This window comes from Podarcis erhardii (genome assembly GCF_964252035.2).
Source record: "Podarcis erhardii genome assembly, chromosome: 1".
NCBI lineage: Eukaryota > Metazoa > Chordata > Lepidosauria > Squamata > Lacertidae > Podarcis > Podarcis erhardii.
In genome coordinates, this window is record NC_138497.1 from 100,285,568 (window position 1) to 101,439,000 (window position 1,153,433).

At 40.8% G+C, this 1,153,433-nt stretch overlaps 1 protein-coding gene and 3 long non-coding RNA genes across 6 annotated transcripts; 3 read left to right on the forward strand and 1 right to left on the reverse strand.

The window, feature by feature from the left end:
- The first annotated feature begins 48,646 nt into the window (after positions 1-48,646).
- On the forward strand, positions 48,647-218,308 carry LOC309348824. The gene is made up of 4 exons (XR_014159561.1): positions 48,647-48,714; positions 50,592-50,643; positions 163,739-163,813; positions 218,226-218,308. It is a non-coding gene; the product is annotated as an uncharacterized lncRNA (long non-coding RNA).
- On the reverse strand, positions 166,508-944,831 carry LRP1B (LDL receptor related protein 1B). Of its 3 annotated transcripts, XM_081869914.1 has the most exons (92): positions 944,183-944,831; positions 731,261-731,380; positions 586,712-586,849; positions 488,735-488,854; positions 487,218-487,346; positions 478,642-478,899; positions 463,322-463,484; positions 410,709-410,931; positions 407,670-407,841; positions 400,350-400,493; positions 398,083-398,319; positions 392,958-393,138; positions 384,787-385,006; positions 382,668-382,857; positions 376,142-376,264; positions 374,947-375,087; positions 368,871-368,996; positions 367,351-367,467; positions 359,164-359,244; positions 357,797-357,964; positions 351,502-351,684; positions 343,491-343,691; positions 342,330-342,575; positions 340,243-340,440; positions 337,950-338,154; positions 336,288-336,452; positions 334,818-335,062; positions 332,753-332,884; positions 331,519-331,746; positions 329,044-329,218; positions 328,039-328,133; positions 320,828-320,977; positions 303,312-303,452; positions 297,936-298,061; positions 295,634-295,765; positions 294,729-294,863; positions 292,323-292,452; positions 291,446-291,572; positions 291,149-291,300; positions 290,724-290,848; positions 278,742-279,113; positions 271,310-271,499; positions 270,759-270,963; positions 269,748-269,940; positions 267,728-267,853; positions 264,819-264,947; positions 264,512-264,631; positions 261,883-261,996; positions 261,506-261,655; positions 260,977-261,099; positions 259,324-259,443; positions 258,592-258,720; positions 258,323-258,445; positions 256,419-256,559; positions 254,882-255,069; positions 253,264-253,447; positions 251,797-251,882; positions 250,016-250,138; positions 246,971-247,152; positions 244,939-245,138; positions 239,295-239,483; positions 238,122-238,270; positions 237,347-237,440; positions 233,954-234,070; positions 232,153-232,272; positions 231,763-231,882; positions 230,306-230,422; positions 228,384-228,490; positions 226,708-226,837; positions 226,421-226,527; positions 225,346-225,478; positions 223,031-223,153; positions 219,586-219,708; positions 218,215-218,352; positions 216,455-216,589; positions 214,338-214,457; positions 212,809-213,050; positions 210,180-210,403; positions 208,813-208,919; positions 205,886-206,002; positions 203,121-203,294; positions 200,056-200,181; positions 199,165-199,329; positions 196,850-197,011; positions 194,172-194,346; positions 193,365-193,469; positions 192,858-192,971; positions 183,016-183,092; positions 180,756-180,846; positions 179,061-179,199; positions 171,526-171,624; positions 166,508-168,173 (listed from the first exon to the last, which is right to left on the reverse strand). In XM_081869914.1, the coding sequence occupies exons 1-92, from the start codon at positions 944,265-944,267 to the stop codon at positions 168,033-168,035; spliced, it is 13,905 nt and encodes a 4,634-aa protein (XP_081726040.1). In that variant the 5' UTR covers positions 944,268-944,831; the 3' UTR covers positions 166,508-168,032. The 3 variants fall into 3 exon arrangements, with proteins under 3 accessions (XP_081726040.1, XP_081726041.1, XP_081726042.1); XM_081869915.1 differs by lacking the exon at positions 731,261-731,380; XM_081869916.1 differs by lacking the exon at positions 192,858-192,971.
- Positions 503,528-506,867, forward strand: LOC309348689. Its single transcript, XR_014159513.1, has 6 exons — positions 503,528-503,719; positions 503,761-503,871; positions 505,051-505,225; positions 505,614-505,769; positions 506,005-506,143; positions 506,502-506,867. It is a non-coding gene; the product is annotated as an uncharacterized lncRNA (long non-coding RNA).
- LOC309348946 lies at positions 731,818-739,349 on the forward strand. The gene is made up of 3 exons (XR_014159593.1): positions 731,818-731,904; positions 737,421-737,678; positions 739,171-739,349. It is a non-coding gene; the product is annotated as an uncharacterized lncRNA (long non-coding RNA).
- Positions 944,832-1,153,433: the final 208,602 nt, after the last annotated feature.

Here is a 1,153,433-nt window from a genome sequence, read left to right on the forward strand (position 1 = left end):
CTGCAAGCAAATGGAAGAATTAACAAAAAGGTGGCGGAAGGACAGACACCGGAGCAAAACATAATTGTCTCTTACACTGTGCTGAAAACCAAACCATTTGAATACAATATCACATGATATGGTTCAAATAATTCTGATTAGCAAACTCTATTAGAGAACACAATTTTGTTATCACGCAGAGGGAAATGCAAAAGCTACAGTCCCTCAGCTCCCGCAAATCAGTTCGTTGAAGCAAATGGTGCTGCGCTGATTTACAACTGTTGGGGATGTGGCCCATTAGGTTTTGTGGAATCCTCTTTTTAGCAATTCTGCAATTTGATGTCTATTACAAGGTCCATGGAGTTGGCTTTAGGCATTGAAAGAAATGAGAAATACCTTGCCTATAGAGGCAGCTTTCTGGGGGTATGGGAATTGGAAGAGGGAAGATTGTTCATTTCTGCTTCAGATCTGAGAAGAATATAACTACATTTCTAAGAAGACGAGAGATGCATTATGTGTTCCTAGGTCTCTTCTGCTGTATCCATTCACCTATGCTCCATTTGATAAGTAATCTTGCTGACCGCTGCTAATGGGAACATAATAGTGGACCAGATGGACTTTGGTTTTTCTCTACCTATGAGAATGGTCTCAACACATCTTTCTCCAGAATATTGTTTTATCTGATCAAACCATTACCAAGAGAGATATGTCAAATCCTACCTGCTTTATTGTATGCAGAGATTTAGTACATCTCCACTATAGCAAAACCTGCACCACTTGTTTACTCTCAGTGTCTGCTGAACTGTGAATGCCGGAACACAGGACCCCTGACAGAGAAAGGAGATGAAGTAAGATGGAGTCAGCTGGGGTTGCCGCAGTGCATTTTACTTCAACCTTCTCTCACAGCTGGAGTTATCTTTCCACCTACTTGAAGCAATTCAAACCACATAATGCAAGGAGAAATTTGTGCACCCAAGATAAATTGGATTGACAAAACTATCAGGGATGAGGAACTTGTCATTATATGAAAATGACTTTGGGTTTCATTTTGTTGTCTGGAGATAAGTTTGTATAGGGCAGCCCCCATGGTCCTGTTCCAGTCCTGCAGAGGAGCGCTTGGGGAAAGGCAGTTGTCACAACACCATGGACAGCTCCTAGCAAACAACAAGTGGGATGAGGCCTGTCCTCTGGTCCACTTATCCTAGGCTCTGCCCCTACCCCTTAGGGAACTAGAATCTCTTATAGGAGCAACCCTCTGAAGTGAAGATTGCCTTCACTCCATGGCTTCCTGCCTGGTGTGCTCCTTGTGCTGTTCAACTGGCAAGGCAAAGTGGGAGGCACTCAGTTCTTCAGGGGAAAGTGCCAATGAGGTTTCCTCAGGCCCTGATACTGTTCAGTGAACTCCTGCTTGCCAGGCATGGGGGTGAGCCATTGAACTTCATGTTACAGCCTCCACATATATAGTTTAGTATCCTCAGACCCTGAACTAACCTCACCTTCCCTAGCTGGCTATTGATTTTACCCCTATTCCAGTTATGCATTGCTTGAGCAACAGGGTCTTCATGAGCACTCTAAGGAGTTCAACGTGGTGTACAAGGCTTTCTTCAACTTGTTTTATGCTCACAACAACCCTGTGAGGTAGATTAGTCTGAGATACAGTGACTAGTCCAAGTTCACACAACGAGCTTTTATTCAATTCAACCCAGGTCATCATCTAACGCTAATCATTACATTACACTGGGATTTTTTGTCTTCTTTGAATAAAAAAAAAAGAATATAACTTGACTGTTGTTACATTCCTCTCTTAAAGTTGACTTCTTATTTCTCTCTAGGCCACTTGATTTTTAAAGAGACTGAGCTCTCCCAAGCCCCCTTTGTGAGCACTGTTGCATGCAACACTGAAATCATATGCACAGAATGGAATGTTGCGGGGGGGGGGGAGGTCATGTGACCTTAAATAGTTTGGATGCTTCCACAATATCTGAAGCTCAGGCAACCTTAATTGTTAGTGCTTTAGTTGACTATCAATCTTTAATCAAAACTTACTGAGGTTGTATTTTGAGAGTAACACATAAAATTCTCTCTCTTTAAAGAAAGAGTTTCAGATAGTCATGTGTCCTTCAATATGGGTCAGACGATAAAAAGAGGTGCTAAATGAAACTAGATCATGTCTTTTAAATCACTTGTCCCTTTTCTGTAACTGTTCTATGGCTTGATGCTGACCAAACAGGCCTCCCCCCCCCCCCGCACTGCTTCTGCTTGGCAAACATCCTTTCCAGAGGAAAGGCATTGCACAGCAAGCTTTATGGATATCAGCTTGTGAAAAAAGAAGTTTACAATGGATTTGCTGACAGACCTTCAACTATTATAGACCTAGTCAACCAGCTATAATAAAGGGATTTATCTTGGATTAGAGTCCCTGGAATTAATCATTAATTGGATTAATGAACAGCAATTCATCATGCATGCCAAGCTTTGCCTTCTTCTGACTTCTTGCTCCAATCCCCTTGTAAAAATTTATCAAGGGGAACCCCTCTGCTTGCATAAAGTTCATGAACAAGTCTAAGAGATCTGTAATTTTGTCTTCAGTGGAAATGCCCAAAGTCATTACAATTCCTTCTGTTTCTTTTGATTTCCCCTCCCCCGGCCCCTGGTTATCTTATTATAATTTCCTTTTACTTACATTGGCTGATTACTCTTATTTCAAAAAGGGAAGTTGCAAAATTATCTTCATTATTACATTTTCCAAAGTACAAAACGAGGGTGATTGGATTGTGGATAATTTTAATGTTTTTTTTAAATAGGAAACTCGGTCATATGTTTAAAAATGCTAAGTCAGGAGTGGGGATGCCAGGGGCCAAATGCATACATCTAAGTGGGTGGCACTGTGGTTTAAACCACTGTGCTGCTTGGGCTTGCCGATCATAAGGTCAGCGGTTCGAATCCCTGCAATGGGGTGAGCTCCCGTTGTTTGGTCCCAGCTCCTACCAACCTAGCAGTTCAAAAGCACACAGTGCAAGTAGATAAATAGGTACCGCTGCGGTGGGAAGGTAAATGGTGTTTCCGTGCACTGCTCTGACTTCGCCAGAAGTGGCTTAGTCATGCTGGCCACATGACCTGGAAAAACTGCCTGTGGACAAACACCGGCTCCCTCAGCCTGTAAAGCGAGATGAGCGCTGCAACCCCAGGGGATGTGCTGAGTCCCCCACATCACTGGGGAGTCCCGGCATGCGTCATAACCGCAGTCAGCCAATCCGGTTGGCTGGGGGGCATGGCTAGCTGCATTTAAGTGGCCACACGACTGGGAGCTCTTTCTTCTGCTCCCAGCTTCCACAGATCTCCCGCCCTCCCGTCCTTTCTTCTTGCGTCTATCACCTGACCTTGTTTGACCTTTGGTTGGTCGCCTGTTGAAGGGGCCTGGTAGGAATTTTTCCACTTGGCAGATTGGCACCACCCACTTGGTTTTCACCTACCTCATAGCAAATTATCACAACTTTGTAAGGTTTGGCGGTTAGGCATTGGAAAAGCTTGGTTTATGGGAGGAGAGGTTGTAGCCATCACCTACCCCTCCCCTTTAAGGGTATTCTGTTAAAGGAATCTGGGGGTCGTGGTTCCTGTCCGAAGCCCGGGTGGAGGCTAGGCTAGGGCCATGGCACAACCTGTCTGGTGACCTTGGGGGGAGATCTGAGTTGATGTACATCAACAAGGCTCCCCCTACAGGTGGTTAACCCTTGTGATACTTCCTGCATGGCGGGCAGGAGTCAGATATAGTCAGTTCGGGTCCAATGCCTAAAGCCAATACCACTCACATTCTGTAACCAATAAAAGCTATGGCCTTTTTCCAGCCCATTAACCTAAAATAGTTGTGTCCACGTATTTTATTCATCAAGGGAGGGGGTGTGGGGCCTTGACATGCAATTTAAACTGGCTGCTATGTTTTGGTTCTTGTATTATTTTAAGAAGTCCAACTTAGGCAGGTTTGCCTTTAAATGTGAACTGAATCTAATTTATTCCTGGATAGCTCAGCAGGTGCTGCCAAGGTTGCAGGTTTGATCCCTGTATGGGACAGCTGCTTTTTCCTGCATTGCAGGGGGTTGGACTAGATTATACTCAGGGCCCTTCCAACTCAACAATTCTATGATTCTACCCCCCAGTCTTTGCCCTTGCTTAGGGCAAAGACATGCTTTTAACAGATCTCCTTCACTAGATATGGGCAAAGGCACCCATAGTCCCTATTAAGTTTGTTTTTTTTAAAAAAACAACTGCTATACATCCAGGTTGGAACTTTTGGTGAGGAGGTTACTGTAGAAAGAAGTTTGCCTCCAGGTCGACTGAGGAATGGAGATATCTAGCAAAGCTCCAGCAAGAGCCTATTGGCTGTGTGAGCAGTCTTGTTTTCTAAACAGTCTTTCCTTAACTCTTTCTACCCAGCTAGATGGGTAGGTGGGAAAGGCAGAGGAATGCAACCAGTTAGCATTAAGTCAGGAAACCAAATTCAAACTTAATAGCAAACTCAATCCACAAATCAACTTCAAATCAGGTTTTCAGTTTGATGGCCCTAAAGAAACAAATTAGTTGGCTGGGGCAGCTTTAGACATACAGACAATTCATACTTAAGCTAAACAAACCATGTTTTTGCATTGCATCTGAACCTAGTCAAAATGTGTTTAAAATATTGGTGCAATCTAGCTAAAAGACCACAACTTTCAAGTCCTTTCAGTTTCAATGGTGCTCCAAAGTGCTTCTGTTTGGTTGGAACATGCCCTGGGTAATTAGCATTGATAACCCCTAATAAGAAAATACATCTTACACTTCAGGGTCCCTTCCAACTCTACAATTCTATGATTCTGTGATTCAATACAGTTTCAATTCTCTTGCCATAGCTTGCTGAAGATGATACATGATAAGAAATAATACAAGAATTGTTTGCAACTTTTCCCTTGGTTAAGCAATTTACACCTTCAAAGGGAGCCATTCGCTGACTATGAAACTGTCAAATGAAGGGATTCCAAAATAGCACCAATGGTGCTATTTAGCTTTTCGAAGGCTGAAAAATAAAATTGCAGGAAGTTTAATCCTTCTAGAGTTGCTAATCATTTTCTCTCAATACCCATAGCAGTTAGAAATGCTTATAATGCCTCCGTTAACAGCAGGTCAGAATTAGAAAGGCAAATAATATCTAAAACTTCAAAGTTACTTCATTGTAGATCTTCCTAATGCATATGCACAGGGTTTCAACTTGAAATCAAAGAAGATGTTAGCATGAAAAACTATGTAAATCATTAAGGCTGCAATCCTGCACATAGGCTGCTTAAATCCCATTCACTTTAATGGTACTTAAGCTGCCTAAATATGTGTAGGTTTGTAGCCTAAATCCTCTTTCTCTCCTAAAAGAAGATTAAAAGGAAAATGCATAAACCAGTATTTCCAGGGGAGACAGACAGTCCCATCAAAGTAAGCACACCTTACTAGGTCAGCATTATTTATCTATGTTTATCTTTGGTTCGTTTTCCTTCGCTTTTGAACCACATTACGCCCATAATACAATTCTGTGATGTCACAAAATACCTAAAGCACAATTATAATCTACATAGTTGTGTGTCTAATGCCTCCATTCCTAGTAAGTTAAGAGGAACCCTGCTGAAGCAGGGCCCTTCCAGTCCACTGTCCTCTTTCTTATAATCACCAGCCCATGCAAGGATGGCTGGACCACGCAGCACTGGGATTCAGGTCAAGGCATCTTTGCATTTGCCCTATCTTAGTTACATAGACATCTCAGAACAACTAAAAAAGCTGAATGATGTGTGGACAGCCCAGTATAAACTCACCACTAATACCATATGATTACATCAATGACATGCTGCAGAATACACCTGCCTCCTCATCAGTGTGGAGGGGCCCGATTTAATTTGGGGGGACAGGAGTGTTGCATACCCTTATGTTATCAAATTCTGCCAAAAGTCACAGCTGCAGTTGCTGCTTAGGTATAATATGAAGAATGTTGAAAGAAGAAAGAGAGTTTATAGAGTTAGCCAGGGGCATTCACATGAAGGGGACCAAGATATGTTATATGGCATCTTATGCCTGTACAATCATTGCGATTCAAAAAAAAGGTTGGTGGGGCTACCATGAGGGTCGATCTGGCCTAAAGCTCTAGCCCCCCCCCCAATCCAAAGAAAATGCTATGGGGAAAAGGCGAAGAACTTGGACACGAGAATGAAACAAGATTAGTAGACTAGTAAATGAGTCAAGGAGTTGCCACGCATTAGAGTACATGGATGCAATACTCAGGACCTATTGTGTGTTGAGGTGTCAGGTAGAATACTCAAAGAAACTCTAGACTCCAAGCTAGAGCCAGTAGCTCTATGGGGAATCTAACTACAGGCATACCTCAGAGATACTGCAGGTTCAGATCCAGACCACTGCAATCAAGTGAATATTGCAATAAAGTGGGTCACACATTTTTATTTTGATTTTGTTTCCCAGTGCATAAAAAAGTTATGTTTAAACTATACTGTAGTCTATTATGCCAGGCGACTCTGGCTGCAGGGGTGGGAGGGGGAAAACCTGGCTCTTGCCTTAGCCTACTCCACTCCTGTGGCCAGAAGAGAGGCAGCAGCCAGAGTGGGGCCTTCCTTCCCCTGGACGCTGCTGGGCTGCCTGCAGTTGCACCCATGTCCTTGTAAGAAGCAATGCCTGTAAAGCTCAATAAAGTGAGGCACAAGTCTTCCCTCCACTCTACTACCAGTGAATGCTCTGCACTGTCCCCAAATCTGTGAGGCTTGGGGGGGGGGCGGACCCAGAACAGATTGGGAGGGCACAGCAGGAGAGGGGATAAGTCTTATTGCACAAGCGGAAGTTGTTCTGCCCATGCAATGAGTTACTTGGCACTGTTTGGATATAACCCATGTTGCTGATTGCCATGGATGCGGTCTGAGGAGTGTATGTTCTGGATGATGATACCCTGTGCTTTGGGCAATCATAAAGTGAAAGAGGCAGTGTTGTGTGTTCCAGAGCCATATGATCACTACAGATCTAGACAGTTTTAGAAACCCTCAGGAATGAGTTCACAGGATCGGTTCCATATAACTGCTTCTAATATATTAATGGCTATGTTTAAAGTAGATTTTGATTTTATTTTCCCCTTCCTTGCATTACCATTGACATTAGCAGAGGCAAAGTTAGGCCAGTGCTGAGCACTTCTGCAAATCCCTTAAGCTTCTTAGCTGAACCATTGTAGAGCTCTCTTTTAACACTGCTCATGCTAATGTGAGTTAGATGTGTTTTCCCGGTCCCTGTGGAGGCATCAAACTGTCTTTAATTGAGTTTAGAAAACCATGTTTTCTATCCTGGGCATGGCCCCCAAAAGCTCTGCCCAGATAAAATGGAACAGAATGAATTTCGAAACAACTCAGATGGAATGGTTAAAGAAACATTTATTGAGGTGGACAAAAGCCATATCATCCATCAGAAACAACACATAGCTTTGGCGAGTGCATTTGCTGAATAGTGCACTCACCATTTAACAATGGAAGCACCTTACCCCAGGGAATTATTTCTGCACAATTGTGTGGCTCAGGTAGAGATTCTCTGGCTGTGATTCCTCAACAAGATAAATAATGGCATGTGCTTCGCAGAACTGTGAATGCAATGGCAGTAAAGAAAGAAAAGTTTATTACATATAATTGCTTGTTCTGTTTATGCGACTTCCATAGGAGTTGGACAAGCAATTTAGTTTACAGAGATTTATAATGGTTTTCATGAAGATGTATGAAACTAAAAAGCTGTGAGCTTTTCCCAACCACCTATAAATCATTTTACACATTTAATTTCTCCTGGTTGTGTGTTTATATATGTATGTATATAAAAAATTAAGGCTGGCTTTCTGAACTGGCAGATACTTTGGGATTTCTTTTCCCCACTCTGCATTAGTACAGCCTCCCTTCATTCAAATCGTAATATACATTACAACTGTTTAATGCAGGGTTAATGGATGTTATCATTACATTTATTGGAACCCCCCACGCCGAAAATAATATATTACAGGTAGGTGCACAGAGGCATTATATATTTGGCTACTGAATGATAGTAATCATTATGGAAGAAAAATGAAACCAACAACTACATAATGATACATAAACAGGATTCCCTGTGTCTCCTAAGTAGCCCCAGAACTCCTCTAATGATCTGGGTCAATTTCCTATCTTCCAACATTACCCAGCTGAAAACAGGGACACTTTTATGTATGGTTTGCCACTAAGCCCCTATCCTATTTCTTGGCAGTGGCAGAATCTGCATCTGCTGCTGCTGAAGGGAACAAAAACAAAGAAATGTACTGCTAGCTGACAGTGGGGAGACCAGCATTAGGAAAACAAGCCATGCAGAGTCCAGTGCAGGTGGTCATTGTCAGTTGCACTCTGTGACTTCTGTTTTTGAGACATGCTTGGGAATCTTCATGGGGGTCTTTCAGAGAACTCAAAGAGCATCAGTGGTGCATCCTATTGGGAAAGGTAAAGAGCAAGGGAATCTGGTTGCCTTCTCAGTCACTGCCTCAAGGTGCCTGGGGCATCTTAAAAGTGGTGGTTCCAATAGCTCCCCTCATCCCCTGTCTTTCCCATCACAACAGGAAAGATAAGAGGCCATAGAAGCTGGCTCTTTGCTTCTATTAATCTGCATCATCAGATTTGGGTGGCTGTCCTCCCGGCCACCTCCTCTGCTCTCCTGCTGCAGTGGACAGGGATGTGTGGCTCCTGTGTTTGCGGTTTATTCTTGGGTATTGTCAGTGTACAGTTCTCTGAAGCATTTGTATTCAGGCTCAAACTGAATGCCCGTCATGAAGTGCTATGCATGGTGTTGCCAAGGTGAGTGAGTCTGTTGTCCCCCATTGGTTATGCGCAAATTGCTTTTTCTGTTACTGATAATTTGGACTGCATTTTACAAAAGACTTCACACATCCTGGGTTAGTTGGTAGTGAGAATGTAGCAAAGGAAAATTTGAAAGTGTTTTCTTAGCTGGAAAAAAGAAAGGAAGAACTCATTCTGAACCAATGTCACTAGTATACAGTTGTGGTGGATTAGCAATATTGCATTATGGATCTGTGAGTAAGTATGTGTGTCTGCATGTGTGTGTGTACATAATCTTTTTGGCCCCTATAGTGCCATTGAAATTCTGTCAGTGAAAGATGTAAATAGGGATAGGAGAGCTAGCAGATTTCTGGGCTGTGCATTTCACAGCTAGCTGTACTTATAAGCATTGCACTTTCCAACATAAAAACAGTCAAGTACAATATTACTCATTCAAATAGTCTGGAGTGGGTGGGGGGAGAGAACAAACCATTTCGGCTTTGTACATATGAACAAAGGCAAAACAGCAGCACATCATTATAGACTATTTGGGTAGTGGTGGGAAAGCGGCTGCTGATTTGGGTAGCCAGACTTTGGAGCGGACGTTGGAGAAAGCTGTACCTGCTTTTTCAGAAGCTGTAGGAAAAGCAACAAAGGAACTTGCAGTGCCTCGACAAGTAACACATTTATTATGGCACAATTTCTTATGGTCTAGAGTTCACTGAATCAGATGCATGGTGTGTCACCTAAATTGGATGGTATACACACACACACACACACACACACACACACACACACACACACGGTTGAAGAGGGGTAATTTAGAGGAGTCGGGTTAAAGTAAAACAAAATGAAGAAACAAACAAAAAACCAGTCAGTAATAAAGACATAGAACTTACTGAGGGTGGAGACGGGGAGGGTATGGGATGGTGAAAGTTTGGATACGATATTCCAGAGCATATATAGATTTGTGCCTGGGGAACAGTGTTAGGTGCTGTGAAGTTCCTGTCAGGGCCTTCTTAGCTATCTCCACCCCATCCTTTGGGCTGAACAGGGAAGGGTCAGTGAGTAAGCAAGAGGCTTTTCCTGACTGACAGATGCAGGTCATGCGAAGTCAGGTAGGCGGAACTGCTTTCATCCCTCTATCCTGCTAATTTAGTCCTCTTACCTTGCACTATTCCCGTCCTAAGTCTCCATCCCAAATCCTGTTTATTAGGCAGCAATGCAGTCAGTTAAAAGCCAGATAAGCCCAACAAGCATAAGGATGGGCCCCTCCCTTTCCTTTTCCCTTTGTACATGGATCCTACATACCCTCCAACATTCCACATGACACCCACACCATACAATTAAAGCACTCTTACACCACTCTAAGAGTCATGACTTCCCTCAAAGAATCCTGGGAATTGTAGTTTGAGTATATTTCAAGCACCATTAACAGAGTCGACAGTGGATTTCATGCTCTTTATTCAGCTCATCGTGGTGAGGAGGAATGGAAGTTCCCCCAGAATGTCTGCTTTATATACATGATTTACACAATGGGCCCCACGTGATTGGCTAATTCCGGGGTTCTCCTGTAGGCCAATCAGGTTGCGGATTCACTTCCACCTGGAGCTGGATTGGGTGGCTACTGTGGACCAATCAGGCTGCTCCATTCTGGATCCTATTGTTCTGGGACCAATCAGACTGCTGCATTCTGAATCCTATTGTTCTAGGACCAATCAGACTGCTGTATTTTGGATCCTATTCAACTCAGTACATAACAGTGCTAATAGTTTAAAGGAGGTGCTTAACAAACTACAGTTCCCGTGATTCATTGGAGAAAGCTTTGACTCTTCCTTAAGGTGGCATAAGAATGTTTTTAAATGTGTGGTGTGGGTGTGAAATTTATTTGATCTGTCCTCATGTTGTTTTCTGGGCAGAAATAATAGCAATTAGGATGGTGAATAAGTAACATGCATTTCCAAGCTCTGGTTGTAATTAATTTGAAGGAGTGTTTATATAGGTAGAAGATTGTGCACATTGTTCTCCATGTCAGACGCACACAGATTGATTAATTAATTAAACAGTGTCTTTTAAAAAAAAATCACTTCTGTTTGTGAGAGTTTGTCTGTATTTTGGTCCAGAACTTTTATACTTAAATTGGACAATTTTGCTTCTTTGCATTTTGTTTGGTAATTAGGAAGAGCATTGTAGCTTGAGCTTTTCAGTGACCTCTCTTTAAGATTCTGTTTGAATCATAGTTAATTTGTTAATCATAATTAGGGACGTGCTGGGATTAAGACATCCACGCTCCATGTATGTTTTTGCAAAATATACAGAATGTATTAAGAGACATGCTTAGCACAGTTATTGGAGATGCATAAACAGCCTTCTTATACCTTTGGTTCCAGTTCACAAGGTCACAAATATAGAATTTATGTGTACTGTACATGGTGTAATCCTCCACTAGTGTAATCTGTGTATTGGATAGCATGCCGTCATCCACACATATCCTTGATCCTTGTGAACTTCCCACCTTTAAAGGGGGGGGGGGGTTTACAATGGCAATATTGGCATCCTGGACAAATTAATGATGCCATTTCTTCTGGTGGCAGCACAATTGGTAATCACAACAAAATTGGAAATCTGAGGAAGAGGGGTCTGGATGAAGAATCATAGAACTGAATCATAAAATCATAGCATTGGCAGGGACCCTAAGGGGCATCTAATCCAAACTCCTTTTGCCCAACGTGGGTCTTGAACCCACAACCTTGAAATTAAGAGTTTCAGGCTCTACTGACTGAGCTATAAGAAGCCACCAAAGGTAAAACACACTGTTGCAAACAGCTCTAGCTCAAGAAACTGTTGGAACAAATTCTAGCAATGAAATGCATGTCTGATTTATTATTTATTATTAGAGATTTATTATGGCTGCATTCAGACAGCACCCTATTCTATTTTCCTGATGTTTCCTTGACTGTTAATTTCCACATTTTATGTGATCTTTCACACAAATAAAAGCCACTTCTGGAAATCTAATTGAATCCAGTAGATGTTTAGCACTCATCACCATGAATTGTTTCCAGTAAAATCCATTTCTAAGCCCGTTAACTCAGAAAATCATGAGAGTTTTGCATTGTAATATCTTGTGAGAAAATTGGGAGTGATATCCTGGCATACAGTTCTTTTCCAACATTTAAAAATGAGTGCAACATGGTAGTGTATTGATCAGAAAGGAAACATTCCACAATGGAACAGGTACTGCAGTGTAAAAGGACATCAGAAATGAATGCAACCTGTATGGTTGGAGTCTAGCAACAACCTACTCATTCTATCCAATTAGCATGGCTAGGAATAACAACGTAGGTTTTCAGTCCTTATTTAGAAAGCCTTGCCCTATTCAATTCCACACTAGTTCTCTATATGGCATACAGTATTTCCAAGAACTAGCAACAGTAAACAAATTATGTGTTCCCATACTGTTTTACATGGCAGTTAAGAAGTCCAATGTCTTTCCATTACTGCTGCAATATTTACCTGTTGGGACATTCAGGTGAAAAATATATTTTTGCTCTGTGCTTAAAATGGCACAATTGTAGAGTATCAACTTGCATTTTAAAGCCATAAATCCACAAAATTACATTATGCTTATAGTTGTCATCAAAATATAAAAGGGAGCATTAATCTTCCAGAATTTAATTTTGCCTGAATTTTAATTCCTCTCTTTATTACCAAGGGGATTTATAGATTTTCACAAAGTTTATGCTTGAGTAAATGGTATGCTACAGTACTAAAGTAATTTTCTAGCTGATAGTTTCAGCATTGTCCTCTTATTTTCTATTAATTTACATACAACTATTATACTGATTCATTTCTCAACTCAGCATAAGTGTTATGCTTGCAATATTTCCACACTTGGCTGATCTCTCCAACCAGACATGCCTTTGCCGAGGGAGAAGGTTGGATATTTCCTTCTGCACTTCTTCCTACTTTCTCCATTTCCATCTTTGTTGGGTGTAATTTGCATAGAGGCAGCTAGCCTTGTTCCAAGGGGGAAATGCTTGTGTTGTTTATTTAAAACTGTACAGGTTGCAGTTTTGCTCAATGGTCCATGGTGACTAACAGATAAAATTACAACTAAAATGCAACAGTAGAAACAAACTAGCAGTACCAAAGCAAATCAAAGGCCAGTAAAAGAGATGCCCAAGCAACAATAATCACCTAAGCTCAAAAGCCTGGCAAAGCAGCAGCTTCCTAACAGCCAAACATGCAGTGCACAAGGACTAGGTAAACTTTCATGGGGAGAGAATTTCATAACGTGGCCACTTTGGAAAAGGCCTTGTCTTGAATCACAACCAGCTGCACGTCTAATGGTGGTGGCATCCAAAGCAAGATCTCCTTAGAAGACCTCAACAGATGGACAGGCTCATGCAGGAGAAACCAGCCCTTTAGGTCCTCTGGGACCACACCATATAGAGCTGAAGTGGGCAACAGCTTTTTTCTGCCAAGAGCTGCATTCTCTCAGGGTTTATTTGTCAGGGACCGCATGCCAGAAGTGTTTGGAAGCAGAACTGATGATGGTTGGAGCCAGAATCAGAAGTTTTATGGATTAACTCATCTAGAACAAACACCTTCTTCACCCTGGCTCCCTCAGCTTAGAATTCCAGTGCAGGTCTACTCAAAAGTAAGCCATGCTGTGTTTGATAGGGTTACTCTCAAATAAGTATACAGAGCATTTTATTTTTTAGTCCAACAGATCAATAAGCTTCAGTTGTGGAAAGCAAGTGAAAGTAATTCCTTCTGACTTAAGTATTCTCCATGCACAGACCCTGAGCAATTTCTTTTTATCAGATAAAATACTATACATCCCAACTGTTCTGGAACTACATACATATAGGAGGGAAATGATTTAAAAGGCCACTGGAAGCCAGTGCTGGTTAAGCAACAGTGGGATAGCATGATGTAAATAATGAGCTGGTGGCACTGTGGTCTAGACCACTGAGACTCGGGCTTGCCGATTGGCAAGTCAGTGGTTCGAATCCACACAACAGTGGTGAGCTCCCATTGCTGTGTCCCAGCTTCTGCCAACCTAGCAGTTCAAAAGCATACCAGTGCAAGTAGATAAATAGGTACTGGTATGGCGGGAAGGTAAATGGCATTTCCGTGTGCTCTGGCTTCCATCACAGTGTTCCATTGCACCAGAAATGGAAAGCTGCCTGTGGATAAATGGCAGCTTCCTCATCCTGAAGGGAGATGAGTGCTGCACCCCATAGTCACCTTTGACTGGACTTAACCATCCAGGGGTCCTTTACCTTTACCTTTTTACCTGATACCCTCCTGGGCAGGCTGAAGTGCTTTCCATGAGGCAGAGTGCTGAATATGAAAAGAGAACTCTTGAGGGGAAGTCAGTTTGCCTAAAGAATATATCTGGAGAAACTTCCACCTCAGCAGAGAGCCCAGCTGAATTTTCAGAGCAAAATCTGAACCTGAAGGATCTGGTTTGTCTTGACTGGTCAGTTTCATCTTATATTCTTAGGTGGTGTATACATGGCACTATTCAGAAAGAGTGTGTCTATAGTTTTATGGCCCTTCTGAGACCTGTAACACTCCAGAATGCTGGTGGGAGAATCCACAAATGCCGTCTGCATGCATAGAAGACTGGACATCTACTTGATGTCCTGGGTTTCTACAAGCAGAAGGTTTTGGTCACGAGAAAGTCATACCTCCTTTCTGAAGTGGCACAGCCCCAGAAGGATGCCTCTTCCACATGCCTCTTCCAAATGCAAGGACTATTTCTTTGGAAATGCAGGGCATTATCCAACTAACCAGATATGCTAGCACAAGAATCCTTAGCTGTGCAGTGGAAATTCCCCACCATCTCATCTACCACACATGCACTGCCTGCCAGATAAAACTGCTTTGGAGGGTTGGGGGGAAAACCCCAGAACAGATTTAGGGGTTCCATTGTTGTATTTGTAGAGTGAGCAGAAGGCAGGGAAGTTGCATTGTGCAGTTAAAAGTACTTACGCTAGCATAACTATGGAACCCCACTCAAATGATGCAACCATATTTAGAGAGCACTCAGAACTGTCATAGTTGAATCCGGTTGAAGAAATAATAGTGGTTTGTTGAGTGTCATCTTTTCTAAAACACACATCCTGATGGAAGAAGTATGGAAAGGTTTAAGCAAAGATATATTCATTTAGACTTCTCCTTTAGCAGTCTTTGTTGGAAGGCAATGAATAACTTATAAATATTTAAATATAGAAATATGACACAGCTATGTTAATTTAACTCATAAATATTCTATGGACTCCCTAAGATTGCATATTGTTTTGCTTTGCAGCTTCCTTACTTGTACAATCTATTTTTAGGATTCAATTATCATATCAGGAACAGCATCATTTTCAATGAGCACACACAATTTCACCTATGATCAGAATTTAGCCAGGTGAGATTATTTAACATCCCACCACCACCCACATTTCAGTTGTACTAATTAATAGATTGCTAAAAGTAAAAACATTGTGGTGCTTCATGTGGAGCTGCCAGCTCATGGGAGCAGATATGTTAGCCTGAACCCATTACCTTAATTGTTATCAAACCATTTAAGTACAGTGGTACCTCTGGTTACGAACTTAATTCGTTCCGGAGGTCCATTTTTAACCTGAAACCGTTCTTAACCTGAGGTACCACTTTAGCTAATGGGGCCTCCCGCTGCCGCCGCGCTGCCACCACGCGATTTCTGTTCTCATCCTGGGGCAAAGTGCTTAACCCAAGGTACTTAAAATGGAATACACAAGACGAAACGGTTAAATCAGCTATGATAAAGTGGGCACAGGACATTGGGTATAATATCATGTTTGAGGACTGGGAAAGGTTGTGGACCACTGGGCTGAACTTCACTGCATGTAATGCTTTGAAGGAAAATGTAATGAAAATGATATATAGATGGTACATGACCCCAGTTAAACTTGCCAAGATATACCATTTGTCTGATAATAAATGTTGGAAATGTAAAGAAAATGAAGGAACATTCTTTCACCTCTGGTGGACTTGCCCTAGGGTGAAGGCCTTCTGGGAAATGATATATAATGAGCTGAAAAAGGTATTTAAGTATACCTTCACCAAGAAACCAGAGGCCTTCCTTCTGGGCATTGTCGGCCAGAAGGTGTTAAAGAAGGACCGAACATTTTTCATGTATGCAACAACGGCAGCAAGGATACTCATCGCTAAGAATTGGAAAACTCAAGAACTACCCACACTGGAAGAGTGGCAGATGCAACTGATGGACTATATGGAACTAGCAGAGATGACTGGCAGAATCCGAGACCTGGGAGAGGAGAGGGTTGAAGAAGATTGGAAGAAATTCAAGATTTATTTTAAAAAAACACTGTAATTTGGTTGAATGTTAAGAAAGGATGCTAGATCATAAATAATTGTGCACCACTAAATTAGAAAGAATTAAGATGATAAGTAAATTTGAGAAAAAATTATAAACCTTTTGGAGAATTTATAGATTATATTTAAATGAATTTGACACAAGAGTGTAAACAAGATGATAAATTGCTGGCAAGAATTGACAATGATGCAAATGGGAGCGGGAGGCGTGAGGGAGTCCAAGGATGTTATGAAAAGATGTTATGATATTTGTTATACTGTTCTTTATTTTTGCATTTATGTTTAAAAACCCAAATAAAATATATTAAAAAAAAAAGAAAACACAAAAACCCAAGGTACTACTTCTGGGTTAGTGGAGTCTGTAACTTGAGGTGTTTGTAACCTGAGGTACCACTGTACTGTATTTAGTTTTGAATTATCTGGCATTTTTTAAATGTTTTGCAAAAACTCAGTGTAAGAAAATAATTTCATGAACAGCTGTAAAAAGAAAAAAAGCAGTGCTTAGAACCAGGTACAAAGACAATTACGTGAACCAGGAAGTGAAAATGAACTTGAGCCCAAAACTGGCTTAGAGGGTTTATGACACACACACCCCGCCCTAGGAACTGTAACTGAACCATGATTTAAATTCCCTGGCTTATCTTGAAAAGAACACACACACACACCAGTCATGATGGATGTGTTCTACCTCCAGTATTTGTTGCAGTATGCCTCATCTTACCACCTGCTGGAGAGGGTGTTGTTATAAGCTTCCTATAGGCATCTGGTGGACCTTTGGTCTGATACAGCATAGCCCTGCTTTGTTCAAAAGCAAAAGTTCAGGAGTTTCTTTTGTGAGTGATAAGGTGAGGGCCTCACTTCCTCTTCCGAGTAACCATAGAGAGGAAGGCAAAAGATAGTATTTTTGTAAGGTAACTGTTGCAGGAGATGAGAGGAGTAGCAGGAATCATCCTGGGATTGAGGGATCATTATTCTGTTTGCTGCAGGTATTTTGTACCACAAATACAAAGTTCATATGAATACACAGATAAAGCTAAGCTAAAAGTTTGAAATTTCTAGAGGCTGTGCTATATCAACATGAGAATGAGAAAGAATTCTCTGCATCTATGCTATGATAAACTAAAAAGCCTAAAACACTTTACACCTCTCTCGTGTGAAGATGCACTACCTGTCTTTGATCATTTTGTGCTGCGACGCTGTGCAGATTTAGTTAACGAAGTTGAAATTGCTTCTGAATAGACATGCTTATGATCCAGATGCAAGCTGGCCTAGAGGATATCCTTTCTGAGATGAAGAAACCACAGTATCAGTATTATACATGTGGCTAAAGCACACACACTGATACAATTCCATTTACACTTGCCAGAAATCAGAAATACCTGAAATGAAACTAAAATGATGTTTTCTTTTCCTGCCATGCTAGCTGATTTAGAAATAATATTGTAGGACTGAAATTTATTCCGGCTGCACAGCTGTCAAGGAATTCTTTTTATATATAATTACAATGATACATACAAAGGAAGTAGCCACATAATTCTATGCATGTCTACTCAGAAGTAACTCCAACTGAGTTCAGTAAGGCTTGCTTCAAGGTAAGTATCATAGGTTTGCAACCTAAATCATATTAATTCCAAAATAAAAATAAAATAAAAAGAAGAACCAATTCTTAATGTTAATGTATGTATGTGCAATAATAAAAAGAGGAGTAAAATCCAGGCAACACATTTCAAAGCAAATCTAACAATGGGTTTTGTTGCTTCCTTTCTTTTCTTTTTAACATGATGTTGGTATAATGCGCTAACAATTATTGAGGATGTTGCATTGTGTTTAGAAATTGCTCCTTTAAAAATACATTTTTCTCAAATTATTTATAATAGTGTCATATTTCACACTGCAATTGTAAACTGTGCACACTAATCATTCTCTATAAAATGCATTTGGATATATAAAATCAGTTAGATTTTCACAGTTGTGTCTGGACTGGAACCAAACCAAATAGGAATGAACAGGAACTAAACCCATATTTCTAACGGGGCAGCTCTCTAAAGTGAATACAACAGTGCAACCTCATCTTGTTCACTGCACTTAGCAAAGAAATCAAAGAAGTCACGTTGATCCATAAAAACTTCAAACCATAATTGGATAATACCTTTATGAGGACCAACAAAAAAGTTACAAAAATGTGGCAAGCTTTTGAGTTCTCCAGACCTCTTCATCATGCAAGATGTTACACAAATCAAGGAATGGTGGGACAAGGGGACAAGGATATGCAAAAAAAAATAAAAAAAAATGGGCAAATGTTGTAGTCAAGAAGTCAGGTTGTAAGCTAAAGAAAGTATTTTTCAACTGTGGACTTTGAAAAATGGTGGCTTGTTCACACAGCCATAATTGCCAGATGTTTTGGTAGGATGTCCAAAACTCATAGGAGATACAGAAATAGATGGAAATGAGATTTGTTGGGGGGGGGATGGTTGTGGCTAATGCCATTATGGCTTCCATAGACCACCTAGTTCTCTTAAATTCCTTCCATGGTGGGAAGCCCGTATATACGTACCATTAGTATATACATACCATTAGATCAAGCCCGTATATACATACCATTAGTGCAGTTTTGTTGCCTAGTGTAACAGGTGAAGAGGACTCAAGAAATAGTCCTGAGTCAAAAAAAGAATAACCCAAGGAAAGCCTGTGGGTATTGCTGCCTATCTTCTACCCCATATGTTGAGAAACTTTCCCCTTTGCTTGGAATAATTATTCCAAGACCTAGAGAGATTTCCAAAAAGCTTCTCCATCCTTCATATTTTCTTCAGGCATGCTAAATAAATAATAATCCATTGCAATTTGCTACTGCATTCATGTGGTGATCTTTCACCCAAATGCTTTACTGTCCAGAAACACATTGCACCTTCCATCCCATTCATGCTTTACTAATTTTTTGAAAAGGTTAATACAGGTGGGCTTTTTCCCCGCTTTAATAGCTACTTGATCATTGCTGAAGTCAAGCTGTATGCATTAGTCATGCAGACTAAAGAATATATCTAAATGTCGTATCCAATTATAAAGAGAGTTTTTCTTAAACTGGGATATCTATATTAGCACAGCTGGGATTGAGCAGACATGTTTATTAGGGGAAAGGGCACTGGGTTCAATGAGTTTTGGGTGTCTGCCAATCCTGAGGTAGTTGACTAGATGCTCGCCATCTGGTCAGTCAGTTATTTTGCTTGTATAACCCATCCCGATAATGCATGGTAGCGACACACCATTGCTATTTTTTCCTCTGAGCGTGGTGCTCTCGCTAAATTACATTGCGTGCTGGGAAAACACAAGCATGTCATGAACAAAGGCACTACGACTTCTAGTTTCCAGATAGAACATCTTTCCTTCCCCTGAAGGTATCAATATGAACGGAGCTGTCCTGGTTTGGCAAACTTGTTGCACAAATGCATGGAAACAAAAATACAATGCACGCAGGGCCAATGTCACGTCAATGTCATGATCTTATGAGTGGAAATACTAATGGAAGCCTGAGACTACACACACTGTCAGGTTGTAATTCACCATTTTCAAATTGCACAATAGAACAGGCATGGGAAACCCTAGTCCCAGGAATGAATGAGGTTGTCCAAGTCTCTTTATCTGGTTTTCCTCAGGCCACAGCCCTCAGTGGCCTTGCTTCACAACTTCTTGAGTATTTTCATGTGGCAGGAATGTATCATTGAACTCTGATAATGCCCCTTGCTTGCCTGGATGTAAATGAGGGTGTGGATGTATGTAGAAAGTAGCTTAGCATGTGAAGGTAAAATGTACATTGATTGTTCCACCCACTTTTACCTTTGGTCCCATCCACCAATGGCGTGTAGCTGTCGGAAGGTTGCCCAGGACGGGAAGAAGCCCTTAGGTTGAAAAGGTTCCCCCACTCCACTGGTAGAATGTGGCACCCATCACTATGAGTTCACAGATTTTGATCTTGGGATTGGGTGTTCCTAGAACGCATATGTCTGAATTGTAATAGTTTCCTCTCTTTGATGCCTCAAACTCAACTATCAATGGAATATATAAGAAATATACAGTCCTTTTTCTCCTACTAGAAAGGGAACATCCCTAAAATAAACACTTCTGGTTTACATTCAGAAATAACACCATTTTTGAATATTATTCAGAGAACTTCTGAACATCCTCAAAGCAATAAAAAGCTTTAAAATGAGACCGAAAATTGGTAGTCTAGAAAATGGCATTTTAGAAATGGTAATGTCTATTCCACTCTTCCATTACTGGCAAAAATTGAGCTTGACATTTGGCGATATTGAAATATATTTAAACGTTCTTCTGAATCAGGTATGGAGTTAAATAAATGATGTGCTTAACATCATACCCCACCCCCCAAAAAGAGTGCCGCTCCTGCCTCTGTTTTCCACTATGTTATGATTCTGAAATTAGGTAATTTATATATAGATAGGTATTCAGTGAAGCAACATGCTAGCTTTGTGATTATTTCCTAAACACTGAGGTTAAGCAGCATTCTGTATAGCTGCTCAAAGAATCAACATTTCCCCTACCATCTCCCACCCAATCCCTTTATCAAGCTGTTGTTTCTTTTATCTGTTGCTGATTGAGTTTTTTATCCTTTCTTGGTCACATGGCTGATCTAAGCCAAACAAGGTATGGTGTAAAAAGAATGATCTTACAATCCAATGCAGCCAATATGGCTATGTGTTAATGTCATTAAGGGTGACTGAGACCAAACAATGATGAGGGCAATGTTCCTTGGATCAGTCACAAGGAATATCCCAACCATTGTACATCTACAATACTCAATGTATATGCCATCTTCCTTCCAAGGAGCTCAAGGTGACATACATGGTTGTCCATCCTACCCATTTTTTTTTCTTCACAACATTGTGAGTTTGGCTAGGTTGACCGACAGTGACTGGCCCAAGGTCACCCAGTGAACTTCACCACTGAGTGCTGATTGGAGATTTGAACTCTAGTCCCCCAGGTCTTCCCAGCCTGACTCTGCAATATTGCTTAGGTAACTATTCAAGCAACAATAAAAAGAAATGAGTTCTGGATTTGAATAAAATTGTGAAACATTAAATTCTGTACTAAGCGCCTCATTAAAATGTCTACATTTACAGTCGAAACAAAATTAAAAAATTCCTTCCAGTAGCACCTTAGAGACCAACTAAGTTTGTAATTGGTATAGGCTTTTGTGTGCATGCACACTTCTTCAGAAACACTGAAACAGAAGTCACCAGACCCTTATATATAGTGAGAGGGTGGGGAGGGGTGTTACTCAGAAGAGTGGTGGGAATGGGTGATTGGCTGAAAAGTGTGGTAAACCTGTTGACAACTGTTATCATGTATAATGAGATAAAGCTATTTTTAGCCATCTCACCCCTTGCTTTTTCCTGTAAGACCAATTGCAGTCATTAACAGTCATCAACATGAGTGGAGAGTGAAGAGCTGGACTCTAGTCTGATAATTATGTTATCAATGGTGTTTTTGTTTGTTTGTTTGTTTGTTTGTTTGTTTGTTACTATTTATTATCAGTGTCGTCATTAGACATAAAGCACTGTCAAAAAATTGACACTTTTTCCAGCATGCATAATAATGCATTGCAAACAAAATAAGCACCATAGTTACATAAATAACCAGTAAAAAGCTAACACTAGATGTTCCAGAAATGCATATTCTTATTAAAATATAATTGAACTTCCTCATTAGAAAAAACCCCTCTACAAATGTTAATACACTTAAAATATTGCTCAGGTAGCTATTCAAGCTAGAGTAATAGAAATGTGGTTTGCATCTGAAAATAGCTGTGCTTAGCATATGGGAGCATATTTTTAAATGAGGTCAGAGAGATCCGTATCAAATAAAATTGTGAAACATGTAATTATATACCAACTGCATCATTAAAATGTCTACATTTACTCAGTTTCTCAGGCAATGGTGTGGCACAAAGTACAATTAGATAGATATAATTGTGTTATGTTCAAAAGTGTCCCTTTAAGTATAACTGTAGCATGGTTTCCATTGTTATCTTTTCCCCCTTGTTAAACATTTTAATTATGTTTTAAGGCAGCACAGAAACAACCAATAGGAAACAGATGGCCAGTCATGATATATTTTCTGTTAACCCAGTCCTACCCACCTGTAAATCCTGCATTAGCCAGTATCTTTGGGTTGAATCCAAAGGGATTTCTACTCACATTTACACACTTGGGTAGATTATGAATTATTTTTGCTGATTCTTCCATTCAGTGGCGGCTTCCTGCAAATATATCCACTTTGCTACTGATGATCCTTCTACTTTCAGGGTAGAGTTTTCAAGAGGTCAGAGAAAGGGGGGAGAAAACTGATCTGTTGGTTCCAACTCTGCTGAGTAGAGACGAACAGCAGTAGGGATGTATGAATCTGTCAATTTCCATTTCTCATTTTTCCAGACTTGTCACATTTCCCCAGCATTGTTTTGTTTTTGTAAAAAAGGAAATTTGCATAAAAAATATTCAGCATTTTCTGTGTGCATTATTTCCCATAATATAATGCATTTGAATAGTCTTTTTCACCAACGTATGTGTCTTTATTCACACTTTCCCCAATATGTGTATTTTTGCACACTTTTTTGTGTTGAGAAACTGACTTGCAAGATTCGCAGAAGTGTGAATTTCAAAGGATAGCTAAATTTAACTTTATATTTTGTTTCACAAAGTGTGAATTAGATAGGTTTGTATTAAAATGCAAACTGAAATTCTTCCCCGTCCCTAATTACCATATACTCCAATAGAGGTAAGACATAGCTTAACTGATAGAAAGGAAAAGGAGAAGGAAACGTGAAATATTGATAGCAGCCTGGACAACTCAGTTGGTTAGAGATTGGTGCTGATGTTGCCAAGGCTGCAGGTTCAATCCCCATACAGTTGCATACTCTTGCACCCCCTAGTCCAAGGGGGTTGGACTAGATGATCCTCAGGCCCCCTTCCAGCTCTACAATTCTATGATGCCTAAGAATTGGTCAAAATTGCATAACCCCCACCCCATTCCATATTTTAGGTCAACTCACATATAATATAGACTACACCTATTGCGACCATTCTTAGGCATTTTATTTAATCTATGAGAGAAGTAAGGTGCCATCAGAACATAAATCAATGTTGATTTTATTTGAAATTAACACAGCCAGATGATGCTGGACCTTTAGTTAAAATCTGAACCCAAACTGCTTTTGAAATACTTACATTAGTCATTTTTTACCAATGTAAAGTTACATTACATTAAGTATTCTATTATTATTATTATTATTATTATTATTATTATTATTATTATTATTATATTTATACCACACCCATCTGGCCGGGCCTCCCCAGCCCCACTCAGGGCAGCTTCCAACAAAATATTAAAATACAAGGGACTTCCGGGTTGACGCCTCAGGGAATGGCTGAGCTCCTCCGATTGGGAGGAACTTACTCCGTGAAAAACAGGGTCTGACCGCCACGGCGAAGGCGGAGACCCACTGAAATCACAGGTGGAAGAAGCCTGTGAACCTGGGATCGGCTGGCACCCTTTGCGCCTCCCCTACTCATGGGGAAACCCTGTTTAGGGGATCTGGAGCGACGTGGGGTGAGCGGCGCGGTGCTCTGAATCAACTGCTTCTTTCACGGAGTGAAGCCGCATTGCTGTTGCTGGAGAGCGCTGACTTTTTCCTGTGGACAATTGGATTTTAAACAACTACCCGTGAGTAGAACAGAAAATTGGATTTTTAAGTACCTTAATTTGGCGCCAAAGCGGGAAGGTCATAAACAGGAAGTCCGCCTTCCGCTTTTGTAAATAGACTGAAGCAAAGACGTTACAAGCTAAAGTCCTTGAAAGCTTTTGATAAAGGATTAAAATGATGGATTGATATTTTATGGATTTAGCAGAAATGTTATAAGGAGTTAAACACATACAAGTATTTTAGTTTTAATGTTAAAATAAGGTTAAAGGGGGGGGGAGAGAAAAATTGGTGAAAGGAGGGAAAGTAAAGTTACATTATATTGAGATAAATTACAGAACAAAAATTGGAAAAGATGGAAAGGATTTGCTGAAATAGATTATTGAATTAGTATACAAAAAAGGGAGGTGTGAGGAGGTCAAGGAAATAAGCGAATGAAAAATAAGTTGGGAAGATTAGTTGTGGGTTTTTTTCTCTTTCTCTTGTTGTGATGTGTTGTTTTGTTTTTGTTTGGTGTTATTGTTTTTACTTTTGTTTTTTGTAACCCTTGAAAATTTTAATAAATATTATCTTTAAAAAAACAACAAAATATTAAAATACAGTAATGCATCAAACATTAAAAGCTTCCCTAAACAGGGCTGCCTTCAGATGTCTTCTAAAAGTCTGGTGGTTGTTTTTCTCTTTCACATCTGGTGGGAGGGCGTTCCACAGGGCGGGCGCCACTACCGAAAAGGCCCTCTGCCTGGTTCCCTTTAACGTGGCTTCTCGCAGTGAAGGAACCGCCAGAAGGCCCTCGGTACTGGACCTCAGTGTCCAGGTAGAACACTGGGGATATAATGGACCTTCAGGTATACTGGACCGAGGCCGTTTAGGGCTTTAAAGGTCAGCACCAACACTTTGAATTGTGCTCAGAAACACAATTGAACTATAACGAATAGGAATACCATTTGAACACTCCTTGTTGGCCTGGTGTTAATTAAGATTGTTTCAAATTTGGTCAAAGTGACCTTTGTGACTCCCTTTTCTGGTAAAAGTTGAAACAATGCCTCTTAGTTGCAAATACTGGAACTATTTCGATTTATCATTATTCATTCAGTGTCTTTGCTCATCTAAAACTATCAGTTTCCTCTCAATTATGTCCATGAATCTTCCTAACTCATGAATAATCCAAGTATATTTTTTTCCAGACAAGGCAAAGCTTTGTTTAAATACAAAGTTGGCTAATGACGTTTCAAGATTCAACCCCCCCCCCCATTTATCTTAGAAGATAATGTTGCTAATATATTCATGGATTACTGCATAGATTTAGGCTAGTTTTAAATGATTTTCTGTTGAATCAAGATGACTTCGAACATTAATGCTAGGAAGAATTCTTGCTCTAACAGGCATTGTGGTTATTTCTTATGCATAATTTTAAGCAACTGGCATTCCATATCATTGGGGGCTCCTGTATTATTCAGTGTCGTGTTTGATTGGCCTCCACATTCAAATGTGAAAAGGTATCCAGTCCTTTGAAAAGACCTCCCCCACCCCCAAAAAAGAAGCTAACTTCTAACCCTTGTGCTTGCAAAGACATACATGCACAATGGTACTCTGACCTCTAAAGAGGGATGAAAGCATATCCTGCTCTTCCTTCAAGGAGCTCAGAACAACACAGTATCACTGGAGGGCAGGTTGAAAGATAGCATCGTGCTCTGGGCCACTTAACAAGCTTTATAGGTCAGTCTATGAAGTGTTCACATCTAAACCCTGCACTTTATTGACTGTATCACGTTTATTATTTTTGCTGGATTTGATCCAGAGTGGAACTCTGCTCAAAAGACACAGGACAGAAAAGGGGATGTGCTTTTTTTCTTATTCCTTTTTCCAACTGCAGCCTCCTGAAAGACTGATCTGGAAGGTTGGGACCGTTGGAAAAACACTGGGACCTAATTTGAATAATAGAATGTCTGGCATCTGGTGGGCGGAGCTTTTGTGTTGTGCTCTGGAATCAGCCCCTCCCTTTGGGTGTTCAGTTAAGTTCAGTTTGAACAGGCATCCCCAAACTCGGCCATCCAGATGTTTTGGGACAACTCCCATCATCCCTAGCTAACAGGACCAGTGGTCAGGGATGATGGGAATTGTAGTCCCAAAACAGCTAGAGGGCCGAGTTTGGGGATGCCTGAGTTAGAGAGACCAACTGTCATTCTTGCCTCATGAGGTTGCTTTAGTTTCTCTCAGACAGTATGTTATTGTGTTACAGTTTTCTTTGTTATTAAAGCTTTGTTTGACACATACACAAGCCGCTTACATTGCTGAAAGAAAAGAAACTCTGCTGAAGAATGGTGGAATATCCTAAACTTGGGTGAGTGAGGGCATATTCCCAGTCTGACAGGAGAACTGATTTTTTTTTTTAAATCACCTCCATCAACCACAACAGGGACACCCTCCCAAAAAGCATGGAGGGAGGATCTGGGAATACTACCTTTCTCCTTCCTCCAGCAGGTGCCTCCATTGCATCCCAATCTCTTCCTTCTGTGTAAAGCAGCTGGAGGACAAGGAAGAGGAGAGAGAGAATGAAAAAAGAGCTGTGAGCAGAGGGAGGCTTTTCCCATCCTTTGGACACCCTGAGAAACTCAACAAACCTGCTGCACCTGGAACTGAGTGTGGAGGGTGCAGCTGAATGGGACACAGCTGTGGGCAGCCTGAGCAAATGCCATCCACCTGGGGCCTGCCCATAAACAGCAAGTCTAGAGGGAGAGACTAGAGTAATGTCTGCTGTTTCCAGGAGCTCCTCTCATGGTAAGACTGTTGTGCATGAGCTGAGAGTTTGTTGGACCCTGAGTGAAAACCCAGAGGCTGTGAGGGAGGTTGTGTCAGAAGGAAAAGGATCTTGATTTTTTAAAAAATTGGGTTTTATAAACATGAAAAATATTATACAAACAAGTATATCAAGCTTTCTCATGCCATTTGTGTATCACAAAAATAGCATAATAAATGTGGGAAAATATTTACAACATATGTTTCATTATTAGTGGTCAGTGTACAAGTTCTTGGTTCATGAATTGGTTTAAACAATTAGGAAGGGAAAGAGGGGGAAATGGTGTGTGGAGTGGTGTGGTTATGCTTCCATTATTCTACTTAGTGTGTGAGAGGGGTTCTGTTGGTGTTACTTGTATGGGCTCTCTTACTATTCTCTTGTTGTATTTCCCTGGTGGTGAGAGAGGTTGGGGGTGGTTTAGAGTGTGGTTGGTTGTCTTTGGTTAGCTGTAGGGTGAACTGTTTTCATGTGTGAGTGTGGATTTTTGAATCAGGTTAGCCAGATTGATTTGTATGCTGTTGGCAGTTTCTTGTTGTGGTCATGTTGGGCTGATTGCTATAATTAGTAACTTTGCACTGACGCAACATTTTTATATGTAACTGTGTATTTTTGTGATACTTGTTTGCACAGATACTTTAAATATATTAAGCGGTATAGCAATTAAATAATCAAATGAAAACCAAGGGCAAGCCTGAACTCAAAGCTTTGTTTTTACTGGTATCAGAGACCACTGCCACAAACATGTGATTAAGTAAACAAAAGCCCTTCCCACTAGGGTTTAGTAGGTTTGCATGGCTATAGATGTATTCTTTGACTCAGTAACATGCAGATGAGGGCAATGGATTTCAGTGGAGTGTACAGAAGTACAGCAGCATGAAGGATTGGAGTCTTACTTGGGTTTTTCATGCTATCTGAACTGATTTACATCTCCAGGGTAATAATAGTCATGTCCCAGCCAAAATTCTAAAGAACGGCAATTACAAGATAAATAGTGCAGTGCCTGCTACCGTTCACCTCGCAGGGTCATTTATAATGAAGCACTGGAATCCTCAAGAGGGATTACCAGGGAGCTGAACCAGTATTTAATGCCTCGCATCTTGAAAAATATATTGTCCAAAAGACCATGTGATTGCCATTAAAACAATCCCTTTGGACTGTTTGATTTAAGAAGCTGGTGGCAGGAGGAAAATTCTAAGCAGATGCAACTAGAACGCAAGGTTAACAACAGAGTGCCTAGCCATAAAAAAAAATCCTTCTTTAACAAAATGTAAGCACACCAACAGAGAGACACATCTTTATTGCTACTCCACAACATAACCAACTTTGGAAGCATGTATGCATGCACATACACACTCCAAGGCAAAGTCAGCTTACATGTGTTTTATAACATGGTGAAAGCAGTAACAACTCCTCCGCGACTAAGGTTACTTCATATGCCAAGTACTGTTGAGTACTTCAAGTGTCAGCGAAATGGCAAGTTCATTTGTCTTCTTGAATGCAGATCTTAAAATAGAGAAAGATCTTTGCTCTGTAAATGCAAAATGATAATTGAGCTGCAAATCTCAATGGCCGATTAAAATACAGAGGAGGAAAGTGGTGGCAGAGGTGCTGGCTAATTAGTCACCCCAAATTTCAGAGAGTTACCAGTTGTGACACTACTAGATCAGCCTCTGGATGAGGAGTCCTACCATGAAATCATATGAGAAAGTGTTTTATTTCTAAGCAAGTGTTTTATTTCTAAGCTTGGTTGCAACAGCTTTGAGGACATATGGAGTCCACAGTAATTCAACCACCTGTTGTGATTCTTTGCACATTTTCTAGTTGAGTGTCTCAATCTGGCCATCTTTTCTCAAGCCCAGAAACTCCTGTGTACAGACTGAATCCACCTGCATCTATGGTGTCTGCATAAATTTTCATGAAGAAAGTTGATTTTTATGTCCCTTCCTTTTCACAACCCAATTTTCTCTCTCCATTTTGAGTTATAGGGAGAGCCAGAGACACACAACCAAAGCAGACCCATGTGTCTATATAAGGGCAAATGGGTTTCTGGGTTTGGATCCTGCTGTTTACTTGTTTGAGGCAGATTATCCAGAAATGGAAACAATGCTCAACATGGAGATAATATTATTTTGTTCTTTTTAAAACAACTTTTCTTCTCTTTACTTTTTAAGGTTTTCCATGGTTTGCTTCTCCCTAGCATTCATTTTCTCCATCCCTCTGCCATTACTCTTATTTAGGAATGGATAAAATGGTCAATTTCAGTTTCTCATTTTTCCCCCCAATCTTAAATTCACTTTGTCATCATCATCTTGCCTTTTTTTTTTAAAAGGACCCTCCTAAAAAATTGTCTGCATTTTAATGAACATTTCTCCCAATATGCACATTTTTGCAAATGGCTCCCCCAAATAGAATGCATTTTTGTATGTCCTTTTCATGATACCATGGGTTTTTATGGGCACTCCTGTACACATTTTTTTTGGCTAGAAAACTGAACTGCAAAAATTGAGAAGTGTGAATTTTAAAGGAGAGCTGTGCTTTGGTTCGTATACTATTTTGAAAAGTTTGAAATGAATAGGTGCACATCAGTGGTGTGCGGTGAATTTTTTTGTAGGGGAACAGTTAAAGGCAGTGGTGCCAGCTTGTAAAGGCAATGGAGGGGGGGCGACTTCATGCACATGTCTTCCTGAAGCCATGTGTGTGAACATCGTGCCTCCCTCTCTAAGCTGGACAGAAGTTTCCCAGGCTTTGGGAAGGAAGTGCCGGAGAACATTCAGGGGACTAGCCTGGTCCTCTTACTTTTACTGGTCCTGGAAATCCCTGTTTTGCTTTGTTTCAAAACTTTGCCAACATATCAGTCCCCTTTCCTTTTACTCTTTTCTGTTGACCCCACTTTCCTTTTCATGTCCACTATTCTTCTGTTTATATCTCAATTGAATTGCAAGCCAGGAAACTTGTCATTTCATGTGTGTGCGCAGTGGCTCATATATTTTAGACCCTCTAGTTAAATGGTAAAGAAAAAAAGGGAAGTTGTGAATCATTTATAATTTTTCTGACTAGTATATAGCCACAACAAAGCAAGGTCAAAGAAGCAAAAGGGAAAGCATATTTTAAAAGGCTTCATCAATTAAACCAGAACATTGCTATTTGTGCTAAAGAAGAAGGAATAAAACTGCATAAGGTCATCATAATTACCAGGGAGCCTCCTTTTGTTTCATCAAATTCAAAGGCACAGTTTTGTCCCGGGTCATCTTCTTAATTTTACAGTGGCACAGAACTATCTACAATTATTCCAAAATACCTTCCTTGATTAGCTAGTAGTAAGTAATTCAGTAGTCAGTGGGTTGCTCAAGATGTGTTCCTTTTTCGAAGTGGAAGTTCAGTATAACTTAACTGTTAAAGAAACTCAGTGTTCCAAATAATATTGTCATGCATCTGTGGCCGAAGTACATGTGACACTAATTACGTATCTTAAGTTGTATGTTTGTCCAGATGCAAATTGATCGGGCTACTGAAGCTACAGAGGGTGGAGGAATTTAACCCGTTCATCCTCTATCACGGTCCAGATGAAAATTGCCCTTCCAAAATGGCTATTTGCATGAGAGGAAAGATTCCATTAGTGCAACACTGGAGGGGGAGGGATTTTTCTGTGTGTCACCTTTTCTCTTTCCACCACCTCCCCATCACTCCAGAACCTAATTGAGCTCTACTGAGCCTGCTATTTGCATTTGAAAAAGGATCCACACAATATAACATTTAGTGTGTGCAGTTTGGCCCCGACAAATTCAAATGAAGACAGTAAAGGAGAAATATAGAAGCTGCCTTAGTTCTCTGGGAAGGAAGAGAGAAATGCACACATTAAGGCACACACAGATGGATGGTACCTCCCCCTACCCCTTTGCTTCACACCGAATAGATCCCTATAGTTTCAGATAGCAAATGTATTGTAAAAAGCAAGCACATGTCAAATTATTTTCAGCATCTTAGGGGCTGAAGAAGACTAACTTTTTACTAGTTAGGATGGGGTAGCTATAGAGATTTTATTTGAGTAAAAAGAACAAGGTTGATTTAACAAGAATGAGGAATTCTGTTGAAATTCTCTCTGAAACTTCTAGCACCTCCCCGATTTATTTAAACTGTTTGGGCTTTGCAAGGCCATTTTAGTGGAAAGGGATGTGGGATAGCAACTATCTATCCATATGCTTCTTTTTATCCCATGCAAGCTGTAAGTAGAGATGCCATATTGGAGGGACATATGCACAACTTCCCTCTTGCTACATTGCTACTGAAGCTCTGCAACTTGAGCTTCCTTAAAAATGCATAGTTGAAATTATTATTATACTGTACAGTGCTTATATCCCACCTTTCATCAAGAGCATGAGATGGCATACAAGGTTCTCCTCCTCACCTTTTTATCCTCACAATAACTCCTGTGAGGTAGATTAGGCAGAGAGAGAGCGACTAGCTCAAAATCAGCCAGAGAATTGAAGACAGAATTGAATCCTTGACACCCAGCTCCTAGTTCAATCCACTAACTAACAGCTACACCTCACTGTCTCTCACATTGAAGATAATTAAAGTAAAATATAATTACAGAGGAATAGAGGAGGTGATGATCTTGTAAATACGTTTGAACCAAGCTAATTTATAGGTCAAAATGTGCACTTTGAATTGTACCCTGAAGGCTGCAAGCCTACAAGATGCCACATAAGCAGGGAAGCATGAAGTTAAGACAAAATGCTCGCTATTGCACTCCATGCAAGTGGAATATGGGGGGGGGGAGTGCTACTGGGAGCCTATCCTGAGCCATCACAACAAAATTAGATAGGAATAATAAGAAATGAATATTCAACCAAAATAATAAATGAAGAAAGCGACTGAATGGCTGATTTTCAAGTAATGAGCATAGTCAATTTCCTCACATTTTATACAGCACAAAACAAGTTTCCATCAGGAAAGTCACAAGGCATATCCCTTTCCAGATGTTTTATTGAATTATTTAAATACATGAGTCTATTAGCACCAATTCATGTCAGCGCTACACTTCAGGTGTGAAACGATCTTAAACGAATATCAGATAAAGGATGGACCTGTTGCAGCAATAGATTTACTGTTATGGATTTAAGAGGTCTCCACTGTATTCACATTACTTTATTGCCATTTAGTGCACTCTAATTAAAAATAAAAAGACTTCTCCTTGCCTTCCCCCCCTCTTGTGCATTTCTGGAGTGATTTAGCTTTAAAGCGAAAGAGCAAATGACAGATCACAGGAAAATGTTAAACTATAAATCACCTACTTCTCTGGACACACTGACTATTTATGAGGTTGGAGGGTGAATTCTAGTTAAGTTTCCAGGCATTTGGATACATTAATTCACCTGCGTCACTGTATCCACCATGCACCATACTTCTGTGGATGTTAGTTACTGCCTTACTGAAAACCTGCCAAACATTTAGCAGGTCCTTGCCCGTTCCAACTGAGCCATGTTGCAGCCTGGCAGAATGACTGCAGTGGGACACTGAAACATGCAATGCATAGAGGTATCAGTTCATGTTGCTAGCAATGACCACTGGTCATTGTAAGGGAAGAACAGACAGGAGGACAAATCAAGTTTATCCCTATTTTAGAGGTGTTTTGGTTAGAGGTGGGCTCTAGCTTTTTCGGGGGGGGGGAGAGGGGGACAAAAAGAAGCCGGCTGTAAAGTCAAGGGAGAATGAGAGAAATACTGCCAAGATTTCAGGGAGGAAGGAGTTTCTTTGGCTTACCTTCCATCAAGGGCAGAGAACCTCAGGCCTAGGGGCTGAATGTGACCCTTCAGGTCTCAACAGGATTCCCATCACACCTCTTCCCCAGGCCCACTGCCTGTTCCCAGCTACACCTATAAGCAGCCTTGCTTCACAATCTCCTTGACTGTTTATGCCTGACTAAAATAGGTCTTTTAATTCCAATAACTGCTTGCCTGGATGAAGAATAGTGAAGGGTGTGTGTGTGTGAGGGTGTGTGTGTGTGTGTGTGTGTGTGTGTGTGTAGAAGCTAGCATAGCGTACATGAAACAGTTACATTCATTGTTCTTCCCACTTTTGTCTCTGGCTCCACACACCTCTGACATATGGCTCCCGAAAGGTTGCTCAGAAGGTACTGCACCCCTCAGGCTGAAAAAAGTTAACCACCCCCGCTTTACATAGAGTCGTAGAGTTGCAAAGTACCCCGAGGGTTGTCTAGTCCAATGTCCTGCAATGCAGGAATCCATAACTAAAACATCCATGACAGATGGCCTTCCAACCTCTGCTTAAAAACCTCCAAGGAAGAAGAGTCCACAACCTCCTGAGGGAGTCCATTCCACTGTTGAACAGCTTTTACTGTCAGAAAGTTCTTCCTGATGTTTAGTCGCAATCTCCGTTCTTGTAACTTGAATGCATTGATTCAAGTCTTACCTTCCAGAACTTGCTCCATCTTCCACATGACAGGCCTTTAGATATCTGAAGATGGCTATTATATCTCCCCTCAGTGTCCTCTTTTCCAAATGTCTCAAACATTCCTCATAAAGCAGATTAAGGCTCCACCCAATTGTGCTGATGCTGGTGTAGCATGGCTCACCCTGTCGCAGGGATTCAAACCGTTGACCTTCCAATCGGCAAGCCCTAGGCTCCGTGGTTTAACCCACAGCGCCAGCCCTGAAAGCAAATCCCAGTAACCTCTGAAGCAGTTAGATTTAGTAAATGTAAATAGGCTTTAATAATAATTAATGAATAGGATCAATATCCAACAATCAATGTTTATTTTGCTTAATAAGTGGGGTCACAGTCTTTTAATCTTACTTTCCCATTCTACACTGCTATTTGTGCAGAGCTAGACATGTTTTTAAAAAAGTTAAAATAAGTGATCTCTCAAACGATGTGCAGAGCAGCATAATGTTCTGGACAACAGTTATTTTATCCTATGTTTATTATGTTAATTTGCTGCAGATTTTCAGTATATCTGTAGCAAAGTGGATCATTATAAGAGCCTCTGCTCATCATGGAAAACATTTCTGTTTGTTTTTCATTATCTCTTTCTTGTAGCAGCTGATTTTTCAATATTCATAAAAATAAAAGGTCCATTGTGCAGTGTATTATACACTCCTGCCAGAATCTGCTTAGTTTCCCCTCTGAAAGCTGAGCGAATCCTGCTTAGCATTATATGGCTGTCCTTAGCTCTCTTTTTAGCGGTGGCTGCCAAACCATTTGGAATTACTTGCTGTCTTTGTAACTTACACAAATGCCTGCTGGGGACTGAGATTAATACCAATTCACAGTGTATAACCTTTCCCACCTGCTCTCACTTTTACTATTAGGATTGCCTTTTCCTGGGAGGAACAGTAAAAGAGGGTGATTTCCTTGTTAAAGGTTGTCCTGGTTAAAGGATATTCTTTCAGCACCATTCCATAGTTTCTTGTTTTCTTTCTCTCCTTTGTTGATCCAGCTGTCTTTACAAGTTCCAAGTGTTGCCTTGTTAGATTAAAGCAAGGGGGGGGGGGACCTAAATGCAAGCATCCCTGCAAGTGTTGCCAGCTCTCATTCACTCTGACTTGAGCAAGCCTATGCCTAGAGATACCCACCATGAATTGGGCCGAAAAGGTGGCTTGAGAATAGCCTGTTTTCCGTGGAGTATAAAGAGAGGAAAAATTTCCACTAGTCATTAATTGTCCCTTCTAAGATCTTATGCACCACTCTTCAGCTCCTCCTATTCAGGAACTGTGACAGGTGTTTAATAATGAATAGTGAAGTGTTAAATTGTATGTATATGAAGTCATTTTTCCTGATCACCGAAATTTTTCCCAAAAAACCCTTTAGCAGCTGCACGTTAAATTCTGCAGGTTATGCCGCCAGAAAAGAATAATTCCTAACCCATAGAGCCATTCATGTATCAATTTAAATGCATTTGTCTGTGTGATGGAATAAAGCAGCTACTCTGTGAATGAAAAGCAGAGGAAAAGAATAATTCATCTAACCTTCACAATGGAAGAAAGTGGATGAGAATATGGTAATTGTCTCAATGAAGTTTGACTGGGGCTCTAGTTTCATTACTCATGGAGGAAGCTGTGATTTCTTTTATAAATATAATCGTTTAGAACCGTTCTTTTCTTCTTTCGGTTAAGCAAATAATAAAGTGCTTTAAGGAACTTTATGACAGTTTTGTTTTCATAGATGATGGGAGAGAATCAGGGAAGCATGTGCTTTCTTTCTAGGAAAACGAGGGGTCAAATCTAAAAACTACATTCCACCCCCTAATCAGATAATGATTGGGTCTTTCCTAGGCCTGCTCACAAGATATAGGTGTGGTTATTGAAATGCATGGAATGGAGGGCAGGATTGCATCCACACATCCTGCTCCCAACCTCTGTACATGCAGCTGCAGGTACAGACAGAGGCTGGATCTAGACACATCAAAGAAGTGCTTCAGTTAAACGCGTTGTCAACTTTGTATGAAAAATCAGATTGGCAAAAACGGAACTCCACAGCGCCATCTGGTGTCACAATGTTAGAATGCATATACAACACATATAAAGTGCTTTTTCTTTGCCAATGTAGTTGAGTCCAGAGCCTGTGCATGTGTGAACATGCTTGCAATTGGGAATGCTGCCATTTTTAGTATTCCCTTTTGCCTGCAGGCTGTGTTCACACTAGCTAGCGTGATCTTGCTGCAATCTCCTACTCTACACGCTCAGAAAACATATCTCTTGTGAGCAGGGCTTCTCTAGTTACACAGCAGCTGGTTTAATATGTTATTTATTTATTTGGTAAAATTTACACACCGCTTGAGTGTAAAAACAAAAAAATCCTCAAAGCAGTTTATAAAAAGATAACAATGAAATAGAGAAAAATTAACAACCATACTGTAAACATACAACAATTAAAATGTTAAAACAGATTAAAATTAGCATAACTTTCTAAACATATGGGTAGATGTTATAGAGAAATAAGCTGAGTGTCACCAGCATACTGATGGCGCTCCAAAACTCCTAATGTCCACTCCCAACAGATGCCAAGGACCACTTTATTCTTATTCCATATTTTTTTCAGGGTTAAAATCACATGAGCAGAAATGAGCCTTGGTGACCTCTTGCACAAAGTACACATTGAAGGCTACATGTCAAGCAGATCCAGGGATGTTATGTGGCAGAGGCAGCTTGTCTTGTTTTGCCACCGAGGCAAAACAGGAAGGAGCTGTCATTTGCCTGCTCCCTCTTGCCACTGCCACTGCAGCCTCGCTTGCCACAATCTCATGAGGCTTTCATGAGATCTCCCCAAAACCCAACAGAACCAATTCTCCTTGCTTCTCTGGCGGCAGCCAAAGGGCTTTGGTTTTTGCTTTCTTCCTGTTCCTTTTGTACAGAGGCTTAGATTTTCCATTTTCTCACTGAATCTTCATCTCCCCCCCCTCCCATTTGTAAAGCTTATCTAATCAGTTTTTATAATCGTGCCATCTGAACCAGGAGCGGGGGTGGTTTCCACAATAAAATGGTGAGGCGGGGAGACCATGCCATTATTCCTATCCAGGCTGGGAATCCTTGTGGCTTCTTATTGTAAAAGGAAAAAAGAGTTTCCCTCACAAAAAATTGATGTCACATCTAGCATGACCCTTGACAATGCTGCTTTAAGTGCATATATTGAAGCTTGCTCCATTTTCTTTGTTCCTGCATAGATAGGTACCTTCCCTTTGTTCTTCACTTGGAAATAACACTGGACAAAAATGAAACGTACACTGAAGAAAGGCCTGAGGATAGCATGTCCTCAGCCCAGAACAAATGGAGGAAATTTCTCAATAAAACTATCATAATTTGCTTTATAACAGAGTTTCCAGACTGGCTTTCTGGCTTGGCTTCTCTCTCATTCCTTTCCCTTAACTTTCTTTTTCTTGGTTTAAAACAAACAAACCCAAAACCAAGCAATGTCTCAAATCTACTTACAGCTTGTTATCTGACTGGCTGAAGTCCTTACTCTAGGATAGTGCTATTACAGTTCCAATTTCATTAGACCACTCCTCTTCTCCAGTGGGTGGCACTGCGGACGTGCATCTGGGACCTCCCAGTGACCCGGCAGTGGGCAGAGGGAATGCTGCCCATGTCATTAAGACTCCCAGCTGAGTCACGCCCCCCGGCCAACCAATCAGGTTAGCCAGGGGGCGTGGTCAATGCTGTTTAAACTGCAGCGCAGCTGAGGGCAACCTCCATTTGCCTTCTTGTTGGAGCTCTTTGCTGTAGTCATCGCCTTTGTTCACTGCTCTCAAGCAGCCACTTTGCCCAGGCTCCATCAGCTACAAGGCAGTTATAATCCCCGCGCCCACGAGATCAACTGTGAAGCAGCTCCTCTGTCCTCGCATTTGTCTTATCGGAGAGCTTGTGTACTAGCAAAGCACAGCATAGTCAAGGGCTGGAGAGTGCCATTAAAGTTCCAATATCATTAACAGATTTTCTGCAGTTCTTGAATATAGATCGTTTGAGCACTGTGCTTTAAGAATAGCTACCCAACTTTAAGCATTCACTTTATACATGAAAGAGAATGTGCCTTTTGCAATATTTGCACACATACATTTCCCACCACTCCAAAGCGGGGGGGGGGGGGATGCATTTTCTATAATTTGAGTCAGTATCATTATTATTATAAAGACAAGATGGGGGTACTGCAGTAGCCATAGCAACAGAATCAGGGGAAGGAAGAAGAGAATGGCTAAGATCTCTCTCTGTGTGTGTCAGGGCTTTTTTCAGCTGGAACTCACTGGAACTCAGTTCCAGCACCTCTCAGGTGGCCACCATTACTATTATAAGACAACAAGGGGGATGTTCATGGTGAGTTCCAGCACTTCTTTTTCTAGTGTATGTGTGTGTAGACAGACAGAGGGGAAGAGAGAGAGGTGTATGAGAGAGGATACGATATTAGAAAAGCCACCCAGACAATTCTAAAACAGCAAGTAATATAATGTGTTGGTCAATTATTGCTCATATCTCATTTTTATAGTAATTTTGATCCAGAGTTGCACTAAGTGACATAACAAAGGATGCCCCCGTAGGCAGAGGCCGGAGGCAATTTTCACCAATTCCTTATTCTTGCTGGATTCCCCTATGCCCCCCTGTCTGCTCCCAGAAATTGAATGACCCTCAGAACACCACAGGTGATTATACTAGGCAGGGTCAGTCCACCCATGAGACAAGGTGAGGCGCTCACTTCAGGAGGCAGGATCCATAGTGGCAGCAAATCTGGCCTACAAAGGAATGCATCACCAGCTGCTGTTGCCACAGTTGGCAATAATGGGGACCAGATCTGCTGCCTCCTCAACAGCCCCCTGCCCAATGCTGCCTCCACAGCAGCCTCTTGGTGAATAGGAGGCACTGCTGGTACCCTCCTGGGGAAGAAATAGTGGAGGCTGCCCTCTGGGATCTCTCTTCAAGTATCCCTGCTGCTGAGGAAACATTTCTAGAATTGTGCTGTTGTTAAGCATGTCACAGCAAAAGAAACAGAGCAGTATGAAGTTGTGATGACATCAGGTTTGTATACCACATTCAAAAAAGTAAAAACGCTAATTAATTCAAGCTATCTGCTTTGTGTATATAAAGCCTTTAAAAAGGCCAGGCATGGGACCCTAATTAAAATCTATTAAAAACAGTAAAAAATATAGGAAACAATTATGACAACATACTAATATATTTTCAAGAGAGCTGAAACTAACAGAAGCTTTAGGTGCGTAATACTTCTTTGTCTATCGGTGAAAACCACCCTCAGTTAACGCCTTTTGTTTTAAGAACAACTAGAATGAAAATGCTAGACTTCCATGCAGCACATTCTGATCAATGAGCCAAATAATGAAATTCTATTAGCCTTATATAGTAGCAATAACAGAGGGGCCGAGCAATCTATTTTTTTTTTATAATATTTTTATTAAGTTTATGAAATACAGAAAAAAGAAATAAAGACAGAAATAGAAAAATACAGTAGAGAAATTTCAAATTTCCATAATCCTTTTTTCCAGCACATCTATTGGACTTCCCCACTTCCTCCAAACCCTGCATTCTCTGTAATACAAAATATCAGCAATTTGTTAACTTATTTCAAAGCTTATTGTATCTTTCATTTTATCATGTTGCCTAATTTCAAAACTATTGTAACCCAAATCTTATATGTTTTAGCTTAAACATAATAAAGTTATTTCATCATTCCACCTTTGACTTCTTGTACCTTAATTTCCATTTCATTAATTTACCGATGCTGAAGCAAGAATTTCTAAAAAGTGCATTTTTTAACATTCATACAACTTGTAATGTTTTTTCAAATAGTCTTTAAATTTTTCCCAGTCCTCCTCGATTGTTTCTTCTCCCAAGTCTCGGATTCTGCCAGTCATTTCAGCCAGTTCCATATAGTCCATCAACTGCGTCTGCCATTCCTCCAGCGTGGGTAAATCTTGTGTCTTCCAATGCTTAGCAATCAGGATCCTTGCTGCTGTGGTAGCATACATAAAAAAGTTCTATCTTTCTTAAGTACTCTCTGGTCCACAATGCCCAGAAGAAAGGCCTCCAGTTTCTTAGGTAAGGTAAATCTAAGTACCTTTTTTAGTTCATTATGAATCATCTCCCAAAAGGCCTTCACTTTCGGGCAAGTCCACCAGAGGTGAAAGAATGTCCCTTCCGCCTCTTTACATTTCCAACATTTATTGTCAGACAGGTGATATATCTTAGCAAGTTTGACTGGGGTCATGTACCACCGGTATATCATTTTCATAATATTTTCCTTCAAGGCACTACATGCCGTAAATTTCATTCCGGTGTTCCATAACCTTTCCCAGTCTTCAAACATAATGTTGTGCCCCAAGTCCTGTGCCCATTTTATCATGGCGGATTTGACTGTCTCGTCCTGTGTATTCCATTTAAGCAGCAAATTATACATTCTCGAAAGTAATTTACTTTTTGGCTCTAACAGTTCTGTCTCTAGTTTCGATTTTTCCACCTGGAATCCAACCTTTTTATCCACTTTAAAAACCTCCTGGATTTGAGCATAGTGCAACCAATCTCGCACCTTGTTTTTCAATTTTTCCAAGCTCAGCAACCTCCAATTGTCTCCAATTTTTTCAATTATTTCCCAATATTTAGGCCAGTAGGCTTCCATGTTAAGTCTCTTACGTGCCTTGGCCTCTACCGGTGAGAGCCACCTCGGAGTCTTACTCTCCAATAAGTCCTTATATTTTGTCCAGACCATCAAAATTGCTCTTCTGACAATATGGTTTTTAAACAGGGGCCGAGCAATCTAAAACCTGGCTGGGCAGTGGCAGGGACAGTCCCATCATTTGTACCAGCCAGAGAAGCAGAGGGTAGAAAAAAGGCAGCTGTGAACTATGTCAGCCTGGAGTTGGCATGCCGACTGGGCCTGTACAGGGCCTGATGCTGTCAAGTGAAAGCAGTGGGGTTGGCTTGGGATCCAGCAGATCCCAGGCTGGCTTTGCCCCTTTTTCTGGTTCTTTCCAAAGGCTACCACAAGCAAAATGTGCACCAGCTGTACTTCTGCCGCTACCTGCAGTGAGCAGGAATTACTCCATTAGTATTTACTGTACTAAGTGACGCGGGTGGCGCTGTGGGTTAAACCACAGAGCCTAGGACTTGCCGATCAGAAGGTCGGTGGTTCGAATCCCCGCAATGGGGTGAGCTCCTGTTGCTCGGTCCCTGCTCCTGCCAACCTAGCAGTTTGAAAGCACATCTAAGTGCAAGTAGATAAATAGGTACTGCTCTAGGGGGGAGGGAAACGGCATTTCCATGTGCTGCTCTGGTTCGCCAGAAGTGGCTTAGTCATGCTGGCCACATGACCCGGAAGCTGTACACCGGCTCCCTCGGCGAATAAAACAAGATGAGCGCCGCAACCCCAGAGTCGGTCATGACTGGATCTAATGGTCAGGGGTCCCTTTACCTTTACCTATTTACTGTACTATATTACTAATTCAATAACCAAGCAGTCTGGTCAAAGAGGGACAGATCACTGTGTCCCTCAACTGTTTGGCAGAAGGTGAGGAGGTTCAATGCTAGTAGCCTCTTAGCAGGCTAATACAAACGTTTGCAGGTTCTGTTGCTCAGCCAAGAACCTCCTGCTCCACAACTGGTCTTTCAAGCAGGGCACTTCCTAATCAACAACTTGAATTGGAATTTGAGGCCTCTGTAGGTAAGTGCCTCCACTTCTGCTCACCATCCTGCCCTCTCATCATGCTCTCTTGCCTTTCACCCAGCTTCCTTTTATCTCCCACCACCAAAGAGGTAAAGCTAGGCTAGAGATCTGCTTCTCCAGATGTTGCTGAAGTTTACTGTAAAGGAAAGGAAATTCTCCAGTAAAGGAAATTGGAGAAAAACGTTTACCTTGTGGTAGGTCACAAGAGATGGTTGAACAAATTCCAACTGGACTCATAGTTTCACTGGAACCAAGTGTTAAAAAACTTCAACAAGTTAAAAGTTTATCTACAGTAGTCTTTATTTTAAGTGGTTTGGTCCTTTGGGTTTTGAAAAAGAAATCTCCGTATGTAATACAATTGCCAAATGTTGCTCTTAAGAAAATAGCAATTGGTTCAATTTAGCAGTAGGAAGTGTGGCTAATGTGCACCTCACCTTCTGCTACAGTCGAAGCAAACAGGGCAGTGATTCCAAATGGCTCTTTGATTAATGAGCATAAAAACGTCATGATTCCTTTACTTGGGTGAACAGCTTTAGTGAAAACAGCAGTCCGCAGGACCTCAAAAGCAGCTGGATTTCATTGATTAAGAATGAAATAATAAAGTATTAATTTTACTAAACACAAATCCATCAAATAGCAGATCCCTAATGATGGGGGCAGGAGATGTTGGGAATCTGCATCTGGTTTTTCAACTGCTAACATAATTTACAACCGCATAATTTATATTAGAAAAATGATATTCAGAGTAGCTATCAAAGATAAACATATATTGCAGAAGGGTTCTTCCTTCTATTTTGGAAGGTTTGACTATTATTTGGGCAATGAAACGACGACAGAATGGTCATCAATGTTTCGGAAGGTGGACATGAAAGACCAGCAAAGAAGACCAGAAGGGAAATAATATTTGTCTCAATATGTCTGATCATTGCATTCAGTGGAAAAATTAAGCCACATTTATAATGAGGTAAATGTTTTCCTGTAACTTCAGATAAATAAGCTTGTCTTATTGGATAAGTGTTAGCCAAATTTATGGACAACTGTAAAAAAACCCCATATTTTAGATTCCAGGTGAAGAGGCAGTCCTGATATTTCACACTTTAATCCAACCTCTTAAATGTACACTTGACTAACGAGGCTCAGTATATCAACCGAATGGGCATGGGGGGGTGGGGAGAGAGAGAGACTCATACATCAGAAATTGCCATGAGTTTTCCTATTCAATATGTATATACATTTTCAAAATACAAAGAGCAAAGAAAGCCATATTTGTCAGGGGCAGTCGGGTGGGAGATGAGCTATTTATAAAGCAAGAATCTGCACACAGGACAGGAAAACTAACGAGTGTTTGTTTACGTGAAGGTTCAAGCAGCTTCACTTGGGTTCTCAGCTCCAAAGTAGAGGATATACAAATACAGTATGTCTCTGGCAACTCAATTCCTAACTGCAAACAACAGGGAAGAATAAGGACCCACCCTCTGCCTGCGTAAAAACTCTCTCTCTCCCTGGCCCACCCCAGCCTCTACCTGCATCCCATGATAACTCTCCCTCTCGGCTCTCCTCCTCCCACTGAGTCCACCCTCTGCCTGCACATTTTTGAGAAGAAGCACAAATATGTGAAAAAAGGTGTCCCGTTTAAAGTCCACACAGGACAGGGGACACTTTTCTCAAAAAAAAAAAAAAAAAAAAAAAGGATGATCACATTTTTCTAGGGATAAGTGGCAACCCTAGCTATGGATCATCTACTTAGAATAATTCAGACCCTTAATCAGCATTTATACTTGGTTTTAATATTTCAGGCCTTAAATGGTCTTAAATAAATGATAGGAGGTGACTATAGTGCTGGATTATGAACCTGTCATTTCCCACATTTATATTTATGCTAGAAGCTAGAATGGTTTTTTCTTTTTATCTAGACTGATGCCCAAGTGATGCTGTCATTACCTTTTGTCCTGGTATAAAAATGCTGCATATTTATCAAAAGCAGGCACCACAAGGAATATATGTAGATAGATACACACATACAGATAGACAGAGATACACAGACAAACAAAATCAGAGGGTGAAATAGAGCAAAGTTTCTTTAAAAAACACTCCCTCCCCCAGCAGCAGTTTGTTCTTTTTAAGAGCAAATGGAACTGCAGACATTAAAATTAAATCAGAGCAATTTCATGAAAGGAACAAAAAATGTCAAGACCAGTGAAACACATGCATAACTACATAATGAAGAATCCAAAAAGGAAAATTGGCTAGGGAAAAAAGAACATATGTGAGAAAAGACTATTCTTGAAGTCTACTGTGCAGTAACTATCTCAAAGCCTTAAAAATATATGAAATGAATTATCACCCTCTACTCACTTCATACCACTTATAATGAACATCAGGGAAGGGCTTTTTCTAATGCAAGAAAATTCTATCCATCCATCCCTATTATGAGGCTCATTCATCTGAGGTAAAAATCATTTTCATTTCTGTTTTGAGAGCTTCATAGGGGAGGATTGCTTATTCATTTAAAGCAGATTCAAAGAATATCCTATATGTTATAGTACAGTGGTACCTCGGGTTACATACGCTTCAGGTTACATACGCTTCAGGTTACAGACTCTGCTAACCCAGAAATAGTGCTTCAGGTTAAGAACTTTGCTTCAGGATGAGAACAGAAATCGTGCTCCGGTGGCGCGGCAGCAGCAGGAGGCCCCATTACCTAAAGTGGTGCTTCAGGTTAAGAACAGTTTCAGGTTAAGAACGGACCTCCGGAATGAATTAAGTACTTAACCCGAGGTACCACTGTAGTTCGTGACAAATTTTAGAACTGGGGCAGTTTCGAAATCACAGGTACAATATGAGTGCCCCTAAACCACAGTTGGGCCAGGTTAGTCAAGACGTTGTCACTAGGCAGCTGTTCCTACAACTGCCTGGCCTTTTCAAACAAACCTAACTTTTGAAGGGCAGGGAGATGGCCAGCAGAAAAGAGCTTGTAGGCCTCATTCCTAAGGCCTGTGTACTCCGAGGGTTTTGTTTTGTTTTGTTTTGTTTGTTTACTGGGATACATGGAAATGTAGTTAAGTCACATCCCTATCCACTGCACAGACTTTAAGAATGAAACATACAAGGCCAATAAATGTCATGAGCCAGCCTTGTCCACCACCAGTCCCCCGCTCCCTGGCCAAGATCAGCCTCCTTGGGAAGGCTGAGACTGGATGAGGGCAACCACCCTTGCAGACCCTCCAAGTGTCACTATTTTCCAGGACATGGCTGGATCTACAGAAGCCATCCCAGTTTCTGATTTGATATTGGAATGTCCCGCTTTTCCTTTGGACGTCCCTATTATCGGAGAAATGTTGGAGGGTAATTGAGTTATGCGACCCCTGAGCCAAGAAGATAAGTAACTATACAACCTTTAAAGGTAAAGGGACCCCTGACAATTAAGTCCAGTGGTGAATGACTCTGGAGTTGCAGCGCTCATCTTGCTATATAGGCTGAGGGAGCCAGTGTTTGTCTGCTTCCACAGACAGTTTTTCCGGGTCATGAGCAGCGCACGGAAATGCCGTTTACCTTCCCGCTGGAGTGGTACCTATTTATCTACTTGCATTGCGTGCTATCAAACTGCTAGGTTGGCAGGAACAGGGACCGGACAACGGGAACTCACCCTGTCATGGGGATTCAAACTGCCAACCTTTCGATTGGCAAGCCCAAGCTGCACAGTAGTTTAACCCACAGCGCCACCTGCCAACCTTTGGAAGACATCTAAAGGCAGCCCTGTATAGGGAAGTTTTTTAAATGTTTTATTATGTTTTTATATATGTCGGAAGCCACCCAGAGTGGCTGGGGTAACCCAGTCAGATGGACAGGGTATAAATAATAAAAATTATTATGAAATAGGACGTCCCTATTTTCATTGGAAAAAATGTTGGAGCGTATGTGATGATGAATCACAGTAAATCATAATAATGCCCTCACCCATGTGTGAATTTCAGTGCCAAAAGCTGAACATTTCCTCCCCCCGTCCCCGTCCCCCCGGATTCATAGACATTATGCACAAGACATCTCTAGTCAATGAATCTTCAGTCAGATCTAGTTCAACCAAGATGTAGCATGAATATTAAGACAAGAGATGGATGAGGTTTGCCTTCCTCATGGAATTGCTGAGTTTATTTGTCCCCATCCACGCATGCACCCCCCAAAAAAAAACTCCCACTGCAGTAGCCTTTGGAAAATACGCAACTCTCGGTGACTACCAGCTCTTTTTGCACACTTAAAGAGGAAGGGATGGGGGGGGGATCTCTTCTTCCCTTTTTAATGCCACCGCTGCTGTTGTCCAAGTCCAATAAGCAGGTGTTTTCAAGAGAAGGACCAGTTCCAGACACATCATGTATTCAGTCTCTTCTGATGCCCTAACCCCATAATGCATATCAACTAGATAGATCCACACATTTGGGGAAATGGGGCATCTGAAAACAACTCCAGCCTCAGATTACTCTGGCAGAGGATGAGTAAATCACAGATTATTCAGAATGTGATCTTATACAGATTCCCTATAGAAAATAATTCTTGATGGTGTGGGCTTATTGACGCTGCTGTGCTGTTCTTATAAATTAGACCAGGTGAAAAACATTGGGGCTATTTCACCTCTGAGGCAAGTTGACATGATTCAGTGGAGCTCCAAATTACAGCAATGAAAAGTGATTCCACATGTGTAACTTTCAGGTTAAATTTACAATGCTATAAAGGAGATTTTTAATAATATAAATAAACTTAAATCCCTCAACCTGCTGTTTTTTGGCCAGGGGGAATGAAGCCCAATTCCTTTTCAATGCCATCCAGAGTACATAGCCCCTCAGCAAAGGCACTCTGGGTAACTTTAAACTTTTTTTTATCTTTTGAAGTATTTGAGTCTGTTCCTAAAATGTTTAGATAATTTATCACCATCTTCACTTGGGAGAGATACTGCCTAAGAAAAACTGAGGAGAAGCCAAGAGGGATTGTTGAATCTCTCAAAACTAGCATTTAGCAGAGAACTGCTAAAGAATTTACAGTCAAGATGGATTGGCAAAAACTTTCCTCCATTCAGGCAGGCATGAGTTGAATTGGTTCCATGTGCTTATTTTTTGGTAACTGCATTTCTAGATACCATGTCAGTGAGAAGCACCTGCTTGTCTTGACCACCCAGAGCAACCCAGAAGAAATCCAGTATCATCTAATTTGTCCAGTAACCTAGATCAGATGGGGGAAATAGCTGCAAATTACCAGCATGGAGGGACTTACTTTGCATTGTTCAATATCAGTTACCTCTCTACACAACAGCAAGTATACTACTCCCCCCCCCCCCCGATATATATAATTTACAGGGGTAGCCAATGTGGTATCATGCCTGTGTTGTTGGACTACATATCCCATTATTCCTGATCAACGGCCATGGGGACTGGGGCTGCCAGGAGTTGGAGGAAGATTCCCTACCCCTTCTATTTAGCAATTATGTAAGGGAAGAGGAAGAGACTCCTACTAACAATAGAAGAAGAATGACTGCCATGTCCTATGGAGGAAGGAGAAAACCATATCCTTTAAGTATAGATGGGATGGGGAGAGCACAAAAAATACAAGCATTGAATTTAAATGACAGATAAACCCATAGCATGCTCCCAAGGTGGTTGGAATGGCATAGAGGTTTCTGTTCATGTATATGACGGAAGGCAAGGTATCTATTAGTGTTCTAAGTAGATGAGTGTTAGAAATGTGGCCAAATTCTTAGGAGTGTCCTGGATACAGGCTGTTTGTACAAAGTGCTCTTTTCTGTGCAAAGTACCCTTTCACCTTGTTTATCATTACTAGAATTCCTCATCCTGAGCTCTAAGTTTGCATGGCATAGGGACAGAGAGCTATAGATGTATGCTGCAAACCCCATCAACTTAGTATTGGTCTTCTTGTGTGAGGTTCATATAGTGGTGGTGCTGTACTGTGACTGGATCTCAACATACACCGTGTTCCATGCTCTCTAGTGACAATGTGGGCAGTTGAAGGAAAGTAAAGGAAATTACTTGGACCAGTAATTACTTGGATCCGTCAAATCTTTTATCTCATCAGCTGACAGAACCTGATCATAGTATTCTGTCCTTAGAACAAAATCCTAAATACAACCCTCAGAATGAAACTTATTATTAGTAAAGATGTATAGGATTCTGCTGTACCAGAAGGATGTTTCATAGGCCACAGTATGCTAGATCAATGGAAAAAGAAATGTGTGCTATTTAAACACTTTTATTATCATTCAGCCATTATCTCACTGATGTGTCATGGAGCTGGATGAGAATTTAGATTCAGCTCCTACCTTTTAGTAAAACCTGCAGTTTCAGTAACTTTACCATTATCTTTGTTAAAGCTCTGGCATCTTCCAGGTAAGTATTTCATAGAATCATAGAATCATAGAGTTGGAAGAGACCACAAGGGCCATCGAGTCCAACCCCCTGCCAAGCAGGAAACACCATCAGAGCACTCCTGACATATGGTTGTCAAGCCCCTGCTTAAAGACCTCCAAAGAAGGAGACTCCACCACACTCCTTGGCAGCAAATTCCACTGTCGAACAGCTCTTACTGTCAGGAAGTTCTTCCTAATGTTTAGGTGGAATCTTCTTTCTTGTAGTTTGGATCCATTGCTCTGTGTCCGCTTCTCTGGAGCAGCAGAAAACAACATTTCTCCCTCCTCTATGTGACATCCTTTTGTATATTTGAACATGGCTATCATATCACCCCTTAACCTCCTCTTCTCGAGGCTAAACATGCCCAGCTCCCTTAGCTGTTCCTCATAAGGCATCGTTTCCAGGCCTTTGACCATTTTGGTTGCCCCCCTCTGGACACGTTCCAGTTTGTCAGTGTCCTTCTTGAACTGTAGTGCCCAGAACTGGACACAGTACTCCAGGTGAGGTCTGACCAGAGCAGAATACAGTGGCACTATTACTTCCCTTGATCTAGATGCTATACTCCTATTGATGCAGCCCAGAATTGCATTGGCTTTTTTAGCTGCCGCGTCACACTGTTGGCTTATGTCAAGTTTTTGGTCAACCAAGACTCCTAGAGCCTTTTCACATGTACTGCTCTCAAGCCAGGTGTCACCCATCTTGTATTTGTGCCTCTCATTTTTTTTGCCCAAGTGCAATACTTTACATTTCTCCCTGTTAAAATTCATCTTGTTTGTTTTGGCCCAGTTCTCTAATCTGTCAAGGTCGTTTTGAAGTGTGATCCTGTCCTCTGGGGTGTTAGCCACCCCTCCCAGTTTGGTGTCATCTGCAAATTTGATCAGGATGCCCTTGAGTTCATCATCCAAGTCGCTGATAAAGATGTTGAATAAGACCGGGCCCAAGACAGAACCCTGTGGCACCCCATTAGTCACTCTTCTCCAGGATGAAGAGGAACCATTGATGAGCACCCTTTGGGTTCGGTCAGTCAGCCAGTTACAAATCCACTGAGTGGTAGCATAGTCAAGACCGCATTTTACCAGCTTCTTTACAAGAATATCATGGGGCACCTTGTCAAATCCCTTGCTGAAATCAAGGCAATTTCCTATTGCCTTGATTATCTATTCCTTGCAATTTCCTATTGCAACCATTTCCCTTCCCAGTAAATCTATATACAGTTCAAAATGGCTGATGCATTTGCAGTTTTATAGAGGTCTTTCTAATTATCTAATTTTTCTTTTGTCGTTTCTCACCCCTGGTAACACTTCTGAGGTTTATCTGTTCAATTTCATGATTTCTTTTTTCACAGAAAAGAAATTAAGGCCTGAGCTTGCCTTTAATGAGGGCAATGAAGACAAATGGATGGCAAATAATATGGTAAGAACAATTTCCTAATAAATATAATTTATAGATAGAAAGGATGGAGTCGCCTCCTTAAAAAATACACCTTCATTCTGTTACTTCTATTTTAAGACTTCACGGGAAAAGAATATTGTAAATCCATGTGCTAGGAGGCCTTGGATAATCATTTATTTTCTTTGGATAAGAGAAATCTTAACTGCAGCCGAAGTGAGTAATCCTCCTCCTCCCTAAACCTTTTATTTTAGTATACTTCTGTAGTATTCAGTGGGGGCTACCCTGGGTCAAGTGACCTAACAATTGCAGAACAATGTTTTACTCATTGAAAATTGTTTTTAGATTGGTAAGAGAGCTCCTGCTTTATCTACTCTACAATCTCTGGACGTTAGAAGGAATGGGAGATGGCATAGGGGAGAAACACAGTGCTTGGCCCTGTTTTCTTGGCTTAATAGCAAACTGCCAATAGAAAATAGAGCATACAGAGTTACCTAGACCTATGGCATGGCATGGGACGAGTTGCAGATTAAAATAGATGGATGCCTCACTGCCCACCATCTCTTAATAGTTGGCATTCTTCTTGCTCAGTCCAGACCATTAGGTGGTAATATGGGAGGAACTTGAAACTTCTCAAACCTTTTAACCAATGTACCAGAGACTCTTCATTTTTAGTTAAACATCCCCATGTGTAGTTTAGTTAGTACTTTAGTACTTTAGTTAACCCAGGGATAGGGACTCCCCTCCCCATTGGTCACACTGCACTGATGCAAGCTAAAGTCCAACACCTGGAGGTCCCCAGATTCTTCTCCTCTGATATAGACATTGATGACCCTATGGAGTCAACTTGAATCTCCAATGGACACTTGCATGGTGACTTTAGTTTTCAGCTGTCACAATTTCACAAACGTTAATTAGGAAGTATTACTTTAGCACAGGTTTTGAAACAGTCCTGGTCTCTGCTTGCTCTGTTCTCTGAATAACTCACATTTTGAAAAGTACCTAAATACTGTACTTTATGCAAGGAAACAAATGCAGAATGCAGAAGCTAAAATGCATAACTAAAGGATTTGCTTTGGGGTAGGATTTCCAAAAGCAGGAAATACTTATAGACCACCAGAAAGCTCTGCTAAAAGTGTCCTTTAAAGCATACATGGCTTAAGAAAATTTAAAATTGGGAGTGGGAAGCATTAAGAGCATTTGGCATCACAGATTTCTGGATAGCACACAAATCTAAGTTCCTAGTTTCAGAATAATCATGAGCATGCACTGCATTAGTTGTGACCGCCCTGAAATCAAAGCATTAGTTTTGACCTGCTCGTTAATTATAAATGCGGGTCATGCCACATATTGTTTATTGACCTCCTCAGAATCAATGTAACGTAAAAGTAAAGGTACCCCTGCCCGTACGGGCCAGTCTTGACAGACTCTAGGGTTGTGCGCTCATCTCACTCTAGAGGCCAGGAGTCAGCGCTGTCCGCAGACACTTCCGGGTCACGTGGCCAGCGTGACGAAGCTGCTCCGGCAAACCGGCACCAGAGCAGCACACGGAAACGCCGTTTACCTTCCTGCTATAAAGCGGTACCCATTTATCTACTTGCACTTTGACATGCTTTCGAACTGCTAGGTGGGCAGGAGCTGGGACCGAACGACGGGAGCTCACCCCGCCGCGGGGATTCGAACTGCCGACCATGGCAAGTCCTAGGCGCTGAGGTTTTACCCACAGCACCACCCGCGTCCCAATGTAACGTAGATCATACTAATTCAAGGAATCCAGACGGATGCAGCATGCGTGCCCATTGTCTTACCGAGGTGGAGGGTGGCTAGGTGTATTACTTTCTTTTGTGAAATGCTTGCCTGTTCTTATTACTGTAAAATATTGCTTTCGTCTTTTTCTTTAGAAGCCCTCTCCCCAGGGCCATGAGATCTAAGAAGATACTTGATGTGAGGGAGGTAAGTGTGGGTTTTATTTTTCCTCAGAGCAATGCTCATTTAGAATTCACAGGAAGAACTCAAGGAGATATTTGCAACTTTTCCCCATCACACAAAGTTAATTTAATTTACTAGGAGTTTGATTTTCATGGCAAGGTACTGAGACACCTGGCATGGTTCTTTCTGTGATTTAAATTGTATCCACTGGTTCACATGCTATTATTTGCTTTGCTAGTCGTCTTGGTTCACCTACCATATCATGCAACAAAGGGCAATACCTTCCATGCCTTTAAAAATTCCCAGGAATAATTAACCTCCCAAGTAGTCCTGTATGCTCGTCAGAGAAGAGTCGTTAAAAAAAGGAAGAAACAAAGGAGGCCTATAATTAAACTTCACTGAAGGACATTCCTGATATTTTCTGAGCTTCTCTGGGTGCTTTTTGTCAGGCTTTGTCTGTTGCTTTCAGGTTTAGGCAGAACGGAACGGAACATTCACATTGATTTCCAAGCTGTCCCCATTGTCAGGGCTTCGCAGACAAAATGTACATGAGCTGTATTCAACCAACTCAACCTTTCTCTCTGCTCCACACAGCCGCCATATGGTGTGACACTTCATCATAACTGCAAAGCTTGTTGTTCCAGGGCAAAAGCCGGGAAAACTTGTTTAGGGAATAATACGTTATGAGAGCCAGTGTGGTGTAGTGGTTAAGAGCAGTGGACTTGTAATCTGGTGAACCGGATTCGCGTCTCCGCTCCTCCACATGCATCTGCTGGGTGAACTTGGGCTAGTCACACTTCTCTGAAGTCTCTCAGCCTCACTCACCTCACAGAGTGTTTGTTGTGGGGAAGGAAGGGAAAGGAGAATGTTAGCCGCTTTGAGACTCCTTAGGGTAGTGATAAAGCGGGATATCAAATCCAAACTCCTCCTCTTATTACTGGTTGGATATTATGGCCCTAAAGTCGGACTGTGATTGTTCATACTGATAGATTATACTATTCTATTGATTATACTATTCTACTGGATTTCTCCCTGATTTGGATATTATTATTATTTATTAGATTTGTATACCATTCTTCATTTGACAGTCACAAAATACGTACAGTAATAAAACAGAAAGAAATTAACAACCCCCCCTCCCCACAAACACATTTAAAATGCCATAGGACATTTTAAATGGCCAAACTTGGCCCTCCAGCTGTTTTTGGACTACAACTCCCACCATCCCTAGCTAACAGGTCAGGGATGATGGGGATTGTAGTCCAAAAACAGCTGGAGGGCCAGGTTTGGCTGCCACTGCCATAGGATGTTAATCAGCCAAAGGCCTAGTTATAGGGAAATGTTTTCACCTGGTGCCTAAACTTATTTAATGAAGGCAACAAATGCGTTCTCATGTTGCCACCCTTTGGACCTCTTCTGGAGGAGGCACACAAAGAAGGTCCACAGATGATGGTTGCAGGGTCCAAGCTGGTTCATATGGGGAGAGGCGGTCCTTGAGGTATTGTAGTCCTGAGCCGTTTAAGTATTAATAGGTTAAAACCAGCACTTTGAATTGGGCCTGGAAACTAATTGGTAGGCAATGCAGTCCAGCCAGAACTGATGTAATATGCTGTCTTGCCTCAGTGAGCAATCTGGCCACTGAATTCTGTACCAACCAGCTTATGTTTATGAAGTATCTTCAGAGGCAGCCCTACATATAATGTGCTGCAATGATCTATGCTTGAGTCAATGAGTTATAGATCTGAGTTAGTTATACCCACTGACTGACTATGATTCAAGAAGATTTTTGTGTTACCAGATTTCTTTTCAGTTGACTAGGCTCACAACAGCAAGTGCTAAGAATTGGTGGAGAATTTTGGATCTAGAATTACAAGATTCTAAGATACGATATTTAAGAAAATGCATTCACCTGAAGCATCAGGTAGAATGTTATCCAAGATGTACATAAATCCTTAAGGTTATAACACATGATCTAGAGGGGGGGGGTTAGAGCAAGGGCCATGCTCCCTTAATGGAAACTTTCTGGGGTTAGCACACCTGTGGTGCTGGGTACCAAAAGCAAAATTTGGTGATGTGACAGGTGTGATTCTTACCTTTGTACATTCCAGTCAGTCAAAATTCAAGGGTTTCTACACACATACGCACCACATACACATTTTTCCATATTTCATCCAGGCAAGGAAGAAGCATGACCATACTTCAGTGACGCATTCCAGCCATGCAAAAGCACCTGAGGAAGGCTGATGAGGGGTTGAGGCCTGGGAAGAGTCTCTGGTGGTATATAGAGAGATCTAGTTATTGCCTGTGGGCTGGGAGTTCCATACCCCTGAATTGAGGAAACCTCGGGGGTTTTGACTGTGACATTAACAGAGAGCTGATAAAACAGGCATATTAACTAAATACAGGTGTAAGTGACTGTATTACATTTAAGCCACTGGGGGGTTTGCATGAATATTTGCTTATTTTCCTGTATGGTGCTTTCTAGCACACAAAGATGTGTTCATATAAGAGAAGGCGGATGCATCTCTTTTTAGTATAACACTTCTTGCATGCCAAGTCAGCCAAAAACACCTCCTTGGCTGTTTTTCACAGGTGTTCTAAAAGGAGATGTTTTACTAAAAATATACATCATCATTGCCCTGGGCATGTATGCCTTTCCGTATGAGATAGAAAGTAAGCTATGCATGAGTGAAGCTTTTGGGAAAGAAGGGCAGTATCAGAAGATCACTTTTCATGAGATTGAGCTTGATGCTATGTTTGAGAGGAATAAGGTAATTTGTACTGGGACAATCATGTATATTTCTCAGGATGAGGTTTGCATAATTGATTCATGTTGAGAAAATAGACATAATCATAACTGCCTAACCGATTCTTGTTGGTAGTTGCATGGAGAGCAGTAGCAACAATGTCTATAGAGAAGTACCAAATCCTATGACTAAGGGGGGCATGACAGAGATGTTTAAGATTATTCATGGTGTGGATAGAAAGGAGTTTTTCCCTCCACTCTCATAGTACTAGAACCTTGGCCCAATCAATGAACCCAAATGTTGGAAGATTCAGGACAGACCAAAGAGAGTACACTTTTCACACAGTGCTTAGTCCAACTATGGAATTCTCTCACACAGAAGTAATGATGGCTGCCAGTATAAATGGCTTTAAAAGAGGATTAGACAAATTCATGGAGTCAAAGACTACCAATGATTGTCAGAGGAAGTATGCCTCTGTATACTGCTGGGAATGGCAAGAAGGGAGAATGCTGTTGGGTTTTTTTGCAGGTCCTGCTTATAGGTTTCTCCTAGGCATCCAATTGTCCTCTTATGTTCAGATTTGGATGTTATGGATTTGGAATTTTATTTGCAGAAAGAAAGAGGTGACTGAGAAGGAGGCATCGTTCTGGAAATTTGGGAACAGGGGTCTTTTATTTAAAAAAGAATGGAGAAGTGAAGGGTTGCAGCTTTCTGTTTGATACTGTTGTGGGCATATTTTGGTCAGCGAAACAAGAATGGGCACTTATGCCTGGATGCAAGACACTGAGGAAATAGAAAAGAGTCAAAATTGTACAGGAGACTCTGATAGATATATCATCTTACCCTCTGGGCCATTGGAGAGATAAATCTGAAATTTATTCATAATCAAAGCAGTTCTGTAAGGAAATAAATGGGTACAAAAAGAAATAGCCTTAACAAAAACAACAACGAGTCAGTAAACACAGAAATTAAGGAAATAACAGATTGCACATTTTATTCATTTATATTAAAGGCCAATCTTAAAAGGAATACCTAGCAAGACCATTAACGATGCAGAACCCTCATTCTGTAATTTTATAGACCCCAAATCATTGCAGCCACTTTTGCTCCATACAGACAGACTTTAATTTCCAAGCATTCAGAGTGTACTGCTTGTACATTTTCAAGTGTTTATATGTTAGGAAACCTCATTGTATTCTAAATTGTACACATGTATGGAACCCAGGTGTGCTTGTTGTTGTGATTTTATAAATATGTGGGGGGGGGGAGAAGTACTTGGAGAAGTTGCAGTTCTAGATCCAAAATAACTAGCACACCTGGGGTCTATACATATGTGAACAATTGGGAGATTGCCACTAACGTTGTGATGCATCTTTAAAAATGCACATATAAAAATATATAAAATCCAACTCATAAGTTTTCCTTAGTGGTAAAATGTACAGTGCTAATGCATAGCCGCTCCAATGAACTATTTTAGTGACAGTCTATAATAACTGATAAAATCAAATATGAAAAATTCATACATGCAACCATTACTGCACCTCACCTTTTTTCATTCAGAAGCTGGACACAAAATCTGCCCCCCCCCAAAAAAAAGTTTTGTAAGGGAGGAGGATAAAAACTACAGTTTTGGTGGTCTAAAACACAGGGATAGCATCACTTTAAGAAAGCATGGATTGGGAAGGTTGTGGGACTTCCTAATCCTAATTAAGGCTGATACAACTAGATAAATGGAACCTCTTGTGTACCAAACAGAAGAACTTGCAGTGCAAACACTTCCTTTACTATCCCAGGGATGGCCTTATTACATGTTGTCCCTGTTGCAAGACAGAAAATAGTAACTCTGTAGAAACCACAAAATTAATGTATCATCATTGTTTCCATTTACAAGCTCCTTCATTTTTTTTCCTTCAAGACCATAATTTTAGCACTTAAATCTTTGGCTACTTTCCTTTAGAGAAATCCCTGGACATACACACTGAAAATGTAATCCTAAGCATTTGTATTGCAGCCAAGAGAACAGGTCATTTTACTTAAGTCTAAAAATTCATCCTTTAGTCTCCTGGTGTGCATGGATTTTGCAGCACATTAGTTAAAGTCACATATTTTTCAGAGACAAAAAAATAACAGCTTGTTCTTAAACCACAGCACATTATGGGTTCTTTTAAATAGCAAGAAATATGTGGTTTGATTCATACACAGTTATTTTTTGCAGCTTTGCCAGCATAAAACACTTGAGCATGCATCTGCTAGCAAACATTTTGATCTGTTGTAAAAGACAATCAATGAAATGAGTGTCAGAACATTGTTTCCATATTGCTCCCTAGATTACCATACCCACTGGCCAAATATTACAGCCCAAGCGTGGGTGTAATTTTATTTTATTTTAAATGCATTTCACAAAAGTGCAGAAAGTTTGGCTCTTTAATGATCTTGCAAAAGTTGTGACATTTCCAAACTGGCTGGTTTTATGAGCAACTACTGTATTGAGGTATTTAGTGTGTGGCAGCCCCGCCCCCCAAAACCCCCACCTTTCTTGGGCCAATAATTACATTATTAGGTACATGAATGAAACAAGTTGTATCTGTTGGGGGAATTGTGCCCATGATTTCACACTCTGCCTGAGCTGTTGCCCCTTTCTAACCCCTCAGGAATGGGGTAACTGAAACCAGTCCTTTTTTTTCCCTTTAAAAAAAATGTTTAGGGGTACTCTCATTTTCCTACTCATATTGAAATACTGCCCCAAACTTAGATTCACAAAATGTTTATGGGTATGCATACCCCTGAGTTTCCCCCAGAAAAAAACCACACTGACTGAAACCATTAAATTGGTAGCACTTGTTGGAAATCATTTTCCTGCATTGTAAAATATCCACTTCAGGATCCCACCACTTCATCTTGCAGCACTGAATTGCAACAGTTCCATGATTGGGTATGAACTATGTGGAATTATGTCTTTGTCTTATTGGTCTCTTCTGAGTACGGTGCAGGAACATTCCTACCTCTGCAGCTCTAATGGGCCAGAATGGGCAGGGGATCAGGTACAGCATTTTGTTGATACTGGTACCCTGACAACCTGGTAAACACTTTTCTGAGTTGCTGTTCCAGTACTGGATTTCATAGGACTGGCCTGTAAGCCAGCCTAACGGTAAATTGCATTGTCTTACAATCTGCTTTCTAGTATCATCACTGCTTCATGAATCTTCAGTACTCGTTTCTTTTTCACCCCCAATCATAAGAGATCCAGCTGTCCCTGGAATTTTTCCATTCAAATTGAGTCAGATCCTTGCCATTGTCAATATGTACTTTTGTGAAGGTTTGGAAGAGATTCCTTAAGTGGAATTGGAGGTTTCTAATTTGTATTTTTATATGGCTCATTGTTATGCTAATGAAATCACAATGAAACAGCACCAGATGCAGTTTTACTGCCATGTACATGGTTCCTATTTCAAGAATATCCCATTGTGCTGAGTGGCTAATTGACTTACAATATGACTGATGAGTGCAGTATGCTTTAGACTCATTTCCAGCAGTTTCAGCTGTTATCACACCATATTTATAGATATTCTGGAAATGTATAGGAAGAAATGCCTGCTGAATTATTAGTAGTCTCCTGCCTATTGTGGTAGTCAATAGAGAGTATAGGGACATAGGAGGTTGCCTTATAGCAAGTCAGACCATTGGTCCATCTAGATCAGTATTGTCTACTCTGACTGTCAGCAGCCCTCTAGCATTTCAGACAGGAGGCATTCCCAATCCTACATTGAGATGCTGGGGATTAAACATAGAATCATAGACTTGTAGAGTTGGACCCTGATCGTCATCTAGTCGAACCCCCAGAAATCTCAAGCATGAAAAACTGGTGGCCATCCAATTTCAACTTGGAAAACCACCACTGAAAGAGAGTCCTCCACCACCTGAGGGAGTCTGTTCCACTGTTGAACAGCTGTTACCATCAGAAAGTTTCCTTAATCAGTATGAGGGTGTGTTGTTGAGTGTTGTGCATAGAGTGGGGGGAAAGCACTTTCAGTCTCACACGTATTTCCACATTGTTGATCACTATTCCTTTGAAAGGGGGGAAAAACAGTAAGTAAAAGGAAGCAAGTGAACATGACCCTCATATTGTCTTTTATATGAGAAAAAAATTCCATACAGTCCCTTTGATTACTCCCTAATAAATCATTGCTCACTTCCATTCCTTCTCCTGCTAGCATGTTAAAACTACAGCAAATCACTGATCTTGCAAGACAAACAATGTGCCATCCATTTTAGAAACTATTATCCTTTGCTGTTGACGAAAGAGTGCCTTTTGTGTCTGGCTTTTGGAAACCAAGCTACATTGATATGCAATTCATAGAAGTTCAATTATGCCTCTGATGAAAACAATTACAGCTGGAATTTAAAAGTACAGATTAAAAGGTTTGAATACTTGGCAAAAGTGATTTTAAGAAATATTAAAAGTAAATGGCTTTTTAATTCTATGAATTCATCAATTTGTAAGTTAATGAAATTAATGAAGCAAGAAATGAAATGGAAATTCTAGAAGTTTGCAGGCCTGTACTTAGTTTTCTGTCTATGCAAAGTCCTAGAATAGGCATTTACCACCACTAAGAGCTAAAGGTAATGAATAGCTTCATTTGAACACTAATTCAATTATACAACTCTCTTCCCTCCCCTTTCCCATCCACCAAATAATTTACAAATGTCTGAAGCTGACGATGGATGGACTTTCTTTTTTGACCAGCAGAAATCTGGGAACAAACACAATGGCCCTGATCCAGCAAAAGTCCCACTGAAAGCAATGGAGAAAAGGGAGTTTAGACTAACTTCTATTCTAGTGGTTTTAGTGGGAATTCACTCACAGTTAAGTTTAGTTGGATTGGCACAACCATAAATATAAAGGCTGTAATACATAGGTTGAAACTACAGAACTATTGCTAAGGCTTCTGTATGGGTCCACACATTCCCTCCTTACTCTGAATAACAATATTAACTAAGTTTTGTGCTTTTTCCTTCATATTGCAATGACTATACTGAGAGGTGACACTTTCTACATTATGGAGTGTGAACAGTAACACAATATCCAGAGAAAAGATTTCTTGCCGCATTTTTATTAGGAAGTGGGGAGTGATGAAGAGAGGTCCAAAGGCATTTGCTATAATTTCTTATTCTTTTCAACTTAGTTGCCAAAGGGAAATTTCAAGAAAGAACAAGAAATAAACTACAAACAGAACCTCAGATTCATAAAGCCTTGAAGTTGGGGCTTTATTTTTTCTTAATTTTGTTCTGATACACAATGTATCCATTTTGTGAATCTAGCCATCATCCACCACTCACAACCACCCTAACCCTAACCCTGCTGAGTAATAAAATTAAACTTTATATGAGGGGACAACTTTTCAAGTTTGCAGTGGGCTAACTGTACATGGGCCTATGTATGATGCAGCCAGTAGTACTTGCCATTTTTCACTGCCGTGCCTAGATCCTGAACCTGACGAGATTTAGATTTCTAAAGCTGGGTAAAATTGCTACTTTGCCTGAAACAAAACACTATTCTAGTTTCAAAGAATATTTCTGTGATGATCTTTCAGATTTTCACATTAAAGGAATGTGTTGATCTTTGATGCCTTTGACCATGTTCAGTTTGAAGCAGTCTTCATCCATTTCAAATAATTACAAAAACTGTAATATCTCTTTGTGATATTTTCTTTTTTTTATTTAAACATTGAAGTCATACATTGTGTCTGACTAGTGCATGACCTAATCTGTGTCTTGCATCTCTGGTTCTCATGTTATTGTTGTTGCTATTATAACTGTATCTCTCTCTATAGCTTTTCATTCGTATGCCGCATTATCTTGGCAGCAGCAAAGTAATCTCTGTTTTAATCATATAATTAATCTACAAGAAAATGTTGTTCTGCATCATCAAAAACTGATAAATATGTATTATAAAGGGTGTGAGCCGTGGTGTTAAAGTAAATGGAACCTGCACACAATAACTTGATTAATCATTTTTCTCTCTTTGGTGAATCTTAAAATCGAGTTACTTTTGAAAGAATTTAACCTTGATAGAGAAAATTCTTCTGTAATATTAGTTAAAATGCTGTAATAAATGTATTCTATGAGGTTGGATCAAGGGTTCCATAGGATTGTGGTGGGACACTCTGGAACCGGGTAAAGGCTTGCAAGATGAAAACAATTACAACCGTAGTCATAAGGAATAAATAGAACATCAGAAAATACACAACCAAACTGAACAATTTCCACATAAATCATAATAAGATTGAAAAGAAAGATACAAAAAAATAATATAAAAAACACCTACAACAACTCCTCCCCCACAACCAAAAACAGTAATAAGCATCTGATTAGTAGTCAGGCAATGAGCAGTCTATTTAATATTTTTAAAGTAATTTTTGTTGTGGTAATTAGGAACTTAAGAAGCCAAGATATAACGATACAGTACAGAAAATATTTTTCCGAATCTTAAATCAAAGATATTTTTAAACTGTAATTATTATCACTACCAACTTTTTTGACATGCACTTGCATTTCTCAACCCCATACAAGTTTTCTTTAAGTATTGCAATTAGCTAAGCTTGAATATAAAACTAATTGTGCTGAAATGGTAAAGAATTTTGTGTTTAACTTCCACTTGATTTTTTTAAAAAATAAAATAAAAAATGTTTTTAAACAATTTATGGAGTTTTCAAGAAAATATTACATCATTCCAAGTAATTTGGTATATGTATAGCATACATTTCATGCTTTGTTCCCTCATATAAAATTATTCTTTAAAATGTGCAGGTAGTATTAGACAGCTGAAGTCAACTCATTTTCATGTTAACCAAAAATGACTCTATAAATTGTTGAAACCAAACAAACTTTTTCTGGTTTGTTGTGAGAGCAATAGGAAAGGGGATTGCCACTATGACAGGGAAATAAGGAGATAAGACAGAAATTTGAGTGAAAGTGGGTTGGGTTTATTTAATGAAATATTCAGTGAGGTGCGGCTAGTGTAGGAAGTGGTGAAGAGAGTGGTGATGACAGTGCAGGATGCTTAAAAATGTATAACTGTGGTGAGCCAACCCTGCTAAGGGAGGGGGTGGTATTGTTTATCTGCTCCTCCCCTTAAACCCCACCTTCTTAGATGAGCAGGAAGGCCTCCCTGATTAACTTTTGCAAGAGTCCCACAACACTGGACAGGCTGATACAAGTTGACCTCAAAAGTGCACCCTGCCTTGCTAGGGAGTCTCTCAGTCCGGAAGGCAAATTTTGAGATTATTAGACACTTTTAAGGTAGAAGAGGTAAATTACTACACCCTACCTCCTAAATGTGACCAAATTAATTTAACAGCTCCCACTCATCAACCTATTAATTTAACAGCTCCCACTCACCAATCTATATTTATCAAGATAGAGGACTTAAAACAAAACACGGACTAGGCAGAACACACACAATTTGTCAGCTGAGCCAACATGATAACAGGCCAGGAACTCCTACTCATCCCCACATGATGCCAAGCAGAGGAGCTTTTTACTCAAAGAGCTTGCACCTCTTAACAGCTATCCTGTTTGAATCTGAATATAGATAGATATAAAAAGATACAAGCTCCCTAAGGAATATTAGTTGCAAAATCTTTTGTCCACTTCTAATCCTCTTTCTAGGAAGCTACCCGAAACCTTTTTCACTAGTGAAGTGATGCTCAGAAATCTGAATTGCAACTTACCGTATTTTTCCATCTATAAGTCACCCCCATGTATAAGACTATTTTGGGGGACTCAGATTTAAGAAAACGGGGTGAGGCACTATCCATGTATAAGACACCCCCTAATTTTTGACATCATTTTTTAGGGAAAAAACCTAGTCTAATACACAGAAAAATACAGTAATTGTCTCTGTTCAGTAAGTCTCAACATTTAAGATTGCATTCCTGTAGCCAGTTACCTGACTGTAAGTAAGCCCCAGTGAACTCAATGGGACTTAACTCTTCAGTAGGCACAAATAGCACGTTTAGCCTTCCACAGAAGAGTCATATATTGTTTCCAGCTCCTTCAAAAAATCAGTATGGAACCAGCCTGAAATATTTCATGCAGTCTTATCAAGAAACATTTTTTCTTCCTTCACTGAAGGTTTTGCCCACTTAGAAGACTTTGGACTCATCTTTATTATTATTTTTTTCTAAATTCAATGAAAATACTATAGTTAAAATGTGTAACATGTGTAGCTTTAAGTCAGTCCTCAAGGAAGCCAGCATTCCCTTTCCAATTAAAATACGGCTCTGGAAGTGAGAGAGCATATTGAAGTGAATTTTAGTTCCATATAATGAAAGCTATAATAATCTTTGTTTCTGAAAAGGAAGCCACAGTGATTAAATATGTAATCATTATAACAGCATGATCTTAAACACTGAATAAAATACCAGCTGGACCCACCTCAGGTGCCTAATTCTTGTGGAGAATGAGAGCCCAGTGAACAATTTAATTTCAAAATTAATAGGTGGTTAGTAAGCTAGGGACGAGAGCATATAAAGCATTGTACATCAACGAAAAGATAGAGGGGAGATGCCCCAAGTTTGAGTCCATAATCTACGTAATTTAGGTATGAATGGATTTGTTCACACATAGCAAAATGCAGATTACGGTATGCATAAGACTGTGGTAAATAGGAATATAAACAAAGTATTGGGTAAGACAAGGTTAGATTTGCTTAATTAGACCAAATTCTTTTTTGAAAAAGGTAAAGCATTTCCCAAAGTGATGGTATTATAACTCACATTAGTGACAGCAAAAACAGATGTAGTTTTTGTTTCATAATCACTTAATAGAATAATAGAAAGCAAACTTACAGTCATTCCCTTTTAAAAGGGCAGACAGCTTAGTAAAATATTTGGAAATATTTTGTTGTTATTAATTGGTGCTTCATAAGGCAGTATAGAATCAGGACAACATGGGGAGGTGTTTGCAGACCCCAGACTGTATTTGGACCCGAAAGACCAAAGAAAAGTGTGGGTGCATAGAGAGGAAGTTTTAAGCAAGCATAATTTGTGGTGTTGCACAGCACCATAAATGATCATAGGGCACATCTGTAAAGGCATCAACCTTTAGCCTCGTTCAGGGAGCTTGAAGCAACATAAAATAGCTTTTTAACTGTACAGTGGTACCTCAGGTTACAGATGCTTCAGGTTACAGATGCTGCTAACCCAGAAATAGTACCTCGGGTTAAGAACTTTGCTTCGGGATGAGAACAGAAATCGTGCAGCGGCAGCAAGAGGCCCAATTAGCTAAAATCGTACTTCAGGTTAAGAACAGACCTCCGGAACGAATTAAGTTCTTAACCCAAGGTACCACTGTAGTCTTACTGGCAGGTTTTTTGATCGTTGGAATTTTATGGCTTTCGAAAAGGAAATATATTAAGATGCTATAGTCTTCAAACACAGGTGTTTCTGCATCTCAGACCAGTGTGTGTGTGTGTGTGTGAGAGAGAGAGAGAGAGCGCGCGCGCGAGCGAGCGAGCGCAGCAGTGGTCGGCAGGGTGGCAGAGGAAGGGCAGCATTCCCAACACAGCTGGCTTCCCAACACAGAAATCACAGCCCTTTGCTCTGCCCCTCTCGGTAAGCAGCAGCAGTGCTCACCTTGGAAAGCCACATGGACAACACCACCCTACTTATACTACCCTGCAAACAACTACTGTGTTGCAGGATGTGTTTGTGTTGGGGTGTGGAGGTGCATTCACTTCATGCAGCTACAATTGTGCTTCAAGACCCCCAACCACCACCCCCCCCAAAAATCAAGACACAGTGACATGGGATTTTAGTTTAAGTTACTGGGCAAAATTTAGGCCACAGCTTGATTGAATACAGAATGTGAGTGGTATTGGCTTAGGCATTGGAGGCATCATCCAAACTATATCAGACTCCCACCCACATCATGGGGAATCTGATAAAAGGGTGAAACACCGCCAGAGGGAGCCCCACCGATGTGAACCGACTTGATTTCATCCCTTGTGCCCCCGTGGGGTCCTGGTATGGCCCTAGCCTCTACCACTGGGTTTCGGACAAGACCCAGGCCAACTCCTGATTCCTTCAACAGAATACCCTTGAGCTTGGAGGGGCAGGTGATGGCAGCACCTCCCCTCCCCACACATTGCTGATCGAATGCCTAACCGCCAAACCTTACAACGTTGTGACGATTGTTACGTGGTAGGCGAAAACCAAACGGCTCTGCCAATCTGCCAGATGGAAAAATTCCTACCAGGCCCCAATTGCAAAACTGGTGACCAACAACGTCTATAGCAAGGCCAATGCACCAGATAAGGGGGGGGGGGTGATCCACTTTGCAAAGGCAAAGAGGTCCAGCAAACATCACACAGGGATTAAATAATATTTTGCGGCCACCCCCCAAGCCAAGCCATTGGCTTTAGGGACCAAGTGACCACGAAACGACAAACCAGAGTGGTGCAGGGCATAGCCCTACCCACACCAGGAGGTGGGAGATGCCTGGGGGCCTGAGCGCAATGCGTACCCTCCTTGAAGAGGATCTGATTTCCCATACTGGTTTAACATTCTATACCTCTTGACAAGGCACTCTGGCACCTGTAGCTGTGAGGGGAAGAGGGGTCACTTAACTCTCATAACTCTTAACAAACTGCAGGTCCCACAGCTCTTTGTGGAAAGCCATGACTGTTAAAATGGAATTATAATGCTTTAAATCTGTGTATGTCCCCATCCCCCATCCCACTCTTCTCAGGCTAGAAGCAGCAGGAAGCTTGCTCTTTGCTGTTTGCTATTACCTCCCAGGAAGCACAACCCACTGAGACTGTATCTACTAATAGATTTTTTTTCCATATTATGATATCCATTCTCTTTTAATGGAATGAAACTGAACATTACACAATCTTTAGGGTGTTCAGGCCTTCTAATAACTTGCCCATTTCAACTGTGTGGGGGTTCAGCGATGGCATCCTTCAACTGCCATTCTTTGGTCTCTCTCCTTCCCTGTCCAACAATCTGCCATGGATAGGACAGATTGCTGTTGCCACAGGTCTGAACTGACTGCTTGAAGAGGGCTTTTGAAATTAGGCCAAGAGCCATTTGAAATTAGGCTGAGGGCTGCATGTGGCCCACCTCTGATCCAGACCAACAAAAAATAAGTTGCCCTTTAAAGCTCTGGCAATACCATTTCACAGAATAATTCCATCCACCACAGTAAAGGGAAGTGTGTAACAAACTAGAAGCATGAATTCTTCAGTTTCTCACAGCGAAATAAATACCCAGTTGTCCAGTTTATATTATTTTTATCTGAAAGTTTTCTGTAGTTAATAGTTGTCGTTTTGTGGTAGTGGTTGTTTTTTTTTTTAGTAGCTTGGTTAAATTCTAAGCTTCATTGACTTATCTGATTCCTTCCATTTTTCAGAAATTATTTCTTCTGGGCATATTCTTTTCTGAACATGGTTTACTGCCTGCTCAGACACACACTCCATTGCTTCTAATCAATTCTGACTATCCTTGTATGATATTTGTATGGAGCGCTGTCAGCTAAAAAGTAGCTGAAGCAGAAGACCTATTTCTTCACAATGGAATGCTAGAAAACTCATCCCTTTGACTCCCCAAATGCATTTGAAGGTAGACAAATACAGTACTGTACAATGGATTTTCAGTGATGCCTGCTACGGCATGCATACCTATCTGGTATATCAAAAGATTTTAAGCTGAAAATCTTCACCAAACTGAGTGGTGTGTCTGCACGACATGCACACATTAATTCACTCACACTGTAAACTGTTTTTCCTTCAGGGGGAAAAATGGTCTGAGATTATGTTAGGTGAGTAAACATGTTTAGCTCTAGGTCAGGCATTGTAACAATAATAACATCAGTAAATTATTTCTAGCCCAGTCTCTGTCACGTATTCTTGCTAAGAAACTTGTTGGCAAACATGATCCTTTCTTACGCTTCAAGAAACTGAACTCTGTTTGGCTAATTTGCATTGTGTTGTCACGTGTTTCCTGCTTTCCTGTGTGGTGAGTAATTTACAGAGTTGTTGCTGTTTGAATTTGGCGTCCTAACCTTTGGATGAGAATAGAGACGGACTGATAATTTCTACTGTTGACCCACTTTGGAACCATTTGGGGGAGGCAAAAGGGGGTTCAAATCTACTCACTATGTCCACATCTAGGCTATTCTTAATGGTTGCTCTGGTGGCGACTGCTGGTTGATAGACATCATTTGCTACTCTAAATTGCCTCTGTAAGTGACAGTACATTATGATATGGCTTCAGTCCCAAGGCTATTCTGGGGATAGTGGGGGAGCAAGAACCCACCTGGAATGCCTTTCTGAACAAGTCTTGGTGCTGATGTAGCTGTCAAGAATTCTGCTCAATATTGATCCAGAGCAGATTCCATTGTATAGTTAGCAGAGTAAAATAAATGTAGCACATTGCAGGATTCCAAAAAAAATAGACCAGAGGCAATTAATATTTCATCCAGCAGAGCTTTACTGCTACTGAAGGTAAATGAGCATTAACGGTCACAAATCCATACCTTCAGGATTGGCACTGTCCATAAGAAATCCAGTTGCAGCAGTCTTAACTTAAACTTACAATAACTTACAATAGGAGTAAACCTTAACACTAAGCATACCATGTACAGAACACACCACAAGGAAAGAGAGATAGAAACTGAAACTCAGGCTGCTTCTGACCTATTAATGTAGTCAGCATGACTTTGAGTGAAAGAGATAACAGAACCAGCTTAAACCAGCTGTTCAGCTTCTCTGAAGGAATAACCCAAACATCAGGAACCTTCTGCCTGTTTCTAGGCAGAATAGAAACTTGCTTGTCTGTAGAAACTTCCAGCTTGCACTAGCTTGTATCACACAGAGAAGCTTCCAGAACCCTCTTGAATCAATAAAATAGGAAAGATCCTATTCTATTCTAAATAGGAGAGCTACATTTCAGCTAAGCCCTAGATGGGAGAGCAATAGAGACTTGTCATTTCAAAAATATTTATGCTCTCTCTTTGTAGAGATCCAGTGGAATAGTGACACTTTCTTCAGGATCTGATGCATCTTATTTCAGATTCCTCGCTATTCCCTAATTATTGGCAGCCATCAGCCAGCCATTGTGGGCTGTTAACTAGCATTCTGTCTCATAAAGGAATTGTAAGGCAGAAACCACAATAGCATAGTTTGCCAGTAAAGTTTAAAACTCTGCTGCTATATTATCTCTTCTCCCTGAAGACATAACCCAAGATAAACAACTTTACCTTCACTACTAGCCAGCCTAAGGATTTTATTTCTCCAGTTACTTTTATCCCTTTCTCTCTGTTTTGTTTTCTTTGCACATTTGCATGTGAAATGAGAAAATTTTGCATTAGCTTGGCAAACTAGCTCCTTGGGACATTTATACCTTGTACTTGGCACTGTGCTGTTGAAGCCTATAGACCATCCACATGATGAGCTATTCAATGCATGTCTACCAATTTTAAGATTGCTTCTTAACATCTGTTCAGAATTTGTTCATCCTGATGGCCCAGACATCCTTTGTGCTTGGCTGAACATGGTAACTTATGATTACTCCATTTATGCCAGTTAAAAATCTAAACAAGTGCATCAGTGTGCACTCTGGTTTGTTTGCCTTTATGAATATATTGAGTTTAACTTTTTGGTGCCTTTGGGGGTTTCTGTCTGAAATGCAAGAAACTCTTTTAGACAACAGCTACAGCATTATCATATGGGAAGCAAACAAGTGTTCTCCCAAGTCTGTCAACCTCCCCTCCAACTTTCTGTTATTACATTATTACCTATCACTTCAAGTTAACGCTGGTGCTACATGTAAAAAGGCACTTTATTGCTAGATTAGATTAGGGTGCCCATATGTACTACTTTCCAGAGGTCAGTTGAAGGGCTTTCCAGTCCGAATCCAGTTTAAAGATGAAGGCCTATATAAAAGTGGAAAGGAGGGGCCTTGAAATTGCCCATCCATACTCAGCATTCCCTGAGCAGGCACTCAGGCCCCACTATGATCATAATCTTCCCCACTATGGTGAGACATATTGTATATCACTTTAAATTATAGTCACTGCCCCACAAGCATTGCGTGTCTCTGCCTTATCGATGGGCTCAATATGCTCCCAACTCACCAGAGTCCCCAAGGAAGCAGCACAAAACAGTTTGTGGCACTGCACAAACACCCCACTTGTTAAATTTCCTCAGTCCTTCCCCTTTCCTGCTGGTCTAGTAGGGGAGATGGTGGCTTAACAATCAGCCCCTCTCCCCATGGAGCTCTGGGAATTATAGGGGCTTTCCTAACAGCTAACTACAGCTCCCAGGATGCTCTGGGGGAGGCCATGATTGTTTAAAGTGGGATGGTACTGCTTTAAATGTGTACTGCAGATGGGGGGGTCTTACTAGGCTGGCTCTGTCAGCTGTGATAGAAAGAGCAGCACTATATGAAAAGACAGAAGTGGGTGACTGTATACTTGAGAGAAAGGATATATACATTAAGATTGATGTGTTGATGCTTATTATATTCAATCTTATATGAGATTATGAGGTTTTTTCTCCTTTATCTGTCTTTCCCTTTTCTTTTATTCTTTCTTTCTCTGTTAAATATGTTATAAAATTAAAAATAATTTTCAAAAAATAATCATCAACCCAAACAAAAGACCTCTGAGCTGATGTTGGGAGGAAGCCATCGATGCAATGCAATGCATTCCTTCCATGGCAAACAGCAGCATCTGAAGAATGATTTTTCACCAGGATTGCAATTGTGGAGAGGCGGATTAAAGGTTTGTCCCCCTTCCCACTTGATTTGCTCCCAGTGGCTGCTGTCTTCATTTTTTTTAACAACACTGTGAACATTACAAATACATATTTAATGTCATGTCCAGCTTGGCTGTCAGTTTGTAGCAAAGGTCTATCTAATCAAACTACCCCATTCCATCCCTGCCCAGTCTAAAGCCAGAATTGCTTTGAGAAATTGCTAAATTGAACTCACTTGTGTGAAAATGCAAATTATGCAGTGCATTTTTTAGCCTTCCAAAGTTGTAAACTGAAAAGTTAAACTGGAAAGTTGGGTCTCTCTCTCTCTCTCTCTCTCTCTCTCTCTCTCTCTGTGTGTGTGTGTGTGTGTGTGAGAGAGAGAGAGAGAGAGAGAGAGAGAGAGAAACGGTAGCCTTTCTGTCTCTCTGCTTCAATCATACCCCTTCTTTATTTTTCAATAGCAGCAGTGCTTTATGACACAGTGATTCATGCCATCCTCACTACTGAGTTCAAGCTGCTTCACAGCAGTTTTCAGCAATGCAAAATGAAATATAAGTGGTAATTTCAGACAGTAGGGAATGGTTCATTCAGGATCTCGGGTAAGCAGGTGTGACCTAGGCAGGCCTACATGATAAACTAAACATTTTGTCTGGGAGTAGTCTTAAGCCTTTGCTCTGAATCTTCAGACAGTTTGTACCAAACAATTATATCCTAATTAAACACTGAAATGCTTCTTTCTTACCAGCAAACCCTTACACAAATTCTTCCTGTACCCTATTAAGGTCTTTTCCTAGTGCCAGAGCAGCACTGCCAAAAGCTGCTTCTGCCTTGGCAAGGGGATGGGTGAGGTCTGGCTCCCAGCAGTAGAAGCTGAATCTGGGATCCCAGCATTCGGTTTTATATATTGATGGTGCTGTGCAGAGGGGCATAGAATTAGACTCCTACTTTCATAGACTCCAATGGAAAAAGGGCAGCTTAAATGTAAGGATGTCACTTTTAGTGATTCATGGCTCTCATTGTACATTCTCAGCTGCCGTCTCATCAGAGATGCTTTCCTCTTAAGAGATTTAGCCGCTTACATGCTTTGCTTTATATACAGACCTTGAACATCAGGTACCTCAGGTTAAGTACTTAATTTGTTCCAGAGGTCCGTTCTTAACCTGAAACTGTTCTTAACCTGAAGCACCGCTTTAGCTAATGGGGCCTCCTGCTGCTGCTGCGCCGCTGGAGCACAATTTCTGTTCTCATCCTGAAGCAAAGTTCTAAACCTGAAGCACTATTTCTGGGTTAGCAGAGTCTGTAACCTGAAGCGTATGTAACCTGAAGCGTATGTAACCCGAGGTACCACTGTAATGCAATCTGATGGTGAATTTTACCAAATATTGTTATAATGATAAAAGTCACAAAGTTGTATATCCAAATTGCATATAATGCAGTGCACTAATACAGTGGATAATGCCTTGACCTAAGAAGCAAACAGAGCCAGACTTTCATGCACACTTTCATTTCTATGATTCAGACTGGGTATTGAAGAGCTATGTATCAACATTGCAAAGTATGACAAGTCATCCAGTGGGAGTGTATAAGTCCCATCTACAAGAACATAGGAAGCTGCCTTTTATTGAATCAGACCATTGATTCATCTAGCTCATAAGAATAATAATTTATTATTTATACCCCGCCCATCTGGCTGGGCTTCCCCAGCCACTCTGGGTGGCTCAGTATTGTCTACACTGACTGGTAGTGACTTTCCAGGCTTTGGAGACAGAAGTATTTTCCAGATCTTCCTGGAGATATCTGCAGAAGCTCTTCTACTGAGCTAAGGCCCTTCCATATTGAAATGTGGATAGAATGGATAAGAATGCACATTGCTGCCTATGACTTGGACCACTAATCATGCACAACACCTTGTTTTGTGTAAGTACAGCTGGACTGGAGCCAGTAAATATATTCTAATATCACAGCACTTGAAAAAAGACATTTAAGACAACATAAAGGAAAGGGGGATATAAAAGATGTAGATTTCAGCATCTTACAAGTGTATTGTGCTTGTGCTTTTATACTTCTTTATCATCTGCAGGATGATTGTTAACAAAGGCTTTCCCTAGTAGCTTGTAAGCAAAATGAAAGAGAAGATTTAATATGGATAATATGAAGCTCTTACCTATGTGCCAGAAAGCAGCTGATAAGGGTTTTTCTTTGTGAAGTGCTGTTTATATTCACAGGTGAGAGAGTACAGGCCATTTCTTCTGAGGACAGATTCATCTTTGTAGATAGAATCACAGAATTGTAGAGTTAAAAGGCACCCCCAAGGGTCATCTAGTCCAGCCTCCTGCAATGCAGGAATCTCAGCTAAACAATTCATGAAAGATGGCCATCCAACCTCTGCTTACAAACCTCCAAGGAAGGAGAGTCCACCACCTCCCAAGGGAGTCTGTTCCATTGGTGAACTGCTCTAACTTCAGAAAGTTCTTTCTGATGGTTAATCAGAATCTCTTCTGCTGTCACTTGAATCCATTGGTTCAGGCCCTATCCTCCAGAGCAGGAGAAAACAAGCTTGCTCCATCTTACATGTGACAGCCCTTTAGAAATGTGCTAATTTTTTATTTTACTTTGGATGCCAGACACTGACAAAGATCCAAAGGGGACCCTTCTCCCCCCCCCCCCGAAGTTAGCTTCTACAGGTAAACCACTCCTGAAGCTTTAATTCTGAAGTGGCTTGCTGGACATCATGGGTGAAAAGGACTGCCTTGGAAAGAGAGTCTTCAAGAGTCCAAGGTCCCCCGTTCCCATTATGGTTAGGAAATACTTTTTCTATGAATCTTAGCATAAAACAATTGCTAACTTTTAGTTGGACCCAGCATCCCAGAGCAGCAGCAGAATACAGGAGCAGCTCATCGTTGTTGCTGCAGAGGCAATCTCAGCCCTCCAGATGTTTTGGGACTACAACTCCCGTCATCCCTAGCTAACAGGACCAGTGGTCAGGGATGATGGGGGTTGTAGTCCCAAAACATCTGGAGGTCCAAGTTTGCCAATGACTGTCTAGCCTGAAACAGGATGGAGGAGAGTAGTCGTAGTCATCACTCAAACACTTCATGTCTCAATGAGCCATCAAAGAGCAGAATATTCACATCATCGGACATCACCTCAACAAACACAATATTTTTTCAGCTGAGTTAACATTTTCAGCTGTAAGTCATAAAATGATGACAAATCCTGATGTAGTGATTAGAGTCTCTGACTAAGGCTGATTGAAATCCCCACTCAGCTGTGAAATTTGCTGGGTGATTGGGCCAGTCATTGTTTGTCAGCCTAACCTACCTCATAGGGTTGTTGTGGGGATAAAATAAAGGGTGGGAAAGCCATATATTATTATAAGCTACCCTGAGTTTCTTTGAGGAAATGTGGGATAAAGATGTAATCTAAAAATAAGGTGATGTACATGCAGTGTATTCCCCCCCCCCGGCAGTATGCTGTGATATGGAGTATCTTGTGGGTGGGGGTGGTATCTTTTAAGATATGAGTACTAACACCTCATTTTAAAAAGCACTTTGTACATGTATGTATAAATTAGCCTATCACCATTTTGTATCTTTTAAGCACCTCTACATATCACAATTAATTACCACACAAAAGAAAAACAGGTATAAAGACGTATATATTTTCCAAGCTCCAAAACCTGAGATAAAGCAACGGCCAAACAGTAGTCAAATAAAACCATTCACATGTAATGTATCTGCCAAGCGGTAGTTGTCAAAAACTCAAAAAGAGAAATTTGAACTGCCTTGTGGTAAGTTTTGTTTACCAAACACCGCACCCAGCCCCATAGCCTCCAAAATAATATTATTCTTTTCTAAAATTGTCATTTATTCTGTCTACTCTGATTGCAAAATCTTTTAAAGTACGTTAGTAAACTGAAACATTGAAAGCAGACACAAAATCTAATTATCCATTGTTTCAAAATACCATATGTTTCTTTTAACATCAAACAATGAAGTAGAACACATGCATATTTCAAAGAAGTCTTTGATAGTAATGGATAAGGAGAAAAGGCATTATCTTGGCCTATATACGGCACGTATGTTAAAATTTTTATTGAATGCTTTTATCTTGGCCAAATGTTTTACTTTTCCTCATACAAAAGGGTAAAAGAAAGCAGGCAATGTGGCTTGTCGCTTCTATGGTAGACATAATTTTGGATCCAGTTATGATCCTGGAGACTATTTTTGGCATGTTGATCCTTCTTACAAAATGGCCAGATGTTCTTACCGACAGTATGAAGGGGCAGGGGAGACGTTGAAATAAAACATATATTGATAGCATCAGGGATAACCCAATTCTTTCTGAGTAGCGTAATCATTCCAAAATGCAAATGAAAGCAATTGCTTTTAATGCTGGAAGAAAAACGTATCTGCTGGTTGTTGTTTTTAACCAGCTGGAAAAAGGAATAATTCCAATCACAGCATACAACCAAAGTATACCCTTCTTCACATTCAAGTAAATAGATCTTGAATAAGAATTTAAATGTCAGTAAGAGGGGTCTAAAGAATCCTTTGCCAAAATAAGCCAAAAGATTGCCCATGTGGCTCTGGGAAAACAATAATTGCACAGGAGAGAGGAGAGGTAACGTGTACACTCACTCCGGCCCTGCCTTTGTCAAACATGTTGTCCCTTCCCAAAGCCTGTTGAGAGGTTGAGAGCACATCTGCAGTAGAGCTGCCTACTGAACCCATAGAAGCTGTCCCTGTGAGCTGGAGCCCTGAACAGCGGTGGGGATAAACATGCACGTCTCCTCTATCACTCAGTTTCTCCTCTATCGCACCATTGTAGCACTTACATTTGACTAATGTCAGCTTATGGAAGTGAGAGCTGAATCGCCAAAGAATTGATGGTTTTGAATTATGGTGCTGGGGGAGACCCATGGACTGCAAGAAAATCAAACCTATCCATTCTTAAGGAAATCAGCCCTGAGTGCTCACTGAAAGGACAGATCCTGAAGCTGAGGCTCCAATACTTTGGCCACATCATGAGAAGAGATGACTCCCTGGAAAAGATCCTGATGTTGGGAAAGATGGAGGGCACAAGGAGAAGGGGACGACGGAGGACGAGATGGTTGGATAGTGTTGTCGAAGCTACCAGCATGAGTTTGACCAAACTGTGGGAGGCAGTGGAAGACAGGAGTGCCTGGCGTGCTCTGGTCCATGGGGTCACGAAGAGTCGGACACGACTAAACGACTAAACAACAATGTCAGCTTCTGGTGCTCTTTGGCTACTTGTTGTTCCTAAGAACACCACACCAGCTGCATCACTAACATGCCATTCTGTGTGGGATAAAAGCGAGAGAGGATTTTGCAGTTTCCAAACTCTTTTCTTTTCTTCTACTTCCTCTGTTGTTGTTATTCTTTGTAGATTTGTTCATTCTTTTTATTGCATTGTGAAAAATTTCAATAAACCTTTTTTAAAACAAAAAATATGCCATTGGGTCTCTTCCAAGCATGCTGGGATTTTACAATGTAACAGACCATAGTTTTTTGTACGCTACTTCTCCAACCACACTGAACAATCAAAACTGAAGCCATTTAACAGTATTGTAGGATACTCATGAAATGAAATACAACTCAATTTGTACTACTGGTGCAGTAATCCTCCAGTTTCTAGTGTTTGCACTCTGTAGGTTCAGTGTTGTACACAGTTACCTGGGAGTAAATCACTGAACTCAGTGAGATTTGCCTTTGAGTAGGCATGCTAAGGCTTGCACTGCAAAATACCCCAAGACATCATGGTAATTATGTGCCGTTTCAGTTCACACTACTGAACTCTATGTGCCTAAATCCCCTTCTGTGCTTGAGTTTGTCCTTCCTGCTGTGCAATTAAATGCCATTCGAATCCTGATATCATCGTAGCAGATTGAGCTTGCCCTCGTGATCTTTTGCCATGGTCCAATCAAGAGAGAATAATAGATTTTCAATGTAGGGTTAGCCCAACTTAATCTCTGTTATATGTTTCCTACCTGCAAATAGAGAATAGAACAGTTAGAGTTCAAGAGCTCCCCTACATAACTATAATTATATTAAGTAGAATTATTATTCCTGTGTAGGCTAAAACTCAACCTTAATGATAGCCTCTGTATTATCATTAGTAGGTGTTTTCTTCATGATCCTGTTTTTGAACACTGTTTTCCCTGACTCATCCTACCAGCAAAGGAAAATGAGAGCTAACCTTCAATGCCTCAGGGGGACAAAAATCCCCTGTCAACCAAAACAACTGTTGTTTAAGACAAAGGAAAAGTAAGGTGTTGCTACATCTGCCTCCTCCTCTGTGGGAGATAAGCACACATATCCCACAGAGCTCTCCGCCCTGAATAGTCCAACATTATTTTTTGTTCTATTTTTAAAGTAATGTTCTGTGCACAGGTGAGTCTCATGCTGGGATTCTGATGGATTTAAGGTCTTAGTATGCAGATTAGTATGGAAATGGGGAAAGGAGGCGGGAGGAATATGCATTGTTTTCCACACTGCAGAAGTCTACTCACATCGGGGGCTTTTTCAAATTAGCATTGTTTTGAGATTACTTTCCACTAACACAGCTGAAAAGTTCATACAACAGCAACACTTCATATCTCTGAGTAAAACAGATGCTTGACAGTGCAACCCTGAGTGTGCTTACCATACCCACACCAGTGGTATAGGACTGTAGCAGTGGTGGGCTAGGAAAGGAATATTGTTTTTCCTTGGTTCATTTTGGTTTTTGAAATATATTTTGTTATTCATTCATAAAAATGACATTCATTTCTTTAGAAAGCCATTAAGATCACATGCATTTCTTTACTTACATGTCATATTGTTGGTTCCTTTATTTTAAGTAGCAACAAAACTGGTTTCAACAGCTCCCTACTGGTAGCCATTGTTCTATTTTCAGAGAGTGTTGTGTGGTTCTGAGGCATTCTTGGTTCATGGGGAGGCATAGCTCAGTGGTAGAGCATCTGCTTTGCACACAGATGAGGTTTAATATCCAGCCTAAAAACCTAGGACAGGCATAGGCAAACTCAGCCCTCCAGATGTTTTGGGACTACAACTCCCATCATCCCTAGCTAAGAGGACCAGTGGTCAGGGGTGATGGGAATTGTAATCTCAAAACATCTTTGTTTTGTACGATTCCTTGCAAATGAAAGTGTTAAATGTTCGGAAAAAGTCAGGAGGCCTGGGCAGGCCGGGTCATTTTCTTATATACCTGCTGGGATTGACAAGGCATCTGACCCTACCTGAATCTCATAGCTCTCCTGTAGCTGCCTGTGATTAGTTATCAGTAACTCTTTGGGGGGGGGAAGCATTACACGTCATGTGCATGGATGTTGCTGAACCAATTAACCAACTAGAAGGATTACTGTTAATAGCACCAGTTTTCCTATAACTTGATATTGCTGGATAGTTTTGATGAACTGCAAAAGCATTTTTAGTTTGCTTTCTGTTTCCACCCTGGAACTTTTCTTTATTAGTGCCACTTTGTTTTGTATGATTTTTCTGCTTGTATATGTTGATAATATAATTTATGTGCCCATTGTATGCCTCGCTCTTCCCACACCTGCTCTCTTTTGGCCTGTATTTTGGAGCTTTATAATTTAGGAAGACTTTGGAAGAACTGGTTGACAAGTCTTATCAGTTGCTGACATATGAGAAGATTTTATTTGCTGCTATTCTGTTCTTCTGATGCACCAGGGTTTACACCAGAGTAATAGAGTTGGCCAGGATGCCAGAAGGGATACAATTTATGAGCTTTCTCCATTATCTGCACAGCAGGGGGTGTTCAGTCAACAGTGCAAAGGCTGAGCTGAAGTATTCCCTGCTGGTTACCTGCTTTCAGAAATAGGAGTCGCTGTTTGGTAGTGCCCAATTGGTTAGCTGTCAGATTCTAGAGCTCCCTATTGGTGGCTCTTAGGTAATTCATAAAATACAGAGTCTATTCATAAAACACAGTATTCATTCATAAAGCAGTAACATAAATCTTCATTGCTACATATTGGGTTTATACAATATTTCAGTGGTCGAACATACAAGCTTATGGCCATTCTGTAGTGTAGTACTTATGCAACTGTGAATAAAAGGTGGCTGGGCTCATTGTCTCGGGGTTGGGGGGAGAGGCGACAAAACTGATTTGATTAGTGCCACTTTATTTTGTACGATTCCTTGCAAATGAAGGTGTTAAATGTTCAGAAAAAGTCAGAAGCCCAAGGCAGTATAAGTTCCTCAACTAAGTTTGTTCAACATTTGTCAGTGACAACAGCTCACTCATAGAGAACTAAACTGACTGGACAACACAATAATGAACCTGAGCATGAACTTTGACAGTTGACAGTTGAAAATGCATGCCCTTACTTGCCATTAGAAAGTTCGTCTACTAACGCTTATACGATTGGTTAGAACGCGCCTTGTAACATAAGATGTGTTAAACCCAATACATAACATGGACTGCAAGAAGATAAACCTATCCATTCTGAAGGAAATCAGCCCTGAATGCTCACTGGAAGGACGGAACCTGAAGCTGAGGCTCCAATACTTTGGCCAACTCATGAGAAGAGAAGACTCCCCGGAAAAGACCCTGATGTTGGGAAAGATGGAGGGCACAAGGAGAAGGGGACGACAGAGGACGAGATGGTTGGACAGTGTTCTCGAAGCTACCAGCATGAGTTTGACCAAACTGCAGGAGGCAGTGGAAGACAGGAGTGCCTGGCATGGCGTCACAAAGAGTCGGACATGACTAAATGACTAAACAACAACAAATGTACATATGCTTCATTTCAAAAAGCAACAGTGTTTTCCCCCCAAACAGTTCCAAGAAACAGCAAATTTCATTTCTGGTTTTCAACACACAACGTGAGGTGTTGAAAGACTTGGTGATGCTACCTTTGGATGTCAGCCTCAGATTAGAATGTGATGAAAGAGGACATACAGCATTACTGGACAGTAAAATGCCTCCAGCCGCAAGCAAACCTGTCCTTGTTAATTTTATCTCAAACCCATTAGTGATTTGTCACTGCCTCTGAATTCTTCAATCCATTTTCTCTATAAAAATGTCGAGCTGTCTCTTAAATTCATTTATGCCATTGGCTTTTATGACCTTCCTTGAGATCTTACTTTTTGTTATTTCCCATCTTGTATGAAATAGGTCTGCCTGAGTGAATTCCCGGGTTGCTCTTAATTTTCTATTTTTGGCTCTGAGGCTGTATGTCCCCTAGTTACTAAATTCCTTACCAACAGGAACATTTTGTGCAATTAATTAATTTTTTTGACCCAGTCTATTATCAATTAATTGGCCAAAATACCTATAAAATTAACCTCAGCTCAGTCCACATCTGGCAGCTTAAAAAAATAGATATTACGTGCAGAAAATTATGAAAAGTTGCAGAAATTAGGAAGGGATTGTTCACATAGGGAGTACACACAAACTGTTCTCATCCCAACACTTCTTCTTTGGTGATCACTTGTAGCCGAGTAAGATTGTCTTCCATAAACACGGTTTTAACAGTGAGTCTGTAAGTGACTGTGGAGGCCAATTCTGGATCCACACGTCCTTCCACAGTGGGGAAATTGGTTTCTGGGTGGGAGTTGATCACGGTGTGGATTTGCCAAGCATGCCTTCCTCTTAGCACATTTCTCCCTTGTGTCCTGAGTCTGAGTGTCTTCAAAGCCCATGACACCTTTGCTAAAGGCTGTTCTCCACCTGGAGCACTCGCAGGCCAGTGTTTCCCAGTTGTCAGTGTTTATACTACATTTTTTAAGATTTGCCTTGAGACAGTCTTTAAACCTCTTTTGTTGACCACCAGCATTACGCTTTCCATTTTTAAGTTCAGAATAAAGTAGTAGAAGATGATCATTAGGTAGATTATTCAGGACTTTAATCCATGTCCCTGGAAAATATGCTTATGGTAGCTGGGAGTTGGACAATCAATCTCTGAAACTCTGGACAGTCCCTTGTGGCCTTTGCTTGATTTTGGCTATGGTAAAATAAGGCATACAAATGTATATAATCCTTGGAAACAAGTTCCATTCAAATCAATGTGACTTTACTTCCATGTAAATTAAAGCATCATGTTGGCAGCCACAAATCATGATATAGTTTAAATGCAACAAAGCTTACCCAAAAGAAGCCAGATAAAACAGTTTATGTTCCAGTTCTGTTTTCATAATATATTGAAAAACAGACTTGCCTATTCAAAATTAGGCTTCATAGAATCTAGAGTTGGAAGGGACCCAAGGGTCATCTAGTCCAACCCCCTGCAGTGCAGAAATCTCAGCTAAAGCATCCATGACAGATGGCCATCCAACCTCTGTTTAAAAAGACTTCCAGGTTGGCGCCATCGCTGAATGGCAGACTCCCTCCGAGCTCCGGAGGGAGCCTGCTCGGCAGGGGCTGGGTTCTACCGCGCCGGTGACGCGGGGACCCTCAAAAACCATGGGCGCTGAAACCCATGGGCATGGTGACTCGGCGGGCACCGTTTGCGCCCCCCGACCCGCGAAGGAGCCTTTTTAAAGGCTGCGGAGCGGGTGACGGGGTGGTGGTGCTATGAGTCCTCCGCTTCCCCTGCTGAGCGAAGCCGCATGCCATTCGACGGAGAGCGCTGACTTCTTCCATTGAAAATTTGGACTTAAAAGAATAACCCGTGAGTAATTGGAACTTGGATTAAAAAGGGGAATTTAAAAAAAAAAAAAAATTGGAGCGAGCAGGGGAGGTGCAAAAAGGAAGTCAGCCTCCCCCCTGTTGTAGAGGAGTTAAAGCAAAGGATTTGACAACTAAGATCGAGTGCAACCTTATTTTGATAAAGTCATTAATTTCGCGATGGAAAATTACAAGACTGGGCTGGAGGAGAAAAGTGGAACGTGTGAGCTAAAACATAACCCCCCCGGGAACCGGGAGCGATCCGTGAGAGCACCGGGAGAGGAGAAATAGAGGTTTTGACAGCTGTCAAAGGAGCTGTCAAAGCGGAAGAACAAAAAGAGAACTTTGTTACGAGGACTTTGCTGGTTACATTTGTTATAAATTGGATATAAATTGTTTAAAACAAGGAATAATAAGTTACTTTGACTGTTGGGTGTGATCTGGAAGGAAACTGAGTTACTATAATCCCTCTAGAGGAGCTGTGGGACGCTACAAGTATTGCTGGCATGGAATTTGAATAGGACTTTTTTCTCCTGGGAAACTGCAGAAATGGAACACTATTTTGTCTACAGAGGTCTATACACTAAAGGAGACAATAGAATTACCTATTGAAGAATGGAAGGGACTTGACCTAATGTTTTGTTCCTGAATAACAAAGCCTCTGCAGAGGAATTAGAAGCTTTTGGAATTAGAACATTTGTGCAGGAGAGCAGGGAAAAAAAGGAGGAGAGAGGTCAACAAGAACAACAAGAATAACAAGAACTGGACAAAGTTGGAAGTGGGAACATTTGGGACATCCAGATTTGAAAGGCCTAAAGAAATAAAATTGGAGTTTTTACTCTTAAATACAAAGATCTGGATGGAAAAAATGGACCTTTTTGGAGACAGACTCCTTCCAAGATTGGACATTCAAAACTAAAGATGACCAAAAGATGGTAAAGACTTTTAAAAAGACGGCAAAGTGGACTGGCGAAGGACTATGGCTTAGATGTGGGAGCTCCAGGATGACAGTAGACATTGATGGACATTGGGAACGCAACCGGGGAAGGGGGGAGGGAAATTTGGAATCCAAAGGGTGTTAAATTACATTTTATTCTTTTTTCTATTTTTTTTTATTCTAATCTGTATTGTATATTAAAGAGGGGAACTCGTGGAAGGGAACAGGTCGATTTTAGAGGATGGGAAAATATTTTTAAATTGGGTCAATGATAATAATTTTAAAACTTGGGGTAAGAATTTGTTGAATTTATTTGAAAGAATTGGAATACAAGAGGGGGAGGGGAGGGGAAGTCCTGGAAAGATGCCAATGAAAATAAGGTTTTAAATTTGGATGTTTTTCTTTTTCTGTTATATTTGAAAATCTTTAATAAATATTATTATTAATAATAAAAAACAACCTCTGTTTAAAAACCTCCAAGGAAGGAGAGGCCACCACTTCTCATGGGAGTCTGTTCCACTGCTGAACAGCTCTTACTGTCAGAAAGTTTTTTTGAATGTTTAGTCGGAATCTCCTTTCTTGCAACTTGAAGCCATTGGTTTGAGTCTTACCCTCCAGAGCAGGAGAAGACAATCATGCTCTCTCCCCCATGTGACAGCCCTTAAAATATTTGAGGATGGTTATCATATCCCCGCTCAGTCTCTTCTTTTCCAGGCTAAACATGCCCACCTCCTTGAAGCACTCCTCATAAGGCTTCGTTTCCAGGCCCTTGATCATCCTGGTTGCCCTCCTCTGCACACTTTCCAGCTTGTAAACATCCTTCTTAAATTGTAGTGCCCAAGTGTGGTCTGACTAAGGCAGAATAGAGTGGTACGATTCCTTCCCTTGATCTGGACACTATACTTCTGTTGACGCAGCCTAGAATAGCATCACACGGTTGACTCATGTTAAGCATGTGATCCACCAGGACCCCTAGATCTTTTTCACATGTACTACTAGTAAGCCTGGTGCCCCCCCCCCATATTTGTGAATCTGGTTCTTCCTGCCTAAGGGCAAAAACTTACATTTGTCCTTACTGAAATTCATTTTGTTAGCTTCAGCCCAGTTCTCCAATCTCTTAAGGTCAATTTGAATTCTGATTCTGCCTTCTGTGGCATTGGCTACCCCTCCCAGTTTGGTGTAATCTGCAAATTTGATGAACATCCCCTCAACTCCTTCATCTAAGTCATTTCTAAAGACGTTGAACAACAACAGGCCTGGGACAGAACCCTGTGGCACCCCACTTGTCAATTTTTCCGGAATGATGAGGGACCATTAATGAGTACACTTTGGGTTCGGTCAGTCAACCAGCTACAAATCCACCTAACAGTTACCTCGTTCAACCTACATTTTACCACCTTCCTCACAAGAATATCATCAAATGCCTTACTGAAGTCAAGATACACTATATCCACAGCATTCCCCTGATCCACCAGGTTTGTAATTCCATCAAAAAAAGAAATCAGATTGGTCTGGCATGACTTACTTTTAAGAAACCCATGCTGGTCTTAGGAATCACAGCATCTTTTTCTAAATGATCACAGACCAACTGTTGAATTATCTGTTCTAGGACCTTCCCTGGTATCAATGTCAAGCTTGGTAGTTACCTGGGTCTTCCTTTCCCCCCTCTTTGAAGATGGAGACAACATTTGCCCACCTCTAGTCTGTAGGGACTACCAGAGCCTAGGACTTGCTGATCAGAAGGTTGGCAGTTCAAATCCCCACGATGGGGTGAGCTCTCGTTGCTCGGTCCCTGCTCCTGCCAGCCTAGCAGTTCCAAAGCACATCAAAGTGCCAGTAGATAAATAGGTACCACTCCGGCAGGAAGGTAAACGGCGTTTCCGTGTGCTGCTCTGGTTCGCCGGAAGTGGCTTAGTCATGCTGGCCACATGACCTGGAAGCTGTACGCCGGTTCCCTTGGCCAATAAAGCGAGATGAGTGCTGCAACCCCAGAGTCGGCCGCGACTGGACCTAATGGTCAGGGGTCCCTTTACCTTTACCTTAGTCTGTAGGGACCTCACCTATTCTCCAAGAATTCATGCCCATGCCCATGCATTTACCCACAGGAATTTCCCTGTAGAGTCAGGTTCACAAGCATATGACCAAGTACATCAGTGTGCATACAAATTCTATTTATTTGGTGATTCCATACCTCACTTTTTGATTGACATCCTCAAAGCAACTCACAGTGTTTATAAAATACTTGGATACAGAATATCCCACCCCTGTACAACTACACCCAAGAAAGAATGGCATTCCTCTCAGGGTGAAGCAGGAATCCAATGTCTTCCTTAACTGCCTCCCCTCCAACTACTTTTCCTCAGACCAGTTGGCGGTAGGTGCTTCCATGGTTTTCTAGATTTGACCAGATATAACACTTTCATTTCCCTTTTGTAGTTAAAACTTTGACACCTTGGGTTTGTCTTGGAAGTCCCATACTATCGTTTCCTACCGTACAGTAAAAATGTATCCTACCACATACATTCTAGAAAGTTGCTTGCTGTTTTATCATGGTGCAACGTGCAAACCAATGGCCCGTGCATTAGAGAGGCCTTTTAAGTGCAACTGTAAATAAATTTCTGTGCTTACAAAGAAGCAAACATAAATAAAGTTCAAAGGCAAAACACTCTGAGACATAAATCAGGCTTTGAGTTCACTTTCTAATATATATATTTACATAGGTAAATGAATAAAGAAGAATGAAATTAAATACAACACTCCACTGCTAATAGTGTCAGGCAAATAATAAATTTACAAAACTAATCTGTTCTACACAAGCTGAGCTAATGAGTGTCATATGGGTCACATCCTCAAATTGCAAATAAATGCTATCATTTATCAAACTAACGTGTTATTCAATAAATCTTCACCGCCACTCTTTGTACTTATCTACTGTATCATTTCATATTTATTTCTGATTTAAGAAACTGTTTCCCGTGTCTGACCTCATATAATGGAAAACTACAGAAATCAGACAGTAGCTAATTCAAGAGCCGTATAATTTAGAGCTAAACAGAGTCAGAGACCACTGTTGACATGCTCCTCTTTCACTGCACTGTGTATCCTGAGCACAGATATTAACAACTGTTTGTGTTTCGGTGAGAATGCAAAACAGTGTGGCTTTTGAAAGACTTCAGAATGCACCAAGTTCATGCAGGGATATTAGAAACTTTTGGAGAAAGAACATTTCTGTGGGAGAACAGAGAAACAAAAAGGAGGAGAATGGCCGACAAGAATAAGGAAATAACAAGAACTGGACAGAAATGGGAAAGGGGATATTTGGGATATCCAGATTTGACAAGCTTATGGATTTAAAATTGGAGTTTCTACTCCTGGATATAAAAATCTGGATAGAAGAAATGGACCCTCTTCTCGTTAGACTTCTTTTAGGATTGGACATTCGTAATTTAATGATTGGACATTCGCAATTAATAAGACTGGCAAAGAATCAGAGGGATGTGGGTTTAACGCAATGTGGGAACTCCAGGAAGATATTAGAGATGGAGGGCTAGGAGGAACGTAACAGGGAAAAAGGGGAGGGAAAGTTGGAATCCAAAGGTTGTAAAATTATTATTTAATTCTATGTTGTTGTTGTTGTTTTTTTGTATTATGTTTGAAAGGGGGAAACTCGTGGAAGGGAATAGATCGATCTTAGGGGGATGGGAATTACGCTAAACTGGGTAATGGAGGATGATTGCAATTTGGGGATAAGAATTTGTTGAACCTAATTGTTTATTTGGAAGATTTGGAATACATGAGGGGGTGGGGAGGGGAAGTCCTAGTTATTGGAAAAAGTTTATAAATTGGATTTAATTTGTTTTAATTTGGAAAACCTTAATAAAAATTATTTAAAAAAAAAAAAAAACAGAATGCACCAAGTTCAAATATGAAGGACTGTCACTCTTAGTGGATTTTCCCTTCACCTGATGAGTGGGGTTAAGGAGATGTGGGGCAATATTAATTTCCATCATTACACATACATTTCATTGAGTGAGCTGTTATTTTTAAATCATAAGCCACATTGAGCAGAGGCAGGAAGTGAAAACAAATAAAGGCTCTATTAATGCAAGTTTGAGATAAAAGAGCCAATGTCAAAGGCTTGGGATCCCTAGATGTTTGCCTCAGGCAGCGCTTTGCAGAAGGGTGGTGCTTGGCAGTGATTAGGGTATTCAAATGGCAGAAAATTTCAAGGCATATGAATGTTAATTTAGTCTGTGTCTCAAACTGCAGCTAAAAATCCTCTCACCATCTGCAGCTTGCGCTAGGAAGTGGTGTGGAGGGTTAGTTGAAAGCAGAAGTTTCATTAATGCTCTCTTGAATCAGGGGTTAAGCGTGGAAAGGAAAACCTCTTTTTCCATGTGTGAGTCAGCTACTGAGTGAGATTCTACTCTTCTTGGGAAGGGTTCCAAACACAAAGCCCCAGCTGTTGGGTTGGAAAGGGGAGCTGTATGTGCAGGACCTGTTTGTGCATAAGTTCCCTTTCCAACTGCTTCCTTAGCTGGATTGCGGCTGATTTGTGAGAATGCATATAGGACAGGTAGTCAACAAGGTGTTGTTGCAGGTGTTGTTGGACTGCAAGTCCCATTATCCTTGGTTATTGACCATACTAGCTCAGGCTGGTGGGAGTCCAAAAACATCTGCAAGGCATCATGTTGACTACCCTTGGCATATATATATCATAGGAGGGGAACAGGATCTGGCTGGTTGGCCAGATCCTGGACTCCCTTACCACCTGTGGGCCACTTTGACAGGTCAGTATGACCACCCATCTGTCAACAACAGCATCATCACATCAGGTGACCCAACTTCAAAGAATAGAATTGGGAGTGCACTCTAAGTGAGCTCCTGTTAATTTCCTTTCTTCTTTTGCAGCCCTACGTGGGTTTGCACCATCACCACCAAGGCAAAATATGGCTCTCTGTAGCCAATCCCAGCAGCAGTTGCAGTCAGCATTTATCAGCTGACCAATGCTGACTGCGGTCCTTGCTTTTTGCAAGAAAAGGTGCCAAATACAAGCTCCAGTTTGCAAAGGAATAATTTGGACTGCAATCTGGAGTGCACTTTTAGGCTCCCTGGTAATTCAAATCCCCAAAATGCAAGAAGAAACTTGCACAATTTCATAGCGATCCCCAGAATCAGTTCATACATCCATTAACTCAAGTACATGGTTGCATGAGTCTTACTTTATCTAACTGCATATGGGAGGGAGTGAACAGAAAAGGCGGAAAACTGTACCACATGTTCATTGGAAGATTATGCCCTCGTCCTGCTTACTTTCTTTTTACAGTTGTAAGGGGTGGGGGGAGCACTGAAAGACAAGGTCTTTTTTCAGAAGTGACATTGTCTGTGCTCCTGTGGTGAGATGGGGTTAATTACAGCTACAATCTTAGACAGGAATTCATCCATCCTGTAGCCATAAGGGACAGAATGCTGTAACATCTTGCCTTCAAACATCATTCTCCCTTTCTCCCCCACCCCTCTTAGATATATTTGATTTATGTTGAACCTGCTTCTCAGTGCTTGCGCTATTGTGGAAACAGATAAGAAGTTGTTTCTGAAATCCACATGCCTCAACACTTAACTCACTTAAAATCATGGCCTTTCTGTACCCTTCTAAAGTAGTGCCCAAGGGGCCCATTGCAAAAGGAAAGGGGGGGGGGCAAACACCTCTGCTCAAACCCTGAAATACTTCTGCAGATTCTTACTTGGGGTGCTCTGGCAAACTGCCTTAAAGAAGCTACCGAAGCCTTCAGAAACACCATGTGTTGGGTGAAATTGCTGGCAGCTCTTGCATGACCACCATGGAAATTCTTGTCCGTACCTTTAAGGCATTGGTGATGGTGGTAGTAGGTTCTGCCATCAGAGCTGTGCAAGTGCATTGCTGGGGTCTTGGTTGTTGCCCCTGGTGACATTAACAGCTCAAGTAACTGTCCAGTTGGCATCTGTGTACTTGCACAGTGATGGTTGCAGCATCCCCTTTAGGACCATGAAATTCCTACTTCTAGTGCAATAACTCCTGGAAGTAAGCAGACTTCCTCATTGGCTGACTACCTCATTGGCCAATGTTCCCTATAAACTATTAGGAACAAAAAAATTGTCATCCCTTCCAAAACAAAGCTATACGCTATCACATGCAAGTCACATTTGGGTGCATTGTTGGTTTGTTTTGTTTGTTTGTTTAAATTCTTCTTGATTAAGACATTGAATAAGGTCTAAAGCATGGAATCCGTTCTTTCCACTCACAAATATCAGTTAAACTTCTAACTGTTCTGCTAACGTATTGCTCTGTGTACAGCTTTGTGCTAGCTGGCAGGGAACCATCCCTGAAGAAAACTGGGGTGCCCTAGGCCTAGAAGAAGCCAATATGTACTTGGAAGTACCCCAAGTTTTCTGAACATCTGGCTCTAATAGAACTGTTCTATGGTGACAGTAATATATTTTCAGCTAAGACCCTCTGAGGACCAACTGCATGTGTCAACATCTGTGTAGCACCTTGTAATAGCATTCTGCAATGTCACCTTCCTGAACGAACTCTTCTCATTACAACAACATATCACAACCTTTGCTCAGAGAAATGTGAGAGGCTGGTGACCAGTCCTAGGTGGTTCCTTAAATGCAGATAATGCTTTTGGCCAATGGCAATAGGATTAAAGGGTAAAAGGGTTTAAGAGTATGGAGATATGTTGACAGAATATTATTTTTTAAGGAATGTATTCACTTGTATTCCAACAAAGAACAGAGTAGGTTTGCAGGCTAAGGGTATTGGGTCTAGCTTTCCCATACTCATGCTGTTACTTGTAATTGACTTAGAATCCCTGCAAGAGAATTGCCATTTTGACTTTTATATTTGACAGCTGAAATCTCAGTTTGGCTTTTGCATGGCTTGAATGCAGCTTAATCTACAAAAGTAAGAGCCACACACCCATGACTCTGCCCACTTTTGCCCCGGCTGCCCTTACCACTGACTAGCATGTGGGCCTTGAAAGGCTTCCCAGGAGGGAATGCATACCTTGGGCCAAAAAAGGTTTCCCATCCCTATCCTAGCACAAGGATACATTTAAGAGCCTGCTGAAATTCTTCTCTGGTAGTCCAAAGTGGGACTTATCCCCTGAAAGACTTGATTTGTGTCTATTTGGTTATGTATCAGACGGATTCTTGACAGGTCAACAACCCTTCCAAATCCTGATTAGACCTAAGACTGCAATCCTATGCACATTTACCAGGGAATAATCCCTATTAAGCATAATAGGACTTACCTCCAAGTAAAGATGTATAGGCTGTTGAGATACTTCAGATGAGAGTGTCTTGCTTTGCTGTTATGGTAATGATGTATTTTAATGTTTCCCTTTAAATATAAAAACCTACCAGCGTATGTGTGTCTTACAAATCATTTGCATATAGTTTATGTCACTGAAACTCCACAATGCATAGCCAAATTGCTAAAAATGTATTTACCTGATATTAACTGTTGTGTTTCCTACTGCAAATGCCTTACATATGTTTAGTCAGCTATTTCTAATATGGCATGCACCATTAAAGATCAAGTAAATGTGTTTGCCGCAGCTGCCTGTTTAAACTGGCCTAATATACCATTTATAATAAGCAAGATGTACACAAGCATTGTAAGCTATTTTATAAATCATCGTTATTAAAATACATGGGCTGCAATCCAGAGAAACAGAGCAATGTATTCTGTGGTGCTTTCTACGAGCTGCCTATGACTGACTGAACATGCTGGCGACAAAATTCAGCAGGGTTGTCAAATACAGTTTTCAGTGCATGTAGCATCAAGAGTTGCTGACAGAAAAGCAAACAAGTGGTGTGTGTGTGAGAGAGAGAGAAAGAGAGAGAAGGCCTATTGTAAAGGAGGATTTAAATGCTAAATCATAGCCAAACTCTTAAATTGAAACAGATGGCTTTTCAGTGTTGTTTGCATACTTTTACTGATCTGGACTGTAAATGCAGTGCTGTAAAGCACTTTTTAAGATACAATTTTTTTTTATGAACACTGTTACAACATAATTTTTCTGCACGCGTACCTCTGTAGCGACTTCATTAATAGATTATCTGAAACCCTGTTTTGATGCCTATGCAGAAGGTAAATGGGAAGGTGCAATACAGAAAGGGTGAATGGATAGAATAATTAGGAAGGAGATGGGTGCACAATGAATGAAGTAAACCAGTTGTCTTTCAGCACTAAAGTAGATACACTTCACTTTTTACAGCATATAAATAATGAACCTGTTAATTCCCATATTGGCTGTTCAAGGAAGCCGCATGCTTCAGACTTCCCTACTGACTGTCTTGAGTGTTAAGATCGGCAGAAGGAGCTCTTTCTATAGTTTGGTCTCCCTCGTAAGCTTGGGCATTAGGAGTCTGGGAGAGGACCTTCTCTGTGGCAGCCTTTAAGCTGTGGAATTCCCTCCCCGCAAAAATGCATCTGGTACCTTCATTGCACAGCTTTTGTCATACTTCTAGGACTCACCCTATTCTTTTGGTTTTAAATTACTTTTTAATATTGTAGGGTGTTCTGTTCTGTTTTGTTTTGCTTTGCTTTGCTTTTTTGCTTTGCTGGTTGTTGTTTTCTGTAACCTGTCCTGGGATCGCCCTGGTGAAGGGCAGGTAAGAAATCTAAAAATAATAATAATACCAGCAGCAGGTTTGTTTCCATCATGTTCACTCAGTTTGAAAGAGAACTTGAAAAAGAAACCGACCCTGTTTGAATATGCTCTCAAGAAGCAGGAGAGATGTAACCCACTGAACTTCATTATCTTCTTTGCACATTGATAGATCACAATTAAACTATAATATCCCCATTTCTGATAATTCTGCATTTAATGTTCAAATAACAGCTCTATCCAGCTTCAGAAGGAAAGAAAGAAGGAATATACAAAAGAAACTGCAATGTGACATCTGAAGATGGGCCCCTAGAAAATTATGCTTTGCCAATTTGTTTTTAATGTTGAAAGTCATGAAAAGAATCTTTCCCTTGTTTGGGTGCAGCAAAGTTGTTCTTGCCAAAATGCCCAGTGGGCAAGAGTGTTACCTATGTATTGAGACCTTGACCAACATCAGAAATTATTGTGGGTGAATTGCTTCTATCCAAACATTTGGTCCAATTGCTACATAACTGAACAAGATATGAACCTGCCTTATACTGAATCAGATCAATTTTCCATCTAGGCCAGTATTCTCTACCAGCAAACATTTCCCTGGGTCTGTCTGAGGTCTTTTCTACCGTAATGCCATGTTTCACCCCATTTGGAGAAATTTCCATGCCCCCAGTATCCAGAGAACACAAAGGCTGAAATCCTAAAATGGGTGGGGGACTGAAGGTGGCTGGACTGCTTTATCCAAAACTCTATCAGGCTCTTAATGTTAGGATTGAATGTAAGGCTTCCACACTGTCACTAAAAGACAATCTGCTTGTTGTAGAATAACCAGCAGGGGCTCCCAGGAGGATCTCAAGATCAGCCTGATCTGTATCTGTGACTGCTAGGTTCCCTGTTCCCAAGTTGTTTGAGGCATTAAATGCCAGCCGCAAAACATTGGGCTTGGCTCATAGGTAATAGGCCACAATGCTGAACTTTCAACACTGGTGTAAAATTGCATGTCCCACTAAGCATCCTAGCAGATGCATTTTGTAGTAACTGTAGTTTCCAAACTAGCCACAAGGGTGGCACAAGTGCAGCCCCACATATAACATATTATAGTAGTCTAATAATAAGTGTAGCAATGACTAGACCACCATGGCAAGGCCAACCCTGTCCAGGAATAGTCATAACCAGTGATAGTGCTATTTTTCTAGAAAAAGGGGTGCCGGAACTCACCGTGAATGCCTCCCTCATTCTCTTAACATGGCAATGGTGCCCACTGAGTTATGCTGAGTTTCAGCTGGAAAAAGCCGTGGTAGTGATTGATCTAAGAGCATCCTTAAACCATCCAACTGCTCTTTCAGAGGGACTGCAAGACCACCCAGCTCAGTTCTCAGACCTGCCATTATCAAAGTTGCTGTGTGTGCAGAATAAGGTTCAATTTGTGCAACAGAACTTAAAGCCCTCTCTTCCCTGCCCTATGCCCACCTGCAGCCTCTAAATGTGCTCTGGAAGATTAGGTGAACCCCCAGAACATGTTTAAAGGGTACAGGGGAGGAGAGGGTGGAAAACCTCATCTTGCAAATGGACTTCATCCCCCACCACCACTTAGCACATTAAATTCAACCCATTGTTTTATTTCCAAAAAGCCAGGGAGCTGCTGCAGAAGTTTGGATTTGTTCATTACTAACTTCAAGAGACTAACCTGACAGATAAATAGCTGTGTTAAGAACAAGGGGTAAAATAGACAGAGGCTGGCAAACTGCAAGAATGAATCAAACTTTAAATGAATCTGACTTATTTTATCATATCTTCTGTGAGATATAGGAAACAATCAACTCAAGGTCATGAAGTAAAATAATTGAGGCAGCAGGTTGCAGAGAGTGCAAAAAAAATCTTACAACAGAGCAGCAAAGGGCACTATCTGAAGCCAAAGTGCATAGCATTAAAGGCTGGCCCCGTTATTTTGACTGAGGCAGAAAATCCCTCTGTGTGAGTAAAAATACAACAAGAAATCAAATTACTAAGCATTTGCTACCCTTTCACAACACCCAAAATCAACTGCCTGAGGCAGCTCTGCCTAATAGCAGAGCCAGGACCATAATAAGAGTACATGACTGCAGAGTTTTCTGGGGCATGAGTGGTATTACAATCCTATTCCCTTCCCCCACTAAAAATTGCAATACTGACACCCAGCATCTCTTAACTGGAAATATCAGGGATTGATCCTGGGATCTTGAGAGGCTAAAGCACATCTGCAGGTTGCAAAACTGATGCAAGATGACTTGACATCCTAATTCTCCACCACTGTAAGATACAAAAACCGTAGTGGCCATTGGTGCTATTGCTTCATGGCTAGGGAAAGAGATCTCTTAAAGCAGAGGGAGATGGTGGGTGTTGGAAAAGATATTCCCAGTCCTCTCAAAGAAGTAAAGGGGCAGAGTTTGTGCCCCATCCTAATGCTCACACAGGGCCCTCTGAACACAGTGTTGTATTGGCTAGAAGCAGATTTGCCCATGCCATGCAAAGCAAGTGTTGATGGAGCTATTCAGCACTCTGTGCCCTCCATGATTTATATGTGGTTCAAAGTGTGAGATGCACTAAGAAAAAGCCAGTGTGAGCTCATCTAGTGCCAGATAACTGGAGCATTTGGTTCCCCTTTGTCCCGTTCCCATTTCCATAGCATGAATGGGGTGCCAGTTTAGTGGCAGGTCCAACCCTGAACCGCAGAACTCCTCCAAACAACCTATTTATTGAGCAATCATCCTGATATACTTGCAGAAGGCTTACGCAGAGGTTAGACTATGTCTGGCCTTCACTGGGCATTCATTCTGATTTGTTTATGGGACAGTTACACAACGGTGAACATTCATCTGGATTTGCTTGCGGTGTGTTTATATGACTTCCCATTAAACATTTATTCATCCCACATTTTTCAGTGTCACTTCCTTAACCACAAAAAGTCTGGGTGTTTGTTTTTAATATAAAAAGTAGATTTGCTGCACTAGGGAAACAGTGCTTTAATCCACTTTGAAGGCACAAACCTAAATTTCACAAAATAGGGACAGCCTGAAGGCACCTCTTTCCTAAAAGGATTTATCCGAACCTAGCTCCGCTCTCCTGCTTCCCTGGACTTGACTGCAGGTTCTTATTCCAAGTGCCAGTTAGTCTTTGTTTCCAGTTCCGCAGCACAGCAACCATTTTTGCAGCTGTTTTCCTGAATCCTTCATAATGCCTTCCGTAGTTCACAACACATGCCCGTTGCTAACAATAGGTAAAAATCTACAAATGAAAGGGAAGGATGCCAGCCGTAGCCAGTCAGGCACCCGCTCTGTTTGGCATAACATTTATGAATTACTGCCAGCCTTTTTTAAAATTCAATATGCCAACCTGTTAAGTATGCAGTTTTGCCAGGCCTTTTCATTCAGAGCATACGATCTCCTCCCTAGATACGGGATTCTACTTCTGTCAGACTTTGCAGCTAAATTGGATACAAGGTTACCCAGATAATTAATCACACTCAGTGCTTATTGTGCATCATCCTTATTACGATGTGTGGGCAGATTTTGCACAGCTTGTATTTTGCTCCTATCTGATTGTGTGAAAGCAGCCAGTTATCTCTCCTCCCATATAATCAGCTCATCAGCACCTCCAGCTTTCTTTCTCTCTTTATCCTTTTAAGAAATGTGAAACATTGCTGGAGATAAAACGAAAGAGAGCTGTCAGGGAACAGGTCTCTAAAGAGCATTAAATAATGTTTCCGATTACACAACCTCAGTTACCACTGCGTGGCATTGTGCAGTTAACAGCCACCCAATATTTCGCTTTTCTTCCAGGTAGAAAATAGCGACACATTATTGTATTGTAACATTTTTGATTGTCACATCTTAGTCAGCCACATGCTCCCCTCAGTTATAATCAGACAATTACAGTGGAGTTAATAGAAGCCATGAGAAAAGAATTTGACACAATAACACAGAACCTGAATGTATGCAACCAATACGTGGTTATATGTTTGTGGCAGAATAGCTATATACCTTTGAGTGTGATCCAGTCATTTATGGAATATTAATTGCTCAAATGTTAAAAATATGGTTAAAAAAGAGAGGGATCTATCTTTGCTTTTTCACATTGTTTTTTGACTTTTGTTTTTGGTGTTTTATCTCGTTTTTATCTTACTGTTCACCAATTTAATAGAAACTTAGAACTGTAGAGCTTGAAGGGACCCTGAGGATCATCTAGTCCAACCCACTGCAATGCAGGAATATGCAGCTGTCCCATACAGGAATCCAAACTTCAACCTTGGCGTATTCAGCACCACACTCTAACTAACTTAGCTATCCACCTGATAGCTTCTGGCTGTGATGCAGTTTATAAAGCTGTAAAAGAAATAGAATAATAACGGAATGCTGTCCATATCTTTGGGGTTCTATTTTTAAATGTTGCTGTTGTTGCTTCTCCTCTAGACATATTTGTCCCAAAGACTGATGTGCTCCATTCTCCTTCTGCATGTATCGCCTCCTTTATTCTCTGTTGTGTGCTTTAATCATAGAGTAGCATTGCATCTTTATCAGCCACGGTGAATACAATCAAGCCCTGGTTGCAGATTCTGATTAGGAGGTTTATGTTAACTGTGGTTAGCAGCAATGGAGGCATTTATATTTGCCTGCTTGTTTAGCACATTTATATCCCTGTCCTTTAGCCAAAAGGGCTCTCTTGAGTGGCTTACAAAGCGTAGTATTAAGATAGTCCTTGCCCTCAGGATCGCAATCTAAAAAGACATGACCACACAAGGAAAAAGGATTAGGAAAAGCATAGCACTATGCCATGGTTAAGCAAACCTGGAAAGGTTTATCAGGTGTGTTGTCTCTGGGAGGCTCGAAAGGTGTTGCCCAGACTGCCTTTGTTACAGCTGTGGATGCCCATCCACCTTCTGAGCCTACAGAAACAGAGAGAGCAGAAGGAACTCACTTCACCACCAACTATTCTCTGCTACCTCCTCCATGTCCATGTTTCCTCTGGTGTCCAGCAGCACAGGTCTCATGTTGTGGTCTGCTCAGCTGCACCCTTGGCTCAGTCCTTTGCTGTTGAGGGAAAGCTTTCAGCCAACTCTGCTTCTGGGCTCTTGGTCTTGTCTGCTTCACCACAAGGCTCTTGTGGCTGTACCCTTGCACCACAGCAGAATCTGTACTGTCCTAAGTTTGCATCTTCCTCCAGCTCTTCCCACCCTTCCCTTGTCTCTGTCCTCTCTTCTGCTGCAATATAATGAAGCTGCATATACATTTTACCAGCTGCATCCTTGGAAGCTCACAACCATTATGCTTCCCAAAAGCTTATTTGCATGAAAGAGGAGGAAAGGGGGGCAGGGATATTATGAAGGGGAAGCCCAAGGGCCCCCGTGTTCCATATATATATATGGTTTTTGCTTGGCCAAACTCTCCTGTCCCTTCTCCCTTTTTTATTTATTTTTTAATTAACTTTGCATACATGATTGCTGGGCATGCTACAAAGTGCAGTTGCTGGGGAGATCTCAACCACCCATCATTCTAATTGACTCAGACGTCTCAAATTCCATCTAAACTTATAAATTACCATGTGAAAATTCTTGCAAATTTTTGAGATGGACCTATGCTGAGTCTTCTTTTAGTTTTCAAAATGTTCCTTTGAAGGTAAAATAAGAATCTGGTAAGAAATAGGAACTAAAATAAAGAAAACTGTACCAAAAAAAAAAGAGGGTTATGCACTGAGTCTTTTAAGTACCCAGCAATACCTGGGGGTGGTGGGGTGGGGAGTGTGGAAGGCATGTTCTCAAAACGTTGCAAACCCATGAATGTCACCTTGAGTTTCACAGAGGAACAATGAGATATAAATGTAGTCAGTCGGTCAGTCAGTCTCATAAGCACTGATCAGAGAATGGGAACACTGTGTCTGATATCTGGCCTTTGAAATGAACTATCCAGTCAAAATTTAACATAGTGTTCTTGTTTTAAAAAAACAATATTCAGAGGGAAGTGAACATCATGTTCAATCACAGAGGCGATCACAGACAGTCTTTCTTTGTCTTTTTTTCCTCCTAGGTTTGTGGCTTTAAGCTTCCTCTGAAGCACAGAGGCACAAGATCCAGAATTGTGAGAGAGAGAGCTGGGCTAGAGGCAGGAAGCAGGCAGAAGCCAGAAAGGGAGGGCCATGCTTAATTTCTGCTTGAATCTATTGGGGAAGCCTCTGGGGTGTTAATGCTGTGAACTCTTCCATTGAAGGCTCAGGTTGTCTATATGTGTAAATGAACCATATATGATAAAAACACTACAGTCTCCACTGCCCCACATTCCAAGGAAACTGAACCTTGGTTAAGCAGCTGGGACCCCTGGAATCTCATACCTGTTGGGGATTGGAGTGGCGTGCAACAATATCAATACAGTCTCACAGTAAGATATCATCATTGTTTTCCTCTTTGCACCTCCTGCACAATTTCTGTTGATCCAAATTTTCCCTACACTGTTTAACCTCCAGTTAGAGCTGAATCACTCTAAAATGCCTTCCCATTAATGTACTCAGTATTAAAATATGCAAAATAAATAGACACTGGGTGTATTGTTCTGTAGTACAATACAATTTTACTACACTGAAATTCCCCAAGAGCAAAATATTATCTGTGATTAGGGCATAACATACTCTAACCATTATAACATCTGTTACAAACCGGCAATATTCCAGTTATTTCAAGAGCATTTTGACTTTGAACATTGGGCTTCTCCCACAAAGGATGTTACCCTTATTTGTTAATATCATGCAAGTTGGTTTTATAAAAGATACATTGGATACATAAAAACAAATTCATTTTCCTCCTTAAAATTCATGGTGAGAACAAAATTATGGTAATGGAAACTTTCTTCTTTGAAAAGACACACATGTGGAAGTGAAGATTTCCACCGTCACCAAAACTGACATATTAGTAATTTTCAAAAAGGAGAGGCAGTGTGATGTAGAGGTTAGAGTGGTGGACTATGCCTTGGGGGGCGAGAGTTCAAATCCTCACTGGGTCATTAAGATCACTGGGTGACCTTGGGCCCGTCACTGCCTAACCTACCTCACAGGGATGTTGTAAGGATTAAAGGAGGAATGGGTGAACCATGAACTTTGAACTCCTTGGAGAAAAAGGTGGGGTATAAATGTAATCAATCAAATGTATTAAAATATTTCTAACCATTCATGTCCACATGGAAATGCACAATTATACTATTCCCCCCACCAAGTATGTGCTTGTTTGCAATCACATTCTCTGAGCCAAGTCATAATTAGCCCAAATTTGTTCTTTTATAGGCCAGGTTAAAGCAATTATTTGAATATACTAGAAAATGAATGGTTTACAGTGAGCTCAGAAGAAAATCAAACACAGAGAGGTCTTAAACTCTAATTTCCCCCATTACTGCCAATATCCCTTGCTGCCCTGGGCAGTGAGATATAAGTTGAAATGATGATGATGATGATGATGATCTCTCTCTCTCTCTCTCTCTCTCTGTAGCTAGGTAGGTTTATGCATAGTATACACACTTAAGTGGGAATTCATTAAAAGGGTTACTTCTGAATAGACATACATAGGACTGCATTGTAATTCATAGAATCATAAAATTGTAGAGTTGGAAGTGACCACTATGATCATCCAGTCCAACCCCCCTGCAATGCAGGAATCTTTTGCCCAACGTGGGGCTTGAACCCACAACTCTGAGATTAAGAGTCTCATGATCTGTCACCTGAGCTATCCCAGAGCTGTGTTCTCCATAAACCTTCCATATCTTGCATTATGCTGTGGAACCTTGAAAGCCCGAAAGGCTTAGCTCAAAAGTTAACATACAAAATGGAGTTTTACAAACTGAATTTTGCTCATAAAATTCTTATCAATGGAAGTAATTGAGGAAGACCACTATAACATCCCTTGAGCTTTGAAGGTCTGCATTCCAACTTTTAAAATTAATGAAAGTCATTCCATGAATAAAGATACTGCCTTATTGCAAGGAAATTAATTCAGCAGCGAGGAAGCTGTTTTCTCATCTTCCCTTTAAAGTTACACAAATGTGAGTTCTTAACTAATTAAGCATCTAGTAAGAAAGAGAGGACAGAAGAAAGGTCACTGTGGTAGAAGCTGGCACAGTTTGTTTCCCTCAAGAAAGATTATGGGATTGCTACAGTTGAAACTGTTTGAGATTATACTTGATAATTTGTAATTAACTCTCCAGGGTATTGTGAGACCCAGTTAATAAATACTTGAAACACGCTTGGGGATCATTGGAAGAAAGGTGCTACGGGGATGCAAAAGGTCATTACTCTGCTTACCAGTTGTTTCCTCCCATTACAGAAGAATGCAGGGAAACCTCTGGATTTCTTGACACTTTGCAAACAGAAATCTGCAAAACCCTTGCAGATGTAAATTATCTCTTCCAGAGGGAGTTTGCATGTGTTTACATTGAGTATTACAAGTGTAATTCCTTCTATAGGTAAACAGTAATTGTTTTAATAATATTCACACTAATGTTGGTTAAGCTCTTTGCCGGTAGATAAGAGAGCCACAAAAAAGAGTAAAATTATAAATACCAATGTTGTTACCCATTAACAAGATTTTCAGGTTTCTGCCAAAGGCAAAGAATGCCAATCACACGTTTCCATTTATGAGCATACCGTGCAATTTTTATTCTAAACAGTCTGCGAGGCATTTTAAACAGTCAAATAATAATCGAAAGCTCAGGACTAATTTGCATAGCTGCTGGGCTAATGGAGGGGGCTGGTTTCCAGACTCACAGTGAACTGTCATTTAGTGGCAAGGCACTTTACACAGGCTTACCTGGAACCAGAAGCCCAAATTACAACTATGGGAGTTGCAGGAGGACCACTGACCTCCATCTCCTATCACATCTCAGTTGCATGTAACTGAAAAAAAGATGAAAAGATAAATGACAGGACAAATATATAACTCTTACTGGCATCTGAGGGCAGTCCTGTTTAGGGAAGCTTTTAATATTGGATGAATTATTGTATTTTAATATTTTGCTGGAAACCGCTCAGAGTGGGGTATAAGTAATTTATTATTATTATTATTATTATTATTATTATTATTATTATTATTATTATTATATTTCCCTACCCTGCAGCAGGGGTCAAAACAGTTACATGATGGCATTTTGTGGTTCACCTTTTGTCGGCCCTGTGTGTGTTTAATAAAATAATGTGTTTCTGGGTCAAGAGAATATTTCCTATTATGGCCCTTAGCACTGCAGGTCACTAATAGCTCAGAAGAGAGCAGGGAGGCACAATCCAGTAGGAGATTTTTTTTTCTGTGCACATCTCACTGAAATGAATGGGAGCTACCCCAGAGGACTTTTCCACTCTTGTGTAGCTGTCATTGTTCCAGTGGGGCATGCACAGGATATTGCCCCCATCATCATTATCACTATGTTTAGGACAGAGAGAAGCGAGCTTTTGGCTAGATCTCCTACCCAAATAGCTCACTTACTTTTTTATGAGCCCAGTTACAATTAAAAAGAAAGGAAAAAAGTTGCTCCTAATTATGCTGTTTAAAATTAGAAGTATCACACCAGCTGGGAAACATAAAAGAGAGCATTTACAACATTATTTAAAACACAGCAGCAAAAGAATAGAAGCCACATTGCCTATAAACCATTGGCAGAAAGAAAACAATTCTCAGACACTAACTACACAGGAAGCTACTTGTCCCTTGGCTGTATCAGCCTTTCATAAAGCCACTTCCGGGCCTGCCCCAGGAGGTGGGGTTGCGGGCTTCACGCCCACCCACGCGAGCGGGGGCTGCCTTCAGCCCCCGCGAGAGCAGGGGAATCCCCGTCTGGCCCGCCCCCCCAGCTGGCCAATCAGCTGGGCGGCGGGGGGCGTGGCTTGCCCTATTTATTGCCGGCGCGGAGGGGGCTCGCCCTCTTTTCGCCGGCTCGCCCCCACGTTTCTGGTTTGTATCGGGTTTGTCTGTGGTTACCTCGTGTTGGTTGCTGGCTTTTGATTTGTGTTTTGCAGGATCGTTTTGCGGGATCGTTTTCCTGTTTGCCTTCGTGTGCCTTTGTGTGCTGCCGCTTCGGAGCGGAGCTAGTTCTTCTTCCAGAGCCGCTGCACTTCTTTCTGGAGCATTTAGGACGCGAGTGCACTTTTGCGATCAGCTGACTGGCGGTCTCCCTGCCTCGCCGGCGCTCTGCCTCCCTCTCCTCCCTTCGGCTGCAGAGCAGTGCGCCCTTCCGTCCTTCCTCCAGATCGCGCAGCCGGCTTCCCGTGTTTGCTCCCACGGATCGGGCCAGGCTTTGGGGCTACCCAGCCACGCACGCATCGCAGCTGGGTGATTTTCTGCGCACCCAAAAGCCGCAGCGCTACTCGGCTTCGCATACATCCCGCCGGCCAGCTGGTCGCTTCCGGAACAGCCTTCCCCCACCCCCGGGACTTTCCCCCTCAGGTGGGTTTCAGGTAATTGTTATTTGATTCCGTTGAGGGCTCAGCGGCTGTTCACCGGAGTGCGTGGGTTCCCTGCTTGGGGGGTGGCTGTTCTCCTACGCTTCTCCCTGCTGTTGCTTTGTGTCACCCCGCAGTTGCTCCTGTTATCCTCAGTGCCTTTGGAAGTTTCTCTCAGCGCGCTTGTACTCGGCCCACCGGCTTCTTGTATTGTAGGAGCTGTTGTTTTTAACGGAGAGGTTGTGTGGCGTCGCTAAGCAACAGGATAGCTTGCGGCAGCCATTTTGGGTAACCACGTGGTCTTGCGGCGGCAGCCATTTTAGGTGAGGCACGCCACGTGGGAACTAGCTTTTATACAACACAACAGCGGAGGCTTGAGGCGCTGCTTGGTATCAGAGCCTAGGTACCCCCCCCCTCCTTCCCGCTTTCATCGGCGGTAAAATTCACTTTTAGCAGCATTTTCACAGGCATCAGGGGTCAGCCAATAGGGTGACTTCAAGTGGTAGCGGATTTAATTGCATAGTTATACTTTGGAAATATAATTAATCAACAGACCCAACAGGAATATAATTTTTCAACAGAAGAATTGATTAAATAGTATTTGGCAATCTATACACAAAGCACCTCACCCCCCTCGCATTGGACAATTCAGTTGTCTTTCCTTTGTTGCTTTATTATCTGGTCTAATTGCGGGTAATACTGTGAATTATTTCTGGATTACTCTAATTTTTAGGTTATTGGTATTGCTGTGGTTGGCCTGGACTGGCTGTAATTTGGTATTCTTGCTTTGATTTTAATTTAATTTCAACCTACTTCATTTACCTGGATTTATTTCGTTGAATTTGATCTAAGCTTGCTTGTTCTTACGTTGCTGATATCACTTTAATTAAAGTGCTTTCTTTGGTTGGAGTATAAGTAATTCAAAGGCTTTATGCGGCAAGGAGCTAATTTAATTAGCATTTGAATAATTCAGAGCTAATTTAAAAGCTTGTCTAGACCTGATATACTTTATAAGCGATTTAAGGTGCTTGCTTTGATACGTGTAATTAATTTAAGTGCTTCATTTGGCAATAAAGCATCAGTGTGCCTTCTCTCATTTAGATAGTAATTTACATAGTAATTTCATTTAGATAGTAATTTAAATAATTCAGAGCTAAGTTTAAGGTTAACTAGGCTTGATCTGCCTTGCAAACTACTGTAAGGGTATAACTCAACTTTCCTACCTTCCTTCCTTCCTTCCTTTCTTCCTTGAGTGCTAATTGGTTAATCGGTTAAATAAAATAATAGAGAATAATATAAAATAAATTAAATTATATATATTTTAAAAAAAAAAAAAAAAAAAAAAAAAAAGCCCGTCCAGTGCAGTCAATACTGAACTATAGTACAGGCCTCTGCTTGTGACTTACGCATAACCAATAAGCTTTTTGCCTCTGATTGGGTAATCCAAGGCGCTGAGTGAAGACATGTCGGCACAAGGTAATCAGGTAAATGACGTGGTACCTGGGGGGAACCAAGGGAACCAGGGGGAGTCTCAACCATTTATTATTCCCAGTAACCCTCAGGCTTTGGCCCAGTTCTTCTCTGCCTTTCAGGATTTCTATAAACAAAGGTCCGCAGGCCAAGCGGCACCCGCGCCAGTGGCAGCTACTACAACGACAATCACAACAGCGCCAACGGCGGTGGCACCGGTACTCATATCGCCAATGTCAGCGGCAGTGGGGTCGTCGGCGCCGCTTGCGTTCTCCCAGGATTACATCGAAGATTCTCAGCTTAGTGAGGTGGTACTCCCTGGCACTTCTGCATCCACGGTGGCAGTGTTGGCTGCGGCAAAAAAGTCTGCAGGACGGTTTAAGAAAAGCACTGGCTCTCAGCCGGCTTCCTCAGCCAAGCCAAGGGGAGGCCAGAGGGGGGCCGGGAAGGGCAAGGCTAGCGCCCAGAGCTCTAAGGCTACTAACCCAAAAAAGGTCCCAGGTGTACCTAGTCTCTTGCAGGTCCCGCCCCCGCAGATGGCGCCAGCCGAGGGCGCATCAGAATCATCGTCAGAGGAGGAGATACGCGATCAACAGGCAGTAATGGCGAATAGCGTGCCGGAGCAGGCCCCTCCTGAGGTCCCGTCGGGGAAGAGGAAGGAGAAAAGGAAACACACGTCCAAGAAGAGCAAGAAGAGCAGGCGGTCGGAATCCGAGGAGGACTCAGGTACTTCTTCCTCATCCGATTCTGATAGCGATGCTCCTAAGGAGGAGTATTGGGGCCACGGGGAGGATTGCGTGGGTCTTCCTGCTTGGGCACATGAAAGGAGGGCCAACTCCTATCGTAAGGCCTTCAATGGGACCCTCGAGTGGAAAAATGGTGCTCTAGTGCCTGATGTCAAAATCTCCACTCACTTGTCCACAGATGTCATTATAGGTAATCATTTATCACAAAGAAAGAGGGATAAAATCCTCAACGGGGACTATATTGACGTATTCAGGTTGCTGCCCCCGGCTAAGGTAATGGGTAAAGGAGAAAAGAGGCGCAGTCACGGGAAACGTAGGTACAGAGGACCGAGGGTCGAGCGTACCTTTGATAATTGGCTCAGTGGGTTCCAGGTCTTCATGGGTGTCGTCAGCGCTGCTTATCCTAAACGGGCGATGCACTTAATTGCGTACCTGTCTCACGTTAGGAGGGCACGGGAGTTAGCCGGTGATGTTGCTGCTTTTAATTATGATGAGGATTTTCGTAGAAATGCTTCATTGTTACCCTCCACGCGCTGGGACCAGAGGGACCAAAACATTTGGTCCGACCATGTGGGCCCCTTCGTCGAAAAGAGGCACCAGGACTCATCAAGATCCTGGAAGACCGCTACGAGGCAGAAGCATTTATGCTGGGAATTTAATAAAGGGGTTTGTACGAGGCCGGTCTGTAAGTACAGCCATGAATGTGAAAGATGCATGGGCAACCACCCAGCCACCGCCTGCATGAAAGGGAGGCAGTCCTTTCGGGGTGGTAGGGGTTCCTACAACCAAGGACCCAGAGGTGGCCATGGAGCCTCTCTCGCACCTCAAGGGAACAGGCAGTAACCTCAAGCTGACCCTGGCCTATTCTCCCATCAAGTTGAACCCTTTGAAAGACCTTTTAGATCTCTACCCCAACAGGCCAGCAGCAGGGTACTTATGGGAGGGCTTTAGTACTGGTTTCAGAATTCCGGTTGCATTTCCACCCAATGCGTGCGATCCCCCTAATCAGAAATCAGTTAGGGAGATGCCGGAGATTGCCCGTAAGAAAATTAGCAAAGAAATAAAAGCAGGTAGGGTAGCCGGCCCCTTTTTAGCTCCTCCAATCATTGGCCTTCATGTATCACCTTTGGGCATAGTCCCCAAGAAGGCGCCGGGCGAGTTTCGCATGATTCACAACCTTTCCTATCCAAAGGGAGGGTCCGTCAATGATGCGATACCGCAGGAGCTTTGTACAGTGAGATACGCCACCTTTGACCAAGCCGTCAAAGTCGTTCGCAAATTTGGAAGGGGCGCGTGGCTGGCAAAATGTGACATCGAATCAGCCTTTAGGCTCCTGCCAGTGCACCCGGAGGATTTCCGGTGGCTGGGATTCAAATTTGAGGGGGCTTATTTCATTGACAAAGCTATGCCCATGGGTTGCTCAGTGGCCTGCGCAGCCTTTGAGGCATTCAGTACCTTCCTGGACTGGGCCCTTCGCTTTAGAACTGGCTCCGAGGGCGTGTCTCACTACTTGGATGACTTTATCCTCGTGGCTGAGAACAGGCATAAGTGTGCTGATCTCCTCAAAGCTTTCACATCATTGGCAGGAGAGCTAGGAGTTCCCCTAGCCGACGACAAAACAGAGGGCCCAGCAACAACCATGGTCTACTTAGGCATCGAGTTGGACACTGTAGCGCAGACCTCAAAACTCCCCAGAGAGAAACTGGTGGCACTTGGTGACCTCATTCGGCAACTCCTCCCCCTTAAGAAAGTTACTCTTAGGCAGATACAATCACTTCTTGGTCACCTGAATTTCGCTTGCCGCGTAGTTTCTCCTGGCCGTCCTTTCTGTAGTCGCCTCGCGAAGCTATCGGCAGGCTTGCGTTCCCCTCATCATAGGGTCCGGCTTTCTAGGGAAGTAAAATCTGACCTACAAGTTTGGTTGAAGTTCCTCGAGAACTACAACGGTATTTCCCTATGGCAGGAGAACTTGTCACTGCAGGTGGACTTTCAAGTGCATTCGGATGCATCAGGCTCCCTTGGGTTTGGCGTTTACTTTAAAGGGCAATGGTGTGCCCAGCGTTGGCCTGAGGCCTGGAGGGGAGGGCCCATTACCAGAGACCTAACCTTCCTAGAATTTTTCCCGATTGTAGTGGCGGTCCACTTATGGTCAGAGGTTTTCAGCAACCATAGGGTTTGCTTCCACACCGACAACCAGGCGGTAGTAGCAGTCCTCACTAGGCAGGCCGCGCATTCCCCTAGAGTTGGTGCCCTTCTCCGTTCCTTTGTTCTCCGCTGTTTAGAACTTAATATCCACTTTTCCGCCAAATTTGTGCCTGGTGTTAACAATGATATCGCGGATGCCCTATCTCGTTTTCAGATGGACCGCTTCCGCTCGTTAGCACCGGATGCTCGGTTACTACCTCAGCCCTTCCCGGAACAGCTGTGGAGCCTTGGGGACCAGAATCCTGGGAGCCAGAAGTGATTCAGGGAGTATTAGCTTCACTGGCGCCCTCCACATTGAGATCTTATAAGAAGGCGTGGTCGGATTTCTTAAAGTTCCGGGCAAAATCCAGCGCCACCAGGAGCAATGCCCCTCCCGTTAGGTCTGAGGTCCTGTCCTATTTAGTCCACTTGAAACGCCTGGGGCGTGCCCCAAAAACCCTCAACCTGCAGGCCGCAGCAATTTCTTTCTTTTGCAAAACGTTGTTTTCATCAGATCCGTGCGCTGAATTTGTCATACGGAAGTTCCTAGAAGGTTGGCGTAGACTGCAGCCCCCAGCCCGGGACTCGAGGAGGCCCATTTCTTTTGACATACTTTCTCAGATCCATAAAAGGTTGAGAATGGTTTGTTGGTCAAAGTATGAGGCACGCTTGTTCTCAGCAGCATACTCCATAGCCTTTTTCGGGGCGATGCGTGTGGGTGAGGTGGTTTTCGAGGAGGGTCAGCTTGGCACCTCCCGGGGCTTACTGTTGAGTGACATCACACTTTCACGTGAAGATTTGGTTGTTCGGATCCGAAATTCCAAGACAGACCAGTTCGGGAGGGGTGCTCTGGTCCGGCTACCGGCAACAGGGGAACTAGGCCCGTGTCCGGTAAAGGACACCAGGCGCTTCTTATCTATGAGATCTAACATGGCGGGGCCTCTTTTGATCCATGCGGACGGCGTACCCCTGACGCGGCACCAGTTCACTAGGGTCATGCGCTTAACACTTAAAGCATGTGGCCTCCCACCAGCGGATTTCGCCGCGCACTCCTTTAGGATTGGAGCGGCCACCACGGCAATGCACCTGGGCCTTACAGTCGAGAGGATTAGGGAGCTAGGCCGCTGGAAATCGGACGCATACAAACGCTACCTAAGAAATAATTTATGATTTCCCAGCCAGGGGTCACTTACCACGGCCTGTTTTCTTTCTCGATTTCTTGCAGGAAATATGGGGGTGCGCGTCTGGATAATCGGCCACAGCATCGTGCATTGGGCCAGGGTCCACGCCATCAACTCCGGTCTTGGGCCGCGACTGGGCTTGCCTGATGGCATCACTTTATCCTGGGTTTCTCGGAGGGGAATGCGCTGGGCTGAGATGTTGCCCGCATTCAAGACCAGAGTCGCTAGAGAGGGCCCCCCAGATGCGTTACTTATACAATTGGGTGAAAACGACCTAGCCTATAGAAAGGCGGTCGACTTGCAGTGGAGCATCTTCGGTGACTTGGAGGAGCTTAAGGCTACTTACCCAAATCTCACAATCATTTGGGCCTCCTTGATGGAAAGGCGGGTTTGGAGAGATAGCAGGTGCCCGATGGCCATAAATAGGGCGAGGAAAGCCGTGGATCGGGCGGTGGCGCGTAGAGTGGCAGCCCTGGGGGGAAAGGTCATACGACACCCGGGCATTCGTTTCAATTGTGAGGCCCTCTACCGGTTGGATGGCGTGCATCTGTCTGATGCAGGAAATGATATATGGCTTGAGGATATAGCTATGGGGATTAGGGATTGGTTTCAGGTATGAGAGGATTGGCGGCGAGCGTTGCTCGTGTGGCGGTAGGCATTGGTTAGAAGGGGTTAAGACGATGTGGGGGGGGGGAGGAACGCCATCACCTCCCCCCAGCGAGCGAAGGGTGGTCCGTTAAAGGACCCCGGGGGGCGTGGCCCTGTCCGAAGCCTATGGAGGTGTGGGCCAAAGGCACGCCCCAGAGCGGTGACCCGGGGGAGCTCCTAGTCGACGTGCCTCGCGGGAGTCTCCCCTGATATAAGGTTAACCCTTCCCCGTGTCTCCAGCAAATGGGCTGGAGCCGGATAGCCGTTAGGACCAATGCCTATGCCAATGCCTCTCATTCCTGAATTCAATAAAGTTGTGGCCTAATTCGCCCAATTAACCTTACAAACGGTGTCCTGAGTCTTTATTTATCCTGGTGGGGGCGGGAACTCGCCACGCAAAGCCACTTCCGGGCCTGCCCCAGGAGGTGGGGTTGCGGGCTTCACGCCCACCCACGCGAGCGGGGGCTGCCTTCAGCCCCCGCGAGAGCAGGGGAATCCCCGTCTGGCCCGCCCCCCCAGCTGGCCAATCAGCTGGGCGGCGGGGGGCGTGGCTTGCCCTATTTATTGCCGGCGCGGAGGGGGCTCGCCCTCTTTTCGCCGGCTCGCCCCCACGTTTCTCCCACCCTCCCTCCCTTTAAGTAGGTTTAGGCTTAGGCACTCCTTTGACATTGCTATGGACTTCGGTCTGTCGCCGCAAGGGGCATGGTAGGAATTTTTCCCAATTGGCGATTTCGGGCCTTTTGGTTTTTCGCCTACCTCGTAGCAACTCGTCACAACTTCTCGGCATTGGCGGTAGGCATTGGTTAGAAGGGGTTAAGACGATGTGGGGGGGGGGAGGAACGCCATCACCTCCCCCCAGCGAGCGAAGGGTGGTCCGTTAAAGGACCCCGGGGGGCGTGGCCCTGTCCGAAGCCTATGGAGGTGTGGGCCAAAGGCACGCCCCAGAGCGGTGACCCGGGGGAGCTCCTAGTCGACGTGCCTCGCGGGAGTCTCCCCTGATATAAGGTTAACCCTTCCCCGTGTCTCCAGCAAATGGGCTGGAGCCGGATAGCCGTTAGGACCAATGCCTATGCCAATGCCTCTCATTCCTGAATTCAATAAAGTTGTGGCCTAATTCGCCCAATTAACCTTACAAACGGTGTCCTGAGTCTTTATTTATCCTGGTGGGGGCGGGAACTCGCCACGCAATAAAAGCCTGAGCTGATATCCTTCCCTATGTGGGCCATGGCAGACAAAGCCCAGTGGCTTAACCTACTCTCCAATTACAGGTGATGGTGGTGGACTTGTACATGCCTCCTATAGTCCATTCATTTCTTCCCCTCTCCCTTGAGTGCAAAAACTTGGGTAATTTTATGGAGCACAAGAAGCATGGTGGATGGTTCTATGGGCATTGATGGACAACCCCCTAAGTTTATCTTGAGATGGGACAGTGAAAACAGCATAGACTTCACTGGAGCATTTCCTAAATATCTCAACAGCATCTCAGAAATTGTTCTTCAGGGCAGCTATGTCCATATGTGGAATGCCAGGCACCTCAGAAACTAAACGTTCCAGGGTCTTTGAACCCAGTTCTCCTAGGCACCTGACATCCATATTATGGCACAGACACCCCAGAGAACTATGGCTTTTAGGCTGTTTGGGGCTTTGAATGCTGCTGTGCCAGCAATCTAGGTACCAGGAAAGGAAGACATCATTAAGACTTTCTGCAGATGTCTCTGTGCTACCTTGCAGCAATGAGGAAGTATAAATGAGGAGTTGGGGTACTTATGGGAGCAGGAACTGATGGGACCTAGCAAATGTTTTATGAACCCAGCCTCAAAACTTCATTTGAAATGGGAATTTCTCAAAACAGCTAGGACGGAGGAAGAGAGATTTGTAAGACCGCCATTGTGAGAACCAAAATCCCCCCTCAACTTTTCCACTCTGTTTCTGGATTCCAAAATGCCAGCTACTTATTGTTCTTAGATCCTCAAGCGTGCAATGTTATAGAGTCTTACTCAGGCTTTATAGGACAAAATATGGCACACCGAGCTCCCTTAATGTATTAATATCCCCCTGTGCTCAAGGCAGACTGACTAGAAATATGAGCAGCTCATTTATTTGAGGACTACGGGATTATATTGGTTTGCAAAGCAAGGAGCTATTAATTTCTGGCCATACTCACGCATTCTATTGTGGTGAATAAGATGCCTCCACAGGGTTGACCAGATTTAGTTCAAGACCTATATATCAAGCAGCAGAAAGACAGCTCCAATAAAAGATGTTTTAAAAGGTGAACACTGTTCTCCTTAATCAATAGACTAAATCAAGGTTCATTATGCTCCATCCATTTGTTGCACTGCTTTAAACACAGAATTAATTAAGATTCCTGAAAGCGTTGCCTAGGCTTGCTACAGAGGTAGCAACAGTGCTTTGCTTCAGTTCTGCCTTTCCTGTGGAGTCCAAGTACTGCAGAGAAAACTTTATTTGAGCGTCTGAAGATGATATAATTGCTATACATGCTAGGGGTGTGATCCTTTCCTACATGGCTAGAGCAATCTCCACAGAGTTCAACGGAGCTGTATTTTCACATCTTCCCAAGCATGGATAAATGCGAGGCAGAGTACCAAAGCAGGCTGAGGAAAGGGAGAGGCATTATATGTAGACAGAATCATAATCTGGCCACATAAAAAAGGAATTGTATCAAAGAAGAACAGATCTGAAATGAGTTAACTATTACTGCAAGAGGAGCTATTCAGCGAAGCAATGTTTTCTAATATCTGCGTAACAGTTCAACTCTTTCCTTTAAGGACACTGGCGCTATAGATAAACCAATGTCCCACACCATCTCTTTTGCTTCCAGAAAATCTTTAGGGCTATCCATGTACAAAGGTGTGTGAGGACCAGTTTATACATTTATTAGATGGTGAAGTGGAATTAATCGGTACACAATACAATCAAAATACAGGTCAAGCAAAAGTGTGGATGAGCCCAAATTTGTTGTTCTGGTAAGGTATGTTTCTAGCAAACTGCTAGAAACTGCAGTACTAACACTGAAGTCCTTTGTGACAGACAAATGGCCTGAGAAAAAATGGCTCATTGAAAGGAACGACTCCTTTTGGTTTCAGTAAAGGTCACTTCACACAGCCGATAGGCTTTCCACTTCTCCATGTTTCCTGACATGCCCTGTACATGTTTGCATACACATTTTTCTAGTATTATGAATGTTTCCTTTTCAAATATTATGGTGTTCACCACAAAGACATGCAATGGAAAAATAAGGGTGAGGCAGCCAACAGATACATGATCAGTTCACATGACCACCAGGTGTGCAGTTGTCCCATGCAGTGAGTTGCAGTACTACAGACTGGAGCATCTCTCTGGGTAGTGGAGTATTCTCAGGCTCCTGGGCATAGCCAGGATTTGTGGGAAGGGCAGGACTTTTGTTGGGTGGGACAGAACCAATATGATTGGTCAGTTAAGTACTTGATGGGGGGCAGCTTCCCTCTCCCGCCTCCCCCCTTGGCTACGCCCATGTTCAGGCTCCAGGTAGGCTTTGCCCATGGAATATGCCACTGGATTCTTGCAGAAAAAAGGTTCCTGTTTGGATGGACACTTTTGACTGAGCATCAACCATTTTTCTGGTTCTAGTGTGCTCTGCTTCCCTAGCACAGTTCCCAGCTCCTGGATCCCCCATAACAGTTTCCCTATGAATCAAACCTGACAGTGTGTTTGCCACTGGATTTCTGCTTAAAATTGATGGTTCCCTTGGCTTTCTGTCCAAGCTTGAGCTGATTGCACGCTGATATTTCCATATGCTCAGCCTTTTCACAAGCCGCTGCTAACCACCCAAAGTGTGGGCTAGAAGTGGGTATCTGAACAGCAAGTTCCTGTGTGTGGTGACACCAACAGATAATTGCCCCAAGAGGAGAGGTGATTCATGCAGGCATTTCAGTTGCCAGCCACTGGGTTGTATGAATCAGCTGACACTTTTAGCCTCAGAAACCTGGCCTTTTAACATGCTTTTCATTGCGGCTGTAGAACTTGAGCCCATTTATGTTCACTGAGGATATTTTCAGATGGTTTTCTCCTTAAGAGCTCCTTCAATAGCTTTCCCCTTAACAATGGCTCCCCCCCCCAAAAAAAAAGTTTTCAGAAGGTGTTGTGTGATTGTGGTGAAAAGTCCCCCCAGCTGAGCTTTTATACCCACATTAAAGACACACATCTTGCATCCTACCAGTGCAATTGCTAGAAAGGCTTGTATAACAAAAGCCCCTTTCAAACACATTAGCAATATAATCCAAGGACTGGTTTTTGACTTGCTGTTGATGTGTTTTCTTCTTTCCCTTGATTTATGTTAGCAGCAGGTCACAAACACAACATTGGTACTAACAGAAAGCAACTGGGATGAATAAAATGTGGGATGAATGAGACAAAGGCCAGGGCATATTGAAGGGCTTCTTGAAAAAATGAGCGACATTTTCTCAGCCTAAAATACCTAGGAATCCAAATACAACAGGTTCTCTTGTGGCCATAACCATGTGAAAAACATGACCCTATCAACCCAGCAACAGCACTTCAAATGGCCAAAAGGAAGAAAAGGAAAGACTTAAGAGTGTGGAATCAGCACAGTAAAGCAACAACAATGCTGTCAGAAGGGGGTGTGTGGGAAGGGCCATTGTTAGCAGCCTAGGAAGCTTCCTTAAACCAAGTCAAACCAACTGGCTCAGTATGGCAGGGGCTGGCAGGGGCTCTCCAGAGTTGCAGGAAGGAACATTCCTAGCCCTAGCTGGAGATCCTGGGGACTGAAATGGGGACTTCGCATACAAATAATGTGCTTTGCTACTGAGCCTTTCTCCTTGAATACATAACATAATTAATATACAAATCACTTTCTAAGTGTTGCACTTTGTCCAGCTCCTCACATATTTCTGGCCAGATGTGACAAGCACTTTAGTGATGTAAGCTTCCTGCAAAGGGGGGGGGAGGTGCAAGTCTTATCCATTTCACTATTTTCATGTGTTTACAAGCAGCAGGGCCCCCTCTAAGTCATAGGAGCCAACTCCAAGGGGCCAAAGTCCATTAGCCCTCCATAAAATATTTGAGGGGACTGGGACCCCCAAAGTTATTGGGCACTGCCATTCAAATGGTGTGTGTGTGCCGTATATTGTGATCGATTATGCAGGATGGGCCTTACCTGCCTCCCTCCCATTTTATTCAAGCTGGCACCCCTGCTCTCTCAGTCATACTTTCTCACCATGGTTTCCAGATGCAAACACACCTTGTCACATATGTCCTCTGGTGGACTGTGCACCATTTTTCAATGTGAAAGTGATATATTTGAAGAAGCTAATTGTTCATCTGGGCCCTTATATTTATGTAAATGTGTTGTTTTGCCAAGTGTTACACAGTCTGAAAACCCCAAGATCGGGAGTTCGTCATCTTGTAGCTGTTTGTTTCATAATTAGATAACAAATTGCAATCAGTCTGAGACCACTTAAAATGTTCTCTGTCCCTTTTCCCCCAAGATTCTGATTTGTTTGATATTAGAGCGTGTGCATCTTTGCACAGCTGATTTGGAATTGTGGTGTGGCATAGGAAATCATGCAGTGTTCTCTTTCATTCTTGCTATGCATGTCACAGTAAGGAAGTGGTTTAAAAGCTATAGAGAGACACACACACCCCTCCCTTGCTGGGTCCAAAGGCCTAGGAAAAATAACTCCCAAAGATGCCTTTTGATCATGATAGACGAAATGCCTTGTCTGATGAGTAAAGACTACCCATACCCAACACAGAAGAAGGAAATCAATTCAAAAGACCTGTTGCAAGCAGGTTCTGAGTATTTAGGGCTGGGTAAATCAAATAGTAAGAAGAGGTTAAAAAAACAAAACATACTGTCGCAAGCACATTGTTTGCTGTATTCGTCAACCTCCATCTTCAAGGCCTTTAGGAAAGCAAAAACAAATGTTGAATGACAAGAAAAGGCCAATAATGTCTGTAGACCTAGCAGGCTAACACAGAAAGGCACCCTAGAACAAGAGACTAAATGTTAACACTTCCTTCAGGTACGATTGCTAACACAAAGAACAAATATTATTAGGAGCAAATGTTAAAGTATTCCAAGCTCAGCATTTTAGTCTGCAAAGCTCAGCCTATCTTTGGTGAATAATGCTCGTAAATACATCTAAAGGGGAGACAATCATGAGAAAAGAGATTATATTCAGAGACACAGCTTCAAAACTACATTTATTATTAATTCAATGGAGCCCCTCTCTTGAATTATTATGCACTTTTCATTTCAGATGCTCCTCTAAAGCAGTATCATTGGCAAGACTAAGAACGCAGTTCCACTTCTCATTTAGTACGAAGGCATGAAAAATACACTTTGCATAACTTGATATATTCAGTCTTTTTTTTTTTCTAGCCAAAGAAACAGGTCTGTTTCATTGCTGTACTTGTTTTGACCCAGACTATACTGTATAAGGTACCCTTCTTGCAAATGTTTTCCTTTTAATTTTAGTGTGGTAGCACATGAGAACAATGTGTGTACGAAGTTGTAGCCTTTAATTGAAATTAAAGGTAAAATCTCATATGAGAATTGTGTCCACCTCAGAACACAAACAGGATTTGGGTTTAGAGTGAATGACTTCATTAAAACTAATCAGGATTGCTACTATTTTGCATTTTGCCTGAGTCTGCATCCGTATTTCCCTTGCTAGTGTTTTCTAATTTCACCAAAAGAAAGGGGGAGAAAGTGTGCTATGTTCAGGTGTTTTTTGCACTGCAGTTTTGTCTGATTCTGCACTGCATCATTTTCCATATCTTCCAAAGAACATAATGTTATTTCTGCAATCTAACATTAGATTAACATGGCTGGACAAAAGAAGCAATTATGAATAGAGCAAGCAAACATCCCTGAAATTTCTTAATATTGAAAATGTCAGTGAGAGAGAGAGAGAGCTCATCAAAGTCTGACTTCGCAATCCTCTAGTCAAATGGTTGAATTTAATCTGGGAGGAAGAATTATTAATATTCCTTAGCGTCATTAACCTTGTTCAGTAATAAGCTCAGTCAGTGCTTCTGATATTGAATGAGGCTACACAGAATGGATTAATTTGCAGAACATCACTGAATATTCAAATTTTGTCTGTTTTCATTTTCAGTCCATTCTGAATGGAGGCACCAAAGATGATCCCAGTGGTGTCTTTGGGAGCACAACAACTAGAGGTATCCCCACCATCAGTCCTCACTGCAGGCTATTGCCACCAATTCCCTAACTTACTAATGCAAGGGAATGTGAAGGGATTGTGAAAACAATTGGAACCACTGGAGAAACTCCCTCCAAAAGCAAATATTAACATGAGAAGAGGGATTCCTTTCAGGACTGCATTCTCTGATTACATTAATTATCCCCCCCCCCCCCAATAATATGCTATTTGCATTTTTTTTTTAAAAAAAACAACAACTCCTGTTTATTAGTTGCAATATGCATTTAACATCACACCTACTTTGGCCCTTAGGCTTCAAGACTAGTGGTGGTCAGGTAATGAGGAAGCACAGGGAAATGTAGTTTATATGCCTTCCATTCTGGAGTATGTAAACTGCATTATGTGTTCAGCCATATCCAGGGCATGAGGAAACACAGGAATTACATTTCCATGTTTTTCAGCCTATTCAGATACTGCTATATGGACATGAACGCTGACGCCTTTTAGTTGCTGGAAGCTTTCCCCACCAATCACCTCACCCTGACAGGCAGGCCCAAATGATTGTCTCATTTGGAAAGTCATGTTTGTCTTATTTGAGAAGTTCTTCACATTGTGGTATTTAGGGTTTTTTCCCCAGTGCAGATAATAATTCCACCATGTGAAATGACTGGCATATGTTTAAGTGTTGTAATACTACAAATGAAACATGAAACAAAATGTTGCCAGTATGGACTGCTCCAGTTCAAGTTTCCAGTCAGCCAGCCACGTTCTCTTTCAAGATACTCCCTTACATCCCCACCCCTGGTTTCCACTCTTTGCTCCCAAGAGTCATCATTCTGTGTCCACTGAGCATACTTAGTCCTCATTGGATTATTTTGGGTTTCCACATATACGCACACAATCCCCTCCAATCCTGGGGTACCCCAAAGCTTATGAGCACCTCTCCCTTGCGCATGGATGGTTTCATTATGGGTACATAAGTACCTGCACTCTAAGAAAGTGTTATAAGTTTATCAGGTTTGTAAGTCATGCATCTTTTGACTGAACTGTAATGAATGTGCAAAGCACACAGAAACTCCCCCAAGAATGAGCTTATTCTATCAATGTGTATGTAGATTCTCCACAACTGCAGTCAGGGCCGGCCCTAATATTGGGCAGAGTAAGTCAAGTCTCAGGCAGTAGATGCTGAGGGGCAGGGAATCATGGTGAGGTGCTGGGGGACAGAACTGTGCATGCTGCCCTGCAGTGCTGGTTGTCTTGGGCTCACACATCCTGGAACAAGCATAGACCACTTCTGATAGCCATTCATCACAAGGAAATGTATCTCAAATAGACTACCTGAAGAGCTAACTGCTTAATGACAATTCTCTAAAGTACACAGCATTATATTTAAGACTTAGAGGTGACCTTTGCTCAAGTGCCAGTGAAGCAGCTGCCTTCAAAGTGCCCCTGCACCTGTGTCCAACCTCCACCCCCAGTGTGAAATTGCTGCATCACACCACTGGGATTTTAAGTAGCTTTGACAAGGTGAGTTAATGTGTCAGTGCTAACATTCTGCATCAGGCTCTTTTCTACGTGGCTTTCATTCTGTTTTTCCCCTGTAGGGGCTAAGAATGTGAGTCAAGCAGATCCAGGTTTCTCAGCCATAGACTCACACTGGTCTTAGGCAAGTTGGGATGCAAGCAGGATCAGTTCACATCTGCAATATGTGAATGATAATAATAGCTTTATTCAGGGATTCACTGGATGGGCTAAAAGTGAATAGAGAGAAAGTGTACCGAGCACCTAATTCCCTGACACAGGAACTAATCATCCACAGCATCATCTTAGCAGGATACAGTGTCAGATGATGATGATGATGATTGCATTTATTACCTGCCCTTCACCAGCAGGTCCCAGTGTGGGTTGCAACAATTTAAAATTCAGAATTATTAGCTCCTGCCCAGCCCTTCACTACTTCAAGACACTGCTCCAACACCTTCACAGCCTCTCCTGATTCAAATGGGCATCTCCCAATGGTTTCTTATCAGGGCCAGCCCAGTACATTTTGCTGCTAGAGACTAAAAATATAATATAATATAATAAAATGATGCTGTCCCCTTCCCCCACCTCTTGCACCATAGCCCTCCTCCGCAGCTGCCACAGCCTCCTCCACAACCCCACCTCCTCTGCAGCCACTGCAGTCTCCTTCACTGCCACCTGAGACAACTGGAGGCAGCTCAGGGAAGCCTCAGTGCACTGAATATGACAGGAAAGTAAAATGAGGTTAGTGAGGAGCAGGTGGCAGTGGACAGCATGCTTCTCAGAGGCTGGATCTGCTGCCTTTACCAGCAGCTGTCCTGGGGCAATGGCCTCACCTAGCCTCATGGGCAGACATGTTAAACAGCATAGAAGATAAAAGGTACCCACAGCTCAAAAGCCACAAGGCCAAGCAACAATCTCTGAGAGCTCCTTTTTAGCCATGATCCTTTAGGTAGGAGCATAACCACTGTAACACAGTGCCTTCAGACTCCATCCCTCTAAATTGTTCCATAAGTACATCATGGCCAATGATGGCAAAACCCACTGTCTCTTTTGCAATAGAGGTCATCAGTCTAGGCATCCAAGATGGTTTCAATGCCAATCTTGGGCCTGAAGCCCAACTAGATATAGATATGGGATCTGAAAACATTGGACAGACCCCTAGTCATATCCTGCTGAACTTTCTGAGGTTGCAACACAGCCTTGGCATTGTCCTGAAACATATATATTGTCCCCGTTGCCACGCAATGCTCAGTCACTATTTTGAATAGCGTACTATGTCTTTGCAGCTTGGTTAGTTCAAAAAATTGATTTTTTTCCCAATGAATATGCAGGAGGCAAGTCTATTCAGATTACTCTGTAAAACACTGTGTGCTTAGTCAATTTTTGTTATTGATTGCACTGTGTTTAGTTTAATGTGTCAAGCCTTTGAGTATTACAACTTACTTCACGGTTCATTCTTTATGCCTGTGGAAATCCTTCTTTTTTAATTGCAAAATAAAAAAAGCCTGCTTTATAGTGCAGCATGAATACAGATAGATCCTAGCTGCAAACTTTGGATACAAATCTGGATTTATGATCCAGTGCTGGAGGGGAGTTTCATGTAAGTCCAGAGGTTTCATTCAAATTTCCTACTGTTTATACTGGTTGGAAGGTGGAGAATATCTCTGTATGAAACATTTAATCTTGGTTTGTGAAGGAATCAGGGGGAGGGGAGCATTGTCTACAATCCTATGTGCAATGTTTTGTGGAAGCCAAATGGACTTACTTCCAAATCAAGGTGTCAGACTTGCAGTGCCCCTTTGCAAATAGTTCTACTGAAATTTATTTTCACAAAATTTAGATTGATAGCCTTGTCCGGGAGTGGCATTACTTACTGGACTCTGACATTACACTGACCAAGATCTATTGAAATGGATGTTGCTTGCATAGCAACACTGAGCTGTGGATTAGAGCATTTACACTTTTACATTCTTCTGAAGATTACCTCTGTAGCAGCTTGAAGCTTGAACAACTGAGGTTTATTTCTAACCAGACTCACAGATCACTCTCTGACCTTTACCTTAAACAATATCCCCACGGGTGGGCTTTGACCTTAACCATGTTTCAGACGATGTAGTGTGGCAAAAGACATGAGTCTTTGTAAACGCTGGCATACTAAGGTGCATCTGAAGCACAGGAGTGGGCTTGCTTCAGGAGCAAAATACCTGTGTTTCATGCCTTATGTCTGATCATTTGGAGTCTCTTCAAAGCACTAAAGGGAATAAGAGATGAAATTATTGGGGAGGGGGGAACCCTCTTCCTCCATTTCATGGCTGTCCATGCAGCATCCCTCATTGAATCTCTTAATTGGTTTCCTGTCCACTCCCCATATCCAGTGCAAAGATTTGGTCCCTATCGTCAAAACCCTCTTTGTTATCTTTCTGACCTCATAGCTCATGCTCAGTGCTGGATTACCAAATAGGCCAGTCTATGGCCCCATGCCTTTTAGGGCCTCCACAACAACGGATCAAAATAATATTAATTTGATGTTGAAAGAAACTCACAATCAAGCTTTCTTAGTTCAATGTTATCCCACTAGAAAGCATGCACAAGACCCCCCCCCCCCCGATTTAGACTGCTTATGGCCTCCACAGGGTTTAATCCAGTACTGCTCATGCTTACTTAAACTATTCTTCCCCCACCCCACTTTTGCTACCCTGGAACTCCCAGAATATGTCAAGGAAAGGAAAATCTGTGGACCTTCAGATGCTAATAGACTCTAGTTCCCATCAGTCCCAGTCAGAGGAGTTGGGAATTGCAGTCCAGCAACATCTGGAAGACCACAGATTCTATATCCCTGAACTATGTGATGCTTCTTCTCTCTCTTCTAGCAAATTCCCCTTCCAGACCCACTTTCTCCAGAATGCCTTGGTTTATTTCCTTATTCCTCATCCCTTTACATAAATCAAGCTGAAATACATGTAGCTGAGCACATATTCTTCCACGTTGACTCTTCCCTCCTCTTCTTCCCCTGCTCCTTTGAGCACTAACAATTCATATTCTAACTTGCATTAGGTGTTTAATAAAAACCATAGGTGTGAATAAAATACACAGTATTCTGAATGTGACTGAGTGAGCCAATGAACAAATTTAGCCTTGTTGACGGTGGCAGTTATCTAAAAGTTTGCACTGAGCCACACAAAATGCACCTTGATGTGTTTTGCACCGAATTTTCTCATGTAAAGGCATAGCAGAAGACAGTTAACTTGTTTCAGATTGTATGCAACATGAGAGTGATTTTGAACCAGCTGCCAATGCCAGGGCAGTTGTTGCAGAACACAGTACTGCCGGGGAGCAGGGGTGGGGGCGGGGAGAGGAAGAGAATGACACCTGGATATTTATCAGCTAGCTTCCCAAAAATGCTCTCAAGTGTCAAATACAACTTGTATTCTCCTCTGGAAATCTTTTCTGGTTGGAAGGATTTCTTCATTCCAGAAAAAGCTGTGACCTCCTCTTGAGTGCAGTCAGCAGTGCCAATTATATTGGGTAACCCAACTGAGCAGAAACAAACCTTGACTTTCTTACTCTTTCTGTCAAGGCTTGTGCACTGAGCAGAAACTGGATTACATATTGATTTAGGGCATCTTCTCATCCAGGCATGTGTATTCATACTGAAGTGGTTGCCTGAATATTACTGGGCCTCAAGCCTGACAAATTGAAGTAAACTATTAGTTTCAGGATGCAAAACAACACACACATAAAGTCTTGCTGTCAGGCACACCGTGTTCGCAATTTAGTCTTCTCAGAGAAGCTTCCCATTCATGTCAGAGCTTGGTTCTACCAGGACCAATGTTGTCAGCCTGCAGGGCTTAGGGAGGCAAGTGTCCCAACCCTCAGACTTCAAAATGAGAGATAGGGGGGGTTGTTGTTCAAGTGCCCGAGAAAGTAGTTCGAGAAAGTACATGGTTTAAAAGACAAGTATTCTTTTCCCTCTCGCTGAAACAGAATCCTGATGTGCATGAGCCAATGGTTGTGGCCAATTGCTATGCTCACAGCAATAATCTGATACCAAGAAGATCAGCTAAAACTCTCCACATGCCTCAAGACCATGTGTGTATGTTAACCTTGCTCTCAGTAACTACTGTGGCAACACTCAGTGCCTTTTTAGGTTAAGTGTGAACTGGGTATCATTTACCAGGGGAATCCGCAGTGATTCCCGCCAAAGATGCTCCTCAGAATGTTTGCTGTAGAAGTGAATTCCCCCACATGTGACCAATATTATGATCCCATTTACTTAATAAAACCCTCAAAGTTCAATGCCCCCACCCCCTATTCGGGGTTAGTTAGAAGGACAGATCTTAAATTTAGAGTTGAGTTGCAGTGATGTGGGCAGGAAGCAAAACAGCAAGCAGGGAGAGCCATGTTGGATCTCTGCTTGAATCCAAGGCTGCAGCTATGGGAGAAACAGGACCCTTTTGGGGTGCTGATGCTATGCCTTCCTCCATTGTAGGTTCAGGGTGTATATAAGTGTAAATAAACCATATATCATAAAAACAACACGGTTTCTGCTATGCCTCAATTCCAAAAGGAAACACAGACCCTGGGTAAGCACCTGGAACCCCTGGAGTGGCATGCAATACTGTATTAATATAAGCATATTTTGATACAGTTATAAGCACTAGTGTATGTGCTACTTTTGGAAATCTGGAATGTATATAACATGTAAAATTGTGCATATTTTTAACAAAAAATTAAGTCACAGAATGGGAAATAAACCTCTCATGGATTTTTGAGATGGGCATTTTAATGCATCAAAATAGACAGGAGACTAAAAAAAACAAGACATGGGGAACGTTCACATGAATTTGGTTCAAAAGAGCTGTAAATAAGCAAATTATGGGTGTGTGTGTAATATATTCAGAATATATATTTATATTAAAAAATTCCCATATAAAAATATAGGGATCTGAATCCCTATATTTGTTGACAACCTAAATAATAAAGCATAACCCAGTAGTCATATTAGCAGTGTTACTGCCTGCTTTCTGCCGTGTATTCCTGTGGGCAATATATTTGCTCATATTTGAGATTGGGGAGCAGTTCTAACCAAGTAGCACTTCATCTGACCATATCATCTTAGGTTACTGGTAAGATTTTATCTCAAGGGATCAGTCTGCATGCTGTGCTGGCACATTTGTGTCAATGGAAGGCTTTTGAAGGAAATATAATGTGTGAGAAGGGATGATCTATGAATAACATGGCTCCCATGAATCCAGGTGCAGCAGTGGTGACATCCATGTCATCAGAAACTACCCCAGCCCTACATGCTGTAATCTGTCCTTAATGTTTCTAGTGTATTTTTTTTCCAATGGACAAAATGTTCTCACTTCACCCTTCTTCTATAGCAGGAGTGAAAAAATACATTTTTATTCCTACTCCCCATCTGCTGTAAAGAGTAATTTACCTGTAGGAGTAACACCAGTTCTTTATACGCCAATGATTTCTTAATTTATAAACCAATCAGTTATGCACATTTCCCCATGAGGACCTCACATGTCAGGATATATTTTAACAGTTTATAAGCACTTCTAAATTAGATTAGCAATATAGTAAGTAATAACGATCAAGGCTTGGGTCTTTTCCTAGGTATTAATGGCCAGCTGGGGAAAACTGATAGAGGCCAGGAAGTAACCAGAGATGCTGTTATCATTTTATTAGAGATTTGTTTGTTTGCTTTCAATTATAGGCAAAATGCATGTTCCTTTGATGCAGTGCAGCATGGCAGCATAGGAATAAAGTCACTCAGCAGAACAAGAATATTTCAACTCACAATTGCAGGAAATAATATTTCACTGTGTTTGCACCTGATTAGATTTGAGTGGGATTTATTTCAGATACATACACTGAGGACTTTTGCTTGTTTATTCATTTCTAACATCTATATCCAAGCTTTCCTCCAAGGAGCTCAAGGTGGCAAGCACAGTTCTTCCTCCTTCCTCATTTGATCCTCACAACAACCCTGTGAGGTATGTTAAGATGTATTACTATGACTGGTCAAAGGTCACCTTGTGAGCTCCATGGTTGAGTGAGGATTTGAACTCTGGCCTCCAAGGTCCTAGTCCAACAATCTAACCACTACACAACACTGACTCGCTCTTCAGTCCAGAGAATGGCATGTGTGACATTGTTGACATGGGCTGCCATATGTCCAGATTTTCCCGGATACATTACCGATTACCGCGCAGACACTGCTTGCGGCTGCAGTATTCCGGATATGTCTGGGAACGCCCGGATGTATGGCAGCCCTAGATGTAATTGAAATCAATGGGATTTGGTCATACTGGTATTCTGAAATCCCATTCAAATTAATGGGATTACTAAATTAACCGACCAGCCCTAAAGTGGTGCTTGATTGTGGTTTTTATTATTTTGGCCTCTGAACATACTGGGACTTCTTGTTGTAAGGGGGGAAAAGTGAATATGAGAATTAACCTCTGCAGCATCAGCCTTCATAGCAGACTGCAGTCATAGCATGCATGTTGCTGTCATGAAGGGTTTTGAGCAGAGATGAACAAATGGTTTTCAGCAGTGTTAATCTCCATGAAATGTAGCTGATCTGAATGAGTTAGATTTCGAATGTGACATGATTGCAGTTTTTGAGTGTCATGGCAATTGTCTCGTGGATTCTGCCATTAAAAGAAACCCAGAAAAGAATGAAGGAGTGGAATGATGAACAAATAAATGAATGACAAATTGAAATATACTTCATATTTTCAGTCAGATCATGTCTTGCCATACCACTGTGTTACAACCAAGGCCCAGTTCACACATGCATATAGACCATTTAATTGCTTACCAATGCACTGTTTGGTATGTGATGACGGGCAGTTCAATGGATGAATTGATGAATGATTGAATGGGCTGTGTTATGTACAGTATTGAGAGCAACACTAGCAGCGGAGCCAACTCCTAGGGTCCAAGGTCTCTCCAGCCCCCCAATAAAATATTTGAGGGGGCCACGCCTGCAAAGTTGATGGGCATTGCCATTTAAATGGTGTGTATGCACCTTGTCTTGTGATCAGTTATGTGGAGTGGGGCTTACCTCCCCCCCCCCCATATTTTATTCAAGTTGACACCCCTGGATAATATGAATATTTTATGGGTGTAAGGATTTGCTAACTACTGCCTCAAGTGGCAAGTGGTGTCTCTACAGCTTCAGTGAAGAACAATCAGGACTGGCTCTACCTCCACTAGCCACTGATTTCTCCTGGGCAGAAAGGTGTATAAGAGGCTTCCTGTCACAATGAGACCTTTCGTCTTCCTGCACTCTAGTGTGCTCTTGAAGTCTTGGTTATTCCTCTATCTTGCTTCCTCGTTTGTCCTTTGGCTCCATCTTGCTCATTGGTTCTGACCACTGAACTTTCTCACAGTTCCTGCTTCTCGGTTCTGGATTCACTCCAGACTGCAGTTCACAGCCCTGTCTTGACATTCAGGCACACAAACAATCACTTAATGTTGCAGTCAGAAATGGAATAAAATATGTATGTGTGAGCCAGCTCTATGAATGAACAGGATTTAATACGGAGCCAACTTCAAATGAGGCAAATGCAAACCATGTTGTGGTGGAATAAATCTGTTGGTATTCACTTTTAGTCATCTATCATTTGACTTGTCTTTCCCCTCTATCCCCAAGTTTGCATATATGAAATTGGTCCTTTGTGCTTATCGTGGGCTGGTCTCACAGCAGCTGAATTTTAGTATATTTGCTGAAGCTATCGTTAATGACACTTCTAGCGAGGAGCATGTCTATACATGCAACAATTTTTGCAGACCTTGGCATGAACTATGAATTGTGTGGAACCATAAGTACAGGGCACAGTTGTTTACTGAGGTGGGAAACCTTGTTTATCTAAACCCATCTTTTGAAACTGTCTCAAGGCTCTAGTCATTCTGTGGCAGCCATCCATATACTGATGACATGGGCTGTATAACAGCTATCACTGTTATAGATGCCCAGCTGTAGTTTACAGACACAATTGCATAACGTGTAGTAAACCTAGCCTACACAAAGCACAACCCCAGCCAACATGACAATAGTCAAGGATGATGGGTGTTGTAGTCCAGCAACATCTGCAAGACATCCTGTTGTGTACACCAGACAGTGTACACAATGCTGAACTAGTTGGACCAGTGGTTTGACTCAGTATAGGGCACTTTCCTGTAGTGGCAGAGAAAGGGGGGTGCGGTCTGCACCGGGTGTTATCATTGAGGGGGGGTGAAAAAAATGAGGTTTTTTTTAAATTGGGCTCACAAAACTTTTTAGGAGTGACATGGTGGCTAAGGCGCTGCAGGTTCTGCACGGCCTGAAACGGCAGCGTGGGACTTGTGTCTGCCTACGGCCTCTCCCTCAGCTGCCCTACAGCTGAGGGGGAGGCAGCGGAGAGGCTCCAAGTGGCGAAGAGGCTCACCCCCCCATGGGATTTCCCTGTCCCCGGCTGCAGGACATGCCCCCCGCACCAGGCACCCGAGCGGTTAGCTACGCCGCTGCCTTCCTGTGTTGCTATAGATACTGTTGGCAGTGCTTCTGAATAGGGGACAGGAATTAAAGGGCAATAATGGCTCAGTTTCATACTGCTGCTCTGTGCCTTTGAATGGGGGAAATTATGTGCAACTATGAACAAGCCTACACAGGTGATGCCCAACAATGAATTGGATCTGCTTTGTGATAATCTGCTTTTAGCTGCCCTGAACGTGAAATTCAAACATGAAGGACCTTGGATCTCTCTCTCTCTCTCTCTCTCTCTCTCTCTCTCTCTCTCTCTCTCACACACACACACACACACACAGAGAGAGAGAGAGAGAGAGAGAGAGAGATTTTTTCATGTTATCAGATCAAGCAGCAGAATGTTGAAATGCTGGGAGCCACCAGCATTCTGAGCATTATTCGCTACTAACTGCTGTTAGTTGCTTCCTGTAGCATAACTTTTAACAGCATGAGGACCACTCTTTCTCAATGCATGACTGCCACTTGTCCAGTAGGTGTTCTTGTCAGTCATTCATTGGTTTGACTTGAGTGGATAACTGTGGAAATAGAAAGGCAGCAATTATAACTAAGCACACAGCCCTGTGCTATAAGAAAAGAAAAAAAAAGGTCTTGTGCAACTTATATTTTACTCATTACAACCCTGACATCTAGTCATCTGGCTCAACAATTTGTGTGACATGGGTTAGCTGAGAGTGGAAAGAGGGGCTGGAAAAGGAAACAGGCTCTGTCGTGTACCAAAAGCTTATGAAATGTTGATCTGGTGTGAATACAATGAAATTTGTATGTAGTGTAATTATTCCAGATGTGTGTATCCAGTGATTGATGTTCATGGTACTGTCAGCAAGTAACATATCTCAGGTCAGATCCATTAGGGAGCTGTGGTTTTTTATACAAGATACATATGACTGTATAAGGACGCGGGTGGCGCTGTGGGTAAAACCTCAGTGCCTAGGACTTGCTGATCGTATGGTCGGCGGTTCAAATCCCCGTGGCGGGGTGAGCTCCCGTCATTCGGTCCCAGCTCCTGCCCACCTAGCAGTTTGAAAGCCCCCCTAAGTGCAAGTAGATAAATAGGGACCGCTTTCTAGCTGGAAGGTAACAGCGTTTCCGTGCGCTGCGCTGGTGCTGGCTCGCCAGAGCAGCTTCGTCACGCTGGCCACGTGACCCGGAAGTGCCTTCGGACAGTGCTGGCTCCCGGCCTCTTAAGCAAGATGAGCACGCAACCCCAGAGTCGGACACGACTGGCCCGTACGGGCAGGGGTACCTTTACCTTTACCTTACATATGACTGTACCTATAAAGCAGAATCAAAAATGAGACATTGAAAGCTATAGTAAGATGGAACTGGTTGATGATCAAGTTATAGAGTTGGAAGTATGCTTGTCCAAGCCTTATGCTCGATGCTGGATCCACAATGCAAATGGCAACTCCAGCATACCTGAGAAATGGCTATCCAGTCTCTGCTTTTGGAAGAAGAGGCTATTATAGCTTGAGGTTCCACTGTTGAACAACTCTATTAGGAAGTTTCTCCTAGTTTATTTATTTTATTTCATAAAATTTAGGCACTGCTTGATTGTTTTTTGGGGAAGAACCTCAAAGCAGTTAACAACAACAACAAACAATGTTTAGGTGAAAACTGCATCTCTGCAATTTTTACCAATTGATTCTATTCTGGCACTGTGGAATAAACAACAAGGCTGATCCATATTCTGTGTCACAGTCCTTTCGATATTTGAGGAGAATGCCCCTGCTTAATCTTCTTTTCTCCAGGCAAATACATTTGGCATTCAGCGGTTCTGAGCCCAGAACCAAGAGAAGTGAATGATCTAAATGACATTTATTGGTAATTCCACAGGGTGCAACTAAGAAGGGCTTAAAAACATACAACTACAATCAATATCCAGGGTTTGTTGCCACAAAGTGCCCTATCTTCCTGTAATATGGGGACTAATGGCAAGAAAACCAAAGTGGACTTTACAAGGCCTTGCAGTTAGTAAGAGACACACTGCGAGCTTGGAAGGATATTCACCATCTATTATGCAATGGATAATATGCTTGCTTCATTTGAATGTGTTTTCTATATCTGTTGGTACATTTGAAGGGCATCTGGTAATCCACATATGTAAATTAAGATAGATGTGTTGATGTTTATTGTATTGCAAATGTGTGATCAGTTTTCTTCTCCTTTTTGTGTTGTAATTTTTCCATTTCTTGAATAAGTCTGCAATATATCTATAGATGGATAGATGATAGATAGATAGATAGATAGATAGATAGATAGATAGATAGATAGATACTGGAAAAAGGATAACCTGAGAGATGGACAAAGGACTCCTTACCTCCCACTGGACAGCCAGTGTGGTGTAGTGGTTAAGAGCGGTAGTCTCGTAATCTGGTGAACCTGGTTCGCGTCTCCGCTCCTCCACATGCAGCTGCTGGGTGACCTTGGGCCAGTCACACTTCTTTGAAGTCTCTCAGCCCCACTCACCTCACAGAGTGTTTGTTGTGGGGGAGGAAGGGAAAGGAGAATGTTAGCCCCTTTGAGACTCCTTAAAGGGAGTGAAAGGCAGGATATCAAATCCAAACTCTTCTTTTTCTTCTTCTTCTCCCTCTTAATACAGTGTCTTCTATGTGCCGCTTGGGAGAAAGCAGCTGAGGAGCACATTAGTGGTCTCTCTTTTTCCGTGTGTGTGTGTGTGTGTGTGTGTGTGTGTGTGTGTGTGTGTGTGGCTTGGGTTTAAGGATACAGTGGAACATCTGGAAAGCCTTTAGGAACCAATTTATGTTTTAAGACTCCAGTTGCCTATCCCTACTTTCTGAGTGAATATGGAATATAAATGTCCAAGCAAGGAAGTAGCAATTCTTAACTGTAATTTGAAAACATTTACTTAAACAATGAAGTTCTTAAAAGGAAGCAGCAATCTTATTCATTCCTGCCCACCACCAAAACCAAGAGAAAGCCCCCTTTCAGTTTGTTACTTAATTCATCCCGCTTATTAATACTCTCTCTCTCTCTATATATATATATATTACTTAGATTCTTTGATTCAGTACATATATATTTTACCAAGAATTCTCTGAAATGACTTGACAATTCGGATTGGAATAGTATTTATTCAGTATGGACCCTGCCTCTGAAAATAAATTCAACCTTCCGTCCACTGACATCAGCAGTTTGGCGTATTACTTCAATTATGAACACATTAGAAGGATGAAAGGATTGCAGTTCTGTTAGAGGAGCACAGGAGAGGTGTAGCCCACTTTAATTTTATAAGTAATGAGCCTGGAGGTTGTTGTTTTACCAGATCAGGCAGTGTGCTGCCTTTAAGCAAAAGTAAATATGCCAGACATAATTATTACAAATCCCCCAAAGCCTTCCTTACAAATTAGTTTTTGAGAAAGCAATTTTAAAAATGTCTGTCCCCACCTACTTTCTCACAGGATCATCCTTTAATGTTCTTGCCATTATTGGGATTCTGATTCCTATGTGTTTGATACAGCCTGTTCTAATAGACAAGCCGCACGCTGAAGCTCTGAATTTTCCAACACGTAAGCTCAGTTTGTTCATGAAACATGGTGAAGCCGCAGCTGTAGGGTGGTAAAGTTTTAAAGCCAGTGATTTCACCCCCAGCTGTACCATCACCGTGCCTATTCCTTTAATGATCCACATCATCCTCTTTCAGTAGGAATAGGAAAAAATGTCTGCAGGTTAGTAGTTTAGTCATGTTCATTAAGCAAAGTTTGAAAATTCCTGTAGGAAAGAAGCCAATCCACTCTGGAGTGATTTCCCCTATTGCAGTATGAGGCAGTGATATGCTTGATGCCAGCGGTGGAGCAAGCCGATCGGGCACCTGGGGCAGTGCGCATGCCCTGCGCCCGGGGTGGGGCCAGCCATCCACAGGGCACTGTGGGACCTCCAAGGAGTCTGCCTGCCTCTTCCCACTCAGCCGCCCTACAGCTGAAGGGGAGGAAATGGGAGGGCTGTTTGGGGCAGTCTGGAGCCTGCGGGCACTCAAACCACCGTGTTACTCCCAGGAGAGACTCGTGGCTTGGGCGCGCTGCAGGCCCCACGGTGAGTGCCGCCCACCATTTTGTCACCCCCCTCCGTGGGGACACCCGGGGCAGCCCGCACCTACCACACCTCCCTTGCTACACCCCTGCTTGATGCATGTTGACAGGCAAGGCACTCACAGCAGGGATAGGCAATGTGGTGCCCTCCAGATCATGTCAGCTGTCCCAGACTTACAGGAATGGTTACCAAGCTCAGGAATCAGCTTCTTGTTGCAGTGCAGTAGACATAATAAGACTTGTTGTCTTGGTAAGACTTGCATTTCATGCAGGCTTTTTTTTGGTTAATGTTTTTGTTTGGCAGTATTTGTCTCCAATGCTTATTTGCATTGTTTATGAGTTTATTGATTTTATATATTTTTGAATCCTCCCTGGAACTCTTCATCTGAGAATCTGATGCTCTCTCAACATCCCGGGCTAGCAATAAGTAATGTGAACATAAACAGGTAGCAAGGAGGGCACAAATACTTATTGGGAAAGGTGCAGGAAGGCATTTTCTCAGTCCCATTGATGATGCCATTGTGTGAGGTGACAGGCGATTCATAATTAATCAATTTCAGAATTATTTCAGAATCAGATTTATTTATCATTTGTCACTTTTTAAAAAATCTGTCCAGGGTCTCCCACCTCTAAATCAAACACAGACCACTAGCTCCAATGCGAGAGATTTTTCTGCTAACTTTCTTCACCCACAACCCACAAATAAAGTGTAACACTGAGACTGCAGTGATTGTTTCTGGAATAGTTTTACAGCTGCGACTTCCCCATCATCAGAAAACCAAGTAAAAAGAAAAAGGAAAGAGGAGTGTTTCCACTTTCTATAAACAACTATTACTACCCTTCCCCCAACATCTCACATCAATCACAAGAGTCTGAAGCCAGTATTTCAAAGAATGCATTAAAGCTACATACACACAAAATTTTATTTTAGAATCAGTAGAAACTAAGTACTACTTTTTTCTACATAGTCCACACACAATCTATAAGTATTTGTTTTATTTTCTCTTCTTTTTTTGCCCCGAAAAGTGCTTGTTGAGAAATTGGCTTCATTTTGAAAACAAAAGTTCATTGCAGATTGATTCTGCATTACCCTGTAGTGTGCCAGTTTGAAGACAGATTTAGGTGGTCCAGGCAAAAAGGTAAAGGAACCCCAGACAGTTAAGTCCAGTCAAAGGCGACTATGGGATTGCAGCGCTCATCTCGCTTTCAGGCTGAGGGAGCTGCTGTATGTCCACAGACAGCTTTCCAGGTCATGTGGCCAGCATGATTAAGCCACTTCTGGCACAACAGGACACTGTGACAAAAGCCAGAGCTCACCGAAACGCCGTTTACCTTCCCGCCGGAGCAGTACCTATTTATCTACTTGTACTTTGCTGTGCTTTCAAACTGTTAGGTTGGCAGGAGCTGGGACAGAGCAACGGGAGCTCACCCCGTCGCAGGAATTCGCACCAACAACCTTCTGGTCGGTGCTGTGGTCTAAACCAGTGAGCATCTTGGGCCTGCCAGTAAGAAGGTTGGCAGACATATGCAGTGAGGAAAAGGTGTGGATAACCTAATCAAGGGAAGAGTTTTCAAATGTAGATCAACACTTGCTATCAGCAGGACCTAGAATCATTCTAGCTCAAAAGCAGCATGTTGATGATAAACGTGGACAATTCCGAATTGAGGAAAACTACAATTTTTGTGTGTGCTGCAAATGGGTGAGTGTGTATGAAGCCTGATACTTTGGAGACACTGACAAAGCCCAAGACGGCTATAGCCCTCAATGTACTGAAGGTGAAATTAATAACGAATAATGGAAACTTTGCACATATCTTGATGGAGTTTCTCTTCTCCTGTGTGCACCCTAGAAATTTTAATGTGCAGATTCTTTCATTCAGCACTGGAGAATTTTCAGCTTAAAATACATAGGAGATCAGAAGGAACGTGAAAGCAGGCAGACAAGAAAAGTGCAAAACAGCGAGAGCTATTCTGCAAGGCTATAATGACCTTTTAGTGTTCCTGAAATTCCTATGCTGTGATGTTTCATATTGAAGGCTGCCAAACAGATGGCGCTGTTATGCAGTCTCAAAAACAATACAGCACATACACCTTAGGGAAAATCCTGAATTTCAGATGAAACGCTACAGGTTAGCTATGATCAATTGCACTCAACAGTAGAGGCTCGTTTTTGTGTTTTTACAATCCGGGAGATTTCAAAGACACAGATCTAAATCATCTGCATTTTTTGGCCACATCTGGCTAGAGATGATATGAGCATATCTTTTTAACATTTTTTACTGTGAATTGGAAAGTAAGTACCTCTCTTAGTACTGTCCTTATAAAAATGCTATGTGTGATGTGTAAGTGAGGCCAATTAAATCCAATGAAGTTCCTAAAGACACAGTTCCAGAATTCAATTACTGGTTGAGATAGTCATATTAATGAATTCAGATTTTTCATTTGGAAGCTAAAAAGAGAAGGGAGAAATCCCATTTTCAGTTTTATTTGGAGACTGAACCTCTAAAGCAGAAGTATTTGAGTTGATTTTCGTGGGGAGCAAAAAGCAGCAAACTTCACCTGCTGTCAATCCAACAATGAGCACTGCTATGCAATGCCAATCACTTTGTGCCCATAGAAAATGAGAACCGTTTTATCTGAAAAACAACTCTCCTCTTTCAACTTGATCTCCTTGAATATTCCACTATTTCCAATCCAGCAAAATAAAATAGAAAGGGATAGCATGCATTTTGGCATCATCCTCTAATTATGCTACATCCCCCTGTGGAACTATACGAGGAGAGGGGATTCACACCCAAAGTTGTGCATGATTATTTAAGCTTTGTGGGGACAAAAGGTCCGAATCACATTGAAAGCAACAGAGATCATATGTCTTCTAAAGAACCATATGAGCAGTCATTATTGTGTTTTCATCCCTAACACCCTAAGGATATGATAGCAGCTAAGCAGCAGAATAAGATGACAACTGACTTTTGTAAACTGCTCTGAGAACCTTTTCGGCAAAAGGGTGGGGTATTAATGCTCTTCATAATGAGATAAAATAATAAATGCTGTGTGTGTCTATGGTAATATTAATGTTGCTGGTTTCCAGCTGAAGTGGTTGCAATGTTCTTTCACATGCATGTTCCTAAAATGAACTCCACTTCATCTGTCAAATGTTCACAGTGGATTGGATCCAGACTAACACGTCAAGTTTCAGGTCCCTGTCTTAACAGTACACTGTTGCATACACTGCACAGGGTTAGGAAAGCAGCACAGTGAACCAGTCAAAGGCCTCACTTCTGTGGCCCCCCAGTTGGCAATTTACAATTTAAACAGACCAAGTGCATACTATGCAATGAGTACAAAGGATAAAACACCATGGCTAAACATATACAAGTTAGAAGCTCACGACAGAATAACCTCTGCAAACAATACCTCTGTCTGAGGCATAATCACAAATCTTGTCAGATGAAACAAATGATGGCTGATAAAGAATGCCAAGATTGTTAAAACATTTATATATATATATATATATATATGCTTTCGTAGATTTTCACGGGTACAGGAATGCAGGTTTTGGTGTCCTCGGGTGTCTTCCCGTGTAAAAGTTGGGGTGTCTAGGCGACGTTTCGACGAGGTCTCACTCGTCATCTTCAGGCTGGTGCTTTCGGCTTCTTGTTACTGGAACAGAGCAGGATCTCAGTGTTTGAGTTCCTATAAATACTGTAGAGGGGGTGTGGTGTATAGCCTCCAATGTTCTGGGCAGAGAGGAAGTTCCCAGGCTAGTGTGCCTTTTCTTCTTTTGTTCCTTAATTACTTGAGAGATATCTTGAGTGATTTCTTGAGTGATATCCTGAGTACCACTTAGGTGGGTCATTAGGTGTGGATTAGTTGTTAAAGTCTTTGTGTCTTGACCTCTTGAACTTTGTGAAGAGTTTTCCTGAGAAGATGGCTGTACTGTACTTAGTTGTGCTCTGGCTTGGCTTCGTGTATAGGGGCGAGCTGTGGTTTTGTGGCTTGTGTCAGCCAGATCTGTGTAGGGATTGCAGGGGGGTGCAGCATCCGGAGGTGCCACCATGGATTGGCTACTGGATGGTGTCTGTAATTCATCTGTGGAGAGGGTCTGGGTTTGGGTCTGGTGTGGTTGATTGGTGTTGGCGTTCTGTGTGCCTCTGGATCTGGTGTCAGTTTTTGTGGGGAGGGCTAATTTCCAGATGTCTGGCAAGCGGGATGTGTCGTCACGCTTGTTCATGTTGTGAGGGTGTTTCTCTATCTCGATGGCTTCCATGATTATTCTCTTGTGGTGATGTTCCGTGTTAAAGAGCAATTTGGAATCTGCAAAATTAATTTCGTGTCCTGTTTCTTTCATGTGTTGGAAAAGAGAGGAAGAAAAAACTTCCTCTCTTTTCCAACACATGAAAGAAACAGGACACGAAATTAATTTTGCAGATTCCAAATTGCTCTTTAACACGGAACATCACCACAAGAGAATAATCATGGAAGCCATCGAGATAGAGAAACACCCTCACAACATGAACAAGCGTGACGACACATCCCGCTTGCCAGACATCTGGAAATTAGCCCTCCCCACAAAAACTGACACCAGATCCAGAGGCACACAGAACGCCAACACCAATCAACCACACCAGACCCAAACCCAGACCCTCTCCACAGATGAATTACAGACACCATCCAGTAGCCAATCCATGGTGGCACCTCCGGATGCTGCACCCCCCTGCAATCCCTACACAGATCTGGCTGACACAAGCCACAAAACCACAGCTCGCCCCTATACACGAAGCCAAGCCAGAGCACAACTAAGTACAGTACAGCCATCTTCTCAGGAAAACTCTTCACAAAGTTCAAGAGGTCAAGACACAAAGACTTTAACAACTAATCCACACCTAATGACCCACCTAAGTGGTACTCAGGATATCACTCAAGAAATCACTCAAGATATCTCTCAAGTAATTAAGGAACAAAAGAAGAAAAGGCACACTAGCCTGGGAACTTCCTCTCTGCCCAGAACATTGGAGGCTATACACCACACCCCCTCTACAGTATTTATAGGAACTCAAACACTGAGATCCTGCTCTGTTCCAGTAACAAGAAGCCGAAAGCACCAGCCTGAAGATGACGAGTGAGACCTCGTCGAAACGTCGCCTAGACACCCCAACTTTTACACGGGAAGACACCCGAGGACACCAAAACCTGCATATATATATAAATATATATATATATATATATATATATATATATATATATATATATATATTTTAAAGGTCAGAGGCGGGAAGGACTTTGCATGGTACTGAAAGGATTGTAAAGTGAGTGCCTGGTAAGCCACCATGGGAAGGACATTCCACAGGCAGCAGCCACTGCTGACCTCCCCCCATTGCCATCCTCCAAAATTTTACAGGAGGGTGGTGCTCTGAGGTGGGTCTCCAAGGAACCTTAAGGTTCTAATAGGCTCATTGGTTCAACTAAGTAACCGCAATCCAATACATGTTGATTCAGAAGTACCACTGTATCCATTGAAATCTGTTCCTAAGTAACTGTGTATAGAATTGCAGCTTTAGTTTAGCTCCAGCCCAGAAGAGTAGGCCCCCTAATCATGTACTTAAAAGGGATTACAAGAGCATCCAAGGCATTAGTATTTAGAGACATTCCTGGAAGTATGTCCAGCTTCATAAATATCATGGGAAATGAAGTGTAGGCAAGATCATTGCAGAATTTAGCATTTATTGCTCCCTTCTAAGAGCTGCTCCCTTCTAAAAGTCTGCAGGCATTTATCTTAGCATTCTTTCCTTGCGAATTCTGACAATGACTCCTGGAATGAATTCACCCAAAATATCCAGCTCCCTTCTTTGAATTATTGCGATTACTAATTTGATTTAAAAGAGGCAATTTTCTTCGACAAGGCCAATCTGTATTTAAGGGAGGATGGAATATAGTATTATTATTCCTTCTGCTATCAATAAAAAAGGACCAAAGGCACCCTTGCAATTTCCCCCTTAAACGATCACTCCAACATGAAGAAGTAATTTAGTATAACATAATGATTAAAGACCCACAGATGACAGCATCATAAGAAAGCTATAGAGCCCTATGACTTGGAGTATTTTTCTGGCTTACTGCCTATCCTCTCTTACAAGGGATTGTGATTGTGAGTGTTGGAATGAATTCACCCAAAATGACCTCTAGAGAAGAAGTCCCATTTTGCAAGAATGCTTTGAAATCAAGTGTTATTGCTGCATTTTTTTTTTTAAAGAAACTAATGTAACTTTTTAAAAAATCATATTGGTGAAGAGATAGTAGATAGGCTATGGGCAAATTATCATCATATTTTGTACGTCAGATGGTCTCATATTAGAAATAAATTTAAAGAAACCAGGATGATAAGAACAACAGAGAGTGACAGGCCTGCCTTGCACAAAGAAATGTAAGCTGAGGAGATAGGCACAGTGCTTTTTTTCTGGGGGGGGGGGACGCATACCCCTAAACATTTTGTGAATCTAAATTTGGCCTCACTGAGGGGCAGTATTTCAATATGGATAGGCATAAGAACAAATGAGAGGTGTAATGGATAGAGTCCCAGAAAACAGCTAGGGAGCCCTTTCTTCTTCAGACCCCACTCAGCAGTGAAGCCCACTTCATGAATATGAGTCAATCACCATTTCTCAACATAAGCTGTCCTAACAATCTCACAAGGTTACTGTGAAGACAACATGGCTGGAGGAAAGTACAATGTGTGCTATCTGCCCTGACCTACATAGAGGAAAAGCAGGATAGAAATGCAATCCATAAATAAAACACCCAAACCAATTCAGACTGGAAGGGAACACGTTCTTACTCCAGTCTAGCTAAGGAAAACTGCATGTATAACTAATAGAAATTATATGAAATCTCAGATTGAAGTGTGTAATATCCCTAAGATCCAGAACAAGACCCTGGGCCCTGGAGGTAACTGGGTAAGCCACCATCATTAGGTGTCTAGTGGCTCAGCCTGTGCATTTGGCTCACCACAAACTCACCCAGAGTAAACTGCTGCCACCACCCATAGAGCAGCAGGGCTCTCCTTAAATATGTTTCACCATGCAGATAAAGACCAAAATCTGGGGTGACAGAGGTGCCAACTTGAATAAATATTGTGGGGGCCCAGCTAAGCCCCATCTTGCATAATCAATCACATGAGGCAATGCGTACAAACTATTTGAATGGGAATGCCCACCAACTTTGTGGGGGCCCAGTCCCCTCAAATATTTTATTGTGGGGCCCAAAGCCCCTACAATCCCTAGGAGTTGGCTCCTATCTGGGGTGAGATTTATTTCCCTGGACTCCAAGCATACACCTCACGGATTCAAGCCAGCTATTGAATTTGTTTGGGACATGTAACCAGGAAATGTAATCATTTAATAAAATAGAGGAAACATATATCCAATGTGGATCAGAACTGTTTCGTTTCCAGTGCGTAGGAAACAGATAGACAGGATGTCCCCATATTTAACAATGTGATTCTTGTACCTTCACTCTAAATTGCTACAAGAACAGTTGTATCACCTGATCTGCAGTTTGTACAGAGCCAGATAGAGAAGAATGCTTACAGAAAAGAATGTTTGGGGCATTGAGAGAAAAAGCACAGTGATATTGTCAGCTGTCATATGTCGTACACCTCCTGTCTGAAGAAAGCAAAAAACAGAGGTGTATGCAGTGATCCTGCCTGTATGAAATGAATGGATAACCCACAGGCTTCTTCTCCAACCTGCTATCCTCCAGATCTATTCATTCAGTCCATGGCCACTAGCCATGCTGGCTGGGGCTGATAGGAGTTGTGGTCTAAAAACATCTGGAGCTGATAGGAGTTACAGTAAATTGCACATATATAGGTAGCAGTGGATGTCATGGTGGATCTGTGCTGCTCACCTGACCTCCCTCCACCTGAGTCACTACAGCATACCTGGATGGAAAGGGCAGTGTTGCAGAGCCATCATTCTGGGGGTGTTTGCACCATGTCAGCTTTGCTGCTGCTGAGCTCCCCCCCCCCTCAATCCTGATATGCTGCACTCAGGCAGGCAGAGGTCATGCGAATGGCACGGACCCACCATGCCAATTGCTGCTGCATATAGGAGCTTCATTTTTTTTTTCCTACGGGGAAATGCTTTCGATGTAGGAAATACAGATGGCATCAATCGCCCTCGGTCTGTGAACTGCAGGAAATCTAACCATTTCTCTGAACCAGTCAACTTTTGGAGAGGCTTTCATCTTCCCACTTGCAAGGATTTATGGCAGCGTTACACGCAGTAATAAAGACATGTAGTCATTATTAGAAGCCTGTGTTAGATAATCTGGTTGCTTAGGTTATTGGGCAGTTTAGCCTGCCAAAAATGATGCATGAATTGATATAGCATCCACAAAAAGTAGAATTTAGATAATTTTAGTAAAAAACAAACAAAAACCCCCTCATTAAAGAAAGGTCCAAAAGACTTTAGAATTAGCCTAGCAACCATCTTCTTCTTATTCTTTTTGCACAATGGCAACTTTCATTTGAAGATATCAGAATGAAAATTATCAGGTTTCCATTATCACTTTTAACAAGAATAAGATTATCTCCCTTGTTTTTTTGCCTTTAGAGAGAAGCTAAGAAAGGAAAATGTTTTAATGGCTTGAGTGTTACAGATTTTGCTGTATTTGGTGGGAGTGTGGTGATACTTTGCATAGGTGGCTGGGTCTGATAGCTGACAACTTACCCTAGTGACTGGCTCTGGGCTCTGGGCACAAGGAAATCAGTTACATCATGGTTGTCAGGGCTTTGCCAAGACAAAATGAGTGAACTTAAGACAGCTCACTACACCTGCACAGGAGGACAAAATTGTAATTGCACTTACCCAAGTTACTGGTTCCCAAATAGCATTTTGTTTGTCAGCCGTAACTCTTTCCATCTTCATACATGGGATCATGCTCAATGTGTGTGTTGTGCAGCCCAGAAGAAGATGATTGTAAAACAGATTAATGTTATTTTCCTTTTGCCACCAAATAATGCTGGCTAGTTAGAAATGGTCTGGCACATTTCAGCTTTGAAAAGGTGCACAGATATATTAAAAGAGAGAGAGAGAGAAATAAATACTGCCCTAAGTAAAATAGTTCTACCATATGCCAACAAAGCTAACTAGCCAGCAGGCACTCTGAAAGCTTTGCTCATAAGAAACCTTGATTGTAATGCTTTTTGTCCATTAGTCATTTGGCGTGGATGCTTTAATCAGAAATATGCCATTCTGTTCATCACTTTGTATGCAATATGACCACTTTTCTTTAGCTATTTCCTGTGCGTTTCCTGAAGGATAATTGTGTCACAGCAATGTGGTTTAGGGTACATGCATGTATCATATCTATTGAGACACTCTGGATGACTTTGCTGTCACCTGGAATTCCATCTTGGTTGGATGGTTGCGGTGCTACAAATCCAAAATCCATGTATCAGTTGCTGCTTTGACAGAACAACTGAGCAACAAGTAAAATGTACCCCAAACACCAGCCAGGTACATGTTTGTTTTTCAAAAATTGGATGTCTACACCACAAAGAGAGAAAGCGAAGAGAATAGATTGTGGGGTCATTTCAGGTCTATGTGATTGAAAGGCTAACAACAACAACAACAAAATCATTGCGTGAGAAAGATTCAAGGCAGGTTTGGGAGACCTGCTTTGGAATACATCCAAAATTAATATTAAAAGATTCCAATTTCCTAAATAGGACAAGCAAGTCAGTCTCCCTACACCAGGCTTCCTCAAACTCGGCCCTCCAGATGTTTTTGGCCTACAACTCCCATGATCCCTAGCCAGCAGGACCAGTGGTCAGGGATGATGGGAATTGTAGTCTCAAAACATCTGGGGGCTGAGTTTGAGGAAGCCTACTCTACACAAAAGAATAATTCTGACATAAAAAATGTCCCAATGGCTGAGTCACTGACGCTTATTGGTTTCATGGTACTGATCTCCCTGCCTCTGCCTCTCCCATTAAGCAGCAGCGACTCAGCTGTTGGGAGGTCAGGTGAGCACCACTGACCCAACACACTGTCCACTAATGGTCACTATGCTGCTTTCGCATGCATTTAAATTTTCAATGAATTGTCACAGACTGAACTTTGCACATTTCGTTACTATTTAATCTCTGCTACCATTTTCCCCGTCTACCTGGCAACTGGGGATCAGACGTCATGAGGTTACAGTTTTATAGCAGATATATCAGTGTTCCTTAGGAATAGTTGTGCATGATGTGTGTGATGAAACCTCAAAATCCTTCTCTAAATGTGGGCCTCTGGTTTCTTTATTCGATCTTTTATGATGCTACTTCTGTAAAATATTTTCTGGACAGAAAGTTGCTATATAAAGCTTAAAAAAATTAATTACTTTTGACACAGAACATCTCTTTTCAGAATAAAAAATGGCACCTTTTAATATCCTGCAATGTTAGCTTTCTCAATCTGTCATGCTTCTCCCGACCTGCCAGAAAACCTGCTAATTGTGTCCTTAAAACCTTTATTTGTCTAACTTAATATGTATTGTCCTAATGCAGCAGCAGAGAGGAACAATAAAAAGAATGTTAGATTTAATTTGCAAATAATGGTACTTTTGATACTGAGCACAAAAGCTATGTTCTAAATCTAAATCTCTGTTTTCCAATGGAATATTGGACTCTAATCAATTAAGCAGTCAAATATTGTCCCCTGACGAGTCAATTGATTGCCTGTTATTTGACCACAGTCAGATAATATTTCATGAAGCCAGGGAATGCCTTTGTTGACAGCCTGTTATTTTTTTTATTGCAGTTATATTTTTATTGCAGCATCTCACTATCAATTCCCCAAATTATCCTATTAATAATAGACCTCCTTTCTTCGTTTTATTTTGGAAAACCTCATTTCAGTTTGGTTTCTGCTGTCATCATTTGTTTCTTTTCTCTCTCTATGTTAATAATATATAGAACGGGACACAGTAGTCTAAACCACTAAGCCTTTTGGGCTTGCTGATCGTAAGGTCAGTGGTTCAAAATGTATGACAGGGTGAGCTCCCGTTGCTCTGTCCCAGCTTCTGCCAACCTAGCAATTCAAAAGCATACCAGTGCAAGTAGATGAATAGGGGAAGGTAAATGGCATTTCTGTGCGCTCTGGCCTTAGTCATGGTGTTGCTCCAGAAGCAGTTTAGTCATGCTGGCCGCATGACCCGGAAAACTGTCTGTGGACAAATGCCGGCTCCCTTGGCCAGAAAATAGAGATGAGCACCCCACCCCATTTTCAAATTTGAAAGAACTTAACCATCCATCCAGGGCTGTCTTTACCCGGGGGTGCAAGGGGTGCGGGGCACCTGGGAGCCAAATTCTGGGGGGCGCTAGGCACCCGCCGCTGAAGCTGCCTAAGCTCTTAACCTGTTATGAAATAATAAATAATTTTGATCAAGCTAGAAAAACAAAATACATATATACCTAGGTATTACCAAAATGTATACCTACTGTTTCACTTAAAGACTTTCGACTTTGTGCACTCATTTACCAAAGATGCGCTGTGCCAGCGGCAGTGCTTATCATTCACAATGGCACATTTTAATTTCATCACTTACAGTTCAAATTCGTTTAGAGAAATACTTAAGTATACAATATACTTAAGTATAAGTGTATTGTAAATAAATGAGCAAATAAAAAAAATGTTTCTTTTTCCTCCCTTCTTTCGTAAACAAGAGATTAGGCGTAAGCGTGGTGTCTGACATAAGCATAATAAAAGTTAATTTGGAGGCTAAACTAAATTTGGGAGCGCTGGGCGGATCTTTACACCCTGGTGGCAAAGATCTAAATGCTAAAGACAGCCCTGCATCCACCCAGAGGAATATATAGAACATTTAAATATTGTTAAGTCTACAAATGACAATTAAGAGAGACAGAGAATTGTTGGTGTAATTCCTACCCGTAAAAGTTCTCATTCCTTTTACTTGGCCTTGGCAGTTTTTATTTGAAAAGCAAGGTTTGGAATTTCCACCCCCTTTTGAGTAATAGAACCGTAAGCCAAACTATATTATATTTCCTGACCATCATTTTTCACAAGTATCCTTTGCATCAGCATTTCTCTCATGCTAAACCAGCTCCTTTCGCACAAGAAGCCCTGAAAAGGTTGGCACCTCCAATCTGCAGAGGAGGACACACACATTATGCTCTCAAGCTTCGAAATTTTTATGTTATTTTTTTTAGCTCTTTTCCAAGTTCTTCTGTATTGACCCTTGACTCTGGTGTCACTTAAAATGACTATTGAAACAGTGATGGATATTATACAGACTCTGTAAAATCCCTTGCAATTACTGCAGAAATTGTCCAGAGGGGTAGGCTAGGCTAGGTTAGGATATAACTACAGAAAACACAGCTATGGCCGGGGGTTGTGGGCCGAGAGAAATGTTAAGGTGGACACAAAGGTATTTCTTTTCATTTCTCCAAACTTTGTCGCTCACACATTTGTTGCCCGAGCTCAAAATGAAATAATTGGATTCAAAGGTCAGGTCATACAAATGGCTTCTCACATTGTTTTTTGGGATACTGAAATCAGTCACTAGTCTGGAATCTGGCATCTTTATACGGCCCTTGGTTCCAAAGCATCAGAACTTTCAAGACCCTACCCCACCCTAGTTCCTGGCTTTGTAAAAGGAAACGCCAGCAAATACTTAAAATTTATCAGTGGCTGCTCCAGAGTTTGAGGCCGGTAACCAGAGAAATGGTATAATTCCTGTCCCAGTAATGTAGATTTCTGTTCTCCACATTATTCATCTTTTAAAACCATTATGATGCAAAGGGTAACAGGTGGCTGGAGAGGTTCATTTTTTTCATCTGACTAGTAGCTCATTAGCAAACAAAATAGGCTTTCTGTTCCCACCACTATGCTGAGATAGCTCTGTTAGTAGAGCATAAGACTCATGATACAATTAATCTCAGGTTTGTGAGTTTGAGCCCCACGTTGGGCATAAGATTCCTGCATTGTGCGGGGTTGGACTAGATTACTCTTGTGGTTCCAGCTCTTCAAAAGTGGCATTTTATTCCTTTCCTTCACAGTTTTTATTTAATTCTCTATTGGCTTATTTTCTACTTGACTATAAGTGAGTGACATTCATTCCTGTACAGCTTTTTGCGATGCACTGTGCAATGTGGATCATGAAAGGAGCAAGCCAGAAAAAGGGACCGAGTATTTTGACTCCCACATTATGGGAAATTATAGTTAGTATGATTGAAAGTGATGCATGGATATTCCACATATACGACTACAAACAGATGCCATGCTCCCACATATATTTTCCCTGTAGCGTTTAATCTCACCTAATTTAGTATAGTGTTTTTTAAAAAAAGAGGCAACATTCACCATTCTCTTCAGAGAGTTCTTTCACAGCCCAACCCAGTTCACAGTATGAACATTGCCTCAACTGTCAACAGCTATGTTTTCCATCTGTTAATTATTTACTCTTATTTTTGGCACTGCACTTTCCACTACGCTATAATTAATTTTCTTGTTTCTTGCTTGCTTCTCATAAATATTTGTCCCTTTGGAATATTCTTCATAAATATAAGCGGTGAACTGAATCAAATGTGCAGGCTCTCACACCACTGTATGACCTCAAAATGCCTACAGGAGACTTCTGTAGAATCTAACCTCATGTTTCCTCTCCTGGACACATACGGTCTCCCAGGGCCAGCAAAATGCCTACATGGACCGCTGTCAAAAAAGTGTGGGGTTATATCATCCAATGAGAGGGTTGCATCCGTTAGTTAGTGAATCCAGACCAGTTCTCTGCATGCAACTGCCTCACCACCACATGGGACAGATTTAAGAATTATGTAGCATCACAATAAAGAGGGATGAGTATTGCTAGCATGCTGGTCTAACCATGTGGGAGGAAATTGCCTGCATTGCTAAGATTCACCATGAGGCAGCAGCAGCTATGCTGCTCCAAATAATGTGTGAAATGCCTGATCAATAGCTGGAGACTATCCTCTTCCCTCTCAACAGCGACCTTAAATGAAGTCAAGTTTAAGAGGGGGATGTTATACAACCTTTTAGCACTATAACTTTGGAACAGCAGCTTTTTCAAAATACGAAGCTCTCAGCCATGTGAAATGAAACATGAATTTTCACACATCAGTATTCTAATATAAAAGCTTCAATGCAAATGACTGCCCTGAAGAGCCTTCCATGGATTTGGGGCATTTTCTTAAGGATTTAACTTTCATTAGAGAACTATCTTGGAAACTTGAGATAGATATAATCCTGGTCTCATGATTCAAAGTCCTCCCAGTGACATCCTATCCATTTTTGGAGGCTGACACTTATACAGATAAGAAGTGCGTTGCTAATCAGCATGAGTCTGCGATAATGTATAAATAAAATGGAATTGGCATAATGAAATTTCAAACCCCTAGGAGAAGGAAAATGGATATAGCTTCTTTTTAAACATTCTTTGCCTAGAACAGAATAGGATTTGCTTATACGCAATGTAAGAAATTAAAGTGGGAATCCTGTTTAGAGCTATCATAAGAGCTATTAACTCAAATCTTAGCATTTGGTGGTACCTGACTTTTTGAAATTGCTTGAATGGTATTGGTAAGCAAATGCAAAGTAACCAAAGAAGTCAAATTGTATGCTGAAGTCTATGAGACTAATTTTTCAGCAGAGTCTGCAAATGTGGCACAGACACACTAGAAATATGTAATAGCCACTAAAGTATATATCCAAAATAGACTGCCAACTAAGGGAACCACAGGTATAACTTTTGAATTTTGGCATGGAAGAGTACCAATGTCACACACAGTACATGTGTTTGGCAATACAGTGGTACCTCGGGTTACATACGCTTCAGGTTACATACGCTTCAGGTTACAGACTCCGCTAACACAGAAATATTACCTCAGGTTAAGAACTTTGCTTCTGGATGAGAACATAAATCGTGCTCCGGCGGCGTGGCGGCAGGCCCCATTAGCTAAAGTGGTGCTTCAGGTTAAGAACAGTTTCAGGTTAAGAACAGACCTCCAGAACGAATTAAGTTCTTAACCCGAGGTACCACTGTACTGCCTATGCCTATGTACCCAAGGAGAGTAGGCACAAGTTAGATTCCGGAGCAAAAGACTAGTATGATTGGCTATGCTCCAGGGAGTAAAGGATACAGAGTAATGGACTTGAATACTAGGAAAGTCAGAACAAGACATGTGGTTCATTTTGATGAACACATGAAAACTGATATGAGAGGAACAGTGATAAACTTTTCTGATCAGAGGAAGAAACACAAAGCAACATTAACTTTCTTGAATTGATGTATGACAGTCCAGATCTGCCTTCTACTGTCACCCACCTAGCACAGATGCTGAACAGGAAAGAGAAGCAGAGAAGCAGATTGCAAGAAGCAGCACAGTCAGAGGAGAGGAGGCTGATGATGAGATGCCTGTGTTAGATGGTGCATCGACACATAGGAAAACAGGGCTCTCCAAAGAACAGAATTAGAATTTTAATCTATGCTTACTGGTATAGTTAGTCCTTAACAGAAGCCAGAAGGCATAGTATCTAACTAAGTCCCCCCCCCGCTTCACTTTCTTTGACACTTTCTACAGCAGTGAATCTTGTTTTGTCCATGACGACATTAATAATATGTAAGGAAGCACCAATCATTAAGTTATGTGGAGTGAGAGAAACACCGAACAGGATTGCTATTGTCATAATAATGATGACCCTCTTTGGAATGCTTGGAGAAATGGATCGTATAGTAACCTATGCAAACTTTTGACAATGTCATTGCCACAATGGATACCTAGTATACACAACAAATGACGTGATTTACCTATTTATAGCTTTGTGGCACCCAACTGTCTTTGCTGAGTCCATGAGGGCCTAGGCATATGACAAGTTTTACAATCCAGTTTCATAAATTTTGTTTATTTCAATGGATTTAATTCCTCCTGAGTAACAGAGACTAAATCACCTGAAACCCTTGTTTCAGTCTGTAACTGCCTGATTTGTGGATTTCATTTTTTAAAAAAACTTCATTTTACAATTTGCTGATGCCCAGAGTTTTAGCATTCTTTTTCCATGCAACTTTTGTGGCTGTAGCAATTATTAATATGTTATTAAATTTCTTCTCCAGTAGCTGAGGAGGCATTAATTTTTAAAATGGGCATTTTCATGAAGGTGATTTGAAGGTTCCATCCATGCCATTCAGACATGACAGTGGCTCATTAATACCAATCTATCTGCCTAATGTTGTTTCAGTAAACAGGACTTTGAGGTTCTCTGTTTTTATTGTTTTCTGCTGTCATTTTGTCATTTTGTTTTCTTTTTCCCACTCAAGCCACATCATTATTTGGAATGCACAAATTCGTTAACAGTACTTTCCTTTCAGGGAGAGATGAAGCCCCAAACGATATATGGATGACTTTCTTTAGGACTTCACAGGATATCTTTGGAAAAGTCATTTTCCAGTAGCCATGCTCCAGCAGTGGGAAATCTCCAACCCAGGGACCAAATTAGGTCTGGCAAGGGTTCTACGTTGGCCCATGAGGCTGTTTATGAGGTAGGAAAAGATGCAGGGCATTCTGATTTGCTACTAATTTGGATAATTCTGTCCTTGTTTTGGTAGCTAGAACCAAAATCTTGTAGCTGGCTCTCCAATGAGAGGGGATGTCATTGGCAACCCTGAATAGCAGCAGAGAAGCAATATTGTTAGATAACCTCCAGCGCTCACCACCAATTCATTAGATAGAAATGAGCTGGCATAAGTTGGATGTAAGGTAGTCACTTAAATTTTAATAATAATAATAATAATAATAATAATAATAATAATAGTTGTTGTTGTTGTTGTTGTTGTTGTTGTTGTTGTTGTTGTTGTTGTTGTTGTTATTTCTACCCTGCCCGTCTGCTTGGGTTTCCCCAGCCACTCTGGGTGGCTTTCAACAGAACATTAAAAACAAAATAAAACTTCAGACATAGAAACTTCCCTAAACAGGGCTTGATAAGTCAGTCATGTTTAGAAAAGCTGATTCCTTAACTTGTGTCTTTGCAATACATTTTAAATACAGTGGTACCTCTGTTGTGAACGGGATCTGTTCTGGCGGCCTGTTCACAACCTGAACAGAGCACAACCCACGTCTGTGCGTGCGCAGGTCGCGATTCACCACTTCTGCGTATGCGGGTGACATCATTTATCGCATCTGCACATGCGCAAGCAGCGAAACCCGGAAGTAACCCATTCCGTTACTTCTGGGTCACCGCGGGACGCTCAACCTGAAGCAAATGTAACATGAGGAATGACTGTACATTTGCAAGAAGACACCATGGGCAACCATTTATGTGCTTTATGAAAATCTGGAGAAATAGCCCCTGGCATGTCACAAGGGAGTGACAAAGCTTGCTCCTTAGAGCAGGGGTCAGCAAGTTAAGGCCCATGGGCTGGAAGCAGGCCATGGAGGCTGTTTAACTGGCCCCCGAACCACCCCTGAACCAAGCCGCCCACTTGGCGAGTCCCCACGCACTGCACTAAACTGGCACAGCGCGGCACGGGGACTCTCTTCCGTGGCTTCGGAAATTGCTTCTGCGCATGCCCAGATGCCGGAAATCACTTCTGTGCAGGTGCGAGTTTCGGCACTGGGCATGTGCAGAAGCAATTTCCGGTGCCGTGGACATATGCAGACACAATTTCCAGTGTCGCACTGTGCTGGTCCGGCCCATGAAGGATTTCCGCTGGAGTGATCCGGCCCATGCCCGGTAAGCCTTGCTGACCCCTTCCTTAGAGGGACGGCAGCTTCAGTAGCACTTCAGAGTCAGTCTCTTTTGGCAGAGATTTGCTGATCTGCTGCAGGGACTTCAGATCATACATTTGCCAGATGTGGTTAAGATTAAAAAGTACATTTCTCCCATTGCTAGTAGGAAGTGTGTGTGTGTGTGTGTGTGTGTGTGTGTGTGTGTGTGTGTGTGAGAGAGAGAGAGAGAGAGAGAGAGAGAGAGAGAGAGACTGATTTGGGCCCATGTTGGATGGAGCAAAGGCTTAAAGCCTCCCTCTTTTCTGTACATCACAATCTCAACCTAGGTCTCCCCCCCCCACTTGTTTTTTAAACAGCTATGCAAAGTCATGCTATGGGGCAACTGCCATGTCTCCAGTTTGGCCCTCAGTGGAATTTGAGTCTTGTTTAGTAGGATGCGGCCCAATAGAAAAACATTTTAATGATTTTATTTATTATTCACTTTCCAAAATGCAAACAGTTTAAGAGAAAGCTAACACAAACAAACACTGTTAAGTAGCTGAAGGCTTACCAGTGCAGAGGGCAGGAAGAACTTAGAACTCTGCATGAAGCATCATTATCCTGGAATAATAGTTGATGCAGGGAGAACTGTGAAATGGGATGCTGGTTTGATTTTGTGTAATTCAGTCCCAAGAAAAACAACAGGAAGGGTCTGACAGAAATGAAGGAAGGCAGAATGCAATTTGGTCTTTGATGTGTAAACAGATTTAGTACAACAAAGATCAATGAGGAAACCCTCCAAAGGAATATGTATTTTAATGAATTATCATATTTCACGATTATTATTTTTTTAAAAATAAATAAATAAATTTCAATTTCAATTATAGACCAGTTTACAAACAGTACTGTGCCTCTTGGGGAAAGCATATGGCAATCAAAACTTCAATCAAAGTCCTGCCAAGTCTCTCATAAAAAAATAAATAGCCATAAGCCAGAGTGTTATTGTCCTTTTAACGTTAGTTGAATGCCTATAATTCTTCTCATGTCCGCCCCCGCTGTCAGCTTTGTGACATTATCAGCCTCTGTTTCACACTCCTCCCCTTGAAGATAGAAGATTAGCTCATATAGAAAATGTTGGCGTGTTCTGGAGTATTATTTTGAGATGGGCTGATGGTTTATTTTAAAAAAAACACAATAAAAATTATACTATGAAGAGGAAGGAGGGAAATGGATGTATCTTTTAAGAAAACTGAGTACAGCTGCAGTGAGGCAGCATTCCTCGCCAATTATACCCAGAAGTATAATTTAATGGGGCTTACTCCCAGGTAAGTGAAGTTAGGAATGTACCTTAAACTGTTTCTACAAGTAAATAGTACAAGAGCAGGGCTACTTGCAATCTTCCCAGAATGCTCCTGTTCACCACACGGACATCACTCCCTGCCTGTAGAACGCAAAAGTACTTTGGGATAGTGTCACATGATTTCACTAAAGATGATCCTCCACATATGGGGGTGGGAGATGGGAAATCTATATAGTATTCAAAGGTCATGCAATGCATCTGCATGGGGAAATGATCTGTAAATCATACTTTTTCTTATACATTGCACACTTGGCAAGCCATCAGTAATTTCCAGCCAGTGTTCCTGTGTTAGTAGCTGTGCTTTTGATTAAAAGTGTCTGTATCTGAGAAGCTGCATGGCCATGCTGACAGAACAGCAATTTAGAAACCTTGTACTCCAGCTTCAAAATTTGCAGTTTTTGCTCAGAAGTCTTGTACTGAGGAGGGGGGAAGTTCCCTTACACACACACACACATACACTTACACAGAGCTACCGTCGGTATAAGTGCTGCGTGTGCAGAGTCAACCCTAGTGGTAGTAAGAACATACATTGGGAAAAAATACATTGTACTCATTCAACCAGCACTTTCCAACTCATAAGTTGCCTCCAGACCAACACTATTTTGCAGGATGGATTCAAGCACATTGAGGTTTGTGCAAGTGTTCTGTTGACTTAGCACAACAAAGCCACTTTTCTTGCAGTTTGGAAAATGACAGGGAAATTCATTGAAAAGGATCAGATGAACGTATTATTAATGGAAAGACATGGAGATATCCCACAGACAAATCAGACCAAAATGCTCAATAAAGACCAAGCCTAGTCTAATCTCTGGATATGCTTTCTACAAGCAAAATAGAATGAACACACAATAAACATGTCACCCGGAGGAGCTCAGTTTTGCTTCTTGTATCAGCAACTGTGATAGCAATTACTACCTTATTGCCTTCCACAAAATCAGAATTAGAGCCGCACAGATCAAGCCTGAATACTTCATTCAGAAAACTCAAGTCTCATTTAGAGATCCTTGAATCATCCATCTATCTTGAACCTTGTTTGATTGGCAACGTTGCTCCTTGTGGTGAACCAGAGAATGACTGACACCGTCCTCTTGGTCAGTACAGTGGTACATCGGGTTAAGAACTTAATTCATTCTGGAGGTCCGTTCTTAACCTGAAACTGTTCTTAACCTGAAGACCACTTTAGCTAATGGGGCCTCCTGCTGCTGCCATGCTGCCACCGCATAATTTCTGTTCTCATCCTGAAGCAAAGTTCTTAACCCGAGGTACTATTTCTGGGTTAGCGGAGTCTGTAACCTGAAGCGTCTGTAACCCGAGGTACCACTGTATCAATTTAGGCACTGCCATGGGAGGAGGGGGAAATAGAAACCCACTGAATTGCTTTGCCTACTCTTTTGCCTCTGTCTTCCTAACTAGCAGTAGTGCAGGAGAGAATGCAATTCTCTGCCAGGTGTTCTGGCTGCTAGTTTGCTTACCAGATGCAGGTGAGGTAATCACTAATTGATCTAGGAACAAGTGGCTCACTCCCTCTGCTGATCAAGTCCTTGGTACATTCGCCCTCAGTTCCAGTGGGTTAAGACAGCTTCCTAAAGGCAGTTTGTGGTCAAACAGAAGGTATAAAGGGGTCAAATTACTTCCTTCTAATCCACCTGCTAAGTACAGCCTAAGTGGAAGGGAGTCTGGATGACAGCCATAGAGGGAAATATCTCAGCCCTTGAGAAGGTAAATATCTTACACTGAAATTCCTGTGAAACTTTTTCACTCTATTACAGCTGCAATTAAAAGCTCCCCTCTTTAGCTCACTGTCTTCTAATGTGATGCATTCTGGAGTAATTCAGGTTCTCCAAAGTTTGAATGCAAAAGGAATAGTACCTCACTAAAAGAATACTTATATTCTAGACTAAATATAGAGCAAAAAGTGATGATATTGAGGATAGGTGAACTTACCTTCCTCTACTTTCTCTTTCACCTCCTTTTCTTCCTTTCACCAGTTCTATTTATGTGTTACTCATGTGTAGGGCATGAGTGTAAAGTTGGGCTGAACATTTTGCCCTTCTGTAATGTTGCATTTCCATAATAATTGTTCTTTGTTGTCACATGTGGATTGTGCTCACCTGTCAGCCATTTTTCTTTGTTGCATATATGGGAAAGTCACACATATTCCAAAGTTCCTCCCCAGTTCTCCTTAGACTACTTTAGGCATTACAAGCCTAATAACAGGTACCTGAAACAACTGCATATTATTTTTATTATTTTTATTATATGTGATCCTCAAGGCAGTGGCCTCAGAAGCACCATTCACACCGATGGTGCTTAATAATAATCATACTCAAAGCAACAATAATATGTTGTAATACAGCATAAGACCAATTTTATTGGGCCATTGGTTAACACTCCTGATTTTGGTTCTCCTGTTGTGTGACTTTTAGAAGTGGAACCTGCATCTCTCACATTGCCACGCTGTATCTCGCTGCAGCTCAGATTCCTGCACCTTGTAGTGAGGAAGGCACCCAACTTCCTCTTCCAGTTATTACAGCAGAAGTGCAAAGAGTAGGCGTAGCTCTGGAAGCTGAGACCCACTAACCCAGGCACAGCCCGCCAGCTATTTCTTGCAACATGCTTGAAACTTTTCCTCTCTGCAATCTTGTCAGGGAACAAAAATAACAAGTTTATTGAGCCTTGTGGACTGCATTCATCTTGATGAGTCACACAGTGCTCCGGTCTGTGCTATTGCCACTTCTCTGTAATGTGCAATGCAGTCCTTAGAAGTAATACATGTTGGTTTCATGGGCACTTTATCGTTCTATGAGACCAAAGCAGAAACAACTGCCTGTGCCATTTTTAAAAATAGAATTTTGACACTTGCGTTGCTGGATTAGCCATTAAAAAAAAAATCCACTGAATAAGTGGAGATCAAGCTTGGCAGTAAGTCATTTTCTTTTCTGAAATGAAGCAATAATTCTTCTTAGTCTCACCACTTGAAGTGTCGTGCAAAATATTGCAGATATTAATGGGTTAAGCCAAACTAGGGTGGGGAAGCAATAACCCCATGCATACTTTTCTATGAAGTGCAGCTGGAAGGATGGCACAAAGAAGAGAGCAGCTGAAGGCATAAAACATGGTGCAATTCATGAAATAGTAGGATGTTTGTTCTCACAGCAGTTTCTTGAAGCACTAGGCTGCAGGTAAGATAGATGTGTTGTAAAAGCAAATGAGAAAGATCAGAAGCTGGGGCTGCTGACCTCTGTGGTGGGTGGAGGAGGCCAAGCTGAGGAAGACTTAGCAAAAACAAGATTTCCAATAGCCTAAATCTTAGGGAATGACAGGTTGTTGGATTAAAGAAAGCCAAAACCACAAGAACACCCCCACCGAAGTCAATTAGTGAGCATATGTCCTCCTAGAGGTGAAGCAGTTTCACACAGAGTTTGTGAAATTACTAATAACATCAGAAGGCTAAGCCTGAAGAAATTAGTTCTTTTCTAGGTATGATTGCTCCTGTCCCAATTAATGCCTGAGGTTCGGACTGCAGGAGAGAGTGAGCGAGCTTGTATGTTGCATAGATCGTGCGGCAAAGTGTATTGACCCTTAATGAGGCCAAGTGTGTGGTCCAGAGTGAAGGGAGTTAGCAGCGCGTGAGAGGAACACATTATTGTCAAAGAGATATAATCAGATTATTGATCCATGAAGTCAAGGAAGGCAAAAAAAAAAAAAGCAACAAAATTTGTTTCCAATGTTGGCAAGATTAATTACTTAGGGTCAGGTTGGCTACAACGCAAAGCAGTACTGTTTTGTGTATGTGGGAGAGGAACATATGCACAGCTACTTCACTTGCTATTTCTGGCAGATCCTGCCAAAGAGACAAACTGTTAAAGAGATGGCTCGGGAAGTACCGTGGTAGAAGTAGTCATTCATAGAATCATAGAATAGAATCATAGAATCATAGAGTTGGAAGAGACCACAAGGGCCATCGAGTCCAACCCCCTGCCAAGCAGGAAACACCATCAGAGCACTCCTAACATATGGTTGTCAAGCCTCTGCTTAAAGACCTCCAAAGAAGGAGACTCCACCACACTCCTTGGCAGCAAATTCCACTGTCGAACAGCTCTTACTGTCAGGAAGTTCTTCCTAATGTTTAGGTGGAATCTTCTTTCTTGTAGTTTGGAGCCATTGCTCCGTGTCCGCTTCTCTGGAGCAGCAGAAAACAACCTTTCTCCCTCCTCTATGTGACATCCTTTTATATATTTGAACATGGCTATCATATCATCCCTTAACCTCCTCTGCTCCAGGCTAAACATGCCCAGCTCCCTTAGCCGTTCTTCATAAGGTATTGTTTCCAGGCCTTTGACCATTTTGGTTGCCCTCCTCTGGACACGTTCCAGTTTGTCAGTGTCCTTCTTGAACTGTGGTGCCCAGAACTGGACACAGTACTCCAGGTGAGGTCTGACCAGAGCAGAATACAGTGGCACTATTACTTCCCTTGATCTAGATGCTATACTCCTATTGATGCAGCCCAGAATTGCATTGGCTTTTTTAGCTGCCGCGTCACACTGTTGGCTCATGTCAAGTTTGTGGTCAACCAAGACTCCTAGATCATACTCCTAGATCATTCATACTAACTAAATTCCAGGCTAGATTACTGTAGCATTCTCCACCTTTGAAGACAGCTCAGGCGCTTCAGTTAGTTCAGAATGCAGCTGTGTTAATTGGAGCAAGCACATAACCCTTCCTATATGCTCTGCAATGATAACCATATTGTTTCAAAGTGCAGCTTTAATCATTAAAAATCCTAAACAATCTAGACCAGAGTGTCTTAAACATAAACTTCACCATATGGATGTGTCTGGCCTGGCCTCCAAGAACTGCCTCAGAGGCTTTGCTCTAGCCCAGGCATAGGCAAACTTGGCCTTCAAATGTTTTGGGACTACAGTTCCCATCATCCATGACCACTGGTCCTGTTAGCTAGGGATGATGGGAGTTGTAGTCCCAAAACAGCTGGAGGGCTGAGTTTGCCTATGCCTGCTCTAGCCTTACCCCCGTTCTCTACTCAGTTGCCCTGAGATGTTAACAATGTAATAAGTGCCGTGCTGGGTTACGCCTAGCTGCACATAGTATAAGGTTTTGTTCTCACAATGGCCAACCCAAAGCCATGAATGCAATAGCATTCTGCCTAATAATGCTCCATAGTAACTGGTATTCAAAGGCATACCACCACTTTGGATAGCCTTATCGCTCATGAAATTGTCCAAACATTTCTTATGCTATCCCAGGTTGATAGTCAATTACTATACCTTGTGGCAGTGAGTATTTGTAGTTTATCTATGTGCTTTGTGGAGAAGCGTATCCTGAATATGTCAGCATTCAGCTTCATTGAGTGACCGTAGATTCTAATATTTGGAACTAATAGACTTTAATTCCCATGGAAAATCTTTCCTTCCGGTTCCAAGCTCCACTGGTCAGTCACAATGGAGCTTCCCATCTCTACCCTTCATTCTTAGTGACATATGTTTTGCTCTTGCAGACTTGTTTCCTCCCCCAAAGCACAGGGATTGGAGGGCTGTGCTAAAACGATTCCATCTGATCATACATAAAACCTCTCAGAGTTCCCCTTCCCCATCTGTAAGTTTTCCGCAAGCAGGAGACGTGCATTTGCAAAGCTACTCCTCCTTGCCTCCCTCCCCCGGCTGTGCTATTTTGCTAATACAATATGCTTAGATACAACCTAACCATTAGTAGACGCTTGTATGTAGCATTTCTGAGATGTCTGGACCTCAAAGTGCTTCAGAGGACCCTGGTTTGAATTGTGCGTTGTCATACAATTCCTTACAAGGTACCCTGCTTCATTTCTCAGTTCAAATCTGATGTACATTCCTATACTTTTATGACTTACCTAATATTCTAATGCAGTCTAATCCATTTGCCTTCTGCAGTAAGTTTTTACTCTACATTAAAAAAAAAACTGAATATATACAGTAGATATAGTTCTCTGGGTAAATCCTTTCTTTTCCTGCTCATGCTTAATGAACCTGGGAAAATGTGAGGTGAAGTATGCATTCAAGATACATGACTAAAAGAACATTAATCAGGCATCATAGTGCATGAATAGGTATGACTGCTCCAGAAATATTGTGAGATAATGAAACTCTCCAAAAAGAGAAACCCATTCGTCATATATTTTGTAGTGTATTAGAATGGATTTTCTATAATTCTTAGGATTGTTAAAGGATATTTCAGGAGTATTTATGTAAATGAATTGTTTACACATTGAAATGGACTGTAGTCAACAAAAAATTATAACATAATAACTGCTTTAGTCTTTAATGGGCTTTCAAGGCTCATTGGTGTTTTTGCTTAATGCAATACAGGCCTATTGTCACCTGTCAGATTTTGAAATATTTGGATTTTCAATTGCCTTAGCAGAGACCATGTCATTTTGGGTGGACTGTGCAAGCTAAATAATAGTTGTAATAGGTTGTCTAGTTAGCTAAAAGCCACCTACAATTTCCCAACTGCAAGTTCTCTCTGTCTCAAGAAATAGAAATGCAGGACAGTTTAATAAAGAGCTAGTCCCACATCATTACATGTCACCAAATTTCAGAATCATACTAGTTCCTTCAAAAACTTGCATAAGCATAATCAGAATATATATTTTTAACAGTGCCAAGCTCTTGCTGCCAGCAAGCTTCAGGCAGTAAATTTATTGTTTACCAGAACTTTGCTATTGCTTTCAGTTGTCAACTGTGTTTAAAAGTGTTGTCTTCCCTCTCTGAATAATGAGAAGAAGAAAATACAGGGCTAGGGATTCTAGATAGACATGAATATGGAGCAGCCTAATTTCTACATGATATTCTCTCTTTCAAAACCCTGACCCCTGGAAGCCTGCACAAAATGTGTTAGAAAATAGAAAGGTTTATATAAAAAATATCCACAGGCAGAATCTTAAGTCTATAAAGGTGTTGGCTCCCACCCTCATGAGTACAAAAATCCAGAGAGCTGAAGTAACAATATTATCATGCAACACCTTTATACTTGTGAAGATAGAAAGATGCTTTATACCGAGCCAGATCACTGGTGCTGCTAATTCAATACTGTCTGACATGACTGGCATGGCTGTCCTGCGTTTCAGGTGAGGGTCTTCTTTGCCAGTCTTACTTTAATTTCTGACATTTTCAAGAGAAGATTGTGCTGTTTTAAGTTTGTGACGTTTCCAGCTGGTGAAAAGGTGTCGATGAATATAATTTTAGGTTTCGTTTTTAAAAAACCTTACTTTCTTTAACATTGTACAATTATGATACAATGGTACCTTGGTTCTCAAACTTAATCCATTCCAGGAGTCCGTTCAACTCCTGAAATCATTCAAAAACCAAGGTGCGGCTTCCGATTGGCTGTGGGAGCTTCCTGCAGTCGAGCGGAAGCTGCATCGGATGTTTGGCTTCCGAAAAGCATTCGCAAACTGGAACATTTACCTCCGGGTTTGCGGTGTTTGGGAGCCAAAGCGTACACGTGCCAAGGCGTTCGAGAACCAAGGTACGACTGTAGATGGTTGGGTTTTTTGGGTTTTTGTGTGTGTGTTTTTAATGATTGCATTTTTTATGGGATTTTAGATTTTTATACTTTGATACTGGAAAACAAGATGCAACAGAACTTGGCTTTGAGAACCAGCATTTTAGAATTGGCTCTAAAATACTTTGAGCAATTGCACAATTTTGCATCTAAATAGATATTGCGTCTTACATAATCTAGCTTTGGTGCTTTCTCGGTAGTTTGCATTGCTAGCAAGCCCCTGATTAAAAAATGAATGTCCAGGTTTTCTGTTGGAACTTGGCTTTGTTTCGCAGTACGAATTTTTATCTAAAATTTAATTTTATTATGCCTGCTCATTGAAATTAAATTGCTTTTGGAGTGGCTCATCTTGGGAAAATACAAATGTAGCATTGTTTCTCCTTGATCAGATTTCATGATAATGATCAAATACCTCAGTCACACACATTGTTATAACTCAGCCCTTGAAATGTTGTTAAGCAATGCTTTCCATTAGGTTCAAATTGATGATAGGCCACTATATATGAAAAACATGCAACTTCTCGCCCTAGCATCAAAATTCCTTGCTGACAACACAAAAACATCCAAGCTCAGATTTTTATATATATAAAAAAATCGGAAATAAATGAAACTGATTAACTGTTGAGTGCTACATAGGCTACAGCTAATTAAAGAGGCTTCACTGATGTTTGTGCAGATATGCATGCTTATTACATCTAAAACCTATTATTTCCAAGGCTGGGAGGGCAGCTTACTTCAGTAGCATAACTTGATAACAGCACAGTATTCTTATTTTGCTGACTGAAGATGGCCATTCCACAGCCATTCCTTCATAAATGTTTTGGGACCTAGGAAATTGTAATTTGTATTGCCCAGTTGTTAAAATCCCTATTTGAGGGCATGGGGCTTGAGGAGGTCGTGGCAGTTGCCCTCAATTTGTTTTTGAATGAAATAGAAAGGATCACCTAAATTAATTTAAGTCCAGGTTTAGTGTGGGTTTGGGCACTAAGACCCTATGTATGAGCTTTGTTGAGGGGGGAGAGGTGGAGTGTGATTCTGTTAATTCTTCTTGATCTCTCCACAGCTTTTGATACCATAGTATCTTGCAAGATTAACTCTGTAGAATGGGAGTTAGGGGCACTCATGAGTCCAATCAGCAGAAGCCTTGTGCAAGGATTTTTACTTGCACTATGGCCCCCCCCCCTCATTCCCCCCATGCCCCGTGAAACTGGCTTGCAGTGGTCAGAAGAATCCATGGAACAGTGCAGAACAGGGAGACAAGAGGGTGAAATGCTTGCCCTGATGAGACGATCACCTTAATGTGACATTGGATCCCTCCCAGTGCTGCTTTCAGATAATAGCATGGGTGATTTTTGCTTGACTCCATTGCATTGTGCTGTAGAGTCCTGCAAAGTTCCATCTTATCCCCCATGCTGTTAAACATACGTACCACATGGTGAGATCATCAGAGGTTTTGGAGTGTGGTGTTTTTCTCTATATATCATCTAAGTCAAGTGAGGCTGTGCAGGTGATAGCTTGCAGTCTGTGTAGATTACAACTGAATTTGTGTAGATTACAACTGTGCAGATTACAGTTTGTGTAGATTATCACTGTGTAGCGACAACTGTATTTAATGTGGCTTGGGTGAGGACAAGCAAACTAAAGCCAAACAAAGCCAGATAAGATAGAGGTGCTGTTGGTAAATGGTTCCTTTGTCTGGGAATTAGGTGAGCAATCTGGTCTACATGGGGTTGCATTCCCCAAGGGAACGCAAATGTGTAGAGACCCATTGCAGCTTTGGGGTTGGTTTGCCTCCTACCACAACTCCTGGACTGTGATAGTATTGCCGCTATGATGCATTCTCAGGTTAAACTTTTGATTTGATTACTCACATGTGTAGTATGTGGAACTGCCGTTGAAAACTATTCGGAAGCTTCAGTTACTGCAGAATGCAATTGCCAGAACTTCAGCTGGCACAGCCCAATGGAATAATTTTACACATTCAATCTGAATGACGTACATTGGATGTCTATTGGCTTCTGAGCCTAATGCAAAGTGCCTCTTCTTCCAGGCTTAGTTATACAGCCTGGGACCAAAAACATGAAGCGATTATTGCGTTTCCTTCCTCTAACCTTAATCTTAGGATCTTCCAAGGGGGGTAGCTCTTCCCTTGCCCTGGGAAGTTTGTTACATGACAAGGGAATCTTCTCTGTGGTGGCACCATATCTCTAGAATCCCTTTTCTATAGGAGTACAGTGGACAGTCGGGTTGCGAATGTGATCCGTGTGGAAGGCACATTCGCAACCCACAGCGCCGTGTCTGTGCACGCGCGGGTTGCGATTTGGCGTTTCTGCACAAAGCGCAATTTAGTACTTCTGTGCATGCATGATCGCTGAAACCCAGAAGTAACCCATTCCGGTACTTCCGGGTTTTGGCGCGTCCGTAACCCGAAAAAACACAACCTGAAGCATCTGTAACCCGAGGTATGACTGTACTGTTAATACCAACGTCAACATTTATTTATTTATTCCTTTAATTTTATTGTATTTTATTGAGGTATTTTTTGTTTATTCGTCCCTTTTATATTCCACATTGATATCTTTGGAGATGGATGGCAGCAAAAGGCTTTAAATATTATAATAATTGTAATATTTGTACCCCGCCCATCTGACTGGGTTAAATATAACATGAATGATGCTGGGGGAAATAGCTTCCTCTTCTATTAGTGATGCCTTTGCTGAATCAAAAGCAATTCCACGAGTGCAAGGGCACCAGTTGGTTCCACCTACTTTACTGCAGCACATTCAAATGAGCTACAAGGCCAGAAGATTGTTGCTGTCAGCCATTCACACTGAAATACACTGAACTGTAATTTGTATTTTACGTACAGTTCTTCACAAAGCATGACAATACTTTTGAACTGTCACTGAGTAACTAAGGGACTGCATTTGGCTCAGTCTCTCACTGTGTTCTAGTGACCTTGCATACTTAATCATAATTGAGAGTCAAGTGACTTTTATGGGACATGAATTTTAATTAGGCTTCACATTAACAGTGAAGGTACTTTGTCTAGAATTCCTCTGATTGTGATAATTAATTGGCTGTCAGGAGTCAGCCTCCTGTCTTCCAGAATCCGTTGAACAGCATATTTTCAAATATTTATGAAGATGTTTTAGTGTGTATCATAGAAAATTTCATTATCATTATAATTACATTTGGAAATAGGACAATTTTCTATTGTCAGATAAACCTTGGGAGATAACCCTTATATATACCCAGTTGAGCACTCAGCATGTGAGGGGTTCCTGCAGATACCAACTCATCAGAAGATCTGTTCTGCACAATATAGGAACCAGGCCTTTACTATGTACTATGGCCTTGCAGCACCTACACTTTGGAATCCCCTCCTGTTAAATATTAGACAGAAACTGGCTCTGTTGTCTTTTGGCATCTAAGACCTCCTTCTTCCAACAAGCCCTTTACATGGAGATATTTCCCAGTCTGCATTTGTATTGGATTGTTTTTAAAATATATTTTTTAATTGTTTTAGTGCCCCACACCTGTTCTAACCTGAAGCAGAAACAAAATCTGAGAATCCAAGGCAAATACTCAAAGGAGACACAGAGAGAGCAAGCAGCTTTATTTGTCTTTTGTTGGAGCCCAAGGCAGCTGGCTTTTCTCTGTCAAATTCCACTTACACACACGGCATGAAGCCATATGGTCAGTGCTCTCAGGGGGGTAGTAATATTTGGAGTCTAGCACCAACACACACATGAACCCATTCAAGAAGTGTATTAAGAATATAAGGCAGGTGGGCAAAAGAAAGAGGCAAAATGGAGCTTTTATAGAAAATAAAGAAAACAATTTAAGTCTACCCTATTGTAATTACTGAAGAGCGGGCTTCTGGTCTTGTGGATAACATTGCAGTGTTGATAGATGAAAGTTGAAGGACAAAGGCTGTTGGCAACAGTAATCTTCTAAAGGCACATTCCTGGTGGCCTTTGACGGACAGCTGGCTCTTAACTAGCCACTCACAAGACAGTCATGATCATCAGGAAGAGGTGCTTTAAATATTTGGACATTGGGAGAAGAGCTATTGCCTGGAGCTATTTCTCCTATCCTTGCTAGATGCAGCCCATTCCTCACTTAGTGTGTTCAAGGGATATGTGTGTCTTCCATTATACATAATGGGAGGTTAGGTAGACTGGGTAATCTTAACAGGACAGGCTGACAGTAGGGCATGGAGCCATGAGCTGGGGGGTCTATATGGTTGACCATGCCTGTGGAGAAGGGGGAGTTAAGGGATTCAGTGAGTTCTCTAAAAATACTGTTCTGGGATGGTCTGTTCTGTTCATATTGTTTTTTCTGTCATGTTTTAAAGATCTCCCTCAGCTTTATGGTTGCCAGACAGTAAGGTAAAGGGTAAAGGGGACCCCAGATCATTAGGTCCAGTCGTGACTGACTCTGGGGTTGCGGTGCTCATCTCGCTTTACTGGCCGAGGGAGCCGACGTTTGTCTGCAGACAGCTTCCGGGTCATGTGGCCAGCATGACTAAGCCGCTTCTGGCGAACCAAAGCAGCTTACAGAAATGCTGATTTGAACCACCGACCTTCTGATCGGCAAGTCCTAGGCTCAGTGGTTTAACCCACAGCGCCACCCGCATCATACTAAATTAAAACTCACGCTGCAGTGGGTGCACCTCTAGCATGCTTCAAACAAGAGAGTTTGTTTATTTAAACCACCTGAAAATATGTTTAAGAAGGATCCCAGTGTATAATATTTTTATTAATACTGCAACTTCCAAACTAGGTATACAGGAGTGGGGGAGATTCCTCAGTTCATAGGTAATCTACCCACTGAAGGAAGTTGGTGACTGATATGTTCCTTGGCCCTACAGTGTGAGCGGAAGAGAAAGTTATCGGAGAAGTGGCAAAAATTACTCTTATGGCAAACGTTTTCCCCTCCTCTGTTGTTGTTGTTTAGTCGTTTAGTCATGTCCGACTCTTCGTGACCCAATGGACCAGAGCACGCCAGGCACTCCTGTCTTCCACTGCCTCCCGCAGTTTGGTCAGACTCATATTTGTGGCTTCGAGAACACTGTCCAACCATCTCGTCCTCTGTCGTCCCCTTCTCCTTGTGCCCTCCATCTTTCCCAGCATCAAGGTCTTTTCCAGGGAGTCTTCTCTTCTCATGAGGTGGCCAAAGTATTGGAGCCTCAGCTTCAGGATCTGTCCTTCCAGTGACCACTCAGGGCTGATTTCCTTCAGAATGAATGTGTTTGATCGTCTTGCAGTCCATGGGACTCTCAAGAGTCTCCTCCAGCACCATAATTCAAAAGCATCAATTCTTCGGCGATCAGCCTTCTTTATGGTCCAGCTCTCACTTCCATACATCACTACTGGGAAAACCATGGCTTTAACTATACGGACCTTTGTTGGCAAGGTGATGTCTCTGCTTTTTAAGATGCTGTCTAGGTTTGCCATCGCCTTTCTCCCAAGGAGCAGGCGTCTTTTAATTTCGTGACTGCTGTCACCATCTGCAGTGATCATGGAGCCCAAGAAAGCAAAATCTCTCACTGCCTCCATTTCTTCCCCTTCTATTTGCCAGGAGGTGATGGGCCCAGTGGCCATGATCTTCGTTTTTTTGATGTTGAGCTTCAGACCACATTTTGCGCTCTCCTCTTTCACCCTCATTAAAAGGTTCTTTAATTCCTCCTCACTTTCTGCCATCAAGGTTGTGTCATCTGCATATCTAAGGTTGTTGGTATTTCTTCCGGCGATCTTAATTCCGGTTTGGGATTCATCCAGCTCAGCCTTTCGCATGATGAATTCTGCATATAAGTTAAATAAGCAGGGAGACAATATACAGCCTTGCCGTACTCCTTCCCCAATTTTGAACCAATCAGTTGTTCCATATCCAGTTCTAACTGTAGCTTCTTGTCCCACATAGAGATTTCTCAGGAGACAGATGAGGTGATCAGGCACTCCCATTTCTTTAAGAACTTGCCATAGTTTGCTGTGGTCGACACAGTCAAAGGCTTTTGCATAGTCAATGAAGCAGAAGTAGATGTCTTTCTGGAACTCTCTAGCTTTCTCCATAATCCAGCGCATGTTTGCAATTTGGTCTCTGGTTCTTCTGGGAGTTCTTGGTCCACATACTGCTTAAGCCTGCCTTGTAGAATTTTAAGCATAACCTTGCTAGCGTGTGAAATGAGTGCAATTGTGCGGTAGTTTGAGCATTCTTTGACACTGCCCTTCTTGGGGATTGGGATGTAGACTGATCTTCTCCAATCCTCTGGCCACTGCTGAGTTTTCCAAATTTGCTGGCATATTGAGTGTAGCACCTTAACAGCATCATCTTTTAATATTTTAAATAGTTCAGCTGGAATATCATCACTTCCACTGGCCTTATTATTTGCAGTGCTTTCTAAGGCCCATTTGACTTCACTCTCCAGGATGTCTGGCTCAAGGTCAGCAACCACACTACCTGGGGTATACAAGACATCCATTTATTTCTGGTATAGTTCCTCTGTGTATTCTTGCCACCTCTTCTTGATGTCTTCTGCTTCTGTTAGGTCCTTTCCACTTTTGTCTTTTATTATGGTAATCTTTGTACGAAATGTTCCTTTCATATCTCCAATTTTCTTGAACAGATCTCTGGTTTTTCCCATTCTATTGTTTTCCTCTATTTCTTTGCATTGCTCGTTTAAGGCCTTCTTGTCTCTCCTTGCTATTTTTTGGAAATCTGCATTCAATTTCCTGTATCTTTCACTATCTCCCTTGCATTTTGCTTGCCTTCTCTCCCCCGCTACTTGTAAGGCCTCGTTGGACAGCCACTTTGCTTTCTTGCATTTCCTTTTCATTGGGATGGTTTTAGTTGCTGCCTCCTGTATAATGTTACGAGCCTCCATCCATAGTTATTCAGGCACTCTGTCCACCAAATCTAAATCCTTAAACCTGTTCCTCACTTCCACTGTGTATTCATAAGGGATTTGACTTAGATTGTATCTTACCAGCCCAGTGGTTTTTCCTACTTTCTTCAGTTTGAGCTTGAATTTTGCTATAAGAAGCTGATGATCTGAGCCACAGTCAGCTCCAGATCTTGTTTTTGCTGACTGTATAGAGCTTCTCCATCTTTGGCTGCAGAGAATATAATCAATCTGATTTCGATGCTGCCCATCTGGTGATGTCCATGTGTAGAGTCGTCTCTTGTGTTGTTGGAAAAGAGTGTTTGTGATGACCAGCTTGTTCTCTTGGCAGAACTCTATTAGCCTTTGCCCTGCTTCGTTTTGAACTCCAAGGCCAAACTTGCCAGTTGTTCCTTTTATCTCTTGACTCCCTACTTTAGCATTTCAATCCCCTATAATGAGAAGAACATCCTTCTTTGGTGTCATTTCTATAAGGTGTTGTAAGTCTTCATAGAATTGCTCAATTTCAGTTTCTTCAGCACCAGTAGTTGGTGCATAAACTTGGATTACTGTGATGTTAAAAGGTCTGCCTTGGATTTGTATCGAGATCATTCTATCATTTTTGAGATTGCATCCCAGTACAGCTTTTGCCACTCTCTTGTTGACTATGAGGGCCACTCCATTTCTTTTACGTGATTCTTGCCCACAGTAGTAGATATGATGGTCATTCGAACTGAATTCACCCATTCCTGTCCATTTTAGTTCACTGATGCTCAGGATGTCAATATTTATTCTTGCCATCTCATTTTTGTTTTTGTTTTTTTTTTTTATAATAATTTTTATTGATTTTACAACATAAAGAAAAAAACAAAACAAACATAATGCGACTTCCCCAAACCTCCCCTTCACTGCATCCAAATTTCAAAATTTTTAGCAATTCTTCATCCCATTTTTATATTTAATTCTCTTTAAAAAGAGTTTCTGCTTTATAAATTTCGATTTATAGCTGTAATTCTTAGTGTCCAATCCCCTGACATCTTAACATTCCGAAATTTTACAACAATTTTTAAGATAGATTTTAAATTTTTTCCAGTCCTCCTCCACTGTCTCTTTCTTCTGGTCACGGATTCTGCCGGTCATCTCTGCCAGTCCCATAAATTCAGTCACCTTGGTCTGCCATTCTTCCAGAGTAGGTAGTTCTTTAGTCTTCCAATACTTCGCCAAAAGGATTCTTGCTGCTGTTGTTGCGTACATAAAAAAGGTCCTATCTTTCTTTGGTACCAATTGGCCGACCATGCCCAAGAGAAAAGCCTCCGGTTTCTTTACAAATGTCCACTTAAGGATTTTCTTAATTTCATTATAGATCATTTCCCAGTAGGCCTTAATCTTTGGGCAGGTCCACCAAAGGTGATAAAAAGTTCCTTCACATTCATTACACTTCCAGCAATTGTTATTGGGCAAATGATATATCTTTGCAAGCTTGACTGGGGTCATGTACCACCTATAGATCATTTTCATTATGTTCTCTTTCAGGGCACTACATGCCGTAAATTTAATACCTGTGGTCCATAACTGCTCCCAGTCAGCAAACATAATATCATGACCAATATCTTGTGCCCACTTAATCATGGCTGATTTAACCGTTTCATCTTGTGTGTTCCATTTTAGCAGCAGATTATACATTCTAGACAAATTCTTAGTATTGGGTTCTAGCAATTCTGTTTCTAACTTTGACCTCTCCTTCTGAAATCCTAGTTTTCTGTCCTGCTTAAAAGTTTCATTAATCTGGTAATAATGTAACCAGTCTCGGACTTTAGGTTTCAATTTCTCAAAACTCTGTAGTTTCAGCTTCTTGCCATCTCATTTTTGACCACATCCAACTTACCCAGGTTCATGGTTCTTACATTCCAGGTTCCTATGCAATATTTTTCTTTACAGAATTGGACTTTCCTTTCGCTTCCAGGCATATCCGCAACTGAGCGTCCTTTCAGCTTTGGCCCAGCCGCTTCATCAGCTCTGAATCTACTTGTACTTGTCCTCCGCTCTTCCTCAGTAGCATGTTGGACGCCTTCCGACCTGAGGGGCTCATCTTCCAGCGTCATAACTTTCATATGCCTGTTGTCTTTGTCCATGGAGTTTACTTGGCAGGGATACTGGAGTGGCTTGCCGGTTCCTGCTCCAGGTGGATCACGTTTGGTCAAAACTCTCCACTATGACCTGTCCATCTTGGGTGGCCCTGCACGGCATAGCTCATAGCTTCTCTGAGTTATTCAAGCCCCTTCGCCACGGCAAGGCAGTGATCCATGAAGGGGTTTCCCCTCCTCACCTGGAGATAAATGGTATCCCCGTTATCTTTTTGGCTGTAGATAAACTGATCAGATCTGTATTGCAAACATCTCTGTCCATTTAGATTGTGCTTAGGTCAACTTTGAAGATAGGGTGTTTACTTTAAAAGTTAAAAATGACTGCATACAAAGATGCATTGAAAGAAATGAAAGAGCATAATGTAGGCTGTATTTTCAACCTGCTCTATAGGAAGGAGAGTGTTATTACCCACATTAATTTTTACATTTTCCTATGCATATCATTTTGTAACCTGTCTTGTCCTTTGTTACTGTTTTTAGTATGTTCTTCAATTTGGTGTATAGAAATTGCACCCTTTAAACTGTTTATTAAAAATGCAAATCCACCCTCTATAAAAGTAAAGTTTAAGAAAATTAGCCTCAGTTGATGAATTCTCAGCTGTTGAAGCACCATGGCAATCTCAGCAGAAAAGCCTCATGGTGTTGCTTTTTGTCTTTTAGGTTTGCTTTCTGCGGTGTGCTTTCATGCTCCTAAATAGTAATTCAAAGTTCATGAGGCAACAGTTTTATCCTGAGAGGAGCTTAGCCTTCTTTGGCAAGCTGAATTTCTTGTTTTCATTCAGAGTGGATAGCATGTCCTTTATCGCAGCTGATCTCAAAAACATGAAAGGTTGTGTCTGGTGCCTTGCAGGGTACTTTAGATTTCCTTATCATTATAAGTCACCTTATGCTGCCTTTCCCCCTTTTCTTCTAAGCCACTATATTCCAAGATGAAAGAAAGAGGTGATAGGAACTCAGAGCAACAAACTTTCATTCCAATCCTTCTATGGAAAGTGTTTAGTTCTCTTTTTCTTTCTCTTCCAAAGACTACTACATAATGCAGACACTACTTACCTCTTTTCAGATTAATATGTTGGAATATAAGAAAACAATGCTCTAACATGGCACTAATATGGCTTGCCTTCTTTTTATAGGCAATGGCCTTAACATGATCACTATATTCCAATGTAGTTTTGAAATTCATGATGTTCTGTCACTTGTGTTATCTCAGCGTTTTTTCATTCATCTTAACTATCAGTTTTCTCTTGATATATTCCACTTGCTCAAAGCTACTAGTGAAAAATGCTGGCGGAATTAAAATAACAATGAAGGATTGAATCAAAATAGAAATAGATCAGCAACTTTCTAACATGAACGTTGGTGATAGTAATTTTTTTTAAAAAATGGGCTTGAGGGGTGTTAGGATTTTGTTTAGTTGTCTAGTTTTATTTTGTTAGGCATTTATGGAAAACAATAAAAATACTTAGCAAAGTAAAAATAAAAAATCCTGAGCTTCTGGTTTCTTCTCATGTTATAAAAATGTACTTCAAAGAAGGCTACTTTTAAATTGTAATTACTATAATTACACTATATTATTATACAGCTTCTTGTTTTCTTCATAATGTCAGTGCAGTACTGGACATTTCTAGTACACTATCACTGGGCACAAATGTGTGTAATTTCAGGCCTAATAAAAACTATCCCCTAATCATTTTTAAACTTTCCTCCCCTACCAATTGTTTTTACAGAGTAGAAGAAAACTCAGATAGGAGGAAATCAGTGGGTGAGGCACTGGCAGCGCAATTTGGTAGATGCGAAAACTGGTAAGTACCCAAGCTTTCTCTGAGACTCTTCCATGTTGTTTTGCAGTCCCCCCCCTTGACAATGCTTGAGGAAATGGGTTTGCTGATGTCACACATAATTCTGCCCTCAAATACCATGCCACCAAGTTCTTAATTTTTCTATCCACGTTTCTGATCTTAAACCAAAGGCAGGAATCGACTTCATGACAGGAGAGAGAGAGAGAGACGATAAACTGTTGCCTGTTTATCTGTGAGATCACCAAGTCTGAGCCCCCCCTCTCACTCTCCCCACACTCTGACAACTAAGTTTCTATGCTCTCTGTGTCTCATCTTCTTGCTTGGAGTCTGCATCACTGTGACTTGGTTCCATCTCTGCATCTCCAGAAAAGAATTCCCGGGTGGGAGATGTGTGTGTTTTTCCTACTAGTCTCTGGGTTTGAGAGGTTTGCATGCACTCAAATGGTGTATTGCAACTGGTTTGTGGCTGTTAGTGTTCATTTTGATGCCCAAAGCAGGCTTTTTGAGAAAAGTATGGTACATCTGTTGAATATCTTCTTCTACTGCCGCTGTTAAAAGTACAGGAACTTGGTGCAGAGAATAGGTTGCAACCATACTTGTTCCCCACAAAATGTACAATCTGAAAAACCTTTCTAGACTGCTTGGTTGGAGCAGGATTGTATACTGCCCAGTGAATTTTGGATGAAGGGCAGTATACAAATTTAATAAGTAATAATAGTTGTCATTTTAAAAAAAAACCTTGGCTCTAAACCCAGGAGAAAACTAATATGGGAAAATATGCATTGTGTTGGGTTGTTATGAGATAAAAAGAATGTATTGTTACTATATGATCGATTACCTTGTGGTTACTAACATAATCCTATGCATTTTACGCAGAAGTAGGATTCACTTTGAGTGTGCATAGACTAGCAGTGCTCTGCCTCCCTTTCTTTCTGCCTCTGCCTACCATCTGCTCTACCCTTTGTCCCACTGGCCAGTGCTGGAAACAGAGCAGGAGCGCCAGCAGCTCTCTGGGAGGTTATTTGAAAGCACAGTAAGAGAGGGACGTGGGTGGCGCTGTGGGTTAAACCACAGAGCATAGGGCTTGCTGATCAGAAGGTCGGTGGTTCGAATCCCGCAACGGGGTGAACTCCCGTTGCTCGGTCTCTGCTCCTGCCAACCTAGCAGTTCAAAAGCACATCATACTGCAAGTAGATAAATAGGTACCGCTCCGGCGGGAAGGTAAACGGCGTTTCCGTGTGCTGCTCTGGTTCGCCAGAAGCGACTTAGTCATGCTGGCCACATGACATGACTGGAAGCTGTCTGCGGACAAACGGCGGCTCCCTCGGCCCATAGAGCGAGATGAGCGCCGCAACCCCAGAGTCGGTCACGACTGGACCTAATGGTCAGGGGTACCTTTACCTTTACCTTTAAGAGAGATTAGTTAAAATGTAGGCCACAGATTAGGAAGGATGAACAGGACCAAGTAGCTTCTAGGGTAGTTGAATAGCAGCATCACAAGACTATGAGAAAAGCTAGCCTAGCATTCTGTTCTTACAGGACCTGTTCTTACAATACCAGCTGCCGATGGGATGGCTACAAGCAGAACCTGAGTGCGAAAGCACTCTCCTCACTTGTGACCCCCAGCAACTGGTATTCAGAGGCGTACTGCCTCCCAGCAATGAGGAAGAATTTAGTCAGCATAGCCAGCATCAGCTAGGAGGCCCTCACAGCCTTATCACTCCTCTTTTCAAGCCATCTATGTTAGTGGCCATCATTATTTCTTGTCAGAGCAAATTTCATATAGTGTCAAGGTAGGTTTCCTTCAGAATTAGTGGACCTTCCCAAATGATGATAATTAACAGGAGTACCTGTTTTGGCAAAATAAGCAAACATTGATGGACTTTGAGGAGCAAATTGGTAAAATTGTATGTATCGGCAAACCTACCATAACATTACTTTCGATGGGTCTTCTGTGAGTAGGACTTAATTGGCTATAGTCCACTGACTTGAACACTGAACATGTTTGTTTGTCACTGGTTGGACAGAGAATCCTGTGCACAAATAGATTTTTGTGCATTATTCTTCAGACTGACCCAGCAACTAGAACCACGTGTACTAGCCATTTAAAAACCTGTGAAATCTGTCGTTCATTATTCAGAAGGGCGAGTAGGGAGACTGGATTCAGCTTCCTCCCATGCAACTTTTTCACTGTCAACCATCTGACTAGTGAAATTTCAGCTTTTTAAAAAAGGCTTTGTGTTTGCAGTTTGGTTACTTTGTCTGTCTTTGTCATGGATCAGAGCCACCATGTTTATTTACCAACTTTTACTCTTCTTAAACAGAAGAAGTAGAGTTTGACATTTTGTACAACTTTGTGTTGAGGGCAAAATATGACATAAAAATTGAAGGTTTGACATTTTGCTTCCCACATTTAGTATAACAGATCTTTGTTTCTTGAGTTGACATTGCTCAAGAAATATATTTTTGAATGTATTTACAAACTCCTCAACAGGGTAGTTAGAGTGTTAGAGTTTCATTTGAGTAAATAGAAGTCAACATTTTTGTGAAGTATGTAGGACTTCATTTTATAAAAAAACATAGGCAAAATGACTTTTTTTAACCAAATGAAATACATTATTCTATTAAAAATAGTTTTAACCAATACTCAAAAAGGGTTGCGATATGTAACATTGTTCAAGCACAACTGCACTAGTATTACATGAATCAAGTTCTTTTTAATAAAGGCCTCAACATGGCAAAGTTTAGAAATAGGTAGTATGCATGCACATAATACAACAAAATCTTTTATAAAACAGCTGTATTTTTTTTTTTTGCAGTGTTCGTACAAAGGGAAAAAAGAGCCACCACAAACATATTTAATCTGTTAGATTAATATCTCATGACAGCTAAAAAATCAGTAATGTGTAGCAGAAGAACAAAAGCCCCCACCCCCATTCTTTGTGTACAGGTGTGTGAAATCTTTTGTGCCTTTAAAGTTATGTATAAAATATTTCAAGGACTGTTTTTTTCTTAACAACCTAGAGAAATTGCACTACGTATTTCTGTCACAATTAAAAAAAGGCAAATTGTATTGATTTTTCTTTTCTTTTATTCTTCATAACAACATAAAATAAGCTAATACTGTACCAGAGAAAGTGCTGGAAACTCATTACATTGAACGCTCTCCACCTACTACTGAGAATGTGATTTTGAGGTTTGTTGAAGAAATTTTAAAAATAATCCACAGCAGCTTTTAAACAGATACAAAATGATGAAGACTGGGTTGATTTAATATTTTTAGGCAAGTATGGGTTCTCCCCACTCTTCCCTTTAAGAATTCTCTTATTGATGTGTGTGCTTATGGCTTTTTGCTCTCCTTACACCACGGGGGAATTCATCATACACAAATAATGCATATGGCTGAGTAAATAAATATATAATATGTGTGTAGGCGATGCCCTCTTGTGCTCCAGGTAAGCTACTGTATACAGGACTGCAGAATAGGCCTTAGCACACATCAATTAAGGTCTTTCCACTTGCAAGTCGTATATCACTAAGTTCTATACGGTTTTACTAAATACGAAGGTTTTTTACATGGTATATATGTTTAGTATAGCTTGGACGACCACTGAATCTCCAAAACGGAAAAATCTGTGTTCATGCAGACCATTAGATGTTCTCTATAGTACTCATAACTTCTCGGCAACCTAAAGCTAACTGTAAAAGGAAGTTATGCTTTATTTGTGAAAGTAGGTTTCCTAAAATTTTAACAATCTGAAGTGAATTTTTAATGGGCACAAAGAGAGTAGACCATCCATACTTCCACCATTTAAAAGATAAACAAATTCACACACTGTACTACAGCCTTCAGACCATATAATGGAAAAGTGCAGATATCATCTTCATTAAGTAAAACCAAAGGAAAAGGCTCATACAAAATAGATTGCTCATATTCACACTACAAAGGATTTTTTTTTAATTTGTAACAAATTCAATGTGTGTTATATCAGCAGCATTGTTGTAAATTTTACTGTAGTGCAGATTTTTTTTTCATAAAAATACCATACAAATGGTCAGTCAAGTCATCAGCAAAAGAAAAACCCAGAAAACCACCAACCAAACAGAAAAAAAAAAATCCAGAGGTAATGCTGATGCTAAAACAATTATAATACTGTTGGTACATAGAAAAGTAATCATTATATTTTATACATTTATACAGTATACAAAAGGTTACAATGGATTATGCCACAGTCTCCCTTATGCCAATATCTATTTTCTTTGGAAGGAGTTCTTTCCTCTCATCAACACTGGCTAAGGAGTTTCGACAATTTTGCCCATCCATGTACAATTTTGCATACACTGGATTGGAGTAGTTTGTTGGCTGAAAAGAGATAAATATGTGATAAGAATAGCTCAAGCACAAAAATCAATAAACCTCTCAGTTTAATACATCATACAACGTGCACACATAGGAACAAATTGGGACATGATTATTCATTACCTTGGCTCACGTAAATAATAAAGAGTTGTTAAATAACTAATGGGACATGCTTTTAATACAACTGATGACATGCAACATGAGGGGAAACAGGGCTTTTTCTCAGGGGGTACTCAAGAGTATGCAGTACCGGCTCTTCTTTTTGTTAAAAAGTGTGGCACTTACTGTAACAACTTCATGGTGAGTACCGACGCCTATTTTTCAAGGGGGGAAAAACACTGAGGGGAAATCAAGTTTATTGGAAATATGGGAGGGGAGCATATGAAAACTATGCCAATTCATTTCTCAGTTTCTTATATTTTCATATGATCCTCTTATGGAGAATATGAATAGCAGTTACCCTTGGAATGACCACAACTCTCAAGGGATACTGCTGCAGAAATGCTTACAAACTTCATAGTATGTTAGGATACCTTCTCTTCAGCCCAGCTGCCACCGCAATATTTTGATTTAAAAGTTAGTAAAGGGCAGGGTGCTTTAGTGACAATAATAGGTGCCTCTCCAGCCTGGACGTTGATCTAAGTCAATGAATAGTGTTTTAAAAGCCTGCCTTCTTACTGTGTACAGACACATATATTCGCATGTGCGCAGTCCATTTGGATACATGTACCACAGGCACATGAAGTGACTCTCAAGTTCTCCACTTGTATGAGGACAGCTGATGGAGAAACTCATATGCACATGTTGTGCTTGTGCATGGAAGGTGTAGGAGAAGTTTCAAGGGGCAACTAGATCAGACTTAAATAAACTCTTTTCCTAAGTTCTAAATATCCTACTCATATACTTCAGTATTTCACTTGGTAATTGTACTGAATATAAAAGCAACCACATCATTCAGACCACCTCGACATTGAGCCCATAGGACAGATCTAGTCATTAGACTTTGTTATGGTTTAATTATGAGCATTTTTGCAAGATGCCTTTTTTCTATAGTAATGTCTTTATAGCTTCTGTATCATTTTATTTACAAAAAAAGAATATGCTTGAAGCATGCATAAAAATATTAGATAATTTTCATCATTAGTATATGGTTAAAGGAAAGTTCTGGATATTGTTAAGGCTGCAACCTTATGCATACCTAATTGATACTAGACTTAGTAGAATTATTGTTGAGTAAACACACATAGCATTGGGCTGAATGTTGTGTGATATAACCATAGCCTATGCAATTGGCTTGAGCTCCATTTTTCATGGCCAGATAAGCTCACAATTAAAGCCCTATAAAAGCCCAGTGAATGGGTCTGTCCAGTCTGCTTGTCTCATGCTGTATATTGTAAAAAAAAAAAAAAAAAGTGATAGCCAACTCTACAACGTCCTATGAACGTTTTGGTGCAATACATGCAAAATGATATCCAGTTGTGGAAACCACATTACAAATGAGTGTAAATGATTTCATATAAATGCATGCATCCTTGCATATGAATATGATCATTAATAATAATGTCACTGATGTTTAAGAAAGCTTAAAGGTCTTTGATTCATTACTCATTTATTATGGGTCGGAGTCAGCCTTGACTTGTGGACATAAAGGCTTGTTCTGTCCACGGAAACCTTCTGATCTATGAAGAGGAGTGGCAGGGGGAGGTTAATTTTTCCAATTTCCCTCTCACTTTGCTGCCAGCAGTGCCGCCACCCCCCCCCCACTGTTCTGGAGGGTCCCCAACCCTCGGGAAGAGTGTGGGAGAGAATTGGCAAAATTCACCTTCCTTCACTACTTAACTGGAGCATACTCTGAGTGGAATGCCACTTGGAATATTCTAACCGGCAGGGAGCAAAGTCTGGATCCAGTCCAGCAGATGAAATTTAGAGAACGTTGGGAACATTGTTGTCCAACTACCTACTAATTTTAAAGCCTTTTAAGTTTACCACTAACTTTATTTCGGTTCTGTGCCTTGTGCTCATAAACTTGTTCCACTGCCCTAAAATCTGTTACACAATCCCGCGCACCATCAGGTACAGAGAACGCATCTAACTGGGCATGTCATTTTGCTTATTAAGACACTAAATATTGTGTAATGTTACTGTCACATTATTTTGAGCAGCCTATAATATTCCAGATAAACCATTTGTCTGATGTAGGGTATTAATATAAAGTGGCTAGTTGAGCCTAATTTTAATGAAAAAATTATTACAATTTATTTCCCAGAGAAATAGTTTGTCATAAATTTGTGCATTTTTTCCTCCTGTCTGTTTCTTTTAGTGTGATAAAAGGTTTTCACTTAGTTATGCTCACTTACTATCTTGCCTGAAGTTTCTCTTAGAATTACTAGCTAAAAGGTGCAAACACTGATTTCTGTGAAAACAGATGTCAAAGCATCACCTTCGACACTACTGTCTAAATATGACTGAATATTTGAAATTATTTCTTAGCTGGACCTGGCTGCACCATAATGGGGTAGAGCTATTCAATTTGAAGTTTTCAAGATGGCGCTGATGACAACATAGTGTCCAGTTACTTTTGAGGATTATAACTCTTCTTCAGAGCTGGCTACCACATCATCTGTGGAAGACAGTTTTGGACAATTTCTCTTTGAAAGACCTGAAGAAGTATTATAATACTCAAAGTTCATTAGGTAATAAATTTGCTTATGCTCATCTTGGAGGTCTCTTTTTCATTTGGTTACTTACTGCTTTGGCTGCCTTTCCTTCTTTTCTTTTTTTTACTGTAATGTCTGTTTTAATTTTTCTGAAGGAGCAAACAATCCGTATGCTGCCCTGATGCTACACAGCAAAACATGACTTATCTATGAATAAGTTTCTTTCTTATCATTGCTTTATTTCCAGGGCCAAACTAGATGTGACATGAACTGTGTCAATACAATTAATGTGCATGTATCTAAATAGCAGGATTGTGAGGGTGGGTGGGGAGCAGAATTTAAATTCTTTATCTGCCTGCCACAAAATCACCTCTTTGAAGCTGCTACTTGTGTTTCTAAGGGAGCTCCCATTTGCAGCTGTATATCTATCCCCACAGGGACCCCAGGCTTCCCTGCAGCTGTTATTCACATAATAAATGTGCACATTAATTGCATTTTCACTTTTAACATCAGGTCTAGATTCATTTATACTGTTTCATATCATATTGTATGGCTATTTTTAAATACACCATTCATTTAAATACTTGTTTGCATATCAGTGCTACTTTTATCAGTTGTAAACTCATACAGATCATTTCTAACTCTTGAGTAAGGGGCTATGGTAGAATGAGCATGGAAAATGAATGGCAGTTTCTCACCCCTGCTGTTAAAGGTCCTTTCAGGTCAGAGTTTAAGTAGATTGGCGGTGCTGTGTGGGGAAGCTTGAAGACTGTGGACCCTCCCCCTATATACCTGGCCTGCATTTAAATACAGCAATTTTTTGCATTTAGTTCTTGTTTTTAAAATATTGCATTTTCCTTCTACACTTTGAAATAGTATTGAACAAGCAATGAGTAAAATTACATACTTGAACTTTATCTTTTTTCAAAAATATTTTTTTAATGCATACAAGTTTTAAAAATACTTTCATTAGTACAGGAAGCATTTCTGTTCTAAAGTAATCTTCATTTTTTCAAATGGCCCTAGGAGCTAGCCCTAATTTTTTGTATATATATGTGATTAATTGACTAGGACACACTTGGCCATTTCTGAAAACTATTCATAATCCAGCTACTCCTCTGTCATAGGGCAACTGTATACATCATAGTATTGAAATAATTCTTCAAGGTCTTGTACAGATGATGGTGATTTGGAACAACAGGAGTGTTTCCTTTTAAGTGCTGGGGAGATTCTTTGAAAGCTTAGCAAAACTACTTTGCTAGTGTTAGGTTTGCAACTGGGGGGGGGGCTGTTCGTTTGGCACGTAACAAAGAGATTGAACAGAATTTTTATGTGCCTCAAAATGCTTCACATGTACAAGATGAAAGAAGCCTCTCCCCATGTTAAAAAAGGATATCACAGATTTGGAAAAGGTACAGGAAAGTAAAGCGAAAACCATTAAGGGTTACTGCACATTCCATACAAAGAATCACTTCAGTATATAGGTCTTTTTAGTCTAGAAAAAAAACAATTAAGGATTGATAAATTGCATCTAGGGATAGAAATCCCTTTCGCATAATGCCAGAACATTTGATTGGCATTCTTTTTAAAAAACAACGTTCATTGACACTGAGATGTGCAGATGGCTGCTATCTCTGTTGAATTTCAAAAGAATAAGATCTGTTTTTCATGAATGGATCAAATACTGGTTGTCGGCATTAAATAAATGGAACCTCTATGTCTCTGAGGAGCAGATTTTGATGCCTTCATTCCATATGTGATTTTTCTAGATACACTGCTAGAAACAGAACGCTGGGCCAGATAAGCCATTAACTCTGACCCATCCAAGCAGTGATAATAATTAAAATAATTTAAATCCCTATAAAGTTCCAGGCGGTTCTTAAGTTTTTACACTGTTTGCTCACTATCTTGCTATCGCTCCAGCATCACCATTGAATAATGAACAATTTGGGAATGGTACAATGGTCATTATGTAAAATAAGTCATTGAGCAGTCTCAGGCATGAGATATTTTGTAGCAGCGGGAAAGAGAGTGTTTTCCCATCACAGGTCTTCAAAATTAATTAGGTAAAAGCATATGGTTAGTGCAGATTTCAAATACCTGGCGGGGATAAGAAAGTATTACGGTTTTTCAGTTGAAAATAATCAATATATATTAGGAACAACTCACAATTCTTACAGTGTATAATACTGAGCTGGTTTCACACATGAATGTTTGCATTTGTGACTTTATAGATTAAGCATTCTGGAAATAATGGGTTGGATTCAAATGAGTCTTTCCATTTCAGAAGAGGCCCTGATCAGTAAGAGTGGTGGAGGCTGGTCCACAGCCCTCCCACTGAAAATGTCACGTAATTAAAAATCCCTTCTCAAAATCTTGAAGCCACACATTCTGTTCTTATTATTTCTACCTTGCTCTTCTATAAGTTTGTCAGTGGACTTCTGAAATGAAACGTTAGGGCACTGTTCCTATCTGGCTATGACTCCACATACTTCCTCAAATCTGGAAGATATTCTCCTAAACCTCAGACATAACATAGGTTAATTATGATTAGTATGGTGTAATGAGCTTTTGCACATGATCAGAGATTATTGCTTCACATTTTCAGGACTGATCCATGCATTGCAAATATGTTCTGATTTGTTCTAATGGCTCAAATGAAACTGTCCGTCCCCCCCTGACGGTTGGAATACTTTTGGGGTTTTTTGTTTTAATTTAGAGAAGTATATTTTGGATTATAAATAGTTAAATTGATTTTGGGGAGAGGAAACCTGTATAAGCAAGTTTTCCCGGCATTTAAAAAGTTTTTATGTGTTTTGTTTTCTGGCAGTGGATGTATAGGTGTAAACAATACATAAATTCACAAATTTAGTCATGTGATACGGCTTAATTTCTAAGTAAGAGGTGCGGAGTCAATCTTGTCTGAAAATGCTACTTAGACCCTCTTACATGGAAACGCTTTCCCTGTCCAAAGATGTGCAGAGAAAAAAGAGACAGTGTCAGTCTTTACACATATAATGGCAAGCTTCTTAAATAAGTGCTGTCAAAATCCTATTGTGATGAAAGAGGAAGTTAAAAAATTCAGCCCTACCAAGTCAAAAAGCTACCAGCCTGAAATATACTCAGAGTTGCAAAGTGATTTCATGCTCTTTATTCAGCTCATAGTGGTGAGGAGGAATGAATGAATGTCCCCTCAAAGTATCTGCTTTATATACATTATTTACACAATGGGCTGCACATGATTGGCTAATTCCGGAACTCTACTGTAAGCCAATCAGGTTGTGGATTCACTTCTATCTGGAGCATGATTGGGTGGTTCCTGCCAACCAATCATACTGCTGCATTGTTCTAGGACCAATCAGACTGCTGCAGTTTGGATCCTAAGTTCCAGTCCTGCCCGGGAGGTCGCATTCATAGTCCTCAAGGTACACCGGCGGTCTACATGTGCGTTGCGGCCTGGGGTGTTCCCTGGTCCGGGGTTCAGGTTCTGGCTCGTGTTCCAAGGATGCTGGCTGTGATGGGGCTGTTTGGTCTGGCGCAACCGGCTCGCTCAGTCGTGATTCTGGTTCCGGTGTCCTTTCGGCCTCGCGGGTCCTCTCTGTATTTACTGATTCTGCCTCTCCTGCTGGCCCCTCCAGCTCTATGGGCCTCACTGCCCCACTGTTCCCTTGGGACTCCCCTGACCTGTCCTCCTCCTGGTTTTCTCCTGGGAATTGTCGCCGTATCTGGTCGCAGTGGCAGCGCCAGCATTGCCCCCCATCCGTTAGCACCTCGTATGACACGGGGCCAGTGGCCCTGGTGACTGTGGTGGGTACCCATGCTGGGCCTGCCCCAAAATTCTTTGCGTACACTGGGTCCTGGGCCTCGAAGGTCTGGGGGTTCCTGCCTTCCCCCACCACCACCTCATCCTGTGCTCTATCGGGGTGAAGGCGGTCTAATCTGATTGCAAGGCGCCGACCCATTAGTAGTTCAGCGGGGCTCCGGCCAGTCATTGAGCTGGGGGTGCTGTGCTGTGCTAGAAGGAATGTGGCAAGGCGGTACTCCCAATCCCCTTGCGTCATGCGGTGAGAGGGTGCCCTTGATGGTCCGCACCATGCGTTCTGCTTGGCCATTGGTGGCAGGGTGGAATGGCGCCGAACAGATGTGGCAGATGGCGTTCTGCGCTGTGAAGGTTTGGAATTCTCCTGATGTAAATGCAGTCCCGTTGTCTGAGACGAGAATGTCAGGGAGCCCGTGGGTTGCAAACAGCCTGCGTAGTACCCAGATGGCTGCGAACGTAGAAGTGGACGGTACCAGTGCGACTTCCAGCCATTTGGTGTAGGAGTCCACCACTATGAAGAATGTTTCCCCCTGAAAGGGGCCAGCAAAGTCCACATGCAGGCGTGACCATGGTGCTCAGGCGGACTCCCAGGACTGGACTGGGGCCCTTGGGGGATCTGGGTGGGATTCTTGGCAGGCCTGGCAGTGTTTGACCCAGGCCTCTATCTCTCCGTCGATCCCCGGCCACCACACATAACTCCTGGCAAGGGCCTTCATTCTTACTACCCCTGGGTGTGTCTTGTGTAGGGCTGTGAGGACCCTTTTGCGGAGGGGCTGCGGAACAATGACCCTGCTTCCCCATAACAGGCACCCCTTGTGGGCTGATAGTTCATGTTTGTGGGTTGTGTAGCTGGCAAATTCTGGCCCGGGGCTGCTGTTGGGCCATCCCCTCCACACCCAGTCCAGGACCCGGGAGATGATCCTATCTTTCTTGGAATGGTGTGCAACTTCTTGTGCCTGAAAGGGGCGGTCGGGAAGCAGCTCCAGGCTCATAACCTCTTGTGCAGGTGCTGGGTCAGGGCCTGTTTCCAGTAGTGGTAGCCTGCTGAGGGCGTCCGCATGGCCCATCGCCTTCCCAGGGCGGTGAATCAGTGCATAATGGTAGCTGGCAAGGAAAATTGACCACCTGAGGATGCGAGGAGATAGCACTTGGGGGGTCTGCTTTTCAGGGGTAAACAAGCCAAGCAACAGCTTGTGGTCAGTCACCACGGTGAAGGGCCGCCCATACAAGAAAAATGGAATTTTTTTACTCCCTTCACGATTGCCAGACCCTCCTTGTCGATTTGCGAGTAGTTCCGCTCGGTTGCGTTGAGTGTCTGGGGAAAGTATGCCACCGGTACCTCTCTTCCATCCGGGAGTTGGTGTCCCAGGACAGCGCCAATGCCATAGGGTGAGGCGTCGCATGCTAGCACCAATGGCAGCCTCTCGTTGAAGTGTGCCAAGACAGAGTTTGAGACAAGCAAGTCCTTGACTGCCTGGAATGCAGCCTCCTGGCGCTGGCCCCACACCCAAGGGGCCCGCTTGTCCAGGAGTCTGTGTAGGGGCTCCGCTACCGCCGCCTTGTGGGGAAGGAAGGAATGGTAAAAGTTCAATTGTCCCAGAAGGCCTGAAGTTCAGTCTTGTTCTTGGGCGCTGGGGCATCACAAATGGCCCGTACCTTGTCCCCAGTCGGGTGGACCCCTTCTGCGTCCACCATAAATCCCAGAAAGTCCACCTGAGGCGCTCCTAGTAGACATTTTTCCCGCTTCACCTTGAGACCCGCCGTCTGGAAACGGTGCAGAACGGTGCGGAGGCGGTCCTCAAACTCCTCTGGTGTGGGCCCGGCAATCAACACATCATCGAAGAAGGGGGTGATGCCAGGAATCCCTTTGAGGAGAGAGTCCATTAGATTCTGGAATATGCCTGGTGCCACACTGACACCGAATTGCAGCCGCTTTACCCTGAATGCTCCTCTGTGCGTCACAATCGTCTGTGCCTCTGCTGTGGCCTCATCTACTGGCAGCTGTTGATATGCTTGGGCCAAATCCAGCTTGCCAAAAATTTTCGACTCAGCCAGGGTGGCAAGGACATGGCTAACCACTGGCACTGGGTATGCATGGGCTGTGAGGGCCTTGTTTATGGTACATTTGTAGTCTGCACAGATGCGGACTGATCCATTAGGCTTGACGGGTCTGACGATTGGGGTTTCCCAGGGGGCATTAGGCACTGGCTCCAGCACTCCTTGCTCCACGAGCCGGTCCAATTCCTTGTCTATACGGGGTTTCAGGGCGAACGGGACCCGGCGGGCCTTGAGCCTGACTGGTCGTACTGCGGGGTCAAGCTGTAGAGCAATGGGGGGAGCCCGTATACTGTCCCAATTTCCCATCAAAACCCCCTGGAAATTCCTTGCAAATTGCGTCCACGTTCACTTGTAAGCTAGTGTGGTTCACCCCGGTGATGGCTAGCCCCAGTGGTCCAAACCATGCCAATCCCAGTAAGCTAATGTAGGGGCCCTTGACCACAAGCAAGTCCAGTTGCCACGTCTGTCCTCAGTATTGCACCCTGAAGGTCCCCACGCCCATTGTGGGGACCTTACGTTTCTGGAAGTCCCGGAGGGTGAATGGGGCCGGCCTGAGTTTGGGACCCCCAGTAGGACACAGTTCCCTTAAGGTCCTTGCCAAGATTATGGATAGAGTTGAACCTGTGCCAAGCTCCATGCGGCATGGGGCCCCCTCTATCTGTACCTCTACATAAATTTTCTCTACGTTGGGGTGGGGCAACTGGTATACCTGGAAGTCTGTGAGCTCCGTCGAGTTGCCTTGGTGCGTTGGGCCCCGGGACCTGGGGCTCTTGGATTGATCATCTGATGTCTGGCATCGGGTGGGCCGAGCCCGACACACCCGGGCGATGTGTCCCGATTTTCTGCACTGCCTGCACTCTGCGTTGCGGAAACGGCAGGTCCTCGTGACTTTCCCCGCAGCTTGCGCAATTCCCTCCTTCTCATCGAGGCAGCTGTGGTATGTGGGCTGCTTGAGTGCGCTGCAGTACTCGGTGCACCTCCTCCCTGTCGGATCCTGAGTCGTCGGTGAGGTCTTCGTGGTGGACCCTCGGTTGGGACGGGAGGCTCGACCGTGGCTCTTGCGTCGACCTCTCGGCAGCTTCCGTTGCCAGGGCCTCCCCCAGAGCGACCTGGAACGTTAGGTCCTTCTTAGCGTAGAGGCGTCGTTGCAGCTTCTCATCCTTCAGGCCACCGACGAGGCGGTCACGAAGCATGTTCTCCAGCTCTGAGAAGTTGCAGAACCGGGCGGCTTGGCGGAGAGAGGTCACAAACCCAGTTATGGTTTCCCCAGGGGTTTGCCGCTTTGCGTAGAAGGCATTTCGACGAGCCACCACTGAGGGCTGCAGGGAAAAGTGCCCCTTCAGCTGTTCCATTATTGTTTTGTATGGAACAGTAGTGACGTCTTCAGGCGCAAGGAGAGCCTGGGCGATTTCAAACTTCTCCTCTCCGCAGACGCTGAAGAATATCGCCTTCTTCTTGGCGACTTCTTCGTCGGTGACCCCTTTAGCTTCTAGGAGGAAGGTGAAATGGGAGGCGTACGGTTCCCAGTCTCCAGATGCTGGGTTGAACGGCGAGAAGCTGCTGTCGGTTGCCATTCTGAGTTCCTTGTGTCCCGGAGCTGAAGCCTGGATACATGGTGCGAGGCAGCGGTGCGGCAGTTGGCAGTGCTGCGGTGCTGTGTGTGGCAGTCAGCTCAGCAGGATCCCACCTTCGTCGCCAGTGAAATATACTCAGAATCGCAAAGTGATTTCATGCTCTTTATTCAGCTCATAGTGGTGAGGAGGAATGAATGAATGTCCCCTCAAAGTATCTGCTTTATATACATTATTTACACAATGGGCTGCACATGATTGGCTAATTCCGGAACTCTACTGTAAGCCAATCAGGTTGTGGATTCACTTCTATCTGGAGCATGATTGGGTGGTTCCTGCCAACCAATCATACTGCTGCATTGTTTTAGGACCAATCGGACTGCTGCATTCTGAATCCTATTGTTCTAGGACCAATCAGACTGCTGCATTTTGGATCCTATTGTTCTAGGACCAATCAGACTGCTGCAGTTTGGATCCTATTCAACTCAGTACATAACACAGCCACTACTGAATAAAGGGAGGCATTTTCACCAATTTTATTTTTCCCCACTTCCAGAGAGCTTTGGAACACTCTGAAATAGTGTGGGAAGTACTTAGGAGGGCTGTAGGGGAGAAGAGAAATTTGCAAAAATTGACCCCTTCCTTGCATATTAGCTGGAGCCTTAACTGGATCAGAGCTTCTTTTTGCAAATGGAAGAATACCTTTGGATCCTACCCAATGACAATATTTTGCTATTATTTAAAACATAATTATTTGAATTAGGAAACAAATATTTGATTTTACCTTTTCTGGATTTAATGTAAAATCTGAAAGACCTCTTTCGTTGTGATTATGGCCCACCTCATACATATTATACGATGGATTTCCAATCTCTACATTGATTCCTCCATTTATAATTGGTTGTCGTCGGATTGTTTTTGCCCTAAAATATATCACAAGGGAAAGAGTGAACAAATTAATCTCTGCATTGGGTTGTGTGTATGTGTGTATAAAAAAATCTGTGAAAAGAAGGAAGTGATTTTCAGGGTGGGGGAGAGATTGCCTTGCCAGATTAATTTTCAATGTTTCCAAGGGGAGTGGGAAGCTTTTCCTCTGCAAACACACCCCTTCTGCAACTATCCCTTGAGAGTTCTCTTCTTAGTTTCTTACTGTTCTTTCACTAAACTCTCTCCTTGGAAAACATTATTAATTCCTATGACTTTCAGTACCTCTTATATGTTGCCCCGTTACCTCTACAGATACCCCACAGCTTTCCAGTCTCTCTGTCTGCCAATTGCTCTATTTGTTTCTGGGAGGGGAGTTTTTGTTTTGTTTTTACTATTTATGTTGTGTTCTCATTTTGTATTTTTTGTGTGAATCGCCCTGTGATCTTCGGATGAAGGGCAGAATACAACAACTACTACTACTGCTGCTCCACTATGTTGTCTAATTGCAATATCAAGGTCAGCAAGTCTAAGCCAGAATCAGTTCTCTTTCCTCCCAAGTCTTCCTTTCTTTAGCCTATGTCCGATCTCCTTGGTAAATAGGTTTCACGTCTCTTCTTTGTACGCTATATCCAGTTATTTGCCAAGTTTTAATGCCCTTCTTGCATACCTAAGTGCACCACTACCGAAAAGGCCCTCTGCCACATTCAGATGGTATGACAATTATCTGAACCCGGCAGAGGGCCTTTCAGTGGTGGTGCCCACTCTGTGGAATGCTCTCCCATCAGATGTTAAGGAGTTGAGTAATTATATAACATTTAGGAAACATCTAAAGGCAGTCCTGTATAGGGAAGCTTTTTAAGGTTTAATGTTTTACTGTGTTTTTTTATATGCTGGAAGCTGCCCAGAGTGGCTGGGGCAATATAAATAATTTGTACCCCACCCATCTGGCTGGGTACAAATAAATTGTTGCTGTTGCTGTTGTTGTTAGTAGTAGCAGCAGTAGTAGCAGCAGTAGATTCCCCACTTCACTAGCTGTCCCTTTGTGTACCCAGCCTAAATATATTGTCCTTACCTATCGTATCTGTTGGTCTTGATTTGTTGATGCCCATGCCGTCCGCTCCACTAGCTCTCTCTTACTGCCTTAAACAGTCACGTCCATTCTCCCTTCTTTTTGCTTTGTTTTACTTTTGCCATGAACATGTAGCTGGTGTCATTTTGTTCCTTTCCTTCAAGGCTCCTCTGAAAATGTGCCTTTTCTATGTGGCCTTTGACTCATCTTCTTAATCCTAGTTCCCGACTATGATCAAGCTTTAAGTAAGTGTATCAGATTTGCTCAAATTCATCAAGCCCTACCATTGACTCTCCCACCTCTGTTCCTGTTATATTCCCCATTGGTATTTCATATTGCAAATTCTTTGGAATATCTGCACACAGTGCCATGCAGAGATAGGATTGGACTGAAATTACACAACCATCATCACCATTCAAGGTTGGTTGTCCTTAGAACTTATCCAGTAAATTGCTTCTTTTTCCTTCGGCAGAAATTTCTTACCTTCGCTTTCTTTTACAAAGTAGCAAACCTATTACCAAAGTAGTAATCAAGGTCACCAAGAGGACGAGTGGAACGATGATTGCAATGCTTCCTGCAACAAATAACAGAAACAGGTTTGACTACCGATAATTTAACACTTGGCAAGGAAACTTTGATAATACCTCAGTAAGCAGAGTGGCATGCAGCTTTGATTGTAATGTAGATCAGGTTTTCACAAATAGATAAGGTAAGGTAGGGATGGAATACTGGAAGCTGTTAAATGTTTTTGTGTCACCTGAAACCTGAGTTGTAGTTTCTTTCCTCCCAAAAAGCTGTGAGCCAAGAACCAACCTTGGTTACAGCTTGTGGATTTGTTTGGAGAAAAACAAACCATCAGCTCTGGTTTTGACATGATACTAAGCAGGAGCATATCTTAGCTCCCAGCAGTGTGGAAGCAGCCTGAACAGGGAAAAGCATTTACAGTAGCACACATTATGTTCACCTTTTAAACTATAGTTCAGTTTAACTGCATTTCAAACTAACGTCTGAACCAGGTCACTGACTGACCTAGAGTTATTTATTATATTCCAGTGTTCTGATTCTAAAATATTCTACTGAGAAGTATCTTTGGGTTCTCTACATGACAAGATGAAAAGTCTAAATTCCTTCTACTATTAAGTTCCAGCAGTTGGCCTGCCTTTCTCAAAGTCCTTTCTCAAAGCTGACATTTTACTTAAGTCATTCGTTGAACTATTTAATTTCTCTTTATTAGCCATTTCACTGCCACCTGACAGTAATACTCCAGTCCCTCTTTGTGTATCAGTCTGTCACCAGTCTCCTAGATAGCTCATTTGGTTAGAGTGTGGTGCTGATGATGCCAAGGTTGCAGGTTTGATCACCATGTGAGGCAGCTGCATATTCCTGCATTGCAAGAGGCTGGACTAGATGATCCTCATGGTCTCTTCCAACTCTACAATTCTTTTATTCTATCCCAGTTTCAGCTTGTTAAAGTAGATTACAAGCTTTCTGGATAGTGATCATGACACCATACCATATGGTTAAAGTTTGTAACCAAATACTACTCTGCCAAGCACAGGACATGCCAAACATTTTTATTTGCTGAAACATTACATTTGACTTCTCAAATGTAATGATCTAGGGACCAAACTTAACTTTTTCTTAACTACTTATTAACCACCGACTTGTCTAAATAGGTATCTAACCCAGTTAGAGAGTATACATATGCAAAGACATGTTTCTGCATATGTATATCTTACTTGATGAGCACAAACAGGTCCTGCCCGGTTATCCTCTTGGACACAATAGCCCAGATTGTGTGCAAGAAACACTTAATTCTTTTTAAAAGTGAATTTTCTTAGTTACATAACTAACTTTGATTTGGTGCACTTTCTTTTCTGTCAAGTGCTTTTTCAAAACCTAGTTTTCCATTAATTTCGATTTATTCTGCAATTCTCCTAACTGAAACCAAACTTTATCCATCACTTGTAAACTTTCCTCCTATTGTCTTCTTATGGCCCAAACTAGATGTCATGCTTCTTAGTTCACAAATTACCTGCCACTGTGGGGACCTTGATTGGGATTCAGGCATGGAGGGGTAGCAGAGCTTTAACCTTTACCCTTATTTGATCCTGATTGAGATCATTACCCCTTCCCTAATACTGCAAATGGCATGGCAAGGGAGAATAATCTTCCATTTGATTAAATGGTCCAATGTAAATTGCAGATGCAGGGCCCCCTATCCATATCAGGACTGCGTCGGTGTAAAGAATTAACCTCCCCCTTTCCAGTGTTCCATTCCAAATTGTGAGCTTCCATGCTGTCAATTTGTGAAAGAAAATGTTTGCAAAGGCAAACTACATAATAAACATTTCACATAGTTAGGCTCTAACAGCTGCCCTATACTTTTCATATCAGAGCGACCCACATGTCCACAGGAATGGTCAATTATCATCATCGTTTTATTTGTATGCTGTCTTTCCAAAGTTAAAACCATGCCCAAGGCAGCTTACAACATGACAAGATTTACATTACAAACATAACAAAAGTAGTCATAAACAATAAAGAAAATATCAAAAAATACACAACTGAATTGAACAATTTCCACTTAAATCATAAGATCTAAAAAATAAAGATACAATAAATTAATGTCAATAACAGTAGCAAAATGCCCATTCCAATAACTTCCACTGCTATCAAAAAATGCTTTGTTCCTTAAATAACGGCTTAAATTATATTAACATTGTTATTCAAAAAAACTTACTTGTACTGATATTGTCAGATTTGCTGCTTTTAGGAGCTGGCCTCTCACACTGTGTACCAGACCAGTTGGTGGAGCATCTAAAACAACCCAATTAAGATAATAAAATCAATTCACACCTACAAATTATACAAAAATATATTAAATAGACATAGCCCACATTAATGACCAAAAAATCATATTCTAGAGTAAACACAATTTGTCTCCAGTAAGGTGTAATGATGCTACCATTTTCATTTCTTCAATATTTATCAAAATATATAATAAAATTTATAAAATTGTTAAGTGGTAATACAACAATGCTAGTTTGTACTGTTAACCTTGGGTATCAAAACCTGCAATGAAAGTCACAGATAATAACTAAATATAAAGTCTCTTGTTAGTAGAGACTGATGACATTAAACATTCACAAACTGGGAAGTCTCATTTTTACTTACAAAACTGTTTTCATTTTATTATTCTCTCCTGTGTCTTTTGCAAAATGTCTTAACCTAAAATGTATTGACTTTAGACTAATAGAAGCACCAAAATAGGAATCCTAGACATATAAGTAGCAATTATTTCTGTTCCTGAGCAATAATTGTGCTTTTTATGAACAGGCCACAAGTAGAAATGAAAAGCTATTAAAAATGGAATATTCTGAAATGAGTTACTTGTTATCCATTAAGCTTGGGTGATACCTGGGCTGCATTATTTTAATTGGCTGATTTTCATGGGTAGTCAACCTGGTGCCCCCTCCAGCTGTTTTTGGGCTACAGCTCTCAACCTTTGGACATAATGGCAGGGGTTGCTGAGCTTTGGAGTCCAACAACATCTGGAAAACACCATGTTTGATACTCCTGCATTAATTGATTGCGGGTGGGGGTGGAATGGTTTCCAGAGAAGCAATGTCAAATGAGATCACTCTGTTAAAACTAATTCTACCTCAGAGATGTCTGTCAATGGGGGGGGGGAAGCATCTAGGAAGATGCCTGAAGGAGACTGAAATAGAGTTATACCTGGTTTCTGATAATGTAGGCACACAAAAATTGTCTGCTTTATATCATGCCAGATATAAATTTTATGAGACAGTGCTGAGGAGCAAACTAGTTAACTATTCTTGTCAACTGATTGAAAGGAGTAAAAAAGAAGGCAATCCTGTAACAAAGCCTTAAACTTTTCTACATCTCATGGATGGAAGACAGGTATTCTATCTACCAGTACTTGAGCCCCCTTTTCATCATAAAGGCAAGAGTAAAGCAGGACATTTTAATGTTCATCTTCTTAAGATGAGAAAAATTGATTGGCATGTTGTATGGTGTAGATATAGCCACCATAATATTTCATTAGATGAAATATATATTGGTGGTATTTATTGTTATTAATTTGTTAATTTTGCTTATCTAAGGAAAAGTACACTTCTAGCTTTTGTTCTAGTAAAATCTGTCTACAGACTGATTACACACACACACACACAACACACACACACACATTTCCTCAGGCAAGGAGGTTCATTAACGCTGAAATAGAATTTGTAGCGATGTAATGTTCAAGTCAATTAGCCTGTTCTTTGCACACTGTGAACCACACACACTTGATCAATTCAGCATAAAAAAGTATTAAAAGCAACTCTATTTTCATACTTGTATGAAAGTTACCTTTAAGTCAAGAAGAAATCATCAAAGTTAAATTTAAGCTAATAGTACAAGTGTTTGCTATCATCTGTCTTAATGTTTGCTGCCATCTGTCCTGTATATGTTTGTATCTCCATCCCAAACATGTTAACTATTGGAAAAACTTGTCTTAGTTTCACATCTGCTTATATCCTATATAGAGAAATGCAATTAATCTATGGTTTCTAAGTATCTTGCTAATAGCAGCAGACTGTTGGAAAAGAGACTGGGTTTATGCAGGCTCCGCCCTTGCCTGCAGTTGCCATGCAACCCCAGGAAGGTTCTGCATGACCGAAAGGATGTGGCAATCTGTTATATGGCTTCACTGAATGTGTGTGCATGCATACACGCACACACACACACACACACACACATGCATGCATCTGGGGAGAGGGGTAGCACCACTATTCAATTTTTCAGGTTTATAAAGCAGCCCTAACTTACCTGCAAATGGGATCCTCTTTAACGAGGGTCCTGGTTGCGCACGGGCCCCTGAGAGGACCCCCACCAGGATGAAGGCGCTGAGCATGGCCCAGACCTTGTCTGTATGGCCCCACCATCACACCAGGCCGTTTGAGCCAATCAGTGCAGTTGGCGTGATTGGTGGAGGCCTATAAAAGCGGCAGCGCGATGTGGCTGAGGCACTTGCTTCACGTTGCCGAACACCCGCCCCCCCATCCCTATTTGTAGGTGTTTCTGCTTTGGCCTTGCTTCGGATATTGGTTGGTTGCCTACTTTGGAGCAGGGGCTGGGTAGGAATGTTTCCATTTGGCAAATTGGCAGTGTCCACTTGGTTTTCGCCTACCACCTTAGCAATCGTCACAACTGTGTAAGGTTTGGCGGTTAGGCATTGGCTTAATGAAGTGTGTGGTAGGGGAGGTGTGGCCATCACCTGCCCCTCCATGAATAAGGGTAAAGGAATCTGGGGGTCCTGGATCGTGTCCGAAGTCCACTTGAGTGGCTAGGGCCATGCCAGGACCACAGGAACCCCGGGGTGAGCTTCATTGGTCTTCATCGATGTTGCTCCCTCGTTTGGCGTTTTTATCCTTTCAGACTCCCTGCTGGGAGGGCAGGAGTCAGTGATAGTTTGTCAGTGCCTAGCGCAATATTGCTCACTTTGCTGTAACTGATATAGTTGTGGACGAAATTTTGCTCATTAATTTAACAATTGACACTGACTACGTGTCAGTGTGAAGTTATTTACTTGCGGAAGGGCTTGGGGGCCTCGGGGCGCAATAGACCATCAGACAGAAACTATGGTTTTTGGAAGCATACTTTGGTATAAGAGAGTTGAGAAGATAAAAAGTTAAATATAGTAAAAGTTTGGATACATTCCAGGGAAGAAATATGAAAGTGTTTATATGCAGTGAGTATCTGGCCCTATTTCTGAAAATACAAATTTTTAAAATTCTTTACATATTTGTAGCTTATATGGGACAGTTTACATGTTACTTATGCTTGATGGCAACAGATTCATTGCTATGGAGCAACACACATAAATAACTTGCTACTTTCTTTAAATTGTGCTGGCTATAAGTCATAATACCACAACTAATTTAGCACTGATGTATGTGATACAGTGCTTCCTGATTTTAAGTTCTAAACTTATTTCTGTAATATTTGTACACTTAACTGAAAATCTACAAAGTTATATTTCTTGCTTTAAAAATCCGTAAAGTACAGTGCAGCAAATATCACTATGGTTTACAATAACACTTAGATTTCACAGGTGATAAATAAAACACCATTTGTAATAGCATACTACATGTGCTAAGTCCACACGTGATGACAACACAAAACAGAAAAGCAGAAAATCATACTATGTAGCCTAAATTAACACTGAAAAATAATAATTAAAGCCAGAGTAGCTATTTATTATTATAATTAGCAGACTATGTTCCTGGTGCTAGCAATACTCATTTCAACACCTTTGAATGGTGTAGACTGCAAATACTCAAAAACAGGGGGAATGACATATTGTTGAATGGTGGCAGTAGAAGAAATATGTCCATCTATCTGTGGATGTGCTGTAAATCACAGAACCTTATTTTGGAGAAAAATCTTTCATATGTCAAATCTTAGTACCTTAACTTTGAAACAGTGAAATCGGGTGGCTGGTTATAAATTATTATTGAATTATTATTATAAATGATGAACACATTGGGCACAAATCTAGCTGAGGCTAACATTTCTATCTCCTATTAATTACCATAGGATCTCTACACATATCATAACTATTCTTTAAAGTGCTTAATGGTAGCTGGATTGGTTGCGAGTTTGGTTCTGGGGCCAATACAAGGTGCTCATATTACTGTTTAAAGCCCTAAACAAATTAGGCCCAAAATATCCGAAATACCAGATCGTTCCCTGCAGACACTCTTGTGGGTTAAGATCAATAGAGGGGCCCTACTCTGTATTATTATTATTATTATTATTATTATTATTATTATTTCTTCAACTTAATCCCTGCCTGAAGGAGTCCATCTACAACAAAACCAATTTTAAGCCCACTGCCCTCAGTAGTGTTTGTTTTTTAAAGGGTGCAGGGGTTTGCGTGGCCAGGTGAAGACAACAGCTGTGGCAGTTGTGGCATTCCCTCCCTATGGAGGTACATCTGGCACCTTCATTATATAAGGAGGAAGACATCTGCTCTTTCCTTAAGCACAATCATTTATGCTTGCTAGACAGTAAAGTCCCCTTTTTGTCCTCCTGCATGCTGTTCTGGGGGTTCTCTTGACCCTCCAGAATGGATCTGGGGGAGGTGTGGAGGAACACAAGGAGAACTCCTGTTGTACTAGTGGGATCTCTTGCACTGGCTTCTCCTAGTGTGAAGGATTGGTTGGGCCAAATATACCTTTGTATGCTGAAGACACATCTCTCTACTCTGGCCTTTGACTCTTCAGACATATATTTTAGTACCCACCATATTCCTCTGTCTATAATTATTTTTGAACTATTATTTTTTTTAAAAAATATTGAATTATAAATTGCTGTAACCAACCCTGTAATGGTGAAGTATGGATAAGATTAATAATTAATTGTGCTTTCCTCTTCTCAAAATCTGCATTAGAGGGTAAAATGTTGAGAACTTTGTGCATAAAGCCCTTGCTTTACTTTTTCATGAACAATAGTTCTCACACAGCAATCTACACTTGTCCTAAATCTTTCATTCCTCCACTGTTAATGAAGACTTCATATATGTAATAAAATCTAAAATTCTCAAATAAAGTATATTAGAATTGTTGGTTGTGGTTTAGGCCACTTTCTGTAATCAGACGACTAGTTGCAACGAAGGGTTCCTTGTAATGGTACTATCCTTGCCTTGTATTTCCCTCACAATGTTACTTCCAACACTTTTCTGTAGGATTTCCCAATCCTCCAGAGCAGAGTTTTAGAGGGTACAGGGGGTGGTAAGAAGAGGAAATTTGCAAAAACTCGCCTGCAATAATAAAGTGCAGATCTGACCACTGTAAAGGTTCCTTTTTTTCAAACAAAAGAAGCTTCCTCTGCAAGCGAACTTTTTGAATCCAACCTGTTATTTACATACTGCAATCACATGATTAGAGCATTTTATCCTTAGATTAATTTTCTGAAATATATTCATAGATTCACTTGAGTCAGTGCTTACAGAAACAGAGTTTTGTGATTGGTGTTATCTGAAAAGATTCTGCAGAATTAATGCTGAAAAAAGGTGTGTGCCAATTCTAGACTAAAAATTGTACATTTTAAAGGGCCTGATTTTGAAGAAAAAAATCAAAATATTTTTGATAATATTGTTTAATTTTAAAATGTTCTTATAAACTTGTTATGGTTCAGTATGCTGAAGAGTAGCATTTTTCAAAAGAATCCATTGACTGTGAAACGGTTAAGAAAATGTTAGTGATTGTTGTTGTATTATACAGTTCTGTCCTCACTTGACAGAGGTGTAGATGAATGCATATGGATGTTTCATATCATTCATAAAATTTCAATTGACTGATGAGAACAATGGCTTTCTACAAGAGCCATATCCATTTTTAAGGGTAAACATTCAATCATTCAATCCACATTGTAGGCTGAAGCACTGACGGCATTTTGCCATTCTGCAGTGTACTTAAGTAAAGTGGCATTCATAAAAGGAGTGTTTTGCGTATATTTGTGATTCACTGATATCTGAGCAATCTACTGATTTAGCGTGCTCTCCTTCCTGGAGAGCATGTGTTGCGGTGGGGTCTGGCACGCCACCCCCTTGTTGCTGGGCGGGATCCTTTGGATAGCCATTAGCAAGGATTGGGTAGTTTCCTGTTACTAGGGAAATTTTGATGTTGCCAATTAAAGGGAAGGGCTAAAAGGTTTTAAATGAAGATGCGCAGCACTGACTGTTCTCTTTGCTGCGTGCATCGGAACACCTGCCCACCCTCCCCAGGTATTGGTCTTTGCATTGACCTTGCTAAGCCTGTCATGGGGTCGCCTGCTTTTGGAGCAGGGGCCTGGTAGGAATTTTGTCCAGTTGGCTGATTGGCTGGTGCCATCTGGTTTTTGCCTACTGCGTAGCAAATCGTCACAATTTGTAAGGTTGCCGTTAGGCATTGGTTAAAAAATTGGTTGGTGGAGGGGTATGGATTGGTGGTGCCTGCCCCTCCAATGCTGCTGCTGCAAGGGAATTCCATTAAAGAAATCTAGGGGTTTGCCATCCTTTCGTCCAAATCCCTGGTTGGGGCTTGGGCTGCGCGAGCCGCTGGGAGCATGTGGGAAGAGGTGAGGGTCTGGTGCCCGGCTCCATGCTCTCCCCAATATTGTTTTCCCCGACTGGCTTTTGCTGGAATCCTGAAGTCACTCCTGTCCCAATGGCGGTGACAGATAGTCGGAACCAATGCCTAAGCAACCACTCACTTTTATGTATTTTAATAAATTTGTGGCCAAAATTATGCCAAAAACCTTAAACAAAAATTATGTGTGAATTGTGATTTATTTAGGGGTGGCTTGTGGGACCTCGACACGCAAAGTGGGGCAGTCCTGTACATATCCACTGAACAGCAGGTCCCAATGAGTTCAGTCTAAGATAATTAAGATAACGCCCAAGATCATTTTCTGTTTTTGATTACATTAGGTAACTAATGCGTCTTGGTTGGTCTTCAACCTTTCTGCACATTTGAGTAGAGTAGATTTATATCTTCAGGATGATATGGCTTAGGACAAATGAAATGAGCTGGTTAATGTAAAATGATGATGATGCTTCAGGAAGCAATTACAGTGTTTATAAGGGAGACAGAAAGAGTGGGCTGTTTTGGATCTGTGTGCCTTGGATTTATTTGGGCAGCCACGTATGTTTAGATGAACCATATTAGAGAACCTTTTTGTTGTTTTTAGATTCAAAGAGGAAGTATAACTCAATATTGCCAGTTTACATATCATTTTATAAAGAACAGATAATGAAAGACAACATTCTATGAGATTCAATAATAAACCTCTTAACTCATCTAAGGGCAGTGCCTTTATTAGGCCAAAATGTCGCAGAGTAGTGTGCAAGCTTATGAGTTTTCCAGAAATCTTCATCAGGCTAGAGTAACAACTCAAGAGGGCTGGGGGATGGGTAAGTGGCTGGTGATAGAGCCATGGATCTCAGACTGTGGTTTGGTAAATCTTAAGACAGAATGTGAGAAGAGGCAGCAGACATTATTCTGTGATATTTCAGCTGGCCTAATAATGGTATAGCCTTAAGATTCAGCCTTAAATTCAGCATTGCTACCTTTTTGTGTGACTTGAAAAATATCAAATTTAAGCCGTGGAATCCTAAACTGTGATCTTATATAACCTTTGCAGTTCTATTCTTTGACTGAATACTCCTTCCATTTTCTAGGAAAGGTGCCCGATTTGGTTTAAAGTTACTTTTAAAATTATCTTATTAAGACCTGCTGCGTTGGGGAGGGATCTATCTATCCGTGTATGTGACCTCCAGCTTTTAGGAATATATTCCTTGCTTATATCCCTTAAAACTTCCCAAACTCTGTCATGCTTATGCTTTGCGTCACGGCAAAATACTAGGAGCTACTGCAAATAAAATAGGGGTGAACAGCCTAGAGCTCAGGAACTGAAAGTAGCCCTCCATACCTTTTTGCCTGGCCACACCACTTCCTCAGGACATGCCCCTCACCCCAGTTCTGCTCCACATCCTCCTTGAGTCTGTTTGGCTGTGTGGAATGCATCCTTGAATTGGAATAATGCTTCCTGCCTGGTAGGGCTGGGTGATATATCAATATATTGTCCCAAACCAGTTTGAAGTCCACGCCATGATATTCTTTGATCTAGCAGTATATCATGAATATCACATTGTGTGTGCTATGCAAAAGTCACAATGTGGGAAAAACTATGAGATTTTGATTCCTGCAGCCCCTGTTAACTCTGTTTGCTCAGCTCTTCCCTGCCTCTTGCAGCAGGGAGAGAATCACAAGAGCAGGCACCAGCAAAAATTAGGATGTGGGGGGGGGGGAACCATTAAGCCTGCCAATGCCCCTACAAAGTTTCAGACATTGTGATATATCAGTATATCACGATGTTCAAAAACCAAATATCGCCCAGCCCTACTGCCTGGTTCATATATCTCTAGACAGAGTGTAGGGTTTGTGTAGCTGGAATGCAGCCTGCCGCTGAAAGGTAAGAGTTGCATTCAAGGTTTCACCCTCTTTGACCCCATCCACCACTGGCATGTGGTCTCTGGAAAGTTTCCCTACAAGAGAATGTGGCCCACAGGTTGAAAAGGTTCCTGAAATAAAACAATAGTATCACTCTTGATAAAGTATTCTATATAGTGGGCTTTATTTATTTTATAATAACTTTAAATGAGTTAAGAACAGTCAACAACCACAAAGGTTACAATCCTACACACACTTGACTAGGAGTATGTCCCATTGAACTCTGTGGGCTTATTTTTGAGTAGATGTGTATAGGATTGCACTGTAAGTGCACTTGACATAAGCAAATATTGCAAATAAAATAGCGAATGGGTACACAAAATCTGAGTACACAAAATACTCTGGCAGGAAAAACTCAAAGGAAAAGTAAGATTTATGCTGGGGGATACATTACATAGCACACCCTAGATGCCAAACATGTCTTAAATAATGTCTAGTTCACATCTTAAAAACAGAACCTTTTTCTTCCTAAACCTCCCTCTTCACTGATAGTCTGTACACAAAGGAGATCCATATTTAAAGAAGGAAAGAGAAACTTGACATGCCATACTTCCAGCATGCTACTAGCAGAACGTATGAACTGCGAAAAATTAAAATGGCCAACTAGAGAACTGTATATTTGTAGCAGCAGCTTTAAATTGCATATGCTCTATTTTAAGACTGCTAAATGTATGGATTGGCACAAGCACATTGTGTGTAAGGTTCTCCATGCTCCTCAGGCAATCCAAATGGGAAGCAGCTTTCAAACATTAGGGAACCAAAGTGGCCCCACCATAATAAAAGGTTGCTTTCAGTGATATGGGGCAGCCCTAAATTATGCCCACAAAACACAGTGTATGTTTATGCTTATTTCTATAAGCATACTTAATTGAGTGTGGGATTGCACCTAATCTCAGTAGAAATGAGAGTTTCAAATTCAAGATAATTCATTTTCCTGTTGCACAAGACAAGTGTAGCTTCATATCTGAATTGTGATTAAAAGTTGGCAATAAATGAAGATAAATTGTACATAGTAAAGAGATAAGGCAGATCTAATTTGTTGTTGTTTGGAGTAATTGCTTTAAAAATTCTTTTCTATTACATTGATTAAGATGTTTATCACTTCCAACAGCTGACAAACTGTCTGCTTTCCTTGTTCAATTAATCTGTACATTGTAGAATTAAAGGGTAAGGTTTTAGAATATCAAACTATGTATTTATGTGTAGCTTGGCATTTTTATAAACTTCAAGCTATTTAAATATAGACTTATTTATGAACCTCCTGACATGTCACCTTATTGTCATTATGTAGATAAATAGTAGTATAATATCCTGTCCTAATAATATAGCAATAGAATATCTGACACTATTTGAATACACTCATTAGCAAGACTACACAAAAGCTGCATTTTATTGCACAAATGAACCCTGAGATTAAGTATAAATTGTGAAATGTATATGGATGTGCATGATGTGAACCAATGAACTGTGGCCTGAAATGATGTCACAAAATGCGCAGCATTAAGTGGAAGGTTAAACCTACTTGCATCTCGGTTCATTAAACGCAGTTAAAGTGCAAATTCCCTCATTCTGACAGTAGTAATCACAAGGGTTCACTTTCTGGTCACAGCGCTGACTTTTAAATCCCACAGAGCATCTGCAGAATTTCAGTAAAATACAGCTAAATAAATAAATATTCTGCCTTTTTTTGCCGAACATATTTTAAATGCATAGATAGTAGATAGATAGATATACACATTTGATGCTAAAACGTACAAGGAGAAAATATGCTCAGCATATCTATCTATGCACTAATTCAAGTGGGTACAAAGAGCAGTTATAACATATACTATGTAATTAAAGATGCCAATCACCCCTCTATCATTTCCAGTTAAAACTCTGAAAACTGTCAAAAACCAAAAAAGAGAGACCTGGATCAGCAAAAAATTCATTACCACCACACTTGGTAAGAAAATAAGATAAAATGGCACAAGGAATTGATTGGGTGTAAAAATGTTCTAATGATTGTCAGATACAGGAGCATACTCACAGACAGACGGGTATGTTTGTCTCTGGATCCAACTGACATATACCACCATTGTAGCAATAACCATCACATAATTGACAACTGGATGCAATCTTTCCATTTGTGCAGCTATAGGGGAAACATCATTACTGTTAGATACACTATTACTGTTGAATGCAGATTCTAGAAACCAAAGTCACTACCAACCCATGTTGTTTACATTGTCAGTTATTTGATTGTACAAGGTTGAAAAAAAGATAATGCATAGGAAGGTCAGAAGCCCTTGGATAATAAATAAATATCCAAAGATAAGCAAATTGTTCATATCTGGATGGTCCTGACAGTTCCATAGTAAAACACATGCCAATTATCCTAATTGTGTGATATGAAAACAGCAGACTGACTTACTCATGCCCAGGTCCTTATTCTGAGATGAATGATTGAAGAATGTGAATTTATATCCAGGTAATAATCAGAAGTCACTGATTAATATGCTACATTTTTAGCAGGGAAGTGGAAGGTACTAATGATTTTCATCCCTCCCATTCACACAGACACACACACATAATTTCCTGGGATATTTGTTCTTTTTGCCTTCTGGCTTGTTTTGAATCTCTGTGCTGATTGGAACAATTAGTATATATGTGCATTTTAAAATCTCATATATATGGCACCAACTCAAGTTCAAGTACATTTGAACCACAGACTTGATACACAAGTAGTCAGTCATACTGTGTGCCACTATTTTGATACATGTTGATTAACTGTGCATGCATTGCCCTGTTAAAATATTTCCCTCCTATTTAACTATTTATCATAATGTAGACTTACTTGCACATTATGTCATCGCTTTCCTTGTCCAGAATGCACTGCCCTCCATGGCATTTTATACATTTGTCTGTTTCACACTTTGGACCTTCATATCGTAGAGGACAGACACATTCTACATTGCCATCATCAGCAATGGTGCAGGATTCAGAATTAACACAATAATGATGGCAAACATCTGCAACGAATGAACATTTTATATACTACAAGTAATAAAAATAGGATACCGTATATTGTTAAACACAGCATCTTAATAGATTGATTATACCAACAGCTTCTCTCGCAACACAAGGCAGTTGAATAAGTTAGCCAATGGTCTTTTTTCATTTATGACAAATAAGTCTTACCACTATTCCCTGAGTAAGCATTCAGTTTGGCTCACTGTGGTTGGCATGACCACAGAGTTCCATTGGAACTGCCTTTTCTATTACCTTTTTACCTTTTGGGCAGATGTGACAGGAATCACTAGGAAGACCAACTATTTGATTCTCAGAAGATTGCTAAATGCACAGACCCTGTGTCTTCAATCTATAGATTTGGGTTTTCTTTGGACAAACATGGGTATCACTTAGGTGTCAAGTAAAGTTGTCTTCCATTAAGCTCCCCACTTATATACCTCATCAAACCCCTCCTTAATACAGGCCCATCCATAGAATTTGAAAACCCACTTAATATCTACCCATATTTTTGGCTGTGTTTGGCTAGTTGACACAGCTCCAACGATTTCCTCTACCTTCCACACTACTCTCAAGGATTGCCCTAACATTTTCCATTGCTACAGGATCAGCTATCAAGAGCTAGAATAGGGAAACTTTGCTTACATGGCAGTCGTCTTGGGTTTTAAAAACACAAGGCTATGCTCAAACCACTTTGCTTTCTCTTATAGACATTCACTGTCTGTGAATGTGTTTATTATAATTGCTGTCCTGCATATATAATATATGGCAAATTTACATTGGTTACTGTGCAATTAGTTTGTATGGACTTTCTCTTATAAGTATTCATGCTTTTGTGTTAGTCTGTGAGAGTGTGTAGGTAAGGGGTGGCGTAGGTACACATTTAGGACAATGTACAGTGGTTTCTACACACAAGCTGAGGGATTGTGACTGGCCCAAGGTCACTCAGTGAGCAGAAATTTGAACCCTCGCCTCCCATCCTCACTGTATACCACACTGACACTCTCAAAATTTTGATTTAAAATTTCACTCCACTCCTGTTTAAGGGCTAATACTACTGGCCTGCATTACAAGATTATTGTAAAATTACTCCAACAATGCATGAGGAACATACTAAGGCCATAATGATGTTGTAAGTGTTGTTTATTATACTGTAATGAATAAGTGATAAGCTACATAAGCCTATTTGGAGGTAATTGTTCTCTACTATAAGCCACAAAGTCTAATATATATCTAGGCAGCAACTGTTTACAATAAATAATTCTCAAATCCTTGGAAGTTTTAAATAAATAACACCCCTTCCTTCTCCTTACTTTTATTTGCTCATTAATGGATTTAGTTTATCTGAAATATGCTGTTATTTTAGACTATGTCAGCAGACATTCAAATCTGATAATCAACACACAGTGTAGCGAGTACCCTTAAATTTACATTTAAATGAATTCTTTTTTAAAAAATGATGTTTGCAGAAGCAGTCAACCAGAAACAATTTGTCTGGCTTTTGAGTAAGCCTAAAGTAAATATTTTTTTTTCTTAATCTGTGTGTCTGTCTGCATTGATTTATGTACTATATTGTTTTCAAATACCCAACTGAAGTTATTTTAGGATCCATAGAGTTTATTCAATACCAAGAAGAACAGAATCACCATTATTGCTGGGGGGTTTTCATTAAAAGCTTTGTATTTTTTTAATAGTCTGCCTACTATAAATGTGCTCAATGAAAATTCTATTTAAGATGCACGTGATTTTCTTTCTTTTGCTGTTTGACAGATCTTGTTGTACAAATGAAATACTTTAGTATAATATAATAATTCATTGTATCAGAACTGTTCCAAGGTTTTCTTCTGGCTCTTCCAATTTTACAGTATTTGTAAGAAAAATTTAAATACTTCATGGCTCTGAATCTTTTTATTAGTTTACAACTTAGTTTTTGCGCTTTTTATTAATGGTGCATGTTGTGATTTAAATATGGGCATAGCCAGGATTTTTGTTGGAGGGGGCAGAACCTCAAATTTGTATTGATTTTGATTGATTTAGGTGGGCAGCTGTCCCCCCTAAATTATGGCTGTAACGAGTTACATGCCATGATGCGGATACAATTAAAAATATAAATAAGAGCCTCCTCTTTGAAGGTTATGAAAACAATGCAAGGCACAGAAAGCACTTTCTCAGAGGGTGGCTCAAAAAACTCTGGAATGCTCTGTCCAGTGTGTGTTCATTCCTGCTTATTTTAGAAAGCTTTGTAAAGCTGGTTTCAGCAGGCCTTTCGGGAGCTTTAAAATTGCACACAATAGCACTGGCTGCTATTTTGATTGTCTGATTAGGGTTACTTTTATTACAACATAAATTTTAATTATACAGTTTTATTTTGCATGTTGGCTGCCCTGAAGTGTCTGGAAGAAGCTGTCATTTTTAAAATAAAAAAAATGCAGTTGCTGCAGGTTGCTATTTGTGTTTTAAACTTGCAAAGCTTTAAGTTTCCTGCCTTATATTGATAATACTTACAATATTGGCATCTGTCACCAGTATATTCAGGCTGACAATGGCAACGGGGCTGATTTCCAGCAGTGACAGTGCAGGTCCCCCCATTTTGGCAAAAATTATCACAAACTGTTTTGTTGCAGTTTGGACCTGTAAACCCCACTGTACAGCTGCATGTAGGCCTTCCTAGAAGACATAAATTGAATTTGTAAAACTAAGTATGCATTTTTGACTGAAAAATATATAAGTGCAGTTAAGAAAAAAAAAGTATGTTACAGACCAATTATCATTCATGCCACGTACAACTAAACATTTTATAATTACTACTCAAATAAAGGAAATTTAAATTTAATAACATTAGCAGAAAGAACAACAGCAGATCCATAAGTGAAATGAGGAACAATAAGTGATTTTGGCCCCTGTTTCTGTTACACAAATATAAAATTCTAAATTTTCTTCTTGAATTCAATTAACATTTAAGGGTTATGAAGTATGGTTTTGTGTGTGTGTTTGCTGAACAGAATGCACAGGGCCTCAATGAGGCACTTCTTGATTAGGGATCTAGTGCCTTAAATGACAGCCAATTCATTTTAAATGTGCGCTTCATTATTACAAAATAAGCAGCTGGAACTATGATACAATGTTGTAGTATCCCTACCCCCTAAGAGAGGACCTATGGCCCACAGGTCTAATGAGGCACACTGGGCACACTCACTAAATTACTCTGGTGGTATCACCAACCACAATACTGTAGAGGAGTCTGCGCCTTTTGGCACTTCTAGCTTGGTGGACTCAATGCCCTATTTGACTCAGTGATTGTTTATATTCTTTCCTTTCTACCGAGTTTCCATTTATGCCCACTCTGTCAATGATGTCATCCAAGACCAAGGTCTCCATTTCATCCATCTTAGTATAGAGGCTTCTAGCATTAGCATATACAGACTTATAAACATTGTCTCCCTTCAAGGGATAAAAACGAGAGCTTTCTATAGAAATAAGTGGAGACTTGTGCTGCAGTTTGGATTGGGAATCAGTGAGTCCGCCATTCCCTCACAAAAAGCCTTCTGCAAAATGTGAGGTTCCCCTGAGCCTCCTTCAGCATCATGGGTGTTTCTGTTTTGGGCACACAGGTGTGGCACTCTCAGCTGATAAGTGGTAACAAAATATAAGATTCTAGCTTCAACATTCAATCCTATGCATGTGCACTTAGGAGTAAGTCCCAGTCAGTTCAATGGTACTTACTCCAAGGTAACTTTGAGCTTATGCTTCTCTGTGATCCCCTTTCCCTCTCAGCTCCTCATACTACAACTGACTCCATTTAATAGATCTCTGTCCTTTGAGGGATTTACATGTCTATGGGTTACCAAGGAGAGTAGGAGGCAGGACAGTCAGCTTCTGCCCTCCCCCTATTTGTTACAAATATGTGGATCTAATCCTATATGTTAATCAGTTCAATAAATTCATTTCTGCTGTTGTATTTTGGACACTAATTCTTGAAAAAGTAAAGTACATTTTTCATAAACTTTTGCTATTGTTAGTATTGCAGCTTTAGGTTTTAATTATGTTTGTCAGAGCTACGCTTTTAATTAACAGATGACATTTTCTCCGGTCACTTATAATAGTTCAATACAACTGTCACAAATTTATACATTTTAATTAAAACTGCCCCAAACTCTACTTACATGTTGTCCGCAGAGGAGTTTACCAAAGGGCTTAACTGTAAGTAAACCACTAATGAATAAATCTAAGAGTTGCCGATGAGATTTGTTTAACAAATTAACATTTGTTTCCAGATAATGAAGATCTATAATTTACAAGATTGTGTAGCACAATTTTACCCCCCAGCACACTATGAATATTAACTTGCAATTTGCCTAATTGTTTACTTGTTGTTATACCAAGTAATATGTCTGATCCACTGATCGACAGCTGCAGTATCATTTGTAGACCTCCCTGTTCTACCTGACAAGAAGTGGGAAAGGGCCCCTGAATTGCATTCCTGTCTCCAAAGGGGAGACCCTTTTTAAGTGAGCCTTGCTGCCGGTTTTGGATGCTCTATACTCTATCCGCAACATTTTTTTCTTGGGGTGCATTGGAAGAATCCATAGATATGGAAGCTATTCCTGTGCATGTATATTCTTTTATCAGGATTATATTCCTGTATAATGCATGTGCATTTGGACATTTGATTTTAATATATTTTTAGTATGTATCTGAATCAGAATGCATGGCACAGCAACAACAGTAATAATAATATAACTTCAAAATTGTGTATTATATCAAACTACTGAAACTTTTAAAAAAACAACCTTTCACTGAAAAATGGTATAAATACTCACCAAGGACAGAAGCTACACAGGTTCCTCCATTTTGGCAATAGTTGTTACAGTGGTTAGTTTCACATCTTTCCCCTGAATAACTTGGCCAACAGTAACATCTTTGATCACCCTTTTCATTAATAACACACCTTCCTCCATTTTCACAAGTCAGCTTACATGTATCATCTGTACTTAAAGCATAAACATGCAGATCAAATTCCTATAAATGTTAATCCAGGCATTGAAAGAAAATGAATGCTAGAATGGTGTGAATCATGTGAGCTATAAGCATTTCAGAAACCTTGCAAAAATGTGCATATTTGCCTTTACAAATAATGTATGTCAGCTACTTTTCACCTTGGCAAAAATATGCATTGATGCAACAGGAATGTTTTTGTACATTAGTGCCTCCTAGCACGGTTACATTTCCATATCCATAACATGATATGGCTGTAGGAAATAATAATATTTCTTGCTCTGATCTATTATACGACGACTGAAATGAATGTGCAATCTCAGATTTTAGCAGAGAAGCACAAGTCAGAGTTAACACTTCTCAATTCTCCATGCATTTCATGCAATTTAGTAAGTTTTTTTTTCCTGAAGTTGTTACAGTTTTTGAAATGTTACAGTTTTTCAAAACTCATCCATTAGTTCAGGCACAGGCAAACTCAGCCCTCAGATGTTTTGGGACCAGTGGTCAGGGATGATGGGAGTTGTAGTCCCAAAACATCTGGAGGGCCAAGTTTGCCTATGCCTGCATTAGTTCTTAGACCTTTATATACAAAACCATAGGAACTGAAATTCTGCAAGGTTCTCCTGTTGGCAATTTGCCAAAAAGGAGACAAACAAGTTAGCAGCTGTACATTCATAATCTTATTCACCTTTTCTTGAGTAAATTATAATACCCACCTAAAATGCTCAAATCACTGCATGTTCCATTAAACAATGACTTTCCTTCAGGACATACACAAGCGGCACCTGAAGGGTTGAGTAAACAGAGGAACTCGCAGGTAAACTCCAAACAAGGATTGAGTGCTGTTTGAAGAGGGAGGAAAATCAGAAAGGCATAAATGGATTATTTCTGAAATAAAGAATAAACAAATATGCCAAGGCCTTAAATTAATTAAGAGTCATGCCCTGAACAAATCTCTATGAATCAACTTGTGCTTTATATAATTAGCAATGCATTTAATTCCAGAAATAGTATTTTTGTCAGTGAATATTTTCTAAAGCAATCTGCTGTTGTATTACTATTTTAATAAGTATTAATAACAGTCATCAACTAATTAAGATTAATGTTCCTTTAAAATTCTGTGATGCAGATACTCCGATACAGAAAAATGACAGGTTGGAGAATTTTCTACTTAGAAAACAATCCAGTCAAAATAATTTTTAAGTGTATTGATTTCAACAGGAGGCATTAAAGCACATGACCGACAACACAATCATATACCTGTCTCTCCATATTAAGTTCAATGGGACTTGCTTCTGAGTTGAGATGTTTAAGACTGCATTGTATCTCTCTTAATTATATAACTGGGCAACTATTGCATAAATGAAAACAAAGCTGAGGCCCCTAAACCTTGAGCTGTGGTCACATTTCAGCTGCATGCGCTGTGGTACTGAGGTAGCTTCGGTATTTTGCTGCATATATTTACTTACTTGTAGCATCATCCTAGACCCTTTCTCCTAATGCTTTAATATCTGTATGTTCCTCCTTTTGTGCACTCATCTCCATAGTTATCATGTGGTAAAGGTAAAGGGTAAAGGGACCCCTGACCATTAGGTCCAGTCGTGACTGACTCTGGGGTTGTGGCGACCATCTCGCTTTATTGGCAGAGGGAGCCCAGCGTACAGCTTCCGGGTCATGTGGCCAGCATGACTAAGCCGCTTCTGGCGAACCAGAGCAGCACACAGAAACGCCTTTTGCCTGCCTGCCGGAGCAGTACCTCTTTATCTGCTTGCACTTTGACGTGCTTTCGAACTGCTAAGTTGGCAGGAGCCGGGACCGAGCAACAGGAGCTCACCCTGTCGCAGGGATTCAAACCACTGACCTTCTGATCAGCAAGTCCTAGGCTCTGTGATTTAACCCACAGCGCCACCCGCGTCTATCATGCGGTAGGCCATATAAATATCTTAAGCTCTCCAACTGGGTTCTTTGCTTACAGAAGTAACTGCATCCAGTTTGAGAAGAATAATTTATATTTATTCCTCAGTTCAATAGGTGTGTATCAATCACTCTATCTGTTACGTTTCAAGCACTTAGAAATATATTTATAATTAACTAAGAGTATGTTTTAAGACCCTAAATTGTGTATTATCTCTGCTTAATCAAGATCTAAAAGTCCCAGTAGACTTTCCATAATAAAAAGAACACTAAACCTAAGTGCTTTGGCTAGGTATCAAAATGGGCAATTAGTTTTCCCAACTTAAAATTCTTCTTTCAATATAACTTTTGGGAGTAATCTTCTTCACTTTATATGATATGCTTGTGGTAAAATAAAAAAATGATGTATTCTTATGTCTGAAGTATTTATACAGAATAGTTTTTTTTTTAGTTAACGGTGCTTTGTAAAATGAAAGACTTTTTAATTTAAAAGACAATTTATTTTTAAAATATTTCAACAATTTTACTTGGAAAATACAATACAGTCAGTTCAAAGATAAGTTTATCTTAATTAATTTTTTTCCGCAGACATACCTGGCAACCGAATTATGACTATTACAAGATAACAAAGCCAATTAATTAGCAACATTAAAAGTGCACACCCAACTCTTTGCTAAATATCAATGCTCGATGGGGAGACCCAAAATCAGACAAACTGCATTGAGGAAAGAAGGCAGTTGGTCTATTATTGCAAGTGTACTGGTTACCTTTGGGTTTTCTCTCTCCATGAAATGCTTTCTATCCCCCCCCTTCTCTTCCCCTTTTTCTCATCAACCACAACACACTTGGCTACCAGTATCAGTTAAATAGCAATCTGCACCACGCAAAGGTAGAACCAGTAGATCCACTTATCCCCAGGATGCCAGAAAATCTCACTTGAGCACACGTTGCCAGCATGCATAACACCTATGAAGTTGCATGTTCAGACCCAGAAACCTCCCTTCTAAATAAAGACACATTTGACTCAAATTTTAGTTTTGGTTTTTGGCAGAATTTAGGCCACAACTTTATTGATTACAGAAAAGTGAGTGGTTGCATAGGCTCTGGTTCGACTAGCTCCCTACACCCTTGCAGGTAGCGCTGACTCAGAGCTCTAAAATGGGTCAGCCAAGGGTGAATACCTGAGGCAGGTGAAAAGCCTGGGAGCAGACTCTGTTCACTCCCCAGATGCTCCCCTGGACTCAGGCACAGGCACAACCCTGTTTCAGGGGTTGACCAAACCAAGTTGAGTCCCTGGATTCCTTTAACGGAATACCCTTCACATAGGGATGGCGAGACCATTCTCCCATTCCTATCACCTGAACCAGTGCCTATCCGCAACCTTACAAGTTGTGACGATTTGCTGCACGACAGGTGAAACCAAACAGCCAATCAGTCAAGTAGAGAAAATTTCTGCTGTGCCCCTGCGATTGACCTTGCTATGACAGATGACACAAGACGGCATAGCAAGGTCAATCGCAAAAGGCCCTAAAATTAGGGAGAGGTGGGCAGGTGTTCCGAAGCACAAGCCGAAAGAGGAAGTTCTGGGTCACGTGCATGGGTTTATATAGGTCCCTCAATCCGTTTAGACTGCAACCCCATTGGCCAGCTTGAAACCCAGCATCGAGGAACCTACCAACTGGGTGCTGTGGCTATCCAATAGACCCACCCACAACCAAGAGGTCAGTCTCCAGATCTCACCGCAACATGTGCCCTCTTTCAGGGAGGACACGATCTATCACTTGTTCATATATATATTCCATATACGATGTCTTAAATTTATAAAGATCTTAAAATATTGTATTGAAAAGTAACAAAATATACTCACAGTATGTTTGTTTGTAGCGATGTGAAATCAAGGCACTTTTTGTCTTATCTGTCTCTGTATTTAGATATTCTACAGCACCGTGACCAAATTTTTGTACTCTAAATGCACCATTTTTAGGTCCTGCTCCATATATATAATCTTCAAAAATATCAATTCTATGGGGATGGAGTAATCCTTGAAGAAGAAAAAATGTGTACATGTCAATTTAGATGCTATCATTTGGTAACAACATATTACTAGTTGATATAAGCAGAATTTGGAGTGCTCAAGCAATGAAGGATTTACATGATTTCTCTGCTAGAGATAGTCACCCATCAATCTGCTGCAGGATTCTGGAGGAATGTATCAGGAGACAAAAACTGATTACAGTGGTACCTCTAGTTACGAACTTAATTTGTTCCGGAGGTCCGTTCTTAACCCAAAACTGTTCTTAACTAATTGCTAATGGGGCCTCTTGCTGCCGCTGTGCCGCCGGCACACGATTTCCATTCTCATCCTGGGGCAAAGTTCTCAACTCAAGGTAACTCTTTCAGGTTAGCGAAGTTTGTAACCTGAAGCATTTGTAACCTGAGGCGTTTGTAACTCGAGGTACCACTGTATTTGGAGTGCATCACAGCCCTCATCAGAGAGTGCTTTCTTTGCCACTGTTAGGTTTGGCACAGATCTGGTGGATGGTTGAGCTTCTGGGAGGACCACTGTCCTTTGGGCAGGGGGACCAAGAAGTGTAGTATAGAATCATAGAATCATAGAGTTGGAAGAGACCACAAGGGCCATCGAGTCCAACCCCCTGCCAAGCAGGAAACACCACCAGAGCACTCCTGACATATGGTTGTCAAGCCTCTGCTTAAAGACCTCCAAAGAAGGAGACTCCACCACACTCCTTGGCAGCAAATTCCACTGTCGAACAGCTCTTACTGTCAGGAAGTTCTTCCTAATGTTTAGGTGGAATCTTCTTTCTTGTAGTTTGGAACCATTGCTCCGTGTCCGCTTCTCTGGAGCAGCAGAAAACAACCTTTCTCCCTCCTCTATGTGACATCCTTTTATATATTTGAACATGGCTATCATATCACCCCTTAACCTCCTCTTCTCCAGGCTAAACATGCCCAGCTCCCTTAGCCGTTCCTCATAAGGCATCGTTTCCAGGCCTTTGACCATTTTGGTTGCCCTCCTCTGGACACGTTCCAGTTTGTCAGTGTCCTTCTTGAACTGTGGTGCCCAGAACTGGACACAGTACTCCAGGTGAGGTCTGACCAGAGCAGAATACAGTGGCACTATTACTTCCCTTGATCTAGATGCTATACTCCTATTGATGCAGCCCAGAATTGCATTGGCTTTTTTAGCTGCCACGTCACACTGTTGGCTCATGTCAAGTTTGTGGTCAACCAAGACTCCTAGATCCTTTTCACATGTACTGCTCTCAAGCCAGGTGTCACCCATCTTGTATTTGTGCCTCTCATTTTTTTTGCCCAAGTGCAATACTTTACATTTCTCCCTGTTAAAATTCATCTTGTTTGTTTTGGCCCAGTTCTCTAATCGGTCAAGGTCGTTTTGAAGTGTGATCCTGTCCTCTGGGGTGTTAGCCACCCCTCCCAGTTTGGTGTCATCTGCAAATTTGATCAGGATGCCCTTGAGTCCATCATCCAAGTCGTTGATAAAGATGTTGAATAAGACCGGGCCCAAGACAGAACCCTGTGGCACCCCACTAGTCACTCTTCTCCAGGATGAAAAGGAACCATTGATGAGCACCCTTTGGGTTCAGTCAGTCAGCCAGTTACAAATCCACTGAGTGGTAGCATAGTCAAGACCGCATTTTACCAGCTTCTTTACAAGAATATCATGGGGCACCTTGTCAAATGCCTTGCTGAAATCAAGGTAGGCTACATCCACTGCGTTCCCAGTACTCATCCACTAGTACTCAAGGCTAAGGCTGCTAAGGACTTGTAAAGATAGGTAGTGGGCATTCTAGGGACTGTTCCTCTGAGATGTCCCCTTCACTCCATTTCTCTTCTTCCAGGTCTGCCAATTAGAATAGGTCTGTGCCAGGAGAAGGCAGGGTGAGTGGGATTTGGGGATTCCCTACAGCCCTGTCTCTTCGAAGTCAGAATAGATCAGGGAAAGGAGGAGGCCTGGCATCTCTAGCTTAGCCCCTGAGGGGCGTCTTAGATCTAAACAGTTTGTACTGAAGGAGCAGCAGAGGAGCCCATCTCCCTTGCAAAGTGACTGCTTTGTTCAGGCAGGAGCAAAAAACTGATCGGGAGCTTCCCACTTTCCCAGGGAGTTTCTTTTTCTCCCTCATGACCAGAGCCACAGCCCAACCCCGTTATGCCAGGAGTAGATGTTCAAGTGTTATGTTCTAATAGTTTCAAAGACTCATAGATGTACAAATACCCAATAATATCCTGTTCATATCACAAGCCTTGCACTAAAGAAAAATTTACTTTAGCCTAACTTTGTTTTTCTAAATTATAATTTGAAAACTTGTTTTTCAAGCACAACGACCAAATGCTGCAGACTTATCTATAAAACTAAACATATTTGCATGGTGTAGTTCAAGAAAAGAATCTGATTTACTGCCTGTAGAATATACTGTAAATTACTTTAGGGCAGAATCCACTGGATCCCATTTTGTGCTGCCGTAGATTGCAATAACTGTTTCCAAGATGGTAAATAGTTTTTAAAAGATGAAATAAACTTTAAAGCAGCATTTTGATATATGTTGTGATTCAGTTTAGGGTCTGTGGCCACTTGATTCAAACTATACATACCTTGCTTACTGGTCACACATATGACCAAATCAGATCCATCAAAAAGGACACTTCCAATTACAGATAATTCAAAATCAGCCCAGAACAAGCGCTGACTGAAGAGATCAACTACAAGACCTGCAAAAAACAACATTTTTGTCAAAATAATTCTCTTGAAAAATAGTAAGAAAAGAAAAATAGCACATACTTGCTACATAGCGACAACACAAAGGGCAAACACCATTTTAGAAGTTTGCTTATAAGGTTAGGTTTTTTTATATATATATAAGCATGTGTCAGTAATAGTTAACTAAATTTTACACAGAGTAGAGCCATTGAAATTAATGGAGCTAACTTATCCATGTTCATTAATTTCAGTGGGCCCACTTTGTGCAAAACTTCATTGAATACTATCCAGTATTTTTACTCTGTGTCAGTCCTCATATCCAGTGCTGCGTAACACCATAAAGTGGGATCCAAAGAAGATCCAAACTACCTTTTGTATAACTTTTCAGCACAGGCTATGTGCGATTGAACAAAAATTCCTGGAACCAACTTTAGTTAATAAACTAGCTGAATCTTTTTGCATTATAACCTACTGTCTGTTTGAAACAGATCATTTAAACTGCTAAGCAATGCTGATTTCACTTATTCAGCTATAACCATCCTGGAATTGGTATATATTCTCTGGATTTGGCTTGTGACTATAATGGGTATGACAACCATCTAGTGCAGACTTTGGTCAAACTTTGATAGAATGACATGCAAAGAACTGCAGTAGGAAGGTCTCAATCATTTCATCCATGCAATATGCTGCTGGTTGCTTACTGTGTGATCTCATACATGTCATTGAGTTCAATGGGACTCACTCCCAGTTAAATGTATAGAGGATTACAGTTCTAGGTTTATAAATGAGTATTGGAAGATACACTTTCTTTGACAGCAATAAGTACTCTAATTGCTGCATTGCTGATCCATCCACGATAAGAGCCCTTACATGGCCAGGTAAGAACAGTAGTAATCAATACTATTGACAATTCTACCACAGAAGAACAGGTACAAGAAGCATATCACATTATTTGGGCCTATTTTAATCTGGCTTATTCCAAGTTTTGGCACTGAACTATGTCTTATAGTAGAAGAAGTGACGGAGTGGGACCTTGCTCATTCTACTTGATCTTTCATTGGCTTTCAGTACCATCAGCCCTTCTTCACCAACTCTCTGACGTGGAGGCACATTAACACAGTGGTTCCACTCTTTCCTATGGGACTGGTTCCAGAAAATAGCACTGACTGACCACTTGAAAGTTGTGGAGCATGGTCCCTCAAAGATCTAGTCCCCCATGTTAGTTAATATATATATGAAACTGTTGGAAGTGGTCATAAAGAGATTTGGTGTGAGCTGTCACCAGTACATATGCTGATGACACCCAGCTGTATCTACTGGAATAATGTGAAACTCTGCAGGTGCTTAATTGGTGCTTGGAGGCTGAATGAGGGCTAATAAACAGAATCCTTGATTCTTCCAACTCCCTCTATGCTATCCTGTCTGCAACTCGAGATTCACCAGGGAGACCATTTATTCCATCATCTAACAAATACGGTCTCTTAATAAGGCCTTTTTGGTGTTTGCACTCAGATTGTGGAGCACACTTCCCCATAGATTACAGCGGTGCCAGCATTAGCTAGTTTTTGGTGTCAGGTGGAAATATTTATTTTGGGCTTTTAAATAAACAACATTGGTCTTTGTATCAGAGTGTGACAACTAGGGGATCATGTATATTATTTTACATAGTGATGCGCTTGCTGTGTATTTTATGTTTGATTTTATGTTGCTGTATTTTTGTCTTGTTGTGTGACCTGCCCTGAGATCATCTATTGATGAAAGTTAGGAATCAGTTAATTAAAGAACATTCCCTTTCCCCCTTCTTGTTTTTTTCATTGGCTTGCTGCACTGCAGAGCTAAGGTCCCTTTGGATACTGCAAACCTCTATATATAATTCACACACAAAAAAATATTGATGAGAAGCTACCTCTATTATTAATGTGTGTCTGCTAACATAGTGTTGATCCTATGCACATTTCTTCACAGTTTATAAATATTAGCATTTCTAAGACTGGGGTGGAGAACTTTTGTCCCTCCAGATGTTGCTGGACTGCAATTCCTGCTGTCCCTGACCATTGGCCAGGCACACTAGGGGTGATGGGGGCTGTAGTCAAACAATATCTGGAGGTCCACAGCTTCCAAGAGCAATGATGATCTGTGCCTTATCAGCCTGTAGGCAATGACATTACAGTGAAATCTAATAGGCCATGGTTTAGTAAGGAATGATTAAATGATTACTTTGATGATCTGAGTCATGTTAAGAGCTGCAGATGGTAAAAACATTTGAACCATAAAATGGTTTAATTTCTTGCTGCTGCTGTAACAATTTGACATTTTATAAGAATGAAAGGGTTTTTTATTATTTCTACTTAGGTAATAAGCGTAAATCAAATACTGCAAGTTATATATAGCAACAAAAGATCTTCTGAAAGTACAAAATTGATCTTCCACCTGGAGAAAAAGAGGAAATTGTGAAAGGCTTAATTCTGGATAGGTGAAAGAGATACATATCTGCAGCCTCAGAAAATGACAGGGGGACAAAAGGAAAGGAATGATGCCATCCGGTGCAGCATACAGTGGTCTGCTGAATGGGACGTAATGCAGAATCAGCACCTTCACCACCTCTGAATGAACTACAGAATGTCTTAATTATTCTTAGCTGAATTAGAATGCATTAAACGTAATTCTAATTCGGGTCAGAATATTTAAAATATATCAACCATTTTTAACTCACGTAGTACATGTATCCTTGTGACAGATTAAAAAATCATTTAACACATATCGAGTCTTTGGAAAAGAATTTACATTAAGGGAGGGTATAATAAATAAATGTTTTCTGTACCTGTTGGTCTTTGCAAATTTTTTTGTACTAATATCCTCCTCAAGGTCCCATCCATTGCTGCTTCTTCTATGTGAGAATGGTCTCCAATTACTGTCCAGTACATCATGCTGGAAAGACCAAATACGAAATCACTTTCGACTGACAAGCGTACATAATGCCAAACAGAAGAGGATGCCAACTGAACTTTGTCACCATCTTCTATTGGTTTCAACTAAGAATGCAAACATTTTCTTTTGAACATCAACTCCAGTGGATCAGAATAACATCCTATATGCCAAACATTAAATGCAGATGCCCTAGCGTTTACCTTAATCATGTAAAGGCATCTTGCACCCTATAAATATAAGGACCCAAACCTGTACAAGCAGGCATTCTATGGCAGCAGTAAAGAGTATAGAGAGTGAGTTGGCTCAGCACTGTGCAAAGTATATCTCATATTGGCACAAATACATTATATCTAGAGACCCACTGGATGTTGTTTGCCAGTGAGTAGCTTTGATCATTCATGGTGATGTCTCTGCCACCATATTGTGACACTGCCTGGCAATGACACAAGTGATCCTTACCCTGCAATTGCCATTCGGTGGTGACCTCTTAATACATAGTGTGTTCCCTTGTTCACTACTGTGTTTACTCCTGAGCTGCCATCATTTAACGGTTTCCTTGGCTAAGATCACCAATTTGTTGCTGAGGCATGCTTTGTTTTTCCAGGTACATTCCAGTTTGGTTGAATTAATCACATTCTCTGTTATTCTAACTTCGAGGGATGGGGTTCTGTTAAATAAATGTGCATGATTCCTGTGTGCATATTCTCTTCTTGCCTCTGGCCGGGATCCAAAGATCCATCCTACATGTTCCATATTTTCAACTGGGCTTTGGGTTGCTGTTTCTTAAACAGCACTACCCAGTATGATACAGGGAGTCTGCTGTTCAACAACAACAACAAAAACCCTGTAAAATAATTCTATTAAACCTTTGAGCTAGTCTGAAGTACGTAAGTTCTCTGGAGCCACACTTCTGTCACTAGAATTGTGTCTGTTTTTAAAAGTGAGGTTCAAAAAACTTTTTTAAACTTCATTTAAAGCTTGAGTAGGACCTATGTGACTCAGGTGAACCACTTAACATATTATTCACACAGGCTGTTGTGTACAGGATATGTCTTAGCATTGGCTGAATATGTAGCTTAGAATGTGGGCGAAATATGTGTAACAATTATTTTCTAATTCTGAACAAAAGTCATCCAAGACACAGAAACCACACTGAATGATTTAGTAAGATTAATTTCCTAAAGCCAACGATAACATGTACAAAGTTAGGTTTTAAACTCATAGAACAAAAATAGATCAAAGGTCTTCTTAACAACCTACCCTTTGGGAGGATTTACTGCAATTGCATATGGTTCTCCTGCCATATTTGTAAGGAGCCTTGTGCAGTTTGGTCCATTTATCTGTCCTACATTGATGGAATATCTTAAACTTGTCCAGTGAGTTGTATAATAGCTGAACCAGTGCATTCTAGAATGATCAGTCCAGTAAATATTTCCAGCTATCCAGTCAACAGCAATATCTCTAGGCCTTTTGAATTCAGGACACTAGGAAAAAACACATCAGATTTTAAATTTAAAATGGCATATATTTCTCATATTTTAAAACTAATATTTTAGTACTGAGTTCAAATGAACGTTTGAAATAAAGAATTGAAAAGGCGTTAATTTCAATAGCCTGCAATATCATACAATTAAACATGGAAAGATCAGTATTAACAAACATCTTCTGAGGTTTAACATCAGCAGTCACCAAAGCTGCTCCACTTTTTTTTTTTTTTTTTTGAAAGTTCCATATGACAATAAATTGCTGTAGGGAAAATATGAATAATAGGTAGGAGGGTTGCCAGATGGTTGCTTTGTGATATGTCACAATCGGCAAGCTTTCCATCCCACAGCACAACAGGTAGCTATTTAGGCACCTGTGCTTTGTGGTGTCCGGAAAACATTCATTATGGATTTTGCTAATAACTGTAAATGAATAATTGGCAGCTGCATGAGGTACCATGCAGCAGCAATGAAGCAGTCGGGAGGTGGAACCCAACTGACAATGAAAGCAAGACAGACAACAAGTAGCCCAAAAGTGGGATGATGGAGGAAAAGTCTAGCGAAATCTCCAGGTGATGGAAGAGCAAATGGGATGCAGCAGCTCTGTATGCAAAAGCATAGAAGAGGAGGTAGCAGTCCCAGGACGATCATGTTTGCTCAGCTCACTAAGTTTAGACACTACCAGACAAGCAGTTCAGGAGCCCAGTTTTTCATTGTAGGGAGCATAATTGGTAAAGAACATTCCTTGAAACTGGAGATCGTTCTATATCAAGCCTGCACATTTCGTGGTCCAGCAAATGGTTTTTAGCCTACTGGTGCTATATTTTGATCTGTCAAAATTCTTAACAATTTTCTTTTTGCAATTCAGCCAAGTAGAAAAAAAAGATATTTTATTTATCAAGCTCCTGATGGTTGTATAAAGCACAGGGTAGACGTGCTTTATCTGATGATCAGACCCCGAACTAAGTATTCTTGTTTATAGCCCTGACCCTTCCCCTAGAATGTTTCCCTCTCAATTTTTCAGGTATACCACTGCTAGTGAGCGTATTATATTGTTTCAAAAATGAAGAAAAAACCAACAAAAAACCAACCAGAATAATATCTTTGCATTCAAAGTGATATATTGTACACAGAAAACATTTAAAGAAATACTTTTCATAAACTACAAGGTCAGTTCAATCTCCAGGTAATATGATAAGGACTGCATGGGGAAATGTGTGTGTGTGTGTGTGTGTGTGTGTGTGTGTGTGTATACACACCCAGACACCCACCCTTAATCCTTGAAAAATGAGAAAACTACCCTCCCTATTTAAATTGAGTATTAAAGAAAAACTCACAATATCATCATAACAGTGTTGCTTTGAGATCATCACATGGGCAATGACTTTATCTAAAGAATTGGGCTTCTGCGGTATTCCAGGCTTTTGCATTAGACAATCTGAGTTCTTCTGTTACTCATAAATGCCTTCAATTATTTGCATAAGACACATCGATCTGATATATGATAGTAACAAAGACCTAATGGTATTATTGTTTGGTGCAACAGTTTCCAAAATACACGGACCAAAATTGAGTTTGAATTTAGAGGACTAGCCATAAAAAATGCAAATTGGATTAACAATTTCCAAACATATTTGAACACACTTCAATAGCAGCAAGTCTTTGTTCAATAACTACAAATAAATATAAAAAAAATAGGCCTGGATCCTCTTAACTCTATTCCTTGCCACCTTGATGACCTCGATGTGCTTTTCTCCAACCACCAATACACTGTGCTTTTTCTCTCTACTGCTAACCCCGCCGTCCCCTGCTGCTTCTTTGCTCTGATTTACCCAGGATCTATGCTGCTTTGCAACACAGAAGCAGGTCACTGGGCTTTTGTTTTGCTTGCATGTAACATTTAGTTAATTTTTTAAAAATTCTCATAGATTCCCCTGAAGTCTTAAGCTGAATGACTGAAGTCTGTCAGCTGAAATAACCTGAGGGAGGTATTGTGATTGACAACATGCTTTATTTATGTTTGAAGTTTTATTAGTCTCTTTATTTGAATTATTTATATGCCACCCTGGGAAGGCAGCACAAGTGAAAAGGCGCTTTCTATGGTCACAACCCACCTAACTTCAAAACGTAGAGGGATTCAGTGGAGGATCTGTGAAGATTATCATAACATTCAGCTGGTTCATGTCAGAGGAGGCAGTCCTTTATGTTCAGAATGAAAAACAAACCCCAGCAGGAGCCCCCTTCGTATTATTACTAACCTAGGCTAATTTGAATAGTAGGTAATCAATCTTGATTAATGGGGACTTTTTATATTTCAAAATTACCACATGTAGTATACAAAAACCAAGGGGGAAAATCCAGTTCCAAATTAAAAATGAGCAAAAATATATGCTTAGTTTACTTACTATCACACCATTACTGCTTTGTCTCCTTTCTCCCTCATGGATCTTTGTATAGAAAATGCCTCCTGGATTAAATTGAGTACTCCAAATTATAATTTCCCCTTGATAATATAGATCCATTCCAGTTATTCTTGAATTATGTTCAATGTGTGCAATCTGTTGATGAACATCACTGTAGTTGAATGGATATACAAAACCCAGGATATCAGTGTCATTAGCAATGTAGAGAACTTGATCTTCAGAGCCTGGAGATTATTGTAATGAAATACAAAAATAAAGTAAATTTCAACTACTAAGAAGTAATGTGCTTCATGTATGTTAAATTTTCATATTTATTTGGATACTCTTGTTGCCATCCACACCCCACTTAGCTTTGGATACTTTTAAACCCCACTGAAGTCAATGGGGCAGTTTCAAAATAATTCCAGAGGTAAGTGTAGTGTGGAATGAAACCTTATAAACGTATGGCCTTCCTACAAATAAAATATAATCTAATTTTAGCAACAAGTGTCTCATATGTAGGTATATTGAGTAACCTCCCCAGGATTATTGTTATGTGGGACTTCAACATTCAAGCCAAAACTGCCTTATCACAGTTGGCTAAGAATTTCATGACCACTGTGACAACCATGGGTCTTTCCCTATACATTACTAGCCCTACATACAAAGCAAGTGTTTGTCTTAGAGGAAAGTATATTTATACTCTTTTCATGGTCAGACCATTTTCAGGTGAGTTTTGTCTTACTGTGGCTACTTCTCTCTGTGGAGGTGTTAGGCCCATTATGATGGCCCACTTCCAGAGATTTGTGGAAGCTGATCAGTTCTTAAATGATCTTGGAGAGTTCCCAGTTAATACGACTGGTGCTCCTGTGGAAGCCCTAGTCTCAGTATAGAATGGTGAGATAGAGAAGGTGGTGTCCTTGCTGTATCAATGACTTTTGAGGCTATCAACCACAGTGTACTTCTGAGGTGGAAGTTTATCTCTTCTTAAACTGCATATTATGTGACTTGGCATTCTGCACTTCAGTAGCAACAGTTCAAGGCTTTTCAATCTGGAATATGATACTAAGAAAAAGCTGTTTCCATAAATGCCTCTCTTTTCAAGCGTAAGAGATGCAAGCACAAAGCTGTAATTATCTCTTCACTTAGGGTGTTATTCTTTTCGGCATGTATCAGAGATATAAATAGCAACACATAAAAGCAATGCACTTGGACTGCAGAATAGGATGTACACCTCGCACAAGCCGTTCATTCAGCATGGAGCCAGGTTTTAAGCAACTTGAGATATGCAGAACTGGGAGGGCTTGGTAAGGATATTGGAGGTTGCAGAGACTTCCCATTGACTAGACTGTCCTGATGCACTGTTTCCATATGCATGGGGGGGGGGAGTGGGGGTAGGGACGGGGAGAAGAGAAAGAATTCTCTGTTGAGTTGTACAGGGATTCATTTGCTCATGAGCACTGTGGACTTTTGTGGGAAAGGATCATGTCCAATATGTCAACTAGTATATTCAATTTGTTTTGTCATCTTACCTTTTGCAATGCAGCTGCTGTTTCTTTCCTTATAATTTTTTTCACAAGTACATTTGTATGATCCTTTCACATTGATACAAAGTTGGGAGCAGATGCCAAATATTGCACATTCATTGATATCTAGAAAAGAAAAGCCTTTATCATTTCTTTTTCAGTTCATTGTAAAAAGTCATGACAGATAACCATAAAATTGCAACTAAGATTTTTAAAAGCCCAAAGCAATTCAACGGTTAAAAAAAGAAAAGAAAATAGCTATTAGCTCAGTCTACAGGTTTAACCTTAGACTCCTAGACTAAGCAAAAGATGCTCAGATTTGAGTTCTGGCATATTATTCTAGCTATTGAAAAGAGTTTAAGCAGTCAAGATGGGCAGTTGGCAACTTATAGGCAGTCCCTTCAGGACACCAAGTGTGAGATTGTTCAAAACCAATCCAAAGAATCTGTTAAAACTGAGTCTTCTGTAGTACAAAGTGTATAAATCAGCAATTCCAAGCTTAAATAATATGCATGGTTATATCTCAGAAGAAAAACAACCAGCAGTTTTGTCATGCTTTTTGCACAGAATGGCTTGATCTTCAAGTGAAGGCTGCTTAAATGCTAGAGGCTATTCTCCATTCAGGCTGTTGGATGGCATGTTGTAAATGCAGCAACAACGGAAAAGAAAGGTTTCTTTGGTACAACAGTCTATGCTGCAAGTAGATAGCTCTCCTATAGGAATTAACTGCCTTGATTTTAGCTAATTTCACTAGCTCTTCTAGATCAGATATCCTGTGAACACAGTCTGCAGTTATATTTTGTATTTTCATAAAACATACAAATCCGAAAACATGCTGGATTTTACAACTTGAAAAAAAAAATCCATTGCCATCAAAGAACTGTCTACCTTATGTAAAATGGTTCAATGACAAAAGTAGGAAGATGTTAGACAACAGAGATAAATTGGGGAAGAAAGTTGGGCTGTAAGTGAGTAGGAGCAACTTTGAAAGATGCCTTTCTCTCTAGCTTTCTTTCGCTTGGTCTCTGCTTTATTTCTGTTGCCTTCCATTGGGACTTTTATTCATTTGTTTATTTAATTTATTTATCTATTGCAACATTCTTTTATCCTACCTTTAAAACTAGAGCAAAACCCCTTCATCTGTTTGCTGCCTGATCTGCACCCTTACATCGTGCTATAGTCACATAATGAATGGAGTTCCTTTTTATTTACTTTGGACTGTCCCTCCTTCCCCCATGTTGAATTACGATGACCCAAATAAAATGCCAGACTTAGGTGTTCTCCTTAACTGCTTTTATTCATAAACCTATAGTTCCAGAGTTTATAAGCTTGGAAAAAATAAATTGCTTTCCTTGATGAGAAGAGTGTTGGTTGAGGTATGCAAATAAATGTGAGGTATAAATGCTATGGGGCTGCTGTCACAAAGGCATCCTGTGGGAAATGTGACACAAGGAAGGATGTGCAGTTGGGGAGTTACCCTCCTACGTGAAAGCAAGCCCCAATCTACCTCTCTCATTCACTTTTCTGATGGTACCTCACTTGCCCACACACCAGATCAGTTAAGGAGCACGAGACAGACTAATGCTGGTAGTCTCATAGATTCTGGGAATCCCTGCAATTAAGCACCTTCATTTCTGGAAAATTTGTGGTATTATTTATTTAAATCTGTATCTGTTAAGGGATGGGGACACATAACAAAGACAGCCAAAATCTTAAGAATTTTGCATGAGCTTAAAAACACAAAAAATTTTATTATGAATGGTTAACTTCCTAGTTCAAAACAAAAGGTTTTGTTGTCATTAATTTCAGACCCCCAAAGTAGACATCTCATAAGCATACTTGATTGTTATTTGTCAGCTGCTTCAGATTCATTGGAAATATATAACTTTGGACCTTTTAATTATTGGATTTCTTTTTTTTATCTGTTTTTATACTACTACTTTACTGGTTTTTGTGTTGTAGCTCTGTTTCTATTATACTGTTTTCAATTCATGTTTTTGTATACCACTTGGGGATTTTTAAATACTAAGTGGTTTAGAATGCTTTAGAATACGTAAAACAAAAATAATTGAAGGCCATCCTTCAATTATTGAAGGATTCCAAAGCAGTTTCTACACAAATACCTTCACATTGCCAGTTCCTTCTGTTCCTTTGAAATCCAGGCTTACACTGACAGAAAAGAGGTGTTTTCGTTTTATTACAATATGCATCATCACCACAAGGGTTCACATTGTTTTCGCAGCTATATTCAGTTAAGCCTAAAAAGGAAATAACAAAAGATGCAAAATCAAATGGATTTTAGTTTATTTCCGTGTTTGTTACAAAACATCCATAGCCAGTGTCTGATGAAGAATTTTGTCTCCAAAGAAAGTCAGCTTTAATTTTTGTTTTGAAGTTAGTTAGTCCTGATATTGTATATAGATGTATATACTGTAATGCCATGTTTCCAATCCTTCATGGTTTGCAGCATCAGGAATGAGAGCCATGCTCCAACCCCTTCCTTTCCCATAATCAGCTTGGTTATTACTTCCTTTGATAAAGCCATTTTTGAGTGAGCCCTCAAAACCAAGTTCAGTTTGTATTCTACATACATACATAAATTTATTTTTATACTGCCTTTCCATAGCTAAAACCATGCTCAAAGAGGTTTACAATGTGAAAAAATACATAATTGCAAACAATCAACAAACACCCCAGTCCAATGAGGTGCATCAGGGTTTGGAGCTGGAGTCAGTGAGGGCCCTGCCCTCCCAGGCCAGGTGGGAAAAGACCTGCAAAGCATGGAGAAGGTCTTCCAGGACTCACAGCCAAGCTCGTGTAAGCATGTTTTCCCCATCTCTTACTGCCCAGGAGCAATTAAAAATACATCCCTTCTAGAAAAAGCGTCACAATATTTTCCACTACAGTTTTATTTAAATAGGTTTATTAGTAGGAAAAAAAGCAAACAAGAGATAGTGTCCAAGATGAACTTTGTAGAGCCAGTGTGGTGTAATGGTTAGAGTGTTGGACTATGACCTGGGAGACCAGGGTTCGAATCCCCACTCAGCCTTGAAGCTCACTGGGTGAATTTGAGCCAGTCACCATTTCTTAGCCTAACCTACCTCACATGGCTGTTGTGAGGAGGAAACAGGGAGGAGAACTGTGTACACTACCTTGAGCTCCTTGGAAGATAAAGATGGTATGTAAATGTAATAAATAAATAAATTTCTCTCAAGGCTAAATGCAATAATGGCTCTTCCACACTCCTACTCATCCTGTTCCTAGAAAGCACAGAACTGAGAGATATGCTGCTTCTCCCATAGCTTTCCCTGGGAAATCTGCTCCTTTCTGATGAATCAGAGCAAGCATTAATCTGAGGAAAACCCAATTGATGTTTGCTCCAATTCAGCGGTAAAGAGTGGATTTTCCTGAGTGAAAGTGGCAGGACGAGCAGCAAGGGAAGTGGGGGTGAGCCCTGTCAATGTATCTCATTCCCTTAAGACTGCTTCAGATTGCAGATTGGAAACTGTATTTGCAAAAGGGAAGTGAGTTCTTTAAATCATTTTAATATAGATATTTATGTATTCCCCACATTTTTAACATACAATGCACTTTACGATCCTGATCAGCTAATAAATTAACAGGAGGAAGCAATGTCAACTTTGGCTCAGTGGCCACTTTCACATGTAAGCCAAACTCTGGTTTACTGGCACCATGTGAATGTACAGGCCCTTGGGTAAGGTCACAGATGGTGTGCTCCTCTCCTAGCCGAGTTAGATACTGTTTGGTTCATGCTAATTTAAATTCTACAAGATTACACATAACAGGTTCTATGTAATATAAAAACATGTTCTTTTTTATTACTCTGAGAATGGCAAGCTTTCAACTTCTAAATCAAACTTACTTGTTTTACAGCCTTGCTCATCGGAACCATCACCACAGTCATCAAACTGATCACACTCCAGTTCCACAGGTACACACCGCTTATTGCTACAAGCAAATTCATCCTTTTTACAAGGCCTTGCCTTATATGTAGTTTTGTCTGCAAAATGTTACAAGAGAGCAATCAGATTTTTCTCCCTTTGATATTATTATCATTAATGGCACAAGTGCATTTAACAATGAAACATTACCAATAAAAAAAATACTGTTTCCTGGATATGTAGAAACCTACTATATACTTACAGCAGCCCATGAAACATGACAATCAGAAGATTTCCATTTCTCCCACGGGAGAATTCAACATCCCAGGATGCACATGTGCATGCTACAATTGCCCAGAGAAATACATATTTCACACAACGGTGTCTGCACTTGCTGCTTCAAGAGGCGGCAAGAAAACACAAAACTGAGATGGAGCAGTCTGAGTTGGCATACACTCCCCTACCTCATTTTCTTGTTTTCCACTTGGGAGAATAGCTTGGCCCTCATTGTCAGGTTGTTTTCACTGAGTATCATGTGAAGCAAGGAGTGGAAAAAGGAAGATAGAATATGCTGGTCCAGCCTATGGTCCTCCTGTGCTATGCCTACAAACAGCTTTGAGTACCACTGCACTGTGTACAATATATAGGACACGAGACAGAAACTAGCAAAGGAGTGGTGGCTGTCATTACCACGCTGATGCTTTAGCTGCAGTCAGTTCTGCTACTCATTCCTTTAATTTCAGTTCTCTATTCCACTGTGAGTCAAGGCCTCACTCAATGAACCAGACATGACTTGGACAGTACAGACTTTGGTACTTATCAGGACAAAATGATCACAATGATCCTATGAAGTCCAGGTGATTGTGTCAAAGACTTGGACTTTATGGGATATCCTTAACACGTAAGAGATGTTAGCATTTCACTGAATACAGTTGTTAGCCTTAGGATTATATATTGTGACTGCCCTGCTACCTACTTAGTCTGCATACGTAGCTCAGTTGGTAGAGCACGAGACTTTTAATCTAGGGGTCATTGGGCAAAGATTCTTGCATTGCAGGAAGCTGGAGAGGATGATCCTTATGGTCCCTTCCAACTCTGATTCTATGAATATCATCCAATTAACTGCTAATGGTCCCATACAGCTTGTCCCATTACTTAAGAACATGCTCTCACCCTGTAGGCCACCGAACCTATCAAGGACAGAACACAACATCTGTGCAGTGTTGATGACAAGATATAATCCACACATTTTAGTATAGGTGCTGCCGAAGCGAGCACATAATCCACACATTTTATAAATAAAATGAGAACTTTGGTCTTATGATAATCCAAAAGGGGGAAAAAATACCCACCACAATGGTCTTCATCTGAGTCATCACCACAATCATCAATCCCATTACAAATCTGCTCACGTCTCAGACAGACTCGGTTATTTCTGCATCGGTAAGGCCTTGTTGGGGGACATGGAAATTTTACTGTGAAAAAGGGAGAGAGAGAACTAATATTATAATGCTCATTATGTATGGAATGTATCCGCTTTGAATAGAGAGGTAAGTGATTACATGCCAGATATAACCTTGGATTGTATCCAGTGGTCCATGTGTGTAGTTCTGCTGTTGCAACGGGAGTTCCATTTGCACACTTCTACCCCACCCCTTGCTCAGGAAGTTTCCCCTTTCCTCCTACTCACCCTGGGGTGGGTTAGATGGGACAGGAGAGGAAGCAAAAACTCAGCTGTGGACACAGAAGTCTGTTGTACCAGTAGATTTAAGGGATTCAGCCCCTTAAACATTTAACCAGGCCTTTACTTTATGTATATACAGTGGTGCCTTGAGTTACAAAGGCCTCAGGTTACAAACGCTTCAGGTTACAAACTCTGCTAACTTGGAAGAGTTACCTCGAGTTGAGAACTTTGCCCCAGGATGAGAACGGAAATTGTGTGCCAGCGGCACAGCGGCAGAAGGAGGGCCCATTAGCAAATGCACGCCTCAGGTTAAGAACAGTTTCAGGTTAAGAACGGACCTCCAGAACAAATTAAGTTCATAACTGGAGGTACCACTGTATTATGACTTTAAAGCTGCAAGATTTAGAAGAGAAAGTATTGCTGAAATGTTCTCACTTCAATGCTAGCTCAGCTATCAAGAAAATCCTCTTGGAACGTTTGGAGGGACCATGCAACACTACTGTGTTTTAACTTGCTTCTTTCCAATGTAGTATTTGCAATGTTTACTATAAAGACATGGGCTGCATACACGCTATACCTTTAAAGCACCTTCGAAACACATACTTCCCCTCAAATAATTCTGGGCTCTTCTATTTACCCCTCACAGAGTTACAATTCCCAGCAGATCACAGAATTCTTTAAGAAGGAAAATGTGCTTTGAATGTGCTTCAGCAATATTGGGTGGAATTCAACATAGCGCTAAGTGGGGTATGCATGCGGAGAACAGGGTCACACAATGGGAATTTTCTACTGCTCCTGCTGCACACCCCCTAAGCCATTTTTAGAGAGTGGGGTGTTGGGATTACACTCTGGGCTATCTGCAGCCACTCCAGATCTCCGAGCGTCCTCCGGTGAGCATAGCTCTGGAAAAGGCACCCTCCTCTTCTCCAGGGCACTCCAGTGACTTAAACCAACTTGATTTATGCATACTAGCCTTCTCTTGACACAGCAAAAGAAAGAGGCATCATAGTTCTAAACTACTATTTATTTACGCTATATTACACAGACACAGAATCTTTTTTTTTTTTTTTTAAATAATATTTATTAAAGTTTTCCAATTAATTACAAATTAATAAAACATCCAATTTCAAATCTTTTTCCAATTACATCCTTTCAGGACTTCCCCTTCCCTCCCCCCCTTGTATTCCAAATCTCTCAAATGATCTCAACAAGTTCTTCTCCTCAATTCAAACTTGTTATCCTTAACCCAAATTTTTTTTTTTTTAAAAAAAAACATTATTTTCCATTCCCCTAAAATCGGCTTATTCCCACCACGAGTTCCCCACTTTAGAATACCATGTAGATGTATATAGCCTAAATAAAACATAGTTTACGCCTTTAAGGATTCCACATTTCCCACCCCCCCTTTTCCCGGTTGCGTTCCCAATGTTCCTCAATGTCCGATATTTCCACGTCTCTCTAAATCATAGTCCTTTGCTAGTCCTCTTTAGTTTCGAATGTCCAATCATGGAAGGATTCTGTCTCAAAGAGAGGCCCATTTTTTCCATCCAGATTTTTATATCCAGGAGTGAAAAACTCCAAATTATAATCCTTAAGCTTGTCAAATCTGGATGTCCCAAATGTCCCCACTTTTGACTTGGTCCAATTCTTGTTATTTTGTTGTTCTTATTGATCACACTCCTCTTTCTATTTCTTTCTGTCCCTGTTTTCCTGCACAAATGTCCTAATTCCAAAAGTTAGTTCCTTTACAGAGGCTTGTTATTCAGAAACAAAACATTACGTCAAGTTCCTTTCATTCCACAACAGATGATTCCATTGTCTTCTTCGGTGCAGTGGCCTCTGTAGTCATAATAATGTTCCATTTCTGCAGTTTCCCAGGAGATAAACAGTTCAGTTCCAATTTCCAGCTAAAACTTGTAATATCCCTCGGCTCCTCTAGGTGGATTGCAAAAACTGAGTTCTCTTCCAGATCGCATCCATTAGCCCTAGTAACTTTGTAATCCTTATTTAAAACAATTTGTATCCAATTTATAACAAATATAACCAGCAAAGTCCTTGTAACATAGTCTCTATCTTATTTTCCGCTTTGACAGCTCTTTGACAGCTGTCAAAACTTGCCTTTCTCCTCTCCAAACTCCGTCATCGATCGCTCCCGGGGTTCCAGGGGGGGTTGTTTTTAAGTCCGAATTCTACTTTCCTCCTCCAGCTCAATCTCATATTCTTCACTCGTGAGGTTAAAAACTTGCCAAAATGATGTTACTCCGATCTTAGTTATCAGATCCTTTGCTTTGACCCTTCTACAATGGAGGGGGTGGCTGACTTCCTTTTTTGCGCCTCCCCCGCTCGCTCCGAAATTTTTAAAATTTTTGTCCCTCTTTTTAGTCCAAGTTCCAATTACTTACAGGTTGTTCTTTTAGGTCCGAATTTTCAAAGGAAGAAGCCAGCGCTCTCCGCCGAATGGCATGCGGCTTCGCACGGCAGGGATAGCAGAGGACTCAAAACACCACGCTTCTCCCCGGCACCCGATCCGTAGCCTTTAAAGAGGCTCCTTCACGAGTCGGGAGGGCGCTAACGGTGTCAGCCGAGTCTCCATGTCCACGGCCCCCGTGGCCGTGGTTTTTAAGGGTCCCCGCATCGCCGGTGCGGTAGGACCCAGCCCCTGCCGTGCAGGCTCCCTCCGGAGCTCGGAGGGAGTCCGCCATTCGGCGATGGCGCCGACCCGGAAGTCCCAGACACAGAATCATGACGCTCTTTCTCAACCAGCTCTGAGAGAGAACAGGCAAAAGTGAAAGCACATCACATAATACATACAGACTATATCTGGTTCTCATGCTTCCTCTGAGACAGACTGTGTGATTTTCACTAATCACAAAATTCAGCCTCAGAGGAGTGAAGTTGCTAACATGGGGATGGTTTGGGGGGGGTTACCATTGTGCAAGCAGACCTTGTTCTATGCACTCAACAACTTAGTTGAATCCTGCCCACAATGTGTACACAGTCATTAATACGTATGAAAACAAAACAAAACAAAACAAGTGACCAAGCAAAACACAAAACCGAGCAGTCGAAAGGTAGTCAAATCAACAAACCATACTGTAGGAAATGAAACTTACCACATATTTCAGGGAGTTCATCAGAGTTATCTCCACAGTCATCTTCTCCATCACAAACCCAAAAATGCAGTTTACAGAGTGAATTGTTGCAAAGAAACTCATCCGATCTACATATATTCCCCCCTGAAAAACACGGAAAAACCAAAATAGTTTATACATATATTTTTATGCTTTAATTGGGTGTATAATGTGTCTGTTATTTTTCTATAGGGGAGCTGTTATCTTGTTGTTTGTTTGTGCATTTGGGGACAGATGTATTGCTGTATGCCAGAGTCCTTTCTAATTCCTGGATCAAATAAGGATTCAATTGCTGGACTAGTCAGACAAGTTTCTTGGTAACAACCCCTAAATATGGGTTGTTAAGGTAACAGAAATTGGCTCTGTGCCAGAGGACAAATGAGTGGGCTCCCCTCCCTCACCTGGCTGTTACTGTGAAGGACAGGCCGGAGATATGCATGTGAGCTGGAAGCTAGAAGCAGGCAGCAGCCTGGGCAGCTGACAGACGAAGCCATGCCTGATTTCTGCTCGGATCCTAGGCTGTGGATATGGGAGAAGCAAGATCTTCTGGAGGTGTTAATGCTGTGACTCCCTCCATTGTAGGCTCAGATTGTATATATGTTTAAATAAACCGTATGTAATAAAGACACCACAGTCTCCGCTGTCCCTCATGCCAAGGAAAATGAGCCCTGGTAAGTGCCTGGACCCGCTGGAATTTTACACTGCTTGGAGATTGGGGTGGTGTGCATTGATGATGATGATGATGATGATGATTATCATCATCATCATCATCATCATCATCACCATCATCATCATCATCATACCACCCTATACCTGGAGGTCTCAGGGCGGTTCATAGAATAGAATAAAATAAAAATAAAAACAACAACCCAATAACCCCACCCCATATATATGATTTGGCGTTGTGTTTTAATCCATGGACTTGATTGATTGATTGCTGCTGCTGATTGGAAGTGGAAGTGACATCCGTAGGGCAACAATTCTCAGCACCCAGTAGGATCGACCATTTACCACTCCTCCTATAAACCAACTCAGAACAATGTTGTGTTATCTGACGTAGAATAACTGCACAGGCACTTCAGACACCATTTGGGTGAAAAGTGCTCTCGCACTACCACCGTAGTCAGTGGATAAGCACAATGTGTTACAATAACTTTAAAGGCTAAAGAAAAAGAAGAATCTGTGCCATTTGCTGCTACATTTAGCTGTTAACCCTCAATTCCTCCCAGAAAACCCATTAAATAAATTTTATCTGCCCCCACAGTTGAAAAAGACAAAGTCTCCCTCTCTACTTGACACTTGCAAATGGGCTAGTGAACTGAGATGGGCATTTTATTTAAATCCTATTTTGAAGCACGTCATTTAGATAAAGTAGCCTATTTTCAATATGGTTTTATTTTGGTCATTTCCTAAATCTGATTTGCCTAAAATAATATGCTTTTTTCTAAAATGAAAAATGAACTTAATAGAGGAAACAGTGTTTTTCTTCAGAATTATAGATCTCAAAAAATAGGTGGGCTTAATGCAAACACAGAAGGATTGATAAAAAAACAAATCCAAAAATCAGCAGATAGTTTAATTATATTATAAATACAGCCTTCACAGAGCACACACTTCAGAGATGGAAATTGGGATTATTCCTGTGATTGCCTAGGTTTAGGATGAGCTAGATTTGTGAAAAGGCAGCCTCAATGAGATAATATTGCTCTATATTTTAAGGGATTACTACAAGTCATAATTCTTTTTTTTTTTTTTTAGGATATGGCTTTTCTGAACAAAATAGTGACAGTTACAAAAATGCCAAGTTGTGCTAACGGCCAAGGAAAAAGGTCTATTCTATTGAACAAAATGTGACATTCTGCAGGTTAAGGTAAAGGGGGTGGGAATATCGTCAACCACCTCTGTTGCTACCAGCTTTTTCTCTTTTTGTGCAAGTTATAGCACTTGAACATTTGGACAGCAACCTGAAAAGAGTTGAAGGCTGCAGTCATAAGGCCAAGTTGCAAGCTCCCCTTCAGTTCAATGGAGGTTTTGCCAATAGAACAAATGTAGTTCTATTGTAGATTTCCCCCCCCCCCCATGGTGATCTCTTACTCAGAGGCAGCCTCTTTTCCTTGTACATTCTTAAAGCAAAAATAAAAAATAAAAAGGGCAAATTAAAATTACTTTGTTTGTATTAAGTCTTATGCAACACAATTTTACCCATATCTACTCTGAATCAAATCACATTGAGTTCAATGGATATTATTATTATTAGTTATTAAATCAAAAGTGGGGAAGAACATAATGACTCTCACCTCTGTCACAATGTTGTTCATCACTGCTATCCACACAGTCTTGGATTCCATCACAAAGCCATCTGATAGGGATACAGTGGGCCTTATTTTTACATCGGAACTGATCTTCCTTACATTCTGTTACACAATCCATCTGTTTAAATACATTTATATGTGGCAGTATTTATAAACAAAAGCAACAGAGTTATAGACAGATCAAGTAGAATTCGGCAAAGGTGGGTCATTTTTCTCTTACTGACAGAAAAGTTACAATTAACACTGAATAAAAATAACTACAAATGCAAACAACACCATTTTGAGTTATAAAGGAGGGGGCATGACATCGACACCTTTGCCCTAAAATCACTCCTTAGCATCCAAAGTTACAGAAGTAGAAGAAGTGTGATTGTGCACTGGGCTTTTCCACCTCTCCAGCTTTCAATCAAGACTTTTTGTGAGTATAGAAAGTTGGGACCTGGGAAAGAGTGCAGGGGCTGGAGGAGGAAGTGGTATAAAAAGAAATGAAGGAGGGATCTATGTTGTGTGACTGGAAGTGCCCTTGCAGAAGCACAAAACATTTTTGGATACTGCTCAATAACTACCACCCAGCCCACGGAGCGCCACTGTTCTTATGAAATTCCCCATATTTATTTCTTTATGGATTTATAACTTGCTTTTTGACCAAAGCCATCAAAGTGGGTCACAATGTGAAAATGTAAGGATTAAATTGTTTTTAAATGCAACAATTAAAACAGCAAACCTGGGCGTACTCAAGTACGGTAGCTGTCTGATCTTTCAAGTTCCTCAGACAAGAAACAGATCTGGTGAACCTCTGACATGAGGTAATTCCAGAATTTGGGGGCCAGAACTGAAAGGACCTTACAGCTATGCCAATCAACTACTCCATTATTGGGATTCAACTACTCCATTATTGGGGAAAAATAGAAAAGCCCAGCAATGACTGAGTTGTTTGCTTTTCTGTACAAGGAAACCTCTGGGGTAGAATGAAATTCCACAATATTTGTGACTTTAAATTCAAAATTCTAAATTTGCTAGCCAAAACTTTAGAGCAGGTCAAGACTAATTAACTGCGTACCTCATCAGAGCCGTCAGGACAGTCATATTCTCCATTACATCTGAAAGATGCTGAGATACACCCTCCACTGGCACAGACATACTCACTCGAAGAGCAGGTTGGAGATGCTATTTCGGAAATATATTTAGCATTAGAGAAAGGCAGTGCACTGTAAGCTTGGTATTTGGTAAAATCTGTATTTCTACAGAGTGGCATGTTTGGTAAGGGCAAAATATATTACTAACAGTGTTTTTCATTGCAGTTAATAATTCTCTTATCCCCCACCCCACCCCCCGATAAAGATTTACCTGGTTCACAATTTTTCTCATCTTCCCCAAGAATGCAGTCATCGTGTCCATCACATTTCCACTTTGAGGAAATGCACTGACCATTGGAGCATTGAAACTGGTCTTTTAAGCAGCCAGAATCACAGTATCTCTGTCATAAACAAAATAACGCAACCAATTGAAGTAATATACAATACAAAGTGCAAAAAGAAGATTATGCCTGGAAACGAACAGCATTTGTGAATTCTCCAGTAATAAAATAATCATTTCCAAAGTTATACAAAAGTAGCAGAAGTTATAAAATGGAATAGTAATCACAACTAGATAGCGGGTATAGTAATTTGATTGAGTGATAGTCATGGACATGGCCACCTCAAATATGGTGACATTCTTCTTAAAAGTACATTCAGAATTATCACTTCAAATATGGGCTAAAAATAGGGATATATGAAACCTTTCTTATTATTTTCTGTGATATTTCCACCTCATGGAAAATTGAGACCATGTGGCAGGGCACATATTACAACAGCAGCCAGATTTTTGCAAGGTTAGAATTTTCAGAACTCTTGATAATTTGTTTGGAAAAAACTTTTAACGATGTAAATGGGAGCGGGAGACGTGAGGGAGCCCAAAGAAGTGATGAAATTATGTCTGTGATAGAAGTAAGACTGTTTATTATTTGTGCATTTATATTTAAAAACTTTAATAAATATTTATTAAAAAAAAAAAAGAATTTTCAGAACTCTTAACTCCAAAGTTACAAAGCTGCACACTAGTTTGGACCTGGACCGAAAAGGAATTAAGACGAGGTTTGATTATGCATTGAATCAAAGAATTAGATGGGACCCAAGGTTCATTTAGTCCAAGCCCTTGCAGTGGAGGAATCTTAACTAAAGCATCCACAACAGACAGCCATCCAACCTCTACTTAAAAACCTCCAAGGAAGGAGAGTCTACCACCTTCTGAGGGAGTCTGTTCCACTGTCGAACAGCTCTTACCATCAGAAAGTTATCCCTGATGCTTCTGCTTTGGAAAAAAGCTCATAGCTTTGCACTTTAAAAAAAACAAACAAACAAAAATCTTGCTGTTGGGTGGCAATACCAGGCTATTTTACTCATAGTTTCTGATACCAAGTGTTAGCAGCTTGCTTTTCCTCAATGGAGCAGGCTATGATGCCATTTTATTTTGTTGACTTCCTTTTGCACAGGTCTTACTGGCTAGTTGTTTCTTTTAATATAGTCCCCCCCCTGCAAACTACTTCCCTGACTTCCCTCAGTAGATCAGGATATTTCCTGCAATCTAGTTCTTTAAGCAAAGTTAATTGACCCCGATTCTGCATTGTACCAATAACGTGAATAATTTTTGTGAGACCATGTTGACTCAACCTTACTTTTAACTTCCTGGAAATTTTTATGTTTGAGCCTCCAAAGTCTTACATTTGAGCCTATACTGCCTTTGGGTCTGCTTGCTCAGCAGCTATGTAGGGGGCTGATTTGTAGATCCAAATCAAGTTGTTAATCCTGGATCTTACGTAGAGTACTGATCACATGGTTTTAGGTGGCGTGTGCATCAGTATATAAGCCCAAACATGGATGTTTTGGGGGTACTGAGGTGGAAAAGGCACTTCACCCCCTGCCGCTAGTAACCCATCATATATAGGTGCTAAGTATCAAAACCAATCTCTTGCAAAGACCTACCTCATCTGAGCCATCTGCACAATCATAATCACCGTCACACCAAAATCTTGCAGACATACAGTCTCCATTTGAGCAGTGAAAGTCTTTCTGAGCGCATGTTTGTGGTTCTGAAAGGAGAAATGTTTCAGATTCAAACTAAACATAAGTTAGAGAACTTTTTTCTTAGTTTGATATAACTCTCCGAAGCTTACCCGTGATACACTAAGAACTGGAATCAGAACTGTTTCCTGGTTCCATTAATTTTGTGTTCTCCCTTTATATTATTTATAATGTTATACATCTGAGGGTGCTAATTGGGTTTAATAAATATTAGAATTTAATTAGAACCAGTATTTTAGAACCCATAATAGCTGGATTCATGTGTATTCAAGATGTGGGCTGGCAGCTGTTAATATGCGAAGAGTTAATTAACCTAAGCACACTTCCTGGGTTGTGTATTTGACATTGTAATCCTGTAGAATCAACAAGTCTAAAAGCTAATTAGTTGAGGTAATTTCCTTGTGCGGTGACCACCTGGGGATAAGCCATTTAGGTGAAACAAAAGAATGAAAGGGCAGATCTCATTTGCAAATGTGCCGGTTCCCTCCCTCTCTCAAGGGCTAAGTGTGAATAAATGTGAAAAACTAATCCCTTTTTAGGCAATGAGTTTTAGGACCTCAAAAGAAGGGCCTTCTCCTGGATTATAAAAGAGACCAGAATTTAGGCTATGGGGATTAGGGCTGGAGTGATGTAACCAGGAAGCTGGGTTGTGCTGGGCTTCTTGTTGTTGTTGCTATGGAATATTCTGGTGCGTTTTGGGGTACTGCTGCTGTGAGCCCCTCCATTGGAAGCTCTAGGTTGTATATATGTGTGTGTGTGTGTGTGTGTGTGTGTGTGTGTGTGTGAATAAACTATATATCCTAAAGACACTAGCCTCCATTGAGCCTTATTCCTGAAGGAAACACTAACCCTGGGTAAGAATGCCTGCAACCCCTGGAATCTTATGCAGCTGCTTGGCAGAGATTAATATTGTAACATTATTATTATTTTTCAAAAAAATCCAGATTAAAAATGGGGGGGGGGCATGATCATACATATTTAAAATAAGTATGCTTAAAATTCAGAACCTATTGATAAAAGGTATTTTACTCTTACATACCCGCAGAGGCTCTCCAGTTTTTAGTTCCATATAAGAAAATATGCATTTTTTAAAAGGACTATTTTAACTATCAAAAGCTTCCCAAAAGCTTTTGATGTTGCTACAATGTAGGCCAAAGTTTTAAAAAGAGGAGTGCTAATGTAGTGCTAAGGAGATCACTCCATCAGTTCGAGCATTTCAGCTTGTCTGATGGAATGATCTCCCTTCTTCTCCTCTCCCCCCCCCCCTGTGCACTGTTCTATGTATTCCCCTGCCCCCCCCCAGTCAATTTGGGAAGGCATAGGGACATACAGGGGGTGGGAGGAAGGGGAAACCTCATCTTGCACAAGCTTCTGCTATTATTATTATTATTAGTAGTAGTATTAGTATTAGTATTTTCATTTCTATACCGCTTTATATGTTAAGGAAAAAAATCCTCAAAGCAAGACTGGCTGATTGAATTTGGCCCCAAAGCTTTCTTTCACTTTTTTTAAGCCATAGGATCTAATGAACCAACACTTTGCACTTCTTGCTACTGCAGGTGAATTGACTTTACTTATTTCACACAGCTTATGCAAGTATTCGAAATACTCGAAAAATCAAATTTTGCTTCTGGAATAATAAGGTGTGGTCTGACCAAGGCAGAATAGATCTGGACTTGATCTACTTCTACTGATGCAGCCTAGAATAGCGCTCACTTTTTTGTTCTTACTGCATCACGCTGTTGACTCATGTTAAACTTGTGATCCACTAAGACCCGTAGATCCCTTTCACATGTACTACTAGTAAGTCAGAAATTACTTACTGCAGTTTTCTTCATCAGAATTGTCACCACAATCATTTTGGCTGTCACACCTCCAGTGATCTGGAATGCAGTTGCTGTTCTTACATTGATATTCATGAGGCCCACATGTTTTTTTATCTGTAACAAAGACAGATACTGCTTTTATTCTAATAATCTAGGGTAGTTAAGCATTGTGAAAAATGCATGCCAGATCTATAGCATATTAAACTATGTTTCACTAGCAAAGGTACTGAATTAATTATCTGCTGCTATGTCAGAATGCATTTTATTTTTACCATATTATTATTTGCCCGGGGGTGGGGGATAATTATTAGCTTGGATCCAAACTTGGTTGTGGCTGATGGGAAAATCTGAAACAGAACTTTTCACAAGAGGCACTTCTGCCAGTAGAAGGGAAGAAGCAATTTAAGACCCCCCCCTCCCCGCTGCAGCCTCTTGTGCCCTCAGAAAACTTGCTTCAGGGGATTTAGGGATTGTCTAGAACACGCGGGTGGTGCTGTGGGTTAAACCACATAGCATAGGACTTGCCAATCAGAAGGTCGGCGGTTCGAATCCCCGCGACAGGGTGAGCTCCCGTTGCTCGGTCCGTGCTTCTGCCAACCTAGCAGTTCGAAAGCACGTCAAAGTGCAAGTAGATAAATAGGTAGCACTCCGGCGGGAAGGTAAACAGCATTTACGTGTGCTGCTCTGCTTCGCCAGAAGTGGCTTAGTCATGCTGGCCACATGATCCGGAAGCCGTACGCCAGCTCCCTTGGCCAATAAAGCGAGATGAGCGCTGCAACCCCAGAGTCAGCCACAACTGGACCTAACGGTCAGGGGTCCCTTTACCTTTTAGAACAGGCATGGCAGCAGAGGGAGGATAGAATCAACAAAAAAATCCCTCCCCTCCTATTCCATCAGTGGGATTCTCCACTGGATCAAACCCTTTTTCTGCATAGAAGGAGCCATTCTAATCTGAAATGATTCTAATATGAACTGACTTTATTACCACTAGTTGTGATGAAACACTTAATATTCTTGGGTTTTTTCCACTCTTTTCCTTGGTTTCAACTGTTTTTAAATAGCTGCAAATCACCCTGGGACCTTCTGGTGAAGGGTGGGTAATAAATTTAGTAAGAATATTTTAAAAATAATAATTCTTACAAGCCTTACAACAAAATTTGGTCCTGTACATGGTTACAAAGAGCTGGCATGCTCAATTCCATTCCCAATCTCACATGGTTTTTCATCCAAGAAGTAGGCTGTATTCAATGGACAATGAGTACGCTCAGTGGTCTTTGGGCTGTTGGCTTCTCTCACCACTTCATGATTTCTCTCTCTCTTTTGGTATGTCTGCAAACCCCGAATTCCCACCAAGCCTGCTGATATTTCACTCTTGTGCATGGGACATATAGTTTTGGCCACATACGGGCAGGCACTAGAGAATTGCATTTGCCAGTAGTATACAGGATACTCACCACAGTTTGCCTCATCAGACCCATCAGCACAATCAGGATCCTCATCACAAACCCATAGTTTAGAAATGCAGTGCTTTGTTGTTTTACACTGAAAATGGTCAGGAGAACAGCTGTTTTCCGCTTTAAAGAAAATGAGCTACTTTAAGTACAGAAACTGTTTTCTAACATTCAGAAATTCTAATTAAAACAATCAAAGCTGTTTTAAGCTAGCTTTCTCTCAATTCTTCAAACAAACAAAAAACCCCAACAAAAAACCCCAATGTCTTATCTCCACTTCCTACATTATTCAAATTATATTATTCAAAAGAATTCACCAAAACAACAATGTGTATAGCGTGTTTGACTGACCACAAATAATGCAATTTTGGAGTTTCTACGTAAGTAACTTACGACAATCTCTTTCATCTTCTTCATCACCGCAATCATCCTGTCCATTACACCTGAGATTTATTGGAATGCACTTTCGATTCTTGGTGCACTTGAATTGACCTGACAGGCAGACATGTGTATCTGAGGACAAACAAATAAGAAGCTTCAGGACAGAAAACTCGGGTGATTCTCATTTTATACTGCTCAGCTATATTACTGCTGTTTTGAATGCCTCATTATCAGGGCTGGTACCAGACTTCAGTGAGCACTCAGCATGATGTTTGCAATAAGTTCCCACCTGGATCTCTACGTAGTGCTGCAACATGCTACTACTGGCACTGCTGCCATCACCATCACTGTATGTTGCCACCAGTCACTCATCTCACCTTGAACCAGACTGGACAAGGCAGGCAGCAACACCTGTTGCTACTGCATGCTGCCACAACTTTTCAATGGGACTCAAGCTGTTACTTGGTTCTGATTTGCAGTGCTTGGCATATTTGCTTACCTAAAAATCAACCATTATCCAAAATAAAGAGATTTTGAGGTCAACTATTGCATTTTGGGTAATCATATTCAATATTAAATTGGCTCTTTGAATCTTGTTTGAACTGTTCATTAAAGTAATTTTAAGTTCAGACTTCTTCACGTTTATCTTACAAGCTGAAACTTTGCATGCGCACGCACGCGCGCACACACACACACACACACACACACACATTATTCCAAGTGCATTTTGAAATGACAAGCTGGAAACACATCATTACATCTCCTTCATGTAATTATGTTTTCCCTTCTCTATCACTCTTTTTCATTCCTCTTGTACATCAATTTTATCCAGGGTTTATTGCCAGACAGCCTTTTCACCAAACAAAGAAGAGTGTTTAAAGAGGTCACCGTTCTCTTGTAACTCTCCTGATAGCTGTTATCAGTCATCTTATAATAATATTAGAGTGATACACTCTTTGTAATTATCTTCCAACTTCTTAATGATTCTTAAGAGCTAAACATTACTGGCAGCCTGGTACTATTCAGAATTTTAGCTAGGGAAACTCAAACACCTGGATGCACAACAGCTGATAAAATGGCATATTCTTTATCAGTTAAAGAGACAGGCTTGTCTTGTTTTACAGATTTCTAGCACTGTATCAGATCTCTTTAGTACTCTTGTGGCAACAGTAAGTTATAGAAACACTAGGGCAATGAGGTTTCTCCTTCAGTTCTTAGAACGTTGTGCTGGGATATTTGTGTGGTTCCACTTTCCCCACAACTGTAAAAACCCTTGCACAGCACTTCTGCACCTTAAACAGGATTGTCCTCATCCTGGCGCAATAGCACTGAAGACTAAACCAGCCACTGGATAGGAGATGTAAAATGCTAGCAGCCCTTTTACAAGGGAACAATGAAGCTGAGGGAAGGTAAATTAGTAAGGAAGCATAATGAGAATATATAGAAGATTTGAGAAGATTGTAGAATGCAAAGATAAATGTAATGTCAGAATGTAGAGGAAATCGAGTAGGGGTGGAGGGAAGCAGGGGGAGGGACAAAAGAATATTATATTTGATTGATTGATATATGTGGGGATGGGGAGTATCTCTGGTATATTTGTATTGTGATGTAATATGGTAAAACCAATTAAAAAACAAAAGAAGCTGGAGCACAGTACATGATGCTGTGCTGCAGCTGATAAATGGTAGACTATAGCATCAGATTCTCTAAAAAGCTTTTTCTTTGATTTCATTTATTTCACAAAATTTATATACCACTTGATTGTAGGCAACAACAGCAACCTCAAAGCAGTCTCATGCCATATAATGCTTACCGCAATTGAGTTCATCAGAGTTGTCTCCACAGTCATTCTCTCCATCACATATAAATGCTGGTAAAACACAGAGTCCAGTTCCACACTGAAATCGCCCAGGCTGGCATTTAAATTCAGCTGGAAAAAAGAATAAAGTGCTGAACAGCTGCATTTCATGGTAATGAGTTTTTTTAAAAAACAGCAACAACACAACAGCCTTTCATAGCATTTCTAGGCTTATGAAAAAGCTATCATATATTTGTTTACTAATAAATAGATATGTAAAGTGTCTATCTCTTAGTCCAAGTACGTTAATGAAAATTTTCCATTATAAGTCAGTGGGTTTTTTTTAATCAAATGCATATAAAATGTTTTGCAATTAACAAGAATGCATGCCTCTACTCTGTAATTTTTAAAGCAACGTGAGAACTATCAGAAACTGGGTGATTCTAATTGCTTCTCTTTCCTCAAAGAAGCAATTAAATGTATTTTCTCTTAGCTGTACTAAAATTGTTTCAGCCAGATGACTCTCTGTTTACAAATTCACAGCTACACCTTTCTCCCACAACTATATGACGTCCAAGCAGGAGAAGTGGAAGCTAATTGGCATGAAAGCTGAATTTCTCAGCAACTGTAAGCTGTGTGATTTCCTGCATTCTGATGTTCCTCAGGACATCAGATTGCAAGTACAGATCAGCAAAATGACTGCATTCAAACTACTTAATGCACCAGTACTTACTGTGAAGCACAAATACCTTCTGAATCAAAACAAGAAACAGTACCAGCTAAAATAAGTACAATGGTACCTCGGGTTAAGAACTTAATTCGTTCTGGAGGTCTATTCTTAACCTGAAACTGTTCTTAACCTGAAGCACCACTTTAGCTAATGGGTCCTCCTGCAGCCGCTGCACCGCCAGCACATGATTTCTGTTCTCATCCTGAAGCAAAGTTCTTAACCCGAGATACTACTTCCAGGTTAGCGGAGTCTGTAACCTGAAATGTATGTAACCTGAAGCATATGTAACCCGAGGTACCACTGTATGTGTATGCCTAGGTTAATAACTAAAACTGAAATTTGCCTCTCTGTGAGTGTGAAACTACGGTAGCTTGTTCAAACAGAATCTAGTCAACTCCAAAATTATTAGAAAGATTCTAGGCATCCATAGGAAGATGTTTTAGGCTGGAATTATGACAGCTATGCTATAGGACTGCTACAAATCACTACTATGACACCACAGTCCTATGCATGCTTACTCAGAAATGAATCCCACACCATCATCCATTGGTACTTGCTGTAGTATGTGCATTTAATATTGTGGTCCACGAGATCTTAATTTGATTGATTCATTTTAAAATTCTACATTTTCAGGGTTTTCTAAATTAATGGAAGATTTAATAAAACATTCTGTCCTCAAAATAGTAAGGGTTGCACATTTGGGAAGCCTTTCTCCACTCTAAACCTCAATGCAAGTCATATTTGTTCTTTATCATGGCATTAGTAGTGGTGACTTCACTCCTTCTAAGTAGCAAGCCACTCTTCTCAGGTCACCGCTAATCTCACTTACATTTCCTCTACAGCAGAGGACACTTTGAGCTCTAGACCTCAGAGATTTGATTGAAATTTGAGAACCATTAGCCCTGTGAAGCAAAGGCAGTCAAACATAACTAGTTTCCTTCCCAGTAATCCAGTCTGGATTTCAAATTACAGTGGTACCTCGGGTTACATACGCTTCAGGTTACATACGCTTCAGGTTACAGACTCCACTAACCCAGAAATAGTGCTCCAGGTTAAGAACTCTGCTTCAGGATGAGAACAGAAATCGTGCTCCGGCATCACGGCAGCAGCAGGAGGCCCCATTAGCTAAAGTGGTGCTTCAGGTTAAGAACAGTTTCAAGTTAAGTACGGACCTCCGGAACAAATTAAGTACTTAACCCGAGGTACCACTGTATAGTGAAAAATCACCTAAACTCAATTTGAATTGACCCACATGTATAAATATACCTATACACAGTAGCAATCAGTGTGGCTGAGTGGCAGCGCTCACTCTTGACAGCTGAGTTGCTGCTGCTTATGGAGAGGAAGAATGAGGCAGCGTTGGCACAGTAAAGTTGCGCCAGCAGGAAAACCAGATTGGTTCTGCCCAGAGCTGGCCTACGCATGATGCAAGGCAAGGTGACTGCCTCAGGTGGCAGGATCTGCAGGGGCAACAGATGCTGATGTTTATCTTTATTCCTTCTTTGTTCCTGATGTCAGTCTTCACTCCCTCCTCCCTTCTTCCCTAACAGGGAAGGGGGGTGCCATTTTGTAGTTTGCCAAAATGCCACGGGGCGACCATGGTTCTACTGGTGTGTTAGCACAATGCCATCTTCCCTGCTGCTTTGCTGATCCACTACATATATTTTACTGGCGGACAGCATTTGGTTGTTGCCTAGTAACTGCCTGACAGACTTCCAACATAACTAGATGAGGGAATACTGTTAATTGTAATGGTAAGAAAGTGACCTGCTGAGGATCCTGTTTTGCTTCTGCTGTTGCACTGGAGCTCTAGAAAGCTTTCAAGCTTGCTGATTAAAAAAACTACTGGCCTAGTTTATTTAAAAAATTGAGAATGAAGAGATTTGAAGAGTGTGTACCAACCAATATAAGCCATGTGCAGCAGAAAAGTCTCCACTATGAATTACCATGCAGAAAATGCAAAGCTACGCAAGCCTGTTTTCATGAATATAATATATTTGTATTCACCTGTCACGTATTCATCTGTCATGGCAAAATTATAGCAGGCATACTTGTACCTGCTGCAAACATTGTTTACTTTTTAAAAAATGACAGGAGTATTGTGGCAGGTGCATGAACTATGAGCCTATCAAAATATCTGCAGATTTTACAGCACATTCAGGATACTGCAGCAGTGTTATAAAAGTGCCAAGCAGCAGTACATCTTATGAAATCTCTAGTGATAGCCAGACTGCTGCAAATCTTCTTTTGTATTATTTGCAAAAGCTATAATATAAATAAGGGAGATATTAGGAAATTATTAAAAAAGTTAAATATTATACCAAGCTGCAGCAGAAACGCTTAGAAAAAGTTCTATTTCTCCAGATAATTAAGTTAGTATATAATTTTTTTGTTCACTCTGTAGCAGTCTTGTAGATTTTATTGACTTAACAACAATGACAAATTTATATCCCACCTTCCTCCAAGAAGCTCAAGGCTTCATGGTTCTCTATCTTCCCATTGTATTCAAACAACAAACCTGTGAGGTAGATTAGGCTGAGAGATTGGCCTAAGGTCATCCAGCAAATTTCATGGCCAAGTGGAGACCTGAATCCTACTCCAACCCTCTTAACAACTGTACCACATTGACTCTTACAGTATGAAAATGCTAGGTTAACGCAACTTGCTAAAATACTTACGGCATTCTTCAGGTTCATCTGATCCATCCCCACAATCATCTACAGTGTCACATTTCCACCAGAATGGAATACATTTGTCAGTTTTGCAGCGGAACTGTAGGAGAAAGGTATAATATGGAAAACCTTAAAGTGTTGACAGTTTTTATTGAAATAACATGATTTTTTTTGCAACTGAAAATAATTTATAAGAAATCAGAGCCCAAAGCCAGAATATGGAGTCTGCTGTTCTTTGAAATTAGTTTCTTACCCACTAACGGTATTAATGATCTGGATTCACAGGCATACTTAGGTGAGTGGAAGGCACTTCCATTCTCATGGGCTGGGGGAGGGGGGTATTTTGGGAAATTCCATGACATGATAGTTCAGAAACAGAGGGAGACAGTGGGCTATAAAAGCAAATGAGAGATGGAAGAGCCTGTTCCATGAATAGAACTTTGGAAATCAGGATCCAAGTCAACACATATCAGTCAAGTTACGGTGGGGGAATAGCTTTGTTGATGTACCTAATGAAATTTATCCAAATAAGGAATATAAAGATAAATAATTTAGGCTTCAACATAACTGTAACACCATAAACCAGATTTTCTGATTTTTAAAAAAACCAACAAAAAACTAAGTTTCTAACCAACAGTACCTTCATTCATTGCTATTTAAAACTATTAGTGCCCTCCTCCCTTAATCTCAAAACTCTCACAAGTCTTTATGCTGCTTCAAAGTCTCTAAATACATTAATAAGTAATCCTTATAAATGTTACAATACACATGTTCTACTTACTTGACTGGCTGTGCAGTTTGATAAGCAAGTCTTATTATCTGCCGCGAGGTAAAAGTTGGTGGGGCAGGCACAGGTATGTGTTTTGCCTGGGGCCAGGAGGCACAGGTGACTACAGCCACCGTTAGTCAATGCACAAAGATGTTTAGGCACTAGGAATGCAAAAGAAGAAGCAATTAAAATGTGCTAAGGTGATTCACGTGAAAAGCAACATAGCTGGCTTTCCCCCAGTTAAACTTCTGGCAAATAGAGGTACCTCAGTACGACTAAAAATAAAGTAAGTAAACAAATATGCACATAAATATTTACCATCAGACTGTCAATATGATGAAAGTAATTTTTTTCAGGGGCGGCACATCCTATTTCGCCACCTGAGGCAAAAGGTGCTGCCCACCAAGTCCTCCCTTATCTGGGTCATGCAGCAGTTCCAGCAAGATCTCATGGAATGCACAAGATTTCAGCGAGATCTTGCCAGAAGCCTGTGTCACTGCCACTTCTCCTCCAGCGGTGGAGGCAGTGAGGTAGGCGGTGAGGCCACCTAGGCACCTCCTCTTTGTGTCCTGATGCCTGAGGCTGCTGCCTCAGGCTACCTCATGGGCAGGCCGGCAGGCCCTGTGTGTGTTTGAATCAACAGAATTTAAAGGCCTTTTGTACTTTTCCCCCACTTTTTCCTAGGATACACACACAAAAAGGTCCAAAAGGCCTTTAAATTGCATTGATTCAAACTGTCTATAAAATACAGTTTGCGTCGTATTATATTAGTTCAGACTAATTCAGCCAATTGACAAGCCTGAAGGACTCCTGAAATTCAAAAATACTCAGAACTAACAGAGAATTCTGGACCCTGTGCAACTGTGAACTCTTTCCTGGTGTCCAGTAGAGACTTACTGGCAGTGGTTGTGGGTTCAGTAAAAGTTTACTTCTTTCCATGGCCTGTTACAAAAACTGAGTGAGAACTGAGGCGGTTCACAAAGCCAACATAGGTTGCTTATGTAATGGACCTTCAGTGTCAGACCTTCAGTGAAACTAACCATACTTCTAATATTTTGCTCTTCTTTCCGTCTTACTTCTTTAGCAATTCAATATAAAACTGCTTAGGTTAATCACTAAGCAAAGTCTTCAGAACTCTAATGAAGTCAGAATGCTCTTTACAGAACACATGCTGAAGATATTTACCATCAGGCTGTCTGTATGAATGATACACTTGGATATCAGTTATGGCATGCCACGAGTTAATCAGGGCTACTTTATCTGCTCCAGAGGTTTTATGGGCACGGTTGACTGTCTTGGTTTTTCCATCAGTCCAGTAGATGTAGTCTTCAAATAATGTGAGAGCAATCACGCCTAGAATATGTTGATTAGGAACTGCAACAGAATGTAAGATTAATGTTCAGTTTTGGAAGACTGCCAGCTAAAATATTCCATACTGCAAAAGCTGACAAAGACAAGGACTGCATAGCTTCTTGTGAATAATGGCTGTGACAACCTGTCAAGCCTGGAGGCTCTTTGTTACCAGTTAAAAGTATCTAGGATTAAGATTAGATACATCAACCCCACTTGGCTAAACTCTGTTGGCCTAACCATAGTGAAAGAAACAGCTACCGATAGCAGGATACTATTTGAGCACTGCCACATGCAGATTTGAAAGTTTTCGCACAAATTGTAGGCTGGATGTAATTTATAGCTTCTGCAGGGATTCCTTAATTCTTTGGATGCAGCTTCGTTTCATCATACAAGGTTATTGTTCTATTTAAAAAGGCAATGCAAGGGCACATTGTTTTGGTTACACTGTGTCTAGGCATGCATATGGTGTGCTTCAAGTCACCACCACAGCATCAGAAGAAGAGCAAAGAGTGTCAGAGCAGAGCCTATTACTTTCTGGGCATGTACAAAAGATTCTTGCTTTCCACACAGCTTGAGTTCATGTTCAAGATAGTGAGTACACCCACCGCTCCAGCAATTTTGCTACCGTATTTCATTTCTATCTGAACTTCTCCCACATTTTGGGATTGAGATTCCAAATTAACTGATTTTGTTTTCAGAGTGGCACTGTGCATTAATGGCAAATCATCCTCTCATGTCCCTCTCATGTCTCAATTTCAGAACTTTGTTCAGACCACTGTGTATGTTTAGTTCAGTGTCCCTTTGCATGCTGTTTTAAGTTCAGCCATTACTAGTAACAAGCATGTAAAATAGTAATTAACAGTTCATAAAATTATCATGGCAGTAAGGACAAAACTCTATGAAGAGAGAAGAAAACTGAATCTATGTGCATGAAAAACACTGTTTTTGTGCTGTAATGCAAGTATTCACTTTGCTGTGAATTATCAGGTGGGGTTTCATGTGTGCTATCAGGCTTATTTCATGCTCAGGGCCACAATACCCCAAGGATCACCTCTCCCCATATGAACCGACCCAGACCCTGTGACCATCATCTGAAGCCCTTCTCTGTGTTCCTCCGCCATGAAAGGTCCAGAGGATGGCAACACAAGAACAGGCCTTTTCTGCAGTGGCTCCCCATTTGTGGAATATGCTCTCTCCAGGAAGGTTTGCCCAGCACCTTCATTACATATCTTTAAGAACCAGATGCAAACATTTCTCTTTAACCAGGCCTTTGGCTGATTAACAAGCTATATCTTTTTAAATATGTTTGTGGGAGGGCGGTTATTGGTTTTTGTCCTTGTTTTTATTATGTTTTGTGTTCTCATTTTGTATTTTTATGTGGTGAACCACCAAGCCATCTTCAGATGAAGAGTAGTATGCAAATGTTATTTAAAATAATATTACCTTAAAAAAACACAACACCTTTTAAATAACATTGTATTGTGGAATACTAACCATTCAGGAATACAGTGTAGAAGACTGCTACCTAAGAACTATTCCCATAATATGCACTGATTTAGCAAACCCAGTGATCATAATACTATGGGAGAATTCAGTGTTGCACTACGCTGAACGTTCCAACAGTGTAAGCATTTCAGCTTGCCATATGGAACAATCCCCTCACCCCCGGCTACCTCCATGCCCTGTTTTGGGGGTTCTCATGTCCCCCAAGCCAATTGCAGGAGGCATGAGGGGCACTGGAGGGGAAAGACCCATTGTACAAGCAGAAGCCACAAAACTCTGGCCCTCTAGATTGGGCTTCAAAGGAGTATTGCAAAAGGGATACAATGCAGTTTGTAGGGAAGGTAGCAAGTGAAGCAATCCATTGATGGTATAACACAGGAAAATATTTGCAAGTACTACAGTAGATGTTTGTGATGAGAATAGGAATTGTGCTATGTTTCATTTTTAAAATATTCATGAGTTTCATGTCAAACTCTTTTATGCTTGATATAAGCGCTGCATGTCATTGAGTGTACTACCACTGAGTGTATCTTTTTATGCTAAATCTAGTAACCTTTGTTTGACAAATGCTGCTTATAAAGAACTGTTAATCTTGTCTATCAAGGTGTAAATTGATGTACGCATTTTTTTTACTGATAACTGTATTTATTTGCTCACAAGATAGTGCAACTGCTTATCAATCTATATTAATGATTTGTTTTCCATTTCTCTAAATGTTAATTTTTTTCTGTAGCATTGAATAGTTAATTATTTTGAATTCTTCTGCCTGCCGAGTTCTATAGATTCTAAGGAGGGGAAGTTAACAGACAGTGGACTGAATGTAAGGAAGGAAGCAGGCAGGTGGGGCCTTGCTGAGGAGAGACTGAGATTGGTGGAGCAGTACCCCATTTGGCTTATTGGACCGTGATCAATAGAACCTTCCCCTTATGTAATATTTTACTTACTGATACAGTGCCTATCAATAAATAAAGGTAAAGGGACCCCTGACTGTTAAGGCCAGTCGCGGACGACTCTGGGGTTGCAGCGCTCACCTCACTTTACTGGCCAAGGGAGCCGGCATTTGTCCGCAGACAGCTTCCAGGTTATGTGGCCAGCGTGACTAAGCCGCTTCTGGCGAACCAAAGCAGCTTACGGAAACGCTGTTTACCTTCCCGCCGGAGCGGTACCTATTTATCTACTTGCACTGGCGTGTTTCGAACTGCTAGGTTGGCAGGAGCAGGGACCGAGCAACGTGAGCTCACCCCATCATGGGGATTTGAACCACTGACCTTCTGATCAGCAAGCCCCAGGCTCAGCACCACCCACATCCCTTCTATCAATAAATATTCCTGAGCAAATAGGACTAGTCTGAACCCCTAGATAGCAACTGGTCAGGAACAATTATTACCCCCCCCCCAGGTTCTTGTACTGCTCTAGGATTGGGGCAAACAAGATAAAGGGTGACGATTGAGTCAAATTTTAAATTATGACTGAGGTCACTTGTTGCAGTGTGTTTTCCTCCACATATACAGTATTAGGAATACGTATATATATATAGGAGGAACTCTGGAAGCTTTAGCTCAGATTTATTGCTTGTTACAGGGCATCATCATCTAGGATGAAGTGGTTTAAGAGGAACCAAGATCGTTTCATCTTATAACACTTATACAAAATATGACTTTGCAGTACTTTTTTATATGTACTAAATGAAAAGTCAGCTATTATGCTACACATTCTTCGATAGCAGGTGGCAGAACATGAAAGTCAAGTGGGTGGGGTGAAGGATGTGTAATAGGTACATTCATCACTATATAGGGGGAGATGGAGACATCAGAATCCGCAATTCTGCAACTATTCCTGAAGAGAAAAAAATGTGACACATCAACAAAAGATTTGTCATCAAAGGAGGAATTGCAAATGTTATTGGTTTTCATTGAAGTACACTCTCTACTGTTTGCTGAGTTCTGCCCACCTGCATTGTATTTCTGATACACCAGTAGCCTGCAAAGAAAGATTAAATAGTCCCAATGGCAAATCTGGCATTTCTAATTGACTCAACATGTATTTTACATCCCTTTCTGTAAGTACCTTTATATAAAAAACAAAGAAAGCATGGTTCTCTATAATCACTGTCTGCGATGGAATACTGGACTACAGTGGGACCTCGGTTTACGAACTTAATCCGTTCCGGAAGTCCGTTCTTTAACAAAAGCCATTCTTAAAATGAAGCGTGCTTTCCCTAATGAGGCCTTCTGCTGCCTGTGCCCTTCCACCATTCGGTTTCCATTCTTAGACCAAGATAAAGTTTGCAAACCGGGACACTACTTCCGGTTTTGTGGAGTTCTTATACCGGATAGTTCGTAAACAGGGCTGTTCTTAAACCAAGGTACCACTGTATACAGAAGTCCATTAAATGAGTTTGTAAATTAAACTGTTCACCATGGAAAGCATAATTTTGAGTATTTTGTCAAAGGTTTAATCAAGGGTTCATATGCAATTTACCATTTTATCTATAAAAATTATGTTCTGAATCTCATTCATTAAATTATATACTCTTTATGACAACCTGTGTATGTACTTCTTATATTTTTTCAAAATATGCAGACAGTTCAATATTGACTAATATTTATTTTATTTATAAACTAATATTGATGTTTTTAAATATGATTTTGAATACAGTACTTGTGAGATTTGAATAAAAAATGTAAAAGTTAGGTGAATTCAGGAAAGTCCATCATTGCTCATATATATGAACCTCCATTGTCTTCCATAGAGCTTTGACTATTTCATGTCAGCGGCAGAAGTAGTATAGTGCTGGCCTCATGAATAGAAGCCAAGTTGGAAGACAACTCTCTCATTTTCCAAGCACTATGAGGTTAGAAATAGGGCCCTTTGAAGTTGAGAGCTAACTCCCCATTTGAACTTTCCCAATTTTGACAATATACACACAAAAATCAAACCGTGCTCACAAGAAATAAATTGGTAAATATATGAAAAGTGATTCCCATTATAATCCTGATAGACAATATTACTCCTTTATTCTAGATGTGACCTGATGCTATGAGACAGTCAATTCCCAGATAACAACTAATAAGGCGAGATTCAAATCAGCAAAGTCTTCATTTAAATTAGCAGCTCAATCTGTCAACCATTGCTGCCTGGGTTCTTAATTTAGTAGCAATAATCCCCCAAGCTTGCCTAGTAACAAATAAAAATATTTGGTACTTACATGTGTGCATGTACATTTGCTGTGCATATATATATCAAGAAGTTTTGTACAGGAGTCACAGTGTCACAGCAATAATTCTCAAATCGCTACAGTTGATTAAGGAGGTGAAGATCTCCAGAACTACACTAGCCAGAAGTAGCCAGCATGCTGCCCTCCAGATGTTGTTGAACTCATCAGGGGCAATGCTGATCAGGCCTGATGGGAATTATAGTCCAATATCATCTGGAGGGCACTTGCACTAATGGAACCCAGTAAATGAAATATAAAAAACGACTGGATTTTTAAAACTCTGTTTCACTGGATTTTTATACTAGAGAAATATAGATAAGAATAGGGGGAGGGGGAATAGTAAATGCATGTCATTAATTGGTCTTTATATATTCTTACTCATTGGTCTTGGTATATTCCTGAGTTACATATTCTTGAATCACATATGTACTGTCATTTTAAAAGAACTAATGGCTGCACTTTTATTAATGAATGGAAATAAATGTTTTATGCTTGTACTGGTGATTTTCTCCCCTTTTATGTCTGCATTAAGTATTTTTAGCTTTGGATAGGATAATTGAGTAGTGCTTTAAAAAAAATTTAAAAAACAGCTACAGTCTCTTGCTTTCCATCCTCTTTGATATGCTGTGTTCTGATTTCTTAGCATACATTATTGGTGAAAATGTAGTCGATAGAAATACGTTCACTTCTATAATGAGCATAAAAAACCTAGCTAAATAACAAAATGTCTGAACTTTGTTTCAGAGAGCAACTGACCTTTATTTCTACGAGAGCCATCCATGTTAGAAAATTCAATATGGCTTTCATCAGCCCAGTAGAGTCTTCTGTTGACATAATCTATTGTAAGAGCCATTGGTCTAGATATCTGTGTTTCTATCACAATTGTCTGATTAGAGCCATCCATGCCAACTCGGCCAATGTGAGGATACTCACAGCAATCAATCCAGTACAAATATCTAGGAAATAAAATTGATAACTCTTTTGTTTATTGATACAAATGTATTCGTCAGGAAAAAAAATGTGTATAACCAGGGGATCAAGAATTATTCTATTACTGCAATCCTAAACATTCTAACTAGGAAGTACTATTGCTGGTTAGTAAATATAGTGCTCATTGATTATATTACTTGTCCACTAACTATGGGACAAACTAGACTCTATGGTGGCAGGTCCATTTCTTTTCACTTGTTGACTCCAGTTGAAACCAGGTGGTAGCAATCTTAATGTTACCAATAAAAGGAATGCACTGTCCTATGTCCTCTTCCCCGCAGTTGGAGCAAAGGATTAAGGTGGAAGATGGTTCACATCTTAATTTTATTGTTAATAAAAGATTCCACCCCAAGTTATATGGATGTAATGAGCATATGAATGATGTCCCTATAAGACCTTGTTTGGCTGTACTGTCTCAGAAAACAATCACACATTGCAGGGCTGTTATTGTTCCTTGAGCAAATGATTCTGCAGGAAGATCCTTCATCAATCAAATGACAAGTTCACAAATATTGATATTTTGCATCAGAAAAGAAAAACGAGTAACCCACATGTGAATCATGCGTCACATAAGATAAGGCGAGCTATTTCCACCACCGCCTGCCCCCCAAATTAGAAAAGGCCTCTGCTCATTTCTGAGGAGGGGAGGAGGATAGGCACTACTGCAGAAACAAAAATAAAATTTCTAAAGTGCATTTAATCAAAATTTATTCAGGCCAATTAAAATATTGGTCAGGGGCAGCTGAAAACAAAAGAACACTTTGTGTTATCTATATGCAATGTTACACATCCATTTCCATGGCCACAGGGGGCTTTAAATCTGCATACTGAAATCAATGGGCAGTTCATAGCATAAAAACACAAATACATAATAAAAACAAGAACAAAACAAAGCAATAACACCCCTTGCTTCCCCCACCCCACATTTAAAAGGACAGAGTCAGAGAATGTTAATCAGACAAAGGCCTGGTTGAAGAGGAACATTTTCACCTGGTGCCTAAAGATGTATAATGAATAAAGACATCACTATTGATTTCAAGATGCTGCAGCTCCAAAAGCTGTTAGGTGAGAAACAGCAACCCATCGCTGAAGGCCCTTTTTCTCTCCCCTACCAGATGTCAAAGGGATGGCTGGGTGCTTGGCAGAGTCAATCAGGAAATCCTACTGCTTGCCTGTTCTTTGATGTGAACACTATTGCTCACCTGTTCTCTGAGATGAGAGCTCCCAAAGCTAATTTCCAGGCTAGACCAAAGCTAGCTTGGCTGATATCTCTAATAAATAGCTACAGTCCTGGCTTGTAACATCTAGAGAAATAATGCCCAAAGAAAATATGTCACTGGGTATAATTTGGAGCAAAACATCTTGTCAAGGAACAAAAAAGCTTTACCAAATTCTTAAGATCTACTGGATGTTTGTATTAATTTTAATTGAGGGATCCATCTGCTCGTTAATTGTAAAAAAATTCCTTATTCTGAAGCATAATTGTTTAAATATAGGGGAAGCTTTACTGCTTTATTATCTTATTTAAGGATGTTTCATCTCTTAATGATATTATGCTGTAAAGTTTTAACTTATTGCAAATATATCTCTGTCAGGTCACATAATTAACCCTCCTTCTGCCTTCAGAGGAGAAAAGGATATTTCAATTTTCCATTCTGGAATTTTCAAATATGTTATGATAAATACTTGAGTTGTCTTTTGTAACCATTAAACACATTCATAAACTAACCTAAGAACCCACATTCTCCTAATCAGATGTGATCAATTAACATAATTAGTTTGTAATATAATTCCATACCCAGCTTGAGGATCTAAACAGAGATCTCTAGGGAACTTCACCCTTTTGCTCACAAGAACAGTGGGATACAGGCCATTGACTTTTGATACTTCAATAATCCTTTTTTCTGTGTCAGACCAATAGAGATTCTTTCCAACCCAGTCAACTGCAAGTGCATTAGGAACAGCTGTGTTATGAACTACCTAGAGAAATTAAAATTGTATAAGTAGTGGAATACACAGAAAAACAAGAACAGAATCCATTTCTTATTCTTGAAAAATATTTAAAAGATGCAAGAGAGAAACAAATGATATTACAGTAACAAATGTGATTTCGTAATTGGCAGCACAATTAATTGTATATCTACTCAGAAGTTTTGTTGTGCACAAAGGGAGTATATAAGATTACAGACCAAATTTCCCAAGGTATTTGAGGGAAATTATGCATTTCTTAAAGAATATTAAAAACAACAAAGAAGAGCCTAAATTAAAACCAACATTGGTTTGAGAAAGCTATTTTAAAATAGTAAATTAATAGGGTTGCCATATGTCCAGAATTTCCTGGACATATCTGGAATACTGTAGTTGGAAGCAGTGTCTGGGTGGAAATCGCAAAAATGGCTGGGAAAATCTGGACATATGGCAACCCATGTCGGCTGTGTTGTTTTCGGCAATTTTTCTTTAAAAATAGCCAGAATTTGCCAGAAAAGCTCCACAACTTTGGGCAAAGCTAAAAAAAAGGCTCAACAACTTTTCTGTCTGGATTTTCACTGTTTCAAATATGGCAACCCTAAAATTAATTTTTTAGTCCTTTTTCTCCAAGTGCAGGCTGATATCCAAACTGCTAGTTTAGACACTAGACACTGCTGCTTTTCACTTTTTTGATTTTGGCAAGTAGGAAGACATGCCATGTTGTAATCTGCTTCTGTGAAAGCCCCCCAGAATCAAATATAGTATGGAAAGTAGGCTGATTGCTTAGAAACACCTGGAGCATGTGAAATGCCTCTTTAGGTGTAACTGTCAGTAGGCACTCCAGGATAATTGACAGAAGACAGGAACAACCACCATTACTGTTAGACTTCAAGAACAAAGTGGGGTCCTTCCATATCAAGTGATCCAATATTTCATGTCTTCCCATTTTCTTAATATTTTGTACACTTGTTGAATGAGCGAAACTAAGTTTAAATCCAAAGAATTCTAACTTATGGTTAATTCCATCACTCTGGTTTGGAACACATTTTTAAAAGAAAAGAAAATAACTTTCTAAAGAAATGCCTGATATGAAATGACTGATATTATAGTTTTAAACCTTGTTTATTCTATTATATTTTACTCCAAGATACTAAAAAGAATCCAAATAAAGCAGATATGTATGTACAAAATATTTTTTAAAAAATGTGATCTCATTGAGATCCCAATATTAAATTTTGCAAGTAGCTTTTAGAAACATTAAATAATATATTTTTTGGATTTTTAAAAAAATCATATTCATTTTTAATCACTTTTTAAATTTTGTAATTTAACTTTGAAATCTAAAGTAAGCCCATCATGTGACATACCATATTAAAGCCCATGAAGTTCTGAAGAGATCAATATTTTTAGTTTTGAAATATCCGGGCTAATTTTTTAAGGTTTTTGTGTAGTCTGGCAAGGCCAAAATTTTCATTTTTCCTCCCCCCCCCTTTTTTTGAAATTTCAAACCCTCATAACTCAAAAACAGGATGAGATTAAAAAACCAAAACTTTAGATTTGAACTTAATTCTGATCATTCAACAAGTGTCCAAAATATTAAGGAAATTGGATGACATGAGGTAAAAAGGTTGGCTCACTTGCTATGGAATGACTCAGTGAAGTTTCTGGCTGGGTAGTTGCTGCAGTGAGGGCCCAGGATGCTGAAGCTATCAAGGGCAACTATCCAGTTACAGCTGTGCCCTTGCATGGGATGGGCTGTACCACTGCCACTTCATGTACAACTTCTGCACCTAATAATAAGGCCACACATTCGTCATCCCGCACAGAGGCCATCTGAGATCTTACAAGGTATCGCAGGCAGTGCTTTTTCCCCGCTAGAAAAATAGGTGCTGGCATTCACCATGAAGTTGTTACAGTAAGCGCCATGAAGTTGTTACAGTTTAACAACAACAAAAGAGGTACTGGTACTGTGTACCCTTGAGTAAAAAGGTAAAGGTGAAGGGACCCTTGACCATTAGGTCCAGTCGTGGCCGACTCTGGGGTTGCGGTGCTCACCTCGCTTTATTTGCCGAGGGAGCTGGCATTTGTCCGCAGGCAATTTTTCCGGGTCATGTGGCCAGCATGACTAAGCCGCTTCTGGCGAACCAGAGCAGCTTACGGAAACGTCGTTTACCTTCCCGCCGGAGTGGTACCTATTTATCTACTTGCACTTTGAGGTGCTTTCGAACTGCTAGGTTGGCAGGAGCAGGGACCGAGCAACGGGAGCTCACCCCGTCGCAGGGATTCGAACCGCCAACCATCTGATCAGCAAGTCCTAGGCGCTGTGGTTTAATCCACAGTGCCACCCGCGTCCCTGTACCCTTGATTACCCCCTGGAAAAAAGCACTGATTGCAGGAGCGTCCTGAGACCTTGTACAACTGTCTCAGAACCCTGCAAGCAAGGCACGGGGCTTAAAAACTGTTTGCACCAATAACTTGTTAAGAAAAGTAAGTTGCAAACATACAGGAGAAATTCAATCAGCATCCTTAAATGACTTTTCTAACCAATCAAATAAAACAAGCTGCTTTGACTTCATTCAATCACATTGTGACATACAGCATACAGTTTTGTAACAGTATATTCACTTTTATTTGCTATTAGAATTACCTAACCACACATTTAACTGCACATGTATTAGCTGAATAAACTATCTGCATGATTTGAGCCCAGTTGATCTCTAGTAAAAAATAAAAATAAAGAACAGATATGCTATTTTGTATTTATAATAATTCTTACTAGCTTAAGTTGTGCAAATGCACAACCCTATTTGGCATATAATAATATTAAGTAGGAACCCAAATAATGTTTATAATTCCATGATTACTTTCCAATCACCTTGACATAATTTCCATTCAGATTCATTCTGTTTATTCTACTGCCATTTGGCCTGCTGGAATCAATCCAATAGACGAACTCCTCTTTGTAATCAAAGTCTACTGCAATCACATTGTTCAGACCCTGAAAAGGAAAAAATAATTAACCAGGTTTTTCCATAAGCCATTTAATACAACAAAGATGACAACTCTGACAAGATAAATAATCAAAGATTAATCAAAAGTGTATATAACTGGTATAATATATGTCTTGTATATTTTCAAGTTTGATTTATATCTTTTAATAGAACATGATGCTGAAATGAGACTGCTCGATTGTGGCACTCACATGTTACTTAAACTGATAAATATAAATAACCTGAAATTAACTTCCCCTTTGAGTTAATATATGTGTTACAAATTCAATTTTTTTTCCAAGTCAGAAAGCAGTAAGGTTTGTACTAAAAAAAAGCACATTGAAGCACATCTACTAAACACCTGGAATTCCACAATTTCTGTGGAGGGGGGGGGGGGTAGTGTCCAATTTGGCTGCAAGGCCATTTTCCAGGACCTTTGATCTCCCAAAGTTCTGAATTTTTTGCAGCATCACTAACAAAATCTGTGAACCACATTCTGTATCTTTAAAAAAGAATATAACAGGAATCAAACACAAAGGATAATGGATTTTGTGAAATAATAATAAATGGTTAAGTTAAGTTAGTTAAGTTAGTTCTTGCCCCATGGTCATCCCCCTCTGCTGATTTCAATTTAAGATCTAAATAAAAGTGTCCCAGTTCAAGCCCATCTTATGTGTCTGCCTCTTTGTTTGCCTATTGAGGCAAAAGCAGGTGCAGGAGAAATTATTCAGGATTCCATTCGAAGTATGAAGTTAGATCACATAACACTCAAATTGGGAACTCTCAGATGTAGTTTCTGAGAACAAGCTCTGGGGGGAAATGGGGGGATTCTCCAGGAAGGGAGAATAGATGCTGTTCATAGTATCTCACAGTTAATGAATCAAATGTTCTTGACAAAATTGACAGGATTTTGAAAGAATTCAACCTTTGAGTATGCCAAGCTGGCTTAGGTGCTTTATTAATTCTTAACAAAAGAAACAGATTCCGAATATAAAGAGAGTCAGTAGGAGGCATTGAAACAACTTAAACATTGGTCAACTTAAAAAAACAAACCCAGACACAAAATTTTAACATATTCTAATTCCAATCAACTGATATTTTAATATTTATGCCCTCCAGAAAAAAAGCCCATTAAAAACTGTGCATTTCGAATACATGGTCCAGTATTTCTAGCAGAAATACTTACAGTGATTATACATTTACAAAATGGGATGCAATTCACAGTAGAAATATGGGTCTTATTAGAGAAGGATAACACATGATACCATGATGACTGGTGCTCATGAAAATAGACACTGGTAGTGGAACTTTATTTGTAGGAAAAAAACATTTCAGCAGGTATGGCTACTCAGGATATTGGGACCTGAATAGTAATTAGATTTAACATATTTTACATATTCATATCAGGTCGAGTGGTCCATTCACATAATTAAGGTGACAAAGGAAAGTGTAATAAAGAGAAACCTCATTTATTATAGTCCTTTACAGTTACTAGAAATACAACAACTGAATTACAGACTTTTATTGCTCACAGCCAACCTTGTCCATAGCTTATTTTGTGCTATGGAGTGCAGTTAAGACTGTGGTTTTATGTTCATCAAGCATTCTAAAGAGCAATGAGTATTAAGATTATTAAGTATTAATTAGATGATAATTGGAATTGTACCTGTTTCAATGAAGTGTAGTTGGATCCGTCAGTACTGATTTTTCTGATTTCATGATGGTCAGCCAGAATTAAAAAAGGTTCTTCATCTAAATATAGCGAAAGGAGAAAAATACTATGCTAGGATTTAAGTTAATTTATGGAACTTCAAGAATAGAAATACAAGTAGTGAAAAATAAAATGCTACATGCTGTGAACAGTGTTGTGGATGAAAGAAACATTAAAAGCATAATATTTCAAGTAAGATCAATGATGCGTCATAATCTGAACAAGAGATTCAATTAGCATTTCTTTCAGAGTACTTTAATTTAGCCTTTGTAATACAGAAAATGTATTAGCACTCTCAATAATTTAAATTCCAAAATGAATTTAAGCACAGCTACTCAGCCTGGCTTTTAAGGGACAAATAGGTGATAAGTAATAGTTGACATTAAGAAAGGGGAAAATTCAAAAGTCAGAAAGGTCCAAATTAATGCATGCCAGAATTTTCAGCGAGTAGTGAGCTGAATAGTTCTGAAAATACATTTGACTTACATTTTAATAATTCAAAATTTCTGTAAATGAAGTGCGCGTGAAGCATACTTTGAGCTACTGTACATTAAAAAATACATTTATAGTGCAATACTATACATGTGTAATCACAAAGAAGCCCCATTAATTTTATTGGAACTTCCTAGTAAGTTATTCTCAGCACAACCTTAGAATAATATTTAAGAAATTTACAATAAAAGGAATGCTGAGCAAATTCAAACCACTCTAAGCCCTGATTTTCAGAGTGACAGATTTTCAGAGAGTCAGTTTTGCAAATCAGTTCTGGGCTACTCAAATGGCATGTAGAATGGTGGTGTTGCCATGATCACTCCTGACCCATTTTGTGGAATGTTTCCCTCTAATTTCCCAACAATACATGTCTCTTGCAACTGGGCCTACTGAACATTAAAGACCATTTGCATTAATTCTATTCCCACTAGCCCTCTCCTGCTTGTGAAAGGTGCATCCGTTCAATTTCCAGGGACCCTCCTTCCTCCTCAGCCCCCACACCACAGCCTGTCCCATTCAGTAGGCCCCATTTAGCTGACCCTCAGGAGAGGATTTATGGAGGAGCTGCTGGGGCAAAGGGGGAAGGAAAGTCAGCTTCCTCCAGCGCCCTTTCACATGCTTTTCTCTAGTTCCAATCCCATAATGTGAAACAAATGATGGGACAAGATGCTCACATCTGGACAAACATCTATTTTTACCTAAGAAGAAGTATGCCTTAAGACAGTTTGGTTAGTACTGGAAAGTTTAATGCATTGTGCATTACGCAGTTAATTTTGTTTGAACAAAGTATGTTTAGGTCTTAAACCTGCATGACTAAAGGAAAATGTCAAAACTAACTTAAGTTGCATTGCTTTCCATGGGACTTAGTTATGACTAAGCTTAACTGCACTGAGTCAGTAAAATTCTGGAAGCCAAGTAAGCAAATGATACCTGAAAGTGACTTGCAGCCATTTGGGTTATTAGGTTGCACTTCATAACCATCTGCACACAAACATTTGTAGGTTCCATACGTATTGACGCACTGCTGGCTGCACGGAAAGCCAGACAAACATTCATCAATATCCACACATGTTTTGCCATCGTCCTTCATGTGGAAGCCAGGCCAACATTTACACTACAAGGAAAAATAAAAGCAAATTATACATCAGACATCCTAAGAGTACCTGCTTTCTTCCTTGCATGGGCATGATTTCAATGTGATCAAAATGTTGTTTAAAACCTAGTAATATAGCATCTAAAATAACTTTTAAAAGACAATTCAGACCAAGTCTTCCTCTCCAGGTGGTTTTCCATAGCAGAAGTTTTATATTTCTGCTGCATGTTTCTGCAAGAAATTCTGAAGCCCACTTTATGAAGAAGAGGTAGCAAGGTCTGAGGATACAAGTTAGAGGTGGACTGTGAAGATCTACCCAAAGCATACAGATGACTGTGATCTCCTTGCCTCCATTGCTAAATGCTACACTAATATTTACCATCCTGCTCTTTCCTGGGCCAAAGCAGGGCAGAGAAGAGGAACCTAGCTTTTCAGCAACTTCTGCTCTCCCCATCACATACATACACATATAGATAGACCTTCCCTTACATGCTTTAAAGAACCTTAGCGGAAAATATTCCTCATACCACCTCCAATTCTTTCCTCCCAATTTTTTCTCTTCTACCTGTACTTTTCTCTCACACTTTTCTCTTCATTTCCCAGCCACTAGACATTAGATGCTAGAAGCACTCATACAAAAGTACTGGGGGAAGCCAATGGACTAGTATTGTGAAATTTCATCCCCCCTCCCACTTCAAAAAGGTGAGTATAATCAAGCTCAGTCTTCATGCTAATTTACAAAAGCTCTAAACACATTTTTAATTTGTCATATATTTAATTTTTTGGTGTTATTTTGATATTTCTGTGGGTTATTCAGTGTGATGGGACTAGTTTCACATGATTTTGTAGTTGTTTTAATGTTCTTTTAATTGTGAACCTGGTCAAAAATTTGTGGGAGATTAACATTTAAAAGTAAAAGATGAACAATTAAGATATTTTCAAGATGACTGACATTGCTATACAATTTTTTTCTTTGCTGCTTCCCTCAGTCTGCTTCTCTTTTTCTCACTACTACTCACTACTACCACCAAAATATTTAGCTCATAGCCTTACATTAGAGGTGGGGAACTTGTGTCTTTCTGGAAGTTGTTGCACTACAATTCCCATGGTGGGAGGGACTGATGGGAGCTACAGTCCAAAAGCATTAGGAGGAGGAGAATAATCCTTTATTCTGACCAAAAGAAAGGCGTATCAAGATATTCAGACATATTACAGTTTATTTGGCTTTCCATGAAACATTCCGCCCCCAAGACATATAAAACTAAATCTAGTATTAGTCATAGAGTCTAATACCCTCTGTATTATATTAATGGAATAGCAAAAGCTGGTGAGCACAAGGTGTGCTCTCTTTTCCAGGAAGTGTCAAATTCTAATGTTTATGGTACATATGCAAGTCAAATTTAAGATTTAAAACTCTATTTATAACGTACTATTTTACACACCAGGACTACCAACCTTGTACCCAACAGGAAGATCTTGACAATCTTGAGAACAGCCACTGACTTTCTTACTCAAGCATTCGTTAATATGGCAGTTTCTCTCATCCGATCCATCACCACAATCTTGTTTAGTATCACAAACATTTTCTTGGGGAATACACTTGCCATTTTTGCACATAAAAAGGGAACTGTTGCATGACTGTTCTAAAAATAAGAAACAAGAGGGAAAGGACACAAATGGATTGCAATGAACACGTTGAGATGTGTCAGGATTAACATGTGGGCCGCATCTTAATTTAGAAACAGATCATTTGTGAAAATTCAGTCCAGCTCTTTCATATTCTGTTTACATATCCCATTTCCATTTATAGAAAGTTTGCCATCAATTTCACTGGATTGCATCACCAGTCAGTGTAACTATGATTAGTCATAAACATACTGCTGGTTTGTTTCAAATAGTAAATACAAGTTCTGTCTATATTTCCTTTTCTCCAACACCTATATGTATAGCCCAAGTGTGTCCCTCAGCTGGATTTCATCTGGCCCTTTGAGTTCCCTCCTGTCTATCAACTATTTAGCATAAAGAGGGGAAAGGCCTTCATGTTGCAAAATATGGAACAGAGCGTCCTGCCTCTGCAGGAAGATCAAAGCATAGGGAGAATCATCATCATCAACAACAACAACAAGCCCTGCAGCACCCCACACCTTAAGATCCAGGGGGCTGAGAAACTCTCATCCAGTGCTCCTTTCTTGAACTTCCCCTGGAACAACCACAGATCAGAACCACCACAGATCAATGCCTCTTATATCCATCTCCCATACACAGTCCAGGAGGGTTGAAAGCCAAGGCGAGATCTTGTAACAGCAACAGGGTTATACTCCCACTGTCCTTCTAACAGAGATTATCCATCAGGGTATCCAAGGCAGATTCAGTACCAAACTGTCTCACTAAAGATGATGATGACCCGCCATTCACCTTAAAGTTCCAGGACAGATTCCAACATTAAAACACTATACTAAAAACAGCTTTAGATAGCTTATAATTGCAGAAGTAAGGTGTGTCCTAAAAATATAAACTTCAAATGTCAAAAGTCAGGGTAAAGAGATACATCTTCATCATTAACTGGAAGCTGTATAAACAAGGCACCAGATTCACCTCTGTGGGGGTTGGGGTTCCCCAACTTAGGGGCTGCCACAGAGAATGCCATCTTCCCGGTCACCAACCCCAAAGCTTCTGAGGGTGGAGGAACTACCGAGGACTTGTGTTCCTTGCAAATACGCAAATTTGCACACCTGCAGTTTTCAGGATGCAATTGTAGTTTTGGAGTTCAAGATTTTGAACAGAGATAGGGCAAGGCTTATAGTTTTGCTGTGCAATTACGTTACTAGCCCTGGATTGGACAATTTGATCCTCCCTTAGTTCTTTGTGGCCTGAAAGTTCTCTCAACACTCCACAAATACCAACTTTTACTAAAAACTACATTATTATTTAACAACAGTGCTAAATTATTTTACACATATATTTAATTGTAAAAATATTTTAAAGGCTGAACCTGCGCTTCTGCATTTTATGTTAATTGGATGTTCATCAGAATGGTCTGGACAATCAAAATCTCCATCACATTGCCACTGAGAATTTAACAGGCATCTTCCATCTGCACAGCTGAATTCTCCAGGATTACAGTGACGATAGCCTAAAAAAGAGTGGCCAGACATTAATAATGTGGACCTCTAATATTTATATTCCAAAAAAGGTACTATCTATCTTTTTCAAACAGGAGCTGATCCATAGAACATTTCAAACTACTTTGCAGATGTCTTTCTTAGCAGATGCAAACTTCAACCATAGTGGTAACCAAACTACCCACCTCCTTCTCTGCTGCTGTGCCTCTACAGGTGACCTGGGTATGGCCCAAAGGAGCAGTTTCAACAGCTTTTAGCAAGGAGCTACAGGGCCACAACACCCTATTCAATGGCTGGAAGCTGTTGTAACTACTCTGACAAAGCAGAACAGTCTCCAGCCATGAAACAGGACACACAGGGCTTACAATTCTTCATGAGCAACTACAGTAGCAGATTTAACAGTTTCTGGATCTCTGCTAAATATGATTGGGTTGGGACATGTCTGCAACATGGCTGTAGCCTGGGCTCACATGACCTAGAATTCTACACTGAAACTAGTTTGTGAAGACAGACTAGAAATGTGTCTGATATGAGAAATATAAAGGGTTTGAGTTTAGAACAATAAATTTTCTTACTTACTTTGACAAACATTTATTAGGCATTACAAGTATAGGCCATCATAAAATATCCATATATAAAATTTTAAACTATATACAAATAAACAGCCATGTAAAATATATAATAACAAGGATTTTCATTGGGATTTCTTCCCACTAAATAGTGCCATTCACCCCTCTAAGAGATACTAACCAATACATTTATCAGTTTAGAGTTCTTTACTCAAAATTATTCTGCTGTGAGTTAAGCAGTAACCTGGCTGAAGCCATCCAATAAGTATTATGGCTCAATTCCAATTTATCCCAAGCTCTGAAATTTCCAAATCCTAAACTCTATCCACAGCAAAGAAATACCTGTTTACTCCCTTGTTCTTTGATTTTACTGGTAAATGTGAAATGTATATTTTCAAGAGAAATACATAGCAACTTATTTATAAATGATAACTCCATGGTCTATTTAAAGTTGACTGGATTCCACATTCTGTCAAATTGGACATATTGAAGAGATCAAATATCTGGTGCTTCTTAGAAACCGTTTTAATACATTGACAAATTGCTCTGAAAAGGCAAAGATTTTCTCTACAGAAATCTTAAAGGAATATGAGCATTGCTTCCTTAGAAGAAGAAATTTAAAACCTGTTAACTTACTTTCTTCAAACGATTTTATTATATTTGTGGGGAGTTTATCCTTGTCAGCAGACAGATAGAGCACACAAACTTCAGCATTAAGACCTGTCTCTGTATCAGAGATTAACAGTGCAATCTCATACAGGTGTCCTCAGTAACTCACAATGAATTTAACAGACTTTCTCCCAGGTGTGCATAGGATTGCAGCCTAAGCTTCTCACAATGCTCCATTTATAGTGCACCAATGTACTACTACTAATGCCTTATTTTAGGGAAACTTATTTCAGGGAAAAATATTTTAGGGGGAAAATATATTAGAAAAAGCAAAAGTAAGCACATTCCTTTGGAACATCTTTCTTTGGGAACTTGGAAATTTCAACTGGTTCAAAATGAAGCAGCCAGATTACTGTCTATTTTTTCATTTCAAACTCATATAGCTCCAGTTTTAAAACAGCTGTACTGGTTGCCAGTTTGTGTCCACACCCACTTCATGGTGCTCACATTAAAGCCCCAAATGACATAGGCTTAAAGTATATTAAGAATGCCTCCTTCTTTGCTGAAGCTTTCAGGTGTAAAAAAATTATACTTGCCACATTCTAGCGATTCATCTGATCCATCTCCACAGTCATTATCATGGTCACATACAAACTGCTTGGGAATGCAGACTTTATTGCGGCATGTGAAAGTATTTTCGTCACAAGTATTATTAGGAGCTAAGAAAAAGAAAATGGAATGGAAGACAGTGAACCACCAACTTATAAAGGAAAAATGTCAAGTTACTGTCAGCCACCAATACAGTGGTACAGATAAATACAGCAGCCCCTCAACTTATTTATGTATGTTGCAAAATGGTTCATACCACATCCTGCTGTGGCAAGCTCATCACTTCCATTCGGACAGTCTCTTTCACCATCACAAAGCCAGTGCTGAGGAACACAGGCATAGGAACCTAAGCAGCTGAACATGTCTGAAGCGCAGGTTACGGAGCCTAGGGGGGGGGGGAAATGGTATGATTTAAATTTTATTTGTTACGTACGAAAGTTATATTCTGAAGTGACTTGTTAAAAAAATAAAATAACATATACTACCATTTTCTTTAATGATTTCTAAAATCTGAAGTCAAACAACAAAGACAATACATTTGAGTCAGTAGCAGTCAGGGACATGCATGGGTGGGACTGCGCTGCTCAGCAGGGACAGTGCAGGCGCAACATTGAGATTGTAGGGTTGTGTCCACTTCTGTGCTACACTGTGCTGAGCTCCTTGCTGCCTTTTCCTTCCTTCTCAGTAACTGGCAGTGATGCACTGGGAAGTCAGAAGAGCAACATAGCTGTGCCTGCACAGCCCCACCAGCCACTACTAGTTCAAAGAACTTGGATATTGCTCATCAAGTTCTTATTACTGCACAATACCATATGTCTTATAAGGGATACCAAATATTACATATATTTCTTATATCCTACAGAATATGATAACGCTCCAATACTTATTTCTGGTGGTTGTTCATTGAGTTGACTGAATGAATAGGGTAGGGCCAGGTAATTTTGAAATGTGCACCCCAAGCTCATATTTGTATCACTGTAGTACTCACCACATATAGGTTTGCTTTCATCCAAGCCATTTCCACAATCATCCTCCCCATCACAAATCCATTGTTTAGAGATACACTTATTTTCAGAACAAGCAAACTGATTCCATGAACAAGAGGAATCTGCAAGGGCATGTAAATGATAGGTGTTGCATATATTCAATAGGAACAGATTCAATATCAACACTATGAAAAAAAATCTAGCATGCCCCCCCCCTTATTGACAAGCAAAATTCTTCCTAGAAATTTCCGATGAAGTTCATTTCACATATTGCCCATCTGGAAATTCCCTTCAAAATTCCTAAAGAGCCAATGGAATTTTGCTCAGCTTCTCCAGGCATTGTTAAGATTGTTTTGTTGTTTAGTCATGTCCGACTCTTCGTGACCCCATGGACCAGAGCACGCCAGGCACTTCTGTCTTCGTTAAGATTGTTTATATATCTTTAAATCACATTATAAACTACCTCCCATCTTTAACAAATGTAAATAAAAATAATTCTTGTTCTACTATTCAAAAACAGCTACGTAGAGGAAAAGACACATATGCATGCCTTCCAACAAGCATTTAAAAATGTAATCTTATGTTAAACAAATATCCTACAACATATTATGTGAATACTTTTGCCCACTACTAAAGGTATTTTAAGTTTTCACGAACATATTGTAAAAAAACAAAACAGCTCTAAGATCAAAATAATTACAAACTTTCTTAACAGCTTGAACTTGTATGGTTCTGTGTAATCTAACAGTAATATAAAGTATATATATATAATGTTCTCACAAGAAAAATGGCAAAGATCTTTGAGGGACTAAATATTCAGTGAGGGACATTACACCATAGTAATACATATCAAACCCATTGAAATTGCAGAGGAGTCCTGCAGCAAGGCAGATTTTGATTATCTGTCTTTCTGCAGCCTCCACTGACATGTTCCTCATTGTTCCAGAAAGTTCTCCATCCCCCCAGAACAGCTTTCCAGGATACTAAAGTAGTAAGGAATAATTTATGGAAATCATCTCCTTCTCCTCCACCTCCACCTCCACCTCCACCTCCACCTCCACCTCCACCTCCACCTCCACTGCATACTCTAATCACACCAAAATATATTTATAAGTTTGTTGATCTCTAGCAAAGGAACCTAACAGCAGAATCCTATACATGTCACTTCAAAGTCAGCCCCTAGGTAATTTTAGACTCTGGAATGAATGGTCTTATTGCATCCCTCCTTTAGAAGTCAACATGTATTGTTTCAGTTGCGTGGCACACAGCTTTTCTTTCTCTCCTCCCTCCCGCACCACCATTACCAGATTTTATATGACTTATTTTATGCTGCTCTCTGATGGTCTTTGCAGGGGGCTGGACTGTGGGGCAAAGATCCTAACTGCATCACTCACTACGGAGCTATACTAGATTACAATCTAGGTAAATATGTATATGATTAGAGCCTAAATGACCAAATTATACAATAAAGTGTTTGCTATGTATCATGCCTGTATAATTTGCAAGGTTTCCAAGCTGTTCATTGAGATTTGTTAAAATACCAGTTTAGTTTAATTGTATTCTTTTTCTTGCAGAGATTTCAATTGACATCTCCTTTGCACAAACATCCATGGTTCAAAGATAAGATACTAACAACAGTGAGGTAAGATACTAACCACAGTGCAATTCATCACTTCCATCTTCACAATCTTTTTGACCATCACATACCCAGGTATTCAAAATACACCTCCCACTTGGACAACTAAAATAATTTTCTTCACACGTATGCTTGTTTCGAACTGCAAATAAAATAAAAGAAGCCATTTGTTTCTGGTAGTCATGGAATTTTGGATGAAATATACATAGAAAAGATCATCTGGGTTCAATCCACTAAATAGAAGGGCTCCTTCCATTCATGGAAGGGGTTTTGATCCAGTAAAGGCAAGAGGCAATATTTGCCCATTTTCTCTTCCCCATGCAGCCATGCCACCTTCTGCATTCTTTTGCACAGTTCCTCAGCTGTCCAGACCAGTTTCTCAGGGCACTGAAGGAATCACCAACATTGCTACTTCCTCCTATATGCAGGAGTGTTCCATATACAGGTTTGTCAAAGAGAAACTCAACATACAATAAAGAAACAATGCCACTAATGAATAATTCTTTATCATGAATAAATATAGAAATTATTTTTATTTCCATAATTACCTGGGCATTTAAGTTCATCTGTATAATCTCCACAGTCATTAGATCCATCACACATCCATTCTGGTAGTATACAAAGTGATGTAAAATTACAGCTAATAAATCCTGAAGATTTGACTCCAAGTTTATAGAAGTGAGCACAGTCTGTGCTATCTGAGGTACATAAAATGGAATAGGCACACATTAGAATATATTCTTTTCAGTGTGGATCTCATCACTGTGATTTCTTTGACAGTGGTTGCTTAATTTAGCTCCCACAATCACAGCATTGCCTGTTACCAATTGAATTACATCACACAAATTAATTAAACTTACAGTTATATATTAGTGTAGTATAAGAAACAAATAGTTACAAATGAAAAATTAACTAAATTCCTTACTGCAGTTTTTCTCATCAGAAGCATCCAAACAGTCCACAATCTGATTGCATTGCGCTGATTTTGCAATGCAAGTTCCATCTGCACAGTGAAATTCTGTTGAAGTACATCCTGAAACTACAGGGTGAAGTGTTTGGTGGGTGGGGAGGAAGAAAGAAAGATATAAACATAATTTGCAAGGTTTGGGATATTTAAGTTTAAAGCTGCTACTAAATTAATTACAGTGGTACCTCAGGTTAAGTACTTATTTCGTTTAAGAGGTCCATACTTAACCTGAAACTGTTCTTAACCTGAAGCACCACTTTAGCTAATGGGACCTCCTGCTGCTGCCATGCCGCCGGAGCACGATTTCTGTTCTCACCCTAAAGCAAAGTTCTTAACCCGAGGTAATATTTCTGGGTTAGCGGAGTCTGTAACCTGAAGCGTATGTAACCTGAAGCGTATGTAACCCAAGGTACCACTGTACAACACTTAAATGTGTGTTGTTTAAAAGTAACAATTGACACAGGGCCGTCTTAAGCATATCCGGCGCCATGGTGCAAAAATCCCTCCGGCGCCCCCCCCCCATTTCCCAGAGTTGTTGACCTTTTCCCAAGCCTCTGCGGGGATCGCTCTCCTCCAACAGGGGCTTGGGAAGAAAGCTGCACGCACACCAGCCATATGATTGATGGGGCGCAGCTGGCGGGCATGCAGGAGGGAAAGGAGAGGCCGCCGGCAAAGCCGCACAGCTCCCCCACTTGCTGGGGCGCCTCTGAGAGGTTGGCGCCCTGGCGCAACGCGCCAGTAAATCTAATGGGAAAGACAGCTCTGAAGTCACACACATCATGACTACGGCCCAGAAAAGCAGATTTTAGGGTTGGCCTGTTCAAGATGCAAGCAAATACCCCTATGGCATTTTATATACCCCTTGCTTCTTCATCCCATAGTCCGTTATTTTCCCGGGCGAAAGATCCCTGCATTGTACGGCGTTGGACAAGATGACCCTCATAGCCCCTTCTACCGCTACAATTCTATGATCCTATTATTCTAACTGCAGCCCTTTCCTGCATGTTTAAGGAAGATGCTGTGCATTATTAAGTCTCTACCTCCAAGTCTGAAAAGAAAAGCAGCGATATTGATCAGCTTGAGCTGAGAGAAGCTGAAAAGGGACTTTAAAACTGCACACACATATTTCTGTAAAATAATGTGTATCCAATTGTGCTAATCTCGGCCCTACTTGGCCTAAATACCGAGTAGTTATGATGGTAGGTTTAGCAGAGCACCCATGGTGGATTAAGATAGATGGCATTATGTCTGCCATTTTTATATAAACTGCTTGCGACTTTTCTGCAATTTTGTGCTGCTTTCTTTGAGACTAATTGAGACCGTGGCATCATGGCAAGAGTCTCAGCAAACAATTGTAAAGCAAAAAACAAAGGGGAAAGCATAACACGTTTTTTGCAAGCCAGCACTGGAGTGTTGCCAAAGTACCCTGCCTGAAGAATCGCTGATGAAGCGGTGGTCCCAGTTACTCTCTTCCCCATCCAACTATAACCAATTGATTTGAGATGCTTTAAATATTATCATATACAAGTTGCCTTACGTTACTTTCTTTTTACATATTTCACCTCACAGAATAAGTTTTACCGTATTTTTTGCTCTATAAGATGCACCAGACCACAAGATGCACCTAGTTTTTGGAGGAGGAAAACAATCAAAAAAATATTCTGAATCTCAGAAGACAGAACAGCAAGAGGGATCACTGCGCAGTGAAAGCAGCAATCCCTCTTGCTGTTCTGGCTTATGGGATAGCTGCGCAGCCTGCATTCGCTGCATAAGACGCACACACATTTCCCCTTACTTTTTAGGAGGGAAAAAGTGAGTCTTATAGAGCAAAAAATACGGTATTTTCTGTATGTTCTACAAACCTATCATTTCACAATGCCATTGGACTTTGTGCACTAAAAAAAGAAAAAAAAGGTGATTTGCCACAGTTACAGTCTTGAGTCTGCTTTTTCACTGGTTAAGCCAGACAGAAATTAAATGAAGTAAGATAGAATTATAGGATAGAAATAAGGTAAGTGTCTGAGAACAAAGTAGAACTACAGTAGACACATCAGAAATTGAACTGACAATATTCACAATTTTGAAAGTACTGTTCACTGGGGTGGAGATTCAGGGATATCTGAAATCAATCTCACACAACATTGGTAAACAGTGCACAATGTAGTAGCATTGGGTTTGCACTCTGAACTGCTCGATTTTCGCCTACAGATGCCTATTTTGCACACATAGGACTGCTGCTGAAAGTGAAAAATGCCTGCAGACACTTATTTCTACATATCACTTATTCGACAAAATATGTTGACTGAAATATTTGACTGGAATTGGGGGTGGGATGGTGGTGTTGAATTGTAATTCTGGAGTTCAGATATGACTTTTACCAATAAAAGTCATATCTGAACTCCAGAATTATAATTCCAACACCACCATCCCACCCCCAATTCCAGTCAAATATTTCAGTCAACATATTTTGTCAGTGAAAATAAATATTTGGTCATTGGTTTGGGGCACTCACAGATTCTTGAAATTTAATAAATACTAGAATTCATAAACATTATACTGCAGGAAAAGAAACAAACAAAAAAAGTACCTTCACAGCCAATTTCGTCAGACCCATCACCACAGTCATTTTTGCCATCGCACACTTGATCAGTTGTAATACAGCGACGGTTAGAACAGGATTTAAAGCCTCTTCGACAGCTTCTATTTTCTGGTAAATTAAAATACAAATACTATTATTTTATTTACATAACCTTCCTATTAACATGGCTAGATGAGAGTAAGTTTTGGAATTTGGAGCAGAGTCAATAAACTATGAATCAGCTTATATGGCTAGTCAGAAACATTACATGAAAACAAGATATGGCAATGTAACCCAATGAGATAAAAAATCTTACCACAATAAAATAACTTCTCATCAGACTTGTCTTTACAATGGGAGATGCCATCGCAGGACAGCTGGTAATCAATGCATTCTCCATTTCCGCATTCAAACTCAGAGTAAAAGTTGCATGAGGAGTTTTTAGCTGAAAGAATGAACAACAGAAAAGCAAGCATGAGTTTGTTTGTTTGTTTATTTATTTATTTATTTATTTATTTATTTATTTATTTATAGATAGTATGAATAATCTGCCCTTTGCCCAAAGTTCCCAGAGTGGAAATATACACAGTCTAAGCAAAAGGGAAAAAAAAGAAGAAGATCAAAACAAGTGTTAAAACAAAATACAGAAGTTCAAAGTAATGGTGCAACAGCCAATGGCAATTCTGTAACTAACAAAATGTATATTACATAAATGTTGTGTATTTCAGACTGCAAATATTCCACTTCAGAGTGCCCTGGACCCAAGCCATGGAGAAATAGAAGCCATGCTGCTATGAAAACACACACACACACACACACACACACACACACACACACACACATATATATATATATACCGGTGTATGTATGTGTGTGTATATATAAATATATATATATATATATATATATATTTGTAATTTCCAACTTCATGATGTTCTGAAACCCTGAATCATTTCATTTTCTATTCAACAAAGAATGACTAGTTTTGGAATAATAGAATCATAGAATTGTAGAGTTGGGAGGGGCCGACTCTTCAACTAAATATTTGGACTAGCAGGAGCTACAGCAAGGAGTCTCCTCTCTCTCTCTCCCCTATGTGCCCACCAATCAGTTCTGGGAGGATCGGAAGAAGGGGAAGTAGAGGGGAGATGGACCTGCCTGGCCAACTTAAAATGCTTGAATTGATGGAATAATCAGCTTAGCAATATGTTGAATTCCACCCTTTGATGCCAGCCATAAAAACCACATTTGTGCCAACCACAGATTACTACTATCTGCTACTGATTCCATACTGTCAATTAACAAGACCTGAACTGAAAGCAATGAATTTGGACCAGAACAGAAGACTAAATTGGTGGTAACTTAGTATACCAAAACAATAAAAATGTGCTCTTGCCTTCATTTCTCCACACATGAAAAATTTTAAGCATACTTGGAAAAGATGTAATACAGTGGTACCTCGGGTTACCTATTCTTCAGGTTACAGACGCCGCTAACCTGGAAGAGTTACCTCGAGTTGAGAATTTTGCCCCAGGATGGGAACAGAAATCGTGTGCCGGCAGCGCAGCAGCAGCAAGAAGCCCCATTAGCGAAAGCACACCTCTAGTTAAGAACAGCTTCAGGTTAAGAACGGACCTCCGGAATGAATTAAGTTAGCAACTAGAGGTACCACTGTATTCCAATGTAGTGTATCCATTACCTAACAACCAGTGGTAAGATCTATACTAAAGCTGTCTGAGTTAAACAGCTTAATGCCTTTGGGAAGTCAAAATACATGTTGCCAAATTAATTCCAGTTTCGAACTTACTGCATATCAGCTGTGTGAGGTGCTCTCAGTGATATGCTGATGGTTTGTTAGTAGTGGTTCCAAGTCTATACTGAAATAAGCTGTTAATAAGAAATACTAATGTTTTAATTACATTAACTTGGAACCATTGCAAATCAGGTGCCTGTCCATACAAGATCAATTGATCTCTACAGGATATGAGTTTCACAGCTATTCTAAGATTGTGGTACACGGCAGCTGTGCTACAGCTTTAATTAACATGCTTTTTATCACTGTAAATCATCTGTAGGAGCCACTTGATATCAATTATAATGCCAAACAGGAGCACCAATGCAACAAGGACTGCATATCTATAGTACAGTCATTTTAAGTTATTGAAGAAAATCTGCTTTAGATCAACTCTACATGCACAATTCCAAAGTTTGAAACATTTTAATTCCAGCAGTCACCTACGCTCTTTAAATAGCCTCTTGATGTGAAGTATTCAAATAAATCATATACATTATTAAATACAACTAATTAACCAAATATGGAAATATAAAAATTGATGTAAATTTAATTGATGTTTACAGTTGCAAGCAGCACTTAAAGACTCTTGGAAAATGCCAAAAAATTCATTGGAGAAAGGTGCAAAAAGTCCTAAAATTTAGAGAATGGTAAAGGCAGAACGCTTACATTTCTCAGCTAACTTTCTGGATGTTTCAAAATCCTGCTTCACATTTCTAGCTGGTGGTTTTAGATCACTCTCTTTATGAGAGTAATGGGTATGTGGAGAGTTCAAAGGATGTGAGGAGTAGTTCCATTATTTGCCACCGGTCATGACTCTTGGACATTTGTGCAGTTGATATGCACAAACAACAATTAGTATTGTTATTGTTGTTATTGATTTGATTTGATTTATAACCAACATTTTACCCTAAAGTTTTACACTGTCATACATTCGGCAGACAGATAGGTTAAGACAGAAGATAAAGGGTGCAGTGAAAAAGTTTGGGTACTCCTCCCATGGTTATGTGTAATTGTAAGGCATACATAATTCTTGGAACGCACAAGGGCAAATTCAAGCACTTACGTATATATAAAAGAAATGCTTCAAAAGCTTTCATCAATATATTTTCCAGACAATTTAGCAGATACAAGCAAAATACTGCGGGATCTAGATATGCTGCAGGATTTTAATCTAACTAAATTTTACTGTGAAATTACCCTGTCAGAACCTGCTTCACCTGATTGCAGTTCAAAATTCCATATCTATGGCTTTCACGCCTTCTTTTGTTCCTGGTGCCATTCCAGTGGCAGGGCTAAGCAGCCATGGTGGGCTCCGTTTGTCCTCCATCCCTCGCCCCGCCCCAGGGGTGCAGAACACACACACACGCCCCAGGCAGCGTGGAGACAAGCTCCATTGCCAATTGCTGCTATTATCAATTAATATTACTTACGCACACATCTGTTATCATCTGTAAGTATTCGTTCACCCCTACATGAACAATTAACACGGCCATCGGGGGTCAGAAGACATAAGTCATGACAGCCCCCATTCATCTGGGCACAAGGGGATAATTCACCTAAAAAAGAGAGAAAGAGAGACACTATAATATAAAACCATAAAAAGAAGTAATCTAATATTGACATTGGAACTACTTGCTTTATTGTTCAGAAACGCTTGATGATAATAGTAACAATAATAATAATTTTATTATCTATGCCCTGCCCATCTGGCTGGTTTTCCCCAGCCACTCAATCTTGACTGATTTATGTCTAACAAAATTATGGGACGCCTAAGGAAACACAAATTAATTTTAAGCTTTGCTCTTAGTACATAGAGGAAAAAATGGAAAATAGGAAGCTGCAAGGTACTTCATCTGTGATTGTATTTTGATACCTTCAAAACTGTATATATAAATAAAAATATTGCAGTTATAAAAAAGGATTTTCCTTGCATAGCTGAACCTTGTGCCCTTCTCTTTTCCCTGGGGGTTGTCTCAATGCTCCAGAGAAATTTTGGGGACAGCATTGTGTGCTAAGTCCCATTATGCTAGCAGGAATCCTTGTGCTGGCTTCTGCTAGTGCACATTTCTGCAATTAGTTTTCCCTAATACAATACATTTATATGCACATTTAACACTAATAATAGGCATTTTATATGCATTTTGAGATGAAGAACTGTACTGCAAAAATTTGAGAAGTGTGGGTCTCAAAAAAAGCTGTGGTTCAGATCGTGTACTGCTTTAGGAAGTGCAAATTATGTAGATTTGCATTAAAATGAGAATGAAGCAGAATTTGTCCCACATTCCTAGGTGGTGGTGAAGGTAGCACTGATGGGACTGCTGCTGCCAATCCAACACAGGCCCCAGGCCAGTCCAGGTAAACAGCAGTGATGTGGGGAGTGGGGGAGGGGGGACTCCACACACACACAGTTAATGGAGCGGTCTAATGAGCAGGCCAATAGCAACTATATTAGAAGAATTGGGTACGCTGAATTGGGTGGCATTAGTTCCTTCATGAAGTATGTGTCTAACCCCATTATTATAACACTGTGATGGTGTGTGATACGGATGGGCAAACTTGCCAATTTCTGTTTACCCCAATTTCTCATTTTCCCACTCTTAAGTTCAGTTTTCCACATTTCCACATCATGTTGTGAATTTATTTAAAGAAAGGTCTTCATGACAATTCATGAGCATTTTACTGTGACTTTCTCCAAAGCTTTGCATGCAATTTTACATTTTGCATGTGATTTCTCCTAAAATTGTGCATTTATATATGCAATTTTCACTAATGTGAGCATTGCTCGGCACACTTTAGTATACAACTCTTTATACTTTGCTGGACTACTGCATTGCAAAATTCAGAGAAGTTCAGATTTTGACAGCTAGCTGTGCTTCAGTTAGCACACTGTTTTGGAAAATACAAATTATAAATGCATAAAAATGCAAATTGAATTAAACGTCTCCCCATCCCTAGTGCAAGATGCCATAAATGCCTAGTACTACACTGCCTTAGGGAGTAATTTAGGCTATGGGACATTCACTCTAAAGAAGTTTGAAATGGATCTGTATCAGACAGTGAATTCCAAAGACCTTCCTGCAAATTCCAATCCATATCAAGATGCATTGTGCATTAGTCTGTGAAGTTAAAACTGCCCATGCTGGGCAAGTCTGATTATGGTTCTACTTTTCAGGTGTTTGCACAAGGCTTGAAGAGAATTCTTCATCTTTCTTTATACAAAGGAACACTGCAAACTCATCATCTTGTGAAGATTAGCACTTGTCAACAAATGCTTTAGTTAAGCTTGCAGCCCCCTTTGGTATGTGACTTTCCTGTCATATAAAAGGTTACTATATAACTAAATAAGGAATTACAGTATGATAAACTACAAAAATAACCCTTTTACTTATTTTTTTAAAAAAATAACTATCTACCAATAAATAAATATTAATGGTGTGTTTGGTAACTTACAGCTGTTAGTGTCATTAGCAACAGCTATGATGCCCATTGGTTGATGTGGTATGTCAGATCTAAGAATTTTTGTATCTCCACCTGTATATTTATTGGATCGCAGAATAGCTCTTCTCACCCAGTCGGTCCAGAAGATCCAGTCATCATAAACGGCCAGACTGAGAAAGGTGCCAGGTCCAGATTTGACAATCACCTGGTTAGAAAAGGAAATAGGCATCAATTGAATGTATATTTATACTCCTACTGTTTGTCTATTTCATTTCTTCCACAGGATGTTATTTTTGTTTCTATCAATATTGGCGATTGGCAAGACAGATTGTTTCAACAAACGGAAAAAGATATTTCCAAAGATATCTAGCAAGGGAAAAACCATAAAATATAAAGTAATGATAGATGTGAAAGAGAGAGAAGGTTTCTCCCTGCTGGATACGAGATTATATTACGAAGCAGATTGTTTGTGCTGGTTGAAGGAATGGTTGTTACTGAAGAAATCACATCTTTTAGATTTGGAAGGTCATGATAATATTTAATAATATGGAAGGATTAATGTAAAAACCTGCAGTTTCAAAATATATATGGGATATATACAGGAATAGATATATAAAAGAATATGTTGAGATAATTTGGAGTATGCAGGAAGATGACAAGAAATTTAAAGAACCACAGAAAGAGGAGGAAGGGAGTTGGAGTTTGAAATGTTAAAATTATGACTGAATTATTGTTGTTATATATATCAATTATTTAATAAAAGTAATTGGGATGCTATGTATCAGTTCTTGGCATGCTGGCATCATTTGTGTCATTGGCATACACAATAGTTCAGAATATACTTGCATTTCTATAGCAATGTAGTTGCATTTGAATAATTAAAAGTCACACATTATTTTCCCCACATCAATAAGGATTAAAGGGCATTGAATGGCGAAGGCAATATTATTGTAAATTATTTTTATTCAGTTATACAGAAAGTATCAGCATATTTCTAGAAATCAGCATTATGATCTTACTCACATTTCTGAGTGATCCATCATATTCACACCTTTCTATTTTCCCCAAGCTGCCATCGGAAAAGTACAATTTCTCAGCACTGTGATCAATCGCAAGTCCATTTGGTGTCAGGAGGTCAGTGCTAATAACAACTTGTGCATTTTTGCCATACAATGTAGCTCTCATGATGCTTGGATGCTGCTCATTCCAATTAGTCCAAAACATTAAACTATATGAAAAAAGGTTGAAAGACAGACACAATTTCCTCATCTTAAAATGGACATTTCAGCCACATAAATGGACATATAATGCAGCAGTGGTTCTGCTTTTAAAGCTGATGGAATTATTGAAAACAGGTCCTTGTAATCACCATAAAATCACATCTACATCAGCAGCACTTCTTTAGATTAAGGGAATGGTAAAACAACTACTGAAATAGGACAAAAGGTTCCAGGGTTGAGGGCAAATAGTCTAGATGTTTTGGGAGTGGGAGTGGGAGCTTTCCCACACAAGAGGAACCTAACTTAACAATGTAAAGTTTGTCATACAGTAACGAATATGACTATAGCACTTACTTTTGGCATTCATCAAGAGCTAATACATGTGGATGATCATCTTCAGACATAGTTATGACTGCTTCTCTGCTGAAAGCACCTTTCCGTCTCTGATCAACTGTGTGTCTTGTGATAGAAGACGTAGTAGAGCTGGTCCAATACAAAGCATCCCATGTTCTATGATATGCAAGACCCTCCACAGAACCAACATCTGATAGAGAACACACATGTTATATTTAAATCAAGTGAGCACGTTCCAAAATAGAATTGTGTAAAACTGTCATCGTCACACATGCAAAAAAATGTAATTACCACACAAAAATAAGCTACCTGTGCAATGCTAATGGACGCATGAATGTTTTAATAATTATTCTGGAAAATAATGGTTGAATAAGACTTGAATATGATTGAACATGATTGAATATGCTTGTTAAATAACAGTTTGAGTTAACAGCAGTGGATAAATGCAACAATTGGAATGTGAGTTGGGGGGTGAGTTATCTTGAATCAAGAATAAAGAGTGATAGCCACCTAAGGCATATGCAGAGTTTTCAAAGGTTCTACTTGGGGTACGACTAATGTTGAATATCATCAAACTACTGGATACTGCAAAGCTTCCATACATACACAGAATGCTTCCAACATATGTTGCCTGGCAGCTGGAGAAACATTCCCAACATACACAGCAATCAGAGTGGTTTGACCATGTAGCAGGGGGACATAAATGCAGTTTATAAATAGTGGTTTGTAAATGTAGTAGGGGTTGGTTTGTGCGGGTTTGTAGAACTATCAGGGAAAGTAAGTAAATAAAATGACCCCTTCAGAAGTCATAGGATAATGGGGACTGCTGCAAGCCCTTTGATTTCAACTTGAATGTAGCCTATTGGATATAGCCATTAAAGATGGATATGAAACCATTAGCAACTGTCGTACACTAATTATTTGGCAACAAACTCATGATAAATATTTTTCATTGTCATCTGAAGTGTCAAATAATATTTTGATAACATGAAAATCAATGTCATACACTGATTTTCTCAATCTGTAATAATGCATAGGATTTATATATCTATCAATATAATATTTTCAGCCCTGACACACTAAATCAGGGTAGGGAACCTTTTTAGGCTAGTGGACCAGATCACTATCTCTCCACCCCACACTTTAATGCCTAAATTAAAGCACTGATGGCATTCAATACAGAGAGCACCAATTATATTTATTTCATCTCATTCATGAAGCAATGGGTTTATGAGTTTATGAGTTTCAAATGAAGTGAACACTAATACAATATGATATTAATATACAACACTCACATTATTCACCTGCTCCTGACAATCTGAATTAAATCAGTAATATGGTATATAACTGATTAACTGTCTACACAACGGAAAGCAACAGCTTATGATTTACAGAGGCAATGGTACAGTGATCACATCATTACATTGCCAAATGCCATCTATCACTTTTACTGAACTTAACGAAGATGGATTACATCCCACCAATGAGATGCAGCCCATGAATACTATCCTGCTGCTCTTCATCTGACTTGCCTGGGAAACGGAATAGCAAATAAATAAAAAAATAACTGATGAAATCACATGAAACATCCTTTCTTGTGCATAGACAATACAAACAATTAAAAAACACCAGCCATTGCAATTGACACTTTTACAACACGGTTAGTTTAAACTAGAAAAACTAGAAAAACACACATAGAGAAATTGTAAATATTATTTCCCCCATGTTTTAAGTTCATTCAATGTATTATGTTTCTTGTTCTTAAGATTCTATTCTTAAAATGTCCTACAATACGGAAGGCACAGCTATTCCTCCTCCAACCTCAGCCCTCTAAGACATGGTGAATAAGGTAAATGAAACCTATTATGCCCCATACAGGGTTGGCCCAGGATGTTTTGCCATTTGAGGCGAAACAGAAATACTTCCCACCTCCACCTCAGCTTTCCCATCACCACCTCCTCCTTCGCAGCCTCTCCTTTCACTAAAGGAGGCAAGGGAGTAGGAGGAGGCCAGAAAGGAGCTAGCCAGCCCTGGCCCCATGAATTTGGAAAAAAACAATAATGGGGGTTGCTGAACTAAAAGCAGCTGAAGAGCTTGATGCACATTCCTCATTTCCACACACAAAAAAGTTCCTACATAAATCTTTCCACCGGGTAATGAAAAAAGCACAGTGGCAGTGGTGGAAAAGACTAGTGGATGGTTACGAAAGCACAGATTTCAGCAACAAATACAATCTGTTCTCTCACCATGGTACATGCTAAAACTGGGAACTAATAATGGCCATACATAATTAGGTGTTTGGCCTAAAGTATATCCATAAAGAATATTGTGAGTTGAGTTGTGGTCAATGCATTTTTGGAGGTATTTTAACCATATTATGCATTTACTGGTACTGCTTGTTTTCTTGTTTACTGTGCTCACTCATTGTGTTCACGCAATTCACCTTTTCAGGAAGAGTCTGTCAGTTGCTTTCCTAGCCCAGATGCTGGGAATGAGGTTGGTTTCTGACAATCTGTTCATACAGAATATTTGTAACAGACAACAGGTGGTCACCATTTGGTGACTGATATTAAAGCAGTGTTTTGAAGCAATAAACCATATGAGGATATGATTCAACAGTTCACACAAATTATAAATGGCACAATGAGAGCACTAATTAATTCTTTACTCTTTCAGTGGGTTCCTAAGATAGTCATAAAGCAACAAACCACCAATTGCCTACCCCCACCCCCAACATGTAATAATAAGCTATAATAAAAATGAATAAATTGGCAGGATGAAGAATTTGTCTCCTGACTGACAGATTGTTTGATTGTCTGATTAGATCCTTTTTGCAAACATTAAAAGAAAGATGCTACTTAGCATGATAAAATAAGTATGCATATGCAATTTGTAAAATTAGAAAATGTGGCACTTACTGAACTCATCAACCAACTCATCGGAATAGAGATTTAACACTATAATGACACATGCTTTTTGCGGGACTCTTTATACACCATAAAGAAAGTTAAATATTAGGCAATTTCTATGGAGCTTATTAGTAAAAAACACAAAACATTTAATACTGTTTTTCCTGGATTGTCACAGACTTCATATTTTATTCAACTCATGGTGAAATTACAAAAATGATATATAGATCTTAAGATTTTATTATAGAAAAAGTTATTGTACAGAAGCCTAAAAATATTAAGGGAACCTAAAATATATATCATGATTAATACTCAATAAGATAAATGCTAACCTAGATGCTTTTGTCTGGCAGTTAAATAGGAACCACTTAACTAAAAGGAACAGTAACACACATATGAACAACCTCAATGGAGAGATATGCAATATATTACAAAGCCAGTCACTTTGTGTTAGGGATAAATTGACTTTTATTCTATAACTCCTATTGCTTAAAGGTACAAATAGTCTAGGCAGCCTTTCAATTCAGAACACTAATATTATGAAAAATGTGACAAACTGACAAAAGCAAATCAATAACATTTTCCATATATATCTATACGCTAGGCGCTGAATTAATACTAGCTTTTCTTACTCAGTCCTTTAAAATCCTTTCCTCTGTCAGATTTTTTAAAAAAGATATGTATTGGCTTCATAACTACGTCATGATATAGGAGTTGAAAGGAACTGGAGTCCAGTGAATAAGCTGATGAAGCTGTTGAGAGCAGCCATTAGAAGTTTTGGAGCAAAGTGTCACCAACGCACTGATGACACACAGCTCTATTTCTCTGTAGCATCTGAATCAGAAGAGGCTGTCAAAACTCTGGTGTGAATGCAGTGGTGAATTGGAGGGGGCCCCCTATAAACTATGCTTGAATCATGGGAAGATTTGGATGGGTGGTCCCCGTGTCCAGGCAATAGCCAAGTTACCTCTTCTTTCTTAAGGAGTAGGAGTAGGTAGGGACGCGGGTGGCACTGCAGTCTAAACAACAGAGCCTAGAGCTTGCCGATCAGAAGGTCGGCGGTTCGAATCCCCGCAAGGGGGTGATCTCCCATAGCTCAGTCCCTGCTCCTGCCAACCTAGCAGTTTGAAAGCACGTCAAAGTGCAAGTAGATAAATAGGTACCGCTCCGGCAGGAAGGTAAACGGCATTTCCGTGTGCTGCTCTGGTTTCACCAGAAGCTGCTTAGTCATGCTGGCCACATGACCCGGAAAAACTGTCTGCGGACAAAACACCAGCTCCCTCGGCCAGTAATGCAAGATGAGCGCCGCAACCCTAGAGTCGTCCGCGACTGGACTTAACGGTCAGGGGTCCCTTCACCTTTATGCAGCTTGGGGGTGACTCCTGCACACATCTCTGTCACTAGATGTACAACTGTCCTTTGTGTCTAGGAATGCCTTTTTACCACCTTCATCATCAGCTACAGTCAGCCTGTAGTACATATTTTAGTTTATTGCAACGCGCTCTGCGTGCGGCTTCCCTTAGGTCTCATCCAGAAAAACCAACTGGTCCAGAATGCAGTGGCATCGTTGTTGCTGGGTTTTTTTTGTTTTTTTTTTAACTGCACTGGCTTCCCATCAACTACCAGGTCAGGCTCAAGGTTCTTGTATCAGTTTACACAGTTCTGAACAACTTAGGTCCTAGTTACCTTACGGACAACCTGGACCTATTTATCCAAACTGGATGATTGAGATCATCTGTAGGAGTGTTGTTAGTCAGCTCCCAAGTTAGTAAGGCTGAATAGTAAGTAATAAAAGAGGGAAGGAGAACCGAGGGAACCCATCTCTCCATCCCTTTCCTTCAATGCAAGTGGAGCTCCATTAACCCCAAGTCTAGCTCCAACTCACCGTAATTTTAAAACAAATACAAGTGAAAATGCAACTTGCATCCCTAGTTGTTATCATCAGCAAAACAATTCTAAAACAGCAGCTTTTAATGTTTTTCAGGACAGTCAAAAGAATTATGTAAACTGCTCTGTGATCCTCAGATGAAAGGTGGTATATAAATTTATTTGTTGTTGTTAATTTTTTCAGTGATAAAGCAACAATATTTTTATTTATTTAGCACCATCATAGTGCATGGTGCCTTACAGAGTTACATGGGCATAAAAGATAAGTCTTTGCCTCCAATCTAAGATGTAAATGACCTCTACCTATAACCCCCACCCCCCATTTAAAAATGATAATTATATTTTAATAGAAGCCTATCTCCCACTTCTCCTATCCTGGTTTGTGACTTTTGCAAGCTCTCTCCTCATCCCCGCCCCCATGCCACTCCATGCATAATCCAGGTTAGAAAGGATGCAGTGCATTCTTACAGACATTCAGACTGAAGAATTTTACTAATATAATTCAAATATAAAAGGAGAAGATGCTGTCAGTCTTAACTTGCTCTTATACAGTTACTCATGCACCACTACAGGTACATAATCTAACAAAATAACAAAACCAATACCAGGTTTATTACTGACAAACCACTAATTTAGTCTTTAAAAACCATCTAAAAACCATAATAGTTTCACATCTAAAATCACCAATGTTGGAGCAATCTTTTCCTCGCTAGTAATGTTCATGTGCAAGAGATCACAAGTTGACAACGCAGCTGATCTTACATTTTAAACATACACAAGCACACACCCCTTTATTATATTAATCCTATGCTTACAATATGGTATTTAATTTGAAAAAGTGAATGCGGCATACATGACAGTTGACCGAACATATGGTGAGTTAAACTCTTCTTATATTTATTTATGGTGGTTAAAACTTGTCAGTGACTGATATCCTTGTGAGTTTTAAATCTGTTTTCAGTGAACTGGAAACATGTTAGATAATGGGTTGTTTATACACTGTAAATCTACTTTCAGTGAGCTGGAAATGTGTTAGATAATGGGTTGTTTATGAGTTGCAAATCTGTTCAGTGAGCTGAAAGTTTGTCAGATAATGGGCTGTTTATGAATTCTAAATCAATATTCAGTGAGTTGGAACTATGTTTGATAATGGTTTGTGTATGAGTAGTAAATCTGTTTCCAGTGAACTGGAAACATACTAGATAATGGGTTGTTTCTAAGTAGTAAATCTGTATCCAGTGAGGTGAAAACATGTTAGAGAATAGGGTGCTAGTGAGTTGTAAATCTGATTTAGTGAACTGGAAACCAGTTTAATGGAAGACTCCTTACAAGTCATAAATTTGGTTTCTGTGCAAAGAAAATGTTAAATTACGTGTAGGATTTGGGTAACCATTTGCTTTTAGGGATGTGTAAAATCCATCAATAAATAGTGTCTTTTTAAGTAGTAAAAGTTTCTGTGAAGTGGAAATGTATCTTCAATATCACCAATTTTATTCTTGAGTGTTTCAATGAAATACTGTAGATATTTGCTTGAATATACAGCAACCAGATACAAATTTTGTTTTCTCTTAACTGGAGTAGGAGAGCCCAATTATCATAGTCAAAGCAATGAACAGGCATGGAAGGTTCTTCATTTCCTCACTAAGATTAAAACCCTGAATTACATCAATGACACTTTCCTCCCCAATGATACAAGCCCCTAAGAGGCAGAACTCTGAGTGACATCTAAATCTCTCAGCCACTATGGCTACACTACTATATCTCCTCTGAGGCTAATAGAAATATATGATAAAATGTTTTGCTTAACTGTTTTGCTTAATATCACTTCTACAATCTGTTCATGAAACAAATGTAGAAATTAGATTGGCCATCTCAAGCAATATTGCCCTCTGTAATCTTGTGCATGAAGTCTGTCTCAGATTAGAATCTCAGATTAGAATCTGAGACAGAGAAGATTTTTGGGATTTACCATGGTCAGTTTTTCTTTGGGGCAAACACCACTTAGTTGAAACTGGAAGCCAGTGCTCAATGTTATTGAAATAGCAATTGTGAATAAAGGCAAATAATTTTCCCCCCCAAGTTCAGTTGCAGCCAGTGCTTCAGTATCAGATGATACCCTAAAACCTGAGAGAATACATTTAGATTAAGAAATACTTAGACGCCCAATTTATTATTACAGCTTCCAATCAATTAAAAGTCAGTAATTAATCACTTGCATTTTAACCATTTAACCATTTAAGCTAATATCGTGTATTCCAAAACTCAACAAATTGCGTTTGGAGAGTCTAAACAAAGTATAAGATCATTACAATTTAATAAACAAAAGCTACCACTCACTGCTAACAAGAAAAGGCTAGCTGGAATGTTTTCTTTTTCATTCCCTATTATGGGACCAGGCAGCTATGAACATAGCAGTAAAAAAGTGCACCCTTAAATTTGCCATCTCACAAATTAAACCAATTAAGGCTGCGATCTAAAAATATGTACAAAAGATAAAGTCCCAGTGAGTAAGCATTGCACTGTAAAGCTTCATTTATTGCAGATATAATTTAGGGCATGAGATGGTTGCACTTTGGGGGGTAAAAATAACTAAAAGACAAGTGGATTTAACAACAACCATGCATTAGTATACTTACTTTCAACTACAACTTTTCTGCCAGACCAATCATCTTTAATAAGTTGTATGTTTCCAAAGTGTGCATCACTGAAGAAGATTCGGTTAGTACCTCTTCCTTTTTGGCTGTAGTCAAAAGTCAGTGCTATCACATTTTTGAAATATTCAGGATTTTCGTAAGGTTGTATTGGTGAATTTAAATTTGTTTCATCCGAAAGATGTATACTTTTAAATATTGTTCTTCCTGAATAAAGCAAATAGCCATCATGTCTCAGGCACGTAACTCCATCCTCGGCTAGGTAGCCATGTGCACAAGCACATGTTCTCTGCATATTTCCTCGAAAAAGGCAAAGTTGCTGACATCCACCATTGTTCTTTGCACAAATGTTGGTTCCTGCAGGGAAAACAATAAAAATTCTGATTTTTATAACTTACCATATCATAATGATTTGATCATGTTAATATCACACACCAGAAATGTTATTAATCCATGCATTTACAGTAATATAACTATTATTTAATTAAATGAAATGGCTCTTATGCCACCAATGGAAGGAGAGGACCCCCCCCCCATTTTCCCTTCCATTTGCAGCTCACTTCATCCCCCAAAATAAGCTATGAAGGGTTGGGGGATCCTCTAGAACAGTGGGAAAGGCAGAATCAAGAAAATGACCTCTCTACCTTTCTGCTGCAACTATTATTTACCACAGTCATTAATCAATGATTGAAAGAATTGTTGAGATTTCTCTACAATTGCTAAGGATTACTGTTATAGATATATATCGGCTATGAATGTTCAAATGTCTCATACAAGGTCATATTTTATTATTTTAGAGGTATTAGAAGAGATATATGAAATATTAAGAAATGTTTATTTAAACAAATGTACTTGGAAACAAGTCCTTTTAATTTCAATATAATTTTAAAACAAATAAGTATGTATAGGCCTGGTTTGGTTTTGGTTGTTTTTATATATATAAAAAAAATAAAAATTGAAAGTATCTGTAAACAGTATAAATCAATATATAGAAATTCTATAGCTAGAAATACTTAAGTATATATAAATATAATCAAAAGCACAAACTTTTGTTTTAAGTGGTCTGGTTGGTTATAAATGTTCATTGTAATATTTGTTAAATCAGGCAAAAAATGAATAACTTAAGGACCAAATGTCAAAGTAACAACTTTTAAATACCTCATGTTGGGAGTCCAACCTGTTACTAACATAGTTGTCAAAACATATTTCAACTATTAATTTTAATTTGTACTTTTGATGTTAGCACAGTTTCTAATTATGGCTTGGATCCTGAATTTGCTTCTGCTGCTGGAAGAATCTCACAAACGGTGTTTTTCTAATGGTATGCTCCCACTGGTGAATGAGGGGGTGATTTTGGTTGATTTCCCTATCCCTATGCAGCCCCATCCATGAAAATTGGGTCCAGATGGTTGGAGGACCCCCTAGAACAACAGCAGGGCTTCAGGAAGAAGGAATTGGTAAAAGATTCCTTCATTCCCTCTGCGATTCCTTGTTGGATCTAAAATCTTCCATGAGCAGAAGGAGTCCTTCTGTCTGCAGAAGGCATACTTAACCCTATATGTTTAAATATTTGCTTTTCTGCATTCTTCCATAGACCAAAAGAAAAAAAATAGTAATGAAAACAAAATGATTTGATTACAAATTCAATCCTGATTCAAATGATTTAAGGAACTAATGTCCACTATTAACATTTTATGTGTCTCTGTGTGTATTTGACTGTTCACTGTTTTAAAGAAGTCTATCAATTATTGTTCATTTCAATAGAGATATTTGTTTACATGTAAACACATTCCAGTAATTCTGGTGCACTGCTAATGGGAGAGAAACCAAAGACACAATTCAAGAGGTGCTCCCCACTGCTGATGTAACCTTTCCCACCAACACAAAGCAGCTGAGCACCAGTAACGCTAGACTAATTTTTAATTTCAGTATCTCACACCCCATAATCTGTTGTCATGTGGCCATAAAAATTGCCTGGCTTTTCCTTGCCTCTGTAACACAGCAGACTGATATGCAGAAATTAGTAGGTTAAGCTTTTCATGACACAAAAAGTACACATTACTAAATTGCTGCAAATCAAATAGCTGTTAAGGCTAACTATAGAACAGTTCAAAAGTTGACAGCTCTTGCCATGATATTTACCCTGGTAATATCTTGTTCCTTTTGCAGAAGCTTTTGCAACTGTTCTAGCATTAATATCTCCCAGTGAAACATGGGTTAGTTCCAAATGCCACAAACAAGCTATGAGCTTCTAGTTACCTAGCATAACATATTCAACTTACGCTGATGTCAGTTACGAAGTTTATACTACTTATTATAGTATAGCAACCTAGAAATACTTAATTGTTTCTTTTAGATGGAAAGACTTATGCAATCATGCAAATAATATCAAATATTTTGGAGACATAATTTTACAATCATTAATGTTTTAGTAGGAGACAAAGATTAATATTTGCTGTGGAAGGGTGTATATGCCACTTAATCAGTAAACTTAATCAGTAAACGTAAACATATTTAAAAGTGTTACATATTTTGGATCATCTTTGCTTGTTGTAATGCCTTTCTGTTGTTGACCTCCATCTGTCTCAAGAGACCACCGAGTGTGCCTGTGGAAGCTAAGTCAAAGTACTGTGTTAACAGCACCAACTGACCTTATAGGGGCACAAATACTGGCATTCCTGTTATATTTTTAGTTTCTTTACAGCAACTTTACACACCCTGAGTGACCTTAATGGGACTCTGTGCAAATGAAAAGCTGACTTTTGGCTTCAACTACTTTTCACTTCACTGATTTTAAATGCCCTTTAAACCATGCATTCAATTAAGACCCACTATCTAAAAATGAAGTTAATGCTATCAGTATTTAGGATCTTGCTGACAATGAAGATGCGGGCATCTCTGCTAGAAGGTCATATTAGAGGGTCAGCACTTGATAAAGGATAAAACAAGTGTTTTGTGAACAATGAAATTATGTCTGTGATTTCTCCCGTCTTGAACAGTCATCATGATGCCAATGCATTACAGCTTTAGACCTGTGTTAATTACTTCTATCTTAATAAAACTTATTTTTAAAAAATAGTTGAAATGAGATAGAAAACATTTCAAAATATTTTCACCTGTTTTCCCCCCTTTGTCTTCCTGGCTCACTGACAACCCCCCCCCCCAAGACATTAACCATTTGTTGCCTAGTAAAATTTGAAAAGTGTATTAATATCATTCATTTTTTTCAAACTGTCAGCCATCAAATTCTAGCATGTTACTTCATTATTCTCCCTTACCCCCATTATTCTTTCATCTAGTGCAATCAAGTTGTAGACACAGGCACCATTCACCAGAATAAAACTGTTCAAAAGGCACAACACACAAACACGCAAATATTTTTATTTCTGAAGGTAACATAAACATAAGTGGGCATCAAAGCAATTAAAAATAAAAATAATAAACCTTCTAGAGTGTCAGCCATGTTAGTTTGTTGCAGAAAACAACAGCAAAGCATTGTGTGGCATATTTAAAGACTAACAGATTTATTGCACTATTTTAGGATGTGAGCTGAGGATCGTGAAAGCTTATACCATGATAAATACGTTAGTCTTTAAGGAGATACAAAGTTATTAGTTTTTTTATAAAAAAAAAACTATCTACATTGGAAATTCAGGAACTTATTTAATAAACTGTTATACTGATGTATTAGAATATCCTTTTATTTATGTGTATAATATTCCACACAGTTTTCATTGTTATAAAAAAAGTAACATCTCAAGTGGATGCAGCATATTGAGTCTTCGCATCTATACTTACCACGAGTAAACAAAGACAAGCAAGACCTTTTGTATCCCTGAAATTTTAAGTGTATTGTGTGTGTATATATGCACAATTATAGTTCTCTGTTACCAGACCTAATAGGGAAATCAACACAAAATCGTCACATTTGTGTTCATCTATATTCTTTTTTTTTTAAAAAAAAAAATTGTATTAATTTTCCAATACAAAATAAAAACAAACAAAGCAACATACACACATAAACAAACAAAAACATATAAACATGTATAGTTTCAGATCCCTTTTTTAAGAACATTATTTCTCGGACTTCCCCTTACCTCCCCATCTCTGCATCCCTATTTTTAATTTTTTTCAGCAACCCTCCGCACCAGTTAAATAATTACTTATTTTCTTTTTAAATTTCTTCTCGTAATTAATCAATCAGATACAGCTGTAATTCTAGATTTTCCTTTCCCTTGCCATTTTAGCACTCATCTATTTTGCAACAGTTCTTGAGATATACTTTAAATTTCTTCCAGTCTTCTTCCACCGTCTCTTTCTCTTGGTCCCGGATTCTGCCAGTCATCTCCGCCAATCCCATAAAGTCAATTACCTTCGTCTGCCATTCTTCCAGTGTGGGTAGTTCTTGTGTCTTCCAATACTTTGCTAAGAAAATCCTTGCTGCTGTAGTGGCATACATAAAGAATGTCCTATCCTTCCTTGACACCAATTGGCCGACCATGCCCAGGAGAAATGCCTCTGGTTTCTTATGAAAAGTACATTTAAGTACCTTCTTAATTTCATTATAAATCATTTCCCAAAAGGCCTTAATCCTTGGGCAAGTCCACCAAAGGTGAAAGAAGGTACCTTCAGTCGCATTACATTTCCAACATTTGTTATTGGGCAAGTGATAGATTTTTGCAAGCTTGACTGGGGTCATGTACCACCTATAAATCATTTTCATAATATTCTCTCTTAAGGCATTACATGCCGTAAATTTTATACCGGTGGTCCATATCTGTTCCCAGTCAGCAAACATGATGTCATGACCAATCTCTTGTGCCCACTTAATCATAGCTGGTTTAACTGTCTCATCTAGTGTATTCCACTTCAACAGCAGGTTATACATTCTTGATAAATTCTTAGTATTGGGTTCTAACAGTTCTGTTTCTAATTTTGATCTCTCCACCTGGAAGCCAATTTTCCTGTCTTGTTTAAACACCTCCATTATTTGGTAGTAATGAAGCCAGTCTCGTACCTTAGTCTTTATTTTCTCAAAACTCTGTAATTTAATTTTTCCACTCTCTTGCTCTAAAATTTCACAATATTTTGGCCATTTAGATTCCATATTGAGCTTTTTCACCTCCTTAGCCTCCATTGGTGATAACCACCTAGGAGTTTTATTTTCCAACAAATCCTTATATCGAATCCAAACATTGTATAATGCTTTCCTAACAATATGGTTTTTGAATCCTTTATGAACTTTTACCTTGTCATACCATATATATGCATGCCAACCAAATGTATTATCAAACCCTTCTAAATCCAAAATATCTGTATTCTCAAGAAGTAGCCAATCTTTCAACCAGCAGAAAGCTGCCGATTCATAGTACAGCCTTAGGTCCGGCAGGGCAAACCCCCCTCTGTCTTTTGCATCAGTTAATATCTTAAATTTTATTCTGGGCTTTTTGCCCTGCCAGACAAATTTAGATATGTCTTTCTGCCACTTCTTGAAACAGTCCAATCTGTCCACAATCTGTAATGTCTGAAACAAAAATAACATTCTAGGCAATACATTCATCTTAATTACAGCAATTCGGCCTAACAAGGAGAGCCTCAGATTTGACCATATTTCTAGATCTTTCTTTACCTCTGTCCAACATTTGTCATAGTTATCTTTAAATAAGTTCACATTTTTAGATGTCATATTAATCCCCAAATATTTTACTTTCTTTGCCACCATTAGTCCAGTTTCACTTTGAAACCTCTCTCTTTCAACATTTGTTAAGTTTTTCTCCAAGACTTTAGTTTTTTGCTTATTCAACTTAAATCCTGTTACCTGACCAAAAACTTGAATTAATTCTAAAACTCTTTTCGTACTAGTGTCTGGCTGTTGTAAAGTCAATACTAAATCATCTGCAAAGGCCCTCAATTTATATTGTTTGGCTCCGACCTGGATTCCTTTAACCAACTGGTCCCCCCTAATCATATTTAACAAAACCTCCAAGACAGATATAAAAAGTAATGGGGATATTGGGCACCCCTGTCGTGTCCCTTTTTCTATAGAAAGATCTTCAGTAACCACATTATTTACAATTAACTTTGCTTTTTGTTCAGAATATATTGCACCTATACCATTTTCAAACCTTTGGCCTACCCCCATCCCATGGAGATTCTTCTTCATAAAACTCCAAGAAATATTATCAAAAGCTTTCTCCGCATCCACAAATATTAATACAGCCTTCGTATTAATATTAACTTCTAGCAATTCTATAATGTCAATTATATTTCTTACGTTATCTGACATGTGTCTCCCAGGGAGAAAGCCAGCCTGGTCCTTATGGATTTCCTCCACCAACACCTTCTTCAACCTTTTTGCTAAAATGTCAGCAAATATTTTGTAATTCACATTAAGTAATGATATAGGGCGGTAGTTCTTAATCTGATTCTTTTCAGTCTCAGTTTTTGGTATAAGTGTAATAAATGCTTCTTTCCACGATTCGGGTGCCTTTTTCCCCTCTAAAATTTCATTACAAACCTCCTTCAACGGTTGTACTAACCATTCCTTCAAGGCTTTATAATATCTGGAGGTTAGTCCATCTGGTCCTGGAGATTTCCCTAATTGCATGTTTTGAATGGCACCCTCTATTTCTTGTTCTGTTATTTTCTCGTTCAAAACCATCATACTTTGTTGTGAATTTTTTTGTAATCCATATTTCTTAAGAAACTCATCTATTTCTCCTTCATTCTCCGGCCCTCGTGCATATAGTCTTCTGAAATAACTCTGAAAACAATTACTAATCTCATTTGGTTTATAAATGTTCTTTCCTTCCACCTCCAAGCTTGTAACTGTATTCAATTTTTGTCTCTTCCTCAATTGCCATGCAAGAAGTTTCCCACATTTATCTGCTGATTCAAATGTCCTTTGTCTCATTCGCTTAATTTTCCATTCTATCTCGATTCATCAGTTCCATATACTGCATCTGGTAAAACTTAATTTCTCTCAAAATCTCATGAGACTTTGGTTTAGACCTCAATTTCTTTTCTCCTTCTTTTATTTTTTTCCAAAATCTTATCTTTCTTCTCATTTTGTTTCTTCCTCTTCAAAGAATTCTGTTGTATTAGGAAACCTCGCATCACGGCTTTACTTGCATCCCAAATTACTCTTTTCTCAACATCTGTCTTCAGATTTATCTCAAAATAATCTTTCAAAGTTTTTTTGGCCTTTTTACAAATCTCATCATCTCTAAATAGGGTGTCATTCATTCTCCATCTAAAGGAGCCAGCTGTTGTTAATTTCATCTCCATCTTTACGACATTATGGTCGGAGCATGTCTTTGGGCAGATTTCTACTTTTTTTATCTTTGGAGCCATCCCACTAGTAACCCATATTTGGTCGATTCTTGTCCAAGTCATTTTTGCTTCAGAGAAAAGGGTTCCCTCTCTCTCGAGAGGGTTCCTTGTTCTCCAAATATCAATCAGGTCCATATTTTCAGTCATTTCAAAGAAGGTCTTTGGTAATCTCCCATCCTTAGAGACCACCTGTCTTTGTGCTTTGTCCATGTTTGTGGAAACCACGCCGTTCATATCTCCCAACATAATTACATTGTAATCCAGATAGTCCATTAAAGTCTCATGCAACTTCTTAAAAAATTCTGCCTTCCCTTCATTTGGTGCATAAATTCCAACTGTCAAATTTTTTTCTCCTTGAACTTGTATTTCAATTGCCAAAAATCTTCCTTGTTCATCTTTAAAGATCAATTTTGGGGCCAACTTTTCCTTTGCATAGATCACCACTCCTCTTTTCTTAACTTTGTCTGATGAAATAAATTCCTGTCCTAATCTTTTGTTTATAAGCAATTTTCTATGTGCCCTAGTCACATGAGTCTCTTGTAAGCAAATCAAGTCCAATTGTTCTTTTTTCAAAATATGAAAGACCTCACGCCTTTTTCTGGGAAGGTTCAATCCGTTACAGTTCCAGCTTAGAAATTGCAGAGCCATTGTTATTTAGTTGGTTACTCTCCAGCTGCTCCCTGCAGCTGTTCTTCTTCCGTCAGTGGTTTAAGTCCAAATGTTAGATTCCCAATGTCTGCTTTTGGAGTCAGTTCCACAACTCCTTTTAAAAGGTCCTCCTCGTTTCTTTCCAGGAATTGTTTTTTATCTTGTACTGTTCTTATTTTGACTTTCTTTCCTTTGTAGTTGAAAGACAAACCTTGTGGAAATTCCCACCTGAAAGGTAAATTGTTCTTTTTCAGCAAGTAAACCAGGTTCTTGTAATGAGTTCTTGCCTCCAGAATATATTTAGGGATGTCCTTGTAAATCTGCACAAAGGCGTCTTCAATCTCTAAAGATCTCTGATAATGTAGGCTTAATATTTTATCTCTTTCCTCTTTAGATCTTAAAGTTATCAGACAATCCCTTGGGCTCTTTCTATTTTGCCTCCTGCCCAATCTGAAGGCAGCTGTTATCTTAAATTCTTCTTCCTCCGAGTTTACCTGCCAAAATTCTGAAAATTCTTTTGTGAGAAAGTCCACTAAGTTGTCTTTTTCACTTTCAGGGACCAATCTTAATCTCAAATTCCTCTCCTTCCTCTGCATCTCCCACAATGACAAGGCCGCCTCATGTTCATCCAACTTTTTACAGACTGGTACTAACTTCTCCTGTGCAGTTTCTGCAGTAGTTTTAGCTTCCTCAGCAATTTTTCGAGTTGCAGCGTTTTCTTCAATCAACTTGTTTATAGTTTCTGTATTAGATGTAATACTTTTAGTGTTCAAATCTAATTTTTTTGAAAGTTCTGTCAGCTGTTTAGTATTTTCTGTACTCTGCTTTGTCAAAACTTCTAAAGATTCATTTATTTTAAGTAATGCTTGTGTCACTGGATCCATAGGTATATTTGTCACTTTTTCCTGCCCAGCTGCACCTGTTGGCAGTGTGCTTGATATTGAGCCCCTTTTCTTTTGTGCAGCTTTGGCTTTAGATCTTGTTGCTATCTCTTCTGCTGGGCCGCTCATGTCCCAAGGTCGTTCCCACAGGAGCAGCTTTTGAATGGAAAAATCCACTGACTTGTTTTTTTACAGTCTGTATTGCAGCTGTTACCCTTCAACCCTCTAGAGGGAGTAATTCAATGTATCCAATAGGCAGAAAAGACAAAGAAACAAGAAATCCCCAAAGAGAGAAAGTTTTTGGCAACAATCTTCCAATATATACAAACTATCAATTTGTAGTTTCAATAAAGTCCCAAACTTGTATCAAATAGGGTCCCGGCTTTGTAACAAATCTTATCTGACAGTTCACCGTCTCAGTGCTTTACTCAGGCAGTCCGTTCCCAGAGTCTAAGACGGCAGAAAACTTTTCTCCTTTACTTTTTTTTCATGCAGGTTAAACTAAATCCACCACTCTTCCCCCTTGCTCCTGCTTGCTAGGGGGAAATTTAAGTTCAATGTCAAAGTTAGGCAGTTCAAATTTACTTTTCTTCCAATTGCAGCTTTGTAATTTTGTTGCTTTAGTTGTCATGCAGTCCGGAGAAGGCAGACTTCCTTTATTTTTGCCTTTCCCATTTTCGGCCAAATTTCAAGCAAAATTTTGAAAGTCCCAGTAAGCTTTCCAATCCTACTTACGGGTATTCAATTTCAGTTCCAGATTTCAGGAAGGAATCGGTGCGGCTTCACTCCACGGGCTGGGTAGCGACTCTCAGCACCGCGCGCACCCCCGATGCCACTCCAGAGCCTTTAAAAAGGCTCCTTTACAGTAAAGGGGGGCGCAAATGGTGCCCGCCGAGTCTCCTTGTTCACAGGCTTCCGCGCCTGTGATTTTAGGGGTCCCCGCTTCGCCGTAGCGGTCAGACCCGAACTCGTGAAGCAGTCCTCCTCCGGAGCTCGAAGGGAGGACCGCCATTAAGCGCTGGCGTTCATCTATATTCTTGTAACATTAGAATAAAATGTCATCACAATGGGTTTTATCCAACTGATGCTCTTACATGAGTACAGGAACTTTTGATCCAGCAGGAAGCATCCATTAATGGAGAACAAGAGCAAATGATTTTCTTAATTAATTCTCCCTCTACCCTGCAGCCTCCAGCATTTTCTTCAAATGTCCTGGGCAATCTCCCATCAACCCAGAACTGGTTTATTTTATAGGATTCATAATGTTCTACAGCATTCATAATCTAAAAACCAATATTAACAATATTAAAAGCCAAAAAATAAACTAAGCACTGCTGAATTCAGACACACACGCTTCCCAGCCATATGACACATAATATTTCACTCTATGACAGTAGCAAGTGTTACCTCTTTGTTAGCAAAAATGTGGTCTGTACCAATTTGGCCGAGAGTCAAGCCTAATGAGCACAGCAGCTCATCCCCAGTAGGTCTTGCTCCATGGCTCAGTGGCCGAGACTGTAAGTTCCTACCTCCCCACAGCTGTACAGCTTCCCTCCTCTCCAGGGCTTTTCCAAGCAATCAGATACTGTGCCTGTGTGAAGTCAACCTTTCCTCCCCCCCTTACATGCCTCTACTGGCTCTGGGAAGCTAGCAGGGAGGGGAGCTTGTCATAGCAGGAGGGGAGACTCCTGTGATTCTTCACCTACCTGACTCATCTCTGCCTCTTGGCATCCCTCCTCCCCTGCTTAGGCTTCTGCCTCTGATTCTGAACTTCTCTCTTCCATAGATTCCCCCAGCTTACTAAGTCCTGTTACCTCATTAGGTTCTGACATCTCCTCTTCCCAGTCTTCTCCCTCTGACCACTCACTGTTGTCCCACTACCACTCCCCGGGGTTTCAGACCTCTTCCCTTGGTGGTCCTCCAGCTGGCTCTTCCCACCATTCCTCTGCATCCAACTAAACCATGACACTATTCAGTTCATTAAAGACACATAGACATAATGCCCACGGCAGCAACTCAGTCCTGAAAGTTCCTCAGGCTGGAGGTGGGACAGCACAGGTGAAACCAACCACCCCATAATAATAGATTAAGTCTCTTCTTCTGGAAACACCTCCGTTACGAAGGCTCCTAGGGTTGGAGGCTGGAGCAAAGCAGGTGGAAATGTTTGTTGTTTGCTGGAGATTCCTTGTCTAGAATTTCAAGTGCTTCCAATTCTAGGGTGAGGCTAGTTTCAACCTGAGTGCATTCACCAAGTTTATGATGGACTTGGAGGATCATTTTCAGTTCAGCTCTAGTTCTAAGCTGAATTTATCACTCAGTATGGGAAATGGGTGCTCCTTGCATCCCGATATCAGTTTATGTAAGTCATGCCTTCTTGATCATGACAGTCAGGACTGGCCTAAGACATTTTGTTGCCTGAGGTGAATGATTTATTTATTTATAAAAACATTTATATGCCACTCTTTCATAAAAAATTGCAAGCAGAAAACAATTTTTTTTGTTGCTACGTAAGTTCTAAAGAACTTATCTATAGAATATGGTTATAAAATGTCCGCTTTCTACTTTCTATCATACAAGAAATTTCATTTTGGGTTGGTGCATATTAAGTACTGAAAATATGTAACCTTTATAAATTTCCTATATATTCTATATTTACTTACTTACCTACTTACTATATTTTACCATGTAGGCCCAAAGTAAGGTGGGACTCAATGTCATAGAAATGTGGCTCACTTTAATTCTAAACTTTGTTTCAAACATACTGTGGTAAAATCTAGTGCATTTTAATTTCACATTGTTATTTTCTATGATATTGGCCTGAATATTGTATGATCTTTACAATTACTTTCTCCTATTTTTCATTTCCTGAACTATATTTATAATGATTAGGTAGGGGGTTATCTTATTTTATCATCATTTAGAACATTGTTTTATTTAAAAGTTCAATAAAATACTTAAGTCTTGTATATATGACTGCTATTTAGCAATTTCTGAAAACATTCCATTACAAAAATACAGTGGCTATTTTGTTTTTCATGCAAAAACAACAAAAAAGGACGATAGAGAAGGGTACACTCAAACATTAAAGTGTTGAACAAAAGTTTACCTTTCTCACGTCCTCTATTGAAGACTTTCACTTCCTTCAAGTTTATTCCAAGACCTGTCCTCATGGATACTGCCTCTGTGGCATCGTTTTTGTGGCCTCGTCTGATGGACCCATTTGCATGAGCTCTGCCAAAAAAATAAAAAAAAGGAAATATCTGATCCACAAATCTCAACTAATTAAAATAAATTAAGTCATTAAAATGCAGGAGACATCTGGCCTAGCAGAAGGTGAAAAAGCATACTTTTGACTGTGATGTTGATATGGTTTAGCTTTGAATATCGAAAAGTGCCTTTTCTCTGGAAATTACATAGCTTTGTGAGATCCTTTCAGTGACCTTGCTAAAGAATGGCTAATCCTACAAGGGTGAAGCATCTGGCACAGAAATAACATTTTGAGACTCAAATACTTATGGAAAAATAAATTACCTGTCAGACCAGTAGATGTAAGCCCCGAAGACTGCGACTGAAAACATATCCACATTGCTTCCTGACAGCACAATCTCCCGATTCCTTCCACTCTCAAGGTCGATTCTTTCTATCTTGTCCATTCGAGCATCACACCAGTATAATTTATTTTCCTATGGATCAATTGAAAGGTAAGCTCCAAATACTTTTATCCTAGCTTTTATTAGGAAAATAAAATAATGAATGTTATGTGGTGTAAATGTTTTAGCATAGCATAGCATTAAATGGACTCTATTTGGAAGAAGGCACAAAACCAACCTCATGGTCTACAGAAATTCCATTAGGCCATGTAATTCCAGTGCCAACAAGAACCATCTTCTCTGATCCATCTAAACGTGCTTTGCCTATGCAGGGTGCCTGTCCCCATTCTGTCCAGAATAAATATCTATAACATGGGAAAAAATAGGATAAAATCTATGTTTATTGAAACTGATCACGGGGCAAGTTATTGAGTACTATGAGCATTAGAAGGTTTGGGAAAGTTCTCATCACTGCCTGTTCACTGCATCTCTCACATATGTTTCTGAGAGTCAGAGGGTATAATGAATGAATGGTGTGGGGTAGGGAATAAGGGGCTACTATAGGAGGTAAAAATTGGCAAAAATCAGACAGAAGCATCTTGTGCAAGAATGATAAACTTAGTATATTAAGAAGTAGGTATACAATATATATATATATTTAATTAAAGGCTTTGTTTGCTAAGTTTGCTAACTTGCAATCTGTTACTTTGTTCACACATGCTTCTGTATACACAAATGTGCTCCATGAGATATGAAAATTATTAAGAATTTTTGCTAGTACCCACCCTTTAATGGCATCACATCATAGGTCTGCATACTGGATTCCCAGCACTGGCCCAAAGGGGACTATGAACTATGGCCCAAATCCAAATTATTAAACAATTAGTTCCACATACTTATGTAAGCTTTTGGCTTGTGCTTCTTGAACAGCTGCCCTTTGTTCCACATGGGAAACATCTTCATTACTGATAGGAAACTAAGGCTGAGAGAATTACATTTTGATAAGATTGCCAAAGAAATTGAGGGCTAAATTGAGAGTTAAACTGGGAACATGAATACTTAACCACTATTTCAATAATTTGGTTCAAATGCATGCATATAAATTATCAAGTTACCCTTTTTCTGGGTGTACAGCTATAGACCTTGGCTGGTCCAGACCCTGAGAAATGACTACATATCGAAAAGATCCATTCAGCCTGGAAACTTCAATATAGTTGAAGCCATGATCTGTCCAATATATATTACCTGGAATGGGGGGAAGCACCATTCAGTTATGGTGATATAAGCCTTTAAGAATGCTTATACTTACATGGCTATTAATGACTTATTACTTATTAATAAACAAAATCAACAGTTATATCGCATTTGTAATGGTCAATGATATTATAGTATACTTGTTACAAATTCATACCTAAAAATGCTAAGAGGATGTTTAAAATAAATCTCCAGGGAAAGGCCACAAGGAACAACAATCTACCCCCCCCCCAGTAAACAGAGTACACCAGAGCTTCTTACTGAGTTAATAAAACAAATACATCCAGAATAAAAACAAACAAAAATAATGTGGCTAGATCTAGACTCCCCATGAGTGGATAGAGATGTCCTCTGCAGAAAGGGAGTCAAGGTGATTTTCACAGATTCGTCATTCCTCCAGCAGCCTGCTTTGTACCCTGAAAAGCTGCTCTGGAGGATTGAGCATGGAAGGTAGTGTTGGAGGCTGCAGGGAGGAGGAATATTATGGGTACCTTACCCCACTTTCATTGGAGTGATGCCTTTTCCATGAGTGGAAGGAGTCATAGATTCAAGGAAATGTAGAGTTGGAAGGGACCCTGAGTCCTTCCAGACCTATGCTTGCATCCATCCCACTGAATATTGAAAAGGAAACTGAAAGATGCAAGCATAGCTAAGCTACTATTTCCCCCTTGGTTACAAAGTAAACATGATTTGAAATCATGACTAGTATAATTGTTGTTTTAAAAAGCATTTGATAGCATTGAATGGAGTTATTTATATCAGACGTTAAATTTAGCTTTGGGGAGAAATTTATCAAATGGATTAAATGGATCTATCCAACTTTCCTGGCATTTGTTACAATATCAAGGGATGAGTTCTGATACTCTCCATCTTTATAGAGGATGTATCAGAGCTTCCCTATCTCTGTTAGTATTTACTTTATCCAGTGCTTTTTTCTGGGGGGGACGCAGGGGCATGCATACCCCTAAATATTTTGTGAATCTTAAGTTTGGCCTCATTGAGGGGCAGCATTTCAATATGAGTAGGAAAATGAGAGTACCCCCTAAACACTTTTTTAGGGGGGAAAGCACTGACTTTATCAATCAAGTATTTCACAGAGTTTATGTTCAGAACTAAAAGGGGTTGACATTTTTTTAAAGTGCAGGGTAAGACTATATGCAGATGATAGCAAATTAACTTTGCTTGATCCAGCAGAGAGGTTCGAGAATGGGATAAAAATACACTCAGAATTTGCATTATTATCAGGTCATAAGGTTAATATGAACAAATCAGAATGGTTATGATTTAACGTTGGGAGAAAAGAAAAAGACATGGTAGCCACAGACTATTAAATTTGCGGGGGGGGGGGGGGACCAATTCAGTACTTGAAGACATGGATAAATGCAAAATCCAAAATCATCATCATCATATCAATAACCAATTGCTGTGGGAGAACAATCCAAACCATCAATGTGTGTGGATTGGATGGAAGTGCACCTCTACTGAGCTCTGCCACCTAAGCCAGCCTTTGGTCAGGCAATGACAATGGAGTGATCAGTGTAGCACTTTCCTGGGTGGGCAGTAGTATCCCCACCAACAGCAATGTGGCAGGGAATGGGAGGTTCTAAGCTGGTCCAGGAGCTGTTGGTTCTTGAAATGATTTCACTGCTATCATATGCAGCATCAAGTCAAATAAGGGCTCAACTGCTTCATGAGCTATAGGCTGCCACAGCAATCTACCTTCTATCCACTTTCCGCCAAGGCCACCAAACATAGCAGGGCTGTGAGGTCAGTACATTCGCATCAACCAAGATTGTGCTTAGTCATCAATTTAAATAACATGATAATACCAGATGACAGATAAATATGAATAACATTTATTAATGGCAGCACATTAGTTATTGCCAACAGATGGAAAACAACCCACACTCCTATGCATGAAAACATTGGATATAGTTTATATGGTGAACTTCACCAACGTGACTAAAAGAAAGAGAGAACAAAATGATCAGTTCATACTAAAGAGCGTCTTTTTCTCTTCAGTACTGGAATGACAAAGTGCAAACATGCTCTTGCTCTTCTCTTGTGCAATCTTATTAATCTACTTTTACAATCATTTGTTTCATATATATAAATTGCCACAGTACTATTCTATTTATTGTTCCTGGGGGGCGGATGTGAAATGAGACTGATAATGTTTTTCATATGAAAGGTAATAAAAAAAGGAAAAGTCAAGCAAAACCTAACCTAACCTAAATAAAGACTTAAAAATGAAGAACTGGTGTTACCCGCTATCCAATCCACTGCAATGCCTTCTACTCTTCCCAAACCATTTGTAATGATGTCTTCCTTCCATGTCTGGTCTCTTCTAGCTCTGCTTATTTTGTTGAACCCCATGTCCGTCCAGTATATTGTATCATTTCCTATGAAAGAAATATTAAAAATTAGCAATTATCAAAAATACAACCTTAAATCTGCAATAAATGCCATTAATCAACTTAAGATCTTGTGGGATGGGCTCATTCTAATGGCGGCCTCTTCTTAGCACCTCAAGTGCATGGAGATGCCATTGATGAGAAAACAGTGCCTCTATCTTGGGGATGTGTACATAGCTGCTGTGATTTATGTAACTCTGCAAGACTGGGGGGGCGGGAGGATGTTGGTACACATAAGCAGTGTACTTCATGAGTCATCTTACTGACAGAAGTGTGAATACACATGACAGTTTGCCTCTTCTGTGAGCAAGAAAAGAATAGGTTTCCATTTTTACTGCTCATAAAAGGTTGAGCTATTTATCAAATGAGAAGATATGATGTTGTATAAGTTTGGTCCTCCAGGCGGTGTTGCCTTCCTTGGGATTGGGGGCACTGGGTTGGTGGCATTACACCCACCCCCACTCCCATGAGCCACTGCTGTATTAAGTTTTTATACACACATGCCTTCCCCTTGTCCCTTCTAACAGTAACATAAGCATTCGTCTTTCAAATATTTAGTTAGTATGGACGTAATCTAGGTTGGCAAGTATCGATCAACTCTGATAAAAGGTTTCATGTTCAGTTACATGAAAGATTCAGGACTTCTGCTCCCTCCTCAAGCTCACAAGTCGCTTCCCAAAAAGATTATGGTGACAATATTTCATAACTGCTCAAGATGTTAAAATATGTGTAAAATAAAGATAAATATTTGTATTCACCTGCATGAAAATCTATGCCGACAGCAAATGAGGCTCCTGATATAGGCATTAATGCATCTGTCTTATCATTTGGATCAAGAGGAACTCCTCTGATTCCTTCATGAACAGAATACATCAGGAATGATTCTATGCCTAAAGAAAACACACGTGCACAGAAACAGTAAAGATTAAAACCATTATGAATATCAGCAACCGGGACGGATGATGGGGACTTCAAGGGACATTGGAAGGGAAAGAGGAATCAACATCAAACCTCATTAATAGCCCAATAGCTGTTTTGGGGATCTTATCTGATTAATGGTAGAACATATAAATGGAACACAAAAGTTCATACAAAAAAGTTGTATGAAAAAATAAGCACCTAATGCTACAATTCAATATCCATTTACCTAGGACTAAGTCTGAGGCAAAGCAGGGACCCGGGTGGCGCTGTGGGTTAAACCACAGAGCCTAGGACTTGCCGATCAGAAGGTCGGCAGTTCGAATCCCCGCAACGGGGTGAGCTCCTGCTACTCAGTCCCTGCTCCTGCCAACCTAGCAGTTCGAAAGCACGTCAAAGTACAAGTAGATAAATAGGTACTGCTCCGGCGGGAAGGTAAATGGTATTTCTGTGCGCTGCTCTGGTTCACCAGAAGTGGCTTAGTCATGCTGGCCACATGACCCGGAAGCTGTATGCCGGCTCCCTTAGCCAATAAAGCGAGATGAGCACCGTCGCCCCAGAGTCGGCCACGACTGGACCTAATGGTCAGGGGTCCCTTTACCTTTACCTTTTAAGTCTGAGGCAAATGGCTTCCTTTGGAACCAATCTGGTGCTTCTCCCAGTTCATATGCACCATGACCACCTCCCTGGCCCCTCAACCCTTCCCTTCTCCCTCATGATAAGTGACTGACTTGCTGGGAACCTAGCATAGGGGCTACACCCCAGCTGGTGAGCTACTTCTAAATAGCACTATAATTCAATTACTCCAGTCCCTTTGCATTCATTGGACAAAACTAAAGCTAAACCAAAAACAAAACAAAAAACATTTTTTAAAAAAAAACATTTCTAAAATGTTAATTTCCACACACACCCCTAAAGAAACCCCTGTGGTGGCAGACATTTTCCCCATTTTGAGAGGCCATTTCCACATGGCTTTAAACAGAAAACGGCAAGGTGGGAGGAATTTTACTCTTACTAAGCACTTGGGCAGAATATTGCCTTCACGTTTCCCCTTATATATGCAAATATTAAAAGGATATATGGTTTCTTTTTTTAAAATAAAATAAAATAAAAGCTTGATTTTCAAGGAAACTCCTGGAACATTGGATGGTTTGTATGGTTTGCCCTGTAAAACGTCTACAAATATTGATTACTTTGAGCCAATGCTTTTCAAACTTTCTAAACTCAGAGAACATTTCCCACATTAACTTTCTTGCCTTGTAGAGGATTATGTGAACCGAGAATGAATCAAACATTAAAGAGGAACATCAATAATAGCAGACAAGCTGTCTTTCAAGAAACCATGTCCTTTCTTATAAAGAACCCCCTAATAAGCTTCCACGGAAACCTAGTGTTCCCAAGAACATAATTTAAAAGTGCTGTTTCAAGCAATTATTTCAGGGCATGTGTACAACTTACTAACACACTGATATATTGCTGATGGAAAAGTTTGAAAACGCACAGAGAGAGTGAAATCAACTGTTAAAATTTCTTTGGGCGTTTTGCATATTTCCATATGTTTGTTAGAAGCAACATGTTAGAAGCAACATGTCAGAAGGCTCCGAAATCACTAATTCTGAAACTGCAAGAACTAGCTTACTAGCTTTCTGTTATCAACATCAAAATGCAGAGATTGGAATTACAACAAATCCCCATATTAGTTAATTTTGTAAATTCTATAAAGTTAGTACAGTGGTACCTCAGGTTACATACGCTTCAGGTTACAGACTCTGCTAACCCAGAAATAGTGCTTCAGGTTAAGAACTTTGTCTTAGGATGAGAACAGAAATCGTGCTCCGGCGGCGCAGCAGCAGCAGGAGGCCCCATTAGCTAAAGTGGTGCTTCAGGTAAAGAACAGTTTCAGGTTAAGAACGGACCTCTGGAATGAATTAAGTATTTAACCCGAGGTACCACTGTATAGGAAAACCTGTAATAGCAATAACATACCAAAAATACATTTGAAAGGATCCAGAATAACAATAGTCATTTTATTTCCCAACTATGAAGCAGTGGGAAATTACTTCAGAGGTTTTTATTTATTTATTTTCTTTACTATGCATTATTATTTTATTTTATTTTATTTTGGTAATAGTGAAGCTGTACCTTGACATGACATACGGTTTTTCCGAAGGTTATAGCCTACAGTACACAAGCATGTCCGGGTTGATTCTGAGGTTGGTAAGCAAAGTTGGGAACATCCTCCATTATTGTGTTGACATGAATTGCTACCTATAATACAATGGAGTTGGGGAGGGGGATGAAATAGAAAACAATGTAACAATTATGTATGGAATACAAATACGTAAAGGCTAAACTACATGTGACCTTAATTGCCTAATTCTGCCCTGGAGTATAGGTTCTGTTCCACAATACCAGAGTAAAAGCTTTGATTGAGATGGGTGCCCTAAAATTCAGGGCAGGGGGCACTTTAACCATTAGCCCCCACTGGAGTTCCAATCTGGGTTGGCTACCCACACCTACAGTTTGCAATGTAAAAACATTTTATTGTATCAGTGTGGAGAAATTAAAGCACCTTATGCACCACTCTAGGATCTTGACCCAGATTGGGCCTCCAGCACTGGCAATTGGGGGGCCAAAGGAATGCGCTTCGAAGTAGACAAGTAGGACTATGCTTTTAGTCATGTAATGCTGACATGAATTTAAAACATATTTATATAGTATTTCAATTAAGAAGTAGGATTATTATTTTTTGGAAAATATTGCAGTGGCAAAATAATCATCAAATTCATTTAATTATGAAATGTAAGTTTTCTGTTTTCAGTCAATCATAATTTCAAATTTATGTACTTTATGTCAATCATAATTTCAAATTTATGTACCTTTAAAGTTTCAAACCATAAGGTTTTCAATATTTTACAGAGAAAAGTTATCAAAACCTTCTCTAATAAAATATTTTAACCACATGGCCACTTTCCAAACTATTTGGCATTCCCCTCCCTTTAACTCTAATTTAATTATGAGTCAAGAAGCTTGTATTCTAGTAATGAAAGCTGCCACCCAGGGCAGAGTACACTTAAGCCCCGTAGATTTCAATGAAATTTAAGTGTGCATAACTGTGTACTAGATTGTAGTGAAGGCATTAGCTATATATGTTGTATGGTTTTTGCTCTTTCGCTTCCCTCTGCTTTGTGGGTGGGTAAGTGGTCTTTTAACCAGCCTCCTGGAGAATAGGTAAGATGGGTGTGATAGGATTCTTTACCCGTGTTTGCAATCATGAGATTGTTGTCTATCACATGACGGTGTATGTTTTCATTCCACAGTGTGGAAAGTGACGGAGACAGGATGTTTATGTTACTGTGTTCCGTGAAGTAGGACTATCGTCCTCTTTTCTTTCTCTCTTTGCGGTCTGATGAGAAAGAGGAAGGAGCTAAAGCAGAATGCTCCGAGTGTATTATATGTAAATAAAGTAGATTAGCCAAAGTGCTTTGCTACTGAGTTCTGTTACACAAACTGCGAATACTCTGGGGATCCCTAAGTGTGCTGATGCTTCTTGGTATCAGTCGCTGTGATGTTCGGGCTGAAGAAAGCTTTTGAAGCTCCCAAACGATCAAACAGAAGAGAGAGAACATGATGGTTGGGCATGTGTCTCTGCCAGGGTCCTACACAAGAGTAGGGCGATCCTAACAGGGTGGGCCAGCTGCAGGACTCTCTTGTTGCAAGCTCAAGGGGTAGAAGGAGCAGGCAGAATGAAAAGTCCCTATCTCTGCATCAATATTGAAATTCAATATCTACAATATTGTTATAGCTGGGGTATCAGACTCACAGAATTATAGAATTTTCCCCCTTCCTTTTTTTTAAAGAAATATTTGTTTTCCAATAATTACCCAATATTCCCTTGACACTCTGGGGCTAACTGCGCCAGAGTGGGTGAGTGGCCAATAATTACCCAATATTACCACACTTTTGCCAATTATACAGATAACAATTAATATCAAAATAATTCCAATTAATTCTATATTTATACAATTTAATCAAAGTGGTTTCCCGTGCTCCTTGATCAATGTTTTTTGTCCAGTTCTTATATTGCTGTGTTTCATGTTTTTTTTTTATTAACTTCTAATTACATTTCAGTTGGTATATTAATCGTTAAGGTAACAGCTGCATTTTAAGTGAATACTATTCGTGTTATTACATTATCTAACTTTTCATAGGATTTCAAAAGAGGTGCTCTAATTATTTTCCTTTTCTCTGTGTCTGAATATATCCAGTTATAAAGTCCTTGGCCTTTGTCCGCTGTCCCATTCTTGAAATTCCTCCAATTGCTGTTGTCTCTCAGCGTAGCTGGGGTGGGGCTATAATCTTGGAGAATTCTCAGAATATCTCATTAGCTCCCTCCCACCGTGCTCTCATCTTGCTCAATGTTTCTGGACAACAACATACTCCAGCAGTCCACTCTTTCTCGCTACTCAGTCAAGAGTGTTGAAGTTTCCACAGCCAGCTTCCACCACAGGACATCTTGAAGTACTTTATTTTAATTAATCACCATCAGTGTCTCCATGCCTCCCTTGTCTGCTGCCCCAAATCTTTACGATTGCATTTTGGCCAAAGTCCACTTGAGTTATATCTCTTCTCTGTTGTTTTTAAGGGTGGTAGAGGTGGTATCTACTCTAATTTCCCAAGATAATCCACTCTTCCCTCCTTCTATTTCTTTAAACCACATGCAGATAACTGTTGTTTTAATCACAGGCTTTATTCCATACTGCAGACCAACTTCATTTTATATCTTTAAGATTTTGCATCTGGAGAGGGTTGCTGAATCATTCATAAAGAAACTCAACGTACCATATTTTTTGCTCTATAAGACTCACTTTTCCCCTCCTAAAAAGTAAGGGGAAATGTGTGTGCGTCTTATGGAGCGAATGCAGGCTGCGCAGCTATCCCAGAAGCCAGAACAGCAACAGGGATCGCTGCTTTCGCTGTGCAGCGATCCCTCTTGCTGTTCTGGCTTCTGGGATTCAGATTTTTTTTTTCTTGTTTTCCTCCTCCAAAAACTAGGTGCATCTTATGGTCTGGTGCATCTTATAGAGCAAAAAATATGGTAAACAGGAAACCAGAGGCTCTCCTCTTTGCCATCCACCGCCCACACCAAATAAAATATTTTCTCAGTTCCAAACCTCAGATCAATGCAGCTGGGTAATTCCACAGTTGGGCCTTAGAAAGCACTGCTAATAACAAGGCCAGTGGAAGTGATGATATTCCAGCTGAACTATTTAAAATTTTAAACGATGATGCTGTCAAGGTGCTACACTCAATATGCCAGCAAATTTGGAAAACTCAGTGGCCAGAGGATTGGAGAAGATCAGTCTACACCCTAATCCCAAAGAAGGGCAGTGCCAAAGAATGCTCCAACTACCGCACAATTGCACTCATTTCACACGCTAGCAAGGTTATGCTTAAAATTCTACAAGGCACGCTTAAGCAGTATGTGGACAGAGAACTCCCAGAAGTGCAAGCTGGATTTTGAAGGGGCAGAGGAACCATTGACCAAATTGCAAACATGCGCTGGATTATGGAGGAAGCTAGAGAGTTCCAGAAAGACATCTACTTCTGCTTCATTGACTATGCAAAAGCCTTTGACAGTGTCGACCACAGCAAACTATGGCAAGTTCTTAAGAAATGGAAGTGCCTGATCACCTCATCTGTCTCCTGAGAAATCTCTATGTGGGACAAGAACAGTTAGAACTGGATATGGAACAACTGATTGGTTCAAAATTGGGGAAGGAGTACGGCAAGGCTGTATATTGTCTCCCTGGTTATTTAACTTATATGCAGAATTCATCATGCGAAAGGCTGGACTGGATGAATCCCAAGCCGGAATTAAGATCGCCGGAAGAAATATCAACAACCTCAGATATGCAGATGACACAACCTTGATGGCAGAAAGTGAGGAGGAATTAAAGAACCTTTTAATGAGGGTGAAAGAGAAGAGCGCAAAATACGGTCTGAAGCTCAACATCAAAAAAACGAAGATCATGGCCACTGGTCTCATCACCTCCTGGCAAATAGAAGGGGAAGAAATGGAGGCAGTGAGAGATTTTACTTTTTTGGGCTCCATGATCACTGCAGATGGTGACAGCAGTCACGAAATTAAAAGACACCTCCTCCTTGGGAGAAAGGCGATGGCAAACCTAGACAGCATCTTAAAAAGCAGAGACATCACCTTGCCAACAAAGGTCCGTATAGTTAAAGCCATGGTTTTCCCAGTAGTGATGTATGGAAGTGAGAGCTGGACCATCAAGAAGGCTGATCACCGAAGAATAGATGCTTTTGAATTATGGTGCTGGAGGAGACTCTTGAGAGTCCCATGGACTGCAAGAAGATCAAACGGATCCATTCTGAAGGAAATCTGCCCTGAGTGCTCACTGGAAGGACAAATCGTGAAGTTGAGGCTCCAATACTTTGGCCACCTCATGAGAAGAGAAGACTCCCTGGAAAAGACCCTGATGTTGGGAAAGATGGAGAGCACAAGGAGAAGGGGACGACAGAGGACAAGATGGTTGGACAGTGTTCTCGAAACTACAAACATGAACTTGACCAAGCTGCGGGAGGCAGTGGAAGACAGGAGTGCCTGGCGTGCTCTGGTCCATGGGGTCACGAAGAGTCGGACACAACTAAACGACTAAACAACAACAACAATTCCACAGTTCTGATGACAACATCTTCTCTTGGAGTGTGCCTGACTTTAAAGCCAGTTAGAAATCCAATTAACAGGAGAACTTCTGCTTCTTAATGGTGGCATTGGAGGGTTTCACCAGGCAAAGTGCTTTTTGCACTTAGAGCCTTCCTGCCGCCCTCATTCCATGCCAGAGTGAGAACTGTGAGTGAAGCCTGTTCCTCCCTTCCCTGAGAGGAATTTCCAAGAATGACTGACTATCATTCTTGTTTTCCTTCACCGTCTATCCCTGCGGTCTCGTGGGGGCTACCTCCATTAAGGCAGACAGGTACCGGGAACCAGAATTATAAAATTTTAGAGCTGGAAGGAACTACTTGTAGTACATGAAATCCAGCTGGTGAATTAGGCAAAGTCGCAGTTACAATGTTAGTAAAATGGAAAAAAAGAGGAACATCCTTAGACTTCACTACAAAATAAAGGAGTTGGGGTCCTTTAGACCTTCCATTCAAGGGCAACAGGCTCAATGAAGAACAGCCTGGCGTTCTTATTGAGGCCTTTCTGACTCACCCATCCCCTCAAAAACTAACTGCAGAATCTGCAGATAATTGATGCTAAATGAAGTTTTTGCTTTTATTAAATCCAAAGTTGATGCAAAGTTATGATGTTGCCTTTATTAAACCCAAGCAATGTGTGGTGTCTTCTCCTTTTCATTAGTGGTTCGGGTTACAAATACTAGTATGGAAATAGTTATATTCCATTTATTTGTGAGAGAAGAGTGGAGTTCTGCTCACGGATCACTGGAGCAAACCATTCAACTGATCATAATCATAGAAAATACAGTTTACCTTGTTGTGCTGCTTTATCATACACCTTCATATGTACAACTCCTGCAGTTTTGTTTCGCAGAACTGTGGGATTTCGTCCATCTTTCTTATTGCAGGTGCCCAGCTGGCCTAAGTTTTGGTCTGCCCACCACAGCTTCCGATCTGTAAAGATAATGTTTCTCATTAAGGAAAAACACTTCTTTACTAATATAACAACTTTCATATAAAAACAGATTTCCATATGATGTCTTAGTTATTTATGAGGTAAAATGTTTTTAACGTATTGTTTTATTTTAAAAATGCCTCTCTCTGCACCCAAGCATTTTTAATGAACAATAAATAATATCATGTGGGTGGTTGGATTTATTTATTTGATATACCACCCTTCATCCAAAGATCACAAAGCAGTTTACAACATAAATGCACCAAAACCCCCCACAAAATACATAGCCAAATAGCAAAAAACAATACCACCCATCCAATGTATTAAAATAAGACCCATGAACAATGACAGTTCTATAACGTTACAGTGCTAAAAATGGCAAAGATTTGTCAAATACCCAAAGCCTCTTTTTTTTTTTTTTTTACAATTCTCTGTCACCCTATTAATAATAATTAAGAGAAATTACAATTAGAACGTAATACTGTTTAATTAAGCGCAGTGCATGATGCTGTATGAGTGGCACCACAGTTAGAAATACGAAGCAAAATACCATACCTTAGAGTTCCGGAAACAGTTTTGATGGGTTTTTTGTTCACAATCAAAACTATTCCAGGAACTCTAAGGGAGTTGGTCTATTATGTCTAGAAGAAAGGCATTATATTATAACACTGGGTACCAGGCTCTCAACACACGTTGGAGGTTCATCCCCTAGCTCCAGCACTAAAATATAGCCAAACCACTCAAAAAGCCCCAAAATGCCCCAAAAGATTGGCTGTGTGTAAGAGATTACATGAAAAAAACCCATTGTTTTCAAACTATATCCTGGTTATGTTTTGACTAAATCTTGTAAAGAGTATTATTGAAAGAGAAAGAATTGGGAGACTTAAAACAAAATGAAGAACAAATAACACAGTAAGGGGAAAAAATTGCAAAAGGAAAGCTGCAGTGAGGTGGTAGGAAGTTACGGGTGGGAAAAGATTTGTATGGGTAGATGTATAATGTATTAATTTAAGGGATTATTTTGTAGTTCGTCAAGAATATATGTATATGTACAATCTATACTCAATAAAAATTAAACTTAAAATAAATAAATAAATAAATAAATAAATAAATAAATAGTCCCATCCTCTGTTGAAAATCATTGTAACTGGACAAGTGCGTCTCAAAAGCTGGTATATTATACAGAATCATCATGCAAGTTGCCTTTTAAAAACACAGAGCAGGCCAACACTATCAATGGCTCCAGAACTATTTCCTGGAAGTTATGAGACCAGTCCCAGCAACCTATGACAACTTGTGCTTGTAAAATGGCTGGTAAGGGGAAAAGCAAGAAGGAGCAGAGACTTTAGAGGACATGTCTACTGCTGTTGCTTTTTCGTTTTTTGAAAGGGGAACTCTTTATTAAGGCAAATGTCAGACAATCAAATACCACATTTTTCGCTCTATAAGACGCACCAGACCACAAGACGCACCTAGTTTTTGGAGGAGGAAAACAAAAAATATATATTCTGAATCTCAGAAGCCAGAACAGCAAGAGGGATCGCTGCGCAGTGAAAGCAGCAATCCCTCTCGCTGTTCTGGCTTCTGTGATAGCTGCGCAGCCTGCATTCACTCCATAAGACGCACACACATTTCCCCTTACTTTTTAGGGGGGGGGGGGGAGTGCAAAAAATATGGTAAGTTCACCACCAAAACTATGACTCGGGCACCTACTTTCTCACCATGTATTTATTTATCTTACTAAATAATTTTTACCACACTCCTCAAGATCAGGTTTCCGGGCAGTTTACAAATAAAATGATAAAATGCAACCAAATGCAGTTAAAAGCAGTATTTTTTTAAAAAAAAACACACACACACCCAAACCACAGTTTAAAAGTCCTTTACAGCACATACTTGTACATGCATATTCTTTAAGTAAGAACAATTGTGTTCCCTGGTAAATGTGCATAGGATCACAGGCTTAGGACTACGGTAATTTCTTAGTTCTTATTAAAAAGCCCAAACATTTTTAAAAGCCTAGGAGAATAAAAAAGGGTCCAGAACACACATGTGAAGGAAGTAGATTTTGATATCCTGGATTGACCGTAGGTCAATACTTGTAGGTATTGTTGCATAATTTACACGTATGGGGAAATATGTCTTTCTGTTGCATCTTGTATGGGGGCGCATATTTTTACCTGTCTGTTCATTTGGGAGATTGTCATGTTAATGTGGACTTCTGCCTTTGTAATGGGACTTCCTTTTGTTCTCCTATCCTCATACCTCATGCCCCTCAAATCTCCTAGGAAAGGCTGGAGGAACCAGGAAGTATTTAAGCAAATACTTCCTGGAAAAAAGTTCTTGCACTAATGGGATGACTTTGTTGGATAAAACCCATTGTTCTCTTACTGTGGTCTGCTTTGTATAAGTTATATATGTTCTGTCTTATATAATTGTCTAAGATTTTTTTTAAAAAAAATAATTGATTGTTATAAATTGCCTTAGAGATCATATGGTCAAAAAGCAGGATGTAATTAAATAATGCATGCATTAAATAAAGATTAATAAAATAGGTAAATTGAATTAATATTTTCTCTTGCTGAAAAAAGCTCATTATTTTCAATCAGAAAACACAGGATCATCAGTATGTTATTGAAGCGTTCACACAGGAATTCTAAAGATGAATAATAATCAACTGACAGCTGTGAAAAAGGCAAATTCCATACTTGGGTAAAGGAACTGAAAATAAAACTACCTCTATCATCATGCAATTATACAAATCTATGGTGCAACTGCATTTGGAATAATGTGCACAGTCTCATATCGAAAAGGATATTATTGAGTTGGAAAAGATTCTGAAATGGGCAATGAAAACAATCAAGGGGATGGAACAATTCTCCTGTGAGGAAAGATTTCAGCATGAATGGCTTTTTGGTTTAGAGGAAAGGTACGAGGTGACATGACAGAAGTTTATAAAATGATGCGTGGCATAGAGAAAGTGGATACATGACTTTTTCCTCCTCCCTCTCTCATGACACTAGAACTTGTGTGAAGCTCTATGTTGAAAGATCCAGTTCTTCATCACGCAGAACATAGCTAAACTCATAGTAGGGAGCGACAGCCACTAATTTAGATGGGTTTCGAAGAAAGGGTTAGACAAATTCTCAGAAGATAATTTTATCGGTAGCTAGTAACATAACTAGCTAGTACCATAACTAGGGACCCGGGTGGCGCTGTGGGTTAAACCACAGAGCCTAGGACTTGCTGATTGGAAGGTCGGCGGTTCAAATCCCCGCGATGGGGTGAGCTCCCGTTGCTCGGTCCCTGCTCCTGCCAACTTAGCAGTTCGAAAGCATGTCAAAGTGCAAGTAGATAAATAGGTACCATTCCGGTGGGAAGGTATTTGTGTGCGCTGCTCTGGTTCGCCAGAAGCGGCTTAGTCATGCTGGCCACATGACCCGGAAGCTGTACGCCGGCTCCCTTGGCCAATAAAGCAAGATGAGCACCGCAACCCCGAGTCGTCCGCGACTGGACCTAATGGCCAGGGGTCCCTTTACCTTTTAGTTCCATAACTATGCTGTGCTGCCATGGTCAGAGGCAATAGGCTTCTGAATATCACTCACTGTAAACCATAGGAGGGGAGGGTGTTCTTGTGCTCAGGTCCTGCTTGTGGGTTTCACACAGTCATCTGGCTGGCCGTGTGCCCCTTACAAGACCTGCCCCACTCCATACCTCCCATTGCTCAGAACCATTGCAAGTGGAGTCCTCCACTGCTCTCCCCAGCTCCCCTCTTCCAAGGCACATCTTACCTCCCTTAATTAAAGGCAACCCCTCCCCCAATTAAAACACACACACACATTAAAAAGCAGTTAAAACAACTTTAAACATTTTAAACAATTAGGGCAAGGGAATATGATGTTATGGGGGCGGCCCTTGCCCTTACCTCCCTCCAAAGCCATTCCCCCCAAAAGGGAGACCTCGTCAGCCCAGGTCTCATTATAGCCCCGCTCCCATGGCAGATTGAGCCAATGTGGGCTCTCAAGCAGTCAGTCTGCAGGGGGTGAGGCAGGCATCCCTCTGCTGGCTAAAGGTGCAAAATGGCAGGCTTCCTGAAGAGGAAGCAGTTGGGTCTCCTAAGGTCTTATTAAGACACTGCCTGTTGACATATCTGCTTAAGTGTTGTGTAATGAGGCAACAAACACATGTCATTAATAACAAATAGCAAAGTTGTTTGTCAGCACAAGTCCTAGCTATTAGAAGACCAGCTCCTTTCTTTATTGTTTGCTGAATTGCCTGACAGCCAATAAGCCCTTATCACTAATTAACATTGCAAAAATATGCTCTCAGAACACCAGGTCAGTGCCTTCACCGGGTCTACCGAGTGATATGCTAATGTCCCCAAGGGGATAGACTCCTGTTTCATCATCATAGAATGCCTTAGGTCAGCTTTCCACAGAGAACAACAAAGTCTAAACATTTCCCTAATTCCACTGAGCAGCTTGCTTTTAATTAATTTACAACTCAATAGCCCAACAAGCTATAATACTCAGCCTCCTTTCTCCAGGCTCTCACACAAAACACACAACCTCACCCAAGGTTTCATATCCTCCCCACTCCTCACTTTTGTGCTTTTATTGAATCAACCAAGAAAAACGTAATTTCTGGGGCTGAACCAAAGTTCACAAATGAGAACATTTGGCTCAAATTTTAGGAGGGGCCAAAAATCACTCTCCTGAAAATAGGTATGACTTGAAGGGTTAAAATTCTTTAAAAAAAAAATTCAAGGGGCTTATCCTTGGTGGTGGTGGTGGTGGTACAGTGGTCCTTCCCATTCCCTCTCCCTTTCTTTATTCTAACTCTGCCGACCATGGGAGTGACAGAGCTGTTCTCGGCAGCCAAATCTGCCCCTCCCCTGCAAATGACCTGTTGTAGTACAACTCGAGGACATTATGGGGACATCAGTGGCACCCACCCACTCCTATTGAAGCCAATTCCCTTTTAGTACCTCTTCAATTGCTTTTTAAATTTAGAAGACACTATATTGCAATAGTGCAATAAAGTGGGCTGCTGATCCCATATATATCTGATATTTTGTAAATCAGGCATATCTACATATAATTAATTTACTTTTAAAAAATACTCTTGAAGCAAACATGAGAACAGAAAAACAAAGCAGCTAAGATTAACAGAACAATCTTAAACATGTCTACGCAGCAATATCTCCCACTGCACTCGTGGAAGGGGTGGCCTTTTGAACCAACAGACATGTCGACTGCTGAAAGGGGAGGGGAGTATTGTCATTTTGTCTTTCCCCCTCTCCTATGTCACCTTCTTATGGAGAGTCGCCCAATTATTTGACGTTGGTTTTCAGAGGATGTAGGGTTGAGGGGGGATCAGTAAAATATGCCTCCCCTTTTTTTCTGGGGGGGGCATAAGGGCATCAACTGGATCCCAGTCATTGAGTTCAGTGAGGGTTATCACCCAGCAAGTAGGTATAGATTGGAGCCCAAATATATGTATCACGTCATTTCATATATACCAATGGCATAGACTCGTTCTTTTCTTACTCATAATGCATAGAGATTCAAAGTGTTTATTAGGAATCTATACAGATGCTTTGTGCATACATTGTGAATGCCTCACTGAACCAGAGTAATAATGAATGCATTTTTTTCTAACTTTTTAAACAGGTTAATTAAATTCAAATGTGATGGTATCCACTTCCTGTGCAATATGATAAATTTATAAAATGATAATGGCATCTCCTAAACCAATAATTCTGTGAAAAGATTGTTCTGTACACATTATTATTATTATTGTAAATGTTTCTGAAAAGGTACAATGAATGTGTTTTTACAGCCACTGGCATGGACATAAGATGGGGACAGCAACAGCATAAAATAAAACAATGGATCTATGAAAGAGAATTTCTAATTATGAACCAGATCATCAAGCCTGGCCCAGTTCTGTTAGATGGATACAGAACAACAACATGCAAATAGAGAAAAAGTTAGACAACACTATCCTCCTCCAGTATTAAGACAAATTCTATTCACTATAACAAACACTTTCACCCTTCCTATGTTATTTATGATTGATCAAAACTCACAGTACTGCATTTATTTATTTATTTGTTGCATGCCTAGGCTACCCATGTATAAATGCTGTAACGGGAACCCAAAATCCATGCAAGGAGAGACTATGTTTGCTGCAGTTAGTATCATTGCTAGATATTGTTTAGGATGTTAGCCATACCCTTCACTGTTCTAGCATTGCAAAAGTGAGGCAGTCAGGAGTCAAACTCTGCTGACTTCAATCATACAAAGAAGTGTTCAAATAGTAGCTCCCTGTGCAATTAATAAGCGGAATGTTCACAGTACCGTTCAACTACTGGGCCTAACAAAATTCTTGCTCCTTGTCAAGTCCTATACCAGGTAACTCCGCAACCGGGAGCTTCTCTGTGCAATCTGAGCAACATGTATTCTTCACTTCAGCATACCCCAAAGTAACATGTCATGGTGAGGCTCTTCTGCCTATTGCACTACTAATTAAGATAGTTGCTATTTGCATAAATAGTAAATAGTCTCTAGTCCACCTACCTCTCCTGCTAATTCCAATCATGTAATTAGACAATCCTGTTATCTTTGTTCTCAGATCACAGAATCATTTTTTCACAACAGACATTAGAATTAGAAGACAATTCAGCACAGGGTTATCTCATCACTAGCCCTTAGAGTATTGGCCTTCTTTGCAGTCTCCTGCACCTATACAATTAAAAAAAATTCAAAAAATCAAAACAGAATTCTCAAAAATAGCCACATGCTGTTATCTTGTTTTCATCTTTGCAGTGACAATGGCTAAAATCCTTCTTAGGCTGCATAAATCCCATTAAAATCTAACTGTGAGCCAATGCCATTTCCTTTGTACAACTATTCTTTAATTACAGTAGAAGTTGTAATTTCATCATATTGGGGGAAACCATTAATAAATTTGACTAAGCTCAGGAACTAAAAGTTCCAGTCACACAAAGGCTAGGCAATCAACTACATTTTGAGGAACCAGGAAGACTTGACATTTCAATGTGAAGTAAAGAAGTAAAGAAATAAAAGTGCCTAGTTATTCAAAAGGAGATTTTCTATGCTCACCTGCCAAATACATAACCGTAAGCTAAAGAGCAATGTTTGTTCCCATTCAGTTGGAACAGAGAAAACACAGAACAACACAGTTTAAATTCCATCTATTATGTACAGGCAGCAAGCGTGCTATGTAAGCAGAAAACTTGTATACTTTTTAAGCATCCTTCACACATTCTTAAGCACTAACATTTGTTTTCACTTAAATAGTTGATTAACTGCATAATATTAAAGTGTATCAATATTAGAATAGACAGATCAAATTAAAATACCTACCTGAGCTATTCACATACTATTTTATTTTAATATTTTAAGTATTATGTTACATTTAAAAATATGTAATCAATTTATGCCAACAGTGTTTTCCAGTAGCTAATTATAAACTTATTACTGTAGTTGGTTTATAATGATATACAGGTGTGTATATATATATATACCTGTGTGTATGAGAGCACGCGCACACAAATACACACACATACAGACAAATATATATACAGTAACATGTCTGTATTTAGTGATACATCGTTTCCTTCAGGAGTTGAAACAATACTTTGAATACAGATTCTGATGGGGTATTAATTTTCATTAATGATTGTTTAAATCCTTAAGAGATGACAACCATATACTGTACTTAAAACTGGACAAATTGCCCAGATATATTTCATTTATTACTGCTAATGTGCTTAAGAATATTGTGGCAGTTAGAAAATTTAGGTGTGGTACCCCTGGTTGCAGATAGGATCCATTCCAGAGCTGCGGTTGAATCCCGAGGTTTCCACGACCGGAGGGACTGCTTCTGCGCATTTGCATGCAGCAAAACCCCAAAAATATACTTCTGGGTTTGCCGTTTACGTATCCCGAAGTTTACATAAGCAAAGGGATATGTAAGCGGAGGTACGACTGCATGTATTTAACATTTGTTATAGCAAATATTGCCTGTCATTATAACCAATTCAAGACTCATTGAATTGCTAAAGAGTACATAGATGGATATCTGTTTAGGGGAAGTCATAATAATATAATAATATAATATAATATAATATAATATAATATAATATAATATAATATAATATAATATAATATAATATAATATAATATAATATAATATAATATTATAATATAATATAATATAATATAATATAATATAATATAATATAATATAATATAATATAATATGTGTATGCATCATTTAATTTAAAATGTAAGCTACAACTTTCTACATTTCTATACTGTGTGAAATAAGTAAAACACTTCAGGTATTCCAAGTATTTGTCATTTGTTTGCCTCTGTATTCAATAAAAATGTATTTGCTAGGATGCATGCATATCCTGGTACATATACAAAACAAACATGAAGAATTGGAAAGGAACTTTTTTGCCTTTGGCCATGGTTATCACAGAAAATGAGATGGAGGAAAACAGGGGACCTTTCCATTAAATCTTTGTTAAAATCAGCATGGTACACAATGAAAACAATTTTACATTATATAAGAGTATATAAAAATGCACAGCTGATATGTGCATTTCAGAAAGCTTGACTACTAGAACAATACTTAATTCTAATTTGAACTGTCAGTATCATATTTTATCAATTATGTACCTAGTTTATTTGTTCTAATATATTATATTTATCACTTAACTAACAGAAAGCTTGTTTGATATATTTACATCAATTTTTAGTCACAAGTGGGATGGGTTTGAACAAGACTAAAGAACATCTCCAAAGAAGATGCCCCTGCCCCTTGCATATCCACTGTGACCTGCCTCACAATGACTCACTGTTCACCAAATGTAGATTGTCTAAGAAAATCCAAATCAAGGCCTAAATCAAGGCCTTTCTAAGGAAGAAGGGCGTTGGTTCTCAACTTTATTGCTACTTGCTAACAAATGCAATGTCTGAAGTGGAGCTTTTTTTAGGTGGGGGGCGTGGAACTGAAGGGAACTGCCCCAGGACTCGCATATGAGAGGGGCGAATCAACACTGGCCTTGCAGCATTGTTGCCATGACTCAGGAAAAACAGAGAGTGAATCATCCTATCTCCACTCATTGCTGATTTCACCAACTGGGCTGGGGTCTTCCTCTCTGCATACAGAGGCCATCTGCTATCCGGTCCTGCAAGAGTGATGCTGCTGTCAAGAGACTAGATTTGCAATGCTGCCCCTCCCCATGGCTGCTCCTGATCACCCAATAACAGGTAAAGTGGGGCAAGCCATGCTAATTGTTCTTCAGTGATGATATATTTGTGAGAAGAAAAATCCCTTAAAGATAGTGCTAGCCCCCATCTTTCTCCAGGAAAGCTAGTAGTAGTAGTAGTAGTAGTAGTAGTAGTAGTAGTAGTAGTAGTAATAATAATAATAATAATAATAATAATAATAATTTTAGTTATACCCTGTCCTCTCCGGCCAGAGCCGGGCTCAGGGTGGCTAACACCAGTAAAATTACAATAGAAACATAAGGGGGGGGGGGGAGACCAATTTAAAATACAGGTTAAAATGCAATTTAAAATGCAGCCTCTTTTTAAAAGTAGCCCATGGATCAAAACCGTAAGGGGAGGGAAAACAAGGGTCAGACTGAGTCCAAACCAAAGGGCAGGTGGAACAGCTCTGTCTTGCAGGCCCTGCAAAAAGATGTCAAGTCCCACAGGGCCCTAGTCTCTTGTGACAGAGCATTCCACCAAGTTGGTACCAGTACTGAAAAGGCCCTGGCCCTAGTTGAGACCAATTTAACCACTTTGTGACTTGGAACCTCCCAAGGTGTTGTCATTTGTGGACCTTAAGGTCCTCCGTGGGGCATGCCAGGAGAGGCGGTCCCATAGGTAAGTGGGTCCTAGGCCGCGTAGGGCTTTAAAAGTCAAAACCAGCACCTTAAACCTGACCCTGTACTCCACTGGGAGCCAGTGCAGTTTGTTATGTACTGAAGTTGCAGGCCTCGATTCTTGGCACGCTTGACAGGCGGACACCCAGGCAGTGATGGCATCGTCCATGTTAGGCCACCAGACGTAACACCGAGCCAACACCTTCATTTTGACGATTCCCGGGTGGCCAACGTGCAGAGCCTCCAGGACGCGTTGACGGGGTCTTTGGGGAATCACGGCGCGGTCTCCCCACAGCAGACAGCCGCGATGAGCCGAGAGTTCATGTTGTCTGGTTATGAACGGTTGGAACTCCGATGCAAAAGGCCCTTGTGGCCACCCCCTCCACACCCAATTGAGCACACGGCTGATGGTGCGATCCTGGGCAGATGCGGAGGCCACAGTGGCAGCCGATACAGCCGCTGCCGGAAGATCCTGAATCAGGAGGAGCGATGAAGCTGGAGCCGGGTCTTCCACAAACGCTGGAAGAGGGCAACGGCTGAAGGCGTCGGCATGGCCCATCGATTTCCCCGGGCGATGGATGAGCCGGTAGTGGTAGGCAGCCAGGAAAACAGTCCATCGCAGCATGCGCAGCGAGAGGACCGGTGGAATTGGACGATCACCGGCGAGGAGGCCCAGGAGCGGCTTGTGGTCAGTGATGAGGTCAAAAGTCTTGCCATAGAGGTATTCATGGAACCTCTTCACTCCAGCCACAAGTGCCAGTGCCTCCTTGTCGAGCTGGCTGTAATTCCGTTCAGTCAGAGATAGCGTCCTGGAAAAGTGCTTCTCTTCTGTCTGGAAAACGGTGACTAAGGACAGCGCCGATGCCAAAAGGTGAGGCGTCACAGGCAAGGACCAGCGGCCTGGCTTCACTGTACTGTACTAGCACACTGTCCGATGAAAGGAGAGCCTTGACCGCATTGAAGGCCGCCGTCTCCCGATAACCCCAGGACCAAGGCGTCTTTGTGCTGAGGAGTCGGTGAAGAGGCTCAGCCACCGTGGCTTTGTGGGGCAGGAACATGTTATAAAAGTTCAGCAGCCCCAGGAACGCCTGCAACTCCGTCTTGTTCTTTGGGATGGGGGCCTGATGGATAGCGCGGATCTTGGATGTGGTCGGGTGAAGGCTGGAGGCATCGATAAGATAGCCCAGGAACTCCACCTGTGGAACAGCAATCTAGCACTTCTCCCTCTTTACCTTGAGCCCGACCTCTTGGAACCTGGTCAGCACGGCACGGAGGCGCTCGAACAGCTGCTGGTGTGAGTCTGCGGACACCAAGACGTCATCAAAATATGGTACCACGCCCAGAAGCCCTTGCAGGAGACGCTCCATAAAGCTTTGGAAGATGCCAGGAGCCACACTCACCCCGAACTGCAACCGGCGGCAACGGAATGCCCCTCGGTGGGTGACGATCACCTGGGCATCAGCAGTGGCATCATCGACTGGCAGTTGTTGATAGGCTTGGGCAAGGTCCAGCTTAGCGAAGACCTTACCCTCACCCAGGGAATGTAGCAGGTGTTGGACAACAGGAACTGGATAAGCGTGCTGCTGAAGTGCCTTGTTGATCATGCACTTGTAGTCAGCGCAGATTCTCACCGACCCGTCTGGCTTGACAGGCGTGACGATGGAGGTTTCCCACTTGGCGTGGTCAACTGGCTCCAAAACTCCTTGGGCGATCAGCTTGTCCAGTTGTTCGTCCACCTTAGCCTTGAGAGCAAAGGGAACCCGGCGTAGCTTTAGCTTGATGGGGCGACTTGTGGATCAAGGCTAAAGGAGATGGGCGTACCTGTATATTGCCCCAAAGTGCCTTCAAAAACCTCGGCAAAGTCTTTGACCAGACCCTCAGTCTCTGCGTTAGAGATGCAGTTGATGCCGGTGACTTCCAGGCCAAGGGCATCAAACCAGTCTAGCCCTAGGAGGCTTGGCTGCTGACCTTCGACCACCACCAGTCAGAGCAGGCCCGAAAAATCCTTGAAAGCGACCCGGAACCGGCCAACGCCTACCACGGGAATGTCGTTTCCCTGGTAGTCTCTCAGGTGTACGCGGTGAGAGTCGAGTTGCCTTTTGGACACTCTGGGTACCAGTCTTTTGATGGTGCTCCAAGACACGATGGACAGGGCAGACCCGGTGTCGATCTCCATGTCACATGGAGCTCCTTCAGTGAGCACCGTGACGTTCAGCTTGTGTCGCGTAGGCGAGTCAGTTTGGCCAATCATGGTTCCAGACGGGCAGCGGCAGTTGGTGAGAGCGAAACAGCTTTCCTTGGCAGACTGGAGTGAAGACTTGGACTTGCGAGTCGGTGAAGGGGGGGTGTCAGACGGAGCCGATTGGCAGACCTTACCGATGTGGCCCCTTCTGGAACACATCCAACAGATGGCGTCTCTGAATCGACACTTGGCACGGGAATGGTTGCCTCTACAGCCGGCACATTCCGGTTGGTCCTTGGACTTTTGTTGGAACTTCCTGCGCTCCCGCTTTGTCTGGTGCACGTCATCGTCTTCACTGGAGGATCCCTCATCACTGCTGGCCTCTTCGTGATGCACTGGAACTGGCTTCCTAGCAAGACGCGGGCTGCTGGACTTGCGGATCAGCAGCTTCTGAGGCCACAGCCTCCTCAATGGCTTTCTGTAGCGTGAGGTCTGGCTTGGCGAGGAGACGCCGTTGCAGATGGATGTCCCGGACCCCGCAGACGATTCGATCCATCAGGGCATCGTCTAAGTCTCGGAACTCGCAGTGCATTGCAGCCTGTCGCAGGGCGGTGGTGTAGTTGTTGATTGACTCCCCCTCTGCCTGGTTCCGGTGATAGAACGCATGGTGGGCAGCGTTGGTAAAGCACTGGATGAATGTGATCCTGCGGCAAGGACCCCCTAAGGAGCCTCGCTGCGGCATTCTGCACCCGCTGGAGTTTCTGGGTCAGCTTCAAGGGCATCCCCACGTAGACTGAGTTACAATAATCAAGCCTGGAGGTGACTGTCATATGGATCACTGTGGCCAGATCAGGGCGAGAAAGGTAAGGGACCAACTGCTTAATATGGCTGTGGCTGCAACCTGCGCCTCCATAGAAAGGGAGGCGTCGAAGGTTACACCCAAGCTCTTGACAGAAGGCGCTGGCACTAATTGAGCCCCTGCAAGAGATGGGATTTGGCCGCCCAACCCCATGTTGTCCTGACCCAGCCAGAGGACCTGTGTCTTCAAAGGATTTAACTTCAACCGGCTCCCATGCAGCCATCCAGCCACAGCTTCCAAGCATCTGGGAAGAGGAGTTTGATTCGGGTAAAGGGTGCATGAGGGGAGGCTGTTCTCCTTACAAAAAAAAGGGCAGCGGAATGAACAATAATTTTAAGGGCTAAAGTGGGCACTTCTGAATATGTAGATGCAATTTCACCATTTTATTTAGTAAGCGACAGAAACGGTAGCTACTAAAACAGCTATTGGGAAAATATGAATTTAATTAGCTGCTTAGACTTAGTTGAGCCATTAATTTGCCTAGCACAATGCTGCCCTAATCTGTCTGACAACTACGTTTCTCCTACCATTTATGCTCTTTAACTGGTGATGCTGACAATGGAACTTGAGACCATTCCCCCTGCACAAACACCATCGGAGTACCCATCACAATTTGCAGGCCCAGTGCCAAACATCAAGGGGTCTTCAGCACGATCTAGGGATCCCCAGACACCACCAATCCGACTTCTTACAGCGGCAGAGCTGTCTATCCTCCTCCTCATTCCTCCTCTTAAAAAAACAACAACACACACACATTCTTCATCAACAGCTCCCTAGGCACTTGGGTTCTCAACAAGAGCCAAAGGAACCCTCCTTCTCATAGAGCCAGGCATTGTGAATTGCTGCAGAATTGCTTTTTAAAACTTAAAAAATACCGTAAGTTTTAAAAGCATTTCCAGCTCCCATGACAACAAGTAATAATCATTATTAATTTAAAATGGTTCAGTTTTTGATCCTGCTTCTTTGGCAGTGCCAACGTCAGGCTCATATGTGCCCATAGTGCTGGAAAACCAAATGGGTCTAGTAGTGGTGCAGGCAGAGTCTGGTAGTTGGCACCAGCAGCACTGCCTGTTTGAGTTCTCTCCTCCCCCCAAATTAAAACACACCCTCACTGATGCAGGCAGAAGAAACTAAACACAGCAACAACAGACTCTCCCCCTACCACCACCACCTCTGAGTTTGGCAAAATTAGCAGTTGGAGTAAGTAGTAGAGCACAGTCTGAAAACACTGACTAGGCAACAGATCACAGTTTGACAACCCTGATTAAAACCAAATACCCAAACTCTGAACATTTCCAGTTCCACATTTTTAACTAACTAAAAAAATAGTGATTTGCTTTTACTGCCCTGTCTGTCAGCTCCAGTCAGGGAAGCACAACCCATTGTACTTGAGATAAACAAGTATATCCTCATGATCCCTTTTCCCATCTCTCCTGTAATGCGAAGGATCACTTACATTATGTTGTTGTGACATCACCTCATTGTTTTCCTAATCCTGTCAGTGGCTGCCAATAAGCCACATTAGAGCTGGGAAAATGTGCTATGTGATGACATCATGATACAGGGTCCTTCATAGTACAATAAAGAACATGACATGGCTATGTCATTTTCAGTTGCAGCACAAGAGAGTTGCCTTGTGGATACAGGGAACTGGCTTCTTCAACCTCAGCCCTCCAGATGTTTTGGGCCTACAACTCCCATGATCCCTAGGACCAGTGGTCAGGAATGATGGGAATTGTAGTCTCAAAACATCTGGAGGCCCGAGGCTGAGGAAGCCTGACTTAGTCTAAGCAGCATTCTGCAGTTCCTCAAACTCCATGAATAACAGAAAACAAAAGGTAAACTTGGCTCAGACCTCTAACTTTGTATGAATAAATCTCATAAGGCAGATTGGTTTCATCAGTGGATCACTGCAATGCCATACAAAACCACACATAGTTATTCTTAATAAGAGTAATGGATCCTTTCCTGTTGTTGTTTTTAAATCAGCTCCAATACTGCTGGTCATTGTCAATTCCAGATACTACAGAGTATTACATTGTAGGATGCAGGTGGGGTTAAAATAACATGTCACATGTGATTACTCCTCAGAAGCAACAATTTTACTGGCCAAACCACCACAAATTATACATACTTCATTACTAATTGCTATAAATAATTGCATGGGTCTTCGCATTAGATATACCGTATTTTTTGCACCATAACACTCACTTTTTTCCTCCTAGAAAGTAAGGGGAAATGTCTGTCCGTGTTATGGAGGGAATGCCTACGGGTGGCATGCCTACGGATTTTCCTCCTCTAAAAACTACGTGCGTGTTATGGTCGGGTGCGTGTTATAGAGCGAAAAATACGGTAAATGCCCAAGCTACAAAACCTTTTGTTTAAAGATTATGTCAGTTTGACCCTCCTTTACTGTATCTGCAGCTGTGACTCCTAGTTATGGCCTAACCAGTCCAATTAAATGACCATCCCTGACTTGTTTATTTCCACTCCCAAAGTGCAGAACAGGCAATGAGGCGAACCACTGACACCCCTGACACCAGCATGCCCCCAAACCCTACTTGTTACCAACCCAGCAGCCGGCTATCCTGCATTCTCCTACAGAAGATGAGGTAGGAAGCTTGCACAATGTTCAGAACATCCTTTGTCCCCGTCACAGCCACACATGCAGAGTCCTTGGATTCAGAGTCCCTGAAAAGCAGCAGCTCTAAGGAAATGGACCTACTCCCTGGTCCATCCAACATAGACCTACCAGCACCAGATCCCTCACCAAGCCCTGCAAATCCTAAGGATTTACCTTGAACTATAGATATCAAGGAGTGGGCTACTCACTCTTCTGAGCTTTAAGAAAGGCCTGCCGCACCTCCAGTGACCAGCAGCAATTTATCATGTGGCTACACCAGCTAAAGCCATGGTTACTAACAAGGGTGCCACATCGCCAGGATTTGTAATGAGGATTTGAAATTAATTTGAAGCATACCATGGTGCTATAGTCTCCTTCTTAATAACAAAAAAACCCCCCAAAACCTGTTATTACTTGTTTAAAAATTTGTGTACTTGTGTGGTGGGGTGTCTGTGTTTCTGGGGCTGGATCTACACTCACCAATTAAACATTATTAGAACAGTATTAGAAATATCATTCTAAAAGATCAAGACAGAAAAAGTCCCATTCGGTTTCCTTTTGCTTCCTTTCCACAAGGTCTACCTAGTGTATGATACAGTCTCTCCTCTTCCAAGAGGGGAGGTGCTGTGGGCGGGACGCGATTCCTGCGTCACGCAGGGGGCGTTATGCCCCCTGTCCACTCACCTGGCTGGCGCTCCACGCCCACAGATAAGCTTATAGTTGTATTAGCATCAACAGGCTCCACCTTCTGGTGAATAAACCCCTTTGGGGCTCACCCCTCTCCGAGTGGGTGGAGTCAATCTGTCGTGGTCCAATGCCTAAGCCAATACCTTCTCACTTGCTGTAATCAATAAAGTTGTGGCCTTTTCTTGCCCATTAACCTTATACACTGTGTCTGTGTGTCTTCATTCCACAAAGCGGGGACCGGGTCCTTGAACCACAACTAGTTGCTCTGCAGAGCACTCTGGTGTCACATTTTAAAAACACATTATTAAAAAGAACATCATAGGGCTATATGGTTATCAGAACCATTCCTTAACTTTTTTTTTTTTTTTTAGCATTAAACGTGAATGTAGATTCGCCCTCAGTTTTGTTCAGAGCAGTATTTATATCAAGCAATTTGCAAGAATCATAGAATGCTAACATTGGGAAGGACCATGAGGGTCATCTAGTCCAGCCCCCTACAATGCAGGAATCTTTTGCCCAATGTGGAGTTTGAACCCACAGACCTAAGTTTAATAGTGTAATGCTCTACCGGCTGAGCTGCCCTAGGCTCTTCCACCTCTGGTCCCTGTCCTTAATGGATGAGGCATGGTATACCTGTACCAGTCCTAAACGAGCAATTCTAGAAACTGATCTTGGTTCTTTAATAGCAGCCCTGACTTACTTGCACAGCTAAATACTAAAAGCCACATATTCCACAATACCAAAAAGGGAGGTATGGAAAGGTTTGTTACAAAAATGGAAAAGGGGCTATAACCGATAATGTTATATTCACTATGGAGCAGAGAGACTCTCATGGATAAAAATAATGCACTCCCCAAATCACCTAACTTCCAAAGTTTCTAAAACCATCTAGTTTAAAAGAAGATTTCTATACTATAGCTCAATGAAAATTTATCCATCAAACAATAGTTTAAACCAAAAAATTAAAACAAAAGAGGCTAACTTCAAAAAATTACACTAAGAAAGTACTTTCAGAGCAACGTGGGAGTTACTTTGAAAGCTGACAGGAAAATGAAATGCTGAATATCAAACATGCTTATTTAGCTGTTTACTTACCCATAATGGTTAAGGCTGTAGCTTTTGTTAGTTCTTCTTTCATTGAATCTATTACTTCAAAACTGCCACCATCTAAATTGCATCGGTTTATGGTTCCATTTCCTGAACTGATCCAATAAAGCCTGTTTTCTGCATAATCTATAGATAAACCTGAAAAAATAAAATACATGAAGCATATTTGAAACAATTTAAAACTTATGCTTTATTTTTTTATTGCTTACACAATAGCAAAATTTATCCACAAATTTTAAGTCATCTAAAAAGTAAAGAAATGTTTGTGGCAAACAGCAAGCTAAGTTTTTATTTGGCTGAATAGTGGTGTGAGTTTGTGAGTGCTAGACCTCTAAATTCCTGGATCCTTTTAAGTGTTAGAATTTAATCAAGGCTTGAGGTGCCAAACTGGATGCCAGACACTTCTAATCCCTGGATCCAACAAATGCTAATAGCTAATTGAAACAACAAAGTATCAAAGGGCTCGTGCTAGATGGCAAATGGGTAGAGCCCCCTCCCTCAACAGAGAAAGCCAAAGTTGAGAGGAGTTATATGAGCTAGAAGCTGGATGTAAAAAGCTGCAGGATGGAAAGGCAGAGAGAGACAGAGAGCCATGGCTGTTTCTATTTGAATCCAAGGGTATGGCTATGGGAGAAATAAAGACCGTATGGGGTGTTGATGCTGTGAACACCAGCATCACAGGCTCAGGTTGCATATATGTGCAAATAAATCATAATATCTTAAAGACACCACAGTCTCTGCTGTGCCTCATTTCTAAAAGGAAGCAGGAACCCAGGGTGATCGCCTAGAACCCCTGGAATCTTGTATCACTCTGAGACTAGGGTAGAGTGTCACAATATGTTGTCTACTGTTCTGAGAAAACATATGGTCACCATACAATTCTTTCTAGAAAAGGTACTTAATACGATTGCTTAGCATTAATTACTGTTGCTGTGTTCTAGATTAGCATTTTTAGGGGGGGGGGAATGGAGAAGTGGAATACTAAGCAAGCCGCAGGTTTATAGAAAACATGATATAAAAGCATATTTTGACAGTAGCAGTATAGCTACACTTTAGGATAAGAACCTGATAGTACTATGCAAGCATTCTGTATAGCAGCCTTCACTAAATGGGTTCTCTCCTAGATGTTTTGATGCTGGCTAGAGCTGATAAGAGTTGCAATCTAAAATACTAGGAGGGTGCCAAGTTTGTGAAGGCTGATGTATAAGGTTCTTCTCAGTTCTACATTTGTCTCACACAAGCAGAGAGCATGGGGGGGGGGATTCTTTCCTTCCACCCTTCCTTGACAACCAGATCAGAAATATGTGGGAAATTCATTATGGGTCACCGCAGTCAGATGGAGGCCTAGCAATATTGCCCTCGTAGGACTACCAGAGAATGGCGCCTTACTCTTCTCCACTGCTAGCAGGCAATGGGTGCTTGTCCCTTCTGTGAATGGAAGGGCTCCAGAGACTGACATTCAGTGGAGGCTCAGTGCAGTTAAGGGGAAGAAGAATCATCCCCTTGCAGACCTGTGTGCCATAGACTACACTGATTCATCTTTGTGGAGGCACATTTTCAGGAAGCTGTAGGGGAGAAAGAATGGGCGAAAACTGACCCCTTCTTCCTTCAGTGGAATTGGCCTATGACCACAGTCCTGCTCATGAGAACTCTGGACCCTATCCATAGAATAACTTATTTCAAAAAAGCAAAAATATACAAAATTGATTACTTTGAATTTGTAGTATTAGGTTAAATAACTTCATTTTTATTGGCACAGAATTTTGGTCTAGGCCAGTATTTTTGCATTCTATGCACCACGACGGTCACTCTATATCATAAAGAGTGCACAGTGTAAGAAACATACATAGTGGAAGATTGAGATGTGTGAGGGAAGATACATGTTTATTTGAAAACAGATTTTACGGGGGACTCTCATCAGGAAAGGGAAATATAAACTGGAAAATACTTTTAATTAATGACTCCAACCACATACTTCTAATTAATGAGTTCATTTAATTAATGAATAAAGCTTTTGCTCTTAATACTTCTGAAATCAAGCAATAAATCTAAATTAGGAATATTAAACAATGGATTAGCTTTGAATTTTTATTTTTATTTAAGAGCAGCAAAATTCATTCAGCCGAAACTGCCTGAAGGCTGCAATTATTCACTCAGTACCAGTACTCACTCATAGAATGCAAGATGGGTGTTCTGACAAGATTATGATGCACTTGTATTTCAAAATTTGCTTATGATTATAAGGTCTGGCAAAGTAAGTAAGATTTTAAAAACCAACAAGAAAAAACATAAACCACTCAATTATTGAACACTTTCTTTCTCAAAACAAAAATCAATCCAGTGAACTCTAATAAAAGAAAGATTTCATATTAAATAAATTATTGTTTCTTTACAATTCTAGATTTTGTGGCTTTACTAATGCTATTAGAAAGCTCATCTTCGTACAATAGGGCAAGGTAACAAACATTCTATGCTGCTCTTTCAAGCAGCTCCTTTTGGATCTCGCTTTTTGTTACCCACTTAAAATCATAGCAAAAACATTCTGTACCAAATATAGCTTGCCCACCATTTTCAAGGGTAGTCCTATGTAGAATGCACCATAGCAGACCAATTGATTGTAATGTTTCAGGGGCAAGGATTACTGAAGCTATAGTGGTCCAGGGTTACTACATTGATTGCTGAGGCTACCCTAATCTATGAATGGTCATAGCTGTCGAGCCCACAGGAGATAAAAATAGTCACTCCTAGCCATAGAAGCCACCAGGGCCTCAAGTGACAAGACTGGATCCAGGGGGATCCCCAAAATATGTAATTGATCCTTTAAGGGAAATGCAACCCCATCAAGAACTGAAAATCTTCCAGTTTACTGGACACAGAAGCAACCTACCCACAGCACCTCAAAGTCACAACTCTAATACACCAGGAACATTTATGAGCAAGTGGGTAAGGAAATATTTACGCCAGGATTTAGGCATAGAATGCAGATAAAGATCTTGCCAAGATTAATATTGGATGACATTAAAGAAAACTATTTTAGAACCCTATCCCCGTGGTATTTAACTCCATAAAGAATAAGTAAAATATATGGAACAGAGCAATGTAACTGCTGATGGTGTAATACACCTTGGGCAGATTTCATTCTTGCATTTCAGAACTGCCAGATAATACAGATCTACTTGATTTTGTAACCAGTGCATCTGATACAGTATTAGTATCATATGTACTCTGGTTTCCTAACAGCCAACAGCAACCAAGTGGCAGCATTCTGCACCTGTTCGAGTTTTTAAACTGTCTTAAAAGGCAGCCCCACATAGACTAACCAGGATGTGACTAATCAGTGCATTACCAAGGCTGGGTCTAACCTCTTGACATAGGGTCATAGTCCATCTATGAACCTGCAAAGAAATCCTGTTTATTCAAAACTGTGTTTTAATGGGTATTGTGTAATGTATTCTGTTATTGTATTGCAATGTGCTTGGTGGGCAAAGTCTTCTGTCTGGTCAGATGGAAGTTGGTTTAACTGTCCCTGGGGGACATTAACTGACAACTGAGGAGGGGCTGGAGATAGAATTGCCAGTATGCAAAAGAAGGAACAAAGGTGTGCATATTCTGATTGGTGGTTGCAGCTTTAGAATTCTTAGTTAGGCACAGTGATTGGCTAGGGCTTGTCTAGAATGGCCAGAAGAAGTGAATATAAGTCTGGGTGCTAGTCAGAGAAAGGTCAGTCAGTGTTGGTTGCTGCTCGGTGTTCCTGGTGGGTAGCCAAAAGAAGAAGACAGCAGAGGAAAAGGAGGGAGGAAAACAAAGACCCGAAAGGAAGGCAGAGTGGCTTGGTGGCCCCAAAACTTGCTGGGGTAATAAGGCGCCCTGAATGAGAACAAAATTTGGAGTCCCCCCCACTAAATATTCCTCATTTTCACAATAATTCCTTTTGGTACAGTTGCTTTTTAATGAATTTTCTCAGTAGGTACAGATAAATATAGAATAGTAGTAGTAGTAGTAGTAGTAATAATAATAATAATAATAATAATAATAATAATGCACACCTTTGGCTCGGTGCCCTGTGCACTTGCACTGCCCTAAATCCAGAGTTGGAGGTAACTAAATTACTTCTTTTAAGATGAAGAGAGGAGAGGAGAAACTATCTATGGTGCTGAGGGACAAGGAGTGATAGGCAGCTGGGAAATCGTGTCCTCCCTAACAGAGGGCACATGTTGCGGTGAGACCTGGAGACTAACCTCCTGGTTGTAGGTGGGTCCATTGGATAGCCACAACACCCAATTGGTAGGTCCCTCGTTGCTGGGTGTAATCTGGCCAATGGCGTGCAGTCTAAACGGATTGAGGGACCTATATAAACCCATGCACATGACCCAGAACATCCTCTTTTGGCTCGTGCATTGGAACACCCGCTCACCTCTCCCTAATTTTAGGGCCTTTTGCGACTGACCTTGCTATGCCATCTTGTGTCATCTGTCATAACAAGGTCAATCGCAGGAGCACGGCAGGAATTTCCCCCACTTGGCTGATTGGCTGTTGCCATTTGGGTTTCACCTGCCGCGTAGCAAATCATCACAACTTGTAAGGTTGTGGTTGGGCACTGGTTCAGGTGATAGGGATGGGAGAACGGTCTCGCCATCCCTATGTGAAGAGTATTCCATTAAAGGAATGCAGGGACTCAACTTAGTTTGGTCAACCCCTGAAAGGGGGTTGTGCCTGTGCCTGAGTCAAGGGGAGCATCTGGGGAGTGAACAGAGTCTGCTCCCAGGTTTTTCACCTGCCTCAGGTGTTCACCCTTGGCTGACCTATGGTGGAGCTCTGGGTCAGCGCTACCTGCAAGGGTGTAGGGAGCTAGTCGAGCCAGAGCCTATACAACCACTCACTTTTCTGTAATCAATAAAGTTGTGGCCTAAATTCTGCCAAAAACCAAAACTAAAATTTGAGTCAAATGTGTCTTTATTTAAGGGGGAGGTCTCTGGGTCTGAACACGCAATACTAGGCTGTGGTGTTTGGTAAGAGAGCCAGAGGAAGATTCCAGGACAGCAAAACCAGACATGTGCTTCAATAGGTCAGTAGGAGTTGAAACAGAGACTTCAATGAAAGACCGAAGTGACAGTGTTCATGAGGCTTAACTGGGGTGGAGTAAATAGAAGGGCAATCTGGAAAAAGGGTTTTTAAAAGGTTCCACAAAACTGTCTTGGTGTAGTAATAGTAGCATTAAATAAGCGGTATTTAAGTAACAAGTTAGCAAAGTAGATACCTATTTAAAAAGACAATGCTATATTAAAGTATACCTGAAGGAGCGTCTCCACCCCCATCATCCAGTCTGGGCATTGAGGTCCAGCACTGAGGGCCTTTTGGCAGTTCCCACACTGCGAGAAGTGAAGTTACAGGGAACCAGGCAGAAGGCCTTCTCGGTAGTGGCGCCCACTCTGTGGAACACCCTTCCACCAAATGTCAAAGAAATAAACAACTATCTGACGTTTAGAGGACATCTGAAGGCAGCTCTGTTCAAGGAAGTTTTTAATGACTGATGTTTTAATGTATTTTTAATATTTTGTTGGAAGCTGCCCAGAATGGCTGGGGAAACCCAGCCAGATGAGCGGGGTATAAATAATAAATTATTATTATTATTATTATTATTATTATTATTATTATTATTAAAGTAACTGCATAAGCTTGTGCGCTACATACTCTTGCAATAAACATTAATATCTTGTTAAAAACACTAACTTGCTAGCCAAACCCCTACCATTCTCCTGCAGTAATCCTCTAGAGTATCCCATTCCCATCCCACACTACTATTAAGCTCACTTTTCACCTTCCCAAGTTAGATTTCATGATTTTACTCTACCTCCTGCACATAAAACAGACAGCATAATGCAGATAAGAATTGTTAAAAACAACAACGTATTAGTTTGTATTGGGTACAATTTGAAATGTCGTAATCAAGAAAAGTTCTGATTGTGTCTTGGTTAAAATTTCAATGTTGCTGACCCTTTTATCTCTGTGTGAATAATGAGCCACTGTTTCTTTTATCATTCATGTATCACCAGACCATGGAAAGAATGAGTGTCATTAAAATAGCTCTAAGTGATATAGATCACAAGTGAATATTTTAGGACTTAGCAATAAAAAGTCAATTAAACTATCTCCCAAAAACAGACATTTAGAAATAATTTATCATTTTGTGTTCCTAGAACTCTGAGAACATTCAAAGAGATTATCTGGTACTTCTCAGACTCAAAAGCACATTATATTTACGATAATCTTGTTAATTACGTGCCATGCTTGTCAAACATGATGCTATAAAGCAATAATAAATGATGAGATGAAGAAATGAACAATGCTATAATGTTAAGTTTCTAGAAGAAAACAAAATCTGACCTTGTATCATACAATTGGAAGAGTACATGACAATATGAATAATTTTCAGCATTCAGGAGAAAGTTATTAGAACTACATAATGATAAAATGTTTGAGCGGTAGCCGCTAGTAACAACAGTATATATTAATCAAAAACCATGGATACATCAATCTAGAAACATGAGAGAGAAATTTTCCTTTATCTCTTTTTGTCGCTGGCTACAGAATGGCAAGAGCTGAAATCAATGCTATCAGTCTGGCAAGAATGATTTATTGGATAGAGAATTTTAAATTTGGTCTGTAGTTTGGATTCGGGGCACTGAAAAGATACTACTGTGAAACTAAGGTGACATGTCACATGAGCAGGCTTCCACTCGTGCAGCATGACTTCCCCAGGCTCTTCCACCACCTCCTACACCTCTGGAGTAGTTTTTGGAGCTGCATGTGGGGCTGCAGGGGCGAAGAGAAATCCATTCTGTAAATGGTGTCCATTCCATTAACAGACAGACACCACTGGTTTTCATCCATAGTGCTGTGTGCTTCTGTACTGCCCTCCCTCCCTGATTATCCACTTAACTTGTTCCTTTCAGAACGGAACTCACATGCTGCTTGGAGTATCTCCACAACTCATACAGCAATTCTAACAATACAATAGTAAATTGAAATCTGGAAGCCAGATTACCCATGATTCCTCATTCTCAGTCCAGCACAAGCTGTGACCCAGCAAGCCAAACAGTATACATTGTCACCTACTTTTCTCCTTAAAATCATACATTTAACAGAAATTTGCACTAAAGTAACTCTACATGAAAATGAGTGATCGTAGTAATATTTACCAACTGGATCCTTTTGATTCTGAAACAGTATTTTGCTGTTGCTGCCATCCATATTTGCAACATTAATGGTGTTTCCATCAGTCCAAAAAAGTTTTCTTTACAAAACAAGACAAATAAAAATTACATTAAAAAAGATTAAGCTGCAATCCTATTCTGTTTTGCATTATCATATTGGAAATAAAATTTGCATGAATCCAGAGTGTCTCTGTATAGATTCTACAATATTCTTTTTTGACCACATTCTTCCCTTAGTTAAATAAATAAGTATGGTAACATTATATACTGACCATGCCACAGGGTTACAATATAGTTTGGTGAAAAAGCAACACAGAACCTCCCCCCTCAAACAAATAACATCCTCATCAGAGATGAATGCATGGAAACCCCATTTGGGATTTCTTCTTCCACTCTCTCCGCCCCACCCCCACCCCACTTTTGGTAGGTGTGGAATTCTGAAAATTGTGATCTATACACAACTAGTAGATTTCATGGGGACTCCAACTCCCACAATGGGTTATCTATATTAGGAAGCTGGCGATGCAAAAGAAACAGAGGCATCACTTCATAACTTAATTTACTAGTTAGTACAAGCAGAGCTCATCTTACATGGATTTCACATATGTGATTGCAGCTATATGCAAATCACCCCAAAATAAATAAGCAAACAGAGCACGAGAACAGGAAGAAAATGGCCAGCAATCCCATCAGCTACTGGGAGAACACTTGGGTATAGATGGAGAGTTGGTGGAGTGCAGAGAGATATTGGAGGCAGTTGGAGAGAGATCAGAAGAGGCTGGAGAGGTTGCGGAAAAGGTTGGCAAGTCATCGGAGAAAGTTGGAGGGATTTGTTGGGTTTTTACAGTTTCCTGTGGAGTGTTCTAGTGTTAAGTGATTTTGCTTATACATGCAATAGGCAAGAACTTAACCCTCATGTAATATGAGATCAACCTGCATTTCACCTGAAAGACGATTGCAAAAATATTGGTGTAAATAATCATACTTTACCCTTTAGCTGGATGAACAGCAAGACACTGTGGTTTATCAATTCCGTGTATAACCGAGGTTTTTAAAGAGCCATCTAAATGTGCCACGTTAATTTGTGTTTCATCAAACTCTGAGCTAATCCAGTATAAATTACGGGATAACCAATCCACAGCCAGTCCCCGAATGCTTTGAATGTCTGCAAAATGTCAAACAGCAAATAAGTTGCCTAATCAGCTCTACCACGAATTTTTCACTCATTTTAAGAAGGCTTTAAATATCACTGAAATTGTAAACAGGTAGACCAAAACACAGGTAATGGGACGGATGCATTTGCCATTTTGTAATTAGAAAGAATTTTTCAATTAATGGAAGGGACAGAGATCTAGCAGAGGCTCCTACTGGTGGAAGGGTGAGGCAATTTGGGTTGATTTCATCCTGCAGCTTGCAGAGCCATCTCCCATACTGTTCCAGAGGGTCCCATGCTTCTCCAGAGCAGCTTTCTTCAATGGAGGCACAGGGAGATATAGGGGAAGTCAATGAAATCTTCTCCTTCCCTCCAGTGGAAGAGTACTATGGACAGTGAATGGCCCACATCTTCCCATATCTTTCTGCGTTTAGAAGGGCATTGTTCACACACCTGTGAAAACTGTGTTGGTTGCAAAATATCAGTGGAGAATGTGTGAAAGGGTCCCATACAATACAAATTTAAGTATTATTTTTTCATAGATCAGTAGCAGTATCTACTTTTCTTTCTTTAAAAAAAAAATGCCCTTAAACTATGAATCTGTCCCTTCAATGCTGAATTTCATGGTGAGAAAATTGAACTTAAGAACTTAAGAAATGGTTTCTTGGATCAGACCGAGATGCATCTAGCTCAGCCTTCTAATCTATTATCAAAAGTGGCCAGATATCTCCTGCAGCTCACAAGCTGGTTATGAAATCAATGGCCTTTATCTGCTTATTACAAATAAGATTCTGCCCCTGAAGCATCTTTGAAGGACTGTTTGTTCTAATTTCCCTTAGACTGAAACTGAATTCACTTAGCAAGACCACTACAATGCATAAACATGGGTCCTAAAGTTTATATTATATACTCACTGCCTTAGCTATTCCATGATGACTCTCCAACATAACATCGTTAATGATGCAGGGCAGAAGGATTAGAACTTGAGAATTACTTACAAAATCCCAGTGCTGCATCAATGGTTTCTTATTATTTGACAAACATGAAACTGTTGCTATGGTATGTATCATTAAGAGCAAATTCAAAATGCTTAAATTCCATATCCTCCTGGGAACTTGTTTGAAGGCTTTAAAAAGGCAGCAGAATTAAATTAAAATGGTGGTTGTGGAAAAAGGTGAATTCCATGTTAGGTATTGTTAGGGAAAAGATTTAATTTAAATGGCTAATATCACAGTGTTGTTACACAGACCCATAGAGTAGCTGCACTTGTAAAGTTCTAGATATAGCAAAACTAGAAAAGGTACAAAAAGAGAAAGCTGTAATGATCAAGGGGCTGGAGCAACACCCCTATCAGTACAGGTTATTTAACATTTGGGTTTTCTTTGTTTGGGGGGAAAAGGCAGGGGACATGTTGTCAGAAATATATAAAATTATGCATTGTGTGGAGAAAATGTATTGAGTTTTTCTCCCTCAAGAATCTGGGATTATCCTATGAAGCTAAATAAGGAGTTAAATAAGGAGTACTACATAACTCAGTACATAGTTGAACTGTGGGATTAATTGCCACAGGATGTAATGGTGGCCACTAACTTGAACGGCTTTAAAAAGAAGTTAGAGAAAATCATGAAGGATGAGGCTACAAAGGAACACTAGTCACAATGACTGTGTAAAACATCCAGTATGTTATGTCTCTGAACACCAGTTGCTGGGGACGCAAGTGGGATTAGTGTATTGCTCATGTTCTGCTTGTGGGCTTCCTGTAAGCATCTGTTTGGCCGCTGCAAGAACAAGATGCTGGACTAGATGGACCATTGGCCTCATCCAGCAGGGCTCTTGAGGAACACAGGATGCTCTTTGACACTGCATCAGACCCATTGGTCCATCTCCATCCAGCTCAGTGTTTACACTTGACTGGCAGCGGTTTCCCAGGGTTTCGGTCAAGAGTCTGTCTCAAATCTATGTGGAGATTTAATCTGAGGCCTTCTCTGTGCAAGGCACATACTCCACCAGTGATCTGCAGCACTTCCTGCTCTTATAACACAGTTACTCAACAACACCATTTCTAACCTGAAAAAATATTTCTCAGTATAGTCTTAGAATGCTGAATGATTCAAACTAGATCAGATATGTGCATTATGTAATAATTGACAAGTGTCTTCTATTGTACCAAATAACCTAAGATTAGTTCTGCACATTAAACATCACAACAAGATGTTTTTAGGCATAAGAGTGTTGCTATTAAAAGTGTTGTCAGATCTTCACAGTTCAGTTTGTTAGCTGGACTTCCAACGTTGCATTTAAAATATGTTTACCTCTTGATATAACAGTTTCTAAACCAGTCCCATTAATGAAGGCCCGTTTTATAGTTTGCGTTTTCACATCAGTCCAGTATAAGCGCTCCTCTGCTGCATCAAAATCTACAACTGTTACATCATCAATATCAGGAACCGTGAAGGCTGTTATGTAGTTGAAGTATGGGTTCTCTATGTCAACACCTCTTATTTCTGAACGTCTGGCATAAAGAAGAAATTTTTTCATTTCTGTAAAAAATTAGGTATGTCATTTATTAGATGCAGATCAATGGAATATTATTACAATCTATATTTTGTTTTAATGATTATCTAAGCTATACATTTATATATTATAATAATCTGGTATTCATACATAAGTTAGTACAAAGCAGGTAAGCACATACATCTGGTCATTAGTAGAAGCTCACATTGTCCCATGATAAGTAAAAAGTCAGCCATGTTTGTTTTCAAACAGATAAAGAACTAAGAAATCGTTTAAAATCCAAGTATCTGTAGTTCAGAATACAGTGATACCTCAGGTTGCATACGCTTCAGGTTACAGACTCCGCTAACCCAGAAATAGTGTTTCAGGTTAAGAACTTTGCTTCAGGATGAGAACAGAAATTGTGCTCTGGTGGCATGGCGGCAGCAGGAGGCCCCATTAGCTAAAGTGGTGCTTCAGGTTAAGAATGGTTTCAGGTTAAGAACGGACCTCCGGAACGAATTAAGTACTTAACCTGAGGTACCACTGTATTGTTAAAAGACATAACATTATTTGGTAATTCTAAATGGCAGTAGCAGGCAGTGTGCTGGGGAGGTGGTGCTTACCTGACCTCCAATCAGCTGCATCAGATTGGCATAGGCAAACTCGGCCCTCCAGAAGTTTTGGGACTACAACTCCCATGATCCCTAGCTAACAGGACCAGTGGTCAGGGATGATGGGAACTGTAGTCCCAAAACATCTGGAAGGCTGAGTTTGCCTGTGTCTGGCTTACTAGGATGTAATGGGGAAGGTGTTAGATAGCAGTGAGGCTGATGCGGTGTAAATGCACCAGCAAAATCAAAAAAGCGTAAGTAATAAGTATCAAAGCTTGACAAGCCAAATACATTTGGGCATCTTGTTGGTTCATGTGAGGCAAGAGTTACCCTCAAAGTTATCAGTGAACAACATGTCCTGTGTGTGTGTGTGTGTGTGTGTGTGTGTGTGTGTGAGAGAGAGAGAGAGAGAGAGAGAGAGAGAGAGAGAGAAACTTACCATAGCATGTTTTTCTGTCTATTGACAGCTTCATTAGATGAGGACATGCACACGCAGCACTTCTGTTGTGATTGATCAGGCACATATGAGAGCACGGACCTCTGCCATTGTTAGCAGCGCAAGGATTGGGAGCTAGAATTAAAAATGTAAACTGAACATGCTAGTCATACATATATATGTATTCTGCAGGAGACCAATGAAGGCTGACAATGGGAAAAGAATATATTAGAAGAGGGGAGAGGAAGAGAATGGCAAACAAATCTACTCCATAGTAATAGTTCGCCACTGATGGACTCTTCTTCACTGGAGGTTTTTAAGCAGTGGTTGGATGGCTATCTATCATGGATGCTTCAGTTGAGATTCCTGCATTGCAGGGGGGTTGGTTTAGATGACCCTCGGGGTCCCTTCCAACTCTACAAAATTCTGTGAGAATCCTGTTGCACTCAGGTCCTTCTTGCGGCATAGGCATCTGGTTAGCTACTGCGAGAACGGAATGCTGGACTAGATGAGCCACCAGCCTGATCTGGCAGGCTCTTCTTATGTTCTGAATTGTGTACTTGCTCACGTGGGTTGAAAGACACTGAGATCCTGTGGAGGCTCCCTAAAGTCAAGCAGTTTTCGCCAATTTGTCCCTGAAAACCCTACATTGACTCCACACTGCTCTGAGGCATCCCCAAACCCCCGGAACAACTTTTCAGGAGGAAATGGGGGATTGTAAGAGGGGTGAGAAATAGGAAATCCCTTTCCTCTACTGCATTCTGTTTATGGGAATTTTGGATTCAAGCCATCAAAGCTTCAGAATAACCCCTTCAGCATTATCTCCCTAGTAAGCAGGGCTTTTTAGAAGCTGGAACTCTCTAGAATTCAGTTCCAGCACCTCCCAGGTGCGTGCCATTGCCATTCTAAGAGAACGAGGGAGGTGTTCGTGGTGAGTTCCGGCATCTCTTTTCTAGAAAAATAGTACTGCTGGTAAGTGATCTGTTTCTGTATAGATGCAAAATAATTCCACATATATTTTTATAATCTGAAGACTTGTAATTTGGATGGCATGCTAAGAGATGCCTTTTTGAACTGCAATTATTTACAGCAGAGGCTTATAAAAGGGAAGCAGATACTTGTGATCCCTTCCCCTGCCTCAAATCACAAGAGGTGTTCCTGCTGCCGTAGTCCTTATAAACCACAGGAAAAAGTAGCTGTTAACATTTGCCCCCATTCCATACTGATCTATTAAAAATAATGGCAACATGAGAAGGTTCCCAGGTCAATGCCGTATACAATATACCAACACAGCCTAAAACAATATTTGTTATGGTTCTGACCTGGGGCTAAAAAAATCTAACCACTCTCTTCCATTTCCAGCCAATTGCTGGTAATACTTCACTGAAGCAGATGCAAAGGGCTGTTAACTCAATGTTTATGATTTCTTTAGTGCTCTTAATATTGCAAAAGTTTTAAGATGTCATTTAGCCAACAATAATGCTGCTCAGAAATCCTCCTTTTATTTATATAAGCAGCACAAAACAGGAAGCATTAAAAAGCATTTGAAGTGGTACTCACATAATGTTAATTTAACAAGTCAGTCATATAAATAATAATAGTTATTAGCTAAGAGATATTCAGGGGATGTGGGTGGCGCTCTGGTCTAAACCACTGAGCCTAGGACTTGCCGATCGGAAGGTCAGCGGTTTGAATCCCTGTGAGCTCCCGTTGCTCAGTCCCTGCTCCTGCCAACCTAGCAGTTTGAAAGCACGTCAAAGTGCAAGTGGATAAACAGGTACCGCTCCGGCGGGAAGGTAAATGGCATTTCTGTGCGCTGCTCTGGTTTCGCCAGAAAAAGCTTAGTCATGCTGGCTACATGACCCAGAAAAACTGTCTGCGGACAAACGTTGGCTCCCTCGGCCAGTAAAGCAAGATGAGTGCCGCAGCCCCAGAGTCATTTGCGACTGGACTTAACTGTCAGGGGTCCTTTACCTTTAAGAGATATTCATTCATATTCTGGTATGTAATGTAGAATCTGACTATGAACAAAAAGACTATGACACTTATATTAGAAGTGTTAATTTACCTTGTGGTTGACGACTTGGGTGATAGATTTGAAGATCAAAAGGTTGTGCACTAGTTTTTTGTATCACGCTAACATTTTGACCTGTCCATTTGTTGGCCTTCGACAATGTGTTTGTCCTCCAGTCTGTCCAATATACTTCACTCCCATACAAAGAGACAGCAAAGGGATGAGAAAGATATTCATGTCCTCGTATAATTTCTATCATGTCAGTTCCATCATACAGTGCGGAATAAATAGCATCTGACCTGAAAGATAACCCCCCAAACAGAAATCCATTGTGAGAGAATTCTGAAACTGGGTTTAGTGCAGTTATGAAACTATATTCTGGAAAATTAAACAAATATGAAAGGAATGTATTTCAAATGTTTGGCAAAGGATCATAGCTCAGTGATTCAATCCTTGGCATCTCCAGGAACAACTGTGGGATGGGTGGGCAGGGTGGGGGGGGGCTGCCTGAATCCTTGGAGAGCCGCTGCCAGTCAGTGCACACAATACTGAACTAAAGCAGGAGTGAGTGGCTAATCAGCAGTCATCCAGATGTCATTAGGTTTCAACTCACTTCAATCCCAGCCAGCATTGTTTATAGTTAGGTATGACGAAAGTTTAATCTAGCAGTATCTGGAAGGCAATATGGTTCCCAACCCTGGACTACGAAATCTGACATGGTAAAGGCAGCTTCTTTATCTGACATGCCTCTAGTCAATTCACCAAGACTGTGAGTGGAAGCGTTGTATAAGCAGTGAGGCTGGAGCAGTGCAATAATGTCAATGGGGCCAATTCTGTGCTCCTTCCGATGCATTTACATTACACCAGCCCCACCAACAGGGCCTTTTTCAGCTGGAGCTCACAGGAGTTCAGGTGGGTACCATTGCCATTCTAAGAGAACAAGGGAGAAGCTTAAGGTGAGCTCCGGCTCCTCTTTTTCTAGAAAAATAACAGCACCCACCACCATTTAGCCCCCCCCTTTGGTTTTGGTATGCAACAGAGATCAGCTGGTGGGGGTTGTAAGCAGCACAGCCCCACTGCTGCCTGAGAGAGGTAATATGAAAGGGGAGCTACTGTTGGGTTCTGGGGAGTCTGAACACAATGAGTGGCTTGACTTTATGCCACCATAGAAGTGCCTGGTGTCTGTTGTGCACATAGCTTAGTGAGCAGCTGAAGACGTGCATAGATAGATCATCTGATTGATCTGGTCCTTGGACTCAGGGTGGAATTACTCATGCCAGGTTGAGAGTGGGAGAGGAAGAATCCCAGCTCCCACATGAAGTGGAGGGGGCCTGCACTGAAGGATTGTTAGCTTGTTGCTAACCTGTCTCCTTATGATGAGAATCTGGCAAAAATTAATAGGGCTGTTCCCATTCATCCCCAAACACTTCTTCATTCCTACTTGCAGGGGTGGGAAGACAAAGAATAAATGCGGCTCTGCAACTTTTCTTTTTCTCATACAAAAAGCACAGGGAACATTGTTACCTGGCATCTGTCCATACTATTCGTTTTTCAAAATGATCCACGGTAAGGCCATTAGGCCATGCTCCACTATCCATGTCTTTATATATTATCTTCCTTCCCGCTCCACTCATGGAAGCAGACTCAATGCGAGGGAAATTGGCATCCCAATCTGTCCAAAACAGAATTCTGAGTGATGCAAAAAAGAGAAGGAAAACAAAATTTACACTAAAAGATGAAACAAATAATATATACAGGTGTATGTTTTTTAATACCATCATATTAGCAAATCTGGGCTAGTTATCCAAGCCAATGTTTTGACATTGCCAAAACAGCTATAAAGTTTTAATCATGGAGTTCCATAACTTTCTAACACAATGAAACTATTCTGAAAGGAAATGAAACTATTCTCAGGATAGCTCAGTCAGCAGAGCATGAGGTTCCTAATCTCAGGGTCATGGGTCTGAGCTCCATGTTGGGCAAAAGATTCCTGCATTGTAGGAGATTGGACTCGATGACTCATGTGGTCCCTTCCAACTCTACAATTCTGTGATTCTATGAAGTTGAACAAATAGCCCATTTATATTAGAAACCCAATTCTACCCTATTTCCTATGGCCTCAGTAGCTGTGACACATGCTCAAAACAATATCTCAGTCCCTCCTTGCCACCAGCATGTCCTTGTCATTTACGATAGGGAAGCGAAATAAGGAGTGTGCTAGAAAAGACATAGAAGCCTAGACTCCAGATGGTGTTTGGGTGTGCTCAGATCTGATCTTACTCCAACATCCACAGGAGGACAGTGATAATATGTCAAGGGGTGGGGAATAACATTTTAGACTTGCATAGGAGGGATGCAAAAGATCCTAACCAGGAATTCGCCATTTTGAAGCACTGATAAGACTGATTTTCTCCCTGCCTGATTTTCTTCCCTGCAGTGTGCCCTTATTCCCTCTTCTAATATTGCATACGGATAGAATTTTGAGACAGGTGCTTTACATTCCAGTGTCAAGATAAGTGCGAGTAATGTTAAGGCATAATCAATGCTAATTGGATGTAGACCTGATAGGCTATGGGCATTTGATTGCATTTGGACGTATAATTGCAACACATTTGAGAAGTGGTAGAAAGTAATGATCATGCTCTAAATCTATAAAGGGTATGTCTGATTGTGAAAGAGGTTCAACTTGGGAATTAACTGCCCATTTCCCCAAATGTAAGGGAACATGGCCTTCAGATACATTAAACTGGTATGAAGCAATCCTTGCAATTTGTGTCATTGAGAAAATGGGATGAAGGGGGAACAATATATAGCTGATAAAGTCTATTACACAGGCTCTTTTGGCAATTATACTATTTAATTTTCCTTCTTAAATATCCTACTTGATTTAATTAACATGTTGCTCTGACAGTACACCACTACCACCTGTAGAAACATGGGAAATGGAAATGGAAATGGAAATGAATGTGTGTATTAGTTTTATTAACATTATTATCAACATTATTATTAATTATTAACATTAATTATTATTATTAACATTATTATTATCATCCCCACATAACTTGTTTCATAGTAGGGTCAAAATTACCAGTGCTAAGGACAAATGAAAAACAACATCTCACAGTACCTATGAAAAACATTTGCACAGTTTCGTTGTAAATAATCATCACAAATACATTTAATTACCCATATCTAGGATCCAAAGCAATAGCCCTAGGATGTTCCATGGCACCTGCTATTAATGTTGTCCTCAGTGTGCCATCTAATTTAGCAACTTCAATTTGGTCCAAATTGCTGTCTATCCAGTATATATTTCCAGCAATCCAGTCAACAGTAAGACCTTCAGGGGTAGCTAAGCCATGCTGGACCACTACTTCAATGGAGCTTACCCCTGTGAAAATATTAGAAGAGTTCCTAAAATGATTAACACATTAAGTTTAAACTTGCACAAAGTAGACACGGCAACAGAAGAACTACTTACTTTTAAAATAATGATACTGTAAAACATTAGAAAAATTAAAATATAGTACCATAAAACATTATAAAATAGTAGGTTTATGCCACATGTAGCCCATTCACAACTTTGCAATTATGGAGAAAACTGAGAAGTTTACTAATTTCAGAATGGTGAGCTATCTTTGCAACAACGTTTACCTTTTTTAAAAAAAATTATCTTGTGTCAATGGGACTTGCTCCCAGTAATGTGTGTAACCCTATACACACATTACAGGGAGCAAGTCCCACTGAATTCAATGATGTTTACTTCTCAGTAGACATGTATAGGATTGCACTGTGAGACACTTACTGTGGAACAGGAATTATCATAATCAATCCTCTCATATGCAAATTACCACACTAGGCACAGTATGACACGGAAACTATTAGGATTTACTAATATTATTTTCTTACTATAAAATACATTTTTGGCGTGCATCGTAGCAAGGGTGGCGCAGTGTCAACTAATTAAGGCTGAGCAGAATTTGGCCACAATCCTGCACACTGTGTGCATGGAGAGCATGGTATGGATGGAGTTTACGTGTCCTCTCCCCGCCCCCACCTGTCGCCTCTGTTCATGAGCCTTCTGCTATTCTGAAAGCCATCGTGTGACCCAACAAGGCCATTTGCACTTGCAGCTGAGACCCTCCCCCATCTTACCTTCAAGCATTTGGAGCCTGCTCTTCCCCAGGCCCATGGTGTGCAGGCTACTCCCAGCAGAAGCAGGAGTGGAGACACGTGCAGGGGCCTGGTGGGAGAGGGGAGGTTATACTAGAGCCCTACGGGAAAAACTTCACACTCTGTTCTCTGTGCAAGCAGCATGCAGGATTTCGGCCTGTGGAAATTTGTGTGTGTGTGTGTTTGTTTTAAAAAACCATAAATCATATCAATTGCATCATTCATTCTACTGGTGGCAGGCTTTCCTTCCAGAGGAGAAAGAAGAAATGCTGGGAGCAGAAGAGCCCGTATGTTAATTGCAACTAAGAGTAGATATGGAGACTGAAATAAAGCAATCTGAGTAAACCTACTGTAATGTGCTGTAATGTATCCATAACGCACATTTCAAAAGGCCACAAAATGCAAGTATTTGGATGCAGAGGAATCCTGTGTATGCCTACTCAGAAGCAGTTCCCATTGAGCTCAATGAAACTTACACCCAGGTAAGTGAATATAGGCTTGCAGCCTCTGCAGTCTGGCAGGGAAGAGTCTGCCATTCTGCCTACTTCCAAATGGTCTCTTTCTCAAAAACGTCATGTCCTTTGTAAGTGTATTGTGCCCCCCGGTGGGACCTCCCCACATTCTGAGAACCACTTTCGGAACAGCTCCATATTCTAGGCTTGAGGTGTATTATGTTTAACAGAACAACCATACTAATAACCCTACTGGATCCATCTAGTCCAGAACCCTGTTTTCCACAGCAACCAGGTGAGCTTATATGAGGGTCTTATAATACTTCTCCCTCACTACTGCCTCTCAGTAAACTGTATTCAATGGCATACTGCCTCTAAACATAGAGGTTCGAATTTGCCTAGGAAGCTTAGTTTGGTCAGAATTGAGGGTATACACTTCCAGAGTTTATGCTAACTACATTACTTCTGGTAAAATGAGCCACCATAACCGTTAGAGGGCTGTGAAAATTTGTGTCTCAGGCTTTTTAGACTCATTTACCCATGTACTGTCTGAAACCAAAGGGGCACATTGGCTGCCAGATGGATTCCCCCCCCCCCCAGGTTTCCTACCCCACTAGTACCGCAAGCAAAAGGTGACAATCAAAAAAGTTTGGAGAACGTTAAACAAGGGGGAAATAGTATCACATTACAAGAGCCATTTTGGACTGTATTCTGTAATAGCATGTGGGAGAAATAATTTCCCCAGAATTTCATGGATTCAACATAATTTCACCAGTTTTCTCCAGTTGGCTTTTCCCAAGATCATTAAAAATAAACAATTCTTCATTAAAAATAAATAAAACTTCATTTCATACCTCCAGTTTCAGAAAGCTTGCCTCTGTAAATTTTATCTTCAACCACATCTGTCCAGTACAGTAAGCTCTGATTGAAGTGAAAATCAAGTGCTATTGTATTTCTCAAACCAGGAACTAACAGGCTGTAATCCCGTTTCTGTAGATCGATCCTTCTGATCTCATGCCGAATAGAGAAAATTATGAAAGCTTCAAATGGATCTGGGAATACAAAAGTATTATTTGTATAAAATATAATGATTACATCATTATGGTGACAGTAATAAAAAGGCATTCATTAGACTAACTCTGACAGAATATTATAACCGTAAAATACTTATGCATTACATTTCTTGTAGTATTTTTTTCTAAAATACACATTGCCACTTAAATCTAACCTTTATTCAGCTACAACAATATTGATCTGACACTGCAAAAATGAAAATTAGATTCAACAATCTAACTGTGGTCTGAAGTTCTAGTAGCAGAAATTTATCATTGGTGACAACTCAGAAATATTCACAGCAGAATCCTGTACATGTCTACTCAAAAATAAAACCAACTGTGACCAGTTGTGCTTTCTCTCATGTAAGAAGTGCAGCCTGGCAGAGCAATCCACCACCTCAAGACAAGGGAAGGAAGCAATACAGTTTTCATTTTGCTCTCTCAAGAACCTTCCCCTGTGCTTTGCTATCTAGCCCTGAAGGACTGAGCACTTGATTGATTTATAGTAGAAAGTGTGGGGCAATTCTTCTATTGTGGGAAAGGAAAAACATGTCCTTTTATCCTCCTGCAACTTCACTGCATTTGCAGATGAGTTTTTAGAAAGCACTTCATGGCACTTATCCATTTTATCCCACCAACTCCAGATGTCTAGGGCTCATTTCCCACCTCTTCCTTCTCTCCCCTCCCTACAACTTACACCTTCAACACCCCATGTTTCCTGGAGGCTACTAAGCATGTTCAGTCCTTGCTTATTTTCATTTTATGAACTAACACATAAGCTCGTTAGTCAGAGACTTCTACATAACTTGGGTATCCATGTATGCAGAAAACACAACCTTATCCATGGGTGGGCTCATTTCACTGACAAACCGACACACACATACAATGAACAAATGGGGACTCTTTACAACACTTGATTTCTCTTTATAGAAAAAGAGTAAAAATAGCAAGCAACAACAACAATAGGGAGCCACAGCAAAATGCTGTGGTGCCTTCCCTGCTACTAACAGGCAAACCTCTGTTCAAGACTCTAGGCAGAATGGAAATAGTGTTCCATAAACTTCATATATGTCAACATATCTTCAGGCTCAGCAGCAACCTTACCCAGGTTTACCAAAAAACAGGAGAACAAAATAGGATAGATAAAAATTGTATTACTTTTATTTGTAAGTAATCACCCATCTAAATTCAACATTCATTTGGAATGAGAGGAAAATTGGAGATGAATTATATGTACAGTATATTACAATGTTAGATGCCTAATGGCAGCAGCTTCAAACCCCCAACATTAGCCCTGAAGTTGTGAATCATAAACCCCTTTCCTCAGTACAGATGTAAATATATGGGGTTCTTTGGTATAATCTAGGCCAAAGGAACTGTTGGCTTAATCATGTATGGATGTCTCAGGGTAGATGTTGCTTGCGGTCTGTAAAAGAGGGTGTGCTGTTATAAGAGTTGTAAAGAATTCTGTTTTATTTTGTAAGTTTATAAATGTTAAAAGGAGGTAGACCGACTATGTTAATCCAGTGTTCCGCTCATTACTACTCAAAAAGGCAGTTACTCCCACAGTGGTCAAAAGAAAGATTATATAATCCCCAGAATTATACTCAATGCTTTACACTATGGATGTCCTCCCATGTGAAAAATATAAGTATAAATAATCAGATCTGTAATGTCAAGCTTTGTTAATTGAATGGCAATTTGTAAATCTCTACAATTTGTGAATAAACTTTCAAAACCCTTTTAATCTAGGTGTTTAAGAGTTAAAGATAAAACAACCAGTGACTCATACTGCTTCTCCAAAGTGAATAGGCCTTATTTTGGTTCCCCTATATTTTCATAAATGGAGCTCTACAGTAGTGAATAGTCTGTAAATGTCAACTTACCGATATTAGCACAGCTTTCTCCATCTTTATTGAGCTTCCAACCTTCATAACAGGAGCACTTAACGGTATTTTTATGCTGTTCACACACTTGGCTGCACTTCTGGTGTTTGGCACAATAATCTATGAATTCACAGGTTTTATTGTCTGAGCTCAGGTACAATCCTGGTGAGCATGAACACACAATTCTACCTCCAGGAACTATTGAGCACTGGTGGCTGCAACCTCCATTGTTAAGCAAGCATTCATCTGCAATTGAAGAAAACAAAACAGAAGTTGGTGTTTCTCAGACATAAAATGAAGACTAAAAGAAGGCTACCAGATCTGTAGTAAATTGTACTGGATTGAGACTAGAGAAAATTAATGTATAGAACTTCTCAGGAATCAGTATAAATAAATTTCACTGCATCTTTTATTAGTGTTGGAAGGAAAAGTGGAGTATGTTACTATACATAAGGATTTTTGCTTATACAGTGGTACCTCTGGTTACAAACTTAATTCCTTCCAAAGGTCCGTTCTTAACCTGAAACAGTTCTTAACCTGAGGTATCACTTTAGCTAATGGGGCCTCCCACTGCACCGCATGATTTCTGTTCTCATCCTGAAGCAAAGTTCTTAACCCGAGGTACTACTTCTGGGTTAGCGGAGTCTGTAACCCGAAGTGTTAGTAACCTGAGGTGTTTGTAACCCAAGGTGCTTGTAACCCGAGGTACCACTGGAAAAGGTACATTGGGTGCCATTCTAGGTCAGAATAAAATGAATACAATAGGACCAAGTGCAACATCACAGTGCAAAAAGCCTAGCCTCCAAATGGTTGTCTACAATGGTAGGGATCACAAATGGTCTAGAGAACATGCATAGGTCATGGCAGGACTTGCCTCTCTAATCCCTTCACTGTATTCACTTTGACAGTGTGAAAATTATCACTGAATGCAGAGTTTGGAAGTCTGCTACAACCATCTAGAACTGGGAAAACGAAAATTGTGCAGATCCATTTCCGTGAAATGTTGTGCAATTTCAAGCGTAACAAGGAAAGGGATAATGAAAAGCTCAAGTGATAATGCACAAAGCTTTCACAATATTAATGTTTCCAAAGGGCAGATGCAAGTATACACGATAAATCTGATAAAGGGAACTTTTTAATATAGGAAAGAGCATGAAGTACCACAAAGGACATCTTCATCAGATCCATCCGGGCAATCTCTTATCCCATTGCAGAGCTTCTCCGGCTGTAGGCAGATGGAAGTTTCATTTGCGCAGGGGTATTTTGGTGGTCCACACATATACCCTTCACAATGATCTTCATCAGAGCGATCCTCACAGTCAATGTCCCCATCACACAGCCATGCTTTGCTAATGCATCTCCCTTGAAAAGAGAAAAATAAACACAGAGAATCAGACCGAAACCAAATGCAGGAAAATATTCTGAACAAAAATGTTCAGAAAAACTTTGCCACCTATTTTCAAATAACACCCACAACAAAGTTGAGAACAGCCATTTCCTGCCCCAATGTCAAATTTAAAAAGCCTTTGATGGAACAAAAGTGCATGGAAGTAATTCAATGTTTTATCTGTCCGAGGAGAGTATATAGAGAAAATGTGTGTGTGTGTGTGTGTGTGTGTGTGCGCGCGCGCGCAGTTTTAGTAACAACACAAGCTTTGTTCCTCTTCTTCTTTAGTGCATTTTTAAATGAAACTGAGGAAATTTTATGGGAACAGTTATACTTTGCAATGTGACTAGGTAAAAACAGAATTCTGAATAAGAATAGAAGTGGTAACAAAGTATCCACCCCCCACCCCCCATTCCAAGAAGAATCTGAAATAAATTTATGAAGGATAATAATTTTTGAATAATCAAAAATAAAAGGGGTAATCTATTAACAGTTATTTGTTTAGATAGAATACTTCATATCCTTGAGACACTCTCAAATAGGGTTGCCATGTTTCAAAAAGTTACCACAATATCTGGTATCAAGTGTAGAAATGTCCCTATAGGGACATGCTTATTCAGGTGACATTTTCTGCCTTCAGCCTTTGCTATTTTTTCTTTTCTTTCCCGAACTGCCATTTTTGTTTAAGCAATATTAAAATATAAATCTGAATTATTGATATTAAAGGCAAATATTGAGAGTTATTACGCTCCTAAATTTATTCCAAGTCAATTGAACTGCCGAAGCACTGATTTTGGTTTAATCGCCCTTCCGTGATCATTTTGTAGTTAGCTGTATCTCAATCCCGGTTCAAACATGAATAGTGGCACTGGGGAATCAGCTGTTTGGCGTTAGTGAAGCTCTATACAAACAGAGACACCATTACACTATGGCTTACTATGTCAACATGTGGACTCTTGGAGGGGTTCTTACAGAGGCTTTGCCATTGCCTCAATCAGTCTTACTCCTCTATCATGCTGAGCTAGGCCAAGGATTGGCTTAGAGTATGGTCTGAACCCAGGATTATGGTTAAGCTCTCTCCACACTGACCACAAGCTGTAGCCAAGAAACTCAAGGCAATTGCATGTGTCCTGTTGTTGTACATGAACGAACTGCACATGTGCCCATCTCTCTGCCTGTATCCATGCTTTCTTCACATGCTATTCATGAAAATCCTTTTGCTATGAGTTTAACTATCTTGTAGGTACTAATAGTAAAAGGACAGTAAATAAAAAACTGGAAAAACAGGACCCCAAAAGCAGAAATTCTAGCCATCCATGACAGGTAACTTTGCTCCAATGACTCTAACAATCTCCCAGCTTTGAGGACTTCCGGTTTGGCGCCATCGCCGAATGGCGGACTCCCTCCGAGCTCCGGAGGGAGCCAGCTCGGCAGGGGCTGGGTCCTACCGCGCCGGCGATGCGGGGACCCTCAAAAACCATGGACGCTGAAACCCATGGGCATGGTGACTCGGCGGGCACCGTTTGCGCCCCCCGACCCGCGAAGGAGCCTTTTTAAAGGCTGCGGAGCGGGTGCCGGGGGGGGGTGTGTGGTGCTATGAGTCCTCCGCTTCCCCTGCCGAGCGAAGCCGCATGCCATTCGGCGGAGAGCGCTGACTTCTTCCATTGAAAATTTGGATCAAAAAGAACAACCCGTGAGTAATTGGAAACTGGACTTAAAAAGGGGGAAAAAAATTAAATTCGGAGCGAGCGGGGGAGGTGCAAAAAGGAAGTCAGTCTCCCCCCGGTTGTAGAGGAATTAAAGCAAAGGATTTGACAACTAAGATCGAGTGCTACCTTATTTTGATAAAGTTACTAATTTCACGATGGAAAACTATAAGATTGGGCTGGAGGAGAAAAGTAAAATGTGAGCTAAAAGGCAACCCCCCCGTGAACCGGGAGCGATCCGCGAGAGCGCCGGGAGAGGAGCAACAGAGGCTTTGACAGCTGTCAAAGGAGCTGTCAAAGTTGAAGAATAAAAAGAGAACTTTGTTACGAGGACTTTGCCGGTTATATTCGTTACAAATTGGATATTAACTGTTTAAAATAAGGAATAACAAGTTACTTTGACTGTTGGGTGTGATCTGGAAGGAAACTGAGTTACTATAATCCCTCTAGAGGGGATGTGGGACACTACAAGTATTGTTGGTATGGAATTTGAATAGGACTTTTTATCTCCTGGGAAACTGCAGAAATGGAATACTATTTTGTCTACAGAGGTCTCTACACTAAAGGAGACAATGGATTTATCTATTGAAGAATGGAAGGGACTTGACGTAAAGTTTTGTTCCTGAATAACAAAGCCTCTGTAGAGGATTTAGAAGCTTTTGGAATTAGAACATTTTTGCAGGGGAGCAGGAAATGAAACTAGAGGAAAGTGAGGAGAGAGAATAACAAGAACAACATGAACAATAAGAATTGGATAAAGTTGGAAGTGGGAACATTTGGGACATCCAGATTTGAAAGGTCTAAAGAAACAAAATTGGAGTTTTTGCTCTTGAATACAGAGATTTGGATGGAAAAAATGGGAGATAGAGTTTTTTGAGATAGAGTTTTTCCAAGATTGGACGTTTAAAATTAAACATGACCAAAAAGGCGGCAAAGACTTTTAAAAAGACGGCAAAGTGGACTTGTGAAGGATTTCGGCCTAGATGTGGGATCTCCAGGATGACAGCAGGGATGGACACTGGGGAACGCAACTGGGAAAGGGGGGGGAATATTGGAATCCAAAGGGTGTTAAACTATACTTTATTCTTTTTTCTATCTTTTTTTTATTTTAACCTGTTCTGCATATTAAAGAGGGGAACTCGTGGAAGGGAGCGGGGTCGATTTTTGGGGATGGAAAAACATTTTTAACATTGGGTTAATCATAATAAGTTTAAAATTTGGGGTAAGAACTTGTTGAATCTATTTGAAGGAATTGGAATACAAAAGGGGGTGGGGCGGGGAAGTCCTGAAAGGATATCAATGAAAATAAGGTTATAAAATGGATGTTTTATTTTTCTTTTTTCTTTTTTCTGTTATATTTGAAAATGTTCAATAAATATTATTTTTTAAAAAAAAATCTCCCAGCTTTAACACATAACCTGTAAGGTATAATTAATTTAATAATATTGTCTGACATAGTAAATAGTATACAACTGCACTTACTGCTAACTAATACAGTGGTACCTTGGTTCTATTCCTTCTATTCCTTATATTCTATTCCTTATACCTTATATTCTATTCCGGAAGACCGTTCGTGTTCTGAAACATTTGAAAACTGAGGTGCAAATAGCTATCTGTAAATTCAACTGAGAAAACTGAAAAACACAAGGCGGAAGCTATTCGACTTCCAAGGAGCGTTTGAAAACAGAAGCATTTACTTCCGGCTTTTCGTCTTTCGGGTTCTGAAACGTTCGTCAACGGAGACGTTTGAGAACCGAGGTACCACAGTAATATACAATCATAAACTCAAAAAAGCTTAATGAAATATTTCATGGTGCTAAAAAAACCTATTCCAACATTAGACAGATTCCATTTCATATGAAAAGAATTATCCAGAATCCTCCCACTTTGCCTCCATTAATTTAACCAGTTATGTAATTTTCCTTTTCCTTTTCTCTTGTTGTCTACATCATTCCCATTAGCTGATCCATGCCCAATGCTCTGAGTATAGTACTATCGGCCCTTATTCAACTGTAAATGTGCAGGTCTGTCAGATAAGCAATTAGGGATGGACAAATAGGTTGATTTTGGTTCTCTGTTTCTTAAATTCAGTTCTTACATTTCCACAGCAATTTGTGTGTGTGTGTGTGTGTGGTTGTTTTTTTAAAAAAAATCCTCCTGAGAGTTCATCAGCATTTTAGTGCTAATTTCTCTCAACGCACAAAAATGCAGTTTTGACTACTATACAGACTTTTTCAGTCAATTTCCCCTAATATTATTAAGCATCTTTGTGTGCCATTTTCACTAATATATGCATTTATATGCTTATTTTACTTTGCTATATGCATTTTTTTCATTGCATGGTTGGAGAACTGCACTGCAAAACTGAGAGAAGTGCAATTTGACGGATGGGTGTGTTTCTCCTCTATCTCTGGTAGTAATTATACCTATAAGTTATTTAACAGAAAGAAAGTATAGGGGGAAGGAACCCTCCTAAACAGCTGATATGTATGTGCTCTTTCTTGTAGGGGCTATAAACTTCAAGCCCCAGTTCTTGCATCATGTTGCAGAAACCGTGTGTGCAGCATAAATTTGCATGTGCAAGTCTTTATCGAGCTAGCGCAGCAATGGGGAACCTGTGGTTTTCAAGCTGTTACTACACTCAAATGCCCATCACCCTTCACCATGTTACCGAGGGAGCCTGAGTCCAACAATTTCTGAAGAGCCATTGGTTCCCCATCCCTGAGTTAGGGGGACCTTTCTTGGGTATATCTACATCTACATCCTAAGCTGGGCCATGATGATTATACTCCAGAAAAATACGTAGCATTCCCTTAATACAAAACCACCCGTCTGTGAATTTGGCACCAGAAGCCTCCCCAATAAAATGTTTTTGGGGAGGGGGGGGAGGTCACAGAGGCAGCCCTGGGCCAGTGGAGATGGTAAGAGGAGGAGACTGAGCACCAGAGAGGAGCTGCCAGCCATTGACACCACGCTGCTGCCTCATTTGGCTCCACACTCTAGCTCCTGTGTCAGGGGCTCAGGAGCAGAGGCACAGGGGAGAGAGGAAATGGAGAGCGAAGGGGAAGAATCGGAGGGCAGCGTAGGGGAGTATGACAGTGGCCCGAGAGATTCCATGAGCTTCTCCAGCGAATCAGAAGATTCCCAGAAGGGGGCGCCGATGACCAGGGCAAGGGGGGTCCCAGGGGTGACGCACCAGAAGCAAGGGGCCAGCGGGGACTCCCAAAGCAGCAGCGAGAGATCAGGGCCAGCTCCCCCACCAGAGCGTAGTGGGGGGGAAGAGTCCCATGCATCAGGGCCAGCGTCTCCTCCGGCGGGGAGAGAAGATGAGTCAGGGCTGGCCACGCCTCTGTTGGAGAGTGAGGGAACGGAGGGGAGGTCAGGCCCAGCTAGCCCCCCCCCGAAGGGGGAAGCAGTGACAGGAGCAGTGTAACGGTCAGGAGGAAGGTTGCCGGCTGGGCGCGGGCGCCAAGTTCAAATGTACAGGCGCGCGGCTCAGCAGAAAACCCGGATTGGGAACCAGGTCCTAAAGCCCGCCGGAGGCAGGGGGAAGACTCAGGGGAGTCAGCGTCAGAAGAGTCCAGAAAGGACAAGACCCCAGCGGACAGGCGGACCCAGAGGAGGAAAGAGCAGAGGAAGAGGTGGAGCAGGGCTAGAGTCTTAAACTGGTGTCTGGGGGGAGGAGATTCAGACGGAGCTTCAGCGGTCTAGAGATCAAGACGTAGAGCTGCGCGCCGCGGCTTTGAAATCGAAACTGAACTTCAATAAAGACTTTTGTATATAATAAGAACTGGCGTTGGTCCTTTGTGAGCTGGGACCTCGGGCAGCTCTGACATCCTGGCATCCCTGTTTCACACATACATCATGTGAGCATCATCACCCCCTCAATTTTCTACTTAAGTTGGCACTACTGGAGAGCCTAATCTTTCCATTTCAGTTTCTCTTAGTTTCCTATTTTTCTATTCATAAATTTCCATATCAGTTTGCAATATATATTTTTAACATAAAAGCATTTTAGTGTAATATACACACCTTTGTACACAATTTTCCTGAATATACACATTTCTGTGAGAAAAATTCCCTAATAAAATGCATTTTGGTATATTATTTTCATTAATATATGCAATGTTATGCACACTTTCCCCAAATACACACTTTTTTGTTGGAGAACTGCATCATAAAATTCAGAGAACTGCACATTTTGAAAGCTAGCTGTGTTTTGCTTCATGTGTTGTTCCAGGAAGTATGAATTCCTCCCCATCCCTACTCAGTGGCAGAAAAGCTCCCCAGATCTGCAAATGAACAGCAGCTGTTGTCTCTAACTAAATTCAAACTTTTATAACTGCCAACAGGCCCCATAGTGTCTATTTCTAAGATGATTACATTCAACTTTCCCAGCTACATCCCTCTCCTCATTTTTTCCCCTTGTTTGATCTCGCCCCCAATATTCTCAGGTCTCATCCAACATCTCACGATTGTTAATTTTTCGTATTTCCTCCTCTGTTCTCTTCAAGTCTGTTGCTTTGTTGGCCCAACATGAGGTTTTTATTTAATTGCCCAGTCTAGGCCAACAGAGAGCTAATGGAAGCCACTGATGCCAAGTAAATTGGAAATAACCCAAAGTAAATTGAGTTTGCTTCCATAATAACACACTGGCTCAATTTTGTTTTATAGATATATACACTTTTAGAATAAGTCCTTGAATTCTTTTTCACTTTCCCCTATAATTTATATAAAGATGACAAAATGACATTGGTGACACCATTCTCTTAAAATTTTCAGGCAGGACTTCCGAATGGTATCTGGTCTAACAGGTCTGAACAGATTATTAACAGAGATTGTGGATGGATATTTCCTTCTGGCTATAAAAACACAAATATCAGTTGATTAAACCAGCTGCTGTTACAATTTTTAAGTTCTTTTTTTAAAAAAACAAACTTACCTTAAAATATGTAAGTTAAAGGTATCATGTTGTATAGCTTATTTTAGACATGTTTTAAGTATTCCTGACATCATATAGCATATATGTAGTACAACCCATTTTAATGTACTTTGCATGTTGTGATATTTTACTTGTATGGTTGTTGATTTAATTTTGTTCAGGTTTGTGACCACATAATAGAAACGTTTAGACTTCTTTTCACCTTAATGAAAAGAAAATAATCTATAATAGAATATTCTTCCTACACTCTGATAGGCTAGACACTTGCTATTATCTAAAACAAAATGCATATGTGAGCACATTAATCTTTATTGCACTACCTAGGAAAAGGCCTACAATTAAACTTTTATTGTTATGCATGTTTTGATACTTATTTCAATTTGAATATATTTATGAAAAAAAAAGGTTTTTCCCCCTATACATTGTTTTATTCTGTATTATTCTCTAAATAACTGCCCTATAGTAATTCATTCTTTGCTTTTATAGCTGTTACAAACACACAGCTTCTACCTGCAAAGCTTTCAATTGTTTTGAAATATTTACACTATGCGATATTTCTTATTTAATAGCACTCTTTGCCAGTGTTTTACATTGGAGTGTTTTACATTGAAATAATACAATGAAATAGATAAAACCACATCAAACAAAACTCCAGAAATAATTTTAAATGAGGGAGGTCATTGTAATTTATAAAATAACAGAGCATAACTGTGTGTATATATCAGCATTTCTGCTCATGGGGAGTGACACTCACTGTGCATGAACAAGGTCTACTAAGATAATAAAAAAGAAAATATTTCAAGCAGTAATGTAGCTTTTAGTCATGCAGTCCCTGGGAGCTTGTCCCATGGGCCACAGGATAGTATCAGACCTCCCTTCCAAACTTCAGAAAGATTTTGGATCCAGTGTCCCTGCCAACACAGAACCCTCCATATCCCTGGCAGTTGGTATGGCCAGCAGTTCTCCAGATCTGACTCCAACTTTAAGCGAAAAGCAAATAGCAGCATTAAAGAGAAGCATGACCACTTTTATACTGGCAGAGCCAAAAATTATCTCTGGTTTTGGCAATATAAAATTGGTATATTGCTTTCAAATAAACAAATATTACTTTACTCTTAATCATCAATTTTTTTGTACCTGTGGTCTTGCAGGAAAACTTTGTTTTAGCATCACATGGGCGTATGGTTCCATTACAGAACTTTTCGTCGCTGCCATCCTCACAGTCCTTTTCTCCATCACAGCGCCATAAGTCAGGAATACAGTTTCCATCTGGGTGGCACTGAAATTCTTTCCCATTACATCCTCCAAGAGAGGCTGTTTCTAAGATGATAATAATAATACAAATAGATGATTAAGATGACAAATGTCTCTGTGAGAAACCTGTTCTAACACAGACACTTCACTGGAGATGCTATGCCAAATCTATATCTATCTATCTATCTATCTATCTATCTATCTATCTATCTATCTATCTATCTATCTATCTGTCTATCTATCTATCTAATGTATATCAGCAACTCCTCTCTGATCCTACATATGCTTCTGCAGGGCAGCTGAGCACAAGCAAAGAAAGAAGTAGATTCTCCTCCCCACTAGTGCCTGAAATCTGCTCTATACATGATCAATATCAGCAAATTGCATGTCGAGACCCCAAAACCACCCCTCCTCAATGAATGAGACACAAGGACATGGATATTAGGTTAATATTATTGGGCAAAATTTCGTCACAACTTTATTGGTTACAGAATGTGAGTGGTATTGGCTTAGGCATTGGAGTTGACCTGACTATATCTGACTCCTGCCTGTCATGCAGGGAGTCCGGTAAGGGTCAACCACCGATAGGGGGAGCCCCGTCGATGCATACCAACTCAAGCTCCCCCTGGTGTTCCTGTCGGGGTCGTGTCATGGCCCTAGCCCCCGACCTGGGCTTCAGACGAGATCCACACCCCCGGATTCTTTTAACGGAATACCCTTAAGCTTAGAGGGGCAGGTGATGGCCACACCTCCCCTCCCCCATAATAAGAACAACCAATGCCTAACCTCCAAACCTTACAAAGTTGTGACGATTGCTACGAGGTAGGCAAAAACCATGCCAATCTGCCAAGTGGAAAAATTCCTACCAGGCCCCTCAATAGCGACCAACCGCGGTCCATAGCAAGGCCAATGACAAAACCTGTAAATTAGGAAGGGCGGGCAGAAGTTTGAAGAAGCAGGAGGATTGGCTGGCTGGGTGATGGCATGGCAGGGAGCCTCCAAGTGACATGGGACTCAGTCCCCCATCCCCAGAGGGGAGTTGGTGGCCACATGGTCCACCACAACTCCTCCCTACTGTTAAGTGGAATGGATTTCCCAATAGTCCACATGTCTGCATTAACTGCAAATAAACAAACACAACTGTAACTGCCCTTTGCTGGATACTGAGGTGAGATGCAAATGTGGGGTTGTGCTACACCCCTCTCATTTCCTAAAGATCTCAGATTCAGTGAAGTGGGCTTTTTTAAAAAAATAGTTTCCCTTCAGTGGATTAGAATGAATTGTGAAAGCAATTTTGACTTCCTAGGGTTTTAGTGCCAAAATTCAGTGGAGCAGGACTACATGATTCAACCCATCCTGAGACCACAAGATACATGGATGATACATCCTGAGATACATGGATGTATAGCTAACCAGTGAGTAATAGAAATATGGCAGGTGGGAGTACTCAAGCACCCTACACTATTCAGAGATCCAATACATTCTGAAGACCAAATAAGCAACATGAGGCAAGTTGAAGGAACAACTTCTGGCTATATAATTATTATCATTCTTTTCTTAGAATGGGTTTATGTATTCTTCACCCCTCTTCTGTTGTTAACCAGATTGTGTTCTCTGTGGGATTAACGAGAATGAGATGAAACAGGATAGGAGCTGCTGGTCAAGTATTATTTGTTTATACACCATTTATTCTGATTTCACCCCAGTTGTAAGAAGGGAGAGACTAGTAGATTGACGGGACCTTCACCTCCCACTACTCTGAACCATGTCTTATACTTCTGCCACAAAGAAGTTTCCTGCTTGGCAGGGCGTTGGACTCGATGGCCCTTGTGGTCTCTTCCAACTCTAAGATTCTATGATTCTATGATTCTAAGTGTATTTTAATTAAGTTCATTCTTGCTGCTCCTTCCTCTGTGATAGTCACAATCCTATGCTTTCTTTAAACTTGGAGATATCCTTTTCAGTTACTAATTTTCTTTACGCAGTCTATTGATGCTGAGATCAGAAAACTGTTGCACTGATGCAACTTGTTTCTTTATTTTACTCAAAGACTGAAAGAACTTCAAGGCTACCTATGGTTGTTTTACAAAAATGTTTGTACCATAAATTTAGCTTTTGCAAGGTTTGCCAGTGTAATTGCTCCTAGTTCTCTTTGAAGTTTTATACTGCTATTTTGTGATGTAACTTTGAGGTAATTTCAAGCAACCCTTGCTCAAAGTCATCACATCACTGAGTTTCAAAGCAGGGAGAAATCTGTGCTTGTGGCTTCACAGTAAGTGTCCTTAGCACTACATACATCATATTCCACAACACGGAATTCAAATGTTTATTCATCCCCGACTTTTCAAGCATAAAGAATGTATGCTGCTACCCTGAGAAAAAAGCTAATTATGAGGATATTTGCTGAAATTATAATGAAAGTGACTAGTTTCTATCATATAATGATATTTGGGTTTTCAGGCATCTAAAACTTAAGTGTGTATGTGTTGCTTATTTCCAAACTTTCCAGCACATAATAATATTCCAGTGACCAGCCATTCATAGTCATGGATTTATGTGGGACTTACAAGTGGTAAACTGCATGCAGAACTGCACTTGGCAAAGACATCCAAGCACATCTTACAGACTATTTGTAATTAAGTCACTCAATTTTCTCTTAACTCAGCAGTCTCCAACAGCAGCCAACTTTCCTGCTGTTGACAGAATGCCCTGTTTGGAACCTGGTGACACCAATCAAGAACAGTCGCTTTTCTTCTTGGGAAGGCAGCTTCCGAAGCAGCTTGAGTTAGTGGTGCATTATGCAGACTTCCCTGCTGCCTTGCCTTTCCCCTCCTCATAAGTAGAATGACTCAGCTGTCAGAAGGTCAGGTAAGCTCTGTCACTCCACCTCACTACCTGCCAAAGATGCAGAGCCAAGTGTCCTACTATCTACAAACTCAGACAATTGCTCTCTAGTTTTTTTCACCAGGAAATCTTCCTTCCTTTGTTTTTCTGAGGCTGCAGCTAAATTTGGATGCCCAAACTCTTCAGTCTTTGTTGTTCTTTGCTTAGGAGTGCCCCTGTTGGCCTCCACTTTGCCCATGGCTTCCCCTTTCATAAATATGTTAAACACTGCACCTTTTCCCTGAACATTTGCCCACTTTCCAAAAGGCATTTACTATTCCTGATCAACTCCTTGAAGCATTAGGTTGCTTGCTTGCTTGTGCCCTCATGTCCCAGTAAATCCTTGTAATGGTCACTAAATGAGAATTTCATTTTGCTTCGGATTTATGATGCTACAGAGGATCCCCACTTTCACTCTTCTGTCACAGGTTTCCAGCAGATCATAAAAGGAGTCAGATTTCAGCACTTCCCCCACCACACCACTTGATACTGAAGCATCACTGTGCAAGTATTATTTGATCTGTACTGCATCATTTATCTCACTCCTCACTTCTGGGACAAGCCTTCAGTAATTTGTCTTACGATCTGCCTTAAAAAAGAAAAAGTTTATCCAAAAAACCCTCTCCCTTTGTTACTCCTGCTTGGGTATCTCAGGAGACGCCCCCCTGCTACCTAGAACAAAGCTCCCAACATTACCCACATAACATAAAAGTTTTATGTTACGTGTAACATAAAAGTTTCTGGGCCAGTTCTGCCAGATGAACATCAGCTTCCCCTTCAGCAGATCAGAGTCAGGGCTACAAAGAGAAATGATTTTCTTAGCACCAGATTAATTTACTCCACTTGTTTAATAAGGGCTTATTCATAGAATGAACATAGGAAGTGTGGGAACAATATACCTTTTGAACAGAGCACAGGCAACTTTTACACTGTTTATGAAGCTTTGCCTAAATGTTGTGGAGCAGAGATGCTTAAAATGAGCGTCTTCTTCAGTTTGACACTATTCATCTACAGTCCACTCGGGGAGGCTGTTTTCCATATCCCAGCAACACCTGAGGTGCAATTGGTAGGGATATTTGAAAATACCTGATTTGTTGTGGCACTCACAATCTGAACTGCCCTGCTATGAGATTTATTTAGCCTTGTCCCTGATGATATTCTATGTCCAGTTGAGAGCAGTCTAATTTCAGTGGATCTTTCGCCTGACCATTGATTGCAATGATTGTTCTTGGCACTCATCTTGGGAGATGGGGAAATCACATGAACCTTCTCAAACACTGAAGTTACAGGACTACACTGACTGGCTCTGGCTTTTGGCTCTGGCTGCATGTTTGGCAATCATGTGAAGTGCCCCTATGCACACACCGAGTTATGAGCAAATGACTCCTCCATGCAAGGGAAACTCCTGGACCAATCAGGAACACTACTTTATTATTTTATTTTTATCTTGCTTTTCAGACAATTATTGTCTTCCAACTGCATGCACAATTTTAAAAAAGAATGATAAGCCCTGCCACAAACTAAGTATGTGTAAGAAGTCCCGTTGGAGCAGGCCAAAGACCACCTAATCTGGCATTCTGATCTCACAGTGACCAAGAAGATGCCTTGGGGAAGTGCACAAGCAGGGTGGCTTTTGTAAATTAAAAAGAGAAAATGAGATATGGAGATCCTGTCTTACAAGCTTAAAGGACAATACACTTCGGGGTGAAATGGGGAGGAGAAACAGAGATGCCCTTCAGATGTTGGCGGGCTCCAGCTCCTGTCAGCCACAGCCACTATGGCTAACAGACAGGGTTCATGGGAGTTGTAGTTCAATAATTTGGGGGATCTGGAGGGCCACAGATTCCCAATCCCTGTTTTAGCAATTCATTGTGAAATGGAAAGGAGGGAATTTACATTTTTAGTTATTAATAATCAATTAAAATGAAATAAATTGAGTCTACTCAACAGCGCCTCAGGATTTTCTTCAGCCAGCACCTACTTGGTTTCTAGTCTTTCCCCAGTATGCATTACATCTTTCCTATACTTAAAAGAGCAACATAATTCAGTGCAAACAGAAATGTCTGTATAAAGGGCAAACGGGATTTTATAAAAAGCTGCAAACCAGATTTTAAGTATAGTATTTAAAATCACATTCTCACAGACAGCTTGGCCTCAAGCTAAAATGTAGCCTGTGGGTAAGCACAATTATTTATAAATAATTCATGTTGCTTTTAATGCTTAAATATTAATTCTTTTGTGCTAAAAGCATCAGGATAAGGGAAATCCATGAGGATAAGTTGTGATTTTTTAAATGAAGATTTTAATTTGTGTATGTATATGCATGTATTTGTCCCTCAAAGCCTGCCTGGTTCTCCAGCACCTCATACACTGAAAGCATAAAGGGGGAGGGAAATGATCCGTGCTTCTGGAGCAGGGCAGTTCAACCTCTCAGACCAAATGGGCTGCAAGAGTTCTTTGACACAGAGCCTATGGGCCACACAATTAATTAAATTTCTGTATCTTAAATAAGAAGTCATTGCAAAGCATACTTCTCAGAAACATCATTTCTGTCAATGGCCTTGATAGTTTGGCTTGTACAACACTGCTGTTTACCATACACAAATTCAATCCAAGCAGATGAAACCCAAGAGCACAGAATGAAGGAAGTTGTAAATTCACTCCTTCATATGAGCTTGCATTCTTTGAATGGATTTTTACAGATCATCTTAGATAGTAACATAATGTAATATCTATTAAAGTATTTATATAGTGCCCTTCAGTCCTGAAAAGGGTCTAAAAGACAGTTAATTACCATAAACATACACCTCAATACAGTGAAAACTGAAAGCACTGGAAATATATAAACAATTACTTTAAAGATAGCAAATAATAATAATAATAATATGGATTTAGAAATTAGATTATAAACCACTGAAAAATAAAAATGTTTTAGTTGCCACTTAAAAACTACAAATGATCAGAGAGGGGGTCAGCCAATTTTCTCTAGAGAGAGTTACAGCTGCTGTGCTACAACCGAAAAAGCATGGTCATAATGAAAATGCTCCCATCCTTAGCACATGGTATATTATATTTTGACTTTTTTTCTAATGGAAGTCCAGAACATTTACTAAGATTTGTTAACAATCCTTCAGATGTTCTGAGTTGTGTACATCTCTTATTTTATACATTTATACAGGCTCAATTTTGAAGTTCTTCAATACCAAATACCATATATGCGTTGATTCAGTTTAGCAGTACATTCGCATGCATGTCTACTTGGCGATGGGGGAGAGAAATTATATAAAATGCCAACCTTCCTTGGTGCAATTTGGTTTGTTTTCATCACTGAAGTCTCCACAGTCGTTGTCCCCATCACAAGCCCAATGACCTGGAATGCATCTGCCATTGGAACATCTGAACTGATTGTCAAAGCATGAATGAGCACAGTTCAGTTCATCACTGCCATCCCCACAGTCATCATCTGTAAAGATGTGTAAATATTTTTACTCATGCCTTAAAGTAGTCTTGCGAGCTATAAGCAGAAAATAGAATTTAGGATGGGTTCTCACTTCAGTTTAACCAGGCTTTAATTCATATTATTTTCTCCTTTTCAAATCAAAGTTCATACACACTCAACAAGCTAATAATTGTGTACATTTAAGTGAATAAAAAATCCTCACCTTTAAACAATGCAACTAATACTACAGATAGTACACATATACTGCCTCACATAACCATTTTCTTTATCATGAGACAAGAATATATGGACTGTGAATGTGTGTGTGTGTGTGTGTGTGTGTGTGTGTGTGTGTGTGTACTGTCATGTAATACATTCCCTATGTGATGGGGGCCATGTGCATTTGATGCCTCCCAACATGTAGAAGATCCTCACTTTAGGAAGTACTGAAAAAAAGCCCAAGTGAATCAGAACAAGAGGCTTATATATAAACCACGACACTTGAACAATCTGAGAAAATTTCCAGAGTAAGGACGTTTCTACCCCTTCCAAATGAGACTCTGCCCTCCATATAGAGAATAATTACTTCTTTACAATGCAGACTTTCAGGGAACTGCCATCGGCTCAGAGGCGAGAAATAGAAGGGCAGCTGTGTTACAGGGAGTCTCCGAAAATCTTGCGAAGCAGTTCCTCTTCCGGCGAGGAGGAAAGGCCCACCTCCAGTGGAGAGGAGGTGCTAGGACCAGAGGATGCTGGTGGGACCCTTAACACCGCTTCTGGCCAAGCCGGACAGGAGGGAAACACACCCTTGCCATTGCCCATCCTGTGCAGTAGTCTGAGGCACAGAGAGGGGAGGAAACGGTTGGGGGTAATGAAACTCTTATGTTGGGGGAGGTCTAAAAAAAGACCACTCCCGGATTCTGCTAGCAATTGAGCCAGACATGAGCTTTGGGGCTCTTCACTGTAAATAGTTTGCACCAAAATAAAGCCTGTAAAACACAGGTTGGAGTCCTGCCTGGTTGCAACCTCAACAGCACCTGACACAGACAAAGAGAAGGAAGGATAATTTTGTGGTATTGTTTCATTAAATATGATGTTTCAGTAACTATTCAAATAACTGGATGCTCATGTCCTGTAGCAAAATGTGCTCTTGGTACACTAAAGCATTTACCGTAAGTTAAAAACATACATATGGTAAAAAAAACTGAATTATTGGTTCTTACCAGCATCACACTGCCACTTGCTACTAATGCATCTTCCATTTTTGCATATAAAATGAGCTAATGGGTCACAAGTAGGGAACTCTGTAAAGAGAAAAGTTTAACATGAAATGACAAAATGAATATACCAGTTTGACTCTTCCTTCACCAACGCAGGGATCGAAAATAAAAGTGTTATTACATTAGTGATTTTGATGACTGATTCACAAGAAAATAATGTATATCTATAAATCTGTGCCATCTTTTAAATGCCTTCTGAAAATGCTTCCATTCTACCAGGCCTACACAGGCAATGAAGAATACATCTTTCCATAATGGTTTATTGATATTTGTCTTTAACATTTTAATATGTTTTTAATTGTATGTTTTATGTATAATTGCTGTAAATTTCTTTTTTCTTTTGATGATATTGTGGTATATAAATATATACCGCACTCTTCCCTGAGGTTTCTAGCAACTGGTATTCAGAAGCAAACTGTATCCAACAGTGAAGATTTAACATAGCCATCAGGGTTAGCAGCCTTAGTGTTTAGTACACAGATAAACCTATAAAATAAAACATTTATGGACAGTCCCCACATATTTCCTGCCACCAAAGACATCTGAATGTATTAAACACACTAGGATTATGACCAGCTCTTCTGATAGTCGTACCTGATTTATGTCAGAACATAAATTAAATTAGCTCCCAACTTGTGTATACACCCTGAGAGATGTTTATACAGAAGTCACAAGTTTGGTATTTTTTCTCTGAGTCCTTTAAAAAAATTATTTACTGTACTAGCATTTATTTATGGAACATATTTGCTAAAGCATTATTATTCCAGCTGAGAAGATTTCAATGCAAGTTGGAAGCTAGATAGAGACAGGACAAAGGTGAATCGATGTAAGACACTGTATTCACCTTTACTGCATTATACATAGCATATCTTGCTTCTGCAGACAAGGTTGGAATATATTATGGCTAAAGCAGAATCAACACACAGTGTAACGCTAGAGAAGCACCCACCCAAAAAGTAAACATACAGTGGTACCTCTGGTTACGTACTTAATTCGTTCTGGAGGTCCGTTCTTAACCTGAAACTGTTCTTAACCTGAAGCACCACTTTAGCTAATGGGGCCTCCTGCTGCCGCTGCGCCGCAGGAGCCTGATTTCTGTTCTTATCCTGAAGCAAAGTTCTTAACCTGAAGCACTATTTCTAGGTTAGCGGAGTGTGTAACCTGAAGCGTATGTAACCTGAAGCATATGTAACCCAAGGTACCACTGTATTTTGTTACACTTGCTCTCCTTAACAATTTTATCAAGCAAATAGATGACGCCTAAATGCGAACTGATATGACAGCTTTCTTTATTTCAAACTTGGCTTCAAATGAAAACCAACACAACTGAGAACATTGAGCTGAAAACTACCCTAACAAGAAGACTGTTGCTTGCCTAACAGTTGTGATATAATAATTTGTGCATGCTATAAGAATTGCTGGTGATGTTGATAGAGATCAATGTACCTCTGTTTTTGTTGCCTTGTGCAGCTACTTTCATAGCTCTGAATTTAAATGGCTTATATTGTAACATTTTGATATTGATGTATATTCTATAAATATCTAAGTGATTTGGATTAACTGGTGAAATGTTTGTTAACTAAATGAGGATTTTTGTGTGTGAAAGAGATAATGTTGTTCATATGTCTAAGGAAAATTTAATTTGAATGTCTATTAGCTTGCTCTCTCTTAGAAAAAACAAAACCTTTCAGCATTATTTCTCATACACAACATGGAGGAGGAGGGGGAGGAAGCTTGTGAGGTCTCAGCTAAAGGCAGTTCTGCTATTACAATACCCAACAGTATGCAGAAGAATATTGTTTTAAATCCTATGCTCCACAGGGCTCAATACAAGGATAGTATGGCGAAATCAGCATCTCAGAAAAGCAGACTACAAAGGTACAGGACAATATGAGCAGTATATCCTTTGTTAACTTAGCTTTAATTGAAAAAGGAAATGCTGAGTGAACAAGTGCTCAGTGTCAATTATTCTTGAAACTCATTGAAGGTCTGTTGAAAAACTCACGCAATATTCTAATGTGTTTATGGTAAGCAGAATTAGCACATGGCTCTTTTTCATATTATCTAATTTAAGATCAAGATACTAAGGATGTCTTGGTCATCCTTTGTATACGGGTGTTAAAGATAAAAAACTGGTTTCATATTTAGCCAAACTTAAACTAAAAATGCTTGTTTTCGAGAAAGCATACCAGGCAAATTTTTCTCCCCCACCTTACCTATAATATAGCTAACTTTTTACATACAACTTCATGTAAAGTTGTGCCTAAGTTGCAGGGGCGGCACATCCCCTTCCCTGCCTTGCTGCTCCCACCACTGCCATACCTGTTGTCACAGCTGCTTCTCCACCTGCCCTGCCACTTCCACAATTTTCGGTGAGAACTTGCATGATTTCAGCTGATACCAGAGGCAGCAGAGAACCTGCAGGTCTGCATTGTGGGGCTTCAGCCATCTTAGTTTGCTTAGATGGCTGAAGCTAGAAAGCAGGAGATGCCTGGTTCAAAACCCGTATCATCCATACATTGAATGGACAACCACAGCAAACCATATTCCCTTGGCCTTGGCCCATCTTATTCATTGTCAACAACAGCACTGGCCTTCTTTGCAGAGTTGTTGTAATGATGAATGTGATAATGTGTGCAGGAATGTCTCGCCGGCTGGGCTGCAGCTGCAGTAATAGCATTCCAGCTGCAGCAATGCTGCTGCTATTGGGGAAAGTGAGGCAGTGGCAAGGTCAGGGCTGCACAGATGCCCCAATGGAGCAAATATGGCACTTCCACTTGAGCATCCATACAGTCCCACTACTGCCTTGCCAGACGGCTATTGTTGTGGTTCCACCCCACTGGACAAGCTGCTACTGGATATATGTGCAGTGCTTTGAATATTCAAAGAACAAAGTGGTAAGGTATAACATAAAAACTAAGGGATACTTGACCTCAAACCATTGCTGTGGCCTGAAAAACTGTTGTTGTGGTGGCTATCATATATAGAATTGTTGTGAAATCACTAAACATGCACATTTCTCCCAGTGGTATGCTCAGATCAAGAATGTTCACACCAGGACATATTCTTCTCAAACATCTACCTTCCTTTAATTTCGTACACAGGAAGCTGCCTCAGACAATTGGTCTTTCTAGCCTGCTCTGTCTGGCAGTGGCTCTCCAGGCTTTTGAAGAGCTGTTCTTCCCCCAGTCTAACCTGGGGATCAAACCTCGGGCCTTTCATGCAAAAAGCATGCGCTTAACTATAGCTACAGCCCCTCTCTATGTAAGGCCTTTGTGGAGGTTGTATCAAGTTATATCATTCACATATCTTGAATTGAGGTTTATAGGTATCTTACCGCGGGAGTGAAAATGTGTCTATAGATGTAACAATATTAGGGATAAAAATACACTATTTATTATATGTTCACCCAAGTGAATTTTTCAAATCAAGTATTTTACAGTACCTGAATAAAGCACCTCAAAAACCTCTCCAAAATGTATAAACTACTGCTGGAGTGGAATACGAAGGATGAGGAAGTGAAGTCAGTGATGGTACAATGGGCGAGGGATTTAAGGTATAACATCCAAATGGAAGATTGGGAAAAGCTGTGGAGAGTGAATATAAAGTTTACAGCCTGTACACTACTAAAAGAAAATGTAATGAAGATGCAATACAGGTGGTATATGACTCCTGTAAAATTAGCTAAGATGTATAAGATAGACAATAAGTGTTGGAAGTGTAAACTTATGGAGGGGACGTTTTATCATCAATGGTGGGAGTGCAAGAAAGTTAAAAGCTTCTGGGAGGACGTATATAATGAACTGAAAAAGATGTTAGGTTACACTTTTGTAAAAAAACCAGAAGCTTTTCTACTTTGTATTATGGGAAAGGATATCAGGAGAAAGGACTGTAAACTATTCCAGTACGCGGTCACAGCAGCCAGAATTGTGATAGCCCAGAGGTGGAAGCAGGAAGAAATGCCAACAGTTGCAGAGTGGAGAGCAAAACTGACAGAGTATGCTGAGTTGGATAAATTGACAGGGAAATTAAGATACCTAAAAGACCAAAAATTTATTGAAGATTGGGGGAAATTTGTGGGTTATCTGGAGAATAAATGTTTTGTAAATACAACGCTAGTGGGTTTTAAAGAGGCACTGTAAAGAACTAACAAGTATTGTTCAAATCGAAATATTGTATAAAGGGAGATATGTATGGCAATATGTAAGGATGGAATGTGTTTTAAAGACTCAAATTCGAAGGAATGTCAACGTCGCTGAAGGAAGTCAAAAATGAATGGAAAGTTCTGTATTTCGGATATATTGTATTTAGAATGAAATTAATAAAAAACTGAAAATTGAAAAAAAAAGAAAAAAAAAAAAGAAGAATAAAGCACCTCAAGATCCTTTGACAGAGTTATTATTAGATATGCATAATATTATTACAATATTATTATTATATATTACTTATACAGCAGTGTCATTTCCCACAGCTGCCAAGAAATTATTGTGCACACATTTTAATGCATTTTGTTAAAGTTTTTAACTGATTTTAATCATCATGCTAACAATTCTAACTTGTATGCACAGTAAACAAAGTGTATATAAAGTTTACTTGTGATAAATTTCTATGCATACTGTCAAGGTACCTTTTTAAACAACAACAACAACCACCACCAAACAAAAAGCCACTAGTTTTACGCCAGCAGCAAAAACAGTCTCTATTGTGTATGTCGTAGAAGAAGGAGAGGACAAAGGAAGAAAGAGAGGACTGAGAAGAAGGAAAGATGACAGACGAGGATTCTAACAAGTTGAGCAGCAGAACAGTGAGTGCATTTATCATAAAAATAAACAAATAAAGTCCTAAATAAAGAGTGAGGGCATGGGGTGGGGGTAAATAGATTGCTGTGATGGTCCAAGAAAGCAGCATTATTTATTTAACCTTTTATTTTTTTATTTTTTTTACCACACTCTTCACCTGTAGAGGTTACCAGAGCTGCTAGCAAATCAATAAAAAAAACAAGGCAGTCCTCACACCTTTCAGGTTTACAATCTGAAAGTCGTGACATAAAAGGGAAACAGAAATTATAGGAGATAGGATGAAAATCACAAATCAGTTTGGAAGCAACTCAGGGAGAGCAAAGGGAGCTGGACTCACATGAAGTTCCCCACTAACTTGGTAGTGCAGTCCTATGTGTTTTATTCAGAAAAAGACATCCTAGATAGCAGTCCCTCAGGGACAACCTTCCAGGGGTCAAGTGGCAGTGGTGTGTCAGTCCAAAGCCCAAGTGTGTTGAGAAGGCTGGTAATGCTATGGATGTGACTCTTCCCTTCTGCACTGTAGGCTGCATTCTACCCACACAAAGTCCAGAGATTTCTACATGGACATATATCTGTGCATCCCTCTCCAAACAAGCAAGATGAATTATCATAGTCCAAGAACAAATCTCAGCAAGACAAAATGTCTTCATGAGGGCATGGTGCAGGGCCAGTGTAGACTGTGGCACAGGGAAAGGGGTGTGGCCTGAGGAGAGGGTGAGCCCAGGGAGAATCCAGAGGGCTGGAATGAGAGGTCTAGAGGGTCATATAGGACCCCAGGCCTCAAGTTCTATGCTCTATGACACTTACTTCCAGCTCGGTCTTATCCAACTGCTGGGCATAGTGAAGCAGCTACCTCAGGAAGCTGATGTGGAGTGTCATGAAAGAACAGCAAATTGTGAGTTATTTGTTATTACTGAATTACATTTTGTTTCCATGTGACTTCTGTTTTGTCTGAAATGCCAGTATAAGTTGGCAGCCATAGATACTCAACATCTTGGCTATTATTATTATTATTATTATTATTATTATTATACCACGCCCATCTGGCTGAGTTTCCCCAGCCACTCTGGGAAAGGATGCAGCATTTGCTATAATGTCTCAGGCTGAAACACATCTTGGCCCGGGCTGACTGCAAGGAAATGTACATAATTTTGCAGCCTTGGGGACTCAAGCTTGCCAGCAACATACAAAGCCTGTTGAGCTTAATCTATGCTTGATAAGTCTATAATTTGCATTCAGAGAAAGGAAGTAATTCAACGTTGGTGAAAAGCTACTTAATTTTGAATAGTAGTATAGCAGCCACAGTAGGGTTTATTGATGCATCTATATCTATATCTATATCTATATCTATATCTATATCATCTATATCTATATCATCTATATCTATATCATCTATATCTATATCTATATCTCTATAATATATCTATATCTATTATCTATTATCTATTATATCTATTATCTATTATCTATTATCTATTATCTATTACCGGTATCTATTATCTATTATCTATGGTAGAGATCACAGGTTAGCCTCAAAAAGCCCAAAAGGTGTTTAGGAGTCAACCAATGCACACCAGTTGTCTAAATGACAGTGCTGCCTCAGCAAAGGACTTTCAGAGGCATACATAGGAAAGAGCCTATCTCAAGTCTCTGTCTGGCTTTCTGTGGTGACCCATAGAAGAGACTCCTGTGAAGAAGAAGGAGGAGAAGAGTTTGGATTTGATATCCCGCTTTATCACCACCCGAAGGAGTCTCAAAGAGGCTAACATTCTCCTTGCCCTTCCTCCCCCACAACAAACACTCTGTGAGGTGAGTGGGGCTGAGAGACTTCAGAGAAGTGTGACTGGCCCAAGGTCACCCAGCAGCTGCATGTGGAGGAGCGGAGACGCGAACCCGGATCCCCAGATTATGAGACTACCACTCTTAACCACTATACCACACTGGCTCTGTGCAGAACAACAGCACAAGAGCTTATAGTAAAAGTAAATAAAGTCCTTTTTTTTTTACCATACTCTTCACCTGTAGAGGTTACCAGAGCTGCTAGCAAATCAATAAAAAAACCCCAAGGCAGTCCCCACAGGGAAACATAGAGCAACTTTAATGTAATTCTAAAAAGACTTACTGCTTGATTTGTATATATATATTGGTTTAATTTTTTACTTCCTCTATTAATCCCTGCCCAGGTTTTATCAGTACAAATTAGTGGTTGAAACTATTTACCACACACTATAAATGTGAATGTAAAAAAATATTCATATCAAAATAACAAATAATTGCTGCTGTTTGCCATTACTTCATGTGTGCGCACTGCTCTTTATTTTATTTTTTTACTGCTTCTGAGAAGTGCAGTTTGTCAGAATAAAGGTAGGGCTGTTTTTCACATGTTCAAAAGAACTCATCATTTTTCATTGAAAGTGATGGAATAAAGTGCTAATGAAACTTGTAACCTTGCCAGCATAATGAAAGAAAGGGAAAAGCCTCCGTTTGATAAAATCATTAGTGATCTCTCTGCAATGACCTCTATGCATAATGTGGAGTTTTTGGGGAGAGAGGGTGCATTTTTGTCTTGTTTAATCAGGGGAAGTCATGCTACAGTATTAAACATTGATCACCAGACATTCATTATTGGACTAATGCCTTTCTGTTTCAAACTGAAATACTAAGCACTCTGGGGAGCATGTCCCTTTTGACTCATTTCCTTCTGGGTAAACATTATTTATCTGAAGCATCTTTACATTCATAGGATGGCTCTTGAACTCTGTGAACAGAACAGATGATAAGAACCCAGGAGAACCATAAAGGCAAACCTTTCTCCCCTCACACAGACGTTCACACCCAACATACGTGCCAGCAATGGCACAGCAGCTCCTTCAGTTCTGCTACTATGGTACTGGCTCAGAACCACTGTAATATATGGCAGGAATTTATTCTGTGACATTGGTCATGAGAGGGGTAAAGAGGTGAGACAATGCATTAACCCCTATGGATGGAAATCAATGTAAGGCTGGGGGAGGGGGAAGTATGCAAGGAGACCCTTCCGCCCGAAGGAGTTGGTGTGCCTGCTTTCTGTCAAAATATGTATTTCATCCCAAACTGTTTCCTGCTGAATTCCCAATAGCATTACCAATTCAGCAAAGAATAGTGAAAACAACATGTAGATATCTTCCCATCACTGAAATATCGCATACTTTATACAGGACCCGTGGAAGACTTTTCAGATGACAAAGGGAACTGTTTTGTGCATCCTTTTTCATGAAAAGGAAGGCTTGGGCAACAAATGGGAAGCCATAACATATGTCCTATTTCCAAAAAAGGCTATTAATTAACTCACCACAAGATGCCATTTCATCCGATCCATCACCACAGTCATCTTCCCGATCACAAAGCCATGAACTTGGAATGCATCGTCCGTTACCACAAGAAAACTGGTCAGCTTGACATGTTCTTGCTTGAGAGAGAAATTGGCATCGAAATAATAAAGTATTAATTATTTCGCTTGACTATAATATAGCTCAACTATAGTCTAGTTGAATCATATGTACTTACTATATATCAATTTCATGCACAACCGTACTTTTATAGTAGCATCATACTTTAATTGAGCCATTGAGCTTCTAATGCAAACTTATTTTAGCAAGCTGTCAAAAACCACTGTCAAAATTAAAGCAAATAAACCTCTTAAAACATATTTAACTTTTTTTTTTAAAGGGAAAAAGCTTCCTGATATTCATGATATGGCCTTAGGAAGAGAAAAAAGGATGAGAAATAAAACAAAAAACCTCACAATAATCACAATACACACACACAATTAAAAATAATAATATAAATAATGTAAAAACAACAACACTATATTCAAAGATAATTCAAGTATGGCTGCATTAAATGCCTATTTATGTTCTGAACTCTCATGTGCATCAGTGAAATCACTCAAAATGGAGAGTCGCCTGTCAGCTCAACAAAGCTCCACAGATGAGTGGCAAAGAAGCTTTCCTGCTTGGCAGCTGAGCTGCTAAAGGGAGCCCCGCTGACCCTCTGGCTCACGCAAGCTGCAGAGGCAGTGGATTTGCACAGCTGATGCGCAGGGAAGCTTCTATGCTATGTGTCAGCTGAGCTGGTCAACCAAGCCTGGTTCCCCCTCTGGCTCACGTAAGCTGGAGGTGCAGCAGGGCTTTCTGACTAACAGCTGATGCATGGGAAAGCGCAGCAGCAGCCTCTTTCTCATTCATCACCTGTTAGCTGGGAGCCTAAGCAAAGCCCTGCCATGCCTCTGGATCACAAGGAAATATGATGTCCCCTTTGGGGGGGGGTCTGTGGAGGGTCTCCTCATGAGCCAGAGGCACAGTGAGGCTTTGCTGAGGTCTCTCCCCCCAGGTCTCTTCCCCCAGAGAGCTGCATGTATGCATGGTTGCATGTGAATATATGTAAATGGGGGGGATGCTGGTATATATAAATACATAAATAATTATAATTGCAGGATGCAGGATGAAAAATAACCTTACATGCTGTCTGTCAGTGCATCCTGCTTAATTTCAACTCCAACAGAATGTTTAAGAGAGACAAGTTTCTACTTTCAAAACAGCATAATGCTCTGATGGTCAAGTAAAGCCATATGGATAGATTAACTGCCAAATCACTTTGGAACAACCAGGCACAAATAATAAGTAAAATGTCATTGGCATTCCAAACCTACTGCCATCAAAATCTCAATTCATTTAAATCTGCAGTAATCAGATAATCAGTAAGAGTTTGGTTCAGTGCAATTTTCCGCCCAGAGAATTTATTCAATGTAGGATTAAGATAAAACTTAGTCACCTCAGGAAGAAAGTTGTGACTTCCCTCCCTCCTTTTTACCTGCACAAGTTTCATTTGATTCATCTTCACCACTGCCACAATCATTTGCTCCATCACAAAGCCACCTCTTGGGGATGCAACGGTTATTGTGGCACTTAAACTGATTGTCAAGACAGCTGTGATTGACTGGGAGAAAGAAATACTACATTTTATCTTAAGTACGTAACCAGACACAGTACTGCTGAAACACTGATAATATGGCTTATATTACATCGCATTTGGTGCAAAAAGGGTGAAAGGCATATAGTGTAATGCTATACATGTCTACCCAGAACCAAGTCCCATCAAGTTAAATGATTGTTAGCCGTTGTTTTATCTTTGTTAAATAAAAAAATTCCCCAAACTTAGTTCAATGGGGCTGTTTTCCAGGTATATGTGTATAGTATTGCAGTCTTCACATTTTTAGACTACATACATTTCTTTACTCAAGGATCCTAACGTTTCAGTTGCAAAACTAAAATAATTCATAATTCTAAAATAAGAATTAAGGATTGAAATTTCCCTTATAAACAAATAAAGCTACAGAATTGGAAGCAACAATTTTAATGTACAATGGTCAGAAACTAAATCATCCCTCAAATATTTTTAATTAATTAATTAATTTAACAAAACGTATATACCTCTTGATTGTCTAAGGCTGTTTACAAAAACAAAAACATTAAAATATTTAATAAATACCAGGTATTTAGCAACATTCAAAATATGATGAAAGTGAACAATAGCTAAAAAGAGATAAAACATATGCAATTTCTATACGTCTCGATAATGCTGCCTAAACAAAAATGTTTTAAACAGGTGAAGGTACCTACATGTCAGAAAACAAGGCAGCAGCAGATGAAGTGTGTTTGGAGGATACAAACCCTAACAGAGGAAACCCTAATAAAGATTTTCCCCACTCCATTCTGTTTTGTTGATCTGGACACTGGTAAACATTACAACAGAATATTCAACATTTGGATTTAAAGAAGCATAACTTACGCGCGCACACACACACACACACACACACACACACACTTCTAAAGACAATTAAGACAGAAATTGGGATAAGGTTTTACGAGGGATGGGTACCAGAAAATCAGAGCTAGGATTCATGAGCAGAACTACAACCCTCAACATTCACCAGAACCAGAAACAAAGTAATTAATGGATGCTGCTGCACACTGCTAACTTTTAAGCACTATTTAAGGCTTAACAGAACTATTTCATGACTCATGGACAATGAAATGGGATGATTTCACTTCATTTGAAGTGATATGCAGTTTAATATTGTTTGCGCTTTGAGCACACAATTGTGGCTCTTTTAGGTGAGAAGGTTTCTACCCAATACTGCAAAACCTGAAAAACAGTGCTATATGTTTATTTATTTATTTCTCTATCTGCTTATTTAATTTTCTCAGAGACCATCACAAAGCTACTGTTTGGAGGAATAGTATTTTACTTGTTTGTTGTTGATATGTGTTTGGGGCAGTAGGAGTGGTCAGTTCATGTTTGGGTCTACTTAGTACTGAATTCATCTCTAAAATTGCTATTAATTGCACTGCTGTTACTCAAAAATGCAAATGTGCAAAGCTTAACATGAAGTTCTCTAGTCAGCTTTGGTTACAAAAAAACAAACAAAACCACCACCGTAAAGTTAATGAGCATGAAATGTTGCTTATGATGCCCATTCAGTACATTCTTCCATATTTATTACATATTTTATAATGCCATAACTTATTACTACATGTCTTCACAATAATTATCTATCCATACATATAAAATTAATGTAGTTGAGGGCAATGCCTATTAACCAATAAAACAAGGGATCTTACAGTTCAAACCAAGAACAATAAAAGTTGAAGGATGCCAAGGAAGCTTATAAAGGCATAATGTTTCACATTGAAGGATTAAACTTCCATAACAAGACACACAGGGAGCCAGAGCTGACTTAATACCAACCTACTATGTTCCTTATGCTTAAATCCCAAAAGCCCTTAACTAGTTTTTCATGCTTTGTCTATTTATACTACAGCTGTATTCTTTTGGAGTCATTTAAGTATGTGTAGTAGCCACTTATAACACTAACAAACAGAGCATTTTAAGCAATAATGAACACTCATTATGTTTGCTGTCTTTGACCCAACTATGTATGTGGTACCAAATGAAATTTTACTATAAATTTTCTATATTATGCCCAGACAGGTAGGTTGTGTATTGTTAATGCTGCTGCTGCTATTATTATTATTATTAAGCAAGTTTAGGATATGAGCTTCATTGTTCATAGGTTTGTTCTAGAGACAGTTTGCTGTTGTATCCGAGTATGTTTTTATGCTGCTGAAATTATGTCAAGGTCCTGCGTAACATGATGTGGAAATCAATTGACCCATTAGGTTATGGGCACAAGGCAGTTTGCTTTGTACGCCTGGTTTATTGATATGCCACCACATCTAATCACTGTGTATATTTAAATGAGAGCCAACTATTTCTCAGAGCATCTCTCTTGCTGAAATCAAATGAAGTGTTTAATTTATGCTTGGATTATGCCCTGTGCTTTTATTGATACTTCCTACCAGTTTCATTTTGAATTCTCACATTTTGAATAATTCAAAATGATGATCTGAAGGGCTCTGTATTTGCAAACCTATTGCTATGATTTTGCACAGACAACACTTCCCATAGCGGGCTATGGAATAAATATAGATAAGAAATGGTAGTAATCTTGCCTATGAAACACAACAGCTTAAGATGAAAGTCTAAGGCTCTGAGGTCATAAAAACCACCTACAGTTCAGCAACCCTTCCAAAATGATAAAAGGAAAGCTTTATTGGACTGGGGAAAAAATGTGCAGCATATAAAAATGTACCTTGTGCTAAGCATGAAATTAGTCAAGAACTAAAACTGATTAAAATTGGATATAAAGCTTTTATGTTGTGCCAACAACAACTAACAGTAGAACTGTAATTTCAGTTCTCACTACAAAAAAGTGACCAGTGTTATTAAAAAGAAAAAAGGTCTGTGCAGTTCCTGTACTTATCAAATACATGTTAACATCATACAGTTGTACTCTGATTGTGCAGGGGCCAAGAAGCCAGTAGTATTCACAGCCATTGCTTATTATTACTATTCCATGAGCAGAAAACGAGGGATAGATCCAAAGACTACAGAAAGAGAGAAGAAAGCCTCAAGCTGTTAGTCCAAAAACCTGGTGATTTAATAATACAACATAAAATGCCAATTTATTATTATTGCCTTATCTATAGATAATGGACATCAACGGGTTGCAGTATTACATATTATTGGTCTGTAGTAGCAAAGTGCCCTCAGAATCAGACTTTTGGTAGCAGGAGAAACAGAAGATTGGATTTTCACTTTTATCTTAGTGTAAAACTAGTATGGGAACAGATAAAAGCCACAGATGGAGATGGTGAAAAGCAAAGGAACAAAGACATAAAATCTAACTTTGAAACAGAAACTCTCTATCACACAGTGTCCAAAAGCACTGCTCTAGTATTAGATCATACTGAGGGCTTCTTTGGCAATGGTTAAGGGATAGATAGTTTTGAATCACTTTTGCATTTGTTTCATTGTATGTCAATGCAGTCTCATTTCTGCATCAATCTTCGATTTTAAAAAAAGAAGCAAAAATTGGCATTTAGATATATATATTTGAAAATGTTTACAAAGGCATACAAAATATGTATTTCTGAACACATTTTCTCTCGCAAAATGCACATTTCTAAATGTATTTGTATACTGGCGCTGCAGCAAAAAGGCTGCTGAACACGCCCCCTCAGTGGCACTTGGTTGGATGCCAAGCCAGGTGAGGTGGTGCCAGCCAGGTGAGGTGGAGGCAGGGGGCTAACGCCCCCTGCTAGGGGCGGTGCTCAGGCTCCCGCCCACAACCACTCCCTCTTCCAGGGAGGAGAGTCTTTGTATACCTACTATGAATTTTAAGATTCATTTTAATACTTTTTTGAGCCAAGAACCTCATCGCAAAATTGAAGTGTGTGACATCTGAAGGATGACTATATTTTGAGCCACACATCAGACTGAGATATGTGGATCAATTCAGCCCCGTTAATATCAGAACTTCAGAAGCTTTATTCTTTGAGCACTCTTAGCCGTGCCCTTACTATATGCAAAGTCTGCCGTTACTGGTCCAAACAATTGCATGCAAGTGCACATTTAAATAGTAATTTACTGATAATGATTGAATGTTTGTCATCAGGAGAGAAAAACACTGCTAAAGAAGTAAGTGTGAAAAGTTATAAAGTGCTATTTTTAAAATGAACAACTTGAACAGACAGCAAGAATATGTGCCTAGAAGTATGTCTTTTACAGAGATCAAAAACGTGTTAAAAAATTCATCTGTTCAAAAGAAAGAAACAAGAATTATTTAAGCATGTATGCATTTTTGAAACCTGAAAGGGCACATAAATAGCTCCCAATATAGGCCTTTATCTTTTTAAAAATGATACCATACTGATCACACTTCCCTAAGGCGATAGCAGTCGGGTCCTTTGATTATGGGTAACTTTCTCATATGCTCACTCATCTCTGCACATTCAGGAAACATTCACACACAAATTTTATATCAAAATACAGATTTTTAAAACATTTTGATGAATTTTGGAGCTGAGAATTGCATTGGGGCACATGGAACTGTGAATGGTGATGGGTAATTCAGTTCCGATCTGCACTTCACTCCCAAAAGATCAGACTACTTTGTTCTGGAATCTGCAAAGACAGAATTCCTCCAGCATTCCTGCCTATGACAAATTGCCATGCTGCAGTCTATGACCCCGTTCTCTCCCACAGGAACGTAACTCTTTCCTCAAGATATGGAAACAACTTCTCCTTGGCACAATCCCCTCATGGTATGTGTGAACTTATTTATTTTAGTACATTTCTATTTCATTTTTCTTCCATCATGGAACTCAAGCTAGACTATATGGCGTTCCAAGGCAGTATCTTCCATACAGACACTGATCAGGTCTAATCTTTATTTAGCTTTTGAAATATAGCTGCATCATGGGCCCTCAGACCATGTCCTGGGACATTTTAAACAACCGGGTGGAGGTAGACACAATTGCGTTGAGTCTTCCTCACCCAAATGGCCCCACCCATGTTTCTGCTTACATGCATGAGGACCAGATGCCCACATGATAGGCCTTACCCATAATGGCATGGGATTGCACCACTCAGTGCATGTGGTCTTTGACACCTGCAATATGTATTTTCAGGATCCACCATATCCTTTATGATTATTTTTTTGTAATCAGAAGTTCCAAACGTTGTTTTCAATGATGTATTTAAATTGTTGCAACCTACTCTGGGACCTTAGGGCGAAGGCCAAGTAATAAAAGATATATAACTATAAGAATGATAACAACAATATAAACTAGAACATTTGAGAAGCATTTTAAGATTTGCATAGAAATAGGGATGCTGCAAATTATTGCTGACATGCTGTTGCCTCCAGTCACAATAAGCATTTCTCATCCTTACAATGGCTTTTAGTAGTAAAGTAGTGGCAAACATTTAAGACATCACACTTTTGCCTGCATTTCAGTTCCCATATGTCTCCTTTACAATATATCGAGGCAGCAAAAGCTGTACAGCATCTTGTTCCAAACTTATGTCTGTTTTCTTGGACACTCTTCAAGATACCATTGCCAAGAAGCAATGAAGTGTTTAGCAACCTTCTGCACAGTAATTCTGGCTTCTGGGCATTTAAATTGATTTCCCTCAGTTTTTCCAGAAGAGTTTACCTCCTGGCCCAACCACCATGCAAGGGCAAGGGGCAGTAGCACAAGAGGAACAAAAGCAGACACATTAGAGGGTGTGAGGATCATTAGCATGATCAGTGTTACGAAGCAGGGTCCTCCCAGCATGCTTTAGAGTTCCTATTCCCTACAAATGCAGACCAAGAAAAAAAATGAATGATATATATAAATATATCTAAATGATTAGTCAGCTATGGCAGCTTCATTTCCATTCCCCTCAGACACTTACATATTTGCATAGATTAACACTCTCATTACATTTTTTTTTTTAAATGAGAAAAGCACAGACCACACTTTGCACTGATACATACAGCAAATCTCTGAATGCTCATCAGAGCCGTCAAGGCAATCATCATCCCCATCACAGCGCCAGCGGTCTTGGATACAGCGCCTGTTCTGACATTGAAACTCTCCAGGTTTGCATAACTTGGGTAGCACTTCTCCAGAATTAACTAAGGGTACAAATGTATAAAGAATATGCAGTATTAGCTGCCCACACACAAACATTAATTATTCTTTCTACTTCATAACCTTCAGCTCTCATTATTACATATTCATAAAATGACAATCCTATCTGGAGTTTTCTGTAAGAGCAAAAAAGTGCTTAGGATTCAGCCTACTTATTGGCTCCCACTCCAATATTAATCAATGGTTTCGGATGCTCCTGCATCACTGTAGTGCAAACCTTCACTATAATAACAGCACCCCATTTAGGACGGATCGTGAAGCTGAGACTCCAATACTTTTGCCACCTCATGAGAAGAGAAGACTCCCTGGAAAAGACCTTGATGTTGGGAAAGATGGAGGGCACAAGGAGAAGGGGACAACAGAGGACGAGATCGTTGGACGGTGTTCTCGAAGCTACCAGCATGAGTTTGACCAAACTGCGGGAGGCAGTGGAAGACAGGAGTGCCTGGCGTGCTCTGGTCCATGGGGTCATGAAGAGTCGGACACGACTAAATGACTAAACAACAAAATTTCCTTAAGTGCTAAAGCAGGGATGGGGGAGCCTCAGGTCCAGGAGCTGGATGTGTCCCTCTGAGCCTCTCCATCTGGCCCTTGGGACTCTCTTCAAGACATACTTCTCCCTAGCCATATTCCCTCTTCTCAGGACACACCTGTCACCAGCCCTGATTCACACCGTCTATGTGTGTGTTTGCCTACAACAAGGGCAACATTTATATTTCTTACTCTGCCCACTTCTACCTCTGACCCACCTCAAAAGGTTGCCCAGAAGGTAATGCAGCCTTCAAGCTGAAAATGTAAGAGGGGGGAGTCATTTCAGTCTAGGTTTAAAACAACCCCAAGACTACCTTTAAAGCCCCAAGCATTGAAGGGAAATCCTTAGAATACAGAACACTGTGTTCAGTAAAAAAAACACCTCTGTGCTTTTCTGTTCTGCTGGTGAAAAAGCATAGTCCCCTACAGTTAGACATTTGCAGTTTTACAGACATTTTCTCCCTGCAACATTAGTATAAACTCAGATACTCTCTAGGAAGATCGTACTTGTGCATCTTGTACTGTTTCCCTCCAAATGCTGGTTATCAGCACAAGCACACACTCTGCCTCCGGGAACAGCTAAACAGAGAGTGCTGCAGCCTCCATTGTTAACACGGCACGCGTTGTCGCCTGAAATAAAAAAAAAGCAACCTTAATGACAAATAAACAACATGTTATAAGAGTATAATATACAGAGACCATGAAGAAAATTGCCTTTATCTAGCAGACACACTGCTTTGATCAATGTGGTTTCCTGCAGGTACAGCAGGTACAACATGATCTAATTTGGTCACAGTCTTATCTCTTACTTTTAAAAGTATAGGACTACAATGAAACACTACACATTAGAATGAACTTATTTGTTTCATTTTCAAGCCACCCTTCCAGCTTTATCGTAACTGAGGTAAGATATGTGACGCAGTGCTGGTGGTGTGCATTTAAGTTTACTGGGCAATTTAAAAACTGGCAAAATGCTGGTGCTTGAGAAGATTGGCATGCCAAGGGAGGGAGGGACTGATATATTGAAAATATTCTGGTAGTATCCTGTGTCAGTGATGGTCAGGCAGGGGTATCAAAGTAGCTTTTCCCCTCGTACACTCAATTCATTTTCACCAAGAGGAATTCCTTACAACCATCCATTCCATATAGGACAAGCATTCTGGGTTCAGTTTCCCCCTTACAGCAGAGTGACAGAATATTGAAAAAAGTGGGTCAGAAAGATTGGAACTGTTTTTTTGATTGTCTTAAAATGCACAGTGGAGCTTAAGGTTACAATCCTATAGCACTTACCTGGGAGTAAGCCCCATCAAACACAATATGGCTTATATCTGAGTAGACAGATATATAGGGTTGTACTGAAAGCAACTGGTGTCAGTTGAAAGTTGTAAAATAAAAATGCATGTCAAGCTATGGAGCAATAATATAAGACGAGGGCACTGATTATTATTGACTAGTGTTACTGCTGAATTTTGCCTGAAGCTATATTGGAAGTGGATGTTAAGGTTTTAGCTCTTGCAAAACATCTGAGAAAGAAAGAACTGCAGTTGGTTTTGCCACAACTAGAAAAAATCCTTAGACATTTACACAAACGTAGGTCATCTCCAATTCCATGTAAAACAAAATTTAGAGCAAATTGGAGAGTCTTTTTGAGGCAAACAATTTCAGGCCTTTCAAGGGCTTTCAATAAGCCTAACATTACATCTCAGAGGATTTTGAACATCTTCATCACCTACTTAACCAGATAGTGAATGTGACCGAAATACCATTTCATCATTTTGAAACTTAAAATCTTTTCTGATTAATACCACAGAACACACCTGGACCTGGAAGGTTTTAACAATGCTTTTGGTTGGCATGCATACTTATGGTATGACAAAGTTAAGATCAATAAGGCCTTTAAGAACCATATTGTCAGGAAAGCAGTGTTTAACGTCTGGACAAAATATAAAGACTTATTGGAAAATAAAACTCCAAGGTGGCTTTCACCTCTGGAAGCTAAGGCCCGAAAAAGACCCAATATGGAGGCCAAATGGCCAAAATATTGGGAAATATTAGAAAAAGATGGAGACAATTGGAAATTGCAGAGTTTGGAGAAAATGAAGGATAAGGTGTGAGACTGGTTACATTATGCTCAGATTAAAGAAGTTTTTAAAAATGACAAAAAGTTAGGGTTCCAGGTGGAGAAATCGAAGTTAGAAACAGAATTGTTAGAACCAAAGACTAAGGTACTATCTAGAATGTATAACTTGCTGTTAGAATGGAATACACAAGACGAAATGGTTAAATCAGCTATGATAAAGTGGGCACAGGACATTGGGCATAACATTATGTTTGAGGACTGGGAAAGGTTGTGGACCACTGGGCTGAACTTCACCGCATGTAATGCTCTGAAGGAAAATGTAATGAAAATGATATATAGATGGTACATGACCCCAGTTAAACTCGCCAAAATATACCATTTGTCTGATAATAAATGTTGGAAATGTAAAGAAAATGAAGGAACATTCTTTCACCTCTGGTGGACATGCCCTAGGGTAAAGGTCTTCTGGGAAATGATATATAATGAGCTGAAAAAGGTATTTAAGTATACCTTCACTAAGAAACCAGAGGCCTTCCTTCTGGGTATTGTCGGCCAGAAGGTGCTAAAGAAGGACCGAACATTTTTTATGTATGCAACAACGGCAGCAAGGATACTCATCGCAAAAAACTGGAAAACTCAAGATCTACCCACACTGGAAGAGTGGCAGATGCAGCTGATGGACTATATGCAACTGGCCGAGATGACTGGCAGAATCCGTGATCTGGGAGAAGAGAAGATGGAGGAAGACTGGAAGAAATTCAAGATGTATCTACAAAAACATTGTAATTTGGTTGAATGTTAAGAAGGATGCTAGATTATAAAAAATTGGCCACCACTAAATTAGATTTAAATTTGATGATAAGTGAGATTAAAGAAAATATAAAATTTTTTGGAAGAAGTGCTAGATTATATTTGAATGAGTGGACATGAGATTGTAAACAAGTTGATAATTTGTCTGGAAAAAACTTTTAACGATGTAAATGGGAGCGGGAGACGTGAGGGAGTCCAAAGAAGTGATGAAATTATGTTTGTGACAGAAGTAAGACTGTTTATTATTTGTGCATTGATATTTAAAAACTTTAATAAATATTTATTAAAAAAAAAAATACCACAGAACACACAACTAGAGAGGCCTCAAGTGTTTATAAGCTCTGTCATACCATTCAGCTATTAAGCTGTGTGTCAATAGGTCCTGGCTTAGATTGTTCCATGCATCACCGACTACCACTGTTGAAATACAGGCTCCATTAAACTTTATTGCATGGCCTTAGAATCATAAAGAATATCAGTAACTAGATAACAGTTCTTAGGCAAACAGCATAGATGTTGTCTTATATTTAGTTAAGACAACATATATATGTATATGCGTGTTTATGTGTGTGGGGGGGATCCTGAAAGTGATTCATTCAACAATACTAACAAGGAAAAGTATTTCACAACTGCATTTTAGTTAACCAGAAAACCCATTAAAGTAAAATAAAACTTGGATGGTTACACAAATAACTCATATGTGACACATCCTTCAAGTTATCCTCAGTACAGCCTTAAAAAGCTGTAAACGGGTTTGTAAATGTAAGCTGACAAGAGGCATGTAGGGTCCATTTTTCAAGACTGTTCATAGGTGGCATCAAATTTATGTGTGTTGGTGTTGTGATTGTTTAGAACCTGAAATGTTGGATACATACATTTTAAATCCAAATCAACACTCGGTTTATTGAGCCATGTAACTACTGCTACAAGTCTTGGAGGAGATATAAAAGTGGGGATTATTGATTAGTCCGTAGATGGATTTTTAACAAGCAGTTTATATAAGCTTAACTAGCAACATAGGCTTATATCCTACTTCCATTAAAGTAAATGGAAAGAATCAATTTGGATTCTGTGGAAACCAGACTGAATGTGCATGAAGACTTTATTATTCTTCATCAAAACAGATCCCTATACCATTACCAAATAGCAAATCAATTACCATGTGATGCTTCTCTGTGTCTTTGAGACCAGCTAGAATTGTACATCACATTTGTACATTACAATTTTAGCTAGTGGCACAGCTAAAAGAGAGCCTGAGGTGAAATCTCTCTTGAAAGGTGAGAAATCTCCCCCGCCACACACATTCTGGGTAGTATAAAGGAACACAAGCTACCAATATTCAAGCAGCTGGTTATTTCCCATACCCAGGGCCCTTCCAGGACTGCCACAATGTCTTATTATTTATTTTTGGATGTATGTTTTTTGTGGATTTCTGAACAAATGTTCTCTGTGTTAAAAAATAAAAATAACACACACACAATGAAATCCAGAAAGATGAAGACAAAATAAAATAAAATAAACTATAAAACCTAATAAATTATGATTATTTTATTATACTACTGACTATTATTATGCTTTTTATTATTGTGCTCCATTAAATGTGTTCTCAATGTTGTACACTCCCCTGGGATCTTTTGCTACAGAACGGTATATGAATTGATAACTAACTAACTAACAGCAGCTTCACGAAGCTGAAAGACTAACCAGCACAGAGTTATAATGAGTCCAGCAACTAAAAACTTTTTCAGATTCATAAAAGTATTCCAAAACATCCTTTGTTCCCTTAATGGCCCATTACTTATATTTTAACACTTGCTGGATCCAGGGATTAGCAGGGTCTTGGTATATACAGCCTACCCTGCCCGCAACTAATAATAATATTTTGCAAGAGAGAGAGAGAGAAAGAGAATGTTTTAAACAGATGTTGGCCTTCCCAGTAAGCCAGTGTGACAGGAGGTCAGCTAAGTGATGCTGCTGCATCAACTGCTTCAGATATATGCTGTTTGCACTCACATCTTGCATACTTACTAATAATATAATATAATATAATATAATATAATATAATATAATAATCTCAGTATGTGATGGGATAATGAGCTGCTTGTGCGTAAAAGCTTGATCCCTCTGGTGTTTGGCTGGTCACCCAAACCGAGTCACTAACGGAGCCCCCAAAGCATGACTCCGTCAGTCGCTGGTAGAATCTGACAGTGGGCGTCTACGGAATTTACGCCAGCATAAAAGCTGTTTGACGGACATGCGCCTCCGGGACTCTCTGCGTGACAGTTTCCGGCGAAGGGTGGGAGTTCCTAAGGGGGGTCTTGTTACCTCTTCACTATTCTCACTGGAAGTATCCCAGAGCCTCCCCTCCGACTCCCCTTCCTCCGGAGCTCCTGCTCTCCCCCTACTGGTTCCTTCTTCTGCTGCAGAATCTCTCCTATTCTCCTGGAGCCTTTCCACCACCTGTTCCTCCGATGGCAGTTCCCTGACACAGTATTTCCAATTTCATAGGCATTTAATGACCAGGGCAATGACTTTGGGACCTTTCATCCTGGGGAGAGCTTTGGCTAGGGTACCCACTCCTGTCTACCCGGTGGCAGAGAGATGTGAACTTCCCAGACAAGGCCAACACTCTTGGCATTGGTGGGCTGCAATGGAAGCAAAAGTCACTCCCCAAACGCAGCAGAGCACCTTTTACTGCCATGGACAAGGCAGGAAAGGTCTCAGAAGCCATGACCACTGCAGAAATGATGTGTGCTGCCAGGGATTCTAGACATGGTAGTCCAGGCAGGAAAACACACACTGCCAGTATCTGGGGTCGTGGTGTTCCCTGAAAGCAATTCATTATGTTGACTATTTCTTGTTTATGGACTTATACATGCATTATATAATGATGTTTATGACTTGTAAATGTTGGATTATAACTACTAATAATAATACATTTACCATACTTATTAGCCATGTGTTACGGCTGTATTTGAGCAGGATCTGGGGAAAACCTGCTGTCTCTTCCCTCACCTTCCCATGCCCAATCCTAAATTAAGCATCTGGACCTTGGGGTACTGAAGGGAAAGGAGGAAGAGATGGCATGAGGATAACCTGCTCAATCTCCAGGTGATCAGATGTACCATTCCTAATATCCATGCTTGAATTTTGTGAGCTTAATCTGGGCAGATAGCACAGTCTACCTTCTGTTCCTGAGTTCCATTTCTCTCTCTCTGACTTTCACTATATCTCTCTTCTCTGTGATGTTTGTTTATTTTGACAAACTCACAGTTGCAGAATCCATGCAGAGTCTACCTCCTCAAAATAAGGAAATCATCTCTGGATTGAGAGAAAGACCCACTCATCTATTGTTTATAGGATTTGTTCAACATCCAATAATATTTTTGAGAAGGTCAGAGCAAAAACCTAACAAATCTCAATATCTGTAATTAATGGAGTATCTTCTCCAGTTAATAATAGCTCTGATGTTTGATGTATGATATTTGTTGACGGGAGTGGCGCTGTGGGTTAAACCACAGAGCCTAGGGCATGCCGATCAGAAGGTCAGCGGTTCGAATCCCTGCAACAGGGTGAGCTCCTGTTGTTCGGTCCCTGCTCCTGCCAACCTAGCAGTTCAAAAGCACATCAAAGTGCAAGTAGATAAATAGGTACCGCTCCAAGGGGAAGGCAAACGGCGTTTCCATGTGCTGCTCTGGTTCGCCAGAAGTGGCTTAGTCATGCTGGCCACATGACCCGGAAGCTGTACGCCGGCTCCCTTGGCCAGTAAAGCGAGATGAGCGCCGCAACCCCAGAGTCGTCCGTGACTAGACCTAACGGTCAGGGGTTCCTTTACCTTTACCTTTACTAAGTTGACTGGATCAATGAATTGTTGGATTAATAATAGAAGAAATAGTTAATAGTAACAACTACATAATCCACAGACATAATCCAGCAAATCATTTGCAATTTATTTCAATGCATCATATTTATGACTACCTTAAGTCATATTTATTTTAATGGCAGTTAGTTGTAGCTAATGTTTGCTGGAATGTTTCACAAATTAATGACAAAGATTGAGGCAATGTGGTAAAAGTGTAACCTTTCTGTAATTAATGGTAAAGCACTGCTCAGTGTAAATACAGAAAATATTGTTCTCAGTACCTTGCTGCTTCTGGGGATCATAAATCTGAAGCCCAAACAGAGGTGATCTCTCACTTCTTAGAAGTGTCACGTTTCTAGTCATCAAATCCAGTTGGAAAATAGAGCCATTCATATAATCTGTCCAGAAAATATAATTCCTATGGTGTGACAGTCCAAATGGATGGTTTAATTCTTTTCCACTGTAGACCACCTACAATTAATCAACGTTAGTTAAAGAGATGTTAAAAATCACTGCACCAGTAACAAGCTTTACAATTCCACCTTAAAACAGACAAGGGGAGGGGGGGAAGACAGAGACAGAATTTGAACAATTTTGTCCAAGCATAGAGAAGCTGGTCAGAAACAGGCCATGTTCAAGGTCTTGTTGTTAGCACACAAATCCCCTGAACAACCCAGGGCCATGTTACTTGAAATACCAGCTGCCTCACACGGACCTGAAAGATGCCTTAGACCATCTCGGGAAATTCTCATTGTGGTACTGTGTCTTACACAATGTCACAGGGTATTGATAAAAAGGGCATTTCCTGGTATTGACCCCATACTTTGGAATGCCATTCCTTCTACTATATGTGAAGCAGCAACCATCAGTTTCTTCAGATGTCTTATAAATTCCCTGATATTCTGTTCCTGTTTTAATGTGTTTTTAATGCAGTTATATACTACTGTTTTACTGGTTTTATGTTGCACCTTTGTTTTAATGTTATCGTTTAAGGTTTTTAATGTTGTGAACCACTTAGGGATTTAAAAAAAAAAATTAAGCAGTTTATACGTGCTTTAAATAAATAACATAACCATATAGTCATAAATACAAGGATTGATGTGGGTAATATTAACTAGCTTTGAATGTGTATTGGAGGAATTGTTCCTTTGTGCTGCATTAACCATTTGTGTGAAGATTCCCCATAAAAATTAAAACAATCTTAAGAACATTCTTAGCTAGGGAATAGCCCCAAAGAGCTATTTAGCTGTCTTAAGATTGTTATTGGTGTACTGACTTCTCTGTTTATTCTCAGTTTCACCTGAGGGTGCAATCAGGATAGAAATTGTGCTCATTGATCAACTGGAAACACTTTTTTTGCACTGGTGATGGAACAGACTGAAAGCTGCAGAAATCTTTAGCAAAAGACAATTTAGGTTTTTACCCCTTTTGCAGAAAGTCCTCTAGAATGTCTGTGTAATTAACTGGAATCTTCATCCTACTCACAGAACTGGGAAGAAATTAAATGCAAGGAGCCAAGCACTGACAGGATTGTTCACACTTCACATTAAAAATGTTAGGATACCGGAGCAGTTTTGTCTGACTGTTGATGGTTCTGTGATTCTGCCTAATGCACAAACATTGGTGAATAATCACTACATTAACCCTAGGTGTACGGCTCGCTGGTTTAGGTGTATTTTTAGAATGTTATGCATTTATTTTTACATATCCTACTCAAGGTGGCAAACATGGTTCTCTGGTTCTAGGAGAGGCAGACACAACCACACTATCTTCTAGGTTCAAAACAATGGACTCTACTATATACGGTAAGCTACAATGGAAGTGTGAACTCTACTAGGTCAATGTCAGAGAAGCAGCATGTGCTACAAAAAGTATTTATGTAGTTGGCTGTGCCGACCAATTAAGATGGTCAGAGAAAGCACTTCCATTAGCTTTAATGTGGACCTTTGTACTGCTTCACCATATACAGAAAACAACTCTACATTAACACAGGATTATTAGATAACAAAGTCTCTTTGTGTTCTGCTTCTTCTAAAGAAAATAAATAACATATGGGCTGCACCCTGCAGCAGGATGCCAGCTAAACTACCTCAGTCATCCTTATGCTGGAAACGCCTCCCCACCCCAAACATAGATCAGCCTTAGAAGGAAAGTAATTAAAAAAATAAATAAACCCAAAATTTAAAGTTGCCATATAATTCTGTGGGATTGAGTGTAGGTATGTTGTAGGTATGTTGTATGTATGTAGGTATGTTGTATGAAATGTATGTTTGTATGTGTATTAATGTTGAATTATTTTAACAATAAAAAAAATAATAATAGAAAAAAAATTATAATAATAGAAAAAAAAATTCAGTGAAATGAAGGCTTGAGGGCAACACAGCATCACATTTCTTTCACCTTTCTGTCAGTTCCATTCAAAAATATTCTTTCAATGTGATCATAATAGGCATCACACCAGTACAATATGTTGTTTTGATAGTCCAGAGTTAATCCATTTGGCCACAACATCCTTGATGTAACAAAAATCTGTCGGTGGTAGCCATCCATCCATGCCTTCTCAATTCGTCCCACGCTATCATCTATTTCATCTTCTTCCCAGTCTGTCCAATACATCCAGCTATGAAATGATAAATAAGCATCCATTTATTATTTGAACCAAATTGCAGAATGCCTTCCACAGAGATGCAGTAGCTCCACTCGGTTTCTACTTTAAGCCTTCTTAATGCTTTCTTTCTTCCTGTCAAGAGCAATAAATGAGTAACAGAGGTAATCCACCAAGGGGGGCGGGGGGGAGAAAAGCTACTCCTATGTGACCTGAGAGAATATAATCAATTATATGATTACAAAACTGAATTGATTGACATGGAAAGTTGATGCTGTGCTAATGAGCTGCTTCAAACTTTACATAATCACACTAGGCTTAGGAAATCTCTTTCTCTTAACTGGCAAACTGACTTTATCATAAAGGAAAGAATTATGCGATGATTGGAGAATATGTATTTCTAATACAAACTAATTTAACCATTTTCCCAGTTTGTGGAAATTTAATGACTAGGTATAAAGTAGTTCTGCAACCGGGCATACTCCCCAGCACTCCCATTAAAATTGTTTGTTTCCATAAAAGATTGTGAATCATCTCCCTTTTTATTATACAAAAAATACTATGTTATAATCAGGAGCAAACACTCTACACTATGGGTGATATGCAATTGAGATACAGTAGACCCACTGAAATACATTGACTTAAGTCCAGTTTCAATGTATTGAATATGACTTACAGGGCTGTATTTTGAAATAAAATGTTTAGGATACCCTATACCCTGTAAGTCGTTCTCTAAGTAAATCCACTGAAAACACAGGGACGCGGGTGGCGCTGTGGGTAAAACCTCAGAGCCTAGGACTTGCCGATCGCATGGTCGGCGGTTCGAATCCCCGCGGCGGGGTGAGCTCCCGTCGTTCAGTCCCAGCGCCTGCCAACCTAGCAGTTCGAAAGCACCTAAAGTTCAGGTCCCACAAAGGCTCAAGAACCTTAAAGCTGTTTGGAAGGATAGGACCCACAACATGATATTTTGGAGGAAGACTCTTGAAGGTTTGGTTTGTTAAAAAAGAAAAAAGAAAAAAGAAAAAGTTATCTCTTAAGAAAGACACACATGGAAAGCAACAGGTTTTTAACTATTTATAGCCAGGGAAAATATCAGTGCCTACAGAATTCTAAGACAAGTTCATCAAGGAATAAGTTGCTGCTGCTGTACAGCATGCTGACAGTACAGATAAAAGCAAAGTTTAGCAGTCTAGATTTCTGAATTCTATTACAAATTGGCACCAGATATTATTTGGTCTTATTGCAGAACTGAGGCCGTGTCCCACATGCATGTTTCATAAATTCTGATGCAGCTGTGTGTCTGTGTGTAAGTTTGATGCCAAGCATGTTGAAAGACAGCTTATGTGATTGACGGTCAGACTATTGAACATCCATTCTGATTTGTTTATGGGTCAGTTGTATTACAATGATCATTCATCCTGATTTGCTTGTGGGATGTTTACGTGTTTCTCCATTTAATCATTCATTCCACACTCTTTCCCCCATTACTTTCCTAATAGCAACAAATCTTATTTTTTTTAAAAAAGAGAGAATTTGTTGTGCACGGATAATGTAACACTTCCATCCACTGTAATTGCACAAACTTGAATTCCTGGTATGCTCTTGAATCCCTCCCCTCCCCCCCCCAACAGTGACAGTCTGGAGGCACTCATCTGCTTGTGCTCATCTGAAGGCACCTTTAGTAAAATCTTTATGTCAGCTATCTTGAATTGAAGTAAATAACCAGATCAATATACTCTTTGCTCTTCTCAACACTACAATGAATCAATAGCACTTGCAAACATTTATTTGACTTGTTAAAAGGCCATTGCTTAAAAATAGTCCTCTTTGTTTTACAGTTACCACCAGTCACGTCCCAAGCCAGGCTCAACCCAAGTGGCATTAATGCTCACATCTGGAATTAATTAAAATACAGGCATAGCTCCAACAATATTTATCTGAAGCACAAAGAGAATTATAATGCAGTAACTAATATTCCTTTCTATAAAAAAAAATAACCACGTTATTTTAAAAAATACAAATGGGGGAACTGGCTGCTGTTAGGCATAGGATGCTCAAATACATAGATCACAATTCTGCTTAACTAAAATACTTTAGTAAATGTGTGTCACAACACCCTTTTTTCCAAACATTCCCTTTCTGAACTATATAAGCTTAGTATTATGCTACAAATCTAGAAGACTGCAACCCATGAACTGGAACATTTCATAAACACAATTGCCAGTGTCAATTTGATACAGGTTCAGCTCACATTTCTTCTATGTAGTTTAAGTCAATATAAGCTTCTTGTGGAATAGCTTGTGTTCAATCAAGTACTATGTAAAGATGCAAACCCTGGAAAAATGGGAATTAGCCTTACCATAAATTTCTGTTTAATGATCTGGATGAAAGGCATTCCTCCTATGGGGAGGCAGAGTCCTCTCAAGGCTTTTGCTTCCTCTCCAGGCAGAGGAATCATCCCCACTGAGTATAGACCACTGGTTCCTGAAGGAGAAGATCCTCCTGAACATCAAACGTCCAGGGAGCCTGCACCATCAAACTGACTAGATTTGGGAACCAAGCCCCCCAGGCCACCAGAACCACCTCTGTTTGGGCTTGATGGACTTTCTGCACAGTTCTCTGAATCAAACTAAAGCCAGAAATGCATAAAGTGATCCCAGATGCCACTCTGTTTCCAGTGCATCCAGAGACAAAAAGTGTGAATTGAAGGTGCTTAGCTGAACATTTTCTGCTGAAGCAAACAGGGCTGTCACTGGTTGACCCAGCTAGCATGCCAAAAAGTAGAACCCCATAGGGTTCAGAAGCCACTATGCCTCTTTCACTGTTATTTGGCTCAACAAGTCCACTCTTTCAGATGTTCTGTCTTCAGGCTGAGTAGATGACACTGAAAGGTTTGCCGAACTCAGAAGTTTGGATACCTCTGACATCAACATGCAGTATCATGAGCCTCCCTATCTACTGACATAAACCTTGGCCAAATTGTTGTCAATCCAGATTAAACCAGAACAAAGATAGCATCCCTGGTCCTTCAGAGTCAGGATACTGCCCAAGGTAAACCATTTTCAGTTTCAGAACATTGAGGCCCATCTGGACATGTTTGCACTGGAGAAAGGTGCCCTCCCCCCCAGCCAAAGAGGTTTGAACTGGGAGTGAGAACCACATAAGAGGGCACCTCCAGGGGCACCCCTGCAGACAGATTATGGGGTGCCAGCCACCAAGATAGCTCCCTCTTCAGTGCAGATGGAATCCCCACCATCGCATACCTCTTTGCTGCAATGACATATTGATATGACCTGAGCAGCTGATGAAGTGACCAGATATGAAACTGAGCTCATGGCAGGAAAACAAAGATTGATAGCATCAGGCCCCGCAGACAGGTAAATTCTATCAGAGTGCTTGGCAAAGATCACAGAATGACATGTAAGGTCATCAGAAGCTTGTCCACCCATTCCGGTATCAGACATATCGAGAAACATTTGGTGTCAAGCTCCAAGGTGCCTAAGAGACTTGAGTGGGAAAGACGACACTCTTTTCCATGTTGACCAAAAATCCTGATTCTTGCAGACAGGTGACTATTGTGTAGGTGTCCTGCATGCCCTGATTCTGAGAAGGGGTGTGCACCAGAATGTCATCCAGTTATGAAGGGACACAAATGCTCCTAGAGCATAGATGAAGTCCTTCACCCAAGAAAGGAACCAAGGAAATTTCCCTTCCCTTGGAAAGGCAACTGGGGGACCAAGACTCCTGGAGTACTCATTCCTGTCCTCTGCTGGCTGGAAGCTCTATATATGACATCAGTCAGAAGAGATTGTACAGCCACACACATCCTGGTGTCAGAAAGGTCTCCAGAGGGGCAGCCGACAAGTGAGAGGAAGCCATTGGAGCAAATAGAACCACTTTCTGCCAACTGAAGAAAAAAGGTGGGAAAGCCACTGCTGTGTATCAAATGCTGCAGCCACTTCTTTTCAGAAAGTACTAGCATGCTTGCTGAGAAGTTAAGCTGGGACCACACAAGCTAGCCAACTTGCCAAAAATTGAGGGGTTTAACACTGGTGGCCACTCTGAGGGTACTTATTTAAAAGACCCCTGGAGGGTTAAGTTCAGTCAAATGCGACTATGGGGTTGCGGCACTCATCTCACTTTCAGTTTGAGGGAGCCGGTGTTTGTCCACAGACAGCTTTCCAGGACATGTGGCCAGCATTCTGGCACAACAGAACACTGTCACGGAAACACCGCTTACCTTCCCGCCATAGTGGTACCTATTTATCTATTTGCACTGGCGTGCTTTCGAAGTGCTACATTGGCAGGAGCTGGGACAGAGCAACAGGAGCTCACTCCTGTTGCAGGTATTCGAACCGCCGACCTTCCAATCAGCAAGCCCAAGAGGCTCAGTGGTTTAAACCACAGCGCCACTCATGTACTTATTATAGGCCTGCTATCAAGAGAAAAAAGGAGCCAGCCAAAATCAATGCATAAATGGCACTCCCACTTAATGGTGGTTCTTTGTAGGATTTGCCAAAAATCTGTTGCTGTGTAGCCAATTTCCCCGATTGGAAAAAAGAAGTTGATGAAACTGGCCCTTTGTGGATATAATGTCCACAAACACACACCCAAAAGGAAAAACACCTGCAAAGAATCCCAGAGGGTTGGGAGTAGGGGAAAAGGACCCAACGTTTTCTCATGACAAACCAACAAACAACCAGGAGAGAAGACAATAATTCATAAAACTGACAGGAGATTAGTGAGTCACAGGAGATCAGTGGGGGGTTCAGGAAAATAGTCTGAAGGAAGATAAAAAACAACAACAATAGTCTGAGAATCTTGTGTCCTGGTTTTTACCTTTTGAAATATGGCAACCCTGCCTTGGGAAAACCTGCTTGAAGCCTCCAAGAGGAAGCATAATCTCATAAGAAGAATGTCTTCCATCTCTATAGACTAGTTGGTATATAGTTCATTATTCGGTCATATTCTGGTTTACTTTGGTTCTAGAATAGCATGAAAGTTCATTTGCTATACACTATCTCACTCACTCACTATTTTAAAAAATCTGGTGAACTTGAATAATGAATAGTATAGAAAGTGGCTTGCTGTCTTGCAACATTATTTTGTAAGGTTTTTAATATGCATATTGCAGCTTATAATATACTAGTTTCTGATCTTTTAAAAATTTGCTTAATAAGAATATTACTATAACTATCTTGAAACTAGTGGAAGCAGCAAGGAAGGCTGTTTTATAAAGTATATTCACTTGAGACCATGATCCATTAATTTTGAAATGAACTGTTCTTTGAGTACATGTTCACTACTGACTGCTGTCTCCTGTGCCCCAAGCTGACAAAGCAGAGCAAAGAGCATTCTGATTAACATGAAACTCATAACTTCTTAACGTATCTATCATTTCTCGGTTCTCTAAATTACTATCACACCACTTTGTGCAGGGGTGGGGTGGGGATCAGTTATTTGCACACTGTCAGATGAATGCTCTGGCCTGATTTCCCCTGGGCAAATTTCTCTGCTGTAGACTTGCACCGAGAAAACTTGCTGCAGCCAAACGCTGTGCTTCTCTGCTCCCAAGGCTCTTCTACAGCTGCAGAAGAGATGGGCAGAAAACTCAGCACAATTTCAGCTGTATATCTCTGCACCTTCAGCCCTCTGTAGCACAGCAGACCTAAACCTAAATACTGACTCTTCAATTAGCTATTGTTCCTCATTATGTCCAAACCAGGTTCAGAGCAAGCCAGGTTCTTTAACCTGTTTTATTTCACAGGGGTGCCAACTTAAATAAAATGGGGGGGGCAGCATAAGTAAGCCCCACCCCACAAAATCAATCACAAGATATGGTGCACACACACACCATTTGAATGGCTAATTACGTGCACGTCTTTGGTTTAAATATATGGCATTTCCTATTTCCTATATCCTCTTTTCCTATATCCTCATAGAACTCTAGCCCAATGGTTGCCATTAATTTGATTCTGAATTGATTTTAGAATGTATTTTAATTAATTGACTGTGATTTTATATAAACTGTGCTATTTTTACTGTTGTTAGCTGCTCTGAGCCCGGCTTTGGCTGGGGAGGGCAGGGTTCTAAATAAAAATATTATTATTGTTGTTATTATTATTGTTATTATTATTGTTGTTGTTGTTGTTGTTTTGTTGTTGTTGTTGTTGTTGTTGTTGTTGTTTTTATTATTATTATTATTATTATTATTATTATTATTATTATTATTATTAAAATGGTGGTGGTGATTGTTTCTTGTTTGCAAGGTTGGCTTCATTTAAGCTTTGGGGTTGATTTTCTCACCCCAAGGTATCACCTGAGCTGATCTTTTCCAATCACTTCATAGTGGGATACATTCAGAGGGTGATATTAGATTCCTTTGCTACCAGTCTACCATGTCAGGTTTTTCCAAAACTATTCAGTCCAAACATATAGTGGTCAAATCTCTCAGTGTATGTCAGCCCCTATTAAAAGCTTCAATCCACCTGGTCTTTGACAACTGACATCCTCTTTTAAATTGCATAAAAATTGAGTTGAAACTAGGTGCTGGCAAAGTCACCTTGTAGTGGGGCAAAAGGTGCTGTGATTCCATTGGTAGTTCAACTCAATATTTATGCAATTTAAAAAGACGATGTCAGTTGTCAAGAGTTAGCTATCTTGCTGACAGAGTTCAATGAACACTATTGCATACTAGGAAGGCTAATACTAAAGTTGTGTCTTTAAGTAGATGGAAGCATGATGTTTGTGGACCAGTTTAAGATTATAAAGTCACTATTTAAATTCAAATTCTTAGAGGGACTATTGAAAAAACAGGATATTATAACATATGAACATATAAAGCAGCCTTATATAGAATGTGACCATTAATCTATCTAGCTCAGTATTGTCTACCTGGACTGGAAGTGTCCAGGAAGTGCTGAGTTTTGTGTTTGAGATGAAGTCTTCAATGTGAGTAAATAGCTACTAGGCAATCTTCTATTATTGTAACAATCTTAAAGGTTTCAGTATTTGACTGTTTTTGAATCCACCTGTTAACTTTGCCAAATTGGCTCTTAAACTGTATTTGAGATAAAATAATATAAACAATTAAATAGTAATGTAGATTTGTTCTTCGCCAATTTGGTCTTACTTTTCTAAAGGAATTTTTAATATTACTATATTGTGCAATCTCCCTGTTGGTAGGGTTGGAATATTTTCAAAATGACAATATTGGACTAATCCACATAGTTGCTGTTTTCCCTCTAATCCCTATTGTGCTCCTTCATATCAGTTTGATTCTTCCCTTCCCCTTCTGTTAAAATAGCCCAATTTTTAAAAACAATTACCATTTCACACTCACAAATTATATACATACAATGCATGCATAGTGCAAGGTACACTCTAGAAGCTGATGTCTACTCCAGTTTTACTCCATTTCCTGCCGGTTCCATTCTAGGCAGTGATTTTTATTCCAGTTCCATTCTATTCCCTCCCAGTCCATTCCCACTCACAGCATTTAGGATGCTAAGTCAGATCTTCAGTGAAAGAGCACAGCTAGCCGCTGAGTTTTAATTCCAAAACTATATATTAATTGAGTGAGTGAGAGTGTGTTTGTATGTGCGTGCGTGTATGTTTAATAATGTTTTGAGCTTGGAGCGAAGAAAACTAACCTAGCAGCAAACTGCATTTCCCCACACTCTTGGTAATTGTGCATATTTTATGCACAGTTACTAGTAGATAATGCTGCCTGGATACAAACAAGGGGAGTAATGGTGGGTGAATCACAGTGGAGAACCCAACTTTGGTGGTCACAAAAACAGCAAACTCCCAAGCATTATCCCCATGGAGATTTAGGCATACAATTCACTTACATCCACTGAAATATCTAGTTTAACAGTGCGGGAGAATATTATTGGGGGGAGGGAGGTTAATGGTGAAAAGGGGCTAAATTTTATTTAAAATTATTTTTTAAAAGCTTTCATACCCATTGACAGGATCCACAACAATTCCTCTTGGGTGTGACATGTCTCCTTCCAACAGAATCTTCCGACTTTGAGAGGCTTTCTCTAATCTGGCAACATTAATTGTTTTCCTGTAACCATCATTTGTCCAAAACAGATTATTTCCAAGCCAGTCTACTGCAATGCCTTCCACATTATCAAGATCTGTTTAAAGAAGCATCAGATATATTACACATGATATATTGCTAATGTTGTTATGTATTTGTCATGCTTTAAACTAGTTCACTTTATCTTAAGTCATCCAAATGTGATTAAGAAGTTAAGAGTGCATACTATGAAGGAAGGAAAACAAATTGATCCACTGTAAAAAGTCCTAAATGTGTTATAACATCCATATGCGAAATATGCAAAAAACCAGTGTGGTACAGTGTGTAGAGCGCTGGCTTGCTGGCTTCTTATTCAGTAAGAGAAGCTACTACCTGGGTTGTGAGGCTAAACTGCCATGCAGAGCTCGTTCAAAAAAGAGAAATAAATATTTGATCAAAAACAAGAATATAATCACTTCTACATAGTCAAAGAAAGAAAGCAGAATCAGACTGCAATTCTAGACACACTTACCTAGGATTATGTTCCATAGGACTTACTGCAACTTATGAGAACACGCAAGGGATAGCACTGTTAATTATACAGTGCACACAGAGATATATATATATGCACTGCCCTTTAAGGGAACTGAGTATTATACATATTTCATTATGTCATGAATTCAGTATGTAAAGCCAAAAGATGCGGACAAGATCACTTATTAGAATGCATGCCAACAGACTAAAGATAATGCAGACATCAAGGAAAGGAAGGGAAAAGATTTCTAAAGTGTTTTGGCAAATTCTTCGCAAAATTTGTAATGGTCCACTGTAAAGGTAGGGAAAGGAAAAGACCTAACTAAAAGCAACTGAAGATTTGTACTTAGCTCTTCTTAATAACTGTTATAAAGAAAATCGGTTTTTAGCTTTCTAGGTACATTGAAGTTTTTCAATGGACGCCATCTGTGTGTGACACACACACAGAGAGAGAGAGAGAGAGACGCACACACATATCTAAGTTTTTGAATTAAGCAAACCCTTGGGATAACACAGTAGTAGCACAGAAAGTCACATGGCAGGCATCTGTTCCAAAAACGCAATATAAGAAAATTAAGAATAAGCATTTAATGAATAAGGCTGCAAGCAGCTTAGGCCTTTCAGATCCTTAGAACAAAGGTTTTGAGGATGTTTATTTTTTTTCAATAAAAATACTCTGTTTTTGCTTTCCATTCCCCCACTTCCAGTTGTGTAGTGGTTAAGAGCGGTAGTCTCGTAATCTGGGGAACCGGGTTCGCGTCTCCGCTCCTCCACATGCAGCTGCTGGGTGACCTTGGGCCAGTCACACTTCTTTGACGTCTCTCAGCCCCACTCACCTCACAGAGTGTTTGTTGTGGGGGAGGAAGGGAAAGGAGATTGTTAGCTGCTTTGAGACTCCTTAAAGGGAGTGAAAGGTGGGATATCAAATCCAAACTCTTCTTCTTCTTCTTCCAATATATTTCCTGACTGGCACTAGGCTTGACAGTACCCAAAGTAATTAAATATAGCAGGTATAGCAGTAGGTCTGAGAATGGATTTCAGAATGGATGGTGACATGTTTGTACATTCCTATCTACTAGATACTTTTTTCAAAAAAAAATATGCAAAACTTGAATCCCTGTGTCAAACTAAAATTCTTCTCCATCTTATGATACTTTCCACCCAATGGAAAATGAGTGAAGTGTTAAGGGAAGACTTCTATGTGCACTTACTTGGGAGTAAACTCCATTTAACTTAGTTGGAGCTATTTCTCAATAAACATAAATTGCATCAGCCTACACATATCATTAATCATGACTGCACCTTTCATTGTCTACACTTCAAAATAACAGTACTGTACTCCTCAGTTACTAATCCAAAAATGAAAAACTTAACTAGTTTCATTTTGGAAAAAGAACCTATTAAGGATACTCTTTATATATACACATACATTGTCTTCCCTTCTCTGTTGCTACACAACCGCCTCTAATGGCCTTTCCAGTTTCTCTATTTGATCTCTTTTAGTCTAAGATCATTTTAACCCAGGCCACAGACAGAACAGATAATCAAAGCTGCTGGAAAATTGCAACTCTTACTAAGCAAGTACAGAAGTATTGCTATGTTGTAGGCATCATTAAGCAGTGCCTGTGACAAGTACACCTCACAAGCACCTTCCTTAGCAAATATAATGAATGCTCCCCCTAAATTAATGGGCTTTTCTACCTGTTCTCTTTCCCTCCTTTTTCATTGTAGGTTATGTTACAACACGGGGGCATACAGGTGGACTAATAAAGGCTCAGACAACTTTTAATTATTTCTGTTATCTGCGGCAGGCAAAGCGGTGGGCTTAACGGCATGACAGTGCCACCACTGCAGTTGGGACTCAGGATGGAAGGTGGCTGGTAGTTAAATTGCTGAAGCATCCTAAAATGGAATGGCCATTATGTGGCTGCAGTGGAGCTGGCTCAGAAGATCCCAGGTTGGATAAGCCCCTTTCTGCCCTGTTTCCAGGTTGGCATCCCTCCGTGGGAGGAATTATCCACTCATTCGAACTCTGTCCTCACAAGCCCAGCACAAGGTGGGTTTTTTGTGCAGCCTCAGTAATAGGCTGGTCAATAAACCAAGGCCCCTCAAGACAGATGCGCTGTGGGTGGATACAGGAAATTGGTTTCATCATATTCTGTATGATGATGCATGCAAGGACACTCCTGATCCACTTCAGGCCAAGTTGGCCTCAGTGGCCACTAGTATCAGGTAATTGACAGGTGAATGGCCTTACTCATGTGTGAAATTTGGCATGGCAGGGATGAGAAGATAGGATCTGGCCCACCACTCAGAAAACATTCTCCGCCCCTGACTTAGACCATATACTGATGGACCCTATACATACGGTACACAAATGATGTGTAATATAATATACAAAACAGGAACCAATGGTCCAGATTTGTACCCCATTCACCTATTATTCATCCCTGTTTTATATAGTTCAAAAAAAAATAAAAAAAAAAAAATAAAAAAAATCCTTCCAGTAGCACCTTAAAGACCAACTGAGTTAGTTATAGGTATGAGCTTTCGTGTGCATGCACACTTCTTCAGATATCTGAAGAAGTGTGCATGCACACGAAAGCTCATACCTATAACTAACTCAGTTGGTCTTTAAGGTGCTACTGGAAGGATTTTTTATTTTATTTTTTTATTTTTTTTATTTTTTTATTTTTTTGACCATGGCAGACCAACACGGCTACCTACCTGTAACTTATATAGTTCAGACCATTCAAATGCCGTCAGATTATCTTAGCCAAGAGAAGAGAATTTAATCAGAAAGGAAAAGTGAGGGCAACCTAATATATAGGAATTCTGTAAATAAAAAGAATCTCATTTGCAATTAGATTTGTCCTTTGTTTTGATGCTGGGCAGAAAGAGAACTGGAAGGAAAAAAAATTAAAAAGTGGCAGGAATATTTGGAGGCAGGGAATATTGCTCCAAACAAGTCACACCAGCAACCAACTAGAAGGAAAAATAGTATCAAGATTCTGCCAGCTGCATAATAGAAAGAAAATGATGCAGAGGGGAGGGGGGAATAGATCATTTAGATCTACTAGCACTTATTAGAAATCAGTGCACCTAGTAGTTAGTTTGAAATGTTCTAATTTTCCTTAAGCATAGATTAGCACTGTGTTATAAAGAATCTGTCTCATGATTAGAAAATGATTATTTCATAGTAGCTGAGAAAAATCTCATTACCATGAAAAATGCAATGAAGTTTTCATGAAACAAAAGCATAAAGACAGAAAAGTATTCACTACTGTACTCCTGGTCAGCTCAGCAAGGGCTATGAAGAATAGCAAATGAGATCAGCAAGGAAGGAATTAATTCCACTGTCACTTAAGTAGCAGAGCTTGAAATGCTTTTCTTTGAAATGGGAGTTTAGATATAATCTGCTGGTGAGTGAAGCTGCTTAGATGATTGACTGCAACATTTCTTCGGTATGTACAATTTGAACTAAAGATGTCTTGGAAATAAGCTCCCTTGTGAGCTTGGTACCACTTGATGCCTTTGATGTATTGAGGGGGGGGAGGAGAAAATCCTTCTCTGGGTATTTGGGCCATGCAGGATGTGTTAAAATTTGATACACTAATGACCATAACATGCTCCATGCATTTTGCAATAGTGTTTTTGCAGTTCTTGTAGGCTTATCATGAAACAATTCTATTACTTTGCAGGGGTGGGGAGGAGATAACTTTTTAAAATCTAGAAAAATGCAGAGCCATAGAGGGTGAATTTAGGGATCAGAACCAGGATACCTGCCTTGTATAGATCTATAAGATCAACTGCACTGGGGATGGAGAACTTAGGACTAGGGGTCAAATACAGCCCTCTAAACACCATCATCCATCCCTTGGGATTCTCCCTATGCCACACTTCCCAGCCAGATCTTGCCCCTTCAGGTCATATTCTGCACTGGCTTTGCATCGTCCATGAAATGCCCCACCCCCATGGAATGTGTTCTTGATCTCTGATATTGCCTCCTTCTTGCCTGACTATATGTAGAAACTGGCCTAACACATTGCTCTCCCCAGTGTTGCGGCCCTTCCCACCACTGGCACGTCCTGCACGTGGCCCCTGGAATGTGGCCTGTGGACTGAAAAAGGTTCCCTATCTCTGACTGTGATCATCTGGGAACATTTTACTCAGGGCACCACACCTTACATATGGCCACGAACCCCAAATAGGCACGTTGTACACCACTTAGAAAAATTTAAAATATTAAGCCACTTACAAATATGTTTTGAAGAAATGAAGTGATTTAAAGCAGGATTTCCCAAACTTGAGTCTCCAGCGGTTTTTGGACTACAATTCCCATCATCCCTGACTATTGGTCCTGCTAGCTGGGGATGATGGGAGTTGTAATCCAAAAACAGCTGGAGACCCAAGTTTGGGAAACCCTGATTTAAAGCATCAAAACATGGACACAAAGTAGATGCCAAGTTCTTGCAAATGCTTGGGTGAAATTTTATGTTTATACGAAATCCTTCTAAGTTCCACCTACCATCCTTCAAGATTGTCTCCCGCTCAGAGCCATCAATTTTTTGACGTCCAATCAGGAAGCTCGTAGTGTCAGCAAAGTATATGTAATTGGTCTCAGCATGAAAATCCAGAGCGCGAGGATTAACCAGGTTTTCTATGGGGATCATATATTCATCTGCTACTTTGGTATTCAGGTCCATTCCCCGTATTATTCCCGGGCGTCCCTTGCCATAAAACAGGAACAACTCATTCTTTGGTCCTGCATAAGAAAGATTACAAACATAAACCACCAATGCTGCCTAATTTCTTTACACTGAATACTGTCACTGTTTAATTAAATGGTGCAATTAGTGTCCCCCCCCCCCAAATCTAAACCCAAAATTAAGCTCCCAAATATTCTGAATGTATCTAAACTCAATATGACTGGTTAATTGCATTATCTTAATTAAAACACAAATTACTTCTGTGACTGAGTTATATCTAATTAATCACTGCCTTTTCTGTAACAATACATGTTTCAAAAACCGAATCGACCATAGGATAACATTAGAGCCAGGGTAAAATGGCCTGTTATAATCTTTCAGGCATTCTCCAAGTCATTAGGATCTATTACCAATATCAGTACAGTAAACTTTAGCAAACAGACAAAAATGTGCAACGCAAAGGACTGCAATTTCAACTGTTCATATGCATTCTGCCAAAATGAAAAACATAACATACAAAAAATCAATCCTGTTGTTTCTTTCTTAAATAGTAGCCCATTTCATAACTTGGGGCCGTGAAAGAATTATGAAGTCTCCTTCTGTATAAACTACACAGTATTTAAGATCTTCCACTTAACACTGTGAGCATGTTTTTGTAGAGCCACTTTTGTCCAGCAAATAGAACACTGGACTGGACGCCTGCATTTAAATAATTTCTTACTTAGTCATCTCCTGCCTTTTATAAGCCATTCCCTTTTAGCCGTTCTGAAGATCGTTTCACAAAGCTATATCCCAGATTGGATTACTGCAGTGTGTTCAGTCAGAGGCTACCATTGAAAAATGTTCTGAAGATCAACTGGAACAGAGCAGCCTTTGCCAACCTTGTGCCCTCCAGATGTTTTTAGACCACAGCCATCTGTGCAAAGCTTGAACTGAGGTTGAGCTGTAGTCCAAAATATCTAGAGGCACCCAGGCTGACCAAGTGTTTACATCACTCTCATTCTATTTCAAGTGCTTTGGTTGCTCATTTGCTTTTGGGCTCATTTCAAAGTGCTGGTTCTGACCATTAATAACTAAATGGTCTGGAATAAGGATACCTAAGGAACTTGCTCAGATGGTATCCCATTGCCATCTCATGCTTAACGAGTGAGGAAGCCAGGCATGGTCTTTTTCTGACAACAATATTTAGGCTGTGGAAGTCTTCATCAAAGGTATTTGCATACCTGCCTCAATGCACACCTTTTGAAAGGCGAGCACTCAGAAATACAAGGAGCCAAACCTTCGCTATTTGGAAAACCTTTGGATAAAATTATGTATGTAGCTGTCAACTTTTGTCTACATTTATATGGGCTTTGTCTTTATCGATTTGGTAAACATCTGCTTTTGTGAACTGCCTTCAAGATTATTGCAGGAAATGTGAAATATTAATCTTTTAATGAGTAAAAAGAACAACAGATGCTATGGACTACAGCCAGTACAAAGGAGGAGGAGGAAAATGCTTCTACAAAGCTACCTGAAAGTTTCCACTTAGCAAAATGTTGAGAATATAATGCTGTTGCCGTGAGCTCTGGGTCAGTATGATTTCGGTGAAAGCAAAGGAAGTGCAAACATTTCATGTAATTTGCATGAACCAAATCCAGTTTATAAAGGCAGCAAATGTATTAGCATATGTAAATCAATAAATTATAGGACTTTTTTGTTGTTACAAATTAATGATGACTGAGAGCCCTTAATGCAGCCTGAGAAGGATTTTGTAGGATTAAGACAAAGACTTATCACAATAGCATATTGTAGGAGACAAGGATAACTAGATAAAGCAGAATGTTTCAATTGCTGTTATCATTCTGCCACAGGACTAATTTACTCACCTCTGCTGCTGCAAAGCCAAACCCAAGCCAAAAAACTTACACCAGCAAATAAAAACAGGATGGGGGTAAAATGGCAGGTGCATATTGTCAAGCACATTTCATCAACTATCACTTAAGGTTAGCACTGCTGCTGCTGTTGATGATGATGTTAATTAACACTCAGAATCCCACTCTGAAATATTAGCTGCTGGCAAAGTGTTTGATTTTAAACAACATACTTTTGCATGACCTGCCATCACTTCCCAAGACGAAACCCATCCTGCAGCGACAAGTCCTGGCTTTGTAGCTGCTGCTGAGCAAACAGATGTGTGAACAGCCCCCTGGCATTCCATATGGGTCTAGTTCACATGCATGGTTCCTGACTGCAACAAATGAAAAACAGCAGGTTAGAAATCCTTTTAAAGCATCACTGTCATATGCATCAGTGTGGAGAGTGAACGTAGGTGACAAGACACACTTGAATGCCACGTCATTGTTCCCCCCCCCCGCCACACACACACACACACATATACACACACACACACACTCCCAGCAGCAAAGAGGGTTTAATAAAAGGGAGGCAGCATGTAGTCCACAAACAGTAAATACTACCTATTTGGCTGGGACACAGGATAATCTTTATGGATTCAAGCACTCGTCACATATATATTATTTACTCATTATTATATTACAGCGGAAATTATAACATTTTGGAAAAGTGTGCACTGCATGATCTCAGCTGCTATTGTTAATTACTGTTCTTCAGTGATCCATGTCTACTCTTAGTGTTGCTGGATAAATGAAAATTAATGTATTTTTCATCTTTTGGTTCAAGCTGCCCAGAGTGGCTGGGGAAACCCAGCCAGATGGGTGGGGTATAAATAAGTTGTTGTTGTTGTTGTTAATGTTGTTACTTGCCCTGGCTCATACAGCACTGCTATTCAGATCTTGTGAATAACTGTTGTACAACTACTATGGGTGACGGTTCATGTTGTACATCTCCACTGATCCTAAAACCCACATTTCCCCTTGATCATATTTCAGTACAAATTTTAGTATAGCTTGTAAAACTTTACCACATTCATTCATTCATTGATTCTTTAAAGGCTGGGTGTTTCCATACTAGGATGAACAGGATACAGCCTGGAAATGGGCTATACAGTGGTACCTCGGGTTACAGATGCTTTGGGTTACAAACTCCGCTAACCAGGTTGCTCCAGGTTAAGAATTTTGCCCCAGGATAAGAACGCAAATTACGTGACAGCGGTGCAGCAGCAGCGGGAGGTCCCATTAGCGAAAGCACGCCTTAGGTTAAGAACCGTTTCAGGTTAAGAACAGACCTCTGGTATGAATTAAGTTCTTAACCTGAGGTACCACTGTATGTTCTTTCAAATCACCAGATTAAACAGGGGAAATAGTGACTCGCCAGTTCTTTCTCTAATTCCTCTCCCTGCCTTGTAATAAGTACATCTCCAGATATTTCATAGAGCAGGAAGAGGAGAGCAACAGCCAGAAGATCCAGGTAACAATTGAGGAGACCCAGCTGTACTGCCTACTTGTAATGCGGTTTTAAAGGGGCAAGTCTAAGACGATTAACCTGGAAATCCTGTTCTTTAATGGTCTGCTTTTGCAGCCCTTTTAAAGAACAAAAAAGGTAAATATTAATGAGGTTTCCTCTTCATTTACTGCAATGCACTGCCACTTATTTCTTTATCTTTCTTCTTCAAAAGATAATCACTAACACTCTGAGGAACTGGTACAAACATTTCCCATTTGTTTTAAAGGAACAAGCAGGCCTTTCTTGTAACCATAATAAGCCTATCCCTCCTGCTATAAATTTGTTCCTCATTTGCTTTGTTCCTATCTTATACCAGAGATTCAAGACTGACCCCATTGCTCCCATTTCTTAACTAACAACAACAATAATCACTTCCTGTATAAGGAGTGTTAAGAAATACAATGTTGAAACATATGTACAAAGTTTCTGGTAACTAAGATTCCCTTATATGTTACACTGTAGGAGCTACTTTCCCATGGTTACAACCCACAACACTGCTATAATGTTTAAAGGCTCGTAGCCATGTGAACAGGACAAATAATACAGATCCCTTACCACCTGGTTGTGCTCTCTCTGATCCTACTTTCACAATAAGAATCCACTGGCCACACTCATGAAAAAGGCACTCAAAACACTGATGTTTAAAAGGCATATGATAAGAGGAGTAATACACTTTAGCTCTGCCACTGTAGGGATTCCATACTTAATGCTGACAGCTTTACTGTGCCACTGTAATATAACTGTTCAAAGGACACTCACGTCATTTTTAAAATGCATGTTTGCCGTAAAATATAAAACACAATATAATTCTAATCCCCAAATTCCTAAACTGGCAATAAGTAGTGAGGAAACATCCCAGCTCACGGTATAAAACTCAGTGAGGGATTCCACATTGCACCACAGCAATCATTTTGCCATCACAAACTTTTCAGTCTACCATACATATGATCCTGCCTCTCCTCCCCCTGCATGCTTTTCTGAGGGTTCTCTGCCCCCCCCCTTAAAAGCCAATTTGAGGGAGCCAAGTGCAGGGGGAGGAGAGGTGAGAAAGCCTCATTGCAGTAACATAAGTCCTTGTGATAACTTCCACTAGTGGGACCTGTTAGCTGATCCTGCCCTTAAAAGGTAAAGGTAAAGTACCCCTGGCAGTTAAGTCCAGTGACAGATGACTCTGGAGTTGTGGCACTCATATCGCTTTACAGGCCGAGAGAGCCAGCGTTTGTCTGCAGACAGTTTTTCCGGGTCATGTGGCCAGCATGACTAAGCCGCTTCTGGTGCAATGGGGCATCAAAACCAGAGCAGAGCATGGAAACGCCATTTACCTCCCTGCCGGAACAGTACCTATTTATCTACTTGCACTTTTTGGTGTGCTTTTGAACTGCTAGGTTGGCAGGAGCAGGGACAGAGCAACGGGAGCTCACCCCACCACGGGGATTTGAACCGCCGACCTTCTGATTGGCAAGCTCAAGAGGCTCAGTGGTTTAGACCACAGCGCCACCCGCATCCCTTCGATCCTGCCCTTACAGCACAGCAATTAAAATAAATGCATCTCAGCCTATATAGCTGTCAGGCCACCTGCGACAAGTAGGCCTTCAGGGGCATTCAAATGGATTGGAGTGCAATAGCCATCTGGAGGTAAGATGATAATAAATTTCAGGGCCACCATTGAGAAGGCCCTCTCCTTTATGCCTACTAATCTCACCACCTTAAGAGGTAGGCAAATGACAACCGTTTCCACTTTAGATCTTAGCATGTGATCAGGTTAATATGGCACTGAGGACAGCGCTAGTCCTATAGCGTATCATGACCACTACCATATTGTGATTTAGCTTGCCTGATTACTGAAGAGCAGTGAAAAATGTCAGGATGAAAATAAAATTCCTCCAGATCAGCAAATTACTGAAAGTGAAAGTTACGGTATATCACTTAATGTGTTCCACATTGGCAAGAGTTTAAGATGGGAAGGGTTTTTGCAAATCTTAATCTCTAGAACACCCAGGTACTCCTTTTTAGGAAAAGAAATAGAGGATGAATATCTTTCCCTCAGTTTCGTCCAGGCTCAGTCACCATAATACAGACATAATATAAACGAAGTATTATTTGTTAAAAGACAAAGACATTATAGCTAAATCTCAGAAGTATATAGTTATAATAAGTGTTATCACTGATTCAGGCCTCAGGTTAGAAAGAGGATAGGAGACAAGCACAGTAATTATTAAGGAAGATTCTTTTTTTTCTTTTTCTTTTTGCATTGGAAACCAGAGCAGCTGCATTTTTATACACTACCATCAGCTAGTACCCTATTTATTTCCAGGTTCCTGACCTAATAACATTGGGAGAGCAGTTTCCCAAATTGTAGAAGTAGTTTGAGATAAAAATCCATTATACCGAACAATTTATAAAGATAAAGGAAACACTATCAAGTATAGTGTTCTGCAGACTTGCCTAAGCAGTTTTTGTATGGAGGCTCTTTCACGTTTGACAAGCCATGACTTGTTACTGACAAGCCATGATTGTTTTTTGGAATTTTTGGTTATGGGCTGGACGTGATTTTGTTACAGGTGAATTTCAGGGTCACCAGTAGACACCCATGTTCATAAGGAATGATACTGATCTACAGGGCTATATTGCTTTTTAAGCACTGACTGTGGTTTTTCATTGTTGGTTACTCTACAGGAAATACAGAATGGGGCTCAAAAGAGATTGAGCAACAAAAAGGACAAAAAGAATATTGTACCAGAATACAAAATGGTAGAACTGAGAGTAATGTAGATATTTTATTGGAATCCTGGAGGACCAAATGGAATCTGTTGTAATCTTTAACAGAAAAATAATAATTGCCAACTAGAATCATCAGCTGGCAATGGCTCCAATCCAGGTCTAGTCATGCACAATGAGCTCCTATGGGAAAGTTTACCCCAGCCTCATCAAAAGAAAACACCCAGGTAGTTCAACTTGGACTGATGTGCATGCACATCTCTATTAGCTGCGCACATGGGAATGTTGCTTCTTTTCACAAATATCCTTTGGTGGATGGCGTTAATATTTCAGTCAAAGTACCACTAGTATGTATGCAATGTCTTGTAAGAATTAGCAGATGATGACGGCTGCTGGAGCAGCTCTTTGGGCAATGGTGATTGCTGTTTTCTCTACCTCCTGTTTCATATATATGTGTGTCCAAAGTCTCAGCTTTCAGCTTCATATACGTCTTAGTAATACCCATATTTTCATGATTTTCATTTCCAAAGGAGGAGCTGGCTAAGTTTATTGTATTCTAAATACACCAGTAACCTGCTTGTATGAACTCTCAAGTATAAATATGACATAAAGTTGCATCCCAGCCACTGCTACATGACATTAAATACCTTACTTGGAAAAATATGAAGGGAAAATAAAACAAGGATTATATAGCCCATTGCATATGGAAAATACAATACAAAATACTTTTGTTATCAATAAAAGTGGTTTTCCCCCTTTATTCCTATTCTGTTTGCTTATATTTTTTTAAAAAATAGAATGGCTCACAAAGTTGATAACTGTAAAACAACAAGATAAATAATACCCAACTGATTTGGTAGTCAGCCCAGCAAACCTTAACAAGCAAAAACATATCAATTCAGAATAATATAATTGCAAAGTATAGCAAATGGCACAAAAGGATAAAACGTAATTAAAAAAGGTGCAAGAAGCAGCAGAGCATAATAATGTACTAGGCACACTCAAACCTCCCAACTCCATCTGAGAGTGATAGAAAGTCATTTTGCAGCAATATACTTCTTCATGTGCTGACATCAGAGATCTGAACTTATAGGGTATATGGATGCTCTCTCATTCAAGATACATCAACGTCACACTTTACACTGCTTTTTGAATTCTTTGTAAGAAAGTAACTCTTATATAAATAGTGTGGCCACAAGTCTACATCGTTATGTTTACGTATCCTGTTTGTGACAACAAATAAATCACAGCCATTTCTTTTTTCTTTCTTTTGCTACTACTAATGGTTCCTTGGTGGGCAACCTATGTAAGATAAGAATCATAATAAAATTCATTGGATGGGAATCAACCAATGAGTCCTGTTATCAGAAGTCCTATGCAAGGATACTTGCACAACAGGGTTTCCTCCTTCATCTCCATCTGTGCCCCCCACACTCCCAAAAATTGCCTGGGGCGGGGTCAGGAGAACCCTGGAACAGCATATAGGGAGAGGAAAGGGGGATCATTCTTTCTGGAAGGCCTAGATGCTTGCACTAATGGAATAATCAGAAGAGGGTGACATTGAATTCCTTCCATTGTGTTAAGAGTTAATTTTTAGCATTAATTTTATAGTTTTAAGAGAAGCATTAATGGGGACATTGAACCTGGTTGACAGGACTGTTTTCCTACCATGATGCGACTGTGAAACAGTTATCTTGTGGGCATTCATATGGAACCCGTCCTTGTTAATGACTTTTCTACTTATCCTGTTGGACTAAAATTTTAAGTTCAGCTAATGTCTTGGTAGCTGTCTAGTGGAAATAATGGGAAACTAATTTAGAATAATAATTGTAGGTGTGTTTTCTGCCCCCTGTGTCTCATTATTCGAGGAAAGTAGTCATATGATTTAGCCATCCTCATAGCTTTATCTTCTAAATATGGTATGTCAAACTGACATGTTCATTTTCTTTCAATTTTAACACTGTGTTAAACTAGGAATGTGGAGAACCTGACCCTTTATTGCAGAGTCTCTGCTTTTCAGATTGAGGTTGAATCCTGACAAGACAGAAGTACTGTTTTTGGGGGACAGGAGACGGGCAGGTGTGGAGGATTCCCTGGGCCTGAATGGGGTAACTGTGCCCCTGAAGGACCAGGTGCGCAGCCTGGGAGTCATTTTGGACTCACAGCTGTCCATGGAGGCACAGGTCAAATCTGTGTCCAGGACAGCTGTTTACCAGCTCCATCTGGTACGTAGGCTGAGACCCTATCTGCCTGCGGACTGTCTCGCCAGAGTGGTGCATGCTCTGGTTATCTCCCGCTTGGACTACTGCAATGCACTCTACGTGGGGCTACCTTTGAAGGTGACTTGGAAACTACAACTAATCCAGAATGCGGCAGCTAGACTGGTGACTGGAGGCGGCCACCGAGACCATATAACACCGGTCTTGAAAGACCTACATTGGCTCCCAGTACGTTTCCGAGCACAATTCAAAGTGTTGGTGCTGACCTTTAAAGCCCTAAACGGCCTCGGTCCAGTATACCTGAAGGAGCGTCTCCACCCCCATCATTCTGCCCGGACGCTGAGGTCCAGCGCCGAGGGCCTTCTGGCGGTTCCCTCATTGCGAGAAGCAAAGCTACAGGGAACCAGGCAGAGGGCCTTCTCGGTAGTGGCGCCCGCCCTGTGGAACGCCCTTCCAGCAGATGTCAAAGCGATAAACAACTACCTGACATTCAGAAGACATCTTAAGGCAGCCCTGTTCAGGGAAGTTTTTAACGTGTGATATTTTACTGTATTTTTGGTTTCTATGGAAGCTGCCCAGAGTGGCTGGGGAGGCCCAGCCAGATGGGCGGGGTATAAATAATAAATTATTATTATTATTATTATTATTATTATTCAACAACATGGGCTCAGATACATACACAGAAACTCCACCGATTGCCTTGTTTTAAGAACTATGGGTATGCACTGTATGTAAAACAAAATACACAAAACAAAGTATGTTCTGTGTTGGGTACTGTCTATTGATTTGAATGAATTGTGCCTTGGAATGCACAAATGTAATTCCAATCCCTACCCACACACCACCTTTGGGAACCCTTTGCACACTTGGGTACCAATCACTTTTCTCCCCAGCATAAGTGAAATTGAATGGAATCAGACATAATGCAGGGTCACAATAATTGCCCATGTCAGCGGAACCATGCCTACAATGAAGAGTGAAACTGCTTCCCTGATTCCAAGGTCCACACTGTTTCCTTAAATCAAAGGTAGTAAAGGATAGCAGTGAAGTTGCTGGAGCCTTACCTGTTGGTTGGATTCTTGTGTGGTACACATGGATCTCTTGAGCATTTTCAAGTCTAATTAACATCTGTGTATCTGTGCCATTAAATCTGTTTATTTGTATGACACTGTAGTTATCCAAATTTGTTGCATACAAATAGTCTTCAAATACAGTCAGCCCATAAAGATGTCTAACCTGAGGGAAGAAAATATATAATTATTATCTGATCTTATCAATTTTTTCCCTAATCAAATGGCAATGCAAGGCTACACACAGAAATGAATAATGGGAGTCATATTTATAAAGTCAATATTTGTTAATGAAAAACTCATTAAGACTCAAACCACAAATGGATTCTGCTTTATTTTTACTTACACAATATAATTTTGTTTTAAATTAACTCAGAAGAGTTGTAGAGAGGTTTAGGTAAGTAAGAACATATCAGATGCCAAAGGGATTAGATCAAGCACAACAAGCTTTCTCCAACTGTGACCAATATTAAATACTTGAGCCTACATCAGGCGTTCATTAGAAGGAAATAACACAAAAGCAAGAATGATCCATGCTTCTGATGTAACTTCCTAAAGGCAGGGTAGAGCGACATGTTCAGCTAAATCATATGGACAGAAGCACATGGAATGAGAGCCAATATACCATGTGGAGACACAAGTCCACAGCCTCACTTGATTCAGATGCCATGTCGAGAGAGTGGGTATCATCCACATAATAATGACAAAACAAAACAAATTCCTTCCAGTTGTTTTGTTTTGTTTTGACTATGGCAGACCAACACGGCTACCTATCTGTAACCATAATAATGACAGTTCACAAAAAATTCCCGGATGATGCCACCCAGTGGCTTCATATAGATGTTAAAAGGCATGGGAACAAGATGGAACCCTGTGAAACCACATAGTACAAGCACCAGGAGGCTGAGTGAAAGTTCCCCAATGCTACTCACTGGAAGTAATCCTGTAGGTAAGAGTAGAAGCACCATATGAGTTCCATCTCATAAGAGCCATTCTAAAGGAATATCATGATCGTTGGTATCAGAAGTTGCTGAGAGATCCATCAGAAGCAGCATGCTGCCCCCCCTCTCCATTTAGGTCATCAACCATGGTGACCAAGACTATTTTAGTGGTAAAACAAACCCTGAACAGGTCAGAGAATCCATTTCTTCCAAGCATGCCTGAAGCTGTCCAGTCACCATCCTATCACCTTGCCCCAAAGAGGAAAAATTGTAACTTAGCAGTAATTCTTCTATACATCTGTGTCTTAGCATGGTGTCCTGAGGAATGGGTGCCTGCACACCTATAGTCAGCATCACTACCCTCCCACAAGGATGTATTAATCACCTCCTGCAACTACTCTATCAATCTATTCTGTCCAGCTTTCACAACTGATGAACTGTGGCCAAGGACACAGGAGGTAGGCCACATCCCTTCAAGCTCCTTGTCTACAATTTCAGGCCACAACAACTAAAAGGGTTTAAACAATAGAACCAGAGTGTTCTGGACACCCTCCCTGATACTGTAACTACACCACCAAGTTTGCAAGAAATCTTAATGACTTTGTCCTCAAAGTACCTTGCAAATCTGTCACAGCAGGCATCAGAGAATTTTGTTGTCCCCAACTTTACCTTTACCTAGCCTATTTCCCACCCCGAAAACCTCTGCAAGTTGCTATTTCAACTTGAAAACTCAACAATGGCAGAGAAGTAAGATTTCTTTTCTGCTATCACTGACACATGATAGGCAAGCTTGTGTGAGCCTATCTGTGTTCGGTCATACTCAGAGATTTCTGCCATCTGCTCTCCAGCCATCATCCGGCTTATTTAACTGCCTGCAGCTACCTCCTCCCCCCCCCCAAGAAAAACCCAAGGAGCTGATCAGGATCTGCAATGTCAGAGAGGATGCTTAGGAGCAACGTTGTAAATAGCTCTACTGCCATTCCACAGCAAGACAAAGGCCTTAGCAGGAGCCGGCAAAAAAATTCCCCAGAACATTCAAGCTCTGTCAGAGTCTATAAATCTCTTGGGTGGGGGTATATCATCTTAATCCTATCCCTTCCAAAAATTAGGATAACCTGGCACTGAAAAATCTACTCCAAAACTCAGGGTCTCTGTGAAAGCGAAAGGTGCTACTGCTGGGAGACTAGTGTGAGAATGTGCATAATGCAAATGCATGAGATAGATACAACAAATAAAAAAAAATCTTATGTAGAATGAAATCTAATCCTTTGACATTCCTGTTGTGATTTAAAACTGTGTCCTACTAATACTCCCTCATGGATTTCATTTGAGCCTGTTGACAGCAGTAGTTTTTGTCAGCCCACCCTGAATTTAGTTTAGATTAGTTTTTCATATGCTATCCTATATATAGATATGCCAGCTGAGTTTAAATCAGCAGGTACACAACTGGAGGTCTGAATAGGCTGACCAAAAATTGCAACTGTCACAGGCTCAAAGAACTGTACAATACAGAGTCTTCCCAAAGCAAGGACAATTCCTAATGCTTGATGATTCCTTGTATCAAGAGGCCTGCTGGAGATGTGAATTTGGCAGAGCTCAACACATGAGCTTCACTGTATGCTCACTTTGCGAATTAGTTCACACCATTAGATTATTTGAAATTACTCTGAGGAGCAAAACTGTATGGGGTCCAAGAGATGAAAAGCCACTTACTTCCATCACATACCTGGGCTGCGTATTATGCATGCTCATTTCTCACGCTACTACAGTTTTGTTTACTACAATTTAAAAACCTGCATTTCTGGGTCTTGAGTTTGACAGTTTTAGGAAGTCCATGCTGAATTGATATTGAATCACATTTTCACCATAAATGCTCAAAAAACCATGTAGAATTTAGTATACAGTGGTAGCCAGGCAGTCAACACTTGCCTCACTTATAGGCTCATGTTGTTGTTTGCTAAAAATTATGAAACAGTCTTTCTGTAAAGTCTTTCAGTGGACACAATAATTGCCATTAGGAAATGCTAAAACTATGAACATTCACAATACATGCATACACACATGTAAGTATATATGGAAACATGGTACTTACAAGTCGTCCTTTGATTATTGTGTGTCTGTTGTGTCCCTGGTAGTCAACAACTTCTACAGAGTCCAGATAGACATCTACCCAGTAAACGTATTTACTGATCAGGTCTAGAGTAAGGGCAGTAGGCTGCTCTATTTTAGATACTACTAGCCTTGTTCTGTTCATCCCATCCATGTCACATCTCTCAATTTTAGCAACATTCCCATAGTCGGTAAAGAAGAGTTTTCTGTGAAATAACATTAAGGCACATTTGAAAAATTACGCATTTTTGACAGGAAGCAAAACCACAAGGTTTATTCCCTGAAAGAAAAGTTCTCTCTCTTAAATTAGTATTTAAATATATTAACTTTTAGAAGAATAGCTGTTTCAACCTATTTTTAGAGGGGGAAATAAAGGTGCAATCCAAACTCCTCCTTCTTGCCAGTGAGGCTTTGCATCTATGGAATCAGTAGCAGAAGGTGAGAGGGGCAGCGTGAACTGGCCAAAATTGGGCCCGATGATGTTGCATGATGGCAATGGGACTGGCTTGGATCCATGCGATTCTGGGTTGGTTTAATTCCATCCCCAGCACATCCTTGGAACAAGGCCTTTCACTGGCTACAATCAGTGGGCAGCCCATTCAATGTCACTCCCACCTGCACATTTGGCAAGGCCAAAGCCAGAGTGCTGCATAAAAAACTCATGCTCGCATCAGTTTGGTAGTGGTGGCCAGCAGATGGTCAGCTCAGATGGGAATGTTCAGCAGAGGGCCACTTCCACCTAATCCAACCTCACCCACCCCCAGTCCAGAAAAAGGAGGGTGTGGATTGCACTGCAAGAGTCTTGTGGCACCTAAAGACTAAAGAAAGTATAATAGTGTAAGTTAGTGCCACAATAAAACAGCCTTTTAATATGCAAAAATACTTTTCATTGTTTTTAAACCTTGGCAGCTCATAAATTGCAATATTAATGAATATCAAAACGTTAAAAAACCCCAACCTAGTTATGGTATTCAACTTTTACTCAGAGTAGAACCATTGAAATGAAAGAACATTACTGTTAAGAGTATTAACTTCAAGGGATCTTCTCTGAGTAAAAGTTGAATACCAACCTAGGTAACAAAAATTATAACGATTCTACTTTATGTTTATAGAAGAATGACTGTTACAATCTTGAATGCTGAAAAGTTTATTCCATAATTTTTTTGGGTTAATTTTTTATACCGTCATTCCTCAAAGTAAGTGGCGGCAGTGTATATGAGGTAAATGATTTTCACGGCCTTTGAAGTAGGTTAGACTAAGAGAAAATTAGTCGCCTGAGGTCGTACAATATACTTCCTAGTTAAAGAGAGTTTTGAACTCCCACCTCCACAACCCTTTCTTATACAACAGCAATATATGTTACAAAAATGCAGAAAATAGACACATCAATGTTGTTGATAGTGGAAAATAGATAATTTGAGGCTAAATACAAAAGACAGAGAGATACAGACCAAAGCTATGCATGACTTATTTAGGCTCAACTGACAATGTTGTCCTCATGCATATTCAGAACACAAAATTTAAATTATGGCTTTGTGAATATAGTTTTCAGTAGTACAGAGCAGCAGAACAGCAAAGTAATTAAGCAGCTGGAAAAGTAAATGTGAGCTATTGACAAATAATACATGCAGAAGTAATCCAGAGTTCATGACTATCTCATCTTTCGCAAAGAGTAACATCTCACAGAAGGCACACTATTGACACATTAGTTTTATCCATTTTGAAAGAGAGAGAAAAAAACTGCTAAGCCTTGAAAAAGCTCTACTGCATTTATCTCTCAATAGATTTGACTCACTGATTCATTCAGTATAAGACTAACAAGAATCTATCAAACGTACCTCCAAAGCTTCTAAGCCTGATATTTGATTAGCAACCACTATGTTTAGTAAACACAAATCAATTTCAATTAGCCTGACAATATTTTAACAAGATTACTTTCTCATGAGACTAAATTACATTTGTAAATAGAAGACCAACTTGCCATGACTTTTAACACTATAAAGAATAATCCGATTTCGAGAGACTGAATGTTATAATATTGCTGTGCAAATCAATGAGATGATTTTCCAGTAAAGGGCTGCTAAGTACTAGAATTTGAAGAAAAGACCTGAGTTGATGATGATTAAGTATTTTTTAAGTTAGTAGGATTTAGCCAATCTAAATATTGTGTCATCCCACCAAGGGCATGATCCAGTTAAAGTTAAGTACTTGTAAATCCCATCGATTTCAGTTAGAGAGACTTAAGAATGCACTTTGCAGAATCAGACCGTAAGTCCTGTAAAGGTCAATGGTTTTCTTCAAACTGTGTTCAGAGGAACTCTGGGGTTCTTTGGAAATTTATCTGAGTTTCCACAGTTACGATCAGTAATGATGGAAAAGCTTTTCTTAAAGGCTGCTTGCTACTATTGATCTAGAGATGATGGCAATGGTGGACTTGCCAGTACTCCACATGAATGTATTATGCAATCTAGAACATGCCCCAGAATTCTCTGCAACATTCAGAGGTCTTGTTTTGTTTTGTTTTGTTTTGTTTTGTTTTGTTTTGTTTTGTTTTGTTTTGTTTTGTTTTGTTTTGTTTTGTTTTTGTTTTTGTTTTTGTTTTGTTTTGCAAATGGTCATGGATTCCCCAATAGACAAGATATTGTGAAATGATTCCTAGAGGGTAGAAATTTGACACCCATTCTCCTCCGCAGCTAACACCTGTGTTATTTGAAAGATGTATACTTATAATTACTGGAGTAAAGTGCTGCATCTATGTGGACAATTTAAGTGGTTGGAACATGTAAAACAGGTCTCAAGCACAACTTATGACTTGGACAAATCTCGAAAACAAATTTCATAGACAGACAAGGCTATAGACTAGGTTTAGCAGACATTTTCCCACTGAAGTATCACAGATGGCTGTGGTTTCATTCCGGATATGGCAAGTGGCCATGAATTTGTTAATTACTGGAAACAAATCTGGTTTACTACAGTGTTATTTATGATTGTTATTTTCTACACTTATCCCTTCCAAACTGAATAATGCAATGAAACATGAAGCAGAGGGTAGAAGAGGAAATAACAACGTAAGTTATGTTATAAAATGTGTCTCCTTTTTACTCATCAACGGCACTAAGAGCAGAATACAAAATATAAGAAAACACAGCAACAAAAATATACAACAAAAGCTACCATTTGCTAATTTTTGTTCTGTTTAGTGCTGGGCTGAACCTTTTTGGTTGACTTTTCTTTTGCCATTGAGAAGACCAAATATGGTCCTAAAGAGTCACCTGATATGAACAAGGGGTCCAGTCTTAAAACATTTTTAAAGCACACAGAGACAGAGCACTGTAAGGCTCTATACATGCAAGGTCTGAGCACCTGCTGGAGTGACTGTTCACTACACTGGCTTGGAGCCTTAGGCCACCCCATACAAAAAGGGTGAGTATAACCCCCTTGCAAATTTCTTTGAAGATTTCCCACTCCTCCTCAAATTGTCCTCCAATTTTGTTGAGGACAAATGAACACGAAAGTTATGGAGCAATTTTTAGCCCACTGTGATTTTTGTTGCTGAAATACTGCTTTTGTCAACATTAGTGACAAAGCCTCCTGCTGTCTAGCTTCTTGTGCATAGTCGGAAAAGGCTGCAATCAATACATCTTCTGAAGAACAACTGCATTGTTCATTAACTTTGTTTGCTCTCTCAATCACCTTCATTATCATCAATAGGGGTCACAAGTTCTCATTATACATTTTATGAAGCCTGAATGGATATCAATGTAACTAACAACTTATTAATAGCAACATTCCCTTTTCATATCTTGGGAAATTGCTAACAGAACGAGGCTGCAGTCCTATGTATGGTTACCTGGGAGTGACCCCTACTGAACACAGATGGACTCACTTGGAACAGTAAACATGCAAGGCTTTGTTCATCCTTGAAAGGAAATCTTTTAAATAAAAACTTCAGGATTTTTAAAAATTATTTTCAATTTTATATTTAAGTTGTTCAAAATAGCTTGGATCTTTTCATAAGAGACAGAAACAACCTGTATGTTTGTTGAATTTATGGCTACTTGCCAGAATATGCAGAATGTTTGGTGGTGATTATTTTTCTCATGCTCCACATACCATTTTAAGAAAGTACAATTTTTCCAGTTTCTGATTAAAATAAGACCTTCAGTTTAGAGACCAGATGAATTAAAGGAATATAGCAAGCTTTCACAGTAGATTTCTAAGATAGCAGGAGGTTAAATTCTGACTCTTATAGGTATTTATACACCTGCCAAGGAGCAAGTATCCTTTTCAAGCACTGAGTGGTCACAAAGGTATATACACATCAGTTAGGTTCTGGAAGAAGAGAATGAATGAATGAATGACCAGATGATAAAAAATTAAAAAGCAAAATGCAAAACTGACTGGCTGCAGCTTATTTGAAGGACTAGTTTCAGATGTCCTAGCATGCATTTTAGGAAGATGATGATGACGACAGATACCTAGCCTAACACAAAATGAAAGATCTTATCTGTGTGGGCTTTCCCTTCTGCATAGTCTAGCTTTGTTCTCACACAAGGTCTAGATCTTTTGCCCCACTATTGGATGTTAAGTGTCTAACAGTGCACTAACTACTAATATGACACAGGTAGCTAATAAAGCAAATCACATGGAAGCTTGCTATGTTGCTGAAACTTGAGGTTTGGCAGCTTTCTGTGTTCCATAATGCAAGCAGCATGGGGCCCTAGTATTCTCATGCCATAATGGCTAAACCATTCATCTTCAGTAAGGAGATTAACTGCAATCCTATACACGTTTACATGGCAGAAACTTCAATTGAGCTCTACAGAACTTACTTTTTAGTAGATGCGTATAGGATTGCACAGTAAAGACAGCATAATCCTGAAATATTGTCACATTCTGCAATGATGAAATGTATTACTGCTTCATCTGCTAATCTATCTAAATACTGTATAAATGAATGCCTTTAAACTTAAACAGTGCAATTAGTTTGAGCAGTTCTTGATATACTACAGCTACATCTTCCAGTTTCTTTCAGTTCTAAATAAAAGAGAAAAGGAAGGAAAATTGGGTTTCAGATATTTTATGAAATTGGTACTACTACCACTATTATTAGTATTATTATTTATATTAATTAAATTTCTATACCGCCCTGCCACTGAAGATCACAATATTAAAACATATAAATACACACCAAAGTAACAAACAAAAACAATACCCCCAGTTTAAAATCCATAGATTGTTGAATTAACTAAAGGCCTGGGAGAAGATGGATGCTTTTGCCTGGAGCTTAAAAATACATAATGACGGCACCAGGAAAGCCTCCTTGGGGAGAGCGTTCCATAAGCCAGGAACCACCACATAAAGGCCTGTTCTTGTGTTGCCATCCTCTGGACTTCTTGCAGAGGAGACACACAAAGAAGGGCCTCAGATGATGATCACAGCATCTGGGTCAAATGGGGAGAGGTGGTCCATGATGTCTTCTTCTTCTTCTTCTTTGGAGATCACTCATGGTCCTTGAGGTATTGCAGTCCTGACCCTGTTTAACAACAGATGCCCTCAATTTCCCTCTCATGGTACCTGACAAACAGGCTCTCTTGTTTTCACCACTAGGACCACTGAGAGATGCCTTTTCCGATTTTAAACACATAGAGCCACCACCATCCACATTCTTAAACGTTATTCTGAACACATGGGCAATTCAAATGTATAGTATCATAAAGGTGAAAGTCAGCTCTCCTTTGAGCAATTCAATAGCATTAGGAAGAACAGCTGCATGGAGGATAGGATCCGCTAAGTAAAGCTATGTTATACAACTCTAGATTTCTAATTTAATATATGTATTAAAGATTCAAGAGTTTCAAGGGATTCAAGGGATTCAAGGGAGAATTGCAGTTAGCATTAGAATAAAAAGATAGAACAATGTTGCTTAGCTAACCATTACATTCTAAAATGATTTCTCAGTGTTTTACCAATCTGAATATAGTAGTCTTCTGAATATGGATGGAGATAAACTTTTTTATGTGGTAACTGTGGGAATCCAATCATGTCATGTATCATGTTTTTGTTTTGTTTTTCATGTGCACATGGATGGAAATACTTTGCATACTGTGGAGTTAATGACAATAACCCAGAGTTTTCTCCAACCTGCTGTCCTCCAGATGTTTTGGTCCAGAGTTCCCATCATATGGGCCAATGGAAATGCAGCCTGGGACCAATGTAAAATGTGGTCCTAAATATTCAGAAGGCATTAAATGGTTGAAGGCTGCTCTAAAAGGTTTAATTATGCGGAAGCATTTTTCCTCCTGGAACTAGGAACATAGAATACATATGGAAATCTGCCTTGGGTGACAGGGGGGGAGAGATGTTTAAAAGTAAAGAGAAGACGAGGGTACATATTATATACGTACCGGTATATATGTTCAACCTAGTCAAAATATTTAAAAGCTGACAAAATTAATTAGTGATTTATAACAAAGCTAACCCCTTCCTCGTGTTGATATTGGTATCTCTCCATTTTTAGCAAGTGCGGTAATGCCAGCATTACTAGCAGATGAAGAAACAGCCGTGCCATTAGTATACACTGCCTATTCACAGCAGAAACAGTTAAAATATTTATCCTGCAATCCATGGGGAAAGATCCAGGATTTAGAGAAACGAAAGTTTTGTAAAAAAAATTAATTATTTCCTTACAAAACCCCCACACCGTTATAAAAACATTACAGTTGGGGGTGGAGGTAGAGTTCTACCTAGGCATACTATAATGTGGGAGAAATGTTGGTGAGGAGGCAGCAGTCACAGGAGCAACATGGGTTTAGAAGGAAGAACACAATTCAAAGTGTTGGTGCTGACCTTTAAAGCCCTAAACAGCCTCAGTCCAGTATATCTGAAGGAGCGTCTCCACCCACATTGTTCTACCCGGACACTGAGGTCCAGTGCCGAGGGCCTTCCGGCGGTTCCCTCACTGCGAGAAGCAAAGCTACAGGGAACCAGGCAGAGGGCCTTCTCGGTAGTGGCACCCAACCTGTGGAACACCCTCCCACCAGATGTCAAAGAAATAAACAACTACCAGACTTTTAGAAGACATCTGAAGGCAGCCCTGTTTAGGGAAGCTTTTAATGTTTGATGCATTACTGTATTTTAATATTTTGTTGGAAGCCGCCCAGAGTGGCTGGGGAAGCCCAGCCAGATGGGCGGGGTATAAATAATAAATTATTGTTGTTGTTGTTGTTGTTGTCGTCTCAGCATGGGAATCACAGCAGCAAGCAACAAGGAACTCCTCCAGTGGCGAGGGAGGGAACTAAGCTCCATCCAGGAGCAGGTGTTGAGGGGAGAGAGAATGATGAGGAAAGTCTCGACCCTCCTATGCTAGGACACGGAGACTCACCAAGACCTCTCTGAAGGAAAGATAAGGTTTTGAGGCTCTGAAAGCACTCATAAATTGGCTGCTGCCATCCAGGGGAAACTGCAAAATAAGATAGATGCCAGAGTGCCCTTCTCATGTGTATTCTGACAAGTTGCTTCAAAAGCATTCACAGAGTTTCTCTCTCAGATACCTTTTTCCCAATTTTCCAAAAAATGAAGACACGCTGCTACACTTGAGCACAAGAGATGCCAACAAACCTCAGTAGGTTTGGACCCTGATTTCTCACTTAAAGAAAGGTGCAAGCATTTAGATGAATTCTGGCATAACCCTCATGAGCTACCCACAGACAGAAGAGAGCAGGCAATAGTCTCTCTTGCCTGTGGGCATGCAGAACTAGCAAAAGCAGCTGAGGATCACAGAGCCTTGCCATCATGGTGCAGGAGGATTATCTTGGCTGTGTGAATGATTTCAGGCATCTAAAGATCATGGAACTTTGCAAGCTTCTACAGTTTCCAGCTTTTAAAGGCAAACCTGCCTAATTTGCACTCCTTGTGGCAAAACAAGAACCGAAGCACATCAATCTTCCAAAATTTGCACTTCTCTAAATTTTGCAAGACATATCCTAAAGTAATGTATGCATAAACATGCATATATTTAGTGAAAATGAGGTACAAAATGCATCATCTTAGGGGACACTGCTTTGTAAAAAAGTGTGCATGAGGCAGAATTGCATAGAATCATCCCTGCATTGCAGAGGTTGGACTAGATAATCCCTGAGTTATCCTCCAAGTCTATGATTCTACGTTAAGAGAAATTAGCACTAACATGCTAATTACTTTTCATTATTTCTCTCTCTCTCTCTCTCTCTCTCTCTCTCTCTCTCTCTCACACACACACACACACACACACACACACACACACAAAGGGAGGGAGGGAGGCATTCTTGGAAGCAGGCCTCTGGGCTCTTGCTCTAATTCTTTTTTTTAGTATATAGCAGTATCCCTGGTAACGGGGTTAAGTTTAATTAATGTCATTTCTTTTTCCATTTAAACCAGGTAAAGATCAATAGATGTGATTAATACTTTTCATGGTTGCAAAGTTTTAATGTAAATTAGTGCAAATTTTATTAATGTGTACCTAGAAGCTAATTTGGAAGTAATAGTATTACAATTCAATATTCTGCCTTGCTGGCTTGCAAACACATTTCTTTCTGCCTTCTCCTTTTGCTTCTGTCTTAAGTAACAGAAAAGAATCAGTCAGGCTTGAAAAAAAGATCTGGCAGAAACCAAATGATCCATTATATATCTAGGAAATAGTAAGGCTCTACCAGTCAGTCTGACAGCTCTTGTTAGAAAACTACAGAACAATCTGCAATAACATTGTCTACATGAGCCAAATGATTGTTAAGGCTTAAATAATTTCACTTTGAAATGAATTAGTATACACCCAATCTGATCATAAGCCATTTAAATGAAGGGCTTTATTTAGCCACAGAATAAGGGCAACACCAGGCAATAATTAGGCTTGCTTCTTGTACAGCATTAGCCAGTAGAGGTCCAGATATCTGCCTGATGTGTTCCCCTAGCTCTGACCTGGAGAAAGATCCAGTTTAAACTATGCTATCATTCAGAGCTTATCCACACTTACTTTTCCTCTGCTCTTTCCAGGCATGGTCTCTGTTTTATACCTTCATGTCTGAACACCCTTTCTTTTGCTCCACAGCTTTCCCCACAAAAACCCACTCTTTAAAGCTCAAGTGGGGCAAATGGCAACTTGCAGAAAACCTGAACTGACATTTGCTCTGATTGAGTGGTAAAAAATGGGTTTTCACAGGGAAAGCTTATGGGGGAAAATATATATACAGTATATAAAATACACACGTGGACAGGAAGCTTTTAAGCAATTGTGGATAAGCCTCAGTCTTTTCTGTCTCCTAGAATGCCTTACCATAGGATTAAATAATACACAATCTATCATAAGAGCCTGCTGGATCAGGCCAATAAACCATCTGCTCCAGCATCCTGTTCTCACAGTGGCCAATCAGATACCTGTGGGCATAGGAGCCAACTCCTAGGGGCTGAGGTTCCTCCCCCCCCCCCCATTAAAATATTTGAGGGGGCCAGCTCCCTCCCCCCCAAAAAACACAGGCACTGCAATTCAAATGGTATGTGTGCACCGCGTCTTGTGGTTGATTATACAGGGTGGGGATTACCTGCCCCTCCCCCCATATCTTATTCAAGTTGGCATCCTTGCCTGTGGGACTCTTCCCTCTGGCTGTTTCCAGCAACTATCACTTCATTCATTGGCTGAGCAGAATACTGGCATATACAATTGGAGAGAAGAGCGTCTCCACATTTTGCCTTATATTTCAGATTCTGTAACTGGGAATCTGGGGCAGCTGGTGGCCTAAATAGAACAGGGTTTGGGTTTTTTAAGGATAACACGCAGAGGAGAGAAACCATGGACTCGTAATCTTTGAGATCCTTGGAAGAAAGATGGAGTATAAATGTAATAATATTAATAAATATATTTTCCTATATGTCTCATCTCCTTACCAGTCCCATGCACATTTTGTGATTTTCCTCCTGATACTGTAACCTGCACTTACTCAACATTTGACCAAATTTCCCCCCTGCCAAAAAATGGGGTGGAATTCACTTCACAAACCCTGTCAGCTGAAGCCCTGCACAAGGACTTCTGTTTACACCATAGGGCTTTCACCCTCTCATCCCGCTGCCCCACAATTGGCTTGGTGTGTGTGTGTGTGTGTGTGTGTGTGTGAGAGAGAGAGAGAGAGAGAGAGAAAAGAACACACAGAACAATGTTGGGGGGGAGATCATTTCCGTCTGGCAAACAGCAATGCTTGCGTAGACAGAACATTGGTAACAATGAGGCATTGAATTCTACCTATTTTATACGTTTTAAACATTTTCCTTAACCTAACACAACAAATAATTCGGTTTGTCACAGTACAAATGGAGAAATATTTTCCCTGAAGCCATCACATCATTAGAGAGAAGAAAAATACACACCTCTTGTCAACTTCACAAAGCCACTCATCACACATTGAAAATAAACTGCTTCTTATCCTTTCCATCCCGAGTGTGGCACAAACTATCCTCAAACTTTCTACTCTGACACTGTCAAGTTTTGAATCAGTCCACTGAACCATTTTTTAACTATAAGCTATAGAAAATCTGCCCCCTGGTTTCTCATTATAATGGCAGGATGTGATTCAGCTGACTCATTCTTAACACTGGGCCACAACTGTGACCCTATAATTCAGGTTGTTTTTGTGTTACTTTTAGAACTTTCTCATATAAACTCTTCAAAAATTGTCAATTTTGTTGGAGGTAAATAGATTCACCTATGACTTTCTGGATTCACAGTGGTAACCTATAGGCCAAAAGGTTTCATATCCCATTACTAATCCTCTGAGTCAGAATCCAGTCACTGGTTGAAGACTTTCTTTTTGATAGCCTTAGGTTTTATATGTGTGTGTGTGTGTCTCACAAAGCCTAACACCATGCCTCTCAGCAACAGAATAGGATCATTAAAGAGCTTTTTCAAATGCCTCTGATATGAATGTGGAAAAATCAGTTGGTTGCTATGATTTTTTTTTACTTTATTAGTTTTTTTATTGCTTTTACACAATGAAGCACTATTAAACTTCTGCTATGAGTGAATGAAAATAGGATTCTTTGTTTTGGAGAGAGAAAAATACATTTTCCCCAAGAATGAGTCACCCATTTAATTATGCAGCAAGAGAGGGCAAATTACCTTATTCCTGCATAGTACAAGCTGAAGTATCAAAATGGCCTGGAAGCTATAAAGATATTTAGGTAATCAAAAGCTTGGATATGTGGCTGCTGATGGCGTAAGGGTGATCAGAGTACAGTCACACAAGTGTTATTTCCACCATGTCTTTTCCTACTTGTTCAAATCCTGGGTGCAGGAGTTGCTTAATGCATTTTGAGAAATGTGTTTTGCATGGAAGTCCATCACACACAAAAAACAAATGCAACCCCTCTCCAAAAATCAACACCTATAGCAAAAAGAAGAAGAAGAAGAAGAAGAAGAAGAAGAAGAAGAAGAAGAAGAAGAAATTGTTTGAATTCACACTTAGGCTATGATTTAAAGCCTTGCAACTACATTGTTTAAGTGGGTTGAGAAGGATGTGAAATAGTGGTCAGTGTCTTACCCACCACCATAGGGGGTTGGTCCAGCCCCGCTGCTGCTACAATGCTACAAAAGATAAAATATGATGATATATAAAAATGCACCATGTGAAAAACACTGTATTGTCTAAGCTACTGCTCGTGTCAGGGTCATGACTAGGGATGCAAGAGCAGTGGTGGCTGCTGTTCATTGGGGCTGGTAGGGAAGAAGGCTAAGAGACCAACAGCAGGTAGAGACAGAGTCAATGCAAGAGAAAAACAGCTAATTCTAGTTTTTTGGGTTTTTCCTCCATCCTCCTTGATGACACAAGGGCAATACCAAACTGAAACAGGAAGAAGTTCAACTGGCTTTAAGACGGCAGGCAGGGAGATGGGGGGCTGAGTGAGACTATGGTTGGCTAGGCAGTGCATCAGCTTCCACTGTGGAAGAGGAAATCATATAAAAGAAGTGAAATCTGTCTACCCCTAATCTTAAGGCATCTCTTCTTTCAAACTCAATCCCTTGGCCAACTGCTGAAAAATGTTGGTGAGATGCATCATTCTGAAAGCCAACTATCTTTCATTTCTATATATTTTTGTTAACATGCTATACATATTAGATGTCTATCTTTTAATGAACACATTGTCCCATTTATTACTCTTCAATGAAGTAATGATGAAAATTATTTCAAATGTTGATTGTATCACAAAATTTATTCTCTTACTTCTGTAATTGAGCCACAAAAAGTAGTTGCTGATAAATAATTTTCCATGGCTACCAAAATGCTAAATACCAGGTCAAGTTTGTGGTCTTGCTTTATTAAGTTTATCATTTATTTATTGCTTTCTTCCCTTGATGAAACTGCATTAAAAAGCAGGCTTTGTTCAGTACACCTCAAAACCGAAATGCTTTTTTGTACATATTTGAAGCTATCACATAACAAAGCCTCTCCTCCTTCCGGAGGGGAGGGGTTGTGACCGTTCGGCCCCCTGCCCTCTCACCATCGCTGGTGCACCACGCCCCCTTTTGGGTATTCCGTTAAAGGAATCCGGTGGTCGTGGTTCCTGTCCGATGCCTTGTGTGGCGGGGGGGCATGGCACGACCCTCGGTGACATCAGGGGAGAGCTTATAGTTGTATTTGCATCAACAGGCTCCCCCTACTGGTGGTTAACCCCTCAGCAGACTCACCCCTCTCCGAGTGGGTGGAGTCAAATTGTCCGTGGTCCAATGCCTAAGCCAATACCTTCTCACATGCTGTAATCAATAAAGTTGTGGCCTTTTCTTGCCCATTAACCTAATATACTGTGTCCACGTGTCTTCATTCCCCAAGTGGGGATTGGGTCCTCAAATCACAACTTGATAATTTTAAACTTAGCACGCCAGTTAGTGCAGACAGAACCTTACTCTTTAATGCAAGACAACGTTCACATGCAACCCTTTGTGTGCATAGGTGGGCGTGGAAAAGAAAGAAGATGCAAACTCAGTCCAAAATAAAGCAAACAATTTGGACCGCAATGTGTGGTGGAAGAGCAAATCTCTAAATCTGCTGTTTTTGAGCTGACACCTTGGGTGGTGCATCAGCACTAGAATAACAGGGCACAAATGATACAATCACAATAAGAGTAGTGCGGAAGGATGAAGAGTGCTGTAGCTGGTGCTGAACATTTCACAACAGGAATAACATGGGAGAAGATACACAAGGGCTGAACACCCTGAACACAGATACAAGCTGTCTCTACATGTGCACAAGGTTTATGTGAAAGACTGTGCAGCTCAACTCAGACAATACATTCATTGAATGCTACATGTAACTATGAGTTTGCAGCTGAACTATTTGTGTGCAGTTGTTGAATGTTACATGAGAACACACACACACAGCAATGGAGACTGTGGCACCACCAACTGTGGCCTATTAGGTTTGAGATCACAGTATTATTGCTGCTAGTGTTGCTATATTGGCACCGGCAATGTATCACACTGTCAGTAACACAGGTAACTGAGACAGGTTGCCAAGCCCATTCAAAGAGATGGGACCAACATATTTAAACGATACAAGGTTTGTAGTCTGGATACAGTCAGTCAGGGCATCTTCTGCTCAAAAAGAAGGGAGAGTAGCCTGATTCCTCACCTCTTAAACTAGTATGCTGAATGCTTGAAAATCAGTTGTGCTAACTGAGCCTTTCCTCTCTTTTCATTTAATCAAGTGAATAAGGATTTGGGAAGCCATATTCATGTGATGGTTTAAACTGTCACATATTTTACTGGGTTGTTTAAAGCTTTCTTCATATTGTGACAGACCTTGCCATTGCCTTTCCATCTTAATGTTGCAGCTTTCAGTGGGAAAGCGGCTAGTTATCTGCGAAAGCTCTCACATGAAAATATTAACATTCATCACGAACAGGTTGTTAAGGAACCTGAGTTCATTCTCAAAAGTATCTCATGGTACCACTCCCACTCATTCATATAGCAGACAGAAGTAGTCAATGAAAATTGGCTGGAGCATGGGTTGGCAAACTAAGGACTGCAGGCCGGATGAGGCCCAATGGCCTTCAGGATACGGCCCATGGACGGTCCGGGAATAGCTGTGTGGATTGCCAGCACACACATTCTTTTCCTCTCCCTCCCTTTCCCTCACATGGCAACAGTGGTGCCGCCTCCTCCCTCCCTCCTCCTGGCTTCTCCCCACCCTACCTAGAGGAGGAAGTGGGCTGGGCTTTGTTGGTGCCATCAGTAGCAGCGCTCGAGCGACCGCCATTTTAAGCATCTCCTCTATGGAGCCCTTTCACACACCACTCATTGTCCCGCCACCACCAGCCCCTGCCGCTCGCAAGACACAGGGCTGGAGTAAGTGGTATTAAGACTATACTCTACGGGCATAGTTGTCCTGCACAAGATTAGACAAGTAATTTTGTCTTGTATCTTCATTTTTAAAGATGAGAAGAAAACAGACTTAAGCTTAGTTTATAAACATAAATAAGGCTTAGCAGATCAGAGGTGAAATATGGTCCCCAGACTGATAGATGGCCCACTCATTCACCAGTATATTTGGACAAATGTGCTTTAAAAAAATAATGACATTTTGAGAAGCCTGAGTCATTGAATCCTTGGTGTTTTAACTTAAATTATTTCAAATACATTTTATTTCATAAAATCAACAATTCTGAATTATCACTGCTATTTGTGAGTTGTCTTTATTCTACTAACATTACCTTGAAGGTATGCATAATGAACAGGAGCTTTCTCCACACCCATAATACATTTTATTAATATAAAAATAAATTATAAAAAACATTATTTTGCCTTGATATTTTATGACCTATACTAGACTAAATGTCAGCAAAAGTTGGCATTTGAAAGCCTGTCTCATCCATCTTTTTCAGAAAATGCTACAATAAACATCATTATAAAGGATTATGTTAAACTAATCACAAATCTGAAATTTGCCAGTGCTTCGAATGTCATATGCAGAATGGGAACACACATAAGGCCACACACAGAAGCACAGATTTTTATCAAAAGTTTGTGACCCTGGTTAATTGTTATTTTTAAGTGATAAGTGATGAAAGCACTTCCAATTTGGCATTTGGAACACAGGTAAAATTCTTGTTGGTCTTGCAGAACCATATCATCTTAATCAATATGCCTTCATTCGGTATTATTCTTTACAACATTTCACAACCATGAAGATGTGTAAGGATTGCCCCCCCCTTCTACTGGTGGACCTTCCTCTAAAAACCTAATTCAACATTTCATTCATGCAATATTATGCTGGTACTTGGGTTAAAATGCCCCCATGAAGACATCCTTAGTTGCAATATCCCCCATCATTTCATCCTGAAACAGCTTCATGTGATCAAAGCTACTCTGTACAGAACTACAGAGTGCAGCCACTGATAATTTTTGTTATAACACATGCAAGGGTGGGACTGGGTTGTAGCAAAGTTAAGGGTAATCTTGCATGGGATGTGGGACTCTTGAGCACACGATGAAACCCACTAATCACATTTGCATTACAACCCTGTATACATACATATACATACATGCTAGTATACATATACATACATACATACATACATACATACATACATACATACTGCACATACATTCTGCTATGAATCTGCTGCTTTAAAAATATTGTTATAGGGTTAAGGGGTGGTTTGCATGAGGTCATCAGGTGCCCTCCATGCCTGTGGTTTTATATCGGTATGATAGGAGTGTGTAATAGAAGAAACTGCAGAAAAGGGCAGCCTGGCCACCATTTTTATCCACCACAATTCCTCATACCTAGTGCTATCTGGGGTCATACTTAGCATAAATGATGGCAAAACAGCAACAACACGGTAGGGAATATTTGGAGAAAATTCCCCAAGGTGGCTTCTTTTTTCCTAGAGTTGTGAGAAAAATAAAAATATTGGATAGTGTATGGGGGAGGGATTAGAAATTCCAGCTCAGTTTTAATTTGACTATTAACCAAGAGTTATGTCAGATGTACTCGCAAAGCTACTGGCTTTTCCTTTTGCTAGCTGTGAACAATGGTTTTTTTGCATATAAAATAGGATTTGATAATTAACTCCTTCTTGATATTCTCTCCCATTTTACCTTGCAGGGGGGTAATGTATAGATGTTCCTATTTATCATTATCTTCTATTTATACATTGGAGTATGATAAAAATCATGAAATATACATATTATTGTGCTTCAGCTGAAACCATACCTGGCTGGGCAAATATGCATTGGTATTAATGCAATTATGGTTTAGGTTTGTTTGTGAATTCTTTGATAAATTAAGAGTTTAGCAAACTTAATAAGACCATCTATATCCAGGGAATATGAAATATGCATTTCTTGAGACACATTTATTAAGCTATAATAAATGCAATCAGTGGCAGTTGCTGGCCATGCAGATGATGAAACATACTGTCAGAGCTGCCCGAGGTCCCAGCTCACAAAGGACCAACGCCAGTTCGTTGTTATATACAAAAGTCTTTATTGAAGTTCAGTTTCAATTTCAAAGCCGTGGCACGCAGCTCTACGTCTCAACTCTAGACCGCTGAAGCTCCGTCTGAATCTCCTCCCCCCAGACACCAGTTTAAGACTCTAGCCTTGCTCCACCTCTTCCTTTGCTCTTTCCTCCTCTGGGTCCGTCTGTCCGCTGGGGTCTTGCCCTTTCTAGACTCTTCTGACGCTGAGTCCCCTGAGTCTTCCCCCTGCCTCCGGCGGGCTTTAGGACCTGGTTCCCAATCCGGGTTTTCTGCTGTCCCGCGCACCTGTACATTTGAACTTGGCGCGCGCGCCCAGCCGGCAACCTTTCTCCTGACCGTTACACTGCTCCTGTCACTGCTTCCCCCTTCGGGGGGGCTAGCTGGACCTGACTTCCCCTCCATTCCCTCACTCTCTGATAGAGGCGTGGTCAGCCCGGACTCATCTCCTCTCCCTACTGGAGGAGACGCTGGTCCTGATGCATGGGACTCTTCCCCCCCACTACGCTCTGGTGGGGGAACTGGTCCTGATCTCCCGCTGCTGCTTTGGGAGTCCCCGCTGGCCCCTTGCTTCTGGTGCGTCCCCCCTGGGACCCCCCTTGCCCTGGCCATCGGCGCCCCCCTCTGGGAATCTTCTGAATCGCTGGAGAAGCTCATGGAATCTCTCGGGCCACTGTCATACTCCCCTACGCTGCCCTCAGATTCTTCCCCTTCGCTCTCCGTTTCCTCTCTCCCCTGTGCCTCTGCTCCTGAGCCCCTGCCACATACGTTTACCAACGATTTTGCTGTCAAATCTAGTCCCTTTTTACGTCCACAGGTGAACATTTATATGAATTGGTCATGACATTTGTGAAATAGTTTTATATAATTGTCCAAAGGGTTATTTGTGCAATCAAGATTTACTATAAGCATAGCCTGAGAGTTGGTCACCAGCAGTGACTGACATTCATGCCATAATTCATTTGTACATGTCTGTGTCTCTTCATCTGAAAAATAAAAATTCCCATTTCTACCTGTCAGTTACTGAGAGATTTTTATAATCACCTAAAGAAATTACTGCTTGCATGATTTTTTTTCAATATGTCTATTACAGAAGTAAGGCAAATATGCTCACATGTGATTCACTGACACTGGTTGTGGGCTAAATATTTTCCCATCTAGTTTGAATCCTGACTGACAGCTCATGTTAGAATAGTAACCTAATTAAAGCTTCCCCTTCAAATTCTTTAAAACATCCTCAGAATTGGTTTGAATGCACACATACAAATAGCATATGCACACCATACAGATGTCATAGCAGTCATGCAATCTTGAGCTGCCCTGGACCCAATGGCCTCAGTGTGGATATACATCCTCCCGAACCAGCATTCTGAAAACTTCAAAAGCAACTCTCAGACTGCCCATGTCAATTCTGGAAGGAAACTTAGAGATAGCAGTGTGGATGATACCGAAGAAGAAGAAGAAGAAGAAGAAGAGGAGGAGGAGGAGGAGGAGGAGGAGGAGGAGGAGGAGGAGGAGGAGTTTGGATTTGATATCCCGCTTTATCACTACCCTAAGGAGTCTCAAAGCTGCTAAAAATCTCCTTTCCCTTCCTCCCCCACAACACTCTGTGAGGTGAGTGGGGCTGAGAGACTTCAGAGAAGTGTGACTTGCCCAAGGTCACCATGCAGCTGCATGTGGAGAAGCAGGGAATCGAACCCAGTTCACCAGATTACGAGTCCGCTGCTCTTAACCACTACACTACACTGACTCTCCACAGTCTGTCCCACCCACCCAATGCATGATTTGAACTCAGTTGGCTAGGAAGCCTGAAGAGGGAGATAGAATTGCTATAAAACACAGCAACTGCCTCTGCCCAACCCTCAGGCACACTCTAGTGCTGAGCTGAGTAGCCAGTTAGTCTCTCCCAACTTTGTCTAACTCTTTCCAATTCTCCACCCCATTTGAGTAAAACATGCCCTATCAGTATTTTAATCTACAGAAGGAACAAACATTATTCAAAATGCCAAGATCATTATGGAATCAACATATTTAATGAGAAAAGTATCCTTTCAACACCAGAGTAATAGTGAAGATAAAATGGCTGAGAGAAAACATCCAATGCAATTGTCTTGCTCTACATGCTTGCAGTATTGCTAAATTGAATGAAATCTTTCCATGGGGGACTGGATCTTACAAAGATGGATGGGTGTGTGAAGGGAGCCCCAGTATAAACATTAAATGGAATTCCATTTTTTGTCAGCTGAAGCACAACTGGAAATAGCCCACCACTGGAAGTATTTTGCAACATTTATCATACAAGTTTGGTAGCCCAAGGTGTGGCATATTGCATTAGTAGAAAAACAAACTCAGTGTTGTTGGGTTAATGAGGTGAAACAAAGAAGCACAACTTTCTAGGTACCAGGTATATGGCAAGTCAAGGTGGTGTTGTGAAATACCCAGATCCTTATAAAACATTTTGGTCGGGCTTACTACCAAGATACCGGTTATCTTGCAACATAAAGCAAATGTGCCTGTTAGGTTAAAGTTCTGCTCTGGTTTTGTGAAGTTGCTTGTGTAATATGGAATTGTACTTAATGTCTGGAAAGCTTTTTAAAATAAAGAGTAACTATTGCAAACAACAACAACAATGGCAGGGAAAGGTACTTTGCATGCTGTCTTGAGCTCCTTGGAGGAAAGGGGATAGAAGCATAATAGTTAAATAAAAATAAACATATGATAAATAAATACATGTTCTGCTTTCATGGAACCCCTTCAACATAAATTTGCCTGCATGCCTGTCATGGAATCTCTACACCAGAGCTTTCCAAATTGTGTGTTGTGACATGTTAGTGTGTCAGCTGCAGTGTGTAGGTGTGTTGCGCTCCAGTTGGCTAGTAAAACTGAATTACTGTGTCACAAAATGATGCATGCCTAAAAAGTATGTCACCAACATAAAAAGTTTGGAAAACTCTGTTCTACACACTGCAGATAATTCTGGGCTATTTTGTAGGGTGTATTCTCAGTTCAGGTAAGTATTGGTCCACATCATCTGAGAATGTGTGCACCTCATGCACAACACTGCCCTGAGGCTAGACACTGTGAGGGATAACTGCTGATGCTGTATAAACTGTCTTTCAGGTAGCTTGTCTGCCATCACCAAGCTTCTTATCAAGAAGCCCCAGGGTCCCTAGAAACACAGCTTTAGAAATCACTGCATGAAATTATAAAGGACAGTTGCAAAGGTCAAAGTTTTTGCATCGTCTATGGCATGTGGCACATAGAGTGTGTAATAGCATGATAAAAACAAAATAGAAAAATTCCTTCCAGTAGCACCTTAAAGACCAACTGAGTTAGTTCTAGGTATGAGCTTTCGTGTGCATGCACACTTCTTCAGATACACACATTATAGCATGATAATTTGCTAAAGGCTCACTGTTAGTAGAAAGCTTTTATCAAAAACTAGGTTCTGGCCTTTGGATTCTTTACAACTGAAAGGCTTCTGAACTGATACCAAAATATTTTTACACTGCTAAATTCAGAATGAAGCATATGTTTCAACTCCACCCACAGAAATCTTGTTGCTAGTTTCTTTAACATCCTTTTTCATTTCAGCTGCACAACTGGGAAATCAAGGTTGACCATTTAATTTTGAAAATAATACTAGGGCTTATGTCTGCTGTTTATCATTTGTATAAAACAATAAGCAGCCAGGATGTGAGAAACCAACAGTAGGGAAACGATAGAGAGAAAACATGCCATCATTTCTGAAGGTTCATGATCAATAGATGGTCAAAATAAAATAAATAAATTTTGCATTAGAAAACACAGTTAGATCAAATCCTGCTCACAACTTTTGTGGCTTTCCCTTGATTACAGACCAAAGCCTGTCATCTTTCTCAGCAAAGGACTCTTCATGTCCATTTGATCTTTTGCTTTTCTTTCGACTTCAAATGATGTTACCAATTAATGATAGCTGAGATGTGATTTGCTTGTGATGTAGATGCTACAGAAGCTAAAATGAGATTGGTAGTGTTACATCAATGCTGGCCACTAACTTGCTGTCTGATGCAAATGACTCACTCCCACTATAAAACTTTGTTGCACTTGAAATAATGATGTACCGTATTTGCAAAAGGTTCTGATCCTTATTTATGAGACCCTTCCTCCATGACCCCATACATTTGCTACCTAGGAAAGAGTGGTCAGTTTATAACATAACATTCACTTAGAAACTTGGTCTCTTCATTAGGAAACTTGAGGAATTCAGTCGTAATAAATAAGATGATCTGGACCTCTCTGCAGCTAATGTGTAGATTAGAAAGTAAATTAGCCTTCAGATTTCACAATTATCTAAACTTTGAGATGCAATCCTTGCTCCGCCCCCCACAAATAAACACACAAATACATAAAAATACATTGAAAATGCATATTTGGGGAGATGTGTCTAAAAATGTATAATTTGTGAGAAAAAGATAAACATCTAAGTATGCATTGAAAAGTGAATTTTCATGCACATTACAGCTTATTATGGGCTCCAACTCTCAAAATGTAAAGATAACAGGAGATAAAGAAATGGTCAATGCATTGGGTAGTGGAGAAAGTACTTAAATCTCAGGAATTTAAAAGGTAAATTTCTATAATTTAAAATTTAAGGACTTTGTGTCAAAGTCTTCTGGTGGCTAGGCCCAGAGTCTGAGGTGGTAATGCTTATGGTAGAGTTCAGCCCTCTCCAAGCCTGAAGTCTCCTCAGAGGAGGAACTAGAGAAGCAGGCCCTCCAGTAGATCTTCACACTGTGATAACTCTTGTCAATGGATCCAAATATGCCTTTCTCATATCTGGTGCCCACAACAACTGCCTATAATCCTGTTCAGATCTCAGACTATGCCATCTGATCTCCCCTAAGCCCACAGGAGCTTTAAAAGCAGCAGCCCAATCCAACAGATTCAGACATGCTGCAAGAGATGATGGGACGGTAAACCAGGCAGAAGCTTTAAAACCAGCAGCTACCTTCCAAGCTCTAGCCTTCTAATCTGGGAAAGCAGGTAGTCAGAGACAAGTACACAGTCAAGGTCAGGCAGACATCAAATGGCAGTCGAACAGGGATCAGAGGTGACAGATACAGTGGCAATAGTCAAAGGGAGGCAGATGTAGATGGCCAGGTTCAAAAGTCCAAGGTATGGGGGTGATGCTGGACCACAAACCTTGCAGGGACTGTGTTAGGAAAATATGTGGCAGCTACACAAGTCGACAGGGACAGTCATCTTTTCAACATAAAGTGATCTGTGCAAACAACAGGACATGGTTGTGTCCTTTTGTTTCAGGGATCATTTGCAGCCCTGTTTTCACAGTGTGTGGCAGCATCTGTCCATCTTTCAAAAGATACCAAGAAACAATTACATGTCAAAAGAAAGGGGAGGGAGGAATTAAAACCAGCCCTCATGGTTGAGCAACTTGTACATAATTTATCCAGGCTATGAATTCCAAATCAGGACTCAATTCTGATCTCATTAGTCCAGGGGATGCAGATCAGGATGATCCAGTTTGGAATCCAGATGTGACGAACTCCTCTGCTCCTAAGCTTGCTTTCCCAAGGTGATCAACCAGAAACATTGATTCAACTCCTCCAGAGCCTCCTGGTTTTTCAACACTCTCCCCCTGCTCAAAGGTCACTTACTGGGCTTGCAACAGATGTAACAGTGATGATGATGATGCACAAAGTGAGAAGAGGAAAGGATGGAGATCTTGTTCAATGTCCATTCCATCGCTGACACAGTAACAGTTATAAAGGATCACAGGTACTTTCTGTCCTGGAGTGCCAGCAGACAGGGGAGGAAAGGACAGGAAGCTTGACCCCTTTTGTTCCTCTTATTTTACTAATGGAGGACAGAGGGGAAATGTCTTAAAGGGGACATTGATCTGATGATTCAGGAGGCTGGAGATTAGGAGGGAAAGGATTTGGGGACTGGGCGAGGGCAGTCCAGAAATTCTTCTCTGTCTCTAGCCCAATATTTTAACCTGAGCTGTGATAGAATTCAGAGCTCAAATAGCTCACCTCTTCTTTGAGGTCAGCTTTACAAGTTATTCCAGGCAGAAGCTCAGCAAGTTTCACGGGCATCTCTTTTCCAAAAAGGAGAGATTTTATTTATTTACAAGGAAGCTCAGTCCTAGTCTTGATTTCCAGTCAACTAAAGCTGTGGTAATTTGTTAAGATTCAACACCCACACTTTTGGATGCTTATTCTAATTCATAAAGTTTTGTAGTTCAACAAGAACAAATAACAGATGCCTCTGGGGCGATAAGAAAGAACACAGTATATGAAATGAACCCAGTGAAGCATAATGCATGTCAAATATGCTGATCAGTTGCTTTCTATGAAAATCTTGAGTATCTACAGTACAGCTAGCTGGGAAATGCTTAAATAAAATGCACAAGACTTTTACAAATCTACAAGTTCAGAAGGACCTATTTGGGACAGACAGGAGAGAAAGCACTATTGCTTAAATAAAACATTAACGTGGAACAAACCTTTCATTAGAATATTGTAATTTATATAATTTTTCATAAAAAAATATTATTTACCAAGAAGATCTTGCATATCAGCTCTTAGTTCTTAGTAGAAATTAGAAATAATCCAACTAATTATACATTTCTACAGCTTATATGTAATGAAATGTCAACCTTACCTAGTTTTCATTTTTAGAAAGCGTCTGCAAGGTGGAATTGCTTGGGTTTTGATTCCACAATGTACCTACTCAATGGCAAGTCTTTGAAATGTAGAAAGGTGTAATAAAAAAGTTAGACTGGCTTTGTATTATGCTTTAAAATAAATGCATGCTATGCTCTGTTTCAAGAACAGAAAAAGGTCCTTTAACAAGTATTGGAAGAGCTGCATAAAAAAGAATCAACCCTCTGCTCTCAATTAAAAAAAGTACATTTGCATGACTCAGAACAAGTCTTAGTTAATCCAGTCTCAGCCCTTTGCTTCTGATTGTAGATTCTTATGTGAATTAACAAGACAAAAGCATGCTTTGAGGACAATTCTGCCTATTGTGTTAATGGTTCATTATGGTGTGGTAAGCCTAAAAAAACCCTACACAATCATCAATATTTCTTGTTCAACTAAGAATCATCATTAATACTCCCCAACATTTGCTGATCTATAGATCAAATTAAATGTGAAGGGATATCTATTATGAGATTTCCCACCCACTCCTAAGAAAAGCAGCCATGGGTGAGGAGGGTGAGGCTGGTTCAAATGGGGCTGTAGTAGAATAGGAGAGGGTTAATTATTTCTCACCATGTAGTTTTCTGAAACCTAATTTCCTCTAAACTATTTGCTCAAAAGAGGGGTGGGGATCCAGGCATGTTTCACCCTGGAGAGAAAATAGCAGTGGGTCAGTGGCCAGAACCTTGATCTGGATGGCAGAGCTGTTATTAATTGGATGGGCTAGAGAGACATGCAATGGAATGGTTGACAACACAGGGGGTGGGTAGAGGTTCACCTAAGGTCATCCAGATTGGTACGAATGATTTGGTTGAGAGAAAATGCACTGATCTCATCAGCTGCAAATCTCTAGGTTTTTTCATACACCACAACTAGCATTACCTTCTTTTGGTCCGAGCATTTGGGGCGCCAACAATGGTGAGGCGCAAATGACCCAAAGCGTATCAACCGTTCCTGTAGAAAGGTTAACAGGGCAATGTTCTGGACAGTATACCGGCTAAATGGGCATGTTATTTGTACCCTGAAATCACCTCTGATGAAATGGACTTGTGGCAATCAAATGGCATATACCTATCACCTATTGACAATGAGGCCTGGCTAATGAATATCTACTGGGGCTTATGGGATTGGTTACAGATCTGAGTGGTTTGGCAGCAATTTGATGGGTAGTGGCCAATTTGTGTTGCAGAAAAAGGCATTGGGTTGGATCCTTAGTCTAAAATTGGAGGTGGGTGCCCCACACCCCAATATCCAGGATAAATTTCAGAGTACCCCATTAAAGGGGTCCAAGGGTTCGGTTGTGTCCAAAAGCCCAGATGGGGACTAACAAACCATAGAACATCCCTGAATAGCATTCTGGTGGGATTCCACCATTAGATCTGCATCAAAGAGGACTATCCTGTTGCCAGGATTGCCAGGATTGACCCTAATGGAGATATCACCCAGCAGGAGGGTTGGCTGATCCAGAATAAAAACCCAGTACCTACGCCAAAATCCATCTTACATTTGCAGCCCATAAAGTTGTGGCCATTTTTTTCAATTCCAAGCTGCTGTCTTGTCTTGCTTATTGCAAAACATTGTCATTTCTCTGCCTCTGTGGCCGCCGGCTTGCTGTGCTTCAGCCCGCAACTGATTTTACTTTTAGGGGAAAGTGCAGATATGAGCTCAATTTCCATGACATATCTAGGTTTTTTCGCCCAAGGACTGGGCCTCGATCATAATGTATGCTGAATCATTCACTAGAGATTGATATAATCTCTCTGGCAACCATGGCTACAGAAATGAGAAAGGGGAGCAGGAAGAAAGCAGGTGCCTGATTTCACCTTTTTACCATTATAAAAGTACTCAGACTGGATATAAGCAATTTTGTATTCTTTTTACGCATTTGAAATGCAGGTTTCTCTTCACAAAGTATGGATACACATTTCTCTTCTTCCACTGATAAGACAAGTTTTGTATGTTTATGAAATAATACAATAACCTGGATATGTAAGGTTTGTTTTAATAAAAAAAGTGGGATGAGTGCACATACCAGTGACCCTAAACAGGGCATACCAGCGGCCCATAAATTTCTTTCAAACTGCCTCTGTCTGAAGCCTAATCTTGCCTCTGATACATAAGTGTGATAAGAGAAAGCTCGCATATATAGGTTTTAAATAAATAATATGCATAGCATGCACCAGAGGAATCAAATGGGTTTATACAGGATAAAGAGCATGCTGTACGGCCTTCTTTGTAACTTTTTTTTAGTTTAATTTCTTACTGAAAGCTTTTCTTCATTAAATATTAAAGAACTAACACCTTTGGTAAGTACTCAACATTAGCTAAATTCAAATGCCACACATCAGGACTTAGTTGCCTGCTACCTTTGAACAAACTGATGAGAAATGTTTAGGTATTTTTATCAAAATATCTACAGCTGGACACCAGAACTTTGCTGGTTTCTTGATAATGAGGGTCTGATACGTGCTACATTTTTCCTATGTTGACCACAAGGGTCAACATTGCAGCATTACGTACATAGAGGTGAAGGGAGATTTTGGTGACAATATGTTACTACATGCTTTATCTGCCCCGCCCCCCATCCAAAGTTGTGGTTCGTCCCCTGCTGAAATGTTACAGTGGCCACTCTGAAAACACATTTGGTCTACTGAGTAGAAAGTGACCCTCAGCTGGCAATTCCCAAACTCCTTACTGCAAAGTAATGTCATTAAAAGTAAGCCACTTTTAGAAATAAGTCATCTAATGCTTGCTGCTGAATTCTTTTAGCAGAGTTCGTATTTCTCCTGATAGTGCTGAAAAGTTCCAAAGAGCCTTAAGAGACCAGGAAGTTCTTCCACGCAAATTGTGCCTCTCCATCATTAGGATGTGTAGGCTGAACTCCATTGCTCAATTTAGAATCCAGAAGATGGAGGTCTGCAAGGTGACAGGTATTTTGTCCTAACTTCTTCTCCCACAAGTAGGCAATTATCTCTGTTGTTCAAACACTTTTCTAACCCAGTGCAGACCACTCTCAGGTACTAACAACAAGACTTCAGGAACTCTTAATTCTTTACTTTAAAGTACACAAAGCAGCGCACAGGTTACAACAACAAAAACTGGTTGCACTTTCATTTATTATCCATTTGAGCCAGAAATTCAAAAGTAAACCTTGTGATTGAGACAACTGAATCTATGGCAGTCATTTAACAACAATGGAAGCTAACATGAAACCACATAATGTTTGCAATAGATCACTGGACATTAATGAGATATCCACTAATCCTTATTTAATTTGAATGGGAATGAATTTTGATGAAGGCACATAAATGGAAACAGTAGCTATATAGCATGCCTTTGTTTTAACATTGCACAGTAGTTGCCCTTTTAATATATTTCCTGCTATATCATATAATAAAGCTGGGGAAACTCAGTAGCTCTAGCACAACTTACAGATTTTTTTAAAAAATATGGTCATTAAACATCACTTCAAACTAGTAATTATAACTGTTCATTTATAATTATTTGTATTACAAATATGGACTATGTGAACTACAGGTCGGTTTCATAACAGAAGGTCAAAGTATGCTGTCTCCTCTTGGGTGTGTTTTTAGCTCTGTGTCAACAAAAAAAATTGCAGTAATGGTGCTTTGACATGTCCCAAAAGTCAAACCAATGTAGGGCCGATATAGCAAACATATAAAAGTAGTAAGTCCAAGGAAACATGGCACTGTATTTCCTTTAAAGGAATTAACTCACCTACATCAACCACCACCTCTAATTCACATGTCAGAAAGCTGGTACTGATTTGCCATTCATCTGTATTGTGACTCATGATGCAAACTGTGGACCTCAATAAAACTGTGTGTGTTTTGCTGCCAGGTGTGTAGCAAATACATGCTGAGAAAAGACCAAAAGTTAGGAACCAAGGTGATGGGGCTTACCATAATCAAATCAATCAAATTCTACTGATTATGAATGCAGTCTTTACTCTGTAAAAGTATTATAATGTTGTCCTATATTCATAAATGTGACCAGTCCTCCAACACAATCTTGAACATAGGGAAATGGTACCTCTAGAAAAATAGTCTATCTGTCCTTGTATTACCTAAATCTTGATTGGAAATGGGCATTTCAGGGACTTAGGAAGAGGTATTTTATTTTGCTACCAGAGATCCCTTAACAAGAAATGTCAGGGATAAAACCTGGGTCCTTATTCCTGAACAACACAAGCTTTATCAACTGATTGTGAGATTCTCACAGCCTTTGGGCACAGTGGCAAATGTCACACAACAATAATACACCTTAAGTTAAAACGATGAAAATACTGATGCAAAATAATCCTTCACCCTCTCTTAATCATATAGACATTTCACCAAACAACCCCAACACTATTTAAAACTGTCAATAGAGTAGCCCAAGCAATAGATTCACAGTCACATAATCAAGAGATGACCTTTTCTTTTGATTAAGCATTTCAAGGCAACACAGAATTGAAGGAACATTAACTTCAAGCAATAATACTAATACTAATATGATGTGAGAAAGGCTAAATGTCCCCATAAACCTGTGATTTAAAATAAAACCAAGCTGTATTTAAACACTTCCACTCATGTACGCAGTTTAAACACTCTTCTCATAAAATAACAGTTTTCCACATAGTGACAAACTAGGAGCCAGGCTTACTCTCAATAATTTATTAGGAAAAAAGTGGCTTGTGGCTCCATGAAACATTATTAAACTCTGTGTTTTTGCTTTTCATAGAATAGAAGATGTAAAGTGTCAAAGCCACTCAAGTTACTCAATAAACAAACTTGTGTTTAACACCGAATTTATATTTGCTTCAGGGCAATCCCAGCTCCCAAGTGACTGTACCTATGTTATACATGTGGTTTTCAATATTCACTTGTCAAATCCAAATTCTATATTTCTTTGCATATACCTCAGTATCTCAGATACACACCAAAAGAATGTAACACATGAGTACGTCCTAAGAATTACAGAATAAAGTATTTCTAAAGCTGAAATGGCTTACTTGATCGATCCTAAATTTGGCTAACACACTTTACATCAGAAGTGTAATGATCTAATAGTACAAATGATATAAGCATAATGGAGCTATATAAAGTTTACTTCAATGCACACTGGATTTCATATGTAAAAAACAATCTATTTTGCATCTTCACCAGAAATAAATAAAACAAAACAGAATTCATGAGCAGAAGACTGCTTGCGGCAGACCATGTCATCTTAGAAAAGACAGCTTGCAACAGAAGAGACAGAAATAAGGGGATGCTCTTGCTTATATTTTAAAAATGTGGGCCACACTTTCACAAACCCAAAAGACAGACAACCTTCCACCCACAAGGTGGGGGACTCAAACCTGTTCCTCCCACATGCTGGGACTATACTAAAGGAAGGCACTTTTTAGGCCATAATACAGGGGTGGCATCTTGATGAACCTCAGATTGTGAAGGCTTGTTTTGGGTAGTGCAATACAGTACAGTGGTACCTCAGGTTACAGATGCTTCAGGTTATGGACGCTTCAGGTTACAGACTCCGCTAACCCAGAAATAGTACCTCGGGTTAAGAACTTTGCTTCAGGATGAGAACAGAAATCGCACAGCGGCGGCAGCAGGAGGCCCCATTAGCTAAAGTGGTGCTTCAGGTTAAGAACAGTTTCAGGTTAAGAACGGACCTCCAGAATGAATTAAGTTCTTAACCGGAGGTACCACTGTATCTTAAAGGGGGAAAACTGTATCACTGCAAAAGAAAAAGAAAAAACAACAACATTTTCTCTGTCTCTAAACTAAGCAATTGTCTCCAAGAGTGTTGGTTCATGTGTTAAGAAGTTTATTCAAAGTACAAAAGAAAACTGCCAAGGAATATTTTAAAACTTAGCTGCAGGTGTCACTTAACTTTAAAAAGCAACATTCTTTATCATTGAAACTAAGCACACATACAGCAGATCAGGACAGAGTCAAGTTCCACCACTGTAGAAAGTGTATTTTAGCTCCCCCACCCCCATGATATATATTGTTAGCATGGATTCAATGTCTAATCCAGCACATGCTGTGTTGAAAATACAGCAGAGAGTGTTTCTTATTCCCAGCTGTCATTTTCTTTTTTGTTCCCCTAAAATTCATTACCTGATTTTACACTGCTAGGATACCAATAATGAGAAAATAAATAGAAGTCAAGATAAATAACACATAAGGAATGCATGGCAAATATGATACATGATGACCACTAGTTAATACAATACCAATAGTTAATACAAGTTAAAACTTTAAAAATAGATCTAACTATGTTATCACAAAGGAAGGCACTGTTCGCTTTTCTCACCTTAGCACATAATATCTGCATAAACTCTCCACAAGCTTCGTTTAGTGAATAGAGAAAAGTGAGTATGGTGTAGAAAAGAGGTTGCCAAGAAGGTTCTCATGGGTGCACATACACCAAAAGAAACCTTCCCTGGTGACAACAGGTTCCAGTCTTGCCAAAACTAGGCTTGAAAGATTTATTCTACAGTAGTCAATAGAACAGGCTGCAATGCAAGCTTGGTTTCAGTGTGGATGTGTAGCGTCCTCAATAGTTCATCCACATACTGTAATGTGCCTGCATGCCCTAAAGGGTTGACAACCCCTGGCTATTCTTTAACTAGACATTCTCTTATTGGTGTTTTTTTTTTGTTTTTTGTTTTTTTTTTTTAAAAAACAATTTCCTATTACTTAAAAAACAAAAAACCCCAAATGTGACGTAAAGTTACAATTGAGTGCTACTGAGACAAGTGCTGCATTAGTTCATATAGCTACTGCAACATACAACATGTGTCCTTTATTCATTCCTTATGGTAAGATGGCAAAATGTGTCCCATTCTTTGGGGGGAAAAGACTATAACCATGCACATTCAAAGTGTAGTGTGTGTCTTTGTCATATTCCAGCAACACAAAGAAATGGGCAGCCATGTTACCTACTCTTGCAAAGTGGTACAAGGCAGGAATGAGTGAATTGAATTTTGTAAACATATTTGACTGAGCTTGGAATTACTTCATCCCCACAATTTCAGCACAGTATACCCAAAAATTAATACACTGTCCATCCTCTCGTGGTTGCTCCCCCCCCCCCCCCGTTTCTGGTATTTCTGGTTTATAAAGTGTTGTGCTTAGTGCCAGTCAACTGCTCTTCCTGCAGTGAAGTATTAACAGGTTCCAAAGCTCAGACCTTTCCCTCATTACATGCAGAAAGGGGAAGCTTTTTTGGGGGAAAAACAACCCTCAAGATGCAATCTTTCAGCTCAGTAGGGAAGCAGTGGCCTGAGGACAGCAAAAAGCATGTATTTATAGTTGATAGCAGAGAGGTGTCCAATAGTGGGATGTGTGTGTTTTTATTACAGTCCGTTTTCCCATTTGACATCTCCGTGGGGGAATGGCATGCCACTGAATGACAAGGCCCCATTATTAACCCCAAGAGAACACATTAGGGCAGATGTAAACTTCATTGCCAAGGTAAAGAACCCTACCAGAAGAAGCCATAACAAAAACAGCAAGCAAGCAAGCTCTATGAACAGAGTGCCTTGTAAGTTAGGAAGGAAGGAATCTTGTTTCCCACCCCCTTAGATTCAAAGGGCAGAAGGCTAGCCCCCAGCACACACACACACATACAAAGCAGGACAGGAAGGTAAGAAGATGCATAAACATATTTCGAGGTAAAATGGAATAAAATAACATAAAATCATTTCCACAGGATTCGAGCCTTTGACTAACCAATGACAATGTAAATGGCCATGGCCTTCTACACGTGGAACAGAAACAGGTATGCTAATTTGGAATCTTAGGGACTATGGCTGTACTATACACACAACTTTGGCTAAGTCTTGCCACTAAGCTATGCTATTCCATATCTTGTCATCTCTCAAGGCAGAATTCAAGCTTCAGGAAGAATAATAGTTTGTCAGGCAGTTGGCATTTCCCCCTGTGTTTTCAAAACAACAATCAGCAGAAAAAGTCAGGACAAATATGAAGAATAAAAGGATATGAGAGCAATAAAGGAAATGTTTAGGCTGGGGAAAGGGAAGATAAAACTATTGCCAAATACCCAGCATATAAAGTATACCTGGATATAATTTCAAATCTGTACCTGTACATATATCACACTCTCATGAAAGCTGCACACACAGTGTATTATTCACTGACTCTGCTCACCCTGCTCTTCTCTCATTGTAGGGTGTGTTTTGTTTGTCATAGTACAGAACAGTTAGGCAGAGAGAAAGGGCATCTTTCCACAGGAGGAGGAAATAAAATGAATGATTTTATCATATTGATCTGGCCTTCCTAACATGTGACTACCAAGCTTAACGCTGTTCACGAGTCATGAATTATGGTCTGCCAGGTACTTGACAACCTTTCCCCTCTCCCTCTACTTTTGCAGCCCAAGGTAGAAATGGAAACATGTTTATCAAGCCCTCCAAAAAGCCTGATGTATGGATGAGTAGTATTGATCACATTGTAGAGGTCTGAATAACACCGATTCTAAGACTATTTAACGCACTTTAGGAAAAGGGCACTTGTAACTTTTCAGTGCCCGTCCAAGAGGGAAATGTCATGGTTGGTCTTTTATAATACATTTACTGGCAATATTATTCTATTTCTTATCAGGATACAGAGCACATGTTTATTTCAGATCTACTCCATATGTTTCTTGTAAATAAGATACAAAGGGAATTCTAAAAGCAGCAGTCTGCATAGCTTGCATGTTGGCATCTGTCTCCACTGGGGCACAGTGGAGGAGGGCACCTTTGGGGGTGAAGTCAAACTGTTGGAAGGTGAAAGTGCCTGCTGTGGCTGTAGAGGCCGATACAGGAGAGACTTGTCTTGTTGCAGCTGGGGCAAATGAAGGTGTCTGGTTGTGCAACTGCAGATGCACCACTGCATTTCTTCTCTCAGTGGTAAATCCTCCTCTGGTCACTGATCTGTCTCCAGGCACTGCAGTCATCTGCAAGGGATTCCCACACAGTGGAGTTGATGTTGCCAGTTTTCATGTCACATTGGCAGACAGAGTTGGTCAGCCTATGGACCTGGTGGCTGAAGCCAGCTCCCCATAGAGCACATCCTTGGGGATCCTGCCATCTTCCAGTCTGTGGACATTACCAAGCCAGCATAGCTCACTGGCTTGCTATTGTATCTCCCACTCCCACTCCTAAATTAAACCAAATCCTGCCAAAAATAATGGAAACAAAAATTCTATCCGGCATACAGTCGTGATAGAAACTTCATTGTTTCATCTATTTTTCAATACTGTAGGAAGTGGGAACATAAAACATAGACTTTTTTTGTATATGCTTTCTACATGCACCTCTGCTGGCCTTCGTGAACATTATGCTTGGCTTGTCATCCTGAAATGGCTTACAAATTGTGGGACTTCTCCTTGGTTTCATAATTCTTAGCTGCTAAATACCACACTGCACTATGTGAACAAGTTCTTTAAATGCTGCTTTTATTTTATTTTAAAAGTACCATTAATATGTCAATATTTATTTCTATAAAGTTCAATAAAAGACAAACAAGGAATACTCTGGTCCCAGCTGCTTAAAGCTTTTTTAAAATTCTTGTTCAGAGACATCAAGCAATGTTTATTCATGACTATTTAAATATTGAGGGGAAATGGCAAAATATGAGCAAGATTATTGTTTACAAAACAATCCTGAGCTTAAAGTGCATAGAATTCAACTTCTGACTATATATTACTATTCAGAATTTATGGAAATGTATAAATTAAAGCTTTATATCCTTATAACTATGCTTAAACAGATTCAGCTGTCTAAATAGATTGATTTAAAACAGTGCTGTGTCAATATTTGTGGTTGAGTTTTTCTCAGCCTGTTGCAGGAGAAGGAAAAGGAGAAGAAATTTGAAGAAAATGAGACAAAATTCTGGAGAATATTGGAGGGGTGCAGGGATTTAGTATGGTGCTTACCTTATTAAACTTGCAATGTGGCCAAGGAGTGTGTGTGTTCTTCCTTCAGTTTTTTTTTTTAAACAACACTCTCATAATCCTTGTGTGACTCTCTGTAGCTTCCCCAGTTGTCTGCATTGCCCAGGTGCCCTACAATACATTCCCCAATGGGACAATCTGTGGACAGCTGGAGAGGCAGCCACTAGAGAGCCTTAGAGCGGAACAAAGTCCTTTTAACTTCCAAAACGCTGTGTGCTGCTCTTATACACTCCACTTCCTCCGTCTGATATGAGTGGGCATTTCCCACAGGATTATTCAGAGACCACTTGATGCTTGGTTACTTCTGCATCTTAGGCCTGCTGGAGATATGGTGTTGTGGAAGCAGCCCTAAACTGTATGCTCTGTGGATGACGAGAGGGACTGCTGCTCTGGAAAGAGGTTTTGATATGTACATTCATATTCTTCATTCTGAGGCAGAGCTCATGCTTCGCTCCAGTACTTATGGGCTTTATACCCTCAGGTATGGGAACTAAATAAAAGTAAAGCAACTTGGTTTCAAATGGCCATGTTGGTTGTTAAGAGGCCGATATTGCAAAAAAATATAAGGCCCTAATGGGAGTAGATATATACTGATCTCATGACATCTTGGCACATACAACCAATGAGAGCGTGACCTATATAAAAAGAAAGAATCCTGACATGGTTGAAGATATCTGACAAGGATTCCTTTACCTTGCTGGGGATTGAGAGGGTGTGTGGAAGCTCTGATTAACTGGGACAGTTGACAGAGAACCTCCTGCATTTCTCCTTGCTTCTGTTCTACCACCCCCCGGCCCACCCACAATATATTTATCTATTTACTTTGTTTGTTTTATGTGATTTCGACAGCCTGAGAGTAGGGCTCTGAAGGAGGGAAGACAGTTGAAGGGGGATAGGGGAAGGGAAGGAACAAAACGAATTTAATATCAACTAACTGTTTTGGAATACAAGCTCTTTTATTGTATTAATATATTTCAAGTTTTTTAAAGCTGTGAATAAAAATGTAGTTTTTATGTGATAGAAAAATAATGTGCATAGGTATCCATGAGAACACTTTATTGCTGTTCTTTCAATTAAGAAAATTTGCAAGTCTCTTAATACTCTCTGTCACCTGTTGCCTGCATCTGCTAGAAGTGCCCTTTCTCAGGTAATGGCCATAGTTAAATCTTCAAAAGACAATAAAAGAGTTTCAGAACCATGATGTCACAGAAAGTAAAAGCACCACCCGGCAACGAAAACATTAAAAGTACCATGAGGCATTCAAGACACCATCTGGCATAACTTGAATTGTCAGCAAACAGAGTTCAAATTGATGGGCATATTATTGTTTAACATAGTTGACCAGTTAAAAGGTATAATTATAATTAGATATTCATTGTAGAGTTTTATGGCTTATATGGACAAATGAGCATAGTCTCGATTAACTAACTACAACTCAATGGAAAGTGTTGCTCAAGCTAATGTTTTTGAAAGTTAAAACCACTGAAAACATGAGCATTTTGCTACTTATCTGAAGAACAGCTTAGATTTACAGGAACAGAGGGGATATTCACCATGCTTTTCTAATTTAATAGTATACATTTGCACATTTCATACTAAAGAAATAATAATTATACCATGCACAACTGCACTGTAATATACATACAGAATACACATGAATAATATATTTGATTTGTGTAACTTTTAAATGTTTTCTTCCAGTGATGAGCAAACTTCCTTCATCTCAAATAATAAATGGGTTGTGAATTTTAGGTGCATCAAAACCCTCTTTTGAAATGGACGGGGAAGCACCTATATCATATGTACCTTAGTTTGGGATCGCCTAAAATTGCTAAATGCTCAATTTCTCTACAAGTTGTAATCTAATCAAAGCAACTATTTACTGGCTGTGGAGAGCACAGAGACTTTGAATATCCTTGGCAAGAAGTACTTTAAGATTCATCTATAGCCTATTGTTAAGCAGGAACAACACAGTCATCCCTTTGTGAGTACTTGGAAGTGAACATTCAAGGATGACACTACCATTTTGAGTCACTGGGCACTTCCAGTGCTATTTTTCTAAAGGGGGGGAGGTGCCAGAACTCATCTTGTTCTTTTATAACAGGGGTAGGCAACCTAAGGCCCGTGGGCCGGATGCGGCCCAATCGCCTTCTCAATCCAGCCCATGGACGGTCTGGGAATCAGTGTGTTTTAACATGAGTAGAATGTGTCCTTCATTTAAAATGCATCTCTGGGTTATTCGTGGGGCCTGCCTGGTGTTTTTACATGAGTAGAATGTGTGCTTTTATTTAAAATGCATCTCTGGGTTATTTGTGGGGCATAGGAATTCATTCATATTATTTTTCAAAATATAGTCTGGCTCACCACATGGTCTGAGGGACGGTGGACCAGCCCATGGCTGAAAAAGGTTGCTGACCCCTGTTTTATAATGACAATTGTGCTCATCTGAGAGGCACTGGAACTGAGTTCCAGTGAGTTCCAGCTGAAAAAACAACAACTCTGGGCACTTTCCAAACAGCTACTATTTTTCCAGTGGGATTCAGCCACAGTGTGACAAATTCAGCTTGTGCACCACTCAGCATCTGTAGCTGTCTCACTCCTCACACACCCCTGCTCTTGGACAGACTTCCTAGTTAATCATTAAACTGCAAGTCACAACCTAGCAGTTTGAAAGCACATCAAAGTGCAAGTAGATAAATAGGTACCGCTAAGGCGGGAAGGTAAACGGCGTTTCCGTGCGCTGCTCTGACTTTGCCAGAAGCGGCTTAGTCATGCTGGCCACATGACCCGGAAAAACTGTCTGCGGACAAATATCAGCTCCCTCGGCCAGTAAAGTGAGATGAGTGCCGCAACCCCAGAGTCGTTCGCGACTGGACTTAATTGTCAGGGGTCCTTTACCTTTACCTTTTTATTATTTTTCAACTGCTGTTGCTCTGAGTACCTTATGTGGGCAGTCCACCACCTAGTCTAAGGAATCAAAAGTTATTTATGCTGTGCTCCCTGTGTTTATTTAAGTTTACATAATTATTTCAAGTATTTCTAACCATTTTTCACCAGAAAAGAACTCAAAGTTGTTGCTGAACAGACAGAGAACAGTCTCTTTTTCGAGCATACGCTAACAATGGCTACTGGCTTTGGACACATCATCTGATGAATGCTGACCATGCAAGTGGCTAAATTAGCACATATGCTCATAATATGATTTGAAATATTTATATTTTTAGTCTTAGCATCTTCATTTTTTTCTCGGCATTCTAAGGTTTTATGCTTCTACCTGGTTTCATTTTCTACTGTGTTTTCCCAGTCTGCTTATTATACTGGTTTGCTATAAACAGTTGCAGCCCTAATTATTTCAGAGATAAGAATAAAAAATAAGTAATCAGATAACTTTTGTAAGCTCAACTTCAGTTTCTACTAAAATATGCAGTGTTGACCTATCCAGAACTTCCCATGCAAAATAACTATAGAGAGCTGATGGAAGAAGAATTGTATTTAAAAGCTCGTACAATGTCTTTTCAAGAAAAAGCCTAATTCTAATGGTCAAAGGCAATATTCCACCTATGTTTTCTCAGTGTTGTTCCCCTGTTGGTTCAATGGAGAACAACAATCAGAAGCTTTTAATTGATTTATATATGAAATTGTTGTATTTCTTTATTGTTGCTGTTTTTATTGTTAAAACACTTGAACAAAATTTATAGGAAGCAATTCATGAAGGGGAATAATGAATACATAGATGTGTCACATATGTACAGTGGTACCTTGGGTTACATACGCTTCAGGTTACATACGCTTCAGGTTACAGACTCCGCTAACCCAGAAATAGTACCTCGGGTTAAGAACTTTGCTTCAGGATGAGAACAGAAATCGTGCTCTGGCGGCGCGGCGGCAGCAGGAGGCCCCATTAGCTAAAGTGGTCTTCAGGTTAATAACAGTTTCAGGTTAAGAACGGACCTCCAGAACGAATTAAGTACTTAACCCGAGGTACCACTGTACATAGATTTTTTAAATTTAAAAATAAATTACGCATTTTCACCAGTTCCATGGATTTCATCTAGCGATTGTTGAGAAGAAAATGGTTTCCAATCCATGTATGTCACCCCTACCCCCTCTTTGATACCCCCTCAGCAGCTCTTTTGCTAAATGCTCAAGCAATCCATAGTGGCAGAGGGAGGGGAACAAAATACTCTCAATATATATCCAATGCATTTGACAATGCTGCTTGCTCCTTGGCTCTCAGCCTAAAAAAAACCAAAACCACCTTTTGTAAATGAAACAAGCCTAAAATTGAAGAACTCTGGATGAGCCCAAGTTGCACAATGACTAGATATGCAACCAAACAGAAAATCTCCAAACAAACACAGTCAACAACATGACAAAGGCAGCCTCTCGCACTGAAGGTAAGTTAAGCAGTGTAGGTTTTATCTCCATGATGAAGCACTCTTTGCAGTATGTATAATAAACAGCCCTAAATCAGCATGTTAATAAATAGCATGAAGTCAACCTTGCAGAAAAAAACTTATTCTTAGTAACATTAGTTGCATCAGCACTTTGCAAATGGAAATAGTTTTGAACAATAGGACTATCTTATATCAACAGAAGTTCTAGGAATATAGAACTGTGTTGTGCCATGTCATCAATGTCTTTCTAGCCTCCAGTTAAAACTTGTGAATTACTGTTATTTTACTTTCAAAAGCTGCTTGTGCAGTATGTCACCAGTCCACAAACTCAAAGGATTCAGTCTACAGTTGTGTCTCTTCCAGTCTTTCACCCCATCACTCCATAGTTTTTAGTCATGTAATTACAGTAGTACCTCGGGTTACATACGCTTTGGGTTACATACGCTTCAGGTTACAGACTCCACTAACCCAGAAATAGCACCTCAGGTTAAGAACCTTGCTTCAGAATGAGAACAGAAATCGTGCTCCGGCGGCGCAGCGGCAGCAGGAGGCCCCATTAGCTAACATGGTGCTTCAGGTTAAGAACAGTTTCAGGTTAAGAATGGACCTCTGGAACGAATTAAGTACTTAACCCAAGGTACCACTGTACTGGGCACACTGGCAGCTGGGGCTTGCCCATGGTTATAGCCAGTCATGGGTAAGCTGGGGGCATGGTTTGGGGAGTGGAGCAAAAGTTAGACTTCGCCCCTCTGGTCTGCTCTCTGTCTATAAAAACCAGCTATGCCTGAGTCCCAGCCTCAGTTGTTCCTAGATTCCCTGCCCATGTTCCCTGCTCTTTATGTTGTAGATAAATGGGCAGTCCCTGAGGAGGACATTGCTATAGAAGTGTTCAGTCACCATACAGGGGGCCAATGTAATCAATCTATACCTTCATAAACCCACTCACACTCATTCATCTGGCTACCAGGCTAAATACAAGGCTCAGCTAAAGCTGTTCACAATTTGCCACCTTAGTTCTTACATGGTTTTTTTTTTATAGTGATATTTTGATAGCAAGTATTAAGGAATCATGTGAAAATCTGAACTTGTTTGGTGGAAACATCACTTTCAGCACCTGAAGTGAAAATCCCTGTTTAATTTGTGTATTTTAGATATGTTTAATCCCCACTTTTAAGTATTTTGTTGTAAAGTTATATGCTCAATGCTTTCATCTGAGTCCTCAATTGCTAAGTGTGTTGAGACATAGAAACTCTGAGATTTATTTTATGATTACCATTCCACTAAACAAATATTGCTGCAACATATAACTGAGAAACATTGTTTCCTAGTGCAAAATACCACGTAAGTAAATTCTGTAGTTTTTGCTGTTGTATTACTGGAGCACTGCTTTATAGCTACAGTTTTATATTTTATATTCTGTCATACTTGCATATACCTAACTGCTTTTTTAAAAATCTTATTTTGCATGAGTCCAGCACAAGTTAATAGAAAATTAGAAGTATGCTATTTCTTCTGAACCACCTTACCGCACCAAAGATAATTCTTAATTAAATGAAGGTAATAAGAAAAAGGAGGCCAACAGACCCTCAGCCTTCAGCAATCTACATAGAAATAGAATGTTTATATGTGAACTCTTACTGTGATCATCCCAAAGACAGAACTGTCATCTCTGAAGTAAGAAAAGAACTTTATAAGAGAACCTGCCCAGTGTCTGAACTGAGGCAGGGAGAAAACGAAGTACTTAGGGGTTTGATTTAATACACTTAAAGAGATGATAACAAGTCTGCCCTCGCAAGCCTCCTCTTTTTTGCAGGTGCCAAAACCCCCACTGCCCAACAAATCAGAAGAGGATTTTGATCCATTGCATCCACAATCCCCTGACATGCCCCCAAAATGGGCGGGGGGAGTACACTAGGCCTAGAACTAGCAAACCATTTTCCTCCCCTGGGGCTGATCTGGAAAATTCAATTCAAAAAGAATAAGCCCCAAGAAACACATATCCCCGCTTTGGCAGTCATGGAGCATTGGATGGGGGGGGGGAGCCTGGGATCCTTTGATTGACCCTGCCCCTTTGCTTCAGTAGTTGTGTAGATATGTAAAACGTTTTATCAGCAGCATCAATTGACAAGTTTTACTATGCCTGTCAAACTTTAGTGACTATTTTTCTTCAGTTTTAAGGGGCTATGGAAATGAGACAACTATTAGGTTTGGTTGGGAAGGGTCTGCTTTTTTGTCTTTTGTTTTTCAGGAAAGCTTTTGGGTAAAATTAATACTGCCTTAAACAAAATTGCTACCTCCTCTAGTGTCAATACTTAATTTAAGTATTCAATGGTATGCATTAGCAAGCAAACATAAAGAAATCATCAGCAGAAAGATTCACGGTCTTTCTTGATACCAACTGCTTTCAGTTGGTATCAAACTTTTGTTTGAGTCCCTGCAGGGAAGCCAATGCTATCGTTTACAGTGTGTGTGGTTTTTTTTTAATTAAAAAAAATAAATTTTATTTTTTATAAAACCTGTGCTGTTTCTTTTTAAAGCAAGTAGTTCTGTTCCATCATTTACCTGAAAATTATTTTGCACACCATTACCAACTCTGTTGGCATCCAGCTGTGTCAAGAGACATTGGAGTGCGCCTCAGGGGGTGAAGTCAAGCCGCTGGAGAAACACAGCGCCTGCTGTGGCTGCAGAGACTGGTGACGCATAACTGCTCCCTCCCATGTTGTTTTTGCTGTGTTCACAGCACCAAAGTGACCTCCCCAGGGCACAAGCCTGGGCAGTGTGAATGGAGGTCCTGGGCTGCCCAGACCCCACTTTCGCCTTGCTGATGTGGCCCAAAGTAAAGCAGAGTGATACATTTGGCATCAGCGTGGCTGCAGGAGTTGCCGGAAGGAGGCATACAAGGTGCCATCCAACACGTTAATAAATAATACTAAATAATAATTATAAATGATAATACTTAATTAATTATTCACTTTCTAAACCACCATTCTCAAGGCAATTTACACATAAAATAGTTAAAAAACACAAATACAAGACTAAAACGCTAACAAGTGGTAAAGACCAACTTATCCAGCTGCAAAACCCACTGAAACAAAAATGGCTTCAAGCGTTTCCAGAAAGTTCAGATAGTGAGTTCCTGTCGACTTTCAACAAATTCTAATTCATCTTTATGTTCCTCCCTCAACCTGCCAAACAGGGCACCTGGACTCTTAGCTTTCATTAAAAACGCAAGTCAATCAGACATATATAAATAAAATATGAAATCAACACATGGATACAATGCTCTAACACTTATTAGGCAGATACAGAGGCACTGCTGCAGCAAAGGACACTTAATCACTATAGCTAAGCAATCAGGAGGGAGGAATATGAGGCATTTCCTGTATCTTTCTTGCTGAAGAGATTCACTCTTTTCCAACTGCAGTGAGTACAGGTACAGGAACATATCAAATGATGTTTTTAATAGCTGTGTGGCAGGAACAAATTAAGCACAGTAAGCCTTTTCTAGTATGGAAATTCAATTATAGGGAAAGCTTTCCCTATTGACATTCTGTTCGATATCTTATCGCTTGTGTGTGGGGCCCTGATTTACATTTGGACTCTGTAGTTTAGCACAGCAGCTCATAACATTCTAAATACTGAATAAATTCTTGAGGATGAACTTTTTATGAACTAAAACAGTTCCTCTGGATGAACTTGGATTGAAATACTTTGTTTTTTAAAAGTACAAACTAAAACTAGTTCCTTTTTTAAATGAACTTCCCAAGCACCTGGGAAACTCTGAAAAAAGCCTTAAAAACAAACAAACCCAAAACCATTGGCATGCTTCTTTTTATTATTAATGAGAAGTAGTAGCATCTTTTCTAACAAGGAATGCATACAAATTAAGCTAGTTAATTAATTAAGTTAGTTCAGTGAAAACTGGGTGCAACCCTTTATTTACTGGAAATATTGTTGAATGCTGCTTAAATCTATCTATAATGGACTGAGATTAAACTGAAGTGTAAGTAAAAAAGTCATAAGTCCATCATTTTTATCATAAGGAGTTTCTTCTGCTGCTGCTCTGTTCTAAAACTTGTGCCATGAATTTTGTCCCCACATATGGTATTTTCACCAGCATCATTCATTACTTTTTCATTCTGTCTTTTTGTTATATATAGGTTTTCATTGGCACAGAGCTCATTTTTAAAGTATTTTGTTTCTTTGGTACTTTATGACCAACTGCCATCATTCCAGAAATCAGTGAAATCTATTTCATTCTAGCCTATAAAATATTACAGGAAAATATGGTGAAAGTTATAGATTCTATACCCACCCTGGACCCACTGCTCTGCAATAGGTACTGACCAGTTGCTAATACACCATTTATTGGCAAGTTGATCTAGAGGGTTGTGACAGAGCAGATGCAGGCAAACTTGGATGAAACTGCTTAACTAGACCCATCTCACTTGGGGTTCAGACCTGGTTTTGGGATTGAATTGTCCTTTATTAAGACAGAGAAAAGAGGAGTGTGTGCTTACTTATTCTGCTCAATCTATCCAAGGCTTTTGATACCACCAACTGGCTTTGTAGGATAGGTGTCATGTACATTGTTTTATACTGGTTCCATTCTTACCTGCAGGGTTGCTTTCAGAGAGTTGCTCTTCAGTTCCCTTGTATTGCTGCTATGGGATGCTACAGGGCGCTATTTTGCTCCCAGTGCTATTTAACATTTATACAGGGCTGTGAGGAATGGGGATTTAGCATGAAGTGTCATCAGTAAGTTTAAGCCCTGTGGGTGAGTGGTTTCTGTGTCTAGAACAGGCATGGCCAAACTTGGCCCTCCAGCTGTTTGGGGACTACAATTCCCATCATCCCTGACCACTGGTCCTGTTAGCTAGGGATGATGGGAGTTGTAGTCCCAAAACAGCTGGAGGGCCAAGTTTGGCCATGCCTGGTCTAGGCCAATGACTTGTTCTGGATGAGTAAAAATTCCTCTGAAGGAACAGGTATGTAGTCTGAGGGTGCTCTTGGATCCATCTTTTCATTTGAAGCTTGAATGGCCTCAGTTGCTAGGAGCACCTGTTACCAGCTTGGGTTGGTAAGACAACTACAGCCATTCCTGGACTAAGATGGTTTTGCCACTGTGGTCTTGGCATTGGTAACATCAAGACTAGATTACTGCAATGTACTCTATGTAGGCCTCCCTTTGAGCTTAACCAAGAAACTACAGCTGGTGAAGAATGCAGCAGCTTGTTTGTTGAAGCTATGGAGTCAGCTATACAGCAGCAAATAAAATGTTTTAAGTGTGTTTTAACTGCAATATACAATGTGACACTAGATGATGATGGTGAGCCTCATGGAAAATCCAATGTATTTTAAAGAACACTTTTTTAAAAAACAAAACAAAACTGTTTTTATGTATGTGTAGAGTCCACCCATGTAACACTTTTGCTAAGGGAGCTGCACTGGCTGTTAATATGCTACAAGGAGAGGTGCCAGGCTTTGCTTTCAGCATTTGAAGCCATAAGCAACTTGGGGCCAGGCTACATAATGGACTGCCTTGACCCATATAAATCTGGCTGGCAACTGCACTTCTTAGATGGGGTCCTGTTGAGAGTACCACATTCCCAGAGGTGAGCAGTTCCAGCCCTCTGGAATAAATTACTAGCTGAAATTGAACAGGTGTCTAATGTCATGATGTTTAGACACCTACTGAAGATATTTCTGTTTAAGAAGGATTTTCCTGGGGTATGACCCAGTCTATGGACTATTAATTGGTAGTACATCAGTAAAAATGGTTTTATTGTTCTTAAGCTTCGTGGGAATGCTTTTTTATATTGAGAACTTGTACTTTTTGTATTTTATTTTAACTTGTTGTACTCCTCTTTTCAATAAAGCCCAATGTGTGTTGGCTATGTGGCTTCTCACAGACTCCTTTTAATGTACCTTTGACATGGTATGGTAAACCATTGGCTTACACGGAAACATATGCACTTAAGAGGTCATGCTACCACTTCACTGTATGTGTGAACTGAGGAAAGAACTAAGGGATGATGTCAGGTGCTGGAAGGCTTCAGCCAGGAGTCTGGCATGTCAGACACTCGTTCTCCTGCTTACTGTGCTACTGGAGTTGGTTCTTTCATCTGTCTTCTACCATGAATTTGTTGATCACTCCTAACTTTAAGTTCAGCCAATTAATATCTTTTTAAAGGTAAGGGGTAAAGGGACCTCTGACCATTAGGTCCAGTCACAGACAACTCTGGGGTTGCAGCACTCATCTCATTTTATTGGCCAAGGGAGCCGGCGTACAGCTTCCGGGTCCTGTGGCCAGCATGACTAAGCCGCTTCTTGCAAACCAGAGCAGCACACGGAAATACCATTTACCTTCCCACAGGAGCGGTACCTATTTATCTACTTGCACTTCATGCTTTTGAACTGCTAGGTTGGCAGGAGTAGGGACCAAGCAACAGGAGCTCACCCCATCACAGGGATTCGAACCTCCGACCTTCTGATTGGCAAGCCCTAAGTTCTATGGTTTATCTTTTTAATAGGACATAAATAACATTATCACTGATGTCAGGAAATTTGTTTGTATTTTGCTACAAGTTCTCCTTATCTAAAGGGCAGGTTCATCTGGGTCCAGTTCAGTTATCTCTGCTTATACACTCTTCCCAATCATTCATCTCTAATGACTGGTAAAACTAGACATGTTTTCATCACTAAAGGATGCTGAGGTAAATCATGAAATAGATTTCTAAGGCAGGAAGAAAGCTATCATCTATCTATGTCCTCTGTTATTGATTACTGTTCATGTGGAGTATTTTGTTTTTGACAGAATACTTGTGTCCATCTCAGTAAAATAATTGGACTGAATCCAATCTTTAGCTATCCATAAAAAGGAAGGGCTACTTCCATTCTTGAAAAAGTTTTTTAGTTCATCAGAGGAATCTTGTTGACAGAATAAGGAAAGGGTGATGTTTGCCAGTTCCCACCTAGGAAACCACTGTCCTGGAGGATTCCCCATCCCACCAGATTTGATTTTTTGAGAGCACAGGGGGAAGTGGAAATTGTCAACAACAACAAAAGCCCCCCCCCTCCCCATTTCCACCAGTGGAGGTGTTCTCTGTGACCAAGGCAATGTCTAGAGCCAAACCTTAGCAGGTGCATATATAAACATTAATTATTTTCCCCATTGTTAAGCATATCTCTTTGCAATTTATTAGAGGTCCTTTCATGAGCATTTTATTTGTTCAGCCATTTCCTGTAAAACAGGTATGTCCTATTTTTCAAACATATAAGTATGACTACACAGATAAAATGCTTATTTGTCTCATGAGAAGTGACAAGTTCTGGCAGCAGAATGAGAGTAATACTAATTTAGAAGATGGAGAATGGTGGTGACAGCTCAAGTTTGTACTTTGTGCCCAGAAAAGGAAGGGTCCCTTAGTACCATTTATCAAGTAAAGAGAGCTGAGAGTAGGGGCAGTTAACAATTCCATTCTGATGAAGTGGGAAATGCAATATATAATTGTAAAACACAGTTTTAGGTCAGCACTTGATCCTTCACAATTTGTTAATTTATTTTCTAACAGGGTTGTTCCAGCCCCAAACTGCAACCCAGTGTATGCATCACAGAACATTTTGAACTAAAAGGAACCCAAAAACAAAAACAAAACTGAATATGTGTGTAATTTCATTCTCCTCTTTGTAGCATAGATATCTATGTTATGGACAATTTACTTTCTGCAACGTCTCCTTTACTTGAAAGTAATCAGAAAAGAAGATAAGGTGGCAAGCTGTGTAAGGCCTAAGAGGTAAAGTAATTGTTTTGAATTTAGTTTTCTTTTAACTGTGTTCTTTAAAAGAAATAAAAGCTGCTGATATCTGCTTCATTTGAAGAAATATCACATCATTTTCCCAACAGAATTTTTTTTTTTAAGGCAGAGGAAAATGCATAAGGAGTCTGTGTCTAGCAGGTTAAAAAAATAACAAAATCCAATAAATGTTTTAATGTAATATGAAAAAACCAATTATTACTCATGTTCGCCTCTTAGAAATGGAGAAGTGCTTCACATATTACATTTTCTGCAGCCAGCCTAAAGTCCAGGAAATTCTAAGCTTAATTTGATTTTGAGAGCTGCCTAGGATGTTGCAGTTACCCACAGAAGCTTTAATACTATTAATAGTACTTGTGTGCCCAAATCACTTAACTACTCAGCAGCAACCTGTTAAGCATTGCTGTCATTTAACCATTACCAAGAGAAAAAATTCTTAGTCTGAATAATAGCATTTTTTAAACAAATACTATCAAAGCAATAATGCTCAAGATTTACAGGTTTTCAACTTGCAGTGTATGAGCACACATAAGTCCTTTTTGTTAGCACATTTCAGATCCCCCAAATATATATTTCATACCATGCTGTCCAGCAACTACTTGTGGACTCAGGCACAGGAAGTGCGCAGCCCAGCACAGGGCAGGCCAAGGGAAGAAGTAAGACACATGACATTGGCACTGGGTATATAAAATATAAACAGATTTTGGTGAAGGCACCCAGGAGTCGCAGGTAAGCTGTCATTTTTTGATTTATGCACTTTCTCAGATTTCATTCATTAGTCACATGGGAAACTTTGCATTCCTAAATCAAGAAATATCAAAGTTTGTATTTGCCTGGAATACTCATATTTTTGGAAGGACCGCCCCTTCTTCCATGAACGAAGGGTAAAATGTGCAAAATACAGTACTCAGTATGGTTCTGAGTGAGTCTGAGTCTAGCCAGGAGGGGAGAGTTCTTTTAGGTACAGAATAATAATAATAATAATAATTTATTATTTGTACCCTGCTGGCCACTCTGGGCAGCTTCCACAGAGACCAAAAATACACTAAAATGTCACACATTAAAAACTTCCCTGAACAGGGCTGCCTTAAGATGTCTTCTGAATGTCAGGTAGTTGTTTATCGCCTTGACATCTGATGGGAGGGCGTTCCACAGGGCGGGTGCCACTACCGAGAAGGCCCTCTGCCTGGTTCCCTGCAGCTTTGCTTCTCACAATGAGGGAACCGCCAGAAGGCCCTCGGCGCTGGACCTCAGCGTCCAGGCAAAACGATGGGGGTGGAGACGCTCCTTCAGAAGACTCCCAACCCAGTAACAAGGGGTGAGGTGATCCCCTGGTTATCTGTTATAATTTAGAAGACTATTTAGAAGACCTCAGGTGTGTGATGGTTAAGAAAGTGGGTAACTTGAGGAGAAGTGCCCCTCGCTCATGAAACAAAGTATTAAGTTGTGAAGGAAGTATTTAACTGTAATATCTAAGTGACAGAAACTGAGTTGAGCATTTTACCATCTGTTCTAGCAACCCGAACACTTACCACCTGAAGTGTAACACCTTGCTTTTAGTAACTGAAGTTTAAGAACAGCTGTGCCTATAGTATTGTGTTTAACCCTGAGACATCTTAGAGTTAGTTAAAGTAAATAAGTCAACTTCGACTTGAAAAAACACATTTCCTGACCCACTTTGTTTCATACAGTTCTTTTTGTTTAACAAAACTTTTCTTATTTGTTTGATCAACTCCTGCCTGACACTCTAAACAATTAAGTTTTCCCTCATACAAGTCCCCCACTAGACAATCTGTTGTAAATTGCAGAAATTCATGTAATTGGTGTACTGTGAAGTATATTTAATTGGGGGCAGTTAGCGGGAGTGGATCCGCCACATTATTAATTGGTGATATTAGGTGGTGGGTTTGCTACATGAGGTCTATTAATGAGGGGTATGGTTTTTTTTAATAGAAAAAAACATTGTGTACAGTGGTACCTTAGGTCCCAAACTTAATCCGTTCTGGAAGTCTGTTCCAAAACCAAAGCGTTCTAAAACCAAGGCGTGTTTTCCCATAGAAAGTAATGCAAAATGGATTAATCCGTTCCAGACTTTTAAAAACAAACCCTAAAACAGCAATTTAACATGAATTTCACTATCTAATTAGACCACTGATCCATAAAATGAAAGCAATATTCAATGTAAAGGTAAAGGGATCCCTGACCATTAGGACTCTGGGGTTGCGGCACTCATCTCGCTTTATTAGCTGAGGGAGCCGGTGTACAGCTTCCAGGTAATAATAATGTAAAATAATAAAATAAATAAGACAGTACTGTAGATGATAAAAATAATAATAATAAAAATTTCTTACATGCAGTGATGATAGTCATTGTTTAGATGGGGGGGGGGGCTTTTATCCATTTATCCAGTCACACAATCAACCAGTAGCTGAACTGGGTTTCACACAGTCACAAGTCACAAAAACGTAGTAAGAAGCCACAGTCACAAGTCAGTCCCATAAAACGAAGAACAAGTCACTGTAAAAAAAAACCACGAAAAAGCCACACAAACAAAAATGCAAGAACAATGGCAAAAACGAAAGCTCCAAATATCACCTCTTTGTTGTGTGGGTGCTCGGGACTCAAAAGCCAACAGACTCAACAGAAAGCCTCTGATTAGCAGCGGGGGACTCAATTTACAAATGGAACACACTCAACAGAAAGCGGAACATGTTCCACTTCCAATGCAAAGTCCACAAACCAGAACACCTATTTCCAGGTTTGCAGTGTTCTATTTCCAATTTGTTCATAAACAAAGCTGTTCTAATACCAAGGTACCACTGTATAAAAATCTGATAAATTCAGTGCCAAAGCAGACTGAAAAAGATATTCTGTTTCATTTATTCCAGCTTGGGGAGTCTAGAAAATTGATTTGGGCACTATGTTGTCATTCTGACAATGAATTATGGGAGCAAAAACACAAATCCAAAAGTTCATCCCAAATGCTTTAGCAATATGTCATAAAAAATATCATACACATACATGATTTGTCAGATTTATCTTTCTCTATGGAACCTTTCAAAATGCTAGGGTTAACCCCAGGAGCTTAACCAACTAGGCTTATACTACTTCAGAAAGCATTTCAATTCCTTGTGTATTCTGTTGGTCTAAATTGTTAGAGCACGTACTTTGTACATGAAATGCAACTGCCACACATCTTTTGCTTTGTGCTTTGCTTTGCATGTGGTGTCACTGTCAGAAACATTAGAGATCCCCTCCCTGTCTAGCCCAGCTTACAACCCGTAAGCTTGGATTCAGTATATTCAGAAAAGAGTTAACATGGTGACTTTGTAAAGTAGCAATTACAACAAACCCTAGTTTTCTTCTGGAGCCTTCTCAGCCAGCAAGCCTCCCACCCTTTCACACCATTCTTCAGGGATGATCTCCAAATTCCAACCTCAATGTCTATTGAAAGAAAATGTCTCCAGATTACTACAATCACTGCACTGCCAACCCTTCCTTTTCTTTTCCATTTTTCTTTCCAGCAGCTGACAGCGTTTCTCCATTTTACCTAGCAGCAAATCTAGCTTTCCCCTATCCTTCCATTATGTGGAAATGGACATATTCATCACTGGAAATGACTAACACTTGAAAGTGCTAACAGAAAGCCTTGATCAGAAAAGGCCCTGAGAATATTATTTCCCTAAAGCAAAATGTAATTTATTTAATCCTTGAATGAGAACAAATTTCCATTTCAGAATGAGTTTCTTAAAAAAAAAAAAAAACACTTCCTTGAAGATTTTTGGATAGCAAAACCACAGCAATGCTACAGCTTCTAAGTCAATGCCTACCTATAATGCCTCTCAAGCCCTGCTAAGAGATTTGACAGGATGGAGGCCTTGACAGTTTCCTAAGAACAAGAGCCAAGCTTTTTGGAAGACTAACTCAAATCAATCTCTCCCCCCCCCTCTCTCTCACACACCTCAATGTGGAGGAAGCTCAATAAGGTTAGGAGGTGGTTGCTGATGGCAGCAGGCAGATTATCTCTGTAATATGGCCCATTTGTGTAGTAAGTGGCTTTCAAAACTTGTATCCCCTCATAGAGCACTGCCATATAGAAACCTGCATGGGAATGCTTAGCTTGGTTTAGCATGTTCTATCTCACTCCATTTTAACCCTCTTATAAATTATTGTCTTTTTCTTTATTCTTTTTTTTAAAAAAAAAAAATTAGATCTTCACCCTGGGATTGTAAAAAATTCCAATTTTTATTTGATTTCACTGATCGTGCCTGCGGGTCGCAGCAGTGGATCACGGCTGAGATCAGGAGCGGCCAGGACACTAAAAAGCCTCCTGGAAGCTGTACAAGTGGCAGTGGTGGCGATCATGCCCCAGTCCCAGAAATCAGTGCATTCCTTTGCAGAAATAGTTACAGACTAAAAAAACCCACTCTTTAAAGCTGAAGTGCAACAAATGGCAATTCGGGTTTTCTGTGGATTGTCATTTTCTCTGATTCTGCTTTAACTTGCGAGTTTTCACAGGGAACGCTCTAGTCTAGAGCACAAATGAGAGGGTGCTCAGACACAGAGCTTTAAAGCACAGACTTTGCCTGAAAAGAACAGAAGAAAGTGTCAGTAAACCTAGAGAGGCAGTTGGGCTGCGTTGGTGGACCAATTGGCTCATATCCTGGGTTCCCTGACTCAAACAGGACAATGAGATGTCAACATATGGCTATGTGTATGCTAGGCCCTACCCTGACAAATACAAACCACTGTCAATGGGATCCAGTAATGGAACAGATCGAGCTGGTTCAATACGCCAATTTGTTTCTTGCAATACCTATTACTAATAAATAAAGCTCGCATTTGCTAAGTGTGGTTTACTATTAATATAAAAAGATGATGGTCCTGAATACATTAATAGCAGCAGATATCCCGTAAGTGCGTATATAATACCTTATGGGAACACCCAGTTTAACTTGCTAAATATAAAAATGTACATATTTTGTAATTAAATGTACAAGGCTGATGAATGTAGGCAACTTTATTAAAGTGTTATGCACATATTTATATGCCCCATTCATTTCATGCTTCACTTGCAATGCACTCTTTTGATGAAGTTTTATTAAAAAACCTAATAAAGAATTAAATAAAACCAATATCATTATGAAATAGGTAAGGACATAATAACTCAATATACTCAAGCAGAAATTCTGCTTTGGTGGTTAGGTAATAATGAATTCATATGAAAAATAAGAACTTGGAAAAAGAGAAGAGGCGAGATAAAATGTAGTAGCAGAAGAAGCTACAATATACATATATTGAAATGCTTATCTTTTTCACTTTTGTGTCTTAAAAGGGGTATACCATTAACCATCATTTCTATAACCACAGGTCAATATCTGGGATCTGAAGACTACACTTCAACATCCATTGACAGACCAGAATTACTAGTTTAAATTACATAAAGTAAAACCCAAATATATTACATAAATAAACATACGTGAAAAGGGAGCTAGGCGGTTTGAAAATATCCCATTCATTGTTAAGAGAATTACTAAACAAATCAGTTTAAATACAACTTCGACTAATTTCTTTTGAAACATCACTTCAGTCAGATCTAGTCAAGCTTACCATCTGCTGAGTACACAAAAGCAGCTCTATTCTAGAATCATGCAGCTTCCTTTGCAAAGTTTGCACGCAAGCTGTTCTTGTCAAAATTAAACCCATGTGATTATTCATCTTAATATTCAATCAGGCGTTAAGTAAAGAGTGACAAAAGTCCACATATGGATGACAAGCTGCTTCTGTAGTAAATATTCTCCTTTTTATTGAACAGAGTCTTATGATATTGTAAGATGTTCCCCACCAGCCACTACAGACTTCACTATCTATAGGCTAATATAAAACAAGGTTGAAGTAGCCACTTAAAAACTCAGGCATCCACACCATTTACATTATTATGCCATGTGTCTATTGCTGTGACTGATAATGAATGAACTTGTTGATATGATGGGTGAAATGACAAAACATGGTTCCTAATATTTTGCATTCATTCTCCAAAAGTTTGCAGATGTGTTGCTATAACACAGATATACATTCTTGGCTGCTGAGTTTTTAAAAGCACAGATACAAAATATTTTAACTGGTGCTCCAAAGCACATTGAGAAGGGTACCTTACTATTGTATATGCACACACTAAGTTCCAATGTCCTCATTTAAAAGAAAAAGTTGACAGTGACATCTCTTTTACTTATCTATATTCCATAAAAATTACATTGGAATTTTAAGCAATGGACTTTTTGAGACAGTGACAACAAAGTTATTTTTCAATTTCCTCTGTGATTTGGAAATGACAGGGAAACGTAGGAACTAAATTGTTCTGCAAAAATTTGTTGCAACTGAAGCAAGTTATGGAGGCATACCATAGAAACATGCTGTATCAGTTATCTTATGTTCAGAAAAGTTTTGGGCTGTGAGTAGCAACGAGAAACAAACTTCTGCTAACCTGTGAACGCTATCATTTGTATTCAACAATTGTCCATGGAGTTCAATCGTTCATTCTCTTAGATACAGAAACCAACCAGAAACTATGTAGAAAATACCACATTTGTTCTTCTTCCAGTTGTACCTTCCCCCCTCTCACACACAAAAAAGACTTCTGGGTGCCCATGAGAACTATGGTGCAGGTTGCAGCAGCAGCAGCAGCAGCAATATCTTGCCTGGGATGCAAGGAGTTACTCTAGACACACTTGAGCACATTCCAGTGGGATATTTTTTAAAATGATTTTATTTGAGCAGAAGGCTGTCTCCCTTCAATATTACAAACTGCTTTTGAAAGGATTTCAAAAATGGCTTGTGGTGTGATATAAGAGGTCAGGTGGTTGTTTAATATAAGACTGTAATTACTTTGGGTATTTCAAGCTACTAGGTTCACTTCCGAATATTCTTCCTCATCTTTTTCTTATGCTATGTACAAGGGCAAACAACAAAACATATAATTCAAAGCAAGGCTTCTCAAATGTTGTGTTCTAACTTCAGACAACCAGCAGGCTTTCCAAATGAGAAAAGATTAAAGGTTGAGGTGCTATCATTCACCGATCATTCAAAATTGAGACTAATGAGAATACACACAGGGGGGAAATCCATTGGAAGCTTTGATTTTCTTTATACTTAGCATGCCTATACACATCTTACAACAAACAAATATATCGTTGAAAGACTCACCCCAAACTTGGATCCACAGCAACTGCTCTGGGGTTGTGGAGGTCAAGATCGATCATAATAACACATACAGTTCCATTGTAGTTGCATACAAAGATTGTGTCACTCATACGATCCACAAAATAAAAATTCCCAGTAAGCCAGTCGATTGCCATTTGTTGTATATCTGCCAAAGTGAAAAAATTGTTAAAATTAATTATGCTAATCCAACTTCTGTAACTCCAGATATTACTCCAAAGGAGATATTCTATACATTTGAAAGAAGTTCAAGTTGTTAATGAATTCTTTGAAAACAAGGGATAAGCAGTGCCTTTTTTCTGGGGGGACGCTGGGGGACGCATACCCCTAAACATTTTGTGAATCTAAGTTTGGCCACATTGAGGGGCAGTATTTCAATATGAGTAGGAAAATGAGAGTACCCCTAAACATTTTTTAAGGAAAAAAGCAGACTATAAGTACAGTAAATTCTGCCTAAAGTAAAATTTAGTCACATAATACAAAAAGTGGAGGGAATGTTATAGTTGCCAGTTTTTACTTCTGTTGTGAACAGACAAAATTTCAGGTGCAAATGACATACTGTAATGATCACAACTGCAAACCCCATAATATTTCACTGTGAGTGCATCACAGAAGGAGTAATTATGACTTTTTCACAGAAACCACAGATTTCTATCATGTGAGGAAGATGTTGCAGAAATGTATTGCAATCCTGTCAGTCTAGCAGAACCACCCTACCACAAAAGCTCCCCAACCCTATTTCCTTCAGAACAATGAAGGAGGTCCATATTTTCCTCATCACTTGTGCCTGCACTTGGCTTACCTCAACCTTTTATAACCCTGTACATAAACACATTACAGCTGTAGATACAGGAAAAATTCTGTATAGGGGAAAGGTAACTATACTTTCCTTACATGGGTCCCCAACTGTCTGTCCTAAATCCATAGGCAGTGTTGGAATATATTTCCATATACTGTATATCCAGATATGAAAAGGAACAGACATGGATAACAGTCTACCCTTGAATGGACAGAGTTTGAGATTGGCATAGGGCTCAATGGAGCCTCCCTCTTTTCTTGCCTCCTTTCTTTTCTGCCTGTTGTACATGTGGAAGGCAGGTACAGGTCACTCTCTGACTGAAAATCCATGTTTGCTTTATTGTGCTCATCCGGCCACCACTCTCCACCATGGTACTTCAGTTTGCAATCTGCATTGCTTGAAAGCCAGGCACAGGGGAGGGATGGGCAAGGGATCTATGCCTGTGCTGATTCGTGTAGTTGTGGCTATACAACAGATGGATTGTATGATATAATTTCAGTGAGATAAAATGAAGATACTTAGATGAAAGTATGTGCCTATCTTTGAGTTACAATAGTAAGCGTGATTGCAGATGTGAGGATGTATCCAGAATTTTTCATTTCCAATTTGATTGATCACAGCTTGCTACGTTGTCAAAAATTGAGCAACTGGTTAACCTTAGCTATGATTTGTTTGGAGCAAGTCAAATTCAAAACATGGGCTACGAAGCTGGCTTAATTAAATAAACCTTAGTTAAGATTTGGACAAAATGCGGATCTGTGGATACTGAAAAAAATGAAAGCAGAAGCTTCTGATCTTCTTCTCAAGGCCACGCTGAAGAAGGTGCACCAGGCCAAGGCTCACATAGGTTCCGATCAAAAATAAATAATATTTATTTCCTGAAAGCAGCTGTTATGTAACAGGTAATTTATACAAAAGGCAAATTTATAGCCATTGGACCTTACAATAAGGAGAGGTGGATGAAATATGCAAAATTTAAAAATGTGGAGTAACACTTCAGTTGTCTAAAAATGTATTTTTAAAATTGTTTCTATGATAGTTTTTAAGTACATATAGGGTAAGCCTACAGAATCAGCTGCTTGCTGGAATCAGGCCTTTGAAACGCCGATCGTATGGTCGGCGGTTCGAATCCCCGCGGCGGGGTGAGCTCCCGTCTTTTGGTCCCAGCTCCTGCCCACCTAGCAGTTCGAAAGCACCCCTAAGTGCAAGTAGATAAATAGGTACCGCTTTATAGCGGGAAGGTAAACGGCGTTTCCGTGTGCTGCGCTGGTGCTGGCTCGCCAGAGCAGCTTCGTCACGCTGGCCACGTGACCCGGAAGTGTCTTCGGACAGCGCTGGCTCCCGACCTCTTAAGTGAGATGAGCGCACAACCCTAGAGTCGGACACGACTGGCCCGTACGGGCAGGGGTACCTTTACCTTTACCTTTTACTTTTAAGGAAAGGGCTGGTGCTGTGCTGTTTTTAGTGTAACAAACTGTATTTAAACTGTAATATTAAAAATAATGATATAAATTATGACTGCACAATGGACTACACAAAACAAAAACAAGTACTGGGTGGTATTCAGCTATTTTTTTACATATAAAAGATCCACAGAAATTAATGGCCATAACTTAGATATGTTCATTCCTTTTCATGAATCTTATCTGAGTAAAACTGATTAGAACACACCAATTGAATTTAATATGGTAAAATATCGACACCTTCCTTTACTTGTAAACAGAGGCACTTGTGAGGTGTGGAAAGGTCCATATGGAAAGGCCCATAGTGCTGTCTTGCTCCGTTCTGTTCTGTTTTATAGACAATGTTTTTACTCCTGTCTTCCCATACACCGTTCTTCTGACACCCCTTGAACATTGCCCATTCCTGTCTTTTTCGCCCCCTCCCTCTTTCTGCCTTGCCACCAGGGATGACAACCCTTAATCTTTCTATCCTATTCCTCTTCTCCCTCCTTGCTGTCCTTCCTGAGGCAGACCAAATCCCCTTTGTTGCTCACCCTCTTTTCCATCCACCTCCTTCCCCTCCTTCCCTTGGTCTGGTTTCCTTGCCTGTATTTCTCTTCCATTGGCCCAGGATGCTACTCGCTGCTGGTATCCATGCGCCCTGCCCTCTTACTTCTTGCAGGATGCTTTCAGCATCCTTTTCATCTGCCACTCCCGCCTCCTATTCCTCAGCTGTCTTTCAGCTCAGTTGTTGAGTGACAGTGTCTGCCGGAATCCCTCTACCATAGCCTATAACCTACAAATAATAGTAGCTGATCAACTGACCACCATTCCAATGCTGCTTAAGGGGAAAACGCTAGAAAACTTTCCTTCCATTACAGCCGTCATAATGTACTCTTCACGGCTGTCACTTCTATTTATAGCCTTTCTCTTCCTGCTCCTTCTTTCCCCTTTTAATTCAGAGGTGTGTTGTTGTTTTTTACCTCCTCATTGTTGCCACTGTTTTTAGAAATGTGCAGCTTTACTATGACAGCACAGACTAAAGTATTACCTGCTTCAGTCTCTTTGTCTGACAGTAGCCATTGCCACATAGTTTAAAAGAAGGTTGAAATTTGTAATTCAATGTTTTGTCTTTCTTCTGTCCTGTATTGCCAAACTCAACAACAGATTTTAAAAATTGCAAAAAATGTTGCTTAGGAAAGATGTGCATTTCATGCATGCTTGCATGCGTGCACGCACACACACACACATATAGTGGTGAGATAAACAGCCAGCTTCTCCCCCCCCCCTTTGCCACAGGTTGGAATTGAGAAAGGGTAGGGCACCTGCTTTGCTTGCAGAAGGTCCCAGTTTCCATCACCAGCATCTTCAAGAAGGGCTGGGGGACTTCTGGAGAGCAGCTGCCAATCAATGTGGACAATACTAAGCTAGATGGATCATTGGTCTGATTCTGTATGAGGCAGCTTCCTGTGATTCTAAGAAAGGTGGAGCTTTTTCTACAGGTTTAATAGTTTATTATATTATCTTTCCAAAGGCTAGTGCACATTTATCGCTGATGGCTAGTTTATTATGATAACAGAAGATTACAACAGGGGGTTGTCAAATCAATTCCACACACTTTGATATCAGTGTTGGATCTTCAATACAGCCAGCCTGCAACTTAACTTGTGCACCTTCAGCTTTACACACTTGACCCCCCCCCAAAAAAATTAAAAGACTTTGTGTCTTGTGCCTGTCTTGCTGTGTTTGTGTTGAGCATCCCGCCAGTGAATTATAAATGACACGCTGCTTTCAAGTTTGGAAAGTTGTAATGAATTACCAAAGTTTGCCTCTGCCTAAAAAGCACATTCCACACTTTTCTATGCACATCATGAAAAACCTACTTAACTTGCAAATGTATTTTTAATGAATAAGGCTTTTAATCTCTGCAGTGTTTCCCTCTCACTAAAGAAATAAATGACATTAAATGTCTTCTTTTTAAGGTCCATAGTTGTCAGCAAGTAGGTTTCAATATACCTAGTGTAACAAAGCTTTGGGGACACTCCTTTTGTTAAACAAAAAACAAAAAACCACAACACTTTTCTTGCCTCCTCGCCAACTATTTAAATGTCTCTAACAACCAACCAATTAGAATTCCACATTGCATTTTAGACCTATGTGGTAACACTAGAGCCAAATTATGTACATACTAATTAACTTGTAATCTTAAATTTTTATTAACAGTGTTTAACAGTGCTTTTAGTGCCTCTGGATGAATCACAAAATTGTGTTCTCTGTTCATGTAAATGGTACCCACTTAAAGATCAAGTAAGAAACATATTCAGCCATGTCCAATTTTAATACACCTTTTGCATGTTCGGAGCTGGAATTTAGCTTGGAATCACAAACGTACAGATAAAACAACCAGCAAGTGATAGTCTAAAACATCTGACTGTCCATTTCTTGCACTGTTAAAAGCTGCATATTATTAGATTTCTTCTGCTTAATTTCACAGCCCTCACCCTCAAGTGTAATGGGTGTTAATAAAGGGTGTCCTTTATTAATTTGTTAGATGTAACAAGGTAATGTTACACTGACCTTCCTAGAGAGAAATAGCAGGATGTCAAATATTTGAAATAAACTCAGTATACTGAAGGGAAAAAAATTATCAGTATTTAATCTATTTATCAAGGCAATTTAATTTACTTAAAAATATATTTCTTATTGTTTGCAACAGAATCTGTCATTTTCAGGCCATGAATATTGACTTGACACTGCAGGCTTTTAAGAATTGCCTTCACACTCTTGGCAGTGAATTTGTCCCACCCTCTCTTAGAGGAAAGATACTTAGGTTAGTGTCTTCCTTTGGGAGGAGGGCAGGTTTATTATTTAAGGCTGATGCAACCCCTCTTTCCACTCTGGTCATCATTGCAGAAGGCTGCAGTCGTTAGGTGGATGAATGGGAGACATGTAACTCTCCCTCTCCGATAGCCCTTTGAATACATAGGTGGGGGAGGACTAGTAGGGAGCCTGCAGGACAAAGTTTTATAGGAGAAAAAGTGGAACACCATCTGGTGCAAAGACAGGATACAAATTTAGCAACCAAGCAAGTGAATAATATTCTTTTTCCCTAGCATGGTTACTCCAATCAAAATCAGAGCATTTCCCCATGCATCCCTGGTTTCCTACACTGAAGAGGTGCCCTACTGGGCAACTACATCTCACTAGCTGCCCTGTGTGCTACATGGGTTCTACAAGGGTGGTATAAAATAAACAACACAACACAAAATGCTCCTATAGTAAAAAGCATCTAGAGATTCTATGTGTGTGAGGAAGAAACTTTAACTGAGGGGGTAAGGATGGAAGAAGAGATGGCTGTGTGTGTGTGTGTGTGTGTGTGTGTGTGCGCGCGCGTGCGCAAGTGGTACACCTACTTGCGCCTTTCCCCTATTTCCCAGTCTGTTACAACACTGGGTGTTGATGGCTGTACACGCACCAGTCAATGGACTGTTGCTAATGAAGTACGAGACAAGAAGAGGGAGATGGGAGGAATTATCACTTTTCAACTACCCCCCTCCTGTCAGCGGCAGAGCATATGCCTGCGCTGCCCAGGGTGGGCATGCTCCCGAGGGAGGTGTGATGCAGAGGGTGCCTCCCAGGCATGGGATAGCCATTCGGGTGCCCAGAGCAGCGTGCATGCCCTGCAGCCAGGGGTGGAATGAGCTGCCCATGGTGGACATTCGGTGCACTGCCCACTACCGACTCCCAAGCCTCCCCCAGGCTGTCAAAACGAAGGGGGAAAGGGGGGAATGCCACTGGCAAAGCAGCACAGCTCCCCCCTTACCCCGACGGCTTGGGGTAGGCTTGGGAGTCACGGGCAGGTGGCGTGCCGAATGTCACCTCCATCAGTGAGGGCACCTAGGGAGGACCACCCCCACCCCACCCCACCCCACCCCTTCCTACGCCCCGCCCCCTGTTCTCCGGACACCTCATTTCCCAAGTTCTACTGTTCATGAGGCAGCAAGCAATTCAACCTTCTCTGGACCACATTGCCTGGACTCCACATGCCTGGAGTATGCCCTGACATGTTGCAGCATGCCTTGCATAGCAAAAGCCTCCGTATCACCTTTGGTAATTTCAACACAGCATCCTTGGTAATTAAATATTTTGAACTGACAACCAACTATAACCACCATGTTCGAAAATATCGCCCCTAATGTACATTCCTCCCTATAGCATTGTATCACTGTATTTCAATTTATTTTCGCCTGTGTACAGAGTAGCACACGTGCTAGCCATAAACACATGCCTGGAGTATGCCCTTAACATGCTAAAGGATTTGACGCCACTTCATTAGTATAGTAACAATTCTTTACTAGCAGGTAATCCCCTGTATATATTTTAAGCATCACAGAATATTCAGCTTCCAGAGCATTGATCTAGTTAGCATATTTTACTCCTGGTACCAACTGTCTTAGCTGCCAAGGGCAAAAAAATCCATTTAGAAAATGTCCAGAAGAGCAATCTAAATGGCAATTATCAAGGGAAATATAGTTTGTTTTGTTTGTAACATGTGAAGATGCTTGGTTTTCACAGATCTTATCCCAATTCAAGAAGTTTCATATCAGTCCTTGTGAAATTGCTCTATAGTGGAATAAGAGCTGTGAATTTTATTTTCTCTTTCCTGTTAGGGTTGTTGATTTCTGGTTCAACAAAAGCCAAAGACTAGCACCCTCAACATGGAACTGAAAATAACATTCACAACCCTACTGTCAATTGAGATAGATTTCATTCTGCCTGGTATATTGTGATGTACATAGAGCAACAGAGGGTTCTATAACAATATTCTCATGTAAAAAATAAGATGCATGCCATCAGGTGATTGTAGAATTGTTCAGAATTGTAGGAATAAAAGTAAAGTTTATGCCAGTGGCAAAGTAAATTCTGTTCTCAATATATAAGTATAAATGTTTGCATACAAGATGGTTTCTCTCTAGTATCACAAACCGGGAAAGTGGGTTCTGTATACTCATCACTACAAATACTTTGCTTTTGAAATAATTTTTTGGCTACTACCAAAGGAAAAGTGGGTTATCATTTCTTACTGAAATAGCATCAAAAAGGGGGGTAGTCCTCAGGTCTGGGCTTTTCAGAGGTATCTGGTTAGCAACTGTGGGAAGCAGGATGCTACACTAGATGCTATCCTTCAGAAGACTGTCAAATTATTTTTCAGGCTAGAACACAATGACCCTGCTGGATCAGACCAAAGGTATTGCATGCTGCAGCCCTATAGTGGCTATTCACACACCTCTGTAAAGGCCACAAGCAAAATAAGAAGGCAGTTGCTTCACAGCAATAGGAATGCATTGGCATTCAGTGTCTCTCCCACAGGCTGCCAGCTGGGCAGCAGGAAGGAGCTGCAGGGCAAAGCGTGTTCTCCATAATAGAGAGCACGTGTTGCGGTGGGGGCCAAAAAGGCCACCCCACTGTTGTTGGGCAAATTGGCCACATGCTGTGATTGGGCAAGGAGTGTTGCTGGGGAGAATGTTATGTTGCTAAAGTGTGGGAGGGGTCAGAGGTCTTAAATACAGGGCTCGCAGCCTGGGGCCTTCTCTTGGGCTGCGTGCACTGGATCACCTGCCCACCCTCCCTGAAAAGGGGGGGGGGGTTCATTGTCCTCTGAACTTGCTATGCCTGTCATGGGGTCGTCTGTCTTGGGGCAGGGGCCTGGTAGGAATTTTGTCCATTTGGCTGATTGGCTGTTGCCATTTGGTTTTTGCCTACTGTGTAGCAAATTGTCACAACTTGTAAGGTTGGCAGTTAGGCATTGGTTAAAATTGGTTGGTGGAGGGGTAAGTGCCTACCCGTCCAATGGTGGTGCTGAAAGGGAATTCCGTTAAAGGAGTCCAGGGGCTTGCCATCCCTTTCATCCTAGTCCCTGGCATCGGACTTGGGCCGTGCAAGCCCCAGGGGGCATGAGGGTGGGAGATGAGGGCCTGATGCTCAGCTTCATTTCTCCCCATATGGTTCTTCCATACTGGCTTCCGCTGGAATCCGGAAGTCAGTTCTGTCCCTGGGGCAAGGACTTCCGCTGGAATCCGGAGATCAGTTCTGTCCCTGGGGCAAGGACAGATAGTCGTAACCAATGCCTAAGCAACCACTCACGTGTGTGTATTTAAATAAAGTTGTGGCCAAATTCATGCCAAAAACCTTAAACAAAAATTGATGTGTGAAGTGTGAGTTATTGGGGTGGCCTGGAGGACCTTGACGTGCAAATAGTCCCACCATGACATGTGCTAATTCAGTGGGCATCACCTGCAACTTGAGAGTGTGGCTGCCAGCCTCAGCTCCTTGAGTTTAATCTGAAGCTTTATGTGGCATCCCCTTATTAGACTATGGAGTATGCCCAATGCAACTCCTGCCAACATATAAAGTTTGTGACAAAATCAACCCACAAACCAGAAAAACTGGGGCCTTTTCAGTGGCTCCCCATTTGTGGAATGCTCTCCCCAAGGAGGCTCACCTGGCACCTTTGTTACACATCTTTAGGCGCCAGGCAAAAAGTGTGACCTGCGCCTTTAAGCACTTGTGGAGCAGACCAGAGTGAAGACTCCTGCTGTGCGGTCCATTCCATTGCCCCACCCCACCCGAAGCTGCCATGGATTGGCCAAAATCTGAACTGGGAGCCAACGGCCGGAGTAAAGATGACGTGGTTTCGAGGGGATGAGGGAAGCGCTGCACCGGGTCACAACCACCACCCACCCTTGTACTGGGTAAGCGGCCATTCTCTTCAACCAGGTGTTTGGCTGATTAACATTCTCTGTCTGTGGGAGAACAGTTATTGGTTTGTTTTGCTTTTGTTTTGTTGTTCGAATTTTGTGTCTTTATTCTGTATTTTTCTAAGGTGAACCAACCTGTGATATTCAGATGAAGGGCAGTATACAAATTTAATATAAATAAATAAATAAATAAAATTTCATACCCTATCAAAGTTCTTATTCCAGACCAGGACCTCTCCTTCAACAACTGGCCAAGGTCTCCAGCAAGGCTGGGAATTGTCTCCAGGCCATAGTGCCCAGCTGTCACCAATCCTGGAGACTGATTGGCTTATTTTCCATTTGCACAGCACAAAAAAGTCACGATGAATGAAGCTCATGGACTAGTTTGAGAATGAACAGATCCATGGGGAAACCCATTTCTTACTTCCCTCCATTGAAAAATATGTCAATCTATTCCAACTCTAATACATCCCGGTAGCCCATTTCTTCAATAGCTTTGGACCTATCAAGATTTGGTCTTGTTTCAACAATGGGATAGAGTTATATCACTCTGTTCGCTCTAAATTTGCATCATGTAAGTTTGCAACATGTCCTGATTAATGAAGTATTTGTTTTCAGACTGCTATAAACAGCTGCCAACATATATTTATCTAACTCACTTTAGGAAATCTAAAAGTTCCAAAATGTCCCTTAGCATGCGCGCGCGCGCACACACACACACACACACGTATTTATGTATGTATCTTACAGAAAGAACATATTTGTTTTATTTACCTAACATTGGGTTAGTGCAAATATATCCATTGTCTCTTATCACTTATCTCAGGGGTGGGGACTTGGATCTGACTGGTGGTCCTGCTCCTTATCTTTCCTCCCCCTGCAAGCTAACTTCTACTAGACTATCTAACATAGTTTTTTAGTCACTGTTCCATCTTCTGTCCTAAAGCAAACTTGTACAATCACCTGGGAAGAAATCCCATTGAACTCAATGGGATTTAATTTTGTGTAGATACGTATAGCACTGATTTTAAAAAATACTAAGACTGGCTGCTTAATTTGTTCTTGCTGTAAATTGCTCCATACTGACCACATCTAAAAAGGGAACAAAATATTATAAAATACTCATTTTTCATACTCTGTGACCACTACAAATGAAATAATGTCCTTCTTGATTGTTTTTTAAGTGGCTGACTGTTTTTGCTGCCAATTTCAGGCACAATCAAAGGGTAAGAACAGAAAATGGTCCCATCTCCCATTTCTGCTTTACTGATTTTTAGTGGTGTTGCCAAATGATTGTAAATTTGCAATAGGGTCTCAGCTGTTTGGCACCTCTGCAGAACAATGAAGGCAGATTTATAGAGGTACAACAGCCGTAATACTCTCTTTCTTTTAATGACACATTCAAAAAGCGTACTATAAATCTTTGCAGACAGTAAATCAAAACAGGTTATTTACTTCAAAGTAGTTAAGTAATCTGCTGCTAAACTTAAAATTAAAGCATAATTTAGCATCAATTGATGTGCCATCAAGTACCCAGAGTTTAGTGAACCAAGCTATTAAAGGGGATATATGGTATGATTACGCTACCCTACATGCTTTGGCTGTTTCCAATTGTCTCTTTCCAAGGCATCGTGTAAGCTCCCTCCACGTTCTCATTGGAATTCTAGTTTACACTCTGCTTTTTCTCTATGTCATGAAGTTCAGTGGGGGAAAAAATAGCTTCTGTTCTTCAAAATTAATGCTGCCATTTTTATGTTATCCCATAAAGATGCTAAGCAGTGGGTAATTAAAATTTTTAAGTTGTATACAATATTTTAATAAAATATGGATTGACTTTCTAGTAAAAAGTTATTAAGAAAATGACTTGGGGGAAAAGGTAGAATGTTTTAATACTCTGAGTGCAGGTCCTCAAATATGCTTCTCCAGGGATAATATAAAATCTATTTATTATAGTCAGCTTCTTAAAAGGGAATTCATATTTCAGGCTTTATTGTGCCAGGCTGGCACTGGGGGCTGGGGGGAGGAATTGCTAAGCAAACAACATTGATTCACACTACTTGGAATTGCAATGCATTCTCCTACTTAAATTAGGACTTTTAAAATGCACATAGGCCTTAAAACCACATACTATTAACAGAGACAATAAACAAACATTTTTGTGTGTTATTAGTTAGGTATGGACAGATTTACAATACACAAGTAAGTGGCAATTGCAATAGTGTTAAAAATGCACTTTTTCTCCTTTTCCCTAAATTCACCTATGTTCTTCTCAGAAATCAACATTTCCTAGCTGTCATTAAATATTTAGTGCTAGTTTTTAGCTTCTCAAACATGGGTGAAAAACCCCAAAATATTAATGTCTATTTTGGAAGCTTTCAATGTGAAACATTTTACAAATTGGTACAGCAGTGTTTTATGCTGATGTGGCAATACAGAAAACAGTGAGCATCAATTAGGCATGCTAAATCAGATAAAAATAAAACTGAGTAAACATTATCAGCAGAAAAGGATCCAATAACGATCATCTTGTTGATCCATCAGGAATATTTAATAAGCCAAGGAATGAAATGCACTTAATTTTATGCATTCGGTCATAGCAAAAAAAAAAAAAAAATGTTGTTACAAGAATTAAACTTAGGTTGATGTGATTCACACCCTCACTTTTAGCTCTCCTTCACATGGAGGGTGGGGGCAAGTGTAGAAGTTTGAGCTACTGCATCTCCTATTAAATTTCCAAGAACCATGGGAGTAGGGGCTATAGGAACCACATTTCCTGGGAACGAATGAAGCTCTCAATTCTACTCTGGCTGGCACTGGCTACTGTCATTCCCTGCCTCTGCCTATCAGCTGGGTGTGAATCTCATTGCCCCGCTTCACACTGCTATTTTCAATAATATATGCTTTGCATCTGTATACCTTGTAATGGAAATTATACAGTGTTTCCTTCGCAACAGTTGCTTTGAAATTTAGCAAAGAGCTTTGTGGATACTCCCTTGCCTTTCTTAAGTATACTGCATGTTTAGGACTGTTATTCAAAATAACAAACATACGAAGTTGCAAATATTTGCAATTAAATAGTTTGAATTGTTCATATATTATTTCGTTTTATTCCATTTGTATCCCACCTTTCAGACCTATAGATTCTCCTCCACCAAGGCAGCTAGTTTGGATTGGAAACCTGGTGTCTTCCAGATGTTTGTGAACTACAACTCCCATCAGCCCTAGCCAGCATGGCAAAGGGTCGTGTTTACTTCAAAATATCTTGAGGGCACCAGGTTGGGAAAGGGTGGTTTAGTTCCAGTTCCGATCCTGGTTACTGTACATTGTTCCCTATTGAATTTCTCTCCCCCCCCCCAAGAACTGCATCTGCACTCATGCAGACTGTATTCCACTTTGCCAGTCAAAACAGATCCCTTCCTCTCACCATGGTAATGCCGCATATGTACCATTCTCAACTGAAAAACTTTCGTGTTTTACACACTATCCAAAATCTTAGAGGCTAAAAAAAGCTATTACTTTTTATAGCTAATTAGTGTCTAATAATCAATTTGACACATAGACTTTGATAAATGAATGGAATAAAGAATTAATGAGCCCCATCTTAAACAATGGGATAATGTACTAGCCTCCATTTCTAAAGTGTCATTAGATTACAAACTATGTCTCATACAACAAAAGATTTTCTTTTGAGTTTGTTGGACTACATCACGATTGCTTAGCATGGTCTATAAATGACAACATGCTATTGGAGATGCCATATGGAAAATGCTTCTTTGAAACATGTTTATACAGTGTTCAGTGTTTGCAAATTTTGGGGGGATAATGCTAGGGTGTATAAATACTATTGTGGGGAAAAAGTTAAAAGTTTTGTCATTTAAAGCCATATATCTAATATATGGAGCTTGACAACTGGTCGACGTAAATGGATTCTCCATGCCCTTACATCTGCAAAAAGACATTGAAAGGATAAAAATATGCTCCCTTTGATCAATGGATAGACAACATGACAACTCTAGCAACCTATGAATGGATCGCTTTCAGGCAAAGATTACATATGGACAAATTTAATGATATTTGGAACATATTTATTGAAAATATAGTTGACTCCTGAACCGATGTATACTTGAGGAAAATAATAAGTTTATCTACTTACATATATGCTACATAGTTCTGCAATCTTAATTACAGGTTATTCTTAACTTCATTATTATTGTTTTCCTTTGCTTTGTTTTTTATGTATTTTTTTCTTTCTCTTTTTTCCTCATTTACTTTAATTCACCATAAAACTTTCAATAAAATATAAAAAAGAAAGTAAAGACAACCAAATAATGCAGCTGCCCCTAAGCCTAGCCTACTGTCAAACATTCAGGCTGCTATAGCCTGTTCCTTGTCATAGATCCGAGACTTAGCAGGATTCTGAAATTCTATACATCAGTTCTCTTAGCAGTAGTGCCAGCTATTACGTACTTAGAACCTCGATAAGAATGTTGCTTTTTAAAAAAATTGAAATCAATAGTTTCATATACTTATAAAAGGGTGCGTACCTTTCATTGAAGTCTCATTGACTTCTGCAACACCACACTTAATCAGCATGCACGCGGTGGGCAAATAATCACAGCAACAATTTGCATTATTTCTAAGATATTCAATTTCATATGATGTAGAAAGTGACCACTTAGGAAGAGCTTGTCTCCTTTTAACTGAAGATGTTAAATTACTACACACTTTCTTTTCCCATTTAACCAGGCAGATTTTAGTTTTCACCCATTAAGGATTCTACAGGAAAGAGATATATATTACAGGGCTTGAAAATGGACCGTTGTTCAGTTATTGAGAAAGTTTCAGGATAAATAACGAGGCAATTTTGCACTCATTTTAGCTCTGCATTGCACATGCAGGCTATTCATGCTTTGTTAAACATTTTCAGGTGTCAGTTATTGAGCCATACTCTTGATCTCAATGGCTCATTACGTGCATTTTCACCCATCTTTCTTTTCCTTATAATCAATTTCCTTTGTGAATGAGCAAAACCTGAGTACATATTAAAGAGAGGAGGAAGATTTTTATTTATTTATTTTTTGCTTACTTTAATTTCCATTATTATGGATTTTCAAAGTGAAATACAATGGAAATAAGGTTGTCATTTTTATTTTGATGGGGTGTGAAGAGGAGAATGCAAGGCAGTGCTGGTGAATGGTCTGAAAACAAGTTGAAGAAAAGCCCAGAAAGACTTCTCTGGAACAACATACAGGGACAAATATTCAAGCACTCTCGAATTAGTTCATTATTTTTGCTTATATGGTGTGATGGAGTGTTTATGTAATTATGCATGCAAGGAATATTCAGACTTTAGCATCAACTCCAGAACCGTCATGGTGAAATGCATAGACCATCTCATCAAACTCCAGCTGCTCTGTGACATATTGATAAAATGAACAGCTTATACATGGTGACAGGACAGCCCAACCTTCTCATACATTAATGCCCTTACTGCCTTTATTAAATTCCTTCAAAGCATTAAATGACTTTGTTTTCAAAGTGACTCAGAAGAATTGCACAATGACAACTTGGCTATGCTTAAAGTAATTCTGTTCCACTTGTTTATAGTGAACTTTTCAATCCAAGAATAAATGTTCAAATTCATAGCCATCATAACAGTCTTCAAATCAAAAAGCCTCAAGTTGCCTTTTCTCTAAACACAAATAATCTAATATTGCTCATATCCACTCCCAATTTTTAAAAGGCATTAATTGTTTCCGAACAAAAAATAAAACTATACCCAATAGCATTACACAGCTTGTTTATTTAAATTTGTACACTGCCGTATTCTAAGACTTCAGTCGGTGAAAAGACCAGATTTATGAAGGAAGATAAATAAGGGTGTCACCTGTGAGGAAGTCCCAGGTGCAATAGGATTTGTTGGATGGCCCTCTCTGACTTCACAGAGCACCAATATAAGAAAAGGGAGAACCAATGTCAGATTTCCCTTCCCTATGACTGCTGAAGCCTCTGACATCCTGTCCCAACAAAAGGAGCACTGACATCAATATGGCGAAAAAGGGAAAACCAGGAAATGGCTTGGATTCATCCAACTTCCCCTCTCACACACCCAAACTGGGAAGAAATTTAGAGATGTTCCTAACCACATCTAAACTACTCTGCTTACATTGTTTCCATGGGCAGGGCTTTAGATATGACAATTATATGGCCTTATCTCCCCTGATTACTACCATAAGATGCCACTCTAAATAACGGCTCTTCTTATCATTTTGCTTGAAGCTACTTTCTCAAACTTAAAATACTTACTGTGGAGATAAGGAATAGTACTTATTATCCATTCATCTGTTAGCATGCCAGTTTTTGATGTCTCAACGCATTTCAGCTGACTTGAAGATTCCCTTGATTCAATCCAACAAACTGTGTTCGTGTTGTATATAAAATCCAATGTCTGAATTCCAGTTCCTCTCACAAAGCCAAGGGTGGATGATTTAGTTCCATTTAGATATAGGACCTCAATAGTATCAGAGCTTGCAATCAAAAGAACTGGAGGTGAATCATTAGGATCTGGAAAACATTAACAGAACAAACATTAAGGAAATAAGAGAATGGTTCATTAACAAATAAAAATGAGCACATTAAAATATACCCAACAATTGCTTTCAGGAATTATATCAGTTAATATAGATTCCAACCTGGAGTGCTAATCCCACTTTCATTGCATTGGAAGAAGATTCAGTAATGACCAGCCACCTTACATTTAAGATTAGGTTGTGAAGGAAGGTGTGTGTGTGTGTGTGTGTGTGTGTGTGTGTGTATGTGTGTAATAAGCCAGTTTTTAGTTGTGATTTGAGCACAAGTCACTCATTTTTGCCTGCTTCAGAAGGACCCATGACTGTACTCAAATTGGACAGGAAAGAGGAGGTGGAATGCTAGCTGTAGAGAGTGACAGAAAGGTATTGTTTGAGATTTGTGGCAAAACCTATAAATTAATAAATGCCAGGGTTTTGATTAACGGGGGATGGGTTAAAACAAAGTGCAGGGCTGTGCCAGACTGGGAATTCCTGGGCTGGGTTACTCAAATCAGCCTGACCGAGCTAGGTTAAGGGAACAATAGAGAGCCATTGAAGGTCGTTGCCAATGCAAGAGAACTGCCTTGAGGTGTGAACAGGGACAGGGGTTGGAAAGGTTGCCAGGGTAACTGCTCTGGGGGAGGGCAAGGTGTTTCTGGGAAGGAGGAGGAGGAAGTAAGTAAGGGGGAGATCCATATTGGCGAGGGTAAAGGAAGGACTGTCTACAGTGCTCTGGGCCATGCCGCAAGATCCGGACGCCCTCCCTACAGACTGAGGGTGTAAATAGGCAAATAACCCCTATTTCTTAATGCACAGTGTCTTCTATTCTCCCAAGGTACAGAGACCCTGTGTGGGTGCCTGAAATCCCATGCGCTCTTGCCATGGCTTGGCAGAGAGAGGGATGGGCGTCAGGCTTTTGTAACAGTATGAAGTCTAAATCTGGTCTGAACTTCCACCCCGGAATGAACAGGCTGAGAGAAGTTCTTGAAGAAAATACTATCAGACATCATGATCCTCAAACCCCAGAGGAAAACATAGCTTCCCTATTCTGTGCATCACCAGGACAGCTGGTCCATCCAGAAAGTGTACCATGGGAACTGGGCAATGGATCTGCTGAATTCAGACCCTCCAAGGGACAGTCCTGGATTGACAGAAGCCATCCTGGTTTCTTATTTGATCCTAGAATGTCCCACTTTTCCTTAGGATGCCCCTATTTTCATGAGAGAAATGTTGGAGGGGCATGGAATAGGATGTCCCCAGGGCTTTTTTCCCAGTTGGAACTCACCAGAACTCAGTTCCAGCACCTCTCAGGTGGGCACCACTGCTATCTAAGAGAATGAGTTGAGTTCTAGCATCTTTTTCTAGAAAAATAGCACTGGACATCCCTATTTTCCTCAGAGAAATGTTGGAGGGTATTTGAGTTAGGAAGTCAGGCCACCTTCCCCTATATAAATTCTCTTATCTCCTCAGATCTCCGAACAGATTAATTTGTGAAGATTTGAACTGGAATTACCCTGATGAAGTCAGATGAAGTTAGGGTAGAGAAGTTAGATTATAAACTAAGCAGGGATATGAATCTGAAATAGAAACTTAACTATCTAGCTTTTATACAACACAGACTCCAGTTCCACACTGAAAATATAGTATTGTGTTGTTGTTTTTTAAAAGATGTAGGCTCTAAAAGGATACAATAATCTTTCTCAGGCATAAAACTAAAAATGAACATTTGCAGCAACAAACTAGTATTAAAAGTTAAGGGAAAATAAAAATAAATGAAATTCAAGAATGATCGCTGTACTCTTTCTGTATAATGATGAAAATGTATGGCAGTGTGTCCAAGAAATTCATATTGGATAATGGTACTGAACGATACCTCCCAAAGGGGGCTTTGCACATCCTCCCAGGTTTATGACAAGGGAAATGGTATAATCAATATTGAACTGCAGTAATTGATATTTTTAAAAGTGCTGATCATAGTTGGTGAAAACAAAGGTAAAGACAACAGGCTTGTGATTTGGAATATAAAAGTCTATGTTCGGCACACTCCCACCCCTGAACTAGAATATGTCTCAGGAGAATATCATGCAGTAAGGCCACGCACCAACACAAACGTCATAAAACTGGAACTAAATAATAATTCACATCATTAGAGGTTGTGTCAGTCACATGTTGACACCTAATCTATACGTGTTAACTCATATTCCTCCTGGAGAGTTCTGGCAAGTTGCCATCCTCCTTAGGACCATCATTTAAAACAACAAGACTGACAATATCCTAAACTGGAACAGATAAGCAATGACAATTCACTGTAAAGATTTGCTTGCCTCTGGAAGAAAACACCCAGATTTGTCTTCCATTCTGATTCACTTTGATTAGCTTCATGACATCCACTTGTTCCAACTGCTCATGAATTTTCAGAAAACTGCAGGAAGTTGTATGTGCTTACAGGATGCAACTATTCCAGGTATTTAAATGTGAGAGTGTTCACAGTAAATAGGTATTAAAATATAATTTTTGAAAGGATGATAATGTTCCCTGCTATTTTGGAAGGCATTTGGTTGGGATAGCAGATCAGTTATTGTCTTTACATCCTAATTCAGCCCTACTATTTTGTTGTTATTTTATTATATTGCTTTACTCAGCAATATAATAAACACTACCATCTGGATGAAAGATCTAAGTATTTTGTTTTGAATAAAATAAAAAAAATTGCTGTATTCACAACCAATGTGTTTATAGCTCTAAGGCAGGAGTAGCCAATGCCGTGTCCTCCTAATGTTGTGAACTCCAACTTCCATTGCCCCAGCCAGCATGCCCAATGGTCAGGGATGATAGTCCTCAACATCTGGAGCACACTATGCTAGCTTCTTAGACAGGTCTTAACTGCAATAGTCATAAGCCATGTATTGTGTAGACCACCTTGTTGGAAGAAACCCTAAACTACTGTATATGCATCACATTTTAAATGTTTTATGCAATACACAATTTGCCGGACAAGTTTACGTAACGCAATAAATGTGGGAACTCCAGGAAGACATTAGATGTTGATTAATACGGGAAACGCAACCAGGAAAAGGGGGAGGGATTTGGAATCCAAAGGCTGTAAAATCAAAATCATATTTTATTTTATTATATTTAATCTATTATGCATATTAAAGAGGGGAACGCGCGGAAGGGAATAGGTCGATCTTAGGAGATGGGAAAATATTTTTAAATAGGGCTAATGATAACAAGGTTAAAATTTGGGATAATAAATTGCTGAATTTATTTGTAAGAATTGGAATACAAGAGGGGGAGGGGAGGGGAAGTCCTGGAATGATGTTATGGAAAATAAGATCTTAAATTTGGATGTTTTGTTTTTTTATATTATTGGAAATTCTTAATAAATATTATTTTTTAAAAAAAAAAGTTTACGTAACGCAGGTAACTCGCAGCTTACTTGCATTGTGAATATTCAACTTTACGTGGTTGACAGCTGGCATCTCACAACTTTATACACATGGAAGGTAGGGCACTTATAAGTTATTTTTGCACTGGGTTTTCCACATAACAAATCATACAGAAGATAATGCAAACTGGTGCCTCATCTCTTTACATATCCTCTATGGCAAGACTTGCCTAACTTAGGAACAAGCCAGCAGCAGAAACTTTCGTTCTATAGTTCTTATTCATTCACAGGGCCTTGTGTAGTAGAACATCCTTGTCATTCGTATAAGTGTCCTGCTTTTACTACCTATTTTTGCTTGTCTTGTGTTACCCTTCTCTTCAAAGAATCACAGATTTGTAGAGTTGGAAGGGACTATGAGGGACACCTAGTCCAACTCCCTGCAATGATGGAATCTTTCACTCAATGTGGGGCTTTAATCAGTGATTCTGAGATAGAGTCTCGTGCTCTACCGACTGAGCTATCCTTCAGGGCTTGTTTCAAAATGACTTGCTGTGGGGTCCTGTTCTCTCTCTACTGGCCTCTGATCTTTCTAAAAGTATTCTGTTATTTTTCCCTACATTACATTATATTCCAAATCTCAAGTGTATACAAGATCTCAGATGCACAACAGCTAGAGATAAACAACAAAGAAAAGCACACAATCTGAGCATTTTTGCAGTGTTTTGAACATATATGCGGATCTACTTTGCTGTATTTGAAAGGCTGTAAGAAAAGCAATATTCTAGTAAGAACGAGACTATAATTAGGCCAAATGAGTTTTAAACTGTTCAAATAATGATGCTGTATTTGGTGTTTTAATGAGACATGAAATGGCACACCTCTAACCCACATATAAAAAAAAGTCCTTAATTATATCTCTCTTTCTCAAAAGGTAGTTAGTTTGCTCCTTGACTGTGGTTAAGATGATGAAAGACTTGTATTCTATTCTCTTCCTATCTGCTTTTTACTTGAACCACAGATCAATAAACAGTGTCACAGCACATAAGAAACCAAAGTCTCCCCCTGCTACGCTGCCACCATCAGCTGCAACTCTATTGCTGAATAAAATCTTCAGAGTATTAGGGGATATGCTTACCTTATAGAACATCTTTTACAAAGGAAAGACAGAAAAAGACTGGGAAAAAATTACAATCCACTTTGAATCATCTTGCTATATTAAAGACAAGCTTTATAACAGATGATTCAATAGGATCCAGAAATTTTCTAGGACTGAGACAAAAGGCTGGTGGAAAAAGAATGCACGAAATACAGAATTTGAAAGAAAACAAGAGCAGAAATATATTTCACAATTATATGCCTGAAAAAAGAGCAGTGCAGATTTGAAATCCTAAAACTTTAATTTAATTTAGTGAGTTTCTCACATGGGCATTGTCAATTTGTTCTGAATCTTTTTTAGAAGACTAGAAAAACATACACATTAAAGACTGTGCAGAGCAGACACCTTTTGATCATAGTAAGGCTCTTTTCCTTTCATTACAGTCTATTTTCCCCCATAGATCTGCTGTAAATGAGAAATATAACCTTGCATGAGCTTTTCAAGAAGCTAAAAATTTAAGTAGCTGTTTTTGATATTCTTTTTCTTGCATTGACACTAACATAGTTGTGAAAGCCTTGCAAAGAAGAATAAAGGTTCTGAATCTTCAGCAAAACTCTATTTCATTTCCCCCCACCCACTAACCAGGGGTTCTGGCCTACTCTTAGTAATGCAAATATGAGTCCGATTGATTCCAGTCAGCTAAATGGATTATTATAAAGGAGCAGGCCTGCAGCCTAGATATCAACTAGATATTGGGGGGGGGGGCTTTTTAAAAGAAAAAGTAGACATAAAAGGATTGTAAGAAATCTGATCACAGCTTTATGGCAGCTATTTCAGCATCTAATTTCAAATCTCATTTTGGAACCTGATTATTTTTTTTAAGCCAATGATGGTCACTGTCCACTAGGACTAGTGAGGTGAAGGGCAGGGCAGAGGGCAGGGCAACTAACAGCAGTCAGAGCTGGAGGAAGGCAGAGCACACGTGCCACATACAGAGACAGAATTTAAGTAGTGAAGTGGGGAGAAAGAGTAAGGTGAAGGGAAAGGAAAGGAAGAAACAGGGAAGTTTAGGGGCAGAAGCAGCTGGGAAAGGGCAGACAAGTTATAGGCAGGTGGGAGCTCTTCTGTGCTGCACTGCAAGAAAAGAAGCCCTTTTATCCTATCACAGCACAAAGCCTAAACAACCTAAGATCATGGTTCCAATATAGCAACTTTTCCTCTGCTTTTTCTTGCTCAGTCTTTGAAGTGGTGTGTTGGCTAAGCATCCTTCTGTCAGAACAGAACGCAGCATCAGCAATGTGAGAGGTTGAAACCATCCTGAATGAATTCTAATTGGTCAAGGGATACCACTCAAGAGTAAAATTGGGAGAAATAGGACTCATAGGATGGAGGTTTAGTTAAGCTCAGACTGGCTTGACATTCATTAGGTACTGGCAGCAAATGCAGATCTAGGGGAGCTTGACTAGTTTGGTTGCCCAGGGTGTGGAGCTTCTGGGGTGCCACAGCAGGCACCACAACTATGAAGTCCAATGGAAAGCAAAAGGTGGGAGGGGTGGCACTAGATTTTGATGTCACACAGGGCACCACTGAAATTTGAGACTCCAGGGTCTGCCGCTGCTGGCACAGTCATTTATTTGCAGCACAGAAGCTGAACAGACACTATATATAGAAAAATGTACACTCATGAATGAAACCCGCCACTCAGAATGTTTCTCTTGTTGAAGGCAAACAGGTAACTTTCACATATTCCCTTTTGCAGACCTCTTACGTCCCCATAAAATCTGCCTTAGAGGGTAGGGGGAAATAACCTCATGTTTAAAATGGGAGAAATATTCTGCAATGTCTCCAGTGGATTGATTGTGGGCAATTGTCTCGAACAAGGCTAGGTGGCAATGTCGTCAGGCTCAACTTTGGCAAGGGTCAGCTCCACCTCCAAGTTCCTGATTGAAAATTCTAAAGCGTAGCTGATCCCAGTGAGGCATGAAGTTACTGCTGATCAGCATAAACTCCAAGCTCTGCTTTCAGCAGAGATGGGCTTCTCTTGGTGCTTGCATTGGGTGCTAAATTTAAAAGGCACCAAGTACAAGCCCCACTAGCCAATAAACAATCAGGAGTGTGTTTTAAGATTCCTGACTGTTCCTTTGCAGTCACATCTTTACCTGCCCCATACCTGACATCATAAATGGCATCAAAAGTGGGAAAGGATAGGGGGAAAAACAGCATCACAGGTAAAAGTAATAATAAATTAGGATTGGCTGCCAGGTTTAAATAGGCCTGGAGTATCAGAGGTTGCCCACTGCTGATTTAGAGAATTGACTGATTAATAGATAGCTATTAGAATAAAATGGCTGCCACTGAAAATTCTGTTGGAATATAATAAAAGCATGGTGCTTCATTTGAATAAGTTTGCTGCATATCACTATACTTTCAATTTGTGGTTGGCCTAATCTGATGAATGCTGTAATCCAACGTCTGTTAATCACAAGTAGACCTTAGTCCAAGGTAAGTGTACCTAGGTAGCTACCCAAATACTGACAACTACTTATTTCATAACAGAAAAAACTAGGTTAAAGTAAAAAAAAGTGTTTATCTGTAGTTAATTGGCAGTTTTGAGTACAGTATCAGCAATGACACCTGCCAAATCCCACTAAAATGACATTCATGATGAATGACAAGTGAAAAGAAATATTGAAATTGATTTTTGCTGCATAATCTTAGTTTGTATTATATTACTATATTTCAAATCCATTGCTGTGGTATGTGGATCAATATGAAATCTAAACAAGTTTTATTTCTTGGGTTTATAAACACCTTTACTCGTGTATATTGCTCATAGCTTCATGATCCTATGTTTATTTTAGTTTCTGTATAATAAATTTATGGAACAGTATGAAGACCATCCAATTAACCCTTCTGTATGTCCATAAAAAACAGTGCAACACCGTACGTGTCTACTCAGAAGTTACAGTGAATTCAATGGGACTTACTCCATTGTAAAAGTATATAAAAGTATTTTTCGTTTATTTTGTTTTTCATTTGCACCATGGAGAAGGGTGGTCTCCTTTTACATCCCAATTTCTTTTTCTTCTCTTTTTCACAGTAAGGCAGAATGCCTTGTGCATCATTATGCATGCTGATGGTGAACAGATTGCAGGGGGAAAATAGGCTGTAGAGTCATCACATTGACTAGGGAAATCCTTTCTTCAATTTGACTTCATTAAACCAAACTTGATAATTCCCTTAAATGCTTAGTTTATTATTGCTAATGAAAATATGCATTAATTATCTAATAAGGCATAGTATTAATATCATTAAATCAATGCTCATGGGATGTTGCTAGGAGCAAGGCAGAGTCTCAGGTCTAACATCCAAAGGGAATAATTACTTCCTGATAGTTTCATTTAAGGTGGACTTAAATTATTATAAATACTCATCTGTATGTGGGAGAGAATCAGATGAGATCTAGTTGAAGGATAGAACTGACTGAATTAACCTTGACTGAGTGGAGCTGTCTACTCACATTAGCTAAACTTTTTCAAATGTTTTTGACTAATATAAAGACTACCATCTAATACTTTGGGAAAGGTTTTAATCCAGCTTTCTGCTGATGTGTTAGTTTTCTATCTGCAAGGGGTTTGAACTCTGACACCTTGAGGGTTCTGTTCTGGTTCTCCAACTATATAAAATGTAAAAATGAAAGAAATTTCATTCATACTTTGGCATAATCTATCACATTTACTAAGGCAATAAGTGTTATCTACTGCAAATAAAGATAAATATGAAAGAGCTGGGGGAAAGAACTATATAGGTGACAACTGTTTCTCCTTACCTCTTTTAACTTTGCAAGATTTTTTGTCTGGCTGAAGAAGATAACCTTCCACACAGCTGCAAGCATACGAGCCATCTGAATTTTCGCAGGTTTGGCTGCAGACCCCATACAGACTGCATTCATTTACATCTGATGGGAACATCAAAATGGTTTGATTAGAAGCAAATGTTAGAATGAGAGATTTACATACAAAGCCCCCTTCCTTTTCTCTAAACATCAAGCTTTCTTTCATGTATCTTTTTGAGTCTCAGGCCATATGGTACAGCTGGAATCTGGGACATTAGCTGTCTGAAAAGATGGTCTGAAGAAGAAGAGTTGGGATTTGATATCCTGCTTTATCACTACCCAAATAAGTCTCAAAGCAGCTAACATTCTCTTTTCCCTTCCTCCCCCACAACAAATATTCTGTGAGGTGAGTGAGGCTGAGAGACTTCAGAGAAGTGTGCCTAGCCCAAGGTCACCAAGCAGTTACATATGGAGGAGTGGGGAATCAAACCCGGTTCACCAGATTACGAGTCTACCGCTCTTAACCACTACACCACACTGGCTCTGACTATCTGAGGGCTACCCAGTAAATGTGTGAAAGTTGATGTAAGAATGTTCACATCCTAGTTAAAAGCAGGATGACTTTCAGATTCCTTCCATCAATTCTGTAACTGCACTCTAATATGTTTTCAGGGTTTCAATGTTCTGTTTCCCCCATGATCTTCCAATCTCACCCCTCTGTTCTGCTCTGTTAAGTCAGATGATCCTGGCTAAGCAGCAATGACATTCCATTTCTCTCACTTCTTGACAAAGGATCTTGCTAATCTGAAGAGTGACAGCACTGATTCCAACATTTTGACCTTTTTTAGGACCCCTGCATAAAAGTAATGTCCTGTTTGACCACTGGCTATTTTCTCACTCATCCATGCCCAGGACTGAAATGCTATCCTGTTTGTGATGGGATTATGAGCTACTTGTGCGTAAAAGTTCAGTCCCTCAGATCTTGGGCATGTTTCTCAAGACTCTGTGTACAGCGGAGCCCCTTAAGCATGACTCCCTTAATCGCTGGCAGAATCCAACAGTGGGCGTTTACGGAAACGACTCCAGCATAGAAGTTCCTTAACGGAAACGCGTCGTCTGGATTCTCGCGGCGACAGTTTCCGGCGAGGAGTGGGTGTACCTATAGGAGGTCCTGCGACTTCTCCACTGTTTTCGCTGGAAGATTCCCTGAGCAATTCCTGCACCTCACTCTCTCTCTGATCTCCCGCACTCCCCCTGCTGGTACCTTCCCCCGCTGCTAATTCTCTCCTAGCTTCTGAGAGCCCCTCCACCACCTGCCTTTCCGATGGCAGTTCCCTGACACTGTTCTATCGCAAATATCTTACTATTTCAAGGCAATGGTTCTTCAGACAACTATGCATTTAAAATCATATGCAACTTCTCCAAGATCTCCTGAAATCAAGATGAAACCCCACCAAAGTAGTTCATTGAGCTCGAGGGCTTAAAAATAATATGACAGAATAGTTATTTACCTTGGCACGTTTTCCCATTGATGCCAAGTTCATATCCTTTCTCACAGTAGCATCCAGTTCTGTTCCTGGATATAGCACATTTGTACTGGCACTGCATTTGTTGACATTTTGGTTGCATTTCTGCAAAAGAAAGATAGTAAAATGTTATCAAAGTGAGCATATTTCATATTATTACTACAGCAACATTCTTGTTCAGTTTTTTGTTTTTTTTTAAAAAAGGGGGGAAGTAAATGCATTTACACCACCAGAAGCAGGCCAGAATGGAAAGACCCCAACTCTGACATTCATGATCTTGAGTCTCTAGCTAACACAGTTTTCCTGAGGCAAGTTAATAAGTTCACAGATCAAAGTTTTACCTTTTCCACCCATAAAGCCTTAACCTGAAACACGGGGGAAGCAAGAGAGCAGGTTGATCTTCGGAGTTGCATTTGTTCTAGAATAGGGAACCCTTGCTAACCTTGGTGTGTTTGTGTGTGTGTGTTCCAAATTTCTTGGAGTCCTTCAACATGAGGAACTGTGGGCATTTTTGGACTCTTACAATAATGCCCCTAAGCAAGATGGTATTCCTTTTAATCTACCCTCAACTGCATTCCTGAACAGGAATCCCATGACAGGGATTTTTTTAAAAAATGTAATTTTTACATCTAAATCCACCAGTTCTTAAACATCCCTTCATATTATACAGACAAGGTGAAGAACTTTCAAGCTGGTGAAAAAGAAGCCCTACGATCACTTGGTGCTAATTATAAATTGAATTCCCAGCTCCTAATTGGTGGTATTGGCAGCGCTGCCACTACCAGGGTAGAAGGGCAGCAGTAAATCAAACCAAACTGAAGATCTTCCAGCCAGATTATCTATTTAGCCTGTCACAAGTACTATATTCTCCCCGTAAATGGGGGAGGGTGAGGCAATTGCAGCACAGTTTCAGTGAGGTCTATAACTTAGCTATGTCAGTTAACTGTTGCTAGCTGAACAGCAGTTTCTGTCACATGTATTTCAATTCCTATTGCTTTGTTTCTGCTTTGCCTTTTCTTTTGCAGATTATCTTTCTTCTCTTTATTTTCTCCCCCAAGTCTCCTTTCAGCTGCTCCCGAAACCAACTTTCTCCCTAAATTTTGGCCTTTCCAAACTTCCTGCATTCCTCTCTTCACTGACACAAGTATTCTGTCACCTCACAGGTGATATACTACACATGGCCTCCAGCTCTTGCTCCCCCTTCATGTCAGCAGGCATTAACAACTTTAACACTCTGGGGCAAATATAATTTAGCTTGCAATTCCATCAAGTAAGGCAAAGGCCAATATACAAAACTGCTTTAAAATGGGAGTGACTTTAGGGGAGTTTGTATGCTACATTCAACAGGTGTACAGTCTGTGTACATGCCTATACAACCATTGAGCTGTACATGTGTTATTCACATGTGACATTCAACAAGTGTACTCTCTCTAGTCTACACATTTGCTGGCTGCAAAAGGGATTCAATGACACTTATTGCTTCAATGACACTTATTAAATTTGTCACGGAAGCAATTCCCTTTTACTGGCAACAAGGCAAGGCATGCCAGGCATATTGCACTTCCTTAAACAGTATTGTGTTCATTACTTGTTCCTGGCCACTTATGTTCTTCTTAGAATTACCATCAATGTATTGCGTAAGTGAAATGTGTGTCGGCCTTCTGAGGTACAAAGGAAGTGAAACTTTCCCAAGGGTTAGTAAACTCTACACATCTTTGTCAGGTATATCCTAAACTGAAGAACAAAGCATGTTTTTTCTTAAATGCAACACCAATATGAGGAAAACCAAAAGATTCATGTCTGAACAAGAGATGCACCCTTCAAGTTTGCAGTTGAACAACAAACGGTTTTAAAACTTTTACGACCATGGTTTAAAGAAGCAAGTGGAAATCACGTAGACCTATCTGCCTTTTCTATTGCACTTTTATCTTGCATCACGGCTCCAGGCCTACTTTGCCTCAGGTAAGAAATATGCAACATAGTTATAGCCAGCTCTTTCTAGCTGGCTACTTAAATAAAGGAATCACCGATGACAAGGCCTTTCAACTTTCTAGGGAAAGTCTGAGGCCTGCAAAACTTCCCCCTTTACTGCACACTGGTTCTGGCTGAAAGTTAAAGCATGTTTTTATCCCTTGGAATAGGCATAGGCAAACCCGGCTCTCCAGATATTTGGGGACTACAACTCCCATCATCCCTGACCGCTGGTCCTGTTAGCTAGGGTTGGGGGTTGTAGTCCCAAAACATCTGGAGGGCCGAGTTTGCCTGTGCCTGCCTTGGAATGCTGCTAGAGGAGTGGCCACAGTTTATCTACAGTTTCACCAAAGGAAGTAGTAGGATAAAATTGAACTCCATCTGAAATCATGCTTCCCTCCATCCTTACTTTATTGTCACAAAAAGTTGAAGAACTCCATGATGTAGGTTAGGTGAAGAGCCAGTGACTTTGTTTCTTTCAATATTAGAATTAAGCATCGTTCAGTGAAATTGATTGCCGGTAGCTTTAGGACAGCCCCCCAAAAGTGTCTTCACACAATGCTTACTTCATTTGTGGAATATGCTACTATGGATATAAAATGGATGTGGTGATGGCAAGTGACTTAAATGGCTTTGAAAAACGATTGGCAGAATTGTGGAGCATATGTGCCCCAAATAAACAGCAACTGGCCCTGACAAGTGGGACCTGCCAGAGCATCCTGGCAGGCGTGGCCTGAAGGGGTGGGGTGGGGCGGGGTGTCGCACGTGTGACACCATGCACACGCAACATCTGCCTCCCCCCAAAAATGTGGGACCCAACTCGGCCCCTGCTAATACTTCACTCTTGTGCATACAGAAGAACCCAGAGCAGAACCCAGAGAACTAGCATTACTGTTAGTACAGACAATGATAGCTATATGGAACATCTAGGATCAAAAGTAGTCAATGGGGAAGTGTGGGCAGGGGGGAGATGAACAACGGGAAAGGTTGTTTGCCTTCATGCCGTACTTGTTGACTGCTTGGAACAATCTGGCTAGTCAGTGACAGAAATCAGGATGATGAACTAAATGGGCCCCGGTCTGATCCAGAAGAGCTCTCATGTGTTCAAGCTAATGGCCATTCATTTAGTCTTACGGCTACAACTTCCTGAGGCATGAGGTTGCAGAAGCTTTTGTATTATTCCAGTAACTGTTTTGTATGCTTGGCTCAGTTCCTCAGTTAAAACCCATCAGGAATCTCTGACTTTCGCTCAGCTGTGTTCCTAATTAAAAGATCTTGCAATTTCATTTGTCAGTCAAGTTCTCGCTGTCTTATCCTCAATTCAACGAACCACCTCTCACACAACAAAGTCTTTATTGATTTAAGGCAACCTCTCTCTGGGTTTTTGATTTTTTTAAAATGAAAACAAGAGTTACCTTGCCAATCAGCAGTTTGCTGTTCATTAATCTCTTTAGCAATGACTAATAAACTTATTGCCCTCCTACCCACCTCCTATACACAATGAATTTTCAGAGAAAGAAATCCACTCATAATACAGTAATTCCGGCTAATTACTATCCCTTATTAGCCCTCCAATAACAGAGTGAGTGTGAAGCAAGGGCTTGCCTTCATATATGGTCTGTCTCCAAATAGTATGCTTATCTGAGGTACATTAACGCATTTCAATATATCATCCAACTGTTTTGCAAAGCTGGTGTCAGCTACTACAGTGAGAAGGTTGTTGGGTGACAAATCTTTTATAATGGACAGAACAAAATGATTTGTTCAGACAGAATAGCATGAACAAGTCTTTTGTTCACTTGTTTCTCCCATTCCATCTCCTCCACCAGCACAACCCTGAGAAGAGCGGAAGCATTCACTTCCATTTTTCATGAACTGAAATTTAGTATTATATCCAAACCTTGAAAATTCCACTTGCACATAGATACCACAGGGTTTACCATGATAATTACCCCTTTTCTGGGTGGGTGGCTGTTGTGGCCCCTCACAGATCATCTGTCATCTCCAGTAGCCAGGATGAACGAGCTTGGCTGGCCCTGTAAATCTTTCTGGCTGGCCCCATTGCAGGGTGGGATTGCCTACTAAAATCTCTAATTTAAACAGGCCGATCAGGGGCCTGCTAGTGGGCGGAGCCTCACTGATGGATCATGATTCAGATGCTTGCACTCTAGTCCAACAGTGACACATAAAAGCCACCTTGGTAGTTTGGGGTCTTGGGGAGACCATAATCCTTGGCACGACACTGTCAAAAGTTTCCGCCCTCTGGCTGGAGGATGGAATGGGTATACACCCAATGCCTAGCCAAAATCCACCTACATCTGGAATATTTAAAGTTGTGGCCATTTCTAACCCAAATCATTCTCTGCTTGAGGTTGTTCATTACAGCTTAGCTATAGCCACTGCAGAAGGGGGATGGCGCTGTGACTAGGAACACAACTTTCATCTGTCACTCTCTCATAGCTCTTCAGTTCTTATAAAATCAATATTTTTTCCGTAAACACACAAATCCAGGCAGCTCGTCGCTGATGCCACTTCATGCCTTCAAAGGCATACAACATTTTACCATAAAGGTAGCTTGATTTAGGACGTTGTAAAAGAATAAACAGTAGAAATATATAGCTTGTCATCTTTTGCTAGTGACAATAACAATAAACTTTATTGATATCATTTAAACATAGTATATAATTACACAGTTCATTGAAAATTGTTAGCCTGCATGTGTCCTTTTGTAATTCTTATACCCTAGACAGGTTGTATTTCTTCCTCAAGGAAGCATGAAGGAGGGGTCTGCTGAATTCTTGTTGCAAAAGTGGGAGCCTCTCCTAAAATGTAACCTGATTTATTCATCTCTGTTTTATCTTTTGACTGATGAAAAGCATTTCAAAATATTAAAAAAGTGGATAACCAGATTCACTTCCCCTTTTTGCTCTTCTAATTGCTCAGAGAGGTGTTTTTTAAAATGCGTATTGAATTCCTTCACATTGCCATTTATGTCCCATTGAATTCAGTAGGTCTTGGGGCAGGTAAGATTGCTGTTCTGTTTCCTAAAACATGTTAACAGAAGTTGATGACAGAGACATTAAATCTTAATTCTGTCGAAAATCATTATGACGTCAGGTGACCAAGAGGCAGGTTATCCCACCCACCTGTCAAAGTAGGCCTCTGGATGTGGGGACAAGTAATGATCTGGTCTGCTAGGACAAAAAGGTTCACAACCCCCTGCTATATGGGGAGGGGAGAGGGTTTTTTTCAGATTTCCCCAGAAGGGAATATAGCTCAGTGGCTAGCCATATGGTCACATGAAGAAGATCCCAGTCCCAGGCCCTGACTGTTCCAATTAATGCACCTCAGGCAGCAATGATAGGAAATGATTCTGAGAACAGGATCAATTAGCAATGGAGACAAAAGAAGATGGAAGGCTGAACAGGAAAGAAATACATAAGGAATATGGTAGCCAAGCCACATGTGGAGAATGAGCAGTCAACTCTCCCAGACAGTTCATTTTGAGAAAAATAGAAGCCTTCTCATGAGTGGTGCTTGTTCTCATTTTACTTATTTAAAATATATTTTAATGCCCTTATGATGAAAAATTCCAAGGTGGCGTATAATGGAGTTCTAAAAATATTTACACAGAATTGCTGTAACTTCTTGCTTCTTTTCCTTTTCCTTTCGATTACTATTTCTAAGCAAATGCAAGGTCCATGGGGCTCCGGCTACATTGTTTCCCTGTGCAAAGTACTGCCTTAGTCAGCTGGTTGGGGTTGTCTAGTGATAGTGTTGCTATCACTGTTGCTATGATTTCACAGAACCTAAGTAATAGTTCAATTTACCTTTTATATTTCCCAGCATAATATCTACAGTGCCACGATAATAATAATTAAAAAAGACCATAGAGAAAATATAGGTGGATTCTAAACTTGCTTACCTCACCAGATCCTACAGGTTTTACTTCTAAATAACTATATTTTGGACTGGAGTCTCAGGACTTGTAACATTCTTTAAACATAATGCACCTGATTTAATTGAACCCCACACTACCATAGCTCCAAGATAGCCTGGTTACTTTATTTAAAAAGAAACAAAGAAAAGTGCAGTCATTGTGCTTTGTTGTTTTGCTCTGCACTTTTGTCTTGGCTTGGAGACAGGTTGAACAGACCCATGTCACTCCTTGAATGGATGTACACACCGTCTTCAGTCAAGCTGAGGGCATATGAGAACAACAGGGAGAAGAATAAGCCAGAGAGAGCTGGAGTGAGAACACAGCCCTATTTCACAGGATGAGCCTTCATACTGGATTGTGCTGCATATGTTCTCCTGGAATAACACAATCATTTTATGGAGCTTAGGTGAGCATCCTATTATATTGACCAGTGTGAGAAGTCCTTTTTGGCTGATGAGATCAAAGTCTTTCATCAGGTCTATGAAGGTTGTGTACAAGGGATATCTCTGCTCTCGGCATTTCTCCTGCAGCTGGCGCAGTGAGAAAATCATGTTGACCTCTGAGCTCTAAAGCCACATTGTGACTTGAGATAGACCCTGTCAGACAGTGACTGTAATCTGTTGAGGTTAAAGGTTTTCCATACAGCACTTAGCAGGGAGATTCCTCAGTAGTTGTTACAATCATGGTGGTCACCTTTGTTCTTGTAGAGGATCACAATGCTTGAGTTGAGCATGTCTTGTGGCATGCATCCTGTTTCCCAACACTGCAAGAGAAGGCTGTGGAGTTGCATCATGAGGGAGGAGTTGAGGCTGGCTATCAACACTTCTGTTGGGATTCCATCCCATCCTGGGGTTTTACCACATGCCTATGAGTTGATGGTGTTCTTCAGACCATCAAGGGAAGGACAGACACCAAGATCTTCAAGACAGGCAGAGTCTGAATGCTGTCAACTGCTATGTCAGGAACCATGTTCTTCTGCAAGTACAATTCTTAATAGTGCTCTCTGCCCGTTGCTTCATCTGCTTGCTGCAGTCTGTGATGATTTCTCCAGACAAGGTTTTTAGTGGTGCAGTTTTCCTGACGGCTGTTCCAAAGCCTTCTTCATGCCTTCATACATTTAGTGGGTGTTGCTACTGACAATAGCAAGCTGAATGTTCTGACAATCTGCTGGGCATCACTCCTTGCTTTTCTTGGTGCAGCAAGAGTCTTCTTGCAGGACTCATGCTCAACCAGGGCAACTAACCCTACAGCGTACAGTGAATGTAGGGAGGGTCATTCATATCTCTCTCTCTCTCTCTCTCTCTCTCTCTCTCTCTCTCACACACACACACACACACACACACACAAACACACACACACACACACACACTGTCTCACACAAATGTTGAGACACAGGCTATACATTATGGAACCTTGCTGCCAGGGCCAAGCAGTGGTGTCGCAACAGGGGGGGACACACCGTTTGCCCCGGGTGCCATGTCTGGGGGGGGGTGTAACAAGAAGGCACCTCATGGCGGTGCGAGCAGCCATCACGCCACTGCAGCCGCATGTGGAGGATCAAGCGCCGTATGTACGGCGGTGGGATTCCTCCGTTGCTGCTACAGCCGCATGTAGAGGATCCTCCGTTCGCAGCTGTAGCGGCAACGGAGGGATCCCAGCACCGTCCGTATGGCGCTCGAGCGGCAAACTGCTATGTACAGCGCATGTGTGGCGTCGCTACGTACGGCACATGCATCATACATAGTGACACTGCACATGCGCCCTACGTAGCAATGTCCCGCCCCAGGTGTCACGACACCTTCGTTCGCCCCTGGGGCCAAGTACCATAGCTGTCAACCTTCCCTTATTTGGCGGGAAACTCCCTTATTCCAGCGCTGTGGGAACCACCACTTGAGGCTTCGTTTGGCTGCTGGCTTGGCTTTCTGCCTTTGACTCGGAGGGGCTCTAGTGTGTGTGTGTGTGTGTGTGTGTGTGTGTGTGTGTGAGAGAGAGAGAGAGAGAGAGAGAGAGAGAGAGAGAGAGAATGTGTCACTTAAGCTGATAGTAGGAATGCTGTAGCTTCACACACTTACCTTCACACAATGTGTAATTAACTTGGGGATTTTTTTTACTGCAGGATGTGGTGAGGTCAGTACTTTAGATTTACAAGGGGATCTGAGAGATGAATGGGAGATATGGTTTGTCAGTATTCATGGACAGCTAAATAGAAACTTAACCCCAAAAGTTAGGACTGGGTAACTTTGCTCACTAGTAACATTGAACCATGAGGACGAGATGGTTGGACAGTGTTCTCGAAGCTACCAGCATGAGTTTGACCAAACTGCGGGAGGCAGTGGAAGACAGGAGTGCCTGGGACAGGTGAGGCTGCTGATCCCTTATTTTATCCTTATTTTTGAGGCTGCTGATCCCTTATTTTCAAATCTGAAAGTTCACAGCTATGCCAAGTACACTGTGAAATGATAAAACACTATCCTCTTGTAGTTCTGAAGCAATGGGTAGCCTTGAAGTCCTTCCTAAACGTGGTTGTGGACAATGGCAAAAATGTACATTTAAAGCATGTCTTATTTGCTCTTATCACGGGTGCCTCAAACTTTAGGTACATTCAGTTCCCAAAGGCACACGCAGCAGCCACTGTTACTTACATTTAATATGTTATTTATCCCTTTTGTAACACAGAATTAAATGTCTATCCAAACGGCTAGTCTTAAATCACACACAAAGTCATTTATGCCAGCAAAGCACATGAGCCTCTAAGCTTCACCCAGTAAACCATACAAATGAGGACAAAAAAGGCTGCTATACTGCGTTCCTGCCAGTATTAAGGAACATCTTCATTCATTATTTTGTTTATTTTTAAGGTGCTTTTTTGAACTATAGTGCTGCTGCTCTAGTTATTTTTAATGGAACACATTGCATATGATAGAATTATATTGCAGTATCTTTTTTTCCATTTAAAATGACCTACTACATTATGCTGAGGCATCATCTTCTGCTTTACAAGCCATGTTGCCCTTGAAGAGTATAAAGAACTTTAGGACAGATTACTAACACAGCTCTTCTCAGAAATCACATTCTAATTGTATACCATACATATTCTAATATCATTTGCATATTCAGATTTTATTTGCCTGGCTTGTGTTTCCATGGATGTGATTGTATCTATTCATGTTCTTTTTATTATTTGATACTCTAATGTCTAGACCTTTATCAATTATATGCTGTAAGCTCCGTGTTGTTTCTCCCCTACCCCCGCCATTTTATATTACCCATTTTTCAGGTACATTTCTTTTGCAGATTAGGCGGTATGATCTAATTTAATTTGCCCTAAGCTTTTTGTCGTTTCTGCAGCATAACTCTCTCTTGTTTTCTTTCTTGACAGCAAAGGATACTGTGATTGATAGAATTCAATTGCTGGTTTGAAATAATGCAGGCGGTTCTTATTGTACAGTTGTCGGCCTTTTTATGAGATTTACCTATTGTACCATGAAAAATGCGACAAAAATATAATGATCTTTGGTCACACACCTGGTCCCATAACTCTGCCATGGTAAATATACCATGGAGAATAGATATGGAGATATGAATTGAGATTCATAAGCTTGCTTACCAGTCATAGCTGTGCAGAGTCAAAGGCCAACATAGTAGCAAAATGATTCACATTTAAGATAATGTGAAATACATGAAGAAGACAGATGTGCTCTATTAGTTGCTGCATGAATAAGTTAGAAACTTAGGCAAGCAGGGTAATTACTTTGCTCAGTTCCAGATTCTATCCCATGTCTCCAGGTGTGCATCACTGTTTCCTTGCGTATAAGTGAAATACGCTATAATACTATGACAGCCTTCACCAACATGGTGCCCTTCTTAAGTTTTGGACTATGGCCCCATCAGCCCCAGGCAATTATTAGCATCCCTTTTATGAGTAAGATGCTTGAGAGGATGGTGGGCTGGGCAACTGTAGGCACCCCAGGATGAAGCAGTTTCTGGCCCAATTTCAGCACCAAAGCTGTCTTGGCTATCTGACTGATGACCTGGAGGTGGATGGAAAAATACTATTCTTAATTTTCCTTAGCCTCTTGTTGGCTTTGATTATTGTAGACCACAATATCATCCTATAGTGTCCATGGGGGTTGGGGGCACTGTGTTACAGTGGGAGTTACAGTGGGAGGATCCTGCCTCCAGGATCACTGCCAGAGAGTAACATGTGGAAACTCCTCTTTGAACCCATAGTAACATTGCTATGGGGACCTATGGGGTTCCATATTGGCTCTCATGCTATTTAATGTTCTAGTTGTTTTTCAATGGTGTGTTAGTATTTTTCTTTTGGTTACTATTTTTATTGATGTCTATGTTGCACAGTGTATACATACACATCCCTCTGAGCTCTTCTGGAGGAAGGGATTTATAAGTGTCTTAACGAAATAAATATTACAATCTTCTGTTATCTCCACACCTACTGTAATTCTGTGGTCAAGGTTCATATGGATGATGTTCTTCCACATAGTTAATTCTGTGAGCAATATTTATTAAATTTAAAACATTGCTAGACCCTCTATTGCCATATCTTCTGCTTTGCAGACAAAATATAAATATTAATTATAAAAACCAAACAAACAGGTCATATAGGGCAGCAAAAATACTGTATAAAAATGTGAAAGAAAACTAAAAAAAATTGTTCACTAGTGGGGGGGATAATGCCTAGTAAACTTCTTTGATGAGGATATTCTAAAGACAAGGAGCCACAAACAATTAGTATATAAATGGCAATTTCTAAAAGTTTCTATAGATCCCATTATAAAGATTTTTGATGCCTTTGGAGTTTTGTTTCAGGAGACCCTCTTTTGTAAAAAGTCAGAAATACTCACAAAGGCTTCCCTTCATTATACAGCACAGTGGAAAGTAATTTGTACGAAATTACTTCAAAGAGAGGTTCTGAACCACCTGAGAGTGAAGAGTCAGATTAAATCGCATACTCCCAACTGGACATAAACTGCACTTAGATGGCTGGGCTCTAGATCAGCAAAGAAATTATCAGTGTTCTCTCTCAAAATGGGAACAAAGCAGCAACAGACTTCCCCCCTGTGATGTCAGGCCATGAATTTAGACCAAGGTGACGGCCACTCATTGATATGTGTAATATTAGTAGTAATTATATTATTTGTACCCCACACCTTAATCAAATTAATACAAAAGTACCTGAACACAGCTAAACATTTGATTCAGCAACATACATTTTCATTGAAATCACTGCACTTTTAGACATGCAACAAAACCTAAGATTTAAAAACTGGACGATCTGCACACAGGCAGAAACTAGCACTTTAAAAATATTGCTGAATAACTGTTCCTGAAAACGTAGAATGAAACATGGATGAAGAATATCTTATAACCTATATATACAGAGAGCCTAAAGGCTCAGTACCTCATCCAGTTAGAGGAACATCATAGAATGATTTCTAGATCTTAGATAGATTGAATAAGTTTATATTGGGGAGGGCAAAATAGCACTGTCAATTCAAATGTCAAATCTATTATGTGAAACTGCTTTTAAGCTCATAACAGTGTGTGCTGCAAAGCAGTTTTGCACTGCAGATGAAGTTTCCCCACACAAGAACTTTCTGACCTTCAAAGTGTTGGTGCTGACCTTTAAAGCCCTAAATGGCCTCAGTCCTGTATACCTGAAGGAGCGTCTCCACCCCCATGGTTCAGCCCAGACACTGAGGTCCAGTGCCAAGGGCCTTCTGGCAGTTCCGTCACTGCGAGAAGCGAAGTTACAGGGAACCAGGCAGAAGGCCTTCTCGGTAGTGGCACCCACCTTGTGGAACACCCTCCCACCAGATGTCAAGGACATAAACAGCTATCTGACCTTTAGAAGACATCTGAAGGCAGCCCTGTTCAGGGAAGTTTTTAATGACTGACATTTTAGTTGTGGAAAGAAGCTTTCATCACATTAATACCAAAATCTGAATCTGAAAAGACACAACTTAAAAACTACCGTCCCATATCCCTCTTAAATGTGGATTATAAAATTTTTGCAGATATTTTAGCTAACAGACTAAAAAGAGTTTTAAATGAAGTGATACACAAAGGGCAGGGTATAGATAAAATTATTATTATCATCTTTATCACTCTAAAAATCTGAGGAAAACTGGGATTCCAGCCATCAGTCTTCTAAACCACCCACTATAAGAGAACTCAACTGGGTATCTGCATAGATGGCAAACAGCAGAGAGAGAGAGAGAGAGAGAGAGAGAGAGAGAGAGAGAGAGAGAGAAGAGACAGAGGGACAAACAGAAGGATTATCCTTCACAACTCTCAGATCACATTGAGAATCAGTTTTATGAAGCCAGTGCTGATCCTGTTTCTGTCTCACAGGAGGAGACCGAGTGCTTTGCATTTTAAGTGCACAGGGTTCAACATTGCTTTGGAGTTATTTTTTCAAGCACTTAACAGTTTTATAAAGTTTTGATCTTCAATCCGGAAGGTTAAGTGAAGCATAACAGCAAATGGCTTTAATTCTAAGCATCAGTATTGGCAGGAGGTCTGGGATCTCTAAGGAGTATTTTTTTCTTATCATTTCCCTCTAGTTGGGAGCACGTGCTTCAGGTTTTTGAGGCTAATACGATATCCCAAGGCACTGGATGTCATCATTGTATAGCTTGCTCTTTATTGCTGTGCTTTTTATGTCTTTATCTTTATTCAGTGTCAAGGACCTGCACAACTGGACAGCTTAAATGCTCCATCAGATTATTACAAAGATGACATGAATATTTTCGTAATGTTTAAACTGCAGCTGTGCTGATGTTCACCGCTGAATGCTTTCGGCATGAAAAGGAGCACAAGTTATTCCTTGAATAAGTTTTTCATGACTTTTGGCTTTGTCACTGCCCCTCTCAAGACCACCACTTTGCGGTAGCTGGAATGATATTACTGCACCAATTCAAAGTAAGAGCAACATCTTTGCCCCTGTTCACAGCACCTCGAAACATTCTAGTCCCTTCTGGTCCAAATGTATTGAAATACCCCACATTAAATCCTACTGCTTTGCCACCAACATAAAAATTATGTTTGAAACCAATTCTTTCTGACTTGGCTAAGCAGTATTAGGGGACTGTGCAGTGTTGATGGTGCAGTGCAGTATCAGGCAAAAAATATGCATAAATGGGGACAACTGTAACTTTGCAATCCATGGCACAGCATAACAACTCAAAAAAATCATTGCCTTAAAAAATAAAAATAAAGGAACTTTATGGAGTACACATGAAACCATAAAAAATGACTTGGCTAAAATCTTTCCCACTTACAACCAAGAAAACACAGTTTTCTCCATTTCACATTTAGCATCCACAGCTTTTATTGATAAATATCCACATTCTATTAAGATATTTGTTACACACTAGATAGGACTTTTTCTGTATGCACAAAACAGCTAAAGGACAGTGCCACTGAGTGCATCAGAATACACACCTCTGAGCACCGAATAACCCTAGTTAGATGCCAACTTGCAACTATACCAAGCACCCATATCCTCTGTTGCTTTATTTTCTATATATTCTGCAAGTTCACATTCTGCAAGCTTATGTGGCTGGGGTTTCACAGTCCTACCAGCTACCTTCAAATTGAGTAAATTAATGTACAATTTCAGCACTGTCATCAAACTGTGGAGGTCTCTGGTTTGTTTTACAGGTGCAGTAAAGTTGCAGGAGGCAGGGCCAAGGCATTATAAGGTTTAGATAACAACAGGATAGCCAAATGGGATTTAAACAAGTTACAACTTTATTGATGTCAGCAGGTTTTGGCATAGGCATAGGATTGATTGATTGATTGATTGATTGATTAGATTTATACACCACCCTTCATCATAAGATCTCCGGGCAGTTCACAGATGTGATGTCTACCCTGGATCAACCAACCTGTCTGCTGGTTGGTTATTTTTTGCAAGGTTAACCACGGTTTATGATCGCCCTATACTATACATCAAATCAGGGTGACCTCTTCAAGTTCACCATTTGGGAGGATGCTATGGCTCATCAGCGCCCCCCCCCCCCAGTGTGTCTGGACAAAAGCTCCTCTGCCCTGGATCCTTTAAGGGGATACCCTGAATTTGAGGTGCAGAGGGGCTACACCCTGCTTCACTCTGGCTAAGGATTCAGCCCAGTGCCTTATCTGCCATCTGGTTGTGACAATTGCTATGAGGTAGGCAAAAATCCCAGACAGGTCCAATTTGTCTGAAGGCAAATTACTTCCTGACCCCAAATATGGTAACTGAAGACTTCTATAGCTAGGCCTGCTGCTTTTAGAGACAGGGAGCAGACCAGAGGGGGGAAATCTTTCCTCTGGTCTTCTCCCCATACCATGCCTCCCCCAACTCACCCACAATTGACTACAATGGCTGGCGAGCCCCAGCAGCCAGTGTACCCAGCAGAGGAAGGAATTGCACCTTCCCCCCTCACACCAGAACTAGGACATTCCAACTTGCTGCAGCCGAACCAGACCACAACCTTCACTCCCCGCAAAGCTGGCGGTAAGCAGCCCTTTCCCAGTATTTCCGACTGTTCCCAAAAAGTACTATATATAATACACATACACACAAGATCCCATCTTTCAATGATTATATGCAGACTCTTAGCCACATGCACAAAATATTGCTGCAGCTCTGAGTTCCAGAATCAAACTTTAAGCTTGTTTCTTGCCTCTTTATAGTATCTTCTTTAGTCCCTCAACGAATCTCTTCACAGTCTTCCAAAGACTGAACCTGCCCTTTTATTCTCTCCAGTAAGAACCCTTTAACCTATCACCAGCTTCACACAAGAATTCCAAAACCAGTAAGTTTAAATGGAATGTCTGATAAACGACCTATCACGTTCAAACTTTTTGAATTCTAGTGAACCATATAAAATCTGAGAAGCCTCACAAGTTACCTAGTCAACAGCTCAGCAACAAAGAATGCATCTTTCTGACTTTAGTTAGGATTAGGCCAGATTTCCCTCTCAACACACTAAACCAAATACAACACATACTTTGTTTCCAGCCGAACAGCATTCTGGTGCAGTGGGTGAGTGTTGCCCTCCCAACACTGATGTTGCGGCTGCTTACCTAGATGGGGTGGGGCAAAGTGAAGTTGGGGCTGAGTGGGAACACCAGAGTCAGCGTCTGATTGGCTCCTTCGCAGCCCCATCCTCAATGCCAACCTATCCCCCCACTCCCACAGGTAAGTGGCAGCCATGTGGTTTGGGGTGGATAGCTCAATGGCACCGTCCCACCATACTAGCCATTACTTGTTCTTACATGTTCTCCTCTTAAAGATAGATTCTTCACAGTTTATGTTATCAAGATCTACAGAGATAATTTGGATCTTCTCCCCCCCCCCTCTGCATTACTTGTGCTGGTCCAACACACTGGTAGCTACACTTCAGGAAAGACAGAAATTCCAGAAAACTTTTCTAAATGACTATACCACTATGATGCTTTCATATTCCCATTGGTCAGATAATGTATTTTCCAAAGTACTTAAATGGAATCATTTTTGGGGGTATTTTTACCCAATTTTATATTTTGTGAAATTGTTAACAAGCTCGCCCCCATATTGCCAACAACAAAATCAGAAAAGAACTTCTTTCTCTTTTCTAATTCATTGCCCACAGAAACAGAAATAAAACACACATCAATTCCCATTTGAGTGAGATTATATTACTATAAAATAATTCCTTATATGATACAATCTAATAACGTTTTCTTGAAGCAAAACTTGTAACATACATGCCATCATTTCTGGTAAAGAAAATTGAAAGGTTGTCATTTTCAGAGTGGCAAAGGAAGCTAGAAATTCCTAAGTAATAACTGATAAACCTAACAGAAAGTCAGGATATCACAACCCTGAGAGAGTTATTACTGTTGAGAAGAAGAAAATAGCAGCAATATTTGTATTGCCTTGGAAGACTTTGTTCTTTTTGATAGTTTTCCTCACACTCTACATTCAGGCTACTTTCAAAGTCCAGCTGATCTTTTTAGTATTAGGTTCATCTCCATTGGAGCCCATTCTATAGAAAATGCCATCATTAATGGTCACAAGTGCCCTATTGATTGCCACTAAATCAGGTGAGGTTAATTGGCTGCTGCTCCTTGACATCTCTTTAGCATTTGACACCATTGATCACAAAATCCTCCTTGATCAGCTGAAGCCTGCAATTCAGTGGGACAGTGATAAATTAGTTTACATCTTGTCTTTGAGGCATGCAATTTACAGAATCAGAAAGAAGTCCTTCTGCCATCTACCACACAACACTCATCTGGGAAAGGGCAAGGGTGCTTGCCTGTTATTAAGAGCTTTCTGAGGCTTTTATTTGGGCCATAATTGCACTGAACTGAACACATCACTTGACTCTTCTAGCTCTTCCTTGGGTGGAGAACTAATCCGGCAGAGTTTTATATCAACCGAGGAGCTTGTCGGTCTACCAAATTATACCAGGAGATGGATATTCAAGACCACTGAGGTCTCATCAAGTCAACAGAATTGCTGAACTTGGATTTGGAAAATCAAAGTCTTCTTGAGTCAGAGACTTGCCGTGAGCAAATTCCCATTGTTTGGCTTCAGTTATAATGAAAACAATAAAAAGACTGTGATACACTTTGTACACTAAGAGCACACTTGTCTACTCAGAAGTTAATTTCATTATCTTCAACAGGGTTTACTCCAGGTAACTAGGTATAGGATTTCAGCCTAACGTTGCATATTTTGCAGGGTGGACGTCCCATTGAACTGAGTGAGGCTACCAAGAAAATAAGCATTGTATTGGGCTGTAAAAGTGCTATAACCTCAATTAATAACTATATTTTATCCTATCAAACTTCACTGTGTGAAGTTGAAAAGCCAAGAAAGGTATTTTGTGTAATGCCTTTTACTTCCAAATATTCTACTAAATCTATTCACCATTTCTGTTGTTCTCCCTGCAGAGTCCCTGACTTTTCCAGGCACTTGCCATGAAGAGAGAGAGAGAGAGAGAGAGGGAAGGAAGGGGAAAGAAAGAAACAAGAACATTGGTCATAAATCAAGCAAGCATGTGGCATATCCTTCAGATGAATCCATTTGAGCCACTTGTATTTTTTAGAGTGAGGCAGCAGTCATATTTTTAAAAAATATATGAAGGGGAAATTGCTAACAGTTTTTCACTGAGAAAGGCATTGAGGCTTATTAATAGTGGGCACCATGTTAATAAATGTTATGGTCCTCACCGTATCCCTGCTCAGCTTCAGAGATATAGGCTAGAAAGGTTGATATATAGCCAAACCTATGATGGAGCAAAAGTTCTTAACATTAACTACAGAGTGTCATGGCTTTTTACAGATTAGGAGACATGCATTTGTCAAAGAAGTCTCAAAGGAGGCAGCAATGAGGGTCAGATACACAGGCGCACTGAATTAAGTCAACCCATTCCCAGACTACACTACATTGAAGAGATGCATCATTCTCATTGTCCTCTAATGTAATTGTTCTTTGGGATATTCAGTTGCCACTTTGGTTCCTAATAATCAAGGGGAAATGTGAGCCACAACACAACCCTGTGTGGTATGTTAGGTGGAGAGGCAGTCACTGGTCCAAGGTCACTCAGTAAGCTGAATGGCTGAGTGGGGATTTGAATCCTGTTCTCTCATGTCCTAGTCCAAAACGAAACACTACCCTACACTGTCTTTTCCATGGTACGACAAAACCAGCAACAAATAACAGAAGAAAATGTCCACACATAGGAGGCTATCAGTTGATGGTGGTTCTGAGGGAATTAGCAAACATTATGAGAATCTATATGGTTCTGTGAATCTGATTATGTTTTTGCACCACGGTAGAACCTACGAGCACTGGATCTGTGATTCTTACAGTTCAGTCAATAGCGACTGCTGGTGGCTGGAGCATGTGTGTGAAGAAGCGCCTCCACCCTCATCGTTCAGCACGGACACAAGGTCAAGCTCTGAGGGCCTTATGGCACCTCCGTCCCTGCAAGAAGAGAAGCAGGGAACCAGGCAGAGGGCCTTCTCAGTAGTGGCACCCGCCCTGTGGAACGCCCTCCCACCAGATGTCAAGGAAATAAACAACTATCTGACTTTTAGAAGACATCTGAAGCCAACCCTGTATCAGGGAATTATTAATGTGTAATGTTTTACAATTTTTAATGTGCTGCAAGCCACCCAGACTGCTTGGGAAACACAGCCAGATAGGTGTGGTATAAATAATAAATTATTATTATTATTATGCCGCCTTTTCAAGGGACTCTGTTCCACTGGATCTGACAGGTGTGTGATACTCCTCTGTCTCTGATACTCCACCCTCCTGCTCCATTCCTCTGACACCCTACTTTCTCTTCCTCCCTCTGCTGCCCTCCCCAGATCATTCTCCTTTCCCTCCTACCTTCCTGGGTCCTTTTTCAGCAGGGTGGGAAAGTAACCACACATTCTACCTGATGACAAGGGAGGCACTGGAACTGGTGACAGGGCGCAGCCTTCACAGGCACCAGATAACATCCAAAATGGCACAATTGCATCTTGCGATGCCACAATGGAGACCACAGAGTTACATCATTTGTAAGGTATTCACCACATCACATCTGCCTAGTCACATCTGCTTGTGATGCTTAGAAGAGTGACTGTCCACATGATTTACAAATGCATGATAGTGACAAATACATGAGACGATTCTCTATCTCAACCAAGAGAGAGAGAGAGAAGAGTCTCTCTCTCTCTCTCTCTCTCAACTACTTTCCTTCCTATATATTGAACACACACACTTTTCAATATGAACTATTAAATATATGATTCCCGCCCCCACAGGCATATTCTCTTAGAATTCATAACTACTTTGCAAATAAAAAGGCAGTTGAACAGGGACTTAAAATATATCAAAAGCAATGAAACCTCTCAATGGGGGGAAAAGGGAACTGAAATTGAAATTGGTCTTCTAAATATAAATAAAGCTACTTATTTTGTTTCTTTCAGAGGGAGTGCTGCGGGATTGCCCAAAGGATCATAAAAAATAGATTGTGACAAATATGTATCTTATTTTTCATATTTCATAAATAGAATCTGACTTATTATTTATATTATTTGGGGAAAATAAGCTGGAACATACACATTTGCACACAGTGTGCTGTTTCGTGCAGACCTTTTCTCTCCACAGCTTGTAATGAACTGCAAAAATATGAACTGCAAGGTGGAACAAAAATTAGAGAGGAAATGTCTCAGAGTAACAAATACATATTTTATGTTTTCTGTAGCCTTTCTTTATGCTAGTTGGACCCATGACTGCATGGCACTCTCAAACCCATAGCAAAAATTCCTAGGCTTCAAACTTCAGGACAACAGATAAAATACAATGCTTACTGAGGGAAAACAAGGGCGCTATTCAGAAAGCATGAGGTGGGCTGCCTCCTGCCTACTTCTGTTTCAGCCTGCATGTTGTTATTCAGATTAGTTCACTATTTCTATAACAAAAAAATTTACTCCATTTGTAAACTGACCAAGTACTAAATATCTATGCCTAACAGTCAAAATCATTTGCTTTGAATAGGTTGATTTCTTACCTTGCTCAACACAGGCAGCTTTCTTCTTCCCTTTTACTCAAGAGGATACACACACACACACCCCTACACAAAACTGAAATGATATCCCTGGGGAACACCGTAAGTGAGGTGTTAGTTAAGGGAATTAAATAACTGACAGTTCCTCCAACCCAACTTAAAGATAACTCTCCTATTCACTTCTTTCATAATAGCACAGAACACAGCCTATTGGGCCAGTATAGTCTATATGGACAAGCAGTGCCTCTGCACCATTTCAAGCAGCAGTTTCCCCAAGCCCTACTTGCTTCCCTTTTCTACCTTGCCTGCTGATTGCAGCATCTGGGCTTGACGAGGCATGTGACCCTCACCTGTTCTGAGCTTACTGCTGCTGAGGAATCCCAGAGCTAGCGAGCCCCACCTGGCCAGCTGTAGACTCTTCCCTGCCTCAGCCTCCTAAAGCTTCCTATGCCTCAGAGCCCTCTGTGTTCATGGACACGGGTCTCTCTGGTGATGGGTCCTGCTGTTCTGGTTCCTACCCACTGACCGCCATCCCCTGTCACTCCGTGAGTACTTCCTATACCAGGCACAGGCAAACTCAGCCCTCCAGATGTTTTGGGATACAACTCCCATCATCCCTGACCACTGGTCCTGTTACCTAGGGATGATGGGAGTTGCAGTCCCAAAACATCTGGAGGGCCGAGTTTGCCTATGCCTGTCCTACACCAACCTCTCCTTCCCCATCCCCAGCTTGCCCCTGTGGGTCCCAGTCCCGGCTGCACTCCACGCTCTTCCTCCCCATCAGCCTGCCAGTTCATGACAGCACCAGTTCTAGTTGCATGCATCTTCCATTCCCACACACCTCACCAGTCCTCCTTCCTAAGATGAAGTGCAGACTGATATAAATATGTGAGTTATTGATATAAATGGAAATTCTGAGGGTGAACAACTGAACTTAGTGATTCAAACGCCAGGATCAGGAAGTCACCATCTACCCAACTAGACTAAATTTCATTTCTGAGAAAGCTTCTCATCAAGACTAAGTAAGAGACAAAAGTTATGTGAATTCAGCAGCCTGCCTGGTCTCATGAACGCTGTGTGTGTGTGTGTGTGTGTGTGTGTGTGTGTGTGTATATATATATATATATATATATATATATATGCAAAATGAGATATCAGCTTGAAATACATGTTAGGAACAAAGGAAGCTAGCTAATACTGAATTAACATTGTCTGCACTGACTGGCAGCAGTCATTCCCAGCCCTACCTGGAGACTTTGGAGACTGAAGCTGGGATCTCTCACATGCACAGCACTATATCGCTTGAGCTATCCACCCACCCAATTGGTGTTGTGATTGACTGCAAATAGGATAAGAGCCTTGGGGTAAAGCCCAATTCACAATAAAAGTAAGTATTACACTGAATTTCTTCAAAAGGAAACCAAACCCAGGTAAATACTACACCCCTGGAACTTTTCACTGTTCATAGAATTGGAGTGGGTATAAGAACTCATTATTTGTGAACATAGTCAGTAGTAATATCACCAGGCAGGAGTGCTAGAAAACTGCATTTGAAGAGTTTGTACTACTACCAGTAACTATTAATGGATAAACTATAGTATAACTAGAATTCATAATTGGACAAAACAATTATCTGTATTCCAAATGCAGATGTAATAAGTACTTTCAAAACTATGATGACGTAAATGACTCAAGTAACAATATACATTTCCTTTCTTGCTTTCTTATTTGTGTTTGACCACCTTCCATCCAGCGTTTACTTCATTTTTAAAACCAATTTATTCTTTAAACAATTTGACAGCTAAGAAGATGGAAACATGACCCATAGCCTCTCCATTTTGTTTATAGGTTTATCCTTCTCAGACTGACAGTTAAGAAAATGGCAACATAACATCTTAAAATGAACTCAGCATTTGAAAAAACTTTTCTGACCTATACTACTGAAAGAGGAAATATTTATCATGTATTGTAAAGTTTGAGGAAAAACAATGCACAAGACTAGCTGTGGAATCTATTAGTGATTCTTTGGAGGGTGCAAAGGAACAACAGTTTTGCTCTTAACAGTAACAACCGTCACAGAGCATTGAAAAATCACGAATGCTCTTCACAGAAAACATTTTTTCCAGCTTAACTGGAAAATGTTTATTTCACATAGAGTGTACACTTTTCGAAAGCAATGCAATACATTCTTTCCAGATGAATTATCCAAACAAGGCTACATACATAATTTATTGTTCTTGTTTCTAAATGTGTATTTGATATGTTTGTGCTCTTTGGAGCTTTGGTTTATCACCTTTCTTGATTATATTAGGGAAACATAATTGAGTTAAAATATAAGTTAAGAAAAAAATATCGGGATACTGTACAATCCTATGGCCTTGCTGCATATTAGTTTTCAAATGTAGCTGCAGCAAATTATTTGAAGTTACTCTGACATGTGGGGGATTTATTTTTCACCTTTCAAGCTATCTGAAGGAATATGAAGGTGATCTGCACAGAATACATCCAAGACCTGCTAGTCCCCTTAAAATACCATGCTGAAACATCAGTGCTATAAACAGCCTCTGGAAGGTGACATTTCCGTGAATGTGTTTAGCTTATGGAGCTAAACTGTAATTTGCCCATTAATCTCCAATACCTTTGCTAACATGGGCTAATAAAGGCTAAGCTTGCTAGCACCCATGAAAACATTACAAAACCTAGCACCTCTCCAGAATGAGAAGTGTTTTCTAAAAACAAGCTACAATTAAATTGAAAGAGAGAAAAACAAAAAAGAGAGAGAGAGGTGATACTGTAGCTACTACAGAACTGGCGAATGAATGCCAACACTGCAACAGTGCCAAAGAGGCCAATCATTTTGTGATGGCAGCTCCATGATTACTAATTATCAGAAGGTGAATCAGAAACAAACTGACATATAACTGCTGGTGGCAATTCTTTTTGTTTCAAACACAACAGACAAATATAAGAGGCCTGCTGAGAATAAGCATACTTCAGCTGATGCATCCACTTTTTGGACCAAAGTATAATCTGAAGGGGTCATACAATATTTAAAATTAGAAGGGTGTAGGAGTGTCCCTTTTATCAAAAAATAAAATAAAATGCTTCTACCATAATAAACCTCAAGATTCTATAGCTTACTAAAAAGGGACTTGTTGTGCTTGAGACTTTGTGTTTATGATCTACCTGATATAAGGCCTATGAATGTGCCAGATTTCAAACAGATCCAGTACAAATTGCCACAGGCATAAGAGGCTTTTAAATGCTCAGAACTGACATGTTGACTCCTTTTACTGCAATGTTTATACAGGTACTCCATATAGTACTTTCTCATGAAAACTAATGTGCTTTATTCAGTCTTGCTGACGTAGACATGGGGTGGCATTCAAGTAAGTTTTACTCAGAGTAGGACCATTGAAATTAATGAACATGACTAAATTAGGCACATGCATTTTAATGAGTTTACGCTGAGTAAATCTTAGTTGAACACCACCCATGATTTCATTGGTTTGACAAAGTTCTGAGCGTTCCAACGTGTTTGTGCCCTGTTAAAGCCTGTGGCAGCAACTACTAGCAAAATAATACATTGCACATGTATTATTTGAAGCAAAAATTTGAAGCAAAAATTTGCAGGGAGTTCAATATTTACAGAGGGATGCTATGTGCAATGCCAGTTCCTTCTGTTATTGAATATGACTGTGTGATGGAGTGATCAGATATGGGGATGTTACCAACTTTTTGGAGGCCCACAGATATACCTGAAAAGCTGATAAACTATCATGGAGAACCGTACCCCACAATCCTGAGTGCTCCCGCTGCAGCTCTACACACATCAACACACCCCTGTAAGCCCTAGCTCACGTGCTCCAATACCCTCCTCAACCTACAACCTCACAGAAACAGAAACAACACTTTCAGCAGACTCTGCCTGTACATTGATCCATGAATGCTGGCACCATCCACACTGACACTCCCCTATAGATCCCCAAGCCAAACGGAGGACATAGATGATGCCTTCCTGGAACAAATGGCCAAGCATGCAAAAGGAAGGGAGATAGTAGTAATGGGGGACTTCAATTACCCGGATATTTGTTGGATGTCAAACTCAGCCAAGAGCATAAGGTCAAACAGATTCCTCACTGGCCTTGCAGACAACTTCATTGTCCAGAAAGTGGGAGAAGCAACAAGAGGAACTGCCATTTTAGATCTGGTCCTAACCAATGTTGATGACCTGGTTAGTGGGGTAGAAGTGGAAGGATCATTAGGCGCGAGTGATCATGCTCTTCTGAAGTTTACTATACAGCGGAAAGGAGCAGCCAAGCATACTAGGACTCAATTTCTTGACTTTAAGAAAGCCGACTTCATAAAACTTAGGGAAGTGCTGGGTGAGATCCCATGGACAGTAATACTAAAAGGAAAGTGAGTTCATGATGGCTGGGAGTTTGTTAAGAGGGAGATAGTAAAAGCACAACTTCAGGCAATACCAATGAGACGGAAACATGGAAGGTGCCTAAAGAAGCCAGGGTGGCTATCTAAAGAACTTTTAACTGAGTTAAGATTAAAAAAGGATGTGTACAAAAAATGGAAAAGGGGGGAAACCACCAAAGAGGAATTCAAACAAATAGCCAGCACGTGTAGACACAAAGTCAGAAAAGCTAAAGCACAGAATGAACTCAGGCTTGCTAGAGAGGTTAAAAGCAACAAGAAAGGCTTTTATGGGTATGTTCGTAGCAAAAGGAAGAAGAAAGAAACAGTGGGGTCACTCAGAGGAGAAGATGGTGAAATGCAAACAGGGGACACAGAAAGGGCTGAACTCCTCAGTGCCTTCTTTGCCTCAGTCTTCTCCGATAAAGAAAACAATGCCCGACCTGAAGAATTAGGAGCAAATGATTCAGCAGAGGAAACACAGCCCAGAATAACTAAGGAGATAGTACAAGAATACTTGGCTAGTTTAGATGTATTCAAGTCTCCAGGGCCAGATGAACTGCATCCAAGAGTATTAAAAGAACTGGCAGATGTGATCTCAGAACCACTGGTAGTCATCTTTGAGAATTCCTGGAGAACAGGCGAAGTCCCGGCAGACTGGAGGAGGGCAAATGTTGTCCCTATTTTCAAAAAGAGAGGACCCAAATAATTACTGCCCAGTCAGTCTGACATCAATACCAGGGAAGATTCTGGAGCAGATCATTAAGCAAACAGTCTGTGAGCACCTAGAAAGGAATGCTGTGATCACCAATAGTCAGCATGGATTTCTGAAAAATAAGTCATGTCAGACTAACCTGATCTCGTTTTTTGACAGAATTACAACCCTGGTAGATGAAGGGAATGCAGTGGATGTAGCCTACCTTGATTTCAGCAAGGCATTTGACAAGGTGCCCCATGATATTCTTGTAAAGAAGCTGGTAAAATGTGGTCTTGACTATGCTACCACTCAGTGGATTTGTAACTGGCTAACTGACCGAACCCAAAGGGTGCTCAACAATGGTTCCTCTTCATCCTGGAGAAGAGTGACTAGTGGGGTGCCACAGGGTTCTGTCTTGGGCCCCGTCTTATTCAACATCTTTATCAATGACTTGTATGAGGAACTCAAGGGCATCCTGATCAAATTTGCAGATGACAGCAAACTGGGAGGGGTGGCTAACACCCCAGAGGACAGGATCACACTTCAAAACGACCTTGATAGATTAGAGAACTGGGCCAAAACAAACAAGATGAATTTTAACAGGGAGAAATGTAAAGTATTGCACTTGGGCAAAAAAAAATGAGAGGCACAAATACAAGATGGGTGACACCTGGCTTGAGAGCAGTACATGTGAAAAGGATCTAGGAGTCTTGGTTGACCACAAACTTGACATGAGCCAACAGTGTGATGCAGCAGCTAAAAAAGCCAATGCAATTCTGGGCTGCATCAATAGGAGTATAGCATCTAGATCAAGGGAAGTAATAGTGCCACTCTGTGTATTCTGCTCTGTGTATTCTGCTCTGGTCAGACCTCACCTGGAGTACTGTGTCCAGTTCTGGGCACCACAGTTCAAGAAGGACACTGACAAACTGGAACGTGTCCAGAGGAGGGCAGCCAAAATGGTCAAAGGCCTGGAAACGATGCCTTATGAGGAACGGCTAAGGGAGCTGGGCATGTTTAGCCTGGAGAAGTGGAGGTTAAGGGGTGATATGATAGCCATGTTCAAATATATAAAAGGATGTCACATAGAGGAGGGAGAAAGGTTGTTTTCTGCTGCTCCAGAGAAGCGGACACGGAGCAATGGCTCCAAACTACAAGAAAGAAGATTCCACCTAAACATTAGGAAGAACTTCCTGACAGTAAGAGCTGTTTGACAGTGGAATTTGCTGCCAAGGAGTGTGGTGGAGTCTCCTTCTTTGGAGGTCTTTAAGCAGAGGCTTGACAACCATATGTCAGGAGTGCTCTGATGGTGTTTCCTGCTTGGCAGGGGGTTGGACTCGATGGCCCTTGTGGTCTCTTCCAACTCTATAATTCTATGATTCTACCTAGTAGGCAGTACTTTAAAATCCATCTAAGTTAGTATTCTCTTAATGACAGTGACTACTCAGATGCATCTGGGTCATCCGAAATGTGTATCTGGGTGATTAGAAAGAAAAATCCTGTAGGAGATATAATGCCCATGGTAACAATGCAGATCTGTTAGTCAGGTGCGGCTAGGCCAGTGAACAGATGGATCGTGGCCACAGACTACAACTGCTTCTGCAATAAAGTTCAAGAGCTCAGGTTCAAACAGGCTCTCAATTAAAGGGAGTTTTGTAATACAGAGGCTAAACTGAAAATGCCTTCTGAGTTCTGATGTGACCTTGAAGTTCTGAGCTTGAGGCATACTTGGCGCTTCCAACCTTCAGGGCTGCAGTATGGCCTTCAATGTCCATCTTCCCTTATGGGTTACACATGCTGTTCTGTGATAGAAATGCTAAAGGCCTTTTACTCCACCTAATTCAGAATATTTTTTCAAGTGGTGTAACAGCTGCTTTGGGACTCAATATTTTCCAGCCTCTGCACAGTGAACAATTTTTCTGTAATAGGTTTTCCAAACCCTAAAGTTTGCCTATGTGGTGCCAGGTAATTTAAGGGCCCACTAACAAGCCAATCATTGCAGGAATGCTTTCTTCTTTTATTCAACATTTTGTTTCACTCCCACCTGACCTATTTCCACCTGCAGCAGCCTATTTTAGCTGAGCTGCAGTTTGTTAGCTAGTGATATTTTTTCCATTGATTCAAACTACCATCCTGGGCAAAGTTGGACAATATAGAGAAAATGCAAGTTATTACCATTCCAAAGAGTTAAAGGATTTGCGGTCATTAATTAAAATGCCAAATGTGTAATGTCCTTAAGAGCTGTTATGGAACTTTTCAGATGCCCAACTACAACGCAAACTTTTTTTGAAAAATGGTCCTTAAAATCTCTCTTCCCTTACACTTCTTCCATGCAGAGAAGCCAGATGCATATTCCTGCATTGCAGGGAGTTGGACTAGATGATCCTCGGGATCCCTTCCAACTCCACAATGATTGTGTGATTCTAGGAAGCTTTTTAACTGTACCCTGCTCAAACCAATACAGTGGGGCTTCAGGTCAGGTTTGCTTTGCCTTGTCCCACATCTCAGATTTCAAGTAACCCACTAAGCCCCTCATGCCTTCCAATCCTTGGACATTTTGTATGCATAGTAAAACCCTAATATTTGTTATATGCTTGAATTATGAAAATGATTGCTTTGTAAGAATACTACAACATAAGCCTTCTCTTTCACTATATGCAGAATACAAGGGAGCATTGCAAAACTATCACTAGGATGTACAATCCTCATTAAACGGCATATTATTTATATTAATCTTTCTCTTTTCAAACTACACAAAGTCCTTGTCAGAAGCAGGGAGCCTGGGCATATAAAATAAGGCACATAAAATAAGGCACAGATATAAGCTCTGAGTTAGAGCCATTTCAAGTTGAATGGGGACATGTAAATCCTGCTGATGTGTTAAGTGCAAATCGTCTTGAAAATCATGCTCTGCTTCAGCATATATGCAAGGGTCAGAGGAACACCTCAGATTTGAGATCCCACCCGCCCTTGCTTGATGTGGTAAATACATAATTTTCTACTTATATTACAAGTTAACCCCTTAATCGATAACCCAGTTCATAATCTGAGGTACATTCTGGGTGCCATAATATAAAGCCAAAGGTATAGTAATCAAGGCTGATTGATTGCTGTTGGCTTACTCTGGAAATATTGTTAACTATTTTGTTTCTTAATGCCCATTTTTATGTTGTTAGGTTCGAATGAAACTGTGCTGTTTTATGTATGATACAAGATATTCAGTCGGACAGAAATGACTTATCTGACTTTTTCGGGGATGAAAATACTACAAAAGGTCATTTGACATTACTTACCGTATTTTTCGCCCCATAGGACGCACTTTCCCCCCTCCAAAAACGAAGGGGAAATGTGTGTGCGTCCTATGGGGTGAATGCAGGCTTTCGCTGAAGCCTGGAGAGCGAGAAGCATCGGTGTGCACCGACCCCTCTCACTCTCCAGGCTTCAGGAAGCTATCCGCAAGCCTTGCAAGCCCGGCGGGAGTTCCCGCGGGCTCACAAGGCTTGCGGGCAGCAGCCTGCAGCCCCGGCGAGGGTCCGCAAGAATACGAGGGACCTCCCGCCGGGTGCGCGAGGCTTGGGGCGGCAGCCTGCAGCCCGAAGCACGCGGAGCCCTCCGGAGGGTGCCCCGTGCTTCGGGCAGGTGTGCGCAAGGCTTGGGATGGCAGCCGCGGCGGGGGGGGAATACATTTTTTTTATTCATCCCCCCCCCCAAAAAAAACGAGGTGCGTCCTATGGGCCGGTGCGCCCTATAGGACGAAAAATACGGTATCTTCCTAGTGTTAGCTTACTAGTAGCAGAGAATTATTTGGAAAAGATATATGTGGTATTTCTTGTTAGGTGGAGGAAAGCAAGTAGAACTTACTGTTAAAATAGAAGTCCTAACATTCTACATACACTTCTACAGTAGAAGGCATATCAAACCCAGTTAGTGAGATGAAGCAGCCTTCAGGATGAAGTGCCGTGGCTGTACTTGACGAACATGAGCTATAGCATTGCATGCAAGTGTTTTGTATAACTTCTTGCTCAGCATAAAATCTTGCTCTTTTAAATATAACAGCGGTAAGTTCAGTTCTCAGGTGCTCTCATTTGCCAAAGGAAGTCTGTCTGCTGCATTCCTTGTGTGCTCTGCATGAAAAATTTATATGACTTCTTGAAATGGGTTCTAAAATTCTACAAACCCATGATCAAACTTCAGTACATAAAAAGCTTATATATCACATTTTCATCCACTGATGCTAATGCATTAGCTTACAGTATCAGGAGGAGAGACACTGAGAACTAAGAAAAAGCCACCTATACCAGTAAATATGAGGGAGGCTGCACGGAGTAAATTATCTGAAGGAGACAGATGTCAGGGGTTTGATTAATGGATCAGAGCAGAAAAAAGAGGAAAAGACCTCTTACGATCTCTTTAAATTGCTGCATTTGGACAAAAGACATGGTAAATCTCCCACTTAGGTTTGCAGATCTAGCAGTACCTGAACTTATCCAGAACTTTTATATGGAAACGTTTATATATAGCAACTTGTCAGATCATTCTGTGGTCTCTATAGCAGCAATCATGACACAAATTGCAGTATCCGGTAGCTGCTGCCAAATACTAGGAACCTTAGGGCTGACTTATACATGGATGTTAATCATTTGACAGCACCAAGTGATCACACATCAGACACTAGAAACAGAATGTTTGTGTTGTTTTCATTTCCGGGCACAGAATGGCACTTCTAGAATCCATGGCTTCTGCTTGGAAGGCAAAATTACAGCAACTACAATCCCACAATCCTTTGTAACAAGTGATGCTCATTATTTCGACAGCAGTGGACCCAGGGAGGAATGACCACTGGGAGGAGCACAGAGAAAAGCAGCTCTGTGGTGCACCTATAGCAACAAAACCAGATGCCTTCATCTGTGCCACCTGCTGTAAAACATGTCTCCCCCATATCGGCCTCTACAGCAACAGCAGGCGCTGTAAGTTTCAGTGGTTTGACTTTTTCCTCAAAGATGCACTCTTCCATTGTCGCCCGAGACAGGCGGATGCCAACAACGATTTCCAATTTAGTGACTGTCCCTAGTGAACTCTCCCTGTTATATACTCCCTCTTTTGAAGGTTTGTGTGTGTTTCACTTGGGAATGAGGGGCTTCTGCAGAAGGAGGAGAACTTGCCCCCCACCCCACCATTTTCCTTGGAGAGAAAAAGTAGACTCCGAGCCAAGTGAAAAAATGTTTTTCCCCATCACTAGTGCAAACTGTAAAAACTGCACAGGCACTTATCAGTGGACTATTAATGCATTATTAAAATACAGTGGTACGTCGGGTTAAGTACTTAATTCGTTCCGGAGGTCCGTTCTTAACCTGAAACTGTTCCTAACCTGAAGTACCACTTTAGCTAATGGGGCCTCCTGCTGCCACCGCGCTGCTGGAGCACGATATCTGTTCTCATCCTGAAGCAAAGTTCTTAACCCGAGGTACTATTTCTGGGTTAGTGGAGTCTATAACCTGAAGCGTATGTAACCCGATGTACCACTGTATGAACAATTAAAGAATGTCCTAAACATTCACAAGGCAGAATGTTCTTCTGCCTTGTGAATAAGACAATAAAATCAATATTCCATTAATGGTTGTAGGTGGTCCCTTGATTCAATTCACCAGCAGGAGTGCAGGATATATGTATGAGAGAGAGAGAAGGAGAGATTTTCAGCTTTGAATGGGCAGGTGCAGGGAGAGAGAATGCAACAGATGAAAGTTAACCTAGCTGGAGTTTGTTAGAACTGGGTATCTGGCCTAGGGGTTGGTGCAAGCTGCCACCTGAGAATACAAGGGTGCTTGTGCTCTGTGTATATATTTATGAATAAAACACATAATATGAAGGAGCCATTAACTCTCTAGTGCTCTTTGTTTTATTGGAAAAAGAATCCTCCAGTGTTTCCACTTAGTCAGAAGTGGCAAGCATGGAACAGTATTTTGGGTCATGCTTGTACAGTAGTGGACTGACTACTGTGTAAACACTGAACAACTGACTCACAGAGCCAGTGTGGTGTAGTGGTTAAGAGCGGTAGTCTTGTAATCTGGGGAACTGGGTTCCCGTCCCCGCTCCTCCACATGCAGCTGCTGGGTGACCTTGGGCCAGTCACACTTCCTTGAAGTCTCTCAGCCCCACTCACCTCACAGAGTGTTTGTTGTGGGGGAGGAAGGGAAAGGAGAATGTTAGCCGCTTTGAGACTCCTTAAAGGGAGTGAAAGGCGGGATATCAAATCCAAACTCTTCTTCTTCTTCTTCTTCATATGGGGGGGGGGGGAAATGCCAGGGAGTATATACAAAAAGTTATTGTGCAATAGCAATGTCTGAAAAGATGAGTAGATGTTTGGGATGATTTGGAGAAGGGATCCCATATGCCAGCATTTGCCACAGTTCAGCCTTCACATCCCAAACCACAATGTGCTATAGGCAGGGCGAAGTACAATAGAGAGGCTTCGCTGTGTACACACAACAGTTTAAAGTGGATTTGATGCAACCCCTGTTTTTTTTGTTTGTTTTTTGCGTGAACCACACAACATTGTTCTCCAACAGACAGCCTGTACGTCCCCTCCAAAGGCATAGTGTGGGTACTTAGTGGTTTGTTATGTGTGTAGTGTCATTTTTCTGGGTGCCATTTTTCACCACACACACCCCTACTTCCATTGGCGAGGTAGTTCTCGGTGGGCTGCTGCTGCTGTAATTATTATTATTCCCAGTGTTCTGTGCAAGTTTGGTTCATAGGAAAACTTGTCTCTCAAAAACAGGAAAATTTGACCACTCACACAGGTGACAAATATTTGTGAGCATACCCACTGTGGATATCATGTCTCCAGAACTCAGGGAAGTATTAATTACAGGAAGGGCACTGCCTACTAGTGTGGACAGGAAACATTGAGACGAGAGTTCAATTGAAAGTTCTTGCATGCACAAAAGCACATTAACACACTGATATCTACACAGCCTAAGAGTGTGAGATCTTCTTAGCAAGTTCCTCGCTCTGCTGAGCCAAGAGGTAGCCGTAGGCAAGTCATTGTCATCCCCATCCCCATCTCCTCCTTCCCATTTTCAATACAGGAATAAGTATACTGACTTGTTATATAGTTCTGTTTTAAATCACTATATAAATGTTAATGATGATATTTCCACTTGAAGACATATTTACAAAGCAACAGTTCCACATTATTTATTTAAGTGAGGTAAGCTGCATGCTACAGGAGGAAGCGAACCTACACCTCCTAGGATCGCTAACAATTTTTTCAGCTATTGTTTGCTACTGAAATTTATACATAAACCATCCACTTAAACTTTACTCTTAGCCTTTCAGAAACCCATGTAATTCAGCATACTATTTCTATCCAAGCCAGTCTGTGAACTTGATAGCCATCAGTTTCTTGTTTCATGTATGATTTGCTATAGTTATTTTCACCCCACTTTACATATAGCATAGCTAATACAGAAAATTGCAGGCAAATCACTACATTTCAAATTCTTACTATGTAAGGAGAAACCGAGGGATAAGGGCATCAAAAATTAGCAGGAAAACAATTAGGGGGAATGGAGGACAGTGCATTGCAATTAAATTAAAAACCACAAAAGAAAAAGATGAGAAACTGCAAAAAACGTTGAAAGCACCAGAGTAGGCTACCTGATAATAAAAGCAGAGAAAAACACTTGTGAAACAAAAGTCTGGTGTAGTACTATGATTTACCATCCCATAGAGTGATTGCTGTATCCTGAGATACAATCATTTTTCAAATTTTGTAAAGAATGAAACAGCATTCAAAAAAGACCTTCAACAACAATGGGCAGCAGCTGCAACATTCTCCTTTTGATTTTGAAAAAAGTGTGTGTGAGAGAGAATGTGACCTGATTGAGAAATGTAACTTGGCATCAGTAGCTTTGACCCATCCTCTTTCAAAAGAAGAGAAGTGCACCCTGACTGAGAAAACAGTGCCTGGAAAGCACATTCTCCTAATCTCTCTGAGGAAACAAGAGCCAGCTGAGCTCTACCAGGCAATAAGCCTCTCTGTTTGTTCTCCTTCAAAGAGTGACAAGAAGACCTCACAGAGAAAAAACAAAATAAGAAGGCCTCCTTGCTTGTCAGTAGCAGAACTGCAGAACAACTGAGAAACAACTGCAGAATCTCATAAGATGTACCCTATAGATACCCGAACATCTATGAGGTCATGATCCAAAGTGGTGAACATTTGTTCTAATATATAGAGGGAGAGAGAAGAGAGGAATTGCTCTCTCAAAAGCTTCCTCAAGAACTTATCAGCCCACACAGACAACCATTTTAGCAGTATCTTGCACTGATATAGGGTAAACAAATAAAACTAATATCATCACTCGCTGGGATGACAGAGCTCACCCAAGGCAGATTGGTAAGTTATATGGACTTAGAGTAATGGGGAAATAAAACATTTGCACCACTGGCAATTTCCTTCACCAACCCCAAATTGCATTTTGAATTCGGAGGAGTTTAAAGAGTCATTTTGAAGTTCTGTGGATACAGCTTCTAAGAGGTGAAATTCAGAAGACAAAATAGCCCCTGCTGGATCACAGCCATAGATTTCGATCTCTAAATGGCAATTATTACTGAAATTAGCACCGCAATGAGTAGGTTTACTTTTACTTTTTAAAAATAACTCCCTTACATCAAATAAAAAGAGCAAAAAAATAATTCCTTTCAAACCTCTAGGATATATAAATTAAAGTCTCACTTTGCACTTCATGCTAGCTTTAATAAAGCCAAGAAAGCCATAGTAAAGCAGAGCAATGCACAGAAGTGGGTTGTAGTAATTTGGTTCACATTGTTTAATTAATAAATCCAGTAACTCAAATGAAAATATAAAATGAAATTAAGAAAATTATGCAACTCATGCACAGGATATGCTTATCTTTGGAATATAATAGCAGAATTAATGTGTGTGTGTGTGTGTGTGTGTAAAAGAAGAATATTGTTTGGTGAGAATACTGGGTTGTATCCAGAGGTTGAGAGAGCAGAAGAAAGTTAGGTTCAACAAATCTTTCTTCTCCTCTCCTTTCTACTTTCTACCCCCTATACCTCTTGAAGACACTAGCCAGAGTTTGGGTAGACGGGGTGGACAGTGGGGGCTGTTGCATGCAGGGATTCACCAAAAAGGACTCAGGTGAAAGGACCTTGCAGCAGCAGAAATTTCACTTGAGCAACATCCTCCTGCCCAATTTCAGATTATTCATCTTCTCACACTGTAATCAAGTATGATGCAGTGCCCGCCCCACCCCCATTCAAGAGGGCCCTCAACCCACTGTAGGTGTTTTTTGTAGGGTTGGAGGGGGAAGTACAGGGGCTTCAAACAGGAGATGGGGGACAGAAAGATCAGTTGAGTGACCTGCCTTCTGCTCACACAAACACTGGATACAACCCATTCATAGAAAGGTTTGATCCATATCTGAATAGTTGGAAATGCATCATGCAGCTTTCTAAGCAAATGAAAGTTTAGAAAGAGAATGGTTCATATTTATAAATGCACACAGACTAAACTTGAGAGTGATATGACGTTGATCACATCTCAATTTTTTAAATGTTTGGAATAGTTTTACCTGTTAAATTATTTTGAAAAATTATCAATGGATAGTTTTATATATCTATATATCTAAAATCCAGAGACCTTTCTGCACCCATTTTTAGAGCCAAAGCATTCATGGAGATATTTAATCCTTTCCTCTCATACCTCTTCCTCTGAAAAGCCCTCTTCCTAAAGATGCTATTAGCTGCATTTGGAAACAAATAACTTGGGCTGAATCCAGTGTTCACCTTCTGCAGATGGAAAGCCTTCTGATTTAGCATAGGGAAGATGCTGTGGAAGAGAAGGCAGGTCATTTTTCATCCCCCAAATGCTACAATGCAGCAGGTGGCTGTGGGGAGAAGTAAGGTGCCAGCAAATGTTGCCTTCCTTTCTCCTGGGGGGGACAAGCCCTGTGTGGAACTTCATTTGAGCATGCTGCTACTGGCCGAGGCAAAGTCTAGCTCCAAAGCAGATGCTGCAAGCTTTTGTCCCCTTATCTCTCCCATTTCTGATGTGCACAAACACACTGCTTTGTATGGTGAAGATTTACTATATGGTGAATGGAATCTATGGGGGGGGGGATGTAAATGCAGCGTAAATAAGCTGGTCGCATGCCAACAAAATACACAAGTTTGGAACGTAGTGAGAATTGGCCACCTTTTTAGAAGTCAGCATTAATTCAAGAGAACAAAAGCAAAAGAGGATAAAAAACCAGATCAATTTCAAGCAGCCTCAAGTCACAAAGGATACCTTCTTTTAAAGATTCCACAATGTTTTAAAGATCTCAGACTGCCATGGAATACATTTAAGGAATAAAAGAATCTTAGCTCAGTCAACACAGTTTTGCGTTATGTCCACCACTTCTGCTCAGAGAACAGTAAAAGAAGAAGGCTAATGGCGATGGTGTTAAAATAAAGTTAAAGAACGTATACAGACTTAGCAGCTGCAGCTTAACAAATCAAACACAAACACAAACAGTAAAATATCCATCAGTGATTCCAGTCAGACAGCTTTCATAACTTTTATCCACTATCTACAAATCTCAGCACTAAATATTTTCCTCTGAAGTAATTAAGAGCTCTCTGATACATTATCTTTTTTCAGTGGTAGTCTGGACATGTGTCAAGCTGCCCGTAGATAAGATGTTATGCTGAACACAGTGGAAGACAAGCAAGATGTAATGCAGAAGATAATCACTTGCATGACTGAATAAAATGAGCTCTCCCTCCTCCCAATTCAGTTTTGCAATGTAATTATTAGAATATTATTAATTCGTACCTCTGTAATAGATTACCAGGTTTGCATATTAGGCACTGCTTTATGAAAGTGAGTCATGGGCAACTTACAACCGCCAGGAGCCCAAGCCCACGTTCCCAGCATGTTTGCATTCCTCTTTTAGTGATATCTCCACTGGCTTTGCCATGTCCACAAAATGGAAGGTGGCAGGGTCCCCAAGGATAGCTTCAGGCACAAGGCCTGTTGGCAGACAAACTCTGCATTACAAAGACATCTGCAAGCAAGACATAAAGGCTGGCAACACAAACCCCTCTGTGTGAGAATGCCTTGCAGACCATAGCAGTGCCTGGAGTCAAGTTGTGTATCCACAGCAGTGACTAGAGGAGAAATGACCACTGGAAGAGAGAATAAATGCTATGGTGCATCTGCAGCACAGCCAGATGCCTTCATCTGCCCCAGATGCAACAAAACATGTGTCTCCCATATCATCCTCTACAGCCACAGCAGGCACTGTAACTCTCCAACTGTTTCACTTCACCCCCAATGGCACAGTCTTCCATTGTCATCCGAGAGAGATGGATGCCAACAGCAGACATGGCTATGCTTCAGTTGGTTGTTCCTGCTTCCTTTAGAATCAATGAGTTTGAGACATGCTTAGAATGACTGAATCAAGAGTTTTACACAGATTGTGGACAGTGGTCTGGACCCAAAGAAGCATAAGTGTAATTCCATGTATTCAAAAATACGTTGGACAACTAGCAGCCTCCCATGCTCATAACGTTTTATACTTGCGGAAACCATTTCAGCATGGTATATAAATTAACAAAAACAAGAATACTAATTTGAAACTGAATGGATTTTGCAAACAGGTTTGAATGTATGATATGGAGGTGAGCCATTCAAAGGGGGAAAGTCAGAGAGATGAGCTTTTTAAAATCACCATCCTGATTTTACCCTAGGCTTTGAAGTTAAAGACACTCCAGTGTTATGGGATTTCTCATGAACAACACTCCTCAGCTCAGTGACCTCCATCAAGTAGATTTAACCTTGTGATTACCAAACATCTCACCCTACAAGTATATAATGTGGGCTGAAACTGATCAGTCACATGAGTAAGACAAGTTTTAGCTGTGTGCTGTGGATCAACTTTAGGATTATGGTTTCAAATATTTGCTGCCTTTTTTAAAAAAAGGAAAAAAGCAGGGGGGGTTGGCGATTTGCATCAAGTAAGCAGAGGGAGAAATCAGTTACAGTGGTTTGCTGTGTTAAGGCTACTACAGTTACAATCCTAACTTAGTTCAACAGACTTACAACATCCATCGACAAGGAAGGAGTTCTTGACTTGATCCTGACCAGCTTCAGTTGAAAATGAATGGGGGAGGCAACCCATCTCAAACTATGCTTTTTAAAGTTAAGTTTGGGAGAAGGAGTGGGTGGATGGTGAAGAGCTCAACATCCACTCAGAAAGAATCCTGGGGTTCTCATGCTACAACACACAGGGAAGAAAGAGAGTTGCCTAAGCCAAGGAAAGATCTGGATAAGGTCTACACATGAAGAAGAAGAAGAAGAAGAAGAAGAAGAAGAAGAAGAAGAAGAGAAGGAGGAGGAGGAGGAGTTTGGATTTGATATCCCGCCTTTCACTCTCTTTAAGGAGTCTCAAAGCGGCTAACATTCTCCTTTCCCTTCCTCCCCCACAACAAACACTCTGTGAGGTGAGTGGGGCTGAGAGACTTCAAAGAAGTGTGACTGGCCCAAGGTCACCCAGCAGCTGCATGTGGAGGAGCGGAGACGCGAACCCGGTTCCCCAGATTACGTGATTACCGCTCTTAACCACTACACCACACTGGCTCTATGAGGATATTTCTCCCTTCCCCCTTGGTAGGCAAGCAAACTGTGCTTGTGCTTAGGGACTATAGATCACTGAAGAAAGCTGAAAGGGGATCAGAGGAATCCTGCAGATAGGGGAATTGGCCTTTTTGTTACAACATGCAATGAGCGTGCCTAATGCAGCTCGTTGGAGCCCCTGCCCATATAAGCAATGCACAAAAAACCCTTATCAACCAGCCCAAACCCCATCATTAGCAGTGGGCCCTTCTTTGTGTCTCACTGGCAAGCACAACTCACTGTACAGTGACACAGGACAGGGCCTTTCGTGTTGTGGCCATTCAGCTATATAATTCTCTCAAACCTGTTGGGTTTCTGCCAAATTAAAACTTAGCCTTTTAACTTGGCTGTAAGCTCAGTGCTACAGCATAGACTTTGCAGCTTCCTATGTTGCTATTTCTTTTCCTAAGCATTTGGAGGAAATTAGCTGGGCTGTTTAAGGTTTTTGTTTTATTCTGTACTGCTGTATGCTATTGCTGGTTGCCTTTTAATTATTGCATTTCACTGTGATGTTATATTCTTTTGAAATATGTTGGAAACCACACTGTGTTCATCATTTTTGATGAAGGATGATCTAGACATTTTTGAAAGTAAAATTAAAAATTAAACAAAACTGCCATGCAACAAAACTGCCATATACAGAAGACCCAGCATTGAATATAAGTCCAGACAAATATCTTCTTTTAATTGTTATTTTCCATACTGTGTAAGTCACAGCTGAGCAAAATGAGTATGTTTGATGGTGAAATTTTGACGAAGCACAATAGAAAGGCTTTTCAACCTTTGACTTTCATTTTGTAAAGGTATAAAAAGGATAAAATACAAGACAGGAACCTGAATTTTAATGGCACTGCTATTGTTCTTGAGCTTCTCAAAGCCTTGTTAGCTAGTTCACTTTTCTCTTAAATCTTCCTCTGACATAGGTTATCCAGATGGAACTGAGAGCAGAATTTAACTTCTGAAGCCACAGACTGGTTAATAATTCTGTTACTGTTATGGATACATGACCCATAAGAGAACCTAAATCTCCTTTGGCTGTTTTGGCTTAAGCTTTCTTTTTCTTCCCCACCCCCTAAAAACACTTCAAATTCTTTTATTCTTCAAATAATCAATTTTTGTCTGCTATGTATGTAAGGAATGGCTGCTTTGAAACAACAAAATGTCTGACACAGAGCCCACAATTTCAGTAGCTGTTTCCAGCTGTGCATGCCAGATCCATAAATAATTAAGATACTGGATACTTAATGAATCACAACAATGTTAATGAAATGAAAATAGTGTACTGTATTAATAGTGAGAATAATTATTTTTGCTTCTTTTCAAAACATACCTCATGGTATTTCTGATAGTTCAGTACTATTAAAATGCAGGTAACTAGTTTTGGTTTCAAAGGTTTTGAGATGAGAGGTTAGCAGCTTTAAATACTAGCTACACCAAAGCAATCCTCAATGTATTATCATCTGTGTTTGGGGATCTTGAAGAATTCCAATGCAAATAAAAATGAGAGCAGAAATTGTCATTTCCTTATTTTCCCCATGTCTTGGAATGGAAATCAATCCATTGAATACAATTGGTGTACGCCATTCTTGCTTTCAGTCTGCAAATGTTACATAGTGGATTATGCCCCCAACCCCCATTTGTATAGTTTCTTTTGCATTGATATAGGATGGAATAATCTAATTTACATAGTTTCACCAGAATGGCTGTTGAGTTGAATAATAGTGGTTATGTGTAGATGGAAAAGCATCCCTTACTCTTTACTAAAAGAAACAAAGCACATGGAGGGGGGAATATCAAATCTTGCATGTTTAGCATGTCTCTAACACCGTTTGCAGGCAGCTGCAAAGAACCTTCATAGGCTTTCTCCTTGGAGGTATGTAAGCCTTGGGCACATCTACTACCACCAAAAGCACTCCTTGGGAACCTAGCATTCTAGAAGCCCAAACAAAAACCAATGCTCTTTTCAATCATTAAAGGCTGCTTGACTGCTTGGTTTCTTTCAAGATCCTTTCAATGTCTATTTAGCCTTAAACCAAACTATATCACATCAAAGGAAAAAACAGGCCTTCTCTTTTAGTGATGTAGTACAGCAAATAAATAGAGTGTCACAATCCAGTTACACATCAGAGAAATTTATTCAAAGAATATATGGAGAAAAGAATTATGAGAAAATCTGTAGCAGACATAAAGATATATAAATGTTGGACATGATTCCCTTCCCAGCCCCATCATTCTATAAAGAATGACGGGGCTGGGAGGAGAATCATGTCCAAAAAGCCTTTAAAGTTATATAATGCCCTCAGGCTTGAAAACACAGAACTATGATCACTGACAAGAATCAGCTTGTCAGTCTGTCTTTCAGACATTTGGATTTTGGCTACTCACATAATACTGTACACAGGAAGAACTTCCTTCCATATCTTTACTTCATATCGAAAAACTATTGATTGGAACCAACCACAAATTAACCTAAGACCAGTGTTTCTCAACCTTTTTGAACCCATCCCCCCATTTAACTAATATAAAAATCCCATGCTTCCTAATTCATTTATTTGAATTTTCAAAAGAATTGGAATATTATGATTCTTAATAATAAATAGTAATAAAACCCAATCAAAGAGTTGGCTTCAATTATGATGCATGCTTCTCACAATCTTTTGGGTTCAGGGCACCATGGAAGATAGACAACATTTTAGGTCACTTTCAGCATCCAGGCCATTACATTGTTTTGTTTCAACAGCTATAACAGCAGAGAAACCAGCTTCCTAAGGCATGTGGATGAAAATGGCATAATGATGCACAGAGTCTGTTCTCCTGTTTTGGGGTATACAGGGACATATTTCTGCCCAATCCTTTCCAAAGAAAATTGTTTGAAATCATGGTTGGCAGCTGAATCACACCTGAGTTCCAAAAATTCCTCTTGGAGATGCTCTGGCAAGGACTGAACATTAGTGATAAAAGGGTTCCTCACAGCATGCTCTACAATCAGCAGAATACTCTGGCAGTGGGAACTGAGCAGACTATTTCATATTGTCTGCAGAAGCAAGTTGCCAACCAATGAAACTTTTCCAGGTGGTTTCTAGGTAGTCACAGCAGACATAGTCAGCATGCCTGGAAGCAGTGGTTGGACCTGGTTGGGCATTGACTGTGATTAGGAAGCCCACCACTTCTCTCTTTGTGGTGATTATATGTGTTTAATTGCTGTAATGTAGTAAAGTATAATCAGTTTAAAGGGAAAGCCCCGTCTATAGCAGATACACATTCCAGTGGAGAAACAGATATCTCTTCTTCTCTGATGAGTCTGGGTGCTGAGATTATTTTAATAATTATTTTAAAAATTTGTGCCAGACCAGTATATAGATGGGGGAATCAAATTAACACCTACCAATTTTGGCAGATGTCACCATAACTGGCCCCCAAAATTGGCATAATTCTACGAAGTGTACTGAAAAATGCTCTCTCGTGCTCTCTTTTTCCTTATATATATTCAACAGCATGCACAGATTTGGGTGCAATGGCATTTGCAAATACACATGCTAAACAGTGGCATATAACTCACCTGTGAAAGGCTAACATTGGCTAAACCTAGAAATATATCTGCTCAGTTGGTAAAGCATGAGACTCTTAATCTCAGGGTTTGAACCCCAAATTGGGTGAAATATTACTGCAATGCAGGGGATTGGAATAAATGACCTTTGTGGTCCCTTCCAACACTGCAATTCTAACCCTGCTTATGCAAATGTATTCCTGTTCCTCTTGAGTTCTTTTTAACAAACAGCTAAGAACTCAGCTCAGTCTCATTCTGCCATCTAACAGCAAAAAACAAATTCAACCTCTTGCTGCTGAAAGGGTGGCAAATTGGTTGCTGCTGACAGCTGAGTTACTCTAAACAGTCTTTAACGGTTTTGAATGAGAGCCCTCATAAAGTACAGGTCTTTAATGGGAATTGGCTGAATTCCATTATTTGGTGCATAAGAGGGATTTTACAACAGCTAAAATAGACACTGTGTCACAATTAAATTGTTTTTTGTTTTGTTTTTCTGCAAGCCACCATCTTCATGCATGGATAGTAATGATAACACTTTCCCCCTCTAACTCAATTTGATTCATAGCCATGACACTTAATTTGTTCCTCTAAAGCAGGAAAAACTGGATCACCAAAGGATATGATCAGTACATGACTTATTTTTCCTTTTATACAGTAATTACTCAGAGAACAATATTTTCTTGAGCATAGTTATAATTTGGAGTTGAATATATCTCTGAAAATATTTTATTCCATTATACACAATGGCAAAGAATATAGTATTTGGAAATATACCCAGAAGGGGAAATCTCTTTGGCATAGTAGCCCCATCCATTTCTTTAATAGTCAAAACAAAATGAACACAGTACTTAAAGTAATAGGTTTTTAAATGTTTTCTGAGATGAAGTGGTACTCACTCCAGAGCATTTAATTCAGTACTGCACAGTTAGAAAATTGGAAAGAATGAACAATTTGTTGTAGTGTATTTGGTTGTGTAGACACAATGCTGCTCCTATCAGTATTATGATGCAATCTGCCACATTATTATATATTTGTACAAAAGCTGACATATGCAAAGCTGAGTTTCCAATGCTTTCTTTTTCATCCCTTAGGAAACTGCCTAGGTGGCACACAGAAAACATTACTGTCTGTAGGAAAGCTCAAGGCATCAGATTCTCCTGTTGGCTAACAAGAATAAGTTCCCTTGCTGTTTTAGAAGACTAAAATGATTAGGAAGAAACAGGAAGAAAACAAAGTTGCAAATAGCAAAGTTAACTTATTTCTTCCCTTCTCTAAGTGATCTTTTTCAGGCATGTGTGGAAATAGCAGGATTCAATCAATAGAAGTTGTGAGTTTATCTATTTATAACATGCAGAACAATGCTGTACTTCAGTTGAATTCATTAACAAACTCCTTTTGGAAGTGAAACTTTACAATGTTTCACATTGTGATGACTCTGCCAAGAATATTTGCTTTGGTATCCTTGAATGCAACCAGATGGACACAGTTTCACCTTCAATAGCTGCAAGTTGTAGAAAAACAACATTTGAAGCACAGGCCAGCATGTTTATATACGTCATTATATATGTCATTGGAATTCACCTCTAGTTTTGATCCAATGTTCATTTTTATATACCAGTGCAAACTACATTGCACTGGACTAGATACATAGACAGACAGAAAGACAGATACACACACACATTATTGAGCACTGCATAATGAGTATCACAAACAGCTTATTATAAAGAATGTGATGTGGAATCTGATGCAAATTATAATGCAGACATAAGACCTTTAAGCCGCAGCGCCAGCTGAATGACAAAGACTCCTCTAGCACCTTAATGACTAACAAATTATTGTGGCATGAGGATTTGTAGGTCTACTTCAACCTAATCAGTTTTGGCTGAAGAATTATATGTCAGCAATCAGGTCAAGCACAATATGGTGCTTTTGTTTAGCCATTCTCCCACACAGATAAGGAAAAGCTCTGATAATCAAGTCTTTCCTCTCCCCCTCTACCCGACAGATGAAGTATTCTGTCAAGACCTGACACCCATTACAACTCCTTTGAGAACTTATTGTACTTTTAAAGATGATTTATAGTGTGCTTTGAACATTGTTGTTTCATATGGTGAGGTCTTGTTAAAATGCTGATGTATTGAGACAGAGCACCACCACCTTCTAAATTTAGCTGTAACCCGTCTTGGAGGCTGTGTAGCTACAGAAATTGCTTTCCGTAAGAAACAGAACCCTTCATTTCTCTTAAAAGCTTTTCACCCCTGAACAAAGCCCATTTCCTTATGGGATGTCAATCCCTAATTGATTTTGGAGGATCTGACATAAGGTTATGCAAAGATGTTTCATGCATTTGATGCTATATGCTGAGAATCAGCATATTTTTATGAGTCAGCAGATAGTCAGCTTCATTTGAGATTTTTCTTTTGTATCCATACAAAACTCATATGAAAGAGGCTTATAATTTGTTTAATGACACAATTATGGGCACTTCCACATGTGCTACACACAGAATTATTGCACAGTGTCCACATGGCAGTGTCCTCATGAAAACACAATCCCATATTATTTCCCCTTTTAATCTAGATTTACTGTTTCTGCACAAAATTCAGTAAGTGGGGGGGGGAAACGAACACATGATAAATTGATCTTAAAATGAGCTGCGGGATGTGGGATGACATCACATGGATGCTGCAAAAAACATGCATGCCTAAGAAGCAATGACTCCACAATAAACTGTGTAGAACTGCCCTCTATGAGCTTTAAACAGCAACTTTCCTACTGACAAAAACAGCTCACAATAAAGAGTAAAAACATTCCCAGTCCTAGTGCGAGGGCACATTTGGTAATCTACACCCACACTAGGACTCCAATACTTCTTTAATAATCCAATGAAAGACACATGGAGTGGGGGAAGTGAGCCAGCCTGTGATCTGCTAGATTCTGAGCAGCTCTTACAGCCGGTACCTAGATTGATCATGGTCCATTTGCTGAACCAGCCCCAAGCTGGCACAGGGAATGAACTCAGTCTGCCTGCTCCCTAGCTTGCTACCACTGCTGCTGGGCTACAGATGTGGCAGACTGCTGCCTAACACACTAACAGCACAATCCTATACATGTATACTGAGCTGTAAGCTCCAATGAGTTCAACGGAGAATAGTCCCGAGGAAGTATGTATAGGAAAGTCACCTAACAGTGTTATCCTGTGAATATGTACTCAGAAGGAAGTCCCCTTAAATTCAGTAGAGCTTACTCCCAGGTATCTATGTATAGGATTGCAGCCCCAAAAGATTACTATCACTGTGGAGTCCCACAGAACAGACTGAACAACATCCATCCCTGTACGCTGATACAGTGGTACCTCGGGTTACATACCCTTCAGATTACATACGCTTCAGGTTACAGACTCCGCTAACCCAGAAATAGTACCTCGGGTTAAGCATTTTGCTTCAGGATGAGAACAGAAATTGTGCTCCGGCGGCGCAGCGGCAGCAGGAGGCCCCATTAGCTAAAGTGGTGCTTCAGGTTAAGAACAGTTTCAGGTTAAGAACGGACCTCCGGAACGAATTAAGTACTTAACCCGAAGTGCCACTGTACTCTTTTTTAAGTATAATAACCATTAAATATAGTATATTTCTTCAAATGGCTGTTAACTGCCTGCAATTTCCCATCTGCCACACCCCCTTAAAATGAAGTATGTGTTAAGACAAGGGAAGGCATCAGCCAGATCAGAACATGAAAGATTGCAAGTTAAGATGAAGTTTTCTTGAAACACCAGTCAACTTGCTGTCAGTACATCTAATATTCTATAGGCTCAACTTTTAAAAAGTTGTCTGTCATCCTGCCATCGCATTCATGACAATTGTTCTCTTCTCCTGAAGATTGCTTTTTACACATTTCAGAAACAAAGCATTTCTCATGCTGTGATCTTCTCCAAATATATCAGAAAGATGTGGATCTGACTGCTTAGTTTAGCAAAACCCAGCATTCCAACAGACAGCCAAGTCACTCAAATCAGTCCAGATGCTTCCATTTACTTGATGTATGTTATTCACCAAAGCTTGTTATTAACTATAGAAAATCCCTATGGCTAAAGCACAAAACTGTTTTTATTGTATTTTTTTTAAAAAAAACCTCAAGGCAAGTTCATGCACATTAGTACTTTTAACCTGTGCTGGAACTCACCTGAGAGGTGCTGGTAATGGGTTCTTGTGAGTTCCCTCTAAAAAAAAGCCCTGCTTTTAACCACTCAACTCACCATAGCTGCTTCTCTCCACTATACTCAGTTTTCCACCCCAACAGGGTTTTGTTTACACCCAGGCCTTCAGCTATTTCCCCTCTACATTTATCCTTCTAATTGGGCCAATGATGTTTTCTTTCTTCTCTTCTTCCTCAGAGCTCTTTATCCAATGCTCCATCAGCTTCCTGATTTTCAGTCAATGTTTACTTTGCCCTTTTCTTTCAACTATCTTGCATCTAGACTTCCTAGACCTTCCTTACTGTCTCTGAACCCTTCCCTCTCAGCTTAGCAATCCTGTATGCCTCCTAGCTTCTCTCCTGTCCCTCTGTGAGGCTTTCATCTAGCAAGATGATAGCTCTAGTCACACAAAAAAGATTGTATCTACTGCCCAGCCCTCAAGGCTTGATCCCAACACTTTCATTTCCCTGCAAAGCCAGTTGTTGACCATATTCTTATTTCTCAGCAGTGTTTGGAAACATTCAGTTACTTCACAGTAGTTCAGCCAGAAGTTTCACTACTTCAAAATCCTCTGGAGGATTACAATATAGACCATTTATCACAGAGCCTAGGACTTGCCAATCAGAAGGTCGGCAGTTTGAATCCCCGCAATGGGGTGAGCTCCCGCTGCTCGGTCCCTGCTCCTGCCAACCTAGCAGTTCAAAAGCACATCAAAGTGCAAGTAGATAAATAGGTACCGCTCCGGAGGGAAGGTAAACGGCATTTCCGTGCACCACTCTGGTTCGCTAGAAGCGTCTTAGTCATGCTGGCCACATGACCTGGAAGCTGTATGCCAGCTTCCTCGGTCAATAAAGCGAGATGGGCGCCGCAACCCCAGAGTCAGCCACAACTGGACCTAATGGTCAGGGGTCCCTTTACCTTTACTTTAAAATACTGAACAAAGATCTAAGTCCTAAATGATGTAGACACCCAAAATCTGAAAGACCGGCCCCTTCCCTACATAATAATAATTTAATAATCATTTTATTATTTATACCCACCCATCTGGCTGGGTTTCCCCAGCAACTCTGGGCGGCTCCCAACAGAACACTAAAAACAAAATAAAACTTCAAACATTAAAAACTTCCCTAAACAGGGCTGCATTCAGATGTCCTCTAAAAGTCAGATAGTTGTTTATTTCCTTGACATCTGATGGGAGGGCGTTCCACAGGGTGGGCGCCACTACCGAGAAGGCCCTCTGCCTGGTTCCCTGTAACCTCACTTCTCACAGTGAGGGAACCGCCAGAAGGCCCTCAGAGCTGGACCTCAGTGTCCAGGCAGAACGATGGGGGTGGAGATGCTCCTTCAGGTATACTGGGCTGAGGCCATTTAGGGCTTTAAAAGTCAGCACCAACACTTTGAATTGTGCTTGGAAACATACTGGGAGCCAAGGTAGGTTTTTAAGGAACAGTGTAATATGGCCTTGGCAGCCACTCCCAGTCACCAGTCTGACTGCTGTATTCTGGATTAGTTGTAGCTTCCAGGTCACCTTCAAAGGTAGCAGTAATCCAAGCGGGAGATAAGTAGAGCATGCACCACTCTGGTGAAACAGTCTGCAGACAGGTAAGGTCTCAGCCTGCGTACCAGGTGGAGCTGGTAGACAGCTGCCCTGGACACAGAATTGACCTGCACCTCCATGGACAGCTGTGAGTCCAAAATGACTACCAGGGTGCACACCTGGTCTTTCAGGGGCACGGTTACCCCATTCAGGACCAGGGAGTCCCCCCCACCTGCTCGCCCCCTGTCCTCCAAAAATAGCACTTCTGTCTTGTCAGGATTCAAACTCAATCTGTTAGCCACCATCCATCCTCCAACCGCGTCCAGGCACTCACATGGGACCTTCACCACCTTCACTGGTTCTTATTTAAAAAAGAGGTAGAGCTGGGTATCATTCACATACTGATGAGCACCCAGCCCCAACCCCCTGATGATCTCTCCCAGCGGCTTCATATAGATATTAAAAAGCATGGGGGAGAGGACGAAACCCTGAGGTACCCCACAAGTGAGAAGCCAGGGGTCTGAACACTCATCTACAGACACTCTCAGGTGGGTCAGGATCAGCAGAAGGGAACCTCAACCATCTAACTATAGTACAGTTAGATTTTATAATATAACAAACCATTTGGACAGAAGTATCTATTCCACATATGGAAGGACACCTTTGTATACAGCCAGTTATGTATTGAGACCCATGTGGTTTTCCCCCCACCAAACTATGGAGTTCAAATAAGCCATGTCCTCTCTAGATTGCCATTAAATGAGCAATCTTCTTCCAAACAGTCTGTTGTTACAAGAATAAGGAATTAAATACTGTCAGAATAAAGCACTGAAAATATTTTTAAAAACTGCACTTCGTTGCTTTGAGAAGGTCTAGAACGTCATTTCTGTAACAAAAAGTGAGGCTGGGAGGAGGAGAAGCTGTGCTTTTTAGGCAAGTGCAAGTGCAGAGGACAGGAAGAGTGCAATACCAAACAGTCAACAGATGGCAGGGTCAGTAGGAGAGCAACACCAGGCAATCAGCAGATGGGTAGGTCAGCAGTGGAGCAACATCGTGTAGTTGGCAAGTGACTACAACAGCAGGAATGCTTCTACACTCCCTTCTCAACATGACATTAATCATATCTGTTGGAATTTGTATACTTCTTTGGATAAAAAATGTCTGCAAGAATTAGTGTTAAATTTAGCAAGGCGTTTAGCTTTGTCAGAAGCTAACCACTCGCCTGCTGCTAATTCTTTCAGTTTATTCATTCTTGCACTGATGGACACATAAATGGCGGGAGATCTTAGCAAAATAAAGTATGAAAATATATATATTAGCAAGCCTTTCTTGGACAGGTTGAGTTTTGGTCAGGAACACATCGAGCATGTGACAGAGAGCAAAGAGAAGGTAGAACGGTGTTGGAAAATACAAAAAAATATGAAAAGTTCCAGAAGAGCAAGCATCAAATACACATTACAACAGGCATTTCGTTAATTTCTTGAAGAAAGGCCATTGTGTTATGCAAATTACATGTAATGAACTATTACTAGAAAATAAGAGTCCTTTTTCTTGTGTTGTTTAGTAGACTAATTCCACCGGGTTGGTAAGCAAAAAGAAAGGGTGGGAGAAGCAGCCAGTATTGCTTGTCAAAACTCCCATGATGCATATTCCTTTTTCAGAACAATTTGGAATGGCACAAGAAGTAGTTGGTGCTCAAGGTCCTTATGCAAGGAGATCTTTGTTCTGACTACTCAGGTAAAATGAATGAACTTTTCTACAATCCTTCATTGACCCTTTCTCTCCTTCTATAAAATAATAATATACATGCTTCAGGGTCTGAGAAGTGTGAAGTTTCACTTGTGCTTTGCAAGTGAAAAATGATACATAAGTTGTGTGTCGAGGTCCCCAGGTCCACCCCAATAACTCACACATCACACAGAAATTTTTGTTTAAGATTTTTGGCAAATTTTGGCCACAACTTTCTTAAAATACAAATTTGTGAGTGGTTGCGTAGGCATTGGTTGCGACCATCTGCCCCCACCATGGGGGACAGACTGACATTCCACACGATGCGGAAGTCAGAATGGGGGAATACACTTGGGGGTTACGCGGAGCAGGGAACCTGCCCTCACCCCAAATGCAACCAGGAGCTCATTGTTATAGCCCGAGCCCCCTTGACAGAGTGGACAAGCAATAGTTAGCTCCCAATTCCTTTAACGGAATCCCTTGCAGCAGCAGCATTAGAGGGGCAGGCACAGCCAATCCATGCCCCTCAACCAACCAAACATAAACCAATGCCTAACCGCGAACCTTACAAGTTGTGACGATTTGCTACGCAGTATGCAAAAACCAAATGGCCCCAGCCAATCAGCCAGATGGACAAAATTCCTACCAGGCCCCCGCTCCAAAGCAGACGACCCCATGACAGGCATAGCAAGGTCAAAGTGAACAACCCTATTCTAGGGAGGCAGGGACGTGCAATCCAATGCACGGGCGAAAAGAGGAAGCCCTAGCCTCGTGCAAGGAGTTTTACTATTTCTGGCTGTCAATCAATAAATGGCAACATTAACTTCTTCCCAACAACAAGGGAAGCCCCAATCGCATCAGTGGCCAACGATCAATTAGCCCGCCCCCCAACTTTGGAGTGTCCTGGCAGCCCCCACCGCAACACGTGCTCTCCATGAAGGAGAACACGCTTTGTTATGATAGTAATTTCTCACATAGTAGTTCCACAGGTGTTGTCTCCTTACCTTTGGACTAGTGGGCAACAAGGGACCTCGGAAGACAAACCCTCATAACCCAAACAAATACATGGATTAATTTAGGTAAAATATTAAGTCATACCACAAGGGCATAAACAACAGAAACAGATTAAGAATGACAAGATTTCACATTCTGACCACTGTTTTCCTTCCCATTATATGGTAATTTTTGAAGTTCATCCAAACTCCTCATACAAAACTAGCCCAGAAATGAAACTGTACCACAAATGCAAGACACTTTTCATGGCAGGCCGATGAGTTAAAAATAAAAGTTGATTTTACTTTTTTCACTTCCATGACATATACATATATCAGACAGGTCACCTCTGTGACAGTATGTCTAATTGGAAGCCAGCCATTAATTCAGACAGTGAATATCCAATTTGCATTTCTATCAAAAAGTGGCACGAAGAAAATCTTAGAACACTGGCATCAATTTAACACTTCCTTTTGCTTCTGACCTCCTTTCCTCACATGTTGCCCTATTAGTCCTTTTTCTGTGGAAATTGGGCCAGCTATCTGCATACAGAATGCTGGCCTCCTCACAGTTGGCTTCCTTATTAACTAAATATGGCAAGTAAGAAACTTAATTATGTCTCATGGAATACCAATCACTTGGGCTATTTTTGTAAACAAACTAGAGATGCTATAAAAATAGTAAGTAGCTGATCACTAGACACATTTCCATGCCTGTTTAACTGATTTCTGAGAGAAAGCCACAGTGTCATTTAAATTTGAGTGCTTGAAAAAAATTGGCAAATATTTCACTTGCTTGTTTAGGTAAATGCCACTACAGTAAACTTCCATTATTTGAAGCTTCTGATCAGGTTGTCTCTCTCTCTCTCTCAAAACAACAACATACAGTAAGAGTATCTTTCATGCAGACTTCTGAATATTCATTTTGGAGACTGTATTTTGTTATAATAAATAACAAACAATATAAGCAGCTGCCTTATATTGAATTTCACTTGTTTTGCTTATTTTTATATTTTATTTCTGCAACCTGCCCTGGGATCTTATGGTGGAGGGTGAGTAAGAAATATTATAAATCAACCAAATAAATAGATAGATATATTCTGTTAGTCCAGTTATCTATTTAGTCCAGTGGTTTTCAACCTTTTTGAGTCCACAGCTCTGTTGACCAACTACATTCTTTCTCCAGCTCCTCTGTGGGATACCTGGTAAAAACTTGTGCTGTTTTGTCATTTAGCAGTTGTGCCTATCATTTTTTTAAGGCTTAACATTTAAGTAGGAGAGCTTTGAAAGGCCTTTAAAAATTGAGTCATTCATTGCCCTGCTAAATGCTGTTTTTGTAAGTTGTAACCAATTTAAATAATAAAAATTAATAGTCATATAATCTGAAAAACATATTAACCAAAAGAAAATACAAAGAAAGTGTGCTTTGAAACACTTTGAGAGCTCTTCCCCACTAGGTGGCCAACTCCTCACCCTCAGGGAAATACAGGTTACAAGGCAGGTGAGATTATAGAAAATGGGGAAGTGAAATAGTAAATTGGTATTCATTTGAAGTGGGGGAGGCAGAAGCCATTATAAGGCCAGAAGGAAGGACAACTAAACCCAACAGGTTCCCTCCACTGGATCCACATTTTCCCTTCTTGTTACTTGCAACCATACTCTGCGTTCCCCACAATACCCCCATCCACCCACATCATCATTTATAATCTCCCAGACCAAACAAATGGGTCTCCTTTTTGCCTTCTTCCTCTCTGCTCAGCCCTCTCGACCTACAACCAAGCCCTTCATACATCTGATAAAGGCACTCACCAAAGCACCACAGCCGGGATCTGGGCCCAAGAAACCTCAAAAGAAGGAAGGTGGATGTGTGGGTAGGGTGGGACAAGGCCACTGCCTTGAATGAGTGTGGGCCCCCTCTTCCTCTTGCAGGGGAGGGTGATCAATGATTGTGAGTGCTGCCTCAGCTTTCCCCACCCACTGCTCCCCTGACGACCATTCAAAGCTCCCCAGGGAACCACAGCTCACCACACAAGAACCACTGATCTACTCCATCAACATCAGCAATGAGTTGCTTACATGTTTCAGCTGGAGTTCCAAACATCTTTCTAGCTCTGCTATTAAGGAGCTCTTATATGAAAACTATAAGGTTAAAAAAATTAGGTATCCTGTGTGTGGACCCTATATACTCAGCTACTGAGCAGCATCCATGAAAAGTACAGCAGGTGCGTTCACTATTAATAATTTTTAGATTAAAACTGATTGTTATGAGGGCAAATATTATGCATAATTTATTTAAAAGTGTAGTTTTTCAGAGCTTCTAACACAACACTCACTTGCTAGAATATACGGTACTTCCATTAAGATGGAGAAAATTGCAAACATTTTTTTTTTAAAAACCCTCATATTTACAACTCCCCACCCCCCACTGCCAATCTAGGTCCTGCCTAAACAAAGCTGTAAGGCAGAGATAACATAACATTTCACCAAGGATTAGAATTTAGAACTATGTGCAGATATTAATTCTGTCACTGGACTACTTCCAATCTATGGACGCCTTAGAGCAAGAGATGCAAATATTTTAATCTCCCGCTATCACTACACTATTAGATCTGCTTAGCCGAGGTTATACAGAAAAACAAAATTAATGGTAAAGGTAATTTCTGAATTTTTAAATAAACCATATAGAGTATATATTTGAAGACGACTAATTTACTAGTGCAGAAATAGACTAGAAACTCCCCTAATACAACTCCATATTCTAAAACACAGCCTTATCCACCATGATTTTTTCTAATCTCTTTTTAAAGCCATAGAAGCTGGTTTCCTTCAGTACATTTTCGGGGAGCAAATTCCATGATTTAATCTACTTTGGGTCCACTTACTATTGGTTTCCTTGTCTTCTGCCCCACAAGTCTCAACAGGACCACCCGCCACTGATTACTATAACTTCAGTCCTGTATTATTGAACTAGAGAAAACAATTGGTTGAAAAGACTTCTCGTTTAGGGATCTGTTGGCCCTCTTCAGGCGTTCCTGTCAGTAAAAACGAGAAATGACTGCAGAGATAGCAGAGGCTGTGCCAGCAGCAACAGAGTAAATGGAAGGCAAGAACAATCCAAGTCTACAGAGTTTCTTCTTGATGAACAATAGCATATTTTAAAAGGACAAGTCTTGGGCAGCATATTCATGGCATGCCCCCACTGGAATGGAAATGGGTAGTGGTATTGAGGGCTCCTTTCACTATTCTACTCTCTCATTACATTCAAGTGAAAACCCAAATCTGCTCTCAAAATTCATTTAGAAGCAAAGCATGGTGGAAAGCCTGCTTTCGCTTATCTTGTAATAGGGCTGCTTCACATGCTTTGTTTTGAAGTTTTTCTGATCTATATTATCTACAGCTATGTTCACTGGAGAACTAGGACTGATCATGACTGCCAATTAAGGCAAGCTTGCTGCTAATGTTTGACGCAACACTTCTGAATCACGTAAAAAAAAAAATTACACAAAAAACCCCATATTGTTAACCTCCACTTTGAGTTCTATGTTGCTTGTTCCACTTGGCCCTGCATCTTATTCACCTCTTGTTAGAATGGCTGCAAAGTTCAAAGCTAATAGTTCCCGGCTATAATAATCATGTGCATGACACAGACATGAATTTAATGAGTTCACTGTCAGCTGTAATAATGAACATTTGACTTCACTATGTTGGATTTAATATGCAAAAACTATGATATTAAGGTCTCAATATTCCTAAAGGTAAGGAATATTCAGATGAATGACTGCAATGCTGCAGAAACATTAGCCACTGTAATATTACGATTATTATGTGTATGTGTATGTGTTTGTGTGCATGCACGGAGTCCTGTCCTACGGTTTATTTCATAGCTTTTGGTTTTAGTTCTAGAGTTAAATACTTTTTATCATTTATTCTTGCTGAGTCTTTTTGGCTTTCTGCTCTCCAGTCCATGGTAGCAATTCTAAATGGTGTTGCATTATTCCTGTTTATTTTCCCAAGCTATTAAATGTCACAACGAAAAGTGCCTATTAAATTTTGTGTGTGTGTTAAATACCACAATTCTATAGGCTCTTGCAACTGAAAGAGTTTACAGCAAATAATGTTTATGTAACCCCATTACCACTGGGCCTCTAAGTTTTCGCCTCAGATTCCCCACAGCATACTACTGTACTGTGAGACATTGCTGTAGCGTATAAATAGAAGTTGAATCAATTACCCTTTCTTCTCTCCCAGTCCCAGACAGTTTGTATGCTTGGTTCAGACAATTATAAAGCACTACAGAATTTTATGGAGTTCAGGTTCTGTTCTAAAATAGAATGACTTGTCATTTCCTAAACGTAGAAGATATCTACGTCTTATATTGGAAGGTGCTAAGGGGTTTTCTGGTGGCAGCGAAGCCTCTGGTAGTGATTTGTTCTGCTGGTCTGATGTCACAAGACACCATGCTTCAGGAATAAAGGAAGAAAAGCAGTTGTAGGGAGAGATGAGTCTGAAGGAATGGTGGAAATGAAGAATGAGAGTGTAAACTTAGAAAAGGGTTGCAAGGGGCCTAAAGAGACAAAGCTTCTTGTTTTGAGATGCATCCTAATAGTTTGTTTATACCAATTGGCTGAATATATGTGATGCAGAAGATGATTGGACTGAGCAGCAGAAGCACAAAATGATTATACTTTTAACTTTAGCTGGGATGAAACACAGAATGGAAATCAAGACTCATTACATGTTAATGTGGAAATTATGGAAACATATGTTCCTATAAGAGCATGTTAAATTGTCATGGTCAGTGAACCAAGGTCCCTGATAATTTGGAGCTAATGGAATAAAATTTATCACTTTTTATTATACCATAAATACATTCTGCTTGAGGGTGGAAAACAGCTGTGGGTCTGGTCATTCAGAGTGACCTAGCAACCACATCACATCACCTCAACAATATTAGGATAAATGTGTATAGGTGGAAGGAATAATCATCTTAACAGTACTTCTACTAGATAAATGGTTTGAAGACTGAAGACACAGCGGGTACCCTGCTAAAGGGGTCCAGGGTGTGTGTCTTTGTCCAGGAGCCTGCATGGGTGCCAGTGGGCCATAGCACCCTTCCAAGGGATGGCCCTGACAGGGTAGTCCTACTTGATAGATGTACTTCATAATCAAAAATAATTTGTTGACATACATCTATTTTTCTGTTGAGCAATCTTAAGCCCCGTTACATTATTTCCATTTTAAAAACATCTATTTAGACCCTACCTGAAATATCCAACATACTAAAAAGAATCGAGGATCTTTAGCCAGCACGACTGATCATACCTGGTTCACAAGTAATCTTTGTGCACTGAAAGATTTGGTTTGGATGCCCAGTGTATCCTGTAAATTGCCCCAGTATATGGACAGTTTCAGAAGATGAAAGTTAGCACCTGTAACCATTTATTATTAATAATAATAATATTTTACAGTCAAGTTCATTTTTAATATTTATACATCAGCACTTTAAAATGTGTTTGAAAACTGAAATATATGGAAACATATGAGCTAAGTAGATGTTGATCTTTTTTTCTAAATAAATTTCCCATCAAGCCGACCAACAGCATCATGTTTCAGCCTCCTGTGATTTATAACAGCTGTGATATTACACCCGTAAGATTGGGCTTTCCTTCCTCAAGCTAAGCCTATTCTTCATATTTGTTTATTTTGTAATTAATAACATGACTGGTGGCTTTTCTCCTCCATTCAAAAAATAGTTATCTGCCCATTCTTTCTTTCCATCCTATTGCAATGTAAGGTACCCATTGATTTCTACTCTCTTTCCCCCTTCCTTTATTTTAATAGTGCATATAGTTGCCCAGTGAATATTTGACTCCCTTACATGCTGCTTTCTCCTGAGGATTCCTGTGTCGCAATTAAATGGATATTCACATGAGTGTAATATAATACACTGGCAAAATATAATGATGACATTTTATTTTGACCCAGTAGAATTGTCTTGATAGACATTGGAATTATGCTTTCTTAATCAGATTCTCAAATGGTCCAGTTACATTACAAAAGGAGATGATGTGGTAACCACACATGTAAACCTCTGCCTGCAATCTAAATTGATCCAGTCTAGTTACAGGTTTACAACCACTATTTGTGAGAACTAGGCTAATTCTGGCACAATCTAAAAGATTTTGGACAGAGCTAATTGGCCCTTGGGGTATATATCTCAAGCTCTGTATTCTCTGCCTGGCTTTATTTTATGTTTTAAAAACACTTTCAAAGATAAGTAAGTATCTTACTTTTGGATACCAGAATGCAATTAAATGCAGTGAATTGTTCTGTCAACTTGTTGTGCAGCTAATCCAAAGATACAAACAAGTATCCAACTGAAAGCATGGAACAGAGAACAGTGGAAACAGGTCTTTTTCCCACGAAGGATTATATGATTTTGAATATGACTTTTGTCTCAGCATATAATACCAAAAACAATGCCCATCAGCCACCACTGTACCACTTTGGTAAATATATTATCATAATTATGCTATTGCAATATTCGTCTTGCAAATAGTTAAATAAACCACGACTCAACCAAGAATACCCAATATTGTTAAAACAGGTTAACAAGCATCCAACTCTTCATACTCATGTATCATAGTCACTGATGAGGCTGTTGTTCTCCCGTCAGCAAAACAGTTATTAAAATTACTTGTTTACACCAATATGTGCTTAGCTAAATCATGTCTAAAACAGAAAAGTATTCCTGCCTTGCAGATTTATAATTTTAGAACATTCACAATTAGAACTTTCTTAATTCACAACAGAAAAAGTCTTTCACAGTAAATGATCCAACATATACATAAAACACCATGATTCACCCTAGATAGGTCTATACAGTATGTCTGAAACACCTAGCATAGCCTCTGAAGAAGTAGGAAAACAACTTCTCAGAGCTTGTCAGTAATCTCTTTTCATGGGCAGCAAAGAGGATGAGCTTTTAAATTCCTCTGACAACAGGACCTAGCACTTTAGAATTTTCAGAATGGTGGCTCCTACAATTGTTGTAAAGCAATCATGCCCTTGCACATAGATTTGCAAAGCCAACAAACTCATCCTTCCTCTTCCAGCTGACTTACTTCTTACCTCACCTCACCTCAGCTTTCATTGTCTGTTGCCATGAGAGCTCACCATTAGACAGCTGGAAGGTTTAGGAATTCTGGTCCTGGCAAAACTTATCATTGTGAGCTTTTCTCTCAGCAAGAGCCTATGGACTGTTAAAGAAATCCTTCCCCTGCACTTGGCCTCATGCTGCTGCTAAACTCTTCAAAATCACTAAGGCTGGATAGACTTCCTACTTGCCTCTGATGCTTCAAGGACTTCACTCTAAGGGCAGTTGTACCTAGGCAGGAGAATTAGATGGAAATGAAGGAACAGAATGCTGAGGTGGTAAATGGACGGCAACATGAAGGTGGAGAAAATTGCATCCTTAATTTTTAATGCTCCCCCGAATAAATAAAATTCCCTCCTAGTGTAAATATAGCATCCTACTAACTTCTGCATCCCACTGCATTATATACTGCTAAACCAGAAATACACATAGAATAGGTAGAATTTGTGAATGATGCTCCCTTCTGAGAAAGTTAATTAACCATTTCCTATTAACAGCAACAATGTTGGAAAGAAGGAATTATATTCCCTCCATATTGTTTCCAATCAAAAGTGACATTAATAAAGGTGATCCACTGCGCACAATTCTTCCCATGGGTCAGTAAGAGGGCCCTACAAATTTCTTCTTTTTTCAGATGAGAAAAGTGTGCCAGCAATGATCAAATCAATAATGTCATACAGATTTCTTCTTTTTTCGGGGGGGGGGGGGTATTGTGGTCATTTGTCATGATTACATTCCCAGTTTAGAGTCATTAATGTTCAATGGTATACTTCAGCATCTTATGTTGTGGCCAATCCTAACTGCATGCAAACCCATCTCAGACTTTACCTTAGCAAAAACTGAGTGTCCCACCCTTGCACAAGTGGACGTGCTTCTCCTAGCACAAAGCCTTCACTGGATGCATTTCATTACATTTACAATTCACAAAAGAAAAGGGACAAATGTCAAAGCTGGGGATTTTTTGTGGGGTTTTTTTAAAGAATGAAAAAAGCATTTTGATGGATTGAATTGCAGACATGTGCAGTAATTGCTCTATGTAAGGTCAGCAGAGATGAAAATGAAATAACATTACCATTAGATTAGATGTTAACAAATGATTTAACACGCACACAGACATTGTGTGAGTCCTCTACTTGCAGGTGGCTTGTTTTTTTTATAAATAAAAATTCCCTTTGTCTCTGCAAGGTTAATAGCAAAAAAGCCCAGTTGTATTATATCATGTATTATAACATATATTTGTATTAAGCACATCTTTATAGCAGGTTTTACATGATTCTTTGTGTTCTTTCCCCTAATTGACAGTATTTCTTATGCTGGCTTGTAAGTGGAGAATTATATATTTGTCTTTAGGTGTTGCTATTTCTTTTTCCTACTGCAGATTTTATCTTCTAATCCAGCTGCTGCTGCTTGGAGTAGAAGGGTTTGCCTTTATGGCTTAGTACTGTTAATTTTTCAGAATCTTCTGAATGATCCTTTGCCTACACATTGTTAAACTACAGTGTATCTGAACTACTGGACTTCTAAACAATAACTAGCAACTGAACACTTCTACTTCCCCTCTTTGCTGCCCCCAGATGTCCCCGACAAGGTTAGTGCCGTTAAATCTGCCACCACCCCAAACAAAATCTATCATTATTGTTTTTAGAAGGTATGTAGCATCACCCAGTACTGATCCAGTGGTGTATTCATGGTACCCCGTTAGAGGGGTATTGGTGGATGTCCCTGTACAAAAGCCAAATGTGGGGAAGACAGATCATAGGGCTTCCAACGGTGGCCTTAGGACAGCTACCTCAGTAGATTGGTGTCTTGGGAAGGCCATAATCATTGGCATGACCCTGAAGTAGTTCCAGTCCTCCAGCAGTAGGCTAGAACATCCACCCAGTGTTTGAGCCAGAGTTCCATCTACACCTGTAATCAATAAAGTTGTGGCCATTTTTTAATCCAGATCGTTGTTTGTCTAAGTTTGTACTGTTGCACATCACCATAGTATTCGGCCTGGGGTGGGTGGGTGAACTGTGACTGGGACCACAATTGGAATTCCTTTTTATAATTCCTCCCACCCACCCACCCCCTTGTAGAGCAACAATACCAAGATGTCTTGGTCAGTATATGAATGTTTACATCAAAGGCAAATGCATAATACAACAAAACAAAGTTTAGGTTTCTTTCTCCATCCCACCCAATGCCTTTCAATCTTAACAATTCCTTCAGGAATCCCTTGTTTAACATAGCTAATTAATCAGAGATAGAAGGCAAACAAACTGTTGTTTGAAGATAAATGTTCTGTAGATTAACTGCAATGATCAATCAAGTGGGTCAGTTCTACATTTATTTATAATACCACTGTTTATTGCACTGAACAATGTCTTCTCTAAAGCCCTTCAGCGTTGTTTATGATTCAAAACTATTGAAGTAGGTGAAAACCATTGAAGTGGCTCCTCAAAGAGTTATTTCAATAGCCAGACAACAAGTAAGAGAGAGCCTCCCCACAGGGACTCCTTTTATCACATAATCATGTTTACTATCAGGTATTTATCATCAGTGCAACCACCAGCCACTTGGGTAACGACATCTTCTAAACCAACAAGGTGCTCAGTATACAACATCTGTGTTGCAGTACCTACCATTTAATTTCTTCTCTGCTGGAGAAAGTTAACCCTGTGCCCAGTTTATAGGCATCACTTTTTTGTACCCCTTAGACCCATTATTTATGTGGTTATTCTGTATCTTCTAAACACTGCAATTTGTCCTGTTTCTTTCTATTCTATCAACTGCTGCTGTCATCTTATTTTTGGTCTGCTTACACCCTCTCAGTGTTGCTACACAAAATGCTCATAGCAATTTAGCAGGTCTTTCAAGGATGCATATTATGTAAGGGAGAATTTGCATGTAAAAGATAATTGAAAATGCTTGATAAATAATGTTCATAACAATTCTAAAGTTTGTTAGAAGCAGAAGTTTCCTTCTCAGAGTTCCCCAGCAAGTCGGCTAACTGCTGGTTTTAGTTCAAGCTGTGAAGAAATTCAAGACTGACACAAAGAAGGCCCAGTCACTGCCTGGTGGACTCCACTAATTGAGTCAATCTATTCTAGAGCCTGATCCAGGTAATTGAAGTCAGTGGGAGTCTTTGCATTGACTTTGAAGGAGACTCTTTCTTGCTTAAACAGGAAAAGTAGTTCTTTTAACAAACAAAGTTTGTGGTTCCTATAACTCTAGCCTGATAACTGTTAATTATACGGATAATATTAAATGCATGTAGTGCTAAAACTAATTACTTAGTAGTTAAAACAGAGTACTGAGAATATGCACATCTGGTTGCAAATGTTAACTTTTTAATGATTAAAATATTCACTTGGGGCAGGTAAGATAACTTATGAATAAGGGTGAAGTAATTTAACAGACACGGATGGTTAAATGACCATTTATTTCAACTGGGGCAAACAGACATTATGGTTCTTCAACTTAAAACAAAGGTCATTATCTTTAATTTGTAAAGTTCCTGAACAGTGTTAATAATTTAGAATAAAGGGTGTTGAAGATCAGATTTTTTTAACTAGATCCCAGCTCTTATGGTGTAAGCTTTCGCTGCCAATTTAATTAGATTATATTTTTTTTGTATGTCGCCTTGACCTGTTAAGATTCATAATGAAGAAATCGAGATAAATGTTGCTAAGTTAATATAAAGTGCAAGAAACATGCTATAGATTAGATGAGGACCACAAAGCTGCAGGAGGGTGTGAGGCAGACTTAGAGGGCAATCCTATGCATGAGTTCAATGACTTGCAAGGAAATGGTGTAAGATTGCAGGCTTAATTGGATTAGTCTCTCTAATCTAGCATACCATGTCAAGTGCAGCTCTAAAGCTGTTTTTGTAGTACAGTAATGATTTATACCATATGCCTGCCTGTGATGGTACTTAGATGATTCCTTTGTCACAGGCACACTATAATCTTGGTAGACAGCAACAAAAATACAAAGGCAGATTACCACATACAAAGATGTCCTGTGAACCACCCTTCAGTTTTCTTATATGGTGATAAACAAAAAAGAAGGTATGTAATCATAAAGACTCTTTTGTCCTAAACTACTCCCATCATATTTTACTCTGAGAGATATATGATAGCAGTATAATAGATACAAAAACAGCCTTCTTTCACTTGATGTATAATATATCATCGGCTTCTTCAGAGCTAAGCAGCAACAGAGGGAACAAGAAAGTATACAAACTTGCAGTTTTTCTTTAAAATGATAAACAGTGTAGTTGTATTTGACATGTATTTATCACCTGGGCAGGCCAAAAAGAGATTTATTAAGACAAGATTTCCGTGGAAGTGCAAACAATAAATAAAACATTGGGCAGGAAAATGTCACAGAGTTTTAGCCCTTGCTTTAATGCCTGAAGCTTTGTTTTCCATTAAAGAAATATCAGTTGTTAAAAGTTATTGCTGTTCCAGTAAACATCGTTCAGCATTTGTTAATATCCCTAATGCTTAAAGATGGATCCTTCTAACCAATGTTTCATCCTCAGACAGTGAATATAGACAGACAACCTATCACAGAGTGCATGCAACTCAGACCTGCACATCTTGTTATCCACCAAGTCAAGCACAGCTCAGGAGCACTGTAGTTTGGCCTGTCAGTTGTTTGACAATTCCCCAGACAGATAGCAAATCTGGGTTTATTGAGCTCCTGCTGGACTATCTTCAGCTTGGTGGGTCACAAGTTCAGCAAACCTAATGCAACTACTTGGGAAGTAAGTCATCTTCATTAATGCTGCCTGGTGGTAAGGACAATTTTACCACTGCCCTACTTCCTTATATTTTTGATCCAGTAAAATTTTCCTCACCACTTTGTGTAGCATGAGACGGATTACAATAGGTTATATGCATGTTATTCTTTATTACCACTTGGTAAAAACTGCACCTTGCAACTATACAGCACCCTTTAAGACACCCACAACTCAGCATTTGATGTGCAAACCAGCTAGCTTTTGAAGTTCTAAAACGCTAATGCTGCCTTTTTATGCTGCCCTTCTGATATTTCATTTCATTTTGTGTGTTTTTGTGTGGTATATCCAATTACATCTTGTGATTCATCTTACTGTTAACTCATTTGGGGCGGTAAAGAGCCAGGAACAAGACAGAAGTCAGGACCAAAGAGCAAGCTAGAACCAAAAGGCAAAGAGGAGGCAGAATCAAGGAGCAAGACATAAGTCAGGGCTTGAAGGGCAAGGTCAGAGGCTGCCCACAGCTAGGCCTCCAGGCAGTTTGATCAATGGTAAACACAGGTGGGTGAGAGGAAAACAGTTGGCTGAGTGGGATGCTCTCACCCTCCCCAGCACGTTATGAAGAAGAAAAGTCAGGGAGGGAGGTCCAGCCTCAGTAGTAGCTTATGCTTGAAAGGAAAATATATTTACAAATTGAGACACTGCCTCAGTGTAGGAGACACAGCAGGAACCAACAGCAGGAAATACTTTCTGGGTTGCAAGCTCAGCGGCGAGCCAGGAAATCCAGGAATGGATATTGAGGGAAGAGTGAAGGGAGAAAGAAATTGCACAGTACCCCAAGGATAGCTAAATGATGATAAGAGTCCCAGTCCTCTTATACTAGGAGCCATGGACACATCAAGGCCTCTCTGAAGGAAAGACAATGTTTGGGGGTTCTGAAGGTGATCATAAATTGGCTGCTCATTTTGGGGGGTGGGGGTATAATCTTATTTTCACAGTTGTCAACCAGAATGAAAATAATTCTGTACCTTAAAAAAATAGCTGAAGAGCTATTTAAGGAATATAAATGAGCAGAGAGAGCAGGTAGGACAGTTAGGAATAAGGGACTCAGCACCAAGTGACTCAACTGACAATATATTCAAGAAAACTGAACCTCCATGGTCTAAGTCTCTGTTCCTTCTGTATAGCATGGGTTGAAGACAGCAGCAGGGAAAGGCATCTGACTGACCATTAGGTGGACTTTCAGTGTACTTCAGAAAGGCCTTCTAATTCAGGTGCTTGCGAATTTACAATTGGAGCCAACACATGAAGTGAGTTGTTCAAGTGCAGTCGCCACATTTCCAGGGCAACTGTCATTTTTTCCACAGAAGGACTTGTGTTTTAACCATATCCTCTAGATGGGTTTTTGCTTCCCACTGAAGCAGCAAGTTCACATATTGGGAGTACTCCTAGATCAAACATTGCTCTGGGGACTCAGACGAGGCAGCAGTGACCATGACAGCCTAAATGAGCAGGTGCCTCCTTTATTCGTGCTCTTGTCACTTCCAGGTCAGAATACTGCATTGCAGTCTGCATGGGATTGTCCTTGAAAAGCAAGAGTTGTGGCTTCCTGAGTTCTGCATGGAGACAGAAGTCTGGGTTGTTTTATACTGATCCTTTGACAGCTACACTGGTTTGCCCATTCCCCACCTCCAGCTTTAATGCAGGGGGCTGGCTCTCACCTTTAAAGTCTTGAATCGCTTGAGGTCACAGTATCTCAGGGAACATGACCAGTCATACAGTATAAGCCTGACTGAGAGCCAGGTTCTTCTTCAAAGGCCTTTTCTGCATCCCCTCGTGGCTGAATGTATGGTGGTGAACACTGAATACAAGATATTTTCAGGTACAACGCCCAGGATCCAGGATAGCCTCCAGAGAGGGATGTGTCTGCTCTCATTGGTGCTCATTTTGCAATGGAAAGCAAAGGCTGTTAAAGATCAGCAAGCTGTTTCAGGTTATTGGTTTTAAACAAGGACTTCACTACTGCTGCTACACTTATAAATTTGTTATAAACCTATTTTGGCTTCATCTTATTTGACTGTGTTTTGTTGATTTATGGCTTGGGGAGATTGTTAGTCACCTTGATTATTTTCATAAAAAGACAGCACAAATGTATTAGAAATACATAAAATATAAATAATATGTGTGAGAGGAAAACACCATAGTTTAAAAAAGAAGGCGGGGGCCACTGGTGAATGGCACAGAATCTTTGTAGAGGAGCCAAGGCCAGTACAGTGTAGAAATGGTAGCATGTCAGGAACATGCCAAGATCTCAGGCATTTCTGCTGTGAAATTTTATGGGTACCTTGATGGCAATTTTAATAATTAATCCATAAGGCGAGCAAAAGCTCTCACCTCATCATCATTTATAGGCTGCTGTAATACAATATGGCAGTTTCAGTTTCATGGTTTGGACAGGTCAGCAAAACTAAATTTGGAATTAACCCAATGGTTAATTGCAGAAAGATAGCTGCAAAGACACTGCAGTCTGTTCTAAGCACAAAGCATTCATGTGGCTCAGAAAACTCAGGAGTCCAGAATTAGCTTTTTGAGTTCTTCAACTGACCTTTCTAAATATTATTAAGCAATTCCTTGTATTTCTGTTTCTAGCTGTGAAGCAAAATATCCCCCATTTGTTGTCTTTATTTTCAAGAAACATGTTTTACTATGTGAATAACTGAAATTACATCATGTAGTTCATCACCATTCAGGTAATAAATGCAAAACTGATGCTACAAAATGTTTAAAACTACAAGGACAAAAAAAGAAGGGACAAGTATGAGGAACAGATATGAAGCACAGATCTGTGTTCTGTCCTGCTTGAATGTGGAAAATTGGATACAGGGTAGGGACAGGGAAAAGAATTGATCTGAAATGACATATGGGCTAAAGGTGGAAGAAGCCCTTTCGTAAGGTCAAAATGGGATCACAGCTTAGTTCTTGTTAAAAAGAGAGCGAGAAAGAAACAGGTTTCTGGCAGCTTTGAGATATGCTTTTTTCCTGATTTTTTTTCCTTTTGTTTGTTTACTATTTCTTGTTTTGCTTTGTAATTGAGTTTGTGGAGGGGGCAACACTTTAAAATAGAAGACTATGAACATGCAAAACACATCTCGGCAATTCTTGATGATAATCAGTCTTCTTTGATGTTTATTTCCTTGCCCCTCCACCTTCTTCCAATCAGCCATTTAAAACTTGCTATCAATAAACTTAGTTCTGATTAGGGTAGTCCAAATGCAGGATTTTCAGCATATATGTTCTTAGATTTGATGCAACTGTTAACAAACCCTTGAAGAGTCAGTAATGCAAAAATGCAGTAACAGTTTCTTACACACACAACTTGGACCCACCAACAAATAAAAGTCTTTGGCTCTAACCTGAATAAAAGTCTCTGAATCTTTTTGATGCTGTTGTATGTTTTTCTTCCTAAATGTAATGGAGAAGCTTTGATCCTGCCTGGTTGTTTTGTTGCTGCACTGTTCTGAGCCAAGCCATGGTTTAGCTTAGCTTGTCATCCAAACCTGGTGTTGTTGTTTAATTCTCCCTGACAAACCATGTGCTGTAAACCATAGGACAAGCCTTTATTACCCCTCCTGGTTTGTCTATAAACCATTAAATCATGAACCCTGGTTCATATTATAGGCTAAGTCAAACTAGAGTTTAGTTCAGCACAGTGCACTTGCAAAAAAATGACTGGGGAGAGCAAAGCAGCCACAATCTCCTCTCTGGCAGCCCACATATTTGTTCGTTCATATTAAGCCATGGTTTGACTTAGCATTATGTGCAAATTGGGCCATTGTTTAAGACCCAACACTAGACTCTTAAAAATGAATTATTCAATGTGTTCATGACTTGGGAAGAGGTGGAGACTGGCTATTTAAGCCTGCTCTGCCCACACTCTTCCTTAGACACCTGCCCTCCAATCCTTTGCTGTATAGGCTGTTTGCTAGTTGCCCTTTTCCAAAGTGGTAAGTAGGTTGTTCTTATTGTTGTTAAAAAAGATCCGATAGGCTCAGGGTCTTTTCTTTTTCACCTACTTTACACAGAAGGATACAGAGAATGGTCGCCATGTCTCTCAGCTCAGAAATGGTGCCTAATATAGGTATGTGTTCACATCTCTATTCTATGAAATGAACAAAAAAAATTAAAGACAACCTCTGGAGTTCTTCAGGGAAAAAAATACAACACCACCTTTTAGGGCTGGCTGTGACAACCAGATTAGATTCAGCGGCAGAAAACTCTGAATTGTGAATGTTTACAAAGAGAGACATAAAGGAGGTGGGGGAAAAACACTAACGGTGTAGAGTGGAAAATGTCAATGTAGGGACTTTTTTATTCTTCTGTCAGTCACCCTGTATCATGTAAGACATTTATTCATTACACCTTTATGCTCCTGAGAATGGAGGGTTTCGATTGAGATTCCCGAAAACATCCAAACCCTTTCAACATTTAAAGTACATAAACTGCATCCAAACACTCACAGTTTAGCATCTTGACCTGTGCATTGCACTACAGGGAACCATGCATTATGTAGACCCCATACAAAGCAGGGTCCCAAAACACAGAGAAAGTCTGCACAGGCCCATCCTCACAGCTGCATTCTAAATTGATTATCATCATATACAAGAAAAATAATAGAATCTAAAAGCATTGCTGATCAAAATTTCACTCCCGTGTCAGAGAGAAAAATCTAAAGAGGGCAAAAATAATGCTAGAATCTATTGATTCATTAAAAGCATGTAAAGAATGCTGTGACAAGGATTTCTTAAAACACTCTTTCTCCTGCAGTGAAAATGCAGCACACAAAAATATCCTAAGGAAAGATTGTAACACCCTGTGTCATTGTTACATACAAGAAAGGCACTGATTTTTAGCAGCACTTCCTCCTTCCTTCCTTCCTTCCTTTCTGAAGTGCATACAAATGTGATTCCTTGCATAAGAGAAAAACAAAGCTCTGTGACCTCCCCCAGGTTGCAGTAAATGATTGGCAGTACAGAAACCCTCCACTTTTATTTGATATAGTTAATAATTTTGACCCTTAATGATCTGTAGCAGGTTTCAGAGCAGTCTTCTATATTCAGGAGAAAGGGTTATACAACCTTGCAGAATCATTTCCTCCAACCAGGAGATTGTGAACAAGAAGTTCAACCGGAGGCCATGTGCTCACATAAATGAATTCTCCTTCCCAGCTAGTGGTGGTACTTTTCATGTGCAGAGAGCCACTTGCAACAGCTTGTATACTGACATCAAACAGTATTTTGAAATGTTACCTCTTTCCCCAGTATTATACTTCGTAAGTATAACTCAGGTCCTTGACAGTCAAACACCTTCATACCTAGGATGTGGTTTAATGAATTTGCTTTCCCTCAGCCCATTACATTTATTGCAGCAAGAAAAAATGTACAGAAACTATAAGAGAATCATAATGGACTAGAGTACGAATAAGCTAAACTGGGATTTCAGCTCCATACCAATTCAGAGAGGGAAATGTATTTCTTTTACAGGTTATAAAATAGGAAAGATAGAATGAAAATTTCGGGAAAATAAAATGTAAATAGGAAAAGACAAGATGAGAACATGAACTCATACTGAATATTATATATATATATATTTACAGTCTTGCAATGCTGGGTAAAATTACCACTTATCTGTTCAGCAGAAGTCAGTTTTATATGCTCATACAGAACCAGCCATCAGCCAATCACAAGGGCTCCTCTATAGAAGCTTTTGCTAAGTATCTAATATCTAGTGGCCCCCTTAGGAAGATCATTCCATAATACAGATGCCACAACCAAGAAGGCTCTGTGGAAACCCATTGTACTTCCATTAGTGTGTGAACATAGCAGGACCTCTGATGTTGCATATAATGCACAGGGAAGAATTTGTAAAGGACAAAGTCATAAACCCAAGTCCCAAGCTATTATATATATATATATATATATATATATATATATATATATATATATATATATTTATTAAAATTTTTGAATACAAATGCACAAATAATAAACAACCTTACTTATATCATAATGTGGTTTCATCACTTCTTTGGACTCCCTCACGTCTCCCGCTCCCATTTACATCGTAAAAAGGTTTTTCCAAGCAAATTATCAACTTGTTTACGATCTTATATCCACTCATTTAAATATAATCTAGCAATTCTCCAAAAAGTTTATGTTTTCTTTAATCTCACTTATCATCAAATTCAAATCTAATTTAGTGGTGGCCAGTTTTTTATAATCTAGCATCCTTCTTAACATTCAACCAAATTACAATGTTTTTGTAAATACGTCTTAAATTTCTTCCAGTCTTCCTCAATCCTCTCTTCTCCCAGGTCTCGGATTCTGCCAGTCATCTCGGCCAGTTGCATATAGTCCATCAGCTGCATCTGCCATTCTTCCAGTGTGGGTAGATCTTGAGTTTTCCAGTTTTTAGTGATGAGTATCCTTGCTGCCGTTGTTGCATACATAAAAAATGTTCGGTCCTTCTTTAGCACCTTCTGGCCGACAATACCCAGAAGGAAGGCCTCTGGTTTCTTAGTGAAGGTATACTTAAATACCTTTTTCAGCTCATTATATATCATTTCCCAGAAGGCCTTCACCTTAGGGCATGTCCACCAGAGGTGAAAGAATGTTCCTTCATTTTCTTTACATTTCCAACATTTATTATCAGACGAATGGTATATTTTGGCAAGTTTAACTGGGGTCATGTACCATCTATATATCATTTTCATTACATTTTCCTTCAGAGCATTACATGCAGTGAAGTTCAGCCCAGTGGTCCACAACCTTTCCCAGTCCTCAAACATAATGTTATGCCCAATGTCCTGTGCCCACTTTATCATAGCCGATTTAACCATTTTGTCTTGTGTATTCCATTTTAACAGCAAGTTATACATTCTAGATAGTACCTTAGTCTTTGGTTCTAACAATTCTGTTTCTAACTTTGATTTCTCCACCTGGAACCCTAACTTTTTGTCATTTTTAAAGACTTCTTTAATCTGAGCGTAATGTAACCAGTCTCGCACTTTATCCTTCATTTTCTCCAAACTCTGCAATTTCCAATTGTCTCCATCTTTTTCTAATATTTCCCAATATTTTGGCCATTTGGCCTCCATATTGGGTCTTTTTCGGGCCTTAGCTTCCAGAGGCGAAAGCCACCTCGGAGTCTTGTTTTCCAATAAGTCTTTGTATTTTGTCCAGACATTAAATACTGCTTTCCTAACAATATGGTTCTTAAAGGCCTTATTGATCTTAACCTTGTCGTACCATAAGTATGCATGCCAACCAAAAGCATTGTTAAAACCTTCCAAATCCAGTACGTCAGTGTCTTCGAGAAGTAGCCAGTCTTTTAGCCAGCAGAAAGCTGCGGCTTCATAGTACAACTTTAAGTCTGGCAGGGCAAAGCCCCCTCTTTCTTTCGCGTCAGTTAATATCTTAAACTTAATTCTGGGCTTTTTGCCCTGCCAGACAAATTTAGAAATATCTTTCTGCCACTTCCGGAAGCACTCCGTCTTGTCCACAATCTGTAGTGTTTGAAACAAAAACAACATTTTTGGCAACACATTCATCTTAATAGCAGCAATTCGGCCTAACAAAGAAAGCTTCAATTTTGTCCAACTGTCCAAGTCTCTCTTAATTTCAGTCCAACATTTTTCATAATTATCCTTAAATAGACTCAGATTTTTTGCTGTTATATTTACCCCTAGGTATTTTACTTTTTTAACCACAGTTAGTTCTGTTTCCCTCTGAAACCGTTCTGACTCTGTATCTGTCAAATTTTTCTCCAGCACCTTGGTTTTCTGTTTATTTAATTTAAATCCCGCTACCCGACCAAAGTCTTGTATCAGTTGCAATACTCTTTTCGTACTAGATTCCGGCTCCTGCAAAGTCAAAACTAGGTCATCTGCAAAGGCTTTAAGTTTATATTGTTTCGCTCCGACCTGGATCCCTTCCACCAACCGGTCCCCTCTGATCATATTCAAGAGCACCTCCAGAACCGAAATAAATAGCAGAGGGGAAATCGGGCAGCCTTGTCGTGTTCCTTTTTCAATTTTAAACTCTTCCGTAACCACATTGTTAACTATCAATTTAGCCTTTTGTTCTGAATATATTGCATCAATCCCATTCTCAAAGCCCCGTCCCACTCCCATTTCTTTTAGATTTCCCTTCATAAATTTCCAAGAGATATTATCAAAGGCCTTCTCCGCATCTATAAAAATTAACACTGCTTTTGTATTTATGTCTGTTTGCAAAAGTTCCAAAATGTCAATAATGTTCCTTGTATTAGCAAACATGTGTCTACCTGGGAGAAGTAAGTCCCAAGCTATTTAAGGCCTTTAAGAGAAGAGGCAACTCAAACTGAGTACAACATTTTCTAGGTTACGATTGAAGATTCACTTTCACCCATGCACCAAAATGTATGGAATAGTAAAATAAGCTCTTGCCTTAACTTCCACATCTTGTAAATGCAAATATGTTCTACCCTTTTCGAGTGGGATTCAGCTAGCAAGTCCCATCAGTGGAAGGCCACACAAAGACTTCCACTTGTGCAATGGGGCTTCCAGTAGTTGCTGTGGGTGAGCTGAAAACTGTGAAGGCTGTAGTTCACACTTTTTCAGACAACAGAATTTGCAAATAGGAGTGTGCTTAGGATTCCTAGTTTTATTCTCACAACAGCCCTATAAAGAAGTCTAGGCTGATATATAAGGGACTGGCTTTCTGACAGAGCAGAGATGTGAACCCAGATCATTCCAAGCAAAGTTCATTACGACACTCTGGCCCATGCAACTATCTGCATAATGGATCACACTACAAGTACCATGCTAGTAAGCCTGTCCCGTTTGGATTTCTAGGATGGATGCAACCCAGTCTTGCCCAAAGGGTGGAAGTTGCAGAAATCACCAACTTACCAGGACAGTAGCAACTCCAGAGACAGCAAAAGTTAAGCACAACACATTTGGTGCATGTTTGTCTTTTTGCTGTGAAAGCTGCAGCAGCAAATTAAACTCTCAAACAGTGCCACTAAAACAAGTAAGATTTCTCCAGAGCTACTCATTTGTGAACTGCTCCTTCATTCTCTTCCAGTGTTCTATAATGAAACCCATTCTCAGACCTCGAACATAGATGGAGTGTTAACCATTCATAAAGAAAGCACACACCTTGATGTGCTGTTGCATGAGTAAAGATTCTTCCAGGGCAGATAATCCCCAGCTGCTGAATGTGAGCTAGTGGTAGAGAGAAAATATTAAATACCATGCATCAGTGTTTCCTTATCACTTCCCCCTGTGGCATACAGATCACAGGGATGATAAAATACTTTCCTTTGACAGATTGTTTCATGTTTCCTTGCAGTGTGATGAATTAAGCATAAATATGACCTTGCAGTGGTACATGGCAAATAAAGAAAACAAAAACAAGCAGCAGTATCCACTGCTGAAATGAAGAAGTTTCGGTTGCTGCCAGGGGACCGTCTTCAGAGCTTTTATCCTGAAAATATCATCTACATTTATGCACACATCAATCAGCGGCATAATATGTGGCTATCTATACCAACATCACCCTTGGTTATTTAAGTGGATTGTGTTAAAAAGAATAGAAGATCAGCAGAGTTGATAGCTAGCTAGCTGGTGGTAGTTTCTGATGTCTCAGATACATTTTTCCACCTTGATTTACTCAGCTCTGTGGGATGCAGGATCAAGTAATTCTACTTCCCTTCTTCAGTCCAGGCTGCATAATGACAACAAGCTGTTAGTTCTCTTGGGAGGCAGGCTGAATAGGCATCATTACTTTCACTTGCAAAAATTATAAACCGTTCTCCCAAAGAGTAATTTTCAGTTATCTGGAAAACAATACAGCTATTTAAATTGTTATTTCTGTCAGAGACCACCCTTTGTCTAGTCCTCCATAATTCAATTCTCTCCTCCCACAACATATAATCTGATCTGACAAATAAACCCATCAGGCAGAGCCGGCAATGAATAAAAATCGCAATTACGGAATGCAAGTAAATTGTGCGAATACCAACAACACAGTTTTCGCGCCCCACCCCCTTACCACTTCAAAGGTATGGACTTGAAACTGGCTTTTTACTGCATGTAGCATTTGCAAGCTTTGGCTTTGTGTCTAAAGAGAATGTTCAACATGGAAACTCTAAAAGGGAACCTACCCAAAAGAGACAAGCTCTTACATGTCACCCTTGCAGAGTCACCACCAAGGGAAGCACACTGATAGCGGGTGAGAAATCTGGAACTGGATTCAATATAAAATAGTTTGTCACAGATTTGTCTGCCACATATGCAAATGGCAATTTGGTGGGAAGGGCTTAAGTGGGGATGGGGAACCTGTGGTCCTTTGGACCAGCTTTAATTGGTCCTAGGCAGCATGACCAATGGGCAGGGGTGATGGGAGTTATAATCCAACAACGGGGGGGGGGGGGAGGGTACAGGTTACGCATTCCTGGGCTAAAGTCCAGTCAGTCAGGCATAAGAAAGGATTACACACATGGGGACGGGCGTTGGAAATAATCCCACCCTGTTTGCTCCAAAATACCTCCAGGTTACAAACCTGCTCCTTCAGAGGGAGTGTAACCCAATCTAGAGCAGGACACATTTTACTTATCCAGTCTAGAGAACCACCAAGTACTCACTAGCAGTGCTTCAGTCTTGTCTGGATTCAGCTTTGGTTTATTGGCTCTCATCCAGGTCATTACCAAGGCAAGGCATTCCCTGCCTGAAGATGTAAAGGAGCAGTGTGTTGTCAGCATGTATACCTGGCAACTTATTCCATAGCTCAGTGGTGTCATTTAAATGTTGAACATACTGAGAGTAGGATTGAACCCTGTGGAGCAGGCCCATGCAGAGGGTTGTGGCAGCTGGACACACTTACCCTAGACATCAGAGGGCTAAGTTTGCCAGGATCCCTGCCACAGACTGGCTGCTTTTTTGTTTGAATTTATAACTTTATTCCAACAAGATTCTCATCCCAGGCCTCAAGCAAGCTCTGCCCACATTGATAGCTCCATGAGGCCAAACAATGTACCCCAAGCACCACTCTTTGAAAACCACAAATAAAGTAGGACTGGAACTGCTGTAGAGCACTGACCCCCACCCCCAGCTCAGACAGCCACTTCCAAAGGATAGCATGGTTGATGGCATCAAAAGCTGCTGAGAGTACAAGGAGAATGAAGAGAAGTACACTCCCGTCTCTTTCCCAGTAAAGGTGGGGGACCACGACAATTTCTATGCCAAAACCAGGCTTAAACCCTGACTGAAATCAATTTAGAAGCGAATCGGACTGGATCTGGCCCACAAGCACTATTCATGACCTATGATAAATATCTATATTTATTTACTCCAATCCTATTTTCATCCAGCATGATACTCCTCTTTGATATTTTATGCAATCTCTTGGTACAGAGCTGCTTTGGCGAAAACTAGTGCTCACTTATTCCTTTCAAACTGCCCCTGTGATTCTCCAAATCCCACTATGAGCATTTTTTTATTCAATAAGATATGCATATGTTTGGCCTAGTGAATCTATCTGGAACCAAAAAGAAAAGTATGAATAAGGCATGTGGTAGAGAAACTAATTACTGAAGAGTGAGTGCACATTAGTAAGCATAGTCTCATCATTAGTAAGCATTGTCTCATCAGCATTTGCAACTTGTGCTACAGTAGGGAGGAGAGAAAGCTGAAACAGGAGATAGAGGAGAGATAAAGGGGTGCTCTGAATAGTAAACACTCTTCCTTTCAGTGTGCTGCTGTTGATTCCCTTGCTTCTCTCTAACAGATTTCCTTCTCTAGAAAGTCAGTGGTCTCTCAGGTCTCCAACAGATGCCTCAATAGTGGCACATACTAAAGCAACACCTAGATGGGATGCAGCTGTCCATAACTACTAGCATACAGCCAGCTTTGTTATCCTTAAGGCTGGATATATCTGATGAATCATGCACAGATGGAGGGAGCTGTTAACTAGCAACCATAATATTCAGCCTGCATGGCAGGCTTAGTGCTTCAAGCATGACTCTAGCACAGAGGCATGGGAGCTTTTGCAATCCTAGTGTTTACATGCCCACAGTTTTTCTTATTGGAAATCCAGAAGAAAATAGTAGGATTGTTCTCAGGCCATTGCCTATGTATTCTTTTTGACAAAGAGATTCTTGTTAGGTAGTAGTGATGGTTGCTGTGGAGATTAAGACGGGTACAGCTAAGTGAGTCTGCATTTTGAACATTTCATAACATTGGATAACAGCACAATTGGGATACAGAGAAATGCTGCGTCAGAGCCCATGAAGACAGAAATGGAGAGATCAACTGCTGAATCCTCCTTCTTTCCTCTTCAAGTTTCCTATCAATTACTGTCCATGTGCACTAGGACAGTGTTGGATAGACTCAGAACCAGAGTAGGCTCCATGTTTGAAGGGGTCATTGACAGGGGGACCTTTGGTGGGCCCTGTAGGAATTCAGTTTTAGGAGATTTTTAATTAGGTACCAGTTGTTTGATCTAGAAGATCCTGCAAAACTTCCTTATGACTTTTACTGGGTCCATGGAGCTTTAGGTCACCCACTGGACGTACAGCACAATTAGAACAAATGAGATGGTGGTTTCAGAAAAACCTCACACCAACATTGATCCCTGAACCCACATATCCCATCAGAGCAGGGGTACAGTCTAAGACAATTCCTGCAGATCCTGAACCCACTGCTCTGATTCATCTAACTTGGTTCTTAAAAACCTTGGTGTCCATAAATGGTTGTCTCCTTCAAATGCAGCACCCCACTGACTCTTTGACCACCCCTTTTCTCCACCTGTGACTTTGGCTTATGCTCCAGAAGTCAGTCATGTGCATAAGTTGAGTGCAAAAAGAGAACAGAGTAAGAAATTACATGAGATAAGTAAAAATACTTTGAGAGGCATGTGAGGATGGGAAAGGGAAAAATATGAAATAAAATGCCTTCTCTACTTGGAGCCTCTGGATTAGCAAATTCTTCCCCAAATGGGGAGGCTGCCACAGTAACTCCAGTGTAAATGTCTGTATTTAGTTAAAGGAAAGCTGAGATACGGAACTTCTCACCACAAGGAAAAGACTGTGGGAAAGAATTTAGCAATTAGTAGAAAATGACATCAGTATTTGCCAAACTCTGCTTCCATCTGCCCCTATTTTGTGACATGTTCTGCCCTTGCAACAGCATTTTGTGACTGTAGGACCTCAGCAGCTCTTAGCCAGCTCAGGTGGGCTCTGGAGGGTAGAAAGTTTGAGAACCCCTAGATGAGAAAATTTGCTGTCTGTATGTAGAACCTATGCATTTACAAATTTCATTATCTTCCTGGTGAACCCAAACAGCTATGCAGTAATTGCTGCCGCTACCTGTTCAAATTGAATAGGCTCAAAAGGAGGAGTCTCATTACTTTAAAATAATGCAATAAGACTGCAGCCTTCTTGAGCGCCTGTCAATAAAAATGGATTTGCAATCAAATTATCATATGACAGTAATCGCTGCTTTCTAGTTACTGACATTTCCTCTCTAAAGTTTACTTTATGACTAAGGAGAAAACAAGCTGCTATTTTGTCACTGCTGAAAGATGGATGAAGGCGAGGAGGCACATATACCACTGCAAATAGGCTATGGCTCTTTGTCAATATAAGTGGACAAAGCGTTTCACTTGACAAGAAGCAACATAGACCAATACCTCATTCTCATAGAAGAGGTTGTCATGAGAACTGTACAAAGCAAACATTAATTCTTGTTAACGTGAGCTGATGAAAGAATGGAAGGTTGCAAACATTCAACCCATCTTTTGAGTGTGTTTGTTACTAAATATATTACGCTCCAGTTACCTTATGCAAATTTTCATACATTTTTCAATTTCACTGAAATGTAGAATACTGCTTTCCTTTAATATTCCTCACTCTTGCTTATTATTTTAAATTTTAGCTATGCAAAAGGGAAATTGTTGTCAAAAGCCCATTTCCTCCCAGTCAGAGTAATATTACTGATTGCTATACCAAGCCAGTCCTATGTAGAGTCAGTTATGTTTGTAAAGCCCACTGAATATAGTGGGATTTACTTCTGAGTACCTGATCGTGGAGGCTCTTTGGACTATTAGTAGTAGTAGTAGAAGAAGAAGTTTTGTAACCTGCAAGCAGCTACTCATATGTAGGAGTTCATTATAGCACGAGTGCCCTATATACAAGTAATGTGTGAATAGCACTATTGTTAATTTGACCATCTTTCATTAATCCCACCTGCCATGAACATCTTTCAGTTACCAGAACTTCTTTTATATAATAGCAAGTCATTACTAAAGGTCCATGTAATGAGTTTCTACAGTCTCCTTTGTTGAAGGCTTCTATTTTTCATGTGATGCATAGCCTGATCTACAGAAGGAAAAGTCTTCCTTCTGTTATCACTTTCATAAACAGCATCTGTGGGATCCCAGGATGCATTTATATGAAAATCATTTGGGGTTTGGGATTTTTTTCCTGTCTGGTTGTCAGTTGTTCTATTATTTATTACTGAGATACACTCTGTAGTTAATAGCTGAATGCAAAACTGCTTTAAAATCTCATGTCTGTTTTGCCATTTCCATTATCCATTTCTCCATTTGTGTGGATTCTATAGGACTCACTTTAGGTTATCAGATTGCATTAATCACTTCCTCCTGATAAACCTAGTCCTTAGAAACTCCTGAGCTCTGCTTCATTGTTTATGTCAGGTTTTCTAGCCTCAATTCTTCCTCTAGCTCAAACCAATACTCTTGACAGAGAGAGGAGGGAATTGCAGGTTCAAATGCAGGGATCATTCAGTTAGTAACCTAAAGGTTAATTCTGTTGATCCTTAGTCAACCAACCAAAAAGGGGTATAGTTGGAGGTGTTGCCTAGCAACCAGTCAGAATGGTATGCTCCTTGCGGAGGTAACTCATGCTTTGATAGGCCGTGTAGTTCTGAGGTGATTTTTCCTATATGTTTAGTTGTTCAGTTCGTGAGATGAATTCCACCTGATCTAAGAAAGAAAAAGCCTCTCTGTTCCTTTCTCCTCATGTTATAGTGTACAGGAGATCAGGTAGCCCTTATTGCTCAAGGAAATCCAAGTTACAAAAGGAATTCCTTTATATTCCTTCCTGCTTGGGAGAAGCAGACTGTGAGGCTGGCTGACTGGGTACTACCTGGCCAGATCTCAATGGAGGTTGCAGTTATGTGGTTCACCTGGGACAGTAGTAAACAATTCATAACAGGTTGCTGCTTCAAATCCTCCCATAGGCTTTTTGACTACCCACCCACAAAAAGAAAAGTCATAAAACCAGGTAGCAGCAACAAGCAAGGGTGCAACCCACACATTAGTCTGGGAAGTGCAGATCAGGTGAGCCAATCTCAAAAATAGCACCCGCCAAATTCCTTGAGCATCCCTATCTATGAGTATTCAAAGTCTTAACATTCTCCTGAAATAAAAATTGGGGGGCCTATATCACAATAAGTGAATGGTGGAATGAATGAACTGCCATTTGTCTTGTTTCTTACAACTATGCATACAATTCTGCCAGAGCAGTTTATCATTGTCTCTAAAAATATGACAGGAAAATTAGAGGTACTCTGGGAAATACCTTTAAAGCTTATTAATTGTGCAGGTTTTGTTTTTTAGTTTTTGGAAATACCTGAGGTTGCAAACCTTTGAAGTTTACCCATGAAGTGATTTTCTTTTCAATGACTCTGCAAAACTAGGACACTTCCCAAAACAAATATATTTCCTGGGTATATTTACAACAGTTTTTTTAAAAAATAAACTCCTGCATCATAGATATATATCCACTGCAATATTAAACAATGATAATGCCCATCTAAGTATTTTGCAATCTTTCTTATAAGTTATACAAAGACACCCACTAACTCCAGCAAAAGCGTTTGTGAGTCTCCTGCCATAAACTGGTATTCTGAATTTAGTGATAAAAATAAGGGCAAATCACGGTGGAAAGCACTTTCCCCATTAAGTACAAAATGGTGAAGTATTTTAGTCTTTGGGGGGATTACACGTTGGCCTGTGTTTTTAGATGTGTTGGCTTTCCCTCTGCTCAACAGTCAAGAACTCTAAGCCCACAGTGCTGCTTAGTTCTGCGCAGTTTTCATCCTCTTGTCAAAAGCAGGGAACCAGCAGGATTTCCCCAAAGAGCTGCACTGGTGGCTATCTATTTTTAAACATCATAGATTATTCAACCATACATCATAAAAGTAAAGAAAATGCCCCATGTCAGGCACAGTCAGGCTTATGAACAATTCCCTGAAGAATTTAATTGTACAAATGCTAGTGGTAAAACATGCCGTAAACCTAATGTTACGCTTCGCATGATTGTCCTTAACCGCAATGCGTATAAAATGCAAACACTTGTAACATGTATGTATAATACGTCAGATTAAATGTGTTCGTGGGAGGGAGGTTTTTGGTTTGTTTTTGTTGTTATTGGGTATTTTGTGTTCTCACTTTCTACTTTTTATTTTGTAAACTGCCCTGTGATCTTCAGATGAAGGGTGTTATGCAAATAAAAATAAATAAATAAATAAATAAATAAATAAATATATAAATAAAAGGAGTTGTGTCACATGGAATTATAGAGATCTTGTTTCATTATCTGCATTTCATTGGCATTATGTATTGTGTTTGCCTGAGCTTGAGTCTGGACTAAGGATTCTGAGCACTTGTGTCCTAATTCAATACATAATATCCAATCACAGAACATTTCGGGATCTGGGCCACTGCCAGTGGCCCTTAAACTCTGAGTTATGATGCACAGCTTGGGAGTTTAGACAGCCAATCACGTTGAGAGTGGGAGTTGCTTTGCCCCTGTTGTCCAGTTCTGTTTGTTCAATAAAGGTTCTTGCTGTTATCACCGTGTCTTGCTTCATGGGAACCCGCCTACACTTCAATGGGTATTTATATCCGATTACTATTTTCAGATTTCTTGGTCCAAAGGAAAATTATTATGTAGATGGTTTTGCGGTACAGATCAAGCAAAATAATAATAATAAATAAATTCTCCAAAATCTTTAACTTTACTTCATAAAGTAAAGAGACCTTGAAATACAGGGTGTTTTTGAAAAGTGTTAAAGGTAGCTTGCTTATGGGCATTCTTGGAACCACAGCTGGTAACCAAATCAACATTCTGCCTCATGAGGAGTTTACATAAAATTTTCCTGCATGCATAGAGCCCTCCAAGACTAACCACAGCCCAAGCCAATAAACATAATTAGACATCCCTTCTATTTAGCCAATGTTTACCAGTTTAAAAAACATACAGACAGCTAGAAAAGCATGTCGAGACTTGCACTTGAATAATAAACAACATCTATAGAAAAGAGAAAAGTTGTTTTGATCATTTTCTTTGGGCATTTCACATATCCAAAGGTCCTTCCAGAAAATAAACAATAAGCTGTGTTGGCATCTGCAAAACACTGGGCTGACTAAGTTGTATGACTGAAAATCGATTGAATGATTTAAAAAAAAACTTGTTAGTTTAAGATCAGAGTTAAGACAGACAATGCCCAGCCAACCAGCAAGGCCTCTGATTGGCCCATTTGAACTTAAGGTTTTAGCGGGCAACCACGCCCAGCAGACCAGCCAGCCAGGGGAATTCCCAGATAGGCAGCCAGCGACAAAAGCTCTGACTACCCAGGGATGGCAGGTAGGAGCCAGGGATATACCGTAACCATCACCCACCCTGTAAAGAGGGTGAGCAGCCATTAAGGCTCATAACGGCTCAGGTTCCACAAAGCCAGAAATCAGAAGCTAAGGCTGATGCTGTAACAGGCATGCCCCATGAGGCTGTGAGCAGTGATGTGTTCAGTGCCACAAACCGTGTTTGCTTAGAACTTACCCTCTGTGCATCTGCCTTTTTCCATGGTGTTTCAGGCCCAAAGACAGATAGGCAAATGTGCCAGAGACCAAGAAAGATTCCCCATGTTATCCTGTTCCCATATTGTCTTATGAAGCACCTGAGCTTTATTATTTTGCTAAAGGCATCCTCTTGTGCATTGACTTACATCAGTAGAAGAGAATAAACACTTAGTGAACCTCAGAGGAGGCGGGGTGGTGGTTTTTTAGTGTGTGGCAGGGTATGTGGAAAGGGATTAAGTATGTTTCAGTCTGGGGTTGTGTTTGTGAGGTGGGGGTTCAATTTGGGGCAAGGGGTATATGTGTGTTTAAGTGTGGAGCAATGTGTGTGGGAACTGTGGGGTGGGGTTTAGTGGGGGCATAGTCTGGGGTTTCAACATGGGGTGTGTATATGGAGTTCATTGGGTGGGATTTGAGGGTGGGATGCGCAGGCCTGGGTACAAGGTGGCGTATGGAGTATTTGTGGTGATGTGAGGCAGAGTCTGTGTGGGGAGGTTTGTGTAGATCTTTCACTGTGTCACTGGTTTTTTGGCAGCTTGTAACATGGGATATGGGCAGGTTTGCAGTGTGGCATACAGGTGCGGTTGAGTGCGGTCCCCTCTAGTAGTTTGACAAACAGTTAAACCTATGGTAAGCATCATACTGATACATTGCCACAATCACTATCTCTCCACGTTGCCTACCTTGCAGGGTTAAAAGGTAAAGGGACCCCTGACCATTAGGTCCAGTCATGACTGACTCTGGGGTTGCGGCGCTCATCTTGCTTTATTGGCCGAGGGAGCTGGCATACAGCTTCCGGTTCATGTGGCCAGCATGACTAAGCCACTTCTGGCGAACCAGAGCAGCGCACGGAAACGCCATTTACCTTCCCGCTGGAGCGGTACCTATTTATCTATCTATTTGACGTGCTTTCCAACTGCTAGGTTGTTGTGATATAAAATACTAAGAGAACGCCCACCACCCTTCTGGCAAACCTCCTGGGGGGCATTCAGTGTGCTGCGGGGGGGGGGGGCTGGGGTATTTTGTGAGAGGGGGTTCAATGTGGAGTTGCAGTGTGATGCAGAATAGGTTGCACTGGGGTGGGTGCATTTGAAGCAGTAAAGTGTGTGGACTGCCATGACAATTTCATTACAATTACAGTATATCAATGTCTCTATTAGAAGCAATTGCCATATGTAAAACTTTAAGAATGATTAATTGCTGCTGTTCAAACACCATCTGACTTTCCTGATAAATTCTTTGATTACTAGGTCACAAGTTCAGATGTTTCCAAGTTGTTGTTGTTGTTTGTTCCTATATGAACCAGACTGTATAATTATTGCCTGGTTATACTTGGGTTGAAGGGGGCTTAAATGCTGGCTATGGATGGAATTAGGTCACATCTAGCACTATTTAAGGTTTTAAGTTTGGTTGTAAATAAATAGGTTTCTGAGAAATATAGAAATGCAGATCTAGAAGGTCTGAAAGAAAGAAAACTTGCATTTATTTTCTCTTCCTTTATATGTAATCTTGTTGAGACACCAACTAAAAAGTTAAGCTAGCATTATGCAGATTTACCTGGGAGAGTAAATCAAATTGAACATAAGTATTTCCAATTAGAAATGCCTAGGGTTGTGCTGTTACTTATTTGCAGCAACAGTAATTTATGTCAATTTCATAGTCACCTTGGTGTTATATTTTAAGTTGACTTCATAAGAATAGCAGGTATGCATCTTTACTCAGAAAAGGATCCTCTGTGTTCATTGAGACTTACTCCTAGGTAAGTGTACAAAGGACTGCAGGGATGCACAGATTCATAAAAAGTGGGAAATGGCAATCAAAATTGTTGCAGGTCATGTGGTGCCTACCTCTGAAGGCATCAAATATTTAAACCAACTTATAAATAAAAAAAGAGCTGTACTGTCAACAGCAATGAATTATGCTGGGTTGTGTGCTAATAATTAAAAGATACCTTTAAAGTTGCCTTAATATGAGGGTTATGTAAGGAATAATAACGGAAAAGGAGCATGCAACATTTAAATAATGCTAGATAAACCATTAAGATTAAGTTTCTGATAACTATCTGGCAAGTGATATTCCGATATCCGCTATGATATAACCTTGGAGTCCAATAAAGCATCCATGGACATCACAAAACCCTGACACACTTCCTCTATCCCTCCCAATTATTTAAAAAAAAAAAATGTTTTCAATGATGCCTTGGGGGAGTGACTGCTTTTCTGTTGTTTTATTTCCTTAAGGGTGCTATCAGTGTTTTGCCCACTGGTGGGGAATGCATCTGTAAGACTAAGTATCATCGGTTACAGGTAGATAGCCGTGTTGATCTGCCGTAGTCGAAACAAAATAAAAATAAAAAAATTCATTCCAGTAGCACCTTAGAAACCAACTAAGTTTGTTATTGGTATGAGCTTTTGTGTGCATGCACACTTCTTCAGATTCCAATAACAAACTTAGGTGGCCTCTAAGGTGCTACTGGAAGGAATTTTTTTAATTGAGTATCTTCAGCTGCTTCTTTTGTGAAATGTGCATTTTTTTGGTGCCCACAAGAGTTTCTTAGATTTTGAGATGTGCCACTGGGCCCAAAATGTTTGGGACTCTTATATACTAAGAACAAATTATAGCGTTCCTGTGTGCATAATGAAATAGCCCAAACCACAGCACCCACACATAGGGAATTGTGCACCAGTATGGTCACCCCACCCCAAAAGGCAGCAACAAAGAAAAGAGTTCCTGGTCTTTTTAACTCAGTTCTCGTGTACCGTGATACATTAAAATAATAATTGAGATAATTCAAATTCCAAAGCAAATCTAGTTTACTGTCCCAATACTGCAAGTCAGAAGGGTCCATGAGTAGGAGAAGTTGGGATGTCAGGGAAATGGCCACTATTTGCTTATTCAACATGTGTCTGGAATGGAAGTCAATCCAGCGAACAGGATTAGCATTTGCTGCTGCTGTTATTTCCAGTCAGCAAACCATCCATAATTGATGACGTTCCCCTCCCACCTATTTGCATTGTGTTTCTAGAAGCCAAATTGCAGTGGGATGGAAGCAGGTGGGGCTGACGGACCTGGGAAACCTTAAAATGTTCTTTGTTCTATAGTACAACAGAGATTACCCGCTGTTGTCCCATAGAGATCACTCACCCACATCATATGCAGCAGCCTTGTTGTGATCTACTGTTGTGCGCAGGGCCGGGACGCCTATGAGACAGGGTGAGGTGGCTGCCTCAGGTGGTAGATTTGCCTGCCAGCCAGCATGCCTGCCAACTTTCTTATACCCCTTGGCCTGCCTCAGGCAGAAGCTATGCTGGCCGCCAGCAGTGGTGTGCATGCATACAGTGGCATTTTCAGTATTGTCTAGGGTGCCAAAACATCCTAGACCAGCCCTGGTTGCACACACAACAATATCCAAGTGGTGTGATACTCCAGGGGTGCATGTGCTTACTCAGAGTTTGGTTTCCATGGAATGAAAGTCAATGGGAACAGTGTTGTCTTTAGAATATATAGTTTTATTTACACATGTATACAACCTGAGCTTAGGATAGAAGGGCTCAAAGCATTAATAGTTCAACATTTGTTGCTCTCCCATCAGGTTTCTAGAGAGGTCCCCAAAGCCATAGCTTGGGATTTAGCACATAGAGCAAGTCAAGCCTGTGTCCCTTTTCAGTTTCAGCCCAAGCTAAGGCTAGCTCAAGATCTATTGTTCTCCTACCCCTAGGATGACACTGAAACCAGCCAGGTGGTTTCTCTATGGCCAACTCTTTAGACATGTGAATAGGGTGCTTAATAGACCCAGCTACAGCCATGCTAAATTCTTTGTTAAATTAAACTGGCCTGTCTAGTTCAGCAGTTCCTTCTACGGTAGACTACAGCCTTACAGATTCAAAACCAGTGGCTTTAGCTGGGATCCACCATCACGATGACTGGAGCTGATGGAGTTGAACACTTTATGAAGAGTCAGGTTTTTTCCAACCTTGATGCAGATGGAAAGCCAGGAGAGAAATTAACTCGAATAAATGCAGAAAGAAAATTAAGGTGCATCCACCTGCATGCTGTATTTTATGAACCAGCAGCAAACCAATGGACACAGAAGGCAAGATTTCTATTGCTAACCCTACAGATGAAAGCTTAAAATGTTACTTTCCCCTTGTATCCCTATATATATTATGCAGGATTTCCCAAATGAATGCTTCTTATAATCTGGTGAATTTACCCTTTCAAATTAACTGCATGAAAGCCACTTGAGAATAGCTTCAGGGGTTGTCAGTAAGAGATCCCTGAAAATCAGCTTCATCTGCAGGAACCAATTTCAGGGGATAACAGTGCAATCATATGCATGTTTACTTGCATATACAACTGTATGCAATGGAATTTATTCCTAGATAAATGATTTAAGATTGTAGGCTAAATCTAACTCTACTATTATTAGCTACACAAGCAAAAATTTCTTTGCACATTTCCTCCTTTCTTCTCCCTTCCTAACTTTGTGTACAATCTACAAATTTTACTCAGATTCTTTATCATGTTGTCTCACTAATAATCTTGGTTATCACTTTTACAGATCATTTTCACACTAGATTTTGTCCTTGTGTGGCAATGAAAGATAATAGTGAATCATTTTCTTTTCTCTGTGTGTGTTTGTGTGTATAAAACAGGTAAGAAGATTGATATTTTAGGCATCGCAATTCATTCTGGAAGTTATTTCAGCATTCATTATGATACATATCTTCAGAGTGAAAGTATAGAGGACACATTAAGCACTGAAATGTCTTCATGCTTGTTAGTCAATACCTCTGATTAAACTGGTCTGTCAGAATCTGAACTTTTAAATATGAGGAAATTGCTATATGGATGCACTCCAATTAGCTCCCTGTGACCCTGGAGATGTTTTTTTTTTTGCCTCCAACTCTTACTAGCCCCAGTCATTGCAGCAAATGGTCAGGCAAGATGGGAGTTGTAATCCAACAATATTTGGAGACCCGTGAGTTTGCCATCCTGGTTTTTTGTGAAGCACAGAGGGGGGCACATACTGTCTTGAGAAGACTAAATCAAGATTAGATCTAGCTCCTCAAAGCAGTTGTTTGCTTTATGTAGTTTCCTGTATTTACTTTCACTTAAAATAAATAAAATAAATACATTTATATATACATTTATACATAAATTCAAAGTGCCTTACAGGTTACTAAAACTGACTAAAACAACTAACAAAAATAATAAAAAACAAAATTATTAAAAAACAAAACAGTAGTCTTATAGGAGTGGGGAGGGTATGGTTTGTATGTACAGTGGTACCTCGGGTTAAGAACTTAATTCGTTCTGGAGGTCTGTTCTTAACCTGAAACTGTTCTTAACCTGAGGTACCACTTTTACATGGCTAAAGAGTTGGCCAAGCACTTTTGTTGCCATAGTAACAACTACCTAGTGATGCTTCTATTATCTGGCTGGAGGCCAGGACATGCTAGCAAGTATGAGAACAATTGCTTAGGCACCAGACATGCTTGATCTCATCAGTAGCTGGGAATTGTAAAGACACAAAGACTGAGCTTACTTTGTATGCTAAAGCCAGAGCTATGTTTTTTTTTTTTGTGGGGAGCAGGAACTCTACAACCAACCTAATAGATGAACAATATATTTTGGGGTGTTAATGCCCTTCCATCCTATGCTCAGCCTGTATATGTGTGAAGTCTCTGGAACCTTCATTTCTGGAAAACCAAACCTGGGATATGTGCAGATCTCCCTTGGATACTGAGATGCACATAACAGCACTATATCCTATGAGCATAGGTTGAAACAAAATTAAAAGGAGAAAGATAAAACATTAAGCCACCTAAAAGCTTGGCGAATAGAAGGAGCTTAGCATCATGCCTGAAGCTTAAAAGAGAGGAATTGAAGCATACCTCTCTAGTGATAGAGTTCCATATTTTGGGTGCTGCAAGAGAAAAGGCCCAATTCCCTTCTGAGAATAGTGGAACGCACAGCGAGGGATTTATCTTTTTATTTATACAAATTTCTACGCTGCTCTTCAAGCAAGTTTCCTGGGCAGCTGTCCAACACACACAGGCACAAATTGCATTGTGTTTTATGAACCCAAGCTGTGTGCATGCTCCTAAAATCTACAGCAAGAAAAAATATTAAATTAAATTTTGGACCACATCAATGTGTCTATTTTAACATCAAAGGAATTGAAAATAAAACTGCCACTATCGTAATGTCATTATACAAATTTGTAGTTTGACTGCATTTGGAAAAATGTGTACGGTTCTGGTCACATCACCTCAAAGAGGATAGTATAGAGCTGAAAAAGTTCAGAGAAAGATAACAAAAATGATCAAGGGCATGAGTCAACTCCCCTATATGGGAAAGGTTTCAGCATTTGGGACTTTTTAGTTCAAAGAAGATATGATTAGCAGGAGACATGATAGAAATTAATAAAATTATGTATGACATATATAAAGTGGATAGAGAAAAGGTTTTCTCCTCTCATTACCCTAGGGATGAATCTACACTGATCAGTTAAAGCGTTAAGAATGTGTTATAAAAATGTGACACCAGAGGGCGCTGTAGAAAAGTGACTAGTCATCAATGTAAAATTGTATTGAGAGCTATACTACTTTTTTTCCAGTGTTTTCCAGATCGGTGTAGATCCAGCCTAGAATTCATGGACATCCAATGAAGCCGAATGTTGGATGATTTAAGATGGATAAAAGAAAGTATTTCTTTGCACAGTGCATAGTTAAACTATGGAACTCATTCCTATAAGAGGCAGTGCTGGCCACCAACTTAAAAGGAAAATTAGACAAATTCTTGGAGGATAAGGCTATCAGTGGCTACTGGTCACAATCATGACTTCCACCCTCAATAATTTAATTTATGCCTGTTTGAAGTTTAGGCCCTAGCACACATCCAATGAGGCTACCAGGAGCATGCCAGGGCCAACAGACCTAAGCCTCTGTCCCACAGCCACCCCAAAGCTGGCAGTGCAGTGGTAGAAAAGAGTTGCTAGCTTTGAATGTTGTTTATTAAATTTGAATGCTGCCCTCCATTCGTAGATCTCAGAGTGGCTCACAACATACACACAAAGTCTGCATTCATGTCCATGACTACTAAGAAATCCGCACATAGTTCTGGTAGTATAGAGCATAAACAAAGCAGCTGTGAATACCACCCCCCTCCAATCCATGTAAATTTGAGACAAGGAAAGGGAATAGGTAGCAGCAGCGAAATGTAGCAGGAGAAGTATTTTGGGTCATTAAAAGTCTAGAGGAATCCAGACCCAATTTGGAATGGGCTCAGAAAGTTCAAATCAAACCCACACATAACCAAATCAAACTTAATTCCTATAACTGAACACGACCTTTTAACTTGCTCTTTTGTGTGTGTGAATGTATTTGAAATGTCACATTATAGCTATTTCACAGATGATATTTTGGCTGGTTTTCAAGTTGTTGAATTGATGTTGCTGAATATATTTGCTTTCGGTTCTTGTGAAATTAGATCTAAGAACAAAAAACATATTCTTTAGCAGAGCTACACAACTTATTATGTGATCTACTAAAATAAGCACAGGACTTCAGACCACAAGAGAGTCAAGAAATCTGATTTCCCAGGGCTTTGAAAACCCCAGAAGTTATTAAGCACTTAGCAGGTCAAAATAGACCTTTTGGTTCACAATATGACTTTTTGTTAAATCTCCAGATCCATGACTTCCTTTCTCATTGACTGGAAGATAGGCTAAATCCCATTCACTCCAATATTGACACACTGGATTATGCTTGCCTATAATAACATATGGACAAACTCTGTCATGGATTCAATATCTCAGTAGTAAGGCTTCGATGACCAAGGGGTCACATCAAAGGAATGGAAAAATTTAGTTCCATCGAAGTTGTCCTACATGTAGGTATGAAGTCACATATTCATTTTCCCCACTGAATAATGTTGTCTTAATAGTTTAATGATATATGACATTTCCTGAAATTAAAAAATAAGGCTTCCTCTCCCTCTAAGGAATACTGGCATGGTGAGAAGAATTCACTATTATTTAAATAAATACCTATTCAGAGAGGCATAAATTGACTTAAATATTGATGTGTAGCTTCATCTGAAATGTTGAGGTTCATAATGGTAAAATTATCTGGCTGAACAAAGCATCCCAAAATGTGAAGTCAAATCATTTGATCCTGTTCTGTGGGGAAGGGTGTGTGTCAGACTATATGATGTTTAGAAGGATTTTGAGTCAGCACATGAATAATAATAAAAATTTATATGTTATAGTGACGTAGCCAAGACAGATGCCAAGGCTTGTAATGCAATGCTTTAATTTTGGTTGAAAGTGTGTAATATCATTTCCAATTGAGAGGGTTATTTGCTTCAGCTGCGTAAAATTGACTGTAGTTGTGATTAACAATTTGGAGCTAAAGCCATTTGAATTATTGAACAAGCCATTCTACAGTCTTTTATAACCACCAAATATTTAATGATTAAAATATATTACTAGGCACTGTCTTGTTTTTACATTATGTGTACACACACAGAACACAGTGGACTTCTACACAGCGCTACACAATGTGGTTAATTATTTCAGATTCATATAGTTGCACTAATTTCTGTTTTAAAACTTTTCATATCTTAAAGTACAGGGCATATTTATGCATACTTGCCATACAAAAAGGGATAAATTCCTGGGTTAACAGCAATTCTTTTAAATTCTCCCCGAAAGTCAACAGTGTGAACCTCACCAGGAAGCACATTCTCATACCTTCCAGTATTTCTCTGATGAAATTAGGGACATCCTATTCAATAATAATAATAATAATAATAATAATAATAATAATAATAATAATAATACTCTACCCATCTGGCTGCATTGCCCTACCTACTTTGGCTGGCTTCCAACAGATTTGAAAACATATTTAAAAAAATTAAACATGAAAAAACTTCCCTATACAGGGCTGCCTGTTTTCTACAGGTTATATAGTTACCTATCTCCTTGGCTCGGGGGAGGGGGGGGGGTCATCCTCCATACTCTCCAACATTTCTCTGATGAAAATAGGGGCATCCTAAAGTAAAGCAGACATTGCGGGATCAAATCAAAAACCGTGATGGCTTCTGTAAATCCGGGACTGTCCCTAGAAAATGGGGGCACTTGGAAGATCTGCATTCTACAAGTGGGAACCACTGATGAAAAAGACTCTGTCACTGGGCAGCACTAACTAGACAACCCCCAGTGGCAGCACCACCAACAAGGCCTCACCGCCAGTCTCAGGGTCCAAATGGTTGATGCTGCGGAATGCACTCATTTAAGGCTTTGTAGGCTAGCACCATTTAGGACTTTGTAGGCTACCACCTTGAATTGGGCCTGGTAGTTCATTGCCACGTTGTGCTTGTCAGCCAGTTACTTGTGCTGGTCAATTGCTTCCACTTTGCACAGCCACCTGATGAGAAAAGCTAAACTACGTCAAGAAGTTAAGGGTCAGCCAGTCGGAGCACCTCAGCAACAAGAAATGAAATGAGTTGTGGAGGGAAAACATACAGTCACCCATGTTTTCTCTCTACAGGTAATATCAGCTCTAGAAAGGGGAGGAAATGTGGATTAGGATTGCAATGCAGAAGTGAAGGGTTAAATTTGTGACTCTTTGTAAAGGGTTTTAAGCTGCCCTAAATGTAAGGGGGGGGGCAGAACACTTGGAAATGCACCTCCAACATCACATCTATCTTAGGAATGTCAATGAAGCTCAAAAGGATTTGGCTAAGACTCACAACAGTTTTCTGTAAGGGTCCATACAACACTGAATTATAACAATTTTATTACACATTTGAAGTAACTATTGGTCTTCTAAAATTCAGATGATGTAAACACAGGACGCATAAATCATTTCTGAAGCCATCTGTTGTTATTTCCTTCCTTTTACTGCTAAAAGCCAAAGTAGAGAAGACCAGGCCTCCGGCCTTCCAGTACATTTCTCTTTTGAAAGTTTATTTTGTAGCAGAACTTTCGCAGTATAAAGTACGAGAGAATACACATGTATTTATAATAAGACAATTGGGGCAGAGTCTGTGTTGTTGTTAATCGAGAATTCTGTGATTCCTTCTAGCAATATTGTTCTTTTTTGCCAGGTTTACATTCCTCTGGGGTCTCCAGCCTGTGTTTATTCTTTTACTTCTTGGTTTGCAGTGAATTCAGCTTCACTCAGAGATGAGAGGCAACTTTTGTGAGCTAGGTTTCTGAGAGTTTTGCACTACTTGTAATGAATTAAATTTTTAAAAGGTTTGGACACTGGCAGTTACAATCATCTTAGATACCTTCTGAACTTTGTTTAAAACCTTTGGGCCTCTTGAGGCTTTCTCTTTTCTCCCCATTAACACTTTAAAGAACACTGACCAAACTTCTGACAATCTCCCTCAGGACAAGAATAGCTTCTTCCTAACGTGCTCCTTGACAGGTCCTTTAAAGTCATTAGCGTCTTCTTTTTTTGTTTGTGTTTTTTTTTTTACTTCCTTCAAAGTCCACATGTATCTTTATTTCACCCTGAGCTTATAGCAATTTCCTCCAAACCTTTGAAGTGTGTCTTAGAAGCCAGCAGTCAATGCTGAGCCACAACAGCTAATATCAAGTAGTATTCTATGGGTTTGCTTCTCACATTTTGGATTGTTTGCCAGAGGAATGAGAAGACAAAGGCAACTAAAGGTCTTGGCTGGGAGCCAAAGTACTGCTTCAGAAAAAGACATTTTGGGGCTTCTATTTCTCAAACCGCAGTCCCCTGTGCTGCATGGCAAATAATGTTTGAAACTGAGTCAACTTTGTAAAGTAGTTTGTGTGATATGGTGTAGCCCAAGGTTCTTCAATACGAAGTCAAAAATCCCACTGTGAATACCTTTTGTATATGACTCCCAACATTCATATTTGAAGTGGTGTTCTGGGGAAAATAACATTATCTATATGCTGAAACTAAAATATCTAACACATCTGAACTGCCCTCTTGAGAGAAGATTCTCCCACAGTTTGGTGGAACAGTAATATAGAAGACGACACTTACGACTATTTAAACGTATGAACTCCTAGAAATGGTTTTTGCACCTGATTATAAGAAAACATTAATTCACTGGAAATAGCTTTCCTGAAACATTTTCTGCTACCCCATCAGCAAAGCAAGAATTGAATTTGTTATTTGCCTTTGGCAAGCAGACATTGAAACCATGAATACATGCATGATGGAAATTGGACTCCTCTTTACTATCTCTTTGTGAATATATGCATTTTTTGTAAACAGCTCTAAAATAACATTGTATATTCTGTGTACACACTCTTCATTAATATTTCCCTACCACTTTTCTACCTTACCATTTTAGGTATGTTGTTCCTTCCCTCCCTGACTTTTGCTGTCCTCTGATCTAACTTGAGATGTCTTCTTCTATGAAGCTGAACCTCAATTTCTATGTCAAGTTGGCTCCTGCCAGCTGCACAATGCTATTTCTGGGAGCACTGTTGCAGCTGGACTGCGAATGGCTGTTTGGCTTACAGATCCACTCCAGGACCTGCATCTATGGGTATGTTTGCAGGCTTTATATGTTTTGGCCATGTCCCCTGAGGGAACTCTAAATGGAGGGTGGCCCCACTCCTGTGGCATGGAAGTGTGGTAATGCTTAAAGTTAGGTGAAATGAGCACTCTTGGTCACATTTTAAGGTGAAGGGCATTTCTAGAGGCCAGCTGCTCTGAGTTGTGGGGTCATCAGCCTGGATATGGAATATTATCAAGGCTCACTTGCCACATCTGTCCAGATCTGTTGTGGGGCCTCCCTACTCAACATAAGGTGGGGCCAGGCTTTGGGGCTTTGCCTTGCCATCATGCCCCTTGGAATGGGCAGGGTTTGGGTCAGCCATAGTTAAAGTCACATTAGCTTCCTGCTCTTCTCTTTTCCCTTGCAGACATTATAAATATAATGTGATCCTAGTTCATCCCATCACTTATGCCTCACCTCTGTACCTGGCTCCAGTCAGTACACTCTTAAGAGCATATACAACAGCTCAAGATAGAAAGAGCTTCAAGAAAGCCAATACAAAGCATGCATTTTTCTTTGCATTGTGGCCACAAAACAGTGGTCATTCCCAGTCCATTGTGTCCAAAATAGTTTTGAAACTGTTACACTGAAGGAGCTAGGAAAAAGAGTTGCTATCTTTAAAAATAAAAGAAGAATTATTTGGCTCGGCTCATCATCTCCTCATCTGCTGTGTAAGATGAAGAACTAATATATTTTTCAAAATACAATGCAAAAATGAGCAAGTCATTGGTATCTTATAAACAATACACGTTGTTTATCGTAATTCTCAGACTTGTTCCCTTATACTGTACATATTATTTCAGATAACCAAGTGTCAAGAATCAGCTTTGAAAGACACTGAAGCTCATAATGTAAAACAATCAAACGTGATAAAACCATTTTTATTCTCTGCTACCATGAAGAAAATAATTTATGCAGTTTGCTCACCAAGAACAAAAGACAATTGCATGTATCTATAAGCTGACAGTTCGAAAGCACCCCTAAGTGCAAGTAGATAAATAGGTACCGCTTTATAGCGGGAAGGTAAACGGTGTTTCCGTATGCTGCGCTGGTGCTGGCTCGCCAGAGCAGCTTCGTCACGCTGGCCACGCGACCCGGAAGTGTCTTCGGACAGCGCTGGCTCCCGGCCTCTTCCTCTTAAGTGAGATGAGCGCACAACCCTAGAGTCGGACACGACTGGCCCGTACGGGCAGGGGTACCTTTACCTTTATAAGCTGACAGTAAAGAAATAGCAGTGCCATCACCTGTTTCATTCAGTGTTCATATGCATTACCTTTTTATGCTGCAGATACAAGCATAATGTAACCTTGCACGGAAAAGCACTCTGCCTTGTGTATGTCCCATTTAAAATGTTAATGCAGTGAATTAACACAACAGTAGTATTCTCCCCACTGTAAAAAGCCATTCAATCATATAAATACTTGATACAAAATTCTGGAGAAAATTAATCAAATCCCCTCCATCTCCCACAAGACAAAAGACCTCCATTTTTAAAAGGTACATAAGTTACAATAATGCTTATCTAAACTTTTATAACAAGGTTTCTGCAAGCAAATTGCAGAAATACATTGGATTCAGTTTATTTTCTTTATGTATTTATTTTATTCTTACCACCCACCCACCCACCTTCCCTTCCTCCCAAAGACTGAGTAGTTTGACATCTTTCCTATATTTAATGGAAATGAGGAGTTACATTCAGTCCTTTGTGTAAGAAACCTAAAAATAAGTAATCAGATCACTGGGGTGGTATTCAACTAAGGTTTACTCAGAGCGGACACATTTGTTTTATTTATTTTATTTTACAGTGGTATCTTGGGTTACAAACACTTCGGATTACGAACTCCACTAACCCGGAAGTAGTTGCTCCGGGTTGCAAACTTTGCCTCAGGATGAGAACAGAAATTGCGTGGCGGCAGCAGTGTGAGGCCCCATTAGCAAAAGTGCACCTCAGGTTAAGAACGGTTTTGGGTTAAGAACGGACCTCTGGAATGAATTTCATTTGTAACCCAAGGTACCACTGTATTTATGAAATCTGTATACCTCCCTACACCCACAGATCTTAGGGTGGTTCACTAGATAAAATTATAATATAAAAACACAAAATACATAATCCAAATAAAAACAAAAACAACCCAATAACACCCCCCAACACATTTTAAAAGGGCATTGGATGTCAATCAGCCAGAGGCCTGGTGAAAGAGGAACGTTTTTCCTGGCACCTAAATGTGTTTTATCCTGTGAACCGCCTGAGACCTGTGGGTATAAGGTGGTATATAAGTAGTAGTAGCAACAACAACAACAACAACAATAAAGGCACTAGGTGAACCTTCGTTAGGCAAATGTTCATTTCATTCATTGAAATCAATGACTTAAGACCACTAATTTTAATAGGTCTGCTCTGAGAAAAGTTAGTTGACTTACTCCCACAGCATATTGTTATGGGTTTGTACGAGGCAATGATCTCCTAAAAGTCCTGGGTGCCAGCTTCTCTCCATAATTTCTGAAATTGGTAAATGTGCGGTTTGAAGTCAAGCCAGCTTCCTCAGGAGCTGGACTTACGAGAAGTGCCATCCAATAACAAAGGCAAGTGATAGCAGAGTCATTACCCTGACATTCAGCATCATACAACAAAGGGGGAGGTTGCCAGGGTAAAAAGAGGGTGTTCTTTTACACTGAGGTTTATTGGCAAGGCATTCTGGGAACAAGACAGAGGAAGTAGGGAGAACTCAATGCTCAGAGAATCCGGGGTGGCTGAGGCTACGAGAGGAGCAACGAGGGACGCTCTTGGGTATAATGTTCTGCACCCACTCCATTTTAGGCCTTAGGTGTAAATATGTGTAAAATGAACCATACTTCTGAAAGAGGCTAGTCTGTGCTGTGCCTTGATTTCCCAAAAGAAACATAACCCTGGGTGAGCGTCCGGAACCCCCCTTACCAGAGCCATCTTTCCCATTGGTCTTAGTGGTTCGTTGCGCCAGAGCGCTGGCCTCTCAGGGGTGCCCTAGTAAGTGGGGGAGCTGCGCTGCTTTGCCGACAGCCTCCCCTTTCCCTGCATGCCCGCCAGCTGCGCCCCGCCAACTATATGGCTGGCAGGCATGCAGCTTTCTTCCCAAGCCTCTGCATCGGCCCTGCTCCCGATCTTTGTCCTCCTTCTGCTTTCTGGTGAAAGGCGGTGTGCAGCCTTCCCGGGTGGCCTTCTTGGGCGCCCCGACACCAGACAGCATGTCTGCCAGCATGTTTTCCTGCTTGATCGCCACCACGCCAGGGATCGGGGTGGTGGGGGAGGCAGAGGACATTTTCCACCACCCCCTCCCTTGTTTTGGAGTTGCCAGGGAGGCGCTGGAGGGATCTTTGCACCACGGTGCCAGATATGCCCTGCCCCTTACATCTTGCTAACGCTTGGCAGAGATTGATATTGGTGTGTAACAATATAGGTCAGGTTCACTGCATAAGACAGTTAACAAGCAGGGACTCCTTCAGTACTTGAAAGGTGTTGCCTTGAGTTTGGAAGCAAAAAATATTCCACCAACATTTTATCTTTGATTAAAATCATTTTTGTGTTTCTTAGTCATCACAAGCAAAGCTTGTCCTTATCACAGATCTTTTCTAGCAAATCTACCACTGTAGAGGGGTATCTGAAAACAAATTAGGGCTTATATTTGTACAGGATATTTAGTGTCAAACTGAGCATGAAGATACATGTTTGATGTATATATTATTTCATGTCATAAAACAAAAAGATGTAAGAATAAGGCAAAAGCTATCCCTTTAATGTATACTCCTTTTCATGTGTTTGACTTTTAATCCATCTACTCCCTAGGTCCTACAGTAGCATTTATCTTCATGACTCTAAGCTTTTAAAGCGACAAACAAAAGCCATTATCTGTCGCTTGAATGAGCTCTTAGCTTCCTGTACCCCTTATTAAATTCGCTGATATGCATATCAGTTGTGAATTACTGATCAGCACTGTTTTCAATTAAGCAGTCATGTGAATCTGAATTTGGTTCGCATGGCACTTCTTTAGTACCAGTACCAGACTACATTACAACATTTCAGTCTTAATTTCCATCTGCAAAGTGGAAATAACACTAACATACTTTGCAGGGTTGCCCCAGAAGAAACCACAAATGGCATCCTAATAGCATAAGTTGTCATCCATAGAGGGCTGTTCAGACACGAATCTAAATTGACAACTAACCTGTGCTTCTTTAGGACCTACAAATGGTCCCAAGTTACCAAGTAGTTCAAATATTTTGCAATGAAAGCTTTAAATTTGAAAAAAGAACATCAAAGCCAGGCGACCTAATCCTATATTCTTATGCACATACTGTACATGTTGTGCCAGCTGAGAGCAGGTTACAGTGTTAAGCTTCTTTTGTTACCGGTAGGGTCAGCAGAGCACCAGACACAGACATCAATGCAGTTGCAATACAAGTGGTGGGCAGTCCCTATTCCATGCCACCGCGCTATGCAAACAGCTTTTGCTGACACTGAGGTGGAATCTACACACATATAAAAAATGCTGTGAAAATGCTTTTTTAAAAAGCGCTTTAAAAATATATATTGAATTTGGCATAGCCCACTATCACCATCTAGTGTCACATTTGTATATTGCACTTTACAACACACTTAAAACGTTTTGTTTGCAGCTGTGTAGCTGAGTCCTGGGGTAGAGGAATGGCAGCACTGTGGCTGGTATAATAAATTATAGCCTGAAGGTTTTCGGAATGGGCAACAGCACAACTTTTGCAGAGGCACAAACCTTTGATCTTTTACACTGAATATTCACTTCTGAAATGCCTCCATATTTTAATAATTCATATTTTCTTTTGCAGATACAAAAGAAGAAGAAAACCCATAAAGACCACAATAAAGAAAAGAAAGCAATCAAGTCAAGAACATCATTCCATGGGCCACTACATAGTGATTCACCCTGATTGCAGTTATACATTCTGAATTTATAAATTAGGCTTTTAAATGTTTTATTTAAATTTTACAAACACTTATTTCCCTTGAAATCAGCATTCATAAAGCAATTTCAGAATTTTGTTCTGAAATATACACGTTGCATAATGAATTGCACTTTTTTAAAAAAGTAATTTCTTTAAGTCAGAATAGTTGCACTGGATTTGCCAAGTACCTAACAATGGAAGCAATCAATAGAGTGACAACCCTGCATTTTTATTCAAGTTGTACAGATTTTGAGTGCCACTCTTTTGGCAGAGAACACAATCTATAAATATTAGAATAAAATAAATAGATCTAATGCTTGTGATGCTTCAGTATTTGTACATAAATAAGAACAGCTACCATTTTAATGAGCTGATTTATAACCTTGCAATGTTACTAATTAGGCTTATTCACTCATTTTGCAGTTTTAACAAACATATACGGGGGAAGCGATCCCAGGAGCATAATTCGTGTTGAGGGCTAAGACAAATTGCACTTTAAAAGCTGCCAAATTAAATGAATTCTTTTCTTTTGACAACTGTTTGAATAGCACTTTATATCATAAAATGCTGACATTTTCTTAATACCATTCTTAATAGTTAATTAAAGATTCAAATTCTCAGAAATACAAAATGATTTGGTCTACTGAACCATTTCCCACTTTGACCACCAAAACAGTGTAGGGCAGAGAATAACATGAAAAACCTTACATACTTTATGTGTGATCATGTGAATGCCAATGCAAAGCATTATCTGATATCGCACATCAATCAAATCCCTAAATGTGGAAGCAATAGTAAGTCTGCTATGGCTTTGCAGTTATGACTATTACCAAATATTTGCTCAAGATAAGCCAGATGAACATGTATATACATTAAATATACATCTCAGGGTAGGCCAAAAGGTAGGAACCAGACAAATTATTAGTGAAGAATCACAAGGAATACCAAGGTGGATATGGAACCACTGCTAAACTGAATCTAGTCTGGCTCTGAAGCATGGGTACCAACTTAAATAAATATTTGGGGGCCAGGTAAGCCCCACCCTGCATAACTGATCACAAGAGGTGATGCATGCACACCATTTCAATGGCCATCAACTTGAGGGGGGGGGCTTCAAATATTTTATGAGGGGGCAAAGGGACCTTGGTGTTTAGGAGCTGACTCCTATGCCCCGAAGTGGGTTTAGAGAAGAGGGAAGTGGGTTGATGAATGAAGGTGAGTTACCAAAAGTAGCATGGATGACAAATGCACAGAGGGGAGTCAGAGAAGATGATGTTGGAAAGGCAAAGTTGGGTACACTCATTTTATTTAACTGTGGCTACAGAAGGGGTGTTTCCTAGCCATTCATATTCTGGCAATATGTCATGGCGTGTGACGACAAGGACAGTTTATAAGTGGTAGTGATAGAACTGAGAGGAGGGAACTTTCAGAATCAGAAGAATTTCGTACAACCCCAGATGCCCCTCTGCCCACAAGCCCCACCACGTTTTGAAGGAATGGGTTTCTGTGCAGTAAGTTTAAAACTGACTCAAACCCCCCTTTTGTTCTTTCAAAAGAGAGCACTCTAAAATGCGTTAAACAAGGACGCAGCTGCATAAACAAGCTCCCTCCTTTATCAGTCACGGCAAGGGATGACCCTGGCTCTCTAGGGGAACAGAGGAAACACGTCAGTACCTTATCTTATGTGCTGACCACAAAATACGCAGACCGATGTCCGGGGAAAACGCCAGAAGCATGTTCCCGGAGATGATGACCTCTTTCCTCCCAGATAAGAGTAGGAAGGAAGATCCTTTTATGGTCAGAAGTACAGGAAGGAAGATCCTTTTATGGCTGAGAATACCAGAGCAGGAACATATGTGATGTCAACCTACGTACATAGGCCGACGTGGTTGGGTTCCTAGGGGAGGAGGGAGAGGGTGCCTGGAGGATATATATACTGCATGAAACTTCTCATTTCTTTGGACTTGCTGTCGACTTGATCACGCAAGTGCCTTCTGCTATCCGGAGAGCAGAATAAACTCTTTATTTGAATCAACCTCGGTGTCATTTGACTTCCTTCCTCCTGTCCCGGAGCAACGCAGACCCAATCGGTGAACTCCAATAAGGCTACAGTTTTATAACATTTCCTTGCAAGACAGGGGGAAGAAAGCAAAGAACAGCCCCAATCCAGCTAAAGTTCAATAAAGCTATTAGAAAACTAAAAGGTTCTGCTTAAGCATAGAAGTGGTGAAACTTGCATTTAATGTATCCACAAGAGTAAATCCAAAACTCAACCACTATGACCCCTAAACCCCTAAATCCAAAACTCAACCACTATGACCCCTAAACCCCTGAAAGTGGGATGTTTCAAACCATCATCAAATTCACTTACCCCGACAATGTACGCCTTCATCATATCCATCAGGACAGTCATACACGCCATTGCAGAGTAGGGACAAGTGAATACATCTGTTGGTGCCAATACATTTAATATGATTCAGGGGACACTTGAATTCTGTTTCTTCAGGACCTAAAAAAAGAATAGATACAGACTAATTAATATGCATTCTGATTCTGTTCAAATAAATAAAGATTAGTAAAGCAAAGAAAGTACCCTACTGTCATGTATTTGCATAATATTTCCACTTTAATGCTAGCTGCAAGCTTTTCTATGCATTTGTCTACTACGCAGCTTTTCTGTGCATTACCAGCAGAATTATAGTCTCTTAATAAGGATTAACATAATTAAAAGAAAATCAACTGTTTAAAGAGGATTATTTTTAAAAAATGAAGACTATGCAATTTATCATTTTTATGGCAGGTTTACTTTTCTCTAAAGATTAGGGATGCTGAAAATTATATTTAGCAACGTTAAGGACAGTGTGCAGATTGTTTTCAAATATTATTCAGTTCTTATTTTTCAATATGATTACAACACAAGCCTGCTAGTCTGTTATTTAGGAGACCTTAGGCAAGGACTTAACCATTTATAGCAGAGAAGGGTAAAACAACCTAAACAAAAATGCATTCATTATGACATATGGCAACATCAAGAACACCAAAATACTAATTATTGCTGTGCCTTGGTAAATTATTGTTCTGTGCCCATTTGCTATGAATCAGATTATGTGCCTTAAATTAGTAATTGTGGGGCACAGCCCATTGGTGTGACCCATCACAGACCCTCCAAGTCCAGGGATGTCCCTGATTTAGAGAAGCTATCCCAGTTTCTGATTTGATCTTGGAATGTCACACTTTTCCTAAGGATATCCCTATTTTCATTGGAGAAATGTTGGAGGGTATGGAGTTATCTGACCCCCAAGCTGTCTGAAGGCAATCCTGTATAGGGAAGGGCTTTTTTTTCAATGTTTTATGATGCTTAATGTTTTAAATGTTGGAAGCTGCCCAGAGTGGCTGGTGCAACCCAGGAAGATGTGTGGGGTATAAACAGTAAAATTATCATTATGGAATGGGATGTCCCTATTTTCATTGGAGAAATATTGGAGGGTATGCCATCGTATTTCTGGGTGGGTTGCACAACTGGGAGGTTTTTTAAAATGCTCTCCTCCATTTCCAGGGGCTGTTTCACCAAGCCAACAGTGTAACAATACTGTTCTGTAGCCCCTTTAAAATTCAGGATCACTCTCTCCCTCTATGTCTTGATTAAATTCTGTTTGAATATATACTGCCAGCATATGCCCATACAATATACACTTGTTAACTATTGATGTGATATTCTTGCATTTTCTGTTGTAGAGCAGGAAAGTAGAAGGGAGAAGTAGGGATGGTAAGGTAAAGTTAAGTCACAGATGGGTCTCAAAATACTAAATTTATAGGTGGGCCTCACATCAACATGTTTGATAAGTGCTGCATTAAATGTTAAGTTTGTTTGAAGTCCCAGATTGAGGAAATCTAACAAGCAGCTTGAAAGCTCATTCTGGTCCCCATGGGCTTCCCATCTGGCCCCAACATAGCTTATAATCCACAATTGTGGTTCATGCAATATCTCTGATTTAAACAACGGACTGTTTATCAGCAACTTCCAGAGGATAGCTCTGTTAGTCTGTTGCATCAAAAATAAAGTGCATTGTGGCACCTTGAAGACTAACAAATTTGCATGTACACAACTTCAAACACCAATGGTAGCAGCACACTGGAACCAGAGTAAATGGTAATGTGTACACAGTTTTAGGGGGTTTAGGGGTAAATTTGGATTAAACAGAGGGAAACACAACCTGGCATTTTGATGCCAACAATGTCATTGTATGCATGAGGAGCGCTGAACACACAAGAAAGACCCATCTCGAAGCACACTGAGCCAGCCAAAGATGGATAAAAGGAGGAAGAGTTTAGTTCTTTTTCACATTACACTGAAAATCAGAAAAGTTCTTTTATTCTATTGACAGAAAAATAATTTGCATCAGTCTTCCACAAGATTACCTTCCACTGTACTAAGTCAATTGCCTCTTATACTTCCTTCTGCTAAAATATACAGACTCTCCTATAAAGAGCACGAACATTCTGAAATCTTTAAAATATTATCTGACTTATCCCCCTGTGAAGGGGATCACACAACTACTTGCAAAAGCCTATTTGTTTGTGAACAGGGGATGGTTTGAAGTGAAGATGAATAGACTCCCAGAAATATATATTAATCATGAAACTACATTTCCAAGGGGAATTTTTTATTCTGTTTACAAAAACAAATAAGCAATAGATTAAGAGGGCTGATTAACATACAAATGTGATTATTCTGACATTGAGTGGTCTGGGTATATGTAGTTAATATTCTTTCTTGGCATATTGCTCTCTCAAGGCCAGGTAATATTGTAAAATAAAGTTATGCTAGGATTGAGTGAGAAAGCTTGTAAGCAAAGGGTTGGTTCATCCCTCCCTTCATTCAGGGTCGCCTTATCCTAGGGGTTTTCAGTGCTCAGATGCTGGAAGAGGAATGCACTCAGTCAATCTTGATATTTTATTTCCTCAATATAGAAGATACTGGGAGAAAATATCCTGACCTAAGCAACTCTATGATGTGCTAAAGATGATCTTGTAGCCAGGATAAGAGCTTGTACTATGTTGCTATTCCTAGTTAACCTAGGCATCATACATTTAAGAAAATGAAGGTAATTTGCCTGAGCTGGGCCCCTTATATGTTTTGTAGGGTTTTGCAGAGTAGGTCAACACAGCTGCAAAAGTATAATTATAAAATTTCACTCTAAATTTAAAATGAGCTTTGCATGCCTTTAGGTTTGCCAATATGTGCAACCATGCAGCTATTCAGAGGTGCATGGGGAGAGGCCTTGGGTTAGGAGACTCATAGTGACTAGGCTGCCATAATGTGGGTGACACCAACAGGTAGAAGAGAACTGGAATTTAAGAGTTCATGCACAGTGACGGAAGATTTGTGGCACCCAAGAGCTGCATCCCTGTTCATGACAGCTTGGTAATGCATAAAGTCATCAGAATTCCATGGGACTTAGTTCTCAGAAAACATGTATAGCAGTGATGGCCAAACTCGGCCCACCAGCTGTTTTTTAGACTACAGTTCCCATCATCCATGACCACTGGTCCTATTAACTAGGGATGATGGGAGTTGTAGTCCAAAAACTGCTGGAGGGCCAAGTTTGGCCATCACTGATATATAGGATCAGACTACATGTGAAAGGCAGATGTGTGAAAGGCCCCAACTAAGCTCAGATAATTGCATCCTTTGTGTGTGTGTGTGTGTGTGTGTGTGTGTGTGTGTGTGTGTGTGGGAGAGAGAGAGAGAGGAATGACTTTAGCATTCAATAAAGGGGACGGGCAAACAAGAGCACCCCTGACTGTAGGCTGCAAAGAAAGATGAAAGCTGCCTTTGCTACCTCAACATTCTGCCCAAGGTTCAGCAGGAACTCACCTTAAGGCACAGAGAAGTCAGGGCAGTAGAGAAAGGTTTGGCACTCCCCACCCTCAGGGCACATCTCCTCAATGTGAAGCATTCCCCCACCCCTAGGGAATGGAATGGGACTACACACTCTCAGCAAGAATTACTGTGGAAAGAGCTTTTACTGAGCTTTTACCTTTCTTACTGGGTTTTGCAAATGTCTCACCTAGGCTCTGGAAGGCTCTGGAAGTAGTAGCTTGGAGAGACCTGCAAGATCTTGCACTGGCTACTAAAGGCAGGACTGCTCATGTGAGGGTGGTTTCAGGGGCTCGTTCTGATTATGGTGGTACCTCAGGTTAAGTACTTAATTTGTTCCAGAGGTCCGTACTTAACCTGAAACTGTTCTTAACCTGAAGCACCACTTTAGCTAATGGGGCCTCCCACTGCTGCCGCGCCGCTGGAGCCCGATTTCTGTTCTCATCCTGAAGCAAAGTTCTGAACCTGAAGCACTATTTCTGGGTTAGCCGAGTCTGTAACCTGAAGCGTATGTAACCTGAAGCGTATGTAACCTGAGGTACCACTGTATAAGCAATTTCGGTTTTACATGCTATCCCCTGGAATGTAACCCCCATGCAAGATGTGATCCTAGCAGTATTACAAAAAAAGGTCAGTACAACAATGGAGTCAAAGTTTTAAAGCAATCAGAAAAAATGTCACTCTACTTTAAAATTTTCAATGTTGTTTTTGTCCCTACATATCCTCCTTCCTCAATAAAACCACATCCTTCTGCTACTGGAACAGTCACATTACAATGAGAAGACGGAAATTATGTTCTCTCTCGAAATGATCTCATATATGACCATACAACATAATTCAATAATACATAATGCATTTGAGGACACCATGTATCAGGGAAAGACAGTTTGATATAAATCGTCTCAGATTTTAAATTGGTTTTTTAAAATAAAGAAATACAGATGAATCATTCTTTCGAGGGCTCACATTCTTTGCTGTTCTATAATTATCCCCTCTCCCTGTGGAAGTGCATATAAAAGTGGTTCTTAATGCAAGTTTTTGCCTGTCTGTGTTTGTACATATGCATACAGAAAGTAACCACTATCATTTGGAAGTTTGGAGTGTCATGAGATAAAGGTTCTTGAGAGCAGAAGAAGTAAGGCAAGGCCTACAAAGCTTACACAATCATTCAAGCCTAAGTCTGTTAACTGTTAACAGCAAACTGCTAAGTCACAGTGACTCGTGACCCATCTTGAGTGATGACTCATTCTCCCTATAAAAGCAGCCAGCCTGTCTGTGGGCCTCAGTGTCTGTCTGTCTGTCTAGCTCAAGTTACAGATAGGTAGCCGTGTTGGTCTGCCATAGTCAAAACAAAACAAATTCCTTCCAGTAGCACCTTAAAGACCAACTAAGTCTTTAAGAAGACTAAGTCAGTTCATACCAAGAACTGACTTAGTTGGTCTTTAAGGTGCTACTGGAAGGAATTTGTTTTGTTTTGTCTAGCTCAGTGTGTGTGTTTGTGTTGTTCCAGACAGAGTGGCTCCAGGACTCCAGTTAATCAGCCTCTGTGAAGAGACAGATATATGCTCTGAGCACTCTGTGTATGCTCTTTAACTATGCTGTTTCTGAACAACTTTATTTTCTCTAGTAAAAGTTTTATTCTGTTTATGAAGAAGACTCTGTGATTAATTTATCGCTGCGTGACATGGAGCAGGTGGTCATTCTTCAAATCATCATCCCATAATTAAGAGAAAGAGTTTATGAGTTGGGTCCTGGATTTTGGGTTGCTTCCTTGATTTTATCTGAAAAATCAATCAAGTCAAGTCAGTCTACACATGTATAATTTGGTACTGTGAGGGATGGGGGGAGGTGTGTCAGGTGAATTGGGAGGCACTGTGTCTTGTCACTCCCACCGTGCTCAAGGGGGCCAACTGGATAAAGGATTGTCTTATCCAGCCCTGAGACAGAGAGAAAAAGAGAGGGAATGCTCTACTAATGTTACCTACAGCTTTCTGTAAAGAAAGCAATTTAAAATCCTTATTTCATCAATATCACAATTCTAAATCTATTTATCCACGTGTGCTTAGCTTAATATTGTGATGTACTGACTTGTCTAAGAACTTTAAATCATAGGGAACATGGATCTCCAATGTACACACACCCAACATGAGCATACCACACTGTCCCTATATCTTCTAATGTTTTCTTTTTAAAATCAATTTGCAAATAATTACTCTGAGCACAAAATGAATCAGCTGCCTTTCCTACCCTCAGCCGTGCATTAAGAGTGGTCAGAGGGTGGCAGGGTGACCGTGTAGTGACCTCAGAGATGGGAGTCCTGGGTGAGAGAGGAGCTCTCCTTCCACTGACCTTGGATCTTTGTAGTTCCCCAAAAGGCCAGCCAGGACCTCACCTATCACAAGTCTTCAGATGCTGGTCATAATATCCTTGGTACTGGCAATCAAAACAAAGGTTTCTCTGCAGTGGTTTTCATAAAGCAAGCACCTATGGACTCTCTCTGCAGTATTATCTGATGAAGTTGATTAATGACTGTAATTAAGATATTTAAGCTAGAAAGAGAAATCCATACAACTACCATTAGAACTATGTTTTATAAGCATAGGCTGAAATGGTAATGCTGTACTCCTGAAGAATACAGTATTTGGGCAATTGAATTTAAACCCATAAACAGGCAGTGGAAGGGGAATTCAAAGGGGTGCAAGCCTAATTATCATGCACTATACACAGCAAATTAAAGGAATGAAGCTGAAGTCTTGGACACTCCCCAGCCATGCCCAATTGCCCTTAGTCTGAAAAGGGCTGCCTTACTCACCCACAGGGCTCTGTGTGAACTATGACAGCCCCTTTCAGACTAGTATCAATCATACATCCTCCTGCACATTCCCATTTGACCGTTCATGCATTCAAACTGAATGTCTGAAGACAGCTTTGGTGAGGCTTAAAGCTGAGTAAACATGGAAATCTTAACTGTTTGCACATTGTAGAAATTTTGGGAGGAAGAAAGCAAAAAGACAGTAAACATTCAAGTACTGGGGGGGTGGGGCATAAGCAAGTTGATAGCAAGTGATAACAAATATATCAGCATTCTCTTTCTAGAATCATAGAACTGTAGAGTTGAAAGGGACCCTGAGGATCATCTAGCCAATGCAGCAATCTCAACTACATAATGCATACAGAAGCATGGTGTCTAAGTCTAAACAGATTGAAAGTCCCATTCATATGCAATCCCTTTTGCATAGTTCTGTGCTATGTGCTGCTGTTTGCAACGATATTACCGTTTAACTGAGTTTGGGAGCATCTCAGTATGATGTATACTTTGTTTAGTCCCTTTAAATAAAACAATCATATCTGTATTGTATTTGCATTGCAGCTGACTGAAGGATCCTAGCAGCGCAACGACAATGAGCATCGGTCTCAACAAACAACAACAAAAGAGAGAGCACTACGACAAACAATAGATGATGGCAAGTATTACCTGCAAAGCTGCAAATATAAAAGTTACAGAACTAGACCTTGGCTTCATTAAATCATTTTAGCTTTGTTCAAGTCATTGGAGCACCTCCAATTTACAGCACCCCAGGACAAGCTCAAAGTAAATTGGTCTCTTTGTAACAAAACAATGAAACAACTGTATACATATACTCTCAGAAAGAAGAAACTGTTTTGGCTTTTAGTTTTGTTTTGGTACATTTCACTCCAAGTGAGAGCTTCCAGTTTCCATCAACAGGATGCCATTCATTCTGGCTTATGCTTAAAGTGTTGCAGTACAATTAAGCTGTTCCAGACTTCCACATAAATGACCCGTTCAAATTAACTTGAGAAGGGTGGTTGTATTGGCATCAGAGACTTAATGGCTTGAAAACGGTAAATGTGCATCTAGGCCTGATTATTGTACAGTAGTGACACAATAAGATTTAAATGAATGGACTGTGTCCTCCTACTGTGCCTACAGCTTATTTGTGCAACTTAATGATCAAGCCCAACCACATTCAGTTTCAGAGTGAATGACACAGACTTATTGGAGATATTAATGCACCCATACTTGATTGTTTCTTTCGTGCAATGGTTTTCTTCCAGTCATTGTCTAATGAAAGTGAGAAAGATGAAACCAATCTTTTGCATACTTACTTGGAATCAGCTCACTGATTTCAGCAAGACTTACTCCCTAGTAAGTGTGCATAGGATCAGCGCCTCAGGGGCTTGAAAATAAATAACCCAGCTTAAATTTCTAAGATGCGAGAAGAGCTTTTAATGTAGGCTGCTGTAGGCAATCTCCAACAAGCACCAACATTCTTCAATTTGGTTATGTCTCTTTTCTCTTAGCCCTGCTTTCTGCATGTAATTTTCCAAACCATCATTTCCACTTCCCTCTCACCTGATATTAGTGAGAAAATAACAGACATTTGTTCAACTTGTTTTCAGCCTCAGTTTGCATTACTTCCATTAAAAAAAAAAAAAAAACCTTTCTCCCATTGTGAATAACATTTTCTCTTGTAATGGATCCTTGGTGAAGTTGGAATTGCTTGAATGATTTGCTCTAACTGCTGTAACTACATTGATAGGTTTTAACTTTGTGGAAAAATTTGGTCCCATGGGGTTTTCCTCCTTTTTAAAGCTATGGAGCTGATAGCTTTTTATTACTGGGGAACATAAAGAAAGGCAAATGGAAATAACACATGAATGATTAGGCAGTGCAAGTGTTCCCCCACAGCATGTTGCAGTTAAATGTCCCAAACCAATGAGAAGCATCAAAAATATATATGAAGGCATATACTAATAGCAATTTCAAAACTCTGTCAGTCCTTATGTTGCCAAAATGTTACCATCTACAATTAAAAGAAAGGTATCTGCTGGCTTAGGAGGACCTTAAGGCTTGTATAAGTATGAATCATCTTGGGGGGGGGGGACTCTGGGGAACCCCATTCTCCCTCCCCAAGCCCAGAGTCTGTTCACTGGAGAGAATAATGCAGACAATCTGTTTAGGAGGGAGGGATGAAAAACTAGGGGGAGGAAAATGGAATGGACTATTGACACTGAAAGGACATTGAACAGAAAGACCCCACACTGCAACAATTGTACATTGTTGTCTTAAATTAAAAGTATTATTTTCTGTAACACACACACACACACACACACCAGCTTAGAACTAGAGCGATGACCAGGCTGATTTGCTGTTGGGGCCAACAGATTGGGATATGCAGGCTTTGAGAGTAACCTTCATTAGATGCAGTGAAGTGCCAAAGTGATGAGATTTATAAGGATTATCTGGCAAAAGCATAGGTACAAAGCCATAGCAGTAGTTCAAAAAGAAGGAATGCATGTTTCTTTAAGATGCAATAGGAACAAGGATAGCTAGAAACCACCCTCTTGAGAAATTTCACTAGTCTTAACTTTGCTTGAAATTCACATTTTTCTCAAACCAAACATTTCCATTTCTCCCTTGAAATTTTGCTTTAAGGTCAATATGAATGGCAATTCTAGGACCAGTATTGGATTTACACCAATTATTTGCATTACAAATATTAGGAAGTGGCATAAAGCAACCATTACAGTCATGGGTAACTATGCTCCTTAAGCAGTTTTTAAATGGTCCTCTTCTTTGAAATCATTTCCTTGCTCCGCCCCCCTCAATTTGCTGGATAACTGTGTTAAAAGTTTATCCCCCCCCCCTCCTTTACCTATGAATGCCTTCCTAAACCTTTAAAATGTGTTCCACTCTGAATCTGCCCTAAAAAGAATGCCTATAGTTCAGAAATCGCATTATTGCACATGCACATTGCAGTGGATGATGCTAGCTAATAAGTAACATTGAGCAGTAACATCATTAGGGGGGAAAACAGTTTGGCATTTGGAAAGGAGCAATTAAGAAATCGCAAGAGGATGCAGATTGCCTTATTGACTAAATTTGGTTTTTGAATTCTTAATGCCTCCTGTACATTATTTTAGGAATCTTACTTGCAAAATTAGAGTGTGCCTCTAATCTTTAGTTGAAAAAATATCTTCAGAATTATAGTTAATTAAGTCAAGCTAGCCTGCACATTTTTCTTAAGGAAAAAGAGAAACCAGAAACGTAAACTGAAACCTACAGTTCACACACATGAAGACTGAGAAGCCCCTACCAATTGCACAAGAAAGAATTCTTCAGAGCACATTGTCCAACCATTTCAAGAACAAAATTGTGAACCTCTGCAACTGAATTGAAAATCAAAGAAAATGTGGCAAAGACTTCTTTAGCTTGCAGAATGCTTAAATAGCTGCTGGTATTCTTTATATTCTAAGAGACTGACATAAAAGCTTTGTTAATGGATTTTTCTGGTGATTTAATACAACACACTAAAAGCAGTGTTTAATGCCTGTTGTAGTAAGAAATGAATGTTGTCTCATGTAAATTGTCATTCATTAGTTATAAGGAACCTATTAGTAATTTTAAAGGGTGTTTTTTTTCTCTTAAACTTAATTAGCATCACACATTTTGAGGCTTCCTTGTGTCAATTGTTGTAATGATTTGGTGTCTGTGCATGCTAAAGAATGGGCTGATAATAAGTGCCTCAGCTTGAGAGAAATGATAGTAAGGTGAACAAAAGGGTGTTAATTACCCATACAATTAAAATGTCCAATACCAGCAATATTGTAACACTTCCCCACTTATGGTTCGGATATTTACGTACCCAACTTGAATAAATGTCAGCAGAAAAACGTAGATGTTGATCTTTGCAGAAATGTAGTGAGTATAGGTAACAGAAGTACAAGGTTTATGATGACAGCAAAATAGTAGGCACGTAATTTGAAGATCCTATACAATAACCGTCTGCTATTCTTTTTATTCTTTCTGATTTAAAAGGAAACGAGCAAATGGCAAAAATCTTTTGTAAATGCACAGTGTTCCCTGAATTTCACAGGACCATACAACATTTTCCTCAACTATTGGGCCAGGGTGGTATATCGGTTAGAGTGTCAGACTAGGACCTGAGATACCAGGGTACAAATCTCCACTTGGCCATCAAGACTATCATGGGGGGGGGGGGTTCTAAAGCCAGTTGCTATCTCTCAGCCTAAACAACACCACAGAGTTGTTGAGAAAGGGACGAACCATGCATGACACCCTGAGCTGCTTGGAGGAAAAAAAGTGGGATATAATTGTAAATAATATACATATCATATTAAAATATGCATAATTAAATTAAATAATTACTAGAATTAAAGTTGGAGGGTTTGTTTGTTTGTTTGTTTGTTTTAAAAAAGAAATGTGAAGCAACAACACACAAACAAAAACCACCCTACCAGAATGTCCAGCTCATTTAATAAAAGTTTGAGAAAAGTATGTTTTCATAATTATTAATTCTTTTGGTATTTCCTATACAATGTTCTCATCTTATAGTTGAGGAATTCAAGAGTTGGATACAGGATCTCCCCTCTCTGGAGGTAGCAGCCCTAAGGAGAGTTATGTCCAATAAGCTCCCATCAGCAGAAAAGGGAGAAGTCTCCCCCCCCCCCAAAAAAAAAACTCCTCTTCCCTTGTAGCCCCCAGTGCTTTGCTGTTCTAGAGGGTCTTCCAACTTTCTGAAATAGTGGGAAGATGGAAGCAGGAGGAGAGGACAACTGACAAATATTGTCTCTCCCTGTTCCACCACGGGGATTTTTCCACTAAAAGATTAAAAAGCCTTTTGTTCACAGGAGGCAAAATCTGGATCCAAGCCATAGTATTTTCTACTCTTAGCAATTATGAAAATGGGAAAATATTATGGAGGGTTGACTCTCAGTAGTCGGGGGTTGGAGGCATGTGGAAAAGATAAAGGTTTGGGGCAAGAACTGTCTTTTAGTTGTACACCTGTTGGCTATAACCCACCTTCTTAGTTAAAAATGTTGTTTTTCCTGGGTGATGTTCACCGCTATATTAATGTGTAATTTAGGTATTTACATGAGAATTTGCCATTATAAAATTCATACTTTTGAAAACAAAATATGTTATTTACAGAGCCAACGTGGTCCTTTTAAATTATGGATCACTTTTAAAATAGAGGGGATGAGGGAACCAAAGTATTGTATTATTTAATCTGTGTTGTCACTAATTTTCGAGCTTTTTTACTTTTAATGCAGCAGTGTAATGTATACTTTTAAGAAAATAATTGCCTGTTTTTCAGTGTATTTCATTCACTTTTGTCCTCTAGAAGAAGACATAAATGTAAATGAAATCTCACTGAAACAGAATGTGTAAATCATTTCTTCATACAATGTACTGCACAGAAATAATATAAAACCATTTTACCTGTGAGAATTCACAGTTGAACATTATAGCAGTTATAAAGTGCCTTTTTACGATGTAAAAGCAAAAACTGCATCTAGAAGAAAAACTTTACAAATCACAGACATTGTGACTTCTTTTTGGCTTTAACATGCTGAATAGTGCGCAGGGGGAGGAGAAGGGAGATCGTTCGGTTGCTGATGGAATGATCAGAGGGCCTTGATTTCTTTCCTATGTTTCTATGCGGAGTTGCATGTGCAATGAGAATATGAACGCCACTCACAAACACTTATCCATTGTGATTGACAGATATTTTTATAGTGTTCGGATTGACTGTCAGTAGGGTACTTTTATACAATGGCATCTAACAACATCATTGCCACTCATGCAGTGGAACTTCCCTTCCCTCTCTTTCCCCCATGAAATTTACTCCAGAGAGTTGAGGGGGACATCCAGAGTAGATATGAGGTGAAGTGGAGAGGGGCAGGGAAGGAAGGAGAAGTTATGTTGCACAGGCAGAAGACTTCTGCTCAGGCAGTGATTTCCTTGACTTCAACCCTCCGTTTACTTCTTTTGTATTGGTATGCTGTTCACAATTTTATAATGTTATTTGGGTCAAATAACATTATATAAATGAACCATAACATAACTATGTTACAAAAGTTACATCAACAGGATTAATTGTACCAAGGGCCTCCAATTCCATTCAGAAACTAAATGACTAAAAGATATATCCGGGTTCCAAGCAGACCAGCTACTCAACCAAGTCAGAACAGAGCAGATCCACATTTCTATTCCACTTCTTCTCAATTGGGAGTACCGGTATCCTGTTAGAGCAGCGGACGACTTTCAACCGGAAATTCTGTTCTACACCCAAGCTTCTGAGACTTATGTGCAGGTTCTTCAAAAGTACATATAGTAAGTAATACATTGAAAGCAAACATGAGATCAGTTTTAATTTGTGAAGAATTGTTTTGTTAAACACAAACAGCATACTTTGTGTCTGAATCCTGAACACAGTATAGAAATAGCATACTTGATGGTTCAGTTGACTGAGGTAACCTTTTATAGATACAGTTGTACCTCAGGTTACAAATGCTTCAAGTTACAAACAATTTGGGTTACAAGCTCTGCTAACCCAAAAGTTAACAATGCAGAAGTAGAGGCTGTTCCCTCCTCCCAGCTTTCTGGCTTTTTCTGTTAATGCATAAGGAAGGGAATTTCGCAGCATTTTCAACTGCCTCACAAAATCTGCTTGGGCACACTTCATAGGAGCTGAGAAGCCTTTAAATAAATCAAGAAGCAATAATTCCTTGGGACTCAGTGATTAAATTTAATAAACTACTAGGACTCCCATCTCCCTTGTTTCACCAACAATATTTCATCCCACAACAAAATTGAGGATGTGAGGGGAAAGAAACCAGCCCTTTTGGGAGAAAGTGAATTATAAAACCTTCGGTGTGAGGTATTAGAGAAACAAAAGGTGTGCAGTTTTAAGAAATATGTCAAAAGTCACAGGCACAGTATTACCTGCCAACAAGGAACTTTGCACTGCATTATCTACAGGGCCGTCTTATGCATAGGCACTAGGGGTGTGCAGGGCACCTGGGCACTGGGATCTCAGGGGCACCAGGCTGAGAGTCCATGGCCCGAGAGCTGAGTCCAGGGAAGAGCCAACCCATTGGTCAGAGCACCACAGCGAGCGGCTCTGCGCCGTGAGTTCGGGGGTAACCGAGCCAATGAGATGCTGAGGTGGCCAGCCAGCTCTGCCCTCCTGCACACCTGGGACAGGGCAATCTGGGGAGACGGGCGCGCCGGGCAGATCTTTGCACCCTGGCACTGCATATGTTTAAGACAGCCCTGATTATCTATTTGCTAAAAGGTATTTGGGACTTCCCTTCTCCTTAGTCTGGAAACTACTGGTAGTGGACAACACTGAAACACAATTGCTGACAGGAGTGATAGAGTGTGTCAGCACATTATACTTGTGCTCAATGATCTGCAATGGCTGCCAGTTTGCTATTGGGCCATGGCAAGGTGTATATATCTATAGTCCATAACACATTGGCACCAGTTTACTGCAAGTGCCACACAACATCCATCATTCCTTTAGTGTGGCAACACCTTGCTCTGCAATGCCCTGCCTATTCACATTAGGCAGGCATCTTCACTATGCCGTTTTAGAGGCCGGCTGAAAAATTCTGTTTCAGAGGACACAATATCTTGTTACACCTTCTTTTAAATTAGTTTAATGTTTTACTGCATTTAGATGTTTCAAACTGTGTTTAAAGGTTTTTAATTAAGATTTATTTTTAATTGTGCTGTTTTAATGCAGATCTGTTTGCCACCCTGGACTTCTTTAGGGAAGCGTATTAAATAAATAAACTAATTCATCTTCATATAGTAATAGGCAATATATTGCATACTCTTGCCCACTGAGTTCAGTGTTCCAGATAGTGTCAGCACCATGAAGCAACAATTTGATATTCTTAAGAATATTTCACATTTTGACAATTTTTTCCACATTAAAGCAAAGAGCCCAGAAATATAGATGGGTCGAGTGTTTAAGGCGACTCTTGAAATTCAGTGTCTTCTCTCTCTGAGGCAAGTGAACCCCAGTTTAAGTTTGGAAGCGCCCCACTCAGGCTTGTCCAGTGAATTGGGATTCATACCCTGTGAAGCTGTCATGTGCACCCAAGGATCCTCCAGGCTTGCTAGCCCCAAATTAATGACGGCTCAACAAGAGGAATTGGCTGAGAAGAGCTGTCATTTGCAAGTAGGGAATCATGAGCATGTCAGTTCCATTCAGTTCTGTTTCAGCTCCATTGCCCGTCTCATTCTCATAACTTATAACCAATCATCCATGTGGCCAGCAGGGCATGCACATGCTTTATAATTTCCTATTGCTTCATATTAATGCTCCCAGTTTAATGCAAATGGTATAGACAGTGAGCAACATGTGCTAAAATATGCTAGCATAACACAGTGGAATAACATTAAGAGAGTATTTTATATTGAGAAATGGGGGATTCCACACACACACACACACACATTGCCCACAGTTCTATGTATATTTGAACAAGTGTTGTATATTGTTTATACAGTGATTTAATCAAAACACACTTAGATTCTGCTGGGAAAGAATAATTTAGAATAAAGTCAACTGTCAAGGGATGGAAATAGAAACTGCACAGTTTTACAAGCACAAACACTCACTTTATTGAAAGCAATCCATCTCTTTCATGTACTCATATTCCTAGCAGTTAAAAGATTTTTCAGTTAATCATAACGTAGAGTGTATTCAGCTGAATTTATGACAGATATTAAGAACATCTGCCCCCATATTAGAGTGAAATTTCACTGTGAAGCATCAAGACTCTAAAATGTATTCAGATGAAATGTTGCTGTGTTTTAAAACATGAAACCCAGGAATGTGTCAAGATCGTTTATGGGAAATGTTGTAAACGCCAGTGTTTTATTATAAGGAACATACAAGCTTTCAGAAAGATATGGTAGCTGCCAGATGGCCAGAATAAGCCTACAGTTACTATTTAGCTTCTCATTCTAAAAATTATACATTGCTTTCTACAGCTATAGCATCTCTCCTTACCCTCCAATGCCTTAAACAAGCACGTCTGGAATATTTACTCAGCAAATAGTAGGTCCTTCCCAAGTCACCGTATCTCCTTTGCCTGCAAACTGCACATTAATTCCAAATAGAGACTCTCACCTAAGAGATCTACAGCAAACCTTTTTAGAACTAAAATACCCAACAGATGAAGTTAGACAACAGATCAACAGAGCCAGACTGATACCCAGAGAGAACTTGCTACAAGACAGACCCAAAAAAGAAAATAACAGAACACCTCTAGTCATCACATACAGCTCCCAAGTTAAAACAGTACAACGCATCATCAGAGATCTACAACCTCTCCTGGACAATGACAGTTCTCTTTCTCAAGCTCTGGGAGGAAGACCTTTCATTGCCTACAGACAGCCACCCAGTCTTAAACAACTCCTAACCCACAATAATACTACAACCAGACCTAACACGGACACTGGCACCAGAGCCTGCAATAAACCCAGATGCCAACTTTGCTGCCACGTACACCCGGACAACACCATTACTGGCCCCAACAACATCACACATACCATCTCGGGACTATTTAATTGCTCATCGTCTAACATTGTGTATGCCATAAAATGCCAACAGTGTCCTTCAGCTCTCTATATTGGACAAACAGGCCAGACCTTACGCCAAAGAATAAACGGACATAAATCGGACATCAGGAATCACAAGACAGAGAAACCAGTAGGAGAACACTTCAATCTCCCAGGACATTCTATACAAGATCTCAAAGTAGCTGTTTTACTACAAAGGAATTTCAGAAATAGACTGGAAAGAGAAGCTGCTGAATTACAACTTATCACCAAACTTAAAACCATGGAGAAACCTGGTCTGAACAAAGACCTTGGATTCTTATCTCATTATACATGACAAAGCCATTTTTCACCTTTTCACCCCTTGCTTTTTCCTGTAAGACCTATTGCAGTCGTTAAGAGTCGTCAACAGGCTCATCACAGCTATCTGCCAATCACCCATTCCCACCACCCTTCTGAGTAATACCCCTCCCCACCTTCTCACTATATAGAAGGGTCTGGAAACTTCTGTTTCAGTGTATCTGAAGAAGTGTGCATGCACACGAAAGCTCATACCAAGAACTGACTTAGTTGGTCTTTAAGGTGCTACTGGAAGGAATTTGTTTTGTATTAATTCCAAATACTGTTTCTTTTTTTTGTTCCAACCTTTATACACTGCATTACTTCTATGCCTATTTAGAACTTATGGAGATACAGTTGTAGCAAGGCTCACCAGGACTTAGTCAAGGCATTGGTTTCCAGGGAAAAGGCTCAGTCCTTCAACATGCAAAGTAATAAATATTTTTAAAGCCCCTTGAACAGATGAACTGTGCCTCTATCTCGCTACCAGCTGAAGATCAAAGATGGCACAGAATGCAACATTAAGGTGCAAACCTTGTGCAGGTGGGTTGGTGAGAAACCAGTGAAGGTTTAGCAGAGCAATCACAGCATTGCAGTGGCGTAGTGTGTGTTGCCAGCGCCCGGGGCTGCACGTAGGTGGGTGGGAGGGAGGAAGGGAAATGGATAGAGTATGCATGTGCATTCAACTGCCTAATGGCATCTGCATAACCCAGGAGATTGCAGCCACAGAGATAATAAAAGAAGAGTCGTTCTGTGGTCTAGAGAGGTCACTTCTTGGTTTGCAGGGAGAAGCCATTTTCAACGGAGCCCAGCGACAGAAGCATACAGCTGTATTGAGGCAGCATCGGGTGTTGAAATGTTGTGCCCCTAACAATTTTGCACCCTGGACAACCGTCCCTCTGCCATCCCTTGAATGTATAAAAACATTAAAAGTGCTACAGTGGTAGCATAGCACAACTTTAATCCAGCTTGGGGGGGAGAGATTGGGCAGTAATTGAGTGAATGCCTCTTGCAACTAGACATGTTGGTAATTAATGGGAGTTCAGGAGAGAAAACAGTCCGACGCGGGATGCCAACCGTTCATTTAAGGCACAAGGTTGGATGGGAACTGGACAAGGCTGGAAAACCTCACAACCCCTAAATACACTAATTCCTTTTTTCCCCTGTGTGTGGGAGAGTGTGATTTTTCATCCCTTTTGAAAACTTTACAACTAACATGTTACTCCTCCTCTAAAATTTGAACTGGCTGTGTGGAGGAATAATGCGGGCAGACTGGGGGAGCATCAGGAAGCAAGTAACACAATGGTATGTTGCGCAAATGGCCCAGTATAAATTTGCCTCAAATTCACAATTAATGACATGTTTCCAAAGAAACCTACAGCAGAAGTGTCACTGGGAAGTGACCTTTAAATAAAGGGACAAAGGTTTTCAGGTAACCTGCCATCATGAAAGGGATAATCGCTTGGTATGGTGAAGCCCTTGATATTACAAATAAAAGCAAATACCGGTACCTAAGAAGCATATATCCAGATATTTTCAGCTATTATAGATATAATTTATCAATTATGTACCATATTTTATGTATATTTGCTCAGAAATAAGGCTCGTATAATTGAATGTGAATAGCTCCAAAGAAAGTAAACAAAGAATTGCAGCATAACAATCTGATACTGTGTATCTGAAGAAGTGTGCATGCACACGAAAGCTCATACCAAGAACTGACTTAGTTGGTCTTTAAGGTGCTACTGGAAGGAATTTGTTTTGTTTTGACTATGGCAGACCAACACGGCTACCTATCTGTAATCTGATACCTATTTATTTAGATGTAAGTCCCTGTCGGTTCAGTGGGGCACATCCTCATGTAACTTTGCATATGATTTCAGTCTGAGAGTGCAAAACCTATCCATGTTTACTTGCACTGAATCATACCCAGGTAAGTGTGTTTACAATTTCAGCCTTAGCAATTGACTTGGAATATCTTGCACAGTAGGTGCCCTTGTGGCATATCAGTTGTTTTTGAGTTGGTTGAGCATTTTATTAGCTGCAAGAGATATTTATTTCAGTAACAGATTGATACTTTAAGTACCTAATGATATATTTAAAATGCAGTAAAAACAATCCATGGCTAAGCAATTTATCTGGCGGGGGCAAGGGAAGATGAAGCCACTAACTACAGTGGCAGGGAAATAATACAAGCCGACACCCCAATTTTGCAGTTCATGGCACGCAATTACACAAATGAATTTCTACTTAATTCAATGGGGCTTCAAGTGAGCTTCAATTCCACCCACTATACTCCAAGATGATATATTAGTGTCTTAAGGGTTAAATTAAAGTATTAAAAAAGGTAAGAGAACAATGTTTCCATGCCTCTCAATTCAATCTTTTTGCCATGACCCTAGTTATTCATAAATGAATGAGTAAAGGCAGATTACTGTTCCTATCAAACTAACTGTTGGCTTTACTTGAACTCTACAGAGAATTGTGACTGTATTCGTGTGCTTCTGCAAAACACTTGAAAAGCAGGACACTTGTTTTTATTACCTGCCCATGTTTTCTTTATTAAAGCTATCCAGAATCCAGGACTACTAAAACAACTGGGTGGTAGCCAACGAAGTTTTACTCAGAGTAGACCCATTAAAATTAATGAGCATAATTAAGTTAGATCCATTCATTTGATTGGATCTGCTCTGAGTAAAACTTAGTTGAATACCACTCATAATTCAGAGCAAACAGGAACAACAGTCCTCTCACCCTATACTAGAATAGGAATGGGCCAATCTGTCACTTTTGGTTTATCTCAGTTTCTCATTTTTCCAGTCCCTGTCACATCTCTACACCAGGTTGCAACTTTAAAAATAATAATCTTCAGCATTTTACAGTACATTTCTCTACAATTTAATGCAAGGTTACCACCGCATGGGACGCAGGTGGCGCTGTAGTCTAAACCACGGAGCCTAGAGCTTGCCGATCAGAAGGTCGGTGGTTTGAATCCCCACAACGGGGTGAGCTCCCGTTGCTCGGTCCCAAATCCTGCCAACCTAGCAGTTCGAAAGCACGTTAAAGTGCAAGTAGATAAATAGGTACCTCTCCGGTGGGAAGGTAAACGGCGTTTTGGTGCACTGCTCTGGTTCGCCAGAAGCGGCTTAGTCATGCTGGCCACATGACCCGGAAGCTGTACGCCGGCTCCCTCAGCCAATAAAGCGAGATGAGCACTGCAACCCCAGAGTCGTCCGCGACTGGACCTAATGGTCAGGGGTCCCTTTACCTTTACCTTACCTAACATACACATTTTCCCAAGCTATGTTCCCAGATACAATGCATTTTTGTATTCATGCTTTCGCTGATATGAGTATTTTTATCCACATTTCCAGCAAATGTATGCATTTTTCCAACAACAAAAAAAGATGGAGGGGGGGAGGTCGGAAAACTGCACCACAAAATTCAGAGAAGTGAATATTTCAAAGGATTGCTATATTTCATTTCACCTGATGTTTTGGAAAGTACAGGTTAGGTAGGCATGCATAAAAGTGGAAGCTGAACTGAACTTTTCACCCATCCCGATAATGGCTCCAACTATGTCCAACTTGTAGAAGTTAATGGCCCTAAGTTAGTCCTGTCAATTAACTCCAGTGGTCCTACTCTAATGGTTCTAATGTTGGCTAGGAAAAACCACCCTCTGTAACACTCCCCCCCCCCCGAACTTCATATTCTGTTCTGTTGGAACAAGATGGGATGGATTTTGGGGTTTAAGGGAGCAGGTTGTTTGCAAATGTCACCTTCCTCTGTCTCTGCCCATGGAATCCTTCTGCTGGATCAAAAGCATTCTGTGGCTGAAAGAGCCTTTTTATTTGTTGACAAAGAAGCCAGGACCCAATCCTCTGTATTTTAAATGACTGGAATGTACAGCTGACCAGTATAATGAATCTGGAAACAATTACTTTCTAAGGTTTGCAAGCACACCTTTGGTCAAACATTATGAATAAATGTTTGTTGTTGTTGTTTGGTAGAAATAAATATGAAGCAGTACCACATGAGCCTGAAGTTGTTTATAATCCTAAAACCCAGGGTGGAATACTACATCTATTAAACATGGGTTACTTTATTTATGCTAAACAGTTCAGTACCTAGTTATTAGCATCTTGTATGGGAAAATAAATAACACAAGTTAGGCTTTGGATATTTCTTCAGGGAATAGCAGCAGACTATGTTATGTTGGTACATCTGTCATGATTGGCAGCTGCTCCTAGAAAAAAAATTATAATGAATACCTCTGTGTTATTCATCAGAGTTGTAAAAAGAAATGGGGTGGAGTTGGGGCGTGGAGACTCACCTAGCCAGAATACTTGCCTTTTTTTAAGTAACACAGCAGATAATTTTTGAACAACCCTACATTTCAGGCCTTAATTATCAATCAGCTGAGACTGTAAAGTAGAGGCTGAAAATTAGGGCAGCATAGTAAACATGAAGTTTTATAACTAAGCTGCAGAATTATCCCTAATGATCTTCTTTTTCACTTTTACCCTGAGCAAAGAGGGTGGTTTGCAGCATGTCTAGAAAACCAAACAGCACTGGGACACTTATAAAAAAAAAAACCTGGGGATATATGGCAAGCTGCTTGTTTATTTTTATTTGTTTATTTATTTCATCAAGATGGCCTGATTTTAGTTTTTGTTTTGCTTTGCTGAGTCTGGAAATGGGTTTCTAGAAGGCAGCACAAAGATGATTCAGAAGACTTGCCATTTTTTTTCCAACGTAGCAAATGCCCCAGACCACTATGGAAGCTGTGTTAAGTGCAAGCCTGCAGCTGAGTTACATCCGTAGACCACAGGGTCATGCTCCAACAGTGGAGGGGCACACAGAATCCCCCACTGTGCTGTTTGGAAGGTGTAGGCTGTTTGGGAGCTACTGCTGGTAGTGTTGCTGCCAGCAGCAGTTGTTGCAAGGCTCAGATATAGGGCATTTGAAAGGTGAGGGTGGAGAAACACTGACCAAGGATCTGCCAGATCCTCTGTTGACCCATTGACAGGTGAGACCAAATTTGGACCACTCTGTTGCATCATCCTGGAGCTGGTGCAGCCAAAAAGAAAAACATGTGCTCCATCTTCTGCCCTGACCATCAAGGATGTGGCATTGATTCTGCTGTTCCAATTCAGTCCCAGGTTCTTTCTGAGAGCTTTTTCACATGGGACAGTGCATATCGAGATAACAATTTACCAACTGTGCATATAGATATATGGCTATAGAAATGAATTTTTCATCAAAAGTAACTATGGTTTACGTAATTTATATGTTATTTACTGCTCTGCTGTATATTACAAGACTAGCCAAACTGAAATTATATAGCCTATAAATCTTTCAGAAGCCAGTAAAACACCATTTGCTTCTCTTGGTTATAGGCCACCTGGCTTTAAGAGGTCACTGATACTGTAGCTCAACTTCCAATCAGAAGTGGTCCTAGTTTGTGATGCATAGGGGAAATGGTGTAGAACTGAGGCACATTCATTGCACGTTATTTCTGTTGCAAGACCTGAAATTACATGCTTGGTGCTAGCAAATGAATGTTTTGGATGGGTTGCAAAAGTGCTGCTCTGTGCAGCATTAAAGCCTGAGGTGGTGCTCTGGCATTCTGAGACAATCTGAAATGTTGCAGTGAGCTGGCTCTGCAACAACAAGAACTGCCATGCTCATTATATAGAATTACGAAAAACAGCTCAACAGAATCTATATGTGCGCATGGTGAAGCTAAGGATCTCTAACATATATGCCATTCTGAAGCTTTTAAAGGTATAATAAATCAAGCTACATTGGAGCATACATGCCTGAGTTATAGCAGCACTCTCAGACAGTAGGAAAGTGACCATCAGAAGACAGTACACATGTTGTTAAAGCTGGGCTGTTACGGTACATGCTTGTTCCCGCACATCCGCCCTGGACTTTGAATATAGGTTATTTTTCCCCATGTCATATAAGAACTCATCAGTTTCTGGTGTAGAGGCTCACAAACAAGGGTATTTTATCATTCAGTACTGCAGTCAGACATAACACTAGACCCTGGATGATGGTGATGATGATGATGATGATGATAATAATAATAATAATAATAATAATAATAATAATAATAATAATTTATTTATATCCCGCCCTCCCCAGCCAAAGCTGGGCTTGTCTTATAGGGGCACTATTTAGGTGATGTGTCAGTTGCAGGTGATGATTTTCAGGTTCATTCTGATGCATTAGGGAGTATGGGTTTCAGAGTTTACTTTAGGGGTTGCTGGTGAGTTCAGGCTTGGCTGGCACATTGGAAGGGCTAAGGTATCAAACATGATCTAATATTCCTGGACCCCCCCATCCTCATTGTGAGGGGATCTTCTGAAACTACAGGGTGTACTTCTAAGCAGATAACCAGGCAGTAGTCAGGATTTTAGCCAAGCAGTCAACCTGGTTGGACTGGGTACTCCAGTTGCTAAGAGCCTTTGTGCTTCTTTAAAAATAAGAAGAAAGGGTCTGGTTGATGAAACAGCAACCAGCATTCACTCCAATTGACCTCAGCTGCTGATGCTGGGCCTATTTGCCAACGAAGCGTCATCATCTGCTACTATTTGAAAGTCATAAGGGGGTGATGGAGCCCTGAACTTCTACTGCACCAGTGCTTCCATAAGAAAATAAAATGACCTCAAAAACCCTGTCCACTCATAATAATATAAAATGCAACACATTGCTACTTGTTTCGGTATATCACATTATTTCCGTAACCAAAGAAGACAGCAAAAACGTACGAGGGTTATTTTACAAAAGAGAAGCGGTGATTATACGTTTCGCTAAGATACCGTAGGCATCTGATGTGATATATAGACTTGTAGATTGTAGTTGCAACAGGTAAAAAAGATGCTTTGCGTTTCAAGATGAGACCTTTTGGGTAATTCCACACTTCAGATCAAGTGTGCCTCATACAGCCTTCTAAGCATGCTGGAATTAAAACTGATCAGTCTTGCTTTGTTAAGCACCCTTGTGTGAAAACGAAATTTTTTTCCTGTGAAAATTGATTCTGTATGTTTCTAACAAAAAGGGCTTTGCTATTATGAATCTGAAAAATCATGGTTTTGTGAGTAAATAAGATTATTTTTTTTCCTGTACCATTGTCAACTGCAAACATTAACAGCTGTGTCTATCGTCAGCCAATAGACCTGAGCCACTTTTAATCCGTAATGTTGTGTCACTGGACATTGCTATGAGTGGGGAACAGTGTCTTCTAGGGTTTGTATTTTAACCTACTTTACTGAATTATAAAATAAAAAATGTACTTCAAGTAAAGTATGGAGGGAAGCATTTGGAAAGTATAACTTTTATTTTCTGCTTTTGTCCACAAATATCTTAGCTCTTCCTGAGCAATACTGGAGATCATAAAAAGTAAACCCAGAAGAAAAGCATTTCCACAGTCTCTGAAACACTTTACTATAACAAATACTTTCAGAGTGATATTTTGAGGATTGCTGGTTCTTGTCGATTGTACCTTAGAAGCTTTTCTGGAGGAAAAAGTCAATGCATTGTTGGGGGGTCCTCCTCCCATTTCTCTTTATCGTAGTCTCTTGGGTAACCTTTCTTCCTTGTGTTTTTTTTTTAAAGAGCACTTTAAAGTGTGCTTTAGTACTCAATTCATCCTCTGCACTTCACTCTCTTTTTGCTATCTCTGACAGTGAGTTGTCGTGCCCTTGACAGGTATACCACACTAACTTTTTCCTTTTTAAATGTTCAGAATGAGTTAATAGAACCATAATATCTCCTTAATGTCACCTTTAACATGTAGGACCAGTCATCAACAGAGACTTTAAGTTTACTTGCCAACATCTAAAAATCCAAAATATGTTGCTTTTCTCCATGGTCTTTAAATCCCTAAATATTTTGTCTCTATTACCGTACTTCAACCAGAATGATTTGGCCATACCTGAACCATACAGTTGAAGCACAAGGCTCCCCCCCCCCAAAAGGGAAATGCATTTTGCTAAGGGTGCTGAGAACTGTAGCTTTGTGAGGGGTAAACTACAAATAAGGAAATTCAAGAAGTCATGACCATATTTGCATTCACTGGGATCATTTATCAAAATTGAGATTGAATATACAGTGGTTTTAATGATTATTTGAATTTGTAAACTTTTAACTAGGCACTTCATGCTTAGTTTTCTACATCAAAGTTAGTTTTCTGTTAATTATGAAACATTGCTAAACATGAGCAGTTAAATATGAAGTCCTGAATGGTCTGCTTTTAAGACCTTCAAGCTGAGCTATGTAACAACTCAGAATAGGTAACAACAACAGCAGCAACAACAACAACAACAACAAAATATTATTTATACCCCACCCATCTGGCTGGGTTTCCCTAACCACTCTCGGACGCTTCCAACAAAATATTTAAAATACAATAAAACATCAGACATTAAAAACTTCCCTAAGCATGATGTGCAAAGTTTACACATTCAGGAAACATGCAAGGTGGCTGAAGAAAGGAAAATCAATAAATTGCATGGTCACTGTATCTTGACAATGTTTCTACATAGGAAATCCATAGTAAGGTGAATGGGATGGGGAGTGGGGAAAGAAGAGTAATGAAAGGCAGAAAACCAGAGGCGTTCTTTAACCAGAAAGGGTGAAATTGTCTTTTAAATAGGTTGAAATCCATTGTAATGTTAGTGCAAGTTGCTGTAAATTGTCCTGATATTATTTTACGAATAGTGCTATATAAATATTTTTTATAAATAAGGGGCTACAACATATAGTTCAGGGGGAGCAGCATCTTTTCAACAAGCTAAGTGGCTCCTAGATGGTTCCGTCCTCTCTCCTCTCTAGAGAAGAGGGCACCAAAAGTAAAAGCTGGGAGAAGCAGTGATGCCAAGTCCTTTTTCCACCTCTTAGATATTCTAGCCGCTGGTAAGTGTCCATGCACATGCACTGGTCCCACCAGTGCACTAACATTTCATCAACGTCACCGCTACTGTACCCTGCTCCAGGAGATCAGCTCTGTGCCACCACATGTGTCACTGTTGAGTGAATGATTGAATTAGCTGTGTGGAAAGTGGCAAACACTGACTGGCAGTGTCTATGCTGCCACAAAGCACTTTCTGCTTTCCTCTGCCAGACAAGACTGCAAGGCTTCATGGCAGCACTTACCCATATGACAGTTTTCTAGTGCTTAATTTGTCTTTCCATTATTCCTTATGTTATGCTATGCTATGTTACTTAATAATAAGGACAGAGGTTGCTTCTTAGAGAAATTGTTTTCTCTGAGAATCGAACTGAGAAAGTTTTACATGGACTTAACTCTGAAATGTGCATTTTCTTTCCTGAAGCTGTTTTCATCGCTCTGTGGGCAAAAACCTCTCCCCCCCCCCAAATTTCATTTCCTTCTCATTATCATCAGAGTCAGGCTCATTTTCTCACTTGCACCATCACTTTTAATTATATCCAGTCTCGTTGTGTTATATTATTTCATACATTAGTCTTCATAACCATGTAGCTGGTGATCCTGTCAGGATCAGTGATAGCGACAGGGAATGTCATAGTGATTTTTGCGTCCAGTTTTGCAGCATTTTTTCTTTCAACTTTACCACAAAAAATAAATGAATTAAGAAATTGAGACTTGCCATCACATCCATGTGTCAAATCAGCATGTCTGTACATTTTGCTGTGGTTATTCCACAGTCCCATGGAAAATCATACAACATCCTTTCCTTATGGCCAGAATATAGTTGAAACAAGTAGGTTTATTGTCCACATTTGTATTCCAGCCTTCTTCCAACTTAAGTTAAAGTTTTAAAAACAACTGAAAAAGCAAAGTAAAATTCTGTCCCCTTCAAAGAAAGTGACTACAACAGCCAGGTGATTAAAAGGTTGATTCTCTTCCATCTGAAGACACAGTGCTGGTGGACCAGAATAATCTTAAGAGAGTATCATGAATGCTGCAAACTTTGTTCCCATCCCTGGATAGCATTGCCGCCATGTGTTAAAGAAAGGGATTAGTGCTTCAGATAGCTGTACGTGGCTCTGATTATTAGAGCATGCTATGTACCTCACAGAGCAACTTGGGTGGTTGACAAAGCTGAATTTACTGCTGAAAATGTCTAAAGCTAGGCTGCTTGCTTGAAGGGGTTTTTTTGTCACAAGCAGTTGCGTTAATTAAAGTTGACAAATCAGAAAGGCTGTTATAGTTATCGGCACTCCAAAGGAGAGGAAGCCTCTGCAAGCAGTTTCCCCAACCCATATCTCACCATTTCACCTCATGATGACTTTGCCTTCTTGCAGACATTCTCTTTCCTAACCTAAAGTGATTTCAAACTTATCAGTGTTCAACAACAAGGAAGACGGTGAGGAGCTTGATGTCTGTTTCCATACCACTAGAGATTGTACTCCCACCCTTGAGATAAGGACAATGTTGACATGCACCAAGATTCAAATGATTGTCAGACATGACTGTAATCCGTATTTTGTAGAGTTTCATCAAGCTGCTATAGAGATACAGTCCCAAGAGAAAAAGCCCCTCAATACTCATGCGTTTACTGGCATATATTATTTAGGTGCCCTTTGTCACCGCTGTTGTTTATCATGGTTTTAGAGATAATCACAAACAAGATAGGAAAAACCCCAGAGATCCGTGGCATAAAAATAGGAGCGAAAGAATATAAACTGAAAACATATGCAGACGATCTTATGCTGTCATTGGAAGAACCAAAAGAGAGCGTCGGCAAAGTGTTAAAGCTACTAGAGGAATTTGGAAAATTATCCGGATTTAAATTAAACAGAGCAAAAACCAAAATAATGACCAAAAATATGGAAGAAGAAACCAAAAACGATCTTGAAAGTCAAACTGGAATTAAAATAACTAAAAAAGTTAAATACCTTGGAATCTGGTTAACTATGAAAAATATAAATCTGATTGAAAATAACTACAAGAAAACATGGAAAGAAATAATGAAGGACTTGGATACATGGAATAGAATACATCTCTCGTGGTTGGGGAGAATGGCGGTGATTAAAATGAGCTTACTACCTAAATTACTCTTCCTATTTCAGAATATACCGATAATTAGAGGAACCTCAATATTCAAAGAATGGCAGAGATTACTTTCTAAATTCATTTGGCAGGGAAAGAGACCAAGAATTAGATTTAAATTGCTCACAGACCAAAGAGATAGGGGTGGTCTTGCGGTTCCAAATTTGAGGTTATATTACGAAGCAGCATGTCTTTGTTGGGTAAAAGATTGGATTGTCATCAAAAACAAAAATTTGTTAGATCTAGAGGGGTTTAATCTAAGATTCGGTTGGCATGCCTATTTATGGCGAGACAAAGGAAGGGTTCATAAAGGTTTTTCTAATCACATTCTCAGAGGGCCACTGCTGGAAGTGTGGGAAAGGAATAAAAAATTGTTGGAGCAGAAAACGCCCTGGTGGTTATCACCAATAGACATTTTAACAATTAAAAAATTAAACATCGAGGGGGAAAGATGGACATATGAAGATTTACTAACTAAAACAGAATCCGGGTGGAGGATTAGACCTTACGAAGAAATAAAAAGCAAGCTGACTGGCTGGATTCAATACCATCAAATTAATTCAATGTGGAGGGAAGATAATAAGATCGGAATAAATGACAAGAAATCTAGATTTCAGATTGAAATAATAGAAAGTAAAACAAAATTATTATCAAAAAATGTACAACCAGTTGCTTGAGTGGGACACCAAGGACGAGGAAGTAAAGGAAGTGATGGTGAAGTGGGCGGTAGACCTAGGGTACAACATAGAGTTTGACAAATGGAAGGCATTGTGGTGTAAAGATATGAATTTCTCAGCATGCACGACACTAAAGGAAAACATGTATAAGATGATGTACAGATGGTACATAACGCCGGTAAAACTACATAAAATGTATAGAACGGGTGATAAACTGTGTTGGAAATGTAAGAGCAAGGAGGGCGATTTCATCCATACGTGGTGGACGTGCGAGATTCTCAAAAATTTTTGGGAATCCATCTATAATGAATTTTAAAAAATTCTTAAATATACGTTTGTTCAAAAACCCGAAGCCTTCCTGCTGGGGATAATTGGTAAGGATATCAAAGAAGAAGATAGAACCTTTTTTCAATATGCAATGGTGGCCGCCAGAACTCTCATAGCACAGTACTGGAAAACACCAAAAATCCCAACACTAAAGGAGTGGCAACTTAAATTATCCGATTATTTGGAGTTGGCTAAATTGACACAGAAAATAAGAAATCAAAGAAGTGCAAAATTTAACAATGAATGGGATAAATTTAGGATATATATGGAAATAGAGACAAGGGGAAAATCAAAATGTTGATCAGAAACACATATGTACTTACAGAAATCACAGTAGGCATGAGATAACGCTTACTACGTAAAAAGTTTTATTAAGGTATAGACACAGCAGATAGATAAACAAAGCAATATTTTCCGAAACTGAGATAAAGGGAAGTCGATCAATGTCATTTAAAGTTGTATGTATTTCGTGTTTTTCTCTCTTTCTTTTTCTTTTCTTTTTTCTTCTTCTCTTTTTCTGTTTTTTCTTTTTCATTTTGTCTTTTGTACGTTTGTGAAATATATTTATGTCAAAATTTAATAAATAAATTAAAAAAATATATATTATTTAGGCCTACACCTGTTCTTTACACGTTTGGCTCATCTTACTAAGCTGACTTAAACCTAGATGGAAACTATAAGGGAGGGGAATTGTATGCTCCTGAAGTTTCTAGATTTGGGATGTCACAGAGAAGAAAGCACCAGGCTTCTTCACACTGAGATGAAGAATGTGACTGCAGATTTTCAGAATGTACAAAACACAGCTCCTTGCAGTGGACCTTTGTTAAAAACAAACCACCACATAATTCCCACTTAAGCTTTCTATAGAATGTTTTATGTGACAGCTCTGTGGTACAGAGCTCTTGCTTTAGCAATCTACAGGTGTGGATGGCACCCTTTCGGTGTACAATTTTCATCTTGGGTGATATGTGTGAGCATTAGTGCGGTAAAAGAAGGTGGAGAAAAGAAAGATTATGAAAACATTACTCTTTGGGATGTCAACGGAAAAAGCAGAGAAAAGTAAAAGAACAATTATTTTTGAAGGGCCAGTAGACAGGTCTTCAAGGCAAAAAGCTACAACAGACTTCAAGAAACGGAAACAAATGCAAAATAGCAAGTCTGAGGTGAGTAAGGAAAGAGGGAAAAGGTTATATTTCTGATTGGTTCTTCATACTGCACAGACTAAAAAGACTGCACACCTTCCACTTGCCTGCACACAGAGCCTTTCATATGTTATCTAGTGGACAGAGAGTGGGACTTGAATTCAGAAGTTATAGATTTCATTTCGTCTACTGCCATGGACTTCAAAGATGGATTTGGATAAGTCACATATGCAAAATGTCTGAACCTATGGAGCAGGATTTGTTACCTCGGTTTTTCTGGTGGTTTTCTACACATCTTTTTATTAAAAAAATTTCAACATACCAAAACTGAAATACACTAAATAACTCATCATATGTTAAGTAGACGGAGCCCAACATTGAAATGAATTAGGTACATAAGACCATTAAGAACAGTACAAATAACGAGCCAATGGCAATCTTGGCCATAAAATTATTCACCTTATGTGAACATAAACCCTCCACATTGGGGAATGTTGAGAGGTGCTATAGAGGTATTTTTCTCCTATTAAGAGAACTAAGAATGAGAATTTGTCTTGTGTCAAACTTCTCATATCTGGAAAACTCTATCCACTTTCTGATGTTGTGTTAAGTTTTGAGAGGGTGTTAGTCTCTATATCAGTCCACCAATTGTGCACTTCCCACCACAGATGGTCAGTTTCTCGGTTGCAAAATGGGGGTAATATGACTAATTTCCAAGGTTTTCCTGCACAAAGTTTGCAAAGTACTCTTTAAAGCAGGGATGACAAGCCTGTGAACCTCCAGATGTTGTTGGATGTTGCTAAATGACCTTTCCTGGTCACTCTAAACTAGACTTCTGATTCAGGTGCAGTGGAGCACACAGTTATGTTACCAGTGTTGAAGTAAGATTTATCCATCCCAGTCAGCTGTCCAACGGAGAATAGAGAGGGGATGGCATATTGTTCTTTGCATCAGGCAACAAAATATTTTGGGGTGGCTCTGGGTCTGAGTATAAGGCAGCTCCTTATATTTCTTCCTTGAATTCTAGCAATATTGCTACTAAAACATCAATAAGTATACCACAGCCTATTTAAGGCCTACATAAACTTGATTTGGTGTTTAAATGCAATGATTTCTATCTGGAACATAAGAAAGATCAGGAAACGCGAGAATAAGGTAGTTGCAGAAGAGAACAAAAAGAGAACAAACAAAGAATATTATACCTGAAGATGGCAGAAAGAGCAAAGCAAAGAATTAGTTGCAGAGGAACCCATGTGAAAGCAGCAACAATAAAATACCAGGCTACAAAATGTAGTAGGGCAGACCAGAAATATGTCATATTTCTCAAGGATATTGGTTTTAATCAAGTTTAAGATGGCTGCATCTTGAGATTATTGCTACATAACAGGAGTTGAATAGCACATCTGTCAAGTTCCTTCCTGGCTTGCCAATCTACCACAAAGGTAGAAATGAAGAGGCTATTAAGAATGAATCAGCATCTTATGGTACTCTTTCCAAGTTGAGTTTTAAGAAGACTAAACCATCGCAGTTAGATATAAACAAGATTGCCCAGATTTCCCTCTTGAGAAGCAAAAAGTCACCTTTTCTAAGGATGTTAAGGTAGCAGTTTTCACAAGTACCCAGCCTACAAAAGCTGGGTAATTTTGGCTAATAAGTAGGCTATCACGGCATGACAACGATAGCACTGAAAAGGAACTAGGTAAGGAATAGGAAACAATAACAGTTATTCTGATGCACTGCAAAAATGTCAAAGTAGGTTTTGACAATGGCAATGATAAAAGATTTGTAATGTCATGTCACTTGAGTGAAAGCTTACAATGCAATAAAAGGGAATCTTCCATTTATCAGGACCATGACACTATTGCTACTTGCAGTGAGAACAACCCTGACTGAAATAAGAATAACAGCCCTGACTGAGCAAACAGCATTTTTAAAGGACAACCTTAGCCTTAAAGGATACCACATAAATAGCAACAAAATGAAGCTATAGAAAAGGCAGTGGCTACTATTGCTTTTATTAAATATAATTTCTGTCTTTATATCAACCTCTTAAATATTTGATAGAAGCAAGTATTTTAATTTTGGTTTTTTAATGATTAGAAGAAATGCAATTAAGTTGTCCAATCAATCAACATATTTGATGACAGGGTAGAATGATAACAAAATATGTGCAATGCCTCAGATGGCAGGTGATGGTTCCTACTGGCTAAGAATCCAGGTCTCTCAAGTTAGGCCACAGTTGCAAAGACTTGAGAAGCAATGATACTTTCCCACCTTTTCCTAATATTACAGAAGATACTTTAGCTCTGATTAGGTCCAGACCTCTGATTCTCTGGGAAACCCATATAACTCTTATTCCTGTACATTTGACTGGTAACCAAGTGCTGGGGCATGAGATACTTCCTTCTGCCCTCCATGCACTCCTTCCTTCACCTTCTACCTACATAGACTCTTTCACTGGAAGTGAACTGCAGCATATATTTGCTAAGCTTTGCTATCAAACTCATTTTGGAAACTAATCCAACATGAACATTGATAGTTGGCTATACTGAAGTCACATAATTGTTGTCAAAGTAGTCACATATGCCAAACACTCTCTTAAACACTTCTCCCTCTTTTAAATATCCCTCCAATGATGTTTAATGGAGGAGGGAGGTGCTTCAGAGAGCAGTTAGCCAAACCACTCTCTGAGGTGCCTCTCAGTCTCCTTTCAACAGCTCACCTGGGCTGCCTGCCACCCACCCTGCTTGCTTGTTTGCCTGCAATTTGGCAGCAATACAAACTATAGCATGACAACAGTTCTACAGTTTTATTATATATAGATACGCATGCACACACACACATTTCATTTACGTTTTCTACTGAAGTGAACATAGGTTAAATGAAATGCAAATGTTGTGAAACAGAATTTCCATTACAACCCATAGCTCAATAGATAGTGGTCTTTTTGTAGCAGCTGTCGCAAGACTTATATGGTACCTGCTACCCTTCTTTTATCCAACTCAAATTAGGAAGAACTCACAGCTCACCAGTGCTGCAGAAATACTCGTCATAATTTGCTGTCGGTTTATTTCATTTATTGCTTCTCTCCTCCTCCACCATGTAACACAAGTTGCTGTCTACTGTCGCTGATGTTGCACAACTGAAAAAGTGAAACTTTTAAAGGAATATGGAAGGACAAGATAGCTTTCAATAGTTTTGTCTGAAAGCACGACTGCAAATAAAGGTGAGCATTTTAAGGATTATGCAAATATGAGATAGCTTTGTAGGATTTTCTATGCAATTCATTACTGACAGTCAAGGAACTTTTAATTAGCATCATTGCTAAAATGTGTTAATGTATGTTCAATTATAATATTTCAAATGTTAGTCATAGTCACTTTTGCATTGTCCATTCCTTTTTTTGTGTCTTTCACTCCTCTCTGTGTGTGTGTGTATGTAAATGCATAGTGATGAGAGAGCTTCCTCTGCTCCTTGTTGGGAATGGGCTCAATTAACAGGAATTTATGGGAGGACAAATCAATCTCACATTAATTTGTATGAACTGGGCTCATTCTCATTTAGCACGGTGCCAGCATGAGGAGAAGTCATAGTGTGGGTTCCTGGAATATGACACAGGACATTTGCCTCTCATGCTTCTGAATATGAGAAAGAATGGTGCTGTAACATAAAACCCTATTCAAGAAAAAACTTGTACCTGTCTTGTAATAGCCCTCAACTGTGCTTACATTCTGACAACCAGAACCAGCCATATAATGAGGCAGAATGAGGCATTTGCCTTGGATGGATCAGGACAGCTAGTGGATTGTGCCCTACATGGGAATACCTCCTGCTGCCACAGCTGTACTATGACTGGTCTGCACTCCCCACCTGTACACCATGGCTAAGCTCTGGCAACCTGCCGCCTTCCCACCAGGAATGGAGCAACATTGAATGGAGCACCACCACCAACTCCAACAGAGCTCTCTGAGCCTACCAGAATTTATTGTAAGAAAGTGCTCTTTACCCACAGTGCTTCACTCTGAGGGAGATGGTCCCAAAGAGCACCTGTGTCATTGCTGCTGTGCAGCAACAATGAAAAATCCTGTTGGAGGCAATCTCCAGGGACATCTTACCCAAAATGTATGGGTGGTCATGGTGTGACTGCAGGTCAAAGAGGAAGAAGGTGAAAGAGCAGGAATGATGGAGTGCATGGAAGAAAGCAGAGGCAGTGGTTGCAGAGGCCCAACACCAAAGGCAGCAGAAGAAACAGAGAGGGGGAGGCACTATAATGTTTTGTGACAACTAGATGTTGTCAGGGGCCAGATGCTAAGAAGATCATCGTATATTTTTGTAAATCAGAATTTTCAGAATGCACTGTTCACCTTCTGAGCATAAAAAGTATAACTTGGCTCCCCAAAATGGAAGCAACCCACAGCAGTCCTATTGTTTACTTTGAAGAGAGCATTGCTTTGGGTTAGGTCTCTCAGCAGGCAAGATAATCTTTTCAAGAGCACTGTGGCAGTACTCAAGAAGAAAAAGATGACTCAATTCTAAGCCATTACTAGTATGTAAGCCATATCTGGACTGCTGGGATCTAAATGCAACCTTGTCTTCCAGTCTCATTACAGAGAAAGTAACATTAGGTTTGTATTTATATAAAAGTCCCATCAAGGTCTCATTTGTACATGCTGAGCTTTCCTAACCCAAATTATATACACTGAGATAGGGAGCTTTTTGCTGATACTTGGCAGCTGTCCAAAGTCTTCAAACAGCAAATGAAGAACAGAACACTCTGAGCTGCATTTTAATTTCCATCTTATTTCAAAACAGGATACATGTCCTCTACTCAATCAATTCAGGATAGAGATTTAGTATGTAAATCTTCAGCTCTTACAGGTGCTATGAGCTTTTAACTCACATACCTTCCCTACTACTTTTTTCAAAGATATTTTTGTTCTTGTCATAAAAAGCTATTTCCCACTTTGTTCTTCAGCTTTCTTTGCATAAATAGTATACCTTTGTGTTCTATTTATTTTTAATTAATTTTTCAGGTTCAAATACTTCTACTATGATCTTCTGCCATTGTTATTTCTTTCCTCATTCCCACTCAAAAATTTCTTCTTAAAAATAGATATTGATATATTGTAAATAATAAGATTTTTAAAAGTTTTTAGAGGTTTTTTTCTGCTCTGATTTGTGTGTATAGTTTTAGACTGATAAGAGAGAATATTCACATAGAAGTTTTATGTTACTTGTGGGGTATATTCATTTTATCATGTGTGTGTGTGTGTGTGTGTGTGTGTGTGTCTTCCATTAATACAAATTAGCTTAGTTACCTAACCTTATAATGTTCACATTCATTTTTTTGTGACTGCACCATGATGTGAACTCACCGACATTTATCCCAGCTTCTGATTACTGAATTTGTTTGGATGTTCCCCAGACCAATTCGATAAAAGAGATTGCATCTTCTCCGCAGTGTGAGTGAATAGTCCAAATGGAGTAGCATATCAGCACCACACTGTACAATAAATTTTCATGCAATGAAAACCATTGCACAGCACTTTCCCCAGATTTCTTATAGTAGCAGCAGTATCCAATCTTGTTCAGGCACTTGAAGAAATGCACATATAAGAGAAGTCCAAACAAAGGTGAAGGCAAACCTGGCTGTCAAAGGCATTCACAAAGTGTCATCTGACCCATTCTGACCAGTTGCAGAAAGAAGCTCACTTCAAACCCCTGTCAGCTCAGGAAAACGAGGAACTCTCTTGCATTCTGAGCCCATTCTTTAGTACTAGGCTAATAAGTCAAAGTCATTCCAGGCCCAAAATTTTAGGTTTTAAATGACTATTTTAATAGACTTGGGACACTGTTGTGTGTGTCATGAGGAACATGAATAAAGAGTTTCAACACCTGAATACACGCCTCTCTCTCTCTCTCTCTCTCTCTCTCTCTCACACACACACACACACACACACACACACACACACACAAAACAACATACATTCCTCCCAAATGTATTTATGTGGAATGTAATCATTTGCGAATGAGACTATGGCATAAAAAAAAAAATATGATTCATTTCAAAGGAGTTGTATAAGTGAGTTTACAGACCAGTGCTCTGTTCTTTCTACAGATAGATAACTAGAAATGCATAAATAAATACAGCATTTTTGTGGTGGGGAGGTGAGGAGAGAAAAAGAGAACATCCGCTTGTTTTGTTTTCTGAAAAGAAACCTTTACTTTGTATGATGGATGACAAACAAAATGGTTCTAGGGCACTGTTACTGGAGCACAACTTGCTAATGTCATTTGTAGATTCCAGGTTTAAGCCTATTTATTGTTTTTTTCACATAACATCAGTGAATATGTATTTCCATATACAAGAGGGAGGTGTCCCTCTTACAATAGAGTAAGAACACAACACAACTGCATAAAATGCCCTAATCTCTAAGAATGGTAAATTGTTTCAGCTGTGAAGACTGTGTACAACACTTTCCACAGCTAAAATTCCCACTTATAAAAGAGGGTCTAATCCTGTTATGAGCCAGATCCAAAGGTACAGCTTTATATTTTCCACTGAATGTTTAACCATATCCCGTAACAGATAAATTTTACATCTTGGGATATCAATTACAAAATGCCAGTGGATCAACAGTAAGCATTTAATAGAAAATGACATGCTATTATATTTCATTGACCAAAACAATTTGTTGTTATGAGCCGTCCTTTTAATTTTGCATCAAGTCATTCTGTTGTGCATACATAAGACAGACAAGCAGAGATCTGAGATTGTGGATTAGCAAACATAAAAGTAAAATTAGAACTAAAACTACTGAGGCCCTACTAACATCACGTTCTCTGGAAAATAATCATTTTCCTCGATTTTGAAGGCTTCCAGCAATTGAAAAGATGAATGTTTATACAGTACACATAAAGGGAAAGATATCCACATTTAGGGTGCATTCGTAACATGGGGCTTATTGCATTAAAGGCTAGTTCTTCTGTTCCATTTTCCATCTTTCCTTTCACAATGCACACACCTCTTCCATCAAATCTCAACTGCAATACCACCATGTTGCAGTAACTGTCATTCACACAGCAGGAACAAGCAACTAATGTCAACAGAGTTATTGGTTCCACTTACGCTGCGGTTTCCCCATGATTCATTGCATTCCTCTCCCTCTACATTCTGCCATTATTCTGGGCTTTACCTTTTGGGCATTACTTTCAGTGCTAAAATACTGGCACATTCTGTCACGAAGAAAAACAGGTGAGGAGCACAGTACATGTTGGTATGCCGCCTCATAGCTTGTCACATGAGCAGCTGTGGTGTAAAAAGCTGAAAATTGTGGGGAAATTGCCGTGCAAAACTCTCACAATTTTCCAGGTTAAGGGGTTTGGAAATGGATGTTTCCTAGAATCAAATAACACAGAAATGAGTGATAAACTTGCATTCTATTTCAGAAAATTCCATAAGTTCTCCAGAAGGGGTAACTCTTAGCAGGTTAATATGGGAGGAATGATAGTGGAGTTGGTGAGCAGAGCAAGCCAGGATACATCCCCTAGTATCTGTATGCTTTATTCTTATTTATACGTGTTGATTCATTATATTTGGGAGTATAATACAAGTATCAGGTTGTGTACAAAATTGCCTAATTTGTACAAGGCTCATGCAACTGAACTCCTCTCCCTTTCCCCATCCCCCCTTGCTCCTCAAATCTCTTCTGGAATTTCACTCTACCCTTCAGAGCAGATTTGTAGGAAGCAGATTTGTAGGAAGTTTGTATAGGTTTTACTCAGGCATAGGCAAACTCGGCCCTCCAGGACCAGTGGTCAGGGATGATGGGAGTTGTAGACCCAAAACATCTGGAGGGCCGAGTTTGCCTATGCCTGGTCTGGTTGTTGTCTTTATAGCAGATAAAGGTAAAGGGATCCCTGACCATTAGGTCCAGTCATGGCCGACTCTGGGGTTGCGGCACTCATCTCGCTTTATTGGCTGAGGGAGCCAGCGTACAGCTTCTGGGTCATGTGGCCAGCATAACTAAGCCGCTTCTGGCGAACCAGAGCAGCGCACGGAAATGCCGTTTACCTTCCCACCACAGCGGTACCTATTTATCTACTTGCACTTTGATGTGCTTTCGAACTGCTAGATTGGCAGGAGCAGGGACCAAGGAACAGGAGCTCACCTGTCGTGGGGATTCGAACCGCGACCTTCTGATCGGCAAGTCCTAGGCTCTGTGGTTTAACCCACAGCGCCACCCTCATCCCTTATAGCAGATAAACACAGGAAAATTAGCAGAAATTGAGAGACATGTCATGTTCAAGCATTACTGCTGCACAACCTCCATTTGTTTTAATGGGATGTGCTCATGATCTCTACATACAAAGTGCCCACTGAAATTACTGGAGGATTAGAGTAGTAGTAAGAAGCACAAAGGACAAAGTTGCCACAGTGTCTGAGTTTAAAAAACTTTTTTTTTTCTGAGAACAATGAGGGGGCTCATCTGGCAGGTTTTTCTGTCATTTACACTGAAGAGAGCTTCTGTTGCAAGCCTTGTCTGCCCATCCCACCCCCCACACCCATTGACAACAGTGTGATTAGTAAATTGTAGAGCCACAACAACAATTCCTAAGCATCTTTATTAGAAGGCTTTCAGTTCCTTTTAAGCTTCCTCCATAGTGTTTTTATTTTGTCTCCTTTCGTAAGTGTAATTACACAGAGTTTTGTAATTGCTCCATACTCTATAATTACAGAAAATGCTTTTCCTAGTGAGAGAATTGTGTAAGGACTGCCAAATCGTGGTGTGATGTAGAGGCCCAAAATGTACACAATGTACAAGTGGAAAGGACATTGTTTCATGGAAGATATTTTATATATTTTGTTGCACAACAATAAAGTATAATATCTAAGCAATTTTTGAACCAATCAGTTCTGTGCTTGAATAGTTTCATGCAACATTCTGTTCTTGAAATGTATGCATGTTTACTAGTAAATGGATTTGCAATAATTATTGATAATGCACTGAAGCAGGCATGTTGTCCATTTAGGAAAGGTGTTCACAGCATTTCTGTTTTCCTCATGGCATTACCAACTTTATTTTCAGTTGGTCACACTGCCATTTAATGTTTTTTAAAGGTTTTGTTTTTATATGCTATTTTAGCTCACCCAGTTCTGAGATCATGGAAAAGTCACAATAAAAATATTTCTTATAGTGGACAATATTCTGTATTTCTATGTGACCAGGCAAAACTAAGTATGTTGTGCTAGAGAGTTGCATACCAAACCTTGCATTTCTCTTAGCAGAACAATTACTTCAAGCTTATAAATATTTACTTCTCTGTTACTGTTGTTAACCAAGGCTGTTAGATCCACTGGAAACAGTGACTTACGGTATTTAGAGCCATAAACTGTGGCTCTGAGACCCAAATTCTGTTCATCTTGATCACTACATAGACAACCCTGGTAGTCCTATCATTGCTCCCATTTCCATAGCTTCCAGAACCACTCCTGCTCCTTCTCTCTTGCTTTCAACCAGCTCCCTAAATCCTCAAATCTGCTGCAGGTAATTGCTCCTAAATCCTCGAATCTGCTGCAGGTAATTGCTCCTCTGGTGACTAGTCCTTCTCTAAGCACCATATTAAAGCTGGTTCAGGTATTTGCCACTAAAATGATTCAGCTCTCACCCACATTGACTGAATCATTTCAGTTTTCTATGGAATTATTTATTTGAAAGTATTCAGCAAATTAAAATAATTCTACTGATGAAAAACTTAACATGTCACAGGAAAGGCAAGGAAATTAGCCTTCTCACTGCTGAGATATGCTTTAATATGGCAGTGTCTAGAATTCAGTACTTAGGTCCAGAAATTGCAACTGCAAACTCAGCTACAAAGTTCACTACCTGCCAGGGGCCCTAGATTGGGGGCTGGCCAGGACAGGACAGGCCAGGAGCCGTGGCCAATGGAAAGGGGTCCAGCAAGCTGGGAAGGTCAGGACAGCCCAAGGAAAAGGATCATGGGGGAGTTCCTAGTGGGGGAATTTCCTTAGCTCATCTCACATTACAACCAGGCATAGACTCCACGTCTGTCCCCAGATCTGGCAGGTTCTGGCTCATCCACTTTGCCTATTGCACCATCAGCTACACCTCTGGAGTTTTCCAAAACCATGACTAGCTCTGCCTTTCCAGGAAAGGGGGTTGCCTAGCCTGTTCCATCTATAGAATCTTAGAATTGTAGAGCTGGAAGGGACCACAAGGATAATCTAGTCCAACCCCCTGCAGTGCAGGAATCTTTCGCCCAATGCAGGTATCGAACCCACAGCCTTGAGATTAAGAGTCTCATGCTGTACCAACTGAGCTGTCTCTGAGTTGGCAGTAGCACATCCTCCACTGTCGAAATCACAGAGGCACCAATGCAGGCATGAACAGACAAGATAGGCTAAGTCTTCTTGGTGAAGTGCTAGGTTGACTGCTTAATCTAAGGGTCAAAACTGCTTGCCATGCTATGTTGAGCCTGCCCCATTCTCTTATCACAGGATTGCAGGGGGCATGCGACTGTTGAATCAATGTATTTGTGCTTCGAGCCCCAAAACCCATCCCAAATAGAAATAAAGATGCAGTGGAGACAGAATTTTGTTTAAATGTTAATGGGCAAATTTTGGCCACAACTTTATTAAAATACACAAATGTGACTGGTATTGGCTTAGGCATTGGTATCAAACTATATCTGGCTTCTGCCCCACCCTGCAGGAAGTCTAGAAGGGTAAACAACCAGCAGTGGGATCTCCGTCAGTGTATATTGACTGATGCTCATCCCGGGGGTTCCCGGGGGTCCTGGCATGGCCCTAGCGCCTCTCCGGGCTTCAGATCCAGACCCGCAGATTCATTTAACGGAATACCCTATTCATTAGAGGGGCAGGTGATGGCCGCACCTCCCCTCCCCACATCCCCCTAAACCAATGCCTAACCGCCAAACCTTACAAAGTTGTGACGATTGCTAAGAGGTAGGCAAAAACCAAGTCGCCACAGCTAATCTGCCACATTGGAAAAAAATCCTACCTGGCCCTCATTCCAAAAACAGACCCACCGAAGTCCAAAGCAAGGCCAAACATGACCTAATTAACTGGTGGGTGGGCGGGTGTTCGGCAGCGTGAAGCAAAAGGAGGTCCCTACGTCGTGCTGCCAAATAGATACCCCCAATCCCAACCTTGCCATGCTGCTGATTGGCTAAAGGCCATTGGCATAACTGTGGCACCACCGGCTTGGAGCAGGGCAAGCCCCGCCCACAAGCCAGTTAGGGAAGAGTTTCAGGGCCGAGCACAACATGGACCCTCTGTTAGGAGGATCCAACTTACTTTTGTAGCCACGTGTAGCACTGATCTGAGCATTAAAGATTTTGGTAGAAACCTCACCCTGAGTTTGAGTTGTTCATTAGGTTGAAGCCAGGACACTGTCAAGGCACCTTATTATTTATTTATTGGTAAACACAAAAATATGCATTCAATAATAAGGTGAAACAGTTCCCACCAGGGAATCACCCATCAGTCTCAGCTAGGGCAAAAATGGGAAGGACAGGTCTCCATTGGGTTCTAGGACAATGCAAACAACTGATGTCTTCATTAACTTCTGTTCACTTTCCTCAGACACCTGAAAGCTACATAAATTGTTTACAAGCTGCAAATGGATGCTGCTGATCCCATTCGGGTGACCTCTTTTACAGACAGTTTTGAGATATAGAGAGGTAATTATGGTATCCACATCTCTGAATAAATCCTGCCTACTATATTCATTTACTCTGCTCTACATAAATACACTATCTGAAATAAATCCAGCACTGTCTGATCAGCGGTAGTTCTGCCTAAACATAATATTTAAATAAAGAAGAAAGGGAAAGGGTCATTATATGCCACTGATTAGCAAAAAGATGAATGCACCTTGTCTGGAAAGCTTATAAAATGAGAGCTAGAAATATAGGAAAATATATTTTTGCTCCTTCTATTCTTGTACATCAAGCCTGTTACTAGGGATACATAATTCTGTCCATTTCAGTTTCTCATTTTTTCAATCACAAGTTCATTTTTCCACATTTCCACATCAGTTCACAAATATTGTTTTAAAAATTCATTAAGAAAAATTCACCAGCATTTTAGTGGACATAATTTTTCTATTTTTGTGTGTGATATTCCTTAATATACACATCCTTGCAAGCAATTTCCTCTGGTTAATGCATTTTAAGCACACTTTCTTTCTTTCTTTTTCAAGCACACTTTCTTGAAACACTAATGTTTTTGTACACTTTTTTCCGGTGGGAGAATTGCATTGCAAACATAGGTTCTACATTCTTCATATAGTCAATGGTCAGTTTTGCTGCCGTGATTAAACTCTGCACGTTCATAGATAAAATAACAAGAAAATTACCCATTCTTATATGCAAAACAAACTTAATAAACTTAAGAAAGTGCAGGTAGCTATTGCCAAAATCTATGCGCATATATATCGCTTATAAGTCTGCTCTTGTACACAACCATTTAGAAATGTTGAACATTTGTTCTAGGTGGCATGGGATGAAAATAACCCTTCAATCTCTTAATTGGTTGTATACAAGAATAGACTTGTCAAATTGTGCTCAGTTCAGAATGCTGCACTGTAAGACAGATATAAACATTTTGGAATAGCTCCAAGGGCAAGGAGGATGGTCTTCAGAATGAGAAACAGAATGAGGAAAGGTTTAAGGAACTGGGTATGATTAGCCTGGAGAAAATGGAGGAGGATATGATAGCTTTCTCAAAATACTTGAAGAGTTGTCACATACGGGAGGACAAATACTTGTTCTTTGCTATGTGAAGAATAGCATTAAATCTAATGTGGCTAAGATACAAGAGGGTAGATTTCTGAAGTACATCGGAGTAAACTTTTTGACTGTAAGGGAAGTTCAACAATAGAAGCAATTACCAAGACTCTCCTTCACTGGAAGTCTTTGAGCAGAGGCCTGAAAGACACCCTCCAACACTATTATTCTATGGGGGGGGGGATTATATGCATGCAATCAATTGGTTTCTTTAGGCTACTGTCAATAGAAAGAGTTAACTACCAGATAATGGTAATTCATGTCACCAATGGGTTATTTGTTAATTAACTTCATTTTTTAGAATAGCCTCTTTTTGATTGTTAATCATAATATGCTAGCATCTAAGGTTAAATGTACAGAGATGCCTTCAATAAAAATATCTTCCTTAATGCATCTGGACACTAATTAGATTCCTTGTTTTTCAAAATCTAAGTATGAAATTTAATATTGAATAGATAACTTATGAGTCCATTATTTCTGTATAGAACAAACTCATGAGGGAGGGGAGCATTATAGAGAAAGATTGTGCCCAAGTCTTCAAATGAGACTTCATATATTTGTTTCAACATCTTACATGGGCCTATAAAGGGTAGGAGTGTCTAGTTCCATGATGCTGATTTCCTCTAAGTACCGGTATGTTCATTCTGCCTAGATGAAACATACTGCAAAGGCTATGGCATGGCACTCCATTCTTTAAGCATTAGAATACTGAGCAAAAACGAAAACAGGATAATATTTCATCTGTACATCGGTATTATGTATGAGAATGAGAAAAACAGAACAGAGAGCAAGAGACTGAACCTCGGATGTCTCAGCAAGCAGAAATAGCTATCAAATAGGTACAATCTGTGAACAGCTAAGTTGCGTTTCTAGCTCCTGAGAGTTTTTACAGCCAATAATAGACCGCTTCCTTCTTCTTTCTATAATTGCATGGATATCGGGCACAGTGGGTGGGAAAGATAACATCTTCAGCAGCTAATTAGCCAGAGACCTTTGCAGTTTCCAGCCATAGATGAAAGACTTTGGGGCAGCCCTGCACATATGTTCTTGACATTGTAGCCTTTATAGTTCCATAAAGACATTTATATATTTAAAGTTTATGTTATGTTAAGTCTATTGTGGTTTTTGTTGCAAAAGACTAACACCCAGAGATCAGAATCTCTATATCCCTCATGCTGCCATATTCATCATGTGTTGTTGTTTTTTAGAACGACCATGACATCTGATTAACGTGTTGATAAAATTCTTCAGGCTGTGTTAATGTCTCTGTGATACTTAACCACATGTGTACACATGTACACACAAGTTTTCTGACCACATGAGGGTGAGAAATTCTCGCCATGGTGGAATAATAATTTAATATAACTTTATGGTGATGGTAGAACTTTAGTAAATCTTTTACTGAAAAGCAAAATCTCAAAGGTTTTCAAATCTATGAGATATCTAATAATCCTTTTGCCAGCTGCTAAAGAATTTACTTAGACTCATGTAGTTAATATTGCTTTTAATAAACTTTTGCTAAAAGAAATAGATTTTTTATTTAAATCACAATTTGGAAATTTTATTCTATTCAATATGATGAAATCAGTCTAATCACAGGCCTAAGTAGCACTGAACAACACTAAAGTGCTTCTTCTTCTTAGTAACACCTGCATTATATTGTTTCTTTCAGATAAATGCTTTGTCCATGATTATCTGTGAAACTAATTAAGGAAGAAAACAGCCATTTGTTGTCATTTTAAAATTGCATGGCCACTTTGTATTGATGTGGAGCATTCTCCTTTGCTGATAGCAATGGTTCTGTTTGTGAGCATGGCCACTTAAGCCTTTATTTAACAACGGAGCAAGCCCTTGAGAAACAACAGCTCCCAGCATCAAAGAATAATACTTTCTAAAAAGCCACACAGAAGGATATAGAAGTATTAATTTCAATTATAGATTTAGTGTATGAAAAGGCATTTTAAATTCAACTTGTGCAATTTTCATACTATTATGTTAAGTATAGAGCTAGCAATATACAGTACACAATATAAATGGCATGAGTCCCAGTAAAATCCTTACATTCAATGGTTCAAGTCTTAAGAGTTCTAAGACCTGATCCCTTAAATATAAGCATTTTACTGGTAATCAAGTCCATTCATACGGTGTACATTATTAGTCATCCAATCACTTATATCGCTGCAGATTCAACTGGTTTTTTGCCATGCCATGAAGTGTCATTTAAATGATACACTAGCAGCTTGGAAACCACTTTTGTGCATGTTTGTCTCATGTAATAGCATTGAAAGCCCCGCGCTGTATGGGTTTCTCCAAAGAAATAGTTACTCTCCCTCCTGGTGGAGTGGGAATCATAGCACTATTGAGTTGGAAGAGACCCTGAGGACCATCTAGTCCAACCTCCTGCATTGCAGGAATCTCAAATAGATCATACATGATAGATGGCCATGAAACGTCAGCTTAAAACCTCCAAGGAAGGAGAATCCACCACCTCCAGTAGGAATCTGTTCCAACTCTTACTGTCAGAAAGTTCTTCCTGGTGTTTATTTGGAATCTCCTTTCTTGTAACTTGAATCCACTGGGTTGGTGTTCTAGCCTCTGGAGCAGGAGAAAACAGCCTTGTTCCATCTTCCATATGACAGCCCTTGAAATATTGGAAGATGGCTATCATGTCTCCTCTTATCCATACTCAACCATTCCTCATAGGGCTTGGTTTCCAGACCTTTTATCATCTTGGTCGCCCTCCAACTTGTCAAAATCCTTCTTAAGTCGTGGTACGCAGAACTGGACACAGTATTCCAGGTGTGGTCTGACCACACAGTTAGCTCTACCTGTTTGATTGCAAACTTTTAAATCTGGGGTGGGAAAGCTCAGGCCCAGGGACCACATCCAGCCCTCCAGGCATCTCAATGTGCCCAGACCACATTTGTCATAGACCCTGTTCTGCACCCTCCTCCAGTGCATTTGCCTGGTTGGAATGTCTTCTTGAAGTGTGATAGTGTGTGTGTGTGTGTGTGTAAATGTCTGAGTTCCTCATGGCTGGAAAATAGCCTGCCACAAAGGCAACAGTCACACCCATTGCTCTGTCGACTTTTGCCTCTGGCTTCACCCCCTACTGATATGTGGTCCCGGGAAGGTTGTTCACAAGGTTGGCCATTGTGAAAACATAATGGTATACTAGATAGAACTTTGGTCTGATCCATCAAGGCTCTTTTGTTCTTCGGGGCATGTCTGTGGAGCTACACATGGAAGGATCAAAGGAAACACTCCAACAAAGTGGGGAGGAATCAATCTGTTTTTTGCCATGGATGAAGTAGGAAGAAAATGCTGTTTTTCTAGGTAAAGCAAACAAATAAACAGATGAACTTGACTTTGCCCCAGCCAGGTAACAGGTGACATCATATTTGGGTCCATGTTAGTATCTACAGAGCCCTATCATCAGTATATAGTTAGTAACCAATCCTGTCATATCAGTGCCTTTTTGTTGAAGGCAGAAATGTAGATCAACCCAGATGAACCCATCACACGTTTCTATTTAAATTTCTTCTGCCTCATTTAAATGTCTAGAAAAGACGATACTTGCCCCTCACTCTTTATAATTTAATGTAGTACAATCATTAATGGAAATTACATTCATAGCACTTTTAAAATTATGTTAAAATAGCATTTAATTGACAGTAATTATTGAAAATTCAAAAAAGTGTCTCTAATACATGTCTCCTGCTTTTGGGAAGGAGCATTTAGGTTGTCAGCAGAACACTATTTGTGCATATTTTATTAATAAATGTTGTTGTTTTTTCCATTACAAGCAATTATATTGGATTTTAAAAATCTTAAACCATTTTCTTGATTTTTTCAAAGTACTAGAAATATGTTAACCCCTTTGCTGCAATTTATGCTAAGTGTGTGTGTGTGTGTGTATTTGTCCAGTAGCACCTTAGAGACTACAGTAGTACCTCAGGTTAAGTATTTATTTCGTTCCGGAGGTCCGTTCTTAACCTGAAACTGTTCTTAACCTGAAGCACCACTTTAGCTAATGGGGCCTCCCACTGCCGCCGTGCCGCCGGAGCACGATTTCTGTTCTCATCCTGAAGCAAAGTTCTTAACCTGAAGCACTTTTTTCTGGGTTAGCAGAGTCTGTAACCTGAAGCATCTGTAACCTGAAACGTATGTAACCCGAGGTACCACTGTATATGTATATGTATACAGTGGTGCCTCACAAGACGAAAAGAATCCGTTCCGCGAGTCTCTTCGTCTAGCGTTTTTTTCGTCTTGCGAAGCAACCCTATTAGCGGCTTAGCAGATTAGCGCTATTAGCGGCTTAGCGGCTATTAGCGGCTTAGCGGCTTAGCGGCTATTAGTGGCTTAGCGGCTTAGAAAAAGGGGGGGAGCGAAAAAAATCGCAAGACTCGCAAGATGTTTTCGTCTTGCGAAGCAAACCCATAGGGAAATTCGTCTTGTAAAGCGCCTCGAAAAACGGAAAACCCTTTCGTCTAGCGGGTTTTTCATCTTGCAAGGCATTCGTCTTGCGGGGCACCACTGTATATATATTGGAGGATGTGTCCCCAATCTGACCTTTAAAAAAATAAAATTATATAAGTCCTTTACAATTCTCTTTATGGAAATGAGATATCCCAGAGAATATTCTGTTGAAAGTATCTATTCCAATTCAGAAATTAAAAATCTATGTAACTCTTATCTGCCTTCCATAAGCCCCATTTTACAAATCAATCTATAAATTCTTCCAGATTTTCTCTAGCCACTATGCATTGGTTATCTCTTACTCTTTTCACATTGGGGTGGGAAAACATTTTTTTTAGATTGAGGATTATGTTCCCATCTGAACAACCTTTCAGGAGCTACAGGCCAGTGGCAGCAAGAGGAGGAAGTAGAGGAAAAAGTGGGAGAAGCAATAAATGTAAATGTTACCTTTGTAACACTAGGATAGTTTTTACACACATTCACACACCCCTTTCTAGCCCCCATCCAGGTTACAAAGAAGCATTATCAGAGTTCAGTGACATGTCCTAGCCAGGTAAATGCACCCAGTGACAGTATGAAGTAAGGCTGGTAAAGTGTGTGTCAGAGCAGGAGGTTTGGCTTGAGGATAATCCCAAGGGCAAGAAAGATCTGGAGGGATGCATTTCACCCCTAAGCCTGTTATCTCCTACCTAAGCTTGTCAAATTCCTACCCGTTTCCCATACAAATCTTAGAATCATTATTTTAGAAGCCAAATACCAGTCTAATTGTAATGAATAAAAAATAGATTAGTTCTAGTCCGTGTTTACTTGCCTGTTTTCTGGAACATTTGCCATGCTGTTAACATGATAAATGATTAACATACGGGAGAGCCAATTTATGTCAATTTATGACAAAACTCGCCCTGCAACTTTGGATTACTGCTACATAGCCATTTCCTGTGCATACTATTATGTAACACGAGGCTGAAAATATTAAGTTGCTGAGCCCGTCAGAAATTGACTAATTATTTTATGCAGCTATGATGGAAGGTGCTATGGTCAAGTGTTATTTAACTTTATAAATACTAAGGCTGGTGTTCATTAGAGCTGCAAATTCACAGCTTTATCATATAACCATTTAAATGTTAATCAGTCAAAAGGTTAGAACCATTATTAATGGTATTAAAGCTCTGGCTTTGATTCAATGCATAGGACACTGAACATGAGGGGAATCATTTCATTATTATTATTGTTTTAAACAGTGCACCAGTTAATAAACTCCCAATATTTTCTACACAGCACTGTATATAGCTCTTAAATGTATCTTCTGACATTCCTTGTTCTGCTATAATGGCATGACAGGCTTCATCAGCATGAACAATCCTTTGATCTAGCATATCCAGTGACAATGATTTAACATTTTGGAGGGATTGCATAGTTGCTTGCAACTGAAAATGTCTTATTAGTGACCGCTTGGTAGGGTGGGGAGGGAGACAAAGGTGTGGAAAATATCCATTTAACTATACGGTGGACTATATGTTTTCAGGCTTTATGACAACTGTGGGCTAGATTAAAGGCTGTGAATCTGATGTATGTTTGAAGATAGTCATATTTTTGAAGATATACTTTGAAGGTATACTTGAATTTTGATGTGCAAATGATCAAGGCACAGTTAAAGACTTGTAACTCCTGTTGATTTCAATGGAAAGAATAAAGCAGGCTTTTAGCTGTCTCATTTAAATAAGTGGAAATTAACATGCTTAAGAGCAAAATCAGACAATATACCAAGCACTTAAGTGAAACAGCAGCTTCCCTCACTTTGCAATAGAACTTGTGTCTTGAAGCTTGATCATAGCTGTCAACGGTTTCCCTTTTTTTAAGGGAAATTCCCTTATTCCGAATAGGATTCCTCGCAAGAAAAGGGAAAAGTTGACAGCTATGGTCATGATGTTCCATGTTAACTCACCCCACACAAGGAATGGCAGGCAATAATGTTCTACAGGGACAGGGGAACACTGGATAGCATTACTGTAGGAAAAAAGGTAATCTTTGCTAGAGATTACAGGGGGATGGGCTCAATATGTGGGAACCATTTTTGACAACAATCAGATATTTAGAGCACAGTAGGATGGCCCTAACTTTGGCTGGAGAAGCACTTGACCTCTAAAGATTGCTGCACAGATGCCCTCTTATGAAAAAGCACTGGGTGTATTTATTTATTTATTTATTTATTTATTTATTTATTTATTTATTTATTTATTTAACAATATGGATAAACCACTTGATTGCAACAAAGCCCAGCAATCCTCTAAACAGTTCACAGAAATACAAACTAAAACTAAAAATATCATAAAACAATTTAAAACAGGCATTTTAATATGTTTATGTCTATGGATCCGAATACACCAGCTCAACACCAGCTATTCAAAACTTAGATGCAAAGTTATTTTGCTGATTATTACATCTATTTAAGTGCATATGTAAGTGTGATTCAGGAGTGGAGTTTTTCCCCCAACCTACAAAGCCATTCTTCAGCATATCCTTTCTGATATGAAAACTAATGGTAGAAAGTCATACTATGTGTGAAAAACATGAAATGAAATGAAAAATAACTCTAGGTAGCATTTTCTGGAATGAGTGATGTAATATGTATGCCTTGCTTTCTGTTTACATCAGTGAGCCAGAGAGATCAGGACTGAAGGATTCTTTCATCACATTACTCTGTAAACTTTCATTTCTGCCAAGGTACAGCCCTGCTTCTACATGTTCCCCTTCCCATAATAGTTCTTTACAAAATTTACAAAATAAGTCATGGAACAATTGTATGTGTTTGTTTCAGGAACTTTGATTATTTGTATCAACTGAAGTAATGCAAAAGTCGTTTTCAGTAAGTCGCCTCCACACACACACACACACACATACACACACAGTAATGTGTGTGTTGGATGGGAGAGAATGTGGTCTCACTAGCTTCCTTCCTTATTGGTCAGGAACATCCAATTCTATTCTAATGATAATACTGGCATGGTTTGTTGGTGGCCCTATGGCCTGTGAAGATTAATGCACCTTGCCATACCTGCTTAGGGGACTGACAGTGCAATCCCATATATGTCTACTCAGAAGTAAGTCCCTTTGGGTTTAGAGGGGCTCACACCCATGTGTGTATAGGACTGCAGCCTGAGTTCTTAAAAACACAGCATCTCATCTCCTAAATTAGATATGGACAGTCCTTATAATTTTCCTGCAGTCACTTTTAATCTATTTCAATATATTTCAAGAGAGGTCAATGGCTTTCACAATGCAGAGGTCAATGGCTTTCACAATATGGTGGATGCAACTTCTTGTAGTATTTAGAAGTAAATCCAGGCCATCATCTCTGATGGTCAGATGCAGAAGAATCTGCTGCAGGGCCATTGTAATAAATGATAGTAAATAAACACTAAAGATAGAATAATTTTTAACAAATTATTATTATACATATATGGATCAGAAAGGAAACTATTGTTGATAAAGCAGGATTAGAGCAAGCTGGAATATTTTATTTAAAGACTTTTGCTTAATAGTAAAAACACAAAGCAAAAAAGAAATAAAACAAGTCAAGGCCCACAAAATTATTTCTGCTAACACTGCAGAGACAGGTTGGGTAAATGTCTGAACCTTCCCCTCCCTTTCAACCCCCATGTGCAGCAGTAAAGTAGTAAAATACCACTTTAAGCAGTTTGGGCTTCCTCAAAAGAAACCAGGAGCTGTAGTTTCTTAAAGGTGCTGAGAGATGTCAGGAGACCCCTATTCACAGAGTGGTTTAACAGTCCACCAATCCCTCTCCCAAGGGAACTCTGAGAACTGTAACTCAATAAGGGGAATAGAGGTCTTCTAACGACTCTCAGCACTCTCGACAAACTATAATTACCAGGATTATTTGTGGAAAACCATGAATGTTTAAAGTGGTATGGTACCAATTTAAATGTGTAGTGCAGATGGGCTCCAGATCCTTATGCCAGACAGAAGTGTGTATATACTATACAGTGGTTTAAGAACTTAATTCATTCTGGAGGTCTGTTCTTAACCTGAAACTATTCTTAACTTGAGGTACCACTTTAGCTAATGGGGCCTCCCGCTGCCGCCGCACTGCCACCACATGATTTCTGTTCTCATCCTGAAGCAAAGTTCTCAACCCTAGGCACTATTTCTGGGTTAGCAGAGTCTGTAACCAGAAGCGTCTGTAACCTGAAGCATCTGTAATATGAGGTACCACTGTATTTATGATAGGAACAGTAACATTACAAGTTTTGTGTCACTCTCTTGACAGCTCTGCATGATATAGGAGATGGTATATCTGGTTGCCTAACTGTTTTGTCCTTTTTAGGTGCTTATCAAGGAAGATAACACACTGTAACCACAAGAAAAACAGTATCAGGCTCCTGACAAAACCAGCAAAGAAATTAACAAAAAGATGTTTAAGAAGAAAGAATGGGAAGCCCCGAAATCAAACATTATCTTTGTTTAGGATTTAAACTGCGGTTGGAATTCCGTTCCAATTCCTAGACAGGTAGAAACAAAACAAATTCCTTCCAGTAGCACCTTAAAGACCAACTAAGTCAGTTCTTGGTATGAGCTTTCGTGTGCATGCACACTTCTTCAGATACACACGAAATGCACACGAAAGCTCATACCAAGAACTGACTTAGTTGGTCTTTAAGGTGCTACTGGAAGGAATTTGTTTTGTTTTGACTATGGCAGACCAACACGGCTACCTATCTGTAACTAGACAGGTAGATTTATTTTGAAATCTTTCAGGGCAGCATGTGCTCTGTTCTTCAAATTTTATTTACCGTAAACTGACCACAATATATATTATTTATGAAGTTAATTAATCCATATATTTTTTGCACTCTCTGTCACAGAATAACTGTGGACATTAAGTTTAGCCAGACTGCAACGGGTGTGAAGGAAAACAAGAGGAAGCGTTGGATCCAATTCTGCCCCTCCATATGCAGAAAGTTTATTGACCCAGTGGATGTCTCCACTAAGGGAAGATGAAGGAAGATGGCAAAATAGCAACAGCAGCAGAAGCAGCTGCTGTGAGACATGATTATGTGGTTGCCACCTAGTACAGTGGTACCTCGGGTTACATACGCTTCAGGTTACATACGCTTCAGGTTACAGACTCCGCTAACCCAGAAATAGTACCTCGGGTTAAGAACTTTGCTTCAGGATGAGAACAGAAATCGTGCACCGGCAGCGTGGAGGCAGCGGGAGGCCCCATTAGCTAAAGTGGTACCTCAGGTTAAGAACAGTTTCAGGTTAAGAACAAACCTCCAGAACGAATTAAGTACGTAACCAGAGGGACCACTGTATCCCCAAAGCCAAAGTGTTTCTGGAGAAAAAGTTGGAATTGAGCATGCTTGAGGCCTGAGTGGTTCCACTCAGTGGAATTTGCTGCCAAGGAGTGTGGTGGAGTCTCCTTCTTTGGAGGTCTTTAAGCAGAGGCTTGACAACCATATGTCAGGAGTGCTCTGATGGTGTTTCCTGCTTGGCAGGGGGTTGGACTCGATGGCCCTTGTGGTCTCTTCCAACTCTATGATTCTATGATTCTAAGATGGATGGCAGACTAAAGGCTGTATAACAAAAACCAAGAAATAAAACCGGTATTCATCTTACTGGTGTAGCCAGCATACATTAGAGTAGCAGCGGCGGCAGCAACAATAACAACTGCTTATAGCAAAGGCTTTGTGCTTTGCTGAAAGTGTGCATACGTGCTCACACACTTTCTGTAAGTCTCCCATCTTTTTCTCTGTGAGTTTCCTGCCCTGTTGCAAGAGGGTTTTCTCAGTGTATATGACCTGGGGGAGGTGGGTTTTTCTTCTTCTTCTGGCAATATCTCCTTCCCAGGGTGGTTCCACAACAATCTCCTCCAGAGAGTTGAGAGACCCTCCAAAATAGCATGGAAGGTAGTGGGGGGACTGTAGGGGGAAGATGAATCAGCAAATGAATCCTCCTCCTCCCTTTCCATTAGTGGCAGCAGCTGACGCATCAAAAAATCTACCCTCAAGAGGACCTACATTTGCATGCATGAAACACAACTGGAATGTTTTTCATTGTAAGCAATCAATACAAAGCAATAGTACTTTTACAGTACAATCCTAACTACGTATGTCTACCTGCTTCTGAATTATTTTTAACTCAATGGCATTCACTCCCTGGGAGGTGGAGCTAGGACTGTAGCCTTTACCACCAATTACCAAACAGATTTGGTAGCTTTTATTTCTGCATGTTATAGTACTCTTTCCTTCCATAGGCCAATGAACCATCCCAATCAGAAAAGCTGACTTGAATATAGGATTGGGACTGAATGGAAAGGGTTCCAGGGTTCCAGCACCACATATTCCCCAATTAAATATACAATATAATAAAAATATAATAAATATAATAAAAAGTTTCTACTTAGTTACAGTGCTACCATTCAAATAATTGTTCTGATACAAATGAAACATGTTCCAATTTTGGATTTTGTATCACTTGTTCCCCTTTCATGACCTATAAACCTGCTGCATTATGAGAAGCACAAATGTAGCTATGACTAACTGTGGTGATTATTTTTCCTATTCCTCCTTTATTACAAAGGCAAAAGAGTAGAATTTGTGGCAGTGGACTGATGACTTTCATGCCTCAAAAGATACATTGCACCTAATGCATCATGTCCTTCAAAATTCACATTTAGTCCATATGTTTTAAACAAAGCAAGTGTTGTTGTTTTTTAAAAGTTCCATAATATATATAAACTGTAGGTGTTTCCCCCCTGCCTATTAGACCAAATAAAACATCGTGATGTTCTTCTTCCTAAGGAGAACAATTCCACATGATTGACTGTTATACTGGAGATCCCAATGTGTGAAAACAGTCCACGTTATGCCAATCCTTCAATATTTTTTGTCCCTGTGGACCTTACTCAAGTAAAACAGCTGGAGAAGTTTTTAGCTTGTTAAAGCACAGAACAAAGTACAGCTGGGCTGGCTCCCTTCCGTGGTGGACTTCTTTTGCATTTTAATAGCAATGGAGTGAAATTTGCTGACAGATATAGAATTGCTAATGTAGTCCCATTAGAGATTGATGAGTGGGTGGGCTGCTGCTCTGTCCCTGATATATAGCATAGAGTTCCTGCTACCTAGGCTTCTAGAAGCCAGGCACACAGATCAAATGCTTCAGATCCTGCTAAGATGGTGACAAGTTGGTTGCATGTTGGCATGACAAGGTGCACAGCAAAAAACTACAGTGGGCTGTGAATGAGTTGAAACATGCCACCTACATGTTGATTATCAAATTAAGGAAATTTTGACTTCTGTAGCTCTGTACCCATTTGATGTCTAATATAGATGTGGGATTCATACAACATGGACAGCGGTCATTGTGCAGTTTGTGATGGCTGTAATCCTAACTCCACTTCCTTGAGAGTAAGATCCATTGAATTCAATGGAATTTCTGGGTGGACATGGTTAGGATTGCCACTTAAGAAATGAAGCTTCAGACTTCAGAGCAGTCTCCTCCAACCTGACGTCCTCTGGATGTTTTGAACTACAACTATCAGCTCAAGCCATCCTGGCCAATAGAGTGATGAAAGTTGTAGGTCCAGACATCTGGAGTGTACCCAGTTGGATTAACCGGCTGTAGAAGACTTTTTATAAGCACAGCTTAGAAGAAGTCACATATATAGCAGCACAAATGAGAATATTCAGGCAAAGGAAGAAACACAAAGAAGCTCTTTCTTTGTGGCTTCTTTATAACTTGTGAAGTACCCAAATAATGTTTGTTCTTAAAAAAAAAATATTGTTCTAGCACTCAACTTCTATGGCAAAGAAGTTTTAAACTGTAACTGCAGTGTTCCCCTTTCTTCCTGCAGCATTTCTCAAGAAAAACAAAACAAAAGTCAAATAAGAAAACCCCAAGTATTTTAACTGGCTGCAAAATTAATAGCATGACTGGAAAGCCTTCTTCATATTCGCTCTATATAAATTTGAGGCTGGCAGTACTGAGGGGTTTGGGTCACCTTAGGCGCCTCAAACCTTAGCTAGGTGGCTTCACACATTACATTTTAAGTGTCATTTGTCACATTTTTCTATCACATTAATGAAAATGTGCAAATTGGCTTTGCGACCCACTGGCAAATGATAAATTTTCAATCCTGAGTTACAAGATACATATAGCCTGCGGAAAGTTGTCAGACTCACAACCAAGGAGGGCGGGAAAGTCACAGTGCACACTCGGATACGTACTGTGTTTCATCAGACTGAAAACAAGTATATGATACATTTCAAAATATGGTAATTTCAAAGCATGTAAGCAGTCAACTGGCTGAGACCAATAACTCATAAACCTAAATATTCGCTTCTCAGTAGTGCCTGATGAGTTCTGCAATAGTGCAATGAAAACATTCACAACATTTTACTTACTGCACTGAGGACACTTTACACATTATACTTGTAAATATACAGCTAAAAATATAGACTTGAATCCAAAGTTTTCATTCCATTGAAAATGGAGGTACAGTGGTACCTCGGGTTACAGACGCTTCAGGTTACAGACACTTCAGGTTAGAGACATTTCAGGTTACAGACTCTGCTAACCCAGAAATAGTACCTCGGGTTATGAATTTTGCTTCAGGATGAGAACAGAAATTGCGCGGTGGCGGCAGCGGGAGGCCCCATTAGCTAAAGTGGTACCTCAGGTTAAGAATGGTTTCAGGTTAGGAATGGACCTCCAGAACGAATTAAGTTCTTAACCCAAGGTACCACTTACATGACAACAACTGTCATTCTGTGGATGAAATGGCCATTCATTAATAGAGTGAAAACTTTGAAATCAACCCTTAAAGTGCATGGAAATCCAGGACGGGCTTTGACACCCTGTTGAGTGTAGTGACAAACAGAGGTCTGTTGCTGTGCAATGTGTGAGACAACATGACAGGGCACTTCTATATTGCCTCAGTGTTGTTACTATCTCTCTCATCTATAAAAACCACCACTGAAGAAATACAAACATTTTGTGTGCCCACATGTGCATGATCTAAGACATGCATGTGGAGGAAAAGAATGGCTGTCCCCTCCACTGCAAATTCAATAGGGAAGTCATTGAGATAGGAGCTCCATGTGAGAATTGGGGGTCTTGTGGCAGTAAAGGATGGCTGGATATTGGATGAACCAGTTTATAAATGAACTTGATGAGATAACATTTTTCAAAAAGACAATATAGTCTTCTTCTTTTTAGTGCATTTTGAAAATACATTACTGTGACCTTGAGAAGCAATCTATTTCATTACTAAGGGAGTTATTCAAGTACTTTCTTCTTTTAAGGCTACTCTGCTTTAACAGTAAATGACAGTCAATTGTGGCATTCCATTTATTAGCTGGCATTTCAAACCTTTAATTTTGCATCCATTTGCATAGTGTTTCCCTTATAAAGTCATTCTGAATGAATTTACACAGGCTACTTCCAATTTCCTTTTTTTATTTTCTTGAATAAAAAACATTCATTTTCCATTTTTTCTCTCTAAAAAACAATAGCTGCAGGCAGCTAGAAACAGCAAGGTTGAAAGCACTGTAGCAGCTTCATCCTTAACCACTTTTCTTACAAATAATCATCATAAACTGCTGCCTCATTTAGCATTCTTCTTTTTATGCGGGTAGTTCATAATAATTTTAATTTCGAAAGTGAAGAGATGCGGATATTAAAAGTCAATGTACTGTCTTGATTGAACTGCTCTGTAACTTGAGCAGCATGGTCTTACGACGCCGTTTCAGCTGGTGTAGCTTGGCTTGTGCTCCCGCAGACAAAACAGCATAATATGCTTGACAAGTGAAGTAGAGACACAGCACCAATGAAAAGGTGCTCTGCCATTGGAATGGCTTGGCAATGCCTGACTTTGTCCTGGTGTTAGTGACAGAAAGCTGCATTGAAATATACATATACATTTTCTTGGTCACCTCCCAGAACAATGAGATGGCATCCTCCTTGAAATGGATGGATAGTTCAGTTAATCTTGCCTTACTTCATACGGCTATCGGTTGGCTTTTGGGAACGGGATCATGGTTTCTGGGCAATGATGATGCTTCTGGTGTTACCCCGTGTTTGCCAAAAGTAGGCAAGGATATATTTTTCTTCCTGTCTCATAATACTAAAACTTGGGGCACTTGGTGAAGCTGAATGTTGGAAGAGTCAGGTCAGACACAAGAAAGCACTTCTTAACACAGGGTATGCTTATTATTTTTATGTAACAAGGAATCTCAAAGAATCCTTATTCCCTCTCTTGGAACAGTGTTCGTAAAATGACAAGGAGGAGGATCATTCATAATTATGCTGTGGACACAGAACAGTTGTCCCCTGACCATGCTATGTTATTGAAAATGTCAGTATCCTGCTTGTGAGATGCAGCATATATTTTGGTAATAAGTTTCACACACGGTGGGTGGAGCTTTGCCCTAATGTGGCAGCAGAAGGACAAGGTGTTCCTTTTTGTTGTTGCTAATATCGTATATTATGCTTTCTCTGTGGAGCATATTATCAGCAGCTTTGTAAAGCTTTGTTCTACGACACCATCAAAATAAAATATTTCTGGATTAGTTGGTGTTATTATAATATTATGTTACGTATTTAGCTGCTGTTGTGCTGTTGAAATATACTGGTTTATTATTTTACTTATGATAAGTTAACATGATTTTAGTAGGCTTATTTAATGGTCTGTATTGCTATTTTTTATGTTGTTTGTTGGCCACTTTTGGCTTTCTACAGAAATGAAAAGTGAAATATAAATATCAACATTAAAATGGAGTGAAAAATACTCTAATATCATAGCAATTTGGGCAGTTGTTTTGTTTTATTTTATTACTATTTATGTGGAACTTGTCTTGAAGTATGTAGCTCTAGAAGAGTGGTTCCCAAACCCTTTTTGGCCATGCCTCACCTAAGCATCTCTAAAATCCTGACCCCTCCCCCATGACATATAATTCTTATTATTCAAAAAGTGAACTCCTATTCATATGGAGGTAGCCTATAAGGCAATTCACTGTTAATAACTCATTCTCAAATTGCCCCTGTTAAAATCAAATTGCCCCCTGTGGGGCATGTGCCGCATATTGGGAACCACGGCTCTAGAACCATAGCACATTTCAAAACAATATGGATTTGCTGGGAAATAAATTGTTTTTTGGCATGTGGAAAGTTTTAACAACTCTAACTTAGGCAATCTGTCATACGGCATTCACTTCAATTCTGGAATGTTGCTTCCACCAGCAAACGAAAAGTTGATGTTCCTTTGTTGCAACATCCATTTATAACCGTGTGCTAAAGTCACTGACACTAGCTGCTTCTAATGATGAGGCCACTGGTACTTGAAAGAATCTTTGCTGAATATCTATGTCAAGCGCATAAGTGGCTTCCTGCCTGCATTAGGGTACTTTACTGTGTGGTGCTCTGGCTCAGCAGACTCACAAAAAAGTCAAAAGCCTTTATCTTTCATTCACCTCCATAACTAACAAACATAAATCATGCATAATAAAAGCTCCCACTATCAAGGCTCTGTGGTGTAAACACTGTGATGAATGCTTTTTTGTGATAAATGTTTAATATGGAATGAAATGGTCAATTTCTCTAGAAGCAGTCTGCCAGTGTATCTTTCATATCACTGAAATGGGCTGACTTATCACAACAAAATGAAAGCAATGTACCAAAGAAAGCTAGGGATGCCTTCCAGAGTAAAGAAACCACAGATGATGATTATCTCATTGCTTCAGATTTTTTGCTGGGTTGTGGAGGTGCTAGAGAAAAACCCTGAAACAAACTGTTCACAACTCACTCTCTCTCTTTTTAATCTGCATTCTGTTGCGAAGACAGAAAATGAAAATTAAGTGGCAGTAATAACACAGATTCCCAGGGGGAAACAGGCAATGCTATACATTCAAGCAGTCTGGTGGCAATGGCACTCGTTCCTAGCCAGGTTGGGACCACTGGAAACCAGAGCAGAGAGTTCTTGTTAATTTGTAATATCTGCTACAGTGGTGAATAGTAGAGCAAGATTTGCCATCCTCTCTAGCAACCTTGGGTGCAATTCTGTACAAGTTTAGGCTGCATAAACTCTGTTGAAGTCAACTAGGCAGAGTGCAGCATTTCTCCAACAATATTTGATTTAATTCAGCCTTTGCAGAGCTGGTGCCCTCCAAATGTTTCTGTCTACAACTCCCATCAGCATGGTTGTGCTGGCTGGAGCTGATGGGTGACCTAGTCAAAAACCAACTTAGTGAAAGCTGGTTAAATTCAGTGCGGTCAAAAACTTGTTCTTCAAAGAAGCTGAGTGCCTCATTATATTGATCTGTGTTCTGTTCTTTCAGTACCTACTAGGCAAACCTGGATTAAGTCACAGAGTTTCATCCCTAGGCCTTGTCATTAGACAACAAAACAGTGTGAGATCAGGTAGGAGGCTGACAACACCAGGGCACTCTGCTCTTCCAGAGCATTTAATGTTCTTGAGAGCTTCCTTAGTGCTGAACAGGTTCAGCACAAGTCTGTGCCATTTCTTGTACTGCTGTTGATGCTCCTGTTTCTCAATCTGAAGAGTCTGTAAGTCACTTTTTCAAATATGTACTGAAACAGGAGTTCAATGAGTGGCCTGGAAACAGATTTGTGTAAAAGATGTGGTGTTCCTCCACCACATTTTTTTTATGAGGATCTGTTTCCAATCTACTCATTGACTCATCTGTCATTAAACAGAGTCTCAGGCAACATATGCACCGTTCATTTAAACCTCCCTTAAAGAAATCTGGGAACTCTAAGGTTAAGGGTGCTGGAAATTATTAGGGGACCACTATTCTCCTAACAGAGCTGGAGTTCTCGGAGTGGTTTAAAAATCAGTACCACGTCCCAAAGAACTCTGGAAATTGTTTCTCTGTGAAATGAACAGGGTCTCCTAAGAACTCTCAGCAGGATTCTTTGGGGAAGCCATGACTGTCATCATGGTATAATACTGTTTTAAGAGTGTGGTGTGGATGTAAGCCTTGGTTTCACCAAGGTCAATTTTATTCATAGTACAGTCAGTGGACAAATCTACTTTTATTACTGAGTTTTCACAGAACAGCAAAATAATACCTCATATTAAATGTATTTTGCATTTATTGTATTTGAGGCATAGAGCACATGGTGCTGACATGCTGTACACAGCGCTGATTTCTCTTTTGAGTCATATAAGTTTATACTGGTGCCTCTCTTGAAAGATAGTCTATTTGTTTAAAAGTCAACTCCATGGTTATTCTCAGTAAATCAAGTCTAGTCAGGAAATTTTCCTTCTACCTCATGGACCAAAACAAACAGTCTGATTTATGACTTACTTTCCACTTGGCATAATGATGTCTAACAGTTTTTGAGCACATAAGACATCGAAAGTAAAAAATGATACTGGTCTTACTGGCAACATCAATCCTGTTGTTTAAATATTAATTCTTCAGCTTACATCTCCCGCCAACATTGTTATCACCTCAGTTTTAAGAAAGCAATACACATTTTTTCTGGGTTTGTGGACAATGCACACAAACAATCTTTGGTCAGAGATCCAATTGAGGCTACCTGTTCCTGAGTAGTCCACAGGAACCAGTTTTAAGGGTCTCTTCTTAAAGTCAGCTCAAAGTTCAAAAACCCAACAACCTTGAACAAAGAAAACGGGAAAGCCTAGCCAAAAAGCATTCTCTATGCTATGTAGTTTTTTGTTTGTAGAAGGCCTTATTATGAGAGTCCTGAACAATGCTCCAGGTGAGTGTGAACTTTAAACAACACTTAGTGCACACACTAGTTAGATTTTAAATTTTAAACCTTGTGATATACAGCTGACATTTGTGAACAACAAGCATCACACCATCAGCTGGCTAATTTAAGTATTAACAGCCTCCAGCAGGAAAACCAGACAGACTGCAAGTCACTTATGACAGACTTTCTAAATGTAGGTTTTATTTGTTAATCCTATAAATGAACAGGCTTTTATACAATATTTTGACAAACTGAGGTGGGAAATGCCAGGAAAAAGCCAGCAAATGGTATGAGTCAGAATTTACATAAATCCTTTCAAGCATCTGCTAGTCTCGGACCATATGGATTAAGACAGCAAATGAGGGTACCTTTTCCAGTACCAAATGTTTTGTGAAATTAAAATAATGTAGACACGATGGAAGCAAAATTTCCTTGCCTTGTTCTGCTAAAGTTCATTGAAGAGACAGAGGGCTTTACTTGACAAATGGGCAAAGTCAATTCATTTTTAAAATAATTCATTGAAAAATAATCTGTTGGTTTTTTTTACAAAAAAATCTCAATCTAAACATCTGCATTCTTCTTCAAGGGAAATTGTATACAACTGATACACAAATGCTGGTCACAGAAAAAGCTGTTATCTCCCAATTTTGTTTGTCCTTTCATCTTCGTTCTGCCATTTTTCAGTGAACTTCAAAATCCAATTTTATAAATTGGCTTGAAATAGAATATTTAGATATTAAAAATGCCACCTGTCCTTCACATTAATTAATTTCAATAGCTTGAATTCATATGATTAAAAAGAAACACTAAAAAAAAAGTTATGGTAGCTTGTATGTGTGACTCCGAAACGCAATTTCAACATTATACATGTTGTAGAATAGCCTAACAATGTAGACAAATTTAGGAAGTGCAACTTCAGAGATCATAAAATATTTGCCCCAGCATATATGAAAACACTAAGTACTGCATGAAGAACAGATACTCTGTTCAGCTCTGTTCAGTGATTTTATTAAATTAATAGAGGGCAAATTGGTAGGATAGACAGTTTTAGATTCAAAGACTTCCATATTTGTGAAGTCTGCATGGTATAGGCATATCAGACACTCCTCTTTTATAACATCAGAATCCATTTAATTAACACATTGTTAATTAACATGTTGTTGCACTCCAGCTCCAATCAACCCCAACAAACTTGGCCAATGGCCCACGGTGATGGGAGCTGGAGATGAACAAGATTAGGAGGGCAGTATGTTGGCTACATCGGCTTTAAACAAATATGACGCCCTCTTCTTATATCCTAGCAAACCTTTTAGCATTTTTACTGGGAAAACTCTCTCCCTGCTGCATACCTATTTAGCATTGAATGGTATCAACTTGAAACTCACCCTTCATGTTCTTTGCTTTCAGCCTACCATAACCTGGTAGGGCTAATCTCTTAAAAATATTTAGAAAGAGAGAGGCATCAATTACAGGGACTTTAATTAGCACTGAGATGAAGCTTGGGGGTGGATGTTGCCTGCAATTTGTGTAAGAGTCTTGCATGTGGCAAATTAGAACTCATCCAGAAAATTAACCAAGTGTATAATGATCACAATGCCAGTTTCAAGGCACTGAATGTTAAATATAGGACTTCCGAATAATTGTCTCCTGAATAATTGTATCTAGTTGTGAAGACACAAAAGGCTTTTAATCTAGCCAGGTTTTAAATTTTAGTAACACAATGAGTTGGATCCTAACTAGAAAACCCATGAAGCCAGCCAATGTTGATCTCAATTCCTGTAGCCCCTGTTAATTCTGCCAGCCCAGCTCCCCACTGCCTCATGCAGGTGGCAGCGAATCACAAGAGCAGGTGCCCCGGCAAAAAACACCATGCGGGGGAAAACGTGAAGCCAGCCAATGCCTCTACATAGCTCCATCCTTATTTCAGACATTGTGATATATCAGTATATCATGATGTTTAGCTGGCAGTATATCACAATGTTGAAAACCAGATGTTGCCCAGCCCTATCTTTCACTGAATCTTAGTCCCATATATGAAAGAAAGAAGCCTTTTCATTTGTGAGTGCCTAATTAGATTCTAAGGGACGCGGGTGGCCTAGGGCTTGCCGATCAGAACCACAGAGCCTAGGGCTTGCCAATCAGAAGGTTGGCGGTTTGAATCCCTGCAAAGGGGTGAGCTCCCATTGCTCGGTCCCTGCTCCTGCCAGCCTAGCAGTTCGAAAGCATGTCCAAGAGATAAATAGGTACCGCTCCAGCAGGAAGGTAAATGATGTTTCTGTGTGCTGCTCTGGTTCGCCAAAAGCGGCTTAGTCATGCTAGCCACATGACCCGGAAGCTGTATGCCAGCTCCCTCAGCCAGTAAAGCGAGATGAGTGCCGCAACCCCAGAGTCGTCTGCGACTGGACCTAATGGTCAGGGATCCCTTTACCTTTAATTAGAATCTAACATTGGTGGGTGGGTGGGTGGGTGTGCGCGCACATATACATCTCTCAATAGACCTCCTCTCACACATTATGAATATGATCCACTGTGTGTAGAGAGGGCAGGTACCATGCAAGGGCATTGCTGATTTCCATGGGAAAAGCTGTGGCGGATCTTGCTGCACAGAGAGAAAAAAGGCTGAAGAAAACTGAAACTGACCACTGTGCATGCAAATGGATACTAGATGCCATGTGCATGTCAATACAACCCTGGCCTTGCAAGGGCAGTGCTCCATTCCACCATTAATGGAGGTGCTGCTTCCCATCCATCTTAGGCATGAACTACATATTACAAAGAATGAATGACTGCCACGAGCTCATGGCCTCATCCCTGTGGACAGAAACACCTGTGTCTATGGGAAGATCTAACTAAAGAAAATAAATGGCATTATGCCATCCTTCTCTCTGCCTCCACCCTTGTTCTTTGACTGCCTCTTGGGGAGATAGAAGCCCTTTGTAAACTGATAGTGTCTCAGGCATAACAAAACAGAAGACATGTGGAGAACAAAGCAGAGGAGAGTAGCTGCTGCTTACAGTGGTATCCATGTGTCCCTCACAGTTAGTCTGTATTGTCTCATTAGAGGTCTGTCTGTTGCGAAATTGCCGTGCCTGTTGCACATGATGTCTTGCTGTGTATGAGCATTGGTACAATTCATTAATTTCTGCTATCAGTTCAAAGGTTCAATTTTAGCATATCTACTTAGCTAAAGTATCTCTTAGAGCATCCCTCTGCCCCTCCACACAGTAATTTCATCTAAAAAAAATTATTCTTATTCCATTCTACCAGCATTTTTCCCTTTCAGTGAAGGCTATAATAGACGTCAGTTTTAAAATAGCTGAGCCATCAAGTAACTGATCTTCGCTGTGGACTCTGCAGGAGTCTTTTATTTAAAAGTACCCCTTGGAGAGCTAAAGGAAAAGAAAAGAAAAATCAACAACACACTGACATCTGTCAGCTATTTGTCTTCAATTAGCAAGCATAAGTAGGATCTTTTTTTTAAAAAAAGAAATCAACAAAAACAATTCCATCATATATTTTTAAATACATGTATTTAGCAGCAGTCCAATTCAAAGTGGTAGTTTCAACCTTTAACGCTGAAGTAATTTGGGATCAAGTTACTTGATGGGTTTCTTGCACCCATATAATCCAGCTCAAACCTTGAAATTGACTGCAAAGGCTCTGCTCGCAGACCCATCAGTTGGTACAATCAGGCTGGTGGGAACACAGGACAGGGTCTTTTCTATTAAATCTTTTGCCTATGAAACTCCCTCCATCAGGAAATATGTTTGGAGCACTCTCTGTTTGCTTTAGGTGGCCCCTAAAAACAGTCTTCAGATATGCAGATGACACAACCTTGATGGCAGAAAGTGAGGAGGAATTAAAGAACCTTTCAATGAGGGTGAAAGAAGAGAGCGCAAAATATGGTCTGAAGCTCAACATCAAAAAAACGAAGATCATGGCCACTGGGCCCATCACCTCCTGGCAAATAGAAGGGGAAGAAATGGAGGCAGTGAGAGATTTTACTTTCTTGGGCTCCATGATCACTGCAGATGGTGACAGCAGTCACGAAATTAAAAGACGCCTGCTCCTTGGGAGAAAGGCGATGGCAAACCTAGACAGCATCTTAAAAAGCAGAGACATCACCTTGCCAACAAAGGTTTTCCCAGTAGTGATGTATGGAAGTGAGAGCTGGACCATAAAGAAGGCTGATCGACGAAGAATTGATGCTTTTGAATTATGGTGCTGGAGGAGACTCTTGAGAGTCCCATGGACTGCAAGAAGATCAAACGGATCCATTCTGAAGGAAATCAGCCCTGAGTGCTCACTGGAAGGACAGATCGTGAAGCTGAGGCTCCAATACTTTGGCCACTTCATGAGAAGAGAAGACTCCCTGGAAAAGACCCTGATGTTGGGAAAGATTGGGGGCACAAGGAGAAGGGGACGACAGAGGACGAGATGGTTGGACAGTGTTCTCGAAGCTACAGACATGAGTCTGACCAAACTGCAGGAGGCAGTGGAATGCTCTGGCATGCTCTGGTCCATGGGGTCACAAAGAGTCGGACACGACTAAATGACTCAACAACAACAAAAAACAGTCTTGTTAAATACACCTTTTTCTAGGAAAGTAGAGAGATCAATTCAATTGTGATCTCATTTAAAACTGTTTAGTGTAGTGGGATTTTGGGATTCTAGGCTAGTTATTATCATGTTTTATGCCTTTTTTGCATTTTTAGAAATTCTAAAATTGTGGTGCACTTAATGGCTGAACATATATATTAATTGTTACGATATGGATGCAATGCAGCTGCAAAGTGCTAGCTTGAAAAGTAAACATGATGGGAATGTTGGGACTGCCCGTGGGAGTCAGAGGGACAGTCAATTCACAGTGTGAAGCACCGGAATTAGCTCAGTGTGTAATATGAGCTCTTCCATTTGTTCCAGTGAAGGAAGTGTTTGTCTCTAGACTGCTAGAGCTTGAAGAGAGCAGTCATGTTTTTTGTAACGCTGCAAAGACAGAAATAAAGGCATGTAAATACGTTTCTGTCTATCTCTTTCCCCTGCCCCGGGGGGGGGGGGAGAGCAGGAAAGAGGGGTGTGTTCTTCTCACGCTGAAAAGGATCGCCTATCGAGACCTCGCCTGGATCTTGCTGGGGAATGCAGCCAGGGAGGTCAACAGGGAATCATGCCGGGTGCCTGGGAGAGTTGCCAGTTTCTCCTGATAAGGCTTGATTTCCCGACATTAATGGTGTTGATTATCTTATTTTTGTTTATAATTTCCTCACCATGAATCACTTTGGTTTTGAAAAACACAATGCAAATATATATCGAAATAAATAAATACTCACAACAAAATCCCATTAAAATCACTAGGTTCTATTCAATTGTACCTGTATTCAGTCAGAAGCAGTCATTTCATTCATGGAACAGTCTTTGATCCAGCTTAAACGTAAGGGTAAAGGGACCCCTGACCATTAGGTCCAGTCGTGGAGCTGGCATACAGCTTCCGGGTCATGTGACCAGCATGACTAAGTTGCTTCTGGCAAACCAAAGCAGCACACGGAAACGCCCACTGGAGCGGTACCTATTTATCTACTTGCACTTTGACGTGCTTTAGAACTTACATCTCTGCTAATGGAAAGGGACAGGGTAATTTCACCCCAATTTCTGTTCTGCTCCAAGGCTTCTTGTGCTACCTTCTGCATTATTTTGGAGGGCCCCCCAACCTTCCAAAACACATATTCAGGAGAAAGAAAGGGTAAGGGATGATAGAGAAATTTGGTTTACCGAATTTGCATTCCCTGAAACAATATGTGAACTGAAAGGCAGCTATTCTTCAAAATTCCCACTTTTCTTAATTTTGCAATGTAACCAAATTCTACTCTAACTAAAAAAGTGTGCAAAATTCATTTATTAGGGGATATATCACCTAAATGCATATATTCAGGACAATATTTTACAGAAATGCATTATATTAGTTTATTTTTTTATGGTGATACTCCCCAGTACTGACATCTCCCCCACCCCCAAGATGCTCAGCTGCATGTGGAGCCACAGCATGAGCAAAGCCCTGCTGGGGCCCTGCTACCACTCACCACTCCCCCCGCCATGGGGTTGGCCAGAGCACATGAGTCCTACTCCCTGAGGAGAACAAGAATGGGCAGTGCTGCATGTGACACACTTCCCCCACCATACACTGGTTGTGGTGAGGCACTGGTTAAAATTGTTTTCAAAATGCTGATTGGTTTTTGTGAGAACTTAAAAAGAAACACCCCCCCCCCAAGAAACTGGTATGGAAATGTAGTGCTGCATTTAAGAATGGGAAAAGGAGAAGCTGAGATAAAACTGAATAATTTGTCCATCGCTAGAGGGGGCTGCTGAAGGGAGCAGGAATCAGCAAAAATGGTCTCCCTCTTTCCTTTGTGGAGCTGTCTGCTTCACCCAAAGCACTTCTGTTAACAACATAAGTAAAGCCTGGTAGATCAGGCCAACAGCTCTTTTAGTCAAGCATCCTGTTCTTACTGTGGCCAGGCAGATGTCTGCAGGAAATCTACAAGCAGGACATGCGCGTAAGAGCATCTCCTCCTGCCCTATGGTTTCCAGCAACTGGTATTCAGAAGCATTACTGTTTCCATCCATTATATTAATGGAAAATAACAATTAAGTGAGCCATAGGTTCAGCTCACACTTCTGTTGGTAAATTAAGCTGCAACCTTATGCCTAACTGGCAAGAAACCCCACTGAACACAAAGGATCTTACTTCATGAGTAAGCAAAGGATTGCTTACTCATGATAGCTTCTGAAGAAGTGTGCATGCACACGAAAGCTCATACCAAGAACTGACTTAGTTGGTCTTTAAGGTGCTACTGGAAGGAATTTGTTTTGTTTTGACTATGGCAGACCAACACGGCTACCTATCTGTAACTCTGCTAGCTTTTGTTTGTTTAACAGTCATGCATATTTCCAAATACAGTAGTAAATACTTTTACTGGATCATTTCTTGACTATTTCCACTTGTTACAGACTAGGTAACCATAAATGGGTGATGATGGGGAATGATTCATTGCTAATTCTGCTGCTGTTGTTTTTGCTGCTCTCATCCATGCATTTCGTGCTGTTATATAATGAAGAATAAGATAGAAGCAAGCCTGACTAAATGCCTGCCTCTCCAACTGCATGCATTCAGTAGAGTAGAGTGTAGCATTTGACATGCAAGACCGTGTGCCAGTAACACTGGTTTAATACATCACTGGAATCAGATAATTGTCAGATAGAATGGGCATTTCTGATCAAGGTACAGCAAGAAATGCAATCTCTTCTTTATTTCCCTTTTATTTCCTCATCTGACATTTATAAATTCCACACAGTAGAAATCCTTTAATGACAGAACATTTTGCCCTCTCCTGAGGAGCATGTGAAAATAAGCAAAAGCAGAATAGGTAGAAGGCAGATGGCATGAAATGCAAAGTAGTCTAATGTCAAAATAATGGTTATGGAACTGCTAGGACAGAACAGAATCTTAGAAGACAACTGAAGGATACTATGCAGATTAGTACAAGTGTATCACATGCTTTCTTGCATTAAGAGCTCTTCATTAAAAGCAAAAATATATAAATTTAGAGTTGTGTGTGAGGATTACGTATATAGCATAAAGCTATATACAAGTATATGACATCAGTATATGTGTAGATCTAAATGTGGTTTACATTGGGACGAATTCAGCATAGCAATAAGTGGGGCATTTGTGCAGAGAATGAGATCCACTCACACAGTGGGACTTTCTCCTTCTCCTCCCAATGCATGCACATGCACAAACCCACACCCCAAACCTGTTCTGAGCATCCCCTCAATCCCCTATATGGTATCTCTGGTGTGGTTTACCATGCAGCATGGTGGGTGGGTCAGAGGCTTCTGTCTGAAAAACACTTCCATGGGACTGAGACTCAAAAGCAACCAACATCTGAGGCTCTGTGCCAACAGTAACTAACACAATCAATGCAGAAAGGAAAGGAAAGCTTTCTATGCAACATGGGGAGATTTGGCTGTCTTGGTACTACAGTGGTATCGTGGTTTACGAACTTAATCCGTTCCGGAAGCCCGTTCTTAAACCAAAGAGTTCTTAAACAAAGGCATGCTTTCCTATAGCAGCAGGGGACTCATTTTACAAATGGAACACACTCAACAGGAAGCGGAACATGTTCTGCTTCCAAGGCAAAGTTCACAAACCAAAACACCTACTTCCGGGTTTGCAGCATTCTTAATCCTAGTAGTTCATAAACTAAGCTGTTCTTTAACCAAGGTACCACTGTATATGGGAAGAAGAAGAAGAAGAGTTTGGATTTGATATCCCGCCTTTCACTCCCTTTAAGGAGTCTCAAAGCGGCTAACATTCTCCTTTCCCTTCCTCCCCCACAACAAACACTCTGTGAGGTGAGTGGGGCTGAGATTTTCACTGGATTGGAACAAGGAACAATCCCCCAGAGCAGACTTAGGGGGCATGTGGTGAGGAGAGCAGGGTGAGAAGTGGTCCTTGTTTTGTGCACACAACAACTTAGTTCAATCCTGTTTACTACACAGAAATACAACACATGCCCATGGTAGTTCCTTGAACCTGGGACTCCCTTTGAAGACTGATGCTACTTACTGGGACCTGTCAACTGAATGGGAACATACTTATCCAAGTCTAAAACAGCAGCACTGCTCCCTGGCCCATTTGTAAGCACAGTTCAACATGCATGGTGCTTATATTTTAAGTCATACAAAGTAGGGCCTGAAATATCACCTTCTCTCATTTCAATCTCCCTGTGCACAACAATCATTTTTGATCAGCATGACTCACTGTCTGAGGTGACAACTTTTCTCCACTGGCCCTGTCACTCCCTGCTGCCTCCTCTGGCTTTGGGACACTTCGTTAGTTTTTCCCACCCAGATCTTGAGGAGAAGGTAACAGCAGCAAACAAAAAAGCAAGTAGAAGAGTCAAGATTGATGTGGTTTAGCCCACATTTAATTTGATGGTATGACATCAAGTTCAAGTTTGAAGGTGGGCTTTGAAAACATCAGAAGAGCATGCTGTGAGTTCTCTTGATATCTCCTTACATCTTTCCCAGAGATGCATTTTAAATAAAAGCACACATTCCACTCATGTAAAAACACGCTGATTCCATCCGCAGGCCGGATTGAGAAGGCGATTGGACCGCATCTGGCCCCTGGCCCTTAGGTTGCCTACCCCTGTCCTTACATATTTCCCATAGATGTTAGTGTGCACGATCTCATGAGTAGCAGAGACCCTGTCTTGTGTTACCGGATGTAATCCAGGTAACATGCTAGCCTTGTGTTAATAGGAGAAATTTCCAGGTATCATGTTTGGAACATTTCTCTTAGGTGTTAAAATTGCTCTAAGGTCTCCATGGCACTGATCCTACCCCACCCCCACCCCCAAACCCAAGTGCAGCAATCTATGTAAATCCTTAACATCAATAGCAAACCCATTCTGAATTGAGCCATTTATGAGTTTCCCCAATATAGATAACAACCTTCCTGCTTCCCCTACTGTTTTCACATATCCTTGGTCTTCCAGTTTCCTGCTGAAACCAATCTCAGTCAGAGAGGCTATTTTCTTGTTATCAGTTCTCTGATCAGAGGCAGAAAGTACTTATAATCTCCCAAGAAAAATGCTCTCACTAGATTTCCAGGCAGTTTGGAGACCCAAGAGATTTTGATAGCTGAGATAAAGTTTTAATAAGAATCAACATGGTTGGGTGCCTATCAGAAAAGAGCTTAGACCTCAGGACCTTTTGATGCTTGCCTATTTCTTGTGATAAGGGAAAAACAAATAAAATGCAGCAGTCTCCATTGCTTGTTTGTAACATGCACACTAGGAAACCTTAACAACACTATAGAATTCCCTGTGATCCAAGATATCTTCTAAGTCTGCAAGTATGCTTTCTGCCAAGACAAACAAGCATTTCTCTGTGTTAGAATTTCTGAATAAGTCGCTATATGTGCCAATCAATTTCCCCACGATACTTTATTTCTTGATTGTGTTTCCTTCTATAACTGGACAGTGATTTTTACTAAAACATCACAGCGGGTGCTAGAAAAAGGTCTAGCCTGAAGGATATTGAAATGTTTCAAGGATTGTTCATACCAGAGTTTACTGTGTGTTTGCAGCTGTCTGCATTCTTATTAAATTTGGGTAGTCCACATGATGTTGCCCTTGAACACCAGTCTTGATGCTTTTCATCTCTAAATTTGGATCTACCCAGTGCTTTTTTTCTAAAAAAATGTTTTGGGGTACTCTCATTTTGACACAAGAAAATCACCATTTTATAGTTCAAATTGGGGGAAATAGACAAAAATACAAAGATTCACAAAATGTTTAGGGGTATGCATACCCCTGTGTCCCCCCAGAAAAAACCACTGGATTTACCTGATTTTATAAATTGGGGTGAGTGAAAAGTGCTCCAAACTAGGGTCACAAGTTATTTGACTTTTTTGTGTGTGTGTGGTTTTTTTTCTACTTTCTGCTATTCCCCTTTCCTTGCCCACTACTCCCTCAGTGCTTTCATTTCTATTCTGGCTGTGCTCGTAATGATTCCTGCTGTGCTTCTTTTGATCCTCCAGATTTGCACAAAACTGGAAAACTGCACGAGCAAAGCCCATTTACAATTTCTACACCAGATAAGTTAGGCAGCAAACTGAAAAATGTGCACTGAGAATTTACAAAGGCCCATCTTGTCCAGCATCCTGCTGTCACAGTCAGTGGCGTAGCGTGGGGGGTGCAGGGGGGGCTGGCCGCACCGGGCGCAACATCTGGGGGTTAGGGGGCGCAAATCCACGGGTTAGGGGGTGCAAATTACTTGCCTTGCCCCGGGTGCTGACAACCCACGCTACGCCACTGGTCACAGTGACCAACCAGATGCCCCTGGGAAGGTCTGCAATCAAAAGCTGAGTGCAGCAACTCTCCCCTTACTTGACAGTCCCAGCAGCAACTGATAGTGCAGGTAAAACAGTCATCATGGCTAGTAGCCACTGATAGTCTTATAGTTTGTGAGTTTGTCTAATCCTCTGTTAAAGTCATCCAAGTTGGTGGTCTTTACTGCATCTTGTGATAGAGAACTCTATAGTTTATGAATGTTCTTTTCTGGTCTGCCCTGAATCATCCATCATTCTGCTTCATAGAATGTCACAGGTCCTGGTATTAGTTGCACCTGCTCCCATAAGCCATCTTCCAAGTATAAAGAAAGATAACCAGCTAATTTAATACTGTTTCCGAGATTTTAACCAAATGTTGCATATGTTTTTATAGTAAATAATGAAATGCAAAATGCCTTCTAGGATAGGTGGAGAATAGAGAGGTGAATATGATACATGTGGAAAAGAGAGGTGAATGTGATACATGTGGAAATGAAAGAAGCAGTTGTCCCTTTGTAATACAAAGTGATAATACTAGGACAACTCCATGGATATCGTTGGCATTTCAATAACTATTGTTGATCATAGCACTCTCAGGTTTCTAAATCAAGGTCTGGAACTGCCCACAGAGTTTATAGAATAAATTGGCACATGATTATAGACATCCTATACATCTGCAATCAATGGAAGATTTTTCACTAAGCCACTTTTTAAACTATCTTTTATTTTGAAATATTATTTAGCATCCCCTTTGTGCTAGAATACAACTATCAGCAATACTTCCAAATTACTACCATCACCTGCTAAAAATAGAGAAATGTCTACAAACCTGTCTACAAACAGCCCTGATAAAACACATTTATAACTGTTATAGCCCCTTTAAAAGTAAAATAATTGTAGTAGTGGTTATGCAATGGTGCAATAGAGCTGCTGCCTTTTGTTTGAAACTGGCATCTCTGCTGCTATATTCTGGCACCTATTGCAGGAAACACATATTGAACTTTACATCTAAGGCAGGCAGATTGCTGAGATCTGAGTTTTGCTGGTTTCAGACACTCTGCCAGAGAGCTCTGCATCTGCAACCTCAATATGATTAACAAGGTCACAGGATAAAAGAGAATTTTGAGGTTCAGTAACACTGATTAAAACTGTATGCTCCATGTTTGGGCATGCCCATGGAGTTTGTAGAACAAACTGGCACAAGTTTATTGGCTGCAAAATATAGGGTCTCTAAGCAGAAGGGAAATAGCTAGAGAGCAGACTATTGCTTGACACAATGCCTAAGGTTTCATTCAGGCATTTCCTGCTTGGAATTCCTAGTTGAAACTTGAGGCAACAGCATCGCTAAGTCACGAATCAAATATATAGTTATATCCAGCATGGGTCTTATTCTGAAAAAGAAACTCCATTGATTTCAGTGGAGTAGTGTTTAGTTGGCTATCACACAGTGCACTCAAGCTAAGACTTCTGATCCAGTGGACACTTCTGCTAACCAGAGGAGAGGCACAATTTTTTACTATTCACCCTTCTCCCTGTAGCCCCTCTGTAGCATCCTCCTCCTCCTCCTCCTCCACCACCACCACTACCACCACTTCCTTTTACCCTGTTCTGGTCCCAAACTGTCTGGTTTTGTCAGGATTTCAGGGGAGAGAAGGAATCAGTAGAATTCCTGTCTCCTCTTTTGTTAGTTACCAGATCAAAATCTCACCCATAAGCACAAAGGAACTAAATAGATTGTACCTGATGTTTTTTGGATCCCAGCCAAATAAATTATTTAGGTGATGCTTAATTTATATTCTCATTCATACTTATGGTTTTCATGAGTGCACTGCCTGTAGAATATGTAACATGAAATAATAATTCTGTATATTCTGTGGAGAGCATTCCACAGACGGGGAGCCACTGCAGAGAAAGCCTCTTCTCATGTTGCCACCCTCCAGCCCTCTCAAGGAGGAGGCACATGAAGGAGGGCCTCAGAAGATGATCTCAGGGTCCAGGTAGGTTCATATGGAAAGAGGTGGTCCTTGAGGTATTCGTCTTGCTCCAGTGAGCAACCTGGCCACTGAATTCTGCACTAGCTGAAGTTTCTGAACTGTCTTCAGAGGCAACCCTATGTATAACACATTGCAGTAATCTAACCTTGATGTTACCATATGGTTACCAGATTTTTTTCAATGAATCCAGGGACACTTTTTTTTTTGGAAGCTGAGTAGCAAGAGGAAGTCAGTAGTGGGTATGGTGAGGCAAAAGACCCTGGGCCCAAGCACACACACATATTGTATAAAGGTGCAAATCCCTTCTTTCGCACCCTGTGAAACATAAATGCACAGTTCTTTAAAACAACTGGGCAACGGCGCGCTACCTGCCCGTGTCTCCTGAGGCTTCCCTGATCTCCTTCCCCCTTCCCCCTTTGATCTGACAGATCAGGGGAGGCTCAGGAGTCATGGGCAGGCGACCATTGCCCAGGAGGGTCCAGTCTGGTGGTGCAGTTGGCTCTGGCTGGCTTCAGGAGCTGCTTGCTACTCATTGCTGTGGTGCAGGAAAAATGGCAGGCGCCACGGCAGCAAGCAGCTCCTGAAGCCAGCCAGAGCCAACTGCGCTACCAGGCTGACTCCAGGCTGCTGAGGCTGCAACTGCCATGTTTCCTGGGGACAGATTTGCAAATCTGGGGACATTCCAGGGGCGGAATTTGTCCGGGGACAGATTTGCAAACACCACATTGAAGGTTCCATGGGGCTTAAATACCCAAGCAATACCCTCTGGGAATGACCATCCAAGCAGGGCTGGAACCACTGCAAAGCAGTGCCACCTACTCCTAATTTGGACAGTCACTCCAGAAGGATACCAAGGCCGATGGTATCGAAAGCCACTGAGAGATCAAGAAGAATTACCGTATTTTTCGCCCTATAAGAGGCACTTTTTCCCCTCCAAAAATGAAGGGGAAATGTGTGTGTGTCTTATGGGGCGAATGCAGGCTCCTTGGCTTCAGCGATAGCAACGCGAAGCCTCCAAAGCCTGCGCTCCGGAGGCTTCGCGTTGCTTCCGCTGAAGCCAGGAGAGTCTGCTCTTTGAGGCTGGCGGTGGGGAAAGCAGCACTTCCCCCATCGCCCACCCCAGAGGATGGGGGGCAGCGGGAAGGTGTGCAACGCCTTCCCGCTACTCTCCAACCCGGCTTCGAGGCTGGCGGTGGGGAAAGCAGCGCTTCCCCCATCGCCAGCCCCAGAGGATGGGGGGCAGCGGGGAGGTGTGCGACGCCTTCCCGCTACTCTCCAACCCTCCTGTGGGCTTTTGCGGGAGATGGGGGAATTCCCCCACCTCCCGCAAAAGCAGGCAAAAGCCGTGCGCTCTTTAAAGGGGCTCCGCGGCTTCTGCTGGCTTTTCTACGGGGGGGGGGAATTCCCCCACCTCCTAGAAAAGCCTGCAGGAGCCACGCACCCTTTAAAGAGCGCGCCGCTCTTGGGGGCTTTTCCTCGAGGAGGGAGAAGGGACTGACTGGCCGTTTCAGTCCCTTCTCCCTCCTGATTGAAAAGCCCGCAGAAGTCATGCTGGGCTCCTGTGGACTTTTGCGGGAGGTGGGGGAATTCCGCCACCTCCCACAAAAGCAGGGAGAAGGTCTTGGAGTAGTGCACAGGCTGCGTGCAGCCTGTCCACTGCTCCCAGAGCTGCGGGGGGGGGGGGGATCATATTTTTTTACTTGATCCCCCCCCCCGAAAACTAGGTGCGTCTTATGGGCCGGTGCGTCCTATAGGGCGAAAAATACGGTAACAGGGACATGTTTCCCTTGTCTCTCTCTCTCAACAGAGGGTGACAAAGCAGTTTCTTTGTCAAAACTGGGCCTAAACCTCAACTGAAATGGTTCATGAAAATCAGTTTCTTCCAAAAGCGCCTGGATCTGGTCTGCGACCACTGACTCCAGAACCTTGCTCAGGAAAAGGAGATTAGCAACAGGCCGGTAGTTAGGTTTTCCAAATCCAGGGAGGGTTTCTTAAGGAGTGGTTTTACCACTGCCTCCTTTAAACAGGCAGGGACCACCCCCTCTCATAAAGAGATACTGATCACCTCTCTGGCCCAGCCAGCTGTTCCCTCCCTGTTTTCTTTGCTACAAATTGTTTCCATCCATTAAAATAAAGTTAACACTCAACCCAGTTTGTCTGTCTCCACCTGTGCAGTGGTGACACAAGCCTCACTCTGCACAAAACACCTTCTTTGCTCCGCTGGGCTTTTGTGGAAGCCAACAGACCCTGTTGTTACATCAGCTCCAGGATGGCATAGCCTGGAACAGCCTTTCTGCTTGTCCCTCACCTTCCACCCAGGCCAGTGTGAGCACCAGGGTTGTGCATATGGTGGTGGCTCTGCAACCTCATCATGCCTTCCACTGCCCTGGCTGTGGTTTGGACTGCTCTGCCATTTGTGAATTGAAACAAGAAGACCTTGCTCATTAAGCTAAGTCACAAATTACTTGTTTGTTTGTATGTTAATTAAAAACCCATAATATGTGTTAGGGTTATAAAATGTGTTGGGGGGGGGGTTAAAATGAACTAATTTTAAATGGTAATTGGTAAGTGGATTCAGTACAGCTTTTCAAAGCATCATCTCCCTGTACAGCCTTTCTTCCCCCAGTACTGATGATGTGAATACCTGCCTGAATTTCACAGATATTAAATTCTGTAATTTTTCATTTCTGGAAAATAATAATTCTGTCTATTTATGTGGTCTCATTTTTTACCCATGCCATATCCTCCACAGTTCCTACTTACAATATTGCATTTTCCATAGCAATCTTGATTGTGCTGCTGATAGAGCCTTCTGCTTATTTTAACTCAAAATGTTCTATGTAAACATAAAGTCTAAAGCTAGCGTGCAGTCTGAATGTTATATACACTTGTGATGTAATGCAGAATGAAGCATTTGCAATTATTGTTTCCAAATCTACATAATTTATGGAAGCTTTCCTAATTGTATATTCATTTTTCTATTCTTTCCCTTTCTGTGCTCTGTCACATTTTCCCTACTTCTACAAGATGAAATGTAACAAGGATTTTACACTCATATCTAAGGCACAATTTCCCGCTCCACTCAGAGCTCCTCTCACTCCTGTTTTGCATTTGTGCAAAATACTGCTGGTAATTTTGTATATTTGCTTATGTATTCCATCCACGAACAAGCCATCAAAGAGACAGAGGTGAATGTTCTGCCATATCTGAAGAGCTATAAACATGTGTATGGATTCGGAATTTAAAGATCCTGCTGAGGACTCTATACCCTTGGGAGAAACACCATATCCAATTTATTATCCTTCCTCTGACAATGGCATTATTACGAGTGTAGTAATACCAGTTTGCCATACTACTCATGTCTACCATTAAATGAATGTTAAATTCCATCCTTATTAAAGAAATTGTTCCATTTAAACACAGCCCTCTGAAAATGAATCTGCCTTTCATCCACCATGACAAGAGCCAGATAACAATGAAAATGCTATTAAAAATGATAACTGTATTTAAAATGTCATTACATTGCAAGCTCTTGTGGTAATCTGCTTCTGGTCCAAAAGTGAGAATATGGCTTTGTTGCTGTCTAATGAAATGCCCATCAATGTTTTCAGCTGCTAATATTTAGCAGGCAAATATTTTGTTGGTCTTTTCCAACTTAGACTAGCTGGAATGAGATATTATGATTAATTCTCTGGTTCCCCCTTTGTAATATGTACTAAAACTTGCATACAGACTTAATGTTGTTGCATTTTTACCCAGCCCCACTCTACATGGTTGATTACATTGGTGGTGGGGAAAGAGAATCACACAATGACATGATGATGGTATCTAGATATGTGAATGCAGTTTTGGTGGCAGCTACATAAGCAGGGTAATGTCTAGTTCAAGGGTTCCTAATAGTGGCCTGTAGACCACTAGTGGTCTGCAAGCTTCAATGAGTTTGGTCTGCAGCATGTCTGAAAAGAACACTTACAATTTGAATTTGACAGATTTCTATGGAATTCAAAATTTTAATACAAGAACATACAATGTGAAATGGCACGCACAGAGGTTTTTTTTTCTATTTCTGTAGTTCTCAGAATAAATCCAGACCTAAGTACTTATTTCCTGGTCTTGTAAGCAATTCCTCAATGCTGGTTCCCCTCTACGGATCTACCTCGATGCTGTTACCTGGGATACAGTTCAGGAGATATAAGACTGTACTAAATTTAACTGTAAATATATAGCAAATGACAGAAGAAAAGTGAGAAGTGCATATATTGTGTGAATAGCAAGAGTATAACAAGCACCATATGACCATTCTGCCTTTGTTGATATGCCAGATTGTAAACCTGTGAAAGGAGAAGCCAGCCCCTAAAAGCTGAAAAGTATTTTTATGGTACGTTGTGTCATTCGTAAAAAGGGTTTAAAATGAAAAAAGATGATTTTTCTTTAGAATAGACTCTTACCCGAGGGCTAACACAGCTCTATTTCATGCCAAATAAAAGTTAGATGAATCTCATAATAAAATGTTATGGCTGCTGGCACAATTAATTAGGGCTTGTGGAGAACAGAATGCAACTTTCACCTCAGTCAGAAGTGTCATACAAGAAAGGTGACAAATATTGGGACAGAAAAATAAATCTGTATATGAAGGAAAAACTAAATCCATCTGAGAAGGAAGAGGCTGAGAAAATTAATTGGCCAGAATTATGTATCCGGGCATTTGTTAAAATAAATGTCAGAGAAAATGTTAGGCAGCCACAAAATGGGTATGTGAATAACAAATGTATGTACCATACTGCTGCACTGTAATATGATTACAGAAAGAAACCAAGGCTAAATTGTGGTGAATAGTTAAGTAGCATTCCAAGTGAAAGCTCCCTCTGTGTGCAAATTAAACCACAGGAAGGAGGAGGGGAGAACCTCACTTCACAAACCTCAGTATGCAGTTCTAAGCTTCTCTCAGTGCTAAACAGAACCTGCATCAACAAATATTTCACATAGAAAAGGAAGTCTCCGGTGTCCCCTAGAGAGAGGGAAATAGTTGAACTCACTTTCCCCATACAACATCAATAGGATTACTATCTAGGCTTTCAAGAAGGCAATGCAAACAGTGCTTCACAATTACTTACCCTGACCACCTCCCCATAATGAAAATTCTGCCCTGTTGTGGCCTCTGAGTAGCAGGAGGGGAGGCAACTCAACAACATATGGTTTCTGTCAGGGAACTGCCATCGGAGAGACAGGTGGTGGACAGGCTACAGGAGAATAGGAGAGAATCTGCAGTAGAAGAGGGAACCAGCAGGGGGAGTACAGGAGTCACAGCGGAGGGGAGGCTCTGGGATGCTTCCAGTGAGAGTAGTGGAGAGGTAACGGGACCCCCGTTGGGAACGCCCACCCTTCGCCGGAAACTGTCACGCAGAGAGTCTCGAAAGCGCATGTCTGTCAAAGAGCTTTTATGTTGGCGTAAATTCCGTAGACGCCCACTGTCAGATTCTACCAGCGACTGATGGAGTCATGCTTTGGGGGCTCCGTTAGTGCATCGGTTTGGATGACCAGCCAAACCCCAGAGGGATCAAGCTTTTACGCACAAGCAGCTCACTATCCCATCACAGCAATCTGACAGTCTTTGAAAGCAGCTTGTGCAAGCAGAAGGCATCATGAGCGAACCATCCGGAACCGGAGGAGCAGGAGCGGGAGCTGGCGCAGATCCAAGCCTGGAACAAAGGTACAGGGCGTTGGAGGTCCAGCTGGCACTGCAAACGGCGAGGCTCGAGGAGAGGAGGGCTCAAGATGCAGATAAGGGGAAGACCACCCCACTTGCCAGACGGGTGCCTGGACTGGTGCAGAAATTTGGGGGGGATCCCCGGAACTATCAAGCCTTTAGGACAGAGATGCAATATGCTCTCAATCTACTGTTTGATGACTTCCCCGACGAGAACTCTAGAGTGGCGTACGTGATTGGCCATCTAGAGGGAGGGGCGAGGGACTGGGTTCGGCCCCTGATGGCAGCCAATAATGAAATCTTAAAGGACACAATGAAGTTTTTCCGCGCCATGGACTTGATGTTTTCCAGCGAGATCGAGCAGGGAGTGGTGCGCAGGCAGTTAATGGCGTGTAAACAGGGGAGCCGATCTGTACGTGAGTACTGGACTGAGTTCACCATGCTGATTCATAGACTTGGGTGGGACCTTGCTAGTGAACCTATTCAAATGCTGTTTGAAGAAGGTCTCTCTCCGGCAGTGAAAGATGAACTTTCCCGGGCGCCTAGGGCGGAGTCTATGGATCAGCTGACTAAATCAGCGCTGTCCATTGGGGCACGCCAGGAAGCTAGAGCTATGGAAAAGCGGGAAGGAAAGGGGGAACGTTGGAAGGACTTCCGCATTCCAGAGATTCCGGAGCAGCCTTTCCCGCCAGCAGAGCCGATGGAACTTGGAACAGCGCGCGCGCGCGCAGTTTCAAACACCAGTGAAGGGCGGAAGAAGGAGGGAAAGAGCGGCAAGAGATGCTATCTCTGCCAACAGCCAGGTCACTTTGCCAGAGTCTGTCCGCAAAGGAAGGAATGGCAAGGGATGGCGGGAACTGTTGGGGGGAAGGAGGAAGAAGAAATCACGGAGCCAGTAAAAGCCAACGCCTGGTTGCCAACATCAGGGCACAGCAGCCAGGCCAGGGAGTAATGAATGTGCCCACGCCGGAACCTCCAAGACCAGCGCTTGTGATAGAGGTGTTGCTGGAACTGGCAAACGGACACCCACTGAAGATAAAGGCGCTATTGGATTCAGGTAGCTCATGTAATTTCATGAGCAAAGAGTTTGCAGCTGCACACCAAATACAGACTATCCCATTGAGTAAGCCTTTGCAGGTTACCACGATTGATGGGAGGGAGCTGTTAGGAGGAGAAGTGAGCCAACAGACTGTACCAATGATAATGAGGGTGGCACGACACACCGAACTGATAGCGTTTAACGTAGCCACCTTGGGAGGAGCTCCTATTATCTTGGGTATGAGCTGGCTGGCGCTACACGATCCGCTAGTAGGCTGGCATCAGAGAGTGGTTTCCTTTGGATCAGCACATTGCCTAGAACACTGCAAGGAGGGAGAGGCTCAGGCAGGCCCCAGGGGCACTCTAGCAGGGATGGAAGTGATGGACAAAGGGAGGGTGCCACCACAATACGCTGACTTGCTTGACGTATTCAGCGAAAAAGAAGCAGATAAACTGCCCCCGCACAGACCCTTTGATTGTCAAATTACCTTACTCCCAGGAGCACAATTGCCAGTGGGCAAGCTGTATGCAATGTCAGACAGTGAGATGCAGGAGTTAAGGGAGTTCATTGACAAGAATCTCAAGCGAGGTTTCATCAGAGAGTCACGAGCGGTGGGGGGCAGCCCAGTGTTCTTTGTGGACAAAAAAAACACGGGCAAGCCCAGGCTTGTATGTGATTTCAGGGCCCTAAATGCAGTGTCAGAACCAGTGACTTTCCCTATGCCCAGAATTGATGACATTCTAACACGGGTGAGAAAAGGGAAAATTTTTACCAAGCTGGACCTAAGGGGGGCATATAACTTGATACGTGTGAGAAAGGGGGATGAGTGGAAGACCACTATGTTCACCCCCTTGGGGGCCTTTGAGTACACCGTTATGCCTTTCGGATTACAAGGGGGCTCCGCCTGTTTTCAATCATTCATGAATCACGTCCTGGGGCCACTGCTCTACAAGAACTGCGTAGCGTTCTTAGATGACGTTCTGGTGTACTCAGACAATGAGGAGCAGCATGTGCGAGATGTAAGAGAGGTACTGAGCAAGCTGCGAGAAAACCGGCTGTGGGTGAAACTGGAGAAGTGTCAGTTTCATACCAAGGAGGTGGAATTCCTGGGGTACCGGTTGTCTGACAAGGGATTGGCCATGGATCCCAGCAAGGTTCAAGCGGTACTGGAATGGAAAACACCAAAGACCAAGAAGGACGTGCAAAGGTTCCTGGGCTTCGGAAACTTCTATAGGAAGTTCATCAAAAACTTTGCCCATTTAACAGCGCCCATCACGGATTGTCTTAGTAGCAAAAAGAAATTTGTTTGGACGGGAGAAGCGCAACAAGCGTTCGAACGCTTAAAGCAGGCGTTTGCGTCGGAAGAGCAACTCTTGCACGTGGATCTACAACAACCAATGAGAGTGGAGACTGACGCGTCAGACAGAGCGGTGGGGGCCGTTCTTCTCCAGCCGGGAAAAGATACGTCTGAATGGAGACCGTGTGCATTCTTCTCGCGGAAGTTGAACAAATCAGAGAGGAACTACACAGTGTACGACCGAGAACTGCTCGCCATTCATGAAGCATTCCGGAAATGGCGGCACTTGCTGATTGGGGCGCAGCACAAGGTTCAAGTCCGAACTGACCACAAAAATCTGGAATACTGGAGAACAGCCCGAGTGCTGAACCAGAGACAAGTGAGATGGGCCCAGGAGTTCTCCAAATTCCACTTTGAGATTCGTTACGTGCCCGGCTCCGAGAACGTGAGGGCGGACGCTCTTTCCAGGAAACCTGAGTACTTAGAGGGGGAGGGAGCGCCTGAGGCAAGGCATGTAATCCCTGAAGACCGCTGGGTGTGTGGGGCGGCATTGGTGGGGCAGAGGGAACTGATAGAGGGTACGGAGAACGATGAATACGCCCAAGAGAAACTCAGAGAGCTCCGGAGGACAGAGGAGAACACAGGGGGGTTCGAAGAAAAGAACGGGGCGTTGTATTACAAAGGGGCACTGTACATACCCGACGGGGAACTGAGGGGCAGAGTACTCAAGCAGTTGCATGACAGCCCCACAGCGGGACATTTTGGACAGCACAAAACCATGTGGTTGGTTACCAGGGAGTTTTGGTGGCCCAAGGTGAGGGAGGACGTACGGGAATATGTCAGGGGTTGCGACAGGTGCCAGCGAGCGAAAGGAGAGAGGGTGGCGCCAGCGGGGCTATTACAACCCTTACCCACGCCCGAAAGGCCATGGGAGGCAGTATCCATAGATTTTATGACGGACCTGCCAAAATCCAAAGGCAAAACAGCTGTCATGGTGGTGGTAGATCAATTAACCAAGATGTGTCATTTTATAGCTTGTTCACATGCAGTCACAGCGGAGGAAACCGCCAAGTTGTTTGTAGAACATATTTTCAAGTTGCATGGCGCCCCCTTGAGGGTGGTCAGCGACAGAGGGAAACAATTTACTTCCAGGTTCTGGAGGAAACTTATGAGCTTACTGCACGTAGAACTCAATTTCTCAACTGCCCGGCACCCAGAAACCAATGGGCAAGCGGAAAGGGCAAATGGGGTTTTACAACAATACCTGAGGTGTTATGTAAAAGACAGAGAAAATGATTGGGTGGATAAGTTACCTCTAGCAGAATTTGCCTACAACAACGCGGAGAACGTGTCCACAGGGATGAGTCCCTTCCTGGCAAATTATGGGTGTCACCCCCGGGCATTCCCAGGAGAGGGAGGGGAGAGGTGGAGCGTGCCGGCGGCGGAATATTTTTTTGAAGAGATGGAGGCGATCCACCGTCAGCTTCAACTTAACTTAGAGAAAGCCAAGGAAGAATATAAGAAGCAAGCAGACAGAAATAGGAGGGAAGGTGAAACTATAAGGGTGGGGGACCGGGTGTGGTTGTCCACCCAAGGGTTACCGTTCAAGGGCGGGAGTAAGAAATTGAGGCCCAAAAGATTGGGACCCTTTGAGGTCATACAGCAGGTCAACCCAGTGGCATTCAAACTCAGGCTGCCCAGTCACATGAAATTACACCCAGTATTTCACAGGTCATTACTGTCGCCGTACCGAGAGGGACGCGAGTGGGGGGAGCGTGAGAGAGAGGCCACCCAAACGCCCGTGATAGAAGAGAGAGAGCGCGACATGAACGTGGCAGGAATCATTGATTCCAGGTGGAAGGGGAATCAGGTGGAATATCTGGTAGAATGGGAGGGGGAAGCAGAGTCGGAAAACACTTGGGTACCAGCAGAGGTAGTCAATGACGAGGTTTTAATAGAAACATTTCATCAGCGTTTCCCAAGAAAACCGCAACCCGTGGCTCGATTTAGAAGGGAACACTTTGGGACCACCGATGAGGAAGGAGAGTTTGAAGGGTTCCCAGAGTCAGGGGTGGGTGAAGAAGCCGACTCCGACGAAGAAGAGGAAGACGGGGAGAGAGACGGTACGCCGTGGCTGGAAGTGTTAGAATCCTCGGACGACGAGGAGAGTTCCTTCAGGGGCTTTCCGCCCTCACCGCCAGTGGGAGAGGAGGCGGGAGGGGGTGAAGGGGGCCCTGGGGGGGAGGTGGATGTCAGGGAACTGCCATCGGAGAGACAGGTGGTGGACAGGCTACAGGAGAATAGGAGAGAATCTGCAGTAGAAGAGGGAACCAGCAGGGGGAGTACAGGAGTCACAGCGGAGGGGAGGCTCTGGGATGCTTCCAGTGAGAGTAGTGGAGAGGTAACGGGACCCCCGTTGGGAACGCCCACCCTTCGCCGGAAACTGTCACGCAGAGAGTCTCGAAAGCGCATGTCTGTCAAAGAGCTTTTATGTTGGCGTAAATTCCGTAGACGCCCACTGTCAGATTCTACCAGCGACTGATGGAGTCATGCTTTGGGGGCTCCGTTAGTGCATCGGTTTGGATGACCAGCCAAACCCCAGAGGGATCAAGCTTTTACGCACAAGCAGCTCACTATCCCATCACAGTTTCCTATTAGTAGGGTATCTTGATGAGTAGAACACTTTGCATGTTGCACTTCAAGCACAAACAGTGGTCTGTTGTGTTCTAACCTGCCAGCCTGGGGTTAACATCCTTCTGATCTCAGTTCACAGCACTGATTTCTTAGGACTTAAAAACAGTGCTGCCCCCACACTATCATACTAGTTGCCACACATTGTTCCTTCCCAATCCAGACAATCTTGGCTTTCAGGTCCCTTGCAAGCATCTTCTTCAGATTTGGCTAACTACATTGTCTGCATTCCAGTGCCAACTGTAATAGTTCTGGGTCTTGGGCCCATCATACTCCCTTTCCAACTCTTTACTCCCTCTCTCAGCATCACTACTCTGGACTACGTCTATCTCATCCTCCGCGCCCTTCGCTTTCCCCATTATATCTTGCACCAACTGAGTCCACCCCCTGCCTTGGTTAGTATCGTCTTTCAACCCTGCTAATCCACGGCCATGTGTTCTGATTCTTAATGCTATCTGCTTCATTCAGGGCCTCCTCCAGTCTTCTCCACTGGCTGGCTCCCTCACTTCACAGTCCACCTCCAAGCAGAATATGAGAAACGAGGAAAATGAAGCAGAAATTGCTGAAACAGGCAACAGCAAGCCCGTATTTAACCCACCAGTATGAAAGGTTAATTTTTTAATGAGCAAAATAAAACATTCCAGATGCTCAATGGTTTAAAGTCAAGTAACTTCTGTGAAATATATAGTTGTTGTTTGACAGAAATGAAGACACACTAGCTATATATTACAGGACTTCAGGATTATTGTATTACAGAAACGTGAAGTAAATAAATCTCACACCCATTCCAGAAGGTGTAGTACCACTGAGTAGAGGCTGCAGGACGGATGGAATCCAAGCATCTCCTTCTCTCCAACTTAGAGAAACATTATTTTGCAATGAACCAAAGAACAAGCAGATCTGCTCAGAAGCTAATCAATGAAAATCAGCCAGATGATTGAGAATTTAGAAATATAATAAAGCTGTGTGTTGAATGGAAACAACTTAACTGAAAGTTGGGTTGTATCACTTTAGAATTGAATTTTGAGGAAGCTAGAGCTGAGTTTTCTTTCAAGCTGAAATCTCATGAAGAATGACCTCCTGAGAAACAATCACAGAAAGGGGCATATTTATGTAGCTTTCTGACAAAGGGATGAAGAAACTTAGTGAATATTTGGCAAGTCAGAATCCAGATCATATTGTTTGCCAGTCAATCAGTGTGCAGAACAATGTGAAAAATAACATCTATATGCCAACAAAAATGTACTAATGACTGGGATGTCTCTTGAGATTTGTAACAGATTTTACAGGAAAAGTCTTCTAGCCCTTGTTGAAAGATAATTTCCTTTTCATTGGGTTAAATGGGTTCAGGGAATCCAGTGCAAGTAATTCAGATACCGCTGGACCTCAGAAGGAACATTACTCTTGAAATATAATAAATCATGAAGCTCTCAACCTCCATTTATAGGATCTCAGATTGCAGGGCTGGAAAACACTCTTGTCTGATAGCCAGTCAAGCATAATGGACTAGATGAGCCAGCTATCATCTGACTCAGTAGAAGACAGTTCCATGTGTTCTAAAGGAGGCCAGAGTTTTAAATGAAATTGCTTCAAAATATTTGCCTATTTAACTGTGTGCAATTGTCAGCCACCCTTTCTTGCAACAAGAAAATAAAGTGTTTTGCTGTGAGAACATTGCATCAGGCAGGGCAATTCAGCAAAGCAAATTGCTAGGAGATAACGCAAGTCTGGCCCATCCCATTCCATGTTTTGATAATATGGTTTGTTAGTGAAGAGTTCTGCTTGACTGCTTCAGCTGCAACATAATATGGATAAATGCAGGGCACTGTGCAGTTTCCTCTAAGCCTTATTAACAGTGATGACTTGACATGGAGCTCTATGGCTGAGCGATGACAGATAACGGCATTTTATACCATGATACATAGCCTACAGGATATTCTTCCTTTTTTAAAAAGTGAACTTTCATTTTAATCATCTCTCTCTCTCTCCAGATCCATGGGGAAAACCTATGCATATATGTTTCCCCCATGGATTCATCTTTCTCTGTTTATGAACAGATGTGAGAAGGAAACATGGTTTATGGCACAGTGGTTCTGAATTAACTCCTTTATGAATCTCATTAAGATGCAAGCTAAATTAGATATCCCTAGACAATTCCAATAGATTTCACTAGGTCAAGCTTTTTATTTCATTAAAAGGCAGTGTTCACCGCTCCCAAAAAGAAACTCGAACAAATTTTTCTAAAGGCTTATGACTTTTTATCTTTCATTAAAGCTGCTGCAAAAAAGGGGGTTAGAGGAAGATGATGGTGATGATTTATACCTGCTCTCTTCAATTATTTCCTAAGACACCCTCACCAACACTGTAATGAGAAAGTCAGGGTTCTTCCATTTTCTGAATATCAGTATCCATATTAAAAAATCTAAGACAAGCAGAATAAAAATGTCCAGATGTGTCACGATGTGCTTAATTTCCTGAAACAGCTACCTGTTTGTACTCCTAATAAATTCATGCTGAGCCACATGGAGTCAGTTTTTAGCACACAAAGCTGTGGAAAAAACAGGCTAAAGGAATGGAGAGAGGATGGAATGAGACTGCAAAAACAGAATGCTAGAATATGGAAGGAAGAAGGACATTTTCATAAGAACAAAGCCATATGAAAATCTGCAATAAGGAATGAAACCATCAGCAGGGTAGTACAGAGAGTATGCCAGATAAGCAAACTTTCTAAAATTCAACTGCCTTTTTAAAAAAATTTTTATTCATTTTCTATAATCAAACAACAACAAAAAAGAAGAATAAACATAAAAGATAATCCACACATACCAAAAAAAAAAAAAAAAAAAGACAGACATCACCCAAAGCAATACACCTACACCAACCAAAAAACAGACATTAAATGACAGTGGAAAGCGATTGACTTCCCTCCATCTCGGTTTTGGGTTCTGTGAATATTAAGACCATTCTGCAGTTTTTCATTTTATAGCCTCCACACATCGTAAGAGTTATACTAAGCCTACTGTGATTTTTATATTTCTACAGTTTGCTTCCATATATGTTATGAATTTAGACCAATCATCAATAAACTTTATGCCTTTTTTCTGTCTGATGTTTTTTCTGTTCTGATGTTCAACTGCCTTTTAATTATCTTGCACGTAGACCTTGGTTCTACTTCTTTACTCAGCAAATCTCTTCAACATTACTGAACATTTTCCAATTTAAGACACATACAGATACACCCCATTTAGGTTGGGATGGGAGCCTCTGGCCCATGGGTCAGACTTGACCTGCCAAACCTCCACATTTTGCTTGTGAGGCCATTTTGGGGAAGGCATACCCACCCTCCCTAAACCTGATGTCATGCAGGTTTTAGGTGTAGGGCAGATAATGGCAGGGCTTCAAAGGAACGTTCATGAGCTTAAAGTGAGCTCCTGGTTTCTCCTTTCCTGGAGCAGGACACACTCTCACCCTTCCACCAGGTGGTGGCTGCTGAGAGCACACCTAGCTCAAGGTGGGGGAAACAGTTTCAGTTCAATGGAAATAATCTCTTCGCCCCAGCGCTGCTCTTTCAACCTCTAAAAACCAAATGTTCAAAGAGCAACATGGTGCATTTGGAAAGCCCTTTCCCAACCAATATACTTAAAAATACCAAAAGCAAATTAGGAAGTCATACACGGGGGGGGGGAGGAACTGGATTGCCCCACCCTCTACAGCACACTAATGATACTGGAGACAGATGGGCGGGATCTCCTGGTCATGCCTATGTTTGCAATTGGATGAGGGGTACACAGAGCTCACTAGCAAGAGAATGGGAGGTGGGGAGAAATGTTTCCCTGAACTTGCCTAAATTGAAATGGATTATAGAAGGATATAAGGGACAGGAAGGAGTATGGATTCGGCATTTTGGGGAAAACTTATTTTTAAAAATTCTAATTGACATTTCACCTGGCAGGGCTATGCCCTGGTTTCCTTAATGGCTCAGCTTCCATGGCATCATGGAAGCACCTAGATCAGGCTTCCTCAACCTCGGCCCTCCAGATGTTTTTGGCCTACAACTCCCATGATCCCTAGCTAGCAGTACCAGTGGTCAGGGATGATGGGAATTGTAGTCTCAAAACATCTAGAGGGCCGAGGTTGAGGAAGCCTGATCTAGATCATAGAAGTCTATTCACAGAGTCATATATGGCCTCTTCATAGAAGTGCTTGCACTTGCAATAACAAAGGCTGTATTACTGCTACAAGAGTAGTAAAAACATTATCTAGAGTGGGGTAACTAGCAAGGTGCCGTCATCACTGACATTTGGCCATGTTGACTGAAGCTGACCGGAGCAGTAGACCACAATATCCGGACAGCAGTATGTCGGAGTACCTCTAATGTAGATACTGTTTCTTGTGGTATTGATAATGTGAGCTCCACTGCTAGAGACTACTTTTCCGAATAATATGAACAGCTAAGCATGAGTTCACTAAGTCAAAAACATTTTCACTCAAATAAAATGATCTCTATTTTCTGCATGGAACTTTTAATCTTCTATTAAGTGGCATTTATATTCTATGGTGATGCCATCATAAAATTAAATATATTAATAGACCGATAAACAGTGCAGTAATCAGCTGAAATTACATTTTAATCAAAGGGCAAAGTAGGAAAAGGAATAGACTGAAATCATATTAGGTGCTTCTAATAGCATTTTAATTTTTTCATTGTAGTGCTACTAGTATGGTAACTCTAAATTGAAAACTATTAAAACATCATTTTCTCAGAAGCAACCTAACCCTTATATTATTCACAGGAATGATAGCACACTCTGCAGAGGAAAGGAATGTTAATTTGTTTCATTTATAAGCACTTTTCCCACACTAATTATATAACTTCCAAAATACTGGTTCCTTGTTTTAGTTTCAGATTCAGGGCATTCACAAAGAAAATAGATATTCTGTATTTGTGAATAATCTAGCCTTAAATGCCACTAGGTGTGTTTTGTTGGAACTGTAATCTGGTCATGCTGCCCTGTTGTTTCTTCTATATAATATACATTCAATCTTTTGCAGACACTCTTATGCTATTGCCTGATAGCCAGCATGATGATATCATCAAGTAAACACCAGGAATTTCTGACATACACTGGAAAACTAACAGCTTAAGATTCTTAATAATATAATGGGGCAAAAGCATACAATATACTGCTTCTCAAGCAATGCTGACACCACTGAATCAGCTATACTTCACTAATGTGACTCAACAGTGTTTGAGTGGCTAGTGTATTATGTTCATTAGAGAGGCATGATTTGTCACCATGAAGCACAAAGGGGGAGTAGGATGTTTACTGCTAGCATTGGTGCATGAGTTTTCCAAACAAAAACAGCAGCTCAGCCTAGCCCCAAATGAATACAAGTGTCAATTGTCAAGTCAAAACTTCACTGGTGCATTGTCTAATTCATCTACCTCTTCAACTTCCCACCATCAGCAGCTCCCTTCACTTTGTGCATCTATGTTTGAAATGGAGCACATACTCATAAACTTTGAGCCCTTGTTCCAGAGCTACACTTACAACCATCGCCCAAAGTCCCTGCTTCAGTTTCCCAGTCCCAAAGCTCTCTGAGCAATCCACTAATTGTTATCCACCCAGAGTATTATCTCTCAGAAAATTAATTTAGGCCACTCATTGCAGCATTACCAGCAAATGGATTGTTCAGTAGGAAACCCTGAAGATATTCAGTTTATGAAGATGGATAAGGGAATATGAGCAATTGAGGCTATAATAAGATGCATGGGTGAATAACCATACTGGGTTGTATTATGCCAATGTTCCTCTGCTTATGGCTCTTAGATACAGAAGACTCTTCCATCAGCAGAGCAGAAATCAAGGCAATCTCTGCCAAATTGTGCCCCTGCCCCTGGCATTGCCTCCCATGCTGTAATGAAGGTTCTCCAAATCCCATAGAGCTGATGTGGGAGGGGTGCAGAAGACACAAATTAGTATAGTTTCCTTAATGGGTTTTATAAGTAACTTTTGAAAGAAAGTTAAGAGCTTGACAGAGTGCTCAGTACAAAATGCAAAGGATTTTCCCCCATTAACTAGTTATTTGATGAGTATGACATTTTTTGCGGGCAGAAGACAGAGGAAGCTGAAGAAGAAGTGAGGGCATGTACTTGAAGATGCTTTCACTATGTCATTCATGTGACAGCACTCCATTGCAATTACATAGCTATGCAGAATGAATGTGCGGGGAGGATCATGTCTGCTGACCTTGGGCCCGGACCTCTGTATGTTCATCAAAACTTCAGAACAGTGCCTACACAAGGTATAGGAAAAAAAGGGTCTCTATATGCACACAGTAGCTTGTATTCCACAAAGACCTGTTTATATGTCCAGTGTAAGAATATTAAAATGCACAGAAGGGGAGGAGGGCAATTGCAGCTGGTCCAACTAACAAATTATGTGCGTTCATTTGTCGGTGGAAACTGACCCTACACTGCTGCTGTACATTAGAATAGTTTTTTGCACCTGTGGGACATCCTGAATATCAGTTGGCAGATAACCCTTTCTTGGTGAACACATTCTTTAGAGTACTACTTGCATGTTGGGTATTATTGTAACTATTTTGATTATGGCCAGCCTTCAGGCTCCACCCCAACACCCTGAATCCTCAATTTTACACTAATATTGACTCCTATGATTTAGAGTTTTCTTGTATTCACTACAGTGGATTTGAATATTCACTTTATCCATAATAATACATTGAAAGGGAACAGAAAAAGAGGTGTTGCTACAGCTAAACAACAGCATGAACTGAAAGCATTAATTGAAAAATTACTAAAAAAACAAGGCTGTGACAGCTGTATGCAGATGACACAAACTTGATGGCAGAAAGTGAGGAGGAATTAAAGAACCTTTTAATGAGGGTGAAAGAGGAGAGCGCAAAATATGGTCTGAAGCTCAACATCAAAAAAACGAAGATCATGGCCACTGGGCCCATCACCTCCTGGCAAATAGAAGGGGAAGAAATGGAGGCAGTGAGAGATTTTACTTTCTTGGGCTCCATGATCACTGCAGATGGTGACAGCAGCCACGAAATTAAAAGACGCCTGCTTCTTGGGAGGAAGGCGATGGCAAATCTAGACAGCGTCTTAAAAAGCAGAGACATCACCTTGCCAACAAAGGTCCGTATAGTAAAAGCTATGGTTTTCCCAGTAGTGTTGTATGGAAGTGAGAGCTGGACCATAAAGAAGGCTGATCGCCAAAGAATTGATGCTTTTGAATTATGGTGCTGGAGCAGACTCTTGAGAGTCCCATGGACTGCAAGAAGATCCAACCTATCCATTCTGAAGGAAATCAGCCCTGAGTGCTCACTGGAAGGACAGATCCTGAACCTGAGACTCCAATACTTTGGCCACCTCATGAGAAGAGAAGACTCCCTGGAAAAGACCCTGATGTTGGGAAAGATTGAGGGCACAAGGAGAAGGGGACGACAGAGGACGAGATGGTTGGACAGTGTTCTCGAAGTTACCAGCATGAGTTTGACTAAACTGCAGGAGGCAGTGAAAGACAGAAGTGTCTGGCGTGCTCTGGTCCATGGGGTCACGAAGAGTCGGACACGACTAAACGACTAAACAACAACAACAACAACAGCTGTAATGTCATCATGTCAATTAAATCTGCTAAAGCAAATCTCTCTGGCCTTAGGAGAGTTGTCTGCTGCAGCCCAATGGACAATTTCAAATGAATTCCCTTCTGCAAAGTAACTCCCAGAGAATCAGTTTCTCAGATGCTACTAATGTCACATTAGAAAGTTCGAAGTGCTAAGAAAAAGACATTCTTTAGAATCAGTTCTCATTTTTAATTATTGCACCTAAGGAAATAGTAACATTGATTAATTATTAATTACTGAAGGGGGGGGGGGAGAAGCTTATTTTGCAGTGTTAGCTGAGATAGAATTGTAACAGTAAACTATTGTAGCAAGCAATATTATCAGATATTGTCATGGACTGGTTAGACACAGGTGAGTGGTGGGAGGAACGGGCTAGGAGACCACCAAAGGGAGAAGGCTCAGAACCCAGGGAGTGGTGGTGAGACAAAAGTGAGGGGTCAGAGGGAGAAGAATGGGAAGAGGAGCTGTCAGAAGCTGAAGGGGTGACAGGGTTCAGTGAACTGGGGGAGCCTGTGACAGAGAAGTCAAGAATCAGAGGCAGAAGCTGAAGCAGGTGAGTGGGAGGTCAAAAGGCAGAGATGAGTCAGGCTAGAGAAGAGTCACAGGTGTCTCCCTCTGCTACTGTGACATCCTCCCCCCCCCCCACTTAATGACTCCCAGAACCAGGGGCGGGATGAAACGGGTGGAGCAAAGACAGGAGGAGACATAGACAGCTGTGGGGAGGTGGGGACTTTTAGTCTTGGTAATTGATTTCATGGAGAAGGACCCACAGGTCATGAGGTCCTGTGCTCATTAGGCTGAAAACTCAACCAAGTCTGTGAAGATTATGTTTCACTAAATTGAAAAAGTTGACTGAACAGTGTGATTTACTGACCAGCTTGCTCTGCGACAGGTATTTGCGTTGCTTGTAGCTCTGCTCAACCATTTTATGAATTAGGAAATGCAACATGTGGGGGGACTCTCAAAGGAATAAGTGGGTTAGCCTCGCTTTCTGTCCCTATACCATTGCTTCTCTGCATGATATAGGCTCACTGTGCAATGTTGAATAGTTAAGGAGTCAGACAGTCACCCTCCAACCTGTGGAGGAGCATGTTGAGGTTTGAGGAGTGGAGCTAAAGCATGCACAATGCATTTCCTGATTTCTAGGATGCACAATTAGTGCTAGTATAAAGTTGGTAATTCTCCCTATCTCCAGTACTGTCCATACAAGAACCTTATTGCTTCCTGACTGAAAGAAGCACAAAATTCCTCCTGACTCCACCCAGATACAACTAAGTCCTATGCCACCTGGTAACTAAACCAGAAAACAACACTATAGACACACAGGAAGGGCTAAGTACTCACTTCCTGTTCTCCCTCTCCACTCCAAAAGCCCTCCTTCTAAGGGTCCTTTGCAATGGAGATGGGGCTGTCAGGCTGCTTTGGTTGCAGGGTGTACTAACCATTTGTGGGGAGCAGCCTAAGTGATAGCACACTACTAAGGTGGAATTGCTGGCTGCTTCAACTCTCCATAAAATATTAAACTGGCAGTTTAATACATGCAGCCACACACTTCAGAGCATCTGCTTGAGGTCATGATTTTTTCTCTGAGATAAAATATTTTAATATTTCTAAAATCATTTGAAATCTATTTCCTGAATTAATCATAAGTTGTTAATTCAATTGCCACCAGCATTGCACACTTTTTCAGATAGATAGCTCTGAATAAAAATCAATACTTTTAATTAATAAATAGTGAACCAAAATGTACAAAAGCTTCTCTGACTCAGTCTAGGGATGGATGTATTAGTCTAGTTCTGTTCCATTTAGATTCATTCCCCCCCCCCCCCGTCTTTCTGTGGGTTAGTCCTGAGCAGAGTAGACTAATTGAAATTGAAAGATATGACTATGCTGAGTAGAACTTAGTTGGATACAAGCCATTTCCCCCCCATTCTGTTCCATTCCACATCATATAGAAGGATTTTTTTTGTCTTGCCTTGTTTAACAAAACAAAACACCCACATACAAACACTCAAATACATATAAAAATAGTTATTTGGGACCATATTTGACTTTTAAAACATAATTTTGAACATGTATACATTTTAATGCATCTTTTAAAGAGAGAATTGCATGACAAAATTTGGATGATGGTCATATTTTATTTAAGATCTTATCTTCAAATTTATAACTCACTTTCCCTCCAAATAGCTCAAAATGTAGGATGCATGGTTTTCCCTCTCCTCATTTCATTCTCACAATAACTATGTGAGGGATGTTAGACTGAGAAACAGTGACTGGTCCAATGTCACCCGGCAAGGTATGGTTGAGCTGGAATTTCACTCCTGATTTCTCAAGTCCTAGCTCAACATTCTAACAATCACACTTTGGGCTCCGATTATAGTACAGTCTATGGCTTAGCTTAAGGGTACAGATTAGCTTGGCTCAGTTTTATATGTGATATAAATGAAATCCTTGAGCGTCCGTAACTTGGTCTCGTGAAAACCAGAGATGCAATTCACCTGAAATTGGGAGAGGGATCTTGCTCCAGCAGAAGTTCTGCTGGCACAAGTTTCCTCCACACTGTTTCAGTGATTCTCCCTCTGCAATGCTACACTGTTCAGGTTCCACTACCCTCTGGAGAGAGTTTTCAGTGGGTATAAGGGGAAGCAGGGGAAAGGAAGAGAAGTGTAAGGTTGCTTGTATGAACTCCCATTCTTTTGTGCAACCATCAGATGTAACACAGCATCTGTAACACAAGCATTTGGTGAGTTAACAAAATCTGTAGTGATTATTTTTCAGACAGTTCAGAAGCAGGAAAAATGTTCACCTTGCTCTTTATGTTTCAGAGATGGCTGAAAAATGAAGGCAAGGGAAAGAAACTGATTCATCAGCATATCTATCAGTGCAACTCATATCTTTGAAAAAGTAGCTAGTTACCACCCAGCTCATTTCTATTTCAAAAGTTAAATGGACATCACCATACTAATCCTACTTTAGAACCAGCAATAAAAGTTCATGGTGTAGATGTATCCCTCTCCTTCATGTAAGCATAAAACCTGATTGAAATGCAAATTTAAAATAAAAATTTCTAAGTGCCACAGTAAATAATAAAAATTACAGCCACACAAAGTCATTCACAACAACTACAGTAATTTAAAAGAGGCTGACTTCTTAAACAGCATAAATAAAAAAGTGCTTTTTTAATTATAAAAAGTAAGAAAATCTGAGCAGCATGAACAAAACAAAAAAAGCTTCTAATATTTGATTTGGCATTTTCCTGTTGACATTCTGCATATTTCATTTATATTTTCCACTGTATAAGTCCCCTCAAAATATTCCCTTAAAGGCAAAAAGTTTGAGATCCAGCTGCTCCTACAATCATCTTCATCTTTCAAACACTTAGAACATAAATTAGGTTAAAATGATTATCGTGGATTTTACCGGGCTTGTAGTAACATGCTGTTTCCTAGTATTCCAATTAATTATGTCCCTTTGAATTTTTATAGAGCATGCTGTGGTACAAGTACCCCATATGTTCTAATTAATTGTATTTTAAAAGGGAAATGTGCTAACTCAAGAAAATAAGTTACATCTGGAAAAATAAGAAACAGAAGGCCCACAATAAGTTGAAGAGAAATTTTCTGCTGAATTTTTTCATCAGAATACGGACAGATTCCTATAATTCACAATGTAAACAAACCGCCAGATTTTTTTCAAGGAAAAGAAGCAATGATGCCATCAAGGATTCAGCCCTGCACAAGGGGCCATTCTCACCACATTTGTAAATGGATAGTTTACCATATGGCAGTGATAATGCGGATTAAGATATCCACAGGCACCCATCATTTCAGAGTGGCTTACAGAGCTAATAAGCAAAACAAGGTCCAATATTTTTTTTAAAAAATAAAAATCTGCAGGACATTTCTACATTATTTTTTCATAGCAAAAAAGGTAGGATTTACTTTCTTCTGGTGACAAATGGTAGTGCATGTTCCACTCAGTCAAGATACATTCACATTTACTGTATTCTCCTAAGTGAAATGACCACAGTAAAATTTACACTGAGGAAATTTTACCACATACAAAAACAGCATTGCTATTAGCTCATGTCTGAAGAATGAACAAACTTGCTCTATATTGGATTAGATATATAGTGTTGGTTTTTTAACTCTTGTAAAAGTTAAAGTGGAGTTCAGTTTTTCTGAAGATTACATAATCTAAACAACAACAATAATTTATGGACAAGCCTTTAAAAATCCTCACTGAGATCTTCTGTATCTTTTCCCTCAACATACTTCTCACTTTTTTGTCTCTGTATCACCTTCAAACTCCATCTTCCAAGTTCCACCTTCTACTTTCTATGTCCCTACTCTCTTGGAGTGCCTAATAAATAACTTTATTATAGATTACACGACTTGATTTTAGAAATTTTATTCTAAGCATGTTTAGTTTAAGAATCATCCTGGTAGTCGAGGCTATAGAACCTAATACACCAAATGATACACCAAATAATAAAATAATAATTATAATAATTATGCACGCTTCATTTTAAATGCTTGGAAAAGCTCGTTTATTCAGCACAAGGACTGTTAATAGAGAATGGTGGGTTAAGCTAAACAGCACATATTGTGAAGTAATACACACTGAAGTCCAAGGGATTTCCTTTTGGATAAACAAGCTTGGAATACTGGTACAAATGAGTTAAAATGTAGCTATATCTAAACTACATTATTAAATTACAGAGGCTGAAGTTGAGGGTGTCACTGATGCCATTTTGCAAGGTCAGAAGAATCTCTGTAAGACAGTCATGAGTCAAAGTCAAGCCTCCTAACCTGAGTGCTTTGTGGCCTTGGCAATGCAGACATGAAAGAAAGAAAGAAAGAAAGAAAGAAAGAAAGAAAGAAAGAACGAACGAACATTGGAGGTGGTCTGTTTTATAAATTGTTAAATCTATAAGAACCAGATCTTCTGACTTGCTAACATCCCTAATACACAGAATAATAAATCATATGTAAATGGAAATTTGTCTTTTTATGCAATGCATGACGTAAGCAAAGTTGGTAGAAATTCTGCAGACACATTTTCTCACTCTTCCACATTTCCAAGTCACAGTAAGAGCTACAAGGAGGGATTTTCCGAAGCACTGAATCTTAGCCTCACAAAGCTCACTTTGAGATTAATGGGAATCTTATCAATGAGATAACAAACAAAAGCAGAAAAGCTCAACCACATAACATCAATAGCAGTTAAGGTATTTCAAAACTTTTCCTTAACTAAAGCTGCTGGTTCACAGAGACTTTTTAAGTGAGCAAAGCAATTAAAAATCAAAGTAAACTGTTTGCCCAAAGCCATTAGGGTTTAGTTCCACGCTATGTGTTGTCAGTGTAGATTCACTACATGTGGCAGGGTATAGTGTGGGCGAATCCACTTAGGAAATGCACCTGTGCATTATGAGATTAAATATTATGTTCCAGCTTCTTTGTAAGTGTGTGCTTTTAAATAACATAAACACCCAGAGTGCCAAGGAACGGAAAGTGCAGCAAAGGTTAATCACCAAAACGCATTTGCTACAACAATTTAACAAATTTGGCTTGAAAAATGAAGTCAGGTTGGCTTGAGAAACCAGGCTAAAATACCCTAGGCTCTTACTATACCACAATGCCAAAATGTCCTCTCAGTTACGGGGAGGGAGGGGGTGAAAGAAAAGAAAAGAAAAATTAGCAAGATGCTGCATTGGACAAAAACTAAGGGAAGGTTCTGGAGGTTGCTACAGTTGGTATTTGCGGTAGGAGTCTCATTCCAGAGCTTCATTAATAATCCAGATAAAGGCCACGCTGTTAATTAAATTTGTATATGAAAGTAAATCAGTAAGTGCTGCATACAAACCTCAATAATAAGCATATTTGTGCTGATTTACATAACACCTAAGCCAATGAGAAAGTCTCATTCAGTAAAGTGTGCTTTAAAAAGAAATTTGGCTGCTCTCCTGAAACAATTTATTGACTTTAGTAGCTGTGCTTTTTGAAGATGCTATCACTATATCTACAGCGACAAAGATGCAGGACACATAGATAAAGGAATTGTGTTCAACAATGTCAACCCTAATTTTGCCCATTTCATGGATTACCTGTCCCAAAGGAAAATTCTATTCGTCTGGGATATCTGCAGTAATACTCTGATTGTTAACACCACACTTTGTCTCACTTTTTGCCAAATCAGGAGAATGAGGTGTGTGTGCCATTTACACAGGTTTGCTTATTAGAACAAAGTCACCTTTTCCTGGCTGAACTTCACCCTTCTGTGTAATGAGTACCACCAAAAACAAAGGTTATCCTGATTATACAGAGTAAAATAAACAGAGCATTTTCAACATCTGTGCTGATTAATCCTCCATAGATGTTCCAGATGTCACCTAGGACAACTGATTTTCACTGAAGGTCAATAAATTTAGACGAATCATAAAACCATTGATTCCACCATCCTGTCCAAAAACGATTCTCAAGTATGCTGCTTGAGAACTGAGACATAAGTATTATTTTTGTCTTCCAAATCTCTCTGTGTGTTGTTACGGAAGGGGGGGGGGCATGTCTTCTTCACCTTCTTCTTCGCTACAATATATCAATTTATTTCCAATCGTCAATGTCAAAAGGGACTAAAATCTATAAAATTCATAGAAAATCAGCGTGCCAGTTTGCTCAATTACTCTAGGACTCCATCACATCTCCCCTGTCCAGCATAATCCCTCAAGCAAGGTGGCAAGACCCTAATCCTTTCAAATTGCTCTGATCAGCCTTTCCTCCAGACAATGTCAGGTGGCAGACTATGCATATTTGAGACCATTGTTTTTTCATCCCCAGGAAGTGTTTATCTGTGCATATCTCCAGCTCTGCATATTCCCCCCTCCCTCCTCCATATGTTAATCTGTGTAACCCCCCACCTTCCTGAAGTGCTGATCTGTGTAACCCCTCCACCTTCCTGAAGTGCTGATCTGTGTAACCCCTCCACCTTCCTGAAGTGCTGATCTGTGTAACCCCACCTTTCTGTGATGCATTCATGACGTGTTTTGCACTGTATTCTGGGACATGGAGGGAGTTTCAAAAACTCATGTCACCCCTTTCTCACTGTTCAATCTCGCCTTGAACCTGTTGCGCAATAAACTTGGATCTTCTGCAGTTTGCTCCTGTCTCCGGCTGAGCTCATTTTCCTCCGCAGGGACCCACGGACTTAGTCCGATGAGCTGGGTGGCTCAAGATACATAAAATATCCCAATTGTCTCAAGATATGCAACTGATATTTAATTAGTTTGTTTTGTATTATGTGTTATTACGTAGGAATGTTTAAATGTGTCTGACAGTGTGTCATTTCCACAAATGGGGGGGCTATTTTGTGGCTATTTTTTGTGTGTAAGTGTTTTATGTCTAATGTCTTACTCCTTACACCCCAGTGGAGGATCCTCATACATTTTATGCCTTTTAACAGATCAGGCTATTATGTAGTCCAATGTTTTAGACTTAGATAAATTTATAACCATATTTCGTTGTTTCACCTGGCACTCTGCCAACTTCCCTACCCATTTTAAAATGTGCTAAAACTCACTTTACCAAGGAGAAGCTTCAGGACGGTGTATATGCTTTGGTTTAGCCGGAATAATCCCTTATAGAGTTAAATTGACTTATTTGGAGAAGTGCCCCTTAAGAATGGTTTTCTTTTAACAGATTGGTTTGAAGAGTTGTGAACCATGGGGAAAGATAAATTCAAATTGGACTCAGTTTGAATTGGGCAAGTGTATCCAGGCTGCAAGTAGCTTTTGGTCCTTAAAGTGCAAGTGAGCAACTTCCCATGACTGCAAGACCTGAGCCTACAATAATAAAACCCCATAGGAAGCCAAGGCAAGGACATTTCCCTCAGGACGTGTCCAAACCTGTGGCAGCTGTGGTGAGTGCCAGGCAACATGGTTAATATGAAAGCCCTAAGTGGATTCACCAGGGATTGCCACTACTGTGAGACCACAGAAGAGCTACCTTGACACCTGAGAACACAAAAATGGCGGGGGACAAAGCAAACTGCATTTTTTTTTTCAGTCAGTAGTGGACCTTCCTGCTAAATGTAAAGCATAGACCACTATTGAACAAAATACAACAGGTGTCCTTTTATGCGATATCCTATATCCAGCTATCTGCACTACTATACTTGCAAATGGCCTTAAGAGGCATGATTTGCAAGTCCCCTTCAGGTTTGCACAAACCCACACATCTAGTACGATAGATACAAAGTTATTATTTAGTGCATATCTATATAACATACACATACATTGTATTGGTCCGTGTTGTTCCCTCCTTTGTTGCCCTACTCAACCCACCTCCTTTTCCATTAGGGCCTATTCCCACTCACACGGCACCCCTACCTTCACCGAGATTTAGGGTGCGGAGAAAAGATTTGCAAGTTCTTACAGAACTTTAATGCAAATCTATCTCCGAATGGGGGACTGTTACGGAAGGGGGGGGGCATGTCTTCTTCACCTTCTTCTTCGCTACAATATATCAATTTATTTCCAATCGTCAATGTCAAAAGGGACTAAAATCTATAAAATTCATAGAAAATCAGCGTGCCAGTTTGCTCAATTACTCTAGGACTCCATCACATCTCCCCTGTCCAGCATAATCCCTCAAGCAAGGTGGCAAGACCCTAATCCTTTCAAATTGCTCTGATCAGCCTTTCCTCCAGACAATGTCAGGTGGCAGACTATGCATATTTGAGACCATTGTTTTTTCATCCCCAGGAAGTGTTTATCTGTGCATATCTCCAGCTCTGCATATTCCCCCCTCCCTCCTCCATATGTTAATCTGTGTAACCCCCCACCTTCCTGAAGTGCTGATCTGTGTAACCCCTCCACCTTCCTGAAGTGCTGATCTGTGTAACCCCTCCACCTTCCTGAAGTGCTGATCTGTGTAACCCCTCCACCTTCCTGAAGTGCTGATCTGTGTAACCCCTCCACCTTCCTGAAGTGCTGATCTGTGTAACCCCACCTTTCTGTGATGCATTCATGACGTGTTTTGCACTGTATTCTGGGACATGGAGGGAGTTTCAAAAACTCATGTCACCCCTTTCTCACTGTTCAATCTCGCCTTGAACCTGTTGCGCAATAAACTTGGATCTTCTGCAGTTTGCTCCTGTCTCCGGCTGAGCTCATTTTCCTCCGCAGGGACCCACGGACTTAGTCCGATGAGCTGGGTGGCAGAGTAGCCTCGCACCCAGATTTTTGCCGTAACAGTGTGATATGACAAAAGTTATACAAGAAGTAAGTAAAATGTTTTTATTAAATCAGAAGCATCTTACCTGGCGGGGCACAGATGCAATGTTAACTTCCTAACAGCAATGTTGCTGTTGCTAACTAATCAACCCTTCTGTATCCTGCTCTTCCTTTAGAAAGGTGAGAGCAGCTCATCCTACCCCGGGAAAGATGATCTAGCACTGTCACTCATGCCATATTAAGTTCCAGATTACAAAACTGCAATGCACTTCATGAAGGGCTGCCCTTGAAGATAGTTCAGCTTTAGTTGGTCCAAAACGAAGCTGGGCAGTTATTAATTAGTGTGCACTTTTTGAATAATAATATGCTGCCAATAACCTTGGATTACATTCAAAATGTTGTTACTGGCCTTTAAAACCTTACAAGAGTGGATACCCTAGAAAAGGCCCTCTCCCTCTTCTAGCAATAACATTATCTGGTGAGGCCCTGCTATGAATCCCTAAATCCACCAGGACTAAGAGCAGTTCCTTCCATCTTAGTGGGGGATTCTGCCTGTGAGACCTGCAGTGGTAGGTTCCTTTCTGCCTTTTACAAACAGATGAAGACTTTTGTTCCATTAGGGCTTTAAGTGATCATACCATTTTATATGTATTTTGGAGCTGTTTTAAGTGGTTTTCTATTATTTTATTATAATTTCACAGAATCATATAATTGTAGAATTGGAAGCAAACCTAGGGGTCATCCAGTCCAACCCCCTGCAATGCTGGTACATCAACTAAAGCATCCATGACTGATTGCCACCCAGCCTCTGCTTAAAAACCTCCAAGGAAGGAGAGTCCACCACCCACTGAGGGAGTCCATTCTACTGCCAAACAAAAGAGTGATGAAGAGGAGGATGGAATTTATTGTACACTTATTACCACAAGGCTTGAGAGGTGCTTACAGCAATATAAAGTACAGCATTAAAAACAGTTTAATACACATAAAACTGATTAATTTTTTTGGGTCACCTTGAGGACCCAACTAGTTAAAAAGCTTGGTGAACCATGTCCTTTTCATGCACTTCCACTAGGAAGGATTATAGAAAAACAAAGCAGTCCAGTGCCATTAATAATCTGACAATAGCTTCACGTCTCTCATTTTCATCTAATACACATTCTATATTATTACTACTAATCTGAATAGAAGAAGTAACCAAGCTGACTAAATTGAGATGATTTTTTGGGGGGTCTAATACAGATCAGACAATTCCCCCCCCCAAAAAATGTGAATAATTTGTGCCATCTGAGAGGGTAAAGAACTGGAAGCATATTATTCTGGGACTTAAATGTCTGCACATCTTTCTTTTGCCTAAAGGGCAAAATGTAACATGCTTATTTTGATTCATAAAGATTTGAATGTCCTTAGTCTGACATATCTGATCTGCTTCAACCTAAAGCGCACTGTTAAGAACACCATGCATGTACTGCTTCTAGAGAGAAAGGTTCTTAGTCACTGCATCTCAACTAGTGTTATTTTTCTATATATATAAAAGAGGTGCCGGAGCTCACCACGAACTTTTCCCTTGTTCTCTTAGAATGCTAATTGTGCCTACCTGAGAGGTGATGGAGCTGAGATCTGGTCAGCTCCGGCTGAAGAAAAGTCCTGCTCACAACTATAGAAGACCTTCCTTTTGGAGACTTTCTAAAGTTAAGCCATAATTTAGAAATGTTGCAGACATTGGGTTGGCTTTTATAGGCAAGGGTTAAGACTGTAAAGGAATGAAATTTAGAATATCTTTTATATATTAGCTGTTGTCAGTGATTGGCAGGGTGGGATGGGTTATAAATTCAATTAACACTAACTACAGAACAAAAAAGGAGTTAAACAATGAATCTGTATGCAAAACAGTAACTTCAGACACACAGTACAGTATTCTAGTTCTTATGCGGCTTATTATCTGTGTCCCCTTTGACATGGCACAGGTAAGTAAAATATGAATGAAATTTCATTTGCTTAGCAGAGCTGGTTGTATTGAATATTAAATGCACATCTTTTGAAAACCCAGCTTTCGTATAGTAACAACACAATGCTCATAATTCATTTGAGGAAAAATTAAAAGTTTTTGCTTGTAGAACTTTAAGCCAACGGCAATTTGCATTTATTCCAAAACGATGGCTAAATCATGGAAACCGGCCAGCACTTTTCTGATTGCCAGCTTATTTCTGTAGTTTTATATGGGGTTTTGTGCTCTGTTCTGTTTTTGTTTTTTAAATGAAGCCTTTTTATTCAATTCCCATAATCTCCTGAGCATTTGAAATGAAGCCCAACATAATCAAAATCAATTTCTCTTCTAATCATGTGGAATATGTTTAGCATTCAGAATATATGCATGAAAGAAAGATACTGAAGGAGTTTGCGGGTGGAAGGTATCTAAAAAGTTGTCCAAACTTGTCATGCTGTCTTTCCAAATGAGCTAGCTGTGCCTATTAAATAACTGATTGCTCCAGTGTAGACATTGCCTTTGCCTTCTCTGCATGCCTTTCAATAAGGTTCTTCCCATAATGAGATGTACGCCTGAATAAAGTTATCTTTCATATTTTACTTTTTGTCACACTTTCTGTTCAGCAGGTACCTGCAGCCTTGCTATCAATTTTGACCCAGCAGTTCTCAACAGTGTCCTATGAGCAAAGTGAGCAGAATATCAATTGGAAAACAAGAAATGGGAGCAGCGATGACACACACACAGCGGATGAGAGATTCTTTCCTCCTCCTCCTCTTCACTTCCAGAATATATCCAACAGCATATTTCTTCCTTATATACTCCTTTTTTTAATATGTTATTTACATCCATCTCAGTACAGGAAATTGCGCTTTGAATTCAGTAAAACTGCTGGAACAGCTGCACTTTGTCCTAACAGTACAAAATCAGATTGATATTTCCATTAATCCTCCTTTCTCTAGCCTGCCACAATTTAAAAAGCGATTTTTGGCTGCAAACTCCATCTTTCATATTGTGAATAACATCCTCCATTTTTATTACAGTTGCTTCTATGTATTAGTTACAACACATATGTAACAACACATATGTTTGTACTCAGTGGTGGTTGCCCTGCATTTTAAGTGGAAGCTGCAGGTGTCTCCTGCAGCTTTCTTATGCGACAAGACCTTTTTCAGCCACTGGCACCTATGAACAAGGAGAACCACTGCTGATGAAAACATACAACCAGGTTAAAACGGGTATAGTCTTTAGCATGTAGAAAGTTGCACCTGGGGATGGGAGATAGCATCATTTTCTGTTCTGTCTTTATTTGTCATGTCGTGCACTGTTTCTCTGCACTTCACTTTCTGCCAAAAGCTACATTATTTGTCTTGCTGTTCGTTCTGGTAAAATTGCATAACTATTGTAAGTGATGTCATTAATTATGTAAATTAGGGAACTGCATTATTCCACCCCATGCATTTCAGTGCAAAGGAAACACAAGGCAAATTGGGGGAATGGGATGTAACCAATTATGTATTGTTTGCAGACTGGAAGCTATACAGTGGAATTACTAGTATAAAATATAGTATAGTATAGTAAAATAGTATAAAATACTCCAAATACATATTAAATACAGTGGTGCCCCGCAAGACGAATGCCTCGCAAGACGGAAAACCCACTAGACGAAAGGGTTTTCCGTTTTGGAGGCGCTTCGCAAAACAAATTTCCCTATGGGCTTGCTTCGCAAGCCGAAAATGTCTTGCAAGTTCCTGCGGGGTTTTTTTCCCTTTCCCCTCCCTTTTCCTAAGCCCTAAGCCGCTTATCAGCTGATCTGCTGATAAGCCGCTTATCAGCTGATCCGCTAAAAGCCGCTAAACCGCTAATAGCGCTAATCCGCTAAGCTGTCAATGGGCTTGCTTCGCAAGACGAAAAAACCGCTATACGAAGGGCCTCACGGAACGGATTAATTTCGTCTTGCGAGGCACCACTGTATAACCGAATGAGGGATGCCAGAACAAGAAAGCAAAGTTGGAGGCAAGTCCTCATTTTTAAATGTAAAAGTAGAAGGGAAAAGTAAACGAAGAAAGGAAAAAAGAGCAGTAAGGTCTCAATTACTGAAATTTCCAGCCCCTGGACCTGTCCTCAACCTCACTTATAAATCTGACAGGATTGCAGAGCCGCAGCATAAATGTTTGCAATATAATTACCATCAGGGCATTGAATTTTTCTTGATAAGAGATATGGTAGTTGCCTTCCAGAAATTGTTATTTTTATTTCTTCTTTTCTCAGCAGTTTTCCCCAACATCTTTTCCCCACAATATTAATCATTTATTAGTCTAAAACAGCAATCGTAAACATAGGATGAAGCAGTATAAGCTACCCCTATTCCAAACTCTGTTCAGGAGTGGGACTACTGCCAAATGTGCAGGCCCAGACCTGGCAGAAGAAAACAAGCTTTTAAAATATAATTTTACTTAAACCATCTTTTTTGTTGGTGTTAGCTCCATCAGGTTGCCAGGTTACATGAGTGAGCTGAAAGAGGTCCAGAATACTGTAGGTATAAATCTCTCCTTGCCCCCATCCCATCCCTATAACATCCCTGGGGTGTCTTTTTGGGGACTTATGCCAGTGTAAATTCCACTGCCTTAAGTTTTCCCAGCTGAGGCCTGGTTGAGGCTGCATACCCCCGGCTCAACCTAGTTGAGGGTCTTTTAGCCCCGAGGGTAAAAACGAAGCCAGGACAGCGAGCAGGATCCATCCCGCTCGCTGTCATGGCTTCTTTGCTCTTTGGGGCTGGGGGAAAAAATAATCCCCCCCCCAAAAAAATAAGTGCATCCTATGGGCCGATGTGCCCTATAGGGTGAAAAATACGGTAAGTTGGGAAGAAGAGCTCTCCTCATATTTTTTTTATGCACCAGGTTTAGATTGGCATAGTAAAGAGGCTGAAATTGGACCCTTTTTCAGTAGGTGGAACAGCTTAAAATACCAGCAGATTATTGGCCAGTCGAGGTCCTCACCCTCCCTGCCCTAAGAATACCCCAGTCCAGTTTATGCTGGCTTCCATCTGTGAGAATAGCAGTGTCAGTAGCTGCTGCCTACTTGTGCAATTGGCATAGCAGAAAACTCTGTAGAAGAAAAACCTTCTCCTACCAATAAAACTGAGCCAAGCCAGGAAGAGGGAGACTTCTGTCACATCCAAACCTCTTCCATCACAGCAGATTGGAAGGTTTGTATGCATTTGGTGCTTTTTTATGGGGGGATGCATACGGCTAAACATTTTGTGAATCTAAGTTGGGCCTCTTTGAGGGGCAATATTTCAATATGAGTAGGAAAATGAGAGTACCCCTAAACATATTTTTAGAAAAAAGCACTGTATGCATTTATTTATTTAAAATAAATATTCTTTATTGGCTTCCTAGAGCATTGTGTTCCCAACACCATTCTTTCTCTGATTCTTCTGCTCATAGTATTCCTTTCTTTTCTACTTGGTATCGTTGTTCTACCCAATACATATTGCCAGGCGTCAAGTTTGAGTGAAACAAAATCGACTGCTTGGAAATGTGAAAATAGTGGTGTACCTCAACTCTTACACATAACAATTGACCCACAGCAGATGAAAGAGGAAGCAGATGCTATGGATGTCTTTTCTGTAGATCACCTCATGTTGTATAACATCTGTGCTACAATAGAAACTCCTTTTCAGCATTTCAGGCCAACATATAAATTATGTGGAGATGGATTTTTATCTCAGAACATTTCCTGACAGAAAATTGTAGTCTGTACATTTCCTCTTGCAATTTTCCTTGCATTTTAAAATTACCTACAAGATGTTTTGGAAGCTTTGCACAATTAGGCCATAATCCAAGAAAGCACTTTAGCACTTAGGGCCACTTCACACAATACATTTTACCTGCATAGGTGTAAAAAAGATACATGGAGTGATATGTATACACTACAATGGCTGAGAGTTTGTCACACGAGTATATATTTATAAGCAGATGTGTCTGGTTTCTACACATATTCACATGAGGCAACAAATAATTGTGGAATTTTCACATATGACTATTACATAGATATATGTATTCTGATCCATCATTCTTGCCTACACACACAAGGGTGGGATTTAAATAAAATGCTGTGCAATGCAAGCCCGTATAGCAGCGTGCCTGGCATACAGGGTGACATGATGAGAAATCTCCCTTGCTTCATTTGTTCTGTTGTTGCCAAACTCGCAGCAGCACCTACATAGTAGGTGGGGAGAGTTTGTGGGGAGAGGGAGGTTGATGGCTGGTTTGAGGGAGGGAGTTGGAGGCTCACAGTGGTGGGCAAGGGAGGTATCAGTTGGTCCAGAATAAGCTGAGCTATTTCCCAGTTTTGAAGGGAGAGGTGAGTTTGGTTTATTCTGAGTTTGGCTTATTCCTAAAAGGTCTGGGATAATATACCGGTAAATGTGTGTGGCACTATTCAAGTGCCAAACCAATAAATCTTGGATCTGTTCTAAAGCTAATTTATTAGTAGCAAAATAATAATAATAATAATAAAATCCCTCAATTGTTGATATGAGTAGAAGTGCATGACACCTTACACCTTTATTCTACTTATTTAAATATGCAAGCCACACAGCCTTGAACATGAAAATGACAAAAAACCACAATATGTTCTCTGACAGTTACCAAGGAAATCTCAAAACCGATGAGGGCCTAATCAAATCTCATTCTATTTTTCCATCATTTACAAGTGCCCTGCAACAAGTCCAAATGTGAAAAACAAGCCTCGTGACACAAATATTTCTGTCGTTTCCTCAGTACTGTACATTCTCTTAAAATCTCAGTAATTACAAGCAACAGTGCTAGGCCTCAAATTCCCGAAAATACAGGGCCTTTAATCAATATTCACCAAGTTTTTGACCAAGTTTTTTACTATAACATAAGAGAAACTAACACATTTTTAAAAAAGGTAATCTTATTTATTTACTTATCTGTTTCTGAAATTTACAACCTAGCTGTCATAAGATTGTCCCAGGGTAGAAAGTACAATAATAATAGTGCTCGCTTCGGCAGCACATATACTAAAATTGAAAGTACAATAATAATAATAATAATAAATTTTATTTATATCCCGCCCTCCCCTGCCGAAGCCGAGCTCAGGGCGGCTAACAACAATAAAACAGTACAAAAGTACAGCATAAACAACACTCTAAAATCATTCATTATAAAATTAATTAATTCAAGCCACTGGCAGCCATTGGGCCAGAGCTCCACAAAGATTGCCGAGGGAGGGAGTCAGGCTGTGCCTGGGCCAAAGGCCTGGTGGAACAGCTCTGTCTTGCAGGCCCTGTGGAAAGATGTCAAGTCCCGCAGGGCCCTGGTCTCTTGTGACAGAGTGTTCCACCAGATCGGAGCCACAGCCGAAAAAGCCCTGGCTCTAGTTGAGGCCAGCCTAACTTCTCTGTGGCCTGGGACCTTCAAGATGTTTTTATTTGAAGACCGTAAGTTCCTCTGTGGGGCATACCAGGAGAGGCGGTCCCGTAGGTACGAGGGTCCTAGGCCGTATAGGGCTTTAAAGGTTAAAACCAGCACCTTAAACCTGATCCTGTACTCCACTGGGAGCCAGTGCAGCTGGTATAGCACTGGGTGAATGTGATCTTGCAGCGAAGACCTCGTAAGGAGTCTCGCTGCAGCATTCTGCATCCGCTGGAGTTTCTGGGTCAGTCTCAAGGGCAGCCCCACGTAGAGCGAGTTACAGTAATCCAGTCTGGAGGTGACCGTCGCGTGGATCACAGTGGCTAGGTCAGGGCGAGAGAGGTAAGGAGCCAACTGCTTAGCTTGGCGGAGATGGAAAAATGCCGCCTTTGTTATAGCTGCAATCTGCGCCTCCATGGAAAGGGAGGTGTCGAAGATTACACCCAAACTCTTAACGGACGGTGCTGGCACTAATTGCGCCCCCGCAAGAGATGGGAGTTGCCCCCCCAATCCCATATCATCCCGTCCCAGCCACAGGACCTCTGTCTTCGAAGGATTTCGCTTCAACCGGCTCCCACGTAACCATCCAGCCACAGCTTCCAAACATCTGGTCAGTGTGTCTGGGGCTGAGTCAGGATGGCCATCCATCAACAGATAGAGTTGGGTGTCATCGGCACACTGATGGCAACCCAGCCCAAAACTCCGTACAAGCTGGACGAGGGGGCGCATAAAGATGTTGAAAAGCATCAGGGAGAGTATCGTACCCTGAGGTACTCCACACACCAAGGAGTGGCGCGATGACAATTCCCCCCCAAGCGCCACCCTCTGTCCCCGACCAGAGAGAAACGAGCGCAGCCATTGAAGGACTGTGCCCTGGATCCCCACGTCGGCAAGGTGGTGATCCAGAAGTTCGTGATCGACCATGTCGAACAGTGGCGTAGCGTGGGGGGGTGCAGGGGGGCCAGCTGCACCGGGTGCAACATCTGGGGGTTAGGGTTAGGGGGCGCAAATCCACGGGTTAGGGGGCGCAAATTACTTGCCTTGCCCCGGGTGCTGACAACCCATGCTACGCCACTGATGTTGGAAGCTGCTGACAGATCTAAAAGAATCAGCAGCCCCGACCCGCCTCGATCCAGCTGTCTACGAAGATCATCTGTTAGGGCAACCAGAGCCGTCTCGGTCCCATGACCAGCGCGGAAGCTGGACTGGAATGGATCCAGAGCCGATGTTTCATCCAGAAACCCACCAAGCTGTTCAGCAACTGCTCTCTCAATCACCTTATCCAGGAACGGAAGATTCGAAACCGGGCAGTAATTGGATAGATCTAAAGGATCTAATGATGTTTTCTTTAGGAGCGGGCGCACCACTGCCTCTTTCAGTTCCCCTGGGAATGTCCCGGTGCCAAGGGACAAATTGATGATATCCCCCAGGAGGGCCCGCAGCTCGTCTGGACACGCTCTAATCAGCCAAGACGGGCACGGGTCGAGAGGACAGGTGGTGGGCTTTCCAGCTCGGAGGAGTTTGTCCACATCGGCTGGGGATATCTGGTCGAAGTGGTCCAATACTGGACCCGAGGACAGTCGATGGGCCTCCAGTTCCTTTATTGTATCCAAACTGGCAAGGAGGTCATGGCGGAGCAACAAGACCTTCTCCACAAAAAAGCTCGCAAATGCCTCACAGCTGAGTGTCAAAGGTGTCAAAGGGTACAAAGGTGATACTCTGTGTTGGATTTAATCAAAGGCATTTTGCATTTCCTTTCAGGGATTTAATAGGATCTTTCCACCACCCATTTAAGAAAGTGCTCTGGGTGGAGTGGCTGATAGCAACCCATCCCTTGACAGTCAAGCTGGACAGCCACAAAGAAACCTGTGTTTTAAAGGTACCGTGGTACCTCAGGTTCCATACGCTTCAGGTTCCATACGCTTCAGGTTCCAGACTCCGCTAACCCAGAAATATTACCTCGAGTTAAGAAATTTGCTTCAGGATGAGGACAGAAATCATGCTCTGGTGTCGCGGCAGCAGCAAGAGGCCCCATTAGCTAATGAGGTGCTTCAGGTTAAGTGGTGCTTCAGGTTAAGAACAGTTTCAGGTTAAGAACGGACCTCCGGAACAAATTAAGTACTTAACCCAAGGTACCACTGTAGAGGCTGTCACAGCTTAAAATTATCCGCTGTTTCTTTAATACAAAAGGAACTGAGTTAGCATGAATCTGCAGCCTACAATGAATCAGCAAAGCCTGCATGACTCATGCAACCTTCCACCTACATATGCCTGTATGTGTAGAGTGGTCCTTGATTGTGTGTAGTGTGGGTTGGTCAAAAGCTGGTTTCCTTTGATATGTATAAAAGCTGTCAGTTGTAACTGGAGAAGAAGGTTATTTTTAGAATAAAAGCAGCATTCTGCAAAGTACTTTTTCTGAAGGACTCTTTGTGCTGACTAGGGTCCGAGGACCAGGCAAAGGAGGTCTGACAGAGGCATACCTGATCCACTTTTTAAATCTGATTAGCAGAAGCCACAGGAAGAGAATGCTTAATATGATGTGAATAACAACATCGTTTCTCTAAAAAAAAAATACACATTGCCAGAATTTGATAAATAAAAGATAAGAATAGAATCATGTAAGTAAGCAAAGGGAGTGAGGAGTCATCCCATTTACATGCATTATTGTTCCCCAGGTCTTCCGGAATCTTGTCTTGCTAAGCTTTCAGAATGTCAAGCAGTAGGGTTTCCATCAGCTCCTTTGTGAGGCTATTTTATTATTTTGCCATTGCATTTTACTGACTAGCAATATAAACTTTTAGCATGGCTGGGGGAGGTTTTACTTTACAGCTAAATTGGAGTCACCACCCTGGTCAACTGTACTGAAACCCAATGAAGAAGAATCAGAGTGTTGTACTCTTTCCTATCCATCTTCTGGTGAAAACCTTCAAGGGTGATCTGGGCAGCTTCAGTCCCAGAAATGGGTTGAAAACTAGAATGGAATGTATCTTAAAATATATATCCGTTTCAAAACCTGGAAAATACCTGAAGCTGACCGGCCAACATACACACTCAAGGATCTTGCCTCAAAAGGGCTTATTTGAGATAAGGTAGCAGTTATTTAGATAATGGTCAGCTACTTTGTGCAGACTGGATTTCTGCTCAGGAAAAGTTGATTCCCTGACAGACAGATAAAACAGTACTAAATACTATTGCTTTATGCCACCATAGAGCAGCATTCTGCTTCACTGTCATGGTAATTTCATGCTACCAGAGTAGAGAATATTGCTTCACTGTCATAGTAGAAAAAATAATTTCAGATGACTAGATGTATATCTTGCTTTTGAATGGATTTTTACCTTTTTACGCTATGTTTATCTGGGTTGTTTTTAGGGAATGATAATACTCTGTTAATGTTTGTAAGAAAAGCAGAAGCCTTTTGAGGCTGTTGGAATTTTGACTAGCAAGAGGAAATTCTTGATATCTCTTTGTGTGCCTTGTGAAGAAAAGGGGGGGGAAACACCCTAACCAGTGCTATTTTTTACACTTCCAAGCAAGCAATTTTGCTGGAGAAGGTGTTTCTGCATTCAGCACACATATGCAAAAAGATTCTTTAGCATTAGCAACATACATAGTAGGAAACTGCAATCTCCCCCCACCCTCAATAATGTGGAGGGGGTCCGGGGCTGGGAGGGAAAGGATGTGTAACACTTTGTGACAAAAAGTATTATATGGTACTTCATACTAAAAGCAAAAGAGAGCAAAGATGAGGAAAGCTACAGATCCATGTAGAAGATTGAGAAATATCACAATGCTATATGCAAAGTAGAATTTACCGTGGAAGAGGGGTGTAAATACCTGCATATAAAAAGAAGCATGCAAAAATGTATTCTGCTCGATACATAATTATGGGACTGTGCAAGATTTTATATTCCAAAAACTACTGTTCAGTTTGAGGGAAGTGCTAAACTTCAAACTAAAGTCATTATCCCAGGTTGATACAGCTTACTTGCCCTATACAAATGTTAAAATCCCTTAAAACCAGCCAGCTTTTATATTGTGAAATGCCTCTGGTATCACGCTGTGCTAAATTATATGTGGTGACTAAAAATTGCAGCATTATGATTCCAGACTGACACGTCTGGCTTATGCATTGATTACGAATTGCATTGTGGGTATAAAGATGAAAACTCTCTTATGTACAAGGAGTTTTGATGAGCTTCCGAAGCAGGCATGTTTTAAGTTTTCTTCTTTCTCATTCCCATTAGTTTCTAAATAAAACCTGTGCAGCACCCCCACCCAATACATTGCAAAGTACAGTGGTACCTCGGGTTAAGAACTTAATTCGTTCTGGAGGTCTGTTCTTAACCTGAAACTGTTCTTAACCTGAAGCACCACTTTAGCTAATGGGGCCTCCCGCTGCCGTTGCACTGCCGGTGCACGATTTCTGTTCTCATCCTGAAGCAAAGTTCTTAACCTGAGGTACTGTTTCTGGGTTAGCGAAGTCTGTAACCTGAAGCGTATGTAACCCAAGGTACCACTGTACGTTGAGTTTTTGCTTACTTCTATTAAATTTGGATTTAGACATTCCACAGCTCTTGCAGCTCTGAGCAATATTTTCTCATTTGTACTTGTCTGACCTGATTTTGTTTCCATATTTTCCCCTAAATTACAGAGGGATGCTATAAATGTCAATAAAAATTAAGCTCTAGCCAATATAAAGCTACATATTCCTTTAAGCCGCTCATCGGTCTTCATCCCTGTAATAATTAAAAGCAGCAATTTGCTATACTTCTTATGTGAAATTATACACTAAAAGTAAAACAATTCCGGTAGCATGTTAGAGTGCAAAACAACCTGATACAGAACTATTGTTTACTATATTTACAAAAGGATACCTTTGTTCACAAGGACAACAGCTTGGGTTTTGGTTGGTAGATATTCACCTAAGCAGCTTGCCCGATTCCAACAAAAAACCTATCAGATATCAAACCATTGTCCAAAATCTGTATAAAGGAGATTCCACAATCTGCCAGGGAAGCTTGAACAAGTGCTGTGCTGACCCTAAAGTTAGGAACTTCTTTTTCATATTTAATCTAAATCTGACTCCTTGTGGTTGAAAATGTTTTTTCCCTAGCAGCACTATGAATATCCATTATTTCACACTTCCAATTTGAAAATTGCATATGTGCTGTTAAAAATGCTTACCCCAAAGTTAACAGCAGGTTTAGAAATATAATTATCAGATATGCTGGAGGCGGGCGGGTAACTTAATGAAAATGGTAGTGAGCAATTTGGTTAGGTATCAGCCTCCATGATTCAGAGCTGCATTATACTGCTTCTAGGCGGGTCTGTACAGAGAACAGGATGCTCAGTTAAACCAATTGTATGCCTTTAGTCACTTCGTTTACATATAATGCTAAACCAAACTATGGCTTAGCAAAAATGAACAAATGTTCCTGGAGTGATGTATGTGGCTACTGAATCTTTCCTACTCTACTCTTGCTGTTGCTCCTACACTATCTGGGTCTAACTTGCGGTTTGGCTTAGCATTTGGCAATATTTAATCTAGGCCATGCATGACTAAACATAATTTATTTGGTCTAAATATCTTCCAGAAATATCAAGTGTCTTCATTTGGGATGCATTTCATGGTCATGGTTTCCAATGGGATTCCTATTAGATTTCTGTGGGTAGGGCTATCAAGTATGAGTTGCCCTCAAGAAATACCTGGTCAGAGCCTTGGACTTGATAGTGCTGATAACTATGGTGATGTTTCTCTATGAAGGCAAGTTAATGATCAGAGAGGACTCACTTGGGACTCAGCTAGATTGGTAAAGAAAAGCATTTTACATGTGTTATATATGCGATATAACACTGTGACACCGGATTTCGCTGTAGGAGTTTACAATGCGTTTAACTGAAACACTTCTTTGATGTGTCTAGATCCAGCCTCGGATTGCCCCCGCTAGCCAGGAAAGTGGTAAAAATGCCTGTGTGTGAAAATAACAGATGCAGTGATATGAGTCAGAAAGATTAAGGGGGCAATCTTAAGGCAAGTTCCGCTGAGATGATCAGCAGAGGATGCAGCAGATCTCTGGCTCAGTCACAATCTCGGCTCAGCCAAAGATAGGCTGATGTAACTTGCTCATCCTGGCTGAGCCAAGACCAGTGTAAATCCCCAAAAGGAGGCATTCTGGGAGCATGTTGGGGGGCAGGACCAGGGAGGGCTGGATTCTAATCCTGTTCACCTCAATCACACAGCCTGGCAACCTGCTGTCGAACACTATTTTGAAGACTTAGGCAGAGCAGCAGCAGCAGCCTCACTGCTGAACAAGACTTGGATCGAGTGTAACTTTATGCCAGCATAATTTACACCTGCTTGCTTTATGCCAGCTTCTTGTTCACAGTATTGCTCCCCAAGGCTACAATCCTATACACACTTACTTGGGGATAAACACCACTGAACACAAGGAGACTTCTGACTAGAAAAAGAATTGTACTATGAGAAAGGTTGATAGGTTTGGGTTCCTATGCGCTAACAGCATTTGATGTGCTGAATGTCTTCCCCTGGAGCTCTGATGTGGAAGCAGTGAGCTTTGACTGTCTATTATAGTGTTTAAGCAGTGCATGCAACTGTGCTTAACCTGTATATTTGTAAACAAACACAAATATTACAAAGTGTTTAATGTCTCCTGCCAAAATAAACTATACATTGGTAAGCACTGTGCATCTAGGGTTTTTTGAAAAGCTCAGAGAAGGGTGGGTATAACAATATGCACAATTTTAAAATTAATGGTTCATGTAATTATTTTAGAGGCAGGGCTGGTTACAGGTTTATAAGAATGCATCAGATATGAATTTAAGTTCTGTTGGGTGTTGGGAAGGCAGGTCAGCTACACAGCTGTGCCCATGCTATCCCATCAGGATTGAAGGGGGGAAAGTAGCCATCATGAGCTGACCAGTCAAGTGAATGAATATGATTGTGGGTAGATGCTTGTTAGAACATCCATAAACTCCTCTGACATTTCCCTAAATCTGATCTTGCACTGGCAAAACATATGTTTGGAGGTGTGAAAAGAGAGCCCAGTGCCAACTTTCTCCTCTTTTTCTATCCACATATGACATATTCTCAACTATGCCTGTAATTTGGTAAGCTTTTCATCAGAAGTAATCTCTCATTATTAGTCTTATTAAAGATAAATAAAAATCAAGAGCATCACTTAAACATAAGCCAACAAAACGTCAGCATAGTGAGTGACTAAGCTACAGAATTTACTTTACATTAACAGAGAATAAATTTCCCTTTCAAGGCAGTAGTGGGTTTAAATTTTCAGTATAAAAAACTCTAAAATATTATGTATATTTATTTGCTATTGTGTTCAAAAGCCTCAGGCATCATTCCTTAATATGATACTGGGAGGCAGTGCTGGCTTAACACATTTCCAGCTGTTCCAACAATTTGCACCAAAAGCGAAAGAAAAGAATTTTGCATTGCTACTATCCAAGCCAACTGTTTCTTTTAATTTCTTTTGGTAAGTTGATAGATAAAACAGTTTGGAGGTTCAAGATAACCTCCCCAGAAACATTATATGGACAACAACTTCCCAGTTCTATTGAATAACTTCAGAGTCAGTCCTAAGAAGTTTATAATCTACTGGAGTACAAATGTTCAGTTGAATAGTCTTTCCTAAAGCAGTTTTTTCCCTAAAACATGTTTTTTCAAATGATATCTTCAAATATATTAAAGGCAAATCCAAGGGAAATCATTAATAATCTTTTCATTCCATTTGCTGCCTTGTCCTGTACTTGTCTATCACAAAGATGATCCTCAAAACCTCCTTGGGGACCTAATGTGAAATTACTCGTCAAAAGTAGGTCAAGAGCCACAGTCATGGATAAGCACATTGGTTCCCTGCTCATACTCTTGTGAATTTAATACTTTATAGAAGGTTCCCTGTTCAGTTGTACAGATTAAACGTCTAAATTTTATCATGGGTAAGTCTATCAAGAGTGATTAGCTCTAAAATCACATATATTAATGGCAAACTCAATTTCTTGAGTGTCAATCCTTTTGTAGCCAAAATGCCCCCAATCCAGAAACAAAGGAGATGTAGGCAGGCCTGGGGTAACCAAAAACAGTTTTACACAACAAAAACAACCCCCCCCCCAAAAAAAAACATTGGGTGAATGGGGTGGGACAGAGAACCCAAAACAGCCCAATGAGGATTGTGCATTCTCTTTGAGCCCAGAATGCACGAGGGGCAGAGGGAATGGAGTATCCTGGAATAGGGCATGGCTGATTGACTGGAACCCTGAGTAACTGCATTTTACACCACAACATTTTGTGGCAGATCTCATTAACAGAACGTCTATCTCCAGGGGTGGATGATGGGAAAAATAGCACACAGAATTTAACATGATAGTCTACATGTGCAATTCTCAGAGGAGTCTTGCTAGAGACAGAAAGTCAGCATACATGGTCATTGCTCTCATCCAGCAAAGCAGTTTCTAACATTCTTAAAAATAATATCAGGCTTGAATCTTCTTCACTGAAGTCACATTGGGAATTTTATTTGCAGAACTATTTTAGTCTGCAGCCTTTTCATCATCTGGACTAAAAGCATTATTCATCAAAAAGCAGCACTTTGAACAGGGAGGCATTTGTGGTAGCAACATGAGCAGTTTTCTTCCTTCTTAGCAGACCCCCTTGGTGCACTGTGTGCATGCTGTCATTTTTACCTAGGCAGAGACTGAGCAGAAAGAATGGGCAAAAAAAAAGGAAAGCCACAAAATAAAAACAGGTTGTGTGGGTCAAAGGACCCTAAAGAGATGAAATAGGAGCCAGAAAGGAGTGTTCACTGAAAAAAAGAAGCAAATGGATTCAGGGTTACCCCAGTGGCACCCAGAGTGAGATCTCTCCAGGGGTGGGGCTGCTATTGGGAAAGACTGCAGTGGAAGTTAGAGATGAGTGTTCAAAATGGAGATAAAAGAATGGATATCAGGGTTTATCAGGGATGGTCTATTGGTCTTCGAAGGCTGCACCATGCAGAAGAAAATGGGAGTTATTATAATAATAGTTTGTTTTGGGAAGAAAAATATGTAGCAAAGGCCTAGCAGTTGCCTTCATATTTCATTCTGTGTTTCATATTTTCTCATTAGTGAGTTTACTTCTGTCATACCTTTCCCATTACATGGATATCCCACCTGTACATTCCTATCACGTGGATGCTCCACTTTTTAGTTCCTAAGCAATATATTGTGTCAGGACTCTTTTGTCTTTTTAAGCTTTTTTTGTTCTCTGTGTCTCCATTCATTTTCACCTCTCTCTTTTCCTAGTTCTACCCATTCAGTTCTTCACCTTTATACAAGTGCTTTCTTCAAACACATGCAAAAGAAAAGTGTCAACAATTCTCCATCAGAAGAGCTGCAAACGTACACTTCTGTAGGAGTTAGGTGTTGCAGAAATTGCAGGGTGTCTCTAGAATGCATTTTTCTTGTGTTCTGCAAAATCCTATAAGCAAGAAGGATTTTATCATTCTCAACACCACTTTGATTTACACAAATCAGTAATGTCAGTGCAACTCTTTCACAAAAGGTATTTTTCAGCTACAATGTTAAACCAATGCTTATTTCATGCATTCTCTGGTAGCAATAATAAAAAAGTGACTTTAGAGAAGTTAATACTCATGGAGACCTCCTGTACAACTGAAAGGAGGGGGGAGGAATTTTCTTTGTTGTTATCTTCCTTTTCTTGAAAAAAATAATTAAAAGAAGCAACATCTTGGTTATGTTAAAGAATATATATTTTGTCTGAATATGGTGCAATTCCCACTGAAAAGGAAATTCACTGAACTAAAAAATAAGTCAACCGAGAACTATTGTACTTGAAAGAATTCTTCACTGTAAAAAAAGAAAAATAAAGGAAAACCTTCCATAAAACACAGCTTTTTGCTCCACTAACCCATATAGAGCTAAAAGGGATTATAGCACAGTTATAAATATCAGGAAATTCCATTCAGAATGAAAAGAAATAGTAGGATTCAAAGGGTAAGAACTGGTTTCTCCAAATCCTTCAAATATTTACAATTACTAACCATATCTAACTTGGATACATTTAAACTGTCATTAGACAAATTCATGGAAGATGAGTGGCATACCACTCATGACAGGAGAGAGACTGCTGGAATCACTGCAATCTTTTTCACCTGCCGTGACCCACCTGCCTGCTTAGAAGGCTTATAAGAATGAGCTGCTGCTGTACCCACTTAACATTTTGTGCGGAATGGTCTTTGCCTTTTGGACAGGAACATGAGTGAACTGCGTTTTTAAAAATACTTTTGAAATGTTGCGATTTTGTTTTGAACTTTGGTTACTTGTATTGCTTTGTTTATTTCTTTGTGAGCTGCCTTGGGGGCCTTTTTTGGCATAAAGGCGGCATATAAATAAACAGTAGCATAACATAGCATAGCATGATTGCAACATATGGCCTCCAGCATTAGAGGTCTCCAGCAGTCACTGAATACTAGTTCCTGGGGATTACAGGTGGGACAGAGCTGCTGGGCTCATCTTCTGCTTTGGAACTCCCATAGGCATCAGTTTCGCCACTGTGGGAACAGAATGCTGGCCTGGATGAATGAGCTTTTGGTCTGAGGAAGTAGGGTTCTTATGTTCTTAACTGTCATTTGCATTTTAGGTGGATACTTCCCCGCTTGCCCCCCCGCCTCACTGTTTGGTGAAGTACAGATGTGTGAACCTCTTGCTTTCTGCTGCGCTTCTCTCACCCCCTCTTCTCACTCTTCCTGCCTGTCCAGCTTATGGTTGGGAGGGGGGACAGATCACTGAATGGACCGCTTTCAGGAGAAATAAGAAAACTAGGGAGCTTAGGTTTGTAGTGTCAGTCCGCCCAGAAGGACAGGCTCTTTCTAAACCTTCCATTAAGCAACGGAAGCACCATGTTTGACACCACAGTACATCTTTTGCTGACAACACTCTCCCTCTTATGCTGCACATGCAGGAAAAGAAGCAGGCCTCATGCTATAGATATCCACCACATATGCTAAATAAATGTTAAGACTGTAGTATTTACACTGTACAATGTAAAGGAGTTCCTACTACTATTTTTAAAGGCCTCACCACAGTGTTCTGTACAGCGACTATGAAGTTATCTGAGAAAAATGTTAGATGAAGATGATGATTAATTATTAATGTATAGACTGGAGAACACAGAATATATTACCAGATATGCTTCATGCTTTCTGTATTGACGACGGATGAGAGTTCACAGCAAGCTCACTTCTCTAGGCCAGTTTAAAAAAAAAAAAAAATTAGAGGCAGCCAGATGGGTGGAGACTCATATATAATATGCTAATATTGCTGGTAATATTAATAATAATACAGCTGAGTAGTCTTGCTTTTAAGCAACTGTAGTGGACTATTCTTATGGAAAACTGATGCTCACTATCCATATTGTTACTGAAGCACATTACTGTATAACTGAGTTTTATGCAAGCACCTATGTCCTCTCGAGTTTATGGTATCCACCAGGCTTACCAGAGGAAGTCGTAATGTGTACATGATTAAACCTTGAGGACAGAAAGAGAAGCTTGCCCTTCTTCACCAGTACAATAGTGTCACCTCAGGGTGTAACTTTTTTGTGTGTTTATTTCCTTTTAGATTTCTTTCTTTCTTTCAGCACTTTGAATCGGAATCTGTGTGATAGGAATAAAAACTCCACACAGATGAAGGTGTAAGGTACCTCCAGGGAATTTAGGTTGCAAATGATTGATGTGCTAATAGGATGCTTTGTGTAAAGATCGAAAAACAGACTAGAGGGGGGAAAGGCACATTGGCTGTGGTATTATAATGTTTCAGAATTAAATTCCATGAGAAACAGAAAGATCTTTGGATGTGAGTGTGTTTTCACTTACTCCAGAGACTCAGACTTCCTCCAGTAGAATTTACCTCTAAATAATAAGTAAAAATTGGCCAGTTAAAATGATTTAAGCCTTGCATTATTCAGATTCAGAGCAGAATGTGTATTCCAGGGTCTTGTATTTATTCTCATGTATTATTTTTCAAACCAATTTGCCTGTGCACTTTAAAGCAATTAAAACATTACAGCACACTTTAAAAATGTGTCACGCCATATTAAAGTGAAAATCTGTATATATTCATGACTACAAACAAGTACTTGTTTGCTTAACCCACTGGAATATTCTGGACATTTTATCTCATTTCATTTTTGAAATCGCCAAGTTAAAAAACAAAGTATTATTTACTATTACTGTACTCAAATCCTTCTGCAACAGAAATGCAAATGTTCCATTTATATAGGGATCATAGTACTTTGAAACAGTGCTTCTGCAAATGAGTGGAACACAGTTAAGCATTTTACTATCCCCCCCTCAATAATTATGCAAGTCATTTATAGTTTTCCTTTCTTGATATGGTATTTACTACTTATGACACTTGCAAAGGACGTAATTCCTAATACAAAGTCCTATCTATTTGTGCATCTATACTACATTTGGTATTTCCCCTATTAAAATAATAAGAAAGCTTTTCTCAATAGAGTAGGAAAGAATTTTGCATAGAAATAACATTCCATGCACATAGGCAATGGCAATTCAGATGCAAATTCACAGCCACTTACAATCTTGATCATGCAGGTGCATAGGAATAGCTTCCCCCCCCCCCCAATCCTGGGCCACTGGCATGACTTGTTGTCCATTAGAAATACAGGATCAGGGCTTAGAATAATTTATTCATCTGTTGATTCAGGCAAACAATGCTGAATCAGTCAGAGCTGTTCTACTCGTTGTGCACCACGAAGTGGTGGACTGAGGTGGTAGAATATTGGTTGTACCACTTCAGACTGAAGTGAAAGGGTCATGCTTTTAAAGAAACATCTAAGTAAGAAATTTGAATGATCCCCCATATACAAAGCTCCTGACATGTAGGAAAAATAGGAAATCAGAAGGAAAGCTTTGCCAGATCTTTCCCTCTGGTAGTCCGATTTACTTTTGGAGAGCTCCTTTCTTGATCAGTCTTCAAAATAGGATAGGTGCACTAGTCCAGAAGTCTAACAGTTCAGTAAATGTACCTTGTTTTGTACATTGTGCAGAATGTCTCTGCTTCCATTATGGTAGCAACTTGGGAGCTGCTACATACTACTCCTTCCTGCACCTCAGAGGTAGTGCGAGAGCCTCACACCATTTGGGAACCGCCTACACTGAGACTTATGTCCACGTCATTCCAGAAGGGCAACTCTTGCTTGAGAAGGAGCAGCAAATGAAGCTCAGCTAGCATCTCCTCCTATGCTGCCCAGAACTCTCCATGCTACTTAGATGGCATAGAAATGCCAGCAATTCAGTGGTCCTTACACCACTGAAATAATGAGCTCTTCGACATGCTCCACAAAGACCTGATTTTAGGTGGCATATAAACAAAAAAACAAGTAAATAAGAAATAAAACAGTACTAGATAGCAAACCTATTTTCATTCAGTAGTATCATAAACACTACTTTTATGACAGTGCAGAGTTCAAACTGGCAAATTAAACCAGTTAAACCAATATATATCCTTTTCAGATACAAAAAAAAAAAAAAATTGACAGCTCTAGTAATCAATCACATATAAATTTGCAGCTGCCACTTATGTCCATTCTATCTGTTTTTCTGGTGTCTGTTTTTTTGAGAAGAACACATTATAGGCTGACCTATTTCAGCATCTCATTCTGCACCCTCCTGGCTACGGGAAAACACAGACAAATGTAAAGGTACTGGTAAAAGCATTCAATAAGTTCAGAACATCACCTCACCATCTTATTGTAACACACTGCATGTTCAACAAACATCAAGAATCTTTGATCAGAGGAAAAAGACATCAAAGTTTCAAACCTCCACTCCAGAATTATATCCATCAAATATTGCCTTTATTCGCAGTTTTAAAAATGAGGAATATTCTCAAATGTTCTTCTTTGGATAGAACTTTCTATTGGGCAATTGTTAAAATAAATCACAAAAGCCTTGTAAATTGGTCTTTGTGAATGCAGCATGCTAAAGAAATCAATATACACATTTGAGGAAAGTGAAACCATGCATTTATGAGTCTCTTAATGTGCAAGTCATCCACACTGTTTCTAGATTCTTTTACTCTCTTAATAAATTCCTCACTGTAATGATCAATAAAAGGAACATCAGGAGAATTCTAATTTTAATGTCTCCAAATGAACAAATAAGTCGTGTAAATTGTTATTTAGTTCAATTATACTCCACCTTGTTGGTCCATTGACCTACCACTATATGATAAAATAAAATAAAAACATTACAAGTGACCCTATGAGATTTATACTAAATTCACAATACTGTAGAATCAAGAAAAGAGTAGTGGATGGCTTGGGTGGGTGGCAGTGCTTACCTGACCTCTGACTGGTTGCATTGCTGGTTCTTACTGGATTTAGAAGGGAAGGGGCAAGGCAGCTGTGAAGTCAGCATGGTGCAAATCCATTGGTGGGAATATTGGTTTCACCAGTGCATTTACACCATGCTGAACTCACCACCTCTTTGCCCCATCTCTATCTAGCACCTGGTAAGCTGCAGCAAGTTGGCTAACTGGAAGTTAGCCAAGTACTGGCACCCCACCATGCCATCTGCAACTGCAAGAAACCAAGAAAATGTGTGTATATCTACATGTATATGTGTACAGTGGTACCTCAGGTTACATACGCTTCAGGTTACATACGCTTCAGGTTACAGACTTCGCTAACCCAGAAATAGTGCTTCAGGTTAAGAACTTTGCTTCAGGATGAGAACAGAAATTGTGCTCCGGCGGCGCGGCAGCAGCGGGAGGTGCCATTAGCTAAAGTGGTGCTTCAGGTTAAGAACAGTTTCAGGTTAAGAACAAACCTCTGGAACAAATTTAGTACTTAACCCGAGGTACCACTGTACAATAATTAAGTGTGCAATGGTTTTTTTCAATTCTTTACTTGCTGGAGTTTATTTTGCCTAGACCTCCTCCTATTTTCAACCTCCAAGCATCCAGTGGCTATATTTGAGCATGAATATTGATCTTTTTGAAGTTTTTCATCAAAACTTATTTATACATTGTTAAAGAACATTGAGGCAGGAGGTGCAGAGCATCATTTCCCTTCTAGCAACAGCTTAAGGAGATAAGCAAACTTGGTGGCTTGTACATGCATGATATTTTTCAGAGCTTGGCTCATGGCACCAAAGGAGACATACATCAGCAGTTCCTTAACTGTGTTAAATAGCATGCTGTTGGTGCTATTTTATTCATTAGGGCAGGAGGAAGCTGACACTGGTGACATTACAATTGCAAGGCCTTTTTTTTTTTTACCTATTACTTCTTACAGTAAGAACTTCAAGAGTAATCATGGCACTGTAAATTAATGGGATTTGACTTCAGAAGGAATTAAAAATATTGCAAGATATGACATCCCAGAGGAACCTTTAGTTGTATTGTTATCTCAAAGTGAAAGTTTTCACAGTAAATTTGGAAATGACATTTATTTTTTCGACAGCAGATTGTATGGTCATTTGTTTTCATTGTGGAAAACATAAATCCACCTTCAATTAATGAAGACTTACAAGAATTTGGGATATGATGTTCACGATTAAGTTAGCAAATATGGTTAAAATTAGAGAAGGCATGCAGCAAGAGAATATATTTATAGAAAAATTGAGTCTTTTCATTTCATTCTGGAATAATAGTGTTCACCATTCAATAAACCCTTATAGTTTATCAGGAGTAAATTTAAAATTTTTCTTCCTTATAGATTAAATTATAATTTGAGATAGAAATACAGGAATATATAGTGTTATTACTTTATGTATCCCTCCTTGTCATTTGTCTTTCTGCTTTTATTTCATTTTATTAATTATAATACTTTCAATTCCTAGCTCATCGCCAATTTAGACTATAAATGCAGTTGTCAGCGGATCTTAAAAGTGTATTTTCTGCATTGGTATAATATGAAAAAAACACTATTCTATCATCATGTGTCAAAGCCTTATTTTATTTTTGCTCAGAAGCACTTTTGATTTATGTTAATTTTAGTTCATGAATGTTATGCTGGTAACTTCTGAAGTAATATCACACATTTCCTTTTTAAAAAGAAGAAATGTCCATGATCCAAGTACAGCAGTTGCTTTTGTCCACATACAAATGGCTTGCTGATTTCCCCATTGGCTGTAGCAATGCAACATAATGTATGCACTGAATGCTGGATTGAATGCTGCTCCCGATAGTTGCTCCTACCCTTCATTTTCTCACAGTGCAAGAAGCTCTGGTGCTTGGGGTGGAGGGCTAAAAACTTCTGCTTGTGCATGGAACATTGCAAATATTCATTTGGGACCCAACCAACAGAGATGTTTTTCTCACAAATGTCCTGGGGGTTCTCTAAAACATCTGTCTTCGCTGGCTTCACCCAGCCCCTAGTAAAGGATAGAGGAGTGCTGTGGCAGAGGCAGTAATGACAAAAATAGCGTCAGTTTCCCCACCAGGGATTATGGGACTAGGTGTTACAGACCCATCCACGGCAGAGACAGATTCTCTGCTAAAGTCTGCAAAGCACAAACTACTGCTGCTTGTCTCCACCTGTTTCAAGGTAAGTTCTTGCAGTACATGCAGGGGAAGAGGGAGACCAGGCTCACAGATCTGATGTGAACAACAGACTGTGAGCAAGTTTCTGCTCACTCAGGGATTCAGCTTTTTGTGACTTTCTTGCTACTATCAGCTAATGTTTACCCCGCCAAAACAAGCTTTACAAAATTTATGCACTATCCATTACTTTTAAAAAACAAAGTCATTCTTTGAAGACCATAAAGAAATGGTGCCTCATAAAGAAATGCTTCTTCATGGTAGCCTCTCTCCAGCTTATTGCATGACATTGGAAGGATACACAGGAAATCATGTTTAATGAATGGCACAAGACTCTTTGGATGAAATCATTGTCTGAGAAATTAACCAGCCAGATTAGAACAACAAGGAATGCTGTGCAAGAAGCTACCGGTAACTCTCACTCTTCACTGACTGGCATGCCTTCATAACATTTTTCATTGTGTAGGCAGGCAAAAATACAACTCCTGGCACACATGGCTCTTTATGAACTGATTCGCGTCATGGGTTAATACTGCTACAGAATGGAACCTGCCTTAAGAAGTCAAAGGATACTAATGTATGTAATATGCCAATCTTGTCACATATATTTACTGTTTCTTGTTTCATGTTTTTTATGTAGCTGATAAAAATCTCAGTGAAAATGTTTATTAAAACATGGGAAAGCTTTTTCAGTTCTGACACAGGACTGAAACAGACTTTTGCACAATTCAACATAGGAAGCTGCCTACTGAGTCTGACCATTTGGTCAATATAGCTCAGTATTGTCTACACTGACTGGCAGCAGCACGCCAGAGTTTCAGACAGGGTTTTCTCCCAGCCCTACCTGGAAATGCCAGGGAATGAACCTGGGACCTTCTGCATGCAAAGCAGATGCTTTACCACTGAACTACAACCCTTCCACTGCTTTCTGACTGTCACTCTGATTTCTGTATCTCAGGGAAGGAGACTCTGTGGCCCACCTTATGTTGCTGAACTACAGTTCCCATCAACCCCAACCAGCATGGCTAATGTTTAGAATAGTGATGGGAGTTGTAGTCCAGCAACATCTGGAGGGTCACAGGTTTTGCACTCCTGCTCTGGTTTTCTTAGGAGGATCTCCTGAAATGTAGCTCCCTTGCCTGTTTTTATATCATCCATCTCACAGCTATTTTTGTATGTACATTTCTCCAACATCCCGCTATAGAAACATCCATCTGAAAATAATTAATGATAATTGAAGATGTTATTTCATGTGATGATATTGTCTAATTAACACCTTCCTGAGTTTGGTGAAAGCTCGATAGCTTATAGCTCCGTATGCAACAACTGTTCAAGGAAAACTGATAGTTGTGAGTATTCTAGAACAAGTGAAAACTCCCACCACCTGCCTCATATTACCTCTCCCTGGCTCATTGTGACATTTTATCTCCTCTGTATGTTTCTCTTTTCTGTGGCTGCCTATCCTGCTATGAAGAAAGTTCAGGGTGGGTTTTTGGGTGTGTGTTTTTTACTTTGCAAATTGGTTGTAGTCTCCAGTTAATCTAACTGATAATAAAACAAAGGAAAGCAGCCCAAAGTAGTTTTAATTTGAATCTATTATTTCCAGTTCTGCCAGGTTGAATAATGAGAAGCCCTCTTCTATGCACATCTCATTTGTACCTATTTTGCAATTCCACATTCAAACTCCGTGCTCCAACCTTCATCACACCCAGACAAATGCCATGTGATATGCTGGTTTTGGATTTTCACTATATTTTTACATCTGCTTCTCTACATTCTTCACATAGTCCTGCTTCAACGTTGCATGCAAGTACATACAAAAATGTATCATCTTATTTCTAGAATATTTAAATGTGCAATACTGTCCACAGGATAACAGACTAATTTGCTTCATCTACTATGCAACTGGACTTTTTCAAGGGAGGGGGAAATTATACTGATAATTACTGTATTAGATTGCATAATCTCCTGTCAAAATGTAAACATCTCATAGATATTTAGAGACTGAGGCTACATACCTTCTTAAAGAGAGAGAACAGATGTTACAGAAAGCAATGTTAGGCTTTTTTCTTTTGTGTGGATTTGGCACAGCTACGTACCTGAAAAGACAGCATTACGTAGCTTTGCAACTGTAGATGAGCAAAGTACACTGTCATAGTTCTCTCACTCTGTTATGTGTTGATCACCTGTACCATCCTGCAAAATGGTAAGTTTAAAAAGGATACACGCAAGCTGTAACATGTGCAGAGGAGGGTGACCAAGATGATAAAGGGTTATGAGGAACAGCTGTGGGAGTGTACATTTAGCATGGAGAACAGGAGACACCAAGATAAGATATGATAGCCATCTTCAGAGATCTAAAGGGCTGTCATGTGGAAGATGGAGCAAGCTTGTTTTCTATTGCTCCAGAGGGTAGGACCCAAATCAACAGATCCAAGTTACAAGAAAGAAGATTTCAACTAAAAAGCAGGAAGAACTTTTTGGTGATGAGAGCTGTTTGACAGTGGAATGGACTCCCTCAGAAGGTGGTGGACTCTCCTTCATTGGAGGTTTCTAAAACAGTGGTTGGATGGTTCATCTGTCATGGATGCTTTTGTTGAGATCCCTGCATTGCAGGGAGTTGAATTAATGGCCATTGAGGTTCCTTCCAATTCTAAAATTCTATGATTCTATGATTCTGTGTAGTGGATATTGCAGAAGGGCAAAATATATGAGGCAGGTAAGTCTGTAAATGCTTTCAGAATCCAAAAATGTGAAGGGCTATCACTTGTATGTTAAATCACAGTCTTCTCCTTAAGATACTGCAGAAATTTTCATTTATAGTTGTATGCAGTTTTTCTTTCCCTGTTTCCAGACTGGGATTACCCAGTGTAGTAAATAACATTGGCATTATACTGTGTCCTGCAACATTATAGTGGCATAACATCCCCCTCCCTCCCTTAAGAAAATGATGGTTCTAAGAAATTTTGTTGGTGAAGTGATGCATTTGGTTGGACTTTCCCATTCAGCATTCCATTTGTATATTTGCTTCTATCTGTTTGTAATACAGCAGTTCCATGGAACATTTAAATAAAAGAATGAGGTCTGGTGCATATGTTTAGGGAGTAATTCCACATTTCAAATTTTAACATTAGCTTAATACATTTTTGAAGATGTAGGGGAAGATTGCAGCATTAGAATAAAGGCTGGTATGCATGTTCAGAACACCATTCTGTGTTTTGAATTCTTAAAACAGCATGACTCATGAACTCATTCCAGGTTGGGGAGATGCAAACAGAATGAGATGTTACAGTGCTTTACTAGTTTTACTGTGACAAAACAATGGGCCCTTTAAGCTTCTGCTGATTTGGGTGTGTGTATGTATGTTTTGTTTAACTTGCATCAATCCTGCTGGCGTGTGTGTGTGTGTGTCTGTCCCAAAGGAGCCCAAGATGATTACATCTATTAATATCTATTTTGCTTCCAGCATGACTTTTGAGAGCACCTCTGAAGTCAATGGGGGTCAGGAAATATTTTGAAACCATCTATAAAAGCAAGGTCTAGCTTTAACATTCTTATATTCTTAATCTTTTGCTTCATTTATTTGAGGAAGTGAAGAGTTAGTGATTTATTTCTCTTTCATGCTGTGTTTGTTTATACTGCCATATCTCAGTACTTAGTGTAAGTGGGAACTCCTATGCTGATGATGCATTTTAATGAGGACATGCTCATATGGGCTGAGACGCGAATCAGGGTCTCTGTCATTTCAGTACTTCATTCCTAATTTGATTTTAAGAATGGACATGGATATTTGTCCAAAAACGTGTGTGTGTTTTGTTGCCTATTATCAACCAATGCGAGATCCCTTTCTGATGATAGTCAAATGATAATTAATTACATTTTATCCTCCCAATTGCATTGTGTTTCCTTTGCACTGAAATGAATGGGGTGGAATAACTTAATGACAACATAATTATGCCACAGTAGACAGAGAAAGTAACACAGTATTTGAGAGATGAACTGCAGCTGAATGGAAGCAGTGCTACATGTGAAATGATGCCTTCTTTTATCCCTCTCTTTGAGTCATGCTTGAAGTATGCATCACTATGATATACAATAGGATGTAGATGATTTAAAGAGTAATCCTATGCACATCTACTCAGAAGTAAGTCCCACTGAATTCACTAGGCCTTACACTCCCAGGTGTAGGACTGCAGCCTCAGTCATTAAAATGTGGCTGGTATACTGATCTGTGAAGACATCACTAGATGTTACATGAAGTTACTCTGTGAGAACACCTGTGTAGGTTATGCTACAAATCTCCGCATAAATGTAGTAGAATGAGATTTATATGCTTCCAGCACTGCCTTCAAAGGAAAAATGCAGACACAGCAAGGTGCCAATTTACCTCATCTCCATAGTTTCCCCACCTGCTCCTACACGTTTCCCTACAAAAAAATGAAGCTAACTTCGTTCTCTCTTACCTATGCTAGAATTAACCTCTTGTTAAGACCCACTGCCCCCCCCCCAAATCTAACACCCAGAGCTAGGACTCTTATTTTTAGCATGATGCATTTAAAACTAGCACTATTAATATTCACTCATTATTTAGCTTAAAGTACTTTATTTTATTTGCATGCTTTAGCATACAAAGCACATAGGTTAAAACTGATTTTTGCTCATGAAATGGCTTTTGATTCAGTGGACGTGTTCCCTAACATGAAGGAAGGGAATTTTCTCACATTTTCTTCTTTCCCCTATATTTTCACATACCACCCTCCACACTGTTCTGCAGGGTTTCCCAACCATCTGGATCAGATTTTGGACATGCAGTGGGAAGGGCAATTCAAAGAAAATTGTTTTCACTTCTCTTAAATTAACTGGTGCCTCCACAGATCAAATGCTTTCACAAAAGTGGAACAGCAACATTGGATTTCACTCATAATCTGTATTGTTATTTATTGCACTTTTCCCTCACCCAGCAACTGTTCAAATATTTATTATACAAAGCATGGGTCGTGTTCCCCCTCCCCATTCTTAGACTCCAGAACTGAAGTGCCTATTTTACATCTTCACTTTTTAGATATATTACATTAATGAGCTGGTTAGAATTCCTCCATTAGACTGTGCCTCTTGTTTTATATGGAAATAATACTATAAAAATTCTAAGAATACTAATTTCATGGGCATGGAAATGGTGAGGTGTAAAGCAAACAACAAGAAGGATGTCTGTGGTGGCAGCACACAAGGCATGGGGTTAGTAGGCTTGCAATTTCTTTCCTGTTGGGTATAAAACTATAAAATAGGATAGTTATTAAATAGGATCAATTGCAATATATTTGAGGGAGGGGGCTTTATTGTGTTTTTAATATTCTGTTGGGAGCCACCTAGAATGGCTGGGGAAACCCAGTCAGATGGGCGGGGTATAAAATTATTATTATTAATAATTGGATTTGGAGGGGTGGTAGTTTCACAATAGTCCTCTACTCTTTTGCAAGCCACGTGTTCCCTGATATGCAGCATTTGTCACATTTATGTCAGTGATATGGCAGTGACATGCAATCACTGAGGCAGTCGAGTATAGTTTCATGACAACATGATGCAGCTCAATCAGTTTGAGAGTAATCTGGTCACTGATCTCTCATATTCCACATGCTGTTTCCTGATATGTTACACTGCTCATAAAAGTATCGCACTTTGAGTGAGCACTGGAAGTATTAAATGGGCACAACAGTGGCTGACTATAATGTATGAATTGGTCCTAAGATATATTGCATTAACAGCTATGCCATTCAGAAGAAGGCTGTGAACTCTTTTGAAAAGTCGATCACCCATGTCAAGGCCTGTTATTATATATACACTCCAAAAGAAGATTTTCAAATCTTGGTTTTTTTCACGCTGAGTAAATTTCACTCAGAACAACAATTTTGCAGAGCCCGCATTTGTCTATAAGTTAACAGGCAAGCACCACATAGCTGAGAAAGAAGTCATCTGAAGTTTTTCTTTTCACATATCTTCAAGTGCATTACCGAATAGTCTAAATTGCATTTCATTTGAATTTCTATTGCTGGGTAGAATGAGGCATACACCACTTTCTACGGTTATACATAATGCATTGTTCATAAGTTCTTTTGTCCTGTATTATTTCCCTGTCCACAGTGAAACACCTTTTCACTGGCTAATGCTACTTTGTGCTGTACGCCTAATAAAACATCTAAATCCTTATTTTAAATTGCGGCATGGCTTTTTAAAAAGAGCAATTTCACATTTCTTTGGGAAAGCCATCTGCTTGTGAATGACAATGGTTCTCATCAGTAATTTTGCGAGGAAAAACAGTCATTACACTTTAACACATCTCCGAGTACTGAATAAAGAATAACATGCAACTATTATTTAAATAGACTGCATTCTTTACAGTGCAATGTTTAAAGGCCAGGCGTGTCATTATTATAATAAGAGCATTTGTAATGGGCTGCACTGTAACTGAGGCCCAAGGTGAAGTGGCATTATCTCAAGCAGCAGCCTTTGAACAGAACATTTTGCCACAAAATATTATTGTCATTTGTGAATCTATCTACTGCAAATATGGTAATTATCTGTTTGCTCCAACAAAGTCAATGCGGACACTGGAAGCAACTTTGCTTCCTGTATCTTCCCCAAATGGCATCCACCTAACGTAAATCAGGTTTGGGAAATGTTTACTAGAGTTATACACCTAAACATGGATAGTCTTGTGAAACATTTATTTATGAAGACCTTGCACCAGGAACATTAGATTCAAACAGCTCAGATAGGAATTAAGAGTTCCTACCTTAAAAGGAAAACATAGCTATTTATAATCACATGTGTATTCTTATTATTTATTATTTTACCAACCGCCTTTTACACGTCTCATGTGTGATTGCAGCTTTCACAATTGTTGAAGCATGCATGTGAGCTAAGCTACCCAAGCATAAGATGTCAAGTGAGAAACTAACATAAATGTATTTCTGAATTTAGAATAAGAATGTGTCGACCCCCCCCCCACACACACACACATGCCATTTACACTTTCCCCTGAATAGTCTTGAATTCTGGCTTAATTAGGAAATCTCTACTTAATTCTGAATTTTAAGCAAGCACAGTTTTCTGCAGTTTTTTGGTTTATACAATTAATCTGCTTTTCTCCCTCTTCTGTATCTCCAGTGTTCACTGTGCATTGATAAAACAATTGAAAATTCCCAATATTAGAGAAAGAATATCAGGCTATTCAGAACTCCAAAATTTGGGGGGGGGGGACCAGATGGGGGAGAACCATCCCTATTTCAGAAAGGAAGGCAAGTGTTAGTGTTACATCAGCATAACCCTATTGAATGGTTTGACTTTTAGGATGAGCTTTGTGCTTTGCAGCTCTGGCATGACATCACTAGCATCCTACTGCCCGTGGTGCATTCTCTCACTTCCTGCAATACAATTGTGTGGCGTCTGACAGAGAGCAGTGTGGCTTCTTTCAAAAGACTCCTGAAAGGAATCCCATAAGAATGCAAATCAAGTGGGAGAGAAAGGTGAAGCATGTAAGGAGGGAGCTAAGAGTCAGAAACTTCATTTCCATGACAGCCCTAAGTTTTCACACACAGTCTGGCAAATGATGCAAAGCACCCCTATATTCTCTTTTGGTGGTCTAGCTGGAATTAGAAGAGTGATGCTCCCTGTGTAGCAGATGAAGCAGAAGAGTGTGAGGGGAAAGAATCTGACTAATCAGGCAAAGCACCTGACTATCAGCAAAGGCAGGCCAAACTCTAGAGACAGCTAAGTGATCTAAGGTGTTATGTTAGCTTGTAGAATGTACAGAGGACAATGCAAGTGTCTTTTTGCTGCCTACCCTTCCTTGCCCAGTGAAATGTGAAAGTAGCTTTCTTGGGAGGGGGTTGTGGTTGGGCAGGAGTTTGAGTTGGATGCTACAGAAATGATTAGACACATTCAATCTATTTCTCTTTCAATCAATTACTAAAAAAAATTTAAAAATAAGAAAACAGGATCCACAAGTTCTTAGTTAGATTAATTGGGATAAAATGTATCATACAAGAGAGGCTGATTGTTTAGCCACCAAAATAACAGTGAAGGCTAGAAACACAAGCAAGCTGTTTGGCATCTAATGGTTTCCCAAAGTCAGATGCCAGCTCCAGAATTCCCAAATAATATAAAACCAAATTATATTATTTTGCAAAATTATTTACCAATATCTGCATAGCCTCTGTGTTGCATTTCAATAAACCTTTATGCCAGCTTTATGCCAGCTGCACATGAACGGCACAGTGACTTCTCTGCACCAGATCCACAACTTTAGGCTACTGAAGCTTGAAGGGAGATCAAATATAACTGTTATTGCCTGTCAATAGGTGGTACGTTGCAGTTTGATGGTCCCCTCCTCCTAAAGGTACATCATATCACACCTGGCAACATTATTCTCCAAATCAGAAGAAAAATTTAAAACTATCTAAGGGCTTGTCCACAGAGGACCAAAATGTGAATTTGGAATGGCCTGCCTGCCCATTAAGGCAGGGACATCCACATGACACCTCTCCATCTCAGTGTTGTCCCAGACCTATCCCACCCCACCTTAAATGCAGACTTTTTATCTTTGGAAAGTCCAAAATGGAATAATCCTGCATTTAGAGCGGGATAGGTTCAGGGTAACCCTAGGATAGGGTCTACATTTTATTCTGGTGTGGAAAAGCCCAAGGACTCCCCTGATCACTTTTTTTTTTTTAAAGGAGCCATAAGATCATACATCAGTCTGCTTCCTTTGAAATGCCTCCCTCCCTTTTATGGCTTCTCCCAAAAAAGAGAGCACTTTTACCTGCTTGGCAATGGCAATGCAGATGGATAGAGCAGTAGAAGCATTGCTGATCTGCAGTTTATAGAAATGTTGGAGGAAAAGCTTTGCAGCCAGAGGATAGCGTTGGCAGGGATGTGAAATGAGAAATAAAAAAGAATAATTGAAGGAGGCAGTAGGCTACAGCACTGCAGAGGTGAGCAAATAGCTTCCAAAGAGAAGAGAGGAAAAATAAACATGATAAAGGAGGTGAGAAGCTAAAGACAGCACAACGGGGAGGGCAGGGGGCTTGTGATGTTTCGTGTCATATGTCAGGGCAGCAGCATCCAGTAGGCGCACTCAACACCAACGGCAAAGCTAGAAGTGTTATTAACCATATCACTCTCTTGCCCCACCACTGCCTTGCTGCTTTTTAAATAACAGCCACAGCCACACACTTACCAATATGTATCGTGATCATGACAAGTTAAAATAGGTAGTTTAATCATTTCCTCCATGCTAGACCCCACTGAAAATCTAACCAGAGCAAATAGGGTTCACTGTTTATCTATCTATCTATCTATCTATCTATCTATCTGCCGCTCTATGGTCCCAGAGTGGGTTTTAGCATTAAAAACAATTAAGCTCTCCTCTCGACCCATGCCATGCTCCCAGTTCGGATCTGCTCCTCATGGTATTTTAAAAGCACACACACATATGAGAAAGAGAGAGAAAGAATGTTTATGATTTGTTTGGCCCTAACCCAGCCACTTTCCTACATTTTAGACTTACAGAGCATGATGAAATTGCTTTTCCATTACTGCAGGCGGGACTATAACCACAATTTAGACAGGATTTGGCTAGAGTCTGGGATGTGACAAAGGAAGCTAATGGCCCTCAGTAGGAGCTAAGGCTAAGCTAATGATTTCCTGATGAAAAAATATCTGGTAATGTCAAATGTTCAAAAGTTGTGTTCCCCACCCCACACCCCGACTGAGAAGGGGCTGTTGCAAGGCCATGTAAGTGTGTGAAAAGGAACAAAACAAGCATATTTTGGAGCTCAAGAGAGGAGCCAAAAAAGCAAAGAAGAGCTGAGAGCAGAAGGCAAAAGTATATTGTTATTAGACTGCCTCTCTGGGGATCAGATGAAGGGCAGTAGGTTTGCAGCCTGCAGGGGTGCGTAAGGCTTGGGTTGGCAAGTGATTGTAACTAAGTGGTATACAAATTGTCTAAATAAACAAACATAGTTATTAATTATGTTGTCTCTGAGTGCACATGGATCCACAGATGCCATCCTTGGTGCCACAGGCTTCCCTTACCGAAATTAGGCTTGAAAGAAGCTGATTTTGTTGTAGCCAATAGAACAAGCAAGGGCTTGGTTGTTTGGGGGTGGGTTGATGCCCACAACATTTTGTACATGTTCCTGTGGACTTAAGTGGCTCATCTCCATCTATGCCCTACCTGTATATGTGCAAATAAATGCAATGCTACAAAACACCACCGGCTACCTTTCTTTCCAAAGGAAACCAAATCAATGTTACTGCTTCTCTTGGAATACTGTATCTCACTGCTCAGGGAAGTAGAAAGCACATAACTGGAAGATATACAATGCTACAGCTTGCTGCTCCTAATGTTGGAAGTTTCACTACTGGTTAACAATGATCTTCCAGTGTCAGGCAAACCTGCTGAATCCCTATCGGGTGGTTGATTCTTCCTTTTCTGCCTGCAGCTCATGGTGTTAAGGAGATGAAGGAGTTGAGGAATGCCTCAGTTTTGCCTGCCATCATTCTTCCCCACAGTCCATCCAATACCATTCCCTTCCAAATGCATTTTTTTTTAAATGAACGGGGGACACCATTGCAGCAGGAAAAACAAGCCAAGGGGAATAAACCACAAAAGAAGTAGAAAAGAATGAAAGTCAAATGGATGAAAGCTCAAAGAACTCATCTGCTCGAATATTCACTTGCACTCTGGGGAAAAGCATGAAAGACACGAATGGTTCCCCTGAGGGATACAGAAAGCCATACAGAACCATGCTTCCTTACAATGCTGTTAAGGTGCCATAGGTTGAACCAATACTCTGAAGCATAAATCCTGGTACTGTTGAAAACGTGTAGCTGAGTCATAAAAAATAACATTGACCTTCGGCTAAAAAAAGGAGAAAAAGGACAGCACCATTTGAGTCTAGGTATTAATTATTAGTATAGTTTTGCCTTTTAAAAGGGATTCCCCCCCCCCCTTTTAAAAAAAGTTACTGGAGCTCAGATTTCAAATAGGCACACATTTTAAAAAGCTAGCGCAGAGAAAGTGCAATTTAGCTAGCAATTAATCCTTAATGTGATCTAATTATTCCTGACATTTGGGCATCAGGCACTATACTTCAGGGGCCATATTCTTCTCTTGCACCATAGGTAGGAGTTTGCATTGAATTCAAGTAAGCGAACTGCTGCCATCAGCTTTCAGTTAAATTAACTTCCTCCCTACAAACCTGATCTGGAAACAAAAGAGGCATAAGATAATTAACCATGGCTAAAGTGGAAGAAAAGCTGACGTTCCCCCATGACCATACTTTGCTAGTGATGCAGAATAAGGTGCAGTCTAAATCCTTCCTTTCCAAATGTGCAGCTGCACATTTTATTCCCAGAGACAGATAAATTGCAGGGAATAAGCATACCTGACAAGTCGCAGAGACCTGTATCTGCACAATTCTAGGCTTCGTTTAGGGATTTGAGTAGTTCTCATTTCTCCTTGCAGTGGTTGCATTTTAGTGGTGGGGGAAGTGACCTCCATAGCTCCTGCTCTCACCAAAAAACAGAGAGAGGATGTTGATTTATTTGTGGTGGCAAAGTGCTTTGACACTCAAGGGTGAAATTCACCTGCTTGAGAAAGGCCAGCAGAAAGTTTATGCTTAAGTGTACCTGAGTGGATCATATAACTGCTTTTGCTGATCAACTGCAGTGGAAAGAATTTTAGCATTTAATACAAGGGTATGATTGCACTTTGTGCAAATTTATGAGCAGGAATAGAAGAAACAAAAAGCTTGTTGTAGTTATGCTGTTTTGCTTTTTACTGGATTTATGCTGCTTTAAATACTCATTTATATTTCCTTATTGTTAGATGGCTCAGAGAACTTCTGCAGTGGCATACAGATACCATGGATAAGTATATAAATAAGCAGCTCTGAACATTTTTCTATTGCCATTTAGGTTCTGCAGAGTTTGCAACAGAGGAAGCTTATATTAGCTCGACTCCTATCCCTATATAGCAACGTACACTTACTCGAGGCATTTATTATGCCTTTATTGCTTTGACTCATTCATTATATTTTTCTCTGCAATAGGAAGTGTTGCTTTTAACAGTTAATGCTTTATTGTTGAGAGCAGCCGAACTTAGTTCTAGGAAAAGCAGCATACAAATATGAAATCAAATGATATCGGAATGCAGCACCAAGATTGTGCAATCAATTAATTAAAAAGAAAACCCAAAGATGCCTAAACAAAACAAATTCCTTCCAGTAGCACCTTAAAGACCAACTAAGTCAGTTCTTGGTATGAGCTTTCGTGTGCATGCACACTTCTTCAGATACACTGAAACAGAAGTTTCCAGACCCTTCTATATAGTGAGAAGGTGGGGAGGGGTATTACTCAGAAGGGTGGTGGGAATGGGTGATTGGCAGATAGCTGTGATGAGCCTGTTGACGACTCTTAACGACTGCAATAGGTCTTACAGGAAAAAGCAAGGGGTGAAAAGGTGAAAAATGGCTTTGTCATGTATAATGAGATAAGAATCCAAGGTCTTTGTTCAGACCAGGTTTCTCCATGGTTTTAAGTTTGATGATAAGTTGTAATTCAGCAGCTTCTCTTTCCAGTCTATTTCTCTTTCCAGTCTATTTCACCTTCTCACTATATAGAAGGGTCTGGAAACTTCTGTTTCAGTGTATCTGAAGAAGTGTGCATGCACACGAAAGCTCATACCAAGAACTGACTTAGTTGGTCTTTAAGGTGCTACTGGAAGGAATTTGTTTTGTTTTGACTATGGCAGACCAACACGGCTACCTATCTGTAACCAAAGATGCCTGTCTTTACTGAAATATTCTAATAATGTACATTACTTTCTTGAAACATTCTACTAGTTTTATCAAAATTATTTTAGCTTCTGTTGGCATTGCTCATACATTATATTTAAACCAGAACTCCATTCATGTCAAATGTCTCTTTTCATGAAATTTGGTGTCAACTCTGCTAAGGGTGCATCATAAACCACTTTTCTCAAGGGATTGACTGTTCTGAATCTTATTGCTGGCTGTGCACTGGAACATTTAAAAATTCCAAGCTGAGCCAATAGCGGCTTCTTGTCCATGTGAAGGCATATAGCCCATACAGAGTCTCAATACTGCTCCTCCATCTGGGTCCAAAAGTGGTCTGACCAGGACTACATTTCCAGGTAAACGAGAAGACTGGCAAGAAACCACTTCAGGTCTCCCAGAGCTGACTCATTCCAGCAAAGGGGAGCAGCAGGTAGAAAGTATAGGAGGAGGAGGAGGAGGAGGAGGAGGAGGAGGAGGAGGAGGAGGAGGAGGAGTTGTTTGTACTTGATATCCGGCCTTTCACTCTCGTTAAGGAGTCTCAAAGTGTCTAACAATCTCCTTTCCCTTCCTCCCCCACAACAAACACTCTGTGAGGTGGGTGAGGCTGATAGACTTCAAAGAAGTGTGACTAGCCCAAGGTCACCCAGCAGCTGCATGTGGAGGAGCAGGGAAGCAAACCCGGTTCAGCAGATTACGAGTCCACCGCTCTTAACCACGATACCACACTGGCTCCTTATAAGGCCTTGCCGCCCACCTCCTCTTCCTCAATATTCTTATCAAATGTGCCCCCCCCCCCCAGCCCATCCTCCTGGTATGCCATGTGAGACTAACTGGTCACCATATTTGGGGTTAAGTAGAATTTGTTTTCTTCAGGTTGGAGTACGGATTTTTTTTGCTCCTACTCCACATTGTGGTGCCAGCTAAAGACAGCTAACAATGAGTGTTAAGTTGGTTGGTTTAATTGGTTTGGTCACTTGCCAGGTGTGTGTGGGAAGGGAAGAAATGGACTTAGATGGCAAGTACTTTGAGGCACTTTCAGGTCACTGGGGGTTCCAGTGAGTTGCACACAGGCTCTGATACCTGAGGGATGGAGTATGGATCACTTTGGGGGTTAACTTATGTCACTCACCTGGGGTTGTACAGCCCTGAGAAAGTGTGAATTGGAAAGACCCTCCTCACCCAAAGAGGCATGCCAGGGGGAAAGAGTTAGATTTAAAACCAGCTGTTACTCCTCACGGGGAAGACTCACCCACTCAGCAGGCTTATGATAGAGTTTTGGATGATTTCCCACACAAGGTCTCTTTCCCCTATATAGCTGTAGAAGTCCATAGTTCCTTAGCTATATTGTAATGAAGTGGCCCTAGTTTACCCTACATGTGGTGTCTTGCATTTACGGTTCCAAACTCCTAGTGCACTTTCTCCTGGTCACCTGACAACAAGTCCTATAGTCACAACCCTTTCTGCAAAGTTTCCTTATCTCTGGGTTTGCAACCAAAGGCTAGCTTTTGCTCCTCAGGAAGGCAGTTTTGATCTACAGTTAAGGAAAGGTAGCAGACCTAGAACTTGTCTTAAAAAGGCACCAGGAACCTCAATTGCTGTACTACAAAACATCATGTTTCTGTTTTAAATTCCTGTAACATTTATCCTGTCTTCAGATAAGATGCGAGTTAAAACTGTCTTGCCAAAACAATAATGCTTGCATAAAATTTGTCCTGTGCCTTTTCTCCTAGTATTAAATTTTGGCACTGGAGCCATGAAGAAATGTATGTGCTTCATTTCCAGAGGTCCCTTTTTCCTTTATGGACCATCTGTTCCCAAAACATATGATAGCAGTTTTTGGGACTGTCAAAACAGTCCCTGACCCCCCTCCAAATAAAAACAAAACCCCCATCCTCTCTAGAATGTAAGGCTAAAATACCAAAAAAGCTACTTCCCCTTTTGGCCAAGTTAAATAACGTACCTAGTGGAATATTTTAGTAAAAGTACCCATCAGATTGGACATAGATTTGTGGACATAGATTTTTGGATGGAAAATAACAATGCTGTTCAGCCACTTGACATTTCAGATGATTATTGGTGAGTCTTCCAACTCAAAATCTGACAGCGTCTGCCCACAAAGGCAAATATTTGTCATTCAGCAAAAGCCAATATCAGAGGCAAGGAAGCTGGCAAAGCAAGCACAAATGTGAAATGTTACTTGGAGTGATAGTGAAGAAGGAAACTTACATTTAGCTATTACACATTATTGCTGAATATGTAATGGGTATATGAAATGTTTATACAGAAATGTTATTTCTTAATATTCTTCCAAGATGTAGAAAAATATTTCTATGAATAAAAATGGGAAGAAAGATCATGGCAGTGTTTGAGACACGTTTGTGTCCTGTCGTGAAATTAAGGCAAGAAACAGTTACCGTATGTACTCACTGGAATAATTACTCACTGGTCTGAGTGCTTGCTCAGACAATTATTTTTTTGTAAATACTGCAACATTCCTGTGATCATGCACACTTACAGCTCAGTGCTAAGATTTAGATTAATCTGTCAGTGAAACTGAAAAATGCCATGAGCCAAATCCTCTGTTAGTTCCATTAACTTCACAGCATTGATGCCAGTGTGCACCAGATGAGGGTCTGGCCTCTCAATTGATTCAGGTGCCCAGCCAAGCTGGTTGGATCTGAACATTGAAATGCTTTAATTCACAAGCAAGCTACAGGCCTAGATAGAATTATAATGTGGTGGTTCTTAATTTGAAAGCCCGAATATATAGAAAATATAATGCAATTTTTTCTAAACCAATTGAATATTGAAAGAAAGCAGCAAAACACTCAATTAAATATGAAGCAGGAGATCAAATCTTTTTATCCAATACAACAACAGCAGGTGACATCACTGAAATCAGAAAAAAAGCTGCTAAAGTTAACACAATGGATCGATTTAGCTTTGTATCTAAAAACAACAGCTTGCATGTTCGTGTAGGGTTATGGAAGAGCTAGTATCCTGTAGCTTTCCCTTCTGTGGACAAACAGCAATGTACCAGATTCATTGCATACTGGCTTTCAGGGGAGGAAATGTTGGTTCAAATTCAACCTATGAAACAGAGTTATGAATTGTAAAGCACTTCACAGCGCAATGTAGCTAAAAATTTCACTTTTGCTTGTCATCCATAAGCAATGCGTTATTGGCTAGTGTTCAAAAGTGTGGGTGAATGTGTCGACAACAGAATGCTGACAACAGAATGCATCAGTGTAGCTTCTGATGCTAAAACTTAAATTCAGCCTGGAGACAAGGTGACGAGGTAGGCAGTGACCTCAGAAGGATGTTTGAAAAGATGAAAAGGGAGGAAAGACTGGAGCGGAAGCAAGAAAGGAGGGGACAAAGGAAAGGGTTTTGGTGAAAACATCACACAAGCCCTAAATGTAGGACTATGTACTCTTGCCATGAAGGAGGGAAGGGAGAAAGAGGGGCTAACAGCTGAGAAACTGAATGTAAGGCATATATCAGAGGCAGGTGGTTGAAGGAGTGGTAAATATGTGTGACAGCACAAACGTGAAAGAAAGCGGAGCAGAAGAGTCCATATGAGAAAGAATAAGCCAAGGCAAAGGAATGGGGCAGGGGCGGGGGGTCATAGTTATGTATCTTTTAGTAGACTGAGAATGCTTCTATTCACCTTTTCAATTTATTTTTATATTTGTATACTTCCATTCAGGCCAGAAAAGCCCTCCCAGGCAGCTAAGCCCTCCCAGGCAGCTAAGAACAACAATAATAAATAACATAACATAAAAATGTAAAAATACAACACAGATACATAAATTGTTAAGTAAAAGACAACAGGATAAAACAACGCAAGCCCAGACCAGCAATCCTCAGAATCCACAGAGCAATTCCAGACTGCCAGGAGGTTTTGCAAGAGGTTTTCATGTGCATACTAAGAATTTAGGTTTGCAAAATTAAAATGGAATAAAGCACCCTAAAAAAAGAAATGGACTCTTTGAAGTTAGCAAAGTGACAGGGAAATGTATTCAAATGCATGAGAAGAAAAAATAACTAATGAAAAAAAAATGTATAAACACCCCATAAGCAAATTGTGATGAATGCAGGATGAATGTCCATTGTTTTATAACGTCTGTGCAAACAAATCAAAGTGAATACTCAATAAAGTCCAGATATAATCTTATCCCTGTATAAGTATTGTACAAGTAAATCAGGATAAGGATTCAATAAACATGTCAACTGGAAGAGCCCATAATATAACATACTAAGCAGTGGCAGTTTAAAAATCCAGCCCAACATCATTAATTTGAAGCAAGTTGAAAAGGTATTTAAGGCCTAATTTAAAACAGGGGAGAAAACACTATATCCCATGGGGGAGAGCTCCACAAAGGAAAGTATGCTTTCGAATGTTGGGAACTGTTATTGAAGTGAACACCTAAATGTAGATCTTCAACCAGATAGACAACAGAGAAGTATCAAAAGCAAACGGCTACTAGAAACATGGAAACTTGCAGTAAAAATCCTTAAATACTCAACAAGAAATCAGCCTGCTACCAGCAGGATTGCCTAGTGTCTCTATTGTCTCCCTAACTGTTCAGCTCTTCACTGACTTTTAGCCTTTTTCTTTCTGGTCAGCTAAAGCACATGGTGCAGAGAAAAGAAAGCTCCCGTTGTCATCCGCTACAAGAGAAGTGCTATTCTAGGAAGATACGTCTATTGCTCCCAAGGGGTAAAGGCAGCCTATATACACACTGCAGCAGTCCCTTTTTTAAAAAAGGATTGGGGGGGGGGGAACGCATTCAAAGGAGTTTTTATAAGAAGAATCCCAGTAAAGCAAATTACATTTTTTAAAGGACTACAGATGACACATTGCAGTATACATTAATTTCTAGTGGCTAAGAATTCGGCCTTCAGACTGGAATGGCACCGGGGTATCAGCACTTGAGTAATAGCTGCCTCATGCCAAGTGGTGGCTTTAAAAGGATGGTGTCCCCCCACAGCAATGTCCCCACCTGGCAACCCCCAGTTGGTCTCTAATTTCTCCAACCAGGGTAAACAGGGGAGCTCAACTGGCAAATCCCAGCCCTCTCCCTGCGACTCCAAGAGTGGGAGCCACACACCAAAAGTGCTCCCAGGACAAGGAGGAAGCATGGGGCTGAAGAACGTGGCTGGCAATGGTTCAAAAGGGGAAGGAAAGAGAGAGGAGCATTTGAGCAGACTCATTTGAACAAAGAGAGGCTGGGACTCCCAGTGATGAATCTGAAATCAAAGATCTGTGGGTATTAGTTTACATGGGTCTTCGTTTTCTTATTCAGTAGAGTCTTCCCAGCTCAGATCAAGGGCTTACTTCCAAGGTGACAGGATGAGTATTTGGTGCTCAGGTATGTATTTGGTTGAGTGGGAAGCAGATGCCTCCCCTGAGATAAAAATAGGCACATCATTTAAGATGGACAAACTCTACTGAATAGGAAAATCAGAAACCATTAATACAGATTTAAGTGCTGCATGTGTTAATAAAAAAAGCTAAAATATAGGCCCAAATTCAGCACAAGAAAATTGACACCTACCAACCTCGAGAATAGGTGGCTGACTTGGGAACACCCTTTTGCTTCAGCCCTACATTCACTGAATCATACCCTACCGTTTTAATAATCAGATTGCTCCGATCATAATTAACTAGTCTGGCTACTTATGAAGATTAATAAAGAGTTGGATGTGGATGGTGTTCACCCCTGCCCCCCCCCCCAAAATTGGGCAATGTATTTCCCGCCTTGCCTGCCATCACTACCATGATATGTAGTGTCAGCTACAAAAAGTCAAATCTCCCACTGGTCTTGAGTAAAATCAGACAATTTATTGCTCTTGAGTAAAATCAGACCATATAATATTATCTTTGAAATATCTTCATTCTTTCTTCTTACTGAAAATAGAATTCTGTATCACCTTCACCTGATGCATGAAACTTTTTGTGTATATATCTTGTGGTCTTTGACTTCCTGTCCCCCTCCTCTGCCCTCCAAACTCACCTCAACACTTCATAATCCAATTTTATTACTAGCTACTCTTACATGAAATGATTATCTTGAGGACATGGATCAGAATTCCTCATTTTGTTCTTAGTTCTAAAAACAAGGGAATGTGAAGATACAGAGATTTAGTCTAATCTCAAGAGTGCTGAGGAGAAGCCTGCACTCAAATAGCCCTCAGCCATAGAGAAAACAAGATTTTTTTTTATGATGATGATTAAACATGTTTTATTAAAGCTTTCCCTGACATTTTTCATACTTCACTTCTTTCACCTATCACTTTCTTTTTCATTTTCTCCCTTTCCATTTTCCTTTGAGGTGTCCGTATTCCTCCTACTTTTGTTGCAAATGACATTTGGTATACTATTATTTTCTCTCTCCCTTTTGCTTCTGCCCTCTGTAGCTAATCTACTAGGTCAGAAATGAAATAGGGAACATATGCTTGGATGATATTGTTCATTATAAAGTGAGACACGAACAAAACACCTCTCTGTTCTTTCAATGCACGTTTGTACAAAAAGTCTATACATCATGAAGAATCCACCTTTTATAACTAAACGAAACCATCAGAAAAGTCACAGTTCAAAGTAAAATTAGGAACTCGCAATTCACTTTTACTTACAGACATCTAGTGACTCATCAGAATCATCAGGGCAATCAGGTTCTCCATCACAGAGCCAGTTTTGAGATACACAGGTCCTGTGATCATGGCAAAGAAACTCGCCTACGTCACATAAATATTCTGTAAACAAAACAAAAGTGAATAATGAAATGGTTTATGGATGAAAATAAAAATATGGCAAATAGAAAAAGTAAAAGAAATAAATAAATGACAAGCTAATGAAATGAGGCTTTTAAGCAAATATGCAAAAAATGCATAAAACATAAAATGCATTTGTTGTTCACCCTTTCACCCAATACATAAAACACTACACCTACATTTAAAAGGTATATATCAGATGCATTAGACAAATCCTCACAGTGTATAGTTTATATGCTGAAATTGTCATTCTGCATAAGAATTCATTATGACGGTTTATTTACTATCACCCACACATAAACACTGAAGGGAAAGGCCTTGTGTGCAACACCTGTGGGAACCATTTCCCCCTCAACTTTGTCCTGGCGCTGCCTCCTCAGGTGAGTTGTGTGGTTGCCTAGCAACTGTTAAGACATACACTTTCCCCCAGAAGCTGCTAGTGGGGAAATTCAGTGGACAGAATCACTGGCTGTCAACCAGGGGATGATAAATTCCCACCATTACCTGTAAGTATCTCCTGGGGTTCTTCCCCGTGTTCACAGGTGTGGTGTCTCTCTAATGCCGGAGGCAGCATATAACCATGACTAGTGGCCATCGATATACTAGGGCATATACACCATATATACACCTGCGGCAGAACAAGGTGGCCTAAAGCTGAGGTGTAAAAACGGACTGCACCAAGTCATCTTACAGGTGGTGCATTCCTCCCCTGTGTAGATATGCTGCTACTGAGTAGCCAGCAGCACCCCACACAAATACACATCTACTGGCTAATGGTGCTTTTGCTCATTCCCTAGTGGTGAGCCTACAAAGATAACCAACATCCATAGATAGCTCTCCCCTCACTCACTCAAATTTCTCAGTGGTTGCAGCCACTTCCTGTTTTCTATTCTACCTCACCTGCTTCAGGTAATAGGGGAATTACATTATTGGAATGTTCTATTACATTAAATAGTTGGGGGGGTTAATTCAAAAACAAAGGGCAAATTTAGCTACATTCTTTCTGCCTGATGTGTTAGTTCTCTGTTTGCAGGAAGCTTTTTTTAAAACTAAATGGGGGAGTGTTTAAAGCAGCATTTATCCCCTTTCCAAGTCTGAGAAGGTTAAACCACCTATGTATTTTACAGCTCTTCCCCCACTCAGTCATCTTTACCCAAGATAAGATATTTCCTTTTAGAAAGGCTTTTCCTGTCTTTGTTGTTGTTTGTTTGTTTAAAAAACATTGTCCCTTTGAAATATTTTTAGGATGTCGGTGTGTCTGGGATTGCTTATGTCTCTCGCTTTGTGCACATTGTGGATGTGGTGTTAAATTGCTAGAAGTGTTCTTTGTCTTTTGTCTATTTTATATTGTCAGTCAGGATTGTAGTGGTTTGGGTTTCCATGAGACTGAGAAACAGGATAAAAATGCCAGTAAATAACTACATTTAAATTTTAAATTTAAAAACTCAAATCATGTGCCAACAGTTTCCCCCTAAACTTAATTACCTTTGCTATGCTTGTCTCATAATTATCTCATATCACAAAGTGATATGTTTAGTTTTTCAATAATAAATTGCTATTATGTGCTTGGGCACTACCTGCATGAATGATGCTCAACAAACTGGACCTAGAATCATAGAATAGAATCATAGAGTTGGAAGAGACCACAAGGGCCATCGAGTCCAACCCCCTGCCAAGCAGGAAACACCATCAGAGCACTCCTGACATATGGTTGTCAAGCCTCTGCTTAAAGACCTCCAAAGAAGGAGACTCCACCACACTCCTTGGCAGCAAATTCCACTGTCGAACAGCTCTTACTGTCAGGAAGTTCTTCCTAATGTTTAGGTGGAATCTTATTTCTTGTAGTTTGGATCCATTGCTCCGTGTCCGCTTCTCTGGAGCAGCAGAAAACAACCTTTCTCCCTCCTCTATGTGACATCCTTTTATATATTTGAACATGGCTATCATATCACCCCTTAACCTCCTCTTCTCCAGGCTAAACATGCCCAGCTCCCTTAGCCGTTCCTCATAAGGCATTGTTTCCAGGCCTTTGACCATTTTGGTTGCCCTCCTCTGGACACATTCCAGTTTGTCAGTGTCCTTCTTGAACTGTGGTGCCCAGAACTGGACACAGTACTCCAGGTGAGGTCTGACCAGAGCAGAATACAGTGGCACTATTACTTCCCTTGATCTAGATGCTATACTCCTATTGATGCAGCCCAGAATTGCATTGGCTTTTTTAGCTGCCGCGTCACCCTGTTGGCTCATGTCAAGTTTGTGGTCAACCAAGACTCCTAGATCCTTTTCACATGTACTGCTCTCAAGCCAGGTGTCCCCCATCTTGTATTTGTGCCTCTCATTTTTTTTTGCCCAAGTGCAATACTTTACATTTCTCCCTGTTAAAATTCATTTCTCCCTGTTAAAATTCCTAATGGGAAGTCTCCTTGCCACAGTATATGATTCAAATGGCTCCTTCAGACAAGGTGTTTTTGAGCATTCACCCTGCTTTGCTTGCACAAAACTTACACAGAAGTGAGATTATATCCATCCTTATTGTTATTTTTTTCTGGTTCATCTGCAGGGTGGTTATACAATGATGAGCATTCACCCAGTACAGTGGTACCTCAGGTTACAAACGCTTTGGGTTACAAACTCCGCTAACCTGGAAGTAGTACCTCGGGTTGAGAACTTTGCCCCAGGATGAGAACGGAAATAGCGTACCGGTGGTGCAGCGGCAGCAGGATACCCCATTAGCGAAAGTGTGCCTCAGGTTAAGAACGGTTTCGGGTTAAGAACAGTTTCGGGTTAAGAACGGACCTCCAGAACGAATTAAGTACTTAACCTGAGGTACCACTGTATTCACCCTGATTTATGTGTGGGGTGTTTATAAATCTCCCCCTTAGCCATTTCTTTATTCCACACTTTTCAATGCATTTCCCTGATACTTTCCAAACTGCAAAAGGCCTGTTATTTATAGTGGATTTGTTGCACTAGAACCCTTTAAATGCACACACCTAAAGTTCCAGTCTGTGCCTGCATATCTCCCACAAAATAGGAACAAGTCTGAAGGCACCCTTAGCTTTTACAGTGATTATTTTTGAGCCTGGAGGAATTCATTGCTTTGTTAGATAAGTTAAACAGTAAAAGAGACTAACAAAACTTAAAAACCTAAACAATTTAATAAGCTGTTGTGAAATACGCTGGGATTAATTGTTGTCTCAGACAACAGATCTGTATAGAATTGGTGTAATCAGGGCAGAGAATGCCTCTGGTGTGCTTGCTAAAGCAGTCTCAAAGCTTTAAAGAAACTGTTTATTGTTCCACAGTGTTAGGGACAGTTATATATTATCCCTCTAGGAACTAACAGTAGGAGGGGTAGTTTGTTGTAAGCACCCTATTTATTTTATTTTGTATCCAAGTATACTATTTTCAAGGTCAGCTCCTGAAAACATTGGCGGTGGCATATTCAAATGAGTGAATTTCTTCCTTCAACGTAGATCAACCGTTTGTATTATTAAGAATACCTAGTGTGCTATTTTCTTGACTCAGTGGAAAAGCTAAGTAATGTTTTGCATGTAAGCACATATAATAAAGCAACCTAGACTGCTGAGCAGCGGAGCGAATGTTGTTTTAAGCCATCTTGTCTTTGTAAAAGAATAAACTACTTGTTAATTAAACTGTGGGATTATGGATCCCATGGAGGAGGTTTGGTTTAAAGTAGTTCAAAACTCCTGTTTTATTGTACCACTGCTTAAATGTACACCTGAAACCAAAACAGAGAGCAATTGTAACCCCGGTTGTCATGTTTACGGAATAAAAATTGCTCAGTCTGCCTGGAGCCGACATAAAGCTACATGCAAACTGCAGTGGTATGCTACCTTACATCTGCAAAGGCCTTTAATAGTAGTATTATACATCTTCCCAACATCCCTAAGAGGAAAATAGGAAGCTGCCATATACCGAGTCAAATGAATGGTCCATGTATCTCAGTACTGCCTACAAACACTGGCAGTGGCTCTCCAGGGTTTAAGGCAGGGTTCTTTCCCACCTCTACCTGGAGCTGCCAGAAATCAGAGCCGGCCCAGCAATAGACAGGGCAAGGATGCTGCTTCAGGTGGAAGAAGCCCCCCAGGCGGCATGGCCATGGGTGCCCCACCTGCCCTGCCACCAGTGGTGAAGTGCCACCACTATCAGCACCAATTTGGAGCAAGATTGTGTCTAGAAGCAGCACAGTCTTGCCCCAGATTGGCACTGATGGTTGCGCTGCTTCTCTGCAAGCAGCAGCTGCAGTCAGGACACGTGGTGGTGGCAGAGCAGGTGGCGGCGGCAGGAGCAGATGGGTGGTGGCAGCAGTGGCAGGGCAAAGTGGCACTTTCCATTTCGCCTCAATTGGCAAAACAGGACATGCCGCCCCTGTAAGGAATTGAACCTAGGGCCATTGTAGGCTAAGCTACAGCCCTTCTCCAACCAGCTTCAGGGGGAATTCAAAATAAAAACAAATAAGCAAGTCTTCTCTTTGTATAATGTTAGTTTCAAAGGTCAGTTCTGTTCCTTCGCAGGGCTCATTGATTTGTATGAGCAGCTCTATACCATAGGAGCTTTTCAAATGACCATTAAAAAAAAATGTAATAAATGCCCAGTTGTGATTGATTGATTTATTGTATTCAACGGGACTGAGCCATACTTATGCACAACAGTAGTCCTTCCTTAATAACACTGAATAAATACAATTCTCTGCCTAGGTAGCACACCTGGATTGGAGCTTGGAAGCTGTATGTGGAATGCAGTTATACGAGTGTCATGATCATTGCTTATACGAGTGTCATGAATCATGCTTATAACATCATCACTACCACTATTCTTTCCCCTCCCCCTTTTATTCGGGGGGGGGGGAGGTGAGTGGCTTTCTGAACAAGTTTAGCGTTTGAGCACTTCCCCTGGGTACCTTTGTATTTTCCAAAGTGAACTTTAAAAAATGTCTGGGGCTTGCTCTCCAAACGTAGCCTAATTTTTAACATATCAAGTTAATGACACTCATCTTCATACACACACACACACTTGATCTTAGCCAAAAGGCCGAGAAGCCTTTTGACATCTCAGTTGAACAGAGATTATGCTCATGCAACTCTAATGTGATTGAATCCATTGGGCATGTTCTTCTATACTGCCTGTTGTACTGTGATACCCAAAGAGAGCTAATTTTACAGTTATTAAGGAAATTACCTGGCTGCTCAGAGGAAACTTATGTTAAATTCCTTCTTGCTGATAAAGATCTGGATATCATAAGACCTGTTGCAAAATTCTGTTTTATAGCAACAAGAACAAGACAGGAAGTGGTGAAAGTGATGGCCAGCCAATGAGTACCGATTTTCATCTCCGGAATACAGATTTTAGCTGAAGGAGTGTTATTTTTAATGCAAATCAGTTTATAGGAAATGTTTAATTATATCCACTTCATTATGTGGGTGCAGCTTATGTTGTTGTTAACTTTGCTGTCTGGTATTTGACCGCAATAAAGATAACTAGATTGATTGATTGACTCATATTTAAAGTTACAAGCAAGAGGTTTCTTTTACTTGCAGGACAAAACTGGATGGACAATGCAAGGTATCTATCCTACATCTTAAAGCCCAATTAGACAAAAACAACCTATGCATGACAAAGCACAATGTTTCTCTGTCTTTTTTATTGTTTTTTTTTTTTTATAAAAATCAGTCTCTTGCATCTTGATCCTATTTACTCTCAAGTGCAATTAATTAAATGGCACTTCATCCACATAAGCACACATACGATTGCAGCATCACTAGCTGCATTTGATGTTGATGGAGTAATCCAAATTTCAGATCTGGGGAAAAGACATTTAGTTCGAAAGTGTATCTTCCAACTTATTTTTCTAAGAATATTAGAACAAGGATAGCTGAAGGACACAGAAGTCTCTGAACTATTAAGGTAGAGGCCTTTCTTCTCTGCTACATTTTATTATGTTTGATACTTTTATCTTTTCTTTTTTAAAGAAAATACAGTTTTTCCTCCTTGATTTCAGCTGCCAGTCAAAATACATCATAACCAGACTAATGCCTGTAATAATGAACAAAAATGCATGACAGCAACCTATGAATAGCAACATAAATGTCTCAGTAAATGGAAGAACCAGCTAAGAAATATATGAAACCAGAGAACTGTCTTATCACCAATTTCAAGGATAATGAGAGGCACAGAAAAGGAGGAAAATATACCTTTGTTATGCAAGAAAGAAAGTCAAGGTGGAGGCAGAAATGCTTGCTGTCATTTCATTCAAAAAGTAGGGCTATATTTTTGTAATTGAGGTTATTGACTGTAGCATTTGTGGCATTCAAATAATTCAAAATGACTGAAGCAAGCCCAAATTAGTGCAAAGAGTCTTTGGGAGTCGTTTGTGTCCTACTTGCTGAAAGAAGAGATTAGGCATTGAGGCACACTGGGTAAGGGAGAGCCCTGTGACTTTCCTTATTTCCAGGACCCAGTTTCACTTCTCATTTGTTCTCCTTTGATAGTTCCACACTACTGTCATGACATCATGCTGTTATCTGTAGTACACATCACAACACTACCTGGTGCCATTCTATTCCAGACACACTCGCTGTCTGCCTAGCAAGTAAAACTCCAGTCAAAGCAAAAAAAGTTGACTTCCCTGGGGAATGATGTCACACTAGTTGCAAGCTGCTTTATGGTTTGTAGACTTGTGCAGTATTTTGCCAGTCAAAATGCAACAAATATACAGTGTAAAATGGTACTCAAGTTGAAAGGTTTCCTCCACATTATAAAAGAGACAGTTTGACCTGACTGCTGCCTTCTTGTTTTCAGAATATTATACACTCATACAATGAAGTGTGCCAAATAACTGCATGGCCTCAATCTAATTTATAGCCATTTTCAGCCGCACTGGAGTACTCAAAACAGTCCGCATTGGGTGGTACACTAATAGCAGACTTATAGAGCAGGGCAGTTGTATGCTGCAGTAGAGTACTATAGCTGAGTTTTACAGAATGTGCATTTGTGCAGAGGTGCCAACAAGAATTTGTGGCCCCAGTATGTGTATCAGGCCCTCTGACTCACTCAACAAAAGAGCACACAGATTTGCACACATTTTGTGCCGTATACAATTTTGTGTCCTCTTCTGCAGGTGGAGTAGAGGGTTCACACATATAACAAAATGTTGGACAGATAGAATGAGAACTGGTGTAGATTTCCCCACAATTCTATTTCCATCCCTGAAAATGCTTAAACTGCTGAATTTCTGCCTGCCACACAGCTGTTTGAGGCATAACACCAGTGCGAACCATGACCCAAAGCCTAGGCTGCAACCCAGCAGCCACTTACCTATGTAGGAGTAAGTCCTATTAAAAGCTGAAATTCAATGTTGCACTATGATGAAAGTTCCATCTGTCAAATGGAATAATCTCATATCGCCTCCTCCCATGTGCTGCTGGTCTGGGAGTTCTCCTGCCCCCCTCCACCCAAGAGCCAGTTTGGGGGAGCACAGGTGGTACAGGGAGGATGAAACCTTTATACGGTAGTCTATTTAAGAATAGCTGTATTCTATATCAGCTGCATTCTCAAGTGAGGCATTTTAGCATCACTTACAAAGTGCTCTAAGATTAGCTTATTTCATATCGTTAAAGTGAATGCTGGCTGCAATCCTGCATACAGAAAGGCTGCTTAAGCTCTATTGATTTTGATAGAATTTAAGCAGCCCAAGTGTGCAGGACTACATCTGCCACCTTTTCTTGACACCTCCTGCTTTCTCGTCTTAGATCACCCGTCTGCGCTCTTTTTGCTACCCAGCTTGATTGCTCCCCAAAAGTCAAAATTCACAGACTGTTGTGAAACAGAAGGAAGCACATGGTTCCAAGTCACCTTACTTTGAGTCAGTGAAGACTCCGCACTTCAACTCTCTTATCTTGTACTTCCACTACAGGGCGAAAGGTTGCACCTGGAGAAGCATAGGTAGAGTTCTGCTTTTGCAATGAAGCATACTCAAAATGGTGGCCCCTGCCTGTGGTCCCTCAAAGATCTACTCCTGAGGATAATGGCACTGGTCCACCCTGCGTGAAAAGAAGTGTCTCTCCAATGTATCTTATAATTAATCTGATATGGACACATGTACAAGCCTAAACCTATGAAGCTCTGTGTGCAAATGTAAAAGCAACTTGTCTTTAAAATACTCCAGAATGTTTTTCTTCATAAAGGGACTCATAACTTAAAAGACATGCTATAGAAACATAGACTTAGATGGACTCTGCGCAGGAAAACCAAAAAAGAGTGAACATTATCATCTTGTGATAAAATAATTTAGGATTGCTGTAGATTCTTTGAGGGACTGAAAAATTTACCTTTCTTTTATTATCCAATAGTTCATTTAGCGATTCAAAATGTGGCAGTTAACAGAGAGTCAGAATATGCTTTGAATGCAGGTGGCAATCAGTGTCAGCTAGCTAGAAACAGTTGCCCTTTGAAAACATAAATTTTAACCCAAAATGAGGCTAAGGGGTAAAGGTTGTTTGTCTTTGATCACATACTCTGTCTGAGGTCAAAGGTATTCTCTTGTGTTGTTAGTTGGTTGAATATAAATTAAGAAGAGGAGGTCAATAGGCCTTTTAAAAGAACAAAAGAAAATATTATTAAGCAGTTCTTCAGAAGGTATTTCAGTTCATAAGCATGTAAATGAGCCGAATTTGAATCCACAGTAAATTCTAAGTATAAAATAAATGAACTATTGCCATATTTTAATAGTATGGAAATATTTTGCAGTATGTTCACTTCTAGAATGACACATTCTGCCTCCTATTACTTTCTCTGTCTTTCATGTCAATGCTCAGAGTTACTTCCAACTCAAAAGTTCTATACTCTACATCTTTTCTAATGCTTCAGTCACACTTCCTTCAGACCCTCTAGGTAATTGGTGTGCTGTCTTCAAAGTGCTTCCAAACTCCATCTGCTCAGAGAGCTTGAGACCCCCAAAATCAAATTTTCCATATGCTAGCACTTTGTAAAGTAAACAAAACATAAATAGCATGGAAGGTTGTCTGTTCATCATAGTCTGGAATGTGCATATTAAGCGCTCTTTGGGGACTTTAAAGAACATTATTATCATTCCACTCAGCCAGAGGTAGCGGCATAGGTTGCCTGGGTAATTAAGACAATTGCCAATACCTCCCCACATGTTGGGCTTCCATTCCACCTACTCTCAGACTTCATAACAGTTTATAGTCCACCAGTGTGCAAATGGGAAAGGGGGAGTCAAAAGCAACCATAACCTGAGTTTACATACCATTAGGAACATAGGAATCTGCCTTATCGAGAGTCACAACATTCATCCATTTTGCTCAGTACTGTTCACACTGACTGGAAGCAGGTCTCCAGGGTTTCAGGCAGTGAAAAATTCCCAGCCCTATCTGGAGATGCATGCAGAAGGTCCCACGTTCAATCCTCAGCATGGCAAATGCTCTACCACTGAGCTACGTCCTTTCCCATTGTTATTTGATGGACCTTTGCTGTTCCAGCTGTTTGAAATCTGAATATGGATTTTTGAAAATTAAAACTAATTCACCTCTATGTGTCCTTCCTTTGCAAATAGTTTCCTTATAGCTTTGCTCAGCCATTCACTTCCACACAATCCCAGAACACACAGAGCAGCAGAGCTGCTTGCATTTGTCCTATTCCCACAAGCTCAAGCTCTGCCCTCCGTGTATGCAGAGGGAAAGGTGAAGGGGGGATTGTCATGTGTTTGGCTGATCGTGCTTAGAATCCTCCATGTCAATGGGAATGCTAATCATGCAGGATTCCAGACTATGAAAGACACTAAGTGTGTTCAGTTGTTCCATGCAGAAAGGTCTGTGATAGGGACATTAGGAGAAGGGCTAGGATGCATCTTTCTCCCTCCATGCATTCTGAGCACAGATGCACTGGCACAATGGAGAATAGCAATCACTGCATATCTTGGAATTACTACTAGTGGTGGCCTTTAATGAACAGAAAGTCCACAGAGGTGGACCTTTTTTTCTTTTTCTTTTTTACATAATAGAGGCAGTAATTATTAATAATTAACGTCATTACTTCTAATCACATCATTTGCTAGTCTTTTTTTTCTAATGGGCTTTAACAATATAGGAGATAGAATCATAGAATCATAGAATCATAGAATCATAGAGTTGGAAGAGACCACAAGGGCCACCGAGTCCAACCCCCTGCCAAGCAGGAAACACCATCAGAGCACTCCTGACATATGGTTGTCAAGCCTCTGCTTGATGATCACAGTCCAAATTTAGAACTATCAGGTTGCCAGATGATTGCTGATTTGATGTCCCTTTCAAAACAACGGAGCTAGACTCTCTAGTATATGGTGCTGCAAGTGGGAGGAGAGGAAGTTCAACTGTGTGAGCAGACGTCTGTTATACTCACTTTTGGACACCATTGGATTTCACCTAGGAAATACCATGAACTACAGTTACCTGGCCTAGAGAAACTTTATATATACATGGTTTATACTTATTTCATATGCTAATTTGAACAGTCTTTTCCTTTCTTTAGATTCTTGCAATCCTTCTGAATATATATAATCAAGAAAGACAGAGAAATAGACTTTTTGGTGAAAGAAGAAAAGAAGTGCCAGCACTCGTATCCTGATGAAAATGTAGTAGCTGCCAGCACAAAATGGTTACCGTGGGCAGCAAAACAAGAGCTGCCAATACTCTATATCAGTGATTAATGTCACAAAAAAACCATGTGTATTCTGCATTCTATAATGTACACAGCATGCACCACAGTTTCAGAGTGTTTCTCAGTTTTCAAAAGGTGGCTGACCCCTCATGCTAGCTGACTCCATAACCTAAAACACACAGAGCCAGAATGTGTTTTGCATTTGGTTCTGTAACTGAGCAATGAGACAGAGAGAGGTGAGTAAAATTGTTGGTGAACAGCAATCAAGGATAAGGCATAGGGCTTTGATATCAGGGGTGGGGGGACTCAACAAACTGAAATAATGAATTATGAAGTATAAATGGCTTTTTCCTCTTTGGTTCTTAACAGAGTTCATAACACAAGTTTCAGCTTCCAGTCACTCATATTTCTTGAAACTTCACTTGGTTTCTTCCACATGGAGCAGCTTAATTGAGAGATAAATGATGTCTACAACAGATGTCTTCGTGTTTGCTGAAACATGGAGAAACACTGCCCACAACTTTTTCTAACAAGTGTGGCAGGGGAAATAGGTAAACAAGCAGCAATAGAACGAGGATGCCCACTTGAAGGGGGGAAAGCCAAAGGAGGGAAGACTTTGAAGCAGAACAATTAGCATGTGAGCCTTTCCCAATCCGGTGCCTTCCAGATGTTTTGCACTACAACTCCCATTAGGGAGAAAGGGTTGATTAGAGTTGTTGTCCAGAACAGCTGCAGGAATCAGCTTGGGGAAATGCTAGCATACATCAAAGAAACATTTGTAACAACAAACCAGTGTAGTTAAGGTCAAGAGTCAATATACACGAGCATCTCTAACATACAGTTATTATGCAAAAAGGTTGGATCAGGCAGAACAACACATTTATGTTGATAAGCAGGATTGCCAGTGTGGTCCACCATGGTCCAATCAAAATTCACACTTCTCCACATTTTAAAAAATAATAATTGCAAACTCATATGGAATTGTGGATAACTGAACTTAATACTGGGGAGGGGGGGATAGAAAGGAACCAAAATGGACAGATTCACACACCCCTACTTCCTCCTCCAGGAAAACATAATGCTGAAGGATGGGGAGCCTGAGGTTCATATTTAACCAGTCTTTTTCTTGTCCACATTCCATCTTTCTGCTGCCCCCAGTAGCTATATTGAGCTGGATCTCTGAGTATGACATATGCAGCACTGTGACTGTAAAGATGCCCAGAATGATCTGAGATCTGGATATCTGAGGAAGAATTCAGTGTCACAGTGTGATTAACATTTCATTTGCACAAGCATTTCAGCTTGCCAGATGGAAACATGTTCATCTGTGTGCTGTTCTGGGTATTCTCCTGATACCCCAGGCCAATTTTGAGGTATGACGAGCATGTGCAGGATGGCCTCTGCTGATAAGGCTCATTAGGTGAATCCCACCCATAAATTAGACTTTTAATTAAAAGTATTAAACAATACTAGTAGTATTGTTCTGAATGCTTGTCAGCTCCCATGCCCCCCCCCTTTGGCTGACAATGTATTGAAAACAACAAAAATGCTCACTTTTTCCCACTGCTATTTAGTGCCTTCCCCTTTGACTTCTTCTGACTGCTGGTGCTGCTAAGTGCTGCATGTTCTTTAAAAGAAATTGCATACTGTATGCAAGCCTTCAGCCACTGTAGTACACTGATCATGTACATAGTGGAATGACATAAACAGTGCTATGTAGCATAAGATTTAGCTAGAAGACAGTGAATGCATTGGCTAGAAAGCCAGTTCAGAGCAAGGGCAAAGCTTCCAGAAACAGCATTTCCCTCACTCTTAATGGGTGAACTTTTCTACCTCATTTGAGAGCAACCCTTGAAAAATTAACCGAAAGAGGATGGTTTTTTTTGCCACTGCCAATCAGGTCTATGAAAAAGCACAGCTTAGCCAAACAGTTTAGCTATAAAATATACTTTGCTTATTAAAAATGAATTTATAGGATGAAGTCTGCAGATTAAGATGTGCCAAGAAGATAGAGTGCTCTTCTGAACAAATACTGTTTCTTTTCTTTTCTGCTTGTTCAGAAGTGCGAACAATAGTAGAGAAGAATGCATTCAAATAAAATAGGCTCTTCATTGCTCCTATCTTTCCGTCAATTCATTTCTTTAATTCAGCAGTTTATATATATATGCAAAACGTGGACTTTTTCACTTTTTCTCAAAATTGTAAAGGGAAAACATGTTTTAAATGCAAAACTGGGGAAAATTAAAGATATGACAGTAATGTCTTGCTGCAGCTGGCCTAGCCATTTATTGTCATTTTATGGTAATTAAAAAAATTAGAGACAAAGTAAAATATAGCCAAGCAACACTGCAAAAAATTTCATCTTAATAATGCCAGGTCTAGCAAAGTTGTGAGATGCACAGATGCTCTTAAAAACAGGTGTATGCTAGTGCAGAGCAAAATGAAAATTTAAACATTTATTTTCTAGTAAATGTAGATGTTGGTTAAAAGAAAGGCTGACCAGACAGCATTAAAGATGTTGCAATAGCTCTAATAGCCTCCCACAGCATGATTAGCGCTTCCTTAATTACCAGTTTTGCTATCTCTATCAGACCGCATAGCTCAGCCTGAATTATTTGAAATGGAATCTGTTAAACATTTTTCACAGTCAACCCAACAACAATTATATGGATGAGGCAAAATGTCATTGCTGGTTAAAACATGCGGGGACATGTCTACTACTGTAAGTCATGGTGCACAGAGAGGAGCACTTATAGCCTGCGAGATCAGAAGCAACATGATTGTGATGAAGGAGCCGAACTCTGTAGAAGTCATAAGTGTGTCCAGCATCCAACTCTGTGGGTGTTACAGATCCTCTTACTAGTCTGTAAGTAGTTAAGGTACCGTATTTTTCGCTCCATAAGACACACTTTTTATCCTCTTAAAAAGTAAGGGGAAATGTCTGTGTGTCTTATGGAGTGAATGTGTGGTTCCTGGAGCCAAATTGCCCAGGGGAGAAAAGCAGATCATGCCTTTTTCATTTCTTATTTTTTGAAAGAGGGAAGTGGGTGTTGAAACAAAGCCGCTGATCGTTTGCCGATTGGGGAAAGAGATAAGGGACGCTAGAGATAAAGGAGGCTGCCTGGGAGGGGGGAGGTAAAGACAGCAAACTTGCAAAGGGGGGAAACAGGAAGACTAAAGCAGTAAGGAGAGAAATTTGAAGAGAAGGAGGAGCAAAAAAAACCTCTAGCTAAGGTAAAGACACTAAGGCAAACAAGAGGGAAGAGAGTGTTGAAAGGAAACAGCTGATCGGTGGGATCGGGAGAGAGATAAGGGACGCTAGCGGAGGCTGCCTAGGAGGGGGGATGTAAAAGCCCATGGATCCTCAGGATTTTTACATTGGGTCACCCCAAAATTCACCCCAAATTCACCATCAGATCACATAGCATGTCCATGGCTATAGCCTGCACCAAAAAAATCACGCATCCACTGTTTCCTGGGGCTGCAATAGTGCAAAAACGTGGTTACAAAGCGCAGATCCACATGGATTCTCAGGATTTTTGCATTGGTTCACCCCAAATTCACCATCAGATCACATGTCTGTGGCCACAGCATGAACCACAAAAATCATACATTCACTGTTTCGTTCAGAATATTTTTTTTCTTGTTTTCCTCCTCTAAAAACTAGGTGCGTCTTATGGTCAGGTGCGTCTTATGGAGCGAAAAATACGGTACATGAAGCAGTAAGCTGGAATGAATTGCCTGTTCTCCCAATGGAGAGATGTAGGAAGTGGGGCTCCCCAAGGATCTGTATATACACACAGTGCATATAATTCTATAGAATTAACTACCACAAGACAGAACGATGGCCACTAGTTCAAACAGCTTTGAAAGAGGATTAGGCAAATTCACAGGGGATTAGGTTTTCAAGGGCCACAATGGCCGTGCACAACCTCCAGTATCAGACGCAGTATGTGTCTGAATATCAGTTGCTGGGAATCACAAGAGGGAACAGACCTGTTGAGCTCATGTCCTTCTTGTGGTCTTCCCATACGCATCTGGTTGGCCACTGTGAGAACAGGATGCTGGACCAACTGTGGAAGTGTGCATGCATGTAACACACGGGTTATTGGCGAAATTTATTTTACCCTATTCTGTTATTATGATGATTTTTTAAAAAACCAATGCATTCCTTCTGCAGCTTTCGGCACCAAGTTCTGGAAGAGTCCACCAGCTTGGGATTCATTAATAACAATAGTTTTGACAAGTGCAGAGCAAAGTAGATCCATTAGCAATGCTGTCTAATCTCTCTATGTATGTGTAGTGGAAAAAGCAAAACAGAATGTCATTCTACCTGGGCCAATATATTTTTAAATTAGAACTAAGAAGAATGGAGCTTTTCAGTCATGTAGCACAAAGACCTTGTGATTTAGCTATTATTTGCTGAACTCAGTATCAAATGTCCCTTACCTTACTCGAATCAAGATTCTGTCCAAGACACGGCATAAACACCCAAAGACCCCAAAGGCTTAATATGAACAAGTGTACATTCAAAAAGCCTCCCCTTCCCACTGTATCCTCTTTTGACCAGCTCCTGAAAGTTGGAGATCACTTCCTAGCAGTTTTTAACAGCACTTGGAAAATATAACAGACAACCATTTCCCTGGGAACAAATGTGCTTAGCTATTCTAGCAGGAGACACATTATATCTCATTTGAATATCTTACCATAATCTTTTCCAACTTGACATGCTGGCAAACACCTACTGCTACGTATTGCAAAGGATTCTGGGACATATTCTAGTTTATAGAGCATTGCCTAAGCATGTGCCTTGAGAGGTGAATGTTTGGTTCAGCCACACACAGAGTTGCAGTAGTATTATCAGTGGGTTTAGGAAAATGTAACTTTATCTATCAGGTGCACTTTTAAATGTATAGATCTCAGCAAGGAGAAGGTGACTTTATCAATTTGAATGCATAGCAAATATCCTTTTGAGCTGCTTCTGATAGTACAGATTTTTCCCATTACACGCACAGTGTGGTGCTTTTCCTGAGCAGGTTCTGCATCAGAGTGGTTTATCAAGGATTCACATGATGTGTCTTATTTCAGACAGCAGGACAAAGGATCTGTAACTGTGTGGTCTGTAGGAAGTGCATGTGTGTGTGTGCATGTCTCTCTGTGTATACCAACTGCAAAAATCCAGTATGCCATCTGTCCTGTTTTTCCACCACTGCTGTTATTCATTACTGTAAACCATTCACATAACACTTTAAAAATGCAATCTGTTTTAGCATATTCGGTTTCTTCATCCACACAAAAAACAATAATACAAAACTCCGTCAAGTAGGTCATCACTGCCTCACAAATGAGTCTGAGTCTGACAATGAATTGCTGAGCAAAGATTTGAAACTGGCTCTTTCTTGGTGCAAATAAACCCTTAACTTTGTGTTGTACCCTAGCTCAGTGATACACCGTACACTTAAAGCATAAAGGTAAAGGTAAAGGGACCCCTGACCATTAGGTCCAGTCATGACCAACTCTGGGGTTGCAGCACCCATCTCGCTTTATTGGCTGAGGGAGCCGGCATACAGCTTCCGGGTCATGTGGCCAGCATGACTAAGCCGCTTCTGGCGAACCAGAGCAGCACACGGAAATGCCGTTTACCTTCCCACTGGAGTGGTACCTATTTATCTACTTGCACTTTGACATGCTTTCAAACTGCTAGGTTGGCAGGAGCAGGGACCGAGCAAAGGGAGCTCACCCCATCACGGGGATTCGAACCGCCAACCTTCTGATCAGCAAGTCCTAGGCTCTGTGGTTTAACCCACAGCGCCACCCGCGTCCCTTACTTAAAGCATACACACACCCAAAATTGTTGTTCAGTAAGGGGTGAACTACAATTCCTTAGATTCTTTGGGGAGAAATTGTGTGTGCAGTCACAGAACATTAGGGCAGTGCCTTGGCCTTGTTATGTGCTCTGATGGTGTTTCCTGCTTGGCAGGGGGTTGGACTCAATGGCCCTTGTGGTCTCTTCCAACTCTATGATTCTATGATTCTATGTCTAAATCATCTTGCCAGGCAACTCCTTGCTTGATGAGTGGTTTCCAGTCATATGTACTGTATGTTAATAGGCCCAGATGATTTCCAAGGCACTCCAGTGTGGGAGAAGGCTCAGATACCTTCACATACTAATAAGATGTGACTAAATAGTCATCTAACCTTGCTTGAAGCTCATTTTCTCTCCTTTTCTAGTCCTCATTTTAATATCTGTGATTGAGGAGAAAACTGCAGAGAATGTTTCCTTGCTGAGATGGTAGAAGAAAGAGAGCTTTCAATGTGCAGATCAGGTGGATCTTGGGCACCTCAAGGACTCACTCGTCAGGCAAGGAGTTGCCTAGCAATTGACAGCCTCCATCCTAAGGAGAACTCTGAAGATGCAGATCCAGTTGCCTGTCAACCAACCACATTCACACTTTTGAAAGTACCCTATTTTGAAAGTATTTTCTGCATGGTTCCAAGGGCAGAGTGAAACAAAGCCATGGCTGGATCTTGCCTATGAACCATAGGTGCTCACTCATCCTATAGGCAGATAGGGATTAAATGACTTCAGCAGCCTTTCCTTACTTACTCATTAGGTAACAGCCCATTCTGTGCATCAGATCTGAGGTCCCATGGGGATCAGTGGAATCAGATGAACTAACACTAAGCTTGCCTGATAAGCAATTTGCTCTCTTTGTAGCTAACAAGTGAAGCCCTGGGAAGCTTTCTCATGTGGATGTTACTGTTTAATTCAAATGCTATTTTTAGATCCTCCCTCCTCTGCTTTTTTAGAGATGAGCTACTCTGGCCTTACAGGTACTTTAAAAAAAAATACTCATCAATATATAGCCATCTCTGATGTAAGTACTGCTGTTTATTGACATTATGGACTGCCTCCAACATGAAAGGGGCTGCATGCCAAGAATCTACTGTCAGGCATCTGTCATTTGTAGCAAGCATTATTTTCTAATGAAAGCACCATAACTGCCAGTAGTATCTTACTGCAGGTACAGGTTACAGACAAAGTGTGACTTCATACATTGCTGTGGTATTATGACACCCTCCCACCCCCAGCAACTGAAGATTAGATTAGATTAGATAAATTTATTGTCATTGTCCGTATATACACAGTATACACAACAACGAAAATCAAACACCCAAGACCGGATTCACATACACATTTGCACGTATCTCCAACACTCTCATCCTATTCAGACATAATCTATTAAAACATACATAATCCAGAATATAACACAACCTATTAAAAGCATAGCATAACCTAAAACCTATCTCATTCCTTACTACTCACTGCTTGCTATTTCTTACAACTGGCCCTGAGATCATTATTTAGTGCAATCAGAGCTCTTGGATAGAAACTATTCAGAAGGCGTGTGGTTCGTGTTTTCATTGTCCTGTATCTTCTGCCCGAAGGCAACAGTTCAAAGAGGTTGTGAGCAGGATGGGTGGGATCTCTCAGGATATTGTGTGACTTCTTCAAGCTGCGAGACGTGAAGATCTCATCCAGGGTTGGTAGTTGGAGCCCAATAACATTCTGGGCAATTTTAATTATTCTCTGTAAAGCTTTTTTATCCATTCCAGAGCTGCTCCCATACCACGATAATATACTATAGGTTAAGACACTCTCAATGGTACTATGATAATAGGACAGAAGTAGGTGCTGAGATAGATTCAATCCTCTGAGCATTCTCAGGAAATACAACCTCCCCTGCACCTTCCTCACAACCATATTAATATTTGCAGTCCATGAGAGGTCCTCAGAGATGTAAGTGCCCAGGTATTTAAAACTACCAACCCTCTCCACCTCCTCGCCATTTATGTGCAATGGTAAAAATACACTTTTCTTTCTCCTAAAATCAATTATGAGTTCTTTGGTTTTTTTGGTGTTAAGCATAAGATTATTTTCTTTACACCATTGAATTAACCCCTGTACTTCTTTCCTATAAGCAGCCTCATCATTCTCACTAATGAGCCCCACCACTGTTGTATCATCCGCAAATTTGATGATTGTGTTGGACTTATACAGTGGGGTGCAGTCAAATGTGTACAGGGAATAGAGAAAGGGGCTTAACACACACCCCTGAGGGGCTCCTGTGCTTAATACTAGAGTAGAAGAATAGTAAGGTCCCATTCTCACTGTCTGCGGCCTATCGGTCAGGAAATTCCTTACCCACAAACAGATCTTCTGATGTATACCCAAATTGGTCATTTTAAGGAATAACCTGTCTGGTAGAATTGTATTAAAGGCAGAACTGTAGTCCACAAACAACAGCCTTGCGTAGGTTCCCTGTCGTTCTAGATGACTCAGTACAGTATGAACAGCGATGGAAATAGCATCATCAGTAGATCTATTTCTTCTGTATGCAAACTGGAACGGGTCTAGAGTGGATGGAAGACCAGCCTTAATATAATCTAGCACCAATCTCTCAAAGCATTTCATAACGACAGATGTTAGGGCTATTGGTCTGTAGTCATTGAGAGATACCACCACTGACTGTTTAGGGACTGGCACTATAATCGATGTCTTCAGGCAGGTAGGGACAGAACCCTGCAACAGGGATAGATTAAAAATGTCCGTAAATACACCAGCTAATTCTGCAGCACAGTCCCTAATAACTCGTCCCATAATTCCATCCGGTCCAGCTGCCTTCCTAGTATTAATGCTCCGAAAAGCACGTTGTACGTCGGAGGTCTGTAATAAAAGTGGTTGTTTATCAGTAATAGTTTCTGATGATGTGCTGGTAGCCAATGCTGTAGTGACGGTGGTTCCAGTTCCCACCTCAAAACGACTGAAGAATTGATTCAGCTGATCAGCCAGGTGCGCACTGCTGTTAGCCAGTTCGTTTTTAATATTTTGCCCTGTAATTTGTCGCAGGCCTTGCCATACACGACGAGGGTCGGAGCTCTCAAAATGCTTTTCGATCCTCCGGCAGTACATAGCTTTGGCATCCCTAATGCCCTCTTTCAGTTTGGCTCTAGCTTCTCTATACTGTTGCGCATCGCCAGAGTGAAAAGCAGCATTCCTTGCCTTTAACAGAAGATACACATCCCTGTTTAGCCAGGGCTTGTTGTTAGGAAACACCCGTATTTGTTTGGTGGTAGTAACGACATCAATGCAGCTTTTGACATAGAACAGTACTATTGAAGCGTATGTGTCCACATTATTCTCCACAAAAAGTGACCATTCAGTGTTCCGAAAGCAATCTTGAAGTTGCTCGGGTGCACCTGCTGGCCACACTCGTATCTCTCTAGTTGATGGTCTAATTCTGCGTACGAGAGGTCTATATGATGGTATCATAAGTAAGGATATGTGGTCTGACTGTCCCAAATTGGGCAAGGGCTTGGTCTTGTATCCATGCATGATGTTGCTATATACTCGGTCTAGGGTATTTCCCCCCCTAGTGGGACAATCAACATACTGGTGGAACTTAGGAAGCACAGTCCTTAAATCGGCTCGATTGAAATCACCAGCAACCACAAATGCTCCATCCGGGTGGGCCCGCTGCTGTTTGCTAATAGCAGTTAGCAGGTGACCCATAGCTGTAGTAGTATTTGCATCGGGAGGTATATACACTGCTGTTATTATGACAACATTAAACTCACGTGGCAAATAAAAAGGGCGGCACTTCACCACTAGGTACTCCAAGTCAGGAGAACAATGCGTGTCCATTTGTTTAATGTCCGAGCTCCAGTTGTTATTTATATAAACGCAAATTCCTCCTCCTCTGCTCTTCCCGGATTCGGCGGTTCTATCCGCTCTAATTACTGAGCGTCCTTCTAGCTGCAAAAGTCCCTGTGGAAAGGAGGAATCCAGCCACGTCTCTAAAAGGACCATAACACAACAGTCCCGGATACTTTTCTGCCGAGAGGTAATAAGTTCCAACTCCTCTACCTTGTTGGGTAAAGATCTAACATTTGATACAAGGAGACTTGGCAATGCAGGCTTGTGAGGATTTTTACTTAGCCTCACTCGTAGTCCGGCCCTACAGCCCCTCTTCTGCTTACGCCCTCTCCGTTTTCTTTTCTTTCTGGCCAGGAGAGCAAGGGGAGTATCCCAAGGATATGCAAGATATGGAGGCTCTCTGATAAGCTCAGCTGGAATGTTGTAGGTTGAGACCTCCTGGCTGCAGCCTTCTCTGCCGATACTTAAGAGCTCTTGACGACTATAAATTACTTGTCCCTGAGTGTTCACAGTCCATAGCAGCAGTAAGTTCACAGATAAAAATAAAACACAACTCACTGAAAACCGGTCTTCGGAGTGCCGAGCCGCTGCAAGTGCTTGCGCCGCCATCTTCTCCTCCTCCTAGTGAAAACTCCTATAAAACTCCTATAAAAGCTGCATGAAAACTGCTAAGAACCTCCAATGGGGCCTGCTTGAATCAAACTGAAGATGCATATGATCTATTTTATTTATTGATCATAATATTTCTAAATCTCCAGCTTATTAAAAAGAAATGTCGGGAAAGGGGGGAGGGAAATTTGGAATCCAAAGGGTGTTAAATGACATTTTATTCTTTTTTCTATTTTTTTATTCTAATCTGTATTGCATACTAAAGAGGGGAACTCGTGGAAGGGAACAGGTCGATTTTAGGGGATGGGAAAATATTTTTAAATTGGGTCAATGATAATAATTTTAAAACTTGGGGTAAGAATTTGTTGAATTTATTTGAAAGAACTGGAATACAAGAGGGGGAGGGGAGGGGAAGTCCTGGAAAGATGCCAATGAAAATAAGGTTTTAAATTTGGATGTTTTTCTTTTTCTGTTATATTTGAAAATCTTTAATAAATATTATTAAAAAATAAAAAATAAAAAGAAATGTCACACCGGTGTACAATAAGCGCATCAGGAAACGATGAAATCAAAAGAAGCAGACAAATGGCCAATGCTGACTCAAATTAATTATCCCAAAATGCTGCCCTGATATTTCCTGCAACTTTCCCCAAGTGGTGGTGCAGCTGTAGTCAGCAGAGCAGTGGTGCTGCCCATTTGCAAAGAATGCCTCAATGGGAACAAGACTACGTAGATCATCATGACACAGAAATTTCCCTGGGGGCACTGTTGGTAAAACAAATATGGCTGCCTCACTGGCTACTGGCCTTTGTTGCTGTTAAGGAAAGAAATGAAACAAAAGAAAATCTCTGTCAGTTCATATTTATAAGTTCTGAAGACATTTTTATAATAGTAAAAGGCTTCTCCTTTGAAGTTTATCTTCCTTTTGGTGAACATTTTCCTCAACTCACTGAAAATGTATGGGCCAAATACCTCAGCTCAGCACTAGATAAAAACAGCTAGTCAAATTTTAAGATGGAAAGTAGAGTATGGAGGAAAAGTTAAGTACAACTTCTTCATTTATCCCTCATCGTCAACAGGAAATGCATTAGTTTGGCTAACTGGGGTGTGTTGCAATATGCAGTTTGGTTTTCTGTAGCCTGTGAAGTAAAAGAACTGTTGACTAGTGAAACAAACTTAGAAGAGCTGTTACAAAGTGGTTAGAATCCATATAATATGTCACTGGAGTTCAGTGAAGCGTTCTATAAAATGACCTGAACCCACGCTACCTTATCTGTTTTCTAAAGCTTTACAAAAAGGTAGGTGTTTTTATCATTGCTTTTAGAAGAAACACAGCAAATGACATCCCACAGTTGGCCAAAACTGTGTATCAGCATAAAGGCAGTTCCACTTGCTTTTTCTTTAAAGGGCACTGAAGAGACACAGTACACTCTGGAATCTACCCAGATGCTTCTCTTTCTCCTTGTTTGGCCATTTATCATTTCTAAAGATGCTTAGAGGGTGAAAACAGACTGGGTGCAGGTGAAGGCTGGGGAATTGTAATAAAATAGTGGGTGGTGATTAACTGCCTCTCTCTCTCTCTTTTTCTCTCTTGCCCTCTCTCTCGCCTCCCCCTTCTCTGAAACTCAGAAAATAACTCTGAGAACATGTTCTCAAACATCTAAAACTTTGATGCAGAATATCTGTCAGCTATTCAACAAATGGTCCGCCAGAAAGTTAATCAAAGAGCATGTAAAGAACCAGAAAAACTGTACATGCTTATGTTTTAAGCTCGTGTTCTGTAATACAGCTCTATAATAAATTAGAGGCATATTGGAGTGCTTTGACACACTTATGACAAATTCTGGAAGTGTATAACCATATTTTTGCAACATTTCTGTCTAAAGTTTTTTCATCAGTTCTGTCCAAAGTTTTGTTCATTTAGAACTGACACACAGTGATTGATTATGTGAATGCATGTGACATGAGCATAGATTATAATCTTCATATTATTGGTCCACCAATTTTTTGGCTGACATGCACCCGGTGATGGGTGTGATAGTGATCAGTCACATAATCAGTAATCAAAGTCAAAGTCAATGCCACTGATATTTTCTTTGATGAAAGGTCAGGTGCTATCTTGCCTAAACTCAAAGTTCCTACACTGCACTCTTCATATGAGTAAACAGACTTTCTTTCCCTAAGCTGGCAGCCAGGTATATTCTTAGAAGCAACCTTAGGCATGAGCAGCCACATGGTTGTATCTGAAGAAGTGTGCATGCACATGAAAGCTCATACCAAGAACTAACTTAGTTGGTCTTTAAGGTGCTACTGGAAGGAATTTTTTTATTTTGTTTTGACTATGGCAGATCAACACGGCTACCTATCTGTAAATGGTTGTTCATGGTTATTTGAAGCTAGTACCACTGAATTTGATGCATAACACTGCATCTTTCCTTGACATGAACAAGTAACACCTTCTCAAACCTGTGACTAAGATACATCATCATTATCAGTATCATTATCATCTGCATTATGTTTGATAATGTTCAAATACTTGGATGGGTAGTGAAGAGTTTTTGAAGTATGTAATCCTATACATTGTTTTTTGGCATTGGCCCCAGTGACCTAGGTGGGACTTACCTCTAAGTCAAGATGTGCAAGGTCAGGCAGTGATGTGTAGTGGTTAGGGTGTCAGACTAGGAACTGGAAAGCCAGGGTTCTAGCCCACACTTGGCCACAAAGCTCACTGGGTGACCTTGGGCCAGTCACTGTTTGTCAGCCTAACTTGCCTCACAGGGTTGCTGGATGGATCAAATAGAGGATAAGAACTATGAATGCTACCTCAATCTCCTTGGGGGATAGACTGGATATAAATGTAATTAACAACAATAACTATTATTTTCATATAATTCCAAATTCCTTTGGTTTAAACTACAAAGAATTCCACCCAAATTAAGACAAAATGGTTGTTAGAAGTTAATAGTTGCTAAAAATCATTAGCACATGTCCTGTATTCTTCATAGTATCAATCAGAGAATTAGCAGATATACATGCTGAACATAATGGGTTTTTAAAATGTCAAAATATGGTCATTTACAGGATGAGTGCAAAATATGCAGTTATTTGCTAAGCTAAAAATTCCATTCATATAAGAAAGGAAGTCAATTGGAAAAGACGACGTTCAGATGGAAAAGACCAGTTAAGCCAAAAAAGATTAAAACAAAATGCCTTCATTTTACTTAGCATAATTGCATGCTCAAATAGTGTAAATGCCAACAATAACTTTTAAATATGCATCCATGAAAATAAATCTTCATACACTTTAGATAACTGTAGGAGCAGACCCGTGATTCATGATGACTTTATTAAAACAACAGAAGTTGTACACTTTGGAAACTCACATGGAATGTAATTGGTTTAACTCATTACAGATGTGCATTAGTTCTTGGACTTAGAAAGCAAAAGACCAATTAGAGCAGGGAAGAAAGCTGCTATGATTATCCTAATTAAAATTTTGTTAAGTTATTTATAGAATTACACAAGGAAATTACATTCCTTATTGCATAAGCTATGCAACAAACCATTAAACGCAGTAATAAAATCTATCACACAAAAAGACCAATTATAGCACATTCATGTAAATCCCTTTGTGCAGTAAATCAAAAGTATCAATCACTACTGCTTCCTCACACAAACACATAAGAGGCATTTCTATATCCTTCAGTCGGTCAACACACTCGGACCCCTAGAAGACTGCCTTCTGTTAGATTTGGTTCATGATGTATTGACTAGGAAGCAAATATCACTTCTGTATCTGACTACCATATTTTATGGTACTAAGCTTAGATTAACAAAGTCAAGAGATGTGGGAAAAAGCCAAGAACTGATTTATAAAAAAATACTCCAGAAAAGAATAGTAAATTGTTTCATCACCTCTTCAAAATGTGTTGATTTATTCCTAATTAAGAACTGATGAAGCAGCATTTTGAAATCTTTCTATCAACACAACACACATGATTAACTCATAAGCAATCAAGGCATTACGGAGAAAATTAGAAGTAGGATTGTCATAAAGAGCTGATGATCTACACCTGCAAGATGCATCTGCTAGGGTTTAATTTGCACTATGAAAGAGTTTGCCTGCCATTTTCCATATCTAAGATTTTAATTATGTTTTCAATTCTTATTTTAAATTGAGACTTTAAAGATGAAAAATAAAACGTCTCAGAAAAGAACTTTATTTTATTGTGATGATTTTTTTTAATTTTTTTTTGCTGTCCAAATACATGTCAATAGCTTTTTTAAAGAAGAAAATTAGGAACTATTCTTAGATACAAAAGCTAATGATCACTGGTGTCTATTTCACTACTAAACATTTGGAACATGGTAGCATTATAAAATTTGCCATATATGTTGTTACACAAGTGCATTTATTCATACAGTAAGTCAGCAATGCTCTCAAGATTAACAAATTAATCAAAATCAAGAAATGTCTAAAAATGAAAAGCCCCTCACTTCCAGTTCCTTCTATAGATGACCTTCCAACCTTAGATCAAAAGATCTAACTGTGTTTTATGTAAACACTTAGGGATTTTATATATTGAGCAGTATAAAAATTAAATGAATGAATGAATGAGGCAGTAAAAGAAAGGCTGCTGGAAATGGCATCTCATTTTTCTGCCCCTAAATCCCCAAATTCCATTTCTGTGTTCTGAGACCTTAGTCAATTCTGCAACCTCTTTTTGTCTTCAATGATTCCTCTCCCAAGTTCTACATAAAGGCATCCTAATTATTGTCTTTCATTTATCCTATTACTGATATTGATCAGAAAAGTTGTGGCAGTCATGCAGGTAAGAATGAGCCTTCATATATGTCACAAAATGAAGCACTTCTTGGAAATCTATACAACTTGTTGAACTACCACAGGCAATAATGTTTATAGGCTGCAGATATCTTTTTCAAGAGAATCTTACTTAATCCACTGGGGCTTTTTTTCCAGACTGCCCTAAGGTAGCAACCAAGACATCCTTGGTTATAGTCTTATTTTCTTCTCTTCTTGAAGTAAGGTATTATTAAGGATGCTTTAAGACAAACCAGGTTTCTTTACAAGTGAACTGTACTGGTTAAGCGGCTGTAAAATGTATGAATTTAATCTCTTCTGAGAACTGTGGCATGCCCAGGATTCCATTAATATCTTTCCTGAAAACTGAAGTCCTTCAAAATATCTTTGATTACATCCCCTTCAATTCTAATAGATTGAACCCACACATGCAGACATATACAGAGTGTCTTAGCACTTTTAGAGATATGCTAGGCAATCTTAAACAGGTATATTCAGAAGACCCACTAAGCTCAACTGGATTTACTCCCAGGTAAGTGGATATAAGATGGCAGCCTTTTTCTTTTCTTCTTTTGCATTGGGTTTCAACAACAACACTAGCAGACTTAATTCCCCAGAATCCAAGTAGAATACATAAAATCCAAGTGAATACAGAAAATGCCTTCCACGTTTATTTATACCACAATCTTTTGTACTTTATCTATGATTCTGCAAACAGTGTCCAGCCATTTTATGTCTGACAATACACAGATAATTCTTTCTCCATATGCCACTATAGACACATGCACTTGTGTGCATATACACCCACCCACACCTGCTTTGATTAGCCTTCTTTGACTGCAAAGTTAAATGTGCTTAAATGGAGTCCTACTGAACAGAGGTGGGACACATTTCCATCTAAATAAAAGTGTGGGATTGCACTGTTGCTTTTATGTCTGTTGTGAGGGGATGCAGAAACATCTAATAACATACCTCCTACTTGCATCCATCTAAGAACCAGCAAAGCAACCAGTTTAAGTCATTTAGAACATGAAGGTCACAAGAGCAAGCCCTCCTACTGTATTCATAGGAAAACAGCTCTAATTCTATCCTGTACATTCTGATGGTTTCTTCACAAGCTTTTGATGACCAATGGTCAGGGATGATGGAAGCTGTAGCATGAGGAGTGTCAGATGTTTGCTAGCAGTGAACTTGAGCAAGGAGAGGCAACTGGTTTCCTACAAGGACCACACTTCTTCAGGGGAGGGCTGCTGGGAACTGTATGCCATGCATGTGCAGGCGACTGGTACCAGAGACAATCTGATTAGGAAAAAGAGGTTCTCCCCTCACTGCCCCAAATTAATTCCCCCCCTCGCTTTACTCTGTCCAGGATTCCTTTCATCACGAATTCTGGTATAGCTAGGAAATTTGCTAAAATTAATTTCTGAATTGGATAATGGGCAGCTTGTCTCAAATTACAGTTCCTACATCTCATTTGCCTATTACTCCCTTCTGCACTGATGAATCAGTAGGGAGGAGTCTCGATGAGAGAGGTATATGACTGCTTCAGGATTCTTTTCCTGTTCTCTTCAGTTAGTTTTGCTGATAGGAACACGGGAAGCTGACATACTTAAGCCATTGGTCCATCTAACTCACTATGTTCTATGCGATAATATGCACATATTATTTATATAAGTGTTCTACACAGGCAGGCAGCAGCCCTTTGGGGGTTTCAGACAGGCATCTCTCCCAAACCTTCCTGGAGACACCAGGGATTGAACCTGGGAGCTTTTGCATGCAAAGTGAATGCTCCACTACTGAGCTGCAGTGCTTTCTCAACGTGCCCCTGCACGGTGGTAAAATGCCACACTACACAATCCTGATACATGTACAAATCAAGCTGGCTCCACTCACACCCCTGCCACCCAGTGATGTTCTATCAATTCACATAAGTGCACGTGCTCCAGAAAGTGGTAGAATCCGTTGAATTTTTAAATCACTTCATAGGCTAGTAAGATTTTTGTTTTGCCTTTATTCAGTGCACCTTGCTGAAGCACTTGGCAAAGAACGTTGGGTTTGAATTTAATCCTATTAGACATTTAAAACTGTCAGTTCTCAAGTGAGGAGGAACGGCAGGATTGGACCCTAAAATTACAAATTAATGCTGTCATAATATTTCCTGCAACTTATTATTTCACAACGTATTCATCTGTTTCTTATCATCCAGCCACACTGACAGAGCTATTAATCTTGGCTACAGAGAAAACAAGCCAATTAAAATATTAGCTTCTTTCTTAAGCCCTTTGGAAGTTTTGAGCTCTGTCATTTCACACAAAAAAGGAAAGCAATTTAACCTTAGTAACTCTCACTCCCACTAGTAGCGAACCGTCTGCATTTAAATCTGCTTTGTAAATGAAGTCAATGGGTGCTCACTCTCTCATTGCAGAGTATTTTACATGTTCAAGCATGAGGTAAAATAAAAAAGGAAGAAATACAAGCCAAACTCTACATCACTTTGTGTGCCTCACTTTGTGTGTATCTGGTTTCTAGAGCGGCAACTCCAGCCCCTTGGAATGAGTTCCCAACTGAAATTAGACGACCATTTGGCATCTTGATATTTAGGCGGCTCTGAATACATTTTTGTTTAAAAGACTTTCCTGAAGTATGACGGTCATTTTATGGAATACTGTATTAAGGCATAAGTGTAGAAATAGTTTTACAGTGGTACCTCAGGTTACATATGTTTCAGGTTACATACTGTCAGAGGTTCAGGAGCAGAGGCAAAGCAGAGTGAGCAAATGGACAGTGAGGAGGAGGAGTACGAAGGGGGAGCAGGCAGTGACAGTGGGCAGAGTCAATCCACAAGCCTCTCTAGCGAATCGGAGGACTCACAGAAGGGAGCACCGATGGCCAGAGCAAGGGGGGTTCCAGGGGGGAAGCCCCAGGAGGGAGGGGCCAGCGGGGAGTCCCTGAGCAGCAGTTGGAAATCAGGACCAGCTTCTCCACCAGAGCGCAGTGGGGAGGGGGAGTCCCAGGAGTCGGGACCAGTGTTCTCATCTCCAGCGGGAGGAGAGGAGTCAGGCTTGGCAACGCCCACATCAGGGAGCAGGGAAACGGTCAGAAGGAAAGTTACCGGCTGGGCGCGCGCGCCAAGTTCAAATGTACAGGAGAGCGGCACAGCAGGGAGTCCTGACAGGGAGCCAGGTCCTAAAGCCCGCCGAAAGGAAGGGCGAGACTCAGGGGGGTCAGCGTCAGAGGAATCCAGGAAGGAGGTAAGCTCAGAGGGCAGAAGGACCCAGAGGAGGAAAGAACAGCGTAGGAGGTGGAGCAAGGCTAGAATCTTAAACTGGTGTGGGTTCAGCAGCGAGTCAGAGGGAACTTAGCCGGTCTAGCGTCAAGACGTGGGTCTGCGCGCCCAGAGCTTAGAAATGGAAACTAAACTTCAATAAAGACTTTTGTATATAACATCCACTGGGCGTTGGTCCTCTGTGAGCTGGGACCTAGAGGCAGCCCTGACACATACGCTTCAGGTTACATACTCTGCTAACCCAGAAATAGTACCTCAGGTTAAGAACTTTGCTTCAGGATGAGAACAGAAATCGTGCGGCGGCGGCAGGAGGCCCCATTAGCTAAAGTGGTGCTTCAGGGTTAAGAACAGTTTCAGGTTAAGTACGGACCCCCGAAACGAATTAAGTTCTTAACCCGAGGTACCACTGTATTGCTTTTAATTTTATTAAGTTTGTAATCTTCCACCTTATTTTATCTTACTGTACACCACTAGTGCAATGGGACTTTCCTCCCTGTCTCCCTCCCCAGTATGCCTTCCCCAAATCTGTTCAGAAAGGTCATGAGAGCCTGCAGAACAGTGGGGGTTCTGAAGCTGTTTATAAATTAGCAAATAAAATAATTAAATGATGGCAAAAGAAGAGTACTGAGCCTTGACTGAAGTTTGCTGTGTGACATACCTATGCAACCTGTCTTTAAACACCCTGCCAGTAGGTGGGAGGTGGTCACAAGTCATATCTTAGGCCACAGGGGAATGAATGGTATCTGGAATTTAATCAATCTGACCTCCTTCGCAGTAGATATGCAGACTGCCAAAGGCCTAAGTGCCGTCAGCTGGGATGGACCATTTGGCAAATGCGAGCTCCAGCACCTGCCTGACCATGCTATATGCTGACACTGAGCCTGGATAGCACAAAGTCAGTTAAGGTAAATATATTTCCCTGTTCTTGTAGATGGAAATGTCATTCGTTGGATCCAAAGGTCCATTGCATAAGCATAACAGCACTCCTTTTTGAGAAAGATGTTCCCACTCCAAAGTTCCACTGATTCTTCCTTCCTTTGCTGTTTCCAGTACCCCATCTCAAGCTATTCCAGAGACCTGATTTAAAGAGGGAGTGCAGTGAGAAGGAGGGGCAGGAAACTCTTGCTGTATGAGCAGAACTCTGTTCAGATTTCTTTGGATCCAGCATCATGCCCTTAAATATTCAGTTCAACTGCTAGTCATAACAAGACATACGGCTGAAGAAGCCAGTTTGTAATTGCTGTTTGGTGCCTACTTTCTGTTCCATCTATAAGAAAAACATCTACGTACATTATCGTTTTTTTCCCCACACAGCTGCAATTTTTAGTTTTATGCCCTGAACCTACCTTGTTTTCCTGTGAAATTCAAACTGTGAAGAATCTGCACAGCTCGGTGTGAAGATGTTTTCTCGGTGAATTTGTTTTAGAGACTCTTCTAAATCTCATTCGTGAAAGATGCTAAACAAAACATCAGCAATGGTATCCTGTGCTATGATAATTACAACTTGTTTTACCCAAAATGAAAATAACTTACAGGTGGAGGTGGGGGGGGGGCGGCGGGATAGCTTCAACTGTGGAATGTGGTTGCTCAGCTTTTGCCTATTAGGAAAAAGACCCTGATGTTGGGAAAGATGGAGGGCACAAGGAGAAGGGGACGACAGAGGATGAGATGGTTGGACAGTGTTCTCGAAGCTACCAGCATGAGTTTGACCAAATTGCGGGAGGCAGTGGAAGACAGGAGTGCCTGGCGTGCTCTGGTCCATGGGGTCACGAAGAGTCGGACACGACTGAACGACTAAACAACAACATACTGTATTATCAGAAAACATCTTAAATGGGAGCTAATTCTCCTAAGCTACCTAACCAACCATATTTGCTCATTTGTGATGATTTCATGGGAGCATATTCAAGATGCTTCGATCTGAATGTGTGACAGTTTAACAAGAAAGAGAGAGGACCTCTCTGTCTCAGAGCAGCACCCCTGACAAACAAGCTATATGGGCCAAACCACCAATAATATATTCCACCAACCACAAGCCTGTCTATGCCTATGTTGTGCCTTGCCTCTAAAGCAGTTAAGTTAGCTGACACCAATATGTTTGGGGGGGGGTTGGAGGGGGGAAGGTTACATTAAAGTCCAGGGTCTTGATTTTAGGAGAAGCGCTTGGACAGGCAGCTGCCCTTAGCAGCTGCCTACTTTCCCTCAATATCTCTGGCCCTTGAGCAAAGCTAGCTTCCCTCTGCAATCCTGTGTTAGACTGGAAGCCTGATGAAAGAATTAAGGTTGCTGACCCCAGCCACCCTGTAAGTTATCTTAAAGGCACCTCCCAAATAGCACTGGTGTGTGGGTGTGTGTTGGAGTGGTGCTCTGGAGATTCAAGAGTTGTGCTTTTGCGCACGTGGAGGGGGAGCTGCCAGACTGGTGCTTGGAGTCACCACTAGGCCACTCTCAAACCTGGCACCAGCCCTAAATTCTAATAAAAGTTAGAAGCAGCAGAGAATTAAAATCAAAAGGCTTTGGGTTACCCTTAAGAAAAGAATGATGCTCTAAAGCTAATCACACAAAGGCATAACAGATGGTTTCAGAATGCACAACTACTAGCGACTCAGTGAACTGGAGACATTCTCAGAGGAGTCGGCCCCATGACCTAACACCATGTTGATCAATCTATTGGAGATGGAAATGCATACTCAAATGTCTCATGGGTTGACTCACTTAAGAGCAGAGTTGAATAGATGTTCGTGCAAGGCTTCAGCTAACAGCCCCAAGTAGCAAATGAATTAATTGTGCCAACTGTCCTTGTATATCATTAACCTCTCTTACGTAATGGTTCTAAAATAGTCAAAAGGACCAAAGCACAGAGCGGAATAATGTTTAGAGACAAGATAAATTCCTGAAGTCATGCATCACAAGATCTGGGAGAGGGACCTAGACAGTGGCCATGTATGATAAAGAGTAAGAAGCAGCTTCTCCAGTGTTTTAGTGGGCCATTGGTAGAAAAGCTCTCTGGTAGAAACTGGTAAATTACTTGCAATATTCTCCCCAAGAAGAGTCCAATAGGTTTACAAGCATAATATTCAGACCTCTTTCATTCTATCATACTGTAATGCTCATCCTTAATTTTTAAAAAACAAACAAACTCGTATCATATTCAAGAAAATGTAATCTTCATAAAACCAGCTCTACTTAACAAGTGTGATATAAATCCAAACTCGTGTTCTAGAGGAAACAGAATTAAACTAGTATAATATGATGCATGTGCACAGTTATGGAAACAGGTAGCTGTGTGCCAATCTGCACTTAATATTTTGCTCTGGTGCGGGAGGGGGGTTAAGATATGATTAAAAGTTACCCAGCTGATAGCTTGATTTTGTGCCATTTTGACTGCCTTGGAAAAACTGCGTAAATTCTTGGGTTGCATCAGACCCAGTGAAGAAGAACATCTGTTGGTGTGTCATCTGCCTCACAAAATTTAATGAGCTATAGCCACGTACCTGGAAAATTGTGCTCATGTTTTGTTTTGTTTTAATTAGGAATTAAATAACTTCTCTCCCCCCCTATTAATTATAGTGATGCATGAGAACAGTGTGTTTATTTGCAGATATCCTGTGAGTGACACTGGAGGAGTCTATGACATGCACAACACTGAAGGAAAGGACCCTAGAGATTACGATTCTATTAGTTGGTTAAATAGATGGCTGCTTTAAAAAAAATAATTATCTGAGGGGGTGTGTGTGTGTGTGTATGAGTGAGTGGGTGGGTGACATTATAAAGTGCAGAAATTCTACAAGAAGAAAGAGAAAGAAGAAGAAGAAGAAGAAGAAGAAGAAGAAGAAGAAGAAGAAGAAGAAGAAGAAGAAGAAAAGAAGTTTGGATTTGCTATCCCGCTTTATCACTAACCTAAGGAGTCTCAAAGCGATTAACAATCTCCTTTCCCTTCCTCCCCCACAACAAACACTCTGTGAGGTGAGTGATGCTGAGAGACTTCAGAGAAGTGTGACTAGCCCAAGGTCACCCAGCAGCTGCATGTGGAGGAGCAGGGAAGTGAACCCGGTTCACCAGATTACGAGCCCACTGCTCTTAATCACTACACCACACTAGAATATTCTACCAGTATTCTACAAGTCAGGGATTGGGAATCTTCTACTAACCAAGGGGTGCATTTCCTCTTTGGAAACTATCCATGGTAGGTGTGGAGAAAACAGAAGTGGGTGTGATATCACACACTCCTGCACACACACACACACACACACACACACACACACACACACAATATACAGAGGTACTTCTGGTTACGTACTTAATTCATTCCGGAGGTCCGTTCTTAACCTGAAACTGTTCTTAACCTGAAGCACCACTTTAGCTAATGGAGCCTCCTGCTGCTGCTGCGCGATTTCTGTTCTCATCCTGAAGCAAAGTTCTTAACCCAAGGTACTATTTCTGGGTTAGCAGCATCTGTAACCTGAAGCGTTTGTAACCCGAGGTACCACTGTACACAGCACACCATCACATGCATGCCAGTATGCTCTAGTGATTAGAGTGTTGGACTAGGACCTGGGAGACCAGAGCAGTGGCATAGCATGTGTCGCCAGCACCCAGTGATGCAAGGAGGAGTGGGCTGGGAGGAAGGGAAATGGACGGGATATGCATGTATATTCAACTGCATAATGGCATCCATACCACCCACAAGATTGTAGCCACAGAGATAAGAAAAGAAGAGTTGTTCCATTGTCAGGAGAGGTCAGTTCCTGGTTCACATGGAAAAGCAGTTTTCAACAGAACCCAGAGATTAGGGATGCCATATGTCAAGATTTTCCCGGATATTACTGGGATTTCAAAGGCGGAATTGACATCTGGGGGGAATTTCTGATAGGTGGTGCTTCAAAAAATCACAGTTTTTTTGTCATTTTTGTAAAAAGAAAAGAAAAATTGCTCAACAATTTGGGGGCCTTCCTAAAAAACTCAACAACTTTCAGAGTGTCCTGGTTTTTACTTTTTGAAATATGGCAACCCTACCAGAGATGGAAGTGCACAGTTGTATTGAGGCAGCACCAGGTGTTGAAATTTTGCGCCCCTTACAATTTTGTGCCCGGGGCAACAACCCCTGTGTCCTCTTCCATGCTATACCACTTCACCAGGGTTCAAACACCCACATGGCCATGAAGCTCATTGGGCGACCTTGGCCAGTCACTGCCTCTCAGCCTAACCTACCTCACACTGTTGTTGTGTGGATTAAATTTGGAGGATAAAAACTGTGTACACCACCTTGAGCTCAGTGGAATAAAAAAGGTGGGATATAAATGCAATTAATAATAATCATCATCATCACACAAACACACCAATTTAACACTACACACCACTCTATTTTGCTGTTTAGCCTCCTTTCTTTTCCCACCCCTTCTCTTCGCAGACTGCTCTGTGTTAGAAATGATTGCCAGTTGCTTAATATAATAAAGTGTATTGCTTTTTAAAATAATAATAATAATAATGCATCAGTATAATTTTTTTATCTTTTGAGAAAAATTTAAACATAAATGTTTAACAGAATTATATTTTTTTTAAAAAAAAATATCAAAATATTATGTTCAATTACAAATAAATTATTTAGGAAAACATTAATCAAACATTATTTCCCAAGGCAAAGTAGGATAAGCAAACCAAATAAATGTGTATTGGTCCTATTAAATATGCTTTTGTTTTTCAGGCAAATCCTTCATTTGGTCTGCAGGGCAGGAGAAATATTTGCCAAGCACATTCAAAGGGGAATAATTTACCCTTGGGAACTAGCAATTTTGTTCGGTGAAGTGGCCCTGTCAGTCAAATGCCCAAGGTGCTTTGACAGTAGAGTTAGTTTGTGAAAACACAGGGGTGTCTAGAATCAGATCCTCACATTTGTGCTATCAAATATGACACCCACCAGGTACCTGCTATGAGTTTTCAGAGAACAGAAAATTCTAACACACACATTTATGCAATACCGACCCAGACAATAAGACCGATTAATATCCTGAAGCCTTTTCCATGTGAAGATCACCTTTCCCAGAGTAGGGTGAAAGACTATGCTAACTACAGCGTGGCATTAGCAGTGCAGTCTTATGTATTCTTACTCAGATGTGAGACCCATTGAACTCAGAGAGGCTTACTCCTTAGTAAGTGCAGATAGAATTGTGGTCTTAGTTGAGCAAAAGAACACATTTTTTTTTCCTATTTTTGAAGCAGAAAAAAATGTGCAAAACTGCTTCTGAGAATGATCACGACTGCGACTAATCAAGATTTTCTTTTTGGTGGCTGTTAACACCTGCAAATCCAGGCAATTTCCCTATCTGCTCATTTTTCAGTTTTTAAAAAATCCCCTCTTGTGGCTTGATTAGTGTTTAGATAGGGTTGATCTCCTGATGCACTAAGACTGCATTTGAAGCTTAAGACAGTTATAGTAATACATATATTCAGGAAAACTCATGTTCAGGGGGGAAAGGAAAATAAAGCAACACCCATCGTTTAATGTTTTAGTGCTTATGCACACAGAATCACTCTCACCTGAAGAAACTCAGAGAGGGAAATGATGTGTATGTCTAAAAGTTTCCTTACTGAGGCAGAACTTTTTACTTAATTGGCTGTGGATTGGCATTCAACATGTGTCTGGGGTAGAAATGACCTCCTCCTTTCCCACTATTTACCTACTAAAGAGCACAGTTGCCAAAATAATAAGAAAAATGAAACGGCAGAAACATGATATACTTTTCAAAGTAAAAAAGTCTCTTTGAAGTTCAGATAATTTACTTTGTGGTGTTGCTGAGCATACAGTTTTTTAAATTCATAGAAGTATGGGGGTGTCATTTGAACACCGTAGTTACACAACAGCAGGATGGCAAATTTAGCTTAGGAAAAATATTAAAAGCAGCAGTTTGCTTGAAAGCTGTGATTGAGCAACTGCTTTCCTACACGCGTTGTAAAAAAAATATGTATGTTTTTCTTGCTGCCAACTGGATATTCTACAGGAAGCAAATGATTTTTACACCAAGACCTGAAGCAAGAGGCAAAATGCCTTTGAATTAACAGTTCGGGATATTGGATTATACATATGAATTTCTGCACATGTTTAGGAGGTAAGTCCACAAAGCTGATTATGAGTCTAAGCCAAGGCACATGAGGTTACCTGCTTGCTAAAATTCAGCAGTTCTGGATCTGACCAGTGCCTTGATGGGTCTCTGCCTGGGAACCGCATGTACTGTGCCCAAGGTTCCACAATGGAGGAAAAGCAGGGTGTAGATATAATATACTGTAATTAATAAATAAATAAATAAAATAAAGGGCCCCTGGACAGTTAAGTCCAGTCAAAGGTGACTATGGGGCTGCAGTGCTCATCTTGCTTTTAAACTGAGGTAGCCGGCGTTTGTCCACGGACAGCTTTACAGGTCATGTGGCCAGCATGACTGAACCACTTCTGGTGCAACAGAACACCATCACAGAAACACTGTTTAACTTCCTGCTGCAGCAGTACCTATTTATCTACTTGCACTGGTGTGCTTTCGAACTGTTAGGTTGGCAGGAGCTGGGACCAAGCAACGGGAGCTCACCCCGTCACAGGGATTCAAACCACCAACCTTCTGATCAGCAAGCCCAAGAGGCTCAGTGGTGTAGACCACAGCGCCACCCGCTTTTGACACACACCTCTTATATTAGAAGCCTTGGCCATGCAAAGACACTGTTGGAGGAGCCAGATAAGAGGCACCTTACCTCCTTCCTCCAAAATACAACAGTATGGAATGAGTTTCCAAATCAAATGTAGCTTTCAGAATCTCCCCCAGCCCCCTTAAAGCAGCAGCATTTCCAAAAGAATCAGATGCTCCTTGAATGAACCAAAGCATTTCTTTGGACAATGCAGATGCCCTGATGTTTTAAGGAAACTTTATATGACATCCCTATAGCTAAAACAGCACATTGTTTAACCCCACATTACAGGTCAACAACAAAGCAAATTACAAACACATGTGTCAATAAGGATCAAGAGCTTCTATCGCTTGACCTTCTCACCAACATAACAGGAAAATCAATGCATCATCACTCTCTGTGTTTCATGCTGCTTCATTGACACAAACCTGCTGTCTAAAAACGAATGTTCTCCCTTTGGTTAGATTACTAGGTCTAAATGATTCCCCCCCCCCCCCTTTTAGCTTTACCTTCAGACATTTACATTCTTCCAGTTTATAGCTATTTTATCAGCCACATTTCTATCCCAGCCTTCCTCTGAGGAGAATTCATGTGGATTAGTCTACCCATATTTTTCGCTCTATAAGACGCACCAGACCACAAGACGCACTTAGTTGTTGGAGGAGGAAAACAAGAAAAAAAATATTCTGAATCTCAGAAGCCAGAACAGCAAGAGGAATCGCTACACAGTGAAAGCAGCAATCCCTCTTGCTGTTCTGGCTTCTGGGATAGCTGCGCAGCCTGCATTCGCTCCATAAGACACACACACACATTTCCCCTTACTTTTTAGGAGGGAAAAAGTGAGTCTAATAGAGCAAAAAATATGGTAGTTTATCGTTAAAACAATTGTGTGAGATAGTAAGGTTGAAAGAGACTGGGCTCCTAGTCAACCCATGGCTGAGTTGAGAGTTCAACCTGGGTTTCCCCAGACCTATCACCACATTCCAGCTACTGAACAACAATAGAGACCCACCCAACCTTCTGATATGAACTGGTATTGAACAAACATGTAGGGACCTGGGAGCCTGTGTGCTGGCCCCACTTCTCAGTGTCACATTCCCACCAACTCCACTTGCAACCTTGAGACAGGTAAGAAAGGTGCTTCCCAACCATGTTCAGAAGTCTGCATGTTGAACCATTCCCACAACTGGGTACCATATGTTTGCCATTAGGCAAATATCAATAATGTCTTTGTACATATAAAATTTGAGCTGGCTGTTCCAAGTGAGACGTATTGCCTATAGGAACTTTATAAAAATTGGCCTTTTAGGCCACACAAATGAGCCATACAGGAATGCATGAGCGGCTGGCTAATAAGACTTGCTGTGGGTATTAATTCTGGTAGATTAATTTGCAATGGATATGGTCTAATCTGGTGAATTAATCTACAGAGCTATTGCGTCAGTATTTGTAATCCTATCCTGTGCTGGAAATTAAAACTAATGGCATTTATGTATATATAATCTTTTGCACTGCCCAATTTCAAATTATGTCATTATGGAAGAAGTAAACCACAAAGTGATACATACACCCTTTGATTAATATTTCCCCAAAGCTTACAAGTTACAATTGTTTGTATTAAGGGAATAATAAGAACTCTAAGATTCAATAAAATCAGTAGTTCTCAACCTTCTAGTCACATTGAAGACATAAATGCTGCATCACCACAAAATAACATTGACATAAAACTGGCCCTTTATGTGAGAGCTTAGTTCTTTTACCTGAAGTGCCCATTTAAAACATGGTTCGAAGTATATTGCCAACTATCAAGGCAATAGTTCTCTTCAAAGCACTTATGTCATTCACACTTTCTCTCAGACAAAAAGGAATTAATTTTATGATTCTTTTTTATTGGATTTCTTGCCCAGCCCTTCACCATAAGGTCCCAGGGCATGTTACAAGAATATAAAAAATGCAATATTAAAATCAGTTAACACAATTTGCAAGCAAAAGAGTAGGTCCTAAAATAGATATATATCTCAACTTTCAATGAGACAGATGATGGAAACTATATAATGAAGGTGTCTGGTACACCTATGTGAGGAGTGAATGCCACAGATTAGGGAATGGCAGTCAGTAATTAATTTTCAAATAAATTTGATTTAAACACCAGTGTTTTGGATCTCCACTTCATGATGCTGTGTTAACTTATCACAGGACAGAAACAGTGTTTTTAAAGTAACTTTAAACAAACGTTGAAGACATAGATAAGTACTTTACCGGACCAGCATGTTAGTAGAAATGTACTTTTGCTTTGGTTCTCCACATATGCCACCCATGAAACTGAATCTAAGAAATGCAGCATCTTGTTCCTACACTGCACAGATATCATCTAAAACCTTACATCCATTAGGCTGCTTTGCCAGTACAGCAAACAACTGTGCAGGTGACAACTCAACATCATTGGAGGTACATCCTCCCATGGTTTCTTACAACACTGTAAAAAGAAACCATGCTGATAATTGACAGTGGGAACTCATACAAGAACCTTCACTTGTGTAATAGGGCTTTCCTCATTCTGCCCCTCATCCCCAAAATTGGCTCAGGGGAGCAGGAGAACCCCCAGTACTGTGACCGGGGAAAGGAGAGTGGAAACATTCTGTATGGCAAGCAGAAATGCTTCTGCTGCTGGAAGGATCAGCAAAGTGTGACACTGAAATATATTGTGCTTTTACTTCCTTACATTTATACCCCACCTTTCTTTTGTCATGGACTCAAAGTAGTATACATGTGGTTATCTAATAATAATTTATACCCCACCCATCTGGATGGGTTTCCTCAGCCTCTCTGGGTAGCTCCCAACAGAATATTAATAATAATAAAAATAAAAAGCGATAAAACATCGCACATGGCAACAGGGCTGCCTTCAGATGTTTTCTAAAGGTCAGATAGTTGTTTATTTCCTTGACATCTGATGGCAGGGCGTTCCACAGGTTGGGTGCCACTACCAAGAAGGCACTCTGCCTCTAGGCACTGACTAGATCCAGACCAGCTTAGCTTCAACTTGATGGTGGTCTCATGCACTCTTAGAGAATACCCTGGGGCCATACAAAATCTAATGCTAACGTAGCATCTTAAGCTCACCAAGAGTTGGTTTTATCAATACAGCACCAGCTAAATGATGCATACAAACCGAATTGCTCATGTCAGTGCTCTACTTCTGCAAGCAAATATAACTCAAGAGCAAAGGACTCTCGTGAGCTCTCGGCTCCACTTCTATGAACTGTAAAATAGGAAGTGAATCCTCTGTGCATTTATTGTATCAATGTTTGACTGGGAATGAGAGTACATTGTCAGAATAAAAGAAAAATTGCTCTTGAAATTATCATCATTCTCTGTTGCCCCTTCAACAAACTTTTTGCTTTCTTTACTTGCTTTCCAAATCAGGGCAATTTAAGTTGTCCCAAGAAATGCATTTTCCCACCCTTTCGATTCCTGCTTATGGGTGAAGTTGGGATTCCCTTTACTATCTGCTAAAACAGAAAAAGAAGTGGTGGTAATAACAAAGGTGGTAGTTACAAAAGCTATGCAAAGATGTGGGCTTTGTGTATATGGAATTAGAGACTGAGTGTACAATGGATATTCAGTAATAACACATGCTTCCACTTATGCTTCCACTAAAATAAAGTCACCACTTCTGTATATATTGCCATTGAGCCGCTGAGATGGCCACTTGAAAGTAGAGATGACATTTCTGTGTGATGTCGGTATTTTCAGGGTGAACTGAACTTGAACAATAGTCTCGTTTCACATAAACCACTGAGCAACCATTAGAAAGTGATGATGTTCAGACTCTAGGACTGAACTTGTGCCAGAATGGAACCAGCAACCTTTAAATGAACCACTCCATACCTCATTACCAATCCCATGAGCCGTTCAGTCATCAGAAAAACTATTTTTTTAAAAAAAGCATTCTAGAAACACAACTCGCTTTGAAGAATTCTGATACACAAAGTTTATTTGTTGATAGCCCAACCCAAGGGATTGCAAATGCTTCTCTTCACAGCCAATTCAAACAGTTTCACTTTATGAAATTTTCAGTACTATACAACTTAACAAATCATTAATCTATACACACACACACACACACACACACACAGAGAGAGAGAGAGAGAGAGAGAGAGAGAGAGAGAGAGATGCACAATTTCAAAAAGCATCAAAACAAAATATTTTGTCCTCTAGATCCGTAGTCTATATAATGATTCCATAGACCAGCCGTTCTCAACCTTGGGTCCCCAGATGTTGTTGAACTACAACTCCCATCATCCCTGACCACAAGTACTGTGTAATACGCTGAAAACCACACACACACACACACACACACACACAATTGTTTGCCGTCTGCTTTCTGCCAAGGTATCACATGTATCAGTTAGTTTGAAAAATATCAACCTTCCAGGAAAGAAGAGTACAAAAATATCAGTCCAATTCAGTACCATGATATTATGGCTCCACTTTGCATTACAATAACAGCTCAAAACCAATCTTAGAATGACATCCTCTGCAATCTTTGTGCTATATAAACACACAGAGAGACAGTAGTATTCATGGTAAAATATATCATTGCAGATCAATGGGGGGGGGGGAACACTTTGGTCACTTTCCATTGAAGATGCAGGCAGGCATCTCAACACTAACAAGGTCTCAATACTGACTCTCTGTGCCAAGATGGTGGCTTGCCAGTGGTTGAAGCTTCTGGCCTGCTCTCTGCAGTGCTTCAGAGCCACCACTGCAGATGGCCAAAGTATGCTTTAAGCTTCTAGCTCAGTGGGTGATGACACAAGGGAGTCAGAAGGGCTCCATCTTTTTCTATACAGCTGATAACTCTAAGATGCCTCTTCAGTATTAATTTCATGTTATTCAGCCACAAGGCAAATCCTCAGACTGCCCATCCTTGGTTTTAGAATAATTAGCTTTCAGGTTGCATCCAACTCAAGCATACTCAGAATAAGGGGCAGCCTTGTACATTTCGCTGCTGTTGACAAAACCACATTCTCCACAGAACTGGGCCGCTATGCTGCTGGCCCACCACCACAAATGAATCCTTGCTTACAGCTGCACCCACGCTGCCACCACAATGCAGTGTCGGCAGCAAGGGGACAGTGTTAGAGGTGAGGGTAAAGACACTGTGGCGGCAGCAGCTGTGGTGCGAGCAAAGCTGTAGCAGGACTGACAGTGGCACAATGGGGCTGGTAGCGGCACAAGGGTGGCATCAGGGAGGGGCCCAGACTGCAGACTGAGGTAAACTGCTTCAAACTGCTCCTTGCGAGTGCTGGCCTTGCTCAACATGGATCCACAAACTGGTTAACTTAAGTTCATTGATTTCAGTGTGTCTACTCTGAGTATGTATCCAATCCTTAGCTCTGATTCAGAGGCATGGGCTTGGAGTGTGTAACATATACATGTACTAGAACCCTCTAGAATTTTGGAAGAGGCCCATTTCCTTGCTTAATTAGCCCTATGGAACATCCTGGAATGACACAGCTGTAAGATATGCCCAAAGCTATATTTTCCCTTTCAAATATCTCAAAAGCTTCAGAATCTTTTCTGTGACACCACTTCAGTTTATTGGAGACCCAACGGTGAGCCTGTGTGATGCAATCAGTTTGCTTTAAACTGTCTTGGAAAGGAGGCCTTGGAGTCTATCATGTTTTTGCCCAGCTAATGAGGTCAGAACCTTGGTAAATGTCAAGTTTATGAGTAACGTGCCATGGGGGTCATGACCATACATGCAATGGAGTCAATAGAGAGTTGCAATTATAACACTTATTATTACTAAGGGGGAAAGGTGAAAGCCATGTGTTAAAGAAAACTAGAGCACAAAAAACCCCTCTATTGTTTAAAAATGCTGGATTCCTCCCCTCTTCCCACTGAACAAGTAGCAAACATAGGTATTAAATACAGGAAAACCTAGACAATTCTTAGCACTAAAATTCATGCTCTGATGTCTTCCTAAACCACAGTGTATAGTATTGATTGTTATTTTATTAGTGTACACAATGTGCTAGACATTTTATAGACTTAAGTAAAGCTTAGTTTCTGTCAGTGGACAAAAACAAATTATTTTATTTTAGTCTGCTCTCTAGCAAGAGGAAATAATAACTTGATTTATATCCTTCAGCCATTCCAACACATATGGTCAAGAGACTGAAAACACAGCAACTTGGATACCTGAGAAAACGATCTTGATTGCAAATGTAATTCACAATGCTGTGAAACTGGCCCCCAAAACCTCACAACATCTCTCTCTTTCTCTCCTTTGGTGAGAACCTATGTCCTGTCTTGCTAAGATGACTCTCAAATTGGAGTCAGTGAGGAGAGGTGTGTGTGATGGCAAGAGAAGCTTTGAGGAAAATGCAATGCCAAGTTTTGTTCTGTCTACTAAGGAAGATGAGAGCAGTGAGATATACCAGCATAAACAAGATCTAATTCTGATCCTGGGGCATATTCTAGCATAGACTTTCTATGAAGCTGATTTGCTCAGTTTAGCAAGCAGTTCTTTTCTTTCTTTTTTCTTTGCCTTGTGCTCCTTATCACAGCTTTGCAGGACAGGTCTACATAAGCTATCTGCAACTGTAGGAATCGCTTCTCCCACCCACCCCCAAACAGTCACTTACTTTAATACAACGTATCAAAGCATTAACATGACGGCGCCTTTAAAAGGGCAACAATATAGCCATCTCTGTCACAAAGCAGGCAATTTTGCTGATCACGCCTGCTCATCTTAAGCAGCTTACACTCTGTAAGAAATGTGGGAAATGGGACATGATATAAACCATCTGTTATTTGCTTTCATGTCGTATTTTACATGCTAAGAAATACATTTTGTTTTAAAGGTTTGACAACTGAGACAGGTAAAAGAAATAACAACAGTGTGAGTGTTGGGCTGTGTGAGTGGTGCAAAGAATGAAAAAGCAAATACTCACTCCATCTCCAATCCATTTTATGTTACGGAGGTAGCTATCAGGACCCATGAGGCAAAGATGGACAACCCATTGCCCTTCCATTAGTGCTGCTTTAATAATCTGGTAGTTTTTTAAATAGAATGCAGACCTATTTTATTTCCTTTGCCTTAACAATTGTAACAAGACCCCCCCCCCCATAATATATGTGCAAAGCTATTTTATTCTTGGATTTCTAAAGGTGAACTGATCTGACCTTACCCTCCAGAAACCAGCTCTGCCACTACTCCTTGAAAGGCAACCATTGCCCCACAACTCAGCAACCATATCCTCAGAATCATGCGGGAGACATCAGAGGTAGGTGAGGGGAATTATCCTTTTTGCAGTTTGGGACCCTCCTCATGGAACTAGATGGGGTTAAAGCTGGGTTATGAGGGAATTTAAACAGCAGGCTATTTCTGGAGGAAGTGAACCGGAAAGGGCTTTTGTTTCTGTAACAGTTGGCAGAATCTAACAGAGCTGGCAGAGTAACCCAAAAGCAATTGATGAGATTTCTGATAAAGGTAGAGCTAATATAGAATTCTGTTTTCCACCAAAAAAAAAACCCCTCTTCTTTTTAAGTCTGAATTTAAGGAGGTCATCCAGAAAAAAATTGCACAGACTCCCCTCTTATAAGTTCACCTCACGTTCCAAAACTTTCAAAAGACCTGCTCTATTTTCTTACTTTTACAGTCTCTTTATAACAGATTGCAGGGGAATACAAAGAACAGGTGTCTTTCAGCTGGGATCATATGACGGGAGGAGAAAAGCATGGCACCTGTCAGGTTTCATTTGATCAGAAACACAATATTGTTAAATACTGAACCCGAGAGTGACTAATATTTGCTTACTCTCTAGCAAAAAGAATAAGGCAGTAGCAGGGGGTTGAGAACACATATATGCAAAGCCTTGTTGGGTCAGGCTGAAGGTGTATCTACTGATCTACTCACAACCAAAAGCCTTTGGGAAGCTTTCAAGCAGGAAACGAGCACAACATTACTGGTATTCAGAGGCATCCATCTTCTAATGGGTACCTTATGCCATATATTTTATAATGGCTTCTTTATGGAACCTTTATTCCCAAAGGAAAGGTCTCCAGTCCTGGAGCTTGTAAGTGACTTTTGTTTATGTTTGCTCAGTTTCTTTGTACCCACATACAAAGACTGTCACAGCAATAATGGGGCAGAGTTGGAGTACATCTGTGCTATTAAGGACATGCTAGTTCAAAACACATTTCGCCCTGAAGATGTTCTCTCTTGTTACCTCTGGCTCACCATTACCCTCATAAAAGCCCAACATAATGAAGATCTGTTGGATCTCTCAGCACTTATCACATTTATTCCTTCATGGCAAACATAAACAAGGATTTTTCAAAGTCTGCTACTACTAAATTGATTTCAATTGGCTTGTTAGAACTAAACTCAGGCCCAGCAAACTGCAGCTCTTTGATTCTGATGTATTATTATAGGAGATGAGAAAGCTGGAAGACATCATCTGCTCTCTTGGAACTTTCCTAATACAAGTTGTGTACACAGGCTTTATTAGTAGCTAAAAGCCAGTATTATTGTTGGGCTCCCTGTCCATGAAAGGCTGCACATTGCTCTTCAACCAAGTGCTGTTTTCCTGAGACAGGATGTCAAACACTGGGAATTACTGGATTAGGCACAGTTATCAGTCTCCCGGGTTGAAGGAAGGGAGAAGGAAGATTTGGGGAAACTTCAAAATTCACAGAGATGATTGTATTGAATAATTTCAATGCAGGGAATCTGTGTTCAAATCCTTCCTCAAGTCTATGTTCACTAGCTATCCTTCACTATGTCACTGGCTGCCTATTACAATACTGGGCTAAGTTCAAGGTGATCAGGTCACCCAAAAGATCATATCTCCCCTTATATACTCAATCAAGCACTGTGCTCTGCAGCGGAGGGCGTTCTGCAAATACCATCTTATCAGGATGCCCATTCCACACAATGTAGGAATTGGGCCTTTAGTGTCTTTTGGAATTCTCTCCCTTTGAATATTATACAGGTGTCATCTCTGTTGTATTTTCAGCATCTACTGAAGGCCTTCTTTCAATAAGCCCTTTAAGTTGAAATCTTTCTCAGTCTTCAACTGTATTGGAATTTTTTTTTCATTTTTTTTTTTAAATAGTTTGTATTGTTCTATCAGGATATGAATTTGGTAACTAAATAAGTATTGTTCAGTCTCAGTTCTCCCCGTGTACAATGGCAGTAATGGTGACCAGTGGCATTTTGAGCAAACTATATGTCACTTTGGGTATTCACCCCAAATCCTGTGTACCCATAAGCACATCCCTTGTTTTCTTAGAAAGGCAATGGCACCTACGTGAGAGGTACCTGAGAGGTGCTTGAACTGAGTTCTGGCTGCAAAAAAAAAGTGCTACAAAATACCCTTAACTATATTTTAGCTTGAGGAACAAAGAAGGAATAAGAAACAGCTGAAGGCCTGGTAGAGGCAGAATGAAAGCTCTAATTCAAACTGGTCAGTTCTAAAGTGGCTTTACCCAGCTTGATTTGAGCCCTCCCCCCCAAAAAAAAACCCAACCTTGCAGAATGAGTGTAAGCTACAGGTTCAGGGCTAACTCTAGGCGGAGTGATGCAACTGTCTCAGGAAGCAGATGCTAAGAGTGGGAAACAGAGCTCCCTAAATAAGTACTTGTGGTGGCTTTTGAATGCTCTTAAAATAGGACCCAAGAAAACACAGGACAGAATAAGGTTCTCAGTGAGGCTGCCTGACAAAAATATATGGCGTATAATATGCACATATGAGACCTATCAGAGCTCTATCTAGCCCAGTACCGCCTGTTCTTTGCTGACTACTGTAGGAAAATATGGCACTTCCCCATCCCCTGCCCCATTCCATATACAAAAACCTACTAGACCGCCCATTGAATCTTGTTTCAACAATGGGCTTCACCACAACTGAAGGCAGCAAGCTGTTTTCTATGGCAGGCTTCTAACTGAATCCTTTCTCTGGCCGAGAGACAGTTGCTTTACTTGCATAATGTGGAAGGAAAAGAGGCATATTGATCTTCCAGCATGGGCATTTTCTTTGTATAGAAAGCCAATCAAGGCCAATAAAGAACTAATATGAATGGATGTTGGCGTTCAACATGTAAACAACTGGATTGAAAGACCAATGAGATCAATGGAAAACTTTGGATTTTACTAACAAGGTAGTATGCGTGCTTGTGTGTGGGCACACATAGATCTTTTTTCAGCTGTAACAACACACATTTATGCATTTATTCACACATTATATGATAATATGTTACAGCTAATGAATGTGTTCCAGGTTATATTTGTTAAGTTATAGCTTTAGTGGATTGTGACAATGTAGGCTAAAATTGTATGTTAGTGGTTAAATTTCTGAGGAGTCTCCAAAATAACATAGTCTTACAGTTTTAGTTTTCCCTTCATAATTTAATAAATTTATTTTATAGGATTTATATTCCTCCATTCCTCCATTCCTCCATTCATCATAGAAGATCTCACTGCAAGTAACATCAATTTAAGTAACATCAATTTAAAATACAATAAAACCAAAAATAAGAATACAATTAAAATAGTCAAAATATATTATAACTCTCATTTGTCAGGAAGGCCCTTTGGTGGCTTGTCAATCATTTAACCTAATACAGCAGTAAGATTAGTATGCCCAGCAGATCTCAGCATCAAAACAGCTCAATATGGAAGAAATAATTTTTTAAATAGGCAGAAATTTGTCCAGGGCATTGCATGTCAGAAGAAACATCTTGTATTGGTCTTAGTAAGGAACGGGAAGCCAGTAAAGATATTTAAAGACCAATATTACATTGTCTCATACAGAAAGGGCAATCAAAACAATGGTTGTTACATTTTGCACAAGCTTCAGTCTCTGAATTGCCTTCCAGAGTCACCTCATTTACAAATGAGGAGGATACTAGGGCGTGAAAACCAAGGGCAGTCTATCTCTGTTCAGAATGGCCATAGCAAGCAAACCAGCCACCGAGACCACTTAGGCTTCAAGTGACTGTGTAGAATCTCGGAGCACCTCTAGAATATCCTTTAGGAAGAGTGTGATCCCATCTACAACACACCACTTTTCTATTTCCTCTCTGAAACGGGCTCTGTAGAGCCTCCAATTCCCAACCAACAGAGCTGGTCCAGGTGGGTACCATGGCCAATGGTCAAGTGAGTGATCAAGAATAACAAATATGGGACTTCCGGAGGCGGCGCGAAACAGCGATGGCGGTCCTCTTCACTCTCTGAAGAGGGGCTCCGCAGAAAAGGGTCGCTCGCTTCCTGACAGCAATCCTGACAGTATGTAGGGTGGCACAATGGAAGCTGTGAATTCTGCTCACAGACACAAAATCCCTCTTGTGGTGCCCTACTGTCACATAGGAATAGCTCCCCAGCTGTGGCACAAGAGGATGTGTGGTAACCTCTGAGACTTGTTCTAGGAGCAGAGAGGGCAAGGGTTTAGTACTCTTTTATAAGGTGATGGAGCTCAACTCAAAACCAAAACGTATATTTTGAAAGCTATGGTGTCCTCAGCTTTTTACACAGATACAGAAACACAGCAACATATGAAGGGGTGTGCATGCCTTTTCTCGGTAAATTCCACTCAGGGTGTAGTGGGGAAATAAACAGATCAGTAATAGGATTATGTTTGTCTGGCTTCAGCTTATTCCTGTTAGCTTGCTTAACAATGGGAGACAGGACAGGTTGTGGCATGGAATATGAATCCATGATAATGGCTTCAAGATTTTAAGTCACTGTAAACTACTATTGCAAGCTCATTGTGTAAACCAGGGCTGGGGAGAAATGATACTGTTATTACTTTAGTAGTCCTCCAGCCATGCAACTTCTTTCTGTTATGCAAACCATTTCTTCATTGCAATAACTTTTTCTATATACATCTTGCTAGTTTGATCAGGAATCAATATAATCAGTATTAAAAGTTTTCCTGCCACCCTGCTTGTGAAATAATAAAAGGTTTCTTTTATGTTACCAGTAATTATGAAGCAGGCAAGATGTTGCCCTTGAACTTCAAAGCAGATGCAATATTCTAAGAGTTCTAATTTACTTCCAGTTGAGATTTAATGTTGCACATGCAAAAAGGGTTTCTTTTCATCAGTCTATTTCTTTAAAAATAATAATAATAAGTTGCCATGCACATCTAAGCACAACTGTCTCAAATATATCAAAAGTAGATTGTCATATGGCAGATGTTCTTGAGTAAATATATTTCATTATAGTCCACAACAAGGTAGAGAGATAATTTTAAAGGAACCAATTAACTCAAATGTTCACTCCCCCCCCCCCAGCCTCTCTCCTTTTGTTTCAACAAATTTCCAAGCTTATAAATGAAAGTAGAATATTGTCGCATTCTCTTGGGTTTTGGGTTTTTCTACACTTCTTTTTTCTTTTTTCTGACTTTTAAGCAGCATTTGCCTTTGGGATTAGTTATTTTCTTGTAGGACACCGAAAGAGATTTCTCTCTCTTTGCTTTTTACAAACACATGCAAATTTCATGTAAGCAAGGCATATGCTCGATCTAAATTGAGTCCAAGCTAGGCAGTTCGTTCAGGAAAAGCAGATGCATTCACCTTGGGAGACTGGTTGGATATATAAACAGGATGTAAACACTGATTTATTTAAAAAAGAATGTAGCAAAGTGAGATTTAATGTATTGAATTTGCATTTTTATACTTCCTTACATGGGCGTAAGCCCCACTGACTTCAGTCAGACTTACCTCTGAGCAGAAGCAGATAGGATTATGCTATCAGAGCACCACAAATTTAGTTGATTGGTTGCAAGAGAACTGATCCAGAAAATTGAATTAGAAAATTCAAACAATACTCTAGAACTGAAAATAAAGTTACTCTGAGGGGTGAGTTCACACATCGTCATCGTCATTCCCCTGGTCACTAAGCACTCAGATCTGCTTATATTAGGGAGGGAAAAGCAATAAAACAATAGCACACAAATATTATGGAACAAGAGCTTTTTAAAAAACAAACAAACATACATACAAAAAACAACTAATAAAAGCAACCACTGGCAGTCACTATGGAAAGAGCTTTCATATCACCTCACTTTGAAAGAATATTCAATTAATGTAGTTCAGGAACCAATGACTATGGCCCAGTGGCGTAGCGTGGGTTGTCAGCACCCGGGGCAAGGCAAGTAATTTGCACCCCCTAACCCATGGATTTGCGCCCCCTAACCCGTGGATTTGCGCCCCTAACCCTAACCCCCAGATGTTGCGCCCGGTGCGGCCGGCCCCCCCTGCACCCCCCATGCTACGCCACTGCTATGGCCCACTTCATATATTATGTGTGAGGCCATTCTCTATGCTGGTACCCAAATTGTGGAATACCCTTCCTTCACAGATTCCACTGGTGGAGATCCAACCCTGATTACTGGTTCTTGGTGTCAATTAAAAAGGCTTCTAGTCACCTTGGCCTTTGTTGAAACTGCTTGTATAGTTCAGTAGCCTACCCCTGTTGATGTGCTGTATGCAATGAGGATTTGCAATGTTGTATCGGTTTTGTGAAATGATAAAAGAGATATATAATTTGGCAGAGTAGAGCCTTTGCTAAGCTATACCAAGGAAGTAGGGTCAATTGAATGGAAACTTTGTCACCAGCTTCTCCGGAAGTTGCTGCTGAACCCATTATTGAATGCAAAACTCAGAAACACCATTTTATATTTATCAGTAATTTTTCTTCTCAGTTCTACAATACTTAATCGCACACTCTCTTTGAAAGATGCATATTGGAATTTGACAATTCAACCACCAAATTAATTCTGCAAAAGAAAGAAAAACACACCACATTTTTAAAGTTAAAAAGATCTGGTAAAAACTAAATAATAAACACAAATGAGTAGTAAACACTGTGTGTGTGTGTGTGTGTGTGTGTGCGCGCGCGTGCAGTTTTATCCTAATTAAAATCCAGAATGTTGTTTACTGCATGATGGTTATTTAATTGAGGCTTGTGAGGCACAAGTAACAATTTACTTTTATTGTTCAGCAGTTCTGCTCAGCTTAATTTTGATCACAGAAAAAGAAGCTACTCACCACCACTCTCTCAAGGGGTCCCCCCTCCACCCCAACTGGGAATTCTTCCTAATGGATTAACCCTTTCAATTGAAATTTTGACACTGTTGTAATTGTTCCTCGTATGCAACCTATCATGTCAAATGAAGGAATAAAATTAAGAGAAACAGTGGATAATTTGGTTCATTCAGATTGTGTTTGCTCTCAAGGAGACAGGCTATTATTTCTTAAGAAAAACCATAATGAGAAATTTTATGAGCTGATTGTTCAGATCAAGAACGGGGCATTAGAAGAATGTGAATTTGATTAAGGTCCACCTGAAACCTTAAGCCTCAGCATATCAAATAGGAAGAGAAGTTTTCTTTACAAATCATTTCACAACAGGGGAGTTAAACACAAGGCTGAGAGAAGGTTTGGGTTTCTTATAAAAAAGATATATTCTAGACAATAGGGAAAAGGGGAAAAAATCAGCATTTCTCTAATTCTGATATTGAGCAATGTAAATCCAATTCTTTAGAGAATGATCACCCCTTTTAAAGAAATAAATCATGATTTTATATCTTGTACAAAATTAAAACAAAAAGTATAGCTGTTTGTAAGTTATATAACAATTTGTTACCTGAATGACATTATTCTGGTAATAGTAAAAATATCATTTAATCAACATTAGGGTTGTCATATTTCAAAAGGTGAAAATCCGGACACAAAAGGAAATCTGCCAAAATCTACAGTTGTCCGGATTTTACTGGACATTTCACTGATTTTTGACCGCATGGCAGAAACCCTGACATATATGTTTTACACCAGTTGATTAGTACCCTGCAAGCTGGAGCTCACTATTTGTATTTGTTGGATGTGAACTATCACCAAAGTAGTTTTGTGCAGATATTTTATAGTGTTTTATATATTTTTTCAAACACACACAGTGAGAGGGAAGAAAAAGAGTATGTTTTCTAATGTCTGCCCCTTGTAGGATATCTGCTCTCTCAAAGTTTCTGGCACAACAAAGATTGCTGATGTGCATATAAAACTCCTGAATGTGCAAGGGCTTCACTATTTAATTGAATATTTTAACTGGAATTTTAAAATTTTAATTGTTATTACAGGTTTACATTCACTATGAAGCACAAACTTGCACTGAAAAAAAAATTATTTCCTCAATCAAGCATTGTTCTTAAGTGTGTGAATGTACATCTCCATTAAGCCTCCATTGCTTAACATGTGCAGTGCGTTCCCAACTAGCACGATGGATCCTCCTTTGTCTTCAATCCAATGAAACGGGAACAATCCCCACATGTCCTCTGGAGAGATGCATGACTGGGCTTAATGTCTTCTGTAGTACTTGGGAGAGGCACAGAATCATCCTATGTTCAGACCATTCTAGCAGCAGGTGTTTTGCCACAACATGTACAACATTTCTTCTTTCTGTCTCTCTACTGCTAAAAAGGTAAAGGTAAAGGGACCACTGACCATTAGGTCCAGTTGTGGCCGACTCTGGGGTTGCGGCGCTCACCTCACTTTATTGGCTGAGGGAGCTGGCGTACATGTGGCCAGCATGACTAAGCCATTTCTGGCGAACCAGAGCAGCGCACGGAAATGCCATTTACCTTCCCGCCAGAGCAGTACCTATTTATCTACTTGCACTTGACGTGCTTTCGAACTGCTAGGTTGGCAGGAGCAGGGACCGAACAAGGGGAGCTCAACCCGTCGCGGGGATTAGAACCGCCAACCTTCTGATTGGCAAATCCTAAGCTCTGTGGTTTAACCCACAGCGCTACAGGATCTTAAAAATTTGGACACATTTTTAATGAACTGACCAAGCAGGCAGGCACCCATCCAGTCACACTCAACATAAAGTCAGTTGGCTTTTTCCAAGTATTGTCATTTTCCTACCCATCACTGGAAACATTCTCCTACAGTTCAAGGGTATGAATAGATAATCTCTTGTATGTGTGAGTTGTCTTGTTTCCAGATAAACCCCCTTCCCCCAACATTTTGCACAACCAAGACATTTACTTGGGCATAAGTCCCACTGAACTCAGTAGGGGTCTCCTTGCAAGTAAATGTGCTAAGGATCACACTGCACAAGATAGATTTTATAAATTGCTGTGTGTGTGTGTGTGTGTTGTCCTCAGTGTTGAATAGTCCTTGAACGGGGAGACATTTTCATTCTAATGCTTACTTTAATTTGTTTAAAGAATACTTTTTTTTAAAAAAGCAGCAAAAGGCACTGTCATATGGTCAAAATCAAGCCATGAAGTCCAGGCACAATTGCATGACCATTATTCAGAGAAGCAACTCTGTATGAAGTGGGAAAATGTCAGGGTGTCAGGCATCTAGTATGTCCCAGTGCCGTAGTATATTTTCCATAACCACAGACTAGTGGAAATTTGACAGACACAGCAAAGCTTCTAGAAAAGTTTATATATGAATTTACTACTTTCTTTGGTAGCATGGATTCCTTTGGTTATTTCATACCTTCCGTGGATTTAAATCAAAGCAACTCCAACTAAAACCTAGTCTCTTGGCTGCTTACCTACAACAGGAACCAAATGCATCTCAGTTACCTTTCCAGAAAGTATGGAATATTTGTATGAGACATGACACATCTTTGGGAGGGGGGAAGTCATGAGGCTGAGGTCATGATTCCACCTACAGGAGAGCTCTAGCTGGTTTCTGCCAATGAATCACATCCCTTAAAGGGAACATCTAAGCTCATCCAATCCAGCTACACACAGAGCTACTGAATTAAGCACGCTCAAACTAATTCTGTCAGAGCAATTCCTAAAATAGAAGGCTTTGGGCTATGATAAAAATAAATTGCACCTTTGGGCCACCAGCCGAGACTGGGAGGGATTCAGAAAGCTAGTAATGCCAGAGGTGTTGATAGAATAAGAAATATGTCTTTACATGTAATATTTGCAATTCTGATGCAGTAGATTAGTCATTTGAGATTTCCTTCACAGACCAGCTACCACAGGTAGGGCCTTTTATTTGCATTCAAGCAATATCCTATCTACAGGGAGAAAAGCTGACACATTAGATTCTTATTACATCATAAGTGGCAAAGGCTACAATCTTGCACACAGGAAGGCTGTTTGAATCCAATTGACTTAAACTGAATTTAAACAGCCTGAATGTGTGGAGGATTGCAGTCTTGCCCCATTAATATCAATGGGTATTTTGCTATGGATTTCAAAGAGAGCAGAATTACACCGCGTGAAGATGTCATGTAAAGTCACACTTTCAGCACAGTCCTATGCATGGCTCACTCCCAGGTAAGTGTATATAGGACTGCAGCCATAGTAAACTCTAAAATAGTCGATTGCCATTGCTGCTGGCACCTATTTCTAGTCTGAGCCAGTAGTGAACAGTGTAGTGGGGCAATGCCAATCAGTTGACCTTTAGTTAGTTGTAGTGATGCGGCTAACTGGGCAATACAGAGGGAAGTGTGATGCAGTAGCTAAGTTGGTGCTTATAGCATGCTGACCTTGTCACTGCCCTGCCCCTCCACACCTCCTGGTAAATAGCAGCAGTACAACTGGAGGTCAGGTGGGCAATGGCGCCCCACCATGCTGTCCATTACTGATCTGAGCCAGCCCACCTTCAGCTACCAGGTCCTGTTCAGCCTGTGTGAAACCCATGTTGATCTTCTAGATTGGCCATCATTATGTAAGGTAAGGCAGAATAGCTGGTGCCTTCCAGATGTTGTAGAACTCATCATCATCATCATTTCCCAATGCCTCTGGCTATGCTGGCTGGGGATGATGGGAGTCATTTGGCTGTCTACTCTTGGCATATGGAACAGTTAAGGTCTCCCTGTACATTTCTTAATTTCTATAACACACTTTTATGTTTGCTATCTCCCCAAAAATAAATTCACTGTCCTTTCCATCCCTTTTGTATTTCCATACTAATACTTTCTGCCTAATATCAGCTTTCTTTTCATAGAAGTTAAGGAAGGGACAGCAGAAAAACTATGTGGATGTTAAGCAGGTGATCAGGCTAAAGTCTGAATGAAGCATGCATTCTGGAGAATGAAATACACATTCAGAAGCCAGCTACATTCAGAAGCCAGAGAGAGAGAGAAAGAGATTCCATTTTCTTACCCTGAATGCTTGGAACACATAAAAGCCAAACTTTGAGTGGAGGACATTAAAAACACATACACATCTTAACCCAGGGTGAACTCAGTATAGCCACTGGGGCAGACTGCATCTTTTGAGTTCAGAGAACTTGATGTAGCAATCAAGCAACAAAATCCACACTTGGGTGATTTATAGCTTTCTAATGCTGAAATGTTGCTCTTGGACTGCTTTTTGCAGAATTGCTTGTTAATTTTGCTTGAATTGTGAAGAATGTTACTTCCATGCAAATTACGTTAAATCTCATTTGCAGTTTATTTTTCTCCATGACTGGTCATCTTTTGTTTCCTCCGCACATGTGTTCACAGCTCTGAGTCGGTGTGCAGCCAACCAGAGGCTGGTGATCCCTCCTGAACTCATTGAAGTCCGCATACGAGAGGGCATCCATTAGCACCAGAGTTCAGGAAGAAAAAAGCATTAGCTCTCTTTGTATTATGCAGAGTTTAAATGGACCATCCCTCACCTTTGGCAGCTGTTGCTAGATGCTGACAAAATTTCACAGCTGCAAGGCAGGCAAAATTTTTAAAAAGCAGCACAGAATGGCCAGAAAGGTCTTCCAGGGCTGTAGCTGCTTTACTCAGATCTCGTATCAGCTCCATTTTATCAGCCCACAAAATACTGAGGAAGGAGGGAACAGGGCAGATGCATGCTGAGCCATTGCTACAGCCATGCCCTCCTATTATTTAAGGCTCCTAGACTGTGCTAACCTACTTTTGGAGGTCAGAGTAGTGTCTATCTCTTGAGAATCAGAAAGTCAAAGTGCTTAAGCAATATCCTCTTCCATGTTCTCTGAGCATAATAAATGTCAGATACACGGTGCAATTGCCACCAATCTTCACCTAAAATGAAATTCAAAGCAAGTCTAGGGATCAGTGCTTGAGAAAGACATGTGGGGAATTCTGATGAAAGGCAAAAGTGTTGTCATAGAAGGAGTGAAATGTCTCAACAAGGTTTCCATTCCATTCCATTAGTTCAGTGGCCAAATTCCACCTAAGGTAATATGAAAGACTAATCTGAAATCAAAACATCCAAGGACTTTTGAAGGAAGGAGCAGCCACATTTCCAAAGGAGCAGGAAGACATTTCAAGGCTTTGGCTCTGGTTCACATTTAATGAACTCAGGAAGGCAAGGGAGACAGAGCTAACAAAGAGGAAAGGATGCACAAAAGGAGAACCCTATTCTCACAAGATCTATTTATTTATTTCTTCAAAAGTTTTCATGTGACTTATTACAGTTCAATGAGTTTTTGGGACACAGGTTTCTTCTCCAAGAGCAACCTTACAATGTAAAATTTGAAATTCTTCCTCCTAGTGCAAGATGGGCAACACAATTGGTTCAACTTGCTGCAGATATCCTATAGAATTAAAAATTTGCTATGGCTGCTGAAGAAGGAACCCATGTTCCAAAATGCACTGAGCTGTAATCAATCTTATTTTCTCCTTTTAATGTGCTTAAAGAGGTAACAACAACAAATCTCTCAACCAAGAGCTGTAATGCCCCATTTATTTCACATGGTATTTTCCCCCTATATGGACATACACTTATTCTGGTAATGCATTATGTACAATGTGGCCATCATTGTGCTCTAGCTCAGTTCATACCACTATCACTGTTTCCGTTGTAACAGCACTAGTATTTCATGCAGTATTTATCCCACAACTAACAGCTAAATTTGGGACGTGGGTGGTGATGTGGGTTAAACCGCAAAGCCTAGGACTTGCCAATCAGAAGGTCGGAGGTTCGAATCCCTGCAACGGGGTGAGCTCCCGTGGCTCGGTCCCTGCTCCTGCCAACCTAGCAGTTTGAAAGCACGTCAAAGTGCAAGTAGATAAATAGGTACCGCTTCAGCGGGAAGGTAAACGGCGTTTCCATGCGCTGCTTTGGTTTGCCGGAAGCGGCTTAGTCATGCTGGCCACATGACCCAGTAGCTGTACACTGGCTCCCTCGGCCAATAAAGCGAGATGAGCGCCGCAACCCCAGAGTCGGCCACGACTGGACTTAATGGTCAGGGGTCCCTTTACCTTTACCTTTAACAGCTAAATGCTAAGGTTTGATTAAAGATCTTTGTTAACAAAACCAAACTACAGTATCAAAACCTTGCAACTGTACAAAATTTGGAGAAAAGAGTTTCATATCTCTCCAAAAATGTATCCTGATTTCCTGATGCTTACCCATACTGTGAGGCAGCAGTGTTAAATACAATATTCTAAAGCAGCCCTGTCAAGTTCATGGCCTGTAGGCTGAACACAACACAGCAACTGTGTATTAAGGCTGCCAGGTGCTTGATAAACCCTCTGGTGTCCCCACCTCCCCCCAGCTCAGCCAGGGTTGCAAAAACAGGGGATTTAGTAAGCACCTAGCAACTGCAATATGTGGTTAAGATGCAGCCCAGGGACTGTGAGTTTGACAGGCCTGTAAAAATTTAAAGGAATGCTGCTTTAACATGCAAATGAAATGCAGCTTAATGCATGTGAGCCCCATCTGGTTGCGAAACTCAGCAGCCGAGATGTATGGAGGCCAAGAACGCAGTGTATATAAATTCATCAAATAAAAAGTAATTACTCTTGGAAGAAGGAGAATCATCTTACATTAGCTCTGGCAATAGCATTCCATTCCATACACATTAAGAGCAAAGCAATCCTAAATGTATGATTAAAGCAGGCATTAGAGCAAAGATTAATTAATTGACACTTCTGCATTGTAGTGCCAGTACAGAAGTCACATGATTGGGATTCTGGGAACACATCTTTAAATTTGACAACTCCAGCATCTTCAGTGATTTTAGCTCCCCTACCCTTAAAAAAAAAAAAAATCTGATGCAGTTAATAAAGATGCCCCTCCCGTTATAGTGCAATGTATTCTTCCATTTTAAGAACACGGAAGAAACTCATAGTTGATGGAGAGAATATAGGTGACCTTCAAATGTTTAGAAATTTATAAAGAGGTGTATGTTTTTATAGAGATTTTTTTTAAAGGTCAATACAAATCAGTCCACTAATCACAGCTATTTCTCTGCCTGCAAAATGAGTTTCATCCTGTTGCATTGGTGGTTCTGGTTCAACAGTCAGCCTTTCATAAAAGAGAGGCATTTCATAGATGTAAAGAAAAGTAGCTGTAATAACAGTGCTTTAATGCTACTTACTTATCTCCTAACCTCCTCCTTTCAAACCTTTCCATGCTCTGTTGCCCACACTGCTCTTACCCTAGAATTAGCTACCAGAAACACATTTGACATCAAATGCTGCCTCCCGGTAGCATTGTGCTGGTGCCAAAAGATTCACAGATAACTCCCTTAATGAGATTGTCAGCCTCCTGCTTGTTTAAAATCTACCTCCTCGGCCCATACTCAAAATACTTGAAGGAATAATGGGTTACAGTCACTGTACTAGTTTTAACTAAATTAACCTTTACAGGCAGATTACAGGGGAGTTTATTGATCGTGGCATCATTTTCCTCCAGCACCAACATATTGACTTCTGCTGGTCATCTTAATTCTGTAATATATGTCAGTCTTCACAAGCAAGAAAAGGATTGGGGGGCGGGGGCTGCTTCGAGGGGCTTGAATCAAAAGCACATGCAAAATGCAGAAGCATCTTGCCCATGGCTGAAAATAATCGCTGCAATAATTTCTCTGCCACAGAATCTCACATTCTTCAGCTAATGAGCCCTTTTGGGAAGTTGATATGTTAGAGAACACACTATTACAGCCTCATTTTGTTCAAGCATTCTGAATATTAACATTGCAGGCTTCCAAGACCCAGTATCTCTGAGGTTTAACTACGTGCTGATGTTATTGTCCAGACTCAGCAATGTCTAATTGGTTGGATGTAGGGATGGGGGAAGAATTTGAGCTGCATTTCACAGTGAACTGAAGCAATCTAACACTCTTGATCTTCCTTGCAGCTCACCACACAACTCCCAGTTGGATGATGCATTTTGTAATGCATACAAAATATGTATTTTACACAACATATGTGTACAAAGTGTGCCTTTTGAAAATGAATGCATGGAAGTATAGTGAAGTGTGAATTTTATATTTTAAAAGTTTGTGTTTTGCAGAAGGAGTGGTCTAAAATGCGCACAATTTAAATGCAGATTCGTTCAACTGCTCTTTCAAAAATTCTCCACAATACTGGATGGAATGGACCTATCATAGCCAGCAAGATTCGTTTGAGACTGAATATGGTTGGTCAGTCCATCCCAAGCTGGACACCTATGTAATTGCGTGGTGAGACAGTAACCAAGAAGGCATAAGGAAATTGTTGCTAGTAGAAGGAAGCAATTTGGCTCCTCACAGGTATAGGACTGGAACAACTCAACTCCATTGCTAGTATGGAGCAGATGAAGAAGTTTCTTGGCTGGGTAGCTATTCTTATTGTGACTGCAGGTAAAGGCCACCAGCTGATGAATAATAATAATAATAATAATAATAATAATAATAATGGTTTGTTTTAGCCAGAATTCACCAGAACTCAGCCTTTGGTATCATCCAGCAAGTCCCTTCCAAGAAAGGTTGACCTCAACCTAAGTTGGATGGAGGTATCAGCTCTGCCCTGGCTGTCAGTCATAATAAAGGTATACTTCAGTTGCTGCTTGCACTGTTGCAGCTTATTCCTATCCATGTGATTAATCAAATGGACTAGGAATGGCATATCATGATTAAAATATAATATGAAATTCCATGAGTATTATTGAAATAAACTCAAATTTTGAACTGTTCGCCTCCCATTGTTTAAACCAAGAAACAGAACACACATTTAGAACCAATTGCATGACAATGTTTTCTTCTGGAACTCAACAGATATTAAGGATGAGTTCAAACCACCAAGTCTGTGTATTGAGAATTTGCCGCAGCAGCTGCTTCTTCTAGAATTTGATATGTGGTAAAGTGGTTGTGTGTGTACTGGAATGTATCACAGGTTCCAAATTTAGTCTAGGTTTACTGCATTAAGCTGGTCCTTCAAAATGCAGTTACAGCAATCAGGACAGCATTGGGGAGCCACCCCCTGCCTTCTCTGAGCATGTGTGTTTTAAAAGGCACAGGCACCAGATATGTGTGTATGTGGGCTTTACATCTAATTCTGCTGCACGTGTTCTGCATGCAAGCACAAAAAACAGAGTGAATAGTTACCGTGAACGTTATTTGGACATTATTTCCATGGCAGCAGGCTGAAGCTGGAAGAAAGTTGCTCCTTTTTATTAAGAGATAAATGTCCAAAGCTTGGCACATCAACCAGTGTTCCTCTAGGCAGTTCATGCAATAATGAATGGAGAGGCGGCAGTGACAAGTTTCAAGGTGGTTTGATTAAAGCAACGTATCAGCAGGAAGAAATGTGGCAAGATAAAAGACTGATTACCCTCATTTGGATGGCTTAGAACCAGAATTTGTGTGTGCGTTTCCTTAAGCTCCCAAGTACATTATTTAGAACTGGCTTCACGTATTTTAGAGACAGTAAAATTTTAAGAGGATTGTATACACTGTAGGAGCACTAGATTAAATGGACTATTTTCTAGGAGCCACAAGACCTCATGCTCACTACCCACCAGTGAAAAAAGAATACTGTGCAGCACTAAAAAAAAAAATGTTCCAGGTTTAAAATCTAAAAACTGAGGAACTGAAAATATTCTTAGTATCCCCTCCCTTTTTTACAGGAACATAAAATACAGTTATATTTAATACAGTTAATTGGTTAATGTTTGTTTCATGAACCTGAAAAGTACATTATAATTCATTTTGATCCTCTGCTTAGTACTACACAAAAAGCATTTGATGAAGCCAAAGATGCTGAATAGAATGTGAAACAGCAAATCTGATGGCATTATTAGTAAATCAGGGTCATGTTATTAAGAGCTTTCACTTAAAAAGGAGTTGGCTGCATAGATAAAGTGAAAATGGATTTCAAGATTTCAGCTTTCAAATATAGGGTGAAGCAAACATTCACCAACAGTGGATCACACATTGGACCTAAAGGAGATTCCAATGGGATTTGCTGTTCTGGCACCAGATGAAGAATGGACTATAGTTTACTATACTATAGTTTACAACTGAACTAAATAATAGATCAACACCTTCCATGTATTTTATATATTTCCTTATTATAGCTCCACAGAATTACATCCATCTTTAACAAGGTTAGGGGAAAGCCTAAGAGAGACCTAAACAGCTCTAAGTGCTAATACTGCCCACCCTCTTCTTTCTCAAATTTGTTAAATTTTATATTGCTGCTACAATTGAGATGTTTATTTGGAACTGATTTAAATGTAAGCCACCAATACAATTTCAGATGTTCACCTTGTTACTATTCACAATTCTGCTCTTTTTCTAAATTCCATCCACTTCCATCCCCTTCTTTTCAGTTTCCTTATTTTCCCCTTTACCTCCAGTCTTATCCTTTATTATACTGACTCTTCTTTTGCTAGGCATTTGCCTCTCCAGATTTCCATTTCTCTCCTCTCTTTATTTCATAGCCAGTTTGCATTTGCATGTTCATGTTCATCAAGTGAAGGTGTGAATCAGCTGTCTGTTGCAGATTAATCACAAAGAACAAACTTTTATAGCACCTGGCTTCAAGGAGGGCTGTGCCAAATATTCTATACTTTTCAGTATCTTTTTTGTCTCTCTCCACACTCATGTTCCTCTCTGAATTCCGTTTGACACTCTACATTAGCTGGTACAGATCTTCACTATTCTAATCACTTCTGCTTTGTTTTGAAGGTTTCTCTTCTTCACTCACCCCACCATCTGGAGGACTCCCAGAAGACTCCACCCATGCTTTTAATCTGGATTCTACTAATATTGCACTGACATAACTCTTGAGTTCAGAGGAGTTAAACCTTGTTTATGCAGGTCTAATTGAGAGGAAAACCACAGGTGCAGTATGCACCCTGAACCTCCTTCATTCCTCAGCTTGGTTGTACAGCCAAACCATGTACCTCTAAAACTTGTCTGACAGGCCATCTGCTTCTGATTAACGGGCTTTTTTTTTTTTTTTTTGGTCTCAGTCTCTTCCCTGTGACAGTTTGTGTTGAAGAACTTAGGGGAAAACATGACAACATACTGCTTTGTATTTTGAAAAACGGTACTGCCTGCTCACACACTGATTGTATAAGCTAATCTTTTGCCAATCAAAGGTTTTGTGCATCATTATGGTACTGTGGGGACGCGGGTGGCGCTGTGGGTTAAACAACAGAGCCTAGGACTTGCTGATCAAAAGGTTTGAATCCCCGCGACGGGGTGAGCTCCCGTTGCTCGGTCCCTGCTCCTGCCAACCTAGCAGTTTGAAAGCACGTCAAAGTGCAAGTGGATAAATAGGTACCACTCCAACGGGAAGGTAAACGACGTTTCCGGGCGCTCCTCTGGTTCGCCAGAAGCAGCTTAGTCATGCTGGCCACATGACCCGGAAGCTGTACGCCGGCTCCCTCGGCCAATAAAGTGAGATGAGCGCCGCAACCCCAGAGTCGGTCACGACTGGACCTAATGGTCAGGGGTCCCTTTACCTTACATGGTACTGTGTGAGAAATACAAACTCAGAAACCAAAAAAGTCATTCTACACTATTATGTGATGATATCAAACCCTTGTTACATATATTTAGCTGAAAGGCAGAGCAATCAGACAAGGTGTGGGGGACGACTGAAGCAGTAGCATCACTACCACATCTGAAGCCCTCCCTGCTCATGCTGGTTAGGGCCGGGAGTGGGGGCAGATGTTGGTGTTTTTGTGTGTGTGCAGAAGGGCCTGGATCAGGCTCCCCTCAAGGAGCTGGACCAGCTTTGTAGCCGGCAAATCCTTGGCTAGCCCAGCTCTGCTCCCACCCTGCCCCTCTTTTGGACCCCTCTGTCAAGGGTAACTTCTAGTGGAGATTCAGCTTCCACTACTACCTTTCTGCTAGTGGAGGCTGGTGGTAATGGACCAGTGCAGACTCTAACACTCTCCTCCACTATTAACATTAGGGCAGGGATTAGGATTAACTCATGTTACAAATTAAGTTCAACACTTGGGCTATAACATTATTGTGTTCATATTTGCTCTTTCAATGCAGTATAAAATGACTCTAGACTTTAATAGCTAAATTGTTAGCAGCACACAAATTCCCTTTTCTAAATTTTGTGTATAAAATTATATATGTGTGTATATGTGAGGGTGGTATTCAACTAATGTTCACTCAGAATAGACCTAACTTAGTTATGATCATTAATTTCAGTGGGTCAATGCCGCGTAAAACTTAGTTGAATACCATATTTGCATTCATGTTACGTATTCACTTTTGTGCATTTTAAATAATCAGATCTACAGGGTTATTAAAGACATAGCTGACGTTTAAAATTACACATAAAATGTATACATCCTTGCATAGTGATAGCGGTAGCTGTTTAAACTGAATACTGGAGATCCAGAACAGGCATTTTGTTCATAAGGGAACCAAACACTGGAAGAATTTTCTGAAATGTAAGCTGTGTATATTTTGCATATTTTTAAAGCATATAGCATTAATTAGAATGCCTGAGAGCAAGTGTGATCCACTGGTTAGGTTCCTGTACTTTGAACTAAGGCCCCTTCATCTTAGCAAGAAACTGCCACGAAGGAACAGAGCACATAACCCTAGGTTCAAAACTTGGCATTACCTAAGAAAGTTCTCACATTAGAGCTTTGAAAGATGGTCCACTTAGACCCCAGAGAGCCTTTACCAGTTTGGTTTGACAGTTCCAGGCTAGCTGGCAATAGATCAGTATCTGGAAACCCTTTATACCTGCATTCAGATCCCAGGTGTGCTATGAGAAATGTAAGCTTTTAACCACTTTGCACACATATTCCTATAGTAATGTTTTCATGCTTCTCTAAATGAGTTATAGTTGTTATAACCATCAATCTTACTCTGAAGTAGCTAATTTGTGGCCCAGAACCACAGCCTATGAAATATTACAATCAATGCAATGCTGAGAAAAGTGGTGGCATGTTTCACCATCTGACCCACCTAAACCCTTGATTTTCAATTTTCCATTAAATCTGCAATATGAACCCTGGCTGCCAAATGATGGTGCTTTAGTCAGAAAAGTCTACGATTGCATCTCCAACACATTTTTAGTGGTAGTTCAGACCCACATGCTTTTACTCCCCCCCCCTCCAATACAGTATCAGGGCTCTGTCTGTAGAGAAAGGCATGCTCCATAACGTAGCAAAAGGGGACACATTAACCATCCAGGTGCTGAATCTAATGGTTACAGTGCTAATAGGGCAATTATCACACAAGTGGCAAAGTGTTCAGCAAGTTCCTCATTAGCACAGTTATCAACTGCATATTAATAAAGTAGATTCTTAGCTTTTACTTGGATCATATTACAGATGGGCACACACACACACAGCTTGAAATGTCTGCCATTCTCTGTTTCCACATATAGAACTAACAGTTAATTTGCTCTTGCATTTGTTACTTTTCTCCTTTTCCAACATATATCTGAAGCAAAGTGGGTGAAACGGTGGAAAAGAAACTGTGAAATATGGAAGATGCAAATGTTTTAAGAATGGGATCATTCCACAAGGATTTCTTCACATTTGCACAATGGCTAAATTTGGACAAAGCACATCCTATTCTTTTCACTAGTCTCCAACAGATGCTGCTGACAATTTACTGAATGGTGTGCCAGTTAATCTGTTTCAAACAATGAGAAAAACAGCATTAGTTTTCACATAAATTAGATCATGCACAAACACATATTAATTGCGAAGTCTGGAAGCAGGGAAAGGGATCATGTGGAGCAAATGGTCCCCTAAAGTGCTTTGGGAAATTTTCAATCTTTTCAGTAAAACATTTTCTTGGAATAGAACTGTTGCAACCACACTTAAAAGATGTTTGCATACTCAACAGGAAGTTCTTGTTCTTTGAGCAGCAAGCCCCCATGTCCTATCTGAACAGCTTTTGAAACTTCTTGAAATTAGTTTGCCATGGGAAACAGCTTTCCCTTGAAGGTATGGAACAAGTTGCATGATTATTTGGATCCTGACCTACATGTCTTCGATGATCAAGTTGCCAGTGTGTTCGCAAAATAAGTTTATCCATTGTATATTGTGCATCTATGTTGTTTTCAAAAGCATATTGCATATGTTGCTCTGATTTTTAAAGGACTATAAATCTGTTTGGTTTCCAACAGCAACTATATTTCAGTAGCAAGTCTGTTGTTGATTATGTGAACTTTTTGATGCTAAGGGAATAGTTCCCCCACAAAACAATCTGTAGAAACTAATCGAGCTAAGTCCTTTAGGTCTCATAACATCCGCTAATGAGATGAAGCAGGATCTAAAATGTTGATAAGTGCAACATATAGCATGCAATATAGCTGTCACAAACTGGTAAAATGTTGCTATGGCTGTTTAATCAAACTTTACTGGTTGACAACTGAAACGAGACTGTAGGGGGAATCAGTGTAGAATTTATATAGGTGTTGAACACAGATACCTATATTGCCTTATAGAATTCAGCTGGGTTTGCTTACAAAATGGGAGTGGCTTTGTTTTTTTCCAACTAAATCTGCAGGTTTCCCTTTCCCTGAAGACAAAAAATAACTAGTTCTAAGAGAGAAATTCTCTCCTAGAATACTGCTTGTGGAACTTGTTAAACACTACCCTGAACAGCATCTTAAGCTCTGACTCTGAATTAAATGAGAAAGGGCCAGCTAGATCCATCAGTCCAGTGACACTAAAGACAAAGGTGCTGGAAAGCAAACCAGGCTCTATCCTCATAGCTAGGCCAGAACCACTACCAAACTGCTTTGAGGTTTATTTTACAAACAAGTGGTTTAGAAATCTAAGTAAGTAACTAAGTAAATAACCTATTCAACCAAAGGCATCTGAATGAGGACCTCTGGACTTAAAATACTCAGAGCCTGAGGAACCATCCCCTTCCACACCAGGGACAATACAAATTCTTCAACTCTGCCTGTTGATGCAAGCATCATCTGGAGGGAACCATTTGAGAAAAGGAAGGATGCTAGTCTCTAAGCCTGCCCCTTTAAGAGTTTCTATTTCTCAAGGAAGGGTGGAGCCTGGGAGAAATGACCTGGTCATGGAGGAGATCGTCCTAGGTTTCCTTGAAGCCAGCTGCTCACTTGTTACTTTCCATGTGCTGATTGTTTCCATCATATTAGGACAGGACAATTCAGGCCTGGTCAAAAGCCACAGCCATAACTCAGATTTGGAAAAGGAGAAGTCATTTGAGTCTGCCTTATCTGAGCCTCCAGCAAAGAACAGAACTCCAGGAACTGATCCTGAGATAGGTGGTGTGGAACCTAAGATCCCTCTGAAAAAAGAGGGTCCCAACCGAGGTCCCAAAGATAGCTCTTCCTGAGCACCCCCTGAAACTTACTCCCTAATGCCTGCTCTCTGGTACAGAGAGTACATCAGACAGGAAGCAAGGAAAGGGCAACCAAAATGCTTCAGGCTCATAGGTTGTCTCTTTAAGAATTCTCACCTTTCAACCATATAGGATGGAGTCAAGGAAGGAAGCCAGCATATTAGGTGTTATTTGAATCTAGGATTCCATTGGAGTACTTCACTGCACCCAGTGAGCTGTCCATGGTCCTCATATTTCTTGTTTCTGAGCCTCTAATTTCTCCTAAATGCTGGACCTGTACTAGTTGCCTGTCTCTTCCTATGGATACCATAAAGGATGGTCCTCCTTAATTCATGTTCTTGCTGCCACCCCTGACTACTGGCTTGTCTTCCTGCCTCTCAGGCCATTCACTAGCTCTGCCACTTCAGAGTTCTGATTTTTGTTGTCGTTCTCAAGCTTGTCCAGCAGGCACAATAATTCTTCAAATGATTTCATTTTCTTCACATTTTAAAAATATAAAGAAAACATAATGTCTTTGTTTAATAGATCCATTGGAGTGGATAACAGTTTTATAGGTTTCAATGGGGTCATTGGCCCATGCTGCATCCTGAATCAACAATTACTTGGGGTCATGTTGATGTAACTCTTTTATTTCCATGAAAAACAGTTATGCTTTCCCCACACAACTGTGTGATCAAAGTATGATTGAGTGGTTTAAGGATAAATCCTCATCCCCTTGTGACAGGGGGGAAGAGAATGGCAATTAGCTCTTTACTCTGCCTTACCTACTTTTCTGGCATCGGGCCTAATCATCCCTGCAACTGGTCCTCCACAAGGTAATTACTTATTTCAAGATTCCTCTTTAGCGAACCCTTTCCCCATCTGCTCTGTTTCCAGGAAGCAATGCCAAAGGAAGAGAACTGACACATGGGACATGAGCCATGAACTGACAACTCCTTGGAGCGAGGATCAGTTAGAGAGATGAAAGCAACTGCAGTTAGCAAACACAATGTTATGAATTGCTAGTACACGGAACCAAGGCCACCCTTTGGGCATTAGGGGCTGAGGTTTCTACAATTATAGTGCTATAGTAAACCTTGAGCCGGAAAGACATATACTCGTCTCAAAAAAGATATATACAAATTAAGTTTTTTGTTTACATTAAGCAGTTTTTGCTTGCATGAAGCAGAGCTGCAACTAATTTAGCATTCAAAATTGACACCAGAGTTAACTTAAATACTAGAGGCTTGAAACAGCATTTCTTAATTGATAACTTGATATTTTTATTTTTTTATCTCATTGGCCTTTTCTTCTTAGAGCCGAGGGTAGCATTCTTTAGGCCAATTCAAAATGAATCTCTCCAGAACAGATTAATTTGAAGGATGGCTACCAGACACAGAAAATCTGTTAGTAAACTGGATCCAATCCAAATCAGCAAAATCTATAGGACTTGCAGTACTCCTGAAGACACTCCTGGGAACACATCCATTACTCTTTCCTATGCCCTTCATTTCCCTAATTCACCAGAAGATGATAGGATGGTGAGATAAGACTAGGCCTGGACCAGCAGTGCAGAAGGCTATTCCTTCAATAATAATAATAATAATAATAATAATAATATAATAATAATAATTTATTTGTACCCCGCCCATCTGGCTGGGTTTCCCCAGCCACTCTGGGCGGCTTTCATAGAAACCAAAAATACACTAAAATATCACAGATTAAAAACTATGGTTTGCAGTACCACTAGATGATAATGAAAACAATGGAAGTGATGAGAAATGTAGTTCTCATGGTTCTCCGGCTACTTCTGTGCTGCCATGCAGCAGGATCCGGATCTCAATGCATTACTGTGTGGGTTTCTGTGTTATCAAGGACTCATTAATTTTATAGCTACAAACAAAATAGAAAAAAAGCTAATTAAGGGAGCAAGGTTCAAGTAGGTAGCCATGTTGGTCTGACACAATCGGGGAATTTTTTTTTTATTTTTTATTTAATTGCCCAGTAGCACCTTAGAGACCAACTAAGTTTGTTCTGGGTATAAGCTTTCGTGTGCATGCACACTTCTTCAGATTAAGGGAGCAAGGATAAGTCACCACCACCCTGCTCAATGGATGCCATTCAGACATGTCTCTTTGCAAACAAATGAACTCCTTCCATTCATCGGAGGAACTGGGATGCAGCAGAGGCTCCACAGCACAGGAAGGGAGAAGAGGTGAATCTTGGCCAATTTCTCCTTTAGCATCACCTCCCACAAACGTCTAGAGGGTCCCCCAATCTTCCAATCAACTTTTTTCAGGGGGCACAGAGGGCTGTAGGAGAAAGGAGGAATTGGTAAAAGAGGAAGTCTTCCTTCTCCTTCCTCCAGCACAAGCATAAATTAGGTAAATTTCTGGTTGCCATAGCCAGAATACTACAGTTGGAAGCAGTATCTGGGAAAATCCGGGGGGGGGGGGGCTCAAGAACTCTGCCAAAAAAACCCTCAAGAACTTTTGTGTACAGATTTTCATTTTTTTGAAATATGGCAACCCCAGCACAACTGTTTTTCCCCCTTTCCTCTATTTCATCAAATTTAAAAATGACTCATGTTTCCATTTCTGCAGCTTCATATTAAACAAGTTCTGCTGACATTTGTCTGCAATCATTTATGCACAGAATGATTGCTCAATGTTTGGTATGAAAAATAATCATAATTAACTATGTGATACGGTAATTTAAAGAGAGGCAACAGAGGCATTATTTCATGTTGATTTTATTAATACCTTCTCTTCATGGTTTTTAACACCTCTTCAGAGCTTGAAAATAAAATTTCCCTACCATTTTGGTCTTTTTCCTATTTGGGCAGCATTGTGGCTAATGGAGCTTGAAATTAACATGACTTTTTTTTTGTTTACTTCCTGTTTTGCACAAGCAGCATCAGGGATGTTGATCTAGCTTGTTAGTTAAATGCTACAGCAAAGAATGCCCAAAGCATAATGTGTTATTTCCCATTAGTTTCACAAACTTCACAGAATGATTGCAGTTTTGTGGAATGCAAAGCAGACAGTTAAGTGAGGATTGCTGAGCCTTGATACGGAAATTTTCTGCAGGTACAGGAGTTTGAGAGTTCATGTGCCTGCTTGGCAAGGATTGCATAAGGCATCTCACTGGAAGGGTAGTTTCCCATAAGAGCACCAGGCTACCCTTCCATTAATGAAATGGATGATTTGCACAAGTGAGCTCCTCGTCCTCAAAGGAAGTTACATGAAGCTCTGCTTAAGGCAGTAGTGTAAGCCATCCTGTTTTGGTAGACAAAGGTGCTATGTATTCCAGAACAAAACTATGTCTTTTCAGTGATAATCATCTCCTGACACAGAATATTAATATAATATTACTATTAACACTTATGGGCATGACAAAAGAACCAAAGTGTTGGAAGGCAACTGAAGGGACTGCGTCGGTGTTCAGTTGTATGAGGAAGACCTGATATTTCTAATTATTGGCTAGTATTGTACTGTATTAGTAGAATGGTAGTAATGATGACAAAGGACATTTATTTCTTAATTTACCGGATTTCCTACCTGCCCTTCACAATAAAAGCCCAGTTATAATCTTATAAGAATGCAGTATTAGAATCAGTATTTTTTTCAGCTTAGTGTAAAGTGTAGATTTGCCAGGGGGTAATGAAATGGAACAAGAAAATGAACCTCCTTTCCCTCAACAACAATTCACCCAGAGGAAACATAGTAGACATCTTAAGCCACACACTCACATTAGCCAAGTGGGATCTTGGTGTGCATCTGGTGGCCTAAAGTGCTGCTCTATGAACCACAACCGAATGAAGGGTTTTCTTGCAAGAGTAAGATGTTTCTAAAATGTAGGTTCTATATTGCTATACTACCTAACAAGCAGAAGCAAAAACCACAGGATATTTCATAATCCAGAGATGAGATTTTGTTGCTTGCTATTTTTCCATGAATATGTCTAATGAAATCAAATGGTCTCTAATAGTTAAATTTAGTACATTTATACTTTCCTGCTGTCTCACCTGCTACTTCCCCAATTTATCTGTGCTGCTCCATTTATGGTACTAAGCCACATTTTTCTCAGTACTTACCTATTTAACTATTATTTCCAGTGGCAGTGTGTGTGTGTCCTGGAACATTTTCAATATATATTAATTTGTATTTTTAAAATTACCATTGTGTAATACTTCCCAATCTTAGGAGTGTTGAAACAATTCTAATTCAAGATGTTGATTTTATACTGTGACAATGCTTGCTCTGCCCACCCATCATTGAGTTAATGTGGATCACCATTAACAATCAAGGCCAGTCAGTCAAAGCCAGGTCATTGTACTATGAATATGCTGCGTTGCCTGACAAGCATCTGAGAATCTAGAGAAATTGCTAATGTGGTTCACTTTCTTTGTGGCATTGAAGACAAGTCACTGTTGTCTCCATGGCTTTCAGGATCTTCAGCTCCTTGAGCAAAAAGAAAAAAGAAAAGAAAGGGGGGGCATAAAAAATGGAGGCTCAAGAAGAGACTACTCTATGCTATTGGGCTTCAGAAACCATTTGTGTAATACAAAGTAGCAGCTACGAAACAAAATATATCATAATGTATGATGTTTGCTATAGAGTATTGCTGTATGAAAAATACAAAATGGGCATGATGGTGTTTCTCTTCAGCAAGCATTTGTTCTTGATATGTAAGTGTACCTGTCTATATAAATATGACAAATAGAAACCAATTTGAGTCTTATGTCACACAAAACCTGCCAAGCTCAAGGTGGCCTCAAGGTTGAACACAACCTTATTACCTGTCCGTACTGTCTACTCTATTACCCACCTTTGAAGTGTACTATCTCTGACCCCCTGGTTCAGGCAAGAAACACAATACACCAGTAATGTTAACTTGACTCCTTGGAAGAGTAATACCATTTTGAAACAAGCACAATGTTATTGCTTGGCTCCAATCCAAACCACACACACACAAATGAAAACCAGAAAGAAAATTGGTATCAGGTTATTTTTTACACTACGTATGTCTTTTTGCAATATAGTTTCCTTGTAGCTCTCAACTGTAGTTTTAAGAATGTAATAAGAACTGCAATATTAATAGATCACAATGGTACTTTTCAGTATAATTACATAATTCTGGGCTTTTTATCAGGACCAAGGTGAAATACTGGGAAAATAGACTCGACACATTCCTAAATTCTGTTGAAATATGCCTTTGGGTCATGGATAAAATGAATTTGGTTGTCCTAATCTAATCCCAGGTCACTCCAGGGGCCTGTGTTTAGAAAGCCATCAGGCAGACTGCTATAGGAAGTGCTTCTCACTGAGCTGGCAAATAATAGTAAATAATGTACAGTTCATGAATGAACTGTATCTCTTGCAGAGATACACACTGCATGTATGACACCTGCTTAAAAGTCATGCTTTTGGTCTTGCATATGGCAGGCTGAAATAACAAGCTTTTTATTATTATTTAAGGGCCAATAAAAGCTCCCATTTGTGGCAAGCACAAAAGCAGTTCAATATATTTTCCCACCCTGTCTATTTGTGTTGCACAGGGCGTTCTTTAAATGTTTTGTGTAGTTCAGTTGGGGAAGCAAGGCCAACCCAATACAATTTGCTGCCTTAGGCAAAGAACATAATGGTGCCCTCCACCCATTCCACACACAAAAGCTGACCCAGCTATTGGACCTTGCTTCTACACTGGGAATGGGACAGCATCCTCCACCATAACTAAAATATGGCAAGCTGGCTAAGAGGCAAACAGTGTAGTACACACAGGTGTGGTCTCCAACACATCAGTGCTGCTGCCACCTCTAATCTTTGGCTACCTCACTCGTCTTAATGGTAGGGCTGGTCCTGTGAGAAATTTCTTTTCCATCTTCTCAATCTCCGAACCAAGAAGGAAAGAAATTGGCTCTCCCTTTAGAAAAGGAAATGCTTTCTAAAAATATAGGATCATACTGTTCAGTCATCTTGATACCTAGTTTCATGGACTTCCAGTAACTTGAATGATCATCTGTCTCTACTATCGCCACAAACAAACATTCATAAAATCCATCAACCAACCACCTTGGAAAAACCAAGCAATTTTCTCTCTCAATATGAGGTGATATCCTGCTTCTGCTTCAATTGTCCTCAAGCAGGCAACCAATATCTTTTTTTTCCTCTTTCTGAGGAGCAAAATACTGGTACAGAAGTGGTGGAAACTAGAGACAAGACTGCCTCTGTTAGATCCAAATCTTACACCTTGGCATGGGGATCCCTGCCCCTCATCATATTTAATTCAGCAGCAGGGTATTAGGTAGCAAAGCTGTGGGTAGAATTTGCTGCATTCACAACTTTGGTCTTTAGAGCTGGAGGTAACAGCTTAGCAAGTCGAACCACAACTGTGTCTTAGCGAAGGCAGAGCAAGGAGATGCGGAGGAGCAAGAGGAAATAAATAAATAAACAAAAGGTCTGTGGTAAACAGACACTTCAGGGCTACAGCTGTTTTATTATGCCGAGCGCTAAGCTTCAGCTAGCAACAACAACTTGCTTGGGAATGGCTCCTTTGAGAATCGTCATGAGAGAAAAATGTCAATACTGATCAGGCAATTGCAAAGAGAGGTTTTCAAGGAAGTGCAAAGCTTTGTTAGAGCCAAAGATTTCGTTGAATATTCAATATTTGGAGCCTGGAATTTGAAAAAGCATCCTTTTATTGATTTCTTCACATCTTTCCCTTAACCGGAATGGAGACAACATAATCACAGTGTCTACTTCCTATGTGGATACTTATTACAGGGTTACAGGATGAAAGATCCCAAAATGAGAAATAGACACTGATCCCTAGGGTGTGCCCACTTGTGGATGTGTGTCAGAATGAATGAACTCCACAGGAATCAGAGTTTATCCCTGTTTCCTAACAAACTAAGTGCATTGTTCTCAATAAGTCCGTTTTACAGCCTTTTCTTCCACCGTGTAATCCCCAATCTGATTTTACTCAAAGCCACCTCAAGGTTTTGCCTTATTTTCTAACAAATAGACGAGAGAGAGATTATTTTACCATATTACTGAAGCTCATTCTTGTACATCACATTTTAAAATAACATCTCTACACCTGCACACACATATTAGTTAAGTCCCAGTTTCTACGTGCATTCTTAGAGCCCAAGTTATCAGTGAAGAAAGAAAACTGAAGATTTCTGGAAGGCTAGTGATGGGTTCTAACCATGAAACAGATCACCTAATGCTGCACAAAAATCACATGGATGTTGGAATAATCACTCACCTCCCTCAAAACTGCTTCTAAAAAATCATGCTTCTGTGATTCCCTGGTGGGGGAAATATCCCTTGTGGGGTAATATGTCGGACAGCAAATTGAGTTGGCTCTAGGATGGTTTGTGTGGGGGAATTAATTGTGCTGATGGAATTAAGTTGTCATCCACAAAAATGATAGTTAAGCTGTAAAATTTTCAAGGTTCCCATTTGTTTAGAATTACTTTCTGCCAATAGAAGAAAATATTAACCTATCACTAGGTTTTTGTCACCTCTTCCACACAAAACAAGAAATGGTTATTTCATAAACTGCAGTACAGTGTTCACACCACCCTGTTAGGCAAATCATTAATAAAAGTTCTGTCTCACTGCCTTAATCCTTACTTGTCATTGTGCCAAATATCCATCCTTCACTGCATTTTTACTCTTTGCTCTGTAAGAATAGAAGGATAGAAGGACTTTGATGATCACGTTGAGTTCCCTGCTACTTCATGATTTTCTTCATGTAAACAGGGCAGCCTACATGATTTAGGAGTGCAGAGGCAAAGAGCTTCAGACCAGGAAACCTTGCCCAGCTATGCAGTCTCACTCCCAGTGAAGTTAATGGGTTATAACGTATATCACCAGCAGCAGAACTGCAATGCCTGTCAGGGCTGCAATGCAAACAATCACTCTTTCTACTAAGATATCCCCCCATGCCAATTTGCATTAAAAAAAGAAAAAGCTCCAATGAGAAAATATTTATTAGTAATAACAGATGTTAATGGCAGATAAAATAAGCAATATGCTATGATACTTGGTCATTTTTAGTTAAAAGATGTCACAGCCAAGTTGCAATTTATTTACTTTCCTGGCTACAAGCATGTGTTCATCTAAATAAAATTTCAGATTGTAATCAACAGATGGCAGAACATGATTTTTTTTTTTCTGTTTTCAATTTTCTTTCCATTTTAATGTTTAGGTCATTATCTTTAATTCACTAAAGCCATTCAGTAAAACTGCAGACATAGTAACTCAGTTCAGCAGTGATATGTCTGTGCTACAGAAAATGCTGAAAACAAGTTTCTGTGTAGAAAGAAATTTGGAGATATCCCATTAACATAACAGTGGAGATAAGAGGAAAAACATAGCAAGATTAAATTGGCTTGATCTTGAACTAGACAATATACAGGTAGCATTTCTATCTGATACTAAGTCCTGATAAAAATTGTTGAGGTAATACATGCATAAAATAAATAAGGTAGAAGTGCAAGAAGTATTTAATCCAGGTTTCCGAAGCGTCCTAACACATAATTTCAGGTTGTATCACTACTAAATGTGTTGGAACAAAACCAGGAATTGTCTATAAATAGGGGTCTAAGCAAAGGGCATTGATTGTTATTTTATCTTCAGATCTGAAATTAAACTCCTATCCTTGTAGCACCTACATAAATAACTTCAGTAATTTTTGTGAAAGGTTCTAGTGAAAACTGCAGGGCTGCCTTTTAGATGAAGTGTTGATAGTTCATATGCAATAACATCTCTTCTAAATACAGAAAATGAGGTTGTTTCTACATTGCTCTGGTTTTTTAATTGAAAAACCCCACATTTAAATACATTTTAAAAATGTATTTTTGAATGTATTCAAAATATGCTTTATGAAATATGTTCTGATGTGCTTTTTGAGCTGAGAATTGTTTCACAAAATTCAAAGACCTGTGGACTGCCAGCACACCAAGGGACAGCAATAGAAGAACTGCCAAACAATAAGCAAATTATGTAAGCATTGGCCAGCGGGTTTGAATTGACATATGAGAGAAGCATCCCTCCACTCCTCCAGGCATGTAAAGGACTGCTAGGAGAAAAATATCCCTTCTTGCTAAATGAGCTTTGGGTACATGTACCCAACCTGCACACCCAGACTCCACTGTCCAGCCTTCACCAAAGTATGCATGTTAGGCCTAAAGGGCAGCCCCAAAGACCCTGCAAGCCAAATTTGTGGAAGATGACTCAAGAATGCCCTTACACCACAAAATGCCTCAGGGTGTTTGTCTATTAAGTTCTTAAATTGAATGCCACAGAAGGTGATCAGTGCTGGCTAGTTCAGTTGTGAAATCTGAAGGAAAACTCTGCTTTGATTGGTACATTAGTCTGGGATAGGCCTGTCAGGAGCAGTCAGGTACACTTGCCCCAAGTGTCAGATGGCTAAGCTTGTTGGAGGCCCCTGCCTAGGAACTGGCTGCTCTTTTGTTTCAGTTTATAACTTTGTTCTAACAAGACTCCCACCCCAGGTCTTGGACAAGCTCTGCACAAGCCTGGTCTGGGAGATACAGGTCAGGTCAGTTCATATCACAATGCACAAAACCAGAATTCCTCAAGCATCCTCAGGCCATAGGTCCATCTAGGCCAGATATGTGGAAGCACTGCCCACCTCTAGAAGTTGTTAAACCCCAGTTCCTACCAGCTCCAGCCAACATGAGCAATGGTGAGGGGTGCTGGGAGTTGTAGGCCAGCAACATCCATAGTTTTCCATCCCTGAACTAGGTAAATATTGTCAACACTGATTGGAAGCAGCTCTTTGGGGTTTCAGAGAGTGGGCTTTTTCAGCTCTACCAAGAGATGCTGAGGCTCTTAATTGTCACCTACATGCAGAGCATGTGCTCTACCACTAACCTATGACCCTTCCCCTCTTTTTTTACAGAACAATGTGCCTACACTTCAGCTTTCTGTGCCTTCAGTTGTTTCATGAATTATACTATGTGTGTGATAAGAAACTAACTGCAAAATAGCAAGGTGGTGGGGGAAGCAAGTAGTGTTATTATATGCATCATGGCACCAAGTTTTGTTATATGTGGTGTTTGGTTATGTGCCCAGGTGCATCAGAAATGTGCAACTGAACTGAAAGTTGTGGAAAACTTTCAAATTTCAAATTAAACTTAGAAATAATCCTAGTTAAAATAGAGTTCAGGAGGAGGAGGAGGAGGGAGAGAGAGGGAAAGAGAGAGAGAGAGAGAGAGAAGATGGTAAGAAAACAATGGCAAATGAACAGAAAGAACAAGGGCAAATCTGTTCAAATGGCTGAGCTTGAAAGTTATTTCATATAAAACTATTTCAAATATGCCAATAGAAGAGAAAGTAAGCACATATACCAAAGTCTTTAACAGGGGTCTGCTGGGTGTCTGCTCAAGTTTACCTGAGAAAAGCAGCAAATTTTGCATTAGTTTCAGCATCCAATGTTTGAAAACAACAGAAATATATATTTATACAGAGAAGAAGCTGGCACATTTACAGAAGTGCAATGACTCGCTTCAGTGCTGCTGCTCATCTCAGGGTGAACTTAGGTGATTTCTATTCTTGAAAGCATGTGTGACCTTTTTTGGAAATAAAAACAAATATCTCAAACGTATCTGAGAAGAAACCTAATTTCTCTCTCTCTCTTTTTTTAAAAAAATAAAGAACCCTAAGTTTTAGCACTGATTTTCCAAACATTTGTTTTGCATTTCTCCCTCATGGTTATAGAGCTCATACGGTTATATACCAGAAAACTGCCTTATGCCAGAACAGGCTATTTGGCCATGTAGCCGACTAATGTCTACTTTGACTGGTAGTGGCTCTCCAGGGTTTCAGGCTTCTCTCTCTTCACCTGTTATTGAGCGCTGCTTAGCTGTGGATGGCTGGAGATAATCCACAGTAAATCTTTCCAAACACTATGAGGAGGAAGCAGCTCAACTACCACAGGTTGACCTTCTTCAATCTGGGCTTATCCAGACTTCCTTCTGCACTGCATTTCCAGGTGCAGGTCAGTGCTTTGTAGGTCCGTGTCAGAGCAGTTCTCTCTCTCCCCCCCCCCCACGCTTTCCCAAGGGAAAACCCACCATTTGCCACTGAACTGGAACAAACACCAACCTGTGGAAAACCACAATATGTGATTCAGCCCTTTGAAAGTTTGAGGGCCACCGCACTGATGCTCAATGCCTATCAGCCCTCCTTTATATATGTATATCCAATAGAACAAGAAGGAAAGGCGTTGTGAAAAACTGGGAAACTACTCAGCTCTTTTAAAAAATTCAATGAACTGAAGCAAATTTTGATATCACAAAAAAAAAATATTACATTGCCTCTGCCAGGACATAGAAATGTTTGCTTTACTGCGCTAATGACAGAGATGACTTTGAACATAGTTTTATGATTTGGGCAATTGAAGGGTGGTCATTTTAAGGCTCTTTCAATGTGCACAGATGTGTTTTTAACACTTCAGGGGGCGAGTTTGCAAGAAATATATATAAAAGGCTAAATAGCTATTTCGGTACGATAAGCATCACTATGCATTTGTCTTAAAAACAAAAACTAAATGCATATAGCCTCATACTGGCATGCTGTCTCCATTTCAAAAGCATTCCTGCTGTATTACTCAAGGCAGCTGGGCGGCATGGTAAATGTGTCATTTGCTATTTAACTTCTCTGTGACCTGGATTTAAATTCACAGTAGTGCAGAATAAGACTTCAGTTCTCTCAGAAGGCTATTAAGCTCTACTACACAGAAAGGCTTGTGCGGAATTGAAAATTAACAGAAACACTTCCCCTGTGCTGACCATTTTGTATATATAAACACCAGTGTGTATGTGTGTGTGTGTGTGTCTGTGTGCACACATTCACATGCATACACAAAACATGCTCACACACTTGAAAGCATTAAGAAGGGGCAAATAAATGATTTTTATTAAAAGGATTCTTTCACGATAAAAGAAAGGGAGCTGCCTTGAATAAATCTTCTGTTCATTCTGAGAATCTCTGCAAAACAGTCTAAACAGTCAGCGGGCAATGTGATCCAGCACATACTTACTCATTCCTATGTGCCGCCTCTCATCAGCCTGCTTTTCAAATTGTCTGTTTTGTCTTTTCAGAGAGGACAGAAAGGGATGCCACTAAAAAATACACCCCAAGGAATGTTCACCTTTTTCACCACTGTATCACATTGCGTTTTATTAAAGCCTTTTTATTAAAATGCTAATTCATAGGGAGAAATAGAGATTTACTATAATCATGCTGTATATCTTTAAACTAACCCAAAATGTTGCTGAACTGACATCATTACTAACTGAGGCCACCAGAAGGAGAGGAAGCAGCAGCCTTTCCATTATACTTTGCTCCAGCTCCATGGCCTGTTGAATTATTACCGGCTGAACTTTGTAACTAAGAACTAGTGCATGTTTGCCTTTTTCCTCCTCCCTCCGAATCCCTTTTTGTTTGATGTTGTGTCTTCTTTTAGATTGCAAGCCTGAGGGCAGGGGCTTTTTATTTATTATCTTTGTAAATCTCTCTCGGGGGCCTTTGAGGGGGGTCAGGCATTGAGGCACAGGTTAAAAACGCTTTGGATAAATTCATTAAGTAATGCATATGACTTTGGTAATGACTCCATCAATGGACCAAGAAGATGAGAAAAATCACACAACCCACCACCAAATGAAAAGCCAGCAGCTGTAATCCCAAAGCTTGTATTCTGCTCTAAAGTTAATACAATGAAATGATTTAGCATTACTTTTCAAAATATGAGATTTGGGGTATTTTAATGATGATTAGGATGGGAATGAGCATTGGAAACAGTTGATACTTTGGGCTACTGGTCTTAGGAGGTAGAGACGTGAATGAATTAAAAGAAATGGAAATCCATCATGTGAAGGACTAAAGAGTTGTGCAATCTCAGTCTCTCCTCCTCTTATGTTTCAAGAAATCCCTGTTAGAAATTTCTATTTCTGAATTATCAATCTTTAATATTAATACACTTTATGTTATATTTCCCCCTATCTTGAGAACATGTGTCTGCCTGATGATCAAGCTGAAACAGCTGAATAATTTCAAAAAACTGAATTGATAAAATATAAATGATCCCATTTGCCAAAACCAGAAATGAACAGCATCATGACTCCAAACACAAATTCTTCCTTCAAAATACAGTATTAATTTTGCTATTCACTTCTATGCTATTTTAGTGTTCCTAGTCTTGGGGTTGGTTCACACACTTCAGTTTTGTTAACACCAGAGTTACCACGGCCTATGCATGCCTGAGAAAACCAATAGCCTGTCTTAGGGGGGCAGTTGAAGCATGGTAGTACTAGCAAACCCCACACAAGAAACTCCATCCCCACAGAAAGACATTTAGATACACTTACGAGTCCCTTTCAGACAGGAGTCCCCTGCCTAGCATGGGAAGGTTGGGGAGGCCTGTTGGGGATGAGCCAACATTATGCCCTCACACTCATAAGAACATACAAAATTGTCATTGGTCCATCTAGCTCAGTAGTGTCTACATGACTGACAGCAGCTCTCCAGGGTTTCAGGCAGGGGTCACTACCTGAAGATTCCAGGGATTGAAACTTGCACCTTCTGCATGCAAAGCAGATGCTCTGCCACTGAGCTAAGGTTCTTCCTCACTGAACATAGTGACCCATGTATTGCTTGTACACCAAAACAGGTCAAATGTATGAAATGGTACCACACCAGTCTCAATCAATCATGTTTGGATCGGTATATTCTAAAATTGTTTAGGACTCAGAACTGATGTAAATGGAGGGCAGCAGAGAGAGTCAAAGGGAAAGCTCTGTGCTGTCACATTGCACATTATCTTCCCTCTGATCGTGCAAAAGTGGCAAGAGAGTCTTATATGTGCAAAATTTGGGAGGACATTTTCCCTACTAGGAGTTAACTTAGGTCTGTTGAATGAAATGTGGCCTCCACATTATGGTAGGAAATGCATGGGGGAAATCTGCTAGTGCAGACATATACAAAATTCTTATTCTTTTTTCTTCTTCTTCTTTTTTGACACAGCAAGTCAGGCGGGAATGTAAATTGTCCATCTTTCCCAGATGGCAGAAAAATCACTGACCATGAAGGGGAGGCAGTGACAGCAATCAACACTGAGTGTGCCACACAGTTACCTTGGTATACAGTAAGCAAAGGTCAGTCTTTACATGTGGTTTCTCTCAAGAGGATGCTACACTTGGGAGGAAAGTCAAAAGCCTAGTAACTGCATTGGGTTAGACACATTTGTTGCCTTAAACTTATAAACTAAACTTTAAAAAAATGGATTTTATACGCAGTGCTATATAAAAGTCAGTAGCTAATGATTCACCATAATACATGATTTAGCTGCAAGCTGCAAAAACATAAAATAGTACAAGAAACTAATTTCTTATGCTGCTTTGGGCATTTGGATGATTTAAACTCAGATACTGCCATATTTTTTTTTAGATCCCTGACTCATGGCATCTGATGAATGACTGATCTGTTTAGACATCCTTTTTCTAAAATAAATGTGCTGAAATATCCGGATAAGCCAATAAAAGTTGAGATCTCTCCACCCCCCAAAGGTCAGGCAAGGATACTGATGTACCACAAACTTTGCTGCTTTCTTTCCCAAATGTTAAGATACAAAAATAATGAGGCATCAGTAAGGTGCTTCTAGAGGATTCTGCCCATGCATTTTAACACGCAAAGTCCTGTGGTAGATGTGTTACCTCTATGTACTTTGTGCATGCAAGCACGGATCTGATACTATCATTCATTGTAACAACTATAGGACCACCTAGCACATGACCACAAAGCAAATTTGCATATGCATTAGAGTGTCATTGTTTACTTCCCTAAATTACTGGGAATGCTCTTATCAGCTAAGCACTGAATAATAAAGAGCAGCACTCGGCAAGAGAAAATAAATGCATGTGCTTTTAACACATTAAACTGTTTATGGAGTCAATCCTTATGGAGATGAGATGAACTAGGAATTCGTGAAAAAATTCCTGGAAGGTTGTGATGGGGAAGGCATTGAGCCTATCTTTTCTGTATTCTGAACCATGAAGCCACTCCCCACGAAGGAAGAAAGGAGCAGAAGAGTCTGAAACAGAATAGGAGTCCTGTTCCCTTTACTCTTTCCCTCAGCCCCCAGCTTGCTCTGCCTTGAGGAAGAAGCGTATCCATGACCCTTCACTCCATCCCCACAGAAGAGGAGGAAGGAACATAGCAATGTGAATAATTAGCTCTCTTCCTAGATTGTCCCTCTCCTTTACCAAGTTAGTCTGTTAGTTCTTCTAGGATGGCATCTGACTGGAGTTGGCTTGCTAGTGTCTCCAGCAAAGGTCTTTTCCAGCCCTGCTAGTTAAGATGCTGGAGATTGAACTGAGCTATGGAGCTCTCCCTCCACACTCTTGAACTTCCTCCCCCCCACCTTTATTAAAGCAACTAAACAATCTCCATAATTGCTATCCAAGAAAACCAATGGGTATTTTTCTCATATGAATTACTCCCTATAATAAGAACATCATTTATATATGGATGGCCCAGCATATAAATAAAATGGATGGTAAAACAAGAGATGATTCATGCAAGCAATTTACCCCTGGGTCTTATGCATTTTGTTTTATCCACTTAAAAACAGACATAGGAGAAAACTCATTTCAGGATAGTTAGCATTGTCTATAGTTCTTGTAAGCAGCATAGTCTATGCCATTTCACACACTGTTGTGTCATATTACACACTCTTTGCACAGTTGGTAACAGATGTCTGTTAAACAAAAAGCAAACAAGCAACCCCATATCTGCTTAAAATTTGTACAAAACAAGCTATTGTGGAGGCCCTTCTTGTGATGGTGTCCCTTTCCCAAATATGGAATTCCCTCCCCACAGATGCCCAGCTGCAGCATCTATTGAATGTTGACTCATTCTGCTGGTTGCATCTTGCCCTGAGAGTAATTGATATAAAATGATATAAAATGAAGGAACTCCAACTTTCACCTGTGAAATCTTGGAGGTCAGGTATATTTGTGCTCCTCTTCTGCAGTGAGGAACCATTCAGGAAGCACATTGCTATCAAATCTATTGATCCTCTTCCTGACCCATATCCAGCGCTACTAGAGCCCTACATTTGCTTAATGCATCGTGTGTTCACAGTCTACATCAAATCCTTCAATGTATTTTGCAGCAGATTTGTGCCAAGACTCATCCAATTACAAATAAAAGCATTGAGCCAGATGACCTAAGAGTCTGTAGTCTTGTGTTACACACTAAAATGAGTAATGCAGTAACATTGCAATATGTCAAAAGAGGAGCGTGATTTCAGATGCCTTGAAAAGCTTCTCACCAGTTTCAGTGGAAATGTTGCAAATACATCCATAGGGACAAAGAATCTTAGAATTTTAGAATGGGAAGGTACCCCAAGAGCCACCTGCTTCAGGAATCATTGGTTCAGTCAGCCAACCTGCTACAAATCCTTCTAACAGTAACATAACCTAGCCTACATTCTACCAGCTTCTCTGCAAGAATATCATGGAGGACTTTGTCAAAAGCCTTATTGAAATGAAGATACACTACATCCACAGCATTCCATGATCAACCAAGCTTGTAACTCTACTGAAAAAAGAAAGAAGAATAGTCCGGCATGACCTGTTTGGAGTGGTTCTCCAGGTGTTCAGACTCTCCCAGCCCTACCTGGAGATGTCAGGAATTACACCAGGAACCTTCTGCATCCAAGGCAGATGCTATGGCTCTTCTCCTTCATATACCCGAGCCCAGGATATATGAAAGGCTGAGAGAGAATTAATTATCATAAGGCCGCTTGGCAGATATATGTGGAGACCAAAAATGGCTCTTATTGTATATGGGTGTGATTCCTTTTTATATCAATGGCCCATTGCTTTTTGTGAGAATCACAGCATCAGTAAAGACACCCACCAGCACCACCAATGTATCTGAGGCAACAGCTGAACTTTAAACAAAATAACCAAAAAGATTAATCAGATCTATATCCTACCAGAACCAACAATAAGGGAGTGAGAGTATTCAGAGCAACAATATTGAAGGAATCTCTCACATATTCTGTGAGTTAAAATATGTAAATGGAATACAGTTGCTGGGAGATGGAAAGCTATTTGAACCTGTGAAAACATTGCAATCTGTGCTGCTTTTGAATTTCCAAGATCTGTATGTTTCATGCTAATCAGTTGATTCATATTGCTACTATGCTAAGCAAAAGGATACCATATAAACTATGCTCCCTCTTTAATACTAAAAGGTAGTCCTCTGCACCTAACACTGGTTCTTGATAGACAGATCAGAGAAATACAAATGTACAATCCTCCTAACTGTCAAAATGCTTCAAGATCTCCATACTATATTACTAATCTGTGATTCTGGAAGTAACTTCTATTGAACACAAAGGAACTTACTTCTAAGTGTGAATAGGATTGCACTATATGTTCTTTCTGTCGTACAGCTGATTGCTGATTTTGGTAGAAAGACTATACTGTAGTGTGAAAGAGCATTCAGTTGCCATATAAATAGAGGTGGCAGAGTTCAAACATCATTGGTAGCTCCAGGAGACATTAACTTTGATCACCCTCTAAATTACTAGCTGCGCAAAGCCAAGAGTCATCAGCATTTGTTGAGGCAGGTCCAGTTCTTCCCTAATCTACTGCTAGTAGGATTTGAGGAGAAATTCAATTCAGCTTGCATTTAAAGGAGGCTTTATCACATCTTCCAAAACAATACGAGAAGCAAAACACCACCATATTTTGTGGTTCAGCAAAGTATAGAGCTAACCATCGGTCAAAGATTTGGGGTTTAGGTATACTTCTAACTAACTTCTACAGAGAAGGGAGAGGGCTTCCTTAGTGAGGGAAGAACATGACACCAAGTCCTTTGAATTGTTGTTTATTCCTTCTAGTGTGCTATTGTGTTTTATGAAATAAGCTTGAAGTGAAGATGACCTGACCTTAATTTTGGAAAGAGCACATCTTTAACTTTACAGTTCCTGAATCTCAAATTTAGCTCAAAATATCCTCTTTCATTGTCTGTGTGAAGTCTGGTCCCTGCTAACAGGAGGTTGATAACAAGATCTTTCTGCAAAATACAAGGAATAGTGCTCTGATCTTTTCAGCAGCTATTAGGGTCAGGATGTTAGCTGTTCTTCCAGTTTATGTATGAGACAAGAGCTTGTACTGGTCACAGATAGTTCATGAAGGTTCTATTTTATTAGATAATGTTTTGATTACAAAGCAAAGTATGAGCACTAAAGAAGTATATAAAATGCCCATGGAAATTGGGTGCATGCACAGAGAGTGTTAACAAGTAGGGAGCAGTATATAGCAAGGCATGCAAGTCCTTGTTTGAGGGGAAATGCACCAAACAGCAGTATTTCCCAAGGTAGATTGTGGCTAATGCCCTGTGTACATGGAATCAAACACCTACAGTGAGAAGACACTGGAGCCAGAATAAACAGTAACGTGTACACCAACTATGATGGAGAGAAATAACCACAGGTCAACTGCCATAGAGAGGGTCTGCCTCTGCATGTTTGCCTGACCTGCTCTTCTGTGAGGTGCTTGTGCATATAAAATGTCACTGTTTATTATGATAATGCAAAGCTAGTATGCGTCCTCTGTCACTCAAATATAATGCACTGGTCATAAATCAGTAAGAAGCCTACTTAGGCATGGCCCTTGTAATCAGTACTGCATGTATTGGCTGTTCCCTACATAATGCACTTCTAAATGTGGGCTATTATTTTACACCAGGAATACATTAGTACAATCTACAGCCATTCTGGCTTTTGCAAATCATCTAAGAGCATCTCTCTCTCTCTCTCTCTCTCTCTCTCTCTCTCTCTCTCTCTCTCTCTCACACACACACACACACACACACACACACACACAGAAAGAGAAAGAAAAAGACAAACAGAAACCCTCCTTACACTTGCCTGCTTTTCTTGGAACAAATATTTTGACCATGACAAATGTGTTTAGCAGACTTAGTGATGAATAAGCAAAAGGAATTATCAATGTCCCTTTAGTGCATTGTCATTTCTGCTTTTACACTTCATGGTTTTCTCAACCATTGAGTCATAAGCTCAATACTATAATTAAAAACATCTTATAGAGTCCCATGTCTCTCCCTAGTAATCCTTTGCTTTAAAGCTTCAGAGTCTGTGTAGGAATATGTTTGTTCTGAAATTCATACTCTGTATGGCATATACTAATATGATAAGGCCAATGTGTTTGCTCTTCAACTAGTTAAAAAAAATTAAGTAAGAGACATCATTGAGATATGGGCAAAATATAAAGGAAAATTGATACAAGTAAATTCCCCACTAACTCCAGTGGTGATGATAGAAGACTTCCCAGCAATTTTTTAAAAATAAATTGAAAAAGAAGTGAAAGAGAAGAAACTACTTAAAATAAAGGAATGGGTGGAAAAAATGAGAAGCAAAGAACAAATAAGAGAAGCTCTAACAGGAAGCAAAATAACTTGGTTTAACTGTATACAACTGGAACAATGGACAAAGAAGTGGTTAAGGGAAAACAAGAAATGCAAAGAATATACAAAATTTGAAGAATGATTATAAAAAGGGCAGATAAAGAAGAAAATATAGCTATAAAGGGAAAAGCAGTGAAATTTATAAAGTATTAGTAGAAATAGAGAATCAACATGATCAGTTAAAAGAGGTGTGGGAAAAGGAGACAACAGGGCAGATAAATAATCAAAGCTGGGAGAAAATATGGGAGAAATGCGCTTTGAAAATGTTGCCTATAAGGATAGGCAAAAATTAGCTATAAAAAATAGCTTTCTTAAAGTTCAAAATGCATGTCTGACTACACTCAGCTTTCCCTTGCCTGTGTATAATGAAACCCAATAGGACATGATCGCTTCCTCCCAAGGTTTCCTGGACTTTCACTTTGTCGATCAGTTCTTTCCTTTTGGTGAGGACCATAGAATCAGGTCCAAAAGAGATGATCCCCTTGATGCTTCTTCCACCTTCTGATGGGAAATGAAATTGTCAGTGAGACAGTTGAGGAATTTGTTGGACCTTTGAGTTCCAATAGATATCGGGGTATCTCTCCTTTTTGAATGTTTGGTAACAGGAGTGCCAACTTGAATAAAATATTGGGCGGAAGGTAAGCCCCACCCCACATAACGGAGGACATACACACACCATTTGAATTGCAATGCCCATCAACTTTTTGGGAGCCCAGCCCCTCAAATATTTTAGAAGAGGGGAGGAGAAGGGACCTCAGTCCCTGGGAGCTGGCTGCTATGTTTGGCTATCTGCTCTGAGAAGGCATTGTCCAAGTCCTTAGCCAGGCTTGGAGGTCTCACCCACAGTAAGGTCATTGTTCTTTCCCTTTCCTACAATTTTTACCCATATACTCTTAATCTGCCATCCATGCTCCAAGTCATGGATCTATTCATACTGTAAGTGTATACTCCTCCCTTTCTGTTTGATCTATTCCTTTTAAGAAGGTTGTACCTCTCAATTTCTACATTTCAGCCATGAACAAAAGATTCCCTTCCCTACCTCTATGTAGTTGAGTGCTTCCTTTTTCTTCTCCTCCTCCTCTCCCTTCTTCCCTGGTGCCTACCTTATTGTCCTTTCGGCACCATGCAAAGACAGATTTATTCTCCTGAGCTTCTGAGATACAATTTTAATCCTTCTGACTTTTATGCAGCTTTTATGATTCTGTGGCTTCTACTTTTTATTGTGTCCCCCCCATTTACTTTTCCTATTGTTTTATCCTTTTTTTTGTAAACCTCCCTGGAAATATGATTGAAGAGTGGTATAAAAATACTTATAATAAATAAATCTCTGATGACAGATTATAGTGCAATCTGCATGAATCATACTATATGGATAGAAGGGTGCAAAACATTTTTAATAAGGATGTGCAAATCTTGTTCCATTGTATTTTACAGAATCGTCTACCAGTATATTATAATCAGTGTCAGTCGTCCATTGTTTGAAATGTCTTTGGATTTTCTCCGATGTTGGTGTGTGTGTGTGTTGGTATGTGTGTGTGTGTGTGCAGTTTCTGCCCTCAAAAGCCCTTTATAACCCATGTTTTGTGCATCTGGCATGCAGTAATCTCAGGACTAAATTTCCATTATGTGGCCACAACCCTAGCAAATGCTTCAAAGAACAGTGATGAAACTGATACACTCTCCATGTCCCGCCCCCTCCCTGCAAGCAATCTCTGCTGCAACTCTGGAGTGTCCCTTCACTGTAGATGTGAAAAAGGCAACAGTTTTAAAAGCCCTTGTCACTTAGGGCGCTTCCAGACTGCCACTATTTCTGGGTGGCATTCTATCACATACCTGCAAATTCAAGTTGCATAACTGAAGTTGATTTAGTGCACTCATTCAACCAACCTGCTTATTTTCCCTGCTCCCCACAAATGGGATTTTTTTTGAAATAAGGGATGGGAAAATGTGGCAGGGAGTATAGGATAGAATTGCTAAATTTCATGGTCATTTAAAAACAAAACCTAGGCAGGTTGTGGAGTCCCATGACATTCCTAACTCTTAAGCTGGCACTTAGTTTAATAATGTATCAGGATGAATGTTCAATAAACCTGGAAGTGACCTTACACACACACACAGTGCTATTTTTCTAGAAAAAGAGGAGCTGGAATTCACCATAAATGCCTTCCTTGTCCTCTTATAATGGCACGGAGCTCACCTGAGTGCCGGCAGAATTGATTTCTCCAGTGCTTTTTTCCTGGTGGTACGCAGGGGTACTCATACTCCTAAACATTTTGTGAATCTTTGGACTTTTTGTCCATTTAGTGTATTTATTTTCCCCGATTTGTACTATAAAATGTGGTTTTCTTGAGTCAAAATGAGAGTAGCCCTAAGCATTTCTAAAGAAAAAAACCCCACTGGATTTCCGGCTGAAAAAAGCCCTGCAAACACAAACACAATAGAGAAGAGACTGGCCCCAACTTGCTGCTGATGTGGAAGGAGAAGAGTGCACATTTCAGGCTTTGCACAGAATTCTCTAAGGTCCATGATTTCAGTATCATCTCGACAAAGCAGAGTCTTCTCTGGACTTGCAACAGAAGTTGCAGGGAGCAGGGGCTGAGTTTGTCAGCTGACATAAATGTGAACTGACACACAAAGTTGCGTTATGCTGAGCTAGACTATTGCGCCTTCCAGCTCAGTAGCGTCTACAATGACTGGCTGCGGCTTTCTAGGATTTCCCATGAGACTTTTCCTCCCCTCCCTGGAGAGATCGAACCAGGGACATTATCCATGCAAAGCAAGTGATTTATCACTGACTGACACATACTACCAACTCCCTGTGTCTCATGACTGGTTTTGTAGGGCCTGCAGCCTCTCTGATTCTGAAACTGTGGACTCAACGATACAGCTGCAAATAAAATATACATATGTGACAGTAGATGGTGACAGTGAGCTATGGCAAACTCAATGTATTTTTAAAAACATTTTTTTTTTTTAAAAAAAAAGCATTTTCAAAGACTTTTTTATATGTGTATAGATTCCACCTGTTAGTGCAGCTGGCACTTCCTTTTAGCTCTTGGGAACAAATGTAAGGATAGCCAATTTCCTCAGTTTTGTGGGTGACCACTCCCTCCCGCCCCCCGCAAAAAAAAGCTACTGAAGGTCATAAAGAGTAAAATGTAAGACATGCAGAAGTGCACCTCAGATATCATAAAGCAGTCTCACCCAGTAATGTCAGAAGTCAGAAGGCAGCCATCTCACCCAATGAAAGTTAGCATTTGGCTTGTAGCCAAGAGCACAACCTCAAAATAAGTCTGGCCCTAGTGTGGTTTTCAAAGAGCTATGAAATCCTTGCCACTGAATAGAGTATGAAAGCTTTGTTAGCATCTCTTCTTTATGCAGAAACCCTTCTTCAGGAATGTATGAGCAAAATAGTTATCACATCCTCCCCCCTATGGCTTATACACCTTCGTAGCAGAAATTAATTGTGGCTATTATGTGTACCTAGTGCTTATTTTTGTCAATGCTTTTTTTCACATTATAGAATAAAAAGTATATCAATATGTGCATGAACAACTAAAATAGTACTGATAATTTAGTGTAAGGGAAAGGAACGGAACAAGGGAACAAACTAGAGACTGCAACATAATGATATGTGGCACAGATATGTCAGACAAAGAAATATGAAGGTTCTGACCAATTTGTTTGTTTTTTAAAGTTAAGTTTGCTCATTTATTTGCTAAGGAGCTTTTCCAGAGCTGTCACCCAGCTAGATACACAGAGTAATAGTAACCAAACTAGGAAAGATCTCCAGAAATATTTGAAAGGGGGAGAATCTTCCAAACCGGTCGAAGAATAAATCCTAAATTTCATCTGAAGAGAGAGAGAGAATGGGATAATCATGAGAATTCTAGAAGGATAAACCTGTTGAATAAGAATAATCAAAATAAGATGATTTTGGCAACAGTGTCTCACAGTTCAAACCTGCATAGAAGAATGATGTAGAAACAGTTCTGAGGAAAAAGAAAGCAAAATGCTACAAACTCCAAGAACCTGTTCAGAATAAGAAGCTTTCCACTGTAGATTAAGATGTGAAGAACATAAACTGACATTTATGGAAATGATTTAGGCACAAGGTGATTTATAAAAAAAAAACACCTGATTGAAAGCTGTACCATCTGGGAAAAAAATGTAATCAAAGACAGAAAGTACTTTAAAGAGAAATCTGGCGAAGGTCATGAGAAACCACAACTGCTTTGATATATGAATGTTAATAACCTGGGGGGAAGGAATAGGTGGGTGGTTCTGATGTACTGTTAATTCATAAAGCATTTCCATTCCACGACTATGTTAACAGGTTTGCACAATCCTGCAGTTTGCAAAACTCCTTCAGTTCAATGGAGCTCATGCTATCGGAACTGCTTGAAAGACCAAGTGGCTTCAACATGTCTCATAAACTAAATGCCAAGTGTCCATGATAAGACTTAACATGTTTTAAATCAATACTATGCATTTTAGTGCACAGCAATCTAAAAGAGCGTTATGACTGAATATCTATCACCCAGAACTATGTGCTTTGGAAAGGAGCTCATTAATGACATCCTATATTCATTTAGTTATTGGAATTCCAATGATCTCTTTTCCCCCTCAAAAGTGTGCTATTTATTTTGATTGTTTTAATAGCTTTGCAATCCATCCTGAGACTCGTAATATTGCAGGATTAAGGATATGTCCAGACTTTTAAAAACTTCATAATAATCCAGATTTGCTTCCCATAAAAAGTGTCTATTGATATTCCTTGCATGTATTTGTTATTCCTGAATACAGTGGTACCTCGGTTTACGAACTTAATCCGTTCCAGAAGTCCGTTCTTAAACAAAAGCCGTTCTTAAACTGAGGCACACTTTCCCTAATGAGGCCTCCCGCCGCCAGTGCCATTCCACCATTCGGCTTCTGTTCTTAGACTGAGGTAAAGTTTGCAAGCCAGAACACTACTTCTGGTTTTGTGGAGTTTGTAAACCAAATAGTTCGTAAACAGGACTATTCTTAAACCGAGGTAACACTGTACTGTGAATTACAAAAACAACAACAACCCAACCCTGTCAAAACCATGGGCATGGCTGATTTCAGTGGATACTTTTTATTCCCTACCAAAGTGTGAGAATAATTCAACATAGCACTGAGATGATCACTCCATCAGGTACAGGGTGTGTGTGTGTAGAGGGAATCCTGTTGTGCTAGTGTAAGCTCTTGCATGGGCTTCTACAACAGCAGCCTTTCTCAATCTGGAGTCCCCAGATGTTGTTGAAGTACAACTCTCACCATCCCTAGCTAGCAGGACCAGTGGTCAGGGATGATGGGAGTTGTCCAACGACATCTGAGGACCCACAGTTGGGAAAGGCTACATTAGTGGGATCAGTTAATTAAACCATATGTAAAAGAGCAAGAGAAAGCAACTTGTATTTTGGAATAGGAGTACAAGTACTCTGTCTGGAGTGGCTCACTGGCCTTATAAAATTGTCTGCTGATCACCTCCATTTATGTTGTTTGTAAATAAAGAATAGGTAAAGGGACCCCTGACAGTTAAGTCCAGTCGCAAATGACTCTGGGGTTGCAGTGCACATTTCGCTTTACAGGCCAAGGGAGCCGGCGTTTGTCTGCTCCGCAAACAGTTTTTCCAGGTCATGTGGCCAGCATGACTTAGCTGCTTCTGGCACAACAGAACACTTACACCAGAGCAGCACACAGAAACACCGTTTACCTTCCCACCGGAGCGGTACCTATTAATCTACGTGCATTTTTGGGGTGCTTTTGAACTGCTAGGTTGGCAGGAGCTGGGACCGAGCAACAGGAGCTCACCCCTTCATGGGGATTTGAACCGCCGACCTTTTGATCTCAAGGCTCAGTGGTTTAGACCACAGCGCCACCCACGTCAAATAAAGAATATATTACCCCAAATTGCTATGGGTGATGTCCAACGTAAGGTACTCCGAGCAGACCCACTGAAATAAGAAAACTGATGTCCAATGATTTCAATTCACTTTGAGTATGAAATAGCTGGCTACTCTCACCCCCTGTGTTTCCCATGCTCTCTCATTCAAAGGAAATCAAGTGTGGGTTAGCACTGTCCTTTCAATTTCTCACTGTGTTGGCACTTACAACAATATTATTAGTAGATAACCTGAATACAGTACTTTACTTCAGTTGATAAGCCACCATTGACTTTAGTAGACAGCCAAGGCAAATGTGGCCTCTAAAAGTACATGTAGTTCTCAATAAGATATCAGAAACAAATGTACTAGTAAACAACAAAGAAAACTACTTATTTTTTGTACTTTTTTCACTGTCTCATTTTCATATTTTCCCCATATTTGTTTACAAGCTCCAATTGGCAGAAGGGAGGGGGCGGAAGGGAAGATCACTCCTACACTAAGAATTCTAATGCTTCCTTTGGGATCACACCAGGTCTTTGCTTAACATCCTATGTATATTCCCTTCTTAAGATTCAGATTCAGCTTGCATTTTTAATAAAAGCTGGTATTACAGAAAACCTGGATCCGAATCCAATATTTTTCAGGAGTCATTTTGGAACTTGGTTTATCTGGAGGCTCTTGCAAAGCCAACCTATACATCAGAAACAAATATAATATTTTAGCACCAGCTGAACAAATCTCTTAATAGGCATTGTATTTGTCTGCCTGGATACCAAGGACTCAAATTGCTGGTTTAAGTTTTATAAAACAGATTTGAAATTGCACATATTAATAATAATCATCACAATTCTGCCTAAATCTCACAAACTTATTGTCCCTCACAGTTTAATTTCCTGCACGGTGGTGAACATTTGAACACCAAACAATTTAAAATCCGAAAGGTTGTTAATGGTCAAGTTCTTACCAATGATGTAGATTTCTCTCTCTGCTCTTTCTAAGGCATTCAAAGAAAGCACAAGTCACTTACAAGGATGGAAGCAGACACACAGGACTCCACAGAGCCTTCAGTTGAGATGGATTGGGGTGTGTGCGTTCCCTAGTTTGTGTCACTTGTTCATCTGTACTTAAACCAGCTGCGTCCCATTTCTGTGTTAGTCTTAATTTTTTTGTGGAGGGAGGAGTCTGCATGAAACAATTAATTTAAATGCATGCTTGTGAATGCATTTTTTCATAAAATGTGCTGTCTAAATGTGTTTCCTCTTAAAATATGCATTTCTAAATACATGTTATCTTTTTGGAACTCAGAACTGTATCACAAAATCTGAAGAAGTGCAATATCCATAGGATAACATACCCTCCAACAGCTTGAGTCCCAAAACTGGAATGCACGTCTTCCCACCTGTGCTCTCGTGTGAGTCACATGACCCACGCAAGATCATAGAGCCCAAAAGACACACTTATTCAGAGCTGTGCTCACATGGCACCCCAGAGCATACTTTTGGGGACACCGAAAAAGCACTTCTTTGAGGTGAGATCTTGATGTGAAATTGTCGGGATCATGGCACCCAAAATAGTTGCTGTGCTCTCACAGAGGAGAAAATGGGAAGTCCCATTTTTCTTGGGCCACTTGCAGGATATGGGGTAACTATGTCCTCTTCTGCACATTTGTCCAGGAAGTGCAGATCAAAAAAGGAAGATTATTTTTTTCCCCAGATAAAAGCCCAAACTCATAGAAAAAGATTGTTTTGCATAATTTTTCCAAATATCCTCTACTATTTGGGGGGCATTCACCTTTCCTTTCTCTAGCCACCCTGTTCCCTGGGCTGCCACACACACATACAATGCCCTGGAATGGGAGATGAAAATGGTGACCAGGCAGCCAAAAGAGTTTCTGTTGTTGCTGCCACTGTCATTTGGAGGGGTGTCAACAACAAAAATGTAGGGGCCACTGCTAATGGCGAACCCCAACTGAAGAAACTGTCAGAGAATTTATCCACCCACCCATCAGGATAAATGGTTCCCCCAAATTTATCCACCCACAAAGAAAATGGAGAATTTCCAGAGGCCATTTGCATATAGCTCTAGTTTGCATCATATTTTGCAAACACTGAAGTCCTCAAGCCCTACACTCGAAATCTGCAAAATGCTTATAGTAAAGTGGTATCTCTGGTTATGTCCGCTTCATGTTACGTTCTATCAGGTTACGTCCCATGGTGACCTGGAAGTACCGGAAAGGGTTACTTCCGGGTTTCGCAGCTTGCGCACGTGCAGACGTGCAAAATGAAGTCACACGCATGCGCAGAAGTGGCAAATCGCGACCCGCACATGCGCAGATGCACCGCTGCGGGTTGCGGTCTTTTCATGTTGCGAACGGGCCTCCAGAACGGATCCCGTTCGCAACCAGAGGTACCACTGTACTCCTAATACTAAGTAGAATCCATCAATTCTGACATCTGCATGCTAGAGCCCTCTTGAATTCATTATAAGTACATCATTATTACATTCCCTGATACTGAAGAGAAAGGGGAGGGGGGTTCCCTACTTATGTTTCCTATTCACATTAGGGATCCACGTCCCATTTGTTCCAGGGAAGGTTTAAGGCACTGCAGTCTTGAACCTGGAACTCACCGGGTCTGGGACTGAGGTGCTTTAATCTCTGTGCCACTGTGGTGGTGTACCAAAGGAGTTAGCTACTGCACTGTTCCCTGCTGTACTTCCCTGTGGACGGTCAAAGGATATTTCAGAAATAGTCAAGTGACACGAAGACCCAATAAGCTCCTGGGTGTAGTTTCGTTCCTAAGTCTGAATCAATTATTGCTCAAACCAGGGCTGTCTTACCCATAGGCGCTGGGGGTGCAGGGCACCTGGGCACTGGGCTCTCAGGGGTGCCAGGCTGAGAGTCTGGGGCCCGAGAGTTGAGTCCGGGGAAGAGATGGACCATTAGTTGGAGCACCACAGCGGGCTCTTCTGCTGTGGGCAGTTCTGTGCCATGAGTTTGGGGGTGACCGAGCCGAGCCAGTGAGGCACTGAGGCAGCCGGTCAGCTCCGCCCTCCTGCGTGCCTGGGACTGGGGAACCTGGGGGGGGGGGAGATGCCGGGTAGATCTTAGCCACCCCGGTGCTGCATATACTTAAGACAGCCCTGGCTCAGACACAAACTCAGCTCTCAAATCAGACATCTATATGTACCTGACAGTCCAGCCAGCTGCAATGTGCCACTTCCTGCTTCTCCTCTCGCCAGGACAACAGTTTTAAAGCTGAAGTTTAACTTGAAAACTCATTGAATATGGATCAATTTTAGCTCCAATGACACTAACGGTGATTTGCCAAATCTGGTGTACTTTTTAGGCAACCCCCCCTTCCACTTCCATTCTAAGAAATATCTTACAATTTGTCATTTCTCCATTTGAAGTTCCAGAAACTGTCACTAAAGACCAGTTCTGGCATGATTCTAAAAGACCCAGTTCTGTAATCTCTTCTATACTGAATGGTTCACCTCAAGGGCAAGATACCCCACTCCAGTAATGGAATTTTGGATATTTCAAATCATAGCAGCAGAGTGACTACTATCTGGTTATTTGACATTGCTGCCTTACTGGGCTCATTCCCAGGTTGAGCTGAAAACTAATTCAAAATTCAAGTTTCTCAGAGTGTAATGGCTGACAGTAATTCACAGCACTCCATATTCAGTTTCATTTTTTTTTTTTTTGCATGTGATGCATTAGATTTCATCACTTCTTGTTAGAATATGATACATGAGATAATGTGCTAGAACGCAGCATCATATGCCATTCCTCCCCACAGTTCATCACTTATGCGACTCAATCAAACTGGTAGAGGGTGGCATATATTTACTGTACGTTTTATTGCTAATATTATTGATTGAATCTGATTTATAAAAGGAACAGTTGCAGGTGTCATACAATGAAAACTGTGTGTCATAGTTTTCCTCTGGCATTTCAGTGCTCTCCTTAGCAACTTACTTGTTGAAGGAAAAGTGAATATCCCCTCCCCACCTCCACCATGTCCTGAGGATGCAATTATTGATAAAAACCTATAACCTATTGGCCTACTTAGAACTCTAAGTGGTCTGCTGTTTGTGTTCTTCACTTGAAGATCCATCTATTCAGTAAACAGGACATCTGGACCACAGAATCTATTTATATATGAAATGTGAGTCCAAGGCATATTGATTTGTATGATAAAGGGAGATCACAGGTTGTGCTGGCCTAGTTTTTGTTGCTGTTGCTGTTTACTGGTTTCTTTTTCCTGTTAAACTTATCCTTAATATTCTCCCTCTTTAATCGCATGCAAGACAAAAGATTGAAAAGCATTCAGAAATATATGCATTCACATTTCAACATTTACTTCTCTCCACTTCTTTTTGCTTTGCTTTGCTTTGCTTTGGATAGATGTTTTACAGAGTTGACTGGCACAAGGAAAAGATTTGATTGATAGGCATCGAATTCAGGATGATAGTTTACTGAAACTGTTGAAGCAAACTGAAATAATCCTCTGAAAGTCAAATTTTTGCAGCTGTATAATTGTAAGGAGCACATATGCAATATCCAATTTGGACCTCTGTGGCTTCCATTCTGATTATGTTTCCATGGGATAATAAGGTGAAATTCCCAGCCTTCAGTTCCTTGATCCACCGTGAGAGAAGGATGGGGGAGAAATTTGATTCAATTTGCATTTTAACATGAATCTGCTTAATTCAAGCTTCCAAAAACAATATGTGAACTGAAATGCAGCTATCCTTCAAAATTCACACTTTGCAGTGTGGTTCTCCAATGAAGAATATGCATATATGGAGGGAAAATGCAATGATGCATCTATTAATGGAAATGACATGCAAAAATGAATTATACTAGAGAAATTTCCTCCCAAAATGTGTCTCATTATAGAAATTAGTAGTAAAAGGCTGGTGTATTTTCATGAATTATTTTTTGAAATAATCATGGAAGTATGGTGAGCTGATGGTTGGAAAAATAAGAAACAGTGGGAAAGCAAAATTAACAGATCCTTCTGTCCCTATCTCTAGCTTATATGGACCTGGAGATAAAGTGGTATGTCTGCCTCGTGGTTTTTCATTTCATCTTGTGGTAACAGCATCGCCAAAGGTCAGGGTCTCACAGAAGCTTAGCCCAAGCTAGGTGAGTACAGAAAATTCAACCACACTCTGCAAACGGGTAAGTGAAACACTTCACATGTGAATGCAAATCTATATAGTTCTCACTTACATTGTGAGGACTCTGATCTACGACAAAATTACTTAAGATTGTGTCTCTCTGCATTTCAGAGTTGGTCATGGGGTAGGAGGGAGTTAGAAAGACTAAAAGACAGAAACCTGCCACTTAACTCTTTCGTAAGATAAACAGAACAGGGAGTGTAATGTGTAGCCTGCAAGTTTTAATTTTTGCAAGGCTGAATGGAGACTATCCCTTTTAATCAGGCCTTAGGGCTGAGGAAGTATACCATGCAGCTCAGAAATTGCTATATTGCTATATATGGTAGTAAGAAAGAATTCTGTTCTAAACATTCCTGTCTCTCTAGTACAGGGTTGCCAAGCTTCTTGAACGAGTGAACACATTTCAAATTTTGGGAGTGCTGAGAGTGCCTGTCACAAAATAACTGCCATGGAGTGTGGAATAACATAAAATGACTAGTATATGAAGCACAGCAGAACATAAAATTAGAGGAGGAGGAGGAGGAGGAGGAGGAGGAGGAGGAGGAGGAGGAGAAGAAGAAGAAGAAGAAGAAGAAGAAGAAGAAGAAGAAGAAGAAGAAGAAGAGTAGTTTGGATTTGATATCCCGCTTTATCACTACCTGAAGGAGTCTCAAAGTGGCTAACATTCTCCTTTCCCTTCCTCCCCCACAACAAACACTCTGTGAGGTGAGTGGGGCTGAGAGACTTCAAAGAAGTGTGACTGGCCCAAGGTCACGCAGCAGCTGCATGTGGAGGAGTGGAGACACGAACCCGGTTCACCAGATTACGAGACTACCGCTCTTAACCACTACACCACAGAGAGACAACCATTGCCAACAACTTTTTGCTTACCACTGGGAAGTCAGCTGTGTCCTGGCGGTCCCAATTGTGGAGATCAAATGATATTGATCACACACAAACACACACACATACTGCTGCTGTTGCTGTCTAATACCAATAGTTCCAAGGAAAAATATACAAGGTGGCATATCACACTCACTCTCATTTTGCAGTCTGGGGTACCTGCCTAGGGACACCAACAAAAGTCTTCACGGGCTCAAGAGTGACCCCTGCTCTGGCGAGTTGTTGCAGAGCAGAGCCTATAGGTGAATTTCAGTCTGAACCATGCCCAAGGGTCATTACAGAAGAACAGAATCCTACTCCTTCCCCTGGACAGCTACCCAGAGGGATTGGGGCTTGAAAAAATTGAGACATACACTCCACTCCACTCCACTCCAGCTGGCTTTTGCTGGGTTGCATTCATTTGCACATTGTAAGGTTGTGGCAATCATTTGCACTTCTTAGGATGCAAATGTAGGGTTGCCATATTTCAAACAGTGAAAATATGGACAGAAAAGTTGTTGAGTTTTTTGGGGAAAAATTGTTGAGCTTTATACAAAAGCGGCAAAAATAGCACTGCCAATATGGGCTGCCAGTATTCTGGATATGTTTGGATGTGGCCCCTAGTGGTATTGGGGCGCTCATGTTTAAAAGAACCAAAGTTCTGGTTTTTATCTCCTTCCACATTAGGAGTGGAATTTCATGTTAGTGTTGTAGTTCGAGAAAAGCAAGTGAGTGTTAATTTTTACAGCGGTTGTAGATTCGTACAAGTTCAGACCTTTAATATTATCCTTTTAATGTTTCCATCTCTACTTTCTTTATCTCTTTGGGGCCTCAACCTTATTTTCTTCAGACAGAACTAGATTTTTTTTCTCTTCAAACAGCAACATCTGAGTTGAATTAAATTTTCTTATCTCTCATCTCTTTCTTCTGAAAGTACATCCGTGCACTGCATAATATAGCCCTCTAATTGACTCAATGGGTACTTTTACATGCAAAGATGCCTGAAAAATTAAGCTTCCTTTCAGGACTATATTTTGAGCCAAATAAGAGAAATTGCCCTAAGTAGACATGCAATTTAAAATTAAACGTAGACAGGAACAGAGCATGCTGCCTGGCAAATTTTTATTAAATGTAAAAAAAATATTTCCAGTATTCTCATGACATGCTGAAATGTAAATCGTTTTAATACTCTTAACTAATGGCAAACTTGAGTACATTTACAGAGGAATTCTACACTCCATTATGTTGGGGGAGAAGAGATGTTGCCACTATGTTGGCTGAACAACCTCTGTGTCCTATAGATGCTCACTCCAGAGAGGGAGAGGAAAACGCACAATACAGGAAACCCCCAAAAATGATATACAAAAGGCAGCCATGCCCCCTGGATCCACCAGTGTGCCAGTGTTGAAGCCCACATGCTGCCCACACACAGGAGGAGCCAATGGAATTCAAAGGATGAGGAGACACTCCCATAACACAACCATGCACTGCAGTGTACCAAACAACACCAGAGCATCCCAAATGCTTCAGCACCAGTGTGGAAGTGAAAGTTGTCAAAAATCACTGGTATAAATCTTAAAAATGTGGAGGGGATATATGCCTGACACATCTAAGATTCCCATAAAGGTAAAGGACCCCTGACAGTTAAGTCCAGTCGCGAACGACTCTGGGGTTGCGACACTCATCTCACTTTACTGGCCAAGGGGGCCGATGTTTATCCACAGACAGTTTTTCAGGGTCATGTGGCCAGCATGACTAAGCTGCTTCTGGTGAACCAGAGCAGCACATGGAAACGCCGTTTACCTCCCCGCTGGAGCGGTACCTGTTTATCTACTTGCACTTTGACGTGCTTTTGAACTGCTAGGTTGGCAGGAACAGGGACCGAGCAACGGGAGCTCACCCTGTCGCAGGGATTCAAACTGCCGATCTTCCGACCGGGAAGCCCTAGGCTCAGTGGTTTGGACCACAGCACCACCTGCGTACCCTAAGATTCCCATAGGAACATCAAAATTCACCGTAACATACATATAGAACACATATCTGGAATGTCACATAGAATAGAATCATAGAATCATAGAATCATAGAGTTGGAAGAGACCACAAGGGCCATCGAGTCCAACCCCCTGCCAAGCAGGAAACACCATCAGAGCACTCCTGACATATGGTTGTCAAGCCTCGGCTTAAAGACCTCCAAAGAAGGAGACTCCACCACACTCCTTGGCAGCAAATTCCACTGTCGAACAGCTCTTACTGTCAGGAAGTTCTTAATCCAGTTGTCACCTGAGCTGGTATTTACTGTTAATTAGCTCTGTTGACTGATTAAAAAAAAATCCTGGACAGCAGAAAGAGCCAATTAAGTAACAATTTTAGGCCTAATCAGTTGTTAAATGTTGTCACTACTAATCAGCTGTTTAGCACCCTTAATGGTGGACAGCCAATTAGCTCTCAGAGACTTTTAATTCTGAGCATCTCACAGATGGACAGTATTTCCAGGATCATTCAGTTATCTAGAAGCAGCAGAGGACCCTATACTCACCTACATTTCCCATTAACTAGGTTTGAGAGACCTTACAAGGGAACTATTTTAATGCAAAATTCTGAGGCAACGTTCGGGGGGGGGGGATAGATGGTTACATATTCACAGCTAAACTTGTGTTTGACCATGGAAATGGGCTGCCTGAGAGCCAATAAACTGCAGCTCAATTCAGTTAAAGCACAGTCTCTATGCATAGCTCTTTAGTCTACCCCCTGAAGGATTAGGTGTGCAGTTTGGAGTGCACCTGGATCCACTATGGCCACTGCAGACATAAATGGCTCTTTGCCTTTGTTGTCTATGACTTTATCTGGATAGAGCCTGGTTTCAGATGTCTACACTTGGGTGACATCTAGGTTTGCATTCTTTGTGGGCTGCCTATGAATATGGTTAGTGCAAAATTTAGTGGCAGTTAAGTGAAGAATTATGAATGTGCACAAATATCAAAGCAACATATCATATCAATTCTGGTACATCCACACTGACTGCCAATTCACCAATTAAATGCTAATTTTGATTTATTAAACCTTATATGACTTGGGACTCCAGTAGCTTGTGGACTTCCTTTGCCATCTGAGCTGGCCCAGAGCTGAGATCATCATCTTAGGCCTTTCTCAGTTTACCTCCTATTCCTATTTTGTTTATGATGTTAATAGTTTATGGATTATTACTGTCATATTGATTTGTTAATCATATAATGTGAATTTTGTTGCAATTGTCATGTTTAGCTTATTTTTAGTTTCAGTTTTGTTAATGTTTTATGGATTGCAATTGTTTTATTGATGATTTGTTAATTACTTTATATGATATATTTTGCATTTGTGATGTTCTATGATGTTTTATCATGTTATTGTTATTTATTGTTTGTAAGCTGCTTTGAGATTCCTTTGAATGAAAACCGGCATAGAAATACAATAAATTAACCAAATAAGTCAAATCAAGAGAAATGTCATTTAAAGTGTCAGCCCTGCATTTTATTTTAAAACCTTCACCTCTGAGCTGCCACTTACTGACTTTTCCACAAATTAAAGTGTTTGTATAGCAATTCCACATCTTGTTTTTAGGCAAAGGAATAATAGTAATAATAATGAGACAATCAAAGTGAACTACCTCAACCTTGGAAGATGTGCTTTGTGAAAAGTTACAGCGATAGCCTAGCTTTATTTTCCAAACATCAGTTTGTCAACCCTTTTTCAGCACCCAAATCTTTTGAACCATTTTAAGTTTCAGGATATATAAACAAGCCTTTCAACAGTGAGCACCACAGTTTTAAAAGAAGTATAGAACGGTTGTACCATGATGAATGAGCATGTAGGATTCTGAAACATTCACTTCTAAGTGTAAAAGAAAATGTCAATATCTATCTCTTCAGTGTCCTCGGCTTTCTGCTAAAGTGTGTGATATCATTACAAGAATCACACTATTTCTGCAGAAAATGTTTCTATTTTTGTTCATCTTCTGCAGCAGTGGTTTTACGAGAATGCCAAGACAAGGCACTAATTTAACTTAGAACACTGTGGTTTTTCGGTACGTACTCTGATGTTTAACCTGGAAACATCTGTCTAATCTAGGCCACAGGGCATCCACACATGACCTTTAGCGTTCCCTCCTTGACCACATTCCACTTTGCTAGATTGCTTCTGGCCATTCTTAGGCATTCAGGGCATACAAGGCTCTAAGAAGACGCAGAAACCAGCACAATTTGTGCACAATATCACCTTGCATTCTTGCTTTCTTCCTACTCCATCAGTGTGCTCTGTCCCTTCTTGCTCAGTCTTTTACCTCAGACTTTACTGTAGATTCCCCACTGTGTTTCCCTATTTTAAATTGCCTCTCTTTAAGGTTTTGAAAAAGGCCCAGCTTCCCTTTCTCAATGCACCTGAAACTTTCAGTGCTTCCAAACAGAATGAGTAGCCAACTGCCTGAATATGGCAATACAAGGAGTGGGGGGAAGGAGAAGACCAGTTGAGCATCCCATGAGAACAACTATAGGATGGTACCATGCTACCATTCCCACGACTCTAGAACCAGGATAAATCCCTGCTAATAGACGGCACCAACAGAATAACAGGCTACATACCTGCCAGGTGGGGGTTATCAAAAGGAAGAATGGTTCCACTGAGCCACACTGGCAGAAAAATGAGTAATTCCTCAACATTGAAAAGCCCTGACCCAACCAAGCACAGAAGACTGGAAACAAGACTTTGTGCAACTAGCAACCCAGGAGAAAATCCAGCTCTATAAATCACATAAAAAAGTCAAGATTCCAAGAGATTTGGAGTGCATTTATGGAACTCTTCTGCGGGTAATGCACACAACTAGAAGCAGTGGGAGGCACAATGCAGGGATAGAAATATATCTAACTTAATGTGCTCCAGCAGAGCACTGACACTCATTTATCCTAACCCTTCTGTGAGCATGTAGAACTGAATGCTGTATACCATGCTAAACAACCAGGAGGGAAGAGGGGGGATTGTACTGTTCTGTTGTAATAATGTGAAAATCCTAATGAGCACTCACACTTTACACTGTGGGTGCCCTTTGCAGTATCGCGCATTGTGCTACAGTTCCCAGGGACCTCACTGGCAAACAGGGGCTGGCTTGCCTCTCAGTGTTAATCTTTGGAGGTTCATGCCCAACCTCAGTAATAAAGTTTCTTGCTGGGAGGTGGGGCCAGCCCCATTTATAAATAGGGGGTGGAGCCAACAATAGCCAGGCAGTCAGCTCTGGAGATTCACCCTCCCCAACCTCCCTTTGTTTGATGTTTCTTGTTTGCAGGTTAACTTTTTCTTCCTGTTTAGCGGGTGTGGCTACGGTCTTTGACTGGTTGCTGTTGAAGGACGGGGAAGAAATTTTCCTGCATTGGCAGGTTTTGTCTTCCCCGTAGCAATTCATCACAACTATGGCTGTTATGGCCTTGGGTGGAATTCTTTAGTCTTTTCTTCCCTATAATGGGGGAGAGGGGGTGAAGTGGTGACTCACCCCCCCCCCCGCGGTGGCGATTCCAGGGTCCCCCTCTTAAAGGGGTTATATATATGGGTGTCACTGGCCATACACTCAAAGGTCATCAGTGAACTATCCTGTGGGCAGGGATATGGGCTTGCCTGCCTGCTACACTTACGTCTCGCAGAGCACCCCCATATCCCATTTACCCTAATGATTTCCAGTTCCCACTGGTTGGGGGGCTGGGAGGGATACACGCCCAAGGCCTAAGCCAAGGTCTTCCTACATTCAGAAGTTTAATGAAATTGTGGCCTAATTTTAATTCCATATAGCATTGTCAGTCTTTATTCCTTCCTTATGATCCCTGAGGGCTGGGGCTGTCACCGCCTGGTCACGCAATAAACTATACATTATAAAAAGAAAAGAATGGCAACTCTTCCCATGGATTAAAGCTGTCATTTGCACCACAGATCTTGGAAGACCACAAGTGGCCACAGTCCCTGGATGGAAATGCACCATGTGGCCAAGTGTGTGTCTTTTCCTGGCCACAGAAAGCCATCATTTGGATGGGGATGTTTCAATTCGGACTGTAAACCAGACAAACTATTTCCTGATATTTTATTATTATCACTACTCTGCTTATTTCAAGCCATATCTGGTGACCTATCCCTGGGAGGAAGTCTTTGCCTAGGTAATCATGATATTTTCTGCTCCCCCCCTTTTTTTTGGCTTTACATTTGTCCTCCCTACAAATAGCAGCTCTGCTCCAATGGCTCAGCTCTAATACATGCCAACCTATGAACTGCTGAGCACAATTGGGAGTGCATGGTATAGATTTCTCCCAGGTGAAATAATAATAATAATAATAATAATAATAATAAATTATTTATACCCCCGCCAGTACCGGGCTCAGGCCGGGTAACATCAAAGTATGATACATTAAAAACATAAATCAAACAATCAATTAAAATACAGCTTAAAATCAAATTTGGAGCAGAATAAAATCAGATGGCAACCTATGGATTATAACTACAGGGGATGGGAACATTGAGTGCTTACCAGGCCTAACTGTTTGTGCTGGTCTTATATGAGCCAGTGAAAAGGGTGAGGGAGGCCACTTACATACTGGGTCTTATAACAAAAAAATATTGTGGACTGCGGATGTATCAATCTTCCAGGCCATCAGATATAAATAACTGTTTTGTATTATTTCACCTTCAGTACTGAATTCCGCAAAAGTGTTGGTAACCTCTATTTTATACCAGGCCTTTGGGGGATCTGATTCCTTATTCTGGTGCTCAGATTGTCCAACAGTTTTATTGCACTGACTAGATTGTACTTATCTATTCATTTTAACGTTTGGATTTGTTTTATTATGATTGGAAAGCATTCTGGGACCTTTTGGTGAAACGCTGTCAATGCATTCTCTAAATAAAATAAATAAAATATCAACCTGGAACTGTTTTGCAAGCTTTCTCTTAAAAGATAATTCTAATTACTGTATGTGGGTGTTTAATTATTTGTGCCTTAAGCCACCCATTGATAATAAACAGAAGCTACATGAAGTGGAACACATTTGATTGAATTCTAGTATTATTATTATTTTTTCCTGAAACTAAGCCTTTTTCATTTTGGGCCAAGTACAGATAACATACTAATTTGATGGCTGCATTCACACATTTAATTAAATAAAAACACTGAGCAGTATTTAAGAAGAGAGTAAATGGTCTATAATAATTCCAACTATGTTTGATGTGATTTTTGTTGTTGTTAAAAAACAAAGAATGAAATGTGTATAGTTCTTTGGAAGCTTGTTGAGAGATAAATTTTGTGGGCAGAGTCAATGGAAATTCTCAGTGTTCAAGCTGTTACTGGTATACATTCAGCTCAGTTTCTTCAAACCATCTGCCTTGGATCATCTTTAAATTTATAAGTACGGTGTCTGAAGAAAGTAACACCTTTCAAAATAGTATATGGAATTTAACACCATCGGAAGGCAGCTCATGATGAAATTTCCTTTCAAATAAGTACACACAAGTTACAAACCCATGTGTTAGTTTATTTTAATTTTAGTCTGTCTAACCTCCTACACCTGTGTTATTCCCTTGTGGCAATATGAAAGGGGGGGGGAGAGCTAACTTACACCCGGTTTATATGTTCATATCTCACCTTTTCCTCTATGATGGATTTTAAAGGGACGAGCATGGGCTTTTCAGGCAGTTTTCCATCCAGGCAGTAAATAGACCGAGACCAACTTAGCTTGAGCAAGGTTGATGTCCCATACGCTTTGGGAAGACACCAATGATCAAAGTCCCTGTGTGGTCCCCTCGGGCCAGTTCTTACATATGAGAGGCAATCAGATGAGTAGCCAACTGCTCTAAAGATTCTTTATATTGCACAAGTTAAAGACACCTGCAAAAACAGCACAAATAAATTTATCTGAACAGGATGCAGGGAACAGATAATATTGGCACATGAAATGGATGGGACAGTGAGAGAGAGAATAGTTAATTGGGCGGGACAATGAGCCTGGCTTTCAGCTTAGTTTACCCTCAGCATTTCCCAAAGCACCTCAGCATCCTAGGCTTTTTCTCAAGTTTGGAGGCTGAGGGGCTTATTGGGCACACACAAACACTGCCATAAAGGCTACAGAGGTAGGATTAGATAAGTCAGCAGGAATAAACCAGAACTAGGTTATTTGCTCCACAAAGGCCCACTCATACAGCCAGATTTCCATCATATGCTGGAAGCTGTACACTGATATGGCTGAGGAGAGGGCATTCCATCACAAAGGGGAAGGGCAGCTGGTACTGACATACTGTACATCAGGTTGTCAGGGCAAAAAAATGAGATCACTCCTCAGAGAAGCAAGGAAACCAATATCCCAGATAAAACCCTAGCACTACCAGCAAACTTGAGGAATCTGCTGTTCCTAACAGACTCTGACTTTTAAGCTGCAAGACCAGGGGTGTCCATATCAGTTGCCTCCACTTCTGGCTGTGTCTTGGACCTCCCCATCACCCTCAGGGCCACAGGAGCAGAGGAAATGGTGGGCCAGACACAAGCTTCAGGGTGACAATTGATGTGTTGAGTTAGCCTCGCAAGGGAAGAGAGGAAAGCTCATGTAGATGTCTTCCTGGATCAAGGGCTGGCTGAGAATCAAGAGCCTGAAGCTCATACAGTGGTACCTCCAGTTACGAACTTAATTCATTCCGGAGGTCCATTCGTAACTGGAAACCGCTCATAACACGAGGTGTGCTTTCACTAATGGCGCCTCCCGCTGCTGCCGCACTGCTGGAGCTCGACTTCCGCTCATGTCCCAGGGCAAAGTTCACAACAAGGGGCATCTACTTCCGGGTTAACAGAGCATGTAACCCGAAGCATTCGTAAGGGGCTGGTACGTAACACGAGGTACCACTGTATATAGGTTCTCCATCTGAGCTAGGCAGTTCCCTAAAGTAATAGCTCCCTCTGGCAAGCTCCAGGTTCCAGGACACGGCCAACGAGTTGTCATGTTCATATCCAAGAACTTCTCCAGAACTGAATCTCTGATCTTAATCTGACTATGCAGCCAGATAGTGAAACGAGGACAACCCCAACATATTTAGCTTTTAGGCACCCCTCACCCTTCTGAAATGAAAAATGTTTCCTGAAACTTCTTAAACTATTCTTCTCCAGCTCTAGTTAAAACACCAGTTGATGCATTCATTTCATAGCCTATTGTATGGCATTGTGTCCATGCTCCTTATTCCCCCCACTTTGCTATTTCTTTACTGCTCCAGTCATGGATCGTGAGCTCTTCGGCTTAGTGTTGTAAAAGCATAGTGCACAGTGATGGCACACTATATTAAAAAGTAAAGGTACAGTTGTTACACACAGTTACCAGGTTTACATTTTCCTCTCGGAAGACAAATGAAGAACCATCAGACCACAGAGGCCTACAGTAAACCTTTTCCAGAGGTATCACTCTTAAATTTTATTGTACCTTGCAAGGGAGTTATTTCTCGTTCTTTTCCTCTTAGAAAAGTTCACTTCCTCCTAAGTCAGCCTAAAAGGGTTTATTGTGTTAAGCCATACTGAGCATATCTGTCTATCAGATCATTATAACTACAAGGCCACTTTCAAATGTGTGCGCCTAAATGCTCAGAGGATAACAGCATTTCTGCCTACTCCATAATCTTTGTCAGATTTGTGCATTCAAGCGAAGTTTCACATTTTGTGTTACTAAGTGGCAGAGAATGCAAAGAAGAGTCCTTGAAGGGTCTGCATTAAATAATATGTGAGAGAGGAGTAGTTGCACAATGAGGAAGAGTGGGAAGGAACTTGGGTAGTCTCCTGCTGTTTGGGCTTCTGCAGATGAGATGCTTGCTTTTTGAATTTATGCGCTTAAACAAATTGTTCTTAGCACGCCATCAATTGTGGACTGAAAATGGTGCTTCTTCAGCACTGCTCACGTTTGTTCTTCACACCTAAGCCACTGTACCTTCAAATTAAGAAAACTGATCGGAATCAACGACATTGTCAGTGTTTGCTGCAGTATTGCAGGCAGATGGCCTGCTATGTAATTTTAGCTGCTCTTATTAAGTTGGAGGTGGGTGGGTTGAAAATGCTTTGTTTCTGTTTTAACGTAATTTTGGGGAGCTTGTATCTGCTACCTCGCCCTGGGATCCACTGAGGTGAAAGGCAGATTAGAAAGGCTCTTAATAAAAATAAATAAATATTTGTCTGGAGCATTCCCTCAGTCTTGATTAGTCTATCCTGTCTAAAACTGTCATCTTTAATTCACTCATCAGATGATGGAACATCTGATTCACTGCATTCTAGCTTGTCCTCCCTCCTGGTTTTTCTGGATCTGATTTATGGTAAAAAACAACAACACAATTATTGTTTCAGCCTGTCAAGTGTGGACAGTTAAGAACTACTTAACTTTGACCTGGAAGGTTATGATAATAGTTTTGGTTGGCATGCATATTTATGGTATGACAAGGTAAAGGTACATAGAAATTTTAAAAATCATATTATTAGGAAAGCATTGTATAATGTATGGAATCGATATAAAGATTTGTTTGAAAGTAAAACCCCCAGGTGGCTGTCACCAATGGAAGCTAAGGCGGTAAAAAGATTGAACATGGATACAGACTGGCCAAAATATTGTGAAATTGTAGAATATGATGGTGAAAAGCTGAAACTACAGAGTTTCGAGAAATTGAAACCTAAAGTCCGAGACTGGTTACATTATTACCAGATTAATGAAACTTTTAAGCAGGACAGAAAACTAGGATTTCAGAAGGAGAGGTCAAAGTTAGAAACAGAATTGCTAGAACCCAATACTAAGAATTTGTCTAGAATGTATAATCTGCTGCTAAAATGGAACACACAAGATGAAACGGTTAAATCAGCCATGATTAAGTGGGCACAAGATATTGGTCATGATATTATGTTTGCTGACTGGGAGCAGTTATGGACCACAGGTATTAAATTTACGGCATGTAGTGCCCTGAAAGAGAACATAATGAAAATGATCTATAGGTGGTACATGACCCCAGTCAAGCTTGCAAAGATATATCATTTGCCCAATAACAATTGCTGGAAGTGTAATGAATGTGAAGGAACTTTTTATCACCTTTGGTGGACCTGCCCAAAGATTAAGGCCTACTGGGAAATGATCTATAATGAAATTAAGAAAATCCTTAAGTGGACATTTGTAAAGAAACCGGAGGCTTTTCTCTTGGGCATGGTCGGCCAATTGGTACCAAAGAAAGATAGGACCTTTTTTATGTACGCAACAACAGCAGCAAGAATCCTTTTGGCGAAGTATTGGAAGACTAAAGAACTACCTACTCTGGAAGAATGGCAGACCAAGGTGACTGAATTTATGGGACTGGCAGAGATGACCGGCAGAATCCGTGACCAGAAGAAAGAGACAGTGGAGGAGGACTGGAAAAAATTTAAAATCTATCTTAAAAATTGTTGTAAAATTTCGGAATGTTAAGATGTCAGGGGATTGGACACTAAGAATTACAGCTATAAATCGAAATTTATAAAGCAGAAACTCTTTTTAAAGAGAATTAAAGATAAAAATGGGATGAAGAATTGCTAAAAATTTTGAAATTTGGATGCAGTGAAGGGGAGGTTTGGGGAAGTCGCATTATGTTTGTTTTGTTTTTTCTTTATGTTGTAAAATCAATAAAAATTATTATAAAAAAAAAAAGAACTACTTAACTTTTTCAGGGCTAACTTTTTCAGGGCTAGCTTTGTGCTTGTGGCCTCTGCTTCTAACTTCGCTTTTCTGTGTAGTGCAGAATATTCACTTAAATTTGATCTTTAATTAGTCTGCCACTGAATCTCCCAAAATCTGCTCCCCAACCCTCCATAGTAAATTTGTTGGGGTTCAAAGGAGCTTAGAAGGGGGGGGGGGAATTTCACTCAGGCAATTACTTCCATTGGATTCAACCCTTAAAATTTTGAACTGTGATAACCAGAATTTATTAAATGTAATTTTCCCTTATGTACAGTGTTACTGATTTTGACCCTGCATAATATTGGATTGCCTGTCCCGGAAACTCTGCATCATAAGCTATTTCTGCATATCTGAAATGACATGCTGTCTTGTGAAATAGTAACATAACCAAATAACAGCATTCTTTCCTATAGTGCAGGCCTGGACTTTGAGGCAGAATTCACCCACTCAGCAAAATGAGTAAGTGGGTCCCAAATTTCAAGTGGGCTGTTTCATTTTGCAGCAAGTGATTAAATTCACATTAAAATCTAAAGAAGGGGGGGGGGCTCCCATAAGACAATTAAGGACAAAGGCTAAAATTGTCTGGGTGCAACGCTGGTTATTGCCACTAATATCAGTGCTGCTTCTGCGCTATCACCATGTCATTATTTAAGCTTTAAAAATGAATGCTGGTATGCTTATTTAGTGCCAGCTGTGTTCTAGGTGATGTTCACTACTGTTCTGATAATAAAACAGTTAAATATAACTCTTGTCGTTCATTTAGTAGCATGTTTTACAGGCCACACATCTTGTGCAAAGATTGTGCCCTTCATTAATTTGTTTAGTTGACAAATGTCTCTGCCACCTTCATCAAGTAATGCAGCTGGACCTGTGTTACATCCATTCCAATTTCCAGCTGTGATGATGTGCCACAAAGAATTGCTACAGCTGTACCAAGCGGCAGAATGAGCAAGATTTAATTTATGAATATGGAGGATTTCTACCCCTTCTTCCTTCAGCGCTTCTGTTTCCAGCAGGAAGGAACTGGCACATTTTATGAAAAAGATATGATCCACATAAAAGGATGCAGGGCAGGGATTACACATTCTGCCCCCCCCCCCTGTTTTTTTGAACCCACTATATTATTTCAACCCAAGAAGCTACAGCTGCAGTATTTGACCCCCATGATCCTGGATACTGTGTTGAATGTTAGGCAGTGGGAATGAGTGAGATGGTTCTTATTTGATTGGCAACAAGGGAGACAGTGATGTGTGTGATATGTGACCTTGAATAATATGTAGACAAGCTCAAAGTAAGGAAGGGGAGTTAAATATAAACGGAGGGTGTTAAGAATGTGTATCTGAATTATTTCCTTAACAAGGTTACTCGCACAAATTCTGACAGCTAGAGGTGTCTTTGTGAAACTCCCTCCCCTCCTTTTTCCCAGATACTTGAGGAGAAGTGCCTGAAGCACAGCTACCACTAGCTTATTATCTCTATCAAGCAAAAGCACTAAGTTTCACTGGGATCTTTCACTGTTATACACCTTTAAAGTCCAAACTTGGGGAAAAATCATAGCGATTTCTTTTCATAGGAGGGCATGCTCTTGTTTGTAATAGCTTACAACAAGCAGCTGTTTGTATTTTCTTTTTCAAAAGCACTACAAAAAGCCCAACATTCTATAGGCACACACAAGTGTGACCAATAGTCTCGCACAGAGTGGTGTCTCTCATTCATTTCACAGGTGCTAGGAGTAATGGGGAAACAAGACAGACAAAATTGTGTGCGTATCTAAAAAGCCAACAGGCTAACGGCATTAGCATATTATTTTAAAGCCAAGCTGTTCATAGACGTTTGTAGTTCTAGCTCCTTTCTGAATATGGAAAGAAGGGACGACGGATAGATATCCTGAAAACATGGAAGAGAGGGAAAGTGGATGGGCAGGGGTTAAATCTTCAGCAATGAGCCTTCTTGACCAGCAGAAGATTGCTAAAACATCCGCCGTTCATTACTGTGTGAGTTCACAGAAATTTCCCTTGATGAACGTACACAAATGTTAGCACTGGGCCAATCAAGAGAACAATTAACCATGCTCAATAGTTCATTGATTGCACCCAAGGATGTCATCCTGCAAATATTGAGATAAGGAAAAGCTATTCAAGATGTGGGTCAATATATAGTTAGAGGTTTTTACCCTAAGGTTAGGCAAGAATCAGTTTTGCCATACCCCCTTTTTTGATGTGGCTATCTATCCGATTGAGCAAAAGTGCCCATGAGCTAAAATCACTACTTACACTCATCCATTAACTCTGGGGTTAATCAGATCCTCAACTTGATTGCCTGTGACTGGCAAGGATGGGTGGAAGGGTGGAGGAAAGGGTGCAGAAAGAGAAAGAAATGTGAGTGGCCCCACTCACTTTTAGCTCTGGCCCCACCCCTTTTGGCCTCAGCCCTGCCCACATTCCACTCTGGCTCTGCCCACTCACAGTATGTGACTCTTGGCAAATTATGCATGAGGTAATGTAGCCATCAAGAAATGGGGGGGTACTTGTCCACATATGCTTTAATGAAACACCTCACCTTTTTACAGACAAAAAAGCACAATAGCTAGGTGCTTTTTCTCATTGGAAATGTTGTGGAATGAGCCCCAGTTCACAAGTGCATGCACATCACCTGAAATCCATCACCAAACTCTATGATTAGATATTTCAGTCAAGAGATAGCACACTAAAGGAGCAGCTTCACAATAGGGGCCAAGCAGATCGAGATCAGCTCTGTCCATTTGCCTCTTTCTCTTGAGTCACCTGACACAGCCCTAAAAAAGCACGACTATTCTTGGCATCATGGCTCTTATTGTTGCCATTGGTCTGATGACATGGCAGCTTGGCAGCCTAAGCATATATAGTTATCTGCTTAGTGGGCTGTATAATTTAAATGTACTATATTGTTGTAGACTGAATGAGCAGTTTTGAAGTCTTTTGATGAAACCAGACAGGCAATACTTGATACATGTGCACAGGGCCAGCTCAGTACATTTTGCTGCCTGAATTGAAGGACAAAAGACCTGCCAAAATAACCCTAATTTGGTGTTGTTCTTTCTGAAACAATAAAGCTTATTTAGTTTCTCTAAATTTTACAATGGCACATTCAAGAATCAGATATGCCCTTCTCTTTAGCTTTACAAAAAAGAGGAAACTGAGGTAGAGGACAGATTGTTTCATTAAATTACACTATTCTGAAGAATCTACATTGTAATCCCTAAATGCTTCATTAGGTTGAGTTGTCCTATATCTAATAGTGAGTCATCAGCAGAGCAGGGATTAGGATTCAAGAGCTTTTGGCCCTCTACTCAGCCTAGTAAACTACAACACATCTGGTACCTTACTGTGGCCACCAAATTATTGGCACTGGGGAAGAGAGAGAGAACGAACTGTACAATTCCCCCGCCATATGGATGCAATGCTGACTCACTTCACCTTGAATATATAAATGGTATAATGACTTTTGCAATAAGACTTTGAGATGGCTCCAGAGAGCTCCTTTTATAAGGTGACAGTTCTTCTAAGAACAAGCTTTATTGGCTTACATTTCCAGGGCTCCTATAGAACTGGTTATCATATTGTTTAAGAGCACCCTTCATCCACTACATTATGTCTGCATGTGTTTTACAGCATCATTTGTACCCATCACACCTTTTACCTATAAAAATAAGAAGGCAACTTTAAAATTCTGAATGCATTATGTCTGCACACATGGGATATTCACATACAAACACAGCCCTTTGCATGCTCAATAGACCTCTATTAGTGGAGATTGTGTGAAAAGGATTACTTACAGCAAGAAAAGGAAAAAAACAACAAATTGTTGTAGTTGATCTGAGGCACAGCAATTGTATGCTCTCTCAAGTTGTAAACTGAGTGTATATGCACATACACATGAACAAATATACAGTAGATGTGACCCTGTCCTTCTTTCCTGACTTATCCCAAATCCTGTCATTTTTTTGGGCAGTGGGACATAATTAATATGGTCTAGTTTGACATTAAAGCATCCCACTTCTTTTCTCTCCCAGTTTCATTATACTTGGAAAAGTCCTTTGCTCGCCAGAAACATAATCGCAGGTAATCATAAGGAGAACGCATTGATGCATACTGAGGCTACAATCCTGTACCCATTTTCCTGGCTGGGGAGTAAGACTCACTGAATACAGTGGGACTTAGGTCTGAGTATAGGGTTGTGCAGTAAAATTGGAGTCAGTACAGAAATTTCCTGCACTGTATCATCCTATTTAAGATACCTGCAATTTTCATAGTAAAGCAGGAACATATTGGTGATTCTTTCAGTTCAATCCTATACATGTGTACTGAGAAATGCATCCAGTCATACCCAGTGGGACTTTCTCAGAAGAAAGTGTGCATAGGATTGCATCCTGAAGCTGCTTGAAATGTGTGTGTTATGTACCGAAAGAAAGACTAATGTGCTAATGTAAGCAGACCAATATATATATTTAAGAAAGACAAAATACAAGCAGCAGCAAACATACAGATACCAAAAAACTAGAATGGATAAAAGGAAAAGGGAAAAGAGGGAAAATAATACCCTACATTAATTCATGTGATACATCTTTTATAATCACAATCCAAGGCATCAAGAAATCACTTTATCCTAATCTTCTAAAATATATCCTCTCCAGAAACTTAATTGGACCACTGGGGGTCTGTGTTCCATCTCTGTTGTATTGACATATATCAAAAATTTAGACCAAATAGCATACAAATGATCTGATTTAGATTCTTCCCCAGTTACTTTTCTTTGATATTTGAGACACTCAAAGACAGCTATATCCCCAACTACCAAACCAATAATCTACTGAGGGAGGTAAGCAAGATTTCCATTGACTGGCTATTGACATTCTTCCCGTTGCTAGTAATAGATAGAACAGTGTTTTATGAGATACTCCAGGATTTGTATTGCTTCCTATTGAAAGCAAGGCCCAGACTGGTTGTGGTGGTAGTGAATGATCTATGATTTGAGAGATAATGGTAAAAAAAACTTATCCATAAACTAAATAAAATTTCTCATTCCTACCACATATGCATATAAGTTCCAAGGATATCTTAAGACCTTGGGAAGAGCCCATTGACTGGCTTACTAGTAACTTGCAAATATTGGATACCAGGCCTTTAGAATCCAGAGATGTTTGAGCAATTAAGGATTCAAAAGTAGTTAGAGAACACATAGCTGTCAACGTTTCTCGTTTTTTAAGGGTAATTCCCTTATTCTGAATAGGATTCCTTGCATGAAAAGGGAAAAGTTGCAGCTATGAGAGAACATAAACAACCCCCCTTAAGAGCTAGAGATTAAGCAAATGTAGTGATCTGAATTAACTGAATCCATATATGTGGAATATTACCATTTTTATGCATTTTAGTTCTAAGGCAGCACACAAAGGATCCCAGCTTTTTCTTTTCTTTTCTTTTTTCAGAAAAGAATCTGGTAGCTATGATCTCTGTAGAATTGCAACCAAACAGGAAAGCTTAATACTATCAATGTGTTTGGAGAAAAAAATAGAAATTCTTATCTAGTTTTGTTGTAAACCAATTGTTCTTTATGACATCCTCACTTTCTTTCTTGGTCACACTTGTGTGCAAATACACGGACACATATGATGAAAGAAATTATGTAGCTTAAACTTATTAAGAATGTATTGGACATTGTTGCCCTAACTATATCAAGGGTATTAAGATGCTGTAATTCTGACTTTTCATCCCCTTAGGTCACTATTGGTAACAGTGGCTTTTGTTGTTGTTGTTGGTCATACCTGACTTGCAGTGATAATGAAAGTTTGCACTGGAAATCTTCAACTGAATGCACGAGAGGGAAAATAACATATCATGTAACTAAAAGCTTTTTTTTTTTTTTTTTTGCTAGCTTCTTCCTTCCTTTATTACATTCAAAGTTGTCATTCATTGCTATAATATCTCACAATTAATGGCAGTTAATTAACCTCAGAGAAACATTAGTGATTTACATTGCTTCAGATGTCTACTTAAAAATAAGGCGCTGTCTCATAGAAATGTTAAGTGAAGGAAGACTTGTTTAAAAAATATAGCAACCCTTCTGAGTTTGAGAGAGAAAAGTTACACCGTCTTAAACTTTCTTTTCTCTGCTGTTTCTTTGTCCAGGGACTTTTTAATAACTGACAGCTGCTATGAGTTGACAGCATTCCCACTATGACCTGCTGTTTTTGAAAGAGCAGTACTTGCTTGACAAATTGTGCACTCAGGGGAACAGGGGCACAGATTTTAAGAAGCCAGTGCCATTTTCACAAATTATACTGCACCACAGAGCAAAAGTTTTGACCATGCAATGACTAACTAGCTGAGCTTAGCACATACAGATCCCCAGGAGCCTGAGGAATGAAATCTCCTTCAAAGATGGGGAGATATACTGTCAGTGGCATTTTGTCCTTGGGGTTGCATTGTTTTCCTCCATGGGGACAGATGTCTGGCAGATCTACCAGTACAGCTCCATCCATCCAGATACTGCGTATGAGAATACTGTGAGTCTTGAAGAGCATCATTACCCAACATGCTGCAAGTGCAAATTCACACTTCTCAGTTTTTGACACTCCTTTACAAATGGAGCTCTGTCGGTCGTGACATTCTCTAGAGATTTATAGCAAGGTGCGCTTATTAAAACAGCATCCACTTTAACCCTTTTAGGAGCATTACATATGTAAAATGAATATATCCAGGAAAACCTAAAGTCACAGTGCTGTATACATATTCAGAAAATATCACTGACTTTCCCCAGTTATTAGACTATTCAGAATATCGTAATTTAATGGACTTTCAGTTCACCTTAGGGGGGAAAAGGAGAGATGTTACTAAGAAGCTGTCATTAGCCATTGTTGAGTTTTGTTTTTCTCAGCAGCGAGCAGATTCTCAACAGTTGCCAAAGCATGGACATCATTTTGTTCTGTACAATTTGTGACCCAACAATGTTAAATTATTTTGCCTATGGCTGTAAAATAATAATTTCAGATTTCCCTCCCTGTAAAATCATTATAAGCCTCCAGGCACTTTTCCATTTAAATCACAGACTTCAATGTTATTTGTGATGCATTTTGAAATTTAATTTGTTAGCAAGTTCTTTTAAAGAGTTAATACTCCATTTCATGGAACGCTGGTTTTTTCGAGGTGTTCTGTCACAACTTGCATTTGCGTTTAACTGTGAGAAAGAAACACATTAAGAAGTGTAAAAATGTATGGTCTTTTTTTTCTTTTTTAAAAAAACAACAACAACCCACTACTGATCTTCCAATAGTCTGTTAAATATATTATAATCTGTACAAGGCTATAAAAAATAAAATAACACAGTAGGGCATGGAGTTTGCCTCTGGCCTCCAGCCTGGGGAAAAGTGATCATTCTACTCAAAACACAACCAAAGATCAATTTTTAAAAAATTAAAAAAAAGACAATTAAACCACTGCAGCAAATGGTGGCAGAAAATGTGAGGTGAAATAACAGGAAAACAACAGCAGAAGAAATAGAAAGTAGGGCTTGTAATGTGAATAGAACACATTGGCAGTAAGGAAACTCTTTATGGGTAGCAAGCATCGCATCACATCACTTTCCATTTCAAGAAATGTTTGGGAATTTTCAAGAAGTTTTTCAGGCTTGTATTCTAAGATATATAAGCACACCTCTTGCACAATGCAGATTTTCTGCCCCATCACCTACACTACAACCTCCTTTGGGTCAAAGAGGATTACAAGTAGGGGTCGTTGGGACCACAGCTGTATGAACGAAGGGATCTTCTGCTTATACAAGGGTACTTTGGGATCCTAGTCTCTCTCTCTCTCTCTCTCTCTCTCTCTCTCTCTTGTGTGTGTGTGAGAGAGAGGGGGGGGGAGACTAATGGCAAGGGACTCTACAAACAAAGAATTCTTGGCATGAATTTAAAAGAGCTCAGCAGATCAAGACTCCAACTCCTATTCGACACCCTTAAACCCTTAAACTGTCTTTCATTTTGTTATAAGTGTCCTTTCATTTTTATCTAAAAGAATACATCAGTACAAGGCCATTTCTTTCCCATTTCTTTATTTATTATCTAAAATATTTTCTGAACAAATGGCCATCCAAAGAGGACTACTATTAAAAATGAGAAAAAGATAATAGGTTTTAAGTTCATCTCAACAGGCTGCAATTTTTCTGATTCCCTAAGAAATGGATGAGAATGTTGTTTGATCTGCATTTTAAGCAGAGCTACCTAATTTGCTGGACTACCTAGTTTGCACCTCCTGGACCAAAACATGGGTGATCACGTAATTATCATTCAGATTTTGCACATCTTCACTTTGTGCTAAAATTCTTAGCTCCACACACACACACACACACACACACACACACACCCTTTATGTATATTGTGTTGATCTTCATGAATCATCTATTATTGCAGAAATGGACTGAAGTGCACCTGCACTGGCATCCAGTTTTGACCACTGTGTTTGGTCATGACCAGTTTTCATGGACCAGAAACTGACTGAGATATCTATCCTTAGCTTCCCCCTGTTCTTTGCCTCTCAGGAGAAGGCAACAGTAGCTACTCCCATAGAGAAAACTGTGTATAGTTATTTCCTTGTTCTCTCTGGCAAAGAAAAGAGAGAGTCTGTTTTGACAATGAGTGGTCAACACAGGCAACACCACAGGAAGTATGAGACAAAAGTAGGCTGGTAAAGGTTTTTCCAGCTACAGGTTCTTGTGCTGTCTTTCAAAACTAGATACCAGTGCAGGTGCAGAGGGAATTCTGTATATATGGTGGTTTATTAAGAGATTAATGCTTGAAGCAGCCTTCAGGAATGTGAAAGACTAGGTTTCTACTGCGCTATTCAAGACCAAAGAGATAGTAGACTGGGGAAATGTTAATTATAGGAATCATTGGCTTTCTACTTCCTATTATAGAAAGGAGTTCATTAGTAGTTTTCACATACAGAAAAGGCAAAGACAAGAGAGGGGAACTCTGACCCAGTTCCCACTGAGGAGGGTAAATCTGTGTCTTGGCAGTACGACTTTAGATTGCAGATGCGTATCCACATAACTGAATGCTCCCCCTTAGCACGTGTGCGTGCACACACAAATTCTTCCATAATAAACTATACAGACAGAAGTATTAGGGTTCCAGCAATTTCTGAATATTTATCTATTTCAGCTGTAAACTGCTATAATTTAAAATATCTCAGAGCAGTTCACAAGTGACACTGTCAAATATATATCAGAACAAAACAAATCCATTAAAAACATTATCAGCCTTAAAACAGCAGTGAGAAAACAATTCCATAGACCGGTGTTCTCCTGTCTTGGGTCTCCAGATGATATTAGACAACAACTCCCACTATCCCCAGACCACTTAGCCAAAGGCCAAGGCTGTTGGGAGTTCTAGTCTGACAATGTCTATGGACACCGCCACACACAGGTCTACAAACCAAACTTTCCAAAGCCTATTTAAGAAGGCCCAAAGGCCTGAATTAAGATATAAACTCATTTTCATGTGTGAAATCAATCAGGTGAGCCTTAGACTCCGAAATGGTACAACCCAGACAAAGGTTCACTTCTTTTGTAGAAGTGTCCTAAGAAGTTTTATAATGCACAGCTGTTACACTGAAATTTAATATTGTTTCATGGAATACACCACAAGCATCAGTTGTGATCCTCTGGACTTTTTGCCAAATGTGCAGGAAGTAAAACTAACCAAAGAATAACTGCTATTGGCAATGGGTTAGAGGTGACAATTTCAGAAGGCATTCCTTTAAACAGTATTTTAATCATCATGTCTATGCATTCTTCACCCAGACTAACATAAACTTAAATTCACTAAAATTCTAAACCAAGGTCAACATAAATGTTAACTTGCCATTTGCTTAGGATATTTACCTTCTTCTACTGTAGGGAGCCCTTTATGTGATACCAGGGAATTACGATCCATAAGAGCCAATGGATAAAAGCCCAATCAATATAAATACAAATGCTTACAATACAATTGTTGTACAATTATAACATCATACAATTTTTAGATTATTACAGTGGTGTAATTGGTAGCTGGGCAGTTTCTAGACTGATGAGCAATTTCTTAGCATTAAAGAAATAGACAAATTGTTTCTAAAGGCTGATCATGCTGTCATGAAGAGGATGGAAAGATATTACAAGTCAAGAGGAATTGTTAAGTGGGGAGGATATCTTTAGGAGGTTGATGTCCTAAAAGTAGAAGAATTTTAGATTTATATAATCTCTTTAAAGATACTAACCAATCTTTAATATTTCATGTGTCTTGGTGTCTTAGTATTTTAAAGGGAGAACTTTTCTTTAATGTCTTCTGCCCCTTCCCCTCAAATAATTAAGAGTAAGGCAGAAGTAATAATCAGAATGCAACTGCTCTAAGTAAATTGGCTGCCTGTCTCCTAAACTCACATAACACCCGATTCACAATCCATTTAATAGCAAGGCATTTTTGACCAAGATAGATTGCAATTTTATATAATCAGTATAACTGTGCTTTAAAGCTCAGACACTCAGTCAAAGCGATATTTCAAAGCACCATTTCTAGGGGACACTCACAGACTCAAAGCTCTCTTCTAAATTTTGCAGAATTACCATACAAAGCAAAGGGGTACATTGGCTGCACCATCATTTCTAAAAGTGATGAGATCATGTGCTTATGTCATCATTTCCATCAATTACTGCACCGTGATTTCCTTTCATACCCTTTCTATCTTTTTAGATAAAAAAGGGCTGCAGACTTAAGCACCGGGCAAGCTTCATTGGTTATATTATTGGCACACCATGGTAAAGGAGAAAGGAGCAAAGAAATGAGGATGAAGAGCAAGACTAGACAGATTTCCCTCCCAAGGTAGTGATGGCCAAACTTGGCCTCCAGCTGTTTTGGAACTACAACTCCCATCACCCCTAGCTAACAGGACCATTGGTCAGGGATGATGGGATTTGTAGTACCAAAACAGCTGGAGGGCCAAGTTTGGCCATCACTGCCCTAAGAACTAGTCCAGGCATAGGCAAACACGAACCTCCAGATGTTTTGGGACTACACCTCCCATCATCCCTGACCACTGGTCCTGTTAGCTAGGGGTGATGGGAGTTGTGGTCCCAAAACATCTGGAGGGCCAAGTTTGCCTATGCCTGGACTAGTCCAAAGTGTGTGGGGGTGATCAGAAACCATCTTTGATTTCTTTGTTTGCCGCTTTTCCATGGTGAGCCATCTTCAGAGCAACTCACATCAGAGAAAATTGTACAATAAAATATAGCAACATTTCTAGCCAATTCACTAATTACAAAACATAACAAAATTTAAATAGACATACAAATATTAAAATCATAGAATTGTAGAGTTGGAAGGGACCACAAAAGTCATCTAGTCCAGGCCCCCTGCAATGCCAGAATCTTTTTGCCCAACACAGGGCTTGAACCCATGGCTCTGAAATTAAAGAGTCTCGTGCTCTACCGACTGATATGATGCAAGCTTCAACCCACTCCTCCAATTTCTCAGGTAAGTCAATGCACTAGCAAGCCTAGAAGATCCAATTCACAGGAAGCAATGCATTCCAATAGACTTGAAACATCCCCCCCCAAAAAGCTACTGAGAGAAAGAACTTGCAAAACAAAAGACTAATGGCCAAGTCTACAGAGAAATGGTCATAATAACTCAAAGGTGTAGGTGCTTTCTTTTACCTGTACTCAACATTATACATCAATCCCCTTTCTAAGCCATCTAGCTTGGATTCGATAAATTATTGCAAGAAAATATCTAGCATAGGTTTCTAATAACTACCAGATATCTCAAGAATGCCTGAAGCATTTTTAAAGTGAAATGTCTTCACTATAAGTGATGGTTTATCACCAACACAGTGAGAAATAGCCTCTAATATAAGATCGGATATTAACAGCGGCTTTCATTTTGGGGACCTACTCAAAAACAACAACAAAATTGAAATATCCATTAGAGAACACATTATTTTTCTTGGTGGGTGGGAATGAATGGTATGGTTCTATGGAGATGAGATATTTGTCAAAACTGGGAGTCATTTGTTTTTAGGAGTCATTTGTCCACCGATTCATTTTTCAGTCACTATTTCTGCTACCTCCAGACAATTTTGATTTATTTATTTTTATTCATAATTTGGTGTTTCATGTGCTATTGTAAATGCAGAATTAACATTTTAGTGTATTTCTGGTTTTTATGGAAGCCGCCCAGAGTGGCTGGGGAAACCCAGCCAGATGGGCGGGGTACAAATAATAAATTATTATTATTATTATTATAAATCAAGTTACTAGCATATTTAAAATGAAATATTTTACAACTTAAGGAAAAAATGCCATTGATTTTGAGATTGACCTTGCAAACTGCACATCCAACTCAGCTGCACAAGTGACTAAATTGCACTTTCATATTGTTTAATATCATTTTATTCCTGTGTCAGCACCATTTTCCTCCTTCTTTGCCATAATTTTCCTTGGTTCCATTTGTGTACATTGCTGTTTAATCTGGTTCACTGTGACAACACAAATAATAATAGATGTATCCAGGCATGTGCCTGGAATATGTGTCCAGTGCTGTTTTCCTTTTTTTGCCATCACTGCATTCCCCACTACATTAAATGCACTGCCACTTAATTTACTTCACCATGGTGAGCCAGGGTGTGCTGACATCACTACACTACCTCTGAAGTCATCTGCACTCATAAACAAAAGGCATATTGAGGCATTCTCTCAAGGTGTCGATGGGTACAGAGATATGAATTCAACCCCCTGCCCACAACATTCCCACGTGCAAAACCCTGAGCATTCAGTCCCCAGGTGGGAAAAGTCTGTAGAGGGCTTTTACTCACATTTGCCTGAAAGCATGGTCTCAGAGAACCTGATCACATTCAGCTGAAGGCCCTTTAAACCCTTCTCTGCACAAAGTAGAGAACAGCCAAGACTGGGGGAACACATGTGAAGGTGTGACAGAAAAGTTGGTTCCACAAGTGTTTCTTTTTACTTTTTTCTCCTGTCAGCAAATGGTTAAAGAACGGCAGCCTCTGATTGGCTGTGGTTCCAGGAGGGAGAGTTTAAAAGGAGAGGCTTTAGAGGGAGATAGGGTTAGTGTGGGGAGTGGGTGGTTGAGTTGAGGTGGTTGAGAAGAGAGGTTGGAGAGGTTGGGAGTTAGGGAGGGAGAGGATAGGATAGGATAGGATAGGATAGGATAGGATAGGATAGGATAGGATAGGAGTCAGGTTGAAATATAAAGAGTGTTGAGAAAGGAGAGTTGGTTCTGGAGAAAACATCCATTCTGAGGGTACAGTGAAGGACTGAGTGTAGTGTCCTGCAGGAGTAATAGGACCAAATCTTGCTGGGAGACTGAGGGTGAGACAGGAGAAGTAGGACCTGAAAAAGATCAGTTGACTTAGGTCTCAAACTAGTCTGGAGGGGAGAGACTCTTCTGAGGAAAGAAGAGACTTCCAAAACCCAGTGAAGGAAGGGGTGTGTGGTGAGCCCTTAAGACGATTACTGAAAGTACCTCAGGAGCTGAATTTGTTACAGGGGTGGGTAGTGAAGGAAAGTACCGCCTTAGAAAGGAACCAAACTATAAAGCCAAAACCTCTGAAAACGAATTGAAGTGAAGTAGTGTATTATCACTGAAGTAACCTAAGTTTCTCCACTTGTATTATACTACCTTGTTCTAAAAATAAATCTTTATTGTTTATTTAAAGAATACCCTCTTGAGACTCCAACTTATTGGTTATCCCCCTCACAAAATCACTCACAGGATACTCTGGGATAGTTAGGCTTTGTTTTTAAGCCTTTGGGTAAAAGGTTGTTCAGTGAGGTGGGGGTAATATATTTAAGTGATACCACATCGGCCTGAGTGGTAACTGAGGCACTGAGCTCGTCGCAGAAGGCCTTGTGTATGGGGCTTCCATTTGCACCCTTGCCTCCATCTACACTTCAAGCATTCACATTTTGTTTACTGGTGTCCATGACTTCAAAGCTAGTATTGTGATGTCATCATACCACATTACTCTCCACAGTCAATTAGATTTAAATGGCTGTGGGGGGAAAATAAGACAAGCCATGATGGCAAAGCAGAAGCAAAATAGCACTGAAAAGAACGACACTATGACATCACAAATAGGTTTATGACAAAATTTCGATAACTTTTCAACATAAAAACCAACACAAATTCAGTTAAATAGAGTGAGCTCGGCCCTGTACATGTTTGGATAGAGAATAATTCCATTCAAAGTCTACATAAGGAAAAATACAAATCAGAAAAATGGTTTTATATTAACTCAGACCTTGATTTTATTTCAGATAAAATTCAAGGTCATTTGGTTTAGGCTTAATTGTAGTAGCTGGGAACAGCTGATTCTGCTGCATCTCTTTTGTAGGTGGTATGGGAATATACTGGTTTGTATATTTTATGATTGTGATTTGTAATATTGCATTATTGGAGTGCATGTTCTATATTGCCTTGAGCTGTTAGTGGCTGTTTAAAAGTCAATAAATAAATATACAAGAATGAAAGAGGATTAAAAAAGAAAGTCCTGTGCATAAGGAAAGCACTTTTGGGGAAATGGCTAGTCAAAAGGAAAGTTCTGCTATTTTTATGATTGCTTCATTCAGAAGATCATATCTGTGAGCCAATATAAATAATAACTTAGCTTCTTTAAGGACAGGGTTTTAAACACGAATTGTCAGCATAGAGTTCCCAATCTTGATCAAGACCCTAGCATGATGCACAGCAGCTCAGGTAGCAAATTACAAGCATTAGCTTCTCAAAATTGTCATCACTGATTTTGATATCAAATATCCTCCAGAAATTCTCAAATTTCTCAAAGAACGTTCACCACATTTTTATATATTTTCATTTGACACCCTATAATTAAATTTGATACAATACAATATTAAAATCAAGTATTTTAAAGGTCACGTGCAATGCTATTTGGCATTTGACATTTTGATAGCTGACGGTAGTATCTTGACAACTTTCACTGGTTTCATTTGATAGTGTTCAGTATCTGGCAGTATGGATAGATACATGGAATGGCAGGTAGTACTGACAGCTAACAACTTGTGATTTCATGACTGTCAAGGCAATCGAAAGAAGATGCCTGTTAAGTCCAAAGTATGTACTTTTATTTTGAATGTTGTGCTTAAAAAGCTCACACTAAAAATGTAAATTTTCATTATTAATTCTCACCCTCAAAATCTGAGTGGCAAAGTTGGATGATTCTTCATAGATCTACAATTTGCACCTACTCGCTTCAGCTCTCACACCCAACACCTGCTTATTCCGGGGGATCACCAAATATATTTTCCATAGACTGGGAACAATGGGGAAAGTCAGTTATTCCAAAACTTAACCACTTCACAGTTGAATGACACAAAAGAAAGAGATTATAGCTTGTGCAAGAGTGCCAATAGGTGACATTGTGTGACACAAGTGTGCACAGTGTTGCACAAAGGAATAAAGTTTCTCCCTGTATGGCATATCCTATTAGCAACTCCTTTAGCAGATCATAGGTTCATTATACATGCAATGACCATTTTGTGCGGGGTTCTGTTCTTGGCCCCCATGCACATTGGCAGAGCACACACAAGCTTGCTGCTCCGCACCCTGCCCCATTACCCACCCCGCCTCGTTACACCTCATTAAGTCCCCCGTTCCACCCCCTTTCTTCCCTCTTCCAGGTCCAAAAAGACCCCCGTGTGGGCGATCATGTGTCATTTGGACATGCCTAAAATGGTCACCCCTATTTTATTATTTTTAACTGCTATATCTCAGTGCCTGGCATGCTCTGGGCCATGGGGTCATGAAGAGTCGGACACAACTAAACGACTAAACAACAACAACACAATCTCAGTAGAGCTGCTATTACTGAGGGAGAAAAGAAAAAAGGGTTAGATACACTATTGTGTATTTTCCTTTTCTATTATGAAGTTACTATTCTGCTACATCTGTTGTATTTTTATTGTTGACTATTACTGATTAGTTACACTGGTGCAGGATTTAATAAGGACTTCATTTTGAAGTCTCTGCTGCTTGCTTGAGACTATCTGGGTGGTGGGAGATTGAAGGGAGGAAATAAAGGAAGCTGTTTTTACAAGGAAGCTGTAGATATTTAAATACTCGTTGGGCATTTATTTGTATACTGGGGCAAACTATTTCTATGTGAAGTTTGTTGCTTTTATTTCTGTTTTGCTAAACTGTTGCTTTTATGCCTTTGCAGTTTAAATTATGTTAGCCACCCTGGGCTCTAGAATGGAGGGTGAATCTTGAATAAATAAATGAAATGAAATACATTTTAAAACTATATGGCTTGTACAGGGCAGGAGGGTTTTCTTTTAATTCCTTTTTTCATAACAATCTGAAAAACCTAACAGAAGTGTCAATTTTCAGCAAGTGTTTTATTTCTAGATTAACACTGCTACCAGCGCACTGCTGTTCATATGGCAACATACATGCTTAAAGAGAGAGAGAGAGAGAGATCTGTTTCGTGGTTATTAAGTTTTAAGACCCAACAGCCACAATCCAGAATTTAAGTCCAGTACAGTGGTACCTCGGCTTACAAACACCTAGGGTTACAAACACCTCGGGTTACAGGCTCCGCTAACCCAGAAGTAGTACCTCGAGTTAAGAACTTTACCTCAAGATGAAAACACAAATCGCACGCCGGCGGCACGGTGGTAGCGGGAGGCCCCATTGGCTAAAGTGGTACCTCAGGTTAAGAACGGTTTCAGGTTAAGAACGGACTTCCGGAATGAATTAAGTTCGTAACCAGATGTACTACTGTATGCAAGTGCATTAATTTCAAAGTGCTAAAGTGTTCCTAGCTTCTTAATCAGATTGGAGCCCTTTACATTATTATTATTGTTGTTGTTGTTATTATTATTATTAGCCAGCAGAATCAGTGCAATTAATCAGCTATTATAATACTAAAAACATTTGTCTGTCACTAAACGGTATTGTGCTCACTGGTGGAGCCTGCTTGCTTGCCAGAAACCCATTAACATCACATCACAGATGAAAAGGAATTAATCTACAAATGATTTCAAAAACAGGTAGGACTATTGTATCTGAACTAATGATTCATAAAATCATTTGCAGCTATTAGTCTATAAGGATAAGTGCTGTTACCGCTTTTATTTCAGTGCTTGGCATGGCTCTGTCAATTTAGATTCTACCTGGTGCAATGTGATGGATTTGTGGAAGCTATTGAGGTCCTGTCAGGAATTTCAAGTTTAGATTGCTATATACAATTACAAGTGTCATAATATGAAATAACAACTGAAGTCATTTACAAGAGAGGGGGTGGAAATCTGGGTGGGTAGGGGGAGAATATCTCTAGGCTAAAAAGGCACATGTTTAATACTGTATTCCTTTTTTAAAAAATGCAATGCAGCCTTTTAACATAAGTAGATAAAAGATCACATCTCTGTGGAAAGGCTAACATCATCTTGGAACCCAGGAAAATGAGGAGGTGGAGAAGATGTCACATGTGGGAATATTTTAATAGGCAGATGTCAACACCTAAGAGCATTTCACCAGCTGTCAGTGGCACAATCTATTTTGGCTGGACACATTTCTTTAGGGAAAAAATCCTCAGCTTGAAATACATTAATCAGCAGTTCTTTTTCTCCTGAACCTTAGTTTGACAGGTATAAAAGCAGGACTTTGCAATGTCAAACAGATCTACATGAAACCCTAGGAGAGAGGTGGATACTGTTGTAGAGCCTTAGAATTTCAGGTGATAACAGAAGGATTCCAGTGACAGTAATTCCTGATTTACAGTGGTGCAGCTGAGTACAAACTGTGGCCTGGATGGTGAGATATCTCAGGGGATGAGAGACTGATAACAGGATTCAGAACCTTAAACTTTTAGATCTTCATGTTAAATCCAACCAGAGGATCAGGGACTGAAAATACAAACCCAAACATTATCTAAATCCTCTTCAGCTGTCTGTGGAAGAAGAAGAATTATATTTCTCAAGCCATTTGCTAGAGTAGAAACATTTCCAAACTCAAACTTTATCGCAATGGAAGCTTCAAGTCAACCTCCCACTTCTGATGTAGGACCATCAATGACATGACACACTATTATATAAGCAATAGAGAGAGAGAGAGACACATATTGTATTAAGAGCTTACAGCCTAAACCACAATGGAAGTGAAGCTATAGAGCAGCAAGGTAGACAGATACAAGGATAGTTGGGAAATATATCCATCAGTCTAGTAGCTCTGTGGTACAGCATCTGCATTATATACAGAAGGTCCCAGATTCAGGTCCCAACATCTTCAGGCAGGGCTAGGAAAACCATGTAGAAGCCACTGCCAATCAGCCTAGACAATACTGAGCTAGGTAGTCCAATCATAATTAGTATAAGACAGTTTCCTATATTCTTGGCATGTTTCTGACATAGTGGGGGTGAAATGGTTAAGATAATGGCTCTCTGGGAATGGTCGATTTTCAAGAGGGTTTGGAGGAGCTAAGAGTTGTACGACTGGAAAGGTATTCTCAGAGGGGTTTCCAGGCTTAAAGAGCATGAATGGGAAGAGTCATTTAAGGCAGCAGGAGCTCACCAAACAACTGAGGATCAAAGATAAAGGGCAGTGATTCTGTTGATTCAAACAATCTGAATGGTATGAACAGTAGATATTCATTTGCAGTGGGACCAGATTTCCCTTGCAGAGGGAGAAAGAAGAGAGGAGATGCTGCAAAGGAGAGTGAATGGAGACAGAATCTGAGGACCACAACTTGTGAGCCGGTCTGCGAAGGAGCTCTAAGACTCAAAGTAGAATATCCTTATTAGCAATCTGGAAATTAACAAACTGTGTCAGAAAAGCCCTGGAAGAGGAGGATGCATGTTGTTAAACTGCCAACCACAAACGCCTATGTAAGGATGTGACATTTTTACATTTTGGATCCTGGTCTTATATACCATCCTCTAAATGATTACACGTTTCCTCATTTACCTCCTCTCTTCAACCTGTTGTTGTTAGCCATGTGTCCCTGTGTTTGCTAGAGGCCGCAGGTCTATTATAGAGATTGCTTCCACACTTGAGTACAGTCCTGGCTGTACAGAACTGCTAGTGTTCCATAGCTCATTGCAGAGTTTTCTCTACAAAATGGGAATGCAAGCTGGATTTCAGAGCCACCCATACTCTGCCCTTTCAATCCCCGCTGATTCAAAGTTTTACAAATCCCTTTATTCTCCCCCTTCCTTCTCCAAGCAGATAAATGATGTAAAAAGTGAATCTAATATTCACAGTTCTTGTCACAAATGGCCTCTGAGGTGGCACGCTGCAGGCAAGAGCAGATGGCAAACGCTAAGTAGACACTGCACCAGGTAATTGGGCTGTCCTCAATGCCAGTATGACACAGCACCAAATGTATTTTAAGAAGTCAATGTATGTGCAGATCAACTCACAGATCTATTGTCTCACTATGTGCGTCTTGCCTGTGAGTCCACCTTGGCTGTGAGTCCTGGAAGATCGGCTCTCTGCCTTGCAGGCCTTTCCCCACCTGGCCTGGGAGGGTGGGGCCCTGCAAAAGCTGAGGCTGCTGAACAGACTGTTGGGCTGGGGTATTACTTAGGGGGGCTTGTTGGGGGGGCAGGGTTGTTGCTGTTATCTGGGGTTTTTGTATATTATGATTTATGTGGAAATTGTTCAATTTGGTTGTGTAATTCTGGATGTTTTATTTATTGTTTATTAATACTTTTGTTATGTTTTGAATTAGAATTTTTAAAAAGTTTTTCATGTTTTAAGCCACCTTGAGCACTGTTTTGACTATGGAAAGGTGGCGTACACATAAAATGATGATGATGTCTGTGTATAGAAAACAGGTATGGCAATTGTAGCAGCCCTTAAAGCCCCTTTCCTATGATTGGTCTTATTAAAAGCAGATAAAATAACAACAAATGTAGTGATTCTGGGTCCACAAGCAATCTAGAGCAGACATAGGCAAACTTGGCCCTCCAGATGTTTTGGGACTACAGTTCCCATCATCCCTGACCACTGGTCCTGTTAGCTAGGGATGATGGGCGTTGTAGTCCCAAAACATCTGGAGGGCCGAGTTTGCCTATGCATGATCTAGAGGAATTAGGAATAGCTTGAAACAACTTTGTGCTTTGGAGCCTCTAATACAAGGTTGTGCAGCAACCTCTAGGCCTTTGAAACTCCCTCAAATTACCATGGGGTTGCCATGCGTCCTCTTTTTCGGGGGTAAAATTTCCGTCTGTGTGGATTTTTTAAATTTGCCACAATGTCTCTGGCTATGATTTCTGGATGAGATATAGACATAACTAGTGGCTGAAGACTTGCTTTCCTTTTCTCTTCTCCTGTCCCCCTCAGCAATATATCACATATATATATAGCCTACACATAGTAGGAGTATTTAAAATGAGAGTTGTCATAGCATGCTCTTTTTTGCTCTTCAAAAGATGGCAAGTCTAAATTACCACCTTCTAACCAACAGGTATGAAATGGCCAAATATTATTGCTCTGGAAAATTATTAATCATTACTACTATTATAGAGATAAATGCACACACTCTGTTAGAGATTTAAATATTTTACTTTCCTTGGAAAAAAAGAAAGAATTGCAGTTCTTTGGACCAAGCAAGATCTTCTTGATCAGCCTCAAATGTAGCAGTTTTGCCACACACTCCTTCATCCCCAGCACGGACCCCGAAATATTTTACTTCCTATAGATAATTTGTCTCAACATAATCCTCCAGATCCTGGGACGCGGGTGGTGCTGTGGGTTAAACCACTGAGCCTAGGACTTGCCAATCAGAAGGCTCGCGGTTCAAATCTCTGCGACAGGGTGAGCTCCCGTTGCTTAGTCCCTGTTCCTGCCAACCTAGCAGTTCGAAAGCACATCAAAGTGCAAGTAGATAAATAGGTACCACTCCGGCGGGAAGGTAAATGGCGTTTCCGTGCGCTGCTCTGGTTCGCCAGAAGCAGCTTAGTCATGCTGGCCACATGACCCGGAAGCTGTATGCCAGCTCCCTTGGCCAATAAAGCGAGATGAGCTCCGCAACCCCAGAGTCGATCACGACTGGACCTAATGGTCAGGCGTCCCTTTACCTTTACCTTTAATCCTCCAGATAAAAGGTGCAGCCTCTTCTCTTCTACAGATTACAAGGAAGAAATGCTGAAGAAATTAGAATTGTGCCCCTGTGTTGTTTTTTATGATGTTTCTAAAAACATCTGCATATTTTGCAACATTAATATTCAGAAAACATCAATATTCAAAAAACATGTCACAATTGCAGATGCACTTTCAAATCTATACAATTAACATTAATGCATTTGCTCTCCATTTTAACAAGGAGCTCTTATTTTCTCCAGAACTATTATGGCCCCAACAAATGTTTTATTGCCAAGGTAATACAGTCCTACTAATTGCAAAGGCAACAACTAAGGGTTAATGGAACCATTTCATGGAAAGTTGATACATTAAAGAATTGTTGCAACCAGCACTTTTGTCATACTCCTGGCAAGGTTATAAATGATTGGCTTTTTGTCTAGTCACTTGTTAAAGAGGCTAATAGCATACTAAAAATCCTTCCCTTTCATGTACAAATTAATTGTATCCTTTTGCAACTCACATCAATGTGCCTTGCTCGGCATTTTAAGGCTTATGAAAGGTTTATATGGAACTGATGCATCCTCTCATTTATTGCACACACTACCTCAATTATCCCCTTTCCACAAATTGAAAGCAAAGACTCTCACTGCTGGCTACAGGCCACTATCAACATGCACCAATTTGGCAGAAAAATGAAAAGTTTCCTTCAAAAACAAAACAAAAAAGGAGAGGGGGGGGAAGGAACCTCAGGAAGCCTGCTAAAATGCTGGCAAATTATGTCTGTATCTACTAACACCTCCAAAAGAAAAGACTGCATTTTAAAAATGAACCGCACGTTACTGCTGTAAATTTACAAGGGACCTGATCTCATTCTACTAATTGTGGAGAAAAGAAAGCATTACACAAACTGCCACAGAATGATAGAACTCCCCACTCTGCACATCCTGTTAGCAAGAGACAAAAAGATTTTAGAGCTAAGTGCTCTAGTGTCATGTCAGGCAAGAGTCTTGTTTAACACGAGTACATCATGTTTACAATAGTGATGGATCTCTAAGGGGATGGAATGGAGCCTTCAACAATCCTCACTGCTGCAAGAGCTGCAGGGGGAATTTAATGTCACGCGCAGGTTGGAGTCTTGAGAATGAGGCGTTTCCATTTGCCTTCAAGTATTGTTGTTTAGCATGTATTGCCCTAGTGTTCTTGCTTTATATAATTTTCATATAATTGAAAATTATTTATAGACTATCTTTCATTGTGGAAAGAAGCAAGTGGGTTTATGAAATCAAAGCAGTAATATGAATAAAGTTTCAATAAGACACAAACCGGCATAGTCTGAATTCAGCAAAGTATTAAGGATCAGTGCCCAAGAATGTCGGCATAAACTGATAAGTTTTTACTAACTGGCAGAACGCTTGCACTGTAGGAGCCCGTCATATCTCTAAGGGGAAATCATTTCACCATGCAGGAACCACAGCAGAGTTGCCATAAAATGCATCTCTGCTAGACACGGCATGACCAGAAGGGCAGCCTTCAACATTCTCAATGAATGGGCTGATGTATGTGGAAAGAGGCAGTCTTTCAGATAGCCTGCTGCTTGCATAATAACCCTAACAACAACTCCACATAGAGCATATTGCAATAATCCAATCTTGAGATTACTATTGCATGAATTACTTGCCCAAAACCGATGTAGCCCACATTTTACCATCTCGTCTGTAAGAATATCACAAGGAACTAGCACAGGGGAATATCATTGGCAGTCTACTCCTAAGTTTTGATAACCACACAGATCCTCAGTCACTCACCATTCCAATAAATGAAGCCCATCATCCGCCAACAAGCTTCTCATCCCAACAGAACCTCACTACCACCCATCTCTCACCCAGGAGACCCTCCTATTATAGCACAAGCAATCACTAAGCTAAAATGGATAGCACCAGTGCAACTTGTGGCATCTCAAAGGGCAGAACCCCTTTGGTGGGGGTCCCTTATAAAGTAACTCTGAGTTCAGTGAGTCCTGTTCTGCACAGTGCTTCTCTGGCAAGTGTTGCTGCTCAGCAGATGGTCTTTGAGTTCTTCAAGTAGTGAGAACTTCCAGGCTTCTAAATCACGTAGGGGACCTACATGGATGGAAAAGGTTATCTACACCAGAAGCTATCCCTCAATTTGTGAAGAAGTTGTGTTACCTTGGCTAAATGCATAGCCTTGCACACAAAGAAGAGCTGTGCTCGTTCCCTGCTACAATATCTTGTGTTGATTGTGTTGATATTGAATAATGTAAGACCCGTTTTGTACATTACAATATGTGGGAAGAGAGAAAGCATGAGTAACAGTTCCTGTTTTTGTGCTTCTTAGATAAACAGCCAAAGGAGACATCTGTGCATCACCATCATAATGGGAAGCAGAAGCCTCAGATGCAGAGGCAAGGAATGGATGTGACTATCTACTTTGATATCTCACAAGTAGAAGTAAAACCTCACTCCAGCTCCTAAAGGCCACTTCACTTCTTTAATGTGTATAGCTAAAATATAAAACACGGACGATGCAAACAAATTCATGGAAGAGAAGGCTATCAATGGCTACTACCCCTGATGGTTATGTTCCACCTCCACTGTTCAAGGCAGCTGCCTTCTGAATCGCAGCTGATGGGAATCTAAAGGTGGAGAAAGTGATGTTCCACTTAGGTCCTGCTTGCAGGATTCCCATAGACCATCTGGATTGCCACTGTGAGAACAGGATGCTGGGTAAAATGGGCCACTGGCCTGATTCAGCAGAGCATGTATACTTTTCAGAGAAGCAGAAGCGGCTGCATGCTCCTCTTGAGTCAGTGGCAAAGCTAGATTAGCCTCTATGTGATTCATGGAGTAGCCCTGAAAGATACTTTTTAAAAACCAAGGGAGAGCAACAACACAAGCAGTTTGAGGTCACAACAAAGTTACCATAAATGCAGCATTTGTTTTGTGTGTTTTTTTAAGTGGAGCATCTTGATACCTGTATTTTATTTTTCCTTTGTTATGGGAATATTTGCCTATTCACAAAGATAATTACTTGCCAGAAGCTTCATGACATTGTGTTGCTGTAATGATGCTATAGCTATCTGACATGAGGTCAACTCATTTATTATCTTGAGAGTGGGGGGGCGGGACTTGAACAAACTCTAACCAAAATTCCATATATGTGCCTTTTGGCTACAGAAGTTTAAATGCAAGGAAATTCCAAGACTCAAAGAGGGAAGAAATGTAAACTTTCCTAGGCCTGCCTTTGCCTTTTTAGCATCTCATATTTCGTGCTATTTGATAGTATACATGACTAGATTTAATACTCAATCATTTTCCCAAATCCAATTTGACTGCCTAACGGGGTTTAATTTACATGATGATACAATTTCTCACACCAGAAAGCATAGTAACCCTTCTTCTTCATAGGTTAATGGTGATCTAGCTTAAAGCCTAAAAGATAATTACAAGGAATGTGCTTCAGGTGACAAAGTACTTTTGACAATCCCAGACTGTTGATAGCTTTTTAATTATAGCTCTCTCCACCATAAGAAACAGTGAGCTTTTCTCCTAAATAGTTGGAAGACATTTTCTGCGGTATTTTTATATTTTATTTTATTTTTACTAAATTGCACTGTGTAGTAATCAATATTTTCAACTGATGGGTTCCCTCAGGCTTTCTTCTTTTTGCTGCTTTTATTTTAAGGTTAAATTTAAGTTGTGGGTTAATTTCCGCCCCTCCTTCCCTTATAAAATGAAAAAAACAAATGAGTAGCAAGGACAGAATACAAACATTTATTGATTTGCCTCTTGTCTTTGGTACTTAGATAATATTTTGTGACATTTGAAAAACGGAAACTTTGCAGGGTATTTAGGAAAGAGCTCTGGAAAGAGAAGGTCAGGAACCAAAGGAAACCATTGAGGGATAGAGTTGAAGATTATTAACTATGATCAAGGGTAGAGGAAAACACTGAAAAATGACTTTGTGGGTTTTGAACATCACACTCTTTTTGATTTTACAGGTTACCATATAAAGCTATAGATATTCTGTATGTGAAGAAAGGTGGTTTCTTTTGGAGTTTGCAAGCTTCAAGGGTAGGGTTTTGTTTGTTTGTTTGCTTGCTTGCTTGCTTGCTTGATCCAGCTATGACATCACTATTGCCAACATTTTGAATACATAGATTGGTGCAGCAATTTCTTACAGCATACTTATTGATCAATTCCTTGGGTGTTTTCTTTAAAGGTGATATATCAATTTGAGATGGTAGACAGACACATGCTTAAGATTACTATCTTCAGTAGTGTTTATTACACTTACACACACACACACACACACACACACACAGAAGCATAGGATGGTGAGTTGTGCAAGAAGTAACATTAACTTCCTTTTAAGTCCTCTGTAAATGCAACAGTCTAGAAGAGTCAAGATGATGCCCTCCAGATGTTATTAGACTACAACTTTCATCAGACCTAGCCAACACATCTAATGGTCATGGATGATGGGAGTTGTAGTACAGCAATATCTGAAGGGCACCACGTTGACTATCCCTTTCTAGAATATGTCATTTAAGAACCGACAGCTGCTCACAGAGAGGCTAGAATCCCAGCCTGTTACATTGGATTTAAGTATTATTTTCCATTTTATCTCTAAGAAAGTTCAAATAAAACCAACTGAAAAGGTTTCCAAAATGCAATGCAAATAGCCAATCTTTTAGTTAAGGGTGCACTTTAAATTTCAATTTTCTTAATTAGATGACCTTTTGATTTTTATTCCAGGATATTTGTCCTTGTTAAGATCTAAGGAAAAAGGGATTACTGTATGGCAAAGCCATTTTGCAACTAAAATGTTCAGTTGTTCCATAAAACATAAATTTTGACATAGTGATTTTCATACTGAAGGCGCAATAAACACAGATTGGTACCTTGGACTTTCTACAATAGTTTAGGAAGATAGTAATTGTTTCTCAAGTTGTTTTAAAATGAATAAAAACAGAATGGAACTGACAATTTGCAAAGGAAATCTTAACCAAAATCTGTTTTCTGTTAGCTAATGTACTTAAACTGTAATGGAAGAGAAAATGAGTTGTTCAAAAAAGGAAAAGGGAAAAATGTGTAGAATTGTTAAAGATAAATAGCAATTAAAATATATTGTAAACTTTAAAACATTATTCATTACTAATCCTGGTAAAAAACAAAGCTACTTGAGCTATAGGCCACTGAGTTTAATATATGCTTATGGAATATCTTACTTCGACACTGAAACCAGAAGCCAGGCTCACTCTCAGCGTATGTATCATCCTCTTCAAAATTTCCTGATAACCATTATCAGACTTCACCTCTTCTTTTCTCCTCGCCCATTGACAACGTTCTCTCTTCCACCCACACTTCATCTGTCTTTAGTGGCCGCTCCAGTTAGAGCTATGATCTGCTCAGCAGGCAGCTTGCAAGATACGTTGAATATGAAATAAGTGTTTCACATTACAAACTGCACAAAGCACATGAATGTGTGTCTGGCATGCGTAGGTGGCACAGCTGTACACTGAACTGGGGTAGATGCAAATGAACCCAAATCTTCACTGAACCCAATTCATGCCCACTTCAGCTGTCTGATTGAAATATGTGATGTGCAATCTGCTCCCTATAAAGTGACGAACATTGCAGCAAAAAGTCCCAGCTTCATATATATGCTTATGGGGGTTTGAACTGCCAGCGCCTGTCCAGGGAAGATGTCTAGCAGTGGCTATGGAAAGCTTGATAGAAAAGGTCCCAGTCTGCAACAGCTATGAAAAATGTGATTTACATATTAGAGATCATTAGCAAAGGGATTGAAAATAGAGCTGCTGATATAATAATTCTGTTAGACAAATCTATAGTGCAGGCACACATGGAATGCCATGTACTGTTTTTGGTTGCAGCACCTTAAAAGGGATATTACAGAGCTTGAAAATGTTCAAGAAAGGGCAACTAAAATGACCCAAGGGTTGAAACAACTCCCTTGTGTTAATGAAATACATTTTGGGAATATTGAGCTCAGGGGGGAAAGGCTAGTAAGGGGTATGTGATAGAATTGTAGCCAAGAATGCAAGGGGTAGAAAAGAAGATAGAGAGACCTTTCCCTAATACTAGAACCCCAAATCATCCAATACAGTAGGTGGAAAGAAACTATGGAATTCACATTGGTGATGGTCACAAAATTGGATGGCTTTAAGAGAGAGTTCAATAAATTCATAGAGGAAAAGGCTATCAACAGCTACTAGCCACAACGGCTGTATTCTGCTTCCACTGTCAAAGGTAGTATGCCTCTGTGTACTAGTTGCTGGGAATCCCAAGTGGGTCCTCCTGGCAGGGTTCATAGATGTCTGGTTGGCCACTGCAAGAATAGGGTACTGGACTAGATGGGCCTTTGGCTTGCACAAGCAGGACACTTCTTCTATTCTTAGCCATGACTGTTGGTCATGCTGGCTGGGGCTGCTGGGAGTTAGAGTCCAACCAAGTCTGGAAAGACACAGGTTCCCCACTTGTCCTACTTGTTTATGTGTGCGCGTGCATAAAATGTCAACATAATATTATACATTTATAAGGCTCCCTCCAAAAAGCTATAGACACTGAACATGGACTTGCTGCAATTTATTTCCACACCCCTTTGAGAGGGATTAGAGCACTCAAGGATGAGCAGGGATTTGGATCTGGGTGATGATGCTCTGAATCCGACACTGTAGCCCAGGGTTTCCCAAACTTTGGTTTCCAGCTGTTTTTGGACTACAACTCCCATAATCCCTAGCTAGCAGGACCAGTGGTGAGGGGTGAGGGGAATTGTTGTCCAAAAACAGCTGGTGACACAAGTTTGGGAAACCCTGTTCTGGCCCTGGTGGCAAATTGGTTCTCTGCCACTTTAGAACAAGAATGGAACATGCATACAAGCCATCAACATCTCCTAGCCCTTCTCTGATTTCTCCACAATTAGTGACATTTGGTGTCAAATATTCTTCTCCCCCCCCCACTCTATGAATGCAGTTGAGTTTCAATCAATTGCAACCGGTGTTGCCTCCCAGTCATTTATTATTTCTCTTCATCTATTCTCCATGGTTGTTTTTTATATAGTTCACCTGAACACTAGCTCCCCTTGTGCATTATACAACCTTTTTCTAAAAATGTTTTGTGTCTTGCTCTGTCTATAATGTTCTTCACTGTGGCTATTCCTGCCCCCTGACAATTCGCTGCTGTAGATCTCAAAATATCTGATCAAACTATGCCTACTTTGTGACAACTCACTTGAAAGATGATCTCACTCCATGTCCTCTTCCAAAACTCATCTGAAAACCCACTTGTGAACTATTGGATTTTAAATCCATCTTTTCCAGGGAATAAATGGCTATGCTACCCTTGCACAGCTGCAAAATCTTTTCTCCATCTCATGACAGGCAGCAGTGGTTATTTGGAAAAAAATAGTCTGAACAAACTGAGCAGCCACTTGAAAGCAGCGAAGGGAAATAATTAATCGCAGGAATTGGATTAAGTTTGTGATGGCAGCGTCACTTTCATTCATTTGCAGTAACTCCTTGTGCAGTTCCCAGAAAAAGAGTCTGAGCTCTCTTAGATGCATTTAAGCAAAAGAACCTGAAGATTTATTCAAGTGCCAGCTGTGGATTAATCCAAAATGCACAACACACCCTTTGGGCTAGGAAAACGACCAATGTGACTGCAACCAGATTTGAGGGGAATGTATGAGCTGCTTGTTGGGCCAGCCCAGGATCCAACCCTTATGCTCCAATCCTATATATGCACAACTGGTAATGACCTTGCCTGTGATGCCAGGATAGCATAATGGCTTATTCTTTTGCAGCAGCCTGTAATGCGCCACCCTCCTTTCTGATTTGCTGAAACAGCAACTCTTAAGGTTGGGCTGTTATTGAGCCTTTTTTCTTTTCCTTTTTTTTTTTTTGATACAGAAAAGGGGGAGGGGCAATCTTGCCACCTCTCTGCACTTAACAAACAGCAGTGCCTGCAATCCATAAATCATTGATCTGAGTCGCAATGTAGACTCCACTGAGTGTTCTTTTAATGCTACGCGTAGTCTGTGGTTTGTGGCTTGCAAACAAAACGTATAGGAGCTTCTGTTTTTGTGTGTGTCTTTGTCCTTTGTTGTCAAATGCTCCAGTCCTAATAGCAGAGGGGACTGTTTTTAGGTGCCTGTACAATTAGGAGGAATATTCACCAAAAGGTTCAAAGGCCTACTTTTCAACGTATTCAAGACCAGCTTGGATGGAGGTGGGGAGGGCGAGCAACAATAGCAAAAAAGAAGTATATTCACTGCTGTTACTTTTTTACAACTCATAATGACAAGATATATAGCTGCCCCAGTCACTGAGATCACAAAGACAGCCTATAGATTAGGTGGAATATCCAACGGCATCTATCCATACTCCTGTACCAAGGTCTTGCGTGGTCTGTTCAGGATTTGATCGGACCCCGCATGCTGCATCCTATGTGGTATTGTAAGTACACAATTATATGCATGGACTCAAGCTACACAGCTGCAAATAAAACATTTTAAATATGTTGTAAAGTGTATTATACAAATGTGACACTAGATGGTGATAGTGAGCTATGGCAAATTCAATATATTTTTCAAAACTTTTTTTTAATTAAAATTAAAAAGCATGTTCACAGCGTTTTCTACATGTGACTTGATTTCACCCATGTTTATTCAGACACAGGCCTCAGTGTCTTCAGTGAAGCTTATTCCAGTGGATGCCTAGCATTGCAGCCTAAGGCATCTCAGAGTGATTCAGGATGCTGTGCATCAGTGGCATGTCTCATGCTTTTCATTTTTTTTTTTAAAGTTTTACAGTGAGTGATGCTAGGAAGCCTCACAACAGCAAATTTTACAGCATTGCTATACTTGCTCAGTTAATATAAAATAAAGACTTTAAAAATAAAGACTAGCTACTTAAATAATGCTGATGTTCCCAGGGTTCTGTTATAACCTATATTCTGAGTTCTATGGTGGAAGGAAAGGAAGAAAAGGAAGGGAAGGGAAGGGAAGGGAAGGGAAGGGAGGGAGGAAATAAATGAGAGAATGCACAGTGCTACCTTTGTCTGATCCTTTAAACCTTAGGTATACCACTGAAAGTTTGAAATCTTATATGTCTGATGGAGAGAGAAAAAGACAATGCAGTTCTCTTTAACATTACCTCCAGCACTTTTTAAACAACAGGAGCTGGGGTAGTCACAATGGAGATACCAGTAAGTCAGGCCTTTAATGGATCCCTGAGATAATTGCAAAATTTTCTTTCCAGTTCCCATTGTCAACAACAATTTGAGGGTTCTGGTAAACACTACTCTGTAAATTGGGCATATTGACATATGTGGCACCTTATCCTATGCTTCTACTTAAGTTAAAATTACAGTGGAAAGCACAAAAATGCAAATTAAAGGCACTGAAAAATAAAAGCCAGCATTATAATTTAAAAGCATATCATAAAATAAAAGGTGTTTCAGTAGGAATCTTGTGAGTACTATTGACTGCTCAGGCCACCTGCACAGATACTGCTGAGCTTAGACTCCTGCTATTATAGCATCTTTTCTATTCGTTTCTTGTAACACAGATACAATGCACTAATAAGGTTTAGAAAAAATGAGCTGGAAGCTGAGTAATACCAAGCGAACAATGAATTTGGCTGACAGCAGGGGGAAAGACAACCCCATCTGCATTGAGTCTATAGGAATAAACTATAATTTCCACCTTTTGCATAATTTTGTGTATATGCCATTGAATAATTCACATTCCCATTTTTCTCTGGAAGAACTTAGTCTGTTTCTTATGGCTGTTCAGATGAAAGTGCAATTTTGATTTTTATAATATAAACAGAACCAATTATTGAACTTTGAACATTCAAAGATCAGCATCAAAGTGCAGTTTTAAGATCTATCATGCACATGGCAAATCTCATCATGTTGTCAACAGTAATTCCTGCCTGCCTATTCTTGGTCAGAGAAGCAAGTAAAAATGAAGATCAGGGCTGTGACCTATTATATAAAATATGACTGGCTGTCCAGCACGCTTCTAAGTCTTAATTGACGGCAGTGACATTTGGAAATGGGTAGAGATGATCACTGGGCAAAAGTAAATATAAACTGTGAAATGAGGACTACTTGGCAAATCAGTAGGTTGCTTCTGATCTTTTTCTGAGAGGTGTTTGAGGTAATCAACATGCTAACATACTGTTATAAATTTGGGAGGGACTATATCCCACCAAATGTGTTATGAGTTTGTGGGGAGCCTGATCCCCCTAAATTCTCAGATTTAGTAAATGTCAGAAATAAATCAATGCCTGGAGTACTAAGGGAAGCTGCCAGATGCTGAGTCTACCAGCGTCAAAAAGACAGGCCAAACCAGGTTTGCTCTTGCTGGAGAGAGGATTGACCATTAGCAAGAAACAAGGAGAACAAAGCACTGGGCCATTAACACTGATTGGCAATGCAGAGGGTTAGAGCCCCCGAGGCCCCCACTCCTCTGAGTGAGTAGCCTACCCAGATGTATAAAGCTGGCATGAATTTAAACATGCAACTTAATTTTATAATGTATATATTCCAAAATAAAGACAATTGACCATATATAAATAATTGTTTTTTGTTCTTTTAAAAAATAGACTACCTTATTTGTGTCTCTGACTTTTGTTGAGAGTTTTGTGTTTTGTTTTATGCAAGCCACTTAAGAGGGTTTTTTAAAAAACAACAACAGTTGAGCACTAGTCAAATTACATTAAATACATACACAAAAGGTAAGGAATTCAAGAGAGTTTGGTGGGGCTACCTTGTGGAAGTGACTTTCTGCTTGTGCAAGACATTTATGAAACCATGCAGTTGTGGACCTTGGCACCACAAATTTCAGCGGTGCCCTGTGTGATGCCAAAATCTGGCAACCCCCTCACCTCTCTCCTTCTGTTGGATGTCATAGTTGTGGCGCCCCCTGCCACACCACAGAAGCTCTGCACCCAGTCGGAATGAACTGGTTGCGCTCCCCTAGATCTGTTTTTGAACCAAATTATGCAAAATACACCTCAAATTAGCATTTTTAGGCTTAATGCAGGACATCAACAGCCAGCCCAAATGAAAACATGAAAAGGCTTCGGCTCAGGTGAAGAGAGTCCTATGGATGTAAGCCAATTACTGAGGGCTATTTATTGTATATTTGTTATAATTTATTGCATTATATTACTTTTCCTCCACTGCAAAGCAACATTCATAGAGTTCCCAGACAGTCTCCCATCAAGGTTTCCACACTGGGACCTGCAAAGCTTCATCAAAGTTACTGCATTGCCCTCAGACCATGGTCCTGGCACTATAATAGTGTTATTTCCCTTTACTCGTGTCTTTAAAGGCAACTTCCTGCCACGCACATCTCTGCAACACTCTTGGGAACTGTTCTGGTCTTATTATGTCAACTTTCCATTCATGCTGTCATGGGGCTTCATGTACAAGAAGACTGGGAGTCCTGAACAGAATTATCAGTACCGAAGGTCCCCAGCTTCCTTCAAAAAAGCTCAGGCAGTGAAGCTCATTTGTTTGCATAGTAGGTATGCCTGCAGAGCACAAAATGTATAATGAGTCTGACTAATAACACTGCACATAAAAGGTCATGATCCTGTCAGGCAACCTTACGCAGGTAAAAATGGCCTCCCTGCTGCTGCCTTAAAAAAGAGAAATAACTCAAATGAGCTTAGGAAATTCAGCTCTGTCTGCCATTGCAAGAAACAGGAGTCTCCAAAATGTGTAAGGCTCTACTTTGTCGCCAAATGGAGCTCCTCTGTGAGCAGGTTCCTTTAGTTATTTCAGCGAAGGAGAAAACTCCACACCTTTTCAAGCTCAGCGTTGTCCCTTCCACTTCACTGAACAAGCCTCCTTTGATAATGGCGAAAATATTTCATCTTAAAATAAAGGGTGTTTTTTTTAAAAAAAAAAAAGTGAAAGCAAATATAAAGCAGAAAAAGAGACTGCACAAGCGACAGTGCTTTCACTCTGCGAAAAAGAAACTTGCATATGAAAAGGACTTCACAGATTCCCACTCGGGGAGGGGGGAGTAATAAGTAGGCTTACAATATAAACAGGTAAAGTGCACACAGCTCCCAATTTTTTCTTCTGATGAGACCACGCGCACAGAGTGGCTTTTTCATTTGCTGCCCTGCTGCCTGTCACAACATGCAAAAGAGCTTCAAATCTTTGTGAAAGGAAAGAACAAAGTGGAATGCTGGGCATGCAAACTAACCTTTCATTTCTTTTCCTGACCCAATGACTCATTGAAAAAGGGAGCAGGGATCTAAATTTGAAAAGTCTGTGGCAGCGCAGTTGCTATGGCATACTCAGCTTGGGCAAGAGTACAACCAGCAAGCTCTCTTCCCAACCTGGAAAAAATAATCCCTCGGTGCTGGGTATTGTGGTAGTTCTTGGCGGGGGGGGGGGGGAACCATCGTAGCAGCAGCAGAAATGCCCCTTAGCTCCAGCCCCTCACTCTGCCTATTGCTTTAAATCAAGATATCTGAGATCACCTCCAGACTGTCAGTGTTTTGCAGAAGGGATTCAGGTGAATAAAGTAAATATAAAGGTAAAGGTAAAGGTACACCTGACCATTAGGTCCAGTCGCGGACGACTCTGGGGTTGCGGTGCTCATCTCGCTTTAGTAGCCGAGGGTCATGCAGCTAGCATGACTAAGCCGCTTCTGGCAAAACCAGAGCAGCACACGGAAACGCCATTTACCTTCCCGCCAGAGTGGTACCTATTTATCTACTTGCACTTTGACGTGCTTTCAAACTGCTAGGTTGGCAGGAGCAGGGACTGAACAACAGCAGCTCACCCCATTGCAGGGATTCAAACTGCCAACCTTCTGATCAGCAAGTCCTAGGCTCTGTGGTTTAGAACACAGCGCCACCCGCGTCCCTAAATATGCATTTGCACTATTAAAATGGATTAAATTGCTCTGTCACCTTGACACAACAAATCCACTTTAAAAAAATGAAAAGAAAACAGCAGCATTTTATAGTCAGGAAAGTGAGAGGGAAATACACTGAAAAGTGTGAGACAAATGAATAATTGACAGAAAGATGTATAATCACCCCACAAGCAAATCAGGAAGAAAGCTCATTGTGGTATAAGCTCCTTGCAACCAGGTGCTGAATAAATACTGGACACAGTCTAACCCCTGCATAAGCAAGCAAATCAGAATGGATGTTCAATAAATAGGTCACCTGCAGAAGGCCCTGAGGCAGCGAAAGAATGTGCCATGCTGGAATCTCTTGATGTTGTTGTACAGATGGACCACTGATCCCTTTTGTACTTGCCACTTGGTGTGGCAAGCAATAATGTGCCCCACATCAGTGAATGAGCCCTGGTGGGGTTCAGCCTAGGGTTGAAGGACTTGTGCCGCCAGTGTCAATCAGGGACAAGAGCATTTGTTCCTCTCATATGACAAGCATCTTCCTTTGATAACCTGAACTAGAATGCAACACTAGATTGTTGGCGAGGATAAGAGAGACAGCACAATAAAAGTCAATGAGCCTGAGTTACACAAAGCTGACACCAGTTTCATCTCTACGGGCTCATGATTGACCGAGGCAATCTGAGGTTCTGATAGCATAAACCTATACAGTCCACTAGGAATATTTGCACTCCATTTCATATCTGCCATGAAGAGCCTTAAACTTGTTTGCTGAATGTCACTGTTTCAGTTCATCAACTCACAATGCAGAGACCAAAGTCAGTTCTACGGGGACAAATTCTTCCCCCTCTCCTTCCCCCCTTCCTCTTTGAACAAGCACAAATGGGGCATGCTAACAGGCTGTGAAATGACTACTCCTGGGTTTTGTTTCAAATAAACATCTTTCGTATTAAATCTTCTGATTTTTCTAACCCCAATGCAAATATTTGCAGAAATCAATCATCGCTTGTTGCCTCAAAATGCTTCCAAATCACCTATCCCATCACTCTCTCTTTCCTAGTAGGTCACAAAAAAGTTATTAAAAATAATATACAGTGCACCGCAGTGACAGCTGTCAAAGCAGCTGCATAAAACAAATGTGTTTTCCCAATTCTTGCCCAGGGGGGCAAAAAATAAACAATGGAAATTCCCGATGAGGGAATAAAAGACCTATCAAAATATCACATTGAAGTTGTGCCTTAGCTTGCCATCAAGTGATTATAGACTCATGATTTTGCTAAGGAGCAATGAAAAGGTATCAGAAATAATTGTTTAAGGAAAGGAACAAAGCAATGGGAAATTACTGATGAGTCTCTGTTTCCAGCTGAAAGTACAATAGGCTGTTGCCTTGCTGTCTCAGGTGCATTTCCCCAAAGTGAGCCTGTCATGGACTGGTACAGTTTTAAGCTGCCTGAGGTTCATCCAACTTGGCCACCCCTGCATATGTCGCAGCAACAGCCACATCCTCGTTAGCTCAGATTATGGTTTCCATTTTCAGGCTTGTTATGGGCCCATCTTGCCATTGCCATCCACATACCCTGTCAAATTAGTTGGGGAATATCAGCACCACTGAGGCACATGTGTATGTGTGTGTGTAGAATGTTTCTAAAGAACACACTGTGGGTGCCTCTGTCACTCTTTTGTGAGAAGGATTCAGGCACATCCCATATGTTTAGGTTTCTGCAATTATAGTGGATTAAAGAACCCTGTCACCTTAGCACAACAAATCCACCGACTTTTAGCAGCTTGGGAGGTGACCGGGAAATGCACTGAAGAAAGTGTGGGGTGAATGCATGCTTAACAAGGTAATAAATATATACAGCTTGCAAGCAAGTCTGGGTGAATGAAAGATGAATACTCCTTGTCATGTGACTGCCCCATAAACAAATCAGAATAAATGCTCAATAAAGACTGCATATAATCTCACCTCCATGTTAGCTTTGTGCAAGCAAATCAGGAGGAATGCTTAATAAAACCAGTCATTTGAAGGAGCCCCAAGTTCCTTTCTGAGATATGCCAACACTTCCTGTAACCCATACTAAGCCCCACAAGATGGTTATTTCAGAAATTTAGAATCGTGAGTAATGGATTCAAATATACTTCTCTTCAGTTTGATTTCCTGAGCAAGCTCACATTCAGGCAAAGGGTAAATAATATCCCCACTTAGGAAAGACAAGTCCAAGTTATCTATCCACCTGACAGAGCAGAAATGCAGCTAGTCTTATCTATCAGGTACTATGCAGAAAGCAATCAGTAGTTCTCTCTTTCCCTCTAGCTTCTAAATGGCTGGTGATGATGATTAATTCTCGATTAAGGGTGAGCTTAAGTGGCATTGATGCAGCTTCAGTTCTGCACCTGAGATTCCATGTATACTTACTCTGAATTGATTAATTAGCTTGGCACTCTCTCCAGGATCCCGGAGTCTCCCTACCACACCACTACCCAGCCCAGAGTATGGGAATTCATGGATGTTGAGAGATGTCTGCATCAATACTTTTGCTGATGAGAATTCTTAGAAGGAAAAAAGGTAAGGAAATCCAGAGAGGACATGCCAATTGATTTTCTATGTAAACAAATAAGCAATTAAAGTGACCACATGCTTTTGCCAGTGTGGAGTTAATGACTGCTTTAAGAGAAAGTAAATTTTACATTGTGGCTTCATTTTTGAAGTGTATAAGGAGCTTAACCAGCAATTGAAAACTGATGAATAAATGGAAACTGTCAGGTCAGAAAGGTACTGTAGAGCAGGGGTCAGCAACCTTTTCCAGCCGTGGGCCGGTCCACCATCCCTCAGACCATGTGGTGGGCCAGACTATATTTTGAGGGGAAAAATAATGAACGGATTCCTATGTCCCACAAATAACCCAGAGATGCATTTTAAATAAAAGGACACATTCTACTCATGTAAAAACAAACTGATTCCCAGACCGTCCGCGGGCCAGATTGAGAAGGCTATTGGGCCGCATCCGGCCCCCAGGCCTTAGGTTGCCTACTCCTGCTGTAGAGGGAAGGGGAATTTTTTTTACTCAATTCTCATTTAAGGTTAAGTTGCCTAATTCACACTTTCTGAAACAAAACCACCTGTTGAAATTCACACCTCTATGAATTTTGCAGTGCAGGTGTCCTCCTACTGTACAAAAACATATACACAAATGCAAATAATAGGTTTAAGTTTTTATATAAAGTCATACATTAGGAAAAATAGCATGACAAAATGTACTGGATTTTGGAAAATTGCTTTGCAAAAAACATAATGTATAGGCAAAATTGTACACAAAGCCACAAGTATTAGTAGAAATTCACATCTGCTGGTGCAATTTTCATGTGAAAATAATTCACAAACTGATGTGGCAAACTGAACTTAGGACTGGGAAAATCAGAAACCAAGAAAAAGCACAACTGACAGCTTTACGCATAGCTCTGGGTGATTAACCACACCACTAGGGCATGTTCACAAACTTGTTTTCATCCCTCTGTGGTTTTCTTGTGAAGGTTACAGTCTCATAGTATGAATACTGTGAACTCAGTATAAGGCAAGTATGGTGTATTTAGGCACGGTGTATTAAATACAACCGAGCCTTCAGATTCCCCTCCCTCTCTTCCTTAGTCTAGGAGAGGGTTAGACAATGCAGTGGCCTTCAGATTTGTGTAAAGCGTGTTCTCATTAAAAGAGAGCATGTGTTGCGGTTTGGGCCAGCCAAGCCACCCCTCTGTTGCCGGGCGGGTTAGGATAGATGGCCTCTAGCAGGGATTGGTAGATGGTGTTGCTAGGGTAAAATTTATGTTGCCATTTAGGGGGAGGGAACAGGTTTTTTAAGCATTGAATGCAGCATGAGAGCTTTCACTTTTGCTGCATGCAACGGATCACCCGCCCACCCTCCCTTATTTTTTTATGGTGTGTTGACCTTGATATGCCTGTCATGGGGTCGTCTGCCATTGGGGCAGGGGCCTGGTAGGAATTTTGTCCATTTGGCTGATTGGCTGGTGCCATTTGGTTTTTGCCTACTGCATAGCAAATCGTCACAACTTGTAAGGTTGCGGTTAGGCATTGGTTAAATAATTGGTTGGAGGAGGGGTAAGGATTGGCTGGGCCTGCCCCTCCAATGGTGCTGCAAGAGAATTCTGTTAAAGGAATTCAGGGGCTTGCCATGCTTTCATCCTTATCCCTGGTATCGGATTTGGGCCGTGCAAGCCCCTGGGAGCATGAGGGGGAAAGGTGAGGGCCTGTGGCTCAGCCCCACTTTCTACCCAATATTGTTTCCCCTCACTGACTTTCGCTGGAATCCAGAAGTCAGTTCTGTCCCCAGGCGGGGGGACAGATAGTCATAACCAATGCCTAAGCAACCATTCACATCCATGTATGTTAATAAAGTTGTGGCCAAAACTATGTCAAAAACCTTAAACAAAAATTCTTTGTGATGTGTGAGTTATTGGGGGAGGCTGTCTTGGGGACCTCAACATGCAATACAACCCTCCCTGCCTATTCTTCCCCATTGCATCCCCTATACTCCCCCAAACTGCCTTTCATTCATAACAAGGTCTATTTGGATTCCTCCTCATATATCCTGAAGTACCAGGGACCTTGGAAGTTCTTATGCAGCTGAAAACCCCTTTCTGTATTGAATAATATCCAGCTGCTTACCACTGAGGACACTGAGTCTAAAAGGAATAAGCCCTGAATGTTTCTCACATAGGACTAGCTCACTGTGCCGACTTTACAGAAGGTTAAAGATCAGGCAGGAATCCATCTGAAATCCTAAAGGGGAAAAATATTTCTTCTCTCAGATGTCCAACAGCCATCACAAATCTACGGAGAAAACTCCCCCATCTTATTTCTCCACTAATGCTCTCAGTATTGCTTTTTTTTTTCTTCCCCTACTTCTCCCCTCACAAGGGAATTGAGCTGTCTGCCTGGCTTAGCTTTCAGCATCAACAATTCCATTCTGTTTTACCACATTCTGCTGTGTCTCCAAGTTCTGATGGCTCCTCTAAAAATATGATAGATTTCCTTCCTTTCCATATTCTCTCAGCAATTAAATATGTTGCGTGTAAACTGCTGAGTCCTTGCCAGTACGCTGCAATTGTCCCTCTGCCCCCCTTGTTTTACTGCAGCTCATGAAAATCTCTTGCCAGCTATTTAGTTCTATGATTATCAATAGCCGGCGATGAACCCAATATCTTACTTACAATACCAGGCTGAAGACACTATTCCTACTGATAAGATCAATGTAAGGGCAGTTTTCACCCCCGCCTTCCGACTGCATAATCTTCAACGTATTGCTTACAGCTTCGTGAATAATAATTTTGCTTGAGTCACATTCTTTATTTTGAATGATTCATAGTTCCTCTCTTTCCCCCCTGAAACACATTTGAATTTTAGCAATATAAGAAATGTGGTTATGATACTTGCATCTCACATGTATCCAAGAATTCAGGGGTACAAACACTTTTATATTCGTAGGCTGCAATCTATATGCGTGGTTATGTGGGAAGAAGTTGCAGGAAACTCAATGGGGATTAATTGTGAGTAGACATGTATAGGATTGCATGTACGTAATTCTCCTATTTACATCAATTTAAAATGAAATTTTGACTTGAGGTGGCTTGGGGCCTGTCTTTGAAGAGCAGAGCAAGAGGCTTCCTGGTGCCTTTCAATATTCAGAAACATGCTTACAATTTGTGAGGAAAGCTTTTACTGCTCTGTTACTTCCAGAGAAACAGACACAGTCTCAGTGAGATAATATTTTATTTTTAATTTATTTATAGAATCTATCTGTTGCATTCTGTTGATGAATACCCAAAGTAATTGTGAACATAAAAATATCACTTTAAAAAAAGGAGAAGGAACTTTTTAACCACTGTACCCTTAAACCTAAATCCTTACGTAACAATCAACATATAAAAAGACAATTGATTTATAAGTAGCTAGGCAAGCAACATATAAATAGAGAGACCAGTAAAATTAACCACTTTGAGAATCACAGATATTGCAAACAAATACCTCCTAAATATACTTTTTGATAGACAAAAAAAAAATTACTAATGAGGCAAGACACTATCAGACACATCTTTCTTTGACAGGGCATTCCGAAGTATGGGGGCCACCAATTCACATACCCTGCTACATACTGTACCCCAAACTGATACGTACAAAAGAAAAACGTGTCTGGCAGAAATTGTTTCCTTTGACTGGAACAGGCATCTTCCACTGTAACAACCAATGATCTAAGCACTGGTACTAAATTCTAACAAAAGTAAGTACAAAATGTTATTTATATTTATATCTCACTTCACCTCAATCTGATGGCAGCCTATAATCTGAACAGCATGAAACTTCATTAAAAGCACAACATTGGTAGATTATCATTATACCATCATCATATCACTGGAGCAAACAAAGGTCGAAGGTGTTCAATCTGCTGTGACAACCTGATAAGAAACTCTGGGGCTTTAGGTTTTGTTTTTCTTTTCAAATGTTACTCATACTCTCCATGTTTGGTTCCCCCACAAGTGCTTGAAACATAATCAGCAGCATATGTTTCCCTTGCATTGGGACCTGACTGCATACCCTCAATTTCATTGCTTATGATTTTAATTAAGGCTTTACCTAATTGTGTATTTCATCTTATACTACCTCTTGGTCTTTCTTCGGTCTACATAGCTTCCCTCCAGCAGAAGGAGATCTAGGTAAAACCATCTTCCCAACTCCCTGCTGCCAGTTTCTCATGTTTCTCGTGTTTATATACTACTTATCCACCAGTCCAAAACTAGATTCTAAAAACATAGCATAAAATATTTTACCGAAGTGGAATTAAACACCTTGCTTTCAAGAAAAACAATAAAGAGAACTGTTTCTCTAGCCTTTACACAATCTTTCCTGATGTATAAATTGCCCATTATTGATAAAAACATATACTATTCTTCTGCTGCTAATCTGAGACTATATTCCCGTTTAGACAATTGTTTTCTGCTGCTTACTATGCAAAAATCAATTTTCATAGATCCATTTAGCAGTTCAAACATTGTTTTCAACAAAAAGGTAAAGTATGTTGAGCAAGGTTAGGTACTTTCCCCCACTAAGTTACAAGTCCCATCTAAAGGCAAAATAATGCTTGAAAATCACACAGCATTTGGAGATATGAATGCATGTAGATGTATACAGTCATCCTAATAATCAAGTTTATGGAACCAGAAGAACACGTGCATACGCATGCGCACACATATAAGGAGAGGGCTCAGGATCACATTGATCAGGGATGATGGGAGTTGTAATCTAGCAATCCCTGCAGAGCCACAATTTCCCCATCCGTGAATCAGAGGGCCCTTTGCCTAGAACCCCCTCAAAAGTAGGACTCGCATTCATGCCTATCTACTACACACCTAATGAATATACAAATTTACTTAACAAGCATTCTCATTTTCAGCCAGCCAATGGCACTCTCATTTGCATTGCACAACTGTTTAAAACTCAAAATGGATCTAGAAAGAAAGTTCACAATTTTTATTTATTTTTTAAAGAAGTTTTTGCAGTGTTTCTGGTATTTAATAAATTTGCCCTGATGCTCCCAGCCACAACTTTGGCTGCAGCATACCACCAGCTGACGTGAAAGCTGCTCAAAATAGATTGTCCAGGTTGTGCGTGGCCCAAACATATTGACAGGCAGATGGACATCAAGGAGCGAGTGGCTTACTACTTTTGCTAGAGCACAGCCTGCTCTATTTCAGGAATCTTTAGGAAAATCCATATGAAGCATGTATTTCCACTGTGGATACAGAGGTGAAAAGCAAGGACATTCCCCCCATTTTAAGTTTTACACTTCATCGCTAACAGTCCTTATAAATATTGATCAGCCACACATGCAGGATAATAGTATCGCTTATTTGGCTGAATGAATGGTTAAAAACAAAAACAAAAAACCCCAGGAACATGGGGATTATGGGTAGTCATCATTCACAACAGAGCTGATAAAATACAGGAAATGAATACATTTCTCGAAGTATAAAATAGGTTAATCATAGTAAATGCATTTAAAGGGGTAGGAGGTATTCCTTTTGTCTTATCACCATTAATTCTGTCTTTGCCCTGGTGCTGCATCAAAGAAAACATTTCACAGATGCAGACCACAACCTACAGATTGCAGAATTGCTGTTGTTTTCTTTAACCTTGCTGCCCAAGTGTTGAAAAATTTGCAGCTTGGATTGCTCTAAATCCCCTGCATTTATCATATAGAAGCCCATGGAAAGATAGCAGGCTTTGCTTTCAGCTGAAAAAGGGAGGTCAAACCACGGTGTGCAATAGCACTTGAGTTCCTATATTACTTAAAGTGTCTTCTCTGGGTTTAGTTTTCCCAAGTGATCACTTTAGGAAATTCTGTCAGTTAGGATACTGATCCTGTGACATTTTCTGATGCTTCCACAAACACCCAAGGGAAAATATAAATGCTTGTCACTATATTTGCCAGGTCTGCTGCCAGAACACGGATGGAATTTTTATATTCATTTTTAATACTCTATTCATATTTTTTTCCTGTTCTCTCCCAAAGGCTCAGGCAGCATCTTTTAAAATCGTACTGTTTTATAAACATGGTTTGCGTAAAGACCTCAGGGATGTCTACCCAAAGTCAGGAACTTTTCCACCGTCATTCCTTATTGTTTGCTTCTGCAAACGACCTGCAGATTTCTCTGGTGTACAGAACCAAAGTTGCTGCATGAAGACAGACGGAGAAGGTAAATAATGCATGTAACCGATAAACTGGGCCTTTTGTGCACTTACACTGGTATAGTCCGTTGCGGGTGTGTGTTTGGGAATTTTTGGCATGCTGCCACACAATGTTGTCATTATTTAGCTGCTATTCTGGAACAACGTAGTAAAAAAAAATCTGTTTATTTTTCTACCTCATAAAAGCATACATTTGTGAAAAATCTGGAATGGATCCTCATTATCTGCATTTGTGTGACATGTGTACAAGCATTGCCCAGGTTTCTTCGTGGAAGAAGTAGGGGTTGGGTGTGGTTTAGAAGTTCCATTTGAGACTTCAGGAGGTAAGATTGATATTAGGCAGATCCTTCTTCATTGTATATTATTTCCGACGACTAATAAAAAACCTTTGTTGTTGTTGTTGTTTAAGCAAGCCTAGTCAGAGATGTATTTTTATTATATAGATTTGTTTTTTTAAACTACTGACTTTATATTTTGGTAATTGTGTCTTGTTTTTTAAAGTCTGTTGATTTAGTGGTATTTTAATGGATATTTTACACTACTTTATATTAGATTGTTTTATTTATTTGGTGATATACAAATATTGCTAAATAAATAAATAACACATAGAATTAGCCACCTTCCATTTTGACATTAGCAGTGGATTTTGAATAACTGTTCATTTGGAAACCACGGGTTCCATTTTTTTGTATTTCAACCCCAGATAAGTACTGTGCAAAGACCACAGTGAAATCTCACTGTCTGTACTTGCCATGGACGAAGCCAAAGCAAAGAGCATAGTTGTTCCAGGGTATGTTTTCAGATTAACATAAAATCCTAGAAATGCTGCCTATGAATGATTCAGCTAGAAATAGATATTACAAATTAACTACGTCTGCATGATCGATTGTTTCTCTTTTTTTCTTCAAAAACTGGCAAATTAATTATTGTTAACACACACCCCTATTAAAAAAAAGAGTTTGGTATTATCGTAAATCTGTTCCATTTACACACTAGCTTGGACAGTGAAATATTACACCTTTACATAAGAAATATTTATGAAGCACAGGATAGCCTTTTGACAAAGAGAAATCATTCCTCCCCCTGGTTTCTCAGAATCATCAGTCAGATAAAATTTATATTAAAAACAACAACTCTCAGACAGTTACAAGCACCATCGCTTATTATTATTTTTAAATAAAGAAAACATAATGAAACAAAGAAATCTGAAGTAGTTGACAAAAGTAACTGCAGCATCAAATCACAGCATATAAGATACGTAGAGCTGCAGCAGTAGCACGTGGTAAAAATATTCGTAGGGCAACTGTTAGGGCCAGAGGCACCAACTTCGGATGATGTCATGAGCATTGGGCCTCCCTCCCTAAGCCAGACAGAAGTTTCCTGGGCTTTGAGAGGTGCCAGTCTTAAATGCTTTAATATCCTAATTTACTGGGAGCATTTAGGGGACTAGCCTAGTCCCCCTGCAGAGCCCCTTGACCACACGTCACTGGCTTACAGCAATGGCAAAAGGTCTTTTAGAGGACTTATGAAAAGGAAATCTGAAGACACTCAAATACAGGCCAAGATTGCAATGGTTTTTTTTTGCAATTTTTCCCCCAATTTCCTCCTCACTTCATTTAAAGTTCTGTTCTTTTTGAGGATTCTATGGGGCATGTTTGTGTTTCCAGAGCTTACACCCCCTTCCCTGCATTTGGTATTCAGGTAGTGGTGGCAACACTCCTTTTAGAGTCCCATCAGATTTGGCACACCCCCCCACCCCCTCTCCCAAATCACCCTTCTTTTCCCTAGGTAGAATTGAAGCTGCCACTTAGCCAATCAGATCTGGCAATGCAGCAATGTCACGGGGACCATAGGAAGCTAATTCAGAATGAGGGAAATGCTTCATTCATAGCATTTTTCCCTTGCTCTAAATGTGGTTCCTCATTAGTACACAAATCTGATTAACTATGTGGAAATTTTAGCCGTCCCAAGAAGGCCAAGTCCAAAACAAAAATGAGACTTAAGAAGCAGACAGTTGAGGTTGTGAACACCCATGAGGCAACATAAAAAGGTAAGCCTGTTGTGCTCAAAATAAAGATTCCACTGGATTAGACCAGAGTTCACCATCCTGTTTCCAACAGTGACCCAGCTTTATGCCTCTAGGAATTCCATAGATAGGGTTTGATGGAAATAGCTTGTAGAAATGGGTAATAGCAATGTCTCCAGTTACTATGGGTTGGAACTAAGTCCACCCTTTAGCTTGTCTCATTTTCTTATGCAGCAGTTTGTTAACCTGTTGATTAATACAATGGTTCCCAGATTGTGGTTAGTTACGCTCAAGACACCAATCCTCAGCTTTATATGTATGCTTACTTGGGAGTAAATCACACTGAATTGGGATGTGGGATGAAGTGGGAAGTAATTCTCAAGGAACCTAGAACATTAGTCATGGTGAATGTGTCACTTCCACAGGACTTCAGTGCAGCTAAGCCTTTGGGTGTAGCCAACTTTTCTAAGGTTCAGAAGTTTAAATAATAGGAAATGGTAGTTCAGATTGCCCAGAGGATGGTTTGAAAGTAGACAATCGATTTCTTCTGCTTAGAAAGAAGTCCAAATGGGAACCGTACTTAAACGGCTCTGAGGTTCTCAGGGAAAGAGACGGGTGTTCAATAAATAATAGATATAACACCATAAGAAATTATCCAACCACAAGAGCAATTTACCACTAGAAAAGAAACTCCCCAGAGTAGTTGTGTTAAGTAATTTGGGGGATTCCATGACAAATAATTTGTCAAGATAGCTTTAGATATTTGGTATCATCAGTGCAATGAAGCTAGGCTATATATTCATGTGAAGTGCCTTCCAAGTCTAAGATTCCATAAATCTATAACTGGCAATCTATTCTAGAAGGGGGATACTGTCTTTCCCACAGTGTTTTATAGTGTTTTCAGTTGGGTGATTTAACCAATGGCCTTTCTGAAAATAACTTACAAAGCATTTTACAGTTATGGGCCTAGAGAAGACATGACAAAAGGCCAACCAGATGCTTATGGAAAACACACAAGCAGCACACAATCACAATCACATTCCTCTTGGTCAGCTGCCAGCTTTCAGTCTACCTGACTCACAGTGTTGTGATGAGGAGGTAGAGAACATACGTTCTGTTTTGAGCAGCTCTGAGGAAGTAGAGCATACAAATGCAGTCAGTGATTTAATGGGCAAATAACAGCAAATTTATCAATGCCATCAATTACTGGAAGAAGGTATTCCATTTCAGTCAAGTTTACCATTTGAGCCATAAGTCCATGATTATTTATCATAATAACAGATACACTATCTGTTCATTTTTTTGTTTTTTAGAAAGTCTGATTCTCAAAACTAAGAGTTCCAAAGATTTTAAAATAACCATAAAAAGGCTACTGGGTTTATAAGCTGTGAACCAAAGCAGGAATATTTTGCATTAAGAATACAGAGAGTAAATATAGCACGTATAAAAATCATTAGTGGTTTATACTGTGCTTTTACAAATATCTTGTAGGTCTCTGGAGTCTGCACAACTCAGAACACCTTGGGTTTAGAATGAATTATGAAAATAAATACTGCGGTATCAGCCTTGCATTTCCTCCCCGTTCCTGTGCGTAAGTTGGAGGGTGGCAATTCGGAATATATAAGAGGAGTTGTACTAAACAGATATTTGAATAAAATTATATCCCTGTTGCACTCACTTTTATACCAGCCTTAACCTGCCATAAAAACAATACAGTCGCTCTGTTTTGTTGATGGGCCACCTACTTAGCCATCTGTCCATAACCTCAGGGCATGGCTCAAGTTTGGCATGGAACACAGCCCTGTGGAATTAAGCCGTTCCCTTTTAAGCACACTGCAGTATGGCTCTCTGGAGTAAATCATCCTGGCTCATAAATGTGCAGAGATGTTTACTGTAAGGCATCAGTGTCAGGGAAAGATTAGGACCTACCACTGTTCTGGCAACAAAACATCCATGCCATGGCCCTTTATTGATCAGACCTAGTGTTCAATGCTGGTGGTGGGGAGATGTTAGAACAAAAGACAGGGGAACTTGATTCATCTATTTTGAATAAATTGGTCCCCTACTCATTTGGCTTCCTTTGTGCAAGAGATGTGTCAAATTTCTCCCATGTAAAAAATAAATACCGTATTTTTTTTGGACCCAAAATTAAGAAATGAACATTTCTTGAGTTCCTGAGTTCTTCAGCTATTGGGGGGGGGGATATTGCTCTAAGTTGTTGAGCTTTGGTGGGGGAGGTCGCCCTTCAATTTGACTCACCTCCAATCGCTTGCCCATTTGCTCACCACAGCCGCTGTGGAGCTTTTTTTGGAGGGTGGTCCCACCATTGTTCCTCCACCTGCCACCAATCAACCAATCAGCCGCCCACTCAATCACCCTACTGCCTGGCCACTGCAACCGCTGACAATCGCCCACCTGCCCACCCCACTATCCGTGTATAAGATGACCCCCAATTTTTGCCAAAAAGGAGAGGAAAACAGCATCTCATACATGGAAAAATACAGTAAATTGGATTAGAAATGTGGGTGGATCCAGAAAATTACACTAAAAACTTTGTATCAGTGGGGAACCTTTAGCAGCCCAGGGGCTATATACCCTCATGAGTAACATTTCGGAGGCCACATGCCAAAATATTGATGACACCCTATTTCTCCAAATGTCTAAGTCAGGTGAGGACAAGCGAGATCTGGATTGGTGCCTGGATGCGGTGGTGGAATGAATGGATTTAAATCCTGGCCACATGGGTGAATGGTTCTAATAGCTTGTGGGAGATAAGCCACTTCCTTGTTGAGGACAGGACTGCACTCCTCCTGATGGAGCGCGTACTGAGACTGGGGCCCTCCTGGATCCAGCTTTGTCGCTAGGAATGTCTTTTACCACCATGTCAGCTGAGGGTTCATCCACACCTACCTTTTGCCTTGTGCTTTCTAGGTGCAGGTCTGCACATTAAAGTGACATGTTTGAGTGCTTTTTTTCTTTTCTGACCTGTTGCTATCTCCAGGAAAACCTGCTCTTTAATGTTGAAATGGAACAAACAGCAATTTGGGTTTTCCACGGATTGCCGTTTGCTCCGATTCATGTTATCATGGGGAAAAGTGGGGAGGGGGAATCCTTGGACACAATGCTTTAAAACACAAACATGTTCCTAGCAATGTGGTAGAAAAGGAAGTCCAGGTGAGCCCTGAAACTGTTGCTGCATCAGGCTTGGCTTTGCTTTGTTCGGTAACAGGAAACCTGGAAGACAGATCACTGTAATGAGCTCTGGGCTGGGCTGCCCTTGAAGTTGGTTCAGAAGCTGCAGCTGGTACAGAACTCTTCAGCACTGTTGCAACCAAGTGTTGGCTACTGACTACAAATAACACCTGTGTTGAGGGAGAGGCTGCCAGCACACTACTGGCTTTATGGCTTTACAAACTAAGAGTATATAAAGCCATAAACAACCTGGGAGCGGTGTACTTAAAATACTGCTGTTTTGTCTAGATCCCTGCCTGATCTCTGCAATCTGCCACTGAGACACATTTGGCAGTGGTTGGGAGTGTAAGGCTGCCCACAACATGAAGCTATGTATTTATTGTGGTGCTGCTGAGTTTACAGAACCCTCTACCCAACAAAATCAAGCTGGCACAGTCTTTACTGTGCATTTCAGCAACACTTCTTATGAAAGCAATGTGCTTTTTAATATAATGCTCTTGTCAAGTGACCCAATTAATACACCTGCTTCATCAATGTATTTGCTTTTATTTTATTTACAACATTGTTTTTGGCTTTAATTGAGATGTTGTACACTGCATAGATATATGAGTCTGCAGTATAGAAGTGAATGATAATGCCAGAGTGGGCAGAGGCAGAAGGGAAAAGTAGGTGGAGCAACTGATAAACCTGTGTGGTGCAGTGGTTAAGAGTGGTAGATTTGTAATCTGGGGAACCGGGTTCGCATCTCCGCTCCTCCACATGCAGCTGCTGGGTGACCTTGGGCCAGTCACACTTCTTTGAAGTCTCTCCGCCCCACTCACCTCACAGAGTGTTTGTTGTGGGGGAGGAAGGGAAAGGAGAATGTTGGCCGCTTTGAGACTCTTTTGGGTAGTGATAAAGTAGGATATCAAATCCAAACTCCTCTTCTTCTTCTTCTTCTTCTTCTTCTTCTTCTTCTTCTTCTTCTATACCTTTGTATAATAAGCTACAATGCAGGCAATCAAAAATCAGAGGTTTCTCTACTCATCCATCCTCCAACTAGAGATGTGAGTCAGATTATCAAGGGGATATTAGAGTCAGGCAAAAGCATTCCAGGAGGGCATGGTGCATGGTCAATGAAGAGGAGCGGTCTAGGGAGGATCCCGAGGGCTAGAAAGAGAGTGCTTGAGGGCCACATTTGGCTGCTTTAAATCAACAAGCCTTTAATCTGTAGGGTTTTTTTAAAAAATAAAATCAGGCAGTGGGGAGAGGATTTGGCTGCCCATCAAAGTGCTAAGTAATGCAGTCCTGTATCTGCACATATTCCAATAAATTATCAGATGCAAATGAGCAATGGCCCTGGGAGAGACGTCAAGACTGTTCTGCTCTCTTGCGTGGGTGTTTACTGATGCAACACCTATGTCCTCCATTGTGTTACTCCTGATTTACACACCAGATTTGCTTGAGGTTAATTGTGGAAAGAACCAGACCTTGTGGGAGAAGTGAACAAAATTATCTTGTCTTTTAAATCTAAATTAGAAACAATGAGTCAATCTGCAAAGCCCCACAGAGATTCAGCAGTGAAAAACATAATGGGTCAATTTTTAAACTAAATGGAGCCCTCTAGCTGCTGTTCACGGGGCTTAAGCTAAAGGCTACGTGGCTGATTCATTCCAATAGATCACAGCTGGCCAAGCACTTTTCATTTGTGATACCAGATACCCACACCCCATAATCGCCCTAAAGTGAAAGCAAAGCAAAACTGAACAAAACAAAACATATTAGGCAGATCATAAAAATCTGTTAGGATTGGTTTGCTGGTTTGTTTCGGGTAATAAAAATACAGCCTTTGTTTAAAAAAAAAAAAATATTAATTTTTATGATCAGGCATCTGCCGAGTTATATTCCTGATATGCAGACATATTTTGTCTGTTCTGACAGGGAAAAGACAAATAATTTGAGCCTGTGGCATAGCTATATCTATCTATCTCTCTGACGTATCTATACACACATCTTGTGGCTTCTCTGAAATTAAATGAGCACGTCTAAAAAGAAGAAAGTACATTTTGAATATGGATGAAAAATGAGGTCTTGGAGAAGGGGACTGTATCTGAGTTGTAGCATAATTTTGTTTTTTTTTTGTTTTTTGTTTTTGTCAAAAGTCCCAGTCCCCTGGCATTTCCAAAGAAAAAGGTTTTCAGCATTACTGACAGTGACCTCCTATGCATAAAACTCTGGAGAGATTCTGCAGAGGAAATAGACAACATTTGGCTAGATGTTCTGCCTCACTACAAAGGTCCCTCCATATGTTCCTAAATTTATCAGGTGAGGCTTTCCCAAAATGATGGTAACTAAGGGTGCAGCAAAAGGGTCTGGTCAAGGAAGAAAGTGCAACAAGCATTTTTTAACCATTCTAATAAAGTTGCACCAACCCCTCATATCTCAACCATTTCTCAGTCATTTTTCACTCTCCCTGCTTTTGCAAGAAAGAACCCAAGTGCTTGGTTTAGTCCTGAGGAGGTTTGGGCTGCTGTCTACGTTAAACCCAGGCCTGCAGCCAATTGGAAGAAAATAAGCTCTCTCCAAATTCTGTATTTTATGGGATACAGCAGTAGTGTGGAGAACAGAAAATGCATGGGTGCTGTCGTACGTAGCAAGAGATTTTGTGTGAAATGTTTCCTTTGTGGTTTGAACAAATGTTTAACCTTGATAGCATAGCTGTCTGAATTTCATCATTCATGCTGAAGCAATTTGCTATTGGCAAATCAGCTTTTTGTGTGTGTCTGAAGCAGGCTATAGAAGCAGAGGACTCTAGGAATTCCATCCATAGTGTGGAAAACCCAAGCTTAACAGATGTATTGAGCTTGCTTTCAGTTGAGTGCTGCCGCAGTGGCTACAATTCTTAATGTCTGAAGGAAAGCCATAGTAATTTCATCCTGAAAGGGAAGATATCTGCTTGCTCGAGATACGAGTTGAAAGGAAAAGCCAGTGTTTCATTTCTTTATTCATTAAATTTGGCATGAGAAGGACAGAGCTAGCATGTCTGTGCATTCTGTATGACTGCATGCCCTTCAGAGGTCTTGTTTCTTGCTTATTCTCTTGCCCCTATGATTAATTGAAGAATGGGGATTTAATTTCTGAGGAAAGGTTGATTAATCTACCAACAAAAGCTACAATTGTTGGTCCTCCAGGTCTCTCTATATGCAGCACTGGATTTAAAGCACTGTGGCTAGTTTCCCTGCACTGAATGCCGAGCTGAGGGTGCACAAATAGTAATAGTAGTAGTAGTAGTAGTAGTAATAGTAATATAAAAACCTATATTTATATGAGCACCTACTGAGAAGATTCATAAAAAGCAGCTGTACCAAAATGAATTATTGTGAAAATAAGGTTTTTTTTTTGAGGGGGGGTGTCCCAAATTTTGTCCTCACTCAGGACGCCATATTACCAGAGTCTGCTATATGGTCCTTGGAATGCCATGTCCCATACGATTTCTTCTTAGGCCAAACCCCCTCACAGAACCCACTTCACACCCCAAGCATTTTTGCCCACCAGGAGCATGTCCCTGGATTCTGATAATAACCCTCTGAATGAAGTATAGAGAGGTGTTTGTGAATGCGTGAAAAAACTAGCCCGCTCTAGATAGATAAACTTTACATTTGCTGCTTTCCCAGCTTTTGCCTCTGGCCCTGCCCACAACAAGCACATGGCCCTCGGAACATTTTGCCCCATGGAATGTGGCCCTCGGGTTGAAAAGGGTTCCCCACATCTGCAGGGACTAAGCCTCACTGAGACGACCAGGATGGGCTTTTGAGGAAATGTTCACAGGATTGTGCCCCAAGGCAATCTTACCCTTGCTTGTAAGTAAGTCCCATTGAACACAGTGGGACTTCCTTCTGAATAAATGTCTCACGCTAGCACCCCCCTGCAACCAGTGGGAGTTGCTGTCTGAATTTGTACATGGTTTTGCTTTTCTAATAAGGTAACCCACAGATACTGTTCATTCTTTTGAGGTACGCTACATGTTTCCACAATATGCGTGCGGGTGTGGTGGCTGTCTTCGTTGTAGATATAAAACAACACACTTTCTTTTTATTGTAATCATGCCTAGAGTTTTATTACTATAATTAGTACTCCCACAGCTATATGTAGCCCCAACCTCTCCTCTGAATGCTGATGATGAGATACAAGTGTTTTATCAACATGATCCAATTATTTCCTTTAGGAAAAAATAAGGTAAACAGAGGCAAGCTAAAGTTTATTTTCCTTTTGTTGCCAATGGTGAGATTCAGCAGAAATCATCTCTGTGAAAGCCCTCCCTATAGGGAGCAATTGTATCTGAAATATGCATTTTCCTAGGCTCCTTACTAGATCTCTCAAATCTATCTCAACCAGGAATTCCATTTGCAGTAGTCTGAATGCTAGGCTGGCGGGGGGGCGGGGGGAGTCTTTCAATATACTTTGCAGCTGTCGATAGGTCACAGTCTTTATTTTAAAAACAAAAAAAGCCTAACAAATGTAAATTCACTAATTGCTTTTCTAAAACATGTGTCTGCTTAAAAACCAAAGTATAAGGCTGATTTCCCCCAGAATTTTAAGCAATGTAATTATCTGGAGTTGTGAATGATATGGTGCTTCAAGTGGATTTCCCTTAAGACATCAATTTATTTAAATGCCCATGATACTCTGTGTTCAACTCTTTCACAGAAAAAGGCTTTATATCACAAGTATTCCCATTTTTTAAAAATCACATTGCAACAAAGCAGCCCTTCTGAACGTTTCCTGGAATTGCTCAATAATGGGTTTATCTCTCTCTGGAATATCTTAGGCATCAGTTCCGGCTTATGATATCACAAATGACACCATTCTACCATGGTTGTCTGATGAGGAAGAATACAGTTCCCTGCCCAGTTTGTATCTGGAGGTCAGAATCTGCCATAGAAGGGCTGGTAGAGTTTCTGACTTTGGGGGAACTTCCCCTTGTCTGACCTTTAGCCATAACAGCTCTTCCCTGCAGCCCTGACCATTAACTGGAAGCAGATGAGCAATGTATCCTTGTGAAGATGCTTTTGGAGAAGACAGGCATGCACTGAATTTTCCAGCACATGGATTCTAATGTCAAATGTCTCATTGTGGAATTCACCCACCATCTACCCAAATCCAGACATTGATTAACTGTTGGATCTAGGCTGCAGTAGATTGCAAGTTGCACATTGACCTCACCCCCAAGCCCCTCTTTCCTCAGTTACCTTGCAGAGGAAGATGGAACACGCATGGTAAAAGTGCCTCCATTTTTGTCTGCATAGAAAGCCAAGGCTTCTGCTAGACGTTTTTACACACAGGAAATCATTAGTTTCTGGATAGCATGCTGAAAATACGGACCAATATGAACTAAAAGAACCACCATAACACGTTCAATCATTTCACAACATAAGCGTTGCTGTGTCTGAGCCAGTGATTTCATATTAGATGCCTTTGGCTTTTAAGAAAGTGCTAAAAACCCTTGCAGTCAAAAGTTCAAGAAATGCTACTAAAGACTTGTAAGTGTAACCTTAAAAGCATGCAGTAACGTGCCGCTACTTAAGGGGTTTATATTCCAAGTGTTGGAAAAGAGTACCATAAAAATCTTTGTACTTAAAAAAAAAATCAGATTTAGATAGTCACCATTACAAATGAGCAATGAGATATTAGAGCTCTTACACTTTGAGAGACATAAAAATTGTAATTTAATGATTACATGCTACCTTTGATCTCTAGAAGCATCCCTCTGGTATGGGATGAAAGACGGAATAAAGTCCTAAATGCAAGGTCTACTGTCAGCCACTTCAACACCTAATTTACTATACCTCCAAGAAATCAGCAGTGAAATTCTATGCCATATTTTTAGGCTTTTAGCAATTTTCTCATAAATTACCTTGGATCATATGTTCCCCATCAGTCTGCACACTTGACTCTTATCAACATGCATACTAATTCCAAACCCAAATTGTGTCTGTGTTTATTTCTACTCTTTGCTATTTTAACACCAAAAAGTAAAACCAATGTTCAAAACTCGACATGCAGCACATGTATACACAAGTTGCAGGTTACCGCTATTTTAGCTGTAAGCTGCCTTGAGTCAAGGGAAAAGGTGGCATGCAAACAAAGAAAGAAACAAATAATTATAATAATCTACACAGAAGCAAGTTCCGCTCTCTGTTCCACTGGGCTTAATCTCAGGTAGGTAGAGCTGGAGCTTGAAGGATCCTTATGCAAATGTCTCTGTGATAAGCTCCCAGCCACAGAGAGAATTCAATGGGCCAAACTACATGTTAGGTGGGAGATCCATGATTAGACCTCTTGAAACCAGTCTGGGGGAGGGGGCATAATTTGCAAAAGATAGTTAACCCTTTCACAACCACCCCATCCCAGTCTCACTATGTTATGTGCCATTGCTACTAATTTCTTATGGGGCTCTTTTTGAGAGATTATTTTCACAGTTTCTCCCTCTTAATTTTTTTTTTTGCATCCCTGTCAACATTGGGGTTCTCCCAAGTTTGGCAGTACCTCCCTCTTCTGTGTAGGTGCTGCCATTTTGGCTATATAACAGTAGTCACTCTCCCTTGAAGTATTGGAAATAGACAATGTCTCTTGCTAATCTGGATGTAAGACAGAGCAGTACAAAGGTAAAATTTACACTAACGGCTCTGTTTACTTTTGCTTCTCTTCCTACCCACCACTGGCCTAGTGGTCCTCAGAAGACTGTCCAGAAGGGAATTTGGCTCTGAGACTTAAAAATGTTAACCACCCGCCACTACCCCTGGTGCATTAAAGGAACTCAAGATAAGCAAGGTCACACATTGCTGTGGTTTGGCCTACAGCACAAGGTAACGCCATTCTCAAGCTTTTTAAATGCATCTTTCTCATTTGTATGATTTATCAATAATAAATGCCATCTTAAGGGGTCAGACTAGGGTGCCCTTAATCAAGTTACTGAGTGCTTTTACATGTCTGAATTGCAGAGAAGGAGGCTACTAAAAGCTAACTTTTCTGTTTTTGCCTTTGTTGGATTCCAAGACCATTGTGACACATGGTGCATTTGAATGTAGGGCAAGCCTTCTCTCGGAGCAAGGGAGCAGCCAAATTAAACTTTGATGCTGCCAGAAAGGGGTTGAATGACAACCAGAGGGGGGCTTCAGATGGAATACATGTCATTTGGAGCTATTAAGTTTAGCATTTGAGTTCTAGATATTTCAAGGACCATTAGTGTAATCATCCCTTGCTAGCTGTTTTGCGTGGCATTTTATAACAACGTAAGGTCAGAATAATAAACAATTCAATCAACAGGATGACTAAGTCTTAAGAGGAAAGCTGTCCATATCTGTTCCTATGGAAACTATTCCAGCAAGCAAGCAAATAAATAAATAAAGAGAGAAAGAAAGAATGAATGAATGAATGAATGAATGAATGAATGGCACATTCAAGGCACATTCAAGGCAGCCCACCCAAAAAACTAACACGATGGCACTAATCAACTTTCTTGTCAGATATATGTGGAGTTTACCACCATTAAATTTATCATTGTGTTGTTATTGTTTTCAATTGCCTTACCACTTGTTGCCTACTGCCCTGCGCTCCTCTGGTAGGAAGGGCAGGGTAGAGATTTAATAGAATAAATAATACTATCAGAGAAAGACACTAGAAATGGTGAAGGCAAATGTTATTGCCTCTGTACCAATGCTCTGCTGGGCCAGATAGTAGAGAATGACTGCAAGCAAGGAGACTGCTGTTGCACTCAGCTCCTTCTTCCGGGCTTCCTGTAGACATCTGGTTGGACACTATGCGAAAAGGATGCTGGACTAGATGGGGCTTTGGCCTGATCCAGCAGGGCTTTTCCTACGTCCTTATGATGGTGAATAATGGCAAGGCTGCTGAGTCATGGAAGGCCATAAGGACAAGAAACAACAAGTAATGATTCAACACTAAAGAAATCTATTTAGAGACTGGAAAGCCAAAACTGAAGTCAGCATGGTGTGGAGCAGTGAGGTGGATAATACTTCACTAAGCATGAAAGATAATGACACGAATGAGTTGCTGCGCTCTATTATATAAATACCTATACTCTGACAATGTGATATATGTATTGTATGGTCTATACAACATAATCGCTCTCTAAAGTAATTTATATGCAGATAGGGTATGTATTTATGTAAGATATTAAAATTAATTGTGTGATAGACGAAGCAGGTATAAGAATCCATTATTTAAAAAAAGATGGTTTAATCAACTAGCATATAGAGCATGATTCATTCACTGCTCAATTACGCTTTGCGAGGGCACACATCTGGTAGTCTGCGTAGTAGAGAGTGCAATCGTTTCATCCATGTCAACCATGTCTAGTATCCAGCAGCTACTATTATTTTTAATGGAGGTTTAAAAATTCATTAAAATGGCTCAGATCAGATCCAAACTTGGCACTCGGCAAGCAATAAGTGATAGGTATGCCAACCACGAAGCACTCATAACCATATATTTTCTCCTTTCTCTGTGCTGTGAACCAAAATAGGCTTTCGAGAATTAAGACAATACATGGTCACATTTGGACATTTTATGGAAACCTTTTAGGTTTAACAGGCAGAGCAAGAAGAGTCATTTTCTAGGAAGTGGTAGTGATTGTTAAAATGCTGGGATACAGCTTTCATGTCTATATCAGAGTCTGAACAGTTTCAGAGTGGGTCTAAAAGTTGTTTTAGTCGTCCCAAAACAGTTAAAAACAATGATGCCTAAGGCAGAAAGAAGATTTTTTGGCTTTTTCAGGCCTAATCTTGGGACTGAAACTGCCTTGGTCGTGCTGGTCAATAATCTCTGGTGGGCCAGGGACAAAGAAGAAGAGGAAGAGTTCGGACTTGATATCCCGCCTTTCACTCCCCTTAAGGAGTCTCAAAGCGGCTAACAATCTCCTTTAGCTTCCTCCCCCACAACAAACACTATGTGAGGTGAGTGAGGCTGAGAGGCTTCAGAGAAGTGTGACTAGCCCAAGGTCACCCAGCAGCTGCATATGGAGAATCGGGGAAGTGAACCAGTTCACCAGATTACGAGTCCACCACTCTTAACCACTACACCATGCTGCTTCCTAGTTCATAGGTGAGGCCCTCTGGATGTTGTCTGACTGCAACTCCCACCATCCCCCTGACCACTGGCCAGGCTAGCTGGGGCTGATGGGGGTTGGAGTCCAACAACATCTGGAGGGGCACAGATTCCCTATCACTGCTGTACACACTCACCTGGGAGAAGGTTTCACTGAACTTTTGTTGGCTTAGTTCTGAATAGACAAGTATATAGGAGCGCTTTGCAAAATTACAAATAACTGCTACACTGGACTGTGTCCTAGAATCTGGCATTCCATTATCTTGAATCTCACGTCTTTGAATGTGGTAGTACTATTATTTATTTCAAGCATTTTTTATCCCAGTCATCAGCAAAAAGAAGCTCCCAGAATCGCTTACGTTAAAACAACAGGCCTACATATAAAGAAAAAGGGGATTGAGGGAAACAAGCAAACACAGAGCACCAGTTTCTTAAGGCTACAAAATTATTCTAACATTTGTAGCTTGAGCAGTTCAGGCAGAGCCAAATGGATGTGATCTCTCAGCAGCAGAGTCCATGTAGCAGGCTCTGCTTCCTATATATCCCACTAGAGCAGCCAGATAGAATAACCATGCCTATACTATTTTTTTAAAAAAAAATCCTGAATTGGAATTCAACACTTTTAAGTTTAAGACTTTAAAGTCCTCCCTTTCCACAAGCAATTAGCATACATTGCACGAGTAGCCTAGCCTTAATTGTACTCCTTAATGGTCCTCTCCTCCTCATTATTCAGCAACCCTTCATTGGCCCCTCAATGTAGCATGGTAATTTTTCCTTCTATTGTTTCTTCAGATTTTAAGCTGATAACGGCGCCTGCCAAAGTTATGTGAAGTCTAGAAGTGACAGGCATTATCTTGACTTAGCAGAGCTTCAGAAAAATGGCTTCCACTTTATTAGCATAGACCGCTTGGTCTCAAGTGAATTCAGAGTGCTTTAGCTGCACCTGTGCAGATTATTTGACTGAAGAGGGCAAACGGCAAGGCTGATCTAGAAAAATACAATTTTGTTAAATTAAGTTATGCTCATGTTTGCATTGCATTTACTTTAAAATGTGAAAAAGGGAAAGTGAGGGGAAAGATCCAATCATGTTCAGTCCTCTGTACAGCAGATTTCACCTTCTGAAAGTAGTTTCGGAATACCACAGGCCCGCTTCACACATCATATCAAACAACAGTTAAGGAAAAACTATGATTAATATGCTTATACAATGTGCTGGTGCATACTGGGAGCCAAGATTTTATCTTGGTTTGTTTGGAGAGAAACCATGAGCCCAGGTTCAGACATTGCACCAACCTGACTTGTTTTCCAGAGACGTGGTAGCAGCATGAGCAGGAGAGGAGTTTTGTGTGTGTGTGCATGCGCGCGCGCACACACACATCAGCACAATGTGCATTCACATTAAGCCATGTTTGGTTTTAACTATAGTTTTAACTATAGTTTAACTATAGCATGCAAGCCAGGTCACTCTCCTTCTTATGTAAGCAGAACAATGATCCAGCACTGCAATCTGATTTCATGATTTCCACTGGTTTTATTACCATTGAAATGAAGTGAAGCAACTCCACAAAACAGTGAAGGTGTAGGTAAGAAACTCCCGTGGTGAAATGCAGCCTTAGCTTAATTCAACTCACAAGACACAAAGAGGAGGAGCACAGGCTCTTACAGATAGCAATGTGGTGCATGACATTTTTATGGGTGTGGGGATGGACAGTTATTTAAGAAGAACCTAGCATTGCAATAGGATCCAAGTTGGGTTGGCCACAGCTGATTCATGAAAGTCAAACATATTTGCTGAACAGAAGCTGTGTCACCCACCCACCCAGAGTCCTTTTTGTGTTTAAATTAGGCCTTTGCTGCACAGATTTACCATATATATTTGCATTTGTTTGCATATTTTTAAAAATACAGTCATACCTCGGGTTACAGACACTTCAGGTTGCGTTTTTTTGGGTTGCGGACCGCTGAAACCTGGAAGTACCAGAATGCGTTACTTCCGAGTTTCAGCGGTCATGCATGCGCAGAAGCACTAAATTGCGCTTTGCGCATGTGCAGAAGCGCTGAGTCACAACCTGCGCCTGCACAGACGCACTGCTGCAGGTTGCGAACACTGCGGGTTGCGAACGTGCATCCCGCACGGATCACATTTGCAACCCGAGCATCCACTGTAGTAGCTACAAAGAGGGCTCACAATCTCAACCATGAAGCAGTTAAATGGGGTCAGTCCTCCCTCCTGGTGCCATAATCCAACAGAACTCTTCTATCACCCAAGCTGCTATCTACCCAGCAAGGGAAACTTCCAGTGGCTTGTGTCAATCAAGATTAAATGCCAAATCAACTTATCTGAGTTGACAGATGTCAATGAAAATAACTGGCAGATATGCTGCTACAGCTTTGTATGAGGGGGGGACTAGGTTATTTTGTTGTATTGTGCCACTGCACTGCTTTCCAGGCTTCTTATCAGGCAAGATATGAAAGTATTCACATTTGGGCAACCAAAAGACCCTCCCCCCTTTTTCCTTACAGGGACAGAAATTGCCCGGGACTCCACAAATGAAAGGCCCCCACACATGGAGGTCCCACATCAACATTGTTTAATGCTGTATTTGACGTTTATGTTAGGGTGATGAAACATGAGAAAAGGATCCATATGCGCAAAAATAATAATAATGAAGGAATGACATGTATCACTCTTGGCCACTTTGAAATTATTTTCTGGCAACCTCTAGATCACCGTATGGAAGTATTTTAAACTGCAGTTTTAAAAAATTGTTTTAATCTGATTTAGTATTGCTTTGCTTTTGATTTTTAATTGTCTATCTGCTTGCCGCCCTAGGCTTCTCCAGGAGGAAGGGCAATATATAAATTCAATAAATAAATACATCGCTTGGGAATCCAATATAGTATTTAATTTTGTCTTTTAATTTTAGAGACATAAAATATTAATATTCTGGTTCCATGTATGGATGGCATTTGAAAGCATCATATGCACATTTATTTATTTCCTTGCTGGAAGGGAATGCCATTGGCACATGGGACTGAGAGAAGGAATGGATGAAGCCCTGGCCTCTCCTATTCCTAAAAGTGCCATACTCAGAATGTTTCCCCATCCTTAATTCTATTCACTGTACACCAGCGTTCAACGTGCCTGGGAGTTCTGCCCCATTTTGTATCTGAGCCAAAAAGAGGCACCAACTTTGGCATGTGACGTCACGTGCATGATGCCGGGAGGAGCCGGGGGGGGGGGGGAGCCAAATGTGGCAGCAGCCCGGCTTCAATGGCCAGCAACTCCTCCTTCTCCTGCCACTGCCACCAGAGTGGCTCTTGCCACTGTTTCACCACTCCTTCCCATCTGCTGCTGCAGGAGCAGCAGGAGGAAGAGCTGGCAACTGAAGCCATGCCACACTTTGCTCTGCATTTGGCCTCTTCCACTCCCTTTGAATACTGGGGGATGGTCCCCTCCCAAAAATATTGGAGCCCCAAAGAGCTTAGGACAGGGGTCAGCAAACATTTTCAGCAGGGGGCCAGTCCACTGTCCCTCAAACCTTGTGGGAGGCATGACTGTATTTTTTTGGGAGGGGGGATTAACGAATTCCTGTGCCCCACAATAATGCATTTTAAATAAAAGGACACATTCTACTCACGTAAAAACAAGCTGATTCCCGGACTGTCCGCGGGCCGGCTTTAGAAGGCGACTGGGTGGGATACGGCCCCCAGGCCTTAGTTTGCCTATCCATGCCCTAGGAGATGGCACCCCAGAAGCCAAATGTCATTGAGGCCCATGTCTGAACTACACCAAGTCAGAAATCTTTGAGTACATGTGTTAAGGCTTAGCACTACCTAGGAGTATTTTTACCCATGCTATATTTCGTCTTGGTTACCCAAAGGGCGCTACTATGATTACAGCCACACCAGGGTTATCAAAGCTGTGTTGTGCCTCTGCTCACATATTCAGATTGCAGAATCCATTCTGGGTTCCATATTCTTGGACTGGAGTCCACTTCATAAGATACCTGAAGACTTCATGCAACAAAGCTTTTTGTTGTTTTTCACCATAGTAAAGCTGATTCTCAGATCAGATGCGGGGAAAATGTAGTTCAGCAACATCTGAAGGGCCACAACTCCCAGCATCCTGGCCACTGGCCTTGCCTACTGAGGCTGATAAGTGTTGTTTGACAAGATCTGAAGGGACAAAGGGTTCTCCACATTTGCTCTACACCATCCTGTAAGTGCTTTTTGTTTAAAAACCATACACTGAGTATAGTTGTGTGTTAGTACAGTTGTTTATACCCCCATCGCTATATTGTTGCTCTGTGCTTCTTCCATAATACATAATATTAGGGATGCTCACTGTCATTGAACCTCAATTTTGTTGCCAAGGATCTTTAAGGAAAACCCCAAAACTTCCTGTTTTTAATATCCAAACTGATATAGTCCATGGATGTTTAAATGGTCACATGCTCTTTAGTACCACTGCAGATTTCATCGGAAATGACTAGCGACGTATAATGCTTTTAAAGAGCAGGTGGTAATTGAACTGCAGGCAGCTAAACCACATAATCACAATTAGCAACATTAGCAAGAGAGTGCAAATCTCATTGAAATCAAGACACCTGGTTGTTTCCCCTGGTATCTTTAACACTGCTTGATATTCTCTTGATTGCTCTTGATTGCCCTTGTGAATCTACTGTTTGTGTCTTCCTCATTCTGATTAATTACCCTTCCATAATATATTACCTTACATTTTAGCCAAGAGCAGACTGTACTTACACATACTTTCCCTGCTGAGAGTTAGCAGTTTCTCCTTACATAGAGGACATTTAGCACTACTTTCCGGACACATGATTTAGTCGCATTGGCTTTAAATGCTTTATTGATCTTGTGTTTGTTTTTAATCATGGGTTTATGTACATTTGTTTTTAACCAGTGCATTTTAGTCATGTTTTATACATAATTGGATTTGTACTCTGGATAATTTGGCGTGGGGTGGGGGACAAGCGGTTGATAAATTTCTAAATAAATAAATACATCCAAATGCAGAAGGGTTTGGGGGGGCAGGTATCCTTGGTCAATGCATCTTTGGTGGAAATCACAGTTTCCGATTCTGGCTTGTTTCAACAAACCTTAGCTGAAACTATCCACACTGTGTTTTTATCGTATGACAAAATTACATTGTGATGCTTCATAGGAAGCAAATCATAAAGGCAAATTGTTATCACCATCTCTTTGGTTTAGTATTTTATCTTGGACACTGTGACTGAAGTAGTTAATTATCCTTCTGCCCCAAGGCTTTTTTTTCAGCCGGAACTCACCAGAACCTCTCAGGTGGGCTCCATTGCCATTGTAAGAGAACAAGGGAGGTGTTTTTTCTCTAGAAAAATAGCACTAGTCCCATCATTGAAAGGTGAGCCCTCCCCTGCTCCTGCAATGAAGCGCACAGCAGCCCTATTCTGGGTCAGTAACATGGGGGGGGGGGAGTCAATAGTTCTCACAACAGCATGGTAATTTGGCCTACAGCCTAGTTACTTCCCATCCATTACATCTGGTATAGATACTGGGTTGCATCCAATAGTGTTCATACTCACCGGTAGACCCAGTAAAAATAATGAAGAGTTTGGATTTGATATCCCGTTTTATCACTACCCGAAGGAGTCTCAAAGCGGTTCACAATCTCCTTTCCCTTCCTCCTCCACAACAAACACTTTGTGAGGTGAGTGGGGCTAAGAGACTTCAGAGAAGTGTGACTGGCCCAAGGTCACCCAGCAGCTGCATGTGGAGGAGCGGAGACGCGAACCCGGTTCACCAGATTACGAGTCCAGCGCTCTTAACCACACCACACTGGCTCTCATGACTAATGTATGTCCATTACTTTCAGTGGGTCTCCTCAAAGTAGAGCTTAGTTGGATACGGCCTCTGCTCTCCTGCGTTTGAATCAGAACTTGAAGAAGTATTTGGCAAAGACAGATACACACTGTGAACTATGCATGTGAAGAAGCCCTGATATACAAACCCATCAGTGAATCATTTCCCCTTTTTTGATATGAACACAAATTCCAAGCAAATTAGACGTTAGATTTTGCAACCAAATAAAAATACTGTTAACCTTTTGAAGCCGGTAGGGTAAGCTGAACAGAAATGATGTGGAAAATCTGCTGCCAATACTGCATTTCAGATTCCACCCCTCCTGCCCCCACTTTCAGCAGCAAAACTGATTATTCTGCTGTAACCAGCAAATAACCTCAATTAGAATAGAAGTTACATGTATTCCTGTAACAGGGACTTTATCTCCCCTTGGCTAAAATGACCTTTGAAAAACTAAGGTAAAACTTTTAATTAAAAATGTGGGTAGCTTTTTAGCTTGCTTGTAAAACAGAAACTTTTTGCACACTCTTTCATTGTTTCTGAAGTACAAAGGCTTACAACAGGTTCTAAAATATTCATTGTTTTCTATGGGTAATATGTATTCACTTATAGGTTTAATCTTCAACTCACATTTTTCACATAAAATATGCTCGCATGAAAGGTCCATTTCTTTGTCGCTATGATGCTTTATGAATAAAATAGGTTATGGCATTTCCATTTGGTAAGTTTGTATATGAAAGACGGGGTTCATTACGCCAAATTGATTAATGAGTGAAATATGTCTGTTTGCACTTGACGCGCAATAAACTGTACTGTTGGAGAACTGCTTTTATTAGTATAAATCATTTATTTGCTTACGAGCTGCACTGGGGTGAAGCTAAATGTAAGTTGAAGTTAAATAAATACAGGCATCTCCTAGCTTGTGATTCATTGCACACAATCCCCAAAGAAGTTAATAACTTTTCTATGTTGAGTATGGGCACTTTTATTTTCTTAGGATGAATTACAGAAATGAAAAGTTGCCTTGAGATACCTTTATGCAGATAATTCATAGCAGACTAAGCTGATTAGTTATTGTTTTGAAACATGCCCCTTCTTTTCAAGGGCTGTGCCTTATCCCATTGCAGAAGAGAACTGCAGTATAAGTGCCTCTTATTTCAAAATATGCAAAGCATCAATTATTACCATTTTCTGAGAGAGAGAAAAAGGTCAAACATTGCAATGGATAGTTGGAATTTAACATATATGATTCTGAACAAAAATTCTCCCAAATCAGCTAGGTACATACTCAAATGGAAGCAGGCTTCCAGACATAGGAGCCAACTCCTAGGGGCTAAGGGATCTTCAGCCCCCCCCCCTAAAATATTTGAGGGGGCCAAGCCACCCCAAAGTTGATGAGCATTGCCATTCAAATGGTATGCGTGCACGTCATGTGGTTGATTATGCAGGGCAGGGCTTACCAGCCCCAGCCCCAATATTTCATTCAAGTAGATACTTCTGCTTCCAAACACTTATCATTGGATGCAAGCAGATGCTACTGGTCTAATAACATTAAGCTGCAGCCAGTTCTCTGAGAAAGTAGCCTCATCAAGTAAGCTGCAAGTATGTAGATCTAGTGTTCAATGGACATAACAGAAGATCAATGCAATTGTAGCTTCTTTGGCATGGCTTTGCATGTGCTTAGTTGCGTTCAGGCCATCATGTGGGTATCATTCATGAACTGATGAGATTACTGAGGGTTCCGCCAGGGTGGTGTTTTATTGTAGGTGTATTCTGCAACTTGACCTTGATGAAATAATAGCGCATGAGTGGTGGATTTACTCTGCTTTAGTGTGTTCTGTGTTGCTTCCCCAATGCTGTCACATCATTGTTGTCCAGAGGGGCAACAACGCAACAAAAGCTGAACAAAAATAAGCCAGAATGTTTGTAATATAAAAAAGCATGGGATTGCAGCAGAAAATTAACAGGATATGCACTGACTGGAAATGAAGCATGCCACTGTTGCAGGTGCAAACAATAGAGAAAGAGCTTCTAGTGGATATGACCATCCTGACAGCATCTTGAGCACAAATAATCATGAATGCACAGTAAAAATGGCACCTACGTAAGTCCCTGTGTCAAAGAATTGGAGCCATCTAGCCTGGCACTCTCAAACTAGTGGCAACTTTCTCAAATCTCAGGTAGGGATCTTTCCTAGCCACCAAGCATCCCCAGAGATTTAACTTGGAACTTTATGCGTGTAAAACATGCTATGGCCCCTTTGGGGCTTACACCCAAGCAAAGAGATTGGGTTCAAGGTGTACCTAAACAACAAGTAGTCTGATCCTCTGCCACACAACCAGCACAGTTGTCATCTAAATCTGTAGCAGTTTAGATGCAGATGAAGGAGCATTTTCTATCTGAGAAGCAGGGCAACCTTACTAAGGGCCAGGTATTTACTTGTGGTTCTTGACATACAAAAGTTGGAGGACAGCAGATTAGGGGAATCTGTGGCCCCAGCCATCATGGCCAATGATCAGGAAATATATGATAGGGCCACATGCTGGCTCTAGTCCTATCTAGACCCTCTTCTTGTTCCCTTCTTATCCCTGGCAAAGTCTCTGAAGGTTCTTTCCTGTCATACTGTAGCTGAGTTGCTTCAGGAGAGCATGTGAAAATTTGCTTTGTGTGCTGGCCTGCTGCTGGCATATTAGTATCACATCAAGACAACTAATGACACCTTTTCTGGGCATTCACAGCATCTGGTCTCACCTGTTGGTGGGGATGGGCCTTTGGAGGCAATGGATATACTTTATGAAAGTGTGGATAATAAATACTGAAACAATTTAAACAGTGTAGTTGGGAGTGATTCAGTCTATGCCAGCGCCTCATTCTGCTACATGTATAGATCAGACAGGCATCAACCAGACCTTTAAATAAAAGCATTGACAATTCCTGCTTGATCATTCCACAACACAGAGGCCCTTGTCCAGATTTTTAAAACTACGTGAAGAGCAGAACATATTTTAAAAACACAGCCAAATTGTCAAGTAATTATCATTATCCAATGAGCCAACTTTATAGTGCTGGCTGGCACCAGAGTCTGCCATTTCAATTTATTGAACTTACATCTGCTAACAATGGTATTATGCTTTGCCAAATATATTTTAAGAGGGATGCCAAAGGTCTATGATAGGTCCCACTCCTCCAGATTTTGTGTGTGTGTGTGTGGTCTGTCAGACTGTTATATACACATTCTGGTAAACAAGAGAATGGAGCAGTATGGGACAATTTCATCCAGTAGCCAAATACATGGTGTTTGAGACTACATGCCCACCGAAAAGTGAACATTTAGCAACTGTTACCAAGCAACAATCTCTGAGAATAAATTGAATCCCAATTTTTGATAGTGGAAATAAAAAACTTAAATCTTTTGATCAGCGCTTGCTACAGCATATCCTGTATTTACACTCAACAGTTTCTGATATTTTCTTTATCATAACACATACCCTCTTCTAATGTATATTTGTAGGCAAAGCTAAACCATATATTTCATGAAACAATTCCCTAAGAAACCTACTCATTTTTTTTAGCATAAGAGTAATGAAGAAAATGAGCCTTCACGAAGGCTTGCTATAGTGTGATATCAGGTACCCATCACACAGGAGCATTACATCATGATTTGATGTAATGGTGGTCTTACATTTTCTAAGCCCTCCAGCTTTCCAGTTCAGGGGCACCAGTTATTAGTCCATTATGTTTTCGCTGTCGTTGATCTACTGTCCTCCAAACCCCAGGCAAGAGTGCAAAAAAGTCTGGGCAAACTGTCTTTGATTTCACTTTAGTTTGTGCTTTGAAACAAAGTTTTGATCTGCCTCCCATGTTGCAAGGAAATTCACCACAAGATTGCTGTAGCACAAGTGATCTAATTTTTTACCTGAAAGGAATATCCTGGAAAGAAATAGATATGTTTTTGTACATTTCTTAAAAGGAGGAGGAGGGAAATTCCTTCATCTGGGTCTTTCCAAAGAATCTGACAACCTGGTTTCATGCTCTTTGTGAAACATATGGAAGAGGCAGATTTAGGAGACCACAACCAGTTCAGTTGTACTGGGCATGGAGCCATGGTGGTGCTGCAACTATGATTTAGATGGAAGGGGGCCTCGAATTTTGGCATTGCACAAGGCAACACTGAAATCTGTGACTGCATATGAACTAAAATCATTCAGGACAGAAGAACCAAGGGCTCCAGAATTTACACAGTGAGTGTACAGTAGTGATTTTGATTCTGACAAGGACATCTTACTATTGCTTCAAACTGCAGAATTTCCTTTCATATGAGGAGCATTAATTCTGAAAGATTTACCCAATGCACTTATACTCACTCTGTCCAATAACAACTAGTAATTCACGCCCAGACATTTGTCACCTTGGAAATGCAATTTAAAATCATTATCTAATCATTCCTTTCTGTTTTCCTGGGGGGTAAGAAAGAAGGGAAAATCCATACCCCTCCCCTCCCCCGATGAATAATAGGAAGATATAAAGCACCTGGTTTTTACTTTTCATAAAATCAAAAGGGACTCTTGATCTGAAAGAGGTTCACTCATACATGGTCCAAGTTACAGTCAGTGTTTCAGTTTTTTCACACATGAGAGAATTGAAAAAGGTTAGCAGCAGCACACAATGCTTATTCAGATATTTGAAAAATGTTCAGGGTACATATTCTTCCTGCCACTGTACCACTTTTGAAAACAGGAAGAGGGTGGTCTGTTTTCATGCATACACACACCATGTCAAAAAGACACAAAGCAGATGTTCCAGGTGGAAACTTTCTAGCCTAGGCACCAACCAGAGATGCAAACATTCAATGCTACAGAGGAGCATTTGAATATGCTGTTCCCAGGGCCGGATTTAGGTTTGATGAGGCCCTAAGCTACTGAACGTAATGGGGCCCTTTATATGTCCAGCTGTCCTTTGTCAACAACAAATTGTCGCTGTTTTTTGTGTTGAATATATGCTGTATGGTAATTGGATACCTAATAGGTATCTAAAGCCATTTGCCCATAACAAATAGGAGCCTACACGACACAAAACACTGTTGCTGTATGTAGGTTTTACTTTATTTGTTTTTTATCTTATATTTTGGAAATGTACATCCAGTTGTTTTTTCCTTTAAATTTTTTTGGGGCCCCCAAGAGAGTGGGGCCCTAAGCTATAGCTTGTTTAGCTTATACATAAATCCAGCACTGGCTGTTCCCACCACCACCTGCATGCCAAAGCAGTACAATCCTAAGATGGCTACAGTCATCTGTTTTGACCTTAAGAAACTTATAAACTGTTCTCAACAGGTTCCTAAGAAAATCATAGGTTTTGAAGGGGCCACATTTAGCACAGTCATTTTCCTAGCTTTTTCTTCTTCTTTTCTTTTCCAGATTATCCTTTCCATATTAACTTGTCTACCAAGTCACCCCTGTCATAGAGCCTCTTTTCACGGCAGAGGAATCTAGAGCAGAGTCTCACCACTGGGACTTGCCATTATCCTCATGAGATGACAGAAATCCACAGAAAGCTTGCTCAACACTCCCCTGTCTTGGTTTATTGTAACAAAACAAATTCCTTCCAGTAGCACCTTAAAGACCAACTAAGTCAGTTCTTGGTATGAGCTTTCGTGTGCATGCACACTTCTTCAGATACCAAGGTATCTGAAGGTGCTACTGGAAGGAATTTGTTTTGTTTTGACTATGGCAGACCAACACGGCTACCTATCTGTAATTGGTTTATTGTAGAGAGTGATTGGTAATGTTAGAAAAATTGTCTATGGGAAATGGAGTACTCACATCACTATCTTCTAAGTCAGAGTTCCTGCTAACCTTTCTCAGGATGCAATCTGCAAAAAAATGTTCCCCTTTCCTAACTTCTTCCATAAGGCTAGGCCATCTGTCTGCATGCCCCTGGCAAATAAGCCTACAGAACTGATACCACAGTGTGTCGTACATGTTACAATAATGCAGATAAATCGAATGAGTTGATGAATATATTCATGGAGTGAAGCTGCTATCCCGGATTGAAGACCTGAATATATTTAGATCCCAGTCCTAAGCATATTTACTCCAAATTGAATGGAAAGGATATCTGAACAAATAGCTAAAATTGTAGCATGAGCTGAACTAGTAAAAATGGACTGAAAGTTGTACACCACTGAATTCTAGTTGCTGGGGAGCAACAATAGGATATGGCCTCTGATGGACCACTGAGAAAAAGCAGGACTGAATAGATCAGCAGGGCTTTTCTTACATGTTCATGTTATATGATAAAATATTTTAATAAGCCAAATTATATTTTATATCAAGACAAGACTAGACCCACGGAATGTCATCTTTTCTACATTTTGCTCCAGACAACAGGATGGGATATGGCTAACTAACCTAGTTACTAATATGGTTCACTAAAGGCACAAATCAATGGTTAAAATTAAAAGAGCATGGCATTTTATTAGTTATCAATATTTCTTTTCAATTTAAGTATAGACAAAAATTACTGAAGGGGGAGAATATGGGCAGTCAAGAAGGGAGGGTGTCATCTACTTTTAACCTCCTTCTTCAACTCTCACCCAAGCTTCTTCACCTTGATCCAATGAAGAGGATCTATCCATGCATGGAAGCAGGCTTTGGGGAGCTGATTTGCTTACCAGGAGCAAAATGGGGTATAAATTGAACAAGCATCCAAATGCATACCTGATAGAAAGTGAGTGTTTGCAAGGTACATCTTCCAACAGAATGCACATACAGATCATAGCTGTCAACATTTCCCTTTTTTAAAGGGAAATTCCCTTAGTCTGAATAGGATTCCTCGCAAGAAAAGGGAAAAGTTAACAGCTATGATACAGATGTGCCCAGAAAGGCCTATTCTTATAACAACAATGCAGTATGCAAATAGAAACCTGCAATATCCAGAGAGTTTGGATCTGGATACAATCTCTATTTGTGTTACAATCCACTGAACGGGCATAATAATAGAATCATACAAGTTGGAAGGGACCCTGGGGGATCATCTAGGGCAACCACAGGAATCTTAACTAATGCATCCATTACAACCTGTGCATAGAAACCTTCAACAAAGGAGAGGCCACCACCTCCTAAGGGAGTTTGTTCCACTGTCAAACAGCTCATAAAACCATAAAGTTCCTCCTGGTGTTTTGTTGGGAATCTCCTTTCTTATAACTTGAAGCCATTAATTCAGGTTTTAGCCTCTGGAGCAGAAGAAAACAAGCTGGCTCCATCTGCCGTGTGCCAGCCCTTGAAATATTTGAAGATGGCTATCATATCTCCTCCCAGTCTTCTCTTAATAGAGATGCATTAATGGATAATGCATCTCTACCTTGGTTCAGAAGACTGTGGGTTTCACTCCCGCCTGGTCGGGTAAAAAGGGGTAAAGGGGACCCCTGACCATTAGGTTCAGTTGTGACTGACTCTGGGGTTGCGCGCTCATCTCGCTCTATAGGCTGAGGGAGCCAGCGTTTGTCCGCAGACAGCTTCTGGGTCATGTGGCCAGCATGACTAAGCCGCTTCTGGTGAACCAGAGCAGCACACGGAAACACCGTTTACCTTCCCCACCGGAGTGGCCCCTGTTTATCTACTTGCACATGACGTGCTTTCGAACTGCTAGGTTGGCAGGATCCTGCCGGGTCACCTTGTGTTATATTGCAGAAGGTCCCTTTACATGCAGAAGGTCCCAATTTCAATCAAGAAGGACGGACAAATACCTCACCTGAAACCCTAGAGAGCCTCAGGCAATCAATGTGAACAATGTAAAGTTAGATGGACTGACTTGGTAAGGCAGCTCACTAATTCCTGAATTCAGTCCATTTGCAGATAAGGAGATTTAAACTGGGAAACATGAAGGGTGTACACCATTTCCTGGCACACCTTGGAATTTATTTATTTAGTGCAAGCAATGTGCAAAGAAAAACAGGGCAGTCCCTGCTCCAGGGGGCTTACAATATAACAATCAGCACAACATGTAGGAAGTCATTTCAGCCCTCACTTTTTATGTATCAGTATGTAGAACTTCATTTTAGTAACAGGGCAGTGAGTGGGGGGAAAAATGCCTTCAATTGTTAATATATGTTTAAAAATCTGGCTCAGCTCTGTGCATGCTAATGACCTCTGTCCTAGAGTGTGTGACAGGTGCTGAAAATAAAACTCAGACTGATTAGCATCTATTTAATGTCTTTAAATGAGGCGTTTCTTTTCTTCTATATTTGTTGCAGCATTAGTGGAACTGCCATTAAATCCAACATGTTTCTACTAGAACAGACACATCTACCCCGAAGCCAAAACATCTTGGCCAAAATCAATGTATTTTAACTCAGAACAATAAAACTATATCCAAGACAGTATGTTATTATTAAAACCAATAAATGCCTCCTAAAAAACAATACATTTTTTTTCAGTGAAGCCAAATGACAGCCACTGGAGGAGTAAGTTGAAATCCAGTTTATTAAAGAAATATTGTTAGAGTACTTGCTACACAGTACAGCTCATGGTGGGAATTTGATAGAAAATGTGAAGTCATATGGACAATACATGGAGCAGAAAGTAAACATCCATTTTTGGTTGTGCAGATGCTTTGTGTGACTAGATTAGTTTATTTTAGTTGCATAAGAACATAATAAGAACCCTACTAGTTTGGACTAGAGGCCCATAGTCCACGATTTTGCCCATTACAAATAAGTAAAACTGTTGCTTTTTTCTTTTTTAAAAAAAGAATATTACTTTCTTTGCTCGGCTTTTCCATTTAATAAATGAAGAGTGATGTGGATGTTCTTTTTGATTACCCAGTCTGCTGTTTCATTAAAAATGGTGGCTGTGGTCCACCAACCAGATGCTGCCTAGTTGGGTCTCTGCAACACTTGGAGGAATGAAGAGAGATAATGTAAAAGTTCCTTCAGTCAAACATCGTGCTCATGGTTTGTATTTGCAACAACTAGGAAAGAACTCTAAGGTTATTTTCAAAAGACTCTTTGTAATGCCACATGCTGTGGCCTGCACCGTGAGAAGAATAGGATGGAAGGAAGCTTGCCAACTAACCCAGCCTCTCCTTAACTTCAATGCTACCACCAGATGGATCAACACCTGGCTTGCCAGTAGTACTTGTGAAAAGGATATAGGGGGTCTTAGCAAGCCACGAGATGAGTCAACAGTATGATATAACAGCGAGAAAAAAAGAAAAGCTAATGCTATTCTATGTTTAGCCTGGAAAAGAAGAGACTGAGAGGAGATATGATAGCCATCTTCAAATATCTAAAGAGCTAAAGATGGAGAAAGCTTGTTTTCTTCTGTTCTGGAGGCTAGGACTTGAACCAATGGCTTCAAGTTACAAGAAAGTAGATTCTGTTTAAACATCAGGAATAATTTTCTGATAGTAAGAGATGTGGAAAGGACTCCCTTGAAAGGTGGGGACTCTTTTTCCTTGGAGGTTTTTAAGCAAAGGTTGGGTGGTCATCTGACATGAATGCTTAAGTTTAGATTCCTGCATTGCAAGGGGGTATCCCCAGGGTACCTACCAATTGCAATTTTATGATTCTATTATTCCTGTTTCCCTGGCATCTTCCACGAAATAGCCATTTTGTGAGATAACATATATATATAACCAACATGCTTAAGTCTAATGTACGAAGGGGTTGATAGCATAGAGTGGTGTTTACTGGTTCTTAACTTGTGCTGGCCCACGTTACAAGTATTAGCCAAAGGGGCAGCTTCAGCTGGTAAGATGTACATTATTGTAGCTGTTACAGTATATATTCTTGCACTTCTGCACAACCAGGCATAAGTTAATAGGGCTGAGTTGCTGGTTGCAAAACATTTCAGATTGTGTCATTTAAGAAACCCAAGACCAAAGACTCAAATTGACCCAAGATAATATCCAGTTCATGCCATGCATGCTCTTCAACATGACTCCCCCCGCCCACTATCATTCAATGAGTTATTCCTGTAGAGATTATCTGTCTTGTTGGTCAAATTCAATTGGTTTACAATCATATTCTGAAAATCAGTCCCCAGCCCTATCTCCTCCGCTTGTGTGGCCATGTGATGATCAGGGGCGTTCACTTCCATTTTTAACTAAACTAAACCTTGGTTTCAGTTTGTGATCTATAATGAAAGAACTTAACTATGAACCAGGGTTCAAACAGAAATACTGAGTCAAACTTTGGCTTAGCAGAGTGTGGCGCAAAAGTAAAAAAAGAACAAAATGCCATGAGATTCAGATGTTCCAGTAAATCAGGCTTCCTCAACCTCGGCCCTCCAGATGTTTTGAGACTACAATTCCCATCATCCCTCACCACTGGTCCTGCTAGCTAGGGATCATGGGAGTTGTAGGCCAAAAACATCTGGAGGGCTGAGGTTGAGGAAGCCTGCAGTAAATCATAGTTTAGCTTCCTGTGTTGCACAAGCCAGACCAGTATTCCCTAAATGGAAACTGTGGTTAGTGTTAACAATTATTTATTGAAACAGGTCAGGATTATTAACTATGGTTTGCAGTTGGCTTGCATCAATAAACCATGGTGATCATAATCACAGTTTGTCCAGATTCAGACAGCAAATTCTTCCTCCCCAGAAAATATAGAAGGAATGGGGGAAAGCAAATTCTTCTTTATAGCAGAGGGCACAAATACAATATTAAAATTGAAAGAAGACTAGTCTGAATAAACAAGTTTTTAAAAAATAAAAATAAAGGTCACAGAGAAGAGTAGAAAGGGAATGATTAATAATAACAATAAAATGCAGCACAATGCTATGTGTGTGTGTGCATTGCACACACAATTGTCTACATAAATCTTTTACAATTCTAGCTTCATTTCCATAAAAAAATACTGCTTAAAGCAAAGAACTGACTTCTTTAGACCTTGCAACAAAGCTGCCAGTCACATATTACTTTTATTCATATCACACATACAGCATTGATATTCCCTGCTGATTGAGCTTGGAATGTAAAAACCAGCAAGGAATTCAGTTTTATGATTTTAATTTATATTGTGTAATTGGTTAGTCTTTGCAGTAACGTTGCTGCCGGCCAGGGACCATGAGTAAACAAAAATTGCAGCTTAATGAGGTTATCATGAAAAATTATCATTATCATATCAACGGATAGTTATAAATCTGTTATAAATACTTATAAAAACAAGGTGTTTCAGAGTGAAACTGAAAAAAATAAATGTTAAAGAGAAGTGTTGATTTCTGCTGGTCACCATGTGTCATAAATGTGTTGCTCTCTCATCATGGTAAAATAAAACTGGATTTAGAGCCTGCTTTCTAGCCCAGGGGTAGGCAGAAATTAGATCAGGATCTACTCATAGATCCTGGGGGACCAGCTGTAAATCATTCCAGCTTCCTATGGTTAAACAATAGCGAAAACAAATATATATGTTTCCACATATATTTGAATGCCCAATAAGCAGGTTGCACAGAAGTGCCTTTGTGTCTTTTGCACTTGGCTGTGGCTGGCAGATCTTAGGGCACTACTACAAAAAGGCAACAAGCAAACAAAGCAAAGTAGACCCAACAGTGCTTAAGCCTTCCAAGCCCTGCTCTAGCCAACTGGGCTTTGGAAGTAAAGTGGAAAGGCAGTCACTTGGCTTCAATTCACTGTGCTTACTTGCCATGCTATCCTTATACACAGGCACCAACCATTGGGGGGGATTGGAATTAACATTTAATAATGAATTGTCACCTGATACCTTGGACTCACTCCCTTTTATTCTCAGCTGGCCTGTCCCACTTGCTATGCCTACTTATAGCTTCCTTTGAATCTCAAACAAGAAGATAGGAAGTTGACCAGTTAACACAGAGATAAGCCCGAAGTATTTTAGACAAGAAACCCAATTTATCCTACTTTCCATCTGCCAGAGAGTCTTCCTTTCCCCACCTTTATCACATCATTAAATATCCCCTGTCTGAAAATTGCTTGGAGCCCCATAAGTCAATCAATCGAAGGAACAAGATACATTCACTTCCTGAAGGCAAACAAAGAGGAAAATTTTATTTGCCCAGAGAACCTGATGGTTATATAATTCCTTCATTTACAATCTTATTCGGTGAATAATGACTTTGAGAATATCTTGCAAAGATCTGCTTTACATCTATATTAGTTTCTACACTCTTACTAATTTGGAAACTCATAAATCACACCATTCCCCTACAGACAAAATTGACATAATAGGAGATTTAACTGCAGATTTCTATAACCAAGGCCACAACACAAATGGAAGTAGATATCATACTGGACCCAATGACTTCATTTGGACACCAACGGTGCATTCACAAAACCATTCCCCCACTATCTGGCAGTCATCAATCCCAATAAATTTTGATTTCTTTAGGCAGGTATTCAAATATTCCAGGGCGGGGCATTCTGTTTCTTTCTTCCTGCTTGAGGATTGTATAGGGTGGCTAAAGTGTCCTACTTAACATAAGAAAGCCTTCTGTTAGAAGGCATGCTTTAATCCTCTCTGAAGATGTCCCCTATTTGCAGGATGGTAGAGTCAAAGTTCAGGTTAAGGACAAACAACCATAAGAAGCTAGAGCAGGTGCCTTGAAGCTGTCCATCAATAGGTAGCACCTGGACATCAGACACATATGGTACCTAGTAACAGCTTTCCTCCTATGATGAGATGTGATTTATTTCTATTTGCAGGCCTTGGCGTGGTGGAGCCATGGGTAGGACAGGGCAGATCTGACATGAGTTGCAACAAAAACACAGAGCAACAGTATTGAGATATAAACAAGGCACAACTTGGTTGATTACAGCTGTCAGCAGATTTTGCCATTGGCATTGTGTACGTATCCTAACATCAACCAGCCCGTCTGCTGGTAGATGCCTAGCAGGGTTAACCAAGGTTAAGGGTCACCCTATGACATACATTAATTTTGGATGAACCCCTCCCCCCAAAATTACTATTTGGAGTGCTAGGGCCCATCAGCTCCCATCTAGGCATCAGGACAATTGCACCTCCCTCAGGATTCTGTTAAAGGAATACTCTGAGGAGCAGCAGGGGGGCACCTCTGCTCAGTTAGAACTAAGGATCCAACACAATGCCTTATCTGCCATTAAGTTGGGATAGTTGCTATGTGCCAGGCAAAAAACCCAAGAGAGGCCCAATCTGAAGGCAAATTACTGCATCACCCTGAATAAGGCAACTGAAGGCTTCCATAGCAAGGTGGGTACATAGAGTGTACCCCATACCACTGGACACCCACCAACATATAGAATAAGGGAAGGGTGGGTGGGATTCGCACATGCAATTGGCTTTTATAACCAGGGAGTAGACCAGAAGGAATACGTTTTCCCTCTTGTTCACACCCAAGCCATCACACCTCATAGCTCACATGTGACTGGTTGGAGCAGCAGGCAAGGCCCAGTGTTTAACATGGCTGACAGAAGAGGAAGTTACATCTTCCTCCAGCTTCACCAAAGCGAAAAAAGGAGGGGCTGTCCACCTGCAGCCACACTAGACCACAACCACTGCCTCCTGCCATGTGGAGGTAAGCAATTTTTGTTGCAGTAATTTCCAAATTTGCACCCAAGCATATAAATTAGCAATGTGGATATTTTATGCAAAACTTGTCTGGCAGGGGATACTAATGGGTTTCCTCTTTTCTGGTGATGAGGAAGTGGGAACTATTACATTATGCAATGTTTCCCCTCTAAAAAAAAATGCATAATCTCTCTCCTTCTTTCTCTCTCTGTCTCTCTCATTCACACACATACACCACCAGGGCCATAGGAGCAGAGTAGGCAGAAAACTAGGTGGGAGCTTCAGGGCTGACATCAAATTGCCTGGCTAGCTGCAATTCTGGAGGAGTGAAAACCACACACAGCAAGGCCTTGCTGTGAACCAGAAAAAGATGAAAACTCCACCTCCTATAGAAGCTCACATTCTGGGCCGCTTCATTCCTTTCCTGGACTGTGGAAATGAACACTAACTATGACATTTTTGAGGAAAGAGCTTGATAGGTTGGTACAAACTTTGGGAAATACTTGAAACATGACATAATTTTAACCTGTCATACCAGCTGACTAAATGCACTCCCTCAAACTCATTTTGGCTTCAGCTGCAATTACTGGCTTTTCTCTAACAGCTATGCAGACTCCCAGATCGGTTTCCCATTTGGATACCTTGACATCTATCTAATGTACCTTTTGTTCTTAAGAACCAAAACATTTTCTGCATAAACATAGCAGATTGGCATACCCAGCATAGCCTGTGTTGGGGAAAGCGGCAAATGGTGCCACTAAATACCAAAATCTGTTTCTCTTCAAAGCACTACATTAAGTATATGCGTTAAACAGCATGTGAATTATTCCAAATGAGTTTTACATTGTGAAAAAAATATGCTTAAAATGTGCCCTCTTTAACATTTCATTAAAAAGAACTTTTTTAAAAAAAACACCTTAGCATCCCAGTGGCCAGCTGTACCAGACAAGACATTAATGATTTAAAGGGATATTAAGAAGATCAGCAGATTTTGCTTAATTACACAGGCACAATGGTCAAATATACCTAATGTAAAAGCACTGTGGCTTCAAGGAACAACTTATTTATGCCACAATATTGGACTCAAGTGGACAGTTTCATAACATTTAGCGCTAATCTTTGCTCAGTGCTGCATTAGTGGAGCCATTATGTACATATATGGGACCTGCTAAAAAAAGGAGGCAGTCTAATTCATAAAGTTAACATATTCTTAAAGGATATCTTAGCTGAATCTCCAACAGCCTGGCAGAATATTTACCACCACTGCACATTTGGATGTGCATCCCAGTTATTGTGGTTCACACTCTGTGGAAATAAATTGAAACTGGAGAGGTGCACCTAAGCACACTTGTCTTCCAAGACTTCTTCCTGCCCACAGATGGAACTAGAAGGGGCTATTGACTGAGAGGTTCTTGTCTTCCATGGACCTAGCAGGGTAAAGACCCAGACATCTGGTATGCCCTGATGGCTATGCTTATACATGCCAGGGAATCTCTGACAAGTGTCTGCTAATTAGGCAAGTACCACAGACCTCCTCTTTTTCAAAAGCCAAGCTGTGGACCCCCAACTTCTGAAAATGTTGATGCCTCTATGGTAGTTTTCATTATGTGAATGGTGCCAAGGAACCCCTGGGTGGGTTATGCAGACCCCCTGGGTTCCATGGACCACCAATTGGGAACCACTGCTCTAGATCCAGAGGATCCAGAGCTTCCCTATTGGCCTGAGCAAATCACAACTCCAACACATCCCCATCTTTTCAAGTGAGAAGAGAGTCTTCCTCACAGCTTCAAAAGATATGACAGGCTAAATTGATTCCAGGGATGTGTACCACTATGCTGGCCCCATTTAGCTTGTGGCTTATGTTGCTATATAATTTTAAAGGTATTTTCCCTTGAAACATTTCACGTTCCCAGTCTGACTTTTGTATGCAAAATCTCTTGAAGCCGAGAGGGAGACTGTCTCTTCTCACTTGAAAAGATGGATTAGGAATTAACATTTTAATTAAACATGGTTTAACTAATATTGGGAACATTGCAATTAAAGCCAACACAGATACAGATAAACATATCTTTTTATAGTTTGTGTCCTTTTCTGCTCTGCGAAAAAACTGATGAGATTTAAGACTTTCAGCATCCTAAATCATAACAATATGATATCACGCATCAGATAATTGTACAAACATAATACCCCCAAAAAAGGGCAGATGGTGCTGTAGCTAGAACATTTGAAACAGACACTGCCTATTCTTTGCCTTAAACATGTTGGAGGTCATGCTCAATATGTAAATTAATATAAAACACCATATTATCATGCTTATTAGTTGAATGGACTATGCTGTGGAGATAAATCACGAACAGTTTTGAGGGGGTTGTCCTTAGCGGTGGAGATGGGGTGCTTGGGGTGCTTGTAGTAGCTCCTGGAGAGCAGGCAAGGAGGGAGAGAAGCTGCCACCGCCAAGGCCCAGTCTCGCATGACACTCCAGCTCTGAGGTATAGGCAAAGGACAGGAAGAAAGGGAACGTTGGAGAATATGCAGTCTGTGCTCTATCCTCCTGGCTGTGTCACAATCTAAAATCACCACCTTAGGCCCCCCTCTTCTTACAGCGGCCTTCTATTAACTTGCTGGCCTGATAGCATTTAAACCCTCCTGGCCAGAAGCAGGTAGGTTAATTTCTTCCTACCAAGGCTCCCAAAGCAGGTGAGAAGGAATGGTTCCATCACTTCAACCGCTCCTGGGAACACCGTTTTTAGCCATGGCTTCCAGCTAGTGACATTTTTTGTTCATTAGTTAGACTTTTGTTGTTTTTTATGTGAATGATATGCTGTCAGTGACTGTGGTTAATGCTTAATGTATCATGCTTAATGGCATCACCAGGGCCTGTCCCTGTGAAATCACTAAGGAATGGTGTCTGGTTTGGGACCCAAAATCCCCTGGAATTGCTCCTGCCATGGCAACTCTGGCACTTTTCAGATTTGGCACTTTTTGAATTTTTCTGCAACTTTGTTTTTTTAATTTTGTGCAATCTCTTGCACAAGTGAAAGCATCAGAGCTGCTATAGAATACACCTATTACATGAATACTTGTGCAAGCTTTTGCAAGCTAGAACCAGTGGCTCTTTTCTGTCTCCACATGGTTCTCTGGATACAACTCTAGATAAGCAATTTACATTGCTGGATATGTTGTGGGAGTTCTGATTCTTTCGGTAGAATGCAGATTCCCCTTAAAAGGTTTTTGTTGTTTTTGTAGAAATGTATCACATAACACACCTACTGAAAAAATGGGAACAAGATGTGGGGGACAAGCATGGAAGTTTGCAACATAACTTACAGCAGTAACTGCATTTTGGAAAGATACACCTGCATTTAAAAAAGTGTGCATGTCTCATTTCAAGCAAAGTTGCTATGGTGACAACCTCATTAGAACACTGCATTTGAGAAAGCTAACCTGCATTCAGAATGTTAGAAAGAATGTCATTTATAATAACACTTAATGCAGTAAAAAGTCAAAGTACAGAAGAGTTATGTGGAAGAGAGTCTGCTAATATAAATTATGAGAATAAATGAAATATAGCCCCATGCTCTGCTGCATTATTCAGCTATAACAAAACCTAGCCCAACCAAGAATGGTCATCGCAGATCTCCTTGAACATCTGAATTCTGATGTTTGATCTGTGTAAGATAATATTTGGCTTCCTGGGATTCTTGCTTTTTCTAACAAACCTAGGCAATGTCTTCATCTTTCATTATTTCCCTTCCTTTCCCTTCCAGAACTTGAGAGTTCAAGGCTTCTTTCAAGTGTGTCTGCTTAATTAGAATTCTCACATGCTCACCTCAATAGTGAAGTCAGAATTCAAGCATCAATTTAGCCATAGCTGGGGTAACTTTGGATCCCCTGTAGACTGTGAAGGATCCTTTATTTAAAAAAGAAAAGAAAAGAACATCTCTAGAATGCAGTCTGTAAGTTTGAAGAGGTGTGTTCAGGCATTTTCTGGACATAGACCCAAAAACTCAATGTGTGAATGGGGGTGCACACACAAGCCATGCTTCCAGTGTGCTTCCATGTGCCCTACTCATCCTCCATCACCAATCATGTCTGTTCATGTGCAGGTGAATGTGAATGTGAATAGAAGCTCCCTGTACACTTTTCCAATGCAATGCGTGGAAGATCAGGAAGTGAGGGGGCGGGCATAAAACGTACAAGGACCTGTGTCATGTGTGTCCCTGCTAACACTTTGAGCCTTGGTGTGTTTAGTGGATGTCTGAACACGATTCAGGTGTGCAAATAATACATGCAATCTCCAGCATATCCCCCTACTCGGGTTTTCCTTTTCCTGGTCTTTAACTACAAGTTTCTTATTCCTATCTCAGGAGGTGTTCACAATGGAATCAGACTATATTTTTATTCTGGTTTGAGTTCTTTTTCAAATTGTGAATATGGTTGACACAACAAGCAACACAGGAGGCTACCACATCTAATGTAATAGTCCCTGGAAATAAAGCGACTTAATTTGATCTAAATAATCTGGTAGATGGGTTTATACAATAGTATTCATCACCGATAGACAAATTTGGCATAGGAAATCATAGCATCTTGGCTCCCTTCTTGTGTTAGAGGCTTTTCTGAAAATTACCCCTCCCCACAAACACTAGTTGGAGGATATAATTATGAGTGCAAATATTTGAAATATGGATTGATGCGATATCATCATAGAAATGAAGGGTATTCAACATCTTTTGTGAAGGCATCCTTATAAAGTTCGCATTCTGACATACCTTCCTTATAGACTCTTCAGATTTTATTAACAAACAGTATTCTATGAAATCATTTAGACAGTTGGCTGGCAAGCATTTTTAGTAATCTCTGAAAAATGACAGGAGGGGAAAGAAGAGCATGGCATGGATAAAAGGTGATGAACCGCAAACGGCATCCACTCCCCAACACCCAAAGTGGTGTGTTTTTTCTGGTAGTAACATATAAATAATAAATTGGATTTGATATCCCGCCTTTCACTCCCCTTCAGGAGTCTCAAAGCGGCTAACATTCTCCTTTCCCTTCCTCCCCCACAACAAACACTCTGTGAGGTGAGTGGGGCTGAGAGACTTCAAAGAAGTGTGACTGGCCCAAGGTCACCCAGCAGCTGCATGTGGAGGAGCGGAGACTCGAACCCGGTTCCCCAGATTACAAGACTACCGCTCTTAACCACTACACCACACTGGCTCTTCAACATCTGCTGCTGGTAACAATGTGGTCCTGGGCAATAAAGGCTTCTTGCGGGGATGGGAATACCTTCCCACTCCTTTGCTGATTTGCATGTATCAGCCAAGAAGCATGGGTGCACTGCGCCTGTCTTTGTGCAGCGTGCTCCGATGTGCTTTTTGGCCATGCCCACTGCTGGAATGTGGCTCCTGGAGAGGTTATAATGGGGAAATGTGGCCCTTGGTCAAAAAAGGTTAGCCTGTGGCTTGACTCCTGCATGATTCCTTGCAACTTACTAGGTATTGCTGACCGACTGGAATAGCAAACACAAGGCAGCAGATAGTAACTCCAAAATTACTTAACTTTATAATCATTCATTGTACACTATCAGTCCTTTATGACAGCTAATAACTCTTGCAAAATATCCTGTAACTAGCGCAACAGTTGTCAGTCAGTCAGTCAGTTTTATTGCACATAGCCAAAGGCTGCCCGCAATGTACACAGAATCATTCAACAATTAAAAGAAAATACGCTGGATTAATACCAAAAACTTAAAACATTTATATTATCTAGACATTACCTACTCTAAACAGAGCTATAAAAGTACCTTAATATACAGGTTAAGACATTAAACAATAAAATTTGTAGGCTAAAATCATCACATGGCCACTAATATATACAATGTGCAATTATATTCGGAGTTTGGTGTCTCAAAGTAGCTAACAATCTCCTTTCCCTTCCTCCCCCACAACAAACTCTGTGAGGTGAGTGAGGCTAAGAGACTTCAGAGAAGTGTGACTAGCCCAAGGTCACCCAGCAGCTGCATGTGGAGGAGCGGAGAGACGCGAACCCGGTTCACCAGATTAGGAGTCCACCGCTCTTAACCACTACACCATGCTGGCTCCCTGATTCTCTCCTCCCTGCTTCCCTAGTCAGAAATGCAGCAGATGCAGGCTAGAAGCTGAGTACAGTATCTAGATCGCCCTAAAGGAACATCTGCAGCATTGCAAAGCTAGCCAAAGGAGGGCTCAGCTGTCGTTGAAATCAGATTGGTCACATCCATAATGCTGAACAGTGGGCATTCATTGACCAAAGTATATTAATGTATATTTGGATTTCATTATTTTAAATCTATGATTTAATAACTTTAATTGACAGACATAATGCATGGGTACAATATATTGGAAGTTGCTTTAGGGTTTATAACAAGTAGAGATAATTGTAAATGAAAAATGAAAGAAAACTGCATGGCTTAGTAAATGAGTAATTAACCTTTCAACTCTACAACTACAGATGGAATCTTGACAAGAGTGACTGAAATAGCGCTAATGGTTGTTAAAGAGTGCAATAAAATTAATTTGATAGTTTTAGATTGATTTCTTTTCCCTTCCCTTCATACTGCTATGCTGGAGTCCCACTTACAAGCACATTCCACCTTACCATCAAATCCATCTGTGAATCATGCCTCATGGAAAAGGATTAATTTCTCTTTTTTTATCTCCATTCTCCATCTTAAAGACTACAATTATCATTTCAATGGCTCTTACTGGGCTAAAGAATCAGGAATTTAAGTGGCCTGCCCATATGGTTACTAGAGCTCTATCAACAAGAGCAAAGTAGTTGGACTGGCAGATAACCCATTTTTGTGGCTCTCGTTTTGTGCCAATAGCTACTAAAATGGCTTAAAAATAAAAGTCTTAAGAAAATTGCCTAATGAAACAAGCCAAAAGAACTTATTAAGCTTTTCCCTGCAGCTGATCCACCCCTCTTTCAATATGCATTCAGAGTGAACTTATGTGCCATCCTTAATGCCAGACACACATATTTTTGCCCAGTGGTAATAAATACTGGTGGAGTTAGGACTGCAAGCAGCTACTCGATTAAGGCATGCCTTCCTACATATATGGAGTTCTAGCTGCAGGAACGTGTTTGAGTAGAACATTTTTATTGCACACACCTTTAGACTAACCTAAGCAGCATGTTCTGGCATGTTCTTCATTCAAGCCCATACCAGTATTGATATTTTCTATAATCAAATAATTCTCTAACGAGGCATACAAAAACTAAGCAGTTCTAATAGATTTACTGAATTTGTTCCCTGTCCCCTTTCATATGAAATCTCTGTCTGAAGCAAGCCATCATATTAATAGCAAAAATTAGAGTTCAATTTTAAAAGTTTAAGGAGATGAAGTGATGAGTTCTAGGTAATTCAGATGACAATAGGACAAGGCTGTGGCAAAAAAGAAAAAGAAAAGCCCACAAGCCAACTCAAAGAGAGTTTGCTTTTCTTAGGGATTCAAGCAAGAATTTAATAAAAAGAAGACTTTCTCCTAAATATCCCTGTACCTACTGATCGTGGGGAAGACATGTATTTTATTAGCATAGCGAACAAATAATTAATTAATAAACTCAACCTATATAAAGTACCAATGAACTGCTGTAAGATACTGATGATGGGCAGTTCTTGTTGACACAGCCATATAGGAGTATGTCTAAATCCATTTGCAACTTACAGATTTTGCAATAAAAGGCAGTGTTGGCTAAACAGCTAATTGAATCCCCCAAGGACATTACTTTCACCCTCACCACTTAGTTTGTATTCTTACTCTGCATTAGGCATCTCTATGTCATCCAAAACCCCAAATCCACATTTATTGCGGTAGATTTAAAAAATTGGCATGCTTTTAACATTATAATTAATGCTCATTTCTCACTTACAACATAATACCAATTCTCATTCTGATGATATTTGGTTTAGCTTTGTTGGCATGTCCACTAGCAAAAATATATGCTTGAAATCTCCATTGTTCTTCGTCTGCTTCCCTCCATCTGGGCACTATTTGGAAGCACATGTGAACATTTTACATTCTTCTGCTATTCAGAAGCTTTATATTTCCATATATGTAGGGAAATAATACAAAGACCTAAACTGGCAGCCATATTCCGTAATTGGTTCTCAAAGCATTTCCCATTCTAGCTTCTGCAGTCAGAATCCATGGTAATGTCTACAAAATAAAGTGATGTGGCAATAAAGAAGCAACATAAGATCCTGAACTGTTGTTTTTTTCTTAAGCACTTCTCTCTGGTCTGGTCTATGTTCTTAGTATCCTTCATATTACATAACTTTCCCCATATTTATCACAGCCATATTTTGCTCTTCTGGGGAGATTATAAGGGTGAAAAATCTCCTTTTCTGTTTTGTGAACATGGCAATGTCCATTTAAAATGTCTTTGTGACCCAGACAAGTCAGTTGCTCTTTCTGTCACCTCTGATTTGAAGTTGCAGTGAGATGAAATTCATCCAGAGAAGATTTTGTTCTGAAACTATGGGTATATTGAACGGTAAAGGGTAAATGGCTCGCAATGGCTATGAGAAGGGGGAATTACTGTGAAGAAATGAAAGCTTGTATTGCATTTCCTAACCTCACAGTTCTAATTCTGTTTTCCCTGTCCTTAAGAGTTGCATTTTCCATTGAGTAATTGAGAAAAATATTTAAAAACACTTACATGCTACTTATCCAGCTTTTCTACCAGTGTCTCATTTGTGGTATAATTTTTACTTTCCCATTGTTTTGTAGCTTAAGAGAGGAACTTTGAATAAATCAGAGCTGCAGTTACCAATTGAGTAAGATTAATCTTTGAAAGGAAAGCATGAGAAACTTAGAGGTGATTTGATTATAAGTGCATTCAGAGGAAGAAAATTCTGGATGTAACAGATACATTAAAGGAGTAAGAGAGTGGATTCAACAATGGCTAAGAGATATCTGGACACACTGTTACATTTTATACTTTTGTAATGTAGATAGTTGATATAAATCTGCCTTCATTTTGCTATTGTAATTGCTGTTTCAAGTCCTAGTTTATGTAAGTAAATGCTACTTTTATTTCTTCACAAAACAGTGTGTGTGATTGTTATTACAGTGCTACCTCGGGTTAAGTACTTAATTTGTTCTGGAGGTCTGTACTTAACCTGAATCTGTTCTTAACCTGAAGTACCACTTTAGCTAATGGGGCCTCCTGCTGCTGCCACGCCGCCGGAGCACAATTTCTGTTCTCATCCTGAAGCAAAGTTCTTAACCTGAAGCACTATTTCTGGGTTAACGGAGTCTGTAACCTGAAGCGTATGTAACCTGAAGCGTATGTAACCCGAGGTACCACTGTATAAGGAGGAGAAAGTGGGTAATACCAAGACAATCCAGTCTGCCTGAAAGCATCCTGGATTGTTGTTTCTAGAAGATTAAATCAACTTTGTTTTAGATTCCAAGTTTAATTTCCTAAGGATAGTTCTCTGCTGATCTTATTAATGTGAGCAAGGAAGGATAATAACTAAACAATATATCCTCTCATAGTATTTAAATCCATTCCTACACATACTCACTTGGAATGCAATTGGGGGACTTTAATTAATCTGTTTTGCACTTTATCTATATATAATGGAATCCAACTGATCTGAAGGTTGGATTGCATAATTCTCCCATTTAGGAGTAGCTACAATCCTACACAGTGAAACGTGTATTCAGGCAAACATATATAGGCTCAGCCTGGCTTCGAATAGTCCAATGGGTGTAGGCTGCAGTTTTTGCTGAGGTCTTTAAACCCTGATGCATTTTAGCATCTGGAGCTGTCTGCAAAGTCTTAAGGGGATTCAGCTGCAATCACGACAGCTTCCAAAATAATTTTATGGAGTTTGGAACAGATGTTCAGAGGCTTGAAGAATTTGCACACATTTTACCATTTTCAGAACAAGACTAAATGGGTAGCACTCACAGGTGAATCATCTTCCAACCAATGGGACTAGAAGCTCAATCCAGAGCCTTTATGTAGTTAAACTTAGTTCTAACGCATTAATGGATTTTATGAAGAACTAACTCATTTTTAATAAGAGATACAGATGGTGTTCTTTGGTGATGGGAAGGCTTGCAATATGAAGTGGGCACTGAAGAGATTTCAGCACAACATTTTGTCAAGATGTGGCAGAAGGTCTGACCTTATGAATGATATCCGTCCTGATGGGGGGGGGGTTAGAGAGTAAATATTTTAAGTGGCACTTGATAGAAAATTTGTGCAAACATCTTGCTACTGAGTAATGAGGTCCGTGAGTGTACATCCCACTTGCTGCTTTCAAAATAAACCGATTTCAATGCTTCAACATTTAACAAGCGCTTCAAATTGCAGTGTGGATTTTGATCTATGCCTTATTCTTCTTGCTCATATATTTTCTAGGATACCGAGAATGAGCTGTGGATAAAAGCGCATTATCAAAAGTGTGAAAGAGGAACAAATAGATTCTTCTATATCTCCTTAAATAAAATGAGCAGCATTCATTCATTCATTCAAGCAGAATTTGTTTTCAGCACACAATTACTTTCAGAGAGTGATGGGAATTGAAGCAATTTGTGGGGGAAACACTGGTCCCCCCCCCCATGGTCCTTTACTGCCACGACGTAAGACAGGTTAAAAAAAAAAAAAAAGGTCTACTCCTCTACACAGCTTAGTTTTGCTTACTTCCCATCACAAGCAGATTTCCTAGATATCATCATGTAGTAGGATGTATTAGGATGAGCATCAAATAATGTTTCTAGTGAATTGTTGTGCAAGGATGGAGGTGGTTTGTCCCTATCCTTTCAGCTTGTGTTATATCATATCTTCCAATACCTTTTCTGTACAATATTTCCTTGTGGATGTGGAACTGCTGAATCTTGTGATGATGGAGGCCTGTCTGTTCTTCTGTTAACAATGGCTCTTCCTGTCAGTTCTCGTGAGAACTCAATGGCTCTCCCTCATTTTAGAGTCTTTCGCTGAGACTTTATGTGGTCACTGCTCTTTCAGGATCAGAAAATAATTTTCCTCCCAGTCTCAACTGGCTCTAGGTTGTGAGGTTCTTGACTTTCTTCCAGTGACAAGCAGGCTTTCTTCTTAGGCGTTAAGTCACACAACTTGAATGGAAATGGCATTGGACATAAGACGACCCTCATATAGGATCATGAGGTCATGTACCAGCTCCTGGTCATAACTCGGGGGGAGATGAGCCTGTCATCACTCACCTCAGACTGCTAGTGGGATCCCAGATGCACAACCTGTGCTATATCAGGTCTTCCCTACTAGTTAACTCCTGTGGATATTCCTCAGCTGGGATGGATTTTCTTCAGACCAAACAAAGGAAGTTGGAAGTGGATACAGATCCATGCCATATATGCCACTAATACTGCTTACTTTGTTATAATCTATAAAGTTGTGGTCTGTTTTAACCCACACATATGTTATTTTGTCTTGTTACCCAATCCTTGCCCCTGAGATAGCCTAACATGCCTATCCTACAAATGTGTATCAGCTGGAGACAATTTAAAGGGAGCTGAAGGTGATACGATGGGGCGCAGTTTAGTATACCCATATTTTCTATCACTGTCATCTCTGGATAAATATATTTAAAAATATATAAAAATATATAAATTGTCCAGTAGCACCTTAGAGACCAACTAGATGGTCTCTACTTAGTTGGTCTCTAAAGTGTTACTGGACAATTTTATTTTTTTATTATTTTTATATATATTTCGACTGTGTCAGACCAACATGGCTCCTACCTGAATCTCTGGATAAAAAGGTTTTGAAGTCTATGGGGTACAGAGACAATAGTGAGATAAATATGATCAATGCCAGTATTGTATCATCTTGAATGCTTGGGCAGGGGGCTAGCATTAGCTTCTAAGTAGAAGGTAATAAAATGTTCTTGGACATAAATATGGGTTAGATCCATAGAAGCATGGGCCAAAGGAACACAGTTCCTAGTGCTACTCTGCAAAAGCTTGTACAAGATTCTACTCAATGCTGTAACAGGTTGGTTATATAGGAGTTCTGAAGCTTTGGGTTCTGTAAGAGATTGCATGAGCTTTTGTGGAAATGAATGAACATAGTTGGATTTAGTTTCACTTTTCTTGTGTAGCACTTTGGTGCAAATTGTAACACATTTCTTCAGTGAGCAAAAGACAGCTTCCACAGGTGGAAGAATACCATTGGATCTAAGTCTATGTGATCTGTTGAAAAAGCTTAGGACAATTAAATTTATTGTCGTCTTAAGAGTATTCTCTGTGTTAAAATCTTCAAGGTGTGCTTTAAAATTGTGAATTATCTTTGTTCCATGTCCCTTTGAATGTGTGTCCGTTCCCACACCTACAGACATTTTTCTTCTTATCTTCTCCAATATATATCACAAGATTATTCAAAGGAATAACACTAGAGTTCCTCAGACCCTTAAGTTCTCTTTGTTCATTTCAAGAAGAAGGACTTCTGTATTGCCATTAGATTTTTATTTTTTTTTAACAAACTCTCAGTAGTAGTGAAATCCTTATGGGATATTTCTAAAAGTTAAGTTTTATTTCAATAGCACCCGCATGGCTCAACTTGAAGGATAAAGTCATTCAAGACATTGCCGTATACAGAAAGTTATGAGGGAATGTCCTATTGATAACAAGAATAAGACAAGCGAAAGTCCTAGGCACTTTCATCTTAGCAGAAGGAGGGAAAAAGTATGTATGTTCTGCTTTCTGAAGTGAAGCTATCTCTCAACAGTGAGCGGTTCTGTCAGAACATCAAGTCATTCAAGATGAAGCATAATGTGAAAAGTTATTTAGGGACATCCTGCTGACAATAAGAATACGTTACGGGACAATGCAATACCACTGTAGCGGTAACGTTTCAGAAAATATATATTAAGATACTTTTCTTTTTTTATCAAAGAGTTGTAGCGTAGTTTTATCTAAATAAGACCAGCAGAAAGGCTGCCCAAACATCCCTTTTCTTCTTCTTCCCCAAAGTGGCACGTCTGCTTATTAAAAGAATTACTTGGTGATACAGATGTCACCCTTTTGACTCATGAAGAAAACACTATTTATAGGGCAATGAATCCAAAATAAGCTCAGCAGAGCATTATAGTAAAATGTACAGACAAAAGATGTTGCATGTACCAAAAAGATGTCCCAGGTGGAGGTATTTATGGGAAAATCACAAAAAATAATGAGTGGCCACTAACGTTTGACCTTAATGGATTTTAAACATTAGCTTGTTTGCATCACAGAAGCTTGAGTTCCAATCTGCTAAATGGCCTGAGAAAATAGAATTCACATCAGTCATGCACATTCAGGTCAAGTTACAATCTTGGAGACTCAGTTTCCTAACTCTAAAGCAGCGCTCCCAAAAACTGAATGGGGTTGTGTTTCTTTTGCCATCATCACAGTGTGTGTTTTTTAATGATAGTAGTTTTCTAGATTTTTATTCTGTTCTGTAATGCAGGTGTGTTCAACATAATGTAACCTTCCGTCTTCCGATAAGGAAATGATTCATGCTTCAGATACAGTGGAAAGTGTTTGCTGAAAGTGCCTAATTATATAAGGTATAAGAGCAATATTCATTTTTAAAATCTTGTTTAGGTCTACAACTAAATGTATGTTTTGTTAAATGTCCAAAGGAATGCCTAACTTATGGTTCTCATGCAGTATGTGACTGCGATCCTGAGTTCCCTTTTGTGAATGGAAAGGCTTCTTCCATGCACAAAATGATGTGTCATCCTGTGAAGGTTCTTGCTAGTGAAATGTGCAGGGGAGAGTGATTTTACTCAGTTTCCCCTGCAGCCATCCCTCACCTCAATATATCAGATTGTTAGGGGCATGGGAGCAAGGGCTGCAGTGGGAAAGGAGAAGTTGTAAGAGATCAGTCACCCCTTCTGCCAGCAGGAACATTCAGTGAACATATGAGCCTGCTAGATCAGGTTAATGATTATGGGGGCTCTGAAAGCAGGACCTGAACACATCAACGCTCTCCCCACTTGTGATTTCCAGCATTCAGAATGCAGCCTGGTTGCTGCTGAGCTTCTAGTAGCCACTGAGCAGACCTCTGCCCATGGAACATTCCTGCCCATGGAAAGAAACTCATGGTTCAAACCTGTAAAAACAGCCACAATAAATCCTCTGCAGCTTTTTTCCAATCTTCAAGATAGCCAAGAGCAGTTCTTCAAACGATACAGTTTTTCACCCTCCCACAAGTACCTGAAATGTCCTCCCTGTATTGTGGAACCATGTCAAGCTCAGGTCGATACTGTGAGAGACAAACCTTTAGCTTGAAAGGATGGAGCTTCCACCTATACCACAGAAATGGGCTTGATCTGAGTCTTTATAGGAGAACAGTGAAGCATCCCAACTATTCCATGTAAGCCATTCATATGGAAAATGTAACAGATACATATACAGAAAAATGTTCAACCTCTGTCTAACTGAATCTGTGGACATACTGAACAAGTTGAATTCTAAGGATCCTCAGTGTCAGAAAGTGGCTGGGCTGCATGCCTATTTATATATTTTACTGCTAAAGCAATATGAAATTTCACCTTTAAGAAACCCACTCACATTTTGACAATGACTTCTCTTCCTAGGGAAGTGAATAAACATGAAGTGGCTTTTAAAAGACAACAACTGTCTAAATCAGATATTCCTTAAAAGCTGCTATTAGTTCCATGTAACATTATGCTAATATGCAACTACAACCTAAGAACTGCTAAAGAGTTTCTTCCTGCACACAATTATATTGAAGAATCCAATTATATGTTTAAATAATGACCTTGTGCCTCTAGGCCTAAGCAGTGCTTTGTGCTTCTTTACTCACACAACAGTTTCTTCACTTACCAACACAACCTATTGAAAAAAGTTCAATTACATTTATGAGCTATTGAATTCTGCCTCAGTGTTTGGCTACTAATATCTGACAGAAAGATTGCTCACATTTACTATATATGTGACAAGCATTCTCCTTAATAAATACGCTGTATTTTTGTTAAGCAAAATCTATTAAGTAGTGTCTGACAAATTTATAATTATTTAAATATGTATGTTGGCCAAGTACCAATATCACGAGGGTGCCTCTGCCTGTTAAGAGTAGGGCAGAAAGGAAAATGTACAGCTTCCTCCTTCACTGCACCACTCTGAAAGACAAAACTGTAGCTGGTGAAATTCAGCCTTCTTTACAACGCTTAAAGGCACAGGTCCTGGTAACTCAGGTGGCAGTCCTTGTAAGGGCTGGGTGACAACCTCCCTCCCTCTTATTTTCCTGGCAGCAGCACTCTCCCTCCCTGTGTGAGTTGTTTGTCGCTGCAGAGCAATGTAGGAGTGTTTGGCTGATCCACCTGTTTGTGGGTTGTTGTTTTTCTGCCTACTCCATACCCAAGTGTCTCAGAAAAACCAGGACATCCCATTTGTTTCATATGAGAGCACAGTTCCTTGCAGATGATGGGGTTGTGGAGACGATGTACCAAAGGCAAACGCAAGTTTAAGAAAGTCATGGAAACAAAATACAAATACACACTTCTGTAGCAAACTTCCCTCTGAATTATACTTGTTCTGATTGCATCCAAAAGTGGTTGATAAAAGCTGTCTCTTCTGTACCCTACATATGACAGAAACAAACAAACAAACAAAAGATATTGCATTCCCTGTCTTTTATCTTGTTTGTCAGCACTGGACCATCCCTCTGGTTCTGGAAAGCCTTTCATTTTCAAGGGCTTAGGGACAATACAGCATTCTGTGGTCATGTGTATCTCCAGTTTCTATGGTAGAGTTGGAACCATTAACACATTTGCTGGCCTTAGCCAAAGTACTGAATTATAGCCATAGGCTCTCTGTCTACAAAACAGGGAACAGGGATTATGAAAAAGGGTGAAGTCACCTACTTTGGGAGGGAGGAACTCAAGTGGTGGAGCAAGTCATTTTAAAATGTTGGCCTGGGGCAGGTTGGGATTTATCCCTATACTGTTGTTAGCTTCCCATTTACTTCAGTTAGGCTAACGGGGGCGGGGGGGGGGAGATTCAGAATATTGTTTTGTTTTTAATCTAAACATACACAGAGAGAGACAACAGATTATAGCAGGTTCCAGAACACCTCACATGCCTGACCATGTATTTGTTGAGATTATATAATGTCGGGTGCCTCATATACCTTATGCAGGTCTACTATGAGTTATAACATTACCAGGGGGCAGAAGGGACATTGAGATTTGGAGCATTAAAATGTCTCTATATATGCTGACAGTGATAGACCTTTAACAACTAACCTATAGTAAAATATTGTTTAATGTCAAAATAAATACACCTACACCTACCAGGTTCGTCTTGTGTTTTTAAATGTCTCATGGACCTTTAAGGTTTTCAGGGTCCATTAATGATAAATTTTGAAATTTTGTATTAATTAACAAGTTTTAAAACACACACACACACACACACACACACACACACACTTCAAAGCACAACTGGTTTCAAGCTCAATGTCAGGAGTATACACTATATTACAAACTAATGAAGATAATGAGAGTTTTGTTTTAACTTCATTTGGAAAGATGAACAAAATATTATGAACAGAATATTATGCCATTTGAGGTTAAAAAGTGAATGCTAATTAAGGTTCCTGTGTACCTTCTCAACATTAGATCAGTACATAGTCCCTGTAATTACAGGAGAAACACTCACAGGAGTTAGTATTAAGTTTATGCAGATTTATAACTTTTGGCAGAATTGTTCCTTTAAAGTGTAGCAGAGAGTTAGTCATAATTATACAAGAATTGAGCGTGGGAGAGAATAATTTGTACAGCACACTCTGCCTCAGCAAAACATCTTTGTCCTCTTATTTCAAGGACCATTGTTTTTAATAAAGGGTGAAAACTAATAAAGAAATGCTCCCTCCATTCATTTTACTCATAAAATATAAAATCCGAGGGTAATCATGTTGAAACCAGGTTAACATACTGTATATGCCTTTCTGTTTATTTTTAATGATGTTGCAAGGTTGTATTCTTCTATTCCTGCTTGATAGAATCCAACCTCTAGCCAGAGATCACCAACTTTTTTAGGCTCCTGGATGTATTTGAATTTTGGAGCAAGTGCCATTAGTACCTCCAATCTTTTATCTCTCTCCTCCCCCAGATCAGCCACTCCACCACATACAGTCAAATATAGAAAGTCTCTCACCACCAAAGGAACACAAGTGAACAGCAGAGAACCTGCACAAGCAACACTGACACCAAACCCTACATATATTAAGTAAAATAGAAACATCACCACCTGACCCCACCCCCACCCATCTTCCCCCCACCCCTACTCCTTTCCCCCTTTTCTTCCTAATTTCTCAACAAATGAAACTGATTTGTAAAAATGTTACATGGAAAAATTACAAGAGACATTGCACATACTTTTGTAAATCAAGAAAATCTTTAATAAAAATACATTTAAAATATATATATAGAAAGTGTGCACAAACACACTTTACTGTTCCAGGGTATCTGAGTAAAATGGTAACCTGACCCTTGAGAAGCACATACAGGTGAATAAGGAAGTGAGAAAGAGACACTCTTCCAACTTCCTCCTTCAGCTCTATGTCCTTTTCACAGGGGCAAAGGAAGCCACCTTCAGCACCTCATAACCAAGGGGGCAGTGAATGAAGGGGGTGGCTAAAAGGCTTCATGGGCACCAGGGCAAGACCTTAAGGCAACAATTATGCCCACAGGAGCCATGATAGTGACCCTGTATAGCAAATACAGCTGCATATTCTTGTGGAAGCAGCTGTTGGTTATGCCGCAGATAGGGCAACAGTTATAGTTTCTCCACATATTCTGCTCCCATACTGAAGTTGGAGTAAATGCAGAATTATGGATGGGAAGACCAAGGTGCATTAGAACAAAGATGGGGAACCTGGGGCCCTCCAGATATTGTCGAAACTGTGATCCCTGACCACAGACCATGCTAGCTGATCTAATGAGAGTTGTAGTCCAACAACATCTGGAGGTTCACAGCCTCCCCATCACTGGAGTGAAGCACAGTACATATTTCACACATCTTAAGTAGCTGGAGGCATGGTTTGGGCTGTGTTTTCAAGAGTTAACGGGAAATGTTTGAATCATACTAGTTTGGGATACTGTTATTTACTTAGGAGAAACATATTTGCTATGCAACCAATGGATGATGGGAATGGGAGGTCACATGCCCTTTGGTCAGCTGCATCACTGCTGATTGCTAAAAGGTATACAGGGAAGAAAGAGGTGGTCAGGTTGGTGTGGTGCGTATACACCAGCAAATGCAACATCACACTGCCTCCCCACTTCCTGTTATCAGCAGGGACACTACTGACCTGAGGTCAAAAGAGTGCCACCATCTCACTACACCATCAGCTACTTGTCCTCTGTATGTTTACTCAGATGCAAGTCTCACTGTAGTCAATGGATAATAGAAAACTGTGCATGCACACCAATTTATTGTGGTGGATTTTTCAACATATTCAGGTATTTTGCATGTATTCCTTTCCAACCCATCTTACTAATGAACACAAGGGCATACAACGGTGGGGTAGAAGATAGACTATGACTGAGTGACCCATGTGGAAGTCCCCACTCAGTCATGACACTCAAGAGGAGACACTCTTTCAGCCAAACAGAGCTCACAGCATTGTTGTGAGGATAAAAGAGGGCAGACAAACATGACCACAACCTTGAGTTTCTTGGAAAAGAGTAGCCTAGAAATGTAATAATATTTTAACTGCACGCATGAATGAAACACAGGTGGGGGGAGACATTTGATGGGATCTACCATCACATCAAGATCCTTTTTGAGATGCTTTTCACATCAGTTTGTGTGCATCAGGAAGCTGCACAGAATTAAAATATGTGAATGTACAGGGAGGTGCAGCAAACTGTCTTTACACTAATTCAGAAGTAATTTTAAGAATTCTCCATGTGTTTGTGGATGGTGCAGATATAAACAATAGTGGAATGGATTTAAGTAGGGGAACCCACTTATTCCTCTATGTAATCCTTCTGTAGAGATTTGCAACGAATGAGGTAATATAAAATAATAATAATAATAATAATAATAATAATAATAATAATAATAATAATAAATTTTATTTATATCCCGCCCTCCCCAGCTGAAGCCGGGCTCAGGGCGGCTAACAACAATAAAACAGTACAAAAGTACAGCACAAACAACACTCTAACATCATTCATTATAAAATTAATTAATTCAAGCCACTGGCAACCATTGGGCCAGAGCTCCACGAAGATTGCCGAGGGAGGGAGTCAGGCTGTGCCCTTGCCAAAGGCCTGGTGGAACAGCTCTGTCTTGCAGGCCCTGCGGAAAGATGTCAAGTCCCACAGGGCCCTGGTCTCTTGTGACAGAGTGTTCCACCAGATCGGAGCCACGGCTGAAAAAGCCCTGGCTCTAGTTGAGGCCAGCCTAACTTCTCTGTGGCCTGGGACCTTCAAGATGTTTTTATATAACCGTGATCATGCACATCTTCTCCCTGTGACTGTAACTGCATACATTCATAATATATATTAATAAAGCAAGAAGGAGATTTTGTAAGTATGAGAACAGACAACTCAATATTGAAGCACTGAAACAGCTTTATTTGAATTTGCCCATCTTACAGCCGCTGAGAATACTTCCCGTCAGATTGACAAGTTGAAGTTCCATGTGGCAGAGCACTGTACAGCTGGTTTTTGAATGTTCTGCTTCTAACACCCAAGTATTAATAATGAGATTGGAGCCCATCCTAAAAACACATCCAACAAGAGCATTTGCTGAAACGCTTTGGGATCAGATTTTTTTTTTAAAAAGAAGGTTCACAAACAAGGATTAAAAGAAAAATGGCTACGTTAATAACCCTGTCTTTATTGCATCAGCACAGAATAAGCCCATATTTGGTACACCTCAACTGTCTGTTAAACCACAGCAATTCTGTTTTAAAGTTGTTCCTGCATTTACTGACATGTTACTAAAGAAATAAAGCAATATTTCTCTTAGATGTGTGCATTCAAAAGCAACCCTTGACTAGTTTGTAGGTGTCTGGAAAATCATTTCCATAATTTTTATTCATGGTGTTTTCCTTAGTGGAATTCAAACTAGCTTTAGAAGAATAAGATAAACAAAGACATAATCTATGTGTGAAAGGGCTTGAGTTATGCGGCAAAGGCATCTTGCTGGTATAACATCTGTCTGCTTCCCTGTACAGTGTGTTTTCATGTCTGACAGTGCAATGCCTCTCACAAGCATCAGTACATTGTTTGCAGGAGAGATGGTTTGATTTGAACAGGCTATACTGAAGATAATGACACTAGAGACAAACAAACTAATAGTTCCCAGTTAGACAGCTGTACAACCCATCATAAAAAATCACCAGTCTCCAGCCATAGAGAGTAATTGTTGAGTTTACTGAAACAATTCTATTAGCAACACGCCCAATTTTACTAAAACCTAACAGACTTCACTGGATGCTGCATGTATTTCTAACATGTTGGGCAAAGACATCCAAAATATCTGATATACCAATAATGTTAAAGGCCTATATTGGCATGCTGCCACTGGGAGGAATAACATGCAGTTCTGCTTCTAAACTTCAGAGCCCCATGTAGCTTGGAGTTGCACACACACCAAACCAGACCCGGAGGTGATTTTTTGAGGCTCTTCTCTGACTGCCCCCACCAAATTTGGTGAGAGCTCACTACCAGAACACAGGCCTTTTGGGCGGTGGTGTGCCAGATATGGAATGCCTCCCCAGGTAGGTTCACTAGGTGCCATATTATGGTCCTTTTGATGTTCCCAGTCATTTTAAATTGATATTTTGGTGCTTTTAAAACACTGCTTTATATTGTTTGCTGCTGGTGGCTTTAGCTCTCCTCTTTCTGTTGTGATTGTTTGCTTTTTAAAAGGCGTTCATAAATTGTATTGTTCACCATTCAAAGAATATTAAGTAACTGGGTGGTACGCAAATGTATATATAAACAAGCACGGCACACTGTAGCACACCAACAGTGGAAAAAGTTGGGTGCAAGTTGACGATCCATGTCCTTTCCATTATATTTTCAAAATCATATCACAGATATTTGGCCCCACGTTCTCAAGCTGCATGGCTACCATTTTGTATACATTCGGGACCCATCCTCATTAGAGCCCAGCAGAACCCTTTGCCTGGCATAGCAGTGCCCTGCATGCCCAGGAGCCCATTTCATTGCTGTGACTGTAGTATCAGTGGAAGGACTGAGACCCAAGTTAGTTAACAAGTACTGACAATCCAACAGGTTGTTCTGCTGTCAAGGCTCAGCAAACCTATCTGCTGATGTCAACACAGTGGCTGGCAGGATTTGGAAGCAAAAGTTCCATTCCTATAAGGAAGCATGTCCCCATCTGAAAGTTTAACTTTCAGTACTCTAAAAAGGAAACTGTTAATATTCTGCATTTTTATTATTTTTTTAAAAGGAAGCTTGGTTGCCTAAAATAAACTTTGTGTATTGCTTTGATTAAGCAATCGTTTTTAATTATTGTGTCATCCCTACAAGATACTATTGTTACATTGGCAAAACTTGTAAGTCATCAACAACTCATAGTTATCTTAGATATGTATATTACCTAGTTTGACAAGCTGTGATATTATTCTATGGCTTCTAAGTAGGCTACATAGAACTGAAAAACTTTCATTAAGAAATTCTGACATATTCCACATTACCGACCCAGTTTCTCATAGATACTAATCCCATTCTCCTCCCCAATTTCACCAATCTCCCTTTTTATATTTATCTAAGACTTCTTAATGTAATCATTACTTTCCACTGCCGCCACCACCACCACCAAGTTCATTCCTAACCATAGTGTCTTACTTTGGATATTCTGCAGCCTACCCTGGAGAACTGATGTTAAACAATAACCATCGCCTGAATGGCTTCTGCAATCCATATAAAATGTTACATGGTGTAGAAATGTCACATCAGGCCCTCTTATGTTCCAAATCCTTTTTAGGTTGAGAATGTATGATTTGTTTAAACACGATGTGCGGATTCTTAATTTGCCCTGCAATTCTCCTCTTTTATCCAACATGACATAGTGATATGATGAGCTAGTTGATCCTAAGTGAATTTGATTTGGCGGGTATAATTTACAGGAATGTTGTCTTTTTAGGACTAGATTGATTGTAACTTAAACAGACATAGTACTTTATCACATAGGACTAAAACACTAGCAAGCAAAAACTGACACATGCACACACACAAACAACACACCAAAGCAAACATTAAAGCCGTAATTTTGAATGTGTAAATAAACAAGTGTCCACTAATCTCACATATAGTGAATATGGACCTTCGCTTTACATTCTATAGAAGGTTTTCAAATGTACTTGTATACCAGATGCAGTGATAATAATAATAATAATAATAATAATAATAATAATTTATTATTTGTACCCCGCCCATCTGGCTGGGTTTCCCCAGCCACTCTGGGCGGCTTCCAACAGAGATGAAAAATACACTAAAATGTCACGTATTAAAAACTTCCCTGAACAGGGCTGCCTTCAGATGTCTTCTGAATGTAAGGTAATTGTTTATCACTTTGACATCTGATGGGAAGCATTCCACAGGGCGGGCGCCACTACCGAGAAGGCCCTCTGCCTGGTTCCCTGTAACTTGGCCTCTCGCAGTGAGGGAACCACCAGAAGGCCCTCGGAGCTGGACCTCAGTGTCCGGGCAGAACGATGGGGGAGGAGACGCTCCTTCAGATATACTGGACCGAGGCCATTTAGGGCTTTAAAGGTCAGCACCAACACTTTGAATTGTGCTCGGAAACGTACTGGTTTCAACCTACAGTAGCTGAAATCTGGTCTGAGGCTTTAAAAGAAAGCTTGAGAGATTTTGGAATACACACCGGGGGTTGGGGCAGAAGATGCGATTGGGAACCAAAGTCCTTTTGGGATAAGATGCTTAAGGATTATATTCCATTCACTGATCTGACAGGATCCACATGTAACTTTCAGGATTTAGTTTTGGGAGGTGGTGAGTACTTACCTGTTTCCCCCCTCACTTTCTATCAAGTACGTTTCAACTGAAGGCATTTTTGAGGGCCAAAGTGTTGCCTTTCTTTTTTGGACAACCAGGCAATGATTTTTATTTTTTTTAAAAAATAAATAAATCTGCCTCACTTGTAATGTGCAGTACCTATTTAATTTTTGAGAGCCAGCTGGGAAATTGACCTAACAGGTTTTGGTAGTTCAATTACAGCAGAAACAAGGGACCAAAATAGCATAACTAAAAACCATTTGTACTTGTTCAAATGAGTTTTAAACAGGCGAGTAAACAATTTTGTATCTGGTCTGCAGAACACAAGAAAAAGAAAAGAAAAGTTTTTCACAATGTAAATTCAATTTCCTAAACAATTACATTTTTGAATGGGAATCTAATTAATTCCTTGTAAAGTAGATATGGAAATATTCAATGCATTCTCATTTCTTGCTTGCTTTGAGACTTGCACAGTTTAGGAAGCTATCCAAGTTAATGGGATTTGCTTTGCATCCATTCTGAAACAAGATATGCCATTTGAGTCATGCTGGCCACTAACCTTTCTGAGTTTAACAGCTATGAAGAAGAAAATATAAACCATTCTTTGATATATATACTTCAAACCAGCCACCACAACAAAATAAAGGAATCCTACATGTCCTTGTTGTTATTATTAAGCATATGGGTAAAATAAATAAATAAAGCAAAGAACCTTCACCCAACTATGAATGCACTGTATCCTTTATATCCAAGCAAACTAAGACAATTTCCTTCCTGTATGGGCTCGATCCGTAAGCCAGTCAAACTGGAATACTTGGACACCAGTTGCATCAAATACTTTTAATTTTCAGTCTTTGACTTAAACGGTTTATGAATCAAATGGAAAATATGAACAAATATAGGACCTTTCACCTGATCCTAAACATGTTTACTTTGAAGTAAATAATGATGGAGTGCCCCCCCCCCCAAGGATGGAAGCTCTAACACTGAACATGCATTAGATTATAGGACCACCACCTTTCAGAGCTCCTGTGCTTTTAAAAGCAGTGTGGTGGGCAGAAATGCATGAAAACTTGGTGAAATTTATGAAACTTGTGAATTTCTGTCTATTTTGCATCTTTTAAAGTTGCAAGAACCCTTTCAGAAAAAAAGTGGCAGCTCTTTTTTTCTTTTTTTTTTTAAAAAGATACTCATTTGAAATTAATGAGCCTTACATGTTCCAAGTAATGAGTTTAGAGTGAGGGATAACAAATCAACTGAAATCTGGTTTGATGATTAGGCAATAAGATTGGAACAGCTCTGTCCAACAAACATCTACTTGCTATTAATTTCACTGGGATCTGCTTCCAAATATATCCATTTGGTAGGTTTCATTGAAATAAATGGGCCTTGACTTCAGGGAGCTATATTTACTACTGAGACAGACATTTGCATAGAGTATTGGAAGGCAATCTAAGGCTACAATCCTATGTCCATTTCCCTGGCAGTAAGTCCCATTAAATTCAGTGGGAGTAAGCATGCACAGGATACATAAGCATCCTAAAGTTGAATATCCTGGATTAAACAAACAAACTCTTGTGTTGTGTATTGCTGGATAGTTTTATATAGTCCTGCATGAACACTGAACTGCTTAAATGAACACTGATGAAAAGGAGTGAATCCATAGGGTACTTTGAAAGCAATAGCTAGTCAATAGTTGCAGAATTATGCTGCTGAACAACTTTTACTTTCACTAAATCCTCAGCTAGTGCTGGATAGATTTGCAGAATGTGTGTGTCGGATTTCAGGGTATCAGAGAGATGCATCACTCACTGTTACTGCCTCTTCTTTCTGCCTGGTAGTAAAGCTATTGTTTCAGATGTATAGATAATTGCTGTCATATAAACACATCCATAGCTTTCTCCTCATTTACCTGGGAATCACAATTCCATGTAATAGCACAATTCTAAGACATGTCAACTAAGAAGCAAGTCTCACCAAGTTCAGTGAGGCTTACTCCCAGGTAAGTGTGCCTACACTGCATCCTAAAGCCTTCAGTTGACCCAGTTTCCTGACTCCTGTGTAGTACTATATGTCCTTGAGAACCTAAATACTTCGGGAGTATTCATAGCATATTCTGTTACACTTAAGCCTTTACTGATCAGTGGAGATGTAATTAGAATCTGGACGTTTTCCTGTAATGAACTGCATGGTACTTGACTACAATTTACAAAGTGTCAAACCAGCAGATACTCTTGATAGAAAGTTCACCTGATCTAGGCTTAATGTGTGTGTGTGTGTGTGTGTGTGTGTGTGTGTGTGTGTGTGTGTTTTAAAAACAGAGCCTGTATGGCAAATTTAGATGCTTTCAGCAAAAGGACATGGCCAAGTGTCCTTATAATCCTAACCACAGCCGTTCAGAAGCAAATCCCATATGAATTCAAAGGGGTTTAGTACGTGGGGTTAGGATTGCAGCCTGATCCACCTTAACGGGTCTGACCTCCAAGACAATGTGCATAAGATTGTACATAAATAAAGCATCCTAATGCCACATATATGCTGTGTGTGTGTGTGTGTGTGTGTGTGTGTGTGTGTAAGTAAAGGTGCAGAGGATCCAGGTGGGAGGCAGCCATCCAAAACACATTTCCTGCCAAGCAGTCCCATTGAAGGCTACAATTCTAAACGCACTTGGAAATAAATCCCACTGTAATCCACTGGGTTTACTAAGTAAATTCCTCAGGATCAGGGTGTTAATAAGCTATCCTACTCAGGATAACAGTGGGAGTCAGTTTACTCATTCAAAATCCTGCTGGATTGTATCTATGGCAATATTTAATTTTGCAAAACTGGCCAGGTGGAAAGGAAAGGGAACTTACTTCCATGCAAGCTATGTTAAAAATCAGGGAGTCAAGAGGAGCTTGGGAAAAGAGTAACCGGCTCCTTATTCGAAAGTGGTACAGGAGGAACCCCCGGCGGCCGAAAGGCTTCGTGAGTCCCAGAAAAGCGAGCGAGCGAAGTTTATGATCTATTGCGGTCCCCCACCCCCCACCCCCAATCTACCCGGCGCACAGCAGCCGCGCAAGAGCTAATATCATGCGCGGAAGCATGAAGTATGAAGGAACTGGAGGGGTGGGGAGATAGAAACTGGTCCTTGGAGAATGGGACCATCCTAGAAGCCTTACAGGGAGTATTTGAGGGGTGGGAATAAATAAATAATAATAATAATAATAATAATAATAATAATAATAATAATAATAATAATAATAATAATAATAAAGTTAAAGGGAGCCTGGAAGCAGAGCGAGTTCAGACCCAAGCGGGCTTTTTCAGGAGCTCTAAGGAAGAAAGCGAAAGGCGCTACAGAACCGAGCGAAGCTCAAACTCCCAGGGATGCAACACCATAATCTGCAGAGCCTCAGCCAAGTCAACGCCGCCGCCGCTGGAGAGGGAAAGACTTCGCTCGCTGGAAGGGGTGCAAGCATACAAGCATCTCTCCCCCCCACCCCCATACCTGATCTTGATCCCAGCCGAGTGGGAGATTATAGTTATTTTAAAAACAAACAAAAAAACAAGCGAAGCGCAAGATTGTCCCAGGGGCAGCTGGTCTGCAGGAGTCTTAAGTGAAGTTTGCGCTACTTTATCCAGACACAGAGCCGTCCCAAAAAAGAGAGAGGTGGGGTGGCACAGAAGAGGTGGTACAAACCATGCAAGTCAGACGCCTTACCTCCTTCGGCTCCCACTGCCAGGACCTTAGCAATAGGACATAATCCCGAGACGGTGAGGACGGCGAAAAGGAGAAACTCGGGCATGGTCGAGGGAGGGGAGTCTCGCGTCCTCCTGCTCCTGTTTCTCCTCCAGGCTGCTGCTGCTTGCTGCTCTTCTTCGCCCTCTTTGGCCGCCGCCGTTGCTCGGTTGCACCCTTCGCTTCAAATAAAAAAAGAGAAAGAAAGTCACTGAGCGGCAGCAGCAGCGGAGCCGACGACGAGGAGGGTGGCAGGCAGGCTGGCTGGCTTGCAAGAGAGCAGCGCGATTGGCAAATGTCACGGGGGTGGGATTGTGCGCCAGGAGCCCAGGCTGCGCTGCCTTGCCTTGCCTTGCCTCGCCTCGCCTCGCCTGCCCGCCTTCTCCGCTGCTTCCAGCAGGATTACGAGGTGGATGTGTGAGAGAGCCGCTTGTGTGTCTCGACTTCTCAATGCAGAGTACGTCTGATCTTACATCACGCAAGAGGGGCAGTCAGAAAGAGAGAGAGAGGACGAGAGAGAGAGAGATGCCAGAGGATGGGAATCTCACTGATTAATCACGGAAGCCGCCATCCTCCAGCTTGGGTGTCCACATAAATCATATCTATTACTTAGTAAGAGGCATTTAACACAACAAGCAGCACACCGCTTCAAATGGAAAGCCCTACAAATCAGACCGAGGCGGTCCAGCGAGGGGAGAGGAAAGTCAGCCGTCCACGGATCCCTTTGGGATCTAGGTGCGAGAGAGAATAGATCTGGGTGGAGAGAGAGGGAGAGGGAGAGCGCTCGCTCGCTCGCCTCCAGCAACAAAATCGGGCGACTGCCTCCTTCCTTCCCGAGAATAGGAGCGAGCCGTCTAAGTATCCCAAAAGCCAACAGAGGCAGGCAGGCAAGAATGAAGCCTTTTGGGAAGGGAAGCAAAGTCAGCTCGTTTTTCTTTTTGGGAAATGGCAAAGGAGGGGAGAGAGCGACGGGAGAGAGAACCCAAAGTTCTCAAAGGCAGCGCTGTAGGACACGTTGCAGAATGTTCATTTCCATTGCAAATTGACAGATAGGGTCGGGTCCTGCTGAGTGACTCAACAACAACAACAACAAAAAAGGTTTCTCACCTAGGAGAGGCCGAAACTCCAGATATGCTTAATAGTCCAAAAAGAAGCGGTGAGAGAATAGGGCAGCTTAATTAGGATGTATTACCTCTCCAATGCAGTAAGTGGAAGCAACTGGCTTCAGATTAGTGTCAAACTGCTCTTTAAAAAGTTAAGCGCTATCTCATACAGGGCTGGGCAGATTTCTGACTTGTAAGGTCTACTCTACTTGAACTCTCAGGCCCACCAAACGGAGACACGTGCAAAGTCGGGGCTAGCTCCTCCCGTTGTACCTTATGTTAAGAATTAGGGGACTTCTAGGGTTGCCATATTTTGAAGACCAAAAAAGGGGGCACATTTTCTGACTTCTACTTTTAACTATGGATTGCTATGACAACTCTCATTTTACCCATAAAAAACATGATGTGCATGCTCGACCCGGTAATTTGTAATCAGTACTAAAACCAGTGCATTTTCATTGCACCACCCACGCTGCCACCTTGACCCTCCCAGTAAGCAGCAGTGACTCACCTGTTGGGAGGGCAGGTAAGCATCTCCAACCTATGACACCATCTGATACTGGGCAGAACATTACATTTGTTCAATTGCATCATTACTTGCTTATCCCCAAGTTACTGGGTTGCTCCTAATAACATATTTTAAGATGCACTGCATAAGAGGCCAACCACACATGGTCTTCAGCATAGTTTATGTAGCCAAGGATAGCCTTGCTAAGTGTCTGGTGCACTGGTGATCGCAAGAGTTGGTTACTGTATTGCCCTTCATATGGGACTGCTGTTAAATTTGCCAGAAACCTGCAACTAGTACAGAACGCAGCAGCTAGTTTAACTGAGTTATGTGCCTGACTGTGGCACGCAACACCATTGCTAAAGGAAGTGTACTGGCTGCTGCTTTGCTATTAAGCCAGGTTTAAGGCTCTGGTGTTAACCTAAACAACGTGGAACCAAGAGAATGTCTTCTCCCATACAGAGCTGACCAGTTGTTAATATAATCTGCAGAGGTCCTCCTGATTGTGCCACAGCCTCCAAACATCCATCTGGCATCAACCAACACCCTTTCTGTGGGGGTACCTGCTCTCTTGAATGGTATCCCCATGCTAATTCTCTCTCTCTCTCTCTCTCTCTCTCTTTACCATGGCTTTTGCTTTCTACCATTACCAGCTGTTTACTGTCTACTTGATTATTATATAGACATTACATTTTATTATATTGTTGTACACTGCCTTGACATGCCCATATAACAGCTGGTATATCAATATTTTAATTTAATTGATTAAACATTGTCATGACTGCCATTCCATTGATATTTTAATGATAAATCATGGGTATCATGAAATATAATGCTGTACAATCATGACAAAGACACGGTTCTCCCCAGTTCCATTGACTTGAATAGAAACTCATTCACCTAGGTAGTTCTATTCCAAGCAGCCCTGAATAAGAACACCCTGTACCTATTTTCATTTTCAATTTATAAGGAAAGGTCAAGTGTCCTAAACTGATGTGTACAAGAAAAATGATTAAGAGCTCTCTCCCCAGCCACCTGTGTCCCTTTCCCAATCTGCTCTGGCAGGAAACCTAGAACAGAGGGCACACAAGAAGAGAGGCAGGCAAAATTATGCTGTGAGAGCAAAAGTCTTTCCACAAACAGAATTACCTCATTGCATACAGTCCCTTAGATGAGGAAACTGGAGACTCATGCAAATAGTGCATTAGATAATTCTGCATATGCAAGAAATATTAACAAAGAAAATGGCTTAGAAATGGAAGACACAACCTATTCTTGTTTGAAATGAATAACATGTGATAAGTAGACTAGATAGAAGACTAGTTTAAGAAACTCATCATGTGGCTTTGGCCAAGTCGCACCTGAGTTACCGTTATATGCATCCTAAGTATGCCTAAGGGGGGGGGGGAAGCACCTTCATATTAGGGCTTATCCTTACCTTTCCTCTGCTCTTTCCAGACATGGTCCACACTTTAAAGCTCTATGTCCAAGCAGACCTCCCTCCCTCCATTTTTGCTCTGGAGCTTTCCCCATGAAAACCTGCTCTTTAAAGTTCAATCAGAGCAAATGGCAGTCTGCTGAAAACCCAAATTGATGTTTGAGTGCTAAAGAGTGGTTTTTTTTCATGGGGAAAGCTCCCAGGCAAAAAAGCAAACACCACCACCATTTGGACACAGAGCTTTTAAGCACAGGCATGTGCCCGGAAAGAGTGGACAAAAAGTAAGCATGGATAAGCCCTTAGTCTTCATGACACATGTATTCCTTAATTTTGATGAGGTTTGAAGGGTCATGTGGGGTTTCAAGGCCCCACTCCAAAGTTTAATGAAAAGTTGATGCTTTTATTTTTGCAGCTTGTGTAGTCAATTTTATTACTATTGGAATGACTGGGATAGCTGGAGAACTATGTACATCAAGGTGATCTTTTAAATATGCTGCTTAATATTTTAGTTACTCTTCATGTCTGCAGATGCTTAGACCAGAACCATGCAAGTGCAGAAGAACAATATTTGCACAGTATACAACTTATCCACATTCTTAACATTACTACAAATGATATTAGAGGTCAATAGTGCCCTATAGGTTTACAAAGCCCCTCCACAAGCCTCTATTATTATTATTATTATTATTATTATTATTATTATTATTATTATTAGGTTACCAGTGAAACAGTTGTCGTCATTGTCCCCCCCATCAACAGCTCTTTGCAGAATTACTAATTTTGCTTTTGACCCCAATTACAATGCTCTTTCTCACTGCTTTGTGCCATCTGAGAACATTGCAGCCGATGAACAATGCCATTCAGTGGAAGATGTCCAATAAGAAAGTATATCATCCAAATCATCAAACCAGGCATCAAATTGTGGCTGTTCTCCAGTTCCAAAATATTGTATGCTTTATGATGCTAACATATATAAGAGGAAGGAAGATGATGTTCCAGTAGCTCAAAATCTAGGACAGATTGTGGTTGAGAAACTAACTACACATTTACAGGGTTCTGGACTAGTTGTAATAACTGATGACCTTTTCACCAATGTGCCACTAGTCTTCTGTTGGCACACTGGGAGGGGGGGGGGGGAGACACACACCAAGCAAATCATAAATTACCTTAGCATTCTTTATCTACATATCTTGATATACCAACAGCAGCACTTTTGCTTTTTTAAAAAAGATTAGCTAGTAACATGCTCAATCAGGGTACCCCAAACTTGGGTCTCCAGCTGTTTTGGACTATAGTTCCAATCATCTCTGACCACTGGTCTTGCTAGCTAGGGATGATGGGAGTTGTAGTCCAAAAAAAGCTGGATACCCAAGTTAGGGAAACCTTGTACTAAATAAAGGAAGGACAGTGGTCTTCCTTTCTTCAGTGCTGCAGTCTCAGACTACAGAGCCAAGCCTGATAGCATTCTTGTTATAAGAAGACTAAAGGTGCTATTACAGACATCTATGCTTATATAATCACATAATACAAAGAAATTTAGTATTTCTTATTGAATACAGCATTTAATGCATTCCAGTTGTATTCTGAATCTTCTGGATCTGTGGTAGTGTTATTGTCCCTGTTTGGACCTGGCTTGATTACCTGGCTTGGTTACTTACTTTGAACCCAGATAAGCTCAGGTTCCTTAACTGATAATTGGGCTACATTCAACTGCATTTCCAAAAAGGTGTCCACATACACTTTCATATGCACAATCAAAATGGTGGTTGGAAGTTCATTGATGGTACGGACATTTAAAAACTCATCACTGCCTAGTAGAGCTGCTTCTAGAGTTGGTAAACCTTGAGTAGGGTCTAGCAGTGGCGTAGCGTGGGTTGTCAGCACCCGGGGCAAGGCAAGTGATTTGCGCCCCCTAACCCGTGGATTTGCCCTAACCCCAGAAGTTGCGCCCGGTGCGGCCGGCCCCCCCTGTACCCCCACGCTACGCCACTGGGGTCTAGGGACATAGCCATTTTGCCTGGGATGTTGAGAGGCCCAGCTTCAAAACTGGTAGAGCCTAAAACTAATGGCACCAAGCAGAGCAGTTGCTGGGAATCACTAGTTCAGAGAGTGCTGTTGTGCTCAGGTCCTGCTTTCAGGCTTCCCATAGACATCTGGTTGGCCACTGTGAGAACAGGATGTTGGGCTAGGTGGGCCACTGGCCTGATCTAGGAGGCTCTTCTTGTGTTCTTATGTCGTCTTGTGTTCTTATGTCATCTGTCTTGGCAATTAAATGACAGTAAATCACAGCAACAATGTGCTTCATGTAACCATTTTGCTTGCTCACCTCATGCAGTTGTGAAATTTGGAGATTGTGCTTATGCTGCTTTACTATTCTGTGCCATGGCCACAAGTTTTAGGAAAGTTGTTAAAGGTAAATCACAACTGATTAGTATTGCGCTGCTATATAATGGCTATATATGTATGTTAATTGAACAATGTCAGACCCTCCAAGTGTCCCTGTTTTCCAGGGACATCCCTGATTTAGAGAAGCCATACAGGTTTCTGATTTGATCCCAGAATGTCCCACTTTTCCTTAGGATGCCCCTATTTTCATTGGAGAAATGTTGGACGGTATGGAGTTATCTGACCCCCAACCTGTCTGAAGGCAATCCGGTATAGGGATTTTAAAAAACGATTAATGTTTTATTATGCTTTTATATATGTTGGAAGCTGCCTAGAGTGGCTGGGGCAACTAGTAAGTTGAGTGGGGTATAAAATAGTAAAATGATCATTATGGAATGGGATGTCCCTATTTTCATCGGAGAAATGTTGGAGGGTATGCAATGTGTTTTATGTTTTTTAAACAAAAATCAAAACAACAACAACTATGAAGTCAGTTAGCCTGCACACACTGGTCTTGTGACTATGTGCATTGTGGGATATTATGGACCCTGGTGATTTATTTGCTTCAATATACCAAAAAAAGGGGAAAAGGAAAACATGTCAATGAAGACATGTTTTTTTTCTACTTGTAAATAGAGTCATGCTTACCACCAGAACTCAAATGTTTTATTTTTATGGCTTTCTTTGGATACATTTGAACCTAAAACACTAAACTAATCGATTTGGTCTTTTTTTCTATTGATGAAGATTCCTCTATGTGCTAATCCTTTTACAGGTAACATATATCATCACAATGGTCATCCATGCTGTGAATATAGAGAAGGATGATCAAAGCCACACACAAGAGATGCCCATAGCATGAGGAATATGCACTTTGCTTATTGGCAAACTGGCTCTAACAAATCAATCTGTACTGAAGAACTGCTTTTACTAAAACATATTCCCAAACATCTAAAACCTTATTACTGTTTGGTTTCCCCCCTGTTTTTGTTTTTCCCCTGTGTATTATTTCTATGATAAAATAGCTCAAATTGTTAACATTAAAGAGTATTTGAAAAACCCATTGATCTTGCTTTCTATATTACACATACGTCCAAATGTATTAATATGGGGAAAAAAATCATTTAGGGAAAAACAGCTTAAATGAAAGTCAATGGAGTATTTACAGGAAGTCAGGTGTCAATACACAATATGCTCCAGGAATTATAAATAAAAATGCAATTATGCATAAGTAATCATTTGTCAAACAACCATCCATAAATGAAGCATGGTTAAAATAGTGTCATAAGGAGATGGTAATTATCATAGAAGCCTGGTTTTAATATATAGGCCATCGAACAAATAAAAGTTGACCTTTATTAAATCACTTTCCCCCTCAATTTCATTTCCATTAAACATTATTCACTATGAAGTCACATCTATGTAATGAAACGAAACTACATTAACTATATAGATCAGAAGTGCAAATATGTTTGAATAATGTCCATTTTAATCTTTTCACCATCAATAAATCAGCACCTAAACCCTATAAATTGCCTGATGTGCCTGGCAAACATGGGTGACTTTGACTGTTCATACATTGTACTAAAGCTGAACTTTATGTGAAGTAAGCTGGTTGCAAATAGAACATATCCTATGTTAATGATAAATCAAATTAGATATTTAAGTGTTACTGAAATATATCAATTAAGAAAAAGTAATAACCAATGGTAACTTTGGGCTATGGATAGCCAGTCACCACCAGCATACTTTCAGGCAATGTCTAATACCACCATAAAAGTATCAGAAACATGCTGGAGAGCTGGGGTGTATTTAAAGTACATTCCACATTCAGAAAAGGAAACTCATTTTAATATATATATATTTTTTAAAAATGAAACTAAAAATAAAATAAACACTGTAAATTTTAAGAAATAAAAGCAAAGTTCAGTTTACTCCATCAGTTGTGCAAACTTTGGCAGTCAAAAGAAACCCAAAGGAAAATCCAAACTTCATGCAATATTCTCCATTTGAAGGCACACAGTTTAGGCTGTACCCACTGGTGGAGGAAGAGGAGTGCAGGGAAAGCGCACCGCCCCCGGCAACGCAATCCCGGTGGGGTTCCATCACGGCTGCCCCCCCCACACACACTGGGTGCCCCACCTGCTCTCCACCCCCCAGTGCCGGAGCATGAAGCTCCGCCACTGGCTGTACCTACACACCTTAGAAAGAAAATCCCAGGATTCCATTGTTAGTTGACTGGCAGCCACAAAGGACAAGTTCAGCAACTTGAATTATATTTGTAAATTTATCAAGCATCTTCCGAAGTGGTGGCTGAACAAAGCAGAAGAATGATTCTCCTGAATGCCATGGATTTTTAAATAGTCACCTATAATATGAATTGGTCTTTATTTATTTGTATAGATAGCATTCCTCAAACTACTTATTTTGGAATGGTTTCCTTTTGTTCTTGTTTTAGTGATCTAGGGATGGAATAGTTCATGACTACCTAGACTAGAGCTCATTCATATAAAGGTACTCAGGGCCGGCCCATCCATGAGGCAAGATGAGTTGATCGCCTCAGGTGGCAGGATCCACAGCGTCAGCAGATCCTGATGTCCATTTTCATTCCTTGCTCCTGATACAGATCTTCACTCACCCCTTCTTCCCTGGCATAGGGGGAATGCCATTTTGCAGTTCGCCTCAGGTGGCAAAATGTTTTGGGCTGGTCCTGCAGTAGCTTTTGACTCTGACATTGGCAATTACCAGTTAGACCACAGAAAAGAAAAACAGGTCCCTTGGGGCTTTTTGTTTGTTTGTTTGTTTTTGGTCTTTCCTTCCATGAAACAAATAATCAGTACATTCAGCTCTTGACAGCACTGACCTTCCAGAAAGAGTGAGGGATATGAAAATACACACTATGGACATGCATACGTTCTTGTCGGTATCAGCTATCAACCAGTTACAGATAGGTAGCCGTGTTGGTCTGCCATGGTCAAAACAAAATAAAAAAATTCCTTCCAGTAGCACCTTAAAGACCAACTGAGTTAGTTCTAGGTATGAGCTTTCGTGTGCATGCACACTTCTTCAGATACACTGAAACAGAAGTCACCGGACCTTTCTATATAGTGAGAAGGTGGGGAGGGGTATTACTCAGAAGGGTGGTGGGAATGGGTGATTGGCAGATAGCTGCGATGAGCAACAGGCGATGAGCAACAGGATGAGTCAACAGGCTCATCGCAGCTATCTGCCAATCACCCATTCCCACCACCCTTCTGAGTAATACCCCTCCCCACCTTCTCACTATATAGAAAGGTCCGGTGACTTCTGTTTCAGTGTATCTGAAGAAGTGTGCATGCACACGAAAGCTCATACCTAGAACTAACTCAGTTGGTCTTTAAGGTGCTACTGGAAGCTATCAACCAATCGTTGTGCACAGGTTAGCTGTTTATGTAGCAGAGCTTAGAAAAAGCATAACAAGATAGATATGAGAATCTACCTCAGGATACTGTGACCTGATACTTTCCATTTCTTTCTCGTGAGCAACAGTAATGAGATTTGCTGGAGAGTATTCCTCTAAAGGGGGTTGGAAAACTGTCAATGGCAGAAAGTGCTTTTTATAGCCTTGTAACAAAGATTATAATTAAATAGAAAATTAACAAAGAAAACTAATGAAGAACAGAGGAATCAAAGCTACAAATGCTGTTCAAAACTAGTTTGTTCCTACACTGCATTATAACTCCTTCATCCTAATTGGTGTTATTAATACTGACAAGTTAAATAAATGAATTCATCAAGCTATAGAATATCATGAAATCTCTTATTGAGATAAATTAACAAAGCCGAACCAATCATTCTAACTCAACTAGTTTAAAGCAATACAAGAATATTAATTATCACCCAGAGTTAATTTTACATTAGCAATTATGGAACTGTTTTGATTTGCTTATTGAGAAATCAGTTCTATTGTATTATTTTGTTTTGCTGGCTGCATTATGCTGCTAACTAGCGATTCACCTGTTACCTGTCAGGTCACACTTTGAGAAGACAGACAGTGGTTGTACATATCAAAGTTACTGGACCGTGTCAAAGGGGTGATGTATGCAGCTTCTGACAAGGAGAAGTTGGCCTGTGAAGACAAGTTGCTAGGGAATGATATTGGCAGCATTTCTGGAAACAGCCTAGTGTCCTGCCCCATCCTTCCAGATATTAAAAAAGTTGCTAGGCAGCAGCTGACACAGGATGAGGAGGGTAAGAACAGCACTGAAGGGAGATAAATGTGGCGGGGGGGGGGAGAGACTTCACTTGAGCTCTAAGGTTTCACTATGTATATATATTCTGTGTAAAGCAACCATCTCAAAATGACCAACTCAGAAAAACATTTGTTATGGGATTTTACTGATGGCATGATCTAGACATAAAACTCATATAAATGTGTTGTGATGAGCTGTTAATGTGCATTGGCAACAGCTGCTGACCAACCTCTGCAGGACTTTATTGGAATTTGCATTATGAGAAATAACTGCCGATCCTTAAGGATAAACTCACATCTCCCATTTGATTGCTCATTTCAGTGTGTGTGTGTGTGTGTGTGTGTGTGTGTAAAATTCACATCAATTTCTGAACTTTGGGAACCCAGCAGGATGAGTGCCAGTCATTTGACAATCACTGACTCGACTTTTTAAAAAGGATTTATACAATAGTTTAAGAGGTAACAGTTTGCTAGCAACAGGGAAGCACTTCAAACCGCTCCTGTGGTTAATGCCTTCAATATTCTAGCTGGTTGAATGGCCCAAAGTCCAGAAAAAGAACTTTGCAAGTTCTGAAAGTCATGTTCCCTTTTAAGCTTTTAAGCAATGGAAGACTGGGAAAAACTGTGACAGCTTTATTTGCAACATATCAAAACACTCATGAGTAAGTGTTACCATGTACAAATCCCAGGGTAACTCCTCCACCATCCTCCAAGGAATTGTTCAAGTCACAAACTACAAGGACAGTGAAGATCTGTCTAAACCTCCAAAGAGCTCCAAAAGATTCACAAAAGGCTACCTCATTCACAACATGAAAACAACCTCCTATTCCAAGATCTCATAAATACCCATTTGCTGACGTTTTAGGTCCAAAGTTTTATCTAAACTCAGTAGCTTCTGGCTATAGTATGGGTCATAACAAACCTCCATTACTAACTTAAATTACTCATCTTGGAAAATGTTTCCATACAATCATGAAATATACTACTATTTAAAGACAATACTATGACCCAGTATTTCACACACCACCTTCTCCACCAACTATATTGGTCTTGCATAATCAGGGCCAAAAATGAAACAGTCTGAGCAGGATCTTATCGTAAGCAACTTCCTGCTGCCGCTTGCTCATCTTAAGCAACTTCCCTCTGCCCATTTTCCACCAAAAAAACCCCCAAACAAAACAACAACCCAACTATCATTCCTTCCCCTTATACAGGGAAAAGTAGCTGCATGTAATTTAGAGTGAGGAAAATATTTGGAAGGGGAAGATTAAGCAACACTTTCCCTTCCACTGCTTCTTCAAGTTATTCTCCATCCCAAGGATGCTTTTCATCTGCCTGCAATATCTATTTTGTTCCTCAGCTGTACCACACAGAAATATCTTAAGTAACACTAGAAGAAAAGTATCACGACATGCACAGTCTCCATTATAAAAGGGTCAACGGACTATTGCACATGACTTTCCTGTCAATAAGGGGGGGGGAGAGAGAATGTCTGTTGGAGAGGAAGAACCAGGCATCTTTCCCCCACTTAGAAGAGCTAGGATGTTTCTTTAGCAGCAGCAGACACCCAAAGCAGACTGAAAAGGTTGATCTTTAAGTCCCCGCCACAAGCTAATGGGCTAATAGTTTCTTTAAAGGAAAGTCTGTGTTTTGAAGTGTTTTTAAAATCCACATACTGGTGTGAGTAAGAAGTCAATAGCACAGAGAGAACAGATCAGTATAAAGTTCAGTTTGAAGTCATCGCTGTGGAACTTTAAAAAATTTCATCAGTTCTTGCAGGACACCAAAATGCACGTAAGTGGTTGCTTTAGAAAGTCTCCTATTGACTTGAAAGTTAGGATATTTCCTGCATAAGAAATGGAGGGAGAGGGGCTGTGCTTATCCTTCCCAATAATAGGCAGCTTTTAAGGTAGCTGCATTATCTAATAGGGAATTGTATAAACAGTGTTTCCCCCCCCCTAGAAAAATGGGAGAAGAGAATAAGAAATTAAATGGCAACAACACACATACAGATGGCACTTTGTATCAAATTATTTCTACTGGTTGACACCATGTATATGGTTGTGTTAGTTGCCAGTGCATTTCCAGGCTCAATTCAAAGTTCTTTAAAGCCCTAGAAGATTTGGGGCCCCACTTCCCAAATGAGCCTACCCAGGTTGTGAGGACATTCTGAGGACACTCCTCAGAGAGCCCTCTCCTACAGAAATTCTAAAGGTGGCAACAAGACTTCAGATTGATTACCTTCCCCTGGCCTACGGAATGCTCTTCTCAGGAAAGCTTGCCTGGCCCCCACTTTGCAATCTTTTCAGTGACAGGCAAAAAATTAATTTTCCAACCCCAGACATTTTTGCAATACTAACAGTTTTACTTGCTTTTAGTATGCTATATGTAACACACACACACACCTCCTCAATCTATGCCTAGATACTGTTTATTGCAGTTGCTACACCTTCGAATGTGGGTTCTCTGTGTGTTTTTCCAGGTTGGTTCACAAAGAAGGTTAGTGTTGTTGTTGAGTTTTTGTGATATTTAATCTATGCATTCTACAAACTATATTGGGATAATTTGTGTTTTGTTTCACTAAAAGTCGCCTATGTTTTTGTATAGGCATCATGTAAATGCAATATTAAAATGAGATTCCAGGAACAGCTTAGCCTTTTTCAAGCTTTCTCTCCACACAATTCTAATTGCATGGAGGGAAAGAGTGGATCATACTCCCCCTGCCCACAAGTAGAGCCACCCCATTGTCAATGTGTTGGGGGATTTGAAAAAGGGAGCCTGCTGTGCAGGATGGAATCTCTCCTATAACTGGATATTCGGGGGTTAATATTAAATGGGAACCTCTTAGGTATTAGTGACTAGAGAAGTATTCTGAAAGTTAACCCAGACAAAGTCCTGGTACTGGGCAGACCATCAGGCTTGGGTTTAAATCAGCTTTGTAGTTTGTGAGTACCCTAATACTCTCCTGTGAAGGTAGCATTGATACCAATGGGTGTGTTAGCTAGTTTGTCAATTTTGAGACCTTGCTATGCTAATTCATAATCTGGTGATCTCCATATTAAAAAGGTAAAGGATCCCTGACAGTTAAGTCAGTCATGAATGACTCTAGGGTTGCGGTGCTCATCTCGCTTTACTGGCCGAGGGAGCCGATGTTTGTCCACAGACAGTTTTTCTGGGTCATGTGGCCAGCATGACTAAGCCGCTTCTGGCGAAACAAGAGCAGCACACAGAAATGCCGTTTACCTTCCCATCGGAGCGGTACCTATTTATCTACTTGCACTTTGACGTGCTTTCAAACTGCTGGGTTGACAGGAGCAGGGACCGAGCAATGGGAGCTCACCCCCAACCACAACCTTCCAATCAGCAAGCCCTAGGCTCAGTGGTTTAGACCACAGTGCCACCTGTGTCCCTAGGACTACTGTAAAATGCTTTAAATAGAGCTGCCCTTGAAAAGTTCTCTGAAACTCCCAACTAGTGCAAGGGAGGGAAATGGGATCTGGCCAGCTTGCTTGATTCTTACTCACCCCTACAGGCCAAGTTTGACAGATGCTACCCACCTGTTAATCATCTTGCATCACAATGACATCAGGTGACCCACTTTCCTTTGCCCAGGTAGTTTGAAACCACGCCATGCAGGCAAAGGCACAGCACTGCAAAGCACACAAGCAAAGATCACAGCAATGCACAACCATCAGCTGGAGGTGTCTACGAGAAGCCCATGGGCAGGATATGAGTATTAGTGTTCTGCCACCTAAAAATTGGCACGTAGGAGTGCTGACACAACTTGGGTGTCCTTCCACTGTTGTTTTCCAAGCAGCTGGCTTTCTGAGGCATGCTGTCCCTGATTCTGGCACTAGGATATAACCACCATTTGTTTTTATTTTATTTGAATATTCATAAACTATACTTTCATGGGAAATATAGCCAGGCATAATGTGCAACATAAAAATATAATTTAGCAATAACAGCTTCAGTAAAAGCACCAGTAGCATGTCAATAAAAACTGATAGGTAAAAGAAGTCAAATACCAAACACCTTTCTGAACAGAACATGTTTTTTTAAAAATGTCTAGAAGTAAGACTGTGCAGGAACTCCTCAGGGCAGGATCTGCCACACCAAAGGCTTGGACCCTGTTAAAGGCTGGCCACCAAAAGTGCCCCGTCAGAAGATCTCGGTGATTGAGGTGGAACATTGGGAATCATGCAGTGCTTAAGGTACTTTGGGTTTAGATTGTTTCAGGCTTTGTGAATAAACATAAGAAACTGGAACATGGTCTGGGTGCAAACCAGCAACCGTTCCCTCAGAAAAGGAGTAACATGTTGCATCCTGCAGCTTCTGGACCAGATGTAAGGGCATCTCCAGATAAAGCACATTACAATTACAGTAATCAAGACTTAAGGTTTATAATGCATAGACCACCATGGGCCTGATCTAGTAATGGTCACAGCAGGTGTACTAGCCAAAGCTGGTAGAAGGCACTTGTAGTCAGAAAGGCCATGAGGGCCTTTAGAGATAAACATGGATCAAGGAGTAACCCCAAGCTGTGAACCTGTACCTTCATCATGCAACCCCATCCATAACAGGCAACTGACCTATCTCCTGGCCATGGAAACCACCCACTAAACATGACTGTGGCTATTGATAAGTTTTGTCCCCCATGAACTTATTTAATCCTCTTTTGGTGGCTTTCACCACATCATGTGGCAGGCAATATCATAGTTAAACTGTGTGCTTTGTGAAGTGCTTCCTTTTGCCTGTCCTGAATTTCCTGCTATCCGCTTCATTGGATGACTCCAGGATCAGGTGTTGAAAGTTGGACAACAATGTGTGGGCACACTGATACCCTCTTCCATCCATTTTCTCACACAATATATAATTTTATAAACCTCTCCGTGTCCCCCCATTGCTTACTCTTTCTCTGAACTAAAGAGTTCCAAATCTTCATTTTGTCACAGGGTAGCTCCTCTATTCCCCTAAGCATTTTGTTTATCCCTATCTTGCCTTTTCCAGCTCTACTGCTGTACACCTATACACATTATTCCAAGTGTGGCCACACCACAGATTTGTATTAAGGCATTAGGATACTGGCACTTTTATTTCCACTCGCTTTCCTAATGATCCTTAACACGGAATTCACCTTTTCCGCTGCTTCTGTCACTGGGCCGATGTTATCAATTACCTAAGAGGAAGATGCCGAAGAAAAGCAGGGGGACAACTGAGCCTAGGAGGAGGTAAAAAAAGAAAATAAAACTGCAAAAACTGAATGTGTTGGGCAAAGAGACTGATTTCCTTTCTTATCCTCTCCAGTTACCCAAAATAGTAGAGATCCATTGACCTTCTGTCTATCCAATTGATGGGAGAAGACTTTTTTTTAAGGATGACCCTTAAAAAAAAGCAAATACCTATTTGATTAGGAATGGTTCCAAGCAGCAAGCATAGTATTCTATCAGCTGACGCTGAAATCTGCTGAGGGGACACAAAGTTTGCTTAGTAATCATAATCCAGTTGGTGTGAATTAGGAAGTCAGCTGTACCAAGCAATGTAGACTACTTTTTTAGGGATATAGACAAATGGGCGTACATCCCGTAGGGAGCTTCAGCTAAGAGGGAATGTGCTTCACTTTGGTAGCAGAGAAACAGACCTATAGCTCCAAGCAGCACTTCTTATCCTTTCTGTTTATTTCTCCACTTCCCCAGATGTAAGGTTTCCTTCTTCATTTCTTAGACAAGTCTTTCAAGGGGCTTTTGAGATTTTCCTTTTGAGCAAAATACACATCTGGCTGACTTGCAGTTTCCCCTATCATGTGTAGCCTTCCATCAACATCCCAGTCACCTAGTCTTATGCCAGCAGAAATATTATCAACATGAGGAAGAAAATTGGGGAGGATATGAAAGAGTTCCTCTGAAGTTCTTATGACTGCTGAGCCCAGAATCATATACAGTGGTCACTCCTAGGTGACCCATTTATTGAACATTCACTCTTATTTGTTTGCACAAAGTTTGTGGGACGGTTAGATGGTGATGTAGGGTGTTTATGGAGCATTACTTCTGATCTGTTTGTGGAGAGACTAGAAGACATTGCATCAAGCAAATATTATCCAATACTTTCTAGTACATTTTTCCATCATTTTGCTTGCTGCAAAAAGTCTGACACTGTGTACAGAGACCTTTAAAGCACATTTGAAGCACATCACCCCCCCCCCAAAAAAAAATTATGGGCACAGCACTTTGCTACTCACAGAGATACATGCAATGCTGTTTATATTTCACAGGTATTGCACTTCAGTTTAGGGCAAGAAGCATGTATTAATCCTGTAAATAAAATACTATTTTCTCCCTTTAATTCATATACAAACTCAACATGATTTTTTTTTTCCAAAAAAGGATTTATCCTTCTGGGTTATTGTGGCCCAGCATCAATATCTTAATCACCTACCTTTTTAGTTAATTAGGCAAGAAGTTATCGCTTCTGTACCTGTAATGCTTTGCAAAATCCAAGATTCGTTTTACTTTAGAGGAGGATTAATAGTGTTACGTGCTGCTCAGTCTTTCATTTTATAGAAGCTGTATCCAAATGGGTACGTAAGATTGTATAATACACTGTTGCAAAGGGTGCTTTTAAAAGAACCTTCCTTAGGCCACACAGGTTTATGTATGCTTAGAGAAGGAACATGCATATGCTGGCTGCCAGGTGCAGGGCACAGGGTACTTCATCCTGATTAGGAATTAAAGCATATTAATCATAAAACCACCCAAAATAAAGGAGCATCTGATTCAAGGCTTTTAAAAAAAAATTAAAAGAAATTCAATAGAGGGCACACAAAGGCAGTCGTCCGAATTATCGTTGTGGCAACAGGATGCAGTGGACAAAATATTTCTTCCCTGACAAGATTATAACAGGAAGGAGGAGGAGGAGGAGGAGGAGGAGGAGGAGGAGGAGGAGGAGGAGAAGAAGAAGAAGAAGAAGAAGAAGAAGAAGAAGAAGAAGAAGAAGAAGGTGGTTCTACAGAAAATTATGCCAGTCCTTAAGTCAGCAAGCTGCATAAAGATGATGGTGCCTTTCTGCAATCCAAAAAGTCCCAATACTCTGCATGAGACTAATAATTCTAAGTGGATCTAATTAGAAACCTAGTTCTGCATCGTCATTATTATTTTTAAAAAAGAAATGGTGTACAGATCGCTCTGTTCTCTGTTGCTTGGAGTATAATCAAGATTCTGAAAGTCATTTGAATGTACCTTTGAAAATACCCCTTTCACGGGCAACAGTGCAAAGGCAGAAGGTGCAGTGCTAGCCTGTTTTACTCACTTTTGCTCCCTATATAAAAGGTAATGGGAAGGCATGCCCTGCGTCTGCCCCTTTCCATAGAAACACGATCTGACACTGCTAGGAGAAATGCGATTCTGTTTGTGATACTTGAGTGACCCCTATAGGATACTTCTCAAATTATTGCTTGAACTCAACAGCGCAAAAAGACTGATAAGTTTACACCACGGAAGATTGGATTGTTACACCCCAAACAAATAGAGGATTGCAGGGGATATGTTCGAGAATCCTCCACTTCTATCCTGCTTCCCCAGGTGATAGTCAATATGTATGCTATGTTTCTCACAGTGGGAATTTTAAAAGCATGCATAATACTGGCGAGGAGGAGGATTTTTTAGGCGAAGGTTGTAATCTCATGCAAAGGAATGAGTCTTGAACTCATCGCAGTTTACATCTGATTAAACAGGCAAAGGACAGGATGGTATTATTATTATTATTTTAGCCTGTTATAATTTTTTCATTGAACAATAATATTTTTTCAAAATGCAAACAAAAATCAAGTTCAGTCTTTTTCTACACGTGGATATTTCCCAGTTTATAAAAGTTTAAGGTAAGTTATGCAAATATCCTCAGGCCTATGCAAATGCGTGCAAACTCTTCCACAGCAAGTTTCTGTTGTTTTCACGTTTTCCTCCTCCGCTTGTAGCTTCTGCACATATGCTTCCCTGCTCCAAATATCTAATGATCAGACTGTTTCAATATTTAATTTCTACATATTGACATTTTCTCACAAAACTCAGGTGCACCTATTCACCTTCCGATATGTTTTATGCCGTGTGCTGATAAGAAGAGGCTGGACTAATCTTGAGACAGGTCCATAAATAGCACAATTGCCAATATACAGCTTAGGTTTGTTTCAGGTACTTTGTTGTTGTTGTTGTTTACTATTGCAACTCTTTTGTGTATGCTATCTTTATTCTTAAAATTAAAAGAATAGATCAACAGAGTTATGCATGAAGAGGGGTGGGGCAATGGCACAATAGTGATTCAGCCCATAACAGCCTACACAAAGTGTTTCATTACTATTAAGATACTCATATTTTTTCCCCAAGGAAAAGTTGATGGTATGATTTATTTATTTATTTTTACACAGCATGCAGGAAAAATAAAGAAATGTTCCATCACCATGCAGCTGCTTTTGGCAAACAATGACCCCCCCCCATCCCAGTTTAATTGTGTGTGTGTGTGTGTGTGTGTGTGTGTGTGTGTGTGTGTGTGTGTTTAATAGCTCTGGAAATCCATGTTCTTAAATTTCATGGAATAGCTGTGCATTTGCAGATATAAATTATTATTATGTTGCTTCTTCCAGGTTGGGACATGTGTGACTTGTAAATTAAGGAATGGTTTATTTCTATGGTTTATCACACACATTCGTATTCAACTCTATCACTTTAAGCCTTTCCTGTATATTATATATATATATATATATATATATATATATATATATATATATATAGTGTCTTCTGAATTGCAGCAGGAGCAATCACCACAGGAGTGCAGCCAGAGGGAAGGAAGTGTTTAGCTCTTTCCCAACACAATGGTCCCACTACAAGTTGCTCCAGCCTAAGAAAACAATATATGGAGCTGGGTAAAGGGTGATTTATGTCCTCCTTCATTACAGGGTATTAAAAGTTTGGAAGCTAAATTCCTGTTCCACTTCTAGCTTAAAGCAGAAAAACAATGAACTGTAGCTGGTGGTCCACAGCACATCCATGGCACAAATGGATTACAAAATTCAGAGGCATGCAACTTTCAATGGGTGGCTGTGTTTTGGTTTTTTGTATTATTTTAGCAATTGTGAAATAGGAAGGTTTACCTTTAAATATGAACTGAACCAAATTTCTCCCTCTATCCCCAGGTTAAGTAAGGCCTCACCAATCGCACAATCCCTCCCCACCCCCCCACCCCACCCTGTGTGCGTGTGCTTCATGTGCAGGAAGTTTTGTACAGTTTAATCATGCCAGCTGCCACCTACAGTCTAAAGCGGTACAGCACAGGAAGAAGATCACTGCTAGAGAGCAGCCTAGGCAAACTTTCTGGGGACTGCAGTCTCCGGTGCTGCAGCTGCTACTTGCTGCCTAAACACCTGCACTTAAAGCTACCTCAGAAAATCATTTTGCGTGATTCTGAATAGAGGAATAACCTATACAGTGGTACCTCAGAATACAGACGCTTCAGGTTACAGACTCCACTAACCCAGAAATAGTACCTCGGGTTAAGAACTTTGCTTCAGGATGAGAACAGAAATCGCGCAGCGGCGGCGTGGCAGCAGGAGGAGGCCCCATTAGCTAAAGTGGTGCTTCAGGTTAAGAACAGTTTCAGGTTAAGAACGGACCTCTGGAACGAATTAAGTACATAACCAGAGGTACCACTGTACATTTAAATCACTAAGATTCCACTTTAAACTGTCATGGTTCCTCCCACAGAATCCTAGGAACTGTCGTTTTTAATTGTTGTTAGGAGATCCTTATTCCCCTAACAAGCTTACAATTCCCAGAGTTCTCTGTGAAGAGACAGCGATCGTTAAACACGGAGGGCTCATCCATACTATTTTTTCTGTGCTTCCCAGTCTGTCTCTGAGCACTTTTTCCTGGGGTATCCTAACAACTCTCAGCACCCTTAACGAACCACAGCTCCCAAAATTATTTGGGGGAAGCCATGGCTGAGGTATCAATTTTTTAAATGTATGGCATGACTGTGGCTTAAGTAATATTTAGGGTGACATGTATTACACATTGTACTCATTTTCTCTCCCCCCCCCAGCCTTCTTCTGCTACTTGGTTTTAGAAACAAATATTCAAGAAACAAAATGCTTCTGACTTTATGTCAGTGGTACACTATGAGGATAAATGCTACTCAAATGGCTTCCTTTGTTTTGAGCAAAACATAGTTTGTGGGCATAGAAATTGCAGCTATCCTTGCAAGAAGACCACTGAGTAGCAGAAGTTTACAGAAAGGTAGTTATTAAAGGTAGCAGGTAGGGAAGGGCGGAAACCTCAAAATGCACAGGAATATGTTTCAAACCAAGGCATTTCAAAAAAGAGTCTTAATATAAAACAATGAAATAATGAAAACAAACAAAATAACAAGCACAAAACTTAGCAATTTTCACAAAAGACAGTAAAAAATATAAAAACCAGGACAACCAAATTATGGCATTTTGATCACATTAAAGTACAAAGGAAACACACCTCAAAACCTTCTAAATAATGGATATCAATAGCAGTGAAAAGAAAAAACAGACATATATGGCCTCAAATAGACAATACTTGAAAAATGCCTTGCTTTTGCTGGAAAAGGAGAGGATAAACTAACCTCTTAGTTCATGAGCTTAGTTCCTCAGCCTCCAGCCTAGCCTGCATGAGTTTGCTAGATCACTGCCAATAATGTGGTGGGTGAAACCCTGAGGAACCACAGGTGTGGCTCATATCCAGAATCTGTAAGCCTCCAATTGCCATCCTAATTATGCCTGCAAGGAAAGGAGATTAACTCTTTAGTTGCACTGAGAGGCTTCCAAGTAGCGGAATGAGAATGCAAGAGAATCCAGCTCATTTTTGTTTTTCATGGGAGCTGTCATGATGAGCTCCAGAAGGCATCATTACACCACTGAGGTAAACAAGGAAGGAACTCCTTGAGAGAAAGTTGTAGGTTCTACAATAAGCATATCCTGTTACCTTCCGCTCTCTCCTAGCTTTTCTTCTCCCACCCACTAAGTAGTTGAAGAAGAGAAGATGCACAACTGACACACATTCATAGTAAGTGGATCTCCATTTCAGACAAATTAGGGTGGCCGGAGAGAAGAGAAGATAGGGTTGCTGCACTTTTAATGGTTGGATAGGAGAAGAAATTTCATCAGGTGTCATTTGCAGCCACACCTTATGGACTGCCATGTTCTGCACAACTTCTGTCCTGTCCTTTTTGCAGCTGGACACCTAAGGCTGAAACTACCACTGCCACTTTTGAAAGATACACCCACACACCTCTCACTATCTTTCATCCAGACAAGAAAGCAGCATTACCAGAGCGCAAGAACACATTTTAGCCTGGCAAAAATACTCAGAGTGTGTGTGTGTGTGTGTGTGTGTGTGTGTGTGTACAAAGCAGGACTGGGGAGGGGTGTGGCCTGGCAAGAAGGGTTGTGGCTGTGGAGAGGAGAGTCCTGAGCGATAGACAGGGAGAGTTGTGTGACTTAAAAAGAGCCCCAACAGCCACATGAGGGCTGGGTCTATATTCACTCTTTATTTTTATTTATTTTTATTTTTATTTTTATTTTTTGCTTTTTTTGAGTTTTAAATTGGTTACTCATATACATATTCCATTCACTCTTTAACATATATTGTACACATATAAAAACCAAACAACAATATTTCTACACTCTTTAAATGCATTTGGTTTCTCAGTTCACTTTTCTTTTCACTTATTTCACAGGTAGAACTCTGGTGTCAGATTCTTAATAACGCATTATTTACATTTATCATAACCCTTTATAAACTCATTTTTAGTGTTAAAAACCACAAATGTAGATGAGTCCCAAGACCATGGGCCTGAGGTTACCAATCCCCAAGCTTGTTCAAAAACTGTGGGTACTGAATATAGCAGTTCACAGAAGTGGATTTGAGTTATGGACTCAGGAACCTTGAGGATCTCTGTTGGTGCCTGTATCTATTGCCTCATCCAGTATATCTTATACATAGCCCTGCCTGCTTTTCTGGCACCACAACACTGTTCAGAGGTCAGAATGAGGCTCCTTCCACCCTATTGGGATTAGCCTCAGTATTCTGTTGTTGCATCAACAGCTTTCCAAGCGAACTTTCACCACACATAAAGCCAAGCTAGCTATCTGGTGTAGGTTGCCTGCTTTCCCCCCTGTCCTCATTTTTCACAAAATGCATTAAAATGCCATTTGTTGCTTTTCACCCATCGCAAAGTCCGCTGCATCTTTCTGGGAAGGACAGATTTGCTGCTTTCCAAGAGGAACCACTAAACTTGTACTTTATAAAGTGAAGCCTATAACTCAATCTTTGCGAGTCAATGCCATTTCCAGACAAAGTGAGATCAATGAGTACAAGACGAATGATAACCCTCTTCAGTTACAATGAAGTATACAGCTCAGATCCTTTAAATCAAAGACCTAAGTGTATAGCGGTGATATCTCTTAAGCTATGTACAGAGCCAACTCCTGAGGTGGGCACATGATTACTTTAAGGGAGATGGCAAGTGAGGGCAGAAAGGAACTGGATAATCGATCTTGTCCTTGCACTACAAAAGGTGCTTCTTAATGATAAGGTGGGGAATGAGCAGAATCAATGAAAATTCCCATTGCCTCCATTCTACAGAAATACCTTTAGGCAATCAGTCAAAATGCACTTCACGCATGTGAGCCTGCAAGCTGAGGTAACATCCCCATCACAGAGAGAGGCTCTGTCAGTTCAAAGTTTGTCTTGTCTACTCAGAGCTCAACCAACAGGGCTCAGCAGTAGTCATATAAGGGAGATAGATATGCTCCTTGCCCCCCCCCCAAGTTTGACATTGTGTAGTGTGCAAAAGAAAGACAACGTGGAAGTGAACATAACATTTTCTTCTGCCAGTGCAATTGCCCTCAAGAGACAAAGGAGAAAGGACCTATTTGCACCCTCTCAGATGTGATATTTGGCTTTGGAATGAAGGCAACATCTCAATTTTAGTTAATGAAACTATATAATTTCAGAACCCATCACAACAAAAACAGCATATATATTTACTTCATGGAGTGGAGTGCTACTCATGTTTTATCTGAAGAGGGCCTTTCTGTGCTTGCTCAGTGGGATTGCGGCCTTAAGCAAACATTTCCTTGTTTGTTTGACGGTAGACTAGAGATGGCAAACAGGCAGCCCCTGGCCCAGACTGGATTCATGAAGCTGTTCTAATCATGCCTGTGTGTGGTTAAAAACAAGCAGAGTGTGTGTGTGTGTGTGTGTGTGTGTGTGTGTGTGTGTGTGAGAGAGAGAGAGAGAGAGAGAGAGAGAGAGAGAGAGAGAGAGAGATTTTCTATAGATAATGTTTTGTCTTGGTGTGGCATTGCACATAAGATCCGGCCGATAGCAACTTGGAGGCAATGTGTGATGACGAAAGGCTTGGGATGCAATTTACATGCTGCTTACTTTGGAGAAGCTTCATGAGAGAAACAATGAAATCTATGAGGCTTTTTAAGAGTAATCTCATTTACAGTAAATGCTTTGTGCATTGCTCCTTCAGGGCCTGTTTACACCATTGCCTTTGACTATTACGGCTTACCCATATGGCTCTAATAACAGGAACCAGGCACACAGTTTCATTACTTATCTCTGAATTTCTGAGGTGCTCTTTTGTCTCCCCACTGCCACCAGGATTGATAGCAACCATTGTGGGCAGTGCAGTCCAACAAATGGCTTACTGGGCTCTGTGGGGATGTCCCAAAGCAAAAGGCAAATCTCAGTTCCTCTTCTTCAAACACTTTGACATGGTGCAAGACTTAATCCTCTGAACATCATGGTCTGGAGAGAGTGCTGGGGTGGTATTTAAATAGCCTGTCATCTTTCTGAGTAGTTTATATTGTGGATCCCCCACTCCCAACCAATGATTATTGGATTTTAAGACACTTTAAGACACTGGAAGTCCCATTCTGGGAACAGGAGGGTTTCATCTCTCTCTCTCTCTCTCTCTCTCTCTCTCTCTCTCTCTCACACACACACACACACACAAACACACACACATACACACACACACCCCCTTGTTTTGCAGATAATAATTAAATAAGTGTTAAGTATAATTGATTTAATTGACACAGAAATGGAAAATGTGTGTGTATTGATGAACATTTAAAATGCAAAAGGCTTATATGTTTATTGCTAACACTGAACATATTTTTATGGGCCTGGACAATGATTTCTTCCGAAAGGAGTCAGTTCTTATGTTTCCAGTCATTTCAAACAGCACAATATTAATATATGAAATAATAAGTACAATGTGAAAACTCCTGCATGCTGTCCTTCCAATGGAAATGTACTGGTGTACAGAGCCTTGAACAGCTTGGGCCCAGGTTATCTTACAGACTGCCTTAGCCTGCAAGACCTGAGCCAATTCCAGAGCTTCTTGGCCTGCAGCATTAGTGGTACCCCATGGACCAGAAGCATGATTCATGTCAGCCAGGAGCCATACATTCAATGTAGTGTGCCCAACTCTATTGAACTCCCACAATGCATTTTTATTTTGTTTATTGAAGTATTTATAATCTGCACTTCATGAAAGTATATCAAGTCTTGCCTAAACAGTACAGTTTCCAGAAGGTGTTGGAAAGAAGGCAAAGTTGAACCTCCACACTGGAGTTCCACCCTGGCACACTGAAGGATTTGTCCCTTGTGATCAGAAACTAGAAATCAGACAGGCACAATCCTTGTTAATTTCAGATGCCCAGTTAAAATAGTCTTGTTTCAGAAAGTGTGCCTTTCTGTATGCCACCTTGAGACATATAGTGAAAAATAAGAATAAATATATCAAATAAGTAAATAAATAAATGGGAGTTTATTTCTTGTTTTGCATACATGTATACCCTCACATTTCTAATTGTAGGTTTAAAACAAACAAACAAAAAACATCCTATCTTTGATTTCAGAGTAAAATTAAAACTCTTACAAATTCACTCATGAAAATTGCAAGTTAAGGTTCCTGCCTTTGCTTGTATGTATATCATGTAAACATGCAATGTCGCATATGTCTGTATTGCTTGTTGTTGTTTAGTCATTTAGTCATGTCTGACTCTTCGTGACCCCATGGACCAGAGCATGCCAGGCACTTCTGTCTTTCACTGCCTCCCGCAGTTTGGTCAGACTCATGTTTGTAGCTTCGAGAACACTGTCCAACCATCTCATCCTCTGTCGTCCCCTTCTCCTTGTGCCCTCAATCTTTCCCAACATCAGGGTCTTTTCCAGGGAGTCTTCTCTTCAGGGATTGCTTGCTGGTGTATACTTACAACAGGTGTTTTAAACATACAGTGCCCATGTTTTCTGAAACATGACTTGAATTTGTATACAGCTTAGCTCTACTTTTAAACCAGCAGTTCAAAATTTCCTGAATTACACTGCACTCATGTAATTTCAAAACATTCATATGCTTCCCCCACCCCTTTTTACCACATTTTCTCATTTTAAAAAAATGTGCTTGTTTTTGTAAATGTTCCCTTTCTTTTTTTACAGCCCCTGATGAAGACTTACGATTTACACAGGCCAAAATGTTCTGGGCTTGTTGAGGAAAAAAAATTCATGTCCAGCATCTTGAGATTTTTCTCCCCCCTTTTTTTGGGGGGGGGGGGTTCTATTTGAATGCTAACTGTTTCCTGCTACCTTTTTAAAACCTGAAAAGAAATGCTTTAAAATAAGCTTATTGTAAACCAGCACCACTATTCTCTGTCCTACCCTATCTCATCCAAATTATCAAGGCATGTAATCTTCCTTTAATGCTACTATAGGCACAGTTATATATACTACCTAGAAAAGTTCAGTTATAGGGGTGCACAGCTATGCACTTAATAAATAAGGGAGGTATGGGAAGCCAGTGTCATTTTCTCTGGCTTAAATTAAGCCGGCATAAAGTGACCAGATCAGACTCCAGTCACAAACGAGGTTACTGCAGGCTGAGTTGACCTAAGCCCAGCAGAGGGAAAACACACCTTTAACAAAAAAGTTTGATTCACTCTTTTTGTAAATTCTGCTGGTTGCTAGGTCATGTGACAAAGCTGAGTGGAGTTAGGATCCAGTACAATCCTCCTCAGCCTGGTTCTGCTCCCACTCCCCTATAATTCTCATTTTTTAGTGATTACACCATCACAACTTTGTGTGTGTGTGTGTGTGTGTATAATCTTCCTGTTAAAAAATGTAATGTACACACATAAATAATAAAACATGACATGACTGACAAAAATGGGTCACTGGGGGGCGGGTTAAAATATTAAACATATTATTTCACTCTACGTAATAATGAACAGTAAACCAGTTCAATGAATTATTCAGTAAATCATCTTGGAAAACACAGAATAATAGGAGTGAGCTAATGAGTAGTGCCTGCTTATCGACGCCATGTTGCAAAATATGGTGTAGGTATTTCTCATCCATGTGTTGCTTCATTGACATATTTCATACACTGGCATAACTTCCTCCAGTTGTAGCTCAACTGCCTGATCCCTGGCTGACACAAGGTTGGGGACCAACAATGCCATACCTCCAGTTGAGCTGAGAACCTGCTGGCTGAGCTCGATATCCACGACATCCTAACTAACTCTAGCAGATCCAGTGTTAGGATTGTGCCCAACGTAAATAAATAAATAAGGAGAAACTAAAATGGCTGCCTTCTCCTTTCAACAGTGGTTAGGCTCTTTTTTGTGCCTTTTCATGGATTCCCCCAATTCTTCCCTTCTGTAGACACCCCTCTAAATATGTTCTATTCCTGTGCATACATTCATAACTCTGACATTTACTGGCTGGAACATCACAAGGGCACATAAGCGATGTGACTGCAGCCTGGAACTTTTCTCAAAAAAGGTCTTTCCCCAGGCTTTTCCAAAGGGTTTCTTTATTAATACTTGGCATGAAAAGATCAATATATGTTACTGTAAATCCCAATAGCTTCATCTTCATGCAGATTCACCTCTACTGCAATCCTATAAATTGCTGTTTAGAAGTAAGCTCTGTTGGGCTTGCTACAAGGTAAATGCATATAGGACAACAATCTCGGGGGAGGGGTGCGTGTGCGCGCACACACATACAAGTATGCTATCAATATGTTAAACTTCTATGAGGATAGCCTCACTTTTGTTGTTGCTTTGAAAAATTACCAGCAGACTCCAAGTTCAGATGCTAAATGGGATAGGCTTAAGATGGAAATCAATGTGCCAATTTCCCTTCCCCCAAAGTATGAATAATTCTATTCCTTCACTAATCAAACCACACAGATATATTCCAGATTGGAAGAGGATTCGCTTCACATTTCTTCCACATGCTGAATTCCCATTGTCTGCAATCAGGGTTGTTCACAAACAACACCAGCTATCCTGTCAGCCTGCCCACAGGCAAAACGCATGGAGAATGAGTACTATTTAACAAAATCCTGGCAGCCCAGTGGACTAAATCAGATCCAGGGAATGGGAAACACTGGCCTCTTTCCCAATGCTACAGAATGTCAGTGCTGGCAACTTGTTCCATGCTTACATCTCATCAGGCTTCCAGATTTACTTTTCAGGCCTAGCCAAGTGTTCACCTTAATACATAGTACCACTGCCGAAGAGATAAGTAACTGTCCCCCACCACAGAATAAGATGTGCTTTGTCGAGCAACAGCTCTACATGCTTTGATCCCCCTAGAGAAGCAGCAGCAGTGAACAAACGGAATGGGCACAAGCTTGGGCAGAAGCCCTGGAGAACATCCAAGTTCTGTCCACCATCAGAAGCATTCCCTTTTAGACTGGCATGCTTGTATAACCTCCTTCCTGGAGGACCTTGCAAAAGCATGTCTGTTCCATGACATATTGTCATTGGGCAACCATTCCCCCCCCCCTTCACCCCAAACTTTGTAGAGAGAAGCTTTTAATTATGGAGCATATGGTCATCTTTGCAGCCTACTGTTGGTGAAAGCAGCCACACTGGCTTATGCTGAAAATTCTGTGTGGATGAGGAATGCAGAAGGAGACAGAAGTCTGAATGGCTCCTGTGGACTCAGCTATACAGCTGTAAATAAAACATTTTAGATGTGTTGCAAAGTGCTATATACAAATGTGACACTAGATGGCGAAAGTGAGCTATGCCGAATCCAATATATTTTTCATATCTTTTTTTTTTAAAAAAGCATTTTCACAACATTTTTTATATGTGTATAGATTCCACCTGTGTCTACCATCAGCATCACTTAAGAAGCACAAAGGTGCTTTCATGTTTATTTATTCGCTCTCTTTGATTTCTCCCAGGATGTGCTTCATGGATGCAGGGGAAATGACAGGCTCTCTCATTTTGATCTGACTGCTATCTGCAGCAGGGAACTTTCTTTTTAGCTGAGAGGCAGGCTTGACTTTCTCTCTGTTCTAATGGTTATATTGCTGCTGGCTTTACAATTGTTTTCCCCCAGCAGTTTAATTAGTTTTATATGAACGTTTTGCTGGATTGTGAGATATTATCCACTGCTGTTTTAAACAGCTGTACTTTATTGAAAAGGAATATTGTAGTTTTGGTTTGACTTTTGTGTACTTTTGTCCTGAAAGGCAGCCTAAGAAATTTAGCTGTTCTCCCGCCTTCTTCTACACCTTGCAGCTATAGACTAGGGGTGCTTCCTTCCAGACCATCATTCTTTTCAGGTGGGATTAAATCACATGCCAAAAAACTCACATTGTGCAAGTATAGTTGACGGTGAGCCCTTGATCAACAAACCTGCTTCCTTCAAAAGAATTGACTTTTTGTGATAAAAGGAGGGGAAAATGCACTGAAAAGTGTGCAATAGCACTTGCACTGCAACATCATCTACCTTCTCCATAACCAAATCAGGGTGGATGCACATTAAACAGCCAACGTCATCTAATTTCTCTGCAAGTGAATCAAGATGAGAAAAGGTTGTCTGAAAGTGTCCTAGGAAACTGTACTTTGATTATCAGTTTCACTACAAGCTAGGGAATATGGTCAGATAGTAAGCCACTAAAGGAAGCCTCTAGACTATCACTGTTTTGCAGGAGGGATCAAATTGCAGCTAAAGCTCTCTATATGCCTGAGTTGCCAAATTTATAGGAATTCCCAGACATGTCCTCTTTTGGAGGTCCTACATGCCCATCTGAGGGGAATTTTACATTTTAAAGAAAATGTCCTAGATTTGGTTTTTTATATTAAAAAGTGTTGTTGTTTTTGTGGGGGAAGCTATGGTACATGTGTGGATGACCCCAGCTCTGGTGTAAGCAGCTCAGGCTTGATGGTGGTGATGATGCTATTGGGCGATTGCCCTAAAAAAGCTCAACAACTTTTTGTGTCCAGATTTTTACCTCTTGAAATATGGCAACCCTCCATTACCCTAGCACAACAAATCCACTTAAAAGAACCAGGACTTTTTGCACATAGGAAAGTGACAGGAGATTGCACTGGGAAAGGGAAGGATGAATGCAAGATGAACAAGAAGATGTAAAAAACATTTCTCAAGCAAATCGTGATGAATGCTCAGTAAACACTGGATGTAGACCAACTTCCACGTAAGCTTTATGTGAGCAGATCAGCTGGATGATCAATGAGCAGGTTGTCTAGAGGAGCCCTAAAAGACCATGACAGAAGTCATCATCCCAAATTAATCACCTAGTGGTATTAAGTAAACAAGTTCATTCACTAGGAAGGCTCTAGTATCAGCCATATTGTGAGAGTGTGGGATACAGATTAGATAGTTCGGTTTGGCTGATCTAAACATGAAATAAGCACTTCATTTTGTAAGAGGCTGAAAGATTGCCATATCCCACTGTCTGCAGCCCTCTCTAGCTCAAAAAGGTTGTAAATAAACTCTCTCAAAAGAGAGTTTAACTCTATTTTTTGTTCATGTTGCTTCTGAAATATACATAATGAGTAACTTGGGAACCAGAATCAGAATCGACAAAAAGATGTTTTCCCAAGCTATTTAATCTCATAGTCTGCATTGGAACCTTCACCAACTCCTCTGGATTGCTTAATGAGTCATGCATAGAGAGAATAATCCTGACACTTTGGGGGGAAATGCACACATAAACCAGTCAGCCACCAACTGAATATAAATGCATTTGTGTTCATATAGTTTTGTTTGACTTTGCTTCTCTTAGCCTAATTCATAACATTCACTGTCAGACACACAGTTCAGGAGCCCTGAAAGCAATCAGGAATGTATCATTTATTTATGGATCCCTTTTCACACACACCTTAACATTTAAACATTAAGGAAAGAAATGCCATCTGAGTTTATTTTTTGATGTTTCACCCTGTGTAATTAAAAGGATGTTTGTGAACCTTTTTGAAAATTAGAGTTATGCAAGCTTTTAAGGTTATCATTTGCTTCAGACAGAATCTCTGTGATGACAAGGTTGTTTCAACCTGCTGTCTGGCCAGATCTTGTTTTGAGTTTTCTTCATCATCTTCTTCTTTATGTGTGAGAAAGCATTTTTGTGGCATTCAAAATTGTAAAGAAGTTCTGGAATTCACACCTGTCTTAGGGCAAAAAGTATAAATTATGCATCCTGAGTTTTTGCAACATCAACTAACACTGAATGAAGACACACTTCGTTAAGTTATGACTTAATCATGCAGGGTAGGCCTTTGTGCCCCAGGCTCTGTTTCACCTCTGCAGTTCACCCAGAGAAAGAAGTACTAGCTATTTTATATAAAAACCCACAAACAAACAGAAGCCAGAATAACTCTTCACTTTCTTGTTTCTATGTTAGCCATGCTGCCTCCTATCAATCAAGCCTCCTACTTTTCTGAATCACATAACCTGTGGCAAAGAGCCTCAAAGAATGGCCACAGATCCTTGCAAAGGCAAGCCATGAAAATAAAAGATCAATAATAACCTGAAGCTTTACTTGCTAGCTGTGCATGCGGGGGGGGGGGGGGAGAGAGAGAGAGAGAGAGAGAGAGAGAGAGAGAGAGAGAGACTTGTTTTCTCCCCCTATTAGTCATCAGGAAGGTAATTTCCCCCTTTTTGAGTGTGGACAAGAATGCAAACAATTAAAAAGAAGTTATCAACAAAGTTATGGCCTCACTAGCACTGGAATTCACAAAGGCTTTCATTAAAAGGGGAAGAGGTAGACAAGCTATTGGGTACAATATTATCAGCTGAAGGAAAGGTGCAAAATGAAATGAAATAAATCCAGGTTCATATGAATTAATTTAATACGATTAAAATGAAATTTAGATTTTAGAACTACCAGAGACCCACAGCCTGCTTATTTCATATTGGCTACCTGACTAGGGCAGGTAAAGTGTGTGTGTGTGTGTGTGTGTGTGTGTGTGTGTGTGTGAGAGAGAGAGAGAGAGAGAGAGAGAGAGAGAGAGAGAGAGGGAGGGAGAGAAATATGAGATTTCATCCTCTCATTCACTCCTGGCATCATTGCCCCCATGTTTCCATACCCTTCCCATCTCCTTGATTGTGTTGTCTTTCTAGTCTCATTAGCAATGCACAGTTGTTCCCATCCCTGGACCCTGGCTAACCTCCCCACTTCCAATCTTCTTTTATTTACAGAACTTCCTGTGCTTAACTGGTTGGCTATTCTAGCCCTTTGCCCTTCCTCCACCTCTCAATTCACAAACCACGTGGGTAAGGTGAACCCCAAGAACTGTGGGTTGGTTTTCCACTTGGGGGAGGGGGAAGGAGTTCCCACTTGGAAATTCTTGCCAAATGGGGCTCAACTAGCCCTATCACTCTTGACATTCTTCCAACAGGCTCTCCCCCTGCTCCAGAAAGACTATAGTGAGTTCAGTACAGATGTTCTGCCAATGCCAGCTGCCTGGAACTATTCCCACATTGCACTGAAGGAGTGTAGGGGTGGGAAATGGATGCTTCAGGGGCATGTTTCTGCCTCGTAAACACCAGAGAATGCCAAGGAAGGAAGACATAAGGAGGAAGGAGTCAACAGAGGCAGACAGCGTGGGAATAAAAGGAGCAGAAAAAAATACCGGAGAGGAATGATTGTAACAATAGTTAGTAAGGAGGAGCAAGGAGAGAGATTTCTCTCAAATACAATTTTTCATTTGACTGCTCCTCTCCTGCATCCAAGCTGGTGCCCAATGTATTGCTTTCCTTTCCTTTGGACCACATCAGTGAGGCCAAGAGAGGGGTCTTGACATCTGGGCAACCCTGGACCTCCACACACACTGCCCAGTATTGTGCCCTGGAGAGGTCACTTTGGAGCTGCAAACACAGCTCCTCTTCTGTCTCACCAACGCAGACCTTTATCTCCACTACATCTAGACTTTGGATGAACATATTCTTGTGAGCTTGGTGATCATTAGTAGTATGCTTGCCCTTTGACTGTGTGAGGACATGACCCTCTCAGGAGCTTCAGAATGTGGAACTAGAGAATGTCAAGTGGGGATTTAGCTTGTGCATCCCCACCCAGCTCTAGCAAAAGAAGGAAATTGCAACAAAGACAGGCAGGAAAACAAGAAAGTCACAATTAGTGGGTCGGTGATTCACCACCTAGACATTATGTCCAGTAAAGCTGACCTGTATCAACCAGATGGGGTCCATCTTACAGATGTTGGAAATAACATCTTCCTGTCTTACCTGAAGAGGGGCCTCTAAGAGGTGCTTCTCGGTGGGGAAAAGGACAGACATTTGTCCCCTTTTGTGGCTGTTCAAGTGAGCGAAGGGGAGTAGTTGTGTTTTGGCCTGATGAATCCCTCTAGGCACATTTCTGGGTGATGGGCTGGCCCTGAGGCTTACTCTTTGGGCTCTGAGGTAGGATAAGAGCCCCCCTGAGGCTAAACTGCTTCTTTGACCTGAAGCTATGGGGCCTTAAGGTAGGGTGTGTGGAGCAGCATAGGCCTTCCTATTCACATTTATGGTGTGGCCTGGCAATGGGAGGCAGGTTGGGAAGCCATGCCAGCAGTAGCAGACTTTGGGCTTTCAAATTTCAGCAGTGCCCTGTGTGACACCAAAATTCGGGGGACCCCCACCTCTTGCTTCTGTTCTAAGTCATTGTTTCAGGGAGCCCCGTGGAGCCCTCTCAGCTCAGTGCCCAGTGCAGGCAAACTGGTTGCATTCCCCTAAATCTGCCTCTGATGCCTATGTTTCCTGCATATGGGGTTTTTTGGTTGCCTTAGAGGCTGCAGTTTGTTCATGTTTGTGCCTGTACCAATGGCATTTTTCCCTATCCAGGGGTATTTCGTGGGTTTTATTTTTAAATTAGTTATACCACTTTGTAACTAAACTAAGTTCAACTGTCTGTGCAACTTTTTAAAATGCAATATGGTAAAGCACATGAACCAGACCTTTGAAGAATTTGTAAGTAAACCAATTTTTATGTTATCAGATGAGTGGTCTTTTCCTGTACTGGGGGAAGAGGCAAGTTTTGTAACTCACAGGGGCATGCTTTAAAGGTCTAGCAGCCTATATTTCCACGTTTTACTTTGCTGCATATTTTGGGACTTTAAATCTCTGTAGTGGTTCTCTCACCAAAGAGTACTTGCCCCAAACTTGGATCTTGGCATCCAGGAATTCTCATTTAACTCTATGTATCCTTTCTGTGCACCAACAATTGAGCCATCAAGTCACAACATATTCTTGTGCCCCTGGCTCCTCTCTTACCAGACGATCAGCAGTAGTAAGCCTACTGTAAAACTGTGTGAAGACACGACCCTCTCATTAGCTTCAGAATGTGAAACTAGAGAATGTACATTCCCACCCAGCTCTAGCCAAAGAGGAAAACAGCAATAAAAACAGGCAGGAAAGCAAGAAAGTGACTTTATGTCAGAGCAGTCATATTGTCCTCCCATTGCGGGGAGAAGAAAAAGAAAACTACAGGAAACCAGCCAGAACAGCAAGGAAACCTCTTTTATATATAATAGATACACATCTATTCTATTCTAGCTTCAAACAGAGCTTTGTGAATCTGTGGCACTTGGTGCATGTAGAAAGAGCTGATTGTGAAACAAAAATAAGATACAATATACATCTATTAGAATAAACAATATGACAAATGAGATATAATACAAGAAAAATGAATAAAATCACAGTAAAGAGCAAAATGTGTTACAGATTGGAGCTAGAAACTGAAAACATATTTGAAATATAAATGATTACTGGTTCCCAGGGTTGAAATGCCTTTTGGTATATTAGCTTTCAATTTCTGGAACACAGTTTTTAATCATTGCTAATTGTTTCCAAATCTTATTTAATGATTCTTTCTTCTTCCTTTTTAATGCCTCAAATTTGACTTCTAATGTATAACAAAAGTATTTTTAGCTATTTTCAATGCACATAACAGCAGTATATCAGGGATATTTATTTTAACTTCATTGAGATGAAAGATTATAGGTTCTAAGATAATTGAAACTGAAAATCTCTTTGATAATCTTATCTGCCATTTCCCAAAACTTCATTGTTCTCCCACATTCCCACTCCAAGTGGTAAAGTGTCTGCATTCCAGCATTTGAGTAAGAAACCTATTGATTGCAGACCAATGCAGTATGTGGCACACCTGTTGGGAGAAGAAGGTACAGCCACATGCCTAACGATCATGCCTGGGTTCAATCCAAGGTGAGAATCCACATTGCCCACGCAACATTTTGTATTGCACTGTGTGGAGAAAGTGGATAGAGCAAGGTTTTTCTCCTTTTCAAAATACTAGAAACCAGCGCCATGCAATGAAGCTGAATGTTTGAAGACTCCAGGCAGACAAAAGAATATATATATTTTTGCACAATACATTTTATTATTATTATTATTATTATTATTATTATTATTATTATTAATACAGAAAAATACAAAATAAGAATACAAAATTATGGAGTTTGCTTCCAGATGAACTAGTGATGGACCTCAACTTTGACAGCTTTAAAAGGGGATTAAACAAATCCATAGAGGGTGGAAATCACCGGCTGCTCACCTTGATGTCTATGTGCTACTTCTGGTATTGGAGGAGGTATAGATCTGAAGAACAATTGCTGAAGAGCCCATTAGGGAGAGTGCCATTGTGTTCCTGACTTGCTTGTAGGCTTTCCTTAGGCATCTGGTTGGCCTCTAGGAGAACAGGATGCTGTGCTAGATGGGCCTTTTGTCTGACCCACCTGGGGTCTGCTTTCTATTCAAGATGCACAAGTATAACAGTTCTTTGGTCAAATGGAAATACCGGTACTTGTATCATGTTTTGTTTTGTTTTCTTCTAGTATTAATAATACAATCGTCTTCTATGTCTGACTGTCAGGATCGAAGAACCCCCAGTTCAGAATAGGCTGTTGTCTGTTGAAGACCTGCCAGCAGAGACGGAGGAAAAAGGGGAGGGAGACAATGGAATGCAGGCAGCTGGAGAAACAAGCAGACAGACAGTGGGTGGAAGTTCATGCGATAGAGCGAGGGAACTAACGGGGAGTGACAGCTTGTCAGAAGGAGGAGGGCAGCCTGTGAGCTTCAGAAACTGCAGGAGGGGATGGCTCCAAGCAAGAGAGCGGGAAAAGCAGCGTCATAAAAAATGGACGCACTTTCATTTCTGCTGGAGACGGAAGAAGAACGAAAGCGAAACTTCAGTCGAGTCATTGTGACTATGATGGAAGCTGCTCAAAGAGAGAGCTCCCAAGTTTCTGTGTTTTGTTTGGCAATAAACCAACCTTTTAATTAACTGGACTCATGTGTTATCAGCGGCCACTCACACTGACTTTCTCACTGCTCTCCTCAATAAGGGCACTGATGTGCTATGAGTCTTACCAAATGAGTTCCCCTCCTCCAGCAAAATAATTGGAGCTGTGACTGATGAGATAACATAACAAAAAGGAAAGAAAACACACACCTACATTATTTACCACCTTGGTCCTCCACTCCTGCCCTGACACACCCACACACCCTGGAATTAGCTCTGAATAAGGAAAACAAATTCATCAAGAGCATCATTTGGCAGCAGATCACTGTTTGGTTGACCTGTGGCTCTTTAAATGTTGTTGAACTTCAACTCCTATCGTTGCTCATTATTGGCTTTGCTAGGTGAGGCTAATGGGAGCTGGAATCCAGTCACAACTGCAGGACCACAGGTTCCTCATGGTCAAAGAGCAACCCAAGGTACCCTGAATGTGTTGGTAGGCTGATAGGTACTATAATTCTAGAATGGGAATATGGGTACCAGGGGTAGAAATGCATACACTCCAGAAAAGAAATGTCAAAGATACAACTCTATAACCTCAGGACCCAACTCAGGTTGTTTGCACGCATTTGCATGTCCACACAAATGCATGTGCCAACACAAAATTATATGTCTAGGTGCCTTTGGCTCTGGGTGGTATTATTTTTCATTTGATAGGGCCAATAAACTTTTGGATAAGAAGTTGGCTGTAGATCACAAAGCAGATGAAATAGTGCACGTATTGGCAAAAATGGGGAGGAGGGGAAGCAGTGCTGTTGCCAAGTTTCTAATTATTTTCAGCCACTGCTCCCTGTTCCTGCAACTCTGTTCTTCATTTATCGGATTTCCTTCCGTGACCAGGTTTAGGATGTGAAATTGAAAAATATATTGGAAAAAGTGTAGTTGGGAGGGTGGAGGTGGATGTTCCTCCCTTATTAAAAAGAATATCAATGAAAAAACACACACATGAATTACAGATAGGTAGCCGTGTTGGTCTGCCATAGTCAAAACAAAACAAATTCCTTCCAGTAGCACCTTAAAGACCAACTAAGTCAGTTCTTGGTATGAGCTTTCGTGTGCATGCACACTTCTTCAGATACACTGAAACAGAAGTTTCCAGACCCTTCTATATAGTGAGAAGGTGGGGAGGGGTATTACTCAGAAGGGTGGTGGGAATGGGTGATTGGCAGATAGCTGTGATGAGCCTGTTGACGACTCTTAACGACTGCAATAGGTCTTACAGGAAAAAGCAAGGGGTGAAAAGGTGAAAAATGGCTTTGTCATGTATAATGAGATAAGAATCCAAGGTCTTTGTTCAGACCAGGTTTCTCCATGGTTTTAAGTTTGGTGATAAGTTGTAATTCAGCAGCTTCTCTTTCCAGTCTATTTCTGAAATTCCTTTGTAGTAAAACAGCTACTTTGAGATCTTGTATAGAATGTCCTGGGAGATTGAAGTGTTCTCCTACTGGTTTCTCTGTCTTGTGATTCCTGATGTCCGATTTATGTCCGTTTATTCTTTGGCATAAGGTCTGGCCTGTTTGTCCAATATAGAGAGTTGAAGGACACTGTTGGCATTTTATGGCATACACAATGTTAGACGATGAGCAATTAAATAGTCCCGAGATGGTATGTGTGATGTTGTTGGGGCCAGTAATGGTGTTGTCCGGGTGTATGTGGCAGCAAAGTTGGCATCTGGGTTTATTGCAGCCTCTGGTGCCAGTGTCCGTGTTAGGTCTGGTTGTAGTATTATTGTGGGTTAGGAGTTGTTTAAGACTGGGTGGCTGTCTGTAGGCAATGAAAGGTCTTCCTCCCAGAGCTTGAGAAAGAGAACTGTCATTGTCCAGGAGAGGTTGTAGATCTCTGATGATGCGTTGTACTCCCGCTACCAATAATTCTCTGTTGGTGCAAGTGTCCCAATTGTGCCTTGTATATATTTTATGCATCTTCACTACATTACTTTCAAGGAATTCTGTTTGCCATCACTAGCCAATCCAAGTAACTTTATTGTACTAGCCATTGGCTATGACAAATCTGAATAAAAAACAAATACACGTAGTCAAGACTGGAGAGTGCTTGGAAATTCCATGCATCTCCTACCTAACCCAATACCTGATAATAAGGTTTTACATTAACAGAAGCCATGGAAATCCTTTACCTGGAAGAGATTTGAGCCAATAAAGATACTCACTCTAAGGCCCGAAAAAGACCCAATATGGAGGCCAAATGGCCAAAATATTGGGAATTATTAGAAAAAGATGGAGACAATTGGAAATTGCAGAGTTTGGAGAAAATGAAGGATAAGGTGCGAGACTGGTTACATTATGCTCAGATTAAAGAAGTTTTTAAAAATGACAAAAAGTTAGGGTTCCAGGTGGAGAAATCGAAGTTAGAAACAGAATTGTTAGAACCCAAAACCAAGGTACTATCTAGAATGTATAACTTGCTGCTAAAATGGAACACACAAGACGAAATGGTTAAATCGGCTATGATAAAATGGGCACAGGATATTGGGCATAACATTATGTTTGAGGACTGGGAAAGGTTGTGGACCACTGGGTTGAACTTCACTGCATGTAATGCTCTGAAGGAAAATGTTATGAAAATGATATATAGATGGTACATGACCCCAGTTAAACTTGCCAAAATATACCATTCGTCTGACAATAAATGTTGGAAATGTAAAGAAAATGAAGGAACATTCTTCCACCTCTGGTGGACATGCCCTAAGGTGAAGGCCTTCTGGGAAATGATATATAATGAGCTGAAAAAGGTATTTAAGTATACCTTCACTAAGAAACCAGAGGCCTTCCTTCTGGGTATTGTCGGCCAGAAGGTGTTAAAGAAGGATCGAACATTTTTCATGTATGCAACAACGGCAGCAAGGATTCTCATCGCAAAAAATTGGAAAACTCAAGATTTACCCACACTGGAAGAGTGGCAGATGCAGCTGATGGACTATATGCAACTGGCCGAGATGACTGGCAGAATCCGAGATCTGGGAGAAGAAAAGATGGAGGAAGACTGGGAGAAATTCAAGATGTATCTACAAAAACATTGTAATTTGTTTGAATGTTAAGAAGGATGCTAGATTATAAAAAACTGGCCACCACTAAACTAGATTTAAATTTGATGATAAGTGAGACTAAAGAAAATATAAAAACTTTATTGGAAAAAGTGTTAAATCATATTGGAATGTGTGGACATGAGATTGTAAACAAGTTGATAATTTGTTTGGAAAAAATTTTTTTAATGATGTAAATGGGAGAGGGGGACGTGAGGGAGTCCAAAGAAGTGAAGAATTTGTTGTTATAAAAGTAAGATTGTTTTATGTGTGCATTTATATTTTAAAAAAACCTTAATAAATATTTATAAAAAAAAAAAAATAAAGATACTCACTCTATCATCTATCTATCTATCATCTATCTATCTATCTATCTATCATCTATCTATCTATCTATCATCTATCATCTATCTATCTATCTATCTATCTATCTATCTATCTATCTATCATCTATCTATCTATCATCTATCTATCATCTATCATCTATCTATCATCTATCATCTCTATAGCTCTGGGATGCTATTTAATTTGGATGTTTATTCTAGGCTTCAAATTCCCTATCTACAAGTACTTTTTGTCCAAAAACATCCCTTCTCTCACAACTCTTTAAGTAACAGAAATGCAATAGGCACACAGCCTTCACTTCTCGGAAGTGCAGTGACAGGGAATACTTCAACTGTTGAATTTCTGCCCTTCATGCAGGAACCCCTGCCAGGAGAAAGCCAGCAAGAAAAGCGCAGAACCCTAAGGGGTTCCATTTTGGCTTCTAGGGAAGAAATGTCATTAGGTTTATTAAAACTCAATTTTGGCTTCCCTAGGAATTCCTTAAATTTAATCTGAGATGGAATCTTTAAATTCTCTTTAAATACACCTGCAGGCAATTTCTGATAGCTCCCTATAGCTCCAGAATATTGTAGTACCCCTGTATTAAGTTCAGGCCTGGAATCATGTTTGTTCATGGGTTCAGGAAACCCTACTCTGCCCTGCCCAGGTTGACTATAGCCCTCTTCAGACATTTTGCTCTCTACACATAAAGGTTTAAAGTATGTAGAAGGGCAGGAGGACACATGTAAAGTCCACCTCCAATGTGATGTGCAGGGGTTCCTTTGGGACCTTCACTCACTGAGCATGAAGGTCTAAAGGGAGCTTCTAAATGAGTTCAATTAAACACATGTCGAAGCCCCCTTCAGAATGTCATGCTCAAAAATATAAAGGTCTGAGAGAAGCCCACATGTGTGCAGAAACTGGGGTGGGACTTGGATGTATGCCTTTCCACCCAACTTCACATACCCTCCAACATTTCTCTGATGAAAATAGGGACATTCCATTCCATGTCAATTTTAATATTTATACCCCACACATCTTACTGGGTTGGCCCAGTCACTCTGGGCAGCTCCCAACATAATTAAAAACATAATAAAACATAAAACTTTTTTTTTAAAAAAAACCCTTCACTATATAGGATTGCCTTTAGACAGCTCAGGCATTGGATAACTCCACATCCTCCAACATTTCTCCAATGAAAATAGAGACGTCCTAAGGAAAATATTCCAGGATCAAATCAGACAGCGGGATGGTTTCTCTAAATCAGGGACGTCCCTGGAAAATAGGGACACTTGGAGGGTCTGATTTCCAATCTTCCATTTCCATGAGGTAACAACACAATTGCTTCTCCTAAAAACACACCACTATTCCTTGTTCCACTTTAAAAGGCCAGACAAATAATCTTCAGAACCCTTTTTTATTATTAAAGAAGAGACAAGACATTGCATACTTTAATGTATATCTGAAATGCATTTCTATTATATAAGTGTATTAATATTCTGTGGAACTCAAGGGGATAGACATTTCTCCAGGCACTCTCCAGGCACTGCCCTGTTTAATGGCAGCAACACTAGAGGCCTTTAACGCATCAGATGTATTGATACCATGCCATAGGGTCATAAATATTTACCTTCCTTCTCTCAGAGCTGATTACCTGGACAGCTGAACTCCCTTTCCTCCTTATATTGTTGCATTATATGCTATGAGATTTTGAGCACATTCTGTTGTTTTCTTTTTCCTTTTTCCCAGTGACTATTAGGAGTCTTCTAAATCAAGATTTATTTATTTTGAGGGGCAAATGTTTATGAAATGGTTTTAAAAATACATGGGGCATTTGAAGTTATATGCCATTTACTTCAAGTTAACATCATTGATCTATCATAAAATCCACAGGATCTTAAACGAAAGCATTGGGGTTTTTTCATGCCAGATTTTACCCTAGAGATTTTAATAGTATCATAAAATAGAAGAGCTTTGATTTATGTACACATAGCCCATCAAAAGCACACAGCTGTGATTTTATAAGGACTTTTATTATTTTTCCTGACTGTGATCCACATACTCTATAAGTAATTGTATATTAATAAGCCTCTAGGTCTTTTATATGTTTCTATTATATTTATTGCTAAATAAGAAAGTGTGAATTCTGTTGGCATTTTCAGATACACAGGGTGCTTCTAAATGGGAGCCCTCTAGCACAACCCATTGATGGATTCCCCTTCCCTGGACAATTGCAATCTGCCTTTCATAGTGCAGCAGTCATACTGCTATTTAGAAAGGGCCTATTTAGAAAGGGATAAATTTGGCTACAGTATTCTGTGCTCTTGAGACTCTTGAGAGTCCCATGGACTGCAAGAAGATCAAACCTATCCATTCTTAAGGAAATCAGCCCTGAGTGCTCACTGGAAGGACAGATCCTGAAGGTGAGGCTCCAATACTTTGGCCACCTCATGAGAAGAGAAAACTCCCTGGAAAAGACCCTGATGTTTGGAAAGATGGAGGGCACAAGGAGAAGGGGACGACAAGGCGAGATGGTTGGACAGTGTTCTCGAAGCTACGAACATGAGTTTGACCAAACTGCGGGAGGCAGTGGAAGACAGGAATGCCTGGTGTGTTCTGGTCCATGGAGTCATGAAGAGTCGGACATGACTAAACGACTAAACAACAACAACATTCTGTGCTCAAGGTTGGATTATTGCAATGTGCTTTATGTGAGGCTGCCCTTGAAGTTCAGAATGTTAGCTGCTGGACTCTTGGCAGTTTCAAGGAGAACAGATCACATAAGACCATTCCAACTATTCCAACTATACTGGCTTCCTGAATTCCAAGCCCAATTCCAAGTGCTGGCTTTGACCTTTAAAACTCTTTACAGCTCAGGGCCCCAATATCTTCTAGAATGCATCTCCCAATATGAACCTACTTGGGCCCTTACATTTTTATCTAAGGTCCCTGCTCCAAGGGAAACTCAGAGGATGGTGGCAAGGGAGAAGACCTTTTCAATTTTGGCTCCTCGTCTGTGAAATGCACTCTCCAGTGAGGTCTGCCTGCTGCTTCCATTGAGATAAAGACTTATATTCCCCGCCCACAGCCTTTGGATAGACTGAGATAAGGGTGTTTGTTATTACTGTGCCTCCAAAGCTTCCTGTGGCTTTTTGGCGAGGAGGGGGGGTTGTTGTTGTTGTTTATCCTGTTTTGTGGTATGCTATAGTTATTCATGTTTTTAACAGTGCCATAAGTCATTTGGATACCTTTGGTTAACAAGTGACTAACCAGTCTAATAAATGATAATAATGGTGATCCTGTCCATATCAGAACATGATCAGATATAACCAGGCTTCAACTTGATTGTCCATGTTTTCTTTCCCCAGCTTCAAAGTTCCCTTTTTCCTGAGCATGCAAGTGTGTGTGTGTGCGTGCGTGCGTGCCTGCATGCACACTTTTATTTTAATTAGCAGAACTGTACTATCTTGAAATTCTTAAATGGTGCTGTATGCCTTCCCCAGTGCTATTCCTTGCACAGCACAGAGCCTAGTGCAATTCTCCTGCTGAATAGATTGCACAATCGAATCTTGCATTCAAACCCATCCACTGATACTGGATATCTATAGGACAGTGGCTGAGAGGATGAGAGTGAACCTGTGATTTCTTGGCACCTGTTGCAATGGTACCCCATGGGGGGCATGCCAAGGGCACACACAAACCTGGTGCTGATTCTGCCTGGGGACAGAAGGGCAGAGACTATCATTGCATATAAGCAAGCACATAGCGCACCTCCATCTTTTCCATAAGGTGACTGTGGGTTTCACTGACATGCAAAACATACTAGAATTCATAGCAGCCCATTTCTAATAGAAGGGAGCACCAATGCACACTCTCCCCCAAGTCTCACTATCATGCACAACACAGCCATGTCCCAATCTAGAAGGGGAATCTCTGTGCACAATCTTGTTTCCATCTGCAGAGTACTCTGGCTAATGTACTTTTAGAAACAATTATTGTCAAACCTACAGGGAAAAACAGCAGCTAGGTTTAAGAATCCACTTATCTGCCCCAGGGAAGCTCAAGGAAATGAATAAAAACATCCACAAGAATTTACTATCGTCGCAATAGTAGAGGTAATTGGGCTGACTTTAGGACAGGATAAGTAGTTTAAAATAAAGCTTTATATGATGAAAATCCTGGGTCTTTTTAAAGGACCTATTTTTGATGTTAACTCTAATCTTTGGACATGTTCCATAAATTCATGCAGTTCAGTTGTTACTGTAGCTGTTACTGTATTTGAATCTAACCCATTTCCCCTCTGTTTGTATGATCAACCTAACCTACTATGGAAGCTGAGGCTGGTGTGAATGGAGGTGGGTGTTATGAGTTCTTAGGCCTGTAGGATGAAAACGGGTGCATAAATGAGTAAGAGAGAGCTTTGATTTCCCTATGCTAAATTGACAAAATTAATGCAATTGATAAAATACAAGGAAGCAAGCTTGCTTCAAGATGTGACAACTTAAAATTTTGTCCCATACTCAAGGCTATGTTAAAAGGGTTTTGTGTGTGTGTGTGTGTGTGTGTGTGTGTGTGTGTGTGTGATTTTGTAATGGTTCAACGGGACTTGAAAATTGCCCTGAGGAGAAAGGACCAAAAAGCAGAAAGCGTTGATGGACTCCAAGCTGGAGTACAAAATCAGTTCTCAGTTTATGGAGCCTTTGCATCAGCCTTCTTCAACCTGATGCCCTCAAGATATTTTGGGCCACAACTTCTATCAGCCCCATCCAACAAGGCCAGTGTTCAGCGATGATGGGAGTTGTAGTCCCAAACATTTTGAGGGCATCAGGTTGTGAAAGGCTGCTTTGCATGGTTCTAACATTTGAGAAAACTTGCTACTGCACAGCAGAAAAGAGAGGACCTGTAGATAAGACCTTCCACCCATAGTTCATAAGGTGTTAAAACACAAATATTTCAGAAATAGAGACACCAGCCAATTCTATATATACCTGGATTTTCTGTGGGACTCCCTGGATACCAATTGTGTGAGTTGCTATTGACTCAAAAATAGGGCCATTTCATAACATATGAATAAGCTCTAAGAACAGCTAGTAGAGGATGCTTCTGAGACAAACTACAAGTGACAGGACTCTTGTGGTGTGATTTATCCATCCCTACCTGTCATCCGAAGCTTGAGGCACACTCTGAGCATGAGCAGATGTGAGGTTTTAACATGCTCTAAGCTCCTTTCTTTTCTCCAAGAATACTGTCATAACTCTTCCATTTAGTACATGTGCCCCCAAGCCAAACTGTATTCTACCTTTAGCTTGTGGGGCAGCAGATGGTATCTGTGTCACCATCTGAACAAGCTGAAAATTACAGAGGGTTTTTATGGCCAAAACCAATTTGATCAGAGCCTTTCTCAGCTTGCCCATCCATTCTGATTACAGGATTTCCTGCAGTCCTATTTGAAAGCTCTGTTGCACCAATGAAGAGTAATAGGCTATGGCCTCTTGGTGGCTCCGGGAGCTTTACATTGATTAGGAGGCCTGTAATTCTACTTGTGTGGTCTCTAGGAGTCAGAATGCTTAAGTACATAGGGGACACTATGGTCACAGAAGAATGGGAAGGGCATCCAAAACAGCTTCTTTCAGTGTATGATGTTGCATTTGTTAAAAGCACTGAAATGGTAGAACAAAATATATTTCTGTGTTTGTCTAGACTCTGCACATTTTGTTGTTTGTATGGCTAGAATCCATGGAACTCTTTTGATGCATCTCTGGCCTAGTTACAGTGGTACATCAGGTTAAGTACTTAATTCATTCCGGAGGTCCGCTCTTAACCTGAAACTGTTCTTAACCTGAAGCACCACTTTAGCTAATGGGGCCTCCTCCTGCTGCCGTGCCACCGGAGCCCGATTTCTGTTCTTATCCTGAAGCAAAGTTCTTAACCTGAAGCACTATTTCTGGGTTAGCGTAGTGTGTAACCTGAAGCGTATGTAACCCAAGGTACCACTGTATAGGGAAACAAAAATATTATTGAGATGCACAAAAAATAGGCAGACCTCACCTGGAGTTCTATACCCAGTTCTGGGCATTGTGGTTTAAAAAATATCTTGACAGACTGGAACATGTCCAGAGGACAGCAACAAAGATGGTGAGGAGCCCTGGAGACCAAGTCTCATGAGGAAACCGGAGTGTGTTTAGTATGGAATAGAGAATTAGGAAGTAATATGATATTTATCTTCAAATGATTGAAGGGCTGTCATATAAATGATAGCACAAATTTATTTACTGTTGCCCCAGAGCACATGACCCAAACCAATTAAACATTAGGAAGAACTTCCTGATATGATGAGATGTTTGGCAGTGGAACAGGCTGCCTTGGAAGGTGATGAATTCTCCCTTGTTAGATGCTTTTAAGCAAAAGCTGGAATGCCATCTCTCAGGGATGCTGTAGTAGTGGGTTTCCTGCATTGGCAGGTGGTTGAAATAGCTGACCTTTGAGGTCCTGTCCAGCTCTAAAATTCACCTCAAAATGCCTGTATGGTAGAATTGTGGCACTCTTACTTTGGCACATCAAAAATAAATTGAAAACAGTTTGTCATTGCCTGCTCAAATGTGGCAGTTACTATGTTTTGGGAAACTCTATTTAGAATCCAATCCCATAGCTGTTTTCCTGGGAGTAAACCCATTGAACTCAATGGGACTTATTTCTGAATGACACACATGCACCATTAATAGCCACATTAGGTATAGAATAAATACGTTGTCATGGAATGTGAAAGCATTTCTCATCAAATGCATGCAACTTTCCTTCTGGAGTCCCAAGTAGTAGGATCTTCCTCCAAACACACCCAAAAGTGTCTTTTTGTTTGACACACAATCTGTATGCCAAAAGTATGCCAATCTGGATAACAGCTCATGGGCACTAAATGTCAATCCTTTTTCTCTTTCATTAGCTAAAAGCTTCTGCCCGTTATCCCTGTCTCACAGTCACTAAATTGAAAACAAGAGAAATTTTACTGGAAACCATTTCTGGTTGAGTCTTGTATCCTCTCAAGTGGGTTCCTGCATTAAAAGTTGTTGCCAGGCTAAGAAGTTCAAAGCTCTGCAAAATGCGTCAAGCGACTTCAAGAAGGGTCCCGTGCACCATTAAATGAAATGATTTGAAGTCCGAGGATCAAAACCCAATTCTTCTGTGGCCTTTGCCTTGAGCAAAGTAATTATTACTCTGTGATTCTACTACAGAGAAGAAACTGAGTCAGGGTTGGAAGGGGTCTTCAAAGGTCATTTAGCCCAACGCTATGGGCAGTGCAGGAAACCCTGTACTCCTGCATTCCTGGTAACTGTCAATCTGCCCCCTATTTAAAAACCTTTAACAAAGGAGAATATGGGAATAGTAGTCACCAGCTTCATGGGCTCTTCTTTTTGTGCAAGAAGAAATACAGTTTAAAAAATTGCTACTTTCTCTGAACTGTAGAGCTGGTGTGGTCACCTGAAAATAATAATAATAATAATAATAATAATAATAATAATAATAATAATAATAATAATAATTTATTATTTATACCCTGCCCATCTGGCTGGGTTTCCCCAGCAACTCTGGGCAGCTTCCAACAAAATATTGAAATACAATAGTCTATTAAACATTAAAAGCTTCCCTAAACAGGGCTGCCTTCAGATGTCTTCTAAAAGTCTGAAAGTCTAAATAATAAAACTCCTATATTACTACAGTATAACCAAGAACAATCTCTTTTATTCTCTGTAACAGATGGAAATGTTTCGACATTCAAAGGAAACATTTGGTATTTCATCTTTACTTTGCATAGCATCTTCTCATGGCTCAAAAAGTTTACGGCACTGTGTCATATTCTTAGAGGCTTCTTGGTTTGAGAGCTAATGTGTTCAAGGAACTTAGGTACCTACTTGGGAAAGCAGTAGGAAATGAGATAAAGAGTTGTGGGTTTAGGAAACATTTGTACCCTCTGAACAGAACCACAAGCTGGGATGAATATGGTGAGGGAAAGCACACAACACACCCTATAGTATTTTAAAACATTTGTAAGGACACTCTAGATAACTGTTGTTTTTCCATGCCTGTTTTATGCACCGATAGCTGTTTGCTGGTGGCTTTCCAGGATTGGTGCAGAAGTGTGTTCCAACTTTTGTCACCTTCAGAAGCTCTTATTGTGAGAATAGCTAAGTGGGTCATTTGGTGGGGGGGTGTCAAAGAATGGCACTATTTATATCTGGGGACCAGGTATGCTCCAGATATTTAGTCCTCTTCTTCAAACATGAATAAGCTGCAATTTTTAGAAAACCTCTTTTATTTTGCTTCAGGGAGTGGACAGATAAAGTTTGGGTCTTAGCTTGGGGCAGTGGTGGTGAACTTCAAAATAAAAGTTGTTATTACATTTTTGTCCCTTTCACAAACAGCCTCCTAAGGCCAGAAAATATCCAACTAGTTTTAAATCATAGTTTGTAAAATTTAAGAGCACATAAGAGTAGAAGGTAGGTAGGTAGGTAGGTATAGCTTCAGTTGCCTAAATATCATTGACAGAGCCCCCCCCCCCCCCATTTCTTTGCTGGTCTGGTGAATTTCTGACCTTCCACAGAAGCATTAGAGTTGCCCAGAGGTGAGATCATTGATGTGAGCAGTCAGTTATTGCAGTGGGTTTCAGTATTTGGCTATTCCATCTTGGATATTTGTTCCGTACATCCGTTAACAATTGCCTATTTTAAGTACTCTGGACTTTATACACAGAGACACTATAAAAATGTTACATCTAAGACATCATAGACAGTCTACAGGCCCAGAAGCAGGAAACACTAACCTAACAGAGAAGCAGGTATCACTGATGCATGAGCTTTAAAAATTTAGACCATTTAGACAAGGCTCCTTCTACCACCTCTCAGAAGGCACCTCTGCATTTTCAAGCCACAGAGCAGCAATTGTTAGAAGCACAACTATTCTGTAGCCAGTGGGGGGGGGGGGGTAATTTTGCTGGATACATTCCCACATTCTTCAGCACAGATGTATAAATGCAACATCAGCTTCACATAATGAGTTTTTCAGATGAAATTTCATTTTAAATGAATTAAGCAAACACGATAGCCCTTACCTTCAGTTCTTTAGTTTGATTAAATTCAGATTGCTTTATCCTTCCCTTATAAATCACGTACTTATATTGCTAGAGATTGTTATCTTTAGGATTCATAGTAGGTAATACCAATATGTGGAGGATTGTCTTAGACTAAAGGATGAATTCTTTTTGAGAGAAATGTACGGTAGGTGGTTTGAAAGATGGGTTGATTTTGTGACACCAGTGTATTCGTCTCCTTTGGCATCTTGTGAACATGTTTTGGTAAAGAACTTGGAAAGATTTTGCATTGTTTCAAAACCAGACAATGCTTGTTTAGCTAAAGTTTGCAGTGAGACAAAAGGAAGGCGCACTGTGGGCTAAGGATGGCTGAATCTCTCAATTTCAATTCTCCTGGTTTCTCATTACATTCACTTCTCCATATCTCCATAGCAATTTTAAATTTTTCATATAAAACAAAATCCTCTTGAAAATTCATCAGTATTTGACTGTGAATTTAAACACATTTCATAATGCATTTCCCCCCAAATTTAATGCATTTCTCTGTGTTGTTTTCAATAATACATGAACATTTATGCACGTTCCCCCCTAAGTATTTAAAGTTTTGCCTGTATTTTTTGGCTAGAGAACTACATTGCAAAGGTGTGCATTTTGAAAGATAGCTGTGCTTCAGTTCATGTATTGGTATAAGAGTGAATTAGAGAGTTTCTCATTAACAAAATTGAAAGTAACCTCCATCCCTGTTCTACATCTTCCCAGCTAAAGTGCAGATCAGAAGACCCATAGCTCAAGGGTAGAACATCTGTTTTGCATGCAGAAAGTTCCTGGTTCAATCCCTGGCATCTCCAAGTTGGGCTAGGATGTCCTTCAACAGAAACTCTGGAGAGCTTTTGGCCAGTTAGTGCATGCAATGCTGAACTAGATGGATTAGTGGTCTGGCTCAGTATAAGACAGCTTTTCATGTCCCTAAAATTTAGCTAGCCAGTGCACTTTGTACTTTCTGAAAGTTTTGGTGCAATTCTTAACTCAAAAAGGATGGGCATGTATTTTAAAATGCATGTTTTGAGAGAACATAGTTTGAAATATATATAGTTACAGATAGGTAGCCGTGTTGGTCTGCCATAGTCAAAACAAAACAAATTCCTTCCAGTAGCACCTTAAAGACCAACTAAGTCAGTTCTTGGTATGAGCTTTCGTGTGCATGCACACTTTAGGGACACTTCTTCTTTCTGAAGAAGTGTGCATGCACACGAAAGCTCATACCAAGAACTGACTTAGTTGGTCTTTAAGGTGCTACTGGAAGGAATTTGTTTTGTTTTGAAATATATATGTTTAAATAATATTGCAATGCAAATTTGAATGATGGCATCCACATCCATCCCACTCAATCACATATTAAAAATGAAAGTGAATATGAAAATGGAGTGAAGTGGGCTTATAGGGAAAAAGGGGCCAGAACTTGACTTATCTGCCCATCTCTGCTTTTGACCCTCTTTTTAAAACAAAAACAAAACAAAATCCTGTGGTTCATCTCCAGCCTTCAATTATGAAGAAGCTCAATAGAATATCTAATGCATTAGTTCACCTTTCAGTTCAATTTTTAAACACTGATTTCCCATTAAAATGACCACAATTTATGGGATATATAGGGTTGCTAGGTCTGGTGCATCCCAAACTGTGAGAGATCAGGGCCCAAACCTGAGACCTAGGGGTGGCCTCTGCTAATGTCACAGAGGTGGCAATGGATGTGTTTCTTTCTTCTGTATAAGAGACTGCATTCTACACACAGAGAGATCAGGGTTCTACACACACACACACACACACACACACACACACACTATCTGGGCAAGCAAGTTCACAGTTCAAGGACATATTCTATCCAGGCAAAAGTACTACAGGGGAGCTGAAGCAGGACCAGCAAAGGGTGTGGCCTGGGGAGGGGAAGAGTCCTGAGAGCCAGAGAAAATTGGGGGCTAAATTTGTTGAGCCTGGCCCTGAGGTTTCCCACCCCGATTCAGGATCAAGGTTGTGTTATATTGATTTGTGCACACTGGCAATTCATTGCCATTAAAATAAATTTGTGCAATCACTTCTCTTTTTTTAACTCTCCAGTGACATATATTAGCCACTTTGTGGAGAGGAAGAATGTGGGAGAAAGCACCAGAATTCCAGGCCATTTCTGATTCTTCTTTCATTTCATAAATAAAGCTTGCCTTTCAAGCCGGCGTTTCTTTGATAGCTGTTGCACAACAAGCCTAGAAGCAATGTACTTCACTCAGTGAGACCTATTTAAATAAAACAAATGAATTCATGATCAAAAATAGACCCTGGCATAGCACAATGTATTATTATACATGGTGAGATGACCCTCTTTCATATCCTACTTTACATGACTGCTGTGTGGGAATTGCTAATAAAGAATTATCATTTTACATGCTGCTTCAAGAAGACAAATCCTGTTGATGCCAAACAAAGGGGAACTGCCTTGGCTTTGACACTCCATAAGAAGCATGTGATGTAATACATTTCAGAAGTCTGAGCATCAAAAGGGCAATGTGAAATTCAGTGAATAGTTAAATATTTATAGTTTTCAGCAGATTCTTAGGCTCTTTCAAAAACAAAAAATCTGCTTTGGTCCAAATCAGAAAAATGGGGTCATTGCAATTATCACATAAATGTGGCACGTTATCACCATGATTAGTATAGACTGGTGACGACTGAGCTTGGTGTTTGTGTCTTTGCACTGGTCCTGTTGCTGAGCATGGAATTTAATCTAGAACAATGTGGGGAATGTGCATAGGGAATGATAAAACGAGACATTAAAGTAAGTAAATAAATAAATACAAGGCTCTGTGGAAACTTAACCTGGCTGCCCACACTAATAGAAATGAAACTTCCTTTCATTGACCGGAAGAGGTAAGAGACCCAAATGTTTGCTAATGCCTTGGACAGCTTCTGATCCATTTGCAGACTGCTAACATAAGCATGCACCTCTATTTGGACATTTACTAGCCCTGACAAGAATGCACGTGCCTTTTACAACAAGTATTGCCCCTGCTGGTAAAACAATGAAGAGTTGCTTGTATCTCTGCATCTCTTAAGCTGAGGACCCTCCACTTCAGGAGCACAGGGATATCTCTTGGCACTCTGAAGTTTTGCACCAGGTCAAAGGCTGTCTGGACTTAGCCTCTTCTTAAGATGGGCACAGAGACTTCAACTTTGCTCTCTAAGCCTATCCATCATTGCTCTATACAGAGAAGCTTAGAAAGTATCTGACCTCTGGCCACTTAGCACTCCAACATTATGGAAACTGTTCCTTCCACGAGGAACAGTGCCAAGGCACACAGCATGCTCACCTTTTGTGACCCCACCCATACAGGACATCTCCATAGTGAATAGTTTATTGTATTCATGGTCATGTCTGCAAATTGTTTAAGTTCTTGATATTTAGCATAAGTATAATATAGGTAGACAACATACATATGTATTTGAGTCTCTGTTTATTTTGCAGTTTCTTAAACCTATGCACAAATTATGCTCCGACAGCATTTTGGCAGTTTGATCCTACACAGCCATTTGGTGATTTTTCTGTAGCATTTTGGAGTTCACTAATAAATGATCTTTTGCTAATTCCCCACCCCCCACTTCCAAGGAGAAACTTCCAGTGCATCATCTCCATGGTATGTCATGTCCTTGGACCCAAGAGTCTGAAGTCTTCTGTGATGGCATATATTTTCATGTGGGTTAATGTGTAGCCTAACATCTTAGGGTAGCAAGTTCCACATATAGGGCACTGCCAAAGAAATAGCTCTCTTGTGTGTTGCCACCAAACTATGTACTCCGTGCCTGAAGAGGTTAGATTATCTTATTCTTCATTTGTGTTTCACTGGCAATTGAACTTTAAAAGGGTTAGATGTGATTTGTACAGAACTACAAGAGCACTGTATATCTCTGTAAGTAAGGAGGGGAGCAAGAATCCAACTTTCATAAAGGCGACGTTTGGCAATTGATTTGAATTGTGCTGGATAACTAGCATACTGAAGAGGCCTGCTATGAGCCTATAAAGCCCTGGAGTGTATGATTAAATATCTTAGCACACACTGGTTTTATTTTTATTTTTCCAGGTCATTAGCTTTTCTGTGAGCCAACATTAATAGCATAATGCATGTTTAGGGCACAGGTGAATGAAACTACATTCCAGCAAAAATAGTTCAGTTCTTTTGAAAAAGATATCTAGACAAAGTATATTTGCACTAACCGCCTTTTTCTGGATGGGGAAGGGCCATAACTCAGTGGGAGAGCATCTGCTTTGCATGCAGAAGGTTGCAGGTTCAGTCCCTGGAGATATCTCCCAATCTAAACCACCAGAGAATGACACTCAGTCAGGGAAGACTGACGTAGATGAACCAAGGGCCTTTCGCAGTACGAGGCTGTTTTTCCGGTGGAAGAAGAATGGATGAGCCACCAAACTATTGTATGTTCCCTCTTCCCAGATGCCTTGGGTGAAACCAGAAAACTGCACCACATTATAAGAGAGCCTCATTTGAATGCCTTCAACTTCCTCCCAAATTTTGCCTTGAGACCGCGACCAGGCAGAGTCCATGACTTCACTGCCAGCCAATTCCCCCCAACACACAGAGAGGACAACAAACACACAAACTGCAGAGGAGGGGATGTTTTACCAACAGTGGTAATCTCTAGAGAGTGCTTCTGGAGCTCAACCCCACAGAGAGAGTCACCCCTCTTCTGAGTCCTCTTCTGGGGCTTCCTGGAAACTGGGTTTCTCTCTTGTCATGCCAAGCTTTGGAGCAGAAAGAAGAGTTAAAGAGACCATCACTTCTTCTGTTATGAGTTTTAGGAAACACAATGTAATGATCACAAACAATGCCTGGCTTCTAAGTCAAGCTGAAGCTAATGTATAATGCAGGTATCAACCTTGTTTTTTCATCATTATCTCTATTATGCACTGTTTTGTGGAGCTGGGTTCCTAGCCAGCTACTCTGCACCTGATGAGGAACTGCAGGAGTTCAGTTGGTAGGGAAGGTTTCCTTCCCTGCCTATTGATTTCTTGAGTAAACATCCAATCCCAAATAGTAGAACCAATGTCATTAAATGGAACATCTCCAAATCAAAACCGGAAATTTTGATCTGCAGATTCATAGGACAATGCCTTATACCTGGTGAGACAATCCATCCATCTAGTCCATAATTGTCAACTAGCAGCTGTTCAGGGGTCCTTCTGTGCTATTTGAGTCTTTTTAAAACTAGAGTTGCCTGGAATTGAAGAATTCTCCCTCCTTTACCTAGAATTTGATGCAGACTGCCTAGTGATAAAGATAGGTAATTACTGATCTCCTAATGTTATCTGCATTGTGCATTTATTAGAAGCTTCTCTAGTGCATCTGGCTTAGACACTGGCCAACTCTTGTAACCCTCAAAGTTCCTATGAATAGACTTGAAGTCTGGATGCAGGTGTCCCCATGATTATCTGTACCTGAAATATATTTAATCAGGATACTGTTCAGCTGTCAAGTGGGTGGATTGCAAATGGTTTAAAAGACCATTCCAAATATGACAATGCATGGGCATTGCAAGCCAATATTTCTTTTTAAACCCTGGAAAGAAACCAGGGTACATCTGTTGTGTTCATGTGCCAAAACTTTCAGCAGAGTTCTTCTAACAGCAGCAGAAAGAGCAGCAGTCCTATTATACATGGAAGCAGATACAAGACAGGCAGCTTTTAAACAAAAAGCTAAAACAAAAAGCTAAAATGTTACTGTTGTACTTGCCACCTATCTACAAACCTTTTGTTGTCATAGTCATTATATTCACTGCTAGATAATTACACTTTTCTCTTTGCTTCACAAAAAAAAAAAAACCCATACCACTTATTAGCACGCAAAAGCGAAATACAACATGCAGTGTACTATCTTGGTAATGACAATCAGTATTAAACAATATTTTGGGAATGGGGCTGTGCACTGACCAGTGGTGGGGAGGGAGGTGTGTGGAACAGCCATGATTTATCCTGGGCAGTTTGGTCTGCATTGCAGATATCAGCATTTCACAGCTTTTCACAGCACAGAAAAGCTAATTTCAGCTGCTGCAGAGAAGGCACAGGATAAAAGTTGGCAATTCTGCTTGGAAGGGGGGAAAATCATGGGGGGGGGGGTTGCCTTCAAAGAACTAGAGTACCGTGGGGTTTCCTGCTACCCACCGGGCATTACATTATGTCAATAGGTTTATTTATTAAGAAGAAATACGCACATACCAATCCTAATCCTATAACATTCGCATGCCACCATGAATTATTGTTCTGTGTGGAGCACAAACATTTCATTTATTATATTTATGGATAATGCTTCAATTTTATGCAAGAAAATCCCATAGAACAGGGGTGGCTCACCTTGTTTTTGAGCTGAGGGGCTGAGGGCCACATTGACTGATGGACATCTCTCCCTGTATCCAGCTCCCTGTATCCAGCTGCCCTGGATACAGATTTGATCTGTGCCTCCATGGACAGCTGTGAGTCCAAAATGACTCCCAGGCTGCGCACCTGGTCCTTCAGGGGCACAGTTACCCCATTCAGGACCAGGGAATCCTCCACACCTGCCCGCCTCCTGTCCCCCAAAAACAGTACTTCTGTCTTGTCAGGATTCAACCTCAATCTGTTAGCCGCCATCCATCCTCCAACCGCTTCCAGGCACTCACACAGGACCTTCACCACCTTCACTGGTTCTGATTTGAAAGAGAGGTAGAGCTGGGTATCCATAACTATGCTGAGCATGAGTTCTTGTAATTTAGTAGTTGGTGAGGCATGTTTACATAGCCCTTCCTCCAAGGAACTCAAGGAAAAGTATATGTGATCCCACCTTTTTTTCTTCATGACAGTTCTACGAGGCAGGTTAGCCTAAAAGCACCTGGCCCAACATCACCTAGTAGACTCCATTTCTAGGGTGGGATTGGAAGCCGGGGCTTCCCTGGTCCAACTCCAACACTTACCATTATAACACACTGTATCTTCTGTTATGAACAATAATTTTAATAGTTGCAGCCATGTGGCCAATAAAGTGCTGGTGTCTGAAATTCTTTGTTTGACAGTTAGAGGAATCTGAAGCAGACAATATTGCATGGATCATCATGAAGCAACAGCACCCACCGTATTTAACCAACTATTTTCCACAGTCCGTTTGCTCCTCTTGCTCTCTGTCTTTGGAACATGGATCCCACTGGCTCATCATCAAGTGTAGAGGGGGCCTGATGTGACTGAAGTTGATCCTGCTTTGGGCCAGAAGACTGGGCTGGATTGCCTTCTTGTCCCTCCAAGCACTATGAATCCATAACAATGGGAAATAGCCTGGATTTCTGACTAATTTAAAATTGGACGCAAGATTCAGTTGGAGAGCTCTGAGCGACATTAAATCTGTCTTTTCCGATAACTACTGGGAGAGAAGGCCAATTACCTCCATATTTAATCCTGTGAAAACTGGCAGCGCAGGCAGGATGATTCAAATTTTTGTCTACCCCACTTGCTAGAATTATTGGATTTGATTTGGTTTATTGGAAGGATCAATGGTGGGTGCTGCTAAGGCATACGTTTAACTTCATCACTCATAGTGACTCCTGTGCTTCTACTGTATCGTTCTGCTCTGTATAACTCCCACTTTGCCTATCTCACTCACCATGCTGGGTATATTGACACTTTATGTTTGTAAGCTACAGCTTTCCATTCAAACAATGTGAGTGTCTATAACTAATACATGTCAGAAATGCCAGCAGTATGTTAGAGTAGTGGAAATGCTTGATATGACATTTTTTTTGTATCCAAAGCAAAACGTTCCCTTTCTCTTTCACTAGCCCATAACTAAAGTTTGAAGACCTGCATAATATTAACTATATTTCTGCTTAGACCTGACTTCTTAGAGGTGATAAATGTTCCAGCCATTGTGAGCTGCCTCCATGGGAGATGAATGGACGTGCATGACTACATTGGTAGAGGAACATATGAGACATATCAGTATGATTAATTTCAGCATTCACAGAGTTAAACACCATCAATAAATAAAAAAGGCATAGAATAATAGATGAAGTAGGGATGGGAAAGGTATTTCGGAAAGTTAATGTTTGTTCATAACTTCCTTTAATAATTTAAGATCAAGCCAATGAAAAGAGTGTTGAGTGAAGAATGCAGCTTGATGTGAAAGAATGATTGGTAAGCCAATTCAAAGAATTAGCACCCAGAAAGAACATTTCATTATGGGTATCTAAATCTTCAGCAAAGGAATCCAAGACTCACATTATGCCAGGTGTGGAGGTATGCTGCTGTGACATTAGTAGAACAGCTGATGTATCTTATGAGTGCTCTGCTAGAGAAGAAAGGAGGGACACAATTAGTATAGACAAAAACAGCACAATGATGACAGATATATACTCACTGTGTCCCTTGGCAAGACACCCACAGCCTGGGTGTCTCCTGGGACAAGGGTTCAAGACCAACCAAGAAAGGAAAAGCCCCTTTGGCCAAGCAGCTACACTGAAGCACTGTTAGTAGGTGGTTCCCTAGACCAGTTGGATGGGAAGTTGCCTGCTCTTTATGGGGCCACACACCTTTGCCATCATTTGAGACTCAGTGGCACAGAGTGCCTTCCATCAGTTTTGGCTGGTGCCCAGCTGTGCCCCTATCTGAACAAAGATAGCCAAACTTCTGTCACCTATGCTCTGGTAACTCCGAGGTTAAAGGTAAAGGTAAAGGTACCCCTGCCCGTACGGGCCAGTCTTGACAGACTCTAGGGTAGTGCGCTCATCTCACTCTAGAGGCCGGGAGCCAGCGCTGTCCGCAGACACTTCCGATACTACACTTGATCTTAGCCAAAAGACCGAGAAGCGCTGTCCGCAGACACTTCCGGGTCACGTGGCCAGCGTGATGAAGCTGCTCCGACGAACCGGCACCAGAGCAGCACACGGAAACGCCGTTTATCTTCCCGCTTTAAAGCGGTACCTATTTATCTACTTGCACTTAAGGGTGCTTTCGAACTGCTAGGTGGGCAGGAGCTGGGACCGAATGACGGGAGCTCACCCCGCTGCGGGGATTCGAACCACCGACCATGCGATCGGCAAGTCCTAGGCGCTGAGGTTTTACCCACAGCACCACCCGCGTCCCTCCCAGGTTAGATTACTGCAATTTGTTATATGTAGGGCTGCCTCTGAAGACACTTCAGCAACTAGCTGGTGCAGAATTCAGCAGCAAGGTTGCTCACCAGGGCAATACAGTTTGGACATATAATGCCAATCCTGGCCCGACTGCCCTGGCTACAAATTAGTTTCTGGACCCAATTCAAAGAGCTGGTTTTGACCCTTAAACGGCTTAGAAATGCAATACCTCAAGGACCGCCTCTCCCCATATGAACTCACCTGGACTTTGCAGTCATCATCTGAGGCCTTCCTTCATGTGTCTCCTGCACAAGAGGTCTGAAGGATGTCAACATGAGAATGGGCCTTTTCTGCAGTGGCTCCCCATTTGTGGAATGCTTTTCCCAGGCTTTGTTACACATCTTTAGGCACCAGGTGAAAACATTTCTCTTTTGCTGATTAACATTCTATGGCCTTTTAAATATGTTTGTGGGAATATGGTTATTGGTTTGTTTTTGTTTCATTATGTATTTTGTGTTTGCATTTTGTATTTTTATGTTGAGAACTATCCTTTGATCTTTGGATGAAGGGTGGTATACAACTTTTAATGGTAGTAGTAATAGTAATAATAGTAAAACTGAAAGGATTAAAATTGATAATTTGAGGTTCTCTGTTCTAAAGACTGTTCAGTATCTGGCAGATGTTGCTGGCATAAATTACAGAAGCCACAGGATACACATTGCCAGTTCTGATTATACTGGTAACTAGGGAGGGAGCACTAAATTAGAGAATCTCCAGAGGCCATTTTGCACTTCTGAGGCAGCTAATCCCAAACATCATGGAACCAAACCTTTCACCCAGGCTTAATAAAACACTTTGAAGATGAAAAAAGGTTGTACAAGTTCCAAGGATTATCACTGTGACATAGAAATAGATCGGAAATTGCAAGGGGAGACTCAAAGTTGTCCATCTTTTGTATTTCATCAAGCCTTTGAAATTGACACCAAAATACTATGAGTGATTATCTTTATTTATTGGCTCTTTCTTTTTCTTCTTCTTTTAAAAATATATATTAAACTATGAAACTGAAACTCAATGAAATTTGAAGGGATGCTCTTGCGAAAGCACCGTGAGAACAACCTGTCATCTAAAGCCTAATTGTCATTTGTATTTCTACCAGATTTCAGTACAAACTGGGTTGACAAGGTCTGGGTGGGTCAAATCAATGTATCCCCTGGAAATAAATACTATATTGTCCTGCAGGATCAACTGTGCGAGTTGCAGGCCTAGTAATCAAAAATGGGCTGTCAGTCAAGCAAATCTTGCAGCTCAACACATATGCAGAGATTCCCCCTGCATTAATCTGCTGTCTGCAATCTGTTATGGCATATTGGAGGAAAGGAAGACAGTTGTGTAAAGCGGGAATAAAGCCTGAAGCTACTATGCAAATGCAGGCTTGATTTGGGGAAATTGTTTTTTTTTTTTTTTTAAAGTAAGATCACTTCAAATACATGGAGATTTTTACAGCCATCTTCCTTGGTATCTTATTTAGCAAACTTGTGGTGTTGCTTCAAATGTTCCAAAGGGCACCGAGTCATCCTCTCCATTAATCAAAGTATGCCTCAGTCCAAATATTGACTGTTGAGTTGCAGAACTCCTTGAACAAAATCGTTAGGGAAAGAAAATGTTAGAAATGGGCTTCAAAATTCAGAAATAACCTGGACCTGGAGACAATTAATGGAAAGGAAAGGGGGAAAGGGGGAAAGGAAGCACAAGAGGAAGGAAATGAAAATCCATTTCTTTTAAATGTAATTTAGGAAAGCAATTTAAATATATACAATTCAATGTGAATATACAAGCTCTGCTAGTTATCCCTAATTATGTTGTATAGCAGTGGATGAAAGCTGTATTGTCATGTAGAATTTAAGTTCCCTTTTCTGTTATATTTCTCCTCTGTAGATCCTGAAGAATGTCCTTTAAGAATTCAGAATTTTAGTCATTATCTGTAGTCTCAGTATTGGTTTGCGTGGTGCCCTGTCACCCAGTTCATATAAGCTGCAGATAATATCGGGTCCAGCCGCAGTTCTTCATGCCCTTCTATATACATGAATTCATTTTCAGGCCAAGTAGACAGAAATATAGTTCAGTGTGGAGTGAAATGCAGCCAAGTATAAAAGAACTGATATATTATGCTAAGATGCAATAAGTGGCTCTACCTCCCCGCCCCCCTTCCCCTGTGCAGGGCATATTGATGAAGGATGGTATAAGATTGTATCCCAACACAAATGTGGTACAGCCCTCTTCATATGTTTGGGTAAACATGTAAGGGCTCAAATTGTGTAGGTGGCACTGGGGGGCGGGGTATGTGCTGCCCACTTAACACCCCCATGCATTCTGAATTTTCCACACCCCATGGGAAGAAGACTCAAAATGACTTTGCCCAGGGGGCAGGGAGTGAAGGAAGGGGCAGGCCAATCAGGAAGATGAATAAGCTAAGCTGTGCCTCAAACACTCCACCCTTCTCTTTGCAGTACCATTGGCTTTGTGTTTTTGGGGGTCTGAGTATGAAGTGGGGGGGGACCCTTGATTGGCCTTGAGACTCCACCTTTTCACCTCTCCAAACTGCTGGGAGCCCTGTTCTTGGAGATGTGTTGTGTTGTGTGTGTGTGTGTGTGTGTGTGTGTGTGTGTGTGTGTGTGTGTTTTATAGCTTCCAGTCTGGGCAGCAAAGACAAGACCTGATGGGAGAAATAACTGAGGCATTATTGTGTTAAAGACACTGTCACCCTATCCCATCTTGCTGTTGGGTCTTTTGGGGTTCCCTTTAGGCTTGACAGGTACACCAGAATGAGTGCCAACCTGGGAGGGCCATGGTGTGCTTGTCAGATTCACGTGCCCTGGGAGAAGTGTTCCCTGCAGTCTTTAGCTGTTAGGCCACAGGTGGAACCTGCAAAAATGCTAAGGAGTAAGGAGAGACCTGACCGAACTATATTCTGATTCAGCTTATTATGTTTATTTGGTTGTTTGCAAATCTTCAATGTTGTGAATAAATATATTTGAATGAATCTAGTCTTCCTTAAAGGTGTGCTGGCAAAGGACCATATGAATTAGCATTCACTGAGCAACAACTTGGACTTTATTTCAAAAGATCAGTTCATTACATCCCTTTTAATAAATCTAACAAATATTTTGGTCCCTTAATGTTTTCAGCTTTAAAATATATCCTTTAATATTAAGTAAAATTGCAGATCACATTTGCAGAAACAAAAACAGCTGTCTTTGTTTCTTTCAGCAAATTACATTTTGATGATTATTTTTTTACCAATCTTGTATCATGCTCTACTACTAAAGATTATTATAGCTTATCTGATGAGATGAGATATCTCATCAAATCCTCACTGACATTTATCGAGCTGGAAAATATTATTTGCTCTTTGCTGCCAATCAAATGGTTGACTCATACATTTAGTAGAGTTGCCATTTTTTCTGGCAAGTCAACTGCATCATTAAAAATTGTATATCGGGGAGAAATTCTATAGCTGAAGGTTCTCGACTCCCTTTATATCTATGCTGGATATGCAACTCTTAAATTTCATTCATACAGATTATAATTCATTCAGAAAATCTGAAAACAAACAAATGGATGCAATATTGTAAATGAAGAGGTAATGACTTAGTATCCCACAAAATACTGGAATAATCCTTAAAGGTAAAGGCAAAGGGACCCCTGACCATTAGGTCCAGTTGTGGCTGACTCTGGGGTTGCGGCGCTCATCTCGCTTTATTGGCCAAGAGAGCCAGAGTATAGCTTCCGGGTCATGTGGCCAGCATGACTAAGCCGCTTCTGGCGAACCAGAGCAGCGCACGGAAACGCCGTTTACCTTCCCGCCAGAGCGGTACCTATTTATCTACTTGCACTTTGATGTGCTTTCGAGCTGCTAGGTTGGCAGGAGCAGGGACCAAGCAACGGGAGCTCACCCCGTCCTGGGGATTCGAACCGTCGACCTTCTGATCAGCAAGTCCTAGGCTCTGTGGTTTAACCCACAGTGTCACCCACGTCTGCATTAATTACTTGCAGTTCTAGACTGATGTTGTGATCCTGAGAGCAATAACTTTTTTAAGTTGTGGGAATGTTTTCTTGTAAACATGGATATGTATGAAGGTAATCACCATGCTTTAGATAGCTATACACAATCTGAATGGTATAGATGTAAGGGTTCTTATGTAATCATGCTTCACATTCATTTCTACTCAGAGGACAAATCTAGAATTTTAGTGCATACACTGAGTATCTGTTTTCACTGACCTTGCAAGCAAACCTATATACATCAGAGAACTCAGATCCTAAATATATCAATGGATCAAAATGAATGTATTTGTGAAAGGAATCAATACATTGCTTTGGCCTCTGAGTCACTTTCAGAATTCATTTCTGAGTCACTTTCACAATTTGTGCATTTTATATGGGTCTGCGTACTACCAGTTCACCAATAATAAAATCCATATTAGGACAATACCTTTATTAGGCAAACAAACAAATAAAATCACAAGAGACTATGTAAGCTTTTGAATTCTGCAGAACACTTCATTGGATGGTGAACAAAGCAGGGATTGGCTGGTAGTGTAGCAATCTTCATCTGATAAAAGACTAAAGGTGGGCAGGCCAGTCTTCCTGTTATATACCTGCTGGGATTCACAAGGCATATGACCCTCACCTGAATTTCATAGCTCGCTTGTCAGGTGATTTGGTCTGAAGTCACAGTTTGGAAATAAAGGAGTAGATTGCCCTCCAAATACCAGGCACTCTATTATTCAAATTAGGCCCCAGTGTTTTTCTTACAATCCCCTTCTCAATGAATTCATCAATTTTAATCTAGCATGTAAATTCTCAAAACTTTTTTATTTGTTAATTCGAGCAACTACTGCTCTCACTTCATTATAAACAGTATTTCTACCTGCAACACACTTGAGCAAACCTGTTCCTCTTCCTTTCACATATATTTTGTTTCCATTTGCAAATGTAGCTGCCTCTGATGAGTTATCATTTAACTCTTTGGGGGGGAATTAGCATCAGATGTCATGTGCATGAAAGTTGCCAAATCAATTAACCAACTAGAAGGGTTACTGTTAATAGCACTAGTTATCGTATTATTTGATATTGCTGGATAGTTTTGATGAACAGCAAAAGCATTTTTAGTTTGCTTTATGTTGCCACCCTGGAACTTTTCTTTATTAGTGCCACTTTGTTTTGTACGATTCCTTGCAAATGGAAAACAACTTTTCTCCTTGTATATGTTGATAATATAATTTTGGTTACTGAGAACAAACAAGATTGTACAAAAACAAGATTGGCTGCAGGCCTGGCTAGGACATAGGCATCCTGTGACAAAGGTGACCTGTGTGCTTGCTTGCTTGCTTGATTAACAACAGTTGGGAACTTCAAGGTCCCTGCTCTCCCTTCTTATGGTCTTTATATTGGACCTGGAGACTCCAATAGAGAGCATTCCATGTCAAGAAGGAGGGCAAGTGGGCACCCTATCAAATGATAGGGCAGGAGCTACACGCAGCAGGGCCTTTTCACTGGTGGTGCCCATATGGCTAGCTCTTCCCAGACCTGCTTTCTTTTGGCCTGTATTTTGGAGCTTTATAATTTAGGAAGACTTTGGAAGAACTGGTTGACAAGTCTTATCAGTCACTGATGTATGAGTGGATTTATTTGCTGCTATTCTGAGCTCCTTGTGCACCTGGGTTTACAGCAGCGTAACTGAGTTGGCCAGGATGCCAGAAGAGATACAATTTATGAGCTTTCTCCATTATCTGCCCGGCAACAGTGCAAAGGCTGAGATGAAGCGTTTCCTGCTGGTTACCTGCTTTCAGCAATAGGGGTCACTGCTTAGTAGCACCCGATTGGTTAGCTGTCATATTCTAGAGCTCCCTATTGGTGGCTCTTAGTTAATTCCAAAAATACCGAGTCCATTAATAAAACACAGTGTTCATTCATAAAGCAGTAACATAAATCTCAATTGCTACATATTGGTGTGTATTTCAGCAGTTGAACATGCAGGTTTATGGCTATGCTGTTGTGTAGTGCTTATGCGACTGTGAATAAAAGGTGACTGGGCTCATCGTCCCAGGGTTTGGGTGGAGGGAGAGGTGACAAAACTGATTTCCAATAAGTGCCCCCCTTTATTTCCATAACAAGTCCTTGAGTCTATACTCTGAATAGTGACACCAGGGACCTAGAAGGGGCAGGGCTGACCTTAAGGCAATTGGAGCAATTTGACCAAATTGGGCCCTGCGGGCCGCTCCTAAAGGGGCCCCCACACCAGGGCAACCTAGATGGATTTTATTTATATCTATAAGATTTTTCAGACTTTGCAAACCTAAAGTTGGGCCCCACTGACTAGCCCTGAATCTCATAGTTGCTGGGCCTGAGTTGCCCTGCCCTTGCATGAAGTCTTGGGCTTGCAATTTTGGGAGAGGGGAGACTGTGGCACTGGGGAGATGGCAGGATGGTGAGGCCCCCTAGATTTAGAGGCCCTAGGCTTCAGCCTACTTAGCCTATACATAAATCCAGCACTGGGCAAAATTTAGCCCACAACTTTATTGATTACGGAATGTGAGCAGTACTGGCTTAGACATTGGCATCAACAGATTATATCTGACTCCTGCCCACCTCGCAGGGAGTCTGGTAAGGGTCAACCACCAGTAGGGGGAGCCCCGCTGATGTGGATCGACTCGAGCATCCCCTAGGTTCCCACTGGGGTCGTGGCATGGCCCTAGCCCCTCCCTGGGCTTTGGATGAGATCCACACCCCCGGATTCCTTTAACGGAATACCCTTGAGCACGGAGGGGCAGGTGATGGCAGGGGCAATTCCACATCGCACTGTGGTTTAAATCAATTGGCCTGATTGGCCGCTTGGCTAACTGGCATGGCCGGGCCTCCCCAGCGTAAGGTGGGACGCAGTCCCGCCCCACATGCTAGGGGGGAGGCTTGGCGACTCGCCTGCAATGCGTCCCCACAAGGATGTAGAGCCGATATATCAATATGCAACTCTGAAGCTAAACAATACCCCAGCCCAACAGTCTGTTCATCAGGCACAGCTTTTGTAGCTGGAGTCAGTCAGTGCCCTGCCCTCCCAGGCCAGGTGCAAAAAGGTCTGCAGGGCAGGAAGAAGATCTTTCAGGACTCACAGGCAAGAAGGACTGGGTACCTTTGGACTAGTCACTCTCTCTGGTTAATACTACCCTATCTTTCTGGTTTGTATGGGAATTTGAGAAAGGCGGCGGGGGGGGGGGGGGAAATCAGGTACTCCAAACTGAGCTCTTAAGAGAAAGAGTGGAATAATAATAAATAGTAGTAGTATTAGTGAGCTGCAAAGGTGGCTTTTGGGTAAAGTTGTGCTGCGAGTGTAGTGGCCGCTGGTGTACACGCATATCCAATGCAATCTTTCATTTTCAGGTATTTTCAGTTTTAATAGAAATCTTCTCTGTAGATAGGTAACCTTACATTTCTGGGCAATTCAGCATCCAGTCCTATCAATCTTGGGGATATTCAAAATCTTCCAGCACAGACATTTTTGTGTGTGAAGGGCAGATGAAACTGGCTTATGTGCTTCAAGGACTCTAATGCCCAGCTTCTTATCAGTACTAACAAGGAAGTATGCAAATTGTATTTCTTCAAAGAAATGGGAAGACCTGAAATGTGTGGTACAACAATGGAGATACTAGCCATGTGTTATTGTAGTCAGATCATAATCTCACCTAGGCTGTATATTAGACACAAAGAAATATATAGCTAGTACAAAAATTCAATTGTACTTATGCAAAATTCAGCCAAGACCAAATTGATTCAACTGCGACTTTCTTAGAGTCATCAAAAGGAATGGCATTCTTTGGTGCTTTAATGCTTTCAGTTTAGATATCAATGAGGAACACAATGGTTTACCAATTATCCTTTCAGGAGAGTGCTTATTTAAATTAAAAACATTATTACATATGCAACCGTTTAAGTGGGGGAAGAGAATGGAACTTGGAATATGATCAGCATTCAGTGAAACAATTCTCTACCTTTGGTCTTTGAAAGCAATTCTTTGCTTTATAATTATTTGGAGTCTGGATTATAGTAGCGACTCAAAGAAATATTAGGTAGCAGAACTTGTGGCGTGCAAAATGTTGTCCCTGCTAATTAAATTTTCTTAGGTTTATTATTTTCCTCATTTGATTACTTTATGGTATGAAGTTGTCAAATTGCTTTTGAAAAGCACACTATAAATTAGATAAAGCAGACCTTATCTGCTTATAGGTGAACCCTTCTTACACATCTTATAGGTGAACCCTTCCCCACCACTACCACCCAGTGTTGACAAAAGAACAATGGGTCTTATCTCTGCTTCTTTCTGTTTTATATGCCAATACATTGCTGCTGGAAATATTATACCCTAACATGGCGAAAAATGTGAAATGTCTTTCACAGTAAGTAAATGTGTAAATTAAATTCAAAGAAAACCCACATATCAAAAAATGTAAATATTTAATATCCCTTCATAATTTTAGTGGATGGGATGGGTAGTCTGGTTGCCCTCTTTGGATACTATCGAAGCCAGTAGTTTTCCCCCTGTAGGATGAAATTCTGTAGTGGAAGAGGCTTCTTATGTGGTCAAGCCATTGCCTTTGTTAACAGACTTGGCTAGAGCAAAAAACTTAAGTATCTCTTTGCATGACTAATGTGTACAAGTGACTAGATGCCACAGAAATCACCAGATATTTCCAAAAGACAAGTCTCTCCCCCATTTTCTGGCTTGAAGCAATGTTATCAAGAGTGCGAGAGAACAATAGACAAGGACTTGCTTTCTGTGCTGAGGCCAAAGCTGTGCCTTGGGGACAGTAGCTAGAAATCAAATGCGATAGCAATATATGTTTTAGTGTTAATGTTGTGAGCCCTTTTATTTTATGCTCAGCCTGCATATATGTGGAAATGAGCTAGATATCACAAAGACCAAAGAGTCTCTAGTGCCCTTCCTTCTAAGGAATCCAAACCTGAGGTATGTCTTCATATCCCTGAAGTCTCTGCATGCTTGCAGATTGGGCTGTAGAAGTGAGATTGTGTTTCCTGGAGAGCAAACCGTGAACAAGGTGTGCCTGAGCTAAAAGTTAGCGTGTAATATTAAGACTCTGAGCAGCACAGGGAGTAACATGACAGAGATTTGAAACGAAAATGGATTCAGTGTACCAGCTATGTCAAATGAAGCACCAGAATTCAAAGTCTGGAAAAATCATGCCAGAGGCTGGCAAGATCATACCATAAAACTGAGACCTTTCATGTGCAGCTGATGAATACTGTCCACAGAATGCCCCATGATGGTCTTATTGGGTGGGATCAGGCCTCTGCATCCATTAAGCAAACCCCAGAAGTGAAGGTCATCCAGGGTCCTGTGAGTTTGGGGGGCAAAATGGAAAGGTTTCTGTTTCTGTTTGGGCTTGTGGCTGAGTGTGAGAATAAACAGAGTTAAAATGTTCTTGCTGTCTGGCAGCTTCCTCCTCGTTAGCCTCAGTGTTGCCCTTGTCGAACTCTGCAGGGAGAAGGATGGAAGTAAATCTAAAATTAGTTCACTTTGCCTGTCATTGGTTCTGGCTCCTCCTGTTGTTCTCCCTGCCTTCCCACACTACCAGTCTCAACGGACAACAGATTCACTGGGGGCACAAAACACTGTGAATGAGGTCTTAAAAGAACCACTGCTCTTGGGGAACTTTTGTTTGTATCATATGTGCTAAAGCAGTGGAGATGCTTGCCTCCATGGTTAGGTAGATTATTGATTATCCAGCAGAGTCAGGTTTAGATTATGAAAGTCTTTTTTTTTTAAGGGGGCTGATTCCTGAAGTGTGTTGATAGTGTTAAATTAAACAGCCAATCCATTGCTAGGCAATCGCCCTTTCAGGGCAACCCACAATTTAGTTTGCATTAGTAACAATTCTCCAACTTGCCTAGAAATAGACTGAAATACGGCTGTGGTATTCTAATTTTTAATTTCCCACAAATCTGAAATGGAGGACGAAAAAACCCCAAATGCTCTTTTCACCTTGCTACCTATTGCAGACTGAATGGTCTATATATGGGAAATAAGCTGTTTTACGGCAGACCGTCATAGAAGATACTGGAATCCATTTTGTGTAGAATAGGCATTAAAATGGCCGAAATGTGCGGGATGCAGCAGAATGAGAAAATGATTTGTGCATTTAGAGGCACAATTGCTTCTTCCAATAATGACTTGAGGGGAACAACATGCCAAAAATCTGCATCGGTGTTAAGACTATGTTACTCCCATAGAAGCAATTCCTACCAAAGAAAATGAACAGGAAACAAAAGAGGGATATGAATGAGAAATGGGATCTTCCTAAATTGAGGGTCCTGGTTGCACTCGGGTGCCTTAAGCCACCCCCACGGGGTGAGTTGTTACTAGGTGTGGCCCAAGCCTTGTCAGTTGGGCCCTGGGATTGTGCCTGGCTGTTGTCACTGCCCAACCACAACCGAAAAATCCTTTTGTTGACCAAAAGGATTAAGAATCTTGGTTGTTAGAAGTCAGATGCCTATAAGGGTTACGTTTGTTAATTTTCCTTGGCGCCTTTTCAGTTTTTACCTGTTTTCAGTTCGTTTTGGGCTTTTACTGTTTACTTACCTGTTTGCCTTTCCTTTCTTAGTATTGCCAGTGCTGCACGTCTGGATCCTTGGCCATAGTATCATGCACTGGGCCGGCATCCAAGCAGTTGAGACCAGCTTGGGGTGCAATCTCACTTCATCTGCTCAAGTAAAAGTTTCATGGTTCGGCAGGCGGGGGATGCTCTGGAGGGGACTGTTGCCATTGGTGATGGCGTGAGTGGCCTGTTTAGGTCCGCCGTCCATGATCCTCATACAGCTGGGTGAAAATGATTTGCCTGCATCAAGAGGCGTGGTCTTAAGGTTCTGTATCTAAAGGGATTTGCAGGAGCTGGCCGTGTCTTGCCCCAACACGTTAATTTTTTGGTCATGTTCCTTGTGAGGTGCTTTTGGTGCAATAGCACCAGCCCAGTTGCAACAAATAATGCCCGGAAGTGGGTAGACTGCAAGGTAGTGCAGAAGGTGTTAATCCTGGGTGGCAGGGTGATCCCCCACCCAGGCATTGCATTCTCTAATGCAGCCCTGTTTAGGGCAGATGGAATGCATTTATCTGACGAAGGTAATGATGTGTGGTTGGTCGAAGTCCATGATGGCTTAAAGGACTGGTTGTGAGGTGAAGGTATTGGCGGGGAGCGCTAGGCTCGTGTGGTGGTTAGGCATTGGTTTATAGAAATGTGCAGGAGGGGAGGTGTGGCCATCACCAGCCCCTCCAGAATTAGGGTATTCTGGTAAAGGAATCTGGGGTCCTTGATCTCATCCGAAGTCCACTTAAGGGGCTAGGGCCATGCCAGGACCACAGGAACCCTGGGGTGAGCTTCAATCGATCTTCACCGATGTTGCTCCCTCGTTTGGTGTTTACCCTTTCAGACTGCCATCCAGAGAGGCTGGAGTCAGTTATAGTCTCTGGCCAATGCCTAGGCCAATACCACTCAATTTGTATTGTAATCAATAAAGTTGTGGCCAAAATTTCGCCCAAAAACGTAAACTAAAATTATGTGTCCGTTTGAATTTATTTACTGGGGAAGGGCTTGGGGGTCTCGAGGTGCAAAGTGCAGACCATATTACCAAAGAGGAAAGGGGAGAAGTGACTTTAAATTCCACCCAACCACATAGCTCACCAAATGATCTCTCAGCCTTACAGGCTTTAGAGCGTTGTTGCAAGGGTAAAAGCATATTTGAGAATTAAAAGTGCAAGCATATTTCAGTACATTTTAATTCACTTTTTAAGGATATAATTTAATTTGATTAATTATTTTAATTGAACTTCAGCCTTCATGGGAATTACTTTGAGTTCCAGTAGCAGTTATGTACACTTCTATGCAGCAGTTGAATTTTTTAGTGGATGATATAAAACAATTCCAAACAAAATGACATTTTTTCAATAGACACCATACTAACACTTCAGTTATTCAGTGTAGCGGACATAAAACAAATACAATACAAGATAGCAAAGTTGCATTTCTATACACATTTCACAACATTTATATTTAATAAATGCTTTACTACCAACCTACAAGACATATATCATTATCTAGCAACAGGGATCTGATCCTATAATTTACCAATATTAACTTTTTTGTGTCTTAATTTATCTCTTCATAGCAAAAATCTATCTTTTTTGTCTTATACCTGTACAATGCTAAGGGCTAAAGAAAGAAATATAGTGTATATAAGCTCAAAAGAATCTATTTACTACTTTAACATTTCTCAAGTCATACATTAACATTTAGCAAGTCATAAAGAATTTACATCTCTAAGCGATTTGTGTGTAATAGCGGTTAGCAATATGCATATCATCCTGAATATGAGCAGCATTTACAAAATTCAGTCCACCTCAAATTGTAAATAGGTTATACAAGTAGCATTGCTCAACTAATAAAACTTATATGGCCCCAATATATTGCAAGAAAGTCAGAAGGCTCAACTGGATTTAAACAGGGCCAACATGTTATTGATGCAACCTTATACGATTTGCAAAAGGGCTGGTAGTGTATAAGAACACTAAAAAAATCTAATTCAGTGTGGTAGGGACTGGATCTGGTACAGTACCATCTAACAGGTTGCACCCCAAGTGGGGGTTCATCAGCATCTTTAGAAGAAGCTCCTAAGGGAATTACAATTTAACTCACTTTCTTCAACCTCACTTTGAATGCTGGTACCATATTATTCTAGTTCCAAATAAAGCTGCTCTTTCCACTTAAATGTTACTAACACTTAGTGACATTTGGAACCAGCAAGGAAGACACTACAAAGCAGGCAAAACCCCTCCCCACAAAAAACAAGGAAAATTCCCTGTGTATCTCCCAGAGTGGATGGAGATGAGATCCAACTCCTTTTGCTGTATTAAACATTCTGTTACCTGGTCCTTAGAACTGTAAGCTCAACACACCCTGCACACCCACTGGTGGTGGCTAGTTTCCACTTGACATGCTTCCAGCTACACATTAGTTTGTTTTTGCCACTTCTTGTAAATTCTTAAGTCCTCCTCAGATTTATAGACTGAATAATACAACTGGGATAAATGAGGAACATAGGAATTCTGGCAAGGCCCAAGAGTTGAGTCTTTGGCATATCAACATAAATCAAAAGCTGTCCAGTGATGTTATAACAACCAAGGTGATTCCTGGAAGAAATGTCAACGTCATTTCTAAAATGCAGTAAGAGGCAACAAAAGTAGGTCAACAGATCAGCAGTGCATGAAGTCAGATTAAACTGTAACCACATTTCTGCAGAGCAAAAATTTAAGATGGGGTCATTTGCAGCTTACTGAATGTGAATTTGATGGATGAATCTACAGAAGATTCCTTTGGACTGTTACAAAATATTTTATGTAACCATTCTTTCTTAGTAAATGCCATTTCGTACATTTTGCCCCTGCTGTGATCACTTTCCACATTCAAAGATGAGACTTACCATGAAATTTAAACTCACAATCCTGAGTATGCATGGAACAGGAATGCTGAGAGCAAGACCAAGCCTTTAGGCATAGCCCTAAGCTAACAAGAGTGTTGTGACTCCTAAATACAGCATTAAATCACAATGGCTCTTCTGTTTCCTCCTGAGTCATAGGCGATATTTTTCTGACAAACATCAATGGCTTATTAGTAAGCCAAATACATTTTACTTGGGCCTTGTAGCTGGCTGAGATATGTGAAGAAGGAAGCCTTTGGTCTTTTGCAGTCTTTGTTTACTCTTCCAGTGAATGACTAATGCCTATATGCATCTTGCTTACTGCTTTCTGCTTGAGCATCTGAAATAGGTGTTCTGGTCTTACAAAGATAATTGACTTAAGTGAAGCTATTCTTCTGCTTAGTTTTAATACTGGGGGAAAGGGAGAGTCAAAACTAGACATTAATTAGGACAGGAGAATGTGCTGCCAGCCTTAGGTCTTCTTTTCTGCAGACAATGCACAAAATATTAAATTGTAGTAGCAAGATACTATTATGGCAGCTGTCCAACCATTTCCTTTGTTAGAAAACTTACTGGTTAATAATCCTGGGTGAATGGCTGTTCTCTCAGTGGAAGCTAATGGTTTGGACATAGTTGGGAATTTATTCCTTGTGCTTGAGTGAGAGACCCATTAGAACTTGTGGAAAATGGCAATCAATGCCTCCTCTCCACCACAGCCCCCCATTTTTAAGAGGACTGGGCAGATTAATGTTGTGCATATTTGTGTGAATAACCAGCAGTTTTTGCAGTTGGGAAAGTTGGGCAGAAGAAGAGACAAAGCTAGGAAGTATCCAAAGACATCTTTGAAGATGAAAGTCATCTCCCTAGGAATTTGATGTGCGATGGTAGATTTGTTGCTTTGTTCAAGTACCTGCAATTTGTTTCCACGTGTGCTTTTTTTTTACTTAAAGGAAATATCACAAGAACACCATAAATCTCCAATATTCTCACCTCTTAGGGAATATGGAGCAATATGAATTCTCATTTACAGTGGAATGACTTTTAATGCTTTTCCTGCCACCATTATTGTCCCGTAAAGCTTTGGTAGCAGGAGGAGAGAAAAGAGCTTCAGCAAGAACAGAGGAATACTTGTCTATATGTAGGGAAGCTCCAGTTTCTTGCTGGGATGTGCCAGAGGCCACTCCTCATCTTCACTGAGGCAGGATGCTCAAGAATTAATCCTTTTGTTTCCTGTCTCTACCTGCTGTGGTTATTCCATACTGATATTTCTTCTGACTATTGTTCCATGTGTCGTCAAATTACAATTCACAAACCATCTATTAAGTGTAAAACGCTTTTAAAAAGAACAAAATATGAACTAAAGCAAAGCTTTATTATTATTTTTTTAAAGTCACATCAGTAAGAATAATGAATAAAGTTTGATAAATTTGGGCATCCTTACTAGCATTCTGTGAACAGGAAACAAAAGCCTAAATTTATCCAATAAATTATTCACTGTTAATTGTTTGTTCTGCTCTATCTACCATTATGTGGAGATTGGACATGCCATATTTTGTTGTTTACTCATCTTTTCTATTGGAAAACCTATTTTCAAAAAAATAATGTGATAGCATAAAATGGTATGTTTAGATAAATATGTTTAATGCTTAGTTAAAATGTTTCACTCAGTATACTTCTCCCATTGAAAAGACTGTATATTTTGCCCATTGGGAAGACTGCAAAAATACCTTCTTTTTTAACTACTGTAATTAGACTTCTTGCATACTTAGTAGATTTACCTTGTACATAATACACCGTTTAGACTTAATATAATGTGTTCTGTTCTGAGGAAAGAAATTATTTACAGCTACATTTCTGGCAGTTAAATTACACTTGCTTGTAGTCTCACCTGCCTTCTGCCCTTTATGTTATTCTGAATATTATTCAGCATCATATTCTTCTGAAGTCCATAGCAAATATAAGGCAATCCCTTTGAAAACCTAGCACACAAGGGAGGCCCGTTACTGGGCTTGAGCTGAGACCTCATTAGTTTGAAGCTATGACTTCACCTGGATCTGAAGCTGCCTGGATCATTCTCAGCCTTTAGTTGTGGGCCATCTTTTGAGCAGGAAGGCTTACAAGGTCTCCTACTGAAAGGAGGGAGGGGTTCTCCACATGGCCTCTTTGGGACAGTAGGCTTGTGAGAGGAAGCCTCCTATACAAAGGAGGTCCCTCCCCTGTGTCCTTATTCTCATCTTTCAGCTTCTTGCCCTCTCCTCCCATGATTTGAGCAGTGTGGGTCTTGCCAGTTACCATATGGGTCTAAGTAGGAATTGTTAGGGTGCTCTCCGAATTAACCTTTGGTTCTTAATTTAACTGGGCTGGCTTTAATCTGTCTGCTGCCTGTTAGTATACTGTGTGGGCAGGGAAGTTGAGTTTAAACATGGACAGCACCTTCAGAGAACCAGTGTGGTGTAGTGGTTAAGAGTGGTAGTCTTGTAATCTGGGGAACCGGGTTCACATCTCCGCTCCTCCACATGCAGCTGCTGGGTGACCTTGGGCTAGTCACACTTCTTTGAAGTCTCTCAGCCCCACTCACCTCACAGAGTGTTTGTTGTGGGGGAGGAAGGGAAAGGAGAATGTTAGCCGCTTTGAGACTCCTTAAAGGGAGTGAAAGGCGGGATATCAAATCCAAACTCCTCCTCCTCCTCCTCCTCCTCTTCTTCTTCTTCTTCTTCAGGAATGCTGAGTGAGGGATACATCATCAATCTCTTCCTATTGTCAACAAGGTTGGAGGGCAGCTTGGTTTTGTGCTATCAGGAATTCATGTGTGCCACATGGCGATGGTGGGAGTACCTTACACAGGTCAGGCCACCCACTCATGACTTCCTTTTAGGAGAAGATGCTGTGGATATACCATTATGCCTGTGTGAGTGAAGGAGCTCCTCTGGGGTCCTTTAACGTTCTACCCAGACATACCTTGTTTGATTTGTGCAAGTTCTTTCCCTATTATATTATTAAATCAAACCTTTAACTTAATTCTTTAGAGCTGAGTCTTCATTTTAGGTGTCAGGTAAAAGGTTTGTAGACATAAACCAGGTCCAATATCTCTATACATTCTTGCACTGTTTGCCCAGAAACTGCCCTTCCTGGAACTGGAGTATCTGAAAAACATGATAAGCTGCCCATCAATCAAGATACTTATCTGAGGCCCTCCAGTGGGCATTCCTGCCTTTTGAGTGGACAGGGAGGGAAGGGGGAAAGAGAGAGAGGTGGGGCATTTTCAGTTGTGTTTTCAAGACTACAACACTCCCTTCTGGGAATGTTAACCTGCTTTGATTTATATCTCTTGGTTGGCAGGAAAAGTCCGTCTTGTTTTCTTGAGGGTTTAGTGGCATTTGATAGTGATTTCTACTCTTTTAATTAGATTATTGTTTCAAACATTTAACTTGTCGGCTTTCTGTTATTATAGCTACTGTTGTTGTTAATATTGTTATGAAATATATGCCTACATAACTGATACCAGCAGAAATTCACAGTAACCATACTGTGCATTAATGAATGTACACTGCCCGTTTGCTCTTTCCTCTGCTCCAAGGGTTCCCAAACTCTAGAGTGAAGTATAAAGTTCAGAGCCAAACCTTTTCATCTTGTGTAGGTAATTCAGAGTATGAACTGAATTTATATCTCTTGGCATCTGATTATACAACTCCAGGAATTTTTAGCAGCTTGCAGTGTAAGGAAACACTTCAAGACTGCTGTTCCAACTGATTTCAAAGCACAGTGGGTTTGGCTTCATCACACAGATAATAAGGTAGCTCAAAGAGAGTTTAAGGCAAGTTTTAGACAATGGGAATGCTCTGTTTTCTAGGTTTTCAGATTGTTGGAGTTGTCAAATTAAGTCAATTTTGCTCCCCCTACTCAATTTTTGTTTCTTCGTTTTCATTTTCATTTAAAAGCACACTTTTTGCCATATATATATATATATATATGTATGTATGTATGTATGTATGTATGATGAGGTGTCTTTTAAAACTGTCACACAATTGAGTTTTGCCAAAATGGGTTATTTCTTTCATGAGGACAGCAGGTGAACATATATTTTACTGTGTCTATTTTTAGTATCCGATTAATGTTCCATGGATAATACATGATTACAAATGCAATTATTAGCTGTTCCATTTCAAAAATATACTTGCATTATCCACACTGAGGAAGGCTTTTTCACAGCACAGATCCACTACTGCTGGGCTCAGTCAGAGAATCAGAATGAAAATCTTTTCTTATAGTATGCTTAAATGCTATTTAAAAGGTTTGCCATTGTTTCAGTTCTCTTTAACAACTGTCTAACTTAGGGTTTAGCTGGAGATCACATTATAACTGAATATTATTGGAAATGCATCAGAAAATTCATTTGCAAAATTCAGATGCATCAGAACAAGAAGGGACCACCAGAGTAATTCTCCAACATTACGGCTTCACGTTTTTGTTGCATAACAAATAAATATACATATGTTTTCAGGTAATGAGCACTTACATCATCATGTTCTCTGGGGCTATTAAAGGAGTGGGCCCTCCCTGGTGGAGGTCCCCAAGACCCCTGGAATATTGTGTAACACTAGGGAGAGATTGGGATGGTTTATAGCAGTGCCTTTCTTGCTTGTGTGGATAGAGGACAGAGAAAGCTGTGTGTTTGTATGGCTTTCGTAGTCAACATCCTATTTATACAAGGAATTCTACTTGCACAACAGAATTTCCCTTCCTTTTCATCTCCCCATGCCCTGCCAAATCTCCTCTGAAGGGTGGAGATAACAGGTGTGAGGGTGTAAATGGAGCTTCATCGCACAGGTGTCAGGGACTGGACAGAGGAGGGATGGTGGAGACCGCCTCCCTAGCCTGAACCTTCCAGAGAAGAGGAAGACAGTATAGATTTACAAGAGTGGTTTGTGGGAGGTCACAGCTCAGACGCAGATGAGCGGCAAGGTTGGGAAATAAGGGGAGAGGAGGAGGAGGAGGAAGAGCTGGAGCAGCTGGCTGACAGGTTATCACTAGAAAGCATTCCAGCCCACCCCCTTCTCCAAGAACTGGTGGGCAGTTAAACTAGAAAAGCAAAGAGTTCAGAGACTGATGGCCCTAAGCAGCAGCCACAAGGTGGGTGGCGCTGTTGACAATTGAGGAAGTAGAAGAGAAGGGGGATGGAGATTTACTCGGAGCAACACAATTACTCCAAGAGGCTGTATTTCTAAGTCTCTCTCTCTCTGTGAATATTGAATAAAAGGCATTGGTAAGAACTTTCCCTGTCTTTTCTACTCCTGGCAGCCTACCATGGGGGATCGGATTCCCTGACACCTGACAACAAGTGAAAGTATTTGCACAAATGGAACAATTTTGGCGATACAATCCACTGTGTCCAGTTCTGCTAAACCAGAAGCCGTCATTTTTCCAGGGATGAATTTTTTTAAATGGTTGTTTTCAATTTGGCCCTCTCTGGAATTCTCATATTCATTCAGTTACCTTTCACATCGAATTCAAATAAGATTATTGACAGATATTGAATTCTAGTGTTTTCTGATAATGCACTATTTTTTTTCTAGACCTGATTTTTTTTATATGCAGTGCGTGTATATGTGTTTATAATTAAATGTAAGCACCAGTCTGTCCATAGTGGACAGCAAAGCAACACAATATCACAGTTTCAAAAGATTACACTGGTCAACAACAAATTTGTTGTCTGCGTTTTTTCAGTTGATTTAGGACGCTGAATCCCAAAATCACATTGGTTTTGCTCAATCAGATCAAGTTTTTGAGCTATGGCCACATGTCGTTTTTTTACTTTTTTGTTCACATGTACGCTTGTGTGGAGCATTTTAGAAGAAGCTGGTGGGGGTAAAATGCCATGTCAAATAATTGCTTTGATTGGAAATAATTATTTTATTGACAATAAGTATTCAGGTCCGATAATTCTGGGTGATTATGTCGAAAAGGGATCAGTTTGAAGCCATAAAACCTCGAAATCTTCCATAAATTGGTGTGGCAAAGCATAAAGTTCGGGGATCAAACTAAGTTAATCCTGATCTTCAATCAGCCCGTCGTCCTGTAGCTCATTGTGATGAAATTCCAGTGCCTATCTTCAGAGAACTTCCTGACAGTAGTGACGAAGATGCCTCCAGTGTTGAAGGACATGAAGAAGAAGAAGTGGTTCTTAAAGATGATGCTCCACATCCATTTTCCCAAAAGGAGTTGAATGATCTAGTTCGCGACCTCAGCTTGTCAAAGGACTCTGCTGAACTGTTGGCATCCAGAGAAGGACTTGGTGTACTGTGCAGATATTGTGCAGCTTCTGCTCAAGCTTGGAGTGCCACAGTACGAACTCAAAGATTGGAGACTGTTCATTGACAGCAGCAAACGATCACTGAAATGTGTTCTGCTACACAACGGCAACCAGTTTGCCTCTATACCCCTGGCTCACTCGAATATACTGAAGGAGAACTATGAAACGGTGAAGTATGTGCTGGAGAAAATTGGTTATGATCAGCATAAGTGGTTTATTTGTGTTGACCTGAAGATGGTGAACTTTTTGTTGGGACAACAGTCTGGCTTCACCAAGTACCCATGTTTTCTGTGCATGTGGGATAGTAGGGACCGTGCTCAGCATTACACAAAGAAGGACTGGCCTGTGCGGGAGGAATTGGTGCCTTGCAAAGAAAGGAACATCATCAACAACCCTCTGGTGGACAGAGGCAATATACTCTTCCCACCGCTGCACATCAAGTTCGGCTTACTCAAGCAGTTCACCAAGTCTCTGGACAAGGATGGTGACTGCTTCACTGACTTGTGCCAGGCTTTTCCAGGATTGACCATGGAGAAGTTGAAAGCTGGCATCTTTGACGGTCCTCAGATCCGTCAGCTCATCAGAGATCCAGAGTTCGGAAAGTCAATGAACGAAGTGGAACTGGAAGCGTGGAAGGCATTTGTTCTGGTAGTGAAGAACTTTCTTGGCAACAATAAGGCCAGAAACTACGCAGATCTTGTCAACAACATGCTGACTACTGAAAAATGGTGAAGCAACATGCAATTTACGTGTACTTACCTTTATCAATGCCCACCATTCAGTTTACAGTAAACCTGACCTGATGGAGAGAAACGGATGCCATTTCCTGATTCAGCAGTGCAAAAATACCCTAAATGAGTTGAAGAAATCTAGACAACATTCAAAAAGTTAAAAATTGTTGCCCGGTGATAAAATCTTCAATTAAAAGCTTCCTGCTTGTAGGGTCAGATAGTTTATTCCTTTCTTCTTAGTGTGGCTATTTCACCATATGAAAATTAAAAAGGATAGAGAGGAACTAAAATATGAGAGTTCTCCCTACCACAGGAACAGAAACTGACAATAAGAGACAGTTATGAGAGGCTATTCAAGAGTAATTAGGGTATTATTCATCATTCATTATTCATTATCCACCCCATTGCACTCAAAAGGGTTGAAAAAGCAACCCAGCTTTATTATTAACATTGGAAGGAGGCATTGCTGAATGAACTTAAACATTATAAAAGTATCTTGGCTCTGAGGAAAGTGTTGCTAGAAAATATAGCACTGGGTAGAATCACTGTTTCAGTTCCACTTCCAGCTAATTGCAGAAAAGCAATCCCTCAGCAGAGCTGGAGGGCTCTAGTGTGGAAGCAACTGAAGATAGCAGTTAGACACAGTTGCTATTTTTCACACACAGAGCTTGCCAGTTCTTTATTTCCTTTGCTCCTTTATTACCCCAATGAATTAATTATCATCGCTCATGTTTTTGAGGAAAGGATTTTGCCAAAGGTCCTAATTCAATCAACACTGAAGTCAGCAGGTCAGAATGGCATGGTTTATATTTTGCAATAATTAACAGGTAGCTGAAGCAATGGCATGGGGCAGATTGCTGTCAGATATTTTTGTGCTTTCCTTTTAGAAAGTGATCTCAGGAAACTTTCTTTTAAACAAACAAACAAATAAGAGAAATAGGTTTTTAAATTGTAGAATAAAAAACTATTACTTTATCCTATCCTAATGAAATCACCGTCAATGTAGCAAAATGCATCAGCATGCACTACAAGGAACCAAATGATTGAAGTTGCTGACCAACCACACCAGTGATTGTGTGACAATGCACACAACATATCCTAGCTTTTTGTTGTGCTTTTAATCCCAAATAGTCTTTTGCCTATTGTATATGTGTTTGACTGTATTCTAGTGGCTGATATGAGACCATAACAATAAGATTGCTTGATTTGATCACATAAAAAAATCAGAAATATAAATTTTCCAAAATTAAGACTGGAGAACTGATCACAAGTATTTGCACGCACTGTCGCATTTCAATATTATATTCATTCATTTGAAGCATTCTACCCTATGTTGCAAGAAATGCTGCCACAGTGGCTTACACAATCTGAAAGGCATGACACAAAATGAAAAAATAGGGCTGAGAATGGAAGAGGAAACAAGAAAACTCGGGCATCTGTTCTTAAATGAGATGCTGGAGTAGAAAGGAGCCTGCTGGAGCTGAACGGCCCTATTTTTTTTTCTCCTCCCTCTGCTGCAGTCTGATAATGACACAGCAATGAAACAATTTTATGACGTTGCTGTTGTTGTGTTGCTGGAAGTGGATTTGTAAAGAGTGCCTTCCTGGGCTCCACTGGGAGGGAGGATGGGATATAAATTTAATAAATAATAAAATCAATAATGATGATAGTAATACAATCGTACCTTGGTGGTTGAACAGGATCCATTCCGGAAGTCCGTTCGACTTCTGAAAACATTTGAAAACCAAGGTTTGGCTTCCGATTGGCTGCAGAAGCTTCCTGCATGCAATCAGAAGCCGCGGAAGCCACGTCAGACATTCAGCTTCCAAAGAACATTCACAAACCGGAACACTCACTTCCAGGTTTGCGGCGTTCAGGGGCCAAAACATTTGACTCCCAGGGCATTCAGTTTCCAAGGTACGACTGTACTCCAGAAAAGTGTTCTGTGCAATAGAAGCTCTCCCCAACATTGTGGTCTAAAGCAGGGGTGGAGAATCTGTGTGCATTCAGAAATGTGGGGTATTGGGGGTAGTATTGTGTTGGTTTACCTGGTTATAATGCCATCTGTCCTGGTTTATAACATTCTTTTCACACTATGATGGAACTGTAGATTTTATGTTGATATATGCCCATGTCACATGGCTGTGAGACTTTTGTACATGAGCTGAGAGTTTGTCTGAACCCTGGGAGAGAACCTGGAGGCTGAGAGGAAAGGCGTGTCAGAAGGAAAATAAATTGATATAGATTTGTATATATTACTAACTTTGTATTAATGTAACTTTTTTATATGTACCGATTTTTTTGGTAATATTTTGTTTAAGATGTCTGTTGTTGCTTCAGTTTTCTGTACACTTCTTAGAGATACGTCACCAATCTCTCCTCTACCTTTTTCATGGGAGACAAATGGGGATGGGAGTTTGTTGCAGCTGGAGAGGGAGACACTGGTGACTCATCTCTGCCTCTTGGCCTCCCTCCTCCCACTTGCCAGCTTCAGCTTCTGATTCTGGACTTCTATCTGCCACAGACTTCTGCAGCTCACTAAGTCCTGTTATCCCTTCAGCTTCTGACACCTCCTCTTCCCAGTATTCTCCATGGGACCACTCATCATTGTCCCACCACCACTCCCTGGGCTCTGAGCTTTCTTCCCTTGATGGTTCCCCAGCTAGTTCCTCCCACCATTCCTCTGCGTCCAACCAGTCCCTGACAGCAGTGAGGAAGATGACCAGAGGAGCGCTTGGTTCTTCATCTTTAACAGCTGAACAGAAGGTGGAATTTCAGCAATGAAGCACACTCTGCCTGCACACGGCAATCAGTGCTTGCCAAAAATGGCTTCTTCTAAACCTGCACAAGCATTAAAGGTGCAGGAGTCCTATTGGTATTTGCGTCTAGGCATCCTACCAATTACCTGCAGCGATGCTGACAACAACAAAAATAGCTTGGCCTGTTCTTCTGTTTTTAACAGTGGCTTGATTGGCAGAAATCAGGCGGCGAAGCTTTTCACAGCTTGGCGATAAACATTCTCTCTTGCTAATGAATTAAAGCCGCTTTCAGAGGCACAACTTCAAGGTCTGGTTCAAAAGTCAACAGAAGTCTTAGTCTTGGTGATTAACATCCACTAGAAATATCCATTAACCATATAGAAGTTAGCCAGTTTTCGAAAATGCCAACTCTTTCAGACAGCACAATTTTTATAGTGCTTTACCTAGTAGCAGGCAGCATGGTGAGGTGCCACCACTGCTCACCAGACCTCCTGTTCAGTACCAGAAGGTAAGAGTGAGGAGCAAGGCAGTGGTGAGGCTGACAAAGGACAATGGCACTGATGGAGTCAATCCAGTGCTCCTCCTGGTGTGTTCGCACTACACTGACCTTGCTATTCTACCTCACTGTAAGCAGGAACAAGTGGCCAAGTGAGTGGTGCTCAGCTGAGTGATTGCACCCCAACACATTTCTAGTATACTCTCATATAAATGCAGCATCTACTGGCAGAACATTACCTTTAAGTCTGTGGCCTTATTTCTCTTTTCCAGCTCCTTTTCACTAAACAAACCAATGCCATTGGGAGGAACAACAATATTTGCACACAATTTCATAAAGCAATGCCATTTTATTTGGGGGGGGGAGGTTTAGTGTCAGGTTTATTTGCTAAACTCTGGTGACTAAATATTGACAAAAAGTTGGTATGACAAGGCAATTCCCACGACATCTTAAGAAAAGACACACGAGGAGTCTATCCTCCTTGCTTGGAAGTTAATGTTAAACCTCCCACTGACTTCAGTGCCCTTTCACATAGGGCTATAAGCAAAAACATGGATGTGAGTCTTTTGATGGAGTTGAGACCGGGAGGGTCTTGCAGCTTTGTCAGGCAGCTGTAAAAAAAGGACTGTCTTTCCTTCTCTTTGTGATAGGCTCAGAAGCCCTGCAGACAAGGCAGCCTTTCTAACCAGTCTCCAAGCCTGAGGTGAACTTCAGTATCCTGTGGTTTGCACAATTCCACTTTCAAGTTATTCTGTCAGGGAAACTGACAAACTCAATGATGTTACTTTAAAGACTTCTTGGGAGGAGAAAAAAAGAGAGAGAAAGAATAGGATGTCAGAATTCTCTTCCTCAAATGCTAAACTCACCAAAGTTTTATATGCCCTGGCAGTCAAAGAGCTAAGAATTCAGTTGATCTTGCATTGCTTAAAAGATTCTGGCTTCATTTAATTTCCTCTATTCCCAGACTGAGCTGTGTAGTATTGGCACAATGAACAGCCTTTAAGAGCATAACCTAGAAATATTACATATACTGCTTTCAAAAAAGGGAGGCAAGAAAGCTTACCCAAAATAGAATATACATTATGCTTTCAGAAGTGAAAGTATGTGATATTTACATCACCTTTACAATGCACCACCAAAATGTTTTAAGGCCCCAGACAGGCTGTAATCATCCAACCAGATATTCTTGAGAAGGCCAAGTGACTACTCAGGGACTACTTCAAAGCAATTGGCTTCTTGATTGCAGATAGCTAAGGCAGGATGGATTGGACAACATAAAATCAGATCAGTTTCTGAAGGACAGTGAATAGGAAATGGTTGTTTAACCTTTTATGGCATAGAAGAAGCAGCAGGCATGAAGAAAACAAATGAATTGTTGTCACTCCACTATATACCTATGGAAATGTAGCAGAAGTAATGGCCAAAACTGCAAAAGAGTGGAAGAGGAGGAGGAAGAAGAAGAAGAAGCACCCCACTAGTGCTGCTATTAAGATGCCCACAAAAGTGCAGATGTCATTATTTGTTATCATTGTTTTCTGTTCAAATTGTAGTTAGGAATTGTAGTTGCCAGAGAGTGCCTCTATATCCTAAACCTTCAAGGTAGCTTGGGGACTCACAGAAATGATAAACTCGAACTCCCTAAAGTTAGTTTACCTCCCTGAGGTTAGTTGATTCTAATACCAATAAATTCCCACCCTGTGGCATCTGACCCTCTACAAATGATGACACAGATGAAACAGGTCCTCCCTGTGGAATCTGACCCTCCTGTTGTCGACCCTCCCTTTCCCAACACATGTACATGATCTCAACAAACTAGATTTGGAAATACTGATTGTAACAAGCAGTTCTGCCCAATGTACATCTGAGTTCAGTGGAGGAGCTAAATCTTTCCAGATGAAACCAGTGCTACCTAAAAGATGTAGCATTAGCTGAAACATGCACGTTCTAAACTTGCAGAAGCCTAGTAATGACAACGGGGAACTTTATCACATAGTTCCCCCCCTCAGCGTAGGACTGAACTTCAAGCCGTGCTGTTCTCTTCTATATTTAACAGTGGCTCAATTATCATTCATGCAACGTTGACTGTGTGACAGGAGGAGAGACAGTGCATGAATTACCTATCATCCAATGAAATTTCCAATTAGAACTCAAAATACAGATCTAGCACTTGGGTCATTCACGTACCTTCCTGAAAGCTGATTACAACGTCATGATATGAGAGATACCATTACTAATGCAATATCAGTGCCAGCATCGTCTACTCCAGCGTCTCAAAAACAAGTAAGAGGAGAGCATTTAATTAGGAACCTTTCAGTATTAATTCTCTAGTTTAATAGGCTTTTCTGGTTGATAACGAAACTGATTATGTGCCAACAACAAATTGCCTAATGGTGGGCACAGCATTTCTTTATTTTCAAGGGGGGAAAGAGGATGGGATGTGGTGGGGGAGGGGGAACATGTTCCCTCTCCAACCTGTGTTTTTGTTATTACTCCATCTGTATTTTTTTAAAGCTTAGCCTATATTAGTCAAATTAGTCCAAGCACAAGTTAAGCTAACTCCCTATATTTCCCCATGGATTGAAATGCTAAATATTTTCGAGGGGGGTCAATGAAAAGAATATCTAAAGCCCACTGCATTACTGCTGATTTATGTAACATTGTCAGGATAAACGGAATGAATGAGGTTAACAAGCTATTAGGGCCACTTGAAAACCTCTGCTGCTGAATGGGTCTTTGTAGTGTCAGAATTTTCACACACAGCAGCTGGACAGTATTGCACACACATTCGGTCAAACTGGAACTGGTAACAGGAGCCAGGAAAGAGTGCTAAGTCGAAGAGGAAGCTATCTAGGTTACATCAAATGCCACTCAAAGTGCATAGCTTTTACCAAAGAATTCTGGGAATGGTAGCATCAGGTGTGGAGAGTCCTCTCCCCCTCTGGTAACATCAAAGGCAAGAATAACAAGCAGTTTGCATTTTATAGTCCTTTTATTCAGTCATCTGGTTGCAAGACAAGAATCCATGTCTCCACACAAAGAGAGATGTTGGCTACTCTGAGCACCTCATTTTCCGTCCCCAATGAACACCAATGGGAAGTCTCAGGAGTCCCACCCGTCTGCCTTCTAGAATGCAGAGGGACCAACAGGCCCATGGAGATGGAGGATCCCCTATACTCTCCAGGGAGGTGTCTGCCGGCTGCACTCTCACATCCCCTTCGTCGTCCCTATCTCGTAACTAGGCAATTCTCCTTCAAATGATATAGCATCTATCATCTCTCTCTCACCTCCTGAAATTGCTGTAGGCAAGGTGGAGAATGTCCCCCCTCCTTCTCAGAGAGAAGCTGATCAGACTGAGTGCACACTTCCCAGTCTTCCTGTTCCGACCATTCTCTGACAGGTAGACTATTAAGGGTGCTGGGAAATGTACCTCTGTGCTGAACTGTAAACGACGTACAGTTCTTAGGATTTTGCAAGGGGTGGGTGGGTAGCAGAAGAAGCCATGACTATTAAAGTGGTAGAAATGTGCTTTAAATGTATGGTATGGGTGGAGACATCACCTTGCCAACAAAGGTCCGTATAGTGATGTTTGGAAGTGAAAGCGGGACCATAAAGAAGGCTGATCGCCAAAGAATTGATGCTTTTGAATTATGGTGATGGAGGAGACTCTTGAGAGTCCCATGGACTGCAAGAAGATCAAACCTATCCATTCTTAAGGAAATCAGCCCTGAGTGCTCACTGGAAGGACAGATCCTGAAGCTGAGGCTCCAATACTTTGGCCACCTCACGAGAAGAGAAGACTCCCTGGAAAAGACCCTGATGTTGGGAAAGATGGAGGGCACAAGGAGAAGGGGACAACAGATGGTTGGATAGTGTTCTCGAAGCTACAAGCATGAGTTTGACCAAACTGCGGGAGGCAGGAGTGCCTGGCGTGCTCTGGTCCATGGGGTCACAAAGAGTCGGACACGACTAAACAACTAAACAACAAATGGGTGGTGACCTCAGGACACAGGGGGAAATGACATGGGGTAATTTTTCAAATGGGGCATCTAAAATTAGGACTCGTGTGTGAATTTGCTTTAAGTTCTGTTTACTATTGCGTCTTAAGATTTCTGTAACCTGCTCCGAGACCTTATGGTGAAGGGAGGGTAAGAAATTGAAAAATAAGAATAAGTCCACTAATTGCTCACACAAAGTAGGCCCAATTTAATGAGGGATTAGGTGGAATCTAGACACATATAAAAAAATGTTGTGAAAATGCTTTTTTTAAAAAAGTTATGAAAAATATATTGAATTTGCCATAGCTCACCATCACCATCTAGTGTCACATTTGTATAATGCACTTTACAACATGTAAAATGTTTTATTTGCAGCTGTATAGATAAGGTCTTCATTTCCCTCAACCTGGTGTTTATGCAAAACTCCCTTCAAAATAAGAAGACAGGAACCTGCCTCATATTGACTATTCCTCTATCTGGCTCAATATTGTCTTCACTGACTGACAGCAACTTTCCAAGGACAGAATGAGTCATCTCAAGAAGAGGAGATTATTAGTAGTATCAACTGGTGATTAGTAGTATCAATTTTTGTAGCACTTAGTAACAGTTGTCATCAGCCTCACATTATGCTAAAACTAGGGTGCACTTATTCCACTTTATTCTCATACCTCTAGTGGGTTAACTATGTCCAATATGGTATTCAGATTCAAGGTTCTAGATCCCCAAAGGTAGCAGGTCTCAGGTACATTATTAGAAACCTCTTGCCGAGATCCTAGTGCCCTGATTGCAAAATCCAATTTATTTCTTGATTCTATTCCCCTCTCCTCTAGGCAACTATGCACACCAATTTATCTGCCTCTTCAACAGTTAATTGTCAGATCCCAGTGATGCTAAATCAATTCATGCTTATTAAATAGGGTTTAAGACCGCATCTATAAATGAGGAGTGCTGTTGTTATGCAGCTTGTGTGCCTTTTTTTGTTATGGTTTCTTCATGGTCAATGGGGTTACGTATCTGCTGACTCTTGGATAAACTTTAAGGCATGCTTGAAAAAATAAGGCATCTACAAGCCTAGAGCAAAACTTCCCTTGCGTTGAATATTGTGATGAGAATACAGAGGAAAGTAAACAGCTGTTGTTCAGGGAAGGAACTAGATATGTTTCTAATTCTCAGGTCTGGCATGTTGGTCAACAATCGCCTAGCCCACCTCATTCTACTCTCACCTCTAAAGTGTGATTCTGCCTGAGACTCTCCCACAGGAGGCAGTGATGACCAACAGCTTGGATGGTTTTTAAAGTTGTTGTTGTTATTTAGTCGTTTAGTCGTGTCCAACTCTTTGTGACCCCATGGACCAGAGCACGCCAGGCACTCCTGTCTTCCACTGCTTCCCGCAGTTTGGTCAGACTCATGTCTGTAGCTTCAAGAACACTGTCCAGCCATCTCGTCCTCTGTCATCCCCTTCTTCTTGTGCCCTACATCTTTCCCAACATCAGGTTCTTTTCCAGGGAGTCTTCTCTTCTCATGAGGTGGCCAAAGTACTGGAGTCTCAGCTTCAGGATCTGTCCTTCCAGTGAGCACTCAGGGCTGATTTCCTTAAGAATGGAGAGGTTTGATCTTCTTGCAGTCCATGGGACTCTCAAGAGTCTCCTCCAGCACCATAATTCAAAAGCATCAATTCTTTGGCGATCAGCCTTCTTTATGGTCCAGCTCTCACTTCCATACATCACTACTGGGAAAACCATAGCTTTTACTATACGGACCTTTTTAAAGAGGATTGTATAAATTCATGGATGATAAAGTTTTGAATGGCTACTAGCTTCTAGCCATGAGGGCCATACTCTGCCCCCCACTCCCCACTCTGAATACTTGCAGGTTTCTCACAGGGATCTATCTGGTTGGCCACTGTGACAATATTTGATCCAGCAGGTTCTTATATTTTTCATGTGGCCACATTCCTGCCCCATGCTCTCTATCTCTGCATCTGACAGAAGGCAGAGTCACCCATTGTTCATAATAGTGTGAGTAGGGTGTATGGGCATAGATAGGAGGCACATTTATTTTTTAAAAAGAGGAAGTACATCACTCCCAAATGAAAAAAAAATGACATTGGTTTGCATATAATTTGAATTGAATCTAGAAGCAGTTTGCTTATGAGTGGGAAAAGACTGCAGGGCCCTTTCCTTTTGCCCTGCTTCCAATGTCTCATGGCTTATGCCAGTTTTCCTGTGCTCTAGTGTTAATTCTTCAGAGAAGAGTCTTTTCTATGAATGGTGGCTCCCCACATGCTCTTACACGGTCTTAATCACACTTGTGTTGCAAGGTGGCCTGGAATTTAGTTGCAAACTGCCCTGGAATTTTCAGTGAATGGAGTGGCATGTAAATATATTAATAAAGAAAATAATAAAATAAAATACTCCCAGCCCCTTCTCACTCATGTTGCCCCTTTTTGTCTGAATAGGACTTGGGGGGTCTTCCAAACTGTATGGACTTCTTATGCATGTGAAACAAGCATTTTGCCTCCATTCTCTATAATACGCTGTACTGAAATTAAAATGCAAGAGCAGGTTTCCAGAGTTTATGTCCTATTTGTGTAACTGTTCTAATTTTCTATAACTAATCCCCACTGTAAACAAGGGGGGGGGAGAATATGAGTAATCAGCAGCTTTCTTTTTCCTCCTCATTATCGCTTTACATGAGAGAGAAAAACCACTTTAAATATTTACAGTAACGTTTGTTCCTTCATCAGGAGAATGAGATGCCAGGCAGGTCAAGCTTTCAGATCTGCTTCTCAAGATATGGCCACTTCTGGGAGATTGACTCAATATGATCACAGAGTCAGCTGCCTCAGTAGATCCGCTCAGCTAAACTCTGATAAGATAGCTGATAAGGACTGTGTTTGGTGTTAAAAGGAGTGTGTTTGGATCGCTCTGTCCTGCTGAATATCATCCACCTTTGTTTTTGCCCCTTCTTCCTGAATTCCTTTTCAGTCTGGAGTCTTACATGCAGCTCAACGTTTGAAGGAATACAGTAGCCACTTATAGCATTTATTTAGTGACCATGTTGGGATAACTGGCATGCTCCACACCAGTCTAAAGGGGGTCATTTGAACACCAGCACAGAGGTCCTCTTCATTGAACTTGTGAAGCCTCCTAACTTACTCCCTTACAGTCCCAAGTGCCTCCACAGCTCCAACATGTCCCTGACATTCTGGTGAGCTCATTCCCCTTTCAAGGATAAGGCTCTTCTCATCAGCAAGAACACTCTTGGGTTTAGATTCAGGTAGGTAGCCATGTTGGTCTGACGCAGTCGAGATTATATATATATATATTGTCAGGGAACTGCCATCAGTGCTGGAGGGAGAGAGCAAAAGCCAGAGGAATTCCAGAGAGCGTCCAGGGATCGGGAGAAGCAGCCCATCTTCTGGGGAAGAGAATCAGCATAGCACCAGTGGAGAAGGGGGGCAGATGGGGGAAGCGGCGAGGCAGTCCCATGACTCCTTGCCTGGGACCAGCGGGGAGAGTAGGGGTCCTCCGTTGCCTACGCCCTCCTTGCGCAGAAGGCTTTCACGCAGAGAGAGTAGGAGGAGACTAGGCGTCAAAGAGCTTATTTGCTGGAAGAAGTTTAAGAAACGCCCACTGATGGATTCTGCCAGCGATTGAGTCAGCCACAGGTGAGTGGCTGTCCGGACAGAAAAGGTTCACTTTGGCAACCCAGCCAGGTGTTTGCACCTAGCCGGGGAGATAGGCACCTGCTTACACACGAGCAACCCCTAGAACCATTACATATATATATATAATGTCCAGTAGCACCTTAGAGACCCGGCACCTAGCCGGGGAGATAGGCACCTGCTTACACACGAGCAACCCCTAGAACCATTACATATATATATATAATGTCCAGTAGCACCTTAGAGTTTGTTCTTGTTATAAGCTTTTGTGTGCATGCACACTTGGGTTCGTTTATTTATACGCCACTGGGGTATGCTGCACCTATCTTTTAAAATCTCCTTCTTTCCTCTTGTGTTTCCTCTGCCTTCCTGGTCATGCTGTAAGCTCTCTTCTCTTAGTTCTCCATAGGTACTGCTCTTTCCCCTTACTCCTTCTGGTTACCTTCACTTGTTTTTGGTGTGTTTCCTACTGGGCTCTCTGCTTGTTCCTCTTCCTCCTCTGCTTCACACTCCCTCACACATTCACACCCACTTCCTGTTCTCCCTTCCAGTAGTCCATGCAGTCTTTCTCTTCTCTTTCACTGGTTTCCATGCACCTCTGCTCTCTCTGCTGCCATTCCTTTTGCTCCTGCTTCTTTTCCCACGTGTTCATCCATCCACTCCTCTTTCCCTTTCTTGGAGGCTAAGACCCAAACCCAAGGCATCTCTCACCCTGCCTTTAGACTGTAGCGAGCTGAGTGGCACTGTGTCCTAAGCACATTCTCCCCACAACAGTTCAAATGATTCACCTTCTTGTTTGACCACTCAGCAATCCGAAGAGGAAGCCACCCTGCCCTTTCTCCACATGACATGAGGGCAATGCTCTGGCATCCATGAATCAGTGATAGGGAACCTGTTGTCCAAGAGCTGTTGGTGGACTCCAATATAGCCAGTGGTCAGGGGTGACAGACGTTGTAGTCCAACAACATCTGAAAAACCACAGAATCCCCATCCATGCAATTAATGAATTTAGGTCGGGAGCAGTCTCTGCACCATGTCAATGTATTCACTGAATGCAGTCTAATGGTTTTTAAATTGTCCAAATTCACAACTTTCCCAGGGCAGTGTTAACACAGTATATTGGTTAGGAATCATAGAATCCTAGAATCATAGAGTTGGAAGAGACCACAAGGGCCATCAAGTCCAACCCCCTGCCAAGCAGGAAACACCATCAGAGCACTCCTGACATATGGTTGTCAAGCCTCTGCTTAAAGACCTCCAAAGAAGGAGACTCCACCACACTCCTTGGCAGCAAATTCCACTGTCGAACAGCTCTTACTGTCAGGAAGTTCTTCCTAATGTTTAGGTGGAATCTTCTTTCTTGTAGTTTGGAACCATTGCTCCGTGTCCGCTTCTCTGGAGCAGCAGAAAACAACCTTTCTCCCTCCTCTATGTGACATCCTTTTATATATTTGAACATGGCTATCATATCACCCCTTAACCTCCTCTTCTCCAGGCTAAACATGCCCAGCTCCCTTAGCCGTTCCTCATAAGGCATCGTTTCCAGGCCTTTGACCATTTTGGTTGCCCTTCTCTGGACACGTTCCAGTTTGTCAGTGTCCTTCTTGAACTGTGGTGCCCAGAACTGGACACAGTACTCCAGGTGAGGTCTGACCAGAGCAGAATACAGTGGCACTATTACTTCCCTTGATCTAGATGCTATACTCCTATTGATGCAGCCCAGAATTGCATTGGCTTTTTTAGCTTCCGCGTCACACTGTTGGCTCATGTCAAGTTTGTGGTCAACCAAGACTCCTAGATCCTTTTCACATGTACTGCTCTCAAGCCAGGTGTCACCCATCTTGTATTTGTGCCTCTCATTTTTTTTGCCCAAGTGCAATACTTTACATTCATCTTGTTTGTTTTGGCCCAGTTCTCTAATCTGTCAAGGTCGTTTTGAAGTGTGATCCTGTCCTCTGGGGTGTTAGCCACCCCTCCCAGTTTGGTGTCATCTGCAAATTTGATCAGGATGCCCTTGAGTCCATCATCCAAGTCGTTGATAAAGATGTTGAATAAGACCGGGCCCAAGACAGAACCCTGTGGCACCCCACTAGTCACTCTTCTCCAGGATGAAGAGGAACCATTGATGAGCACCCTTTGGGTTCGGTCAGTCAGCCAGTTACAAATCCACTGAGTGGTAGCATAGTCAAGACCGCATTTTACCAGCTTCTTTACAAGAATATCATGGGGCACCTTGTCAAATGCCTTGCTGAAATCAAGGTAGGCTACATCCACTGCGTTCCCTTCATCTACCAGGCTTGTAATTCTGTCAAAAAACGAGATGAGGTTAGTCTGACATGACTTATTTTTCAGAAATCCATGCTGACTATTGGTGATCACAGCTTTCCTTTCTAGGTGCTCACAGACTGTTTGCTTAATGATCTGCTCCAGAATCTTCCCTGGTATTGATGTCAGACTGACTGGGCGGTAATTATTTGGGTCCTCTCTTTTCCCCTTTTTGAAAATAGGGACAATATTTGCCCTCCTCCAGTCTGCCGGGACTGACCCAAGCAAATGGATGCAGTTGGCAATATTACCTTCCATTGTTTGTTTTTTGGTAATTCCAGATTTAGTGGTGGGGAAAGAAAAAATGAAAGGATTTTTATCAAGTCTCTGACTGCGCCTCATAGATTGAGGTTGTCGTAGTGCATTATAGCTTGCATTACACTACAGGATTTCTCCACATCATAAGAAGCCATATTTTGAGAAATGGCCTTGGAGTAATTATCTTTCTTTTCAATGCAGTTCAAATTCAGCACATTCATTCTAATGTAATAGGACTGTATAAACAGTAGGAACAAGGCTACTTGACATGAACATGATCATATGAATATAGCACCTGAATGGTTTCCCTTTCTTTGTCACTCTACTGTCCCAGATCAGTACATTTAACAGGAGCTCTTAAATATAAATTTGTTAGCATCTTAAGGCATGCCAGGCAAGATCACAGATCAACAGAATATAAACGGTATTGATTCAATATCTAAGCATTCAAAAACACAATTAACGCAGGCCATCAACATGCCTCCATGACCTCACTCTTCAGCACAGCATGATCTTGGATACGACTATCCGCAGCTGCGCCAAAACGCTACTTTCTGAAATAACACTATTGTCAACATGATGAACGACCATTTCTATAATGTTAACCCAAGCAAAAATTCTAAGTATGGCATAAGACATCAAAACATAATGATTATGTCACCCCTTTTATCTTACCAAGACCAGGGCAACAATATATAATTGAGCAGTTTTCCCTCCTTAGTCAATTTATCAAAGTTCAGTTTTCTTGGGTTTAAAAATTCTGCACCTGCTGTCTTACCGGAAAGGAATAGTGTTGTTTTTCCCCAGACCCTGTCTCCTCAGTTCATTCAAATCAAGTAACTCCTCCATAGGCAGATGCCTCCTTATCAGGATCTTTCTGCACTTGGGTGAAACAGACATAGGATTCAATGGTGCCAACCTCTCCCCTTCTTGCTGGTCATCCTTTGCTGACCATGCCACAAGGTACACACAGCTTGTACCCTAGCACACTGGCCAATGCCCAGAATGAGAAATTTATGTGCACCTCCTATATGTCCATCCAACCCATTTTCTCCTCTGCAGGCCACCAGCATGCAAGATTATTGGGCTAGTGCTTGAGCAACTCATGATCTAAGACCAGGGAGGGTTAAATAGGTTTGCAGAGGCATTTCTGGGCCTCTCATCCAATGCAATGGAGCTTCTCCACCCCCGTTGTTCAGCCCACTCACTGAGGTCCAGCCCCGAGGGCCTTCTGGCAATTCCCTCACTGCAAGAAGTGAGGTTATAGGGAACCAAGCAGAGGGCCTTCTCAGTAGTGGCACCCGCCCTGTGGAACGCCCTCCCATCAGATGTCAAGGAAATAAACAACTATCTGACTTTTAGAAGACATCTGAAAGCAACCCTGTTTAGGGAAGTTTTTAATGTTTGATGTTTTATCATGTTTTTAATATTCTGTTGGGAGCTGCCCAGAGTGGCTGAGGAAACCCAGCCAGATGGCGGGATATAAATAATATATTATTATTATTATTATTATTATTATTATTATTATTATTAATCATGCTTTGGTTTGTGCACCTGAAGACTAGCTGAGAAGAACAAGGAAGGAAGGAAGGTGTACTATGAGCCCTATGCTGATCGCTGCAGCCATGTTGCATCATGCTAAAAGGTTATAAGATCATCTTTCTGGGTTTTGTTTTTTTCATTTAGAAACAATCCTATTCTGAAGTTCAATGCACCTTAGTAGAGTCATAGATTGATCTATAATGAATGGTGTCACTATTGTATAAGTAAAGCATCACAATCTACTACTAATCAGAGACTACTAATAATACAATTGACATTTCGGTTCCTTTGCCATGTAAATGAACCCTAAATATTAGCAACACATTTGAAAAAAGGAATGCCCATATTAAGCCATGTGAAGGGGGAAGAAGCTAAAACAAAGGAAAAAGGCACATATAATCAAGTGTTCAGTGATACAGACCAAAAAACAACAACCCAACACCCAACACTCTCTTATGAGCAACAGCTGCAAAGCTTAAGGAAGGGCAAAACTAATTATTCAGATCAATTCACAACACCTCCCACTTTCAAATCCCACACAAAGTAAACAGCCTGTACAACAGAGTGAACTACATGTTTGTCAAGTTATGCCAGACATTTGGAACTCTAACCCATTTAGAGATCCTGAATATTCACTTTTCCCGCTGATATGTTACTCTTTCAAGATCCGTCACCGGTCTAGGTCTGTGTTTAATTTTGTCTTACTTTTCTTTTCATCATCATCATTATCATAAGAATACCATGATAACCTTATGCATTTTGGCTCTTTTACTATATATTTTGAAAAGTGGTGTGTTCGTCTGTTCTCTATGCATTCAAACGCCTACTGAGATGCCATTGTCAAACTTGGTATTTTCCTGAGATAAAGGAGCATGTTTTTTTCTACATTCGGATACCATCAAACTCCATTTTGAAACAAGACGGTAGGTCAAAACATTCCAAACTATACCAACTTGAACAGCTCTGGAGACAACACCATCCAATCTGGCACAATAGTTTCCCAGGTCGTGAAGCAGGTTTTGGGCTATCTTTGGAAACTGTTGGATCCCATTTTGAAACAAGGTGCAGCTTTGTAGTCTCAATGTGCAGATGAAACAATGAAGCTGGGTGGAGAGTTTGAATTTGTTAGGTTAAGGGGAAGATTCTGGGGCAAGCTGGGCCAGTACAAAAGGGACAATCTCCTCTTGAACTGGAATGGAGCCAGACTACATTTTCGCTTAAATTCAAAATGATGATAGAGCAGTTTTAAAACTGATTGGAGGGAGGCAAGCCGACAGGACCTGAGGAGGGTCCAGTTCATTCCCCATGGGATGAAGGTGATAAAGGCACTGTTAGTGGGTGGAATGGATGGGGGGTTGCCTGCTCTTGAAGGATCGAGTGTGCTGCTTGGGGGTCCTTCTGGGTCCACTGCTGTCGCTTGAGGCTCAGGTGACCTCAGTGGCATGGCTGGTGGTCCAGCTGTGCCCCTATCTGGACAGAGGTAGCCTTACTTCTGCCATCTATACTTTGGTAACTTCTAGATTAAATAACTGCAACACGTTATACATGGGACTGTCTCTGAAGATGGTTTTGAAACTTAAGCTGGTGAAGAATTCGGCAGCCAGGCTGCTCACTGGAGCAGGGTGGTTTGAGCATATAACACTGATCCTGGCACTGGCTACAAATTAGATTCCGGGCCCAATTCAAAGTGCTGGCTTTGACCTATAAATCCATAAATGGCTCAGGATTGCAATACCTCAAGAACCGCCTTTCCCCATATGAACCAACCTGTACCCTGCATGTGCCTCCTTCACGAGATCTGGAGGACAGCAACACGAGAATGAGCCTTTTCTGCAGTGGCTCCCCACTTGTGGAATGCTCTCCCCAGAGAAGTTTGCCTGGCTGCTTCATTACATATCATTAGGTACAGGCACAAGCATTCTCCTCCTCCCAGGCCTTTGGCTAATTAATTGGCCTTTCTTGAGAGTCCTATGGACTGCAAGAAGATCAAACCTATCCATTCTTAAGGAAATCATCCCTGGGTGCTCACTAGAAGGACAGATCCTGAAGCTGAAGTATTGGAATACTTTGGCCACCTCATGAGAAGAGAAGACTCCCTGGAAAAGACCCTGATGTTAGCAAGGATTGAGGGCACAAGGAGAAGGGGGCGACAGAGGACAAGATGGTTGGACAGTGTTCTCGAAGCTACTAACATGAGCTTGACCAAACTGCAGGAGGCAGTGGAAGACAAGAGTGCCCAGCGTGCTCTGGTCCACTGGGTCATGAAGAGTCGGACACGACTAAACAACAACATGGCCTTTTAAACTGGGGCAGGGGGTAATTGTTTTTGTTTGTCAATACGGTATGTATTTTTGTGTTTTTATATTTTAAACTGGATAATATAGAAATTTAATAAATAATAAATCAATAACAATACAAATTCCCACCCTACCCTTGCAACGATGCTATTTACTGTGTTGGCCTTTTTTAATATAAAAAAAGCAATTGAGTATGTTTAAATGAGTCCAGTTGCAAATCTTATCCGTGACACTTCTGTGCAACCTAAGAATATGACATAAATTCTTCATGGGACAGCAAGAGGCAATTTATGAAGCTGGATTAAACACCATGACCGAACACACTATGACAGAATTGTTGCCATTAAATATGCAAAGACACAAAAAACACAATATGCCAAAGAATAACCCACTGAGGTTTCACAACAAAGGAATATGAAATTCTGAAATGCTCCTTGAGGAAATACTAATCAAACATAGTTTACTAGTTCAGATATTCCCCTGCCATAAATTGAAATAGTTTAAGAGATGCAAAATTGTGATTACTTAACTAGATGTTTTTGAAGATCTGTTGCTGGTTACCAGTGAGGCACTTTCTCTTACCATATTTGCCTTTGAGAAATGTTTTAAAAGAAGTTTAATTTTATTGTTTTTTTCGTGATTTTTATATAAAGTGCTCAAGTGGCTGAGTTATGTGCAATGCTTATGCCTGGTTTAGTTGGCAGTGAGACCCATGTATACAGTGGAGCTTATTCACAAAGATGTGCAGACAGGATAAGTAAGGATTGCACAGTAAATCATCTAGTGCTAAATATTATGCACACTTACAAGGGAATAAGTCTCACTGAACTAAGTAAAACACTTTTCCAAGTGTAAGGTCAGGTTAAAATTCTGTGCTCACTTATTAGGCAGTAAGGCCCATGCAATCCATTAGGATTTATTTTGGGAGATGCAAGAATCTGTCAGTTTCACTTCCTCTCAGTGGGTAATTGGAGGGGGGGAGTCTACCAAAAGTATTTTGGTGTGAATTACGCCCTGCCCCATATATTCATTGAAGGCAATTTTGCTTAATACCTACATATTTTTACAAAGCAATTTGCTCTGTTATAATGCAGCTGTGTACATAATTTTTGCTAATACATGCATTTTAATGTGCAATTTACCCTAATGCATTTTTATGCACATTACTTGGCTGGAGAACTGCATTGTGTGGACAGGCAGAGTCCCCCAGATCCCGAGCAGCCTCCCCCATCATGTGGAATATGGGATTAAATTGGCCACAACTTTATTATATTTCAGATGTGGGTAGACCTTGGCTCAGGCATTGGGCGTTATCCCTCCCCAGTCTCCAGCCAGGGACCTAGGGAACATCAAGTGTGTGTGGGGGGAATGGGTCGGCTCTGGAGAACATATGTTCAAGCAGAGATAGCCGCCCCCATTACGCTGCCGTTGCAGGAGAGAGCAATGACGACCTCTCGGCGCATGGTCAAAGCCTCCCCTCAGAAACCCCTTTAACGGGGAACCCTGGTATCGCCTCTGCAAAGAGGAAGATAGACTAAAGGATTCTGCCCAAGGCCTGATACCGCCAAAGTTGTGACGTTTTGCTACGGGAAAGGCAAAACCTGCCAATGCAGGGGAATTCCTTTCCGGCCCTTTAACAGCGACCTTGACGTAGCAGCGCCCGCATACCTGTGAAGAAAAGTTAACCTGCAAAATAAGACTTAACTGAGGGTGGGTAGGGTGGGAGAAGCTCTGGAGCCAAGTGAGGATTCCCAGATAAGATCCTCCCTCTATTGTGTGGGCAGGTAGTCCCTCCCCTACCTGGCCTGGTCTCCTTGACAACGCTTCCCCCAGGCGGGATTGGACAACTGACTGAGGTAGGCGGAGACCTCCAGGTATCCCACCTGAGGGAAGGTGAAGCCAAGCCTGTGTTGTTGGAGCCACTCCAGATCCAGGGGCTGCGCGCGTCCACGCAAAGGTTGCCCCCCATTTTATGCGGGGAGCGGTCATTGCAAAATCTGGAGAAGTGCAAATTTCAAAGGGTGGCTGTGTTTCAGTTCAGGTATTATTTCACAAAAGGTGAAATGAGCCGGTTCACCTTCAAAGGTGAACTGAATCAAATTTCTCCCCATACCTAATTTGATAAAGCATCAATAGGATTTGGTTGCATATCATAGAACTGTAGTGTTGGAAGGGACCACAAGGGTCATCTAGTCCAACCCCCCACCCAATGCTGGGATAACAGAATCTGCCTTATTCCAGACAATACAATGTGGATTATCCTTCTAGCAGAGTATGCTCTCCTCTCATTGCCAATGGTTCTTTGTCAGAGAATGTTACTATCCATTACTTATTGCCTGATCCTTTTAACTAGAGCAGGTATGGGGGAAATTTGTTCCCCCAGAAGTTGCTGGTCTACAATTGCCATCAGCCCCAGCAAGCTGTGGTTGAGCAATGCCTGGAGGGCCAAATATTTCCCACACCTGAATTAGAGAATGAGGGACCAAACCTGGGACTTTCTACATTCAAGGCATTGCTCTACTCCTGAGCTATGTCCTCCCCAAATAATAGATTATTTTACAATATATTATTTATTATAAAATAAGGGCATAACTCCAAATGATTAGTTAAAGTGTACTGTTGATACCCACCCTTGCTTCTTTAATGTGGTTATTTTACTTCTTTACTTTTAAAGATGGGTTTACATATATTGAAGACCTTCTGTCCTTTCATTCTCCAGTGACTCAGTGGATATTTCTAATACTGAAACTGATGCTGTTAACTCTTTGTAAAAGGAAGACTGAGCTGCAGCAGAAGAAAAGGTAAAGCAAGTATTGATAGGCTACTCCTTGCTGTATCATCCTCCATATTAATCAAGACAAGAGGCATAGCTAACGCCCTCTGCAGTGATAATGGACATTTCTTTCCATCTCTTATAATCATTATTCATATGGCAGGCCTTTTTACCCGAGCTACACAAGGTCCACTGCTTCATTCACGAATCACTGCTATCATGCCGATGTTTTTTGTTATTACGAACTGCCATAAATTGCTTCTTTGAGGTGCTAATGTTATATTGTTTCCCTGTGAGATTTGTGTATTATTCATTGGCTTTCTCACCGCACACATATGCAAAGCCCCTTTTACCCCTGGCTCAAATATTTGTTTTCTTCCAGTGATTGCTTTTGGAGAATCACTCATTATTCTAAGACCTCTGTCAAAAGAATCTCTCTCCTGAATGGGAGTCTGATAAGCCTTTCTTGATACCTGCCTTCTGCTGGCATACAGAATCGTTGGAATTGGTGCTTTGCTCTAATGATATACTAAGTATTTCAGTCCTTTGCACTATTATCTAGTCAGCTGCTTGCATGTCCAGATTTGGAACTTCGTGCTTTACTTGCATAAAGATGCTCTTGAAAATATGTCCTTCATAAAAAGGTTTTATGCTAGAAAGACATTCTCAGTATTTTGGTTTGGTTTTTTTACCCAGCTTAAAGTAACTATCACACTTCAAGACTGTGGTTGCCATAATAGCCGTGATGAGCTGCTTGCATATATTATAGCAACTACAGGTACATGTTTGAGATTCTGTGCTATTTGCATGTTGTTGTTTTATCCCAGTAGTAGCCTTAGGCTGCAATTCTATGCATGTTTCTGTAAAAAGTATGTCCCAATGAAGGCTGTGACACTTAAGGTAAAGGTAAAGGGACCCCTGACCAATAGGTCCAGTCGTGATCAACTCTGGGGTTGCGGCGCTCATCTCGCTTTATTGGCCGAGGGGAGCTGGCGTTTGTCCACAGGCAGCTTCTGGGTCATGTGGCCAGCATGACTAAGCTGCTTTTGGCGAACCAGAGCAGCACATGGAAACACCATTTAGCTTCCTTCTGGAGCGGTACCTATTTATCTACTTGCACTTTTGACATGCTTTCGAACTGCTAGGTTGGCAGGAAAGCTTTGGTTAAATGTTGAATTGTGACTCACATGAAGTGACAGGAAAGAGTTTGCATATGGTACACACCACTTGGCTTAGTATTGCCTGTGAACATGGGCAATGAGGCAGCAATGCTCAGATAAAATCAAAAGTCTTAAATGCCCAAGAATTGTATTTTGGTTCACTGTTTTTTCAGCCATCAGAATATTCACTCATTCAGCATTCCCACACAAAATGATAAGACTTGTTTGATTTGACTTCCCGCCCGCCCCCTTCTTTTTTTGCTTTTTTTCTCAATTCCTCCATTTCCTTGAGCTTGTTGTCAACTACTTTCCATTTTACCTTCAGATTCACAGGTACATAATCCACCGTGGTGAGATATGTTAGATACCAGCCCAGCCTATTCACATCTTTTCCAAATAGTCCATCTCTCCCCACTCCAAAATAAGTCTTTCTCTTCTTGATCTCTTCTTCTCCTCCACATACTCTGTCTTCATTTCTCCTATCCTCTTATAAAACCTCCACAGGTTCATCACGTTCCCTGTGTGCAGCTTACCCTTTTTACTCTACTCCATTGCTGCTGTACATTGATGCACTCTGAACAGCTTAATTATGATTTATACTTGCCATAGCCACTGTCAGTTTCCATCTGAGAATTGCATACAGATGAGTTCCAAAATTATTAAGAGAATGGAATATTTTCTATATTATGAATGCATTGAGCATGAGAACACTGAGATACAACCTAAGATGTTTATAAACGACTGGTTTCTATTTTGGGAGGGGAAGGGAAATTCGAAACACATGTAGTTACTTATTAGGAAGACCTATGAGTAATATGGTGAAGTCTGATTATTATCATTATTATAGTTGTTTTAATGGCTCTTTGTGCCAGCTGTGCATGCCAAAGGAACAAATCTGTTTGCCTTTTCTTTCTTTTTAAAGGTCACTATTTGCCCAAGGTTATTAAGACTGTCATAGATGTTGCGTGAAATCAACTTGTAACGGCAGCAAAAGCTCTTTAAAAAAGCACCACTCTTTTAAACATTTGATCTGGAATATTTCCAAGAGTAGGTCTTTACATTTTGCTGTGAAACTCATATACTGTAACATGAAATGGTGTCCCTCGGGTTTTGGAGAACTTGGAAAAATAGTTCACATTATCATGAAATATATACTCATAAGTAGCACATTTAAGTTGAACAAAATATGTCTAAACCAAGCTTATACATCCTGCGCTGTACCAGACTGAATCCAGTGATTCTCTACCATGCATGTCGGAAGATGTTTTGCAGAACACTCAAGAAACTTTTGTAGCCTGCCTGGGAATGCAAAGATGGTGATGGGAAGTGCTCAAAAGGCTGATATATGTGACTGATGAGCTGTGTTTAGCTTAGTGTATTACAAGTTGTTCAGGCTGATTGGTTCCCACTACAGCTCATAACTATTTCAGTTCAACTCATATTGTCAACCATTGGCACAGAGTGTTGTTGCCGTCAACAGCGTTGATAAGGATACATCTGCCTGTAACTATTTGCTATGCTAGTCAGCAATGCAAACTCCATTTTCCAAGACATTACACTGCTAACTATCAGATGCGTGGGGTTAACAAGAACTTGCCCTGCTTGTACTCATCCCCAAAGTGTATGATTGGCCCTGCTTGTAGAAAGAACAATGAGGTAAATAGATTGATAGTTGATCTCATTTAGCAGGTCAATAATGGTGCCCTAATGTAAGATAATCCATTGCATTGTATCCATTGACAGCACATTTCCCCACTTCTCCTTGCACCTCTGAAAAGCCTTTCTAAATGGTTGGGGGCTCCCTGAATAGTATGGACTGTAGACACTTTTCATGATGTGTCTCTTCCTGATTTAGGGCAATTGCCCTCTTGCCCTTCAGTTTCCAGCAACACAGCATTTTCTGTTTAGAAGGGGTCCCTGATCCTGCAGTGAGGTCTTTGGGTGGGCTCAGAGGGCTATAGGGAGAAGTGCAGGAGGGGAAAGATTAGTTGCATGAACTTACTTCCAGTCATGCTACCACTGAATGTAACCCATAGATCTTTCCATTTGCATGCACCTTCACAAAAATAATTTCCTTCCGATCATATGATCTAAGCACCAACTGATATACCTAAATGCTTCTTTTTGGATCTTCTAACTGAGCCAGCCTATATTAAATTTAAGTGAATCACTTTCATCTTGCTCCAACTCTACATATACCTCCAAGCAGTGCTTTTTTTTCTTAGAAAAAATGTTTAGGGTACTCTCATTTTGACTCAAGAAAATCACCATTTTATAGTTCAAATTGGGAGAAATAAATACAGTAAATGGACAAAAGTATAAAGATTCACTAAATGCGTTCCCCCCCAGAAAAAAGCACTGCCTCCAAAGAACAACATGACAAGACGTCAAACTGAGATATATAAGAATGCTCAGTCCATTCCAGTTTTTGTGGGAAAGTGGTGCTTTAAAAAAAGAGGCCCTTATGGCTCATAAGCGTGTTTCTTTTAACTGCTACAGTTTGTATACCCAATAAAAGTTATCTTTTTTGCCTACACTATTTCTCTGAATCTACAAATTGCCATTTGAGAATTTCTTTTTTCTTCATAATATGGTTATATGTAAAAAGGGAAGGGGGGATCCTGCTGATGCAAAGATTTTTTAGCTGAAGAATGTCTTGGAAACAAGCAGCGCATTGTTGAATACTATGGAAAATTGATTTGCGTGTTGAGTTCCGCAGTGTCACCCCCCAAAAATTCACACAGCACACGTTCATTTTTGTTTTAGGTTTTTGGCATAATTTTTTGGCCACAACTTTATTGAAAATACAGAAAATGTGAGTGGTTGCTTAGGCATTGGTTAGACTATCTGTCCTTGCCCCCGAGGACAGAGCTGAAACTTCCGGGCTCCACCGGAAGCCAGCGTGGGAAACAAATGTTGGGGAGAAATGAGGCTGGGAAATCAGTCCAACACCTCTCACCCTCATGTTCCGGTGGGGCTTGCACGGCCCAAGCCCGGCTCCACGGACAAGGACGAAAGAATGGCAAGCCCCTGGATTCCTTTAACGGAATTCCCATTCGCATCATTTGGAGGGATAGGCACCTTACCCCTCCAAGAACCAATTTAACCAATGCCTAACCGCCAACCTTACAAGTTGTGACGATTTGCTACGCAGTAGGCAAAAACCAAATGGCAACAGCCAATCAGCCAAATGGCAAAATTCCTACCAGGCCCCCGCTCAAAGGCGAACGACCCCATGACAGGCATAGCAAGGTCAAAGAACCCAAGAACCACCCTATAAAAAGGGAGGGGGGGCGGGTGATCCGATGCAAAACGGCCAAGAGGACGTCCCCTAGTCCGACTCCTCAATTTATAGACTCTGACTCCTCCTCCAAAATAGCAACATCTAAATTCCCCAGCAACCCACTTTAACCCCATATCAGCTTGGGTTCTCCAAATTTGCCTAATCATGATGGTGGCCTGCTCCCCAACCGCAACACGTGCTCTCTGTTAGTGAGAACACGCTTTGCGTGTTGAGTTCCGCAGTGTCACCCCCCAAAAATTCACACAGCACACGTTCATTTTTGTTTTAGGTTTTTGGCATAATTTTTTGGCCACAACTTTATTGAAAATACAGAAAATGTGAGTGGTTGCTTAGGCATTGGTTAGACTATCTGTCCTTGCCCCCGAGGACAGAGCTGAAACTTCCGGGCTCCACCGGAAGCCAGCGTGGGAAACAAATGTTGGGGAGAAATGAGGCTGGGAAATCAGTCCAACACCTCTCACCCTCATGTTCCGGTGGGGCTTGCACGGCCCAAGCCCGGCTCCACGGACAAGGACGAAAGAATGGCAAGCCCCTGGATTCCTTTAACGGAATTCCCATTCGCATCATTTGGAGGGATAGGCACCTTACCCCTCCAAGAACCAATTTAACCAATGCCTAACCGCCATGGAGCCCACGGCTCACCGCCAAACCACTCACAGCCCCAGCCAAGACCTCAGCTTGACCACCACCGCACCTAACCAGGCTTCATTACCCGAAGCCGAAAGGTGCACGCCGTCATCTCGAAATAACATCGGCCGCTGAGAAGAAATTTCAGTATGAAAAATCACATCACCGCCCAGCTCCAAGACCTTTTTTGATACTGCAGTATTGATGCGGCTTCTGGCTCTTTCAATGGCAGCCGGGCAACGACTGCCCCTCCAAGAGCGCCGTTGAAGCAGCCTCGACCAAAAGATTTTTGTTGCCGGCAACATAGCTTGCAGCGTCTCCAAGTCCGTTAAAATGGTATCACGCAGTGAGCGACAGTTCCAGGAGACCAAGTCGTTCTCCCCCAAGTGTACCAAAATGGCCGACGGGGATTCCTCCCATAGCAACTGCCTCCGAATCCGAGGCAGGAGCTCCGACCAGCGCATTCCCCTTCTGGACAGCCAAGACAAACGAATATGTCGAGGAAGGCCGAGACCAGGACCCATCTGCGACTGCCGCGCAGCGACACCAGCCCAATGGACGATGCTGTGCCCCATCATCCATATGCGGACAGCCGCCAAACCTAATATAAAATAAACAAAATAATGTGAGGTCCTAATTAACGGATATAACTTCTGAACGCTTCTGACTTCCAGCGACCCAAATTCTTTATTCTGGCTGCTGACAAGCCCCAATGTGCTGCCGAAGTGGCAGCCCCTATCCTGAATGAGTGTGGGGCAAAATCAGTTGCCATGCCGCCACCCGCCCCGATTGCTTTCCGCATCACTTTCGCAAACTGCTGCCTAGAGAGGGGGGAACCATCCTCATGTCTAAGTAATGGGCCATCCCCAGGGGTACGAATAGACAGGTACCTCCTAACATCTTTTACCGGGCAAGGACCCGCTTCCCCCGTAGCCGGGAGACGAAGGAGTGCACCCCTACCCCTCTGATCCGTCTTCGAGTGCCTTATTGTGATTTGAAGTTCCACAGGAGACAACCAGACGTCCTGCAACAGAAGGCCCCGTGTACGGCCATCCCTATGAACCTCAACCACAATTTCGCCCACTCTCAAGGCCCCAAAAAAGGCGATTGAAAAGGCAGCTGAAAATAGGCGGGCCTCGTAGCCGGACCAGCACACCACCCGCAGCTTTCTGCACATTACGCACAACATATCAAAAGATATGGGTAGTCGACTTGCTGGGCGGGAAGGACAAAGTCTACTCCAACCCTCCAGGGCTTTGCGGACAATAAACTTCGCACAAGGATCCTTATCAAAGAATACCTTGCAGAAGAATGCTATAGCAGCAGCATGTATCCTAATCGTCTTAGCTGCCCTGCCCAGCTGAAATAAGTGTGCTAAATAACTCAACACCTGCGAAGAAGTGGGCGAAGCCCTCTTTAAGTTGCAGGCAGATTGCTGCATGAAGGATACAAAATCACCCCACACTTTTGTGTATGTACGTAATGTAGAAGGGGAGACCGATGCCGCTACTCCCTGTAAAACTAATTGCTGCCAAGGCTCCAGAGATGTTCCGGGAAACATTCCGGACGTATCCGAGCCTCTGGAACCAGGAGTCTGAACCGCTCCATCTGAAAACGGGACAGAGCATCAGCAATTTCGTTAGACACCCCCGGGACAAAGCGTGCTGAAAAAACTATATTATAACGTAAACAATGCAGCACAAAAACCCGCAGAAGGGCCGACACCCGAGGGGAGCGTGATGACAGCCTGGCCAACACTGACACCACCGCCTGATTGTCAGTCCAGAAGCAGACACGACGGTTCCTGAACTCCTTGACCCATAAATGCACTGCCACTGCAATGGGAAAAAACTCAAGAAAAGTTAGGTCCCGCGTAATCTCTCCCCCTTGCCAGGCCTTTGGCCAACGTTCTGCACACCAACGTCCCTTCCAATAAAGTCCAAAGCCAAGGGAACCTGCAGCATCAGACTGCACTTGAAAGTCATTCTGCAAGTTCAAAGTGTCTTGCCAAAGTGACACCCCATTGAATTCCTTGAGGAATTCCAACCAAATGGAAAGGTCGTCCTTTACCTGACTAGAGAGGCGCACCCGATGATGCGGGGCTTTTAACCCTGAGGTTAGGCGAGCTAGGCGAGAGCAGAAGGGGCGCCCCGGCGCCACCACTCTACAAGCAAAATTTAAGTGTCCCAACAGCGATTGAAGCTGCCGAAGCGACACCTTCCTCAACGGGAGTAGCTCTTCTATTACCCTCCTCAAAGTTGCTAGTTTGTCACTTGGCAAACTTGAAGTTTGAGCAACAGTATCCAAAAGGATACCCAGATAAGTAAGCCGAGTCGACGGACCCTCGGTCTTGTCGGCAGCTAATGGCACCCCCAATTCCTGCGTAAGATCGGCGAAAGCTTGCAAGAGCACCGAACAATCGCCAGTATCAGAGGCCGAGGCCAATAAAAAATCATCCAGATAATGAGTGACTCCGCTCAGGCCGGTTTTTGATTTGAGAGCCCATTCCAAAAAGGTACTGAAGGATTCAAAAGCGGCACAAGCAATCGAACATCCCATCGGCATTGCCTTGTCAAAGTAATAATTGCCCTCAAACTGAAAACCCAGCAACCAAAAATCATCCGGATGTATTGGCAAAAGGCGAAAGGCTGACTCGATATCGCATTTTGCCAATAATGCGGAATGGCCGAAGCTCCGAATCAACTTGATCGCCTGATCAAGAGATGCGTACTTCACTGAGCAGAGTGAAGGCGGAATGACATCATTAACTGACGAACCCGCGGGGTGTGACAGATTATGAATCAAACGAAATTCCCCCGGAGCCTTCTTAGGCACAATGCCCAATGGGGATACATGCAAATTTTGAAAAGGAGGAGTGCCGAAAGGACCAGCCATCCGATGCATGGCCACCTCCTTTGCAATCTTCTTGCGAGCAACCTGAGGTAGCTCGCGAACTGACTTCTGGTTAGCCGGATTCCTAGCCAAAGGAGACTCAACAATCGGAATCCGGAAACCTCGTGAAAAACCATTACCCAAATAATCCGCCGCCTCCCTGTTGGGGTACGACTGCAACCAATTTAACAAAACCCCCAGGCGAACCGGTGTAAAAGCTAAGGAGGACAACAAGCTATTTTGCTGTTCCAGCGGCGTTTGAGGGGGTAGCGGGCTTTGGGGGTTGCTGAGACCCCCCTTTTCCCCCACGAAAGGGCCGCTGACCTGCTAAACAAGAGGACGTAGGATGCGAGCCATTGCATCTTTCGCAGGCGTGGGCGAATTTGCACCCCTGTCGATTACAAGACCCTTTATTGAAATCCCAGCAAAACAGGCGCCGACCCGCTCTTAAAACCCTTGACTTAGGTTTCTGCTGCTCGGGAGCCTTTTTATCGATCAGGGGGGCCACGTGGGTGGTCCACACGTCAAGATCCTTCCTATCCCAGCGAGCAGAAGGGATTTTAGCTGCGCGGCGCCGGAAAGCCTCATCATATTTTATCGCGGCTTTTTCGCCTGCACTGGTGAATGCTGAGCGAACGATAGACAAATAGACCATTAAATGGAGAGATCTCCGGGGATAAGCAGCCATTACCACACCAGCGAAGACTTGGAAACAGTCAAGCCATAGTTCGAAGGAACGATCTGTATTGGGAATCCCCTGACGCTTTTTGGAAGAACTACTCTTCTCTTGGTCCTCCGAAGGCGGGGCCAACTTAAATATGTCGACGTAACGACCATCCAAAATTCTAGAGCGCACCTTCGATGGCAGGTGCAAACCGGGAATAACATCTCTGGCAGAGTTGGTGGAAACTTTAACGTCTGGCACCAAAACGCCATCCAGACATTCCTGAACTATACCATACTTAGCTCGATGCGTGTTGGACCGGCGCTCCCAAGCCCACTTAGGAAGCCCCGATGCGGATTCGCCAAACCCCCAATAAAGTTCCAGCGAGTTACCTGTCTCCTCGTCAGAACTAGAAGATGACGTACCAGTATAAGAGGTAGAGGAATCATCCCTCCTACGCTTAGCATGTTTCCGGGAAGATCTCCTGCGGCGACGCTTCCCACCCGACGATTTCTTAGCTGGAACCGGCAGGGTGTCCTCAATGGAAGATTCCGATTCCCGATCCGGCCGAGAATGACCTGGGACCGATGAAGAAGAGACAACCCGTGAGGGACCAGGATCAGATGCTGCCCCAACGGTAGGCAGCACTAACCTACCATGGCGGGAGGAAGAGACTGAATGAGGACCCCTCCCCGAAGCTCTCCGGGGAAGGTGGGACCTCCGAGCACGGCCACGAACAGCAGGTATGTATTGGGGTTGGGTTAGCTGAGGGTCACTTCCCCCGGCCAAAGGCAACAATCCCCCGCTTTCATCTCCCTCAGATGACGACAAGACCGGCGATGAAGTTCCCACAGGATGAGGCGGTGCTGCAGACGTGGACGGCTGACTGGAACACTGCTGTAGAAAGCCATCCAGATTAGCTGTGAAGCGAGATAAAGCTGCAGGATCGCCGGCCATGCTGGACACCAAGGACTGCGCTCGTCCCTCTGGTCGTCTTGTCACAGGTGAGCGCAGCGCCTGCGATGGGCCTCTAATAGGCCGTTTTGCAATAGAAGATGGACCAGGGCGGGCTGAGTCCTTCTTTGGAGCCATACCTGCTAGGCAATAAGAAATCAGAGTAGAAAAATTCACAGTAGGAAATTCCAATGGTAACGAGGAAACAGGCCTGAACCAATAGCCCTTGACCAAGAAACACCAAAACACTTAAGACAATCACCTCAGTAGGCCAGGCACAAATTATGCAATTTAATCGAAACTCCCTAATTAGAAATTATACCGGGCCTATCGACCAGTCTGCGAGGAGCGAGGAGTAGGCAGCCCAATTCAGGGCTTAACCAAACAAAAATTATTCCCAATTCAATAGAACCTATAAGAAATTAATTACAACAAAAACAATTGAAATGTTGCAATAAACAAATCCACCAGCAGGTGGCGCTATAACAGCCTGACCACTTAAGGAGGGGAGGCTGCAATACCAACTAGGCCACCAGGGGAGCTCAAATAGTGGCTGCCTGCAATACCTGCTAGGCCACCAGGGGTGCTCCGGAGTAGGCCGGTTGCGATAGCTGGAACCGGCCACCAGGGGGCGCAGTCAAAACTGACGACGCACGCTCCCTAGCTACGCCGAACAAGCAAGGGAATGGCCCCGCAGGAGCAAAGCGGCAACCAAGGCACAGGCCGCTCCGAGGCCACGGGAAGCCCAGAGGGCCTCAAGCCACCCCCCAGCGGCGCCCGCTCCCCTGAACAAGGCCGCAATCAGGCACTAGCCGCGCCGCGGGATCCCGCCGGTAAAACTACAATAATTATTTATTTATTTGTTTTCCGGCCCACCAGAACGGCGGGGGACGCAACTGAGGGCTTCCGACGTCCGGGCGCTCGGCCCGGCACGAGGCCCCGCCGGCGGAGAAGCCGCAACCACCCGGGAGCCGATTCCAAGGTTCAGGTAAGTCAATTAATGAGAGTGAAGGGGAAGAGAAGGGGGAACTAGGAGCGCTCCTCGGCTCAAGGCCGCGGGGCGATCCTCAGTGCTATTAAAGCCTCCCTCGCCAGGGAGACGGAAGGGGGAATGGTGGGGGGGGGTTAAGGTGGAAGCCGGCTTCTCGCCGAGGCCGCGGCCCCACGGGTGCCTCACGCCGAGGCCGCGGGTGCGGATCAACGGCACGCGACGTCGTGGGGGGGGGTGAGCAGCCCAGCCGCGCTCCGCGGCCCCAGAGTCGGCCTGGGACTGCAGAATAAATTAAGCGAACCACAAACCTAATTTAAAATTAAATGAAAAGATGATGAAATCCGGGGAAATTGAGTAAGGGGGGGGGGGGAAGGAAGCAAATAGAATGAAGATACAACCGTCTCCAATACCAAACAGCTCCTTGATCCGATGCAAAACGGCCAAGAGGACGTCCCCTAGTCCGACTCCTCAATTTATAGACTCTGACTCCTCCTCCAAAATAGCAACATCTAAATTCCCCAGCAACCCACTTTAACCCCATATCAGCTTGGGTTCTCCAAATTTGCCTAATCATGATGGTGGCCTGCTCCCCAACCGCAACACGTGCTCTCTGTTAGTGAGAACACGCTTTATCCTACATGCTTATGATGGAAGCTGTGTGGGGCCTGCTGATATAATACATTTGGTAAAAACAAAGAATTTTGCTTTCTGTCAGAGTCCCTTTCTTTAAATTCCAATATAGGGTCATGTGAATCGAGCCAAAAACAATTATTAGCTGTATACATTTGATTTGTTTGAAATGAATACCAATAAGCTAATGCACCCACAAGTCTCCCATTAATGACCAAAGCACCTTTGTAACTCTTGTAGAAGTTAGTATGCGACATTTATTGTCATGCCCTTTTCTATTATTTTTTATGTTTCAATCATTTCAATAACATAACATGTTATACAAGTAGCTAAGCTGTTCTCCTGGTCTTCTCTAACGTTGTTTTAGCGGGGGGGGGGGAGGCGGATATCTTTTTTTATGATTCTTTCATTGAGTTCAGGCTCTCATTAAAATGCATTGAATTCTTTCCCCCATTGTGCTCAATTCTCCTGCCAGTATTGCCTCTTGCGAAGGGTGTTTACACACTTTCTGCCACTAAGGATGTTGGCAAAGGCTGGGTTATCTGTGTCAATTTGCAAAACTGTCTCCTGGTTTATTGGTGTGTACATGTCACTATTTTTTTAGAAGAAGAAGAAGAAGAGTACTGTCAACTACAGCAGTTTGACTATAACTGGAACATAATTCAAGCAGATAATTAGAATATCACAAAAAGGCAGTTTAGATTTAAAGAAAATTGAAAGTGTCATATACTTGATGTAACTTGGTTGAATCTATATTATTTCCCCTGCAATCACAGGGGAATCCTCTCTGTGAGGAACGTCAGACAATGTTTTTTAGTTTACCCTGCTCCCTACCATGTAGTCCCAAAAGGGATCCAGATGGCAGTGCTTTTGTGGGCGGGGGGGGGGGGAGGGTAAAGTAGAGCGAAAAGCCATTTTATCTCTGGATAAAGCTGGCAATTGCCAGGAGTGAGTGGAGGCCATAAATGGCCTGGCTGTCCACTCCTGTTCCTCAATACTTCTTCTGTGGCAGATATGCAAGGGGAAAAAGGTAAGTGGACAGAAAAGGGTGAGCATGTTGAGGCACTTTTAGTTGAACAGTGATTCCAGAAACTTGCACACTGGGCTTTGTGAACTTGTGGACAGGGTATGGCTCACTTTTGAGGTAAACCCATGCCACTAACACTGGATTTGGCAGCTTTGAAGAGGAGTGAATCAGGGAACTCTTAAGGGTGTGGCAGGGGAGTGAAAGAGCTGGGTTTAAGGCTAGCTTGACTCAGTTCGATAGGTTTACCCATGTACGGCAGGCTTAGAAGTCTGAGAAAGAGTTTGGGATTTTCCCCACTCATAAATTAATTCCCCTTATGCAGTTTAGAAAGTTTAATAAGCTCTTGAGTTTGTGCTTAAGTGCTTAAAGGTAAAGGGACCCCTGACCATTAGGTCCAGGCATGGCTGACTGGGGTTGTGGGGCTCATCTCACTTTATTGGCCGAGGGAGCCAGCGTACAGCTTCCAGGTCATGTGGCCAGCATGACTAAGCTGCTTCTGGCGAACCAGAGCAGCACATGGAGATGCCATTTACCCTCCCGCCGGAGCGGTACCTATTTATCTACTTGCACTTTGACGTGGTTTCGAACTGCTAGGTTGGCAGGAGCAGGAACCAAGCAACGGGAGCTCACCCCGTCATGGGGATTTGAACTACCGACCTTCTGATTGGCAAGTCCCAGGCTCTGTGTTTTAACCCACAGCACCATCCATGTCCCTTGCTTAAGTGCTTAAGTTGTAATTAATAAAGGGGCCCTAGTTTATCCCATTACTTGTGTCTTGTCTTTTTTCTTTGGATCTCTTAACACAAAGGGGAATACCGGGAATAGCTTTCTCACCCAGGTTTCTTGCAGGCAGTACTACTTTTCTAGAAAAAGAGTGCAAGAACTCACCACGAACGCCTCCCTTGTTCTCTTGTCATGGCAATGGTGTTCACCTGAGAGGTGCCGGAACTGAGTTCCATTGAGTTCAAGCTATAAACAAAACAAAACCCTGCTTGCAGGTCCAAACACATGAAAGGATTTAGCCTGGATTGGTTGTCCGTGGAACTCTGTTTACAGATGGTCCAGCCATAATTCACAGACCCATCGATAATTCAGCTTATGTGTATTAAATGTTTCAGATGCATTGGGGAAACTGAAACGGCATAGCCACCAAATTGTTGGTTTGCCTTTTAAAACACCTTTTTAAACATTTATTGTATAAATGAATTCAAGGAAGGGGGTAAAGTACGTGACTCTACTGTGACCGACAGTAGTGTAGGGGAGGTGGACCATAGGGAAGTGTAGCTCGATGGTATGTGGGATCAATGACACCTTCTTTGTCAGCAGTATTTGCCAATGCTGTCAGCTTGGGGTGGCGAGGGATTGGAAGATAGGCTTGGTCGGGCAAATGTTCCCTTTATTAAGGTAGGCTAGGCTCAATCCGAGACTGGCCCAGCATCACTCAGAGAAATTTATGGCTGATGGGGGATGTGAATCTAAACCTGTCTGGCCAACATCTACCCATCCTTGGCCAGCTCACTATTCTACAATTGTCAGCTGGTTCTAATAAGAAATTATCATTCTATGTAACAATGCTCTTTGGGGTATGTATGTATCAAGACAACTGGCATGGCTGTGGACACTCCTGAGTGGGGGCATACTATGAGGGCTATCATAAGGAGCTCTTTCACTTCAAAACCTACCGCTACACCTCTGGTAGCTGTGGTTAACTGTGGCCATGCACCCGAGACACTGATTGGTTCATAATTATGACCATGTGAAGGAGCAGCAGGCTACCACTTTAAAAAATAATAATAATGGTACAAAAGGTACAAATCACCATTTTCTTAATCACATTGACATTGATGTAACAGCACAAACGTCAGTACTGTTGTACAGCATATTACAGCAGGGGAGCTTGAAACATCTGGAGAGATAAAATATTACAACATTATTGGACACACTCTGAGGAACCATGTGCTTAGAATATCCATTGTAACAGGAAATTAATGTTATGAAGATGACAAGTGGGAGTTTGATTTTTGATTTTGATTTTTTAACAACTGGGGTTATTTGTTTATTTGGCTGCTGGAAGTCCAACCCATTCTGCTTCTACAAAACTCTTGTGGGCTGTTTCGCACATTATGCAGCAGAAAGCAGGAACATAGGAAGCAGCCATATAGTGAGTCAGGCTGTTGGTCCATCTAAGTCAGGTCCATCCAACACAGAAAAGCAGCTATTCTCCAGGGTTTTGAGGCAAAAGCCTCTCCCAGCCCTACCTGGAGATGCCAGGAATTGAACCTGGGACATTCTGCATACAAAGTAAATATTCTACCACTGAGCTACAACCCTTGTCCTAGGTTTGCCCCACAAGTTTGCATTCAAGAAGATGCTGTAGTCCAGCACTACCTGCTGGGAAAATTATACTTGAATGAAGCACATGTACAGAGCATGTACATTTTGCATTCTTAGGTGACACTAACAAACAGTGCATGAAGAGAGTCTGAATTTGGTGAAACAGAGGAGGGTGAAAAAGAGGGTGGCATTTTCCTTCTGATTCCCTGTAGTTTCCTACCAATCTGCAGAGAACTGCAGTGAGCTGTACTTGATTGAGAGAGCCAGGGTGGTGTAGTGGTTAAGAGCGGTAGTCTCGTAATCTGGTGAACCGGGTTCGTGTCTCCGCTCCTCCACATGCAGCTGCTGGGTGACCTTGGGCTGAAGTCTCTCAGCCCCACTCACCTCACAGAGTGTTCGTTGTGGGGAAGGAAGGAAGAAGAATGTTAGCCGCTTTGAGACTCCTTCAGGTAGTAATAAAGCGGGATATAAAATCCAAACTCTTCTCTTCTTGACTGAGTGAACTCAATTACCTTCTGCTGTTTGATCAAAACAGAATATGGGGTTTACTGGCACATTATAAATACATTTTTTAAAAACAAAAACAAAACTCTAGTGGTAGACAACACTTTCTAGAGACCAGAGTTCTGGTCTAATATCCCACAATGTTTGTTTGTGATTTATTTCTTAATAGTATCTGTTCTTTGTAATATAGAGACTTATTACATGTCATTATTTGTTAGAAATGCCCCACAGTTCACTTCATGTTTTACTTTCCTGAATGCTGCATGAATTAAAGGGGGAAGCGCCTTGTTCTTATCGGATTTGTTGAACATGTCTACACTGCAATGAGGGCTTTGCTGATATCCCAAGTCTATCTATAACATGCACTGGTAGATTCCTTTTGAGCAACTTATTATTCAATTGTTCCAAATTCTGGATGCTTCTTATTCTTTAAAACTAATACCCAGTTGATAGCACTCTCTTTTGAAAAAAGCTAATTAGAACACATGAAACTATTGTTAATTTTTGTCCTTTTATTATTAGTTAATCCTTACCTTGCTTTTTGTTTCTTATTCCCTATTGGTAATTTGGCATTTGAATTGTTAGGTTATATGATTATTTGGGAATATAGTGGAAGTAAACACATAAAGTAGAGAAAATAAATGAGACGTGACCTAGAAACTATATTTATCACCATCATTAGAACAGCGTTCTTAGGGCAAAGTAGGTTTATTAAAAAAAACCATTTTTAAGGCCTTGTTTGGTATAAAAGTCATTTGGAACTTGGAACAAGAGTTTGTGTGTACCCACTTTGTTTACTGCAGCATAAATACATGTTTATGACATCTACAAATGATCTTAGCAATAAATAAGGCATTTCATGAATCACATTTTTTTGTGTGGCCAATAAAAACTGAGCTACTTTGTGAATTATCTGAGGAAGCCTATCAATCTGCTTTAGTGGTGTACAATGGCAGCAGCCTGAAGAGTCCATAGGGCAGTGGTGACAAAACTTGGCCCTCCAGCTGTTTTGGGACTATAACTCCCATCATCCCTTGCTAACAAGACCATTGACCAGGGATGATGGGAACTGTAGTCCCAAAACAGCTGGAGGGCCAAGTTTGTATATTCTCTACCTTCTCCACAATTTTCCCAATGGTATTGTATTTGGGCAAGGGCTTCTGGCTATTTGTGGTCTTAGCAATTTGTGGTCTTGCAGTTTAAATGAATGCCCAGGATTATGTGCCTTACTTTATGTCCTGCTGTGCCGGTACAGTTGCCTGTGAGTTCAGTCTAGAAGAGTCAATATTACCTACACTTAGGTACTAAAAGTGAGGCAGCTTCTTCTGCCATGCTCATATTGATCCTGAAGACTGATGAACACTGTGAGCTGCAGGGTTGCTGCCACACAAGGGTGCATAAATTGTTACATGGGCCGTTCTTGAAACAGACGGTTGAGTGTGCCGCTGAAAACATGGATTTCAGCAAGAGAACACAGATCATTGTTATTCTCTTGATGGTTCATTTATAACAAATTCTTTCCCCTTCTGAGTTACACAGCCAGCATATTGCATTTTATATATTTCATGTGTGGTCCTAAGGAGTAAATAAATACAAAATAATACTGTAGTTTCTTTCAAATGCATGCACACTCACAACAGCATTAGTTTGTATGTTAACAAAGTTGTTAGTTTATATTTTGTGAAGAATACACATTGCCATTTTAAAGCACCATGCACAGAATTGCTGAAAGTTCTATTGCTTTATTTGTTTTAATGCTCATAGTATCAAATCAGAATCACCTACTCCTACAGTTGAATTATGAGATGGTCCTAAGTACTTTCCTTGAGGGACACTTGGGAGAGGAGAGTAACCCTTTTCATCTACATGTTACCTCTGTATCCCTCCCTTTATGTGGGGCTAGCAACTACCATGGCGGAGATGAGTGAAAATCATGCCTGAGGAAGGTTGTTGTTAATATTATTTATTAAACTTGTATGCTGCCCTTTATCTGAAGATCACAAGGTGGTTCACAACCTAAAAATACAAAAGGAAAACACAGAATACATAATAAAGCAAAAACAAAACAAAACAATAGCACCCTTCTCAATAGATACTGTCTTTGCCTTGCTGCTGCTTCAAGCAGATTTGCAGTCTCTCCCCAACCCCTACTCCCCATTGCCCAGGGCTGTATTTCAGGCTTGAAATGTCAGGAGATTCAATCATGGTTCTCCCACTAATGCATACTTTGGCCTTTAGTTAGCCAATTCTGTCACAGGTTGTGCTGATTTACTATGCACATATTATTGTAGTATTTCTACGGCGTAGAAATATGAACAGTAGATACACAAACTAGCTAGTCCAAAGACCCACCCCAACCCCAACATTATACTTCCTTCCTTCCTTCCTGAAACCACTACTTCCCTTCAGTGAAGTGATACTCAATATGGTGCCCACCAATTGTTGCTAGACTCCCATTTCCATCATCTCTGATGATTAGCCATGCTGGCTAGGACTAGGGATGGGGAAGAAGTTTGAGTCAGTTTATGTTTCAAGATCTGTATTTTCTGAAAAGCGTACGCAAACCAAAAGCCATCCTTCAGAATTCACACTTACCTGAATTTTCTGATATAGCTCTCCAACCAACCAATGTTTACAAAAATGCATATATTAGGGGAAAATGTGCATAAAAAAGAACATACATGTGAAAATAACATACAAAAATGCCTTGCTTTCTAGAAAATTGCTTGCAGAAATGTGTATATTATGCAAAACTGCATACAAAAATGTGTTTATTAAGACAAATCCACACTAAAATACTGATGAATTTCCATGAAGGTTTTCTTTCTTTAAATCAAATTGCTGTAGAAATGTGGTGAACTGAATTTAAGATTTTTTTAAAAATTAGAAACCCAGAGGGCTGAATTGACAGATAATTCCATCCCTAGTTGGGACTGATGGGTAATATGGTCCACCAACACCTGAAGTTCTCTGCCTTGGGTATCCTTGAATGAGACAGTAATAGTACAAATGTCAGAAGGCACTGCTGTCCAAAAGGCTGGTTGGAACCAGCTTTCAGTTTCATGTGTTGCAGTATTATGCAGGTAATGTGACCAATTAAGCTCAATTGTAGGAACTCAGAGTAAAATGCTGCATTAAAGAAATGGGGCAAAATAGTCTGCAAGTTCATGTAAAGCGCAGTACGCAAAAGCTAAACCAACAGAAGACACGTTGACTGCACAGTGTGAAGCTGTGGTTTTGGTAAATTCGTTGAAGTGAATGAGTGTTTAAATATGTGATTAAATGCTGAAGTATTCGATGGAAATTCCATATACCAAATGGTGAAATATAATGACTATCTGATCTGTTAAAAGGAAAAACCTTTTAAACTAATCGATCTTCTCCACAACAATTTATGTCAATGGCTTTTAAGATGATCCCATCTTGAATGGGGGAGCTGACAAAAAGATATATCAGATGGGGCTGCTACAGGGATAAATCTGCAGTGCAATAAGGCTGTGCATTTAAGAGGTCTCTCATGTTTCTTGAGAAGGTGTTTTTAAAAAAGAATTCTTTTGAAGCTTTTATAAATGAGCAGATTCTTAAGCAATGTTTTCTTGCCTATATGTGCTGCTGGTACCACACCTTAGAGTAAAAAAAACCCTCACTCTTCATTTTAACTCCTTTTATTTCAGGAGGGATTTGTAGGAAAATATCAATTAGGTTTTAACAGTCGCAAAATGTGGTGGTTGTTTTTTTTTTAAAGAAAAACCATTTGAACTTAGTTTTATGTCTTTTTTTCAGATTAAGAGAGAGTATAAAATACATGGCATGGATTGGCCCCTCTCTCCATGCTTATTTGAATGTTTTAAATGCCTCGCTATTTTAAAAAAAAAAAAGCACTTTAGGCAGTAATTACTGCATAATGGGATCTTGAAATATCTACTTTCTAAAAGCTCAGGCACCTAGATATGCAACAGTTTATATTCCTGAATTGGAAAGAAGGTTAGTTTAAATTTCCTTTCCTATCATACTTTGTAAACAAGGCATGTTGGCTGGTCTTCCCATAGCTTGGTGGAAAAGCCAGAAGGTTGGCTACCATGTGCCTGGCAGCATTTGATTGTTATATTTTTAAGTGAAGAACTGCAGCCCATATTATTATTTATTAATTAAAATATTTATTATATTTGTTGTTGTTGTTGTTGTTGTTGTTGTTGTTGTTGTTGTTGTTGTTTAGTCATTTAGTCGTGTCTGACTCCTCATGAGCCCATGGACCAGAGCACACCAGGCACTCCTGTCTTCCACTGCCTCCCGCAGTTTAGTCAAACTCATGCTGGTAGCTTCGAGAACACTATCCAACCATCTCGTCCTCTGTCGTCCCCTTCTCCTTGTGCCCTCTATCTTTCCCAACATCAGGGTCTTTTCCATGGAGTCTTCTCTTCTCATGAGGTGGCCAAAGTATTGGAGTCTCAGCTTCAGGATCTGTCCTTTTGTGCAAAACATATCCAGGTGGTGTACAAAAGTAAAAATACAGATGTCTTTTCGGTTTGCTGTTTCACATTATTTCAGAAAGTCCAAATCTGGGAGGTTCATCATCTTTCCATTCAAAGTGAATCAAATTTCTCCCCCATCCCTAGTGCCACCACAGAAAAGGCCCTGTTCCTGGTTGCTACCAGATGAATATCTGCAGGTTATTGTGTAACCAGAAAGGCCTCTGATCACTGCAGTACCTGGAGGGGTTGATATGGGATAATGTGTTCTCTCAGGTATCCCAGTCCCAGGTACTTTAGGTTAATACCAAAACCTTCAACCTAGCCCATTAGAAATTGGCAGTCAGTGCAGTTCTTTCAACCAAAGTGTTACATGGCAGTGGCCAGGTGACCACATAACTGCCTAGATGCTGCATCCTGCACTAGCTGCAGTTTCCAGTCCACACAGAAGGGTAGATTTATACTGAAGTAAAAGGAAGAACTTCCCTTTAAAACAAAATTGGAGGGCATACCCATCCTCCCACCTTCCTGCATTTCAGTTAAAGACCTAATGACCTAACTTATCCCACAAGGCTTTGTCAAAACAAGAAATATGAGCAGCCGAGGAGCCTGTTGCACACTGGAGAAACGTTTAGTGGAAAGAAGAGAGAAACCTCATTCCACATTCGACTGCTTTGCGACAATAAAGTAAGCTCAACCCCTCACAGTTGAAACTCTGCAGAAATGTAAAAGCACCCCGAGAATGAGGAAGAAAACTTCTTGAAAAGCTGGAGGATAGGTATCACCACAGCACTAACATCAGCTAGGTTTGTTACGAAAGTAGGCACTTTGTAGTCAATGTCAAGCAGAGCTCCAGCCATCTTCCCAACTAGCCATAAGATTCTCTATTGCTGTAGATACAAGCACAGCAGATCTGGACTTCTCTATGTGTAGAAGAAGCAGGAAGTGACTAAAGCACCTAATAGTGCTGCCTCTCTGGTCTCCATGTAGATTTTTAAAGAAATCTCTTCTAGTATTCTTCACCATTAAACTTCTGGATAAACACAGCCCTGGGTGGGCATTTCTGGACTCATTGCTTGGACTCATTCTGTATCAAGCTGATGGACACACGGAGGCAACTACGAGGGTTCTGTGGAGAGAGTGCATGATCCAAACATCCCTGTTTAGGAGCAGAAGGCAGCACCATGTGTGCAGAGAGTGGTCCCCAATTTCTGCAATTGCATTGCACTCACACACCACAGTGAAGGATCATCTGGCCTTCAGGAGTGGCTTTAAGGAAAGGGAAAGAGATGGGGTGGCAGCAGAAAGATAGGGCTGATTAGTATTATTGTGAGCATGGTTTTCTGCTATTTGCTGTTTGGATCCTGGCCAAGGAACAGAGGAGAAAGAGTTAAAAATCAAATTCTATCTTGCTGTTGCATTGACATTGCCACTGTCTTCCAGGAATCTGCTGGTCTGTTATGCCATGATATAGAAATATTGGGAAGTGGGATACTGTATGTCGAAAAAAGATGCAACAGGTGAAGTGGGTCATTCTGACAGTTTGTGAATAGCACAATAGATATTACTGAGGGAGGGAAGAATGACCAGTGTGAGCAGATTCCTATTTATTTTATTTTATTTTATTTTATTTTATTTTATTTTATTTTATTTTATTTTATTTATTTTATTTTATTTTATTTTATTTTATTTTATTTTATTTTATTTTTTGTAGAATAATGGGAATAGAAGATTTAAGATTATGGAGCCAAATACTAAATAAAAGGCTCTTAGTGTATTTCAGTATTTAGACTACAAACCTTTCAGATGCACAAATTTAACAAGGGGATGCAAAGGATCTATAGAAATGTGTGTGTGTGTGTGTGTGTGTGTGTGCATATCCAGTCCAAGACAGACTCATTCATTTCTTAGCAGGAGAAGAAAATTGGAAACTTACTTCAAAAGGAACTGAACATCATCTGTTGCAACTGAGTTGCCAAGAAATAATATTCTTTTTTTTTTTTAACCAAGGGAATTGAGAATTGAAATATTATCAGCAGGTGATAGACTTAGCTAGATCAGTTCCCCCCGCCCAGTGATGACAAACCTACATCTGTTGCATTAGAGTGTCTTAGAAGGAATCAAGCAATTCATTCTGCATACATTACTTTAAATTTAACATGGAACCAAGTGCAGGTGAAAGTATATATAGCATAACCGTAAATCTGCAATTTGGTTAAACAGCAACAATAACAGTGAATATGAGAAGTTGATGCCGCAATGATGCGCGCTTTACAAGGCATGACATTGTTTTCTTCAACCTATGATTGATATTTTACAAAAGTATACAGTTTGTATACTAATGGAATGTATAGTGCCTGGAGTGCAGTCACCAAGAAGTTATCAGCACCAGGAAGCAATCCAGCAGTTGAAAATATGGATCGCTTTCCAAATTGGGGAACAAGAAAGGAGATAGTCAGACTCACAAAGACTCATGGCCTCCCAGTGGTCCAACAACACTTAACTTGGGGAGTGCGGTGTCATACTGTGCTTGCTCGATACATGCAGAAGCCATGGGATGACCAGGCAGCAAAAGGCTCAGATGCATTTTCACACACATAACAGTATATTTGCAATTTGAGATGCTATGCCATAGATGATCATTTCTGTAGAAAACAAGGTGGGGTGTATTTCTTTAATATGCCTGGCATACTAGATTCGTTTGCTACTTTTTCTTTCACACAAATTATTTGGTAGGGTTTTTATATTATTCAAATGCTTAAAAGTTGGGGTATATTTTTCACTTCCTCTTACTAGGTTTCTGACAAATGTAAAGGCTACAAATTTGTCAGAGTCTATTTTCTAATGTATTCTGTTTATCATCATTTCTTTGTCATTATACAGGTGCTATTTTTGCTGCTCCACAGAAGGTGCTGCTGTCAGAATTTCCATTACAAACATAGTTTCGGTGGGAGGGGAGGGGGAGATGCAAGTTGCCCATTAAAATCCCCTCCGAGATGAAATTTGGCAGACAAGTCTCAGCACAGAAACGTTTTTCTTTCCAGTAGAATGTAAATTGACTTAGCCAGCTTTTTAAAGTTGTCTTTAGAAAGAAAGAAAAAGAAAGAAAAACTTAACTACAGGTATTATAAACCACATCCATACTGTAGAGTATAGATTTAAATAGCTACAAAAATAAATTGTCATTTATACTTATAAAAAAAAGGTTCTGAATTTCAAGGGATATCAATCTTCTGCCACTAAAAATAAAGCCGAAGAAGACCTGATAAAGAATGAAATTCACTTCATACTTCTACATTGACAGTATCATGACTTTAAGTTACCTGTTGTACATTTACAAAGCAATAAGATAAACTGCTGAATTTTGAGAAAGATGTGAAGCTAACTATTGTGGAAATGTATGACAAACGTAGCAGAGGCACATGCTTACCTGCATCAGATAAATATTTGCTCATTGCATGCCTCTATTAAACTATGAAAGCACAACACATCACCATCCCTACTTGACACAATTATGTTTCTTGCAAAGGTAGTGTTAGTCAAAAGCCATGTGCACCTGCCTCTCAAGTGTCTGCAAGGAATCCACTTCTCATCACAACATCTTGCTACTTCTGCATATGGTAAAATAGGCCTTGTATTCATCACACATGATAAAGCACATCTCAATTTCCTGCATCACAATTATATCTATGTAGGAAACAACTTCATTGGCTCCTAACAGTCCCTTCCATTCATGGAAGGGCTTCTTCCATTCATAGAAAGCTTTTGATCCAGCAGAAGGTCCTACTGGCGGAAGTGGGGAGGCAACTTTTATTGATTCCACTTCCTCCACATGTTCCAGAAGGTCTTGGAATAGATGTTTGGTGTGTACTGCAAGAGGGTAAGGGGAATAATGAAAAGTTGCTTTCCAATCACTGAAGTGTTTCACGAGCAGAACTGTTATCCCAGATGGTCCTGCCTGTGGGAGCAAACTCAGGATCCAAATCACACCTTAGATTTATGAATTAATATCCTTTTCAGATATGAACCGGAGCATACCACAAATAATTGGTACGGTCCACACCTCAACCCCAGTCCTGTTCCTGATTAGGTTTTGAAAGTAGATAAGACATACAGTTAGTTATGTGTATTATTTCTTCCAACTTCTTAAAAAGCAGAAACAAAGTGATGAGATGAGAATGGGAGAAAAGTTAACTTTACAGCACAAGTCTAACCAGATCTACTCAAAAGTAAGTGCTATTGAATTCAGTGAGATTAAGAACTTTTGATGCTAAAGTAACGATTTCTTTTTTCCCCTGTGGGCAAAAATGCTGCTTGGCAGTTTATGTCATTCATGCATGTAACTTACAGCCTCCTGGGGCTGATTTTGGTTTATTGGTTTGTTTTAAAAAAATTGGGAGAATGAAACATGTGATTGGGTTCATTTAGTTTTGGTCACAGAGTGATGTGTGCAACATCCTGGAATGCCCTTTGTTCAGTGGAGCACCAGTAAAAAAATTATGGCAGGGCACAGAAGGGGCAAAGTACCGTATTTTTCTGTGTATAAGACACCCCCTATTTTTGGGGACTGCAAATTAAGAAAACACCCCTCAGCACTACCCGTGTATAAGACGAGCCCCAATTTTAAACACAATTTTTGGGTCAAAAAACTCCTAGTCTTATACATGGAATGTGGGTGTTATGTACTGAGCTTGGATTCTAGAACAATAGGCAAGTAGGATCCTAGAAGGCAGTATCCTGATTGGTCTGCAGGAGCAGCCCAATCCAGCTCCAGGAGGAAGTGAATCAGCAACCTGATTGGCCTGCAGCAGGGACCCAATCACGCGGGACCCATTGTGTAAATAATGTATATATAGCCAGAAGTTTTTGGGAAGACTTACTGCCTGTTTGCCATGAGCTGAAATAAAGAGCATGAAATCAACACTCGACTCCAAGTATATTTCAGTGGGGCAGGTTGGTGGTTGGTGGGGAGGGTGAGCTTCTTGATTGAGTGCAGGGTAGGACACTCGTTTGCCTCCTCCCTCTGGCACCTCTCATCTTAACCATTTTCATGGAAGGGTTTTGTCTTTCTCTTATGAGGGACAGATAGAGGCTTTCTCTGAGGTGAGGGACAGATAGAGGCTTGGTCCAGTCATTGATCAAACTGTTGCGCTGCTCACATGCAGATCATATGCCATCTGAACTAAGAGTACTCATCATAGGCATTGTTTCAAGTAGATGTGGCCTGTGAGTTATAGAGGCTATCTGGATTAAAAGTATCCTGAAAATCTGTTTGAGAGAAACCATCCAAAGCATTGTTAAGCACTGAAGAACAAGATGGAAGATTTGATTGTGCTGCTTTCCCCAATCTCAACTGTTTGCAAAGAATTAGAAGTTTTAGAGCCCTTCCAACATAACACCAAAAAAAACAAAACAAAATAAAATCCACTAAGCAAAGGATCAGGGCTTTGTAATATTTTAGAAGGGGTTTCAAAGCTAGTATGGACAGATTGCAAGTCCCACAGGATTTTTCTTTATTATTGAGGCTGAAATCAATAAGGTTTCATAGTTCACATATAATATTCATGTCATAATTTTGAACATTGATTTATCAAAGGAGTTTGAGAAATCCTTTGCATTTATATTCATATTCCTTAAGACGTTTTCCTTGAATTTCGTTTTTTCCTAAATAGCTTTGTAGCATAATGTATCAACATATCAATACAAACTTCAAGCTGAATTTTTGTTTCCTTGTTTCATTAATTTGTTCCTGTTGTTTGGTTTATCACCATTTACCATTCCTACAACATCTTTCAGAATACAAAGTGCTTTTCAATCCTTACCTCATTTATCCTCACAACTACTCTGTAAAGTTAGATTAGTCTGAGAGATAGGCCTTGTTCATACATTACTCTGAGCAGCGTGATTGTTCCTAGAATCCTTTTGGAACAGATTAGGGTAGATTATATGGTTTTAGGGAAGATTACCATACTAGACACAGAGGGAATACGGGGTAAGTCGCTAAGATGAAACATACCACACAATCTTTCCTAATCATGTTGTCAAAAGAAAGAGGAATTTAAAATGGTGGTATGGGGATGACCAACAATGTTAATCAGTGTAGTCTATAAAGATGGAGGTTCATTGATTTACCCAAGGTTACTGATTGAACTTCAGAGGTGAGCACAGAACTGCACTTGGTTTCCCATAGGTAAAACCAGTTAATCATATCAGTCTCTTCAAATGACTCTTGTCAAAAATATCAAGAATTGTATTATGGTACATAAATAAGTGTGACAGAAGGAAATTGATGTAGACAGCTTGGAAATGCTGTTTCCATGATGCAAAGTTCCTCAATGCCATTTCACACCTTCTCATTGAAGAGCAACCCTCTTAGGAAAATTTGAGAACATATGATGAAGCTTACAGTTGGGCTGAGGAGAAAGGTCTTCAAGTCAAGCACCTTAGATAAATATTCTCCACCAGGGTGCCCTGATAATAATCCGTCAGGGGAAACTCAGTTCTGAGTTGTTTCATTAAGTGTGAAATGTGTTACATTTGTGTCACGTACATATGTGCAACAGAAAGAATGCAACTCATATCTGAACTCCCTTTCATGTTAATACAGCAGGCTCTGGTGCTAATTTGAATGCTTATATTACTAATCCAAACAATGAATGTAGCTATTACCACTATGAATATGTTTGTGATTAGCCTGTCTATATTGAAGAGGTAAGATAACGTGAAAGAAGGGAAGGAAGGAAGGAAGGAAGGAAGGAAGGAAGGAAGGAAGGAAGGAAGGAAGGAAGGATTGGTTAACAGCACTTACCTCCGGAATATGTCTAGGTTTGTGTAAAAGCAAAGCAAACCTCTGAATATTATGAATTTTATGAAAGTTCCATGTCAGTTTTTAACCATTGGCTAAGCTTGCTAATACCCGGATGAGGTGGGGTTCTGCACTAGAAATCTTAGGCTTGACAGTAATGTGAAACTTTACATTTTGTTATTTTACTAAAGAACACTAAGGCTGGATTATTATTATCACATAGTGGCAAGTATAGGGCTAAATGATTCACAGGAAGGATTAATCCAAATGAATACCTACCATGCTGAGTGGTTAAGTGCCCGGTGTTCTAATGGACCTTATAGACTTATTGCCACATGTTCTTCTGGCTAAATAGCATTTCTCCCAGATGTTTAAGTAGTCAGATAGAAATGTAGAGGGGGCTATTGTCAATACCAGGGAATAAATAATTATTATTTTTGCTTTTTTTAAAAAAAATCCTCCTTAGTAGTCACTGACGTATTACATGTATAGATTTCCAATAAAATCATAGGTCACAAGCAACACATGGAGAGAGAGAAATGGGCAAAATAGCAAGGTAAAATAACCAGCAAAACAAGAACAAGTAAACATTGCTGAATCTTACACATTTGTTATAGGTGTTCATACTGCAGACTGTAAGAGAAGGAAGTTTGCTTTAAGTACAGTTGTCACCACAATATCCTGCTAAAATGGAACTTGGTTCAAAATGAAACAAAGCAGATTTAGGTCAGCAGCTGATTCAAGGCAAATACACAACATATTCATTCTCTAGTTCAGTGAAAGGGAACCTGTGGACTACAACTCCCATCAGCTCCTGCTAAGCATGGCCAACAGGCCTGATGGGAAGTAAAGTCCAAATTCATCTGGAGGGTCACAGATGAGTTTGGACTTTACATTGTTGTACATTGTCATTATTATGTCATAATACGTTTTCATATTTAAACTCATGCTGAGGTATGGCTACAAATGAAATAGGCATCCAGTAATGTGTTCATGCTAATTGAAGACTACAGATTTTATGATGCAGTGCAACTGTAGGCAACCAGTCTTTCTTTCAAGTATGCATTGTGCATACTTAAGGTTGTGAAGAAGAGTAGCATAAACATAACTGGCTGAAAATCACATGGTCTGATTGATTTTCCTTCTTTGAGTTGGCAAAACAGATTTAGAAATTAAAATCTCCTATAGGCTTCATGTTTCATGATCACCTTATTTTAAATACACTGATAAATCCCTAGATGCTCTTGAACTGGCAAATAATGAAATGTACTGCCACAATATGCTATGTCCCTGGTCAGCAATAATAATTACTGATGGACCATTTTCAAAGTGAGAAATGAAAAGGTTGGCATCCAACCCATTCCCAAAAGTGCCTTTGGAAAACAGAACTATCACCCTCTATGGCTTGATCTAGACACATCAAAGAAGTGTTTCAGTTAAACACGTTGTAAATTTAAACAGAGAAATCTGGTAGGGGGGGGAAGGACTCTACAGCACCATCTGGTGACACAGTGTTATATCACACATACAACGCATACAAATAGCTTTTTCTTTACCAGTCTAGCCAAGTCTCTGAAACTGAGGACTAGGGTAGAGACCAGAGTGTACCACTCTGTTATGGACCCATCTCTTCCTGATTCAGACTATTGCCCTTGGTGTCATCACTATTTGGAGAACAAAGGAAGGGAAAGACTGGGGCATACCATGTCAGTTCAGTTTTCTGGATTTGCCCAGAACATCCAATTGCTTCTTTTCTGCATGTATAAAATGCTACAGAACTGACCAGGAGTTTACAGACTTGGTAATATACACCAAATGAGAAGTCAGCTACAAAGAAAATTGGCCAGAGTACGTGATAGCATTTTAGATGATTTTAGCAAGTCCAGAATCTTTGTCTATGATAAGAGAAACTAAAAAGGGGTGATTGTGTAATAAAATGACAGCTAAAGACATTGCTTTTCAAAAAGTATCACCTTCTTGTAGTCATACTGAAACAAAATATTGCTTATTGGATGTTCATCCACAGAGATGTCTATGTCCTTGAGTAGTGCACATTTAGTAACCTCTGTTACATGACTCATTAGAAGAAAAGTCAGCCAGAGGGGATTTTAAAATCATTTTTTGATCCCCTGGTTCCATACCTTAAGCCAGCCACGGAATGCTTATTGATTGCAGTGTCTTTGCAACATCCTGCCTCGATTCCCATTTCTATCTTTTTCAAAAAAAAAAAAAAAACAAATAGATTGGTGAGCCACTTTTCCATCAGCTGCATAGGATGTTTTCTCAAATATTTTAGTATGGCAAATTCAGTGTCACTGAGTACAACAGCATGCTATGATGTCAAGGCAATTCCACAGGAAATTTAAGAGGCATGGACCATGAAGATTTAGTCAACATTTAACATTAATGATCCACACATGATAAATACTATGTAGAGACTACTTGCTGCTCCTTAGGATTCAAAGGTGTATTTTCACCAACATGGAGATTACTGGATTCCCCCTTCTGTTCCTTTATTGTTCCTCTGATGTTTTACAGATGTACAAGCACACTCCATCAATTAGGAAACCACACAGAGACTGGGGGAAAACGCATCAAGAGCACGATCATGTCAAGGCTGATTTCCCCATGTTTTGTCAATTCAGTTATGCAAATTGTTAGTGTCACAAGGTGGGGGCCTGAATAAGCTAAAAAAAACAAACTGAAAGCATACAAACTCTTCTGTAAAAAGACCAGATTTAAAAACAACAACAGAGAATTTCTAATGCATTGGTTCCACTTTGGAAGCAAACCTAGATGATTGGCACCCCAAAATCTATGGAGAAATTTTGAAGCACCCCCATTTTCACAGATAGCAGGGACAGAGTATGCTCTAAAATGGGTTCAAGAACTCAGCAAAAGCAATGCACAATGAATCCATATATAAACCACTTGCCTTTGCTGGTGTTAAATCTGTAAAAGATCTGAACTTTTGCAGTCAGTGCATTACTAATAATCCGTTCAATCCAAGCCTAAGTCATTGAAAATCTTGCCAGCTGTAATTTGCTTTCAGGGTCACATTGATAGATTCAAATCTCTGGAAACAAATCTAAAATCATTTCTGGTATTAGCTTTAAATACATGCCCATATACTCAAACCCGTATACTCAGTGCTGACAGCTCTGCTCTGTTAATTGGAAGCAGGAGCATATTCTTTCCCCCTCCCATCCCAGAATAAGTGATGAGCTGTTTAAAATACTGCATTTCCATTTAGGAAAATTTATTGCACAGTAAGTACTGAACATTTGGCCACAGCACTTTCACTTTGGACCCTCCTAATGAGTCTATAATCATCGTCTTTTTTTGCTGAGGATTTTTATCCCAACAGGGTTGCTCTGACATTCACATAGGCACTTAGAATTTCAGGAGGTGAAACCTCGCAACAAAGAGGAACTGGTGACCATAATGATGAATTTTTTTGGCACAGAACACCTGTTGGTGGAAGCCTGCAACTGCTACATCAACCACATCCAGAAGGCAGTCCCAGCTGTTGTTCAGAGCACTAGTGGACTCCCTGGACTGGGAAGTCAGAGGAGGACATTCTGTAATAAACACAGGCTTTCATTTTGCAAGTGGCATTGTTACAAATGCCATCAAGCCTTTATATGATGGCACTGAGTTCCTTTTTTAAAAAATGCTAGGAATTACATTAAGTGGCAAATGCCGTGAAGTAAAAGGCAGCAGTCTTTGGTAGGGTGTAACCATGTGTGTAAATAATTAGGATTAAATACATATTGGAATTAAGGGCTCTAGGGTAGAAACCTGTGTCCAACAGAATTAATTGGATTGCGTCCTATTACAGAGCTCATGCACAGTTTGATATTCACACAGGGACTAGTGCTAGCAAGGTTCCCCATCAAAATATTTTATGAGATTGGCAACTGCTTGTAAACTATTCCAAGAAAGGTAATTATTCATAGCTAGGGACTGCATTCCTGGGCTAGCTGAGAATGGCTAGTGGAAGAGATGGTTCTGCACCTGCAACACATCCCCAACAATCCTAGCAACTGAAGTATGTGACCTAAAGGTGCTGAGAGAGAGAGAGAGAATTGCTTCCACATATTAAAGAGAGCAAGGTGGAGAAGTATTGTAGGGCTCTGGGAAATCAGGACTAAAACAGTCCTATAAATTAACTTTCAATTAATATTTACTCGAGAGCAAGTCCTACTGATTTCCATGGAACTTGAAAATGGACCAAAATGTAGCAACAAGGCTATTGAATGAAGAGAGTTTTGAGGATCACCTGACTCCTTTTTTATATCAAGTCAATTGGTTGCCAGTTCATTTACGAGTGCAAATCAAAGTACTGGCTATTACCATCAAAGCCTAAAGTCTGCTATTTATTATTATTATTTAAATTTCTATACCACCCTTCATCTGAAGATCACAGGGCAGTTTACAATATAAAAACACAAACATTCATACCACGTTAACAAACAAAAACAACATCCCCCCCCCCAGTTTAAGATGCCAACTCAATAACAGCGAATTGTTGTTGTTTAAAAAGGTATACCTGGCATGCACACTGCCACCCAGGAAAAAAAAACCAACCCAAACTCTTAAGAAATTTTGCCACTCTGAAACTACATGTTTATCATATTGAACCCCTTGAAATTCACACCACCTGTTTTCAAGAAAGAAAGAAAAATGTTTTCAAAAGAGAACTTTCGGCTTAGCATTAATTTGTATTTTTTCAGTGTCAGACTAGACTGGTGAATATATCCTTTTCCAAGCCTATCAACTGGGAACAAGAGGGGGGGGAAAGAGGCAGTAGGAAATAAGTGCTGAAATATTATTCAAACGAATGCATGGAAGTGGATTTAGCTAGTGTTTTGTCATCTTTGGCCTTTCCATTTCTATTAACCTAGATTTTACTGAATGCAGTTTCACTTCCTTCTTAAGAATCAAAGAGTAATCACAGCACCAGACGGATTGTTTGTTTACTTGCTAATTCATAGCTGAGGCCCAATTATCACCTATTTTGATGTGATAAAGGCATCATGAGGTGATCCTTTTCACTCATGTTTGTGTGGTGACCCCCCAGCTTCTGTTGATTCTCTTTTAACCCATGCCATGAGGTAGCTTTTATATATATCTTTTACTTCACGATACCTATACCCAGAAGATCAATAGGAAATGAAAATTATCTGAGACATGAGTCCTCTTGAGGTATTACAAATACAAAGTGAACACACGAGGGGAGGCAACACAAGAGTATTAGCTCTGCTTCGCTCCACAGCCATATCCACCAACATATTCAATCTGTTCTGTAGGGCTAGGAGATGAGAAGCAGCTTCAGGAGGCAGGAGGAGGACCCCCTCCATTTGTGGAAGTCTAGTCAGGATGCAAACCAAAGGAGAAAAAGAAATATAAGGCCATACAATGCAGTAGTTTTGTGGAAGCTTGAAAAAAATATGGGCTTGATGAAATACCACTTGGGAACCACTTGTATGTTGCCTTGGGTTCCCTGATGGAAGAAAGTTGGAGTATATAATTTAGAAAGAAAGCTCTTCCATTGGGCTTTGTAATTGTTAATAATGTTTCTCAAAACAAAATAAAAAAATTCCTTCCAGTAGCACCTTAAAGACAACTCTTAACGACTGTAATAGGTCTTACAGGAAAAAGCAAGGGGTGAGAAGGTGAAAAATGGCTTTGTCATGTATAATGAGATAAGAATCCAATGTCTTTGTTCAGACCAGGTCTCACCATGGTTTTAAGTTTGGTAATAAGTTGCAATTCAGCAATAACTTGGAAAGAGAAGCTGCTTATCTCATTATACATGACAAAGCCATTTTTCACCTTCTCACCCCTTGCTTTTTCCTGTAAGACCTATTACAGTCGTTAAGAGTTGTCAACAGGCTCATCACAGCTATCTGCCAATCACCCATTCCCACCACCCTCCTGAGTAATACCCCTCCCCACCTTCTCACTATATAGAAGGGTCTGGTGACTTGTGTTTCAGTGTATCTGAAGAAGTGTGCATGCACACGAAAGCTCATACCAAGAACTAACTTAGTTGGTCTTTAAGGTGCTACTGGAAGGAATTTTTTTATTTTGTTTTGACTATGGCAGACCAACATGGCTACCTATCTGTAAATGTTTCTCAAGACAGATATATATTTGTCCAAAAACAAAATGAGGACTCAAAATATAGAATAGGATTCACCTAACCAGTTTTGACAGTGGAAGCACTGTGCAAGGACTTTTACTTGTGTAACAGGGCTTTACCTCCTCCTCATGCACCCCCCTACCCAAAAAAATGGTCCTGGGGGCAGTTCAGGTGAACCCCAAGAAAACAATGCAAGGGCATGAGGCAGTATCGTTCCATGTCGCAAGTTGAAGACAGAATTATTAGAAGAAGTGTGCAACATTGAATTACATGCATTGTTCTTTTTGACTTGGACTTAGGTCAAATCAAATTCTCAAATTTAGATTCTTTTTCTTCTTCTTTTTTGCTATTTTTCTGTAGGAGTATCGAGATATTGCAATTTCCCAGCTTATCTCTATTCAACCTGCCTTTCTGATAAACAGAAAGGTTGTGTGGCTTTTTTGTGTGATGCCTGATCAATTTAAAACCATTGTCTGCATGTCTGCTGAGAGAAAACTGCTTTAAGTCTGCATATTGAATTTTTAACTGTGTTCCTGAGTCATAGATGGAAGTTCTGCTGTCAAAATACCAAAATCACCTACTGTTTGCGAAGAAAATTGGAACCGTAGCATGCTCTTGTGTGGCCACATTAATGGGCTACACTGGGATGTGCTTATACTGCTGTGTGCTTTAGAGAGGAGGAGAGGTGTTTCTATTTTAAACGTTCGCATAATTTCAAAGTATCTGTTCTGTTGTCAAGTGCTACAATAAATTGAGTGGCTCATGGAAATCGCTATGGTCAGGGCAATCCTCAAGTGGAAGAAAGATTTCCACAGCACAGAAACCAGCCCATCCTTAGCTATTGAAAGCCAGGGCAGAAGATGGGGAATGATTTTCTCCCTTTGGTTTCACCTTTAAAAAAACAACACAAAAACCCCTTATTTTAACACTTGCTACATCCATGGAAGGCATCATTTTTGCCTCTTTTGGAGGGTGGGGGTGGGTGCTGGAAGAATGGGGGGGGTTGGATCCTGCAAATTCAAAACCTATCACAATTCTTCCTTGACAAGCCCTTGAGTGATATGCCCCCTACTACATGCTAACACTAGTATAACTTGTGCAGGGATAGCCCAAGACATTTGGCTGTCTGGGGCAAACTTGCATTCCATGGTGCCCACCTGCATTCCTTGTACAGAAGGCAACTGGCAGCCAAATCTTACTGGAGGGGGTGTAGGGCAAACCATCAGAGGGAGTCTAGGACAAGCTGTCACCATCAGAGGCACTATGCCTCTGAATTCCAGTTGTGGGGAATTACATGTGGGCAGAGTACTGTGCTCATTTCCTGTTCATCCCACAGGCATCTGGTTGGCCACTGTGACTAGATGGGCTACTGGCTTGATCTAGTGGGCTCTTCTTATGATCTCACATGTGGCGCACACACATCTGTCTTCCAACAGAGGGAAATTGCTAGGACCGCTCATAACAGTTTTTCTGCTGTCTAAGGCATCTGCTACCCAAGGCAGTCCCCTCACTCTGCCTAATGATAGGGTTGGTCCTGCACTCGTGGCGCACCACCAACAGTACATCAGTACTCACAGAACTTCCAGCAGGCCACACATAATGAACTATCATTCAACTTTCAGGATTGTGGCCAAAACATATTATATAATTTATACAGTTCCAAAGCTGTACAAATTCCACAAATGTATTCTGAAGATAAATAAATAAATAAATGCACACAAAGCTTCTGAAATGGCAGTTTATGAAAAGGTGACCTTAAACATAAGCCATTGCCCAAGGCAAATGCATGTCAGCAGGAGATGGTTTCAAGAGAAAAGTCTAATTCCTTTTATTTTGTTTTTGTGTGTGCTTATTCGTCTCCACTGATTTCATAGGAAGTTCTTTTTTCTACCACTAAAAGAGACTCAAAACCCAGGATCCTCAAGGAGAAAGAAATATCAGAGTTTAGACTTGTGACTTACTTCCGAAAATGCTGTTCTGTAATGCAAGCCATCTGAGTATTATATCCACAACATTTATATTAAGCAGGAATATTGATGGCTTCTTTCATACTCAAGCATAGTATAAAGCAAATGAAACCATTATGGATCCTGGTTAGCATTTCTGTGTTCCTTAGCCCCTGGTGAACAAAAGATGGAACACGTTTTAAATGTGGAATATGCTTGTCATAGTTGCATTCTCCTATTTGAATGCTGAAGTTAAAATGTTTAAGAGTTCAGACTTTCCATTGTTTTAAAACATGCATTTCAGTGCCAAACTGAAGCGAGTGTGGTGTCGTGGCAAGAGTGTTGGACTAGGACCTGGGAGGCCAGGGTTAAAATCCCTGCTCATCCACAAAGCTCACTGTGTGAACTTGGGCCAGTCACAGTGTCTCAGGCTCCCTTAACTCACAGACTGAGTGATGCTCTAATTCCATCATTGTTCTTTCGTGGTGGCAGCTTATGGGGAGAAAGGGGGAAATATCTATGCATCACTCATGAATCACTGCCTTTGCAGTTCAGATCTGTTTGTGCTCTAGGGCCGCCCTCTGAATAGTGCACATATCCAATTAAAGCATTCTCTTACGCAACACAAAATAGGCTTGCTGTCATATGACAGTGAACAAGCTGCTTTCACACATGCACAAGTGTTAGTGTTTATTTGTACAATTACTGTTTACAGGGGTGGAAGAAGGGGGTGCGGTGGTTGTGGTATGTGTCACCACTGAGGGGGGTGACAAAATGCTGGGCTGCACTTACCATGGGGCCTGCAGCGTGCCTGAGCCACACGTCTCTCCTGGGCACACGCAAGCTCCACGTTGCCCAAACGGTCCACACGCTGCCTCCCCCCAGCTGTAGGGCGGCTGAGTGAGAGAAGGCAGGCAGACTCCGGAGGTCCCGCTGTGCGTCCCACCCCTGTGCGCCCCAGGCGCCTGAGTGGCTTCCTCCACCGCTGGACTGTTATGAAAAAGGAGCAATGCAGCAGCGAGCTGCAGCTGGCTGGAAAGCCAAACAGGATGTTGATGTTTGGGACTGTACCGTGGGAACAAAGGGACAGTCTATTCACTGTACTGAGCACCGGACGTTAGCTCAGAGTGTCATCTGACCTGTACTGGAAGTACAGGGGTGGAGTTTCTCTCTCTGCTGTTGGTATTTGGAGAGTGCAGACGTGTTTCTCTGTACTGCTGCATAGACAGAAATAAAGGCATGTAAATACATTTCTGTCTGTCTCTTTCCCCTTCCTGGGGAAGACAGGGAGGAGGGAAGAGTGGTGTGTTCTTCTCACGTTTGAGGAGGATCGCCGATAGAGACCTCGCCTGTCTCCTGCCGGGAGTCGCAGACAGGGAGGTCAACAAGTAACTCAAGCCGGGTGCCTGGAGAGTGGCAAATTCCTCTGACAAGGCTTGAGATCACAACATGGACACAGGTACACAGACTGTTGAATATTGCATGTGAATAGTTATGAGGACATAGCTCAATTATTTGTATGCATGGTTGGGTCACTTGTTAGATGTAATTTGTGAACACCCCTATAACATGTGAACAGTTATATAATAAAACATATTTTGGAGATGAGGTCCATAATTCAATGTGAACCAACCACACGACAGCAACGGAATGATTAAAAACTACAAGAGAATACAACCATGTACATATACCTTAGATATGCCCTGCCCCATTTCTGAATACTCTGCTGAAATCTGCATCAAAATCACAGCATAAGTTTTTTAAAATACTGTAAGATGAAAGGTGCATTTCAGTAATTAGGGTGAGAAATCGCTAACCTTAAAATGCATCATAACACAAATAATATTCTAACCCAAAAAAGAAAATTTCAAAGAGCATGTATAGTTTTAGCACACTGAAATAAGTAAAGTATAGACAGACAGCTGGTGACTATGGTTACACAAGGAAAGAAGATGGAGCACGACTCAGAGAGTGTGAAGCTGTTAAGGAATCTACACAACACCCTTGAGAAGCAACTACTGTTATTCCCAATTTGCTCATGTATAGTTTACCAGGTGTTATTCTTCATTTACTTGCAGTGTTAAGGGATTTAGGGTGGGGGTGAGGATGGGGAAATTCAGTGGTGTGTGGGTGAGGGAGAGAAAAGAAAATATACACAAGTAGAATAGAGGGGTGGGATGAAAAAACTACAGTCTTTTATATTAGCATCTCAGGTTTCGGAGGCACTCCTCTTGTAATTTTGTATAATGCAGCAATAAATCTTACAGTAATCAGTAACAAGAAGATATCTGACACATGGTAAATGTTAGATTTTTATGTCCTTTAGCATTGTGACTTAATAGGAATCTTTAAGCCCCACTGACTGGTCTCTTCTAGTATACAATTATTACAAAAGGAATGGCTTTAAGGAGAAAGGAAAACTTTTTAAAAAACCCCAAAACACCTCAGCTAATATGGGAGTATTTAAGCCAGTAATAACTCACCTTTCTTTTTTTCTTATGAACAGAATTCTCTCACAGACACTGGAAAGCAGTTTATATTAGTCTCAGTAGTGACAGTGTTATAGATAGAACCATAAAACAAAAGGGCCATGTCCTAAATACAGATGCCCCACTAACTTTCCCCAGTGAAACATATCTCAGCCATTTTAGCACAACCACTCTGCAACGAATAGTTATACATCATGCCTTAGAACTGTTAAGACTGGCTGCTAAAGGCTGGCTATTTCCCTGTTCAATCTGAAATATCCCAGCACCTTGATTTATTTATTTTTATTTACCTCAGGTGGTACGGGCTTACTACACAGAGTAGACATCAGCCTCCTTAAACATTAAAAAACATCCCTCACAATCTGTTGGGAAGATTGAATGCTTCTGTTAAAAAAACCAAACAGCTTTTGATGTGATAGCTGTGACAGATTTTTTTGTTCCCCTCAGATGGTCTTTCTACAAAGTACAAACATGCAAATCCTCTTATTTAACTCCACACTGGTAGTACATGAACAAACACTGGCAAAATACAGCTTGAGACCAGAGACGCAAAAGATCATCTCACTCCTTATGTACTCAACCAATCACTGTGCTCTGTAGGAAAGGACCTCTTGCACATATCCTCTCATCAGGAAGTCTATTCCATGCAATATAGTAATCAGGCTTTTAGCATAACAACACCTTGGGAACTGCTTCCCATTACATATGAAAGGGGGGGGGTCTTGTTTGCCTTTTCAGCACCCATCAAAGACCTTCCTCTTTCAACAAGAGTTTGAATTGGATATTTTTATCCCAGTTTGTATCCAGGTTGAATCTGAAATTGCTTTAATTGTTGATGCTTTCATTGTTAAATCGCTTCAGTGTTCTTTTATAGGAAGCGATTAATAAATGGAATAAAATAAATATATAATCCTGGCGCCAAATGATGGAGGAAACAACTATAATCAGTAATGCATAAGGTGCAGGGTTTTTTAATAATAATAATAATAATAATAATAATAATAATAATAATAATCCAATTAATAAATAAGACATGTATATTAGATTCTTGGGCCACACATTTGCTATTTTGAACAGTGGAAATACTGTACACTGGATTGCTATTAGCATGACTTAGTGCTTAGAGCTCCTTATTTATTTCCTTCAAATTACCTATTTCCAGTTCTGGTTGAGACACTCAGATTCCACTTGTTCTTTTCAGTTACCGTATTTTTCGCCCTATAGGATGCACCTTTTCCCCTCCAAAAATGAAGGGGAAATGTGTGTGCGTCCTATGGGGCGAATGCAGACTTTCGGGGAAGCCTGGAGAGCGAGAGGGGTCAGTGTGCACCGACCCCTCTCGCTCTCCAGGCTGCAGGAAGCTATCCGCAAGCCTTGGGAGCCCGGCGCGACTTCCCACCGGGCTCCCAAGACTTGCGGACAGCAGCCTGCAGCCCGGAACCCGGGGAGCGCAGCGGAGCAGATATCCGCAAGCCTGGGGAGCCCGGCGGGATAGCAGCCTGTTCTGGGGGCTGGGGCTTCCCCCGGCCCCAGCCCTGCGCCTGGCGGGAAATATTTTTTTTCCTTTATTCCCCCCCCCCAAAAAACTAGGTGTGCCCTAATTTATTTATTGATTTATTATCAATTCAATATACACAAATGATAACATGCTAAACAAACAAATACCTACACCCATCCCCACATGCCCTTCCTTTAATATTATTGCTTTAACTGGATCTGAGAAAGGGCTGTTACTTTTTTTAAAAAAAAATCTTCATTTGCTACTAATTTATCCAATAGCAAGCCTCCCGTCCAATTTCCTGTTTAGTTCTACCAGGATTAAAATAATTACAACTTCTGGACTATCACAGCATGAAGAGGATAGTGATTACACCAGCTTGCTGTACTTTGATTGATTGATTGAAAGATCTCAATGCACCTTTTCAGCAGGAAGGGTCTTCCCTTATTGTTGATGACCAACCTCCTGCTTCTTGCTGATTTAGTTCTGCCATGCCTACCTTTAATGTGAATGTCAGTTTCTCTCTCTCTCTGTCTCTCTTCTCTCTCTCAACTGAAGCAAACAATGACGTGCGAATTCATTTGCCAGACAACAGTAGGCAGTATTGCTACTGCTACAGCTGCTAACTAACCACTGTTTAGAATTGAACTTGGAAGGGGAGGGGGTTCCCCATCATTAATATTTCATCTCTTTTGAAAGCAGTTTTGAAGAGCATATTTCCTTTCTCCCAATCAGACAATGACCTTCTGAGCCACAGTAGCAGGATTGCCCCTCCCATTCCGCCTCACTGCCCCTTTACCTCTCATCTAAAAGGAATTGCCGTGCCCTCGTGATCTACTTGCTTTTGCTTCTCATGGAAAGGACAGAGAATAGTCGCCGCACCACTTGATTTGTTTGCGGGGGTGGGGGGACGTGTGTATGTGTGTGATACACTTATATTCACTGCTGGCATTTGCAAAGGGGCAAGCAAATTGCTCTGTGCATACACAGATGCAACAGTCATGAGTCATCAGTAAAACATATGCATGAAGCAAAGGGGATAATATTGCCTAATAAAATGCTTGCCTCCAGGGAAAGGGAAAGTGCTTTGCAAATCTATATACATCCTGTTGTGGGCAAAGGTGGTGAGCAAATTAGGCTAATAACTTTCCCGAAATAAATCTGACAAGAGGTCTGAGGAGGCTCAGCTGTCCTCCAAATCCACACTGTTTAGCTGCAGCAACACCAGCTTAAATATTCATGACCTCATTGTTAACCTATTGACTTCAGGACTGTATTCACTTTATGAGATAAAGGGAGCATCTGGTACATTTGTGGGATTCTGATAGGCACAGAGAAAGGGGATATGGATCTAATTAAAGCTGCAACTCTGTAGCCACTTATCTGGGAATAAATGCCAATGAACTCCATGGTGATTTACTTCTGAGTAAACATGCATAGGATTGTGCTGTCAAGCATCTGAATATATAGACTGGGGAAACCCAGCCAGATGGGCGGGGTATAAATAATAAATTATTATTATTATTATTCATGATTTACATATAGGGGAGATGCTATGGAGGTGTCCCTTTCTGCCATCACAGTGTTTCATTCTGCAAAATGTCTTTCCACCACTTTAGCAGCCTGATATTCCAGAAGCAAGGAAAAATTGGCATAACAGGTGACATACTACCTTAGCCTTACATTTGTGGCCTCTGCTTTCATAAGCCTGCAGTTTGCATGGATGTTTCACAAATGGGTGCTGCACAAATTTGTATGGATGTTGCAGCTTTCCGTCAATGTAAAACCGAGCTCTTAGAAGGGTTGTGACCTAGCCCCTAGACATGTCTCATAATGAGTCCCCTTGAACAAGAATGCTTCCCCATGATATCTTTCATAGGCCAGCCAAAGAATCCAGCAGACTTAAGTAGAGTTCAGTTGATTGCATGGCACTCAACCAAGTTTTACTCAGAGTAGACGCATTGAAATTAATTAACATAATTAGGTTCATTAATTTTAACTCTGAGTCAAACTTAGTTGAATACGACCCATGGGAAGGTGCCTTTCTCTGAGTCATACCATTAGTTCATTAAACCAGGGTCAGATCCACACCAACTGTAGTTTGTAAAGTGTGCTGGGAATTGTAGTTCTGTGAGGGAGCTACAGTTCCCAGGATTCTCTGAGTGATGCCATGCCTAGTGTACACATTAACCACCAGCAGCTCTTCAGAAAGGAAAGACTGCTAGTAGAACCTAGCCTGTGATCTGCTACTGAGCTATGTCCTGCAGCTAAAGACTTTAGCAACTATCAAAAGATGTTTTGGTAAACAATGACTTGTTTGAACCCTAGACTGTAAGCTCAGACCATTCAGGTGAGGGTCTTAGTTGGCCACATCATCTTCTTTCTCCAAGGGAGTGGGCATTTGAGAATACAGTGGTACCTCAGGTTATGAACTTAATTTGTTCCAGAGGTCCGTTCTTAACCCAAACTGTTCTTAACCTGAGGCACGCTTTCGCTAATGGGGCCTCCTGCTGCCGCTGCGCTGCCGCCACACGATTTCCGTTCTCATCCTGGGGCAAAGTTCTCAACCCGAGATACTACTTCTGGGTTAGCAGAGTTTGTCACCCAAAGTGTTTGTAACCCAAAGCATTTGTAACCTGAAGTACCACTGTCTGAAGGGCACAATGCAATAGTTCTGTATTCCTGTGACCATCTGCATCTGGCTTGAGGGATAGAGCTGTGGCAGTCAATAGACTCTGAATGGGAATATATGGCCTCAGTTGAGATTTGAACCATATTAGATCACAACCTCCTTTAGCAGAAATCCAGCTATTTACAACTGATGTGTATGCACTAATTTAAATGCAAACTAGTTCAAGTTACAAACTCCCATTGTGACCTTGCATTTGAATAGTACATGTGATAAAAATTTAAATGTGCAAATGTAACTTTGTGAAATTAGCTAATTTGCTCTGAATATTCATCTGAGACTAAATATTAGAGACATTGATGTATGTAAAGCAGAAAGCACATATTTCCCATGTTTAATAAATACTGCCTATTTCCAATCAGCATGACTATCCTCACTGTGGTAAGGCTAGTTCTCCATTTATTGCAAAAGAACACAATATTGCATTACTAGCATTGATCTGCTAGTATTGTGTTTAAACGATTTTTCTTATTCTCTGGAAAGTCTCATTTCCTGAATCTAGGACTCATGTATTGTTAAGGATTGCTTGACTCCACTGCCTTCTTATTTTGTGCACAAATGTATTGAAACAAGTACCCAAAGGAATATTTAGATGATATTTACTTTTTTGCATTGGAAAAACGCCTTCAGTTCTGCATAAGCGTTTTCTGTTTGATTTTTTTATGTGATTTGTGCAGGCCAACATTTGATGTTCCAACTTTTATTGTTCCACCGCCCTCTGTTTTGCTGAAAGTGTTGTGTATTCTGCTGATAATTTTCTTCGTAGTAATCACTCTGGTTTCTATATTCCAGTTAAAGCTTGAGAAAATGAATATGAATGTATGAAATTAAACATTTTCTCGGGGCGGGGGGAAATCTAGGCTCACTTTTGCAACTTCTAAATAGCGGATTACTTTGACAAAACAAAATGCTTTAGTAGCAGCAGCGATGGGACATAGTTCAAACTAAGCAAGTTTGGAATAAGAACTCTCCAAGTTTCAAAAGCTTCAGCCCATTGTGAGTTGTACTCAGACTTCCTTAAATTCAGCTCCAGCTCACAATGGATTTCATTCCTGCCCCAGCAGCCCTTCCTGTAGTTCTCCCACTCACAATCAAAACACCTTACTTTTTTTCAAATAGCACTGGGAATGACTCACTTGAGGACTTAAGAAATTTTGTCAGCCCTCCAGGACGCAATGTTTCTAGCATTCTAAAGGGCACCATTCGCTGCCAAGGGGCATGGGATTTGAAATATCTTCTGCCTTCTGCTTTTATTTGGGAGGCAGACAGGATTTGAGGTTCTGTTGTTCCCCATCAGGTTGCATTACAGAAGGGGCTCAGAAAAGGCCAGTCCTAGCCTGCCAACTGCTAGTGACTCCCTCTGCCTACTCAAAGTTAAAGTTTTTGCATGTGTGTGCTTAAGAAATAGACTGGCAAAGAGAGGGTAGCATGCTCAGCCCGCTTCTCTTTTGTTACAAGCAGACAAAAAGCCCCTAGAGCTTTTTGAACACTTGCAGGGAAAAGTGAGAATCTGGGCAAGCCAAGCATAGTGGGCACATCACTGTTTAGTAGCCATAATTTGAAGTAGGAATAGAAGGATTAAGGGCAGTGCCATTACCCTTGTTGACAGAGTGGAGTGGTGTCAATGTGAAGTGGGCACAGCCAGCTTCAGGCCCTCTGTGGGCATCCCCATAGAAGGGTTCCTCAAGGTTCCATGGTGCTTGCTTGCAGCCACCTTTCCCAAGATACTTGCTTTGGAGAAGGAGAAAGATAAACTGTGTGGCAGCCATGGTAGGGGTATATCCCATGATACTGGAAAAGTCCAGGTACTTTCAGGATAGGTAAAAGGATAATCAACTATACCTAAAAATCTGCCTGCCTATCTAGCTTTTTGCCCAGGCTTCCCCTGACCCATAAAATTAGAGCCTGTTGTAACTTAATATCTGTTTTTATAATGATGTTTGCATCTCTCATTTATAATCCAATTTTATTGGGTATTTCTTGTTATATCTTAATATACTGCTTAGAAGTTTTAAAATATCAAATGGATTAGAAATGTTTCTAATAAAAAATTATAATAACGGTTTACTTTGTTTTTAGTTCCATCTCCCAGATACAATGGCCTTACCCATTCCACTTAAAGAAAGAAGTCAAATCCATGAACAGGCCATTGATGGAAAGCTTCTTCTACCCCATGGCTGGGGAACAAGTGACTCTTCAGATTTTATGTACTGTTTATTTATTAAATTTATATCCTGCCCTTCCTCCCAGAGGAGCCCAGGAAAGCAAACAAGAAGTAATAAAACAATGAACACATCTTTAAAAAAGATTGAAAGCTCTCTTCTTAAAAGGCTTTTTTAAAGAGGCAAGTCTTCAGCACGCGAAGAAAAGACAATAGAGATGACATCTGTCTAGTACTGAAAGGGCGGGATTTCTGAAGGATAGATGCCATAATGCTAAATAAAACTTTAATGGACTTCTTGCTCTGTTGTTGAAAGGTCAGCATCGATTTTGCTTGCATTTGCATTTAAAACCCCCTTTTTTGGTCTGAAACAATATGTGAACCAAAACACCAGCTAGTGTTTAAAATTTGCACTTCATCGAATTTTGCGATGAAGTTCTCTACCAAGAAAAAGTACAAAAATGCATATAAAAGAGGGAACATGCATAAAAATAAATATATTAGTTTAAATAACGCGCAAAAGAGGTATATATTAGGAAAATGCTTGCAAAATGTGTAAATTGTTCAAAAGTAAATTAGTTAGGAGAAATTTGCAACCAAAATGCTGAGTAATTTTCATGAGGATTCCCCCCCCCCCCCGCCCATGCAGATTGCTGCAGAAAGCTGAATTTAAGACTAGGAAAATGAGAAAATCAGAGAACCAGAACTGACAGGTTCATACTTCCCAGTCAACACACAAGAACCTCAGATATGCATGTATAAATTGTCCTCACGAAAGGGAAAATACTCTGGTCCTTTTTTGCCCATAAGATAAATAACACAAGCCAGGCCTTCATAATCATTTTCCTTATATCTCTGCCTGTCACAAACAAATTGACTGCTTCCACACTAGGAAGCATTGGATGACAACTCCAATGATTTCACAGTAGTAGATGGTGGGTGAGGAGGGGGAAAACACATACTATTGTGGGAACGGAAACAAGTCATTTGCTCATGAATAACCTCTAACAAGGTCTTTAACAGTGTTCATGTGAATGCAGCCTGATGAAATGTGGCTCCTTAGGCAGAGAGGAAACAACATGATCACTGTCAACTTCAAGATGTTAAAACCATTTAAAGACATATGCAGAATTTACAAAATGGCTGTAGGTTGCCACAACAGTACGCTAGCAATGTTGTCGAGGGCAGTCAAATTATGACACATTACTGATGAGTTAACATGTATGGGGGGTGGGGAATATATTTTGGGGAATATTAAAAAGCCTTCTCAGCACCAAAGTTTGTCTTCTGCCTTATATATGATTACCTTTTCTCCATCTAAAATAAGTATGGAACAAAAATGTGTCATTCTTAAAATTATAGCAGTTTGCACTTCAGTGCATGACAGGTGAACAAGCATGAGAGCTGCCAGAATAACTTTAGAACCAGCATTCCAAAGTGTGTGAAATTCTGTCATTATAGATCAGCCTGTCACAAAGAGACATAGATTGCATTACACTAATATGCTGAGTTATTAACAGAACAAGCCTAACTATAGGAAGCCAGCATTAATTTAGGCCAGTAGAAGTTATTCCTATTCCAAACTCTGGGAAGAGCTTCTGGGAGAGGCTGCTGCCAGTTTTCAGAACTGGGTCCGAGGTCACATGACTGAGGTGAACCATCCTACCACTCTCCTAGGAGCCCCCTCTTTTTACTTACACTGGCTTCCATTACATGTCCTGCACCCCTTGATGAGGCATGTGACCCTCACCTGTTCCTAGCCTCCTCCAGCATACTTCACACACCTCCCAGAGCCTTTCCTTGCCTCAGCCTCCTGGAGCGACCCACCTACTGCTCCCTATGACTCAAGGAAACAGGGGCCCCTCTGGCTGTGGTGATTAGTCCTGCTGCTCTATTTCCTGTACCCTGACCCCCCCACCCACTCGCCATCCTCCGTCACCCCATCAGTACTTCTACACCAACCTCTCCTTCCCCACCCCCAGTTTGTCCCAGTGTGTCCCAGTCCCAGCTGCACCCCTCACCGGGATCTTCCTCCTCCCTCCTGTTGTCCTGCTACTTCATGAGATTACATCATTTTAAGTTTCACTGGCAGAGCCCTTGTTGAGCTGGGTTAAGGAACTTGTGCTAATGTATACTTGGCTAACTCTGACTCAGTCAAGAAAGCCCAAGATCTACCAACCCCAAATTTTCTCATCCTGATGGATCTTGGGTTTGGATTGTGCTGCAACAGGCTTGTTTATGCACAATTTTCTCTTGCCCTGCAACATAAATAACTTCCTTGCAATTTTGTACGGAACATAGGACGTATCTAAGCCAATATGGCTTATTCTGACTGAAAGCGGCTCTCAGGCTGAAGTCTTTCCCCATATCTGCTCCTTCTAAGTGGAGATGCCCAGGATTGAACATCAGATCTTCTGCATAGACAGCTTGCACTCTGTTGCCTTTCAGCATCAGGTTTCTTCAGACCCTTTTAGTGGTAGATGGTGGGGGGTGACCATAGGTGCCAACTGCCTGGGGCCCTGGCTGCCTGGGCACCCACAAAAATTCCCCATGAAGGTGCCAGGTACCCACAAACTTTGGTGCCAGGGCCGTGTACCCTGGCACCTTCAACATGCAAAGCAAGTGCTCTCCTAAGCTAGTGTCCTTCCTCACCAAGCTGAAATAGAAACATATAGGTTTGATTGCAATCTGTGATAAGAAAGAATAAAAACCTTAACTCACCTCTGAGTGTTTTTCGTTCACCTCCCATGCCTACAAAGGTTCCTTTATGCCTGATTACATTCATAACCCCCAACAGTTGGAATGTATGCTTACGGAAAATTGACATGTAAGGTGCCCACTGATTCATATGGTACCAAGGCATGGCATATGAACATGGGAAGAATCTACACTGCTCTCTCTCATTTTTGGAGTGCCTGGCAAGCAGCCAAACCAGAAGTCTAATTGTGCCCTGGTGGGCTGATGTACATGCATGGTACGCCATTTTTTTATTTATGTGTTTATTAAGAAACTTTCTATTCCACTCTTCTAGTGCAAGAGAGCAATACTCATGGCAGCTTACAAAAAATTACAAAAAAGGTAAATTTAATCACCATCACCATCAACTAAACATTAAACAATAACAAAGTGTCGTGGATTTTTAAAGTCTCAAACAGAAGAGTAATCCACCAAAATCCTGCAAGAACAAAATGCCTTAGCTAGTCCAGGGTAACACTGGGGAGTGTATTTCATTCAGTCCATATTTTAAAGGAAGTCTATCTAACGCCCTGGGGCCTAGAAGGAGCGAGGGAGCACCGAGCAGGGAGGAGAGCCAAGGAGACCCTTGCAACCTTTTTCTTGCCTCCTCCTCCCAGGCCGGGCCGGATGCCACCTCACGTCTCCTCTGTGCCAGGGGTGGCGGTGGTGGTTCTGCCCTCCGAGGCCATAGACCTGTTACAGCGGTGGGTGGGCTAGGTTCAGGGCCATGGCAGGCCGAATACAGCCCACAACCCATAGTTTGAGGACCCCTATTATACACATTGACCAGTCAACTTATATTGGTTAGTATAGTGTTTGTTCGTTTTCCAAAAAAGTATATTTTTATATTTGCAACTGTTTTAGCTGTGGTTTTATATTTATTCTATTGCCTCGTGGGAAGCAATTCATAAATATAATAATAATAATAATAATAATAATAATAATAATAATAATAATTTTAAGTAAGTATTCTTAACAAAGGACATTGGATGCTGTGATCTAAGAGACCATGGATACTCTCAAATAATTCCATATGCCTTTTTACTTATGGGTATCTTTCTCTCCATGTTTAAGGCTGCTATATTTCCTTCCTTGCATGTCTTTTGAACTTCTGTGTTTGGTATTACAACATGTAGCTATAAAGCTGCAGAAGAAGAAAACAAAAGGCAGCCTGTATATGTATCAGAACTGGAATAAACAGGGTTGGCTGTATCCCCACTGCCTATTGGAAATATGCAGTAATGAACACCCCCCCAAATGTTATTATGATGAGTTAAACCATCGTATGGCACCAAAGACCAAGCGTCCAAGCCCAGGGCACCAAATGGTCAGAGTAGCAGGTTTCCATGGCAATTTGGATGAATGTTGATGTTTTGTTCACTTTTCATTGGCTGAAAAGCCATGTGAAATGGGACTTCTAGCTGCTTTCTCAGTGAAAGTCTGAGGGTAAATAAGAGCTTCACAAGCCTGAGAATTATTTCAGTATTCTAGTGCACTTCTGCCCAACTTTTAAATTTCTTGCCAAGTAACTCACACAAACACAAACAAACTCTTTGAGTTAACAGAAATGACAAGTGATTGAAAAGGTATGTTTTAAATTTTACTTTTTCTTAAAAGGTGGAAGAATAAGTAGCATCCATTGTGGTCTGCCTGCTGCTTTGTGTCTCAGTCTCATAACTCATAACACTAAGCTTCTAACTCACATTACTCCCAACTCTCTACTCTAAATTCTGGCTTCATCTGTTGAGGGAGCCCCACCCATTTGTCATCTGGCACAAAGTTCTCTGATCCTCTGTTTTCTTAATGGCTCATTCCCCATTAGCCTGGCTTAGCTTTTGGCACTTGCTGATTCTAGGGAATTAGAAGTGTCCAGCACATAACTTAATACACACAGGTCTGGCACCCAGTTTTAACACCCCAAGCCTGCTGTATCCACAGATTATCGTGGTCTGGAACCCACAAATGCACAACGCTGTACCATTATTTTCCAGTTTCTATTTTAGATACTTTCAGGATGCTAAAAGGCAAGGTTGTGCATTGTTTTCTTTTCCTACCATGTATATTGAAGCTAAAGTTGGCTTCAACATGTTCTGCCCTTTGTCCCTGAGATGTTTTTCATGTGGATGTGTAAAAGATGCATTTTTTATTGTTCTCCTAGGGGAAGATAATACATTCTAGTCTGGGCCGAAAGAGCATTAAGAAGTGCGCTGCCAGCTCCTAACGATCTGAAAGGTGCATTTCCATAACAGAAGTAAGCTAAGCAAACAGAAAGCATGGGAACATATATTTCTGAAAATGCTTCTCTTACATCGTTCTTGATTAAAATATGTTTGTGAAGTCTGCTCAGACATCGGCAGAAGCGAAAGGACAAAGAAAGAAAATAAACATTCAAGTCTCTTCCCATCTCTCCCCCTCCACATACAAATTCAATGGAAAGTTCTGAGGCTGTTCAAAATCTATAAGGTCCCTCAGAAGTGACAGAAGTCCCAGAATGATAAATCTCCTTCTTCAGGATTGTACAAAGTCTGACCAAAAAATAATAAAAAAATAAAAATCCCATGCACATAGTTGCTGCTGAGTTAAAAAAATAAAAGTCTTTCTCTTGAGTAAAGTTGGGGGGGGGGCCCTTGTTTAAAAGCCCCAGAAGCCAAGTCTGATTCCACCAATGCCCTCTCTCCTGGCTTAAGTCACTGCTTGACCACCCCCCCCCCAGTGTAAGTTGCTGTCAAACACAGGCGCTATACAATAACTTTTGAATTTTAGATGAGCCCTTTGTCATTAAAGTAGCATGAACATTGTGAAACGAGTTCAATAATTAATAAGCCCTAGATTGCAACTTTAAAGTAAAGGAGCAACACATTCCGGCACAGCGGCTCCTAAAGCTGACAGGAAAATTAATTGTGACCGAAACGTATTTCTGTCCTTTCCCCCTGCCTCTATTAAGGGATGCATAACTTACTTTACTCTTTCATGTGGAGAATGTTCTTCATTTCTGCATAACCATTCAATTCTATCCACGCTTAAGACTGGGTTTGTGGCGAAGGACAGGGAGGAGAGAAAGCCTTATTTATTTAAAATATTTATAAACCACCACTCATTAAAATAATACCAAGGTGGTGCACAATAAGATGTTGGACCTCAGACTGGATCCAGGTTTTTTAATGGCTTTCTGTCTCTGTCCTGTCTCTCACTGTTCGCTCTCTCCACTGTTCAAACTGAATCGCTTATGGGCCTTTTCCCAATTACACTTGGCACCATTATCCTTACAGCTGCTACCAAGGATTACCCTCATTGCCATCTATAGGCCCAGTTCCAAAATGGGAGGGGTTCCAGCAATAGTCCTCTAGACCAGTGTTTCCCAACCTTGGGCCTCCAGCTGTTTTTGAACTACAATTCCCATCATCCCTGACCACTGGTCTTGCTAGCTAGGGATGATGGGAGTTGTAGGCCAAAAACATCTGGAGACCCAAGGTTGGGAAACACTGCTCTAGAGTATTAACAACGTCCTTAACAATGTTGACCTTTTTACTCATCTCACTTTTCAGGCCAAGGGGGCTGGTGTTTGTCTGCAGACAGCTTTCTGGGTCATGTGGCCAGCATAACTAAACTGCTTCTGGGGCAACAGGACACCATGACAGAAGCCAGAGCGCATGGAAATGCCAATTGCGTGGACAGGCAGTCCCCCCAACCCTCGGCCACCCCTGAGCGGAATAATGACTCAAGACAACGTGCTAGGGGATTAAAATTGGCCACAACTTTATTAAATTTCAGATGTAGGGAGACCTTGGCTCAGGCATTGGGCGTTTATCCTTCCCAGTCCCCAGCCTTGCTCTGTATACTTGAACTGTCTCTTGTTGATTGTTTATGACCTGTTCTTTCTGTCTCCTCCTCTTCTCTGTCCCATAATATATTGCTGTCTTTTCCCCCACTTGCCCTACAGTCTGTCAGTGGCAATATCCTTATTATATTTGGGGGGGGGGACGAAGTGAGATCTACCAAGTAATGTAGGAATTTCTAGATTTTGGAATTAGCTTTTTTGTCACCTTTTACATTTTTCAGTGGAAATTAACATGTTTTCAAGGAGTGGTGAATGAGAGAGCATAACAACTTCCCTTCCCCACTGTTACATTGAACTCTAGTGTCTGAATATAATACAGCTACCCAAAACTCTGTTTTTGTTAGACTTAGCTATATAGCTGCAAATAAAAAGTTTTAAGTGTGTTTTAATTGCAATATGCAATGTGACACTTGATGGCGATGGTGAACCTTATGGAAAATTCAATGTATTTTAAAAAACACTTTAAAAAAATGCATTTTCAGAACGTTTTTATATGTGTGTAGATTCCACCTTGCGCAGTTCCAAGCTTAGCTACAAATACAACACAGCTGCATCTTAGACCAAGTATATGCTTCCTTGTTTCTTGAAATATGGCTATAGAAGAGACACAGGAGACTTATTCCCCTTACACCCATGCCAATTTTGCACTTCTGTGACTCTATGATTATAATATACAGAGTTGGGTAATCTTTAGAAGTGCCTGCTATTTTTTCAGACACAATTATCAAATAACAATAAAATGAGTCTCCAAATTAGTACCTGGAGCTAGCCATCTAAATGCCTTCAGGGCCGTGGAAACGCTCCCTTAATCACCACAAAGGTTTCATTAGGGACAAATTGTTACCACACTTTTCATTTATTCAGACTACTTGGCTTCTGATCCCTACAGATTCAGCCAAGTGCCCTTTGCTGGTCTTTCCTTATGCAGTTACAATCAGCAACGTAAGTGTTTCAAGACTGTATAATTGATATTGTTGTTTATGCTGCTAGAAGTCACACATAAATAATTAATCTGCAGTTAACTTCATATATTAAACTACTAAGAAGAACCACTTCTTCAGGAAACATTTCCCCCATTCTGTTCAAGATAGCTTGAGAAGGTGCAATATGCCACCACCACAACTTTCAATGAGTTGTTTTGCACAAATCCCTGAAGTTCATAATGAGTTAATCCTTTTTTGGGGGGAGGGGGGAATCTTGGAGTACATCAGTAATGTTCCTTTTGAAATTGGTTAGATTCAAATGGTTTCTTTTGAATTGTGTTTCTTGTGTTGCTTTTCTTGAAGAACACTTTGCTGCAGTAAATAATTCAGGAAATCAACTTGTACTCCATTGTTCTTCAGGCATATGGATTTTTTCTCCCTTCAAAGCCTGAATCTCTATTGTATGTGGAAAATTTCGAAGCTCTCCAAGGAATTGAATACAGGTTTTGTAATTATAACAGCTTCTAGCCCAGCACCTGTACATCATCTGTACCCTGTGGGGAATAGAACTAAAACAAAAAATGTATCTATTCCCCCTGGATAAAATGTGACAGGATTTCCATTTTCTATTTTTCCAGGCCACCGTGGCTTGATTATTTTTAGAACATTATGGATTGTTATTAAGCGGTGGTATATTGTTGTGGGGGGAAAACAGGCAAAATGCATACTATTATCCAACTCCAACCCAGTAAGAACTGTGCCAGACCCATCCCTTTTCTTTTTTGTACATATAGCTGCAGGGTGTGGATGATATGCCGTGTTACAGCACTCTTTGATTTTGTGGAGGGCTTAGTGAAGGAACCACCATTAGCCACTTTACTCTATAGAATGTGCATTATGTGCAAGGGTAACACTATAAAGGTGTTTTAGCCAGATAACTATAACCTTTACTCAAGGCTTTACAGAGACTCTTTGAAAGGCAGCCTCCTCTGAATATATAATGGAAGTAAATAAAGTGTGTCTTTTAATAGCTCAGAGCTGATTTCATACTTGACCATATATAAACTAAGTTGAAGCAAAATATTGCTGGTTATATATACTCATTCTCCGAGAGCAGTATGCTGTGGTTAGGTAGAACAGATGGAAAACACAGTCATCTTGGCTGCCCTACTTACAAACACAGCTACTTTATACAAGATATATAAGAAGAACTTTTGGGCACTTGTACACAAAGGCACATGAGCATTTTCACAATGGTTCTCAATTATGTGCTTTTCTAAACCCCTATAAATGGTTAACGCCCATAATATACACATATACACATAATTTAAGAGTGTAGATCAGATTCAGAGCCAGTGTGGTGTAGTGGTTAAGAGCGGTGGACTCATAATCTGGGGAACCGGGTTCGCGTCTCCGCTCCTCCACATGCAGCTGCTGGGTGACCTTGGGCCAGTCACACTTCTCTGAAGTCTCTCAGCCCCACTCACCTCACAGAGTGTTTGTTGTGTGGGAGGAAGGGAAAGGAGAATGTTAGCCGCTCTGAGACTCCTTTGGGTAGTGATAAAGTGGGATATCAAATCCAAACTCCTCCTCTTCTTCTTCTTTATCCCAGAGATAGGCAGAAGCTACACTGGGATCAGCTGTTCCATTTGAATTGGAAGTGGTGGTTGGGTGCTCTTCCACAGTGGGTAATAAATAAAGGTTATCAGCATCAGCCTCACCATATAGAAACAAAACTGACCACATGACCAGCGGGCCTGCTCAGTTTGCTGTCAATGCCAACTCCTGGTGGAAAATTTCAAGATACCTGCTCTCATTTCTTATAGTTCTTTATCTTTTGGACTTGATCTTCAGGGTTGCTCCTTTGGACATAGGGATGACATGATAGCTTAGCAGGTTAAATTCCTAAAATTGATATTTTCATTCTACTGCTGCAAACAACTCACTCACTCAACATTTTTTTCTAATTGCTTCCTCTTCCTTACTTTCTATTTTTTTAAAAATAACATTATGTCAGTAGAAACACATACTCTTGCCCCTGATGGAGAATGAGGACTCATATCCATAGTAAAGATGGCTGTCAGAATTTAGATGGGCATTCGGAAACAAGGATATCCAAGACAATCTATAGCCTCTACCACATGTGCATAATACATATGAGTAGAACAATAAGTGGTGCAGCACCTCATGGTCCCCCACCCCTGTGGTGCACATTATTTTACTGGCACTGCATCACAAAATTTGTAGCAATGCAAAATTCATGCAATGGTTGTTTCAATCAGCATATTGTTTTGGAAAGTGTGACTTAGATAAGTTCTCCATTAAATCTAATACAAATCAATTTTCCCCACCCCCATCTTTACGCCCAGGTAGCTATGCTCAAGCTTGTCTGTAAGTGAAAGATGCTACAAGTTCATCTGTATCTGTAATGATTAGCCATTGACAATGAAGCTTTGTTATGTTGTTGTTTAGTCGTTGTGTCCGACTCTTCGTGACCCCATGGACCAGAGCACGCCAGGCACTCCTGTCTTCCACTGCTTCCCGCAGTTTGGTCAAACTCATGCTGGTAGCTTCGAGAACACTATCCAACCATCTTGTCCTCTGTTGTCCCCTTCTCCTTGTGCCCTCCATCTTTCCCAACATCAGGTTCTTTCCCAGGGAGTCTTATATTGTACAAACCCTTAACCTAATCAAAGCTTCAGTGGCTTTCTGTGCATTTTCTCCTTCATTCCCATATAATCCATTTTTTCTTGTCTTTGTAAAAGCTCTGGCTCACACTAGATAAATTTCCTTTAATGTTCCCTTTCATAGAAATTAGCATGCGTCCTTTGTGTTCTTCAAATTTATGGTTCTGCAAGGCAGCGTGTGAAAACAGGAATTACCAGTGCACTGCTGTTCAGGTTATTTTGCACTATAACACATAGTGACTAACAGCTTCCAAAGTAGTAAAATCCTCAAGTCCCCAAACTCAGCATTAGGTGACTTTTTGGATGCAACAGAATGTTTGGAGCTAAAACTCAAATTACATGTTTTTAACCTTTTCACTCAATTTTAAAGATTTGTCCAAAAGTGCAGCCCATGACAATAAGCCGAGAGAGACAATATTGCTGCAAAATATATCACATAAAGCATGTGACAAATTGCTGTGACAAGTTAGTGATGGTAGCTTGTCTGCACCTTGAGTGAAATAAAAGATGCTTTGGCTGAATACAGAAAGGGTGTTGTATTATCAAGGCTCTAATTGAAAGGGCCACATGCAGGAATCAAACAGCAAAGTGTTGTCTACATTGTTCTAAAACTGTCAGGAAAAATTGAGAATTTTAAAAGAAAAGAACTGCCTAGGGCACAGAAGCGATGTCTGGTGTAGATTTATTTTCGAGAGCACTATGACCCCCTCCCCCCACCTAAATCATTTTTGTTTATAACATGTATCAGAATGATAACACCAGCAATCATTCTCGATCTTTTGTCCAAGAAAAAAATATAAATTGCATGTGCCATTTACGTTGAGGAAGTGCTTCCCATTCAGGTAAAGACACTCTATGGACATTGATGGGTGATGGACATGCCAGAAGGCAATTACTATCCAATTCTGGAGAGCACAATGGCACTTACTCTTCATTCCACTTAGCTCTGCAGAATCAATACTGGATCTTGGTAAGTAATGATGCAGGTTACAATCCAAAGCTTGTGCTTAGGATCATAGAGTGCAAGCTTTTAGGCTATCCATGCTTGCTCTGAAGTGGTTTGTTAAGACATGGGTGCTTAGATCAGAGGCTACACACTGCACACAAGATTAACCGGCATATGGTTGCAAGTTCCAGCTGAGTGACTGCTTCCTGATATTTTTCTGCGCAACTGAAGATCACGCCTTGCATCAGCCTGGCTTTTCCAGAGTACCAAACATATGATTGCTGTTTGGGAGAGTCTTCCAGGGAAACTACTTGATTCAAGTTACAATTTCAAATTTTAGCATATGTAGAACATAAGGTTAGGAGCAGATTAATTATTAGGAAGGAAGGATGCATGGTAAAGTTAGGGGAGATATGAAATAAGGATTTTCCTAATCTCAAATTTGGTTTTAGACAAAAGAGGATTTCCTATATGAGGTGCAGGTGAATAGGAGTTGCATTATGCTATGCTATGCTATGCTATGCTATGCTATGCTATTTCCTTCCTTATATTCATATCCTGCCTTTCTTCCATCATGGAACCCAAGGCAGCAGACATTTGTTTCTGAGGTAGACACCCCTCCAAGCTCTCGCAGATTGAGTGGGCAACACCAATACAGTGGTACCTCGGGTTACATACGCTTCAGGTTACAGACTCCGCTAACCCAGAAATATTACCTCGGGTTAAGAACTTTGCTTCAGGATGAGAACAAAAATCGTGCTCCGGCGGCACGGCGGCAGCAGGAGGCCCCATTAGCTAAAGTGGTGTTTCAGGTTAAGAACAGTTTCAGGTTAAGAACAGACCTCCAGAACAAATTAAGTACTTAACCCGAGGTACCACTGTATTGGGTTCAATGGTCAAGGAGGTGGTTTCTAGATGTGCTGTAGAGGGGAGTTTGGGCAGATGGGGGCTCACCAATCTGGGAAGGTAGCACATCTAGGAATAGAATTCTGTTCCTGAACCTCTGCTGCCTTATGGGATATCTTCAGGAGATAAACCCTACACAAATCCGGTCAGGAGTCCCTAAAACGGTTGGATGGTGCCTTGTATGCCTCTTTTTGCTAACTCTGGCAGCCAAACTGGTGCCAAACAGATTACTTGGCTTTTCTTTGGACCACATCATCAAGACCCAGAGGGTGGGTCTTGTCATTTGGGTAGCCCAGGACTTCTATATACACTGCTCATGCCTGCGCCCAAGGGATGTAACACAGCTGATTGACTTAACCCCCAGAGGCGTACTCCATTGTCTCTTGAGACAGATGGGTGCCAGCAACAACAATGGCTGCCATTTGATACTTGACAGTGCATTATACAAAGGTTTTCCAAGGGTGCTCCTCCAGCTTGGTGGCGGTGGTGTTCTTGCAGGTGTATACTAAAACATGTTATCCATGCAATATACCGGTAAGTGTATTAGTGCCAGACAGAAGCAAATGTTGGAAACAGTGTTTGGATGCACAAGAGCTTAGCAACTCATCACTGGGGAAAATGAGTTTTGGGGTTTTCATCCCTGGAACGTTCTGTTGAAGTTCAAACACTGCCAGATTACTGCAGGCAAGCAGACGGGCCAACCACCACTTAAAGCAATGGAAAGACATTACCTTAAGGAAAGAAATAAAGCAGCCCTTGTCTCCCTCATATTTACTCAAGGTAAGACACAATCCTGGAAATGGGCCTTCCCAAAGACTGGTTCACTCTTGTGGGGTATTATCACTCGCAAGCTGCCAAAAATATTTTGGCCCACTTCTAGTGAGAATCCCTCCAACACAAATGTTCAAGCTCTCCTTAGACAGAAGGTGGTTTGGCCTTTATGTGTTATATCACTCTTTCTGTCAACTCAGTCAAATGTGTTAACCTGAGCTCTGTAGTGTTGTTAAAACCCTGTCCTTTGGTTAGTGTGGCTGGGGCTATACTCTACATTTCTTATGCCCTACAACTCTTCCAAGATTCTCCATCTGCAGCATGGGCGGTTTGCTGAACTCTGCAAATATTTCTTCTTTGGTAATGAATACTTTTTTTTTTTTTACAGCAAGTATTCCCATGTGTTTGCTTTTTTTTCGCCTCCTGCTCTACAGAACCCTTTTCTACACAAACAGCAGATTGCATAGCTGCTAGCCTTTTGATCTTTTAGATAAAAATTCCCACACCAATGATTCTCTCTTGATTTGCCTTAGCAATTGTGTGTTAAGGTTTCATCCCATTGTAGTTTCATTTCTGTCAGTTTTCTAGAACTTTACACTCAGTACTCGTGGCTTCTTGGGTCCCCCCTCCCCCCCTTCCTCACACAGTCTGCATAGGCCTGCCAAATCTCATTCATTTGGAGAGACTTGTTCAGTCTGATTTTAAAATTGCTTTGAAATTAAATAACTCCACTCTTGTGAAGAGTGATTTACATAGTGGGTTTCAAAGAGATGTTTCAAATGGTACTTCTCATTCTTTGAAATTTCACACATTTAAATTGTCACAGTTTGAGATCCTTGTCCCGGCTTCTGTGGATTTGTAATTCTTCCTAGTAATAAATCACTATCATCGGCCTGCTTTCTCCTCCCCATCCTCCAATTGTGTCTGAACTGAATTGTGCAAAAGCACAGGAATAGCAGCAGCAATTGTGGGCAACAGACTTGTCTTTCTATTGGCATGCAGAGGACTGTTCATTTTCACACATGCTGACTCTGGGACAAACTCACTTTTTACTTAAAATATCAGAAAACTTGAGTCCCTGGCCCTTTTTTTAAGAACCAGATGTCAGTCTTTTTGGTGCTCTTTTCTCATTTAGAAAATGTGATAGCCTGATCACAACTGAGAAAAATGTTTTAATTAGCTATGATTGACAGGTTTCACTAACCCATTGGTGGTCAGGCAATCTCAAAAAACACCTCCAACAATAGCTGGGCCATAGCCTGTCGACAAGTGAGGGGTAAGTCAAGAGGAACCCTTTAATTATAATATTACATTTCAGTGCATATGTCTTCAGCTAGAGTAATTATTGACTAACATCCTTTGTTTCATCTGACCTAGACATCATGAATCTATCTACTATCATTTATGGCAAAATTTACTGTCACTGGACAATTCCCACAAACCTTTCAGATTTCTGTGCAAATCTGTTGTGAGCAGGAATACATGCTCCTGTTGTATGTTTTATAGTCATTACAACAGCGTTTCGGAGGTATTCCCTAGTTTCTAATGAAAGATAGGGACCAGTTTCTTATGAAAAGCAAAAACAAAACACATACCCTATTTATTCTAAATGCAACACTACTGAGAACTAGAGTCTCACTACAGTATATTTAATAGCACTCTTAACAGCAACTAATAAGGATATTCTTCTCACACTGCCTAAGGAGGCAGATGACCCCTTCTCAGCTTTCACTAACCATACTGTTTCATATTCTTTACCAGCAGAATTAGATTGCAAATTGACTTCAACTTTGTGACCACTTGGAAATGCATTTGGTTTTGTGTAGGTATACATATGCTTTCCTTGGCTTCAGCAGGCAGAGAAGCAAATGCAATTTTTACCCTTGCAAAGTAGGCTAATCTCTACAAACCTACACACTGCCCTCCATTCTCTATTCTGGCAAGCAGGATGCAATATTAGAGTTCAAGGACACATCCAGTCAGGCAAAAACCCTCAAAGAGGGCGCAAAGCAGGACTGGTAAGGGATTTCCCAAGTACCAGGCAGAGAGGTCCAGATGCATGCATTTGGTCCCCAGGATCAAGGTTCTTTATCCCTGCTATAGGACTATAATATAATAGTTAATGAATTCTCAACCACTTTTTTGGGAAACTGATTCAGACACACAACCCTGCCTTCAAAACACACTCATTCTGTTTCATTGGTTATGATAAATACTTCAGTGGCACCACCAACAAAATGAGGACAGATTCCATTCTCTTCTGCAGGACTGGAACCTTAACATGTTCCACCAAATGCCAATTTTTGAGGTACTGTGTTTATACAAGGCAACATGGCACCCGTTTCAAAGAACATTTTTCATCAAAGTTCATGCAGAAGCATGTTTTTTTCTCAGTGTTGATAGTAGCTTAAAAATGCACACTTTATCTCAATATTTTAGATCTACTTTTCTTGAGATATCATATCACTGACTCTCTCCAAGGTTTAAAGAAGGTCATTGTTAACTTTGCTGGTCTGCTGTTGTAATTGATCCAATGTGTTTGAGATATATATTTTCTCAAAGTGGCTAATGACGCATGGTTCAAAAAATGCACACACAGAGCTATTATATTAGTGGTCCCTTGATTACTATCTCTTTTTGGGAAACATCTTCATGTGTGCTTGCTAGGAAAATATTACACTAATATGTTATGAGTTAAGAACATATTTGTCATTGTCAAAGCCAACAAGATCTTTTGCAACCCACCAAGTGTTCTTGCCTCAAGCCAATAAAGGCAAGACTTCATACCAACTGAAAGTATCTGTTTTCAGGCAGGAATTTCATTTCAAATTTCAATGGGCTTAGCACATTTACTAACACAGAGAACTAAGTGTGGTACTTAACTCTCTTATCAACACCACGTCACAGACTTCTGCTCTATTGCACTACCACAACACATTGATGCTACCTGACACCAGCAAAACACATTCCATGGACCAAACAAATATAGAAAGCTGTCCTATACCGAGTCAGACTATTGGGCCATCAAGCTCAGTATTCTCCACACTGGCAGTAACTCTCCAGAGTTTCAGTTTCGGGTTGTATTCTTCCCCAGCCCTGCCTAAAGATGGCAAGGATTGAACTTGGGACCTTCTAGATGCAAAGCATGAGCTCGACCACAGCCTTTCCATTCTTGTTTAACTCTACAGTTGGTTTCAAATAAAGGACTGTGGACAGGGTTTCCTTAGTAGAAGGCCAAGACTGATAAATGTCTAAACCAACATGGCAGATTTATTCAGTGCTTTTTCCCCTTAAAAATAATGTTTAGGGGAACTCTCATTTTGACTCAAGAAAATCACCGGGAAAGGAAATGAAGCCACCATCGGAGGTGGTAACAAAGAAACTGACCAATCACCGGGCTAGATTCCAACTCCTACTTCACACATTAAACGCTCATTTCTGTCTGAGACTCAGGAAATACCGTGACAGGAAATGAGGCCGCCATCGGGGGTAGTGACGGAACTGATGATTCACCATGCTATTCAATGGAACTGATGATTCACCGTGCTAGAGAAGAAACTATTTTTTTTTTAAAAAAAATAGTTTCTTCTCCCGTTAGATTCACAAAATGTTTAGGGGTGTTCGTACCCTTGCGTACCCCCAGAAAAAAGCACTGGATTTATTTATTTAAGATATTTATATACTACTTAATCATTAGAATGTCTAAGCAGTGTACATAAAATTTCAAAAAATAAAAATAACCCATACAATGAATCAGAACAATAATAATTCATCATAAAACTGGACACTAATTTAAAATGCCTGCTGAAATAAGAATGTCTTCATTGCACACTTGAAGAGGGTGCCCTGTCTAATCAAATTTGTTGCAGGGTGGGGGGAGTTCACAAATCTGGGCCCATGACACTGAGAGCACTTCTTCTAGTAGTTAAGAGCCATCCATCTCAGCTATGGGAGTCTACCAACAGAGACTCACCCAAAGATCCTTTCTATATATGAGCACTACTTTGATTCAGTGTTAAGGATACAACAAAAATAGAATCCAAGGCTTCTTAGAACTCCTGACCATTCTCTTTGAAGGTTGCTTCTGAATGAGTCTTGTTGAAGCTGCACAGGGTATCTGTTTACAAATGTTTTAATTTTAAAATAACTCATTAGAGCAGTAGTGAGGTAGCTTTTCATTGGGTTACATGGTGAAACAACTTCCTTTGGCTATTTAACACCTAAGAGCAACAAATAAACACACGAAGAGCTGAAGTGGAGAGTCTTAATGGATATCAAAGGCATTTATCTGAAACCAAACTCCCCTTGAAAGTATGTGCAGATTTGATGGTTTCTGGCTTACTGGCAGCTAAATGTCTGCTCAAATAGGGCCCACTGACATCTGCAGAAAAATAATTGAGCTACCTTTGCCCCCTCGGTCTAATTTCTAGAGATAAGTAACATTAACAGGAAATGTTATCTGTTTCCATTGAAACTGAAAAATCCTACACATTGTGTGTTTCACAAATTATAAGAATATGTTCATGGTTTTCCAATTGCAACATTTATACTTAATAGAAGCATTTCATCTAGTTTTTATGCTAAAGTCGTTTAATTCACAAATCTCAGGGTGGGTGAGTGGGGAGTGACATTTATGAATTCTGACAAGCATTTTCCATCTCTTGAATATTTCCAAAGAAAAAGTAAAGTTTAATTATTAGTGATAAGCAGAGGTGTTACTAGCAGAATTTAATTATTTGATTAAATTTTAAAACACACAACTAAGCACTATACAAAGTGTAGTAAAATAATAATTAGAGAGGACATGAATTAAGATAAGGAACATATCTTAAATACAATAGGAGAGAAAAAACATTTCAGGAGAATAAAAATAAAACTTGCATGACTTTAGCACTCTTGTTCTCTAAAGCTGAAGAGGAGAGATAAATTAATTGATGTTTTGCTGATGTTCAATTTTATCTGTTTTATCCTCATATGCATGTTTGACATGAGATAATCTAGTACAGAACTGCAGCACAATCTGTATTTATACTTGGAATCAACTCTTGTTGCATTTAGTGGGTCTTATTTCCAAGCCCTCTGCACAGTAAGGGTTATGAAGGGGCAAGATGGGTACAAAAAGGCTGTGGGGGCCTGCATTTAGCTTTGCCCTAAGGTCCTATGGCCCCTCCAGTCTTCCATGTGTTAAGGGAAAACTTTTGAAGCTGGGAGTCTTCTATCCATGGAGACAATCCATGCAATTTTGAACCCTTGGGTCTCAAGATCTCTCAATTCCTTTACCTCTATGTTGTCACTTCACATGTTTAATGTGAAAGTTTCAGTTTCAGCCTAACATGCTAAAGACATATCAGTCCCAGCAGTACATAGGCCTATAACATGCAAGGACATCTTAAGGTCTAATCCTTAGCTTTAAGGCAGGACCCTTCTCAAAGCAGACCCTCACCAATGAACCCACATAATCTATCATGTGTCACCAAAAGACAGCAAGAGTTACAATGAGGAAAAAATTATATTATGGTGCTCATGAAACCAGTGATTCAAGCTAGGTACTACCAGAATAGTCACAACCCCTTCAGGATTTATTCACATCCCCAGCTATTTCCATAATGATATGCCTACACACACACACACACACACACACACACACACACACACAATACCAGACGAGGCCTCAGGACGCTGGCATAATCATGATTAACTAGGTTAAATCAGAGCACTCTTTACAGTGGATTACCCTGGATTGAGCCATAAACTGTTGCAATTTACACTGGCTGACATTTAACTAGAGGGAGCTATTTTGTGGTAATCCTCACAGATCTTATTGTGGAGCCATCTAGTGAGGCTAAGGTCATATCCACACCATATATTAAAAGCACATTAAAAGCACTTTAAAAGTCATCTGCTTAAATGTGCTTGAAATGTATGGTGCGGAAGTGAGGTAAGAAAAAGATTCACCCCAAGGTCTTTTTGGGAGCAGGATTGCTGTATGATCCATTAAACTAAGCTGGTTAGGGCTTAACTAAATCAATGGTTATGAATGGCTACTAACCGTGATGCCTATACTGTTCCTTCACAGCCAGAGGCAGTAATGTTTCTGAATATCAGTTGTTGGAAGTCACAGAAAGGAAGAGCGTTCTTGTGCTTGGGTCCTGCTTTCCAGTTTTCCACAGGTGTCTGATTGGCCACTGTGAGAATAGGATGCTGGACCAGTTGGGCCATTGGCCTCATCCAGTAAGCTCTTCTTAGATGCTCAATGAACAAAATGGCTAGCAATGACACTGTGGGCATTAAATAATAATAATTATGGGGTGGTGTAGATTATTCTCATCAGCACCCAGCACCCATCCTTCCCTCTCAAACTATGACCACTACCACCCCAGTGGTAGTGGGGTGGGTACCAAAGGATTTGAGATGGAGAGAATCTCTATAGGCTTTGTGCCCTTTATTTTTGAGGATTATTATTATTATTATTATTATTATTTGCTTTTTTGTTAGAAAGTAGAATGCCTTTTTTATTTTTCCTCCTTTTTGGGTGAGTCTGCTATTTTATTATTTATTCATTCTCCCTCCTTTTGCTTGCTTGGTGTGTGAGTGGGTGTCCTTATTATTTATCCAAAGCTGCGGATGCCAGTGTTTTAAATCAATAGAAAACTTCCCCCAACTTCCCCGCACATCAGATTGGCCAACACCCTAGATTTGCTTTGGCTTCCCCCTTGCTTTATTTGGCTTGCTTTGCCTTTCCAAGGTTGCCAAAAGCTTAGCTTAGCAGCTGTTCCTTCTGTGCATGGGACACAGAGGGCATAAGAAATCAGAATTTGGTGCTACAGGATCTGCTTTGAATGCAGACCCTGGGCTCAGCCAGCTAGCTGGAGAGGTGAAAAATCTGTGCCTGACAACCTGGAGAGTTGCTTTCATGCAAAGTAGACAGAACTGGGCTACATAGTCAAACAACCTGACCTAGAACTGAACAGCTTTTCATGGGCAAGATTCAATAATGGGGCCCACACAATGACCTGTGCTAGCACAATGGGGCTCCCCACCCCACAAACTGGGCCAGGGTGTTGAGAGGACCCCAGAACAGTGCATGGGCAGGGGAGAGAAAGGGGGACTGTTCCATATGGCAAGTCAAAATGTTTGTCAAGCCCTAACAGATTGATCAAAATAGTGGAATGTTGAATTCCTCCCAAAGTTCCTAAGTATGCATTAGCAGGGTTGCCAGCTTGAATAGGGAGGCAGGTAAGCCCCATCCCACATAACTGATCAGAGGAGGAGGCGGATGCACACCATTTAAATAGCAATTCCCATCAACTGGGGGGGGGGGCAGCTGCCTCAAATATTTTATTGGTGAGGGCAAGCGATCCCGGCCCCTAGAAGTTGACTCCTATGAGCCAATGCCTGTTCAGATACTGTTCAGACGGTGTTGTTGTTTGTTGTTTGTTGTTTAGTCGTTTAGTCGTGTCCGACTCTTTGTGACCCCATGGACCAGAGCATGCCAGGCACTTCTGTCCTCCACTGCCTCCCGCAGTTTGATCAAACTCATGCTGGTAGCTTCAAGAACACCATCCAACCATCTCATCCTCTGTCGTCTCCTTCTCCTTGTGCCCTCCATCTTTCCCAACATCAGGGTCTTTTCCAGGGAGTCTTCTCTTCTCATGAGGTGGCCAAAGTATTGGAGCCTCAGCTTCAGGATCCTTCCAGTGAGCACTCAGGGCTGATTTCCTTAAGAATGGATACGTTTGATCTTCTTGCAGTCCATGGGACTCTCAAGAGTCCCCTCCAGCACCATAATTCAAAAGCATCAATTCATGGCCTCTATTCAAGAGGCTAGAGGAAGAACAGGCTAAAGGGATGCTGTTTTGCCTAGTCTGTGGCAAATAACAAATAAAAGTTGAACATTTTTGGAATGACTGAAGTCCACATTCCCCTCCCCCCCCACCCCACCCCATGGAAAATCGTTGGGGGTTGCATCCCAGTTGCAGACAGGGCCAGACCCACATAAAGTCATGCATCTTCAACACACACACACATAATTATATACACACAGGGATGGCTGCTGTACTGTTGCTGTTGTTCTTTTAATTGCATATTATGTTTTTGTTACATATTTCATTGCTGTGCACGACCTGTTATCTGACAAGATGGTGTTACGTTTTATAAATAAATAAATCAAGCAAGCACTTACTTCCCATGGAAACAGAGGCATCTATTTCATTCTTAGTAACTCCACTGATGTTTCGCCTTCCGTTTTCTTCTTTTTTAATGAAGTTTGTAAAGGCAGTTTTGAAAAGAGTTCCCAACACCGTCCCAACTCTGCAAAACAACTGCCATAAAGAACTTAGCAACCCTAGGGGGGAAATGCAAACAAGGTCAACGCACCGCAGAACTGTCAGACCTACCCTACAGCTACATAATGCTTCAAACATCAAAATGGAATTGCATGCTAAAAAAAAGTGCATGCAGGCTGTTGCAAAATGGATAGGCTACTTTTTGCACATTTTGAAGGAGTACAAGCAAGTCTGCTGAGACATTCCCTCCTCTGCTCTGTTCTTTTTGTGGAGGAAGGAACTGCAGTCGCATACTTTTCATTACCTGAAAAGACCTTTCCCTTCAGCTGAACAGCTGGGAGGGGACCCAGATTTACAGCTCCCATTGCAAACAAATGCCAGCTCTGCTCAGAACACAGTGTGTTTCCTTGATATCAAAGCAAAGACAGGGTATCTAAAAGGAGTACCCTAAAGGGGTGCACAAACAGCAATTTGGATTAGATGCCGATTTGGCTTCAGACAGTTTGATGGCTTTATACATCTCAAATGTCCCACTAGACCAGGCACCCCCAAACTCGGCCCTCCAGATGTTTTGGGACTACAACTGCCATCATCCCTAGCTAACAGGAACAGTGGTCAGGGATGGTGGGAATTGTACAGTGGTGCCCCGCAAGACGAACGCCTCGCAAGACGGAAAACCCGCTAGACAAAAGGGTTTTCCGTTTTGGAGGTGCTTCGCAAAACGAATTTCCCTATGGGCTTGCTTCGCAAGACGAAAATGTCTTGCGAGTTCCTGCAGGTTTTTTTTCCTCCCCCCCCTTTTTCTAAGCCGCTAAGCCACTTATCAGCTGATCCGCTAAGCCGCTAAAAGCCGCTAAGCCGCTAATAGCGCTAATCCGCTAAGCCGTCAATGGGCTTGCTTCGCAAGACGAAAAAACCGCTAGACGAAGAGACTCACGGAACGGATTAATTTCATCTTGCGAGGCACCACTGTAGTCCCAAAACATCTGGAGGGCCGAGTTTGGGGTGCCTGCACAGTGAATATTTTCTAAAGTTTCCCCAAACTGAATCTGAACATTCATTCCTATGGCATCACTGAGGGATGAAGTTACCATCCTCTTGCATCAGCCAGGTTCTAATGTTCTTCAATCCACCCCCTTTTATATGTCCCATATTAATGCTGCAAAGGTCTGACAACTCCCTCTGCACCCCAAAACCCCTATCATGGTGCTTTGCAACCATGCGTCAGTATGCAGAGAAACTGAGAGCTAGAAATAGGAAAGAGAAGAATGAGGAGAACTACTGAATCGCTGTGCCCTCAAATAACAATAAGCCAAGGACAAGCTGAGCTGGAAGCAGAGCTGAGAATCTTGCAGTTCTGGGTGCAGGATAAAGTAGCAGCATACCAAGACATGACAGAGCTTTCCCTTGGCCAGCACTGAGATGCCTTGAAACCGTCTCCTGCATTGTCACATCCTTGCCACTGAAGCCACAAAAATTACCACTTTCTCTCTTTCCTATGTCATGTCTTGGCAAGTATATGCCTAGTGAAGCTCCAGCTTCTTTGTCTAAGTAAGCACTTAAAAATCCAATATCTGCTTTAATAATCTGATTACGATGGGCTGGATCCTGCCAGTTTCCACTCAGCCATACAGGACTTGCTGTCAAAATGCTCTTGCATTCCTGTTGGCTTTGACTCTAGTTCGCAAACCATTTAACTTGCACAGTCAGACTCCCGGTAGGCAAGGATGTGGGGAAAGACTGCAAGCCTTTTTGTCTCTGAAGCAAAGTGTTTTTGGCATGACTCCCTTTCCTTCCTTTTCTCAGAAAGCAAACCCAAATGGAACATCGGATTTTCCTCCTTTTCTATCAGAAATTTGTATGCAACTGCTCTCCTAATTTTACTTTCAGACCTTGAACATCCAACTTAAAAGAAGCATCTAGCCTGAAGTCAATTAATAAATTGGTTGAAATGTCTGTTTGATTAAAACTGGTCTGTGAATAAACACCTCAGATGTGCTATATTCTTTTTCATACTGTCCTTTAATTAAGGATTTAATGCCCTCAATTATCCAATTTATTCTCTGTCTCTCTCTTGGCTTAAATGCAGGTCTTGCCACCCTTAGAAAACTTTCAGGGTTTCTATTGTTGTCTACTAGCACATCACAAGGAATGCTTCCTTGACAACAAAGACAAAAAGGACCCTCATGGCTCCATCTTTTATTCCAGAAGGATGCACAAGTGAAATAGTTGGTTTGCATCATTTTAAGTCAAGTCACAAATGAGCTCTGCGGTTACATGATATTTCTGTGCTGATTTTTTGTTGATGTAATTGGCAATCTGTAGGCTTTGTTTTTCACATTTTAAATTCTTTTTCTAGGCAAAAAATAAATAAATTGCCACCCTAATGCTGCTATTATAACTCTCATGTGCAAAAGAGCCAGAGTGCAGTAATCAGAAAACAAAAACAGCAAAACAAAATCCAGCTCTACTGGATCTGTACTGGATTCTATCCACATGTGGAGCTTCTAAGGAAATTTGAGGGACCTGACCAGATCTTCATCTTCCAGGCTGATGAGAGAGACCAGGAATGCAGCTGCAAAGCTCAGATAGTGACACAGACACAGGAATAGTGGGAGTGCAATCACCCCGATCTCATAGATTTACAAGATTAGCCGAGAAGCGCAAACTGACAGGAAGAGAAGCTGGTGTTTTTTTCTGTTGGGGGAAAAGGGGGTGGAGCTCAGTTCCAGCAACTGTGTCATCGGAGGAGGACTGAAATTAGCTGAGCTCCAACAGGGGCTTTTTTAATTGCCAGTAAATCCGAAATAATTAACTGCCAGAGCCGTCTTGTGTGTGTGGGAGAGACCCAAGCCTGACAGCCAGCAATAACAAATTTTACATATTTATATACCCCAACACAACACAAATACTTTCCCTTTTACCTTCCCCACAGCCTCCCCACTATACTGTGTTGCATTTTGCATCATGAATGCGCTTTAGAGTAATAATAATAATAATAATAATAATTTATTATTTATACCCCTCCCATCTGGCTGGGCACCCCCAGCCACTCTGGGCGGCTTCCATAGAAACCAAAAATACAGTAAGATATCACCGTTAAAAACTTCCCTGAACAGGGCTGCTTTAAGATGTCTTCTGAATGTCAGGTAATAATAATAATATAATAATAATAATTTAGGTAGTTGTTTATCGCTTTGATATCTGCTGGAAGGGCATTCCACAGGGCGGGCGCCACTACCGAGAAGGCCCTCTGCCTGGTTCCCTGTAGCTTTGCTTCTCGCAATGAGGGAACCGCCAGAAGGCCCTCGGCGCTGGACCTCAGCGTCCGGGCAGAACGATGGGGGTGGTGACGCTCCTTCAGATATACTGGACCGAGGCTGTTTAGGGCTTTAAAGGTCAGCACCAACGCTTTGAATTGTGCTCGGAAACGTACTGGGAGCCAATGTAGGTCTTTCAAGACCGGTGTTATATGGTCTCGGCGGCCGCCCCCAGTCACCAGTCTAGCTGCCGCATTCTGGATTAGTTGTAGTTTCCGAGTCACCTTCAAAGGTAGCCCCACGTAGAGTGCATTGCAGTAGTCCAAGCGGGAGATAACCAGAGCATGCACCACTCTGGTGAGACAGTCTGCAGGCAGATAGGGTCTCAGCCTGCGTACCAGATGGAGCTGGTAAACAGCTGCCCTGGACACAGATTTGACCTGTGCCTCCATGGACAGCTGTGAGTCCAAAATGGCTCCCAGGCTGCGCACCTGGTCCTTCAGGGGCACAGTTACCCCATTCAGGACCAGGGAATCCTCCACACCTGCCTGCCTCCTGTCCCCCCAAAACAGTACTTCTGTCTTGTCAGGATTCAACCTCAATCTGTTAGCCACCATCCATCCTCCAACCGCCTCCAGACACTCACACAGGACCTTCACCGCCTTCACTGGTTCTGATTTAAAAGAGAGGTAGAGCTGGGTATCATCCACATACTGATGAACACCCAGCCCAAACCTCCTGATGATCTCTCCCAGCGGCTGCATGTAAATGTTGAAAAGCATGGGGAAGAGGACAGAACCCTGAGGCACCCCACAAGTGAGAGCCCAGGGGTCTGAACACTCATCCCCCACCACCACTTTCTGAACACGGCCCAGGAGGAAGGAGCGGAACCACTGTATGACAGTGCCCCCAGCTCCCAGCCCCTCAAGACGGTCCAGAAGGATGTTATGGTCGATGGTATCAAACGCCGCTGAGAGATCCAGCAGAACTAGGAAACAGCTCTCACCTTTGTCCCTAGCCTGCCGGAGATCATCAACCAGTGCAACCAAGGCAGTTTCAGTCCCATGAGGAGGCCTGAATCCCGACTGGAAGGGATCCAAATGGTCCGCTTCTTCCAGGCGTGCCTGGAGTTGTTCAGCAACCGCTCGCTCAATCACCTTGCCCAAGAAGGGAAGATTTGAGACTGGGCGATAGTTGGCCATTGTGGCCGCATCTAAAGATGGTTTTTTAAGAAGCGGTTTAATAACCGCCTCTTTCAGTGGGTCTGGGAAGGCTCCCTCACGGAGGGAAGCATTCACCACCCCACGAAGCCCATCGCACAGTCCTTCCCGGCTAGCTTTTATAAGCCAGGATGGGCAAGGATCCAGGAGACAGGTGGTTGGTTTCACTCATCCAAGAAGCCTGTCCACATCCTTGGAGGTAACAGATTAGAATTGATCCCACTCAACTTGACTAGACAGAACTCTAGCACTCTCCCGCCCCGGCCCTGCTCCCACGGTGGAGTCTACTTCTTCCCAAATCTGAGTGATTTTATCTGGAAAAAAACTTTGCAAAATCATTGCAGGAGAACATGTGGCCCGTACTGGGCCCCGATGTTGCAGGTGGTTCCGCTAAATTGTGAACCACCTGAAAAAGTCTCCTGCTGCTGTTTTCTGCAGATGCAATAGAGGCGGTGAAGAAATTCTTCTTCGCCGTCGCTATCGCCACTTGGTAGGCTCGACGTTGAGCTCTAACCTGTGTCCGGTCAGATTCGGAATGAGTTATCCGCCACCGGCGCTCTAGCCATCTCAACGATTGTTTCATTGCCCTCAGATCCGTGGAAAACCACGGGGCTGTCCGGGCTCCATGCAATCGGAGAGGGCGCTTCAGAGCCAAACATTCAATAGCCCTGGTTAACTCCACATTCCAGCGGGCCACCAGGGAATCGGCTGAAAGGCCATCAACATGGGATAAAGCATCCCCTACCACTCTCTGGAAACCATTTGGATCCATTAAGTGGCGGGGGTGGACCATCTGAATTGGTCCCACCTCCCTGCAGAGGGGATGGGTCGCAGAGAAGTCCAGTTGCACCAGGAAGTGATCTGACCATGGCACTTCTTTCATTTCGCTTTTACTTAGTGTCAGATCACCAATATCCATAGAGGTAAACACCAGGTCCAAGGCATGTCCGTGGCTATGGGTTGGGACAGACTTATTCAGGGACAGCCCCATGGAGGCCATGCTTTCCACAAAGTCCCGAGCGGCCCCTTGTAAGGTCATGTCAGCATGGATGTTAAAATCCCCTAGGACGACCAAGCTAGGTGTCTCCAGGAGAACATCCGCCACGACCTGAAGCAGCTCGGGCAGGGAATCCTTGGTGCAGTGGGGAGGTCGGTACACCAAAAGGAATCCTGTACTGCCCCTATTGCCCAACTTCCAGAATATGCACTCGGAAAACTGGGTCTTCCCAATAGGACGCCTAGTGCAAACTAATGACTTTCTAAAAATCACTGCAACCCCCCCTCCCCGCCCACATGACCTGGGTTGCTGTGCGTAAGAAAAACCTGGCGGACAAGCAGCGGCAAGGACAGGCCCATCTGCTTCATCCAACCAAGTCTCTGTTACACATGCCAGGTCAAGTCCTCCTTCCATGATCAAGTCATGGATGGCAGTGGTCTTATGAATCATTGACCTGGCATTGCACAGCAGCACCTTCAGGTCATGTGGGTATCCCTTGCTGATTCTAGTATCCATCCAGTCAGGACCAGACCCAGAGGCAGGAATGGTCCTCAAACAACGACTAAACCTGCCCCCTCTGTAATGACATGGTCTAGTCTTAGCGTAACTCTTCCTCCTACCCGTGATCACTGAGATCGGTTGTCCCAATGCATCCCCGCCTGTGGAACATGCCCCAGCCATTTTGTGGACTGGGGCCCACTCCCCGGCAGCCCTGAACCCTCCCCTTAAGAACAAAATAACACCTTAAACAAACAAACAAACACACAAAACCAATAAAACAATACAAACAAAAAACTGTAAAAATTACAAAAACATCAAAATCAAAAAAATTCCCCAAGCCCAACCAAACATCCATCCCACCCCCACCCCCCACATACAAAAAATCCAAAAGAAATTTTTAAAAACATTTTAAAAACACTCTGTGCCCCTCCGGCAGTAACAGCAACAGTCCTAGTAAGGCCTGTCAGGCCCCGCCCTGGGCCAGATGACAAGTGGCAAGAGCAGGGCCCTCAGGCACTGACTCAGGGGAGTCCTCCTGGGCAACAGGCAGCAAGCAGCAAGCAGTCCTTGTGAGGCTTCAGGCCCCGCCCTGGGCCAGGTGGTAAGTGGCAGGAAGGAGCAGGGCCCTCAGGCACTCACTCAGGGGAGTCTTCCTGGGCAGCAGAGCAGTCCTTTGGAGGCTTCAGGCCCTGCCCTGGGCCAGGTGGTAAGTGGCAGGAAGGAGCAGGGCCCTCAGACACTCACAGGGGAGTCCTCCTGGGCAGCAGAGCAGCAAGCAGCAAGCAGTCCTTGTGAGGCTTCAGGCCCCGCCCTGGACCAGGTAGTAAATGGCAAGAGCAGGGCCCTCAGGCACTCACAGGGGAGTCCTCCTAGGCAGCAGAGCAGTCCTTGTGAGGCTTCAGGCCCTGCCCCAGGCCAGATGGTAAGTGGCAGGAAGGAGCAGGGCCCTCAGACACTCACAGGGGAGTCCTCCTGGGCAGCAGAGCAGTCCTTGTGAGGCTTCAGGCCCCGCCCTGGGCCAGATGGTAAGTGGCAAGAGCAGGGCCCTCAGGCACTCACTCAGGGGAGTCCTCCTGGGCAGCAGGCAGCAAGCAGCAAGCAGTCCTGGTGAGGCTTCAGGCCCCGCCCTGTGCCTGGTGGTAAGTGGCAAGAGCAGGGCCCTCAGGCACTCACAGGGGAGTCCTCCTGGGCAGCAGGCAGCAAGCAGTCCTGGTGAGGCTTCAGGCCCCGCCCTGGGCCAGGTGGTAAGTGGCAAGAGCAGGGCCCTCAGGCACTCACAGGGGAGTCCTCCTGGGCAGCAGGCAGCAAGCAGTCCTGGTGAGGCTTCAGGCCCCGCCCTGGGCCAGGTGGTAAGTGGCAAGAGCAGGGCCCTCAGGCACTCACAGGGGAGTCCTCCTGGGCAGCAGGCAGCAAGCAGCAAATGGCAGGAAAGAGCAGTCTCCCTTCCTCCACACACACCTTTCCACCACTTCCTGTTTCAAATCCCTTATCTCAGAAAAATACAGACAACAATCAGAAATACTACTCAAAAAACTGCCATTACTTTATATTTGTCTTGACAAAAGACATAGTCAAAAAGAGGGGAAGTATGTCACCTCTATAGTGTCATGATACGATTCACCACTAAATGGCACTGGAAGGGAACCAGTTGTTTACTGTGTCTTGTTTATGAGAGACAATAAAGTTCTTGTCTCACTTCCTGACTGGTGTGTCCTTTGAGCTTTCCATGACAAGCACTATTCATAAACTATATAAAATAGTTTCATTGCAGAGTATTTGACTGTTGCTAGGAAACAGCAAAAAAAATTAATCGGGAGAACATAAATGCTGCAAAATCAGACACCATGCAGCAGACTGAAGTGCACCACAAGATGAAGAAGCATGGCTTTGACTTTCTAAACATTAAATATAGGAGAGGGTAGAGTCAAGAGACATACTGTATGAAACCAATGTTAAAGTAACATTTCTAGTTTAAGCAGTGCTTTTTTCTGGGGGGACGCATACCCCTAAACATTTTGTTAATTTTTGTACTTTTGTCCATTTACTGTATTTATTTCCCCCCACTTTGAACTACAAAATGGTGCTTTTCTTGAGTCAAAATGAGAGTACCCCTAAACCTTTTTTTTTTTTTTTTAAGCACTGAGTATATGATTTGGTATTCTTATAAACTGGCATTGCCTAAATGTAGAATATTTATGCTGGTGACCAAACTGACAATTAACTCTAGTCTGTTATTGCTTGTGCAACAACAACAACAACAAAATCAGAAAGAAACTGAAGCACTTGGAAGCTTAAAGTGTGAGTTTCAGACATTCCACAGAAATAGCCCTTGCAGAAATGCATCTAAGGCTTTGTGCTTTCAATGAACATTTCATGACTTCCACCCAATAAACCTATGTGCCTAGGCACAGCACAAGTCTATGTTGTAACATGTGTAGGGTGCAGGTGGAATCCACCACTGCAATGCCACACTCTGCTTGTTGTGTGCTCAGTGAATCCATAGAAGCCAGCCATTCTCCTGAAAGGGCTTGAGAGGGGATCAATATTATTAATAAGCACTGCTAGTTCACACCTTAATTGCTTCCACAGTATACTGTTTGTGGCTTGACAGAAACATCTGAAGCCCCTCTGCCATTACTAGAAGGTGAGTCAGTTCTGAAGAGCCTTCATTACAACTAACCATACAGCAAGCCAGTGCCTCCCTTTTCTGCCTCCTGGAGAAAACAAATTCACCATTTAAAAAAAAGGTTGCATCAGCATGTTCTTCAAGCTCACCCTGAGCCCATCTCCAGTGTTCAACTGACCAAAAGATAAAAGTACCAATAGATGGAAGACTCACTAGGTGTCTGAGAATCGTTTCTTTATTTCACAAAATTTATAGTGGTTGGTGGGGAGAAAGAAGTGGGGCAGAGTTGCTCACCTGCCTTCTGTACACCAAGTGCTAGTGGTGGTTTCTGAGAAGGTGAGGAGTGAAGCACAGGGAGCTCAGTGTGGCATCTCTTCCTTGCGCAGATTATTTGTGTGTGTGTGTGTGTGTGTGTGTGTGTGCTGCTGCAAGACTTGTTACCCAAAATACGTTTTGTGGCAGTGCAGCACTGATGATGACAACTTTTGAACCCATCATTTTGAAGGCAGTCAGCAGAGGGTTTGTTGCTGCCACAGTGCAGCTCAACTCCATCATCTTCTGGGTTCCAACAGAATAGTGGCAATAGTACCACCGATTTAGTCCTTCTGCCATAGAGTCAGTTTGCAAAATGACCTGAGTCCTACCTTCCAGAGCATGAGTAAACAAGCTTGCTCCATCTTCCATGTGGCAGCCCTTTGGATATTTGAAGATGGCTTTCGTATCTCCTCTCAATCTCTTCTTTTCCAAGCTAAATATGCCTAGCTCCTTCAACCATTCCTCATAAGGTAGTCATGCATGATGTCAACTCCTATCTCTCTTGTGTCTTCTCTTTGGGAGGAAAGTGACAGGATGCTATTGCTTCCCCAACCCTCCATAAGCAGTCAATGAAGCAAAACAGAATGTATGGGGGGTGCATAAAATGATACCACATATTGTTCCAGTCCACATTGCACATTGGCATGCAAGGTGAGACACAGGTCAGTGCACCCATCCTTAATAAATTCATTTCAATATTAATTTCACCCCATCTATGCTTACTCTTTATTAAGTTCCACCCCTTTAGTCCTTTTTCATTTCATTTCATTTCATTATTAATGTAAATCTCACCCCCCTTTATTCTGTATGAGTTCAGACAGCAATGAGCACCCACACCATCATTTATTACCTTTCACTTTATAATTAATCCCATCCCATGTAGGGTTTGAAGGGGGTTGGTCTTTTCTACATTAATTATTCCATGCTCTGCTTGGCTGGCTCTACTTGGTGCCAATAAAATAAAATAAAATTGGCCACCACTGTCACCAAAACATGTAACATCTCCAGAGGCCACAGGAAACCTTTTTAGTGGGGGGGGGGCAGTAGTATATGGCCCGCAAACTATGGGTTAGCAACCCCTGATTTAATTCATCCAAGCATCCCATAAGGTCCCAAGGCTGAGTGGCAGAAGAAGAAGCAACCATTAGGTTTTTCTGTGGTCTGGCTCAATGCGTCTGTCGCCATGGGTTCCTTTGCTACTGAAATATCACTGCCCTTGAGAAAGGAGTCATGACTGTCCTTAGATTTTTGTGGCTCTGCTTCAGATTCAAACTTCTAGGCTTGCATGCAACACACTGTGTGGATGTGTCACCTCTGGGGAGTGGGGGTGGAAATGGGAATTTTCCTTCTCTGAAAGCTCTCCTGTGTAAGAATGTTCAAACCCTTAACACTCAAGAAGACAGCTGGGCTAGAGACATTTTAGACAGCATAAGCACACTATACCATCAACATACTTACAGTATATTAAATCTGTGTTTATTTTAAATGTGTGCTACCTATGTTGGCCCGTTCATGGATCACTGCCTTGTCGTGGCGAAGGGGGTTGAATAACTCAGAGAAGCTATGAGCTATGCTGTGCAGGGCCACCCAAGATGGACAGGTCATAGCCGAGAGTTTAGACTAAATGTGATCCACCTAGAGAAGGAACTGGCAAACCACTCCAGTATTTTGCCAAGAAAACTCTGTGGACATAAAAAAGGAGAAGCTTTGAGAAGAAAGTGAGAACTTCCAAGGCATGCTCCGGTTCATGGGGTCACGGGAGTCAAACATGACTAAGACCACTAAACAATAACAACAACAACAACAACAACAACAACAACAACAACAACAACAACAACAACCTATGTTGGAATAAAAAAATATATATTAAAAAAACGAGAATCTCATGTGAAGTTGCATTTCACAATAAACAGTGCCATGAAATTGCTATGAATCAGAGGCTATGCAAATGCCTACAGATGAAGAAAGTAAGCATGCAGAACTCTATTGGACATTAGCATGAGCCACAGCTGGAGTCTGAATAGCAACTGGACTGATCTGGCAGTTCCTGTGTTCTTAGCTGCCAAAACGTGTATAAATTTCTGTCACTAAACCTGCTCTACAGCCAAGCTTCTTCTTTCAAATGTTTTAAAATTTTGTGCCACCTTTTGAGCTAACAGTTTGTGGTGGGCTGGAAGAGATGCTTACACAAAGCCTTCAGCCATGTGAAGTGTCTGTTTGGGGGGTGGGGGTGCAGAAACAAATTTCTTATTATTGTTTCTAAATTGTGTTGTGTGTGTGTGTGTGTGTGTGTGTTTGATTCTGTGAAATTCCTGAATTACAAGCTCAATAGAGGTGATTTGGGTGAGGTTTTCACATTCCTGAATCAGGTTCCCATAGTCCTACCTTCCAGATGTTTTGAACTACATCTCCCATCCAGTGGCGTAGCGTGGGGGGTGCAGGGGGGCGGCCGCACCGGGCGCAACATCTGGGGTTAGGGCAAATCCACGGGTTAGGGGGCACAAATTACTTGCCTTGCCCCGGGTGCTGACAACCCACGCTACGCCACTGCTCCCATCAGTACCAGCCAGCCAGTGACATGGTCAGTCTCAGGAAGATGGAATCTTTCCAACACATCAGAGAGGCACCAAGATTAGGTAAGGCTGTCATAAGCAGTCACTTGCAAGGTTAGGTCCAGCTCTAGCCAATCTGTAACCCTAGCAGAACTTTGGTTTTTGTACTATTCCATGAAAGGATAAATTCATCACACTATCTCAAAATGAATTGCACTTCTTAAAAACTTACTCTTTCACAACAACTCATTATTCATGGCATATGGCATATTGCATCTGTGATCTTACCAGGTTTTGCATTGAAACGCCAGTTAAGTGAGTTTATATTTATCTGTGATTTTGGGGGATGGTGGGGAGTTTTAATATTTAACTTAGCTCAGTCCAGTCCTGACAGTTTTAGGTCATGGAAATAATTTGGAATATTCAGCATCGTTGCATGCCTTTTAATTTTATTTTGCATTAGAACACAGTAGCAATACGTATAAGAATACAGCGGTTGCAAACTGAGCAGACGAATATTCTATCTTCTAACTATCCAAGTACTGGAGAAACACTGCTATTGTGCTGACAAAATAACAACTGCATCCTCTGCGCACTCGGCCTGGAAATGGAGGCGGGGGATACACAAGCAGAAAATTAAAATGCAGCAGATAAACAACAGACCCAGCCACAGCATATCTGCCAACTCTGCCAGGACTGACTAATCAGGACTGTGCTGGTGCACCATTCATGTGCTTCCTTCACACAATGAAAAAGTGAATGGACTCACCGTGATGGAGACATGCCTCCAGTAACCCTCTGCATCATCACCACACATAGCATTCAAGATGATGCCACAGAACTCCTATTCTACCAGCACCAGCGGCACAACCAGCAATTAGTTTGTTACTGCCTGTTCCCAGGCATCCATAACAGGTGGGGGTCCCCTTATGCTCCTCACAACCGCTGTTTTTGAGCAACACACAAAGGGAAAGAAGGAGAAGGCAATACAAGCTGCCACATATGTTGCATCTTTGTTGCTAGAGAGTGGTAGAGCTAAGGGGCCCATTCCCACACCATAGTAGTTTTTGGTCTCAGGATGGGACTCTGAGGGAAGGTTAGCTGGGACCCTGAGGGGTTCAGGAGCACTGGCCCCTCCACTCTCTGTTTGCTCATGTTTGTTGGCAGGCTGCTAGCTACAAGAGTCTGGAGGACACTCCACCCGCTATGGCGTATAATAGGTCAAAATGGCTTCCTGTGCAGTTTCCTGTTCACCAAAGCAAGGAGGCTAGAAGCATCATGTGGTAGGACTATATTAATACATAGGAAACAGCAGGCCATTGAGAAATAATGCTTTCCTGCAGACAATCAATTCTGGAATTGGCTTTGAAGCTTTTGTTCAGAAAGGTATATAAACCAGGCTTCAGAGCTCATGTGTTCATTTTGTTTGTTCTCATTCTGGTGCTTGGTTCCATTTCCTGCTGAAATCACTCTTGCTGAAAATCACTTTGCTGCCTGAACATCTAAACTCTAGTATGGAACCCAGGGTCTGGCCCCATTATCTTTCCCTTCTTTTCCTTCACTGCCTCCAATTTCCTGCCTCCATAGATTCTCACTTGCTGAAGCAGAGATCTTTGTTCCAGCTGCTGAAAGCTCCTTTTTGGGGCTTCTATCTATTGCTGCATCCTTGGCTGCCTCTGGTTCTTGCTCCTCTGGATCCCCACATGCTGAGGGAGAGATCCTTGCTTCAGTTGATGGAAAGTCCTTTTGTCACCTGGCTGTGCTGCTCTTTCTGCTTGACCCAGGAGTTGAAAGGTGCCCCATTCCACTCCTTCACCATTGCCCACTGGGCTATGAAAGGTATCTTTTGCTCTCTATCTTCTGCAGGTCCTTTCCCAACAAATTTTAACATCCACATGTGTGGCCTCTTTCTATCTCTGAGTATGTGTGACTATGTTTTAGCAAGTATTTTGGCTCTTTCCAAAACCAGCCTTCTGCTAAGTTCATGCCAGCTGTGCATGACTGAGGCCTAGTCATCAACATGAGCCCAGAGAGCAGGCTAGTGTCATTCTTCAAGCAATGTTGACCATGCCTTCCTTTCAAAAAAAAACAAAACCACATCGTCTTCACCCCAGTTTACTCACTCCTTAGCCTCTCTACCCTTCCACCTCAGGTAAGGCTGCCAGTGTTTCCTCCTTCTTGCATGTATGTGACTAAACTAATGCACACATATTTTAGGGTGCTATTCAGCTATGTTTTACTCAAAAGTAGACCCACTGAAATTAATGAACCCGGCTAAGTTGTGTTTATTAACTCCAGTGGTTCTACTCTCAGTAAGACTACTATCCTCTTTATGTATTTTATCCCACTGTATTTCATGAACTGCTTGGGTTTTATTTAGATTAAGGGCATTATATAAATACTTAATCATAAAAATAAATAAAATATATGTTGACCCTGCTTGGCGCAACCCTGTCCTCCTTTGCCTGCTCCCTCTCTCCCCCACAGAAGCTAAAAAAAATAAAATCATGTTAACTTCACGCATTAAGTCATAAAACCAACTGGTATGTTTTCAGATTGCATAAGCAGCTTGTCCTGTATTGCTGAATCGTTTTATATTTGTACAATGAAAATATCTTGGTCTGAATGAATAGGATGACTTGACCAAAAATGAGAAGCCACTTCAGAATAATTTTCTTCCGGACAAATCAACTTCAGCAGCAAGAGTACTTTAAAGGGCTCAGGACACAGGGCCATGACACAACTTAGCATAAAATTTGCATATGTCGAGTTATGTGGATAGATGCCTCTGGGGAAATTAAGATCCTAAGTGGCTGGGATCCCAGCAGCACTACAGCTTACAATGGGTCCAGCCACTCCGTAAGCAAATATTTGTTTCTTTGTTTTTAAGATGATTTTTAAGTTTTAAAAATATGAGGGAGAGGCAGGAAGTGCAGGGCCCATTTCGGAAGACGCAAGGCTCAGGCCCTCCTTTGTTAACACCCCACCACCACTCCAACAACATCCCTGTTAAGTGAGTTGGATGCTATTGGGGGGAGGGGAGTAAAGCAAGCAGTAGTCTTACATCATCATGATCATTCCTGTAGGGTTCTTTAAGTAAATAAATATAAATAATGTAAAACACATTAGCATATGGAATACAAAACCCCCCAAAAAGTATATTACAATTTTAAACACAGAACAAAAGCTGATCAAAATGAACAAGATAACCAGGTCAAAAGCTAACACAATCCAAAAATGAACAAAGAACCTTCTCACTTTTAACAAAGGAGAATGCAGTCTGAAAAATTTATTATTCCTGGAAAATAACTGTCAACTATAACTTCAGCATATTTTAAAGAGTTTGGAGCTAATTACCATATCACCTAGACTTGAAAGAAGGTAGATTCTAATTCTGTACTTTTATATAATGAAGTTTACATAGAATTTTAAGATGAATTAGTTAGATTCCACCCCGCTGTGTTTTGGAGATTAATAACTGGGTAGAGAACAAGTACAGGTCAAGATTAGTGAAGCAGCCCCACATGTGTGAAATAGGCTCTCTCATTGGCTTCAAAGTCAGGACAATGCACCCCATGGCTTGGCAGAACTGCATCTGCCATAGCCAGCAAGTGTAGCCCCAGTACATGAGAGGATCTGGACTTCAGCCCAGTTCAGTGGCAGAACCGGGAGGCATCCAACTGATTTAAAAATACTTAACTGGATGCTGCCATTGTGAATATAATCCAGCTAACCAAGATCAACTTATTAGTGCATTGCAGCAAAGAATCTTGAATAAATAGGGGTGTTTGTGTGGGTCGTTGGAAAGAATATTGACTTCGTTCTGGATATTGCTATCTAGTAGGAGTGGAGACTACACGAAATAAAGCTTAAAAGTTTTTTTATCCATTTTCTTTATAAAAGAACATTTATTGGAGCATGATAAAAGCTTATGTAAATCTACAGTTGTGGTAAGACGTGTGCAGATGTGATCCCTGTATTGGGAAATTGTTAATGTCTGATGTTTTGCAATTATCTACATATGCTGTAAGCCACACAGAGTAGCTGGTGAAACCCAGCCAGATGGACTGGGTCATTATTATCATCTTCACAATCCACCATATAGGTTTCTTACCCCCTCCCATCCCACTTTGATAGATTGACTGCATTTATATATAACCTTTCTGCCAAGGTCCCAAAGCGGTTTATAATTAAGACAAAAACAAATGATATGATGTGCAAAGTTGGCTGGGAGGGAGCTGAGTCTGGCTGGAGCAACTGTGGTGTGGTCTTTGACTACTACCCCACCCTCTTTTTCCTCTTCACAGGGCAGATAGTCCATTGGCCTGGGAAAGGGAGAAGCAAAACTGTAATGGCCTGGGAATCTGATTCAGAAGCTGTATCTGAGGAGTCCCAGCCTGCACAGGAGTCCCCGCCTCCAGGGCCGGCTGAGCTGGGGCAGGGGCTTGAGTCTGAAGGGCCTGCACCTGTGCCAGATCCTCAGGAGCAGGCACCAGGTGAATCCACTCTGGCTCCGGAGGTGATTGAGGATCCATTGCCTGCAGGTGCGCCTCTCCCAGCCCTGTCAGGGGAAGGTGAAGCTGCCCCTGGGTCCAGTAACGCTTCAGCCTCTCCTGAGCTGCAGAGGCTCAGGGCAGAGAGGCAGAGGGAACTGGGTTCTCTCAGGAGGAGTGCTCGCCTTAAGGCCAGGAGAGGCGGGTCACCTGTGGGCCAGGACCGCCCCTGGCCTCAGTCAGCCCAGTCCCAGGTTGTGGGAGCAACGTTGTTGGAGACCTGCTTCTGCCAGCACCCAGACCTGTTCTTCCGAAGTTCCCAACCATGCCCGGCTTCTTGCTTCAGACCCCGCTTCACCCTTTGTGGACTGTCTCCAGACCCTTGACCCAGGACCGGACTCTGACCACACCTCACGGTAACCCCCCGGGACCAGCACAAAGACCCTCTTGGAGTGTTAATGCTGTGAACCCCTCCATCATAGGCTCAGGTGTAAATAAACCATATATTAATGCCTCTACCCTAAGCTTCTAACTCACATTGCTCCACCCCTCTAGAGTCTAAACACTGGTGTTTATCTGTTGAGGGAGAGACCCTTTTCATTTGCCATCTCAGATGGAATTCTTTGATCTTTTTTTTTTTTTTTTTAAATGGCTCATCCCCCAAGCTGTCACCTCGCATAGGAAGCTTAGCCTGGCTTAATCAGCTTTCAACACTTGCTGATTCCAGGGAATTAGAAGTGTCTAGTACACAACTTAATACACATGGGTCTGGCACCCACAATCTCATAACAATATTTTTGGGGTGGATTTTGAGCAATAGTTTTCATGCATATTTGGAGGTGTCCTAGAGACCACTTTCCCCTAAAAGCTGTCATTGCTGACAGGGTATTCAAGCAGGTACTAGTATTATAAGCAATATGGTATGAGAACCTAAACAAAAAGCATTTAGGAGAGGAAAACAGGCCTGTTGTGGTTATTCCCGTTGGAACTCCATCATTGTTTAGTGCTGTCATAGAACCATCTGGCATGTATTTCAGATTTGACTGTCTATGAGGATTAGGGATAAATCAGGACATAATGGTCGAAGAGGAAAGAAATCTGTGAGGTAACTCTGTGATGGAAAGTTGTCAGAATGAGACATGTCTAAACTAGATTGTATAGAATACTTAACTTATATGCGTGAAGAGGATCACGGTGAAGTCTCATTTTTTAATATAAACCGTGTTGTCACACAAATGAAATGCTGATGATTTATAGTTCCAGTGACAAAGTCTGTTCAAATCTTTTATTTGAAGGTTGGAAGATGGGGGAGGCACATACAAATATTGCAGACAGAACATTAACCAAAGAGATCTCCCCCCCCCCCCACACACAGTATTTGGGTTTTTTCTCTTTGGGAGTAGAAAATCACAAACAAAATGAAAGACACTTATTGAAAAGTAAATATCACCTGCCGCTGTATGAATGTCCTGAATAGGTTTGCAAAAGGTGTTATTGGATTTGAAGGAGGAAAAAAATATGAACAAGAAAGCCTAGCATGGCTCATAGCCATCATGGGAGACTGATGAGCAATAACCCAGCACAGATGCAATATCCATGCCTATTCATTAACCAGGCCTGGGCTGTGAATGGGAAAATGTAGAGAAACGGGCATGGCACTGTGTGAAATAGCAATGCATATTAGCTAGCCAGGATTTGACTTTGAATGGGAAGCAGTGACCTGCAATAGCCCCAAGCAATGGTGCAAGGTGCAATGACTAGCCAGTCCTTGAAAAGGTGAACTAATAACCACTGTGGGCATCCAACACACATTTAAAGTGCATGACTTCCCCCCAAAGTATCCTGGAAACTGTAATCTCCCCTCACAAAGTTACAATTCCCACTATCCTTAGCAAACTACAGTTCCCAGGATTCTGTGGCGAAAGCCATGTCCTGCAAATATATGGTATGGATCTACCTGAAGTTGGACCCAGACTCTCCCATCCACAGACGGCTTTTTATCCAGTGGTGGAGGCATAGTTTTGAAGGCTGCAGGGAACTGCAAGGCAATGGGGGATGTGGCAACAGTTGCCATCCCCTTCCACTCAGGTGATGCTGCTGTTGACAGCAGAAGGTAAGTCTGGATCCAGCCCAATGGATCCAGCACAATGGACATGAGATAACAAAGGTTCTAGCTGTGCTTTGTGTGGGAAACTGGTCAACAGCAGGCCAGGAAACCATCTGATGGTGCTTTCAAAAAGGAATGAAGATGAGGACTGGAAATTCCATAGCTGCAGAAACTGTCTGGAAATGTGACAGCAATATTCTCTTCAAGGGACCCTATTAGATCAGTGACTGTGTTCTCGATGGCACTTCTCGGCTCTAACAGCAGAACGTCAAGGCAAGGGCAGTGGCGTAGCGTGGGGGGTGCAGGGGGTGCCGGCCGCACCGGGCGCAACATCTGGGGATTAGGGTTAGGGATAGGGTTAGGGGGCGCAAATCCAGGGTTAGGGGGCGCAAATTACTTGCCTTGCCCTGGGTGCTGACAACCCACGCTACGCCACTGGGCAAGGGTGACAACCTCTCTCCCTCCCTCAAGCCACCCAAAGCATCTTATGGTACTTTCATGTAGTGAAACACCTCGCAGCCACTGGCTGGATGCGATTTAGCACCATAAACCTCCTTTTTAGAGGCTCTTAGGTGTTTAGCTAAAGTCAGAGATGTGGATTTAACTTGTCTGAAAGCGTGCCTTACTCTAAGTGAATTTACAGCCAATAAAGCCCTTATAATATGCACTTTCCAACTTGACATAGCTTTTAAAAGTTTTATTAATTTAAGAAAAAGTTTTCCTTTTGCAAAGAAACTAGCAGAGCAGCAGTGGTGGGTGTCAGCTAAAACAATTTTTTCTCTCAGAAAGCATGTAACTTGAGCAGAATCAGATTCCACTGACATTGATATATTGCTTAATAATTGCCAAAGGAGTGTGTGTGTGTGTGTGATATACATTTGGATATTTAAAAAGTAAAATACTATTTGAAGCAGAATGAAACGTTTTGGGGTTTTTAAAGTGAGCACTGAATTGTTAAATTTGCTTGCCCGCTTTGGGGAAAAGGATATTATACCAGTGCTGTTCTGCTGATCTTAGGGGAAGGGGCAAGATGAATAAACCCCAGAGCCTTCATGACAGAAACGTGATGCCAGTTTGACAATCGTTTCTGACTGATTGGTTATTTGGCACATGGCAGGAACAATCAACATTTCACAGTTTTGAGCAATCTGCCAGTTCTGCCATCCAAAAGGATGTTATTGAAGTCTGCCACATTGTGCCTCTCACCCATCTGCTCTGTATTTCCCTTCATGTGAAATAAAATAGAGTCCCAGAAAATCCAGAAAGCAGAACAACAGACATAGGAAGCTGCCACATACCAAGCCAGATCATTGGTCCCTCCAGCTCAGTATGGAGCCAAGTGGTGACTCCAGTGGTTTCATACAGAAATATTCCCTAGTCCTGTGTGGAGATGCCTAGGCTTGAACCTGGAACCTTTAGCATGTAAAACAGGTGCTCTGCTGCAAGGGACTGCCCGTCCTGTTTTGCTGCCTGAAGCAAAATTGGAAAGTGCCACCCTGCACATGTGCAGTGTGCTGCCTGACCCCAACTTGCTGAAGCCTTACTTAGCGGGGTCATGTGGTTGTGGTTTCCAGGTTCCAGCAAAATCTCTCAAGACCCTAGAAGCCACTGCAGCTGCTTCTCCTCACTTCTCCAGTGTACTTGGGGGGATGTGTTCATGAAGGCCCCTCCCCTTGGATTCCACTGTCTGAGGCAGCTACCTCATGGACAGGCCAGCCCTGCCTGTCATAGAGAAAACAATTTGCAAACTGGTATAACTAGGAAGGGGGTTCTCACTAAGAAAGGGAGAATGGAGCCACTTACAAATCCATTTAGAGAGTTTTGTGGTTACGTGGGCTATAGATATTTCCAAATATGAAAGATTAAGTTCACTCTAAAACCATACCTCTAAAAGCATAGACAAGAGGTCAAGAACATATATAGCAAGGTAAGAAACAATGATTAGTATTTTTCTTCTTCAGTGGCAATGCAGTAAGTTTCAGTATTTCCGGTCATGTGATAAACCTCCACCTTCTTAGGTTATGTGAGGTCCCCACTGAATATAATAAGAGATTATTTCCAAGGAACTGTATCAAAGACTGCAGCTCTCCATGGGCACAATCTGAGGGCAACTGAAGTAAAGCTGGTCTGAGTCTCATCAGTGCCTTGGATGTTCTGATATGCCACCTTGCATTCAGAAGACATACTTCTCAGGCAATAGGATTGACAGATAAATGGGGCCAACTCGTGTGAAGGGACCACCCAGCTTTCTTCAGAACTTTCCACGAAAGACACAGGAGTCTATGTGGTACCCAGAAAAAACTCGTCATTATAGGAAAACACTCATACTGCCACAGGAAAACACGAACAATTTTGTTTTTGTGGGGGGGTTTTTTGGGGGGGAGGAGTTCATCTGGAGGTGGAAACCCAGAAGAGAAGAATGGGTCTTTGCTGTCAGTCTCAAGTTGGAAATTGCAGCCAGGCTGTTCTTTTTAGCTTAAAAAGAAGAAAATGCCATGCAATTATATATAATGTGACATTTGAGCCTTAGCCCCCCCCTGCAAGTACCTTCTGCACTATCCTCTTATTGGTGTTTCATGGGTCATACACAAAGCTTAGCACAATGTAGTCAAGAGAATCTCCTAATGGGTTGAATGAGTTTTGAAATACTGTAGCTACTAGGCCTGCAACATTTGGCCACATAATGTTCCTTCTGTGCAGAGTTTAAGGATCCCCATATTTAGCATGCCACTGAGGAAATAATAAATCTAATCCCTCCCCACAAGGCACTAAATTATGGAGAATGCATCTGAACTCTGGACTTTACAAAGGTTAAGCTATTATCTCATATAATCTTTTCCTACAAAGACTGAGGAGTTTTGTGCCATATTTCAAGAACTGCTCTGAACTTCTTGAAAAAAAATACCTGGAAGAGGAAAGAAAGTGGTAACCAAGCCTATGGTGGAAAATGTGCATATTGTGTGATAGTAATTACTAACTAAATAAAAAGCACACATATGTAGCGTCTTTTAAAATAGCAGTCACTTTAGGAATTGTGCACATATGAAAATGTGGCAAGTGTCTCATTACCACTTTTCAATCTGAATATATTTTAAGGCTCCCCCTCCCTCAGAGAGCTATGGAGCTACAAATTAAGCTGCAATTGCCTTCCAAACATTTAAGCTACAGAAATCAATTTTCTATGTATTTATCATTTGTAGTGCATTTAAACTGTTATTGCCATAAGATTTGGGCAGGCGGGGGGTGGGATGTAACACTGCTGAAGATCAACTCAGGTTCTGTAACTGCCTTAAGGTTACTATCCTATAACTTTTTCCTGTGCTTACTGGGAGCTATTCCAGGTTTGCAAACTAATCCTTTGCATGTTTATTTGGAAGCACATCCCATTGTGTTCAATGGAGCAGCATTCAGTAAACCCATTGCTTCTCTCCAAGTCAAGGCTCCTTGGAAGAGTCAGCTTTTGCAACAACAGCACAGCCGACCCGGCGTTTGAAGCATTTTGATCACATGCTGTCCACAAGGTTCATCTCATTTTGCAGCTGAGGTCGTTATATCTATTGGCTCAGAAATAGACAGCTAGACATGTTGTAGTAGATAACAGAAAGGTCTGGGCCAGAGATATTTTGAAAGATGTGAATATTTACTTGGATGTCTGACCACAGATTTCTGACTGCACAGACTCTCTCAGCAGCCTTGTCTGAGAGTCCTGACTCATCTTCACCCCTCAGTTTATCTGGGCCTGGGCTTCTCTAAGAAGCAGGCACTTCAGGTTGTCCTCTAACAAGGAATCCCCTGGCTGAGGAATGACACCCAGACAACTTGTCCCGCTCTGACTCTTGTCCAGGGCCATGACTCTGAAAGGCTCTTTAAGTTCTGCATCCCTACTGAATTTCCTAAGATGGATCTGATTTGTCTCTTGCTCTGTCCTCAGCAATGATTCCATGCCTGCCCTGATATTGTATCTCTACAGAGTGCTTTTGGCTATACCTTCTTTTGGCCTGAAGTCATTACATAGCTGCATTCCAGCTCAGTCCATATCAATCCAATTTGGCAACTCTGTCTAAAATTTGTACAGCAGCAACAAATGCCAGGGGGACTTTATATTAATGAACCTCAGGCAGCTTCAGTGTTTAGCTGCTGCATGAGCCATTTTGACCAAGGCTAACTTTGGTCAAGAGAAACTATGAAATGGATTGTTTATACCTATTCCTTAGTGCAAGGCTCTCCTGCTCCGGATAAGGGCAAATATCATTAACTTGTTGCTTCCGGGGAAGCTGCTTTGTAAATATTTTTTTCCCCATTCAAAAGAAAGTCATAAGTTCCTCAACAAATAAAAATAGGTCTGTTAACAAAATTCCACCAACTTCAGGAGAACTGATACGCACCTGTGCCTTGCAGGCATTGTGGGGTGGGGGTGGGGAATGCCAGCTTTTGTGAAGTTACTGCAAATTTGCTCTGTGCTCAAAATAAAATGTTTATTTAAAAATACTAACTAAACTACAAGCATATACAAAACAGATGTGCTTAACTGGGAAATATGGGGGGGGGAACCACATCACTGTCATATATATATATATGTTGTTGTTTAGTCGTGTCCGACTCTTCGTGACCCCATGGACCAGAGCACACCAGGCACTCCTGTCTTCCACTGCCTCCCGCAGTTTGGTCAAACTCATGCTGGTAGCTTCAAGAACACTGTCCAACCATCTCGTCCTCTGTCGTCCCCTTCTCCTTGTGCCCTCCATCTTTCCCAACATCAGGGCCTTTTCCAGGGAGTCTTCTCTTCTCATGAGGTGGCCAAAGTATTGGAGCCTCAGCTTCAGGATCTGTCCTTCCAGTGAGCACTCAGGGCTGATTTCCTTAAGAATGGAGAGGTTTGGTCTTCTTGCAGTCCATGGGACTCTCAAGAGTCTCCTCCAACACCATAATTCAAAAGCATCAATTCTTCAGCGGTCAGCCTTCTTTATGGTCCAGCTTTCACTTCCACACATCACTATTGGGAAAACCATAGCTTTAACTATACAGACCTTTGTTGGCAAGGTGATGTCTCTGCTTTTTAAGATGCTGTCTAGGTTTGCCATTGCTTTTCTCCCAAGAATCAGGCGAGGTGATGGGACCAGTGGCCATGATCTTCATTTTTTTGATGTTGAGCTTCAAATATATATATTGCATACCTTATGTTGCATGTCACATTGTTTGGCGAAATCTTTGTTTCTGCAGACTTCGTTGGCACAAAGTATCCTACAGAAAGAGAGGCTAAGGGGGACAGAACAGGGATATATACTAGTTCATATCTTATCTCTTTTCATGGATATTTAATACACAAAATCAGTCTGCAGTTCTGGAGACTCTGTGTTTGATGCAATGAACTTCCAAGCTAAAGGAGGGGTGGAAAAACCTGTGGCTACCCAGATATTGTTGAACTCCAATTCCCATCAGCCTCAGCAGGTATGGTCCATGATCAGGGAGGGTGGGAGTTGCAGTCCAACAACATATGTAGTGCCATATATTCCCAATTCCTGTTGTAAGGAAACATCTGAGTTGGTTGACAAAATCTTCACAAAACACCAAGCAATTAGGGGCCACTAGGGACACATCGGAAGATGGCTGACAATAACATCTCTCCGACCCACAGGGGGTAATTAGGAGGCTGTGATGGGAGTAAATAGCCTCCCTACCCCCCCAGGATTGTGGGGGGGCTGCCCGTGCCTGCTGTGCCCTATACCACCCCCAAATTTGAGGGGATGGCGGCACTAGGCAGAATGCCCCCCTGTGGATCTCGGTGCTCCTGGACGCCATCTCTGATCCGCGCCGCTAGCTGCAAGAACTTCAAAAGGAACAATTAGGAAGAAGCGAATGCACATATTTCAAGGAAGGAGGGGGAGTAAAGACTGCTAACTGAAGAGTTCTCTGATAAACAAGAAGAGTCGGAGGAACAAGAATCAATCATGAGAAGACAGCTAAGACGCGGTATGGCAAAGGGACTGATGGGGGAGGGGGAAAAATCTTTCTTTCTTTCCTCTATGTGATAAAACAAGAACGCCCCCCTCACAAGTCAGAAATGCCGCTTTAATGACTTAAGCTGTGGATTTATGTCTGTGTGGAGATAATTTTTCTAACCAAAGCATGTTTTAAGAAGAGCGTGGAAAGTTTAAGAGCTCTGGAATGACGCAGTTAAAAATACTGTCACCATATTGGTAAGCTCTGTCGGAGGACTTGAGTCTGGGAGGAGGAAAAGACCTGTTTTTATACTGTGGGTGAGACTCCTCAGTGGAACTCAAAAACAACAATCCTGAGATTAATGATGGAAAGAGCGGTGTTATTTATGAAAGTGATGATATATGGAAACCATCACGATATGAGGATTGGTCAAATGGAAAAATCCACACAGGATATAATTGGTGTTTATCTGCTTAAGGAGATTATCAGAAGAGATCATAAAGAAAAAGAAAAAATGTATGAATAAGATGAGATGTGGAAACAGCAAGATAAGACTGGATAGAATTATGAACTTTATTCGGACTGATTTGGATATGAACGCAATAGCAAGAAGATGATCGGAATCCCCCTTCGAAACTTGAAATATGGGTCCCCTCAACAAAAATTTAAAATTCGGCTTTGTAATTCGGAATTTATGTGATGTGATGTGATTTGATTTGATTGGTCAGTTAATAAAAATTATTTTAAAAAACCAAAACAAAACACCAAACAATTGAAGTGATTATGAGTTGTGAGCCACCAAGTCAGAAGCAAACCATTGGGAACTCAAACATCTTGTTTTTGCTGCCATTTGCGGGGGGGGGGGGGGCGGGAAAATCATGTGGAGGCATCAAGCAGCTAACTAGGCTGCAGAAGAGATCCAGGGGACTGTATTTGGCTCGACAGATTACAATCTATGCAGGCGTAAATCTATTCAGCGCTAGAATTGCCTCAGTGATGCAACTTCGCAACTAATGACGGAGTTGGAAGGGATATCAATGGTGATCCATTTTAAACAAGAATCCATCATGACAGTGCCTTGTGACCATACAGTCTCTCCTTGAAACCCCTTAATGAAGATGAGTGTATCACAATCCATGATTCTGTGGAGGTGTCTGCCACTTTGGGGGTTTCTAGCTTCCTGGACTTAATGCCCCTTTTGATATTCAGAGCAACGCTATACCATTTCCAGTCTGTCCTTCCTATATAACTTACATCTTGATATAACCATATCCCACTGGTTCTCTCTGTATCAGCGGATTTCTGCTATGCCCACTTTATCAACGCCATCCTCTAAGACCAAGCACTCCAGTTCAACCATCTTGGTTCGGAGGCTCCTACAATTAGTGTATAAAAGCTTGTACACATTTTCTCTCTTCAAGTGTCTTTGACCCTTGTATGTTGACCTGTGGTGCTTTGGCCTCTGTGAATTATTATCCTTTGCTCATGCAGTCACGATGCCTAGTTCTACACCTCCCCCATCAGTTCTACACCATCCTCCTGGGAGATGGTCTTTCTTTCTTCTTTAAAGAGAGTCCTGATTACACTGTCTTAGTAACACTACTGAAAAAAGCTAACCTGCTTTATTTTTGTTTTCTTACTGGCAATAATACACCTTTAAAAGTGTGCTGAACATTAGCTTTTCTACATCTTTCCTACCCTTAGAATTTAGCTCCTGAGTTATAAGTACTTGTATGATTTGACTGCTAGCACACAGTGACCTTACTGTGACATCATTCGTCTGGGCTGTTTTAATTAAATAAGAAGAAGAAGAAGAAGAGTTTGGATTTGATATCCCGCCTTTCACTCCCTTTAAGGAGTCTCAAAGCGGCTAACATTCTCCTTTCCCTTCCTCCCCCACAACAAACACTCTGTGAGGTGAGTGGGGCTGAGAGACTTCAGAGAAGTGTGACTGGCCCAAGGTCACCCAGCAGCTGCATGTGGAGGAGCGGAGACGCAAACCCGGTTCCCCAGATTACGAGACTACCGCTCTTAACCACTACACCACACTGGCTCTAAGTAAATAAACTGGTGTTACTTACCCTCCCTTACCATATATGCTCAACTTGCTCAGACACTTCGTCAGCTGGGGTTCCCTGTGAGACACAGGACTCAGCTGTACAGCTGAAAATACAACATTATATGTGTGTTTTAAGTGCATTATACAAACGTGACACTAGATGGCAATGGTGAGCTAATGGCAAATTCAATATATATTTTAAAACTTTTTAAAAAGCATTTTCACAGCGGGGGTTTTTTTTAATATATGCCCAGATTCAGCCACAGATTAATTTCGCAAAAGCAATTCAGTGTTGGTTAAACTCGGACCAGGATCTGGGAGCTATGACCAGTAAAGGAGCTGTTTCATTAGCAGTTGTTTTCTAGAAGCTGAGGCTTTTATATACTAGGGAGAAAGCTGTTCACAATGTCATCCATATGCTGCGAATCTCATTACCGTATTTGTTGTATTCATCTTTCTGCTCTGCCATTTGCTGTTTCTGCAGCATTCCCCAACCTGGATATGATAGAAGTTCTAATTCAGAACATCTGGGAAACACCATATTTGCTGCAAAGCTCCTACACTCTAAACACAGTGTCAAGCAGTCTGGGAAATAGGAGTGTTATAGGGTTTGCACAGCGGCTGGAGTTTCTTTAGTCAGTAGGGAATCAAGATATCTGGGAGCTGTGGAGAGGATTGTGTGTACTTGGATCTGGCTGTGATTCTAAGAGAAGCCTTTCCTAGCTACATAGTCCCTGGCTCAGGGGAGGAGGGATTCTATCTTGGATCTTACCCTCCTTTCTGTAGAAGGAGGATGCCCTCAACTTCAGAAGCCAGATCCTACTGTGACAGCTGCAGTATTGATCTGCAATTGGCTGGTGACATGCACAGATAAAGCTAAGCAATGGCCATTAAGTGTGGGGTAACAGACAACCCTGACAGTCTGATTACCTCCCAGCTTGGCTTCCATTGTTGTACCAATGCCCGCATGGTAATAATAGACAATTGTTTCATTTTCGATTACTCAATACACATAATGATGTTTGACTCTTCTGTCATCAGCTATCAAGTTATAACTGCAAACGTCATGCAAATATGTGAATGCACCCTGAGATTTTCCACTCAATATTTCTCAAATGCTTCTCAATTTTTTCTAAAGGCGAACCAAAGAGTAGAATAGGAAACATACTCAGATACGGACTCAGCACACACAAAAATCCATTTTTGTATATGAATAAACATTGCCAAGAGAAACTGTGCAAAAACATTATTAGTATCTGAAGTTATAATATTCATCATGATTTACAACAAAATAATTAACAACGTTTACAGTACAGTGGTACCTCAGGTTACATACGCTTCAGGCTACAGACTCTGCTAACCCAGAAATAGTGCTTCGGATTAAGAACTTTGCTTCAGGATGAGAACAGAAATCATGCTCTGGTGGCGCAGCAGCAGCAGGAGGCCCCATTAGCGAAAGTGGTGCTTCAGGTTAAGAACAGTTTCAGGTTAAGAACAGACCTCCAGAACGAATTAAGTTCTTAACCTGAGGTACCAGGTAACAGGGTTCAGCTGACACCCAGATTTTTCATGAAAAAACATACACACTCGTCAATACAGTTTGAAGGCTACAACAACTTTAGGCAAAACTTACAACAGGATTATCAGGATGAGACTGGATATAGCCATTTCCCTTCCCTGGGGAAATGGCGTTGCGGGCTGGAAGTGAACTTGCCCCTTACGTGGGTGTGTGGCTAGCACCCGCATCATATGGAATCCCTAGCACATCACGCCCTAGGCCGACCAATCTGGTCAGCCAGGGGGCATGGCGTGCTCCATTTACGAAACCTGCGGGCGGGAAATCGCCCCTGTCTGGTTCCTGCTCGCATAGTTCTCCCTCCCTAAGGTTAGGCTCTTAATCCTTTGACCTTGCTATGGACCTTGGTTGGTCGCCTGTAAAAAGGGCCTGGTAGGAATTTTTTCCACTTGGCAAATTGGCACCAGCCATTTGGTTTTTCGCCTACCTCGTAGCAAATTGTCACAACTTTGTAAGGTTTGGCGGTTAGGCATTGGGGTATTCGGTTGGAGGTGAGGTGAGATAGTGTCCATCACCTAGCCCTCCTATTTCAAGGGTATTCTGTTAAAGGAATCTGGGGGGGGGGAGTGGCCCCATCCGAAGCACAGGCGGGGGCTAGGGCCATGACACGACCCCTGTCGGTGACCCTGGGAGAGCTCGACTTGATTTGCATCAATGGGGCTCCCCCTACTGGTGGTTAGCCCTTCTGAGACTTCCTGCAGGCGGGCAGGAGTCAGATACAGTCAGTTCGGTTCCATTGCCTAAGCCAATACCACTCACATTCTGTAACCAATAAAGTTGTGGCCTTTTTTAGCCCATTAACCTAAAATACTGGTGTCAAGTGTCTTTATTCCAACAAAGGGGGAGGGTTCAGGGCCTTGCCACACAACTATTTGTGTGTTTATGTTTTCTGTTAAAAAATAGTCTGCACAATGTAGATGAAGAAATATGAAATGATTATCTCTAGACACTCACTGTGATATTAGACTAACCTTACTGCCAGATATGTCAATAAGCTAGTGCTATTTAAAGAAGACCTTTTTGTGGATATCAAGGAAAATGTCATTGCTCCTAGCAGGTAATAAGTTGTCTTCATCATATGTTTTCATTAAATGCTTTAAATTGGTATCATTCATGAATTAGACAGATTGCTTTCCCGCTATTAAAAGTTCTTGCCATCAAAGAGCCTTTCAACATATATTCAACACATATATTTTTTGAAGGGGAAGAGTATCCCTGCAATATATTTTTAATGAAGTTGTCTCCCTTGATTAGTTTAGTGGACCTATCACCATGGTCCCCCCTGACAAACTTGGTGGTCAATTGGAGATGTATTAAAAGGATTTACTGTTTCTTTATGTCCTGGAATCAATCAATCTCTCTCTCTCTCTCTCTCTCTCTCTCTCGCCTTGGGAATGTAACACCCATAACAGCTTGGGAAAATTACAGAGAGGCAGAAAAACATAACTGTAGTTTGATTTTGGACAGACAGAAAACTAACAACCTTAGTTTTCTGAGTTGGAGTGGAAACTGCCGGTGTGTTTTCTAGAACTGTGATGCAGGATCAATTGTTGCTCTTGCTTTTTATGTTATTTGTGTTTTCTCTGTATATGTTACTTTATGTAGGAATGTTGACATGCTGCAATTTGTGTGGCTGCCAATAGGCAGCCATATGATCTGTCGCATGACAGCAGTACAGCAGGTCAGCAAGTCAGGCATGCATGCATGCATGCAAGCAAGCGAGTGGCTGGTCCAGGTGAGTGGCACGGATGGCAGGCAGCCCAGGAAAACTGCACAAGAGCAGCCGGGACAGGGCAGCTCCCTAGCAGCCATCTGTAAAAGGCAGGATTTTAGGCTTTGTTGCTAGAATTTCTATAGTAAAGTTGGAATTAACTGCTTAAGCTCAGTTGGAAAAATATTTGAAATCAAAAGTTGGCAATGCTTCAATTCCAGGAAGATTTGAACAATTTATATTTGCACTAGTGCAAACTTTTAGCATTGGATAAGCTTTTGTTTATCACTTAATTCTTTCCTAGTGCATAACATAGACTTAGCGTGTTCCGACCCACTATTATTATTATTTTAGCAAAACAACAGGCATAGGAAGAGCCACGAAAAAGGCATACCAAGTTTAGCGTCTGTTCCCTCCACAGTAACCAACCAGATGCTTCCAGGAAGACCACAATTACGGCATGAGGGCAATAGCACTCTCTCCCACTGTCATTTCTCATTCAGCTGGTATTCCATAGGCACTGTGAGTGAACACTGAATAATGACATAATCCAGGGTTCTTCTAGAGTTGTATTTCTGGAACGCAGACAGTAGATAGATAGATAGATAGATAGATAGATAGATAGATAGATAGATATAGATATAGATGATAGATTTGCCAAATTGATTATTGTGCAGGATTACAATCATGCAGAATCTCTGGCTAGCACCCACAAATTTGATTTTAGCTCCTAAAATATTTCACGCCTAAAACATGTTGCATTATATTTTTCTAGTTGTAGACAGGGAAACCATTGTGCTATGTTCAAAGCAAGAGCTAGTGATCTGGAGGCTGAAGGGGGTATGCAAATTAGGCACTATGCAAATAGGACAAACTAAATTAGCATGTCTCATTTGTGTTCCAGCCTGCAGGTCCTTTATCTTCATAAGTAAGAAGGTGTGAGTTTGCGTGTATAACTTATAGTTCTAATATGATAGCCAGATGATAAGTTGGAAAGCTGGAAATGGGGAAATGAAGGGTAAAGCAGGGGTTAAAGTCAGAGGAGGCCCTGTCCAAATACATCCTCCAATTTTCCAAGGCAGGTTTGAGCTTGCACTTCACTTTTGTCTGCACTTTCCCCTCCAATTGAAAAAAATTAAAGATATAACTAGCATCAGTATAAGAAACTAACATTTCTTTCCATCTATGGTTTCTGTCCTGCCCCACCCCTCCGCCTTGCTCCTCACTGTTTCAAGGCATCTTCAACTACCAGAACTGAAGATATTCTGAATATTCTGAGCTGCTAGGGTTGCTTGGAGCATCAAGCTGGAGACTGAAGATTTGACACCTTGCCTCCCCCCGCCGCCCTCAATATTTATTACAAGTAATTTTGAAGAATGAGAAAAGTTGTATGTTTACATACAGTATATATATTGTTGTGGGTGTCACCATTTTGCAAAAGGTTTTTGTGCATTTAAACTGTGTTTTCTTGTTTGGTAATTATCTGTCATTATTAATTTATTATTACAGAGAATTAAGGCCCAGTGTAGCAAAAAATAAAATAAAATTGCTGATCATTTTTAAAGTAAGCATCTTGCAATTCAATCACACGTTTGCAGTGAGAAGAATTTAAAGATTTCATTTTGCAAAGTGTTGCCCTTGCTATGCCACAGCCCTCAGAATTGGACCGAGCTATATCACATTTTCCACAGTGCCTCAGCACAGCCTAAGAAACCAGCCTAAGAAACCTAAGAAACCACTATTGTGTGCAACTCACTGCTCAAGGGTCTACTCAACAAATCAAAGCGCAACTAACTCCACATTCACACCATACATTTTAAGCACTAGCATACCACTTTAGACAGTCATGCTGAAGAATCCTTGTAACTGTTGTTTGTTAATCCTTGTAACTGTAGTTTGTTAATTCTTGTAACTGTAGTTTGTTAAAGGTTGTTGTTCGAAGGCCCCTGTTCCCTTCATAAGCCTACAATAATTAGAAGGTGTTTTATTTATTTATTAGATTAGATTAGATTTATTTACTTCCCTTCATCCGAGGATTGCAGGGCGGTTTACAATATGAAAACACAAAAATACATAACATAATAACAAACAAAACAATACCCTCCATGAAGGGAGTCGGATTGTTAAATCATTCTGGAAATCAAAGCAATGATTCTTTAAAGTGAAATCACAGCACTTTAAATGTATAGTGTAGATATGGACAAAGTACTTCTCTGTGCTTTTGTATGGGACAAACAGGCCCAATAAAATTACTGATATGCCGTGGGGTGTTTTGTTTTTGTATTTTGTATGGGATATTTTAAGCAGAAGCTCTGTTGTTTTAGTGATTTTATTGTGACCTGTCCAGAGATACTAGGATGTAGGGCAAGATACAGAAAGCCTCATCCATAAATACATAAAATAAAAATAAGGCTGAACTTTAATATTATAGCACACTAAATAGTTTTGTGATATAAAAACCAGACAGGCATAAGAAACAAGATATTTAAAGCTGCAACATCCAGAAACACACATCCAAAGTGTGTTTTTCCCACCACAGTTCTTAATGGAAATGGCTGAAAGTAACAGTCGATTGTACTGTCAACAATCAGCTGTAATATCTCTACTTCTATCAGGTCGAACTGATCGTTAATCCTTTTTTTGTAAATTAGCTTTTCATACATTTAAGATTAAATTGTTGTACTCATAATAGACAATAAAGATCCTATTAAATCTTTGGAGAAATTTTAAACAAAGATATAATAGGATCATTTTTGTCCCTGTGCTGCAAGCACAACAATCATGTAAAAAGACTTCTAAAGATATGGTTTACACACTGAGATAACAGTCATAGAGTCACATCTGGCCCAACACTTATTGGGATCAAGACATGGTCACACCACAGCAGGAAAGTACATACCACAATATAGCTCAATAGCAGTGGGCAGGTGGGACAGTGTTGCTTACCTGGCTTTCCAACACCGAAAGGAAAGGGCAAGGATGTGGGGAGGTCAGTGCCGTGCAAGCACAGCAGCAGAGCCAATCTGGCCCTTCTGCCACTGCTCCCACACCATGCCTTCCACCCTCCCCCCCATTGCATTGGGAAGCCAGGTAAACAACCCCACCCCCCTAGTTGTTACTCATGTCTCCATCCCAAGCCAGGTTTGCTACCACCACACAAAAAAATGGCTCTGTTTCATCATCCTGATTTTCAAAAGAAATCTGCCTACTTGTCCAAAAAGAAAAATACAGTGGTACCTCGGGTTACAGACACTTCAGGTTACAGATGCTTCAGGTTACAGACTCCGCTAACCCAGAAACAGTACCTCGCGTTAAGAACTCGGGATGAGAACAGAAATTGCGCGGTGGCGGCGTGGTGGCAGCAGGAGGCCCCATTAGCTAAAGTGGTACCTCAGGTTAAGAACAGTTTCAGGTTAAGAACGGACCTCCAGAATGAATTAAGTTCTTAACCCAAGGTACCACTGTACCTGGACGCAGGTGGCACTGTGGGTTAAACCACAGAGCCTAGGACTTGCCGATCAGAAGGTTGGTGGTTTGAATCCTCACGACGGAGTGAGCTCCCATTGTTCTGCTCTGGTTCTTACCAACCTAGCAGTTCGAAAGCATGCCAGTGCAAGTAGATACATAGGTACCACTCTGGTGGGAAGGTAAACAGCGTTTCTGTGTGCTGCTCTGGTTCACCAGAGGCGGCTTCGTCATGCTGGCCACATGACCAAATGTACGCCGGCTCCCTTGGCCAATAAAGCGAGATGAGCGCCGCAACCCCAGAGTTGACCATGACTGGACCTAATGGTCAGGGGTCCCTTTACCCTTTACCTTTACCACTGTACCTACAAGATGGTCTGAGGGCTGCCTCTTTCTTTCTGTTTAAACATTTTCGGCAGCACAAAGCAGCTTTGTGGTAAAAACAAAACAAACACTTTTAACTCTGCCCTATAGTTTGATCCCATTGACCTGCTCTTGTAGAAAACAGTGCAAGAAGCCCAAAGGCAGCTGGAAACCTTGTCGTTTCAAAAAGAGTTTTCTTTGGTCACTCCTGCTGGGCAGATCACCTCTATTTCTCTGATGGTGACTTTGTCTTTGTCTCTTTGTGTATGTTTACATATAAAATTGAGTGCACTGAATTGGCCTTGACATCTTACTTCCTGGCATGACCCTTGGATCAACTCTGACCCACACTTCTTCTGTGTGGTGATTCTACTCCGTCCTGCCTTCCCATCTTCTGTCTTGACCTCCATACCATCCCAACACATACCTCATGCATCCTATTTGCTTCTGTCTCAGTGGACATTGTCCACTTTTCAGCGGTGCCCATGACAGATGCTAGGATATGATTGACCAATAGTATTATTACTATAATAATAAAAAAGAGCTAGGTCCCTGTGGGATTTACATAACCCATGGTTTATCAGGTTATACATGTATAAGTACAGTACAGAGTGTAATAGGAGTTAACAGAGAATGCAACAGATGATAAAGCAATAGTCTGTCATATTTTTGAAGCGTATAGCTATTCGTCCAAGCCTGGAATAACAGATCTACTCCATCACCTAAATACGTGTCATGGCTTTACTTTAAGTCATTCAGCAACTAAGAAAATTAGCCAGAGAATCCATTTGCATTTCTCTGATTTCGTGTTCTCTTTTTCCTTTCAGTATCTTGAGCCATAGCTGTCAACATTTCCCTTTTTTAAAGGGAAATTCCCTTATTCCGAATAGGATTCCTCGCAAGAAAAGGGAAAAGTTGACAGCTATGTCTTGAGTTTTATAGAAAGATTAAGAAGTGGTATGAGATATCACCCTTCTTACTATAGAAGCTCTTTGGAGCTTATGGTAACTAATGGTTTTGCAAGAGGAACATTGATTGTTTCTCTGTTGATCCTTTATATTGGCTTGATATATATAAATGAAGCCACTGTATATGCCTCTTTGCACAGCTATTGATTGCTATTGATTGATTGCATCAATCAAACAATCTGTAAACTCTATGTGTGTTCCATCATATTTCTGAAACTATGCAGTAGGATGACTGATCGGCTGTCTTGTCTAGTATATTATATGAAGTTGCTACAGACACAAAGAATTATTGAGATTTTAAAAGATAATGGATGATCCAAAGTGAGTACCTTTGTGGGCCCTTTTGCAAATGCTTTTTTTTCTCTAGGGAAAATGTTGCATTAAAGCAAGATCCAGAACAGATCAAAATGAGTGGATTGGGGATATTTTCACATTTTTATTCAGCAATAGTAAAGTATTCAGTTGATGTGTTTTACATCATTTGTGCTTTCTTTTTTTTTAAAAAAAATAATATTTATTACTTTTAAACACTACAAAAAAAGGGAAAGAGAAAAGAAGAAAAAAGAAAACAATACAATACAATGTATAAACATTACAGAACACAACACTAACACAATAAACTAAACAAAACAAAACAAAAACAATTAAAAACACACATCTTACCATTTCAGTGTCTTAACTTTCATTCACTTGTTTCAACGACCTCCTCACACCTCCCTTTTTGTATTCCACTTCTATTAATTGTTTCAGCAAATCCTTTCCATCTTCCTCTATTTTCTGTCATATAATTATCTTAACATATTTTAACCTTACTTTCCCTTTAATACTCTAATAATCTATTTATACTTAATTCCTTATAACATTTCTGCTAAAGCCATATAACTTCATTCCATCATTTTTCTAACATTCATTAATTTTACAATATTTCTGTAGATAATCTTTAAATTTTTTCCAATCTTCTTCCACCGACTCTTCTCCCTGGTCTCGGATTCTGCCAGTCATTTCCGCCAGTTCCATATAGTCCATCAACTTCATCTGCCATTCTTCCTGGGTGGGTAAATCTTGTGTCTTCCAATACTTCGCGATGAGTATTCTTGCTGATGTTATTGCATACATAAAGAAAGTTCTATCCTTCTTTGGCGCCAATTGGCCGACGATGCCCAGGAGAAAGGCCTCTGGCTTCTTCAGGAAGGTATATTTAAATACCTTTTTCATTTCATTATAAATCATCTCCCAGAATGTCTTAATCCTTGGGCATGTCCACCAAAGGTGAAAGAATGTACCTTCAGTCTCATTACATTTCCAACATTTATTTTCGGGCAAATGGTAAATTTTTGCAAGCTTGACTGGTGTCATGTACCACCTGTAAATCATTTTCATTAAATTTTCTCTTAAAGCATTACATGCCGTAAATTTCATACCTGTGGTCCATAACTGTTCCCAGTCAGCCATCATAATGTTATGTCCAACATCTTGTGCCCATTTAATCATAGCAGATTTCACCGTTTCATCTTGAGTGTTCCATTTCAACAGCAAGTTATACATTCTTGACAAATTCTTAATTTTGGGATCTAGCAATTCTGTTTCCAATTTTGATTTTTCCACCTGGAAGCCAACTTTTTTGTCCAAATTATATGCCTCCATTATTTGATAATAATGGAGCCAATCTCGCACTTTATTTTTTAATTTTTCAAAGCTCTGCAGTTTTACTCTGTCTCCATCTTGTTCCAAAATTTCCCAATATTTCAGCCATTTGGCCTCCATATTGAGTTTTTTCTGTGCCTTCGCTTCCATTGGTGACAACCATCTTGGGGTTTTATTTTCTAACAAATCCTTATATCTTATCCAAACATTAAACATTAAACAGTGCTTTTCTAACAATATGGTTTTTAACCGCTTTATGTGCTTTTACTTTATCATACCACAAATATGCATGCCAACCAAATACGTTGTTGAAACCTTCTAAATCCAACACATCAGTGTTTTCAAGAAGCAGCCAAAAGCAGCTGATTCATAGTAAAGTTTAAGGTCTGGCAGGGCAAATCCACCTCTTTCTTTAGCGTCAGTTAATATCTTAAATTTTATTCGTGGCTTCTTGCCCTGCCAGACAAATCTGGAAATATCTCTCTGCCACTTCTTGAAGCAATCCATCTTATCCAAAATTTGCAAAAACAACATCCTTGGCAATACATTCATTTTTATCACAGCAATTCGGCCTAGCAATGATAACTTCAAATTTGACCATATTTCTAAATCCTTTTTCACTTCAATCCAGCATTTTCATAGTTATCCTTAAACAAGTTCACATTCTTAGCAGTCATGTTAACCCCTAAATATTTCACTTTCTTAACCAATGTTAGTCTGTTTCCTCCTGGAATTTCTCCCTCTCACTCACAGTTAGATTTTTCTCTAAAACCTTAGTTTTCATCTTGTTCAACTTAAAACCTGCTACCTGTCCAAATTCTTTAATCAGTTCCAGTACCCTTTTGGTACTAGATTCTGGCTCCTGTAAAGTCAATACTAGATCATCAGCAAATGCTTTCAGTTTGTACTGTTTAGCTCCCACTTGTATACCTTTAACCAATTGGTCCTTTCTAGTCATATTTAGCAAAACCTCCAGGACCGATATAAAAAGCAATGGAGAGATTGGGCAACCTTGTCGTGTCCCTTTACATCATTTGTGCTTTCAGCTACAAAATTTTGTTCTGATAACTGAACTTGTCAGACTATTAGTGGGAAATATTTCTCTCTCCTTTCCTCTCTGTTTCTTTTGCTGCTGTTGATGCAGAGCTGTTATATATTTGCCTTGATATACCACAGAATAAGCTTACGTACACTGAGAACTTAGCTGGCCCAGAGATAAGGGAGACTGCACAAGTTTGCTGCCAAAGTTGTGCTTCATCTGCTCACACCTTTCGTAACCTCTTCTCTCTTAGAAAGCATATGGGACTTTCCAAATATGAGACATAACTACACTAAGAAGACTTTTGTAGACATTGTTTGCCCTGGACCTTCTTTTAAGACAAGTGTGTGCTATCTAAATTTACCTCTTTTATAGGTAAATTGTGCCAATTTCCATATTACCACATTTATCTGTGAATTTAGACTTGATTGTCTAAGCTGCTTGGTGTCAGCTATTAGCTGTTTTTATCTATACTGTCAAATTGTGATTTTATGGTATTCTTAGTATGTAAAATAAGTACAAGGTATAACTATGCTGAACACATAAAAACTTTCATTAGCAAAGTGTGAAGAGCACAGAAATAATATGAAGAGGGAAGAGAAGATAGATTTTCTGAGAGTGCCTCCTGGCCATCAGTATTTCACAGGAGGGATTCAGGTGTATACGGAGAATTTGGATAGTGACAAGGAAATGAATTGAAACATGTGGGATGAACAAATGGTTCATAGGGGAAATGTCTAAACACCCCACAAGCAAATTAGGTTGAGTGCAAAATGAATGTTCCTCATCATATAACCACTATCTAAACATGTTCAGAAAAGACTAGTTGTAGCCCAACTACCATTTAAGCTTTGTGCAAGCAAATCTGGATGGATGCTGAATTCACAGGTTATTTGATTGGAGGATCTGTGAGCATAATGATATTGAAGTCGGTGTACTAACTTGAACTGTCACTGTTTGGTACTCTGCCCCAAAGTAAGTTTTGGGCCAGGGTGGGGGAGAGAGAGAATCAGAAGCAACATGGAAGATCTAGGCAAGCATATTCCTATGAGAAGGACTACCTTAGTCTAGGCCAGGGGTAGGCAACCTAAGGCCCATGGGCTGGATGCGGCCCAATCACCTTCTCAATCTGGCTCACGGACAGTACCGGAATGTGTGTGTTTTTACATGGAGTAGAATGTGTCCTTTTATTTAAAATGCATCTCTGGGTTATTTGTGGGGCCTGCCTGGTGTTTTTACATGAGTAGAATGTGTGCCTTTATTTAAAATGCATCTCTGGATTATTTGTGGGGCATAGGAATTTGTTCATTTATTTTTTTTTCAAAATATAGTCAGGCCCACCACATGGTGTGAGGGATGGTGGACTGGCCCACGGCTGAAAAAGGTTGCTGACCCCTGATCTAGGCCCTGCTTGAAAAGACTAGTTTATGCAGGAGCACTCTGACTTGAACTCTCACAACACTCCTGAAGTAAATTATTTGCTATTTCCATTAGAGAATCATAGATCAAAGTCTGTTATATGTTAACACTGCTGGGTCGTTTCCTCCATCTCTTTAAGCACTTAGGTCATCAAGCTACTTGGTATATTCAGTTCAGTGTATAACAAGCCTTGGAAACTGGGCAAAGGGAAGTTGTGGAGAGAAGTGCCACGGTAAACAAGAATGTTCACACACAGCCTGTAATCTTTTTGATACTGTTCTAAAAGGCATTTAACTTCCTAGAAGGTGGGGACATAAGCCCTACAATTTAATTGCTATAATAATTAAAACCATTTTAGGAAAATGCAATGCATTACAGATGACAGAGCGATAGCCTGAGCATAACTGTGTCAGTCTTTATGCACAGTGGGATTCAAGTGTAGAACATATGATATATTTGCTACACAAATAACTGAAAGCTATTTGCCACCCCAAATAGGGAACTAGGGCTGGCTCTACCTTTTGGCCAGTGCTATAGCTAAACAAGCTATAGCTTTGGGCCCCACTCTCTTGGGGGCCCCAAAAAAAATTAAAGGGGAAAAGAAACTGGGTGTACATTTCCAAAATATAAGATAAATAAAAATAAAACCTACATACAGCAAATGGCTTTAGATACCTCTTAGGTCCATAAATTACCATATAGCATATATTCAACACATAAAAAGCAACAATTTGTTGTTGACAAAGGACAGCTGGACATATAAAGGGCCCCATTGCCTTCGGTAGCTTAGGGCCTCATCAAACCTAAATCCAGCCCTGCTTTTGGCAGATTGAGCTGGTCACTTCAGACAGCTGATTTGGGGTATCATGAAAGGATATCATGGTGTTAGTTATTGGATTTATTATTTGTGTATTTTTACTGTCTGAGGGGTGAAAGGTGATTGTGGGATTTTCTGCCAAAATTACCTGACTAACTTTGTGTACTAACTTGTCGTGATGGAGGCACTATTTGTGCTCCATATCAGGCAGCAATCTAACCATATTGACCTGGCACTATGTGTGGATGGTTTCAGAACTCACAGGGTTAAGGAGTTCTGGGTGACGTCTCTCCATTCCTGACGCGTGACTAGAGGGAGTGGCTTTATTCCACTGCCTGTTTGTCTCTGCTTCTTTGTGAGACGGAAGCAGCCATGAGCGCTCGGAGTCCCGGGATAAACCAAGAGAGGTCTTTTTATTGTTTTACTGCTTGAATAAAGGCTGACAAATAAACACACTAATGACTGAGTGTGTTTGATCTTCTAAACACTGAGGAGCAACAGCACGCTGTGTTTTTACTCTGCAATTGTGGTGAACGGAGGATCGGAGCAGCAAGGAGGCGCAGCTAGAGGGAAGTGTGCCGGGCTGCAGTTCGATTAAGCTACGGCTAATTGGGGTCCAATCCAATTAGCTACGCCACGCCTTAATAGGTTATGGGTCGCTAATTACTGCTTTGAAGCTGTTGCGACGTTGTGCCGGTGTGTGTTTGAAGTCAGGAGGCCAAGACGCTACAGAAAGCTGAGGTCCTGTCTGCGTTCTGAGGCAGAACAGCTGGCTGAAAGGAGCTGAGAGCAGCTGAAAGCCGGGTGCCGGAAAGCTGACTGGTTACGTGAGTAAGCTGGGGCCCCGGGAAGAAAATGGCGGACAGCCATGAGTCATGGTCGGTTCCGTTTGAAAAATTAGATGGAAAAAACTGGGCGGAATGGAGCAGAAAGCTGAAGGCATGGCTGGTAGCCAAGGGGCTGTGGGAGTCGGTCCAAGGGCCTCCACTACCCTCACCGGCGGCAGGTGCTTCAGCGGCAGACATTGCCAATGCCCACGCTTCACAGAGAAGAAATCACAAAGCTCTAGGAGCTATTGTGCTTAGTTTGGATGGTTCACAGCTGCCTTTAGTGGAGGGGCTGGAGACTGCTTTTGAGGCCTATCAAGCGTTGGAAAGGGTGCACCATAGAACCACAGCTGGGGCAAAGATCGACACCACCAGATGCTTGTTTGAGATGAAGCTACGTCCCGGGGATAGCATCAGGAAGCATGTAACTGAGATGCTGTCTGTGTTCAACCAGCTGAGGCTGTTGCAAGTAAACTTCACTGAGGAGCTGAAAGTGTATATTTTGCTCAGCTCTCTGGACAAAAGTTATGACAATTTGTGTCTAACTTTGGAATCTATGGATCCCCAAGCGTTGACGCTGGCTTATGTGACAGGACGCTTGAGCGACGAGGAGGAACGCCGTATCAGAGAGGGCAGAGCTGGCACCGGGAGCTCCGGTTGCAGGGGAGGAGCCAAGCCAGCGGAATGCACGGTTCAGGCTTTTTCCATTCGACGCTGTTTTGTTTGCAATTCAACTGAACATCTGCGTTGCTCTTGCCCCCACCGAAATAGGGAGGCAGGGCAGGATGTTGTGAAGGTTGCTTCCCATGGGAATCAGCCAGGTTTCCGTGGAAACCAGCCCGGCAAGGGGGCCAGGCGTGGGAAGGCGCAAGGAGGACATGCCTTAGACAATGATGATGCTTATCAACTGACGGCTTCTCTCGCAAAGTTTGAAGACAGCTCTAAGAGAGACAATGAAATGTGTTTTGTAATCGACTCTGGAGCTAACCGGAATCTTATACCAGAGACCCCTGCTGTCAAGATGTGGAATTGCAGGGCTGTTCCAGCTGGGAAAACTGTTCTGTTTGCTGATGGGGGGAAGAAACCTTTGTCTAACGTTGCAAATGTTTATCTTTCTGTTTTGCAGGGGCAGTTGGAAGTTTACGTGGTACCTGGGATGAAACATTGTCTTTTATCTGTTCCTTGTTTGTTACAGGAGGGGTATAAGGTTTACTTTGAAAACAATGTTTGTACAATCTCCAAAGGAGGGAAGCAACTGGTCAGTGTTTTATGGCAAAGGGGCAGAATGATCTCTTTGTTCTAAAAACGCCTCTGAAGGGTGAGGGGAATGCTGAGAGGGCACAAGCTATGCGTGCTACAGTTCCCACTCATGTTTCATGTGCGTGTGCGTGGCACAAGAAGATAGCACATGGTTCTCTTGAAGAAATCCAGATGTTACCGGAGTGCACTAAGGGTTGCAAGATAAGAGAGTGTGGAAAATCCCTAAATTGTAGGGCATGTAAAAGGGCAAAGGTAAAAGGGTGCAGTTATCCTAGGGTAGAGCAGGTAGCCACAAAACCTTTTGAGCTTGTGCACATAGACCTGTTTGGTCCCATGGCAAAGCCAAGTCTGGGAGGAGCCAGGTTTCTGCTGACAATTTCAGATGACCATACGCAGAATTCCTGGGCTTATGCATTGCAATGCAAGGAAGATGCAGCGCAACTGATTAAAAATTGGGTTGGGGAGGTGGAACTAAGGTTCTCCACCAAGGTGCAAGGAGTCAATAGTGACCGAGGTGCAGAGTCTACTGGGTCTGCTCTGCAGAAGTTCTTTCGCCAGAAAGGGATACATCACAAGGTGACTTCTCCTCAAGAGAGGGGGGTGGCAGAGCTCAGAAGTGAAGCTCTGATTAAGGCTACACAGGTTTTGCTGTCAGACTCTGGGTTACCTCCAAGCTTTTGGGGGGAGGGAGTTCAGACTGTGAATTTCACCTTGAACCGGTCCTACAATTCAGTGGTAGGTGACACCCCATTCTTCATGCTTCACAGAAGGAAACCTCAGATTCATTTCTTCCGTGCGTTTGGGTCACAGGCCTCGGTGCCAGTGCCAAAGGCACTACAAAAGCCAGGTGGACCCAAGTTCCAGAAAATGATCTTCTGTGGGTATGAGCCAGCTACAAAGGGATGGAGGTTCGCATATCCAGCAGGTGATCAGACCAAGCTTCTGGTCAGTAAACATGCTGAGTTCTATGAGCAGGATGGTTGGTCAAAGACTCCTGCAAAGCATGATGTTCTCTCAGAATGTCTGTCTGATTCTGAGGGGGAAGGAGAAGCAGAGGCTGATCCTGTTGCTGACGACCAAGTCTCTGAACAAGGTCCAGAACAGGGTTGGGCATCTCCACAACTTGTTAAAAGAGAGCCCAAGAGTGAGCCCTCATCTCCTGTTAGCAAAGTACAAAAGGCCCGAAGACGCGTTAAGTCAGAGGGGGAGGATAAAGATGGTGAGGACACACCTGCTGACCACAGTGAGTCAGAGGAAGTACCTGAGTTTGTGCCCAGGCGGTCCAGTCGCGCCACGAAGGGGATTCCACCTGAGAGGTTTCAGGTCACCAATGCGTGGGTTGGTTTCGCACAGTGCAAACCTGAGGGTTGTGAGGAGGTTCAACAGTTGCCTGACAAGGACGCCAGGAAGGGGCACAAGAGGTCTGTAAAGGTAAATACCCAAGTCACCTCAGGACTGGATAGAAGAGGGGGTGTGGATGGTTTCAGAACTCACAGGGTTAAGGAGTTCTGGGTGACGTCTCTCCATTCCTGACGCGTGACTAGAGGGAGTGGCTTTATTCCACTGCCTGTTTGTCTCTGCTTCTTTGTGAGACGGAAGCAGCCATGAGCGCTCGGAGTCCCGGGATAAACCAAGAGAGGTCTTTTTATTGTTTTACTGCTTGAATAAAGGCTGACAAATAAACACACTAATGACTGAGTGTGTTTGATCTTCTAAACACCGAGGAGCAACAGCACACTGTGTTTTTACTCTGCAATTGTGGCGAACGGAGGATCGGAGCAGCAAGGAGGCGCAGCTAGAGGGAAGTGTGCCGGGCTGCAGTTCGATTAAGCTACGGCTAATTGGGGTCCAATCCAATTAGCTACGCCACGCCTTAATACTATGCACCACTGAGTACAGAAGAAGAACTTCTGAGGAAATATACAAAGGATCAAGTTCCATGCCCACTTCTTGCTACATATACACTTGTAAGAGAAATAAGATGATACCCAAGGGTTAGAGATGGGGGAGAAATGCATTTGAAATCACTCTTAAAGGTGAACCTACCCAATTCTCACCTTATGGTACAATATGAAAATCAAAATACAGCTGTTCTTTGAACTTTGCATTACCGGTACTCTGAATTTTGCAATGAACTCCTCCAGCCTGGTAATGGATACAAAAATGAATATATTAGTGAAAATAACATACAAAAATGCACTACACAGAATTAAATTGCTTTGCAAAGATGTGTATACTGTATTAAGTAAAATTGGGTAGAAAAATGTGTCTCTTAGGTGAAACTTGCATTATAATTCTGATTAATTTTCATTAGGATTTGTTTTTTTAAAAAAATCACATATTGCTGCAGAAAGTAGAGCACTGAATTTAACATTGGAAAAATGAGAAATTGATAGGGCTGAATTTGACAGATCCATTCATACAGCCTTACCAAGGATGATATCCAACTAATTTATACTCAGAGTAAAGGTAAAGGTACCCCTGCCCATACGGGCCAGTCATGTCCGACTCTAGGGTTGTGTGCTCATCTCGCTCTAGAGGCCGTGAGCCGGCGCTGTCCAAGGACACTTCTGGGTCACGTGGCCAGCGTGACGAAGCTGCTCTGGCGAGCCGGCACCAGCGCAGCACATGGAAACGCCGTTTACCTTCCCGCTATAAAGCTGTCCCTATTTATCTACTTGCACTTAAGAGTGCTTTTGAACTGCTAGGTGGGCAGGAGCTGGGACCAAACGACAGGAGCTCACCCCGCCGCGGGCATTCGAACCGCCGACCATATGATCAGCAAGTCCTAGGCACTGAGGTTTTACCCACAGCGCCACCTGCGTCCCATACTCAGAGTAGACCCAGTGAAATTATTATTTCCTAATATTGTCTGAGTAATGTTGGATATCACCCAAAGTATTCAGTGTAGTAACAATGCATTGAATTGCCACTCAAGACAAGGGAATTATCTCTACATTTCACTGTGATTTATCTCAGGTGCTATGAGATCAGTAAAAAATGAATAATGTGTTTTATGACATGAATTGGACCCCTGATCTGAATGTGACCTGAACTATACACCATTGACTGAGAAAGTGAAGAAAATGTGAATGTGAATGCATGTTAGAGGACAGCAAAAGCATGAACAAACAATACTAATCTTGTAAACCAATTTGATAGAGTAACTTAATAACGCAAGGAGTTAATGTTTATGTGATTGACAATCCTAACCATGGTTAGTCAAACATAAATTCCATTGTGTTAAACAGGGGTGACTCTCATGTTAAGTGTTCATCGATTTTCAGATAAAATCTTACATATTTTGAAGAGCTATGACACCATTGCAAATCCACCCCTTCTTCCACTGTGCTGCAGCCATCTGTCATCATGCGTTTGTTGCTACACTGTCACAGGTGTCTATCCCAGACCATCTCTATCCTCACCTAGAGATGAAACAAAATGTTCTGTCAAATTCTAGTTCAAATATTAGGAGCTGGTGGGATCCGAGGTGCCCCTGAAACAGGGAACCAATTCCAGGAAGGGAATTCTCTGACAGGCTAGCAGGCTTGTAATATAATTCCAGCACATTGTTGGGGGAACTCTTTCTCTCTTTCTCTCTGACTTTCTTGAAGGGACACATATATAACCAACCACTTGATAAACCTTTATACTATAGAGATTGTGTTGTGTTTCCGCAGTAAATTCTTCAGTTCAGTAAGGTTGGCATTCACCTGTATATCATACCTCTCGTCTGTTAATTATAATGCCACCTCATAAAATGTCAGGTCAAATGCAGCAGTGTCTCTCAGCATCCTTGTGTGGGTGACAACAAATTCTCTCTGTAGCTATGTTCCCCTGCAGGGTAATACAAGTAACCTGACTTTATAAAGCACAGGGACAAGGCTTAGGGACTCATTATAAGAGGAAATAAAAATATGACACTCAGATGTCCTTGCCTCAAGATTGAAACATGCAGCTTGCTCCTTCAGCTGAGCTCTTCACTACTGCTGCTGAAAAAGAAGAGAGAAAGGGGAGATAAGAAGAATATAGAAAGGGGAAAGAAATCCATAAAGCAGGAAAAGAAAAGGAGATGGGAGGAGGAAGAGCCCTCTTCCCATGGACTTACTGACAAAGCAGACATATCCTGCTATGACTTTGCTTTTACATTTTGTTAACAAGGGTTGATGATACATACAAAAACTCTGATTAGTAGGATCATTCAGGTCTCACCCTCAACATACATTTAAAGCATTCTTATATCACTTTATCAGGTTGTTTCCCACAAAGAATAATCAGAACTGTAATTTGGTGGGAATGCTGGGAATTGTAGATCTGTGAGGGGTCTTCTAACAGCTCTCATCACCCTTAACGAACTCCCAGAATTCTTTGGGGGAAGCCATGCCTCCTAAAGTGGCATAAGAGTATTTTAAGAGCATGGTGTGGCTGTAACCTCAGACATTGATTTCCAAAGTCATCTGTAGCCTAGCTTCATTGACTTCAGTGGTAATTTCCCCTCCAACTGCCTTTGGTATAAACATGTTGTTATCCAAATGACATATAATTTGCTGAGCAGCCACTTTCCATGTTTTTCTGCAGCCTAAAATATCTTATAGCATCCTCCACAGTCCCCATCGTATTAGTAGTGGTTACATAAAGCAGGCTGTTCTTTAACGTGTGTTGTTCACAGCCATTGCTGGAATTCCTGTGGTGTCATGGGAAGTTCACAAGCAGACTAACTGCTCATAAAGAGCTATGAGAAATAGAATGCACCTGTAAAGAAGAAGAAAAAACTGGCCACTGAGTTCATGCTTGGTTTCTAGAGCACTTGGTTATAAAGAAGAGATTACATAGCACCAAATGTCAAGGCAGATAGTTGTGTTGAGGCAAATAGTCTGTGGGGATCGGTGACAGAGCACTATGAGGTGAAGGTGTCATTGACGATCACATATGAGGATTTCTAAATTTTGTGACTTAAGGCACAGTCCTGGGCACTGTAAGGTTTTGAGGATCTCTCTCTTGTGGGAGGTAGGCCTGCCCTTGGAAACTCTCTCCCAGCTGCTGCAGAAAGGAATACTGTTGTTGCATTTCTGCCATTGGGAAAGAAGAGGGTGTTCCGGAGGCATATCAGGGGAGGATTTTTTTTGTGGCTTTGAATATGCTGGATCCCATCCCCCCAACATGCTCCCAGGATAGAGGGGAAGTACACCAACCCTGAAGCTGGTGTTGCTTCCCCCATCTAGTTCCACACTCTATACACCTTATGCTCTGCCTGGTTTGGGACAGGTAGGGCTCAGGATTTGGCAGTTCTACCTTCACAGATCGTCCCTCCCTCACCTTTGTTATATTGCCCTACCCAAGTGCTACTCTACCCAGTTGCATTAAATTTGATGCAGATCGTAGGCTGTATCCAATGTTCTCAGCCCACTAGTGCAAGAACCCTTATGAATGACAGAGTTTGGAGCAACAAAAAAATCCAATACAACAGTTGTGCTAGTGAAAGCTTGTGCAACAGCTGGTCCTTGTTGCGAAACCCATTGCACAACAACCTTTGGAAATGTGTCTGTGTTTTTCGCTGTGTAATAAGGCCTTCAACAAGTATGCCACTGTGACTCAGCACAACATAGGATATGACCTCCTGTTCCTATACTACCATATTTGCGCACATTGACAACAAAGCATCATGGCTACTATGCAGATATTCTTACCAAGGGGTGCCATGGGAACGCCATGAAAAACCTCTCTGATTTGTATGCTGCTATTTTTAGATGTTAAATAACAAGAAATGGTACCATGAGTCCTTTGACCCATGCTGATACATAAATTACATATCTTCACAGGGGCAGTAGATTCCAGTGAACAGCACTCTGTCCATGTGCTGATAAATCTATGTCTGTCCACTGCACATTAGTTGGAACTTCAAAGATGTTACTAAAAAAAAAATATAGGACTTTATATGCGCATTCACAGAAAACCAAATGAAATGGTTAAAACCATAATCAGATAATGTATCCACTTTAAAAGAGCTAATTTATTGTAGTGGGCTCTGTAGATACATTTTCTGCATTCTGGCATTTTAACAAGAGACAC

Coding starts and splice junctions, on each gene's coding strand:
- LRP1B (XM_081869914.1), bottom strand. CDS start 944,267: ATGCCCGAGTTTCTCCTTTTCGCCGTCCTCACCGTCTCGGGATTATGT. Junction 359,245..367,350: donor GGATGAAATGGCATCTTGTG/GTGAGTTAATTA, acceptor TTCTCTTTACAG/AGTTCCCTACTTGTGACCCA. Junction 258,446..258,591: donor GCTTGCCACAGCAGGATGTG/GTATGAACCATT, acceptor TCTTTTTCTTAG/CTCCTAATAATACTTGTGAC.